The 927500-nt window shown below is 39.1% G+C and overlaps 3 protein-coding genes, 3 long non-coding RNA genes and 2 other non-coding genes across 17 annotated transcripts; 3 read left to right on the top strand and 5 right to left on the bottom strand.

Annotated features, from left to right (window-relative positions):
• Positions 1–27324: 27324 nt before the first annotated feature.
• YTHDC2 (YTH N6-methyladenosine RNA binding protein C2) lies at positions 27325–108044 on the bottom strand. Of its 6 annotated transcripts, XR_009007132.1 has the most exons (31): positions 107652–108044; positions 105989–106079; positions 99154–99350; positions 97617–97816; positions 92569–92735; positions 91695–91797; positions 90286–90442; positions 87200–87307; positions 85927–86075; positions 84036–84171; positions 80125–80251; positions 79847–79912; positions 74810–74988; positions 74462–74558; positions 74296–74386; positions 74129–74209; positions 72343–72425; positions 66770–66875; positions 65188–65307; positions 64607–64879; positions 61984–62110; positions 60731–60936; positions 60181–60376; positions 58046–58155; positions 56378–56670; positions 52122–52299; positions 46520–46723; positions 45576–45758; positions 44262–44349; positions 39038–39120; positions 27325–29214 (listed from the first exon to the last, which is right to left on the bottom strand). XR_009007132.1 is itself a non-coding variant. In XM_057540518.1 (30 exons), exons 1-29 carry the CDS (start codon positions 107836–107838, stop codon positions 44269–44271), a joined length of 4296 nt encoding a protein of 1431 aa, XP_057396501.1. In that variant the 5' UTR covers positions 107839–108044; the 3' UTR covers positions 27327–29214; positions 44262–44268. The 6 variants fall into 6 exon arrangements, 5 of the variants coding, with proteins under 5 accessions (XP_057396501.1, XP_057396500.1, XP_057396502.1 ...); XM_057540518.1 differs by lacking the exon at positions 39038–39120 and having other exon boundaries at positions 27327–29214; XM_057540517.1 differs by lacking the exons at positions 27325–29214; positions 39038–39120 and adding an exon at positions 39173–44115.
• A 68814-nt stretch (positions 108045–176858) lies between these two features.
• On the bottom strand, positions 176859–176931 carry TRNAR-UCU (transfer RNA arginine (anticodon UCU)). Its single transcript has one exon. It is a non-coding gene; the product is annotated as a tRNA-Arg (tRNA).
• Positions 176932–267313: 90382 nt separating this feature from the next.
• On the bottom strand, positions 267314–298836 carry NREP (neuronal regeneration related protein). 3 transcript variants are annotated; one of them, XM_057540664.1, is made up of 5 exons: positions 298818–298836; positions 295807–295848; positions 294434–294502; positions 273356–273433; positions 267314–269061 (listed from the first exon to the last, which is right to left on the bottom strand). In XM_057540664.1, the coding sequence occupies exons 3-5, from the start codon at positions 294434–294436 to the stop codon at positions 268936–268938; spliced, it is 207 nt and encodes a 68-aa protein (XP_057396647.1). In that variant the 5' UTR covers positions 294437–294502; positions 295807–295848; positions 298818–298836; the 3' UTR covers positions 267314–268935. The 3 variants fall into 3 exon arrangements, with proteins under 3 accessions (XP_057396647.1, XP_057396646.1, XP_057396645.1); XM_057540663.1 differs by lacking the exon at positions 298818–298836 and adding an exon at positions 296221–296327; XM_057540662.1 differs by lacking the exon at positions 298818–298836 and adding an exon at positions 296036–296054.
• A 60216-nt stretch (positions 298837–359052) lies between these two features.
• Positions 359053–618728, bottom strand: LOC130707244 (uncharacterized). Of its 2 annotated transcripts, none has more exons than XR_009007144.1 (4): positions 618539–618728; positions 529436–529703; positions 429234–429387; positions 359053–359111 (listed from the first exon to the last, which is right to left on the bottom strand). It is a non-coding gene; the product is annotated as an uncharacterized LOC130707244 (long non-coding RNA). The 2 variants fall into 2 exon arrangements; XR_009007143.1 differs by having other exon boundaries at positions 618544–618728.
• On the top strand, positions 498022–513579 carry LOC130707245 (uncharacterized). Its single transcript, XR_009007145.1, has 3 exons — positions 498022–498097; positions 500517–500630; positions 510700–513579. It is a non-coding gene; the product is annotated as an uncharacterized LOC130707245 (long non-coding RNA).
• Positions 618729–618911: 183 nt separating the features above from the next.
• On the top strand, positions 618912–620525 carry LOC103002805 (uncharacterized). The gene is made up of 3 exons (XR_003624310.2): positions 618912–619146; positions 619886–619979; positions 620366–620525. It is a non-coding gene; the product is annotated as an uncharacterized LOC103002805 (long non-coding RNA).
• LOC114239131 (small nucleolar RNA SNORA13) lies at positions 619683–619817 on the top strand. The gene has a single exon (XR_003624315.1). It is a non-coding gene; the product is annotated as a small nucleolar RNA SNORA13 (small nucleolar RNA).
• A 1686-nt stretch (positions 620526–622211) lies between the features above and the next one.
• EPB41L4A (erythrocyte membrane protein band 4.1 like 4A) lies at positions 622212–889065 on the bottom strand. Of its 2 annotated transcripts, XM_007192108.2 has the most exons (24): positions 888517–889064; positions 887685–888111; positions 773438–773542; positions 743382–743433; positions 736911–736989; positions 727145–727242; positions 725860–725980; positions 723377–723464; positions 721018–721106; positions 720399–720462; positions 699125–699216; positions 697664–697741; positions 691427–691548; positions 669211–669301; positions 666627–666710; positions 665525–665638; positions 656830–656877; positions 655619–655696; positions 644912–645031; positions 629782–629829; positions 629128–629196; positions 628402–628512; positions 627236–627317; positions 622213–623048 (listed from the first exon to the last, which is right to left on the bottom strand). In XM_007192108.2, exons 2-24 carry the CDS (start codon positions 887781–887783, stop codon positions 622920–622922), a joined length of 2061 nt encoding a protein of 686 aa, XP_007192170.2. In that variant the 5' UTR covers positions 887784–888111; positions 888517–889064; the 3' UTR covers positions 622213–622919. The 2 variants fall into 2 exon arrangements, with proteins under 2 accessions (XP_007192171.2, XP_007192170.2); XM_007192109.2 differs by lacking the exons at positions 655619–655696; positions 656830–656877 and having other exon boundaries at positions 622212–623048; positions 888517–889065.
• Between the last annotated feature and the right edge of the window lie 38435 nt (positions 889066–927500).

The following is a 927500-nucleotide window of genomic DNA, read 5'->3' as shown; positions in this document are numbered from 1 at the left end:
TAATACTGAAATCTTGGGTGATTAGGGAAAAGCACCTCAAGTGCAATCAAACTTTTTCCCACGTCAAGTATTTAAACTAATGGTAAAGTTAATTTGCAGAAGGCACATGCATTGTTAGAGCAGTCACTCCACCTACAGCTTGGGCACCATAAAAGGGTGCATCTGCTGTACCTGGGCAAAAATATGTCATATATGGAAAAGCAGCCATAACTGGGTCTACCAGGAGCCTGCACCAGGCCTCCCAACCTCTGAACTCTGACCACAGGCCCTCAGGTGATACCCATGCTCCCCAGCACCTAGAAGATGAGGTCCCCCACACCCCTCCAATCCCCTGCAGCATCAGAGGCCATGTGTCCACAATGGGCAGCAACACATCTGCTCGATCTACTGGCTGATGAAGTCCACGCTCAAGTGCAGGGCATCTCCTAAGCCAAGCATAGGGAGAGTGCCTGATTCCATTTTGCTCAAGCCACAGACAAAATTGTTCATATCTAGAAGCCACGAGCCAGGAGCCACAGCTACTAGCCAAGAGAAATAGCTACCTCAGATCATGCCAAGCTTTCCTGAAAACTAAGAGTCAGGAGATACCTCTAACCCACTGGCAGTACACAGGTTGGGAAGCCCAGTTCTGCCGTATTCTTTTTTTTAATTAATTAATTAATTTATTTTTGGCTGTGTTGGGTCTTCGTTTCTGTGCGAGGGCTTTCTCTAGTTGCGGCAAGCAGGGGCCACTCTTCATCGCAGTGCACGGGCCACTCACTATCGCGGCCTCTCTTGTTGCGGAGCACAGGCTCCAGATGCGCAGGCTCAGTAACTGTGGCTCACGGGCCTAGTTACTCCGTGGCATGTGGGATCTTCCCAGACCAGGGCTCGAACCCGTGTCCCCTGCATTAGCAGGCAGATTCTCAACCACTGCGCCACTAGGGAAGCCCTCTGCCTTATTCTTGATTCCTACCTGGACATCAAGCCTCCAGGCCTAGATACCAAAAGGGACAGGGGAATCCTTTAAACACTTTAGCAGAATCCTATCATCTGAAGCCTCTGGGTTCTTTTCTCAGCCTGATAAAGGAATTCAGAAATCAGTCCTACGTTTAAGAAAAAACTTGGCTTCCAAGCTTATTGTCTTGCTGCTAAATCCTATTTTGAATTTCATAGGCTAAATATTAACACTTGCCTTTCATCTGCATTTCAACTTTAAGAATTCTAGTGTCTTTGCTCCCAGGGAAGTTGTATGCTTTGGCTGACGATGGAGAAAATCAAGTACATAGAAATAAAAAAGAGAAAAGCTCGTTACTATTTTTCGATACACTGACCCTAATACAAGGACATTCGATGCCTCCTAATAAGTAGCCTCAACCTAACTCTCCAGCTTCACCTCTCCCTATTCTGCTCCACGCAGGAATGTCGCAATCTAGACAACACAGAATTTCTTGAACAGATACCATGCATTCCCCTTTGCTCATGCTATTCATTCTGCTTGAAAAGTCTTCCCTTCCTGTCTCCAGCATTTAAAAAATCTATCCTTTTCCTTCAAGATCCATCTTTTGCTGAGCCTCTCACCACATTTGCTCATTGATAAACTTGATGCATCTTTCTCCTCTGAACCCCTACAGCATTCTGCAATCTTTTCTGCACCTCTCCTACTTTACCTTGTGCCAGAGTGAGTTGTACAGGTTTCTGCCCCTCATGCCAACCTATGAGCTCCCTGAGAATAGTGATGATGTCCTGTTACTTTTGTGTCTACTCAGCACTCACAGACTCAGGTTTGAAATGATTAGGGTAGCAGTATTGAATAGAAGTAGGTTTAGCTATGTATAAAGAAAAAATAATAGTAGCTTAAACACAATGGGTGTATTCTCTCACCTAAGAGCTTCCAGGTATAGGACTGTTTGTCTGGGGTTAGGCAATCTAGGGCTGAGATCAGGCTCCTCTTAGTTTCCTGCTCTGCCATCCTCAGAATGTGACTTACATGCTCAAGGACACCTTGTGGTCCCTTCAGGTGTCATACATGAATTATAGGCAGCCAAAGGGAGAAAACAGAAAAAAGAACACAAAGGGCACACTGATGTCTCAAAAAATAAAATCTTTTTAAAAATAAGGAAAACAAGCCTCCCCACCACTACCACACACACACACACACACACACACACACACACAGACACACACACACACACACACACACAATACCTGAAAGAAAGAGAAGTCACAATTTGTACCCAGTTTTTCAGGGGGTGAAGAGACACAGAGGGACTGCCACAGGCAACCCAGGGGAACAAAGTGTTCAAATACTTTGGTACTTCTAAGTCAGGATGGGAAACACATAGAAGACTATTTGCAGCACAATTTTCCACACACAGAGGAGGCTCCCTCGGCTGCCTGAGCAGTCAGAAGGGAGGCAAGAGAGTCAGAGACTAGTGACCATCCCCAATAAGTGCCTCTGCCCTCTCTCAGCTGAAAGAACCCACCATAATTTGTGACAATAGATAAAATCTGAACCTTGCTTCCTAAATGAAGTCCTAGAAATTACCAACATGCTGAAGTGGTGGAGCAGAAATAGTGACCAGACAGAGGGCACTTCAGACAACCCCACTGAGTTCTCATGGCCCAGTGTGGCTTGGAAGAGCATCAAAAATTCTCCTTCTACCAGACTCTAGGGAGGTTCAGTGTAGCAGAGAAAGCCCAAGGACCTGAAGAAGCTTGGAACTGAGTCAGATTGAGGGAACACAGAATAGAATGAAAAGAAATGAGAACAGTTTAAGGGACCTGTGGAACAACATCAAGCATACCAACATTCACATTATAGGGATCCCAGAAGGAGGAGAGAGAGAAAATGTTTTGAAAATGTATTTGATGAAAGTATGGCTAAAAACTTCCCAAACCTGAAGAAGGAAACAGATATCCAGCTATAGAAAGCACAGAGGGTCTCAAACAAGATGAACCCAGAAAGACCCACGTCAAGATATATTATAATTAAAATGGCAAAATATAAAGATAAGAAGAGATTTCTAAAAGCAGCAAGAGTTTAATAAAAAGGACTCATATACAAGGGAACCCCCATAAGGCTATCAGCTGATTTTTCTACAAAAACTTTGCAGGGCAGAAAGGAGTAGCATGATATGTTTACAGTGCTGAAAGGGAAAAGCCTGAAACCTAAGACACACTACCCAGCAAGATTATCATTTAGAATTAAAGGAGAGATACAGAATTGCTCAGGCAAGCAAAATCTAAAAGAGTTCCTCAAAACTAAACTGACCCTAAAAGAAATGTTGAAAGGCCTTCTCTAAGTGGAAAAGAAAAGGCTGTAACAAGAAGTAAGAACCTATAGGAAAGGAAAAATCCTACTAGTAAAGGCAAATATATAGTAAAGGCTGTGGATCAACCACTTAAATCAGTGAGTATGAAGATTAAAAGACAAAAAAGTATAAAATCAACTGTAACTACAATAAATAGTAAAAGGATAAATATGAAGATGTAAAATATGATATCAAAAACACAAAATGTCAGGGAGGGGAATAAATCATGTAGATCTTTTAGAATATGTTTGAACTTAAGTGACTATCAGTTTTTTAAAAAGTAGACATAATTATAGGTCAATATATATGAACCCCAAGGTAACCACTAATCAAAAACCTACAACAGATATACAAAAACTAGAGAGAAAGTAACACAAGCACATCACTAAAGAAAATTATCAAACCACAAGGGAAGAAACTAAAAGATGAAGGAAAGAACAGAGAAGAACTACAAAAACAACCAGAAAACAAGTAGTAAAATGGCAATAAGTACATACCTAGCAATAATTACTTTAAATGCCAATGGACTAAATGTTCCAATCAAAAGATATGGGGTGATTGATTGGATTTAAAAAAAAAAAGACCCATCTATATGCTGCTTACAAGAGACTAACTTCAAAGCTAAGGACACAAAAAGACTGAAAGTGAGGAGGTAGAAAAAGATATTTCATGCAAATGGAAATGACAAGACAGCATGTAGTGACACTCATATCAGGCAAAGTAAACTTTAAAACAAAGTCTATAACAAACAATAAAGAAGGACATTTTATAATGATAAAGGGATCAATACAACAAGAGGATATAACATACATTAACATATATACACCCAATATAGGAGCACCTAAATATATAAAGCAAGTATTTACAGACATAAAGGGAGAAATTGACAATAACATAATAATAGTAGGAGATTTTAACACCCCACTTACATCATTGGACTAATCACCCGGTAGAAAATCAATAAGGAAACAGTGGTCTTAAATGATATAATAGACCAGTTGGACTTAATTGATATTTAGAGGACATTCCATCCAACAGAATACACATTCTTTTCAAGTGCACATGGAATGTTCTCCAGGATAGACCACATGCTAGGCCACAAAACAAGTCTCAACAAATTTAAGAGAATAGAAATTATAGGGGGCTTCCCTGGTGGCTCAGTGGTTAAGAATCCACCTGCCAATGCAGGGGACATGGGTTTGAGTCCTGGTCCAGGAAGATCCCACATGCCATGGAGCAACTAAGCCCATGCACCACAACTACTGAAGCCCACACATCTAGAGCCCGGGCTCCGCAACAAAAGAAGCCACCACAATGAGAAGCCTGTGCACTGCAACAAAGAGTAGCCCCTGCTCGCTGCAACTAGAGAAAGCCCACATGTAGCAACAAAGACCCAATGCAGCCAAAATTAATTAATTAATTAATTAATTAATAATAAATAAATTTATCTTAAAAAAAGAAATTATATCAAGCATTTTTTCTGACCATATCAGTATGAAACCAGAAATCAATTACAGGAAGAAAAATTGGAAAAACACAACACAAACATGTGGAGAGTAAACAACATGCTACTAAAAGACCCGTGGGTCAAAAACAAATCAAAGATGAAATCAGAAAATACTTTGAAACAGATAAAAATGGAAACACAACTTTCCAAAACCTATGCAGTGCAGCAAAACCAGATTTAAGAGGGAACTTCATAGCGATATAGGCCTACCTGTACACTAGTACACTAGTACACAGCTGGAGGCAATGTAAATTGGTGCAGCTACTATGGCAAATAGTATGGTGGTTCCTCAAAAAACTAAAAATAGAAATACCACATGATCCAGCAGCTCCACTACTGGGCATATATCTGAAGAAAACAAAAAACACTAATTCAAAAAGATACATGCACCCCAATGTTCATAGCAGCATTATTTACAACAGCCAAGATATGGAAGTAACCTAAGTGTCCATTAACAGATGAATGGATAAAGAAGAAGTGGTTTTTACACACACACACACACACACACACACACACACACACACAGTGGAATATTACTTAGCCATAAAAAATGAAATTCTGCCATTTGCAAACATGGATGGGGTTAGAGGATATTATGCTTTGCAAAATAAATCAGAGAAAGACAAATACTCTATGTTTTCATTTATAGGAGGAATCTAAAAAATAAAACAAATGAATGAAAATAATAAAATAGAAAGAGATTCACAGATATAGAAAACAAACTAGTGGTTACCAGTGGGGATAGGGTAGAAGGAAGGGACAACATTAGGATAGGGAATTAAGAGATACAAACAACTATGTATGAAATAAACAAGCAACAAGGATATATTGTGCAGCACAGGAAAATATAGTCATTCTGTAATAATTTTAAATGGAATATAATCTATAAAAATATTATATCACTATATTGTACACATAAAACATATATTATAATAAATTAGTTATACTTCAATCAATCGATAAAAAATGATTTGCAAAAATATTTTAAAATGCTACTAAAATGCTACTCTTCTCACTAAACTGTTTGCTTTGGAAATTTTAGCTATTTTTCATAAATACGTGTTGTTTATATTTAAATGCAATGGGTTTGTTGTTGTTTTAAAAAAATTTCTAACATGGTAAATATCAATTGATATAACCAACATAAACAAAAGCTCTTTGGAAGTTTCAATAATGTTTAAGGTCATGTAGAGAGATTTTGAAATCAAAGAGTTTGAGAATCAGTGCACTGGAGAATTGAACCTGAATGACTCAGGTCTTTGGGGACATCTTGAACAGCAGAAGGCAAAGATAAGGCATGAAACAAGGAAAGGATTAAGAGTCTACATACTGATCCATAAAACCTTTCTAACGCTTACTCCCATTGAGCACCCAGGAATCTAGGAACAAGGATTATACCACCTCACCCCAGGCAAAAGATAGGAGAATTCTATTCTGGAGAAACTAACCGACTAAGGGGAAAGTCTAATAAATGACTCCATACTCCCAGGATCATCCTACAGTGAAGTCACCAAACGACAGGCCCTGGCCATGCACACAGCCAAACCATCTTGTTAATGTCTCATTTAAAGATGAATGGACAGCCCAGGATCACCAACCATTTGGGGGAAGCTTCTAATGTGAAAGATAAGACCAAAACAAGCAAACAAGACAAGAGAAAGGCAATGAAGCAAAAGAAAACTTCAAAAGAAAATTATCATTGCCATCCTAAGTAATTGACATTACTTCAGGAAACAAGGAAGGAATACTTAAAGTAACAGAAGACTTGGAAATTAAAAACAAGATAGCCAAAATTAAAAAGATCAGTGGAGGTTTGGAAAACCCAGTTGAGGAAATGTCCTAGAAAACAGAGCAAAAATATGAAAAGATGGGAACTAGGAGAGAAAAGGCAATTAAAGGACTGGTGAAACCAAGTCCAGTCCATTAACTAGTATTAACTTTTGATTTTAAAGCTTTTTTTTTTTCTCTTCCTTTTCTTCTTACCCCTCTGACTTCTATCTCACACTTGCGCAGTAATAATTAACCAGTACCGGATGCCTTAAGAATGTAAGCTGTGATAACATCACTGACGCACAAATCTAAGTTGTTTTCCAGGGTAAAATGACCTTTGCAGATTATGTTAACTCAGACCACCAGGTCACGGACCACAGACCAGAGACACATAAACCGCAGACATCCTGCCTCCTTGTAACTATGATTAAGAAATGTCACAAGATGATTAACCTCAAGCTCCCGTTTCTTTCCCCTTTAAAAATCCCTAGCTTGAAGACCAAGCTGGAGTGGATCCGAGACTTGTCTCCCACTTCCTTGCTTGGTGCCCTGCAATAAAATCCTTACTTTGTTGCAAACTCTGTCAGTTGGGCTTTCTGCGCTGCAGGCACGTGAACCCTTTGCTTGGTTTCACTGGTTTAGAATGTGCAGCATCTGACTTAAAGTAGTTTCACTAAAAAAGGAGAAGAAAACTAAAACACAAGAGAGGAAATTATTAAAGAAATAATTCAAAAAATTTCCCAGAGCTAAATGACATGAATTTCCATATAGAATGGGCTCACACAAGTATAAGCCTCCAGAGAGGAAAAATGTCATATTCAAAGGATGGGGAATCAAATCTTCGTCATAACTTCACAGGAACACTGGAAGCTCGATGACAAATGACACTTCAAAATATTAAGGAGACTATTATTCAGCCATAAAAAAGAAGGAAATCCTGCCATTTTCAAGAACATGGATGGACTTTGAGGACATTATGCTAAGGGAAATAAGTCAGACAGAGAAAGGCAAATCTCACTTACATGTGGAATCTTTAAAATCAAACAAAAACAAACAAAACTCATGTCCAAAAACCAGCTTTTAAATACCGTTTGATGAAGACCAGCAAGACTGAAATACAAGTATTCTACTTATAAGAATAAATTACAATGAATCAGAACCCCTAATCATTAACAGTTAGCTCTGAGATGGAATCATACATTCAGGAACATCAGCACATATCTATATACATGTATTCTTCACACTAGCCTAAACTGATCAGGGATTAGCATCTCACCCGATAACTGCAATGAAGCACCAGGAGAGGTTTGCTGATACTTCTAAGACAGAGGCAGTTGCAGCTGTGAGGACATAAATCTTCAGCTACTCCTATCTGCCCCCAAAGGACTGAGTTTGTCTGAGAATGGAGCCCAAGTGGAAGGGACAAAGCTGGCGGATATAAAGAAATTCTGTCTCATTTTCATTATTTAATCCCCTAAGTAAGCCACTGAGCATTGCACTAGGACCTCTCAGTCAATCATCTATTTACCAGTTTGGAGGAGGCCAATTGGACTTTCTGTCCCAAATGAAAAATTCCTAAATGATACAAATATAAAAGATATTTGAGGCAGAGGAGGTTTTGCTTTAGCTAACGATGGTCTGCCAAGCTGTAACTCCAGCCCAGCTCCCCACAATGGGGACATTTGAACCTGAATTACAAAGCTGCCCTGTGGCTATGATTCACGTGTAGCAACAAGCTAGCATTCATCAACTGCATCCCTCATTTTAGCATCTGTTCTCTTACTACAGCAGCATTAGGTAATGTATTTGTTTCCTAGAGCTGTCATAACAAATCACCAAAAACTTAGTGTCTTAAAACAATGGAAATTTATCCTCTCATAGTTCTGGAGGCCAGAAATCCAAAATCAAAACGTTGGCAGGCCACACTCCATCCAGAGGCTCTAGGGGAACTTCCTTTCCTTGCCTCTCCCAGCTTCTGGTGACCACTGGCATTCCTGGGATTGTGGGCACATCATTGCAATCTCTGCCTCCATGGTCACATGGCCTTCTCCCCTTCTCTCTATCTAATCTCCCTCTGCCTACCTCTCATAAGGTCACTTGTCGTTGAATTTAGGGACCACCCAGATAATCCAAGATGATCTCCTCATTCAAGATCCTTAATTTAATTTCACTTGAAAAGACCCTTTTTTCCAAATAAGGTAACATAGGACATGGACATATGTTTTGGGGAGCCATCACTGAGCACACTACAGGTCACTAATGTCTTTAAAACCTGTCACAGATCATGAAGCATCTTCTTGAGGAAATACTCTTTGACATGGTGGTTCCCAGACTCTGCTTACACACTAGAATCACATGGGAAACTCCTAATGCCCTGCTGACACCCCATGCCAACTAAATTGCAATATTGGAGAATAAGAACCAGGCATCAGTAGTTTTTAAAGATGCCCCAGGTCATTCCAGTGGGCAACAAAATTTGGGAACCATTACTTTCATAGCAGTTCTTTGTTTCTATATATTTTCAGTAATCTTCAAGTTCAAAACTCTCCAGTTTACTTTTTCTGTTTGTTTATTAAAACTCTTGAACTTTTCCCTTGTGGTATCTGTCATTAAAATGAAGTCATTTTATAAAAATAAGACAAAAGTATATCTTACCGGATATATGGTTATATTTTCCCATTGATTGTGCTCTGAGATCTTAGGACCTGTTCTCAACCCAGAGATCCACAAATTTGCCAGTCTTTGCCTCAGTATACATATCTCTGCCAAAGGCAAAAGCAAATTGCTTTGGATGTAATTCCTTTGAGTAGATCCTTGTACCCACTGGAATTACATATCATTTTCAAAGAATTGCTCTAAAATGAATGATTAAACATTTAGAGCTTTTAGGTCTATGAAGTATTAACCTCAGAAAAGAAATGAAGAGATCGAGTTTTGAAGGAATCTTGATATGGGTATGGAAAAGAGATGTTCATATTTCTTATATTTTAAAGAAATGGTTTGTAATATTTTCAAATGAGATCCATGATCTTAGAATCTTAGGGCATGGCATTGGTCCTGAGACATAGTGCTTTCAGGAAGATGCTAAGTTTATCTTTACAAAGAGAAGTTCAACTTGAGCCACACATGTAGTTAAACTAGCTCTTAGATATTGAAACCATGAGCCATCTTTCCATTTTTCTTATTAACTTTTTATCAAATTTGCCAACATTCCAGTGAAATATTTTATGTAAAAATATTTCCCAGTATATATCTCTCCTCATACTAAATCTTAAAGCTCTCCACAAGGATACAGCCAAAAGTTATTGCATAATCCAAAAGCCCAGAACAGATGAGAACATAGCTTATACTTACTAAAAGAAGGAGTTTATACATATTTTATATCCATTTCATATTACTGCAAGTGATTTTTTTCCCATAATATAAGTTTGACCCCTGGAATAAGCTATTTATCAACATGGCTAATTTTAATATGTATTTACTAGATTAATAAGACTCTTTTTACTTTATACACTAATATTTGCTAAAGACTTTAGTAAATCCCAGATACTATACTCTCTGTCTTCCAAGATCTTTTAGCCAGAAGACACAGGAGGATGCAGATTAAAATCTTCCAAGATCTTATAGCCTGAAGACTCAGGAGGACACAGATCAAAATCATCAAGAGCAAATATTTATCAAATGCCTACTTTATGAAATGTGTTTTTCTAAGAATGAGATACCAAGAGGTTTGATGCCATTTCTGGGCTGGAGAGATTTGCTTGGCCTTAGTTGAAGACTAGGACTTGGACAAGGAGAGCTGCTAAGCAAGATAATCAGTTGGAGGAAAGGACCACTGATACGAAAGTACTTGTTGTGGTAGCAGATATCTGGTCATTGTTTACCCAGCATCCTTTTTTCCTTTTCAGGTAATTGCACCCCAACTTTCTTTTGGATATCTATTCTTCTTTCATTCTCAGTCAGCCACAGTTTACAGATCCTGACAGAAGACACAAAACTCCTGGATCAGAGTCAAAACACTTGGTTACTCACAGCAATAGCAGTTGCCAGAGTATTTGCATTTTCTTGTGTCAGTTACCTGAGCCCTGGTTCCCAGAAGGCAATGCAAAGAGAGTGAAGGGACACCCGTACACACAGAGGGGTGTGTTGCAAGAACCCAAGCTTTTACAAGGATGGTAAGCATGCCTCCCATTTGTTCCAGAGGCAGACACCGTCTCTGTCTTCCAAGGCTGTTTGCTATATACATGTGAACAAAGAAGAACAAAGAGTGTTGCTCACCACCTGGTTTTGCTAGGGTTAAGTTGTAACCCACTGCTGATCCACAGTGCACTCTAACAGGAAACTGAGACAATAACAGGGTGAGGCCCTCTGCTTTGGACAAGCAGTCCCCTTAGATAGTTAGATGTATATCTCAGGCAGAATTTTAATGACCCCAGATTCTTGCATCTTCCCATACACAGAAAAGCACTAAAATCATTCACTTGAGATATCTGTTCTTTGTGATTACCAGTAATCTTTTGCCAAGATGTATGCTTGACTGTATGTATTCCCTAGTCAAAAATCAGATATAAACTGGTTTCTCCCCTACCTTTTCAGAGCAGTTTCCTCAGAGCTGAGTGATTGTCTGTTGGGCTATAGTCTTCAGCAAGACCCTGAATAAAACTTAAACTCACAACTCTTAAACTGTGTGTTTTCCTTTAGGTTGACACAAACATCATTGAAAACAAAACAAAGTCACTCAGTGCCTCTGCTCACAAGACATGCAGAAACGCACGACACACAAGGAGAATTGTCTGCCAATGGGTACAGTTTTTGTTTTTCAGTTCATTCTTCCCAGGAAGTATACTGAGTATGCAACCACTCAATTAAAAACTGCTAGTCATCTGGAGTTTGTTTCCTTAATTCCCCATCGAAAAGTAAGGACGAGAATATCCACATTGGATGCTGTACTTAACCATGCCTCAGAAATGCATAGAAGCCTTGCTGAGAAATTTTGTCCAAGACAACAATCCCCAAACTTTAACTCTTGGGAGAAGGCTTTGGATGTCACAGTGATAGACAGTACACAGCAATTTTAAGAAATCATCTGTTTTTTACTCAAGTGTAAAGAACAGTGTCTTCTGCATTTTGGTAAATAATCTAGTTCATTTGCCAGGTCACTTTCAAACTATCTCATTTTAAAGATTAGTATGCAACATGAAAGTAAAAATAGCATTTTCCTCATTCCTTTTTTTCTGAAAAACTAACAAAGAAAAACATTTGTGTCTGAGAGTGGTAGTTTTATTACAAATAAAAGGAATTTCTGCACAGTGTGGGCAAAAACTGAAGGAACCCATCCCCTTTAAGAAATTATGCCAGGGGGCTTCCCTGGTGGCACAGTGGTTGAGAATCTGCCTGCTAATGCAGGGGACACGGGTTCGAGCCCTGGTCTGGGAAGATCCCACATGCCACGGAGTAACTAGGCCCATGAGCCACAACTACTGAGCCTGCGCGTCTGGAGCCTGTGCTCCGCAACAAGAGAGGCCACGACAGTGAGAGGCCCGCGCACCGTGATGAAGAGTGGCCCCTGCTCGCCGCAACTAGAGAAAGCCCTCGCACAGAAACGAAGACCCAACACAACCAAAAATAAATAAATAAATTAATTAATTAAAAAAAAAAAAGAAATTATGCCAGTGAATTTTTTCAAAGATTTAGAAAAGTTCATGAGTAAGAAATGCAAAATAAGTTATAGGGAACACTTAAATATTAAAGGAAATAATACCTAACCATGAAATGACCTCTAATGTGACATTAAAAATATACATACTTAATAAAATAGATAACTAGTGAGAACAGACTGTATACACAGGGTGCTCTACTCAGTGCTCTGTGGTGACCTAAATGGGAAGGAAATCCAAGGAAGAGGGGATATATGTATATGTATAGCTGATTCACTTTGCTGTACAGCAGAAACTAACACAACATTGTAAATCAACTATACTCTAATAAAAATAAATAAATAAATAAAATATACATACTAAGCTAATTCATAACTGGTTTATTGTCTTATGATCTTATTCTGATCTCTGAAAGTGGCATTTAATGTGATGAAACACAATGGAATTCTTGTTAATGAACTATCCATATCATAGTCTTTTTCTGCTCTTTTCTAACCAGGTGAAATAATGATTCGCCATTTCAACTAAAGAATCTGTAGATTTAGAATAAAGCTGCTGCCAAATATATAGACTCAGGACGCTCAAAATGCATCCCTAACAAGACCCCTTTGATTTATTTACTCTCAAGTTTGTTTTCACACAAGGCAATAGATAGTCCACATTTTTAATGAAAGTGAATGTTTATTAGCACTTATTAAATATTACACATATTAACCCATGTGTCTGAAAGCCACTCTCTGAAGACATTTGATTCTTCCCATCTTCAGATGAGGCCACTGATGCAACTTGGCCAAGCTCCAGTGCAGGGAATGGTGGAGCCTGGATTCGAGCCCAGAGCCTGTGCTCTCACCTCTACACCCACTGGCCTTAGGAACAGTAGCTAGTTTTCCCTACTTAGTGGATAGCAGTCAGAATCAACCCCCAAGGTATATAGCATTTCCTCAATACATTTCTAGAATTTAAAAATATCACAAGGGTTTTCTCATCTTAATTTGTTGTGTCTGTCATTTGTCATACTATGTAGTTTGTTTTAAGAGTTTTATTGATTTATTAGAGCTGTAAATTTCTCACCCTTTGCTCAGATGGGCAGAGGAAATGTACATTTTTAAAATCTTGCCTATAACTCTTCTGATAAGTGCTCACAAGCACCCACCACCTAGTAGCAGGAGGAAGACATTTACATTTCAGTCCAATCTAGTAATCTGTCTGTCTGAGAACATACTTTGAAGTAACTCATTGATCCCTCCTGGGATCATACAGGAGATACAGCCAGACTTCCACTGGGAACTCCCAGGCTGGGACCAAGGCCAGGCTTTCAGAAATTCTCCCTTCTACCACCCCTGCCCTCAGATGGGGTGCATGCTCATGGCAGTGGACAGAGGGATCTAATGATCTGAGTGGTAACTTCTTGCTTCTCTGACCTCTACGTCAACCACCCTAGTCAGACTGGTCACTTATCCCTCTGACAGCATTTACAGCACAAATCCGTGCCTGGTGTAATTTGTGGTTTGGTCTCTTTGGCTTGTTCTGGGTCTAGCATTACTCATTGGCTTACTTGGCTTACTTGGAAGTACGTGTGTCTCTTGTATGATCCCAGCCACCAGCTCTGCCTTGCAGCCTTCAGCTACATGGTAACTTCCCCCCACACTCCCCTACTCCAACCTAGAGCAAATTCCTCATCTAAACCCTTAGCAGGGACTTCCCTGGCCATCCAGTGGTTAGGACCCTGCACTTCCACTGCAGGGGGTGCGTGGATTCGATCCCTGGTCAGGGTACTAAGATCCTGCATGCTGTGCAGTGCGGCCAAAAAATAAAAAATAATTTTTTTAATTAAAAAAATTTTTTTAATTAAAAAAATCCTTAGCCAAATGTTGTGTCATTCCTAAAGAATATTAGAAGCTTCTGGACTTGTCTAGGCCATGAACCAAAGGTGAGTGGGAAAACTAAGCTTAGCCCCCCTTTTATGCCTAAAACCACTGTCAACAAGTTTAATTTGATGCGGTTTCTCCCACAAATTAGTGTGTAACTTACAAAAATAACCCCCTACCCCCAACACCAAAATGCCAATCAAGGACACAGCTCCCTGACCTTGGCATTCCCTTCAGATTATTTAACATATTTTAGCCCAGAGAGGAGCAGTTGGGATGTCTCTCACCCCCTACCTACTCTGCCTCTCTCTTCCCTCTTTATCCCACAATCCCTCATGACAAGAGGATTTCATTTCATGCTTAGGGCAGTATGTCTCATGGAATAACTGTCATAGATAGATGGGAATTTACTCTTGTTTACCTTTATCGAAGAAACTCTGATACTCTGATCCAAGTTCTCCCTGTTTGGTTCTTGATGTGCTAAGTTTGAGAAACTTGCCTCTTCCTCATAAAGTTTATCATGCAAGCCTATTGCCTTAATGCAAAATCCTGTTTGATATGGCAGAAATTGAACGTTGATTCTTTCTTTCTCTTTATATTCCTACTGTAATAATCCTATAATTTCATCCCCACCCTCAGCCATATGAATCCTTCAGGCTGTAGAAGGAAAATACATGGAAGGAGAGAAAAAATAAAAACACAACATATTTTTAAGAATATTATCCTAGTTGCACTCATATTTAACATCTATAAGTATGTGCATATTTTCATGATTCTTGTATGGAAATAGTGCTTCTACTTTTTTTCTTTAAAATGTTTTCCTATTCAACCTTGGAGACATCCTTTTATCACATATGCCACTTATGAGCTGTTAAATTGATCTTTCTCTTGATTAATAATAGGTATATATAAATCTTTACTACTGAGATAAAATTACAAGAAATAATTACATTAATGCCAGAAAGTGCTCTTCATCTTATTTTCATCATTTAGCAACAGTTTGCTTTAGGTATCATTTCATTTCCGAGGCATTTTTACAATGGTTACTGTCTATATTTTACAGTGTATTCAGTTGGTGTGGATATTCATGGATGAGAAATTATCTCCACAGTTTCTCCCAGTATCAGCAACAACAATAGCAAGCCAGAAGCAAATGCCTAAGATCTTAACTCTTCTGAAGACAGAAAAATGAATACAAGGCACCAAAGAGAAGCAGCATGATCAACAGTCACTAACCATCAGGGAAATGCAAATCAAAACTACAAGGAGATATCACCTCATGCTGTCAGAATGGCTGGTGCCAAAAAGACAACAAACAACAAATGTTGGCAAGGATGTGGAGAAAAGGGAGCCATAGTACACTGCTGTTGGGAATGCAATTGGTGCAACCACTATGGAAAACAGTACGGAGATTCCTCAAAAAATTTAAAATAGAACTATCTTATGATCCAGCAATTCCACTTCTGGGTATTTATCCAAAGAAAATGAAAACTCTAATTCAAAAAGATACACACACCCCTATATTCACTGTAGCATTATTCACAAAAGCCAAGGTATGGAAGAAACCTAAGTGCCCATCAATAGATGAATGGATAAAGAAGATGTGCTCCTGTAACTATAGGTAGAAAATGTACAAAAATCCTTAAGTTTATGTAAGTTCCCTGTCACATGTTAGCCCATAGCCCAAAGAAAATCTCTGTAGGGAAGTATTGATAGACGTAGCCTTCCCCCTTCCACTTTCCTGCTGGGCTTTTACTCAGAATTAGCACTTTCCTATGTTTCAGCTTCACTCTTCTAACCACACAGAGAAGTCGCCATAATTGTTCCCTTCCATCACTGCTGCCTCATTCTCTCAGCAAAGTGTGGGGGAGTAAAATAAACAGAGTTCTCAGCACTTCCCTGGTGGTGCAGCGGTTAAGAATCTGCCTGCCAATGCAGGGGACACAGGTTTGATCCCTGGTCCGGGAAGATCCCACATGCCGGGGAGCAACTAAGCCTGTGTGCCACAACTACTGGGCCTGCGCTCTAGAGTCCGCAAGCCACAACTACTGAGCCCTCGTGCCACAACTACTGAAGCCCACGTGCCTAGAGCCCGTGCTCCGCAACAAGAGAAGCCACCGCAATGAGAAGCCTGTGCACCACAATGAAGAGTAGCCCCACTCACTGCAACTAGAGAAAGCCTGCGCGCAGCAACGAAGACCCAACGCAGCCAAAAATAAATAAATTAAAAAAAAAAAATAAGGCCACATATCGATATAATTTAACAAGTGTTTTAAGAAAAAAAAATACTTAAGTAAACGGAGTTCTCACTTCCTAACAAAGCCTGGAGGCAGGCCCACGTCAGGGACTGTTGGGCACTTGAACCTAAGCTACCTCCTGAAACACTGAAAACTAAGTCAAGAAGATCAGTTAGGAAAGTCAAACCAAGCAACACTTTCAAAAGCTGATTTGCAACACACTAATCTGAGAAAGATTTTGTCATCAGAAAAAAATTTTTAACTAGCATTAATTTACAGGTTCTGTGCTTCAGACTACCAGGCTGTGCCCAGTTTTTCTACTCAAACACTTGAGAATATCCTCCTTTCTCTCACGCTGGGACACTCTTCAAGGATGGAAAGGTTAACCCAAATAAGAATACACAATGCTCCAACCCCAAATTGTAGATGTGTAGTTTTTCACAGTAAAAACACTAAGCTCCCAAACAGACGTTTGTGCTCTCACATTCATAGCAGCATTATTCACAATAGCCAAAAGTTGGAAGCAAACCAAGCATCCACAGATGGATGGATGAACAAGTTATGGTATGTATGTATGTGTATATATATATAAAATGAAATATTATTCAACCTTAAAAATGAAGGAAATTGTGATACATGCTACAACATGAATGCACCTCAAAGACATGAAATAGGCCATCCACAAAAAGGCAAATATTGGTATGATTCCACTTCTATGAAGTATCCAGAATAGTCAAATTCATAGAGACAGAAAGCAGAATGGTGGTTTCCAGGGACTGAGGAAAAGAAAGAATGGGGAGTCATTATTTAATGGGTATTAATGGGTACAGAGTTTCAATTTGGGATGAGGAAAAGTTCTGGAGATGCATAGTGGTGATAGTTGCACAGTACTGTGAATGTACCTAGTGCCACTGAACTGTACACTGAAAAATTGTTAAAATGGAAAATTTCATTCATTGTTAAAATGGAAAATTTCATGTGGAATATACATTTTGCCACAACGTAAACACACATGCGCGTGTGCATGCATGCGTATGCCCGTGCGTGCGTACGCCCGTGCGTGCACACACACACACACACACACAAAGCTGTGTCCTTGCTCTGAATATAAAAAGTTCCTCAGCCATGTTCCTATACTTGCTCTGTACTATTTAGGAACTGATTTTCCTAATTGAGGCATACTTTCAGCAGTTGCAAACCCCCTTCTTCTGTCTCGAGGTCATGCTTTATGACCATGCGCGTTGGCAGCCTGATCCTCATCCTGGATTGGAGGAGGCAGAGGAGGACCCCAGGACCTCAGCTTGTCCAGCTAAAGCATCTCATTCCACTTGTGATACCTCCCTGTTTTCCCCAGATGACGGATTCCATTCTTGGTGCCAGCTGAACTTGGCAAACTCCTTGCCCCCTCAGAAAACATCCTGACTGTGAGATGGTATCACGTGGACATGCATTAAAGATTCTGAACAAGTTGAAACTTTACAGTGTGAAGCAGGGAGGGAGGAGAGCCAAGATCTCCCAACGCTCATCCCAGCTCCTGACTGAGGAAGGGAAGTAAAGGGTCCTGATCATGAAGTTAGAGACTCCTCTAGGTCTCCCTTCAACACCTGTCCTTGCACCAGACCACATGAATGCCTTCAGGCTTGGACTCTGACCTGTCCTGGAAGTATTATATCACCTCTGGGCTCAAATGCCTTTCCACATGAGTTGGAGTAAGGGTTAAAAACTGAGGCAGTAAGTCCTCTTACCTGCAGCCTTGAGAAAGGGCTTTCTATCTGGAATTGGAACAGAAATACATGTTGAGGTCCAGTCATCCAGAAAGCCCCACATACCTGATCTTCATTCTGGCCCCTCTGTCAACATATCATCTGAATGAAGGACTCAGAGTTAAGTTTCAGAGATGCACTTCTCCAATGTCATAAAATATTATTGCATGCATCCTCATATCTGGTTATTCTTTCTTAAGGGTTTTATAAGCAGCTTGTAAATTTCAAAAGAAGTTATGGGATGCAAACTTCTTAGCTGAATCAATGTAACAAATGGACTTCTTGACAAGGGTAGGTCAGTCCTGGTGTCTTTGTAGAGTTTGTACGTTTCAAATATGTCTTCATTGTTCGAGTGCTCACAGTGACAAGGTCTCAGACCTGAGACCTGTTGCAGGAGATTCAAGGAAAGAGGTAAAAACAACACAATCTGAACTGGAATAGAAAAGCATCTGAGATTGATTCAGCTCAGTCTTGAATTAAACCTCTGAATTAAAGCTCTGAATTTCCTCTAAGCATTTGGCAGCAATTTCACCCACAAATGGCTTGCAGTATCACTTAATTTCCTATTGGAACTTCGGGGGAAATAATGATGCTACCAATAAAGTGAAATAATACATGTGCAAGCACCTAACTCAGTGCCTAGTAACATATCAGTGCTTCGTTGAATTTGAAAAACAATAATAACTTCTTTTATTAAACCAGTTGTAAAACATTTTTCTATACTTTATAGCAGTGTTGAATGGGGATGATCATTTGTCTGTTGGTTGCTTCATCTGCTTCAAAGTGTTCAGCCTGTAAGAGTGGATCAATCTCAAATAGATATGACTCCTGGATGTGGGAGGGAAGGCATGCACAGGGCTCCTACACCCGACAAGCAGAAAGTAAACTTAGAGGATTCGATTCAACTCTCTTTCCTCAACTCCAAAAATGGTAATGCTTCAGAAATGGGACAAGTCTAAGTCTGGGCAACAGGATGAAAAAAATGATATGAATCCACTCTCCCTCCTCCCCAGTCCAATCCAAAATAGAATTAAAAATGCTAAAAAGCACAGTAGACCCCATGGAATCACAACCAACTTGTATTACTGACTTAGGGAGAGAGCTTCGGCCTCCTTTCACATCATTTGCACTCTGAGTGCCATCCCAAGTGAAAGAAAATTGACAGAGCAAGGCACCTTTATTGATAAAGGCTTGTTTTTTTCAAAAGATTAAACCTTAAATGACAGAGCTTGGTTTATGAGTGCTAAATGGAAAAAGATTCCCAAACAGGTGTTGAATTCCTCCCTATTCACAACTTGCTCAGCTTTATGGCATGCTTCTTGTGTTCCCTGAACTGCTTGAAAGTTTTTATTTTTAATTTAGTCTTTTTCCTTTGAAACAGGCTTCATTTACTGTGTGCTTTTGGCATTATTTATTTTTCTAAATTTTATTTTCTAAAACACTGTGGTCCTAGATTCTACTCTACCCTGGAGCCCATTTTTATGTTTTAAAACTGATTAGGTGGTTTATTTCATTTGTTTGCTTCTGTTTCTTGATTTTATGTTTAGTAGAAATAAAGCATCATGTTAGGGTATGCCTGATGAGATAAGCTGGTGTCCTCTTATTATTCACATTCTTACTTCAGAAGCCTCTAGAACTACTCTAGAGAATGTGCAAGCAGAGAAGAGAGAAACTGCAATGAAGTCATCACTTGTGCAGGATCTGCTGAGGAGACAGAGATGTCTGAATGTGTTCAGAACTTCTCTCCTGATCACCAGAAGCACACTTATTTTCTAGGGTAAGACATCTTTTTTTATCCCATAACTGTGTTCTCACCTTCTTAGAACCATTTTAAGAAGAGACTGGAGCCTCGATGAACAGCTCTGAGTTTGTGTTGGAGCATACCTTCAAAACTCGAGAAGTTACAACTCTGCCTTAGCCTTCACTTTCTGCTTGCCCATGGCCTCAAAGGCAGCCAGAGGGGAGAAAATGAGGCCCTCTCGGGCCTTTCCTGGATATGCTCTCAGTCCCACACATGCACATGGCATTCTAGATTACCAGAAATAAATTAGAGTTTTTCAAAACCCCCTATACATATTTTGTTTCCCAGATTTTCCTCTAAAGTTTCTGGCCAGGCTTGTTTGCCCCAACTGGCGTTGGAGCTTCAGGCAGCTGAGATGTTAAAGAATTGCTGCTTATTGTTCTCGACAAATGCCTTGGGGACAGAGCATTTCCCAACAGATCAAGTTCCTGAGTCAGGTCAAGTCATAACAATGCCAGTCATCTCACTAATTGTATTTTGTTTGAAATATACATAAGTATGCTATTTATGTTAAAATGCAACTAGTAATTTTTCAATGAAGTAATACAATTATTTTTTAATCTTTTTTTCAGTTTTAATATCAATTGCATTAAATATTGATAGACATAATCCACAAAACAGTATCTCTTTAGAGTCCTCAATGATTTTTAAGAATGCAAAGGAGTTCTGAGATCAAAAAGTTTTAGAACAAACAGTTTAGCTAAAAATAAAATTCTAAGTCTAAAGGACTTTTCCTTTAACATTTTGAAGACACTGCTTCATTATGTTCTTGCATTCCATGTCACTGAAGAGAAGTTCAGCATTAAATTTACTCTTACCCTTGTACTGTTATGACTTATCTGTTCTTTCTTTCTAGAAGCTTTTAGAATTTTCTCTGGTTCTTATTTGTTCTTAAAGTTTATGATAGTATGTCTAGGTATAGGTATCTTCTTATCTATCCTATTTTATACTGAGTGAATTCTTTCCACTTTCTCTCATTCTGGAAAATTCTCAGTCATTATTTCTTAAAATATTTACTTCTCTGCTTATTTTTTTCTCTCCTTTGGGGCCTCCTATTTTTATACAGACGTTAACACAGTTCCTTCTACTATTGATATCTCTTGTCTTTCTGTTTATATTTCTTACCCTTTTATCTTTTCCTAACCAGTGTGAGCTCCTCAAAGTAATCATATTGAGTTTTAATTCATTCTTTGTTATTTATGAGTTCCCATTTTATTCAGTTATTTTATTTGTTTATTGTGAAACATAGCAAACATGAAAGAAAGTGCATAAAACATAAACACCTAGCTTAACAAATTATTATAGAGTGAATACTCATCCAATCACCACCAAGGCTGACTCATGTGCAGTTACACAGAGACCCACACCAAGGTCCCCATGGTTGATCTAATGTCACTGTCTTGAGATTTTTTTAATAATCTTTAAAACAAGGGACTCCACTTTGCATTTTTTTCATTTTGTAATGGCTCTGCAAATTATGTAGCCCATCCTGATCACCAGCCATGTCAAGAAACAAAAAACTTGCCATACTTCAGAAGCCCCCAACCTGTCCCTTCCCAATTCCAATCCCTTCCCTCCCCACAAAGATAATATCTATCCTGACTGTTATGGTAACCACTTCATTGCTTTTCTTATAGTTTCATCACCTACATATGATCCTGAATACTGTAGTTTAGTTTTCCCTGCCTTATGAATGTCTCACGTTGTTGCTCATCAATAAGATGGAGTATACAGAAGCTACTAAAATTTAATTATGAAAGTCACAGGGAATGGAAATAGGGAATTCCTTGTTCCTGACAAGATGGCTAATTATCATAGGTTCTTACTTCCTCCTCCAACTCAACTCTGAAGGTAACACATAGAAAAGAGCTGTGAATGAAGCCAAGGCATTAATGTAAAAAGAAGGGGGGAAAAGGCTACAATGTCCCAGGTGGCATGCTGCAATAGTGCAACTAGTAGATAGGGTTCCTGCACAAACACTGAAAAAATGATCACACAAGGTATATGTCTGATAAATGTTCAAGGAAAAATACCTGGTGCAATAAAAGCACATAGTGGGGATCTGACCAAGCCTGAAATATCTGAGAAGGCTCCAGGAGTAACTTTTGCTCTGAAATCTGAAGATGTGGACTGAGGTGAGCCCTGCTGTGGGAAGGAGCACATCTCAGATGAAGGATTTTAAGACAGTGTGCAGCAAGTGAAGAGGAGGTGTCAGAAAAACCTGGACAGGCAAGCAGGGGCCAGATCAAACAGACTTTTATGCCAACAGCAAAGATTTGAAATAGGTCAGTGATGTAATCCAACTTGGTTTTAAAGGGCCACTTGAGGTGCAGAAAGTGGATTGGAATGGAAAAATGGAAATGAAGAGACCAATTAGATGGCTACTGAAGTACTCCAGGTAAAATGTGAGGATGGCTTGTCCAGGGCAGTGACAATGAAGATGGAGAGAAACAGATGGATTTGAAAGATATTAAGAAGTAAAATGGTCAGTTGTGGTTGTAGAAGGTGAGGCAGAGGGATGTATCCAGATTAAGAATAACCCCTAGCTCCTGGCACATGCATCTGAATGAACTGGGGTGCCATTTGCTGAGTTAGGAAATCAAAAATGAGGAACACCTGGAGGGGGGTGTGGAGTGGGGGAAGGGGGCATCCAACTAGCGAAATTGGTAGTTTTAGACATGGTGATTTGTGTCCTTGGAGACATCCAGTGAAAATAGTGAGTAGGAGGCAGTGTGGACCTTAAGCCTTTCACATGGCCTCTGATCACACTTGGAAGTTTATCATAGAAAAAAAAAAAAAAAAAGACAGAAAAAGGCACCAAAACAATATTCTTTTCATGTACCTATCTTACTCCTTTCTCCATTTTCCAAGGAAATTAATGAAGCCAGAGGTATGATTCTTACTAGGACAGCCTCAGTCTCAAGCCGTGACTCTATCTGAAGGGCACTATAACCTATAATCTCTGATAAACAAAGATTCCTGATCCCTGGACATTAAGTAATAATAATAATTATAATAAAATATTTAATGCAAAACAACTTGAGGAAGCTCTTTAAAAAGCATTGTATACATTCTGAGCTCTTATTATTGGGTGCCTACAATTGTATTGAACACTGGGTAACTTATTGAGAATGATTATGAGACTATACACAGAGATCTTCCTTACTAAAGGAGAGGGATTATGTAGAAGAATACGACTTTGTACAGCAACAATTTTTCAAAGACAATATAAGCATCACTTTTCCTTAAAAGGCTGCAGATGTATTCTGTATGAATTTAATACTTAAGCACTAATCATTAACAATTCAGGAGTTCCCATAATATCACTATTCTAATAAAGCAAGATAACTTCCATAGCATCAGTGATCAGTGTTTAAATGAAGAAGACTTATTTTATCATCAAAAGTGGTGGGAGGTAATCAATCTAATATGCCAGTATGTTAGCCAAGGTCAAATCACCCTTCAAACTTTTCTTTTGTTCTAATTGCATGTCCCTTATAGACGCATGTGTTTCTGACTTGATGCTTCTGATTCTCCTTTCATGATACATTAAATTCCCTTAGTATCAATTATTAATTTATTAATTATCACCAAGTAAAAATTTGTTAAAAATGCCCAGAGGATATGTACTGTAGGTTCACAGCTGTAGATCCAGCAGAGCTTATGAATTCATTGTCAGTGAATTAGGAGACTTCCATATGCTCAGAGGCCATTATTTGAACGAAAAATAAAATTTCTAATTATTCCCATCCATAAAATGTCCAGCAGAATGCTATGCTATGCTAATTTTAAGAATATAGAGTAATGTAACAGGTGTCATGGGTGGCCTACCACCTAGGAGGGACAAAATCCTTCAGTGAAGGAAGCTTTCTTTTTGGCATTATCATATTTCATTACTTATGAGCTCTTACCACTGAGTTAGCAACAACAGTATACTACTAGGATGCTCTCTCTGTCCCAGACTCTGAACCAGGTGTTTTCTGTGAAATACTGCTTAATCCTTACAACAAGCTTATGAGGTATATATTATCTGCATTTTACAAAGACAAAACCTGAACACATTGGGAAACTTGCCCCAAGTCACACAGATAAGTAAAGACAGAGCCATAAATTAATACCTTGCCTTTGGACTACAGAATCTCTATAGGAAACAATGGTAAGGAACAACTGGTAACCTGTGTATATTAGAAATCCTAGAAATAGAAAAAGAAAACACCCAATAACAAAGATTTTCAATATGATTTTCACCTCCAGTCAACTCTTGATCATCTCAGGATACAGAAAACAGAAATTACCTAAACGATAGAAATCATAGGAAAATCTTCAAATTTGCTTCACCAGTTCCTTTTCTTACTTAGTGTAAAAAAGTGTTCGGGTTGCAGAGAACTAATGCCACAAAGATCTAACATTAATTATAGGGAAACAATAATCAAACAGAATTAAACTATGCGTGTTAGAAAATGATTTCAGAAATTTTTCATTTTTCCTCTTTCTCCATGTCCAAACCAGGAATCAGACATTTCCTCAAGATATAATAGCACTGACTAGTACCACATTTTCACCATTAATTTATTTCTTGATCATTTTATTGTCAAATCTACTTGCTTTAGAATATCTCTGCCACAACCTCCATTTTCCCTTTTTGGAATTTTTGGTTTTTTATTTTTATTTTTTTTGCCTTTCCATAGAAACCTAGGCTTAATATAAAACTTAATATAAAACTCATTAACTCTCTATTGCATAAACATTGTTTCTGTAAGGTAATCTCTTAGGATCCTGGTCATTCTGAAAATTATCCTAGTCTGGGAGCAAATCTTAAACAATAAAGACTGTGTAGGTACATGGTCCCTTTTAACATCATCTCCCTTGTTTTTGGGAATAGAAACGTGCTGCAGTCAAGGTCCTCCCTATTTCTCCTTGATCCACCCATAGGATTAATCCTTACTGCATCAAGTTAAAGGTTACTAGTGGGGCTCTTTTTAATCCACTAATTTACATTTTGAAATCTGCCCCTTTCCCAATATCAGAGGATATAGGAGTCAGCTCTGAGCATCCCTTTTCAATTTAGTTCAAATGATGTTATATCTAGAAGATATTCTTTCATATGTGATGTGGAATTTAGCTGTTTCCTAGCTTCCTCTATATTTGATTCTTTTTGTTCATTTCTGTGGCTTCAGGGAGAGGAATAAGGCAAACCTACTTTTATTTTACCATCCTTCCAGAAACTTATCTAATTTGAATATTTAAATACCTTATCAAATATTCATCAAAATATTGATTAAATAATGCATATTTAAATGGATAGAGGTATATTCTATGGAATTTTTTTTTAAAAAAACAAAAATGCAAACATCTAAAGCCTCTTCTGATATTCATTGTTGAGAGTACTTACCCAAGCTTTGTTCAAAATGTGAACCTTTGACACAGGCATGAGAAATCACATCACTCACTCCCTTACTAACCACTGGCTTAATAGGAGTCTTGGTCTTCTCTACATTACACTAGGACCCTATAAGAACACAGAGATAACAGGGGGGTAACTACTTAACCTGTACATACTATAGATACGTATTGACTAACTGGCATGGTGATTAGGTAGGTAACTTTGTTTGAACTATGAGCAGGAACCACAAATGATGGTTTGCACATGATTCAGGAAGAAATAACTTAAAGAGCAGCAGCAATACTTTTTAAGAGTATGAATTGCATGGTTAGGCACTACTTATTAACAGTGCCTGGACCACAATATGAACTTGCCCCAAGACCACTTGGCCTGGGTCACCAGACTACCCCATAACTCTTGTCACAATGGACTACTTATTCCTTTATATGTTGCACAAAAGTGCCTTTCCCCACAAAAGTCTCTACCTGAACATTTCCGATTCTGCCTGCCAATTTTACCCATTGCAATGTCCAATGTAAATGCTTTCTCTTCCATGAAGCCTTTATCATTGTTTTCTCCAGTCAAAATTAACCTTTCCCTACTTTGCATTTCTATTTTTCCATCTGCCCTTTACCCTCATTCATTAATTATTATTCAGCATCTACTATATGCCAAGCACTATTCTAAGGATTATGGATACAGTATTTTAAAGGGCACAATTATTGCTCTATGAGCTCATATTCAAGTGGATGATACAAAGTAACAAACAAAAATAACTGAATTTCAAGTACAGTTTGGTGCTATAAAGAAAAATTAAACTAGGTAAAGAGTTAGATGAATAGAATGACCGTATGGAAAGGGTTGGGGAAGACCCCTCTGACTAAGTGACATTTGAGCAGAGACCCACGTAGTGAGGGAGTGATCATGGTAAAATGAGGGAAGAGCCTCCCAAGCAAAGAGAACAGGTGCAAAGGCCCCACGGCAGGAATTAAATGCTTAGCATACTTAAGGAACAGCAGGAAGGCTAGCGTGGCCTAGAATGTTGGGGAGGGGGACAGTGGAAGGAGACGAAGTTTAGAAAGATAGAGGCCAGGTCAAGTACAGCCTTGTAGGCGGTAATAAGTACTTTAGTAACAAAGACTGCATCTCCAACTGCACCAGACATCTCATCATCCTTTTCTTTGGTGAACTCTCACCCTCCCCCATAGGGTTCTGTTAAATCTCTGTCACAACATCTTGCCGGTTCCCCTGCTGCAAAGTACATGACCCAGGTCAGATCCAGCACTATCCCCTCTCATCCAGTCCCCAGAGAGTAGATGGTCATGTGACTCAAGCAAGGTCAAAAGTTTTAACAATTGCATTGCTACCTTGTGCCAGGGGCTATCTGCATTCCTTTTACCACCAGTGATGAGAGTCCTCATTGTCAACCAAATGGTGCATAATCCAGATCCAACATCAACATCTTCTGCCAGCATCTACATTTTTGGATCACTCCTGGCACCAAATGTCACAGGTTGGACCTGGACCCAACTCTGAGAAGAATTACGGCATGTAGGAGTGTCCTTGTGATAAATACCTGAAAAGGGGAAGCAAAGAAGCAGAGTTGGGCAGAGGGAGAAGATGAGCCACAATGCAATCTCAGTGGAGGTCTCAGCCCTCTCTACAGAAAGTCTTGAAGCTGGAATGACCCTTCAGAGTTGTCTCAAGTTGGGACAAGAGGCCTAAACATTTATACCCCAAACATCAATCAGTCACTGGGGATGGGCCACTCTGGAAAGCAGGCATGGCTTGGGCAAGGCAGTTCTCTTCAACTGAGGCAGTACCCACAAGGGGCTGACATCTGAGGGCTTTCTGCCAGCAGCCCACCCAGGAAGGGGACCTGTTTCCTTCCTAAACAGGTATCTGGGTAACATACCAGGGTGCCTACATAGAAACTATGACTAGCAGTAAATAATGGATTTTTATGATAGTGTTTTAAAACACACATACAAATACATACACAATAAAAAATGTCAATGTTCAACTATTATGTTAATGCCTAAAAAGTTTCAGCTATAAAGCCCTCAATTCAGCCTAGAGGGTTGTGATGAGGATAATACATAATGAGAAACTGAAGTGCCTCATGTTGTCAGGGAGGGGAAAATTTCCCCTTACCCCTCTTGGTTCTTTTGGCTGGTCTAATAATTAAGCTGACACAAGGCAGATTAACAGGAGGAAAAAAAAAAACATTTAATTTTATATTTAGGGTGGTCCCATAGATATAGGATCCATAAAAGTGACAAAAGCAGGCAGCTTTTACACCTTTTAGACAAAGAAACAGTAAATTCGTGAAGAAATGACAAGACAAAGGGGTTTGGGCTTTGAGTAGTAAATTAGTAAAGAAGTAACAAGGTTTGTTTATACAGTCTTCTTGGCCCTGAATTCCCTGTCTCTAGTGATAATGATGTCTCTCTCCCTCTTGGTACAGTGACGGTACCTTTCACATGGGAGATTTATTTCCTGCTTTCAGGGGGACAAATGGAGATCAAAGTATCCTTCTTGCACCACCTGTGTCCTAAATAAGTTTAATTCAAAATGATTAATATGCCAAAGGGCATATTTTGAGGCAGCATGGTCTAAGCCTCATCAATGCCATACCTGGCACTCAGTAAATGTTTTCAAACTAAATCTAACAAAACTTGACCATTAATGCTCCAATTTGAAAATTCACATATAAATCCATCATCACAAACAGATGTTAATAAGGAATCTCATACTACAGAAATTCAATAAAGTTTCATTGAACAGGTCAGGGTTTTGACTGAAAACAGATGGAAAGATTGAAGAGATTTTTATGAAGTGCCTATTTACAAAGGAGTCAAGGTTAAGGAAAAACAACAAGGGGGAATGAAGTACCCAGTGACTGGCAAGAGCAGGAGGCTACTACCACCCCTAGACCAGATGGAGCAAAGGAAGGAACAAGAAGTCGCTGGAAACCAGAAAGTCCCAGCTGTAGGAGAGAGCTATCTGACAGGAGCTGTGGCTTTTAGCAGAGGATCAATGGCACAGAGAACCTGCCCAGTGACCTAGCAGACAGATGTAGGGAAATAAATTCTCAGCTCTCTATCTCCTCACCTTCCCATTTCTCGCTGTTGCCTTCCATTGGCCAAGCCCAACAAGAAGTCAGAGGACATAAAAGCCAGTATCCTGGGCACAAAGGAGAGTGATCTGTAGAGTCAAGGACTATCCATCAGAGCAACCTTCACAACTGCTTACTAAAATCTAAGACACAACATTGAGTTTTAGATATAGGTAGGTATGTTTATCAGTGTAAATGAAAAGATTATTCTTTTAAAGGACACTTTATTGACACAATATTATTAGCTTCAGTGGAAAGAGGTATGAACAGTGAGCACTTTAGTTCCTGTCTTGGCTGGAGTGTGGCTGAGGATATTACCAAAGTCAGAAAGGACTGGAGGAAAAAGAGAACAAGGAAGTAGAGGGGAAATAGCACATCTTTTGGAGATATAGGCACTTCAAGAATTTTGGTGGGAAAAGGGGAATTCCCTGGCAGTCCAGTGGTTAGGACTTGGTGCTTTCACTGCCCTGAGCCCGGGTTCCATCCCTGGTTGGGGAATTATTTAGATCTTGCAAGCTACACAGTCTTGGCAAAAAAAAAAAAAAAAAAAAAACAACTTTGGAGAAAGAAATATGGAAGGGTTATACTCTAGAGAGGTGGGTCCTGAGCACAGGCTCTTCTTCATGCCTTTGTTTAGTGGTCCGTACACAAGCGCTGCTGCAGAGAATCTGTATAGCCACTTCGCCCAAGTGGTCTCCCCATTTGACTTGGGTTTTCTCTCTCTTCATGTCTGAGGACTCCAAACACCAGTATTTATAATATGTTCTTTATGTGTCATCAATACTCCGTATCCACACATTTATAGTGTTACCTTTGGCTGTGGAGAGAACATAAAGCACATAACTGTAAGGTACGTGAAGGGGGTAGGGAAGGTTAGTTACAAGGAAGGCTCTGGGCAAGCTCCCTCCTTAAACAAAGCCTCTCAGCGTTACTAGGACCCCTTCTGCCTCAGGGGAGAAGGACCAGCTTTTAAGTCATGATTGTAACTGAAATATAGAAATGTCTCAGAGCCAAAGAATCCAAGTCCACAACCAGTATCACCCTAGCCCCTCAGCAGCCAGAGGCATATCCTTAAAGTATGTTATGACTGAAGAAGAGCCCCAGCTCCAAGTGTTCCTCCCCATCAGGGCATCCTTTTGACTTTTCCAAAGTCCTGTTTTCAGTCAAAGCTCTCCCTTAACCTTTGGGCATTAGGTTCTTCATCTGTTAAAAAAAAAAAATCATGCACTTTGTGATTTCTTAAATTCCTTCCAACCCTAAAATGTTCTTGAGAACGTGCCATTTAAATCACTGCACTTTTTCATTCACGTCTGTAAAGTTCACGATTGAAGTTTGAAAGCACCATGCAACACCACCATCTAGTGGAAAAAAGGAAATAATACTAGGGATAATTAATACAAACAAAATGAAATTTCACAAGGAGAAAGTAATTATGTAGAACATTCCAGGTAGTATTTCTTTTTTTTTGTTTTAATTAATTTATTTATTTTTAGCTGCATTGGGTCTTCGTTGCTGTGCACGGGCTTTAGTTTCAGAGAGCGGGGGCTACTCTTAATTGCGGTTGGGCGGGCTTCTCATTGCGGTGGCTTCTCTTGTTGTGGAGCACAGGCTCTAGAGCGCAGGCTCAGTAGTTGTGGCGCACGGGCTTAGTTGCTCCGCGGCATGTGGGATCTTCCCGGACCAAGGGCTCTAACCGGTGTCCCCTGCATTGGCAGGCGGATTCTTAACCACTGTGCTACCAGGGAAGCGCCTGTATTTCTTAACTTTTTATACATTGTGGGCCTCTTGGAGGTTCCCCCCAAAATGAAAAAGTCATATATACCTAAATTCTGCATACAATTTCAGGGAACATATGGCCCTGTCCAGGCCTCTCCAATCATGCATGGGCCACAGTTTAAGAACCTCCACTGTTTACATTATTTCAACCATTGGGAAAATAAAAAATGATACTATAATCATCAGGAATCAGTAGATGCTATAACAGATCTATGTCTCCCTTAAAAAAAAAAATCTAACCATAATTCAAACCTCTTTGTTCTTGGGAGGGATACATCATTGTATTAGGGTGGTTGGGAGGCAGGGTCCCACCTTCCATAGCAGAAGAGGCCAGATGCTTCTGCTTCCTACTCTTTGACAGGAAGGTCACCCACTTGGCCCATCATTTGCTCCCACCAATTTTGATTCTTGAGAGGGTGGGGGAAAGATACAGGGGAGACTGGAAAAGTCATTGAAGAAAGAAGTGGGAATCTAGCATTGTCAGTGTCCAGTGGCAGCAAAGCCAGTGGTAAGATCCTGGACTGACCTTTCCTTGGCTCAAACTCCATCTACCCACTCCCCTGCCCATTTCCATATCTTTAATCCCATCAGTTCTCTAAACTGTTTTGACATCCTTCCAATAAATTCCTTTACGGCTTAAGTCAGAATGTGTGGCTTACAATTAAGTTACACCAAACTTTTTGATTGATACACACACCAAATTCTTAGGGGTGACCCAAAAGTTAACCTTCATTCAATACAACATATTTTATCATTTACTTACCAGCACTTCTACTTAAAACAAAAGACAAAACTAAAATTTCCAGAAGCCACATCTCTAAAGATGATCAAGTATTGACAGTGCATTACAGCAGTATAGGCCAGTCTTGTATGCACACTTCTCTTAACTGATGACCCTATGTTTTGCTGTTTATACAAGAAGTCATTTCTTATTTTGTTATTTTCCCGTATGTTTCACACCAGAATTTGTTTAGTACAATCTCAAATACACTTTGGAACAAGATAAAGGATTCTATATATTTACATATTCACATAAGTGTTCCTGATGGTTAACTAGGATGAATTAAGAGTAGATGAAACATGTTCTGAGAAAAATTAATTGTAACTATAGAATCGTTTTTTAAGAAACTGCCACACGAAAGGGAAAGAACCACCAACAGGTTTGTGTGTGTTTTTCAAACCCAAACAGAATAGGCCTAATTTTTAAAAAGATTATTTTCCTGATATAAAAATAAAATTTTTTGTTCACTAAACTTATTGTGATAATCACTTCAAGATGTATGTAAGTCAAATCATTATGCTGTACACCTTAAACTTATACAGTGCTATAGGTCGATTACATCTCAATAAAACTGGAACAATAAATAAAATTTAAAAAATTTATGCAGGTATAGCTAAGACCATTTCCATATCATTCTGTTTAAGGAACTATATCCTCCACTTGTAGCTAAGTATACCTTGAAATACACAGTAGAATTGTTCATACCCTCTCATCTAGTAATACTACTCCTGGGTATCTGTCCTAATGAAATTATTTAAAATAAGAAAATATTTGCAATAATACTATTCACAATAGGGAAAAATAAATGAAATGATTTTATTCTAAAAAATGAAATGTATTGAATATTATATAGCCATTACTATGAATGAATCAGAAGTCTGCAATACCATGGGGGAAAATCATCATATATTTTTAAGTGAAAATAAATAAAATATTATACTGTACTATAAAAGAGACTAGGTAAAATTCATATTCAATAATGACTTTTTCTCATTGCTATTTTCTTTATTGATCTTAGTAATTTCTTAGCAAATATTTATTAAATGCATACTAAACACTGTGCAAGAAACTCAGCATATAAAATTGAAAGATTCCCCACCTCCAAGGAATGTCTGTGGACAGAGAAGAAGAAGGCAGACATGAAAATAATGAATCATAAAGCAATTAAAGTATCTGATAATTACTATAATTAAAATATGCAAAACAGTGAGGAAAAATTATGTCAATACCTAGGACTGGAATGTGGTAAGTGTATGTTTAACTTTTTAAGAAAATGCCTAACTATTTTCTAAAGTGGTTGTTACCATTTTACGTTGGACGGAGAAATCCAATTTCTCCCTGTCCTTGCCAACATTTGCATGGCCAGTCTTTATCAGTTTAGCCATTCTACTAGATACATAATTGTATCTCCTTGCGGTTTTAACTTCCTAATGACTAATGGTATTGTGCATCTTTTTCATGTGCTTATTTGCCTTCTCTGTATCTTCTTTGGTGAACTACCTGTTGAAACTGCCCAATTTCTAAATTGGGTTGTTTTTCCTATTATAGAGTTTGGAGAATTTAAGTGTTCTGGATACCAGTCCTTTATTAAATGTATGTCTTCCAAATGTTTTCTCGTGGTCTACAGCTTGTGTTTTCATTCTCTTAATAGTGTCTTTTAAAGAAGAGAAGTTTTAAATTTTGATGAAGCCAAATTTATCCTTTTGTTCTTTTAGAGATAGTAGATCTAAAAATTCTGGAAAACCAAGAAAGATTTTCTCCTGTTTTCTTCTACAAGTTCTATAGTTTTAGCTCTTATATTTTAAACTTATGATCCATTAGGAGTTAATTTTTATATATTATGTGAAGTATGGATCTAAGCTCATTATTTGTATATGGACACCCAATTGTTCCATCACATTTATTGAAAGGGGTATACTTTCTCCACCATATTGCCTTTGTGCCCTTGTTTTTATTTATTTATTTATTTTAACATCTTTATTGGAGTATAATTGCTTCACAATGGTGTGTTAGTTTCTGCTTTATAACAAAGTGATTCAACTATACATATACATACATCTCCATATCTCTTCCATCTTGCATTTCCCTCCCACCCGCCCTATCCCACCTCTCTAGGTGGTCACAAAGCACCAAGCTGATCTCCCTGTGCTATGCAGCTGCTTCCCACTATCTATCTATTTTACATTTGGTAGTATATATAAGTCCATGCCACTCTCTCACTTCGTCCCAGCTTACCTTTCCCCCTCCCAGTGTCCTCAAGTCCATTCTCTACGTCTGCGTATTTATTCCTGTCCTGCCCCTGGGTTCATCAGAACTTTTTTTTTTTTTTTACATTCCATATATATGTGTCAGCATATAGTATTTGTTTTTCTCTTTCTGACTTACTTCACTCTGTATGACAGACTCTAGGTCCATCCACCTCACTACAAATAACTCAATTTCATTTCTTTTTATGGCTCAGTAATATTCCATGGTGTGTATGTGCCACATCTTCTTTATCCATTCATCTGTCGATGGACACTTAGGTTGCTTCCATGTCCTGGCTATTGTAAATAGAGCTGCAATGAACATTGTGGTACATGACTCTTTTTGAATTATGGTTTTCTCAGGGTAGATGCCTGGTAGTGGGATTGCTGGGTCATATGGTAGTTATATATTTAGTTTTTAAGGAACCTTCATACTGTTCTCCATAGTGGCTGTATCAATTTACATTCCCACTGACAGTGCAAGAGGGTTCCCTTTTCTCCACACCCTCTCCAGCATTTATTGTTTCTAGATTTTTTGATGATGGCCATTCTGACTGGTGTGAGGTGATATCTCATTGTAGTTTTGATTTGCATTTCTCTAATGATTAGTGATGTTGAGCATTCTTTCATGTGTTTGTTGGCAATCTGTATATCTTCTTTGGAGAAATGTCTGTTTAGATCTTCTGCCCATTTTTGGATTCGGTTGTTTGGCTTTTTGATATTGAGCTGCATGAGGTGCTTGTAAATTTTGGAGATTAATCCTTTGTCACTTGCCTCATTTGCAAATATTTTCTCCCATTCTGAAGTTTCTCTTTTTGTCTTGTTTATGGTTTCCTTTGTTGTGCAAAAGCTTTTAAGTTTTATTAGGTCCCATTTGTTTATTTTTGTTTTTATTTGCATTTCTCTAGGAGGTGGGTCAAAAAGGGTCTTGCTGTGATTTATGTCAGAGAATGTTCTGCCTATGTTTTCCTGTAAGAGTTTTATAGTGTCTGGATTTACATTTAGGTTTTTAATCCATTTTGAGTTTATTTTTGTGTATGGTGTTAGGGAATGTTCTAATTTCATTCTTTGACATGCAGCTGTCCAGTTTTCCCAGCACCACTCATTGAAGAGGCTGTCTTTTCTCCATTGTATATTCTTGCCTCCTTTATCAAAAATAAGGTGACCATATGTGCGTGGGTTTAATTCTGGGCTTTCCATCCTGTTCCATTGATCTATATTTGTTTTTGTGCCAGTACCATACTGTCTTGATTACTGCAGCTTTGTAGTATAGTCTGAAATCAGGGAGCCAGATTCCTCCAGCTCCGTTTTTCTTTCTCAAGACTGCTTTGGCTATTCAGGGTCTTTTGTGTTTCCTTACAAATTGTGAAATTTTTGTTCTCGTTCTGTGAAAAATGCCATTGGTAGTTTGATAGGGATTGCATTGAATCTGTAGATTGCTTTGGGTAGTAGAGTCATTTTCACAGTGTTGATTCTTCCAGTCCAAGGACATGGTATATCATCATCTGTTTGTATCATCTTTAATTTCTTTCATCAGTGTTTTATAGTTTTCTGCATACAGGTCTTTTGTCTCCCTAGGTAGGTTTATTCCTAGGTGTTTTATTCTTTTTGTTGCAGTGGTAAATGGGAGTGTTTCCTTCATTTCTCTTTCAGATTTTTCATCATTAGTGTATAGGAATGCAAGAGATTTCTGTGCATTAATTTTATATTCTGCTCCTATACCAAATTCTTGGTTAGCTCTAGTAATTTTCTGGTAGCATCTTTAGGATTCTCTACATATAGTATCATGTCAGCTGCAAAGAGTGACAGCTTTACTTCTTCTTTTCTGATTTGGATTCCTTTTATTTCTTTTTCTTTTCTGATTGCTGTGGCTAAAACTTCCAAAACTATGTTGAATAATAGTGGTGAGAGTGGACAACCTTGTCTTGTTCCTGATCTTAGAGGAAACAGTTTCAGTTTTTCACCCTTGAGAACGATGTTGGCTGTGGATTTGTCATATATGGCATTTATTGTGCTGTTCATCATTGTTTGTTTGTTCTTTAGTTCTTCTAGGTCCTTGTTAAACACTTCTTGTATTTTCTCCATTCTATTTCCAAGATTTTGTATCTTCTTTATTATCATTTCTCTGAATTCTTTTTCTGGTGTACTGCCTATTTCTTCTTCATTTGTTTGGTCTGGTGGGTTTTTACCTTGCTCCTTCATCTGCTGTGTGCTTCTCTGTCTTGTCATATTGCTTAACTTACTGTGTTTGGGGTCTCCTTTTTGCAGGTTGCAGGTTCATAGTTCCTGTTGTTTTTGGTGTCTGCCCCCAGTGGCTTAGGTTGATTCAGTGGGTTGCATAGGCTTCCTGGGGGAGGGGACTAATGCCTGGGTTCTGGTGGATGAGGCTGGATCTTGTCTTTCTGGTGGGCAGGACCATGTCCAGTGGTGTGTTTTGGGGTGTCTGTGACCTTATTATTTTAGGCAGCCTCTCTGTTAATGGGTGGGGTTGTGTTCTTGTCTTGCTAGTTGTTTGGCATAGGGTGTCCAGCACTGTAGCTTGCTGGTCATTGAGTGGAGCTGGGTTTTAGCATTGAGATGGAGATCTCTGAGAGAGCTTTCACCATTTGGTATTACATGGAGCTGGGAGGTCTTTGGTGGACCAATGTCCTGAACTCAGCTCTCCCACCTCAGAGGCACAGGCTTGACACCCAGCTGAAGCACCAAGACCCTGTCAGTCCCACGGCTTCATTTCTATAGATTAGGGCTTTCCAGCTGGTAGAATTATAGATGTCCCTCAAGATATTCAGTCCTCTTATCCTTTGGGAAGGCCAAGCAAGTAGCTTGATCCTGGGCTCCTCAAATTTGGGCTGGCTTAAAGGCAGGCAGGCTGGAGATGTTGTGCCGCAATGCGTCTCCTCTGGACAGTGGTTCTCCAAGTGTGATCCCCAGACCAACAGCCTCAGCCTCCCCTGCGCATTTCTGTGCCCTTGTTTTTTTAAAAAAATCAGTTATCCCTAGATGTTGGGTTTACTTCTAGACTCTCTATTATGTTCCATTGATCTACCTGTCTATCCGTATGCCAATATCAAGCTGTTTTATGTACTATAGTTTTTTATGAATTTTGAAATCAGGTACTGTGAGTCCTCTAAAGTTGTTCCTTTTCAGAGTTGTTTTGGCTACTCTAGATCCTTTGCAATCCACATGAATTTTGTCAATATCTACAAAAAAGGCTTATGGGATTTTGACTGAGATTTTGTTAAATTAAGAGTCTGAAGAGAATGGGCTTCCCTGGTGGCGCAGTGGTTGAGAGTCTGCCTGCTAATGCAGGGGACACGGGTTCGAGCCCTGGTCTGGGAAGATCCCACATGCCACGGAGCAGCTGGGCCCGTGAGCCACAATTGCTGAGCCTGCGCGTCTGGAGCCTGTGCCCCGCGACGGGAGGGGCCGCGATGGGGAAAGGCCCGCGCACCGCGATGAAGAGCGGTCCGCGCACCGCGATGAAGAGCGGTCCCCGCACCGCGATGAAGAGTGGCCCCCGCTTGCCGCAACTGGAGAAAGCCCTCGCACGAACCAAAGACCCAACACAGCCAAAAATAAATAATAAATAAATAAATAAATAAGAAAATCCAAAAAAAAAAAAAAAAAAGAGTCTGAAGAGATCTGACATCTTAACAATACTGAGTCTTCCAACCCATGAACAAGTTTAAGTCGCAATTTGTTTTTTTAAGTCTTCTTTCTCTCAGCAATATTTTGTACTTTTCAGAGTATAAGTTTTTCCACATCTCTTGTCAGTTATTCCTAGGTATTTGATATTTTTAATGTTACTATAAACGGTATTTCTTTTAATATAGAATTGTATAGAAATACACTTTTTAAAAACTGACCCTGTATCCTACAACCTCGTTAAACACACTAATTAGTTCTAGTAGCTTTTGGTAGTAGATAGCTAATAATTTTGCCTTCCCCAGAATGCTTATGCTGGTAATATTACTTTGATATCCCTTTAGAGAATCATTTCTCTTCTATTCTTGGTCCATGTGTTTGGGGTGAATATTTGACACAGATTTGGCCAATTAGCATAGTGATTGGTAAAGAGATAAGCACATGACCAATTGATCCAATGAGAGTCAATCCTGGAGCTTACGAGGAAACTAGTGAGACAACGTTGCTTTTTCTAGCTGGTTTAAAGTAGGACATTACTCATTTCTAATTTAAGTCCATTGTGGTTACAGAACGTACTTTGTATGACCGGAAACATTTTTAAATTTATGGAGATTTCTCAAAAATAGAATTATCATATGATCCAGCAATCCCACTTCTGGATATATTCAAGAGAACTGAAATCAGGATCTCAAAGAGACATGTCCACTCTGTGCTTACTGTAGTATTATTCACAATACCCAAGATACAGAAACAACCTAAATGTCTATCAACAGATGAATGGATAAAGAAAATGTGGTACATACCTACAATGAAATATTATCTAGCCTTGAAAAGGAAGGAAACCCTGCCAAACACAACACCATGAATGAACCTGGAGAACATTATGCTAAGTAAAATAAACCAGTTACAGGAGGACAAATACTGCATCATTCACTTTATGAGGTATTTAAAGTAGTCAAAATCATAGAGACAGAGAATACAATAATGGTTGCCAGGGACTAGGGGGAGTGGGAAATGGAGATGAATAAGTTCTAGAAATCTGCTGTACAACACTGCACCTATAGTTAACATTATTGTATTGTACACTTAAAAATTTGGTGAGGGTAGACCTCATGTTAAATGCTCTTACCACAAGAAAAAATAAATTAATAAATAAATGTATTGAGATTTGTGTCGTGGTCTATCATGATATTCTGTGTGCACTTGAAAAGAGTGTATATTCTGCTGCTGTTGGGTGGTAAGTTCTATAAATGTTAATTAGGTCAATTTGGTTGATAGTGTTCTTCAAGTCTACAATATATTTGCTGATTTTTTGCTTACTTTTTCTATCAACTATTGAGAGAGAGGTATTGAAATCTGACAATATTGTGAACTTATCTTTTCAGTTCTATCAACTTTCACTTAAGTACTTTGAAGCTCCTTTAATTAGGTGCCTAAATATTTAGGATGTCAATTGATCCTTTTATTATTACTAACTGCCTGTCTTCATCCCTGCCTTTATAGCCATTGCTCTGAATTCTACTGCCATTCTAGTTTTTTGTTTGTTTGTTTGTTTACTAATAGTAGCATGGTATAACTTCTCCCATTTTTTAAAACTTTTAACCGATTTGTTTTCATATTTAAAGTACATTTCTTGTAGACATCATGTAATTGAGTCTTGATTTTTTTTATCCAGTCTGACAAGCTCTCCCTTTTAACTGGGATTTTTAGACATTAATATGATTATTGCTTTTGTTAGGTTTGAGTCTATGATCTCATTATTTGTTTTCTATTTATTTTGTTTGTTTCCATTTGTTCTTTCTTTTTTCCTCTTTTCTGCCTTCTTTTGAATTTTTACAAGTCTGGCTAGTGAGAACAGATACTACTACTGGCCCTTTATAAGCACCAGTCACTATTCCCTTTAATCCTTTCAGATGGTTCTTTTCCTGACCCCAGGCAGTTTCTGTGCATGCATGACCTGATCGGCACTCTGATGAGTATTCCAGGGAGACCGACAGATCTCTGGGGTTTGCCTGCTATGCAGATCTACCCTCTCTGCTCTTCTGTTCTATGAACTCTAGCTGCTTTGGTTTCCCCACTCTAACCTCTGTCTCTTCAACTCAGAAACCTTCAAGTTCTGCTTCAGTTCCCCTCCCTATGCCACAGCCTGGAAACCCTCTGAGGCAGTAAGCTTGGGCAATTGTAGGACTCACCTTGTTTGTTTCCTATGTCTCAGGGATTACTGTCCTTCACCTGATGTCCAGTGTCTTGAAAACTGCAGCTTCATGTATTTTGTCTTTTTTTTTTTAATGTTGTTTCAGGAAAGAAAGTAAATACAGTCCATGTTACTCCCCATCTTGGTTAGAAGCGCAAGTCCTCACTACCCAATTTTTAAAAATTACTCTAAAACACCAATAATCGAGACTTCAGTATTGGTGAAGGACAGATATATAAATCAATGGGACATAATAGAGAGTCCAGAAATAGAGCCAAAGAAATAGGCAAACTGATTTTTGTCAAAGGTGCAAAGACAATTCAATAAAGGTAAAGTCTTCAACAATGGTGTTGAAACCACTGGACATTCATATGCATTAAAAATAAACCTCAACCTAAATATCACAACTTGTACAAATATTAACCCAAAATGGATCATGAATCTAAATATAAGACATATAACTCCAGAACTTTTAGAAGGAAACATAGGAGAAAATCTTCATGACTAAGGATTAGGCAAAAGACTTCTTAGATATGACACCTAAATCATGATTCATAAAAGAAAAAAAACTGATGTTTTTTAAAAAAAATTTTAAAATACAAAAAATACTGTTAAGAGAATTAAAAGCTACAGAGAGAGAAAAAAAATTTTTAATCACATATCTGACAAAGAACTTGTATTCCAAAAACATAATGAAATCCCCAAACTCAACAGTAAGAAAACAAATGATTTAATTTTTAAATGGTCAAAACACTTGGACAGGCACTTCACCAAAGATGGAGGGTGACTGCTAGAGGCTGAATGTTTGTGTGCCCCCAAAATTCTTATGTCAAAATTCTAATGCCCAATGTGATGATATTAGGAATCTTTCTGGGACCTTTGGCAGGTGATTAGGTGATGAGGGCTGAGCCCTTATGAATGAGATTAGTGCCTTTATAATCCCCTTCTACCATGTGAAGACACAGCAAGAAGTCAGCAATCTGCAAGCAGGAAGAGGGCTTGCACCCAAACTCAACCATGTTGGCACCTTGATCTTGGCCTTCCAGCCTCCAGAACTATGAGAAATACATTTTGGTTGTTTACAAGCCAAACAGTTTGGAGTATTTTGTTATAGCAGCCTAAAGAGACTAAGAGAGCACATGAAAAGATGGTCAACATTAATAGCCATTAGAGACATACAACTTAAAACGATGATAAGATACTATCACACACCTAATAGAATGATGAAAATAAAATATACTAGGAACAGTAAGTACTGTCAAGTATGTGGAGCAACCAGGTACTCTAAGACATCGCTGGTAGGAATGCAAAATGGTATAGCCACTCTGGAAAACAGTTTGGCAGTTTCTTATAAAATAAAACATACACTTACCATATGATCCAGCAATCCCAGGCCTAGGTATTTACTCAAGAAATGGAAACATATTTCCACACAAAATACTGTACACAAATGTTTAGCTGTTTTACTTATAATCACACACACACACACACAAAATGGAAAACAATCTAAATATCCTTTGACAAGTAAATGGTTAAAAACAAAATGTGGCACATTCTTTACAATGGAATACTACTCACGATAAAAAAGAAATGAACTTTGATATACACAACTTGGATCACTCTTAAAGGCATTATGATGAGTGAAAGAAACCAGACCCAAAAGGTTACATACTGTATGATTGATTTAAATGATATTCTCAAAAGGAGAAAACTAGAAATGTCAGAGAACAGACCAATGGCTGGCAGGTGTTAAGGGTACATAACTACAAAGGGATAGCATGACGGAGTTTTGGAGGTGAGGGAACTGTATCTTGATTGTGGTGGAAGTTACATAAATCTGTACATGTGTTAAAATTCATAGAGCTATACATCTAAGAAAAATTTGATTTTACTGTTTGTTAATTCTACAAATAAATTTTTTAAAAAACTTACAGTAAACCTAACTCTAAATGATGACACAACTAGTTGGCCAAACAGATATTCTGAGAAGAGTAGGCAGAGTGAACAGCTAAAACTAGTCTCTGATGCTGGAAGGTGCCTGGTATATTCAGGGAATAGTGAGGAGGTCAATGTGGCTAAAGTGGAATGAGCAGAGGAGGAGAGGAGAGTAGAGAAGTTCAGAGATGTAATGGGGGACCAGATCATAAAAGGTGCTTATACCATTATAAGGACTTTGGCTTTGAGCGAAATGGGGAGCCGCTGAAGGGTTTTGAGCAACAGAGAAATATGAACTGATTTAATGTTTTTAAAGGACTACTGATTTCTGTGTTGAAAACAGATTAGTGGCAAGAGGAACAGGAGAAAAGGGAAGACATCTTAGGAATGATGGTGGCTCAGTCCAGAGTAGTTGTGACACATGTGGTGAGAAACAGCTGGAGTCTAGATATATTTTGAAGGTGAAGCCAAGAAAATTTTCTGATGGATTAGTTTGAGAGAAATAAAGGAATCATGGATGACTCCAAGTTTTCTGGCCTGAACAACCAAAAGAATGAAACTGGCATCAATTGAAGATAGGACAGCTTTAAGTGGAATAGATTGTGGGGAAGAACTGTAGTTCAATTTTGAATATACAGAATTTGACATTTTATTACACAGCCAAGTAGAAGTTCATTTTTGGCTAGAAAGACCATGATGCATCCAGTGGCCTTGGCCATACTGACTGCACTGTGTGGTCCTCTGGGTAGAGAGGAATCATGGAGAATTCAGGAGCACAGTGAGGATCTGTGCTACAGGAAGCTCACTCGGACTGAGAGGTGTGGTCACTTGTGAATTACGTGTCCAGTTTTTCACCCTGGTGTTGATTCAGGGGTGAAGTTCATTTGACTTATTCCTCAACACTTTCTCTGTCTCAGGATATAAGATTTTAAATGGTGAAGAATGAGTCTCTGAGGACAAATTCTTAAATGAACATGTCTTTTCTTGAAGTACTCATTTGAGATTATTCTTTCCTTATTGTCTATCTTTGCTGTAATGGGTAGAGTGAAGCTGGGTTGTTCAGTGGATGCAATAATTAAGTACCATAATGCAGTGTCCTGAGAACAGAAGGTGGATGGCTACATATTCTATTAATAAGCAAAGGATTTTATATTAAAAACACATCTTGGGATTTTCCCCATTCCCCTATCGTAATAAGGCAATTTTTTTCAAGGGGGAGGTATTGATATGAGGTCATCACCTTCTATTGCAATTTAGTATTCTTCAAAGTGTATGAAATTCATTAATATCTCAAGGGGTATTGTTGATCGTTGTTACCTTAGTCCTATTATATAGTGTCAGAAATAACAAAATTTAAATGATTTAACAGAATGTCATTTAATAAGTATGTTTAAAGTTCATCTCTTCCAAAAAACAGCATTTTAATTACATTCAAATTGTGTTTATCTTAAATATCAACAAACTCATCATTTACATACAGGGATATATATTAGAAAACAGATGAAAATTAAAACAAGTTCTATTTTTTAGAAGTTCTTACTTCCAAATTAGGACACTGTGAACTGCTAAATATGTACCTAAACAAAATGTATCCATTATCAGAAAACCACAACTTGCTCTAATAGGAAAAGAACTGTAATATGCATGTAGTGGAACATAATTCACATAGGCTCAATTTACAGGTATGTTTCAAAGTATAAAACAAACAAAAATCCAGTACCTACATATACAGGCAAAAGTCACAGCCGACATTTTAAACTAATGCACCAACATATAATGCTTTCCCAGAGAAAGTAGAAGAGTTCCCAAGATTTTATGTTGACCCATGATTTTTCACTTCTTTGTTCTCAAATATAGAAGCAGAGGACTTAGAGTTTTCTTTTTGTCTTTAAATCAGATTCATGTTGGTTTTTTGTTACATGGCAATGACCCAACTGCATCATGAGAAGTGCTATCAAACCTGGTCTATTTAGAACTCAGTAACCAAGACATTTCTTTGATTTCTCCCTGAACCTCCATTTCCCTTCAGAAAGTGTCTAAGGAAACTTCACAGACAATTGTGGTAAAGAGAGCAAACCAAATAATTCTGAGATGGCAAAGAAATATATGACAGTTGGCACTAACATGGGTTTACAAAAAGTTACTCTCCATTTATTAAACCACAAATGCAAAAAAAGAGAAATCTTACCTGGAAACATAAGTAGAATAAAAAGTACTATAAAACAAATAGAAGGCATTTAGAATTGTGGTGTTTGGAAGCTTCAGTTTGGAAGACATAGAGAAACCAAGTTACCACTAACTGTTAAGAGCATTTCTTTTCAACTTGTATAACCTGCTTAAATTTTTAACTTGTCTAAATCAAGTTTCTCTAGCCAAAACAAAGAGATCATAATCACTGTTTTTATATCAGAGATGTGTGACGATTGTAATGTAGGAGAAAGGAAGGTTTAGGACACATCAGGTTAAAAGAGGTAGCACCAGGAATAAAACTAAGCACTTAATCTGATCTGATCAAAGTCAGGGAAGAATTCTGCCTTTCTTCAGTTTTTACTGCATTTCATAGTTGCAGAAAAAGACCATTCTTTCTTTTTTTTTTTTCTTTAATGTGCCTCAGGTTAAATATGGCACAATGAATAGTCTTTAATCAGCACACCCTATTTTTAAAAGGGACATTTTTAGATTTTGGTCATTTGCTTTCCTTGCTTGTTTTTTAATGATAAATCTTTAGAGTTGACTCTTCTAAAATGTTGCTCAGATGGACAGATATAGTCAGACCTTTCTTAAAAGTAAACAATTTACTCTGCATTAAAAAAAAATCACCAATAAGAGTTCTAAGTCAGTGTTTCAAACAAATGAAATGTTTAACTTCAAATTAAGTATGTTTAACTGCTATTGTGTTAAATAATGAAACTACTCTATTTCATTCAATTATAAACATATTAATAAACATATAATCATTCCCTATGATCACTATAAAAATTAAATTATCCTTTTCTCTTTTATATGAAGATGGTGGTTCTAAAGCAACACTTTCAACCAGAAAAGCCCATTCAGAATAACACACAACCCCATCTCAGTTTTTGGAAGTCAGTGCATTCAGTGGTTATAAGTAGGCATGATGTTCTTCTGAAGCTAAGAAGTCTGGAAGGGTTAAAAAAAAAAAAAAGAAGAAGAGGAAGAAAAAGAAGAAAAAAAGAAAAGAAGAAAAAAAGAAAAGATAAATAATCTGAAAGATATCCTTAACGATCACAAATACTGCCAGTACTCAAAGTCAAGTATGGTATTACCTGAATGTCAATCAGTTGTGGTTTTTTCTCCCAATGAAAGGCGTTCCCATAACTGGAGCAACTGTTCACCAACCTGAGGTTCTAGTTCCTAGATAAACCAAAAGTCAGAATAAACATAAAAAGGACTAGACTGAATTTTTTATCATCAAAACCTATACTGATAAAAATGTAAGAAAATCAACTCAAATTCCATGTTTCTACAAGAACATGCTAAAATCCTATGTTCTGCATTGCTCTAATTCTTTTCGTTAAGATTCAGAGTTGACTTCCAGATTTCCAAGATTGTAGTTAACCTGCAAATATTGCAACTATCTGTGACAAAATGGTGAGAAATTTCCAGGGAGTTCTTCTGCAATTTTTTCTATCTGGAAATAATGAATTTTGTTTTCATGGAGATTTAGCAAAAGCACTCAGCTTAAACTTCCAAAGGTTTATGGTGAAACTTAGCATATTAGATGTTTGGGGTATTTTTCTCAAGAAACTATCTTGGATGACTATAAGGAATGTGATTTATTTCAAAATCATTATTATAGAATAAAAATGAAAATATTTTTATATAATTGAAAAGAACATTTATAGTCCCCTTGTGACATCATGTGCACTTAAAAAGAACCTTAACACTTTTCATATGGTGATTTGAACTGAGTCACACTTGTTCAAATAAAGTATTAGATGTGACCTTAGGCAAGACTAGATAGATGCTCTGAATCTATTTTCTCCTATAAAATATTTGGCTAATAACTCATTTTAGGCCTAAGAATTGAACTACCTCATATAAAGAAGCTAGCACAACAGTCAATATATCAATATATGTTAATTCTCATCACCTTAACTAGTTTAAAATACATATCAGCAGCATCATGAAGGCAAAGCAAAGCATAATAGAAATAAAACAAGCCACAAAAATATAAAAAGGTTATTATTTATGTTATATCATTAGTTAAAGCCATAAAGAACTTAGATACTGTTGTTACCCTTAGACTTTAGTGAAATTACTTCAGAATTACACTAGGTTTTGATCATATCTTTAGTTAAACAGGAACCTCCAAGAATTGACTTATGAAAGATTTTATATATGCAATGACAGAGAGAAGTCAAATTTACAAAATGTTAAAAAAACCAATGAGCTCTGTCAGGCACATTTGAAAGTAGGCTTTTAACTAGCTCTTTTACAAATCTGAACCATTATCGCCCCATGTGCACATAGAATATACAATTTGTATTCTTGCATTTGCTCCTCAAACAAATCACTGAATAACAGCCAAACAAAACAAAAAGAAGAGTGGAAGAAAAATATTAAATGCCATTGTATACCTGCCCATCTCTGCTTATCTGGACTTTCTTGTTGTCATTCCAAGGATTGAGTAAATGGTGTGCAAACTGAAAGGGAAGACTTTCTTTTCGTATCCACTCCACCTTAAACACTCCTCCTAGTCCAGCTGAACCCCAGTCCTGACTCTTCTCCCTTCCTATCTCAGAAGACATTCTAGAAAACCCCTGTGGGTAAAATGAGGGGAAACAATGAAGGTGAGGATAATGTTAAGACTCTGAATTCAATTTATCTGAGAAACTCTGAGTTGTTTTTTTTTATTTTAAGGTAAAAATGTAATATAAAAATAATAGATATATAACAAAAATCCAGAAAGCCACTCATTGTTTTTTATAAAAAGATGAATTAGCAAATTTTAGAGGAAAGACCAATTCCAGCCTTCTAATATAATTTCAAATACAAACAGATATTTTCTAAATAATATATCATAGTTCTAAACCCACATTTATTCCATTATAAATGGATATAATCTAACTTCTAGGTTTTTAGTTCCAAAAATGATAATAATATCAAATAATAAATTCATTATTTTATAAATTCAGATATACATCAAGTAAAGATGGGTTAAGAAACACACTCAGTTTCCTGACAGTCAAAACTAACCTCTTTGGCCTATTTAAAATAAACATTTTATCAAAAAGTCACGCTTCTCATTACTTTTAATCCACCTGAGAAACAGTAAATCTAAAGTTGTCTCAGAAGGAAAAATTGTTTATCTGGAAAGGCTCTGGTAAAACAAGGCAAAAGCAAAGGGATCCCTATACATCATTCCTTTGAAGAGGTGCAATATATTCCTCATCCTCCGTCAAGCACAATGCATTCTTGCATTCCAATGCAATAAAAAGCCAGCTTCTTTATAACCTCCATGATTTAAATGATCTAATCTGCAGACATAACAATGCCCTTTTACTGCTTCAGGATGGCTCACCTGGAAATGTCCAGATCCTTGAACAGAAAATACCAAGTAAACCATGCTGCTTTCCCAAAAGGCTCGGTTTAGCTTCTGCTCATTACTAGGGGTTGTAGACCAGATACCCTTCTGTTGAGAAATTTCAAGGTTTCTCAGATTGCTACTCTTCATTATGAAGTATCGAATAGGCATGTTTGGTCTTGGTGAAGGAGATTTTGAGCCCTAAAAAAGAAAGTATAAATTCTTGAAAGGTAATTTGACCTTTCAAAATCAATAGACTTCCATTAAACATCTTCATAAATATATAAACCAAAATATTTTACCAAATAGTCAACAAATGCAAATAGCTCTATCATGCCTGAAAACCTACACAAGGCTCAATCAAAATGAGGTTAAAGAGCCAAAACCAAGTACTCATTTTCAGAGTATTCAAAATCCCTTATCAAGAAAGGATCCTGGTTTGCCAACTTTGATTTACACTCCAAATGTACTTTCAGAAAATATTTTAATAAACTTGCAAAGTCTGAAAACAAAACAAAAATTGCTCCAGCTTACTGCCTGGATACAGTTTCCAGGCAACAATGCAGGAAGTGAAACACAAACAGAATCCAATGGTCTCACTGAATTGCAGACATAGACCTTAGAGTTTAGAGGCCAAGGTAACTAGATTTTCCATGGCAGTGTACTATATAGAAGGAAGCTTCATAGGAAGAGAACTCCCGGGGAACTGCAGAAGGGGTTCCCACAAGTTTTTGGCTAAGTAGTGACCTGCACTTAGGTAAGAAAAAATGACCTGAGGCCAGGAAAGATCCAAAGCAAAATAGTTCTTAGAGCTCACACATGGTTGGGAATATTTCATCTTATTCCAGACAGAAGAGAAAGAACTTGTAATACATAGTGCATTAGCCCACAGAAGGATCATACCTTAGTACTGGAACTAAATTAGTACCAGAATAAAAACTGCCCTGGATCCACCCTAACACTGCTTAAAAGCAAATCCCGAAAGGATTACACTGATTGCAACTAACTTAACTGTGTATCAGAAAAATGTCTAACACTATTTAAAGAAACAACAAAAATCTAGCAGCCAAACAAAATTTTAAGGAATGCAAACAACAGGAGAATATGACACACAACCAGAAAAAAATTAATCAACAGGAACAGAGTGAGATCTGACAGATGATGAAATTAGGAGATAAGAATTTAAAGCAGTTATCCTAAATCTATGTGCTATGTTCAAGAAGGTGGAGGAAACATAAATGTGATGAGTGGGGAAATAGAAGGTATTTTTTTAAAGACCCAAAGGAAGTTCTGAAGATGAAAATATAATATTTGAAGTAAAAATACACTAAAAAGAATGCACATAAGATTAGACACTACAAATAAAAAAATCAGTGACTTTAAAGATGTAGCAATAGAAATGATCTCAAATGAAGCAAAGAGACAAAAGCAACTGAAAAAAATGAAGAGAATATCAGTGACCCGTGGAACAATATCAAGTAGTCTTACGTTTGTATATCTAGAGTTCCAGAGAAGGGGGAGAGGTGAGATATAAAAAATATATGAAAAATAATGGTATTAAATTTCCCAAAATTGATGGAAACTATAAATATACAGATTAAAGAAGAAATATAAAGAGAACCAGACCGAATCATATCAAAATCAAATTGCTGAAAACCAGTGAGAAAAAGAAAATCTTAAAAGCAGCTAGGGAAAAAAAGACAAATTATGTATGGAGAAAGAAAGATAAGAATGATAGTAGACATCCCATGAGAAACTATGTAAACAAAAGCTAGAAGAATTCATTTCCTGCAGATCTGTACTTAAAGAAATGTTAAAAGAAGGTTTTCAGCCAGAAGAATATGATCCAAGACAGAAATTCGTGTCAGCACAAAAGAATAAAAAGCACAGGAAACTGTAAATATTGAGTAAATATAAAGGACATTTTCCTGACTTTTGATAAAAAGATAATTGACTATGTAAGTAAAAAACAATACATTGTGGCATTTATAACATATGTTGAAAAAAAATGTATGAAACCAATAACATAAGGATTGAAGGGTAAAATAAAAGTACACTGTTGCAAGGTTCTCAAACTGTAACTGAAAGGGCATAATACTGATTCAAGATACATTAGGGTAAGGTAAAAATGACTAACTAGTGAATTCTATCAAACATTTAAGTTAGAAATAATACCAAATCTATACATCTCTTCCAAAAAATTGAAGTAGAAGGAACACTTCCCAACTAATCTTTAAGAGGACAGCATTACTCTGAAACCAAAACCATCCAAAGATAACACAAGAAAAGATAACTAGAGAATAATATCTCTCATAAATAAAGATCCCTCATTTAACAAAATTTTTGATTGAACAAAAACAAATCTAGCAATATTTTAAAAGGATAATACATTATGATCAAGAGAGGTATAAACATTAGAAAATCAATCAATGAAATCCAATATATTAACAGACCAAAAAAAAAAAAGAATTGTGTTATCATTTCAATAGATGTAAAAAAAAAAGAGCACTGAGTATAATTCAATGCTTATTCCTAACAAACCTTCTTAGCAAACTAGATCCAAAAGAAAACATCCCACTAAATGGTGAAAGACTTAAGGCTTACCTTCTAAGGTCAAGACAAAGAGGAGGGCTCTCAACATCTTTATTAAATATTTTATTGGAGGTTCTAGCCATAGATATAAGGCAAGAAAAGAAATAAACGGCGTTCACTTTGGAAAGGAAAAAAGTAAAACTACCTTTATTAACAGCATGATTGTCCATGTAGAAAATCCTGAGAAATCTACATAAAAAGCTAATAGAATTAATAAGTGAAGTAAGGTCATAGGATATAGGATAAATATACAAAAATCAAATGTATTTCTATATGCTACCAATGAACTGAAACTTAAAATTTAAAAAAAACAACAGCATCAAAAAGATAAAATATTTAGGAGTAACTGTAACAAAAAAACTGTAATATATGAACTCTGAAATTTACAAAACACTGTTGAGAGAAATTAAAGAATATCTAAATAAATGCAGATATGCTTATGGATTGGAAGACTAAAAATTGCTAATTGTAGATTTTCAAGTTGACCTATAGATTTAATGCAATTCCACTCAAAATACCAAAAAAATTTTCTGTAGAAATTGACAAGCTTCTTCTAAGTTTATACAAAAGCACAAAGATTGTAGAAGAGCCAAAACAATTTTGCAAAAGAAGAACAAAGTCGGAGAAAAATCATTAACTGATTTCAAGACTTACTATGAAGCTATTACATAATCAAGTCACTGTAGCACTGGCAAAGGAGAAGTATGCAGATCAATGAAATAGAATAGAGTCCAATAAGTAGAAAACATATTTACGGTCAATTGATTCTTGACAAAGGTGCCAAGGTAATTCAATGAAACAAAGATCTTTTCAACAGATGGTTCTGGAACAACTGTATAGGCAAACACCAAAAACTTATCGTTCACCCACCCATATAATAAACAAAAATTAACTTGAAATTAATTAATTCTAGGTATATGAAATAGATCATATACCTATCAATACATGTAAAAGTTCCAACTGTAAAATCTCTAGAAGAAAGCACATGAGAAAATCTTGGGTTAGGCAAGGACTTCTTAGGACACCAAAAATATGAACCCTAATACAAAAAACAGATGAAACCAAAATAGAAAAAAATAGATTAAATGGATTTCCATCAATATTTGTTCTTTAAAAGACAACTGAATCACTTTGCTGTACACCTGAAACTGATACAATATTGTAAATCAACTATACTCCAACATATAATAAAAATTAAATTAAAAATATAAAAAATAAAATAAAGTAAATAAGCAACAAGGATACATTGTACAGCACAGGGAAATACAGCCATTATTTTGTAACAACTTTAAGTGGAGTATGATCTATAAAAATATTGAATCACTATGTTGTACACCTAAAACTAATATACTATTGTAAATCAAGCATACCTCAATAAAAAATAAAAAAACACTCATAAATAAATAAATAAAGTGATGCGTTACATGAGAAAAAAAAAAAAGACACCATTAAGAAAATGTAAATGCAAGCACAGACTATTAGAAAAAATGTTCAAAACATAAAATTAAGACTTGTATCCAGAATACTAAGAAACTCTTATAACTAAATAAAAAAAGACAACCAATAAACAATGTAAAGAGGTTAACAAAATATGAACAGATATTTCACCAAAGAAGATTCAGAAATGGCAAAAAAGCACATGAAATTATGCTCAACTCCTTAGTCATTGGGGAAATGCAAATTAAAACTACAGTGTAGTATCACTATATACCCACGAGAATGGCTAAAATTAAGAGACTAGTAATGTTAAGTATTGTTAAGAATACTGAACAAATGGAATTCTCATAGATTATTGAAGGGAATAGAAAATAGTACAGATATTTCGGAAAACAGTTGAGTAGTTTCTTGTAAAGTTACACTTACCATACAACCCAACAAACCTACTCCTGGGTATGTACCCAAGATTAGAAAACATATCTATACATAAAGATTTGTACCTGAATATTATTCATAATAGTCAAAAAGTAGAAATGATCCAAATGTCCATCAATGGTAAACAGATAAACGTACTGTGGTATATCCATGCAATGGAATACTACTCAGCAATAAAAAGTAATAAACTAATAATACACTCAATAATACAGATGAATTTCAAAAGTGAAATAGCCGGTAATAAAGATCTATATACATTCCATTACAGGAAGTTCCAAAAAAAAAAACTCTCAGAACAAAGAGCAGTTTAGTGGTTGCCAGAATCTAGGGGTGATGGGCATGTTCTCTACATGACTATAGTACAGTTATATGATTGTATACATTTGTCAAAATTCACTCAATTGTACAGTTTAAATTGGTGAATTTTATTGTGTAAATTATGCCTTAATAAAGGCACTTTAAAATTAAAAACAAAAAACAAAAAAATCTTAAAACCTAAGAATGCAAATCTTTAAAAACATTTCTTTTCCTCTTATTTAACAAGAGTATTTCAGCAGACATTTTCACCAGAACCACATCATATAGCTAACGAACACTAATCAAATACTCAGGTACTAACAATGCAGGAAAGTAAAAGTAAACATATTCTAAACATTTGAAATCATTCGTATTACAAATTTTTTAAAAGATACATAGTTCTCAATTCTTTATCAACATTTCCTATCTTCCTAACCCCATCCAGTCTTGTATTTTTTAATATAACCATTGAATTGGAGAGATTAAGAATTGAAAGAAACTATTGTTCTTAATTCTGAAGGTATAAACCAAAATTAATTTAAGAAAATCTTCTTGTCATTTGTTTTTAACAAAAAAAGGTTCTAAAGATACAGAAAGGAAATCATGAACTGCCTAGCTACATGCCATCAGTGAATGACCTATTAGGTTTAAAACACCCCAAGATGATAATAACCCAAAATACTTGGCAAGCAGGAAAAAACTAAAAAATTTACTCAGTTTGTCAGCTTCTATTTATATCTAGAACAGAGGCCATGATTAATAACTTAAAAACAGAATTATTTTATAATTTTGTTTAAATATGTAACATCAGATTTGCTACAAATCCTTGATACTCTACCTTTCCTGAGGATGGAGAAGAAGGACTAGCACAAGGACTTGGATAACTATTGCTGTCTGTAGATTTCACAGAAGACTGATCTGACCTGTCATCAGTGCTTCGTTTAGGATGTAAAATTCCTCTATCTTTGTACTTCTGAGGTGGGTGCAGTGCTGGAGATGGAGATTCCATCAATACTCTTGAGTGAAAATGAGGAAGCAAAGATCAGTTATACATAAGTTCATAATACAAAGCAGAGTCCATTTCAAACCAAAGTTCCAATGACACTTTGATTTATGGAATAGTATTTAAAAAGGCAATTTCATTCTTCAATTACATTTAGATGAAGGAGTTGTACTATTACGATATACTTACAAAAACAACATTTAAAACAATACAAAAATACATTTAAAACAACCTACAAAAATCTTTAACTTAATATTAAATACCCAAGTATTATTCCCTTACAAAACTCCTAATCTCTTTTAATGTCAGTCTAGGAGAAGTCCTTAACAATTATAATGTCTTATATTGACATTTAATGTCTTTTAACATTATAAAATTAATTAAATATATCTGTGCTAATGGCCTTTACTAGAATATCACCGACTCCACTTCCGTTCCACTTTCATATATTATCGTAAAGCCAAATACAATAGATTTCAAAAGCATACTAAAAATTACAGTATGGTAAAGTGGAAATAAGACTGGACTAGAGTCAGAAGATTTTTAGGACAGTACTAAATTTACAACTAACGAGGCAGGTGATCCTGGGCAAGTCTTAATTTATCTGAGCTTTAATTTCCTTAACTGTTAGATAAAGGGATTAATGCTAAGATTCTTCTGTTTTAAAATTCTATCAATAAATGCAGCAAAAACGGCAGTCAGGAATTTTATAATTTTTTAAAAAGTATACATCTTAGTGGAACAACCAGACATTATAAAAAAAGACATTAAGTGCTTCCTAAAGTAGTGCAATATAAAGTTCATAGCACTACCTATAAAATATTCTTGCCAAAACACTGGATCTAATCAAGCCCTGAGAGCTAACCACCAGTTTCCATGAAATACATAGGGTATAGCAATAAAAAGAGACAAATACAGAATGTGGTACATCTAATACCACTGACCTCGTTCCCTAAAAAAAGTCAACAGAGGAACTAACTGCTCTAGATCACAAGAGATTCAAGAAACAAGACACGCTAATACAATGCATGAGTCCTCCCTAGATGTTGTTTCAAATAAATCTATAGTTTGAGAATTGGGGAAATGATTATTTTATTGGGACTGATAATTGGATTTTGATTATGTAGGAAAAATGCCTCTATTTTTAAGAGATGCATACTTAAATACGGAAGGGTAAAATGACATGATGTATGAGATTGATTTTTGAAATATGTAAACAGAAAAAGGAAGCAAGAAAAAAATAATTGGGGTAGATAAAGCAAATAGGTGAAAATCTTGGTAAACTACTGAATCTGAAATATGGAATTCACCATGACATATTTACTTTGCTATGTTTAACAATATTTATAATAAATAAACAAAACAAAAAAGGCCAAGTCATCAATAGTACATAAACTTCCACTGAGTCTTGCAATTATAATTATTCTGCCTTCAAAACAAGTTAGAATAGCTTATCCCCACAATTTGCTTCTTTCAGTAAGTATCTTAGATCCAATACTATTTTGTTCACAAATAAATAAAATAGCTAAAGCCTAAAAATATTAACAAAAATATATAATGAATAAACATCTGAATAATTAATAACAACTTGATAAATGTAAAAAACCAACTTTTCAGGGTTTTTTTCCTCTCGTGAATTGACGTTCAATGAATTATCAAGTTACACCTCTAAAATTCCATCATTCTTTCCCTGGTACTTTATTTACCTGAAAATTAGGTAACAGAACTTAACTGAGTATAATACCTTATTAAAATAAAAATGATGTTTTCAATAGAACTAAATGTCTACTTTTGTGGTTTTCAATTTGATCTTTGACTCTGTGCTCTATTCTAAGCTTTTCTCTCATACTTGGCTTCCCCCCCAAGATTTCATGCACGTAGAAACAAAGCATTCGTGTAAACCCTTCCAACCTAAATTTTTATTTAAGAGGAACAAAGAGTTCTGATAACTCATTTATATCTCATTTTTCTTATAGAAAAGATATGTTTATCCTCTGTAAATGAGCAAGTCATTATTTAGAAAATGACAATAAAAAAATTGGTTTAATTTTAAGTTGTGATGAGGGCAACTTCTATTTTTAAATAGCTTCTTAAACTTTTAAAAAATAGTTTCAATAAAATGCTTTTATTAAAAGAAATTATCTAATCTATATCTTGCCACGTTAGCATGAAAACTCTAACTATAAATCCCTTTTCTCCAAGAAGTAATCCTAGAAAGATTATGACTTCTCCATTCAAAAATAAATCTTCCTAAGAGTCCTCATTCTATTCCTCACCAAGCTACATCAATTCCAGGCCTTATCTATTAATGCTACCACAAGTCTAAAAGCAGATGAAATTCTGTATCTCACTGTTCAACAGACAAGAGAATGAAGAATGCAAGGCTACAACTTGTAAGGAAAGGAAAATGGTAGACACTGGTATCACAGGTGGAAAAATGAATTTATAAGATAATCAGTTTCTAAAGCATAACTAATATTACACTTTATAATTCTGATTTTCTTCTTCTGTATTTCCAAATTTTATTCAATGAGTATGTATTACTTTTATAAAGAAAAAAACGAAGGTTTTTTTTCCTAAAAATGTATGTGTGTAGTATGTGTGTATGTATATAGACACATATGTGTGCAAAAAGTCTCTGTGAATATAACAGGTTTTTTACAGATTAGTCTATAAATAACTCTACCACATAATTTCTATGCAAATGTATTCACACATTCTAAACAATCATTGTTCAAGTAAACATTTAGAACAATCTTTTTAAAAAGTGAGGCGTGTCTAAGTAGAAAATGTGTTTTTTACTATTTTCCTTTCACTTGGCAGTGTCTACATCAGAGAAAAAGGTTCAGGGACGCATATTATGAGAAGGTTTTCTAAGCAACTGGTTGAATTATTCCTAAAATGCAATATATGAAGAACTTGGAAACCACCATGTATTATTCCTTTTTAACTGAAGTATTAACTGATAACATGCCTTTATGCTTCATTCAAATAAGTAAAATCTGATCAAAAGAAGGCAGGTACTATATACTCCATCTGATCCTTGAAAAACAATAAGCACTACATATCTTTTATGTTTCCATTGTTCCTATTTTCCATTGTTTTTAACAATGAAATCATATTCTTACCACAGGGACTATCTACCATACTGCCAAAACTAGCATTCCAAGCAAGAATTTTGTCTCTGTTATCAATTCTAACCTGGTTTAAAAAAAAAAAAATTAACTGATATAAAGAAATTTAAATTTGATTCTAACAAATATTTTTACAACCAGAAACATTTCTGAGTCATGACCAACAATTCATTATAACCACTATTATACCACCAAATACATTTTTGGATAAATAATTTAATATAAGAGCTCTCATTATTATTACTAATCATATAATAAACAAAAAATCACATCTAATTGCCAAATGCTAGAAAGGATAAAAGAATTTAGCTAAACTAAAAAATTTTGCCAAGACAGTAAATTTATTTACTTTTTTAATATATGTATGCCTCCCCTCAATAAAATGTAAACTCTCTGAAGAAAGAGATTTTGTCTGTCTTACACATTGCCATATCCCTCACACTAAGAACAACAGGCATTCAATGTGTCCCTGTATGAACGAATGAATAAAGTTATTTTTCTGTAGGAATACTAGTCAGTGTTATTAATATCTAGGTAAGGCTTGTGGGGAGGCTGTTCTTCTAAATGGCCACAGCCAACGCTTCTCATTGTGAGGTATCTAGGAAAGATATGGCTTGACATATATCAACTAAAATACATAATAAAAAATGTTGCTATCTTTTTCTCAGACCCTAAATTTGTAAATTCTGGAAATTAAACGTTTTAAGCTTTTCCTGACAAAAAATTTCCCTGTTAAATAACTCAAGACCCCAGGAGTTTGAAATCCTTAATATTATCTAACACTTGAAAGAATTATCTTTTGAAAGTAAGAAACTCTTCCCATTTTACTGCGACCTTTTTGTGTATCTTAGATTATAAGAAAGTAATTTTTAAATATTATAAAAGCATGTGATTCTATGATAAATAACTATTTTCCTAGAGAAAATATCTCGTTTTGATAAAATGTTATAAATTTACCTTTCTGCAGTAGTAGACTCAGCAGAAAATTCAGTATCTGCTGAAATTTTCCTACTATTATTTGACCTCCAAGATGATGCCAAAGGAAGTTCTTCTGAAGACATAGGTCTTGGCCTTTGGCCAATCCCAGATGGTTGTTGTAAACCTGCAGACTGTTCTTCAGTGCTTAAAACAGCTATAATTGCTCTTATGGTAGCTTCATCAACTTGAGACCAAGGTTTGGATGGAGCTCTCATTCGGCGTAAAAATAAGCTATGCCACTTCTTTCTAAGCTGCAGCAATAAACTGGCTGCCTATAATAAAATGGTTTCTTCAGTTCAAACAGATACAAGCAAAATATCTATCACACTTGCAGGACAACGATTTGTTTATTAGTTAAGGTCTGAAACTGTTTCCAAAGAACACGTTTCACATTTCATATCATTTACTATCAATTTCAGCCTTTTTGTTGCATGAAAGAAATAAAATTTCTTATTTACCATTTTGAGGCACTAGAGACCCAAAATCAGATGAAACAGCCCAATGAGAGAGAAAGTAAACAATGTGTGGTAGAGTGTGATTAATAGTGGAAAAGTAACAGCCGGGTAAATAAAGAAAAATACATTTAGTTCCATTCATACTTTATTTTACTGCCAAATGATGATGTCCATAAGGCAGCTGAATTCATAGGTCCAGAGAAAAGCCTAAGCTAGAGATACAGATAAGATGTACCTGGAAGTTATCAATGCATAAATAGTTACTAAATCTACACACAGAGGTAAGGTCCTTAGAGATTGTGCAGAGACAGAAGAACAGAGTAAAGAACAGACTACTAGAGAACATCTAACATTTAAGGCACAAACACATACAGAAGAGTTAGTGAAAGAACCTAAGAAGGAATGACCTCTCTAGATAGAAGAAGAATCAGGAAAGAGTAATGTCATAGAAACTAGTGTCAAAGAAGTTGGGACAGGGGTGAGGAAGAAAAATGGGAAAGGGCAGAATCAATAAAAAGAAGGGTATGGACAATAGCTAAATAGGAGAGAAAGGTCAAATTTATCAAGGACAGCAGGCTGGCTTTGACAACCTGGAGGAGACAATATTGACCTTGGCAAGCACAGTTTCAGTGAAGTGAAAGATCGATGGGAATGGAAATGAGACTGCAGTAGGTTGAAGTGATAAATGAATGTATGGCAAAAAAGTAAACCTAGCCAGTATTGACTTTTAACAGTTGATACTGTCCCAAAAAAGGATATAGAATGATCTTTAAAAGTAAAGATGGAATTAAGGGAAGGCTTTATCAAGAAAAATTTTAATTTGAAAAAAAACATTCATCTTTCCTACTCCAGAGAAATATGAAAAGAGAAAACAGGATGAACTCACATCTTTCCCTTATAAACAGAGTTTATAAAATAAAAGGATTTCTTGTGTACCCAATACTCAATATTTTCTCATATACACAAAAATATTCAAATATTACCATGCTCAAATACTTAGCCACACCTAGATTTTTCAAATCCTCTACAGAGAATAAACCCCAATATGGCAGAGAATGTATGAAAACTGAAAAACAAGCTGTATTCTCTCATACTAAGGGCTCAATTTTAAAGATATAATTTTCATCACACTGTGTATCACTTCATACAATTGAATAAAAGAAATCTATCACATTACTAAAAAGCAACTTACCTCTGGCTCTAGTTTGAAATTGAGCCACTCATCAAGTTTTAAAGCTGCCAAATTAGCAGTAGTTCTGTCTTCCATTTCACTATCACTACTGTCATTAGGAATACCATCTGCTGTTCACACATATTGAAAGGAAAAAAATTTCACTTTTACTATCTTATATCACAGACAAAAAAGTAAGTCAATATAGATACTCTACATTTACACAAATCCTCCTGATATACTAACAATTTGTGTGGGGAGTTCTCCAAACACAACAGGTCACAAATTAAAACTCAGTATCTAGCCATTGTTTATTTCTCTACTCAAATTCTAAATATCAGAATTTTTCAAATTTTGTCAAGAACCCTCTTCTTTTTAATATCATTTACAAGCTGATGATTTCCAAATTTGTATTGCTAGTCCAAACTTTTTCCCTGAGCTCCAGATATGGATAATAAACCCACTGACTCCAAAAGAAAAAATCTTACTTAGGATTCCACAGCCATCTCAAATTTAACATGTCTAAGAGGACCCCTGACTTCTCCCCTACACAACCTGCTCCTCCCAGCTTTCTGAATCTCAAATAAGTGGCACCAATTATTCAACAAGCTGCCACAGCCAAAAACCCAAAAGTTAATGATTCCTCCCTTTCACTCACCACCCACATTCAATCCAGCCGTTACTAGTACATCCAAAATAATTTTAAATCTACTTCTTTTCATATCAGATGCCACCACTGTAGTTCTGAGCCATCATTATCTATCATAAGACCACTGCAAAAGCCTCCTACTTGCCTCTTCTCTTCCGTTCTTGCTCCTTCAAGCAATCCATTCTCACAGCCAAAATGATTTTTTTGAACATAAATCACACCATGTTACTCCCTTCTTAAAACCCTTGCATTTCCCTTACAAGTCCATGCCTTTCTTTCAACCTTAGATCATCCCACTTTCACCTTGATCACTGTGGTCCCAATCATACAACCTTTCTGTCTGTTCCTATATCATTTCCTAGTGCAGAATCTTGGTCCTTGCCATCTTCTTCTACCTAGAGCATATTTCTGCATCTTCACATGGCTGATTTCTTCTCATACTTTAGAGCTCAGCTTAAATCTCATCTCCTCAGAGCAACTTGTCTAAGGTCCCTTTCTAAAGTAGGTCACTCTTAAGGAGACCCTCTTCATTTTCTTCAAAGTACCATGCATGTTATTTACTTTTTTGCTATATGTCAACACCCACTACCATGTAAACTCCTGAAGACAGAAATACTTTGTATATCTTGTTTTCTGTTATATCCTCAATTCCTAGCACAATAACTGACATGTAATAGTTGCCCAATAAATATCTGCTGAATCACCAAATAGCAAAAAATTGGAAACAATCAAAATGTCCGACTATAAAGGAACATTTCAAATGCATTATGTCACTATAATGTGATAGAATATTTTCCAGCCATTAATATGAAATATTAAAAATGTTTTTTATATTTTGTGAAATGAAAATAGCAGAATATAAACAGTATGGGTAAAATAACCTAAAATATGTAAACATACAGAAAAAATTGTATAATATTAAAAAGGGTTTGCATAAGGGTAGTGGGATTTTTTTTTATGGGTATCATTTCCTTTAAACAATTACTTCTTTTTTTCTTTTTAACATCTTTATTGGAGTATAATTGCTTTACATTGTTGTGTTAGTTTCTGCTGTATAACAAAGTGAATCAGCTATATGTATACATATATCCCCATATCCCCTCCATCTTGCGTCTCCCTCCCACCCTTCCTATCCACCCCTCTAGGTGGTCACAAAGCAAGGAGCTGATTTCCCTGTGCTACGCGGCTGCTTCCCACTAGGTATCTATTTTATATTTGGTAGTTAATCAATTACCTGTTTTTTATGTTAAACTATCATTTAAATTCAAGTGGAAGAAAAAAACAGACTATCAACAAGATTAATCAAAAATGCACAAATGAATATCAAGTTACCTTAGAAATCAATTTCAAGAACAGTGGTACACTTCAGTAATTTTTAATTAGTCTTAATACATCAAAAGGGAGCTACAACCACATAAATTTTTATAATTTCAAAATTTGTTTGGTTTAATAAGAAGAAAAAATTTTATTTCAAATAGATTTGTATTTCCTTCAATAATATATTTACCTCGAAAAGATGAAGGTTCCTGAAGAGCATTACTTGCCAACCTAGCTGGTCCACAAAATATCAATACAGTGACAGGTGTCACTGCTGAACAACATCTAATATTAGCTATTCTATGAGCTCTGGTCATTTCATCATAAATAAGCCAATCTGTGGGCAGTGCCTGAATTGCTGCAGCTTGACCATTAGCTGGAGGAATCTATTAGGAAAATAAATTTTAAAAATGTTTAGTAAATTTATCACTTAATTTACTGGTAATACTTTTAAAATATACGAAGTCCCTCAGCAAAATAGATGTTGTATATTAGTACCCAAACAAAAATTAAAGCAAGTCATTGCTCATGTAGTTTGTACAAAAGTCCTCATTACTTAACACATTACCTCTTCCAACTTTAAGACTCAACCAAAATATTGTTCCAGTGTTGAATTATACATACATAACTAATTAATTTCTTAAAGCAGGTTGGCATTGGGAGCATTTTTTTATTGATCTTCAACTATCTAAATTAGATTAGTTACACCTCAAGGCCTAAGAGCATTCAAAAAGTTTTACCTTTTTATATTGAGGTTGACTGAGAACTGAAGTGGGATGAAATCGTACTTTTTTCTCCTTTGGCCCTGTCAATACTACATTCTCTCTGTCCACATGGACTAAATGAGGATACATGCCTGCAACCAATGCAGCTTTAACGACAGCCCAGTTCTCAGAATTTGTGTTAACATCTCGAATGTCACCACCACCTCGTGCTCTCACAAAACCTAGAAAGAGGAAAGAAACCACACCAACTTTTTCTATTGCACAAAATATACTTTTAAATTTGGTTTTTTAACAAAAAATTGTATAATCCATACAAGTTTAATGATTCAAATGCCACAATAATTCATAAAATCTCCTCTGAAAAGTTTAAAATATAGAGTCAATGTTCTAAGAAAGTTTAAGTTTGCTTAGGCTAAAGTAAGCAGAAGATTCATTGAGGAGTTAGGGACTTCAAAAACAAATACATATTCTTGCAATAAAGTTCTTCATAGCTGCTATCAGAAACATACTAAAATCATAGCTGAAAACCTAAACTATTCTGCTGAATGGTATTAATAACATCTTGGTTGTGACAGAAACTAATCCTGGAAGTGAAGTCAAGTAAATATAAAGTATTCTTGCTTGAATTTCAAAAGTCCTTCATATTTCCCCATATTTGAGACAACTCTAAATCCTCTGGTTCATTCCTTATATTACTTTGGCACTTCAGCTATTCCATAAATCCAGGCTCAGGTACTTTTCTTCTGTTTCCTCAATGTACTATGCCACTCAAAAAAAAATTCAAAGGAGCAATTCTAAAATGAAATAGCAAAACTGGCATTCTCTTTAAAAAAAAAAATCAAGTGCCTTCAAGTGATTACTAGTTGTTTTATGTTCCAAAAATATAAAGGCCAGCTTTCATATCAATCTACTTAAATTTTTGTAATTTCTCTTTCATAGAGCTAAATATTTATTAATAGTGATAAAATATAACAAGTACAATCTCTAAATTGATTTTTGCCAACAAATATATTATAAATTGCTCATTGCCAACAGTATCAAAAAGCATTCATATATTTCTCAACTATAGCTTCTACAATATCATTTTTTTAATCAACAAACAAAAGCTGAGGTCATGCAGAAGTCTACAAAGCAGTTCATGAACATAAGATATACAACATGATAATGTCATAAAAATAATATAAGATGGCATTAGTTAACACTAGAAATACTATAAGGTCTAGGCAACTCTCAGTAGTTTAAATAGGTTCCTTGGAGGAAAACTTTACCTGATGCTCTAAGTTGACCAAGCAACTGAGTTCTCATGCCTATGATTATTTCCATAGTAGCTTGTGAAAGAAAATTCTTTTCACAAAAGGCTCGCTCCCACCCATCACTTCGAGCTTTCTGCCATGCCTATAAAAATATAATTACATAACAAGATACATTTCTTAGGAAGCAAAGTAACTGAAAATCACTACAATAACCACTCAAGGTCAATTCTCCTTTTTCTAATTATTTTATAAAATCTAAGACTATGAAAAACAAACAAAAACAAACTCATAGATACAGAGAACAGATTAATGGTTGCAAGAGGCAGGGGCTTAGAGGAGTGAGGAGGGTGGATGAAATAAGTGAAGGGGATCAAAAGGTACAAACTTTGAGCTATAAAATAAATAAGTCCTGGGGATGTAATATATAGTATGGTGACTATGGTTTAAAACACTGTACTGTATACTGGAAAGTTGCTAAGAGAGTAATTTTTTTTCGTTTTTCAACATCAACATTTATTTTTTAAATTAATTTTTATTGGAGTACAGTTGATTTACAATGTTGTGTTAGTTACTGTTGCAGAGCAAAATGAATCACTTATACATATACACATATCCACTTTTTTAGATTCTTTTCCCCTATAGGTCATTACAGAGTACTGAGTAGAGTTCCCTGTGCTATACAGTAGGTTCTTATTAGTTATCTATTTTATATATAGTAGTGTGTATATGTCAATCCCAATCTCCCAATTTATCCTTCCCCTCCCTCTTTCCCCCTTGGTAACCATGAGTTTGTTTTCTACATCTGTGACTCTATTTCTGTTTTGTAAAAAGTTCATTTGAGAGAAATATTTTTTTTTTTGGCTCCACCGAGCAGCACGTAGGATCTTAGTTCTCCAATGAGGGATTGCACCTGCACCCCCTGCATTGGAAGCATGAAGTCTTAACCACTGGATCGCCAGGGAAGTCCCTGAGAGTAATTTGTTTAATAAATATTTTTATTGAGACATAATTGACATATAACATTAGTTTCAGGTGCATAACATAATGATTCAATATTCGTTTGTATTGTGAAATCATCACAACTCTAGTTAACAGACTAGAGAGTAGACCTTAAAAGTTCTCATCACAAGAAAAATTTTTTTAACCATGTGTGGTGATGGATGTTGACTTATTGTGGTGATCATTTCACAATATATATAAATACTGTCATTAGGTTGTACACCTAAAACTAATAGAATGTTATATGTCAATAACATCTAATTTTTTAGAATAATTTTAAAATAAAATCTAAGACTTTATGACCAAATAGAATTTATCATTTTTAATTTATACTCAAATGCTATGAAAGCAACTGAGTTTATAAAATCCCAATGAAAACAAAATATCAGGTAACCTAAATACCTAGCTATGTAAAAATATTTACCTTTACAAATGTGCCTGCTAAGTTTCCTCCACTGAAGTATGGGAGATTTTCAATTAAGCAGTCATAATACCATTTATATCTAAGAAACCTGCCACTCTAGGCCTCTAAAAATAATCTTTATACCACCCTCCTAATCTGTCTGAGAATGGAAAGTGGGATTCCTAGAAATCACCTATATGTAGTATAATGGAGCTCTCTTTGAAAATGAGTTCTCTTGCTTTGGAATATAACTGAAAGACAAAAGCAGTAATTTACCTTCTCTGTTTTTGAAGGAGCTGGGGAAAAAACAAAGAATAGATAGGAATTCTACTCCAAATCTCCCCCCAGTTATAATCACTCAACTGATCTACTATAACATATGGTATCTAATAGACCAAATTAATAGCAATGCATCAACCACTATTCAATAATGCCCACAAAAGACCTTACAATTATTTTTTTAACTGTATATATTGGAAAAATCCTGTATGCCTGGAAAAGAGTACTTTCTGCAAAAACACAATTTTTTAATATATAGATACAGCCTACATTCAAGAGAATTGAAGGATAAATAACATGTCTACCTTTTCAAGAAATAACATATTCTTCCCCCACATAGCTGAATTTCTAAATTATACATCATTTCCTTTACTCAGGCTCACACTATCCTTATCTTTTCTTTCCCATTTATCACTTTCCTCAATTTTTCACTATTATTATCTTAAAATTTTTAAGTGATTTTTAGATTTTGCTTTATAAAATTAAATTCTTAACAGTGTCTTGAGCACACAAGAAAGGAATGCACTCTAAAAAAATCAATAAATGGATATTAAATTCAAGATAATTTTCTTCTAAGTTTTGTTCTATATACTTTGAATAATATACAATGTTTCTTAACTAAAATTTTAGAGCATTCCTAAATAAGATATGATTAAAGATAAGGAATTTGGGTTTATAAAAAAGAAATATACATATAAGTATAAATAAAAATAAAAATATACATATACATAGTTCTACAAGGAGAAAACTGAGAAAATGAAAGAAAAAAGTAGAGAAAAACATGATAATTTTAACATATTAACAGTTTAGGAAGGTATTTTTCTGAGCAATTAATAAAATGTGACTTTATAATGAAACAAAATTAACAGAATCATATCTATTTTTTAATTTGTTACACTTACCCTAGAAATGTGTTTAACCAGCAACACTTCAAAAATAAAATGACAATAATAGTACCTGGAATGCTCGGAGAAGTGCCATGTGGTCACTGAAAGTCCCTGCAGTGAAACGTTTCCTACAAAGCATAGCTGCACGTTTTTGAGAGGCCTGCGTTGGCAGGACAAAAGGATCTCGATAGGCTAGTGTGCAGGCAATTGTAAGGATGGGGTCCAGACACTTTAACACCACAGCACACAGGACCATTTTACCAAGATGTGGTTCTACTGGCAAGTCAGCCAAATGATATCCAAGTTCAGTGAGATCTTCCCATGCATCCATTGCATCTATTGTCTAAATAAAAGGATATAAAATAGAACTTGACATGACCAAAAACTGTTTAATGAAACCACATACTTAAAAATCCATAAGTAAGATACAAGAACATAAATTTTCTTTTGCTACTGTACCTCATAAAAAATATATTTTGCTTCAAATATATTACGTAAAAATGAACTATACCTACTGTGTTACTATAATTACCACGAGAGTATTATTCAAAATACATAATATGAAGATAATTTTTTTAGGTACAAAATTAGTTAAGACATCTTCTCAATTGGTTTAAATTTCAGGTAAAATGAAACTATTAAGACACCAACCTTAAGCATGTGCACAGCATTTCTTACAATTAAAGCTGGTGGAGGTTCAGGAGCTTTCATAAGGAAATCAGCAATAGGACAATTAACTGGGGCTAAGAGCTTGGTATGTAAACAAAGTTCCTGTAAATAAGAACAGCAAATAATTTTGAAATACTGACACTTATAATTGATATTTACTTTTTAAAAAATCCTGGGAACTATAGTTTCCCAACACAGACTAGTAGAGTCTCTGATTAAAATGAACAGCAGAGGGAACAATGTCTTTCTATGAAAGATGGGCTCATACCTCAGTGTGAGAATTTTAATAACCATCCTCCATCAACTGCGGGCAATGTCTCCTCACACAGTTCTTATATATAACAATAACAGTCACTGTCCAAAAATCTTTTTTTTCCCTTTATATTACATTCTAGAATCTTTTATCCATTCAACAAATATTTAAGTGCTTGCTAGATGCCAGGCACCACGTATCAAGTTGGAGAAAAAGAAGAGGATAGGCAGACACTGCCCCCATGGATTTTCACTGTGTGTGAAAAACAGAATAATTATATAATTAACTACTTAATTACAACTGGGATAAGTGCTATGAAGGATACAGGGAACTAAAGACATAAACACAAGTTCAAGAAAGAGTAGGAGGAGGCAGCCATGGGAAGTCAAAGACAATTTCTCTGAGGAAATGACACTTAAATTAAGATGTACAGATTAATTAGGAGTTAAACAGAAAAGGAATAAGGGGGCGGTTTCAATGGAGAGGGGTTAGCACATATGAAGGCCCTAAGATAGAAGGAAACAAAATGTGCTTCAGAAATTGAAACTACTGGTATGAGCAGAGAGAAGAGGAAAGGCAAGAATTAAAAAATTAAAACTGGAGACACAAGCAGGAGAGACAATTTAGGCTTTTGTTAAGAACTTTGCATTTTATCCTAAGAAGAATAGAAAATGGCACACAGGCATGGAGAAGTGGGAAGTCATCCAGGTACCTGGATGCCAAAAATATGACCCAGTGTCTCTTTAAGGTTTGGAAGCCAGCATCTAGCTCAGCACACCAGAGAATCAAATTAATGCACTTATGATAGTTTTCCCTAGAAAGTACATAGTGTTTGGCTGTTCCATGAAGTCAGAAAACCAAAAGGAAAACCATTCATACAGGCCAGGAAATCTCAGTGAACTCAATTCCAAAACTACCAAGGTAAGCTCAGCATCTTAAACTGAGATTTTGGTATTATCTTTTGTACTTTAAATGATTTGTTTTCTACTTCTCATTGAGAATTTAAAAGGTGAACACTCATGTGGTTGACAGACTCCTAGAATGTTATATTAAAAAAACAATATATCTATAAACCATACTAAAATTCAAATGCACTCAAGTAATTCTTTTAAATTTTGGAGGCTTTTGAGTTAAATTTTCTTATACAGAAAAAAATATTAGTTATATATAACCACGCTCCATAATATATATTTTATAATTTTATTTTATAAATTGATTTTTTAAAAGCCCAATCAGTATAAGTTGAAATGGTCCCTCTCCTCCCTCACCCACAAAGAATAGCCTTTTAGATAGAGTTAAGTAAATTTCCACCTGTAATGGCATTCTCAAAAGTTCTGGAGTCTGAAATTCCAACATATTCTGGAATCGAAGTCTACTGAACAGCCGGAAACAAATTCCAGGTCTGCATCGCCCTGCCCTTAAAATTAAAACACAAACTTTAGGTTCAAACAAGGAATAAAGACTATAATAAGGAAACTGTAAAAGCAATATGATTTAGGAGACAGAACAATGAACCAGTATCAGGACATCTGAGTCTGAACCTCTACTCTGATACTGATCCCCTAACCTTTGAAAAGGTACTTCACATTTGTGGGACTCAATTATTTCATTTATAAAGTGAGATTCATGAATGACAAGTAATACTACCTGACAAGTAATACTTCTAAGACAATGGTAAAAATTTACATACCATATATATATATATATATATATATATATATATATATATATATACACACACACAAAAAATAAAAGTGAGTAAAAAATAAGGCATGAATAAATATATGGTAATTTAAATTTAATCAGTTTTACAGAGCTGATACTAAGCACTGTGTTTAGGCCCACTAAACACAGAGTTGTGGAAGTTATGCATTACACAACTCTAAGGGAGTGTCATTTACCCCACGGTCATAGAGACTTGCATAATTTTCTGGAAAGCACTAGAAATACATCTTGAGGAAAAGCACTTTTAATTTCATCCAAAGTCCCTGTATCAGCTAATAGCAAGGCTGAATATGCCAAGTGACAGAGACACAGAAATATCCCTACGTATCCTCACAAAGCTCATAATCCAAAGAGACAAACCTAACTATAACACAGTGTGATACAAGTTAGAAAATCTGACATTGTTGGACCATTCCTTCCTTCAACAAATATTTCCCTCACTACATACCCATTAGCTTTCCCACCTATCCAGCCTCCTCTGAAAGATTTCTATCCTTCCCAGTCCTTAAATGTTGATGTTCCTCTGAGGTCAGACCTTAGCCCTCTGCTCTCCTTATTCTGCTCTCTCTCAAGTGATATTAATAATCCTAACTTCAAATTCCATCCATCTAGGTCTTCTTATCCTAATTCTAGACCTGTATTTCAGAAGGCTCTTAGCTCCACTTGGATTTTCCACAGTCAACTCAAACAACACAACCAAAAATTAATTCTCCCCACATAACCACACTTCACATTTTCCCCAATAATAGCACCACCATCCACAAAATTTTCGTAGAAACCTGTAAGACATCCTTCATTCCACTCTATTACTTACCCCCCACCCCCTGGACATACAATCACCAATATTACTCTCCTGAATATCTCTTGAATTAGTTACTCACAGGCACACCTCAGAGATATTTCAGGTTCGGTTCCAGACCATGGCAATAAAGCAAACATTGCAATAAAGTGAATCACAAGAATGTTTTGGTTTCCTAGTACACAGAAAAGTTATGTTTACACTATACTGGAGTACATTAAGCGTGCAATAGAATTATGTCTAAATAAACAATGTGCATACCTTAATTTTAAAAATACTTTATTATTAAAAAACGCTAGCCATCATTTGAGACTTCTAAGTCACAGCCTCTTTGCTGGTGGAGAGTCATGCCTCAGTGTTGATGGCTGCTGACTGACCAGCTGCAGGCTGCAGGCTGTGGCAATTTGTTAAAATAAGACAATAATGAAGTTTACCACATCAACGGCCTCTTCCTGTCATAAACTATTTCCCTGAAGCATGCCATGCTGTTGGATGGATAGCATTTTACCCACAGAACTTCTTTCAAAATCAGAGTCAATTCTCTCAAACCCTGCTGCTGCTTTATCAACTAAGTTTATGTAATATAATCCTTTGTTGTCATTTCAACAATCTTTACAGCATCTTGACCAGGAGTAGATTCTATCTGAAGAAACCACTTTCTTTGCTCATCCATAAAAAGCAACTCCTCATCTGTTAAAGTTTCATCATGTGATTGCAGCAATTTAGTCACATCTTCAGGCTCTGCTTCTAATTCTAGTTCTCCTGCTATTTCCACCACATCTGCAGTTACTTCCTCCCTCAAAGTTATCCATGAGGCTTGGAGTCAACTTCTTCCAAACTCCTGTTAATGTTGATATTTTGACGTCTCCCCATGAATCACAAATGTTCCTAATGGCATCTAGAGTGGTGAATCCTTTCTAGAAGGTTTTCAATTTACTTTGCCCAGATCCATCAGAGGAATCACTATTTATGGCAATTATAACCTTACAAAATGTGTTTCTTAACAAATAAGACTTGAAAGCTGAAGTTACTCTTTGATCTATGGGCTGAAGAATGAATGTTGTGTTAGCAGGCAAGAAAACAATATTAATCTCGTTGCGCATCTCCATTAGAGTTCTTGGGTGACCAGGTGCATTGTCAATGAGCAGTAGTATTTTGAAAGGAGTCACTTTTTCTGAGCAGCAGGCCTCAACAGTGGGCTTAAAATAGTCAGTAAACCATGTTGTAAACAAATGTGCTGTCATCCAGGCTTTGCTGTTCCATTTATAAAGCATAGGCAGAGTAAATTTAACATAATTCTTAAGGACCTTAGGACTTTTAAAATGGTTAATGAGCACTGGCTTCAACTTCAAGTCACCACTTGCATTAGCCCCTAACAAGAGAGTCAGCCTGCCCTAGGTGGCATTTTCTTCCAAGAAATGGCTGTTTTCCAAGGAAAATCTGTTTAGTGTAGCCACCCTCATTACCTTAGCTAAATCTTCTGGATAACTTGCTGCAGCTTCTACATCAGCACTTGCTACTTCACCTCCACTTTTATGTTATGGAGTTGGCTTCTGTCCTTAAACCCCATGGAATAACCTCTGCTAGCTTCAAACTTTTCTTCTGCAGCTTCCTCACCTCTCTTAGCCTTCACAGAATTGAAGAGAGTTAGAACCTTGCTCTGGATTAGGCTTTGGCTTGAGGGAATGTTGTGATCTTCTTTCCAGACCACTAAAACTTTCTCCACATCAGCGATAAGGCTGTTTCGATTTCTTATCATTCATGTGTTCAATGGAGTAGCACTTTTTATTTCATTCAAGAACTTTTCCTCCACATTCACAACCTGGTTAACTGGTGCTAAGAGGACTAGCTTTCAGCCTGTCCTACTTTTTGACATCCCCTCCTCACTAAGCTTATTCACTTCTAGCTTTTGATTTAAAGTGAGAGAAGTGCGACTCTTCCTTTTACTTGAACACTTAGGTGCCGTTGTAGGGTTATTCATTGGCCTAATTTCAGTACTGTGTCTCAGGAAATAGGGAAGCCCAAGAAGAAGGAGAGAGATGGGGAATGGCTGATTGGTGGAGCAGTCAGAACACACACAATATTTATGGATTAAGTTTGCCTTCTTATACGAGCACAGTTCGTGGTACCCCAAAACAATTACAATAATAACATCAAAGACCACTGATCAGAGATCACCATAACAAATATAATAATAATGAAAAAGTTTGAAATATTTCAAGAATTACCAAAATGTGACACAGAGACAAGAAATGAGCCATGCTGTTGGAAAAATAGTGCTGATAGACTTGTTGAACACGGGGTGCACAAGATTGCCATAAACCTTCAATTTGTAAAAAATTCAGTATCTGAGAAGTGCAGTAAGGGGAGGTATGCCTATATTTCTCTTTATTTCAACCACCACTATAATAATTCAGGCTACTCTCATCTCTCCCTTATTGTAAATGACAGGATTAATGAAAAGAGTCTCCTACTGGGGTCCTCCTACCATCATTTTTGTCTCTACCTATTCATTCCTCAAAAAGGTGAAAGAATACTATAACTATGTTATTAAGAAGAAAAAGAAGAGAGAGAAAATACAAAATGGTCCTAAAGGACCAGTCTGCAACTTACCTCTTTCCACTCATTTTTCATTATTCTCCTCTAAACTAAACTCCATCCAAACAACTTTCTTTGTCACTCTTGCCTTTAGGCCTCTGTGAATGTTTTCCCTCTGCCAGAAATGCCTTCCCAAATTACCTATTTAATCATATTTGTCTCAGATTCTATCTTAACTCCTCTAGAAGCATTATCCAGTTACAGTGCAGATCACATAGTATTAAAATTGCTTAATTTATTGGATTCCAAGATGGACTGCAACATTTCCCCATCTCAAACTTTACCCATCAGACCATAGTTTATTCATCATTGCATCCCTAACACTTGCACAGTGAAGGCTGCCAAAAAACATCTGTTGAAAAAGATGACAAAGAAAATTTCCATAATTTCTGATTTTTATCCCTGATAATATACTATTAACATGGTGTAAGTCCAGCTCAATGTGCCAAGCCACACTTGTCATAAGAAGACAACTGACACAATAACAACAACAAATAACAACAACAAAGAGCATTCTATGAAGTTAAAAAGTACAGAAATCAATGTATCCACCGTCTTCAGTAGGCAGCACTCTTAAAGTCAGTATCTGATGTTTTCTTGTTAGTTAAAATGCAAGAAAAATCAGTCAAATAATTACTGAAAAATATGACTCTTTTTAATCTTGCCTTTTTAAAAATGAAAAAGTAATGCAAGTATGTGCTAAAGTAAATAACCGAAATACAAAAAATACAAAAAATATAAAATAAAAATTAAGTCTCCTTCCTCCAAGAGCCCCACAAATCCTCCTTCTCAGAGTCAACAATCATTGTTTTGTAATGGTTATCTCAGCCTTGACAACATATGTGTGTCTAAATATACATGCAAACATACACATGCACAGATATTTTTTAGAACAAGAAAATACTAGATACATGTTTTATACCTTACTTTTTTCAATTAATATGAGTTTCTGAAAACTCATTCCATATAAAACACATACATCTATATATTTCCCTTTAACAGTTACTTAGTATGACATTGTGTGGCAATAATATAATTTGCTTAATCACTTCACTACTTATGGATACTACAGTGTTCCTAGACTTTTCACTACTACAAATAATACTGCAAAAAACATCCGTAAACATACTTCTTGGCACACATGTGCAAGTATACTCAGGATAAATTATGAGAAGTGGAATCCACTGCTAAAGGGGAGATCTGCATAAACAGTTTCAAATCATCCTCTGAAGAAGTCACATCAATATACACTCCCATCAGCAAACTGTGAAAGCCTATTGGCCCATGCTTTTGTCAACTCTTGTTATGTGTGTTGTTAAAAATTTTCATTGATGCCATTCTGATAAGTAAAAAATAGTACCTCATTAATTTGCATTTCTTTAGGTATATATGAGATATATGTGGTATATGTGAGGTTAATGTAGTGGTCTTTATTTAATTGATTTTCATGGAGCTTTTTTTGTATTGTACAGAAATTAGTCCTACATCTTACACTGCTTTTATTTTTGTTCTTTAAGTTTCTTATGTCTTCTGAGTGTAGATCATACTAGACAAAAATTTTTATTTTTAACATAACCTAAATTCGACTTTTAAAATAAGTATTAAAATGGTCTGCTTTGCAAAAATAATATAAAAATTAAGACTAACATGAAAGTTTTAACATTTTATAGAAAGTAGAATATACATTAAATATGTAATACATATGAAAATGTTTCCATTTTATAGGCAATTGAATCAATCCAATACATTAAATATACATTACCTGCCTTTTCGCTGTATGGCACTAGCTTTGGAAATCCACACCATTTTTAACATTGTAACAAAATTCAGTGCATCAAAGGATTTCTGTAATATTTAAATCACCTTCATGTTAATACATAAAAGGTACTTAAGAAGAAATAGCAGAAAACATTATGAATATATTTTAGCACATCAAGTTTAATTCAAAGTCCCTTTTGATTAATTAGAACAGGGTACTGATTTAAAAAAAAAAAATCCAGATTTCTGGTCACAAACATTCTAAGGAAAAAGAATGAAAACTAAACTTAGAAGAGCTGTAAAACTTCCTCATTCTGTGCCTTGCTAAGCTCTCTGTTTTTCTCTGCTACACTTGGATAATGGCAGTCAGTTCTCATAAGGCATCAAGATTGGAGAGAACTGATCTATTCCTTGAGGTCATTTTCTATCAGATTTACATCATTGTGGGTAATAGGAGTGACCAGGGAAAGACGTTTTCTGAAATACTTTCCAGGAAGCTGATTGGAAGAAGAACAATAATCACTAAAGTAATTCTATTCCCAACTGAATAATTTTTAACCCCTTCCATTTTACCTCCTGCTGAACTACTAATGCAGTTAGCCTAACCAGAATGTTACAAAAGAGAAAGTAAAAAAGAACCATTACTATCCCCATACTTTCACTTCTAAAGTGGAAACTTACGTAGAGAAATATTTTAAAAGAATTCACTGCTAGAATATATACATCAATCATTCAGTGACTTTACACTTTCCTTTTCATAAAATAACTACATAGAGCAAATACAAATGTGTTCTCATAATTGTTTAATTATGGGATTTTTAGAAAATATGCTGCTTATTTTGTTTTTAATAAAATGTTATATTTAACAATTTTGTATATAAAATAACTTTTGGCACTACCATCACAGTTTACTTGATAAATAACACCTAAAGGTAATTAATATTTTCACATTAAAAATTATCATCTATATCCACTAGAACAGACATAATTTGCTTTCCCAACATGGATAGCATTGTTCTCCTTGAAAAATCAACTACCTCTATCACTTTCAATTATTTCAGTGAAAGGATCGACCAAAATTAAGGGTGCTGAGAACTGCTGGGCATTCCAACACTAAAAGGAAATAAATGCTGCCTTTTATTTATATCAGGAGTTGGCAGTAAATATTTTAGCCTTTGCAGAGGGGGTCTGCTGCAACTACTCAAATCTGCCACTGGAGTGTGAAATCAGCCACAGACAATGGGTAAAAAGTAGACATGGCAGTATTCCAACAAAATTTATTTTCACGAAAGCAGGTGATGGACCCAATTTTACTGCTAGCCATCATTTGCTGAAGCCTGGTTTTATGTTTGTTTTTTTTCTATCAGCATGGTTCTCTTGAACTAAGTATCTTTTGAATACCTACTATATGTGGAGCACTGGAGATATAACAATGAACAAGAGGGACACGGTCCATGCCCATGAGTAGAAAGAAAACATACAAAATATGTAATCAAATTCCCACATTGACAAAATTTTCACTGTAACTAGCCAAATCCTTTATTTTATTCCTAATATTTAGTGAGCAGAGGCTAAATTTTTGTATAATTTGCTAAAATAACAAGACAGATCCTACAAACTGAATTGTTTAAGGTAGAATATTTACTTTAGTGAAACCAACATTTACTATGTTAAATTCATCCTAGAACCAGAAATTTTCCCATTAAAATGAATTCTGCTTATAAAAGCATTTATTGTTATGGAACTTAACCTTCGTCATTTAGGTAAAAATACAACTTATCCATACATACCTCTTTCACTTTACCAGAATCAATAACAAAGACAACGTCATTGACTGTGATGCTGGTTTCAGCAATATTGGTGGAAAGGATCTGCAATAGGATATTATGTTATCGTTAATATGAAAGCAAAACCAATGACTAATAAAATGGAAAAAAGAAGATTTTATGAAGCTTACTATTTTTCGAACACCTGCAGGTGGGTTTTTTAATACCTTCTTTTGATCGGACGTTTGCATATTTGAATGAAGCATAAAGACTTGGTATCTGCTGACAATTAAGAGAAAATATATTGTGGTACCTAACTGTTATTTAATGCAATAAATATAAAGCTTTAGCTTTTACCTATGAGTATTGTCAGCGAACCGCCTGTCATCAAACAGGATGCGATCCCTCAGACCAACAATTTCATCATATCCAGGCAGGAAAATCAATATTGCACCTTGAAGAAGAATGACTTTTTTTTAAACATTAAACCTCTTTGTAAAACCAGAATCAATCAAAACAACTAACTATAATGAACTACATCATGTGTTTTCAAGTACTGATAAACTCTAATACTTATAAGATGACACAAGAGATTTGTGCATTATTATCAATAAAATTGTATAAAAATTTGTACACACACAAAATACTAAATTTAAGTCAAAGAATATATTTTTGCTTCATTTCTTTTAGACAATACTTATTTACCAGAATCACAACTATGGCAGATATTGTATAGAAGATGCATGATCAAATCCAAGTCTACTTTTTCATCATCAAAACTATGATGATAAGCTTTCAGGAGCTCTCTGTCTTCTGCACTGAGATCACTCCCATTTGTTTGAACCAAAGAACTTTCATCTAAATTTCCAAATTCCAATGAAGCACTAGAAAAGAAAAAAACAGACCAAGTCAAATTTCATTAAAAAGAGTAACCCTTAAAGGCCAATGATTTCCATTATGTCCATGTTCAAATTTTCAATATACTCTAAAGAGGGTAAGTGACAATTAATACTCTAACTATAATGTAATTCATGTTTTGGTTTCAAGTATATTATTCAAAGTAAAATTTGGCAATAAGTGTTTTTAAAAAAACTCTATCTGAAGACATTTCTCCAAAGGAAATATACAAATAGCCAATAAGCACATGAAAATACGTTCAACATCATTAGTCATGAGAGAAATGAAATTCAAACCACGAGATACCACTTCACACCCACTAGGATGACTATAATAAAAAAGACAGATAGTAATAAGTGTGAGAGAGGATGTGAAGAAATTGGAACCCTAATACACTGCTAGTGGGAATGCAAAATGGTGCAACCACTTTGGAAAACAATGTGGCAGTTCCTCGAAACTGTTAAACATAGTGTTACCATATGGCCCAGCAGTTAGACTCCTAGGTATACAGACAAGAAGAAATGAAAATATATGTCCACATAAAAACCTGTATACAAATGTTTATACCAGTACTATTCATAACATCCCAAAAGTGTAAACAACCTAAATGTTCATGAATCGATGAATGGATAGACAAACTGTGGTCTATCCATAGAATGGAATATTACTCAGTCATTAAAAAGATGCTACAACATGTACAAACCTTGAAAACATTATGCTAAGTGAAAGAACCAATCACAGAAGATCACATATTATATGATTCCATTTATATGAAATGTCCAGAACAGATAAATCTATAGCAATGGGAAGTAGATGAGTGGTTGCCTAGGGCTGCTAAAGTTGGGGGAAATTAGAAGTGACCTCTAATGAGCACAGATTTCTTTTTGGGGTGATGAAAATGTTCTCAAAATTGGCTGTGGTGATGACTGCATAACTCTTTGAACATACATACTAAAAAACACTGGATTATACACTTAAGTAGGTGAATTATATGGTATGTGAATTTTATCTCAATAAAACTTAAAAAAACACAAACTTTTGGTCATCATTTACATTTTCTTAATAGGTTGTTTCTAATTGTTCATTATTATGAACAATATTCTGGAGAATAGTTCATATATTAAAAAAAAACACTCTACAGGTATCAGCTTAAAATGACTACTAATTCAGTTATCCTATACTAAAAGCAGGTTGATTATGCTATTTCCCGAAAGCCAAAATCAGTAGAAATTACTGAAATAACTCCCTTGCTTCTTCATCCTGTATGTGAAAATATAAAACTGCCATCACTAGTAATTATCAATATGATTTCTAGAAAGTTCAGTTCAGCCCAATCTTTCTTAAAGAGCTTAGCAGAAAAATAACATAAGATTGCTTTCAGGGACTTCCCTGGTGGCGCAGTAGTTAAGAATCTGCCTGCCAATGCAGGGGACACGGGTTCAAGCCCTGATCTGGGAAGATCCCACATGCCACAGAGCAACTAAGCCCGTGCACCACAACTACTGAGCCTGCACTCTAGAGCCCGTGAGCCACAACTACTGAGCACACGAACCACAACTACTGAAGCCCACACGCCTATAGCCCATGCTCCGCAACAAAGATAAGCCACAGCGATGAGAAGCCCGTGCACCGCAACAAAGAGTAGCCCCCGCTCGCCACAACTAGAGAAAGCCCATGTGCAGCAACAAAGACCCAACGCAGCCAAAAATAAAAAATAAATAATTTTTTTTAGAAAAAGACTGCTTTCAATAGGAAAAATATGAAACTTCTGCAACGTTATAATTGTAGTATTTAAAATTTTTAAATCCAATTTAAAACATTTCAAGTTTTTTGTTTTCTTATTTTTACCAGGTAAATTAAGGAGGTATTATGTTCTTTGTTTAATGCTATAAACTTTAGATATCAAGTATCAATAATCCAGCAAACATAATAAATTTAATTTAAATATTTGAAATTTATAGTTGATAACATCATGATCTGTGGAATAAAAAGAAAGCTGACTTAGCCAGGATAATTAAAATATTATCCAGATAACTGTTTTACATGGTAATCTGTAGTACCTATTCAGCTACACCTAACACCGTAACAATATCTGCAACATTTGAAGTGTTAGCATTAGAAGGATTGCAAGTTCTGGTGCTATTAATGAAATGATAATAAAACCCACCACACCAGAATTAACATTTGGATCTGCCAAGACTTTGAGACTCTACATTATCATTTAATGAAATTAAAATGATAAAACTAATTTCATATTTCAAATGTTTACTTCATCTAATATCCGAGACTTCATCTATAGATTTAAATACAAAAACCCAAGTCAAATAAAACATTTTATATGTTCTTGAATAATAGATGTTTTAATATATTTTAACTTCATACTCTTATTTTTTTGACAGTCTTATAGGTTGAAAATAGATAAAAGCTATCAATGTACTATAAAATATATTTTCTTTAAATTTCTTCTAAATATCTTTTTTCTTTAAATGTCTAATCTAAAATCTATATAAATATCAAAATTTATCTAAAATAATTATCTAAAAGAAGAATTATAATAGTTTCATAGGATTTTGAAAGTATTGCCCTTTTTTTTTTTAAATCAAAGTAATACATGTACATAGTGTTAATAAACAAGGGTTTTATAGAAGTTATAACAAAAACCCCTCTCCACTCCTAGTCACACTGCCTAGGACCTTTTTCAATTCTTTTAGCCATTTCTTTTGGTATTTACTGACGTATTTCTAAGCAACATGCATCATCCGCTATTTATTGATTTAACAATTTAGTAATTATCTGTGAATCTCCAATTAATGAAAAATGAGGTCACCACCCCCATCCCCATATAGTTTCCACACACACAAACCCATACAATTTTGTTTTCTGTGTACTTAGCACTAATTCTTCCCAAAGTGTCCAACAAATTCATGAAATCTTTTTAATACGATCAAAACCATCAGGTAATCCTTTTTACCCCAGAGGGCCCTTCCTCCTGGAGCTCTCTGTCTTCTGTTTCTATGAGACTAGGCTTACTGGGCAGCTGCCATAGTAACAGCCCTGTGCACCAACATACTAAGCATTTCTTTCACTTATCTCCTGTCCTGGATCTACTGTGTTCTTCTCTGTTTTACTTCACTCCTCATTTTTGTAGAACACATTCTCTAACAGCTTCCTCATAAAAAAATACATAGGAAATAAATTTTCCTATCCTTTTTCTACTATTTTCTTTTTTTTTGTCTTTTTTCCTACTTTGTCAGCAATTTTTTTCAACTTTATCTTGCAACCCTTCTGAATTACTTTTCTGCTATCATATTTTCATTTTCAAGGGCTCTTTCTTTTTTATTCATTCTTTCAAAAATAATCACTGAACATCTATATCCAGACACTGTCCCTGAACAAAGGAAACAAGGAGCTTACTAAATTCCACTGGAGAGAAGAGACAGACAATAAACCAATAAATACAGTAAATAAGTAAATTATATAGTTTATTAGAGGATGGTAGGTCCTATGGACAAAAGAAAAAGTAGAACAGGTTAAAGAGGATCAACTGTGGGGGGAGGCAGATTGCAATAGATAGGTAAATTTGGGTAGCCCTCATGAAGATGAAATTTGAACAAAGATTTGTGTTCTGTTCCTTTTTTTTTTTTTTAAGCACACTGTTTTCTGGTTCATGAATGTTATTTTCGATTACTATTTTCTTCTGGTCACTGATGCTCAGTTTTATTCAACTTCTTGGGGTTTTTTGTTGTTACTGTTTATTTGATGTTTGAGTGCTTTTTCCACTCAAATGCCTGGTGATCAATCCTTGGCAGTTTGTTTATTTTTAAAAAGTAAAGCACAAAAACCTCCATGTGTACAAGTGGGGAAAATTGAGTTATCTGGTTTAAAGATGGTCATTTCATTGAAGGAATATCAAACCTCTTAAAGTTCTAAATCTTTTCTCTAGGCCTGGTCTGTTTTTCCAGGAAGGAATTCTCAAGTTTTCTGCCAAAGAACATAAGCTTCAAACAGGAAAAGGCGATAGGGACAGCAGGGGAAGGGATTGGATGGTATCTCAACTTTTAGTCTTTAAGTAGACTTTCACTTAAACCCCTTTTCTGTTTGATACCTTACTCCCACTCTCCCACTGTACCTGGTCACCCCAAGTCCAAACTCTAAATGGTTTAATTTTTCAATAAACTTCCCACATCCTGCTACAGTGGGAAAGAGATATCACCTGAGGGCAGGGGAGAAGGGAATCTGAAATTCCAAATATTCCTCATAGAGAATTTCAACTAACTCTGTTATTTTTTTTAGCCCTTTCTTTCATTGTTTCATTCAGAAGTAGTTGAATGAGCCTCTAAGAAGTTCAAAGCTAAAATGAGGTTGTTTCTCATTGGCACTTCCCTCTTTAGGCACTCAGGCTTCAGCTTTCTTAGCTTTGCTAAGTCAAACATCAATAATCCATTAGCCATATATTTTCCAAAAATTTACTAACATCTTTCATCAGTTGCCATATCCTCTTCCATTCTCTCTGACTTTGTTAGTTTACACATTTTATATTCCTTCCTTACCATTTTAGTGAGGTTCTGGGGAAATGCAGAGAGACAAATACCATGTTTACCTGGAAATTCCCCTTCTTCTTTTTTTAAGATAAAATAAAAAATAAGATAAATATTATAATACAGTGGATCTTACTAGCAACCTACAAAATAACTGAAAGCTGTTATTAGAAAAACTCCTAAGAACTACAAAAAAAAATCTGGATAAGAGACTATAAATAGCCTTCATTTGTCACATTCTATGATTTATATGGCTAAGTTTCTTAAAAAGGAGTCAGGATTAATTAAAAATAGTATAAAGTGTTACCTGTAAGATTCTAGAAGATCCACAATTTCCGTCTGCCCAAAGTGTTTAGCCCAATCTACAGCCATCCTGCCAAAATTCAAAGATATCGAATTAAGAAAGAGAAATAATATTCTCAAAATTATAAAACTAGTTACTCAAATTTATTCATTCACCCATTAAAGTAGAGATGTATGAGCAATTATTACAAATAGCTTTTAATATAAAGACATATAAGAAATCAAAAAAGATATGTGTAGTTATACAAAGATATACAAAGAATGAATGCAATTTAAAATTACCAGCCATTTGATGCTTTAATATGAACATTGGCTCCCATACTAATTAACTGTTCTACTTGACTTGAAAAACCTCGTCCTGCAGCAACCATCAACGCTGTTGCACTGGTTTCACTATGTCTGTAATCCACTAAAAGAAGGAAAAGATACATAAATGTTAAATTTCCAAATTACTTTGGAAAATCATTTTAATTTTCTTGAATGTTAGGAGAATTAACCTGGGACTTGCTCCTTTACCTAAGTATATAACAGCATTGTATAACCTTTAACTCAGTTGATCCAAGAAGATCCGATACTGATGTGTCCTTAGTATAAGGAGGATGAAATAGGTACTATCATTTGGAAGGCAGGAGAAGGAAAGATAGTTGTTAATTAAAACAGAAAAGGAAAGCTACTAACTTTGTAGAATCCTTAAGTAATCTTCCTAAATCTAGATATTGCCTTGACCAAATGACAAGATATAATTAAAGAAGAATTAAAAAGTTAATTTTCATCAGTATCTGGTAATGAATGCTTAAAAGGGCAAATGAAAAGTTCAAAATGATTTTTTGATGTCCTTTCGTTTTGCTTTTATTACCCCATCATGCCAGGTTCTTACTATCTTAGATGCTTAATGAGAATAACACTGGCAGGAAGTTTACTTCCCATAAAACCCCTCCATTAGAAAAAAATTAAACTTTTATTGAATTTAAATTCCTTCTTAGAATATATTTCAAGCAATGCAACATACTATAATTACTGAGAACTAATTTTCATAAATTACAAAATTACAAAATTTCAGAAAGAAATCACCACTGGAAAAAAACCTCTGTAGTAAAATTTAAATAATTACAAAAGGAAAATTTTAATTTTCCATATATACCCAATTATCCTCATTATTTAACAACCCTCTAAAACATGGTATCCGTTATTAATATAAGCCAACGGTTCTCAAGGTGGGGAGAGGGACCTATGGAGAGAATTACTTCAGGCTTTTTATTTCTGAAAACACAGATAGCTATGCCTTACTCCTAGATTAAGATTCAGTAGGTCTCAGATGGCCAGGAACATGCATTATTACAGAGATCTGCAAAGATTATGATTTGTACTCACTATACGCGAATTACTGTTTCAACGGAATATTCAATTAGGGGTATGGATAAGTGTGGGAGTTTGAAAACATCCAAAAATTCTTTAATACTCTTCCCCTCAAGGGGTGGAGCCTAATTCCCTTCTCCTTGAGTGTGAGTTGGACTAAGTGACTCATTCTAGCTAATAGAATAAAGTGGAAAAGATGGTGCGCAACTTTGGAGACTAGGTCATGAAAGGTACCTATAGCTTCCTGCTTGCTTTTTCTTCTTCTCTTCTGAATCACACACTCTGGGAGAAGCCAGCTGCCACATTCTGGGAAGAATAAGGCAATGCTATGGAGAGGTCCAGATGGCAAAGAACTGAGGCCTTCAGCCAATAGCCAGAGACAAACTGAGGCCTCTAGGCAACAGCCATGTGAGTGAGCCTTCTTGGAAGCACATCCTCCAGCCCCAGTAAACCTTAAGATGACTGAACCCCTGCCAACAGCTTAACTACTACTCCATGAGTGACTAGGAACCAGAACCACTCAGTTAAGCCACTCCCAGATTCCTGACTCTCAGAAACTATGTGAAATAATAGATGTTTTAGGTTGCTAAGTTTGGGAATCATTTGTTATGCAGCAATAGATGATTAGCATCCAGCGTTCCATAGAATGCCTAGTCTTACTAAACCAGCTAATTACTACCTGGTTATACAAGATCACAGAGGGAAATTGATATGATTTAAAAAAAAATCTACCAAGCCCAAGGCTTCCTGGATCACACGAAGTATTTTCAACTCTGGTGCCAATTAAGAGTTGAGATTTTAGAAGAGAAATAAAAACATGGGAAGTAAATTACTGCTCATAGAGATACCATAACATTTTAGTTTACTACATGCACATGGCCTAAGGCATTAGAATACTGGGCTCTGGAAAATGTCTAATAAAACTATAAAGGAGAGGGACCTGGGTCCACAGGATGACCATTATCAAAGTAATAGTCTAGTACTCTCTAAAGAAATATCTAGGAAGAGGGTCAAAGATAATACAAAAATACTTTAAAATGTTTCATAAATATTTTAAAGCAACATGTCTCAGAGTTCAAATTTCCTAACTTATGGATAGAAACCTAAATGAAGTAGGCATTGGGCCATATGAGTATCTGTGGGGACTGCGTTCCAAGCATAGAAAACAACAAAAACAAAGGCCCAAAGATGGGAATGGGCCAGCATATATGAAGAGCAAGAAGACAAGAGTGGCTAAGGCACAGTGAACAAGGAAAAGAGTAGTAGAAAATGAGATAAAAAAAGACTGTCAGAGACTAAATCAGGGAAAGAACTTTGATTTTTATTCAAAGTGTAATTGAAAGCCATGGGACAGCTGAGAGAAGAGAAGTGGCATGATCCAATTTCCTTTTCAAAAGGATCAATCTGATTGTTCTCTGGAGAACAGACTAGTAACATAAGAATAGAAGCAGTTAATAGGCCACCGTAATAGTCCAGGAAAGAAATGTTGGCTTTGACTAGGATGGCAGCAGTAGAGGAAGTAAAACATGTGAGATTCGGGACTTATTTAAAAGGTAAAACTAACAAGATTTGCTAATGGATTATATGTGGGGTATGAGAGCAAAGTCAAAGATGATTTTATATTTTGTTGCCTTAGCAACTAGGTGAATGGTAGTACCCTAGAGTTAGATTCAGTGTGCCTGGGATGGCCAGGCATATGCATTTTTAAAGAGGTCTACAACTGATAATGATCACTAAGGGAACACTAAGGAAAAAGCAGGTTGAGAGGAAGGTAGAAAAACAGAGAATCAAGTTGTTTGGGGAATATCTAGTTTTATTCCCCTAACGGACTTCCAACCGGAGATGTCAAGTGGTGAGGTGTATTGAAGTGAGGGGGGAGTTCAGGATTGGAGACGTAAAATTAGGAGTCATTTTAAATAAATATTTAAAGCTTCAACTAGATGAGATCCATCTAAGGAGTAAGTGTAAATAGAAGGTCTGAGGATTGAGGCCTGGGACATTCCATATTCAGAGGTCAAGAAAAAGAAAAAAATCCTGCCAAGGAAACCAAGACATACCAGCCAGGGAGATGAGAAGAAAATAAATCAAGTAGGGAATATCAGAAGTTAACTGAAGAACATGTTTCAAGAAAGGAGTGATCAAGTATAGTAATAATAATGTTGAGAAGTTCAAGTGAGGGGATAAACTACTTGACATCTAAATCCCTTCCAGTACTGACCTTTTATTATCATCATTCTACCTTTTGCCTAAAAGCCTTCAGGGTCCTAAAACTCACCCCTGATTGCCAATATCCATTATAACCAACTAACGAAATCAGAATAAATCATTAGCGAAAATATGTCATGTGACATAACGCAGGTACATGTGAATCAGAACTTGAACCTATATAACTAAAGGTATACTAAAATTTTCCATTTACTGAATGAATAATCTAGAGCAAAAGTTATTAACATTTTCCCCCTGTTTTGAAATAACAAATCTCTTTGAAAATCCAAGATATTCCAGGGGTAAGGGTGATGCATAGGGGGGAGTATATTTATGTCATAAATTTTATACACATAAAAATACTTTTGCATATAACTGTCATATATTCACAGACCCCATGAAACTATTCTGGAGACATTAGGTTAAGAGTCCCTGATTTAATACAATACTTATTTATTCTACTATGCTAATAAGAAGATCCTGATTTGTACATTTGAAATAAGTACTCCAAAAGAACAAAATATTGCTTGTGAACAAAAAGTGAATTTTGAATTTTATGAATTAAGCTATACTTCTATCATAATAAATAACTTCAAGGGTAATAAAAAGAAACTTAAATAAATTATACTTACCACTAACATTTTCAGTTAAAATAAGGTGAAAGACCTGAGCAAACGCATCAACATCTTTATGCAGCCATATGTCAGAAAGACAAGCATCCATTTCCTTTATTAACCATGGTTCAAGGCAATTCACATCTTTTTCTGTCTTTAAAAAGAAGCAAAGATTATAAATTACTTAACAGCTTAACCTTTGCTTGCAGAGAACATGAGACGGCCATAACTGCCACAAGAACTACTAACCATTCGGTATTACAGCAAAGGCTTTGACATAAAAGTTTCTCATCTCATCACAAACATAATCACTCACAATACTGTATCTTGTTTTCACATTCATCTTTTATCTGAGAATGAGCCTGTCAACAAAGGAGTATGATACAGTCACAATATTAACTGTGCTTCTGACAGAATGTTGCTAAATGTACCCATATATCAGTGGTCTTATGTCCCAACTGCACAACAGAGGAAACATCACCTGGAGCTTTTCAACACCGAAGCCACGTCCCACCCCAGAGCAAGTACTTCAAAATCTCTGGGATGGAGGCCAGATTCCATAGGACTTTAAAAGTTCCTTAGGGGATGTTAATGTGCAGCCAGGCTTAAGAATCACTAATTAAGGGACTTCCGTGGTGGCACAGTGGTTAAGAATCAGCCTGCCAACGCAGGGGACACGGGTTCAAGCCCTGGTCTGGGAAGATCCTACATGCCGTGGAGCAACTAAGCCCATGCGCCACAACTACTGAGCCTGCGCTCTGGAGCCCGCGAGGCACAACAACTGAGCCCACATGCCACAACTACTGAAGCCCGCACGCCTAGAGCCTGTGCTCCACAACAAAGAGAAGCCACCACAATGAGAAGCCCGTGCACCACAAAACAAAGAGTAGCCCCCACTCTCCGCAACTAGAGAAAGCCCACACGCAGCAATGAAGACCCAACGCAGCCGAAAATAAACAAATAATTTTTTTTAAAAAATCACGAATTTAAATGGTCAAAATGCTGTTCACTGAACCAAATGGATGTTCCCTGCACTAAATAACAATTTTTAAACATTCTTTAAAAGTACACATTCTTTAAAACTATAGTTCATTTGGATGCATCAGAACTTTAAACACTGGGAGAAAACTGCAAGCATATCTGCATTATGTAGCTTCTCATGCTCAAAAGAGTTTAATTCTTTTTCTAAAAAGTGCATAGTCCCAGCCATCTCACTAATCACCAATGCTTTTTTAAGAATTCTAAACCAGAATCAAAGACCAGAAGGGACCTAGGAAATCCACTGGTTCCAGTTTTCAAACAGACTCCAAGGAATCCAAAGTAGCAGAAGCCCCACTTAGGAGTGGGGATGGAGAGTGATGGATGAGCAGGCAGGATTTCTACAAAATATTTCATTTGTAAAAGATATTGTGGCAAAATAGAAGGGAGAAAAGCAGAAGAGAAAAAGAAACTGAGGTCTATAGTGGGTAATTGATTTTACAGAGTCACATGGCTTTGTGGTAGAAACATCAGTCTTGATTACTTGCCCTAATACCAACAGGCTTTTCTCAGTTTTTTCCTAACTTAGCTTATCTTGCATTGCTTAGCTCATAGGTTCTTAAACTTTTGAGATGGTAAAATATCTAGCAATAATAATGTATGTATATATACATAATATCTACAACTATTTTCTTCACAAAATTTATAGAAAATATTGAAATAATTTTAACTCAGAATGAAACAATAAAAGATGTTGCATTATTTGAAAAAATAAGTGTATAGAAAATTATTCTGAAAAATGTGTTGTAGTCTAAGATAAACTAAGGGAATTATGCCTTAATAATGTAATAAAAAATATAATCTCATAAAATGTTCTTTAAATTACACAATTTTCACTCAAAATAGCAGTGTGAAACCACTGAGGTCTTACCAACTGACTGAAGACGGCATCACCACCATCATCCAATAAATCATATTCTTCAGTCACATTTGGGACAGCTCTCTGTCTCTGAGATTCAGGCTTGAAAGTATTCTCTTGAGCTGAGTACCATTCTGTAAGTGTGGTTTGTTGTCTTTCCTCTAAATTAATTACCAAAGAAAATAAGTAGATAAATTCTTTGCTTTTTGAAATATATTTCTTTGTTTAAAAAAATTAAGTGAAACTGAAAATACCTAAAAGTTGGCCTTATTTTAAAGTTACTTTTTAAAAATATATTAATTAGGAACATTCAATAAAATGTGTTACGCTGAACCGAAAGGAGACATGAAACTGCTTTATAAAACCTCATCTGTTCATCTACTAGCAGGAAGTTTACTTCTAAATAAGGACATAATTTAATGAACAGTATTTTAGCCATATAACAAATACTGTTTAAATCAATGACTAATATTCATATAGCACTTTGTAGAAAATCATTTATTGAATTTCTACCACCATGCTAGCTGTTTGAGACACAAGTTATATTCAATTTCCATCTTCAAAAGTTTTGAGAACCAGAAGTTTTATAATTTACATATTAGTGATTCAGCACTGCACTGTGACACAGGCATTGCTAATTGCTTTTTTCAAGTGAAGAATCCAAAGAAGTTAAGATTATTTGTCCAAGGTTATACTAATTAAACAAAGGAATCAAAGCTTGAAGCCAAGTCTTCCATCATGAATAATGTAGTTAAAAGTAAGCAAAAGAAACTTAACCTTAATTCATAAGCTGAGATATAGTATAAATCATGAGATGTATTAATAGGCAAGTCATGTTAAATTCAAAGTACTGATGCAATTCATAACAATATCAAGATGTGAAAAACTCAACAATTATACCAAAGGTGAGCCTGTTATTACTCATATGCTACTCTTTTCACTCCCTCACCCACTCCCCACTCCCACTCTGTAACACATGCTGGGGACAGCCAGCTCAAATCTTCTGCCTCCTTAAAATAGTGGTTGAATATTTGGATACAGACACACTCAGCCTCCTCATCTCTGGCATCCTCTTTCAATTCCTCTCTATAGATTATAACTTCTGGGCATAAACCAGAATGTAGAACATCCATATGGGACAGTATTCTAATATAATATTCTACAACTATACACAGAGATAAATACTTTCAAGTGTCCTTGTATCTGCATAGTATAAGACTGGAGTACTCCAAAAAGTCAATATCAATAGTAATTTTCTTTTATATTTGTTTGATAAAAAGCTTACCTCGTTGTTTTTCCTTTTTGTATTTTAACATTTCTTTGTTTGTGTATCCAGTAGTTCTTAAAATGTCTTCCAGAAACATTTCTTTTACTTCAAATGGTCTTCCCTGTACTAAATAGGAATTTTTTTAAACAGTCAATTTGCATCTTAGAGATAATTCACATAAAAACATGAGATTCTCAAATTAATAAATCTGAGTATTAATGCAAAGGCAATTCCATAGGTCAAGTGATCCTCATATTGTCCTTTAAATATAACTCTGATCTATATTTTAGACAACTGTTCATTTGCATGTTTTTTTCCAGTGTTTACTATTTACTTGATTGTTTGGCATCATGCTAGGCACTAGGAATATAAATGGTAAGCAGAAACAGAGTTCCTCCTGCTCTCTTGAAGCTTGAAGCTTGCAATCTAGCAGGGGAATCTGACATTAATCCAATAATCCAAAACATCAATGTAAAAATAAAGTTGTAAAAAGTCCTATGAGAGAGAAGTACAAGATACCATGACAGTACATAATAGGGGAATTTGAAAGAATCAAGAAAAGCATCCTCACTGAGAAAAATGAGAACCAAGAGAAGGGGGTAAACAAAATGACTAAGCTATGCAGAGAGGAAAGAGTATACTATGAAGAAAAAAACAGTACGTACAAAGCCCCTGTGGTGGGAAAGAGTATGATGTTCTCAAGGAACTAAAAGGCCAAGGGCAAGCTAGTTGGAACATGATGTGAAGAGGGGTGTGAAGAAGGGATTGTAGTTCAAGATGAGGCAGAAGAAATAGATAAGCCTTATTAAGGGTTTAGGTCTTTATTCTGAAGTAAAGGTTGTTCAAAGTTTCAAGCTCATAAGAGTATTTAACATCATCAAAATTCCACTTCAGAAATCTGGCTGAAAATTCCACGTTGGCTGCAACATGGGGAATGGATTTAAAAGAAAGCAGAGTGGATGAAACAGACCAGGCAGGAGCAATTACAACAGTTCAGGCTGAAGAGGACAATAACCTGAACAAGATTGGTGATAGTAAAAATGGAAGGAGACAGACAGACTCTAGATAGATGGGAAGTAAAGTCCACAGAACTCAGCATTAGATTGGATATGGAAGAATGATAAGGAAGTGTCAACCACAGTTCTTGAAAGTCTGGCTTACAAAACTCAATGGATGATGTTGTCATTTTCTGAGGCTGACAAGGAAAGCTAAAAGAAAAACAGGTTGGCTTGTGGGACCTGGGGTTTGGTTTTAGACATGTCAAATGTTAGGTGCCAAAATGACCTTCAATTAGCAGATGCATAAATTTTATGTGCCTTACCACCCAGTAATATTATGAGCAAAAAGACATACAGGTTTGTGACTTAGGTGATTAGGTCAATGGTATGATTAACCAAAACAGGCAACACAAGAGAAGCAGATTTTTTAGAAAGGATTAAGTATTCAGTTCGGGCATATTAGAGGTGAACTGCTTATAAGCAACCAAGTCCAAAGCTCTGGAGAACAGTTTGAACTGGGAAATAAAGATTCAGGAGTCATCAGTGCAAGAGAAAGTAGAAGCCAAGGGCAAGAATGAGGTCTTCCAGGAAAACTAACTGTGCATCCCCAGTACCTAGTAGAGAAGAGCATAGAGCAGGAAAGAGAGAAAAAGCAAAGAAATCAAAGGAAGAGGGGAAGGGAAAGGGGATGGGGAAGGGCGGGGAAGGGCAGGGAAGGGAAGGGAGGGGAAGGAGGAAAGGGAAGGGGAGGGAAGGGAGGAAGAGAAAAAAAAATGGATCATGAGAAAAATCCTCAAAAATATCAATATTTAAGCACCATGCAAAAGAAGAGAAGCCCACAGAGGAGACCAAGAAAGTACAAGCTGTAATACAGAATGAGACTTAGGAGGTAGTTCTGGCAAATAAATTATGGGATACGAGCATTTCACAAAAAACGGTAACAATTATGAGAAATACTACGGAAAGTATAAGTAAGATTTTCATGTAAAATTAAATCAGTTTCAAAACAATACTGGTAAGAATGCACAAATGAATAGCCTCATAAACTGCAGAAATGTGAACCATTTCAGCCTTTTGAAAAAGTAAAATGGCAAAACCATCTTACTGTTAAAATTAAAAATAGATACATTCTTTTACTCAACAATTTCACTTTTAGGAATCTATCCTTAGAAATAAGAGCACCAATGTATAAGAATATATGTAAAAAAAAAAAAAAAAAAAGAATATATGTAGAAGGATGCTCATAACAACGATGTTTATAGTAGGGGAAAGGGAGAATCCAGGACCAATCTAATGTCCAAATATTAAGAAATGGTTAAATAAATCATGGTACATTTATATTAGGAAATATAAAAGCAGCTTTTCAATATAATGAACTACATCTAGAGCTACTAAACTGGAGAACTGTTCATGATATACTGTCATATGAATAAAGTAAATTGCAAAACATTGTATATGGCATGTGCCCATTTATGTAAAAACCATTTTCTATAAACCCAATATATATGTATATATTTACATATGTTGTATGAGCATGGACAAGGTGAGACAGGATATACACTAGGCTTCAACATCAAGTAATCTCAGGGAAGAAAAGATATGAAATGAAAAGAAGACAGGTGATTGTGAACTTTTTCCCTGAATGTTTGTACTATTTCATTGAGGTAAACACATACAACTTTTTCAATTTTTGAGGAGGAAATTAATAATTTTTTTAAAGATTGGTGGAAAAACCAGATTTGATTAAAGGATAAGGACAAAAGTTAAGTGGCAACATATTTAGAAGTACATGGGAAGTAAACACGGGTGTATAGACTACTCTTTGAAAGAGTCTAGCAATAAAGGCAAAGAATTTAAAGGGGAATACAAAATAAAGCATATCTCCTTTTAAGACTAGAGAACTGGCTCACTACACAATACCAAAGAGTTGTAGATGGAAAAGGATGAAAATATATAGAGATGACTGATTAAGTATATCTCAGAGAAAACATAAACGGATGCTCTATACATCAGAACATTCCCCAATTTCTATTATAATAAATAAAATCAAGCCAAAAAAGTATTCTTTCATAAAAATCCTAGAAGAAATCTGACAGTTTAACTTACTGTATGTCACTGGACAACTCCCGAAATATCTCATAAAAAGATTTACATCTAAGGCAGCACTAGAAAGAATTAGTTTCAAAGTTGGGTGCTTCTGCAACAAATCTCTTAACTTTGTAAGTAAAAAATCACTAAATCGATCCCTTTCATGTACTTCATCCTGCAGCAAACAAAAACAAAATCATGGAACAGTTAAAACATAAAAATAACTAAAGTCTTTAAAATTATGGAACTGCTGGGTTTCACACTAATTCAAGTTAAATGTGGACACAGCCAATTAGTGAAAATTTTGTATTATGGACAATTTAGAAATAATCAGACATTAACGACCTACTATGGGTAACAAAACACTGCCCTTTTTCCCACAAAAACTACAACAAATGCTGAATTAGTGGAGTCTAATTTAATATAATTTTAATAAATACAAAATCTATTTTAATATGCTTCTGTTAGCATCAGAACCAGGTGCATCCTGTGGTTTGAATGCACAGAACTAATAAGTTTCCAAAAGCTGCTCTATCACAACCTTATAAAACTTAATCTAAGTTATCTGACACAAACTGGATAAAAGCTTAGAATTCTTTAATAAGGTGGTAATTCATCTACTTATTTCATCAGCAGCTAGTTAATTTAGCAGCTTAACCATGAAGTTAAATGACTTTAAAGTATGCCTCTAAGATTTGGAAGAGAAATCAGATGACTAAGCACAGAGAAAAAAGAAAACTTTCATCATTCTGGAGAACTCTTAAAATACATGTGCCATTTTCATATATAAAAAGCACTTTTTAAAAAACTATCTACTTATTTTATTCTCACTCATAAAACCTGATGGTAAGAATATCTTTATTTAATATAAAATATTTATTTCTAACAATTATGGACAATAAAAAGTAACTTGAGGGACTTCCATGGTGGTCCAGTGCTAAAGAATCCACCTTACAATGCAAGGGACATGGGTTCGATCCCTGGTCAGGGAACTAAGATCCCACATGCTGCAGGGCAACTAAGCCCACACGCCACAACTACTGAGCTCCTGTGCCTCAACTAGAGCCCACATGCTCTGGAACCCGCATGCCACAACTACAGAGTCCACATGCCCTGGAGCCTGCACGCCACAACTAGAGAAGAGAAAACCTGCAGGCCACAACTAGAGAGAAGCCTGCTCCACAACGAAAGATCCTGCATGTCTCAACGAAGATCCTGCGTACTGCAACTAAGACCCTAAGACCCGACGCAGCCAAAAATAAATAAAATAAATAAATAAATAATAAATAAATCTTTAAAAATAAAAATAAAAAATAAAAGTTAAAAAAAAAGTAACTTGATTAGAATAGCCTGTTTTAAAAAAATTGGTTCTCATTTATATCCTATTCTAAAAATTTAATTAGATATTTAAATTTAAATATTCTTACCACAATAACATGTGTCACAGTTGACAATGAACTATCTCCTGCCATCAGAGTACGAAGCAGTACCCCATTGGTGCAAAATGTCAGAAGTGTCTTTGGAGAAACCCTTTTTAAAAAATCAAAATAAAGTTCACAATTACAAATCTTTTATGTAATTAAAACAAGGTCATATATTAAATGCTAGTGTCCTTTGTACTTTAATAAGTGTTACTAATATAACAGTGTACTAGTATATATGCTTTAATAGCAAAGTTATGTGAAATATGTATTTTATGCCTGATAATCTCACCAATTTATTATTACTAACAGCCTTTTATTAATTTAGTAATTATTTTGTTAAAGAACTTAAATAGATATTTTTTAAAGATCTTAAACATTTTTTACTTGGGGGAAAAAGGTATATCATAAATGAGATTAGCTTTTTGAATCACTATATCCAAATAACTGTGAGCAAAGAAATGGTACTACTTTTCAAGAAGGTACTACTAGCACTACTACTACTAATAATAATAATCAATTCATTCACTAACATTTACTGAGTGCTTACTATAAACTTCACATCAAACCTGTGCTCTAGATGCTTTCATTAGCCGCATTTTATAGATGAGGAAACTAAGACTCAAAGAGGTGAAATAACTTGCACTTCATCATGAAACTATGAAACAGGATTTCGATCTATGGCCCAAACTCTTTTTCAAGCTATTTATTTATTCAAAACCTCACTAAGTTTAGACATGAGCTCAATGTCCTATTATAAACTTACTTGGAGCAAAATGATCATCTAACTTTTCAACTAACACATGCTCTATATTTAGTGAAATATAAATATTTAGTCTTTTCTAAGAATGATAAAAAGCTACAGGTGGATTGTCTTTACCTGCTTTCTAAACGGATCTGGTACCCAATTGTCTGACCAATCCTTTCTCTTCTCTCTGCAGCAACTCTTTCAGCCACAGCAATAGCTGCTAATCGTCTTGGTTGAGTACAAAATATACGGCAGGGGATACCATTTTTAAAGCAATCATCTAAAAGGAACTGAGGAATCTGAAACAAATTTTAAAGTACTATAAGATAACATAATTGTATATCCAGAAAATCCATGTCAATCAACTGAAAAACCATCAGAACTAAAAAAAGTTATGTAACATGTCCAAACATAAAATAATCATAAAACCAACAACTTTCATGTAACTGTTAATAATCAGCTAAAAACTGTAACTTAAAAAGATCTTGTTCACAATAGAAACTAAAACTAAAACACTTAAAAACAAAATCATAAAGAAATAGTTAAGGTTTACATGAAAAAGATTATAAAACACTACTGAAAAACATAAAAGATGGGAATATACTAGAAAAATATGACATATTCCTGGATAGGAATAATCAGTATTACAAAAATGTCAATTCTCCCCAAGTTATCCTATTAAGTCAATAAAACAACAATCAAAATTCCATTGGACTTTTTTAAATAGTGAAAAATATAAAGAAACCAGAAATAGCCTAATACCAGGATTGCAGACACTTTTCTATAATTAAATTTAAACAGGTCAGAAAAATTTAAAATAAAAAGTAGAAGTCTTCCCCACCGATACCACTACCAATAGTCCTCTCCATGAAAGTGACTACTGTTAAGTTTCTTATAAACTCGTTTGGGGAAAAAAAAAGTTTATACAACTTAAATTATTTGTGTATATAAACAGGTTTTTATTCACACAAAGTCATTATTACACTTAAAGTTTGTAATTTGCAGATGTCACTTAATAACATATCAGATCTACCTAATCCATTTTAATAGCTGCACATTCCATCTTATGGATGTGCTATAATTTAACAAATATGACTATACATTAAGTAATTTCCAGTTTGTTTAGGCTTGTTATTTTTGATGCTGTTGCTTACTATTATAAAGAATGCTGCAGTGAACATCTGTCTTCACATACTTATGCAAAGACAAATATATGTGGAGCCAAAGAGCATATAAATTTAAATTTTCATAGAAAAATTATCAATCTGCCCTTCAAAACAATTTATACTTTTACCAACAGAGCAGAAGACGCTGTTTTCCCAACACCTATGCAAATGCTGGATTTCATCAATTTTTAAATTTCAGCCAATTTAATAGTTGAAAAATATAATTATTGTTTTGATTTCATTTCTTTAACTATGAGTGAAAAGGACATCTTTTCATGCATGTCTTACCCTCCAGGATTTTTTAAACTTGACCAGTTCATCCGGAAGCATAAATGCAAACAAACTGCTAAGAAATATCTAAAAAGAGAAGCTAATAAAGAGGAATATTATGCTACATACTGTAAAACTACAAAATGCAAAAAGTGAGAACTTGGTGTAGGAACAGATAATTAAAAATACATAACAAAAATTCCAGAAATATACCCAGGTACTATAGAAATTTAGTATTTGATCAAAAGTAGTATCTCAATACATGCACCCCAATGTTCACAGCAGCACTATTTACAACAGCCAAGACATGTAAGCAACCTAAGTGTCCATCCACAGATGAATGGATAAAGATGTGGTGGGTATATATATATATATATACACACACACATACACATATATATATACACACACACATACATACACACACACATATGTACACAATGGAATATTACTCAGCCATAAAAAAAGACTGAAATGTTGTCATTTGCAGCAATATGGATGGACCTAGAGAATATCATACTAAGTAAGTCAGACAGAGAAAGACAAATATTATATGATATCACTTATATGTGGAATCTAAAAAATAATACAAATGGGTCTATTTACAAAACAGAAACAGACTCAAAGACATAGAAAACAAGCATAAGGTTACCAAAGGGAAAAGGGAAGGAGGGATAAGTTAGGAGTATGGGATCCATAGATACACACTACATAAAATAGATAAGCAACAAGGATTTACTATATAACACAGGGAACAATATTCGATATCTTGTAATAACCTATTATGAAAAATAATCTGAAAATAATTATATATATATATATATATATATATATATAACTGAATCACTTTGCTGTACACCTGAAACTAACACAATACTGCAAATCAACTACACTTCAATTTTTAAAAAGTAGTATCTTAAAATCGGGGGAAGGGATCATTAAATGAAAATTGTATTGGAACACTAGATACTAACATAAGGAAAAAAGTCAGATTCCTACCTGATATGACACAATAAATAAACTCCAGATGGATTTTTAAAACTACAAATATAAAAGTATTAGAATAAAATATTTGTAGGAAAATGTTTTTTAATCTTGGGGTAGAAAATGATTTTCTGAGCATGGCATGAAGCCCTAAAAAAAGACTGACAGATTTGACTATTTATAAAAATGTAAAACTACTAATCAAGATACCATAAGCAAAGCTAAAAAAGCAACCAAAAAATTGGGAGAAATTGTTTTTAAGATATCTAACACATAACAGCCATGCATCCATAATGTACAAAGCACTATTAAAAATAAATCCAAAATGATTAAACCTAAAGAAAAATAAGATATAAATAAGTACCTCACAGAATATAAATAGATAATAAGCAAACGAAAAGATACTCAACTAAGAATCAGAGAAATGCAAATTAAAACATTATTTTTTGCTTATCAGATTGATAAAGGTAAAAAAAAAATTATATCCATTGTTGCCTAAGTTTTAGAGAAATGGGAACTTTCAATACATTCAGTACTATTTTAATACGATAACTCTTTTTTGAATTAACAGACAGTAACTAGTTAATCTAGCTACTAAAATTTTAAATGCAATATTTTTGATCCAGCATTTCCACTTCTAGGAATTTATCCTATTATAACATTCCCACAAATTAGAAAAGAAATATTAGGATGCAATATAATAAAGTAAGTACAGAGTAAGAATCCTGCTCTGCCACTTCCTAGTTATGTGAATTTGGGTAGATTAACATCTGTAAGTTTTAGTTTTTATTCCTCATCTGTAAAAAGAGATAATAACAAGCCTACATATCTTGGGTTAATAAGAGGTTTAATTGAGATAACTGTTGTAAAACTTCAGCATGCAGTAAACAGTCTTTTATCACTGTTATTACAAAAATGCTCAGGAATGCTACTCAATTGTTTAAAAAATGAGGTCTATCGCTAGGTACTGACACAGAAAAATATCCAATATCTATTAAGTGAAAAAAGCAAGATGCAAAGTGTATACATATTATCCCATGTTTGTTTTAAAAATAATCTATATCAATACTGTAAAGAGAATAAAAACAAAACAAACAATCCCCCCAAAAAACCCAGAAACACATACTCCAAGTTTCTGACAATAAACCAGGGAAAGAGGAGGGTGGCAAGAGAACTAGAAATCTTTCACTTTCCATAATATTTTCTATAATGTTTGAATTTTATATAATGAACATGAATAATGAATATGAACATTCAAAAGGCAAATAATTTCCTAATGCTACCAAAGGAAAGATGAAAATGGCTAACGATATTAACTTCAAACTATGTCATATTTGTATTTCATAGGACAGGAACATTAGTAATTTTACTTGAACTCTTTGAACAAGATACAATTATTTCTTAAGTTTAAATCCATTTAGATTAATAGTTTCTTTTGAAAAGCAAAGAGAATAATATTTAATTCCTAACTAAATTCTCCAGATCTTTTCATACCTAGTAAAATGATACACATAATTGTGAAAATAGACATCCATAATTCCAGTGTGCAAATATCCTTAGGAAGAACACTCAAATAATTTAAATAAAACCATATTTGTTATATTTTATCAAAACTTTCATAATCTCTATTTGATATAATTAAAATGGCTACAATTAACATCTACTGGCAAAACTTTCTAATACTAAAACAATTATAACAATCTAAGACATCTGAACAGATTCTTTGGCATGACTCCATGGAATTTCACTTAATCATAACCATGTTGAAGAAAAATCTTATACATTGTCTTCATATAAAAATTTCATCACGTTTGTAATTAGTTTTATAGGCTCAAGTTTTAGGTATAAAGAGTTATACTTCTGTGAAAATGATTAAGTCCCACAAGTAAATAACTGGTAAATTTTATAGTCAACCTCTCCTACCACCTTGCCTTATTTATTTGACTAACTTTATGAAACCAACCAATATAAGCATAGGAAATCTTAAGCAATTGTCAAAAGCAAATTTATTTGTCCATAAAAGAAAAGAAGAAAATGTAAAATTATACTCACTATTCTATCTGCACCTCAATCAAAAGCAAAGTAATTTTACTGTTTCAACATGCTAACATGTTAAAGAACATAAACAAGAAAAGGTCATATCATCGTACCATGCTTACTTCCAACCTTGTCAGCCTATGAGTGAAACTTCATAACAATGAAGTACTATGATTCTAAACATCCAAGTCAAACATGTCATATTAATCTCACTTTATGTTAACTTTGTATTAACACTTCTTGTTGTTATCAATATTACTTTTAATTTAGCTGCTACGTAAAAACACTATGCTAGGCACTTCACAGACATTATCTCTAAACCCCACCTTGAATGGTAGCAATTGTTAGTACCATTTTATAAATGAGGACTCTGGCTTCAAGAGTTACAAGTCTAGCCTAAAATTTCACATTCAATAAATGTGAGAGCTGGAATCTGAACTGAAGGTCAAAGTCCATTTTCCTTTCATGATACCAAATCACAACCTCACCTCTGTTTAAATAAAGCCCTTATGTACTAATTTAAAAATAAATATTTTTAAATATTACCTTTCCACAAATTCTCCAAATGTACTTCCAGTAATAATTTATTTCTGAAATAACCATTAAAATAAACAAAAGTTCCTTTTTCGTTTTTTGTTAAAATACATGTAGTGTAAATTTGATATAAAACTACCACGAGATAAAATAATTTTTTCTTCTATAAACAACAAAGAAGAAACAAACCTGTGTAGTCTTTCCAGACCCAGTTTCTCCTACAATCAAAACTACTTTATTTTCCTTAATTATTTTAACAATTTCTTCTTGTTTCTCAAACACTGGCAGAGACTGCCTGAAAGAATCAAATTCAGATTCTCCTCTTTTCACTGGAATCTGAGGTATGCCATTGTTGAGTCGCCCACTTGTCTTGCTCATTTCCCGGTTTTCTTTGAAAATAAATAAGAGAACAAAAAAATTTATGATCAACAATAAAAAGAGTTAAAAAACAAAAATAAGTAATTTCTAATGTAATTCCTTTCAAGTGTTTCTTCCCTACTCAGTCTAAAGTTAAAAAGCAATGCCTCAGCTGTTGTACTGCCACACAATATTCTTAGAGAATATGTTACACATTTTTATATCAATTAGAAGGCAAATTTCTCAAAAGTATTTCTGGTGCACAATGTTTAAAAATGAACAAAAGTCAATCATTCAAAAATCATTAAAAATAAAACCCAATTCTGATATCCTAAAATAATTTTCAGGCTTGTTTCTATCAATTAAAACACAGAAAAATATAATTTTAGAGTAGGAAACAATGTATATTATACTTATAAATTCTGTTACATACAATATGAAAACACATATGAAAAATAAAAAACCCTCTATGCTTAAAGTTAGCATGTAAGATTATGTGATCAAACAGAATAATATGTGTAAATATAAGGTCCTAATGCTTAACAAATCTCCTAATTGTGCATTTTAGCCAACATCTACATTTAAGCAGATAGGAATACAAAAGTCATGATGTGTTTATACTCTTCACATAACTCAAAATATTTTTATGTGCATGTATTTTTAAAACTCCTTGATAGCTAGCACCATGCATTTCCACATTCTGCAAATGTACTCTACCAATAGAAATTATGCAGATTCTTTCACTGGAGATAATAAAAGAAATAACTTTCTCATTAGAAAAGTTATTTTTCCAAATAGTAAAATTACTTCATTTTATAACCTAAATATATTTATTTATCTACCTTCGAGCAAGTTAATGTACTGAAGACTCTGTCCTGTCTCTTCCCAGAAGCTAAAGTCCCAATTCAAAATCCCACTCATTAGTGTGTCACGGCAGCATAACATAGGAAAGTTCAGATTTTGGAGTCACATCCCAGCTTTGTGGTTTACTGGCTGGTTGAGTGGCCTTGAACAAATTTAACTTCTCTGAGCCCCAGTTTCTTCACCTGTGAAATAGGGGAAATTCTTACCTTGGAAGGGTTGCTATGAGGCTCTATGTAGAGTTTAGTATACTGTCTAGCACACAATAAGTGCTCAATAAATGTTTAGCTATTACTGTAACACTTTACAAAAAAACCCTGTCTAACTTAATGACATGCCTTAACACTGCATTTCATTCCAAAATCTTCACAACTCTTAATCATTTCTAACCAACTATTCAAATTGAGAAATCATATTTCATGTTAGTTTTTAAAAATAAATTTTAAGTGGAAAAAGAACAGTCAAGAAATAATAGGATAAACAAGGAAGCTCCCCAGAAAATACATACCAGCTTCAACTGCAAACACATTTCCTCTTTCTGTTTTAGGCAGAAGTTCAGTACGCTCTTTATTGGTGACAGGAAATCTTTGAATTAGGCTCCTAACAGCATGTTTTGTATTATGAGTCAAATTACAGGTCATCATTGCATGAGCTGTTTCTGATCCATCTTTCTTCTTCACAGTTAGGTATCTACTTGCTCCCTTTCTGAATATTAATAAAAATCATTTATTTACTATATATAGTCAATTTGTTCACATATGATATATGGCTACTTAGAAAACATGTCTCAAGCAAAACACTGAAAAAGATCAAAATGCTTTGGGATAAGATGCTGGAAATCCCAGAAAATTCAGTAAAGAGGAATTTAGTACTAAAGTGGCCACAAGACCATTTTCAATTAAAATTTCAAAATGCTGCAAATCCAATTTTAAATCAGCACAAAAAAAGGCTTACTTACCCTTAAATGTTAAAGTTTGTCTTAGCAGGCTTCATGGTGGATGAAACATCACCAGTTAATACATGCTGGGAAACATATAGAGGGAGAAACTCAATTTGAACAACAGAATCTAAAATTGATAATGAAAGCATTATGGTGGTCCAATTATAACAGTGGTCCAGACTAATATATCCCACTGAATGTTTCTCCAGTATGCCGGTAATGTCACACTCCCATGAAAACCTGTTAAGAAAGCCAAGTTTAGTGGCTGGACCAAAAAAACACAAATCAGCATTACTGATAAGTATTTTCAGATGTATACTGGGGAAAAAAAAAAAAAAAAGTTTTTCAAAGCTTCTGACTCTAGCCTTCAATTAAAAGGTAATGATGATTTATAACTGTTCTCAAGTTACCTGATGTAGGTATATTTACTTCTTTAAATGGTCCTAATTATGTCTTTGATGACTTCTGTAGCTTCAGGAGTACTAAGTACAATGTTATACACACAGGAAGTCCTCAAATGTATTTTGAATGATTTAATAATACATGTCTATAATCTAGTACAATGTAGTACTGTAAAGAGCCTGGGTTATGAAAGCACACAGACTTGGATTTGAATCCTATCTCTACCACCTACTAGCTGTGGGACCACAAGCAAATTATTTAATAGCTCTGAGCCTAAGATGATGATGATAATAATAATAATAATAATAATAATACCTGCCTCAAAGGACTCTTCATATGATTAAATAAGATAATGCATGTAAAGGGCAGTATCTGCTACAAAGTACACACTAAATAAATGAAAGCTATTATTATAATTATAGCCAGGAAAAAATATCATTTCTTGTACCAAAAAAAGTTACACAAAACATTTCATAAAATGTTTTGCCATTTGTTAATGCCACTATCATATTACAGAAATGAGCAACAAAGCCAGAAATACAATGAAAATTATATATATAATTTTACTAATTCTAAATTAAATTTTAGAATTTTCCTAATTCCTAAATCTAATTTAAATACTTTCAACAATATCTTCACTATAGAGTGACATGAAACTGAAGATTAACCTATACAGCTTTAGCTATCTAAGTCTTCTAAGTGAGGCTTTCAATTTACCAAGATTTTTAATTTCTGGAAACTCCTCAATGAATTATACCCTTTCTATGCCATCATCTACTCCTGAACAAGTGCTTAGTGATGCTTAAATGATGGCATAAAGATGAACTTATTAAAATTTAACTGATCTAGAAATTTTAGTCATTTTCATGGTAAATCAGAATTATTGGATTCTAGAGATGTTCTCTGTAGTAGGTTCTTTTCCCATGGACCTTTCTGAAACTTCAGTACAGTCATGATAGACTCAATCATTCATTCCCCTTCTGTTCCATGTACTTCATAAAATTTTAACTATAGAAGGCCAGAAGTGTGCTGAAATGAGCGCTAGAGAAACAGTCAGGAGGCTTGTGTTCAGCTAGTAATAATCTTTCAATTAACTAGCTATGTGATCAAAAATAAATCATTTTCCTTCTCTGACACAGAATTTTAAAACCTCTAATATTTCTATCAGCTCCAAGATGCTTTAATTTTCTCAAAAATCATCTCAGGAAAGTTTTGCTATATCTCACCTTTAATTTTCTTTTATTCATTCATTCAATCATTCATCATATATTGAGTACCTACTGTATGCCAGGCACTATGCTAGAAGCTGTGATTACAAAGTTGAGGAAAATATACTCTTTCCTCAATAAGCTCACAACAAAAATAACGGGTCAGATTGAGACTTTCCTAACATAGGTTGCCTAATAATAATTCAGCATTAATCTATAACAATAACTCATACTAAACAAGTGTGAGTACTTAGTCATTACCATTTACAATTTACTAAATTCAGTTTGAACCCAGATGGTGGGACAGAAAGAGAATATCAACTTGATAGTTTTTATGTTTTGGTAAAAAAATTCTACTATTAGTGCTATTAGGCTATTAGTGCTCATTCCTACCCCATTCAGCACCACAGTGACACTGATATATAATTTAAAAATTAGTGAAATTTTGGCAAAATATTCACCTCATTATTGTGTGGATGAAAACATTCAATATAGTAGAGTTGTCCCACTATGTAAACTAACACACTGAAATCTCCTCATCATGCTTTCATTCCAAGGTAACCAACACTATAATTTGATGAATATCTAGTCGTTCCCTTTACACAGCAAAATTGACTAGAAACTACCTGCACAACATGGAAAAGATGCTAGATAAATGAACTTAACAAGAATTTTTTAAAATAATAACATGCAAGCCCTATATGCCATATTTAAGTATAAAAGTAAGTGGACTAAAAATACAGATAAGAACATCATAACTTCTAATTTTCAAAGGGAAAAGTAATCATGCATATTATAATGAAGTTATGACATTTCAATAGCTTCTTCTTTTTAAAGAAAAATGATGATATAACTAATCAAATTTGATGCAATTTTAATATTAATAAATGTTTCATTTACACAGCATGTTACTGAATAATTTACCTCAAATACAACCATACACCTTGCTATTCCCCACTTTACAAACCTGAGAACAGTTTAAAAATCTGCTAAAGAGCCAAAATCTGAAATCACTGCTTAAAAAGCTCACAGCCGCCAAGGAGCTAATGCCTCTAAAAAGATAATAAACATTTGTTTGATGTCTAGTATATACTTAATTTCATTTCCCTTTAATTTGTACTTCCACTAAGCAGACAGATGCAAAGATCTAACTCCAAACCATTTTATCCTCAATACTGTAATACAAAATTACAAATTTATTAAAGTTTGAATCATACAAATTTGTGCTTTTTCACGATTACCTAGAAAATAATAAACCAAACGAGTTAATTTTGTCACTAAACACAATTATTTTCATGTGATGCTGTTTGTGGTAAATTTTTTTCTTTTTGTGACTTAATGGACAATAAGCAACTTAGAGATGAGCCTTATCCAATATCTCTGTCTTAACTCCTCGCAGTTCCTAAAACACTGCTATGAACTCACTGTGAAAAACAAAAATTAATTAGCTAAACATTAACTATGTTTGATTGCTGGCTCTGCCACCTGCTAGCTGTGTGATCTTGGGAAAACTATTTAATTCTCTAAGCTCGGATTGCCTCATCTGTTATACAGGCACCAGGTATTGAAAAAACAGAACCTACCATACAAGACTGTTGTGAGGATCAAATAATCTACTTAAAGCACCTAGCACAATGCCTGTTGCACAAGAGCACTTAATAAATGTTAGCTGCTGTTACTATTATTACTGTGCACTGTAGGGGTTTATTTAATGGATATCCAAAACTTCACTAACAGGGTTCATCACTTTTAACCCATTTTTCCTGTTTTAGCTAGGGGAAGAGAGGTGGAGTGCAGTATGCAATCTCCCATGGCAGGAGGTAAGGGAGGCAGTAACTCAGATCTGAAAGGGGGTCTTGTTGTAGGGTATAGCCTCCTGGTCAGGGTGAGTAGAATACCTGAATACCTATTAAGCAGCACCTTCAGCAATCACAGGATAAAAAACCTGTACTTGGAAAACCTGCTTTCATACACTTTATATTTTCTCTTTCCACAAGTTTTTAACAAAGTTCATCTTGTAAATTTCTTTTTGTCTAACTTGGACTAAGAAGAATAGGAAAGAATTTTGTTTTATTCATGAACAAATTAAAGACTCAAAAAACTGTGCTCTTAGAACCAAAACACAGTGACATAGGTTGAGGAAAAACAGAACAAATTACAAGGAGGTGAAATTTTGGGTATGGGAAAACTTGACTGGAATGTCTAAGAAAACGTTAGGATATAGTGAAGAACACAAAATGGGGGTGTTACTCCAACAAGAGTATTTTTACCAAAAGATGAGCAATTATAAAGAAAATAATCAATTCAAAGTAAATTCAACTCTCTAAGAGGAGATGAAAAACAAAATCCAACACATGTGGCTTCATTTTGAAAGAAAGGAGATATAAAAAAATTAAAAAGTGATCAGAAAAAAAAAAAAAGTAAATTATCACACAGTAAGTCTGGAATCTGTTTTTAAAAACCTTGTAAGAAACTCAAAATAAACTACGGGATCACAGAATCTTAACCAACACATAGAGATTAACTCCTTCATTTTTTACACTTAAGAAAACGGGCCTTTAAAGTTAAGGGACATGACCAAAGCTAAAGAACAAAGCAGTGAGAGACTGGGATTAGAATCCAGGTTTCTTGCCCTTTCCTCCACACCTCTCAAATAGGTATTATGGAATCATAATACCAGGCACAAAAAAAAAACAAAAAACCACACAACAGAAAGACTAACTTAACAATTATTAACTAACTTAACTATCCTAAATTAACAAAGTTAATTCTAGGAGGTTAAAAATAAAAGATCTTTACTCAAGAGTGAACAGAAAAACCCATACAAGTCAGGTACAAATTCTCATATAAATGAAAAGAAAGGATTTAAGAAATATATTCAAAGTGATTTAGTTCCTTATATATGTAAAAAGAAGGAAAGGCATTTGAAAATGACAAGGACCACTAGAAAAACATTGTACTAAGTTTGCTCAGAGATAAAAAGGGATTGGGAAAGAGCTAGGACATTTACTAAGAAGAGGATTTATGGAGCATTAGATATAGGGAGTAGGGATGAGATAATAGGTGGGGTTGCCTTGATTCCCTTAGCATCTCTTTCCTGTTTCCTTTCTGTCTCTTCAACGTTTCTTCATCCCCCTTTTTTTGTCCTGATAACTTGCTCTCCCTTTACCCCCCAAATTTTTTTTCCTCTCTGGACCATCCCTTAAAGGATCATGCTACTGAACAAAAGTAGAGGTAGTCTAGTCCAATGGACTGCTTTTCTAAGAGTAATTTCTAAAGGTCATTTCCAAGTTCACTGTTTAGAATTAAAAACCCATGTAACCACAGAAATGATGTAGCTGCAGAACAGTGCGTTTATAACAGATATTTTCTAGTGCAGGCCCATAATCTCTTATCTATTACCCTTAAATCCAAACAGCTCTGAAAAGTGGCAGACTTCTGTAAGTCTGCAGCAACTTCATTAGGCAGCAAAGCCTGGTTAAATTAACATGAAGCTATTTATGATTTTTATTTACCTTAGTGTGAATAGTCATACATTTTTCAGCAAGAAATATAACATACTGCTAATATACCCTATTGCCTTTCTGAAATCTGAAAATCTGCATCTCAAAACATATTTGGCCCAGGTGTTTTTGGATAAAGGATTGTGGCCCTGCACCTTATTTTTATTTTCAAGTGCAATATTTTACCTATCCAGAGGACTATAATATGGGTGGAACCTTCCCAGGATGCCAACACTGGTTTTAGTGACGTTCAAAGTGCACATGCACCTAAGCTACATCCCTTGTCTCCGTCGGTAACTGCATCATCACTATGGTGGACATTCATATGCAAGACATTCCAACCTCAGCTACTTTCACCTTAGGACCTTCTATTTAGTTATTAATATATTCACTTAATTAAGGCTTTGTTTTCCCTCTTCTTAACCTAAAAACTGGAAACTGAAATTTCATCTTTTTTTCCCCCAATCTCAGTGGTTCTCAACCAGGAGCAATTTTGCTCCCAGGGAAGATTTTGGAAATGTCTAAAGGCATTTGTGCTTGTCACAACTGGGGGTGGAAGTGTTACTGTCATGTAGTGGGTAAAGGCTAGGTATGCTACTAAACATCCTACAATGCACAAAATAGCCCTCCACGATAAAGAATTATCCAGTCCAAAACGTCAATAGCACCAATACTAAGAACTCTATATCAATCCCATCATTCTTATTCCCAAAATGAAATAACTCCACAGAATTTTAGAGTTCTTCAATATGGATGGCTCAAATGACTCTTCCCCACTATGGATAAGTGATCTTCAAAAAATATATATGTTTCCTCCTGTTCAGTTTTATTTAATCAGTTCTAATCATCAGATTCGTGACTTGGTATGAAAAAAACAACAAGCATGTGTTCTAAAAGCATACCATTATAGTACAGTAGCATTAAAAGAGATAAGTTCTGTAAATAATCTTACTTATTATTTTTAGTCCAACCATTCTTCAAGAAAAAAGTTTTGGTTTCCATAAAAGAAGAGAATACCTTTCTCAATGCAATCAACTTCAACTTTTAAACCATTCTCTCTACATCTTAAGATTTACCTTCTTCTCCCACTCTCCCCCAATCAGGGAAAACAAAAAAAGGGGGATAGTAAGAAAAGCAAAGAGCTGAGTTTGGTACAGACATGAATCAGATCATCTACACACAATATAATTAAGGATGTGAATCTAACTAAAGCAGTAATAACTATTTAGTCAAAAACATTTCTCTTTTTTGGTAAATAATTTTTTCAATTAAGAAAACTTATCAGCTTACCCTTTACTTTTAGAAACCAAACCAAGAGACTGACTCAATCGATGAATAAAGGCTCTTTCCGTACTGGTCAAAGAAGAAGGAAATTCCATTTCTACATGGAAAAAAAACACAAAGCATCATTTGTGGATCAGCAATTTTCCTTCAAGGTACTTCAATACACATGTATATTTATAAAATATGAAAAATCATATAAACATATAATCAAATTTATTATATTTTATGTGAAAAGTAGATACAAGCATTCCTAGGAGATACTGTGGGTTTGATTCCAGACCCTTGTAATAAAGCGAATATCGTAATAAAGCAAGTCATACAAATTTTTTTGGTTTCCAGGGCCTATGTTGGTTTGTTGGTTTCCAGGGCCTATGGTATGTTTACACTACACTGTAGCCTATTAAGAGTGCAATAGCATTATGTCTTAAACAACAACGTACACACGTTAATTTAAAAATCCTTTATTGATAAAAAATGCTAACCATCATCTGACAACATGGAGTTGCCACAAACCTTCTATTTGTAAAAAAAACAGTATTTGCAAAGCACAATAAAGTGAAGTGCAATAATGAGATATGCCTGCACTAATTAACCACTGAATGTCTACCAGAATTCTGATATTAATAACATTTAAACCTAAACGTGATAAAGGACCCTGATGTTCACCAAAGATTAGTCCTCTTACTTGTGCTGAAATCTTGAGCTCTGAAGAACATATTTTACTATCTTAACTTACTTGCTTAACCAACAAAATGTTTATTTCCTTCAAGGATGAGGTATGCTCAAGTAATATGAATGCTCAGCATCAGATTCCATTGTCTTCGCCTTCAAAAACTGCATAGAGTCCCTATTTCACTGTCTCAGACTGGATATGATGCTGTATATTTCTGGGGCTTCACCTCTGTTTAATGAAAGTTCAGAATCACTCTGTCCAGGTCCTTTTTTGGGAGGAGAGGGAAGGACTCTAAGCTTCCAGAATAAGGGGTCCTCTACTTAGAGCAGCAAATCGGAATGAGCTCTCAATATACTGTACTGATCACACAGGTCAGCTGCTGGTTCTGCATTGTGTGACCCAAGACAAGTAGCTTTGCAACCTTAAGAGGTATGGAAGACGTTTCGTCTAACTGAACGAGTTTCTTTTTTTTTTTTTTCTCTTTTTTTTTTCTTTTTTTTTTTTTTTAAGTGTTTAGAGGGATACTTCCGGGATGTAAACAAAGCACTACATACTGCCACTGCATTTATTCGTCTGATTTCCTTCTGCTCCTCTACTTCCGAACTCAAACTAAACGTACCTCGATTAAGGCTACCACCACCTCCTTTAAAAAAAAAAAAAAAAAAGTAGGGGCTTAACAATACCTAAAAGTTGTGGCAAAGCTACCGAAAGGCCTCTCCCTGGGGAAAGAAATGCCTCCTGCAGTTGAGCAACCTGATTTTCGTGCCTTCGGACGCCAGGCAAGTGCCCCGTTACCCGGCTGATCCGCAGGACGCCACGGGGCTCTTCATATCCCCGGGCAAGGCTCACAACTCTGGCCCCAGCCCCGCGCCCACCTCGCCCGGGCCCGGTGGACCGCCCCCGTCTCTCCTCCCTTCTGTGAGGCAGCCCCTTCCCACGAGGGGCCGGGCTTCCGGGAGGTGGGGCAGCCGGCGGGGTCCATGTCCGGAACCTCACCTCTCTGGTCCCCGTATCGGAAGCGCTCCAGAGCGATATTGACCGCGATCTTCACCTCCTCGTCTATACGAATGTCCTTCAGCCCCTTGGCCCGGCCGCCGCCCGCAAGGCCACACGGCGCCGGGCAGCTCCCGCCGCCCCTTCCAGGAGCCGACGGCCGCGGGGAGACGCTGCTCGGCCTGGACATGGCCCTGAGGAGATGTTCTCCTCGCGGTAGAGCGGCCAGGCCTGCTGGCTGACGGCCAACGACAAGGAAAGTGGGCCTCGGGGGCCTTTGCCGGGGCCAAACGGCTCCACAGGCTATCTACGCTGGATCGGGCTCACCGGAAAACCCCCGGTGTCCACAACAGGCGATGAGGCGCCGGCGCCACTAGAGCCCCAGCCGGACGGAGAGCGCGGGCGTGATGACGTCACCGGGGCCGGCACCAGTGACGTCAGCGCGCAGGCTGTCTCTGGCATCCTGGGCGCTGCACCCCGATCTCCAGCTCCCTGTCGAGCTGGTTCTCCCTGTCGTCTCCTGTCCCCACGCAACCCCCACCCCCGTCCCGAGGGGCTCTCGTTCAACCACTTATTCAGTCGCTCGCTATTTGGTTAAATCATTAATTCATTCGGTAAGCATATGTGGGCTTCTACTATGTGCCCTAGATATACATTGGGGAACCAGACAGAAAGGGCTCCTGCCTTCGTGGAGTTTACATTCTAGTGGGGGTACAGTTGCCAGATTTAGTAAACAAAAATACAGGATGCCCAGTTTATTGGAATTTCAGATAAGGAACACAATTTCAGTATAGTTATTTCCCATGCAATATTTGGGAGCACACAGAGTAAAGAATTATTCGGTACCTGAATGCAAATTCAACTGAGTGGCCTTATTTTATCTGGCAACCCTATATGGGAATAACAGACAGTAAACAAAAAAATGATTAAAGGTAGTTGTAAGTGCTATGTGAGATGATGAAATAGGAAGATGCAACCCTTTAGTTTGGGATGTCAAGGAAGATTATGAGAATGTCCATTTGCTTGTATACAATTCCACTAACATAAACCTAAACCCAGCCACCCTAATTGCTTCCACTCTAGTCTTCGTATTATCCATTCTCCAGAAAGCAACTAGAGTGATCTTTTTAAAAACACAGTTGGCTTTCAGTATCTTTGGGTTCCTTATCCACTGCTTCAACCAACCACTAAACCAAAAAAAAATTTTTTTTAATTCCAGAAAGTTCCAAAAAGCAAAACTTGAATTTACTGTGCACTGCAACTATTTACATAGTATTTACATTGCATTAGGTATTATAAGTAATTTAGAGATTATTTTAAGTACATAAGAGGATGTGCATAGGTTATATGCAAATATTACTGCCATTTTATACAAGGGACTTGAACATCCTTGCATTTTGGTATCCTCAAGGGGTCCTGGAACCAATCCCCACAGAGAGACAACTGTACAAGCCAAGTAGGTTAACACCCCTACACAAAGCACTCCAATTGCTCCCCATTGCAACTATAAAACACCCTCAATTCCTTACCATGACCCTGAAGACCCTGCCTAATCTGGCCTCTGTCTACCTCACACCATTCTCATCCTCACAGTGCTCAAATGCACTAATTTCTTTCTGTCCCTTGAACACACCAAGCTTATTACCATCAGGGGAACTTTCCACTTGCACAGTTTTCTCCTGCACATGACAATCTTCCTCCCAGTACTTCACATGGATGCCTCTTTCTCCTCATATAAGCCAGGATTCCATCCCTTACCTAGATAGGCTCTCCTACATCAACCCATTATCATTTACCACTGTTTGAAATTATTTTGTTTATTTCTATATTTATTATTTGCTCTTCCCACTATAACATAAGCTTTTTAGGAGCAGGAACCTTGTTTATCTTGTTTGCCACTGTTTCATCAGTAGCTAGAACTGTATGGTCATACAATAAATATTTATTGGTTTTCCATATTGTAGAATCTGGAATTAAGATTTGTCATCTCTATCCTCTGAAAACTTTCTTCATAATCCTTGGGATCCTAATCAATTTGATTGGCTACCAGAAAGAGTTCTGGATAAGCAGAAATAAGTCCTGTGTCCTGGTCCTGGCATGGTTACCAGTGAACTGTGTGAACATTTTCTACTATGTTGATCCTAATTTCCTTAGCTGTTCAGTAATAATGCCTGCCATTTATTAAGTGCCCAGGGGCACTGTCTTTATTTTTCCAATCCTCACAAAACCATATGAAGTAGTTATATTACCTCATGATACAAATGAGTAAACAGGCTGGATGAGGTTAAAAACTGGTCCAAGGCCATGCTAGTGATAATTAATGACGTAATAGAAAAAAAGCCCAGCTGATCATGAGGCCTAGCTTCATTCCAGGACAAATCATAAATAGAAGATAATACCTGGATGCACCAAACATATTGTGATAAAACTGAAAACATTTTATGTGGGGTCAGACACATATTGCTTTCAATCTCACTCGATAACCTCTTTGTTCCACACTTTATTGGCTCCATCATTTATTAGCTTTGTGACTTGACTACTTACTTTGCCTTCTGAGCTTCTGGTTTTCCATCTGTAAAATGGGTATATTTAATATTCATTTTATAGTATTGTGAATTTGACATAATATGTAAGTATTAGGCATTGATCTAATGTGTGCTTCTTCTTTCTTTCTTTCCTTTCTTTTGGAATAAATGCCAAAATATTTGTATTCCTAGTACCTAGTAAACATATGGAATATGTTCATTGAAATAAAAGAGAATATTCACTTAAGTTACATAGCAGTAAATTATAAAGTCAATCAGATTCTACATTATCTAATGTTTTTGCATACTCCTAGAAATTTCTGGTGCTTAGGGTGAACACTGCAATTCTACTTTTTACATGTGCTTCAGAAAAAAATTAAAAATAAGGAAAATATGGAATATTTACAAATGATTTCAAGTTGAACTTAGTGTCAGATAGACCTAAAGTTTTAATCTTTGTTTTTACCACTTTATAGTTATGGCCTTGTGCAAGGACTTAATCTCCCTATGCTTTAATTTAGCCATCCATAAAACGTATGTGATAAAAACACCTATATCACAGCATTATTATGGGAATTAAGTTAGACTGTATTACCTTTATGCAGATGAAATATTTAGTACAATTCCTGGCTCATCCTTAGCATTCAGTACTAACTAGATGCTTTTGACTTCAAGTAACAGGAAACCCAAGATAAAAAAAGGCCCAAAATAAGGACATTTATCATCTTACATAGCAAGAAGTCTTGGGATAGGGTGGTTCCAGGAGTGATTAGTTCAACATTGTACACCAATGCCCTCAGTCATGCAGAATCTGTTCAGCTTAGCACTCTGCCTCCTAAGAGTGTTTGACACTCCCCTTTTGGCTGCAGATCCAAGTAAGCACATCATCACACAGAAGCAGATAAAGGCAAGATAAGTGCCCCCATCTGATGTTTCTTTTCAAGATAAAGAAAAACTTTCCTAGATGTCCCAGGCATAGACATCCTTATGTCTCCTAGCCAGAACATAGCTAACCCAATAACCAGCAAAGAAAAATGGGATTACCATGAAAAGTCTGGTCTTTTTTGAACGAGGTGGTCACCTAGAAGAGAATGGACAAAATTGGGGTTCTCATAGCAAGTAAAAAGGGATGGAGAGTGACTACTGGGTAGGCAGCCAAAGATATTATGGCAGTCAACAGTGATGTTCCTCAAATATTTCTGGTTTTCTTCCTTCCCAGGGATGTCCCAGAACTGTACTTCCTGGCCCTGTTGCAGTTAGGTGGGAACATAGGATTAGTTCTGGCCAATGAGGAGTGAGTTGAAGTGCTATGTTTCACTTTCATGTTGACCTCACTTTTCACTGCAGTTAGGTGCAAACAACTAACAAAACATGTCTAAGAAAGAAAAGTGAATTTATCTTATTACAAATTATTTAAAAACCCCAAAACTACAAAAGGACATTGCTGAGAAAAACTTAAAGACAAACAAATGAAAACATATACTGTGTTCAGGGACCAGAAGACTCAGTAGTGTTAAGATATCACTTCTCCTCTCATTAGTCTATGAATTCATCATAATCCCAATCAAAATCCCAGCACAATTTTTTTCTAAAGTAGTAACAAGCTGATGCTTCATATGGAAATGCACTAAAATAGCCAAAACAACTTTGAAGCAGAAAAAAAGTTTCAGGGCTAACACAACCTGATTTAAAGACTTATTATAAAGCTGCATTCAACAAGATAGTGTGGTACAGACATAAAGGTGAACAAATAGATCATTGGTACAGAATAGAGTGTCCAAAAATAGACCCACATATATTTGGACAACTGACTTTTGACAAAGGTAAAAAAGATAATTCACTGGAGAAAGGCTGGCCTTTTCAACAAGTGGTGCTGGAACTGAATGGCCAAATGCAAATAAAATTTTAAAAATAATCCCAAACCTTCCCTCACCGCATACACAGAAATTAACTCAAAATGGATTATAGGCATTACCTAAATATAAGAGGTAAAACTACAGAACTTCTCGAAGAAAACATAAGAGAAAATCTTTGTGACCTTGGGTTAGACAAAGATCTTTTTAGATATAACACCAAAAACACAAACCATTAAAGGAAAGAATTGATAAATTGGATTTCATCAAAGTTAGGAATTTTGCTCTTTGAAAGACATTGTTAAAAGAATGAGAAGATAAAACACAGACTGGTGGGAAAATATTTGCAAATCGTATATCTGATAAAAGGCATGTCCAGAATATATAAATAACTCTCCAATACCATAATAAGAAAACAAACAACCCAATTTTTTAAACTGGGCAAAGTTTGAACAGGCACTTCACCAAAGAAGATATATGGGTGGCAAATAAACACATTAAAAATGCTAAATATTATTCATCATTAGAAAAATGCAACTTAAATCCACAAAGGGATGCCACTACATACCTATCAGAATATCTAAAATTAACTGATTTTACAAAGTATTAGAGAGCTAGTTGAGGAACTGGAATTCTCATACACTAGTGATGGGAAAGAAACCACTCTGGAAACAGTATGGCAGCTTCTTTAAAAAGTAAAACACACGTTTACCATAAAATCCAGCCATTCCATTCCTAGGTATTTACCCAAGAAAAATGGAAGCATATATCTGTACATAGACAAGAACACAAATGTTCATAGTAGCTTTGTTTGTAATAGCCCAAACACAGGAAAGAATCCAAATATTCATCAGCAGGTGAATGCATAAACAAACGGTGATACATGCATACAATGCAATACTGCTCAATTATAAAAAGAATGAACTATATTGTTACACACAGTAATATGGATGAAACTCAAAATAAGTATGCCAAATGAAGGAAGTCAGACAAAAAGAGTACATCTATATAATTTCATTCATGTAACACTCTAGAAAGTGCAAACTAATCTATAGTGACAGAAAGCAAATCAGTGGTTGCCTAGGGATCACATGGAGAGGAAGGAATTTCAAAGGGACATGAGGAAACTCGTTGGGGTGATGAATATATTCATTACCTTGATTTGGGTGATGGTTTCACTTATATATACATATATCAAAGCTTTTAAAATTATACACTGTGAATATGTGCTATTGAATGTCAATTATACCTTAATAAATTTGCTTTTTAAAAAAAAACTCTACAAGACTCTGAGTCTAGTACTATTTTTTCCTACATAATATCAGAAGACATATTCCCTCCTTTATAAAAGTCATTCTTGGACCTCCAGATAAACAGAGTTGTTATGTGATCTTTTATGTTTTAAACTGAAATATAATTTCAATCCAAATTGAATGATCAAATATTCTGTATTAATTAAATATTCCCTTATACAAGGTACTAAATTGCAGGTCTGTTTAGCTCAGATAATTAATTTATCTAAAGTAAATATGTCTAATTACCCACAAGAAAATATGTCGGATATGGTTATGCTAAAAGGGGAAGAACGGCTATCTTGGAAGGCAGAATATTTTAAATCCCAGAAGATACATTAAGACTTTATAAGAAATTAGAAAGTAAGCCACAGAGAACAGCCGTCTCCTTCACTAAAGTAGAAAAGACCACACAACTCCTAAGATATCCATATAGAATTTGAATTAGCAACTCAGTATCAGTTAAAGAATAATTATTGTCCCACCACGTTAGTCACTTTCCTCCAGTACCTCACAGGATGTCACAGAGTTACAAATAATGATAATTTAGAAACTAAAACCCAAAAACCTAACCCAACAAACAGACTTACATACATAAACACTCAGATGTCTATTTGTCTTAGGTGAACAAAATGTGCTCTGAATTGAAACCTTGAGTCTATTTATTACACTCAAGTTTTGGTGTTTTCCCACTGACTTCATTATTTACATATCAAAAATATTCCCAAATAATAATAATAATAAAATTGTTGTGCTCAGCCCTAATTAGATAATATGATTTAATTGGAAGAAATCTAGCTGCTCCTTAATTTTGACAAGTTATTGAGTCTCTCTAGTACTTCTCAAATTTTTCACTTCATGGCACACATAGAAAATTACAATATTTGCATGGCACTGTGGCTATGGCAAAGATGCTAGTGCTCATAAATTTTCATGTTTCTCCTCTTCTTTCTAAGCACACTAGACCACATTTCTCCCATATTCTCCAATGTTTCTGTCCCTATTTTTGCCGTGAAATTGTGATGCCAAATAGCTGAGTGCCAGTCAATGGAATGTGGACAGAAGTGATTTATCCTACCCCTCCTGTGATTCTCCCTCTTCTCCAGTGTGCAGCCAGATTTTGGAAGAAGGAATTACAAACAAGGAAAGAGGGAAAGCCAGAATGAGGTCTGTGGTGTTGGACTGGAATTAGCAGTATCAGTATGAAATCATGGCTTTTAATATATATACACAGAGGGATAGGTAGAGAAATAAAAATAACTGTGTAAGAATGTATGTGTGAGTGTAAACACTGAGATGGCCTAGAAGCAGACATCCCAATATTATTGTGTACATCTAGCACTCAGATCCTAGTTTCCAAATTCCATTCTCCAATAAAAAGAACCAAGGCTCCCTGAAGAAATGGTTGACTCCAGGGCTGGGACAGGACAGAAACAAGATGAACCTGAAACACTTTTATGTGTCAGAAGGTAAGGAATTGCTCAAAACAGGATACAGGCTTATCAAAAGAACACAGGAGCCAACCTCAAGGAGTTCTTTCCTAGGGGCTAAAGCTGGCACAACCTGACTAATAAAATATTGATAGTATTGGAATATAACCCATAAAATAAAATAAACATCCATGAGCCCACAGTAATATTAATACATAACCGGATGTATAAGTAAAGGAGGGATAGGACAGCTCTTCCTTACAGAAGGATTCTAATTATAAATGGTGATGGGAAAACTGGACATACACAAGCAGAAGAATGAAACTGAACCCCTATCTTACACCATGCACAAAAATTAACTAAACATGGACTAAAGATTCGCACATAAGACCTGAAACCATAAAACTCCTAGAATAAAACATAGGGAGTAAGCTTTTTGACATTGGCCTTGGCAATGATTTTTTTGGATTAGGCAACAAAAGCTCAAATAAACAAATGGAACTACATCAATCTAAAAACCTGTTCTGCAAAGGAAACTATCAATGAAATGAAAAGGCAACCTATGAAATGGGAGAAAATATTTGCAAACCACATATCCCATAAGGGGTTCATATTCAAAATATATAAGGAACTCACACAATAGCAAAACAACAAATAACCCAAGTAAAAATGGGCAAAAGACCTGAATAAGTATTTCTTCATTTGTACAAAAACATACAAATGGCCAACAGGTACACGAATGGTGGAAATGTAAACTGGTACAGCCACTGTGGAAAAGAGAATTGTTACTTCTCAAGAAATTAAAAGTAGAACTACCATATGATCTAGCAATCTTCCTTCTGGGTAGAAATCCAAAGGAAACAAAACCATTTTCTGGAAGAGATATGTGTATTCCCATGTTCATTGTAACATCTTTCACGATAGGAAATAAAGTGTTTGTCAGTGGATGAAAAGATTAAGAAAATATGGCATATACACACACACACACACACACACACTAAAATATTATTCACACTTTTTTAAAAAATAAGGAAATTCTATCATTTGCATCAACATGGATGAACCTGGAGGACATGATGCTAGGTGAAATAAGCCAGACAGAGAAAGACAAACACTGCATGTGGAATTATAAACACTTATATGTGGATTTGTTTTTTTTAAGAAAGAAAAAAATGTCAAACTCATCAAAACAGAGAATAGAAAGGTGCTTGTCAGGAGCTGGGAGGTGAAGAAATGGAGAGACTTGTGGGGAGGAAGAAGTCATGTACTAACATGCTTGTGAGTCACTAAAAAGGATCCTGAGGGAGTTCCCTGGTGGTCCAGTGGTTAAGACTCCAAGCTTCCACTGCAGGGGACACAAATTCGATCCCTGGTTGGGGAACTAAGATCCCGCATGCTGCACAGCACGGCCAAAAAATTTTTTTAATTTTAATTAATTAATTTTTAAAAAGGATCCTGAGCCCTGTCCTCCTAGAGGAGAACAAAACAGAAACTCCAGATGGTCTGGGAGATCCTCTAAGAGCCTGACCTGTGCAGCTTTCCCAGGTGGATCCCCAAGGAGGCAGCCTGGGAAAGTGGTGGTGTGGGCTGTCTAGGTGGGGGGCGCTCAGTGTGGTGTAGAACAGCAGGGGATTCCTGGTGTCCAAAAGGGGCCCAGAATTGGCAGAGACATACATCAGACCTGAAGGTTTTGTGCAGCTGGGAACAAGGAGTGAAAGACTCAGAAGTGACCAATGTTGTTTGACAACCAAAGAGAGAAACCCTTCCCACATTTCCTGATGCCTTGATACCCCTTAAGTCCTCCAGAGTTTAGAAGAAAGCCTAGGGGTGGACTAGGGGCCACTGAACTGACTGAGATTAAGTTAATTATAGAGAAATGAAGTCCTGCATATCAGAATCTGTGGAGTGAAATTTGTCCCCACGACCTGAGTTAATTGTGAAATTTCTTCCAGCTCAATCATTTATTACATGTATAATTACACAGACATCAAAAATATATATTTTGCTAATACTCTGTATATCTATCTACCTTCCTAGCTACATAAAGGTATATTAATAGGTTGGCCACAAGGTGGTACTAGAAAATGATCTTTTGCTCTAGGCCCTCCTTGACCATCACTGGTTTTAGTATACAACTGTGAACAACTATAATCGCAGTAATCAGAGTAGAGGTTGAGATGGCAGACACTGGGTTCATGTGAGGCAGTGTGCACATTTAAAAACCATAAAAATAAACTCTCTCTCTGAAAGTTTCTATCAACTATTTTGTATTCTTCTTCTTTTTCTTATCCACTATCATGTCATCATAGACTATTCCAATTGTTACCTGAAACATCGAACACTATATATTCAGCACTCAGGGAAAAATTTAAATACACATGGTGTTTTAGATCTCAGAGTGTAAATTTTAAATGAATATTTTTACAGGATGTGCCTCAAAATTATCTGGGACACCCTTAAACCTCTCCCAAATACTAAAGCTCAGCACCAAAATGAGAACACAATAGACCAGCAAATGCACTGTGTAACTAAAACAGCACCTGCTATCTCATGCTGAGGATAACCGAGGAGAGGAGGAAGGTCACCTCTTCCAGGTGAAGTCTTGCTATGTTTTTTTTTTTAAGTAGATGTAATTTTAAAGAGATGCACAGTAAAAAAGAGAAGAAGTATGGAAAAGCTCACAGTGAAGAACTTTCTAAGCAAAGGGGTGGTGGTGAAGACAAAGTACCATGTCACAACCCTGAAGACTACCCACTGGGAACAAGGCAAGGCAGGTTGAAGGAAGCAAGGAAGAAAGCAGTGACCTGAGGGGAGACGTGTAAGTCTAGTCTATGGTCTGGGAGCAGAGGAAATTGATTTTACAGGGAAGCAGAACCACTATGTGGCTTGAAGATAGGAGTGATAAAAATATGTCCACTGGCATACATCCTTGTAGAAGTGTAAGGAAATGAAGCTGTTAGGAGGCCAGTCAAGAGTAGGCTGTAAAAATCAAGGATTTAGCTGTGATTATAAGAAGAATCAGATAAGAATCTATCAGAGGAGATGCAGCAGGGTGAGGAGAATGAATGTCCCTAAGTTTCTCCCTCAGGAGAATGTTCAAAAGAACTCAGATATGAAGAGGGAGAACCTATCTATTTGTGGAGCCCTCTCCTGGAAACCACTTTCTGGGACCTTCTGAAGAGAAGAAAACATCAAAAAAACTACTGACAGAAAAAAAATTTATCACTAAATATTTACTGTTTCCATTTTATTAAAGAATCTAGTTTTTAAAGCTTAGGCCAAATTTACCTTTACATGTAGTCGAAGAAGAATTAGACACATTTTTCTCTACCTTAACAGTATATTTACACTCCACAAAATAATGACTTTACTTTCCCCATGGCACACTTAGTACTTTGTAAATATAATACTTTGTCTCTCATTGATATTTTTCTTTAAAATCTTCACCAGCAAAATCCCGGTAATCACTGAATCTGGGTAATGATTATAAGAGTTCTCTTTGTACCATTCTCTTTACTTTGGAACATATTTGAAAATGTTGATAATTTTTTAAAAAGCCTTTCCAGCTCCAACAGGTATCAAGTTAATAAACCTACATCACATGTAGGACAGGTTAAGAGAGTAAAAATTGCTTTAAGAAATGCAACCGTCTTTGGTGGGGCTAATGGCAGACTCTGGGAGGGCTCACGCCCAGGAGTACTTCCCAGAACTTCTGCTGCCAGTGTCCTTGTCCCTTGGTGAGCCACAGCTGCCCCCCGCTTCTGCAGGAGACCCTCCAACACTAGCAGCCTCAACCACCAGAGGGCAGACAGCAGAAGCAAGAAAAACTACAATCCTGCAGCCTGTGGAACAAAAACCACATTTACAGAAAGATAGACAAGATGAAAAGGCAGAGGGCTATGTACCAGATGAAGGAACAAGAAAAAACCCCAGAAAAACAACTCAATGAAGTGGAGATAGGCAACCTTCCAGAAAAAGAATTCAGAATGATGATAGTGAAGATGATTCAGGACCTCGGAATAAGAATGGAGGCAAAGATTGAGAAGATGCAAGAAATGATTAACAAAGACCTAGAAGAATTAAAGAACAAACAAATGGAGATGACCAATACAATAACTGAAATGAAAACTACACTAGAAGGAATCAATAGCAGAATAACTGAGGCAGAAGAACGGATAAGTGACCTGGAAGACAGAATGGTGGAACTCACTGCTGCGGAACAGACTAAAGAAAAAAGAATGAAAAGAAATGAAGACAGCCTAAGAGACCTCTGGGACAACATTAAACGCAACAACATTCGCATTTTAGGGGTCCCAGAAGGAGAAGAGAGAGAGAAAGGACCCAAGAAAATACTTGAAGAGATTATAGTCGAAAACTTCCTTAACATGGGAAAGGAAATAGCCACCCAAGTCCAGGAAGCGCAGAGAGTCCCACACAGGATAAACCCAAGGAGAAACACGCCAAGACACATAGTAATCAAAGTGGCAAAAATTAAAGACAAAGAAAAATTATTGAAAGCAGCAAGGGAAAAACGACAAATAACATACAAGGGAACTCCCATAAGGTTAACAGCTGATTTCTCAGCAGAAACTCTACAAGCCAGAAGGGAGTGGCATGATAAAGTGATGAAAGGGAAGAACCTACAACCAAGATTACTCTACCCGGCAAGGATCTCATTTAGATTTGATGGAGAAATCAAAAGCTTTACAGACAAGCGAAAGCTAAGAGAATTCAGCACCACCAAACCAGCTCTACAACAAATGCTAAAGGAACTTCTCTAAGTGGGAAACACAAGAGAAGAAAAGGACCTACAAAAACAAACCCAAAACAATTGAGAAAATGGTCATAGGAACATACATATCAATAATTACCTTAAACATGAATGGATTAAATGCTCCAACCAAAACACACAGGCTTGCTGAATGGATACAAAAACAAGACCCATATATATGCTGTCTACAAGAGACCCACTTTAGACCTAGGGACACATACAGACTGAAAGTGAGGGGATGGAAAAAGATATTACATGCAAATGGAAATCAAAAGAAAGCTGGAGTAGCTATACTCATATCAGATAAAATAGGCTTTAAAATAAAGAATGTTACAAGAGACAAGGAAGGACACTACATAATGATCAAGGGATCAATCCAAGAAGAAGATATAACAATTATAAATATATATGCATCCAACATAGGAGCACCTCAATACATAAGGCAACTGCTAACAGCTATAAAAGAGGAAATCGAAAGTAACACAATAATAGTGGGGGACTTTAACACCTCACTTACACCAATGGACAGATCATCCAAAATGAAAATAAATAAGGAAACAGAAGCTTTAAATGACACAATAGACCAGATAGATTTAATTGATATTTATAGGACATTCCATCCAAAAACAGCAGATTACACTTTCTTCTCAAGTGTGCACAGAACATTCTCCAGGATAGATCACATCTTGGGTCACAAATCAAGCCTCAGTAAATTTAAGAAAATTGAAATCATATCAAGCATCTTTTCTGACCACAACACTATGAGATTAGAAATGAATTACAGGGAAAAAAACGTAAAACAGACAAACACATGGAGGCTAAACAATACGTTACTAAATAACCAAGAGATCACTGAAGAAATCAAAGAGGAAATCAAAAAATACCTAGAGACAAATGACAATGAAAACATGATGACCCAAAACCTATAGGATGCAGCAAAAGCAGTTCTAAGAAGGAAGTTTATAGCTATACAAGCCTACCTAAAGAAACAAGAAAAATCTCAAGTAAACAATCTAACCTTACACCTAAAGAAACTAGAGAAAGAAGAACAAACAAAACCCAAAGTTAGCAGAAGGAAAGAAATCATAAAGATCAGAGCGTAAATAAATGAAATAGAAACAAAGAAAACAATAGCAAAGATCAATAAAACTAAAAGCTGGTTCTTTGAGAAGATAAACAAAATTGATAAACCATTAGCCAGACTCATCAAGAAAAAGAGGGACAGGACTCAAATCAATAAAATCAGATATGAAAAAGGAGAAGTTACAACAGACACCGCAGAAATACAAAGCATCCTAAGAGACTACTACAAGCAACTCTATGCCAATAAAATGGACAACCTGGAAGAAATGGACAAATTCTTAGAAAGGTATAACCTTCCAAGGCTGAACCAGGAAGAAACAGAAAATATGAACAGACCAATCACAAGTAATGAAATTGAAACTGTGATTAAAAGTCTTCCAACAAACAAAAGTCCAGAACCAGATGGCTTCACAGGTGAATTCTATCAAACATTTAGAGAAGAGCTAACACCCATCCTTCTCAAGCTCTTCCAAAAATTTGCAGAGGAAGGAACACTCCCAAACTCATTCTATGAGGCCACCATCACCCTGATACCAAAACCAGACAAAGACAGTACAAAAAAAGAAAATTACAGACCAATATCATTGATGAATATAGATGCAAAAATCCTCAACAAAATACTAGCAAACAGAATCCAACAACACATTAAAAGGATCATACACCACGATCAAGTGGGATTTATCCCAGGGATGCAAGGATTCTTCAATATATGCAAATCAATCAATGTGATACACCATATTAACAAATTGAAGAATAAAAACCATATGAGCATCTCAACAAATGCAGAAAAAGCTTTTGACAAAATTCAACACCCATTTATGATAAAAACTCTCCAGAAAGTGCACATAGAGGGAACCTACCTCAACATAATAAAGGCCATATATGACAAACCCACCGCAAACATCATTACCAACAGTGAAAAACTGAAAGCATTTCCTATAAGATCAGGAACGAGACAAGGATTTCCACTCTCACCACTATTATTCAACATAGTTCTGAAAGTCCTAGCCACGGCAATCAGAGAAGAAAAAGAAATAAAAGGCATCCAAATTGGAAAAGAAGAAGTAAAACTGTCACTGTTTGCAGATGACATGATACTATACATAGAGAATCCTAAAACTGCCACCAGAAAACTACTAGAGCTAATTAATGAATTTGGTAAAGTTGCAGAATACAAAATTAAGGCACAGAAATCTCTTGCATTCCTATACACTAATGATGAAAATTCTGAAAGAGAAATGAAGGAAACACTCCCATTTACCATTGCAACAAAAAGAATAAAATACCTAGGAATAAACCTACCTAGGGAGACAAAAGACCTGTATGCAGAAAACTATAAGACACTGATGAAAGAAATTAAAGACGATCCCAACAGATGGAGAGATATACCATGTTCTTGGATTGGAAGAATCAACATTGTGAAAATGACTATACTATCCAAAGCAATCTACAGATTCAATGCAATCCCTATGAAATTACCAATGGCATTTTTTTATGGAACTAGAACAAATCATCTTAAAATTTGTATGGAGACACAAAAGACCCCAAATAGCCAAAGCAGTCTTGAGGGAAAAAAACGGAACTGGAGGAATCAGACGCCCTGATTTCAGACTATACTACAAAGCTACAGTAATCAAGACAATATGGTACTGGCACAAAAACAGAAACATAGATCAATGGAACAAGATAGAAAGCCCAGAGATAAACCCACACATCTATGGTCAACTTATCTATGACAAAGGAGGCAAAGATAAACAATGGAGAAAAGACAGTCTCTTCAATAAGTGGTGCTGGGAAAACTGGACAGCTACATGTAAAAGAATGCAATTAGAATACTCCCTAACACCATACACAAAAATAAACTCAAAATGGATTAGAGACCTAAATGTAAGACTGGACACTATAAAACTCTTAGAGGAAAACATAGGAAGAACACTCTTTGACATCAATCACAGCAAGATCTTTTTTGATCCACCTCCTAGAGTAATGGAAATAAAAACAAAAATAAACAAATGGGACCTAATGAAACTTCAAAGCTTTTGCAAAAGAAAGGAAACTACAAACAAGACGAAAAGACAACCCTCAGAATGGGAGAAAATATTTGCAAACGAATCAATGGACAAAGGATTAATCTCCAAAATATATAAACAGCCCATTCAGCTCAATATTAAAGAAACAAACAACCCAATCCAAAAGTGGGCAGAAAACCTAAATAGACATTTCTCCAAAGAAGACATACAGATGGCCACGAAGCACATGAAAAGATGCTCAACATCACTAATTATTAGAGGAATGCAAATCAAAACTACAATGAGGTATCACCTCACTCCTGTTAGAATGGGCATCATCAGAAAATCTACAAACAACAAATGCTGGAGAGGGTGTGGAGAAAAGGGGACCTTCTTGCACTGTTGATGGGAATGTAAATGGATACAGCCACTGTGGAGAACAATATGGAGGTTCCTTAAAAAACTAAAAATAGAATTACCATATGACCCAGCAATCCCAGTACTGGGCATATACCCAGAGAAAACCGTAATTCAAAAAGACACATGCACCCCAATGTTCATTGCAGCACTATTTACAAGAGCCAGGTCATGGAAGCAACCTAAATGCCCATCAACAGGCGAATGGATAAAGAAGTTGTGGTACATATAAAAATGGAATATTACTCAGCCATAAAAAGGAACGAAATTGAGTCATTTGTTGAGATGTGGATGGATCTAGAGACTGTCATACAGAGTGAAGTAAGTCAGAAAGAGAAAAACAAATATCATATATTAACGCCTGTATGTGGAACCTAGACAAATGGTACAGATGAACCGGGTTGCAGGGCAGAAGTTGAGACACAGATGTAGAGAACAAACGTATGGACACCAAGGGGGGAAAACTGCGGTGGGGTGGGGATGGTGGTGTGCTGAATTGGACGATTGGGATTGACATGTATACAGGATGTGTATAAAATTGATGACTGATTTAAATAAATAAATAAATAAATAAAAAAGAAATGCAACCACTTTGTTTGAATAGATCATCTGAAAGTACTCAACTTCATCCAAAAGTAGTCAACTTCAGCAACAGTTCCAGAAGAAAGACCAGCCTGGTAACCTCTGGTTGAGGAATAATGTTTAAGAATAATGCTTTCAATTGTCTTAAGGATTTTTCTGTCATGCTTACTTTGGCAAACTGGCTCATGGCTAACACTGGAAGGGAAGGGGGCTACATGATTAAAAGGAGATTGTATTAGTCAGCTCAGGCTGCTGAGACAAAATACCACAGGCTGAGGCTTAAACCAGAAATTAATTTTCTTATAGTGCTGGAGGCTGGAAAGCCTAGAATCAACATCCAGCAGGATCCAGTTCTGGTGAGAGCTCTCTTCCTAGCTTGCAGACAGCCACCTTCTCACCACATGCTTACATGGCCTTTCCTTGGTATGTGTATGTGGAGAGAGAGAGAGCAAACTCTTTCAAGTCTCCTCTTATGAGGGCACTAATTCCATCGAGAGGGCCCCACCCTACATAGCCTCATTGAACCCTAATTACCTCGCAAATGCTCCATCCCCAAATACCACAGCATTAGGGATTAGAGCTTCAACATGTGAATTTGAGGGGATGCAAACATTCAGTCCATAACAGAGATGGAAGGAATTTCAGAGTCATGTGCTAAAATTCATGTTGACTCCAACTGATTCAACCCTCCCCAAACTATTGTCTAACCTTAATCCCTCTATATTACCTTTCCTATAACAACTAATCCATCACTCAGGGTAGTGGAGCCCAAGAAGTGCAATAGATTCACATTGGTGTTTGGACTCTTCTTCAGCCCCTTCCTCTCCTCCTGCCCACAAGATCTACCTAATGGACTACTTCCATAAAGTTTTGAATCAGCGCTAAGGACTGAGTATTCTTCCAGGGATATTTCCATTTTAATAAGGGAGTCTTAAAGAGAAATCTCCAAAGTGCAAAGAGATAAATCTCTTCTAGTGTAATTCAGGAAATGCTATAGCTAGTGAAGAGTTTGCAAATTTGGGATTCCATCTTATTATGCCCTAAATCATCACATAGAAGTAATTATTACTCTCCTTGTGAGACTGACTCTTATCTGAAATTAATACAGTATTGTAAATCAACTATACTTCAATTTAAAAAAAAGAATTAGGGTAATGCACGAACAGAGAACAATTCTGCCTCATTGATAATTTGCCAATATAATGGGTATGGGTGAGTGAAACTTTAACTATGGCAAATGAATCATGGAATTTTAGAAATAAAAGGGACCTTTAGAATTCAACCGAATCATTTTACATATGAGGAAAGGAAAGTATAGCTTAGCTGGATGGATTGTCCAATACTGTATGGTTACTTGAAGACTCAAGACTAGAATGCCTTTCTACTACATCATTTCACATCAGTGCTCCAGTTCTGCCTCATATCATTAGACATCAAGATCAACCTCTGGCAGTACAGAGGACCTGTTAATGAGGAGGTAGATGAGGGGGACCATTTCCTCACCAGCAAGGTTTTATATTCCTAGCCCTGAGCAAGCAATTCTGCAGGTTTCATGGTGCGTTGGGCCTCAAAGATTAGTTTGTGGCTTCCTGTTAGAGCAAACCACATGTGTTGAATTGCCAGCTGTTGCCACCCACCTTCTCTAGTCATAATTCACAACATCGGGTACTTTCTAGGTAGGTATAGGTCTTATTGCCTCCTGAATTATCAATGCACAACTGAAATAACAAGACGAGTCTCTTCTTACCTACATAGACTTCTGGAAGGGTCTGACATTAAAGAGATTTGTGGAGCCCACGGAGAAATGCTGGATATACTAAATATTTCAGACACAAATCTACTGTCTCTCTTAGATCTCTTCTGATTGCCCAATGTGACTATGGTTGATATGCCTCTCCTAGAGAGCTTGGTCTCCCTTGACTTCAGGACTTGGCTGTTGGGAGCAGTTAAGAATGTGGAAAAAGTGTAACCCATTCATTGCTTCCATGTTGGTTTGAGGTTATGGAGAAAAAGGTAATATCAGCCCTTGGATGGATTAATTACAAGGAAGACTATTAAAGGCATTTGAGATATTGTGGAAACTTTCAAACACAAAGTAGACAGAATAGTATAATGAATCCCCATGTACCCATCACCCAGCCTCAAAAATCAGCCATTCTTGACCCATTTGTACCTCCATACATTTCCCACTCTTATTCAATTTTATATCTATATATAACAACAGAAATTTATTTCTTATGGTTCTGGAGGCTGGAAGTTCAAGATCAAGGCATCATCATGGTCTCCTTCTCTGGTGAGGACGTCCTCCCCAGTTCATAGCTGGAGCAGTCTCACTGTATCCTCCCATTGTGGGAGGGGCTTATTGTTTTTTAAAGTAATACTGAAATGCACAATTAGCTATATAATTTGGAAATGGATACACCCATATAACACACACCCTTATTATCTCCTTCTGGTCACATTTAAAATATGTAAATGTATAGATAAGGAAACAACTTACAGGTTTTTAGCTTTTCTCACTTTCAGATCATGAAGCATTGCTGTGGATGTTCCTTATTTTGGGAATTCTTCCCTTTAGCCTTCCCTCCTCCTATTTCAACAGTGCAAGATCAACCCTTCCAACTCCACTTTTGTTTCGAACACTGTTTGCCTCTGCACGTTGGCTCCAGATTTCTGTCTAGCAACCTAGGTTTGAGGATCCAAATGAGATTTTCTGTAATTTCTTCATTGGCTTCGCCTATCTCAGATAAGACGGCTGCTCCAACCCGCTCCCAGAACCCAGCAACCTAGCTCACTCTTGACTGCTTTGCCCCGGAGGAGAGAGAAATGGAGCAGTCCGGCCTTCTAGGCCCACCTGGAAACCACCTGGAACTGAGACGGGGCATAGGAGGAACAGAAATAAAATGCATTCTTCCTTGATTAACCCAAGTATGATGAACAGAAGGTGAATGAAATGGACAGGATTAAGAAAAATGTCTCAAGCCTTTCCTCATCAAAAGAAAGGAAAGAAAAGTAAGGCTTCCTGGCTCAGAGTGTCAGGGTAATTGTTCTTGCTACAAGTATCTTCTCCCTAAGGTTATGTATTTGGGCCAGATATAAAACCAAATACACTCTTTTTACATTGTATCCCAGAAAAAGCAATACATGCACAAATGAAAAGGTTTTCTGAAACAACATATAAGACTACTAGGTTAAATACATTCAGATATTTTCTATTTCTTTAGCTCATTTAAAAAAAAAAAAAAAAGCTGATCACCATCCACTAAAATGATTTGGCATTTTATGGGTCGCAATCTAAAGTTTGAAAACCATCGTCCTATGGGCTTTGCCTAAGATGTTGGGTTGGGGCGCTTCTCTCTGGGGCTCTTGGTCTCACTGTTTCCTTCACGGGGGGCCAGTTTGAGCCCTCACAAAGTATGGTTGCTCAGCTTAAATCCAGGATACCTAGGCTCCTTACAAGAGATGATATTTAGCTAGGAATTATTGAAAGCTAACCAACATTGAGTAACTGCCAGATAGAAGGCTCCTCTTCACAGCCTGCCAGACTCGCCATAGCTGGGGTGGAGGTGGCTGGAGAGCCAGTCGTCATCTGAGGTCAGGAGAGAGTGATGCACAGCCATCCACACACTCAGCCTGCTCCAAGATTCCATGGTGTGTTTGCCATACCCTTTAGCTGCAAGAAGACATGCAAGCCTCTTACATACAAGAGGTGCTGTGTGTGCAAAGAAAATACCAGACTGCTTCTCCAGAGATTTGAATCTAAATACTGGATAGCTAACTTCCTATATCTAAACCCAGACAAAAAAAAAAATAGAAAACATTTTAAAGGAGACGGTCTGATGATAGCTATCCAACAATAAAGGTCCTGGTAATACTATGATGTATAGCCTGATCCATTTTTTCTAATAAAAAATAGTAATAGTTAAGTTTCACTGGGCTCTTCCTAGTGATCCGTATAATGTGCTTTACATGAATTATGTCCTGGAATTTCACAATATCCCTAGGAAATAAATAACACTACGACCCCCATTTTACAGATGAGGAAACCGAAAGGCAAAACAGTTAAGTAATTTGTCCAAGATCACCCAGGAAGTAATCAGCATAGACAGGACTTGAACTCAGGCTATCTGATTCTGTGTGGACACAGAGATGTGCCACCCAATCCGCCTTCAAGAGAGGACTTGTTGTCCAGCTGCTGGGAGTGTCATCAGTGGCAGCCTGCAGCTGTCAAACTGTTCAGGGCTTGACTCAGCCTCAAAGAAACTCCTTGACCAGAGTCACGACTTTCTCAGAGCAGCCGACACCCAGTGACTGATTGAGGTGGAGATATGAAGGCCCAGCCATGACAGACCAACATAGGACAACTCTAAAAGATCACTTTAACTCCAGAGCTTCCTATCAGATTGCCATTAGGCCCGTACCAAGCTATACTTCTCCCTTTACCTAATCTTGCTTCCTTTCTCTTTTTCCCACAGTCCTTTCAAGGACAGTCCTTAATAGATATCTTGCACACCATATTCTACCTCCAGGTATCTTCCCTGAGAACCAAAACTGTAGCAAGGAAAAAAATCTTTCCAATGGGCAGAGCTTCAAGTGGTCATCTACTTTGTATAGAGAGAAATGGCCCAAGTTAGAATATATACAACTCATAGGTAGTGGCAAATGGTCTAGCCAGCTGGTCAGGAGCATGAAAGCAGGAAAATTGGAAAAACAGGGAGACAAGAAGGACTAGATAGAGACATATGAAAGGACACGTGGGAGTGGGCAAAAGATGTGAAAACCTTTCTATCACATTTTATAGTCCACCAAAGAGGATCAACCACAGAAGAGGCACTAAGCAACAAAGTAGACAAAATAACTCAGCCAGATGACACCAGCCAGGCCCTGTCATCAGCCACCCCAGTGCCAGCACAATGGGCATATGAATGAAGCAGCCATGGAGACAGAAACGGAGGGTATGCCTGGGCCCAGCAACATAGGCACCCACTTAACAAAGGCTGATGTTGCTGCTACTGCTGCCAGATGTCTAGCCTGGCATTAACAGAGACGAAAACTAGAGTTCCAACATGGCACCATTCCTTGAGGAGATGAACTGACCATCAGTTCACCTGTTGGTCAAGTTGACTACATTGGGCCACTAATAGTTTGAAAAGGCCTGTGATTCATGCTTACACTAGACACATATTCTTGGTATGGGTTTGCCTTTCCAACCTCCAGGGCTTCAGCCAGCATTACTATCCAAGGGCTTACAGAGCGTTTGCTCTATGGGCATGAGATCCCACATAACACTATGTCGAATCACTTAACTCACATTACTTGAAGCACAGGAGGGGGCTCATGATCATGGGATCCACTGGTCATATCACATACTGCACCACCAAGAAGCTTCTGGAAAGAGAAGTAGAACAGCTTCCTGGAAGTATAGCTAAAACACCAGCTTGAGGGTGATACTTTATGAGGACGGTGGAACCCCCTCCAGGACACAGGATATACCTTGAATCAAAGGTTTCATATAGTGCTGCATCCCCATTAGGAAGACTACATGGGTCTAGAAGCCAAGGGGTGGAAGCAGAAGTGACCACACTTACCTTGACTCCCCACGACCCCTTTGGGAAATGTGGGCCTCCTGTCCACAAAGCTCTTGCCTTTGCAGGGTTAGAAATCTTGGTCTTCAATGGAAGAACTCTTCCACCAAGGGATACAGGTATCAGCAGGCAAGAAGAAAAGTCAACATCTTTGCTGAGGTCATTGACGCCAGTCATTAAGAAGAGGCAGAGCTATAGTTATACAATAGGGGCAAAGAGGAATATGTTGAGTGATTCATTTGGGCACCACTTTGATACTCCCTTGTTCAGTTATTCATTTGGGCACCACTTTCATACTCCCTTATTCAGTTATAATTAAATGAACAAGTGCCACAATCAGAGATGAGGATCTGGGTGGTGCCACGAGGTAAGCCACTGAGGCCAGCTCTCTGAGGGTAAGGGGAATCTAGACTTGGTAGTGGGGGAGGGGGACAATGAGTATCACTTTGGACCCCAAGACCTGCAGCAGTGCTCGGAATTGTACTTGCTCTAAGACTCCCCCAGATTAAGAGACCCACCAAAATCCAAAAGGAGCTGTTCCCAAATAGCTATGAAGAAGTGGATCCAGATGGCTCAAAGAGTGAACTGTGATGAACATGGAGATGCACCACGCAGTTCTTCCTTCAAGAAAGGAGCTTATTGTCCCAGCTTCTAAGAGCGCTGTCAGTAGACAACATTCAGCTGTCAGCCCATCAGGAACCAACTCTGCCACAGAGACCTCACCAAGGTCACAACCTTCCTGGGGTTTAGATCCAATGGGATGTGGCTCTCCATCCAATAACTGATTGAGGCAGAGGGAGAAAGGTGCAGCCATTTCATTTTAGTAGAGGACAATCTGGTGGACCATGTGGTAAGCAGAATGATGCCTCTCAAGATATCTACATCCTAATCCCTAGAACCTATGAATATGTTATGTGCATGGCAAGGGGGCTCATAGAAGGTGGGAAGTGAGGGGCAGAGGGAGGCAAGGATTCTAGGGTTTCTGGCTTGGAAGACTAAGTGGGTGATGCACATAATAAGAGGAACCAGCTGTGGAGAAAGAGAATAAGTTTAGTTTGATGTGTTTGTGCAATATTCAAGTGAAGATGTGAAGCCACCCAGTGGGAGGCTAGATATATAGATCTAGAACTCAGCTGAAAGTTATGAGCTGCTGATATAGATTTGGGGATTATTAATATATGAAGATACCCAGGGATAACGGGTAAAGGGATCAGAAGGAAGTAAAAAAGAGGATCCTGGGAAGTGCCAACATTAAAGAGAAAGGCAAAGCAAGAAGGAGAGCTGGAAACCAGGAGAGAAATGTTCTCAAGCCATGGGATGAAATGATTTTAAGAAAGAAGGTGTGGCTGTCCATGTTGAAAGGAATGGTTCTCATTTTGGTGAGAAACTTAAACAGCTGTGGAAAATTACCACAGATCATAGAGTAGAACACTGTGGAAGCCCATCTGTTTGATGTTTTATTCAGCTCAGTACACATTTATTAGACCACTCCCCTATCCCTAACGGTGTCTTGGAGAAAAGTATAATCTAGATACAGTTTGTGCTCAAGAAGCTTAAGATCTAAGAGCAGACCCTGAAGTCAAATATAAAAATGACTGCGTGTAAGAAAAACCAGATACATCGGACTGAATTCTTCAATTTTCATTTGAGTATTTATATTTTTTAGATAGAGGCTTTGCCTCTGTTATGTCAAAAATATGACCAACAAATGGAAAGGTTAATTTAAAAATTAGACTCTGCAATATCAATTTTCTTTAAAAAAGCAGTTATTTTGGAGTCATATAGATACAGTCATGATATATTCCTATTTGAGATTATACCACAGTTTGATTGGTCATTTCATTATATAGTAGCAGATCTTGCCAACATTTAAATGCTTCCAATGCTTATTGGAATGCTTATTAAAGCATTATTATTAATGCTTTAATAAATTACATTTATTAAAAAGTCATATGTCGTTATTACAGTTTTGTAAAGGGACTTTGAAAAAATTTTGTAAATCAAACAGTCTGTTTCTGTAGGGCCTATTTCTCCAGTACTTAGATTTATCACATTCCTACATTTTACACTGAAGAGCATTCAGATAGAAATCAAAGAACCCCATTATTAACTCAATTACCTCTGAAGAAACTGCTGAGAACATTTATCAATATTAGTGTAAAGGGGAAGGAATGTGGAATCAGGAATTGGGAAACTGGGTTTTCAGTCTCAACTCAATCACTTACTATTTGGGTAACTTTGGGCAAGACACCCAACTGCACTGAATCCGAGTGTTTTTAATCTATAAAATGGTAGCCACAGTAGAATTGCATTGAGGCTATAACAAGGTGTAAAATTCACTATATTAAATAAATGTGTAGAATTGTTCTACAAACTATAAATTCCTATACAAATATTTATCATATTATCATTACCATTTCCTTGAGAGAAAGGTTAACGTGAAAAAAAATGTTCAAATATGAACTCCCACTTGAGGCTTATAGATGCATACTTACATAAGTTTAATGGTGTATAGAATCATTGCCAAGTTGTAGACAGAATCACCAAATAACCAATCCCTTTTGGTAGTAAATGGAATAGAAATAGCCACTTGGGGCATTTTGCTGATCTTAATGACCAGATATCATTCTTTGGCACTTGACATTCATGACAGATATAAGACATTAATTGATACCTAAATAAATCAATTACGTAACTGAGATCTTAGAATTTTTAAAATCATCTCATATGTAGAATTACATGAATATATGTGATATATATATGAATGTTTATCCTAGCTTGGAAATTGATGATAGATATAAGATAGATATTATATTCATATAGCATAACTACCTCAATTGTCATCAACATTTTTACCAAATCTTTTGATTTAAGAGATTGAAGGAAAAAATAAAGATGTGAACAGGAGAATAGCATTTTGAATAATTTGGAATATGAGGCAACATTTTTACCACAGAATCTTTGAATCTTAGAGTTGGAAGGAATCCTAGACTTTGTATATTCACACCATCCACTAAATTCCTTATCAGTGGTTTTCTGGCCTCTGCTTGCACAGAGAATAAAAGAGTAAATATTCTACAATGTATCTCATTCCTTTTTTTTTTTTTTTAACAGTTTTTCTCTTCCATTTTTAAACAAAATTAAGAAAATTCTTCTTTATATTGAACTGAGATATCATCTTAATACTTTTAAAACTTTCTGTCGACATTTTATGGGGCAAGAAAATCATTCATTCATTCATTCATTCATTGAACATTAATTGCCCGTTACCAGCTGGCATTCATACAAGTAGACCCCACTCACAAGCCAAGGTGCAGTCAAGTTGGAGATAGGTGTAACTCAATTGTAATTGATTTTGTCCAACACCAAACCCCCAGCTTCATCGGAAAACCTCTTTCCCTACAACAAATCTAATTGCCTCTCCTAAAATACTTCCCTCAGTTGATTTTGCAATTTAATCATTATCACATTTTCCTGTTACTTCCCCAAACCAAATATTGAGGTAAAATAGGGATATCCAGAGTGTAGCAGGCAAACAAAACAATTTCTATCCTTTTCCCTTCTAGATTTTCTCTAGCTCTATGTAAAATAAAGAGGAAAATGGATAAACCTGTGATCATTTTACTTGCCCCTCAGGACACAGTGCTCTGAAACTTTAGCAAGCATATCTTCTGTTTGTATTCAGGCTATGTTACCAGAAGGCTATCTGACCAATCGGAAGTTCACCCAACCAGTCAGGAAAACTTCTACACTTTTAGGGGCCAGGGAAGGAGAACTGCTCAAGAGCAGAGGGAAGAGGAAGGAGGCAGAACTCACAGCAGACGTCAGCTCTGCACAAACTAGCTGTGGGATTCTTCCTGCCTCAATCTCCTCATCTGTAAGGGTGGTAATAAGGAATCTTTAAAGCACCTTACAGCTTAAAAAACCTACAATTTCAACTTTTATTTGAATAAAATCAAATAAATTTGGAAAAAAATGCGTTTTCAACATTCCGACATATGGCAAGCTCATTAAGAACTTTTCAGCTTGTTAATATCTTAGAACAGATTTCTTGACACACATTCAAACTAGATATTATTGGAGGAGGTCATCGAGTGGACGTGACTGCCTGGTGACCTGTAAGCTGAACCCAGGCAATCAGAGGCTCCCCACACTCTTCTCCTCCTTGGAATATACATTCCGCCCACCATTCCCACAGCTGGAGCCATTTTCAGGGATGCAGCCTTGAGAGAGTAATGTGTTGTTGAGACCATGTGGATGGTTATGTGACTGAACCCAGTTAAGGCCCCCATATAAGCTCATATTCTGGCTATCAGGTTCAGAGATCTACTGGTCTTGCAGCCACCCAAGACAAGCCTCCTACGTAAGTTTTCTTGCTTATGAAAACTGCCACCTGCCAATCTGGAGTGGTCTGCCTCTTTCTTCAGTTTCTCCTTGTCCTCCTTGCATGGGGGCCAGTTTACAAACCAACAGATATGTAATATTGTTCTTAATAAGATTTCAGCTCCAATGAAGCTCCTCATAGCTCTTTCATCCTGTGACTGACTGTTTATCCCATTTATTCAACTTCTGGTGATTTTCCCTAAAAAATAACTCTATTTTAAAATTTAATTTAATTTCCCCAAATGATCATGCAGTAAATTTGACTTTTTATGTTTTGGAGTAGAATTCTATGAGATTTAACACATGGATAGATTCTTGTACCACCACAATCAGGAAACTGTACTGTCCCATCGCCCAGAAAACTCCCTTTATAGTCACACCCTCATCCCCTAGCCCCTGACAACCGCTAATCTGGTTTCTATCTTTGTCTTTTTGAGAATGTCAAATAAGTAAAATCATACAATATATAACTTTTAGAGAACAGTTTCTCTTAATCAGCATAATGCTTTCAAAATTTTTCCAAGTTGTTTAGTACATCAATAGTTTGTTCCTTTTAACTACTTAGTTGTGTTCCATTGTATGGATATACCACAGTTTGTTTATGCCTTCACTCATTGAAGGACATGGGAGATTTCCAGCTATTAGCTATTACAAACAAATCTATCAATATTATGAATATCTGTGTGCAGACTTTTGTGAGAACGTAAGTTTTTATTTCTCTATGGTAAATACCCAGGGGTGGGGTTGCGGGGTCAGTGGTTAGAGTCTGTTTAACTTCATACAAAACCACAAAACTGTTTTCCGGAGTGGCTGTACTATTTTGCATTCCTACCAGCAATGTATGAGAGTTCCAGTTCCTTGTCAGCACTTGGTATTGTCAGCATTTTTTCTTTTAGCCATTCTGATAGGGGTGTAGTGATATCTAATTGTGGTTTTGTATTTGCATTTATCTAACGGCTAATGATGTTGAGCATTTTTCGTGTGTTTACGTTCACTATCCTTATATCCTCTTTGCCAAAGATTCTGTTCAAGTCCTTTGCTCATTTTTTAATTGGGTTGTTTGCTATCTTATCGTTGAGTTTTGATATTTTAAAAATACATTCTGAATACATGGCCTTTGTCAGAAAGGTGATTTGCAAATATTTTCTCCCCATCTATAACTTGTCTCTTTATTCTCTTGGTGATATCCTAAGCAGAGCCAAAGTTTTTAAATTGCTGAGGTTCAAATTATTAATTGTTTTCTTTACAGATCCTATTTTGGTGTCATTCTTAAGAACTCTTTGCTTAACCCTAGGTCATAAAAGATTTTCCTAAGAAAATAATTTTAAAGAAAGAAAATGTTATATGCCTAAGGACATTCTTTATGGCACTATTAGTGAACAGTGAAAAAGTGGAAATAATATCATGTTGCCACCATAGAGCAATGGGTACATAAACTATGCCCCTATCATCATAGGGCCATGAAAAATATTTATGGAGAGTACATAATAACATCACAGGGAAACAATTATGGCTTAAGTTAAAGTAAGATACAAACGCTTTGTGCCATATGCCACAATTACAGAAAAAACAAAATACTGCTTAGAAAAAGAGATAAGAAAGAAATATGCTCAAAATATTATCAAAGGCTACAGTGATTCCAGGCCTTTTCTATATTTACTTATTTTTTTAAAATAGGTTTATGAAATAAATCAAATAACAAAATTTTATGTTTAAAAATCCATTTTTGACATTTTGTCTCTGCTGTGAGACCAAGCACTGTCCTATATTGAATCTGACTGCTCTGTCCTTGAGGGTTGACCAGCTGGCCAAGGGATAGATGTTTGAAAAGAAAGATCTTCCTGCCCTGGCTGGAGGAGAGTTTCCCCAGAGTTGGGGCAGGGAACGTGGGGGGGTTGGGCGAGAGCAGGAGTACACCTGATAACACATGGAGACAGAGGTTGTAGCCTCCACACTAGCAAACTCCATTCTCTTTTCTCTCTCCAGTCCACTGTCTCAATTTACTACATTCCAAGAGCTCTGGAAAGAGTCTCCATTTTTGTGTGGATCATAGTGATTCAGTCACTATTGAGGTCCCTCTGTGTGTCAGAACCTGTGTCCTGGAACACCAAGAGGACGGAGGCACAGCCTCTACCCTGTAGGACCTCAGCATCCAGTGATTCCAACTGCCATCCTACACAGGCAAGCCCCTTGTCACTGCTGCAGCTAAATAAGCTCTCTTCTGCTGGACATGGGCTGCAGGTTTCAAAATTACCTTTCACTTAATATCTCCCCAAGTAGCCACATGATTCGCCTTTCTTGGTCTCCTGCCCTGAGCTGTAAAATTGTGTTGCACTTTGTTTCTTAAACATAGTTGCCCCATTTCACACCAGGGCACTGATGGCTCCAGAGGAGATAGGTAATCACCATACTCTTCTCCAGGAGGAAATCCCCAATCCTCGTGGATCAGGAGTAGAACTGACAGGCTTTCTGGGCTGATTTATCCCAATTCCCCCCTTTCCACATGGCAATCTAAGCAAACTGAAAAGCCTCCGTCCACCAGGCCTGACAAAGGTAATTTGTTCTGAGTTCATCTTAAAATCCTTAGGACTCACTTGAATATTTCACATAGGAACTGCTAGAGCCACCCGCAGTGTCAGAGAGAGGAAGCAAAGCACGATGGCACAGAGTCACTGTTCGGAAGGCTGTCGCAATAGATTACAAAGTGACAGACCTCCCACCAGAGGGAGGCGCTTTCGGACATGACCTGTGGCTACCTACGCCTGGGTCCCTTTGACCTCAGAGTAGGGCTGTGCTAATAAAAAAGGGAGAGGCTCATTAGCTTTCTTTTCCATTCATGCTTGTTTTGAAAACATTACATGCCTTGCAGATTACATGATAATTATACTTAAGGGCTGCCAAGGAGCTTCAGGAATAATTATCATAAGATTTGCAGGTTTTAGAGCTCATGGTAACACTTTGGTGCTGGGAGGCCTTCTTTAGTGAGTCACAGCAATTACCCTACTCTCACAATCTTAGATTGTTCCTTGAGCCCTATGAGAAGACAAGGAGGCTAAATATTCAAAGAAGGCAGGGAGATTTGGGGGATGTGAAGCTCCACGGTGGTCCTGACTAGAGGGCTGGTCAAATCAGAGCCTTTTACTGGAGCCACGTGGAGGCCAAGAATTAATCAAAACTAAAACCTGCTCAGGGATCTTTCTTGCAATAGACACAAAAGTGCCTACTCCTTCCTTATTCTTCATAGAAGCCTCCAAATGTGATTAAAAGTAACAAGCCAGTCATTTTCACCACTCAACTGAAATTGCTCGTGATAATGTTTCTAACAATGACCACCTAAGTGGTAAAGCCTTTGAGAATTTTGCCTTCTCAGCAGGTGAAGTTTCAGCGGATCATTCCTCCCTCCTGTGGCGCTGTAGCCCCAGCTATATTCTACTTCTCTTTAATTTCTCTGTTGATTCCTTTTACACTGTATCAATTTCTGTGTTTGACACATAGTAGGTGCTGGGTAGTTGTTTACTAAACTGGTGGTGATCAAATACTGCCCAGGAATTGTATTGAATGCGTGTGCATTAGTGTTTAAGGAGCGTGTGCAGTGTTAGAGAATGGTGTCTTGTTGTGTGTCACTCATTTATTCATCACCCAACACCTATTTAACACCTATTAAGTGACAGACAACAGGCTGGGCACTGGTGTCACCACCAGGAACAAAATAGGTAGACACAGAATTTTTGCCTTTGGGGAGCCTGGTCTAGTGGGAGATGCTGATAAATAAAAAGGTAATTAAAACAGAATCCAATAAGAGCTATGTCTGGGAAGCAAAGACCACTGTGGGTGCTTGTAGGACATGCCCCAACTCCAGGCTTGGAGGAGGAGAACAGGTCTCCCCAGATTTTTAGGCTGAGACCTGAAGGATCACTAAGATTTGGAGAAGGTTAAGAGGAAGTGTGTTTCAGATAAGGAAAATAGCCTGTGAGAGAGCCTGGAGGCAAAAGCGAGTTGAAAGACTTGGCGGGAATGAAGGGTGAAGGCCAGGGAAGAGGCAAGTAAGGGACAGATTAATTCAGGGTTTTGTGCATTTAGGAGAATTCAGGAAAATGAACGAGGAGGGTGCAAGCAGTTTGTGTTCAGGACACTCACTTTGCCTGACAGGGACCTGGGTTACCGGTTTAGAAGGATCTCATAGAATTGAGAAATACACCAGTTCAGCCACAGTGAGAAGAGAGAGGAGAGATCAGTGCTGGATGAGACTTGGTCTTTGAGGCTTTATAGGTAACTGGGAATCTTCACAACTGTGCCTTGTGTAAGATGACAGGGTAGGTGGACGGCCCCTTCCCTTGCAAGATAATTAATGAGTTTCCCACAAGAGGGCGCCCTTGCAGAAGAAAGTCCTCATTCATCCATTCACATCCTTTGTGCCTGATGCCTAGTTTCTCAGGAGGAACTAGGCCCCTCAGAGGAGACCAGCAGGAAGACATCCCCTGATGAAGACAGAAATTCCCTGGCTCCCTTAAATTCCTGTGGAGCTGAAGCACAGGTGTTCCTGTGAGTCCAAAACAAAAGGCTCCTATTATCACCTCAGGGCTCTATTTTCTTATGTCACGTCACTCTTTAGGAGTCTCATACTATTGACAATAGCTCCAGTTAAATTTGTACTTATCCTCTAAGCAATGAGCTGCCTGCCTTTGGCATCTAGAAGGATTCAAAGTGAACCTTTTGGCTTCTTTCAGTTTTATACCATACACATCACCATCAGGTCTGCTACAAGACCAGGAGATTGTGTCTTATTTGAGGTGACATACTATAGTCATGTAGGTGTCTCTAGAAATACGCCCATCACCTTAACGTCGCTTGGTTTCTTAGTGATATTATCTTGGAATTTCAGCCCATTTCCTCAGGAAGTGCTATTAACAGTACAGGATGCAGCATTTAGTCTAATAAGCAGACAACAGTGTGGGTGTTTTAAGCCCAGGCTACGTCTTGGCTGACTGCTTAAATTAAAAAGAATAAATGGACCCTATTTTTCCTTGCCTAAGGGCCCCTCAGTGGAAAGGCACTCCCCTGCCCCCTCAGGTGTTGACATAATAATATACGGCAGGTAGTGAATATTATCTGGCATGCTCCTCGCTTGCCCAGACCCTTTCCAAGGCTCTAGGAGGGTCTTAGCAATTTTGTATTGTAATTCTGTTTTTTTTTTCTTAAATGGGGCTTCCCCAATTATATAAACTTCAGGCTGTCCCCACAAAATCTAGATTTCCCCAGATATTAACTTACATGAAGCCATACCTAGGACCATCCTTTCAGCAGCAGAACACCTGTCAGTCACTGCTAGATTGGCCATGTCTAGGGCAATAGCAATTGTTTCAAGTCTCACGCATTTCCACCAGCTTTTCTCCCCTGGTCTTTCTTTAAGGGCCTATTGTATCAAAGAGAAGGAAGGAAGTGACTAAGAAAAGGAAGCTATGCCTAAGTCATTGGAAAAGTGTATTAGTCAAATGACACAACCTTTTCCCAAAGTAGAAGTTTCAGGTGAGGCTAAGGAAACACGAATCTTAGGAGTTGAATTCCTACTCTTCTGCCTATGGATTGTGCTTTGAGCTTTTACAGATTTTCCCAGGATCCCCTATATTCCCAAACTCAATTCATGGTCCATCTACCTCTCTGTTTCCTTTTTCCTCTGCGCCCCCAGAGATATGCATGCCTCATTTTCTGCATAGCTGGCTTCATTTCCATCTTCGGCACGTGAGAGTGTCTGCGATGGCTGAAGATAAATTACTTCTGTCTTCCTGGAGTCATTCCCATCCCTGCCTGTCTCAGACAGCTCCCTTCCAAATGATTTTATTCTGTGTCATTCCCCTCAGCCACATAAGCTAGCAAGGCTAACGGAGACAGTGAACTTAGCCTGCTTCTCGTCCGTCCCCGCCATGGGAAATCATTTCCAACGGCACTGACTCTTCGCAGTGGAAAAGCAGGAAAGAATCTTGTTCTTTGTGGTCTCAAGCCCACAGTGGCAGAGGCTGACTTACTATGAAACTTCCAGCTTCAGGCAAAGTGGGGAAAGAGTGCAGGGCACGTGTAAAATACAGGAATGCCCACATGTGCACACACATTGAAACATGCCTTAGGTTTTCATGGTGATTGATATGCACATGGGTACAAGCCCCAGTTTCAAGCTCTTTCTACATATTGGATATGCTCTTGTGAGGGAGCCCCCCTTTTTTTTCTTTGACATTCAGTTAAACTAAAAGCAAAAACTGCCATCTGTACTGCCTTTGATACAGTAGATTGCTAAAAGCTGTTCCCTGTCAGACCTCTTCTTTCAGCCTTGGCAGGGAGATACATACACATATGACACTTCTCTCATCCACATATGAGACACAGATTTCTACAGGGTCATAGGTCCTTTATGAAACCATCAGGCTAAATACTAACTTCTTCCCAGTGGCTGGCTTGCCTTCTATGGCCATAGCAGAAAGGAAGGGCTTCATTTTGCTTACAGGTTTTCTGTTTTGTGTGTTTGTGTGTTTTGGTTTTGCCGCTGAGGGCACCAAACATTCTCTCTGATCCTCAATTGTGTTTCACATTTTTCATTAACACTTGCATTTAAGCAGCTCATTCTAATTCTTTCCGTTGTTCCTGTTCTGCGTGAACTATCTGCTGGCAGTTGCCATGCCAACCCCAAATCCTGGGGTCCTGCTGCTAGATCACAAGCTGCCATTAGCATATTTTTATTAGCACCTGATTGCCCTCCAAAGACCTTCCAGTAGCTGAACGCCATTAGCTCAGAGTGTCACGAGATTTGACTGCATATTTACAGACTGGATCAGGAAGAGAACAGGCTGAACTGCACAGCCCTTCTCCAGGCTTAGTTTCCATAAGTGCCAGGTTGGTTCCCTGGGTCTCATTCACAGGGAAGATCATCACAGTTGTGTGGTCCTGGCACGTATCAGTTCCTGCTTCCTGGAGGTGACTTACAATAATGTGGATGCCAGCATGACCCTCAAGCTGGTGGAAGACTTCTCTCACTTGTATTGCAAAATAGGCTGCTCTCCACTGTCTAGGGACACGGGCAGGGGGGATGATGCTACCATCTTGCTCTTTCTAACTTTCACCAAACAGAATGGAGCAGGCAATACTGATCAGAAGTCAGTTTCTCTTCAAAAAAGAGTTAGGGAGCAGAGAGTGAATGAGAAGTGTTTCAATAATTAAGAGTTAAGAAGACAGATTATGTCAAGGTATGTCCTTAAGAGCTTTTGAAATTAAATTGCTTTGAAGTTCTGAAGACTCTCAGCAGCCAGTGAGCTAGGTAAGAGAATGTTGACACCTAAAGTGAAGACAAGAGGAAGTTTAAAATTGCTACTAAAATCTGAAGAAAGCAAAAAGAGTTAGGTTAAACTGTAGGTAAAAACAATGTAGTGAAAAGGGACCTTGCAAACTCAGATGCTTATGGAGACAAGACAGATAAGGCAAAGGGATGAAGTGAGGTGCTTGGAAGATGATGGAAGGCAAAGGGCCCTCAGTTTCCGTGCTGTAGAAACACGAGTGACATAAGGACTGGAGCAATCGGAGTGCTGACTCTATCTGGAGTGAGCGTCACTCCTACAGGTAATCAGGAGGGCCCAGTGCTGCCAAATCTTCAGAGAGCTGAAGCAAAGCGAGAAATATATATTTTTGAGGAAAGTTCCAAATTTTAAAATATTGAGCATATAATAATTTGACTTGATTAAAACATTGGGCCACCCAACACTGTGTAGGGCAAAAAAAACCCCCACTTCTTGTGTTGAATATAGTCCACAAGCTGCCAGTTTGCAACCCATTTTAAAAGGAAGCCACGCTTAATCCTAGAACTAAGATATCATTAAAATAAAAATCCAAATTCCTAACTAAGGAACTGTATTTTGATAGAAAGCATGCTAGATGAGGTCGTATGTTGATCTGTATCCCCGGGGAAATTTTCATGAGCTTTAATATTTGGTTCATATAATCAAGCAACGCTAGAAGAATGGGAAGGAAAATGAGCAGTACAAAAGCTCAAAAGATAAGACAAAACAAAACATGCTTGGCTGGTAACATCATAGAAGGCTTCAAGGAAGAGGCAGGACTTTCACTGTCCTTCAAGGATGGTTGGATTTGGAAAAACAGAGATGAGAGGGGAAATTTCTTGGGTAGAAGGCACAGTGGAACTACAAACCCAAAGGAAGAAATTATAAGGTGCTTTATTCTCCATTGTGCAGACTGAAATATCACAGAGGCAATGCTGGGCTAAATAAATAGTAAAACAAAATGAAGAAAAACATTACTGCTCACTTACAGTCCTTAACTTCACATATTAGGTCTGAGAGGCGTGAAAAACTGAGTTTATCTTGGGAATGCAGACTCGGGTATTTGAATATGTCTGCCTGGAAAGCTGACAATCTGAAAGGCATTGCATTAGTGCTCAGAGTATTTACTTAAATTATGCTCATGTGGATACAATTTCAATTTTCTTCAGAAGACTTGTATTTCTTCATTTTTTTATTACCACTATATACTGCCACTGTAATCACAAGCCTAGTTGTGAATTCCATTTGTAAGCCTGGGATCTCAAGCCTGGATTTTCTTCAAAGACTTAAAAGTTTACTTGCCCATCGAGGTCAGTTCTTTGACACTTGCCACCTGTGGTCCTCTAAGGGCTTGGTGGTTTCAACATTAATTTGATTAGTCAATAGACTAAATATTATGATAGTCTATTCGTTGATGGAGAATTTGGGTCTGTTAAGTATAACGACTCTGGCTTTCTCATATAACTTGATTACACATCTGTTTCTGCAGAGCTGCTTCCTACAGCCTTCTCAGGCAAAGTCAGATGCGGGAGGGAGGGTGGAGTTAGTTCATCCCCAGTCAGGCTATCCTGGAGAAAAGTCTGCAAGGGTGGGAGGGGGCCTGGAAGGGTGCCAACAGGGGCTTGCATAGGACTATCAGGAGGAAGAAAGCTGATTAAAAGTCCAGTTAAGTCAAGTCAAAAGAATAATAAATCAAAAAGTTCATCAGGCTAGAGGAGCTGAGTGGGACATGAGCCAAAGGATCAAAGTGAGGGTCAGAAACAGGATGATTGGAAACAAAGCCAACTCAGGAACTCACCCTGGGAAAGCTGAGACAATGCTCTGGCATATTGCAGGCACAGATGGGTGAGCCCAGCTGGACAGGACCCGTGTTATGACAGTACCGGAGCCTGGATGGAACCTCCGAACCTGATGTGAAGAAAACAATGTTGAGAGACAATTCTGCAAGCACTAGTTTTGGAGCATTGTCTCCCTAGCCTGTTGAACGAAAGATTTGCACTGACCATCTCTCATGTCCGTGTGAATGACAACGTTCTCTGATGCCATCTGGCTAAGGCACCATTAGGCTCAGGCCCCTCCTCGGACCAGCCAGTCCTCCCTCAGCCTTTGCAAATCTGTCTCTGGTGAACATGCCAATCATCAGCACCGATCCACCTGCAGGTAACATCTGAGGAGAGCAAATAACCGGAGAAGAGCCCCTGAACACCCATCCTTCCTCGGCAGGGGAAGGTACCTCAGTTAACACCTCCTGCAGGAATGAAACGCCTGTAGAGACTGCCTTTCCATATGCCCCAAGATCAGGCCCTAGGATCTGGAGAAATGCTTGTAATGGGAATGTGCCATCCTATAAATTCAAGTACACAAATCAGGCTGAAAGAAAGCAAGGAAAGTGCATGCCAAGTTTGCCTGTGGTCACATAAGCGAGCCTTAGCTGTTTCCTGAAGATAGGAGCTGGAAGTCTCCTGGGTAAAGCTGACTGAGCTCACACATTTCACCCTTGGCCTACTTTATTTATCTTGAGACCACTGAAGCATTCAGTCTAGACCATACAGTATTTCCAGTATCTCCTGTTACTTCTTTCCCAAGCATCTGGTTTTTCTCAGGCCCCACATGACTCACCCTACATGGCCTCGTGCTGGGATCCAAGAACTCCTGCAGAATGTCCTACCCGTGCTTGGGTCACTGCAGACAACTGCTGAAGTCCAGGGTCTATCCTGCAAGGTGACCTGTCAAACAGTACAAACCTGAGTTTTCTTTCTGGACAGCAAGTTTGGGCCTTTGACTAGGACTTTATACCGGACTTCAGAATTAGGGGAAGGGAACAGCCCGGGAGCTCCTGCCCTGGGAACTCTGCCTCAGGCCTGGCATCTGGGAACTTCTTGAGAAAGAAGCCCCGAAACTCCTTGGGAGGCCCCAGCTCCCATACAAATTGCCTTTCACATCGTTCATGTCCATTGTGTCACGGTGTTTGTTATTTTGGTTTTTCTTCACTTCTACAATGTTTAAAAACCCACCCATCAACAAGTGTGAGTAGCTGTCACATAGCTGTGCTAAGCTAACTGCTTTGGTGAAGGCTTCTGATCTCAAGAGGTGAGATAATAAAAATAATTCATAAAAAGGAACATTGAGTAACACAAGGCTGTGTGTCATGAAGGTATTCATGTGAGTGGCAGACAAGTTCTGTAAAGATGGAGCCTAAAGGGAGAGCAGTGGATGCTTCCGAGTAGAAATAGATTTATAGTAGGCTTTGTAGGATGGGTAGAAATTGAATGGTGGATGGATACTAAAGGCTTTAATGCAAGAAAAATTATCTGAATTTATTCAAATACATAGAAATAGTGAACTAAGTAAAGCATAGGACAACAGGCCAGATTGGGTTGATTTATCATATCATTTTGTCTCATTATCTTGTATTACCTTTTTATATGATGCAAGATAAGGAATTTGATTTCTATTTGATACAGATTCAGATAATCCCTAGGTACTTACTTACATCTGCCCTTTGGGTTTAAGGATGACACTCCCAGTTCTCATAAACTTTGACCAAAACACCATATGCTCCTTCAATATCATCATTTTCTTTCGGCCAACAATTTTATGCTATTGTGCTGAATATTGTCTATTTGGGATCATTCATTTCCAACCCAGGCTTCGCCCAGTCTTTGACATACCACTTTCATACAACATTTGCTTCTCTTGCCTTATGAACGGTCAAGTCAGATAAGTTCCAATTTGTCAATATTTATAAATATTTATGAATATGTAATTCATATCCATCTTGGGTTTCAGAAAGTCTCAATGTCCTTCTATTAATTATTCTATTTCAAACTAAGAAACAATTAACAGCCAATAACTGACATCCAAAGGAGGTATACCAGCAGCCTCAGGAGACACTGAGGCCAGAAACAGGCTGGTTCTGTTGACTCCCTCAGGGAACTGTCAAGGGGTTGATGCCACTTCACTGTTGAAGACAGGTACCAGGAAAGATAGCCATGATGGGAACAATGTGAACATTTGGAACCAGAGAATACTTCATATGGGTAGTGATGTGCTTAATCAGAACTGCAAGTGATGGCCCAGTTAGTCATAGGGAAGTTGATAGCCTGCAGAGAATACACCCAAATCTTTGCACTTGGACAGCCTACCCATAAAACATGTTCTGACCTGCGCCAGATGTCTCCCAGTTACAATCAAATCTTTATCTCATACAAGTTTGGATGTTAGAGGACTAACACCCAGTCATGGCCACAGGGAAAAGAAAGAGGAATTATGTTAATAAGGATGCTATAGCTTCAACAAGCCCAGTGGGGCTGTTTCCAAAAATAGAGGAGGGTTTATAGGAAGGTGTTTGGAACTCATTTGTAGAGAGTGTGCACAGTGGAGCAGGATTTGGAGGATGTACAAGAGCCAGAAATTCTGGCCGACAAGTGAGCAGTTTTGTCTCTCATAAGCAAGACAAGTCCCATTGGGTATAATTTGTCCCTTGGCTGTGTTAGCAAATACTCCTAAAAGTGACAGCAGCTGAATTATTGGGACATTTCTGGTACCCTTATTTTCACAGAAGCAGAAGCATTATCCTGTGATCAATGAACATGAAGTTCACTGGGTAAAATTTTAAAATGCTGGACCTGATTCTGGGAGTGAGATATAAACATTCTATCAGTGTATATCCTGTTCTATTGCATTAAATGCTATGTAAGGTCTGGAACAAGTGCACCCCTAAAGTGAGACATGTGCACCCCTGAGTGTCCTTCTGAGATGTAGTTTAGAGATTAGAAGGCTTTGGGAGAATGCTATAGGGTAGAGTTTTGACTGGGTGAGTAATACTGCCTTCTTGATTTGACTGCCAAGGACTCTGGGGAATAAGTAGTAAAGAGTATAAGAAGCAGAGATTGGTTCAAGATGGCGGAGTAGAAGGACATGCGCTCACTCCCTCTTGCAAGAGCACCAGAATCACAACTAACTGCAGAACAATCATCGACAAGAAGACACTGGAACTCACCAAAAAAGATACCCCACATCCAAAAACAAAGGAGAAGCCACAATGAGATGGTAGGAGGGGTGCAATCACAATTAAATCAAATCCCATAACTGCTGGGTGGGTGACTCACAAACTGGAGAACACTTCTACTACAGAAGCCCACCCACTGGAGGGAAGGTTCTGAGCCCCACGTCAGGCTTCCCAACCTGGGGATCCAGCAACAGGAGGAGGAATTCCTAGAGAATCAGACTTTGAAGGCTAGCAGGATTTGATTGCAGGACTTCAACAGGACTGGAGGAAACAGAGACTCCACTCTTGGAGGGCACACACAAAGTAGTGTGCGCAAGGGGACCCAGGGGAAGGAGCAGTGACCCCATAGGAGACTGAACCAGACCTACCTGCTAGTGTTGGAGGGTCTCCTGCAGAGGCAGGGGGTGGCAGTGGCTCACCGTGAGGACAAGGACACTGGCAGCAGAAGCTTTGGGAAGTACTCCTTGGTGTCAGCCCTCCCGGATTCCAACATTAGCTCCGCCAAAGAGCCGGGTAGGCTCCAGTGTTGGGTTACCTCAGGCCAAATAACCAAGAGGGAGGGAACCCCGCCTCACCCATCAGCAGATAAGCGGATTAAAGTTTTACTGAGCTCTGCCCACCAGAGTAACACCCAGCTCTACCCACCACCAGTCCCTCCCATCAGGAAACTTGCACATGCCTCTTAGATAGCCTCATCCACCAGAGGGAAGACAGCAGAAGCAAGAAGAACTACAATCCTGCAGTCTGTGGAACAAAAACCACATTCACAGAAAGAGAGACAAGATGAAAAGGCAGAGGGCTATGTATCAGATGAAGGAACAAGATTAAACCCCAGAAAAACAACTAAATGAAGTGGAGATAGGCAAACTTTCAGAAAAATAATTCAGAATAATGATAGTGAAAATGATCCAGGACCTCGGAAAAAAAATGGAGGCAAAGATCGAGAAGATGCAGGAAATGTTTAACAACGACCTAGAAGAATTCAAGAACAAACACCTGGAAGAATTAAAGAACAAAAAAACAGAGATGAACAATACAATAACTGAAATGAAAAATACACTGGAAGGAATCAATAACAGAATAACTGAGGCAAAAGAACGGATAAGTGACCTGGAAGACAGAATGGTGGAATTCACTGCTACAGAACAGAATGAAGAAAAAAGAATGAAACGAAATGAAGACAGCCTAAGAGACCTCTGGGACAACATTAAACGCAACAACATTCGCATTATAGGGGTCCCAGAAGGAGAAGAGAGAGAGAAAGGACCCAAGAAAATATTTGAAGAGATTGTAGTTGAAAACTTCCCTAACATGGGAAAGGAAATAGCCACCCAAGATGAGGAAGTGCAGAGAGTCCCACACAGGATAAACCCAAGGAGAAACACGCCGAGACACATAGTAATCAAATTGGCAAAAATTAAAGACAAAGAAAAATTATTGAAAGCAACAAGGGAAAAATGACAAATAACATACAAGGGAACTCGCATAAGGTTAGCAGCTGATTTCTCAGCAGAAACTTTACAAGCTAGAATGGAGCGGCATGATATATTTAAAGTGATGAAAGGGAAGAGCCTACAACCAAGATTACTCTACACAGCAGAGATCTCATTCAGATTCGACAGAGAAATCAAAAGCTTTACAGACAAGCAAAAGCTAAGAGAATTCAGCACCACCAAACCAGCTCTACAACAAAAGCTAAAGGGACTTTCTCTAAGTGGGAAACACAAGAAAAGAAAAGGACCTACAAAAACAAACTCATAACAATTAAGAAAATGGTAATAAGAACATACATTTTGATAATTACCTTAAACGTGAATGGATTAAATGCTCCAGCCAAAAGACACAGGCTCACTGAATGGATCCAAAAACAAGACCCATATATATGCTGTCTACAAGAGACCCACTTCAGACCTAGGGACACATACAGACTGAAAGTGAGGGGATGGAAAAAGATATCCCATGTCAATGGAAATCAAAAGAAAGCTGGAGTAGCAATACTCATATCAGATAAAATAGACTTTAAAATAAAGAATGTTACAAGAGACAAGGAAGGACACTACATAATGATCAAGGGATCAATCCAAAAAAAGATATAACAATTATAAATATATATGCACCCAACATAGGAGCACCTCAATACGTAAGGTAACAGCTATAAAAGAGGAAATCAACAGTAACACAATAATAGTGGGGGACATTAACACCTCACTTAAACCAATGGACAGGTCATCCAAACAGAAAATTAATAAGAAAACACAAGCTTTAAATGACACAATAGACCGGATAGATTTAGTTGATATTTATAGGACATTCCATCCAAAAACAGCAGATTGCACTTTCTACTCAAGTGCACATGGAACATTCTCCAGGATAGATCACATCCTGGGTCACAAATCAAGCCTCAGTAAATTTAAGAAAACTGAAATCATACCAAGCATCTTTTCTGACCACAATGCTATGAGATTAGAAATCAGTTACAGGGAAAAACAACATAAAAAACACAAACACATGGAGGTTAAAGAATACATTTCTAAATAACCAAGAGATCACTGAAGAAATCAAAGAGGAAATCAAAAATTACTTAGAGACAAATGACAATGAAAACATGATGATCCAAAACCTATGGGATGCAGCAAAAGCAGTTCTAAGAGGGAAGTTTTTAGCAATACAATCCTACCTCAAGAAACAAGAAGAATCTGAAGTAAACAACCTAACCTCACACCTAAAGCAATTAGAGAAAGAAGAACCAAAAAAAACCCCCAAAGTTAGCAGAAGGAAAGAAATCATAAAGATCAGATCAGAAATAAATGAAAAAGACGTGAAGGAAATGATAGCAAAGATGAATAAAACTAAAGCTGGTTCTTTGAGAAGATAAACAAAATTGATAAACCATTAGCCAGACTCATCAAGAAAAAAAGAGAGAAGACTCAAATCAATAAAATTAGAAATGAAAAAGGAGAAGTTACAACAGACACCACAGAAATACAAAACATCCTAAGAGACTACTACAAGTAACTCAATGCCAATAAAATGGACAACCTGGAAGAAATGGACAAATTCTTAGAAAGGTATAACCTTCCAAGACTGAACCAGGAAGAAGTAGAAAATGTAAACAGACCAATCACAAGTGATGAGATTGAAACTGTGATTAAAAATCTTCCCACAAACAAAAGTCCAGGACCAGATGGCTTCACAGGTGAATTCTATCAAACATTTAGAGAAGAGCTAACACCCATCCTTCTCAAACTCTTCAAAAAATTGCACAGGAAGGAACACTCCCAAACTCACTCTATGAGGCCACCATCACCCTGATACCAAAAGCAGACAAAGATACTACAAAAAAAGAAAATTACAGACCGATATCACTGATGAATATAGATGCAAAAACCCTCAACAAAGTACTAGCAAACAGAATCCAACAACACATTAAAAGGATCATACACCATGATCAACTGGAATTTATCCCAGGGATGCAAGGATTCTTCAATATATGCAAATCAATCAATGTGATACACCATATTAAGAAACTAAAGAAGAAAAAACCATATGATCATCTCAATAGATGCAGAAAAAGCTTTTGCCAAAATTCAACACCGATTTATGATAAAAACTCTCCAGAAAATAGGCATAGAAGGAACTTACCTCAACATAATACAGGACATATATGACAAACCCACAGCAAACATCATTCTCAATGGTGAAAAACAGAAAGCATTTCCTCTAAGATCAGGAACGAGACAAGGATGTCCATTCTCACCACTATTATTCAACATACTTTTGGAAGTCCTAGCCACAGCAATCAGAGAAGAAAAAATAAAAGGAATACAAATTGGAAAAGAAGAAGTAAAACTGTCACTGTTTGCAGATGACATGACACTATACATAGAGAATCCTAAAAATGCCACCAGAAAACTACTAGAGTTAATCAATGAATTTGGTAAAGTTGCAGGATACAAAATTAATGCACAGAAATCTCTTGCATTCCTATACACTAATGATGAAAAATCTGAAAGAGAAATTAAGGAAACACTCCCATTTACCATTGCAACAAAAAGAATAAAATACCTAGGAATAAACCTACCTAGGGAGACAAAAGACCTGTACGCAGAAAACTATAAGACACTGGTAAAAGAAGTTAAAGATGATACCAACAGATGGAGAGATATACCATGTTCTTGGATTGGAAGAATCAACATTGTGAAAATGACTATACTATCCAAAGCAATCTACAGATTCAATGCAATCCCTATCAAATTACCAATGGTATTTTTTACAGAACTAAAACAAAAAATCTTAAAATTTGTATGGAGACACGAAAGACTCCAAATAGCCAAAGCAGTCTTGAGTGAAAAAAAACGGAGCTGGAGTAATCAGACTCCCTGACTTCAGACTATACTACAGAGTCACAGTAATCAAGACAATATGATACGGGCACAAAATCAGAAATATAGATCAATGGAACAGAATGGAAAGCCCAGAGATAAACCCAAGCACCTATGGTCAACTAATCTATGACAAAGAAGGCAAAAATATACAATGGAGAAAAGACAGTCTCTTCAATAAGTGGTGCTGGGAAAACTGGACAGCTACATGTAAAAGAATACAATTAGAATACTCCCTAACACCATACACAAAAATAAACTCAAAATGGATTAGAGACCTAAATGTAAGACTGGACACTATAAAACTCTTAGAGGAAAACATAGGAAGAACACTCTTTGCCATAAATCACAGCAAGATCTTTTTTGATCCACCTCCTAGAGTAATGGAAATAAAAACAAAAATAAACACATGGGACCTAATGAAACTTCAAAGCTTTTGCACAGCAAAGGAAACCATAAACAAGACCAAAAGACAACCCTCAGAATGGGAGAAAATATTTGCAAATGAAGCAACTGACAAAGGACTAATCTCCAGAATATACAAGCCAGGTCATGCAGCTCAATATCAAAAAAACAAACAACCCAATCCAAAAATGCACAGAAGACCTAAATAGACATTTCTCCAAAGAAGATATACAGATTGCCAACAAACACATGAAAGGATGCTAAACATCACTAATCATTAGAGAAATGCAAATCAAAACTACAATGAGGTATCACCTCACACCGGTCAGAATGGCCATCATCAAAAAATTCTACGAACAATAAATGCTGCAGAGGGTGTGGAGAAAAGGGAACCCTCTTGCACTGTTGGTGGGAATGTAAATTGATACAGCCACTATGGAGAACAGTATGGAGGTTCCTTAAGAAACTAAAAATAGAACTACCATACGACCCAGCAATCCCACTACTGGGCATATACCCTGAGAAAACCATAATTCAAAAAGAGTCATGTACCACAATGTTCATTGCAGCACTATTTACAATAGCCAGGTCATGGAAGCAACCTAAATACCCATTGACAGATGAATGGATAAAGAAGATGTGGTACATATATACAATGGAATATTACTCAGCCATAAAAAGGAACGAAATTGGGTCATTTGTATAGACGTGGATGGATCTAGAGACTGTCATACAGAGTGAAGTAAGTCAGAAAGAGAAAAACAAATATCGTATATTAACTCATGTATGTGGAACCTAGAAAAATGGTACAGATGAACCAGTTTGCAGGGCAGAAATAGAGACACAGATGTAGAGAATAAACATATGGACACCAAGGGGGGAAAGTGGCGGGGGGTGGTGGTGGTAGTGTGATGAATTGGAAGATTGGGATTGACATATACACACCAATATGTATAAAATGGTTAACTAATAAGAACCTGCTTTATTAAAAAATAAAATAAAATTCAAAAATTCAAAAAAAAAGAGTATAAGAAGCAAAGTGTAAAGTGTACTTGATTAACCACATCAATAAAATTGTTTTGAGTCCCGATACATCTTGAGCCCTGTGATGGGCACTAAAGATATGGAGATGAATGGTCCTTGCTCTCAAGAGCTTACAGAATAACGGAGTAGAGAGACGACAAGTCAGACGAGTAATTGTTTTGATAGATATATATATATATGGGACTAGACAGAAACACTTAGGAGAGGACTCTCCTAGGATATTTGCATGGATAGCAAGTGGGACTGATCACATCATAGGAGTTAAACCCATGGAGAATTGTCTTTCGACACCTTCTGTCTCTGTTCTCTAGGGCAGGGACTGGCAAACCATGACCCGCAGGCCTAATCTGGCCACCCTCCGGTGTTTGTAAATAAAGGTTTATTGGAACACAGCTATACACATTCGTGTACATATTGTCTATGGAGGTTTCAGTGCTACCGTGGCTGACATGCGTAGTTTCAACAGAAACCATATGGCCTGGTTATAGGAAAAGTCTGCCAACCTCTACTCCAGGGTATGGTGCTTGCCCACCTGATTGAAGCTGGCTGGCGAGTACCAATCTACAAGCCAGTATATAGGAAGAAGGAAAAGAGAAAGAAGAGTGAAACAATTTGTTTTAAGGATGTGACCCAGAAGTTGACTTCTGTTCACTTCTCCCTGGCCAGAATTTAGTTACATGTTTTGTAAGGAATTCCCAGACTTCTTCCAGTTTCAGTGATACACAAGTACTCACAGGACTCAGCCTACAGTTAAATTCATGGCCAAGATTTACTGTAAGAAAAGGATACAAAGAAAAATCAGCCAAAGGAAAAGGCCCATTCGGTGAAGTACAGAGGAAACCAGCTGCAAGTTTCCGAAAGTACTTTCCCAGTTGAGTCACATAGGATGTACTTAATTCCTCCATGAACAAACTGTGGTTAACATGTATGAAGTGCTCTGTGCCAGGAAAGCTCATTAGAGACTCAGTACCAGGGGCTTTTATTGGAGCTGGTCATGTCACTTTCTACTTGAGAAATGTACCAAAATTCCAGATGCCCAGAAGAAAAGCAAGAGGTCACCATAAACTATATATTTTTATACAGTTTAGGCATAGTGACCCACTCCTATCAGGGACTGGTGGGAACCCTCCTGAAATTCGAGTTCCCAGATGCCAGCCAAAGGTCAGCCTTGCAAGCAGGGCTTCCTAAGGATAGAAATCTCAGGCCCACAATAATAACCCTTTACTGCACACTACACTCGGCTGCAATGGAAGCTGGGGAATGTAGCCCAGCTAAACTTGGGAGGTTTGATGATTCAAAGAAAAATGAAGAATGATACTGCGAATAATGAGTAATCTCTGCCACACAAGGGAAGGAAAAGGAACAGGGTAGGGTTTCTTAATCCTGGAACTATTGACAATTGGGGCTGGGTTATTCTTTGCGGTGGGAGACTGTGCTGTACGTGTCGGTAGCACCCCTCTCAGGCCTGACGATCAACAATGTCTCCAGATGTTGCCTAATGTGTTCTGAGGGATTGTGGTCACAGATGCCCCACTTGAGATCCAAGCTAGGGTGTAAAGGCTAGAGAGAAACTACAGGCCTTGTTCAGGAAACTACAAGTAGTTTGTTACAGTTTGAGTATCAAGTGAGAGTTGAAGAGTGGCAGGAAATCAGGTGAAGGCACAAGGGTGGGGTCAGATTATAAAGCAGATTGTGTGCCATGATAAGGGGTTTGGATTTTAAAAAAACATTTAAAGATATGAGGAGGTACTGAAAGATAGTTAAGCCCAAGGATCATATTTGTATTTTTCAGAAAGCCGGTTTGACCTACAATTGGAGAATTAATTGAAACTCAATAGTCTGGAGTCAGAAAGACTAATTAGAAGGATATGTCACTTATTCAGGTAAGAAATTTTGAGGAACAAAATAAAGACACTGGATGTTGAGAATAAAGAAGGAAGGAATTGAGAAATATCATATACTATCCAATATCATATAAGAAAAAAGAGGGCATGGTGATTGGTTAAGGTGGGGATGTCTCCCAGAGTTTAGCTTTGGGCATCTGGGTAAGTAGGTTACTGTTCACTGAGATAACAAAGTCAAAAAAAGGAGCATAATATAAGAGGGAAAGTGATCACATCAGTTTTTGACTTGCTGAGTTTAAAGTGACTGTTGGATTTCCAACAGGAGATTGTTGGTATGAGATGAATAATTTGATGTGCTGGACACTTGGTGTAAGTGGGCAGGGGGAGCTGAAACCTGCACATACAATCCACTACTGTCCATATTTCTTTCTTTACTGAATTTTAAAAACCCAATAGCTTAGTTTCAAATGTGTATAAAACAACTGTTCTATCAAGCTTTTTAGGTGGAGAGGGTGGTTCCCTCATTCACTATTTATTCAGATGAGTCTTAAAATATGGTAAATTACCAGCTACCCAAACATTTTCATGTCTTCCTGGACTAACTGTCATTTCTTGGGCACAATGACTATTTTGGCTTTAGTAACTTTTTTAGGATCTACTGGCATTCAGTGCCCTCAAGTAGAAACAATCTTTGCAGGAACTAAAGTACAAAAACTTAGGTAATACTAAGTATTCTGTATCTAAGTAGATACAGAAACTCCTATTTTGGAGTTAAAATGACTTAAGCAGATGACATTTCATGCTGGTGACTACAGTTTCCCTGTCTGCAGTAGAAGGTATCCTGTGTCTAGCAGAGTAGTTAAATTTGCATCCTGTCAGGCAGGACACGCATCATGTGATGGAATTAGTTGGAGATGAGTTACTTTAATTAGTAATCAAGGCACAAGATGCTAAACCAAAGAGCGCTGATTCTGAGCCCTGCATACCTCAGTCCATAATTATAAGGGAAAGTGCTTGTATACATTCCTTACCAAGTTTGATATGAGAGTAAACAGTGGGATAAAATTCAGTATCTAGTCTTTAATGACTCGAACGCAGATGTTGCCGTTGACAGGAAGAGATATGTTGAGTGTTGTTTCTTCATTTGCTTAGCAAGATTTGACATGTGGTGAGCCAGAATAGAAATTTGAAGAGTTGATTCAAGACGTGTTGAGGGAACTTTGGGTGAAAGAAGTGATAAAAGAAGCAGGTCTGGATATACAACATTATGCTGCAGATGGAAACTTTAAAAAAAAAAAAACAACCTTCCAAGGATTGCCTGTTTTGATAAGCTGGTTGGTAAATTCAGTTACTCTTAGGAAAGAATTTTTAAAATACATAAAATACACAGTAAGGATATCATAACTCTAAACAATGTCCATTGCCCATCTCTTTGTGTTTGTTTACATAGTGATCAGTGCTTATAGATGGCCCTGGAAGCTTGAGCTGGGGGAAATAAAATAAGGTGATGGAGTACAGAGTGGGGTTGTACACCACGTCCCCAAATGCCAAATCTTCCAAGCCCTTTTGATTCATATTGACTGTGCTTTTCAATGCTGGCAAAGGTTAAGGAATGTACCACAGATCAGTTAACAAGAAAGATGAGCAGATTCTATTAAGATAGGGGACATTGATATTGGTAGATCTCTTCTTTGATAAAAGAAAATAGCCACTCTTCACAATGCCTATTGAATAATAATACAGCATGGCATCATTCCAAGCACTAGAGCTTTGTCTTTAATATTGCCCCATCTTTAGCATGAGCCAGTTGAATATCCTTGGACCACCCGTAAGAGCCAGGATTTAATATACTGCTGTAAGGTCCTCTTCTCCCACCAGCCATACTTGCTAATTCCTGAAGGCTTAGTCACTATTTTTGAATTGCCTACCAAGTTTTTCCCTTCCTTGTGACTGTGTTAACCTATTTTACTGTTGAAATTTTTGAGGACAGTGAATTTTGATGGCCCCTGGGATCAATCACCTCCCATTTAATGCATTAGGGTAGTATTTGGGCCAGTACTTCCCAAAGCCAATGCTCTGGACCTCATGTCTCTAAAATCCATATCCCATGTTTCCATATCCCATTACAAAATTGGCCTACTGGCATTTTTTAAAAAGTATAGTCACTAAGCTACTAATAACTGTTGCTCTTGGAGAGGGTTATGCCTTTCCATATATACAGATCTTCCTCAGCTTACAATGGGGTTACATCCCAATAAACTCATCATAAGTTGAAAATACTATAAATCGAAAATACATTTAATACACCTAACCTACCGAACATCATAGCTTAGCCTAGTCTACCTTAAATGTGCTCAGAACACTTATATTAGCCTGCAGTTGGGCAAAATCATCTGACACAAAACGTATCTTGTAACAAAGTGTTGAATATCTCATTTAATTTATTGAATACTGTACTGAAAGTGAAAACCAGAATATGGGTACAGAATGGTTCTAAGTGTATCAGTTCTTGCCCCTCATGATCTCATGGTTGACTGGGAGCTGCCACTGCCCAGCATCACGAGAAGGTATCATCCCACTTATTGCTAGCCCATGAAAAGATCAAAATTCAAAGTACAGTTTCTACTGAATGTGTATCACTTACGCACTGTTGTTAAGTGTTGTAAAATCGTAAGTTGATCCATCATAAGATAGGACCATCTATATTGTCCTTCATTTGTTCCTACTATAAAGATTTGTTAATCATCATTCTAGGCATTGGGAATGTATGGATTTTGTCAGTCAGAGTCCTGAAAGGAAAAGGAAGGCACGCTTAAGTTGGGTGATTTAAAGGAAGTATTATAAAGTGACTATTTACAAATTATGTTAGGTGGAGTTAAACACAGGGAAAGGACCAGGGATAGTGCAATTTCCTGGGGCTACTAGGACAGTAGTAAGGAATTCATCACCACCACTACAAAGAGGTGAAAGGAGGGAAACTGAGGCAGGGAGAGCTGTGTGGAGAGAGCCAACTGATAAGAAGCTGTGACCTTCAGTTAAAGGAAGCCATCAGCCCTTGATGACCTTGCAGAAAGGGCATTGGGAAGAAATAAACATCTCAGACCACACTCTTCTCACATCCATCTCCTTCTGGTGCCTTCTATCAATCAATCCTCCCAGGATACTGCTGATATTACCAATACAGATCTGCTTCTTAGGACCCAGAAGTGTGAGAATGCAGGGGAATGGATCTCAAGGAGCAAAGGAAGACACCGAACATGCTTTAGATGGAGGAGACAGGGTTCCTTCCTAGGAGCCTGCAAGAGTGCTTCCCACACTTCAGCAGATGCAAGAATCACATGGAGGGCTTGTTAAATACAGATTCTTGGGCCCTACATACCACCGCCGCCCAGCAATTCTGATTCAGTGGGTCTAGAGTGAGGTGGGGAAATTAGCATTTCTAACACACTCCTAGTGTTGCCTCTGCTGCTTTTCTACAGATCACATTTTGTGTGGCACTGGTCTGACATTTTGAGAAAGGACAATCGCAAACCCTAAGGAATGGAGGTCTAATAGCAGAATATCAACTCTATTACAATAGTTGAAAAGATATTTTTACCACTTTCTTAGCACACTACTGACAAGCCTGCTTTCAAGGTAAGCTGATCTTGACTAGAAGTCACCAAAGAAGAGAGTTTTGAATTTGCAAGTAAGAATGTAAGGATGGCCATGGGTTTAACTTTTCTCCTCCTAAATACATCTTCCTCTTTAAAGAAGCTATTGCTTCACTCAGAGGAAGCAGGAGACATTTCATTTCCAGTGTGCACAAAGGCTAACCTGTGGAGACACACCGTTTTTACTATTGAAATATATATATATATTATTCAATTTTTTAATTAAAAGAGAATGGAAGTCAGATGATTTCATTTTAAAAAATTTTCTGTAATAATTTTTTCTAAGTGAACCTCTAAACTAAAAAAGGAAAACAAACAACAAAACGGCTATAGTAAGCACACAGAAAAGCATGGGAACTTCTCTCCCAAATATTCTTGGATAAGAACCAAATTCCTTCTTATTTACTCTTTCTTTAGCATTATTCCATGAGGGTGATGTGCAGTTGTCATCAGGCAAGAGGAGCTGGCCTTTGGCTAAAGAGCAAGAGAGAATCAAAGTGTTTGAACTGAAACATCTGCTCAGATCAATCACTTTGTACGTGCATAAACTGATGTCTCACTTCAAATGGTCTTCTTATCTCCCATTAGCTACTCCTAATTCTGTCCTTTATCAGTCAAGCTTTTCGTTCGAGTATATCAAACTCACTGTCCCACTTCTTTACCTATCATTCGTTCATTGCCCATGGACTTCTGACTCCCAACTCTTCCGAAACTGCACTGGCAAAAGCTGACCTGGTTATTTGATCTCTCAGCAGCACTCAGTGCTGAGGGCTGCTCCACCATCTTGTTGGTTTCTGTGGCATTTTTCCTTTTGGGTGCCACCTACATCCCTGATGATTCCTTCTTATAACCCTAGTAAATCTGTTGTGTCCTATTGCTCAGTCCCTACACAGAGACTTTCCCCAAAATGTCCAGAGCAACAACTAAAAACCATTAAGCCTTAGATCCCTCTAAGAATATTAAAGGGAATCTAATTCAGCCACATTTTTCAAAGATTCCTATAACACAAGTTTTCTTAAACCTCACAGCTGGTTTGGAGCCTCTCAAACCAAAATCTCCAAAATTCTCTTCCTGAGCTCCAGAGATGAGACTCTTCTTCTTTATTCTCCCACACTCTTCTTCCATCCATCTCTTTATTACATACATTTATTTGCCCTTTCTGCCTCTGCTTTCCTTACTAATTTGGAAAGGGGAAGAAGCAAGAAATGAGGGGCCAAATACACATTTCTTCTTCAAGCATGGGTAAGAAATAGAGGAAAAGTGATTAACAGGGGTGATGACTCACACATAAGTACTTTTGTTCCACTACATACTGATTCTCTTTCAATGACCCCTCTTGCTCTGCCTTCCCCTGAAATTCTGGCACCACCCCAAGTTTCCATGATTGCATTGCCCTGCTGGTTTTTTGTTTTTGTTTTTTAATTAAAATTTACTTTTTTTTTAACATCTTTATTGGAGTACAGTTGCTTTACATTGTTGTGTTTGTTGCTGCTGTATAACCAAGTGAATCAGCTATACGTATACATATATCCTCATATCCCCTCCTTCTTTCATCTCCCTCCCACCCTCCCTATCCCACCCCTCTAAGTGGTCACAAAGCACCAAGCTGATCTCCCTGTGCTATGCAGCTGCTTCCCACTAGCTATCTATTTTACATTTGGTAGTGTATAGATGTCCATGCCACTCTCTCACTTCGTCCCAGCATACCCTTCCCTCTCCTTGTGTCCTCAAGTCCATTCTCTACATCTGTGTCTTTATTTGTGTCCTGCCCCTAGGTTCTTCAGAACCATTTTTTTTTTTAGATTCCATATATATGTGTTAGCATATGGTATTTGTTTTTCTCTTTCTGACTTACTTCACTCTGTATGACAGAGTCTAGGTCCATCCACCTCACTACAAATAACTCAATTTCATTTCTTTTTATGGCTGAGTAATATTCCATGTGTATATGTGCCACACCTTCTTTATCCATTCATCTGCTGATGGACACTTAGGTTGCTTCCATGTCCTGGCTATTGTAAATAGTGCTGCAATGAACATTGAGGTACATGACTCTTTTTGAATTTTGGTTTTCTCAGGGTATATGCCCAGTAGTGGGATTGCTGGGTCGTATGGTAGTTCTATTTTTAGTTTCTTAAGGAACCTCCATATTGTTCTCCATAGTGGCTGTATCAATTTACATTCCCACCAACAGTGCAAGAGGGTTCCCTTTTCTCCACACCCTCTGCAGCATTTATTGTTTGTAGATATTTTTGATGATGGCCATTCTGACTGGTGTGAAGTGATACCTCATTGTAGTTTTGATTTGCATTTCTCTAATAATTAGTGATGTTGAGCATCCTTTCATGTGTTTGTTGGCAATCTATATATCTTCTTTGGAGAAATGTCTATTTAGGTCTGCCCATTTTTGGACTGGGTTGTTTGTTTTTTTGATATTGAGCTGCATGAGCTGCTTGTATATTTTGGAGATTAATCCTTTTTCAGTTGCTTCATTTGGAAATATTTTTCTCCCATTCTGAGGGTTGTCTTTTCATCTTGTTTATGGTTTCCTTTGCTGTGCAAAAGCTTTGAAGTTTCATTAGGTCCCATGTGTTTATTTTTGTTTTTATTTCCATTTCTCTAGGAGATGGGTCATAAAGGATCTTGCTGTGATTTATGTCATAGAGTGTTCTGCCTATGTTTTCCTCTAAGAGTTTTATAGTGTCCGGTCTTACATTTAGGTCTTTAATCCATTTTGAGTTTATTTTTGTGTATGGTGTTAGGGAGTGTTCTAATTTCATTCTTTTCCATGCAGCTCTCCAGTTGTCCCAGCACCACTTATTGAAGAGGCCGTCTTTTCTCCATTGTATGTTTTTGCCTCCTTTGTCAAAGATAAGGTGACCATATTTGCATGGGCTTAAATCTGGGCTTTCCATCCTGCTCCATTGATCTATATTTCTGTTTTTGTGCCAGTACCATACTGTCTTGATTACTGTCGCTTTGTAGTAGAGTCTGAAGTCAGGGAGCCTCATTCATCCAGCTCTGTTTTTCTTTCTCAAGATTGCTTTGGCTCTTCGGGGTCTCTTGTGTTTCCGTACAAATTGTGAAACTTTTTGTTCTAGTTCTGTGCAAACTGCCATTGGTAATTTGATAGGGATTGCACTGAATCTGTAGATTGCTTTAGGTAGTATAGTCGTTTTCACAATGTTGATTCTTCTAATCCACGGACATGGTATATCTCTCCATCTGTTTGTATCATCTTTAATCTCTTTCATCAGTGTCTTATAGTTTTCTGCATACAGGTCTTTTGTCTCCTTAGGTAGGTTTATTCCTAGGTATTTTATTCTTTTTGTTGCAATGGTAAATGGGAGTGTTTCCTTAATTTCTCTTTCAGATTTTTCTTCATTAGTGTATAGGAAGGCAAGAGATTTCTGTGCATTAATTTTGTATCCTGCAACTTTACCAAATTCATTGATTAGCTCTAGTAGTTTTCTGTTAGAGTCTTTAGAATTCTCTATGTATAGTATCATGTCATCTGCAAACAGTGACAGTTTTACTTCTTCTTTTCTGATTTGGATTCCTTTTATTTCTTTTTCTTCTCTGATTGCTGTGGCTAAAACTTCCAAAACTATGTTGAATAATAGTGGTGAGAGTGGGCAACCTTGTCTTGTTCCTGATCTTAGTGGAAATGGGTTCAGTTTTTCACCATTGAGAAAGATGTTGGTGTGGGTTTGTCATATATGTCCTGTATTATGTTGAGGTAAGTTCCTTCTATGCCTATTTTCTGGAGAGTTTTTATCATAAATGGGTGTTGAATTTTGTCCAAAGCTTTTTCTGCATCTATTGAGATGATCATATGGTTTTTATGCTTAAATTTGTTAATATGGTGTATCACATTGATTGATTTGCATATACTGAAGAATCCTTGCATTCCTGGGACAAACCCCACTTGATCATGGTGTATGATCCTTTTAATATGCTGCTGGATTCTGTTTCCTAGTATTTTGCTGAGGATTTTGCATTTATGTTCATCAGTGATATTGGCCTGTAGTTTTCTTTTTTTGTAACATCTTTGTCTGGTTTTGGTATCAGTGTGATGGTGGCCTCGTAGAATGAGTTTGGGAGTGTTCCTCCCTCTGTTATTTTTTGGAAGAGTTTGAGAAGGAAGGTGTTAGCTCTTGTCTAAATGTTTGATAACATTTGCCTGTGAAGCCATCTGGTCCTGGGCTTTTGTTTGTTGGAAGATTTTTAATCACAGTTTCAATATCAGTGCTTGTGATTGGTCTGTTTATATTTTCTATTTCTTCTTGGTTCAGTCACAGAAGGTTATGCTTTTCTAAGAATTTGTCCATTTCTTCCAGGTTGTCCATTTTATTGGCATATAGTTGCTTGTAGTAATCTCTCATTCTGCAGTGTCAGTTGTTACTTCTCCTTTTTCATTTCTAATTCTGTTGATTTGAGTCTTCTCCCTTTTTTTCTTGATGAGTCTGGCTAACGGTTCATCAATTTTGTTTATCTTCTCAAAGAACCAGCTTTTAATTTTATTGATCTTTGCTATCATTTCCTTCATTTCTTTTTCATTTATTTGTGATATGATCTTTATAATTTCTTTCCTTCTGCTAATTTTGGGGTTTTTTTTTTTGGTTCTTCTTTCTCTAATTGCTTTTGGTGTAAGTTTAGGTTGTTTATTTGAGATTTTTTCTTGTTTCTTGAGGTAGGATTGTATTGTTATAAACTTCCCTCTTAGAACAGCTTTTGCTGCATTCCACAGGTTTTGGACCATCGTATTTTCATTGTCATTTGCTTCTCGGTATTTTTTGATTTCCTCTTTGATTTCTTCAGTGATCTCTTGGTTATTTAGTAGCATATTATTTAGCATCCATGTGTTTATATTTTTTACAGTTTTTTTCCTGTAATTGATATCTAGGCTCATAGCATTGTGGTTGGAAAATATACTTGAAACGAGTTCAATTTTCTTAAGTTTACTGAGGCTTGATTTGTGACCCAAGATGTGATCTATCCTGGAGAATGTTCCATGTGCACTTGAGAAGACAGTGTAATCTGATGTTTTTGGATGGAATGTCCTATAAATATCAATTAAGTCTATCTTGTTTAATGTATCATTTAAAGCTTGTGTTTCCTTATTTATTTTCATTTTGGATGATCTTTCCATTGGTGAAAGTGGGGTGTTAAAGTCCCCTACTATTATTTTGTTACTGTCAATTTCCCCTTTTATGACTGTTAGCATTTGCCTTATGTATTGAGGTGCTCCTATGTTGGCTGCATAAATATTTACAATTGTTATATCTTCTTCTTGGATTGATCCCTTGATCATTATGTAGTGTCCTTCTTTGTCTCTTCTAATAGTCTTTATTTTAAAGTCTATTTTGTCTGATATGAGAATTGCTCCTCCAGCTTTCTTTTGATTTCCATTTGCATGGAATATCTTTTTCCATCCCCTCTCTTTCATTCTGTATGTGTCCCTAGGTCTGAAGTGGGTCTCTTGCAGACAGTATATATACAGGTCTTGTTTTTGTATCCATTCAGCTAGTCTATGTCTTTTGGTTGGAGCATTTAATCCATTTACATTTAAGGTAATTATTGATATGTGTGTTCCTATTCCCATTTTCTTAATTGTTTTGGGTTTGTTATTGTAGGTCTTTTCCTTCTCTTGTGTTTCTTGCCTAGAGAAGTTCCTTTAGCATTTGTTGTAAAGCTGGTTTGGGGGTGCTGAATTCTCTTAGCTTTTTCTTGTCTGTAAAGGTTTTAATTTCTCCATTGAATCTGAATGAGATCCTTGCTGGGTAGAGTAATCTTGGTTGTACGTTTTTCCCTTTCATCACTTTAAATATGTCCTGCCACTCCCTTCTGGCTTGCAGAGTTTCTGCTGAGAAATCAGCTGTTAACATTATGGGAGTTCCCCTGTATATTATTTGTGTGATAAATCATATTAACAAATTGAAGGAGAAAAACCATATGATAATCTCAATAGATGCAGAAAAAGCTTTTGACAAAATTCAACACCCATTTATGATAAAAACTTTCCAGAAAGTTGAAAGCTTCCCTAATATGGGAAAAGAAATAGTCAGTCATGCCCTGCTGGTTTTTATCAGCTACTCCTGTGATTCTAACTCTCTCTTTGAATGGGAATTGTGAATAATTTTCTTTCACTCAACATGTACTAGACATCTCCACTTGGATAACCTACAGACTCCTCAATATTCAACGTTCTCCAAATGGCATTTTTCATCTCCACATATGTTTCTCCTCCAATGTTCCTATTGCAGTTGCTCCATATTCCCCAGCCCTGGAAGCTCAGCATCATGCTTGATCCACCCTCATCTTTCATATACCATCTCAAATCAATCACCAAACCTTGGGTTATTCAGTTCTAAAAGTCTCTCAATTCATTGCTCTCTCCCCTACTCTATATTTCTGCTCTAAGATATACCCTTAATATATCTCCCCTGACAGTCTCTTCAGCAATTGGTGCTGGGAAAGTTGGACAGCCACATGCAAATCAATGAAGTTAGAACAGACCCTCATATCATACACAAAAATAAACTCAAAATGGCCTTAAGACTTAAACAAAAGACATGATACCATAAAACTAGAAGAGAACATAGGCAAAACATTCGCTGACAGAAATCATACCAATGTTTGCTTGGTATGACTCCCAAGGCACTAGAAATAGAAGCAAAAATAAATAAATGGGACCTAATCAAACTTATAAGCTTTTGCACAGCAAAGGAAACCATAAACAAAATGAAAAGACAACCCACAGAATGGGAGAAAATATTTGCAAATGATGTGACCAACAAGAGCCTAATTTCCAAAATATACAAACAGCTTATACAACTCAATAACAAAAAACCAAACAACCCAATTGAAAAATGGGCCTAAATAGACATTTTTCCAAAGAAGGCATACAGATGGCCAATAGACACATGAGAAGTTGCTCATTATTGCTAAATATTAGAGAAATGTAAATCAAAACTGTCACCTCACATGGGTCAGAATGGCCATCATTAAAATGTCTACAAATAAATGCTGGAGGGGTATGGAGAAAAGGGAACCCTCCTACCCTGTTGGAGGGAATGTAAATTAGTGCAGCCCGTATGGAAAAGAGTATGGAGGTTCCTCAAAAAACTAAAAATAGAGTTGACATATGATCCAGCAATCCCACTCCTGGACATATATCCAGACAAAACTGTAATTCAAAAAGATACATGCACCCCTATGTTCATAGCAGCACTAAATAGCCAAGACATGGGCACAAACTAAGTGTAAATTGACAGATGAATGGATAAGAAGATGTGGTATACACACACACACACACACACACACACACACACACACACACACACACACTATGGAATATTACTCAGCCATAAAAAGGAATGAAATAACGCCATTTGCAGCAACATGGATGGACCTAGAGATTTTCATACCAAGAGAAGAAAGTCAGAAAAAAGGAAGACAAATACCATATGATATCACTTATATGTGAGATCTAAAATACAACTCAAATGAACATATCTATGAAACAGAAAGAGACTCACAGACATAGAGAACAGACTTGTGGTTGCCAAGAGGGAGGGGGTGGGGGAGGAAAGGATTGGGAGTTTGGGATTAGCAGATACAAACTAATATATATAAAATGGATAAACAACAAGGTCCTACTGTAGAGCACAGGGAACTATATTCAATATCCTGTGATAAACCATAATGGAAAAGAATGTGAAAAAGAGTGTATATATATATGTATAACTGAATCACTTTGCTGCACAGCAGAAATTAACACAACACTGTAAATCAACTGTACTTCAAGAAAATTTTAAAAATATGTATCTCCCCTGAACTATTTCAACAGTGCCCTAAATGTTTCCCTGCCTACAGACTAGCTCTCCTCAAATAAAACTTCTTCATCACTGACAAAGTGACCTATCTAAAATGTAAATCTTATCCTGTTATTCTACACCCTGCTATTTAAAATCCATCAGTGTCCTCCCCATTACTTATAGGATGTGGGTCCTTCAAGATCTGAGCTCTACCTGCCTGTATCTTTATGCTACAGCTCTTCTGAAAAGTTTGCAGATCCCTCACAAACCAACCTCTACACCCTGGCTTGCACTTTTCTCTCTCTCTCTCTGAACTGCCCTTCTTTCTCCACTGGTTAGTGCCCACTCATCACTTTACCTTCCTAGACTGAGCTAAATGACCCATCTTGGTGTTCCTGTTCCCATAGCATGGGATTTATCACATGGTATTCTCGTGTCTGTCCCCAAGGTTGAATTTCTCATAAGTGTTTTGAGGCTGTCAGAGGTAAAGTCCAAGTTCAGTGGCAGAAGGAAAAAAAATCACTGGACTAGAAATCATAAGAACTCAGGGTCTAAATCAGCTATTAATCTGCTGTGAAATCTTGGACAAGTCACTCCCCTTCTCTAGCCCAGCTTGCATAGGAGAGGCTTACACCATATATAATCATAATCTACCATGTTCTGATTCCTCTCTATACCTTCCAACATGTATAGAGAATATATTCACTTATGTTCACACACTACCCTTTCTACCTTCCCCTCATTCCTCTGCTTTCTTTCCCAGGGCTTTATGTAAGATAGTTGTTCTCAACCCTGGTTTCACTGTGGTACTTTACAAGATACAGATGTCTGGCCCTATTCCCAGGGATTCTGGCATTATTGGTCTAATGTAGTACTCCAGCATTGGTAATTTTTTAAAAGCATGCCAGATGATTCTAATGTGCAGATGATTAGCAACCATCAGCAACAAACAGTGATTTTCAAAGTTTTACCCCCTAGGCCAGCAGGATCAGCATCACTTGGGAAACTGTTAGAAATGCATATTCTCAGGCTCCAACACAGACCTAATGAATTAGAAACTAATGAATTAGAAACTCCAATCTCTATAGGTCAGTCTGATGCACTCTAAATCATTGCCTCTTTTTGAACACTTCTCTCTCAAGCCCATGACATCAAAATCAGAGGTCACTACTATAGTTTCAGAGCATTATATCTCTGGCGTTTATCTTTAAAATGTTCATTCATACAACCAACATTAGCTTCAAAGTTGTTGTTTAAGCTACCCTTATGTCTTCCAACAAGGGAGCTTCCTTGGCTGGATCAGAGTTAACATGTAAAAAATATATATGAGGTTAGGGCATAGAATGGAATGCTGGATTTATCTTGGAGAGCAGTAGGGCATATCTCTGGCTGGGATATAGAATAGGAGTGAAAATCAGGCACAGATGCTGCCAACATGGGCAGCACTCTTGGAAGTAGGCCCACTGGAACTGGCTACGAGGTTGCCTTTTCTTTCTCTTATATAAATCTCTGCTATCCAACCCTTTCTTACAAGTCCTGGGATGAAATATATGATCCTGGTTGAGGTTACCAGTCAGCCAACATCTAGAAAATTGAATATTTGTCCTAACTGATGTCCTGAGAAATAGAACACTAATTTTAGAGCCACACAACTTGACTGTCTGAACTTGCATCAACATTGATAATATATCAGCTTCATAAGAAGTTTGTTTATACCATCCTTTTATCCTCTAAAGAGAGGGGCAGACAATAACAGCATGAAGCAATTTCCTTACTCTCAACCCATCCTGACTACATGAGAGGCTGTCACTCTCTATGCGGTTTAGAGACAAATTCCAATCCTAATTTTTTCTTTTTATTTGCCCAAGCAATCTCTCTTCCTTAAATTATGGATCTCTAGAAATGTGCTTATTCAATCATTAATTAATTCTTGAACAAAATGTTTCTATTCAAAAGCAACATGTTTGTTTTATACTCGTCACATTTTAAATTATATCACTTAACGTGTGGAATCTTAAAAACACAACAAACTAGTGAATACAAAAAAAAGAAGCAGACTCCCAGATACAGAGAAAAAACTAATGGTTACTAGTGGGGAGAGGTGGGGAGGGGTGATACGGGGCTGGGGGAGTGGGAAGCACAAGCTATTGGGTGTACGATAGGCTTAAGGATGCATGGTACAACACAGGGAACAGAACCAGTATTTTGTAATGACTGTAAATGGAAAGTAACCTTTACAAAGTTTATAAATTTTTTAAAAAGAAAGGATATTTAAGTGATCTAATGAAATCGTGCTTGAAAGGAAAAAATAGATAAATAAACATATAGTTGTTTAATTATTTGTCTAGCTCCCTCAGTAACTGGAAGTTTCATTCAGATAAGACCATGTCAGTTTGTTTACCACAGTGTAGCCGGTATCCAGCACCAGGTAGGCACTCATTAAAGAGTAAATGAAGGAAATACTGAATGGCGCTCCAAGTGTAATACAGAGGAAGAAAAGGGTGCTGTGGGCAGACATGGCGGCTCGCAACCTCCTCTGGTGCAAGTGTAAGAATAAATACAAATTAAGAGGCTCCATTCTCCCTGTTGGAAAGAAAGGAAAAGATTCCCCCCCTCTCTCTTTTTTTTTTTCTTTTTTTTACTCAGAGCATTTACTATAGAAAACTTATGATTGTAAAGTACTTTCTCCTCTCTTTGAAACGTATATAAATCCTTTTGAAAACTAAGTAGGCCTTTTGCCAGCTTTAGAGAATGTCTTTCTCAAAGACCTGGGAGCTATCTTTTCAAAACATAAACATCAAGAGAGATAGCACGCCTACCTCCCAGTTTCTAAGGGAGAATAGGAGCCTACCTTTGGTGGGTACCTTGCTCCAAGTTGCAAAACTGCCTCCCATCATAAAAGTATGAGAAGTTTGTTTTTCTTCTGGATAAAGCCAATTAGCTAACACAGATGGTCACCCCAATTACCAGGTAAAGTAGGAATGAACTATGTGTAACAAATGATGTTATCAAGTCCTCTTACTTGTGGACTAGTTATTATCAATCTTGAAAACATGTATGTAATAGGCTGTATCTACTTGGTTACAAAAAAGGGTGAGAGATTTCTTTGTCTTCACCATCTTTTAGTGGATTGCCTGTGATATATACATCACATTCTGGTTTTATGTTTATTCAGTAATAAACCTGCTTCCTTTCTCTACTACCTTTGTGGGGAGGTTTTCTGGATTGGGAGATTTTGTTTCTGATTTTATTTCCCCAATACAGGCCAGGGACAATCAATGGAGAATTTATATGAGAGCAGAAGTTATCCGTGTGAAGAGAGGGAAGCATGTTTGTCATGTGAAAAAGACCAGAGGGGACTCCCCTGGTGGCGCAGTGGTTAAGAATCTGCCTGCCAATGCAGGGAACATGGGTTCGAGCCCTGGTCCAGGAAGATCCCACGTGCCGCGGAGCAGCTAAGCAACTACTGAGCCTGCGCTCTAGAGCCCACGAGCCACAACTACTGAGCCCACGCACCACAACTACTGAAGGCCGTGCGCCTGGAGCCCGTGCTCCACAAGAGAAGCCACCACAATGAGAAGCCCATGCACTACAACGAAGAGTAGCTCCCACTCCCACAACTAGAGAAAGCCTGTGTGCAGCAACAAAGACCCAACACAGCCAAAAATAAATAAATAAATACATACATACATACGTACATACATACATACATAAAAATAATAATAAAAGACCAGAGATGTCAGAAAGGACTTGATGCCAGAGAGGTGCAGGGAAAATCCAGGTAATGAAGAGCCTCTTAAGTTATGTGAAGGAATTTGGACTTTATCCTGAGGGAAATTGAATAATCAAGGTGGTATCACAGTAGGATTTGCCTTTAGAAACCATAACTCTTGATGTTATGTGCAGAAAGGATGGAGAGAAGTATTAGTGAATATAAGGAGATGAAGTTAGGTGAGAGATGGGCAATAATAATTACAGTAATAATAATAGTAATAATATATAGCCACAACTAACACTATCTTGAGCTAACTATATGCTGGGCCCACTTCTCAGCACTCCACATGTATTGTCATTAATTTTTTTAACGTTTTATTTTATATTGGAGTATAGTTGATTAACAATGTTGTGATAGTTTTAGGTGCACAGCAAAGTGACTCAGCCATACAGTCTTGTCATTAACTTTTGCAACAGCTCAATGAGGTTGTTGTGTTATCATACCAATTTATAGATGAGAAAACTGAAAGATAAACCAATTAAATAACTTGCTCAAGAGTAATATAAGATAGAGTTGGAATTTAAACCTGGGCTCAGGGACAGTTTTCTTAACCTCTACACTCCTTCCCGATGTCGGTTTGGTTGAAGGCTGTGGCAAGATAGTTATGATAAGGTGGATTGATTCAAGAAATACTTAGAAGGTAGAATAGACAGACCTGAGGATTGAGTGGATGTGGGGAATGGGTAAGAGAAAGGTGTTAAGGATGTTGCCCAGTTTTCTACTAGTATAGTTGAACTATTCTCTGGGGCAGGAGGGCCAAGAACACAGCAATTCTGGAAGGAAAGTTAAAGAATTTGAAGGATACACTGCATTACATAGCTCTGGAGCTCAAAAGGGAAGACAGCCCTTAACAGAAGGATGGTAACTGAGGTTGTGGGAGCAGATCAGAATGCCTGAGGAGAGAGAGAACAGTAAAGGGGAGAGGCCCAGATCAAACCCTAGGGAACATCAAGAAGAGAAGAGTCATCTCCATAGTAGATTAAGAAGACTTTCAAGGAAGTAGAGGGGAAAAGAGTGTGGTATTTGCAAAGCTCAGAGAAAAGAATGTCCCTGAAGGAGATGGGGTCAATAATGTTCAGAAAGGCCATAAAACCTTCCTTGGCTCAGAAAGAAGTAAGGTTGTGACCTTCCCTGCCCAACAATCAACCAGTGTGAACATAAATCTAACTCAGGTTCTGATGGAAGGCTAACATGGCAGTACTTTGATTCAATTTTTGCTTTAAATGTTCAGACTTCTGTCATTTCCCCCACAATGGTACACCATATTGCTTTCCTTCTGTGAAGCTGAGTATGCAAAATAAGACTGCAAATCCTCCTGCTGCCTCAGGAAGAAAATGCAGAATATGAAAACTGGTGCAGTAAGCAAGCTGATTATTTTGTCTCTGTGAAACCAAAGCCAGCCATTTTCATAGTCTCCTCTCAGATCCCAAAGATGCCATTAACTCTACCATCCTCTCTTATTTGTGACCCTCATCTTCCTATTAATCTCATTTCATTCCTTGACATTTTCCTCTGGCAGCAGATTTAGGGTGAGTTAACCATATTTGCAGAGATTTTGTTGTTTTCTTAAAAAGTAGACCTGCTAATGGGATTTTTGCCTAGTTTGGGTAGGCTAATACAGAGCCTATTATTCATGCTTGAAGATTTGGGGGAATGACTAAATGTTTTCATTCTGTGCATCTGGGCAACTTAATTTCATTTTGTCCCCTGACATTTGAAGATAGCTTTAGGGTTTTCTTTTCTCTTTCCCTCTATTCATTCTCTCCCACACTCCCCCCTCTCTTGCCCTACCCTACCCACTATTGGATTGTTCATCTTTATTGGCTTGGAAACTGGGCTGCAATGTGATTTTCCACTTGGTTTCTAGTGGAATGGAATTTTTAGAAGTTTTTCTATCTTCTGGCTGCATGTGGGTGATGAGGAAAACCCTCTTCATCCAAGCTCAGAAGCTCTAACAATACTTACCTACCAGAAATGGTTGAGGTCTGGAGTTGAGAGTGTCTAAGCCAGTCTTTAAAATAAGGCCAGACCTAAAACAACTGAGGAAGTAAGGAACTAATGACAGGTCTTAAGGATTTAGAGATACTCTCTTTACCCCTTCCTAGTCTTTCTGTACTGAGTCCTCATGGAAATGAATTAGCACTGGTTGGAATTCTGTGCAAGGCTCTGCCAATCCTGTTTTAGCGCTTGACGTGGGTAGTGATAGCTTGAGGTAAGGTGTGAGATAGTGAACGGGATAGCTCTGGGGACAGTGCCAGATAGATTTTTTTCTTAAGTTGATAATTTTGAGAACCACCCAAGTTTGGCTCCATTTAGTTCTAAATATCTGCTCCCAGCTTCACTATTGATTTGCTGAACATCCAACAAATTCTGTTTTTGCTTGCTCCACCTTGAAGTATAAGTGGCAACCCCCTCTCTCCATGGCACTTGTGAGGGAAGTGAAAGCAGTTCTTTGTGCATGCTAGCACCTGTATTTTCCTTCCGCTGTAGATTTAAGTCCTAGCAGCGATCTCGTGCAAGGGATCCCTCTTGCAGGAGCACGGGGGGTCATTGCTTCTAAATAAGTAACTGAAGAGCATTCCCTTTCAGCTAGAGAAGCATGAAGGATTCTGAGATGGCCAAGAACTCCCCTGCAGAGCTGGTAGATTCAAGTTGGCAGCAGGCAGAGAAGAGTAAGGCTTTCTGGAGATGAGAGGAATGTGAGCCAGGAAGAGGTGTCTGGTAGGAAGCTGCTGGGCTACAGGACTCTCTCCTTCACTAAATGGGAAGAGGGAAAGGAACTACTCTTCCTGAGTACCTTGTCCATGCCAAGCACAGTGCTAGGCAATTTTATGCAGATAATCTGGCTTAAGAACTGCTCAGTAAGTCAGACACTATTACGTAACCACTTATGATGAAACTGAGGCTCAGAAAGGTTGTAAGACTGCTGATCGACACCCAGTTAGGAAAAGACAAGGATGGAATTTGAAACTAAATCTATTTGACTTCAAAGTCCATACACTTCTCTGTAGCCTGCTTCGGACACTTATTCCTTGCTCTGGCATTACAGGGAAAGGGAGGTCACGGTGGACCCTCCCCTGTTCTCTCCACACACTGGGGAGAGAGGGCGCTGGCCCTGCTCCTGGTCTCCAGGGCTGGGCACTTGACCCTGGCCCGGTGGTGAGACCATGGTCCTTCCTTGGCCACCATGATTAGAGCAGGGTCAGGCAGATGACACAAGTAAATCTAATGAGTTTCAACTCCTAGAGCTGAGGAAAAGCTTCCTTCTTTCTTTGGGGGTTGCTAAGCCCGTGGAAAGTAAGCCTGGAGCTGCCCCCACTGAAGAACAGCCAATCAGAAGAAAGTGAGCACAGAGGAAAGCACAGAGGAGAGGTGGGTTTCTGGCAATGTCAAACTCATTTCATCATCTCTTCTGCTGTGCCTGAAGCTAGACCTACTCCAGAACTTGTCATTGATGGAGCCAGTTTTGCACCTTAAGAAAATTTTTGCTAAGTTTCCTCTTACTTCCAACCAAAAGAACCCTGATTAATATGAGCATTAAAAGAGGGAATTTTTAAAGATATTTATACTGTTGCTGATCTTTGGAAACTGGCAATTTATATTGGGGGAGATCACACAAAGCTGTGAAAGAGCTACATCACCATCAAGTGCTATTTTCTATTGCTACCATAACAGATTTTTGCAGACGTAGGGTCTTAAAACAAGACACATGTATTATTACCTTAGAGTTCTGCAGTTCAGAAGTTCAACCCAGGTCTCATCAGGCTAAAATCAAGGAGCCAGCAGGGCTGCATTCCTTTCTGGAGGCTCTAAGGGAGGATCCATTCCCTGGCCTTTTCAAGCTTCTGGAAGTCATCCACATTCTGTGGTTTGTGCCTTCCTTCCTCCACCTTCAAAGCCAGCAACACCATATGACCCAGCAATCCCACTACTGGGCATATACCCTGAGAAAACCATAATTCAAAAGAGTCATGTACCACAATGTTCATTGCAGCTCTATTTACAATAGCCAGGACATGGGAGCAACCTAAGTGTCCATCGACAGATAAATGGATAAAGAAGATGTGGCACATATACACAATGGAATATTACTCAGCCATAAAAAGAAACGAAATTGAGTTATTTGGAGTGAGGTGGATGGACCTAGACTCTGTCATACAGAGTGAAGTAAGTCAGAAAGAGAAAAACAAATACCATATGCTAACACATATATATGGAATCTAGGAAAAGAAAATGGTTCTGAAGAACCTAGGGGCAGGACAGGAATATAGACGCAGACGTAGAGAATGGACTTGAGGACATGGGGAGAGGGAAGGATAAGATGGGACGAAGTGATAGAGTGACATGGACATATATACACTACCAAATGTAAAACAGATAGCTAGTGGGAAGCAGCCGCATAGCACAGGGAGATCAGCTTGGTGCTTTGTGACCACCTAGAGGGGTGGGATAGGGAGGGTGGGAGGGAGACGCAAGAGGGAGGAGATATGGGGATATGTATATGTATAGCTGATTCACTTTGTTATAAAGCAGAAACTAACACACCATTGTAAAGCAATTATACTCCAATAAAGATGTTAAAAATAAAAGAATGAAATAATGTCATTTGCAGCAACATGGATGGACCTAGAGATTATCATACTAAGTGAAGTAAGTCAGAAAGAGAAAGACAACTACCATATGTTCTCACTTATATGTGGAATCTAAAAACAAAACCAACCAAACAACAACAAAACTTAAGCTCATAGACACAGAGAACAGATTGGTGGTTGTCGGGTCGCAGGGGGAGATGGACAAAACAAGTGAACAGGGGGGTCAAAAGCATAGTGACTATAGTTAAAAATACTGTATTGCATATTTGAAAGTTTCTAAGAGTAAGTCTTAAAAGTCCTCATCATAAAAAAGAAAAAAGAAAAAAAACCTGTAACTATGTATGCTGACAAATGTTAACTAGACTTATTATGGTCAGCATTTTGCAATGTACACAAATATTGAATCATGTTGTGCACCTGAAACTAATATCATGCTATATGTCAATTTTACTTCAATTAAAAAAAAAAAGTAAATTTTAAAATTGTGAAAAAAAAAAAAGCCAACAACATAACGTCCATCGTCACATATCTTTCTCTGACTCTTCCCTTCTGCTACCGCGTCCACCTTTAAGCACCCTTGTGATTATACTGGGTCCACCTGGATAGCCCAGATAATGTCCCCATCTTAAAGTCAGCTGATTAGCAAACTTAATTTCACCTGCACCGGCAACCTTAATTCCTCTTTTGCCATGCAAACTAACACATTCACAGGTTGTGGGCATTAGGGTGTGGACATCTTGCCGCCAGAGGTTGGGAGATGCATTATTCTGCCTAATACAGTGCATTCTCCTGTGATAGCAAGGAACATACTTTTTTGTAATTTCGTATTAATTACCTGCTTTTGCAGTAGACTGTGACCATCTCTTGTTTCCAGTTTTGTCCCAGCGCCTTCCATGGAGCCTGTACCATACTGCCAATTAATATTTATGGGTTTGTTTGCTATAGAAAATAAGGGAAAGGGCAATGAGACAAGAGGTCAGGAAAGGCTTTCTGGAAAGTGATTGTTTTGTTACTGCTGTATCTTTGGCACCTAACACTGTCGATTTTCAAAGAATATTTGGGGAGTAAATGAATAAATGAAGGTGGGATTTGAATTGGACCTCTTAAGATGGGTAGCATTTAAGGCTTAGAATAAAAAATGTGCAAGGTATGCCAGGGACTCAGGGAGGAGAAGATGAAAGTAATGACTGTGTAGAGGATTCACAAAAGGCAAGACCGGGTTTTTGAACAGCCAGGTCAGGCTGGATTCCAGACAGCCTTGGAGAGAAGCCTAGGGTGCAAAGTGCTTTTGTTCTCTATAGTCAGTGAGAAATCCCCAGAGCCACTGCACACCCTACATGAGCTCCCAACGCTCACTCCCTTGGTGATCTCATCTGGTTTCATCAATGCCATCCATATGCTGATACCTGTCAAGTGTACGTATCCAGACCTAATCTCTCCTCTGACCTCCATATTCACACATCCAAGTGCCTATTTGACATTGTCACGCAGGTATCTAAAAAGCATTCCAAACTTCGCGTGTCCAAAACCAAACTCCTGATTTTCACACTCATTCCCCAACACCAACTTTCTCTTTCCCCAGTCTTCCACATCTTAATAAATGGATATTCCAGACTTTCAATGGTTTGGGTAGAGGACCTTGGAGTCTGCTCTCACACCCCACATTCAACCCATCAGCAAATCCTAACCACTCTACCTTTAAGATATTTCCAGAATTCAACTATTTCTTGGCACCCCTGCCATTAAGCCTTGGTTCAACCGGTATGACTGTAATGGCTTCCTAGCTGGGCTCCCTCATTTCACCATCTCCCCTTGATTCTCAATAAAGTAGCCAGAGTATTCCTTCTTTTTTTTTTATATATAAATTTATTTATTTATTTTTGTCTGTGTTGGGTCTTCGTTGCTTCGTGTAGTCTTTCTCTAGTTGCAGCAAACAGGGGCTACTCTTTGTTGTGGAGCACAGGCTCTAGGCACCTGGGCTTCAGTAGTTGTGGCACGTGGGCTCAGTAGTTGTGGCTCTCGGGCTCTAGAGTGCAGGCTCAGTAGTTGTGGCGCACGGGCTTAGTTGCTCCGAGGCATATAGGATCCTCCCAGACCAGGAATCAAACCCGTGTCCCCTGCATTAGCGGGCGGATTCTTAACCACTGTGCCACCAGGGAAGTCCCCAGAGTATTCCTTTTAAAATTCTAATGAGATCCCTGCTCAAAACCCCCAAGTGGCTCTGCATCTTACTTAGAATAAAAGCTAAGGTCCTTACAACAGCATACAAGTGCTTATACTGGCTGGCCTTGCCCCCTGCCCCCTTCTCTGCCCTCATAGCCAACTATTCCCTCATGTCAAGCTCTGCTCCAGACACACTGGTCTCCTTAACTGCTTCTTGAACACACCGAGCCTGCCTCTGAGGTACTTACAGCTCTCACTCCACGGACTGCTCTTTTCCCAGATGTTCAAATGACTCGTGCACTCACCCATTCATTCTTTTTTTCAGGTCTCTGCTAAAATATCACTTTCCCAGAAGCACCCTCCTTCACCACCCAATATACAACAACACACCACCCCCAGCATTCCCTATGCCTCTTACTAAAGGCTTTCCTTTCCCCCCCGCAGCATTCACCCCCATCTGATTTACTATATATTTGTTTATTCCACTAGAAATGTAAGCTCCAAAATACTAGTGACTGTGCATATTTTTTGCAATGTACACTCAGTGCCTAGAACAGTACCCAGCACATAGTAAGAACTTAATCTTTGTTGAGTGAATGAATTAACAACGGAAAATAGATGAGGAAGGGTCACTTGGGGGTGGGCTTTGGAAGAATGAGGTGGATACAGAATGCAGGCTACAGAACCATCCAGGAGACTGAGCTAGAAGCCCAGATTTTTGGATCAGGGAACGTGGGAAAGGAGAGACAGCATGAAAGAAGTCTGCAATGGGAACATCTTAGATATGGTAGAATGAATATTGGAAATGAAGGTAAAAAAAGAGTCTGATGATGTGATAATTTTTAGGGAAATGGGAACGTGAGTGCCACGAACAGAAAATGCTGGCATAGAGGACCACTTTGGAGGAGAATATGGGCTCAGTGTTTGGTTAAACTGCATTTGATGTGTCTACAAAACATCCACTTGGAGGCTTCTCTCGGGGGAAGGGCAGAGACCAAGACTGTAAGATGGGCAGGAGTCTCGTGCACTCATTTGGGCCACTGTCTAATACTCAGGCGGGCTGGGTATCCAGCTTAGCTTAGAAAATAATTAGATGAGGTGTCCTGCTTGAAAGGCAGCATGCTTGGAGCTTGGTGTGCTGGGAGAGGGCAAATGCGGGTCCTTCTAGTGAAGTGCTGAGTGGAGTGGAAGGCAGAGACAGCCAACCCAGCAAAGCAAGAGCAAGAGTGTAGTGGTTTTTTTGGCAGCACCACACGGCATGCGGGATTTTAGTTCCCTGACCAGGGCTCGAACCCGGGCCCCCCGCAGTAGAAGCATGGAGTCTTAACCACTGGACCACCAGGGAAGTCCCAAGAGTGTATGTTTTTTCATGTTAATAAGAAAGTTTGGGACTTATTAGGGATTTCTGAAGACAGGAAAATGCCATTTTATAGACATTGCAGTTTCACGAGTGACTGAGACAATCTGCAGCTTTAAGCCCACTGATAACTGGATGCCTGCAGCAACCTTGACTGCCCAGGAATGCGCTACCTCATAAATCTTGCTTAAATACTTACTGCTCTCATGTCACCCTAGTTGGGAGTCCACTTAAGCGGTTTCACCAGTTAAATATTGGCAGAGACCTGTTTTCCCACCACTCAGTGAAGGAGGTTTGTTGCCTTCTCCAGAGGGCTGGCGGTGTGAGTGGAACCTCTCTGCATTCCTGGGTGGGGAGCACATGGCCCCTGGTATGGAGGCCGTGGTGACTGAGGGGAAAGAGCCGGCTCCCTAGAGCAGGTCCTCACGCGCCTTGGGAGGACAGACCATGGAATCAGAATCTCATCAACTGCCCAGTGAGCCTCACTAAAAAGATGGCACCCAGGGCAGCTGAACCCTCAACGGGTCACTGACTGGCTCAGCCAATTCCCTTCAGGTAAACTTTTGAAAGTGGCAATGATTTCTCTTTAGCTGGGCACCTCTGAGCCAACAGCTAAGAGGACCAAATTACCCTCTTATTTAAAAATACACGCCCGTCTGTCCTCCCTCGATGCGCTCCGTAAAAGGCACTGGCTCTGATTTTCCCTGCAGGATGCCTCAGGACGCCTCACTCCTTCTGCTGTCTTTCTCTCCTTCAGGCCTGGAGCAGGTGTTTGCTTTGCCCTGGGTGGTTTGAATAGATTCCTAATGGACATGTCAGTTTGGTCAAATATTTACCCAAATGTGTGATCTTTTGTTCAGAGAAATGGATGATTTTCATTTTCGCTTGAGTTTTGCAACCTCAAGGGGAGATGACATAGCATAGTTTACGGAATAAGGCTTTCTTATCTCCATACATGATGGGCCCACTGACATCATCATGGTCTAAACCTAGTAAGCTCTTAATATCCAACTTTCTGCCCCTGTAACCTGCCCAGGGAAGTGGAACTGTGCTGGGGCAGGAAAGCCCTGGCCTTCTGACTCATACTTGGGACCGTGTCCCTTTGAGGTCTTGATTTCTCCCGCCATTGCAATGAGCTGGGCACACTTCTGCACGGCCCCAGGTCTCATCCTCGGTCTGCTGGAATTTTCCCTCTCAGACCAGTTCTTTTCAAAGCCATTCTCCTCCTCCCTCACCCCGCCAGCACACCAGCATCAGCTCTTCAACGGGAAGAAATACAGGAAGGATATCCAAACACAGGAAGAGCAGCTGCCTTCAAACAACCCAGCAGCAATCTCTGACATAAGGAAATGAAAAGCCTGACAACCTGCTTGACAGAGTGGGAGATGGGAAATACAAGGAGAATCATTAAATTACTCTCCCGATAAATTATCCTCACACACAACAAAATCCACCTCTACTTGCTAGGCAGCCTCTTACAGGCCATGTCTCTACCTTCTCATTTATAAAATGGGGACCCTCCTAGGCTTGTTCCAGGAGGTAAATACCATAGCTCCTCAAAATGAAGAAATTGGTAATTCATTCTTCCCACACATACTATTGAGTGTCTAATATATGATAAGCCCCAAGGATAAAGCAGTATCCTCTTATGGAATTGACATGCTAAGGAGAAGCTGAGGCTAGAGGACAAAGAAGGAGGCCTCCAGCCACACAGAGCCAGAAGGAAGAGCGTTCCTGGGAGAGGGCAGAGCTGAGGCAAAGGCCCTAAGCTGGAAACAAGTTTTGCACCCCCAGGAAACCAGAAAATGGCCAGTGTGGCTGGAGCTTGTGGGTAAAAGTGAGAGTGGGGAGGGAAGCAGGGATCAGTTCATGTGAGACTTGCAGGACAGGGTAAGTATTTGGATTTCAAGTTCAGTAAAATAGGAAGAATCTACGCTCTGATCTACATTTTAAAAGCTCACATTGTCTTCTCTTTGTAGAGGATTGCAAGAGTGGGAGGAGGAAGAGTAGTTTGGAACAAGGCCAGTCATTTAGGAAAGAGAGTATGTGGCTTGGACTCTACATATAGGACTTTTCACTTCCGGACAGTAAAAGTTGAGTCTTAACTGGTTTCCAGTAGCATCTAAGTGCAGGCATTCAGAGTAAAGCATCTTCCCTTATGATCTATATGAAGAGATCTTTGTGACCCTTTTGAAAAATCCAATTTACTTATCCTTTGGATCACATCTAAGTCTGGTATCTTTGTGGGTCAAAGTTAGAGGGTAATAGTATCTAGAGCTGGTAAGAGGTCATATGGTACATCCTTGGCCTCAGCCTGGCTACACGTAGACCCTTTCAGTCCAGATGAATGTCTACACTTTGAAAAAATTTAACAGTTTTATTGAGATGAAATTTACATACCACAAAATTTACCTATTTAAAGTGTAGAAGTCAGTGGGTTTTAGTATATTCACTGAGTTGTGCAACCATCACCATGATCTATTTTTAAAGTATCTTTCATCACTCCAAAAAGAAGTCTTGTCCCATTAGCAGCCGCTCTCCATTCCCCGCTTCCCCACCCCCCAACCTAGGCAAACACTCACCTACTTTCTGTTTTCATTAATTCGCTTATTCCGTACATTTTACGTAGGTGCAGTCATACAATATGTGCCCTTTTATGGCTGGATTCTTTCACTTTGCATAACGTTTTCAAGGTTGATTCATGTTGCAGCATAAATCAGTACTTTCTTTTTACCGATGAATAAAATTCTATTGTATGGGTATACCACCTTTTGCTTATCCATTCATCAGTTGATAGATATTTGTGTTGTTTCTATTATTTCTACTTTTTGGCCATTATGAATAATGCTGCTATGAACATACATGTCTAAGATTTTGTGGACGTGTGTATTCATTTCTCTTGGATACATACCTAGGAACGGAATTGCTGGATCATGCAGAGAGTCTATATTTAATTGTCTGAGGAACTGCCAGACTGTTTCCACATGAATTTATACTTTTTGAAAATACTATATGCACAATGCAAGAGATTTCACCCTGCTCCCTGACTGTGCATTTCTTAAGTTATCTTCATGACCAGGAAGTTTTTCTCTACAATGAATTTTATAAAACCTTTTTCCTTATATTTCTATACTTGAAAGTTTCCTCCAAATAAAGCAATAGTGAACTCTTTGGCTTATTTTCTTTCCTCTAGATATTTTATTTCTCCTATTCCATTATAGACCCTTTCTTCATTTAAAAATGAAGGATCTAAAAAGGATCTCACCAATGCCAGCAATTACAAAAGACTGCTTTCCTAGTGACAGCATATACTGCTTTCTTAGTTATATCTACAGTCACTTTGATCCTCAGGTCTTTTTCTGTCGTACTTGTGTAAGTTGCGTTAATTGCTCTCCTCTGTTTGTGGCTTTCCATATTTATACCCATCACTCTACATACCAACACTTAAATCTGGTGCTCGTCTGGCCCCTGGAATGGAGGCTTTCTTTCTTGTTCATCATGCTCCTCTTACTCATTTCTCCATTTTGGTTCCAGAGAACCAGCATATATTTTTCAGAGGCTGGGAGAAGGGCCTCTTTCTCTGGACTGAACCTTGTCTTAAATTCTCAGCTCCCGTTGGGCTCTTCCCTTTGAGATGAAGGAAGCTGAATCCTCCTTGCTCCCATTGTGCAACATAATAATTCTGCTCGGATCACAACTCTTTATGAAGTAATGCCTCCTAGTTATCTGTTCATCCATCCCTCATTTAACAAAGTTATTAAAAGTCAGGCACTGTTCTAGGTTCTGGGGATACTGGAGTGAACAAAACAGACTAAGACCCTGTGCTCACGGTTTATATTCCAGTGAAGTTTATGTAATTTAAGCATCAACAAGCTTGAACTTTGGGGTCAGATCATTTGAAAGGGACTTTATATTTTCTGGTGAAGTCCACCCCCTCTTTTTTTTAAAAAAAATAAAGTTGTAGAACAGAAGGATCACTTGATTTGTTCATAATCGATCCCTAGTAAAGCTAAAATGGATCCCAGGTCTTAGACTCCCAGTTTCCTTTCCACCACACTGTGCTAATGGAAAAGGTTTGAGAAGTCCTTTGAACTGGCAGGCATGACATGAATTAATATAGCTTCTCATGGTTATGGAACCATTTATGAGATGTTAGTAGACATTACTATCGATCTTGGAATAAAAGAACACAAGGTACATGGAAGAGAAGGAAAAGCAAGAAGTGGTATTTGAAACTTCCTTTTTAAACCAGACCCTCTTACTTGAGCGAACATCTCTGAAGTCAGACTCTCAAGTTACAGTAAACATTGTGAGCAAACATATATGACTTAGCGTCTCTTTCAGAGATTCCTTTTATTTTCTACAAGGGACAATGAAAGCTGCTCTCAGAGGGCAAGTCAGGCAGCGAATTTTCCTGTTATAATTTCAAAGTTCAGCATGTTATGTTGTGTTCCCAGTGGCTTCCTGTTTCTCCTTTCCCTCAGAGGTCAAGATTAACAGCAATTTTCCATCTTGAAAACAATGCAAACATTTCATCCCTATGGATTACAGGGAGGCTGGGCTCTTTGATGTGGGTACACATCTGGCCCTTTAATGAGGTAGCATGTTTCTTCTCAAGGCCTTCTCTTAGACTGGACAAAGAAGTGGATTTTTTTTCCACTGGTGTGGGAAATAATTCCAGAATTGTGTTTATTAGAAGCCTATGCTCAGAGGCATGCCTTTGAGACTTCTGGTTTTACAGCCTGGAAGAATCAATCTTCTTTTTTTGGAGGAGGAGGGGGTGTCTTCAAATGTAACACAATTCTTTTTTTTTTAATTGAAGTATAGTTAATTTACAATGTTATGTTAGCTTCAGGTGTACAGCAAAGTGATTCATATATATACTATATATGAATATATGTATATATATGAATATATATATATTCTTTTTCAGATTCTTTTCCCTTATAGGTTATTACAACATATTGATTAGAGTTCCTTGTGCTATACAGTAGGTCCTTGTTGATTATCTATTTTATATATAGTAGTGTGTATATGTTAATCCCAAACTCCTAATTTACCCCTCCTCCTCTTTCCGTTTGGTAACCATAAGTTTGTTTTCTGTGTCTGCGGATCTATTTCTGTCTTCCTGAGGTCTACACTTGGTTTTGATGGCTGAGTATCATGAGCTTTCTTACATCCCCAAGAGCAGAGATGTCCCTGTTGACTCTATGCTATTGGACCTCTGCCTCTATCACCATATCTTTTTCCTTCTAAAACCTCAGGGAAAGCAATGAGGAATCAATGGAGACAGTAAAGACAAGAAACAGGAATAAATATATACCAAGAAAATGCAAGATTTATCCTCTAAGATAGAAAGAAATTAAAGGGGAAGCATCATGGTGGCTTAAAAGTGAAATGTTTATAAATTAGAGGCAAATTTGGAAATTTAAAAGACTGTTTAGAAAGAGAGAAGACAAAAATCTGTAGGAAATCTCTACCCTTCCACCCTTCCCTGTAATACTCCTTTCCCTAATCACCTCACCTCCCCTTCTCCCCACATACACACACCTCAACTTGACAACAAATGCAGTCTGGTAATAAGTGGCAGCAAAAAATGTAATAATTTCCCAAATGAGGCAAGGGATGATCTGGTCCTTTGTCTCTAATATTTATGATTCACAAGGTGTCAAGCAACCTTACACACTGTAAATGGGAGCAATCGTGTTTCTTGACAGAAATCCCTCTGCCTGCATTTGTTTACTTAGAGATGATGCTTGTAACATCCATCAATCCCAGGAATCAAAACCTTCTGGTTTGCAGCTGTCACCGTGCCACACATGACTTTTAGCTAGTTCTTCAAACCATTTTCATCTTTCTGTGGTCACTGAAATAAAGTGGGATGCTTTTCAATTTCTATCAGCATTTATTAAATACTTACTGTGTGTTATTTTTGCTCTGGAAAGTGGCAAGTTGAAAGGGAATGAGTACACTATTTTCTAGTTTCAAGTCACTCATAGTCTTTTGAAAATGAGCAGAAACAGGATGACCCAATGAGTATTGTGATCTTACGCTCATGGTCTCTACCAAAGCCCACTAACTGGTTAGAACAGGGAGTTGTCAAAGGGGAGCTGTGTCTTTCACCTGGGACCGAGGGCCACCTCTGATAACTGCTGGCTACCTTCAGACCCAAGGCTGTTCCCTGACAGGCACAGCCATATAAGGCTTCAGATGTCTTAGGAACTTCTCAGGTGGATAGTGACAATTTTTCTTGCTTAGACATGGAGGAACCAGGTGGATTAGAGTAACTTTGACTGATATTATATCACAGTGGCTACATGGCCATCACACGGTGATATAATTAATCTGCAAGAACCGAGTTATATCCATTCTGGTCCATCATGCTAACTAGGCTCCTAGAGGACAGTGAGAAGATTTGCAATTCAACAGGGGAAAAAAACTAAGCCACAGCAGGTAACATAGTATAAAGAATAAAACCAAGGCTCTGGAGCCAGACTCTCTGGATTTGAATCCTGACTGTGCTCCTTACTAGCTCTAAGACCATGGACAATTCTCTTAATCTATGCTATACCTGTAAAACTGGATGATAATAGCGGTGTCTGCCTCAGAGAGTAATGAGGGTTAAATGAATTAATACTTTGAAGTGTTCTGAATAATGTCAAGGCCGTAGTAAGGGCTTGATAAATGTTAGATCTTGTTATTATATTAACTACCTTAAACAGTAGGTTAATTCAGAGCCAACTCATGCAATATTAGCCATGTTGAGAACTCAGAGCACAGATATACTGATGAAATCTGAGTTGGCTTCATGGAGGTGGTGACACTCAGTTTTGTACACAGGTGGGACTTTCAAGGTAAGGGAATAACACCTGCCATGTCTTAGATATATGAATGAGTTGAGCATTACACATTAGGAGGAGGCTGAGGAATACACGCTACAAGAGTCAAAGTTGCAAGATCCTCAGGCAAAGGCTGAAGAGAATAAACACTCACTGTTTAAAATTCCACCCAAACTAACTGAGCGATAATGAAGCAAGGTGACAGAATGAGTACAATGCATAAGACGACAGAAAACAATTTTAAAGATAGAATTAATTTATACTCGAATAAGAAAATAAGCACCTTTACTGAACAGAAATTTAGAGGACTTACTATAATGTAAGGAGGACAGTGTATAAATCAGACTTTAAGTTTCAAACAACAGAATTCACTGTCTATTTTAAGCAGAAAAGAAATTTCTGAAGGAATATTTTTAACCACCTCCCAGGATAGAGAAGGAAAAATAGAATCAAATTATAGAGTTACACAGCCCCAAACAATGCCCAACCATGCTGGGGCTTCTCTAGCTAAACTTCCCTGACACCACAGGTCAGCACCTATCACACTCAGGACTGGACAACAGAAGGCCCATCACTGCCATCTTTGAAGTCACGGTCTAAGTCGGGGCAGACAAACTTGTTGGCTGGACATCAATTTTTGTAAATAATGTTTTTTGGAATGCAGTCATGCTCACTAGTTTACACAGTGTCTATAGTTATTTTTGTGCTACAGCCACAGAACTGAATCTTGGAGACAGAGTCCATGTGGCCCTGAACAAAGTTGAAATATTTATTATCTGCTCTTTTATAGAATAAGTTTGCTAACCACTGGACTAGATACTTATTTAGCCCTCAGAAGGGAAAGGAATCCAGACCTAGAACCAAAAATGAAACCATGGCATCCCCTACTAATCAGAAACAGGCTACAGGAACAGAAACAGCTTCCACAGAGACATGAATAAGGGTCTCAGATGGAAAGATGAGGGTGCTACTAATAATCACAAAACATTGGAAGAAAACTAAGTACAAAAAAATAAAGATACATAGAGAATAAAATAACATAAAGAAAAAAATTGTCAGAACAAACAGACAAATACATTAAAGTTAGCATAATTAACATCTATAGAAGCTTAAGAGAAGGTATTGCATTCAGCAAACAAGAGTTTATTACTCTGTAAACGCATGGAAATTTTTTAAAATGTGATCATAAAAAGCAAAAGATGAATGTACATTGGTAAAAGAGAGTAAGTAAAAATACTCCCAGAAGACACTTCAAAATGGCAAGGATTTGGGAAATATGACAGAAAATTTACGTGGTATGAAGGGTACATTAAAAGCTTCCATTTCCATCCCAAAAGAGAATATAAAGAACAAGATGGAGATGGGATCTGGGGAAAATCTAAGGGGGAAGAAAGGAGCTTTACATTAAATGGTGAGCAGGGTGAGTGCTGAGCAGGATAAATAGGGAAAGTGTCTTGTTTCTATACATTTTGATGAAATGTAAGACATTAATGATAGAAAATCTTAAAACTCACAGAGGAGAATCTTACAATTTTCTTAGGGTTAGAGCTAGAGTTACCTCAAAGAAATAAGAATCAATTTGGCATAAGATGTTCCACTGACACATTGGGTCCTAGAATAATAAAGCAGAAATGAGAAATAAGATATAATTATAATTAGGTATAAAATTTTTAAATTAGGAGATAATGCTATATGAAAAATCCTTATGAAATGAAAATTTTATGGGAACGCATTACCCAAACTGGCTAAAGAAGAATAGAAAAAAATGCACAAACCTGTGGAAAACTAGAAAAGATTCCCAAAGATCTATACCATAAAAGGCAGTAATTTCTGCTCTTCCATAGATTATAGCTGCCAAACTTTTCAAGAACACATAATTTCTGTTTTATAAACTCTTGCAAAGATAGAAAAAAAGGAAGGTTTCCTAACTCGAGCCGAGGCTAGCATAACCCTCATACCCAAGGCACAAAAGACTGGCATGGAGAAGGGAAGTGGGAAACAAATCTCACCTTCGAACAAAGACGCAAAAGTCCTAAATAATATATTAATAAATTAATTCCAAGAAAATGTAAAATGAATAATAACTTATATTGTTTTATCGCTCCATTTCCCCTCCTTCATTGGTTTGGAAGTCATAGTCTCCTCCACCCATTAGTTAGTTGTTTGGTGCCTTTAAGACTGTAACCTTTTTCTCTAGCTTTTTAGTTACTCTCAGTAGAAAGTCTGGTCAAAATTATGTAGCCTACTGTTCCTAGAAACAGAGGTTCTGGAACCTTCAGTTTTTGGAAACAAGTAATTCAGTGCCCTCAAATATCATATACAAACATAAATTGTAAATGAAATATATATATATTGGGGGAAAAATGAATAATTTCTATATCATTATCCTGACCAAAGGTAGTGGTTAGGATGAAAGGAGGAGAATTTTTTTCTAAGCAAGACACAAAACCCAGATGCTATAAAAAAAAAAGATTAATAAACTTGACCACATACAAATTTAAACTTATTTAAATTTAAATTAAACTCATTACAAATTCACAATTACAAATTTAAATTGACAAAGGACATTATAAGGTATGTCAAGAAACAGGAGACAACTTGAGAGAAGACATTTAGGGCCCATATAACAAAGAATAATGTTCATAATATGAAGGGAGGATTTACTAATCAGTAAGAAAATGACAAGGAACCGGCCCCCTTCTCAAGTGAGCCAAACTTATCAACAAGCAAGTCACAGAGCAAAACATGCAAATGATGAATAAAGTTAAGAAGATAATCAACTTCTGTAATAATCCATGAGGTGAGACCAGACTACAGATAAACTAGTACCAGCCTATGCAGCCAGCGATAGCAAAACATGTATACACCTTTAGCCAGCATTTTACCTGTGATTATCTATCCTAAAAGATTCACATGTGTTTGCCAAGGTGCTTATCTGGAAATCCTCAATGCCCCTCAGTGACTAAATAAAGGTTACACATCCAACCTATGAAATGCTATGTAAGTGTTATAAATATTGGGATAGACTTATATCTGCCTTAGGACTTTATCACTGTGAAAGGATATTAGGTAAAAGAAGTAAGTTTGAGAACTTTTCTTTTTCATTTAAGTTAAAATAAAATCCCATGTGTACCTGTGCATACATATTTATAAATGCTAAAACAAAGCTAGAAAGATGAATACCAAATTGTTAGCAATGCTTACATGTGGGAGGCGTTTGAGAGTTCCACGTGGGTGAGTGAGGGCTCTCGCATGTTTTCCTACATAGTAATATATTTCTTGACTGTTTTATAATGAGATGTATTCATTCATTACTTATATATTAAAAGAAAGAAATATGGTGCAGAGGCTGTAAGATACAATTAAAGGAGCCTGAGTTTTGGAATTAAGCAAACTTGGCTTTTATAATCCTGGCTTTTTCTTGCTGGGTCTGTGAATTTAGGCAAGTCACTCAAGCTCTCTGAACCTTCATCTGAATGTATACACCCTTAAAATGAGGGAAATTAAGTAAAAAACATGTATGTAAATGTCAACTAGTGCTTTGCATGTAGTAGGTTTTTAACACAACTTGATGTGTTCCGTCTTTCTGGGGAGAGTGAACAATAAGACAGGCAGAGGTTGGGCAGAGACCTCTCTTCTTCACGACTTTGAAAGTGAGACTTAGAATGACCTAGCCTTCATGTGGTAAGGAGACAAGTCACTGTAAAATCTTGAGCTGGAGAGTGACTTGATCCAAAAGATGTTTTAGGAAGATTAGTTTGACAATTCTAGAGAGAAGAAAGAGTCCATTGGCGTAGCTTTCTCTCCTTTTCTGTATAAACAGTGATATTGAAGAATTCGAACTTTTATGATCATTTGTCTCTCACTTTCAGACATGACCTAGCTGAGGATCTGGGCAAAAGAAAGGTCCCCAAGGAAGCCCTTAGCTCCGTAGCTTTATTTGATCCTCTCAGAATCAGCATCGTGGCTAAGTTCCAACAGAGTCAGTTTCTCTAACTGCTTTTTGCCAGGATTGTCTATTGTTCTTTCAGCTTTCTAAGCTACCACTGCAGACAGCGAAGCACAACCAATTGTTCCTTAGTAAGCTGAAGGGTACTTTGAAGGTAGACTTGGTTTTCTCATAGCACAAAATTCTGTAATTACAAACATTCCAAAAAGGATTTCTCAAAGTGAGGATAGACTCTCTGTGTTTCCCTGGGAGCTAACTGATATTCTGGCAGGATATTCTCACATGGTCCGCCCATGTCAGCCTAGCTGAGCCCCAGGGCTCCCAGCCTGGTCACTCAGGACAACCCTCATGTCCCAACACTTGTCTCCTAGAGGACCACACTTGACTGTGGTCCACTTAATGATGATAGTACCAATAATGAGTACATCTGCACACTAACTTGGAGTTTACAAATCCTACAAATATCTACCAGTGAGAAAAAGACCATGCTTCTTAACAATCTTCTGTCTAGGGCTCTCTCACCCTATGTTTTTGTCTCCATCTCCTCTCTATACCAGAAGCCATCCTGGCTGAATCTCTAGATTTTGGTGGTATTAACTGTACTCAGCCTTGTGAAGGCAGGGGATAGATATTAACCTTTTTGATGTTCAGTGTGCCGTCAAGTCACACCACTGCCCATATTAGTTTCCAAAAACTTAGAAATAAAAATATTTGCCATGGATTGGCTGAATTGGATCATATGTTACGACAGCAACTGCTATATGCCTCTGGGTGCACTTTGCAAGTCATTCAACAACCTGCTCTGAGAACCACACCTTTGCAGGTGCCTTTATATATGTTCTGTGCTACGGTGTGAACACTGAATTTACAGAAAGATCACACTGATATGGACTTAGGTGCTGTTCTCCCTAGAAGGTAAAGAAGTCAAGGTAAGCTTCTAGAGGCTTTGGAAGTAGGAAGGACAGAGTAGACAATACAAATCGCATAACCCAAGGCTGAGGTCTATGCCATTGTTTTAATCTTTCTTTTCTCTTCCCTAGGATTCAGTCTAACCATCACATCCTTATCTCCCAGCCCTTGCTAGAGCAAAATGTGTGAAGCTCTTTCCAAGTCCACATTGTGTTGGAGAAAGTGTATGAGGCTACTTTTCTGGGTAAGAGTCCTGTATTACAGTTTTCCTCTTCAACTGGCCTGTGTGGTTTGGGGTCTGTTTTTTGCCTTCTCTGTGTCTCAGAAGCTCCTCCCATAAAGCTGACTTAAAACAAATTAAACATAAACAGAGGTTTATGTTTCTGATCAAGATGGTGTAACAGGCATGGATTTATCCTCCTGCTTTGAACAATTTAAAAAATGGACAAAATATGTGAAAAATGGCTCTCAAGACTGGAAAAAAATCAAACGAAATGAGCTCTACAATTGCCCAAGTTACTGCCTAGAGAAAGTCTCCAGGCTGCAGTTCAGAGATTAGAGGTCTGAGTTGTGGAGATGGAGTTGGGTGTTTGAAATAGCCAATGACTCCATGCTGGAGTTCATGAGGTAGGGTACAACAGAAGGGAGACATAATCAGAGAGAAAAATTGGAAGATCATGTGAGGTCCCCCTTGAGTATTCAGTTAAGTATGGATAAAGCATCTATGTAGGAAAACTACCTGAGCCCAAGGAAAGAATCACTAGAAGGATTCAAGGGAACAATGTCTGGAGCTCACACAGGGCTGGAAATAGTGTTGATTCCCATCAGTCAGAATGGAAAACTTCATAATTCATGGGGCATTGGATATATCACTAATAAAGGTCTTGTCTGAGTAGTGAGGCATAATTAGCCTTTGACTAAATGTTGCTTGGGTCCCACTGAAAAAGCTTAAAACCAAGACCTAAATAATCAAAGTGTTTCCAGTAACGTAATTGTGTCCCAGAACAAAGCTCATGAATATTTTCAGGAAACTAAGGCAAAATTAACAATGTCTGGCATCCAATCTAATGTTACCAGGCATCTTGAGAGGCAGGAAAATACAACCCATAATGAGGGAAAAAATAAGTCCGTTGAAACTAACTCAGAAATGACGGAGATGATAGAATTAGTAGTCAATGACATTAACAGAGTTACTATAACACTATTCCACATGGTCAACAAGCTAGAGGAAAGGTTGAACATGTTAAGAGAGACATAGTGTATATAGAAATAAAAATTCTAGAGATGAAAACTATAATGTCTGAGGTGAAGAATATACTAGATGGAATTGATTACGTTTAACATTGCAGAAGAAAAGACTAATGAACTTAAAAACAGAAATATAAACTATCTGAAATGAAACAGAGATAAAAGGACTTACAAAAAAGTGAACAGAGCATCGGTGAACTGAGGGACAACCTGAACTAGCCAAAGATAAGTATAATTGGAGTCTGAAGGAGAAAATGTGGAAGGGGACAGAAAAAATATATATTTGAAGTAATAATGGCTAAGAGTTTATAAATGTGATGAAAACTATAACCCACAGATCTGAGAGGCTCAATAAACTCAAGCACAAGAAAAACCAAGAAAACTACACCGTGGCAAATCACAATCAAATTTCTTAACACCAGTGATATAGAAACACGGTTAGAGGAAAAAAGGTGTGCTACATACACGCTGAGGAACAACGGTAAGGATGATAGCAGATTTCTTGCTTGAAATCTTATTTGATTTCTTGTCCTCAAATTAGAAGGCAATGGAGCAACACCTTTAAAGTAGTGAAAGAAAAACATCCTATCTAGAGTTCTCTATTCCACTACAATATCTTGCAAAGGCAAAGGAAAATAAAAGCTTTTCATACATGCAAAAGCTGAAATAATTCATCGCCAATACATATTCCCTGTAAGAAATACAAGTAAGTACAAATAAATCTTTCAAGCAAAAGTAACATTATACCAGATAAAAACATAAACACAAAATAATAAAATGCACCAGAAATGTTTACAGGAAATGAAGGGAATAGAGGAACAAGTTAAACTACACCATGAAAAAGCAATCAGCCAAATCCAGAACATTGGGACATTTTTCAGATCTCCTCAATTAATTTCTTTAAGAAACAAAACAAACAAATGAAAAAATAATGGCTAGAATGTGAACTGATGATTAAAAGAGTCAGCGATAACCTCTTACACCTACTAGAATGGCTAAAGTTTTAAAACACTGAAAATGCAAAATATTGGCAAGGATGTGATTCAACCAAAACTCTCATGCATTGCTGATGAGAGTGTAAAAGGTACAGACACTTTGAAAAACTCCTGAGTAGTTTTATATAATGTGTGTTTATATACATTTTACCATATTATGGACTAGCAATTTCAATCCCAGGTATTTACCCTAGAAAAATGAAAACTTACATCCATAAAAGGACTTAAAAGAGAATGTTTGCAGCACCTTTATTTATAATAGTCTCAAACTAGAAACAACCTAATCAATAGGTAAATGGATAAGCAAACCATGGTATCCCATACAATAGAATAATATAATAATTTAGCAATAAGAAGCAATATATAACTAACAGAAGCAAAAATATGGCTGAATCCCAAAAACATTAAGCTGAGCAAAAAAAGCCAGACACAAAAGGGGTATATACTCTATAGTAACATTCTTATGAAGTTCTAGAACAGTCAAAGCCAACCTATGAACGGTGACTGCCTCTGGGGTAGGAGGTAGGAACTGACTGGGAGGGGACTTAAGAAAACTCTTTTGAGTGATGGAAATGTTCTATATCTTGATCAGGGTATGAGTCACACAAGTGTATGCATTTGTCAAAAATTAATTGAACTGTACACTCAAGATTTGTGCTTTTCATTATATATAAATTATACCTCAATTTAAAAGAATGGAGATGAAGAGTAAAATACATTATCATCAATATGTGGACCCTATTTAGACCCCAATACCAAACAAAACCTGACTGTAAAACATTTTTTAGGCAATCAGAGAAATATGAAAATGGACAGACAGACAGATGATATCAAAGAATTATTGATAATTTTGTCTGGGTGACAAAGCTGTCCTGGTTATATAAGAAAACGTCTTTATTGTTATTCCTATCTGAAAAATATTTGGGCAAGGTAATATGATGGCAGGGATTTGCTTTAAAATGCAAGCAATTAAAAAAAGTAAAGAAGGGCTGGATGAAGTATAGCAATATGTTGATATTTGTTGAATCTAGGTAACAGATAAGAAGGAATCCATTAAAGTAAACTCTCTTTTATATATATGTGTATATACATGAAAATTTTTATAATAAAAAATGCAAAATGTGTGTCCCAGAAAAACTTGATAAGAAAAGTGAAAAACATGTTTTAAAAAATGATGTGTATCAAATAGAAACTAAAGTTTCCTCCACCAGAGATTTTCATGAATTGATATTTGAGTCCAGGCTGGTGCCTCCATGGACAAAAGTTGTCTTTGGCTCTGGTGTTGCTGGTGGTGAGGGCTCCACTTCAACCTCTCAACTCCTCATCCGGAGCGCACGAGAGGAGAATCCCTCCTGGCTCTGTCCTTGTTAATGACAGGAGTCACCTTCCCATATACGCTGTATTTTAGATAGTGGTTATAGCTCAAGCTGACGTGAACTGACCTCAAGGGTTATTTCACATTAGCTGTCTCCACACTTTTTGATCACACACCCTTATGAGCTAAAATATATATATATATGGGTGAGCATTTCCAATATATGTATATGTATTTTTTTTTTTTTTAGGAATTCCTTTATTTTTATTATTTATTTATTTATTTATTTATTTTTGGCTGTGTTGGGTCTTCGTTTCTGTGCGAGGGCTTTCTCTAGTTGTGGCGAGCGGGGGCCACTCTTCATCGCGGTGCGCGGGCCTCTCACTATCGCGGCCTCTCCCATTGCGGAGCACAGGCTCCAGACGCACAGGCTCAGTAGCTGTGGCTCACGGGCCTAGTTGCTCCGTGGCATGTGGGATCTTCCCAGACCAGGGCTCGAACCCGTGTCCCCTGCATTGGCAGGCAGATTCTCAACCACTGCGCCACCAGGGAAGCCCTATGTATATGTATTTATTTATAAATTTCACACACCCATGCACACAAATGTTCTAATATATTTTGCACATGATAAAACATTATAAAATTGAAATAAAAAGATGGGGTAAAGATGGGATAAATGAAATAAATACTATTTTTAAATTTCTTACTAATCTTGATAGCTTCCTGATATCATTCATCTTGAAAAGATGGCATGAATCTAGCAAAAGACAATCAGTTAGGGCAAGGATTTTCATGAATGATAGTACATACGATTTACCTCAGAGTAAGGCAGTTACCTTAGAACTTGCATTTGAGGAAAGCAGGGACTCTGCAGAGCCACCAGTGGTCAAACGGAGAGCAGGCTGTCCTCTTGCACTAAGTATGATCGGAATCTTTCATCTGTACACAGTCCTTCAATGAGCCTCACACCACAGGCCCTGCTCCTCCTGTCTCACTGCCCCAGCTTCATATCCATTTATATTTTGTTTTCGTTCCCAGTTTCCCAGTCTACAATGGAATGGATAGGCAATGGATGATCCAGTTCTCCCAAGGTTCCCTCTGTTCCTTGGCACCTCCTTTCACCTGGTCTTTGCCTGGCATCCTAGCTTTTCTCTCTGTCTCTCTTCTTGAGACTTGTTGCCCTGTACTGTCAGATAAAACTTTCCAAGATTCCATGCTACCCACAGAAAAAGTCCCATGTGTTTTTACCTGGAAGACCACCATCAAGCCCAACTTTATTTCCCATTGCTTCCTTCTACAATCATTAACTCTCCTGGTCCCTTTACTGTTCCCAAATAATCAAGCCACATCCCTGCATCCTAGTTTTGTTTCTGCTTTTTCCTCTCTCCGAAATGTCCTCTCCTCCCTACCTTCCTTAATAATCCTTAGTTTTAAGTCCCAGTTTGGGCATCACCTCTCCACAAGGCATTTTTGGACCATTCTGGTCCCTTTAGAATTCTTTCCTCTCCTAAAAACAAAAACAAAGGCAAAAAAATAAAACAAAAAAACCCTCATATAGTAGTTATTGTTGTTCTCTCTCATGCTGTTATTAGACCACAATTTATACTCCTTTTATTTATTGATTGATTTTTGTCTAATCTGGGAACAATGTAGATGCTGAATAAACAAGTGAATGAATAAATGACTCTGCGATCTACTGTCCTCTCTGGAGTGCCATCTTGTCCTGACTTTTTTCTAGGAGGACACATAGCAGCTAAACTGTAGGCATTAGAAAAATCTGCAAGCGTCATCATATTGCCTGAAGTATGAATATTATAGTTCTGACTTCATGGAGCACTGCCTGAGTTGTGTCTCTCCTCTCATCCCTCTGGTTTGCTTTCTGTCCCAGGGTAGGGGAAGCAGGGCACCTTGGAGGCAGCACTTTCCCACGTCTTCAGGATGAATCCAGAACCTACACCCCCTGGAGAACGATACAGGACTAGAGTAGGTTGAAAAATCAATTCCAGAGGAGCCAGGATTCAGGTTACTGAGGTTAGGAGCAGGATTACAGAAAAGATCAGACACTGATGCGAGAGGAATAATGTCAGGAAAGGTGTGCTCTGGACATTATGTGGAGGGGAAATCACAAGAAGCAGCATGTCATCTGCTGTCTCTTTACTTCCTTCTAGGCACTGAGAAACGGATGATTTCCTTCTAGATAGCTTTGCTACAAACTGGACAGTGGTCAGTATGGTGTAGTGGGACCAAGTAACTGAGTAGGTTTCTCCCAGGCAGGGGGGCAGCTAACAAAGATAATACAATATTTATCCAGTAACTTAAGCATTTCTATTAAAAACTAAGCTATTTAAAATAAGAGCATTCATACAAAACACTCATTACCAATAAATGTATCAGGCAGATCAATTTAGTGCTCCTAGATTCCAGTTGGTATTGTCTCTATTTGAACATTAACATATTGATACTTTAAATACTTCATCTGATGCTGAGTTTCCTAAATTTTTATTGTAAGTGTTTATGAAGCATATGCTTTGCGTTTAGCATTGGTAATACAAAGAACTACTCTTTTGCCAATTTTTCTGTGAATTCTATTTCAATCTTTCTTAATGTAGGCCCCAAAGGGGCTCTGGTAAATAGGTAAATATGAATTTTAGATCTGCTGCTTTAAAATGGACAGGCACATGAGGGTTAGATAAGGCCACAAGATGGGAATGTAGTCCCTAAATCAATATTTTGGCCTGGTGATCTAGAAAGAGGGGCAAATTTGAAGAAAGAAGAGGAAGCATTTGAGAAACTGTATCATGAAGCAGAGTAGTTAGAAATTTATCCACCAACAGGAAGATATAACTTGGCTACAAAGACTTGAAGCAGGAAAGAGGTAGTGACTTAGGAGAAATAGTCAGTGCAAGCAGGAAAGGCCTAGGGACCGTAGCATGATAAAGGGCTTGGGCAGAATGTGTGCACAAGGAGCCGATGAAATTAAAAAAAAAAAAAGAAGAAGAAGAAGAGAGTGCTAACATCTTGTTGTGTGCCTGACTGATATGGAACTGTGAACTGTGTCAAAAAAAAAAAAAAAAGATGAAAATACACTTATGACAATGCTATAAATAAAATAGTAAATTACAAAAAAAAAAAAAAAAATGTCCCCGTGCATTTATAGCCTGCCTATCTGTGCAACCATATACATAAAATATTTGTATTTTACTGTGTTTAAATATTTATTATATTTGATTTCTTTTTTTTTTCCACTAAAAATGGTGTTTGTCCTCTAAATGGCCTGACCATGGTATGTGCTAAAAGGACATATAGGAATCATGGAAACCATAGAGAATGTGAAAGAAAAGAGAGATCATACAAAGAAAAGAGTGCATGAAGCATCTACGTGCAGCTTAAAGAATAATTACAAAGTGCACAACCACAGACCCATCTCCCAGGTCAAGAACCTGAACTTTGCCAGGACCCAGAAGTTCCCTCAATGTCCTTGCTTCTCACCACCACACTCCCTCCCCTGAGCTCAGGAAGATATTATCTTAGATTCTTCTAAAAGCTTTATAATTTTGCCTTTTACGTTCAGGATTATAATCAATGCTGAACAGATTTTTGGGTATGAAATGAGGTACATAGCCAACATTTTTTTTTCTCATTTGGATCCTCAACTGCCCCACATTCACCATCTATTAAAAAGCCTATCTTCAGTGTGCTGCATAAATCAGTTATCTGTCTATAAGTCCTGAATTTATTTATCCGGCTTTAAAGAGACACCTTACGAGTTCGTTCATTAACTTAAGCCCCTGATTGTTCTAGCTCCCCATTCTTGAGCATTTCCTATGTCTGAGACTCTCTAACTAACAGCCAATTTTCATTTAGTCTCCATCATAACCCTATCAGGGTGCTCTCATTGTTATCCAAGGTGGTTCAAAGGTTGAGTAACTTGCCAAGGTGGCCAGCTGGTTTGCAACAAAGCCGACTTTCCACAGTCTGCCCTACATTCTCCTCTGAAGCCCAAACACCTTCCCCAGTGATGGCCAGAGATTTCATCTCTGACCATTTCAGCTGCAGGCTTTAAGGTATCCCTCCTAAAACCTGCCCTGACCCATCCTGCACTCTTAGACACATAGCTTGCTCTCTCCGTCTATCTGTCTAGAGACGTGTCTGCTGATTCGATTTGAATTCTTTGTCTATTTAAAGAATCAAATATCAGTCAGCCGCTCAGGCGGCCCAAGCCTCAGGCTCTCTGCCCTGTGCTCTTGCCAAGGGATTTCGGCCAGGTCTGGGGTTTTCCCAAAAGGGCTTGATACTTGATACACACTCTTCAGCCTAATTTTCAACCTGTGATGCTTTCCTGAGCCCATACAGGTTGTTGATTGTGCAGCTTTTCCTTTGTGTGCAAAGAATGTTTCGTCATCAGCCCAGATTTACTCTTCTCAAAGGTATCAGTGAGAGATGGCAGCCTGTGGGAACAGGAGAGCCGATTGGAGGGTTGGAAATGGGTCCTCGCATTGACGTGCATTGCTTGGGTTGCCAAGCAGGGCTGCATTTTCAAAAGGGATAATTATCCAAGGTCTGTTTCAGAGCTGAAATCTGGTTTATAAAAGAAAGGGTTAGGGGTAATGCCATTCACACTGAATTTGCCAAATCCTTGATCATGAAATATTCTCAGAATGTTGGCAATCACTTCTGGGTAACCCCACTTACACAATAGTTTCCAAAGCTGCCAGACACACTGGTATGAATGCTTAAGTAAGGTCAATAAACAATGTGGGAGTTCATTGCCTTTCTCTGAAATATCTTACTGACTCTAAATATGAAAAATTTGGGAAATCTTTCCTGCTACAAAAAGACATGTCAGAGCATGGACGTTGATACCTTGTTCCCAGCCCTGTGACACTGCCACAGCTTGACACAGACCCCGTGAGTTTGGATACAACATAAGACTTTGTTGTTTACATGCTTTACACCTGTTTTTCCTAAGGCTCTTCATTTGAGATATGCTGGCTTAAAGGCCAGCAGCACCTTGGAAAGAATAGTTCAGGTTTCGCTGGAACCTATTCCATGCCTGGTGGACCCTCACCACACAACCTTAGGTTTCCTGGCAACCTGTCAACAACAAGAAGACTTTAGCTCTTAGCACAGGTGGTACATTCTGCTGGGAAATGAGGTAGACAATGCAAAGCCAGTGCACTAACTTTTCCTTTTTTTTTTTTGACTCAGAAAGATTCTAGTTTTCTTGGAGCATGGAATGTGCCTATACTTCTGACCTTTTGTGTTACCAGATTCTTCACTGCCAGCCTATAACATGAGGATGCTTTGATACATCTCTCACCTTTTCACCCCCACTTTTTAAAAAAATTTGTTTCATCAGCTGTTGTCACTACTATCTGTATCGGCTCCAAGAATGATCTCAGTTGATTATATAAGTATTGGATTTATTTATAAGAAGGAATGATATAGACTTCCTCACGGCAAAACCCTGAATTGCAGCGATGCTTCCTCTTCAAAATCAGCTTCAAGCTAAGTGTTTATTTCAGAATTTCCTGGCACTAGACAAAGCTGGAGAATGAGGAAAGATTACTCAGTCAGTTTAACAGGTCCTTAACTTATATATAACTAGTTCCCTGCAAAGATATTTCTCAAAGTCTGAATTTTTGCTATGAGTCCCAAAATTTGCTGAGACAGATTGGTTCACTGTAAACGGGGCTCAGGAAAATCAGTGAAAACTTTTAATATTATATTTTGGAAGAGATCTTCAACATATAGTGTCTAAATGTACAGAGACTGTGTTGGCAGCAAGGAAGTTGGCATTGATTAGAAAATCCAGGGGAATGCACGTTATAGACAGACAGCTGCTAAGTTGTTTCTCTCTCTTGTTTACTGATTGGGGTGTGGAAGGTGAGAGTCCTGATCTTATGCTCATACTTCCAAATAAAAATCTTTCAGGGACCATCAGGAATGGAGAGAAAGAGACTCTCTGAGGTATTCTAGGATAAACCAAAAGGTAATGTCTGGCAAACAGATTGAGGTAGTTAGGACGGCTGATGCTGCTTCCCTCTACCCCCGAGTCTGTGCTAGCTGAAACATGCAGCAAGGTGGGATCCAAATAACAGTGCATGAAGCCAAGACTGGGCTGGTTGAGATAGAAAGCCAGATGGCAGCTTCCATCACCACCTCAGCCACCCCACCCCATTACCATTTGCAAGCACGTTTGAGAAATCTCTCTCTGGCTTCTCAGAGTAGATGTAGGGTTGGTATCCTCTGTATAAGTTCTCTCCCGTGTGCTTGAATCTTCATTCCTCTGGCCAAGCATGTCCTGGGGCTCTAAGGTATGTCATGAGTGTCAAGCCTTCCTCGGACCCTGGGGTTTTAATCAATAAGCCTGAAGGGGCAAGGAAATTCCAGGAGGTGGAATTTGTACAGAATAATAATGGTATGCTGATTCCCAGTTTACAAACAGTTTCCATATCTGAGATGGCAATGAGTCTGCCTGTTTGGTTACAGTTGGTTACCCCCAGCTACAGCTACATCCTGACACTAAATAGGTGCCAACATCTGTTGATTTATGAACAAAGAAATCTGTCATTTCACTTGACATCATAATCATCCACTGAAGTAGCTAGGGCTGTTGTCATCCACTCTCATTCATAGATGAGGAAACTGAGTCTCAAAAAGAGTAAATGCCCCCCCACCCCTGCCCAGAACTAAAGACTGTGAGATTACTGCATTGGAACCATAACCCAGTTATTTTTATTCCAAACCCAGTGTTCCGCCTACTATACCAAAGAAAGAGAAATGGAGGAGAAGGAACCTAAGGTAATTTAAGCAAGACTTCCAGGGAAATGGATGAATTCCTAATTTTCTATTATTGGAGAGGTTGGGGTTTCATCCACAGCACGAATCCAGTGAGGGTCTAGAGAAGTCAGCTGGAGGATGTCAGGGGCTACAAGGAGAGGGGCTTCTTAGGGCTTCCGCAGGAAGCCAGCTATTGGTTTGGAAGGGATGATATTAAGAAATAGAGTAGCTGTAAATATTGAAAGCAGGGACTTCCCTGGTGGTCCAGTGGTAAAGAATCCGCCTTCCATTGCAGGGGACGTGGATTCGATCCCTGATCGGGAAACTAAGATCCCACATGCCACGGGGCAACTAAGCCCGCGCACCACAACTATTGAGTTCACGGACCTCAACCAGAGAGCCCATGCGCCACAACTACAGAGCTCACGCGCCCTGGAGCCCACACACCACAACTAGAAAGAGAAAACCCACACACCACAACTAGAGAGAACCCCGCATGCCGCAACAAAGAGCTCGCGCGTTGCAACAAAATATCCCACGTGCCTCAGTGAAGATCCCGCGTGCAGCAACTAAGACCTGACACAGCCAAAATAATAATAATAATTAATTAATTAATTTAAAATAAATAAATATTTTTAAAAATTGAAAGCAGAATTTGGGAAGAAAGGCTCACAAGGCAAGGGATGGAGGTAGGGCCTAGGGGTCACAATATGCAAGGGTAAGAAGGAAGATGGGCCCAGGGACTTGGGGGAATTCTAAGGGTCAGAGGCTAGGGTGCTTTGAGAAGAACTACAGTTGAGCTAGAACAAAAGCAGCAAACCAAAAAGTAGAACAACTGAGACCTGCAGAGAAAAGGTACTATCTTTAATCAATGTGTCTCTGCAGTAGCACCATGATGCATAGTAACATGCTCTGTATTCCCACCCACCCCCACCCCTTCTCCTGGGAATTCTAGAGAAGGTAAAGTAGTAGAGCCTACAGCTGCTCTTGAGAGAATGATAGTAAATGCCTGTCTTAGCTCCTGAAAATTGGGCTTGAGATTCCTGAGCCAGAGCACGTGACACTTTCCTAACATTCATCTCACCCTAAACACCCCTTGACGATTTCAGAAGAGGCCTTTTCTATGACTCTAAATTAACCGAGAGAGACAATGAAATGGCAAGATCACTGGCAGAAAGCTGGGAGACAGAGGCTGAATCCTGGCTTTGCCAATAACTGTGTAACCTTAGACAAGTCACTCATACTTCCTGGGTTTCACTATCCCCATTTGTAAATGAAAAGATTAACATAGATTCTATGTCATAGAAGCCCCCTGAGTCTAACAATCTATGAAACAAAGGATAGAATCAGACTCAATATTTATAAAGCATTTTGCATCTTCATAGACAGGGTTTTCAGAGGCTGAGTTTACCGCATGACACTCAAGTCACGCTGGTTTCCAGGTTTGGGTTCATTACGCTGGTGATTTACTAAGCTTACCTAATTACTATTCCTATATAAAAACAAATGAACCATTTTTTTGTTAATTTAGCCTTCCTAGGAAAAAAGTTGAATTTTAATAATTTATAAACTATTACACTAAGAAAGAACAGGAGATTGAAAACACCAGAGTCAAAGACGTTTTTTTTGTTTGAGAAAGGTGATAGAATATTTCCTTGAGTTATTAGCACATAGTGTATGCATTTAAAGAGCAGATAAATGCATTTGAAATGTCCACACAGTGACACTTGGAGAGGATGGGAGCATTTCCAGAGAATGATAAATACTAAAGTTCCTTCAAAGGCTGAACTTGGGGCGGAGGGGAGACTGGGAGAGAGATACTTATCTGAGGATGACATAATTCTAAATGCATGACTCACACTTGCTTTCACTAAGCAAAGTTCCTAAGTAGAACACATGGCCAAAGAGGTTTGTTAATATTCCCTTTAAGAATTATCGCCTGAGGGCAATTGTTAATCAGATACTAACACCTTTGCACATTGAGAAGAGACAGGCTCTATGCAGGAAAAGATCCGGTTTTACTAGAATGTTCTCCAACATGTTTTCCTTGTTTTATTTGCTTCACTAGAGTGGTTAGGACCACAGGATCTGAAGTCAGACTACCTGTGATGTATCGTTAGTAGCTGAGTGACCTTGAGCAAGTTATTTAATCTCTTGCCTCAGTGAAGTTATCTTTAAAATAGAATCTCAGAGAGTTGTTGTAAAGAATAAATGAGTGAATACCTGGCTTGAAAGAATCCTGTTGAGTGCTACTGAGTAGAGCACTGTGTTACCTAGGATGATCATTGCTGTTGTTACATTATGTTGCTTTGGAATAACTTGTGCATCCTGGTTGAGGTGAGGAGTAGGTGTCTGATTAGGGCTCATGATTGGGCACTGGCTGAGTAATGATGACTGTTGACATTGGCTGGACTGAAAAGACCAAAGCTTGGGCATAAAGGTTCTTCTTAACCACAGTTAAGTCATCGCACTTAATCAATAGTTGACTATACTTTGGTTTTCATTCTAATTGGGAATTATCTTTGCCCCCTTTCTCTCCATAATGAGAAAGGAGAGTTGACTGAGTATAATTTTATAATGATCAATTAAGTGGCCTGAGATATAATGGTGACATGTGTTCTGCCAATTCTTTCAGAGGTATTGGGAATTGGGTTAGAAGTGAATGATCATGAAACTATCAACTATTATAATTCAGACGCAGTTCACTCTAGAAAAAGGATATTCCAAGCTCCTTCCATACATATTTAGTTCTTTATAGGTTTTTGACTCTAACAAGATAATCTTTGCCAATAATATGGCACCGCATATGCTTGCAATGAGAGAAACACAATTTGGGGACAAATGGACTCAAGAGAATTAACATATTTCAATGCTTGTCAATATTACCAAGAGGGAGTCAGACATTCCTTATATAGTATCTTCTCCTTATATTTTTTAGTTAAAATAGATTCACTGATCTACGGAATGTTTCTAATTTCAACTCTATGTAAATAGAAAAGGAGAACTGAGCTGGACGTATTAAAGAAACAGATCATACTTAATTGAAGATATGCCTCTTTCTTTATTCACCTTTCTGAAAACGTTACATAGCCTCTGCTCTGTCTTTTCCTTTCTGGCATCCTGGTGACCTTAGTATCCATAATTCAAACAACCACCACTAAGAACAAAGTTTAAGATTTGTTGTGTCTGGTTGGAAAACAATGGAGGGTTCTGATGTCATTCTTATAATAAACAACACTTTGGGCATTTTGTTTCATGAACTGATTTATTATTTGAACAATTACTCCTTTCTAGAACCCAGTAATCATACACACAAATGCTAATTAATTTCTTTCATTCAAGCCCAGGAACCACACTTTGATGGCAAAAGTTCTCTAATCTTGACTGAGTAGCAAACCATTTAATTTCATATGTACTAAGAAGAGAAGTAGGACGGTGTAAGGATGGGAATGAAATGAGGGATGTGAAGCTACAGATTCTACGTAGCAGTGGACATTTTTCTTGGGTAATGACTTTAATAATCCTACACTTGACAGAAAGGGCAAGAAAGAAAATAAGGTTCTGAGGTCTATTTTTTCCTGAATCTTAGCAATTACTTTAGCCCCTGAAATTGGAGTCATCATACTCACTTTTGCCATTTTATCCTTAAAGTCATAGATTGAAAATACTTACTATACTCATTCAGGGATCCCTGAATCAATGGTATTAAGTGGATGGGAGATGTTTCTATGAGTTAGGATTAGGATCAGCAATATATAACAGAAAATCTCAAAATGACAGTGGCTTAAACAAAATAGATGTGTCTTACTTCTCTCACACACAAAAGGAATACAAAGGTCTAGAGCTGATGAGGTGGCTCTACAGAGTCATCAGGAACCCAGGATCCTTCCAGGCCTCTGTATCATCTTCCCTATGATGTGGTTCTTGTTCATGAAAGCCCCCACAAGTCTTCTAATTACATCTATGTACCAGACAGCAAATGGAAGAGACTCTCTTTTAAGGGAATTCTACCCCAAAACCCCACTTAACAATTACATCTACGGGACTTCCCTGGTGACGCAGTGGTTGGGAATCCTCCTGCCAGTGCAGGGGACAAGCCCTGGTCTGGGAAGATCCCACATGCCACGGGGCAGCTGGGCCCGTGCGCCACAACTACTGAGCCTGCGTGCCACAACTACTGAAGCCCACGCACCTAGAGCCCGTGCTCCACAACAAGAGAAGCCACCGCAATGAGAAGTCCGTGCACCATAACGAAGAGTAGCCCCCGCTCACTGCAACTAGAGAAAGCCCACGTGCAGCGACGAAGACCCAATGCAGCCAAAAATAAATTAATTAATTTTTAAAAATTAACTATATACTGAAAGCATAAATGAATGAATAAACATGTATGTGATATCTATTTTTAAAAAATTACATTTACAACTCACTGGCTGAAACTTAATGGCCTAGCCAAAGTTGGCTGCAGGAAAGGCTGAGAAATGTGCCTTTAGCTGGGCAGCAATGTACCCAACTTATGGTCAAGAAGCAGAACATAGGTAATGGGAAGTGGCTAGCAGTTTCTGTGCAGAATATTGCAGTAAATCCATTCTAGAGGGAAATGTTAGAGAGAAATTGAAAAGATTCTGTGAAATAATGCCTAACTTTTGAGGAACCTATGTTTGTATTCTCTAAGTTTTCTATTTCTATGGGTAATGCATGTAATATATACAGGTTATATTATCAAATTCATGTATTGATAATGCAGGACTTGCAAAAACTGATCATAGGAAAAGAAGGATATATGAGAATTAAGTCAAGATGTCAGACCTATTATTGTTCCCAGACCACCCATCGGCTGACACTCTGTAAGTTACATGCCATTATACTGTGGGCATTATGCACATACAACCCCTTTCAGATTCCACTACAAACAAAAGACAAGGGTATATGCAAGGGCAAGGTAACTCTAGGTGCAGCGAGACCCATCCACTTAACACAACCAAATAGGTGGCTTTAGAACTGCTGCTCAGTTCATGGAAAAAACCTATTTCCTAGATAGCTTAAGAGAAAGCTTGTATTAAGAATAACACATCTGTGAAAAGCAATTTTGCAGAATACTGTGATATGAATGCTGAAGAGGCACAGGGCAAAAGCAATAGATGAAGGTACAACTCAGGGGGAAAGGCCTGTGGAGTTACAGTACTGAGGGTCTGGTTGAGAGAAGGTTCCAGCCCAGATGCCAAGTGGCAGATTCACACTAGCTGAGGGTCTGCTAGTTCCTTCTCTCCTCAAAAGGTTAGTTTCGAACCCCTCTCAAGGTTTAACAGAAAAGACGTGCAATTTATTCACCTGTTGCCACACAAAAAGTTAAAGCAAGGATCAGAGTCACATCTGTCAGTCCATAAAAGCCAAATGATGAAAATTTAAATGTAAACAAGGGGCAGAATCACAGACACTCACTTGTGGATCTCAGAACGGATACCTCTCTTGTGGTGTTTTGTTCTCCACTCCAGCTGTAAGGGAATCCCGGGTCAGGTCCACACCACGTGTTGCTGACGGTAGTCCAGTGGCCCTGGATGGCCTGAGTCTTCTCAGGGATCCCTGTGAAAAATGCAACCTTATTGACTTTACAGTTTTTATTTAGTCTCACTCCAAGGAGTGGATCCGTCTTTCTCACTGACCTGAGACAACCCCTTGGCAGCCGTGGTCTTGAGAAAAATCCTCCATAAGCCCTCTGGCAAAGTCAGAAATGGAATCATGAAAGAATCAGAGAAGTTCCCTTGCCTGAGATCCCAAAGTCCTCTCAGATGGTTGAGTGGAGGCCAAGTGCAGAGAATGAGGGGTCAGTGCTTGTCCTCAGACCTGAGCCACCCTGAAGCCCAACCCAATGGCTTTACTCCCCATGTACAAAGAGAACAGTATTGAGATTCAGACCACGTATATTATTAACACTATGGTAGGAGGCTGACCGCCCACCCCCCGCCCCCAAATCTACCTCTGGATCGCAAGCCTTTCCAATACAGTTTCTGGTTTCCTAGGTTTTGTCCTACTCTAATAACATGTCTAGGCACAATTAAAGAGGCTTGATATGCCACAGCTCTTAAACCACCTGCCTGTGGCTGGCCAAAGACAATACCTGCCCATTCTCTTGCAGATTCCACCAAGCTGTGTTTGGAACACTGACAAGTAGATCGAGCCACCAGTGAGCTGCAGCAGAGAGAGACCACTGAGCGGAGACGTTCTCAACTGTGAAGGTCTGTGAAGGTGTATTCTAGCCCTCTCCTCATAAAAAGCCATAGAGTTCCATAAAAGGGACACAGGCAAGGCTTTCCAAACTTTTTGTGGATAATCATAATATTCATTTGTTCAGTTAACATCTATGGATGCCCATCTTAACCAGACACTAAACTAGCAACCAGGGATACAATGGTGAACAAGACAGATGACCCCTCCCATCACGGGACTTATATTCTCACAGGGGAAACCGTGACAAAGTAATTAACTGCAAGTGTGCTAAATTGCTACAGGGACGTACCCAGTTTTACAGAGTATATTATAAGGGCACTGACCCAACCTATGGTTCAGGAAAGGCTTCCTGGGGCTGTGTGTTTCTGTAATGAAGTTTAAATTGATATCTGAAGGATGAACAGGTGTTAATTAGCAAAGATGGTGCTCCTGGCAGAGGGAAAAGCAGGCAGGAGGCCCAAGGAAGAGGACGAAACATGGTAATAAGAAAGAAAATGTGAGATAGATAGATAGATAGATAGATAGATAGATAGATAGAGATAGATATATACATATGGAATATTTTTCAGCCATAAAGAAGAAGGAAATCCTGCCATTTGTGACAACACGGATGGACCTTTAGGGCTTTATGCTAAGTGAAATAAGTCGGGCAGAAAGATAAATACTGTATGTAATCATGTATGTGTGGAATCTAAAAAATCTTCAGACAACAAACTCATAGACTCAGGGAACAGATTGGTGGTTGTCAGAGGCAGTGGGGTGGAGTGGGTGAAATAGGTGAAGGTGGTCAAAGGGCACAAGCATCCAGTTATGAGATAAGTAACTCCTGGGGATGTAAGGTACAGCATGATGACTAGAGTTAACAATACTGTACTGTATGTTTGAAAGTTGCTAAGAGAGTAGATCTTAAAACTTCTCCTCACAAGAAAAACAACTTGTAACTACGTGTGGTAATGGATGTTAACTAAACTTATTGTGGTGATCACTTTGCGATATATACATATATCAAATCATTATGTTGTACACCTGAAACTAATACAATCTTTTATGTCAATTATATGTCAATTTAAAAAAGAGGAAGGAAGGAAGGAAGGAAGGAGGGAGGGAGGGAGGAAGGGAAGAAAACAGTGATTCTGAAGCGCAGTGAGCAGTGAATATCCCTACTTGAGCCTGAGGGGGCTGGCAGGCTGTCTTAAGGACTTCCACATCACATGGATAAAGAGAAGCTTGCAAAAGGTTCCAGATAGGGGGAAGAAAACTAAATGCATACTCTCTTCTTTCTTGCTCCTTACCTCTCTAGCCAGTGAGCTATATATTGACATCTCTAGCCGATGAGCTATATATTTTAGGGCAAACTAAGAAAAATCAAGCCAACCTTCAAGCTTTGTGCAAAGCTAAATCTCTTATGTGAGATGACTATAAAGCAAATGCTCAGAAATATAAAAACTAATGTTTTCATCTGACTGAATACATCTATAATTCAGTGGATTTGGCCTTGGCACTTGAACTCAGTTATCTCTAAAAACATGTGCAGATATTTCAACCTCCTGATCTGTATGCTTTCATAGCTTGCTACAGAAGGCAACAAATACATGCCAATTTTGAGTAGTGAAAGGAAAACATGTTCCCCTGAATTGAGAAATAACTTTATTAGGCATATAAGAACTCATTAATAGAAAAGTAAAGTATCCTCCTTTGCTGTAAAATTGGATATCATATTTTCACCTGTTGAAAGAGAAGTGTAAAGACATGGAATTCATCTACAGCCACGGCCATAAGGTAAAAAGAGAATGTACCCACAGACAAAGACTTTTAACTTTTAATTAATTTATTTAAAAGTTCCTCAATCTGTTCTTCCTGAAAATGTAAGCCACTGAGACTTAAAGAGTTTGTATCTTTTTTTCCCAAGTCCCATTTATTCAGACTATTTAGAAGGTAAGGCTATTTAGCTTACATGACACAGACTTACAATCTCCAAACACCGTTCCTCCTCCTCCTGGTACACAGCTAGCCTGCATTCCCAGCCACTGTGATATGAGTTCAACAGAAGGTTAGTGGAAGTAGTATAGGCTATTTCTAGGCCTGGCCTATAAGACTTTCCAACAGGCCATCCTCTGTGGTCTTTTATCCTCCATCAGCTTGATGAATATAAGCACAGTGACCTTGGAAATTACATAACGAAGATGGTGGAGTCATAAGACACAGAGAGTCTGGGTCCCTGCATCAAGGCTCATAGAAAAGCAGCCAATGAGTTGCTCACAGCTCTGACTTTGGGTTCACTCTTCGTTTCTGGCACATGGAAATTTTCCTTTTCTGAGCTCTGCTGTAATATAAAATTTCTGCACTCTACTTTGTTCAGCATTTCTATATAATTGCATTAGAACATTAAATATTAGTTAGCTCGATCTACCATGTCACTGGAACCAGAACTATATTAATACATGCGCATTAGTAGTACCCTGATAAGTAGCAAGACTGGTAACTGAGGAGATAGTCTGGGATCTTGCAGAGCCTCTTGTCATAATTGTAACCTATCTTGTTTCACTGTATCTATTACGGTTGGACTCTCTGCCGGATTGTTGGATAACCTGGGTTTTTTTACTCTCACAAACATTGTGGATTAGTCTGATTATAGGAAAGAGTTTACACTTTATGTGCTCCCACCCTGGGGGAAGGGGGCATCTCTACTCGGAGCACAATATATTCAAGTAATCTGTCCGACCTTTCCGAGTGGGATAGAATCTTTAAAAATTGTACAATTACTTGTTAATTTGCAAGAGAGTGTGAAATTGCACAAGAAATAGTGTAGGCACATAGGAAAAAGGGCAGCATGCAGGGTGATAGAGCAAGAAAGGAATTATTCTTAGAGGGGGGTGTAATCATAGTGTAACCAGAAGTTAGACATTGTAGATTCACCACCTACTAATTGTTTAACATTGGGCAAGTTACTAAACCTCTCTGAACATCAGTTTTCATATCTGTGAATATAGAATGATAATATTAGCTATCTCGTAAGTTGTTATTTGGGTGAGCTAATACAGTAAGTCCCCTACATACGAACCTTTGAGTTGCAAACTTTCACTCCATCAACGACAGGCGTGAGTGAAATTGCAGCTTGCCCTCCATCTCCTATTGCTGGCAATCCTTTGGCTCTACCATCTCCCACCTCCTCTCCCTCCTCCAGTCAGTAACTCTTCTTGCCTGTTCACTCAATACCAGCCCCTGTATGCCAGCTGTGGTACTGCACTACTGTACTTTTCAAGGTACTGTACTGTAAGATTTTAAGTTTGCTTTAGGCTTTGTGTTTGTTTGTTTTTTATGTATTATTTATGTGAAAAGTATTATAAACGTATTACAGTACAGTACTATATAGCCGATTGTGTTAATTGGGTACCTAGGCTAACTTTGTTGGACTTACGAACAAATTGGACTTATGAACGCGCCCTCAGAATGGAACTCGTTCATATGTAGGGGACTTACTGTACATGTAAATTACTTTAAATGGAGCCTGGAACAAAACAAGCACTGAGTATATGCTAAATATTATTATTTAAAATTATTCTAGAAGTGAAGGGGAGGCAAAATGGCAAATGTGGTTGGTTGCTGGAAGCACCTAAAAAGGTACCTTGCCATCCCTCCTTGGAGCTCAAGCCTGTGATTATCCAATTGTCCACCAACTCTGACTTAGCTGATTCTGGACTCTCAAGTCCAGCCCCCACTGTGAAGTTAAGGGCCATGAAAACCCACAAGGTCATGGTGGCAGAACTGGGCCACTCTTCTCCTTCTCAGCCCCTCCACACCACTATCTGACAACGGTCACCATGGCTCACTATCAACTGGCCACCATCAACACTTTTTGAAGGACTCAAAACCCCTATGATTCCATCTCTAGTGCCAGGGTGAAGACTCACACACACACACATATACTCCTGAGTTCCCTAGGTAACTTACAGAAGCCACTTTGAAAAGACCCAGACTTTTGCTTTGAAGACCATCTTTTTATCTTTTAACAGATGCTGTTCCAATGAAACTTGGTCATTGGTGACTTTAAGTGCATAGTAGGTCCTCAATAAGTGACAGCTATTACTATGACTAATTTCTTTATTCACTATGCTATCTACTTAAAGTCTTTGTTTTCATTTTCAAAGGATTTCAAACATCCCAAGAAGAGTAGTTTTGTGTTTGGCTCAAACTCCATGAGTTTTTAAATTTTTAATGCAAATGAGATTTATGAGTCACTCTGTGGCAGAATTTGCAGCTTTTAGCATCTCTAGTGTTAGAAGAATGACCCATAACAAGATACAAAATTGCAAAGGAACAAGTGATCAGTTTCAGAAGAAGCTGCAGAAGTAGAACAAATGAACGGAAAGAGAGTTTCTGGTTATATAAGAGATGGAGTATTTGGAGAAATGAGACATTGAGAGTAGCAATTCTCATGTCTCAGTAGATATCCTTTTCAATACTTATCCTGTGGCCCTGCCTGGCCTCTGTCCTTCCATTAGTCCACTGGGTGGTCTTGGCTTGGCAGAGATCATGATCTTCCATACAAGTTTCTTTGTTCTATTCTCTCTTGGGCAGGCCCATTACTTTAGAGAATGTAGAAAAGTGGAGTTGGAAACCAATCTCTGGATTGACAAGAGCAACCTGAACTGCCTCATCTTTTTTTATTCCTGTTAAATCAATCACAAGCACAAACATTTGCCCACATTCCTTGGAGCTCAAAGACAAGGAGCCAAACCAGAAGGAAATGAGGCTATGGCCTTGGGAAGATATTTTCCCATCTTTTCTCATTTCTCTTCTCTGGTCTCTAAGTTTTGAATGTGAGTCATAAAGAGAGAGATGGACTATATTTATTCCAATGCCTGAAGGAAGGGCAGTGGATAGGAAGGGGCCTTTTTCAACAAAGTAAGCTAGACAAACTCTTATTCAATGATCCACACAAAACTTTAGGATTTGTGACCAGCCTCACCCCAACCCCTTGACTTGATGGTAAGGCAGCTGAGCCCCAGTCAGTGACTTGCCCAAATAGCCATTAAAGTGGAAGATTCAATTCTACTGCTTAGTAACTGACAGTACTGAGACGTTATCATCCTAAACATTTCACAGTGACATCTTGGTAGATCATGTTTGACATCATGATATGTCTTGACATGACTTGATAGTATGGTATTATCCTTACATCCATATTGCTATTTGTGACTCAATTCAAATTATAAGGTCTTAGAGATTAAGATATTCTCCTGCTTAATAATGCTGGGCTAGGACTGACATTTTCAGATCGACTTTCATTCTAGTCATTGCTGCTGTGATATAGACAGAGAATAACTGGACTAAAGTCCACCCTGGCTGAAAGCAAAAGGTCTTTGATCACATATTTAGTTCTAGTGCTTTGGACAAAGATATGAAGAAGACAATGGGTCCCCATCTAGTTCCACCAGCAGTTCCCCACACCACTGTCCTCAACACTGTTTCAAACAAGCTCTCCAAGGGCTTCCCTCCCTTGTTGAAAAGTCAATAAAGCATAGCTTCACCAGAGACCATGGAGTACATTGATTCTGGAATTACTGGGGCTTCCTTCTGTAGCATCTATCCTTGGACAATGAATGACTAAGATTAATTTCTAGCTTACATAATGTCCCTTGCACAAGAATATGTTTGCACACTAGAATATTGACACCGGCAAATGGGACCAGACTTTTGGCAGGTTTTTTGGCAGGTTTCTTGGATAAACAATGCCAAGCTGGCTAACGTCCTATACTTCTCTAGTCTTTTTTGGAAAATACCTAGAACACTTTCCAAGAAATTAATTTAGGTCAATCAGAGTTTGTTCTGGATAATACTATTGATTGTTGTGCAAGAATCTAAGTCAGAATCGACTCCTCTTCCAGACCCAAGTCAGTTAATACTGACATAACACTTAGGCATTTTTTGCTCAGGGCATGAAAGCTACTGAAGTTTCCAGGAGGTGATACAAATTATATTTCTGAGTGGCTTGAACTGGCCATGATCTCACTACTAACGCTAAGGCTTTGAGGAGACAGTGATAATAAGAGAAACAGTACTGTCCAAATAATTTGGCAAGCTAAGGGCTTCTCTGTGTTCATCCCTTCCTTGGCTGGTGGGAGCAAGTGTTCTAGCAGGGAAGAGCACGAGGCTGGAAGCCAGTGACTGAGTTTGAACCTGGTTCTCACAGTTACTAGCTGGTTATAGTAGGTAGTTCAGTGGGACACAAAGTATTCTGTAGACAAGTGTTCATGTCAAATTTCAACAAAGCTAAGGCTACTCTAAACTTCAGTTCGTCACAGAATGGATGCTTCTAGTCCAACAACAATTTAATTATTATGATAATTTTGTTATTAAAGTTTTTAGTTGACAAATTTTTTTAAACTGGACATTACGTTAGAGGAACAACAATTTCTCGGTAATGTCAGCTACTGGATTGCTTCTATGGTCATTACACTGTAAATCTGCAATTCCAAGTAATCACTTTCCATTTAGGTTAATTGAGGAGCAATATATATATAAATATTTTTTTTGGACAGTTCTGCTGGTCTCAGAGACTGCTAATAGTGATGTTGCCACCTAGGATTTAATTTTTTTTTTCTGTTTAGTAGTAATATACTAAGGTAAAGACTTATCTTCTCTTATCATATACTAGAAGATATAATTTTATTGAAACAATGCCACAAACTGAAGCTTTGTGCATTGCTTTAAGAAAATGCTTTCTAAGTATTTTTAGAAATCAACTTCAAATTATTCTACATAAAATTAACGATTTTCACAGTCATAATGAGCTATGGCAGAATTTTACAAACTGTAAGAATTTCAACATGTAAAGCACATAAGTATGTTTTCTCTTTGTGTCTGGGATGCTTCCTTATATTTGAAAGTGAATATTCAGTTACTAATAGTAAACTCAACTAGCGTGGCCTGTTTGTTTAACTGTCATTACACAGATTAGATTTTATTGTACCCTGGTGGTTCAAATTATTGTTGATCAGGAATACTGTCAGAAACGCTATATGAAGGCCTTCCAAAGGCTAGGGCTGAAGACCAACTCAAAGAGAAAATTTTGGTCAAGGCTTTAGGTTGATATTAAGCTATGTAAGGCTGGGCAAGCTTACATAGCTTACATGGCTTATATTGAAGCTTTCTCTCCTTCATCTGAGAAAGGGGGACATCACGTCTTCTTTCCACCTCTTGCTTGATTGTTGTGAAGGTAAGAGCTAGACAGTAAATGTATAAGTCCTTAATAAATGGTAAAGGTCTATGTATACACAATGTGCTATTCTTACTTATTTCAGAAATGCCTGCATATCTTCTGTTACACAAGCAGAAGGACAAGGGCAGTGTGTTGGTGTAATTGGTGCTTGTAGATGCTTTGTTCCTCAAAATCTCCTTGCCAGGAACCCCATCATTAAGCCATTTTTTGCAGTGCTCAACGTGTCCTTTTCTTCCCCCGACACAACCCACTTCCGGCCCCGACTGCCTCAAGCCCAGTCTATATAATTAACCTCAGTAACGCTCTCCCTGACTCCGGGCCCTCTTCACCATTCTGTCCAGAACACCAGGACCAGATTCATCTTCCAACAGATTTTTATCATGTCACCTTAAACTCAAATGCTGCTCCCCACGTCTTACTAGATAAGGTCTGAACTGTCTTTAAAGTCCTTCGCAATTTGGTTCCAGCTTACACGTAGAATCCTACTACATTCTTACCCATTCCGTATGAGCCAATCAAATCTTTTGTGTTCCCTTCGTATGACTTTTTGCTTTTCTGAGTCGGCATCTCTCTTTGTACTGCGTCTTTGACATAAAATGCCCTCTTTCTCCTCTCCTGCCGGCAGAAATCTTGTCTGCCAATTCGGGCTCATTCACAGTCATAACTTATATTTATACATAACATATGTGCGTGTATCCATATGTGTGCAAGTATATATATCTATAAATAAATTTCATTTCATTCCAATTATATAAATACAGGCTATTTTTAAAAATTAAGTCAATATATAAAATTATAAGAAAGAAAATAAAACTTAGTTGGACTCTCAATCTTGAGACAACCACTATGAACATTCTGGTGACTCTTGCACTTCTATGTATACAAATATACATATATAGTTATCTTAGTATATAAATGAGATAAGATTATACCTGCTTTTTAAATCATATTCACTGTTAGGTATAAATAATAGTTTGGTTTTTGTTTTGTTTATTGCATAGGTTCCTCCTTATCCTCTTCTTCCACCATTTTCTCTAACAGACTCAGCCCAGGTGATCAATGTTAAAAAGTTGCTGCATATTTTCCCATATCTTTCCTTATGCTTATGTCATCCTATGTGTACTTTATGTTATTGATTAATGTTCAAAGTAGACTCATAAACATATGATTGAAATTCCTCCACTGAATACAGAATGAACCCATTAAAAGTTATTCTGTCTATTTTCTTTGTTCACATAGCCACAAATAAATACAACTTTATATAAATACATGCTTGCTCTCATAGTTATACTCTTTCGTTCCATCTTTATTTGCCTTTTGTTCCTTTCTTTTTTCCCCTCTGTCTTCCCTTTTTTTTTTGTTTTTTTGGCATGCATTCTCTTCCTCTAATTCATCCTTTTTAATGGCTGCATAATATTATTCAATACATATACACATGCCACAGTTTATTTTACTAGTTCTTTGTTGATGGCTATCTATTTTGTTTCCAGTTTGTTTGTACCAAGACAATACTACAGTAAGAAGGCGTGTGTGTGGTTTGTGTGTGTGTGTGTGTGTGTGTGTGTGTGTGTGTATGTGTGTGTGAATTCTTGATTTTAACTTGATGGATTAGATTTCTAAGTCAAAGGGAAGATATTTTTAAAATTTTCATTGATATTAACAAATTGCTTTCAAAAAAGGCTGTAGAATTCATATTTCCATTAGCAATAGATGTATGAGTGCTGTTTCCTCATGTTCATAATTAATTTGAGTCTTATCTGAGAGTTAATGTGATTCTGTCACTGCCATTTTAATTTGCATTTTCATGACTACTGTAGAGAATGAGAATCTCTTCACATGTAGAATGATCATTTGGATTTCTCTTATGTGAATTGCCTATTCCTATCCTTTGCTCACATTTATATTGTGTTATCTTTTTCTAACCAATACGTACAAGCAATCTGTACATCACTGTGGTAGGCAGCCTTCCAAAAAGTCTCCCAGTGATTTCACATCCTAGTATTCATGCTCTTGTGTAATCCTCCTCTCTGAGTGTGGGCTGGATCTAGTGATTTGCTTCTAGAGATTAGTATACAGCAAAGTGATGGGATACCACTTCTGTGATTAGGTCACAAAGACCATGACTTCCAGTTTGCTAGTGTTCTCTCTGTGGCTCTTCTCATGTGCTTGCTCTGATAGAGAGGGCCACCTGGCATGGAACTGAGGTGGCCTCCAGTCAACAGCCCATAAGAAGCTGAGGCCCTTATTCCAACAGTTCTCAAGGAAATGAATCCTGCAAACATTCACGTAAGCTTGGAAGCAGATTTTTCCCCATTCGAGCCTTCAGATGACACTGCAGCCTGGCTGACATCTAGACTGCAATCTTGTGAGGGACCCTAAAGCAGAGGACCTAGTTAATTTGTGCCTGGATTCCTGACCCACAGAAACTGTGAGTAATAAATGTGTATTGTTTTAAGCTGCTAAGTTTGGGGGTTATTTATTTTGCAGAATTAGATAACTAATACAATTACATATGTTAAATTTTTATTGGATTATATATTGCAGATATGTTTCCTGATCTTTTATTTGTTTACTGACTTTGTTTATGACATCTTCTTCCATATAGGATTAAACATTTTATATAATTTATTATGTCTATTCTTTTCTTGGTTTTTCGATTTGATAGAGTATTAGGGTTAGGGGTAGGATTAGGGTTAGGTTTAGGTTATTAGGTCACTCTAACTCTCAAAGGATGGAAATAAACATGTTAGCCACAGGTTTTGTTCAAAATATGTTTTTGTTTTTGTTTTTTTAATTTTTTTATTTTATTTTATTTTATTTTATTTATTTATTTATGGCTGTGTTGGGTCTTCGTTGCTGTGCATGGGCTTTCTCTAGTTGAGGCAAGCGGGGGCCACTCCTCATCGCGGTGGGCGGGCCTCTCACTATCGCGGCCTCTCTTGTTGCGGAGCACAGGCTCCAGACGCGCAGGCTCAGTAATTGTGGCTCACGGGCCCAGCTGCTCCGCGGCATGTGGGATTTTCCCAGACCAGGGCTCGAACCCGTGTGCCCTGCATTGGCAGGCAGATTCTCAACCACTGCGCCACCAGGGAAGCCCCAAAATATGTTTTAAAGTTCTTTCTCCTGGATTTCATGTTGGCAAAAGTTTCCCAGTTATTCTCTAATTCTTGCCTTCTCTTGTGATCTTTTTAAATTAGATAACATCTTTAGGTACAATTATTAGGTAATAAGTCACTCTCTCCTGGAAAACAGCATTACTCTCTAGATTGTAGTTGGCCACAGCATATGTAGGGGGTTAAGTTGTAAAGCCAAAGAGCAAAATGATAATCATGTTTTCTCAAAGTAATCCTTGAGAATCCTTTAAATTGAACATACAGTAGAATATATGTAGTTTGGTACATATGCTCCTCTAAGGCAGCTTTTATATATACATGTGTAAAACACACAGAGGATATAACGCAGTGTACACATGAAAAATATAACTCTACAGTATATTAAATTATGGGATAGCAAGATAAGGAGAAAGACACATTTAACAAAGCAGGGGAAACAATGCTACTGAATACTCACCATGCATCCTGGATATCCTTGCCTGGCTCTGATGGTAATAATGTTGACTCACCATGATGATTGATGCTGACAATAATGATGAGTTCAGCGTCTGTGTGATGAGGAATGAGATCATGAAGATGGGCGCAGTACACACTCCAGGGATTCGTTTTCCTCCTCCCTGACAACACGATTGTAGGTCATATGAGCAGTGAAGAGACTGGCAGGCAGAATGGCTCATAATATTTAAATTGTTATTTTCTCAGCTCTCAATTTTCTTCTTGCTCTCTCTTTAATGGCTCATCTATCATTGATTTCATGGAAGTCAAATACACATTTATGCTTTTCCACTGTATGGGGTATAAGGCGTTCAGCTGACTCCAAACAATAGTCAGCCAACTGATTTCTGTGTCGGTGGCAACACCGAGGTTGCATCCTGCAACATGAAAGATCACAAGAACTCATGTGTGGTAGCTCACAGCTGGAGGAGAATTTGCTTGTTTATTGTTTGCTTTATTTTGTTTGGTTTCAATTTCTATTCAGTAGGAGGGGAACCAATTTATACTTTATGGTTACACATGGAAACCTGGATTAACTGATACTATATTTCTACAGTAACTTTTTCCAGGGATGTTTTTTCACCTCTTACAAATTGGCATGCTTGCGCAGGTGACCTGAAGATAGGGAAATGGTCAGTGCAAGTTCCCTGAGATGTTGAGACATGATGTGATGGGTAAAACCTACGGAACATCTGACCTTTCATAGGAGGAGGGCCTCCTGTTCTCTTTTCTTTTTTTTTTTTTAAAAGACAATTTTTTATTTATTTTTGGCTGCATTGGGTCTTCGTTGCTGCACGCGGGCTTTCTCTAGTTGTGGCGAGCAGGAGCTACTCTTTGTTGCGGTGTGCGGGCTTCTCATTGCGGAGACTTCTCTTGTTGCACAGCACAGGCTCAGTAGTTGTGGCACGTGGACTCAGTAGTTGTGGCTCATGGGCTCTAGAGCTCAGGCTCAATAGTTGTGGCACACACGTTTAGTTGCTCCACGGCATGTGGGATCTTCCCGGACCAGGGATCAAACCTGTGTCTCCTGCATTGTTGTCAGGCGGATTCTAACCCTGGCGCCACCAGGGAAGTCCCAGGGCCTCCTTTTCAAATGCAAGGTGCGAAGCAGGAAAGGGATGTGAGAGCAGATCAGTGTAGCGATTTGGAGAGTTCCAATTTGATGAGGTAAGTGAGAGAGTCAGAAGTTTGGGGGGAATTTTGAGGGAGAAATGGGAATGTGAATTGACCAGGGAAACAGAGAAGATTGCCAGGCTGTTCCACATCAAGCACCCAGCTGAAGATAATGACCATACTTCTAGGGAGACAGCAATCTGCCCAGCTGGGCCACTTTGTCTAGAAGTGGAGAAGCCTGGGCTTAGCACTGGGAAGGCCTTCATTTCAGGAGAAAATAATTAGGAAGAACAATATCAGAAACCTGAAGAGAGAACAAACAAAGACTTAGGCATTAAAACATGAAGGTAAGACTGACTAAAAACTGAGAAGTATATGTTCCTAAGGCAGTGGGGCCAGGCCATGGGTGTTGAGGCCCTGGGGGTCCTGACCACGTGGAGCCTCAGTGATCATGAAGCTGCAAGTATTAGTATAATCAACAAAAGCTTAATTTAATGCAGAATCAATAATTCTTACAGCCTGTTGCCCCAGGTTGCTCCTATTGGAAATGTTAGTTATGAATTTTATGACCGCAAATAGCAGTTCCTGTTCTACTATTTGAACACAGGGAAGGCTAAGCCATAACAGGTTGACTTGAGGAGGAAGAGTCCTATTTCCTCATGGGAACAGAGGGGCCTCTAATGGGTGGTCCATTCCACTTTACAAAGAATTTTAACACGTTAAGTCAAGGCCCAAGCAAGTTCCCAGGGAACATAGCCATAGCTGTGTGACTCACCCAGGAAAAAACTGATGCCAGTCTTGCTAGAACAAATGTCTTACCACCAGCCAACGGGTAGTATATTTTCAGTCAAGACTCAGAAAAGACATGTGAAGAAGACCTCTTCTTCCCTTGGTCACAGAACACAGAGGTCAATAAACATCTTTACTTTTAATAGATGGCATGGGAGAACAGGAAACCAGGCACTAGCTTTAGTTCTGACATTTACTTTCTGTGGGACTTCCAGAAAATTCCTTCACTTAGAGGCTGAATTGTGCAATGGCTTTCTTCTTAGACTCTAAAGTCTTATTTCTTGAGTCCAATCCATCTCCACTTATTATTATAGCTCTGTGACCACAGGAGAGTTATTTAAGCTCTCGTGTCCTGATTTACTCACCTATAAAAACCAGAAATAATAGTATTGGTTGTAGGCACTAAGTGAGATAGTATTTGCTAAGACACAGCGCTTGGCATATAATGAGCATTCAGTAATGCTTGACTCTTGCATGGACCTGTTTTATCTTCTGTAAAAGGAAGTTCTTGGGCTCATATCTTTTCCAGCTCTGAAACTTAAGATTCTGTGATGAAAATGATTTTTGGTTATTGTTTCACAGCTAGGGTCAGTAGACATTTTCTGTAAAAATATAGGTAGTAATAGTTTAGGCTTTTCATGTCATACAGTCTTCATCATGACTACACAACTCTGGCACTGTAATGTGAAAGCAGCCATAGACAACACTTAAAATAACAGGCATGGTTGTCTTCCAACAAAACATTATTTACAAAACTAAATCCATGGCCTAGTTTTGGCCCATGGGAAGTAGTGTGCTGACCTCTGTTCCATAGAATAAAAAAATGTAGAGAAAAGAATTGAAAAGCAATTTGTGATAGAAAAAGGACACAGGAAATGATGTGCTGCAAAATTGTATAAGCTTATGGTACATTTGTTTAGCTCAAATACTTTTTCTGTAATGAGCATATGAAAAAAAAACAGATATTCTACAACAAAGGTGGATAATAGAAATACAATAAACAGTTTTTACAAGCTTAAACATTTATAAATATTTAACTGGCATAAATATGGAAAGTAAGTGAAACGGAAAACAATGGCCCAGAAATTCCCTTTTGCTATAAGTTGAAATAAGGCAAGAAGGTGGCAATCATGCAAACAGCATGAGAAGCCCAGGTTGTAGCAAACAGCTAATGCCGCTGTTGACTCCATAATTAAGGAGACAGTTATGCATTAAAATGGCTCAAACACTTGGGTGATTGCTCAACCCTCAAATCACATTTGATCCAATCTGGTCATCTGAATATTACAATGCAACGACCGGATTATGGGCTGTTTTCCTTATAAAGTTGGCTCAGTGACTAACCGCTCAGAAACCAGGCCTTCGTGGTATCTGGATACCTTAACAAAGAATATCAGACTGTATGGTAGTCATATTATAGCTGTGAGCACCACCTGAAATTATGTCGAGGAAAGAAAAAGAAGAAAAATGCAATGAATAAAAGAAGAGACATGACAAGAAAGGTACAAAGGAAGAAATGTTAGTGGAGCACCACAGAAGTAGAGTCCAGATGCCTCATGGGGGCATTCACTTCAGGGGAACTGTGAGAATTCGCATGCTATAGCAACTACCATCCCCGTCCCAGGGTCCATTACAGCCATCCCTGTTCCCCAGGACCCCCTACAGATGTCTGTGTGTCACCCCTGCCTTTCTCCTCACTTCCAGGTCTTGCCTAGGTGGTTCTCCTAACTAGAGTTTATTCATTTAAAAAAGAGCAAACAGGATAGTATTTGAGCAAATAATTGATTCGCAGTATTTTTCCATCTTCTCACTTCAAGCATCCTAACACTTTGCTTGCATCAGGGATTTTGCACAACAGAAAACTTGACATCAAAGGTCTTTCCTGCCTTTTGTGAAAGCTTAAACCCTCTGAAGAAATTATGCCAGGTGTCCCAGAGAGGAAAGAGAGAAAAGATGGCAACTCTCAAGGGGGAGAGAAATTTCCCAAGATGGTGAAGGATGAAGGTCAGAGAGTCTCTCTAATGGTGGGGATCACACACTGCTCCTTGACAGAAGCCTGAGGAGGGGAAGAGACCCCAAGAACAACTGTAGAGGGCATCTAGGAAAGATGGTCCTAGGTAGACGGGGCTCTATCCCTAAGATTCCAGGATGAAATCTGGAATCTGAAGATGGCTGCTGGGGCTGATGGCCCCAGTTGGACTTAAACCACATGCATCTCAGCAGTAGCCAGCAAGCACCATAGCCCGTGACCAGAGGGACCAACCTGTTGCTTGGGCAATACATAAGTTCCTCTGCACAGGCCTTGAAAGTGGGGAGTCCCAATAATGACTGAAATTACGTTTCCCTCCAGCCTTGAGGGAGGAGGGCCCAGGGCAGATTTAAACTGATTTAAAGATATGAAGAAACAGAATGATTCTTGCAACATAGCATCCATGGGCTGATATTCATGTACCAACAAATGTCTGGGAGTGGCGGGGGGTGGGGGAAGAAGAGGGGCTGATAGTCTACCTGGCACAGTCTCTGAGGCAGGACCAGCAAGCTCCCGGGGGTACATATTAGGTGCGTGGAGGCAGGGTGACCACCGTGGCTGGGAGAGGGCACAGGGCTGCCTTATAAATCCTTTAGTGGGTAAACGAGTGCCCAGAAAAACAGAGAGTGGGTGGAGTAACATAACTGAAAACAGCTGAACTGCGAAGTAGGCCTAATTTTTTCTGAACTAAGAATGAGTAAAATGTCTTTTCAAGAACCGGGTATAAAAATGGAACCAGGAGATAAAGAAAACCCACTATATTTAGTTGTTCACACACATGCACACACAGCTAATATAGTAGCCAGGCAATGCATTAAGAAAATCTCCTCCTGTACTTTTCATAACTTGCCTGGTTGTGTGATGAGCCAGCACTTGGAGACGGGGAAACAAAAGGCCTCCTGACCCAGGGATGGTCCCTAAGAGCCTGTAGGGCTCCAATGGGGAAGCATAACCACTCAGGGGGTTCAGGAAGGGCTTCTGGCTGCAAAGGCTGCAGCTTTTTGAGAAAAGCGCACGGAGTGGAGGGAAGGAGGAGGCCACTGCCCCAGCAAGCCAGGTTGGCTGGGGCAGCCCTGGCCATCCGGACAGCTCATGCCATGGGCTAGTCTCACACCCTCTTTCTCATCCAGCTCTTCTTTCGGTGAGATCAAAGGGATGTAGTGAGTCACCAGTGTAATCAACAGATTTGGTGTTATCTTCATCATTATTATAAAATATTCCAGTCATATTCTGAGTAAGAAGTAATTCCCGCCAAGCAAGTTGGAGAGCAGTAATTCAAAGCAGGCTCTCTGGATCCAGCACTCACCGACTCACCTCTTTGTTATATGGCTTTCTACGAGCACAGCAATGATGGCTTTCACATGCCTTCCACAGATGTGGCACCAGCTGTGGACACCCATCAGTGGCACAAAGCCACTGTAATCTGTTAATGACTATGCAAGGTCAATGGTAATTTATTTTTAAATGTCACATAAAAAGAAGGAGGGAATCACATAAAGGAGAAAAATAGGCCCTCTAGAAACAAACAATTAAGAAGGTCTAGGCCTTCCCTGGTGGCGCAGTGGTTGAGAATCTGCCTGCCAATGCAGGGGACGCGGGTTCGAGCCCTGGCCTGGGAGGATCCCACATGCCGCGAAGCAACTCGGCCCGTGAGCCACAACTACTGAGCCTGCGCGTCTGGAGCCTGTGCTCCGCAACAAGAGAGGCCGCGATAGTGAGAGGCCCCCGCTTGCCGCAACTAGAGAAAGCCCTCGCACAGAAATGAAGACCCAACACAGCTATACATACATACATACATACATACAAAAAAGAATGTAAGCAGACAAGAATAGCATTAAAAAAAAAATTAAAAATTAAAAATAAATTGCTTTCTAAAAAAAAAAAAAAAAGAAGGTCTAATACTTAGCACCTTAGAAATATAATTTTACTTTTTGTTATGTTAATATACCCATTATTAAGGCCCGGTTCTGGGCTAGGGAGTCCAGTAAGCTGGGCAGGCTTTGAAAAGAGGGATCCAGACAACATCACTGATTTACTTTTATAAAGTTACATTAATTCAATAATAATAGGAGAAAACAGCCATAAAGGTGAGAAGACAATAAAATGTATTTTTTTTCTCTTTGAAAACTTATGCATCCCCAGTACACAGGAATTAGCTATTATCTGCAAATACTATGTTATTAAATTTTCTCTTTCCTTAAGCACACATCCTTTTTTTTTCCCCCTACAAAAATTGATTGCCACGGATGTGGTCCTGAAATCCCTGTGGTTTCTGAAATCCTGTTCAAAGGACGCAATACATTTTCCTATTCCTGTAGTTTGAGCCAAGCAAAAACAGGAACTAAGTCAAATCGTTCCATTTCCTTTTTTATAAAATTAATATACTGGCAGATTAGCAAAATGCCATAAATATGGTCTACCCTTTGTTCACTGGTTTAATCACTCAGTCAATAGGCATTTAATGAGTGTCTAATATGTCTCAGACACTGGGAAAGCAGAGGTCAATCAAACATTGGTCCCTGCCCACATGGAGCTGAATTTAGTAGAGTTGGTGGCCATATCAACAAAGAATTGCGATAATATTTTGAAATACTATGAGAAGTCTTTTTCTTTCTCAGAAAATCTTTTTTTACCTTGTGACTCTTTCACCATTTAACCAGACCAAGAGACGAAGGCTGACTGCCCCCAAAGAAAAGACACAAAAGGATCCAGTCAGAACAGCGTCCAATTTCTGGCTGAGAATATAAAAAGAAAGCCTTGAAAGCTTTCACTTCTAAGAGCCTGGAGTTTGAGGGAGGGAGGAGATGGGGGGGTAGCTCTTGTTGTATTTATTTATTTATTTTTGAATACTAAAACCTTGGCTCTGACTCAATAGAGTCAAGCCTGAAAGACTAGCCAGTTTCTACCAAAAGCCAGGGAGTGGGACAAAATGCATGATGACGCAAAAACAGCTTTACAGCCTCAGAGGAGACAAGGCCTTTTCTGAGAAGGAGAAGGAGCTTTGAAAGGATGGAGGAAGGAGAACTAGAGTGTTGAGATGCAAATGTGGGGTCTGCTGAAACCCCTGCCTGGGGGTGGAGGGTGTGGGACAGAGCGGCTGGGAGACATTAGGGATCTGAGGGTGGAAGGTGCCCTGCTTTCGATCTCGAGTAGCCCTGCTGGCCTTGTCTTTGGTCGCTGTCCATGCTCAACTACTTGTTAAATCTTGTTAATATTGTCCTTACACTGGAGAATTTGGGTGGTTTTATTCAGGGGTGTCATAGAATATGACCTGCAGTTTTGAAAGAACTCCAGTGAGGGTGAAGAGGAAGGATGGGAGGAGAAAAGACCAGAGACTTGGGGAGATGCTTAGAGGCCATTGCCCAGGCACAAGAGGGGAGCAGCCAGTCCAGGAGTGGCAGCACCTTCCTGCTTTACACCAGTTCACTCCTGAGGGAGGTGAAGGAGGGGGAGGATCGGGGATTGTGTCCAGGATTCCGGCATGTGGGCTGGACGATGCCATCAACCAGTAGACTATTGAGGAGTAGGAGTGAGTCGAGGAATTCAGTGTCACCCAGGCGGGTCGTGAAATCTCAAGAAGTCCTTGAGAGCTCAGAGAAATGTGAACTGCTTGATGGTATGGTAAGGAGAATCTGAAGCTAGTGGAACAAATGGACCCACTGTGCTTATTAATGAATTGCGATGCCCCTCAGGGAGGTCTCTGGGGTTCCACTGGAGGCTCTGCCCGTGGCCTATTTTTTTTGAGAACTTGGATGTAGACACAGAAGACATACTCATCAAATTGGTGTAGGATGCAAATTCTGAAGAAATAGCTACTACAATAAATGATAGAATGAAAAATTCAGAAGGCTGAAGCAAGTGTCTGAACATAAAAGGATGACACTGAACAGAATAAATGGGAAGTCCTGCATTTAGGTTTAAAGTAGAGTGAAGAGCACAGTTAGAAAATGTGAAGGCCTGGCTTGGCAGCAGTTCCTCGGAACAACGACATGAGGATTTTAGTTGTCTTAAAGATGTTGGGAATCAACAGTGTGATGCCGCCACTTGAAGGCAGCCCCACCTCTAGGGAGGATGAGGTAGAGTTGAGAAGACCTCCTTCCTAGCAAGATGCTGCAGTTTTCCCAAGCTAAAATCTTTTTTTGAGAAGAAAAAGAAAGTTTCAAGAAGCCGCAGATTAAAAACCAAGGCTTTTGGTCACCCATTCCAAACACGCGAGGCAGTGAACAGCTTCTCAATTGGTGATTTTATGTCCTGATTGAGTCATCACTTTATCCAGAGACAGCTAGTTCTCACTGACTATCCACATGCTCTCTGATACTTTCCGGGGGGCTTTCACTTGGGTTGGGGACTTATGACTGAGTTCTGGCAGTTAAGAATGAGAGCAGAAGGGATATGGTACTTCTGACCCTAGGTTCTGAACTGTCAGTGTGCGTTCTCCATCCGTCTCCTCCCCTGAAGGATGAACTTGGAGTCACATATTGAGATGCTGGCAGCACAAGATGGAGAGAGCCTGGACCCTTGAGCCATTGGATAACAGACAGCCCTGCTGACCCACATACTTCACATGAGCCAGAAATAAACTTTTGTGTTTGTTGAGCCCCTGAGATTTAGGGGTGTGTCCATCGCTGCCACTAGCATAACCTAACCTTAATGGTGTTTATCCTCGAGCATCCCTGGCCTCTGCTAAAGGGTGTCAATGGTCCATAGCCATTATATTCCTCTTTAGGGAACTTTTGGGAAACTCAGCCTGGGGCTCCAGCTCAGTGTCCTTGATGAATAAATGCTATGGTCACACACAAAAGGAATGGGTAACATGGCTGGAGGAAACCACTGTTTGAATCTAGATAATTTATATTTCAAGGAAAGTACCAATTTATTCTAAGACAGAAACACTCAATTCATGAAACTCAATACATCTCTTGAGTTTTCCCATTGAATATTCTTACATAGGGTAAGGGTTTTGACTAGATGCCAGCCTGGGTCCCTTTCAGTTCTATGAAGTAAAGCTGAAATAACATAAGGACTAGAGGAAATCTTAGAGTCCATCTAATTGTACCAAATGCCAGACTTTATAGATGAGGAAACTGAGCCCAAGACAGGTTAAGATATTTATCCCAGATCCCTTAGATCTCCTGAATTCCATTTTCAGCGCTCTTTCTAGTATATTGCCTTAAACGAACAAACCAACAACAATAACAAAAAGACCTCCTGATTCATTTTACCTTAAAGGTGAGCTGATTCCTTTCTCTGGGACCCCTTCAATCTATATGAGTCCATGAAAGGGGGAGGGAAATGTCTCCTTAGGAGCAAAAAGAAGGAATAGAGAATGGCAGATGGAAGAAGGGGAAAGCGTGAGAGCATAACGCCTCCTTATTTCAGGAAATACATGTACCTTTCTTGGCCCCAAACCCCTGACCCATTTTTTCTGCAAGCCCTCCTCCTCCCATGAATAGACACGTGCTGCAAAATAAGCATGGAACAGAGTCCTTAACTTTTTCTCATTCCACTTTAAACTTAGTCTAGTACGGTGATATTTTTTAGTCCAATTCAGTTATAAAAATTCTACTTTATAATTTCAACCCCCAAATATTCTTATTTCAAGATTCTTTCCCTATTCTCCACCACCTAGTTTTAACCTTTTGGTGAGAAGCTGGGAAGGAAAGGGCATCGGCCGGCTTATTAGAATAATGACTCCTAGCTGGAGGGCAACCAGAAGCTCAGGTCGACACTTGCCAGACTCTACATCCATCAGAGCCACTGGCCAGCTCCATCGCGGATAATCAGGGGCCCCGCTGGTCCTCACTGTGTTGGGGATCCCGCTTCTCAGGGCCATTTTCTCCCTCTCACCTTGTACTTGTTACTTCAATTGGAAATTCCATGGAATGACCAGTGGGTTGCTGTGTCCTCTTCTTCTGCAGCTGCTGCAGGTTTAGGAAAGCAAAAAATCTCTTGAGTCACCTTGGATCGATTTCATGAGAAACCAGGGGAATGAGCCTTGCCTTTCGCCATTCCCTCCCCTTCTCTGACTCTTCCTAAAACCCCTTCCCACACTCCAGGAACACCACCTGCAACCATCCAGGAGGAAGGAGATGCCAGGCTCCCCTTTAGCTCATCTGCCCACATTTCACTAGGGAAGACTTAGAAGACTTCAGCTTTGGGAAAGCAGTTGAAATCCCCTTCCTTCCACACTGGGAGGTGCGATAGAAAGGGATACTGACCACTTCAGTAATAATAAAATCTACTTATCACCTACTGTGTGCCAGCCGCCTTTCAAATGCTCTACATATTACCTCGGTGAATCCTCACAAGGACACTAATGAGGTGGGAATTCTAAAGAAGGTGACTTTTTTGTTGTTGTTTTAGAGACACCGAGATGGGAGTGTGGAGAATACTACTTCAGAGGTTCTGCTAAAGTGCCTCGTCTTAACATCCCAGCGGGGAGGGCATCCAGTTTCTTTCGTCCTCAGTTTAGAACTGTCTCCACAATTACCTGTTACTGCCAGTCAGCAAACTTGAAGGAGCAGGAAAGGGTTCTGTTCTGTACACTCTTTGTTTTTAACATCTTTATTGGAGTATAATTGCTTTACATTGTTGTGTTAGATGCTGCTTTATAACAAAGTGAATCAGCTATACGTATACATATATCCCCATATCCCCTCCCTCTTGCATCTCCCTCCCACCTTCCCTATCCCACCCCTCTAGGTGGTCACAGAGCACCAGCTGATCTCCCTGTGCTATGCAGCTGCTTCCCACTAGCTATCTATTTTACATTTGGTAGTGTATATATGTCCATACCACTCTCTCACTTCATCCCAGCTTACCCTTCCCCCTCCCCATGTCCTCAAGTCCATTCTCTATGTCTGTGTCTTTATTCCTGTCCTGCCCCTAGGTTCTTCAGAACCCACTTTTTTTGTTAGATTCCATATATATGGGTTAGCATACAGTATTTGTTTTTCTCTTTCTGACTTACTTCACTCTGTATGACAGACTCTAGGTCCATCCACCTCACTACAAATAACTCAATTTCATTTCTTTTTATGGCTGAGTAATATTCCATTGTGTATATGTGCCACATTTTCTTTATCCATTCATCTGTTAATGGACACTTAGGTTGCTTCCAAGTCCTGGCTATTGTAAATAGTGCTGCAATGAACACTGTGGTACATGACTCTTTTTGAATTATGGTTTTCTCAGGGTATATGCCCAGTAGTGGGATTGCTGGGTCATATGGTAGTTCTATTTTTAGTTTTTTAAGGAACCTCCATACTGTTCTCCATAGTGGCTGTATCAATTTACATTCCCACCAACAGTGCAAGAAGTTTCCCTTTTCTCCACACCCTCTCCAGCATTTATTGTTTGTAGATTTTTGGATGACGGCCATTCTGACCGGTGTGAGGTGATAACTCATTGTAGTTTTGATTTGCATTTCTCTAATGATTAGTGATGTTGAACATCCTTTCATGTGTTTGTTGGCAACTTGTCTGTATACCACACTCTTACGCTACAACTAGCATGTTGCTTACAACAGGAGAGTAATAGGAATGCATGTGTGTCTCTGTTTACATCGCTTCATTGTGCTTTTTCACTATGAGAGTAACAGAGACTGTAGCAACAAATTCAAGCAACACAGAAATATAACAAATAAAAACCAATTTTCTGTTACTTAATTGCCTCATCCCCTGACATTCAACCACTTTTATTAGTTTGGAGTGTGTATGTGTGTGTGTGTGTATGTCTTCTATGTACATGCTTTTTTTTCACTGTACATACAAACACAGATAATATATTTGCTTTCATTTTCATAAAATAGAATTACATTATATATGTCTATATATGCACATATATATTACACATGTGTTTTATATATATAATATATATGTAATATATTTCTGAGTCTTTTTTTCACTTAACATATTAGTATGTCAGTACATTCAGATCCATCTCATCTTTTCAGTGGTCCTGGAATATTCCTTGGCGTGAATGTTCTATGATTTATTTGTCCATTTCCCTATTGATGGTATTTAGTTTGTCTCCAGTTTTTTGCTGTTACAATGTGTACACACACACACACACACACACACACCTTTCCCTCTAGAGTCAAAGCTTTTCTGAGACAGAATCTTGTATGTGGGACTGCTTGGTTGGAAAATTTGTTTATTTTAAATTTGATAAAATCTACTAAATTGTCTTTCAAAAAGGTCACATCCATTAACAAAATTGTAAAGGGCTTTGTCTTGTCATATATGCCATCGAAATCTTACTCAATTTTTGCCAACTTCACCCCCCCAAAAAAGAACTATTGTTGTAATTTCAATTACCGTAACTGTTAGTGAGTTTGGGCATTTTTCAAATGTTATTGTCTATTTGTAATTTCTTCTCTAAAATGCCTCTTATCATTTGCCCCTTTTTTCCCCTTTTGTCTTTTTATACTGTTTTGGAGGAGTTTTTTAGCTATGATAGATATTAGCTCTGTCTTTTCTATGTGTTGCAAATATTTTCCCACAGTCTTCATCTGACTTTTAAATTTGTTCATGTGAGCTGATTTTGCCAAGCAGAAGTTTTGGCTTAATTATTCCAATCTGTCGACCTTTTCTTTTATGGTTTCTGGGCCTCCTGTGGACCTCAGAAGGCTCTCCCCACTCCCCGTTTGTGAAAATATGGAGAATGTGCTTACTTAGAGCACGAGATGGTCCAATTCCAAGAGGCAACAGCAACAGAACTGATAGGATGCCAAGGAAAATTGCGCTGAGCCCTGTGAAGAATCTGCCTGGCCCACATTTCCCCTCCACTGTACTTTTCCAGCCTGTGGTTATTTGTTCTGCCTCTAGGCAGCCCTGACGTTCCACCAAGTTCGCCCCCTTCCTCCCTCATTCCTGTGCAGAGAACTGTTTGGTTTTCTGTCTTTGCTCTTGTTTTCCAGACAGTTCTCTGCAATAAGTGGGGCTCCGTTTACCTGTAGGTCTCCCACCCTAGGACTGAATGCAACATTACTGACGATATTTGCATCTTTCTGCACCCCCTTCCTGCTTCCCCCCCGCCCCCGCCACTTCCTGGAGTGAGCAAGCAAAGCAGCCAAAGTAGACGTTTGACACATCTGCCCTGGGTTGGCTCAGTTCCAATGGGAAAGTTTGATGTTGCAAGATTTTCATAGCCACTCGCATTTCCCTGACTTACAATCATACAGGCTTCCTTGACTTCCTTCTAATTCAATAAAGACAAAGAAAGCAAGCTGAGTTTGCACTGCTTGGGTCCTGGGGGAACCAACCCCAGGCAAGCAGATGACATAACAGCCTTTGTCTTGGGCCCCTTTCTCTGCCCCAGCTGCCCTTTCTCTCTTGGCTCACTGGGCATAAGTGCTATCAAGTTTCTTTCCCTAGTGGGGTCAATCACAAGCCAATGTCAAGGGTTATCATAGGAGGATTTTTGCCCCACCAGTCTCTGTCAGCATCCAACATCAGTTATGTCCATTTCTTAAATATTCTGAGTAAACGTAGTATGCCTGTGTGCAAATGCAGCTTCAAGACAAGCTCCCCAGCCGCCCACTGTAAATACATTTTAGCCTCCTATACCTGAACTCCTCCTGTGCAAACATCTGGCACCCTGCCCTCTCCCTAACTTTTCCAGGTTTCTGGGGGTGGGGGGTAGGATGAGTGCAGGGGAGGGAGGATTAAGCTCAAAGGCTAGGATTTCGGGTTTCAGGGCACAAAGCCTGGGAAGCTCAGAGCCCACGGGGACCTGTGGACCCACTGCCCGGAAGGGCGTCTCCTCCTGACCTCTGCCCTGGAGGAGCACCGCTTCCCTGGGGACTTTGCTGGTGAACACTGTGGAGCAAGAGATGGAGGGTGCTTTCAACACTTCCTTTTGTCTTGGTTATTCGTATTTTCTGATTTTTTTCTCCCAAAATTCTAAGTATTGTTTCTAATAATAAAATACGGTTTTATCCTAAATCTTAAAAAATATTATCCTTAGAGAGAAGCTCTCAAAACTCCCAGGAAGACTTTAAAGGAAGCTATGTGGACATTTAAATGAGTTAGCAAGTCCCCCAGAACTTAGGAAGCTCTGGCTAAATATCAATTGTTATCATTATCAGTATTATTATTAGTACCATTATTCTGAAGAAGGAATACGTTTAGGGTAAAAGTAGAGTTAGCATTGAACTAAGAGAGTTGAGTCTAGGATTAGAGGGTGCTTCTCATGGAATATAGAATCTGCTCAAATTAGCCACATTTATGTTTGGGAGCCATATGAGTTTTTCAACTAGTAAGGTTCCCAGCAGCATGAAGGATGCTGATATCTTGATGTTTCTCCTTGTGGCCTGGGTTATAGATAAATAATTCACGGGGAAAAGAAAAAAAAAAAAAGAATCTCTCTAAACATAAAGCACTGAAGAGAGACTAGAAAAATCAGGAGAGAACTGGGAAGAGACGAGAGGACTGACTTCCTAGCCGATCCTGAAGCAAAGAAAGATCATTGGTCTAGTGACTCCTGAGAGGCGTGCTTACCACCTATAATTCTGATTTTAGATATTCTGTCCCTTTACGTCAACATATACAGTCAAGGGTTCTGATATTTACATTAGAAACCATGACCACCACACGTCTCCTTAAACACAGGGAAACGTCTAAAGGATGCATGATTTCCTCTGTTCAACATGCATTGTAAATCTCATATAACCAAATCTTTTGAAGTTTCCTTTCACCAAAAGGAGGAGAGAAGCAGCAGCTCAGTGGCATACAAGTTGTTGAAAATGCATTTCAACCAGAGGATGCCATTGTCTCTGGGGCCTCATGCCTCAAGATCACATACAGGGCTTCCGCTGTTTGGGGTGCCAGGAACCCCGCTAGGGATCCAAGTTTTCAAGGTTAATGAAGATGATTTAGATGTGACGTCTGAAAGGGCCGTGTGGCATAAAGCCTTTCCTGTATGAAATCCTGGCACAGCTGCTCAGAGAAATGTGACTGGGTGGGGATGAGGGGGTTTGAGAAGGCAGGATGCCATCAGGCAGAGCTAGCCATAAAAAAGGAGTTAGAGAGTCCAACTCCCCTTTTTGTCTTAACTTTATCAATTTCATCTTTTTTTTTTTTTAAAAAGTCCCACTTTAAAAACTTGGCAATTCATCCAATAAAGCATGCCTCTATGCCCAAGTAGTCATATTTACTTTTTAAAATGTGGGATTTAAGATAACAGGGTCAACAAGAGAGAACATAATTAATGGAACAAACGGCTGTTGATCATCTAATTAACCAAATAAACTTGAACCTTGGGAGAAAAATAGGTGGACTGGGATCCAATCATGCCTTGTCTTCATGAAGCCCCAGGAAAACTGAACAATTCAGCGGGAACATTCGAGAGCATATATTCATTAGCCATGAGTTTAATGTAAATATTCATCAGCCGTGAGGAACCTAGAACTTTCCAACACAGTAAAAGCAAAGTGGTACTGATTTAAAAAGAAAAAAAAAAGACGTATAGCCTTTCACCTTGTAGGTTGAACCTGACCTTTCAACCCCCTTCCGAGACAGACAAGCCCATTACAGTCCCCAGTGCCTCACTAAGCTCCGCCTGGTGGTCTGAGATCCTGACCTAACAGGCGGACTTCTCATGCTTAATGATTTCTTTCAGCTTCTTTCTGCAGAAGGAGCACACCCAAGACTCTGTGATAAGAAGGAGCATGGCTGCACCGCCACTGTTACTGCCCCACCAGGCTGATTGCTAAGGTTAAAGCAGCAATTGTAAAATTTGCCGTATTTTTCTTGATGATGATATTAATGCTCTTTACGAAGTTAAAACAACAATGATCTGAACTGATGTAAACCTTTGGGGTCTTGCTGCATTTTCATGAAAGCCTGGAATGACACGTGCAGAGTAGGAAGAGAGTCACCATCCTTAGTATTCATGAAGAGGACTGGCAGTGAGAACCCCACGCACGAGCGCCAGTGTATTATTAGCGCTTCCCGTCAACAGCACGGCCTGGGCACCTCATGGTGCAAGAGCAACCCGTGCCCTGCTTTAAGGAACCCTCAGACACAGGAGGAGCTTATACTTGGAGTCAGGTCCATAACTTCCCATTACTGCGTATTAGTGACTTTCTAGAAAGGGACAGTTTCTAGATTTTTAATACAATCTAACGTTTATATGAAGTGCTTTATTATGCACTAAGCACTACATATGCATTTTCTTTTTTCCTTCTCATAAAAATCTTATTGGTCACTTTTATTATTACCCGCATATTATGGATGAGAAAACAAGGCATAGAGAGGTTAAGTAGCTTTTCCAAGCTCACACAGCAATAAATGGCAACAGTGAAACTCAATCAAAGACAACAAAGTTCATGCTCCTCTGAGACTCTGTTTCTGGGTCTGTTTACAAAGAACTTTCTCACATGTAATCCCCGGTAAACTTCAAAACAGCCCTGTGCATTAAATATTATTGTCCTCATCGTATGAATAAAACTACTAAGGCTACAAAATAAACTTAGGTCCATTAGCTTTTTAAGTAAATCATTTTTAAATGCCAAACAGATGTATGAACCATTAAAAACTCTTAAATATAATATTTTTTCATATCATATATTTCAAATATTCATCACCTAAGAAAATCTTAATGTTCAATTTTAACATAAATTTTGCCAACTCTCTTTCTGGATAGGTTGCCAGATTTAACAAATAAAAATACAGAATGCCTAGTTAAATTTGAATTTCAGATAAAAAGCAAATGATTTGCATGGGGCATACTTGTACTAAAAAAGTATTCATTATTTATGTGAAATTCAAATTTAACTGGGCATCCTGAATTTTATCTGGCAGTCCTGTTTCTGGAAGATATATTTAGTGTGCCATAAATAAGGAAATTTTAAGCCAATTGAAAAAGATTAGAAAACTACTCTTTTGTCATCAGCTACATTTGTGCTAAGCATATATGTGTGGATGATGCCTGCCTAGCTACTATACAACTGTGTGGTCTGGTTTCTGCCCTCCAGGAGTTTACAGTCCAAATAGTCATTGCAATGTAAAAATAGTGATCAGTCGATGACTCTTTCAAATGCTTTTAGTTCTAGCTACTAAAAATTAATAACAGGAAGTGCCATTTGTATAGTTTTTGATGATTTGTGCTAATTTAAGGTTCACAAAATTTTATGAGGGCTGTGGGTATTCCCATTTTACAGATAGAGAAAAAGAGCCTAAAAAGTTATTTGTCTAAGGAAACAAAGAATTGGAGCAGAACTGGGGTTTAAGTCTCCTGATTCCAGCCTCACTCATCTTTCCTCTACACTCTACAGGACCACGTTTCTCAAAGCAGCAGGCTAGCCATGGAGGGGAGCACGGAGAAGGCACTGCCAGATAGCGGTGAATGCCCTATTTTTCTGGGTACCTTTATGAGGGTGCCAGATCCTGGGACCCCAGATGACAACAGAGGGTGATGATTCACCAAGAAGAGTCTTCAGGTTGGCCTCAAGCCCTTCAGACTGTTAACGGAGCAGGCAGGACTGGCTCAGGTGAACAACCTGGAAAGCAAATTTGTTGGGAGCAAAAAGTAAGTAATTCAGGAAAAGCTCAGGTCCTATAGAGGTGGTCTGACTTCCATCTAGGTCACATTTTTCTAAGTGGATGTGATGGTTAACTTCATGTGTCAACCTGAATAGGTCACAAGGTTCATGCTTGGTCAAACGTTATTCTGAGTGTTTCTGTGAGGGTGATTTTGGGTGTGTTTAATATTTAAATCAATAGACTGAGTGAAGCAAATTGCCCTCCCTAGTGGGTGGGCCTCATCCAATCAGGTGAAGGCCTGAGTGGAACAATAGGCTGACACTCCCCCGAATAAGAGAGAATTTCTCCTGCCTGATGGTCTTCAAGCTGAAAAATCCATGTTTTCCTGCCTTTGGACTCGAAGTGAAACAGTGACTCTTTTGGGTCTCAAGCCTGTTGGCCTTTGCACTGGAACCACACCTTCAGCTCTCCTGGGGCTCCCGCTTGCTGACTGCAGATCTGGGGACTTGTCAGCCTCCATAATCACATGAGCCAAATCCTTATAATAAATACATACATACACATACATATGTATACATGTATGTATGTGCATGTATATATAAAGCTAATATTTTCAGGTTTCTGAATTGTTTACACATACACACACATGCATATTCACATTATATTTGTGTAATATACATAGACCAAAGCCATTCTGAAATAATTCATTTCAGAACAATTAATCATATAGAACTGTAATGCATCCTTTCATCAAGAAGTGGTAGAATACAATTTATCTTGACTAAGGAACAATTTCAACTATTTAAGCTGACTTTTGATTACACAAACCAGAGCCTTTACATACAGATGAATGCTATCCTCTTCCTAACAGTTACCTAGAAAGACTATAAATTCTATAATGCTGAAAATATTGTTTTCAGATTGTCTAGAGTCCTCAGTACGTTTCTCTGAGTATTTCTAATTGCAATAAATCTTTATTCTTCAGAAATGAATCAAATGTCTGAAAATAGTCAGATATCCAGAGAATAAAAAGGAGGACCAAGCTGGATAATGTAGATGCATGGCCCACTTGTGGTTACAAACTCCGAATGAAAAAGGGTGAATCTGTTTTTTTTATTTTCTCTGAAGTCAATCATATAGAGAAGGATCAAAAATTTTTGATCTGGCAGAATTGTTTTAATATACATATCACCTTCACGGGATATTTTAGAACAGGATTGAGGGCCTTCAGTGCTCTTCCTGGGGTACCTCTCTAATCTCTCCTCCCACTTCTTGTCATTCCTCGTTCCCTAACAGCCTGCCTGAATTTCATGTGTTCGTGCCCTTGACATCCACTCCTCCTCATCTGTAGAAAACATACTCATACTTTTTTTTAACATCTTTATTGGAGTATAACTGCTTTACATTGTTGTGTTAGTTGCTGCTGTATAACAAAGTGGATCAGCTATACTTATACATAAATACCCTTATCCCCTCCCTCTTGCATCTCCCTCCCACCTTCCCTATCCCACCCCTCTAGGTGGTCACAAAGCACCTAGCTGATCTCACTGTGCTATGCAGCTGTTTCCCACTAGCTATCTACTTTACATTTGGTAATGTATATGTGTCAATGCCACTCTCTCACTGCTTCCCAGCTTACCCTTGCCTCTCCCCTTGTTCTCAAGTCCATTCTCTATGTCTGCATCTTTATTCCTGTCCTGGCCCTAGGTTCTTCAGAACCACTTTTTTTTAAAGATTCCATATATATGTGTTAGCATACGGTATTTGCTTTTCTCTTTCTGACTTACTTCTCTCTGTATGACAGACTCTAGGTCCATCCACCTCACTACAAATAACTCAATTTCATTTCTTTTTATGGCTGAGTAATATTCCATTGTATATATGTGCCACATTTTCTTTATCCATTCATCTGTCAATGGACACTTAGGCTGCTTCCATGCCCTGGCTATTGTAAATAGTGCTGGAATGAACACTGTGGTACATGACTCTTTTTGAATTATGGTTTTCTCAGGGTATATGCCCAGTAGTGGGATTGCTGGGTCATATGGTAGTTCTATTTTTAGTTTGTTAAGGAACCTCCATACTGTTCTCCATAGTGGCTGTATCAATTTACATTCCCACCAACAGTGCAAGAGGGTTTCCTTTTCTCCACACCCTCTCCAGCATTTATTGTTTGTAGATTTTTGATGATGGCCATTCTGACTGGGGTGAGGTGATAACTCATTGTAGTTTTGAGTTGCATTTCTCTAATGATTAGTGATCTTGAACATCCTTTCATGTGTTTGTTGGCAATCTGTACATCTTCTTTGGAGAAATGTCTATTTAGATCTTCTGCCCATTTTTGGATTGGGTTGTTTTTTTTTTCGATACTGAGCTGCACGAGCTGCTTGTATATTTTGGAGATTAATCCCTTGTCAGTTGCTTCATTTGCAAATATTTTCTCCCATTCTGAGGGTTGTCTTTTCGTCTTGTTTATGGTTTCCTTTGCTGTGCAAAAGCTTTTAAGTTTCATTAGGTCCCATTTGTTTATTTTTTGTTTTACTTCCATTTCTCTAGGAGGTAGGTCAAAAAGGATCTTGCTGTGATTTATGTCATAGAGTGTTCTGCCTATGTTTTCCTCTAAGAGTTTTATACTGTCTGGCCTTACATTTAGTTCTTTAATCCATTTTGAGTTTATTTTCGTGTATGGTGTTAGGAAGTGTTCTAATTTCATTCTTTTACATGTAGCTGTCCATTTTTCCCAGGACCACTTATTGAAGAGGCTGTCTCTTCTCCATTGTATATTCTTGCCTCCTTAAAAATAAGTTGACCATATGTGCGTGGGTTTATCTCTGGGCTTTCTATCCTGTTCCATTGATCTATATTTCTGTTTTTGTGCCAGTACCATACTATCTTGATTACTGTAGCTTTGTAGTATAGTCTGAAGTCAGGGAGCCTGATTCCTCCAGCTCTGTTTTTCTTTCTCAAGATTGCCTTGGCTATTTGGGGTCTTTTGTGTTTCCATACAAATTGTGAAATTTTTTGTTCTAGCGGTAAAAAAATGCCAGTGGTAGTTTGATAGGGATTGCATTGAATCTGTAGATTGCTTTAGGTAGTATAGTCATTTTCACAATATTGATTCTTCCAATCCAAGAACATGGTATATCTCTCCATCTGTTGGTATCGTCTTTAATTTCTTTCATCAGTGTCTTATAGTTTTCTGCATACAGGTCTTTTGTCTCCCTAGGTAGGTTTGTTCCTAGGTAATTTATTCTTTTTGTTGCAGTGGTAAATGGGAGTGCTTCCTTAATTTCTCTTTCAGATTTTTCATTATTAGTGTATAGGAATGCAAGAGATTTCTGTGCACTAACTTTGTATCCTGCTACTTTACCAAATTCATTGATTAGCTCTAGTAGTTTTCTGGTAGCATCTTTAGGATTCTCTATGCATATAGTATCATGTCATCTGCAAACAGTGACAGTTTTACTTCTTCTTTTCTGATTTGGATTCCTTTTATTTCCTTTTCTTCTCTGATTTCTGTGGCTAAAACATCCAAAACTATGTTGAATAATAGTGGTGAGAGTGGGCAACCTTGTCTTGTTCCTGATCTTAGTGGATATGGTTGCAGTTTTTCACCATTGAGAACCATGTTGGCTGTGGGTTTGTCATATATGGCCTTTATTATGTTGAGATAAATTCCCTCTGTGCCTACTTTCTGGAGAGTTTTTATCATAAATTGGTGTGTTGAATTTTCTCAAAAGCTTTTTCTGCATCTATTGAGGTTATCATATGGTTTTTATCCTTCAATTTGTTAATATGGTGTATCACATTGATTGATTTGTGTATATTGAAGAATCCTTGCATTCCTGGAATAAAACCCACTTGATCATGGTGTATGATCCTTTTAATGTGCTGTTGGATTCTGTTTGCTAGTATTCTGTTGAGGAGTTTTGCATCTATGTTCATCAGTGATATTGGCCTGTAGTTTTCTTTTTTTGTGACACCTTTGTCTGGTTTTGGTATCAGGGTGATGGTGGCCTCATAGAATGAGTTTGGGAGTGTTCTTCACTCTGCTATATTTTGGAAGCGTTTGAGAACAATAGGTGTTAGCTCTTCTCTAAATGTTTGCTAGAATTTGCCTGTGAATCTGTCTGGTCCTGGGCTTTTGTTTGATGGAAGATTTCTAATCATAGTTTCAATTTCAGTGCTTGTGATTGGTCTGTTTATATTTTCTATTTCTTCCGGGTTCAGTCTCGGAAGGTTGTGCTTTTCTAAGAATTTGTCCATTTCTTCCAGGTTGTCCATTTTATTGGAATATAGCTGTTTGTAGTAATCTCTCATGATCCTTTGTATTTCTGCAGTGTCAGTTGTTACTTCTTTTTCATTTCTAATTCTGTTGAGTCTTTTCCCTATTTTTCTTGATGAGTCTCGCTAATGGTTTATCAATTTTGTTTACCTTCTCAAAGATCCAGCTTTTAGTTTTATTGATCTTTGCTATCATTTACTTCATTTCCTTTTCATTTATTTCTGATCTGACCTTTATGATTTCTTTCCTTCTGCTAACTTTGGGGTTTTTTTGTTCTTCTTTCTCTAATTGCTTTAGGTGTAAGGTTAGGTTGTTTATTTGAGATTTTTCTTGTTTCTTGAGGTAGGATTGTATTGCTATAAACTTTCCTCTTAGAACTGCTTTTGCTGCATCCCATAGGTTTTGGGCCGTCATGTTTTCATTGTCATTTGGTTCCAGGTATTTTTTGATTTCCCCTTTGATTTCTTCAGTGATCACTTCGTTATTTAGTAGCATATTATTTAGCTTCCATGTGTTTGTAATTTTTACAGTGTTTTTCCTGAAATTGATATCTAGTCTCATAGCATTGTGGTTGGAAAAGATACTTGATATGATTTCAATTTTCTTATATTTACCAAGGCTTGATTTGTGACCCAAGATATGATCTATCCTGCAGAATGTTCCATGAGCCCTTGAGAAGAAAGTGTATTCTGTTGTTTTTGGATGGAATGTCCTATAAATATCAATTAAGTCTATCTTGTTTAATATATCATTTAAAGCTTGTGTTTCCTTATTTATTTTCATTTTGGATGATCTTTCCATTGGTGAAAGTGGGGTGTTAAAGTCCCCTACTATGATGGTGTTACTGTTGATTTCCCCTTTTATGGCTGTTAGCATTTGCCTTATGTATTGAGGTGCTCCTATGTTGGGTGCATAAATATTTACAATTGTTATATCTTCTTATGGATTGATCCCTTAATCATTATGTAGTGTCCTTCTTTGTCTCTTGTAACAGTCTTTATTTTAAAGTCTATTTTGTCTGATATGAATATTGCTACTCCAGCTTTCTTTTGATTTTCATTTGCATGGAATATCTTTTTCCATCCCCTCACTTTCTGTCTGTATGTGTCCCTAGGTCTGAAGTGGGTCTCTTGTAGACAGCATATATATGGGTCTTGTTTTTGTATCCATTCAGCCAGTCTATGTCTTTTAGTGGGAACATTTAATCCATTTACATTTAAGATAATTATCGATATGTATGTTCCTATTACCATTTTCTTAATTGTTTTGGGTTTGTTTTTGTAGGTCTTTTCTTTCTCTTGTGTTTCCTGCCTAGAGAAGTTCCTTTAGCATTTGTTGTAAAGCTGGTTTGGTGGTGCTGAATTCTCTTAGCTTTTGCTTGTCTGTGAAGGTTTTAATTTCTCCATTGAATCTGAATGAGATCCTAGCTGGGTAGAGTAATCTTGGTTGTAGGTTTTTCCCTTTCATCTCTTTAAATATGTCCTGTCACTGCCTTCTGCCTTGCAAAGTTTCTGCTGAAAGATCATCTGTTAACCTTATGGGGATTCCCTTGTATGTTATTTGTTTTTCCCTTGCTGCTTTTAATTTTTCTTTGTATTTAATTGTTGATAGTTTGATTAATATGTGTCTTTGCATGTTTCTCCTTGGATTTATCCTGTATGGGACTCTCTGTGCTTCCTGGACTTGATTGACTATTTCCTTTCCCATATTTGGGAAGTTTTCAACTATAATCCTTAAAATATTTTCTCAGTCCCCTTCTTTTTCTCTTCTTCTTCTGGGACCCCTATAATTCAAATGTTGGTGCGTTTAATGTTGTCCCAGAGGTCTCTGAGACTGTCCTCAATTCTTTTCATGCTTTTTTTCTTTATTCTGCTCTGCGGTAGTTATTTCCACTATTTTATCCAGGTCACTTATCCATTCTTCTGCCTCAGTTATTCTGTTATTGATTCCTTGTAGAGAATTTTTAATTTCATTTATTGTGTTGTTCATCATTGTTTGTTTGCTCTTTAGTTCTTCTAGGTCCTTGTTAAACACTTCTTGTATTTTCTCCATTCTATTTCCAAGATTTTGGATCATCTTTACTATCATTACTCTGATTTCTTTTTCAGGTAGACTGCCTATTTCCTCTTCATTTGTTTGGTCTGGTAGGTTTTTACCTTGTTCCTTCATCTGCTGCATATTTCTCTGTCTTCTCATTTTGCTTAACTTACTGTGTTTGGGGTCTCCTTTTTGTAGGCTGCAGGTTCCTAGTTCCTGTTGTTTTTGGTGTCTGCCCCCAGTGGGTAAGGTTGGTTCATTGGGTGGTGTAGGCTTCCTGGTAATGGGGACTCATGCCTGTGTTCTGGCGGATGAGCCTGGATCTTGTCTTTCTGGTAGGCAGGACCACATCCAGTGGTGTGTTTTGGGGTGTCTGTGAATTTACTATGATTTTAGGCAGCATCTCCGCTAATGGGTGGGGTTGTGTTCCTGTCTTGCCAGTTGTTTGGCATGGGATGTCCTGCACTGGAGCTTGCTGGTCGTTGAGTGGAGCTAGCTCTTAGCATTGAGACAGAGATCTCTGGGAGAGCGCTTGCTGATTGATATTATGTGGGGCCAGGAGGTCTCTGGTGGTCCAATGTCCTGAACTTGGCTCTCCCACCTCAAAGGCTCAGGCCTGACACCCAGCTGGAGCACCAAGACCCTGTCAGCCACATGGCTCAGAAAAAAAGGGAGAAAAAGAAAGAAAGGGAAAAAAAAAGTAAAATAAAATAAAGTTATTAAAATGAAAAATTAGGGGCTTCCCTGGTGGCGCAGTGGTTGAGAGTCCGCCTGCCGGTGCAGGGGGCACGGGTTCGAGCCCTGGTCTGGGAGGATCCCACATGCTGCGGAGCAACTAGACCCGTGAGCCAAAACTACGGAGCCTGCGCGTCTGGAGCCTGTGCTCCGCAACAAGAGAGGCCGCAACAGTGACAGGCCCCCGCACCGCGATGAAGAGTGGCCCCCACTCACCGTAACTAGAGAAAGCCCTCGCACAGAAACGAAGACCCAACACAGCCAAAAATAAATTAATTTTAAAAAATAAATAAATAAATAAAAAATAAAAATTAAAAATTAAAAAATATATTACTAAAATTAAAAAATTTAAAAGTAATTTTAAAAAAGAGAGCAATGAAACCAATAAGCAAATCCACCAATGATAACAAGCAGTAAAAACTAAGATAAACATAAAAATCAGAATCTAGTCAGGCGCATACAGCAAACCCCAGGTCTACATTTGCTCCCATAGTCCACAGCCTCAATTTTGGGATGATTCACTGTCTCCTCAGGTATTCCACAGATGCAGGGTGCATCAAGTTGATTGTGGAGATTTAATCCGCTGCTCCTGAGGCTGCACGGAGAGATTTCCCTTTCTCTTCTTTGTTCGCACAGCTCCTGGGGTTCAGCTTTGGATTTGGCCCTGCCTCTGCATGTAGGTCGCCCTCTGGTGTCTGTTCTTTGCCCAGACAGGAGGGGGCTTAAGGAGTAGCTGATCAGGGGGCTCTGGCTCGCTCAGGCCAGGGGGAGGGAGGGGTACAGAATGTGGAGCAAGCCTGCGGCGGCAGAGGTCAGCATGACATTGCAACAGCCTCAGGCATGCTGTGTGTTCTCCTGGGGAAGCTGTCCCTGGATCACGGGACCCTTGGAGTGGCGGGCTGCACAGGTTCCCGGGAGGGGAGGTGTGGATAGTGACCTGTGCTTGCACACAGGATTCTCTGTGGCTGCAGCAGCAGCGTTAGCGTTTCATGACCGTCTCTAGTGTCCGCGATGATAGCCACGGCTCAAGCCCATCTCTGAAGCTCGTTTAGGCGGTGCTCTGAATCCCCTCTCCTCGCACACCCCAAAACAATCGTCTCTTGCCTCTTCGGCAGGTCCAGACTCTTTCCCGGCCTCCCTCCCAGCTAGCTGTGGCGCACTAGCCCCCCTCAGACTGTGATCACGTAGCCAACCCCAGTCCTCTCCCTGGGATCCGACCTCCGAAGCCTGAGCCTCAGCTCCCAGCCCACCCGTCCCGGCGGGTGAGCAGACAAGCCTCTCGGGCTGGTGAGTGCTGGTTGGCACCGATCCTCTGTGCGGGAATCTCTCCGCTTTGCCCTCCGCACCCCTGTGGCTGCGCTCTCCTCCGTGTCTCCAAAGCTTCCCCCCTCCGCCACCCCCCCGTCTCCACCAGTGAAAGGGCTTCCTAGTGTGTGGAAACTTTTCCTCCTTCACAGCTCCCTCCCAGAGGTTCAGGTCCCATCCCTATTCTTTTGTCTCTTTTTTCTTTTGCCCTACCCAGGTACGTGAGGAGTTTCTTGCCTTTTGGGAAGTCTGAGGTCTTCTGCAGGCATTCAGTAGGTGTTCTGTAGGAGTTGTTCCACATGTAGATGTACTTTTGATGTATGTGGGGAGGAAGATGATCTTCACGTCTTACTCCTCTGCCATCTTGAAGGTCTCCCCATACTCTTATTTTGAGCCAGTGTTTCTCAAACACCAGTGTGTGTCAGAATCACCTGGTGAGTTTGCTACAGCACAGCTGGCAGGGCCCAACCCCCAGAGTTTCTGATTCAGTAGGTCAGGAGTGGGGATGAGAATTTGCGTTTCTAACATGTTGCCGGTGAGGCTGATCTGCGGCCTACAAATTGAGAACTACTGCTTTGCACTGCTTCTTGGACTTTGCTGCATCTACCATAACCTGAGGATCTTGTTAAATACAGAGCCTGATTCAGTACATCTGGGGTGGATCTCAAGGTTCTGCTTTTCTAACAAGCTCCCACTTTTAGCAGCATGATTGTGGGTCTCAGCTCTGAATACCCCTAATTTTTTTTAGAAGAAGAGGGCCACCCCCCTCCTCTATATCAGTGGTGGCCAAACTTGTCTGCACATTAGAATCAAAATGTGCAGTTCAAATATACTGGTCCCTATGTCTCATCCCAGAGATTATGGCTGGTCTGAGGTACAGCCAGGCCTCTGGGAGTTTTAAAAGATCCTCAGGTGACTCTAATAATACCAACAAGCTTAGGAACCACTGCTCTAAAAACTCAAGCTACTTTCCATCCTCCATTGTATTTTCATTACAGCTATTGTCAGTTTGTTGGCTTCTTTTGTCTTTGCTTTCATCTAATCTGCCCTACCAGCTCATTCACCCCCCTGAAGGCAGAAACGGAGTCTGTTTCCCTAACAGTGTTTGACACACACTAGCGGTGAATAAATGTTTGTTGAATAAATAAATGAGTGACAAAAATAGAAATAAAAATGAATTTGTAAACGATATTACCCAAGTCACCAGCCCCCGGTAGAGTAGGGTCTGCCAAAAAGTCATTTACCTAAAATAAATTGTCTGACTTTCTCATAATAGACTTACAGGGACTACTGCTCTTCACATGTTCAACAGTCTGACTTGTTTGCCCTATGAATTCCATCAAGAAACTTTTCTGATACAGCTTTTATCAATATTTCACACAGTTGATTTTTCACTTGCTACTGCAGGCTTGCTAAGGAATCCAGCTCAGCCCTGGAATCCAGGAACTTTCCTGCCTGCTCCTGGGTTTTCAAAAGAACAGGAACAGAGCCCACCCCAAGTCTGTGCACTGACCTTCTCCCGCAGGGGAACTCTGTCCCTCTTCTGCGCAGGACATGGAGCCTTTTACCCCATCACCAAGGGGTCCTATACAGCAGCCAAATGTCTCTGAAAAGATGGAGTCCATTCTCTTTCCCATCATACTCTTCCCTTTCAGACCTCTCCACAACTGCAAACATAGAGAAATCAGCTGAGTGTAGGCAGCTGAAGCCTGGATCTCAAGCTCCTGTGTCTCATGATGAAGTGAAGACTCCTGTGGGTTTGTTGAATGAGCATAGTTTCTTAGGGTCCATTGGCTTTGTAGTCACACCTGGAAAGGGCAAAACTTCACTCTGTATTTATTCTCAGAGAACTATTAAGTCTTAAGTCACTCACTGTGCCAGTGGCTCCTATACACGTTTCCAGGTCCTCAGGCTGCTTCCTGATGTTTGGAACAGATTTGTGTGACGTCCTGACATTGTACCAAAGAACAGTACTGAGGCCCTGCAGCATTACATGAACTAGGAGAGAAGTTAGCTGCTCATATCAAAAAACCAAATCCCCACTAGCTTAAATATGTAGGATTTATCTTTTCCTTCCCCCTTATCTAACAAGACTTTTAACTAATGCTGCAACTCAAAATACCATTAGAGGCCAGGTTCCTCTCTTGTCCTTAATAAGAAGACATTATCACCTCCCGGTTACAAGATGGCTGCTGTGTCTATTAAGGGTTTCGTGTCCTTAATTCTCGGCAGCAAGAACAAAGAAGAGGGAAGCATCACCCCTTCCAAAATTTCCAGGAAACTCTGAGCTGATGTCACAAGGCTGCCCTTAGCTGCAAGAGAGTCAGGTAAAGAGTATTTTCAGTTGAGCAGGGCTAATCAATCCATTAGGCACAATGCCTAGAGCCCACCATACTTTTAGGAGCCTACAAAAATGTCTTCGTTTTACTTTCTTTTAAAATCAGAAGGGAAAAAGAATATACCGAATATGAATATATAACAATGAATCTAGTCTGGATTACATTTGTCTTTACACCAATGCAGTTGTAAAATTTAATTTTAACTTTTAAACAGAGAAGGGGCCCACAAAGGCCAAAGCATCTAAGGACTATGAGAGTCATAAACCAGCACTGACTGGGATGAACCCACTGGATTCCAAACTGGAATGAAGCCACCCTAGCACGCTACTGTCTTTGTTCCCTCACCCGGAAAGCAGGCCTCATAAGACTAGGAGCATTAAAAAAACTAATACACATAAATAATAGCATTGTTCCCACCAGAGAGATAGTGCCCACCACAAGTATTCACTAGTGATTATTAGTTTTTCTGAATGGTATATAGTATTTTTTTCTCTTTTGAAAAAAAGAGCTATTGTGCAATGCTACATTTCTTGACATCATTTTCCAACCCAAGAAATTTTAGTAGCTTCAACATTTGGCTGCCCGTGGTTTATCATTGCCCAACCCGCTAATTCCTTTCCTCAGTTTTTGCCAGTAAGTTGGGTATTACTTAGACCAGTGACTGCCACAAGGTATGTGCTTTCTAATTACCTGACTACATGACAGCCTGTCACCTTGGCCCTTCCCCGAAAGACTATTTAAGGAGGAGTCAGGCTTTAGCACTTACTGTATTTTCATTTGTGGTTAGAAAAGAGTGGGTTTTCCTCTCCTCCGCAAATATTTGGCCACCAAGTGCCAAGAGTATCACTTATGAGCCATCTGGAAGAGCTGTTGGTCCTTAATTGTTTCCAGATGACATTTCAAATGGATCATGTGGTGGAATTCAATTCCTACTCTCAGACTACCAAGGATAAGCTTAGCACCTCAAAGCATGCTACTTGAAGCATTTTACAGAGAGCATGTGCAAACGGCGCATGTATAGAGAACTTGTCCCTAAAGAGGAGGCTTTAGTTGACAATGCTAATGTAAAATCCTTGAAGCGGGGATAGCCTCTTGTTCAACTTGGTCCCCTCATGGCTCAGTGGCCACAGTGGCCTTTCTAGCCTCTCACTGAATCTTGGTCCAAATGAATTAAATTACTAACCTAAAAGAAGCTGACCTTAAAACAATTTTATGTTTCCAAAATCAATTCAGGATATTAGGTTTTCCCAGAAAAAACAAACTGTCGAGTATGATCCTGGCTAAGTGGAATGCCAGTATCCAATTAAGTAAGATATCATCAAGGTCATGTTCTCTTAGACAAAAGGATAACCCTGGAATCAGCTTAGGAAGAACTAAGTAAAGAGAGTAAAGGTTAAAAAAAAATCTTTCTGAGAGCTGAGATTAATGGGTAACTTGTTTTACTTTCTAAACCCAGTTTCTTCATCTAGAAAACAGGAGTAATATTGCCTACTTCAGAGTAAGTTGTGATGAAGACTAATAAAGATAATGTTTGTAAAGCAATAAGGCAATGCCTCTCACATTTTCAGACCCAAATAGCTGGTGTCTGTATTATTATTACTCTTATTGTTGCTGCTATTGTTATTTTTACAGTGAAGTGCAATTACCAGTCTAGCTCAGGAAGTCTATTTCATGGTTGTCATCATTATGGTAGAGGTGTTACAAGATTACAGTTGGGAAAGGAGAATATGAGAAAAGCATATACTTTTGAGTGATGTCTCTCCTTATCCCTAAATGTTCTTCTTTCATGGGGAAAGATTTTTTCTTATTTGTTCACAACTATCAGCCACCATGAAGAAACCCTTTGGGAAAGCAATAATCTGAGGCATGATTCTTTTGCTCTCTACTAAATCCAGAAATGGAATCTCTTACACATCACAGACATCTTGTGGTTTTTTTAAAAATTACTTTTTAATTAATGACTCTCATAAACTGTCTCCTGTGTAACTACTCCCTTTAGTTACACAACTGTGTGCCAGACTTGAGCACGGAATCATGGGATTGCCTTGCTGCACACCCACCCCCTGGGAGTGGGTGTGGGGATGTCCTCTGGAAGGTGGGATTTTCCTCATCAACCATAGATCCAGGGAGAAACTAAGTCATGCCTTGATCCCACCTTCATAAAGGGGGACTGTTCCCTTTTCTTGGGACTGAGCTGAGTTTGGAGCCCTCCATGCTGGCTAGAGGAGAACAAGCTCAGTCCCATGCACAGAGGTCAGGGGATCCCTTCGTGGCAGGGAATAGGGAGCTCAGGACCAAGGCAGCCTGCGGAAGCCCCTAGGAGGAGATTCCAGGAGACATCCTATCTAGAAGCCAGTTAAAAATTTTCTCTTTCTGCGTTATTATTCCCTCCTCTTACACCTAATACTTCAATAAGCCTATGTTAAACATTGCTGTAGACTCTCTGGTACTTGGAGGAATTATCCATGTCCATATGGGAGGGTCCAATGTCAGTACTTAAGGAGGAAGCAAGTTATGAGATGGCAAAAGATGAATGACTCGTAAACAAGGACTATCAGTCAGAGCAAGAAAGCCAGCTGAGGGGTGCAGGGGAGAACAAGTCATTTAATGGAACATAAAATCATCCCTAAGCAAATTTTCAAAAGTTTACTAGGGGTGGTGGGAGGGTAGAGAAGAATGTGAGAAGATCAGATTTCCATATGGCACGGGATAGGATTCCAGACTATCATTGTGTTTGTTTTTCTACTGTCATTGTTTGAATTAAAAGGAAAAATTACCCAAAAAGCTGGAGAGTTTGCCGACATTGGGGTTGTCCTCGTTTGCTAGGGCCACCATAACAATATACTACAGACTGCATGACTTAAAATGCATTTTCTAACAGTCTGGAGGCTAGAAGTCTGAAATCAAAGTGTCAGCAGGACTGGTTTCTTCTGAGGCCTCTCTCCTTGGCTTGCAGACGGACATTTCCCCGCTGTGTCCTCACGAGGCCCTTTCTCGGGCACACACATCCCTGGTGTCTCTCCCTCTCTTATAAGGACACCCTAACAACCTCATAATCACCTCTTTAAAGACCTCGTCTCCAAATACCGTCATGTTCTGAGGTCCTGGGGGCTAGGGCTTCAACATATGAATTTGGGAGGGACACAATTCAGGGGTTAATACAGATGTCAAAAGGCAATAACATCTAGGCCCTAAAGTCTAGAAAAATAAAAGAAGGAGAGGCAGGTGGCCATCAACGTCAGGGTGACAGCCTTTCTTCTCTTCATTCTGATCCTCTCTTTTGTCTGCAAAACATGGCATTGTTTTTAACTGATTGTCTTTCTGAAAACCCTAGGCTGTCTCCTCGATGCTTTCTCGAAGATTTTAATAAAGAGGTCTCCATTAGGGGTGAGTGGAACGGTGTGGTGGGAAGGACTGCAGGGTAAAAATCAGGAAATGAAGGAAGCCTCCGGTCTCTCGGCCCAGCAGGAAGAGCGTGGCTGAGACGTGACAGGTTTGCTGCACACAGATCTGCTTTCAGCACTCGACTTCCCCGGATTTCGGATTTCCGGATTTTCAGGTCAGAAGCAATCTGTCTTTTAGCAATTAACAATTAATGGCTTCGTAGTAATAAGTTTGGTTGGCACAGGCTTATTTCTTCAATTCACTGATACAATAACAACCATGCATTAAAAATGAACTTATTTCTATTGAGTGATATCACTTTGCTCTTGTTCTTGTTCTTACGCTGTAACTTACCTGGCATTGCCCGAGGTTCTCCTTCAGTTTCCATGATTGAAGATGACATCTAAGGAGAGGAATTTGATTCACCAAATCATAAAGCTAGACGAGACCACAAAAAATTGTTCAGTTAAATCTGCCAGGAAAACTCCAATGCAACAAAACCATCAACATTTTCCACTGTATATTTCACTGTCAGAAGGATTTTCCTGTATCAGGTCCACTCCCCTAACAGTGTCTGAACTTGAATTAATTCTGTATTACCGAATCCTCTGCCCCATATCTAGTCTCAGGAAGAGGCCTGGTATCCAACGTTTCCAAGAAAATACACAAACTGAATTCTGAAAACGGTGACCCTGGGTTCCCCTTGAAATCTTGATTTCCAGTGTTAGTTACGGCTACAGCTAGAAGAGCTGAATTAGCCTGTGGCTAATTCAAGAATTTTTGCCCAATGGATGACTTGTATAGTCAACTCCCTTGAAATCTGGAGAGTCATGCTGGTCATAAATGCAAATTTCCAGGGGGAACCCTCTGCAACTTTCTTGAAGCAATTTTTCTTTTTCTTACGATACGTTAGAAATTTGTCTGGTTGCTTATTTTATGCTATTTGCATATGACTTTGCTGTACTTTTACATGGACGATCAAAGCATACTTTGCTGGGTCCTCCTCCTTCTGTGGTCTCCTATTCTGCACTCTTTCCCTCAGTCTTCAGCAAGGATCCACACCTGTGAGAAGACCATCTACCCAACAGTGCCCTCTCCCTTCCATCTGGCAACTTGGCAGTGGGATCAGTCAGGGCTGGCTCTGAACTCCTGCCTTGTGCTATTGGCCAAATAGGAAGGGAGATTTGCTCAGTGACCTGCTATTTGCAAATAAAGAGCCCAAGACATGGTCATTGAGTGACAAGTGGCTGTGGAAAGACTTGGGTTGTCCAGTGCTGCATGTTAAAAGCACCTTCACCAGCCCAGAAACCCAGGGTTTCTGGACAGTCAAAGTGGAAATGCTTCAGGGGTCATCAGCATAGCTGCACAATATCCCCTACCGCTGCCAAACAGCCCAGCTCAGACCTTTATTTCAAGGGTGAGGAAACTGAGTCCCTGAGAGATACGGTCATTTGCCCAAGTTCGTGTAGCTAGCTCATTGCTGTAAAGCTGAGCCCATAACTCAGGTCCCCTGATTTCTAGCTCAAGGTTCACGCTGTTATACCATGTGTCTCGCAAGGGCTTCTGCACCATCCCACCCATCCCACAGTGCCACCCTAGCCTCCAGTCCATACAAGTCAGCTCTCTGCATGCCAGACAAAATAAGAGGTCTGAGAACGTGAGTTGTGCAGCCAAAAAGCCCGAAGCTACTCTTGTCTCCCTGCCTCAAGAATTGTCCATTTCCCTTACCAGCCAGCCCCTGGAGCAGCTAAAGGGCACGATGTGGCTTTGCACGCTCATTCTGCAGGGAACAAAGGCATACTAAAAGCAACTCATATTACTGGTGTCCTCAAATTCTTTCAGTGTTTCCCTGCAGAAGGTCACAGTCCTCAGCTCGGTATTAGAGGCATACCTTAGCCCGCCCCAAACCTCCCCGCTTCCTTTCTCCCCAGCAGCTCCTTACCCTGCCCGTTCTTGTCAGTGCTGGATTCTTGCCTCTTGCTATCCCATTCCCCTCCGCCAGAGCGCCCCTCCCGCACCCTTCACCTAATGCTAGCCGAGCCGCCAGACCCAAATTCTTTTTCCTAGGCGTTCCTCGAGAGGGATCCGCTCCACCTCTTCTCTGAGGTCATCCAAGTACTCCCTGAACACAGAGCATGTGAGTTCAGGTATTGTTTTCTGTGGGTCCCCCAGGCTCTCCTTCCCTAATGGCTCCCGTGCTTTTTAATATCTATTGGATACACCTTGTACTTTCTCACTTCTGTGCCTTTGCCCATGCTGTTCTCTTGCTGGGAATTCCATTTCTCATTTCTGCCTATTAGAATCCTACCTATGCATCAAAGTTCAGCTGAAATATTACCTTCCATTAAACTGTCTCTACTCCTCTGTATTCTAATGCCGTTGTAACAAATTACCACAAACTTAATGGCTTAAAACAACACAGGTTTATACCTTTATAATCCTGGAAGTCAGAAGTCTGCAATGGCTTTCGCTGGGCTACCATCAAACTATTGGCAGGTCTATGTTCCTTTTACAGGTTCTAGAGGAGGTTTCCTTGGCTTGCTCATCTTCTAGAGGCTACCCACACTCCTTGGCTTGTGGCCCCTCTTTCGTCTTCAAAGCCAGCAGGGTTGCATATTTAAATCTCTCTCTGCTTCTGCCATCACTCTGCCTCCTCTCTGTTCCTCCCCTAATAAGAATTCTGTGATTTTATTGGGTCCACCTGAATACTCCAAGAAACCTCATCTCAAGATCCTTAATCACATTTGCAAAGTCCTTTTTACCATGTAAAGTAACATATTCACAGGTTCTGGAGATTCCCCTAATGGAGAATCTATCTTTTTCATTTCTCTAACCTCATAACATTGTGTTTGAGTATCTGTAATTCAGAGTTCATCAGAGACTGTGTGTATCCTTATAGCAGGATAAATGCTTTTTTTTTTTGAATTCCAATAAAAGTTTATTTTTGGACACTGGTATTTGAATTTCATATTATTTTCACATGTCACAAAGATGATTTTTTTTCTTTTTGTGTTGAAGTACAGTTGATATATATTACATTAGTTTCACATAGTAAAATCACAGTGACTCAACATTTATGTACATTATGAGTTGATCACCATGATAAGCTTAGTAGATATCTGTCACCATACAAAGTTATTCCAACATTACTGACTATAGTCCCTGTGCTGCACACTACATCCCCATGACATATATTTTAACTGGAAGTTTGTACCTCTTAATCCCCCTCACCTGTTATGCCCAATGCATACCCCCACTCCCATCTGGCAATCACTAGTTTGTTCTCTGTATCTGTGGGCTTGTTTGTTCTATTCTGTTTGTTGGTTTGTTTTGTTCTTTATATTCTACATATGAGTGAAATCATACAGTATTTTTCTTTCTCTGTCTTATTTCACTTAGCATAATTCCCTCTAGGCCCATCCATGTTGTCACAAATGGCAAGATTTCATTCTTTTTTATGGCTGAGTAATATTCCATTATATATATTTCTCATGACAACTTCATTTCTTGGAACAGTCTAACCTCCCCTCCCCACTGCAATGTCCACATACAGGCACAAAGATAATTTACATAGGTATGATCATTGCAGAAATATCTATAGTAATGAATAATGGGAAACAACTTAAAAGTCTATCAATATGGTACTAGTTAATTAAATTGTGATATAGTAAAACAACAGAATACTAAGCAGACATTCAAAACAAGATGCATAAACTGGCATAAACTGGCATGGAAAATGTTGACAATATGTTGTTAAGTGAAAAAAAAAAAGCAAGTTGCATGCAGTACGTCTAAAACAATTTGGCTTTTGAAAGCAAATCATAACATATGTGTAATAAGTTATATATGCAAACAAAAGGATCTGGAAAATAAAGAGGTTATCACTTGCCTATGTGATTTTGGAACATTTTCACCCTCTTTGAACATTTGAACTTGATTTTACAGTTATGTTTTGCTTTCATAATTGGAAGAAGGGAAAGAAACCTATTCTGAAACTATAGCAACAGATGTTATGTGAATTCTGGAAACTAGGGAGGTCAATAATGGGCATTTGGTAAGAGACTAAAACAGAAGACATTCTTCTTTCACAGGAAACTGAAAGCTAACAAGGAGGTCCTACCCCCTTGTTAACCTTTTTGAAATTAACTGCTTTGTATTTACTTTCTTTTCCACAAAGTGACAGCACTCACATAAAAATGTCTCTCAATGACATTAGGATGTCATGATTCCACGGCTCTCTACATCTGACTCTTCCGGTGCTTCTGCAGCTTGACAGTAAGCTTAAGGAAATCTCCCAGAATTCCCAGGGTGAGGAGTGAGAAAAAAGCACCCCTTTGTTATTGAATTGGATACAGGATTCCAGGCAATATTAACAAAGGAATATTTTTTAAGTGGATTTAATTAGACTGTTCATGGTATAAATTTCTTTTTATATAGCCCCATTTGTGAATTTAGGAAGACTTTTAAATGTCATCTCTTCTTTCCTTACATTTCTGTGTCACTGTATGTATTTTTTTTCCCCTATACTCCAGAATCTAATCAATTTAGAATCCTTTACATGTGACAATTCTTTGAATTGAGTTTGGCCACCAAAATAGCAGGACGCTATCAAACTTATTTTTGTATATATGATTCCATATGTTTAAAAGTCAACATGCAAATATATGCAAAAATTCTAGAATTAAAAAAAAAAAATCTCCCTGAACTTAAAACCAGGCCTTATGGGTGGTTCCAGGTGTTTTGAAATCGGGTGCCTTGCATGTGTGGATGGGTGGTGGATGGTGAACACCAACCTTACTTTCTTCCTTGGAGTTGCTAAAAATGAAATTCTCCAGGAGACAAAGGAGATACATTCAGTGAGTGCTCCATGATGATTTTCTAATTGACAGTTTTTCTGTAGATACTTTTTAAATGAACATAATTCCATTTACGTTAGTCAACAGTACTGCCACTGTTATTCCTGGAATGAGAACCACAAGATTATACCTTTATACTCTGTCTAGTACCATGATTCCTCTATTACAGAATAATAAATCCAGTTATCTGGTTATTCAAAAATTCAACTTAACTCAATAGTATTCAGAAACACAGCAATTATTTTTTCTGAGTCTCATTTCCATTATTGGCAATCTTCTCTGCATAAAATGTCTTCTGCTATGATGAGGCTAGAATTTCAAAACCTTGAAAAATGCCTTGCTTAGTGTCATAATAAGAATTACGAATTTACAAAAACTTGGTGCTGTTTATTTCTACTTAGAATCACCTCCTTCTCTCTGGAATCATAGAATTCTTATGAGGAATCAGTGTACCAAGGAAAGATTGAAAGCACATGGAAGAAAAGAAAGAAGAAAGGAATTCAAGTGGTTGGGTTATAAGATATAATGGACAAGAGAATTCTAAGAGGTTTGGAGTGCTGCAAATATCTTCCCAGCTCTAGGCAAGCCCAAGCTTGCAGAGTACCACCCACACTCCCACCTCCTACTCTCCAGCCTCCCACTTCCTATCCACATACTCTCCTTCCCCTGACCCAGGACCTTCCCTCCTCCCGCCCACTCACCCTCTTACCACCTATCTGGATACTCACCTATAAAGGTGAGCTGATTACATATAATTCAGGATATGAATGAACATGTTTTGGGGATAAAAATCTCAACCCATTCTTAATCTCTTAGCGCATTCCAAGATACAAAGTGACCTTCCCCAGGATGGAACACAAGTATGCCCTGTTCATCCTGGGCAGTGGATCAAGTAATTGTGTTTCTGAGGATTAAAATTGCCTTACATTGGGGAAGTAAAGCCAGCTTTTTTGATGTTGAAGATTTGGGCTCATGTTTAAAGTAGAGTCAAGTCTCTTACTGATTGGGCCATTAAAGTCTTTTGTGAGAGGAAATAAAGAAATCTGAGCTTTTGGATAAAGCAGAAGTTGGCATGAAGCTAAGGAGGTTGGGAAGAAAGGGGAGGGAGGGGAGAATGGAGCCCTGAGCCAGGAGGATGTTCCACCATCGCCAAGGGTGTACTAGGAAAGGGACCAAGAAAAAGCCCTCCATGAGGAGGTTATCATAGGCATGTTAGCAAATATTTTTCCCAGTTGGAATAAGAGATTTTCAAGATAGGTGGTTGGCCAGGGAGATTTAGAGTTGCACATCTCAGACTGGTCAGTCACAGATGCCCATAGAAAGTGGGGATTTGGAAAGGATATTCACGCAAGAGGTCATGTTCTAGTGACATATATTTTTCCATAAGATAAAATGCATTTCTATTATGAATGTTTAGAATAACTAGAAAAAAATAGATAGTGAGAGTAGACAGTGGCAGGATGGGGCAGAGGGGTGGGTAGCAGTTGCGGGGAAAGGGCCAGACTTTGGGGAATACCAGAAAATAAGAACACAAAGAGAACAGTAAAAGCAACAAAGTTATTTTCAATCATAAGTGCAGAAAGATCATTTTGCCAAAGTGCAATTCAGATAAAAACCAGACAAGTAGTTTTAAGTAATCAAGACAACTAGAGTCATTGTTCTAGAGCCTATTTTTTATGTCTTCATGCTGGAATTCTTTTTGGTATGGTTTTATTTTTTAAAATATATAGCTATTTTGTTTCTTCAGACCTGGAAAATTTACACTCATGGGTAAAAGAAAGATGACAATAAGGTCAGTGATTCATCACAGATGAATATTGAGAAACTAACAATGGAGACCAAGGACAGAGCTGGAGGATTTGGTGGGCGGGGGGGAGGGAGCATGGTACAGAGGGGGGAAACGACCTAACTTTTTAAAAGGGAGAATAAAGTAGATGCTGAAGACTATTAAATTTAACATCATTCTCGGGATTTTTCCCGAGCACACGATGAGGTTGGAGTTAATCTTTTAGAGCCAATCTGTGTCACAAGGAAAAGTCATGCCAGGCTATGGTTTCCTTTATGGCTATGATTACTCTACAGGTAGATGGGGGTGCTTTAAATTGAGTGAGTCTAGACTTAAGCAAGTCACTTGACAAAGCCTAAGTTCTGTCCTTGTAATCAAGTCAGAGAAAAAGAGGCAGCAGTGATGAAAGCTAATCCTTGGACTACTGCCGAAACAGTTGCTTAAGAGTAGCCTAGGGAGCTTGTTAAATGGTCCAAGAGAGTCGACTGTGCATAGCTCTTTAGGCTCTGGAGTGAATTCCAGAAGTCAGGTTTTGGTAATCTCCCCAGATGATTCCCATGAGCAGGCAGGCATGACATCTCTGAAGGAAGCTGACTTACAGACCAAAGACAAGCTGAAGAGAGACACCCCAACATGCCATGCAGTGTTCCGCTCCAGTCAACACCCTCGTCAGGGTCTCAGATAAGTAGGAGAAGTTTATCACATTCAAGGATGACATGAAATTGGACAAGATGGCAGAGTTAGCATCTGAAATGATCTCAGCCTAAGTCTGACCAGATAAAAACCAAAGATTAGGTAAAAAAAAAAAAGCCTGTCAGTAAAATTTTCACATCACCTATGACTTCAAGTCACAGGGGAGACATCTAATATTCATTTTATAATTTGTAATATTAGAAAGTCAATGAAAAAGAATGCAGGGATCTGGCCATGGTCAAAGGTCTTTCGGTCTGGGCAGGAAGATGATTATGTATAGATCTTGTGAGACAAAGAATCAATAATGTGGTCACTTTGGCGCACGAATGGTGAGTTACAGATTTCTGTGAGTAGACTTTAGGAAAAAATAGATAATGTGTATGTCTTGAATCCAAAAATGTAGATCACATGGCATACCTTTCTTAAAGTTATGGAATCAAGTATTAAAAAAGTGTACTGCATCTCATCAAGGTCCAGGCCAAAAACGCTAGTCATCAGTTAACAACGATGGTACTTGCCCTCCTTGAAAGGTAAGCATCTTTCAATCTCAGAACTGAAAATTGAGTAGAGAAATATCTTAGAAAATTAAAACCCAATAATATTAACATTTTTGCATCAAGGAAACTTAAAATTCAACATTTTGCATACTTGTAATGTTTGGGAATTGCATTTGAATGACAGCTTTGTAACTTCAATGTAAAATATTTAAGTAACTGATTCAGACTTCTGGTTTGCAGTGGAATTCTTACTAACTATATGATACAATAGTATCACTTAAGATAACTCAGGGTTCACGATATTTGTAAACTTAATTTATTAGATTTATATGAATTATTTAGTACTTGGGAAAGTTTGCCAATCAGGCAAACAAGTTACTCTAAATGGAAATAAAATATATTAAAATTATTAATGCAATGTAAAATATGTGAAAGTGTTTAATGAACTAGTTTTAAATGTGATCAAATGTTGTTCAAAGGCCATTAGAGTGACTGCTAAAATTGCTAGGCATAACTAGAATAACAGGATTTATACATTGCATTTAGAGCCTAAGGAAGAATGAGGTTATTAAAAAGCAGTAACTTTAACAAAGTGAGTATCAATTTTTTTTTTTTTTTTAAATGATGCTTTTTTTTTTTTTTTTTTTTTTTTTAATTTTATTTATTTATTTATTTATTTATTTATTTTTGGCTGTGCTGGGTCCTCGGTTCGTGCGAGGGCTTTCTCCAGCTGCGGCAAGTGGGAGCCACTCCTCATCGCGGTGCGGGGACCGCTCTTCATCGCGGTGCGCGGGCCTCTCACTATCGCGGCCCCTCCCGTTGCGGGGCACAGGCTCCAGACGCGCAGGCTCAGCAGCCGTGGCTCACGGGCCCAGCTGCTCCGCGGCATGTGGGATCCTCCCAGACCAGGGCTCGAACCCGCGTCCCCTGCATTAGCAGGCAGACTCTCAACCACTGCGCCACCAGGGAAGCCCGAGTATCAATTTTTGAGAACAAAATCAACACCTGAATAGTCTTTTCTACATAGACAAGCTATTCTTGAGTGAATCAAAACCTCACGTTAGCTTGTCCAAAGTTGGGATGGGCCAGCAGCAAGTGTGAAAATGACGAAGGCTGGAGTTTGAGTCCTTAGAGCTCCAGTGGAGGTCTCGTGATGTTGAACCTGCCAAGGGTCGCCACGACCTTGGACGGAGCAGAGAGGTCAGTGTCCAGAGGGAGGGAGCCCATCACCTCCCTCCACTCTACACTGATCAGATCCCCTGACATACCATGCTCACTCCTGGAAACCTGTCTTTAAGACCAATTGTTGCTAACTGCCCTGAGCCAGTTTGTCATTCACTGAGGTTCTTTTTTAGTTTGTTTTTGTGAATAATGGCAGATGTTTTAGTAGATAATAGAAATGGGTGAGATTAGTTACCTCCCCACAAAGTCACTACCAAGTTATAATGAAAGCAGGTCTCTAAACAAATTCTGCCACACATCTATCAGACGTCTATTAAGCAAACATCTATTAATAAATAGGCACAAAACAGTTCATACAATCTGAAGTGCCCGTTCTCTGTCCTTTTATGTCATCTGACCATACTTTTCTTGGAGATGTTTCTAGAAGCAGATGTAGCAATATTTTGATGGCAGAAACCTGTACCTCTTATGGGGGAGCTGGTTTCCAAAACTTCACAGGGCTCTTCACGAGGGCACAGGCTTAGACCTGTAAGGCAGCTTAGCAGAACCTAAAAAAATACTTCAGAAAAAAAGCCTGAATTCAAATATTGGCTGTTCTCATACATCAACTTGGGAATTTTACATAATCTCTTTTGCCTTCCATTTCTTCATCTGTAAGGCAGGTATAATAAAAATTACCTATTTTTAAGATTGTTGTGGGAACTAAAGGAAATAATGCATATAATGTACATAGTGTCAAATAGCCAGCACTCAGTAAATATAAACTATTATTGTCATTGTTTTGTGTGATTCCAGAGAGAGAACTACAGTTTATGGGTGAGAGTGAGAAATAGGAAAATAGTGAGTCAACTCAAAGAAGTAATTTTCTGGCAATTAGAGCATTACAAAAATAGATGAAGGTATCTTTTGCTGAAATAAATTCCTATCAAGATTAGTATCCAAGATGAAACTGTCTTTGGTCTTACCAGAAATTTATCTAAGGTTTCAGAGGAGATTCCTGCTGAGGGTAGAAGATTAGATGTAGAGAGGTCTCTTTACTTCTCTCCAGCACACAGATTCTACAATATTGGCCCCTTTTCTTTCCTGGCAGGTGTAATTTAGATGTGATTATCCATGTGTGGTCACAGGAGGGTCCTCTAGTCTTGTACTTTTACAGATTGAGAAGGTTGGTCTAGAGAGATCACTTTTTTCTTCATTTCTAACTCTGTGTCCTTTTCCTGAAAAACAGTCACAAGCTCTCTGCTACCTCTTTATTCCTGTTACAAGCAGTGTAAATGATTTTCTGCTTTCACGTTTCTTTCAGGTGAGTCCACGATCACCAATCTGACATCTCCCATTCCCCACTTTACATGCACAGTCACACACATCTTCAAGCAACCCTCACCCCATATTTGTTTTAAAGAATAGACTAGGACCTTGTTTCTGGGATTAAAATTGTACCCTGGGCTACCTCTCTAGCTTTCTGCCATTTGTATTTCTATGCCATTTGATTCTTGCACAATTTTTGTATATTTACCCACCTCTGTGCTCCTTTTCTCCACCGGGAAAGGCTACAAGCAACTCTTTACCTGTGAAGTTCTTGCTGTAATACCTCTATCTATACAGAAATCACCTCCTGACTTCTCCTAGGCTTAAATCATGTCTAGACCCCAACTCTGACCTTGCCCTGGTTATGTCTGCTCATCTCCCCATTTCTTGGTTATATTTCACCTCAGGATTTCCTTAACACCCAAACCTGTTACTTTTACTGTATTTTTTAATAAATGACAATCAATTTTTAACCAGCTCATAATGTTTTCCTGTGCCCATTGCTTCATGCATGAAGAGTCAGAGGAATCCCTTGGTCCTTGATGAATAGACTAATCATAAAATGATATAAGTGATTTATAAACATTTTAAAATGTTCATCCTCACTAATATGAAAAAAAAAAAAAAAGAAAGCCAAATAGGGGCAGTGAGGTACTATTTTACTCTTACAAAATTAGCAGATTGGAAGCCGGGTGAGTGCTGCAAGTCTGGTGAGGATGTCGTAGGACAGGTATCTCTGCCTACCCTGTTGATAAGAGTGTAAGTTGGTACAAACTTTTGGGAAAGCAGTTTGGCAAAATATAATAAGGAAACATGACAGATACATATATAGCTTTGGGGGCAAAGAGTTTCATCAGAAATAAGGTAATAGATAAGAAAGTTTGCTATAATTGAATATTTTGCAGCCATTCAATGTTTTTTTCTTCCTCTATTTTTAAAATTAAGCTTTCTATTTTGAGATCATTGTAATCTCACATGCAGTTGTAAGAACTAATGCAGAGGGATCTCATGTACTCTTTACGTGGTTTTCCCAGTCATAACATCTTGCAAAACTGTACCACAGTATCACAATCAGAATGCTGACACTGAGACTGTTAAGATGCAGAACGTTTCCATCACTACAAGGATCCTTCAGGTTGTGCTTTTTTTTCTTTTAATAAATTTATTTATTTATTTATGGCTATGTTGGGTCTTTGTTGCCACACGTGGGCTTTCCCTAGTTGCGGTGAGCGGGGGCTACTCTTCGTTGCGGTGTATGGGCTTCTCATTGTGGTGGCTTCTCTTGTTGTGGAGCACGGGCTCTAGGCACCCGGGCTTCGGTAGTTGTGGCGCATGGGCTTAGTTGCTCCGCGGCATGTGGGATCTTCCTGGACCAGGGCTCGAACCCATGTCTCCTACATAGGCAGGCAGATTCTTAACCACTGCGCCACCAGGGAAGTTCCATGTTGTGCTTTTAATCACTTGATCCTGCCCACACCCTCTCTTTAGCCCCTAATCTGTTATTTGTACACTTTTGTCATTTAAACAAAGTTATATAAATGGAATCATACAGTATGTAAGCATTTGGGATTGGCTTTTTCTCACTCAGCCTAATTCTCTGGAGATTCACCCAGGTTGTTGCATGTATCAATAATTCATTTCTTTTTATTGCTGAGTAGTATTCCATGATATGGGTGTACACAGTTTGTTTAACCAGCCCGTTGAAAGATATCTGGGTTGTTTCCAGCTTGAGGGTATTATGACTAAAGCTGCCATAAACATTCAGGCCTAGGCTTTTACATGAACAGAACTTTTCATTTCTCAGGGATAAATGGCCAGATGTGCAATAGCTGGGTCATACATTAGTTGCATGTTGAATTTTTTAAGAAACTACCAAACTGTTTTCCAAAGGGGCTGAACTTTTTACCTTCCAGCGATGTATGAGCAATGCAGTTTTTCCTCATCCACAGCAGCCCTTGGTGTTGGTGCTATTTTTATTTTAGTTATTCTGATAGGTGTGTAGTAGTATCTCATTGTGGTTTTCATTTGCATTTCTCTAATGGCTAATGATGTTGAACAATCTTCAAATCTTACTTGCCGCATCTGTATATTCTCTAGGTTGAAATGTCTTTTCATGTCTTTTGCCATTTTCTAATTGGATGGTTTTTTACTGTTGAATTTTTAAAAATTGAGACATAATTAATATATCATAAAACTCATCCTTTTAAGATGTACAATTCAGTAGTTTTAAGTATATTCAAAAGATTGTGTAACCATGACATTTTATGTAATTCCAGAACATGGTAATCAGGCATATTCATTAGCAGTCACTCTCCATTCTCTCCTTCCTCAGCCCCTGGCAACTTCTAATCTACATTCTATTTCTATGGATTTGCCTATTTTGGACATTTAATATAAATAAGATCATGCAATATGTAACTTTATGTGACTGGCTTCTTTCACTAGGCATAAGGCTTTCAAGGTTCATCCACGTTGTAGATGTATCAGTGTTTCATTGCTTTTTTTTATCGCTGCACAGTATTACATTGTGTGGCTATGTCACATTTGTTTAGCTGTTTATCAGTTGATGGACATTTAAGTCATTTCTTCTTTTTGGCTAATATGAATAATGCTGCCATATACATTTGTTTTGTGTACACATATTTTCAGTTCTTTGGCTGTACACCTAGGCATGGAATTGATGAACAACACGCTAAGTCTACGTTTAACACCGTGTTATATCCCCAAAAGCCATGTAAGAGTGTGTAGGAAATGTAAAGATTAAGGAAAAGGCTCTGCCATCTTAGACAAGCTATTCCACTCTGGGCAACTCATTATCCCTCAGCTGAGCTAATGATTCTGACCTCGTATCACTGCAGAGGGGCCATATGTGAAGTGATATAAGCGGCAGCTCCTCAAGTGTCCTACACAGACAACGAGCAAGCGGCTATTTTTCACACTCTTCCCAGGAGCTGCTGCCACACTTTTTAAATGTCCCTCTGAGCTAGTCCTCCTCCACAAGAACTCACATCAAACGCTCCTTCGTTATCACATCTGACAAAGCGGGTCCTAGCTGTCAGTGACAAATTCGAGCATCCCGGTCACCCCTCTCTCCAAGAAAGCCGTGCCCCTTAGCTCTGCAGGGAACATTTGCTTTTCAGCAGCTAGCTTTGGGATTTGAAGGAGCGAGCCAGGGAAGCAGCCTCTGAAGAGGCCTGAGTGGCTACGCTTGCTTGCTCCCCTCTCCCAGTTCTCCAGAACCTTTGGTACAAACAGCCCAGGGAGAGGAGGGAACAGGAGGAGGTCTAGGGCCTCTGAGAAAAGACGTGCCTGTCTTCCTCCTTCTCAGGGGCCCTGGCAGCGGCACTATGGTGAGGATGGAGACTTGGCTCGGGACTGGGGCTGCCCCACGTGTCAGCGAGCAGAGGGCAAGGGGCTCTACAGCAGCTGTAGGGACAGTAACGGGACCCCTGCTCCCTCAGCTGAGCTACATCATAGGACACCCCGATGGCCAGCGAGCCATATAACGGGTCCCTGGTGTAAGCCTCCGCCCTTGATCCTTCCCAGACCTCGGCGATCATTTTTAAAAAGGAGCTGGGTCAGCCACAAACAAGGGTTCTTGTAAAAGGGCAATAGGGGGTTGAAAGCTCCAGAAAACAGATCACAGGGGAACTGGCTAAAGGAACTGAGGCAGTTCTGCCTGGAGGAGAAAAAGGCTGTTGTGTGGAAGAAAGAGCCCACTTAATCTCTGTAGCTCTGAGAACTCAGCTAGGACCAAAGGGTGGGTGGAAAGTAATACAAGCGTTAGGCTCAGAAAGGTTCCAACTAATAATTAAAGCTGCCCGACTTGAAGGATCAGCAAATTAATGCATTCTTAAGATTCTCTATTCCATGAGGCTTTCATGCTAGCTGCATGGGTCTCTCAGTGAAATAGCTAAGCTATGTGTTAATGGCACTGTGTATTGTGAGAGGGAATAGATCAATTTCACATTATTTCTATGTAGTTATGCTCAGAGGTAAGCCTAATGGACACACACACAATAAAAGAAGACAACCCCCTTTTTCTGCCCTGATGCCCAAGCTGCCTGCCGCTCTATGGGCTTTTCTCCAGCAGTGCTGGGGTCCCAAGGACTCAAGGATTGGGAGCCGGCTGTATAACCCCACCTCTCACTGACCTGGGCCCCCTTCTCCTGTGACCACTGACCACCATCCCTGCCTTTTGGATATGCTAGATAGAGCTATAACGAAGTGTCTAAAAGAATTTGGAAGAAAAGGATTAGCACTAAAGAGATTTGACCTTGTAAGGAAATGAAGTAAAGGCTCTGAGAAGAATTACCGACTTACTGAATTTGCAGCCCAGGAAGACTGATCTCTGAGATCTTCCTCCTGCCGTTTCCCTGTGCAGTAGGGCCTCGGTGGACCATCTACTGAAAGGTAGTCTGGATCTTTCTTTCCCTTCCCCATCAAAATTCATTCCTGCTGTGTTCCCTGGGAGTCTGGTTCCCTGCAGTGCACTAAGTTCATGGCCAGCAAACTTCAAGGCTCCTTCATTCAGAAGAATAATGGGGGAATTCAGGCACTGGGGCTGGGTGAGAAGTATTTCTGGCCAAGAGTGAGTTCCTCAAAGCCCAGTGGATAAGTGGTTATCTAGCTCAGAGATCTTAAAACATTTTTGTTCTAAAAAAAGAGAATCTTAATAGAGTATTTCCGTCATGCAATTTTTAAGTTAATAGTAAAGTTTTTCATCGTAAATTTAAATACTGTCAAAGGTTATAATTTGGAGTATATTGTAAATGTTTCTGTTCTGACATAAAAGTTGAATTTCTTTCATAAATGTATACAATAAAATCCAAACACCGTGCAATTGATAATCCATAATTTTATTTTTAAAAACAAACAATTCTTTAACTTGCAGAAATTTGACTTTTTCTTTCGTGAACTTAAATTTTTATTCCAGTTCCCTCTAAGAATCTTATGTTAATAAATATGGATCACCCTATCACATTTATCTGCAATAAAAAAATGGATCTAAATTTTAAAACTTTTATCTTCTGTGACCATAAAACTGTAAGCATTAAAAAAATCTGCGTGGATGAATTAGTATTAATAGCAATTCACTACTAATTAAAACTACATGCATATATTATATTCATTATTAAACACAAAAATTGAAATTATAATGAAAATGCACCTCAATGAGACGATGAATTTTTTCAGTTAGTTCTAGTATCCGTGAATGAATATTACTTATTGCTAAAATGAGACAGGGGTTGTCATCAATTCTATTTCTTTTGTTTGTTTGTTTTTAAGCTATGAACTGTAGAAATTGAAAGTGTTTTATTATAGCAGTGTAATTCAACTCTTTGATCTCCTTCCATGTTATATGCCAAAATTCATATAATGATCTATTATCAAAAAATATTTCTAATCTTCTGTCACCTGATAACTTGATTAGGTCCTGCATTTTTCTTATAAGCAACGAATTGGAAAGCACCCTGACTTGCAAAGAGATTTCTTCTCGTCATTAGAATCTAATTCACTTTCTCAATTTCTGGGAAGAAAGATCTTTGCTACGATTTACCAAATGATTGTTAATTATGCTGTAACGCTTTCACCTAGACCCACCTTTTTAAATCCCATGTCTTCAGAAATAAAAGGAAAACCAGACAGATTACTAATTTCATTATACTTTTGCCAAAATAATGCTTTTGGATAAAATATTTTGATCTTATTTCTTCCCTTAACCATATTACTGTTACCTTGGAGTTGCAGATTCAGCCCATTTACGGAACATGTCCATCACAAACCGCATTGGCAGAGCCCGTCTTCACTGTTAACCCAATTAGTCAAATCAGATTCACTTTCTGTCAGAAAAAAAACTTTGACTTCATTTTTCAATTCAAATAGCTATTTTGAGGATTATTATAAAAATCAATGAGAATTAAAAGCATATCTTGTGAAACTGATCACTAAAACCAATCAGAATGAAAATGATATAGAGCTAATATAATTAATTATTGCATGTTTAAATAAGTTATAAAAACAAAATGATCCATACACTTTCTTAATCAAGTAAGAAGAATGATGAAAGGCATGATGTATCTCTAGTAAAATTGTGTGAGGTTACTGAATGCTGCTGACTGACTTTGGAGAAGTCAGTCAGCAGCTAAATAAGAACTAAATTTTTACACTAAATAAGAACTAGTGTAAAAATCAGAAACACCACAAATAATAGAAAGGTTCTAGGCTGCTAATCAGTCTAGCAGCACATAATATTTTTTGTCGTTATGAAAAAGATATTAAACGTTTTATAAGACAGAATATGATGAGAACTGACTATAATTGAAACAAATATTTCATGCTGTTTTGATACCACAGGTTTTTGATAATTTTATTAGCTAATGCACATCACGTCTGAAACAATCCATATGAAAATTTTTTATTCTTGAGTTTTATCCATTTTATTGTGTAAAAATTGAGTATTTTCAAAAGGCATCCTAATTACATTGAAAATAATCAGCATTGCAAACCTATACTGCTTTAGCTGTTCTAAGTTACTTTCCTCCCAGGTAAGAAATATCCTAGGGATAAGTATGGAGAATAGTGGGAAAAAATTGCTTACAATTACATGAACAAGCCATTTTGGGTAGTTGATGTCTCCTACTGATTTTCTCTTTGCTTCACTCAGGACTCTCCCTCAAGTGCAAGGCATTCTTTGACAACAGTCAGGAGGAGAAAGAGGAAAAAGCATTAAATAAAAGTTGTCATTATTTCCATCACTCCACTTTACCAGTATTATCTGAATTCTGAAAATCCAAATGAGTCCAAACACCTCACTTCTGTGTTTTCTAATCTATCAGTTTGTGTGTATAAGAAGGGAAAGCCCAAAGCACTATGGATTTATGATTAATCATTAAAGGAACCTTTCTCTTTGTTTGCCACATCTGGGGTTTTTGTGTCATATTAAGGGCAATTTGTTATATTAAGAGTTGGGATGTATGAGACCTGTATCTTTTTTTATATAATGTGGAGAGAGGACTATTGTGAATACAGACTCATTCTCAGCAGAACAATCTTAGGAACGCGTCTAGTTTGCATAGAGGATCTAGAAATGAGTTCCTTAAAACTATCCATGAGCATGTATGTACTCCCTGGAAAGACTTCACACACTCTGAGTTACACATACCCCGGCTTGAAAACCATGCATTTATCAGACCCGTATGTAGCCTAACCTAACCCAGTCCAAGACGTTTTAGCCTGGGGATCTCAGTCACTGGAGGAGAGTAACTGAAAAGTTGCAAAGAGGGCCCAGAGGTGCAGAGGGAACTGCAGCAGCCCCTGTTTGGGGACCAGTAATGAGGAGCCTCTGTTTCCAGTCTAGTGTTCACAGACATGCACGTGCTCCAGCTATCAAACAGAAAGTAGAAGATCCCCTGGCTCTTTGTTGGTGCAAATAAGCACATCACCATCTTCTGAAACTAGAAGTTTCATGTTGCAAACTCACAGGCCAACAGAGGGAGGCAGGTGATGTAAACGAACAAAGCACACGGGGTCTGAGATTAGCGGTGTGAGACTGGACAATGGAGGGGCCAGGCCTCACCAGAGATGGAGGCTGCTACTCAGCTCCCAATTTTCAAGGGAAGCCAAAAACTTGAATTTTCATGTGAAAATCTTCCGATTTGTAAATGTTGGCAATTAAATCAACCTTTTTATAAACCACACTGCAGGCCAAAGAGAACAAGTCTACAGGTCATATCCGTTCCGCGGTTGTTAGTTACCAATCTCTGTCCGCCCAAAGGCACCTGGGTGATATTTTTACCTCTAGAGAGAGAACAAAGCAGTCTTTAACTAAAGTTTGGGTCTCCCGCTCTGACTCCAGCTACTGCTCCAGTTTCTTAGCTCCAGCTCCGCTTCAGCAGTTTATTAACCCTGAACAAGTCGTAGCTGATTCACACGTGGGTCCTGCAAGTTTAGAGTGAAGTGCATGGTCAATTATCTAGTATTTCAAGCTTCATGGGGACTGAGGGAGTTGTCATCATCAAACCCAAGCCATTTAGTTGGATGGACTTTTAAACATTTATTTCAGCTTCCCTGTTTTTACAGCTTCCATTAACATTTTCTAAATATTCCTTTCAGGGCTAATAGCACTTGGATTAGTAAATAGTATTATAGTTCCTGGATGCTCTCCTCATTTGCCTTCAGTCTCTGGAGCTCCAAGGACTGTAAAAACTTCTTCAATCAAAGAAATAGCTATAGGTCTGCTCTCAGCCGTTCTCACTTCCAGCCCCTGGCCTACAATTACCCTGAGGCTTTAACTTCAGATGGTGTGCTGGTTTTCCAATGTGTCCACAAATTCTTTGATACTCCTCCCTTCAGGAGGTAGAGCTTAATTCCCTCCCTGTGAATGTGAGCTATACTTAGTGCCTTGCTTCTAATGAATAGAATATGATGGATGATAGTGATTCTGAGAATAGGTCACAGGCATTATGGCTTGCTCCCAGCTCTCTCTTGAATTACTCACTGCAGGGGCAGCCAGAGGTCATAAGGACACTTAAGTGGCCCTGTGGAGAAGCCCATGCATGGGGGAACTGAGTTCTCCTGCCAAGAGCCATGTGAGCAAGCCATACTGGGAGCAGATTCTCCAGCCCTGATTAAGCCTTCAGATGACTGCAGCCTGCTCACCTCTTGACTGCAAACCCAGGACAGCTCCTGTGCCATAAACACCAGCTCAACTGCTCCTGAATTCCTGACCAAAGGAATCTGTGAGACAAGCAAATTTTGTCGTTCCAAGATGTCAAGTGTGGTTGTAATTTGCTAGGTGGCAATAGATTAACACAGAGGGGCATAAAGCAACCCAGCCTACCGTCCTCCTGGCCTGGCCTCATCACCTTTCCTGTTCCAGTTTAATCGGGGCAAGAAGGCAAGAGGTAACTCCTCCCAGCTGTGATGTTAGCTTATCATTTGCTAGATTCCAGGTAGCTGGCTATATATGAATTCATGATTTAAAATCCTATCTCAAATTTTTATCCACTTACAAGTGGATAAAACCTTTTGTCTTATACATTTGTGCACTTTTGTGTGTGTGTGTAAATATTCCATGAAGCAGCAAGGTCAGGTATCTTTTGAGATGGGTAAAGAATACCACAGAGTAGGTCTTTATGGCAAGGGGTAAGAAAGAATGTTTTGAGGTGCGTGGGAGTGCCCTGAAAGAGAAAAATATAGAAATAAAAGGGTCTCGGTTTAATTCTCCTTTGTACCCAGAGGCAGCTCTGCAAATACCATCCTAATGAGCCACTGCCTAGCCCCTAATCTCATAAAACCCTCAGAAGGGAAAATGCATGAAAGGCAGAGCTGATTCTATCTCTTTTGATATTTGTCCTTGGGTCTACTTTTGGGGCTCTGAGAGCACATGAATTAACATGAACAAGTGAAAGCATTCAAAAGTAGGCCTTTCCAATGACGAGCGAAGCCAGTTACCATACAGCTTGCATATTTATTGAATACTACTAAAATAGCTAAAATACATTGGGTACTTGTTGTGAGTGCATCAGTAAAGATCACATTGTTACAAAAGCCTGCATATTCAGCAGTACACAACTGCAACTCTACGGAAATGCCACAGATGCAGAATACTGTTTTCTTGCTCTATTTACACAGCGGATATACCTATTCTAACAAAGGAGGGAGGGGCGAAATGCACAGGAAACTCAGGCCAATGGGGGAGCGAGAAGAGAACGAAGAAGTGCAGTGCATGCGTCGGTTGATGTGTAACAGTCAGAAGCGGGACAGTTCAGAACAAAGCCTGCCCTGTCAAAGGAAGAGCTAAAAGACAGTTATATAAAAATTAAGGTGGGCTTTCAGACTGGCTAACACAACAACATTCCATGAGTGGATGGTATTGTCTGATTGTATTTTTGTTTATCCATTTCATTGGGAGCAAGGACAAAAATGTAAAATCTACACCTTGCTTATCAGAACTGCCGAAAAAGAGTGCTCTGCCTTTAAAAAAAATTTTTGTAAAAACATTTTTTTCCAACCTAATTTTTGGGAAAGGTATAATTTTCATGTTCCTACTGAGATGTCAGTTTTTTAGATTTTTTTCAGAGGGCACTTGTTAAAAAAAAAAAAAAAGTTTGCCCTTTTTTCCCCAAATATTCTTTCAAACGAAAAGAACCAAAAAAGACACCTAAAAAACGCCTGTCAAATTATTGCTTTTCGTTCTCTAAGTGAGGCAGGCGAGGCTATGGAAAGGAAGAGATTTGGTGAGGAAATTACAGTTTTGTGATTGCTCCCGCTACAGTGACTGCGTGTCCAGGAGTGCCAGCCTATGAGACGTGGGTCTCTCCCGCTCTGTGGTGGCACTCACTCAACCTACAACGCTGAAGAAGAAAGCCACACTGAAGACACAAGGAGAACAAGTCAATCCAGTCTAGAGAACAACATTCGGGGAAACAGAGTACCAACACCTTCTTAGAACATGAAAATAAAAAATAACTCCATCAGAGCTACCTTGCCAAGGAGCATGTTGAAAGTCCAAAATAGCACCATTCATCAGTGTCTCAGGTCCTGTGGCAGCATCTCGGTCACTTACCACAAGGAAACAATGAGTTTCAAACTACTTCTATACATCGAAAGAGTACATGGATAAAATATAGAGATATACAGACAATTGATGAACATAAACTACTAGGCTTGTTACATCTAAATGAAAAAAAAAAAAAAATGGGGACTCTCAGCCTCTGCAAGAAGCAGTCGGGAGCTGTGTGAGTGAAAAGGCAGAAGTGGACCGGTTGTGTGAGAGCAGAGGGGGTTTGAGTTGTGGAAGACATCGTCGTAGCAAACCAGGCCTGAAGGCCCACCTGTAAGGGTTGTAAACGTGGATTCACAGTGTGAAATTCTGAGCGTTTTCACTTGAGTCAGAATGATTAAAAACTGGTTTGATGATACCTATTTGTCCACTGTAAATTCTCTAAAGCAAGGCTCAGAGTCCCATAGTTTCTTCTTATACTTGATGATTTACACAGAAAAAAATCCCATATATGATACCATGACCTCATCAATACCCATACACCATGTGTAATACAAATGGAGGTGATTAAAAAGAGAGGAGGTAACTGATTCCCGGGGAGTGGAGCTCATTGCTGCCAAGTGGATGCAGGGAGGCAGCCTCGGTCTGGCCATCCTTCTTGCGGCTCACTTCCTTTGGGACAGGAAGTCTTCCCTGAAGAGCACACAGACAGACACACACAGAAAAGAGACACACTGAGTCACGCTCCTAAAACCATTTGAAAACTTTTGCTTCTCTCTCCCGCCTTTTATCCCCGAACTCCTGGTGTTTTTGCAGAGTTTACGTATTAAACACAGTTCACCTGAATGTAAATATTAGGTCTGTCGGGGCATGAAGTAATTAAACACTAGCCGCCATGGCTGCAGTGGCATCAAGCGCGTCCCTGATGGCTGGGCCCAGCCATGTAGGAGACAGCATTGCCCAGGGTCAGGTTCCTGAAGACAGTTTCCAGGATCCGATAGGACCCCCGACAGAAGACTGGGTGAGAGGTGTTCCTAGGAGTGCTAACACTTTTTTTAAAAAGAGTTCAGTGGCCGTGGTGGGAAGGGATACTTATTTTCTAATACGTAATAAAAATATTTAAAGCATACCACAACTGCACAAATGTAATTTATGTACAGTTTATTCTAGAAGCAACTGGGACAGTCCCTATGGGCCTTACAGTAAGAACCAGAAGTGGGTACCAAAGGCAGGGGAGTGTTTGGGAGGGAAATCATGTGGGCTGGGGGTGGGAAGGCAGCGGCTGCAGAAAAGAGGAGACTAGTGGGAAACCAAGGCCAGAAGAGAGTGAGATTCAGCTAGATTGGACTGACTGGGGCTTTTCCAGTCTCTCCTCACGATCCTGATGAGTGAGGGTTTCGTGTTTCTGACTAGGAGAATCCAAACGCACTGTGACTGATGATCCTTTGAGTACCCACGGGGAGAAGCTCCCCATCACAACCAAACAGCAAGAGGACAGAACAATGAAGCCCATTTGCCCAAAAGATGATGCAAAAAAAAGGTCTTATCACAACTAGATTTTATGCCTCATTCAGAAATGAATACAGTGAACATTTGACAAGAGTCTCTTTTAGCCTAACAATTACTGGAGTTGTCTTAAAAAAAATTATCCACTATGGTTTTAAAAGATCTGTTTTTTTTTCTTTTCCTTTTTGTTCAGGTCACATGTTCTAACAGGATAGTTATAATAAGCCAATTTGACTGGATATAAGTACTTGGGTTAAAGTGATAATCTTGCTTTGTGATCTGCAAATTACTTTATTCGAATTTTTTTAATTCAGAAGTCAGGGACTTCCAAGCAACTTGAAACCAAATAAATGTTTTCAGCAGCCGCCAGAGTGAACTAAATGCAACAGATAATTCAACTTTAAGAAGTCTTATTTACTGTATAGGGTTCCCATATTAAACATCTGTTATACCTAAATATTTTTGAAAAATCTCAGACTTTGAGAGCATGTAACATTTTTAGAATGTATATGAAATCCACTCAGTACGTACTTTAATGCTCCAGTCTTAGTTTGTGATTTAGAGGTTGTTTTGGTATCATTAAATACCAACAGGACCAAACCAGAAAATTAAATTAAAATATAATTCATCATCTACACACACTTAAGGATCTAGATAAATATCCAAAAGCATTGTATTGGGCAGTTCCCTTCACTTGTGAAAATAATTTCAGTCTTGAAATTTTGGCATGCAATCCCACTACTTAAAAAAAGAAATCCACTGTAATCCTGATGTCTTTAATGTCTGTTTCTCCCCCCCTATCAACCAGTTAGCACCATGGTTCAGGATATGACAAGCTTAAGTTTTGGACAAATGAAGAATTCAATGGCTGTTAACTGTCATAGGCCTAGAAAGGGAAATCAAAAGTTCATAACACATTTCACTCAACAGCTATACTCTTTGCATGGCTGGCCTTAACACTGCCTCCTTCAGACTTACTGTGAAGTGAATATATAGAACATCAGTTGGTCCTTATATAAGTCTCAGTTTTACTAATCTCTTATCTCCATAAAAAAATATACAACAAAATGAAACAAAGAGCTGGGTGGGATCTGGGTAATTGGGAAAGAAGTCCTTTCAGGAAAAAAAAATGTGAAGGAGATTATTTCAGATTTGAATTTATCATGTATATTGTTTTTTTCTCTTTCAAGGCCCCAGCATGTTCACGCGTGTCTTCCCTTCATTATTCATGTTTTGTGTGCCTACTATATGGATTGAGCACTCTATTAGATTTTAAGTCAACAGAGACAAAAGCAGTCCCTCCAGCCTGCCCTTAATTAACTTGCTGTATGGGAGCCACCTGAATAACTGGAAGATAACAAGGCAGTGGTGGTAAACCATGCAGGGAGTTCTGCTACGAGGCACCCTGGGGAGCTCCTGGGGAGATAAAGTTCTGTGCATCCTCCCTTTGGAGGCTGGAATTTACTAGATTTCAGTCCCTACCTCCTGTCCTTCATTAACAAAAAAAAAGATATTTCTGCCCCCATTAAAGGAATTTCAAGCTTCTGCAGCAAGGGGAGGACGTATTTTGAAGAGGAGACACAAAGATGTCTTACTCCCCACAAGTAAGGCCTTGCAAGAATTCATACACACAGTGTCATATCTTCCTCTATCATCCACCATATAATGGTCCCTACAGGATTGACGAACTTGAGTAATCCAGAAGGCGGGAGGAGGGGATGTGCTCCTAGACGTCCCTTCGCTGATGTACCTTAGGTTGGATGGCCCTCTCTGCTGATGACTGTTAGTACATGAATCCCCCAGTTACTCAATAATGTGCTTTGGGCCAAGTAAGCCAAGATTGTTTTTCATATGATTATGCAAAGACGTGCTTTTCCAGAAGGCAACAGCTAGAAAAAGGACAAATATATTATGCTTAAAATACTATTCATATATTTAGAGAGGAAAGAACTCAAAATAACCGAAGACCTGAATTCCAGGATCCACTATGCCAGCCCCCTTGGAGCATACCTCAATGCAGGCAAGGCCTAGGACACAGACTGGCCTTCCAAGAGGAAAGGGAGGCACTGTTGACCTCACTGAGGAACTTGCCCCGTCTTGCCCCTCTAGCTGATGCCACCAGTATCAAAGAGAGGACCTCTGGAGGCCTCAATGGGGCAGGAACTAACGAAAAGACTATACTCTCCCCCTTCTCTTCCATAATCACATCTTCCCCTCAGCTACTCAGGGGAATTATGCCTTGAGGTGGCCCAGTAAAGAATGTCTAGACTATACGGCGCCCCCGGTGGTGTGGTCATGCTGAGGAGGTGGGGTGTGGGTGTGTTTTAAGTAAAGCTCCAGTATTTTAGCACACCTCCACTCCTACTCTACAAGATCAGAACAACTCTAGGTCAGGCAGGGCCCAAATCATTTGGTTCACCTACTTTGCTGCCAATGATTTCGACCTTGACCTTCAGAAATTCTCTGAAAGATTAAAAGTGATTTAGAATTGTTTTCTTTCAGTGCAAACTGCCAGTAGACATAATCTCTTTAACTAATGTCTGCCTGTTAATAAAAGATAGGAAATTGCTGAAACCATTAAGGGTAAGTAAGATAGTTTCCCAAAGTTGAAATGACAGTAGTAGCTGGGGAGTCCTCTCCGTTGGTCAATTACACTTAAGAAATTTTAAAATGGAAATTTTATTTTCAATGGACTCTATTTTTTTTTTAATTGCAAAATCAATAGGTCAGTGGTAAAAAGTACAGCCCTCCTTGCTTAAGGTCAAATTGATTTTTTTACCCTAACAGGCAAAGTCCAAAGATATCTACAGTAAAAACTGGTAAATGTTTTTGTTGTTATTGTTGCTGTTTTGAAATGCTGCTAAAATCTAAATTTTACAAATTTTCTTAAGGCAGAGAATTGTCATGCCTTAAGATGTCTGAACAATGAAAGCATGTTTATAGAAAATATTTTTAGGCTAAAAGTTAGAAGAAAAAATATAACAGCTTTTTTATATTCTTTCTCTTTTGTTTCATGGGTAATCTTATCAGGTAGTCAGGTATTATTACCAGACAAAACTGTCACCATCTTATACTTTTAAGATATCTTTTAGTTAGATATCTTCATATTTGAGTTTATCCACCCAGGAATGGAACAAACAAATTAAAAACCTGTAAAAGGTACAGTTTTGGTTTGTCAACCAATTGACAAATTGGTTCCATGATTCTTAAATGAAAATTTGCTTTGGACTTTGGACTTGTCAAGAAAGAAAGATAGTATGAACTGTAAGAGTCATAGGACTTTAGGATATTCTTTTTCTTTTTGTAGTATATGTTATTTCCAAGGTCATAATAGTATCAGGTTAATGGATTATTATAGTAGACAATAATGAGTATTAAAATTAGAAATAATTGGGTTTTGACAAAAAATTGTTTCTAAATGGAAAAAAACCAAAAACCAAAAAACAAAAAACCTTAACAAAATGTCAGCTAGCGATCTTACCTTAGGAAGCCTTCCCTCCATTTCCTTGTTTGGAAATGGTTCTTGACTGACCCAGACAGAAAGCTCTGGGTAATAAACCTAGAGAGACATAAAAGCACACACATTCAGATTAAAAACTGCATCCTCTCTGAAACCACTTGGGAACAGCTTAATGAGCTCAATTCTCCTCAGTGGTCATTTATTTGCCAATTGCAACTTAGAGTGTTGGGGAAGCCCGACCGCTCTTTCAGACTGTCAGTGTGCTTCTGAATGTACACTGCACTCAGGAGAGTTTTAGCTCAATGTCTTCCAAGACCAAGTCCAACAGAGCAGAGATATCAATCAGTGCTATCTTTTAGCATGCAAAGTGGTAGCTTCATGGCTTACTGCCTGAGCAAACTAAGGCCCTGGGGAGGCCTAATATTCAAAGCAACCTGTGATAAGTATCCTTGCAAAACTCCATGTTTATGAGATAAATGTGTCATGTACCCACCAAACACTGTTAAATCCTGATTCATTTATTAGAAGGCTCAATTATGCACAAAGCATATGGAGGAAAGGAAGAAGCAGCCTGTATCCTCCCCAGATCCACACGTCCGCTGACAACACACTCTGCCCAGCTGCCTGAAAGTAGCCAAGTGTCTCAGAGAGGGGCAGGGCGGGGGACTGGTGGCATCGCCATGAATGATTCAGAGGACACTACCTGTTGCATATGGGGGGTGGGGCAGGGGTGGGACGAGGTGGAGAGAGTGAGTCCCACTGAGCAACTCTTCTTTCAATATGAAAAAGGGTTATGACCATCCTAAGAAGGTTGCTGACCAGCTGTTCTCCATCGCTGGTAAAGGCAGGAGTAGGGGGATAAGGACTTAAATTACAACTACAGATTTAGGTCAGCTGTAAGGAAGAACTTGGCATAAGAATTGTTAAATTACTAAAAGAATTTAGAGAGGAAAACTGTGAAATCTTCTTTAAGAAATTGAGAAACCGAATCCAACAACCATCTGTCAGGGCTAATTTACATTTGATACAGCCCTGCTTGAAGGGAGGGGAGAAAATTAGGTAAGGTTCCCTCCAGACCTGATTCTCTAGATGCTGTAAATAAGCTTCACATTTAATAAATCATATTAAGAATTACACCTCATTAATTGGTTAACAGACTCATATGTCTTTTTTTGTTTATTTCTGAAAGCACTAGATGTGATAGCCTAATCATCGGGCTGACTGCAATGTTTTCGATGTCCCAATCAGTCACTTTGGTCAGGGGGTCTGAGGCACAAAATGTGACGGCTGTGCTGGTTTTGTGGGCGAGTCTAACAGAAACTATCTTTGCTCAAACCCCAGGGACATTTGTGGTACATCCCACTGTACGAAGCAATTTTGCATGCATTACCTAGTTTATCCTGAAGGTAGGTTGTAACTAGGTCTTATCATTACAGAGAAGAGGAAACTGAAGCTCAGAAAGGTCACATGACTTGCCCAAAGTCACACAGTGTAGGATAGGACTCAAACTCAAGCCGGGCTCCCAGGTTCTAAAGCTGGGTCCTTTCTGCCATCCTGATGCCCTCGAATTATCCCAGAATGCAAATTGCCTACCACCTCTCTTTCAAAATTACACCAGTCCACAGCCACCACACACATTTAGGTCTTAAATATTTGAGAGCTCATGCTGCAAGAACTGGGCCTGTTTTCTGACTTTGGACTGGGTCTGCTTTCTGGGCCATTTGGTTCCCCCAACCCCAAACTCCTTCCTCTTGCTCAGCTTTCCCTCTTCTGCTCAGCTCCTTCTAGGAGAACGCCACCATCTGCCTTGTTTGGGACAAACAGCCACCACTGACATTCCCCTGAACCACGAATGGGTGAAAAAAACAAAACTGCAATCTTAGATGCACAAGCTTTGCTTAAGGCTTAAAAGAAAGTCACAGCACACAGAATCCCACTTTGGGAAATTATAGGCGATCTCAAATTGGGATCTACTGTAAATTCACTTAATATAAATAGATAAAAGACGATGACATCTCTATATTACTGCTTTTCAAGGCATGCTTTAAGTATTATTAAAAACATGACATTTTTTAGCAAAAAATAATATTCTATTGTAAACCAAAAACACTGATAGAAATACATGTAGAAACATAGTAGGCACATGGATGCAATGAAAAGCAAAATCAAGTAAATGTTGTATCTGTTTTCTCATGCTTTTTTATGGTATTCTACTTTAACAAAATGACACTACATTAGCATTTAACTTCTAGGTCCAAAACATGAATACTGAAGCCACCCAAGTCTGATCTTTAGGAAAAAATAGCTTACCCCTCAGAAATTATTATACTTACTGTTACAATACTTATTACAAGTTTTTTTCCAAGAACTTTCCTTTTTCAAAGAAAAACAGCCAGTGACTGTATGCCAATGAGTATCTGCCAGCAAATCCATGACTAAGGAAACTTCCTTCCCTACTTCAAATTTGTTCTTTTGAAACATATTAATTTAGCTACAGATTGACCAAGGGCATTCTAATTAGGCATTTTTTTAGTGTGTGAATCATAAAGTAATCAGTGTATACGTTAGGAAAAATAAATGTCACTTCGGCCTTGTGGTAAATTCATCTAGTCTCCTTCTGAGTCAGAATTTTAAGCCAAAAATGGCAGGGACATATAAGAATCTCAATTACATTCTTAACACCTGTCTGGCTGGTCTCTAAGAACTCAGTATATCCCTGGACACAGAATCTAAAGGGGAATAGTTAAACTTTTATTTTTTGGTTTTGGGAAAAGGTGGCAGATTATTAGAAATATATGCTACCTACATTACTGCTTTGTTCATTCCTATACCTGTGGTGTTTTGAAGCCTCTAACATGAAAGACTTAAGAGGAAAAACATCAATGACAATCATTATCCTTACTCTCAAATAACTCAGAATACCTTTGTCCATGCGGGCGTTCACCGTGAGTTTGTGAAATACCCGCAGTGTGCTGCACACAGTTAGACTCTGGATATGACAAGAAGAGAAATAGAGTTCCTGACTCTTAAGAGCTCAAATCAAGGGGCAGGGGAGGCAAACAGCAGGGGCGATAGATCCTCTAAAAGATCATTTTAAAGCATGTGCTATGGGCTGAACTGTGTTCCTCCCAAAATCCATACGGTGAAGTCCTAACCCCCAATACTTCAGAATGTAACTGTATTTGGAGATAGGGTAATAAAGAGGTAATTAAGTTAAAATGCGGTCATATGGGTGGGCCCTAATCCATTTTGACTGGTGTACCTAAAAGAGGAGGAAATCAGGGCACGTCTACACAGAGGGAAGACCATGTGAAGACACGGGGAGAAGACAGCCATCTACAAGCCAAGGTGAGAGGCCTCAGAAGAAACCAAGCCTGCTGACACCTTGACCTCAGATCTCGAGACTCCAGAATTGTGAGAAAATAAATTTCTGTTGTTTAAGCCACCTAGTCTGTGGTATTCTGTTCTGACAGCCCTAGGAAACTAACACAGTGTGTTTTAAGTGCAATTTAAAAAAAATGTATAGGTATGTCAACTGTAATAGCTCTTGGAATATCCATCAACAGATTTAAAAAAACAAACAAAACCAACATTTAGCAAGACATCCACTAGTGCTGTCAACAGAGGAAATAAGGGTGGCAGCAAGGGATCTGGGAGGGTATGTGATGGCTGCCAGATGCAAGCCAAGGAAGACAGAAGGCTGAGGGGTAAGGATGTAATGAACTCTGTGGGGGGAGGCGCCTCCTCGGCCAGATCTCGCTACAGCTCTCAGTGGCCACAATAGTAACAACACAGCTGCAACCCCACAGGCTGCTTCTTACCTAGTTCAGAATATTAGAAGCTGACAATGACCCTGTGATACAGGCTTCTGAGTGCTGATACTATGTGGGTCAGAAAAGAGGGTAAGTTGATCTATCTTTCCGGAGAGCATCTGTTCTTGCTGGACCCCAACGCTGTTCATTCTTCTTGGTATTAGTCAACTGATGCTCCGAAAGTGGACACATGGCTTAAATTGTATCCCTTGCATTCAGGTTTCTGGATTCAAGTTTGTGTTTTTCATGAAGACCGGTTCAACTAACTTTTCCTCTCTTAAACTTCACCAAGTTCTCTCTTGGTGGTGGTGGTGTGAGCACCTCAGAAATGTAAGCACATGGGAATCCCTCACAACTGTTGTCTTATTAAACAAGTAAACCAAAGTTTGTCTTAGTCTTCACAAGAGAAGTGTGTTCTTTTAAAACTGTCTTCTGTATATAAAATAAACAATTGTTTGCTTTTGCTCAAGTAAAATCCTCAAACCCTCTCGAATACTGCTCTTCCAGATGTCAGGAATCAGAGAAGCAAGCTATAGGCTCAGCAATTAAGAAAACATCAGTTATTTGTGAAAATACAGAGGGGATGAAGTATTTTAATGTTTTAAATTGGACAACATGCAAAGGTTTTGCTTGAATTCGGGGGAAGGTTGAGGGTTTATGCTCATTGAATATGTTAGTCAATGCGTCTTTTTCTATAATGCTACATTTATCTCATTGATGACTGTTTAGAAACAACAGAACATGAAGAATCATGTTGGTTTAAATACACTAATCATGATAGATATGTATTTAGATATCCACGAGCAATTCTTAGTTAAAACCAATTTTTTTGCTTTCAAGTATACTGAATATATTTTAACCCACTAATATAGTTTTATGGAGAAAAGGTACTATTTCTTCCTGATTCCCTTAAATGTATTTGATGGTTGGGCACTTAAGTTTCAACTGTCTATCACTGCATACAAGTTTAGAAGAAAATGCTCATGGTTTTTGCCTTTTGTAATCTTTATTTCCTTCTTTCTTTCCAGGCTTGTTTTATTCTCAGGGCAATGCACAGTGAAAACTAACTTCATTTTTTAAAGTCTATAAGACAATTAGCTTGCAATGATTATTGCCAAATTAGAATTTGTTCAAATTAGAAAAATAAAATGTGGAGGAATCAGGGACCACTCAGGCAAGGTACCCCGGCCCCTCAAAATGCCAACTAGATTATCATTCAAATTCGTTTTTTCTAACCTCTCAAGCTTTTCATGGCAAAACTTGCTATTTATTTTCCAACAGTATAGTCCACATACAGCATCAATCTAATTGACATGTTTCCTATCACTTCTACCATACTGCATGTAAATTTTGAACTATATCTATTTATTACCTGTTTCTAAATTCATATTTCCCTCTGCTCATTTACTGTCTTTATCAATATTTCTTTGGGGAGACTGTTATATGAGAAAAATCTTCAAAGCAGGGTCATGGCTTTATTCGGAGCCTAAATATACCACAGACATATATGCTGCTTACTTCACTGGTTAACGTAACTTCTCAGAAACCTGCTATGAAGATGTTGCATGGCTTGCTTGTTAATGACCGTAATTATAATATTATTTTCTACCCTTGGTGGGATTCTATGTGCTTAAACAATGGCCTTTTTATGATTTACCAAGGATAGGATTGCCCACCCCAGCAATTAGGAGAGGGAACTAGAGCAGCAGATGTCCAACCTGCATAATTAATTCTTTGAGCAGCAAAGGAGTATATTTTATCATCTCTCTGCCAACGTGTGTGTGTGTGTGCGTGCACACATGTGTGTGCGTGTGGATCCATGTTCTATTCTGCCTAATTGGCTGGGAGGTTGTGAAACCCAGTACTGTAATACAAGGAGAATTTATGTGCACATACATGATCTTCATTTCTGCAAATAGCCTTTGAAGTGGTGCTATTAAGAATCTCCCTCAAAAGCCAGTCTTCTCCCAGGTGTTACTGGTCATGTGAGAGGGCAGAATGTAAACCGAAACCATCAATGAGTTACAAGGTCATTTTCTCTGAACAGCATTACATCAAAGATTAGGTGGTGCCAAAAGATGATGCACTGAGCTGCCTCTCTAGAGACCTACTCTTAGAGATCTGCCTAAGCCTGTGAATGCTGCTTGGAGATGGAGTACACAGTGGGGGAAATGACCTGCAATTAGAAGACCAAAAGATAAATATGCAGAACACTGGGTCATTCAGATAGTGTACGTCACCTCTGCAGATTCTGGAAAGTAAAATAAAAGTGTTAGTTGGTCCCCAAGTTGGCCAACATTCTGGTTCGAGAACTAAGTGAAACATGCAGCGACCTAACTTAAATACACACACACACACACACACACAGAGAGAGAGAGAGAGGAGCTGGCTGTGGTAACAATGGGTAATCACAGAGAAAGCCTTACAAACACCTGACTGTTGCACTCAACCACAAATGCCCTCCTGCTGGAAAGGAAGGCATGGCCTTTTAGGGCACTGCTGTATTACAACACCTGCTGACACTCCCGGTTTTTCCACGGCCTGGTAAGTTCTTAATCTGTAGAAATAAGGGTGGGAGAGACAACCGTGGTTCATAGCTCACAAACTGGTTAAGCCCACGGGCATTAACTTTGCTTTGGGTGCATATGTTTACTATGGGCACAGAAAATGTCCACATTTTATTACTATTATGCAGCAGATTACGTTACTGCCCGTGATTACAGGTCAGGCAGGCAAAGGATTCATATCTCTTTACTTTGTGAGTTGGGGTGTTTGAAACAAGCTGTGTAGAGTTTAATAGTGGAATCCTCTAGCTTCCCTCTGCTGGTTGTGAAGCCATCTTGAGAGGCCACTGATGAATATGTGGGAGCCTGACAGCTGTGGAATTTCATTTCTAGATTTCAACTAGGCAGAGAAAGGAAAAGGAAGTCTCCTCACTGGCAACAAAATGAAAGTGTTTACATGTGAAATTAATCGTCAGCACAAAGAGCTTTCACAGTCACTCTGTTCCACAATATAATATTCTGCTTGTTTGGCTGCTGAGTCTTTTAAAATTTGATTTCTAAGAATAAGAACAAAGACTTAGAGAAGCAAGGAATCAAGTCAAGAGCAAGCCACAAAAGGTTAACAACATTACCCAACTCTGCTTTGTCACCCCTCTTTGAAACCATGCGTTATGTGAGTTTGGGGGGTTTGGATGGCGTGTGGTTCAAGGCAGGGGTGAAGCAGTAGCTGTCGAACTCAGTGTGCTGAACCCGAGGTCAGTTGCAAACGTTTGTATTGTGCAAACTCCTCTCATCCCAGCCTCATTCCTTTCCAACAGGAACATGCTTAACACAAAGCCATCCACCTAAAGGCTCCATAAATCCAAAAAAGGGAGTTACTGATCGAGGAATTCTCAGATTTCTGCCAAGGCACCCTCCCCTGGGCTGGAGGTCAGCCTGGTACAGTAATCAGAGCCAAACTGTGCACTGGACTCAGGGAATTAAGTTCAACACTTCAAATCTAGACTTTTAATGGGTGATTTTTCTTTTCAGTGATGAAGACAAAACAAAGTACAAAAAGCTGATAACAGCCCAAAGTAAACCAGGAGAAAAAGTACAAGAAGAAAGCTTGGAAACAAATCTCATAAGGGATATCTAAGAAGAGATTTTCTTAACGAAGGGAAAAAATAAAGCAGCTTTTAAAAACTCTAGGTTGATTAAGCAGTTCGTGAGTGAACAATAAGAAAGTGCAGGCCACAAAACAAGACATTTGCTCTTTTCAGCAGAAAAAAAAATACTGGCCTTTGTTAATTAGCAAGAAAAAAAAGGCCCCTCAGGCATTTAAGCACGGCATAAGCTTCTCCTTGCCCCATGACCTCAACAAATATGTTAATAAAATCTTTTACCTCCCTGGAGTGGAACCAGAATAAATATTTACTTAACACATCTGAGCTCTAAGTCTGGACCACCTTATTCCCTTATATAAATTGGTTTTCATTTGTAACCAAGAAATCAGAAACACCACATCTTGCAATGTTTCTCCTACTTTTAAGGTGAAAGAAAAGAAGAAAGAGGGAAGGATGAAAGGGAATGAAGGGGGGAGAAGAGAGGAAGAAAGAGAGAGAGCAAAAGACTGAAAAACAGAAAAACAAAGGAAGGAAGGAAGGAAAGAAAGAAAGAAAACCATATTGGGCCCCAGTGCACCAAACTGCACTTATGAATTTTTGAACTGTATTCTCTGCCACAAATGAGAGTCATGCTGTTGATATGCTTTCCAATACTAGACATCTGGAATTAGCAGGACTTTTTCCAAGCACATTCCAAGGTTAATAGGAAACATCTAGACTTGCTTTTATTAGCTGGTTTGAATAATTTTAGGTATGCTGGGTTTCAAATAACTAAAAGAAGTCTGATTTCTACTCACCAAGAATACTGATTTTTCTTTCCTGTTGTCCTGAAGTTACTGCACTATCCACTAAAATCTTATAAAACTTTTCACCAACAACATGGAAGAATAAGTCCTGAAAACTCAGACTTCTTTCGCTAAAGCCCTCAATCAAAGGCTAGTGAAACAGGTATTTATTTATCTGGACATAAGGATTTGGGGTTTTTCTTGATCTGGATGAATGATGAGATAGCCAGTTGCTTTTGACGAGCTTGTGGACATTTCAAAGCATTCCTACTGATGACATGAGCAAGACTGACTTTTCCAGAAAGTGTGTATTTTCTCCCAAAGTGCTCATTCCGAAAGAAGTTATTCTCGCTTTCCATCAATGCACCCTCTTCTGCTGGCAGCTGCAAACCGCTCAGCATTTAGCAAAAGTCATTTCACAGTTCAGTGCTTGTCTTGTACCGTCTTGGTCATTCAAAGACTGATAACTCTTCAACAGCAAACAGCATCATAACAGATCACCAAATTTGGAGGGAAAATGGTTTCTGTTGTGGAGAGGGTGTAATTAAAATTGGTTTAAATCAGAGGCTAGTTGATTATCTTATAAGAAGATTGGCTTTAAAAAGGGGGAAAATATAGCCAGATCCATATCTGCATGCTATAAGTGTTTAGGTCACAAACAGGGCACTAAGAGGCTTCCAGTAACCTGTCCTCTATGAAAACTGGCAAAAAACTAAAAGTACAAGAGGAATAGAATTAAGGTTAGGATGGATGTGCCCCTGTACACCATCTGGATTTGCAGCCCCACTGAGTACAGCTTGGTCTGATTCAGTAGAAGTCTTCTCCCTGACAAAGGCTCAGTCAGGCAGTACCATGGGAAGCAGAGAAGACCTATGGGGGCGGCCACCAACGCAAATCGACAAGGTGTTTCGGTACTGGGAGTCACCCAACAACTACCTCAAGAGTTGTGAAGATAACTGCAAAAGGAATGCCAAATTAGGAGGCTAAATTTCCTGGGAAAGGGATCACATATTCCAATTAATGCGAAAAAGACAGCTTTGGAAACTCAGAACTTCATTCCGAGTCCTGACTGCATTCTGCGACAACAGAATACATTGACATTGACATCTTTTGGGCTTTTCCCCCTCAGTCCTTCTTCGATTGCAAACCAATCAGCAAAACTATACTACTCCAAAGGAAGAGAGCTGTGAGCGATGCATGAGAGTTGTTGGAACCCACACGGGCAGAGTATGTACATTTGGGGACCCACAGTTTTCCATGGCAATGCATACTAGGGTTCATTACAATTTCTTTTTTTAATTTTAGGCATGTTTTCCAGGTACACTCATTTAATCCTCAGGGTGCTGTTGCAAGGACGAAGTGCATCAATACCTGTAAAGCCATGGCAACAGGGTCCAGCACACAAGGGCTAAGTGGATCTGGGGTAGCTGTTATTACCATCATCCTCACAGTTTGACAGATGAGAATGCTGATGGGGAGCAGTGAGGGAGCCTGCCCAAGATCACATACCCAAGAAACGGAGAAGACAGGATGCAAACCCAGCCTCTCTTCTCAGAGAACACGGTCTCTCAATATCCATCTTCTCTGCTATTTCCCCAGAGCCACCTGCAGTGGCATCATGAGGCCCCTGAGAGCTGGGGCCTGTTTTCAACCCCCAAGTAGGTGCTGCGCATCTCCATTTAGTGCCCTTGTGATGAAATTTAGATAGATTTCTGACACCTACTATCAAGAGTAGTTTTCTCAGAAATATTTGTTGCTCTGCCAGCTGTGTTTCTGATAAATAGCTGCCCTCGAAAGTAACTTACCTAAAAAAATCAGCACTGTCTGAGGGCACAGAGGGTGTGCTCGTCCACGTGTCACTACAGTAGTTGGGGAAAGACTACTCTTAGAGCAGCAGCTCTCGCTTGGCTACGTGAGGACTGCGGATCTAATTAAACCCAAGCAACACTCGTCACCACAGTTTTGTCTTTTTTCAATTTTCCCTGGAAGGAAATGTTCAGCACAATACAAATATCTAGCAAACACTGCAGCTAATTACAAAGGGCATTTGCTGAGAAACCAAATTGTTTCCATATGACCCCTAAATGAACTCTCAAACGACTTCTTCTCTGATGGCCTAGTAACGGACAGTCTAACTCAGAATATTTTTCTTTCATCAGATGCCTTTGAAATCATGTTCACTGTTAACTTCGCTTTTCAAAATTTCAATTTCAGAACAAACTGTTTAGTCAAAGGAGAATTAAACTCTTATCTTTACCAATGATATGAAGATATACAAACCATACACTACATATAAAGTAATCCTAGTTGAAGAGGAAGAAAATAAACACTTATTAGACCAGAGAGGCAGTGTGGAAGCTATTAAGAATGGTAATTCAGAAGGAAAAAAAAATTTAACCCTATTCCACTTGGAAACTTTTAATTAATGTAGTAGAAATGCAGTCAGTACTAAAGACAGAAAAATGGAAAAATAGAGATCAGGGAACAAGCCAATTATTAGTTATTACTATCATGAAGGTAACAAATAGAAAATAACAAGGAAAGTAGTATCTGATACTCAGACTACAGGTAGAGTACTGTATTCAATCAGTCAAAGACATAGTGCCCCTCTGGGTTTGTCTGAACAACATAAGAATACTGATCAATTTGGTAAAAATTCACATTAACTATCAGATGAATTGTTTACATGATGCCAAAAAAACAAATTTAATTGAACTTCTGATTGAATTGATTGTGACAGTGTAGACAGTTAATCCTGTAAAAGAAAATTAAAGTTTCAAAAGGAGTCCTCATGAAAAAAAAAAAGCATAGGCTTAATGAAGATGAAATGAAAAGATATGGAGACTTGACTCCCAGACCTTGATAACAAGATCAGAACAATTTAAGATTCTATTATCAAGAAGTGAACAAAATATCCAAAGGCCAGAGGCATTCCGTGATGTATAATTAGACCTAAGTCTCCACAGGGCACCATGAAATGGAGCCTTAGTTGCGGTCCAGAGCATCTAGGCTTTGGAAACAGTCAAATCCAGGTGACTAAGGATCAAAATTACAAAGATGAGAAGGGCTCCAAGAAGACGTGGGCAGAATTTTTGATGCTCTATTAACTGAATTGGTTGACTAGATACATTAATTGATTATCCAATCAATAAATCAAGAAATAGTTACCAAGTACTTACTTTCTGTGAAACATTTAATATTTAGTAGGTAGCTTTCAGTTCTAGAGAATGAACATATTATCAAAGAAAATGTCCCATTAGCTTGGGCTGGAAGTGCCAAAGTAGCAAAGAAAACCCTTTTTTTTTTTTTTTCAAAAAAGTTTTTTAGAGCTAAGCCACCAAATCCTGGACATCTATTCAGGAAAGGAGAGGGCTAGTTAATGAATTCATCTTTTCAAATTCTAATTCTCTTAGCCATGCAACCACAGAAAGTACATGAGATCGCATCTTTCAAACAGTGGGTCCGTTCCCTGCCCAGTATTCATTCTCTCAGCCAGTGTTAACTGAGTCCCTACAACGCAGCAGGCACTAGGCTAAATGTTCAACCATGTGCTGCCAAACCCACATGGCACAACAGCGCACGCAGGTTCAGCAACCGCCTGGCGAAGGTGCACGAGGACAGACTCTCCCCTCATGGTCTCAATAAGCCTTTTGGTAACTTTCACTATGACGACAATGAAGGACATGAAACAGTCCTTCTTAGTAAAGTACTTGATAACAATCCCTCACTTGGGTCATGTTTAAAAGTATCTTAGTCAGTAACTTTTTTTTCATCTAACTACAGACGCTAGTTTTTCCTTGACAGTTCTGAATGCTGGCTGCCAAACACGCAGTATCTTCTCCTAATTTCTACTCTTCCCTGTCCAAGGATGGGTTCTATATCCGACACTGACTTTATCCAATAAAAGTGACCTCAAAATGCCTGGACCCATTTTAAACACAACTTTTGTAGAGTTCTCCCTGTTCAGCCACTGGACTGCAGTATTTTTCCCTGCTGGAATTGTATCAAACACAATTCAGACAGGAAGGCTGTTACCTGCCCCAGTAATCAAAGGACACTGGTGTGTGATGGTGATCTGAGTAAGGGCTGGAGTGGAGAAGGGAGAAGAGCTAGAACCGAGCAACCACACCAAAACTTCTGTGCACGTTATGAATCTCCCTCTTGTTTTAATTGCCTGTTGGTATGAGCCTCTGGCTCATATTTTCACTGGCAACAACTATTCAGCCATTCTCCCTTTCTTTCCAATCAAGGGCTCTGGTTCCCAATCTCAGCTTAAAAGGGGCAAAGAGACCTTCCTTTCATCGAGCACATGCTCTTAAATATCTTCTCCTTCTCCTTTTCAAACACGAATTACGTTTGTATTTTAGTCTACGAGTGAGGATAAACAAGCATAGTGTAAAATCAAGGGTTTAAAAATACTTCCAGCTAGATAATCCTAACACTTTTCAGGCACAAAGCTTAGACTGGAAACCATTCTAAGGTAATAAGAGGCAGTCATTTCATTTATGAAGATTTCATTACCTTATGAAACCAGAGCGGATGATGCTCTACCGTCATGAATGCCTTAGTCAGACTGCTGAGAGGCAAACTGGGACCACTGGCGAAACGCCACTGATAACCCAGAGCACAACGGCACCCCACAGCCAGTGTTCTGGGTGGATGTGTGACTCCACCCTAAAGATGAGAGTCCTCTTCCAGCAGACCACACTGAACCAACCTTCTGGACACTCTCAGGGCCTCTTCTGTCTAAAGAAGTGTAGAAGAAGGGAGCATAGAACTACAGAGCTGGTTTTGTATTGTGCTTAGACTTCACTTAACTCTCCCCTTTTACCTCCCTAACGAACACTGAGCCTTCTTTATTCAGTGAGAGGGGTTTTCAGCAGCAAATTCATCACCTGTCCATGGTGATCTCATTTCCTGGGTCATACATTCTACAGTCTGCACTGTCACGACCCTGCAAAGTGTTGGGCTATTACTAGTTGTAAATCTCAAGGTGAACCACCCGGTTCTGCCCAGAAATAACAGATCTCCATGTATCCCTGAGGTCTGACTCATTCATTTATTCCATAGACATTTATTGATTACTAAGAATGTGCCAGTTCCTACACAGGTACTGGAGCAATTGTCAGACTGGTTCATGGAGGTGCAATCTATTCTAAGGTCCATGAAGGTTAGGGGTTCCTTCTACTTTGTAGGAAAAGAGTGCCAATCAACTTCACCAGCTGTTCTAGAGTTCCCTCTCAATGACGAAACTTTCCCACATCTGAACTCACCATCCTGGTAGAGGAAAAGGAAAAAAATGAGGCATCACAGCCTCAACTGCTATCATAAAAAGAGGCCTGATGTTCACTTACTAGCGGTCAGTGTTCTTGTTTCAAGTTTACAATCTTGGAGGGTAGAAAAGCATGCAGAAAGAAGCCAGCTACAAGTAGACTGTTGTGTGATGAGTGTACAGAGGAGCATGAGATCATTCCTGCTGGATGTCCTGGGGTGAGTTTCATGGAGGAGTTGTCATTTAAATTCAGTCTGGAAGAAGAGCTTTATTTTGTCAGGAGGGGCATTCTTTCTAGGACTGAGTAAGCAAAGGCACAGAGGGAGGGTCTCCTGGGGCATGTTCAGAATAACAAGTGGCCTGGTCCCTCTAAGAAAATATATGCTATAGTAGCTAGAAATAAAAGATGAGTTCACAGAGTTCCTGGCATGGCTGCCCAGCCACAGAAATTAAACTTATGAAGGCTTAAACACCGAAGTTGAAAAAAAATACTTGAAGGTATGAGGTGGGAGTAGGCTTAAGGAATTCAAGGAATAGTGCTTACCTATGTCACTTACTGAGAGACTTAGGGGATGAGTCCAACCTCATCTGAAGGGGCCAAAGGAGCTGGTAAAATCATTTCATATTGAAAACCTTGCAGCTGATGCCTTCTGAGTCTGTGCTGTTTCCAGAAGAGATTCCAGAAAAATCCTTCTTGGTCTTGGCTTTCCCCAACTTTTGTGTATCATGTGACAAGATTCCCTTATGATGGTCACTAGACTACTGACTAAATTAGTAACAGCCTGTAGGCCTCAAATTGTAAACAATTTTATTATGGTGATGTAAGTGTTGGCTTGAACTTTGAATACGTACGTCTGGCTAATCAGGAAGAAGTAGAGAGAGAGAACCAGCTGGGTGCGTGTGGCTGCAACTGATTAGCACATGGCTACACCCAGTCAGCCTCACAGAAGGGACGCATGGGGCCTCCTTTCATGCAGCTGGCACGGCAGCAACACCCTCTCTGGCCAAGTGGACACTGACGAACCCGCCGGCATTTACCAGTGGAAGTGCTGCCACCTTCTCCCAAGAAAGAGGTTAAGCGTGTGCTCCCTTCCCAATTCCTTCCAGCTAGGGACCTTCTTTCCTTTCCACCACTCCACCCTGACCCAAAGAGAGTGAGAGGCAGCAGTAAATTAGGCTTACAATCAATCAGAAGGTGTATGTGAGTGTGTGTGCTCTTTTCTGTTGGGCACAATCAAAATGCAAAGAACCTGAGACAGGCTGGAACCTGAGTGAGAGCCTCGGGCCATCTCCAAGATGCCCGCTCAGTGGCTTCCTCTGGCTCAGCACATCAAGTCCTCAACTTCTAGGTCGAGTGTGTGAGGTCTGTCTTTGAGAGCAAAGAGGCCCTAAACAGGGAGGAGGACATTCCCTACTGTAGTAAAAATGCATTATGCTCACTCCTGTAAGCATACTTTTCTTTTATGAGAAATATGCTTTTCTCTCAACTAAATCTACCGGAATATTCTTAATTCTTCATTCACTCAATATTTATTAAGGATTGATGCTAAGCCCTAAAAATCTTAAGAAGGCATAGTACCTGCTCTCAAGGACCTTCTAGGTTTCAAATTTTGTGCTGACTCCAATCAGTTGTTAACAGAACAAGATTGTGAGGATTTGGAAATCATATTCAGGGTGAATAATAATAATAAGCGTCAAGACACCGATTAGCAATGTCTGCCACAGGTATATAGCAGGGTCAGTGGTGGCACACATGCCATACGTTTGTCATCTCTGGGTCTAGCTGAATTTCTACCTCCTTAAAAGAAAGTTTTCAAAAAAAAAAAAAAAAGTTTTCGCCTATAATCCCCAGTCCCCAATAATACCACTCTTCTGCATCTTACAATTCAGCACTAGATTATATTGCAAGACAATGTTTAAGTTTGTCATGCATATTAGTCTTCTTGCCACAACTCAAATATAAATCCACTGAGGGCACTGGCCAACTGTGCACTTTCCATAATGTAAAGAACTAAGCACAAAGAAAATGCTCAAAAAAAAAAAAAAAAAAAACTTGTTCAGCTGGCACAGGAATATATACATAACCCTACTGCTAACTCTTCTCATTTTCTTCAGTACTTTCAGACATGGCATCTTTGTTTTCTTGGGACCATTTTCATAATATCACAGAATGAGATTATACTGGAAATAAGTAAAGGCTTTAAAGTTCCAATACTGGGAGCAAAGGTCCTCCTGGATCCCAGAGGGGATTTTTAGGACTGCAGGAAAAGCTGCTGTGAGTTTTGAGTACCACAGCTGGATCAAACCTAGAGAGCTAGCATCGTACCAGGTTGTTCAGAGTGTGGCTCTAAACGCTGGTAAAGGTGAGCAATTGCAAGCCATTCTTTTTTGGCAAGTGGCTTTATGGCTTAATCACAATTTTCTTCTCCTGTTAATAAATAATGGATGATTTCCCTGGTGGTGCAGTGGTTAAGAATCTGCCTGCTAATGCAGGAGACACGGGTTCAAGCCCCAGTCTGGGAAGATCCCACATGCCACGGAGCAACTAAGCCCATGCACCACAACTACTGAGCCTGCGCTCTAGAGCCCACGAGCCACAACTACTGAGCCTGCGTGCCACAACTCCTGAAGCCGGTGTGCCTAGAGTCCATGCTCCGCAACAAGAGAAGCCACTGCAGTGAGAAGCCCGTGCACTGCAACTAGAGAAAGCCCGTGTGCAGCAACGAAGACCCAACGCGGCCAAAAAAATAAAATAAAATAAATTTATTTAAAAAAAAATCAATATGCCATTGAGGTACATTAAAAAAAAAAGGAAAATAATTTGCTGTGGAAACTAAAATTACACTCACTTCAACTTCCTAGCTCTTCAGAAGAATGGAAGGATACAAATTACTTCTAGTCCACCAAAACTGAACAAGATTAAGTCATTAAGGATGAATTTTTTGAAAGTCCAACTTAATAGATATTAGCATGTATAGACCAAATATTTACTGGGCTTCTAACATATATTTAATACTTTATTAAGCACTGTATATGAAGTTTATAAACCCTCTGGGAGCCTATAATTTAGCTGGTCAGTGAAAGAAATGTATGTGATCCAACTAACAAATAATGCAGGAGAGTATAATCTAGTGTTACACTAGGTTAATACCATGTCATTGCTACTAATAACTGAATTGATATTTAGAATTTAGTTGAGAGCCATGTTAATGCTTAAGTCCCAAACCATTAGAGCTGCTAATACTGTCATGCGCTAATAGATCAGTTTCAGGATCACTGCTGTTTTTTAAACCACTGAGATGAGAGATTCTTGAAGCTGTCCTTAGGTGCAAAATATGTCCAGAAATACCCACTTCAGATAAATTTAGAACCAATATGTAATATTTTTAGTAACCATAATTTCTACAGCTGTGGGCTGAGATTTATGGTTAACCTGTTTTCCAGTACAAAGAAAGGAGTGGTTTAAAATTAGAATTTTTTAAATATATCTTGATCAACTAAGATGACACAGTCCATGTACATGTAATATATTTTCTGGTATATTCAAATTGGATTTGCTGGTAAGATTTCCTTATTGCTAGTCTTTTCCTGTATAACAAAGGAATTATTCAGATAATTCAGGCAAATCCCTCCCACTCCTACCTCACTCCAGCAACATTTTGAATAGCCAAGATGAATCAGACAAAAATCAACTTTTTTTTTTGTTTTAAGCATAATTATTCAGATAATTATCTCAACCCTCCATTTCACTTTGGTTGTGAGAATAAGGCCTTAAAAGACTTTCCAGCCAGAAAAAGCATTTAAAAAAATATGTGCAAGAGCAAGGAGGCCACAGTACTTCACTCCAAGGCTCCCAGTCGGTCCAATGTAAGTGAACACGATGTATAAGACTCATAATCTGGAGGTTACTCATTTGGCTTAGTAAAGTATTCATATTTTAGAAGTGTATTTTTTGATTTTAAAGTATTCATCTTAGGGTTTAAAATAAAGTGAATTCCTTCAGTGTATTTATGAAGATCTGATTTACATGCCAATTTTTAAGAATTGCATCAGGTTAAAATAGAAGAAACAAACAAAAGAAAATAGAATGGTGCTTTAAATAACTGTTTATTCCAGGATTTCTGCTTAAATATCTTCTCCTGCCTGAAATATCTATTTAGTTCAAGAGGAAGCAGGACTGGGGCTAAACCCAGATAGACCATCCCTACTGTCCTCATTCCCCAAACAATTCCCAATTCTCCCCTCACAGTGTGCTAGAAGGCCTGGTGAAAGAGAAGATAGTACCATCTAAAATTACCCTCCTAGGTACTTTTCAGCATCTCCACAATCAAGAATCACTAAGCAACTTGTAAATTTACATTCCAAAACCCAATGGCACAGCTACCAACAGGACCTCATCCCTCCGCAATCTTTGTCTTTTTCTTTAAACAAGGAAACCTTATGTTAATGGAGAGATTATTGAAAGAGTCTCCTTGTAAGCCCATGAATGCCACTTCACAGACTGTACAGAAAGCAGAGCTCTATGAACGGTACAATGGAGTCAACTCATCTTTTTGAAAAGCTCAGCATCGGTCTTAGAGAGAATCTAAAATTGTTCCAATTCCTAGGTGTCTGTTAAAACATAAGGAGCCCATGCTTATGCCACTGTGAATCCATGGTACATCCATACTTGGAGGCAAGTATACAGCACAGAGAGTAGTCATGTTGAAAATAAGGACTTACTCTTGACATTGAATTAAATAATTTAGTTTTTCAAACTATTCAATAAGACCCATCTGCTCATGCTGAAGTATTTTCTTCTCAGTGATGTACCTGAAGCAAGTACCTTTCAAATAAAACAGCTAAGTAAAAACCAAGAACCCATATAAAATATAATCTTAGAAATTAAATTTAACAAAAAGCCAAATATAAATTAAAGAAATGCTGAAGATTTCTGCAGACTCACAATATCTTGTTAATTGCAAAGAAGGGGGTGGGGGGGGACTAGAAAAAGGTATGTTTACTAGAAAACTGAAAAAGCTAAGGGGTGAGTTATTAAAAAAAACATTCTAGAAAACTAAGATAAGGCAAACCACACTCAAAATTAAAACTTTTAACAGTCCTCCTAAAACGCACAACCCCAGATGAACTGTAGTCTATGTAAATGGTGCCCCCTGGAGTTGTGCCCAAAGGGTCCCCTACACAGAATACAATGTGATTAATGCCTTGTAGTGTTAACAAAGCAGTTGTATTTTTTTGATAATGCAAAAGGCACACTAGTATTCTTTAGTGCCTTCAAATTATCGTTGTGAAACATCACTTTAGGGTATGTCAAATGTCTAAATATTGAATCACTCTGTTTTGAATTCTGGAGTCTACTAGTTAATTTCTCACTCTGGAATGAGCTGATTATAAATTTGTATTTGGAATAAGCCCCTTACTAAGCAGGTCAAATACACTGAAATTAGATCCTCTTTAATGTTTTAAATTATGCAAATGGAAATACACATTTAACAGAAAAGGCATGTTTGTATATTTCCTAGAGGTGGCCAGGTGTTAACTCTATTGCTTCCCTAGCACTAGTTTCTACTGTAGACGGGCCAAGTCTTTAAAAAGCCAGTTACAGAGATCAGCAAAGTAATTCATTTTAATCAAGGAAAGAAAATAACTTCATTTTTCCAAAAAGGACAAAAGGAGGTATAAGACCTCTCTAATATCAGTTTAAAAAAAAACACAACCGAAACATTTTTTTTTTACATTAGAATGTGAAAAGACTTTGAAGACCTCAGACCTCCTGGAATAAGAGAATTGCTAGAAAGTTACTTGGAATCACCCACCGACAATAACTGTTCGTGGTTTCATTTCAGGCAATGGGCTTGTGCCAAAAGGGACTGACATCTTGATGAAAGGATCACCAAAAAGTTGTGAGAATTTTTCCATGACTCAAAATCCTTCCAAGAGCAACAAATTGTGATTTCTCATTCTGCCACCATACGTAAATGACAACTGTAAGAAACTGACAACATGTAGTAATAATTCGAATTTGCTCTTCGGCATGCAAATCGTTCCAACTTTTATTCTCAGCTTTGGCACACATGCTTGCCTTCCACAAAGCTCACTCCGCTCACTACTACGGAAACATGATATTTACTCTTTGAGCCTGATCTATAGGGCTAGTTTTGGCAGAGTCAGTGGTCAAATTGATGTTCAACCAAACTGGTCACCTGACATATCACAATACACATGAATCTTCATGGTCTACCTATGGTGACACAAAGGGTAAGGTTCTGGGATAAAGAGCTACAAGACAAGATGATGTGGCCAGTCATGGTAAAAGATAATTAAATAAACAAAAATACTTTGCAGCAGTTTATTTTATTACCATCCTAGAACTCTGTGACAATGGCTAGTTAGGAATTTAATATGGAGTTAGGAAACATTTGCACAAAACCTACTGATTAGTTTAATTTTCTGTTCATCCCTTTTGCCTTCTACCTTAAGTTCTTTAATTTGGTCATTATCAATCTACGTCCAAACAAGATCTATTTGATTAGGTGCTTTGACACCCACCTGTTGAAATGACAGGTGAGGCATACACAAAAAATAAGAGCTTACTTATTAACAGAATTCATTTAACTGCTTCTGATTCATTTTTCTCGTTGGAAGCTTATACTTGGATTGTTCTCAAAGAAAACATCAAGTACATCGGATTCAATTTTGATTCATTAAATTCCTCCCTCGTTTAAAGGAAAAAATGAAAACTAAATTTGGAAATCACACACTCTAAGTGGCAAAGAGGTGTTTTAAAGAGCATAAACATCTGCAGTAGGACATGCTGTACTTAAGTGAAAAGTTTCATGACATTTGTTCTTTTTTTCAGTTCAACTTTATTTCCATAGAGGAAATTTTTCAAAGACAATTAATACACTTATTCAACTGTTTTTAATGTGTATTTCATCTCTTTAATCAGTCATCAAACACTTAACTGCCTCCTCTGTGGATCATAATGCTTATCAGAAATAGTTACACTTTCATTTAGAGGATAACATGCTTATCTTCTAAAACTGAGCAGATATCTCTCATAAATGAAGTTATAACTCAACAACAACAAAAAAACACTAATTATGTTTGAGATACAATAGACAGTGTATTAATATAAAAGTCCATGCTCTATGTATATAATGCTTTCAAAGACAGCAGACCCTATAGCTGTTGGATTAGCTGGACACAGACTCCTACTTTTGGGGATAAGTTCTGGCTATCTCTAATAGAAGAGTCATTGCTTTGTTTGAGCCCTACTGCTGCCACCTCTTCCACGCATGTCACAACATATCACTCTTCTTAAAGAACAGAATGGTTTCTGTTGTTGGAGTTAAATAAATCGTCACTTCTGAAAGAGGAATTTCAGTTTTCTATTCAAAACGATTGAAAATCAAAGACCTAATCCCTAATTCACCACATCCAATTCATATAAATTGCTGTACTGCAAAGCTCCCCAGGCTACAGACAGAACCTTTGAAAGGTCAGATGGGGTAGGAACAATGGAGGGTTCAGGCAGGATGAAGGTGGGTGGTTGATATTTATATGGAATAAAGACTGATAAAAAGCAACTGAGAATCTCCTCTGATGACCAATGCTTACCATTTTGAGAATCCTTAACAGTCTTGGCCTTGCACCCTCCCTCTCTTCAGTCCAAGGAGACCAACCAACCTGCAAAATATGTTTAAATACAGTAGACAAATTGCCATACCACAGGTCAGCAAATGAGAAAGCCTGTTTAGAGGCTACAGACAAATAACCATTTTCTGTGGTTAAGCTAAGTTACATGCAAATTATTGTAACCACTGGGGCTTCTGAAAGAGCTTTTCAATCCGTCTGTAGGCTTAAATAGGGGACAAAGGAATCCCTGGTACCTAGCTTCCCAGAGTCCTGGGCTATTCTTAGTGTTGGGTTCATCTTTAAATTGCAGGAGTTCAAACTTAAAAGTAGAACCAAGTGATAAAAATAGATTGTTTTCTGGCTGCTCTTTGTTCCCAGACATACTACTGGCAGTATATTTGCAATCAAGACAGCAGAATAGGAATCAGCCTTCCACCGCGTAGTGTAATGCCTCAGAGTGGATATTTTTGGAAATGGCACTGCATTACATAACCTTCCGTGCTTAAAAAAAAAAAAAAAACTACACTGAGGGGGAAAAGTCAGGAATATACACCATTATGCCCTTCTCCCTAAACCAAATAAACATTAATGTACATGCTGCAGTGATTTTCCTCTCAACCTTTGTGTCATCAGAACACAGTTCTTTTGTTAACATAAGTTAAGACAAAAATTAAGATGAATGGAGAAACTAAAAGTTCTCTAACAGGGTATCTTAAGCTCTTCGAGTTTTCCTATAATGGTATTACAGATACATATAAATGCAAATCAGATTATTATCATCATCAAGCAAAAAGCAGTCAGTTATTTTTAAGCCCTCCCTCCCCTGAAGTTCAACTGCTTTATAAGAAAATGCAGAAAAAAAAGTGTTGCAAGATCGAATGCCTGGAAAGACCCCTGGAGGCGACAGCAGCTTTGGAAGAGTAATAAAGTCTAAGGATGGAGGGACACAAATTCATTTTATAAAAGGCGCGGGGGGGGGGCGCGGGGGGGAGGCTTGCATGCACCAAAGTGCATCTAATGAAAAGAAACAAAACAGTTCCTAACAATGCTTTATGAGCAAGAAGAACAAAAATTAACCACACCAACAAGCAAAAAACCCCACCCCTTCGCAAAAGAATTCTCCCTCTTAACTTGTGCATTTTTTTAAAAAAAAGCCCAAGTTAAATTCCAGCCTTAATGCAGTAGGACCCAAAATGCCAGAATTTCTCCAAGTACACGCTTCAGCTCTTTAAAATTAAGAGGGAAGAAGCATGAACTCTGCAGGGTTGAAGGGTCCAGCTAAGAGCAACGGCAAGAAATCGACACAAAAGAGAAAGCAGCGCTCCCGGCCGGGGATGGGAATGGCATATACTTACAGACAAAAGCCCCGCTCCCTGTTCACTCTCTCCTCTCTACACCTGAAACACAAATGTGGATGAAAAAGGGTATCATGCTAGAAAGACAGCTGGGGGATGGGGAGAGGGGGCAGGGGGAGGGAAAAGGGGTGGAGGAAGAGGAGGGAGGAGGGGGAAGGGAAACAAAACCCAAACCAGCTTCACTTCCAAGAAGTGCAGCCTTGGAAAAAGGAGGGGAAGGTCTCCCTGCCTCGCGCTCTCTCTCTCTCCAAGAGTGTGTGTCTCTTTCTCTAAGAGTCAGTTTCTTTCTCTCTCTCTCCCTCTCTCTGCTGCTAGTGTGCTAGTGAACAATGAGCTAATTCTGATGGGCTGGTGCGGCGCCAGCGCCCCAGCCTTGCTGCCACTGTGCTGCCGCGGCGGAGCCAGACTGCTTACTCGGCAGGAATCGGCGACTCGGGGCCCGGTCGGCGAGCGGCCAACGAGCGCGCGCCCCGGCCCTCGGCACCCCGGTGCCCCCACTGCGCTGGCCCGGGCCTGGGGGACAAAGGGGCCCGCAGACAGGCGCGCCACCCCGGCCCCGCCCCCCGCAGCGCGGCGCGCACTCACGCCGGCCCGGCCTCTGTCGCCCCGGCGGACTTCGCCTGGACGTGCGGTTGCTTTTCAGACAAATAAGGAGGCGGAGGAGGCGGTTTGGGGGCGAGCCAAGCGTGAAGGCGGCCAGGGCGCTGCATAGCCCGGCGGCTGGCCAAGGCCGCGGGGAGAGGCGGCGCGGCCCGTACTGTAATAATAAACCTGCAGCAGAGGGCATCTGAGGGAAAGAGGACGGCGACGGGCGGCAGCCGCCTTCCCTTTTATGTGCCTGTCCCGAGCGGAGCAGAAAATGGTGCCCGCGGCGGCGCGGAGCCACACAGACACACAAAGGGCCGGCGTTGCATGCGTTTGCGCACGACCCGGGTCTGCCCAGCCGAGGACGCGCGCCCCGCTCCCGGCCGCGAGGAAGCCCGCGGCCCGAGCACCCCAGCGGCCCTGTGGCTGCGCGCGCGCACACACGCAGGCACACACACACACACGCGTGCGTGCACACAGTCACACGCGTGCACAGGCAACAAGAGCTGAGCTCTGATGTGATCAGCACCCTCCCCAGGTGCTCCCTTCTCCTTCCCTGAAGGATTTAGTAGGTTCCCCACTCTCAGCCCCACTGAAATCGTACTTTTGAAAACTGGAGATTGCGTTTTAGAAGCGGTTCTTTGCATTTCTGATTTTTTAAAAAAACCTTATCTTTCTTATTTAAAATCTGACTGTCTTTTCACAGTAATGTAAAAGCTCAAAATTTTGCTACAGATTCGAACAAACTGGTTTTGTTGCCAACCAAACGGGATATAATTTTATGGTAATTGTCAGATGTTAGAGGACAAGATTATTTCCTAATTAAATTGCTTTGCCAAGAGAAAAAAGATATAAAGGATCATAATGTCTTTTAAATTTGCCATCAACATTTTACTTCTAATCACTGAAAGCAATGTTTTCCATTATAACAATCAAAAGGAAAGGGGGGGTGGACTTAGAAAACTAAGTTATTAAACATATATTTATAGAATGTCTTATTTTTTAGTCTTAAGTGTTTTTGAATACAGAAAAGCACACCTTAAAAAGCAATGTTTTACACTCAATTATAAAGACTAAATTCTCTGTAAGCTTATTGCCAGGACTATAGATGTCCTTGCACACTACCAAAGCAGCAAGTACTGATTAGGCTGCCTGTGGGTGCGATGTTTAAGGGGTCCACTAGGAGCTTCCCTGAATTAATCTAAAACATCACAGTCGTTTTCCTGCCAAAAAAACTTACCTTGGAACCATTACTAGGAACAAAGGGAAAAAACAAGTCTCAGTGAACTTCCCTAATGCCTTCAGGGCCAGTGTTCACCAGCCAGGAAAGTGATGGAAGGCAGGTCTGTGGAGTAAACGGGGCAGTGGGATACGGCAGAAGCCTGGGGGCTGCCTCTGCAGGTCTGAAGCCCCAGGAAGCTGGTAAAGGGTACCCCAACATTGAGATCTTGGGCATTCACCTCAGAGTCAGACTCGAAACCCAACAGGGCACTGCCACATGAACCAAAAATCTATCCCAGGAAAGTATGTTCAAAGTTACTTCTACAAGAAAACATTTCTACACACACACAAACACACACACAAACTGCCTTTAGTGTTTATGCAAAATTTACCTAAGAGGATGTCCTTTCAAAACACAGGGAAATTTGGAATTTATTAAACATTATTTTTTCTTCACGTGTAATCACAGACATCTAGGTGACACAGATTTTTTAAGTAATAAGAACACTGGGTCAGAATCATAATCTATTTACTGTGTTCCAGAAAACAGTTGCAAACCAACTATTCAAGAAACATTCTTGAGTCCCTCTGGGTGTAGGAGACTACACTAACCACTAGGGACCTAAATAGGACCACCCACCATGTCACCTCACTCAGGAAATGTAGCACTAGCTGTCTCAGGTGCTCCTGGCTGTCACGCTCCATCCCACTCCCATCTATCCTGCAGGTGACATGGTAGACCCACTCGCCTGAAATACTTTTTAACCACGGTACTTACTCCCTGCTCCATTACAGTACAAAGACCATACTTAGTCTTCCACTTAAAATTTGCCACAACGTAACCACAATCCAGCTTTCTAGCTTTATCATCCCATCTTTTTCCCATTCATGGTATATCAGTCCCTTGCATCCGTATGGTTCATATTCATCCCTAGGCCATTAACGGTCAGGAAACAAAGTCACACAAACACTGACTTAAACCAGAGTGCCTCAACCTCAGTAGTATTCTGATGTTTGGGGCCAGATGACTCTTTGATGGGGCCAAGGGGCCCAGTGGGGAGGGGATAGGGGGCTGTCCAGTTCATTGTAGGATGTTTAGCAGCATCTCTGGCCTCTACCAAGTGGATGCCTGTAGCAAGCCCTGGCTGTGCCAACCAAATATGTGTCCACACATTGTCAAATGTTCCTTGAAGGGGAAAACTTACCTCTGGTTGAGAATCACTGGCTTAAACAATCAGATCCATTCGTGAGAGGAAAGAGGTAGCCTCTCTTGAGCTATGTGGACCACATGCAGGAGGGACAGAGACCTGAACAAAACTGAGGTTTTCTTAGGAAAGAGGAAAAAGAAGAATGCAATGTCCTTATCTTGGACTTTACAGACTGGAGTGAGGGGGTAGGGAAACAATCAAAGCCAAAGTTACAGTGCACTGTGATAAGGACAGTTGTAGAGTTCTACACAAGGTACACTGTGAACACAAAGCCTCCTTTCTAAACCAGACCAGGGGTTCAAAGAAAGTTTCCTAAAGGAGGTGATGCTTAAACTGAATCTGTGAAGAATGAACAAAAGGCAGCAAATTGAAGAAGGGGGAAAGAGACATTCCAGCAGAGACGGGGGCAGATCATGAGCTAAGAAATTTGATTGCTGACTGGTGACAGCCAGGTGACAGAAGAACCCTGCGTCAGAAACTGACCGTTGTGTTCTATCCCTGACATGTATGCCAAAGAATAGTCCATCAGAGGACTTGGTCAAAAAGAGAAGATGTACTTTAGAAACAGGGTTTTCCTTCAATCTCTCTTAGATATCTGGTTCTCAAATATATCCAAATGTATGTTCCTGCAATTCTATTTGTTTTCAGCCTATGTCATTGCTTGAGGTAACAAGTTTCATGAGGTTGAATTCTAAGTGAAAGGCTGTGTATAAAATTGGTTAGAGCCAGGTCTATATGACCCTGGATAAGTTCTTTAGCCTTTTAGTCTGAGTTTCTTCATCTTTCGGTTGGGGTTTACGTTTTAACCCCAGAGTGCTGTATTAAGTGGAATTGCGTACCGTGTTTGGCCTTTAGTTAGCAGTACATACACAGTAGCTTTATAGAATACAATAGAAGTATTATCGGAAACTTTATAGAATAAAACTTATATGACATATATAGTTCCTCTCTGGTCAACCCAAACGATGTGTGGCTCCCTAGTAACTCTTGCCTGACTCTTGGGCCTTTTCACTTGCTGTTCCTGCTGCCACAATGCCTCTTTCCTCTTCTTCAATGTGTTAACTCTTGCTCATTTTTCACAAATTTGGGTTGTGTATCACCTCCTTTAGGAAACTTTCTTTGAAGCCCTGGTCTAATTTACAAAGGAGCCTTCATGCTTGCTGTGCACCCTGTGCAAAACTCCACAATTGTCCTTATCACACTGCCCTGTAACTTTGCCTTTATTTTTCTGTCTTCACCACTAGGCTGCAAATTCCATGAAGGAACAGACTGAAGACATGACTGGTTACCTGCCTGACACCCACTGTCTCTTTCCTCCTCCACATTCTTAGTGAAACCCTGATTTTGTCCTGGGCCCCATCTTTCCCCCATCCAGCCCATGATTCCAGGGAAGATGACCCTAAGGAGTAGATGCTAATTATTTTAGCCAATCAGTGTATTGGATTGCCTGGATCTAATAACGCTCATCCAGAAATGAACATGTGACCATCAGACTGAAGGGAAAGAATTATATTGCATATTAGAGCTAAGAAATTTGAATTCTATGCTTAAAGCAATATAGAACCATTAAAGAAATTCAATCTGAAAGTGACATGACCAGATTTTTTTTTTCCTAGAAAGACTACTCTTAGAGCAGTTTGGAGGATGAATTTTAGTAGGAAGAAAGGGCAGAATTGAGGAAATAAGATGAATTAGGGGATTATTACAGTAATCCAGGTGAGTAATTATAAATAGCCCAAATTAAGGTAGAGACCATGGGAAATGAGATGAGGAAAGGAGTCAAGATACGTTCCAAGGTAGAATTGCAGGACTCATTAGGGTTTTAATAGAGTAATGGGGATTAGCTGGAGAAGAGAGTCCAAGATGATTCCAGGTTTCTGGCTCTGTGACTGCTTAGATGACGATGGTCCCTCCTGAAACAGAAAACACAAGAAGGAGAGTGGATTTGGGAGGAGAAGGAGGTGATGATAAGTTCAGTTCTGTACCTGTTGAGTGTAGAACTCATACATTCAATACTCCAACAGCAAGCTTTGAGTAATTTTCTTATCACTACCTCCCTTTTCCTCCTGCTTCCTTCCTACGATAGGCTGAATAGTGTCCCCTCCAAAATTCATACATTGAAGTCCTGACCCCCAGTATTTCAGAATGTGACTATATTTGGAGATAGGGTCTTTAAAGAGATGATTACGGTAAGATGACTCATGAGGGTAGGCTCTAATCCAATGTGACTGGTGTCCTTATAAGAAGGAGATTAAGACACAGGCACACACAAAGGAAAGACCGTGTGAAGATGCTGGGAGAAGATGGACATCTACCAGCCAAGGAGATAAGCTTGAAAGAAACCAACTCTGCTGACACCCCGATCTCCAGATTTGTGAGAAAATAAATTTCTGTTGTTTAAGCCACCCAGTCTGTGGTATTTTGTTATGGCAACCCTAGTAGACTAATACACCTGCCTTACCCCAAACATCCAGAAGACTAAAGGATTTGTAATATTTCTGTTTGTTATGAGTTTTAGGATATTGTAAAATAGAAAGTCCAAGAAGGAGCCTAAGCCTAAAGAAGTAACATGTCCACTAAGGGCAAGGCTTTGTCCAAACCCAGAAAGTAATATTAAATATGTATATGAAAGTTGTAGTGATGGAAACTCATCTGAAATTCAGGGTTCATGGTTCTCAGAACAGCATTCCAAAACACATAAGGAAACCAATTTACAATCAACGCTGTCCACTTGCAAGTTTCCAGCTGTATTTACACAGCTGCTGAAGGCAGCACAGATGAGGATTCTCCACTCCACCACTGAGAAACCCACACTGAGAATATGTTCAGAAAAGTGTCTTCATATCTGAGAATTCAGTAAGTCTCAGGAAGTAACACAAAACATCAAGAACTGAGCCATTGATGTTGGGGACATTGGCAATGAAAGGAGGAAAAATAGGTTTATATTTAGCAAACTGTGAAATCTGAACATAAAAGTGAATATAGGATAACTTCCAACTTACGTCACTCTATCAAACATAATGATGAACATAGCATTTGAAAGATAAAGGACAAATGTAAGAGATGAGGAACTTTTGAAAATCATGGTGATCTCAGGCTTGTATTTTGCCCAGCATCTAGAAATAATTGAAAGTCCCTGGAAAAGTCAAGTTAGCCCTCCTGTAGGTGAAGAACAAGCTGGCTGTTGTAGAAACAAAGAGATAAATGGAAGGAATGTCTCAAAGGAAGATTTATTCAGATTATCCTACTATGCAAAACAGACCCATATGAAACATATTTTAAAATTAGCCTTCTGCTTGCCTTAAAACTTATCTGAATGGTGGTGCAAAACTTTAAAAATAATACGAGTGGTAAATGCTGTTCCAAAACAAGTATAAGGAATTTAAAAGTCCCAGTGTGTGTGTGCCCATGTATGTTTGTGTGTGTGTGTGTTAGCTAATTGGTCTTAACAAAGAAGAAGGGGAAATTGTGAATTTTTAAAAACTGATTAAAGTAATCAATGGATATTCTCCATAACACTGGGAAAATGCAGAAACATGCTCTAAGAAGCTGACAGACGTACACCATTTTATTATATGAAGGTAGTGCTCACCTTATTCAAGACATGGAGTAACAAAAAAAGTCTCCAGATTTAAATATCCCTTGATACTGTGCCATGGTTAAAACAAAATTCTATACATACTAAATCTATTTTTGAAATTAACTCAAGCACCTTGACAGCTGAGCCAAGTTCTGTCCCCTTACAGTGGGATTTGTCATCCTCAGACTTCAGGATTCAATAGAACCTGAGATACCCAGGGTTATAGTTTGGGGAACCCTCATTAGGCACTTTCCTCACCTCATCACCCTTCTCATCTGACCACTTAGTGGAGAATGGAGATGGAAGGAGGAGGCTGACCAAAGGGAGAAACAGCTGATTGGAAGCCAGAAGGCTCTTTGCCTTTAGTATGAAGTTCTTCTTTTAAAAAATTGGAGTGATTTACTTCCTCTCCTTGTGGAGATACTCAAGAAGGTAAACCCTTGCCAGACACTTCAGACATCAAATGTTGTAGTTCCCTGGAATTCATGGGAATACACATGAAAAGAATGATCAAAGTGTTTGAATTTAAAAATAATAATACTTTCACATATTTTTGCTGTACTTTCTTTTTATCTTGTAAAAATCTTCCAATATATATCTCATAAGCTTCAAGAAACAGATTTTATTATTCCTATTTAACAAATGAGGAAAAAGGCAAAAAAATTGAAAGAAGTCACTTAGGATCACAACTCTAGCTAGTAACACTGATTGGACTATCTAAACCATGACTAGACTGCATTACTTTTCACCAAAAGCCCTCAAGTCCCCAGAAAATAGCATTTGAAACAAGCATTCCGGGACTTCCCTGGTGGTGCAGTGGTTAAGAATCCGCCTGCCAATGCAGGGAACACGGGTTTAATCCCTGGTCCGGGAAGATCCCACATGCCGCGGAGCAACTAAGCCCGTGCGCCACAACTACTGAACCTGCACTCTAGAGCCCGCGAGCCACAACTACTGAGCCCATGTGCCACAACTACTGAAGCCCGCGCATCTAGAGCCCATGCTCCACAACAAGAGAAGCCACCGCAATGAGAAGCCTGCACACCACAATGAAGAGTAGCCCCCCACTTGCCACAACTAGAGAAAGCCCGCGTGCAGCAACGGAGACCCAACCCAGCCAAAAGTAAATAAATAAAATAAATAAATGTATTAAAAAAAAAAAAAGAAAGAAAAGAAACAAGAATTCCTCCTGGGCTGAAAGTTAGCTTATAGAGTCCTTGTATCAATTCTGTTACATCTGTATCCTCATTTCACAGACGGAAAACTGAGGTGAAAAGAAAGCCACCCAATTACTTAATACAATGTAAAGAGTGGAGCTGGGACTTGAACTCAGGAAGTCTGACTCCAGAATCCTGTCTCTTAATCATCATGCTGTTGCACCCACACTGCTGTGCCCTGAGGCCTAGAAATTCCCAGATCCAATGGACACTGGTTAGTCCTTCACTCCTCGACTCCCCTTAATTTCTTAGCCTTTACTCTCTGGCTTCTTTGACCTTTTCACCGACTCATCTTCCGTCTTCTACCCCATAAATTCTGGCAATTTACAGAAAAGAGATGGTTCTGCAGGCAGGACAATTTGTAAACTTGAGATTCTTTGAAGTGATTAATTTATTTCACAAATGGTTTTGAATGACACCATGTGCCAGTTACTCCACCAAATACCGGTAATGACGTATTGTCAGAAAACAGAACTGAAAACCTAAGGTTCTCTTCCCCGCCCCACGCACCACAAACATACATTCATTTACATACCTATCCTTACGGTTCCTTTTAAAAGGGCACAGATTTCATAACCTCAGGTTCATCTTAGTTTTGGAGTTGTGTGTTTTTGGCGTTGGCCCTAAATTAAACATCTTTCTAGAGTTGAAAAAGGTGTCCTAAGCATTTTTTAAGACAGGGTGAAGTTTTATTTTTGTTGATTCTCAAAGGCATCATAATAAAACAGTGAGAATTTGACTCTGTGATTGGAAAGTCCCATGAGACTTTCCTGAGAATTCTGAGAATGTGCATATTAAGAAGCTGAAATCACAAGAGTCCAAGAAAAACTGCCAGGTCTTCATTTGCATGGGTTTGCCTCATTTTGCACCAAAAGATCAGAGCCTTAAAGAATCCAGCTGTAATCCCTTAACTATACCCTGAAAAGTTGAAAGGGTTAAACACTGCTCCTTAGTAGAGAGAAAATTCTTAGGTTTAGACAATCAAGATCACAAGTGCAGAGGGTGGTGCAAGGTGGTTCTCCATTATGCATCTTCAGTTGCCTCCTACACACTGAGTCCACCTGGGATGGACATCTGAAAGCCCCTCTCCTTGAGTCTCCCTCCCTTCCATTGTCTACTAGGCATTCTTAGCCCTTTGCCTCCCGCACTCCCCCTCTTTTCATCCTCCCTGATGTTCTGTTGCTTCCTCTTCACAACTTCAAGTTCAAATTAGCAGCCCATTGATTTCTCCTCCAGGGAGTCGGGTGTCCTTCCGGTTCTGGTGGGAGAGAAGGGCTGAAGGCCCAGGAAAGGGGTTGGTGAGAGCTTTTTCCCTGGAAGAGCTGGACAAGAGAAAATTTCTGTTGTAAATCATATGAATGGTAATTTTTCATTGGTTGCTAAGTTCAGAACCTTCTTTGTTCCTTCTGTCAACGAATTTACCTTTTATAGTTTTGCAGTTTAAAATGTCCTGAGTTCTTTTTGTCCAATTTTCATAAGTTGCAATTTACTTTAACTTCTCCTCCACCCCAGGGATTTAATGACACACATGAACAAAGCCTAAATTGGTGACATATAAATGGAATCCATGCAGTCAATGCTTCAACTTGAGCTAGGCTAAACTGAGATTAGACAGAGGTGTATTTTGGGGACATATATGAAGGAAGATTTTATGAGATAAATTAATGAGATAAACAAAATTTAAGTTTTTAAAGTTTAGCTTTATGTTTCAAAGTCTGGCTTCAGCACATTTTCAGTAATTTTCACAAAATGTGCTGCAAATTACAAAAAAAAAAAATTATTAAAGCAGTCCCTGAATGATCTATGCTTAGGAGTAGTTCACTGGCAACTCTCCTGAGTGGCTTTACAAGGTAAAAAAGTAGTGGAAATCTCTGTCTCCAAGACAGATCTTTTTCCCTTTGTCTAAGCGTCCATGACACGTCCCTACCTGAATGACTCACAGGCATCATAAACTCACCTTATCCAAAACTGAAGTTATCATCTCCCTTGGAAGTATGGGACCATCTTCTGTTCTCTGTTTATGCAAATGGTCACACTTCCACACACTCATTCACATATGGTGGAAACCTTCCTTAAATCCTTCTAAACAGTCCCCAGTTTGGGTGTTAATCCCATATCTCAAATATGGTCCTTCAAGCCTCAAGTTCAGCATTACCCTCTGTGTGAAGTTTTCCTGATGGCCCCAGTTACTCCTCATGGCACCATTCATTCAATTCAACAAATATTTATTGAGCATCTGCTTACTGTGTGCAAGGCAAAGGGCTAGGCACTGGAGATAGAGCCATGAACACGATAGATCCAGGCACTATCTTAATGGAACTTAATTCTACAATTACAATCACATATTCAAGATACAAGTAAAAAATTAGTAAGCAAGGCATTTTTAGATGAAGAATTTTTTTAAATGATGTGGCAAAGATTGACCCGGGGCAAGATGAGGGAAGGGGTATTCAGGGATGGCCTCTTTGAGTTGACACTTGAGCTAAGACCTGAATAATGAGATGGAGCCAGCAATTGAAAGATATGGGGGAATAAGCATCCCTATCAGAGGCGGGGGAAAGCAAGTACAAAGGTACTGAGGCATGAATCAGTGGGGGTGTTCAAGGATAGGAAAAGTGTGATTGAGATAATGTGACTAGAGTGTAATGAGGAAGAGAAAAGAGTACCAAGGATGAGATCAGAAAGGTAGCATTCTTCTAGTTTAGGATGTGTTATGTTGTATTGTAAGACTTCATTGTGTCTGCTTGTCTTATCACCAGACTTTGGGATTACTTTTGATTTTTGGATCCCTGATGTCTGACATAAAACCTGGCACTAAGTAGATAAAATATCTGCTTAATGTATAAGTATAAAAGAACAAGTTTTTCTTCAAAAATAGAGTTTTAAGTGGTCAAATGGTTCAAGATAATGAAGTTTTACTAAATGTTTAATAAATTATCAATATTCAACTTCAAATATGCACAGAACTTGTGGAGGATTATAAAAGCAAACTATAGTTTCTCTCTTTAGGCTGTAAAGGCAGCTCTTAGCTTTAGAATTCATTTGAGGTGTTAAAATTATTTTTCTTAATCCTTAACCACATCAAGCTCAAGTTTGATTTAGTGCCAAAGCTGAACTGAAGTTGATGCTAACTTGACTAGACTTCAGGAAGGAAAAATAACAAATTATTCCCAATTATTCCCTCTCCCTGGGTAAGCAAGAGAAAAAAGCGCTACATCGTGATTTGAATGAGTACTTTCAAAGTATTTTCCAAAGCTCATGCGTGGAACCTTTTTTTCTCCCAGGAAAGAAACGTTCAATATAGAAAATTCTATTTTCACCTAAAGAACAAAAGTGTTTACATTTATTTTTCTCATCCATGTTAAAGTTAAAAAAAATTTTTCCTACAGCTATTAGGAGAATAGTACTAATACTTCATTTAGAAATAATGAAATGATGCAGAATGTGTTTAAGTAGTAGGTAAAGACAGATGAGTGCTGGTGGAAGGAAGGAATGAAAGAAGAAGCTATTGAGCTGATATGGGTTTTAAAAACATTTTTAAAAATTTATTTATTTATTTTATTTTTGGCTGCGTTGGGTCTTGGTTGCTACGCACGGGCTTTCTCTAGTTGCGGCGAGCGGGGGCTACTCTTTCTTGCGGTGCACGGGCTTCTCATTGCGGTGGCTTCTCCTGTTGCAGAGCACAGGCTCTAGGAGCGTGGGCTTCAGTAGCTGCAGCACGTGGGCTCAGTAGCTGTGGCTCACGGGCTCTAGAGCGCAGGCTCAGTAGTTGTGGTGTGCAGGCTTAGTTGCTCCGCTGCATGTGGGATCTTCCCGGACCAGGGTTCAAAGCCGTGTCCCCTGCATTGGCAGGCAGATTCTTAACCACTGCGCCACCAAGGAAGCCCTGAGCTGATATGTTTTGAGAGGTATTGTGTTAGGCACATTCACCTGCATAATCCCCCTTAAACTTCACAAAATTCTTTGAGTTAGGCATTTTAAAACTCATTTTAACAGATCTGGGATTACTGAGTAAATAATTGCCTGAGATCACACACAGTTACTAAATGACAGAGATAGCATTTGAAAGCAGGACTGTCTGACCAGATGCTTCATATTCTTTTATGTGTATATGTAATATGTACATATTTATATATATAAAACAATTGAACATGTATATATTCCATATATATTACACATCCAATAGAAAATTTAGAGGCAGGATTTTATTGTGCCATCAAAATTTAGTATTTCCCTATCCTTCTAATATAAACCAAAAATTATATCAAAATCCCTAAGAACATTCTTCATGACCACAGTTTTAGCTAAAAAACTGAAGCAAAAGAATCGTGATTACAGAATGATTTAAAAATATATATCAGCTGTTAAAATAGCTTAGTTTATAGGTTGTTATTATAAGAAACTGTAATTAGAAAAAGTTTTAGAGGAAACTGACTTACTGGAATTCCATGATCTATAAGACAATGGAAGAGGACTGGAAATTCTCCAAATCCCTTCCAGTTCTAACACTCTAAAATCCTTTGACTTTGACTTTAAAGCTTAGAATGGAATTATTGTATGAAAATCTATAAGTGTGGTCTTCTGTTTAAATGAAATTCTTTAGTTGCCCTCAAACTGTGATGATTTGTAAAATTATTATCTCAGTCACACTCTATTTGCTCACTTCCTCACTTTTGCATTCCTGATAAGCAATCAGAAATGACAGGATGGAAGGTTTTTTTTTTTAATTTTTCAGTAGTTTTGAAATACTCTTCCTTTGTCATTTTTGTCAGTGCTTGTTTCACTAAATTTTAGAAATGATTCTGAGATGTCCATCATTAATATGCAAAGCTTTATTTTAAAGGGCAATCTCATTTCTACCTAAGAAATATTCTAGTTTCTGAAAGTCTGGAAGTTCAGCTGCCATAAGCAAATCATCATTTGGTTTGGGAGAACTTCTTTATGCACTTGGTGAGCATACTTAGTCTGGTCCCACATAAAGGAACAGGTGTAAGGCCTGAGAGCTGCAAAACCAAGTCATCTCATCCAGCTTCTCACTAAACACTGACACGGATGTCTCTGATTCTTTATGGGAACTAATAATCATACCCTCTGAGTAGGGGGTTGCTTTGTTTCCCATGAAGAACGTAACTGGAATTAACTTTTGACTCAACTTGAAAGATGTTATTTTCCTGAAATGTTTCTTTTCATGAATCTTTCTTATTACATATTATTAATCATGGAGGTATAATACAAATGATGTTGAGTTTCATAGCATGGCAGTTTTGGATTAGGTAATGTTATCTTGTTACTAATGGTTACTGCTGCTTAGTTTCTCTTCAGTAGCAGAGTAATGATATTCAGATGATCTATTTTAGGTTCCATGTTTATCTGTATTCAACTAAAGTCAACATAGTATTGATAATTCCAGAATTTTACTGCACATAAACACATTTTCTTTCAACTATTAATTATGTTTATACATCATCCATATGTCTCTGGCTGAGGGATCCAACAGATCCAACTGTGCAAGTTACAGTGCAAATAACTTTCATTTGATTCTCTGAGCCTTTATTTTTTAAAAATTAGGGAACTATTATATGCCCAACACTGTATTATGTCCTTGGATTAAAGATGAATCCTTTGCTCAAGGAAGGTGCAGCCTAAGGGGAGACTGAGTTGTAAACATACATAAAAACTCTAGTAAATATCTAACTCTCTAAAACAAATATAATAAATAGTATTTGAAGGTAACTAATTAGTCCTTGACCATTGCAAAAAACCAATAATGATATAGTGCTTTTATTTCACTCAAACCAAGCAGTCGGAGCTAAAGTATTAGTCAAAATCTCTTTGCTCAAGAAATTTGGAGATGTTTATTCCACTGAGAATATTTAACCATAAGGATTTATCTTTAGTGAAATTTGCTGGGGAACGGTGAGAAATTTGTCTTTCTCAGTTGCCTCTGGGTAGACTGTGATCAAAATTCTCATGCAAAGATGTCTCTGCTTTCTGCCAAGAAGAGCCCAGAACCAAAGATAAGGTTACAGTGATCTAAAGTTCTTCCTCTACCACAGTATTTCTTTGTTCCAAAACAGATTGCCTTCTATCGAGTGCCTAATATTCTTCTCTGTTTTTCTAAAACCCCCGGCGAGTCCAAATTTGGCTTGTGTCATCACCGAGTTTTACCTGTTCTGTCCCCAGAGCCCTGCATGGCACAGCAGCCCTGAGGTGCTTAGGACAACCCCAAGTGCTTCCTCAGACTAAGAAACACAAAGCCACACTCTTGGACCAGACAGGCCCTTCATCCGAGGTTGCAAGAGAAAGGTGATGAGAAGCCCCTTGTGTTTTTTCTACTCTGATCTTCTGGCGGGTCATAAACCACCTGACAAATTCTGGATTAAATATACATTCTGAGAATTTAGACTAAAGCCTCAAGATGAAGAACTCTAAAAAGATCATTCAACTCATCAGTGTTCATTCTCCTTACATTACAAACTCAGCATTGTGCTAGATGCTGTGAATAAAGAAGAAAGGGAGGAAAAAGAGAAATAAAGAGGGAAGGAGGGAGAGAGGAAGAAAAAAAAAATAATAGGTACAGTAGGCATCTTAATGGCCTCCCAAAGATGCCTGTGTCCTACCCCCAAAATCTCTGAATATGTGATCTTACGTGGCAAAAGGGACTTTGCAGACATAATTAAAGTTACAGACCTTAAAAGGGAAGATGATTTTAGATTATCCAGTTGTGTCCACCTAGTCACATAGGCCTTTAAAAGCAGAGAACCTCTTTTAGCTGCAGCAAGATGTCACAGAAGGGGGAATTCAGAGAGATTCCAAATGTGAGAATGAGCCAGTGCTGTGGTGAGGGTTTGAAAACCGAGCAGTGTGCGGGGGCAATAAAACAGGAAGGCAGGTGGCCTTAAGGAGCTGAGAGGAGCTCCTGGCTGACAGCCAGCAAGGAAACAGGAGCCTCAGCTCTATAGTCTCAAGGAACTGAATTCTGCCAGCCACCTGAATGAGCTTGGAAACTGATTCACCTCCAGAGCCTCCAGAAAAAAACACAGCCTTGCTGACCCCCTGATTTCTGTCTTACAACACTAAGCAGAGGATTCAGCCAAGCTATGGTGACCTGGGCTTTTAACCTGCAGAACTATGAGATTTTAAAAAATGGGTGTTGTTTTAATTGCTAAATGTGTGACAGCTTGTTATGGAGGCAATAGGAAGCTGATACAAATAATAAGCGGTACTTGGCCGCAAAGAATCTAATGGAGAAGAAAGTGACTGAATGTTAGGTTATAACACTATGATTTTAATGGAAGAGGTCAGTGCGTGAGGAGAAATCATCCTGAAGAATGAGACTAATTGTTTTAAGCATCTCAGTGATATCGCTATTTAGAATACGCCTCATTTTGAGGGCATTTTATGAGATGCTCCAAGTTGACCAAGGATTTGGGAACAGTGTGCCGTGCCTGCCAATCTCTCTCTGACTTGTGGACTGCCCTAGGGAAGCATGAGGCATCTGATTACCACACATAAACACTTTTCAAAGCTGAACAAATAACCCTAACACAGAATCTTATGAAGAATGCAACTTGTCTTTTGCTTTCTTGAGAAAATTGTTAAGCTAGCAGCCATACTCATGTTCTGTGTGTCTGCCAATTGCTTTTTTATAAGCAGGCTTACTTTCAATTCTCTGGAGTGTGCATTAGGGCAAGATTATTTCTAATAATCCAGAGAATGCATTTAGAGCATACATGAGAATAAACTTTTTACTCACTAATAATATCAAGACCCATCTTGTGGGTGGCGGAAGAAAGGGCAGACTAAGGCTTTGTAAAATATGCTTTAGAAACCTGATGTAAAGGATATTTCAAATTACTCTTTCAATTATTAACAGAGGTAGTAGACAAGCAACAAGCTGGGGGAGAATATTTGCAAATCATGTCACAGAGAACGGACCAATTTCTTTAATGTAAAGAGAGCTCCCCTAAATCAATAAAAGACCAACAACCCCAAAGAATAATTGGTAAAGTATATTTTAAAAGAAGTCACAGACGAGGAAATACTAATGCTTTTTAAGCTTATAAAAGATACTCAATATCACTTATCATAAGAGACATTCAAATTAAAACCACAAATAAATATAATTTATACCTGTTGGACAGAGAAGTTCAAAACATTTTATGATATACTGTGTCTGGAGTATGAGGTGAGACAGTGTCCAATATTGACAGTAGGTATATCGACTAGCTGAAACACTTTGGAGACAATTTGTTCATATTTACTAAAATTAAAAAAGCGCAAATCCTTGAATCCAGCAAATTCACCTCTTACACTTTTTCCTATAGATAAACTTGTATTTGTAAAAATGATTTATGTAAAAGTACAATATTTGAAACACATTTGGTAATAGCAAATGTTTGGAAACAACTTATATTTCTATTAAGAGTGGGCTAGTTTAAAAACATCATGGGAAAATCATATAACACTATTCATCTGTTAAAAAGAATGAACAAAGTTGGAACAACCACTTTGGAAAACTGTTTGGTAATGTTTACTAAAGCTAAACATAGGGCTACCTTATGACCCAGTCTTCTCCCAGGTATATCCCCAAGAGAAATGAGTGCCTGTAGCCACCAAAAGAAATGTGTAAGTCTGTCCCTAGCAGGTTTATTCAACATGTCCCCAAACTGGAAACAATCCAGATGTCCATCAATTGGCGAATCTATTCATAAAATGGAATAAAATACTGGGCAATAAAAATAATAGCTGATATACACAACAACATGGAAAATCTCTCTGATGTGTTGAAGGAAAGAAGGAAAATACAAATATGGTTTCATTTATATGAAGTTTCAAAACAGGCAGAACTAATTGTAGTGACTGACATGAGACTAGAGGTTGATTCTGGGGGCATGAGGAACATTTTAAAGTGATGAAAATGCTCTATATCATGATCTGAATGGTGTTTACATGGGTGTACACATATACAAAACTCTTCATGCTATATACTTAAGATTGACACACTTTACACACTTTCCAATTTATGTTATACCTCAGTAAAAAAAAGTAAAAGAGGAAGAACATGGAAATGGATGAGGATGAGTAGGAGGATGTGTAGGAGGAAGGCAGCAGCTCTACATGTATCCATGTATATAATCTGCAAGCTAGATTGTTAAGTGAAAGCATTTCTCAACTAGAGTTCCTCATCTGAACCACAGCACACAGAAAATTATTTGTAATTATTTCTTCAATTCTCCCAAGAATGGTACATAATACCCATCCTGATGCCAAGGAGAAAAGTTAATTTATCACATACAACTGATGCCTTAGGGTTTGAGAGATTAATTCTCTCCAGGAAATTTAGCTGAGAATATCTATGTATGCTACATTTTGTGTGCTTAAGTATATGTTTATCACAAGAAACTAACAGTGATTGCCTCTGAGAGGGAACGGTGTAGCTCACTTTTAATTGTATGACCTATTATACAATTCGAATTGTGTACTATGTGATGTAAACACGCACACATTTTTCTTTAAATGGGAAAGTGGGAGTGTAAGAGAGGCGGGACACTCAGGAATAAATGAAATGATGCTTCACTATAGTTGCACATTAACCAAAACATGTATGCTAGTGGTATTTAGCAACAAAAAATGTTTTAACCTCGGTTTTTAAGTCCAAAACTGCTGACTGTATTACTTTGAGTAATCTAAAAAAGAAAAAGTAAACATATTGAGGGCAAGGTGCATGATTTAAGACTGTCAAAGTTCCAAAACTGTCAGGGACATAGTTAAAGTATGGCAAGGCTCCAAAAATATTCTGCTAGCTGGTTGGGTCACTTTTTCCCATCTAGTCTAATTGTCATCTGATTGCCTGTGTGAGGGCTCACGTGAGAGGCTGATAACTGAGACAAATAGCCTAAGGGAGGTCCAGGAATATGATTGTTTTGTGGGTAATTTTAAAGGTTAGACAGCAAAATATCAAAACAGTTTTTCTGTTTTGCCCATGAATAAAGCAAGCTAAAGAAAGCCAAAGAAACTGAAGCCTGATGGCAGAAACTACAGGATTTAGCACGGATCAATTTAGCGTGTGTGCAAGCACATACACACACACATACAAACACACATCAGAAACTGAGTGGTCTGGGTGAGGAGAGGCAAGTTGCTTGCCAGTCTCCAGCCAGCACATCAGGCTCTCCGTATACCAGGAAAATTGCACCAGAATTTCCAGATAGAGTTGTAATCATGAAGATAACAACTACTATACAAGTATTATGAGATTTATTGAGCACATCAACGCATGTGCCAAGTGCTTTACGTGCACTGTATTGTTAAACTCTCACAATATCCCCCTGAAGTAAATAATGCTGTTATCCTCATGTTACAAATGAGGAAACAGGCTCAGTGAGCTTAAATAGCTTGCTTAACAGTTAGTGAGTGTAGAGCCTACTTCCTTTCCTCTGAACCATGTCCTGTTTGCGCGTTACATGGCCCATTGTCAGTCAGAGGTAGGAATTCCTTACATAAAGAATTATACATGCAGCTTCATACAGAGTCCAACTCCAATTGTGACTTAGGCTTTCCCCAAATCCATTACATTTCTTAATTTACTAATGCATTTGACTCCATTTCTTGAAATGCGCACACATTTCTCAGAAATGCTTTACAAGGTTGTTTTTATTTGTTTGCTTGTTTGTTTTTGCTGTGTTGCTCACCCTAAGGAGCGGATAGAGATTTCTTGAGAAAACTGTCGAGTAGCATTTTCTTTAGCATCTTGCAAAGCCCTGCTATGGAGCCTCCTTAAATAAAGTTCACTGTCTAAGGGTTAGTTCATGCAAAATATCTTTAGAGATACTTCAGTAGCATACCATTTCTTGAGAAATTTCTTTGATTACCTAGGATAAGTTCACAATGATATTTCATTCAGTATTAAAGTATGTTCTATCCTTTTAACAGTCCTAGAGTACCAGAGAGGAACATCAACCATACTTTATTGAAACTCCTTGATTTATAATTCTTCACTACTTACAATATATATGCCCAGAAGACAGTAGGTAAGTAAATTAATGAAAATAAAAATATCTCTCCATTTTCTTTCTCATATTCCGTGTAGAATAATCTGTTCGCTTGGTTACAAAGTGATTGAAGCAATAAGGGTCAGCTTATTGTTTCATTTTGGGGATATCTCAGCCAACCCAGGGGCGAGAGGAAGAGTCAGACCCCTCAAGGGGGTGGAAGCAGGAACTAGATGGCTTTGGGAAACTAGATTTCTTTCTCCAGTTCTGGAAGCCAAATGGTTTGCATCCATGTCAAATTTGTCAGCATCTGCTTTGTGCCCCGTTGTTGCTGAGAGGTTTGCTCTGCTTTGCTCAGACTATGTTAGCTACTATCCTTTAGTCCTATCCCATTGTCCTAGGAAAACCATGTGATTGGATGAGTTTGAGCCAGTCGTCCACCATAATCCATTTCTCTGTAGGCAAGTGTGTGGAATCATGTGGTGCACTCCCTCTCAGCAGGGCTGTGGGAATGGAGAGGAGAGGGTTTGGGTGGATTTGCTAAGAAGAGGGTTATGGGAGCAGTGAGGACATGACTATGGAGAAAATAGTTGGAATTTGTATTATAGTTGCCATATGGGAAGCAATGTTCTTCCAGAATCTGGCTATTTAGGAACTAGTCAGAGAGCGTCTCCATCGTATTTAGATATTTCCTCTCCTGAGTCAATCTAATTCTAAAAGTTCCTAAGATCAAAGGATAGACTTTGGAAAGGGAACCCAAGCAAACCCAGAATTGTACTATAGGAGAGAGGACAAAAGTGGAGTTTACCTATTTGGTTTCATTATAAATGGGAACTTGGAGGCTCTCTCTTGATTGAATGGTGATTTCTGCCTCAGAAGATCTGTTCTGAAGCATATTCATAAAGTCTGAGGCTGAAACTTTCCCTGAATGTTCTGGAAATTAGAGATGGAAAACTTAAGTGGATAGTGCTGGCTGCAATTCAATGCACGCTAGTGCAATGCAGAGGGGGAAAATGTTATTTAAAACCACAAATGAATGTAGCAACTTCTGCCTTTTCCATGGAGAAGCTCGGGGTGGAAACAGGGAATAATTCATACAAATGAAGGACTAAATCTCTTCGCTTTTCCTTTTGCAGAAAGAGGTGGAGGAGGGAGCAAGGGTGAGGCTTAGATTTAGATGGCCTGTGTGGTTTAGCAGAATACACTAGTGGGTCTTTGTACACAAGAGAGAGTCTATGTGCTGAGTATAGGGTATGCAGATTCAGCGGAGCTAATGTGAATTAATTTTTATAAGAAAATGGAAGGCATTTAAAGTTATTACTCCTGAGAGAGAAGGGATAGAGAAGAAAACAGAGGAAACCAGGGAGGAGAGCCCTGGAACATAGGAAAGGATCCAGAGGGCTTTTCATATTAGGGTTTTCCAATATTCTATTTTAAGTTGTTTGGCTGCAATGTAAATACCATCCATTGCTGCAAGCCTCAGTCAAGTCTGCTTCACAGAAAATACTTTAATGAGTGTTTTTGCTTGTGAGTGTTTATTTGGTAGGGAGTGTATTTCTTTGTGTGTGTAAATTATGGAAGCAGGCTTGATTTCAAGTCTTATTGTATGTGGTAGAGAACAGAGAGAGGACATAAAAAACAGACAATTTATTAGTGGAACTAACTCAGTAAAAGCAGGAGCTAAGGGTCATCAGTGACTTGGAAAATTTTTACATTTCTCATTCTTGCTTCCTGTTGTGAGTTACTTTGCAAAGAAGTCCACACCAACATATACCTCATCCCTCATGCTCTTCTTACAATGTGATGTTAATACATATCCATCAAGAAATAGAGTCTGTGTTCCTTCTCCTTGAACCTGGTAGATCCTTATAAATGCCTCACCCACTAGAACACGGGGGAAGGAATGCCGCATGACTTCTGAGGCTAGGTCCAAAAAGGCAATATGGCTTCCATCTGGCTCTTGCTTTCTCACAGGGGGTCTCCCTTAGAACCACACCACCATTTTGGAAGGAAGCTCGTGCACCATGGAAAGGCCATGTGTGGGTATATTCTGACCAACAGCCTCAGCTAAGCAACCAGCAAGCATCAACTCTTAAAACTGTGGGCATACAAGCCTGATGATTCCTGTTCTCAATCTTCCCATTTTCCAGCATAGAGTCCAGACATTGTGCAGCAGAGTCAGGCCATCTCCACCGTGTCCTAACTGACTCAAAGAAAGTCTGGGAAATAATCAATAATTATTATTGTTTTAAGCCACTAATTTTGGGAAAATTTATTATGCTGCAATAGATAAATAAAACAGCCTCACTCCCAGGATCCTCAGAAAAAAATTAAAGAACTTTGTAATGAAATTTGGACTAATTCTCTCTGAAGCTTAAAGAATTGGGTCATATCTGTTTTCATGGCACTTGTTAGAACTTAAGTACTATTCTTTGAACTTCAAGAGTTCTGTAGCCTGAAAGACTAAGGCTACCAGTGCAAGGAAGGATGAGACGTGCTATGGTCTGAATGTCTGAGTGCCCACAAAATTCATATGTTGAAATCCTAGCCCCTAAAGGTGATGATGTTGGGAGTTGGGACCTTTGGGAGGTGCTGAAAATCATGAAGGTGGAGCCGTCATGAATGGGATTAGTGCCTTATGAATGAGGCTCCAGAGAGATCCCTGGCCCCTTCCACTATATGACAATAAGAAGTCTGCTTCCCAGAAGAGGGCCCTCACCCAATCATGCTGGCTTCCTGACCTCACACTTCCAGCCTCCAGGACTGTGAGAAATAAATTCCTGTTGTTTATAAGTCCATGGTATTTTGTTATAGCAGCCAAAACAGACTGAGACAGGAGAGGCACTGGTTCACCTTTCAGGAATAAAAAGGAAGATGCCAAGGATAGCCAAGGAGAAAACAAGTAGCTTGACACAATAAGGAATTAATTCCTCTGGACTCAGCTATTAATCCATCTAGACTAACCATGTGACTGGAAAATTTCTGGTTTTTGTCTGTTTCTTCATCTTAAATGAGGCTCGTCCGTGTTTATAATTGTAAGGATCAATAGAGAAAATGCACGTAAAGTGTTCATCATAGTGCCCAGTACAGAATAAGCATGCTTTGAATATTAGCTGTTGTTATTAATATTATGCTTAGCACAGCACCTAACACTAGGTAATTGCTTAATAAGTGGTATCTGCAACTACTGAGTCCTCCAAATATTTACTCTAACATGCCAGTCCATATTACTAAATTCTGCATTCCTATTTCCAGGCCTATGTCCCTGGATTTCCATAAGGAGAGGATGGAAAGTTCTGTAGTCTATGGAACTGTCAGCTTATCAGTGTGACTAGTAAGCTCACCATAAAATTGAACTCATTCAAAATGTCCTCACCTAAAGCAATTTATTAGCTATCAGGCTAAAAAGGCATTAATTCACCTCTGCCTGTGTTGGAGTATAAATGGCAATCCTTAGAGATGTGATCATATAGTCTGCCAACCTTGGAACATATTCATAACTTGGAGAATCTGTGTTTCAAATTAGACTCTCTTACATTTTGAGTGCTTAATTTCATTTACACTTAACTATATGAAACTTTTGACTCTTCTGTAAAATAGAGCTGAAAATAGATTTTCTGGGCATCTGAGAGTTCTAAATTATCTCTAAAAATAACACTTTGATGAGTAAAGCAGAGAAAAACCAGAAATTTCCCACAATATACACAGTAAGTGGAAAATTCAAGTAAGTGGGTGTAGGAAAACAAAGAACCACATGGTATTTTTTAAAATAGATACTTTTTCTCAGGCTTTGCATGAACTTGTGGTAGAAAGGCCTAATTGTTCTACAATATCAGCAGGGGACAACCCCCAAACTATAGATGACACTTCCAATAGACTTACAAACTATATAATTGGTCACAATATCTCCACTTTAAATCTCTGTGCTGACTGCCCCCATGAGAGATGGAGCAAGGAAGATGCACTAACTTAGGTGTCCTATGTAAATTCTTGTCTTACTGCTTTATAATTTGAAATTTTAATTTTCTTAAAAGGTAAAAAATCTTCCCAATATTACCTCATATATTCTATATGTTGGGGAAAGGAGATTATTTGGCCCAAATATTCAACACAATTGGTCATTGTTATCCTTAACTTTGTCAGCCAGGTGGATGCAGGATAAAAGATTTAGTTAAGATGTCTGTTGGGTGCTATTTAAGGTCAGGTACTGGGCTATATGTATGCTGTACCAGCTTTGGTTTGTTATAATGTAGCATTTCTCATCTACATCCAGCAGAGGAATGGTGTCCTGTACCACTAATGGTCTTTGAAAAAAGGGTTTTGCATGGCCAAATAACTTGAGGAAATGTTAGTTTAAACATATTAAAACAATTTTCCTTCCTGCAGGACTTCTCAGGGTTTTTAATATATTAATGTGCATTTTGACTCTCCAAGAAAAATAGAATGTGAAGTATTTCCAAACCTTATTTAGTTGCGAATCATCTGTGAAAACTACAGGGCTTGGTTTGAGAACTGTTAGGGCAATGGATACTCAATGATGGCAATTCAAGAAAAAGTTACACTTTTCAAGGTTCCTAATCATCACTCATTCCACTTATTTTTTTAAAATAGATCTTTATTGGAGTATAATTGCTTCACAATACCATGTTAGTTTCTGTTGCACAACAAAGCGAATCAGCCATATGCATACACATGTCCCCATATCCCCTCCCTCTTGAGCCTCCCTCCTATCCTCCCTATCCCACCCCTCTAGGTGGTCACAAAGCACCGAGCCAATCTCCCTGTGCTATGCGGCTGCTTCCCACCAGCCAACTATTTTACATTTGGTAGTGTACATATGTCGAGGCTACTCTCACTTCGCACCAGCTTTGCCCTCCCACCCCATGTCATCAAGTCCATTCTCTATGTTTACCTCTTTATTCCTGCCCTGTAACTAGGTTCATCAGTACCATTTTTAATATTTTTTTTTAGATTCCATATATATGCGTTAGCATACGGTATTTGTTTTTCTCTTTCTGACTTACTTCACTCTGTATGACAGACTGTAGGTCCATCCACCTCACCACAAATAACTCAGTTTCATTGCTTTTTATGGCTGAGTAATATTCCATTGTATGTATGTGCCACATCTTCTTTATTCATTCATCTGTCGATGGACATTTAGGTTGCTTCCATGTCCTGGGTATTGTAAATAGTGCTGCGATGAACATTGTGGTGCATGTTTTTTGAATTATGGTTTTCTCAGGGTATATGCCCAGTAGTGGGATTGCTGGGTCATATGGTAGTTCTATTTTTAGTTTTTTAAGGAACCTCCATACTGTTTTCCATAGTGGTTGTATCAATTTACATTCCCACCAACAGTGTAGGAGGGTTCCCTTTTCACCACACCCTTTCCAGCATTTATTGTTTCTAGCTTTTTTGATAATGACCATCCTGACCGGCATGAGGTGATACCTCATTGCAGTTTTGATTTGCATTTCTCTAATAATTAGTGATGTTGAGCATCTTTTCATGTGCCTCTTGGCCATCTGTATGTCTTCCTTGGTGAAATGACTATTTAGGTCTTCCACCCATTTTTTAACTGGATTGTTTCTTTTTTTTGATACTGAGCTCCATGAGCTGTTTGTATATTTTGGAGATTAATCCTTTGTCTGTTGTTTCATTTGCAAATATTTTCTCCCATTGTGAGGGTTGTCTTTTTGTCTTGTTTATGGTTTCCTTTGCTGTGCAAAAGCTTTAAGTTTAATTAAGTCCCATTTGTTTATTTGTGTTTTTATTTCTGTTACTCTAGGAGGTGGGTCAAAAAAGATCTTGCTGTGGTTTATGTCAAAGAGTGTTTTTCCTATGCTTCCCTCTAAAAGTTTAATAGTGTCTGGTCTTACATTTAAGTCTTTAATCCATTTGGAGTTTATTTTTGTGTATGGTGTTAGGGAGTGTTCTAATTTTCCCAGCACCACTTATTGAAGAGACTGTCTTTTCTCCATTGTATGTTCTTGCCTCCTTTATCGTAAATTAGGTACCCATATGTGTGTGGGTTTATCTCTGGGCATTCTATCCTGTACCATTGATCTATATTTCTGTTTTAGTGCCAGTACCATACTGTCTTGATTACTGTAGCTTTGTGGTATAGTTTGAAGTTGGGGAGCCTGATTCCTCCAACTCTGTTTTTCTTTCTCAAGGTTGCTTTGGCTCTTCAGGGTCTTTTGTGTTTCCATATGAATTGTAAGGTTTTTTGTTCTAATTCTGTGAAGAATGCCATTGGTAGTTTGATAGGGATTGCACTGAATCTGTAGATTGCTTTGGGTAGTATAGTCATTTTCACAATGTTGATTCTTCCAATCCAAGAACATGGTATATTTCTCCATCTGTTTATGTCATCTTCGATTTCTTTCATCAGTGTTTTATAGTTTTCTGAGTACAAGTCTTTCACCTCCTTAGGCAGGTTTATTCCTAGGTATTTTTTTTGTTGCAATGGTAAATGGGAATGTTTCCTTCATTTCTCTTTCTGATTTTTCTTTGTTGATGTATAGGAATGCCAGAGATTTCTGTGCATTAATTTTATATCCTGCAACCTTACCAAATTCATTGATTAGTTCTAGTAGTTTTCTGGTGGCATCTTTAGGATTTTCTATGGATAGTATCATGTCATTGGCAAACAGTGACAGTTTTACTTCTTCTTTTCCAATTTGTATTCCTTTTATTTCTTTTTCTTCTCTTAGTGCTGTGGCTAGGACTTCCAAAACTATGTTAAATAAGAGTGGTGAGAGTGGACATCCTTGTCTTGTTCCTGACCTTCGGGGAAATGCTTTCAGTTTTTCACCATTGAGTATGATGCTTACTGTGGATTTGTCATATATGGCCTTTATTACGTTGAGGTAGTTTCCCTCTATGCCAATTTTCTGGAGAGTTTTTATCATAAATGCGTGTTGAATTTTGTCAAAAGCTTTTTCTGCATCTATTGAGATGATCATATGGTTTTTATTCCTTAATTTGTTAATGTGGTGTATCACACTGATTGATTTGTGCATACTGAAGAATCCTTGCATCCCTGGGATAAATCCCAGTTGATCATGGTGTTTGATCCTTTTAATATGCTGTGGGATTCTGTTTGCAAGTATTTTGTTCAGGAGTTTTGCATCTATGTTCATCAGTGATATTGGTCTGTAATTTTCTTTTTTGTGTGATATCTGTGTCTGGTTTTGGTATCAGGGTGATAGTGGCTTCGTAGAATGAGTTTGGGAGTGTTTCTCCCTCTGGAATTTTTTGGAAGAGTTTGAGAAGATCGGTGTTAGCTCTTCTCTAAATGTTTGACAGAATTCACCTGTGAAGCCATCTGGTCCTGGACTTTTGTTTGTTGGAAGATTTTAAATTACAGTTTCAATTTCATTACTTGTGATTGGTCTGTTTATATTTTCTAATTCTTCCTGGTTCAGTCTTGGAAAATTGTACCTTTCCAAGAATTTGTCCATTTCTTCATGGTTGTCCATTTTATTGGCATATAGTTGTTTGTAGCAGTCTCTCATAATCCTTTGTATTTCTGCAGTGTCAGTTGGGATTTCTCCTTTTTCATTTCTAATTTTATTGATTTGCATCTTCTCCCTTTTTTTCTTGATGAGTCTGGCTAAGGGTTTATCAATTTTGTTTATCTTCTCAAAGAACCAGCTTTTCGTTTTATTGATTTTTGCTATTGTTTTCTTCATTTCTATTTCACTTATTTCTGCTGTGATCTCTATGATTTCTTTCCTTCTGCTGACTTTGGGTTTTCTTTTTTCTTCTTTCTCTAGTTGTTTTAAGTGTAGGGTTAGATTGTTTATTTGAGATTTTTCTTGTTTCCTGAGGTGAGATTGAATTGCTATAAACTTCCCTCTTAGAACTGCTTTTGCTGCATCCCACAGGTTTTGGGTCACAGTGCTTTCATTGTCATTTGTTTCTGTGTAATTTTTTATTTCTTCTTTGATTTCTTCAGTGATCTCTTGGTTATTTAGTAGCACACTGTTTAGCCTCCAAGTATTTGTGTTTTTTTTACAGTTTTTTCCTGTAATTGATTTCCAATCTCATAGTGTTGTGGTCAGAAAAGATGCTGGATACGATTTCAATTTTCTTAAATTTTCCCGGGCTTGATTTGTGACCCAAGATGTGATCTATCCTGGAGAATGTTCTGTGTGCACTTGAGAAGAAAGTGTATTCTGCCACTTTTGGGTGGAATGTTCTATAAATATCAGTTAGATCTATCTGGTCTATTGTGTCATTTAAAGCTTGTGTTTCCTTATTTATTTTCTGTCTGGATGATCTGTCCATTGGTGTAAGTGGGGTGTTAAAGTCCCCTACTGTTATTGTGTTACTGTCAATTTCTCATTTTGTGGTTGCTAGCATTTGCCTTATGTATTGAGGTGCTCCTATGTTGGGTGCATAAACATTTATAATTGTTATATCTTCTTGGATTGATCCTTTGATCATTATGTAGTGTCCCTCCTTATCTCTTGTAACAGTCTTTATTTTAAAGTTTATTTTATCTGATACGAGTATTGCTACTCCAGCTTCCTTTTGATTTCCATTTGCATGGAATATCTTTTTCCATCCCCTCACTTTCTGTCTGTATGTGTCCCTAGGTCTCAAGTGGGTCTCTTGTAGACAGCATATAGATGGGTCTCGTTTTTGGATCCATTCAGCCAATCTGTGTCTTTTGGTTGGGGCACTTAGTCCATTTACATTCAAGGTTATTATCGATATTTATGTTCCTATTACCATCTTCTTAATTGTTTTGGGTTTGTTTTTGTGGGTCTTTTTCTTCTCTTGTGTTTCCCTCAGAGAAGTTTCTTTAGCATTTGTTGTAAAGCTGGTTTGGTGGTGCTGAATTCTCTTAGCTTTTGTTTGTCTGAAATGCTTTTGACTTCTCTGTCAAATCTGAATGAGATCCTTGCTGGGTAGAGTAATCTTGGTTGTAGGTTTTTCTCTTTCATCACTTAAAGTATATCCTGCCACTCCATTCTGGTCTGCAGAGTTTCCACTGAAAAATCAGCTGATAACCTTATGTGAATTCCTTTGTATGTTATTTTTTGCTTTTCCCTTGCTGCTTTTAATATTTTTTCGTTGTATTTGATGTTTGATAGTTTGATTAACATGTGTCTTGGCATGTTTCTTTTTGGGTTTATCCTGTATGGTACTCTCTGTGCTTCCTGGATTTGATTGACTATTTCCTTTCCTATGTTAGGGAAGTTTTCCACTATAATCTCTTCAAATATTTTCTCAGACCCTTTCTTTTTCTCTTCTTCTTCTGGGACCACTATAATGCAAATGTTGGTGCATTTAGTGTTTTCCCAGAGGTCTCTGAGATTGTCTTCAATTCTTTTCATTCTTTTTTCTTTATTCTGCTCCTTGGCAGTTATTTCCACCATTTTGTCTTCCAGCTCACTTATTCATTCTTCTGCCTCAGTTATTCTGTTATTGAGTCCTTCTAGTGTATTTTTAATTTCAGTTATTGTGTTGTTCATCTCTGTTTGTTTGTTCTTTAATTCTTCTAGATCTTTGTTAAACATTTCTTGTATTTTCTCAATCCATGCTTCCATTCTATTTCTGAGATTCTGTATCATCTTTACTACCCTTACTCTGAATTCTTTTTCAGGTAGATTGCCTATTTCCTCTTCATTTATTTGGTCTTGTAGGTTTTTACCTTGCTCCTTCATCTATGACATATTTTTTTGCCATCTCATTTTCTTTTTTTCTTTTTTTTTTAAATTCTTTTTTTTTTAATATACATTTTAGATAAGCAACGCATACTCTTTTTTTAAATTTTATTTATTTATTTATTTAATGGCTGTGTTGGGTCTTCGCCTCCGTGCAAGGGCCCCCCCCAGTTGTGGCAAGTGGGGGCCACCCTTCATCATGGTGTGCGGGCCTCTCACCATCGCGGCCCCTCCTGCTGTGGAGCACAGGCTCCAGACACGCAGGCTCAGCAATTGTGGCTCACAGGCCCAGCTGCTCCACGGCATGTGGGATCCTCCCAGACCAGGGCTCGAACCCGTGTCCCCTGCATCGGCAGGCAGAGTCCCAATCACTGCGCCACCAGGGAAGCCCTCATTTTCTTTTTTATGAGTGGGATTGTGTTCCTGTTTTACTGGTTGTTTGGTCTGAGGCTTCCAACACTGGAGTTTGTAGGCTATTGGGTAGAGCTGGGTCTTGGTGCTGAGATGAGGACCTCTGTGAAACCTCACTCCGATGAATATTCCCTGGGTTCTGAGGTTCTCTGTCCAGTGGTTTGGACTTGGAGCTCCCACCGCAGGAGCTTCTGCCTGACCCCAGGCTCATGAACCAAGATCCCGCAAGCCATGTGAGGTGGCAAAAAAAAAAAATGAGAACAATGATAAAGTAAAAAATAAAATTAGACTAGGAAATTAACAGATATGTTAGAAAGAATGTAAAAATAAAAATATAGATGAATCAACAACTGGAAGGTACATCAGTACCACAATAGTAAAAAAGAGGAGGAGGGGAAAAAAAAAAAAGAAATAAAAAAGGGCAGGGGGTGGGGGAAGGCCTTGGCTGTGGAGGGCAGGGCCTAAGAATGGGTGAGGCTTGGGCGGTGGGTGGGGCCAATGCTCGGGACCCACAGGGCTGGAAAAGGTCCTGAGGGCTGTGGGGGATGGGGTTTAGGCTCAAGGACCAGAAGGGGCTCAGGCGTGCCCCCCACCCCTGGTCTCAGAGGGCAGGGGACCTCACCTGGGAGCCCAGCAGGCTTCCTGGGCTTGAGTGGGCCGGGCAAACGCCCTCCTCTCCTCTCCTGCTCCTCTGGTCTGGGGTCTGGGAGGGCCCCTGCCACCTGCCTCTCCTGATCTCCCCAGCCTCCCTCCTATGCCCCCAGGACCAGTGCGGCGGGAGGGGGTGGGTGTGCCTTGGAGAGCAGGGGACTGGCCTGGGAGCTCAACAGGCTCCCCTAGCCTGAGTGGCCGGGGCAAATGCCCTTCACTCCTCTCTTGCTCCTCTGGCAGGGCCCCTCCCACCTGCCTCTCCTGGTCTCCCCTTGGCCTCCCTCCTATGCCCCCAAGGACCCACGTGGCCTTGATGCGGCTTTGGAGGTGGGGAGCCAGCTTGGGAGCTCAGCAGGCTCCCCGGACCAAGTGGGCCAGGTGATCGCCCTTCACTCCTCTCCCGCTCTTCCAGGACAGTCCCTTCCACCTGCCTCTCCTGATCTCCCCAGCCTCAGGGGTGCCGATCCTGTCTGGCCTCCACTTCTCCTCCCCCTTCAGTCCCCCTATGTCCTACTGGTTCACTCTGGGATTCTTCCTGTCTCCTTGGGCGTCAGAGTCCCCCACCAGTGGCTGGCAGACACCCTGGTTGTGGGGAGACGCTAACTCTGCATCTTCCCACACCGCCATCTTGACTCTGCCTCCCCCACTTATTTTTATAGAGAAAATACAATGATACTATCTGGGAACAAAATTACTTTCCACAAAGTCAGGCTGGGTGTGCCTGGAAAAGGGAGAAACTGTTCCAGCCAAGGGAAGGCTTATATTCTCAGGGCTCCCTTGGTGCCATCCTCAAGCTTGGAGTTATAGAGTCATTGAGTATCTTGCCCAGAGAGAACATCAGATATATATATGAACTGCAGGCCAGAATCTGTATCCTATCTTCCTGGAGAGAAATAAGAGGAAGTGTTCCTAGCAATAATCCATCACTGAGATTCCTGTTTCATTTCTTCCTTTGATACAGATTCTTTGGACCACAAAATATCCATCATGATTTTCTTCATTAACAAGAAGCATGACTTTGTTAAACATAGAGATGTTGTACTCAGACGTGACTCATTTCTATCTTAAAGTGACTAATCATTACTCCAAGTTTTGGAAGCTACTGTTGGTAAAAATAGGTGCATGCCATGATGACTCCAGAATTTATAAATAAGAAGTGGCTTGAGGTGGTGAGCTGGTGGAAGGGAAAAGAAAGAGGACTTGAAGCTGTGCTTGCCCCCCCCCCATTTTATTAGACTGGGGAAAACATGGATTATCAATAGCAATGAGTGGGAACGGAGGGGGTGAGAGAGGCAACACTGGGGCAGGAGTGAGGTCTAAAGCACTCATATGTCTTCCCAAGTCCCCTTGGTTCTCATGTGTAAACTACAAGAAGGAGACGGAAAAGTAGAGGGAAGAAGATGCAGAGGGAGGATGAGGGCAAGAGCAAGAGCTAGAAAAAAAAACGAAAAGAGATCTCTACTTTTCCATCAAAGTGCTGAGGAGCTGGAAAGGGCCTTAAAGGCCACCTTGTCCAATTTTCTCTGAAAGAGCCTCTATCTTTCATTAATGTTCCTTCACCTTCTGATCGTTTGCTTCCAATGACAGGGTGCTTATGCAGTTCTCAAAGCAGCTCATTTAATTTTCAAAAAACTCTAATTACTAGAGGGTCCTTTCTTACATTTGTTAAAATATCTGTCCTTGGTGCTTACTTCCGTTTTGTGGTTCTAGTTCTGCTTCCTTCCTGGCCTCCTAAATTATACAGAAAAAGTCTTCAACATGACTGTCTTAAATATTTAGAGATAGTTAGCATGAACTCACTAAGTGTTTCTTTTTCTTCTCCAAATATCACCAAGCCTGTCACATGTTCCTCAGATATGATAATTTGAGAAATCTCCTCCATTCTTGTCACTTGCCTCTGGATACATGTCAGGTATCCAATGCCCTTCCTAAATTTTGGTATGAAGTAAATGCAATCAATGTACAACACATAACTAATGCGGTTGTATCTGAAGATAGCACTTTTGGGGAACTAGGATCTTTGGAGATTTGGTAATGTTAATCTCCTTACAGGGAAAAAATGATTCGAATTTTGTATATTGGAGTGGACCATATGGAACCAGTAGCAGCCACTAGACCTGCTGGCTCAGAACATGTCTCTGTCATATATTCTCAACTCTGTTGGATATTCCCTCACTGTGCTTCTTTCCAAGTCCCAACTGGTAGTATTCCCTGCTGAAGGTCCTATAACCACCCCTCATCTGACAATGGTATTCCTCAGTGACCTTAGTAGAAAAACATTCTGAAGCTACATACATATTAGTTCCAATGCCCAAGAGTTAGTGTGTGTGTGCGTGTGTGTGTGTGTGTGTGAGAGAGAGAGAGAGAGAGAAAGAGAGAAAGAGAGAATTATTTTTATATTAACACAAAATAATTTGCTTTAGACCCAGGTGTGAAGAAACTACTTGCTTCTCTGAGCAAATATATTATTTTTTAATGGATTGACAAATAAGAGATTCACATTTAATTGATAGCTTAGAGCCCATTTTATGGCCCAGGTTTTACAATTATACAAGCTCTTATGGCCTGCATGAATGCATACTTACCTACCACCCTGACAGTCTCATTCTCCTAGTTAAATTTTTGAGTTTCCAATTTTAATTGTGTTGTTTAGAGTTCTATACACTGCTCTAGATATCCTATTATTATGAGATACCATTATTAAGTAACCAACTAATCCAACTTTATGATATTTTTGGAAAAGGTTTAATATATATGTTGTTACCAATATCTTAAAATTAAAAGAAAAATACTGTAAAGATTGTGTAGATTTAACTTTGGTGTACAATAAAAAAATAAATAGCCTAATTTCCCACAGATGATGTGGTTTTAGCAAACTAGATAACAGCTCAGATTCTACTCTAATAGGGCCCTTGTGAGAAAAGGGTAAAGCACAGTTTTCTCCTCTTCAAGATACTTTGCGTATATAAATAATATCTACAAAGTTTGAAAAGGAGAGTGGTTAGATGCCACAGAACCAGTAGAAGAAAAATATTTTGGTAACTTTTCGGCACCTGAAAATAAGAGAAAGAAGAGAGAAAAGAAATAAGAAGGGAGGGGAAAAAATAGGAAGAAATTGTTTGAATGAAATGAACAAATAAAATTCATTTCTGCTAGTGATAACAACTAGTTATAACTAGGTTATTAAGTTTACTAACTTAGATAATAACTTAGTTTCATGTATGTCATTTGTAATACGGTTGACACTTGGCTAAACTGGCACATGTTAAAGCCACATTAGGATTCGAAAATTCCTTTGTGATAATGTTTCTTATTATTTGGTGGTCCTTTGTGATTTCTAGTTTTTCTAGCTCTTTGCTGTTGAACATCGCTGTACAAAGGATACAAATGGGCCTTCGCAAGGGAAAGGGGATGTGTGGTACTGCTTAAAAACTATAACCAGGCACGTCAAATAACAGAGCTCTCCACAAGCCACTCAGTCAAGTGGGTGCTATGAATTCAAAGGAAATATGGGCATTTCCCAACTGAATTACCTTTTTTTCATTTTGAGAAGTGTTAGGTTTTAGCAATTTGCCTCACTCTCTTGCATAATGCTATACACCCAATAATATTAGGGAAAGTTGATGAGTGAGTATCCATTGTAAAAAATTTCTTAAATCGAAGTGATATCTATAGCATCCATCTTTAATAAACAGAAAATAAATTAATTTAATGTGTTCTGTTCAGAATTCAGTATAGAAATTTGATGTAAAAAATTGCCTTGTCTTAAAATAGTTAACTGGTATAAGTATCTTTGATTCAAGTAGCATTATAAAGACATATAAGGAGATATTGGTATTCCACCATATTGTGTCTCTGTTTTGCTCTCTTTTAATCTTTCCACTTTGTATGACTAGATGTGGAAGCACAGATGGATCATTATTAAATGAATACACAAGAATAAATGAAATGAATATGTCAGCAGCCAGGGAGTGGACTGACTACCTCACGGCTATATTCTATTCAAGACTGCTGATTCCTGTAGGAAACATCAAGGTGATTTTGCTGACGCTGCTTCACAAAGAAGCCCTGCACAGCAGAATGTGGGGGAAACTTGGCTTTCATTTGGCAAATTCAAGCTGTGTAGACAATCAATCTGAATTATTCTGAACTATTTCCCTTGACATCAAAGTTTTTCCACAGTTGCTTGAATCATCCTTTTGATTTGTCTTCACCTGTCTTTTACACTCTATGCTTTAAAAAAAAAAAAATCTTTCTAAACTGAATAGGAGGTAAAGTTTCTGTTACTATTATTATTAATATTCAAGTCAAACAATTTATATATATTTAACCCTGAAATTCAGTAACATATATTTTTGTTTAAGAAATGATTCATGCGTTAAGCTATACTAAGTATACAACCTACTCTGAGAGTAGGTTGCTTTGGTAAAATTTAGCTAATTCTTCCAGGAACAGCTAATTAAATAGCTCAAAAATACATAAATGACAGCTACAATTGATATTTTAAAATCAATTAGAAACAGAATACTCAGTGTTTACATGTCCATTATCTTTCCCTTTCAAAAGAATTTCCTATTTCCTTTTTCCCTGTGAAGGATATTGTAAGTATATGAAAAAATATTAAAATGTATTTATCAAAAAAAAGAATACTTGGTGCAAATAAGTATTTATTAAAAGTCAAGCATAGCTAAGCAATCATCTAAGAGGAATGTGCCTTCATTATTCTCATTTGGACATAGAATAACTGAGGCAATGCTGTGTTTTTGAACAGTAAAGCCTGAGTCAACAACCACAGTAGTTTCCTATTGCTGCTGTTATAAATTATCACAAACTTAAAACCGTACAAATGTATTATCTTACAGTTATGGAAGTCAGAAGTCCAAAATAACTTTTGCTGAGCGAAAATCAAGAAATCAGCAGGCCTGCACTCCTTCTGGAGGCTCTAAGGGAGAATCTGTCTCCTTGCCTTTTCCAGCTTCTAGAAGTCAACTGTGTCTCTTGGCTCAGGGCCCCTTCCTCCATCTCCAAAGCCACAGAGTAGCATCTTCAAATCCCTTTCTCCTTTTCTCTTTCTCTCTCCTCCTCCCTCCCTCTTTCTCTCACTTCTAGCTTCTGTTCCCACACCTCCTTCTCCAATTCTATCTCCTTCTTCCATTGTCTTTAATGCCCCTTGTGATTACATTGGGCCCACCTGGAAAACCCAGGTTAATCTCCCTAACTTAAAACCTTTAATGTAATCAGATGTGCAGAGTGCCTTTGCCATGTAAGGTAATATATTCACAAGTTCTGGGAATTAGATGTGGACATCTTTGAGGGACACTTATTCTGTCTACTACAACAACTATATTAATTGGCATCCCGAAGTCACTGAGTCGAGAAAGCAGAGCCAAGACAAGACTCAGGGCTTCTGCTTCTTTACATAATTCTTACTTTTCATCGTATTGTGAGGCAGTGATTACAAGGACAGTCATGGCAAAGGAAAATATTTTGAAAGAAATGTCTACTCAAACCTACTGTGGTGTCACAGTCTGGCCCAGTAAGTATTTGGGGAATTAATGAATAACTAATAATAGATGACTCACTTAATCACACATTCAGAATATAATGATCACTTATTCATTGACTAATACTTTGATATGACCTATAAGTACAACAAAGGGGCTTGTGGCATTTACCCCTGCTCTCAAGAAGCTTAAAATCACATTATAGAAATCAAAACTACAATGAGGTACCACTTCACACCGGTCAGAATGGCCATCATCAAAAAGTCTACAAACAATAAATGCTGAAGAGGGTGTGGAGAAAAGGGAACCCTCCTACACTGTTGGTGGGAATGTAAATTGATACAGCCACTATGGAGATCAGTATGCAGGATACTCAAAAAACTAAAAATAGAGTTGCCCTATGATCTAACAATCCCACTCCTGGGCATATATCCAGGCAAAACTATAATTCACAAAGATACATGCACCCTATGTTCATAGCAGCACTATTCACAATAGCCAAAACATGGAAACAACCTAAATGTCCATCAACAGATGAATGGATAAAGAAGACATGGTATTATACATATATATATATATATATATATATAATGGAATACTGCTTAGCCATAAAAAAGAATGAAATAATGCCATTTGCAGCAACATAGATGGACCTAGAAATTATCATAATAAGTGAAGTCAGAAAGAGAAAGAAAAATACCATATGATATCACTTATATGTGGAATCTAAAATATGACACAAATGAACCTATCTACGAAACAGAAACAGACCCACAGACATAGAGGACAGACTTGTGGTTGCCGAGGGGACGCGGGGATGGGAGAGGGATGGATTGGGAGTTTGGGATTAGCAGATGCAAACTACTATATAGAGAGTGGATAAAAACAAGGTCCTACTGTATAGCACGGGGAACTATATTCAATATCTTGTGATAAACCATAATAGAAAAGAATATATATATGTGTATATGTGTATATATATATATATATATATATATATATATATATATATAACTGAATCACTGTGCTGTACAGCAGAAATTAACACAACATCGTTTATCGCCTGTACAACAATTTTAAAAAATCACATTTCAGAGACAACTTTACCTTGTATGAAACCTTTAAAACAACTACCAAACTGATAAATAAAAACTAAGTTGTATTTAGGGGGTTGCTGTTCCTGCTGTAAAACTGGATAATAATTTTGAAAACTGAAGAATCAGTGGGATCCATTCTGCTAAGAGAAACAGTGGAGTCTTGGGAATGACAGTGTTTACCAAAGAGATAAGAAAACACAATTGCAGTATCTGCAAAAATAAATAAAGAAAGAAATGAAAGTAAAAAACTCACTAGTGGTAAATACACATGGACTATGGGATAGCTTAGAGAAGAAAATTGAGATTCAAAAATGCACCCATTCTACGAATATTTATTTTTTGAGCACCTATTATGAGTCAGGCACCATTCAGGTGCCAGAGAAAAAATACTGAAAAGCTCATAACCTGAAGCTAACACAACATTGTAAATTAACTATACTTCAATTTTTAAAAAGTGGTTAAAAAAAAGCTCATAGCTTGTATTTATACTGTGACATTTTATTTTCTTGCAATTGAATTTTTTTACTTAAAGCTTAAAATTAGGTGGAGGAATACTGGCCCAATTGTTATCCTGTGAAAGGTGCTAACACTTTCAGGATCAAGTCTATATATATACTAGAATTTAGAGAAGAAAAGACGACTTGAGCAAGAGTCCAGACTTTGCAAGTACCATCTTCTGGATGGGCTGTCTTCCCTTGAATTTATGAAGTCCGTCACTTAAATATGCACTTCCTGATACTAAATATAAAGCTGATAATCTTGCTAGAGTTCTTAGAGTCTCTGCAGCTAAACTGGGAAGGCCAGAAGCAGGGCTGCTGGATTGCAGTGTCTCAGATGTCAAATGAGTCCAAAATTGTGCCATCTTTATGTTCAAATGAAATGAGTCCACTAAATAAGATAATTGAAGTGCTAGAGCTGGTAGCAGCCTGAATGAGTCAGAACAGCCTTCCAACTGCAAATGCCCTGATGAGGATGGGACTTTTATCCTCTTTAGAAAAATTGGTTTTCTTAGAAAAAAGAGTGTAATAGCAAGAGGTAGATTTTAGACAATTCAATAGAGCACATTTATGGAAGAAGGGAAGTAGTCTAGGTAAAAGGAGAACTAAGCAATGTGTATAAAGTTCAGAAAGAGAAGACTGATAGGAAAAGATATCAAGTCTGCCAGAAAGAGAGAAATCATTCATTTTGTCACTTTTACACATTGTTATTATTTGGAACTTTACATTAAGCACAGATTACTGGGAACTAATTAAATAATGATACAGCTTTCCCCTTAAATTTAATGACCTAACTTAGATATTTTGACCTGAAGAATATAATAAATGGTTATTTGAAAAGATTATTTCTTTTGGTACAACTGGATCTTGAAAGACAGGTAAAATTTAATTATAACAAATATGATTGAACTCCTATTTACATAAGACCATAGAGAAATGAGAAATTAAATTATTTAAGGCCCAAATTTTCTAAAAATGAAATACAAAAATCTTCGGAAATGGATTTTTAAATTCCACACCTTGGTCAATAGAGAGTACTATAGCTATTTTAACATTTCCTGGGAGGTTTGGCATTATCAAATGTTAAATCCCACATGGGACTGACAGATGTTGAAGATCTTTTGCCCTAAGATAACTGACTCCATAATACAATTACTTTAAAACCTTTCTCTTTTGTTTTCTCCCTCGGCTGTAGTCTTGCTGTTTCTAGTGCCTAGGTTTCCTATATGCTTCTAATCTGCTCTTGTACTGAATATGCAAATGTTTGCATGAAAATCTGAGATTTTTAGGTCCATATCTCCACTAAGGAATAAAATATTTGGGCCTAATACCAGTTATTTCTGATTTAGGTTTGTCCAGAGGTTATAGTCACTTACTTCTGGTTCAGTAAACCCCGAACCAGGAAAAGTGTTATTTTCTTGGGAAATTATTTGTAAATAAAATGTTCCCAAGACCTAGCCAATAGTCCACTTACCTTCCAGAATTTGCAGAAAGTAGGTAATGGTGATCATGGAATCATATAATTTCCTTTCTTACTTGTGTTACTTCCCTGTGTTCACCAAACACGCATAAAATGATGACATAAAAGGAAAGAGAAAGTTAAAACTTTTCCTAAGTCCTTTTCCTTTCAGTCTTTCTTTGCTCCTCAGTAAGCGGAAGGTAGAGAGTGTTGATAGAATGTGTGCATATCAAGAACTGAAAGAACTGTTGAGTTAGTTTGTGAAGTTTTCCACTGTTCTGATAAGAAAAACTACATATGCATGTATAAGCTATGGAGTATGAATTGAACTAGATACCCTTATATTTGCATTTAAAACTGGCATTGTACAATATAAAGATAAACAATAAAATTCACTCTAACGACTTAAAATTTTATACTTTTTAAATAACCAACTTAAATAGCAGGTAAAAACTAACATGGTAACTTGAGAGAGAGAGAGAGAGATCACGGGAAAAAAAGAAAAAGCTTTATATTTTAGTACTTTTAATGGCATTTTCCCCCTGCTTTTTGAACAAGGGACCCAGCATTTTTGTTTTGTGGGGGATCCTGCAAATTATGGAGCCAGCTCTGATCACTGGGGGAACTTTAAAAAACAAGTTTCCCAGATTATATATCTCAGACCTATGGAATCACAATCTAGAGACAGAGGACACAAGCATCTACACTTTAAAAATTTTTAATGTAAAATAGAGGATTCTGATGAGTAACTCTGATTAAGAACCACTAATATAGGTTGTTAGGAGAAGACACTGCTGCCTAGAGTGGTCAGGAAAGGCTTTAGAAGAATTGAATAGAGCCTTAAAGGAAAAATAAGATTTGGTTGAGCATAAGTTTAAGCGGGATCGTAAATATTAAGGCAAAGAATCCAATGAATAAAAACATTAATGGTGTGTCAAATACAGTGTTGGAAAGGACAGTAGGAAGATGGTTTGTCTTGGGCAAAAAAAATAGGTGAATCATTAATCAGGTGATCTCCAAATTGTTAAAGACTTTGAGGATAAGATCTAGTATTGAAAACATTAGGGAGAACAGAATGTTTCTAAGAAACGGACTTGGTACCTTATGTAGGAGAGAGTGTTGAAATGAAATATGGGAAGCAGGAAAGACAGTAAGTATGATACCACAGAGTTCCAGGTAAGAGATGGCAAGGGCCTAGATCAGCATAGTACTTTTAAAAATAATATTTAACAAATGTAAAAAATAACAAACTAATAGTACGAAAAATATCAGCTAAGGTCCACCCAACTACCTGAACATTAGCCAAAGCAAACTGACATGTCTTCAGCACATGTTAGAGGACAGAAATTATTTTAAAACATAATGTATTTTTAATTAGAATTAATTTTATATTTAAAACACACAAAGTGTATATGAAAAAATAATTTCATAGCTTTTTTTTTTCTCTGAAAATACAAAACATTCTGCAGAATATTTAGTGGGCTGCAAGGGACTGTGGGATCCTTAGATGGACCTTTGATCAATGCTGGACCAGACTGTGGCAATGACCCTAAGAATGAAGTTGAAATAACAGAAGCAAGAAATAATGTGATGGAAGAGTCACAGAATTTGGTGACCGATTGACTGTAAATGACTATGAACCAGTGGAATAAAAAACTGGGAGAATGATGTGTCAAAGAAAAAAATTAAGATTTCAGATGTAAATTTGATTTTAGGTAAGATGAGTTTAATACAACTGTGGAGCAAGTCCGTGGAAATTATTAAGTGCCATTGTTACCAGTCATACAGTCAGAGGTCAGAAGAAGAAATTATTACTTCGGTAAAGTCTAATAATAGGGATTTTGTTTAATCTGGATAGGAAATGAAGTTATAAAGGTAGGTGAACCCTCCAAAGGAAAAGCCTTAAATAGAGATCTTGGCAAAAACTGACAGAGGTGATTACCAAAGGTGGAGAAGACTATTTCAGAGAGGTTTCAAGAAATCCAGTTTGACATACAGTCACAAGGAACCAAATGAGTATTTTGTCTAAAATACACATTCACCAGACAGCTAATTGATGTGTCTAAATGCTGTACACATCTTTACCATGATTTTCTTTCCTGATGCTTTCATCTGTTTCCTTTTAATTACCTGCTCATTTTGATAATATTCTAATGTTTGGGGTTCTCCCTTTGTAGGAGAAGTTAAGTTTATCTTTTATTGCTCAGAGCATTTATGTCGATGCAAGTGGGAAAGACAAGGTCGCATTTGAAATGCATATTAATATTTATTATTGTCACAAAGCAAGAATATTCAGCATTATTAATAGCCCTATCATATAAAAATCCCCTGGCTGTATTATCAGTTATATTTCCTGATAGAATATTTTTTATTTCATTTTATGTTATGTCCCTCACAGATATCAGTGTTAACATTTGGAAGAGGGAAGATTTTAAAAATCATGCATAGACACAAAAGATAATATATACAAGAATAACCTTAACAAGTTATGTGAAAGTCCTCCTCAGTGACATAAAAGTATACTGATCAAATAAAAGATATTCCTTATTCTTGAATAAGACAAATAAAGACCATAAAAATATGACTTCTCCATAGATTAATCTATAAATGTAATGCAACCCCAGTGAAACTAGTCATCTTTTTTTCCGCCTCTGGAACTAACAAGTTGATTCCAAACTTGCTATGAAACCTTTTCTGGAATGGTCAGGAAAGGCTTAATGAAGAAGAATAGAGATGAGATTATATGAGAAAAATAAGAAAAATGAAAGAGGGACTACTCCATTAGACATTTAAACAGAAATCTATAGAATTAAAACAATATGGTACTGGCACATGAATGCTTAGTTAGAACCATAGAACAGAATAGAAAATCTAGAAAGAGATAGCATGTGGAAATTTAGTATATATTGAAGGTAGTATCTTAAAACATTGGGGGAATAGACTTTTTAATAAATGATTTGGAACACCTGGACAGTCAGTTGGAAAAAGATAACTCACATATACAAGAATAAACTGAAAATAGATCAGTGATCTAAATGTTAAAATAAAATGAAACCATAAAAAGACTGGAAGAAAACATGAGTAAATTACTTCAAGACAAAAAGTGTAAGGAAAAATGTCTAACTATGACTCAAAATCCAGATGCAATAAAAGATACAATTAACAATTTGAACTACATTAAACAATAATAAAACAATGAAATCTATTATGTATAGGAAGACATATATTATGTATATAAATCTATAGGTATAGGAAGAAATCTGTTACATATACAAAATCTGTTGTACATAATAAGAAACAGAGTAGAAGCTGTAGACGATGGAATAGGATTTCACTGATTACACCACCTTATATAGTTTTGAATTTTGAGCCATGTTAATGTTTTATATATTAAATAATAAAGTTAAATAATAAAGGATAGGGGGATCCAGAATCCAATGCAAGCAGAAATAAATGAACCTAGTTATATCAAATAAATAACATAACCACACAGAAGAGAATAAAAAAGAATCAAGTAACTTTTTAAATGTGAGCCCCCTGACTGATACATTGAGAAGGACACAGTATCCCTTATGTAGTATTCCTGACAAGAAATGTGTGCCTTGAAAATAATCACTAGGAAACAATCAGACAAATTGAAATTAAAGAATAATTACAAAACGACTAGTTTGGACTCTTCAAAAAATGTCAATGTCACATAAATACAAAATATTTAAGACTGGGGAATTGTTCTAGATAAAAAGGAGACTAAAGAGACATTACAATGAAATGCAATACTTGCTCTTTTTTTTCTGAGATTTTTTTTAATCTTTTCTTTTTTAAAAAATTTATTTATTTTTAAAATTATTTATTTATTTTTGGCTGTGTTGGGTCTTTGTTGCTGCACGTGGGCTTTCTCTAGTTGCGGTGAGAGGGGGCTACTCTTTGTAGCAGAGTGTGGGCTTCTCATTGCGGTGGCTTCTCTTGTTGCAAAGCATGGGCTCTAGGTGTGCGGGCTTCAGTAGTTGTGGTGCGTGGGCTCAGTAGTTGTGGCTCACAGGCTCTAGAGCACAGGCTCAGTAGCTGTGGCACACGGGCTTAGTTGCTCCGCGGCATGTGAGATCTTCCTGGACCAGGGCTCGAACCCGTGTCCACTGCAATGGCAGGCAGATTCTTGACCACTGTGCCACCAGGGAAGCCCCAATACTTGCTCTTAATTGGATCCCAGACTTTAAAAAGAAAAAAACCCAACAACTGTACAGTTCCTTATTGGGACAGTTGATGAAATTAGAATATGAACTGTGTATCAGATAATAGTACTATATAAATATTGTTTCATGTGATAATTGCATTTATGTAGGACTGTCTTGTTTTATTTTATTTTTAACAGATATACATTTAAGTATTTGGAGGTAAAGTATGGCAAGGCCCATAATTAGCTCTCAAATGTTTTAGCAAGTAAATGAATTAATGGTTGAATGAATAAATAAATGTTTGTGTGTTTATTACAGAGAGAGCAAAAAGAAAGAGAGATTAAGCAAATGTGACAAAATGTGAACAATTGGTGAGTCTAGGAGAAGACTATATGAGTGTTATTGTATTATTATTGCCTCTCTTCTGTAGGTTTGAAATTTCAAAATAAAAAGCTGTGGTGTGGAGAACATATATATGCCTATATATTAGGGACAGGAATAGCTATGTGTATCTAGCCCTGTATATAGGCATACACATGCCTATATATTAGGGACAGGAATAGCTATGTGTATCAAAGAGCACATATAGCCAACTCTCCCTGTGGATGGGTACTGCTGCCTCTGATGATACAGCCTTGACAACAACATAGCTTTTCGTTTTTTGTTTTTTTAATTTATTTTATTTTATTTTTATTTTTGTCTGCGTTGGGTCTTCATTGCTGCATGCGGGCTTTTTCTGTGGTTGTGGTGAGTGGGGGCTACTCTTTGTTGTGGTGCGCAAGGTTCTCATTGTGGTGGCTTCTCTTGTTGGGAGCACAGGCTCTAGGCGCACGGGCTTCAGTAGTTGTGGCACACAGTCTCAGTAGTTGTGGCTTGTGGGCTTTAGAGAGCAAGCTCAGTAGTTGTGGCGCACGGGCTTAGTTGCTCCGCGGCATGTGGGGTCCTCCCGGACCAGGGCTCGAACCCGAGTCTCCTGCATGGGCAGGCGGATTCTTAACCACTGCGCCACAAGGGAAGCCCAACAACAACATAGTTTTATTTCCTGCTAGCCCAGAGTTTCTCCATACAGGGAGAGAGAGGGAGATTCATGTGGTTTTAAAAATGTGGACCACCCCCAAAAACAACAGAATACACATTTTTCTCAAGTGCTCATGGAACATTCTCCAGGATAGATCATATCTTGGGTCACAAATCAAGCCTTGGTAAATTTAAGAAAATTGAAATCGTATCAAGTATCTTTTCCGACCACAACGCTATGAGACTAGATATCAATTACAGGAAAAGATCTGTAAAAAATACAAACACATGAAGGCTACACAATACACTACTTAATAATGAAGTGATCACTGAAGAAATCAAAGGGGAAATCAAAAAATACCTAGAAACAAATGACAATGGAGACATGACGACCCAAAACCTATGGGATGCAGCAAAAGCAGTGCTAAGAGGGAAGTTTATAGCAATACAAGCCTACCTCAAGAAACAGGAAACATCTCGAATAAACAAGCTAACCTTGCACCTAAAGCAATTAGAGAAAGAAGAACAAAAAAACCCCAAAGCTAGCAGAAGGAAAGAAATCATAAAGATCAGATCAGAAATAAATGAAAAAGAAATGAAGGAGACAATAGCAAAGATCAATAAAACTAAAAGCTGGTTCTTTGAGAAGATAAACAAAATTGATAAACCATTAGCCAGACTCATCAAGAGAAAAAGGGAGAAGACTCAAATCAACAGAATTAGAAATGAAAAAGGAGAAGTAACCACTGACACTGCAGAAATACAAACGATCATGAGAGATTACTACAAGCAACTCTATGCCAGTAAAATGGACAACCTGGAAGAAATGGACAGATTCTTAGAAATGCACAACCTGCCGAGACTGAACCAGGAAGAAATAGAAAATATGAACAGACCAATCACAAGCACTGAAATTGAAACTGTGATTAAAAACCTTCAAACAAACAAAAGCCCAGGACCAGATGGCTTCACAGGTGAATTCTATCAAACATTTAGAGAAGAGCTAACACCTATCCTTCTCAAACTCTTCCAAAATATTGCAGAGGGAGGAACACTCCCAAACTCATTCTATGAGGCCACCATCACCCTGATACCAAAACCAGACAAAGATGTCACAAAGAAAGAAAACTACAGGCCAATATCACTGATGAACATAGATGCAAAAATCCTCAACAAAATACTAACAAACAGAATCCAACAGCACATTAAAAGGATCATACACCATGATCAAGTGGGGTTTATTCCAGGAATGCAAGGATTCTTCAATATATGCAAATCAATCAACGTGATACATCATATTAACAGATTGAAGGAGGAAAACCATATGATCATCTCAATAGATGCAGAGAAAGCTTTTGACAAAATTCAACACACATTTATGATAAAAGCCCTGCAGAAAGTAGGCATAGAGGGAACTTTCCTCAACATAATAAAGGCCATATGACAAATCCACAGCCAACATTGTCCTCAATGGTGAAAAACTGAAACCATTTCCACTAAGATCAGGAACAAGACAAGGTTGCCCACTCTCACCACTATTATTCAACATAATTTTGGAAGTGTTAGCCACAGCAATCAGAGAAGAAAAGGAAATAAAAGGAATCCAAATCGGAAAAGAAGAAGTAAAGCTGTCACTGTTTGCAGATGACATGATACTATACATAGAGAATCCTAAAGATGCTACCAGAAAACTACTAGAGCTAATCAATGAATTTGGTAAAGTTGCAGGATACAAAATTAATGCACAGAAATCTCTTGCATCTCTATACACTAATGATGAAAAATCTTAAAGTGAAATTAAGAAAACACTCCTGTTTACCATTGCAACAAAAAGAATAAAATACCTAGGAATAAACCTACCTAGGGAGACAAAAGACCTGTATGCAGAAAATTATAAGACACTGATGAAAGAAATTAAAGATGATACAAATAGATGGAGAGATATACCATGTTCTTGGATTGGAAGAATCAACATTGTGAAAATGACTCTACTACCCAAAGCAATCTACAGATTCAATGCAATCCCTATCAAACTACCACTGGCATTTTTCACAGAACTAGAACAAAAAATTTCACAATTTGTATGGAAACACAAAAGACCCCGAATAGCCAAAGCAATCTTGAGAACGAAAAATGGAGCTGGAGGAATCAGGCTCCCTGACTTCAGACTATACTACAAAGCTACAGTAATCAAGACAGTATGGTACTGGCACAAAAACAGAAATATAGATCAATGGAACAGGATAGAAAGCCCAGAGATAAACCCACACACATATGGTCACCTTATCTTTGATAAAGGAGGCAAGCATATACAGTGGAGAAAAGACAGCCTCTTCAATAAGTGGTGCTGGGAAAATTGGACAGCTACATGTAAAAGTATGAAATTAGAACACTCCCTGACACTATACACAAAAATAAACTCAAAATGGATTAAAGACCTAAGTGTAAGGCCAGACACTATCAAACTCTTAGAGGAAAACATAGGCAGAACACTCTATGACATAATTCACAGCAAGATCCTTTTTGACCCAGCTCCTAGAGAAATGGAAATAAAAACACAAATAAACAAATGGGACTTAATGAAACTTAAAAGCTTTTGCACAGCAAAGGAAACCATAAACAAGACGAAAAGACAACCTTCAGAATGGGAGAAAATGTTTGCAAATGAAGCAACTGACAAAGGATTAATCTCCAAGATTTACAAGCAGCTCAAGCAGCTCAATAACAAAAAAACAAACAACCCAATCCAAAAATGGGCAGAAGACCTAAACAGACATTTCTCCAAAGAAGATATACAGATTGCCAACAGACACATGAAAGAATGCTCAACATCATTAATCATTAGAGAAATGCAAATCAAAACTACAATGAGGTATCATCTCACACCGGTCAGAATGGCCATCATCAAAAAATCTAGAAACAATAAATGCTGGAGAGGGTGTGGAGAAAAGGGAACACTCTTGCACTGTTGGTGGGAATGTAAATTGATACAGCCACTATGGAGAACAGTATGGAGGTTCCTTAAAAAACGAAAAATAGAACTACCATATGACCCAGCAATCCCACTACTGGGCATATACCCTGAGAAAACCATAATTCAAAAAGAGTCATGTACCAAAATGTTCATTGCAGCTCTATTTACAAAAGCCAGGACATGGAAGCAACCTAGGTGTCCATCATCGGATGAATGGATAAAGAAGATGTGGCACATATATACAATGGAATATTACTCAGCCATAAAAAGAAATGAAATGGAGGTATTTGTAGTGAGGTGGATGGAGTTAGAGTCTGTCATACAGAGTGAAGTAAGTCAGAAAGAGAAAAACAAATACAGTATGCTAACACATATATATGGAATCTAAGGGAAAATAAAGGTCATGAAGAACCTAGTTGGCAAGACGGGAATAAAGACACAGACCTACTAGAAAATGGACTTGAGGATATGGGGAGGGGGAGGGGTAAGATGTGACAGGGTGAGAGAGTGGCATAGACATATATACACTACCAAATGTAAAATAGATAGCTAGTGGGAAGCAGCCGCATAGCACAGGGAGATCAGCTCGGTGCTTTGTGACCACCTAGAGGGGTGGGATAGGGAGGGTGGGAGGGAGGGAGATGCGAGAGGGAAGAGATATGGGAACATATGTATATGTATAACTGATTCACTTTGTTATAAAGCAGAAACTAACACACCATTGTAAAGCAATTATACTCCAATAAAGATGTTAAAAAAAAAAAATGTGTACCACCCTTCATCAAGAAGAATCACAGGTCCACTGCAGAGAAGGAATAGGCCTCCAATGCTCTTCCATGGATAACAGATCTACAATGTGTATTCATAGTCTGTTGTAGTAAATCAGCACGTTGACAAGGGTATGGAGAAGAATAAAGAAGAGAAAAATAATTTCCCACCAAGTGTTATTGGTGGGAGATGAATTACTCAGCTTAATTCTTAACAACCTCCAGCCTTGGAGAGCAGCTTAGCCTTGAATTTTTGATCCAACATGGGAAGGATACTAAGCATCTAATTTAGGCCTCCTAGCCCTATTTGGATTCTGGTGTCAATCCAAAAGTTTGCCTTATTTATTTATTTACAGGAACTGGTTTTTCTCTACTATGAGTTCGAATGGCTCCCTCTGACCCTATCCCCAGAAATGGACCAAACTGTGGATTGTCTCACAAGTCTGATCTGAATTCATATGTATGAATGGGGTAGGAAGGTGTGCTTTAGTAAGAGGTTTCTGGTGTTGGAGTTAAGACCCCAGAGATCACGCTTCCTGAAGAAGAGCCCTGAGACCTGCCTTGGTCCTGCCTGGACCTCCAAGGACAGCCAGACTTGATGTGGCTTTTGGCTGGAGGAGAAGGAACAGGCTGTGCTGGGGAATTTGTGACTTGGAAAGTCTATTTTTTAAAAAATGTGGGCTGGCAAATTTTGATGTCTTTACAAGGCTCCATGTAAGGTAATTAAATCTCATTTATCCTAAATTAAAAAATAAATAAATAAATAACTTCATGTATCTGACTGTAGACTTCAGCTTAAAAATAACCGTTAAATAAAATCTTACACCTCATAGTTGTTGACTCAGTGTTAAACAACTGGAAAGTCAGAGATTCTTTATACCAGGCCCAAGTTTAGTGCAAACTCTCATATAAGATGGAAAAAAAATCTCTAACTTTATTACAGCCCATCAGGTTATTCAATCTTTGAAGAATAACAATTCTAACCTTTCTTTCAGATGACTATTAAAAATAACTAATAAACATGAAGGAATATGCCTGGAAGTTACCAAAGATTATGTAAATGCATATTGATGTAAACAATTCAACCAAATTTATCATATTATGAGTATCAACTTTATAAAAATATACTTTATTTTAAAACTCTTTTTGCTGATTTTTTTTAACAAAGAAATTGTTGCTTTAAAGGTAGCAAGTTTTAAAGACAATTTTTAAAAAAACAGTAGTAGAAGGTGAAAATTAATTTTATTAGGTAGATTGAGATAATCGAATGAGAGTTATTTATATGTTTAGAAGCCCTAAAGAAACTTTAAAAACTAAAAAAAAAAAAGATTTCAAGGATAATTTAGAAACTTTTATAACATGCCTTACTATGCACATTTTATAAGTTCACATAAATTTCCATAGAAAATGACTCAGCAGTTCCATGAGTGAAGTTAACCCACCAAGATGGTGCTTAAAAGAGGAAAAGGCTCATCTAGATAAAAAAACAAAGCTCTTTACTCACAATTATTCAACTAAATAAAACGTAAATGCAGTTTTCCCCCTTTGGGGAAGGTTAGAGATGACTTTTTCTCCTGCTTTATAACCTCTCAACAGTTCTGTACTCTCTCTCGCCTCTAGACACATACACATGGTCTTCCTTCTGTCTGGAGCAAGAATTTTCTCTTGTTTCTTCACCTGGTTAACCTTTAGTTATTTATAAGAATGCCACCAAAGTTTTACTTTTGTGATGTCCAAGACTGTGTTAGCTTCTCCTCCAATGGGTGTCCATCTCAGGTGCTTCTCCCATTGAGAATGCTTCCCACACTTATGATAATTGCTCCTCTGCACTCCCCACTGTGTTGTAATTCTCTACCAGGGAGGGAGGCATGCCTATCTTGTTCAGGGTTATATCTCCAGCTTTTGGTGCGGTGCCGAACATTTGGTGTTTAAAACAAAACCAAAAACTTTCTTCTCAATTATACCAGGTAACCAGGCAGAACTACTTAGTACTGTTATTTTTTGTTTAGCAATTATTCTTTGGCCTAGAACTGAATGCCCCACCCTTTTCCCCCCAATATCATTCTCTGCTTGGATAATTTCTATCTAGCTCACAGGTCTCAATTTCGATAATATTCCCTTTCAGGAAGCCTTCCCTGAACTTCCGGTCAGGGCTTGGTACCCCTCCTACGTGCTACCCTCGAACTCTACAGTGTTCCTATGATAGCCTTTACTGTTCAGATCGTAATTGCTATTTTGCTTTTCTGGGTCTTCTGTCAGAATGTGAGCCCTATGATGGCAGGACCACGCCACCTTTTAAACCTTTCTATTTTCAGCATGTGGCATTGCTGGAATGTTGTGAGCACTTAAGAAATATTTGTTAAGTAAGAAGTATTACATTATAATAATTATAATTACAAATGACCTCCTTTTCTTCAGGTTCTCACTCTTCTCTCCATCCTTTGTATCACTGCCAGGTTGGCCTTTCTTAAACTCTGCCTTCCTCAGCTTACTGCTCAAAACTATTTTTTTTTTTAATAAATTTTATTTATTTTTGGCTGCGTTGGGTCTTCCTTGCTGAGTGGGGGCTTTCTCTAGTCGCGGTGAGCGGGGGCTATTCTTCGTTGCGGTGCGCGGGCTTCTCATTGCGGTGGCTTCGCTTGTTGCAGAGCATGGGCTCTAGGCACACGGGCTTCAGTAGTTGTGGCACACAGTCTCAGTAGTTGTGGCTCGCGGGCTCTAGAGCGCAGGCTCAGTAGTTGTGGCGCACGGGCTTAGTTGCTCCACGGCACGTGGGATCCTCCCCGACCAGGGCTCGAACCCGTGTCCCCTGCACTGGCAGGTGGATTCTTAATCACTGTGCCACCAGGGAAGTCTGGCTCAAAACTTTTGAATGCCACTTAATTTACTACATAATGAAGGCTCAACTTCTATGTTTTTTTCTTTTTAATATAGTCTCTTCCTACTGTTCTCACCTTAAGTCCCTCTACTTCTAATTGTATCTTCCACTTGAGTTAGGCCAATCACCACAGTCTAGATCTATATGACTCTGGACAAACTGACATTCATTTCTGATTCTGTGCTTACTTTAGTCCAACACGAAAAACAGCTGCCACATCCATAGTTCCCTTCTGTAGAGTTTTTATCGCAGCCTCCCCCTCCTTCCAAAGAGTCTTTTTCATAAAAGTCACTATGTTAATATATGTAAGTTCTGTCACCCTGTTGACTGGGCCTGGTTTGTGTGGGTGTGTGTGTGCACATGTGTGTGTGTGTGTGTGTGTTCTTATTAGGGGTTCTTGATAAAATAACAACCAACCTCTAGATGAGCTAGAATCTATCTATGAAGCAGCCAGGGATGCAAGTTCTGACTAACATGGACAATAGTGATCTAGGAACCAATCAAACCAACCTCTTAGGGAAATCTGAAAGAGATATTAGTGAGCCAGATAAATATCCAGACAGAGATATAGGTAGACCCAGACAGGGGAGAGAAGGGAGAGAGAGAGAGAGAGAAAGAGAAAGAGAAAGAGAGGAAATAGTAGATACACAGGGGAAAATCAGGCAATAAGACATGTGTGCAGAGCCCATGAGGCAACAGAAGCTGTGAGTAAGAAGAAGAAAAATATACAGAATAGAATGTGAGGTAGTTGGAAGCAGTTGCAAATCAGGAATTAATAATCCTCTGGTGGTGTGGCGCAATGACATAACCAGGTCACAAGTGCTGTGCTGGCCTGTGGGTCACCCTTCAGTTCCTGACCCATAAACCATTCTCCACAAAATCAAACTGTACAACTCCTTTCATTCCCATAATGCCTGACATGTGGCCAGCATCTGAATCTTCCTTATTTCCAAACGCAGTTACAATAGTCATACCTTTCGATTTAAGATATCCTGTGTGAATCTCTGTTACTGTCACTCTGAAAAACTTCACACAGATTCATTTTGACTTTATAAAACAGTGAAATTCAATTTCACTTGAAGGAGTTCATAAAATAGAAATAACTTTCAACATGTAGACCACAGTATAGCCTCTGTGTCATGTAGTTTCTGGTGCTGAAATTTTATAAGCCGTTCCATCACTGCAAAGAATGAATGAGCACCTTGCTTTGCTAAAAATGGTTTCCCTCTTAACAAGTTTCATACATATTGGGTCTTTTATATTTTTTTTGTACAAAATTGTTACTGAATTATGTGAGCACTATAATTATGTTTCAACATTGACAGGTAATATTGAATGTTGGCTGAAGTAATTTTTTCAAGTGCATTACAAGTACTGCATACTTATTGAAAATTACTTGGCTTATCTGGTCAATACTCTGTAAATTAATTGAGGGAATTGATTCCTGGTGTTCACTGGGAAAAGAAAAACCAAGCAGACTCACAGGAAACAATTGTAGAGGAGAAAACCACATGTTGTTGAGAAAATTAGTACAATAATGTGGAATGAACACTGGACCTGTGCCCCTTAATCTTTGTTTCCGTTTTCTCCTGAACTTCAGATTCCTCTAATCATTATTTCTCTCTCTATCCAGCCTGCATCCAAAGTACCTCATCAATCACTCTCTTGCCATCAGCCTTAATCTCTGTGTTCCCCTGCCCTTTTGCCTACTATGCTGCAAGACCTGGTCTCAGATTAATTCTGAAATAGCCTCTTATATTACTGGAATTTTGAGTACCACTAGAAGATAAAACAATTACGAATATAGGTGCCACTACACATGAATTGTCTTCAGCCTCAGCTTGGGAAACATTTTTATGTGTTTGGTCACCAGTCACTGCTGCTCCTATAGCAGAGAAGTCCAGAAGAGGTTGTTCTTTTCAAGTCCCCGAACTCAGGGCCCACCTCTTTCAACAAGGGCTTTGCAATCCCTTTCATAGACACACACTCAAAATATCAATAGAAACTATTAGGTGTGCAATTCCTCAAATTCTGTTCAATACACCACCTGCAAGTTACTTATAACCTAACCTGTCTCTGGCCTTCCATCCAGTCTCAGAGGCTGGGGATTATCAAAGTACAATGTCATCAACTCCAGAAGGAAGGACTTAAAACAAATGAGTTTTAAGAGCTTTCTGGAGGAGGACAAACATTCTCCTGGGATATTTATTCTTCTCTTGACATTAGAGAAGCCTTTTTCAGAGATACAAGTGCTAAACTGAAGTTCAGACCTGGCTGCAGTTTTCATTAGTTCCAGGTTATTGGGATTATCCTAAAGGGTTTTGTTTTCTATACAATGATGAATAACTAGAATAAAAGTCAGTGATCTGATTCTTTTTCAGTCTTATCCTCACTGATACCTGGTCCTGGAGAAACAATGATCAGTTTACAAAAGCTAAATATAACTTTAAAAAAATTAGAGACTAATGTTTTTCAATTAGATGAAATTGGGTTCCACTTGTTTCATCTCAATTTGGTCCCTGAACTTTTTTTGCAAAGTCCCACTCTAATTCTTAAGAGAGTAACATATTGTGGCTTAGATATTTTTAATACTTACTTTGACCTAAGCAAAAGTCATGAAATATTATCTTTGAAAATAAAAGTATTTTAAAATGGTAAGTATGCATTAATTTCTTCATTTAATATGGCTAAAAAGGGAGAATGAAGAGAAACTGCTTTGGTATTACTTTTAACACAAAACAAAATCTAATTCTATATTATAATCAACATATTATTGAGCAATTTAAGCCAAGGATTTAAAAGTAACAGCTTTTCAAAATTTTATAAGACAAATCTTTTTTTTTTTTTTTTTTTTATAAATTTATTTATTTATTCATTTCTGGCTGTGTTGGGTCTTCGTTTCTGTGCGAGGGCTTTCTCTAGTTGTGGCAAGCGGGGGCCACTCTTCATCACGGTGCGCGGGCCTCTCACTATCGCGGCCTCTCTTGTTGCGGAGCACAGGCTCCAGACGCGCAGGCTCAGTAATTGTGGCTCACGGGCCCAGTTGCTCCGCGGCATGTGGGATCTTCCCAGACCAGGGCTCGAGCCCGTCTCCCCTGCATTGGCAGGCAGACTCTCAACCACTGCGCCACCAGGGAAGCCCTAAGACAAATCTTTTATCTTTATCTCTCTCCTTTAATAAGTCATACCTATGCCAATCACCTGGGATCCTCAACACTCTCCAGGGCCTTATTCCCATATTGTATAACCGAAAGTTGCCATTTCTATATAGATAAGTGGTAGTTCTAGTATAGTAATAACGGTCACTTCACTGTCATCATTAGTTACTATGTATACCATATGTTGCATAAGTATCACATTTGTATAATATTAGTAATAATACACCTTACCTAGAACTTTTTTGTGTGTGTCACAATTTCTTAGAGCTGGGTATAACTTATTCTCATCTTTTGTAACACTAAAGATCTGAGCAATAGTTGCTATGTATACCATATGTGGCATAAGTATCACATTTGTATAATATTAGTAATAATATACCCTACCTAGAACTTTTTTGTGTGTGTCACAATTTCTTAGAGCTGGGTATAACTTATTCTCATCTTTTGTAACACTAAAGATCTGAGCAATTAAGTAACTTGGTAGTAGTCAATAGTTAGTACATTCTTGAGTCAAATTTTAACCTAGGCCAGCCTAACCCAAAATGCTATCTTTTAATTACTATGCTGTATTTCATTTTATAGGTACTTTACCTTTTGTGTTCACATGCAGTATTTTATTTGACTTTGAGAGTCAACATATGAAACAGGCCTAATCACTTCCATTTTACAAATGAAGATTCTGAGGCCCATAGAGGTTATTTAGGTGGTAAGTGGCACGGCTGGCCCCCTGATGGCAAGTCCATCTACAGACTTCTCTCAAATGACCTTAAGGGATATGGCATATATGGTTAGAGGAACAAAGAAGTCTCTCTTTTGTTGTTCCACTTTCAGTAAACAAACTTAATAACACTTAAAATATTTTTTCCAAATTAGAAATCCTCATAGCTTTGTTTGAGAATAAATTGTGATGGTTAGTGATAATGGTTAAAAAAAATAGAAATGACCATTTATGTTCAAATTTGTCATCTCTATTTGATTGTCTAGATACACCTATAGATTTTTCTTCCTTTATTTTAACCTCCAATTTTAGAACATTTTCAGAGCCTTAAAAACAATTTTTGTAAAAAATGAACATTGTCCAAAGTATACTTTATAGATGATCATATTACATGATATACTCTTTTTAGTAACTGACCTCTCTGAAAGGAAATGGTTGTTATGGTTACCACAGAGCAAAAGTGAAAGAAAGAAAGAAAGAGAGAGAGAGCAGGAGCGAGTGCAGTCACTTTGAAACAAAGTGCTGCAGAATTTTGTTTTCAGTGATCACCTTAATAATTTCTTGGCTGGCTTATCTCATCATCCTCTCAGGAAACAAAGGACTAATATACATAAGCACAATAAATGCTGTTTCTTAGTTCTTTTAGTATCTGATATTTTTCAGATACCACAGATATGGAATCTGCTATTGCTATTCTTTTGTGTGCATACTCTTAAATAATTTTAATTAACAGCTATAGGACTAAACTGTGCAAGTGTTGGAGAAAAGAGGGTCTTAAAACCTCCAGCCAGTTTTTCTTTGTTGCAGAGGTATTTGTCTGATTAGGATTCTGCTGAAGGCTGGTAGTCATGTGCAAATCAAAGAGCATGAGTTTCAGTTATGCAAATATAATGTCCTTAGACTATCTGATATGTTAACTTGAGACACTGAGCGCCTGCAGATGTGATCAGTAAAAAAAAAGAAAAATTATTCAAAGGGAGTTAAGTTTCTGACTTATCTATTTATTTATACAAAATTTCAAATGTTTAATCAAGACACAAGGAACAGGCAAGTATTTAAACAAAATTTCTTTTTCATTCTCATACCAGAATGTATTATGGGATACAATAAAGTGAAAATAAAAAAGGGAAAGACAGAAAAATAACTATTTTACCTCTTCACTGCCTCTAATGACTCACTTTTTGATTGATTTCTGCCATTTACTGACTTGCCCAATAAACGGATATTTATTGAGCAACTACTATGTACCAGGCACAGTGCTGGCTGCTTTGGAGGACTTCTAGGGGTATTGATGACAAACAACTCCCTCATCTTCTGCTGGGAGAGAATGGGATTTAAAGAAACAGCCAGACTTGGAAAGACTGTATGTGTAAAGGATTGGAAGGGCAGATTAGTCTAGGGGTTAATGGGAGAAAATGGATTGGCCGAGGGGCATTGGGATGCTGGTAAGTAGTTGGTAGGAACTGGTGATTATTGGGTTTGAAAGGAATGATAGGGAGGTTTAAAGTCAGTACAGCGAGTATGGAAAATATTGGAAGGAATGAAAAGAATGGGGTGAACTACTGAAAGAAAAAATAAAGGAGTGCAAAACACTAAAGGAACTGAGGATACAGGAAGGATTTGGACCTATCAAGGAAACTTAAAGAAGTAAATCCAATAATCAACTCAGTTTTGCCCTCAAGGCATCTGCCAAATCCTAAATGATATAGGGACAAAATTAGAAAGAAACCTAGTAGACACCTGCTATACCATAGATTTTCACAGTCTTGTAGGCTAAAGAGATAAGAATTTCAGTCCAAGATCTACCAAGGAGGATATGGCTGATTAAATACCCAGGCTTTCAGTTGACAGTTTAGAACCCAGTAGGGTTATGCCATAATACTAAGAAAAAACTGGAAATTGACAAGTCTGAAACTCAGCCTTGAGTCAACTCCATATTTGATTGGATTGAGATGATTATCCTTTAACTTCTCTCCAGGAGAAAAGTAAATCATCTCTGAAGAAAAATAAAACTATCTACAGCCTATATAATTTTAACAAAGACTTTGGTTGTCACTCAAGGAGAATTACCAGGCATACAATGATTATTGTACAAAGATTTGTTTAAACTATTATAAATAAGTTGAAGAAAATGGATAAAAAGATAAATTTTTCAACAGAGAAAGTATCTATGAAATATCAAATGGAAATTCTAAAACTGAAAAATGCAATCAATGAAATAAAGAATTCAAAAGCTGGGTGTGGGAGAAGGTAAGACAGAACAGAAGAAATGATTAGTAACATAGAAGATGGATCAGTAAAAAAGATCCAAACTGAAGCACATAGAGTAAAAGGAACAGAAAATACACATCAAGTCACAGATCTAAGAAGATTCATAAAGCCTAAACAAGATAAGATACAAGCAAACCACGTCTAGTCACATCAGAGTGAAACTGCTTAAAATCAGAGACAAAGAAAATAATCTTAAAAGCAGTTAGAGGGGAAAAAAGACACATGGCCTTCAGATGGGGCAATAGTAAGACAAACAGCACTATTTATAATAGCCAGACATAGAAACAACCTAAGTGCCTACCAACAGATGACTGGATAAAAAAAAATGTGGTGTGGATACATACAATGTAATACTCTTCAAGCATAAAAAAGAAGGAGATCCTGCCATTTGAGACAACATGGATGAACCTTAATGACATTACATTAAGTGAAATAAGTCAGACAGAAAAAGACAAATATTGCGTGATCTTACTTATATGTGGAATTTAAAAAAACCAAAACCCCAAAAAACAACAACAACCAAAGTCATAGAAAAAGAGATTAAATTTGTGGTTACCAGAAACAGGGGATCGGAGGGGTGGGCAAATTGGATAAAGGTGGTCAAAAGGTACAAACGTCTAGGTATAAGATAAATAAGTACTGGGTATATAACGTACAACATAATGATTATAGTTAACACTACTGTGTGGTATATGTGAAAATTGCTGAAGAGTAAATCCTAATAGTTCTCGTGACAAGGAAAAAAGCATTTTTTCTTTTTCTTTTTCTTTTTTGTGGTATCTATACGAGGAGAAAGACGTTAACTAAACTCAATTGGTAATCATTTCACAATATATGTAAGTCAAGTCATGCTGTACACCTTAAACCTACACAGTGCTATATGTCAATTATATTGCAAAAAAGCTGAAAGAAAAAATAATCCTAAAATCAGTAAAAATATTCCCCTGAAATATTATTTTTATCTTTTTAAAAACATTTCTTTCCAAAAGAATTTTGGAATGAAAAGTAGAAACTTTTCAAATAAATGTAAACTAAGGGAATTCACTGCCAACAGGCCCGCAAAGAAAGAAATTTATTCAAAAAGATTTCAACAAGCAACAGGAAAATGATCCTGGATGGAGGCACAATAATGAGCATGAGAGAATAAAGGGCTCCAGAAAGAGTAAGAAGGTAAATCTAAATGAATATAGATGTTTAAATCAATGATAGTAATATCTTATGAGGTTTAAAATATATATCAACTGAAAATAAAGAGCAATAACAGTAAAAAAAGTAAAAGCATGGTAAATAAATTTAAAGTATTGTTAGGTTCTCTCACTGTCTGACAGGTGTTAAAGTTACTAACTTAATGTTGGACTCTAATAAATCAAGGGTACACTAATAAAATCTAGGATACACTAAAGGAATAACCAAAAAGTATACACTCAGTAAGCTAAGAGAAGGAAAATAGAGTGATAAAAATAATTGATTAATCCAAAAGAAAGTAAAAAAAAAAGAAAAAACTGATATTACCAAAAAATAATAAGATAATAAATAGATGACAATTTCATTAGATGTAAATGGTCTAAATATTTCCAATTAACGTTCTATGATTCTCAGATAAAATTAAAATATTAACCATAACAACCAGAAAACTTGAAAGCATAAAAGGATAGAAAAGGATATATCATGAAAACACTAAAAGAAGGGTGAAGTAGCTATACTAATAACCAAAAATGTAGACTTTTGGGTGGGAAGTGTTACTAGAAATAAAAGGGACAAATTTATTCTTTAAAAAGGTCAATTCAGTATGAACATATTACATTTATAGATTTTTATATAACTAAAAACCTAGTCATGAAGTATAAAAAAATAAAATATAATCAGAAGTAAAAGAAATAGATAAATACACAATAATGTATGGAAGTTTTATACAAAACTGATAGAACAAGTGGACAAATATATCAGTGAAAACAAAGAAGACTCACATAATATGATTAACAAACTTGATTGTTTGTAATAATTCCATAAATAATACACAGTTTTCTCGAGTGCACATAGAATGTTTATCAACTTTTTCCTTAGACTGGATCATAAATCAAATCACAACAGATTTTGGGGAAAAAGGATTAAAATCATAAGGAGTATGATTTTTCTGATCACAGTGGAATTAAGCCAGAAATCAATTTAAAGAAAACTAGAAAATCCTCACATATTTGAAAATTATACAATGTATTTCTAAATAGCACGAGTTGAAGAGAAAATCACAACAGGAATTTGAAAATATCATGAACCAACTTATTTATTACTAGATATCAGATGCCTTTTTATAATATTGTAATAATATCATTAAAAATTTTTATTTCTAATTGTTCATTTCTAGTATATAGAAAAACAATTTTTTTTGCATACTGATCTAGAATCCAGCCATCTGAATAACTTCACTTAATTCTAATATTTTATCTGCAGATTATTTTGATTTTTTGACAAAAAAATTATGTTGTCAACAAATTATGACAATTTTACTTCTTCCCTCCCAGCTCTTACATATTTTATTAATTTTAGTGCCTCATTGTACTGACTAGGACCTCAGCACATCATTGAATAGAAATGGTGATGGTAGACTTCCTTTCCTCATTCCTGATCCCATCAGGAAAGCTTAAATTTTTACCATTAAGTATGATGTGTGCTATAGGATTTTTATAGATTCTGTCAATTAAAGAACTTCTGTTATGAGTTTGAATTTTCTTTTTCTTACTTATATGTAACTGAAAACATTTTACAGAAACTGTTTCACTATAGAAAATGTAAAAATACATTAAACATATTGTTATTAATAGAAAGTTCCATAGATGTTAACTTTATGATCTTTTATACTTTATCTTTTATTTTTATTTTTTTTGAATTTTATTTTATTTTTTTATACAGCAGGTTCTTATTAGTTATCTATTTTATACATATTAGTGTATACATGTTAATCCCAATCTCCCAATTCATCACAGCACCATCCCACACCCACCACTTTCCCCCCTTGGTGTCCATACGTTTGTTCTCCACATCTGTGTCTCAATTTCTGTCCCACAAACTGAGTCATCTGTACCATTATGAGTTTGAATTTAATTTGCAGTTTTCTTCCTAATTTCTTTCTAGATTATGTATTTTCAGCCTTTCTTTTAAAAATTATTAGAATACAAAAAAATAGTCTATACTTAGAAGTTTACTCTGAGCATACAAGTTCAATATCTGCAAGAGAATATTTTCTCAATAAAAATATTAGGTAAAATTATATGAAAGAGCCATTTTTTATAGGTCAAAGACAGTTGGATATCAGAAATTCCACAAGTTTCAATTAATCATTATGGCATACCCAGAATAATTACTCAATTGAAGCTATCAGCTATTTCAAATTTATTAATTGCAAGATGCAACTCTGAAGAAAATTGCAGGCAATCAGTAGGAAAAAAAAAGTAACTAAAAAGACCATACATTTAAAAAAATATTCTTCAGAAAAACTGGAGTGACATGATATTACAAATTAATTCCATACGATTCAATCTAATATTGTAACTTGCTGTGAAGAGTCAAATGAAAGTGTCAACAATTTCAACTTTATTAACTATAAGATGCAGATTTTTAAAAATTTCAACAGAATTTCAAAGAGACTTCTTTTTTAAAAATCAAGTTAAAAAAATACATTCTTCAGAAGAATAGTAGTGGCAAGGCATTCAGATATTTGAGTAAATAAAGTCCTTGATTATGTACTAAGAATAATCATTCAGTTAATATTTTTTTTTTTTTAAATTAATTAATTTATTTATTTTATTTTTTTTGGCTGTGTTGGGTCTTCGTTTCTGTGCGAGGGCTTTCTCTAGTTGTGGCAAGCGGGGGCAGCTCTTCATCGCGGTGTGCGGGCCTCTCACTATCGTGGCCTCTCTTGTTGCGGAGCACAGGCTCCAGACGCGCAGGCTCAGTAGTTGTGGCTCACGGGCCTAGTTGCTTCGCGGCATGTGGGATCTTCCCAGACCAGGGCTCGAACCCGTGTCCCCTGCATCGGCAGGCAGACTCTCAACCACTGCGCCACCAGGGAAGCCCGCAGTTAATATTATTTTTAATGTTCCCATAATCAATATAAATAAGTTTTTCTGCTTTCTGTTTTGTTGTATGGTCAGCGACACTCATTTGTAAGTTGGCTGGCTGAGTTCAAGGCTGTGGTTTGCTGGAAAGCATTCATTTTACAAACCACTGTAGGGAATTAGTATATCTCACTTGACTATGAAGAAGACATATTAGGGTTGAGTTAATGATTTCTCTCAAGTATTTAAAATAAAACTGACTAAAGATATGAGGCCTTCTAGGAACATACCCAAGTGACACTCTCATGCAGATGCACAAAAAGACGTGTAAAGTCATTTGTTGTTGCATTGTTGGCAAAAAAACTAAAATAATCTAATTGCAGTGGTAAGAATAAATAAAGTTTGGTCTTTTTGTACAGTGGAATTTAGAGGTTAAAATAAAAGAATTAAATATTCATGTATAAATCTCAACAACAAAATGTTGAGTGAAAAAGGAGAGGTAGAGTATGATACCATTTAAACTTAAAATGCATGAAACAATACCATTTATTATTTACAAATACAGTTGATTCTCATTATTTGTGGTAGTTATGCCCTATATAGTCATCATGACCAGTGAATTAGTAAAGACTGAACCACTACTCCTGGGGGAAACACAAAGTTAGGTTCCTGTGACCCTGGTCACAACATTGTTGTCAACCGATCGCTATATAACTTTGTTTTATGTATATATCTGCTTGTAGACACCTTATTTAATATATAAGAAGATGATGTCTGAGAACAAGAAAAGTCTAAATCTGTAACAGCATCTTAGAAACAGAGGTGGGGGTACTTCCCTGGTGGCACAGTGGTTGAGAATCTGCCTGCCAATGCAGGGGACACAGGATCGAGTCCTAGTCTGAGAAGATCCCACATACCGCAGAACAACTAAGCCCATGTGCCACAACTACTCAGCCCGTGAGCCACAACTACTGAGCCCACATACCACAATTACTGAAGCTCACGCGCCTAGAGCCCGCACACTGCAACAATGAGTAGCCCCCGCTCGCCACAACTAGAGAAAGCCCGCATGCAGCAAAAAAGACCCAGCACAGCCAAAAATAAATAAATTTTAAATAATTAATTAATTAATTAATTTTAAAGAAAAGAAAAGAAAGAAAGAAACAGAGGTGGGAATGAATTTGACCCGGAAGTTTCCAAACTTGGCTGTGCTGCAAAAACAGCTGGATTACTTTCAAAAACACAGACAGATCTTTGGGTGCCAACCTTTCAGATTCTAATTCAGTAGGTCTGGAGTCAAATTTTTGCAAAGCTCACTAGATAATTCAGACACATAATTAGGACTGAGAATCAACAGACTGGATGTTGGCCTTAGACACAGGGCTTCTGCCCTGCAAGGACTTCAGAAGTCATTATGCACACAGCCCATGATCAGTACCTCCTGGGGTTGTGCAAAGAGGCATTCCTATTAGACTCATGTGCTTTCTCTGTTATATTATTTTTATATTCCTGATTGGAATTCTGAGGAATTATGAGATCTAATGACTCATTCAAGAGTGTGAAATATGAAACAGAGCTCCTGATACATACATTTTTAGTTCCATTTTGTCATGCCCCTTCTCTAAAAAAAAAAAAAAAAATCAACTCCTTTCTTTAGTGTTAAATGAGTTGCTTAAGTCATGTATGTGTATATAAAAAAACGTGCAAATGTGGTCTAAAATAGATTTAATATAACCTTAGTTAAAGTTATCAATGTAATCATATTTAGGGACACATTTATACTTATAAATCTGAATACAAATATGTGAAACAAATCAAAGTACAAGTATTTAGGAACAAAAAACATCAAAGAAATTTCTTGAGAAAACCACATACCAACAGTTACTCTATTAAAATGTCTGCTACTGGTATTTCTTAGCTGAGCCTGGTTGTTTTGTGTGTGTGTGTGTGTGTGTGTCTGTGTGTTTTTAACATATTGAAACAGGAAGCAAGTAGGGCAAAAGATGTTAACTAGTTTTGTGTCCCTTTTTCTTCCTTTCTCTCCTCATCTAATTTGTTCAGCATCATAGTCCCAACTCTGGTACTGGAAGGTCCTTCTTCAACCCCCTCTTGCCTTTGCTGTTTGCCTGGCTATGGCTTTGGACTCAGAAAAGGCTGTTTACAGAAGAAAAAAATGTTTATATTGGGGTTTTTTTTGAGGGTGCAGAATGATCCCATGTTGCTGTAATATTATGTAGGTTGTGTTGCTTTCTAAATAGCACCAACAAACTCTTCTACTATGAAAACACTTGAAATATTTTCTGTATATATATTTTTAATGCACTTTTTGTTATTTTTAAACCACAATTAATTTGCAAATTGGTTGATCAAATTCTGTATTAGCAAGAGTTGCCTGTATATCAATGTATACCTATGGAAGCATAGGCAAATTCCAGTTAGGGTAGACTAGCTTGTTTCAGACCAATTCTCCCAAAGTAAACAATCAGAAAATCTGGAAAAAAAATGGTAATTAGCTCTTTGAAGGCATCAGAGAGCTATCAAAGCAGTGAAGATTAGGAATCCAAGACCCTGGAGAGAGAGGGGAAGTATGGAATAATGAGCCTGACATTTGGTGTTACTTTTCCCTGAAGGTATTTGTAAATTTACAGTAGATCTGAGAGACTGGGAAGCTAGAGACAAGTGGCAGAGACGAAGAGAAGACTTGAGACTGAGAAGCTCAGTAGAGCTTTGGGGAGACAAAAACTAGAGGTTAGGGCCTGCAAAAGAGGAAACACCTTGGTAAACACCCCCAGACTATCAGTTGGGACCCCTGAAAGGCTACATGCTACAAGTAAGGCTGAAAGGAAACAGACCAGTCCTTACAAAGACCAAAACTCAGCTCCATATCTGTTTCCTATCAGACTGGATGAAGGTGACCTGCCTTTACTCTGCCTGCCTGTCAAAATATAAACACTGTTGGTGGGAACATAAAATCATTCATAGCCTGAAATTTACTCTACAAAGACACTGTCCGCCATGAAATAATAATGATAATTTAAAAACATGCCAAGCATACCAGGCAACAAGATCAAACAGTCAAAATCAACAGAAAAAAAAACACATATTGTAGTTATGAGGATTTTAAGATACTTGCCATTAGTGTGCACAAAACATAGATGACAAGATGAAGAACATCAACAGAGAACGGAAATCTGCAAAAAAAGAATGAAGTAAAAATTATAAAACTGAAAACCATATATACCTGTCTTTCTGCCTACTACCCAATCCAGCTCTGTTCCCTGATCATTGTAATTAACCTAAATTCTGACTTCAGTTAAAACCCTCATATATACTTATCTTTTGTTTTTCTTTAATATACTTTTTTCCCTAAGGAAAGAGAATGTCTAATTGCTAAAACAGAAAGCTACAAATAGTTCAGTAAAAGCATTACATATACCATATACTTCCAAATGTGTTACATTATTTGATTCATAATCAGATATAGAGTTATTCATTAACTAGGACTGTTTATAATTCCATTATTAATGAAAAATATATATTTATTTGAGCTGAGCTTTCTTTATAAGATTATAGTCTAATCTGTCAGTCACAGATAAAGTTTTCAGGTTTCAAAAAATCACTTAATTCTTATCGTTTTACATTTCCTAGGAGGAGTCTGGAGTAATTCAATATGTTCTCTGAGTAAAAAATCTCAGGTTCTTACTTAATCTAATAAAATCATTATTTTATGAAGTCAGATGACAAATGAGAGCCTAATCAATTAGTTTTTTAATAGATGTTTCCTAGTTACAAATGCATTTTTAAATATTTTATGAGTTTATTTTTAGGGTGGCATATATCTATAAATATAAATAAACACATGCATATAAACAATTGCCTTTAAAATTAATTAACAGATTAATGAAATGAACACTTATTTTCCCGAAATTCTGAGAAGCCAGAGGTGGGAGTGGCAATTAGGAAAAAAGGGAAAGGAAATAATATTTTAAGATCTAAGCCTTGTAAAGTAGGTATTACTCCTTCCATTATACAATGATGTTCAGAGAAATTAAGTAATATGATCATGGCCACAGACCTAGTAAATGGCAGCACTGGAATGCAAACACAGTTCTATTTAATTTTTAAGCTTATATTCTTTCAAGTACACTGTGCTTTCTATCTTTAGAAATAGATAGATGAGTGGGCAGATTTATGTTAAAACAGGTGAGGATATAATCCTGTTAGGAGTTTAACAGGATTTTTATGTGAAGTCTATTGCATTCCAAATTTGAGTGTGGCCAGGAAGTTCATCAAAGTTGGATCTCATATTTCAAAAGTGTATAGAATTCCATATAAAATTTTTGTATCTACTATTGATAATCATCTCCAGGTAAGTTTTAGCACACAATGTTCAGTTATATAGCCTTGAGGATGTAGGTGCATAGGGTATACATTAGTTAAAATAAATTAATTCCATGAAGTAGAAAGGGATTAAGATATAGATCTCTATATAAAGCATTATGAACAGTTCAATAAATGCATTACATTTATTTATTTTTACATCTATGTTGTACTTGAGCTAATTCATAACCAGAGAAGGAATATAAGTTTCTTCATTAACTGTTTCCTATCTAGTCAGAGTTGAGGGCAATGATGTTGTATCAGAGTTAAGAGATATGTATATTAGATAGTTACCATGCAGACTCTCATTTCCCTTTGCATTAAACTGCTTTAATATCCTGTTATGATACATACTTATGAATAGCAATGTTAGATCATTTGACATTTAATGGAAAAAAAAAAAAGCCCACAGGTTCTCTATATTTTCAGAAGAGACCCAGCTAGCAATGCTCATACTGAAGCAAGATGCTCGTTTGTTTCTTCCTCTAGTCCTTAGTTGCAAGTGGATTGATGGGTATTTGGGCTGGGAGATTAGAGCAGGGCTACAGCTGCAAACTTCAACCCCAATATTTTCCATATCTCCCTATGCTTTTTCCAAAACAGGAAAATCCTAACAGGATTATATCCTCACCAGTTTTAACTCCTCAATTGCAGTTACATGTTTTTCATTCTGTTTATGTTTAATATCTATCTCCCCTTCTAGAATGTACCAAAGCACAGAGAATATGTGATTAGTACACTAAAGATAAGCAGAATTCTTGGTTACAAACAACAGAGGCCACTCTAGTTTGTTGAAACAGAAGGGATTTTTGGTAGCTTACAAATCTCCAGGAGGTCTAGAGAACCAGACTTGGATACTACCTAGCCAGGTACAATGAAGGCAGGAAAAATGTCTAATTCATACCATAGACACTTATAATAAACCACTGCGGCTGCAGCCCAAAATTTAGCACTGAGCACGCTAAAATATGAACACCACAACTTCTACCAGAGCTATTCCAAAAGAACCAGCTTCCAGCTCCACTGTGCATGTCAGAAGATCTATTCTCTCTCTAAGACCACAGCCTTGAGTTTCTCATTTTAGTATTCAAGTCTCCTTCAGGACCATCTGACTGGTGGCACCTAGGTCACAGGTCTGCAGTCTAATTGCAAGGGGGTATGCAAGTATGATTTTTTCCTTTTCAGCCTCTTTAGTGGAAGAAGACAAGTTGGAAGAAGGTTGAAATGGGAAGTGAATGACTTCATGTACAAAATCTGTTACAACACTCAATTAGTATCTGTTAGATTTCCTTCTTTGTAACCAGGATTTATTTTCTTATTTGAAGATGTATTCTTGTGGACCAGAGTAAAAGTAGAAAATGAATATTTTCTTGAAAGGCAATTCTAATTGCTTATTAGTAGCAGGCTTTCCCATGTCCAGTGGGAAAATGTTGTGATTGATTGGTGATGTCCTTCTCACATACTGAAGGACCATTATTGCTCTAAATATATAACTTTTTCCTAGTGGAAAAATGGGCACTATTGCACAATATTTATCAATGTAGGGGATGTACACTTTTGGTTTGCTTCCTATATATAGTTGTAGTTTAGTGTCAGGGAACCTTGAAGATCAATGTGTTACATCAGAAGGATTGTTAAGGGAGGCTGAACTTTTTCTTAATTTCCCTTCAACAATATTTAGCATGAAGACAAGGGTCACTGTCAGAATCAAAGAACTTTTTTCACAAAATGGCCACCTAATGCCTAAGATACTGAGAAACTAGTTTATTCCTCCAGAGTAACAAGATCTTCCATTTACTGTGCTTTTCCAGAAAATGGTCGAGTCAAATGTTCTTCAGGATGAATAAATGCCGTGCATCCTCTGGAGATTCAATACACTACAAAGTGCACAAGAAGTATGTTTTCCAAATGTTCCTTCAGACAACCTTTCAAATAACTGCTTCCATAAATATCTTTTGTATTTATGGATAATTTGACACAAAATCTCTATTTCTTTTGGATATTTGTCTTTTAGGCAAGGGATGAAGAGGAAGGTTGTGTGGAGGGTCGGAGGTACTGCCTTTGGGACCAAGTAAGAGCATCACAGAAAAAATCTATTTAGTATGTGTATAACCTGTGTCGCTTTAAAAAAAAACCATACACAAACATTCATTCTCTAAAACAATGTTCACCTGCTGTCCCTTGGATGAGTTTAGCTTAATTTCACATTTAATAACCTTAAAGATTAGAGTGCTTAATTACAGCAGTTACTGCTGATTGCTTTGGAAATGAAAAAGGGATATCTAATATAAAGGCATTAATATTATACTTGATGGATTATTTATAATAATCCAGACTCTTGGGTCCTCACCTGATTTTTTAACATGATAAAATGAGACACTTCTTGAGCAATCTTCAAGGAAATAATTTCGTACATCATAAAGATATAAATGTATTCCACAAATATTGAATAAATGTTTACTATATGCCAAGGACTATAGTAGGTAGTGGGGCTACCACAATCAATAAGACAAGTTCACTCAAAAAGGTCACAGTCTGATGGCAACACAGACATAACCACTGCACTAACATGGCATCATAATCGATGTACATATGATACCTTGGGAGCATAGCCTGCCATTTAGAGGGGGAGACTGAGCTGAATCTAGTAGTTTTCCAGTCAGAGAAAGGCAAGGTCATTCCAGGCAAGACAATTAAGGCAAACTGGCATGAAAGAGCACAGTGTATTTGGGGGAGAACATATAATTCTATGTGGCTAGAACATTGGGTACATGTTAGGGAGACTCAAGAGATGAGGTTGCAAAGCAGACTGTCAAGCTTGTGTAGGGATGATACATGACCTACAAAAGAGTTTAGACTTTATTATTTTGCAGTGGGAGCCCAAAGAAGGGTTTTCAAGCAGTGAACTAACATAATAAGATTTGGGCTTCATAAATGGAACTCTGGCAGCCACATGGAAGAGGTATTGGCAGGGGAAGAGTCTGGAGTCAGGGAAACTAGCTAAGACTTTATTTCACAACACCAGTGAGAGATGATTATCTTGAACCTGTTCCTCCAAGATAGCTTGACACCCACTGGCCCATAAAGACAATGTTGCTGATACTTCTGGCTTCTTCCCAATCTGTACCCAAATATATCAAGTTCCCATTGGGTTTTCAACCTTTGATTCCAGATTCTGCCCCTTTATATCCACTCTTTCTCTTGTAAGCTCAGTCCCCCACTAAATTTCTTACCTAACAATGGATGAGCTCAGAAAGCAAATACCTAGTAAATACCTGGTATCTGACCCTGTGAGTCCAGACCTTATCTGAACTCACTCCTGTGCTGAGGGCTAGCACCCCATTCATCCTGCTATTCCTCTGTGTTAGAGGACAGAGGATCTGGACTTTGAATAGCTACTGAATTTGCCCAACCCATTCCTGGTCCTTTAAACTCAGCTACCTCACCCACAAACTATGCCATAGACAAACTCCTGGGGGAAACTACAGATGAGTTATTGACTACGATATGACTGCTTACTGCTCTGTATTGGGTTTACAATGCTGATGAAGGTGATTCACTAGAGGATGAGAAACTTACCCAAAGTAATCTAGTTAAGTGTTATGATCAGCCCTGCCTCCCTGGAAAATTCCCCTAGATCACATGTTAAAACCAGGTGAAAATTTCAGAGATGTTATTTTGACAAAGGATCAGGAAATGCCCCAGATTAAAGAGGATTCCTTTAAAAAAAGAAAAAAAGTGACAAAGAATCAAGCCCAATCAGGCAAAGGGTGCAAATCTCACAGCCTAAGCTTGAAAGCAGTGTGACTGCCACTGCTGAGTCAGAAGGTACCCCAAACTGAAATGATGGTATCAGCCATGAGGATCTCATCTTTTGACATAGAGGATTAGGTGAGCCCAAAATATTGGAAGTTCATTTGATTGAATCATGATCCACCACCACAACACTCTAACCAGAAAGTGAATGCAAAGATGTGTTTACTGGCACAGAGCCATTTTCTCCCTCCATGCCCCTTGATGCCTCCCTTCTCTCCAGGCTAAATGACTTTAAAAGAAAGTGTGATTAGGGGTGTGGCCAAGGTCTTCTGGTCTCCAATGGCTAGATACACCTATAAGAGTAAGTTGGGGAATTTCAGGGAGAAAAAAGACTCAAATTTTTATGACTGTTGTATACAGGTGCCCAATTCACCATCCTACTACTTCCATGAGGAGTGGGGACCTCAGAATTCTACTAATAAGTACTGGCAGGGCCTGCAGCGGGACAGGGAAGCTAATGTGACTTTATGGGTGGGGCCCTTTGGGCCAATTCAATGTACTGTTGTTGCTGCTTCTACAACTGACACTATTAAAAGAACTAATGTTATATGCTTGTACTTTCTTGTTCCGTAAGTGCCAGAAGGAATTCTGATTAGGAAAAGCTGCACGTAGAGAAGTGTTAGTGAAACATATAAATTGCTTTCCAACCATTTCTCTAGCCCATCCCAAGTAGGGCTCAGCAACCTTAATGGCCCCTTTGAGCTACAAGTTTCTATGACTGATGATTTTGCCCATTGAAGCCTCTGGCGAAAGATGCCTTCATCTGGAAGCCTCTACCAGGGGCACTCCTATGGTTCTGGACTCATCACTTCCCTGACAAGGCTACTGGGTACATCTCTTTTGAAAAGCATCTATTAGTTTGCTACTGGGCTCTTGTTGACACTGAACACCCGACCCATGAAAAACTTGTAACTCTTTAGACTGAAAATTCCATTTTGGGGTGGATCAACTCAGACTCCACAACTAACAAGATGTGAAGGGCACATCAAGCCTCACTTGTCAAATGAAAATGGAATGTTCAAGAACACAGCTAGCCTAGCACAAGCAGAATCTTGGCTTGACATGAAGAAATGGCAGTTATCCTCCTGGGGGAAACTTTATTCCCCACCACACTGCCTAAAGCAAAGCCACTAGCTCAATGAGATCATCAACGCACAGAAGTTCCCCTAAATGACTGGTTCACCCATGGCTCAGCTCAGCTAAAACCAAATGGCATCCAAGTGCTGCTGTGGTACTTCCATCTCAATGCCATCAATGCAGAACCAAAAGTGGACGTGATGGTTGCTACTCTCAATGGGCAGGACTCAGGGCTGTTCTTTGTCCAATACTCACTTTGATGAACCTTGTTTCAGTTTTGTTGACTCTTGGGTTATTACCAACGGCCTAGCAATTTGGTCAGCCCCTCTTTGGGGCCGTGAACAGTAAAAATAAATTACAGCTGCTGATTCAACCATCTGGGTCACTCCTGTAGAAACCCACAGTAAGGGCTTGTTCTCCTATGAGATCAACTATAATCAAGCTGCTGATGAGCCTGCACCACCCACATTGCTACTATTCCTGTCTAGATCCATGTTCTACCAGATATGGAAACATAGCCACCAACGTGGAATGGGCAAAAAGCAAAGAACACTTTTTCTAACGCCAAGGTTACTGCTGCATGCCAGATTTGTGACTCCTGCCAAAGGCTGACCTGTCTGTCTCAAGGTGAAGGAGAGAGACCACATTGTATGCACGTGGATTCCGTCTGCTCCTGTAAGACTGACTAAATTGGATTTTTTATTCCTACTTGGGGCTATTGGTGGTTCCTTCCTCTACTGAAACTTTCACAGAATCCTGTGTTATTGTTCCAGTCCCATCAGTAAACTATGGTCACACCATTGCGCCCTTGAAACTAACTTGTGCCATGTTTTCTGTTTTTTAGAGTTTGAAAATGCGTGACTTTTATTGCAAAAACCACTCAATAGTGGGCTGGTTGTCAAGGTATTCACTGGACTTTTCACTCTCTTTACCATCCATAGACACTCTGCATTGTGGAGTGTGGACCTTCTCAAAAACAACCCCCAGAGATTTCTGACTCTACCTGTCTCACCTCCTGGTCTACAATATTTTAGCAAGGGGGTTTGTTCACTAAATGTGGCTGTCCCCAGAAAGGAATCATCTTCTCTCAGACACTTCCTGGGTAATAATCAGGAATTACGTACATCTGTTTTGAAAACTTGAGGTTCCATCCTGACCTTTCCTGGACAAGATACTTCTTTCTTTCCCCTAATGGCAACCTCAGACCAACCTGGTTGGTACAACTTCCTGGTGGCAGCCAGATTAATGGGAACCTAGAGGATCCAAACTTAATTCTGGTGCTACCATCTGGTTCTCTTGTGGGTTTGACATGGTGCTAGGATGGCCTAAGGATAATGGCTACTTGGTTGGGTACACTGCTTGCCAAGTGACCCATAGAGGTCAAAGTGGTGGACATAAACAGTCTCTGTAAGTCTTACAACTCTTTATCCTCTCGCACTGAAACCTTCTAGGTGAAAGGTCTAAGGGTAAGGAGGAGATGATTTTAAACAAAGTAAAGCTACAGATGGGACTGGAATGGGACTTGCCAATTTTACGGCAGTAGAACTCTGGCCCCAGAGGAAGGAACACATTAGACCTCGATAGGTACACGAGAAGGAGGGATAATAATTACCTTTGTCTTTCAGAACCACCCCGGAGCCTTCCTCAGGAAGGAAAATGCCCTAGTGCAGTTTTCCCTGATTGTTGCAAGTACTTTAAATTTACCTGACTGCTGGCTCTGCCATTCCCCACCGACGGTTCTGGACTTGACTTAGTTACCATTTCCTTTAACCTTACTGAGCAATCTCAGAAATAGCGGGAAAAGGCCCCAGCTTCTGCACTTTCCATGCAAAATACCTGCCAGCACCACTGGATCTCTTTGTTCCTATTCCTATAGCTAATACTCAGTCATTCAGTGGGTTGGATGAATGCCACCAAGATGGCGCCAAGGACAAATAGGTCAAGTTGCCCTCAGGCAGTTCCTCCAAAAGCAAGGAATACATTACTGTAAGTAAACTTGGAACCTGGGCTGGCCCTGAGGACACACTGGCTATGAAGAACTGTCAGCTTGTGCCCCTGACTGAAGTTGGCCCAACTTGGTGGGCCCCAAGGACTGTAAACAACAGCTACCTCCCCAGGACTGTATTTCTTTGTGGAAGCCAGGAACTAACTTGCCTCCCTCCTTAAAACACAGTGCTTTGCACCTTAGAGATGGTCATACGAGACCTGAAAGTGTTTAAAGAAACACCTCTAGATCATGTAGCCCTCAGACAATTGCAATGATCTCTCCAAAATAAGGCTACATTTAGTTCCTCAGGGAAAATTCTCAGAGGGAGAACTGACTTGTTATCTATGGGCACCCTCAAGAAAGTTTTCCCTACAATAGGAATCCTTCAATTACAAAAGACAATACACATTTTTCCCCTGACTTTAGTTGAACTGACTGATGACTCACTTTGGCACTGGAAGGCATTTAAGTCAGTCTCAGTCCACAGGCCAGAGTTAGTCTGGATGACAGAATCATCCTAGACTTCTTTCCTCCTTGCAGGCCAAGACGGAATCTGTCCAGTCACTAATACATCTTGCTGCACCTGGATTAATGCCTCAGGCCAAGCAATTTAAGGAGAAACCACCTGACTTTCTATAGTAGACACTGATCGCTTATGGGATTTGTTTAGCTAGGTGGGACCCTGGGTGCACAATTAAAGTAAGCACTGCAGATGGCCTCATCCTGTTGCTTGAAGTTTTGATAAGAGTACCCTTAATTAAATGCTGTGTAAAACTACTTCACAGATTCAGTGCCAGCCTCTCTCAGTCAGATTAAGCAGAGTGGCTGATGGAGTGGCATACTCATGGGAAAATTCACCAGAAGCCAAGGCAGTATAGAAATGAGTAGGTAGGTATTAGTGGGAGACAATATTCTGTGGGTCCATTTTGTTTACACATGTTTTGTGAGCAGAGGTACTGACAAATCTCTCTTTCAGATTATCTTTTCAAGGATATTTTTCTGTTTGTACAGCAGACAGCCTTGGGAGATAGAGATGGTGTCTCCCTCTAAAGTAAAAGGCAGTCAGCCTTACTGCCTATTATAGAAGATTCAAATTCCCTAGCCTCCAGGTTCTTCTCCTATCACACCAACCCACTGTGAGTGCCAATGTCACCCGGCCTTCTTTGTGTTGTCCCGCGGGAATTGGGGTTTAGGAAACCAGCGCAAATGCTGATACTCTGGCTACTGCTATTGCCAGGAGTGATAAAGTCCTTTGATTCTAACCCAGGAGATTTGTGTCTTCCATCAGCATCCATGAAGCTGACTTGAAAGAGTACAAGTATGGTAAAACTTCAGACCCTTCCAACCTCTTAACAGCTATCCAATGGCAATTTGGCAGTTTCATTATCAAATACTGTGGCTCCTATTAATCCTGTCATTGACTTCATGATCTTTCCAAAAGTAGAACCATGCATTTTGTAGTTGAAGAACCAAAATGTGAAACAGTTATTTTCAAACTAAAATATTTTAAGTATCAGGAAAAATCAATACCAGGTCATAGATCAATGTAAGGAAATGACAAATGCAATACTGTTTGGAATCATATGTAAGTTGTTAAACTATCTTATTGTACCATAATACATTCCAGCTGCTTGGTCATCCCTTTTTCTCTTCATGTACTTTTTCTATTTATGCACTTAATTAGCGTAATGAAGTTGAAAAAGTGTTGGGTGGAATATCAGGAAACCTGAGATCAAATACCAGTTTTGCCAATTACTGGCTGTGAGACCCTAGACAGGTCTCCTCCCATTACTCTGGACCTTAGACTATTCATCTTTAAAATGTGAATTAGGGTAAGCAAAATGAATGGGTTTTGTTGGATGATTTTTGAGCGTTTTTTTTTTTCTAGTTCTTATTTGCAATGAATGGTAGAAAAGAACTTTTAGCCAAGATGGGTAATTATGAGGTTATTTTTTTTTCTTTTTCCTATTTGCTTTAGTGGGAAGTTCAGACACTGGAATAAAGATTTCCACAACCAACTACTTGTCCTAGCTCTTGTGAGCAAGATTTGTTGTAACCCTCCTTGAATTAGGGTTTACATTTCAAGGAGGCACCTCCTGTGAAATGTAATGTAGGAGAGGAACGTTCCTTGCACAGAAGGTCTTTTCATTTGCTGCCCTCACCCCACACAACCATCTTTCCTTTGGCCAGCATATTACACAAACAAGGAATTTAGTTGATTTCCTATTCAATACATGACACAACCTTGCCAAGGTCAGGGTGCCCTTGCCAGAGCTGGTACAGGAGGAACACACATTGGCTTAAACTATCATGGGATTTTTCCTGAGCACAGTGCAGCAGCTATAGGCAATGAGATGGTCAGTCTCATTGGTTTATTCATTAGTCGGTATATCAATTATAGCCTTTAGGACCTACTACAGCCAGCCACTGGGAATACACATGTTATTAATAAGACCGTGTAACTGCCCACAAGGATCCCACAATCACTTTGGGGAGGCAGATCAATCAACAGATAATTATAACACATCTGAAATTGGTGAAATTATAGAAGGGAGCAATGACCAGCTCTTCTCTGAGAGTTGTAGAGGACTCCTCAGAGGAGAGAATGCTTGAGTGAGACTTGGAGGCAAAGGATGAGGCAAAGAATGAGAGGATATTCAAGCAAAAGAGCATGTGAAAAGCAAAAAAGACAGGTGAACGAAGATAGAGGGTCAGATATTTCAGTATGGCTGGAACATAGCTTTAGGGTTGCAAGTAACAGGAGACGAAGATAGAGAGGCAGGTAAGAACATTTGGGGGCAAGAGAGGAAGAGGGTTTTAAAGGATTTGAAACACTTGAGCCTGTTTATATGCTGACTAGAAGGAACCAATAGAAAGGGTAAAGATAGAGAAAGGGAGATCACTGCTGAATCAAGATGCCAGGGAAATTAGAAGATGGTTTCTAGACAGGTGATGAGCAGAAAGGCTAGTCTGAGATTGAAAATGGATCTCTTCTTCCTCTTAAAAAGACAAAGAGGAAATAGATGCAGACAAAAGTAAGTTTGAAAGAGAAGTGTGGAAAGCTAAGAATTTAGGCACCTTGGCCCTAGGAGCTAGAGAAAAGATAAGGTTCCTGCAGTCCGGGTGGTCAGCAATTCTCATGCTTATTCATTCAGCCATTCCTGCCTTCCTTCCTTCAGAAATATTTGCTGACTACAGAAATACAATGGTGTACTAGACACTGATTCTCCTTCCAAAGAATCTACAATCTAGTTCAGATTTAAAAAGCACAAACCTTAGCAGGAAGAAACTTCTTAGTATATGTTTATAGAATGAATAATGAATAAAATAATAAGTCCGACAAGAAAGGCAGAAATGAAGTATAATTAGCATAGAAGGAGAAAGGACTATTTTTTAGGTTTGTGTGGGCCCTGAAGAATGGGTGGATCTGAATATACAGAGACTGGGAGGGGGTGGGAAAGGTCAATCTATGCAAAAAGAACACGTGAGCAAAATTCTGGAGGTGAAAAATGGTAGGCGCTAAGGCAGGGAATAGCAAATCTCGCCTAAGTGATGTGCAGCAAAATAAAATTGGAAACACAATAACACTAGTCTTTCTTTTGGCCCTCTACACCAAAATTAGTGAATATTTATTGCCTTGGGTAGGACACAAAACACTTCAAGAGAAGCCAGCATTAAAGTAGAAATATGTGGTGAGGAATAGAAAGACAGTCCCTTGAACCTTTCAGAGCCCCAGAGGAGGGAAAGAGAGCATCCTAAATTTTCTTCCATCCCAGATGCAGGTGGCAGTGGTTGTGAATGGATGGCTAGACCTAGAAATTCCTAGCAGCTGGGACAAGGAACACAGAGAGTGGTCTGCAAAGACCTGGTGACCAAGGAGCAGAGAGAGCATGTACATTTTAGTCGTGGATACTGATGAAAAAGGGCATCCTGTGTTTTTATTTGCACAATCTGGCATCCTACACATGAATAAGACACCTCCTTTTAGGTGCTAGGACAACATAAAACACTCTTACGCCCCTAGACCCCAAGTCTATACCAACTTTGCGGAAAAGGGAAGGATTGCGAAGAAGGAGAGAGATCTAAATTTGATTGAATTTTGATTCAACGAAGCCTGGGGAAAATCCAGAAGGGACTAAATTTATTTGGACTGGAAAGATTTAGTTTACTGACATCAGTGGAAATTGAGTTTGCTTATAGGGAAATAAAAGTCCACTTTTTTTACCCTTAAGTTTATGACTGTAAAATTCAGATATTATTACAAGTAAATAAAGAAAAGTTATGACTCTAAGCACAAGATTGCAGTTTCTAAACACACTTTCTTAAACAAGGCTTTTCATAGAAATGACTGATTCAAGACCTGAGCAGGAAGGCACAGAGTGAGTCTGGGATATAATATTGCTTTCCCAGAAAGCAAGAAAGCTTTCCAGGATTGATGAGGTTGTGTCAAAGGGCACTGGAACCATACTGAAGGCCCTCCCATAGTTTAAATGTAAAGATTCAAGCAACAAAGAAAATAATGATTGAAGTTGATTGAAAGATATTCTGTATATGAAGAAAATCCACAAGTTTATAATATTCAAAAAAGAGAAACCAAGGAAAAAGTAATTTATGATCATTTATGGCATCCATTAAATCAATTCCTTACTTTGAAAACTGGCAATTAAAGGTAAGAGATAAGAATTTATCCCATCTTTCCAATAAGTATTCATAGCAACCAAATGGTCTCAGTTAAACAGGAAACCGCTACTTTACAGATTAATGATAACTAATTATGTGTAAGGAGTGACAAAATTGGACATTAGCTATTTTGAAATCTCTGATAAAATTATTGATTTAAGCAAGAATTATCAATGGCTATTGAAATCATTGGTGAATTCGTGATTAGAAACGGAATGTTCTCATGGCAGCAAACTAACACCGTGAGGATTACTTTCTGGTGACAAGGAGAAAACCATTAATTTTACCATGGAAGAGTCAAAGGGTCATCCCCTTAATCCTGTGGCCAAACTCTAAATCACTAATAGTATACAAGATAATACTTTCTACTCCTATAGTACCATGTACCATGGTACCATGACAATGTACCATGACAATGTAATCTTACTGGGAAAGTTTAAGTTTAATCTAATCAAATCTTTAGAGTCTAATTTCTAGGTTACCGAAAATATAGGAGGCTAAAGCGGCACTACCCCACAAAAATAAAATGTTGCCATATATATAATTTAAAATTTTCTAGTAACCCACTTTAAAAAGTAAAATGAAACGATAAAATTAATTGTAGTAGTTAATACATTTTTTAACCCAGCGTACCTAAAATACTATCGTTTCATGTAAACAATAATAAAAAATAATTAATGATAATCTGCAATAATAAAAAATTATTAATGAGATTATTTATACTCTTTTTATTTGTATTATGTCTTCTAAATTTGGTGTGGACTGTACACTACAGAACATCTCAGTTCAAACTAACTACATTTCAAGTGCTCAGAAACTGGTGGCTGCCATACAGGACACCGCAGGGCTGGAAGAATAAGCTAAACAACACTGTGACATTTAGTTCTATGTGCCAACTTGGCTAGGCTACAGTACCTAGTTTTCAACCAAACGCTAATCTAGGTGTCATTGTGGATGTATTTTATAGATGTGGTTAACATCTACTATCACATCACTTTAAGGAAAAGAGATTATCCTTGGGGTAATGTGGGTGGGCCTCATTTAATCAGCAGAAAGGCCATAAAAGCAAAACTGAGGTTTCCTTGAGGGAGAAGCTCCTGACTGAGAGCATCTAGCCTGCCAGCCTGCCTTTCACATTTCAGACTTGCCAGCTCCCACAATCCCATAAACCAATCCCTTGGTTTTCATATACATATATGTATGTTTCATATATGTATGTATGGTTTTCACATATATATACACACACATACATATGATATCTATATATAATCTGTGTTTATATATTATAAATGAGCTCTAAAGGATATGCTAGAGACAATTAGAAATTTTTGAACATGGACTTCTTGAATAATTAAGGAGCTATTGTCAGTTTTGATAGGTGGGAAAATGTAAATTTGTCAATGGAGGAAAACATCAATATTTTTTAGAGATGCTGTTTGAAGTATTAAGGGATGAGATATCATGATGATGATGGATTATACTCTATTGACTAAGTCTACATGAAGTCATAACCTTTAGTGAAATGAAGGCAATAAATCCAGCCATCATCCCCATGGACATAAACCACGTTATCTCTAGCATAACGAATAATAGTTAACAAAGTTTTAGCCTAATATTTAACAGCTTTACTGCATGATAAATTGGTCTTAAAAAATTAAATGAGAGGGAATCTAAGGCTGTGATGCAGTTAGCTCTCACTAGCTGAAAGACCAGAAGGCATTCTACTTCCAGAGCATGAAGGGCAATGACCAGAGTCATAGGAAGTGATGTAGATGATTCAAAATGTGAGTTTTTCCCCACTTGGCCCATGTCTCCACATGACACCCAAGGACACTATACCTCAGAATAATGACTTTTTCAAATAAGCTATAAAACCAATATTTTGGCTCTCCATGTTGTTTTCTTAAGAGTACAGATGTCCTGGCCAAGTTACAGTATGTTCTCACCAAAATTCTCCCATACAACTAAAATGACAAGATATTTTTCCTTCCTTCCTGCCATTAAATTGTAATGAAGTGCTGATGGTCTTGTTGTTATGGTTACCATTATTGCTATGGTGATAGCCTATACATTCCAAAAGAAGAAAAACCACACCAGCCCAGTGTATAACATTATTTTATAAAGGTCCTCTGTCAGAAGTAGAAGGTAAATGTATTTTTCAACATAAAATCTAAATAAATACTGTGTAACTACCATGTACTTAGCTCAGTGTGGGATAGAATAATATTTTCCTATTTGTGTGTACAATAAACTACTTAATAGCTTGCATGGCATTCTGCAAAGCTCTTTCACATATGTCATCCTACTTGAACTTTATAGGACTCTGCAGAGTTGGTAGGTTAGGTGTTATTAACTTCATTTTGCAGACTGGGAATGTGGCAGACACAACTGGGTGTCTACCTGACATCCATTCATCCTGCCATCCCATCTTCATTGCTAACAAAATCCTGATTGTGTCTGAGAGAGAAATTGTTCGGCTTCAGTCTAGGTATTTGTTTTTCCCAGTCCTGCTGCTAGGGGTATGTGCTACAGTTCAGGCTCATGACTCATAAAGGAGAAATCTGCTAGGGTTTCTGGAACATTTTTGTTTGGTTACAACAAAAATGGTTGCTTAAAGGACCTAATACAGTTGTCTCTGTCCTCCACTCTCCTTCCTGCTTTGTATGTGAATGTGAGGACTGGAACTGCCATAGCCATTATATGACCAGGAAGGAAAAGAAAAAAAAAAATCTGGTTTGCCAGCTTATTTCTGGATTTTATTATGTGAGAGTATAAACCCTTATTTGATAAAGAGACTAATGCAGGTAAGTTTTCTGTTACCTACAGCCAAATGCATTCCCAACTGAGGCTGAGACTGAATGTTTACGTGACATTCCCAAGATCACACAATCTATTAGGGGCATACAGAAAACTAATTTAAGTCAATTATTCTTTACACTTTGCAAAGCTGCCTCATCCATTCAATGGTCAATGACATTTTATCCAAAGCTTACAAATTGCCACTATATGGAAATACAATGATGAATAGGACAAAATGCTTCTACTTAGTTCCACAGAACATAAGCCAAGTCTCAAACATGTAAACAAGTATAGATAGAAGAGATGTTTACAGGAAAAACTGTGAACCAAACCAGGCCAAATCTAGTGTATGACCTCTGATGTAGATGATATTTGAGCAAGGGTTTGAGGATAAGGAGATTTACCAAATAGAAAAGGAGAGGGTATTTTAGGCCTAAGGTATAGCAGAATAAAAAGTGGAGCCAGAAATTGTTTAGTGTAATTTCTGTGTGCTTGAGTTTGAGTTTCTCCTGAAAAGCAGAGTCTGAGACAAGGGCTCACATGCATGTCACTTATTTTGGTACATGATCCCAGGGAGTAAGTGTAAGAGTCTGGGAAGGATGAAGCAAGGACAGGGAGAAAGCCGACACATGAGGGCATTATCAAGTGGGACCTTACTTTGTGCAGTCTTGTTGGGACCCTCCAAGGGACTGTGTAAAATACACCTCATAACTGTCCACCTGAGGTCTGGAAAATGAGAGTGCTAATTAATCGACTCCTGTCCTCCATCAGTCAAGGGTGCCCCAGGGATTGTTAACTACTGTGTACTTTCAGGTTTGTACACGTGCTAATGTCAAGAAAGTTATCAATAGCATCCTTGCCTTCCTTCCAGAAAAGTCCCAGGACAGAAAGCAAGAGATAAGAAGTTTAGTTATACATGCAGGAAGCTGGTCTCTGCAGCAATAGCTGGAATAAAAGGTACACCAGTGGGATATGAAGCTAAGCACAAAAGGTGGTCTGGCACACTGTGATATGGTTTTGATGGAAGAGAGAACATCTAGAGATGAGACTAGAAAGATAGATAGGACTTGATGAGAAAACGCCTTGAATTCTGGTGGAAGGTTCTTAAACCCGGGGTCTCTACTTTGGGTACACTGCTGAATTTTATGTAGAGGTTTGTTTATGTGAGTGTGGGTATGCATTTTTTTCTTAGTGGAAGGTCTTAGAGTTTCAGAGCGCTCGGTGATCCAATAGGTTAGAAACTCCTGCTCTGGGCAATAAGCAGAGTAAGGGCAAGAAAATATTGGGTTGGGGTTCACATTTCAACTATTTATAATTGCTAATGTTTCATGCTTTTTGATTGGAAGGCCAGTGTCAAAGATGTGTTCAGTGACAAGCCTCTCTGGTTAGCACTCTGTGTTTTAGCCCTGAAACACCCAGGGGCCTCTGGATGGAAACCTCTGGTGGGATCATATTGTTGCTCTTGAACACCACTGTTGAGCACTGATCATTTCTTGACTTCTATATATCATCTCATTTCATTTTCACATGATTCCTGTAATAGGTAACGATGAAATTAATGCTAATTTCTACTTAACTGAACTTATGATGCTCTTCTGTTACTGAAATGTCTAATACAGGCATACCTTGGAGATATTGCAAGTTAGGTTCCAGACCACCACAATAAAGTAAATATCACAATAAAGTGAGTCACACAAATTTTTTGGGTTTCCCAGTGCATATAAAAATTATGTTTACACTATACTGTAGTTTATTAAGTATGTAATAGCATTATGTCTAAAAAAAGTATAGACCTTAATTGAAAAATACTTTATTGCTAAAAATGCTAACCATCCTCTGAGTCTTCAGTGAGACGTGGTAGTAACATCAAAGAGCCGTGATCACAGATCACCATGACAAATATAATACTAATAAGAAGTTTGAAATATTGCAAGAATTATCAAGATGTGACACTGAGACATGAAGTGAGCAAATGCTGTTGGAAAAATGACTTCGATAGACTTGCTCGATGCAGGGTTGCCACAAACTTTCAATTCGTAAAAACTGCAGCATCTTCGAAGAGCAGTAAAGTGAAGCACAAGAAAACAAGGTATGCCTGTATTTTCCTTTTTCTAGGGGAAAATATGTCCATGCTCCAAATTCATGATTGAAATTGAGGCCCTAGAAGTTTGGCTAGTGGAGACAACACAGCCTTTCCCAGCTGAGAATTACTGTAAGGAGTCCAGGAGCCTGTAGATGCACCAGAGTCACATCTTATGCAGGAGGAGGTTATGTAGGGATGAGCTTAAGAGTCAGCTGGGTACAGGCAAAGTCACCCTTGAAAACCCCTTGGGAGGAAGCTCTGCTGAAGAAGCCTAAGTATCTCCCAAGTGGTACAGCACAGCCCCATCTTCACCCTTGGCGGAGCCACGTTCTCTTCCTTGGGTGAGTGAGATTTCTTCTTGAGCTGCGAATTAGCTTGCATCAGGAGGAAAATGTTGTTCAAACACCAGATACTAAAACTCTAGAATCACTCTGAAGGCTGCAAGATGCTTACACTAGGGAAGCACAAGGACCGGGGGGAGCTGAGATGGGCAGTGACTCACATCTTCCCTTTCACCCTCCCTCTCGGGCATTTGTGAATTGAGTAGAACAACAAGAGTAATTATTCTCATTATTTATGTTGTGGCCACTCTTTTTGCTGAGCTACTTGAATTTACATAAGTTAAATGCAATTATGAATGACTCTGTGGATTAAGAATAGTAATTAGTATTGAGAGCCAGCAGTTACTGAACAACAAAACCAAACTATGTGTTTTAACTGATTTAAGCCACACACCACTCTAAGAAGGAGGTACTATTATTATCCTCATTCTACAGGTGGGAAAGCTGAGGTGCAGAGAGGTAAGGTAACTGTGGTCACATACCTAGTAAGTGGAGAGCAGGTACTATGCCAGACAGACTGGCTACAGAACCTGTGCTCTTAACTAGACTCTGGGGTGCGTATGTGGGTGTGTGGGTGTGTGGGTGTGGGTGTTGGGGGGGGCGGTGTATTGGGGGAGGGCAGTGAGAAGGGGAATATTTCAAAATACTGAAAAGGTTGGGAGCTCCTTTAATACAACCTCCTCATTGTACAGATGAGGAAAATAAAACCCAAACAAAATAAGGTGCCTGATACAACCATTCATGGGATACAAAGGTATGGTAAGTTGCATAATAGCCCCAAAGATACTGACATCCTAATCCCTGGCACCTGCTAATGTTGCCTTACATGGGAAAAGGGGCTTGCAGATATGATTAAGTTAAGAATCTTGTAAAAGGGAGGTTATTCTGGATTATCCATGTGGCCTTAAATGTAGTCACAGGAGTCATAAGAGGGAGGCAAGAAGGTGAAGGGAAGAAGCTGGAAATGTGACGATGAAGGCAGGAGATTGGAGTGATATGAGTCAAGGAACGCAGGCAGCCTCCAGAAACTAGAAAAGGCAAGGAGACAGACTCTCCCTTAGAGCCTCCAGAAGAAACCAGCCCTTGACTTCAGCCTGTGGAATGGACTTTGGACTTCTGACCTCCAGAACTATAAAAGAATAAATCTGTGTTGTTCTAAGCCACTAAATTTGTGGAAATTTGTTACAGCGGCCACAGGAAACAGCACAAAGGGTTTCTTGCTGTTATTATGCTTTGGTTAAGCAGATAGCTTGACCTCTGTTAGACCACAGTCTATTCTGAGTTACATTAACTTGAGAAGAATAAAACTTTATTTCTTTTATAAAATATTTTGCAGTTCACGTTCCACTAATTCAACTTTACCATTCCCACTGTTTTTTGCTCAGTCAGTGATATTTTAGTGTTCTTCTCTGTGACTTTCTGCCTGTACAGTTCAATGAGATGATACCAAAATCGCCTGGGTTTTTTTCTCTGAATATGACATTTCTTTTATTAGGTAACGTTGCCTAAGGCATATTTAATGCTATTTGTATATAATTTAAGAAACCTTGATTATAAACCAAAATGTGTTTATTCATATTCATGGTTCATTCATTCATATATGAATTAAACTAATGTTTTATTAAGCATCCAACAAATGTCATAAAGTCAAGCACAAAGACTTAGGGGACCAAACACTAATCAAGGTGATGCCTGATCTCAGAGGCTTCTCAGCCATGAGAGAGCTGTGGCCCCTTCAGTTTCATGAGGCTATGGATATATTTTCAAAAAGGAAGACATGGGAAACGTGTTTTGTTTTCCATGTCAAATATTTACATTTAACAAACCAATGCTTTGGACACATGCAAATTAATGTGATATAATTATGCTCTCCATGCAATAATGATGAAATTTATAAACTGTACTATCTCATAGTGTTCTGCAAAGCAGTATGATCCAGCAAGGAACCCAAGTTTAGATATATGATGAATGCTGTCTGGTTCCAATTCTGTAAGCACATCTCTGACTCTTTGTATATGCTTGTTTGGAGACAAGGTCAAATTTCTAAATTTGCTGCCCTTTGTGAACGTGAGGCCTGGGCCAAATGTCCCTGCCTACCCCCAGTTATTTTCTATCAGATTAGAATAAATTGCATACAGAGTTACCAGTCACATAGTTAACTATATACAAATAGAATTCAAAGTTTCTATTCATACCCATAAACTAGTCAAAACCACTGGTTGCATCAACTCTGAGGGTAAATATACATGTGTTCTTTCTAGGTCCTCCATTCCAAAATATTCCCAGAGGACACTTGCTGGTGGATCTTTCAGCATTGCCAGAGATGTAAGACCAAGCAAGTCTTAGGGAGGGCTCTGTCTGAGGAATGCCCGACCCTGTGATTGAGCACGGCTCAAGAGATTGGGTCTGCAGGGTTGGGTCCTGCTCAGATTCCTCTTTTGAAGGGAACACCACAAATACTCTAAGTCAATAAATGTCTGGTTTATGGCTTTGGGTGTCTTTGTGTCCAAATACTGATGACAAGAAGAAAAGTGTAATTAAAAGACATTTTTGATTCTTGGTTTGTTATAAATTTAAAAGTTAGTACGCTTTCTTTCACATAAATTATTTTTAGACACAGTTGGCAAACCATATGGGTGTATTTCTAGTTCTTTATTTCTAGTAAGGTTTTATTAAAAAAGAAAAACACAGACTAACTAGAGCTTTCAAATTAGTGCAGATTTCAATGCTAGCCATTTAGATGCTCACAGGATGCCTTCAACACTCTCATTCGCCCACATGGAAAGAAAAACCTTTTCTTTCCCAGGAGCACCTTGGATCTACACCTGCCTATTTAAAATCAAGCATACAAAAGAGGAAGTGCTGATGAATTTGGTACTGTCTAGACAAGTACACTAATGTGCAGTGTTGGGCTGGTGGTTGCCATGGTAATAAGCAAATAAGCTCTTACAGCTCTGCTAAACAGTGGGTTGTGGATGCTTCCTTTACAATAGGCAATTTTCCCTCCCTTGAAATGGGGAATTGCCAAAAACAATCTGACTAGCTCTAAGACATGGAATCATGACATCCAACAATGTTTCAGGTTGTAAGATAAATGCCACACTCTAATGTTTCTTGTCAGGGTAATTCATTTTCTTTGCCATTTGTCAGCATATTAACAAGTTCCTCATTATGTAGCAGAGGGGCCTGAGCCTAAGAAACAACAGTAAATGGGCAGGAAATCCAAAGTGTTTTCACCTGCTTCGATAAATAATAGCTTTTAAGTTTTTCCCTCATTAGAGTTATGCCTTTCTTTCATGAAACCAATACTTTTGGGTCTCCTACTCTGTAACAGGCCCTGTCCTAACCTCCGGGCACACAGATTTGCATAATGGGCTTCCTTTTTCTTCAAAGGAGCTGAGTTTAGTGGGTGACACGGAGAAGCCAAGCATTACAAGGCAGAGTTGGATAAGTGGTACACGTGACACTCAGGGTACTTCCGGAACACGTAGATATGGCACAGAACTCTATCCTGGAAGGCCTATGAAAGTGTCCCGGTGGGCATAGTATCTAAGCTAAAAGAAGACAGGAAGAATCCAAGCAAAGTGGGGAAAGTATACTAAGAAGGGGGAAGAGGAGATTCAACACATGGGAGGGAGAGGAAATTAACCCTGCATTCCAGTCAATGTGAGAAACTGAGTGAGGGAGGAATGTAGGGTTTAATGGGCTGTGTGAGGGAGGGGAGTAGAGACAGGTGAGTCTTCAAAGGTGGGTAAGGTTCTAATCACAAGAGCCTAGCTATACTTATGGTTTTAGACTTTATCCTAAAAGTGCTGAGGAGTCAATGAAGTGTTCAAGCAGAGGAGTGACACTTTGGAAAAATTACTTCTAATTGTCGCATGGACAATGGGTTGGAAGACAGCAAGACTGGAGGCAGGAAGAAAAGTTAAACAGGCGTTGGCAGTAGCCAACTGCTTGTCAAATTCAAGGGTCTTTTCTGAATTATTATTATCCTTTCTATTCATGATGGCGAGGGCTAGTGGGCCCCCAATATCCATGCTTCCCTTATTACACAGTAATAAGTTGAAATTCAGTTGGGCACGTGACTGCCCAAAGATTTACATTTCCCAGGTTCCCTTGTAACCAAGTACAGCCATGGAATCTAAACTGAGGTGTGCAACTACCAAGGTAGGCCTTTCCCATTCCTCTTTTCCTCCTTTCTGCAGGCTTGAATACAAACGTGATGGCAAGAACTGGAGGAACTAACTTAAACCATGAGAAGAAAGCCCAGTGTCTTAGTCAGTTCAGGCTGCTATAACAAAGTACCATAGACTAGGTAGCTTACAAACAACAGAAATTTATTTCTCACAGCTCTGGCGGCTGGAATAAGGATGCCATAATGGTCGGGTTCTGGTAAGCGCCCTGTTCCAGGTTGCAGACTGCCACCTTCTTGTGCTATCCTCGCATGGTGGAAGAAGGACGAGAGCGATCTGGGGTCTCTTTTATAAGAGCATTAACCCATAACTTCCTAGTTCACCTCCCAAAGTCCCCACCCCATAATACCATCATATCGGGGGCTGGGATTTCAACATACGAATTTGAGGGATACAAACATTCAATCCACTGCATCCAGTGTTAAGGAGGCAGAGCAACAAATTACAGGGATCCCTGGACTCTGATGACTGCGGAATCAACATACCAGCCCTGCCAGCACTTAACGCTGCCATTTTGATTTTTCATTTACAGAATCTCAGCCAATACTCTAACACAGTCTTTATGTCATTTGACAGTGTTGGGAGCTAGTCATTTCCCCCATACACTGTCTATTGTCTCTTCTTTATGACAAATTCTCTACCTGTCTGTCTAGCTAGCTATCAACTCTGTTCTCCTTCCACTTCTCCAACTACTCCCTGTGTAGTAGCTTTCCTGGATTCTCTTTGTCTTTCTGTCTCATTGTGGGTATGATTCAAGGCTCTGTTCTACACTCCTCTGTTGATAGAGTTTTTATTCAAGGCAGAAGGCTTCCAATTTTATATTTAAGCCTGATCTTTGTCTAGACTCATACTTTTAGATGCCTGTAGCATATTTCCATTTATGTCTCCAGCTATCATTCCAAAATCAACATGTCCCAAACTGAGGCGGTCATCTTCTTCCCCTCACCCACAAGATTCTATTTTCCAGAACTGTCTTTTTGTTCCAAGGCAGTATCATTTTCTTCTACTCTGTCAGCCCCCAAATCTTATGATTAACTTGAACTGCTCCCCTCATCCTTCATCCCTTATGTCTAACCTGTCGCTAAGCTTGGTTACTTTGGTTTGTCTCAAATAACTTTAATATTTGTCCCTCCCATCACTGCTGCCACTATTCAACTCAGCCTTTTTGGCTGGGCCCCCAATGTCCTTTCTCATTCTTTAATACTCTGTCTTGAGTATGGACCCAGTGAACAGTTTCCTAAATCACTACCTTTCCTTTTCCCTCCTTAAGAACTAAGAATAGAAGTGATAAGGCTTTATCACATTACTTCCAAACCCATCTCCTAAGAAAGAGTGTGACACAGTGGGAAGAACCAGGGCTTTAGAGTTTGACAGAACAGGGTATGAACTACTAACCTGTTGATCACCGGGTGTGTGATCTTGAGCAAATTCCTTTACTGCTCAAAGCTTAAATAGTTACATGTATGAATAAAGATAGTAAGAATTCATATCTGGAGATTCAAGTGGGATAAGTCATCCTTACTGTAGTTTGCAGTGCAGGGAAGGTGTCAGTAAATGTCATCTCCCTTTTGGGCAACTACAGTCTAGTGCTACTCTACCCAGCCCATCTCAGTTCCACTTTTTTCTGCCCTGGTCAGGATGACTGCACTCAGTTCCATCTCTGTGCCTCTGCCCATACTGTTCCACACGTAAGATACGTATTTTCCTTCTTTTTTTTTAATTGAACAAATATTTATTGAGAGCATTCTAGGTACCAGGCACTGTTTCAGCCACTTACTTAAATCCTGTTCATCCCTTATGATGTGTCAAGCTCCATGAAGTCTCTGTAGATACTCTAGTGTCAACAGAATGTTCTTCTCTAAACAGCTATTGTCCTAACACTGAGAACCTGGCTGCTGCCTAGTTGTTTGCTGGCCATTTTCTCGCATAGTCTATAAGCTACTTGAGAGCAGGAGAATTCGTTAATTACACTCGTTGCCATTTCCAGTTTGATATACCCTCCCTTTTAGTAGGACTGACAAATACTGTTGCTTAAAAAAATAACTTCAGGGGCTTCCTTGTAAGCACAGTGGTTAAGAATCCGCCTGCCAACTCAGGGGACACGGGTTTGAGCCCTGGTCCGGGAAGATCCCACATGCCATGGAGCAACTAAGCCCGTGTGCCACAACTACTGAACCCGTGTGCCACAACTACTGAAGCCCGTGCACCTAGAGCTCATGCTCTGCAACAAGAGAAGCCACTGCAATGAGAAGCCCGCGCACCGCAAGGAAGAGTAGCCCCCGCTCGCCGCAATTAGAGAAAGCCCGCGTGCAGCAACGAAGACCCAATGCAGCCAAAAATAAAATAAATAAAAAATAAAAAAATAATAAATTAATTAAAACAAAAGAAAAAAGTCAGGTTTGCTGTTTAAAAAAAAAAAAAACTTCAACTCCAATATTTATCACTTAATAAGGAAGCCTCTTTGATTACTTCAGCTCTGGTTTAGGAAAAGTTTAAATCAAGGTAAACAAAAGTTACAGCCATACTAACGCGTAATACAACAAGCCATCTTTAACTGCTTACATAAATATCGTTGGAGATTGGAACCATCTTTTTAGCCTTCCTCCCCACAGTGAATATTCACAATAAAGACTTAATGTCCTGCGCGACATGAATCACTTCCTAAGGGCCACTTTTATGGAGACGCCAGGTAATCTCCTAAAGAGCTTCAGTTGGGAGGCAGTTCTAGATCACCTTCGGGGATGGGCTGTCAACAGTCAAACTTTTTTCCCAGTGGTTGGTGGAAAGTGGGGGGCAGGGGTGGAGTGAGGCTGTGCAGTGTAATTTTTCCACCTTCATATGTGTAATCTACTTTTTTGTATCTCTTGCTGTCAAGCCAAAGTCCCAAAGGGCATGTTACCATAATGTTGTGCTGCTGCCCTACAGATTCTCCTGCGTGTCAGGCTTTCTTCACAACATTCTGACGGGGGCGCGGATGAGAACACTGACAGGGCCTCAAAGCCTAGAGTTGTGCAGTATCTTAGTGCTTCTCAGACTTACAGTCACCCTGACTTGTCATCATGTCCCCTGAGAATGTGAATATGTTTCAATTCAATTGAAGAGATACTTATAAAGTGCCTATTAGGAGCAAAGCATGCCCTCGAGGTTTTATTTAAAGTGAGGAGTCCTGGGTTCTGGTTCCATCCTACCACTCACTTTGGGACTTTGAGAAAGCCATTTCCATTAAATAAGCGGGGGGCGCTTATTTACTTTACTAGTAAATTCGGAGATTCTTCTTTAGAGTACTATGCTCTATGATACAATACAGTTCCATTGTTTTTGGAGTATACAAGCAGGACATTAAGACATTGCAACCAGACAGTAAAAACGTGGCCTGTGGAGTCAGATGACTGAGGTTCACATACTGGCCCTACCTCTTTAGTAACTGTGTGCCCCTGAGCAAATCAGGAAACCTCTCTGTGCCTAGATCCCTCATTATAAAGTGGCCAAGGGAAGAGCACCTACCTCAGAGGTCTGTAGAGAGGATTTAAAATACATATGAAAAAATTAATAGCAAGGGCCATGAGGGAGCTGCTTGGGGTGATGAAAGCAGTCTATGTGGTGGTACTACTGCACACATTTGTTAAAATGTATAGAACTATACACCTAAAAAGGGTGAATTTACCTAAAAAAAAAAAAAACCCTAATTTTAAAAATAAAGGTCGACTGTGTGATTCTAATGATATGATATTCTGGAAAAGGTAAAACTATAGCTATAGTAAATAGATCAGTGGTGGCAGGGATTGGTGGTAGAGAGCCAGGGATGAATAGGTGAAGCACAGGGGATTTTTAGAGCGGTGAAACTATTCTTTTGAATCTGTAGCAGTGGCTACATGTCCTTATACAGTTGTCAAGACCCAAAGAATATACAACACAAAGACCTAGCCCTAATATAAACTGTGGACTTCAGTTCATAATAAAGTATCAATTTGACTCATCAGTTGTAACAAATGTACCACACGAATGAAAAATGTTAATAACAGGGGCATGTGGGAAATCTCTGTACTTTCCACTGAAACTTTTGTAAATCTAAATCTGCCCTAAAAAGTAAAGTTTATTAAGAAAACAAAACAAAAAAGGAAACAAGTACTTAACAGAAACAAGCACTTAGTAAATTAGTTACTATTATTACTATCCCTTTCTTTGCAAACAACAACCGAGGTTTTTTTCCTTAAAAGCACACCAACATACCTAGGCCTGGGTTGCATCTTAGGGGAATAAGAGTGTACAAGCAAGCAACAAAGAGTGGTCCCTCCCAACTCAGACTTCTTAAATATTGCTTTGTTTAAAAGGGGAATATAATCTCATAGGTGTCTCCTCTCGGATCATCCCTCTGAGACCTGAACTGCCTGTGGAAGCTGCTCTTTTCTCCCGAGCTGCTCTCCTTCTCCATGATTCAGCCACAGATGCTCTTTCTCATTTCATGATCGTATCGGCTGTTGTACCAAGGCACTGAAGACATGCAACAGCCAATTAAATATCATCACATTTTCAGTGCCCTTGGGAAAGCCATACAGGAAACAGACTGTGTTTATATCTCACACCTCTGGGGAGGCTGCATAAGCTGAAAGCAATGTAGGATTTTTCCTTCTCTTTATTCTCAGAGAAGAATTAACAGCGAAAATCCAAGCCACACAGCCACCCAAAACAAACAAAAAATGTAGTTTCAAAGATGGAAACACTCTCCTTCATGATGAATATGCATGTGGGAGGATTGGCACAACGTCTGTGAACAATCTGGCCAGAGGCTGTTTCATCTGGGGGGCTCAGCAGCTCTTGGGGTGCTCAGGGTTATTAGAGCACGTACACGAAGTTCACTGAGCACGGACGGGACCAGGCTCCGGGTGGCTCTGTCAGGCAGCACCTTGCAGGGTCACCTGCCGATGGAGCGCTGGTAGTTGAGCTGAGTGAGGGGTGTGAACCCTCCCTATGAGCCAGAAGGCTTGTAACCCAGGCTCACCATGATGAGGACTCTCTGGGGGACCACAGTCAAGTTACATAATCTCCCAGAGCTTCACTTTCTTCATTGGTGAAATGTGCAGGTGAGATTAAAAAATCTCTAGGGTCCTTTCCAGCCTCACCATCCTGTGATTCTAAATTCCTACCGGCAGGGGGTGGGGGTGGGGTTCCCAGGGCTGAAATACTACATTAAAAATACTTCTAATTAATCTATTTATTTATGTTTATCCATCTGTCAATTTCTATTTTTAATTGTATAAGTAAAACATGAAGATGTGAAAATGAATATGAATAAGAAAACATGCAAAAAAGAGAACACTTTACACATAAGGCCAGACCCCTCTGATTAACATCTCCATTACCTTTCCTTCCACCCCTTCCCAGAAGTAACCACTGTTATTATTCTGCTGGTATCCTTCCAGATATTTTCACAGCCATATAGATGCAGAGAAAATATAGGCAGTACTGTGTTTGTTTTTTTACATTAAGTGGTATCATACTATTTGCTTCTTTCTGCAACTTGCTTTATCACTCCATAAAAGGTCTTAAACATCTCTCCATAATGTGCTTCATTCTATAACAGCTCTATGTTATTCCACAGTGTAAGAACTGTGGTTTATTCATCCATACATTTACTGATGGATATTTAGGTCGCTTATACAAACAGTGGTACAACCAATGCCTCATGGTGAATGAGTGAGTGCATATCTCTAAGGTAGACAATAATAAGTGGAACTGCTGAATTAGTTAATCAGTGCTTATTTTCATAGGTATTACTAAATTGTTCCAGAAACTGTCTATGCCAAATGACACACCTGTAGGAAGTACATTTTCACAGAGTCCTGTGGAATAATGGTTAAAAAAAAGCACAGGATCGGAGACAGATTGCATGCATTTACCCTCATGCCACCACTCAGAGTTCTGGGACATAGGTCAAGATATTTTCTCTGTGCCTCAGTTTCCACGTATTAAAATAGGAGTAAAATGTATGACAGGTTTCTCTGCGGTTTACTAGACAGTTGCTGGCACAGAGTAACTGCTCCACATTAGCTTTAATCATCATTTTTACTAAGTTTTGTTTTGAGGAGCTTTAAGCTTCTTAACGAAGTTGGTCTGCCATCCCACTTCTGGAGAATCACTCCGTGAGTCACGATTTTTCCAGACCCAGAGGTTAAATGCCTGCTGGGCTCATTTAACTCACACTTCTGAGTCCTTCTCTGAAGTGAAGCCAGCAGAGTCCTGACTGACAGGCTGCCAGTGCCTGTTTGTACAACAGTCTTTGCTAATGTAAATAGCTAAATGCAAACTGCACCATCTAAGAACCTTCAGGGGATTTGAGGACATTCTTGGAGGAAGCTGATTTCATTAATATTTAAGAAGCAAACCACCTAGGACACAGGCCACCCTGACTCCACATGCAAGTCCATCCCTAGGGGTTGCAGAACAGGACAAATTGCCCGGGGCCTCTCCTCTTTCATGCAGGTGAAATCAGGTTAAAATGAACACCGAAGACAGCTTGGGGGGGGGGGGGGAAAGAAAGGTGAAAGAAAATGATCTGCAGCTGTAAGAATGTTTGTAAAAAGACAAAACTCCTGTTCTGTCCACTTTCCTCTGTGTTACTGGTGAGGACGTGAACAGGAACAGACTGTGGATGAACCAGTCTTGGTTAATTTGCTGAGCGCCAGCTGCAGAGGTCCCGCTCTGGCCTGTCCCTCCCTCTCTTGCTACTTGTATGTTAGGCCACCTGCCACGGAGGAAGGGGGAAGCCAGGTGAAGGAACTGGGATGTTTCCACTTAGGAGGAAGGAACTGCCCCCAAAGGGCCACTGAATCTAGCTGTGTCATTAAATATAAAATATGAACATAGTTTTTCTCTTTCTTTTCCCCCAAATCTTTACAAAAAAGGATACTGATGCCCAGAGAGTTAAGTTCACACAGGAGTGTCAGAGCCACTATAGACCCCAAGTGTCCTGTTTTGTAGCCCAGTTGTCCTTTCCATATGTAATAAGGCAATTAAACAAACAAACTCAGATCCTTATATTGAGGCTCCTAAGGCATGAATTCTTTCTGACAGTTGCCTTGGACTTTGGTCTTCTGTATAAAGGACTGTGTTTGAAGCAGTATGGTGGGTGATTAAGAACAGAAGCTGGGACTTTCACCAACCTCAGTCTGAATTCCAGAGCCAAGTTCTTAACAGCTCTCCACACTAGAAAGAAAACAGTCCACCCTTAGCTCAACTACCTGACCACCTGACAGGGCTTATCCCAAATAATTACCATGTTGATTGTCAAGGCATTCAAATTTACCCATTTTATGATACCAAAATGAAATGGATTTAATGATTTGTTCCAGAGTCACTGAAAGAACATTTAAACTCAAGCCTTTGTCTTCTTTTCAGCTTCCCTCTGACAAAAAAGGGACAGTATAGTGTATTGATAGGTTGATCAATTCATACTTTCAACATACAGTTTTGATCTACTGTGTGCTAGATTGCTTTTGTAAGTTTGATGCCAACTTTGGTATTCCTTAATTTTAAGTCACTTTTGTATCTGTATGTTTTAATTGAGTCTCTTTGTAAATTTTACCTCAAATTTGTTTCTTTTTATAGAAACATGCTAGTTAACTATTGCTACACGATGACAAAATACAGCTGTAATAGGAAATTCCTGCGGAATTCAAAGCGCATGTGCTGGATTTCCAAATGGACGTTACCCTGCACATTTCCCTGGAAAGTAGGGTTGGGAGAGCCAAGAGTAATTGTGGGAGTCTTTAGAAAATACAAGTGAGTGCTTGTCACCCCCATGTTGTTGGACCTAGAGGTCACAACATCCAGAAGTTCATCTGGGCAGGAACTAGGCCGGACACTGGAGCCATGAAGTGCGGAGCTGCATGGCGCTCTGTGGTACCGGCTTCACCTTAAGCCCGTGGTACTCATCACAGACGAGGGAGCAGAACCTAAAAGCCAAACTGACGGCTCTTCAGCCTACATGATGCGCCTCCCCTCCTAACTACTGACCTTAAAATTAGTATCACACAGCTTAGCATTTAATGAAAAATGGAGTATCCTGAATAAGTCCTCCCTGAACCAAACTGGTAGCTTCATGTGTTTTGGTGTTAACAACCCACTAAACCTTAAGCCTCTTGAGTGTGTGGATTCTTTGTTGTTCTTACCTAGCGTGAGCTAGGGTGCTGGGTGTAGAGTAGGTTAAACCTTAAAAATATCTGATGACTAAAATGTCTTCCTTGGGACAAAGGGAATTGCTTGCATTGAGTTCTCCTTACTACACTCTGGAATACAAACTCCATGAATAGACAGATTTTTTGCCTGTCTTTTTCATCACTAGATCCCCAGCTTCTAGCAAAGTGAATGGAACATAGTAAGAACTCAATAAAATGTTTGTTGAATGGAAAAATAAATGAATGCATGTGCTATTTTTTATTGTCCTCTGAATGGTGGTAGAGAGGAAATGAGTAGCTGCCCACCTTCCTATAGTACATAAATGCAATAGGAAGTGACAGTAGCCACTGTCCCAAGTGGCAGTAGCCACTGCCCCAAGTGGCAGTCCCTTCCAATACCAAGCCTGGAATCGACTGTAAAGGACATGAAAAAATAACCCATTCAATCCTCTGCTATTTGAATCTACTTTAGAGCTAAACACTCCCCTACAGATTACGGCACCTAAAAGTGAGAAAATTACTTACAGCAATGGCTCTCAAAGGAGGTCCCTGGAAATAGCAGCATCAGCATCACTGGGAACGTGTTAGAAATCAAAATTTCAGGTATTACAGCAGACCTACTGAATCAGAAATGCTGGAGGTGAGGCCAGCAATCTGGGTATTAACAACCCTCCGGGTGATTCTGATGCAGGCTGAAGTTTGAGAACCACTGACTTGAGGTCCACAGTTCTTGCTTCTGCCACCTCCCCACCATGCCCAGAGTAAGGTTCCTTTCTATTTTATTTCTTTTTATTTTCCTCTACCTACGTGGTCTAGATTTTCCACATCCCAGATTTTGCCCACCAAGTCCAGATCACCTTGTCTTGTCTTGTATGTCCTGGAAGCAGCTGTGTCCAGCTTTTTTCTGGGGGGGAGTAGGGTAACTGTCGTGAGGCGATTCTAGATACTAAGTTTTAGCAAACGTTCATAAGAATGCAGGAGCCATAGGGGCTTTGGAAGTCATAAGGTCTGAATCACTCATTTTACATATGAGGAAAATCAATCAAAGAGACTTAACTTAGCCGACACCAAATAGAGATACATTTAAAAGACTAGAACTCAGTCTGGCCACTCATAAACAAGCTTTTCCCACCATTACTGCAATATGCCCCACATAACCTTACATTTACACTTAAGATGTATATTTCCAGAACTTTGAACACCAACAAGAGTGCATGGAACCTTTTAATGCTACAGTGATTCTCACAAAAACTGCCGTATTCATTCCCATTTCCCAAGAAAGCCAAAGCAATGTGAAAGGCCACATATGGGTGACCAGCCAAAGGACTGGTCTTGAAAAACAAATGACAAAAAGCAGGAAAAGTTTTTCTACCTCCTACTTCACAGCCCTGGGGGTAGATCCTGCTGCCCACGTGCCTCTGATAAGAGAATGTGAATTTTGGGGGCTGAAAAGGGGGTTAAAGAGATCATTCCCAACACTTTGAATTACAGCTTAGACAGCATGTTCCCTTATCTCTCTCAGGCTGGAGAGCCTTTATCTATGAAGGAGTCATTCTGAGCAAAGATTTTTGTCTTTGGCTGCTAGACACTCAAAAAGGGACTCCGCGGTATTAGGTAGACAGACACTAGTTCTAGCTAGCCAAAGAAAACCCGAGGCACAATTGAAATGTTGCAGCAAAAGATCCATCCACTGAAAGGCAAAAGATAACAAGTTTAGAAAGAAGAAAGTGCTTTCAGAATGAAAATTTTTGCCAAGGAAAAAAGGCAATATTTGAGTAAGTGAAGAGAGTGTGCTAGGCAGTTGTGCCCCAGAGCATTTCCTCTTGCTGTTTGGTGTAAATTAGGCCACCAAAGCACCTTAGAGGCCTTGAGGGTGAAGCTTGGAGGACAGGTCTTAAAAGGGCAATGCTCTAAAAAAAAAAAAAAAAAAAAAAGGGCAATGCTAATGTGCTCACAGATCTGCTGGGGATCTGGAGCCCGGCACAGCCTTGGCCCTGCTGGCTCACTGCTCTCCTACCCCTACCATACCTGGCCGTATTGATTTCTCCAAGGGCTGCAAGAGGAGGTCACGCGCGGCCAGGCTGAAAACAGAATGGTTCCAGGAATCTTGCTGAGAAGTCCAAAAATATCTACCATCCCACAGGCAACTTTATCTGCCCAGTCTTTTTTAATCAGGTCATCCTACTACTAACAGTGACTGGTAATGTTCCTTGGGCAGTGAACGTAAACCTAAACTAATTCAGGATCAATGCACAGGTCATGTTGTACATTTTTATTAGCATTTTTACTTTGCATCAATTAGGCTTTATAGGCTCACCAAAATTTCTTTCAGACTTCAGGTCTTTGGGTTAATTTTACAGGGCAGGCAAATACTCTGGAGCCTTACTTATGACTTTCCTATTACATGCAAGTTGCATAATCATGTTGTTAAGTGAAAAGTGATGTTGTAATGAAATCCTTCTAGGACTTCCAGGAATAAACTTTCTTGGATGGGGTCCAAGATGAAATCAGCTTACACTGAATTCAAGGCTTATAGGAATGAGATCAAGGCACCAGTGTGACTGTGTGTGCACTCAGGGCATAGGACACGCTCCCTTTGAGTTCTCTGTCTCCGCAAATGACACCACTGTCTTCTTTAGACTACATTGAAAACCTTGGCATCCCCTTTGATTGCCTCTTCCCATCAATCACATACAACATTCCGCCGAGACCTATCATGTGTTTCCTTGAAATATTTCTTCCATTTATACCTTCTTGTCCATTCTATTTGTACTTTAATCCTGGGTCTCATCAGTTTAGTGCTTAGATTACTGTGGAAACCTCCCACCTGACCTTCCAGATTCCAATCTCTCCCTCCTTCATTCTGTCCTAAACTCAGTTTCCAATCTACATACACAGGAAAAAAAATTTTTTGCCTATTTTCCAGAGCAAAATCCAACAAGGTTTGTATTCCATATCTTAACTGTATTTCTTATTCATCACCCAACATACAATAGATATCATTTAAAAAGAGCAAAGTGAAAAGTAATTGTGTTAGGAAAGAATAGGATAGTTCATATGAAAATGCTTAATGTATTCAGAAACATTAAATCAATGTAAAGAATTAAAGAAAAAAATCTCTCAGGAACACTTGGGAAACATCTGTAACATGGCTTACACAAAATTTTGTGGTTCACTGCTCATAAAACAACAACAAATGCTCTGGAGTTTGGATCAAGGTGGTGCTCTGAGAACACAAGGCTGTGTCTATTTCTGCCCTAAATCCTTAAAAGTGACTGAAAAGAATTTTAAAATTCTGAAAACAAAGAAAAACAAAACATGATGAGGAATCCCTGAAAGAAAACAGACGAGAAAGAAATAATGGAGAAAACCACGGCCTAGAATGCATTTCAAAGAGAACAGCTCTGAGAATGGAAAGGGTCAAAGGTACCTTGAGCTTAGAAGCTTCAGGGACAGGGAACAGGAAGTGTTCCTGTAGCAACTGCTATGGTGGTGGGCTTGGGCTCTGCTTTTGGAACAGCCAGATGTGCGGTGTCCCCTCTCTAACTTCTGCCTGGGCCAAGTAGTGGCTGCAGAAGTCTTTGTACCTGGGCTAATGCCTGGGATGTTTGGGTTTGAAAGGTTTGGTAGTGATGCTGATGGCTACAGATACACAAGGGGGGTGAGGACATTATGCCATTCAAATACCAAGTAAAAAAATGAAATAAATGAAATGGTGCAAATACATTTGTACCATTTGGTGGTACATTTACACATGATGATTTTCTTATTTACTTTTTCAGCATAATGACTATATTTTTTATATTCCCCTAAACAGTTAGAAAAACTGCTTATTTTTAATAAGTTGTGAGTATAATTTTGAAAGCATATATATTTTTATCAATAGAAATGCACTGTCATACTATATCAGAAAATAATGAACCAAGTGCAATTCTTTGTATAAAGCCTCCATTTACAATGAATTCACGTGGAAATTATAAGTTTGGTGAAATGTCTATATTTTGGACAAGAATTAAAACCCCCTGAGGATAGTCAAATTATCCATGCATGAGGCATGTAAATTTTTCCAGTAGTTGGTAGGTTGATAGATGATGGGGCATATTGGTACGGAAAACAGACTGTCACTGAAATATTTCCAAGGACATAGGTCAGATAGCAGGGAAGCCAGCTAAGTGTGAGCACCTTATTATTAGTACCTAGTTCATTATGCAAGAAAGGAAGCTGTAACTCTCTCTGAGGCATGAAGGAGAGTACAGTGAGGCTCCCAGGGAAGGTTCAGTCCTTCTGAGGCACAACACCAGGACGTGGAGTTCTCTTACTCAAGGCAGGATTATTGGGAGAATGGAGATATATGACTGTCGCAATTTTAAGAATGGACTTTTAAACAGCTGTCAATGTCCTAGAAAAATTGGCTACCTGGACCATGCTATATCTTTTCACACATTTATAAATCTGTTACCAATCATAGGCCAGGAGAAGGTAAACATTATTCATTGATGCATCAACTTTTATTACCTAATTCCTTGTACCAGGTCCTGTGCTACATTCTGGGAACAGAGCAGGGAATCTGACAAACAGGGCTTATAATCTGTTAAAGATGATAGACATAAAACTACTCATTGCACAATTATTTGTTTATAATTGTGACATATATAACAAGGAAGAGAGTCAGGTAAGAGCATGTTATGTTTAAAAATCAAGAGACAACCAGTGTAGCTCATTTCATCTGACAAAGAGAAAGGTGACACCAGAGTAGGTTTTCTAAGGTAATCAGGAGGCTGGATTATTTAGGGCATTAGAAGACATATTAAATATCTTAATATTGATTCTAAGAGCCATTCAAAGCTTTAGTCAGGGGATAATATGATTTTATTTGCAATTGTAAAAGATTACATTGGCTTCTGGGTGAAAATAGATTCAAGGAGGAAGGAATGGACCCTAGGGGACCAGTTAGAAGGCTGTGGTAGTGTCCAGGTGAAAGTGGTTGTGGCGAGGTGCAGAATGATAGTAGTAGAGATAGATAAAAGTGAAAAATGTAAGAAAGAGTAAGAGTTAAAATCAAACTGATTGGGTGATAGATTAAATGTGGAGAGTGAATGAAAGAGGGGACGATTTCCTGGTCTCCCTTTGTTGGCAGTGCCACTCACTGAGGTAGATTACATTGGAAAAAAAAGAGAGATTTGAGTTCAGTTTTGCATGTGCTGTATGAAAGATACCCATAAAACACCCAAGTAGAGAGACTGAGGTGGATAAATGGGTGTTGAATACACAGTCTTGGAAGTCAGAAAAGAGGTCTGTGCTGAAATTGTCTCTTTCCAAATGGTTGAAGACTTGTGCACAGACGAGTTTGCTTGCAGAGAATATTAGGAGGAAGGGGAAGGGAAAAGGAAAGAGAAGGAAGAAGGGAAAGGGGAAGGGGAAGGGAAAGGGGAAGAAGAAGGGGAAGAGGGAAGAAGAGGAAGAGGAAGAAGCAGAAGAAGAAGAAGGAGAGGGAGAAGGAGAGGGAAAGGGAGAGGAAGAAGAGGAGGATGGGGGGGCAGTGGTGGTGGTGGGATGAAGTGGGAGATTGGGATTCACATATATACACTAATATGTACAAAATAGATAACTAATAAGAATCTGCTCTATAAAAATAAATAAAATTTTAAAAAAAAGAAGAAGAGGAGGAGGAGGAGGATGGTGGTGTGGTCTAGGACAAAGCATTATGGAACTCTTAACATCTCAAGTTTGAGAGGAATACGGTAAGACAAAGAGTCTGAGAAATGGTAGCCAGAGAAATGAGAGAGAAACTATGAGAGTGCAGTGCCACTGAATCAGGGGGAAGTGAATATTTCAAGAAGTGACTATAATTAATGTCAAATGGTGATGAGCAGTTGAAGAAGATAAAGACCTTATTCCATTATCAGTTATTCCTATCCAAGATGGTTCATATGCATGACCAGCAAGCTGGTGCTAGCTTTCAGCTGGAAACTCAGAATTATCACCAGGAATCCTCAGTTCTTTTCCATGTGAACCACTCCATGGGGACTGTTTGGGTTTCCTCACACCATGGCGACCAGCTCCATCAGCAAGTATTCCAAGATACAGGAAGTCTTTTACGGTCTGAGCCCAGAAAATGGTACAACATCATCCCTACTATAATCTATTCGTCAAGCAGTCATGTTGTTCACCAAGATTCAAGGGTATGAGACACAGACCACACTTCTTGAAGGAGGACTGTCAGAGAAATCATGACATCTTTAATATACCACAGACCTCAATATTTGACATGTATAATCCTAATCATGGAAACATGTTTTATAAGCAGAAAAGACTGGAAATTACCTAAACATTCATCATTGGGATGAAATAAATTAATTTAAATTATCTTAAATAAATTAATTTAAATTTATAAAATTAAATACTATGCATCCATTAAAAAGCAATGGGGGGCTTCCCTGGTGGCGCAGTGGTTGAGAGTCTGCCTGCTAATGCAGGGGACACGGGTTCGAGCCCTGGTCTGGGAAGATCCCACATGCCGCAGAGCAACTAGGCCCGTGAGCCACAACTGCTGAGCCTGCGCGTCTGGAGCTTGTGCTCCACAACAAGAGAGGCCGCGGTGGTGAGAGGCCCGCGCACCGCGATGAAGAGTGGCCCCCGCTTGCCGCAACTAGAGAAAGCCCTCGCACAGAAACAAAGACCCAACACAGCCATAAATAAATAAAATTAAAAAAAAAAAAAAAAAGCAATGGGGATACTTTTAATACAACATTATAAAAATATTACCATGAGATATTTTGAGTAAAAAAAGCAAAGGTTAGTATGTGTATAATATGTTACCATCTGTGTAAAAGGAGGGAAATAAAATGCATTTGTATTTACTTGTATTTGCACAAAACACTTCTGGAATAAGCATTCTCGTTGGGGTGATATCATCCCTGAAGGGGTAAAAATTGGTTCTTGTGTGGGAGGAATCAATGTTTTAATATATAAAGCACGATTATACATATAGTGCAAAAAAGGATATACAATATACCTGTGTATTCAAACTAAAGGGGGAACCAATAATCAGGAAAAAAATGTCTTCAAAGGCTCCTTAGGAGAGTGGTGGTGAAAAAAAGGTTGAGAAACACTTTTCTAGAAGTATGCAAAGAAATGAGTCCATATGGTTGCCTGAGAGAGCTGAAACGAGCTACTGGGAGAAGGAAGTGATGAGAATAAGAATGTTCAGTGTATGTTCTTTCATATTTTTGGTATTAGAACCATGGGAAGATAGTATCTATCAAAATTTAAATTAAAAAATGAAATTTAAAAAGAAGGTTATCCATTTTATTTAATCATATAGTATTACTAAATAGAAGCTCTTTCAGCATATATTACAGTGTATATAAACCTTACACTTTTAAAGGGCTAGTCTGGGCAAGTAATTAACAATTTCACTCATTTATCTTGACTATTTGAAAGGGAAGCTGGTAAAGTGACATTTTATGCAAAGCATTAGAAGTCAATTATTACTATATATTCAAGGTAAACAGTTTTGAAATACAGGTTGTGTGGGTATCTGCTTCATTCTGAAGGGATAGAGAGCATATTCCTCTCCCAGGGGTGTGAAGGATCACTGGAGTTCTCTCATGCTAAAGTGTTCCCTCCTTCACACTCCAGGATAGGAGAAGCAGCTATAAGATTCAGAGAAGTAGATGCAATGTGAACAATAAAAGTTCTTAGCAACATCCAAATTCGTAAAAAAAATTTTTTTACATGTACCAGTATGCCCCAACTTACATTGCAGAAGAATGTAGCCATGCTAGACGCTTGGCAATCTTCTTCTAGTTGGGCACACACATATGGAAAACTGGCCAAGTAGATATGTCCTTGCTGTAATCTCTGCTCCTCTAACATTGAAAATCCACAGTAGGGTTGTAGCTCTTTGACTGCTGAAGTCACCAGAAGAGCAACATTAGACTTGACCCTGGTATGTGAATGACATCATGTAGCACTGGGAGCTGGACCACATCCTAAGGAGGGAATCAGTCTCGCCCAGTGTTGCAAGCAGCAGCCAGTGGCACAGGCCTCATGGTGCCACGTTGCCACTACAACCAATACAGGGCAGCCTGAAAGGATAAGGAGGAGACTTTGAAGCAGTAAACAGTTATGGCTTAGCCTAATACTGGCCTTGCAAGACAGTGGCTATTTCATTGTCAGAGTTCCTATCTCCCTCCAATGATCCCAACTGATATTGATGAAACTGACTTAATTGCATAGAAATTCCACAGACAGTTTGTGGATACAAAGCACTGAAAATAATTTTGAAAGTCCACTTAGATCATCCATCATTTCCCAAATTTACTCCCAGGTCATATCAAGTGCAACTCTGGTCACAACTGTCATTTAAAAAAGAATGTGAACATATGTGGTGTAGCCTAAACCATAAATTCTGCTCAACAATGCATAAAAGCTAATGCCAAAAATCACCAGGGGATAGTAGCCACTCCCTGCAAACTTTGGATGAACTCCATTGCCTTGAAATGTAGCTCCCTTGCGTGTTTCTCTATGGACACTCAGATAGGAGTTGTTAGAAAGAGAATGGTGGTTAATTCTCATTAAACTACTATCTTAGCTCTGGTTGCCATAACAAAATACCATATACTGGGTGGCTTAAAGAACAAAAATTTATCTCCTCCCAGTCTGGAGACTGGAAGTCTGAGATCATTATACCAACATTGTCAAGTTCTGGTGAGAACTCTCTTCCTGGCTGGCAAATGGCTATCTTCTTGCTATATGCTCACATGGCCTTTTCTCAGGGCATGCATGGAGAGACAGAGAGAAAGAGAGAGAGAGAATCTTTCTCTTCTTATAAGTCCACCAATTCTATTGGATTAGGACCCCACCCTTATGACCTCATTTCACCTTAAATACCTCCTAAAAGTCCTATCTTCAAATACAGTCACATTATGGGTTAAGGCTTCAACATATGAATTTGGGGGGAAGAGGGGGTCACAATTCAGTCCAGCATCTATAAACAGAGATAAGAAATATTTAAATATTCACAAGAAAAATTTAGGTTGACTATTAGAGAGGTTAAGAATTACATAAGGAGAGCTTGAGAAATGGAGCCATCTATTCAGAAAGCAAAACAGAAGAAAATATGGTACCATTATCTGATACTTTATGCCCCTCTAATGATAAAGATGCATCTTGGCCCTACGGCAACGGCTTTTTTCTTTAAATTGAGGCAAAATTCACATAACAAAATTCTCTACTTAAACCACTTTAAAGTGTAAAATTCAGGGACTTCCAGTATGTTTACAGTGTTGTGCAACGATCACTTCTATCTAATTCCAGAACATTTTTATCACTCAGAAAAGAAACCCCATACCTGTTAAGTAGTCACTCTCTATTGCCCCTAACCCAAGTCCCTGGCATTGGTCTTTTAAAGTTCAGGAAAAAAAAGTTACAAAGGTGCACTTATTCTTTCCACTGAGGAAAAAAAATGGCACTATTTTAAAAGGTACTGGTACCACTAACTCAGAGAGAGTTTAACATAGAGAACTGAGTCTTTGTCTTATTTTGTTGTGGAAAGGACAACTTCATAGAAACATGGAGTCAGAGATCATGCAGCAGATCTCTGTTTCCAGGGTATCTCTAAATGCATAATACCAAACAGCTAAAAAAAATTATGGATATCATGTCCTCATATACCCTCCTCAACAAAGAAACAGATTTTTGTTGAAATACATTTAAGAAATTCTAAATTAAATTGTTGACAGATTTCTTTGGCAAGCAAAGAGGATGGATAGAGCACCAACAGGGAACTTTTGTTTTTTATCTTAATTATCAGTGTAGAATACCAGCTGCAACCTGGTGGCTTTTCATAACAAATGGACCAAAATCACAGATAGATTTTATTTTCCAAAGAAACTGAACCAATAATGTAATATCTGTAAATTTTACACAAAACGTATACATTTCTAGCTTCACTCAAAAAAATACTAGGTTAAGTGGCACCTCTGGGCCCTTACAGCCGAGGTGAGAGACAATTGCTGGTTTTGAAAGAATCATGCACAACCGAGTTTACTAGAGCCCGCATCTAGTCCATTTCCATCATGTGTTAGCTGCTTGGCCCCTGATGGCGCTTGAATTTGCTTCTCCTATTGTACAACAGCCTCTGCAGAGAGATTAAACAGGCGTATTCTTTTAATCATACTTCAAGCACAAAGCCATCTAAATGGCAGGCAAACCTGAAGCATCATCCAACTTTTTATCACAATCTTGAATTTTCCATACTCAAAATGAATGATAGTTGCTATCCCTATAGATCTAGCAACTTGAGGGAAAAGTACAGTTTTTGAGTGGCAGACCAATGACTAAACCGGACTATTTTGAAAGGTACACAAAAATTTCTGCTTATGTGGCAAACAGTCACTGCACATTGGGTCTCATCATAGGTACATACAATTCACTTACAATCTAATAAGAAATATGTAGGAGCCATGAGGTGGGAATAATTTGAGCAATAGCAAATAGTTTACAAAATTAAGTCTATTTGCATATGTATCTCTCTCACATAGATACAATTACAGATAAGGAGGTATAGTTATAGAATTTCCATATTCATACTAGTTAAGGAGGAGAGACAATTTACCAACATCAGAGGAAGCAATTGTGAAGCACAGAGGTTTACCCAAAATTACCCATTTGCCAAAGAACAGTAATTAGAATTTCCTTAAATTCCATTTGTTAACATGCAGCTTGAAACTATACTGAAGTTATTTCAAACATATATATTTCTACCATTTAAATATGAAATCAAGGACTTTTCCAAAATTATTTTGTTTACATTTCATTTCTCCTCTAAAACCCAGTAGTATAATTGCTCTTAAATTAATCAGTGTTAATCAAGTTTTAACTAAATGTCCCAAGTTTTATGAGCAGTTGCATGCTGTCCTGTACTTGTTTTATAGTCATACTGTTCTTGGTGTTAAATAGTGTAATACATGTGATTCAGTACAGTGTTATGGCTAAAAGCTCAGGTTTTAAAGTCAGAGAGACCTGGGTTAAAATGCTCATATGGAAAGGACGAACAAATGGAGTCATGAGGATTCTTCTTAAGAGGAACAACGGATTTGTTTGGAAGGGATACGCTTTGAGAAATGCTAAGGAAGGAAGAGTGAGACCCTAAGAGTATGCTCAAGAACAACAGAAGCAGGAGACAGAAGAGTGAGACCCTAAGAGTATGCTCAAGAACAACAGAAGCAGGAGACAAGGAGAAGAACTTGTTTCTTTCCTGATACAGTAAGTAAAAATAGGAAGAACCAGCCTAAAGTTGACCAAATACAAGACGTGTTTTCTGGGAGTGAATTTCTTAATAGAGAAATATGTATGCGCAGCCAAGTTGATACAGGGCAAAAAAGACAGAACACATTAGAATGTCTATGATTTAAACTTCTTCAGCATAGACTCTGCAATATTGTGTATAAGCCAATTACTGGCTTGGCTAAAAAGTTCGTTCGGGTTTTTCTTTCATCTTACAGAAAAATCCGAATGAACTTTTTGGCCAATCCAATAGTTCAAAACTCTAGAGGCAGACTATTGACCTTAATGCACCATGAAGGAGTGGTCAGCCAGCTTGTTCCTACAGCTCTCCGTATCTCCCCCAACATCTGAGGGTTTTTAGCCTGACACGGATAATTAGCACATCAAAAATGGATTTTGTTTGGTGAAATTAAAGGCTTAATTAGCGTGATGCATTTTTGAAAATGGATTTCATTGGTGAAATTAAAGGTCTTCATTATATGTGGGTTGGTTGAAATATTTCATAAACAAGTACTGTCAGTTCAGTTGTGTCCCCAAAAAAGACATGTTGATTTCCTAACCCCCAGTACCTCAGAAGGTGGCCTTATTTGGAAATAGGGCTGCTGCAAATTTAATTAGCTAAAATAAAGTCATGCTGGTAAGGTGGGTCATTTTCAGAATGACTGGTGTCCTTATGTCGAATAAGGAGCGAGATATACACAGGAAGACTGCCATGTGGAGATGGGGGCAGAGATTGGAATTACACAGCTGCAGGCCAAGGAATGCCAAGGACTGAAAACCAGAAGCTAGGAAGAGGCAAGGAAGGATTCTACCCAGAGCCTCACAGAGAGCATGGTCCTGGTGACATCTTGATTCTCGACTTCTAGTCTCCAGAACTATGACAGAATAAAGTTTTGTTGATTTAAGACATCTAGTTTGTAGTCATTTATCAGTTTGAAACTAACACAACAAGATACAAGATTTTGGAGAGGATCGTACCCTGCACCCTTAGGGATGGCATTCATAACCGTCAGAGTTCTCCAAAAAAAACAAAACTGATAGGTCATGTGTATGTGTGTGTGTGTGTATAAAGGAATTTATTAAGAGGAATAGGCTCATATGATTGTGGAGGTGGCAAGTCCCAGAATCTGCAAGGTGAGTCAGCAAGTTGGAGGCCCAAGAGAACCGATGTATAGTTCCAGTCCAAAGGCCAGCTGGCTTGAGACACAGGAAAAACCAATGTTTACATTCTAGTCCAGAGGCAGGAAAAAAATTGATTTCAGCTTTAAAGGTGGTCAGGCTGGAAAAATTTTCTCTTACTCAGGGGAGAGTCAACCTATTCAGGCTTTCAGATGATTGGATGACTGACAATGACTCCACATTGTGGAGGGGAATCTTCTTTATTCAATCTACCAATTTAAATGTTAATTTAAATGTTAATCTCATCCAAAAACAACCTCATAGAAACACCCAGAATAAGGTTTGACCAAATAGCTGGGCCCCTTGTGGCCCAGTCGAGTTGACAGATAAAATTAACATCACAGCATCCACGCTTGATCTCGTGGAAATCATGTGCTCTATCATTAGCTTAGGTGTATTGATAGTTGCTTGTGCCACCTCTAAGGGTAACAGAATCTTGTCCCTGGAATGTAGTTACATCTGCCTGAGTGAATCTTTTGTACAACGCAGGGTTGGAGTATCTAAAGGATAAAATATTGGAACTTGCTAATTTATGAACTGTGTTGGCTCTGCATCCTAATGAATATTTGTTTAATAAATGTTTGTATTTGTGGCAGAATTTGAGGTGAGACTTGCTTTAATTTATATCCTGATGGCAAGTTTCGAGAGTAAGTAGTTAAACCTCACAATTCTCAAATTTCTTATGTTTTACTTTAGCTATTGAAAAGAATATAAGAGTCATACTTGACCAAATCTCTGGGAAGGGCTTTAGATTTTCACAGACTGAGAAACTGTCAGCATTCCAGCCATTTTTACTTGGATCAGAGGCATAAGGCATTCCCAGTTGATACCTAGGTCATATCACTTATGTAACTGCAATCTGACATTGGGCTATTAGCCTTTCCAAATCTTGGTTTAGTCACCTGTAAACTGGGGAAAACAAAGTACCTACCTCAAAATTAGATATCATAATTCAGGTAACATATTTATCATAACACCTGACACATTTTAAGCACTCATTAAAAGTTGTCCTTATTATTTTTAATCTTAAATGATGTTTGACAGGCCAGAAAAATAACCGAGGAGAGCAAATGGGAGTGATAATAAAAGGAACAGAGGGAACAAGGAATGCATTAATTTTCTATCAGTACTGTAACAAATTACCACAAATTTAGAGGCTAAAACAGACACAAATTTATTATCCTATAGTCATGTAGGTCTGAAGTCTAGTAGGCTCTCACTAGGGGATAATCTGTTTTCTGCTCATTCAACTTGGAAGAATTCAGTTCTTTTCAATTATAGAATCAAGGTCCCCAATTTCTTTTTTTTTTTTTTTAAACTTTGGGTTTATTTTATTTTATTTATTTATTTATTTTTATGGCTGTGTTGGGTCTTCGTTTCTGTGCGAGGGCTTTCTCTAGTTGTGGCAAGTGGGGGCCACTCTTCATCGCGGTGCGCGGGCCTCTCACTATCGCGGCCTCTCTTGTTGCGGAGCACAGGCTCCAGACGCGCAGGCTCAGTAATTGTGGCTCACGGGCCTAGTTGCTCCGCGGCATGTGGGATCCTCTCAGACCAGGGCTCGAACCCGTGTCCCCTGCATTGGCAGGCAGACTCTCAACCACTGCGCCACCAGGGAAGCCCCCCAATTTCTTGCTGGCTGTTTACTGAGGGCTGGTCACAGCTTCTGGAGGCCACCTGCATTTCTTGGTTTGTGGCCTCCTTCCTCCATCTTCAAAGCCAGCAATGGCTGATCAAGTCCTTCTCACGTCTCATCTCCTAACCCATTCTTCTGACTTCTTCTTCCATTTTTAAAGATTTGTGTGATTAGACTGGACCCGTCCAGATAATCCAAGATAATCTCCCCATCTCAAGGTCCTTAACCGTAACCACATCTGCAAAGTCCTTTTCCTGATATAAGGTAACATATTCACAGATTACAGGGATTAGGATGTGAACATCTTTGAGGGGACCATTACATTGCCTACCACAAGGAATGAGAGAGAGAGGGCAGGTGGAGTCCTAGTAACTCCATGAAATCTCCTCACATCTTCCCCTGATCTAGACATCTTCTCCCCACTCCCACCCCATCCATGCCCAACTTTCTCTCCACAAACCCAGACAATCAAAGTGTCTCAGGTGGAGACAAAGACACAGTGTTAAGACAGGACCACATTGTTTGGGCTGGTGATTTTTGTTCTGAGTGGTGGTATAATCTCATCTCTTCAGGAATTGGGGGCCTAGATATTGATGAAGAGAGTTAGATGTAAAAAGAAAATAATCCACATGTACCAGAGCCCAGTCCCTATGGGGCATCTGAGGTGTCATAAAGTCCTAAGATAGGACATGTTCATTTGCAGATACAGGTGAAAATATAAGCCATGTTTTAAAGCTCTCCTTATACCGTTCTCCTTATTAGTCAAAATGCTAAAGCAAGTCACCTGTATTAACACTACATGTGTGCTCTATGGTAAGATTGAGAGCCAAATGTGGAAGAAAGTGAAAAAGAATCATTTCACAAGTCCAAGATAAGAACATGTAAACTCCTTCACTGATTGAGATCTACGGGTTTTGATTCTTAGGTGAATGTTCCTTTATCCAATGCTTTGATCCTAAGAAGCAGGGTTTTTCCATTATAGTTCTTTCATGATTTGTGGAGTTCAAGCAAGGTTGGCCCTGTCTAGGGAGAAAGTTTTGTGGTTTAACAGGCTTTATTTAGATTAGTTTGTTTGAAGCTGCTAATGTAGGGGGCCTAGTATTTTTTACTACAAATCAGAGAGGCAGGTAGCATAAACTTTTGCAGGACGTCTTCTGAGGATTGCATGGAACTGTGGGCTGAGTGGGAGAGACATTTCTCACTCCACTCTGAGTTACTTGTGAAGTAGGCTACCTAGTACCTTATGACCCATTTTAGGCCTATCTCAGTGTAGCCTTGCTTCTGGTCATTTGTCACAGAGCAGAGTGCCTGAAAGACCCTACTGTCTTCTACACTCTCCACTAATAAAATGATTTAAATAGGATGATTCAGATGGCTTTGGAACATGAGCTCTAAAACCATAATGTCCTTCTATCCTTGGGTTGACTAGAATGTCTGAAATCACATTACTAAAGAGTTGTTCTTTGGACTCCAAACTCTGTTAAAATGCAAATACAGGTAAAGGGAAACAAACTTTACCAGCCACTCACCTCTTGAACAAGAGAATATTTTATCAGAACCTTTCCAAAGAATAGATTTTTACAAGGAGATTTATGGAGAATGAGTAAAAATGGAAGTAAGCTTTCCAGAACAGTAAAATCGGAAGAACCAAAGGCAAGGTGCACCTACCTCAAAATTTTGCCAAGGGATAATATTTTCCTCATTTTGTGACTTTCTTTGCTAAAAGTTCTTAGAATTTTCTCTTCCTAAATTTCCCCTTAACTATTCAATTTTAAAATAGTACTATTCCTAAAAACATCTTTTAATAATAGGCTTTATGAGATGAATAGAAAAAGAGATAGAAAATGCTTTCCACTAGATCTGGAGCTGTCATTAAAAAACAAAACAAAAGAAAAAATTGCCCTCATTGCATTTTTGCTGAGAGGATCACTTTTCAGAAATGTAACAGAAAAAAGTAAAATTTCGATAACATGGGAGGCTTATTGTAGTCTCCACCACTCAGAATATACCAACAGTTTACATAATGGCTCTTGGACACCAAGCTCTGCCGGCTCTAATTTCTTAGAAGTTTATTCCAAGGGTTTTTTGTTTTTTTTCTCTCAGTACATCTCCTTGTATTATAGATAAAACATTATAATGCAGAAACCACATTCAGAAAAAATCAAGTTAACCCATCACTTCTGGAACATTCAATTTAACTCTTATTATACTTCTGACTGGTAGAGGTTAATTTCTTTTTTTTTTTTTTTTCATTTTTGGTCGGCCAATATTATATTACTCCTATACATTCAGTTAAATACGTTCAATTTGACTTATGATAAGAGTTACTTGAGGTTGGCAGCAATCTAAAATGCACACACAACATCCTAAAATATTACAAGTACTAAAGAAATGCATGAAACGAGCTTAATGTAAAAATAATTTGAACAATACAGAAATATATAAAGCGAAACCAGAAAGGCCTCTTCCCTAATCCTCATTCTCCCCAATCTATAGAGGTTAATTTCTAATTGGTTGAGGAAATTTCTGTTTTTCTCTTGCAGGTGTGGAAACCACACCCAAATTTCATTGGCCATCAGTGATGATGGGGCTCAGAACTAAGAGTGAAGCCTGGGTACCAGTTTATCAACTCTCTTCCCCTTGACCATGAATCCCAAAGCACTTCAGAAGGGCAGTCCCTTGGTCTCCAATGACGTAAAATTCCCACGCACAGTCCCAGGAGGGGAATTGGTGTTCTTGGGCTGTGAGTACCAAATCCCTCCACTTTCTAAAGCAAAACAAAAGAAAACACAATCCACCAACATGAGGAGACACTATCCAACATCATTCTTTTATTTAAAATATACCTCAGTAGAATCAGGATGTCAACCCAGGCAGTCTTTGTTCTTAACTATTCTACATAGTTGGCTCTCATTCCTTAATAATAAAATAGTGGCATATTTTGTATAGCTCAATATTCCACTACTGAAATCACAATTTGTTCTCAGAATCTGCTTTTATTCCTATGCTACTGATTCTGGTTACTGACATAACCATCTAACCCATCTACCCTAAGCCAGATACCTGCATGTTAATTCCCGAAGGCTAATCTATCACTTTTATCTGTCAATTCTATTTCCTACATGTCTCTCAGTCTTTCCTCTCTTATCTCTTGCTTCTGCTACACCCTTGTCAGCTCTCTCTGGGCCCCTGCAACAGCCTCCCCCACAGATGCCCTGTTGCTTCTTTCACATCCTTTATCCACTCTTTCTCCAATGATCCTAAAACACAAGCTAATCATACTACTCCCACTGATCAAAACCCTCTCATGATTTCCCATCCTCTATACCAGGGTCTCTCCAATTATTTCTCATGAACCACCAACATATTTGTCATTCTAAGGATCTTTTTATTTTTTTAAATTTAAAAAAAAATTATTTATTTATTTATTTTTGGCTGTGTTGGGTCTTCGTTATTGCACATGGGCTTTCTCTAGTTGCAGTTAACAGGGGCTACTCTTCGTTGCCGTGCGCGGGCTTCTCACTGCGGTGGCTTCTCTTGTTGAGGAGCATGGGCTCTAGGCACAAGGGCTTCAGTAGTTGTGGCACGCAGGCTCAGTGGTTGTGGCTCACGGGCTCTAGAACACAGGCTCAGTAGTTGTGGTGCATGGGCTTAGTTGCTCCGTGGCATGTGGGATCTTTCCAGACCAGGGCTCGAACCCATGTCCCCTGCATTGGCAGGTGGATTCTTAACCACTGTGCCATCAGGGAAGTCCATCTAAGGATCTTTTTAAAAGTAAGGTTTTGTGGCTGTCACCCAGACCCTACTGAGTCAGAATTTCTGGGGATGAGGCCCAGGAGTCTGAATTTTGATAAATGCTTCAGGAGATTTTTATATACACTTAAATTTAGAGCAGTACAGATCTGCTGAGGAAACTCCAACCCCCACTGCAGGGTACAAAGGTCCACAGGATTCTGTCTTACCTACTCTCTAGTCTCTTCTCCTGTTGTCCCTCTCTCACTTGCTCTCCCACAATACTCAGCCATGCCATGGCTGTGCTAAGCCATTTGCATTGAGGCGAAGGGTCATATTTTGAGGCAAATCTCCCATATTGCCTACTCCATGAGGGCTTCCTCAAATACACCATGCTAAGCAAATGAATCCTTTCCTCCTTCAACTCTTTGCCCCATGATGATGCCTTTCAGATAGCACTGTAGTTGTTTGTTTCCCTGTCTGCCCCCCTGTCGCACTGAGAACTCCTTGGGGGCAAAACCTGTCTTTTTCAGATTTTACCTCTACTTCTACCGTAGAGCCTGGAACAGAGAGAATTTTGGACCAATTTGTGCTGTATGAATGATCTTGAGTCTCCAAAGCTCCATGAAACAGGTAACTCCACACCAGGACAGAGCAGCGGGAGTGGGCAGTGACACTCACTTTAGAGGTGACGTTCGCGTCCAGAAATGGAGCCTCCGCACAGACCACATCCAGGTCATCCTTCTCCTGTTTAAAGCCAAAAAGGCCTATAAAACCTTCCCCACTGCCGCACTCAGGGTCAGTCAAGGTGAAACTTCTTGGCAAAGCTGTGTGTATCACAGCTTCTTCTTCTGCACAATTAAAAAATTTTAGAGAGAAATTGAAATGATGCTTGAAATACAAGTCTGTGTAATTAGCATAGAAAGCCTGCGCCTCGAAAAATAAACTTTGAGCCACTGAAGGCAGGTATGCTGGACGCTGTATTAATTTAGGTTGCTTTTGTAAACATATGACAGAAACTAACTTGAACTAGTTAAGTGAAAAGGAAAATCTTATAATAATACCAGAGTATTTTACAAAACTCAGGCTTAAGAATGCAGCTGGAGATGCAGGACAATTTGAACTAAGGCCGTGAACAGTGTTGGGAATCCCCCCTCTGCTCAGCTTTGCTCCATTCATCACTCTGGCTGCACATGGAAGGCATGGTTGCTGTAACTCCTGAGTTTTAGATCGCATAGTTGTAGACTCAAAGAGATCTGACTGAGCTCTCAGGGGAGCAGCTCAATAACCAAGTTGAGTCAATGACCAAGTTTCCCCTGGCTAATTCAGTGTGGCCAGGGACACTAACAGAGCCACATTGGAATATGGGGCCCCAGCTAGGGAGAGATAAGTGCAGTGGGAAATCCCTTAGGTGATCACCAGTGAGAATAACCTCCTTGATACTGGAAGCAAAGAGGATAGTTTAAATTGTGGGTAATTCAGGTGGGAGTTTTGGAATGGGACAACTGAACAAGAAGACTCAGGCTAGCACTATGCCAGAGGCTGGGCTAAAATCTCCCCTGGTAAAAGCCTTTACCAATACCACAGTGAGGAACTGACTGTTAGGCCCAAGATTATCTGTATAACATTTATCATTTGCTGCTATGCCTGCTAAAGTTAAATATTAATATGTTAAATAAGAAGTTTGTTTCATAGAGTAGTTTCAGTTTTTTACTAATCTTTGCATCACCTTTTTAAAGCCCCAAGTAAACAGACCTTTTTAAAAAGAGCAAACAAGTAGAAAACAGTAAGAAGTTTAGAATCTGATATGCCTGACTGATACTCCAACGCACTAGAAAGTACTTGTGTTAGTCTGCTCAGGCTGCCATTTCTGGTATCTGTCTTTATGTGTCCAAATTTCCTCTCCTTATAAGGACACCAGTCATATTGGATTAGGGCCCACTCTAAAGGTCTCATTTTAACTTAATCAACTCTTTAAAAACCTTACTTCCAATTATAGTCACATTTGAAGTCCTGGGATTTCGAACTTCAATATATGAAGTTGAGGGAAGGAAACATCAGAGACACAAGTCAGACCATAACACCAGAAATGCAAACCTTTTAAACTCTCAGGTATATTATTTTATTGGTCTTCATAGTAACTTTTAACATAGCAGGGAGACTTGTATTACCCTTATCTAAAGTGTACAGATAAGAAAACTGCAGGTAACAGTAGGCAGAATCGTGACTCCAAATCAAGTGCTCAATCCCCAAGATCACAATGCCTCTACAAGCTGTCATTTCCACTAATCTCAGTGAGATGCAATTACGAGCTGCTGAGGTCCAATTTGGGCAAGACAGAGTAGGACTGTGGTGGAACAACTGCTCTGAACACTGTAGAATAGGAATCTGTACTTTGGACAATTTAATTGGTATGGAGAATGGAAAAAAGGAGGTTAAGTGCCTTGAAATATAGCTGAATGCCTTGTCATCTGTGGTTTGCTTGACTATTTTTCACTGAGGCTGTTCAAATCCAACCAAAGGCATCCCTGACAGATTTTACCCAGAAAACTCTAACTTTAAAAAGTGCTGACATTGCCATGGGTGTTGCTCTTGAGATGTAGGCAGACCTGATACACATTCACCTTTTTTATAAAGTCCTGCTCCAACTCTGTCCAAGTACAAATTGGATTCGGCCCTCTCATAGCCACCCAGCTGATGGGCCCAGAAAACACAATTCTGATTACTTCATAGCAGTATTTGCAGAGGTACCTTGTTAGAGCAATCATAAAACCATTTGAAATAGAAGGGAAAGTCCTGGCAAACGAACTACTAAAATGGTTGTACTTTACAAGCCTTACGTAGCACAGTTTGTTGTAGCACTGAAGAAAAACAGTAACCTCAGAATGGGATTAAGGAGTGTAGGCTGGGGCCGGGGGTCAGGTCAGGCAACAGGCCTTTGGTTTCAGAAATGCTATCATGCTTTTGGATTGAAAGTCAAGCTGTTGCCTCTAAATTATGAAACAATGATCATTGCCAGCACCTACCTTTAGTTAGATGCAAGCTTTCATTTTAGTCTGTGTCCCACTTCCTAGGTAATGGGTCTCAATGAAAAGCTTACAGCCAATTGCACACAGCTTACCATCAACAGGAATGTATTTTAATCACTCTCTCCTACTCCTCATCTTTGTACCACACCCCAAGCTAACTATAATGCATTGAAAAGGAGATGGTTGAGCTGCAGTTCAAATGTTGGGCTGAGCACACACATTTGCCTCCAGTCTTTCTCAATACTCCATTGAAATAAAATTTTAGGAGCGCACAATGAAACATATAGCAGCAAAGAGATCAAGAGTGGGGTGGTGATTTTTAGTGAATTGGTGGATTTCAACAAATATACAAAAGCCAGAAAATGGAACGATGTGTATGGCCTATGACACTGTAATCACACTCCTGGGATATATGTCAGAGAAATTCTCACTTAGGTCTGCAGAGAATGTGTACATAGATGGTCTTTGCACATGAACCCAATGGCCATTAAGGTAGTGGGGAGCAGGAAGAGACCTAGGGAAAGGATGATTAGAGAGGAGTGAATGCATTCTATGAAACACTGGGCAGTAATAAGTAGAGAAATTACAAACAGAATAAGTGAAAATTTATCAGAAAAGTAAAAACAACGAGAAAGCACAATGTCATTTGTGTAAATTAAAGACTCTAAAACACAACAGTGCATATTATTAAAAATTACATACATATTTTAAGGACATGTAAATACATTACTGCAGGTACCTATGGGGGAGAGGCAGATGGAAAGAAATGACAGTAAAGATTAGAGGAGAAGGAAAAAAAATATAATAATAGAAGGTACTCGCTTAAATTACTAGTAACAATATGCTCTGCATATCGTGCCTGGGACCCTATAGGAAAAATACATTGAGTGGAATGGATTGGATGAAACAGGGAAGAAGCCACATCTCAAAATGGGAGGGAATCAATCTATGTACTATAACATCAAGATGATCTCACACATTTATTTATATATATAAGAAATTACTTGAAAATGCACTCTAACTTTTCAATATAAGCAAGTCTAAATAATTTCATTTTTTCACCAAGGTTCATACATCATTTAGATTAAAAAATGAAAATTAAGAAAAAGAAGGGTTGTGATACATTGAAAAAAATTCAATTTGCTCCCTTTTTTGCAAAAAAAACCCCACACCAATAGGGAGAGAATGCCTGAAGGAAATGTAGGTTAAGATTTTAACATGCAGAGTGCCTACAATCTTATTTATTTAAAAACTTGACTTTCTTTGTATGTTTTAAGAAAACTACTCCGAAAACACAAGAAGAGGCTCTGGAGAGCAGTTGCCACAGGGCAGCCTTTCAAGACCTTGGTTTGGGCTTCCATAAACCCTATAAAAACTTGGGTTTCTTAGGATCTGAAGGTTAGAGGATCTTTTATTAACAAAAGTCAAGCCCACCAGCAACATGAACCTTCTACTATGTGAAAGGAAATACTGATTAACTGAAGCAATCATTAAATTGGAGAAAACTTAGAACTCCAGTGGAAAAACAGCTTTATTGATTCCCCATGTTTGCCACTGAAGTACCAGCAGCAGGTCTCATGATACTACACAGGAAGTCCAGGTCAGTCAGAGGATTTGCTTTGTTGTATGATAGTTGCAGCCAGATCTTCCTGTCTAGATGAAGATACCATCCAAATCCCAAGAAAACAAAACAAAGGGTAAAAACCCTAGCAGCTGCAAATAATTTCTGTCCAGTCATCAGGATGGCTTTTTGCTTTAATTGCAATTATCATACAAACGTTCAGAACTAAATAGGGAAATAACACAAAAACATTAACTTAAGCAATACTCAGATTCTATATACACTGTAAATTGAGTAAAGAAAATAATTAAGGGCTTTTAAGAAAGGAAACAGTTGTTTCACTGAGCAAAGACTAAATGGGTAAATCCTTAAAACTCCTTTTCTTTCTTCTCTATCTCTAAACTATACTTGACATTCAAGTATTGTTTTGAAAGGTTTCTAGAAAAACTTTATTCCATATTTCCAAAGCAAAGCAAAGACTATTTACAACAAGAGAACTGTACACTAAGTTTAGAACATAAAAATAGAAAATTAAAGCCAAATAAAATGATGTATGCAAATACATCCATCTTAAGGGATGTAAGGAATCTAAGTTGCTGGGATTTCCCATTTAATTTTGGGGAGACCTGAGCATTCAAAATTCATTTTACAATCTTATACCCGTCATGAGGCATAAATGGACGGGAGCAGAATTTTTACAGAGAGGTCTAAAAAATGCAATGACTTTAACCTAGGATTTACTTTAGCTTTAGCAAATAATAATATAATAATGATAAATTTTCCAAATAAAAACTCTTGGTTAATCTTAATTCAGGTATAGTGTACTGAAGAGAATCCATTTAAATAGCTATGTTTATGATAAGCTATTTTATTGTTTCAAGGGAAAATTTGCTTTTTTAATGGACAGTTCTGTGATTAAGACTTAGAATGAATTGATTCTAATTAGGTTTTCGGTCAGCATAACCTTGAGGGATTTTCTTTTTCTACTTTTTTTTTTTTTTCCAGTTTGAGGTTATGCTAGAACAAAAGTAAATTTGGTGAGATTTGGGAATTCAGTTGTGCTTTTCCTTGAAATTTGATCTTTTAAAGTCAAACCAAATGGAAAACCAGCAACTTTCCAAAAGCACAGGCACTTGTGTGTTGAAACATGATTTTCTAATTCCCAAGACAAATTAACCTACTGATTCAAAGCAACTCAGGCCTTGGCCCAGCTCTTTATTGAATGATTTTTATTTTCAGGCAATGAAAACATGATTGCTGATGCACAACAGCAGACAACCCTATGGGTGTGGGCCTTCAGATTATGACCAGAGTCGGGTAATCTCAAGGCCAGGATGGGGAGGCCATTCACATGAAGTGAAGAGTCATCATAATATTTATATATTTATCTATCACAGTAAATTGAAATCGGATCCTCTGCAACAACATTGTTAAGACGTTTAATCACCAGGGAAGTCATAACTCAAGCAGAGGATGCCTAGGCAAAACAATCTGTGTTAATAGCTCTTAGAACACCATCTGAATAGAAGGTTCTGGGGCATGGCTTTGGCTCTCATGCCTTTTGAGGCTGCTTTATGCTGCTGATCCTGGGGATGTTAAAGAAACTGTCATTTTAATTCAGAGACAATCTGATGGGGACTAAAAACAAATCAATACACTTTCAGCTGTTTTTATTACCCAGTGATGTGTGAAACAGACATGCTTATCTTGTCCTTAAACCTCACCAAACCCTTTACAGATTGGGCGCAGAGCAGAGCTCAGGAATTGGTGGTAGTGAAAAATAAGTGAGGCTGGGTGTAGGGAATAGGGAGGATGGAGAGAGGACAGATAAACATTCAGAAAATATTAAGGCACTGTTCTCCATGCTGGGAGAGAGAAATATTTCTTTTCTTATGCAGTTTACATTCTAGGTGGGAGAGCCAGAGATGAAACAAAAATAACTAAAAAAGGTAATATCAGATGGTTTCAGTGCTATGAAAAAAAAATTAAATAGATGATGTGATAGAGAAACCCTGGGGTAGTAGTAATTTGCCAGGTAGAGCAAGAAGGCAGTGGAGATAACAAGTGAGGAAGAGAGTGCTATGGATGAGGCAGGCAGGAAGAAGATGGTTATCTCACAGTGTCACGACTTGGGCATTATTGCCATCTGGGACCAGATAATTCTGTGTTACAGGGAGCTGTTCTGCATCCTACAGGATATTAGCAGTGTTTCTGGCCTCTCCCCAGTAGATGCCAGTAGCACTCCCCAATTGTGACAACCAAAAATGTCTCCAGGTATCGCCAACTGTACCTCGGAACATTTGAGACTCTCCAGTTGAGAACTACTAGCTCATGTAGGGCCTTAGAGCAGGAGCAAGAGGCAAAATATTGAACAACTAATGTGGCTAGAGCACTAGCCACTCAGACCAGGCACTGTCTGTAAATAACCCATAAACTGTACCTGTGCATCCTGGATCAGCCCTGCTATAGTGCACGGTAAGGAGTTCGAATTTTATAATAATTGTGATAGAAAGCTACACTAGTGACTCCTATCAGTCTATTAAGACAAAAAGTGACATGATTTATTTTATGTTTTCAAAAAGACCATCTTAGCTGCTAAGCAGAGAATAGATTTCACGGCAGGGCAGCATAGGAGGAGGCAGGGACACTGGTAGGAGGCTGAAGAAATCTATGTGCAAGATGCTGGTGACCTGAACTACAGTCACAGCATTGGAGACAAATCAAAGTGACTACAATACATTCTACAGGTGGAGGGCAACTGAGGAATCACGGATTATAACTAAGTTTGGGCTTAACAATTGAGTGAATGGTGCTCATTTATAAAGATGGGAAAGATCAGATTTCAGAAGGAAAATCAAAAAAATTTTTTTAGGTATGCTAAAGTTTCAGATGCCAATGAAACATCTAAATGAAACTGTCCAACAGGTACCAGCACCAGCTGGGAACTTGAGTCTAGAGGTCTGAATAAATTTGATAATCACCAGCATATACAATATAGAAACAACTGATACCCAGAAGTATATGCTTACATAGGTAATCAACACAGGAGAGGCCACCAACCATTTAAATCAGTGTATCTGCTCATTTTCTAAAGATTGACTTGTATATTTCATGGCCTGTCTCCCATAACCTTCAATTTCTTCCCTACATTTTACAAAGATTAGCCTCATTTAATTTCAATTAACAGACCAACCTTTGTACTTTGTTTTTTACTGAAAAATCTTGAGCAAATACTCCTGTGCACTTTCCAAGGATCTCCTGATAATGCAAAATTGAATGCAAATCTGTTAGGGACTGGGATGGGGACAGGGGCATGGAAAGAAACTCATAGTTGCGTGGGTAACAATATGATTCCTTACTCTTAGTCCCAGACAGCCCAGGACCCCACAATTAAATACCGTCTGTTTTTAAAATATTCAATGCATTTTGTCATCATTTCATTTACTATTATTAAATTCTCATTGGTCTTGGAGGACATGTGTTACTCCATTAGATTCAAACCTAGTTTTAACAGGTGTCAGTATATACTACTGTTAATAATAAAGGAAATCTTATATTTAAATAACACACTGTGGTTTTCAAAGCACTTCCTATGCTAAGATTTTATTTTTACCACAACTTTATGACATAGAAAAGGTAGATATTTGTACACCAATTTTAAAATAAGGAAACTGTTGTTCAGTTAGATTAAATAATTTGCCCTTTGTCCTACAGTTGGTAAATGTTAGGAAAAGTATTGGAACACTAGTATAAGACAACTTTAATTCAGTACTGAGAGAGTAGAAAGTGTTCTGCCAATGCATTTATGACAGTGTAACTCACAATATATGACACCAAAAGTGAACTCTTGACTTTTTCCTGAAGATGGTATGAGCTGGTCCTCAACCCAGGCATATTTTCCTATGTTCCTTCTCTGTAATCTAATTTTCTATGCTTGATAAAATTTGTGTGTCTGCCTTCCATGTTCAACATGCTATCCTTCTGTCTGCTTTCTTGGCTTGTCTTTATCCTAGCTGTTAACATCTTCCTGAGACTGCCTTGTTGGCATCTTAACTTTTCCCTGATTACTGCAATCTTATTATGACCAAAACAGTGGTACAGACTATAAAAATTGAATTATATTTTCTCCTTTTCCATGCTTAGTGAGTTTACTCTACCTTTGCTCTCCATTATTAATAAAGTCTCCCATTTTCCTAACCTAAATGTCTCATTCTGCACTGACAAAATGTTTTCTTTACTGATCTTACAACTAATATATGATATTGTGGAAAATGACATAAAAGAACAAAGAAAGAAAATATAAATTACCAACATTCCCACTAATCAAATATCAGTAAAATATGATTGCTTGATTACTTTTGCTGTCTTTTGAATGCTTGTTAACATTTTAAATTTATTCTTGTTTATAGTAAAGGGATTCAAGTCTATGAATTTTACTCAAAGTACAACTTTGGCCACATTCCATAACCTTGGAGGAAAGTGGCCACATTCCATAACCTTGGAGGAAAGTGGTAAAAATGAACTCAGAGAGGCAACATGGCAGAATGTGTAGGGCCTTGTAGGCCATTCTGAAAACTTTAGCTTTTACTGAAATGAAATAGTCACTGGAGAGTTTTAGGCAAAGCAGTAGCATAATTTAACTAAAAGGCTCAACTGCATTGCAAAGTGAAAAGTGCCTATTTAGGAATGTGAGCAATGCCACAGAAGTACAAAGAAGCCTAAGAAAATTAATATGCAATTTAGCCTTCCTGTCTGTAGGTAATGAGCCCTGTGATTTAACAGAGACATGTTTTATTCTCCATAACTGCAATAACCGAATAAACATTTAAGTAAATATTAGTTATTACATTTTCATATGATCCTAGTGTTTTATATCCATAAAGTATAGACTACTGAATCTTACATAATGAGTACCTAATAAATAAATACCTGTTGGTTTAAAAAGAAAGAAGAAAGAACGGGAAGGAGAGGGATGGATAGAGAGGAAGAAAGAAGGAGAGAGGGGACAGGAAAATCATTTAGTACACCTGCTTCTACAAATAAGGAAATACTTATACTGCTTAGGACAAATACATAGGCTAATACATCTACTAACTAATCTCAAATTTGAGAGAATATAAAATATGATGATGAGCCTATAATTTAAAAACAAAGAACAGAGAAATGTTTTATTTCTTAAAACTGCTCTTAAAAACTGAGCTTGTAAGTGTCAGTTCTTATCTGTATAACGTTTGTTTGCCCTGCCTTTCTCACTAGTGTAGATTAAACAAAATACTTACATAGTTACATGAGCCCCTACCCCCTCACATACACACACGGAGAAGGACAAATTCCTGTGAGAAACTAAGATGGTGCAAAAAGATGCACACAGAGCTGGCTTTCTTCCCTAAGTGAATGCAGAACAACAAATAAAATGCTAATTTGCACATCTGGGCTTGGTTTTGTTATTAGTGTTTGAAACAATTTCATTTTTTATATTGATGATTGTTTAAAGGATTTAGTGTGTATTAAAGAGAGCTATTTGATGCATTTACAAAATGAAATAAGATCTGCTTCTCTATAACTGTGTTTAGCAGCTCAAGATATGATGGGAAGTGGATTGGCATGTAAATTTGCTCTCCCCATGTGAAGCAAACCTACTTCTAGCACAAGTGGCTTCTAAGTCTTCATGATCTAAAACCACAAAACGAGAACAGAGATACTTGAACTGAGGTTACAGCAGGAAAGTACTTTTGTGTGAATCCCCAATTATCTTTTTGTAATGGCTTGCACATCAAATGTATCCCATCTATATGTCAAAGTTTTCATTTTCTAATACAAAATCCACCCAGAGCCTCAATACCAAGCTGTGTTCTCGGAGCCTTTCCTGTCAATGCCAGATAACAGATCTAGCAGTAACAATTCATCTGACAGTTTTGTGATGAACATGTGAGGAACAATTGGATACAGGATAGCTCTGCCATCACTGCGTTATCATTCTTGCAATTCTAACCATAAAATCCATGTTTTGTGGATTAAGTAGGCGTTTATGATTAAATGTCTGGGCCACAGCTTTATTTGTGACTTCTTTCTTTCTTTCCACGTATAAGACTGACTTGATTAGTAAGTCTCAGGAAGGCACAATATAATTTACTGTATCATATAATGCACATTTACAAGAGAATATAAATTACTGAATTTGTTGTAGACTAGAGTGATGTTACATTTTTCATTTCCTTAAATTCAATTATCTTCAGCTGGCCAAATTTATCCTGATTATACCCTGGATAGACCATATGCACTTCTGATTGCCCGTATACCTCCCTGAATTTTCACTCTGGATACCAACAAAAGATAACATTCATTTTAGTCTCTGACGTGGAAGCATTTTAAATTTTTATAAATATAGATTAAATAAAAAACTTGCCACTTCTCTAAAAGGGTAAGCTAAATCATCTTTTTTTCCATAATGAGAGTTCTCATGGGGAACATCACAAAGGGTCAAGGTGTGGGAATTAATTGGCTGCTGTATTATGGCGGATTGGTTAGCAGAGTGTCCTTACAACCAAAAAGACCTGAAGAACTGAACAACTCAGAAGGACCCACATACTTATCATAATTGGCTTTCTCCATGAAAAGAAACTTACAGTAAATTTTAAATTGTATCAAAGATAAAATTAAAAAAATATGAAAGGTGCTAAGGATAAGAATGCTTGCCAAGTGTGGGTGTAGGCACGATGCTGTTTGGCACCATCAAGGCCCCAGGCTGGGGAGACGAGGAACTTGGCCTCTGTGACTGTAAGAAACGCAAAGCTCTCCCAGGAGATAAGCCCTCTGATGCCATTGGAGTCACTCCCAAAAAAGAAAGCCCCATGAGGAAGGGACCTTGTCTATCTTGTTCACTGCCAGAATACATTAGTGTGACCAGCTTTCTAAAACACAGATTTCAAAATATTAAATTATTATTTCTCACTAGTCCATATACAGCTACAGTTGTGCATGCCCCCAAATGGTCTCCTACCACCCCAGCCCCTTTTTGGTCCTGGATGCTTCAGAGAGGCATCGCCTGGCAGAGAAGAGCACCCCAGGATGCTGATTTATCACCATCAGTGTCTATTCCGCTGGCCGCTTGCTCTAGACCACCCCGCACCCACTGTTCTGAGGGTCTCCAGTGTACAGACAGTGTCTGCCACACATGAACTGCTCAGCAAGCTCTTCTGAGTAAACTGATGAATAAGGACCCATTTACTTTCCGTATTTTGTGTTTTTTAGTTATGCATTTCCCCAGAAACATTACCTGTTTGCTAGTTCAACCCAACGAATACCAAATATCTGCATGGCTATTATCCACATTTCCAATGCCATCCATCCAGACAAACCCTGACTGAGCATCTACTATGTGGCAGAAAGCCTTCTGGATCCTGGACTGACCCTCCAGGAGCCTGAGGGAGATGGAGATAGGTTTGGACTTCTTTCCAAAAGCACAGATCCCATAAATAATTAGCAAATAAGAGAGAAAATGAGATGCCCAAGAGATTAAAATGGCTCATAAGTGTGCTACTATTCTTCAGGCTCCACTTGACTTCTTTTTGGCTTTAGTCATAGGGTCTAAAAGTTATTTTTATGACCAGCTATAGACATAAAAATAGGCACAACTATATGACAGGTGAGGTTACATAAGCTTGAGGAGACCTCTAGACATACATGTAGAATCCAAACCCAAAAGAACCTGTACTCATTGCCTACCTACTATGTGCCAAGCACCGTGCTAAGACATATATACAGTCTTTCATTCAGCGTCCAAAACCATCCCATGAGCAAATTCTAGTCTTTACCCCATTTTATACGTGGCATAACTAAGTTGTGGGAGCCTAAATAATTTGTCCAAAGGTACACAGCTGATAAGTGGCAAGGACAAAACGTAATCTCCTTTCTTTCTGCCTCTGGAGTTCGGGTGATAAGCACTGCACCATCTACTTTGTAAAGATGTAAATCTAGTACACCAGGCTTCTCTGATATTATAAATTCTATGCTAGAATATCCAATATTTAAACTAGAGCAGTCTTTACACTTTGTTGGCCACTTTAATTTTCTTCCAAGCTTATGAATTGGTACAAGTTGCTATGGCAACACTCTCCAGGCTTTTCCTCCTGCTCTTTGTTCATCGTGCTCTTCTCTCTGACTCCTTCATCCAGTCTGGTGTGGCTCCCATAAGTGACTGAACCCGCCGTGGCAAAATGGCTCGGGTCTCCCCGGTCACATTTCAAGTGGACATGGATTTGCTTGGTGAACCTCCTCCCTTCACCCACTCAGAGCCTTGCTCTTCCCCTTGTTCTCCTGATGACCCTGACTACTGGTCTGATGCATATTATTGTGTCCATATATTGACCCTGCTTATGACTAGAGCTTGACTCAAAATATATTCTTTCTATATCTCTGAAAATGATCTCTCTCTCAACTTTCCAGAAGGTTATATTTATGTGTCTCTACTTTGACTCTGAATATTCATGGACAAACTTCAGAGGGGATTGAGATATTCTCTTTCTTGTCTTTCCAACATCCAAAATACCTAAAGACTTTTTTTTTTTTTAAACCACACTCAATTATAAGTCAAGATGGGACTATGTACCACATATCTTGTATCCTTCAGAGTACCCATTCTAGCATTTTGCACCTAGTAAGTACATAAACAAGTTAATAAATAAATGAATGGATAGTTGGCTGGTAGATGAATAGACTAGAGAAGAGCTAGTATAGTGCATAGGTGAAGGAGAATCTAATTTAAGAGGTACCATTTGTATTTCTTTCCTACTATACAGAGTATCTAAGAAATATTTGTTTATTAAGATTACCAGCATTACTTGGAGTTACTTATTTGGTTTACAGTATTGTTAATATATTAGCTACAATTTGTAAGACACCTACTATGTATCAGACACTAACCTGGGTACTCTATATAATTTTTAATTAAATAGCCCCCAAAACATGGAAGGTAAGTGTTAGTATCCCCTTTTTATGGGTGTGAAAAGGTAGGTTAGGCAGGTCGGTTAAGTAACTGTGGATGATCTCTTAGGAAATAAGAAGGAGAGATGGATTTGATCCAATGTCCGTTTAATTCCAAAAGCAGGACTTCACTTTCTCCTATACCACACTGCCTCATTATTGAGGGAGTCTTATAAAAATATTCCTCTTAAAACTTGCAGGTGTTTTCAGGAGATGAAGAATTAGCATGTTGTCTTTAATCCATTACCACAAACTAGCTGACAAGACCATCAAGCTATCTCCTAGCAGAAAGAACAACCTTGTATAAATAGAACTCAGGATGGGTTAACTTTGATGGAAGAAAAGGAAGTTTAAGAAGATTCAAATATGCATCTTCCCAGATTAACAGGGGGATAAGTCTGTAATTCAATGCCCTACACGACCGAGGAGTAAGATAAGGACACTTAATGACCAGAAGAGACATAGAACCAGAAGCCAAAAGAAGGAACTAATAGAGAACAGGGTGGGAGAGAAGGGATGGGTGCTGAAAACAAGATTTTCTACTTCACAAGAGAGAAGGGGTAATTTCCCAGTTCTATTCTTTTTCTCATCTCTGGCTCTGATTATAGGGATGGTGCTATTACTACAAAAGACAAAAGGGTAGGGCAGGATAAGAGAAGTAGAAGAGTTTCACAATGAAATAATATCACCACTTAAAGGTACCTAATGATGGATGAGGGCATCATAAATTCAAATCAAGCCACAGATTTACTTTAAAAACTAAAAGCATGCCCAGTCTGAATTAGGAGATAAAGGAAATGTAACCATCTATAGGCATCAAAAAGTAAGGTTATTTTGTGGTCAATAGTACTTTTAGATTTGAGTCCATTGATAGAAAAAAATTTAAATGGAAATGACAGTCCGGTGCAAAAGTAGGCTCTAGGCTAAGGGCCATATTCCCACTTCAGGTCCCAGGATCAGTATAAAGAGCCATCTAAGCGTAAGGGCTGGTATGTCTTTAGCTGAAGCATTTATTGCAAAAGGGAGTACTTGGCCTCTCTTTCTCTCTGCTTACAGAAAACATCCTTAAGGCAGAACATTTCCATCTTAGGTGGTTAGAAAAGCTTAAGAAGTTTAAACACGCAACTTTCTCTGATATGAATTTAGGAATGTGCCCCAAAGTTGCTCTCAGGGAGTGGTCTTTCCATTTTTGTAAAAATCTTGCTCTTCTTTTTGATTATTCTCTTGAACTATGTCCACGCATGAATAAAAGTCCTTTTAATGGTAGACACAGATAACCACTCAAACCAGGGCTAGCAAATGCTATTACTCCAGCCTGATGCCCTCAGATCCTTTTGGCCATTTCTATGCCCCTTTTGTGCTGGCTTTGTTGTCTATTGCTTTCTGTGGCCATTGTTCTTTCAAGGACTCCCTCCAGCTACTGAGCTGTGCTCTCAGGGAGCTGGACATGCCTGGGAGTTTGCTTCCCTTTGAGCCCTGAGCCAATGACTGATGGTGTGGGGCAATGAAAGACCAGCTTTATGGCCTCAGGTCAAGAGAGCACTGAGGCTGAAGCTACCTTCCATAGACTGCCTGAAATCACAACTTACTCTCCTCTTCTCTTATAGTGCTTTCTCCACTTTTTTCCAGCTTCTCTTGGGAGTACTTCCTTAGTCAATTACTTGCACATAAATCCTCACCTCAGAGTCAGCCTCCAGGGAACCTGACCTAAGACACCAGCCCAAATAAAAAATGGCCGGAGTGGCTTGGGTAACACTGCAAGAGGCGATCACAGACACACATACAAGGCACAGCACCGTCTTGGGAACTGGAGCTCAAGAGCATTTGGGTCCTAGTGCTTCTCTCCCCATTGCACCTCCATGCCACTCACACATTTGTATCGTGTGTGTGTGTGTGTGTGTGTGTGTGTGTGTGTGTGTGTGTTTCTCGCAGCACCTTCCCCAGTCCCCTCACTGTAGACAGCCTTCTCAAACTTCCGGCAGGCATGCCCAAGGACACAGGTCAGAGGTAGAAGACTGGTCACCCTCGCGTACACTTTCATCAGAGGTGCATACACACACACACACACACACACACACAAAACCTGTAAGTTGTAAAGTGCACAAGTGAATTAAACTGAAGGGGAGAAGAAAAAAGGTTTATAAAATACAGATACATTGGCATATTACTGTAAATATTTTATATGTGAAAATACACTAGCGATTATATAATATGGAAAATGTTCATGAGAACAGAACATTAGAACAATTTACTACTTTTATTAGCCTTTCACATAGGTAGAGCTACCTTGTATTCTAGAAGAGATGAATGAGAAAAAATATGTCTTGTTTAAAAAAGTGTTTGTGTGAAGGGGAAGTGAGTGAGAGGGTTAATGTGAATTGTGGCTTTCTCTTTCCACATTAAAGAGTATGAGTGCATATTCACATGTTCCTTGGGCCTGTCTTATGTTTTATGATGTAGGTAATTATTGAGAAAATTCAGAACCCTGACTCCAAATCCTCCCCTCTTCTCTTCTTCCAGAAGATGTGACACACTGACCAATAGTCACATCTAGTTTTGGCCCATAGTAATTCCACAACCCAATATATGCCCACATATGCACATATAAACAAAACATGTAAACACAATCAAAACAAACATTTTGTGAAATAATACTTAATCTTCCTACCTCTGATGCACTCTGTTTTCCTTTGTTTTGGTATAATTGAGTCTATTTCATTTTTTAAAATGCTAGCAGCAAGCAACTAAATCGATTTCAGGGACCATTAATGGGTTGCAACTAGTGCCTTGGGACATTAAGGGCCTGCATCTAAATGCTAATATTACTAGAAGCATTGCCCCTATAAGTCATTATCACCCACTAACACCTTGCTGTGCATCAGCTCATTATTCGTGTAAGAAACGTGTTTTGAGCGCCTGCTCCATGCAGGTTTTTTTGCTGAGAGCCAAGAAAGACACAAGCATAAAAAAGCACCCATCTTCACCTTTAAAAGCTCACCAGCAGGGTCCGATAGGTAGGTAGGTAGGTAGGTAGGTAGGTAGATAGATAGATAGATAGATAGATAGATAGGTAGATAGATAGATAGATGGTAGTTTTCCCAGGAGCACCAGGAAAGAGAAAGAACCGTGTAGAAAGTTGCATGGCACGAGCTACAATCATAGTCACACCCCAGCAGTGGTCCACAGCTGTCCCTACTGGCACTCCAAGATGCACTGTATACGCCAGCACCCCTAGCCAGCCATCAACCCCAACTGCCGGCCATCACTGCCATGTTGCCCTGGGACAGTCTATGTGGTGGCCACAGTGGCCCTCCCCAGTCCCAGATAGAATCTCCTATCACTGGTTCCCTGAGGCACCAGCTCTTGAATAACAGTCTGCAGTGATTGTGTCTGACTGTTTGAACTTGGGCCATGTGCCTATGCATGGTGACTTACAGCTGAGATTCTAGAGTCAGATTCCTTGGGGTCAAACCTTGGCTTGTCCAATTACTTGCTGTGTGACCATGAGCAAGTTACCTTCTCTCTGTGTGCTCCAGTTTCCTCAACTGTATCAACTGGGCCTTGGACTGGGGAAGCCTGGCTGCCAGAAATCTCTGTGAGGAAAACTTCAGGGGAAAAGCAGAGTGGAGAGAGGAGAAGGCATGAATGCCAGACACTTCCTCACTTGACAATTTTGTGATGGACTACTCCTGTTTTTCCCCACCTTAAGATAATATGACATTCTAGGGCAGTACTCTTCAAATACTTTTGCCCAAATAGCCCCTAAAAGAATTCTGCAAACTATCTACATCCCGCAGATTTTTAAGTTAACATCTAGAATTTTTATCATACATTTAAAGAGTTGAAAATGTTGTGATTTCTGGCATACAGTATACATATATAGCTCCAGACCTTTTCACAGTCCCTGCTCTCCATCCCATTCTGGGCTTCATTCCTTCTGAGCCCTGACCTCCAAGAGCAGGGATCTAATTATTCGAATTATCTTTTAAACGTTTCTTCTTCTGTTCCCCTAAATTTGTCTTCAGGCAATCGTCCAGCAATTGTAAAAGCTCCATGAAATGACTAAAACAGAGCACAGATGAGACATGACAAACCGCTGTGGAGACGCACTTTGAGTGAGCAATGCTGAAGTCACCCTGAATAGCTCTGCAGGTCTCAGGAGCACAGAGAGGCAAGAGCATCAAGGCCTATGGCCCTCAATGGCCTGTCTTATGCTCTGATTGAGCAAGAGCACTGGAGGGGAGGGAGGGTGTGAAACAAAATATAAGACAACCAATGCAATACTAGACCATTTCATACACAGCTCAAAACTTCCCTTTAGATGTTAGACCCCCATAAGTATTGCCGGTCAGGGTTCTTAGCCTCCTTAATCAATAGGAACTGATCAGAGGCCAGACAAGAAATTCAGGCAAGGCTTTTTTGGGTCCCCTGCTGCAGCAGTGGGGAGCGAGAATAAACAACAGGTTCCCTTGCTTGTTGGCTCCTTAGGGGGGGCGAGCTTGTTCCTTATATGGGGTGAGGGTAGGGGTGTGTCCAGGGGTGGGGCTGGAGGGGTGGCTTAGGTGTTTTGCCCACCCCTCTGGTGGTGTTGTGTGCTGGGGGCATGCTCAGTACCCTGCTTTTGCTCCTGACACCCTGCTTTTGCTCTGGGCTCTTCAAAAGTGGCAGTTGGGTTATTTTGGTCTCTTTGTATCTTTTGTCCAGAATTTGCCCCAACTGCACATGCACCTAGTTATTTTTAGTCACATACAGTTTCTTTGTATTTTGTTGCTTGAGGAGAGGTGTGTCCAGGTGCAAGCATTGCAGCACTGCAGCAAAGGGTCCCAGGTCCCAGCCTGTCTCATAAGGACAAATGACAAATTTACTCTATCTGTTACTAACACCAAATGAGAAGAAACAGTCCCCTATACCCCACCCCCAATGACAGAATGATTCCCTGGTAAGTGGTGACTTTAATTTAATCTCTAACCCCTCTCTTCCACCAACACTGAATATTATTAAACATGTAGTATGAAATTGTCTTTTCTGAATTTTTTACACCTTTTAACTAGAATGAGTATTATATCAAGAGCTACTGAGGGGCTGCCTGGACTTGATCTTCTGTCGAAAGCGTAAGCCTTTATATTCTGCAAAGGAGGTGACGTTGCCCTGTTCACATGGTATGGTGATTGGAAGACCATCATGGAAGGAGGTCAAGGATCCAAAGCTAGCTACCTGTTTTTGCCAACCCAGTAGCCGTTTCCCTCTCTTCCTTGCAAAGGGAACTCTAATTTGCTTCAGTGTCCGCCTCAGGACAAACGTCCTGATCCCTAGCTCGGGAATACATCCTGATTTACGTAGGTCACTCATGGCAATCCCACTCCTCTTGCCTGTCATTAGTTTAGAGGATGTGAGACAGTTCTGGTCAGGGAGTCAAGACAGGAAACCATTGAGAGCTTCCAAGAAAGGTTTTCTTACATGTCACAAGGAAGACACAAACCATTTTTCCTGCTGGATATTGTGATGGGGCATGGTAGTCAGTACTTGTACAGTCATTTGGCAACTATGTGGGGAGCTAACTGGAGCACAAAGCCAAGGCACCAAGCATGACAGAACAGAAGGTGGAAAGAATTCAGATCCTTGACAACGTCACAAAGATGCTGAACTAAATTAATTCAGGCACTGACCTATCTTGCCCCTTCTCATGTCCTTATTATTTCAACCTTCTGTAGTGGCTTTAAAATATGCCACAATTCTCTGATCCTCTTCCTTAAAAGAGATGAAATCTAAATCTCCCCCGAGTATGAGTTAGACATAGTGAGTCACTTCTAACAAATAGAATAAGGCAGAAGTGACTAACTTCAGAGACTAGGTCTTGGAAGGTGCCAAGGCTTCCTCTTCACTCTCTCTCAGATCACTCATAGTAGGTGAAGCTAGCTGTCGGGTCATGAGGACACCCAAGCAGCCTAAGGAGAGGCCCACGTGGTGAGGAACTGAGGTCACTTTCAGACAAAGGTACATTAATTGATAAAATGTTCTAAAAGACTGTATCCTAGAGCCAGAGAATTAGAGGGCCTTCCAGGGGTCCTCTGGTTCATTTTCCTCTTTCTTTAAAAGAGCATATAATGCTCTCTGAGACAAAAAGAAGTCACTCTCATAAGGCCTTCCATAAAAGGAGATGAAAGTTGTTCTAGGGCTTTACTTTCAACAACCATCTGGTGAGAGGCCAAAATCCTCTGGTTATGATTAAACCAATTGCATCTTGAATCCTTGGAATTGAGTAGTGCTTCCCAAAATTTCTTACAGGAAAAGTATCCTGAATAATATTAACAGATATTCTACCAAAAAAGGGGTGGGTAGAGATTTAAAACATACACAGAGCATATTGAAGACTTTGGAGAATTCTTTCTGTAAAGAAATCTGCTTAACTTTTGTTTAACTCAGAATTTCTCAAATTTAGGGTGACTATGGATAGTCCTCTGATGCTCCTTTCTCCCAACAAAAATACCTATGGTAATTTCTTGGGACATAAATGTTCTTTAGGACACAGAGAAACATGAGTGTGGATGAAAAAGTGCTCATGACAATACACTGAATGAATGTATTAACATGAATGATCAAAATAATTCAACTCTATACTCAAAATACCATAGCCATCCTACGGAGATACAGTCACCTCCATTATCTGAGTAATTCAAAGTGTCTAAGTTTAGACTTGTATTTCAAGTCAGAAATGGCACAAGAATTAGCAATGTGCAATGTGCAAAATAGGACTCATGCACATTTACTCAAAAAGATTAGCATTTTTCTCCCAAAATCCAAACTTTCAGATTTTCTTCTTTTCCATTAAACAATAAAATTTTTGCTCCCTCCTTTAAAATTTCTTATTTTAATATTTCAGGAGAATTTTTCCTCTCAAATGTTTGTCAAAGGAAAAGAACTTCTTACAGAGATTGCTAAAATATCCATTTCTGGTGTATAAAACCCCAAATTCACATGCCAATGCCTGCGAAAATGTCAAATCATTCACTAACAAGGCAGCCAGTATTGCCAAGGAAGCCAAGCCCTGTTGACTGGCAGTGTCAGTCCCTGGATTCTATCCTGTTAAGCCCCAAAGCCAAGTGAACAAAGCCCCACACTCCTGAGTGAATAGGAATATCACTCACAGCAGTCAATTAGGACTTGCTCTAACCAGACAAGGTCCCATAAGGTAAATGGTTCTGTCCTGGGGCTAGGCCAAATCTGACTTCTCCTAATTATAACTTTGAATTTCTTTGCCATTTAAAATAAAATCATCAACCCTTTAAGACTCAGCAGAGATGGGATCTATGGAAATGAATATATGCAAGCAGGTATATGAGAAACCCCACTTTCCCCCTCCATCCCCATGGCTCTCCATCTTTGATTCCTGTAGCTGCCACCATGCCTACCACCCAGGAAGGGAGACCATTTCTTTTTAACTCTGGTTCAAGGGAGGACATGAATGCTTTTCCTTAGTTTCCTCAGTACAAATGAGATATACTGTCATTTAGGAAGAAGACCCCCAAAGAAAAGAAACAGAGTAATTACAGAGCAATCTTTGAGTGGTCAATTTTCAAAAGGACGTGATTCTGATGCTACAACTATACTGTGGTCCTAATGGCTGGTAAATCTGTTCGGACATTTTCCTGGTTTCTTCTATTAGCTAACCCATTAACTGGTTAACCCATTGCCTATAATCCTTTATTGAGAGAGGGTATTACCATCTGGGTCAAGGATGGAATGACTACCTTCTTTCTCACCCATCCCCATAACCCCCAATACGCTAAGTTCCATTTTTTCTCTGATATGAGAGATTCCTCATCTATAGCTTTCCTAACTTCCCATATCCAATTGGTCAGCCAACCTATGAAGGGCACTGCTCAGTCCCAGAATTTCTAAGAGCTTAAGGACACCTCCACCACTTGTTTTTGCCTTGCTTGAGGGAAAGATGGACATCACACCACATGGGAAACTGCATTCCTAAACAGAAACCACAGCTACTAATCTAGAAGCTAGGGAGATCTTAGATGGTCTCAGAAACCAGAGAGGGTCCATGGAGTGGAGCCACACAGAACCTAAAAAGACCTAGGCTTCCTTAGCCTGTTTTCCCCCTGGAGCCAGACATAAGCACCTCAGAGACTCCTCACTGACTCTCAGGAGGAGGAAGCCGTGGCTGTAGTTCCATGTTGGGACCCAGCCCACATTGCCTAATGCCTTAAGCAGTAGGCTCAGTATCTGTTATGTGAGGATAAACAGAGGTTTATCCTAGGTGAGAAGTGTTGCCAACACAGGTGGCCGAGCAAGGACAGAGAACTTCCTGGGGGAACAAGCAGCAACCCCCAGATGAGGGAGACAGTAACTTCAGCCAGACTTACCTACACAACTTTGGAGAGGCTGGAGAATATATCACCCACACGGCCAGATGCTTCTTGGCCTGTGGGAGCTACTGTCCTTGAGGAACGCATACATTCAGGATGCGGCCCCAAACCATGGTGAGGTGGGTGGGTAGGAGGGGCATGACAGGGCTGCCTAGAAAAGAAAGAGTACTTTTTGTAGGATTTTTTCTGGTAGTTCTCTACTTCCTCACCCATATTCCTTGTCTGTGATACAAAGCCCTTCACAAACTGATCCTTACACTCCTCTCCCAGGTCTATTGCTCTATAAGAGGGTTATCAGATGGGTCACCAGACTACTGAATACTACTGGAAAGACATTTCACAAACCAAAAACACCCGAATCTACACTGTGTGAAGTTATCGTCAATAACTGTGCCCTATTTTTATTTTATTTTATAATAGATTATGTACCTTTTAGTTCAATTTTTAAAATTAATTTTAACATCCAGACAAGTGAAATTTGAACTTTAAATTTTTTAAAGTTCACTTCCTCCTTGAGAAAGAACAGAATGATGCAATGGCTAAGTGTATGGGCTCTGTAAGCACATGGCCTTCTTTGAGTCTTAAATCTGATACTTATAATTTGTATGATTTCTAGAGCAAGTTACCTAACCTATGCCTGCCTCATTTCTCTCATCTACAAACTGGGGATGATATGATTTCTGACCTCAAATGCCTATTGTAAGGTTTAATATGCCTTCATATGTATAAAGCACTTGAAACAGAATTTAGGTCTTAAAAAGCCTTCTGGGAATACTAGCTACCCTTATCATTGTTCCTGATTGGAGGCTCAGTCTACCACAGTCATCAGTTCAGAGGTCATCCATAAACTCTAACAATACTCTCAGAATCTTCTGGCAAAGCAATTAAGACAGATGATGAAGTCTCTATACAAAATATGAAGAAGTAGTTTCTTTATTGGGAAAAAAAAGAATATATCCCTGCTGCCAGGGTTACACTGAAAGAGCAGCCTGGATCAGTCCATCTCTATAGAGACCCTAATCTTACTGTCTTATTCAAAATGTATTTGGGATAGAATCTCAGATGGATTTTTTTTTTTTTTTTTTTTTGGTCTATAGTACCTAGAAACTACCTCTATTGTTCTTGGTCTTCCTTCCTTTTCTCCCACTCTCCTCACAAATACTTTCATTCTTGGCGAAGAGTCCAAGGATCCTCACATCCTCCAGCATGCAACATCCTCCAGGCTAGCAAACCAACCAAGTTCCTTATCAAGACTGATGACTTCTCACGGTAAACATCTGATGCATTAGGTAGGCTAGAGGGGCAGAGATTCTGGCAATGTCCCCTTTGGAATGGTGGGTCAGAAAAATATAAAGAGCTTTCATGTCTTCCAGAGACATGAACATCATAAGCAGAGTACCAGTTTCCTTTTAAAGATATTTTAGAGCAATCAGCATTTTCCCCAGATGATAGAGTGGATCCTCATTATTTGTGGATTCCATACTTGTGAATTTGCCTACTTGCTCAAAGTTATTTGTAACCCCCAAACCTTATTCACAGCACTTTTTCAGTCATTAGTGGGCATGCATGGAGTACAAAAATTTTGAGTTGCCCCATGTGCAAGTTCCCAGCTGAGGTCAAACAAGGCAATATTCTGCCTTCTTATTTCAGCTCTCATACTATAAACAAGCTTCCTTTTCACAATCTAGTTAGTACATGTTTTTTGCATTTTTGTGCTTTTTGTTGGTGATGTCGCTCCTTAAAATGTTTCCCAACTGTAGTGCTGAACTGCCGTCTAGTGTTCCTGAGTGCAAGAAGGCTACCTTAGGGAGAAAATACATGTTAGACAAGCTTCCTTCAGGCACGAGTTATAGTGTTGTTGGCCATGAGTTCAAAGTTACTGAATCAACAATACATTAAATAAGGTGTCTTCAAACAGAAACACACGTAAAACAAGGTTATGTATTGATCAGTTGACAAAAATGCTGTGACCAGAGGTTTGCAGGAGCTTAACCCTGTACTTCCCCCAGGGGCAATGGTCCAGTAGTCATTAATTCAGTGTTTGTGGCAACTTTGTAGAACATAACTGCAACAAATAATGAGAATCAACTGTATATCCAAATCTGAATTAATTCTTTCCAAGAAGAATTGTCATTGTTAGCCACTCTCCAAGCATAGTGCACTAGGTTGTCAAAACAAAACTAGTCTTTCAAGGTAAATTTACTTATTACATAAATTGAAAAACTGAATTAAGGTATCCAGCCTGTTGTTATAAAGATGTCTAATCCACCTTATGTGAAAAAGGACTCTGAGATAGCAAAGACAAAATTTAGTTTAAGGACAGGGATAAAACATAAAAATCATTATTGAAGTACTATTCCCTCCCTTTTCCACCTACTGATTTAAATGTCACCCCTCTACCCTATCACCCACCAGATAGTTGCCCTGTAGCTGTAGCTTGCATGAGGCTATACTGGCAAGGGGATCAGAGCGTCTATTTGTCTATCTCCCTATGCTCCAGGCCCAGAGGAAAATAACTCAGTATTCACATATCTCCCTTCTCTTACAACTTATAGAAGCCTTAGAGGAGACGGCAAAAGCAGGCATGGTTTTCTCTATCACTCACCACCACCTACTCCATCCCAGTGGGGAAGGAGGGGAGTCAGAGTTACAGGGATGGGCCCTGGCCCTGAGATAGAGAGACACAGGTGACCCACTGCAAAGATTGGGATCACCCAAGACCACCCTCACTTCTGACACCTAATGCAAGGTTGGGGGCCCTCAAGCCCAACTCTGGCATCACCTACAAGTTTCAATTTCCCCAAGAACACCCTCAGGTTGAGTAATTCACTAGATTAAAAAGCAGCAAAGGGAAGAGGCACATAGGGCCCCAAAAGTGTTCCAGGTATGAGCTTCCAGTGGTCTTCTCCCAGTGGAGTCATGCAAACAGTGCTTATTTCTCCCAGAAAAGATGTATGACAATACACAGAGTACAGAGTACTGCTAACCACAGAAGCTCACCCTAGTCTTGGCGACCAGAGTTTTTTTTTTTTTTTAAACATCTTTATTGAAGTATAATTGCCTTACAATGGTGTGTTAGCTTCTGCTTTATAACAAAGTGAATCAGTTATACATATACAATATGTTCCCATATCTCTTCCATCTTGCATCTCCCTCCCTCCCACCCTCCCTATCCCACCCCTCTAGGTGATCACAAAGCACCGAGCTGATCTCCCTGTGCTATGCGGCTGCTTCCCACTAGCTATCTATTTTACATTTGGTAGTGTATATATGTCCATGACACTCTCTTACCCTGTCACATCTCACCCCACCCCCTCCCCATATCCTCAAGTCCATTCTCTAGTAGGTCTGTGTCTTTATTCCCGTCTTGCCACTAGGTTCTTCATGGCCTTTTTTTTTTTTTTTTCCCTTAGATTCCGTATATATGTGTTAGCATACTGTATTTGTTTTTCTCTTTCTGACTTACTTCACTCTGTATGACAGACTCTAACTCCATCCACCTCATTACAAATACCTCCATTTCATTTCTTTTTATGGCTGAGTAATATTCCATTGTATATATGTGCCACATCTTCTTTATCCATTCATCTGTCGATGGACATTTAGGTTGCTTCCATGTCCTGGCTATTGTAAATAGAGCTGCAATGAACATTTTGGTACATGACTCTTTTTGAACTATGGTTTTCTCAGGGTATATGCCCAGTAGTGCGACCAGAGTTTTTATTGGGGCTCAGTCATGTAGCTATGGTAGACAACCATATTGTGTGACCCAGGGATCCCAACATAAATCACATTGTCACCACAGATTATCTGCCATCACTCGAGGCCCCCAGGTGAACAGAGACACTTTTATCAGGAAGGACATTCCAAGGGCTAAAATTTACTTCCCAGGAGTCAGGAGCAAAAACCAAACCTCTCTTTGGCAAGGTAAATCCTTTGCTACACATCTGGTTAGAGATTTCTGCCCATTCTTCTGTGCATGTGACAAAAACAGCTGCTCCTCCTTTCCACAAGCCCAAGAGCCACTATGTTTTGACTGATGCAGAAGGATCTCTGCCTGGTGAACCTAGGGCCGGTGAGATGCAGAGGAGTGAAGGCATGAATCTCACAGACCAGCGGAAGGAGATGGAATGGTGTACTAATTTACTGTTACTGCTGTGACAGATTAACACAAATTTAGTGGCTAAAAACTACACAAAAATATTCTCTTGGAGTTCTGGAGGTCAGAAGTCAAAAACAGTTTCACTGGGCTAAAGTCAAGGAAGCTGTAGGGCTGTTCTTTCTGAATGTCCTGAAAGGAGGCTCCATTTCCGTGCTTTCTTCAGCTTCTAGTGTCACCTGGAATCTTTCGCTTGCATTCCCTTCCTCCAGCTTCAGAGCACATCACTCCCTTCTCTGTTTCTATCATCACATCGCCTTCTCCTGTGACCCTGACTCTTCCTGAGTCCCTGGTATAAGGACCCTCATCCAGGGTAACCTTCCGTCTCAGGATCCTGAACTTAATCACATCTGCCAAGCCTCTTTTGCTATATAAAGCAACATTCACAGCATGCAAGGATTCGACATTGACACAGTTGGGGGTCCGTTATTCAGTCTAACTCAGATGGGCTGTATGCCTAAAGAGTCATAGGTGCCATAAACAAATAATGTATTTTATCTTCCTTTTATCTCATCCATAGTAAGAGATTTGCTATGAACAGCAGATATTTATTTCTCAGAAACATGTATGATATGGAGAAAATTTTTTTAATTTCCTTAATAGAAAAAAAAAATCCCTCTCTAAAGAGACATGCATTATGTAGCATAAATGTTTTGACAACCTGGAATGTCAGTTGGCTTCAAAGAGTGAAAGGGCTAGGATAACATAAAATTAAGTAGCTCTGCATAAAAAAGAGCTCATGGAGAGGAATTAGAAGCTACTTTGGATGGGGGAGGGGAGGGATCATGAGTGGAGAAGACAAAATGATTAATGAGAATTTGCTGAGTGGTGTGTGCTGTAAAACTTCTCCCCCGTTTTCCATGAAATCTTCAGTAAAATCCATAATGTGCATTGATATTTTAAGAAATAGGTTTCTTTTTTGGGTATGAAACACACTCTGATTCCTGATTCAAGGACGCTGCTGGGGAAAACCAGAGGATGCAGAGAATGACGACGGGATCCCAGCAACCTCTGGGTTACAATGAATAAATGGACATCAAACTTTTCTTTCCTAAAACAATTGCAAAACTGTGAAGGAGGAAATCAATGAAAATCATCTGGGAATTACAGTCATATTTTCTGGTAGTTTAATTATCTTGTTATAATCTGCAGTTAATACCTGGAGTGAAAGCTCAACATCATACCCTTTTGCATTAGTCTTCTAGTGTGGCTATAACAAAGTACCACAGACTGTGTGGCTTAAACAACTAAAAATGTGTTGTCTCACAGTTCTGGAAGCTAGAAGTCCAAGATCAAGGTGTTGGCAGGATTGGTTTCTTCTGAGGCCTCTCTCCTTGGCTTGGCGATGACTGTCTTTCTCCCTGAGTCTTCACGTGGTCTTCCCTCTGTGTGTGTCTGTGTCCTAACCTCTTCTTTTAAGACACAAATCTATTGGATTAGGAACTACCCTAATAAACTCATTTTACCTTAATTACCTCTTTAAAGACCCTATCTCCAAGTACAGTCACATTCTGAGATACTAGGGTTTAGAATGTCAACATAGGAATGTCGGGGGGTGGGGGGTGGGGGGAGGGGAGGGGGGAGCCCACAGTGAACACAATTCAGCCAAACACTTCTACAATTAACAAATGCAAGGCTGGTATTAGCATTTTAAGACAGGATGTTAGAATGGGCTAAACTGATAGCTAAAAGCCTTAGTGCTTCTGGCCCAGAGCATGGCATACATGTCTTAGAGCTGATTTAAGAGGTTGACTTGACAGAATCAAAAAAACGGAATGTAAATCTCTAAATATGTATATGTATAACTGATTCACTTTATTATAAAGTAGAAACTAACACACCATTGTAAAGCAATTATACTCTAATAAAGATGTTAAAAAAAAAAATCTCTAAATTGTGTTATTCTCTACAAGGTTTCTACCCTAATTAGTTATGTCTTCTTTTTTGAACATATTTAACTTTTATATCAATACAAAATATTTAATTTGCATTTTAACACCATGTGGGGACTCTGGATTTGGTTCTTGGTACAGTCAATCCAACATTTTGTAGGAGAGCAAAACTAATTTTCTTTTTTTTTTTTTCTTTGCTTCTGTGATAAGAGTACCTGTCTCAGGGATCAATTCCATAAGGCACTATCTTGTCTTATCCTTACAAAAATAACTATATTAATTTAGCCTCACAAAAGACATTTTTCTCTATTTTCTTATGGTAATTATTTTAGGAAAAACTACCAGTATTTAATAGCTATTTGTTAATAAAATTTTAACCTGATGCTTACCATATAAAATGTTTAATATCATTTAACATTTTTATTGAGAATGACACCAAATAACACTAAAATCAAAATGATTCATATCTGCTTCAATTGTGGGCATTCTGAATTTTCTCACTTTAAAAAGTCTCATGAGATTTGCATTCCCATCTGATTAATGAGAATCATGGTCACATGTGATACAGTCATTGCTCAGATCCCTGGTGCAGGTTAAAAACAGTCTCTAAAATAGGCTCTGTTGCTTTTCCTGGTGTCTCGGCTCTATTACACTACATCTGCAACACTGCAGGTGTCTTTTATTCATTGCAAAGCAGTTTGTGCTATCAAATAACAACAGCAAGTGTGCACCAAGATAAAAAATCAGAGATAGGTTACAAAATAATTGCAAAGAAATATGAAACGATATATAAGTTGATATTCCTATTTAAAGACTTCTAAAACACTACTTTAAAAAAATAGCTTTAGATTATGGTACTAAAGAAGCCTTGGAAATAGATTTTTGCACTCCAGATTTGGTTCAAAACAAGAGAGAGAGAGAAATATTTTACTATGAGTACTCATATAATTAAGAGGCTGTACAGAGAAGAGGTCAAGCACATGGACTCAGGAATCAGAATGCCTGGGGTCAAATCTTGCATTCACCCTTTAGTAAAAGGAAATGCTAGGCAAGTTACCGGAACTCTTTGTTTCTCAGTTTCCTCAACGGTAAAATGTGGACAAATGTAGAGCTTTGTAGGGCTGTGGTGAGACTGAGTCAGTTAAAGCACTAAGAACAACACCTGGGACTAGGCAGCACTCAGTAATGGGGCTAAAATATTATCTTCTCCTCCTCCTTCTCTCCTTTGATCTCACTCCCATCTCATCACTGCTCTCTCATGTCCTCCTTTTTTCCTTTTTCCCCACCTTCAGCTTTCTACACAGCTTTGACAATTGGCTCTCCTTTTGCATCTCCACTCTGTCCCCTGGTGAATTCAATAACACATTAATAAAGCACCCTGCTATTACTCTTCAATAATAATAATAATAATAGCTAACATTTTTTGAGCTTTCACTATGTTCCTGTTATGCATCCTTTTGTGAAGTATATACCCCACTGTCCTAAATCAGTGTCCTCCCTGAACCCATGTGGGAACATACTGTCCTAATTTTCCTTGCTTCTTCTTCCTCTCTCTTAAACACTGGGTTCCCTTGGCATTCTTTCCCAGTCCCTTCTCTGTACACTTTCCTTTGGGTGGTGAAGATCACATATCTTCAGTCACCAACTATATGCTGAACATTCTCAAAGCTGTATCTCCAGCTTGAACTGCTCCCCAGAGCTCCAGACCCTTATATATGTGCACTGAACATTTCAACTTGGATGTCCCACAGTACCACAAAGCCAGCACAGGCAATCTGAGTTCATCTTCACACCAAACCCTCTCCTATCTTGCGTTCGTGTCTGAAGAAAAGCACCATCATCCCCATCCCATCCCAGGATGGAACGTGTTAAAAGCTGAGTTGAAAAAGTAAACAGCACGGAAATGGGCTCTGTCCTCATAGAACTTAGAATCTAACTGGAGGATACAGTAGAAGAAACAAGTAAATAGGCCATACTTAATTTTCTGTCTTTTTAATACTATCATTAGTTATATAATTAAGTGTATTCTTTTCTTGGGATTTTTTTCATTAGCAATTTATAAAACTGATTAACTCTCATATTTTACTACAGATATTTTCTTATCTAGTAACTTTATTTTTTTTTTGCATTCAGAAATTTATTATTTTTAAATGATCAAATCTAATGACCTTTCCTTCCATGAATTTTTTTCTACCACTTCTAAATTTACAAATGTTTTCTCTATCAGGAGATCTGATGAATATTCAATTTTATCTTCCAGTTTCTCTATTTGTTTATGTTTCATTCTATTCTACTTGGAATTTATTTTGATGAGGTATTAGTAAAATTTAATTTATGAAGATTTCCAAATCTTCTTAATAGGTTGGATGAGAAATGGCTAGACAGCAGTCTTTTTCATTGCTGAAATATTTGAGACCACCAATTTTTCTGTCTTAAAATTTGCATCTTCCTTGGTTTATCAATAGAACTTTTAGGTTTCTTCCTACTTTTTCAACTTTGATGCCTCTCTCCTATTTCCTCATTTCTCCTCCTTTTTCCTTCTAGTTGTATTTGTTCCCACAGCCAAAGTCTTGGACATCTGTCCTTATCTTGATTGCTTTCCTTGACTCAACTCTGGCCCAAGACATCAAAGATACTTTGAGGGACTTCCCTGGTGGTCCAGTGGTAAAGAATCCGCCTTACAATGCAGGGGATGCGTGTTTGATCCCTGGTTGGGGAACTAGGATCCCACATGCCGCGGGGCGACTAGGCCCACGCGCCACAACTACTGAGCTTGCACGCCTCAACTAGAGCCCATGTGCTGCAAACTACAGAGCCCATGTGCTCTGGAACCCATGCACCACAACTACAGAGCTCACAGCACCCTGGAGCCTGCACGCCACAACTAGAGAGAGAAAACCCACATGCCACAACTAGAGAAAAGCCCGCACACCACAACGAAAGATCCCACCTGCCTCAACGAAGATCCCCCATGCTGCAACTAAGACCTGACGCAGCCAAAAATAAAATAAATAAATAATAAATAAATCTTAAAAAAAAAAAGATAGTTTGATTAGGACGACTTTCTATTCAAATTCAGCAAGAATAAAACTCAACATACAATCTCCTACAGCCTTCAGCTGGCTCACTCCCCCATTTCTTGATTTATAATAAACCTTTGTTCCATCAAAATCCCAGTCATATATACTCAAAACCTCAGAATCACCTTCAACTCTCCTTTATCCCTCTTATTTCATTAGTTAACAATTTCTACTAATGCTGTATCTATCGCTACATCTCTCTTCTAATAGACTGATGATCAAAGGCCAGAACTCTTCCTTGTAAGTTTGAAAAACACCCTAATTTCTCTTCATGAATGTACTCTCTTCATTCTTCAATGTCTACTATGCACTTCTACCAGAGTAATCATCCTAATGTACAAATCCTATCACGCTATTTCCAAAATTAAAAAACTTCAGGGTATAAATGATAAAGTCCAACACTGTTATCCTAATTTTCAAGTCCCTGTATGATCTGATTGTATTTGCTTTAGTTTCTTACTAAAGACCTTTAAACTAAGGGGAAAAGGAAGAGAAGAAAGAAAGGATAAGAAGGAAAGGGAAGGAAAATGAAAAAGGAAAGAAGAAAGAAGAAATGGAAGAGAGGAAAATGAAAAAAAATTTAAAAGAAGTGTATTTTCGTTGGAAATGACAGACCCCCAATCTCAAAATAAATTAACCACAGAAATAAAATTGTTGGCACATATAACTAGGAATGCAAGAGTTGAATCTGGCTTCAGGATAGTTGGATCCAGGCTTTTACATGCTATCATTAGGACACTGTGTCTTTCTCTATTTCACAGCCCTGTTTTCCTTAGTATCTTCTTTATTCTATGCAGGGTCTCTGTAAAAAGATGGAAAAGATCTAAACCAGTTTATAGCCAGCTCATTTAGATAGCATCAGCAAATTTCTATCATTAACTCTGATTGGCTCACTTTGGATCTTATGCCCAATTCTGAACCAATCACTGTGACCAAAGACAAGTGGTACACTCATTAAGCAGATCTGGGACACATCCTCATCCCTGAAGCTAGGTAGTGTGAGCCCCACTAAACCAAATGGATGAGACTGGGGGAGAGGAGACACTCCAAAGAGATTTTGATATGGCATAACACACATTTATGTAAGAAGAACTAAACTTGAAAGAGCTAGTGAGCAGAGTAATCTACTAATCTGAAATTGCCACTTCTGCTAATCATCCACTGGTGAGATTTTGTCAAGCTAATTCAATTTTCTTTGTACTTCACTTTCTTTCACAATAAAATGGGCATAGAATTTATGCCACCAGCTGCTCCCAAAAAACAAGATCCTCAGATGAACCTTGACAGAGTACTGCCAACATCACAAATGGCAAAAGTTTATAGAGGTTAGTATGGGCCTTACACTGAAGTTCTTCATATACATATACGGAGCTTTTGATTTTAAAGCACTTTCATGTTGTCTTATTTGATGTGAATAAGATCACCATGAAATATATAGTTTTTCATTTTACACATAATGCTTTGTTTCTCAGGCCATCGTCCCCTGAAAACTTCTCAGCTGTCACGTAGAATCAGTCATTTCCTCCCTTCCTCCTCTCATTCTTTCCAACAAAGTCACTTGTAAAGAAGGCATATGGAGGTGCCTCAGTACTGCCTCTATCAGGACCCATTTTGTTAAGGGGCTGACATCTGTTTAGAGGACACCGCATTTCCTCTTTACTCTCCTCCCCAGGTAAACAATAAATCCCCATTGACCCCGTGCCAAGAGCAGCCACAGCTTCCTCCAGAATCACCTCTGCTTCTCTTCCAGACATACATCTTCTAGAGTTTTACAGCCAACCGATTGAGAGATCAAAACCAAAACCAACCAACCAAGAAACATATAAAATTTCTTCTAACTAAGAAAAATAAGAAAATTCCAGTCTCCTTACTGTTAATCCAAATTTTTCTTTCCTACAATATAGTGAAGTTTAACTCTCCTAGGGCAGTGACTATTTGTAAGATTCAGAAGCACAGTTTACAGTTTAAGTGTTCTCAACAAGAATAACTTTGACATTTCAAAAGGTATAAATTCAAAGAAATAATGTGGAAGTAATAACTATGGAACTCCCTGTTTTTGTATTCCCTCCTCCACAATATTTTACAGTTGTCTGTACACAGTAGCTACTTTAAAATTCTTGCTTAAAATTAATTAAAACATTGTCTTTGGAGATCCTAAATACCAAACTTGCTAGAGAAAAACCTCTTTAATTCAGATCTCATTAATTCAGATTCTGTGCTCTTTCAATTAAGAACTGAAATAAATTGTCTACCTTTATAATATTAATAAGAAATGTGACATGATAAATCGTGGGTAATATTGGTAATATCGTGGGTACATTATAGAGGGATATCTATCAACTTTGAAAAATTTAGTTTTTAGTTTTATCATTTACATATCAATTATATAATGTAATATGATAGATATGACTTATTGAGTACTGATTGGGGATTATGCTAACTGCTTTATATTATCTTGTTAAATCCTCACAACAAATCTATAAGGCAATTACTTTAATCTGTTCTTTACAGATGCAAAAATTAAATCTCAGAGAGAAACCACTCAGGGGTTATATATACAGGTTGGACCTTAGCTCCAAACATTAGGCTCTTAACCAATACACTGTACTTTTCCTCCTTCTAAGAGGTGACCACTCGTTGGAAGAGTGCATTGATGTGGTAAATTTAAATTATTTTTATACATACCTTAAAGTAAGGCATCTTGGCAAGGAATATCTTGATAACATACTTTAGTTATCGTGAAAATTTTAGTATTCGTGTAATGTTTGAAGTAAACGTATTTCTTTTTGATATCTTATAAATGTCTTTTTATGAGTTGCTGAGAGGTTCCTAGACTTTGCTACTTCATTTATTATCAGTTTAAGTTCACATGCTATACTCCATACCTGCAACCCTCACTCACATTTCTCATTCAACATTTGCTGCCACCTCAATTTTCATGAGCCATATTAAATGTTTTAGATATCAAAGTTACATTTGTTGAAAAACACATTTGTTGGTCCCAAATTTTAAATAATAAACTGCTGTTGAGAGAGGTAGGGGACTAATCATCCCTATAAATCCAGAAATATTTAGTTTCCCACAAAAGCCTTATTCTAATAATATCATCTTTCCTGTAGTGTTATTTCCCTGGTGGAAAGATCAGGTCAGTGTGTTCCACATTTTTTTGGACAACTTTGTATTTTGGATCAGAAATGTATGGCAGTGAACAGCTGTGGAGAAAGTAGAAGGCAGTGTGCTGGATAAATGTTGGCCAAAACACAATAAAATGAATTCTCACTATTTTACAACAACAACCATACAAACTATATACTTCCAGTCTGCGTTGTAATTCAGCCCTGCCCTTACAGGATATGAGAGAGAGATGCCCTGGTGGTACTTGCTTCTATGTCAACAATCACTAGGCTAGAATCTGTTCTGGCTAACTCAGTTCTATCAAGTTCAAAGACCATTTGTCATATATGCCCAGAGACAAAAACAAGAGTCCTTCCCAGACAGCTGTGCCTAAGGGCCATGCAAAAGTGGTAGTCCAAGTCCAAGGCATGTCTTCATGGAAAAAATTCCTAAACACTAATCCAGCACTTCTCTCTCCTGCCCTGTCAGTCTGTCACCTTTCCCAAGCATGGAACAGCTCACTGTAAGTGGACAACATGTTCCCAGCTGCAGCTGACTCATATCATGACTGTGAATCCAAATCAGCATCTTTCCAGTGTGGGAAAAATCTGAACTTAATCAATTCCCTATGTAGAAGACATTTCCAATTTTTCTCATTCTCTCTGGAGAACAAGAAAGTCACCTAACTTGAGTTTTGGTGACCAAAACACGCCCATCTAAAATGTGAAATAAAGTACAAAGATTGTTGGTGAATCTCTTACTAGAATGTTCAAAGAGAAAATGCAGATAACAACAAATAAACCATAGAATCTGGGCAAGAAAACTGAAGTAACAGTAAAGTACATAAAGACAAATAAATGGAAAAACAAAACAAAACAAAATCATGAAAACCCTTTCTCCCCTCAACCAGCAATTTTCCATAGCAACCTATTCTAATCACAAATAAGAGTGTTCCTGGAAGACCAAGGCTATTGAAAGCATTTTCACTGCCCAACACAAATGTTCTCATGTTAAAAGTGCTGTCACACAGGCTCCATGGATGGAGCATGTAGGTCACACCACTGAATAAGACATTAAGATTAAAGGTAATTGCAGCTGTCTGTCAACAATGGGTCAAAACCTGCAATCCAACACAAAGGCATTCAAAATTTAAAACCCTAGAAATTTTTTAAAATTATAAAATATTTGAGACAAACAAAAAGGTCTAGGATATGGTATAATGAGCACTCATTTACCCATTTGTGTCTCCCCCATGAGCTTAAGAACTAAAACATTAAAAGTGCAATTTGGGGCTTCCCTGGTGGCGCAGTGGTTGAGAATCTGCCTGCCAATGCAGGGGACACGGGTTCGAGCCCTGGTCTGGGAAGATCCCACATGCCGCGGAGCGACTGGGCCCGTGAGCCACAATTACTGAGCCTGCGCGTCTGGAGCCTGTGCTCCACAACAAGAGAGGCCGCGATAGTGAGAGGCCTGCGCACCGCGATGAAGAATGGCCCCCACTTGCCGCAACTGGAGAAAGCCCTCACACAGAAACGAAGACCCAACACAGCCATAAATAAATAAATAAATAAAATATTAAAAAAAAAAAAAAAGTGCAATTTAAGGCCCCTATGTACCCTTCCCTGACAGCACTATCCTTACTCTTGCCTTAGGTTATCACCATTCTAAATTTGGTGTTTGTCTTTCCCATAAATGTCTTTATACTCTTACTACATATATACATATCTTAAAACAATATGTGTAATTATTTTGTAAAACTTTAAATAAATTGTATCATACTGTCTGCATCCTTCTTGCTTAAACATTGTGAAATTTATCCATGATGATATAGAGTGCTCCTGTTTATTTATTTATTCTGATATAGTATTTCACTGCACATACATACAATTCGTTTATCTATCCTTCTAGTAATGAACATTTAGTTTATTTCTAATCTATTCTATTGCCAACAATGCTATTATGAACATTCTTATTTACTTATCTTTGTGTATATAATTAAATGTTTCTTTAGGGCAGAAGTCAGCAAACTATGCCTTTGGGCCAAATCTGGCCTGTCATCTGTTTTTGTAAATAAAGTTTTATTGGAACACAGCCATACTCATCTGTTTATATATTGTCTATGGTTGCTTTCACAATACAGTGGCAGAATTGAGTAGCTGTGACAGAGATTGTATGGCCTGTAAAGCTGAAAATATTGATTATCTGACTTTTTTACAGAAAAAGTTTGCCAACCCCTACTTTAGGGTATAAACTTAGCAGTCACCTGTTTGAAGACTACGTAAGTATTCAATTTTACCAAATGTTGCCAAAGGCCTCCCAAAGTAATGTACCAATTGATACTCTCTTCAATAATATAAAAACATCCCCATTCTCATTGTTCCTCAACCTCACCAACACTTGAAATCTCAAAAACTTTCAAATTGCGTCCATTTATTTTGCAGTTTCATTTCAAATATCCTGGATTTATTATAATGGTTCATGTCTATATTTGTGAGGTATGTTTCAAGGTAATAACTGAAATGGTAGAGCAATGGTATAACTCCATCCCAAGGTCAGGCTGAGGCACAAAAGTGCCAGTGGACATCTCCCTATTTGTTTCCACCTAGAGCTCCTCGTTGCAAACACTACATCCCATTCTCTTTCCCGACACCTTGACCCCAGGCACACTATCTCTAAGGATCTGTGTGTCTGGATCATGTGTACCAAGTTCTTCTATAGCTCATAATTTGATACCTGCTGAATACTCCTTTTACTCCTTCTGTTCACAGATAAATTGCACGATGAAACATAGTCCCAGAGTTTTTTTTTGTTTTGTTTGTTTTTGATGTGGACCATTTTTAAAGTCTTTACTGAATTTGTTACAATATTACTTATGTTTTATGTTCTGGTTTTTTGGCTGCCAGGCATGTGGGATCTTAGCTCCCCGACCAGGGATCAAACCCGCACCCCCTGCACTGGAAGGTGAAGTCTCAACCACTGGACCACCAGGGAAGTCCCCCAGAGGTTTTTGTTGAATAGGGGGAAGAGAGGAGAGAAGTCCTACTGTTTCAGTATGGGACACATGGTCTCCACACTGTATCTCTGAAGGGCAATTTCTACCACCTACACATGAGGCCAACCAGCTAGGCAGCAGTGAGAATATGTTGAGAGAAGGAAGGATTCAGCTGTGCCTCTGGCTACCTGAAGGTGAGGTTCCCCGTCTAGGTAACTCTGCATTATCCAGTTTTGATTAAGCTCTTTGATGGAAGGAAATCAGCTTTTTATCTTCCCAGGGCCTGTAATTTTGTTCTGGAACACAGGTGTTGATTTACAAGAGTCTAGGTTATTATTATTTCTTTTATTTAGTTGGCTGTGATAAGGGAAATTCTCCTCCTCATGGATATTTCTATAACCTGGATAGGTAAATGAGGCAAGAGGGTAGCAGGGAAAGGGCAAGAAGTAAAGGAAGAAGTTTATATGTGACAGTTACTGGCACATACTCAGAGCAATGAAATGTCAAGTTATGCTTCAATTTTGCAGTAAAGGCTGTTGATCTAGGTGAATTTATAGAGGGAAAAGGCAGATAAAAGAGAAGAGGGAAAACTGGGTGAGGGAAGGAAGAGAGGAAGTCACGATGAAACAAGAGAAAACCAGCATGAAGAGAAGCTGAAGAAGAGAGCAATTAATAATAGATACGATAAGTAATGATTAGCATAACTCCAGCCATGGTGAGGTACAAGTTGGGCTATCATAATACAGGCACGTGTGCTGATACTTAAGGACAGGAGGCAGGAACTTCCCACCATGGGGGTGAGTGATTCAGGGCAGCATAGCTCAAAGCCCTGTCAAGCACATACTTCCCAGAGGGGCAATGAGGAAGCAGGTGTGGTATGCAGGGAGGCCACTCCGCAGCAGACATGGCCATGGCCATGATACACCTTGGGAATGAGTCAATGAATTTCCGCTTGAACACTGTGCGTGGGTACGGGACCATCTGAGGCCATTAGTTTTGTTCCCAAAGATTTTCTCCTGCATTACTGGCAACCTCCTCCACTACTGTCTTTTTTTCTATCAGACTAGTTGTCTTTTAAAATGTCTGGCTTTTAAGCATTATCTGACCTTGCTTTCATTCTCTGGGCATCATGTGTCTAACCAAATTTATGGAGGGCCAGCTCAATAAATGAGCTTAAGTACTTGGAAAACAAAAATTTAAAAAGACATGGTCCCTGCCCTCAAAAATTTCACAGACACTTAAGTCACATTACAGAGTGGAAAGGAGGAGAATGTGAACCAAGTGTCTAGATCTGGGAGCATGGAGAAATATACTCTTCCTGGGGGAATCGAGGTATATTTTCAGAAGATTTGAGCTGGGTTGTGAAAAATAATGGTGAAAGGGGAGAAGGATAGTCCAGGCAGAAGGGCCAGCATATGTAAAGGCACACTGATGTGGAAAGACATGGCATGTTTAGGAGAAATCCTTTTAAAGTAACCACTCCTAGGGGGTGGGAATTCCTAGCTTCGTGTCCTTGAAATACGAGCACAGGTACCTGTGGAAGTACCAGCAAGTGTAAGATGGGTTAGGGTCAGAGAGAGTGAGGTATATGACAGCTAAGGAATTGTGACATTATTCTCTAGGGCCCCACACATCTCACTAATGTGAATTTAATGAAAGTGAATGGATATCTAATTTTCAGCCAGGCACATGATTAACTCTCTCGTGACATTCTGGCCAAGATGGAAAAACATGGGCTCTATGATGGCACATTTGGTATATCATGTGATCATCTTCAGATATTGGAAGAACTGTCGGGTAGAAGATGGATTTCATATTTTATGCCCAGATCCAGAGGAAGAGCTGGAACTAATAAATGAAAGTTACAGGGAAACACATTACTGGTTTGGGTCAGAAATGCAAAGTAAGAATAAATACGTGAAATGGAAAGTGACAGGTTCCCTTCATGTTACAATGAGGACAGGGAGGTCTAAGCAGTTAAATGCCTCCAGTGTTTGCACAGAGCTAGAAGCTGGGTCCCCAGATTGTCTGGGGCCTTGACCTCAGACCATGCTGTACCCACCTTCTGCTAGGAGCAAAGAGAGGGCAAGAACAGGATGTTAAATAACTTTTTGAAAAATACATTTTGATGACTATTGGTAACCAATACAAAAGACTGACTAAGTGCATAATGTTGCAGATTATATAAGGACTCACCTATTGTCAGAAGCAGATAGATTATTTTAAGAAGAAAAAGAGAGAGTATATGTATTAGTCCTCTAAGACTGCCATAACAAAACATCACATACTGTGTGACTTAAACAACAGAAATTAATTTTCTCACAATTCTGGAGTCTGGAAGTCCAAGATCAAGGTGTCAACAGGATTGGTGTCTTGCCTTTCTCTTTGGCTTTCAGATGACTGCCTTCTCACTGTGTCCTCACATGGCCTATCCTCTGTGTGCACACATCCCTGTGTCTCTTCCTCTTCTTGTAAAGGATATCAGTCCTATTGAACTAGAGTCCCACCTTGATGGCTTCAACCTTAATTACCTCCTTAAAGGCCCCATCTCCAAATACAGTAACATTGGGGGGTTACAGCTTCAACATATGAATTTTGCAGGGACACAATTCAGTCCATAACAGTATGTAACAGACAGGGAGACAGGTCCAGACAAAAGACAGCAGTGCCTGCATTACTGTTCCAAAGAATTCACTCTCATCTCTACTTTGCATGTCCTGTGGCATCTAACTGACCTCTAACACCCTACTTTTTTGCCTTTTACAATTTGTCAAAATAACTATATATTTATTGACTTTATAGTCAGCTTTTCAACTCTTGCCTTTGGAACTCTGAACTCTATTCATGGACCTGCTACTTGTCAGTTTCTAACACAAAGACTTGACCCTCTTGAACTCTCTTGTTTGTCCCAGTTTGACCCTTTCCTATACACTGACTTGAGTATGATTATCCTTCTCCCCCAGCTCCATCCATCTGTGTGCTTTCAGGCTTCTGAGTGAGCCACTCTGCCAGCACAGCTTCCCAATGGAGCTTAAACTATCTGCCAGCAAGTGTTCTTCCACCACTAAACCGGAAGGTCCTTGAGACAAGGACTATGTCTTGTTCATACTTGTGTACTCAAGGCCCACAATAGTGCTTGAGAACATAATAATTTTCTGAAAAATGTTTTGTATTAAGTGACAAAGAACAAATCAGGTTCCCAGTGAAGATACATGAGGAAGAAGGCTAAATGAAATTGATAGTGAGTCTGGATTTTTTGTTTGCTCTAGTAAGGAAAATGTATCTCCGCACGCATTGATATTCTCCTCTACAATCACACTTACCCTCTGCCTGCCTGACATGTAGATGGAATAGGGAAGCATATGTAAAGGGTTGTGGTAAGAGTCACACTCCCAGTGCTTCATTCCGTCCCTCAACCAGCACTTTTTAAGCACCAGCTACAATCAAAGAACGATCACAGTCTGTACATATCCAAAGAGGAATACCATTCTTATACTTCTTAAGGTCATAATCTGTTATGATTAACAGATATAAGTTAATAAAATAATAATAATATTGAATATTTTATTTATATGCCACCTCATTCTACAAAAACAATTTAGAAATTTTGTAAAAATTTATATAATGCAGAAATATAAAATTAATAGTTGAGAAAGTCATAAAAAAAGGAAAAATTTCACATACATGCAGGCCATCCAGGACTCTGTATCTACAGGTGCTAGAAGTGAGTGACTAACTGGGCTATAAACTACCTATGACTAATACAGAGAAGAAAACATTCAGTTACAAGATTTGTGGTAAGAAACACAACTTGTCCTTACATAGAGACCCATAAGTAATTTCTTTCTGTGTCTGTATGAGGGAAACACTTTAGAGATTTTCAAGTCAAGATGACATATTAAGTACACTTAAGGACTTAAGTCCTCACTTCCACTCCAATAACTAAACTACTAAATAAGATATATAAATTATACTTATTTTTATGTACATAACCTGGATGAAAGGAATAATGAGAAATACCCAGGTGCCAGAAATGAGTGATTTTAGGCTGAGTTCTGGCAGCTCATGGTATAGGAGGCAGATCCTGGGAGTAAACAGAACCATGGGGTCTGTATTTCAACACCAACATGAGGATGAGAGTTAGAGTTACATATCTCACCCCTGTGGTGAAAAACCAAAGTTGGGCCTCCTGTGAGAGAACAGGACCTGGTAAGCAAACCATCCACTCAAGCCATGGTTGGAAATAATTTCCCATGGAATTCCAGAATCTTGGATCTGTGTCATATGATTGCCTAGCTACACTATTTTAATCCAAAAAACCCAGAGCCAAAACACAAATGTAAGAACTTGCCCAGGGAGAGTGACAGCCCCTAGGTAAAGCTGCAAGGGGAAATGTCCACAATCCAGGGTATACATGAGGGAGCTCAGAGAAAGGATGATGTTCCAGGAAAATGAACTCACAGACAAGGATGACACAACACATGAGAATGTCTGCATCCAGAAAACAGACAACACATATAACTCACAGCAAAGAAATAATATGACAATGAGAAATAGATTTTAAAATGAGTACTTTTAAAGTCTTCAAAGATATGAAGAAATTGTTTTTTGTGAAACAAAACCAGAAAATTATAAAATAGTAAATTGATATTAAAAAGCTCAATAGAAGAATTAAATATTATATTAAAGCAATTAAAAAGAGAATTAATATATTTGAAGAGAAACCTAAGGACAATTTCCAGAATGAAAGAGAAAAATTAATTGAGTTGAAAAAAAATGTTTCTTTTTAATTAAGAGACATGAAAGAGAGTATGAGAAGATCCAAAACACATCTAAGAAGCATTCCAGAAAAAGAGAGTAAATTTGGGAAGTGGCAACATTCAAAAAGATAATAGTTGAAAATTTTCAGAAGTGAAGAAAGATGTGGAGAGCTTGTGCTCTAGAGCTCAAGCTCATTCCTCTCCATTCTTTGATCAAAGAATAAAACTTTCCTTTGCTTCTGAACTGAACTTGTTCTCATTCTACTGGCATGAAGGACACCAGGCAGGAGGACCCTTGTTTGGGCCCAACCCAAAAAGCTCTGCAAAGGTACCTAGAATAAGGGGCTGTCGGGACTGGAAGTTCTAGTCCTCTTTCTTCCTGTCCTACAAAACCACCTCTAAGCTCAGGAGAGCGGCCAAAATGGCAGAGTAGAAGGACCCTAAGATCACCTCCTCTCACAAGCACACCAAAATCACAACAATCTGCACAAGAACCATCATTGAAAAAGACTGAAATCTACCAGAGAAGATCCTCTACAACTAAAGACATAAAGACGGAACCAAAATGAGACTGTAGGAGGGGCGGACTCATGGTATAATTAAATCCCATACCCCCTCAGGTGGGCAACCCGTAAACTGGAGAATAATTATATTACAGAGTTTCTCCCACAGGACTGAGAGTTCTGAGCCCCACATCAGGCCCCCATCCTGGGGGTCCAGCACTGGGAAGAGAAGACCGCAGAACATGTGGCTTTGAAGGCCAGCAGGGCTTGACTGCAGGAGCTCCACATGACTGGGGGAAATAGAGACTGCACTCTTAAAGGGCACACACAAAATCTCATGCACACTGTGACCAAGGGCAAAAGCAGTAATTTGATAGGATCCTATCCTTCTGAAACTATTCCAAAAAATTGCAGAGGAAGGAATACTCCGAAACTTATTCTCTGAGGCCACCATCACCCTGATAACAAAACCAGACAAAGATACCACAAAAAAAGAAAATTACAGGCCAATATTACTGATGAACACAGATGCAAAAATCCTCAACAAAATACTAGCAAACTGACTCCAATAATACATTAAAAGGATCATACACTGTGATCAAGTGGGATTTATCCCAGGGATGCAAGGATTTTTCAATATGTGCAAATCAATCAATGTGATACACCACATCAACAAATTGAAGAATAAAAAACCGGGACTTCCCTGGTAGTCCAGTGGTAAAGAATCTGCCTTACAATGTAGGGGACACAGGTTTGATCCCTGGTCAGGGAACTAAAATTCCACATGTCTCGGTGCAAATAAGCACACGCACCACAACTACTGAGCTCGCGCACCTCAACTAGAGAGGCTGTGTGCCACAAACTACAGAGCCCATGTGCTATGGAAACCGTGCACCACAACTACAGAGCCCATGCGCCCTGGAGCCTATGCGCTGCAACTAGAGAAGAGAAAAACCCACACACCACAACTAGAGAGAAGCCCACGCGCCTCAACAAAAGACCCCACATGCCTCAAGAAAGATCCCATGTGCCGCAACTAAGACCCAATGCAGCCAAAAATAAATAAAATAAATAATAAATAAAACTTAAAAAAAATTAAAAACCATATGATCATCTCAATAGATGCAGAAAAAGCTTTTGATAAAATTCAACATCCATTTATGATAAAAACTCTTCAGAAAGTGGGCATAGAGGAAACCTACTTCAACATAATAAAGGCCATACATGACAAACCCACAGTTAACATCACACTCAACTATAAAAAGCTAAAGCATTTCCTCTAAGATAAGGAACAAGACAAGGATGCCCACTCTTGCCACTTTTATTCAACATAGTTTTGGAAGTTCTAGCCACAGCAATCAGAGGAGAAAAAGAAATAAAAGGCATCCAAATTGGAAAAGAAGTATAACTGTCACTGTTTGTAGATGACATGATGTTATACATAGAAAATCCTAAAGATGCTATCAGAAAATTACTAGAGCTCATCAATGAATTCAGTAAAGTTGCTGGATACAAAATTAATATACAGAAATCTGTTGCATTTCTACACTAACAATGAACTATCAGAGAGAGAAATTAAGGAAACAATCCCATCTACCATCGCATCAAAAAGAATAAAATACCTAGGAATAAACTTACCTAAGGAGATAAAAGACCTGTATTATGAAAACTGTAAGACACTGATGAAAGAAATTGAAGACGACACAGATGGAAAGATATACAGTGTTTTTGGATTGGAAGGATCAACATTGTTAAAATGACCATATTACCCAAGGCAATCTACAGATTCAATGTAATCCCTATCAAATTACCAATGGCATTTTTCACAGAACTAGGACAAAAAAATTTTTAAATTTGTATGGAAATACCAAAGACCTCGAATAGCCAAAACAACCCTGAGAAAGAAGAATTGAGCTGGAGGAATCACACTCCCTGACTTCGGACTATACTACAAAGCTACAGTCATCAAAACAGTATGGTACTGGCACAAAAACAGAAATATAGATCAAAGTATAGAAAGCCCAGAAATAAACCCACACACTTATGGTCAATTAATCTATGACAAAGGAGGCAAGAATATACAATGGAGAAAAGGCAGTCTCTTCAATAAGTGGTGCTGGGAAAACTGGACAGCTACATATAAAAGAATGAAATTAGAACGTTCTCTAACACCATATACAAAAATAAACTCAAAATGGGTTAAAAACCTAAATGTAAAACTGGATACTATAAAACTTCTAGAGGGAAACATAGGCAGAACACTCTTTTACATAAATTGCAGCAATATATTTTTGGATCTGTCTCCTAGAGTAATGGAAATAAAATCAAAAATAAACAAATGGGACTTAATTAAATTTAAAGCTTTTGCACAGCAAAGGAAACCATAAACAAAACAAAAAGGCCACCTTCGGACTGGGAGAAAATATTTGCAAACAATGCTACTGAAAGTGATTAAGTTCCAAAATATGCAAACAGCTCATACAGCTTAATATCAAAAAAACAAACAACCCAATCAAAAAGTGGGCAGCGCGACGGGAGGGGCCGCGATAGGGAAAGGCCCGCGCACCGCGATGAAGAGCGGTCCCCGCACCGCGATGAGGAGTGGCCCCCGCTTGCCGCAACTGGAGGAAGCCCTCGCACGAACCGAAGACCCAACACAGCCAAAAATAAATAAATAAATAAATAAATAAATAAATAAATAAATAAAGGAATTAAAATTGGCTTCTAAATTAAAAAAAAAAAAAAAAAAAAAAAAAAAAAAAGTGGGCAGAACACCTATGTAGACATTTCTCCAAAGAAGACATACAGATGGCCAACACGCACATGAAAAGGTGTGCAACATCACTGATTATTAGAGAAATGCAAGTCAAAACTACAATGAGGTATCACCTCACACCAGTCACAATGGCCATCATTAAAAAGTCTACAAATAATAAATACTGGAGAGGGTGTGGAGAAAAAGAAACCCTCCTACACTATTGGTGGCAATGTAAATTGGTGCAGTCACTATGCAGAATAGTGCGGAGTTTCCTTAAAAAACTAAAACTAGAGTTACCATATGATCCTGCAATCCCACTCTTGGGCATATATACAGAGAAAATTTTAATTTCAAAAGATACATGCACCCAAATGTACACAGCAGCACTATTTACAATAACCAAAACATGGAAACAACATAAATGTCCATCAACAGATGAATGGGTAAAGAAGATGTGGTACATGTACATAATGGACTATTACTCAGCCATAAAAATGAATGTAATAATGTCATTTGCAGCAACATGGATGGACATAGAGATTATCATATTAAGTGAAGTAAGTCAAACAGAGAAAGACAAACATCATATGATATAACTTACATGTGGAATCTTAAAAAAATGATACAAATGAATTTATTTAAAAAACAGAAATAGAATCGCAGACACAGAAAACAAACTTATGGTTACCAAAGGGGATAGTGGGGAGGGGGAGATAAATTAGGAGTTTGGGATTAACATATACATACTACTATATATAAAATAGATAACCAACAAGGACCTACTGTATAGCACAGGGAACTATATTCAATATCTTGTAATAACCTATAATGTAAAAGAATCTGAAAAAGAATATATATTGGGTTCACCAAAAAGTTCGTTCAGGTTTTTCCATAACACCTTATGGAAAAACCTGAATGAACTTTTTAGCCAACCCAATGTATATATGCATGTATATATAACTGAATCACTTTGCTGTATACTTGAAACTAACACAGCATTGCAAATTAACTATACTTCAATAAAAACACCAAAAAAAAAGAAAGAAATATGTGAGTCTTCATTTTTAAAATGCCAATTAAATACACTGACATACAGTGTAGTGATATTGCAGAATATCAAAGTTAAAGAGAAATTTTCAATTTCCCAGATAGGACAAAAAGAGATTGCTTCCAAAGAATAACACTGGGGGCAAGGGGTGTGGGGGCCAGGTTTACAGACAAATTGTATATATCAGAAAAAAAGGGGTAACATCATATATAATTGTGATTTGACAAAATAATATAGGTACTTTACCAATTTAATGTCAACAAATTTCAAAATTTGTTAAAATGGGAAATTTTCTAGGAAATGTTGAACTACTAATATTGAACCATAAGGGATTTTTAAAATCTCAGTGGATCAATACATATTAAAGAAATTGAATGAGCAGTTTACTCCTTCTCACAAAGCCAGAACAATATACTTTTATCAAGCTTAAAGCACAGATAATCCCTATCTTATATAAATTCTTCCAGATAATGCAAAAAAAATTATCTTATCCATTTTATGACATTAGTAAATTTATGCCAAACCAAGACAGAGTACAAGAAAATAAAATTAGGGCTTCCCTGGTGGCGCAGTGGTTGAGAATCTGCCTGCCAATGCAGAGGACACGGGTTCGAGCCCTGGTCTGGGAAGATCCCACATGCCGCGGAGCAACTAGGCCCGTGAGCCACAATTACTGAGCCTGCGCGTCTGGAGCCTGTGCTCTGCAACAAGAGAGACCGCGATAGTGAGAGGCCCGCGCACCTGGATGAAGAGTCGCCCCCACTTGCCACAACTAGAGAAAGCCCTCACACAGAAACGAAGACCCAACACAGCCATAAATAAATAAATAAATAAATAAAAATTAAAAAGAAAAAAAAAGAAAAGAAAATTATAAAGAAATCTCGGGGCTTCCCTGGTGGCGCAGTGGTTGAGAATCTGCCTGCTAATGCAGGGGACACGGGTTCGAGCCCTGGTCTGGGAAGATCCCACATGCCGCGGAGCAGCTGGGCCCGTGAGCCACAATTGCTGAGCCTGCGCGTCTGGAGCCTGTGCCCCGCGACGGGAGGGGCCGCGATAGAGAAAGGCCCGCGCACCGCGATGAAGAGCGGTCCCCGCACCGCGATGAAGAGTGGCCCCCGCTTGCCGCAACTGGAGAAAGCCCTCGCACGAACCGAAGACCCAACACAGCCAAAAATAAATAAATAAATAAATAAATAAATAAGAAAATCCTTTAAAAAAAAAAAAAAAAAAAAAAGAAATCTCCATGTATGACATGAATGAAAAACTTTAAATATTAGCTAAGGCAGTCTAACTTCATATCTAAATATATATATAGCTTTATGTAACAAAATACAATATGATCAAGTAGGCTTGGCTGTATAGTTCATCATTAGAAAACTTACCAAGTTAAATACATTAGGGAAAATAGAGATTTTAAAAGTCACAAGAAAAGCATAAAGAACAAAACATATACATTTGGTGACATCAAAATTTTAAAAGATCATCTCAATAGATTTTTTTAAATACTTGATAAAAAATCAACAATACTCATTCATGATTCAAACAATGAAAAACACCCAGCAAAGTAGTGACAGAAGAGAACTTCTATAAGGGAACTTTCAAAAACTAACAGCAAGTATCTTATGTAATGACAAACTTTAGAAGCATTCTTCTGAAAGCAAGAATAAGGAGATATTTTTCATTATGTAATAAAATTTGTGTGCAGAATTGTTTGTTTCCTACTTCATACAAGGAAAATATCTGATGGGTTAGGGAACTAAATGTGGAAATTAAAACTGCAAACCTATTTAAAAGACAACATGAGTTTCAGATGGGAAGGTTTTCTTAAGCAAGTTACAAAAAAAGTCATAAAGGAAAGATAAACATATTCGACTAAATAAAATATACAATGGCTAAACATCAAAATATACTCTAACTTACTCCATATGTTCATTCATGTAAATTTTAAGAGCAGGCAAAACTAGTCTATGGTGATTGAAATCAGAATAGTGGTTACCTTTGAGGAAGGGATGGGTAGGTAATAATTGGAGAAGTTTATAGCGGGGGGCCTCTGAGTGCTGGTGAAGTTTTTTCTTCCGATCTGGTTGATGATTCCACTTTTTGAAAAGACATCAGGCTGTACGTATGTGTGCACTTTTCTGTATGTATATTAACTAAATTTAAAATTTTAAGTAAACACAGATATCTAAACATGATTAAAATGCAAACAGTGTTGAAGGGTATTGGATTAGATATCAAAGAAACTGAGTATCCAGAATATATATTTTTGTAAAACCTCACAAAATCAAATTAAAATAATGTACCAATTTTTTTAACCTATAGCACTGATAAGAACTTTTAAGAACTCAAATATCAAGAGTTCACAAAGAAGTGGAGAAAACTGTACTCTCATACGAAATCAGTGAAAAAATAAACTACTTTAAACATACTGAAGAACAATTTAGCATCGTTTCTATACAAATTGAAAGTTCATATACCTTACAACTCACTAACTCCACTTTTGCATATACATCATAGAGCAGTATTTTTCAAACTGCATGTTGTGATTCACGAGGGGGTTCTTCAATCAACTTCATGTTTTATAACCAGGTTTTTGTTTTCATGAAGTGTAAAAACAATAAAATATTTGGAATAAATACCAAAATGCTATACCTGGAAAGCTGCCAGCCCAAGACATGCTCTTCACTGAACCAAATGAAGAAACAAAAGAGTCAAGTTTTCCATAAAACCAATCTGATAATTTAATATTTTAAATTCTGAGATTGTCCTTACAACTTTTTTTTAGTACAGAAAAGCTCTTTCTATTATAAATTATGGTGACCAAATATTAATGGTGGCTGTTTTTTAATGTTTGCATCTAGCAAAAGTAAAAGTTGGCAAACCCGTGTGTATCCCCAACTATTTTTTTTCTGCAATCTCACTGATCTCTGACATCCCAAAGTCTGGGTATCACTATTCTACTCCATACCACAGCAGTTCCGAGCAGATCAAAGTCACAGACTGAACCTTTCACACTGTAACTACTGAACTAATCACTCACTCATTCTTTAACACATTCAGTGAATGGATGTTGAGGGGACTGAGGCATAAAGGTCAGTTAGCTTGATTTAATTCCACAGTAAGGTCTTTAAAAATGTGTGCCATTGTTCACAAGGGCATGGCAATGGAGGTGGATGGATTATTACAAATCCATCATCGATGTGAAAAACAATCCGGTGGATGGGTCAAAAGCTTCATCTTTATTTGAATATGATAGCATATGAGTACAGTGCTAGTGACCTAAATAGGCAAGAAAGTTGAGGATCAAAAAACAGTAAAGGTCTAGAGCCCACTTGAAGTAGCTCCCTGGAGTGCTTGTGACAAACAGGAATGGAAAGAGGTTGGATTCTGAGATGGAATTTACCAGAGCTTTCTTAACCTGACAGTAGAATGAAATAACATTTGATGGGACACAAATGGTAAAAACATGCTAAAAATATTCTAATTTCATCTATAATATTTTCTGTTCATTTAAACTAACTTTAAAGAGTTTTATATGGTATTTTAGAGTTGAGTCTATCATATTTCTAGCATGAAAAATACATCCTTTTATTTACTCTACATTTATGATTTTCAAGTAGTCCTATAGTTCCTGTGTATAATTTCTGCTGTTTGTAAATCCTACACTTTAGGAAGTGTCAAATACTGATAATTCCCTAAAGTCTCCTGAATCTATAAACTAGAGATTCCAAATTTGAATGCTTTTAGGGACTAAGCAATAACATAAACATGTGAAGAGACAATTTGGAGTGATGAGGACTTAGTGAACAGGTTCATGTCTTTTTGTTCTACATGGATTTTGAAAACATGTAGAAACTTAACAGGAGTGTTAGAGAGAATATCAGTGACCAATTAGCAAAAACTCTAAGGAAGAAGGGGAGAGAAACTGAGATGGTCCTTTAGAAATGAAGGTCCTGCTTTCTATAACTTAGGGCTCCAGTCAAGGGCAGAGTCAAATCTCAGGGAAGGTATAGCAGCCTCCATAAACACAAAGCTCAGGTTGCCTCAGTAGTCCAGTGCTAATACCATGCTAATACCATACTTTTCATGCTAATACCATGCTAATACCATACTTTTCATGCTAATACCATGCTAATACCATACTTTTCATGCTAATACCATGACCAACAATGACCAAACTTTGTTTTTAACCAACAGCATTTCCTTTCTTACACCTTATTTTTGCCTGGGAAAACCCCTTCATTCTTTATCATTAGCTAAGAGGAAACTACCCTAAACTTGTATCATTAAAAAAGAAATCACTAATTTCATTCTTTTACATGTAGCTGTCCAGTTTTCCCAGCACCACTTACTGAAGAGGCTATCTTTGCTCCATTGTATATTCTGGCCTCCTTTGTCATAGATTAGGTGATCAGAGGTGTGTGGGTTTATCTCTGGGCTTTCTATCCTGTTCCATTGATCTATATTCCTGTTTTTGTGCCAGTACCATACTGTCTTGATTACTGTAGCTTTGTAGTAGAGTCTGAAGTCAAGGAGCTTGATTCCTCCAGCTCCATTTTTGTTTCTCAAGATTGCATTTGCTATTCGAGGTCTTTTGTGTTTCCATACAAATTGTAAAATTTTTTGTTCTAGTTCTGTGAAAAATGCCATTGGTAATTTGATAGGGATTGCACTGAATCTGCCTAACACCATACACAAAAATAAATTACAAATGGATTAAAGACCGAAATGTAAGGCCAGACACTATAAAACTCTTAGAGGAAAACACAGGCAGAACACTCTTTGACATAAATCGCAGCAAGATCTTTTTTAACCCACCTCCTAGAGTAATGAGGATAAAAACAGAAATAAACAAATGGGACCTAATGAAACTTAAAATCTTTTGCATAGCAAAGGAAACCATAAACAAGATGAAAAGACAACCCTCAGAATGGGAGAAAATATTTGCAAATGAAGCAACTGACAAGGGATTAATCTCCAAAACATACAAACAGCTCATGCAGCTCAATATCAAAAAAAAACAAACAACCCAATCAAAAAATGGGCAGAAGACCTAAATAGACATTTCTCCAAAGAAGACATACAGATGGCCAACAAACACATGAAAAGATGCTCACCATCACTAATTATTAGAGAAATTCAAATCAAAACCACAATGAGGTATCACCTCACACCAGTTAGAATGGCCATCATCAAAAAATCTACAAACAATAAATGATGGAGAGGGTGTGGAGAGAAGGGAACCCTCATGCATTGTTGGTGGGAATGTAAATTGATAACAGCCACTATGGAGAACAGTATGGAGGTTCCTTTAAAAACTAAAAATAGAACTACCATATGACCCAGCCATCCAACTACTGGGCATATACCCAGAGAAAACCATATTTCAAAAAGACACATGCACCCCAATGTTCATTGCAGCACTATTTACAATAGCCAGGACATGGAAGCAAGAGGAATGGATAAAGAAGTTGTGGTACATATATACAATGGAATATTACTCAGCCATAAAAAGGAATGAAATTGAGTCATTTGTAGAGACATGGATGGACCTAGAGGCTGTCATACAGAGTGAAGTCAGAAAGAGAAAAACAAATATCGTATATTAACACATATATGTGGAATCTGAAAAAATTGGTATAGATAATCTTATTTACAAAGCAGAAATAGAGACACAGATGAACAAATGTATGGATATCAAGGCGGAAGGGGGGTGGGATGAATTGGGAGACTGGGTCTGACATATATACACTATTGATACTATGTATAAAATAGATAATAAGAACCTACTGTATCGCACAGGGAACTCTACTCAGTGCTCTGTGGTGACCTAAAGGAGAAGGAAATTCAAAAAAGAGGGGATATATGTATACGTATAGCTGATTCACTTTGCTGTACAGTATAAACTAACACAATATTGTAAAGCAACTATACTCCAATTAAAAATAAATAAATAAATAAAAAGAAATCACTGATATGGTGGATGAGCCAATGAAAAGTAATCCACATAATAAAACTGATGTACTCAGAACATTCCTCACGTTTTCCAATCCTCAGCCCTGATAATCTACTCTGCTGAAAAATCAGTATCACAGAAGATATTGTCAAGTACTTTTTCTTTTCTTCTTCAATAGATGTTTCCCTAAATACTCAGTGAACGTGTCAGAGAGTGACAGCATCTCAGAGAAACTCTCTGAAGCAGAAGCTATAAGCCTTGTACCAAAATATCATTCCACCACAGAAACACAGAACAAGAGATGTTTAAAATGGATCATCAAAACCCAGTTCAGAATAAGAGGAAACAGAGAGAGCAATTTGAGAGCTGAAGGCAGTCAATTAAACAAGACTGAACTTCTTCCCTGTGGCCCTGTCCATAAATGTATTTTAGGGCTTTCTAACAGGCCATGCTGTTTTCACAGCTGAATTTATTACAGATGTTTCTATAGCACCCTACTCAAATTCACAAGTTTCATATAGTCTGTACTCAAGACCAAAAGCTAGTAAGCTTGACATAGAAGAAAACGTAGAATGAAGTGATACATGATGGAAAAATAGAAAATCACAGTAAGAAGTGACTCTACTGGTTCAACTCCCTCGTTTTATAGAAACAGAAACTGAGCCCTTGGTAGTGACATGCTCAAATAAGGTGAGTGGCAATCTTGTTCATTTTCTACTACTCTATCTCCACTGGTAAAGGCTTTTTAAAAAATTCTTTCGAAGTATTACCAATGCATATAGGAAAGCAAATTAAACAAATGTACATTTTAAAAAACAATAGTAATAAAGCAAGAACTTGTGAAAGCACCACCCACGTAAAGAACTAAAACACTGCCAGTCCCTTGGAAACCCTCACATGCCCCTCCTAATTGCACCCTCTTCCTTCCCTGCAAAGGAAACTAGTCCCTCACTTCAGTGACAACTGTTCACTTGCTTTACTTTATACTCTTACTGCTTAGGTACTGTATCCCTAAACAATATATTTTTAGTTTTGTTTATTTAGTGGGATCACATCATTATACATAAATTTTTATTTCTGACGTCTTTCATTCAATGTATATTTGTAAGATTCAACTAAGTTGATGTGTAAAGCTATAATTTGTTCATCTTGTTGCTGTTTAATATTCCATTACGTGAGCATGTCATATTTTATTAATCTTTAGGGTATATATCTGTACAGAATACAATTTCTATGCTGTAGAGTGTGCACATAGTCTACTTAGAACGCTTTCAGCAGGAAAAAATATGTAACTCTAACTTAAAATGGCATAAGCAGTAAGAACATTTACTATTTTGCATAATAAGAAATCAAGGCATAGGTAAAATCCAGTGTTATCTGTTTCAGTGGCTCAACAACGACATCAAGGACCCAGGCAATTCCATCTCCTGCTCTGATCCTTAATATCTCTCTCACTTTGTTCTCAGGCTAGGTCTTTCATAATCACAAGATAGCTACAATAGCTTCAGACACCATATCCAATCACGATCACATCCAGAGAAAAAAGAGGCCATCTTCTCCAATGTTTCTCTCTTAAGTGTAACATAATCTTTCCCTGAAGCCCCCAGCAAACTTTCTCTCACCTCATAGGTAAGAATTACATCACTTGCCCCGCCTAAATCAATCACTGGATAGGGAAATAAAACTCTTCTAAGCCAATCAAGGTGTTCAATACACACTCAGAGGCTGGTGACAGGCCCTGTCCCTGAGCACCTAGCCATGGGAATGAGGTTGTATGCTTGATCTTTTTTCCCTTAAATTTTGCTATCATTAAACATAATGATATATTTATTTATGGTAGAAAATGAAACTTTAAACCTATAGAAGAGCATAATGAATAGAATAAGAAACACCATCCCATGAAACCAGCTCCCAGCTTCACAATTAACTCATGCCCCATCTCCTTTCATCTATATTCCATCCATCTCCCCATTCTCTCCCCAGATTATTCTGAAATAAATCCAGCTGTCGTGTTACTTCATCTGTAACTACATCAGTATATGTCTTTAAAAGATAAAGACTCTTTTAAAAAACAAAGCCCCAATACAATGATCACATCTTTAAAAAAAGTTTCCTAAGTCAACAAATATCCTGTTAGTATTCAAACATTTCCAATTATCTCATAAATATGTATCTGTGTGTATGTCTGTGTGTGTGTGTGTGTATGTGTCTGTGTGTGTATTTAGAGTTTGTTTGAGTTGAGATCCAAATAAGGCCGAAACATTCCAACTGATTGATACATCTCCTAAGCAGGACCAGGTATTCTTGAAAAAAAGTCAGGGTTTTGTAAATGAGGAGGATGGGCGGTTAAGGAAATGTGAGCACAGGCTGGAGCCCCCAAACTAACAGGCCTCAACCAGGCCCTGAAAGGTCTTCCTAAAAGACTCATGGACCATGGTCAGTGGCCACACCTAGAAATGTGCAGGTTACAATCTAGAAGACCTCTGTCACTCAAAGGGCAAGAAATATTAAGGATCCAGATTTCTTAGGAAAAGCATATCACAAAGAAATGAGCATCATTAAAAGTTGGGTGGGGAAGAGCATGAAATTAATGCTAATATCACTGCAGCAAGAATTTGTTTTTAAGAAACCAACCATTAGCAAAAGATTAATAAAGATGGCAAAAGACTAGAAATTTATAATTCTCTGGCAAATGACCCTATTGATTAAAATAAAAAGTATAAAAGATAATGACTTCAACTCACCACTTCTTTGTAGTCAATTTTGCTTTTAATCTACATTTAGTTTTTAAAATTAGGTTGTAAATACTTGAAATGATTGGTATTGAATTTGAAATTGTGATTTTTAAAAAAATGTGGAGTTGAGATAAACTGCTAACAGGAGAAGTGATATAGTGCTAATAAGATTTTATGGTATTGTTCATTAATAACTCTCCTGATTCTAAAAATGATTTGTAGTAACAAAGTAAAATATATAGACTTGATAAGATTGGACAAACATCAAAGCAGAATAAAGGCAAAATTCAAGAAATGAGAGAAGCAAAGGAGATTAATTAAGCAGAAAACATGGGCTAAAAGAAGGGACTGACTATTTTTTTTAAATAATAAAACTTTTTAAAGTTTGCTGTCCTCCTGGGACTTCTGTGATGGTCCAGCAGTTAAGACTCTGTGCTCCCAATGCAGGGGGCCGGGGTTTGATCCCTGGTAAGGGAACTAGATCCCGCATGCCACGACTAAGAGCCTGCATGCCGCAACTGAAAGATCCCGCATGCTACAACTAAGACCTGGCTCAGCCAAATCAATAAATAAATATTAAAAAAATAAATAAATAAAGTTTGCTGTCCTCTGTCTCCACTTTTCCAACCTATTTTTTTTCTGTCTGACAGTCACAAGTCAGAGATAGTAGTTCAATGAACAGAAAAAAATGTTTACTATCAGCACAGCTTCTCCAGGAGTCGGGCATGGCAGGATGTGCTGAATGGACTAGGACAGTGGTTCTCAACGAGGGCAATCTAGCCCCCCAGGGGACATTTGGCAATGTATGGAGACATTTTGGCTATGTTGTAGCAATAAGGGACAGGTACTATTGTCAACTAGTGGGTATAGGCCAATGCTGCTTCTAAACATTCTACAATGCACAGAATGCTCCCCTTTCCCCCAGTAAAGAATTATTCAGCACAAAATGTCAATAGGACCAGGTTGAGAATCCCAGATCTAGTGCATGGAGATGCAGAATAATTCCAAGGCATCAGCCCACCATGCATCATTAACATATACAGAAGGACTTCTCTCTCCTTTGTCCAATAAATTCTTTCTCTACAATTTTCCTTCCTTGTTATTACCTTCACCACAATCAAAATGCATGCTTTAACATCTCGCTTCTAGTTTACTGCAAGCTCCCAAATGATCTCCTGGCCCATTTTAGTTCATAAGCTCACAGTTGTCCGACTAATATTTTTTCTGACATTGTAATTCACCCCTCTCACCTAAAGAATGGCAATGGCTTCTGTTTTCCTATGATGTCAAAGCTAAAGTCCTCATCCTGACACCAGACTCATCATCCATTAATGGCTAATTCTTCACTTTTGTAATCTCACCTTAAATCCCCATAGCTCCTTTGCTCCAGCCAAGACATCAGGACATCTTTCTCCTTTTACCTCCTTTACCTTATTCAACCTGCCTCCTGGTTGTCTCTTGCTGCTTTGGTAAAGAATAATTCTGAAAACCCCGACTGCCTTTCATTTGTTTCCGTTGTGATAAGCGGGACAATAGCAGAATCTACTACAAAATTCATGTATTGAAAAGAATTTAAGTATGTTCCTTCTAATATTCTATGTCAGGAAACTGTTTTCAACATTAAAGGTTGAAACAAAAAAACATTTTCAGGCAAAAACAATGTCAGCTAATTGAAACTGAGTCCCCCTAAAACCAAGTTCCCCTGACAAGTTTATGATTAACTTCTCTATCCAAAACTTTATTCTCCTTCTTGTCCTGCCCCCTGTTCCTCTCAGGACTGGGGAGTATCAAAGGAAAGGGGGAACTGAAACCAAGCAGGACCCTGTGGGGCCCTCCCGAGTACAAAAGGCCCTCTGTGTCCCCTGTTTGTTGTTTGTAGAAAAAGGCTTTAGTCTCCTGGGCCTCCCCTGAGTTCCAAAGAGGAGACTTAAGTAATTACTAATTAGGTAAGTGAGGGAATGCAGAAACAAAGGAAAAGCAGTTAAGCAAGAAAAGTAATGACAATAGTTCAGTGATAAAACAGAGTCCTAGTTCCTCCTCAAGGGATATACATAACAATTTGATGCATATCTTTGAGTCATTCTGCAAGAACCAAGACCCACATCCAGGTAGAGGATGGTGACTACATGCTGAGCACAAACACACAGAGCCTAGACTGGTTGGAACTAGAAGGATGATGATTAAGATTCCTGAAAAGCCACCCTGTTACTTTACCACCAACCAATCAGAAGAAAGTCATGCCTCCTGCAACCCTCACCCCAAATGTTGCCTTTAAAAATTCTCCCTGGAAACCATAGAGGAGTTCAGGTCTTTTGAGTGTGAGCTGCCTGTACTCCTTGCTTGGTGTCTGCAATAAACACTGTAATTTCCTTCACCACAACCTGCTGTCAGTAGGTTGGTTTTGCTGCAACGTGGGCCAGGTAGACACAAGTTTGGTTTAGTAACATAATCATAATTTTTCCATTTTCCACTCGTCTAATTAATGGATATTTTCTTTCATGAAAACCTTGGTTTGGAGGCAAGGAAAATTAGGGAGATATCATTCACATCTTTTTTTAAAATTTGGGTTTTTTTAAATTTTAAAAAAGGTACTGCAGGGAGAAATTTTTTAATACACTGAAACCTACTGACTCAAAAAATAAGATTAAAATAAAATACGAAAATTGAGTTTACATTTTTCCTCTAAACTCTACTGCAGAAGAGAATTACTCCCTTATTTCTGATAATGCTAAGTCAATATTTATAGTACAGAAATTGAAAACGTTCAGTCTGAATAAAAGAAACACGGGCACTATTTAAAAATATTTAAGAAGTTGTTACACAGAAAGGGGAATAGATAAACTTTCAAAGTTGCTCACAAGGACAGAAGCAGAACAGATAGGAGGCAGTTGCCAGGAGTGAGATTTTGGCTCAAGATAAGGACAGAGACCTGCCTCCACTTGATTTTGAAGGACCTTCAGCAATGTTTCAAGACCATCACTTCAGTTAGGAAAATGTGCCCTAATCAAAAACTGACGGCCTTGTCTTCAGCATTCCCTCCTTGATGTCTTATGCACACTACACAGGCAGCCCCATTACTTCATATCCTTGGTCACTCAGACCCCTGGGTGCCAGCTTCTCTCAGCATCTGGGCAGCCGCCAGTCTCACACACCATATTTAGATGTAATTATGTTGCTTCTTTGCTCAACTGCAGGAGTCCCCTGCTGTGTCCAAAACAAAGTCATAACCACTTAGCATGATTTTCAAGGCCCTTCACAATCTGCACACCACCATCAACCTACTCCCCGACACCAGTGGATAAGTAAATATTTTGACGTAAAATAGGTCAATTTTTTCCAAATTTATTGTTATTTAGAAAAAAGATTTTAACGGAGTTAAAGGACTGAGTTGGGGAAATGTCATCGATAGAAAATGCATCCAGATAGTATAAAGGAATGTAACAAAGTCTCCCTAAGTCTCCTTTGTAGTCAAGTTAGAGAAATGTGAACCAGATACTAGGATATTTAGGAGAATCTGTAACTAGAAAAGTGACCATCAAGGACTAATTAATGGATAATTACCAGCCTAAAAAGAGATTTCCAGTGGTGGATCACAGAATGCTGTTTGTCCAATGACATGTTTAAAAATATGGAACTCATGTTCATCGCATTTACAGATCATGATGCTGAGAGGGAAAGCAAATAAAGTAAATGGCAGAGACAGGAGACAAAAAGCCAGGAAGCCAGGATGCTGGATGGAACAAAAGAAGATGAAATTCAACCAGTTCAAAAACCAAACTACAAAAGTACAAGACAGGAAGACAGTGATATTGCAGAACCATTTGTGGAAAAGGCATAAATATTTCACTCAATTGCAAACTTAATATAAGTCAACATGTGACTCTCTCTCCAAAAAGAAACTAATATGACCTTGGGTTGTATTAATAGACATACAGTAGCTATAATAAAGGAGATAAATGTTCCTCTGTCCTCTACAACCTAAATGCAAAGGAACTGGTGATATTTAGCCTGAAGAAAGAAGGTGGATTGATTGCTCTCTTTAAATATTTAAAGAGGTGTCATGTAGAAGCAGCCCTCAGAAGTCTGACATACAATGGGTAAAATATATGAGGAGATAAATTTGGATTCTTCTTCCTAACAGTGCAAACATCCATGGGAGGGAATAAAGCCTCTATTACCAGACTGGATGTTTTATACATGCTGTAGGTTGGATTCAAGTCCTGGAGAAGTGACTGGAGTGAATGAGGGAGGTATTTTGAACTCTGAGATTCTACGACTTGGAGTAGCCCACAAAGCTGGGGGTCACTGGGTAAAGCTGTGATGGTGGTGGATTGGGCAGGGTGGGGATTAGTGAAGGAAAGTTGCTCCATCCTCAAAAAGTATGAAGCAGAACTCTGGCTGTCTCTCAACAAATTTTACTAGAGATGAATTGCACTTCCACACTCATTTGGAATAAAATTTAACAGAATTATAGAGAAAATTCTCTTTCCATTGTATGCTTTATAAAAACTTTAAAATGTTTTCTCTTCCTAAACCTGATCAGCAAACTCTCTTTTCTAAACTGTGTACAATGTAGATTTGTTAGGCATTTTTCAGGAGTAATTTTTCAACTGTAATAAGTAAGAGCCTAACAACAAATTGTAGAATAAATCTGTTCCTTGGAACTAAAATGCGTGGTTCTAAATTTATTTTTTTGTTTGAATTTATTTTGTGTTCCCAAGACATCAAATAAAGTAAACCTATCTGCCCACATACATGGGTCTCCTCTTCTTACATCAATGTCAAAATGATGGTTTCGGTCTGAGTGTTTTAGTTCTCAACATCAGTGACAGGCATTTGGCCAACATTCCTTCGGGATTTACCTGTGCCGGTTTTGTATCAACAATCCACGGACATGCTCATTCTCTCTGGCTCCTAGGGACTTCCTGGCCTCTAGTCTGCATTTATTTTCCATTCCCACCACTTCACTATGCATTTTTTGAGGCAGTAGATACGTCTAGAAATCTTGCTGGCCAGATCTCTTATAGCTTCATTTGCCTGCCTTTCCTTTCTCTTGAGGTGGTGGTTCTCACATTTAGAGTGCTTCTTAATTACCTGGACAGCTGGTTAAAAAATATGGATTTCAAGATCCGATCCTCAGCTGTTCTCATTTAATAGCTGCCTTGAGAGGGGTACACCATTTTTAACAAACCCCAATTCCCCTAGAAGGGTTTGTTTTTTTAAAAAATTTTTTTACACAGGAGGTCAACAGATTACACACTGAGAAACAATCTCTAAAGGATTCTAAATTGGAATGAAGAGATATACTATGTGGTCTTTTTCTCATCAGACCTGAGAAAATTTGTTGATGACCTACATTTTTGTAACAATGATTGGTTAAAAGATATCTCCCTCATCCAAGAAGAGACAGCAATTAATGTAGTTTCATGAATATCTGCTATTCAAATGGTGATCTGTGCGGAGCTTGTTAGAAATACCCCACTCCACACCTACTGAATCAGAACCTGCACTCTAACAGGATATCTGGGCAATTTATATCAACACTAAGATTTGAGAAGCAACTGTGCTAGAGCACATGAAAAAGTGACAAGCAACATAAGTCATCATACCAGGATTAGATTCAGCTTCAAACAACAGAGACCCAAAATAACAGTAGCTTAAACAAGAAAGTTTCTCTCACACATAAAAGTCCACCTGTAGGTTAATTAGGGCAGATACTGTAACTTTGTTCCATGTGGTCCTCAGGGATCCAGGCTCCTTCTAGATCAGACTGTTGTGTTTTGCTGTGCAGAATGTGCACTGCACAACTCTAGGACGCCTTTCATATAATAATCAAAACAGATTTGTGAATTTATTATGACAGTTTTCCTGCATCAGGCAATAAAGGGCTTATAGAATGGATGTTTTTTTCTAAATCACAAAAACTTTCTCTTCTGGGCTGATGGCAGAACAGAGTCTAGCTTTCTGCTTACCATCCTTTTGTCCTCCTGCTAAGTTAGATTTCCAGATGTCACATTCACTTTTCAAGCAGAATCCTGGAGGATGGGGCAAAAAGTATGCACCAGCTATCTAGTGCTACTAAATTTATCTGGTGCTGCTACAGTCTTAGCATACATCCCATTGATCAGGCAGGGTACCAGAGATACCCTTTAGCTGCAAAGGAGGCTGGAAAATGTAATCTTTATTCTGGGCAGCCATATGCCCAGCTTAAAAGTCTATTATGATGAAGAATGGGAAAATCGGTATGAGAAACAACTAGGAATCATATATTTGGGGACAAAGCCATGTAATTCTGAGATTTCTATAGCAAAATAGTCTGCTCTTTCGGAACCTGCTCCACTCAACTAGACGGGTCTAGTTCAAAGTTGAGTCTCTCCAAACTGCCACATTTGATATAGCAACTTCAGCAATGTTTGACCATGTCTCAGTTTTCTTTCCTTTGTCCTGGAGGAGCAGGGGTAGGAAAGTGGTTAGGGGTGAGGCTAGACAGAGGAGCAGAAATGCAGGTACCAGTTCTGAGGTATAGAGGAAATAATGTTAAAAAGAAAGTAGAAGCTGTCGTCAAAGAAAGACTAGCAAACAAGGTGACCTAATACTGACTCTTAGGGAGTTAAGCTACAGCTTCTTCAACCCTTTTTGTTCAAGGCAAGGATTGTCCTAAAGGCAGGAGAGATTGAGTGTGCTAATGGAGGGGTCACCACTCTGGGAAGCAGGTCCAGCTCCAGAATTTGTGCAAAATAAAAATGCAGGGTAATTTGTTCAAAAAGAAGGGAGAAAATGCAGTTAAAATATAAAGCTGTTGCCTTTAAAAATATTTTATTATTTATAAAATGTAATAGGGGTGGTAGTAATATATGAGTAAACAATAACTTAAAAATTATACAAAAAATAATACTTTGGTACATAATTTTATAATATAGTAAGTAATATTTTATTAATGTAATCTCTTGATTGATCACAAGATTTGTTGGATCATTTTTCTAAAAATTCATTTACCAGGTCATCAGAATACGTCATTCATTTTCAATTGATATAAACTAAAGTCACGTAAATTGTTCCTGGCAAATAAAAGATAGCAAGTAATTTTTTACAGTATTTAATTGTGAGAAGGCTCTTTCAGCTTACATAACTGTTACTAGAGCTATTAAGAGTATTGCATAGACTGTGTCAAAATTGGGATAAATTTCTGATAAACTATTTTGAAATATAAAGTTTAGTATATCTAGAACCAATGATTCTTGCAAAAATTTTTTTAAAAAATTTAATTCCTCATACAAATCAGTTTCATGCATCTGAATTTAATTATAAATGTAAATTAGTACAATGACATTTAAGTATTTCCTCTAAGAGTTCCTGAAATGGAGGTTGTACAAGAAACCAAAAGTGGCATCATGAATTTGCAAATAATTCAGAACACTTGCTTATACATCCTATCATATTTTCAATTAAAAGGAAAAATCAATTTTAGAATTGTCATCTTCATTAGTAATCAGTTCATCTGCGGCTTCATACGAAAACAGTGTTCTTTTCTTTAAAATCTTTACATTTAATTTGTATTTCTAAGCCTGTGGCTATTGATACTGAGCAGGGTCCTGTGGGGCTCCTGGGCACAAAGCCTTTCTGTGTTCCCCATTTCTTTGATTACAGAAAATAGCCTTCATTCAGCCTCCATGACCTTCCCTGAGTTCCAACAGGCAGATTCAGGCAGTTGTTAATTAGGGAATGGAGGGGATTCCAGACCAGGGAGAAACAAACAGTCAAGAGAAACAATAGTGCAGCCTTGGGGCAAGGTCCTAGTTCCCTATCAAAGGATACATACAACAATATCTTTGCGCTGTTTTGCAGATACTGAAACCCCCTCCAGGTGGGAGAAGTTAACTATTAATGATGGTATGCTGCCCACAAACGTGTAGACCCCGGACCAGTTGGAACCTGAAGGTTGATGGTGCTGACTCCTACTTACCTCACTACCAACCCATCAGAAGAATGTCCACAAGCTGATCATGCCCTCTTTGAACCATTACTATAAAACTTCTCACTATCCTCTCCAAGGGTGGGACACATAGTTTTTCAGGGCAGGAGCCCACTGTACTTTGCCCAGTTGCCTGGCAAAGTAATAAAGCTATCCTTTTCTACTTCACCCAAAACTCTTGTCTTCGAAATTCGATTCTGCACCAGTGTACAGAGAAGCTGAGCTTTTGGCATCACTATGTGCTTTACAATGTTGCAGCAGCTTTCAAACCCAGGGATTCTAAACTCTTTGAAAAAATAATAATAATTCCCTAATATGCTTTATTGCAAGGTCCATGTGTACACTTTTATTTTGCAGATATTTATTAGCAAAATTTACTTAACTGCTGGCAGTTCCTATACCAGCGCTCAGTCCAGAGAATTAATAGTTGTGCTAAAGCCCTAGGGACGAGCTCCCAAGACAAGAGCCAAGCCAGGGTCATAGCCCCGTCTCAGTACTACAGCCTTCCCAAGGCTGCACTACCGGCTGTCACCACCGCCAATCTAGACTGGGTCCTGGCCCCAGTGGCTCCCTCCAGGTCTCACGTCACCCTAGACTGTCCCAGGACCAAGACTGCATACAGGGCAACGCTTGGTGCATACACTGCTGCCCACTGCCCAGGCGTACAACACAGTGATTTAAAATTTTTAAACATTATACTCCGTTTAAAGTTATTGTAAAATAGTGGCTATATTCCCTGTGCTGTACAATATATTCTTGTAGCTTATTCATTTTATACATGGAAGTTTGTACCTCTTAATTCCCTACCCCTGTCTTGTCCCTCCCCACTGTCCCTCTCCCCACTGGTAACCACTAGTTTGTTCTCTTTATCTGTGAGTCTGTTTCTGTTTTGTTATATTCATTAGTTTTATTTTTTAGATTCCACATAGAAGTGATAACATACAGTATTTGTCTTTCTCTGTCTGACTTATTTCACTAACCATGATACCCACCAGGTCCATCTATGTTGTGGTAAACTGCAGAATTTCATTTTTTTTTTTTTGGCTGAGTAATATTCCTGTGTGTGTATGTGTGTGTAGATATATATACACCACATCTTATTTAGCACTTCATCTGTTGATGGACACTTAGGTTGCTTCCACACCTTGGCAATTGTAAATAATGCTGCTATGAACACTGGGGTGCATGTATCTTTTCAAATTAGTGGTTTTGTTTCTTTGGATATATACCCAGGAGTAGGACTGCCTGAGCTTATGGTAGTTCTATTTTTAGGTTTTTGAGGAACCTCCATACTGTTTTCCATAGTGGCTGCACCAATTCACATTCCCACCAACAGTGTACCAGGGTTGCCTTTTCTCCACATCCTTGCCAACATTTTTATCAGTGGTCTTTTTGATGATAGCCATTCTGACAGGTGTGAGGTAATTTCTCATTGTGGTTTTGATTTGAATTTCTCTGATGATTCGCGATATCGAGCACCTTTCATTTCTTTTCACAAGCCTAAATCAAAGTCCTGAGTCTTGAATCCTTCATTTGCGTTTAGTAAAAAAGGCATATTTGTAAATTATTTAGTGTATATTTACATTTAATTTCTCCTTTTTCTATCCAAGTTACCAGGCTTAATGCTATTTATCTGCCCCTAATTTGTTATAAAGCAAATTGTTTCTGAAATACTTCCCCAAATGACATATACATATATATGTACGCACTCTATTTCAGTTCTCTATCACTGAACATTTTCCTCATGCTCTGAGTACTACCTACATTTATAGGCTGTAGGCCAACAAGAATTGAGACACATACTGAAAAAACCCTTACCTGAGTCTGTTGCCTTGCTTTCCTATAGCTAGTATGTTCTGTATGGCTTCCTCTTTCCCCAGTCTTTATTTCTACCAATTATTTTGGCTCTGGCCAAGATTTTTACTCTTATTGGCTCACAAAATGTTTGAAAGTGATAGAGTTGGACCTTCCCAAAGAAAGCAAGGAAAATATCATGTTTTATGCTGCATTTATACAAGTTGTAGGGCAACTGATGTTACCCTCAAAGAAATAGACGTGGAAACATAGGGTGAAGCTAGGCAGACAATTCAGGGATTGGTGGAAATTCAGTGACATTAGAATGGCATCATAAACATCTCTGTAGTTTGGGATAATTGACCTGCCATTGTTGGAAGAACACCTCAAAGAAAACCGGCCCACCAGCAATCTTGACTTCACGTCATTTGAAGAGAATGGAAGATGTATTGTCAACATAAAGTGCCAGGAATTCATAGTGTTGACAGCTGTTCTGCAACAACCTGATATGACATTGCTAGCAGTCCTATTTCCCAAAACACATCCTCCTTGCCAAACTGTGTGCATACATCATACAACAGCATCTTTATATAAAGCTCATCACTATAAGAACTACTGCTATTTAATTTAATCTAATATTAAAATAATTACTCAGCTAACATGAGTTCACTATATTTAAATTCATTTTCCACTTAAATTGCATTTTCAAGATTATCATATACCTATAAAATAATAGTTGGCAACACCACCTTTATCAAAACCAAGCACCTATAATGTTTAAGGCACTGGAGAGACACAAAGGTAGGATATATTGTCTCAGCTCTCAAGGATTTTACAATCCAGTTTGAGGAAAAGGAAAGTATCAGTAAGCATTTACTGAGAACAAAGGCTACGTGAGTGCTGAGGATAAAAAGGATGCCCTGGTAATTAGGAAAAGATACAGAAGGCAAGTGGAACTTGAGCTGGATGCTAGTAAGGACTGGACCTCCATAAGGGGAGAGACTGGTGACAGGCCCAATCCAGAGGTGTGGAGGAAGGAACACAAATAAAGTTTAGGAAGTTGAGTGAAGCACCTGAATTAATTGAAGGGCTTATATAGGGCAGTAGTGAGGATGATTGCAATACTTGGGAACAGGTTGGTTGCATATGATAGAAACTCAACTTGAACTAGTTGAACCAAAAAGAGGAAATCAGGATAGCAGAGTGTCTTACACAATTCAAGAACAGATATCTGGCACAGAACCTGGGAACAACTGGAACCAAGGACTCCTGTCTGTCTTCCTGTTCCTCTGGGCTCATGTTTCATCTTCTCTTCCACTCTGCAGACCAAACTATATGGTAAGAAACATGGATGCCAACACTGCTCCAGTACACATCTTACAGCCTCAGCAATTCAGAGAGAGAAAGAATAGGCTTTGTTCCCATTTCTAAAATCCCTGAGAAAGACACTGACTGGCTAGGGTATATGACCAGTAGATCTGGAAGCCTAAGGATTAATGTAAGGGAAGCAGGGTCATTTACGAAAGGATGTAGTTCTAAGAAAAGTGTTTGAAAAATAAAATGGTTATATACTAAAAATATATACATGTTACATATAGAAACAATATCCATAAACATAGACGTTCACACTGAAAACTAAAACCGCCACATTCAGTGTTCCTTAACTAGGAATTCAAAATGCTAAAAAAACTCATCTCAAAATGCTAACCTGAAATAGATTTGATTCATTCCTGTTATTCTTCCCTAAAATAATTAATTTCAGCAGCAATTATTAGAATGAAATGCATTTATCTTAAGGACTCACCGCTGCTTTGTATTCTATGCCAGTGTTTCATCAAATGCACATTCCATCCTCTTGCTTTTCTGTCTTTAAGTTAGGCAGCATATAGAACTGTTTTACAAATTAAGCTGCTTTTTCTTCTAGTTGAAACCTTTTTTTAATGATAATTGAGTGGAACTGAGCTAACCCCAAAGTATAGATTAACTATGTTATATCATGATTTTATGGTACATATTATGTTTTGAGGCCTAAGATTTTACTAATTTCATATAATAAACTGTATTATAAGGAATCATTACTGCCTTCATTCAGAAAAAATTGTATAACAGCTTCTGACTTAAATAGGAGCTCTGAATATTTCAATATTATAGTGAAAAGTGTAGTTAGAAGCATGATAGAAAAACTGGTATTTGTTTTATGGCATCCTTGATACTTTAAGAAATGCAGATTCTAGTCTTATTCAAACAATTTCCACATCTATGACTGGCACGTTTATATTTCCAGAGTTGGAAAGTAGAATATGTCCCAGAATACATTCTCACGGATCCTCGATAGGATTTAACTCTTCCCTTTCCCTGCATTTCCATAGAAATGCATTTATGTGCTTGTAAGAGTACTAGTCATAGTCTCTCATAATAAATCACATAATACATTTCACTGCAGTTAGCTCTTTGTGCTAGGAAGTGCTCAATAAAAATACATTGACTTACTTTGAAAAGCAAAAAAAAAAAAGAAAAGAAATGTAGATTCTACATCCAGTGTTCCTTTCGGAATAACTCTGACATTTGTTTCCTGGCACATTACTCTTTGCTGCACCCCAGTGCCTTCAACCCAAGTCTGTTCTACCATATACCTGTAGGGGAGCAAAATTTGCCACCCCAAAATGTATCTCTTTGTCGTAAGGATTTATTTAGGTTGATCATTTTTAAGAAACTGAAGACTCAGGAAGTCTTTCTTTTTATCTTCCCCCTAACTGCCCAAAAGAATGTAGACAGAGGACTGTTCCAGGAAGGGAGCTATCACCATAGATAACTATAGTTTGAACTAGATGTGATAGGGAGGAACCTAGCAAAGTCTGTTTGTTACAATTCATCTCTGTATCTCATGTATCTACATGGCCCAGCAAACATTTACTTTACCAAACATTTGCTTTTCATTTCCATGTGAATTACCTTCTTCCCCTTTGAAGTCCCAGACCACTACCCCCAACATCCTCTTTTGTCTTCAGCTGTATTTAAGGTGAGGGTTTCGGCCATTTTGGTGAGTTACTCCCTGTTCCTGGGTCTCTCCCATGTATACATGTTATTAATCTTCTGTTTGATTTTCTCCTGCTAATCTGTCTCATGACAGTTTAATCCTTAGAAAGAAATTTTCTTCCTCCTCAACATACCTCAAGGCCAGGGCTCAGCCTCCACTGGAGCAGGAGCCCCATTCTATTCCAGCACCTGAAACGGTGCCAGGACCATTGGCATTCAGTAAATATTGAATAAATGAATGCATTACATAAAGTGTTGGCATTCATAGACACAGATTAATAAACACAGAGTAAAAACATCCCCCAAGTAAAAAAAGCAAGGTTAAAATGAAGAGGTCAGTGAGGCAGGCACCAAACAGCCTATAATTGCTTCCTTTCTTTAAAAATGTCCCTTCATATGCATAAACAGTAAGTTATTCTTCACATACAAAGCTGAATAATTTCAACTCCATTCATTCCAATTCTGTTAGTACTTCAGTCTCTAAGGACAAAGTTTCTTGCTCAGTGTTGGCCAGATGGCTCAGGACACAGCTCTGAAGTCCATTCTTTTTTTTTTTTTTTTTTTTTTTTTTAATGTCTGAAACATTTATATTAACATATTTCCATACATATTTCCATACAAATACAAATATAAGATTTTGAGAAATTTCATGTACTGTCTGAAACATTTATATTAACATATTTCCATACATATTTCCATACAAATACAAATATAAGATTTTTAGAAATTTCATGTAATGTCTGAAACATTTATATTAACATATTTCCATACAAATAACCCAATGAAAGTTTAGTATTAGTTGTTTTGTTTGTTTTTTTATACTGCAGGTTCTTATTAGGCATCAGTTTTATACACATCAGTGTATACATGTCAATCCCAATCGCCCAATTCAGCACATCACCATCCCCACCTCATCGCAGTTTTCCCCCCTTGGTGTCCATATGTCCATTCTCTACATCTGTGTCTCAACTTCTGCCCTGCAAACTGGCTCATCTGTACCATTTTTCTACGTTCCACATACATGCATTAACATACGATATTTGTTTTTCTCTTTCTGACTTACTTCACTCTGTATGACAGTCTCTAGATCCATCCACTTCTCAACAAATGACTCAATTTCGTTCCTTTTTATGGCTGAATAATATTCCATCGTATATATGTACCACAACTTCTTTATCCATTCGTCTGTTGATGCGCATTTAGGTTGCTTCCATGACCTGGCTATTGTAAATAGTGCTGCAATGAACATTCGGGTGGACGTGTCTTTTTGAATTACGGTTTTCTCTGGGTATATGCCCAGTAGTGGGATTGCTGGGTCATATGGTAATTCTATTTTTAGTTTTTTAAGGAACCTCCATATTGTTCTCCATAGTGGCTGTATCAATTTACATTCCCACCAACAGTGCAAGAGGGTTCCCTTTTCTCCACACCCTCTCCAGCATTTGTTGTTTGTAGATTTTCTGATGATGCCCATTCTAACAGGAGTGAGGTGATACCTCATTGTAGTTTTGATTTGCATTTCTCTAATAATTAGTGATGTTGAGCATCTTTTCATGTGCTTCGTGGCCGTCTGTATGTCTTCTTTGGAGAAATGTCTATTTAGGTCTTCTGCCCATTTTTGGATTGGGGTGTTTGTTTCTTTGATATTGAGCTGAATGAGCTGTTTATATATTTTGGAGATTAATCCTTTGTCCGTTGATTCATTTGCAAATATTTTCTCCCATTCTGAGGGTTGTCTTTTCGTCTTGTTTATGGTTTCCTTTGCTGTGCAAAAGCTTTGAAGTTTCATTAGGTCCCACTTGTTTATTTTTGTTTTTATTTCCATTACTCTAGGAGGTGGATCGAAAAAGATCTTGCTGTGATTTATGTCAAAGAGTGTTCTTCCTATGTTTTCCTCTAAGAGTTTTATAGTGTCCAGTCTTATATTTAGGTCTCTAATCCATTTTGAGTTTATTTTTCTGTATGGTGTTAGGGAGTATTCTAATTTCATTCTTTTACATGTGGCTGTCCAGTTTTCCCAGCACCACTTATTGAAGAGACTGTCTTTTCTCCATTGTATATCTTTGCCTCCTTTGTCATAGATTAGTTGACCATAGGTGCGTGGGTTAATCTCTGGGCTTTCTATCTTGTTCCATTGATCTATGTTTCTGTTTTTGTGCCAGTACCATATTGTCTTGATTACTGTAGCTTTGTAGTATAGTCTGAAGTCAGGGAGTCTGATTCCTCCAGCTCCATTTTTTTGCCTCAAGACTGCTTTGGCTATTCGGGGTCTTTTGTGTCTCCATACAAATTTTAAGATGATTTGTTCTAGCTCCGTAAAAAATGCCATTGGTAATTTGATAGGGATTGCATTGAATCTGTAGATTGCTTTGGGTAGTATACTCATTTTCACAATGTTGATTCTTCCAATCCAAGAACATGGTATATCTCTCCATCTGTTGGTATCATCTTTAATTTCTTTCATCAGTGTCTTATAGTTTTCTGCATACAGGTCTTTTGTCTCCCTAGGTAGGTTTATTCCTAGGTATTTTATTCTTTTTGTTGCAATGGTAAATGGGAGTGTTTCCATAATTTCTCTTTCAGATTTTTCATCATTAGTGTATAGGAATGCAAGAGATTTCTGTGCATTAATTTTGTAACCTGCAACTTTACCATATTCATTAATTAGCTCTAGCAGTTTTCTGGTGGCAGTTTTAGGATTCTCTATGTATAGTATCATGTCATCCGCAAACAGTGACAGTTTTACTTCTTCTTTTCCAATTTGGATTCCTTTTATTTCTTTTTCTTCTCTGATTGCCGTGGCTAGGACTTCCAGAACTATGTTGAATAATAGTGGTGAGAGTGGACATCCTTGTCTCGTTCCTGATCTTAGAGGAAATGCTTTCAGTTTTTCACCATTGAGAATGATGTTTGCTGTGGGTTTGTCATATATGGCCTTTATTATGTTGAGGTAGGTTCCCTCTATGCCCACTTTCTGGAGAGTTTTTATCATAAATGGGTGTTGAATTTTGTCAAAAGCTTTTTCTGCATCTATTGAGATGATCATATGGTTTTTATTCTTCAATTTGTTAATATGGTGTATCACATTGATTGATTTGCGTATATTGAAGAATCCTTGCATCCCTGGGATAAATCCCACTTGATCGTGGTGTATGATCCTTTTAATGTGTTGTTGGATTCTGTTTGCTAGTATTTTGTTGAGGATTTTTGCATCTATATTCATCAGTGATATTGGTCTGTAATTTTCTTTTTTTGTAGTGTCTTTGTCTGGTTTTGGTATCAGGGTGATGGTGGCCTCATAGAATGAGTTTGGGAGTGTTCCTTCTTCTGCAATTTTTTGGAAGAGTTTGAGAAGGATGGGTGTTAGCTCTTCTCTAAATGTTTGATAGAATTCACCTGTGAAGCCATCTGGTCCTGGACTTTTGTTTGTTGGAAGATTTTTAATCACAGTTTCAATTTCATTACTTGTGATTGGTCTGTTGATATTTTCTGTTTCTTCCTTATTCAGTCTTGGAAGGTTATACCTTTCTAAGAATTTGTCCATTTCTTCCAGGTTGTCCATTTTATTGGCATAAAGTTGCTTGTAGTAGTCTCTTAGGATGTTTTGTATTTCTGCGGTGTCTGTTGTAACTTCTCCTTTTTCGTTTCTGATTTTATTGATTTGAGTCCTCTCCCTCTTTTTCTTGATGAGTCTGGCTAATGGCTTATCAATTTTGTTTATCTTCTCAAAGAACCAACTTTTAGTTTTATTGATCTTTGCTATTGTTTTCTTTGTTTCTATTTCATTTATTTCTGCTCTGATCTTTATGATTTCTTTCCTTCTGCTAACTTTGGGTTTTGTTTGTTCTTCTTTCTCTAGTTTCTTTAGGTGTAAGGTTAGATTGTTTACTTGAGATTTTTCTTGTTTCTTTAGGTAGGCTTGTATAGCTATAAACTTCCCTCTTAGAACCGCTTTTGCTGCATCCCATAGGTTTTGGGTCGTCGTGTTTTCATTGTCATTTGTCTCTAGGTATTTTTTTATTTCCTGTTTGATTTCTTCAGTGATCTCTTGGTTATTTAGTAACGTATTGTTTAGCCTCCATGTGTTTGTCTTTTTTACGTTTTTTTCCCTGTAATTCATTTCTAATCTCATAGCGTTGTGGTCAGAAAAGATGCTTGATATGATTTCAATTTTCTTAAATTTACTGAGGCTTGATTTGTGACCCAAGATGTGATCTATCCTGGAGAATGTTCCGTGCGCACTTGAGAAGAACGTGTAATCTGCCGTTTTTGGATGGAATGTCCTATATATATCAATTAAATCTATCTGGTCTATTGTGTCATTTAAAGCTTGTGTTTCCTTATTTATTTTCATTTTGGATGATCTGTCCATTGGTGTAAGTGAGGTGTTAAAGTCCCCCACTATTATTGTGTTACTGTCGATTTCCTCTTTTATAGCTGTTAGCAGTTGCCTTATGTATTGAGGTGCTCCTATGTTGGGTGCATATATATTTATAATTGTTATATCTTCTTCTTGGATTGATCTCTGGATCATTATGTAGTGTCCTTCCTTGTCTCTTGTAACATTCTTTATTTTAAAGTCTATTTTATCTGATATGAGTATAGCTACTCCAGCTTTCTTTTGATTTCCATTTGCATGGAATATCTTTTTCCATCCCCTCACTTTCAGTCTGTATGTGTCCCTAGGTCTGAAGTGGGTCTCTTGTAGACAGCATATATATGGGTCTTGTTTTTGTATCCATTCAGCCAGTCTATGTCTTTTGGTTGGGGCATTTAATCCATTCACGTTTAAGGTAATTATCGATATGTATGTTCCTATGACCATTTTCTTAATTGTTTTGGGTTTGTTTTTGTAGGTCCTTTTCTTCTCTTGTGTTTCCCACTTAGAGAAGTTCCTTTAGCATTTGTTGTAGAGCTGGTTTGGTGGTGCTGAATTCTCTTAGCTTTTGCTTGTCTGTAAAGCTTTTGATTTCTCCATCGAATCTGAATGAGATCCTTGCCGGGTAGAGTAATCTTGGTTGTAGGTTCTTCCCTTTCATCACTTTAAATATATCATGCCACTCCCTTCTGGCTTGCAGAGTTTCTGCTGAGAAATCAGCTGTTAACCTTATGGGAGTTCCCTTGTATGTTATTTGTCGTTTTTCCCTTGCTGCTTTCAGTAATTTTTCTTTGTCTTTAATTTTTGCCACTTTGATTACTATGTGTCTCGGCGTGTTTCTCCTTGGGTTTATTCTGTATGGGACTCTCTGCGCTTCCTGGACTTGGGTGGCTATTTCCTTTCCCATGTTAGGGAAGTTTTCGACTATAATCTCTTCAAATATTTTCTCTGGTCCTTTCTCTCTCTCTTCTCCTTCTGGGACCCCTATAATGCGAATGTTGTTGCGTTTAATGTTGTCCCAGAGGTCTCTTAGGCTGTCTTCATTTCTTTTCATTCTTTTTTCTTTAGTCTGTTCTGCAGCAGTGAATTCCACCATTCTGTCTTCCAGGTCACTTATCCGTTCTTCTGCCTCAGTTATTCTGCTATTGATTCCTTCTAGTGTAGTTTTCATTTCAGTTATTGCATTGGTCATCTCTGTTTGTTTGTTCTTTAATTCTTCTAGGTCTTTGTTAATCATTTCTTGCATCTTCTCAATCTTTGCCTCCATTCTTATTCTGAGGTCCTGGATCATCTTCACTATCATTATTCTGAATTCTTTTTCTGGAAGGTTGCCTATCTCCACTTCATTTAGTTGTTTTTCTGGGGTTTTTTCTTGTTCCTTCATCTGGTACATAGCCCTCTGCCTTTTCATCTTCTCTGTCTTTCTGTAACTGTGGTTTTTGGACCACAGGCTGCAGGATTGTAGTTTTTCTTGCTTCTGTTGTCTGCCCTCTCTGAAGTCCATTCTGATTGTCCAAAGTTTCTTTTGATAAACAGCATGATTGCAACTGACTGGAAAAGTAATTCCTTCTATCAGAAGATACTGGCAACAGAATCATTCTGGACCATAAAATTGCAAAAGGAAATGATAAGAGTGTCAGAAAATTTAATCAATAGGATGAGATCAGTTTTTATTGGGTTCCTTGGATAACCAGACAACACATAGCATATTCTGTGAATTAAGTCTATCCAAGCCCAAACACACAGTTTCACACACTGCACCACATTTCTTTCTGGTACACCCAAGGCATTTTCCTAATTAGCACAAATGAAGGGCATTCGGTGGGAAGGAGAGAGACAGGAGGAACCAGGAGTTAGAGGTACCTATGGGGCAATCCAGGGGGAGATATGCAGTAGCAGATATAAAAGTCTTAAGATCAGTAATGCTAACTGATTAGTAATGCTAATCATAGCTAACATGTATTAAACACTTGCTAGGCACTGTGCTAAGAGCTTCACCATGTGACCTCACTTAAGCCTTGCAACAGTCCTCTGAGTATGCTCTACATTAATCCCCATTTTACAGATAAGGAAATAGAGGCATAGAGGGATGAAATAATTTGTTCACAACTAACAATTGTGAATTGGTGAGTTAAAGTTAGGTGGTGCCTCTTTCAAAGAAAGAACAGATCTCATGGCAAACACTGTCTCGTTATTTTAATCTGCTACAGGAAGAAAAATCTGTTCATTCATTAGGGAATCCACAGAAGCCCAGCCTGATAAATCAGAATCCCACCTAGACATTTTGTCCTCCTGAAACTGAGCAGGACCCAGTGGGGCTCCTGGGCATGGAAGCCTTTCAAACAGTTGCTAATCAGGTAACAGAGGGAATGCGGACAAGGGAGGAGCAGCGAAGAAATAACAGTGCAGCCTTAGGGCAGGGTCCTGGTTCTGCCTTAAGTGATACACATAACAATATCTTTGAGCTCTTTATCGAACTAAAACGTCAACAAATGGAAGATGTTAGCATTCTTCATTCCAGAGAAGATCAACAAGAGACCACCTGAGACCAGATTAAAGGAGTGTAGGCCCTGCACACACACTGATCCTTATCAGCAACCCTGCCCTTGAACCACTGTTATAAAACTCCTCACCAAATCCTCCCAGGTTGGGACACAAGTTTTTGAGGGGCAAGAGCCCGCTGTGCCCCCTTTGCCTGGCAAAACAATAAAGCTATTCTTTTCTACTTCACCCAAAACTCTGTCTCTGAGATTTGATTTGGTACCGGTTCACAGTGGACAATTTTTGGCATCATTCCCACCATCATTTATATACCCCAGTAAATTTTTCTTTCTCCAAATAACAAACGTTGAGATTCTGAGCCAAAATAGACTTTGAGGCTTTGAGAAATCCCATAAGCCTTTTGTTGATGGAGGTAATATCTCCTCCTCTTTACACCCATGACACAAAATCTCTGGAATTACTAATGTCCATCTAAAACTTCCATGGTAACCCTGTCTAAGGTTCTTGCCTCCAAATGGTGCTCTCTCTTACCTTTTGAGTCCAGGTAATTCAATTCTGTTTGCCTCCCTTGTTCTCAGTTCCAAATTCTGCAGTTATTTCCTATACTGCCCCAGAAAAGGGAACTAATCTTATCTTGTCCAAGAAATATCAAAGATGTAGTTAGCCCTTTAGAATCTGATACCCTGCCATTTCTTAATGATGATTTAGGACAGGGATCCCCAAACTATAGCTCACAGGTCAAATCTGGTTTTCTGCTTGTTTGTATAAGTACACTTCATTGGAACACAGCCACATTCATTTGTTCATGTATTGTCTGTGGTTGCTTTTGTGCTAGAAGAGCAGCATTGAGTAGTTGCAAAAGACACTCTATGGCCCACAAAGCTTAAAGTATTTACCATCTGGGCCTTTACAGAAAATGTTTTTTGACCCTTGATCTGGGAGGTTAGATGGGGCACTCTATCACAAGTATGCTTTCAGCAAAATACATAAGACATGAAAGACAGCAGCCTTAACATAAGAACATTTATTGCTTTCCTAACCTAAAGTCTAGAGTCAGCCAGGTTCTAGTTGGTTCATAGATTCAACAATGACATCAGAGACCCAGGTTCTTTATACTTTTCCGCTCTGTTATCCTCAGCAGGTTGACTTACTAGTTCAGAGTTTTCAGATGGCTAAACAGCTACAAGCATCCTCACAGGACAGCATCCATAAAAGAAGGAAAGTAAAGGGCAAAGGAGACTTTGAATTTATTAAATTCTTTTTTTATCATGAAAGCAAAGCTTTCCCAGAAAAAGTCAGTAGAAATTCCCATATTTGGTTGTGTGCATAGCCTTGGACCAATCACAAAGGAAACTGAGATTGCCATGATGGGCTTGGAGCCATGGCTGTCATGCCTGGTTGCATATTAGAATTACCTGCAGAGTAAACAGCAAATTAGAAAACACCAACATCTGTGCCCATCTCAGACCAATTATGTCAAAAACTCTGAGACTGTTCCTAGCAGTGGTATTTTTCTGTAATTCCCAAGAAGATCCCAATAGGTAACCAGGAATGAGAACCACTAGTTAGACAAATCATGATTCATTTCCTGGAGCTAAGCATACTTCCACATGAACAAAAGCAGAGTTCATTTGTCTGGGAAGAAGATGGAACAACAGATGGTTTGGGGTAGGCAACCAATGGTGTTTGCCACAGTCATATACATGGACATTGAAGTAATTCAGATAGATGGTGGACTAATGGGGAAGAGAAGATGAGGAAGGATCCACCCAGAATCCTCAATAAATGGGGAGACGTACTCAGAAAGTTTCTGGGCAACAACTCTGAGAAGAGTAGAGGGCCATGAACATCAGTGAAGGAGGAACATGCAGATGGAGATCACAGGGGATAGGGAATGTCACAAGAAGCAAGGAATACAGGAAAGAAAGGAGTGCTGAGGATATAATTGGTTCAGTATTAGGCACATTGAGGGTAAAATGTCTATGTTATTTCAACATTCAGGTGTCTAGAAAAAGACCCATCAGTCTAGAATTCAAAAAACCATTCTTTATAAGAGTTTTGAGAATGATAGGCAGGAGGCTACTAATAATTTCCCCAGGAAATAGGCATAAAATGAGTAAGTCTGGAGAAAACCCTATCTATGAGGATGGTGGAAATCATGAGCCTGGGTGAGGTTGTTCTGTGAGATGTGTAAAACACAGAGAAACACATACAACAAACATAAATCAAGTCTGCTGCCAAATGTTTTAATAGACTAGATGTTTAGAACTATCCTGAACTCCTTCTGTTAAAGATAATAGAAATCTGTATGTTTTACTTGACATTTTAAGCCTTGATGCTAAAATGAAATCACATTGTTTTCAACTAATAAGACAAAGACAATTACCAGGACAAATCCAGGTCTTCTAATTCCAGATCCCTTGGATTGAGTCCTCACTTAATCCAAAGACTGATTTGCACATAACTGGTAACCACAGAACCTGAGTGACCTTTTGGTCTCCAATGAAACACCCTGGGAAAATTGTTTTCCCTGCACTCATTTAAAAACAGTAACTGCTCTACATCATTTAAGATCTTTTGTCAAGGGAATTCAATTAGCATCAGCCTGAGGTCACCTCAGGACTTCTTAAACTTTTTCATCCTGTAAACTCCCCTGGGTTTTCCATGACTCATATCAACTGTCCACAGAAAAATAAATTCCATTTTCACTGTACAGAGTTTCTGCAATAGCTCTGGTCTCACCCTCAGTATCACATCAAATCTGAAAGGAGGAAGCGCCCAAGGGGAGGCAGTAGGTAAAGAATGCCGGGTCACCCATAGTTCACTGCCTCTTCTCCAAATAGCTACTTGGAGCACTGGGCTACAGTCTCTGTGACTTCTTGAGAACAGCCCATGATCGCCCTATTGATCAACCAACTCCCAGTGTAGAAAACACTGGGAAAATACTGAACATCTACTTGGTGTAATGACAAACTGTAAGTTAAATAGAACCCAGGAATGCTAAAATAATAACTTGCCAAAGTTGCTATATCAATAGCATTAAAATATCAGCTTAAATCAATAGGCAAATATTTGTTTGCTATTACTAGTAGAATTAAATATGTCACATTCATTAAACTATCATAAACTGAAAATGCCATTCAACAGCCTTTAGTTCAAAAAATACTTGAGTGCCAACTGTGTGCATGTCATGTGCAAGGCCCAAGGTGAGTGGAACACAATTCCTGCTTTTCAGGAAATTTAAAAATCTAAAAAATCTAAATAATACCTTTGTTAAAAAAAAAAGTTAATATGATATTATAATATGGCACAAAGGTGTCAGAGTAAGCCCCACATTCACTGTTAGAATTCAGATGTGCCTGATATTCCACAGGCTTGATTTAATAGGCTGACCAGGAATCCAACCAAAGGAGTCTCTTGCGAAGACGGTGTCATGAAGACAGGATTAGGTAGGTAAGCCTGGCCTGGTAGAAATGCACTTGCTGTCAGAGGGGGGTAATTCTGACAGCCTTGTCAATCAATTGGAAGTTTCCTCTGTCCTTTGTGTAAAAGCAGAAAGAGCTGTTTTCACTAACATCTATAGGTTATTGGACCAGACAGGACCACAGCTTGGTACTCTTTTCTCTAAGCAACAGGTCTATTAACATGACCAAATCTTAAGCAAATTCAGTCATTTAACAAATATTTATTGAGAGCCTACAATGTGGCAGAAACAGTCACAGGGTTGTGTGGCCTGACAAAAACTGTGTAACAAATGAATAATGTACATAATCCACGAAGTAATCAAGCTGATATATTTTAAATTAATGAGGTCCTTATTGGAATGGAGTGTCCAATGGGTGACAAATTTTTAAAGGACATGTGAAGGCTAAAGCAGATCCAGAGGACAATGGTAAGGATGATTAATTAGGAAAGGAAATTAGGTTCTATGAGAAAAAGTTAAATTAATTCCAGCTTTAACTTGGAGAAGACTAAGGGCTTCCTTGATTATTATCTTTATGATCAGGAGTGGCTTTATGCTTTTCTTTCCCTTAAAGGCCTAGACAGAAGAAAAATGGGATAAAATTAAAGCATTTATTTAGGCATGGTTTCAATCAATAAAAACACACAATACAGGCCACTGCCTTGTTGCCTAACACAATAGGAGATTGCAGAAGCACAAAGATGAATTACAACATAGTCTCTGCCAGTAGAAGGCATTTCATTTCAACATAAGAAAGAACTCCTTTGACCAACTAGGTGATAAAACTCAAGAACTGGCTGAAGGAACATATATAATATATAAATGCCTAGAGATTGTCAAGAATAATATTGACTGCTATTCAAGATTGTTATGATTGTTATGATCATAGAACTAGATGATTACTGAAGTTCCTTTCTAGACTGTGATACTAAAACCTGTACCTTAGTTTTACAATCAACAGTCTCCTACAAGTGATGTTAGAAGTGACATATTTGCCCATTGACTAATATTATGATTTCATGGCAAATATTCTTATGTCCATTTTTTAACTGATTTAATTAAAAGCAATACCTAACCCCTTAGATTTAAGTGAAAACATCTGATAATCCCTCTGACAAATGATTAAGAATTTAAACTCTGTATCAAAATTATTGCCAATAAACAGATTATAGCTATAAAATGAGACTATTCAGAATGTGATAATCAACTATATCTTAATTTGGACTGTCAGGTTGAATATGCAGTATTACAGACTAGAAAATGAACTATGAAAGCTTAATTAAGTCCTTTTCAAGAAACATAATGAGTACTTATAACCCTGAAGCATAGAGTCACACCTAGAACATTTGTTGTTTAACAAGAACACTAAAAAGAATAAAAATATTTGAAGATGTCTTCTAGATATTTATACTTGGATATCCCACTAAATTTTCAAATTCAATGCATCAAGAAAAGCGTGAGAAAGCGAGAGAGAAAGAGAGCGAGACTTCAACTCAAATCTGTACCTTGTACTCTTTATGTCTTTTTAATTATAGGTATCACCATCTTCTCAGTACTTCAGAATAGAAATGTCAACCATCTTTGACTCCTCACTCTCCTTTGTCGCCCAAATTAATTAATTTAGCAATAATTTACTGGGCACTTATCATACGTCTGTCACCACATTAGAGGTTACGAGTGCAAAAATATATGTCACTGTATTTGCCCTCAAGTATATGGCCATGTAAACCAATTTTCAGTACCACATAATTAGATTGTTTTTGTTTTAATGTCACTGAGATCACTGTAGATTCACATGCAGTGTTATAAGACATAATACAGAGAAAGCTCCTGTACACTTTGCTTCATTTCCCCCAGTGGTAACACCTTACAAAACTATAGCGTATCAAACCAGCGTATTTACATTGATCCAATCCTTTCACCTTATTCAGATTTCCCCAGTTTTACTTGAACCTGTGTGTGTGTGTGTGTGTGTGTGTGTGTGTGTGTGTGTTTAGTTCTACACAGTATCATCACTTCTGGAGGTTCCTATATCCACCACCACAGTCAAGATACTGAAAAATTCCATCACTACAAGCGTTGTGTTGCCCTTTTAAAGTCACACCCACCCTTATTCGACTGATTTCTAGTCCCCATTTGGGTATCCTTAAAGACTCAGGGATCAGTCTGGCTTCCTTTTGTGAATGTCTCCCAATTCCCTTCCCTCCTCCACCCCCTGATTTATGCTATTACTCTTTAGCTTTCATCATCATTTTGCTTCTATCATGAAGCTACTACGGTACTATAGTTTAAAAGCTCCTTCTAACATATGTCTGTGGACATCAAATCCACTTCTGATAAGTTTATGGAAATGCAGAAAGTGAGTTGCACATCAATGATGTTGCCAGCTCCAGACATTTTTCAAATACAAGGGCTCAAATGACAAAACTGCCAAGAGTGAGGTCAAGGTGACCACTCATTACCTGGAAGATGTGACCAGACTATTTTTTAATAGCTTTCTCTTAACAAAAATACAAATATAATCAGAAACCTTAGAACAAATATATACAGGATGCAATGCAAAATTTATCCCTTGGTGATGAGCCAATGAATGTGTTGATCTAGTTTGAAATTTATCAGGAAAGCTTGACATCTCCTGCCCTTTAAAAAAATTTACATAAATTATTCTCTAAATCAAGACCAAGTAAATGCCACTTTTTTTTTCTCTAATAAAATTAGTATTCTATTCCTATAATGTACTGATAGCACTCAATGTATCTTCAATTTAAAGAAAAGGAGGGCTTCCCTGGTGGCGCAGTGGTTAAGAACCTGACTGCCAATGCAGGGGACACGGGTTTGAGCCCTGGTCTGGGAAGATCCCACATGCCGTGGAGCAACTAAGCCCGTGCGCCACAACTACTGAGCCTGCACTCTAGGGTCCGTGAGCCACAACTACTGAGCCTGTGTGCCACAACTACTGAAGCCCGCGTGCCTAGAGCCTGTGCTCTGCAGCAAGAGAAGCCACTGCAATGAGAAGCTGGCGCACCGCAACGAAGAGCAGCCCACACTGGACACAACTAAAGAAAGCCCACGTGCAAAGACCCAATGCAGCCAAAAATAAATAAATAAATATGTATTTAAAAAAATAAAGAAAGGAAGAAAGAAAACGGAACAATGTCATACTAACCCTTTAACGTGTATAAAATAAATACCATAAAAGGTTAAAGGTTAAAAGGTTAAAGTAGGATTGCTTGGTCTCCTCTCCTCTGAACACACAATCATTAGGAGCTGATCACTGGGACTGTCTCTGAGGTTCTCATATAAACTAAACTTTTATTTGTTTTTATTTCCTGAGGTATAGCAAATATTCTTTACTTTTTGAAAGGAATTCAGAAACATTGAGGTCATGATTTTTATTAAGTCCTAAAATTATAGCCATTATCTCAATTGCATCTTTCGATAGACCTTTAATCAGTTTTTAATCTCACTGACCACAAGTTCCAGGCATGGTAATCAAAATTTCCCTCTAACTTATTGGACCTAAGAGGAGTATAATCTTTTGGAAATTCCAACATAGGCTTAGGTGAACACAGAGATTTCTTTGGAGCCAAATTTTATTTTAGCCTTCTTTTCTGATTAGAACTGAAAATAAAAACTCTTTAACCAGTAGGTGTATCAAAGAAATGAATGGCTAGCTATGCCTTCAAGGGGAAGTACTGCTAGCTAGGCAGGACACTCATAAACTAATGATAGGCTCAGTTCAGCCATAACGGATAACAGTTACTAATAAAATTGATTTATATAAATGTTTCAACTTTTGTACTTTTCTCCTTTAATATTGAAGAAAGTCAGAAGAAGGAGCTTTAAAAGGAGACTGGAGGAAGGGAAGAAGAAGCTCACTGGAGGGAAGTCAGAGGGTGGAAAAGGAGCCATGGCAGGGAAATGCGGTGAAAATTTTTGATGGATCTATGTCATGTATTAGAGTGTAATAAGAAAATAAATTAAAACAGGAAAGAAAGGAGAGCGCCTTCAAAAGTCCACCAATGCTTCAATAACAATAAAAATAATGCTAATATAAATAGCTCCCATCTGATTTGTGTTTGGAACTTACAGTGCACTTTCACCCACACACATTTCCTTTCCTAATCCTCACAATAACTCTTTGAGTTAAAAAAAAAAATTACTTAGTTTTATACCACTTAATGCTGCAGCATTCAATTGTAGGAATGGCAAACCTTTTCTTAGTCGCCCTCTGCATAGAATCTACATTCTCTGTCTTTAAACATGCAAGTAGAGTGGTGGATTCAATCATCCACAGTATGAATAAGATCTGTGCTCATGTCATGCACCACATTCTAGAAGCTACTTCTTTACTTAATGTGACTTCCAATGATATGGCCAGTGTAAGACATTCTCTCTTAATGACAAATTTGATAGAATTAAAAGGCAACTCTAGGGGCTTCTCTATGAATATGACAATTCTGTAGTGTTACCTGACAAATCTTTAATTTTTAATTTAATTAGACCTAGTTAAATCCATGTGAACTGAACAGCTGCAATTTAACTGGAAAATTCTTGCCAAGTTCTTCATCCTATTCGTGAAATTTAAGGCTTCAAACAATGATTGGTGGGTCAGAAATGAAAGATAACAGTTTCTAATAGAGTTGCATTTACAAAAATATTTCACATTTTTTGTTAGTTTGTCACCTAGTACACATTTAGTCTAAAATAAAGCAGAAGCCATGAATATTATTATTGTGGCCTGGGTTCTGGCCACATGAGACATATATGGCCTCAGACAGAGCACACTGAGTCAGTCAGCACTGTGGTCTAGAATAAGGAGGAATTAGCCCTAGATTGGAGCTCAGGTCCATGGAGTAGAGTCACATGGACCAAACAGCTAATGGAGTTGAGTCATCAGTGTCTAGGGGCTCAGCCAATTATTTCCCAACTGAGGATCTTTTTAGAATACAGATTCACAGACCATTCCCTGGATCTCTTTCACCCATATTTCTTGGTATAGTTATGCATCTGAATTTTTCAAAAGTTTCCCAGGTGACTGGATGATCAGGAAGTTTTGGGAAACAGAGGGCTAAACTAAAATTATTCTAAGTGGGCATAAAAAAGGGGAGAGGATTTCTCCATCTGCTCACAGACAGAAAAAGCCTCCTTAAACTACTTCCCCAGCATCCAGCGCTGCTAACTAGAAGTCTGATTACAATTTGACTCTTACTCCTTTCTTGGCCATCTGTTTGTGTGATTGATTGATTGGTTTTCTCTCTGGAAGCTTTAGACTTTGGAAACCAGAAACCTCATTAGGATGTAGCTATTTAAGGGCATTCTATCAATCTGAAGACCCAAAACCCTCGGCTCAAGGGAAATTCCTCTAGCTCCTTTTCATCACTTCCATTTCCTATGTTCTCTTTTACTGAAACTCCTATTCTATGGGTGTTTAACATCAAGGATTAAAATGCTTGTGTTTTAATTTTTAACTCATTTTTTCCTATCCCTTTCTCTTTCTTCTCCAAATTTTAGAATATTTTATTGTCCAGAACACTAATTCAGCCTTCAGCAATGTTCATCCTGTTTTTCAGCCCTTGCATTTGATTTTTTTCCCCTACTTTGCCAGTGAGATTTTTAATTTCTAGAACCAATTTGTGTTTTCTAATTACTCATCTTCATAAGAGTCTTTTCCTCCCCTTCTCTCTCCCCTCCTCATCTTCCTCCTTCTTTGCTTTTCTTTTAATGGATAATAGTCACTTGACTTTCTCTAAAGATGTTTTTTATGTGTTTCTTATTAAGTTTTCATCCATTTCTTGAATTATTTCTTTTATAACCTTAGATCTGTGGTTCTGTTACTTCATCTTGTTCCTTCTATTGTTTTTCATCAACTACCTGGTGATAGGTGGTTGTCCATTAATAGCTGGCATGGGTTACTTCTGCAGTGATACAGTTCCAATGTTCCAGTAGGCCTCAACTTTGATCGAAAAGACTGCTCTTAGTTTTTACATAAATTGTTAGGGTGGGTCAAGCAGACAACACCCCTTCAGGCTCCCTGGGCATGGGCAGGCAGGCAGGCTGGGTACCCATCTGCTCTACACCTTGCCAACTTAGGAAGATGTGTACATTGGCAGAGAAGCACTTCAGAGCTTGAAACTCCTGGCAGAGCAGTCTGTTCCCTTTTTTCCCTCTGTGCCTGTGTGCGTCTCATGTCACCACATGATCTGCTCTCCTTCTCACTCAGACCCCTAAAGGCTTTATTTTGATAATACTTTTCAGGCTTACCCTGACACTGAATTTCACTTGTGCCTGTCATTTAGTTTAGTGGGGGAAGTGAAAGGACTGACCGTTCTGCTGCTCAGATTTAGCTCCTGTTTAATTACTCAGAGGGCTATTCCTTCACCTCCCTCTCCTCTATATTAGGTCACTCTCAACTTGGAGGATCTCAGGATTGCATTCTCTCTAATTCACAAAAATTCTCAAAATTTTCTGCCTGCTGATGACATTCTTCCTCCTTTTCCAACATTGCTCTGAAATATATACATATATTATATATATATATACACATTCAGCCACATAAGAGATTCAGGACAAGAGGAAATTTAGATATGTTGTCAGTCTAATCTCCTACAATAACTTCTCTTAGATTTCTCCCATATTAAACCACTGATACATTTGACCCCAGGCACAAGCACAAACATTTAAACCACACCTTTCCTAAAATACATAAGAATCCAGTGAGTAAAAAAGCCACAAAACTCAAAGGCTAATGACATCTGTTTCTTCATGAAAGCATAAATAGAGGAATTATATTTTATATTTGACCATTCTTTTTTTTATTTTCTTTTTCAACGAAAGAAGTTCTATCTGACAAGTATCTTCTTTGGTAAAGAGGAGCATCGCTAGAGTTGATAAAGCATACCATTCGACTACATATAATAGTTTCTATCATTTTCAAAATATTTAGTCCCAGAGAAACGTAAAGTGAACCCATCATCATGGCCTATTGTGTCATATAAGGTTATAATAAGAATGATGGGGGCTTCCCTGGGGGCGCAGTGGTTGAGAATCTGCCTGCCAATGCAGGGGACACGGGTTCGAGCCCTGGTCTGGGAAGATCCCACATGCCACGGAGCAACTAGGCCCGTGAGCCACAACTACTGAGCCTGCGCGTCTGGAGCCTGTGCTCCGCAACAAGAGAGGCCGCGACAGTGAGAGGCCCGCGCACCGCGATGAAGAGTGGCCCCCACTCGCCGCAAGTAGAGAAAGCCCTCGCACAGAAACGAAGACCCAACACAGCCAAAAATAAATAAATAAATAAATAAATTTATTAAAAAAAAAAAAAAAAAAAGAATGATGCCTGCAAGATATTGTGAAAACCTACATTAATAATTCTCAATCTCTTGAATGGCTATCAACCATCTGAAGTTACTAGTTACACAAGGAAACTGTTTCTTGCCAAAACACAGAACCACTGGCAGAGGGTTACAACCTCCTATTAATCTGCATACATGCTTCCCTTAGAGACTGAATTTTGAAATCACGTATTTTGATATTTATAAATATCACTCAGGTACGTACTATCTCCCATCTGCCCATAGTGAAGAATCAGGAATCACTCATAAGTCACACACCAATTCTATGTGTTCACCACAACATTAATCATAAGTGTGTGTGTGTGTGTGTGTGTGTGTGTGTATATATATATATATATATATATACACACACCATCCAGTTGTGATGTAAACTCAAAACTAAGGGCTTTAGAATCTCCTTATCCTATTTCCAATTCACATCTAGATGGTAAATAGGGCGCAAAAAGTGACCTGTAACAAGAACTTGTCTGTCACATATTCATGCATTCAATTTGGTCTTGAGTTGATGGGAGATGACATTCTACAGGGACAAAAATATAAAGGGAGAAAAGCAAAGAGCTTTGATATTAAATGGTAAGTTGTCCAGACTGCCCAGAGCAGCAAACTATAAAATTAACCAATGGGCCAAAAGGCCATGAAGGTAAGTTTTAAAGCATTTCTAAACACCAGGAGATGGAAATAGAGCTGTAATGGTAGTGCCAGAGGTTGTGATTATCTTTTCCCTGTGAATTGAGAGACATTCTCAAATCAGCCATGTCACACTAGGCTACCCCCAAAATTATAAATTAATAGCAAGCCACCACTAAGGTAGAAAAGAAAGAATCTGAAGAAAGCAAATGCTCATGCTAGCAGAAGATCCTACAGTATATATGCAATGGAAGAAAAACCTGCCTTGGGTCCCAGAAAGCCAGGGATCTGACAGTATTAAAATGATACATAAGGGACTTCCCTGGTAGCACAGTGGTTAAGAATCCGTCTGCCAATGCAGGGGACACGGGTTCGAGCCCTGGTCCGGGAAGATCCCACATGCCACGAAGCAGCTAAGCCCATGCGCCGCAACTACTGAGGCTGCGCTCTAGAGCCCACGAACCACAACTTCTGAGCCCAAGTGCCACAACTACTGAAGCCCAGGCACCTAGAGCCCGTGCTCCGCAACAAGAGAAGCCAACGCAATGAGAAGTCCGCGCACCGCAACGAAGAGGAGCTCCTGCTCACCACAACTAGAGAAAGCCCGTGTGCAGCAACAAAGACCAATGCAGCCAAAAATAAATAAATAAAGTTAAAATGATACATAAATCATATGCAAAGACAACTTCATTTTGATGGCTTAAGTTGAAAATATTTCCAGTGAAGACTGTGTGTCATGTTATGTTGAGTTTGGAAAAAGAAATAATTATATTACTATCTTTTATTTGTGTATAGAAATGTATTGGACAGATAAATCTAAAAATGTGTGAGGTGTTTCAGGCAGGAAAGTCTGGGGAATAAAGCACCTGTGCTGTATTAGCTTTCTAGAGCTGCCTTTCCTCTGTACCTGTGTCCAGATTTCCTCCTCTTATAAGGGCACCAGTCATACTGGATCAGGGCCCACCCTAATGGCCTTAGTTTAACTTAATTACCTCTGTAAGACTCTATCTTTAAATACGGTCCCATTCTGTGCATTCTGAGGTACTGACAGTTAGGACTCCAACATATGTATTTTTGAGAGGACACAATTCAGCCCATAACACATGCCATCTATTTTTGCTAGGTTTTTCTGTAAAGAGAGCAAGCAGTGAATGGATGAGGGCAGGGGGGCGGTGGCGGGGAGACTTACCACTGAATTCTAAATAAATAAGTTTACCAGAGCCCACACAACTGAATTAAATGTCAAGCAAGAGCCCACACTCGATGAAAGAAAAAATTCTACATATTCTTGACAAGAAAAGAAGCAGTGGCAACTTCAAGGAGACACACTGGTTCTTGCATGTGGGCCTTATTAATTCATATTAACAATAATAGTATACAAAGGTATAGATTCATCAACAAATTAGAGAAACATTATTAATTGCAAAGTGAACAGATAATCTAGGATTATTTAGGATGAGATCAAAGTTAATTACGTATGAAGCTCCTTTACTGGAAAATATGATAAAGTATTTGTGGTATTATTATGATTGGGATATCAAATCAATAATATTGTCTATACTATCTTTTTTCCAGTTTTCTGGTTTCTATATAGCAGTTGATTTTCATTATTAGGATCAGATTGTTGATTGAGGTGTTTGGCTTCTTTTTACAGTTTTTTTTTTTTTTTTAGAATATCATTAATAGCATATGAGTAGGAATATGAGTAACATGAAATTTCCTGGCATTTTGACCCTTACTGAAAAATCAGGCAGACCTGCCAAGATATGAGTGAGGACTAGCATATCACATCATGCTAACTAACGTCTTCCATTTCAAATTTTTCACCATGAAACATCCATGCATTTAAAATAAAAAACTACAGCAAATTCACTTCAGTAGGGTTTTTGACTTTAGCTTTACACTCTCCCCTCCAGACCTCATCAGCTGTCTGGAAATGCCACCAAGCAGTCTAGGTTTAAAGAAGTCAAAAGCATTGATGTTTCTTGGCAAACACATATTCCTCCTTTCTGAATCTCAATCACAGCTCTAAAACTATGGGGTGATGCTGGGACCTGCGTGGTTTACCTTGGTTTGTGACCTGTTTTAGCTCTTGTGCTGGTGACTCACTGAACACATCTCTTTTATTAATCCTTGTATGTACTGCTATCAATCAACACTGGGGCTGAAACAGCTTTCCCAAATGTCAGAAATAAACACAGTGTTTTCCTGTAAGCTCAGAGGGAAAAAAAAGAGATGAGGGCATTGGACATATAAAACCATATGCTATATATATTTGGCTTAGAAAGCTAAAGTTTTTAAAATCTGTATTTTAAAAGTTGGGAACCTATTTAATTTTCCCTACTCAGATTCTAGGGGACATGATTTGTCTATCTTAGCTTTTTTCAGTTTTCTGATACCTACATGAGATTGATTCTCATTATTAGGACGAGATTGTTGGTTAAAGCATTTGTATTTTTTTTGCTGTTTTTTGCTTGTGTGGTTTTTTTATTCATTTATTTGGAGGAGTTTCATTTTCCATTCATTGGTTTTTCCTGAACAGGCCTCTGTCTCTGCTTGCCATAGTTCATAACTATGGTTACTTTGAATCTTCTCTTCTCAAAAACAAAGCAAAACCTTTTAGCCAAATGAACTGTTTATCCTAAATATTGTTTCCAAACACCGTTTTGTTACAGAGCTCAAAACAAAAGTACCAGTAAACACTGTGTATGTCTGAAAAAAAAAAAAGGATAGGATATGGGGACTCAGCCTCTCCAACACAGAGGCAAAATATGAACACACTTGATAATGAAACCTTTCTTTTAATACAAATCATAGAAAAATCTTCACATATGTGCTCAGAGACATATAAAAATATTTATAAAGTATTGTTTGAAGTAGCAATAAATAAGGAAACCGTGTTAATGGAGGAGTAGTGAATAAACTATGAAATATCAAATCAATAGAGTACTATGCGGCAGTTAAAGGAATGAGGTGGACCTGTATGTGTGTAGCAGACATTTACCAGGTCTCTATATTTTGTTTTGCTTTTGGCCATTCAGCCTGCAGACCCATTTCTTTCTTTCTTTTTTTTAATTTTCTAGTCGTACTTTTGTTTGGGTTGAGAGGCATTTATTTATTTATTTATTTACTTTTAATGGCTGTGCCGCACAGTATGCGGGATCCTAGCTCCCCAACCAGGGATCGAACCCGCGCCCCCTGCATTGGAAGTGCAGAGTCCTAACCACTGGACTGCCAGGGAAGTCCCCCCATTTCTTATTTGAAGGGAATTCTCCTTTCACAAGCTAGGAACACTTGGTAGATTTAACATGTGACTTGCCCATCTCCTCTATGTACCCCTGGGTGGGCCCACAAAAATATTCTTTATGCCAAAGATTTTGGATATTTGGTGAAAGAGATACCAGCATCTAGAACATTTAGAAACAAGAATCAGAACAGTGCCTGATGCATAATAAGTGCTCAGTAAGTGTCATCTACTCCTATTATCCATCTGCACGGAAATCTACAGCATTAACTGGGACTGTGAAACAAACTTTTGTATCAATGCTACTGCACTCTGGCTCTGAGCTAACACTAATTCCTGAGGACCCAGAATATCACTCTAGACTACTGGTCAGAGAGAGGGTATATGGATTCAGATTAAAATGGAATGTTGACAGCCTCAAAGTGGGTTTAGGAGGACCCTGAATTACAAACAAATACAAACTCAGGAGCTGAAGAATGGATATCCTTAATCATAGAGCCCCCCATGATAGCTTCCTGATTCACAGAGTAAAGAATAAAGGACTAAGTAACAAATGAAATACTCTGGAACATGTATCCCTACCACAATATTCAACCAAAAGCCATACTGCAATTCTGAGGACTAGCCAATGTGGTAACACCAGTGAAGATTTGAAATGAATGGGTGGTGGCTTCTATTCTACTACCATTTAATTCTCCAGTTTGGTTGGTTGAAGAAAGATGGATGGATACTGGAGAGTAACAGTGGGTGAACATAATCCATCAAGTAAGGCTGTTCCCAGAAGCACTCCATTATCAAACATAAGTAGATTTAAGGACGAGGTTTGAGCAGTTCTGAGAATCCAAGTAAACTGAAATGGAGATTGCTTATACTTATTTCGGTCCAACTGCAAAGCCACTCTATCGCTGAGAGGATCTTGGAAGCACATGCCATCAGACTGTGACTGCCCTGGTCCATCTGGCAAAACCATTCCTCTCAAGAGATGGAGACATCACATATCCCTGGAATGGTACCACTGTGCACTGAGTTTATTTAAAGCCCCCTTCTTCCGGGTCTGGGATTACCAAGACACTGTGATTCCCAAGTTGTTTAACTTTAGGAAAAGAACAGACTGATAATATAACTTTTATTCCTGAAATCATTGTATTGTTCCCATGGTTTCTAACCATGATAAAGCTTCTCAAGAAGGTTTGTCTACAGAGAAGGACTGTGTTGATCATGCTCTCACATACACGCCCAGGCCACACAATAGTTATATTTTCCTTTGTTAATAAATAAATCATCATTCTGTGTCTACCTCAGTCATGCAAGTAGTTTGGTAAGCATGAGTCATATTCTCAGGGCCTGGTCACTCCTGGGAAATACAAGTCATTGGAACTTTAAAAGATGACCAAATTTAGCTGGCCTCTCTTTTAGATGACTGCATGCAGGAGCACATGTCCATTCAAAGCATTTTAAAAGTTTCCATTTCCTTCCTCTCCATTTAGCTGTTGGTAAGTACCTGCACCTCCATTTTTATTCCTCCATCCTTATTGCATGGTAATTCGATTTCCGGTTACTCTTCTACTCCAAGGTCTTCACTAAAGGTTCTAGAAGGGTTTTCTGGGAACCCATGGTTTTATTGATATTGTTGTCGCTGTTGGAGATTATGGTCACATGATAAAACTAGGCCAGGCCCCAATTTTTCCTTCTCTATCCAACCGTTTCTAGAAACAATTAATACTTGATGCTCATATAACTGAAAAACTGGCTTCTTTATAGGTCCGTGGGATTTTTTTTCCCCAGAGATGCATATGCTTATTGATGCCTCTCCAAGAACTCTCTGCATCTGCCTGTTGCCCAAACCTGTTGCCAAAGCCAGTACTCTTTATTTCCTGAGTCTTACTTAAACACATTAATCTGGATAAAAAAAAAAAAAAGCAGTTTTCTGCTGACCTGTCAAAAAATCAACTCCACAAATGATTAAACTTTTCTCAAGTCTTCTTCCAAACAAGTACTGGATTGCCCAGAGATTTATCTTGGCAAAAGAAACACTGCAAACCTAGGGCATGCTGGGTAAAAATCCCATCACTAATCCTCAAAGAGGTGACTGAGTTTGCTTGGTATTCACTTTTGGCCTTTGGCCAGATATGTAGAAACTTTTTCTTAGTGACAAAATAGAACTAAGGATATTCAGGAGAGAAAGGGAGAAATGGAGGGAAGAGAGGAGAAGGAAAGGATAATAGAAACATGTAAATAAGAAATGTGTTCCTGGGGCTTCCCTGGTGGCGCAGTGGTTGAGAATCTGCCTGCCAATGCAGGGGACACGGGTTCAAGCCCTGGTCTGGGAAGATCCCACATGCCGCGGAGCAACTAGGCCCGTGAGCCACAATTACTGAGCCTGCGAGTCTGGAGCCTGTGCTCCGCAACAAGAGAGGCCGCGACAGTGAGAGGCCCGCGCACCGCGATGAAGAGTGGCCCCCACTTGCCACAACTAGAGAAAGCCCTCGCACAGAAATGAAGACCCAACACAGCCATAAATAAATAAATAAATAAATAAAATTAAAAAAACTTAAAAAAAAAAAACCCAATTGCTGTCCCATCCAATTTAAAAAAAAAAAAAAAGAAATGTGTTCCTTTGGGCTTATGCGTCAGAGTAGTGTGTTAATACTCAAATCCCAAATATAGGTTGAAATTTTATATTGTATTATTTTTGTAACTGTCTTATTAAGAGTAAATTCCCAAAATGGACCTATTATTACATGTCACAATTTAACAATGGAAGAGCACAGAACTTTAAAAAATTGTTTTAAAAATAATTGATTCTCTAACTCATGAGTTAGCAACTGAATCATTATAGAATAAATGGCTCACCTAAAAAAATGTGTTAGAGTTTCATATAAAGTTAGTATTTTTGAACTATTTTAAAACTAAGCAGTTGCATCACCTAAAATTAAGTTTAGCATTTGGTAAAGTCACTTTCTTCAAAGCTCTAAGGATCTTATGTTAGAGCAGTTAGTAAACAATCACATTCCTTTTTTTTTGTGGTTTGATCTGTTTGGTTGATGCCCCATTTAAAGAATATGCTTCAATTAACTAATTGCTTTTATGTGGGACACCCTATAATATAGTGGATACAACTGTATTTGTACTTATATGCCTGAAGTAAAATTAATTAACATATAGGATGTTTTAGTTTTTCAGGCCTCCTCAACAGGAAAAATGTATCCTAAATCAATGAGCTAGAAACTTAAAATAATACGCGTACACTTATATTAATATGAAAACAATAATGATGATGGCATTTACATCTTTAGAAGCCATCTAGCTCATTTTATAGATAAGGACACTGAGGTCAAGAGAATTATAAATTAGATGACATCTGGCTTCAAAATAGTAAAAATATTTTTGCCCTCTTCTTTTAAAAATCACTCTCAAAAAGCATAGGTAACAAAAAACAGAAACAAAACTTTGACTTCAGTACGACTGAGGCTCTCTATAACCCTGAACCAAATAGTATATGAAAGCCGAGAGCGGATGGAGAAATGGTAAATGGCTTAGCAGGCAGCAGGAAGATTAAGTCCACAACAGCATGATACAAATGAGAAGCAAGCCATCTCTATCCTAGAATCCTCGAAAGTCTTAGGAAATGGAGGTAGCAGTTGTTAAGGAAGCCAGTTGGAAAATTTCTACGAGGAGCAGTGAGAAGTTCAGGTCCCCACCTCCATAACCAGGCAACATACCTCTTCCACCTCCAACAAAAACTGAACCAGAGGGCCCTAGATTGGGACACCAAGCACAGAGCAGGGTGAGATGTGGTGCCTTGCTGAAAACTGGAGGATTACATTTTATCAGCATAATAAACAGTGAAACTCCCAAGCCTCTCTGCCTGCCCACATTTAGTATGCTAAAAGCCATCATTATACCCTCCAGGCAGGAAGCTGGAAGATCCTCTTTCTGAGAAGAATTGTTCCAGAATAAAAATCAACAGAATCTCACATCCCGAGGGAAAATCCTGCTGACCATCTTGATGGTATCCACCAATCGGTAAGACCCAGCCAAATACACCAATTCCAATCAGTATTTTACTGCTTCTCTCATAAATGTAAACATAGTCAAGACTGACTAGATTAGACATTTGAGATATGTGAAAGATAGAGATCAGATCTGCCTTGCTGGGCTTTATGATAATCATATGAGTTTGTAAATTCACAGTGTCTGGCATGTGAAGGTGCCTGCAATGCATCCATAAGATTCTCAAATAACACTGAATTCAAGTGTACATTTCTTCCCCTCCCAAAACAACCAAACATGCATATTCACAGTATACCTTTAAAGGTAAATGGAGCATTTTGTTGTGTTGCTATTGCTCTTGTTGTGATTTTTGTTTTTAAATAAAGTAGAAGGACTATGTCCTCAGCAGTTTCAAGAGGGATATTTGGAGCATGGATACTATAAAAATTGGAAAATTCCTTGTCTGAAATGCACATTCATGGATAGTCACACATCTAGCTACACAAAGAACAAGCATCTTTAGATGCACACTTTTCATATAGGTGTGCACATCAAAACCTCCATGTCTACCTGGAGATTCTGGAAAGGGATCTTTCATACTACAATTAAAGAAATCGAAAGCACAGTGATAGTTTTTCTAGACAGGGTGTCTGATCACCAATGTAAATGGCAAATTACATAAGATTAATGTTAATCTGAAGCTCTTTCTCCTCTCTCTTACCAACCCCATCAGTTGGAACAGTCCCACACCTGTCACAGGATCTTTGCTGTGGATCCTTGTGTGACTCCTCATCATGCATCCCTCTTCCTTGAGTAATGGGCCTGGGTGGTACTTCTTACCAACTCTCAGACTAAGTGGTTCACATGGAACCAACTCCATCCTCCCATCCTCAAGCCTAGAGGTGGACACTTGATCCTTGAGGGACAATCAGAACATCATCCGCCTACTCCCAAACACAGTAATCAGTTAAGCAAAGAGAATATGTCCACATCAGAAAGTTCCAGGCCTTTGGCCATGGGCACAGGGTGAGAATTCTTTCCTTTCTGCAGCATGAAAGATGTAAGTCTGAGCTGCTACGGGACAGGTCAAAGAGAAAGCCTACCTGAGAGGGAAGCCAACTTCCAGAGGGATGCGAAACCAAGATTAAAAGGGTGATTTGGTTCTGATTACATCAATACACTGGATCTAGCAGTACTCAAACAAGAAATACCCTGGACTTTTCATGTATATGGGCCAATAAGTTCCCTCTCTAGCTTAAGCCAATTTGGATTGGGTTTCCTATTACTTGAACTAAAAAACCCTAATACAATCCTGAATTTGTATGTAAGTATATTCAAGATAAAATTTTACGGTATAATCTAGTCTCCTTCCTTAGATCGTATAAGCTAAACTCCCCCACAGATGTCTCACATATAAATAGTCTTCCAGCACAAATATCTATCATATTAATAATAGAGTCTAAAAGTTATTTTAAATTTTCCAACATCTAGTATACTTAATAAGGAGTGCAAAATGCTCAATAAATGTTTATTGAATGATTTGAAAATGACAGGCTGAATAAATGAATGAATAATGTAGATCCCTAACCTTGTCTAACATTAATGCATGCAGTATAGATTCTCTATATAGATAATCATTAATCCTAATTTAATGATTTCCAAGAATCGTTGGAAGCTCCCAATCTCCTTCAGTGGAAAGAAAAATATTAAATTAGCTTTATCTAATGCAAACAGAATGTGCCTACAAAATTCTTAGTGCTTGGTTAGAAATTTAAAAAAAACAAGTTAAACTGGCATGGTTCTTGTCAACTAGAAACTCATCAGCTATTATGGATAATATATGAAGAGAACTCTAAAGGAAATATGAATCTACAACTGTATGTATATAGTTATGGCAATTACTTTTTAAAAAAATCCTCACATTATACTGATCCCTTTATAGTCCTGGGAATTTTCCTCTAAATATACACTAATCTGTTTGTACAATAATAATAATTATAGTCATTTATTAAGCAATTACCTTGTGCCATACATTGTGAGAAATTCTTTATATACATTACTTTTTTTTTTTTTTTTCTGTGGTGGGGTCTTGTTTTTTTTTTGTTTTTTTTTAAACATCTTTACTGGAGTATAATTGCTTTACAATGGTGTGTTAGTTTCTGCTTTATAACAAAGTGAATCAGTTATACATATACATGTGTTCCCACATCTCTTCCCTCTTGCATCTCCCTCCCTCCCACCCTCCCTATCCCACCCCTCTAGGTGGTCACAAAGCACCGAGCTGATCTCCCTGTGCTATGCGGCTGCTTCCCACTAGCTATCTATTTTACATTTGGTAGTGTATATATGTCCATGCCACTCTCTCACCCTGTCACATCTTACCCCTCCCCCTCCCCCTATCCTCAAGTCCATTCTCTAGTAGGTCTGTGTCTTTATTCCCGTCTTGCCACTAGGTTCTTCATGACTTTTTTTTTTCCCTTAGATTCCATATATATGTGTTAGCATACTGTATTTGTTTTTCTCTTTCTGACTTACTTCACTCTGTATGACAGACTCAAACTCCATCCACCTCACTACAAATACCTCCATTTCATTTCTTTTTATGGCTGAGTAATATTCCATTGTATATATGTGCCACATCTTCTTTATCCATTCATCCGATGACGGACACTTAGGTTGCTTCCATGTCCTGGCTATTGTAAATAGAGCTGCAATGAACATTGTGGTACATGACTCTTTTTGAATTATGGTTTTCTCAGGGTATATGCCCAGTAGTGGGATTGCTGGGTCGTATGGTAGTTCTATTTTTAGTTTTTTAAGAAACCTCCATACTGTTCTCCATAGTGGCTGTATCAATTTACATTCCCACCAACAGTGCAAGAGTGTTCCCTTTTCTCCACACCCTCTCCAGCATTTATTGTTTCTAGATTTTTTGATGATGGCCATTCTGACCGGTGTGAGATGATATCTCATTGTAGTTTTGATTTGCATTTCTCTAATGATTAATGATGTTGAGCATTCTTTCATGTGTCTGTTGGCAATCTGTATATCTTCTTTGGAGAAATGTCTATTTAGGTCTTCTGCCCATTTTTGGATTGGGTTGTTTGTTTTTTTGTTATTGAGCTGCATGAGCTGCTTGTAAATCTTGGCGATTAATCCTTTGTCAGTTGCTTCATTTGCAAATAATTTCTCCCATTCTGAGGATTGTCTTTTGGTCTTGTTTATGGTTTCCTTTGCTGTGCAAAAGCTTTTAAGTTTCATTAGGTCCCATTTATTTATTTGTGTTTTTATTTCTATTTCTCTAGGAGCTGGGTCAAAAAGGATCTTGCTGTGATTTATGTCATAGAGTGTTCTGCCTATGTTTTCCTCTAAGAGTTTGATAGTGTCTGGCCTTACACTTAGGTCTTTAACCCATTTTGAGTTATTTTTGTGTATGGTGTCAGGGAGTGTTCTAATTTCATACTTTTACATGTACCTGTCCAGTTTTCCCAGCACCACTTATTGAAGAGGCTGTCTTTTCTCCACTGTATATACATTACTATTTCTTGAACTCCTCATACCAATTGTACTTAAAATAATCTATCTGAAAGTTTAAATACTGTAAGCATTCAAATAACTAATTTATTCTTAAAAAAAAGGTTTTTCATGATCATCCATCTTTATTTACACTATATAATAACAGAGGAGCATTTTGCTACAATATTCTGTGCTAAGAGATGGTGTGACCTCCAAGGCTGCAAATGACAGAAAGGTGATGACAAAATGGACAAGGCAGTGAGGATTATAAAGGATGGTTAGAAAATGATTCTGATGAGGGTCTTTGATGTTGTGAAAATTTCATAAATCCCATGGAACAAAATGTATTCATTGGTAAACAGAAGTTACTCCAAATGCATAGGATAGGAGAGAACCTTGAAAATGAAGGAAGGCACAAGCAAGCAGAGGCCCCCTGCCTGATCTTTTCCAAAGACCTATCATCCTCTCCTGTGGCTGCTATAGAAAAAGCAAATCCTGATGGTTAGTGATCTTACAAAACCTCTTTCTGCAGATTAGGAACAAATTTCATGTTTTTAAAATAAATTTTATGCTTAAAATAATTACCAGACTTTTTTTAGCCATGTTTTTAAGGAAATGAGTATGGCTTATAAAGTCTGATTCTGCAGTAAAAATTTGGTGGGCAAAATATATTAATTACATATAACAACATTTACATCATTAAATATTTATATTTTATGTGATACATATTTTCCTTTCACAGGTAAACAAATATTTTCATTCAAAACATCCACAGATACACAATGAATTCTTTAAGTAATTTGCATGGCATTCAAGTCATAAAAAAGATTCTGTAAGACATCTATGCATATTAAATTTGTTTATTTCTTATCATACTTGACATCTCATATTATATACCAAAACTGTCAGACTAAAATGCCTTTTGTAAATCATTGCGCTCTTTTGGAGTTAAGATATCTAAAGTAAGAAATATTAATCTGGAATGGGTCAGGTCCTGACAGTCTAAGTAAATGATCTTTTACTCTAGGTTATCAGTACCCACACTTTATTGATGGGGAAAGCGGGGCTCAGAGAAGTTAAGTAATTTTTCCAAGGTCAAAGTGAGCCAAGATTCAAATCCTTGTCTCTCTGATTCCAAAGCCCATGCTCTTAACCAGTGTGATTCAAAGAGTAATGACCAAAGGAAATGCAGTATGACTGGTCTGGCATAGCCCATACAGAATACAGTGTATTACACTAGATACAGCAGTGCACAATAAAATATACCAGAATATAACTCCATGAGGTCAAGGATTTTTATTTGTTTTTTTCACTGTTGTAGCTCCAGAACCTATGACAGTTACTAATATATACGAGGTACTTAATAAATATTTGTAAAACAAATAGAAAAATGATTACTTCCCTATACTTACTATTAACACAACCTGATGCTTAACTTTTTTAGCAATGAGAAGATAACAGTGTCTTGTATTTACATCTAAAACTCTTGTTTTTTCTCATAAGCAAATGGTAAGTCACAACTCTTCTATCATGTAATTGTGAAGTGTTTTTAAATTCTACAAGGGGAGAAAGACAATAAATCTGATAAATAAGTAAATAACATAGTATACTGAAAAATAAACAAGTGCTATATAAAAAGAAAAAAAATAGAGCAGGATCAGAGGTGCTGGGAGTTGGGGTGCTATCATTAGTATTTAATAGTGTGCCAGAGCAGACTTACCGAGAAGGTGACATTTAAGCAGGAGGTTACAAAAAGGCACGCAGGTATCTGGGGGAAGAGTGCTGCAGGCAAAGGGAAGAGCCAACTCAGACCCTAAGGTGGCACTGCGACTGGTGTGTCTGAGCAACAGCAAGTGGGCCATTGTGACTGGAGCAGAGTGAGCAAGGAGGAGTCTAGCAGAAGATGAAGTAAAAGTTATGGGAGGAAGGGCAAAGCATGCAGGCTCCTGCAGCCACTGCAAGGTTCTGACTTTTCCTCTAAGTGAGATGTAGCAGGATTTTCAGCAGAGGCTGCTATATTGAGCACAGACTGAAGGCACTAAAAGTAGAAGCAGAGAGACCAGGAGGAGTTTCCTGCAATAATCCAGGCTAGAGATAATAGTGTCTGGGTCTAGGGTGGTAACAGTAGAGATGATGAGATGTGATGAGATTTTGGATTTATTTTGAAAGTAGTGTCAACATGCTTTCTCAATATACTGGATATGGAGTGTGAGAGAAAGGGAGACAAAATCAAGGTTTTTAGCCCAAAAAACTTTAAGGATAGAATGCCATTAAATGAGATGGGGAATGCTATAGATGGAGCAGACTTGGCAGGGGGAAATCATTCCTAGACAATTGTAAGAATCAGGCATTTGGGAAGGAGATCTAAACTGGACATGCAAATTTGGAAGTCATCAGTATACAGAAACCATGAAACCAGATGATCATCGGGCAATAAATGCAGAAAGAGAAGAAAATCAAGGAGTGAGCCCTACTTCTAGGGCTCATAAAGAAGAAGAGGCTGCAGAGAAGAGAAGTACAAGCAAACAGACTGAAAATGAGTAGACAATAAAGTAGTGGTAAAAACAAACTACAATGGTATCTTGGAAGTCAAAGAAAGAATATATCAACCAGAAAGAAAGAGGTAATCAAAGCACCAAAGGGTGCTAACAAATCAACTAAGATGAGAATGAAGAGCAGTTTTAAAAGAATTATGGGGGCAAAATGATGATTAGAGTGGTTTTTTTTTTTTTTTTAAAGTTTTACTTGATTTTATTTATTTATTTATTTATTTATATATTTATTTTTGGCTGTGTTGGGTCTTCGGTTCGTGCGAGGGCTTTCTCCAGTTGCGGCAAGCGGGGGCCACTCTTCATCGCGGTGCGGGGACCGCTCTTCATCGCGGTGCGCGGGCCTTTCTCCATCGCGGCCCCTCCCGTCGCGGGGCACAGGCTCCAGACGCGCAGGCTCAGCAATTGTGGCTCACGGGCCCAGCTGCTCCGTGGCATGTGGGATCTTCCCAGACCAGGGCTCGAACCCGCGTCCCCCGCACTAGCAGGTAGACTCCCAACCACTGCGCCACCAGGGAAGCCCGATTAGAGTGGTTTTAATAGAGAATGGGAAAAGAGAATTAGAGACATTGTCAAATAGACTCCTCTGAGGAGTTTTGCTGCAAAGAACTAGGGCAGAAGATCTAAAGAAGACCTTTTAAGGTAGAAGAAATAATAGTATGTTTATATTCTTGTGAATGTAACATAGTAGAAAGTGAAAAAAGAAAAGACATTGTAAGAAATCCCAGAATTCCTGGAATTATTTTCTTGAGTAAATGAAAGGGGTGGAATCCGGTGTATATGATGATGGTTTTATGTCTGGTTGTAACAGTTTATCTCTCTAGTAACATAAAGGAAGGCAAAGTATGTGGGTGCAGAGAAGATGATGGGTGATGTGGAAGTTTTCATGAGATTGCTTACATTTTTTTCAGTGAAAAAGAAGGAAGGTCATCAACTGAGAGTAAGAATGGGGAACGTGATAGTGTTTGAGGAGAGAGAGAAAAAGTCTAAACAGTCATGTGACAGACTTGGAGAGGGAAGAGATTAGGGACATACAAAATGATCAGTGGCAGCATTAAGGGCTCACTTCAGGTTAGTGGTCATGAATTAAGAGTGAGGCTAGTGGGACTTCCCTGGTGGCACAGTGGTTAAGGATCCGCCTGCCAATGCAGGGGACATGGGTTCAATCCCTGGTCCGGGAAGATCCCACATGCCACAGAGCAACTAAACCTTTGTGCCACAACTACTGAGCCTGTGCTCTAGAGCCTGTGAGCCACTTCTACTGAGCCCTCGTGCCACAACTACTAAAGCCCGCACGCCTACAGCCCATGCTCTGCAACAAGAGAAACCACTGCAATGAGAAGCACTCCCACAGCAACAAAGAGTAGCCCCCGCTCTTCGCAACTAGAGAAAGCCCGTGTGCGGCAACAAAGACCCAACACAGCCAAAAATAATAAAATAAATAAATTTATTAAAAAAAAAAAAAAAAGAGTGAGGCAAGTCTGCAGGGTGGTGGGCTTTTCTTCAGTCCTGTTTATCCATGGATCCATGTAGAGAGTTGGATTTACCCAGGGTTGTGGTTTTGTAAAGGACAAGGCAAGAGATGGGCAAGGGAGTGATTATAATGATCAACCATGAAATGAGGCTTGGTGAGGAGGAAATAGAAAACAGCAAGGGGGTAAGAGACAATCAAAGGTGGTCGGTAAAATCAATGGAGTCGAGGTATTGAATTTCATCATTTTAATTGGAGCCATTTTTTTTAGCCACTCAACTCTTTTTGAATCTTAATTCTATTATTAACTATATTGCATTTTTGTATTACATGAAAGTAATGCTAAACTTGGCACTAAATCACTCATTCATTCACCTATTCAAAAATTTTTTTACTGAGTACCAGATGCTCTGGGATATAAAGTTAAATAAGATTGGTCTTTGACCTCAAGAATTTCACAGCCTACAAAAGGAAACAGGCAGGAAAAATGAGGAATTACAGAACAATGTGGTAAATTCTATGAAAAACTACTATAGCAGTACAGAGTGGAGATCTCTAAATCAAACTGAAGGATGACAGAAGACTTCTGAGGTGGTGTTTTGAAGATCAAATAGACAATCAAACAGGAAATAGAAAAGGGCCTTCCATGACTCATCCAAACCATAAATCAAAACACTTATTGAAGTTGGGCCAACTAGAGTCTTGTGGCACACCTCTAAAAATCACCTCCTAAATTATATAATTTCACTAAGTAGCCGCAGCTGTTCTGCCAGACCTGACCATTTCACCCAGCTGTTTTCTACATCTTGTCCATGAAGCCACCTTGAGTAACTACTTCAAAAATCTTGCTGGAATCAAAATGCTCTATACAGTTTCTCTGACCTCCCAATGCAGGGAACCTATCTAAGGGAGAGATTGGTTTGCCATTTGTTCTTAGAAAATTCATTCAGACCCTCACAATTTATCACTGACTTTTTCCCTAAGTGCTAACAAACCACTTGTTTAATATTCTGTTTTAGGATTTTGCCACTAACTTACATTAGATTCATCAACCTGTAACTTGACTGCTTATACAGGATGAAATCAGGGTGGGAATCAAAACCTCGTTTTGAAAATATTTTAAGGAGATGACAGTGTTTGAGAGTCACTTTCATGCTAAGGGAATTGAGACGCGAAAGTTCTGCCTAAGACAAAGGATGAGGATAGACAGGGTAAGATAAATGGAAGGAAAAGAGAGAACATTAGCTGGAGAAATGGAGTGTTATTTAAGAAGTTTGTATTCAATCCATGAAGGGGAGTAATCCAGGTCAGCCTGGATAAAGTCCTTAGAAGTCAAAGACTATGTCTTGGTTCTGACATCTGGTAAACGGCTTTCTTGGAGCTTGAGATAAAAGCCAGACGAACTGGGGAAAAACTTGGAAACCACTTTTAAATAAAACAAAGGAAATTCTTTTCGATGACATCACACCAACTCTGCCAAATCCCAGTTTGCCGATGCTTGTCACAATGTTTACAATTAAGAATTTGCATACATAAAAGTCCTTGGCTCCACTGCAGTTCAGCAAGGCTGCCAGGAATCTGGAATAACTCCTTCAAGGGGAAGGGAAAAAAATTTAATTGATGACCGACAAAGAATCACTGCTCAATCCAGATAAAAGATACTAGTGGGTTAAAGAAATTGCATTAAATGGGTCGGTGAAGGCCTATCTGATAGCCAAGCCACTAATTGCTTTTCTTCTTGCCTTAATTGTAAAAGTTAATCCCCAAGTTTTGTTTTGATTCCTTTAGTTGCCTACATTAATTTTTCAACCTTAAAATCAAAATACGGACTTAATACTGCTTTTATCAAGGTTAAAAACAGTGCCTGACAAGGATGAGGATGGCCAAGGGAGAGACTACTTTTGATTAAATCTTATTTAAAAAAAAAAAAAAAAGTAATGCTTGAGCGAAGTATCTGACAAGCAGAAAATCCAATATTCTCTGTTCAGTTTTTGCTGGGGAGGCAGGAAATGGAAGCTAGAAATCCTGAAATTGCCAAAATGAAAGCAGTCTGATTAAATTTCTCTCAACTTAACATTGAGAACAATGTATTATTATTCCAAGATTAGCCAGCCCTGAAAACAAGCATGTTTCCTTCAGGGAAGGCAGTTAAGGCAATCAGAACAATATGCCAATTGTTGTCTTTTCGAATATCGTTGAAATACTCCTTCCATTTCAACAGAAAAAAAAATTTTTTTAACCAGCATTATTTATGAAACATCAACCAAACAGTATGAATAATTATATGGGTGGGTACTCCATGGATGGGTATTGTCTTCTCTATTGTTTTATATGCTCTGAACAGACAACCATGCTACAAAACCAAGAAATTTTGAAAACTGAGTCACATGAATAGTTTAAATTGAAATGAAATGAAATATATGCAAAATTAATCTGGCATATTTAATGATGAATCATTGTTATTGTGATTTTATGTTACTGGTGATTATGCATCATTGAAGATTGGTTTATATATTTATCGTAACCAGCATTTTAAACAATTTTTTTCTCTTTTTTTATTTCTCAGTGCCTGCTGCCGGTGTTGCTTGACAGTTTTCTTCACTCCATGGTAGATTTTAATTCTCATCACTTTATTCCCGTCATAGAAGTTAAAATAAATTTCTAGACTTGGTACCTCAAATTTAGGCCCAAGGCTCTAGACTGTGGACCTCTGCCCCACAGGGCCTTGCTCACTCCCACCACCACAGCAGGCCTTCAAATGCCATCAAATTACTCTCCATTCAGGACCCTTGAATTCCTGCTGGCTGAAGAGTGAAGAGAATAAAATGTTGGCTGTAAGCCTGTGCACGAGCTGGTGATATGGCAAGCACATGCGGGAAGCGGTGTACAGTGCAGGGGTGGAAAAGCAGGTCAGTCTGCCTGCACGGACTGACAAAGGGGTGGGCGACAAAGGGAAGAGGCTGATGCCAGGGAGGGAACAGATGTGGAGTTTATAAGCCTACACCCCAATACCTTCTGAGAAAACACAAAGCTGTTTCCATTGGTTTTTTCCTATCTACCTTCTCCTGATGTTTAGCCTTAATATTGCCAGATGCCTTTAAAAATAAGGGACAGCTTATCTCCACATTATTTCACAGACACCTTTTCCATTTTATGCACTGCCTAGGACTTAGCGTAATGCCTCATATGCTATAGGAACTCAAAGAATAATTATTGAATACATTATTTTTAATCATTCTTGAAAGAAACTGCTCAGTATTGTATGTATATTGCTCACTAGAACCAGGTCATTGACTCACCTAACCAGTTCATAGCTTATTACTAAATTGTTGATCCAGAAACAGTCCAGGCATCCAGGGTATAGCAGGGAGAGAGTGCGCCTGAGTCTAGTTCTGGATTGTTCATCCAGTGTTCTAGCTATAAAACAGGTAGAAATCTATTCTCTGGCTCAAATCTACATTTTGTCTTAAATAATTGTGTGAATTTGATCCTAGAAGCAGCCAGCTGCTAGATCTTAGAGCATATAGTTATTACACTACCTAGGTTTTCTTGTCTTTAATAAGAGGGGCCTATTCATTTCACTACATTTTATTAAGCAGGTCTTGCCTGCAAAGCATTGTGCTCCACACTTCTACAGAGGAGAAACATGACAGTACGGTGCCCTCTCTTTTCTTCAGGAGCCGAGACCACCCAAAATAGGTAGGTCTCTATCCTCCTCTAAACATTCACAAGGAAGGGTATTTAGGAACATCTCTTAATAAACAATGTTAATAAAAGTAATTCTTCCTATTTCTTTTCCTTAAATCCCTTTTGGGATTTAACAAGGACACTGATAAAATGCCTTACATTCCCTAGAGTTAGGAAGCTTTGTATTTCTAATCTAAATCCTGTGTGCTATAGCTTAAATCCATTTCCTCTTATTCTGTTCTCATGGAAGACAGAGAAAAATCATTCATCCTCCTCTATATCCTCTATATAATAGTTCTTCATGTATTAAAGGTTTCAGTCCTCATTTCTCCAGGTTACATAATGCCAATTCCTTTAATTTTATTCATATATCTTATTTTCCCAAGCTTTTAAATTAATTCCATTGCACTCCTCTTGGACTCTATGGATAATGAAATAGTCATGCAGTCCCTTTCAGATTCCAATTGGGTAATAAACATTCAAGGAAGGAAGTATTTTTAAATCTTAAATCAGAATGTCACATGACCTGGGGTTTAAAACATTTTTTGAGAGCAGGAGGAGGCTGGAAAGCACAAATAATATTGTCACAGAAAGCATGGGAAGAAGTAGGAAAGTACTGTTTGGGTATTGTTATTATTTTATAAAAGAGAAAATTAAAGCATGTATCACAGCAAATAAGGAAAAGATGTAAGATTAAAGTCACAATTAAAATAACCAGCTGCTGATTCCTGGTTTCCTACCAAATTGCTGTCAAATGACTATGATATCTGATCATAGTAATCTAGACTGAAGTTAAAAAAAAAACAACAACACAGTACCACAGTTTAATTGGGCAGTGGGAATTCACTCTACACTGTGGTCATATCACTGTTCTAGAAAGTCTTCCAGTTTTCTCCTCTTCCCTTTCCAACCAAGTTCTGAAAAAGAATTCCTCTCCACTGATATATTCTACAGGGAGAAGTAAGTAAAACCTCTGAGATTGTTAACCTATTAGACTTCATCTGATATCTAGAATCAATTAGCATGTATATGAAATATTACTTGCCTGAATTCCTTAACTGATGAATAGATAAATAAAATATGGCATATCGGGCTTCCCTGGTGGCGCAGTGGTTGAGAATCTGCCTGCTAATGCAGGGGACACGGGTTCGAGCCCTGGTCTGGGAAGATCCCACATGCCACGGAGCAGCTGGGCCCGTGAGCCACAATTGCTGAGCCTGCGCGTCTGGAGCCTGTGCCCCGCAACGGGAGGGGCCGCGATGGAGAAAGGCCCGCGCACCGCGATGAAGAGCGGTCCCCGCACCGCGATGAAGAGTGGCCCCCGCTTGCCGCAACTGGAGAAAGCCCTCGCACGAACCGAAGACCCAATACAGACAAAAATAAATAAATTAATTAATTAAAAAGAAAATCCTTAAAAAAAAAAAAAAACTTTAAAATATGGCATATCCACACAACGGAATATTATTCAGCCGCAAAAAGGAACAAAGTACTGACACATGCTACATACCATAGATAAACCTTGAAAACATAACGTTATGCGAAAGAAGCTAGACACAAAAAGCCACATATTGTATGAGTCCCTTTGTATGAAATGTCCAAAATAGGCACATCCATAGAGAGAGAAGACAGATTAGTTCTTACCACAGGCTTTGAGGAAGAGGGTTGGGGAGTAACTGCTTGATGTAGACAGCATTTCCATCTGAGGTGATGAAAAAGTACTGGAACTCGATAGTGGCGATGGTATTGCAGGGCTCATAAAGCGATATCATGTTTGTGAAGTTTGCCTTATGAAATGTACTTAATACCCCTGAATTGTACACTTTAAAATGGTTAAAATGGTAAACTGTATGCTATGTGTATTTTACCACAATAAAGAAAACATCAATTTGTATTCTCAGGGAGTGTATGTATTAACACAAAATGAAGCAGAAATAGAGGTGGGACACAAGAGGACCCTTTTGCAAGTTGGTCATCAGTTTAATATTTATTGAGAGCCTACTGAGAGCAAAATACTGGGCTGAGTGCAGAAACATAGCAGCGAATAGAGACAGATGTGGCCTCTGCCCTAGAACAGCAGTTTAGTGGAGCAGCCATTTTTCCATTTCTTCTCTCCCGCGAGAGATATGTTCATTCTTAGAGAAAAAATAAGAGAAAAAAAAAAACACAAAAAGAAACAGACTCTACTGAGCCACCAAATATACCTCTATCTGTAAATAAACAACCAAAAATGAAGCAAATACCTGCTAAAACAAACAGCTGCTAAAAAGTTCATCTTGGGTCCTAAAATAAGGATTGGCAAATTTATAGTTAAATTTACTCTTAACCTTATTGGATGCCATGAAAAAGAAGGGATACTGTATAGTGTATCTGCACATGATTTCACAAATAGGGATCCTTTCCATCTTACATATAATTTATCATAAAGAATACAAATTACAAGAGAGTTTGGATTACTCTTCAATAAACACTAACTCCTACCCTTCCTCACTCCTCCATGGGTTTGGTATATTCCCCTGCCCCGTGGATTCTGGGCTTGGCCACGTGACTGACTTTGGCCAGAGGAACCTTAGAGGATGATGGGTGTAGAGAGTTTCTGCTCTTTGCCACAAAAAAGTGCTCTGAGCAGAAACTGGTCCAAGGACAGTGAAAGGGACACAAAACTGATATAACTCCAAGTAGCAGCCTTAAGAAGAATTGCCCAACTGTTCTGGTCTAGATCACTCTGCAGTCAAATATACACCTTTGAGCATGAGAATAACTTCATGTTGTTGTTTAAGTCATGAAGTTTTGGAGTATTTATGCAGTATTATTGTGGTAATAGCTGATTAATACAACACATACATTGGAATCAGCTGACCCAGAATTCTCCCACAATATATGATTTTTAAAAAATACTTAGGAAGTTAACCATCAATAATAAATTAGCTTTTTCTTTATATATTTCCTTATTCAGTTATAGATTTAGTATTAAAAATTGTCAACTGTGTAAAATGGAAATTTACACTAAGTAACCTATCTTTTATCTATTAGTATAACTGGTAAGATATGCAAGGATATACTACCGAGATGTTAAGAAATATAGAAACTATATTTGCTTCATATATCCTGATATAATCAGGTTCCAATAAACATTTTGATGAAAGCAAATTAATCACTAATGGACATTTTCTTTTGGCAAATTAGCACGATTAGATTTCAGATTAAATGAAATGTATTTGTGCTTAAGTACTTCATCAAAGCAAGATCACTGGTGGCATGGCTAAAGGGATATAATTCAAGTAAATCTCTTCACTATAGTCTCCCATTTCAGACATTTCTATTCTTTTTTTTTTTTTTTTTTTTGGATTTTCTTATTTATTTATTTATTTATTTATTTATTTTTGGCTGTGTTGGGTCTTCGGTTCGTGCGAGGGCTTTCTCCAGTTGCGGCAAGCGGGGGCCACTCTTCATCGCGGTGCGGGGACCGCTCTTCATCGCGGTGCGCGGGCCTTTCTCTATCGCGGCCCCTCCCGTCACGGGGCACAGGCTCCAGACGCGCAGGCTCAGCAATTGTGGCTCACGGGCCCAGCTGCTCCGTGGCATGTGGGATCTTCCCAGACCAGGGCTCGAACCCGTGTCCCCTGCATTAGCAGGCAGATTCTCAACCACTGCGCCACCAGGGAAGCCCCAGACATTTCTATTCTTAATTTTCATGTTTTCAGGCCCCAGGCAGAGCTTATAAAGCAATGTCACATATTTTTGTGAAATTTTCCTTATGAAATATTGAAGAAGTTTATAGGGAAAGCATCTGGCACATTCAGAAAACCTTATGATGTTTTTCTTTTAATCTGTGTCCCTCCATTGGTCCAGGTGGAAAACTGAAAATACTGTACAGTGACTATTAAGAAGATATTTATAAAAATATTGAGTCTCTTAAAGAAATGTAATTCAGTTTTAACTTTTCATAGGGTGTAAGTTTTTATTTTTCCTAATAAAGTGTTAGTTTATGAGATAAACATTGTTTACAAACTATGATGGAACATCTACTGAAGGTAATTTTCCTCTCATTGGACACTCCCTGCTATTCACAAAAGTTCACTGGAATAGGAAAAAATGCAAAATAATAAAGAAGAAAAAGAAGAAACAATGCTTATTAAGAAACACAAACCAAAAAAGGAATTTAATCTTTATGATAATTAGAAAAAAATACTTTAGGATAGATGTAATAAAGGCAGGCAAAGAGACACAGTATTCTACTTGTCTGGGATAGCTGAGAGTTAAAAATGACTGTGAAAAGACCAAAACACCCCCCTAAATAGCCACAAGATGAAGTGGAACAGAAACTGCTATTCATTCAATAAACATGAACCATACAGTACGTACTTGATTAGAAGCTTAAATAAATCAAGGGAGTGGAGATTACAGGTTGTAGTAAGTCTGAGAAACTTAAATAATGACTAGAGTAGAAAAACACATCAAGGAATCATGAGTTCTGCCCTGAGGGAAAGAGTAGTCATGAAAAATTCCAGAGGCAGGTCTCCAAAGTAAATTCATTGCATGTGTCCTTTGACTAAATTAGAGCCATGGAAACCTTTTTTTTTTTTTTTAAATATTACTGCACTGTAAAGCAATAGGCCTTGTGATCAGAAAGAAAACTTAAAGAAAGCAAGAAAATACAGTATTTGAGAAGGACTCAAATACTTTAAATACTTCAAAATGAAATCCATCTCCATAATCTTGATCAATTTTTGTTTTTCTTAAAAAGATAACATCCCTTAAGTAAAAAGGGAAAATACCAATGGCAGGTTGAACCTTGAAGAAGAAAAAAAGCATCCACTAGAGTCATATCTGCACATCCAAGGACAAACAATGAGACAAGGTTGAAGATGGTACTGGGCCCTGTGTCATCTTTATTTTGTGTGAACCTAACTGGGGCAATCCATCATTATGATCTTTAAAACAAACAAAATTAGAAGGCAGTACCTCTTTCCCATATATTACCCCAACTTCACACCCACACACACACCCAGAGTGAGACATGTCTAAAGGCAGATGATGTATCATTTCTGGAAAATGTTTAGAAACAACATACTTGAACTAAGGCTACAAGCTGGCTGCTATCCTAGCTCACACATCACTGCCCCCCACCCCTGACACACACACATAAAATCTTACTTTCCATTTAAGTTTTAATGGGACAATTTAAACAATGCCTACATAAGCATAATGGAGATCCCATCCACTCTCTGACAAACAGCAGATCAAGAGTCTTCATTTATGACCCTAACCCCAATCATCAGGCATCAAGGAGGCCTGTTCACAGAGACTGAGACCTATCCTCCTCTAGGCCTTCTACCTAGATTACCAGTGATAAAGGTGGGGGGGGGGAGTGTCTTTGCACATTAAGTAACAAGTTCCCGCAGAATTCCAATTCCACTAAGGTTCAAGGCAGACCCTCTCCCATCAATAAATAGCAAATCCCAGACTGTGTCTAGTTCAGGGAGATGCATCCCTTAGGCTTTCTAACCCTATGATACAATGTCAAGTTGGAGTCCATACACTGGGTCAAAGACCCACTTCCTCATTTCCTGTTGCCTCTGTCAATAGGGATCAAGAGGGAGCTTCAAACACCCAATTGTTCCTGCCCAAAACACTCAGCTTTGCTACCACTTTCTGCCTTGAATCAATGAGAATGAATCTCACTATAGCCTTTAGCCTTGTATATGTCAATCTTTAGACCCAGGTGTCTAGGTCCACCCTTATCTCCTACCTTGCAATCCCCACAAGGTTCTGCTAGCTCCTCATCTATTCTCTTCTCCCAACCCTCCTGTAATCCTATTACTAGACTTTTGAACTCCATTACTGGCATGGTCCCAAACATCACCAGCCCCTTCTCTGATTCTCTTTATTTTCTTACTCTAAAGGAAACCTGGCATTGCCCTGAACACACTGCTTGCTGCACAGCCCTCTCAAGTGACGGCTGATTTTCTCTCATAGCCCTTATGTCCCTGAGCACAGGAATGAGGTGGATATCCTCTCTGTTGCTCATTCCTTTCTCAGTTCCACTACCTAAAAACCTCCAGCTGTATATTTCATGGCATCAGATTATATTATCTCCTACCCCTCAATATTGCTTTATCTACAGATCTTCCACCAGGTTATTCACTCTTGTGTCTCAAAGACTTTCACTTCTGGCTCATTGTCCTCCTCTCCAGACTACTCCTTTCTTAATATTTGGAAATTTCAACATACATGTAGATAATCTTTTCAAGTCCCTAGCTTCTCAGTTCCCTGAACCCCTCTCCTCTAGTGATACTGTTTTCCACATTATTTTAGCCATCTGCTCCCACAGATTTTGTCATTATAACTTCAGCCTCTCCATAGCATTATTTCACATATTCTACTATTGGATAACCACCTCCTTTTATTCTTCTCACTCTACCTAGCATGCAAACTGCAACAATCCTTTGGCCCCACTAGGACTCCAGATTATTGGTCTTACCAACTTCCACTGTACCTCACCTTCTTGCTATTTCTCTCCCTTCTTTAACCAGCTTTACTCTCATAATCCTTAACTCTCCTGTCCTTCTCCTCCATCATTATAAATACTTGGAAAATTTCTAACCCTGGTTAAATCTAACCTTTCAACCACTACATGTATGCACCTCTGAAGCTGGATGTGGCTTTAAAAAACCACACAACTACCTTGATTGGTATCACTTTGAATTCATGATCACAAACCTCAAACAATCCCCTAATGCTCTCTTGCTATCATACTACACTTCTGTAGCCTGTTCATTTTCTACTCTTCTAGAAATTCATTTTACTTTTTCTCATTTCTCCTCAAACTTCCATCATCTCCTCCTGCATCGTCACTCTTTTTTTTTTTTTTTTTTTTTTTTTTTACACCTCACATATTTACTTTTTTTTTTTTTCTTTTTGGTGAGAACTCACATTTATTCTTTTTTTTTTTTTTTTTTTTCCAAAGGATTTTCTTATTTATTTATTTATTTATTTATTTGGCTGTGTTGGGTCTTCGGTTCGTGCGAGGGCTTTCTCCAGTTGCGGCAAGCGGGGGCCACTCTTCATCGCGGTGCGGGGACCGCTCTTCATCGCGGTGCGCGGGCCTTTCTCTATCGCGGCCCCTCCCGTCGCGGGGCACAGGCTCCAGACGCGCAGGCTCAGCAATTGTGGCTCACGGGCCCAGCTGCTCCGTGGCATGTGGGATCTTCCCAGACCAGGGCTCGAACCCGTGTCCCCTGCATTAGCAGGCAGATTCTCAACCACTGCGCCACCAGGGAAGCCCCATCCTCACTCTTGATTATGATTTTGCTTCCAACTTCACTATGAAAACTGAAGCAATTGGAGGACAACATTCACAAACTCCTACTACCACATCTACCCAATTGCCAGTCTTACATATGTCACCTGTTACCACAGCAGCTTCCTGACTTTCACAGACGAAGCAGCTCCCATAGTACACCAGTTCTCGAGGGCTAGTCTGGGAATCATTCTTGGTGACCCAGTCTAAAACCTGCTCCTCATGTCTTTCCAGATGCCATAATACAAACTTTCCAGCCATAAATTCCTTGTGCTTAAAATAACGAAAATACCTACGTTTATCTGCAGCTTAACTCTCACTGCTACATCAGTCAAAAGTCAACAAAATGCAGTAGAAAAAAATCTAATATGGTTGATAGGTTTTTTTTTTTTTAAGGAAATAAAGGAACATACCCAACAAAAAACAGATGAAGAAAAGATTTTTGAAATGGGAGATACTCCAGAAAACAGAAGAAAATTTTAGGCAAAACATCTTAAATAGGTAATTGGATCAAAAAGAAGAGATGCAAAAGAACAAAGGAGAGATGCTATTTCAAGTGAAGAAGCTATAAAAGGGAGCCAGAAAAGCTAAGGAGAAAACACCATTACAGAAGTAAAAAATAAATTGAAAGCAGCAAGACAATGAACTAATACTGGTGAAAATACAGTTGTAATGTGGAGGGAAGCTCAGGAAAATAACAGAGAAGTGAAGATAATAAACTTCTAAGGTAGTCAATACATAAAGCAGAGAATAGAATGTAAAAATTATTCACCAATATTTCTTTCCGAAAATAACACCTATATGTTAATGTTAAAAGGGCTAACTGTGCTCCATGAAAAAACAAAGCATTGTATTTACTAATGATATTATTAAATTTCCAAAACAAAGGAAGACTCTTATAAGTACCTGAGGAAAAGAATCAGATCCCCTACCAGTGTTAAATAAAATAAAATAATCTCAGACTTCACTTCAGCAACACTGAAGGCCAAAAAAGACAGAGGAACTACATCTACAGAGGGTTGAAGGAAAAGGAATGGGATCTAAACACTATATATCCATCCAGGCTGTACTGTCTGATGTGATAATACCTCAGGAATAAAAACACTAAAAGCTCTTCTTGAAAAAGCAATATACATGAATTCTTAATGGAGCCAACTGAAAGATGATCTGGAGTGCAGTAAAAAGAAAAAAGAGAAATACTTCCTAGATCATTTATAAAATAGATATCACTGCTACTGTAATCATACAAAGGTATCTTTAAAAAAGAAAATATAGGTTAATTTCACTTATCTAGTGATAGCCATTCCAGAAAGGCAGGGATGGATTAAAATTAAGAATTCTATTAATAATGTTCACCATATACTCATCTAAATAGATAGCAAAAATACATTTGATAAAATTTATTTATGTATAAAAATTGGTTTGAAATCAATCATTGATTCTTGATTTTTTTAAATTTCAATAAACATTTATAGTTATTTAATTAACATGGTAGCATATACGACCCAAAAGCCAGCATTATGCTTAATTTAAGACACCAGAAGCATAAATCTTAAAGTAAGCAGTAGGATGAAAAGATGCCTAACATCACCATGACAGCTTAACTTTGCACTGGAAAAAGTCAGGGAACAGAGCACTGGACTAAGATTTAGAAATACAGAAAAGAAAGGCAACGTCATTACTATTTACAGACTGTATGACTGTCTCTCTGGAAAACCTAAGGGAAGCAACTTTAAAAGTACTAGCAGGAAACAAAGTATTCAGCACAGAGCTGGATTCAAAATTAGTATACAAAAATCAAAAACTTTATATATTCTTATAAAACGTAGTGAAAAAAATATTTATAATAGAAACGAAAACTACAAAACACCCTGGGAAAACTGACCAGAAATACATTTTCCCTATAAGAAAAGAGTATAAAATTCCAATGAGGGCCATAAAAGACTTGAAAAATGAGTTTTATTTTATTTTGGGGTAGAAAGACTCAAGAGTTTAAAGGCATCATTTTTTATCAAATTAATCTATAAATTAGTGTTATAAAAATCAATATCCTCACTGTACTTTTAAAGTTGGGTCCAAAATTTGAGTAAAGGAAAGTGGAAGGTCTCTTAAATATTCAAATATATTAAAGCCACCATAATGAAAACATCCCAGGATCAGCACAGAAATAGACAGAATTAATAAAAGAAAAGACTCAAGTATATAGAAACATAGTATTTGATAAGGATGGTATTTCAAATCAGTGGAGAGAAAAATGGACTATTGAAAGAAGCAGGATGTACAATGAACCTGTCATTTGGAAAAGGATAGCAATTTGGAAAATAATTAAATTGAATCCATGACTTATATCTTGTTACAAAATAAATTCCAGAAGAATAAAAACTTACATATAAGGCACAAAGAGTAAATTCACAAATAAACTAAAGGAAACAATGGCAAATATGTGTCATAAACTTAGAATGCAGCAGGTTATTTCCAAGCATGACATGAAATCTAGAAGCAATAAAATAATGAACACATACGTTCACATGAAAATCTGAGACTTCTCCAAGGCAAAATATATCATAACAAAATGAAGAAGACAGAGTCGATCAGAGAAAAGTATGGACAATACACAGAAAAGACAAAAGTCTAACAGCCCTAATATATATTAATATATATAATATATTTATGTATCATATGTTAACATATTAATATATGATATATTAACATTATATAAAAGTCTGTATTTAAAAAGGCAAATAGAAACTGCTGATATAGGATTAACCAAGATGGCGGAGTAGAAGGATGTGCTCTCACTCCCTCTTGCGAGAGCACCAGAATCACAACTGGCTGCTGGACAATCATCGACAGGAAGATGCCGGACTTCACCAAGGAGGATACCCCACGTCCAAGGACAGAGGAGAAGCCACAGTGAGACGGTAGGAGGGGCGCAATCAGAGTAAAATCAAATCCCGTAACTGCTGGATAGGTGACTCACAGACTGGCGAACACTTATACCACAGAAGTCCACCCACTGGAGTGAAGGTTCTGAGCCCCATGTCAGGCTTCCCAACCTGGGGGCCCGGCAACGGGAGGAGGAATTCCTAGAGAATCAGACTTTGAAGCCTAGTGGGAATTGATTGCAGGACTTCGACAGGACTGGGGGAAACAGAGACCCCACTCTTGGAGGGCACACACAAAGTACTGTGCGCATCGGGACCCAGGGGAAGGAGCAGTGACTCTGGGGGAGACTGAACCAGACCTACCTGCTGGTGTTGGGGGGTCACCTGCAGAGGCGGGGGGTGGCTCTGTTTCACCGTGGGGACAAGGACACTGGCAGCAGAGGTTCTGGGAAGTGCTCCTTGGCGTGAGCCCTCCCAGAGTCTGCCATTAGGCCCACCAAGGAGCCCAGGTAGCCTCCAGTGTTGGGTTGCCTCAGGCAAAACAACCAACAGGGAGGGAACCCAGCCCCACCCATCAACAGTCAAGTGGATTAAAGTTTTATGGAGCTCTGACTGCCACAGCAACAGTCAGCTCTACCCACCACCAGAGTCTCCCATCAAGCCTCTTAGATAGCCTGAACCACCAGAGGGCAGACAGCAGAAGCAAGAAAAACTACAATCCTGCAGCCTGCGGACCAAAAACCACATTTACAGAAAGATAGACAAGATGAAAAGGCAGAGGGCTATATACCAGATGAAGGAAAAAGAAAAAACCCCAGAAAAACAACTAAATGAAGTGGAGATAGGCAACCTTCCAGAAAAAGAATTCAGAATAATGATAGTGAAGATGATCCAGGACCTCGGAATAAGAATGGAGGCAAAGATTGAGAAGATGCAAGAAATGATTAACAAAGACCTAGAAGAATTAAAGAACAAACTAACGGAGATGACCAATACAATAACTGAAATGAAAACTACACTAGAAGGAATCAATAGCAGAATAACTGAGGCAGAAGAATGGATAAGTGACCTGGAAAACAGAATGGTGGAATTCACTGCTGCAGAACAGAATAAAGAAAAAAGAATGAAAAGAAATGAAGACAGCCTAAGAGACCTCTGGGACAACATTAAATGCAACAACATTCACATTATAGGTGGCCCAGAAGGAGAAGAGAGAGAGAAAGGACCAGAGAAAATATTTGAAGAGATTATAGTCGAAAACTTCCCTAACATGGGAAAGGAAATAGCCACCCAAGTCCAGGAAGCGCAGAGAGTCCCATACAGGATAAAGCCAAGGAGAAACACGCCAAGACACATAGTAATCAAATTGGCAAAAATTAAAGACAAAGAAAAATTATTAAAAGCAGCAAGGGAAAAATGACAAATAACATACAAGGGAACTCCCATAAGGTTAACAGCTGATTTCTCAGCAGAAACTCTACAACCCAGAAGGGAGTGGCATGATATACTTAAAGTGATGAAAGGGAAGAACCTATAACCAAGATTACTCTACCTGGCAAGGATCTCATTAAGATGTGATGGAGAAATCAAAAGCCTTACAGACAAGCAAAAGTTAAGCGAATTCAGCACCACCAAACCAGCTCTACAACAAATGCTAAAGGAACTTTTCTAAGTGGGAAACACAAGAGAAGAGAAGGACCTACAAAAACAAACCCATAACAATTAAGAAAATGGTCATAGGAACATACATATTGATAATTACCTTAAACGTGAATGGATTACAATGCTCCAACCAAAAGACACAGGCTCGTTGAATCGATACAAAAACAAGACCCATATATATGCTGTGTACAAGAGACCCACTTTAGACCTAGGGACACATACAGACTGAAAGTGAGGGGATGGAGAAAGATATTACATGCAAATGAAAATCAAAAGAAAGCTGGAGTAGCTATACTCATATCAGATAAAATAGACTTTAAAATAAAGAATGTTACAAGAGACAAGGAAGGACACTACATAATGATCAAGGGATCAATCCAAGAAGAAGATATAACAATTATAAATATATATGCACCCAACATAGGAGCACCTCAATACATAAGGCAACTGCTAACAGCTATAAAAGAGGAAATTGACAGTAACACAATAATAGTGGGGGACTTTAACACCTCACTTACACCAATGGACAGATCATCCAAAATGAAAATAAATAAGGAAACAGAAGCTTTAAATGATACAATAGACCAGATAGATTTAATTGATATATATAGGACATTCCATCCAAAAACAGCAGATTACACGTTCTTCTCAAGTGCGCACGGAACATTCTCCAGGATAGATCACATCTTGGGTCACAAATCAAGCCTCAGTAAATTTAAGAAAATTGAAATCATATCAAGCATCTTTTCTGACCACAACGCTAGGAGATTAGAAATGAATTACAGGGAAAAAAACGTAAAAAACACAAACACATGGAGGCTAAACAATACGTTACTAAATAACCAAGAGATCACTGAAGAAATCAAAGAGGAAATCAAAAAATACCTAGAGACAAATGACAATGAAAACACGACGACCCAAAACTTATGGGATGCAGCAAAAGCAGTTCTAAGAGGGAAGTTGATAGAACGAAACAAGTTTATAGGAAGAAACAAGAAAAATCTCAAGTAAACAATCTAACCTTACACCTAAAGGAACTAGAGAAAGAAGAACAAACAAAACCCAAAGTTAGCAGAAGGAAAGAAATCATAAAGATCAGAGCGGAAATAAATGAAATAGAAACAAAGAAAACAATGGCAAAGATCAATAAAACTAAAAGCTGGTTCTTTGAGAAGATAAACAAAATTGACAAGCCATTAGCCATATTCATCAAGAAAAAGAGGGAGAGGACTCAAATCAATAAAATCAGAAATGAAAAAGGAGAAGTTACCACAGACACCGCAGAAATACAAACCATCCTAAGAGACTACTATAAGCAACCCTATGTCAATAAAATGGACAACCTGGAAGAAATGGACAAATTCTTAGAAAGGTATAACCTTCCAAGACTGAACCAGGAAGAAACAGAAAGTATGAACAGACCAATCACAAGTAATGAGATTGCAACTGTGATTAAAAATCTTCCAACAAACAAAAGTCCAGGACCAGATGGCTTCACAGGTGAATTCTATCAAACATTTAGAGAAGAGCTAACACCTATCCTTCTCAAACTCTTCCAAAAAATTGCAGAGGAAGGAACACTCCCAAACTCATTCTATGAGGCCACCATCACTCTGATACCAAAACCAGACAAAGACACTACAAAAAAAGAAAATTACAGACGAATACCACCGATGAACATAGATGCAAAAATCCTCAACAAAATACTAGCAAACAGAATCCAACAACACATTAAAAGGATCATACACCACGGTCAAGTGGGATTTATCCCAGGGATGCAAGGATTCTTCAATATACGCAAATCAATCGATGTGATACACCATATTAACAAATTGAAGAATAAAAACCATATGATCATCTCAATAGATGCAGAAAAAGCTTTCGACAAAATTCAACACCCATTTATGATAAAAACTCTCCAGAAAGTGGGCATAGAGGGAACCTACCTCAACATAATAAAGGCCATATATGACAAACCCACAGCAAATATCATTCTCCATGGTGAAAAACTGAAAGCATTTCCTCTAAGATCAGGAACGAGACAAGGATGTCCACTCTCACCACTATTATTCAACATAGTTCTGGAAGTCCTAGCCACGGCAATCAGAGAAGAAAAAGAAATAAAAGGAATACAAATTGGAAAAGAAGAAGTAAAACTGTCACTGTTTGCAGATGACATGATACTATACATAGAGAATCCTAAAGATGCCACCAGAAAACTACTAGAGGTAATCAATGAATTTGATAAAGTTGCAGGATACAAAATTAATGCACAGAAATCTCTTGCATTCCTATACACTAATGATGAAAAACCTGAAAGAGAAATTAAGGAAACACTCCCATTTACCATTGCAACAAAAAGAATAAAATACCTAGGAATAAATCTACCTAGGGAGACAAAAGACCTGTATGCACAAAACTATAAGACACTGATGAAAGAAATTAAAGATGATACCAACAGATGGAGAGATATACCATGTTCTTGGATTGGAAGAATCAACATTGTGAAAATGACTATAGTACCCAAAGCAATCTACAGATTCAATGCAATCCCTATCAAATTACCAATGGCATTTTTTATGGAGCTAGAACAAATCATCTTAAAATTTGTATGGAGACACAAAAGACTCCGAATAGCCAAAGCAGTCTTGAGGGAAAAAAACAGAGCTGGAGGAATCAGACTCCCTGACTTCAGACTATACTACAAAGCTACAGTAATCAAGACAATATGGTACTGGCACAAAAACAGAAACATAGATCAATGGAACAAGATAGAAAGCCCAGAGATAAACCCACGCACCTATGGTCAACTAATCTATGACAAAGGAGGCAAAGATATACAATGGAGAAAAGACAGTCTCTTCAATAAGTGGTGCTGGGAAAACTGGACAGCTACATGTAAAAGAATGAAATGAGAATACTCCCTAACACCATACACAAAAATAAACTCAAAATGGATTAGAGACCTAAATGTAAGACTGGACACTATAAAACTCTTAGAGGAAAACATAGGAAGAACAGTCTTTGACATAAATCACAGCAAGATCTTTTTTGATCCACCTCCTAGAGTAAGCAAAATAAAAACAAAAATAAACAAATGGGACCTAACGAAACTTCAAAGCTTTTGCACAGCAAAGGAAACCATAAACAAGACGAAAAGACAACCCTCAGAATGGGAGAAAATATTTGCAAACAAATCAACGGACAAAGGATTAATCTCCAAAATATATAAACAGCTCATTCAGCTCAATATTAAAGAAACAAACACCCCAATCCAAAAATGGGCAGAAGACCCAAATAGACATTTCTCCAAAGAAGACATACAGACGGCCACGAAGCACATGAAAAGATGCTCAGCATCACTAATTATTAGAGAAATGCTAATCAAAACTACAATGAGGTATCACCTCACACCAGTCAGAATGGGCATCATCAGAAAATCTACAAACAACAAATGCTGGAGAGGGTGTGGAGAAAAGGGAACCCTCTTGCACTGTTGGTGGGAATGTAAATTGATACAGCCACTATGGAGAACAATATGGAGGTTCCTTAAAAAACTAAAAATAGAATTACCATATGACCCAGCAATCCCACTACTGGGCATATACCCAGAGAAAACCGTAATTCAAAAAGACACATGCACCCCAATGTTCATTGCAGCACTATTTACAATAGCCAGGTCATGGAAGCAACCTAAATGCCCATCAACAGACGAATGGATAAAGAAGTTGTGGTACATATATACAATGGAATATTACTCAGCCATGAAAAGGAACAAAATTGGGTCATTTGTAGAGATGTGGATGGATCTAGAGACTGTCATACAGAGTGAAGTAAGTCAGAAAGAGAAAAACAAATATCGTATATTAACGCATGTATGTGGAACCTAGAAAAATGGTACAGATGAGCCGGTTTGCAGGGCAGAAGTTGAGACACAGATGTAGAGAACGGACATATGGACACCAAGGGGGGAAAACTGCAGTGGGGTGGGGATGGTGGTGTGCTGAATTGGGCGATTGGGATTGACATGTATACACTGATGTGTATAAAATTGATGACTAATAAGAACCTGCAGTAGAAAAAAACAAATAAACAAAACAACTAATACTAAACTTTCATTGGGTTATTTGTATGGAAATATGTTAATATAAATGTTTCAGATATTACATGAAATTTCTAAAAATCTTAAAAAAAAAAAAAAAGGCAAATAACCCAACAGGAAAAAAATACATATGAACAGGAAACTCACAGAAGAAATTCTGCGGGCCAATAAACTTATAAAGAGAAGCTAAACCTAACAAAGAAATTTAAATTAAAACAGAATTAACAAAGATTAATAAAGACCAACGACAGATACTAGTCAGTATTAATGAGTGTCTAGACAGGTGTAGCTTAATACAACTTTATTTGGCAGGGCAATCAATAACATATCAATTGGCAGAATATTTACTGACAATCTACTAAAACTCTAAAAGTTCAGAATCTTTGATCTAGCAATGCCACATGTACTAATTTAGAGTACAGAAAGAAGAGGAGTGGGGGAATGAGAATGGAGAGATACGGGGAAGAGGAATAAGGACAGTAGAATGAAGGGAAGAGGAAGAAGGGAAGGAAAAGGGGAGGAAGCCAGAGGAGTGGGGAGAGGAGGAGGAGGAGGGAGAGAGTCCTATAAAAAATAAAAAATAAACTCTGGAAGAATATAAAGAATATACACAAACTGTTAGTGACAGTTACTTCTGGAGGATGAGGAAATTTCACCTTACTATTAAATATTTGTGTAGCACTTAATTTTTTATTAAGAAGAAAATATTATTTTTGAAATCAAATATTTCAAAAGTAAAATGAAATTGCAAGCAAGCTTAGAAAGACAGCATTTCCTCTCCATTGATTTCATTGCTAAGTTTTTCCTGCCAAGTGTATATCTAGAGCTCCCATAGATAAAATTTCTGATTTCCATCCCAGTTGTGACCATCCCATCCCCTCTGTTCATGCACTATAAAAATAGAGGAGAATGCAATGGTCTCCATCAAAGCTTTACCCCTTAACACCCAACACTGACACAATCTATTTCCCCACAGTGCTCAGATTGTTGATTTTACAAACCATTAGACAAGAAATGATGTAAAGCTAGCAATGAGTTATATAAATAATGATCTGAAAGGAATGAAAATGATTGTACTTTGCCAAGTCAGCAATCTAAGAATTCTGTTGGGGAAGGAACAGAAAGTTGTTTACATCAAGATACTTTGAGATGTTTCCAATAAAACTAAAAATCAAAGAAGTTACTTGGACAGTCCTGCTCCTTAATTAACACTTTGGAAATGTCTTATCAGCAAAAGGTCTCCTAGGAATTGGTATCCTAGCTCAGTGAAGAGGAGGATTTTGACCTTTTGACTTAAAATTTTTTGAATCTTTCCTAGCATTGATTCAGTCAAGTACCCAAAAAATCCAATTTAGTATTGACTTCTACATAATAAACAATATAGTAAATGGATTTATACATATTAATTTTTATGCCTCTACATATTTATATTTTCATAGCCTAGGCAATGATAAAAATGATGAAAGGAACTTGGAAAAAATAGTTTAGTAACCAATTCTCCCAATCAATACACAAATTATTTCAAAGACAGAGAGTCAAAGTTCTCTGAGGATTTAATTTTCTTCCCACTGAAAAGCATAGAGATGACTCAAAGAAACTGAAGTCAACATCAACCCATTTTCTGTAATTTGGATATAGTTTAGGGGTGTGTGTATTGAATACAGACCTTGGATGGTCCTCTGTGTCCTCCGTGAAGAAAAGCAACAGCTTGCTTCTCTATATCGTTCTCATCTTCTGGGTGACATCTCTTATAGTTGCTAGATAGCTGTACTTCACAGTCATTTTAATTCAAACCTCACTTATGCGTTTAGAGTAAAGTAGTCCTTGTCTTTTGTAGTCTGTTTCTAGTTTAGCCTTCAAGTTGAAGTATGTGATCATCTTAAGACAGATCCAAAATTACGACACTCTGTGAGTAAAACTCCACCATGGCTGACCTGGGAAAGAAAGAAATTTTGGTACCAGGTGTTCAAGGGTTAAGATTAGAGGCAGATCATGGCTGAGTATCCATAGAGAATGTACAAAAGAGGAAAGATGGTAATTCATAAGACGTCTTGATCTCCTTCAATTTAGGACAAAAAGGAAGCTCATACTTTGATAGACATTATCACTGCTCACTAATATCCAGGTCTTCCTCCTGGACACATAATACTGCACCTCCAGGCACACTTGTGATTTGGCAGGGTCTAATAACTAATTCTGGTCAATGTTATGACTGGAAGTGCTGCATGCCTCTTCAGGGCAGCAATATTCAATTACTGGCATGAGACCCTCCAGAGCTCTCTACCTGCTGTGCTGACCAGATAAACACTTTATGAAATGAAACTGTCGTGAAATGGTAGTACATTCTTCATCTTGGGACCACAGATGACTGTGAAGAGTAGAGGTCTACTGCCGGACCTCATTGGGTGTATTCTTGGTTTTAAGCCATTGAGATTTGAGGGATCTGTTACAGCTGCATAACCCAACCTGTCTTGAAAAATGCATATACTTAATCAATTATCATGGTAAAAAATGAAAGATCTTTTTGATGTCATCATTATAACCCACAAAGATGAGTTGGGGGCGAAGTATTATCATTTCAAATCTAGAATAAAGTTCATGACATAGTTGGCTACACACATAAATGAGCACATATATAAATTGGTGGATAAAAAGATCTTTATAGATAATTTACATAAACTAATAATTGGTTTTTTTCAATTTGCCTTTTATTTCCAAATACTTTGGTTTACTTTTTTTAATGAATAATATTCCAAGGAGAGAGAAGGTGGAGCTAAAAATATAAATTCATCCTCATGTGGTTAACAGCATGTATATAGGTAAGAAGAGTGCTTTCTCTCTGTTTTAGTAATGGGAAGGAGATATTGTTGAATCAACAATGACATGTTTATAAGCCACAGATGTACCACATAACATGCGGATACATGTTTAGCCTGAGACAGTTCTGTTCTAGTGAGACAATTAGCTAGCTTACTGGATATTTTATATTTGCTTAATACAGGTACCTTATCTCTCCTTTCACCCTGCTCTTACCCCACAGGCTCTCATGCATTTTGTGTTCAGCCAACAGGGATGCTCAGGCAGAAAATAAAGAGAGAAGAGAATATGGTCAGGGTATTACGCCCTTAATTCTCTCCTTGGAAAATCACCTCAACCTGGCTGTGTCCCTCAAAAGAAAGTCATTGGTTCTCTCAAGGAAGTATGCCCTACTCTCATCCTTCTGGCTTCCACTAACATCTCCCCTTGTAGCTTCCAGCCTAGGGGTGGTAACAGCTCCACTATTCCCAGCTCCAGGTTGCTGCGCTACCCTTGACATCTTACAGAATTCTACAACAGATCAGACTTAATAAAAGAAATGCTTAGGCATTGGCTCTCACTGGCTATTGAAATGGGGGAGAGAGAATTTATCATTATTCTTTCCATTGAATCACAACACTTGATTTTAAAAACAGAAGTATAACATAATATATTGTTTATAACAGAATCCAATTTGTTATTTTACTAGGGCTATCAGTTCACGTTTATACAGTATAATAAAATACTTTTGTAAAGAATCTGCACATAAAAAGAGCAATCAACTAGATAGGAGAACAAAACAACTTTTGCAACAAAACCAGTCGACAAAAAAGACCCACATATCCCTAAACACAGCAGGTAACAATAAATTAACAGCATCCACAAGATGTACATAGTGTCAGTGTCTGTGTGGAAGAAGACAGAGAGAAGAAATGGGGTGTCTGGTGGATCTGAAAAATGAAAGAGCAAAATAGTGCACAGGTATTCACTGAGAAACAAGACCAGCCAATTTGAAAACAGCAGCCAAAACTGTAAAGCATTTTGCCCAACTCAATAGTAGATGATTGCAAGGGACCCACAGTAAAGTCTGAAAAAGACTGAAGCAGTGTGGGTCACATGAACTGTCAAGACCAAACAGCCAGAATTTCCTTTCGAGAGAGCACCCCACAATGGGGAGAAACTTCTTAGAATGAAATAAAAATTCAGGAAAAATTTGGACAATATAGAAAAATGAAAGACAGGGCCCAGGTAAATAGGGAAGGGGAAAGAGAGCCAGGAAATCTCAAAAAGTAAGTGAACATATGCTCTAATGCTTCAAAAAATATAAAAACTGAAGTGGGAGCACTAAAAATTAAGAAAACTACCTTGAGCAATAGAGCCATAACTTCTAAAAATTTAGGAAAACTAGTTTCACATAAATATGAGCAACAGAAAAGGACCTACGTCAAATCCAATACAAAGTTATAGGAGGAAAAAAGAGAAAAAATATATACTACCCCTCTGGACACTGAAAACATACTAGAAAGACATAAGCACAAAACAGATCTAATCATGACCTCCCAGATCAAATGAAGCTGTTAAGAAAACTATATAACTTAAAAGAACAACATAAATCAGAATTATAACTCAGAGTGTTAAGAGTTGATACACCTAAACTGAGCTGTCAGGCCATTTACACTGAACTCACCATCACCCTGGCTCTGTACCCACCTGTCACCCACCCACCACCACCTTCCTTCCACTGATTTATGAGGGAAGGTGAGAACAACGGGGACATGGCATTGCTGTCAGGTCAGGAGGCTCCAAGGGCTCCAGCATAAGCCTACAGCAGAGCATGCAGGAAGGAGATCTTGGGAGAACCTGACCATCTTCCCTGGAACCAGGGGGTCACAGAGCTCGGTTTACCCCTCACACCTGAAGACGTCAGCTGGCCCTCACTGAGAGTGAGAAGAGCCCCTGATGGGCGCAGGCACACATCCACCAATGGCAGGTAAGAACACTGCCTGCAGGGGACCAGTTCTACCAGAAGGAGGTGGCAGTGGACCACCAGGGGCTGGACCTGAGGGTGAACCTAAAAGCATCAGCATGAAGAACATCACCTGCACCAAGGAAGCGCAGATGGAAGATTCCCTTCGGTGAAGCTTCCTAAGAACTCACCAGGGTGGCCTGTGAGAGGAAGAGCACTGAGCAGCTGCTGTGAGGAACACCAACACCAACCCGGTCAGTTTAGACTCGCATGTCCCATTCCCCCTCTGTCCTCCTCCCCACCCTCATGCCGGAAGAAGCAGAAACAACCTCAAGGACAGGGATAAAGATGTGGAAAGCCCAGGAGGGGTAATCATTGGTCAAACTGTGCACCCCTGGCCTACTATAGGTTTCACAGGAGCAAGCTGTGAAAGGGGAAAGTTTTTAATTGAGTGAGAGATGGACGTTGCATTTAGACAAGACTGAACTTTCTAATGTCTGAAAATGAGACTGTCTCCAATGCCTGAATATGACCAGAAAACGATGAGATCTGTCCTAGATAATTTCCGGGGGTGGATACGGGAGATCAGACAGAAAGGGCTGATCGAGGGCAAGGTGAAAATAAATAATGAAATAAAGTTGCTCCTGCTGGTATCCTACCAATGAATTGGTTGCATGGTAACATTTCTGGATCTAGCACAGAAGAGCTACACTCTCTGGGACTCCTGACGAAATAAAATTAACAGATGGTGAGGACTGACTGTGCCCACACTCAGTGCGGGCCCTTAGTCCTTACAACCTAATGATTCAGTACGGATTCATACATTCTAAATCTCACAGGTAAGGAAACTGAGACTCAGCAATTTTATGTAAACCCCCCAAGGATGAAGCTGATAATAAGGATGGCTAGGACATTTGCTGAGTAGGCTGCACCAGCTCTGTGCTGAGTTTTACACACGTTTCTCATTTAATCCCAAAAACACCTTACGGGGTAGGTTTTATTTTTATGCCCAGGTCAGGAAGTCACACTCAGGTCTTTGGTGCCTCGTCCTGCTTCACTACCTTGGGCAGTTGGGTGCTTTAGGAAGCCAAAGAAAAGCTTAGTGCAGTGTATCTTTTAGTGAGGAAAAGGTCCCATTGGCACCCTCAGAGCCAAAGAAAATGTGTTCTAGATTTAGTGCCCACTTTTCTTTTCATGTCAGAAGCAGGTAGTTGCAACAAAATTACAGAATAGAGTAGATTTTACTCACTATCCATTTGTATCCCAAAATTACTTGATTCATACCAATAGTTGCTGGGCTGTTTTAAAAATACTCATTTTCTCTATTTAAAGCTGTCAGACACAAACTCTTGGGTTGCAGCCTGACGTAAAATTAACTACCAAGCATATTTCTACTGCCAAGAATAAAAACTCAGAACCATAAAATGTAGACGGCTTACTGTGCCAGAGTGAACGTTACAGTTAGCATGATTGGTTCTCTTCCTGAGGAAGAGCACGATATTAGGTTCGGGACATACCGCTCAGTGCCAGGCAGTCACAGAGAAATATACTTCCCGGAGTCACTGAAACTGTACTAGGCTGGAGAGGAAAGACAGATAATCATAGTACACAAATACACAAATGACACAAGTCAGAAGGACAATGGGGCAGACAGGAAGATGATAATCCTGGTTTCCTTGGGGCAGTATAGAATGTGGCATTTGTAAATCTTAGTTATGATGGTACTGAAATCTACAAAGACACCCTCAGTCATCACCTTGGCCCTTTTTTATTTTTAGCTACAAAGTGAGGTTACATTCTGCTCGGTTTCAGTAAGAAATGGATTTTGTTTTGTATTTTCTAGGCTCTGTTTTAATTAAGAAATTCTATGACAAAGAGACTTAAGTTAATTTCTAGAAATCAATTTTATAACCAAAATCTCTAAGCCCTCCACCCTTTGGCCGAGCTTGTTTTCAGTAAAAATGTATTCTGTAACCAACATCTTTTGTTCCTTTGTTGTGTCAGGATTTGTTTTCTGGGTTCTTAGTATATAAGACATAGATAAATTCTATGACTCTTGCTGTCCTAGAATTGGTTTTCAAGGTGGACAATGAAAAACGGAGAATTACAAAAGGACCTATAGGAGCCAAGAAACTTTGTCAGATTTCTTAAACACTTCTAACTTCTTGGAGTTTCATGTTATTATCTCCTTTCTTTCTCCCTTGTCATGATTAGTTGTTAAAAAAGATTCTGTGTTGTCTTTAGGTACAGAAAGCAAAGGAGTTCTCAAAGGGCTGCATCTGAATCCTCAGCCAGAATCATGGAAAGAGGAAAAACACACGTACACACACAAAAGAAGTATGCAGTAGCATCATTAAACAAGGAAGGATTCCAGGTTGAGGTAAAGAGGAAGACCTTCAAGAAAGAACACCAGAGCCCTGGGAGGATATTTGGGCCAGGCTGAAGTGAGTGGGGAGAATGCTGCACCACAGCAGTTACAGGTGCATGATCCAAAGGACGCCAACAGGTTTGCATTTAGGTAAAGCGCCATGCCACAGCAAGCATACCTAACCCAGCAAGGTCATGTCACACAAAAATCTTTCTTTCTCCATTTTAAAGGAGATATGGCCAGACCACCTCTCCCTACTAAGACAGTTGGTAGAGAGTATCGTAGCATTTATTCTTCTCTGGTATTGTGGGCCTATCAAGCCAAACTACAAAGCCCCCTTAAACTAAAGAGATAAAGTAATTCTCCACAACTTGGTGTGTTGCACAGTCTCAAAATCAAAAGACCGTGGATACCAGAATTGGAAAGTGGATAGGAGAAATTACAACTGACTGAATCCTCATATAGAGAAGTTCCCCCTAAAGGAAACTTTCTTTAATAGCCCTCCCAAGAACAAGCCTCCAAGGAGAAAAGGAAAAAAAAGATTTGTGTACTTTGCACATATTTGGATATTCATATTTGGAACATCTTTTGAAAACCTCAACAAAATGGCCACAGAAACCTGGATAAACACTGGCAATTTTTAAAGTAACGACTGCTCCCTTCCAAACCAATTTCAGAAGCAACAAAGAGTATAGTACTGCAAGGAGTAATTGAGCAGTCCATAAAAACAATTCTGCTTTATGAAAGTGGGTGATACTCATGTATTACAAGAAACAGGAAACATTCTCTGTTTCTGAAGCATTTATAGTCATATGTTAGTATTTATATTAACCTGGATTATTCCCTCTTTAATTTTAGGGAATATAGTGCTATCTAAAGTTAGGTCTCTTTTCTTCTTTGCTATTTTTCTTATTTCACATGTGTTTTTGGGTCAACATTAATCGTGCAGCACAGAAACACACATGCTGGTAATTATATTTTCCTTAAGATGCATTTCTTCTCTGTTGTGGATTAATTCTTATGATCTTTCCCATGAAAGCCAAGCAAATCAGATTTATGTTCATGGAACTATAACAAGAATTTTGGAAATGTTTGTAATGGATCCCACATGTTCTGTTTGCTTAGACTCATAAAGCTGGAAGGGAATTTCAAGAGATCATGTGGGGATTTTAGAAACTGAATTTTATATGATCAGATATCATTTACTAATTTTCCAGAAGGACAGATTTCTAAACAAATGGGTAGTTTCTCTTAGGCCCCTGGAGTTCTCACTTGTAAGACTGAACCCACTTTTGTGTAAGAGAATACACTGTTTACAGATAAGGGGAATTCTGATGTCACCCTTGTGAAGACAGCAGAAGGCAAGTGGCAGACACCACAGAACACCTTAAACAATTCTGGTATCAAGAGAGACAGATGACACCAGAATTCCAACCAATTAAAAGCATAAAAACATCTATGAAGCATGTATAAGTAGTCATTATTATTTCCTAAATGTACTAGTGATGCAATATGCAATATAATGTATGTTGAATGTCTGCTTTCCACATGTTGAATCTACAAGGGATAATCCTGCTCAATTACTCTTCAATCAGGAAACTTTTATTATTTGGTGTCCCAAATATCGTTTGCCTTGAGGAAACTGAAAAAGTTTAGTCATTTTGGCCAGCCCCCTGCTGCTCAGGCATCCATATTTAAATCATCCAAAACAGGTGGTTGCTTATCTAGTTTTTAAACCCTTTCAAAAACAGGGATCTCAAAACCTCATTACAAAAAAAAAAAAAAAAAAACCTCATTACACCAAAATGCTTCCTACAAGTAAATTTGCTCTTTGGGTTACTACCAAACTCACTATAATGAGTAGACCTTATCATGGCAGCAGATAGACTTTGTAAGTTGGTAAAGAATTACTAATGCATGGTAGGGAGCAAAGAGACAGCTGTAGGAAATAAAGAGGAAGACTGGGACTAGCTCCTGAGCACATGGTGCACGGTGGCAGTTTTCAAACTGTGGCCTGTATCAGAATCACCTGGAGGGCTCATTAAACAGATTGTTGGACCCAGAGCTTCTAATTCAATAAGTCTGGTGTAATGTAATGCCTGAAAATTTGCATTTCTAAAAATTTCCCAGTGAGGCTGACGCTGCTGGTCCAGGGACCACACTTTGAGAACCACTGGCCTAAAGTATTTGCTCCTGCAAAAGCCCTAGCTTCCTGAGATAACAGGAATGCATACAATATAAAGACAGAAAAGTCTTAGGAAGAAAAAGTTTGCTTCCATTTCTCCTAGAAACATTTTTTCACATACCATAAGGATTAGATCTGCAACCGTTTGTCTCCCTAATGATGGAGTTAACTGCTCTGATCCAAAAAGACCCTAAATGGTTACTGCTCAGCCTGGAGTGTTACCTCCCTAGGTATTTACATTTCAAAGAGGCATGAGCTCCAAAACTTGGAGACATCTCTTGGTGGCAAAGGCCACATGGCATTCTGGCTCCTGGAGAGATTTTATTTATAAACCGAAGGGCTGAAGTAAAGATTCAGGCCCATTACGTTTCCAGGGAGACATTTTCAGGAGGGGAGAGGTACAGCTGTCTCCTTCCCATTTTAAGCAGAGAAAAATCATTTTCCTTGTCTCTCACCTATGGAGTGTTCAGCAGCTCAAGTAGGACATTTGTCCTGACTTCTTTTCTTTTTAACATCACTTTTTATTTTATTTTATTTATTTTTTGGCCATGTTGGGTCTTCGTTGCTGCATGCGGGCTTTCTCTAGTTGCAGCGAGCAGGGGCTAATCTTCGTTGCGGTGTGTGGGCTTCTAATTGCGGTGGCTTCTCTTGTTGCGAGCACGGGCTCTAGGTGCGTGGGCTTCAGAAACTGCAGCACGCGGACTCAGTAGTTGTGGCTCACAGGCTCTAGAGCGCAGGCTCAATAGTTGTGGCGCACGGGTCTTAGCTGCTCCGCGGCCTGTGGGATCTTCCCGGACCAGGGATCAAACCCGTGTCCTCTGCATGGGCAGGCGGATTCTTAACCACTGCGCCACCAGGGAACCCCCTCGTCCTGACTTTTATCACATCACCCTAGAGGTGAGTTCTGGGGCAAAAGGGGTTGATGTGCTTAAGAAACCTCTCTTACCCACAATACTTTACGTATGCATTTAGGATAAAATTTATAAAAACAAATATTAAAATCCAACAGCATCCCAACCCTAAATCAGCTCTACTGTGATTAGGATACCCAGCAACTCCTGATAAAGATCAAGACTGCACCCAACTGATTCTGTAAAAGGAATATTAACAAATTTTATCCAAATGATTTCTTCCTGGTAGAAAAAATAACCCCATATGTTACAGTGTATTGCCTTTCAGGCCATTAACCAGTTTCCAATCTAACTTACAAATCTCATTCTAAGATTCTCTTACTGAATTTCCTATAAATGTCCAGTTTCTGTACATGTCCAGTGCTACTGTAATCAGCCTTTCATCTTACTGGTTCCTTCATTATTTGATAAGCTAAGTGATATTGTTGACAGGTTGTTTATACTTGTATGAGTTATACTTTTAACTCTGAAAATTTTATTTACAGGAGGGTCCAGTAGTCATCACTCCAAAAAATCCTGTAGCAACTGGGCTTGCCCCTGGTCTGTGCTGCTACTGCATCTCTACTACCTACTCATGGAAGTACTGACTCTTCTCTTAACAAAAAAGGACTCAGTTTACTTGGGCAGGCACAATCATTCCTCACCTAACATCATGTTCACTCTACCCTGATTGAAATGCGGAAAAATGTTAGCCCTTATATCTGCTCTTCCTTTGACAAAAGGTCCTCCTAGAGCTTTTAAGTAGCACAATTCCAGGCATCCACGGACATTCACATAACCCCCATTTAAATGATGACCTCTGGAGTTGTGCAATATGGGTAGCTCTTGATCAGCCCCACTGAGTCTTGTCTTGGGAGGTAAAGATGGATCATTAAAACATTATTTATAGGGCTTCCCTGGTGGCACAGTGGTTGAGAATCTGCCTGCCAATGCAGGGGACACGGGTTCGAGCCCTGGTCTGAGAGGATCCCACATGCCGTGGAGCGACTGGGCCCGTGAGCCACAATTGCTGAGCCTGCGCGTCTGGAGCCTGTGCTCCACAACAAGAAGAGGCCGCGATAGTGAGAGGCCCGCGCACCGCGATGAAGAGTGGCCCCCACTTGCCACAATTAGAGAAAGCCCTCGCACAGAAACGAAGACCCAACACAGCCATAAATAAATAAATAAATAAAACAAAAACATTATTTATATTTTATCCATACTCTATGAGCCTGTGGTTGTAGAACTACCCACTCAGCCAGAGGAAAAAGAATCTACTCTATGTCCACACTTGGAGTTATAAAACTAATGAAGAGGAAGCTCTAGGCTGCTTAAGTGTATATAATGAGCACTTTCCATTTTTCTTGCTCTTATGCAGTCATTCTTTCTCCATATAAGTAAATACATTTAGTCACTTCATGACTCTCAAGCACTGAAGGAGTACAGACAGCAAGTCTCAGCTGTCTCTACCTGTTTCTTTACAGAGCACATTTGCCTCAGAAGCAAATTCTGGTTCATCCATCCAGCTGTATACATGGTTTGTAGTGTAACAGCCTTTGGTAGGAGTGATTTTGCTGAACTGTTGTTGGATGTGAAGCCACTGATAATCAACAACCCTGAGAAATTATCAGTGCACCACAGAACTCTGTTGAGAATACCATTCTTTACATTACAAGATGCCATCTCCATTAAGTCTTCATTCAGGAAACAGCTGCCTGTCCCCAGCCTCAGGGATATTTCTGTACCTCTGGAGTCACAGATATGTTCGTATTGTATGTACAACTGACTCCATATGCTTCTTTTCTGAATGGCTTCTAAAATATCAGACATAAACATAAGGGCCTTTGTAGATCTTCGTGGTTGACTTTTTAAATTATTATTATTATTAATGTTATTTCTTGCTCCATTTTAATATCCATGCCTTTGTCTTGCTTACTTCTCTTTTCCTTTATAATTGTATCATTTTGCTTTCTCTTGTTCTCATTCCCATCTCTTTCTCTCTCTCCTTCCCCCCCAACTGTCATATAGTCATACACACACACACACACACACACACACACACACACACACACACATCTGGAAATGTAAGATCTTTCTGGAACAGGCAGGCAGTAGAAGAAAGAAACTGTGGATTCTCTAAGTCAAGGATTTAGTACTCTAGTTGTCTGTTAACATATGCCCTCATGACTCCACACATTATTCATCTGTCATCCCCCCCCACCCTGTAGTTTCCAATCTTTCTTCCCTACTTTTATCAGGAACACTAATCAGCTTATCCAATATTCAGTAAGTTTTCAAAAAATGCAGTTCTTGATATTAGGTAGTTCTTTCAATGTCGTCAAGAAACTCGGACGTATTAGTTAAGGGGAGTCATTTGTTTGGGGGAAGCAGTTTTTTGAATTAGTAGGCAGTAATATGTGTATTTATGTCTCTGTGTAGCAAAAATAAAATTTATTACTGCAGAATATGTTTCTGATTGTTTTAAACTTTCATTGACCACCAGCAGCATATGAAGTAACAGAAACAACGGCATTAGACCTAATTACAGCCCACTGGGCATGCTGCCTAAAATGGTCATTTTCTGGCTTCTGTCTAATATAATTCTGTATATTTGGCTTACCCTGCCAATTTAGGTTTTATTTGTCATCACTTATTCATCATTATTCTTAAAGACCTATATCTATCACTAAAAATTCCCAAGCAACTCTAATCATGTAAAGAAAAGAAAAATCTAATTTGTAGAAAATATCTGAGTCCCAACTTTGTCATAAATTCTGAGATTTATTTCTTTAATAATGTATCAAGACAATTTGAATAACAGTCTTTTTATAGGTTTTAATGTTGTAAATTCTAGATGTTAAACTTTTTGCTTTAATTCTCATTATTTCCAGGAACTCAAGTAATTTAGAAAATATTCCTTCTGGTACATAGTATACTAACTAATGCATTACACTTTCTTATGTATCGTGATTACTCGTGTAAGATAAGAGCAAGGCTAGGGTGAAGGTTACCATTTCCTACCAAAGAGGCTGTGGTACTAAGATCTTTATACTTCGTGAGTGCTACCTAAATATTTGTTGACTGTGAAAAGAAGACACCCCTTCCAGGGCCCAGTTCCGTCATTCAGTCCCTCCACTGGTCTTGGGATACTTGCACTGTGCTGTTACAGCTCTCACTGTCCCTGACCCCTATTCCCTTTCCGCTTTCCGTGATCTTCGGCTCTTATGCAGACAACATAAGCGGGAAGCATCATTAACATCAAATATGGGGAAAGGTGGGGAAGCAGCAATCCCTCTTCCTTTATTTAAACTGCATAAAGGCTCACAAGGCAGTCATATAGAAAGAAATCATATGTCTCAAATGGATAGTTGTAAAAGTTCCCACACCAGGGCAATAGAAAATGTGAAATGTAACTCATTCCCCTACTCCAACCTGATGATATTCCAAACTCTTCCAAGTTCTAGGGCTGGATCAAGAATTCATGCATGTTGTTGGCTATTTCTAAAAATCCCAGATAAGTTACAGCCATTTGGACATGCTTCCTTTCCTCAGAATCCAAAAAAAAGTGACTGAAATCTAAGGCCCACCCCCACCCTATCCCTGGAGACAGCTGAGTCATTCCAAAGTATCAGAAAATTATCTATTCTGGCAAAATTTCCATTCTCCCCTGCTTGCCTCATCTTTATGGCAGTTAGAAACCCACTGCAAAGCTTCGGTTACATCTGAAGACCACATGCATTTACCTAGCCTAACTCGCAAAACCCCATTAAAGTGACATGGAAGGAGAAAAAAAAAACAACTATGCCTTACATTAGTTTCCTGAAGCTGCTATAACAAATTACCACAAACTCGGTGACTTGAAAGAAATTGATTCCCTTACAATTCTAGAGGCTAGAGATCTGATATCAATATCACTGGATAGAAATCAAGGTGTTTGCAGGGCCTCTGGAGGCTCTAGAGGAAAAGCTGTTCCTGCCTCCTCCAGCTTCTGGTGGCTGCCAGCATTCCTTGGCTTACGGCTGCACCATCCTAACCTCTGCCTCCATGATCACATCCCCTTCTCCTGTCTGTAACAAATCTCCCTCTGCCGCTCTCTTATATGGATACTTGTGTTTGCATTTAGGGCTCACCTGGATATCCAGGATAGTCTCCCATTTCAAGATCTTTAACTTAACCACACCTGCAAAGTCTCTGCCACATAAGGGAACACTCACAGTTTCCAGAGACTAGGACATGGATCTCTTTCGAGGGGGCCATTATTCACCCTACCACATGCCTAAAAAGATATCAGGAGAAGAATCAACAGCATCTAAGAAAAGACAACTTTTTAGATGATTAAAGTAGATGAAGCAGCTCAACATCACTAATCATCAGAGAAATGCAAACCAAAACCACAGTGAGGCATCACCTCACACCTGTCAGAATGGCGATCATCAAAAAGAACACAAATAACCACAAATAACAAATGTTGGTGAGGATGCAGGGAAAAGGGAACACTTGCACACTGTTGGTGGGAATGTAAATTGGTGCAGTCACTGTGGAAAACAGTATGGAAAAAAGAATACTAACAAAAAGTGAGCCACTGCATCTATCCAGTGTCTTTCTCCCAACCTGACAGGAGAGCAGAGATTATGCTGTGGAGAAATAAAGTCAGAAAGGCCTTGCAGTTATGGCCATCAAATAGAATGGAGGAGAGGAGTGTGGCATAGGATGAAAACTAGGGGATGAATTCAAAGTGTAGCGAACTAAGGGATATGCAGCCCCCTTCCTCTGACCCACTCCCAAAATGCCACTGTATAGCCAAAGGTCAAAGAAATGAGGGATTCCTCTCCGGAAGAAAATAAACAATTTCAGAAATATGCATCTACAAGTAATAACATTTGGGGGCATTCCAATGAAAAGACAAGGTCCTCCTTTTAAGACCTACAGTAGCATGTCTCCAATTTTTGTTCCCTGCACCTCCTTATATTCATAAAAATTACTGATGTCTCAAAAAAGCTCATGTTTGTGCAAATTATAGCTAACAAATTTTACCATTTTAGAAATTAAATTGGGAATTAAGAAAAATACTTGTTAATTCATTTCAAAATAACAATAACAAACCTACTACACAACATAAATAACATATTTTTATGGAAAATAATTATTCAAAACAAAAAATATTTAGTGGAAGAGTGGTGTTTTGGCAACCTCTTTAATGTCTGTCATAATAAAATACATCTGGGTCCTCATATCTGTTCCTGCATTTAATCTGTTGCAACATGTTGTTTTGTTGAAGTATATGAAGAAAATGCAGCCTCACACTAATACATAGTTGGAAAATGGAAGAGTATTTGAACACCCTTTTGGGATAAGTGCAGACTGAAACTCCACCACTACTTGAAAATCAGTAGTTTCTTAAAGGTTACCTTCAGGCAAAATCTGAAACCATATCAGTGAACTTTTTGTACTCTGTTACATTAAAGTCCATTGGTCGATCTCGTACTTTGAACATATCTTTTGATTCTGTAACATCGTGCATTTATCATTTGGAAAAATCATTGCTCACTGAGTTACAGAGATCTTCCAAATGTTGACACATTTCACTATACAATATCCAAAAAAATCACATTTGTTAATATTACCACTGATTTCATCAGAAAATTCTGTAAGTATTGGTAAGCTGTCAAGTTCCCAGTGACCAATTCAAATGTTCCAAACTTCTGATATTTCTTGAAAGCTTGAATTTTATCATTGGCAAAAAGTATTGTGAATTGTTTTCCTTAAAGTGACATGCTCACTGTATTCATTTTTAAGAAAATGTCTGCTAGATATCCAGCTGTGAATGATCATAGTTTGTCTATCACTCATTTTTGCAAATAAAAATGGTTTCCATGAAAAAAAATAACTTCAACTCAATTGCACTAGTGCTTTTCCTTGAGACAGCCACTGTATACAGTATGTAGCAGAAGTGCCCTAGGCAGACTTGCCATTTTCTAACACAAAGTGTTAAAAAAATGTGTACTCAATTCATAAATTTTACTATTTCACCAAGGTCTACTTTAAGTGAATCCAGCATGTTTTCCAATAGCTTGTAGTGGTGAATAATACTGGTATGGTTTGGTGCCATGTCCTTTGTTCATGGCAAAAGCCTTCAGCACTTTCATCCACCAGTGCTTTGCACCATCAGTGCAAATGTTAACACAGTGAAAAAGCAAATAATATCTGGTATTAACATGAAAATAATTTTGACCTCATGAACTCCCTGCAAGTTTCTCTGAGATCTCAGGGGTCCTCGAACAACACTTTGAGAATCACTGCCCTATAATCAAATGAACAAACCCTATCTTTATGTTCTGAGAACTCTTTGTGCATTTTAGTCACTTACTTAAAAATATGAAGAGTTAATTAAGAATAACTTTTGTGTTAGCGTTTTCCAAGACCACCCTCAGGCTCAATGATCACTAGAAGGACTTACAGGACTAGAAAAGCTGTTATACTCATGGTTATATTTTATTACTATAAAAGGATACAGATTAAAATCAGTAAAGGGAAAAGGTATGTGGGGTGAAGTCCAAGAAAAGCCAGGCACAAGTTTCCAGGGCTTCCCTCCCAGTGGAGTCATATAGGGATACACATAATTCTCCTAGCAATGATATGTGACACATGTAAAGTTGTGCCAATCAGGGAAGCTCGCCAGAGCCTGAGTATCCACGGTTTTTATTGGGAGTCAGTCATGTAGTCAAGCAGAACTTGTATGACTGACCTCAGCTACTGAGACCTCAGCCTCCCTCCCCCAGTACAAAACCAGGCATTCACCATAAATCACAGTGTTAGCACAAACTACTGGATCACACTGGTACAGTGTAGCCCAAGGCCTCAAGCATACAAAATCAATCTTATCAAGTAGAATATTCCAGGGGCTCAGAATTTATCTTATAGGAGCCAGCCAAGGGCCAGCTCTGAAGACAGGCTTTTCTGTGAAATGTGCTGGCTTTAATCCAGGCCTGCTCAGTTAACCCTTTCCTGCTCAACCTGCCTCCAACGTGAAAGAAAAAGATAAAGAGCTCAAAGGAAAATAGAAGAGACAGAAACAAAGCAAAAGCAGAGAAAAATTCAAATAAGTTATAAATAACATCCTCAGTGAGATAAAAGATACTGAATTCATAAAACAATATGGGTAAGCTACACAATGATCAGAGGATAAGAAAGAGCTCTTGGGAATTAGCCATCACAAAACATCCAAAATAAAGAAATCAGGGCTTCCCTGGTGGTGCAGTGTTTAAGAATCCGCCTGCCAATGCAGGGGACACAGGTTCGATCCCCAGTCCGGGAAGATCCCACATGCTGTGGAGCAGCTAAGCCCATGTGCAATGACTACTGAGCCTGTGCTCTAGAGCCTGCAAGCCACAACTACTGAGCCTGTGTGCCACAACTACTGAAGCCCACGCACCCTAGAGCTCATGCTCCTCAACAAAAGAAGCCACCAGAATGAGAAGCCCATGCACTGCTACGAAGAGTAGCCCCCGCTCACTGCGACTAGAGAAAGCCCACACACAGCAACGAAGACCCAACACAGCCATAAATAAATAAATAAATAAATAAAACTTATTAAAAAAAAGTTCAATGTCTCCTAGACTAGATTTGAATCTTAACAAACAAAAAAAAAGAAATCAAATGGTTGAAAGTTAAAACAGAACATATCACCAAGAAACTAGAACAAAAAAGTAGAGTCAGAAAATATGAAAACAACGGTTAAAAAAAAAACAAACCACAAAAATCCCTCTCGAATTGGTCCAGGATGGCCAATGAATGAAAGGAGTATGAAAATGAGAGACCAGGGACAATGGAGAGAAATAGCTCAAAGAAGTAACACAAGACATTTTTCCAGAACTATAAGACAAAAGTCTACAGTTTGAAAAAGTCTACTGAGTGACTAGAGCAATGAAAGAATATGCATCATTTCAAAATTTCAGAATGCCAGAGATAATGAGAAGACGCTAAAAGCTGCCAGAGAGAGAAAGCCTGTCAATATAAAAGAATGAAAATGAGAATGGTATCAAATTTCATAACAGCAATACTGAATGCCAGAAGAAAGTGGAGTGGAGCAATGCTTCAAAATCTAAGGGAAAATATTTTTTCTACTTAAAGTTCTATCCAAGCCAAAATATAAATAAAGTGTGAAAATAAAATAGTCAGTTTAGACACTAAAAGTTTTTTTTTTACTGAATGTCCCAGGCACCCTTTTGAAGGATATGCTTCAGCAAAAAAGGGAGTCAGTCAAAAAAGAGAAATTTGTGCACTGTAAGCTCCAACAAAGTGACTGCAGCAAAGGGCAGTAGTGTCAAAGGGCAGAGTGTCAAAGAAGGTCCAGAATTATCCCATGCATCACTCTGTTTCCTATACAAGTAGGATGACTGTTCAGCCTCTGTTTGTTGAGACAGTACCAGCTTATACAAGTTGGTCATAAAACCTCCTTTAACTCTCAAAAATGTCCAGGTTTGACAATAAATCATATAGTCACTTTAATTAAAAGCCACTGTATCAAACAGCCTAGCTAAGTTATTCTTTGATAACAAACGACCCTAAAATCTCAGTGGTTGACAACAACAGGAATGGAATTACTTGCCTTTCGTGTTTACCATGGGTGTCTCTTCTCCACATCTTCATTACAAGATCAAGGCTCAAGAGTGGACTCTAGCTGGGGCACGTGAATTGCGTAGCAGAAGGAAAAGAATGATGGCAGAACCACATTATGGCTCTTAAAGTCTCTGCTGAGAAGCAGCACTTATCACTTCCATTCACGTTATTGGCCAAAGCAAGTTACATGGCCAAGTCTGACACCACTGAGTTGAGAATTAAAAACCTTCTCTAGTGTGATTCCCAGTAAGGAGAGAATCACTTGGGGTTGATGGGAGTAAATTATGTTTTAAAAGTAATTTACATTACCACAGGTATTTAGAATTATTTAGTTTTAAAACTGTGTGTATTTCACTTTAATCAAAATAAAAATTGACTTTAAAGTAGCAATTCATGAAAAGCCCTGATTCTTATCTAGAGAGCAATCAGTTGGATAGATGTGCATTAAATAATGGCATCATTCCTCAATATAGATCTAATGTTGTTTCAGGGAAGTTAGAAGTAGCACCAGAGCTTTCCAAGAGAACAGTGTAAACCACTAGGTAAGACTCTACTCACGCGTGACTTACTACATCACAGGCAAACTGACCTAAGTCTGGTCATTCATTCATTCCTTCATTCAGTACACATGTACTGAGCATTAGAAATCCAAACTCAAATATGATTATATAACTTCCTACAAGGAGCCCTAAATCTTCAGGAAGAAGATGTGAAAATACTGATAATACAATGGGACATGTATTTATGCTTTTAATAAAGTACTTTGTGAGCAGTGTTGAGTTGATCTTGTTCACTGGTCTGAATCTCACTATCTCCCTCCTGCTGTGGCCTAGCTGAGGCGCTTGGAAATATTTGTAAATTTTTAAACTATATGGCATTTGTATAAGGTGGTTAAATATCCAAATAATCTACAGTGACACGCTTCTCCTTAAGTTCCATGCTAAGTAATCATCTCATGCTATCTACCCAGAGCATCCTTCTCTGGATTGATAGTCATTGCCTTCAGTGTGAAGGAAAAGACAATAACACAGAAGCACCAGTGTAGAAGATGCTATTTCCCAAAGAAGATCTGATTCCAATTATGACCATTCACATAAGAATTCTGGGGCTTCCCTGGTGGCGCAGTGGTTAAGAATCTGCCTGCCAACGCAGGGAACATGGGTTCGAGCCCTGGTCTGGGAAGACCCCACATGCCGTGGAGCAACTAAGCCCGGGAGCCACAACTACTGAGCCTGTGCTCCGCAACGGGAGAGACCGCGACAGTGAGAGCCCAGCGCACCGCGATGAAGAGTGGCCCCCGCTCGCCGCAACTGGAGAAAGCCCGCACACAGAAACGAAGACCCAACACAGCCAAAAATAAATAAATTAATTAATTAATTTAAAAAAAAAAAAGAATTCTGATTAAGGGAACCTACAATTCCACAACTGTAAAACCCCAAATTATCAGCTAACATGTAAACTTTCACTAGTAAGAAAAAAACAAAAATAAGCAACAACAACAGCAAAGTACAGTTGACCCTGAGCAAAATGGGTCTGAACTGCACAGGTCCACTCATACACAGATTTTTTTCAATAGTAAATACTACAGTACTACATGGTCCAGCAGTTGAATCTGCAGACGTGGAACTGCAGATACAGAAGAATGACTGTAAAGTTATACACGGATCTCTGACTGGGGTTGGGGGCTCCATGCCCCTAACCCCCACATTCTTCAAGGGTCAACTGTAGAATGAAAGTGTAGAGCATCGTAAATCACGGCAGAAGGTGAACCAGATAAGAACGAGAGTAGGGGAATTTTCAGGCTCACATTGATGATGCTTCCCTAAAGGCTGCTCCTCACTGGTCCGTGTATTCCTTCTCTGGGTTGAATATTCCTGGCACTGCAATACATCTCTTCCATTTTTCCCTTAACCTCTCCTCACTTCATGAGATTGTACACGCCTATTGTCCTAAGAGTCAAGCAGATCTCAGGCCCCATCTCCTTAATCTGGGGGAGAATGTATTTCCTTCCATTCTCCCAAAGCTAAGATCACCTAGGGGTAGAGAAAGATGAGAAAGTGTAGGCAAAAACCTTCTGAGAGCTGTGCTTTATTACCTACTGGAAATAGCTCTAAGTGCTTTGAATGCAACATCCCACTTCATCGTCTCATGAAACCCATGAGAACTTTATTTATTTATTTATTTATTTATTTATTTATTTATTTATTTATTTATGGCTGTGTTGGGTCTTCGTTTCTGCGCAAGGGCTTTCTCCAGTTGTGGCAAGCGGGGGCCACTCTTCATCGCGGTGCGCGGGCCTCTCATTATCGCGGCCTCTCTTGTTGCGGAGCACAGGCTCCAGACGCGCAGGCTCAGTAGTTGTGGCTCACAGGCCCAGCTGTCCTAGGCATGTGGGATCCTCCCAGACCAGGGCTCGAACCCATGTCCCCTGCATTAGCAGGCAGATTCTCAACCACTGCGCCACGAGGGAAGCCCGAGAACTTTTTTTAAAATCTCCATCTTACCGATGAAAAAAATTGTGTCCCAGAAAATTAATAGTTTGTCCAAGGTCACATTACTAGTAACTGGTGGAGCTAGGATTTGAGCCCCCGTAGGCTTCAGAGCCAATGCCTTAATTATATACTATACTATACCACCTCCATAGCAGCAAATATAAAAGAGACTATAGTGATAGAAACTGAAAAGTAACAAATATCTTGAATATGTGCCAATCTAACAATCTGTAGATAGATTCCATGGAATTAGAAACTTCTGTACTATTTTATGTGGAACATCCACCTTTCCTTTCAAACAACCCCAGCCAGAACAGCAACTTGCCAAATGGCTTGAACGCAGTAAGAGCAACTAAACAATCTCAACAAGAACTTATACAAAATCATTTCACAATATATGTAAAACAAATCATCACTCTATATGCCTTCAACTTATATAATGACATGTGTCAACTATTTGTCAATAAAACTAGAGGAAAAAGAAAAAAAAACTTAAAACCTAAAATGTTTTCATAGCTACTTCATAGAGCTAGTATAGCAGCTTGATTTATAGTCAACAATTTGTTCCCTGTGGAAAAAAAAAATTTTATCATACAGTAGATCTCATATGAATATTCACTCCAAGTTAGTATGAATTTTAAGCATAAGCATTGTGGGAGAAAATAGTGTTCACTTTTTAATTGCTTAGTGTTTAATTTTAAAATATTTCATTTCTATTCAAGTTGTAATTTGAGCAACATATGCTGCCAAAGATTAAAACAAAAATTGTCTTAATTGATTATTAACCATATTTTATAGAAACAAGTTTTATTTATAATCTATTATCAATAAGGAAGAAGACATATAACAACACACATTATTTTTCAGCAGAGATCATCAAGAGATTTGTATTTCAAGTGCTGTATATACTCCAAATATCTAAACCCACTCATACTTATTCTTTAAAAGGAAAAAAGAAAGTAAAAAAGGTCAATTTCTAATTTCACAGAACATTAGTGTGTACTTTGAAAGTACGGATTTTGCCTCTGACAGTTATTTCACTCCATTAGAAAATTATGGCTTAGAGGTTATTAGAAATATAGCAGAATATTACATGTGCATGATGGCAATTTATTACTAAGTTTTCTCAATATTATTCCCTCTATACTTCCACTTTCCATTATGCAGACTGCCAGACATGCCGCACTACAAAGAAGTAATAATAAGAAATTTTATTTGTTAATTGGATTAGAAGACTTTTCTGGATCATCATTAAACCATTACTATATTTCAAGTTATATTATTCACATACCTTTAGGAATGAAGATAAATCTATCTGAGTGTTTCTCTTAGTACACATATTTCTTCACTGAACATGTCTGCCACTTTCTTAATGATTTGAGGATTTTTATGAAAGTGCAGCAAGAAAACATCGGAGGGTTTTTAATGGGGAGGTAACATGACCCAATTTACATTTCTAAAACATCTGTACACTGTATGGAGAATGGATTAAGTATGCAAGAGCAGATGCCAGAAGACATGTAGTGTTGAGATTACATAGCTAGGCTTAGGGTAGAGCTCTAAGATGGAGAAAAGTAGACAGATTTATCATATATTTGAAGGTACAGTCCACAAGACTCAGTGATAAATCTGATATGTGCTGAAAAAGAAAGAATGACTCTTGGTTTTAGCATTCTATCAATTAGAGATAATTTTATTTTGAGTCATTTTTTCTCTATGTATGAGGAATTTGGATCTCTACTGTATTAATTCAGAGTATATTTTATGAGTATACTTTTCCCACACTTCGCCAATCTGTCAGTACAGTTGATTTCACATCATCAGGGCTATTGTACCCTTGTTGCCCCAACTCCTGGTGGAGGATCACCCATCCCCCCCAAAGGAATTATTTCAAAGGGACTTTCTCAAAGGCCTGGGGAGGCAGAGGTCTCACATAAGCATTAAAACTTCATAGCCTAGAGTTAGGAATCAATCACACATAAAAAAAAGGTTGAATCTTCACTTTTCCTGGAAAAGACTTCTCTTTGGGGAAATACAGTAGAATGTTGATATTTGTAAATATTTAGAATCCAGTGGATTCTATTTGAATATGCTTATGTTTCATAATTTTTCTGATTATCTTTGTTGTTTAACTGAGTAACCACTGGTTTTGACAATCTTCATAAAGCCCTTTTAAGTGGCAAACTGACAGCTTTGATTATGATTGTAACAGAAATTGTGTAATGGTATAGAAGTTATATAAAAGTAAAAATAACCATATAATTCAAAGTAATCTTACTTGAGCTCAGTAAAAACTCTGCATTATATAAGAAAGTAAACTGTCTCCCCTTACAAACAGCATTGAAGACCATAAAAATAAGGTGCAAATAGAAAACTTACTTTGTCATTCATTGACATTTACGCATTTCAATTATATCTAAGTTATTAAAAGATAAAAGTTTAAATATTATACAAGAACTTCATGAAGATTGTCTCGGAAGAAAAATATGCTCACTGCTTATCACACTGCATGTGGATCAACTGAAAATTAAATTTACAATGCTGCTTAAAAAGAGACCAAAAGAATGTCCTAAAGTACTAATTCTGGTTGGTGGTATTATGAGTATTATTCATTTTTTCTTTATTTATTATATTTTATAATTTTATACTACTAAAATGTAAAACTTTTGAGATCAAATAAGGGTTATCATATTAAATGTAAAAGATAAGGGGCATACATCCTGATTTCAAAGCTACAGAAATTAAAACGTGTGGTACTGGCGCAAGAATAGACATATAGGTCAATGGAATAGAATTTAGAGTCTAGGAATAAACCCTTACGTTTACATTCAATTGGTTTCAACAAAGGTACCAAGACAATTCAATGGGGTTTTTCAATAAATGATGCTGGGACAACCAAATATCTACATGCAAAAGATGAAATTGGACCCTAGCTCACACCATATACAAAAATTAACTCAAAAATTGATCAAAGACTAAACGTGAAAGTTAAAGCTATAAAGTTTTTAGAAGAAAACCTAGGCATAAGTCTTTGGGATTTTGAAGTAGTTTTGGGGACTGTGAATTAAGAAATCTTTGGTTTCTTATATGTGACACTAAAAGTGCAAGCAATGAAAGAAAAAGAGAAGTTGGACTGTATTAAAATTTAAAATGTTTATGCTTCAAAGGACACCATCAAGAAAGTGAAATACGGGACTTCCCTGGTGGTCCAGTGGTTAAGAATCCGCCTTCTGATGCAGGGGACGCAGGTTTGATCCCTGGTTGGGGAATTAAGATCCCACATGCTGCGGGGCAACTAAGCCCATGCGCCACAACTACTGAGCCCACGTGCTCTAGAGCCCACACGCCACAACTAGAGAGGCCACAAGCCGCTACTACTGAGCCCGCACACTCTGGAGCCTGCGTGCCACAACTACTGAGCCCGCGTGCTCTAGAGCCCGTGTGCCACAACGAAAGATCCTGCATGCCGCAACAAAGATCCCGTGCGCTGCAACTAAGACCCGACACAGCCAAATAAATAAATAAATATTTTTAAAAAAGAAAGTGAAATGACAACCCACAGAATGGGAGAAAACATTTTCAAATTATATACCTGATAAGGGGTTTGTTTCTAGCATGTATATATAATATATGTAAAGAATTCTTGCAACTCAACAATAAAAATTGAATGTCAAATTTTAAAATGGGAAAAGGGTTCGAATATACCTTCTTTCTCCAAAGAAGATATATGAATGAAATAAGCACATGGAAAGACACTCAACATCATTAGTCATCAGGGAAATGCAAATCAATAACACAATGAGATACCAGTTCACACCATTAAGATGACCGTTATCAAAAAGACATACAGTAATAAGTGTTGGCAAGGAGGTGGAGAAACTGGAACTCTCATACATTGCTAATGGGAATGTAAAATGATACTGACACTCTCGAAACAGTTTGGCAGTACCTCAAAATATGATACATAGAGTTACTATATAACCCAGCAATTTCACTGCTAGGTATCTACATATGAAACTTATAAAAAATTATGTCTCCACAAAAACTTGTTCACAAATAGTGGAAACCCAAATGTCCATCAACTGATGTAAAGACAAACAAAATGCGATCTATCCATACAATGGACTACTATTTGGCAATAAAACAGGATGAAGTACTGATACAATAAGGATGAATGTTGAAAACGATGTGTTAAATGAAGGAAGCCAGACACAAAAGGCCACATGTTATATGAGTTTGTTTACATGAAATGTCCAGAATAGGCAAATCTATAGAAATAGAAAGTAGACTAGTGGTTTCCAGGGACTGAAGGAAGAGGTGAGGTGCGGGTAGGGAGTGACTATTAATAGGTACAGGGTTTCTTTTTGGCATGATGAAATGTTCTAAAATTAGATTTTGGTGAGACTTTCAAAATTTTATAAATATTATAAAAACTATTGAACTGTATGTTCACTCTAAATGAGTGAACTTTGTGGTATTTATGTATCAATAAATATTTTTTAAAATATTCACGGCAATAGTGTTTGTAACAACACATTATTTTGACAATAATCCTAATATCCATTAACAGTAGAACAGATAAATAAACTTGAATATTTACACTCTGCCATGTCCATGGCGGTGGAAATGAGTGAGCTATATACTAAGAGTATAAATAAAGAAGAATCTCAAAAACCTATCACTGAACAGTAAAAGGAAGGTACAGAAGTACATAGAATGATTACATGTATAGATTTCAAATAGGCAAAACTAAACAAAGTAACTCTTCTCTGACTTGATTACTCGCTTAAAGGGAAAACAAAATCAATGTCATGGTTAACAATTTGTCCCTATTATAAAATCTTTAATTTTTAAAGTTTAAGATTATTTTGCTGGGAAAGAAGCCCTTCTTCTCTAAAAATAGACACCATCAATATCTTTATCTTCATTCTGCACTTTATTTTACCAAATTCTTATTCAAAGAAAGTTAAAAAGAAAAAAAAAACTCTTGATAGAAATGTCAATATAAATGATGAAAAAATACTAAACATTACAAAAACATCCGCTAAACACCGTAAACATAAGGGTAGGTCCATATTTTATCCCATAGTGATTGATGGCAGATTAAGAGACTGCAATTGAGGACAACAGCATTTTTTATTCCAATTAGTGATGAAAGATTTCATAGAGCCTCATAATACTTGAAGATCTTCTGTTTCAAACACAAAGAGATTATGAAGTAGAAAACCTTTAAAACTAAACTGTCTTTATTTTGAGGCCATTTTCTCATTTTACAATTCTCTGCTTATATATTTAAAGTCTGATTGAATGAGAAAGCTACAGTATCCCCACACTTATCAATTTACTATGTGGTTTATAAGATGATTTAGGTTGTATCATTTCTGAAAGAACAGTGAGGGACAAGATTAGTGGGTTCCTAGAGACTCTGATTCAACATTTGAATATTTGAATATAAACATCTGAATATTTTTAAAGGCACCACAGGGAATTTTAAGGAAACCACTGAATTACAGACTTTTTAAAGTCCCAATTCCAGTTTTACACTATAAAATACAATAACCATGTAAAGCAACTAGTTAGTAATAACAGAATGGTACTAGGTTAGTAAAGTTATCAAATCACAAATCTTGGAATATAAACACACTGCTTTGTGATGAGCAGAGCAGCTGTTCTATCTGGTAAGAAAAACTGAAATCACATCCACTAGGAAGGCCTGATAGGCACTGAACACAAAATGAGTAACCAGAATTCATTCTTTTAATAAGGTACATTCTTCAAGGCACTTACTCACAGGGAAAATTAGAAATTACGTGATAAGGAGTTCTCATTATCTAGCTGCGTGGTAATATTTTTCTTGTAGATATATGTAAACAATCTCTATGCTGTGATTAGATCTCAATTTTTACCCAAAAGGTTTTATGCCTTTCTGCAAAAACTGACATTAGGAATGAAGAAAAAATTATTAAGATTCAGATTTCTCTATTTCTCCAACTTCGCAATGAAGCAGTAACATGGTATGTCAAAAACACCTAGAAGTAAAGAACAAATTTAACTCTGCATACCTTATCCATTTGTGGTTATTTACAAAATAGTCATCTCCTACAGACTTCACAGAAATTTTAGAAGGCATCTGATTTTTTTTAAGTGGTTGTCTCATAATGTCCTTAAATTCCTTTTAAAGGTAAATTCTCCCTTGGGTTTCCCATGTTATGTCCCTTTCTGCAGACGCATGTCAATGGAAAAGCCAGAGGAATTACCTAAATAGGATGGAGAGAGGGCCAAACATAGTAGTCCAGGCCTGTGTCAGAGCTGAACCTCTTTTGGTTCTACCAATTCCCATCCCCATTTCCACCACGATCCCCTCGCAGCATGCATTATACGTCTGCTTCTGAATGGTCCTATTTCCACAAAGCTACACATCATCAAGCAAAAGTTTCCTCTTATGTCCTTACTTCTACCTTCAATTGATTTATTGGCTCAACTTCTCTAACGTTCTTTGGAAAAGAAGTTACATAAATAGGAACTTTCTTCTGGTTAGGACCTGTTGACTAGAACAAGGTTATCTTTGATTCCTAACATATTTTGAAAGAACAAATACCAACAATTAAACACTGAACATCAATATGTCTTTTGTTTTTTATTCTTTCAAGAAGAAGAAAAATATGAGAATAAGAAAACAAACAACTCTATTAAAAAACGGCCAAAGACCTTAACAGACACCTCACCAAAGAAGATATACAGATGGCAAATAAGCATATGAAAATATGCTCTACATCATATGTCATCAGGGAAATGCCAATTAAAACGACAATGAGATTCAACTACATACCTATTAGAATGGCCAAACTCCGGAACACCGACAACACGTGATGCTGGTGAGAATACAGAGCAACGAGAACTCTTGTTCATTGCTGATAGGAATGCAAAATAGTACAGCCACTTTAGAAGACAGTTTGGCTGTTTCTTACAAAACTAAACATTCTCTTACCACTTGATCCAGCAATTGTGCTCCCTAATATCGAACCAAAGGAACTGAAAACTTACATCCACACAAAAACCTGCATATGGATGTTTATAGCAGCTTTATTCATAATTACTAAAACTTGGAAGCAATCAAAATGTCCTTTAGTAGGTGAAAGGATAAATAAACTGCGGTACATTCAGACAATGGAATATTATTCAGCATTAAAAGGAAAAATGCTATCCAGCCATGAAAAGACACAGAGTAAAGTTAAATACATATTACTAAGTGAATAAAGCTAATATGAGAAGGCAATATACAGTATGATTCCAACTCTATGACAGCCTTGAAAAAGAAAACTATAGAGACAGTAAAAAGATCAGTGGTTGTTGGTGTTGAGGGGTGAATAGGCAGAGCACAGAGGATATTTTAGGGCAATGAAAATACTCTATATGATAATTATGAATATATGTCATACACTTGTCCAGACCCATAGAATGTACAACACCAAGAGTAAACCCTAAGGTAAACTATAGACTTAGGGTGATTATGGTGGGTCAATGTAGGTTTATACTTGGTAAAAAATGTACCATTCTAGTGAATGATATTGATAGTGGTGGGAGCCATCCATGTGTGGGGTAAAGGGGTATGTGGGAAATCTTTTTACCTTTCTCTCAATTTTATTTTAAACCTAAAATTGCTCTAAAAAATAATAAGGTCTTAAATAAAAACAAATAATAATATTAATAAAAGGCTGAATAATTTATCAAAATATCACTATGTGTTTTTTATTCTCCCATTCATAGGTATTTTCACCTCTCCATCCCAAGATTTTCTAAGTTTATGTGTCCCCTTGCCTTGCCTCAAATGTTTTCGTGTCCAAATATAAAACAGAAGCTTTTGAGTACCCAGAATATAATACCTTCTCCTGGATTTTATATTCAAAAACTTAAACTCATAGAAGGAATTACTGGGGTCCCAAAGAAAAAGAAGAGAAAGTTGAGGGCTTTGAGGTAGGGGGAGGAGGAAGTAGGAGAGCTTCTCTTAAAGAGGTGGGGGACCACAGCTCATCTCCACACAGATGTATCCACACACCCTCTTTCCAAAAGGTGAGTAGCTTTCTGATGGCTCTTAAAGGTAACCTGTGGAAGAGTGATGGGCATAGAATACTAAGAATCATGTCCATGGGAACCTTAGGGAAAGATCTTATGCCCAGTCTTGGCACAGAAATGACAATGCTATAATGTAACTTAGGATATGAACAGTCAAGACTAAAGACTGAGGGCCATAAAAAAGAATGAAATAATACCATTTGCAGCAACATGGATGGACCTAGAGATTATCATACTAAGTGAAGTAAACCCGACAAATTATGATGTCACTTATATGTGGAATCTAAAAAAAAAAAAAAAAAAATGATACAAATGAACTTATTTACAAAACAGAAACAGACACACAGACTTCAAAAGCAAGCTTACGGTTACCAAAGGGGAAACGTTGGGGGGAGGGATAAATTAGGAGTTTGGGATTAACATATACACACTACTATACATAAAGTAGATAATCAACAAGGACCTACTGTATGGCACAGGGAACTCTACTTAATATTCTGTAATAACCTATATGGGAAAAGAATCTGAAAAAGAATGGATATATGTATACGTATAAGTGAATCGCTTTGCTATACACCTGAAACTAACACAACATTGTAAACCAACTCTACCAATATAAATAAATAAATAAAGACTAAAGACTGAGGAATATAATGTTCTGAACTGTAAAGAACTCGTAAAACCTTTGGGTGATCAAGGTGGCAGGGAAAGTGCCTTAGTAATGATTAAGATTTAATTTCTTGGCAGTCCATCAGGATGGGAACTTGGAGAAAATCTGACCTGGAAAAATGAAGGGGATACAATAGTTTCTTATCGCCTCATGTTATAGAATAAATACTGAATTTTCTACAATAACAACATTGGTAGAAAAATTCCATGTATATACACCGTACCTTTTCAGCTCAAGTTTAGACGACCAGACAGAATGCTTCCAGAAAACCACTAATGAATTTTTTCAATTTAAGAAAGGTCATCTATAGAACCATCAAGATATTTGATGCAGTGGCCACAGCAGAAACATGTCTTGTGTGCACAATAAAGAGTATAAAGTATAACAGATTTCTCTGAGTAACACATAAAAGCCAATCATTTCTTCTCACTCAGTGGAACAAAACCAAAAAGAAATGAACTATAAAAATGCCAGACCTCCACTTCTAAAAGTATGTAATTTTGTTCTTCTCACATGCATGGAAATAGTCTAAACTTTTGAAGAGTCAACTCAATTCTTTGTATCAACAGTAGGCTATAATTTTAAAAAATAATCTCAGAGAGAATTTATATCTAATTTTAGAGTAGACATTTTCAAATTCACTTGACTATCTTTATAAGAATACTACAGTATAGAAGGTAACTATCTTTATAGGAAGTTATAACTTACGAAGCCTGATACTGGAGATAAATCTCAGGAATAGATATAATGCTTGTATGTTTAATTATTTCTTATACACTGCACTTCTTGAAGGCAACAGATCATTCACATTGTAACCCCCTTTGCCCTAGTATATTGCTTTGCACATAGTAGGCATTCAGTAAACTTGTTTTGAATTAAATTTAACTCTTTCCTTAAACTTCAGGTTCCTACCCAAAAGTAAACTGCAGTAGATGATGTGGGTGCCTCTCTTAAATCCCTTTTACAGGTTAATATGCCCATTTCCCAGCTCTTCAAATTGCTATTGCTAACAGCTTATAACTGTGACCTTCTCCAGAGCATTGCCTCAGCGGGAGATGCCTTGGAAATTATATCACCATAATCACCCCACTATGTCCACTCCAGGCCTAAAAATAGAATTGCTTTCCTCTGTACATTTTACAATATTACATAATTGTCCACATATAACAGCCACTAGGTTCATGTTGTCCACTAAGAGGGGGCATGGGTGTAAAGTTAAGAGCACAGAGAGCCAGATAGAGGTGAGTTCAATCTAGCATCCTTCACTTACCAGCCACGGACCTTGGGTCAGTCATTTTACCTCTGTGTGCCTCAGTTTCACTATCTGCAAAAGGGCCCTATCAATCCCTACCTTGCTCTTTTGAGGATGAAGGTTTACGTTTAAAAAAAAAAAAAAGCACAGTTTCTGGGCCGGAGTAAGTAGTCAATAAGTGTTAGCTATTATTTTTAGTTCAAGAGTCTAAAAGCTGAAACAATGACAGTCATCTAGCCAATTCTCATTCTCTCCCTCAACTAGAGCAAAAAAGTAAAAATGACCAGGATCGGCTTCATCCCTTTCCAACCTAAAGGTTTCTGAGAAGTTATTATTTACTGGTAAGAATTTACAGGCCTGAATGATCCCTTCAGAGAGACTTCCTAAAGCAGGCCTCCTAGAAGACTTGTGACTCACTGGACTTAGTTTCTATTATTCCCATGAACTGTAGTATGGAAATGCAAAAGGGGCTAATCTCATTTTAGTCTATTTTTCATTACCACTAATGGCTTTCACGTGTCTTGGTCTGAGTGGCAGGTTTTACGTATCTCTTGTTGCAAATGTAAAATAACTGCATGATTATAACAAACATAATTTCGATCCTGTAAGCCTCCTAGACAGCATCAGTTACCCATGCTGAGAAGGAAACTCAATATTCGAAATGCTTTCCTACATTTCAAAAACACTGTCATCTGTGGTACAAAACATATTTTTACTAGTGAAATTCTTCTAGATGCTTTTTTCTCTGCAAAGGTACACCAACCACACATTAGAGTGAATGGCTTTTCTAACCATACTAGTAATTTTACAATACAGTTTTAAATTTCTCTTTGCTATTCCAGTTCTTATACCAAATAAACTATGTCATGAATTAACAACACTTGAGATCTTTAAGTATATAATTAAGAAATTATATAAGCCAATCCTCAGTTCCTAACCCATAACTGTCCTGTATTTCATTTTGTCTGGGTCCACTGGTGGAAGGAATCACAACGTACCTAGCATTAAACACCTTCTTTTCGGAACAAATATTTTTGGTTTACAGAAATAAAATACCATGAAATAAAGACAATAGTTTCCAGAGACATTATGAAAAATACATCCAGTAAGAAATTTAAGTCTCTCTCATAAAAAAATGAATAAAAATGGATGAATTACTTAACCATATGGAACAATACAGATAAATACATTGCATGCTGTTATACCTAATACAATATATAATAAAAATATATGTCAGTCAGTTTTTGCTGCATAGCAAACAACCACAAAATCTCAGTGATATACAACAAAGGCACTTATTGCTTGCTCACTTGTCTGCAGGTCAGTCGGGCTTCAGCTAAAGGCCTGGCATGGCCAGGCTTGACACAAAGCTGTTAGATGATTCTAAGTCCATTCTAGATTCCAGGTCTGTGCCTTTCCTTGTCTTGGGCCCAAAAGGTTACCCAGGGCATGCTATCATGGAGATGGCAGAAGAGTATAAAGGCAAGTCCAACATATATAATATGAAACCATTCATGTAAAATTTTTTAATAAACACAAAAGCAAAACCATGCATTCTTTATGGATATACACATGTATAATAAAGAATAAAAACATGAATGGAAATGGAATGACTTCAATATAGTGAAATGGAGGGAGACGAGATAAACCTGGAGTTTTAGCTGTAAAAGTAAAACCTAGTTAAAAAGAGAGTCCACAAAAAAAAAAAAATACGGCAAAATATGAACATCTCTTAAATGTCAGTGTGTGGTGAGTAAATATATGTTTATTATAATTTTTGTATATTCAAAATAATTCATAATTAGAAATTATGAATGATTTTAAGTTTTTGAAAAACAGCATAAAGACTAACCAATTGCCCATAATACTTCTGGAAAATATTGTTTCATGGGAATCATAGATTAATTGAGCTCAAACAGTATTTGAGACAGTCTGAAGACTCTACAAATGCCCTCAGTAACTTAGCCATATATTAATAACTCTCATTATCTAGGACTTCCTCTCCTTTCATAGCAATCAGGGTCTTTGTTCAAAACACTTCCATAATTTATGAGAAATCTTGATGTTTGATGACAACTTTAACTGTGGAGTTGACCACACATACTGAACAATCTGATATTTTCTGGATTTTTGTCATGCTTATAACTCCCCAGGGATATTTTTAATACATGGAGATTGTAAGTAGCTAATAGAATGACAGCCAAATCTGATCATCTTCTTTGTTTTAAGGACAGCTCTTATTGGGTTGCAAACAGAGACTGAATTAAAATCTGGATGTGTCCACAAAAAGAGAACGCTCCAACCTGAAAATGGGGTGTTTGGCCAAACTTCACCTAAGGAAAGAGAGCTACCAATATGAACACTGAGTATATATGTTAGCATTTGTTTTACATGTATCTTCCCACAGAATCTTTGCAGGGAGAGTATCTCTTCCTCCATTTTCACTCTCAGTTGAAATTATCACTGTTGTCGTAGTCTCAGCTAAGTGTCACGAAAACAATTTTAAAGAATGATTCATACCAATATGTAACCTATGTACACAGCCCTGGAAACAGGTGTAAAAACAAAGTTATTATACTGTGACTGAAAGTGAAGACTAGCTATAATTTCCTTCAAAAGACCGAAATAATAGTACTATAGTGTAGAGATACATGGAGATACTCTAAGGCAGTTCTATTTAGTAAATAAATTAATTAAGCATATTATATTTATTTAGAAAATGATTACAATTGTTCATGGATAACATTAATGAATTTGGAATTCCTGCATCTTAGAACAAATATGGCCAACCAGACAACTCAATGTTTTCCTTAACCTAGAGAAGGCAAATGAAGACACCAAGAGAGAGCAATGGCCCCACAAGAGCACAATCTCGCTAGATGATAAAATTTTAAGTAAGAAGAAGAATGGGCAAACATATATTATTGGGCAGGAAGTTCTATTTCCCCTGCAGGAATACATCACAGCTCCCGGACTAATGTATTCACCCAATTTCTCACTTTAAGCCCCAGAAGACACCAGCAAGTCTTCTTATTCCATAGAAGAAATTAATATTTTCCCTTCTATGTAGGCCTGTATCAACTACCTAAATAATACAACATACTAGAGGAGCCATGAATAATAACATGGATTTTAAAAGGCTTCTAAGGCAAATAATCCCCCTTCTGCTCAGAAAACAAGGCTAAAGTCTCTGACAACAAGCATATAACTAAGTACTCTATAGGCACTATGCTCATTCAACAAGTATTTACTGAGCACCTACTATGTGCCAGACATAATGCTAGACCCTGAGGATACAGTTGATGGCAGGCAGCCTCTCACCCCCAGTAATCCCTACTCCCCGTTATTCATCTTGTGTAATCCCCTCCCCGAGTCACTAGATCCAGTGACTTCCTTTTAATGACTAAAAATGCCAGAAGTGATTGGATGTCACTTCCAAAATTAGAATATGAAAATACTGTAGCTTCTGTCTTAGGTTCATTCAAATTCTCTCTCTCTCTCTCTCACCAGTCACCCTAGGGAAAGCCAGCTTGCCAGGGACAGAGGCAGCCCTGGCCCACATGAATTAGCTTAGAAGTAGATCATCTAGGCCTGCCAACAACCACAGGAATGAGCTTGAGAGCAAATCCTTCGACCCAACCTCAAAAGAGAGCTTGGGCCAGAGGTACCCAGCTATACCACACGCACATAAATCCAGACCCACAAAAACTGTAAGATAATAAATGTTTGCTGTTTTAAGCTGCTAAATGTGGGGGTAATTTGTTAAGCAACAATAGAAAACTATTACACTATGATTTACAACACAAACAAGGTCCTTGCCTAAGTGCAGCTTACAAATGAGCGGGTAGACATGGATAATAAACACAGACTTAGATAATATAATTTTGTACAATTTTAAATGCTATGGGGAAAGTAAAACAAAGTAATGGGATACAGGGTGACTGTATAGGTGGGTGGAAAAAGAAGATCTCTCTGTGCAGACCAAAGTGAAGAGGACCTGAGCAAAAGGATATGTGCTACTGTAATAAATTAAATGAAAAAGTAGATATGAGAATCCAGCTATCTGCTGTTAAGCCGAACATTAAAGAAATTTGCAAAAATATAAAGTGATGCCATTCTTTTCAGTAATTTTTTGTTTTGAAAAATAGTTATTTTCATTAAAATGTGATATGTACTATGTATTATTGCTGTTTTTAAATGAATTAATATTTTTCAATTTAAAATTTTTCTGTTTTAATTTCTAATATAATAAATCTAAATAGCTATAACGCACGTAAACAAGGTCTTTTGAGTATCCTCAATAATATTTAAGAGTGTGAAGGGGTCCCAAGACCAAAATAAATAAGAAAGCTGGTGTAGGTCATGGTATGGTACGGAGTATGGATCTTACTTGAAGCTGAATGGGACTAAAATCCACTGAAGGTTTTTTAAGCAGAATGATATGACCTGATTTAAATTTTTTAAAGATTATTTGGGGTTCCATAAGGAGAATGGACTATGTGGGAGAGAAATTTGGAAATCTGTCAGAACCTGGCAAATAATTACCCACGGATGTTTTCATGTGGACCTAAGGAGGACAGTTCATAAACTGAGGGTTGAATTTTTTACAAAAAAAAAAAAAATCCCACATGAAAATAACTTATAGCTCTATTTTGCAACTAAAGATTTGCTAGTGTCATATTAATAAAAGATTTGCTAGTATCATATTAATAAAAATAAAGGAATAAATGAATCCTGATGATTCAGATTGCAACATGGAATTTCCTTTTCACTTGTTCCTCAGACCCTAGTGATTTGTTCCAAGCCTTTATGTCGTACTCTGTGGACTTTACCTAGGCACACCATATAATGTCTAAGCAAAATAGCAAAATTATACTTTGGTGACATTTTCTACAAGATGAAACAATCAGAAAACAGGGCTACCTGCTGGCTGCATTCAGCTTTGCTTTTGCCGTTATGAAATTCATGCTTCTATAAACTGGCAGTAACAGAATTTCATCTGCCTTATAAATAGCACTTTTCGAGATGGATAAAATGTTACCCCTAACAGTGGTGTGCCACAGAAATAGAAAACAAACAAATCAAACCAAAAACCCTCTGATTTTTGCATTGTTGGATGAAATGTGGTGGGGGGTTTTCTGCCAAGTATCAACTCACAGAAACAACAGGATCTAACCTGAAGTTCTAAAAAGTAAAAAATTCAATTAAACCGAATTACTATGGGTGTTTCAGATATCGTTCCTGAACTTTTCTGCCAACAGTAAGGAATACCCAATGCTGTTGATGACTAATAAGTCTAGCTTGATTTCTCTCCCACAAGTAATGTTTCAGGAAATACAGTTAAAATGCTAGGAAAAACAGAAATTATACGTCTTTCTGAACTAAGTGAATTTCTGACCTTGCTCATATCCTCCTTTGTGAATTAATCAAGCATTGAGGTAAATGCCTACCTAGTGTAGCCTAAATACAATACCACATATTTCTCATTACCTTCAGTAATTTCCCTTACTTTACAAGACAAGAAAAGGAAAAGAAAGAAAGGAAAAACCTCTAATAATTTTTTTTTTTTTTCCTGAGAAGCAAAGACAAAGCTGGATGGCATCAAAGAATAAAATGCAACAGCACAAAGAGAAGTGAAAATCTGTTAAGGATTTGATGTAGTATTCCTGAATTGGTCTACAGAATACACTTTTAGCGTAAATTTCTCATCCTGTCTTTCAATACTGAGAAAAGCAAGCAGAAGTAAGATCAGATTTTTTACTTCTCTTTGAGCCAGCTTCAGGCAAGCAGTTTTAATATAGCTCTTGACCAGTGGCAGAACAGAAATTATTTTCGTGGACATGTGATTATGTAATCAAATGTGGAATAAATGCAAACAAACTTGATAATAAATAAGTATAGCTTCTATGAAATGAAAGCTAAATTATTTTTTTATGCACTCTTTGTAACCCAGTGGAATTTACCAGAGCAAATTTTAAATAGTATGTTTGAAATAGCACTTTATTTGCAGAAATTCATTTACGCAAATTTTCAAAACTGTATTTAAAGTAAAGCACATCAGGCTTATTAAATTATTTGCCTGATAGCTAGAACAAGGAAACCCTGGAAGTTGGTTTAATTCCCTTCTATTTCTCCCCATCCCACATCCTTTTCCTTCACTCTTACCGAAAAGCTCTCAAGACCTGACTCTTCCAGCTCTGTAGGGTAGTAATTGCCATATGAAGCAGGAAGACTTAAACAGAAGAGGCATTAAGGGTGCCAGGGCCAAGCTTATGTGTGGCAGCTGCCAGCATCATGTGATTTTAAAAGTTCCAAAAGCCTTCCCTACCCGCCCCCCCCCGGTCCCAATTTTTGCCCACTGGCTTCTATCTCAGAGCCAGAAATTTCTATAGGTTCCACTCTTTGACCCAAGGAAGTACAGACTCTTGCCTAAATACCAGTATTGCAGAGGAGAGATAGGATAGCAAGATTTAAGTGGAAGGGAAAAGAATTGTGAATTGACACATTAGTGGGAGACTGCGAAATCTAAGCTTATTAAAGTTGAAATGTCATCTACAATATATTTGTATGGGTAAAATGAGGCAGGTACAGGGTCACTAGACTAGAACCTTGGTAGATAAGTAACATAGTGAGTATGGGTGCTCACTTACTGGGGAAAAATGAATCTTCCCACTGGAGCAAAAATCCAAAGTCTTGAAGCAAAGCTGATTCAGGAGCTACAGAGAAAGCCAGGCACCAAAGAAGCAAATCAGGTACACATCAGAAGAGTTTTGCTCTGTGGGCTTATTAAAAGAATCATGCAACCTCCTATCTGATAAAAAAGAGCATGATCAGCTTTGTACTCAAACATGGCCTGGAAATGAAGTAGATTGTCCACTAGGTTGGCACTAAGGGTCTGTAACTTAAGAGAGAATACTGGACTGGTCATTTAAGATAAAAGAATTATCCACAGTGAGTTGATGGAGGAGTGTGAAGAGGCAACATCACTAGCAAAATATATTAAAGAAAGTAGGACAGAGGACATAGCTACGAAGACCAGGAGTAGGCACTGAACTAGAAAAGGGGCAAGAGAAGGATTTAGGGATGGAAAAGAGAAGCCAGAAGGGTGTAGATAACAAAAGAAAGGAAAGAATTTCAAGGAAAAAAAAATGTGTGGACAACAGTGTCAGCAGAAAGAGAGAGTTAAGCAGAATAAAAACTATGAAGTGATGCTAGAAGAGCAAAGTGGAGGGCATTGGTGAACTTTCGATGCATAGACTCAGTGGAATAGGAAGAAGCATAGGCTTTTACTGAAGACAGCAAAAAGTGAGCATAAATAGGCAAGAAGTGTTCTCACCACAGATCCCTCCAGAAAAGGAACCGGGAGAAAATTAACTCCCTCTCTAAAGTAACAGATACTGGCTTCTCCTCCAGAAACTTTTGTTAAGGAATGAAGGATGTTCCTCCAAATACTCCCCACTCCATTCCATCCTACCCCCCACCCACCTGGCGACACTATTTGCTTTCTAGCAGTTTCCCACCCACAGGGTCTCAGTCCACTCCTTTTCTGCACCAGGCCTGGTGGTAAGAATCACTCCTCTCCCTGTTTTCAACTAAATCATCTACTTGCCTCTAGATCAGGGTTTCTTGACTTCTGCGCTACTGTCATGTTGAATCCAATAATTTTTGGTGGGGGTGGGGATTCCTGTGCACTGTAGGATGTTTAGTAGCAACCCTGGCCTTTCCCTGCTAGGTGTCAGTAGCATGCTCTCCTACAGTCCTGACAATCAAAAATGTCTCCATATAACGCCAGATGTTCTTCTGGGACAAAATACCTCATCCCCACATCGAGAATCACTGCCATGGACACCTCTGTCCCCTGATTCTCCCTGAAAGCCAGTACAGACCCCCCTCTCCCACCCAAGATCTCCCATACTGCCTGTCTCTGAAACAAGCAAATGACATTTTTTTTCTTTGCAACCATTTTTCTCTGCAGGTAAAAAATGACAAGCCTTAACAAATATAATCATGACAAAATGCCAGTTTCAAGAATGCTAACAAAGTGGCCATGCCCTCATATTCCAGAGAAGCATGATGGGAATGAGGGCTGCAGTTTCCATGCCCCCTTCCTGGGCTTCCTTCTTAGCTAAGCATGGGATATAGCTGCATCCCAGTTATGATAAGACTGGATGCTGGACCCACCTCCTGATTCACAGTCCCATTGGACACAGATATGGACTGCATGGACATTAAATCCAATACGTTGGCTTCTTTATTTCATTGTTAGGTTTCAGCTTCATGGTCACCCATTTTTGCCAAAAGTCAGTGTAATTTCTCTGCAGTTTGTTCTTATTCTGTGGGGCTCCCCACGCCTATCCTTCAAATATTCAGATTGCCCAGGTTTCAGTCCATCATTTATAGAACTTGCATCATAGTTAGAGTCTTACGTTTCCAAGCCTGGGATCTTAATCCTTCTCTGGGCCCTTGGGTCAGGAATAGCATCTCCCTTTTGACTCCAAAGCTCCTTCCATGAATCTCAGGCTGCCCTGCACTAACCTGCACTGACTCAGTTAGTGGTGGTGGTCTCCTGGGCTCTGGCTATGTGATCTCCAGTCTCATTTTTCTCTGCACCTTTCATTTGCCTAAAACATCTTTTTATTTGAATGTTGAGAATAGTTTGACATGTTAGAGTTCCAATAAATTCTTCTCACAGACCAAGAAACATCGTGGGTCCTTAGCTCATTTGAAGAGAAGAAATAGTAGATATACCTTGAGTCCAATAAATTGTTAATAAATTTCTGATGGATTACACTAGCTTTGCCTACTTTTCAAAAGCCTCTCCGAGTCATTATTTATGCCCTTTTCCTCATGTCTCTGAGGAAAGGTTCTTAACCAGGTAAAGCCATTTTACACAGACAGCAACACTAACTAATAATTTAGTTGACTTTGGGATACATCCCTGACCTGCTAACCAGCAAAGACATTAAAAGCTCTTGCTTTTAAACAGATTGTCCCTTTCTTTTTGGAAATGTATTTGCATATTTCTTTGGAACCATCTCTTTGAAAGGCTTAATTGGTTGAACTATACAGCAATACTGATTGGTCCTATAAAAAGGAAAGATGTATTGTCTCCTATCTTCCTCATGTTTTTATCATCTTGAGGATGGTTACCATTTATCAAAAACCGTCTATCCTTAGCAATGCTTTCCAATTCATTCCCAGATCAATCAACATGCCTGTAAATATTTTCCTTTCAGCCCTCTGCCCTCATATAAGCATAGAGAAGAATAAATGCCTATTTTTCCAATCACCTTCTGGCTAATTCATTTAATCTCTGCTCCAGAAAATAAGCAGATACTTCCCTAAGGCTTTCATTAAAAGACCTTTCCAAATCCTACTGATTCTCCTCTAAAACTATATAGTCTAACATAGCCACTGACTCTAGCATATGCTTAACTTGCTTTTAAAAAGAAAAGAAAAAAGGCCCCCAAATCTCCAAAATGTCAATACAAGAGTCCAGGATATCCACCACGTTACCAAGCACTGATAGTACACACGCACAGTGAGCTCAGGCCCTCCCTTCAGTGAAGACTCTTGAGAATCTGAAGAATATACACATTGAATTGATCTCTTCATGTCGTGGATAAAACTGACAGGAGAGAGCCTTTAGATCATTCTACTCCCTAACCTGCAAGGTGAAGAATTATCATTTACAACCATAATCTTTTCCCCACTATTGAAAACTCCATAAATACAAGTAACTATAACTCTTGGTTTATACCAAAACTTTTTATTTAACTGACCTAGGAAGGTTGATTAAAATTCCACTTGGTGTTATACTTTAAAAACACAAGTGAGATGACACCTCTAAGAATACATATACATCCACTTTTTTGAGTCATTTGGAAGGATTATAGAAATAAATGAAATGCACAACAAAAACAGTAGAAGTGAGAATCAGTCCCTGTGGGTGTGTGGGGATTGAGTATAAGAGAGGAAGTGATAAACTGGGAAAGGAGAACAGGATGCATCTCTCTTTAGGACACGGAAAATAAAACAGGAAACTGGGGAAGAGTGTAGGAAGGGTTTTCTCCCACTTCTTTCCTCCCACAGGAAATCACTAATACTTTCTGAGAAAAGAGATAAGCCATCCAATTTTTATCCATTAGTGAAACAGCAATTTCTCAACTTAAGCATATTAGTGAGTACTATCCTTTATAATAGCTCAAGAAAATTCTGCTTAGAAAACACTTGACAGTAATCCCCACTGTTTCTGAGGTAAACTCACCCTATTTTAAACGTAACTCCAAAAATGTGACTTCTGAAGAACACCAAGCAGATTAATATAGGAAATTCTAAGACCCTGCTAAAAACACTCCGGTGTAATATAATCCTTATACAGAACTAACCGAAGCAAAATGGGCAGTATGCAGAAATGTATGCTTTTTAGGGAACATTTTAAATTTGAATATATGACATGCCAGCCTTTTTGAGAACCTTTCACAGAAGCAGCTAAGTGGAGCTATTTGGAGTCCCTATTTCCTTCCCTGTCTCCTTCTCTGAATATGACCACTATAGAAGTAGGTTCAGCTCATCCACTGATCTGGCATTCTTAATCCAGAGCGACCCTTTAAGAGACCCGGCCAATTTTCATGAAGGATGAGGCTGGGACATCCCCCTTCCACCCTTCACTTCCCCTATTCAGGGCCTCACTCCCTGGGCTGTCCCCAGAATTAACCTGGAAGCCCAGCAATCAGAGCAGACAGATATAGATTTGATTTGGTAAAAATCCCCAGGATCAACCCCCAAGCTAACTTCCATCTCTAGAATTTAAGCACCCACCAGCCTTCCCCTAAGTCATTTCACTAGATCATGATGAAAGAAAGTTCAGATCTCTAGTACAATCACAACTTCTGATTCAGAGGAGGAAATCATGTCATTAAAAGTCAAAGCTATTGACAGAGTTTCTCAGCTCATCTGCCTTCTAGTAATATGTGATTCTTTACATAGTTCGATATTTTATAACAATTGCAAGAAATAGGTTCTGATCTGTTTGGCCATTTATAATTATTTCGGGATCTCTTTCTACATTTAAAGACTTGAAAACAATAGAGAAATTACATTGTTGACTCCCATGAAATAGCATATATTCAATATAATATATGAATGTGAAATGCTGGGATGGGTGAGAGTTGGTTTACATGAATGTGTTGTAATCTGAATGAAAATACCCCTACATTATTAAAAAGAATATCTAAATTTCATTACCATTTGGTATGCAAGGCTCTGGAGGATCTCCTTCCCCATTTCTGTTTTAGGATCTCTACTCTCCACACATTTGCTAACTCAACTTGCATTGTTTTCTTGACATATATGGGGGAGGGGGCGGTAAATCCTACCAGGTTAGCATTTTGACTGCTAGAAGACTAATACCACTATGCAGCATATTCATATATTTCTTGCCTGATAATTAAGATCTGTATTTTTGAGATCCAAAGAATCTCAATACCCCAGAAATGCCATGTGACATTAAATATTTCTGTGCTCTTCTTTCCTACTGTTAGAGGCTGAATTGTGTCCCCTCAAAATTCATAAGTTTAAGTCCTAACCTCAGAATGTTACCATATTTGGAGATAGGGTCTTTACAGAGGTAATTAAGTTAAAATGAGATCATTAGGGTAGGCCCTCATTCAATACGATTAGTGTCCTTATAAGAGGAGGAAGCGTGGATACTGACACATACAGAGGAAAGATGATGTAAAGACACAGGGAGAAGATAACCATACACAAGCCAAGGAGAAAGGCCTAGAACAGATCCTTTCCTCATGATCACCAGAAGGAACCAATTTTGCTGACACCTTGATCTTGGACTTGTAGTCTCCAGCACTGTAAGACAATTAATTTCTGTTGCTTGAGCCACTTAGTCTGTGGTACTTTGTTATGGCAGCCCTAGCAAACTAATACACTTACCATAGGAAGAAGGGTGCAGGAAGTTTTAAGATGCCAAAAGGACAGATTGTAAAACAGTAGGAAACGGGGAAGTTCATTAAGATGACAAGTGGGAGCCAACAGGTTACATAAGAGTACAACTGTTAAGCATTCCCAGTAAAAGAAAGGATTAATTTTAGGTCCTGCTGGACCATTCAAAAGGTGTAAATTAAAGAAAATTATCTATCTGTTCCTAGGTTTAAAGAAAAAAAAATAGAAGAACGTTGAAATACATGAAGATGCAAAGTAGCAAAAAGAAATCTGCCATATTGAAAATATATTAAGATACTGAGTTAAAATAAGTAGTCTTAACATTTGAATACATAAGACACAATACAAAGACATAAGTTTTTGAAGCTGCTCCGTGGCAAATTCTAGGATTCCTTTCTAATGCTTAAAGAAGTCTCACTAACCGATTTACTCACTGGAAAATGGCAATAGAAACAGTCCTAAGATATTTGTAGCACAGTGCAACCCAGGCTGGTAAGAAATAGATTTCAGTTAAATTGATAGAATAATAGAGAATGGATTTTTCCCAATATAATTTTTTAATACATATAAATTTTCTTCTAAAAAACACTGATACGTGTACGGCAACTTGAAGTAACTCATTAATCAATTTTGGCCCTCTGTTTCCCCATTTATAAAAATGGAAAATATGTGGTTTATAGCTACATAAATATTTGAGATACTCAGATTGAACTTTTTATCTTCCTGGATAGGAGCCATCAGAAGTGGTACAAGAAAAGGGCATACAATATAAGTGACTTTATTTTTGTTCTCATCATCTTCATTATATCATCTCGCTCACTAGGGTGGAGAAATATACCATCTAATGTTTCACAAAAGATAACGCATTTTTCTGTCTTTCATATTGTGAAGAAGGTTGAATTCTCTTCATCATACATTGTGTTTTTTGTCTCAAGCATCAACCCTCTCCTTGGTTTTCTATTCAAGAGGCAGAATATTGGGTTGATTATCATCCTTAAAGCACACTCTTTGCCAAGGTTTACCGTTATTTTTCATTAGTTTCAATTCTGGAAGGAAGGAGCTAGAGCCTATGTAGGTGATGGATGGGGTTAAGGGCACAAGGACTAACATGACTGTATAAGAAGCTACTGCTGGGTGATATATGGACATATTGGAGTAACACACGCTAAAAATGAGGAGGCAGCATGGAGCAGTTGGCAGGACAACAGGCAGCCTAAATTACATCATTCATTTAATAAGTCTAACATATGGCAGCTATTAGATCTCCAAAACAAACGTAAGATTAACCAAGACTCTCATAGAAAAGAAGCTTCCATTCTTATTTTTGTTAATAAAAGTCCTCAGTCCAAGTTGCGGACAATTCCAACGTAATAATAACATGTATTTCTAAATGCAATAATAATATAGACCTTGCCACAAAATTAACAGTTTCACCTGATAACATATAGAATGTTAAATGTTCCTATTTTCATCTTATAAATTTTTTGAGGAGTTCTGTAGGAACTCAATTGGATAATTTAATGGCTTTAAACAGCAATTCTCTAATATATAAATTAGCTCATAACTGTTTTCAGAATGAATGATACAAATACTCTATTTTAAAGCTGGACTTGCTCAAAGCAAGTGAAACATGTCTTCAATTCTGTCATTTTTCAATTAACCCCATTTTTGTGTTGCAAAAAATGTAGGAGAAAGCTCCAATGATCTTTTGAGAACCTAATCTTGCACTTGTTCTACATGGTTTTCAAAGTTTCCCTAATCAGGAAAAAAAAGAGAGCGAGAGTAAAAGAGCAAGGTAAAAGCACTATAACCTACTAATAATTGTTGGAATTTTCTTTTTTATCATTCTTAAGTAAAACCCTCCACCTAGATTCCAGCTTTTAAGGGTGGTGAGACACTCTTAAAAGTCTCAGGCCCTCTGCAAACACTCCAGAAGGGAAATGGCTTAGGACTGACAGAGGAATACAAAACAACTTTGCACCAAAATTCAAACGGGGACCCAGAAATTAGTTCATTCCTCATTGCCTACCTCTGAATTCTATGCTTTATCCATGTCATTCCCAGGCATGACCCAAGGTGTCATCCCCCCTTATCTCTTGAACTTAATCCCGTTCAGTGTAGCCCTTTGCTTCTTTGACTTCTCCTTCCCATCTGACTTCCCTTTTACCTGTTGTCTAAGGCTTTACAATGGAGTATCATTCTTCTGCCCAGAAATTTCCAATATTTTAAACCTTTTTAAGAGTGTCATTTCTCTACCCCCATATCCATTCACCTTTTTCCAGATTGCATTACCCCAATTTTCCTCTGGGAAACCAACTTCTTCCTCATTCTGTCTTCTTATAATGGAGTTAACTCCACCCCTGTCTCCAGAATTAAAGCCTAAAATTAAAGCATAATCAATCAAAGAATTATATTCTACACCCCTTCCTCTTACCATCCATTCCACTTTGTGGTGAAGATGAATTTAGAATGAGCATGTGAACTGATAAGGTCCAATGAGATGCAAGGAGATGTGCTGGAACTGCTGACAAAGACAAACTCTGTTCTACTGGGCACAGCCTGGGAGGACATGACCTGGAGTATCAGTAGATATATTTCCAATACATGAAGCCCAAGAATGAAGCCACAGTGAATGATCATTTACTGTCATTTACTTCTTATACTACTATTTAATTATCTCAAGAGTGGAACAGTGTATCCCTTGAGATCAAGCTCCTGGATGTTTCTTTGTACCTTCAACCATGTCTAACACTGTTCTGTACTTTCTCTACCAAGAGAGAGAATTATAATAAACGTAATAAATTATGTGTATGTCTTTGCCCCACATTTCATTCACACCCCAAACTGAGATTAACCTGAGAAATGTAAAGTGCTCTTCCCTTAATTTACTTCTCATAGTGTGAGCATCTCACCACACTGAATGTGATTCCAGAATTTAAAGAAACTTTTAAAATACAACACTGTCCCTGAATACGAGGCACCTACTTCACATGAAGCTCAACTGAAGATTTAAGAAAGTTTTAGGGTAGTGGTCACTGTACATTTTTGCTTTAAGTGTTGATTTCATGACCAAACCAAAATAATATGTGACCCTCCTTTGTGTGACAGGCTAGTGCAGACCACGGTCATACTAAGTTCACAAGATGGAGAGACTGACGTGGTTTGAAAGTCTGTAGCAGGAGCTTGATACAGCATTTCTTGTACACTGTAGGAGAAACTTGTCTGTATCTCAGAACCTGAATTCTTTGCCTCTAAAAACTCCCTTGGACTACCCAAAGAGCTGTTACTGTGAAAACAATTCAAGTTTGCCTCAGAGGGAGTGACCTGGAGACCTCTGACCATAATTTGCTCTCATGAGTGCAGTGGGAGTGGGGGAGATGACTCACAGAGAATTCCCAATATAAGTGTGAAAACATGTATACCTTTGTGTTCCTATAAAACATTTTTTCCCTTTTAGCAAGCTCTTATGCTCCTCTGAGCCTCACTGTGGTTTCTGCAGAGGAAACATGATGAGTAAGAACCCAAGAACCTGAAGGTCCCAGCACCTGGTTATCAAAGTGGGACCTCAGAGAGGTATCAGGGCCTCAAACAGAGACTGAGGTACATCGAGGAAGGTGGGCCACCGACTGCCTCACACAGATGGCCGTGTCTTAGCATGGTACACAAGCTACCTCCTCTAGCCTGGCAGAGAGGAAAAGTCAGAGAGAGCTACCTCACTCCAAGGGGCTGTGGAAACTACTCAATGTAAAGAATGGAGAGAATGTGGAGACCCACATGGATGGATGACCACAGGACAAGTGGAACAAGGTACCGTCTGGAAATCCCCTATGGGAAACTGCTGCTTCAAGGCCCCTGGTACATAGCAACATATGAGAGGCTGTTTTGGTCCCACTTGCCAGGCATTCCATGCAGCCATTCCTCCAGAACTGCACTCAGGCACCAGGGCATGGAGCCCCTCTCTGAGGCCCAGCTTGTTCCCCTTCTCACCCTCCAGCCCAGGGGATCGTTCTCTAATCTTGGGGGAAGCCTGTTTTCTTCCCCCTACAGCTTCTAAATATTTTGTCCATACCCAAAATACTCTTAGTTTCCTAAGGATTTAGGGTTTTGGAACACAACTCTAGAGAGGCTCTTTCTACACTGTCACTTCCCTTCCCGAGGTGATGAGCTCACAGCTGACCATCTGCTCCAATGGAGAGAGGAAAGATGTGCCAAAAGAAATAAAATAATAAATTTCAAAGATATTATTCCACCATATTCTCCTCCTGAATTAAATATTTACATCCCTGCAAAGAAAATTTACTCTACATGCAGGCGTCACTCCTCACCCTCACCAAATGCCCCCTTCAGATACACACACACCACAGTTCAGACCTGGGTCCAAATCTCAGAAGGATGAGAACTGCTGTGTACAAGGCAGCCCCTGACCGCAGGAGTGATATTTTCTCTGGGCTCCCAAAGGTGATTTATATAAGAATAGACCCTGGGTGATTTTTGCCCTTATAATTCTCCTTATCTGAGGTCACCCAGGAAATTCTCCCATCTCCCATCAATAATCCCTTCGCCACCTGCTTCCCAAACCAACCCATCATTTCCACTGACTTAAGGAGCCCACTTTACCCAAGAAGTGAAAAACTGTTATTGACTTAAATAAGGCAGCAGGTGTGTGAGCAGGCCCCCCAACCTGAATTTCCACCATTACTTCATCCCCGACATCTGTTACAATATCTCTGGGCTTCAGAGGTCTGGAGAAAAAAAGAGATGTAAGGGTTTCCTGCGCCCAGACGCTTTCTTAGGTACAAAGTGGCTCTATTCTTTGGTTCTCTAACTTTTCTGAGACCCTTTCATCCTACCCTCACCAAGCAGGCCTTAGCTCCAGTGTTAGTGGCTGAGGGTTTCCATTAAGGCAAAGTCGCCATCAAAATGTTCCTTTTTTCCTGCAAACAAAACAAAATAGTGGCGTGCTTGTGCTTCACCAGTCTTAGAAAGGTTCTCCAATGCAGAGCAGTGCCCTCTAGAGGCTTCAGAGTCCTGTCTCCTTCCCCAAGACAGTGTCTGACTGTGGCCCTGGCCATTGCATTAATCCGTAACACAGTAAGGGGACACCCATTCGGCAGAGCAATAGAGTCCTTCTGCCTTGGAAGCTACCTTACAAACAGCCTAGGTGAGGGCATCCCAAAAGAGCTGCTGGGCTAAGTATGCCATCTGGCAGAGTCTGAGCTGGTGTTGCCTGGAATCACTCCTTTCTCCTCAGCGTCCACTCTTTACATCCAAAGTCTGAGAAAGATGCCTTGAGAAGAACAGCCCATGCACCTAAACTTATAATTACTTTCCTGACACTTATAGAACTCAAATCCATCCATTAATTTTATTAAGGTTACATTTGTCCTCTCTTCCTTCTGCCCACCACCCTCAGGTTGCCCAAAACCTTTAAAGCATTTTTGCAGAACTCTTGCCACCTTGATCTCACTGCAGTCCACAGTTTTCGGATCCCTGGTGTCTTCTGAGTACTAACCTTATCTCTGCATGGGATCATGAGTATTGCCCCCAAAGTGACTTGACCCTAATTCTGGAGTGTGTCTGCAATCTCTAGTCCAGAAATATGCTGCATGAGGAATTACAGAAATTCCAGACAGGTCTCCATGGGTATTAGATACAAGTCTCAACCCTCAAAGCAGGTGTGCTACTAACATAATATTACTTCTCTGTGATTCAGTCTAGCTTTTATTTCAAGCTCCATTTCACTGGAGGGGTTAAAGTTTAATCTGTTGGTTTAGCATTCTTCCTTTCACACTTTCACTTTCCTGGGTTGCATCTAAGTCTCCAAGGATTCCACAGTGCCATGCTGTTGGTCACCTACTAAGTCATCTGATGTCCTGTCTGGTACTCTCTCACCACCATTAAGACCTCCCTCACTTCTGTCCACAGGGCCCTGGCGAGTTCAGTGACTCTCCCCTCTGCTTCTGAGCCCTGCTTGAGGGATCCAGGAACCTCTGTGAGGCCATCGGTGGCTGGCTGCTGAAACACACCACGTAGCAGTTCCCATTCTGGATCTGATTCCTTCCCCGTGGTTTCTCCTGGAAAGTGGGACATAGAGCCATACTTGCTTGGGCCCCACAAACCTATCTAAGACTGCACATCCTCCAGAATATTTGGAATTAAGTCTCAGAAACACTAGTCATTCTCCACTGAGTGCTTGGTCTCAAAAATTACGTTGCATGCCCATTTTCCACCCATGCATGGAGAAGCAAAGAAAGCTTGGGTGAAAAGAGAAAAGAATTAGGCAAGTCCCCATACAGAAGCAGAGAAATAAAGAAAAAGATCCAGAAAACTGTTACTTGGATCCTAATGATTTTTTGGTCATAGTACAATCCCTTGTAAGGCCAGAATGAACCTCTACTTTCAAATTCTGTGATATAAACTTGTATCTTTCCAATAAATTTTAATTTGAAGAGGTATCTATTAAAATAGATTCACATCTTACTTGTAGGTTTGATTTTAAAGTCAGTTAAGTGGAAAAAATTCACATACAGTGTTATGTATCCTTAAAATATCTTACATTGCTTAAAAAATATAGAATGCATTCTTTTACAGCTCTGTAAGATGATTTTATTGGCTACCTAATTAACCCCTTGTAAATGTTTCACCAATTAATTCTTCAACTCTTTCTTCAAGAGTGTAGGTGAACCTATCACCACTAATTTACCTGGTCACCTAAATAATACATTTCTTTCCATTGTCAATGATAAGAATAATTTTTAAATGAAATCATTTATACATTATTTCCATAGGTTTTGACCAATATGCACTGACTACTGAATATTTAAATCCCCTGCATTATTTAAAATCTCTCTCTCAATCTCCTACTCTCTTTCTCTCTTGCTCTCTTTTTCTTTGTTTGGAATTTTATTTTATTTATTTTTATATACAGCAGGTTCTTATTAGTCATCCATTTTATACACATCAGTGTGTACATGTCAATCCCAATCTCCCAATTCATCACACACACCTTCACACCAATTTCCCCCCTTGGTGTCCATACATTTGTTCTCTACATCTGTGTCTCAATTTCTGCCCTGCAAACCGGTTCATCTGTACCATTTTTCTGGTTCCACATATATGCATTAATATACGATATTTGTTTTTCTCTTTCTGACTTACTTCATTCTGTATGACAGTCTCTAGATCCATCCACGTCTCTACAAATGACCCAGATTCGTTCCTTTTTATGGCTGAGTAATATTCCATTGTATATATGTAACACATCTTCTTTATCCATTTGTCTGTCAATGGGCATTTAGGTTGCTTCCATGACCTGGCTATTGTAAACAGAGCTGCAATGAACATTGCGGTACATGACTCTTTTAGAATTATGGTTTTCTCAGGGTATATGCCCAGTAGTGGGATTGCAGGGTCATATGGTAATTCTGTTTTTAGTTCTTTAAGGAACCTCCATACTGTTCTCAATAGTGGCTGTATCAATTTACATTCCCAACAACAGTGCAAGAGGGTTCCCTTTTCTCTACACCCTCTCCAGCATTGGTTGTTTGTAGATTTTCTGATGATGTCCATTCTAACTGGTGTGAGGTGATACCTCATTGTAGTTTTGATTTGCATTTCTCTAATAATTTGTGATGTTGAACAGCTTTTCATGTGCTTCTTGGCCATCTGTATGTCTTCTCTGGAGAAATGTATATTTAGGTCTTCTGACCATTTTTTGATTGGGTTGTTTGTTTTTTTAATATTGAGCTGCAGGAGCTGTTTATATATTTTGGAGATTAACCCCTTGTCTGTTGATTCATTTGCAAATATTTTCTCCCATTCTAAGGGTTGTCGTTTCATCTTGTTTGTACTTTCCTTTGCTTTGCAAAAGCTTTTAAGTTTCATTAGGTCCCATTTGTTTTTGTTTTTATTTCCATTACTCTAGGAGGTGGATCAAAAAAGATCTTGCTGTGATTTATGGCAAAGAGTGTTCTTCCTATGTTTTCCTCTAAGAGTTTTATACTGTCTGGTCTTACATTTAGGTCTCTAATCCATTTTGAGTTTATTTTTGTGTATGGTGTTAGGGAGTGTTCTAATTTCATTCTTTTACATGTACCTGTCCAGTTTTCCCAGCATCACTTATTGAAGAGACTGTGTTTTCTCCATTGTATATCCTTGCCTCCTTTGTCATAGATTAGTTGAACATAGGTGCATGGGTTTATCTCGGGGCTTTCTATCCTGTTCCATTGATCTATATTTCTGTTTTTGCCAGGACCATACTGTCTTGATTACTGTAGCTTTGTAGTATAGTCTGAAGTCAGGGAGCCTGATTCCTCCAGCTCCATTTTTTCCCCTCAAGACTGCTTTGGTTATTCTGGGTCTTATGTGGCTCCATACAAATTTTAAGATGATTTGTTCTAGTTCTGTAAAAAATGCCATTCGTAATTTGATAGGGATTGCATTGAATCTAGATTGCTTTGGGTAGTACAGTCATTTTCACAATATTGATTCTTCCAATCCAAGAACATGGTATATCTCTCCATCTGTTTGTATCGTCTTTACTTTCTTTCATCAGTGTCTTACAGTTTTTTGCAAACAGGTCTTTTGTCTCTCTAGGTAGGTTTATTCCTAGGTATTTTATTCTTTTTGTTGCAACGGTAAATGGGAGTGTTTCCTTAATTTCTCTTTCAGATTTTACATCATTAGTGTATAAGAATGCAAGAGATTTCTGTACATTAATTTTGTATCCTGCAACTTTACCAAATTCATTGTTTAGCTCTAGTAGTTTTCTGGTGGCATCTTTAGGATTCTCTATGTATAGTATCATGTCATCTGCAAACAGTGACAGTTTTACTTCTTCTTTTCCAATTTGGATTCCTTTTATTTCTTTTTCTTCTCTGATTGCCGTGGGTAGGACTTCCAAAACTATGTTGAATTATAGTGGTGAGAGTGGACATCCTTGTCTTGTTCCTGATCTTACAGGAAATGCTTTCAGTTTTTCACCATTGAGAATGATGTTTGCTGTGGGTTTGCATATATGGCCTTTGTTATGTTGAGGTAGGTTCCCTCTATGACCACATTCTAGAGAGTTTTTATCATAAATGGGTGTTGAATAGAGATGATTTGAGATGATATGGTTTTTATTCTTCAATTTGTTAATATGGTGTATCACTTTGATTTGCATATATTGAAGAATCCTTGCATCCCTGGGATATATCCCATTTGATCATGGTGTATGACCTTTTTAATGTGTTGTTGGATTCTGTCTGCTAGTATTTTGTTGAGAATTTTTGCATCTATATTCATCAGTAATATTGGTCTATAATTTTCTTTTTTTGTAGTATCTTTGTCTGGTTTTGGTGTCAGGGTGATGGTGGCCTCCAAGAATGAGTTTGGGAGTGTTCCTTCCTCCGCAGTTATTTGGAAGAGTTTAAGAAGGATGGGTGTTAGCTCTTCTCTAAATGTCTGATAGAGTTCAAATGTGAAGCCATCTGGTCCTGGACTTTTGTTTGCTGGAAGATTTTTAATCACAGTTTCAATAAAATTACTTGTGATTGGTCTGTTCATATTTTCTGTTTCTTCCTGGTTCAGTCTTGGAAGGTTATACCTTTCTACGAATTTCTCCATTTCTTCCAGGTTGTCCATTTTATTGTCATAGAGTTGCTTGTAGCAGTCTCTTAGGAGACTGTATTTGTATTTTTGCGGTGTCCGTTGTAACTTCTCCTTTTTAGTTTCTAATTTTATTGATTTCAGTCCTCTCCGTCTTTTTCTTGATGAGTCTGGCTAACGGTTAATCAATTTTGTTTATCTTCTCAAAGAACCAGCTTTTAGTTTTATTGATCTTTGCCATCGTTTTCTTTGTTTCTATTTCATTTATTTCTGCTCTGATCTTTATGATTTCTTTCCTTCTACTAACTTTGGGTTTTGTTTGTTCTTCTTTCTCTAGTTCCTTTAGGTGTAAGTTTATATTGTTTATTTGAGATTTTTCTTGTTTCTTGAGGTAGGATTGTATTGCTACAAACTTCCCTCTTAGAACTGCTTTTGCTGTATCCCATAGGTTCTGGATCATCATGTTTTTGTTGTCATTTGTCTCTAGGTATTTTTTTATTTCTTCAGTGATCTCTTGGCTGTTTAGTAACGTATTGTTTAGCCTCCATGTGTTTGTGTTTTTTACATGTTTTCCCCTGTAATTGATTTCTAATCTAATAATGTTGTGGTCAGAAAAGATGCTTGATATGATTTCAATTTTCGTAAATTTACTGAGGCTTGATTTGTGACCCAAGATGTGATCTATCCTGGAAAATGTTCCATGAGCACTTGAGAAGACACTGTAATCTGCTGTTTTTGGATAGAATGTCCTATAAAAATCAATTAAATCTATCTGGTCTATTGTGTCATTTAAAGCTTGTGGTTCCTTAATAATTTTCTGTCTGGATGATCTGTCTATTGGTGTAAGTGAGGTGTTAAAGTCCCCCACTATTAATTTGTTACTGCTGATTTCCTCTTTTAGAGCTGTTATCAGTTGCCTTATGTATGGAGGTGCTCCTATGTTGGGTGCATATATATTTATAATTGTTATATCTCCTTCTTGGATTGATCCCTTCATCATTATGTAGTGTCCTTCTTTGCCTCTTGTGACAGTCTTTATTTTAAAGTCTATTTTGTTTGATATGAGAATTGCTACTCCAGCTTTCTTTTGATTTCCATTTGAATCGAATACCTTTTTCCATCCCCTCACCTTCAGTCTGTATGTGTCCCTAGGTCTGAAGTGGGTCTCTTGTACACAGCATATATATAGGTCTTGTTTTTGTATCCATTCAATGAGCCTGTGTCTTTTGGTTGGAGCATTTAATCCATTCACAATTAAGGTAATTACCAATATGTATTTCCTATTACCACTTTCTTTATTGTAATGCGTTTGTTTTTGTAGGTCCTTTTCTTCTCTTGCTTTCCCACTTAGAGAAGTTACTTTAGCATTTGTTGTAGAGCTGGTTTGGTGGTGCTGAATTCTCTTAGCTTTTGCTTGTCTGTAAAGCTTTTGATTTTTCCATCGAATCTCAATAAGATCCTTGCTGGGTAGAGTAATCTTGGTTGTAGGTTCTTCCCTTTCCTCACTTTAAATATGTCATGCCACTCCCTTCTGGCTTGTAGAGTTTCTGCTGAGAAATCAGCTGTTAACCTTGTGGGAGTTCTCTTGTACATTATTTGTCATTTTTCCCTTGTTGTTTTTAATAATTTTTTTTGTCTTTAATTTTTGTCAATTTGATTACTACATGTCTCGGTGTGTTTCCCCTTGGGTTTATCCTGCCTGGGACTCTCTGCACTTCCTGGACTTGGGTGGCTATTTCCTTTCCCATGTTAGGGAAGTTTTTTACTATAATCTCTTCAAATATTTTCTCGGGTTCTTTCTCTCTCTATTCTCCTTCTGGGACCCCTATAATGTGAATGTTGTTGCATATAATGTTGTCCCAGAGGTCTCTTAGGCTGTCTTCATTTCTTTTCATTCTTTTTTCTTTAGTCTGTTCCGCAACAGTGAATTCCACCATTCTGTCTTCCAGGTCACTTATCCATTCTTCTGCCTCAGTTATTCTGCTATTGATTCCTTCTAGCGTATTTTTCATTTCAGTTATTGTATTGTTCATCTGTTTGTTTGTTCTTTAATTTTTCTAGGTGTTTGTTCTTTAATTCTACTAGGTCTTTGTTAAACATTTCTTGCATCTTCTCGATCTTTGCCTCCATTCTTTTTCCAAGGTCGTGGATCATCTTCACTATCAGTATTCTGAATTCTTTTTCTGGAAAGTTGCCTATCTCCACTTCATTTAGTTGTTTTTCTGGGTTTTATCTTGTTCCTTCATCTGGTACATAGCCCTCTGCCTTTTTATCTTGTCTATCTTTCTGTGAATGTGGTGTTTGTTCCACAGGCTGCAGGATCATAGTTCTTCTTGCTTCTGCTGTCTGCTCTCTGGTAGATGAGGCTATCTAAGAGGCTTGTGCAAGTTTCCTGATGGGAGGGACTGGTGGTGGGTAGAGCTGGCTGTTGCTTTGGTGGCAGAGCTCAGTAAAACTTTAATCCACTTGTCTGCTGATGGGTGGGGCTGGGTTCCCTCCCTCTTGGTTGTTTGGCTTGAGGTGACCCAGCACTGGTGCCTACAGTCCCTTTGGTGGGGCTAATGGTGGACTCCAGGAGGGCTCACGCCAAGAAGTGCTTCCCAGAACTTCTGCTGCCAGTGTCCTTGTCCTCATGGTGAGCCACAGTCACACCCCGCCTCTGCAGGAGACCCTCCAACACTAGCAGGTATGTCTGGTTCAGTCTCCTATGGGGTCACTGCTCCTTCCCCTGGGTCTTGATGCACACACTACTTTGTGTGTGCCCTCCAAGAGTGGAGTCTCCGTTTCCCCTAGTCCTGTCGAAGTCCTGCAATCAAATCCCACTAGCCTTCAAAGTCTGATTCTCTAGGAATTCCTCCTCCTGTTGCCAGAATCCCCAGGTTGAGAAGCCTGACGTGGGGCTCAGAACCTTCACTCCAGTGGTGGACTTCTGTGGTATAAGTGTTCTCCAGTTTGTGAGTCACCACCCAGCAGTTATGGGATTTGATTTTTTTGTGATCACGCTCCTCCTACCATCTCATTGTGGCTTCTCCTTTGTCTTTGGATGTGGGGTATCTTTTTTGGTGAGTTCCAGTGTCTTCCTGTCAATGATTGTTCAGCAGTTAGTTGTGATTCCGGTGCTCTCGCAAGAGGGAGTGAGAGCAGGTCCTTCTACTCCGCCATCTTGAACCAATCTCCTGCTCTCTTCATTTGAGGAAATTTTGAAGTTGAGTAGGTTAATTATGCATATGATAAAATGTTATTATACATACAAACAAGCAGAGGACATAGGGGACCATCTATTTTAGGACAACTCATATATTTTGCCAATGAGGAAACTAAGGCCCAGAGGGTTCATAGTCACTTCAAAAGTATACAGTAGTGATTAAGAACATAACCTCTGGAATCAGCTACCAGGGTTAAATCCTGGCTTCACTACCTACTAGCTATGTGCCTTTGGGCACGTTCCTTAACCTCTCTGGCCTCAATCTTTTCCTCTACAAAATGAGTATGGTTATAATAGTATCTACATTGTTGAGGTGCTGTGATTAAACTTAATAAGTGAAGAGTGTAAATGAACGGTTTTGAACAGTAGCTAGCAATATATGTTAGCTATTGGTTTTTATCTGTCCAATGACATGAGACAATTAGTAGCAGAACTGGAAGAAATATTGAGTTTTCCAAATCCCTGGCAGGTGGTCTCCACTGCGCTAGGCTCTCTATCATGTGCCATCAACACACTGCCTGGCCAAAAGTAAGCAGTTAATATATGTTTACTGGATGAGTGCAGAGGTGTCCACAGAGCAGAAACTCACATGCATAGGAATTTCAGTGACAATAATGGTGTGCCAAGTGGATCCTTGCTAAAATAATGATTTAGTTAGGAAAATATTCAGAATACATTTCTAAATATTCTACAAATTTGATACCAATGGTGTTAAATATATGCATACATAAATATGTATAAAATAATGTGGAAATTCTATGCATCAAAATGTTAACACTATGGTATAAAATTTGGAGTGGTTTTGTTGTTTTCCTTTGGGATTTTCTTCATTTTCGAGTGTTCTGCAGGGAGCATGAATTATTTTTTTAACTAGAAGACACAAATAAATGATTTTATTTAAAGGTTATGGATCTAAAGATGAATTGAGTTCAAATGGAAGAATTACTGGTGTTATTGTCAGTAATTCTTCGTAATTCCCTAGTTTCATTATGAAATGTTTATGAATTCAATGTGAACAACTCAAGGTTATAAAAGTAATTACATTTAGCTTCAATTACAATTAATAACTGTTCCACTTCTGCTCACATGACACCTGGTGGAAACGGGACTGCGGTGTTTGGGCTTAAATGACCTATAAGCACACAGGTGCTGTCTAATTAAGAAAAACAGGTTTTCCAAAGACTTCAGACAGATCACATCCTGGGGTCAGAAATGTCACACTGGATTTGAAGTTACATGTCATATACTCCTAAATGAATGAATAAATAAATGCGCAAATGACCAATAATAAGTGGTAGATACCATGTAGTATGTGACACGATGTTGAAAATTATTGCAAGCAAAACATTTAGTCCACTGGGGTTTTGCTTTTCAAAGCTTCCCCCTTCTCTTCTCCTTCTGTCCGTTCTAGTGATGTAAAGTGAGTGACTACAAGAGTGCAACACTGGGTGCGGTGGGCAGCCTCTAAAATGGCCCTCAGGGATTCCACCTCCTCATATTCATGCCATTCTATTATCCCCTCCCCTTGAATGTGGGCAAAAGTGACAGACTGCCACTTGCAAGATGAGGTTACAAAAAGACTACAGTTTCCATCTTGGGCACCCTCTCTCACTCTCTTGCTTTGAGGGAAGCCAGCTGCCATGTTGTGAGCTGTCTATGACTGGTTCTTGCTTATATGGCAAGGAGCTTATGGCTACATACAACAGTTAGCAAGGACCTGAGGGCTACCAACAACATGTGTGTTAGCATGGGGAAGCAGATCCTCCCCAGTCGAGGCTTCAGAAGATTACAGATCCAACTCACACCTTGACTGCAGACTTGTGAGGGACCAGAGGCACTCAGTTAAGTTACACCCAGATTGCTGATCCATAGAAACCCTAAGATAATAATGTTTGTTGTTTTAAGCAACTAAGCTTAGGGGTAATTTGTTATGTGGCAACAGATAGCTAATGGACCAAGGAACAAAAAAAAGCTTAAATTAATACCATACAATGTAATAAAAATGATAATAAAAATAAGACCCAGAAAAGCTAGAATAATTTGGGCAAAAAAATAAATAATGTTGTATTAGATCATAATGTAGAATTGGATTATAAAATAAATATACATATATTGATACTGATATAAATAAATGATTGAGGAAAGGGAGGAAGGAAGGCATATTTCTTACAGAAAAATTTGAATACATACCATCCTCCCCACACTCCAAGGAGGTATAGCTTAATCTCCCACCTACTTGAGTGTGGGCTGGACTTAAAGACTTATTTCAAAGAATAGAGTATGGAAAGGGGAAATAGTGACTTCACAATGGAGAAACCTGGAAAACTCTACCATACCTAAGTGATCAAGATGGACATCAGCAGGGGCAAGTCATGTGGATATATATATATCCCTTATGATGTAATGAAAGGGGCACTACAACCCTGTGGTATTCTTGCCCAGAACTCATAACCCAGTCTAATCATGAAAAAAATAGCAGACAAACCCATAGTGGGGGATATTCTACAAAATATCTGACCAGCGCTGCTCAAGACTATCAAGATCATGAAAAACAAAGAAAGACTATGAAACTCTTACAGACCAAAGGAGACCAGAGAGACATGACAACTAATGCAATGTGGTACTCTGGATTGGATCCTAGGTCCAAAAAGGAATATTGGTGAAAAAACGAGCCCTGTTCTCTTCTCTCTATATGTTTCTCCTCTTTGTGTCTTTCATAAGGATCTCTGTCATTGGATTTAAGGCCCACTCAGATAATCTAGAACAATCTCATCTTAAAATCCTTAATTTAATTACATCAGCAAAGACTCTTTCTCCAAATAAGGTCACATTCACAGATTCCGGGGGTTGGGATGTGGACATATATTTTGCAGGCCAAGATTCCACCCACTTACAGATGTTAAACATTAGGGGAAGATGGGTGAAGTGTATATGAGAACTTGCTACACACTCTTTGTAAATTTTCTATACACATAAAATTATTCCAAAATAAGAAGTGTACTTAATAAAATAGTTAAGCAAAGTTGGCTTATGACATAAATATTCAGAGACTGAAACCATAAAAAGAAGCGTCCACAGACAGATATCCCTATGTAGCCAGCAAAATTGGTGGCAGCTGTTATCTATAAATTTGTGAAGAATAACACGTATATTAATAACAATACTCTTGGATTACTTTTGGTTTTTGAAAGCATGTCTAAATCACCAGAGATGGAAAACCATCCTGATCTTTCAAATACCTTCAACCAGAACTTGGAAGTGAAGAATGTGAAATTGCTTTGTTTGGTTACTTTTCCTCCCCTTTTATTTTCTTTATTTTTATTTTTTAAATTTTATTTATTATTTTTGGCTGCGTTGGGTCTTCGTTGCTGCACGCGGGCTTTCTCTAGTTGCGGCGAGCAGAGGCTACTCTTCGTTGCAGTGCGTGGGCTTCTCATTGCGGTGGCTTCTCTTGTTGCAGAGCACGGGCTCTAGGTGCATGGGCTTCAGTAGTTGTGGTGCGTGGGCTCAGTAGTTGTGGCTCGTGGGCTCTAGAGCGCAGGCTCAGTAGTTGGGGCGCATGGGATTAGCTGCTTCGCGGCATGTGGGATCTTCCCGGACCAGGGCTTGAACCCGTGTCCCCTGCACTGGCAGGTGGATTCTTAACCACTGCGCCACCAGGGAAGCCCCCCTCCCCTTTTAAATTACAGATTTAGAAGAAGGGTCAATCACTGTAAATATATATATATATTATTTGCAAATTCAACAACTCTTTGATTTTGAGTACTTGTCACATCACAGTAAAATTCCAAACTCTAAAAATTTTGCTGCAATTTATTCAGTGCTTTGAACAAATGCAAGATAAATGGTTCCAATGGCTGATCCTTCCTCTGTATTTATCAACAAAGACATTCCTACAGCTCAAACCTGTGATTTAAAAGCTTAAAATGATTATATGAAGTTGCCCTACTTGAACGTGCTTTTTTGTTTTTTGGTCTTCTTTCTGAGACAGTCCTATCTAATGGCCATGGATCTGTTTTCTTTTAATTTCCTTGGGTTATTTTCCTTAATATCGTAAAATGTGATCTATTATCTCAAATGGTTCATGTTGAGAAGTGATTTCAGGCTTATACAGAATTCTCACTCTTGTAGTTAGAACCCTGCACCTTTTAGTGTAGGGGAAAGAGTCTGCAATCAGATGACAATCTGATACAGACAAAATCTCAGACCTGGGGTACAGAAACGTCAGGTCCCACAGCCCTGGGATCCAGCCTTGACTGCAGGCCAAATTTCTCTGACTTAGGCAGAGTCATCCAGTGCCAGAATGCAGACTAACAGACAAGAGGGAAAACTGATTCTCCATTCCAAGGTTCTCTGTGCTTCTAAACACAGAATGCACAAACCTACTTAAAATAAATCACTTAGAAAGCTCATCAGGGAGAGTGTAATCCCTGTCTTGTTCCGTCCGAGGAGAAGACGCTACAGTTCTTTTGATACCCCATCATTTCCTGACCACCAGATTCTAAAATCAGAACCTATTCTTGTATTAAATTGGCATGTTTACCAATGTAATGAAAAGAAGGTGAAGATATAGGCTACTATGATGTTTAAAAACTATATATATGACCTTTTCCCCTACTAGCCAGTTTCTAAGGCATAAAACCATCTCCTTTTCTCACCAATCCAGAGATGTCGTCTTACTTGTCCTCCTGCACCTACTCCTGTCTCATTTGAACCATTTGAACACTCCCTTTCTCATGCCTATATCCCAGGTGTGAGTTACCGTCATCCTACCTCAAACCAGATGATCTCTGAAATGTTCACAAGTGTTCAGTTCTAATCACTAGTGCTACCTTCTGAGAGAAGCCCTTACTTCAATTGCAGAAAGAAAGTTTCTGACAGTTGTCTCCTTCCATTTTCCACAATCTGTTTGTTTCTACACCTTGCTAATCTTCCTTTCTTCACAGCAATCGTGCATTTTAATCACTGAATTTCATGAGATAAAGTTGCCTATGTGGCCATCCCTTTCCCCCAACACCCTTAGGACTGTTCTAAAGGAAGAATTATAACACCCAGACTTTTAAGCTAGGCATTCACAGAGGGTTTGAGCTAAATTATTTTGGTAGAGGCACAATATGGGGCATCTGAGTCTTAGAGTGCAATACCAGGCTCTGTGTGCCTGTCTCTGCTCCCCATAACCTATCCTTTTGAGGATCCTTGGAGAGAGCTTTCCCTGGAATATGCATGGAGCCTTTCACCCTAGGCTATAAGATTCCTCAGCTTAAATGATAGCCACTACCACCACTACTCTCCTCAGCATCCCACAGGATTGAGGTCCACTGTCTCTTTCTTCTGTTTGTTGACAGGCTTCTTCTCTTTTTATAGCTCTCAGCATCTTCCACCTTCCCACTTGCCTGAACTCATTGTTTCCTCACTACATCTAAGTATCATTTAAGAATTTACTACATACTACAAGTTATTTTATCTATTCTCCTAAAATAACATCTGGTATTTCAAATCATAGCTGTGATGCAAGATAAAAATATGAACTTCCTTTTGTTGTGGATATGAATATGAATAAAAATGCTTATAAGTATGGCTCAAGAAAAACCAATTCATGGACAGTTAATACCTTTACTATAATAAAGAACTCATCATAATAACTTACAAGTCATTCAAAAGTGATCTAAGAACAGGACTTTAGAAACTAATTAAGTTGTGACATCTGGACTACATAGATCAATCAACAAGACTAGAGAGAAATGCTGAAAGAGTGAGATTTTCAGTCAGAAGATTAAGGCTCAAATCCTGTCTCTAACGCTTATTAGCCATGTGACCTTGAGGAAATTTCTTAACTTTTGAAGTACATGTACATAATAATTTTTTTAGTAAATTAGTTATGCTCCCATTTTTCCATGCCTGCCTATACTCATTCCCTTAGGCTTCCAACTCCTCCCATTAAAACTAGAGACTATTTCCTCATTCTCTGAGTCAGGGCTGGCCTTGTACTTTGGCCAATAGGATGCAGCAGAAGTAGTGAAGTACCAGTGCCTAGTCTGGGCCTTGAGAGGACTTCATGTGCCACTCACTCTCTTGGAAACCTACAACATCCATGTGAGCGAGCCTGCACTATCCTGCTGGAGACACAGATATCCTTCCAGTTCCAGGAACACAGAAGCAAAATCAGTTTTCCCTACTGACTCCACTATAGGAAAGTCCTAGACAAGGGCTCTCACTGGCCTTGCTTGGGTCATGTGTCATATCTGAACCAACCACAATAGCCAGGTGAACGGAGCTCTTAGACCCTATGAGTTCTTTTTTTTTTTGACTCCGCTGGGTCTTCATTGCTGTGTGCGGGCTTTCTCTAGTTGTGGCGAGCAGGGGCTACTCTTCGTTGCGGTGCACAGGCTTCTCATTGTGGTGGCTTCTCTTGTTGCAGAGCATGGGCTCTAGGCGTGCAGGCTTCAGTAGTTGCAGCACACGGGTTCAGTAGTTGCAGCACGTGGGCCCTAGGGTGCACAGGCTTCAGTAGTTGCGGCACATGGGCTCAGTAGTTGTGGCTCACAGGCTCTAGAGTGCAGGTTCAGTAGTTGTGGCACACGGGGCTTAGTTGCTCCATGGCATGTGGGATTTTCCCAGACCAGGGATTGAACCTGTGTCCCCTGCATTGGCAGGTGGATTCTTAATCTGTGCACCACCAGGGAAGTCCCCTATTAGTTCTTGTGCTGATCCCTGTGTGAAGAGAGGAAGCAGTCTGCACTAAAGGAGTAGAAAAGGACAGGAAATGTGCTGAGTTGCAAAAATAATAGTGCCAGAAGCCTGGAATAATACGTTATTGCTACCCTCCAATTTATTACATATGCAATTGTCCTTCATTATTACTGGACTACATCTTTGGACTTGTAGTCTATAGTCCAGTAAGGCAGAAAGAAGATAATCTGCCCTCAGAAATAGAATTTTGGGCTTTTTGCTTACTTCTTTCTCTATAATCACTCTTTATAATCCTCTTAACCACCACGATATGGAGCAATTCTGGGAACATAAAGGAAATTAAACGAACATATATGTACTTTTAAGGAAAAGCACTTTATTATACTTAACTATCCATTCTGTCACCAACATACAAATATTCTCATTGCATTCTAACAGGGTTTTTGGTGTTTTGGATACTGAGATTTTAGAGGTTTAAGATACCATGGCTGAATTTATACCCAGACTTTAAAGATGATGTCTCTTGTGAACTGAATCATAGGATTGCAGAGACAGAAAAAAACTTAGCGATCACTTAAATCTAAATTGGGTGAAGGGAGACCTTCAAGACGGCGGACGAGTAACACGTGGAGATGACCTTCCTCCCCACAAATGCATCAGAAATACATCTGCATGTGGAACAACTCCTACAGAACACCTACTGAACGCTGGCAGAAGACCTCAGACTTCCCAAAAGGCAAGAAACTCCCCACGTACCTGGGTAGGGCAAAAGAAAAAAGAAAAAACAGAGACAAAAGAATAGGGATGGAACCTGCACCTCGGGGAGGGAGCTGTGAAGGAGGAAGAGTCTCCACACACTAGGAAGCCCCTTCACAGGCGGAGACTGCGGGTGGCGGGGGGTGGGGGAAGCTTCGGAGCCACGGAGGACAGCGCAGCAACAGGGATGCGGAGGGCAAAGCAGAGAGATTCCCGCACAGAGGATCGGTGTCGACCAGCACTCACCAGCCCGAGAGGCTTGTCTGCTAACACAACGGGATGGGTGGGGCCTGGGCTCTGAGGCTCTGGCTTCGGAGGTTGGATCCCAGGGAGAAGACTGGGGTTGGCAGCGTGAACACAGCCCGAAGGGGGCTAGTGTGCCACAGCTAGCCGGGAGGGAGTCCAGGAAAAAGTCTGGACCTGCCTAAGAGGCAAGAGACCACTGTTTCGGGGTGCGTGAGGAGAGGGGATTCAGAGCACCGCCTAAACGAGCTCCAGAGTCGGCTGTGAGCCGCGGCTATCAGCACGGACCCCAGAGACGGGCATGAGACGCTAAGGGTACTGCTGCAGCCACCAAGAAGCCTGTGTGCAAGCACAGGTCACTCTCCACACCTCCCCTCCTGGGAGCCTGTGCAGCCCGCCACTGCCAGGGTCCCGTGATCCAGGGACAACTTCCCCGGGAGAACACACGGGGCGCCTCAGGCTGGTGCAATGTCACGCTGGCCTCTGCTGGCCGCAGGCTCGCCCTGCATTCAGTACCCCTCCCTCCCCCAGCCTGGGTGAGCCAGAGCCCCCTAATCAGCTGCTCCTTTAACCCAGTCCTGTCTGAGCAAAGAACAGACACCCTCAGGGGACCTACACGGAGAGGTGGGTCCAATCCAAAGCTGAACCCCCGGAGCTGTGCAAACAAAGAAGAGAAAGGGAAATTTCTCCCAGCAGCCTTAGGAGCAGCAGATTAAATCTCCACAATCAACCTGATGTACCCTGCATCTGTGGAATAACTGAATAGACAACGAATCATCCCAAAATTAAGGCAGTGGACTTTGGAAGCAACTGTACACTTGGGGTTTGCTATATGCAGCTGAATGGTCTCTGGTTTTATGTTTATCTTAGTTTAGTATTTAGAGTTTCTTATCACTGGTAGACCTGTTTATTGATTTGGTTGCTCTCTTCTTTTTTTTTTTAATATATTTAGATTTTTTATCCCCTTTTTCCCTTTTTTGTGAGTGTGTAAGTGTATGCATCTTTGTGTGATTTTGTCTGTATAGGTTTGCTTTTACCATTTGTCCTAGGGTTCTGTGTGTCTGTTTTTGGGGGGTTTTTTAAGTATAGTTTTTAATGCTTGTTATCACTGGTGGATTTGGTTTTTGCTTTGGTTGCTCTCTTCCTTCTTTCTTTTTTCTTATTACTTTTAAAAAATTTTGGATATTTTTAAATTTTTTTATTTTAATAACTTTATTTCTTTTTATTATCTCAATCCCTGCCGCCCTCCCTCCCTTCCTTCCTTTCTTTCCTTTTTTCTCCCTTCTCCTCTGAGCCATGCGGCTGACAGGGTCTTGGTGGTCCGACCAGATGTCAGACCTGTGCCTCTGAGGTGGGAGAGCCAAGTTCAGGACACTGGTCCACCAGAGACCTCCTGGCTCCATGTAATATCAAATGGCGAAAGCTCTCCCAGAGATCTCCATCTCAACGCTAAGACCCAGCTCCACTCAACAACCAGCAAGCTACAGTGCTGGACACCCTATGCCAAACAACTAGCAAGATAGGAACACAAACCCACCCATTAGCAGAGAGGCTGCCTAAAATCATAATAAGTTCACAGACACCCCAAAACACACCACCAGAGGTGGTCCTGCCCACCAGAAAGACAAGATCCAGCCTCATCCACCAGAACACAGGCACTAGTCCCCTCCACCAGGAAGCCTACACAACCCACTGAACCAGCCTTAGCCACTGGGGGCAAACACCAAAAATAACAGGAACTACGAATGTGCAGCCTGTAAAAAGGAGACCACAAACACAGTAAGTTAAGCAAAATGAGAAGACAGAGAAACACATAGAAGATGAAGGAGCAAGGTAAAAACCCACCATAACAAACAAATGAAGAGGAAATAGGCAGTCTACCTGAAAAGGAATTCAGAGTAATGATAGTAAAGATGATCCAAAATATTGGAAACAGAATGGAGAAAATACAAAAAACGTTTAACAAGGACCTAGAAGAACTAAAGAGCAAACAAACAATGACGAACAATGCAATAAATAAGATTAAAAATTCTCTAGAAGGAATCAATAGCAGAATAACTGAGGCAGAAGAACAGATAAGTGACCTAGAAGATAAAATAGTGGAAATAACTACCACAGAGCAGAATAAAGAAAAAAGACTGAAAAAAATTGAGGACAGTCTCAGAGACCTCTGGGACAACATTAAACACACCAACATTCGAATTATAGGGGTCCCAGAAGAAGAAGAGAAAAAGAAAGGGACTGAGAAAATATTTGAAGAGACTATAGTTAAAAACTTCCCTAATACGGGAAAGGAAATAGTCAAAGTCCAGGAAGCGCAGAGAGTCCCATACAGGATAAATCCAAGGAGAAACACACCAAGATACATATTAATCAAACCATCAAAAATTAAACACACACACACACAAAAAATTAAACACAAAGAAAAAATATTAAAAGCAACAAGGAAAATACAACAAGTAACATACAAGGGAACCCCCATAAGGTTAACAGCTGATCTTTCAGCAGAAACTCTGCAAGCCAGAAGGGAGTGGCAAGACATATTTAAAGAGACGAAAGGGAAAAACCTACAATCAAGATTACTCTACCTGGCAAGGATATCATTCAGATTCAATGGAGAAATTAAAACCTTTAGAGACAAGCAAAACCTCAAAGAATTCAGCACCACCAAACCACCTTTACAACAAATGCTGCAAGAACTTCTCTAGGCTGGAAACACAAGAGAAGGAAAAGACCTACAATAACAAACCCAAAACAATTAAGAAAATAGGAATAGGAACATACATATCAATAATTATCTTAAATGTAAATGGATTAAATGCTCCCACCAAAAGACACAAACTGGCTGAATGGATACAAAAACAAGACCCATATATATGCTGCCTACAAGAGACCCACTTCAGACTTAGGGACACATACAGACTGAAAATGATGGGATGAAAAAAGATATTCCATGCAAATGGAAATCAAAACAAAGCTGGAGTAGCCATTCTCATATCAGACACAATAGACTTTAAAATAAAAATTATTACAAGAGACAAAGAACGACACTACATAATGATCAAGGGATCAATCCAAAAAGAAGATATAACAATTGTAAATATATATGCACCCAACATAGGAGCACCTCAATATATATGGAAACTGCTAACAGCTATAAAAGTGGAAATCCACAGTAACACAATAATAGTGGGGGACCTTAACACCTCACTTACACCAATGGAAAGATCATCAAAACAGAAAATTAATAAAGAAACACAAGCTTTAAACAACACAATAGACCAGATAGAGTTAATTGATATTTATAGGACATTCCATCCGAAAACAGCAGATTACACTTTATTCTCAAGTGCGCACGGAACATTCCCCATGATAGATCACATTTTGGGGCACAAATCAAGCCTCAGTAAATTTAAGAAAACTGAAATCACATCAAGCATCTCTTCTGACCACAGTGGTATGAGATTAGAAATCAATTACAGGGAAAAAAAGGTAAAGAAAACAAACACATGGAGGCTAAATAATATGTTACTAAATAACCAAGAGATCACTGAAGAAATCAAAGAGGAAATCAAAAAATACCTAGAGGCAAATGACAATGAAAACACGACGATCCAAAACCTATGGGATGCAGCAAAAGCAGTTCTAAGAGGGAAGTTTATAGCTATACAAGTCTACCTCAAGAAACAAGAAAACTCTCAAATAAACAATCAAACCTTACACCTAAAGGAACTAGAGAAAGAAGAACAAAGAAAACCCAAAGTTAGCAGAAGGAAAGAAATCATAATGATCATAGCAGAAATAAATGAAATATAAACAAAGAAAACAACAGCAAAGATCAATATAACTAAAGGCTGGTTCCTTGAGAAGATAAACAAAATGGATAAACCATTAGCCAGACTCATCAAGAAAAAGAGGGAGAGGACTCAAATCAATAAATTTAGAAATGAAAAAGGAGAAGTTACAACAGACACTGTAGAAATACAAGGCATCCTAAGAGACTACTACAAGCAACTCTATGCCAATAAAATGGACAGCCTGGAAGAAATGGACAAATTCTTAGAAAGGTATAACCTTCCAAGACTGAACCAGGAAGAAATAGAAAATATGAACAGATCAATGACAAGTAATGAAATTGAAACTGTGATTAAAAATCTTCAACAAACAAAAGTCCAGGACCAGATGGCTTCACAGGTAAATTCTATCAAACATTTAGAGAAGAGCTAACACCCATCCTTCTCAAACTCTTCCAAAAAATTGCAGAGGAAGGAAAACTCCCAAACTCATTCTATGAGGCCACCATCACCCTGATACCAAAACCAGACAAAGATACTACAAAAAAAGAAAATTATACACCAATATCACTAATGAATATAGATGAAAAAATCCTCAACAAAATACTAGTAAACAGAATTCAACAACACATTAAAAGGATCATACACCATGATGAAGTGGGATTTATCCCAGAGATGCAAGGATTCTTCAATATATGCAAGTCAATCAATGTGATAAACCATATTAACAAATTGAAGAATAAAAACCATATGATCATCTCAATAGATGCAGAAAAAGCTTTCGACAAAATTCAACACCCATTTATGATAAAAACTCTCCAGAAAGTGGGCATAGAGAGAACCTACTTCAACATAATAAAGGCCATATACAACAAACCCACAGCAAACATCGTTCTCAATGGTGAAAAACTGAAAGCATTTCCTCTAAGATCAGGAACAAGACAAGGATGTTCACTCTCACCACTATTATTCAACATAGTTTTGGAAGTCCTACCCACGTCAATCAGAGAAGAAAAAGAAATAAAAGGAATCCAAATTGGAAAAGAAGAAGTAAAACTGTCACTGTTTGCAGATGACATGATACTATACATAGAGAATCCTAAAGATGCCACCAGAAAACTACTAGAGGTAATCAATGAATTTGGTAAAGTTGCAGGATACAAAACTAACACACAGAAATCTCTTGCATTCTTATACACTAATGATCAAAAATCTGAAAGAGAAATTAAGGAAACACTCCCATTTACCATTGCAACAAAAAGAATAAAATACCTAGGAATAAACCTACCTAGGGAGACAAAAGACCTGTATGCAGAAAACTATAAGACACTGATGAAAGAAATTAAAGATGATACCAACAGATGGAGAGATATACCATGTTCTTGGATTGGAAGAATCAATATTGTGAAAATGACTATACTACCCAAAGCAATCTACAGATTCAATGCAATCCCTATCAAATTACCAATGGCATTTTTTACAGAGCTAGAACAAAAAGTATTAAAATTTGTATGGGGGGGCTTCCCTGGTGGCGCAGTGGTTGAGAATCTGCCTGCCAATGCAGGGGACACGGGTTCGAGCCCTGGTCTGGGAAGATCCCACATGCCGTGGAGCAACTCAGCCCGTGAGCCACAGTTACTGAGCCTGCGCGTCTGGAGCCTGTGCTCGGCAACGAGAGGCTGCGATAGTGAGAGGCTCGCGCACCGCGATGAAGAGTGGCCCCCGCTTGCCACAACTAGAGAAAGCCCTCGCACAGAAACGAAGACCCAACACAGCCATACATACATACAGACATACATACATACATAAATAAAAAGAATGTAAGCAGACAAGAATAGCATTAAAAAAATAAATAAATTAAAAAAAAAAAAAAAAAAATTTGTATGGGGACACAAAAGACCCTGAATAGCCAAAGCAGTCTTGAGGGAAAAAAATGGAGCTGGAGGAATCAGACTCCTTGACTTCAGACTATACTACAAAGCTACAGTAATCAAGACAATATGGTCCTGGCACAAAAACAGAAATATAGATCAATGGAACAGGATAGAAAACCCAGAGATAAACCCACACACCTATGGTCAACTAATATACGACAAAGGAGGCTAGGATATACAATGGAGAAAAGACAGCCTCTTCAATAAGTGGTGCTGGGAAAACTGGACAGGTACATGTAAAAGAATGAAATTAGAACACTCCCTAACACCATACACAAAAATAAACTCAAAATGGATTAGAGACCTAAATGTAAGACCAGACACTATAAAACTCTTAGAGGAAGACACAGGAAGAACACTCTTTGACATAAATCACAGCAAGATCTTTTTTGATCCACCTCCTAGAGTAATGGAAATAATAACAAAAATAAACAAATGGGACCTAATGAACTTAAAAGCTTTTGCACAGCAAAGGAAACCATAAATAAGACGAAAAGACAACCCTCAGAATGGGAGAAAATATGTGCAAATGAATCACTGGACAAAGGATTAATCTCCTAAATATATAAACAGCTCATGCAGCTCAATATTAAAAAAACAAACAACACAGTCCAAAAATGGGCAGAAGATTTAAATAGACATTTCTCCAAAGAAGACATACAGATGGCCAAGAAGCACATGAAAAGCTGCTCAACATCACTAATTATTAGAGGAATGCAAATCAAAACTACAATGAGGTATCACCTCACACCAGTTAGAATGGGTATCATCAGAAAATCTACAAACAACAAATGCTGGAGAGGGTGTGGAGAAAAGGGAACCCTCTTGCACTGTTGGTGGGAATGTAAATTGATACAGCCCCTATGGAGAACAGTATGGAGGTTTCTTAAAAAACCAAAAATAGAATTACCGTATGACCCAGCAATCCCACTACTGGGCATATACCCAGAGAAAACCATAATTCAAAAAGAAACATGCACCCCAGTGTTCTTTGCAGCACTATTTACAATAGCCAGGTCACAGAAGCAACCTAAATGCCCATTGACAGATGAATGGATAAAGATGTAGCACATATATACAATGGAATATTACTCAGTCATAAACAGAAACTAAATTGAGTTATCTGTAGTGAGGTGGATGGACCTAGAGACTGTCATACAGAGTGAAGTAAGTCAGAAAGATAAAAATAAATACCGTATGCTAACACATATATATGGAATCTTAAAAAAAAAAAAAGGTTCTGAAGAACCTATGGGCAGGACAGGAATAAAGATGCAGACATAGAGAATGGACTTGAGGACACAGGGAGGGGGAAAGGTAAGCTGGGACGAAGTGAGAGAGTGGCATGGACTTATATACACTGCCAAATGTAAAATAGATAGCTAGTGGGAAGCAGCCACATAGCACAGGGAGATCAGCTCAGTGCTTTGTGACCACCTAGAGGGGTGGGATAGACAGGGTGGGAGGGAGACGCAGAGTGAGAAGATACGGGGATATATGTATATGTATAGCTGATTCGCTTTGTTATAAAGCAGAAACTAACACACCATTGTAAAGCAATTATACTCCAATAAAGATGTTAAAAAATAAATAAATAAATAGGCTGAAAACAGAAAAGACATCTCAAGTTACAGGCTTTGGGGCCATGGATGGGGCAATTGTTGCTACTGCTGTTCTTGTTCAATGTGTAACACAGATGCTGTATGTATAAATGTGTAATCCAGGTATAGTGTTAAACTTTGGAAATACTTTATTCAGTATCATTACAAAGACTGAATGTCTTATAAAATTTAAAACTAATACATATATTAGTTTACAAAGTAGTTATACAAACTAGTATAACTTATAACAAACTTGCTACTGTTGAAGAGACCAATCCAGAAATTAAGAATTCCAGCAAAGAAGTGAGCAGATTAAAATGTATGTTGCCTACTCATTCTGCCTACTTTATGATGCTCTAATCAGTGTCTCATTTTCGTTTGAACTGAAATGTACACCTTACTGTATAATTTTAAATAGCTAAACTAGTTAAAGAAATGATTTGCTTGTGCCAACCCTTTCCTGGCCATGTCAGAGACTCTGACAGGAATTTACAGATAATTATATTACCTTAGACAGCAGTTGTGTTACGAAGAGACTTAAAATTCAAGGACAAACTAAGCCTATTTTTTGCTGCACACATGAGTAAGAAAATGCAGAACTATCTCATGAATTCCAAGAAGTCTGAGAAATTCTTTAATATTTAATTGTATTTAATTGACCATTGCTTTTACCTCCTTGAATTTAGTTTGCCTGTGCCTTTTCATCTATAAAATGTAAAAAACACACGTAGACTGAATCAGCAGAGTTAATACGGGTAAGACGCTTAAAATGCATGTGTTCACAATGCCGTATCTTACTAAAGCTTATCTATATTAAGTTTAGCAGAGAGGAAAACTACTGGAGAAATGAGAAACACAGGAGATAATCTTAACACTACATTTAGGCACAAAACACAATCAGCATGCCAATAGGAAGAAAACACAAAAGTTCAGTTAATTAAATCTTTTCTGGAAAAAATTCTGTATAAGTAAATATTTATAAATACTAAATTAGATAGATAGATAGATGATAGATAGATACCAAATCTTGGTTGTGAAGTAAAATGGAAACAGAATTACAAAGCTAAAAGGAACCAGGAGATCTTCTACAGGTGAAGAAATTTAGGACCCAAAGAGGTAGGGTGACTTGCTATTGACATGGCTATTTGGTGACAAAACCACACCTAGAATCTATCCATGGCTCTGGCGTTTCCACTCACTGCTGTAACCAGTTCATCTATTTATTGAGCTGGTCTGCACAGGCTGTACACAGAAAGCAGCTTTATCATTTTTTCCACTGCCTCTTCAAACCTGCTTTCTGGGCTCATTTTCTACCTTTGATTGGAGACTTGGGAAGGTCCCATAGTTCTCTTTATCCCTTTAAGTTGCAAGAAAAGTCTTACTTGGGTATTTTAAAAGCCCCTTTTATTTACTGTCCAAATTCAAAAATCTTGTCTAATTTAAATTGGCTCCATCTTCCTAAGATTTGGGCAGGAGCATGGGGTTAGGTTCTTCTACCTTTCTTGCTCCACCTCTGTCCACGATCACAAAGCAAATAAGCAGCAGAGCCAGGATTTGAACCTAGATGGTCTGGCTCTTGTCAGTTAATCTCTTCTCACTGACCTCCTTTTAGTCTCCTCCATCAGGCCCTCTTGCTGGCAGTCCACCCCTCCAGGCAACCTTTTAAAATAACCTCACTTGTGGTCTAGGGGAAACATGCACCTTTGCCACCCCCTTCCTGGTGTTGGAGACTGTTCCCATCAAAGGTCTCTCTCTCTTCTGAGCCACCGCAGGCATGGGTGGCTCCAGCCACAGTCTCTCTTAGTGAGCGTCACTGTCCTTGAGTCTCCCAAACTTCCATATCTATCAAGTTCTCCCAGCAGTTCCCCCCAGGGGCACGGACGGAGATCTTGCAGCATGCCAATGACTCTATCTAACAATCTTCATTGCCAATTCTTAGGCTCCAACCCAGTGGTGAGCAATGGGCTAATATAGGCAGAAATGGTTGCCCAGTCATATAACACAACCTGCTTAGGTAATCTCTTCAGGATTTGGAAGTACTTGGTAACTAGGGTGTTTATCTTGGTATTGGGGCTTTGACCATCTCTCTGAGGCAACAAGAATAAAGGTCACATTTAAAATCCTGATACTGCCTGTGCTGACTAAAGACATTGAAAAGAAAAAACAACATATATTAGGATTATTCGGATAAATTAATACTGAGAAATCTTTAAAGATGCCTGTTCTTAAGGAGTTCTGTTAGCTAAATAATGCATTAAGAAAATAACCGTAAACTCTCAGAATTGGAAGGGATTTTTAAACTCATTCAATTATGTATCAGTTGCTAAGATATTTCTAAGCTCTTACCTGTCCATGCTTGAACACCCTAATGATGAGAAACTCACCAACTCTTCAACAGTTTGTGCCCATCTGGGACTGCTTCCAACCATCAGTCATCATATGAAAGTCAAAATTGCCTCTTTAAGGTTTCCACCCCTTGATCTTAATTTGATCCCTTGACATCATACAGAACAAGTCTAATCCCCCTCTCACAGGACAGACTTCCAAACATGTGAAGCCAGTGTCACTCCATCTTCTACAATGTACTTTCTAATACCCAGTTCCTTCAGCCACTTCCTTTATAACAGAGCTTCTATTGTTGTTATCTTGCTTGTCTTTTTCCTGAATAGTCCCTAGCCTGTCTATGGCCCACCTGAGGTATAGCGCCTAGAAATGAAGACAGGATGGTCCAGGCAAGAGAAGAGGAAACATCTCTCTCCTTCAGCATGGCACACTTTTTGATTAATAAAACCTAAGTTAACATTTATGCTGCTGACTGCCATGGTACATGCTGATTTATACTATATTCACTGCCAACAACATTCCCTTAAGTCTTTCCCAGGTGTGCTACAGCTAAGATATGACTTATCCTGTACACATGCTGTTGATTTTAGGACACAAGTAGTGGTCTTTACATATATGCTCTTTAAAATCATTCTTTTGACACTCATCAAGTTCAACAAGCCTAAGATTTTAGGATCCTGTTTGACCATTTAATTTATCTTCTTTAACTTCATATCATCCCAAACTGTTAAGAGTGTCTTCAACACCTTTATCCAGATCACCAATAAAAAGGATTAAAGGAAAAGGTCAAAGACATCCCTAGAACCATCCCTCCATTTGACATCAACCTATAAACAACACCCCTGGTACCTATTCAATTAATTATCAATATACACAATGACACGTTTCATTTCAGCCAGAGGTGTATGATAAGAGACTTTGTCTTGTTCAAATTCAGATTTCTAGGTTCTCCACCCTTCCCAGCTCTGGAGGTCTGGATGCCTTGTTAAAAAAGAAATTTGGGGGACCTTCTCTTATGGTCCAATGGGTGAGAATCCATGCTCCCAATGCAGGAGGCCCGGGTTTGATCCTTGGTCGGGAAACTAGATCACACATGCATGCCTCAACTAAGAGTTCGCATGGCGCAACTAAAAAGTCCACATGCCACAACTAAGAGCCCACATGCCGCAACTAAGCCCGCATGCCGCAACTAAGCCCACGTGCCACAACTAAGAGCCTGCATGCCACAATTAAAGATCCCTCATGCCACAACTAAACATGCTGCAGTGAAGATCCCACATGCCGCACCTAAGACCGGGTGCAACCAAAATAAATAAATAAATAAATAAATAAATAAATAAATTTGTTTTTAAAAAGCATTTATAAAAAAAGAAATCTTGCTGTGATGGGTGTTAAACCCATTCTGGCTTCTCATGAATAAGTGATGCTGCTTTTAAGGACTCACCAATCACTTATTTGTTAGTACATTACAGAATTGAGACCACGTTTGTCGTTATAGACCAGAGTTTATTGAAATTACTTCTTCCTCTTTTTAAAAGTTTAAGGGATCAGAATCCTCAAACTTCTCCCATCTTTCAGCCCTTCTTGGGCTCGCCGTGTTGTCTCACAGATTCCTGACAGAGGTTCTGTGTGGTCAATTTCAAGTTGCCTCAGTACTCAGGGATTTAATTTATTCAGCTGAGAGACTTCAGATCTCTAATCGAGCAACTTCGAATTCTCTTTCAGTGACTAAAGCAAATATTAACATTAATACAGCTAAAGCAACTGTGGCAGTGGTGGCGACGGCGGCAGGGCAGAGCAGAGCGGGGCAGGGCAGCCAGCCGAGCTTGGGGCAAGGGAGCCACGAGCTGCCAGCGCAGTGTCGCCAGTCCACCCACCTGCCCTCTCCCCATGGCATGGCGGTGGGGAGGAGGCGAGAAACATAGCTACTATTCTATGTTGTAAAGTGGACGTCTTCTAAAAATTTCCTGAGAAGATGGTGGAGTACAAGGATGTGCACTCACTCCCTCTTGCAAGAGCACTGGAATCACAACTAAATGTTGAACAATCATCGACAGGAAGACACTGGAACTCACCGAAAAGATACCGTACACCCAAAGACAAAGGAGAAGCCACAATGAGACGATAGGAGGGGCGCCATCACAGTAAAATCAAATCCCATAACCGCTGGGTGGGTGACTCACAAACTGGAGAACAATTATACCACAGAAGTCCACCCACTGGAGTGAAGGCTCTGAGCCCCACATCAGGCTTCCCAATCTGGGGGTTCCGGCAACGGGAGGAAGAATTCCCAGAGAATCAGACTTTGAAGGCTGGTGGGATTTGATTGCAGGACTTCGACAGGACTGAGGGTAACAAAGACTCCACTCTTGGAGGGCACACACAAAGTAGTGTGTGCATCAGGACCCAGGGGAAAGGTGCAGTGACACCATAAGAGACTGAACCAGACCTACCTGCTAGTGTTGGAGGGTCTCCTGCAGAGGCAGGGGGCAGCTGTGGCTCACCTCAGGGACAAGGACACTAGCAGCAGAAGTTCTGGGAAGTACTTCTTGGTGTGACCCCTCCCGGAGTGCACCATTAACCCCACCAAAGAGCCTGTAGGCTCCAGTGCTGGGTCACAGGCCAAACAACCAACAGGGAGGGAACTCAGCCCCACCCATCAGCAGACAAGCAGATTAAAGTATTACTGAGCTCTGCCCAACAGAACAACACCCAGCTCTACCCACCACCACTCCCTCCCATCAGGAAGCCTGCAAGAGCCTCTTAGATAGCCTCATCTACCAGAGGGCAGACAGCAGAATCAAGAACTACAATCCTGCAGCCTGTAGAACAAACACCACATTCACAGAAAGATAAACAAAAGGAAAAGGCAGAGAACTATGTACCAGATAAAGGAACAAAATAAAAACCCAGAAAAACAACTAAATGAAGTGGAGACAGGCAACTTTCCAGAAAAAGAATTCAGAATAATGATAGGGAAGATGATCCAGGACCTCGGAAAAAGAATGGACACAAACATCGAAAAGATGCAAGAAATGTTTAACAAAGACCTAGAAGAATTAAAGAACAAACACCTAGAAAAACTAAAGAACAAACAAACAGATGAACAATACAATAACTGAAATGAAAAATACACTAGAAGCAATCAATAGCAGAATAACTGAGGCAGAAGAACGGATAAGTGACCTGGAACACAGAATGGTGGAATTCACTGCTGTGGAACAGAATAAAGAAAAAAGAATGAAAAGAAATGAAGACAGCCTAAGAGACCTCTGGGACAACATTAAATGCACCAAAATTTGCATTATAGGGGTTCCAGAAGGAGAAGAGAGGGAAAGGACCCGAGAAAATATTTGAAGAGATTATAGTTGAAAACTTCCCTAACATGGGAAAGGAAATAGCCACCCAAGCCCAGGAAGCGCTGAGAGTCCCAGGCAGGATAAACCCAAGGAGAAACACGCCGAGACACGTAGTAATCAAATTTACAAATATTAAAGACAAAAAAATTATTAAAAGCAACAAGGGAAAAATGACAAATAACGTACAAGGGAACTCCCATAAGGTTAACAGCTGATATCTCAGCAGAAACTCTACAAGCCAGAAGGGAGTGGCACAATATATTTAAAGTGATGAAAGGCAAGAACCTATAACCAAGATTACTCTACCTGGCAAGGATCTCATTAAGATTTGATGGAGAAATGAAAAGCTTTACAGACAGGCAAAAGCTAAGAGAATTCAGCACCACCAAACCAGCTCTACAACAAATGCTAAAGGAACTTCTCTAAGTGGGAAACACAAGAGAACAAAAGGACCTACAAAAACAAACCCATAACAATTAAGAAAATGGTAATAGGAACATACATATTGATAATTACCTTAAACGTGAATGGATTAAAATGCTCCAACCAAAAGGCACAGGCTCATTGAATGGATACAAAAACAAGACCCATATATATGCTGTCTACAAGAGACCCACTTCAAACCTAGGGACACATACAGACTGAAGGTGAGGGGATGGAAAAAGGTATTACAGGCAAATGGAAATCAAAAGAAAGCTGGAGTAGCAATACTCATATCAGATAAAATAGACTTTGAAATAAAGAATGTTACAAGAGACAAGGAAGGACACTACATAATGATCAAGGGATCAATCCAAGAGGAAGCTATAACAATTATAAATATATATGCACCCAACATAGGAGCACCTCAATACATAAGGCAAACGCTAACAGCTCTAAAAGAGGAAATCAACAGTAACACAATAATAGTGGGGGACTTACACCAATGGACAGATCATCCAGACAGAAAATTATTAAGGAAACACAAGCTTTAAATAACACATAGACCAGATAGATTTAATTGATATTTATAGGACATTCCATCCCAAAACAGCAGATTACACTTCCTTCTCAAATGCACATGGAACATTCTCCAAGATAGATCACTTCTTAGGTGACAAATCAAGCCTTGCTAAATTTAAGAAAACTGAAATCATATCAAGCATCTTTTCAGACCACAACACTATAAGATTAGATATCAATTACAGGGAAAAAAGTGTAAAAAACGCAAACACATGGAGGCTAAACAATACGTTACTAAACAGCCAAGAGATCACTGAAGAAATCAAAGAGGAAATCAAAAAACACCTAGAGACAAATGATAACAAAAACACGACGATCCAAAACCTATGGGGTACAGCAAAAGCAGTGCTAAGAGGGAAGTTTATAGCTATACAAGTCTACCTCAAGAAACAAGAAAAATCTCAAATAAACAATATAAACTTACACCTAAAGGAACTAGAGAAAGAAAAACAAACAAAACCCAAAGTTAGTAGAAGGAAAGAAACCATAAAGATCAGAGCAGAAATAAATGAAATAGAAACAAAGAAAACGATGGCAAAGATCAATAAAACTAAAAGCTGGTTTTTGAGAAGATAAACAAAATTGATAAATTAGCCAGACTCATCAAGAAAAAGAGGGAGAGGATTCAAATCAATAATATTAGAAATGAAAAAGGAGAAGTTACAACAGACACCACAGAAATACAAAGCATCATAAGAGACTACTACAAGCAACTCTATGCCCATAAAATGGACAACCTGGAAAAAATGGAGAATTTCTTGGAAAGGTATAACCTTCCAAGACTGAACCACGAAGAAACAGAAAATATGGAGAGACCAATCACAAGTAATGAAATTGAAACTGTGATTAAAAGTCTTCCAGCAAACAAAAGTCCAGGACCAGATGGCTTCACAAGTGAATTCTATCAAACGTTTACAGAAGAGCTAACACCCATCCTTCTCAAACTTCCAAATAACTGCAGAGGAAGGAACACTCCCAAACTCATTCTATGAGGCCACAAACACCCTGATACCAAAACCAGACAAAGATGGCAAAAAAAGAAAATTACAGACCAGTATCACTGATGAACATAGATGCAAAAATCCTCAACAGTATACTAGCAAACAGAATTCAACAGCACATTAAAAGGATCATACACCATGATGAAGTGGGATTTATCCCAGGGATGCAAGGATTCTTCAATATATGCAAATCAATCAATGTGATACACCATATTAACAAATTGAAGAATAAAAACCATATGATCATCTCAATAGATGCAGAAAAAGCTTTTGACAAAATTCAACACTTATTTATGATAAAAACTCTCCAGAGTGTGGTCATAGAGGGAGCCTACCTCAACATAATGAAGGCCATATATGACAAACCCACAGCAAACATGATTCTCAATGGTGAAAAACTGAAAGCATTTCCTCTAAGATCAGGAATGAGACAAGGATGTCCACTCTCGCCACTATTATTCAACATAGTTTTGGAAGTCTTAGCCACAGCAATCAGAGAAGAAAAAGAAATAAAAGGAATACAAATTGGAAAACAAGAAGTAAAACTGTCACTGTCTGTAGATGACATGATACTATATATAGATAACCCTAAAGATGCCACCAGAAAACTACTAGAGCTGATCAATGAATTTGGTAAAGTTGCAGGATACAAAATTAATGCACAGAAATCTCTTGCATTCCTACACACTAACAATGAAAGATCAGAAAGAGGAATTAAGGAAACAATCCCATTCATCATTGCAACAAAAAAAATAAAATACCTAGGAATAAAATACCTGAGGAGGTAAAAGACCTGTACTCAGAAAACTATAAGACACTGACGAGAGAAATCAAAGATGACACAAACAGATGGAGAGATATATCATGTTCTTGGATTGGAAGAATCAATATTGTGAAAATGACTATACTACCCAAAGCAATATGCAGATTCAATGCAATCCCTATCAAACTACCAATGGCATTTTTTACAGAACTAGAACAAAAAATCTTAAAATTTGTATGGAGACACAAAAGACCCCAAATAGCCAAAGCAATCTTTAGGGAAAAAAAACGGAGCTGGATGAATGAGGCTCCCTGACTTCAGACTATACTACAAAGCTACAGTAATCAAGACAATATGGTCCTGGCACAAATACAGAAATATAGATCAATGGAACAGGATAGAAAACCCAGAGATAAACCCACACACATATGGTCACCCTATTTTTGATAAAGGAGGCAAGAATATACAATGGAGAAAAGACAGCCTCTTCAATAAGTGGTGCTGAAAAAACTGGACAGCTACATGTAAAAGAATGAAATTAGAACACTCTCTAACACCATACACAAAAATAAACTCAAAATGGATTAGAGACCTAAATGTAAGGCCGGACACTATAAAACTCTTAGAGGAAAACACAGGAAGAACACTCTGACATAAATCACAGCAAGATCTTTTTTGATCCACCTCCTAGAGTAATGGAAATAAAAACAAAAATAAACAAATGGGTCCTAATGAAACTTAAAAGCTTTTGCACAGTATAGGAAACCATAGACAAGATGAAAAGACAACACTCAGAATGGGAGAAAATATTTGCAAACAAATCAATGGACAAAGGACTAATCTCCAAAATATATAAACAGCTCATGCATCTCTATAGTAAAAAAACAAACAACACAATCCAAAAATGGGCAGAAGACCTAAACAGACATTTCTCCAAAGAAAACATACAGATGGCCAAGAGGCACATGAAAAGCTCCTCAACATCACTAATTATCAGAGAAATGCAAATCAAAACTACCATGAGGTATCACCTCACACCAGTTAGAATGGGCATCATCAGAATGTCTACAAACAACAAATGCTGGAGAGGGTGTGGAGACAAGGAAACCCTCTTGCACTGTTGTTGGGAATGTAAATTGATAAAGCTACTATGGAGAACAGTATGGAGGCTCCTTAAAAAACTAAAGATAAAATTACCATATGACCCTGCAATCCCACTACTGGGCATATACCCAGAGAAAACCATAATTCAAAAAGATACATGCAGGACTTCCCTGGTGGCGCAATGGTTAAGAATCCACCTGTCAATGCAGGGGACACAGGTTCGAGCCCTGGTCCTGGAAGATCCCACATGCTGCGGAGCAACTAAGCCTGTGTGCCACAACTACTGAGCCCACATGCCACAACTACTGGAGGCTGCATGCCTAGAGCCCATGCTCTGCAACAAGAGAAGCCACTGCAATGAGAAGCCCATGCACCACAACAATGAGTAGCGTCTGCTGATCACAACTAGAGAAAAGGACGCTCCCAGCAACAAAGACCCAACACAGCCAGAAATAAATAAATAAATAAATTTATTTTTTAAAAAAAGAAATACACATGCACCCCAATGTTCACTGCAGCACTATTTACAATAGCCAGGTCATGGAAGCAACCTAAATGCCCACTGAGAGATCAATGGATAAATAAGATGTGGTACATATATACAATGGAATGTTACTCAGCCATAAAAAGGAACGAAATTGGGTCATTTGTAGAGATGTGGATGTACCTAGAGACTGTCATACAGAGTGAAATAAGTCAGAAAGAGAAAAACAAATATCGTATATTAACTTTATGTAGAATCTATAAAAACGGTACAGATGAACCAGTTTGCAAGGCAGAAAGAGAGACACAGATGTAGAGAACAAGCATATGGACCCCAAGGGGGGAAAGCGGGGTGGGGTGGGGGGATGAATTGGGAGATTGGGACTGACATGTATACACTAATATGTAAAACATAGATAACTAATAAGAACCTGCTGTATAAAAATTAATAAATATAACACTCCATTGTAAAGCAATTATACTCCAATAAAGATGTTAAAAATAATAATAATAATAATTAATAAATAAAATAAAATTCAAAAACAAAAACACAACTAAAGCCACTCATTAGAAACCCAGGCTTGGGGGTTTGTGCTGTTGGAGCTATGCTGTGCCTCACAGGAGCACCAGTCTCACAGAAGATCTTCCAATGCTGTCTGCTCCCCCAAAGAAAGACTCTAGCACCACCAAATAGAAAAGTTACTAATATGGAAACAGATGTTCCTAAGAATACTCCTGGAAATGTATGGATATGAAACACATGCCACATATATTTAGTTATAAAAATAAAAAATCGTATTTTTATCTAGCAACTATTTATTTCCAGAAAGTGACTAAGTGCTGCAATCAAGTCATACCTGACTTAAAAAAAAACTGAGACAGATTGAGCTGTCTAACCCACAAAAGAAGTATCTATTAATAATTCAACTCCAATTGCTATGTATATTTCCTGGCAGGCTGGCTCCTGACTAAACGCACCAGCTTTATTTTCCTGATCGGCTTAGGACATATAGTTCTGCAGCACAGGAATCTTACCACTGAAAGATGTCTCATTTTTGTCTGGACTGGAATACATAAGATGTTCTTTTGGATTACTCAAAGTAGCATACAGGTCTTTCCCATGCAACTTGACCAGATATTTAAAAAAAAAAAAAAAAAAATCAAAGCATCACCTCTGAAAAACTAGTATAAAACCAGGTTTAAAAAACACCTAGGGAAGTGGGTGATTCTACTCAAATGTGGATATTCGATTGCTAATTTCATTCCAATTAAAGTGTAACTGAGAATATGCACCTATAAATTATAGTGCAGGTTTTGTGCTTGGCTTGTACTGCCACCTGGTGGTTTCCTGCTTGTACTAATATCAGAGGTGTAAGGAATTTCCTGAATTAGCATTCACTTAGCAGTCTCTTTGCAGTATCACTGTCATTGACAAGTCAGTACTTCTGTAAGATCTCTAAAATGGTGGTGCAGAGAAGATTGCACATAAAGTCTCTGGTAACTAAGTTAAGACGAACCCCATCTTATTCAAACACATCATTTATATATAAATACAATAAGCATAATGATTAGTAAATTAATAATAATAAGTCTGCAAGAAAAAAATTTAAGCCCAATCACACCACAAAAGAAGAACAAAATGAAAGAAAGAGACAAAGCCTCTTTAAACATAGGCCTGCCGAGCTTTTAGTAAAAAATAAATAAGTAAATAAACAGGACTTCCCTGGTGGCACAGTGGTTAAGAATCCGCCTGTCAGTGCAGGGGACTAAGGGTTCGAGCCCTGGTCCTGGAAGATCCCACGTGCCGCAGAGCAACTAAGCCCGTGCTCCACAACTACTGAGCCTGCGCTCTAGAGCCCAGGAGCCACAACTACTGAGCCCACGTGCTGCAACTACTTAAGCCCACGCGCCTAGAGCCTGTGCTCCACAACAAAAGAAGCCACCGCAATGAGAAGCCCGCGCACCGCAACAAAGAGTAGACCCCACTCGATGCAACCAGAGAAAACCCGCGGGCAGCAACAAAGACCCAACGCAGCCCAAAATAAATAAATAAATAAATTTATTTTAAAAATATATATATATGAATATCAGAAAACCAAACTGGAAATTTAGGGGCTTGTATTTATGCAAATGAGTAGTGTTACAAAAATAGTTTTCATAGAATCCCTTAAGGTATTAATACTTCTTGATATATTTCAGAACTCATGTTTCTCTTTTGTGAAATTTCTCTTTTTGGTTTAGGTCCCACGGTGTTCTCAGCATTCAAAAGATTAACATGAATATTTTATTATTAAACATTATATTTGTTAAATTATATCTATTATAAGACTTTGGCCTGTAGATACATGGAATTTCCCTTTAATTACTGAAGATAAAGAAGTTTTAAATTTTGCCAAATCAAGATTATCAATTAGTGTTTTACTCCTTCCATTTATTTATTTTTTTAAATAAAGATAATTTATTAATTTGAAAGGTAATACTTTCTCATGGCCAAAACAAGGAAAGTCTTTCTACTACATCACCATTCCTTGTAACCAGTTTCTTCCAGAAACAGTCGCTGATTGTTAAGTTTAGGAAGTCCTTTCTACAATCAAACAAATGTTTTCACTTAGCCTTTCTATTATTTGATTTTTTGTTCCATTTAATTCCTTAAACTACACAGGCCTTATTTTGATTTATATCAAGTAATACTCTTATTTTTTCCAAAATGACAAATCCCTCTTGCCAGTGACAGGTGTGGGTCAAAGTCCTTCCTTCTCTGCTGATTTGTGATGCTTGCTTTAAGACACATTAAGATGTAACATACAGCAGGAACTGTTATCAGTTATATCTTCCATTCCATTGACAGTGAGTGCCTGTGCCAATACCACACTGAGTTAATTACCTTATAAAGTTGAGAATGTTTTAATATTTAAGTTTAGAATATTTGTTTAACATTTAGTGTTAAGTAAGGAGTTAGTCCTCCACCATTACTCTACTTTTTCTAAATTTTTCTGGCTATTCTCATCAGTTTCTTATTCCAAATGAACTTCAGAGTAATTTTGTGAAGTTCCCAAACAATTTAACCAAGTTACTTTAATAAAGAGACTCTGTGAGAATTGCTCTAAATTATAAATTATTTGGGTAAGAATTATTACCTTTACAGATAGGTTGTTAGTAGAAAAAGCAGGCTTAGTGATAAGCCTTCCAACGCTCTTAAGCTGGACCGCTTTTCAAGGAACAAACTGATGAAGAAACTCAAACTGGGTTTTGTGCCTGCCATGTGGCAGGAGGCATGCAGAGAAATTCCCTAATTCAGAATAATTTAAAATGCTGGATAAAATATTTAAAAATAACTTTCTAAATGCATGGCTGAGTTGGTTGAAAAATAAGGGAAGTCCTCAGAGGTCACACATAAGAGATAGCATGAACCCAAAGTAAGTTCTGGAGCTGGCATTTGCCTGGGACATCTACGTACCTATCCCTGGTGGCTTGCGGCTTAGGCTTCATAGGGCCGGTTGGGAGTTAGGACATGAGGCCTGAACAAGTGGAAAGTAGAACTAATGACCCGTGCATAAAGTTGTGACCCCTGAAAGGTAACACCCTCAGTAAGTGAATTAGGTATGGTGGGGGGGGGGGGAGTGAATCACCATACAGAGAGAAATAGTGGAGATAATTAACCCACTTATTATTAAGAAGGACAAAACGGGGGAAACATTTCCCTTGAAAGTGACTAACACCACCCTTCCCTCATGCAGGAGAGCACAGCCTATTCTATGTGGAATGGATGAGATGTTCTGACAGTGCTCCCAGGGTAGCAAGTGCCCCAAATGCCTAGCAACACCAGACATAAATCTTTTCTAGAGGAACACACCCAAATGATTACCACAACTTAGTTTCCAAGGAACATATGCTTACAGTTTAAAAACAAAACCTAAACCTATAAGAAAACAACATGTGACAGTGAGTGGAAACAGTTAAGACAATGCCCATTTTTGACCTTGAGAATATCTAAATGAGTGTGTTTATATTTAAATATAAGTCTCAAATACACTTTTTGAGAAATAAAAGGGGGTACATAAGAAAGGAACAAAAGATATCACAAGTAACCTACATCTTTGAAAAAGAACCAAAGAGAAATGCTAGAAAAATAATTTCTAATAATTGACATTAGAAACTCAGTATAGGATCCGGCTCAAGATAGCAATGTAAGAGGCTCCTAAGCTCATACTGCCACAGACACACGGAATCAACAGCTACATACGAAACAATTCCCTCTGAAGGAAATCCAGAAACTACCTGACTCTTACTCATTGGGCAAATGAGAAAAAACCCGCATCAAGCTAAGTAGGAGAAGCTGAGAAACAATCTCGCCATAAACCCCACCCCTGGTACAGCAACACCCAACTGGGAGGGAACTCACTACTCCCAGCTTCTTCCTAAGGAGTGAGGGATTCAGACACCCCCCAATCTGGTGCCCCAACTTTTAAGACCTCCACCTGAGAGACAGGTGCCCTAAAGACCAGCGGGGCTTGCATCCATAAGACCTACAAGGCCATAGGGATCTAAAAGATAGTTCCTAAAGGGCTCCCACAGACTCACAATGGCTAACTCCCCAGGCCCAGCACAGAACCAGCAGACTGAAACCTGCCCAGTCTTTCCAGAAAAGAGGCCTATTTTCATACTTTGATAGCTATGACCTGAGGGGTAGGCTTCTAATCTAACACATATCAAGGGGCCGACTGCATTTTTTGCTCCCTTCCCCTTACAATTAATGTTTTTGACATCATATCTTACAACTTTTTGTTCTGTATATCCCTTAACTAACCATTGTACATATAGATGATTTTACTACTTGTACTTTAACCTTCCTACTGCTTTGTACAGAGTTCTATGTTTACTGTATATTTGCCTTTACCAGTGAGCTTTTTCCTATTGTAATTTTCACATTTCTAGTTGTGGCCTTTTGTTTTTCCCTTAGAGAAGTCTCTTCATCATTTCTTATAAAGCTGGTTTGGTGGTGCTGAACTCTTTTAGCTTTTGCTTGTCCATAAAACTTTGCATGTCCCCATCAAATCTGAACGTAAGCTCTGCTGTGTAGAGTACTCTTAGTTGTAGGCTTTTCCCTTTCATCACTTTAAATATATCGTGCCGCTCCCTTCTAGCCTGCAGAGTTTCTGCTGAAAAGTCAGCTAGTAGCCTTTGGTGAGTTTCCTTGTAGGAAACTTGTTGCTTTTCCATTGCTACTTTTAATATCCTCTCTTTAACTTTACTTTTTTGCCATTTTAATTAAAATGTTTCTTGGTGTGATCCTCTTTAGGCTGATCTTGTTTGGAACTCTACCTGCTTCCTGGACCAACAAATTTCAAAACAGGGCACAATAGATACATTCCTCCGAAGGATAACTTACCAAAACTGACTGAAGAAAAAACCTGAATGCTTCTAAAACCATTAAAGAAATTAATTCAGTAGTTTAAAATCTTCCTACAAAGAAAATACTAGATCGAGATACTTCTAAAAGCAAGGTTTATTTTTTAATTCTGACATTAAATTTTTCAGAGAAGAGGAAAAAGTTCTCCAACTAATTTTATAAAGCTAGTATAGGCATACTCCACAGAACATTTCCCTGATTAATGTTTTTCCAATAAATTAACTCTTGTATTTAATACTCCAACATCATATAACATATATATCATTCAAAACAACATTTCAACTATGTATATAGGAAATAATATATTTAGGACCCAAAACTCAATACATTTTTACCAATAACAACAACAAAAACAACAACAACAACAAAGATGTGGGAAATGCCCTGAGTTACATTACAAACACAACTGACAATATGTTCTCAGCATCATGTGTCAGGAAATCAAAAAACACACTGAATATCAATGAAGGGGATATTCACATAGATGCCAGTAGTGATAAAAGAAGCACTAAAGTATCATCCTCAGTGTGAATCATTCTCTGCCACATTTCCATAGTGCCTTTCATAATTCATATTACCCTTTTTTCCCCTAGTTTTGTATTATGAGAACCAAAAAAGCTGAGGAAATGCTAAAGATTAATGAAAAAGAAGCAAACTAAACAGAAAAGCAGTAACAATGAAAGAGAATATGTTACTGCTGACAAAGCAACTATTTGTTAACAACTATATTGTTTGGTGATCAGGAAGCAAAGTTATAGACATTTATAGTTTGTTATTTAACTGAGGTTTGTTTACTATATTTTAGTTACATTTTAGGAAGTTGGTTTGGGTTAACAAGTAACTCATTATAATTTTACCATTTAAAACGGAGGGCAATAGGCTCCCAATTAATATTTTTGCATAGAACATCTGATTTTCAGAAACAAATTACTAATATTAAGTAGATATCTGTATAATTCTAACATCAAAACTATCAAAGACAGTATGAGAAAGATAACCACAGTCCCCTCTTGTCCGTAAACATAAATGCAGTAATTCTAAACAGAATATTTTTTGAAATGACAAGTTTGGTTTCTTCCAGAAATGTAAGATTGGTTCAACATTAGAAAATGTATTAATGCAATTCACTTCATTAACACATTACAAGAAAAAACCCTATGTTCATCTCAATAGAGGCAGGAAAAAAACATTTAATAAAATCCAACATTCACTCATGATTTAAAAAAAAAACTACTAGCAAACTAAAAATAGGGCACTTCCCTAACCCAATAAACAACAAGAAATGCATTAAAATGTCATACATGTCATACATACATGCTGAAACTTTAAGAGCATTCCTTTAAAGCCGTGAACAAGACAAGGATGTCTATTATCACTCTATTCAACATTGCCCTAGATGTCGTAGTCTCAGCATTCACACACACACACGTGTGCATGCACACACAGTATAAGGAGAAAGGAAGAAAGCTTCCACAGATGGTATGACTGTTTAAAGGGAAAATCCAAAGAAAATCTACAAATGCTTCTAAATTATAAAAAGTATTCAAATTATTTAATATCTATTGTATATTAAATCAGATCCCTAACACCCAACATAAACAAAATGTCAACCCCCTATGGATTAAGCACTTTAAAATGAAATGTGCACCGCTTATATGCAAAATCTTACTTATGCTTCTGATGAGAAAACTGGAATGGCACAAGGAGTGGGGTAAGAAAAACAGCTCACTTCTCACTCTCCACCCCTTACAGGGTGCATTAGTTTTCTCTTGCTGCCATAACAAATTAACACAAATTTAGCAGCTTAAAACAACACAAATTTATTATCACAGCTCTGTAGGTTGGAATTCTGTCACAAGTCTCACTGGGCTAAAATCAAGGCATCAGTAGGGCTGGAGACTTCTTTTCTGGAGACTCCAGGGGAGAATCTGCTTCCACGTACACTCAGGTGGTTGGCAGAATTCAGTTCCATGCAGCTGCAGAAATGAAGTTCCTGTTTCCTTGCTGGCTGTCAACTGAGGGCCATTCCCAGCTTCTAGAGGCTGTCTGTATTCTTTGGCTTCAAAGATGTTCCCCCTCCATCTTCACAGCTAACAATGGAAGGTTGAGTCCCTTTCCTGCCTTCTCTTCTGCCACATCTCTGACTCCCCACTTTTCCTCTTTGTTTTTTATCTCCTCATCTCATGGTCCCTCACGTTAATCATATCTGCAAAGCCCCTTGTTTACTATGCAATGGAACACATTCACAGGTTCTGGGGATTAGGGTGCGGACACCTTTGAGGGACCATTAGTCTGCCTACCATACAGAACAAGGAAACTGGGTCTGTTCCACGCTTGCACTAACGCTGTATGTTGTTTGTACATCTTTCCATAATGTCTCTGCTCCAACAGGGTAGAAAATATCCCCCTTTTCTCACGTCCTTTCTGCTTGTGTTGGCTGAATTACTGAACTTTCCTTCCCAGGCTACGTGAGGTCGAAGCAGACAGGAAGATGAAGAATTTAGAATTAATTTCCTAACACCAACATTATCCAATAATTGAAACAAATGCCTCCCCTCTATCTGTACTTGAATCATCCAGAGTTTAGGGACGAGTTACAAGGGGCAGATAGGAAAGAATGGGGTGGGAACAAAATGTCAAGCCATTAAAAGAAAAACAGCAGCATAGTTTCCCCTTCCTTAAGAACTCAACCCAACAAGTTTCCATACCTGGGGTGGCAGTCAACAAGGAGAGTCTAGCTCATGAGAGTCATTAATTGGGTGTCACTGTGTACAATACAGTGTGAGATAATTCAACAAACCTTCCTTAATTCTTTAAACTAACCTATGTGGTACATAGGTAAAGGTATTACCGTGTAAAATAGGAACGCTGGGCTTAGAGAGCTGGTCATATACCCAAAAGCACAAGCGTCAAAGAGCTGGATCGAAACCTAGGTCTGCTGGCTGCTCAAGCCCAAGGAAATTTCCTCTCCCTGACTTTCCCTAGCAAGAAGGCAAGATTGAAGTTTGTTATAATCCTCAAACGGTACCCTTCAAGTGTATTTAAATAACACTCTTTGAGGTGTCATTCTCCTTCCCCAACCTTTCTCTCCCCAGATGTTACAGAGAATTCCTAATGAAGGACTTAGAGTTATTTCCCTCCTTATTATCACACGCATTTACTTCTGTAAGGTCACTGTCCCTATTGTCCCAACAGTGATGTTATCATTCAGGCCAGTCCTTGTGTGATGACCACTGGGCTATGGGCTTGAATTTTCTTTTTCTTTTCTTCTTCCTTCCTTCCTTTCCTTTCTTTCTTTCCTCTTTCTCTTTCTTTTTTTCTTTCTTTCCTTCCTCCCTCTCTCTCTCTTTCCTCCCTCCCTCTTTCTTTTTCTTTCCCTTCCTTCCTTCCTTCCTCCCTTTCTTCCCCTCCCTCCCTCTCTTTCTGCAATAAGCTTCAAAGAAACAAAGAAAGGTGCTGGGATGTGGTCTCTGGGTGAGTCTCTATAGGACTCACAGGTGCAAGGAGACCCAGGTGCTACCACACAGGCCGAATCACCGCAGTCTTTATCCCTTCAACGAGTTATGGGTATCAGCAAGAAAGTAATTTACTACCTCTGCTTTCTTTCGGTGGTAATAATCAATTCTAAACTTCCAGCATAAAATCCCAACTCCTTACCACAGGTACAAAGCCCTACATGATTCGCTCCTGCCTGTCTCTTCCGCTGCCTCTGACGCCACCTTGCACTCCACACGCGGCTCCAGCCACGCTGGCCGAGGTCTAGCTTCTGAGCACCTGAAAGGTGACTAGTCTGAACTGAAAGGTACTGAAAGTATAAAATACACACTGGATTTTGAAGACCTAGTAGGAATAAAAGAATGCAAGGTATATCACTAATAATTTTATAGTGACCAAATGTTGAAACGGTTATACTTTGCACATGTTGAGTTTCTCTTAATTTAACTTGTTCCTTTTTAATGTGGCATTTCTAAAATTTTAAAATGACATTCGTGGCTCACACTAGATTCCTACCGGACAGCACGGCTCTATCACATTTTCCCCTCCTTTGTTTCCTTGGCACTTACACTATCTGGACTTAACAGTGTCCACGTTATCTGTTTAGTGTCTGTCTCACCCAACTAGAACGTAAGACAGGAACTCTGCCTCATTCACAGCGGATTCCCAGGAATTTAGAACAGCGTGAAGCACAGTAAGTACTCAATAAATATTTCTGGAATTAATGACCTTACTCTTCCTCAGCTGGAGACGGTGAGCTCTGTCCTCTCCCAGAACACGAGGTCTCAAGTCCTTTGGGCTACACCCGCAGCTCAGCGCTGACCGTGTACTCTTGACACCGGGTGGAGGGGCGGTTGGGTATCCACACTGGATAAACCCTCCTCCTGCGCGGAAAAATTTTCCCGCCCGACGGCCCGGCGCTCAGCGAACTCGCGCTCCTCAGAACTCTTTTCCCCGGGCAGCCCCGCCCCTCGGCCAATCAATGGGCACTTCGCCCTCCGGCCGCACGGCGGCGTCTCGCCGGGGCGCGGTGGCCGATGGTACAGTCCGTCCTCCCCGCGCCTCTCGAGCAGTGGGTCCTTCCAGTCATAGAAAAGCATTGTGGGAAGGCTGCGCGCTCTTTCTAACCTCCCCTTTCTTTCGGACTGTATGGCGTCGAGGGTCTGGACAGTCCCGGGCCTGTGGCCGCCTGGCCTCCGACGACTGGGGCGCAAGGCAGGAGCGCGCGGCCGCCCTTAGTCTAGTGAGGCTGGCGCCGCGGCCGGGCCGGGTCCGAGGCTCCCGGTCCCTGAACGCGTGGAGGGCAGTGGCCTGGTCTGGCCTCCGCCACATTGTCGGTGAGACCTCAGAAAGCCCAGAAGCGGCCCCGGGTCTGTGTTCCCACGCCAGGAGATGCGGCGAGGGGGGTGAGGGCTTTGGGGTCGATTGGTCATCGACTGTATGTCAGGGAATTTTTAACAGAAGCGGGGCTTTCTTGCGTGTGACAGGGAAAGGCCTCACTGTATAACGGCACGGATGCCTACGTTGTCACGGTGGGAAATAAGGTCAACGCAGAAGTGCCATTTCAGATTTAGATCTTGATAACTGTGTCCTGGTGCAGAACTTGGCGGAAATCGAATGACCATCACCAGCTCTGCAGGCGAGTTTTCGTGTTCCTGCAGAAAAGACCAGTTGCCTGGACATTTTAAGGTTTCAGCCATTTGAAAGACTTTAATTCGGTGTTCGTTACCTAGACGGATGTTGAGTCGTAAAGGAAACTGTAGAGCTGGGCTTAGTTCCTCTCCCATCTCATCAACGCAACAGTTCATCTCAGCCAGCTGTTTTGGGGTCCGCAGCTTTGTGCCACACAGCATTCCTTACGCGGTTTTCTTGCCGCCTTTGTGTTGCCCGTTCACTTTAGGAAACTAGTGGATGAGGTGTCAAAAAAGGCGAAAACCAAACACTTGTGCAGCCTTTTCCTGCCCTAGTATTTGACATCTTTGGTGTAGGACCTGCACAAGTAACAGTTATACTGCTATATTATGTACACATGTGGTTTTGATTCTGCCAACGTTAAGTGTATGTTTCTCTTAACAGGTTTTAATTTTCGTTCAGGTGAAAGATGGACGCTTGAAGCATAGACTGCTGCTAGCTGACTACTTACTATCTGGGAGCACAAAGATGACCTAAGGTAGGGTGATAGTTTTGAATTAGAAGTTGTCATACAGCAGTTATTTGTGATGTGAATTTTATTTTTCTAGATTGGGGGGCCTTCTCTAGTGGGTATTAGTTTAAATTAGTTATTAAGGGTTCACTAGTATTAGTACTGCTGCATCTGTAAACAAATTGTTAACTGCAAATGGGATAGCTTCTTTCCAGCTTGTCATGAAATCTTTACGTGATTTTATGTGAATTGTAAAAAAAACCACTTGCCAGATCTCAGGCATGTTTTATGTTGACATTTAAAGTCCAGAAGTGCATAACTTATCCAGCGAAGAAGCATGTACTGAAAGTTTTTAAGATGTGGTGCATGTAAATGTTTGCTTGTCAAATTGAGTGCCTTATTTTTCCTTTTAGGATGTCCTCGGTGAGGAACTTGACAACTTGATCTTCGGGTGTTGCTTAGAGTATTTAAAATTTCCAGGATTGCTAAAAAAAATACCGCTTTTGGATAGTCCATAAATGTACATCTAAAACAGTGGGGCTATAAATAAAATAATTTAATGTGCTTCTTGGAGGTTTGTGTGCTAAGTGATTAACTGCCAGAAAATAGCATTCTTTTACTGAAGGATCATAGGGTACCTCCCTCTCCCAGCAAATTCAAAATTTTGTTAAATCTCAGCTGTTAAGATTAACATTCAGTGATATTGATCACTGATAGCCTCATGAAATATAGGCTTATGCTAGGCTCCAAGGAGAAACACGTGCTTTCTTCTAGTGCCTCTTGCATGATGAAGTGAACTAGACTATTTGGTTTCTAGGTCACAGGTGTGCTCTATGTTACTGCATTTTTTTTTTTTTTTTAAGCTAAAAGCAAATCTGCCTTCACTTTGCAGGAAAGAACAAATAGTGTATTCGGGCATTCAAAATATTTATTGAAAGCACTGAACTAGGAGCTGGGAACACAATGGTGCACAAACACAGTTCCTCCCTTTGGAAGCTTACCCTTGAATGGAGGAAATGTCATCACAATTTAAAACTTCGTGAGACAAGTTCCATGTATGATAGGATTTGACCGAGTCAGGGAAACCTGAGAAAGCAGTTAGGACTAAGGGTAGGTAAGCATTTATGCAAGGCAAAGCTGACCCCGTGCCATGTACAGAGGCCTTGAGCTAAAAAAATGGGTATGACCATAAGTCCAGATTTCTGACTGTTGTGTCCTCATTTAGGTAAGAGTTGAGTGCTTAATGAGGCTTGATGGTGGCCATTATGGGAGCTCTGGGTGTTACAAAATGAGGCTGAACAGGTAAGAGGCCAGACTACTTAAGGCTCTGTATAAATCAAGGGGAACTCCATGATGGAAATGCACATTTGCAAGAAAAGGGGTGCTGATGGGCCAGTTGGAGGCTACTACCACTGTCTATGTGAGAGATGACCACCTTGGACCAGGGTGGTGGTAAAGTTAAGGAAGAGAGATAGTTAAAACTATAGCAGACAGGAGTTAGTAATAAAGGATGTGTCCATAATGACTGCTAGGTGTGTAGTCTTGTACATTTGCAGATCCAGCTGGGGAGCAGCATTTGCAGCTAGCTCTATTTGAATTGCCTTAGAAATCTAAGTGACCCCTTGGTACTACACCGGTTTTTAGTCTAAGCTATAGAAATAAACCGTGGGAATAAATGAGATCCACTGGGGTAGCGGAAGAGGGCCTAGATTTGAGATACTCTTAATTAACTGGAGAGGTGGAACAGCGTGAGCTGCAAAGGACAGTCAGAATGGTAGAAACAATGGGAAATGCATTAAAGAAACAAAATATTGTAAGGTAGCCTAAAAGTTAACTTGGATTTGGTGACATGAAGGTGATTTTTGAGGTCCACTTTAGTGGAACAGTGGGGGAGAATCCATATTAGAGATGGTTTGAGGTAGTTGAGGACACTGGCTACAGATAATCCTTTTGAGAAACTTGGAATGGGAGAAAAAAGTGGTAGCTGGAGAAGAATGTGTGGTTGTGAAATTTGGTTGGCTTACTTTTTTTAGATGGTAGTCTAGCTGAGAGAAAGCGGCTGAATATATTAATACTGGAGAGAGCAGGGATGAGAAGGCTGAAGGAGATGGGCTCGAGAGGACAGGTAGAGGGGACAGGAGAAAGGGAAGGACTAGGGTTGATGGCAGCCATGGTGAGGCTTGTCTCTTGGGTAAGGGGAAGATGAAAGGTGTCCTGCATGAGTATTTCTATTTTTCCTGTAGACTGCAGTCATCTGCAGAGAGGATATGTCTGAAATAGTATTTGGGGAGAATTAGCCAGGCAGACTGGAGGGACCATTTCAGGTTGAGGGTCATGAATTTATAAGCTGAGGTCAACTGAAACCCACACATAGCCTTTTTTTTTCTGAAAGCACAAGACAAGGACACGAGAAATTAAAAGCAGCACTTAACAAACTTTTTTTTTACATTTGCAAATAATCGGTGGAACTTAATGCCACAAAGTACAGTATTACAAAGAACATTTATGTGAATAAAAACATCTGCAGTGTGAAAGTGACGCTTCAGTCATGCATTTGTGCAGCAGGCAGAGATCCACCCAGAGTTGGGAAGAACCTTTTCATCCCACTTGGTGTACTACTGCACAGCTAGCCGGCTGCAGTCCAGGATTCCAGAACTTTGAACCGAAGCATCTGGTGTTGGTTGTGGCAGACACAAGATAACTTGGGAGTTTCCAGGAAGGAAAACACGGCATCAAGTGAATAAGTTTTAAAATACTGTCTTTCCAGTTACCAAATTAAAAGGCCCTTAGGCACAAATATACTGTAGTTAGACCTTTAAAAGATGCAACAGACTCCATTATTTTCTTCTGAAGAAACACTTCTGCAGGTCCAAGATACTTGAATAATTATAATTCACAGTTTCAAAGTAAAGGTGGCACACACACCCTTCCCACCGCCCCCCCCCCATCCCTAGCCCTTCACTAGGATTAAGTCTCTATCTTGAGGCGTGAAGCTTGGGTAGTTTTTATTGTTTTTGCTGTGTGTTTTCCAGCCAGATTGCTTGTAGATGTCTGAGATTTTTCTTCAATCAGGCTATCTTTAGACCCGTTTCTTCTCTAGAAAAGAATGCATTTGAAAAATACAGAAAGTAAGATTCAGAGAAGAAACTACAGCCAAATCAATTTTATTAACACAAATACTAAGATTTAAGACATCAAGTTATATTTAGGAAAGGTATGTAATGTCAAAAGCTGTTCAAATATTCCCTTTATTTAAATAGTTATGATAAACAACATGATTGTGTTTAAATCTTAAAAAAGTTACTCTGACAGTTACATGCATAACAAATCTTACTCATGAAAATCAGGCATAAATCTCAACCCATTCCCCCAGTGAAGTGTCATTTCCATGGTAGTTGCTGCTAACCCAGGCTCTCGGGCCTCCCACTTTTCCAAGGAGGGGCAGAGAGATGAAGAGCATTGGGGGGCTGGGGGTAATTTTTACTCTTCCCTGATTATATTTTCAGTAGTCACTGAAAGAAACCCGTACAACACAATGCCCTGGGGACCCGCATCACTTGGGGCTAGAGCTCCCCGTGAGCTGCGGTGGCCCCATCCTGGAGAAATGGGAGCAGAGCTACCAGAGCCTGAGCACCACACCCAGGGCTTCTGGAAGTGGGTCTTGTCCTCCCACAGCCACACGTGGAGGCCCTGAGGATGACACTAAAGTGCCTCCACAGCTCCCTCTTCTGCTGAACAGACCTGCTCTTAGCTCCTTTTAGAGATGGCCCAACCTGTCAGTAGATCTGGCTAACAAGCGTATTTCCTAACGCACAAGTACCTGCCCATACATAATGAGCTACACGCCAGAATTCTATTATTTTGAGATTCGTTTGGGCTAAAAATAAACTACCCTCTAAGAGGCTGTCTTTCATCTGTTCCTACGACTGGCTTGATTTGATTTACTCATATGCAAAGAGGCACCAATGGAACAACAATTCTGCTAAGCATGAGGAGTACAAATCAAGCTAATTTTGGATCGTCAGACAGTATCTGTTTGGGACAGGTTCTTAGGTAACGGGAGAGGAAGGAGGACACCAGAGCATGAGTGAGTCAGGGCAGGGGAATAGAGAGAGAATATATCAGAAGAATCACTAACTTTTAAGTTTTTTGAGGGTTGAACCTATCTCTTCTGCCTGCACACCTTAAAGGAATAAGGAAAATGAATCAAAGTCCCTAATCCACCCCACTTTTACCAGCCTTCTGCATGAAAAAGTAAGGTGAGGTATAGGCAGGCCAGGCCACTAGCAGAACTCTGGCATCACTGTGGAACTTAGGAAATGCAGCTTTCCCACTTCCCCATATCATTTGCATCCTTTCTCCACATGGCAACCAGATCAGTTGTTTGCTTTTGGCACTTAGAATAAAATCCAAACAAACTCTTTTTCCCATGGCATCTAAGGCCCTGCATTATCCACCCTCCTTCCCCTTTACTCTGCTCAGACCTCAAACACCCCGGTCCTTTCCAGCCTCAGCATTTTTTCCCACGCTATTTCTTCTGCTTCCATCAGCCTTTCACGAATACTCACATGGTTGGCTCCTTCTCTACCTTTGAGTTTCAGCTTTACAGGTCACTTTCTGAATGGCCTTCGCCCTATCTTTCTAAAGTGAGGTCATGTTCATTTTCTAACACAGACCTTTGTTTCTTCATAATGCTTACCTAGTTGTTTTTTTTTTTTTTTAATTGTTTTACCTGTTTACTTTTATGTGTCAAGGCCAGGAGTCAGCAAACATTTTCTGTAAAGGGCCAGATTATAGACTACCTCCTGTCTCTATTGCACATTCTTTTTCCCTCCCCACAAGCAACCCTTTAAAAACATAAAAACAATTATTAGCTCCTGGACTGTACAGAAACAGGCTGCAGACTAAATTTAGCCCTTGGGCTGTAGTTTGCTGACTGTCCCAGTGAGTGCCTTGTCACTCCTTAGATGTGCTCATTAGATAGCTATTGAATTCAAAATCAAAGGTGTCCCAGAGACAAGCTTAGGATCAGTGCCATTGATTAAAAGATGCATGTGAGTTGTTCTTGTATGCAGCACAGTGACGGCTATTCTTTCAACATTTCATGTGTACAATTTAAGTTTTCTGAGATTCCTAAATTATGGTGATGAGACAGTCTTAGAGTAGTTGGAAAAGCAAAACTACATGAAATTCCCACTTGTACTGAAGCCAACTTAAATTTAAGACAAAAAAAAAGAGCTTTGAAAAGTAACAGTGCTTATTAATCTTCCCAGCAACTTTAAGAGGTAGGTTATTATCTACATTGCAAAGAAATTTAGTCTTAGATGTTAGACAATGTTCAGGGTCACACAAGTGGTGTGTGGAGACAAGGAGACACCAATGCAGGTCCTGTCTGAATGTGAAGCCTCAACTAATCATGAATGTAATTTTTTTAAAGTGTTATTGACTTGAAACAAATTGTCTGTTTGGATAAACTATTAGCTCTCCCAGATTTATCTAATCAAAAATTACACAGATTTTAGTGGAAGTTGTGGTTAACCACTCAGATCTCCATTCCAGACTGAGGCATTCATTCCCCAGCAGCTCGGAGTGTTGGCTGCCATACAGCTCAAAACTGAGCCCCTGGGACTTCCCTGGTGGCGCAGTGGTTAAGAATCCGCCTGTCAATGCAGGGGACACGGGTTCGAGCCCTGGTCCGGGAAGATGCCACATGCCACGGAGCAACTAAGCCCATGCGCCACAACCTCTGAGCCTGCACTCTAGAGCCCACGAGCCACAACTACTGAGCCTGCATGCCACAGCTACTGAGCCCACGAGCCACAACTACTGAAGCCCGCATGCCTAGAGCCCATGCTCCACAACAAGAGAAACCACCGCAATGAGAAGCCTGCGCACCGCAACGAAAAGTAGCCCCTGCTTACCGCAACTAGAGAAAGCTCCCGCACAGCAACAAAGACCCAATGCAGCCAAAAATAAATAAATAAAATAAATATTAAAAAAACCAAAACTGAGCCCCTCCCCAGGAACAGCCCTGTGCTGAAGAGAGCCACCTTGTTCAAGGTCATGCCCCCTCCAGGGGCACCCTTTACCCAGTCACTTGCTACATGGTGAGTGTTTAAGGCCCAGCCCCCTTGTCTCCAAGTGGGATGAGTCAGAAGGGCCATCTCGGCTCCAGAGCTCCCCATGGGATCATCTGATGCCTTTATTGGGACTATACCACTCAGTTCAACTCTTGCCTATTACTCCCCAAACAAGTGTTGATCCTAAGAGCACTTTCCAATATACCTCCTCCATGCAAACCTCCACTGCAGAATCTCTTCCTAGGGAACCTAACCTAAATTAGCACAGGCTTTTTCTGTCCTTGCTCAAGTCACTGACAAAAATGAGTCAAGATAAGCACAGGGCAGTACATGACGGATACGCTGGAGTCAGGGTTCTTAGTCAGGTTGTCCATGAACTTCCTGAATTATATGCTTATGTGCATTAAATATGTGCTTACATGCATTTTTATGGGAAAAAGACAGTAGTTATAATTGCCTTTCAAAGGGATCCACAATTCAAACAATCCACTGCAAACAACAGGCTGATACTGATCCATTATAAACATCAAGTTTGTTTCTAGAGTAATGATTTAAACGATATAAATCCATCCAACAACCTTACACAGCCTCCATGTTTTTCTCTCGCATTAAAAAAAAATACAATGAGAGATGATGTCAAACACCTTGCTGAAATGTCTGCTACAGTGCTCCCCTGATAACAGCTATCTAATTCAGCTGAGTGTTACACTGATTTTGTTAAGGCAGCTAGATTCTTTGCCATGTCCTTGAATTCCGTTTTGACCACATTTTTTAAACATTTCCAGAAGAAAAGTAATTCTCTTTGATGAAGAAGACAGAAATAAAACAGGACTTGAGTAATTCTCCGTCTGCCATCAGTTAACGATTGAACATGGGCCCCCTCTGAGTCTACCACTTTATCCCTGTTTCTCTGTCTCAAAAAATAATCTAGACATACTTTTTAAAATTAGTGAAGCCCATTGTTTCTTTATTCTGGCTCCAAACAATCTTACAATCTTTGTTATCATTGGCTTTGCCCCAAGCCTCAGATCATTTTAGACCTTACACTACCTCTAGCTCTCACCCCTAATATAACTCTTCCCAGGTTGTGCCTTGTCTTGATCACACACCCTTCCTTCCTTCTCCTTCCATGTTTTGTACATGTGTTTTCTAAACACAGAAACTTGTCATCAGTACAACACCTTCTTAAAACTTATTACCTACTTGATGAACTGTGGAGCCACCAGAACCCTGAGCATCTGAAGATCGGGTCACAGGAAGTGGAGGTACAAGATCCGTTTTTGAGCTGCAGAGAGTCAGTTTTAGAATTAATGACTGAGACAGTACCTAGAATCACAATCTGAGTTGGAAAAGGGCTATAGCAAAGTAAGCATGTTTTACATATCTTTGTATTCCTTAACAGTACCTACCACTGCTTTACACAGATAGGCATTTAATAAATGTTTTTGAATTAAGTTCAACGGGTTAAGTAACTTGCCCAAAATCACAGCAAATAACTAGAAGAACCAAGAATATAACATAGGTATGGTTCCCATGTGCTTTTCTTACTGTGATATGTTGTATAAATGGATTTTTGATTTGTTTCTAGAGAAACACTTATTGGCCATTTATTCTTTTTTTATAAACCTATGGAGCTATAGACAGCAATGGCCTACATTTTACAAGCAAAACAAAACAAAAAAAAACCCAGCCTATATCTCTCTCCAATGGGCTAGCCTATCTCCCAATTTGTTAATGTTTATCAAAGTTTTAAGCCTTAATTCAGAGTTTAATGGCTGACATTCCTACCCAGCAATACCAAGTACATGAATTTCCATGACTATAGTACTTTTACAAATGGATGCATAATTATTTCATTAATACATTCATTTAACATATAGTACCTATCATGTCAAGCTGAGATATGGCCACTTTCCTCAAAAGAGAAACTAAATAACACAAAGAAACAAACTACTGTAATATATAACATTTACTGTAGTAAAAGAAGACAAAATGCCATCAGTTCAAAAAGAAACTTATGCCAACTTCTCTCAAATATGGATGCATTTATTATTCAAAATAGAATAGCTCATGCATTTTCTCTTTCTTCTAAAAGCTTCAGTGCATAGCTTGGAAGGGCCATAATTCAGCCTAAGTATAGTCTAGGTCTGTGCTATCCAGTACGGCAGCCACTAGCCACACATGGCTGCTTAAGTTTAAATTAATTAAAATTAATAATATTAGATTTTTAGTTTCTAGGTCACACGAGCCACATTTCAAATACCCCATAGCCACAGATATAGAATACTTCCATCACTGCAGAAAGTTCTATTGTACTGTGCTGTTCTGGAGCCATGAGGGTGATGATGTACTCACACTTGCCTACTTACTTCACTTCTGAGAGAACAGATCGCTCTCCATCTGAACACTGGGACCTGCGATACTGGCGGTAACTTCGAGGTGAATGAGAATGCCGGATGCGGACTGGGTCACCTTGAGTCCTAAACAAGACACCAAAAACCGTGGAGACAAACACAGCAGAATTCAGAACAGGATAATTTGGAGATTTTCCTTAATATTGAAACTGCAAAGGAATAATAACTTTGAGAGTTTTAAAAAGAACTTGATTCCTCTAAGCTTGGAAAGCCTAAGTGGCTTGAATCTCACACGTTAACAAAAGAAAACTGCCTCCATCATACATGAAAATAAAACTTTATAGTACAGTTGACCCTTGATCAATACTGGGTTAGGGATACCAACCCTGAGGGAAGTCGAAAATCCCCATATAACTTTACAGTCTGCCCTCCATGACTGAATCCCTCCATGGATTCAGCCAACCAGGATCCCATAGTACTGTTGTACTTATTTAGTGTAAAAAATCCCAGCATAAGTGGACCACCTACAAACAGGCAGTTAATAAGAGAGAGAGTGATTGCAGTACAGAATGAATAATTAGCTTTAATACCCTCTTTTCTACTTCTTCCTCTATAGTTATTTTTAATTTTAGTTAAAATGTAAAGACAAAGCACTGAATGGAACACCACTGAAGAGTAAGAATGCATTACTCATTTACAAATATTAATAAAACATTTTAAAAAAGATTTTCAAAGACATACTCTATTTTAGTGTATGGAATCTCTTTTAATTGTTCTTCTGACAGTCCAGATGGATCCACAAGTTCCTTTCTAGAAGGGAATGAGCATGAGAATTAAAGTTTTGATACTGATATAAATACTAACACCTTCCACAATTGGCAGGTGAGTTTCCCCCTTTCTAATCTTGTTGCAAAACACGGTGTTAATAAAACTAATAGAGATATAAGCCAGGAACGAAGATTTTAAAACTAGGATGTATTTCAGGAAAAAATGGGAGGAAAACCTTTTCCGTAGCTCTTCTACCTTCTTCCAGTTTTTCTATAACCGGAATGTAGATGACTCTCCAGTCACCCCCATTTCCCTACAAAAGATCTGCTTCTCTCCCCTGTAGCAGGTGTCTTTTTTTCTTAAAATTTCTTTTCCTTGATATTTATACGATATTGGCCTGTCTGAGGCTCATTTACAGGCGAGGGTAACTGGCCCCAGGAGAGGAGATGTCAGGGCTGCCGGCAGAGGTCTGCTGGTGTGGTGAGGCACCACCACTGAGTGCCAGGCTCCACAGAATGACGGCCGTGAAGGCCACCTGACAGGCTTCAGCCCGAGGCTGCCTCTTGGTGTCAGTGGTCTTCCTTGTAAATGCCTTCAAACCACATGGGTTTTAAAAACAGTACTCACTGAATATGCTTCCATAACTCTTCTTTTGCTTGAATATCGGGACTTCTCCTACAAATAGAAAAAACAACGCTCATCTCTGCAAACATGCTTCATCTAACAATCTGATCTCTAACTTTAGAAGAGCTACAACATTAACAGTTTCCAGACTGTGAAGTTCTTATTTGCCAGCTGACACCAGACAAGGAAAGACTGGACAGGGAGGGCTAAGGTGGGATGGTTAGTACAAAGATACCAGACAATTTATCTGCTAGCCCACTAAAAAAAAAAAAATCACATAAAAATCAGCCATAACCAGGGCTTCATTTAATGAAAGAGCTTAGAACTACAGGGGCAAATCTACACACCCTCCAGTGGTGGTTTTACAATGAAGAATGATTTGAGGCTTCTGTTTCTGGTCCTGCTAATTACTTCTAAGAAAAGGCAAAAGAATTCATCCTGATTCTATTAATATGAACGAGTCCCAACGTGATCTGTGATTACCTAGTGGAAGCAGCACCGCGAGGGCAAAGAAAACGGTGGGACAGCCAGGTTGGCAGACTGTGCGCCACTGACCCACTGTCCTTTCTCGTTGCATCTGACGTTGCATTTCTGGGCCACGGCGTGTGCCCACAAAGCTGGAACCTATCTGTGGTCTGTGCTGCCACCCCCCATGTGCTCTTCTCCATCCTATATACAGAGCCCACAAATCTCTTCTGCTCCAAGAACTACTTGAACAGAAACTGTACCACTACTTTTAATTTCCTAGAATGAGAAATTCAAAGCCAGCATTCAGGTGTTCACACTCCCCATAATAGCAATGAGAACTGGAAATCTATGATCACAGTAATTGTTGCCATGGAATGATTTTTTTTTCGTAGTGAGAAAATAAGCTTTCATCAGTCCTTTCAAGAGAACCAAGGTCTAATAAAGGCCCAAAGAAACGACCCAAACCCTAACAATTAAAATGCCTGGAGCTAAACAAAGCCACTGATATTCTGTCCTGTGGAATTTTACATTCATAATCTGTATCAGCATTTCTGGGCTCAATATTACTTTCAGCGTATGATATTATCATTGCTTTCATTTTTCTCAGTTAATAAGGGCATCGCTGAGGCATTCTGTTAGGGCTTTCTGAGCCCACAGAATACAATAAACTACTTTCTAGCAACTGAATTGACTAAGTGGTTTTTTCCTTTGTGGAGAAAAAAAAAATCTGTCTGTAAAGACCTTTTAATCAACTCAAAAGGAGTCAAACAGAGAAGATAAGGGGAAGGAGGACTTCCCTGGTGGCGCAGTGGTTAAGAATCCGCCTGCCAATGTGAGGTACACGGGTTTGGTCTGGGAAGATCCCACATGCCGCGGAGCAACTAAGCCCGTGCGCCACAACTACTGAGCCTGCGCTCTAGAGCCCGCGAGCCACAACCACTGAGCCCCAGTGCCACAACTACTGAAGCCTGCGCACCGAGAGCCTGTGCTCCGCAACAAGAGAAGCCACTGCAGTGAGAAGCCTGCACACCGCAACAAAGAGTAGCCCCCGCTCGCCACAACTAGAGAAAGCCGTGCGCAGCAACGAAGACCCAACACAGCCAAATATAAATTAATTAATTAAAAAAAATTTTTTTTAAAAAGAAGATAAAGGGGAGGAGATGAAGCCTTGGTCTCAGACATATAAAATATGGTATTGTTAAAGGTAGAGTTTGTTATAAAGAATAAAATTGTATGCTTCAAAAAACTTAAATGCTTCTTTGGAAGGATTTCCTATATGGGATCTGCCTTTCCTACATTTGGCTGGTCTGATTCACTAGACAATACGCTAACGCATTCAATGATGCTGCCAGAGAAGGTGCTAATATTAAAAGCACTAAGCTATTATTCTGTTCCCAGAGAGAGATGGTTCCATTGTAATTATACACCAGCATCTGATTCTCACAGGAAGTCACCCAGTAATCCATAGTATTATATAATATCTAGGTTAGGAAGCTACTCTGCTGGGAATCATTCTTATTTCAGGAAGGTGCAGTAGTGAGGCTATCTTCAAGTTAGAGCAGGGTGTCTCAACCTCAGCACTACTGACATTTTGGGTCAGATAATTCTTAGTTGCCAGGGGCTGTCCTGTGCCCTGTAGGATGATTAGTAGCACCCACAGACGCAGTAACACCTTCCCTGTGGGACAACCAAAAATGACTCTGGACATTGCCAAATGTCCCCTGGGGGGAAAAACTGCCCCAGATTAGAAACCACTGGTCAAAGGTATGATGAGGAAGTAAAACAGCTAAGGTTTCGTGAAGGAACAAAGAGGCCAAGTTATTGTAAAGATCCATTATGTGGCTATTGAATAGTGTTGGAGAGAATGACACTGAGGCAGGAACTAAATCTTAAAAGAACGAGGGAATAATCTGATGGCATGAGACTCAAAGCTAAGTGCTTTGAGGGAGGAGGGGAGGAGAATGAGAAAAAGCAATGAGGGGCAAGGAGGACACGCCCCCCCAAGGCCACCACACCAGGCCTAGTGGTGGTGAAAGATGAATATGAGCAACATACAAAAAATTGATTAACAATAGATATTTCTGAGTGTTAGAATTGCAAGTAATTTTTTATTTTCTTATTTATACTTTCCTATCTTATCTGATTTTTTTCTTTTAGCCAAGAGAATTTCTTACGTTAATTATCAGAACAGAAAAAAAAAAAGGTATTTTCATGTTTTAAAAAGCTACTACGGGGGGGAGGGATAAATTAAGAGTTTGAGATTAACATATACATACTACTATATGTAAAAAAGATAACAAGCACAGGAAACTATAGTCAACATCTTGTAATAACCTATAAGGGAAAAGAATCTAAAAAAGCATATGTACAACTGAATCACTTTGCTGTACACCTGAAACTAACACAACATTGTAAATCAACTATATGTCAATTTTTTTTAAAAAGTTATTAATGCTACAATTCCACAAGAAATGCCTTTCATTCCCATCTCAGAAAAATTAGCAGAAATGTTACCTTAAAAGAACATCAGTCCTTCTAGCCATAAATATTGGTCTTAAAAAATTCAGGAATTTAGTCTATATGTTTAAATTCTACAGTACCATAATAGCCATATATTTAACCAAACTGAGTTCTGAAATGCCAGCAGTTTCAAACAGCGTTAAGACAAGGAAAAGTCCCAAGGCTAAAAAAAAAAAAAAATGCTAATCTCCAACTGCTAGACAACCTGTGATTTAATAAATGTAAACACAGGCTACATGCTAATGAGAACTATATCATTTTTATGCTGACATCTGCACAAATTTCATCAATAATTTAGGATGATTTCATTAGGTGCAGCTCAACATCATTTTGCGAATTCAGAAAGCTGTGGAATTTTAACAGCCATTTTTCTTAATTAAAAGGCTTAATTATGTAGGTGTTTTACTTGAACTCTCCAAATAAATTCCTAAGGAAATAGAACCATGATTTGTCCATAGGTACAATGTATATATAAAATATACATGCAGTCCAGTATTAGTCCAATATCTTTCAAAAGTATTCCTCATACACACCTTATACCAATAACTCAAATTAATATTCACCTTTCAGAGAAATTTCTTCGATGAGACTATTTCATTTAGAAATAATTTTTCTTCTTAATTAATTTTTCTTCTTAATAATTTCATTTAGAAATAATTTTTCTTCTTCCTTATAGTGTTCTTCTGCATCCTCCAAATAATCTAATTATATTACCTAGAAAATATTATACTATAATATATGGCATATATTATAGTATATATATTATATATGCCATATATTATATAGTATAGCATATATGCTATATATTATAGTATAGTAGATAATATACTATGTTTTGTGTATTATATTATACTGAAAATAAAATAATAAGTATGACAGCATTTGACTTATTATTTTTGTGATCTTATACTGACCACTGCCATAGAAGGAAATTTAGAGCTGAAAATGTGTTACTAAGAAAACTAAGTTTACAAAACATCTTTATTTAAAGAATTCAAAGCACTTAACATATATCTCAGTAATTCCTCATCATATTCCTGAGTGGTCAGAATAGATAGGATTAGGAGATGTCTTAATCTTCCCCTCCTTCCCTCTCCCCCTCTCAGAATTAAAGAAAGATTAGAAAGCCACAGAGCCCAGAAACCTAGCTGCTGAAGATCGCTCAGGAGTCAATTCCAGGGACTTCACGCTAAATCTTTATCTAAGGCACCAGACTTCTGTTTTGTGTTTAACTGGGTACATCATTCTACCCTGACAACCTCATCTTCCACGGTAGCATTTTTCAATAGAAGTAGTAAGACATTATTGCCACCAGGGGGAGCCTGAGCCTTCACGCACACACAGGTTGAACCTATGCGAACTTGTTTCAGCTTTGATGCCTCCTCCAAATATCCCAGTGAGTAAAAACTCATCCACGTAGAAAAGAAGTTTCATCTAAGTTTCCTAATGATAAGCAAACGTGAATGTCATGGCAATGCAGCTGAAAAATAAACTGGATAAAACCGTACTTCTCACATTTTTCTAGATGATATCCAATCATATTTCAGTTTAATGTGTTTTAGGAGAGAAGATTTTGTGTTTTATACTACTGTATGTCTCTGGCATATAATAATAAACACAAGTTTCTAGTTTATCATTGGAGATTTAAGAAACAATGAGTGAATCATGTATGAATGATGTATCATAACATTCATCCTCATTGGATACCTCTACACGGGCCATTTACAGACACTGTAGTAGGAATTCAAGAATATGGGAGTAACTGAGAGATACGTGGTTTACTATATATCTGAAATGCTACATATACTCATAAATAAATCTGAAGAACAATTTTAATTATTTTCTTCAGATGGTGCTCTAACCATGTTTTAACTTAAAAAAAAAAAAAAAAGCTGTAGTGATTCCTAAATTCTCAAATTCTAATTTTAATGTGAGTTGGGCCCCACCCGACTCTCTTCACTTCTCAGCTCTTCCTCATTTCAAGGGAAAAAAAATCAAGTACCTTGTTTATACAGATAAACTGAGACCTGGAGAACTTACTAATTACAGTAACTGCAACTGAGTATTTACACTGTCACTTGACATATGTGATCTGACTTAATAATGTTCAGCAAAATCTCATGAGGATGGTATCATCTGTGTTGTAGACATGACTCTAGAAGTTTGTGGAGATTAGGTAATAAGCTAACACTCGGAGACGCAGAAGGCAGACAGAGGTCTGGTCTGACGATAGCACTCAGCAGATATTTTCTTAATTGTCAACAAACCTCAGGTTTTTAATGTCATAGCTCAAATAAAAGGCAGAGCCCAGTTTGTCCTAAATAAAGTAATCCATCATCTTGTAGAATTTGAACACTTTTATCCAGTTGCCTACCTGACATTTCCATTTGATCACCCACTTGGTTTTTCAAACCTAATGGAACAGAAATCTTGTCACTTCCCACACATCCCCAGACCACCTCACTCCATCTCATGGATGGAGTGGGTAAAAAGGCATGTCTACCCACTTAATCCATCAACTCAAAATTCATCCACGATATCTCTCACACTATGAACCTGTTGGCTCTCCTTCCAAAATGTGTATTCATCCACTTCTCTTCATCTCCACCACCACTATCTTTTCTGAGCTAAAATCACCTCACACCTGGACCACCAGAATATTTTTAAATTGCTCTTCCTGCTTCCTTTTCTTTCTCAATCTGCTTTTTACTCAGCAGCCAGAGCAACTTCTGAATGAACTACTCTTCAAACAGATTTTTTTGTTAACTGTACTTTGGCCATATCAGCTATATAGTTAAACAATCAAGTTCAGTTACAACGTCATCCCACAAACATTTACTAAGTCTTTTTATGGTTTGCTTTAAAACTAAATTCCAGGAAGGTACACATCAAACTCTTAATGGGGTTCTCTCATACAATTGCATTGTTCTTAAATAACCCTCTGTCTGATCTGATATCTTTATCATGAAGGTAAGATTTAAAAGAAAGTTTAAATAAGATTTTAAATTCAAAGTACCATAAGGCTCTTTTCTGATTTCAGTTGATCCGATAGAAGCAATACCCAATTCAAAGATATTACTCTACCTCAAAAGAATATTCTTGAACTTCCACTTCTGGTCCAATGGAGTAACTGGTATCAGACAAACCCTCCCTTCCCATCCTCAAAAACTATAAAATAAAACAAAATATACAAAGCAACTGTTTGTCAGACATTGGGCAACAGATACCATAAGCCTGATTTTTGAGAGAAGGGAAACACAAGGTTAACCGCCCCCCTCCGCCCCCCACCAATTTGCTCAAGTTTTCTGCCTGGGGGCACTTTCCCAATGTGGTACAGGGAGGTGAAACTCAAGAAGCAACAGATTCACAGGGCTGAGGAGGTAGAAATCAAAATTTGAGGCTGAAATTTACAGTGCAGGATAAAAGAAAAAAGTGGGACTCCAAAAGTCTGCATGGGGTTTTCCTTAAGAGGTTGGCTGAGAACATTCACTACATTTAATCTATACATAAGCTGGGTGGGACTCTGAGGCCTAACAGAAAACAGCCACTGCAAGGCTGAGAGCTGTGTGAAGTGGTAGCAGACAAGGCTCTGCTGCAGTCACAGTGGAGAAGCCATGCTGAGCACTCTGTGCATTCAACTAAGACTCCAGAAAGGCCAGGCCTTAAGAATAAGGACCAAGCCTAAAGTGAAGAACATACCCTAGGCTAAGGACAAAATCTAAAAAGTCCCACCCTATCACAGCATAAAAAATAAGATCAAGAGGATCCAACAGTAATTCAGTTGCCTTCCAGAACAAAATTTGATACTCTTTAAAGGAAGACAACATAATCCAGAGACAACATAATCCAGACCTCCTACAACATATCCTCTAAAATTTCCAGCATGCAATAAAAAATTATTATACAAGCAGAGAGGAAGAAAAATATAGTCATAATCTAGGAAAGAAAAAAAATGTAAGTAGTCAATAAAATAGATTTTGAAAGACCCAGATATGGGAATTTACCAAGGGCCTTAAAACATCTTTTTTTTTTCGGGGGGGGGGCATTGTGAGGCTTGTGGGATTTTAGTTCCCTGACCAGGGATCAAACCCAGGCCCTTGGCAGTGAGAGCTCAGAGTCCTAATCACTGGACTGCCAGGGAATTCCCCTAAAACATCTTGTATAAATATATACAGCAACTTAAAGGAAAATAGGAACGTAATCAATGTATAGATGGGAAATCTCAGCAGGAAATGGAAAGTATAAAAATAACAAAACTGAAATTCTAAAACAGGGAAGTACAAAGTTCACTGAATGAGTTTAATAGCAGACTGGACTATGAGGGTAGGAGGAAGGGTTGATGAAGTTGAAAACAGGTTAATAGAAACTACCATGATTGAAAAAGGGAGAAAAATTTGAAACATGAACAGAACCTCAGTTGCTTGTGGGACAATATCAAATGGTCTAACATATATACAACTGGATGCCCAAGAGGAAAAAGAGAATGAGTCAGAAAAAAGAATTTGAAAAATAATGGCCAAAAATGTCCCCAATTGGGTGAAAAATGCCAAATTACAGAAGAAAATGATAGATACAGTTGACCCTTGAACAACACGGGTTTGAACTGCTCGGGTCCACTTATACATGGGTTTTTTTCAATAGTAAATACTACAGTACCTATACAGTCCAAAGGTGGTTGAATCCGTAGATGTGGAATCGTGGATAAAGGGGAACTACGTATACCAAGGGCTGACTATAAGTTATACGTGAATTTTCGAGGGCATGGGAGGGCTGGTGCCCCTAACCCCTGTGTTGTTCAAGGTTCAACTGTATAAAGAAAACCACACTTAGCCACACCATAATCAAAGAGCTAAAAAGCTAAAGATAAAGAAAAAAAGTCATAAAAGTAGCTAGTGAAAAAAAGACAAATTCCATACAGTGTTTACAGAATGAATGCTAACTTACCACAAATGACAGAGATCAGAAGACAACAGACAATCTCTTTAAAGTGTGAAAGGAAAAACCATCAACCCCAAACTTGATAGATAGTGAAAGTATCTGTTACAAATAAGAGTAGAATAAAAACATGTTCATATAAAGTAAAATAGACAATTTATCAACTACAGACCTGTATTACAAAAAATGTAAAGGAAGGAAAATGGAACATTGGATCTAGAGAAAGGAACAGAACACACAAGTAACAGTAAACTGGGCAACTGTATTCATTTTCTATTGCCACTGTAACAAATTACCATAAATTTAGTGGCTTAAAACAATACAAATGTATTATCTTACACTTCTGTAGGTCAGATCTGACACTGGTGTCCCTGGACTAAAATCAAGACGTTGACAGGGCTGCATTCCTTCCAGGGGGCTTTAGGAGAACATCCATTTCCTTGCCTCTTCCAGCTTTCAGAGGCTGCCCACATTCTTGGTTGATGACCCCTTCCTCCATCTTCAAATCCAGCAACAGCAGGTTAAGCTGTTCTCAAACTGAATTACTCTGACTTCCTCTTCTGTCCCTTGTTCCACTTTTAAGAACCCTTGTGGTTACTTGGGTCCACTTGGATAATTCAGGATAATCTCCTTGGCAGAAGGTCAACTGATTAACAATCTTAATTCCATCTGCAACCTTAATTCCCCTTTGCCATCTAACAAAATATTCACAAGTTATGGAGATCAAGACATCGACATATCTAGGGGACATTTTCTGCCTACCACATTAACTATAAAATTTTGTTCCTCTTTTTCTGATTTCTTTTAAAAACAATGTACTGTTGAAGCAAAGATGGTAACATTGAAATGTGGGGTTACTAACATGCAAAAATCAAATATAGGACAACAGCACAAAGAACAAAGAGGGGATAATTAGAACTATATTTTTCTAAGATTTCTAAGTTTTAATAAAATTTTATGATATTAACCCTAAACAGACTGTGATAAATTAGGAACCATACTGTAAGTCATAAAGAAACCACTAAATAAAAATAATAAAAAGTAGTATAGCTTAAGATGTCAATATAAAAAGTAAAATAGAATACCAAAAAATATTCAGTTAACACAAAATACAATAGGAAAGGAGGAACAAACTAACAAAAAATAGATTCAGTAAGCAGGAAGAAAGAGTAAGATGGCAGACTTAAACCCCAAAATATTAATAATTACATGACCCATAAGTATCCTAAACATTCAATTTAAAAGTTAGAGATGGTCAGACTAGATTAAAAAAAAAAAAAAAAGACCAAATACTGCTGTCTACAAGAGATCAAGAGATGAGCTTTAAACATAAAGATATACTTAAGTCTAAAGTAAAGTATTAAAACATATACCATGCAAAAAGTGAGCATGAAAACGGTGTAATGGTTATATAAATACACACACACACACATATACACACACACACACGAGTGTGTGGTTATAATGGACATAGAGTAAAGAGTATCACCAGAATAAAGAGGACATTTCATAATGATAAAAAGGTCAATTTATCAGGAAGACCCCCCTCCAAAAAATTCACAAATATGTGTGTACCTAATACCAGAGCTTCAAAATAACTTGAAGCAAAAACTGACAGAACTAAAGGGTAAAATAGACAAATCCATAATCATTATTGGAAATTTTAACATATCTCTCTCAATGACTGATTGAAAGGTAAACAAAGAAATCAGTAAAGACATAGACCATCTGAACAACACTATCAGCAAACTAGATCTACTTGACATTTGTAAACTACACCCAACAACTGAGAATGATTCTTTTCAAGTCCACCAGCTCGTTCATCGTTAAAGACTATATGCTAGCTCTTAAGACAGATCTCAACAAATTTGAAATGACTGAAATCTTACAGATTTTTTTTAACCAAAACATAAGTAAATTAGAAATTAATAGTAATGAGATATGTAGAAAAATCTCCAAATACTTGGAAATTAAATAACACACTACTAAAAAAAACCAAGGTCAAAGAAATCACGGGTGAAATTAAAAATTTTGAACTGCATGATAATGAAAACAACACATCAAAATATATGAAATATAGTTAAAGCAAGACTTAGGGGAAATTTAGAACTTTATACTTATATTAAAAAAGAAGAAAGGTTTAAAATCAGTGTCACCTTAAGAAGATGAAAAAAAAGAGCAAATAAAAGACAAAATAGATAGAAGGAAGTAATAAAGAGTAGAAATCAATGAAATAGATAACAGATAAAGAAAATCAACTAAACCCAAAATTAGTTCTCTGAAAGACTAGAAAACACAATTAAGGAGAAAAATCCAAGAAGACACAACTTATCAACATCAGGAATGAAGAAGGTAATATCACAACAGATGTTCAAAGGATACTACAGAATTATTACAAACAAATTTTTTATTAAAAGATTTGGCAGCTTAGATAAAATGAACAAATTCTTTTAAAAACACCTACTACCTAAACCTACACATAACAAGTAGACACAATCTGAACAGCCCAGTATCTGCTAAAGAATTTCAGTCTGTAATTTATTTATTCATTTATTTTTAAGAGATACTAGTTTATTTTTTATTTTATTTTAGGCCACACTGCACAGTGGCATGCGGGATCTCAGTTCCCCCACCAGGGATTGAACCCGTGCCCCCTGCAGTGGAAGCCCAGAGTCCTAACCACTGGACCACCAGGGAATTCCTCAGTTTGTAATTTAAAACCTTTCACAAAGCAAATCTGTGGCAGGGTTGGTTTCCCAGGTAAATTATATCAAATATTTATGGAAGGAGTACTGCTAATTTTACATTAACTCTCAGAAGATAGAGAAAAAAAGGAAAACTTCCTAAACTATTTTAAATGACCGGCATAACCATGTTTAAAAAAAAAAACAAACCTGACAAAGATACTACAAGAAAATTATAAACCAGAATTTCTCATGAACATAGGAAAGGAAAATATTAACAAAATAATATCAAATAGAATCCAGCAATATACGGAAAGGATAATAGATAAGAATCACTAAGATCTTATCCCAGGAATGCAAGGATGTATCATTCAAAACTGAATCAATGTAATTCCTCCACTGACAGAATAAAGAAAACCCATATACAATCATCTCAGATGCAGAAAAAGCTAATAACAAACTTCAAAACTCATTCATGATAAAAAAAAAACTCTTAAACTAGGAATAGAAGGGGTCTTCTTCAATCTTATAGCTAGCATCATATTTAATGTGACATATTGAATGCTTTCTCCCCAAGAAAGAGAACAAGCCAAGGATGTCTGCTTTCTTAACACTTCGACTCAACAATGTAATTCCACACTATTCTGGAAAATCTAGCTGGTACATTTAGGAAAGAAATAGAAGTAAAAGGCAAAAGATTAGTAATAAAGGAAAGCTGTCTCTGTTCACAGACAAAATGACTGCAAAGGTAGAAAATCCTAAGAAAAAAAATGTTTTAAAGGCTTCCAAAGCTAGTAAGTCAATTTAACAAGGTTACAGGATGGCAAGATAAAATATCAATATTAAAAAAATAATTTGTGTTTCTATATACTAACAAACAATTTGAAAATAATATTTTACAAAATGTAGTTCAATACCATTGAAAATATTAAATATTTAGGATTAAATTTAACAAAATAAATGCAATAACTATACTGGAAACCTAGAAACAAAATAAATGCAATAACTATACTGGAAACCTAGAAACAAAATAAATGCAATAACTATACTGGAAACCTAGAAACAAAGAAGTTAAAGACTTAAATACATGGATGAGTAGGACACTAATTTTCTCAAAATTGATCGATAGATACTCAACATAATCCTAATCTAAAGTCTACAGGTTTTTTTCTTTTTTGTGTGCACAAACTAACAAGCTGATTCAAAAATTTACATAGAACTGCAAAGGATCTAAAATAGCTAAAACAACCTTGACAAAAAGAAGGACAAAGTTGGACAATTTACACTGCATGATTCAAATCTTACTGTAGAGCTACAGTAACTGAGACAACATGGTGGCTTAAGACTAGACAAACAACAGATCAATGAAACAAAATTGGCCCACATCTAAGCAGTCCATTGATTTTCAACAAAGGCCCCAAGGCATTCCAATGAAGACAGTCTTTTCAACAAATGGTACTGGAAAAACACCTGGAAAAAAAACACTTCTCAATATCTACCTCTACCTCATACAATGAACAATTAACTCTAAATGGATCACAGATCTAAATATAAAAGCAAAGTCTATATAGTTGCTACAAGAAGATATGAGAATATCTTTGTGACCTTGGGGTAGGCAAATATTCCTTAAGATGCAAAAAAAGCCTTAACTATAAATGAAAAAAAAAAAGGTATACTGGTCTTCATCAAAATTTAATGTCTGCTCACCAAAAAAACAATGTTAAGAACATGAAAAAGCAAACCACAGCCGAGAATTCTTTTTCAGATATGTATATTTACAATACACCTATCTGAAAAAGAACTTATATCCAGAACATATAAAAAGCCCTACAAATAAATAATAGAAAACAACAATTAAAAATGGGCAAAACTTTGAACACTTTTCAAATGAACATATATGGATAACCAATAAGCACAGGAAAATGTGGTTAACTTTGTCAGTCATCAGCAGGGTACTACTTCAAGCCAACTAGACGAGCTAAAATTAACAAGGCAGACAAAACCAAATATTGGCAAGAATAGAGCAGAACTGAATCTCATACATTACTGGTGGGAGTATAAAATGATACAGCCTCTCTGGAAATCATTTTAGTAGCTTCTTATAAAATTAAATGTGGTTAGACATATCCTCTAACCGAGCAATTCCACTCATGTATTTACCCCAAGGCAAAAGACAACGTACTCCACAGGTACACTTGTGTGGAGTATCTTGAGCTTTTTCACAAAACAGCAAAAACTGCAAACAATCCAAACATCCATCAAGAGGAGAATGGATAAACAAATTGTGGTATAATCATACAATGGACTAAGCCACATTTTAAGAGAGCATATATTGTATAATTACATTTATGTGACATTCAGTAAGAGAAAAAAACTAATCTATGGTGATAGAAATCAGAACAGTGGCTGCCTATGGGGGATGGGGACTGAACAGAAGGAGTATGAGGGAACTTTCTAAATTCTGTATCTTGACTGGCATGATGGATACACTATGTATACACTTGTCAAAATGTATAGACTTCTACCCATAAGGTGAGAGCAATTTCACTAGATGTAAATTTCACCTCAAATTACCTCAATTGTAAAAAGGTTTATTCCTTAGGGTGTTAAATGAATCTCAGATCACTCAATTAAAAATGATTAAATCCACAGTGCCATCTACAATATTTGCCCCATAATGTAACTGAATTAGAGTAACTGTAATACTCAACAACTTTGGATTATTCTCTTTATCAATTTTATCTATAAATGATTATTCACTATTTACTATTGTCCCCAGAAATGTATTTTGGCTTCTTCAAAGTTTATATATAGGATTTTTCCTAATTTCATTTTACTTTTCCCTTTATTTAATAAATGAAATTTATTATTGGCATTTAGTTGAATTTAGAGTGCTTTAGAAATAATTAGAAAAGCTGAATGCTGTTTTTAAGATTTAATATCAAGTTACCAAAACTTGTGTATAATAAGTCCCTCATAGAAAAAGATTCCACATGGAATGGTAAAAGCATAGTTGCAAAATTGATATGCCCAGGACCATGCTGGGATCCTATCTTGGGGTTCTGTGCCTTTTGGTTAAACTGTCCATAATTGGGGCTTGATTCTTCCTGTTCTAAACCTCTCTTTTTTTAATGGAATTAGGGAGAGGTGGTATGCAAGCCAAAGGAAACGTTTATTAACTTCTGCTTTAAATTGAACATTTCAGTTAGGTTCCAGAACAAAAACAAATGGAGTAAAGAATAGATCTATAGAGTGTACAGTGCTTAGTGACTACCTGCAAATTTTCTATTAGAGAAGAAACAGACATCATTCGTTATGATGCACCACTGATAAAAACACACACACATTATGCGTTAACTTCTCATTCGAAAGCAAGCCTCTAAGACTGAGCAGAGTCCCCTAGGGTTATGGGGTGCTCCCTTTGGAGCCCGCTCCTGGCCTCTGTGAAACTGAACTGGCACCCTTCTGCCCGGCTCCCTCAGAGCTCCCCACCTACCTCTAGATTCTGCCTCCCATCCACTCCCAGGCATCCTCCCACCGCCCTGCTGAGACACCATCCCTCCTTCCACAAGTAGGCAACACCAGACATCTAACCACCCAGGATCATAAAAGGATAGGTAGTTAGGTCCAACTCACTTTAAAAAGGTATGCTTTGGGGCCGCTCTCACCTTTTGAGTTGGACCACATTCTGTCTATGGAAGGTGTATCTCCCAGGGCCTCTCACCTTCTAAGGTGGCCCACACTCTGACTACGGAGTGTGAATCTCCCTAACCAAAGCTGCTTTCCCACTTAGCTCTCAGGGCAGAGCTGAGACCGCTTGTGCATCCTGTATTAGTAAATCTACTTCTTGCGCAACAACAACAAAAAAAGGTATGCTTTGGGACAAGAGGTGGGTGTGGAGAGTCTAAATCTGGATGATGCAAACATTTTTGTTTAAGTATAAACTTTATCAGTGCAAAAGAAAATTAATTTGGGGAACTGGCAACCTCCTCATCATGGGGTAATTATGCTCACACATGGCATTACCTAGCAACAGAAGGAGCAGGCCAATCTCAACACTGGGGTGTAATGAATCACTCACTGACTACTGCTCACAAATGGTGATTTGATGGGAAGTTATTCACATCTGGTTTAATCTGGAACAAGACTTCAGAGGATTCTGCAGACTCAAATTGAGATAAGCAGCAGGTATTTCACCAACAGCCAGGCTCCAGAACAAAGGAGACTATTCCTACTTATTCAGTTGAATATATACTTTTGTTTAAAAACAAAACTAAACATGATTTTGATAGCCTTGTTTTTTATGACATTTTGCTTTGGCTGTGCTCCAACTTCTACTGCTTCAGATATAGTCGATGAGCATAACAAATATAAGAAGGTATATATGACAAATAAACAGTGGGATAATCATGGTTGAACTAAATCACTTTAGAAGACCTCAAAGAGACAGCCCAATGTGCCCTAGACTCTGCATGCTACCGAAAGCTCGGAGTTTTTGAATCAAGGCATAAAGAGAGAGCACGTACGAGCGAGATCTGTGTCTGGATCGTCTGTTGTTGGGGTCCGCCTGGTTTTTTTCCTTTTGTCTCCTTAGTACAGCTTCCCACTGAGGCGCCGAATCAACCATATCATTCTCCTGCCGTATTCTGAAAGAAAGACCATTCATCTAAAATTAACATCCACATATGTGGTGCTTTATCAGTTCATCCTAAACATGTTTTTAAAAGTTATTTTGCAATATTACCATAATCACTCAAAGCTAGGAATGTATTAACCGTATTAATATATCCATAAGTAGATAAGTATATAATATTTATATATAAATACGTAAACATATATTGGTTATTTTCAGACTTCATCCCCGGCTTAAAATTTTCTAGTAAAAAGACATGTGTCAAAACCAAAACTCATTTGAAACATATTTAGGGGCTTCCCTGGTGGCGCAGGGGTTAAGAATCCCCCTGCCAATGCAGGGGACACGGGTTCGAGCCCTGGTCCGGGAAGATCCCACATGCCGCGGAGCAACTAAGCCCGTGCGCCACAGCTACCGAGCCTGCGCTCTAGAGCCCGCGAGCCACAACTACTGAGCGCACATGCGGCAACTACTGACGCCCGCGCACCTAGAGCCCATGCTCCGCAACAAGAGAAGCCATCGCAATAAGAAGCCCGCGCACCGCAATGAAGAGTAGCCCCCGCTCGCAGCAACTAGAGAAAGCCCGCGCGCAGCAACAAAGACCCAACGCAGCCAAAAATAAATAAATAAATTTAAAAAAACATATTTAGGTTTCGACTAAAGAAACAGTGGTGTCTGCTGCACAATCTTAAATCATGAAACAAAATCATTTTATATAAATATACTAAGTAAAACAGCAATGAATAGTTTTCCTTTGAAATGCTCTTAAAAATTCACAAATTGTCCAAGTTTTCATGCACAGTAAGTGCCACATACACTTTCCATTTTTTTAAGACACGAAGCTACAAATAAAAGAATTTAAATATGGTGGCATAATGCCTGAGCAACTGAGTAGGCACAGAGCATTCTGGTTTTGCTGCTTGCATGTTTAAGAGGGAATGAGGGCTGAGCACTCAGCACTCAGCGTGGCCAGGGGCCCTGCAGGGAATGTAAAATGAGGGACAGGGAAACAGGTGGGAGGGGGTACTGGGGGGCACAGGCACTTGCCATGTAAGAGCACGGGACAATGTTACTTCATCCTCTCAGTTTTTAAAAGATAATCCACAAATCTGGATTTTTTTTTAAATAAACTCTTCTATTTTTTAAGTAATGGCAACCAATTATGAATGTGAAATACTGTATGGACATGGCAAAACCCATCCATGGACCACACTCAGCCTGCAGAAGTTTCGGACTTTTGATGCATCAAGTCTTTCTAAAAATGAGGGTGAGGTGTTACAGGGGAGAGAGGGAACCAAGTACTTAACTAAAGCAAGTGCTTAATTAATGTGTAAATAATGTCTGGAATGCACTGCAATGATGCTGTGAAGCCATGAGTATTTCTTGCAGAAATCAAACACCTGTTATTTGAATCTTTAACTTTGAATTGATATACGTTCTTAAGGAAGCTGCTCCAGGGTGTTTCTTTCGGACTGCTGCTCCCGGGGCGTGGGAGAGCAGCATGGAATTGCACGGTTATCATCCCAGTACTGTGACTGCATGAGCATAACTGCTTCGAAACAGAAATGAAAAGAACAGACAAGTCTGGAGTCATTTCTCTCACTGAACAGATGTCTTTCCGCTGCCCTGTTACAGCACTTAGTACACACTGTGGGGTGGATATCTGGATTTGCTTATAATGCAAACCAGTAGGCAAGTGACATATATTCATCTCACTTATACTTAAACAGAGACAATGGAAAGCAAATTCCAATTAAAAAAAAAAAAGCAGCTTATGAGGAAGAAGCTATTTAAATCTCTCTAGATTAAAGAGGAATTGTGTTAAGTAAAAAATTATCTGTAACACACTTCAAGTCTTTGAACTGTATATATTTCCTCACTAAAGCTTTCATTCCTAATAGGCTATTATTTGAATATTAACAGGATACAGTCATGGTATTTTTCAGAAATTCAAGAACATAGTTCCCTCTTCTAATGACATGTGCAGAGGAAATGAAAACTGAATGAATCTGAATATTAGAAACATCTGAAGAAAAATATGAGAAGGTATACGACGAGGTCATAATTATTAATCAGTCTTTGAAGCAAACACTCTCATTTGAAAATTCCATGTGCGCATACACACACACGTGTATGTGTATGTATTTTCATAGCCAGAACCTACACCTCCGAGCCATTCCATGTATCATGTGACAGTCAGGGAGTGACCCACCAGACCTGCTCGGGGGGAACTGTCCTGGACTCTCCCAGGACTGAGGGATCCAAAGTTAGGAAGAGACAGTGGGAAGGCGTCAGGCTGGCAAGGAGCTGTCTTCCCTCCCACAGGAACCCACACTTTGCATTGCCCGGGGTTGACATAACACCAGGTCCTGGCAACTCCTAAGCCTGGAGTCTTTTAGACTACAGCTTCCATTGTGAGCTAAATCGCTGCACAGTTTGTGGACAGGACAAAATTTCACTATTTTTTTTTTTAAATCAGTAAATCAGCATCCTTAAATATTTTTGAGAGGTCAAGCCTACCAGCAAGGGTGAAACCTGACTGAGGCAAACATACTTTTCCTAGAGAAACATTCCTCAGACAGTTCAAAGGAAGCACAAGCAGTATATGCTCATTCTTCTATTGTGGAATTTAGCTGGCTACTTTCATACTGAGGCTTTACTCTGATAACAAAAATTAAAACTCCCGAGACAAGAACACATATATTTCTTGTACCTTTCTAATAATAAGAACTAAATCAGAAAGAATTTCAGACGATGGCATGTACCTTTAACTTTTATTTTCCTAATCAAAAAGTCGAAAGTGAGGGCAATGAAACCGTGTCAGTTAATATCCTTGGGACCCACATGTTCCAAAGACAGTTGCCCTCTACTGGGGATACTCTTTCATAAATATTCTAACAAGGTACATTAAAAATGTAAGGCTCATTGGAGAGTCACAACAGAAGCACATTCTCCTGAGTAAATGGGTGGTGTGGCTGCCTTAGTCTGTAATGAAGTTTGAAATTACACCCTTACAAAAGGCCTCTGGTTAATGGTACCTCATTACAAGAATGAAAGTGTCATTTCTTCCATCACTGAACTGCTCCAGAAAATACAGATGCTACATGGAAAGGAAAAACCCTAGCCCTACAGGCAAGAGTATTGTAACACTGAGTCCTTATGAGGCAGGAGTTAACTATTTTGTTTATGCATGAGTAACTAAAGAAATCTTTAAACGTAAAAGACATATCCTATCGTGATTCTACCTTATAAGTCTCATTTCTCTTTAGGTGTAGCACACACAAAGTGTTGGTTTTTGCTCCTTTCCTGCTACATTTTAATTTTAATGTGGGTATTTACATTATGAAGAATAAAAACACTGTAAGCATTATATCAATATAGTACCTTTTAGAAAGTCAAAATGTCTTATATGACAGATAGTCATGAAAGTCTTAAGGGGGGAAAGGAGTCCGTTGAAATTTTCACTGGGAATGTATTCATTTTCAAATGTCATATTTAAAGTTGAACCTCAAAAAATGCTGTTTCTTTCCTGTATCCATTAAGGCAATAACTCTACATGCATCACATTTTGTCTATTTCCTCATGTACAACCAAGGAGAGTTAGCAACTGGGCTAAGAAGCCTTACCCTAAGAAGGTTTTTGCTTTTTAATCAAGGTATGAGGGACAGCGTCGCTCTAGAATAGAGCATTCTCCAATAATGTTTCAGAATAAGAGAATTCTGATACATTTCCTCCATGTCTCACCAAACTTCAACACCCTACTTTTTCAGGCTATCCGTGCAATTTAGATTTTAACTGCATTTGACACTTAAAGTTTGCAAAAGGTTTGGAAGACGAAACGTCATATAATCGTTTGACAACAATAATGAAGATAATGACTGTTCCTAGTCTCTTCTTCCCTATCTTCCCAATTATAGTTTTGCCTCTTCTGCAAAATTCTTCACAGTACCAAATGAATTCCTATACAAATCCCCTCGGGTTTTACTTCATCCTCTACCTTTACCCGGGCAGTTTTGTTCCTAATAGGACCTTCCTTTATACCAGTTCTTAATTCATTTCTCATTCACTGAGATAAAGACCATGTGTAATACTGAACTTGAGAAATCTTACAGAGCAAGTGTATAATGACACTTCCAGGTGATAAGAGCAATACCCATCGCTCCTGAGTTCAGCCTCGTTCCAGCTCTGTCATTATCTGACTCAGAGACCCTGGGCAAAACGCTTACCCTTCTTTGGTAGGTCTGTTTCTTCATCTACTGAATTATTGTAAAGATCCTTTCCAGCTTTAAAATTATGGTTCTCTATTTGTGCTTTATTTATAAGCCAGTCAGATACGGTAAAAAAAAAAAAAAAAACTCTCCTCTCTTCAGCAATAGCACAACTTCCCAGACAATTGCTTCATACAACCACTCCATTGCTAATATTAAATCTGCAGTTCCCAGCTGGGAACTGTGGACTTGTGTTTCTCAACCACTGCTCTCATTTTTGGATCACATGCTATAAACCAGTCTTCTTTTTTTTTTCAGTAGTTTTTCTTCCCTTGGGAAATTTATGTTGGTTCCAGGCATCTGTCAACATACTCCCTGAAGACCAGCAAGCAAAAAATTCATTCATTTTCCCACCTTCCCCCACCATCAATAAATTATGCTCATTTGCTCTTAAAGGTGCTTCTATCTCTTCCACTTACTCCTTATGCTCTCCCTGCTAAAACGGGCTGCGTTTGGTGCCATCTCCCTCCCCAAACTCTCCTTCTGTTTTCAGGATCGTTCAACCTGCTCTGCTTTTAGTCATCTGACAGCATTCCTCATTTGCCGCAGCTCCGCACTTCCACAGTCATCTCTGTCAACTTGGATTATGCTCCGGAATCCCTAAATAATCCACATCAAATGTCTAAATCTTAATACAACTTATTAAAGTGGAAATCAGAACCCTGTGCCATCTGTACCACGGTGAACATCATTTCCATCGGCTCTGCACGAACTGCCCTCTCCCTACCCGCAATTTTTACCTGGTTTGCAGCCAGCCCCGACTCTTCAATCAGGGACAGGGACCAGGCAGGAGGAAATGCTTGCAAGGAAACAGTTACCTGTTTTCAGGCCATGTGGAAGAAACGTCCCTTGGTTTAAGTTTGCCATCATCAAAACCACATTGTTTCCCTAGGGCAGAGGGACAGGAATGCTTTGCTTTGTGTTATCACTCTAACAACAACAAAACCCTGCCAAAGCCGTGATCTAGATCTCCCCGGCTCAAATGTATTGTCCCTGTTAGCTGCAGTGCCACAGAGGATGGTTTCTTTCTTTTTTCAGAAAAATAATATAAAAGACCTGTGGAACACATTTAAAATACTTCAAACCATCTTAATCCATTATTCAGATACAGATTCTAAAAGACGTCTAAAAAGCAGGAGGAAACTCTAACAACGTTTGTGGCAGAACAAATTCCTGTTAGAAATACTGACTTCTTTATTGTTAAAGGGAGCTGGGCCCCACTTTGCAGATCCAACAGGACTTCAGGTAACACTGAGCAGCGCTGAACATTCTCGCCAATCGAACAGGACCTGCCCATGCAGGGCCCTTTGTGCTTTTCAAAGCGCATCCATGATCTCAGATCTTTATAAACCCCGTGAGGTAGGCGGGGCAGGTATTATCCCACTTTGCATGTGTGAAAATTAAAACTCAGAGGGTAAAGGAACCAGCTCCTAGGCACAGAGATCTTCAAAGCATCTTCAAAATTCATAACACACCGTCCCCCGTTCTTTGTTCTGAGCTCTATTTCACCCACACGTGCACACACGTGTGCACACACATCACCTCATGTACATAACTCATGTGATTATGATGCAAACATCCCAGAATGAAATTTGGGAAAGGTCCAAATGGTCCCCTGTTGCCAATTTATTCTAGTCCAGCTTTTACCCCCAGCTTCTCTCATTTCTCTTACCCTTTTAATCCTCACCAGGCTCCAGAGTTACTTCCACTTTTATGCTTATGCAAAAAACACCAGACTAGTTCTCTGCCTCACTGCCCACCTCCTCCAAATCTCCCACTTCAAATCCTAAAAGCCTAGCAACACATCAAAGCTAATGACTGAGTAATCCACAGATCCTCCCCAGTGAATGCCCAAAGGAGTGCTGATTTTCATCAACAGCACAAAGGATATTTTGCAGACCGGTTTCTTTGAACGTGAAGGATATTTTATTAAGCTCTAGGTATTTTCAGGGAAAGCTGGTTTATGAAAGGCTTCACTCTGATATGTCTACCTCTTAGGTCCTCCTTCAACATACACTGTGGGCAAGTCCTGAGCATGGCCCAGGGGCTCAGACCCATAAAGACGACTGATCTTAGGTACAAGATTCAAAATTCTAACTAGTAAAACATAATGCAATCTAATATTCACATTAACTTCATGCTGCTTTGTACTTGGTAGGTTTCCAATTTGATGAATTTAATTCAACCGATTTTTTCACAAATCGGTATAACAAAGTAAGTAATCTGAAAAGAAATTTGTAGCCTTTTAGTTTTCAATCCTACCAGTGAATTGAATCCTACCAATTCCATTTTCCAATATCAATCTGTCTCTCACTATTTAGATCATAATGACCACTTCATAACTCTTTGGAGGTCAGACACCCCCTTAAGAATCTGATTAAATCTACAGACTATCGCCAGAAAATTGTATACTTAGAAACACAAAGAATGTTACATACAATTTCTTGGGGTTATGAGACCCCTAAAACCTACCCATCAATCAGAGGGTAAGAATGCCTAGTCTGAAAATACAAATGTGTAAAGTTAGGGAAGATGGGGAAATGGAAGACAAGGTTAAAAGAAAAGTGGAAAAGGCTGGAAAGAGGGTGTAGGAGAGGTGGGGACAGCCAAAGAAAGAGGCAGTGACTCCAAAATTAGATATTAAACTGTCCGGCTCCCTCCGCCAAAGTGCTATCACCTCTCAGATTTCATTTGGTCTTTGCAGTAACTCATTCAAGAAAGCAGATCAGGTAGTATGCACTCCATTTTAGGGATGAGAAAACTAAGTTTAAATTTGTTAAATGAGCTGCCCAAGGTCAAACAGCAGGACATGGCAGAACCAAAACCCTGACCCACACCCTTGGGGGTTTTTTGACACATCACTGGCTCCTAAACAGAGACAGATGTCAGAGAAGACAGGAAAGAAAGAGTGAGAAAGAAGCTAAGAAAAGAGAAAAAAGGGAACTGGATGAGGAAAAATAATGTGATATAGTAAAAAGGGAGGCAAGAGAAGAGAAATGAAGATGAGGGTGTAAGTAGAGACACTGAGGGGAAAATAAGGACTTTCTGTCATCTGAGATGTTATCACAAGAAACTGTGCTCCAACTTCCAGGTATTATACAAAGGGAGGAAAAATCTATGTTCTCAAATCTTAAAATCTAGAGAACTGTAGGTACCCATGCAGATTATGAAAACAGTAAGGAAACAACAACTGAAGTGAAAGGGGATTAAGAAAGACATAAACAATTCCCCAAACAAAGGAGGCTCGAAGCCTCTGGTGTTGTCGGAAACTTCTGTGGAATGAAACCCTGCAGTTACTGCACAGCCCTCACCCATCTGGCCTCATTAGCTCTAGACCCAAAACTGACAGAGGGGGTGCTTACCTACAGTTATATTTTTCTAAAACTGAATCTAAACAACAATCCTTGTTTCTGATACTAGCCTTCCAGAGTCGATGTGGATTATGATTTTTTTTTTTCATGGTTGTTAAAAGCCACAACTACTGATTTGGATAAAGTTGATCTGTGAACATTGTCTTGTTAACCTGTGTTTCTCCGAACACAAAATCTGAGATATTGAAATTGTCATCCATGGGAACAGCAAGACAGCTCAAAATCCAACGGGTAGACACTGTGAAAAAACAGTATTTACACAGAATTGTCTCAAACCTAATAGGAGAGACCTTCCTTATGTTAAACAAACAAACAAACAAAAACAAAAACAAAAAAAACAGCAAGAAAGAGTAGCATAGGGAAGAACATCCCAAAGACCACACACAGTCTCCAGAAAGTCTCTCTGGAACTCTGTCCAGAGTTCCACTGGACACATCATGGGCTTCAAAACAGTGCTTGAAAAGCAAATGTGCAGTCTTTGTCCCTCTGCCTCAGGCTACAGTTCCCCTGGGGAGACAGGAAAGCGGGGTGTGTCGGGTGCAGGTTCTGGTTTCCAAAGTGAGGAAGCATCCAGGGCTGAATTTAGAGACCTTGCTGGCAGGAAGCAGAACATCAGCATGTTCAAGATTCACTTTGCCCCATTCTAGGGTTACCAGAGTCCTTTAATAAAAGCACAGAAGACGCTGGTGAGAGCTCGGCTGGGTCATGCTTCCGACCAAAATAAGGAAGGACAACTGAGGTTGAAGAGATTCATTCTCTCCCCCAAAGTAGAAAGTCAGACATCATTTGACAACCCTTCATTACAGACACAAGACATACTGTGCCTGTAATGGGACCATCAGCAGGGCCGCAGTGTAAATACTGAGACCCATGTATCCCGAGGTGGAATGACTGCGTTCTGGCAAAATTTTAAAGGCTAATAATGGGACGGAGGGGTTAGCGGCAGCATTGTGTAATGGGTACGTGGCACCCAAGGGCAGTGTAATGTGTTGCACCATCTTTCCCTGCACACTGTACCTACACCAGGATTTTCAGGAGTGGATATTGGAACTGCAAGACATGTTTCTTCCTCTGCCCACTTTTTGCTATGCCCCTGAGAGCTAGAGTCCAGACCTCATCTTCTACAGACACAGGCAGCTTATATAACCCTAGGGCAATATCTCTGCAGGTAAAAGAAATGATTTTGAAAACCTTTGTGTCAGTGTGTTTTGAAAGCAATTTCTCATTAATAGCCTTACAAAGTACATTTGCATTTAAACATTCAGAACCACCACCATTCTAAAATACAGTGCAAAGAAAGCCAGTCTAAAAAATTGTTCATGAAACTGGGGTGGGAGGAGAAATTGGGGTAGAGGGAGAAAACACCTAGAAGGAAAATTGAAGCCAGGGCCCCTAGATCAGTAATGAGCTATTTAGGAACTTGTTGGCAACCTTTAAATAGTGTTTCATTTTAATAGCAAATGTCACCGTGAGCACTTTTGGCCTGAAAAGACACTGTTTTTAAATAGGTTACCTTCTGAGAAGTTGAGAATAGAGCACCTATGAGCTCAACTTAGAATACACCAAGCAAAACAGAAATACATTTATTAAGATACTGGCTTGATCAGTAAGTACAAATGGGGGAGGGAGGCTGTTTTGTTTGTTTTGCTTTGTTTTGTGTTGTCTGTGCAGAAATACTGAATTTTAGAGCAGGAAGAGGGTACCTGAGGGAGAGCTACCCTCCACACTTGGCTTTTTATAGATCTTAAGAAACTGAAATCATTTCCTTGAGAAAGGTGTCCTTACACACTGAGATCTCACCTCTATCTAGTGTGATGCCAGCCCCTAAGAAGGCTCCACATGGAAAGCTTCCTAAGAAAATGGCCCACTCTTACAATGCTATCTGGGCTGTTATTACACAGCCTTTGTAGTTAGAGAGGGAGGCCAGTTCAATGCATGACCAGCACAAGAGCTCTGAGCACGAAAGAAGGACCTTGGAGATTATCTTATCCAACTTCCTCATTTTACAGAGGAGAAAAAGACGGCCCAGAAAAATAAAGCAACCAAGCCAGACTCCACGTCAGGTGAGAACCGGTTTCCCAACAGTGGCCCTACGGACACTCTTGGGGCCAGATATTTCTTTGTTGTAGAGGGCTGTCCTGTGCATTGGAAGATGCTTAGCAGCCTTCCTAGCCAGCAGCAATCCCCCCCACACAATTGTGACATCCAAAAGTATCCCAAAACATTGCCAAATGTCCTCAGGGAACACAGGGAAAGACAAAACTGTCCCCATTTGAGAACCACTGGGTTGGAAACTGGCATAACTGGTAACCAAATCCCTCACCTCGCCAAACTGGTGCTCTTTCATTACATAATTACTTGTTTTCAAATAAGTATTTCGGAACTAGGAAGAACTGATTAGTGCATTAAGCCATCACTGACATTGATTACATGTCAAATCATGTCATTCACAAGCTCTTAAGAATAAGTCTTAAAGACATGCACTAATTGCATTTACCCATCTAACTGTGTGCGCCTGGCACGAGTATAAACACGTATTTGCATGTACACATACATAAGGCCGAAACTATGCAACTATGAGTGTCTCGTTTCTTGGCTGGGCAAAGGATAGTGATGTCATGTTAAAAGACACTTCAGGGAGAAATCGCTCTACAAATGGTAGAATTTCTTACCACCCTTAAACAAATTCACCACGTGTTGTACCTAAATATAGGTCATCATTTTTTATATTAACAAGAAGGAACCTCACTGTCAAATTGTTTAATCATCTTATTATAAAGATAAGAAACTCAGTCCAAAGAGCTGAGGTTTCCTAAAACAGTGCTTTAAAATCATGCCAGATTCCTTCTTAAACACAGATGAGAAAAATCAGGCATAGAAATTCATAGGACACACAGCTTCTACGACCAGTGGTAGCCTCTGATTTCAGAGTTCCCATTAACCACGACCTTCCAATATTACCTGTTTCTCTTTTTCCGGTGTTCTCTATTAGAATTTTCTGATTCACTACCACTGCTTGTGTTACAGCGTGAGCGCGACCTGAAAACAAAATAAGAGCAAAAGGAAAAAAAAAACAAAAAACCCACATTTATGACAGATGAAAAATTTCAGAAAGGTTCATGTTGGTTCTTTAGAATTAATTTTGTGGTAAAACTACTAATCCAAACATAAGTAACTGTCGTAGCCCTCTCCCAGTCAGTTTCTCAGTTCAGCCAGGCATCTGAATGTCTACAGAAATGACAGCAGATTAAAGCAGATGTCACCATGCTCCCAGAAGGGACCACAGAAACAAATACTTCCAACAGAACTCTGACGTGGAAAAGCTAAAAGCCCCTGGGGTGGACTAAATATGGACACAAAAGTCCTGTCAAACCCCTACCTTCATGGAGAAAGGGAGAGTTTATTTCCCCTTCCCTTGAATTTGTGCTGGTCCTGTGACTGAAGAAGGTGTAAGGGGTACTCTGAAGAAGGTGTAAGGGGTACCAACAGAAGAAGGTGTAAGGGGTACTCTGCCAGTTCTAGGACAGTCTCTTAACAGGGCTGGTAGCTTCTGCTTCCTTCCAGCCACCTAAGTTAGCCAGGTGCAGAGACCACAGGCAGAGAGGGGTCCCAGGCTGCCAGCCGTTCTGCCCGGGACTAGCTAGACTAGCTAACAAACTGTCTGTTCAATCAACAGAATCACACAAGATATATATGGTTGTTGTTATGTTCAACCATCAAGCTTTGGGTGGTTTTAATGTAGCAAGAGATAACCGAGGGACTTCCCTGGCAGTCCAGTGGTCGAGACTCCACACTTCCACTGCAGGGGGCACGGGTTTGATCCCTGGTCAGGGAACTAAGATCCTGCATGCCACCGCACGGTGCGGCCAAAAAAAAAAGAAAAAAAGAAAGAAAGAAAGAAAAAAAAAAGAGATAGCTGAGACAGCTCCTTTAAGACAAAAGGAGCAGAAAAAAAAAAAAAAGAGAAACTCCTAAGGACGTTAAGAAAGGAAGACTGAGAACTAGTTGAAGCCAAAATTGATATTTCAAAGTTAAAAAAGAATTACAATACTCTTAAAGCAGCCACTAATAAAACAAAACATTTTCCCCACTCCTGCCTCAGGTCTGGGCTGTGCTAATCTTCTAAGCCCCCTCCCTCTCCCTTGACCCTCCTTCCAATTTGTTTTCTTTACCTCCTCCTCTGCTTTAGATCTGAGTCCTCACCACTGTTATGGGCTTTCCTATGGAAAACAAACAAACGAAGACATTAAGGAGAATAGAAAATTATCAGTTGGCTAAGGAAAGCATACCAAAATGAGTTTCACTTCAGTTAACGTACATCCCTTACATAGTCATCCATTCACCAAACACATCAGTCACACATATATGCTCAGCCCTACAATTGCTCCCAGAAACATAATACCAACTGGCCTCAAGAAGCCAGCAATCTAGCAGGGGCTACAAACAGATCATAAATAACTATGCACAACATGTCTGGTAAGTTCCATTCATCCAATGAAGGGGTTCATCTGTAGTTCCTAGGTCTGCAGTTGAAACCGAGTGTTAACCTAATTAGGCCCACCAAACCTAACCTGCCTCGCATGCTTTTTTTTTTTTTTTTTGGGTGGGGGGAGTGGGCTGTGTTGGATCTTCGTTGCTGTGCACGGACTTTCTCTAGTTGCAGCAAGCGGGGGCTACTCTTCGTTGCAGTGCAGTGGCTTCTCTTGTTGTGGAGCATGGGCTCTAGGCGCGCAGGTTTCAGTAGTTGTGGCACATGGGCTCAGCAGTTGTGGCTCACGGGCTCTAGAGCACAGGCTCAGTAGTTGTTGCACATGGGCTTAGCTGCTCCGCGGCATGTGGGATCTTCCCGGACCAGAGATCGAACCCGTGTCCCCTGCATTGGCAGGCGGATCCTTAGCCACTGTGCCACCAGGGAAGTCCCGCCTCACGTGCTTTCAATTGATTTTAAACTAGATGCCCACAGCTTCCTTATACATAACACCTCTGACATATGGGTCACAATGGTAATGGTTGCTTAAGTTGTTTTTCAGGAACTTGGAATTAGTTCTTGCCCAGTTCAGACCAGCTGAAACCACTCACCATTCAACTGGGCCTGCGTGAGTGTCCGATGGATGACCTTTAGATGTCAGAGGGCCAAAACCTCCACCCTCAGAACATGTTAACTCCACCATTTTTTGAACATGTGTCCTATGAAGAGCCATGAAGCTCGACTACATTTGCACAGACCACCAATTACCTCCCTCTTCTTACCTCTAGTCACCTCTCCCCACGCCTCAGACCACCCTGCCTCTTTATCCCATGAATAGCCCTAAGCCCTATCTTCAGGGAGGCAGATTTGAGATTTGTTCTCCCTTCACCTTGCTTGGCTGTCTCGTGAATAAACCGTTTCTCTGAAGCAAACCTTGGCATCTCAGCATTTGGCTTGCTGCAAAGTTGGGCAAACAAACCCAATTCAGTAACACAATCAACCAAGCCAAGTTCTGCCATAATCTGACATCAGCTCTCACCCAAATGCCCTTTCCAACACCCTGGGCTCCATGTCCCTTGTCATCTTCTCTAATGACCTCTTCACTACAACTCAGCAACCCCATCATGGTCACACTTTGGACTTTATCATCTGTAACTACCCGCAAACACTGCTCTCTGACTGAAATCTCCTCTCCTTCCTGAATACCACTTCCTATTTACCTTCAAACAGCTTCGATGGGGCACTCCAGTTAAATATGCAGGCTCTGTAGTCCTGAATGTGAATCCCATCCCATCCATTGTTAAGTTGTGTGATTTAGACAAATTACTTCTCTACTGAGCTTCAGTTTTAATAGTACTTCCCACACAGGGTTGTTATGAGGATAAAATGAATTAATATATTTAAAATGCACAGAGTAGGACCTGGCCCACTGTAAGCACTCAATAAATGCTGGCTATTATTAGTATTACTATTATTGCTTATTCAGTGACTTCCATTCTATCTTTCTTTGACCTCAGTAGTACCATCTGTCTATAGACCTTGCAACTCTCCATCAGCTCCTCACCTTTTTTCATTCCCTCCCTGACTCAGCTCAGATTTCCATCATCTCAATAACATGTATTCCAGTATTCGAAACTTCCTCCAACTCTGTTTTTTGTTCAGTCTTTTTGGCAAAACCCCAAGTATGGGTGAATCCAACTCTCCAGGTTCTCTGAGCCAGCCGGCAAAAGCTGGCTGAGCAGTGTTGGATGAAGTTATAAAAAAGGGCATATTAGCTACACTACAAATCCATTTGCATAACCTCAAGTAGATCTACAACATGACCCAGCAATCCTACCACCTTTCTCTGATCTAAGTACTCTCAGTTTCTGTAAAGCAGTTTCAAACTCTTTTCACCTCGCAACCCTCTGACCCACAGTACTACTGCTTCAGCAGATGACTTTGTGTTCTCCTTCCAAAGCGAAAAGTAGCCAGCCATCAGATGGGAACTCTTTCCTCTTCCTGTTACCAAAAATAAAACTGACCAACATCTCCCTCTCTTATTTACGGAACTGTCCTTATAATTAAGGTCAGTCCCTTCACCTGTGCTGTGTGGGTCCCATCACCTCTTATCTACTCAGTGACTGTCACCAACTACCCTCCTATCGCTCACATATATTCAACTTGTCCTCATAGCAAATTCTTTTACCAGCTTTTCAACATTCTCAAGTCTCTCCTATTTAAACATACACACACCTACTTTGACTCCACATCACCCATGATTTCCTGCCCAGTCTCTCCTCTCTCCTTCAAAGCCACACTTCTTGAGAGAGGTATCTATGCCCTTTGGTCTCCATTTCCTTACCCTTTGTTATACGTGCCTTTGCACTCCAGTCAGGGCAGACATGGCTCTTTAATGCCACATTCACGACTTTCATTCTCCCATTTTCCTAACATAATTATATCAAATAACATAACATTGATATGTAAACACAATTATATAACTATTGTTCACAGATGATCTAAACAGTGTTTCAGGACCACAATTCCATTCTTATATGGGTTTAAGTTTTTCTTAGCGATGATAACTGCCTAGTTTTCTACGTACCTATCAGCTGCTTAGTCTTCCTTGTGCTTCTCACTGACTCTTCATCCCAACTCTGAGAAAACTGCAAAGCTCCTCCTGAGATGCACGAATACTCAGATAATCTGCAAGTTCTATTTACATCCCTCCTGGAGCCCTCTGCCCTCCTGCTCATATCTGAACAGCCTGCTGTCTAGTATTGCTGCACAAATGTCACTTTGGTTAACTCTCTTCACCATGAACCAGGGAATTCCTTTTGCTTCTGTTTGATGGTTCCCATATTTCCAGGTCTCATGGCCTCTTGTCTTGGTTTTGGTGGAACTTCCAGTTGTTGACAGAGAAAACTGCATGGCAGGTACATTATTTTTTTTTGTTTTGAGAGCTGAAATTTCTGACATCTTTATTCTACACATATAATTATGGTTTATCTGGGCACAGAATCCTAAGTTGAAAATAATCTTCCTTCAGTATTTTGAAGGCAATGCCTCATTATCTTCTTTCCCTGCGTTTGCTGTTAAGCAGCCCAATGCCATGATTCTGATTTGTCACCATTTGTGCATGGACTTTCTTTTCTCTCCCATTTTCCTCCCCGACACCAAGTTTTAAAAATTCTTTCTTAATCTATAATGTTTTGAAATTTAATGATATTGGTATGGATCTACTTTTTCAATCTAGTATGACAAATACTCAGTGGGTTCTCTCTATTTATAGAGTTAAATCATTCTGTTCTGGGATATTTTCTTGTACTATTTGTTTTTTGTTTTTTTTTTTGTATTTACTATTTCTTTAATAGTTTCCTCTCCTGCAATTTTTGTCTTTTTTCCCTTAGAAATTTTATTAGTCAAATGATTGATATCCAGGTTTGATCATTTTTAATCCTTATTTCCATGGATTTGTTTTGTTTTGTCTTGGTTCTATTTTGGGAAAGATTTCCTTAACTTTATCTTCCAAACCTTCTATTAATTATGTAAAATTCTACCCCACGAGTTTAAAATCTGAAAACTCTTATGCATTCTTTCCTTTCAATACCACAGTTTTCACTTTTCTAAAGATAATAAACTTCTTTAGAAATTTTTCTTTGTTTCTTATATTGTCTTTATTTCCTGTGAGTTCCCACACATGCACTCCTAATTGTTGGTTCAGTCTCTGTCTTTCCAACGAGATGCTATCCTCAAGTGCCAGGTGACTATGGCTCTCTTCGTATTTAAGCATTAGGCACTAAAAAGACTGGAACCCTCTGGATGGTGCAGTGCATGTTAACTGATGGCCTCACTGCAATGTGGAGCTAAGTAAAGTGGGTAGTCTAAACCATTTCATTGGAGGATCCTTTGAAAGCTGCTATCTGTAGGCCTTTTCCCTAGTATCTGTCCATATCTTACAGTGAGATTTTCTAATCTCATGCCTAGGAGATATAAGCCTGGCTTCTAGCAGTCTGGGAATGAAGAGAGACGGAAGCTATTTAGTAACCAGCTTTTCCACTCTCTTGATTTTTCACATGGACACAATTTCTCTAACTCTTTTACAAACTAATCCTCTTCAACTAAAGCAAATAAATGCTAAAGTTTCTCACAGCTCTGTCACTGGCTTTGTCTTTGCATTCTATCCATACTGTCTATCTAGACAGCCTCAGCTCTATTTCATAGTTCAACTAACACCTACGAGAAATCTATATTTCAGTCCAGATGGCTAATCTAGCTCCTGACTTATATCCAACAATCCATGTAAATCCCACACGTGGACTTCTCAAAGGTACCACAAATTCAACTTATCAACAACCAAACTCAGAGCTATCCTTTTTGAGCCTGTAATGTCCAGGTGGATCTTATTTCAGTGCATCACACCTCAATCCATGAAACTGCACAAGCCCGGACTCATTCTTGACATCTGTCACTCCTTCACCCCTCATTTTGGTCCTTCTAGCCCCATTGCTTTTACCTCCTACAGGGTCTCAAAACCATTCACTTCCTTATATCTCCACATCACCACCTTGGCACAAGCTCCCATTCTCTCTCGCCAGGACTCATATGCTGCCTGGTCTATTTTCCCTACTACCTTCTTCCACCTTTTCTCCACAGGACAGTAAGGATCATCTTTACTCAATACAAATGCAACTGTGGTATCACCCCCTTAGAAAAACCACTGGTCTAATGACCAAAATCCTCAACAAAGTCCAGGTGTCCTTTGAGATCTGGCCTCGTCTTTCTCTCTGGGCTCATTTCCAACACATTTCTGTTCACTCAGTGCTTGAGCAACACTGGTCTTTCAACCTTTTCACGAATGCTCCCCACTCTGTTCCATCCCAAGGCCCCTGAATATGTTGCCCCCGTTCCTGGAATGATCTTTCCTCTCCTTGCCTGCTCTGGTCTCAGCACCCAGCTCAAGAATCCAACCTCAGGGAACACTTCCCTGACCTCCTTGACTCAAGGACTCAGCAAAACTTCCCCTATTGGTGCTGGCTACACAAGTGTTTGGTTTGTTAAAATTTATCAAGCTGTTATACCTGTGATATGTGTACTTTTCTGGAGACATGTTAGGTTACAATAACAAGTTCTTATAAATCCCTCTAAGCACCCTATTAACTCCCCACTCAAGGACATAGAAAAGTTATAACTGCATAGGCATTTGTGTGATTCGTGTATTTCTTCCCCAAATTGTAAGCTCCCAAAGGGCAGGGACTTTCTCTAGTGCTGTTTAACACAGTGCCTGGCATAAAGTAGGCACTAATTAACATTTCTGAGTGTGAAAATGGATAGGGGTGAAAATAACTTGTACTGGCCAGGAAGTATGCTAGCTTTCTTCTTCTAGAACAGGACTGCTTAAACAAGCAGGCTTCTGGGTCTCCATGAACCTTGAAAAATTCTATGAAAATTTGTATGTGTATTTAATTAAGTACTTTTTCCTCCTCCGGAATGAATCCAACATTTCATCAGATTCTCAGAGAGTTTTATCACCCAAAAAGATTAAGGATCAGTGTTCTAGACTCAGCCAGAATTTGACAGATTTATCCATTTAATGACAAACAACTGGCAAAATAAGAAATTTTGATGTGTTTTGCAAAACATGTTATCCTGGCCATGCACTGCAAAATAGAATTTTCTATTATTAAATTTAAGTCCTTGAGATTCCTCCATGCTGATGACAAATCTCTGTTTTAAATGTCAGAGTTTATCCAGCTATGCAGGGATTTGTGCCCAAGGGCAAGGTAAATATGTGTGAAGATAAAACAAGACTGAGAAGGACAGGGCAATGATAGGGCATTTAGAGTGGAAAGAAACAAAGAATGAGCTCTAGCTCTTTATACCAACATGCAGCAATGTCTAGTCTCCTCAAAACACACATGCCCAATAAGAGACCTTTCAAGTACCACACAGAACCAGACAGAGGCTCTGATGCTCAGACAAAAAGACTCTCTATAAAATCAAAAGCCTTTCCTCTGGATGGTGCCAATGAAAGGATCCTGTGTCCACGCACCACAATTACTTCTCTGTATTTCACAGGAAGCCAGCAGAAAACGTATCTCAGTATAAAAGTCATTAAGTCTGGATTTGGGAATATGTGTGCTCCCGACTATTTCAAGCAATTAGTTCAGGGGAAAAAATGTAAATTTTGATAAAGAATGTAAAAACTTGATAAATTCATTTTCGAGCATATTAAAATAAAAATGACCATCTGCTCAATGTGTGTAATTATTTTATTTAGGGAATGCTGAAAAAGTACGCTAATAATTTAGGATGAAAAACTATACAAACCTATCTATTTAACAATCAAACAGTGCCAAATTCTTAATATATTTAGCAATTCCCACTACCCACATCCCCTCAACACATATATACACACAAATACACTTTAAAGTGTTTCCCAGTGATGTTGCCTTGGTTTTAAGTGTTGTCCAAGATGAACCAATTGTTGGTAGGGAAGGAGGGCAGAAAATCTATTCCCCTGCCTTAAGTGATGACTCATTATCCCTGCCTTTTTCAGATGTACAGACCTGGATCCACTTCTAGACTGGAACAGTTACCCACAAGGAACAGCTACCATTTTCTCCCCAAGCCTGTTTTCTCATCTGTAAAAGTGAGATAATAATGCTGGGCCAGGGATTTTCCATTGGTTCTCAGTCCCATCTGGACCCACCGTTAATCTCCCCTGTATTGCCAAGACTGGAGGCCTTAATATCACATCTTCCTGGATTCCTTTGCCACTCCTAAGTGCCTACACTCAGGAGAGATTTGAAGGCAGGAGGAAAGGGCAAGTGATTTTGCTTCTGGCAGCACCTGTGGCACCCACTGTTGCACTCCTTACAACTGGGGGTTCCACAGTGTTAGCTATGGCGGTGGTACCTCCAGCAGTGGCAGCAAGAGTCACTCCTACAGTGGCGGAGCCCCCGGCAGTGCCAGCAGCAAGTACAGGCACCTGAGGGCCAGCTGAAAGGCGGAAGCAGCCTTGACTCTCTGGGTGACACCCCCGTCTCTCCTCTTACTCCTGGCCGCACAGTGTCCAGGTCGCAGACGTGCACCACTCTCTGCCTTTTGTTCCTTCAGTCCTGCTCACATTTGTGTACCAATCCCTGCATTAATCCCTCTCTGTTGGAAAGGCCTAGTGACTGAATGATACATATGCCAATTTCCATAGGGGTATCATAAGGATCAAATGAGATAACACATAGCAAGGAATCTGCTCAGTACTTGGAACACGGTAGATGCCAGCTATTTTTCCATTATTCTATCTAATCGTGTTGCTCACGATCTAGCTCCCCCTTCTTGGTCCTACTAGGTGAAGGTGATGACCTTTCCCTTCTTAATCACCAAAGGATTTCAGTGAAGTTGGACCTGGTTTGAGAAAGCTGGGGATGAAGACTCTGGGAAACTGGCAGAAGTAGAAGACATCAAACAGGGATGGACCAGCAAGTGAGTACGAACAAGGGCAGAGAAAAGAGAACGGCTTCTGCTTTCTAAATCTACAGTGTATACAAAAAGAACCTTGACAGTTATCTGAAAACATGACCTGAACTTCTCATAATTATAAGTCACTTATAAAATACCATTTATGTAGGTACCCAAAGTAAAGCACAGTCCCCATCAGGTAGGAATGAAATGAGGTTCTCTGGTAAGTGATTTCTAGGTCTTCCTCTCTTGGACCTGTCATATTGCCCAGGCTGCTTTGCAGAGACAGTCCAAAACTGCTAGATATGAATTTTTTTTAGTTAAGTACACACACGCAAATATAATCACACAAACAATGTGACCTGCTGGGTAAAGTGTAACAGGATTCATTTCCTCTGTTCTTTGAAAGGGGTTTTACTCAAGTTTAAGCAACAATATCAGTCCTGAGAGCAAAGCACTCAGTCTCAACTAAGAGATTTCTCTCTAAACATAATCCTATCTTCTCAGATCAAAACATTTAAATCTTTTATATATTAATATGTATCATTAATACAATATATATTATATACACCACATATTATATATACTATATAATATCTATTCTCAAAATACATTATATACATTTTTGTAAATTTAGTCATAACTACAATACAGAAAGCGAGTTCCCATCAATATTTTATGAAATTATTCTCTGAAACTCTGGCTGTTTAAAAGAAATGCTTCAGGACCCCTAGCTTATTTTATCTCAATTAAAAACAAAACATAAACATATATTCTTATTGTGAAGCTATTATACTCTAATAAGGATGTTTAAAAAAAAAAAAAAAACCCAAAACATAAGCTCTCTGTTACCATGGGGAGACAATCATGATACTATGAGAGTAACCTGTGATTAAAATGCGGCTGGGATCCAGAGCTTCTGTTGGGAATTTAAAACCAAGGGTCGTTCAGCTTACCTCCTCCTGGTGGGCTGTACAGAGTCATGGTCGCTCCCACACGAGGGGTTTCGGCGGCGCGCGTAGGGGAACTTGGGGGATTTCGTGCGGTCGTTCGGGGAGTTGTAGAGTCCGCTGGAGTAGAAGAGGAAAGGTCAAGGACATCCGCAGCGGGCCTGGAGGAGCAACACCCTAACCTGGATCTAGGGAAGCGTTCATGACTGCACATTTGTTACTTGCAGGGGAATACTGGATCATGGGCACATGGTTCTCTTTGCTGACAAGACTTCTTGAAAGAAAAGAGAAGTAAACAAATCATAAAAATCTTCATTTTGCAGGAATGGGTTTGTCTCACTGGCCTTCAACAGTTAAGAAATCAACACACACAAATGGTGGCAATAACAACAACAATCTGCACTTATGATGAACCTACCACATGCCGGGTGCTGCCTGAGCTGAGGGCTTTATATTCGTTATCTCAGCTTTTCTCCAGATCAACTCTAATCACCGGAGTACAATTATTAGGCCCATTTAACAGAAAAGAAAAAACAGAAATACAGAATGTGTTTAATTAAGCAGCCAAGTAAAGTAGCTAGGAAAGAGGCAGAGCTAGAATCTGAACCACTGCGTGGTCAGACCTGGAACCACCGTAACTATATGGCCAGTAAGTTATGATGCAGGTCTGTTCCTGGTATGGTAGTTGTGAACAAAAGAAACTAAATATTTCTATATTTCTAGGAATAAAGGTCTACTAGGAGCACTATTCATGAGCTATAGTTTTCAACTCAAGTTTTTACAAGAACTATGAAATTGGGAAAATTACCATTAATATGTCATTTCGCATATTCTAATGACCACCAAGCCATCCTAATGCCCTTTCAGGCAGTTTCTTAGTATATACAAATTTTCCTTTCTGTCTTTCCAGGAGAAAGTTTCACATTAGGACACATCCTGTTGACTTCTACTTCAGAAGTTCTCGGTCACACAGATTTAGGAATCTGACTGACTTGTCCACAGTTAGTCATCACCAGCCACAAAGCAGTTGGATTCCATTATTTAACAAGCTGCAATTGCTAACCCCTTTTATACTGTTCTCCTTTATAAAAACAATGATTCTCTTTACCTCTGGGGGCCATTTTCTTCCCACGGCGCATGAGATTTGCTTCTTTGGGTAACAGGGCTGTTTTCATTCTTTGCTTTCTTAAAGCTTTAATTAAAAAATAAAAAGAGTGTAGAAAGTAAATTAGCTAGAAAATAAAAGGAAATTAACTCACATACTTATTTCTTCAGTAAAATTATTTAACAAATGTTTTAAAATGTGTTTTTATTTATACCTGTGACTCATTCCAGAAAGAATATAAAGTGGCTACCTTAATTAAAAAAAATACTTGTTTCCAGCAGTACTCTGGGGGTCTCTTTTCCCCTTCTTTCTTTCTAGTTTTATTTCTTTATGTCAACCAAATGCCAAGTCATCAATTGTTAAGAACCTTTCTAAAGAGTCCACCTGCAGGATAGGAAAAAAGGGCACCAGCAAGCCAAGAAAAGAAGGCTGATTAGAAAAGAAAGTTGGGTATCTGGGCTCATGAAGCTGGCTCCCTCTTTTCAGCAGTGGTCAGAGACCGCTGGCTTTGGCCTTGGGTCTGAATCTATGCAGGCCGGTCAGCTCTGGCCAGGTTCAGGCTACCCGAACTGACTTTCTCTGCCCCCAGCTTCTGCCATATCTTGGCTTCATCCTTCCAAATCAGAATGACTTTCAAACGCTATTTCCTGACCTAGTATTATCTTTCTGCCCTAAGAATGTAAATATAACTGAGTTGTTATTCAATCCCAACAAATTGTTTTAGAAACACATGGGAGACACAAGGAAAGGATTCATCAGAACTCTTCCGTCACCAGGGGAGGAGGGGAGGTGTGTCACCTCTCACTTCCCCGGGAGACTCCACTTCAGAAAAAGATAGATCTACTTAACTCTTAATCCACTTTTAACCCTGGCTTTTTGAGGAATCCTCTATTTAATAGTCCTGGAATATGGTCATAGCAGAGTTCTTTGTAACAGTCAAGAAAGAGGAGAGAGAAAATAACAAGGTCATTTCAAAAAATGAAAATAAATTTGTACTCTAGCATACTATATTCATAAAGGAATTAATACAACATAAGCCTAAAAAATTAGATATTTGACAAAGGCACGTAACAGAGCATTAGTAGATAGTAGGTATGTTTTACTTATATATGAGCAATATATTATTCTTATAAAGGTTAAAAAATATTTGGAAGATCAAATTTCTAAAGTAAAACCTTACTTTTGAAATGAGGAAAAGTAATAAATATGGTAGATTTAATACAACAGTAGAGAGTTTGTGTTTAATAAATCAGAGAGAAAAGAGAAAAGGGAGATTGAGAAATGCAGCAGGGAGATGAAAGGGAAATTGAGAGCAGTGAAAGAATAATGAAAACCTGGGGGGCAAATTAATTGCATTCACCGCCTGAGCTATTTCTCATCTGGAGCTTGAGTGGGAAAATTTGGCGGCCCTTCAGGTATCAGTCCTATCGGCAAGAATGCAGTTACCGAGGGGATTGAACTCCTTCTGTACATTCTAAAAAGGCTTGCGATCTGAATTTCATGCAAGATTACTGTTCTTATGTTGGACTTACAATAAGCATATCCTGTACATACAGATTAAGATGACTCACTAGCCACAGCCGTGAGGCTGACTAAGGGAAGCACAGTAAACGAAAGTGTAGGCAAAAGCAAAGAACTTGTCATTCCAAAAAGAAAACCTGTACAGGGAGCGTCCTACAACTAAATAAAACAAAATGATGGCAAAACCCTGGGGACACACTGCAACTCTGAGAACTTTCATAACTTAGAATTATTTTGCTGAGAAATCATAAACTATATCCCTCCAAGTAACAACAACCCAGTTGAATGAAAACACCAGTATTTACTAATGAAAGATGGAGTAGATGATCTAAGAAGTCTCTCAAGGTCATGTATTTCTGACTGCTTGGACTTCTCCATGATGCATGTGGAGCAATCTCTATTTAGGAAGTGAGCTGATGAAAGCTACTCATTGTATGTGTAACATCCTGTTCCATGAACATAATTCGAGATAGGAAAAAGTGATGCTGAAACAGCGCCTTAACAGAGAACAAGGCTGATCTTTCAGGGAAACAGTCCACGTAATATATTAAGAGAAGGTCTTTCCGCTGGGGGAGGCTGCTGGGAAAATTGGTGCAGAGGACCATGACAACTCTTTATACATATGCAATCACTGCCTTCTGAAACCCTGCGCCTCTAAATGCTATAAACCCTCTTTCTAGGGCCACAGTTCAATGCACCGCTGTAATGAACGCAGTACAATGAATGTGAATATGATCTACTTTACTTCCCCGGTCCCTCTGAGTTAGTCCATTATATCATGCCATTTAAAAAATCTCATGGAATTTTCACTTTGCTCAGAGAAGGCAGACCACACTATCTCTGACTTCATCACGCTATGACAGCAGGAGCATTTCCTTCAAATGAGAGGGACATATCCTGATGTTTTATATTTCACTGGCATTTTAAAGTATTCTTTGGCCCACAGTTTTTTCATCAAAAGTACTAGTTAATTATCAGAGTGAAAAGATTCTTAACCTTGCCAACAGAAAAAAAAGCATTTCTGTGACAGCATATAGTGGTGTGTCGTTTCAGTTAACTGACTGACCTTTTTATCGGTGAAGGTGCGATAATTTTAGTTGTTCCTTCATTTTCTCCATTTTCCATGTTCGCAGTTACCCGATTCATGCTGTCTGATCCTAGCAGCAAAGAGGGGAAAGAAAGAGATAGTGGAGAAGAAAAGAAAGGAGATGGTGGTCAGAAAAACACAAAGAAGCAAAAAAGTATTTTAAAATGTAACTTTAGGGACGTCACGGCACATTGTATTGATAAATTTTAATTCCATGTACATAACGAACTGCCCAGTAAATCTGAGTTACTATTTTCTGAAAGGTGCTAAGCCCTCAACATAACAACGTCCAAAGGGGTCTAGGTCTTGGCACCACTTAAAAATCGTACCTTTTGAGACTTTAAGAGTTAAAAAAAGTCCCCACATCAACTGTTAAAATAAGAACCTAAGATATTCAGTACTATTAGATTGGCATGTAAGCCATTCCAATCGGTCCTTGGAAACTACGTTGTGAAACAGTTACTGTTTCTTGGCATGCCATGACAACCCTCATTCTCAATCAAACCTACCCAAAATATTTCGAACCTGAAAATATTCCAACTCGTAATGCAAATGGCAAAACCAGAGTAATATGGACGTGAATTGTATCACTCACATAAAAAAAAAGTTTTCAAATGTGTTTTTTAATGTAAATATCCCTTAAAGTCTAAAACTGACTTTTTTAAAAAGCTGTTATTCCGCAGATTTGCATACACGCTAGATGAACCAGCAGAGGGAGCCCCCAGCAGAAACAATGTTGGAAATCATGATCCAAATAAAGTGCCGCAGATGGGCCCATCCAGGAAGTCTGGATCCCATTCTTGGGAGGGAGGCAGATAAGCCTGCAGGGGTGAGATGTGCAGCACTGATGAGGAGTCTTCTTTTCTCTAGCGGCGTGCCCCTCACTCTGCAAGGTACAGGGGAAACCAGGGAGGGGATGTCCAAAGCCCTTGTTAAATTAACCATGTGGCAAGCAGGTGTGTCTTCCTCAGAAAGGCATCTTGTATGTCCACGGATCAGGTCCTTCAATCCAAAGAGTAATCACCCCTAACGGTTTTCGAGTCGTGAGGTGAGTTTGTAATACTAATAAGACCTAATATTTACTGAGCACTTAACCATGTGTTGGGTGCTGTCCCAAGTACTTCCGGGTCTATTTACTCATAGAATCCTCAAAATAATCCTCTAAGGTAGATACTAATATTATCCCCATTTTTAAAGATAAGAAAAACAGGACTTTGCCAAGGTCCCACAGGTCATGAGTTGGGGGGAGGGGAGCAGCTTTAAAACCCAGCAGTCCGGCTCCTGAGTCTTAGCTCTAAGCCACCACAATACACAGCCTTTCATGACCACCTGCACCTCATCCTCAAAAATCAGTCTAAATTAAGGGTCCACTGGGAGAAACAGACTCTTTAGAAGATAAGTGAAAAGAATGTCCAATGAGGGGACTTCCCTGGTGGTCCTGTGGGTAGGACTCCGCGCTCCCAATGCAGGGGGCCCGGGTTCAATCCCTGGTCAGGGAACTAGATCCCGCATGCATGCCACAACTAAGAGTTAGAGTGCTGCAACTAAGACCCGGTGCAGCCAAGATAAATATTAAAAAAAAAAAAAAAAAAAGAATGTCCAGAATATTTAATAGCCAACTAAGAGAAGAATTCTCTCTCAAGGGCAACCAACACTGAAAGACAACAAGAGAAACAAGTGAGCACCCCAAAGTTGGCCATTCCCTCCAGAACACTTGGAGGCAGGTTTGGCCACTCATCAGGAATGATAAACATTAAGGCATACACCTTGAACACAGAAAGAAAACAGTGGTTTCAAATAAGAGCTCCAAAAACTATTAATTACAAGGAATTTGACATGGATTCAATATCTGAATTTTGTTCCTATTTTGGAACCCTGAAATGAAAAGGCGAACCTGAAGATATGTGGCATTAAAGGTATGCTCTTGTGGGAGCAACATTCAGAATCCAGGTATTAGAAAACATAACATTGGGATCTACGGGAAATTTCACCAGGTATAATAAGTGGAACACAACCAACTCCCGTGAACAACCCCATGTGCTATCAGACATCAGAGTGGCCAGTCACTGTCTATTTTGCCATAACCCTTAATAAAAATCACCTAGGCAGATTCCCAAAATTGCAGGTGCAGATTGGAGATGGAGCTGCTTCTCAAAAGTGGAATTCCATGTGGTATGGCCCTGGGACAGTGGCAGGAGGGATTAATTCATTTGTGCCCCAGACAGAATTACCCCAACATCAATATTTTTAATTGTTTTGAATACATGTTTTTAAAGTGTGGTATTGTTTTCAGCAGGTATTACTAATTTATACTGCAAGGGACCTTCATGTACCCAAGGCTATTTCCCAGGCTGGGGGGTACAGCAGGGGGCAGGGGGCACAGCAGGGAGACCAAAGCCCAAATGCCCAGTGGCAATAAGAGCAGTGGAAGAAGCACTGAGTGAAGGCGAGCATTACTGTTAACTGAATCCCTGCACAACTAGCTTGTGGATAAGCCTGGGTTTGCTCCAAGTCTCATCTCTTTAGACTGAGCAGTCTTTTTTGGTTTTTTTACTTGTTTATTTTTTATTGGAGTGTAGTTGATTTACAATATTGTGTTACTTTCTGCTACACAGCAAAGTGAATCAGTTATACATATACACATATACACTCTTTCATTACAGAGTACTGAGTAGAGTTCCCTGTGCTATACAGTAGGTCCGTATTAGTTATCTATTTTATATATAGTAGTGTGTCTATGTCAATCCCAAGCTCCCAATTTACCCGTCCCTCCCTCTCCCGCCTGGTAACCATAATATTGTTGAGCAGTCTTAGTCTAACAACCTTGGGGAAAGTGAGGCTGCCTGATCGCTTTCACCTGGTTTCCTTCTGAAGCTTCCAAAAACTTAATAAACAGGTAAATCAAAAACTGAGCACTATCTTAAAATAGAAAAATTTCAAACTATATATGCATATGTTTTTTCTTAAAGAAACCAACATTGGGTTATTCACAATATCTAAATCATAATTCTTTTTTTTTTTCAAACTGAAATTTTTTATTTCAGTTAGTATTTTTTCATTTAAAGACAATTAGAAATGTGGAGATATTTTTCTCAACATAGATATTTAGATGCAGATAAACCCAAGTTATATCTTCATCTATGATAATAATGACCTAAAATGTCATAATTCTTGACATCAAACACTAGATCTATGGTTTTCCCAAAGAATTTCAGGGAAAAAAATCACACACAAGCTCTCTCTCAGACACTCACAAACACCATAGCCAGGCTTCTTCAAAATAAACTGTTTGACTGACAAGACTATTTTACTAACATAAAATGGTATATATGTTAGTCATATAACTCTCATATACACATCATAACTAGATAGGGTAATACAATTTAATTTATGGTTCTTTTATATTCAAAACAGCATACTACTAACCAAAAAATCTGTTTATATGTATTTTCCTCCTCTATAGCTATGTGAACTGGACAAGCCTATGGTGTAAAAGCCTTACTAGGAAAACAGACTATAAGGAGAAAAGCTACTTACAAGCCTTAACTCAATGGGAGCACTTCTGAAGTATCCATTCATATAATATTCATATCCTAACTATAAATTACTCTTTTCTATTCATGAACGTAGGGCTCTTAAAAAGCCCTAATTAGGCAATACTTATTAGCTTTATGCTACTAAATGCGCACTTAAAAGTAATAACTGTACTTAAAAAATTTTTTTTCCTGCTATGTTGGGTCTTCATTGCTGCGCACGGGCTAGTCTCTAGTGCGGCAAGCGGGGGCCACCCTTCTTTGTGGTGCGTGGGCTTCTCATTGTGGTGCGCAGGCTTCTCATTGTGGTGCGCGGGCTCCTCATTGTGGTGGCTTCTCTATTGTTGCAGAGCACGGGCTCTAGGCGCACAGGCTTCAGTAGTTGTGGTGCATGGGCTCAGTAGTTGTGGCTCGCAGGCTCTAGAGCGCAGGCTCAGTAGTTGTGGCACATGGGCTTAGCTGCTCCGCGGCATGTGGGATCTTCCCGGACCAGGGATCGAACCCGCGTATCCCGCATTGGCAGGCGGATTCTTAACCACTGCGCCACCAGGGAAGTCCCATACTTCCATTTTAAAGAGAAAAAGGAGAAGCCAAATATTAACTAAAATAATTAACTGATAACAATGGAATTTCAGGCATTGCTCCAGGAGAAATTTTGAGGCTGTAGAAATCGTTTTTCACCACTCCTTTTTCATTGTAAATTATAATGGACCACCAGACAAGAATATAACATACATATATGAACAGTTTAACAAATTTATTATAAAGTGAACAGCTATTTAACTACTACCCACGTCAAGATATAAAACATTAAGGGAAATTTTCCTATGCTACACAATCACTCCATTTGGTGTAACTCTCCCTTTCAGATAAGGCCAAACAGTTGTTTTCCATCTAAAATATCTAGAAACACAAATTATCATGCACATATTTCATAAAATATTTATAATATACATAATACAATTATTGAAATTTAAAATTATTAATAAAAGTGAATAAGGGGCTTCCCTGGTGGCGCAGTGGTTGAGAATCTGCCTGCTAATGCAGGGGACACGGGTTCGAGCCCTGGTCTGGGAAGATCCCACATGCCACGGAGCAGCTGGGCCCGTGAGCCACAATTGCTGAGCCTGCGCGTCTGGAGCCTGTGCCCCGCAACGGGAGGGGCCGCGATAGAGAAAGGCCCGCGCACCGCGATGAAGAGCGGTCCCCACACCGCGATGAAGAGTGGCCCCCGCTTGCCGCAACTGGAGAAAGCCCTCGCACGAACCGAAGACCCAACACAGCCAAAAATAAATAAATAAATAAAACATTTAAAAAAAAAAAAAAAAAAGTGAATAAGCCCTCAAAATCTTAATAAAATGAAGGACATATCACTGTGCTCCGGTGATTGCCAGTACAGTGTTGTATACATGGTGAGTACTCAGTGAAGGTCTGTTATTACAGAGGATGTATTTCTGTTTCTACTCTTTTTTCCACTAGAAGGGAAAATTCAGGATAATGATATTATGTTTAAAATGTGTCAAAACCAAGACAAAAAAAAAAAAATCTGGATGTGGCCGTATGGGAAATTCGGGACGAGAGATGACATGCACCACATCCTACAAGCCTGGGCTACTTCTTAGAGCTTTAAAAGCAGCCTTCCACCATAGCATGCAATTCTTTTCTACTCTCTTAAATGAAAGTCGCAGATTACCTACAACAAAAGTCAGTTATTGACATATGGTTACTAAGGCTCCTAGGTTAATCTGTATTTTATTTTACATAAAATATCAACACTAGCAAGACCAGTTAGAATTAGAAGCATCCAGTTCACTTTCCATATTGTTCACACTAAAAAGACAAAGGACTTGGGACTTCCCTGGCGGTCCAGTGGTTAAGACTCTGTGCTTTCACTGCAGGGGGCAAGGGAACATCCCTGGCTGGGGGAACTAAGATCCCGCATGCTGCAGGGCAGGGCCCGGGCTGGGGAAGAGACAAAGGGCTTTATTCATGAGACTGGTCACATGTGGAAGAATAAGTTTATCAGGAGACTGCTATAGTTTATTAAGGAGCCAAATCTAGCTCATGACCTGTGATCATTTTTGTCTCTGGACTGTTAGACACTACAGCTTAATACAGTCCCACACAATTCCCTAGCAGTTAGGCAGCAGTGCAGTGCCAGTGTCCATAGCTCCATGGTCTTGTCTGTTAATTTTTTAACACCCTATATGCAAATGATTCCAGCCTGTGTGCACCGGACCACGACCAGGCTATTGTGTGGTTTGGGTCTGTTCACGATTGAGCGCCCTCATCGTAAGTGACCCTTGCCTTTGGTTCAAGAAGAGTGGCTGTCTGAAACAGAATCAACTTTCCCAGGATCTGTTTAGCTACTTGGTCTGGGGGCAATTCTTAAAAGTCAACCGGTGATGTCAACATTTCAAGATGTGGTGCTGAATCCACATGGATGTTCAGTTACAAAAACACTTTGCATTTAAATAGTATTATGAGTCTCACAAAGTTCATAGCTCAGTTTTACACCTGTCAACCTTAGTTATTAAATGATTGATGTTATTTAAATGTTGCCATTGCTTTGAATTTACAGAGTGGGCACGGAGGACGAACGTGTGACATTAAAAGAAAAAATAGAGAATGCCTTCTGTTAAATGGGGAGAAGAACAAATAGCCAATAAGTTAAGCTGCATTGTAATATATACATGATTTCATTTTTAAAACTCTCAAATATGATACATTTGTAAACTTTTAGGTTAAATTTCATCTCATTTTTTTGCATTTTTTTTTCTGATCTATATTTTTAAAAAACTGTATCTGATGCTTGAGACAAATAATCAGGACAGATTTTAACTATTCCCAACACAACAGATTATTAGGTTTCAGTAAAGACAATCTGATTTCATATTATCTGACCCAGAATGACTTATCAGAAGAAATGTGATATTCATGAATTAAGAATGAGCTAATAACTGGAAATTTAGCTCTAGTTTTCATACTGATAGCACAAAATCACTTTGCCTTGGTTTCACCAACTTTAGACTGGGTTACTATGAAAAAAAAATGGCAGATGGTAGAGCAACTTAGCAAAAATAAAACATATTTTTCTAACACCATGAATTACAGTCAAACAGTAAAATGACCAAGGAAACCTCACATATATTCATTTTTTTTTTCCTATCATCATGAAAGGTTTTATATTTGGCAGAACCGACACTCATTAAATTATGTAAAACACAATTAAATTTCAAAACACACGATTTGGAAAATAAAAGTGTTTCAGTGTCTAGTGGCTAATTTTTTAAAGTTCAAATGCCTGACATCAGCCCATTCATCCCAAAGAGGCAGCCAGACCCCTGCTTCTCTGTTTCTGTATTCGGAAGTCCCAAGGGTGATATTTAAACACAGTTACTTCTTTACCATAAACATACAGACTTTTAAGACACTGATTTTGCTACATGTCAACTGCAAGATCAAACAAGGCATTCTGCTAGAAAGCTGTAGGGTAGATTATAAAGAGTGGGTGAGGATGAGAAAGATGCTAGGAAAGTATGTCTATGCACGAAAGATCCCTTCCCTGGTTGGTCTGCTTCCAGTTTCTTCTTCTCTGACGCAGCACTCTCCTGGATTCCTCTGCTTTCCTCATGACCAAAACGGTCAACGTGGGGGCATGAGATGAAGGCACTTCATCCTCTGCCCAAGCTACAGAGGCACACACACTGAGAGGTGGTCACAAACACACTTCCTTGCAGGTCAGAAGGCCAGGTTCAAAACCAAGAAAGGCCCTTCTCAGCATCTGTTTACTCCCTCAGGCCCTCAGAGTAGAACGAAAGGGCTGTACCAACTGAAGAACCTGCGTATGCTTGAGGGGCTGCCAGATGCACTATCAGCAGAGGGGAGCCCGTCTTTCCTTTCAGCCCTCCTAGGCCCAATGCCAACACCTCTCTGTGAATGGTTGGCTGGGATCAAGAAGTGTGGCAAATCTCTTAGATACCAGGTTTGTTCTTCCTGTGATAGGAGGACACAGTTTGAGGGAAGAAAACGGAATAAACGCTCACATCCTATCCTGGTACTCTCTTGCACTCCCCCCAGCTACCACCCACAACCCCCATCAGCGACACAGTTTAGAGCAACATACCACAAACCTTCTCCAGCCATCTTTTCTCAAGCCCCCCATTTATGCTCACTTGGTCTAGGGCAGGTGGACAGTTCCACAGCTGACCTAAAGTTGCTTCTGTTCCAGAGGAGTGCGCTAGGCCACTGCTATAGAGGTTTTATTTGATGTAATTACAGTAATATATAAAGTATATACAAATGTAAAATACATATAATTGTGTGTAAAGATCACTTTAAAAAGGCTTATTTGACTCAGGCAAAATTGAGAAAATTTTTGTTTTTTTCTGCTTCCATATTTGAGTTCATATCTAGGAGGCCTTAACTCAGTGTTCTTTAAGCTTTTTACACAAGTACTCACTAAAAGAATTTGGAAAATGATGTACCTCAGTGCATGTTTGTAAGATGATATCTAACATTTTGCATCAAAAGTTTAAATAGTACCAAAGGATGCCATGTGCAGCATACAGTAAATATTGACATTTTTAAAGGTAACTGTTTCCAATCTCTATGTTCATAGAGAACAGTCTGGTGGTTGCCAACAGGGAAGGAGCTGGGGGAGGGATGGAGTGGGAGGTTGGTTAGCAGGTGTAAGCTTTATATATAGGAGGGATAAACAGCAAGGTCCTACTGTACAGCACAGAGAACTACATATAATATCCTATAAAAAACCATAATGGAAAAGAATATAAAAAATAGTATATATTTATATATATATATATATATATATATGTATAACTGAATCACCTTGCTGTATAGCAGAAATTAACACATTGTAAATCAACTGTAGTTCAATAAAAATATTAAAACTGAAAAAAAATCAATTAATTAATTAAATGTAACTGCTTCATGACTTTCTTGAATATAACCAGTGTAATAAAATACCATAGAAATTTGATACTCAGTCATTCATTTTAAAAATACATGAAATGAGTTTAGCATTTGGAAATTTCATAGCATGCTTCTCTTGTAGTTGCAATTCAATTCCATCTCCTCTGCAAAAATGTATCCCAAAGTAATATGTTTTATACTTGAAAGTTTTTATTCATCACTCTATCTTACTTCTGTGACAAAAAAAATAGAAATACAGTAAAAGTTTTATTTCCCATGACCATAAAGCTCTACATGGTAAAAATTTTTTCTGAACCAAGTTATCATTACAATTATTAACAGCATATTATTAGCATACCATATGAATGCTGATAAATAATTATTAAATATAAAAAGTAAGTTTTTATTGAAAAGTAATTCTTAGTGAGATAAACAGGGTAGTTTTCTTTTCCCAATGATTACATGGATCTACCCACTCAAGAATATTATTTTGTGCTAAAATGAAACAGTTTAGCAACAATTCTTTTTTTTTTTTTTAGTTTATTTACTTTTGGCTGCATTGGGTCTTCATTGCTGTGCAAGGGCTTTCTCTAGTTGAGACGAGCGGGAGGGGGGCTACTCTTCATTGTGGTGCTTGGGCTTCTCATTGAGGTGGCTTCTTGTTGCGGATGGGAGCACGGGTTCTAGGGACACAGCCTTCAGTAGTCGTGGTGCACAGGCTTAGTTGCTCTGAGGCATGTGGGATCTTCCCGGGCCAGGGCTCAAACCCATGTCCCCTGCATTGGCAGGTGGATTCTTAACCACTGCGCCACCGGGGAAGTCCGACAATTCTGCTCTTATTTTTATTTGGATAGATTTTCAATGCTGAGAAACCCTGTTCACATTAAGTAGAGATACATATTATTCCGTTAAGTATTCTGCTATAAAGATATCACCAGTGTCCCAAAGAACTTCTAAGAGTTACATGTAGACCTATAACTCTACAAGTAGTGATATATTATCTAAAATTATTTCGAATTTTCTATCAGGTGGCAAATCAGTTGGGTCCTCCACCAATTTTGCTGAAAGTCAAAATGAGAAAATGACATGCAAGGATGTGTCACTTGACAATTCAGGTCATTTTACTTTCCCAACACCAACCCAGGAGGTTTAACATTTAAAGACAAAGCAGTATAACAGATTCTGAATGGGAAAAGCGTCTGCCATTCTTTTGGAAAATGGGAAAACGTCCATTGGGAAGGGGCAAGCCTACTATTACAGGCAGACTGCTTTGAGGAAAGAGAATCTGGAAATTGATTCTATCAAAACTGCCTGGGCCCACATAACCCTTTGGAAGCCCTCTTGTATCTCCTCCCCACCAGGGGCTGCACACTCAGTTCGAAATCTTCTGTCCTAATCCACCCGTCCTTCAAATTCCGCTTCCTTCACAACAGCATCAAGGATTACACATTTAGCCATACGCAAACTATCCTCCTGGACACTTACAACTCTTTCCGTGCTCCAATCCACGACACCTGACACGTGTGACCGTATTTCAGCTTCTACCTCTTCAGTCTGACAAAGTGGTTAAGCATACAAGTCATACAAACCCAAATATGTTTCTCAGCTCTGCCAAGTTACCCACTGTGTGATCTTGGACAAGTTATTAAACCTCTTTGGGTCTCAGTTTTCTCATCTGTAGAATGGAGATATCACCAATTCCTTATATGGTGGATATGAGGATTACATTAGGTCATTTCTAGAAAGCGTTTAGACAGTGCTTGGCATTTAGCAAGTGCTAAATAACTGCTGTATTCTTTTTATATGATGAAGTTTCTCTAGATCAGGGGCCAAGTTTTATTCAATTCCCATGTTCCATGGAATAGGGTCTGCACTGGGTGTTTTTTCCAGCACCATCAAGTAATTCTTCAATTCTCAGCAGACACTGACTGGGTATCCTGCAATTCAGCTCTATCCTGACACTATCCACCTGGTAGTGTCAGATCCCACAGGTTAAAGGCTCAGCCCCACAAGACAGCCCTCACTTTAGACACCTGTTACAAGTCCAGGTTGCCACCTGTGCTTCTGACCAACAGGCTATAGATCAGAGGTTCCCAAGACCCCTTCCTAAGATTCAATTCATTTGTTAAATCAGCTAACAAAACTCAGACAATCAGTTACTTACTAGATTGCTGGTTTATTATATATAAAAGGATGTAACTCAGAAACAGCCAGATGAAGAGATGCACAGAGCAAGGTACATGGAAAGGGGCATAGAACTTCCATGCTGTAAGCATGCCACTCTTTCCACATCTAGATCTACATGTTCACCAACCCCTCAGAACCCCATCCTTTCTAGGTTTTTATTACCAAAAAAAAACCTAGGCATGATTGATGAAATCAATTACATAGGCATGATTGATGAAATTACTGGCCATTGGTAATTGATTCAACCTCCTGTGCTTCTCCCCTCCCCAGAAATCAAGGAGTGGGACTGAAGTTTCCAACCCTCTATTCGTGTTTAGTTTCCCTGGCAACAAGCGCCCCCTCCTTGTTTGGGGCTTTCCAGAAGTCATCTCATTACCAAAAACTCAGGTGTGGTTAAAAGGGGCTTGTTATGAATAACAAAAGATGCTCCTTTCACCTTTAGGGTTCTTACCGCTTAGGAAATTCCAAGTGTTTTAGGAGCTCTGTGCCAGAAATGGGGATGAAGGCCAAATGATTATTTATTATTATTTTTTTAATGTCCTTATTGGAGCATAATTGCTTTACATTGTTGTGTTAGTTACTGCTGTATAACAAAGTGAATCAGCTATATATACACATATATCCTCATATCCCCTCCCTCTTGCATCTCCCTCCCACCCTCCCTATCCCATCCCTCTAGGTGGTCACAAAGCACCAAGCTGATCTCCCTGTGCTATGTGACTGCTTCCCACTAGCAATCTATTTTACATTTGGTAGTGTATATATGTCCATACCACTCTCTCACTTCATCCCAGCTTACCCTTCCCCCTCCCCATGTCCTCAAGTCCATTCTCTATGTCTGTGCCTTTATTCCTGTCCTGCCCCTAGGTTCTTCAGAACCCACTTTTTTTTTTAGATTCCATATATATGGGTTAGCATATGGTATTTGTTTTTCTCTTTCTGACTTACTTCACTCTGTATGACAGACTCTAGGTCCATCCACCTCCCTACAAATAACTCAATTTCATTTCTTTTTATGGCTGAGTAATATTCCATTGTATATATGTGCCACATCTTCTTTATCCATTCATCTGTTGAGGGACACTTAGGTTGTTTCCACGTCCTGGCTGTTGTAAATAGTGCTGCAATGAACACTGTGGTACATGACTCTTTTTGAATTACGGATTTCTCAGGGTATATGCCCAGTAGTGGGATTGCTGGGTCATATGGTAGTTCTATTTTTAGTTTTCTAAGGAACCTCCATACTGTTCTCCATAGTGGCTGTATCAATTTACATTCCCACCAACACTGCAAGAGGGTTCCCTTTTCTCCACACCCTCTCCAGCATTTATTGTTTCTAGATTTTTTGATGATGGCCATTCTGACTGGTGTGAGGTGATACCTCATTGCAGTTTTGATTTGCATTTCTCTAATGATTAGTGATGTTGAGCATCCTTTCATGTGTTTGTTGGCAATCCGTATATCTTCCTTGGAGAGATGTCTACTTAGGTCTTCTGCCCATTTTTGGATTGGGTTGTTTTGTTTTTTTGATATTGAGCTGCATGAGCTGCTTGTATATTTTGGAGATTAATCCTTTGTCAGTTGCTTCATTTGCAAATATTTTCTCCCATTCTGAGGGCTGTCTTTTGGTCTTGTTTATGGTTTCCTTTGCTGTGCAAAAGCTTTTAGGTTTCATTAGGTCCCACTTGTTTATTTTTGTTTTTATTTCCATTTCTCTAGGAGGTGGGTGGGTCAAAAAGGATCTTGCTGTGATTTATGTCATAGAGTGTTCTGCCTATGTTTTCCTCTAAGAGTTTTAGAGTATCTGGCCTTACATTTAGGTCTTTAATCCATTTGGAGTTTATTTTTGTGTATGGTGTTAGGAAGTGTTCTAATTTCATCAAATGATTATTTATTATTAATTACAACATTACAGGTCTTATGCCAAAGAAGCACTCAATAAATTCTTGTTGAATGAGAAGGTAAAGGGGATAAAAAGTGTCATTTATGGTAACTCACTAAAGCTATGGTATTTAACTGGAATATACAATACGCCTTTAGCCTTGCTTGCTTTTTAAATTTTGATAGCTATGCGTGGAATGCTAAACACTCCCAGAAAGAGTGGAATCATTAACTTTTTAGAGAAAATCTAACCAGCTTGCCATATATTAAGACATTTTTTACAGAATGAAAATAAACATCAGCTTCAAGGCAGAGTAGAAAAGGGTGTCAACAAAGGAAGACAGCCTTGAACAAACCATACACCCGACTCTGTGACCTAACCTAATGCTCCTTGCAATTAACACGGTTACTGCCATTTCCCCTCTTTCATGGGTAAAATGTCCCAAAGAACTTAAATATTTTCTCAAAAAAATGACTTGATATAATATCAGACTGACTTGCTGCTCCTCTATAAATGCATTCTCTTCAAGAGTATCTGCTGAAATAAGCAGATCTAGTGAAGTAAAGGAATCACACAATAGTGGGAAAACCAGAGGATGTATACTTATTTTCAAATCACCTTTCACTTTTTTTGTTTTCCATGTACTTTCCAAGGATGTGCCTTAATATTCCAAAGACCTGGGTTCAAACCCTGCTGCTGCTCTTACTATCTGTGTAATTTTGAATAAGTATTCAATGTTTCTGAGCTACTGTTTCCTCCTGTGTAAGATGAGGATACCACCCACCTTCCCACAGGTTTACCAAAAGAATTGCTTCACTTTATGGACAATGAGATGAAAGCTCAGTATGTTGAATGATGTGTTACAAGTCACAGCCAAGTTAGACCAGGAATTCAAGTCTACTCAAATCAGGTACATGTTTTGGTTTTTTTTTCCCTGCCACTGTACCACATGCCTTCTCAACGCAAAGGCTTACATAATCAGTCGCTGGAGTTCTTAGGGTGAAGAGAAAGTGAGGTCACATATCTGGACCACACCTCAGTTGATTACCTAATTCTGACTTATCAGGTTTGAAGGAGGACAGTCATAATCACACTCTTTCGAAAACAAAGTTAACACTCTCCTAAATTTTCTAGAAATCCTCTCCAAAACTACCCCACATAACAACTCTTGGTCAGAATACCTTGTTCCAATTCCCTTGTATGACAATTTTTACTAATTTCTTTCCTTCCTGTCTTCAGCTGACCTAGAGAGGACAAACATGCAAACACTTCACAATACCCATCAAGTGCCCAATAGGTGTGAGAGCTATTACGTCACTGTCTTTTTCCAGACATTCCTCACAGTGCCTAGTGATTCTCATCCAGATACCCCCCAGGTTCCAGAACTTGCTACACTTGCAAATCATTTCACTTCTCTGGGCTTCAGTTTCCTTGCCTACAACACAAAGCGATTGCCCTCTACTTCATCTAATCCAAGGACTGTGGGTCCTACATGAGTCTTCCTCCTTTGAAACAAAGCATGCTCTGACTTGAGGATCTACAGTGCAATCTCCTACACTTTAAGGCCTACGTTTAAATGTACAGATATGAAAATGTCTTATGCCCTTTGCCTTGAAGACTTGAGCTGTATCTGTAACAGCACAGTAGAAATCCTAACATTTGAATTTGTATGATCTGTCTCGTATCGTTCTATTACTTTTTCCATAAATTATGATGCACGCTTCCTAGCATAATATCAGTGTCCTCATCTGGAAACTTGAACGGACGTTTGAAATCATCTTGTGAACTTAAGGCATTCATGACAAGTATCTGAAGGGCTTTTTTTTAAAGTACAACATGGTAAAAACACAAATGCTATTAAAGAATACAGAGTAAAAATAAATCTCTCTCCCACTCCTGATTTCTGATTTTTTTTTATTGTATTTTTATGTAATGGGAGCGTATTACATGCTGCTGGCCCCCACCCCTGGCTTTTTTTTTTTTTTCTTGCTTATACTATCTCTTGGAGATCATTCCATATCAACACAAATTTATCACATTCTTTTTTGTTCCTCCTCTCCACATTGCAGACTCTAAGTGACCTGGGATCATATTCTAGCTCTGGGGCCCTGGGCAAGTCCTTGCCTCTGTCTTCTCACCTGTTACACTGAGAGTCACAGCACCTTCTAAAAGAAATGAGGGAGATACTATCTGCATGTGCCTAGTATAGCACCGGGCATGCAGTGAGGCTCAATGACTGTTGGTCATTAACATTCCTCTGCCTTGTGGAGCTCCTCAGGGGATCTGACCTTTCAAGGCAGACGTGGTGGGACTATAGAATCGGACCAACACAACGTCAAATCCTGCCCTCAGATTTCTTCTAAGAGACACATGGTATTTCCTAGGGGTACAGATCTATTATTTTATTAGGCCAGTTCCCTACTAATGGACATTTAGGTAGTTTCCAGTCTCTGTGATGACAAACACAGCAACAGCCCTGCTCATACTGCAGAAGTGAGGTTGCTGATCTAACAGCTTATTGAGGTTGGGACTTGACTTATGAAATCACAGATCCACAGCCCCAGCTTCTGTTTACTCCTCATTCAACAACTCTGCTTTTCTCCCCAAGCCCTCTCAGCTTGGCCCTTTGTCTTCTGTTTCCATTGCCTGCCTGACATGAAAAGTGGACTTGGATAGGCCTAGTACCTGATTACCTCAAATAGGGAAAACCACCTTACACAGAAGATGAAATGATCAACTATGTGAACTTTAAAACCAGCATACAATCTCATCATTATTATGGATTCACTGTAACGCGTTTGTTATTCCCAATTCATAGCCATAGACTATCCCAGTGGGGCTGGAGCGCCTGGAGAGTGGTGAGCATGGAGTGGGGGTAAAAATAAGGTGAGAAAAATGATTACTCTGGGAAGTAGGAACAGGGTAAGTAGGACGATCCCCAACTCTGGGCTCCCAATACTGCCTGACAACAGCTGCCCTCGTGTACCCAGAGATCTTCAGGCAGGCAGGAAAGAAGAAACCTACACACAGGGGGCCCTTTGACTTGTCCACTTCCCTCATACTTGTTTATACCCAATCTTCTAGAATAAATCAGGGGTAACTGATGTCTTTCCAAAGCCCATTCACTGCACTTGAATGACTCTCTCCACCCATCAATCTCAAAAGGCCACACCTCCCTCATATAATTATATTATCCTTTGCATGTGAAGCTGATGCTATATGGTAAACATAATTCAAAGACTGTCAGGTGGACTCACAGGCTGGTCCACACTATGTATAGAAAGACTCCTTTTGATTTAGGAGAAAGAAACTAAAGTGTGCCAAGCCCCTCCACGTTCTTGACACGATGCTGTGCCCAGTGCAGACACCAACCGCATGACAACAACCCGTGAGGCAGGAGGTAATACCCTCACTGGACCCACAAAGAAACTGAGGCTCAGCCTGGTTAAGTGACTTCACCACATTGCACAGTTAGTACAGGGATGACTGAGGCTGAACCCAGATTTATCAGATGTAGCTCAGCCTGATATGCCAGTCTCTACTCACATAGCTTGCCTTTAGTCTGCGTTAAAAAAAAAATTTTTTTTAATCTATTTTTGATCGCCACAAGCCATGCTGGGTTTCTGCTGACCTCATGTCCGACACAACGTGCCAACCAGAGCAAGCGCTCAATAAGTGATTATTACTCTCTTGACACTACTATGTCTCAGCAGCCCAGAGCTTTACACTACATCAAACTGATGAAACTGTACTTCGCTGTATCAAAGCATTTCTCCGTCTCTCCTGCTTTGGGCTACACCCAGCTCAGGCCACCAGTAAATGTCAGCCAGGGACCCACACGTGAATCATCTGCTAGGGGGTTCAGCCCTGTCTGGCACCATCATCCCCTAGAGTTGGCCAACCGACCTACCAACTACCAAGTGTTCCTGCTGGGAGTCAGGGAGTGTAGAACCCGATCCAGTGACCTCCACAGGGGATGCTGCAGAAACCCATAGAGACCCCAGGACAGGTGGATCGGCCATTCATACCAGCTCTGTCAATCGGAGGTTCTCAAGAGGCAGCCCTCAAGCCATACTGGGCCCTTAGGAATGTTTGATTTAGCACACAGAGACTTTCTTCAAACTGAAATCAATTGCCAAAACTTAAAATTCTGGAAAGTTTCTATAAATATCTAAATTTCGTGCTTCCCTGAAGACAGCGGAAGATTGACAACACTGGGTCCTCTCTCTTGCACAGAAACACTGGCTTGGCCTGAGCGGTAGCTCTCTGCTTCCAGACCAGGCACAAACCATCCTCACTCACAAGTTCATTTTCAGGATCCCTCGGGCATTGTGTCTGCAGCGTCTTCCACAGATGCAGAGTGGGAATGCCAAAATGTCACCCGAACCGGCTTTTCAGTTGTCTGAAGACTACACTGCAACTATTAATTTCTCTGTTCATCAGTACGATATGCTTAAGAACTCAAAGTGCTGCATCAGACAATCACAGCATTGTTTATCCACTGTAAATGGTTTCACCCATTACTTTTCTTACAGCTCATTATGGATTATAGCTAAACATTCTGTCTTTCCTGTCTTTACATTCTGTCTTTACTGCTGTCTTCTTACAGCAAAAACTCTTTTCTGACAGGAACCCACCTACGTGAGCTGCCAAGAGCTTGTCAGAGAAAGGGCTGTACAAAACATGCACTTTTCCTTCCTGCCATCTCGCCTCCTGCTTTACCCGCAAGCTCCTCTGCCGAGCAGATTTGCAGGAAAGCTCTGGCTGCCTGCCCTGGCGCTGAACTCCTCTGAGGTGGGGGAGGGGGGGGCGGGCAGAAGGCAGGCTGGGTGCAGGGCTCCTGACTCTGGAATGCACTTCCTCATAGAGGTGCCAAGGTCTAATCTTGGTGGATTCTAAACACAATGGCTTTTGAGCTACCAGGGCATTTATTATTCCTGACGGAGAAATGAAAACACAGGCTTTTTAAATCTGCAGAGAACTGAGATGCAGGTTAAGGGCAGTAGTCATCAAGTTTGACTGAATTACTTTAACTTCAGAAGAAATAAAATAACGTCTTCTAAAGTTACAGGTCATGTAGTATAAATTAATGATATAAACTAACAAAAAGCTAAAGTCTCCTTTCTATCACAACTTGTTTTTTAGTATCTATAAAATGTTAAATGAGAGGTGAGAATTTATGCCAATGACTCTTGGAACTGTAGTTCTAAAGTTTTATTTTAGAGAGCCTACCAGAATTCAATTTATGAAAATTCATAGCTGGCCTCATTAAAGTTTTTGTTGTTTTTTTTTTAAATCTATCTTCTTTTTAAACCACAACTCCATTTTTGCCAAACGCAGTACAATCTAATAAACTTTTTCTATGTTTTAAAATAAGCTTTCTACCATTTTAATTGTCAAAATTTTCAAATAAAAATTTAAGTAATTGTGGCAGGAATATTTAGTAAGGTAATACTTTTGCTTCTCTTTGGTCAATAAAAAATAATTAGAAAAAAAAAAAAACTCCTGTTTTGAGCTATTGTTCCTTTCCTGCCCAGCCACCCATGAACGAATCTCAGGACCAGGGAGCTTTGGAGCAAGGAGGCTACTCTGGAGCTGAGAGTGTGGGAATCAGAAGTGACAGGGCTGCAGGAGCTGCCTGGAGTGGCAGAAAAGGCTTGGTGGGGAAGGAGATGGAGGCTTGAGGGCTACAGCAACCTAGGGACCTACAGGCCACTCCCTCACATCATCCTCCCCTCCACCACCCGCCACAGCAGAGCCTTAAAGGTGCAGGCTTGACCCTAAGCACAGGAGGCTCCCGGGCTTACCAATAACCCCTCCCCTCTCATACTCACAGTGGCCCAGATTCACACAGAATTGCCCTGCTTCATGGGACCCGCTGGGTGGGATAAGGAGCACAGAGTGACTGATTGCCCTCTTCAAGTGTTCCACTCCAAGTCTGAACCCCACCATGACCTTAGAGACTGGGTCTCTCTACCAGCTGGGTTCAACTGAGGCTCAAAGCAGAGAGTACATTTGAATTAGAGGAAAAAGAATATGTAACATTCAGGGACGTCCCTGGTGGCACAATGGTGAAGAATCCACCTCCCAATGCAGGGGGCATGGGTTTGATCCCTGGTCGGGGAACTAGATCCCACATGCATGCTGCAACTAAGAGTTTGCATGCCACAACTAATGAGCCCGTGAGCTGCAACTAAGGAGCCCTCCTGCTGCAACTGAGACCCAGCACAACCAAAAATAAATAAATAAATTAAATTAAATTAAAAAAAGAATATGTAACATTCAAATAAACATAGAACATTATCCCTGCCCCCAGAGCATTCTTCATATGTGCATGACAGCAACTGAAATAACTCTGCACCACAGGCATTGCTAAATGGTCCTTCCCCACCCAGGACAATCATGCTGTCAAGGGCAGGGTCATCTCTGGGTCCCCAGAACACATCTCAGTTTTGTGGAACACAGGCTTGAAAAGTAATTCAAAATCAAAGTGAAATGTACACACAGCCAGTCTCAGTTTTTAAACACAGCACTGTATGATCCTCTTTTTTGAGTAAAAATTATAAAAATATATCATTGTTTAAAATACATACAATAAATCAGCATGAATACTTAGAGATATCACTACAAAAATATTCACTTTAGTTACATTTATATTTTTCAAATTTTGAAACAGCTTAAATATCCAAAAACTAACCACTGGTTGAATAAATTATGTCGCATCAATGCATCTATGCAGCAGAAAATTATTTGGACATTCAAATGGTGCTATATAAGAACACTTAAAACTTGTTAGAACATATTCATGATATATTATTAAATAAAAAGGTAAATAAAAACACTGCTATATCATTTTTGCAGAAAAGATATGCAAACGACCAGAAGGCTATATAAAATAGTGTTAGCACTACGAGAATGGAACTGAATATGAAAGATATTCTTTTTGCAGGGGAGGGGGAGTTCTGAGGTTCCTCAATTTCCTAAAGCAAGGATGTATGTTTATAATAGTAAAAGCATAACATGTGCCGCATTTTTTAAAAGATTCTCGGCCTGATGCTGAGAGGCTGTCCTCGAGCACTCCGGGCTGTGCCTTAGCCACCTCCCACCTCCTCAGCCTCCACCCTAGAGGGAGAGTGTTTTAATACAACACTAGTGGGGAGGGGAGACGGACGCCAGGGCTCAGTACAGTTCCAGGCTACTCTGTGAAAACTGCATTTGGCTGGATCTACATAAGCCAGGAGAGAAACAAAAACAAAACCCCTTGTCCCTAAATAAATCAGCTTCTGGAATTTCGGCTTCCAAGAGGAGACAGACAGACAGACAGACAGACAGACAGACACAATGTTACAGAGGCAGATAGTTTTCTAAGAGCACAGGAGGAGAGGAAAAGGAACAACCTGAGCAGGTCTGTGTAAAAAGCACGTGTGATTCCAGCATCTCAAGTGGAATGAAATGTTGATTTGACGCGAGGAATGCTTTTGAAATTCTTGGTTGGTCTCAGAATAATTTCATGAGGCCTGGTGTTTAAGAAATAGCAAAGGATCTGAAAGTTTGCTTATCAACTATACCACATTGCACTTGATCCAAATGGGATTTAAGACTGATCATATTCAAAGATAATCACAAAATATTAAGATAAAGATATTAAATATTAAAGCTAGAATTTCTGTCCTAAGCCACCTGCTTATTATGTAATCTTGGCCAAATTACCTTTATAATCTTAGTTTCCTCATCAGCTAAATAGGGATAATGATATTACTTATGTGGCAGGTAACCCATTGCAAAATTAAATCATGTCTTATTTTTGCCACTGTAGAACCATCAGAAAGAATTTAATTTCCTCTCAGCCCAGTGAGAGGAGGGGACCTACAATCAGATTTAATTTCACTTTAGAAACTGTAAGTCAGGTGACATTCCCACAGCCAGCAGCAGTGGAGCAAACTCAAAACACGTTCCTCATAGGCTTGTCATGAGGGTTAAATGAAACAACAGCTGTCATAATGCTTTGCCAACTGTCATGCGATGTTCAGATGTTATTTTTTTAATTAGTTATCTATTTTATACATATTAATATATATATGTCAATCCCAATCTCCCAATTCATCTCACCACCACCCCCCAGATGTTAATTATTGTTATTAAAAATTCCATTCTCTTCATACAATATGGCAGAAAGAGCCAGGAGATCTGGCCTCTCGCCCCAGCCCCACCCCTTTCTAGCTACTGGGACCATGTCTTCCTCATCTGTAAAATGGGAACGTAGTGTCTGCCTTGCCCTACCTCACAGGATTACTGTGAGGCTCAAGTGAAATAATATATGTGAAAAGCCCGTGAAGAGTGTTAGACAAGGCTGATCTGTAAGCAAGCCACAAACCAAAGTCGGTAAGATCACTTTAGAGTAAAATTCCGTGAGCTCTGAACACTGAACATGGATTGAAACTGACTGATGAGGTGGTTTATTAAAGAAGTGGTGTGCATTAAAAACAAAAAACCTGAATAACCCAAATGTCCATCAAGAGTAGAATGGGGCTTCCCTGGTGGCGCAGTGGTTGAGAATCTGCCTGCCAATGCAGGGGACATCGGTTCAAGCCCTGGTCTGGGAAGATCCCACATGCCACGGAGCAACTAAGCCCGTGAGCCACAGCTACTGAGCCTGCGCATCTGGAGCCTGTGCTCCGCAACAAGAGAGGCCCGCACACTGCGATGAAGAGTGGCCCCTGCTCGCCGCAACTAGAGAAAGCCCTCACACAGAAACGAAGACCCAACACAGCCAAAAATAATAAATAAATAAAAATAAATAAATTTAAATTTAAAAAAAAAGAGTAGAATGGATAAGAAGCTGTCATACAATAGAAAACTCACTGCAAGAAAAATGAATGCACTTTAGTATATATTACATATAACACTGATAGAAACAAGACACAAAGGAACACACCCCTTGACTCAATTATATAATGTTTTAAAAATAGGCAAAACAAACTACTTTGTTCAGAGAAGGCTACATAAGTAGTAAAATTATAGTGAAAAGTAAAGAAATAATTATCACACAGTCAGATAGAGGTTTTCACTGGTTGGGGGGAGAGGAGAAGGTGAGGATGTGACCAAGTAAACAGCACGGACTTCAGGGGCTGCAGGCTATGTTAAATTGTGTGTGTGTGCATGTGCACGCCCGTGTAAAAATTTATATATGTATATAAACACACATACACTTATGTGTGTGTGCACAGGTATATACTATGTATACTTTATGCACTTTATTATAGTTCACAATAAAAGAAAGACCAACGATAACAAAAAACTAAATTCTTTACAGACTGTTATGTCAACGGTATTTTTTTTTAAGACTTTTGCCAAAGACTTTGTTTCGATTCCAATCTCAGCTACACCAAACTAAGAAATTACGCAGTTGAGATTTTACTTAATCCCTTCAAAAAAGAATTAAGTGTAGTCATTAAGCAGGCTATGGTGATTCAACTTGCTTACCTGCCTGCTTATTAATAATTTCTGATTGCGTGGACATTTTCTGGGTCAAATTAAAAATTCTAGTGTTAACAATTAAAAACCTCCAGGGCTACAGTCACCACTTAAGTGTATGTTACACCAGGAGCCTAAAAGGAAACACAAGGTTACAATGAGGAGTTGGGGGGGCTCTGTGACTTACCTGCTGGCTGTGTTGGTGCTATTCTCTTAGGGTAAGTCTTGCTTCGACTTCTTGCCACATTCTGATCTGGCCGGGGAAGTTGAATAGAAAGATCTCGACTCATTTGTAACGCTGTCCTGCCACTTGAAAAAACAACATTTTGAGTAACACAGGTAAAACCACACAGTCACAAAATTACACCACAGCTCATGGAGAATATCTGCAATGTATGGAGAGAAGAAAAACACAGATTCACACAGGTTATAAGTATATAGGGCCTTCAACTGATTCTCACTGTAATGTTAACCAAGGAAGTAATAAACTCTAATAGGAAAGATTTAGGTGAGACAGAGCATCAACTGAAGAATGTCGCTCACCATCTGGTTCTACAAGAATGAAGTCACTAGCCACTAAAGTCGCTGACCTTCAACACACTCTGAAAGGAGGTTAGGACAGAGATCAGGAATGAGGCTGGGAAAAAGTGGCCAAACAGGCCTTCAGATAGTTAGGTGTCTTCAGGAGAAAATTGTATGAACCCAGTTTCTTGCATCTTCTCATACTTAGAAAAGCGCTAAAAGCATTAATGGAGATATTTGCTCCTCGTGACTAGCAGCAACCTTCTACAGAGGTGTGGGCTGGACTGCACGCATTCCCTTAGGAGCAGTTCCTCAGAGCTATCTGAGAAGCTCTCTCTCAGCCTCTGGTCCTCAGTAAGCCCCAGATAAAACAACTCACAGCTCTCACGTTGCGCTTTTTTCCCTCAGCCGACACAAGGAAGATCTTTCAGAGGGAGAACCAGGAAAGAAAGGATTTATTAAAGGAGGAGTTAGGTTTTGATTTAAGTAGAACGATAGGCTAGAAATAGAGGCTGCTGATGGTCTTCCAGCTCTACAACTAAATAGTAAAGAAACTGTGTTGGGCTAAGCTACAGAAGGCAATGATTCTACGTGAATCAACACGTCCCCGTGCTGTACTTATAAGGCACGTCATAGAGCCTCCCCAATTGGACCACTTAGTGTGATTTCACTCTGAACCCTGTGACACAATCAACCATTGATTACGCCCACTTCACCTGAGTCAGGAAGTGCCCAGGAAGATTTAAAGCAGCCTAAAACCCCATGCACAGTACCGCTTCCTTAAGAGTATGTGAGGATGCAACAGGGAGAGCTTTCCCTGGGGACAAACTAATCTACTCAAGGAACTATGTAATTTAATTTGCTGTATTTCAGTCAACATTCATCCTACGAAAAGTTTATTCCACAGCTGAATTTGAGCCAATGAACAACTCTGGCTTTCATGACAGAAAGTATCATTTAGGTACAGAGAAAATGCATTTCTAAGTATCTATCAATAATTTGATTCACCACAGTAAGAGCCACCTAATGGGAAGAAAAAAAGTCTTTTATTGGCCACAAATCCCATTCATCCTACATTTACAGAATATATATTGGTGGCTCTCTCCCTAAAAGAGATTAAATAAGACTTATAAAGCCAAATTCACCTCCTACATTCTTCTGTGAAAGCTTCCCCTCCTTACCACCTCATCCACCTTTATTAGAAATAAAGAGAGGCCCAAAACACTCATAAAAAGCAGTTTCTCATCAGACTAAGTGAGGACATGACTTGATATGAGGATTTAAAATGACAGGTTTCATCCATGAGTGTATGTACTTCATATTCAAGACTTCATGGAAACCAGGGGGAGGGGAGGGAGTAGGGGGCAAACTGTGAGAGGTTTTCTTTCACATGAAATTTAACTACTTTTTTTTTCCTTATATATAATGAAAATATATAAAAATATAATAATGTTATTTGATAAGAAAATTATCATTTACCAGCTTTCATTTTGCTGTTTTCTTTTACATATTAATGTATTGTTAATAGACAAGTTCTGGAGACTGGGTTCAAATCCCAGCGATGTCATAGCCTAGCTCCCTGACCTTGGGAAACATTACTCAAACTCTGTATCTCCATTTCTTCATTACTAAAGTATGAATAATACCAATGACCACTTCATAGGTTTATTATTAATGTTAAGTATTAATATTTATACATTTTCTAGAACGATGCCAGGCACATAAAAATATTATATCATTATTTACTAAATACAAGTAAATAATTTTTTAAAAATAATCAATTTGAGAATATTTCTACAGTTTTAACTATTTGTTTTAAAGGTAGTAGATAAGGTAACACAAATAGCAACATCTCTCCCCTGAAAATCTTTAAAAAATTCTATATAGAGAACAAAATTCCATTATTAGAAATGGTTTGGAGTATGAAGATAACATCTACTTACAACAAACTTACTCTAAGACTTGGGTAGTATGTACTTCACTGCATAGAGGAAAAAATATTTGCCCTAAAAACATAACCCAATAGTATGTGGACCGCTGAGGCATTTTATAATGAGATTTTACTTTATTATTCAATTTTTCCTCATGGTTTCTCTCAGGAATAAAGGAGAAATGGGAAAATCATATCACAAGATTCATAAAACTAAAGTCCGGAAACATAAACTGATCTGGCACAGGCTGTACGGGACCTGGGACTGGAACAAGCTTTCTGCCCTCCAGCTGGCCAGTGTGGCAGAACCTGGCAGCCTGGGAAAAGGGACAGAGTGCAGAGCCATCTGGTTTAAAGCTACAAGTCCAGTTTAAAACGCAGCTCTGCTATAAGTGTGTGGTCTTCAGCAGATTATTTTTTAAATCTCCTAGAGCCTCATTTTCCTTATTTATACTTGTCCAGACTATTTCCTAGCAGAAATACTCCTGTACGGTATTCTTAGTATTTTCTTGTAGCAAAAAGCGCTTGACAACTGTAGAGATTTTCAGTGTCGGTGTAAGAGCTCCTACACACCCGGTGGCTCTCCATAGTGACAGGACAGAGCACTGTCCCCAGGATCGCCCACTTCCCTGCCCCTCACACTGTGGCACACATACTCCCATCCTATGATGAGAGGCACTGCCAGCAGCCCTTCAGCTTCAAAGTGAGGATACAATCGACCATCAGTGGGGTAGAGGGAAGAGAACAAGAGGAAAGACACCTGGGTTCAAATCCCAACTTTTCCACTTAACTGGTTAAAGGTCTTTAGTTCAGTTACCTTACTTTTGGGGGGCTCACATTTCTCGTCTATACAAATGAGTATATGATACCTCCTTTGATGGGTCACTGAATGGATTTAATAAAATAACACAGGTGAAAGTATCTGACACAAAGGAGGTTCTCAGGAGAACTTGGTCTCTCTTCCATACTTCAAGAAATGTGGAAAGCTTGTGTGATTTAAGTTCTACAAGAAGGTCATCAGGGTTCCTGAGGGGTGGTTCTTAGGTCTAAGTGTCATTTCTAGAGTATAAATTCTACACAACTCATTCATTCATCAAAACCAGGAGTCCCCTACAAACTTAACAAAAGGTAGAGGCAAGATTAGCTTTTCAGGGGCTCAGAGAAAGAGAGAGCAGTGTGTAACGAAATATTTAACCAAAGGTTTAAACAATCTCTATTTCAGATTATTGGTAACTGATAATAAAGCAACAAAAGAATTCAACTGTCAGATTTAAGCTCAGCCTTTTCCCCAAAATTTAATTTTAAATTTTGAAAGGATTGCCTGTCACATTTCACTAAAATTATCTAATTTGCCCCTCTTAAGTAATGACTAGTTTTTCTGTTGGATTCTCCTTGGTATTCTGCAAGCCCTAAGATGCAAGAGAGAGAGTAAAGACTAGAACTCTGTCTTTCTCTATCACATAGATCCCACTATAAACACATATACAATTATACACACAGACACCCACACTCACACACCGCAGCCACTGGTTATGCCGTTCGTTATGCCCCATGCTCTAAAAGCCTACAGGGTAAAGGAAGGAGCTACCTATGTTTCCAGAGCTCTTCCTTCATTCCAGGATATCTCCAGAACGCCTCAAAATAAAGGAACAGGCATATGATGTTTATTAAAGTTCGGTTGTTATTACTCTTTTGCCAATTAACAGTCCATGTGCTGGGGACCACCCAGCAGTCAGAGACCCATCTCTGCGTAAGCCTGGCTCTGGGCAGTGGGATGAAAACATCTTTCTTTCAGAGATGGTGTAATATTAGTGCTTCCTACATACAGACACTGAGATGTGGATTTCATTAAGACTTACCAAGCAGTTAACACCAGCCACAAAACTGAACAGATTTAGCAGAGCTTCCAATTTGCAAAGGTTACCTTTAATTACTTTTGTGGAAGAAATGATATTCGATATGCAAAATCCAATAACTTTCTAATAGTAATTCCCAGTAACCACAGCATTTGCATTTCAATAAACTTGAGAAATCAGGTATGGGTAAATTTGTAGAAACCAACTACAGCATACATTAAACAGTATAATTACATTTTTTAACAGTAAGGATATTAAGACAGATGCTTTTTCACCAGCTTCATTTCAGTGACAAAGAGACAGATTTACACATTCACTCTATAACCCCTGAAATGTGTTATGCCCCAACTGGAAGAACAGCCCAAATACTGACTATGAGCTGTTTTTCTCAATATAAAAGTAAATACTCTTTCCTTAAATTCCTGTAATTATATCACTATCTAGGGAAGAACCTTGATAACCTGAAGTTTAAATTTTTAGATTTCAATGAATACTTTCCTACAAATATCAAGAACATCTGTAACACAATAATACTTAAGTGTTATTTTAAGTCAGCTAATGAGCAAATATCCAAGTGAATAATATGTAAAGATTAATGCACTGAACATTTAATATTAATCACTCCTTTATTGATTATCTCTGGCTTCAAGCAAGACAAAAAAAGTGGTTCACCAAAGAGAGGAATTAAAATCTGGCATATCATTATCTTGCAAACACTTGACCTGGATTTTTTTTTAAGTCTCCTAAGTAAGCATTTCATTTGGTGATGTCTCCAATGGAACTGACAGAACAGTGTCCCACCTCCCGAGGGCCATTTCTGCACCCTGCTTGGGTTTTACAGGGCCTGGGACCGCCTCACTGCCTGAATAATACTGTAGCTCTCTGAAGGCAGAGATGGTGAGATCTAATTCTTTGTACCTCTGGGTACCTAACACCCTGCTTTCCACATCACAGGCTCTCCACTTAACAGAACGAATTGAAACAAAACAAATTCTTTTTCAAAACACAGAAGGCTCCCATTTTCAAAAAGACACAGGCATCTGCCTGCCTGCTTGACAATCAGGCTTTTCCTGTAACATGCTAACAGGCTGACTAATGGTTAAAGGAAAGGGCTCTGGAGTTCGACTGCCAGGGATTGGACCCCACTTTACTGCTTCCCAGCTGGGTTTCCCTGAGAAGTGACTTGTCGTCTCTGAGCCTTAGTTTCCTCACATATTAATGAGGATAACATTAATAAGACTGCAATGATTAAATGAAGCAATAAATGGCATACATTTAGCACAATACATGGCACTTAGTAACTGCTCTGTAAAGTTAAGATATACTTGCTAGCATTACTATATGTAGGCGTTATGCTACAGAAAACATTTGAGTTGATCCATAATATACAGCAGGGGTCCCCAACCCCTGTGGCCTGTTAGGAACTGGGCCACACAGGAGGAGGTGAGCGGTGGGTGAGAGAAAAAAGCTTCATCTGTATTTACAGCCACTCCCCATTGCTTGCATTACCGCCTGAGCTCCACCTCCTGTCAGCATTATGGTGAGCTGTATAATTATTTCATTATATATTACAATGTAATAATAACAGAAATAAAGTGCACAATAAATGTAATGTGCTTGAATCATCCCAAAACCATTCCCCCACCCATCCCCTCCTCATCCATGGAAAAACCGTCTGCCACGAAACCGGTCCTTGGTGCCAAAAAGGTTGGGGACCGCTGATATAAAGTATACACTGTGTTACAATAGGGGATCAACTGAATGTCCCAAGAATACCAAAAAACTACTATTCAGAATATCTACTTTGTTTCATAATCACAACATAATTGATAATTGGATCAAAATGAATTTCTGAAGATAATAAGCTCTACTACATTCTAAAAACCCTAAGCTTAATCTAGCTAATGTAGAATTTAAATAATTAAACCTAGAAAATCATTTTTGTCAAGACAATTTAATAGACTGTTATTGCTTATCAAATTCATTGGCATGTGGAAAAATAAGGAAAAAATTAGATCACAAACTTTAATGTGCATGCATGTATGTGGACAGTTGCATTAAATATTTATTCATACACACCCCACACACACCCCAGAGGAAAAAAAGTGCCATTTACCTATACCGGTGCTTATAACTCAGGGATCCAAACTTGCTGAGTTTTCTTGACAATGAATTTGATTCATTTTCTGGCATTCTAATGAATTTTTAAAAGAAAATTAGATAGAGACTCACCAATATACTTATGCAACACTTGAGCAAAAGCTGTGCAGAAATATGTAATAGTGCAACACTGCTTAACACAGTCAAAATATTTTATTCATTCTACATATCGGCAGGAATAAGAATCGATTATTTTTAAGGTAATACTTGACATTCTAGTATTTTATATCTGTATCATGTCAAAACACTCATACTTCCTGAAGACTATCAGATACATCACTGCCCGCAAAGGAAGCTTTTATTGTGAATCAATTTAATTTCTCTACTAAATTATCTTGGGAACTTTTGTCACTACGTTGATTTACCCAAGCCAAGGTTCTCAGGGCAGTTGATCATATCTGATGGGGTGGCTCACTCTTCTTTGTACTTTCCATTCCAGGGTACCTTCAACACACACCTCCACGTGCAGTTCTTAGGCCCAGCCCCACTAGACGAAAGGCAATACCTCAGACCTTTTGGGCTATATCCCTCTCCTAATACACACTCCACAACAGACATGGGTCATTTTGTAAGGCTCCTTCTCTAGCATCATGCTATTTGGGGAAACTGTTCCATGCAAATCAAACAAGAATAAGGGGAAGAGTTCATCTAGTTTTAAATTTAAAAACCAAAAATAGAGTTTCAAGTATTATCTGATAAAATTGAGTTTTATCTTTACACCATGTGACACAATGTGACACAAACAGGATCCCCACAACCCAATGGTCAATTCCTCTACCCTCATCTTACGTGACCTCCCAGGAGCATGCAATGCAGCTGCTAGCTCCTTATTCACTAAGACATTTTTCTTCCTCATATTCCATTTTCCCACACCCTACTGCTTACTCCTTCTCATACTTCCCAGCTGGCTCTTCCTGGCCTCTAAATGCTGGGAGGGTCCCACAGCTCAGTCCCTGGCTTTCTGCTCCTCTCTCTTCATTTTTTCCACAGGTGACCTCATCCAATCCCCTCTGCCTTAATACCTACGAAACTTACATGACCAACCTTGGTCTATCCTGCATGCCTTGTATACCCAGCCACCCATTCCGTACCTCCAAGCTAACAGTCATTTCAAATTTAGTATGTCCACAGTAGAACATTTAATTTCCACCAATACCAAAGCTGCACTTTTATTACGTAAATGTCAAAAGCAATTGTCCTTGACCCTTTCTTGTAGCATGAGCAAAGAAAATATCTATATATGTGTGCATGCAAAAATGTTAATAAAAGAGAAACACTTGTAAATTTCTTCTTGTAGACAGGATAGAATTCTTGTTATAAAAACAAATGCACACCAAAAAAAATTTAAAAACAAAAACAAAAACAAATGCAATTTTCATTTATTAGGACAATGAACAAAGGTTTCACATTAACATACCTAAAAAATGTATGATGTTCTACACTACACTTCCAAAGATGCTTGCAAGCAGTTTTACTTCGAGCTTCAAAAAAGAATGAGGTTTCATTGCACTGAGAGAGAAGAAGAGAGAGAATATAAATTACAGACCACAACATTCTTCAGATGACAGCTACCCTTCTAAGTACCAAAAATTCAAGTAAGCAGAGAAATTACTGTTAACACATTAAAAAAAATAATTATCTCTTGATAAAAATACAAAATATAAGTTCCATGTAAATCTTAGTGCCATCACCTTTATTACCTTCTTCTACATCACCCCATGACCACGGATAATCAGAGTGATGGCACTGAAGCACTGCAAACTCTTCTGTCATCAATGAGCACCAAAACAGGAAAAATACCGACCGTGTGAAAATCAACTCCCCCCAAAAAAAAGACACTCATAAACCCAGTTTTTAACTGTATTTTTTTCAGGGATGTACAGGCCACACTTAAACTAAAGAATCTCAAGAGGGGTCGCTGGGAGGTGTGACCACCACAGCAGTGTAATCTGGGAAAGTTAAATAATGTCTCAGGACTGAGTTTCTCCATTCTGCATCAAGTTATTGGGGGAAATAAATTAAATGACATGACAGATGTGAAGTTCCATATATTAGGTGTACAATTAATTTTAACTATCATTTTAATCTCGCAGCTACTTATCTATTTTAATACATAAGAAACAAAGGCAATATTAGAGGTAATTTTAACTGTGCAGGAAAAGATACTATTTTTTTTAAAGTGACTGAATAGGAAACCAAGCAAAATAAAGTATCCATACTAAAATAATAATAAACCACAAGCTCTGTGAAGTTATATAATTGCTAATTTAGTCTCAAATAAAAACCAAACTCAAGTCACAAATGCAGAAGTGTCCCTGGAATAAGGTTTCTATGGATTCATAAACACAAAGTTGTCAATGCAGAAAAATAACTGAAACGATTCCTCCCCCTATACACACACTTTTAACAAGGACAGAACATTTATATGCATGAAATTTCTCCCAAGTCCACCTAGAATGAGGCTGTCCAATTTAGGAGTTTATTTGCAAAATGAAAGGGTGTGATGGAAACTGAGCCAATATATGCATGTTACAGCAAGGCTTTGTAATTCCAAAACCTTGTGAGGTGGAGGAAGGAACTTAGAGCAAGTCCCAGGTTTCTAAGTTGGGTGCTGCTAAGTAGTAAAATACAGCAAGTGGAAAAAAATTGGGGAATTGGATGGGGGGTGGGAATGGACATTAAGTTCAGGCTATTTTGATTCTGAGATGCCCATGGAACTAGGAACTCAACACGCCTAACGGGCCAGTAAACATGCAAGGGTACAGCTGAGGAGAGAGGTCGTATCTGCTGGCACAGATAATTTCACCTGAGAATCTAAAACAGATTGCTCAGGGAGAGAGCACAGAGTGGATAACGGTGGAATCACAGTGCAGATGCTTGTGAAGGTGAAGTGAGAGAGGTCAAAAGGGACCTCAAGGCAGTGTTGTCAGAGAGGCTGGAGGAGAGGGCAAGTCTCAAGTGACCCAGAAAGGTCGCAGGGCTTGAAAAGAGGTCACTGCATTTCATGGGGAGAAATCGTCATTGGCTTTCGTGAAAGGGGTAAGGATTACAAAATTAGAGGTGATGAAGAAAAGGTGATCAATTCAGAAAGTGTTTTCCTCAAGCAAAGCAAAGCAAAAGAAACTAGGGGGGAGGTGAGAAGGAGGGGGCACAGAGGAAATCACAGAACATCCTTGGAGGCAGGGTGAGAAACCAAGCCTTCTGTCAGGAGATGGGAATGCTTAGAGGGGAATTTTTCTCCTTTTACTTTTCCTTTTTAAATATATACACATGATACAAACACCAGAAGTTACCAAAGTGGATAACACAATTCTAACTCAATCTCCCTCCTACCACTGTCCCCAATTACCCTCCTCAGAGGCAACCACTATTAAGAGTTTGTCATATAACATGCCGGTGTTTTAAAGTCACTGGATTATCCGAATATATAATACACAGGTCATTAATTTTAAGATAATTTTGCTTCTGGTTGTGTATCAGGATAAATAAGATAAAGCCAGTACATGGGACTTCCCTGGCGATCCAGTGGTTAAGCCTCCAGGCTTCCACTGCAGGGGACATGGGTTCGATCCCTGGTAGCGGAACTAAGATCCAGCAAGCCTCACCAAAAAAAAAAAAAAAGAAGAAGCCAGTACAGGACAGGCTGCTCTTCCGCTGCCCAATCTACCATCTTCCTCAGTATATGCACCCATCTCCCTGTCAACAACTGAAACACAAAGTGTGTTAGGACTAACGTACTGGGCATTGTCACTGACAAGAAATGGTGGCTACTAATGACTATTCTGTGACACAAACACCTTCACATTTTAGCAAGAGCATCACAAATAAGGTGGAATTGGCATACTAAATCGAATTTTCACAAAGTGATTTAATTACATATTATCATCCAGATTTCCAAAAGTGGAGGAGAAACAAAAAAAATGTTCAAACTTGAAAACAAAGTAAATCTCCTTAAACTTTTCTAGGACTGGTTTTCACTTTATTCGTCACATAAACATCTGTATTCTTTTGCTTTTCAAATAGAGACCTGGTCACAGGAAATCTAACTTTTAATATATTTTTTAAAACTACCATCACCTAATGAAAGGATAAAAGGTATTTAAGATCCAACCAGAATTGCGTTTTCTCAAGTTTCTGTGGGTATAAATCTATTAAAGGAAAAAAAGAGCCTCCCACAGGCTGCCTAATTACTTCTGCCCTGTGCAAATGACAAGTATAAACTCATTCCCCCATTCATACAGGGCTTGAACACCAGCTGCCTGGTTTTTGTCCCATTGTTAGCAGAATGATCCAAATACTAAAAGGCAAGTTAACATAAATTTTAAAAAGAGCCAGGTATTCGGAATAAATTCTGTGTGTTTTTGCCACATACGATAACTGCTGGCATGAATGTAACTGATGGGGCATTCAAATGTCTTTCTTTTTGAAACTCTGCTACCTACTAAACCTCTTCTCAAGGAACATGGACAATTAGCACCTTTCCATTCGTTCACACAAAGACAAGTAGCTGCTTAACTTCAGAAGTTCATTCCAACCTATCGCTAAAATACTTTATCCAAGCATCCAATGCTTGCTTTTGGCAAAATTCCTCAAACACCTTCATAGTTTTGGTCATTTTATGCCAGAAGCAAAGCTATGGTCTGAATCTATTTCTTTTTCCTTTATAAAGAGATCAAGCTTAAGTCACCTCTAACTCAGCTATCACATGGGGCTTCATCACACTGTGGATCTCTAGGTAAACTGGGCTCAAAGTCCCAATTCCATCATTTGTGAGAATTCAGGACCTAGATTATATGGACGAATTCCCAACCTAACTCCCTCTGTTCTTCTCACTCTTTTCCCATCTTTGCTGGCTATGTTTCTCTTTGCAACCTTGAAGAAATCAATCTACTTTAGCCTGGCTTCTCTGAAGCGTCTTGAGTTTACTGACAGGGCCATGGAGGGGCTCACACTGCAAGATGCACAGCAGCTAACTGTCCCTGGGCCCCAGCTTCACTGCCTCTCCCACGCCCAATGGGCTTGCCACACACAGTCCCTACTCTAGCTGGTCCCTCTGCTTCCGTCTTGGGAAGCAGCCACAACTGGACAATCTGCCTTCCCCAGCTTCCCTAGAATTACGAGGACGAACATTTTCTCAATCCTGTCATTATATATTCATCCCACCTCCACGGTCAATAGAAGTAACCTAAGGTACACTGCAAAGGTCAAATACTTAAGAGTAGAGAGATTAGTACTTCTAACAATAGTAAGATGCAATCATTACATAAATGTTGGAAAGGCCTACAACAGAGAGTTTTCTTATCAATGATCCATAAAGGCAGAGGAGAGGCTAAAAAGAAGTGCAAAGATTACAAGCCTACAGTTTTATGGGATCTTTTTTCAAATATTCAGTCTCTATAAGATTTATATGTACTTGGCAATTGTTAGCTTACTTTAGACACTAGATGAAATAAAAATCAGGGGGCTAATAGCAAATGATTGAAAGAACTTAATTACTGATAAAGCAAAGGAAGGCAAATGGTGGAACAGAAAAAAAATGTATTCTTGAACTAAAAAGAAATACCAAAGAAATATCACAAATTTTTTTTTTTTTTTTGGCTGCGTTGGGTCTTCGTTGCTGCGTGCAGGCTTTCTCTAGTTGTGGCGAGTGGGGGTTACTCTTCGATGAGGTGCACAGGCTTCTCATCGCGGTGGCTCTTCTTATTGCGGAGCATGGGCTCTACGCTCACGGGCTTCAGTAGTTGTGGCACACGGGCTTCGCTGCTCCGCGGCATGTGGGATCTTCCTAGACCAGGGATTGAACCCGTGTCCCCTGCATTGTCAGGCGGATTCTTAACCACTGTGCCACCAGGGAAGTCCCACAAAATTTTAAGTATTAGAGAAATTCTGTCTTTATAAATGGTAAGCCTGAATGATTGCAGTTGTAAAAATTTAACTATGTTTGTGTATGTGAGACAGTGGGCACGATGTTTGCTTTAATCACTTTCCCCATATTTTCCACTGCTTTCTCATCCCGAGTGCAAAGCCAGATAAAGAATTCAGAGTAACCCCTGCAACCAAAAAATTATCAATCTTGTTATTATTTGGAAAGGGAAGTTAGAAGGGAATTTTAAAACACTTGAGTAAAATATTATCTTCTGTTCTTTCAAGTTTTTTCTTTACAGAGTGCTCCCTAGAAAGTGTTTCTTACAACATTAATGTCTTATGATATTGGCATAAAAAGAGTTCTATGGTCAAAAAAGTTTGGGAAACACTGGGTTAAACACTCAGACCTTTTATTGAGCTAACATGTACTGTGACTCTCCAAGAGCTGGTAAGGTAGCTGGTGTTTCCCTGATCTATATGAGCAAAAACTTTATTTCAACTACTCTGGTTTAGAAAATATAAACATCCCTACACACACACCAGTTATTTTTTAAATTCTTTTTGAAATGCACATAATGTGGTTTGAATTAAAATCACTGTGCATTTCAACAGAGCACTGGAAGAATAACATTTATTTCCATTCCTACATATATGTTGTATTCTACAATAAAAGAACAAAAACAGCAAAAATATTCCAGAACTCTTTCGTCAGCTATGTGAGTTATATTTCAAACTATACACTAAAGATGAAAAACCTTTTTACCTCTTTTACAGATGAATAAATTAATTGCTTGATGAATAATTGTTTATAACTCTTTCTAGTTCATAGAAACATAAATTATAGAATTGGAAAGGATGTGTTAGATTGTGCTGTGCATCCCCCCTTTTTCCCTTTCCTCCCAAGAATTCAAAAGGAGAAAACAGGAGCCAAAACATTAGAGAATATTTATATCGTTTCAGTAAACTCTGAAAACTATTTCATTGAGCTTATTCTGCTTCCTATTTGAAAAAATGCACAGATGCAAACCCAGGATTCCAGATGGCTTACTTTTGTTATTGTTGTTTTTACTCTATCTTTTCCTCATCTTTTCTTTAAAGAAACTGTAGGATTTCCTAAAATGTCAGCATTTCTCTCTTATATTTGTAGATTTCATTTTTTGATGGTAACTAATCTTCATTGCCAGTCTTACAAACGTTTAAAAAATTTTAATAACAAATGTTACTTAAGCTTGCTAAAATGAAGGCATATCTGGTAAGATCTGTTGATACTCTTAATATAGAAAAATTTTATACCAGAATTTAGATGTTCCTTCCAAACAAATGGCTCACTTAATTATGGAGAAACATACTAGCAAATGAAGCAAAGGAAACTCCATGGGCCTGCAAGACCTGAGCTCCCCTTGTTGCCTTGGCAAGAGCTATTCACCAGCCAAGACTGGTCAAGAACAAGGTGCTGCCTGAGACCTTTCCTGTGCAAAACTTCAAGAGCTCTAAGTGCATGAGGGCAAGACACTTCTGACTCAGAGACGTGTACCAGGTGCCTGTTACAAGTCCAACTTTGGACTGGGTTCATTCAACCTCACAACAACCTTGTAAGACAGATTTTATCATCCTCACTTCTTAGATAAGGAAATGTAGGCTAAATGTCGTTCAGGAAATTGTCCGAAGTTAGAGAAGTGGGAGATCTGGACTTACACCATGCTATCTGACCACTAGTCTAGTAATCCATCACTGAATTTGAAAGACTCCAAACCACACTGTCATATGGAATCAGGATCCAAATGTTACTAACAGAGTCACACTTGGGAACACTTAGGGGAAAATATAACACCTATAGTTCCAGGTACACTCAAACACTGTAGGTGAAATGTACAATGGCACAGAAACTGCGGGTGAAGGTTGGGATGGGGGAATAAGGCAATATCTAACATATCTACACATACACTCACCCTTCCAGCATTCCTACTCCTGAGAACTTACCCCGAAGACAGCCCTCCAACAATATAAAAATACATACGCCCCAAGTTATTGACTGAAGGAAAATTTTTAATTGCAAACTATCAAGAACTACCTGAACGTCCCAGCATAAGAGATTGGTTGAATAAACTACTTTACAGACACTCAATGGAGTACTATGCAGATGTACAAGAGAACAAGAAAGCTCCCAATGAACTGATATAGAGATATTTCTAGGACATACCACTAAATGAAAGAAAAAGTGCAAAGACCACATAGAGTATGCTATATTTTATGTAAGAAAGAAAAAAATTTAACATGCTTATCTTTATAAATAGAAATACAAGGAGGAGGATAAACCATAAAACACTGAAGTTGGTTACCTACAAAGAAGGGTAAGGGAACGGAACTGAAGGAATATGGGAGTTAGCAATACTTCTGAGTGTGCCTTCTTGCAGAGTTTTTGCCTTTTGGAAGCATGCTAATCTTCCACATCTTCAAAAATTAAAATCAAAGAAAAGAGGATATGAAGGGGAGGGCTATAACTGAAAGCAAACTGAAACAGGTAAACCTAACTAGATCTCAAATGAACCCCAAAGCCACAGGAATAGGGAAGAAGGGAAGGAAGGGCCAACCCAAGTAAATTCTGAACATGGTATTAGACTCTATACTGTCTTGGCAAGGTGATATACATGAGTGAAAGAATCACACAAAAAAATTGTCAATTTCAGTGGTTTGACCAAAGCAATTCTGAAAATATTTGAGATGCAGTTTAGGACTGAGCACACAAGTAAATGTGTTACTGTTATTGGGAGCCATGGTTCTCCCAGGCCAAAGGAAGCCTGTACAAAAATGAAATGAGAGGGGGACTTCCCTGGTGGTGCAGTGGTTAAGAATCTGCCTGCCAATGCAGGGGACACGGGTTTGAGCCCTGGTCCGGGAAGATCCCACATACTGCGGAGCAGCTAAGCCCGTGCACCACAACTACTGAGCCTGCGCTCTAGAGCCCACGAGCCACAACTACTGCACCCATGTGCTGCAACTACTGAAGCCCACGCTCCTAGAGCCCGTGCTCCGCAACAAGAGAAGCCACCGCATTGAGAAGCCCGTGCACCACAACGAAGAGTAGCCCCCACTCGCCACAACTAGAGAAAGCCTGAGCACATCAACAAAGACCCAGCACAGCCAAAAGTAAATAAATAATAAATAAATAAAAGCAATCATTAAAAAAAAGTGGAAATGTTCAATTAAATACAATAATAATTTTTTTAAAAAATGAAATGAGGGAAAGAAGAGCAAGCCCAGTGGGGATGGATGGAAACTGGAGGTATGGCATGAACTTATGATTTCTAAAATGTGCAGAAGCATGTTCATATGCACACGTGTGTGTGAACATATGTATTTATATTTGTACACATGTGTATATTCATGCTTGTATTCCCTAGCTTTGTCCATTAGAAAGGCCGAGAAGCAAAGTCACCCCCATAGCAATGACCACACCTAACACCCAGATCTTGACCCTTCCCTACTAGAAGGAACCAGGGCTCTTTGGAGAAATGGCTGATAACAGACTGGATGCAGGGTAGGTACAAGATCCACCTGAAATACCAAGCTATACCAAAAAAGGAAGAAAGTGACCAAAACAATGGTAAGGGCAGGTCAAAAGGGCACAGGAGTCCCAAAGGGCTCCCACTGGCCGAATCTAGGACAAACAACTTCAATACCAGAATAGTTAGGTACAGTAGTGTATTACAAACCAGTGAAAAAATAGGAGTCAGTCCATGCCGATAACAAATAAAAAGGGGAGAAGGTGAGGCTCTCACCTACAGCGGAGTGCCAAGGGCTGACTGATACATGTGGAAGCAGCAGGACAGCTAGAATATCAGCATTTTGCAAGCATCATAGTAAAAAATCGAATCAGGCAAGAGTCCTCAATGGGTGCTAGACCTAAGGTAAATACTGAAGAGCAGGGCATTTGCACTGAATTACATTATCTCTCCACAGATCGCTTACTACTTGCAAAGGAGAAAAATAAAAACCTAGTAATTATTGAGTGGAAAATTGGGACAACCACGACTGGGAGATCACACTTAACATAACCAGTGGGAGGCTGGCAGCGGTTACCATGCGCCTCCAGATGTGACACCCTGGGAGAGACACAACTTCACCTGTGCTGCTTTCCAGCAGAGAACGCAGAACCTCATTCAATCACAGGGAAACAGACAAATATGAACTGAGCAGCTTTCCACAGTTCACCCTTGAGCAACAGGGGCTTAGGAGCAACAATCCCCACATGGTCAAGAATCTGGTATAACTTTACAGTCAGCCCTCTGGATCCAAGGTTCTGCCTCAGCATGTTCAACTAACCACAGATCAAGAAGTACCTGTACTTCCTATCCAGTGAAAAAAATCCACCTACAGGTGGACCCATGAAGCTCAAACTCCTTGTTCTAGGGTCAACTGTATTTTCAAAAAGTTGGGTAGAATTGTAGCCTTCAAAAATATCAATGTCATAAAAAACAAAAATGCTACTGAAATGTTCCAGATTAAAGGAAGATAAGCTGATTCTACATTGGAGCAGGAAAATACTATAAAGAAAGTTATTAGGTCAGCCAACAAAATTGCGATATACAAAGTAGATGATAGAAGTATTCTACTGAGAGGGCAGACAGCAGAAGCAAGAAGAACTACAATCCCACAGCTTATGGAAGAAAAACCACATTCACAGAAAGACAGACAAGATGAAAAGGCAGAGGGCTATGTATCAGATGAAGGAACAACAAAAAACTCCAAAAAAACAACTAACTGAAGTGGAGATAGGGAACCTTCCAGAAAAAGAATTCAGAATAATGATAGTGAAGATGATCCAGGACCTCGGAAAAATAATGGAGGCAAAGATCGAGAAGATGCAAGAAATGTTTAACAAAGACCTAGAAGAATTAAAGAACAAACAAACAGAGATGAACAATACAATAAATGAAATGAACACTACACTACAAGAAATCAAAAGCAGAATAACTGAGGCAGAAGAAGGGATAAGTGACCTGGAAGACAGCATGGTGGAATTCACTGCTGCAGAACAGAATAAAGAAAAAAAGAACAAAAAGAAATGAAGACAGCCTAAGAGGCCTCTGGGATAACATTAAATGCAACAACATTCGCAATATAGGGGTCCGAGAAGGAGAAGAGAGAGAGAAAGGACCAGAGAAAATATTTGAAGACATTATAGTAGAAAACTTCCCTAACATGGGAAAGGAAATAGCCAACCAAGTCCAGGAAGCACAGAGAGTCCCATACACGATAAACCCAAGGAGAAACACGCCAAGACACATAGTAATCAAAGTGGCAAAAATTAAAGACAAAGAAAAAGTATTGAAAGCAGCAAGGGAAAAATGACAAATAACATACAATGGAACTCCCATAAGGTTAACAGCTGATTTCTCAGCAGAAACTCTACAAGCCAGAAGGGAGTGGCATGATATACTTAAAGTGATGAAAGGGAAGAACCTACAACCAAGATTACTCTACCCGGCAAGGATCTCATTCAGATTCAATGGAGAAATCAAAAGTTTTACAGACAAGAAAAAGCTAAGAGAATTCAGCACCACCAAACCAGTGCTACAACAAATGCTAAAGCAACTTCTCTAACTGGGAAACACAAGAGAAGAAAAGGACCTACAAAAACAAACCCAAAACAATTAAGAAAATGGTCATAGGAACATACATATCGATAATTACCTTAAACGTAAATGGATTAAATGCCCCAACCAAAAGACATAGACTGGCTGAATGGATACAAAAACAAGACCCATCTATATGCTGTCCACAAGAGACCCACTTCAGACACAGGGACACACACAGACTGAAAGCGAGGGGATGGAAAAACATATCCCATGCCAATGAAAATCAAAAGAAAGCTGGAGTAGCAATACTCATATCAGATAAAATAGACTTTAAAATACAGAATATGACAAGAGACAAAGAAGGACACTACATAATGATCAAGGGACCAATCAAAGAAGAAGATATAACACTTATAAATATATATGCACCCAACATAGGAGCACCACAATACATAAGGCAACTGCTAACAGCTATAAAAGAGGAAATCAACAGTAACACAATAATAGTGGGGGAATTTAATACCTCACTTACACCAATGGACAGATCATCCAAAATGAAAATAAATAAGGAAACAGAAGCTTTAAATGACACAATAGACCAGATAGATTTAACTGATATTTACAGGACATTCCATCCAAAAACAGCAGATTACACTTTCTTCTCAAGTGTGCATGGAACATTCTCCAGGATACATCACATCTTGGTTCACAAATCAAGCCTCAGTAAATTTAAGAAAATTGAAATCATATCAAGCATCTTTTCAGACCACAACGCTAGGAGATTAGAAATGAATTACAGGGAAAAAAACGTAAAAAACACAAACACACGGAGGCTAAAGAACACGTTACTAAATAACCAAGAGATCACTGAAGAAATCAAAGAGGAAATCAATAAATACCTAGAGACAAATGACAATGAAAACATGATGATCCAAAACCTATGCGATGCAGCAAAAGCAGTTCTAAGAGGGAAGTTTATAGCTATACAAGCCTACCTCAAGAAACAAGAAAAATCTCAAATAAACAATCAAACCTTACACCTAAAGGAACTAGAGAAAGAAGAACAAACAAAACCCAAAGTTAGCAGAAGGAAAGAAATCATAAAGATCAGAGCAAAAATAAATGAAATAGAAACAAAGAAAACAATACCAAAGATCAATAAAACTAAAAGCTGGTTCTTTGAGAAGATGAACAAAATTGATAACCATTAGCCAGACTCATCAAGAAAAAGAGGGAAAGGATTCAAATCAATAAAATTAGAAATGAAAAATGAGAAGTTACAACAGACACCGCAAAAATATGTAGCATGCTAAGAGACTACTACAAGCAACTCTATGCCAATAAAATGGACCGCCTGGAAGAAACGGACAAACTTTTAGAAAGGTATAACCTTCCAAGACTGAACCAGGAAGAAATAGAAAATATGAACAGACCAATCACAAGTAATGAAATTGAAACTGTGATTAAAAATCGTCCAACATACAAAAGTCCAGGACCACATGGCTTCACAGGTGAATTCTATCAAATGTTTAGAGAAGAGCACCCATCCTTCTCAAACTCTTCCAAATAACTGCAGAGGAAGGAACACTCCCAAACTCATTCTATGAGGCCACCATCACCCTGATACCAAAACCAGACAAAGATACTACAAAAAAAGAAAATTAGAGACAAATATCACTGATGAATATAGATGCAAAAATCCTCAACAAAATACTAGCAAACAGAATCCAACAACACATTAAAAGGATCATACACCATGATCAAGTGGGATTTATCCCAGGGATGCAAGGATTCTTCAAGATACACAAATCAATGTGATACACCATCTTAACAAATTGAAGAATAAAAACCATATGATCACCTCAATAGATGCAGAAAAAGCTTTGGACAAAATTCAACCCCTATTTATGATAAAACTCTCCAGAAAGTGGGCATAGAGGGAACCTACCTCAACATAATAAAGGCCATATATGACAAACCCACAGCAAACATCATTCTCAATGGTGAAAAACTGAAAGCATTTCCTCTAAGATCAGGAACGAGACAAGGATATCCACTCTCGCCACTATTATTCCACATAGTTTTGGAAGTCCTAGCCACGGCAATCAGAGAAGAAAAAGAAATAAAAGGAATCCAAATTGGAAAAGAAGAAGTAAAACTGTCACTGTTTGCAGATGACATGATACTATACACAGAGTACCCTAAAGATGCCACCAGAAAACTACTAGAGCTAATCAATAAATTTGGTAAAGTTGCAGGATATAAAATTAATGCACAGAAATCTCTTGCACTCCTATACACTAATGATGAAAAATCTGAAAGAGAAATGAAGGAAACACTCCCATTTACCATTGCAACAAAAAGAAGAAAATACCTAGGAATAAACCTACCTAGGGAGACAAAAGACCTGTATGCAGAAAACTATAAGACACTGATGAAAGAAATTAAAGATGATACCAACAGATGGAGAGATATACCATGTTCTTGGACTGGAAGAATCAATATTGTGAAAATGACTATACTACCCAAAGCAATCTACAGATTCAATGCAATCCTTATCAAGTTACCAATGGCATTTTTTACGGAACTAGAACAAAAAATCTTAAAATTTTTATGGAGACACAAAAGACCCCAAATAGCCAAAGCAGTCTTGAGGGAAAAAAACGGAGCTGGAGGAATCAGACTCCCTCACTTCAGACTATACTACAAAGCTACAGTAATCAAGACAATATGGTACTGGCACAAAAACAGAAACATAGATCAATGGAACAGGATAGAAAGCCCAGAGATAAACCCACACATCTATGGTCAACTAATCTATGACAAAGGAGGCAAGGATATACAATGGAGAAAAGACAGTCTCTTCAATAAGTGGTGCTGGGGAAACTGGACAGCTACATGTAAAAGAATGAAATTAGAACACTCCCTATCACCATACACAAAAATAAACTCAAAATGGATTAGAGACCTAAATGTAAGACCAGACACCATAAAACTGTTAGAGGAAAACATAGGAAGAACACTCTTTGACATAAATCACAGCAAGATCTTTTTTGATCCACCTCCTAGAGTAATGGAAATAAAAACAAAAATAAACAAATGGGACCTAATGAAACTTCAAAGCTTTTGCACAGCAAAGGAAACCATAAACAAGACAAAAAGACAACCCTCCGAATGGGAGAAAATATTTTCAAATGAATCATCGGACAAAGGATTAATCTTCAAAATATATAAACAGCTCATGCAGCTCAATATTAAAGAAGCAAACAACCCAATCCAAAAATGGGCAGAAGACCTAAATAGACATTTCTCCAAAGAAGATATACAGATGGCCAAGAAGCACATGAAAAGCTGCTCAACATGACTAATTATTAGAGAAATGCAAATCAAAACTACAATGAGGTATCACCTCACACCAGTTGGAATGGGCACCATCAGAAAATCTACAAACAACAAATGCTGGAGAGGGTGTGGAGAAAAGGGAACCCTCTTGCACTGTTGGTGGGAATGTAAATTGATACAGCCCCTATGGAGAACAGTATGGAGGTTCCTTAAAGAACTAAAAATAGAACTACCATATGACCCAGCAATCCCACTACTGGGCATATACCCAGAGAAAACCATAATTCAAAATGACACATGCACCCCAATGTTCATTGCAGCACTATTTACAATAGCCAGGTCATGGAAGCAACCTAAATGCCCATCAACAGACGAATGGATAAAGAAGTTGTGGTACCTATATACAATGGAATATTACTCAGCCATAAAAAGGAACGAAATTGGGTCATTTGTAGAGACGTGGGTGGATCTAGAGACTGTCATACAGAGTGAAGTAAGTCAGAAAGAGAAAAACAAATATCGTATATTAGCACATATACATGAAACCTAGAAAAATGGTACAGATGAACCGGTCTGCAGGGCAGAAATAGAGACACAGATGTAGAGAACAAACGTATGGACACTAAGGGGGGAAAGTGGTGGGGGAGGGGTGGTGGTGTGATGAATTGGGAGATTGGGATTGACATATATACACTAATATGTATTAAATGGATAACTAATGAGAACCCGCTGTATAAAAAAATAAATAAAATAAAATTCAAAAATTAAAAAAAAGGAGTATTCTACCAACATAAATTAAGTTGATAACTGTACTGTGGTCTATGGTCACATTAGAGAACATCTCTATTCTTAGGAAACACACACTGAAGTATTTAGAGACACATGACATGTGAAACTTACTGTTAAATTGTTCAGAAGGAAGTGTGTGTGTGTGTAGAGAGGTAAGTAAAAAAGGAAATGGAGTAAAATGTTAACAAGTGAATGTGAGTAAAATGAGGGAAACTTGTTGTTTGTAATATTTTAATCTTTGCAACTTTTGGTAAATTTGGAATTATTTTCAAATAAAAAAAAATTTTGTTTAATCTGTAGTTCTATTAAAAACATGAAAGGAACCCCTAGCTTACATAAGCAAAACCTCTTGGGCTTGTTGACAAACAGTGACAACTCCTGGCCACCATTACTTCCTCTTCTTGATGCAGGCTGAGAGTTCGGCCAAGTGGATCTAATTACTCGTGGCCAGAGCTGCCAGAAACCTTTTGGTTCTACATCCTGTCACGCTGGGTAGGTTTGGCTGAGGTTAGTTCCATGATGCATCTCACGTAAATGTAATCACAGCATTATTTTTTTCCACTTATTCAACAAATGTGCTTAGTACATGCCAACTTCCAGGCCTACTCTGGGGACTGCATTCTTTCCCTGTTAATGAAACCAAGAAATTCAGGTATGATCCTGAATTTCTCCTTATTTTGCACAAAAAAATTCAATCTGCTACCAATCAGAAGCAATTTTACCTCCTAAGTGCCCCTCAAATCTGTCCACTTGCCTCCTTCCTTGTGGTGACTACCCCCTCGTCATCTCCCCTTGATCGGTCTGCAGTCTCCTAACTTGTCTGTCTCTGTTCTCACCTCCAGGTTCACCCTGCAGCCAGAGTACTCTTTCTGAAAGGTAAATCTGATCACAGTGGGTGAGGCCCTAGGCTTGATGCATCACCCAGTCCCCCCAGCAGTCCTCCCGTCCATCAGTCAGCGTCAAGACCCAGCACACGCACACAGATCAGGGAAGTCCTCTCCCAAGAAAGGGAGGACTGCACTAGTGCACTGGGACCATCTCACTTCCCTCAGGCCTTCTACCCTCATCACGAGGGTGGACAGCAGACGTGGAAAACCAACCCTCACTCCCTTTCGAATTTCATAGCCTCTTCACCTTCATCTGCCTTGAACCCACTGGACCCGGTCTCACTATGTCCCCTATATCTGTTTACGTCAGTCACCCCCAAATAATGCTCAGCATATCCCCTTGTCTGTCCCACTCCTACCCACATCCTGAAACACTTCCTTTGTGCCCTCTGGAATTCATAGCCTACCAACAGCAAAATCCCCCAGCTCCAATCTGTTCTCTTAAACAGAGAGGGTGCTGCCTTCACCCTCTTGAGCCAGTCAACCCAGGCTCTCCCCTGAGGACAGTGTGCACCGCGGTGCTGATGTGGTGTTGTGCCTTCTGCCCCGACTCTTCTCATATCACTGGGCCTGCAGGTGGGGGAGGATCCTCCTTGCTCCCCATTGCCACTTTCAGACCATCCTCTCTCCCTCCCCATAGGACTCCCAGGTTTCAATCTCATCAGATAATACATTATCACCTGTGATCTCTATGGTGGCTGTCGCCCTTAAGTCATCTCCCTCACAGGCTGATGCTACTACAGTCTCTGTCACTCTCTCCAATACTACTCTTGCATTAACTACTGGAAATTTTAATATATAAAAAAAAGATCCCTCCCACTCCCAGACATCTCAGTTCCCTGAACTTCTCTTCTCCAACAAGGTTGTCTTGCCCCCTCTCTCCATCCTTCACCCCCATGCTCCTAACTCCAGAGGAGGGTTTCTCAGCTTCAGCACTACTGACACTTGTTGGGGGAGGAGGGCCTTCCTGTACCAACACCCAGCACTCTGAGAAAAGTTTAGCGGCACAGCCAAACTCTACCCTCTAGAAGCCAGCACCATCCCTGCCCAACCCAGCGCTGTGACAACCAACAATATCTCTAGATGTTGCCAAACATCCCCAGGGCTGGGGAGCAGGGGATGAGAGGCCATTGCCCCCAGGAGTACCACTGCCCTAGGACTTTCCCTTTACAATAACTGAAGCTCCTCCCTAATCTCAATGCCTAGCACCCAACTTTCTGATCACCACCTCCCTCTCCAGCTAACTCCCTCCAATACTCTACCCGCAACAATCTTTCAACTAAACCAGGACCCCCACCCACAGACTCGACCACTCTTTCACTGTCCTCAGTCACCTCCTTATCCAGTTTCAACTCCACGGCAAATCACTATAATCACTCGCCTGCCCCACTGGGTTCCCTTGCCCTTCTCTTTCTTTGTATTGCTTTCTTAACAAAACCAACTCCCCACTTGCTCCATGCCTGCCCCAGTGCCACTGAATGTGGCTGGGGAAAAGCACACCATGAGTGGGCTCACTTGAAATTATGACACTTCACACTATGAAACTATCATAGGACATCATCAAACGACATGTCCCATGTCCATTTTCTCTCCCAAATTACTATTTAATAGCTTCCTCTTCCTTCAGACCCCAACACATCCTCCCCAACCTCAGTCTCAACTGCAGACCATGCTACCTAGTTCCCTCAAAATAAAAAGCAGAATGGTCATAGGAGAACAACCACCTTCCCCAATCTACAGTCCCACACTCCTTCTTCCTGCCTGCAAACCAGAGATGAACTGCCCTGGCTGCTCTCGAAAACCATGTATATGCCTCCATTTGTACAACAGCTGGCATCTCCTATCCTCTACTCAGCAAATATCATTCCAGCATTTCTCTCTCCTACATCAAGTTTTCACCATGTATTGGATCATTCTCATCAGGGTATGAATGTGCTATTATTTCTTCCAACTTACAAAACAAAACAACACAACACACACCTCCTCTTGCCCCACTTCCCCCGCCAGGTATCTCCCTATTTGTTCCTCTTTGTGTCAAAACTCCTCAGAAGAGCTGTCCACACTCACCATCTCCAATTCCACTCCTCCTATTACCTCTTTTATTTTTCTTAACATGCATGAATTTAGGTGTCCATTCTCCTATGAATGAACGTCTCTGTTTTTTATTTATTCCTTTTTTACTTTCACGTAAGTGTTGCAAGGAATATCCATGTCCCTTGTGATTCTCTAGGGTACAAAGAGCTAAGAGTGGAGTTGCTAAAACTCACTCTTCAATCCTCTGAAACTGGTCTTATCAATGACCTTCTACAATCCTAAGGTTGATTCTCAGTCCTTATCTAATTTGACATGTCAGCATCATTTGAACCTTGCTTAATACATGAATTTCACTTGGCAAAGGTGAGGACAATTTAGGATTCCTTCTACCTCCCTGATTGTTCCTTCTCAACCTCCCTTTCTGGTTCTTCCTCTTCTCTTCTCATCTACACTCATTCTCCTAGTGACCTCATACAGCATCATAGCTTTGAATCCAGGGATATGTCAATGATTCTCAAATTTGAATATTCTGCAAAGACTTTGGTCCTGAACTCCAGACTCACAGAGCCCACTTATTCAATGTCCCCACTCAGAAGTCTAACAGACACCTCAGACTCATCATGTTAAAAATGGGGCTCCTGGGATTTCCCTGGTGGTGCAGTGGTTAAGAATCCACCTGCCAATGCAGGGGACACATCCAGGGTTCAAGCCCTAGTCTGGGAAGATCCCACATGCCGCGGAGCAACTAAGCCCGTGTGCCACAACTACTGAGCTCACGTGCCACAACTACTGAAGCCCGCATGCCTAGAGCCTGTGCTCCGCAACAAGAGAAGCCACCGCAATGAGAAGCCCGCGCACCGCAACAAAGAGTAGCCCCTGCTCACCGCCACTAGAGAAAGCCTGCATGCAGCAACAAAGACCCAACGCAGCCAAAAATATAAATAAATAAATAAATTTATAAAAGAAAGAAAAAAAGAAAATATTGGTGGGGATATTGAAAAGAAAAAAGATGAGATTGTTATTTATGGATGCAAAGCAATATACAAACAGATGTTAGACATTATTACTATCTACAAGATATGTCAATGTGTTTTGTTGGACATGGTAAATATTAAAAAGTGGAATTGGACAGTGTTAGTGGCATAGTGTGGCACCAGGAAAATCTTTTATCTGTAGGACACTGCTGTTCTTTTGGGAACTGAATCTCTGAATTTGGCCCTAACAGCTCCTAACATACAGAGTTAAGTCCCTCTGACTGGACCAGCCGACTGGAAAACCAGTAGAATAAGGATTTCCATCCTTTATCAAGCTGACTGATTATTGTTCCAGGTAATGGGTTTCAGGGGACTTTTTTATTTAATCTATGATTACAGTTAGGTCTCCATAATAATCAACTTAATTCTACCATTATGTAAATCACCACCTCACAAAGATACCCTGGTGGAGAAAGAAGAAAGTGTCTGCAAAGCCGGAATTCTCAGAAAATGGAGTGCTTTGGTTAAATTAATGTGCTATTTAATAAAATAAACTTTAAAATTCCTTTGATTCAAGCCTGAGTTATATGTGACCTGTTTTGGCACCTTACTAGAGACCACTGCCACTAAGCTTAACGACCCAGGAGCACGCAGTGCCTCAGGCTGCACACAAACAAACATCCGTGCCTTCTCAGAGATGCTACAGCAAAGGGACTGAGCTGTGTGTGTAGGAAACCAGGCCACCCTGTGGAGACTGACATTTTTTAAAAAAAATCACATGCTGACATCAATTTTGTTGTTGTTTTCCCTTAATAATGAAGAAATGTAAGAAGCTGAAAGTTCCAGTTAACTGCAACTTTACCAAATATTTATCCCAAGGTAGTAGAAGACATTTTAAGGCACTGTAATAATAATGTACAAGGAGTTCACCAAAGGGTCTCATTCACAAAAATAACTTAGGTCTAAATGGAAAAATGACTTTGAATAATAGTAATGCTTCCATGAAAAGTCTTTTTTTTTTTCTTTTTTATATTTTTATTGGGGTATAACTGACATATAATCTTATATTAGTTTCAGGTATACAACATAACGATTTGATATTTGTATACAATGCAAAATGGTCACCACAGTAAGTCAACCTCTGTCACCTTACATAGTTACAGAAAAGTTTTCTTTCTTGTGATGAGAACTTTTTAAGATCTACTCTCTTAGCAACTTTCAAATATATGCAATTTATTTTATCACTGAAAGTTTGTACCTTTTGACACCCTTTATCCATTTTTACCAACCCCCCAACAAATAATGAATTCTTTGAGAGGAGAATCTAATGTAATATGTACAAGTTTTACAGTGGCAATGATAACATTATTATTATTATTTTCTTTTGGAGTACAGGAGTTGGAATTTGGCTACTGATTGATTTAATTTTAAGTTAAAAATAATTTTAGACTTAAAAATAATTTAAGTCTAAATAATTTTAGACTTAAATATTTTTAGACTTAAACTAATTTTAGTCTAAAAATAATTTTAGACTTATTCAGAATTCCTGAATACCTTTTTGTTTTGTTGATAGTTTCCCTTGCTGTGCCAAAACTTTTTAGATTGATGTAACCCCTTTGTTTATTTTGTTTTCATGAAAAGCCTTATCATTTTATTATCACTTTCTTTTTTGTTTTTGGCTGTGCAGCTTGTGGGATCTTAATCCTAGTTCCCTGATCAGGGATTGAACCCAGGCCCTCAGCAGTGAGAGAGCGGAGTCCTAACCACTAGACTGCCAGGGAATTCCCATTATCACATTCTTATTAAAAACTTGAAATGTTATTTCCAAGTATTAAACAGACCTTACTCCTTGCATTATCAAGTCACGTGAAACCAGCAGCAGGATAGGAAGAAAACTGTGTAACACTACTATCTAATGAGCTATTCTATAATACTTTTGGATAATTTTAATTCAATCTTTTATCAGCACATCTTTTAAGGTTGAAGAAAACTGGACTTTCTTCAGACTAGACTGTTGAGAACTACTATAAGCTTTTTAGACTATTTGTTCCTTTAAAAACCAGGAATTTCCCCTCCTTACAAGTTAAAACTCAAGTCAAAAATCCAATTTTAGTTTCATCCATAATTGGCAGCATATCACACAGTTCTGGGAGGGATCACTGTATTTTTTCTAGAAGAAGAACCAATAGTAGTAACAGGTTTTCTGATCTGGCAGCCCACCATCCCAGTACATCAATTCACTTATCAGGCCACAGGTATTTACCGAGCACCTGCTACATGTGGGACACTAAGCCAGATACCAGGTTCCAACTGTGGTTGCAGCCACTTTGCTTCCTATATCCCAGCTTGTGGCTGCGTCAGCAGATTTTGTTTACTTCTTTTTACAAGTATCTTATTAGAAAGTCAATTCAACACTATTCACTTAAGTTTTTTTTTCAGCATAAAGTTAGCATCAAAGAGACAGAAGGATGAATTCTCCTACATCATATTTTCACCCGCGTATCCCATAAACATGAATTATAGGAATAGCACTTCAAGGGAGCATTATTTTCACAGGGAGATTATTAAAAGGAAGCTTTCACATCCTGTCTTCTTTTGCCCAGTTTCCTAAAAGCTACCTGTCAATGCACGAGAGCACCCTGAGGCTCTGACAAACACTGTACCCACTACCCAAACAGTCCTGGAGGTCACTGCCAACCTGCAGAGTGACCGTCAGCATTTCTGCACGCTTGGCTTACGCTGTCCCTTGAAAGCATCCAGAATTTCCCATCTGGTTTATCTACCACGCTCAACTAGGGAAACAGAAGTGTGACTCCCTACAGGTTGTTGTTCAATTGACTTCGGGACAAAATTAGGACACGTTTTATCCTGCATGCAGGCTGCACCCTTCTGATTACATGAATCTTACCTTCATAGACCATACTGAAGATCGAATTACACTAATAATGATAATCACATCCTATTCTCTCCTGTGCCCTAGAAAGGTTATTTTTTTTCCTTTGCTAAAACTGAAGTGACATTTCTCCATTACCAACTCATTCATTTCTACTCATTTCCCCTTCCCTTCCTTGACAAGTTGTTCACATGAGTCAATTAACCTCCTTCCATGTGGCTGCAGCTGAAGAAAACATGGCGGTTTCACTTCACCGTGTCTTCTAAGTTATCAATGAGTAGACAAGACTTCCCGTCTCAGGGAAGCTAAGCACTAAACACAAACTTACATCTTTTCCCAGTACTCTGAGTTCAAACTGTGTCTCCTTGAAGTGAACCTTTGTAATCCGAGGCCTGAAAAGCAAAACAGATAGTGGGAAGTATTCAGTAGAAAAAGACTGGTTTATAGACTGCTACTGTAATTGTAGAGAGTTCCCTGTACATCCTTTATTCTGGACACCTGCTTGAATAAAACTCCATTCTCACTCTCCTGGGCTTCTCCAGTAAATGCAGACAAGCTTGGAGTCCCCAGGCCCTGGTGGTGCTGCCTTCCCAGACATAGTGAGTGCTATGGGCTCCCCTATCTCTCTCAGATCCCTCCCCATTTAGAGTTAGAACTCAGAGGAGTCCTGGGCCCACAGCCTACCCTGGAATGGGTAGGAAATCCTACTACACACAGCTTCCATGGACAAGAGAGTCCAGAATCAAAATACCTAAAATTTACAGAGAAAAGACACACTGATATGCATTGGAAGAAAACTTATACCTAATTTCACTCATTTACTTGTCAACCACTGGAAATGTACCTGTTTGCCTTTCCCCAACGCTTTCAATGACATACAAGTCCCATAAGCCAAATACATACAGTGTACAACTTTAATACCAACTCTGCCCTCAAGTTAAACTTACCAGAAATACTTCCCCACTTGTTTTTTATTCTTGTAGACAACAACACCAACCGGAGTTAATCCTAAGAAATACTCAGATTTGTTTTCTCCCTACAAAAACAAACATATGTTTATAACCATAAACTTGTTCATGTAAAAACTCTTTCTCAAACTGTAACTAGCCATACACACATAATCTGTTGCATAAATACTAGATCTGGTTTTTGAACGACATCAGCTTAGAAAGCTAGCTAAGCTATCATGGTAGCTAATGTGCTGCTCATTTTTTTCAAAGATTTTAAGAAAATTTTTCTTAGTGCTTTCTAACTGGTCACCTCAGTTCATTTACAGAACCTGGACTACCTACCAATCCAGCCACTGACTGATTCACCCCGTGTTGCTTCTACAGTGGTGTTCAACCCTGGTTGCACATTAACTGGAATCCCTCATGCAGCTTAAAATGCTGATGCCTGGGTACCATCAAAACCGGTTAAATGAGAATCTGTAATGAAGGGGCCCAGGTATCAAAAACACATAAATGCTCCAGGTGATTCTCCTGTGCAGCCAAGAACTGACAACCACTGGCTGCTCTCAAGGGCCCCTTCCAAGGACTCGTCTTGATCTTACTCTCTGATCAGGACAATCATGAGTCCTGGTTCACCACCACCCTCCCCAGAAACCTCAGGCAGCCACCTGCAGACATACACATGGATTTTCTGAGGTCTCCAGCATGCTGCTTCCTATTTCCATTTGTGACTTTAAGACTGCTCAAAAATTTTAAACTATGATCTTTTCTGGTAGGTAAAGACTGGAAACCCTTCATTTCCGGGCAATAACAAATCCCAATTAAGAAAATGGGATTCTGAAATGAAAAGGTCACAAACAGAGTGGATACCAAGAACACACAGAGAATTGTGTTTGTATCCATCTTTTTTCTACCCTAAGGTCAAATAACAGCCTGCAAAGTCAAATTCCCAAGGAACATAAGATAACTAACATATTTTCAAAAAATATCAGCTGTTGCCCACTTTCAGTTCTAAAAATTCGATTTTAAAGGAATGTATGGAAGATTCTAACGAATTCAGTTCATTTGCCATAAATTTCCACCTCCCACAAAAAAAATATTTTTGAATTAGAATAAACATTATACAAATGCAGAGGCATTTTGCAGAAGACTCTCTCTTTATACATTTCCCATAAAATATATTTTTTAAAAAACTGAAAACCTAACAAGATTAATGTGGCTAGAAGAAAAAAAAAAAAATTACTCCACAAAGTTTTAGAAGTATTTTTAAAGGACAGTACTATGGAGCATTTAATGGTTTAATGAGATTAGACTGTAATTTATCAGGGAACTACTACTTCTCCCAAATATGTAACTTTTACTGCCATATTAACAGTATAACCAGGGATGCTTCTAATTCTTTACAAATAATATGAGATGATTTGTTTTAGGAAACTCTGATGAGCAAAAGACATATTACAAAATGAATACGTCAATGAGCTGTTTGCATTACAGTAAGTCTTATCAGGGTTTCTTAAAAATTGAGTTCCAAAACAACCCAACTGAGCTCCATAATCCAAATGACAAACATTCAATCTACGTATAATCTTTAGCAATTCACTTCGTGTAAAGAATAAGACACCTGGTCCATTTTCTCAAATAATCAAATTTGTCTATTGGTAACTGAACTCTCATAAAATCAAAGACAATGACATTACAATCTCACTGGTGTAGAATAACCAATTGGTAACCTTAGAGTAGTGGCTCAAAGTTGAAGACCTGGATCCTGAACACTCAGTACAGATTCAGTGTAAGTGCCCACTGATCATATTCCACAAGTTTTCATCAGCCACTGAAGAAAAACTGCAAAAATTCTCCTATTTATGCAGTGGCAATAACTACAGTAGGCAGTAACCCTAATATTGACAGAACCTGCATATCCAACATAGAACTACCAACAGTTACACATATACTGTTGCCTCAAGTCTACTTTACCAGGCAGGTGATTTTATGACTGTTTTTCAGCCATGAAATCTATTTTTTGGAAAATCCTCCTGTTTTCTGTCCAATATAATCAATTACAGACCAATTTAAAACTGTTTTGATGTTTAGCTAAGCCCTCTGGAGCTGTTATCCAGGTTGTGTTTTCAAGCCCTGTTAATTGTTTTCTACACACGTAAATATAATCACAGACTTTTATGCAAAACTCATTAGTCTTTAATCCACGCAGGAGATTCTTTGTGTTCAAAAACACAGATGAAGAAGTATTATCTGCTCGTTAAACAACAGGACTGCTGCTTTCCTTTGGGAGTTCCAGTGACTTTTTAAGAAAATGTCATCAGCCTAAAATACTTTGTGTTAATTAAATGTTACTCACATAGACAGGATGGAGGTCAACACCGTACATCTCCAGGGATTTAGCAGTCCTCAAGTAATTCAGCTCTGCTTCAGAAGGGGCCTGACCCCTACGCCCAGCATAAAAACAAAGAGCCTTACTTTACTGATAGCTACTGCGCTCACAGGGAAGAGAAGCCACTTTCACTATATTCACTGGAAAAATAAATAATCCTTTGTGCTAATGCAAACATAAGCCTTTGTATTTCAAGAAGACTCTTGCCTTCGTGGTGACAAAATTAATACTCCGAGGTGATACTTGTAAGTTAATTTCATTTACCAAATCTAGTTTTGCTCATTATAGCTGATCCCAGTAGCCCCACATATATTACAAAGTCTCTGTTTCAGAAACCCCCAAAGAGATTACTGAGCATATAAGCACTCAGATTAAAAAGCATACACTTTACAGACAGTTAAACGTCTCTGTGTACCGGCAAGCTCTCCACCGGGAGGCAAACGAAGGAGAGCAGTGTTGGAGGGAAGAAGAGAATGGGCCCTCACCACCCAACCGGGGCTCGTCAGTATCTCCTGAGCACATGTGTAGTTCTTTAGAAACTGTAAAAGTACTTGTCACTTTCTTAATACAAAGTATAAAAATCTTCCCCAAAATCTCCATTGGTGACAATATACAGAAAACAGCATTCATCCCTAAAGAGGGTAAGCATCTGCCAGGAATCCCCAGAAATCCTGCTTCGATGCAATCCCATGTTTCAGCCATGGTACCCTGGAAAGTCCAGCAACATAATACTTTTGAAATCTATAAAGAAGAATGTTTACCACAAATTAGACACAAGAAAGCTACCAAACCTTGATCAAGCTTTAGTCTCTTAGAAATAGCAGTCACGCTGTCAACACCATGCCATAAAACAGATAAGGCCCTTTATCAAAACTCCCTGATAATTTCAAAACATAAGTGTACTTGGAAACTCCTAGCAGAATCAGTATTCTCAGAATGTGCCAAACACGGTGCCCTTCATAATGTTATAACAGGCACTCTCTTAGCACCCACTTCAGTGAAACCTTAAAACGAAGGACTCTAGAACCAGGCTGGAGAGCATTCTGGGGCATGTTAATACAAGGTGGAGAGCCTGGTTTCTCTGATTGCAATTCAGCAACTGACTTCTGGTGCTACTCACTGAAACAGATCCTTTAGGCAAACATTTTTTGTTGACCAGATTAATTCTACATTTTTTTCACCTGAACTATAATACATCTGAAAGAAACCAAGCAAATTCAAAGGGGAATGTTACATAAGAGGCAATAAAGCAAAAATCAGTATAGAGGATTTAACCAAAATAACTATAATTAAATTATAACTTCAATGCTGCAGGCCATTAATTGAAAATCCTACTAGTGGAGTGTGTTTATTTCTCAGAAGCGCATGTGGTGTTAACATAATACCCCTTGAGGCTCCACACTGGCATCATGATCTCCAGATTCATCGCTAGAGACTGAATAGGGCTTTGCTTGTAACTGTGAAGAACTTACATACTTAAGACAGAGCAAATCCAGAATACATTAAGGCTTTTGTGGTAATAACATATATTTATAGTTTAAAAAAAATAAATTTCACAAGGTACTGGTGACTGAAAAAAATAGAAGATTGCAAAATACAGTATGTACAGAATGATTTCATTGTAAAAATCATACATACATAAATCTATATAAAATAAATTTTCTCTATGGGAAATCATGCATAGAGAGAGGTCTGAAAGGCCATTAACTAAAAATATGTTGACTTTAGGTACTGGGATTTACTCTCTCTTTTACACTTTTTTTTTCCTTTATACTTTTTAAACTGTTTGGGTTTCCTATGTGCATTTTAGTGTTATAAGCAGTAAAAAAAAAAAAAAAAAAACTTTAAAAAGAAAAAATGTTCAAGGCACAGATGAAGAATTTGTTAAGAAACTTTTCTTAAGCCTGTCAATAGCATAAAATGATGGTTGATGGGCGATGCGATGTAAAGTGGGATTCTTTTTCTTCCAGCTTTATTGAGATATAATTGACATATAACAGTATATAAGTTAAAGGTGTACAACATGTTGATTTGATACATTTATATACTGCAAAATGATCACCACTATAGCATAGCTAACACCTCCATCTCGTTACACAATGACCATTTCTTTTTTGTTGTGATAACATTTGAGATCTACTCTCTTAGCAACTTTCAAGTGTATGGATAGACCTTGAGGGCATAATGCTAAGTGAAGTAAGACAGATAAAGACAAATTCTTGTATAACACCACCTGTATGTGGAATCTAAAAAAGCCAACCTCACAAAAACAGAGACTAGAATGGTGGTTACCAGGGCCTGGGGTGGGTAGGGATGGGGCGGGGCGGGGCGGTGCGGTGCGGGAAATGGAGAGATGTTGGTCAAAGAATACAAACTTCTAGTTTCAAGATGAAGTTCTGGGGGCCTAATGTACAACATGTGGATTATTGTTAATAAAATGTGATTCTTACATTAGAGTTTTATGAATCCTTTCTATAGCTTCTTCAAGTTCTTCCTTCTGATCAGGAACAAACCGGTACTCTGACACATACCCCGCAGTATGCTTATACGGATCATAATCTCCAAGTTCCGCTAAAAAAGAAAGAAACTGTAATTTTTTTCCATTTTAGGAAAATATTCCTAAAAATACAGGAATAAAAGTATTCTTCTCATGCTTAAACATTTTCTTCAAATGCTTTATTAATAAATTTATATAAGATAATAACTAATTTTAGTTTCAAACAACTCTGATGAGAATATATGGATAGTATAAACAAAATCTTACCTTAAAAAGATAAAATTTTTGCTTTCGGCAAGACTATGATTATCATTTTCATTTAAGTTATTCTTACCAGTTTATATGAAGTAAAATGTTGTAAACAGAATTTAAAGTACATATAATGGAAATGCTTGAGGTGAAAAACAACCATATCCTCTCTCAGGCTATGACACAAAGAGATAAATCATGTGGTTCAAAACGTATTTGCCCCACATAATGGTCATGGAAATATAATACAATGCTACACATAACCCCATTACAGTTTACACAAAGAAACTAAATGAAACCAGAGAGCTCACTATGTTATGCTTATAAAAATTCTCCCTACATTAATCCACCTTCCAAACCCAACCAGTTCCCCAGTGCATTTACGCAACATTTTTCTGGTCTGCAAGAATCACACAGGCAAGGAACATGCTGTCTTATCCCACCCATACCCTCCTTGATTCTTAGAAGGGGCTCAGTAAATATAAGTGGAAACAGCCTCAGCTTCAGTCTCCAAAACGACAGTGCAACCTGGAGCTGCCCCCATGGCCGCCATATTGATGGCAAGAGCTGATGGACAATGGTTGCGGACTGTGGGCCACGCTCTAAACTGGCCATGGCACCTGCCCACGTGGGGTCATCACAACAGCCGCTTGGAAGCAGTGGGATCTCTGAGGCAGAGCGGCTCAGAGGGATCAATCAACTCCGGTGGAATGTAGACTAGAACAAATTTTCAGACCTTCCACTGAATCAAGAATCAGTGCTATTCCTGTGACTAAAACTCCATGCAACTTACTACAAGGGATATGTAACCGGCTTCACTTTTACCCCTTCTGAAGGCACACTGATTAAAACCTGAATTCTGACTAAATTCAATTTCTTTTTAGCAAAATGTCATTTGCTAACAAGAACTTTATAAACTTGCTTAAAAAGAAAAATTCAAACATTCTTCTCAAAGAGCTCTGAAGCAAATTTGCTTAAGTGGAACCTACACTGGATGGCATACGCTCCCAGCTGAGCAGCAGTGTTGATGGGGCAGGGCAGCCGGCCCTGAAGGACATCTTGCTTCACCTGCAAGAAAAACTGATATCTAAAAGAGAAATGGAAAAGAGGGATTAATGATATCTTCCACTACCCTGACCTGTAGTTTCAGACCCTGAAACACATCACCTTTAATGAAAATAAAGCCACTTTCTGCTCTTTTGTGAGGGGGCCGTTGCGTGAAGAGGGACTATTGACACACACTGCAGAGGCAATCAGGGTAGTAGCTAAAGAGTGCAGGCTCTCAAGTTAAACCAGCTGGACTGCATCCCAGCTCCAGGACTCACGAGCTCTTGGCCTTGGGCAGCTGCTTCACATAACAGCCAGGCTCTTCAAGGGTAAAAGTGAGATCATGAAGTATCTACACCTCATCAGGTTGACATGGAGGTTTCATACAAGCCAGTCTCACCATTCTCATCACTGCCACTGCCACTAACACTACAACATGTTCTCACTGGGATGAACAAATTACAAGGACCCAGCCAATATGCTACGCGTTATCAGGGTCTAAAATCATGGATACAGGACAGAAAGGTCATTATAATGTAATTCCATCAATCCTCCCACTTATTAAGATGCTGCCCATTATCTGCGGCTTTGCTCATTCCATCTGCTAAAAGAAAACCTTGTATAATAATAGTGCTACCGGGCTTCCCTGGTGGCGCAGTGGTTAAGAATCTGCCTGCCAATGCAGGGGACATGGGTTCGAGTCCTGGTCCGGGAGGATCCCACCTGCCGTGGAGCAAGTAAGCCTGTGAGCCACAACTATTGAGCCCGTGAGCCACAACTACTGAGCCTGTGAGCCACAACTACTGAGCCTGCATGCCACAACTACTGAAGCCTGCGTGCTACAACTACTGAAGCCCGTGCACCTAGAGCCCATGCTCCGCAACAAGAGAAGCCACCGCGATGAGAAGCCCGTGCACCACAACAAAGAGTAGCCTCCACTCACCACTACTAGAGAAAGCCCACGCGCAGCAACGGAGACCCAACATAGCGGCCATAAATAAATAAATGCATGAATGAATGAATGAATGAATAACTAACTAAATAAATAAATAATAGTGCTATCCACTGTTCTAAACATTGTAAATATAGTAACTCATTCCAAGTATTTTACAGACAATAACTTATTTAAGACTTTAAAATGAGGTTAGTACTATTATTATCTCCATTTTGCAGATGAAGAAGCTAACAGACACAAAGAGATGAAAAAATTTGTCCACGATCTCGCAACTAGTTAAGTAGCATAGCTAGAACTGGAACCCAGGCAATGTGACCCTAGCACTCTCTTAGTCAGGATGTTATGCAACCTTAGCTAGCTTTCCCCCTACCCCTCCCATTCAGCCTTTCTGCCAGTGGGTGAAAGAGGCCAGAAGTTTATGAACCAATACAATGAACCATCCATGCCATCCTCAGCCACCATCACTTATTCTCTCTCTCTCTCTCTCACACACACACACACACTCACACACACACACCAGGCTGTCTTCTGTGATTTCTCTTTCTTTGCAAGGTGACGCCTGCTGTCATTGGGAATGGCAGGAAAAAAGCATAGGAAATTAATTATAAAAATCAACCGTGGTAAGTTTTTCTTCACCCAAGGCTCACAACCAAAGTTCTTAGTGAATTTTAGATGCTACTCTGATTATTTCTAGAAGACTGATAATCAACTTTGTACCCACAGGCTTAAGTGAAAATCTGCCTAACACCCTGTGTTTCTCCACTACTCATTTAGTAAATGTCACCACGGTTCTCCAGACACATAAGCAAGGGAAACCCAGGACAATGTGTAACCCCAGGCACCCACGTTCAATCACTAAACCTGTTTTTTGGAGTCTATACACTTTCCTCCTTCTCCTAGTCCAGGTCACTAACCACTGGGTTTCTAAAACCTTCACTATCCTTGCCACTAGTCATACTTATCTCCCTTGCAAATGACACTTCCAAGAGGTAACTAGGATAATGTCACTCCCTTGATTTAAAAACAAACAAAACTTAAGACACTTCCCTTTGCCTTCAGGACAAAGTTCAAGATCCCTAAGATAGCTTACAAGACTTGCTTATTTCTTGAGCCAAATCTCTTGCCATTACCAATGGCTAACCCCACTCCTTAAGTTGCGTTCACTTTCCCAGCCCTACTAACTACTTTCTGTTCCCTGAATGCTCATCTTAGATATCAAATCCACTTTGTTATAATCATCTGGGTTCCTCTTGAAGAGGAGAAAAGTAAAGTGACATTAGCAGAACTGAAATGCAAAAATATAGAGACATTTCCCCAGAATTACTACTGCTCGCTGGAAACTTGTGTTTAGCTTCACTCCCTTCCTCTATTGTTAACTTGGAATCTCTTTTCCTAAAGTGTATTTTTTTGAGTAAATGGATCACAGAGGCATATTTGTCTTGCCCCATTAAGACTTTTATAACATTTGACTGAATAGTAGAATCTTTTGCCAAATAAAGAAACTGAGGGACCTAATCCCATAAGACTTTGCTTCAGAGAGAAAGGCAAAGAGAACCAAGGAGATGATTTCTCCTTGCTTTTACAAAGACAGAGCTGAAACAGAGAAAGACAAGCCGGTACAAAGAAAAAGGAACCAGACCCCACTGGTGACTGTATTCCCAGTACCTAGGGTTTAGCACACAGTAACTGCTCAGTAAATAGCTGTTGACTTGATGATAGATATATGAATGAACAGATAGACAGATAGATGAAAATGGAAAAAAATGAACATTCTTTGTTGCCTCTGAGAAATTCATGAAGAAAAAAAAGGACATCTGTTCAAACTTCCCTGGGTAGCCTGCCTTTTAAAGATACTAGAGATCTTTAAGTCATTCCTTAAAAAAAAATAATCCACTAAAATCAAAGAAGACAAGTAAACTATTTTTAACTAATAATTTTATTAGTTTTTATCACAGCAAGCATCATATTAATTGTGTGTAAGACAAATCTATAGTACGGTAAAATTATATGCTGAACATTTTATCTTATCTCAGGGCTTGTTTTTAACTATATATAACTTATTTTGTCCATTTATGGGACCTAGACTACAATTTTTTATTTAAATTACAGATTTAGAGTTCCTGAGTCTTTCCTTCTACATCATTCTGATTAAGGCTATCACTGCATGTGTGAGCCCTTGTTTATCTCTGGTTTTAACCCAATAAATCCCAGTTTGCCTAGGACAGTTCTAGCTTAAGTCTGTTACACATTCCCCATTATTAATAACTCTCTTCATCATTCTCCCAAGTATTAGGGTTTGAACAATAAATTATATTGTAACCCTAGTTACATTGTACCCACATTGGGGAAAAAAAAAATGTTGATTTAACATGATCCTCTTAATAAGGAAGCTTTCCAGAACACACTCTGGTACAAAGCAGAGGCCGCATAAAGCAATTACTGGTTATCTTTGTATGTAAATTACCAAACTGGTGCACATGCACTGTGGCCCAAACTAGATTATGAGCCCTGGGGGAGAAGCCCTCCGTCTTGCACCCCATCCTCACTCATCACGACAGTACAACCAGTACAACACAAGAGAAGGGCCTGAAATACTGGCCTCACCATTTTGCGTTTACGTGATGTTCATAGAATAGAGCTGAATTGACACCCAGGATGTACAAGCTGCTAAGGACCATAGACAATTTAGCAAGTGTCAGAGATGAGAAGAACAGGCAAAGGAGATTTGCTTAAAGAAGAGATGCTGTTCTTTCCAGAGCCCAAACAGGAGGTTCTCCTGAGATTTCTGGGGCCCAAGACAGCCAGGAAGGCTCACAGCAACGAAGGCTGAAGTGCACCTTCCAATGACTTGAGACCCTGGTGAGGAAACTGAAAGATATGAGGACAAGTAGAAGTTTGATTTCTGGTGCCAGCAAAATGTGACACTGAGACATCTGAGAGGAGAGCACCTGCCTACAGGAAAGGCAGGACAGCTTTCTGCATCCAACAGAGAAGGATGCAGCCTGTGACAGGAGCCTAATCATTCTAGATGAAACTTAATGTGCAGGACAGAAGGAAAGGTTTAAATAATAACATAGTACTGAACACTGTGGGGGAAATAGCATGTATGACTTAAGAAAAAGAAAAGCAGGAGAGAAAACACCCACTGACTCTAAAGAGAAAATGACAAAGATTGGGAATAACATTTTTGCAGTTTAAAACTGATGATAAACATACAGGAGCAAAGAGTAGCAGTATCACCTTGTATTTATATAGTCCTTTAAAGGTCACAATGTCTTTTGCATCCATACTGAAATGTGACCCACAGCTCAACTCTGATGTGTTGAGACCCATTAACTTCACTTAGAGAAGGAGACAGGGACACCGGAAGAGACTGTGTGACTGAAGGTCACTCAGCTCATAAAGAAGCTAAAACACACTAACCTTAACAAAGGATATGGATTACCCAGTGTTATAATAATAAATAATTGACGAGCTTAATGTCAATCCCCAACAAAGTACAATAAAATACTTAAAAACAAACACCTGTTTTCAGAAGCTAAAATGTATTCATCATGAACAAGTCATTTGGAAAGAACATTATTCTCTTTTTAGAAAGAGTTAAAATGTCAGTGTCATCACACATAGGGTTGTCAGCAAAGCAACAGGCAGACTCACGCACTCAGACTCACTCACTCTCCGCCTTCGCTCTCTGGAGGACTGAAAGCATAGCTCTCTTTTGGTCACTATGGAATCTCCTTGTCCTCAGCGCACTGGACAAGAATGCTCCACATAGTTATTGAACGGAGGGTGAGTGAGTGAGTGAATTCTGTCTTTATGTCCAAATTCAAGAAATGCAGGCTAGAGGGCAGTAGTAGGATATTCTGATTAATGGATTGACTTTAACCTGGAAGACCTATTGTCAGGGCTCCAAGTTGGTCTTCTCCTCCCTAATTTTTTAGTCAGTAATTTGAAAATATAAGATAATCATTATTTCTATTTTAGCTACCCCCACCATCTGAACACTTCATTTTTGCATTATGGTAAGTACTTTGCATGTATTATCTTATATATTCCTCCCATCATCTTTTATTTATTTATTTTTGGCTGCGTTGGGTCTTCGTTGCTGCGCGCGGGCTTTCTCTAGTTGCAGCGAGCAGGGGCTACTCTTCGTTGCGGTGCGCGCGGGCTTCTCATTGCGGTGGATTCTCTTGTTGCAGAGCACGGGCTCTAGGTGCGTGGACTTCAGTAGTTGTGGCTCACGGGCTCTAGAGCGCAGGCTCAGTAGTTGTGGTACACGGGCTTAGTTGCTCCGCAGCATGTGGGATCTTCCCGGACCAGAGATCGAACCCGTGTCCCCTGCATTGGCAGGCAGATTCTTAACCACTGCACCACCTGGGAAGTCCCCCATCATCTTTTTGAAGAAATACTATAATGCCATTTTACAGATGAGAAAACTGAGACTTTAAAAGGTTATGTAGTCTTCTCAAGATAACACAACCAGTGAGTGGCAGAGCAAGGCTGCAAAACCCAGCCTGTCTGCCTCCAAAGTCTGCCTTCTTAACGAATATGTGCATTATGCTTATCGAATCTGCAGAAGATAGCTATGAATGACACATAATACATGGAAGGCTGTCATAATATTTTGAATCAGAGTTGAAAATAAGTTTAACAGATGTCATGAGGACACAAATTATTTAAAAAACTGATAAAGAGAAAAGAGGCTAGATTTATTTCGCATAAACCTAGAAAGAAAACCTAGTGCTGATGACAGAAGTTCCAGAGATCTTTTATTTCTTATTGAACTTCCACTGCTTTGTGAAGCAATAAGGTTTCCTCTCTTTAAAATGTTTAAGAAGAAAGAAGCTGGCTAACATCTCAGGAACTTTTTATAAAAATGGAGGGTAGGATATATGACCTCAGAGTCCCCCAACTTCATCTATTCAGAAAACATTTTAGAGCACATAGCAGGTACTCCAAGTTGAAGCAATTCTATTAACTTATATTTTTCATAGTCTGGAGCCTTATTTTTTAATGCATCCCATTCATCTAAAAAATTTTCCCCCTAGATACAATGTCCTTCTGGAATACGTCATCTAGCATGATAACTTATCTGCATGAGAAGATTCAATGCAGCATCACATATAATTTTAAAAAGGAAACAAGCTGGGTAGTCATCCACAAGGGCAGGAGTAAAACAAATGGGTTAGATAGTGAAAGAGGTCTTTAACCGTATGTAGGAAATTGTGTGACTTTCAAAAAAAACTGTACATGGAAGAATAAGTAAAAGCATGTTTCGGGGCTTCCCTGGTGGTGATCCAGTGGTTAAGACTCTGTGCTTCCAATGCAGGGGGCGCAGGTTTGATCCCTGGCTGGGGAACTAAAATCCCACATGCGCGCGGCCAAAAAAAAAAAAAAAAGAAAAGGGAGGTGTGTTTGACTCTGTACTATATTTTGTCATTTAACTGTTCTTAGGTGGAATCACCACAATAAAAATAATTATTTTCTTTTAAAAAAAGCATGTTTATTTGTGATGACCTAGAGGGGTGGGATAGGGAGGATGGGAGGGAGAGGATATGGGGATATATGTATACTTATAGGTGATTCACTTTGTTGTACAGCAGAAACCAACATAACATTGTAAAGCAATTATACTCCAATAAAGAAAAAATAAATAAAATAATAAAATAAAATTCAGGGAAAAAAGCATGTTTACTGTAGCTTTATTTTTCATATCAAAAAATTACAAACTATGTATAAAATAGATGGAATAAGAACCTACTGTATAACACAGGGAACTATATTCAATATCTTGTAATAACCTATGACAGAAAAGAATCAGAAAAAGAATATATATGTGTATGTATAATGAATCACTTTACTCTACACCTGAAACACTGTAAATCAACTATACTTCAATTTTTTAAATTAAGTTTCATAAAAAAGAAAAAAGAAATAGAAGAGAGAAAGTGAAGGAAAAAAATTACAAACAACCTAAGAGCCAGTACAGAGTAGGTTAGAACAATTTTCCAACGAACTGAAGCAAGATAAATGTTCGACTTGAAAATGCTGGCCTAAGTATGCTTTTCCTTTAGTAGCTTATTTTGGGGGATTCTGTCTTTTTGTTTCAGTTTTTGCTTTTGCCAAAATTATCTCATGTAATTGACTGCCTTCCCTTTTTAAGGTCCATTATGCCTAACCATTTAAGTTAGCATATTCATGCAAATCAATGATTTTATCTCTAGGATATACTAAGAGTCAGTATACAATAATATCACATTAAATGCTTGTTTAACTTACTTAAATTCGACTCTATGTTTTGTACAATAAAAACAAATTATTATAGATCATGGCCACTAACTGTAAGCCAACAATATCATCTGGTTCTTTACATGAAATGGTCTAAAACTTGAGGAAAACAAGGTTGTATTCAATATATTGTGGGGTTGTAGATTACACACAAATCCATATATTCTGCTAATGCGCTGTTAGTAGTTTCTACAGGGAAATTTCTCTTCATCATCAGTATTTGGTAAACAGATGTGAAGTAATGCATTATAAAACACTGCCCTTTTCCCCCCTTCTTAATACTAAATCAAGTATCTTTTGGAATCTAACTCTCATTTAAGATGTAACTCACTGGGGGACTTCCCTGGTGGTGCAGTGGTTAAGAATCTGCCTCCCAGTGCAGGGGACACGGGTTCGATCTCTGGTCCGGGAAGATCCCACATGCCGCGGAGCAGCAAAGCCCATGTGCCACAACTACTGAGCCTGCACTCTAGGGCCCGCGTGTCACAACTACCGAGTGCTGCAACTACTGAAGCCCACATACCTAGAGCCCATGTTCCGCAACAAGAGAAGCCACCACAATGAGAAGCCCGTGCACCGCGACGAAGAGTAGCCCCCGCTCGCCGCAACTAGAGAAAGCCCGCACGCAGCAACGAAGAACCAATGCAGCCAAAAAAAAAAAGACATAACTCACTGAACCACCAGAGCAAAGAGAAAACAAAATAATAAGTGCTAGCGTTTATCAAGCACTTAACTATGAGCCGAAACAACCAACTTATAAGAGCTTTACAAACATTATTCCATTTAATGCTTACAAAAACCTTACAAGACAGGTACATCTCCAATATTACAGGTGAGGAAATTGAGCACAGAGAGGTTACTGATAAAATCAAAATGAAGAACTTTCCTTGTATTTTCATAAAATGTTGTGCCCTGTAATTCCCTAATGAGTTACAGATATAAATGTGCATTTACACCACTTGGACTCAGTTTCCCCATAAGCCCTCAACTCAGAAATCCCTCTTGAATGCAAAGACTCTTAATGAAATTCTAATGTAAACATGACCCCTCCCTCAACCTCTCCCCAACACAGTGTCCCTTCTCCCATAGAGGAGTGCTCGGAGAAACCCTGGAGAGGCAGGTGCTCGCTGCCTTTGCAAGTGCTCGCTGCAAAGCAGATGTCAGCACAGTTCTACAAATGAAGCCTAATTACAGCACTTCAGAGCGGAAGAGAAAAGGTCTGATTAGCTGACCCTCTTCTCACTCTTCTGTGTGCAGTGCAGAATCAAGACAAAAGAAAGTCTAAGGAAAAAGATGAAAGGATAGAATAGAAACAAGACCATAGACTGCCTTAGTTATCAAGGAGATGATTTCCAATTTTCTGAGCAATGCATTAGGCTTTACTCAAGCCAATGACGGGTTCACTAGGAAAACTGACCATTTAGAGTTAAGTTAGGGAAAACGCTTCTGTTTTTGCTACCACATGCAGGCAGGTCACTAGTGGAATAAGTGAAAACATAATGCTATTGTCTGCTCTTTATAAGCCATTTTCAAATGCTGGCGTGAGCTGATTTAACAATATAATCAATACCAATCAGAAATTCTGTCTTAACTGAAATAAGATATTTGATGACAAAGGTAAAGTAATGCATTAAAAAACACTGGGTTTTTTCTCTCCCTTAATACTAAAAGCAATTATCTTTTCATTTTCCATAGAGATTAATGAAATCCCTGGACAGCTGATATTTAAGCTACAACAATTAAAGAGAAGTGAGTGGCTCTTCAAGTTTATAATTACGTATGCAAACTCAGCATCAAAATATTGTCCCTACATGAATGAACTTATCCATGAAACAGAAACAGACTCACAGACATAGAGAACAGACTTGTGGTTGCCAAGGGGGAGGTGGGGTGGGGGAGGGAGGGATTGGGAGTTTGGAATTAGCAGATGCAAACTATTATATATAGAATGGATAAACAACAAGGTCCTACTGTATAGCACAGGGAACTATATTCAATATCCTGTAACAAACCATGGGAAAAGAATATGAAAAGGAATATATATGTATATGTGTAACTGAATCACTTTGCTGTACAGCAGAAACTAACAAAACATTGTAAATCAACTGTACTTCTATAAAATAAATTTTAAAATATATATATCCTCCATTTACGCAGTTCAGATGGCTACGTTTACAGGACTACAAAGACTGAATGCATCCTTCACAGTAACAATACAGAAATATCCCATCACAGCAGATGCAGAATCTATTATCATGTCACCCAGGTCCATGCCATTGTTCAAACACATCTATCGTCAGACACTGAACTGCCTCACGCAATGCTAGTTTAAATTTAACTCTCACAGGACTCCCATTACAAAAGCCTGCAGACACCCATCCAAATATTTGACCCCAATTTGTTTTAAATAAAGCCTTTTGTATATGTCATACATGTACTGATCAAAAGCAAAGTCAGTACTATACCTGGTTATTTCTTCTTTAAGCTTACATGGATCTTCGGCATAGAATTTAATACCAAAATACAAAGTATACGGAGGTCCAGCTAAAAATAAGAAATAGAAATTAAATTTCACATTATAAATAAGTCAAAGTAGTAGTGTAATATTACACAACTACTAAAAATTACACTCACCAAAAAGATTTGCAAACCATATACTGGATAAGGGGTTAATATCCAAAATATACGAGGAACTTACACAACTCAATAGCAAAAAACAAATAACCCAATTAAAATAATGGAACCTAAATAAACATTTTTCCAAGGAAAACATTCAAATGGCCAAAAGATACATGAAAAGATATTCAACATGGCTAATCACCAGAAAAATGCAAATCAAAACCACAGTGAGATGCCAACCTCACACCTGCAAGAAGGGCTATTGTCAAAAAGACAAAAGTGTTGGTGAGGATGTGGAGAAAGGGGAAGCCTTGTGCACTGTTGGTGGGATGGAAATGAATCAAACCATTAGGGAAAACAGTATGGAAGTTCCTCAGAAAGTTAAAAACAGAGCTACCATGTGAGCCAACAATCCCACTACTGGGTATTTATCCAAAGGAAATGAAATCAGGATCTCCAAGAGATGTATGCACCCCCATTTTCATCGCAACATTATTTACAAAAGCCAAGGCATGGAAACAACCTATCAGTAGATGAATGCGCACAAAGAAATGGGATATACATACACAATGTAATATTATTCAGCCATGAAAAGAAGGAAATCCTCCCATTTGTGACAACATGGATGAACCTGGAGAACATTAAGCTACGTGCAACAAGCCAGACACAAAAAAACAAATACTGCCTGATCTCACTTATATGTGGAATCTAAAACAGTCACATGCCTAAGTGCAGAGAGCAGAATGGTGGCCGCCCAGGGCCAGGAGGAGGGAGACATGGGAAGCTGTCGGTCAAACAGTAAAAAGTGTCAGTTATGCAAGATGAATGAGTTCTGGGGATTTAATGTAGAGCTTGGGGATAATAGTTAACTATTGTATAATACTACTGTATGACATACTTGAAATTGGCTAAGAGGATCGATCTTAATTTAAATCTTCTCACCCCACGCCCACCCCAGTAACTATGCCGAGGTGATAGATAAATTATTTAGCTTGATGTGGTGCTCTTTTCACAATGTATACATCTGTCAAAACATCAAGTTGTACACCTTAAATATATACAAATTTTTTATGTCAAAGATACCTCAACAAAGTTGTTTAAAAAATTACACTCATCAAGAATTTCTAAAGACAGAAAACGCAAAATGAAAAAACAAGAGTTCAGAACTGGGCAACAGTAAGGCTTCAACTATGTTGTTATCTATGTAGTATGGGTCTATGTGCTCATAAACACAAGAAAAAAGACAGGACCAAATACATTAGAATATTGCCAGTTCTTCTCATCTCTGGTTTGTGAGATAAGCACAAGTTTTACTTATTTCTAATTTTTCCATTTTTCACATTTTCTACAACATATGTATTTTTTCATAATGAAGAAAGATTACTGATAAACAAAATGAATAGTTTTAAAAACCATCCTCCTACCACTAACTATTGCAAAAAGTACCCCCCCAAAATCTGCAAAATGGTGGAAACAATTTAAATGCTCAGCAGCAGGTGGGCCATTTAAGTCAACCACAGGACATACACAGGGTACCATTCAACCGTTTAAATGGGCAGAGGGGAACTTTGCGTACTGATGGGAAAAGATCACCAAGCTCTATTTCTGACTGCAGAAATATGACTCCTTTTGTGTGTAAAAGAAAGTTATCTGTTAAAATATGGGCCCACACCCCAACAGAACAATGCATAAGAAATTACCAAGAGTGGCAAACTTTGGGAAGAGGGGCTGTAAACCTTTTTTGCCCAGCTTTATTGAGGTATAATTGACAAATTAAATTATAAGATATTTAAAAGTATACATTGTGAAAGCATTTCTCCCCAGCAAGTTAATTAACACATCCATCCCCTCACATACTAACTTTTCCTTTCGGTGAGGACATTTAAATTCTACTTTTAGCAAAACTGATAAGTCAGAAACTTCTTACCATGTATATCTCTTACCATTTAAAAACAAAATTATCAGTGAGGCTATGTGGTAGGATTAGGAGCAATATTTGTTTCATTCTTAAACTTTTCTGAATCTAAAAATATGTTCTTACATATTTAAGAACACATTTCTCATCTCAGTCATTTACCCCACACAGAAGAACTACATGCACAAATACCAAACATATATGAAACAAAATCTGGAATTGTACCTGGGAAAATATAAAATATAATTAAACACTCATACTGTGCAAGAGGACACAAGCCCCTTCGTTTGCCAACCACATTATATTTTCACTAGAAATATTTCTATTTCAGAAGGTACAAATATAACCTGCACTGTTTCCAAAACTGCATACTTCTGAGCAATGTGGTAACTAGATCTTATATTAAATCTGTTTTAAAATGGATCTGTTACCTGGTGCACCAATCGGTGGTCATAGTTTCTAATTTTTTCCTCCAACAAAAGCTCTCCCACACAAATAAAAAAGATACGAAACAGGCACCTGTGTAAAAATATTTCCACCCACACACTGTTACCCCAAGTCTCTGATACTGTATAACAGACATACAGTTTATTTTCATTTTTAACTAAGTAAATAAAGTCACCAATTTAGAAGCTGGGGAGAGGAAGTTACAGAGAACAACAGATAACAAAGCCATAATGAATTTATAATATATGAACTATGTTATTATTTATTATTATTATGACACACAAGCTATGTGTATAAAACCCCTGTTCCTGGCACACAGAAGGCAAGCAACACTGGGGCCTCGCCCGGCTCCCCTAAGCTACGCCTTCCTGTGTAAGGCACTCCTTAGGTTGGAGCTTTTTTAGAAACTAAATTTTAAAAGAAACTTTGTTACAATTTATCGTTAGAGTTGATTCCATATGTCCGAGTTCTCTGTTTCCTTAATCCCTGTGTTTCTATTTGTGACAAACAGACCTCCACCCCTGAACACAGATGTCAAGGAGACACTGACTATTAAATATTTAGAAGAGCCGGGAAGTCCACCCGCTGCTGATCTGTGCCCATCAAGCTCTGGGTTACTGAGCAGATGGGTCCACCTGCACCTGCAGGACACGAGGGCTGGCACGTGGGGGCAGGAGGAGCACAGATGCTGCTGAGATGGTGCACAAAGGCAGGAAGGCCTTGTCCAGACTCCAGAGCTGCTTTTATTCTCTGGAACATGACAGATGACACCCTATTGACCAAGCCTAGATAGTTGAAATGTATTTAGTGACGAGCAGTTAAGCAGAAATTTGAAAAATATATAATTAAAAACATTGTTTGGACTAATTTTCTTTTAGGACTTTTGGCCCAAATCAGCCCTCCCTTTCCCACTTACATACAAAGTGTCTGGTGCCCAAATATATAAATTACTATTCGACTGTATTTGATAATGTGCAAAAATGTTTCCTGAACATCTGATTCCCAACAAGCATCTGGTAACATATGCAAGGCAGGAAAAGCTCCAAGGAAGTAAAGCAACTCCCCCAAGATCCCAATGATGAGAACCACGTTTGCTAGTACTTAAGAGTTCAGTGCCTGCTGGCCACTATTCCATACAGGCTCTCAGGGAAAAAATTATAACACCTTCAGAGCAAGCAAATACTTCATTTACACATCACTGTTTTATAGATCAATCAAAGGCTAAAGAAATGGAGATTTTGGAGCAAGGATATGTCTACCCAGGTGTTTTTTGGCTTCCTAGCCTAAGACTGACTATAAATATCAGGTGCTGATGAAGTAAATTCCTAGATTATCATCTTGATCTATGTCTTTCCACAGAGTCTACCTTTAAGAAATCCTTATGTAAAGTAAGTTAATATTGTTTTACTCTAGCAAAATAGACAGAAGCCAGAAACTGGGACTCCTCTAATCTACCTTTTGTGAAGACTAATTTCAAGGCCTTTAATGATAATAGTCTCCCATTAGCTCAGGATAACTAAATCATAACGCACCTATGAGAATCCTGGAGACTAGCAAATATTCTGTCATTTTTACAGATATTCCTTCTGACTTATCTGCTGAAGATGTGAGAGCCATTCTCCCTCATTAATTATCAAACTATCTTATGAGATAAAAAATTATGCATTATTCACTTACATAACTTTTCTTCAATTGTAATATCAGTGTTTTATTCTTCCCGTACATCAAATTTTTAATAGGATGACATTTATTTAGGATGAGAAAGTAACTGCATTACAGATTATAGATATTAAACATAATATTTCATGCCATGTAGTGAAATAGATACTTCAAATGCTCTTAGGGACACTTGAATAATATACCTTAAATAAAATAATTTCTATTTTTCTTCATCATTTGGGTAGAAATCTCAACATTTTTCTTATAAAAAACCTTTGCATTTGTTTTAAAATAACAATTCCTGAAATTTTTGAACTGGTATTTTTATTTTTATTTATTTATTTTTTTATACAGCAGGTTCTTATTAGTCATCCATTTTATACATATTAGTGTATATATGTCAATCCCAATCTCCCAATTCATCCCACCACCACCACCACCCCCGCCGCCACTTCCCCCCTTGGTGTCCATACGTTTGTTCTCTACATCTGTGTCTCTATTTCTGCCCGGCAAACCGGTTCATCTGTACCATTTTTCTAGTTGAACTGGTATTTTTAAAGTAAGTGGTTCAAATGGACAAGACAGATATTTACTGTATTTATTATAATACCTGAATCTTATGGAAAAGTGCAGATTTCTAGATCCCAAGGGATGAGACTTGTTAAATTGGAGTGCCTACCATTCACACGAGGATACCTCTTGGAAGTTATCTGCATTCACATCTAATCACATGAACTTCCTGCTTCCCCTCAGCCTTTAGTGGGCAGTTTGCTCACTCAAGAAGCACGTGGTATTAGAAGTCAGAAGGTCAGGACTTCAGTCATCCCTCTGCTGTCAAGCAGCTTCTCATTCATGGCAGGTCATAAGCTGTTTCTGATTAGGATTTACTCCTGTGTAGGCGGAGTAGGCAGAACTTGATGATGTCTAAGGTATATATTTTGAGGGTTCTTTCTCATCTCATAGGCCTCCAGCCCCATCTTTGAAACCTGTTGCCCACTCCCATCCAGAATGCTGGCCCCCTAGCAGCTATGTGTGCACTGACCTTGCAAAAAGCCTAGACATAGCTGACAGGACTGACGTGAGCTACTGCCTCAAACTGGGCTGGTCCGACACCCGCCCTAGAATTCGGAATTGCAATTCAGAGACAGCCAGTGCACTTCTGCCTGTGGCTAGAGCTGTAACTTGGAAACTGAGGAGGCTTCCACCACAGAGATGGAGGGGCAAAGAGAGGCAGGCCACAGACAGAAACAAAAATGATGCTGATGTTCACAGCAACAGTACTGAGTTCCTGACCGTTGGTGCTGCAGTTCTTAGTTCCCAATTCCTTTCTGAGGCACAGCTCGGTTCCTGCCCTTGGGGTCCATAAAGCACCATGTGACCCATTTTACCATGGGGAGTGAGCCAATACACATGGAAAGTACAGACTCAGAATGGGGGTAAGAAAGGCCAGAAGAATCCACTAGATCTTATTAGCAATAATTTGTACATTAAAGCAAAATGGTTTAATGATACAGTTTCAGTTTGGGAAGATGGAAAACATTTTGGAGATAGACAGTGGTAAAGGTTGCATAACAATGTGGATGTACTTAACGTTGCTGAATTGTACACCCCCAAGTGGTCCACGTTATGTTATATACTGATATTTTACCATAATTTTCATAAAGACGATTTAAAAATAACTACTCTTCTGCATACTTAAGGGCTGCAAGTGTGTGTGCACATGCACATTTATAAATAAAAACTTGGGTTATGGAAAGTAACATTAATGAATATAACCTTAATTAGACTCTGAGTCACCTAGTAAGATTCATATTGATAAAATTAAAACCAAAACAGATGGGTCCTTTCTGAAGCCATAGCAATCTTTCAGGTTACGAGGGCACTCCTTAATTACCGACTCAGCCAACTGAATATTGTGAAGGGCAAAACCACTCCTTAACCCAAGAAACCCAAGCACTTGAAAAGGTCGAATGTCCACCTCTTTTTCAAACCAGTGCCTCTCTGCCTTTTCTGTCTGAAGGTGAAATTTTAAAGACAATGGAAAAGTCACAGACAAAAGTCCAGGCCAGGTGCACACAAAAGCCAAATTCAATACTCAGATCCACTCAGAGTCTTTATCTACACAAATCTAATCAGAGTTTGCAGAGACCTGGCAATGTACAAACACCCATCTCCATATTCTGGCACTCAAGTGCTAATATTCACCTACGTAGTATTAAAGCCTATTTCTGCACCCATCTAATCATGGACATTATACTGTTTTCAAACTTTAACAAAGTTAAAATCAAATACCTACTGTTGATCAGTTCTTTGTGTTCAGCTAGGGTTTTCGCAGGATCCAGCCAATACTGTGTGAGGAAGAAAAGGGTAATTACAGAAATTAGTTGCTTTTCATTGGCCTTCGCTTCAAGAGTATTTGGGAAGTGTTATGTTTTTAAATAACATTTAAATAATAAGTAAAACATTTCATTTATGATATATACACATAAACTTACATAAGAGTTTTCTGCTGCTAGAACATTAAAAGAAAAGAAAAATGTCAGTGTTTGGAGAGAAGCAGAGAAGAGAAACAGGAGAGAACCTATGCTGGGTTCTTAGTTGAATTCTCGTACTGGTTATAAGATCAGTAACATCAAGATGCTAGTGAGTGAGCTTCTTACCGCCTCTGGTGGGAAAACAACGGCTGCAGAGAATGCCCCCCAATCTCTTTCCAGAGTCCCTATAACAATTCCCCTACAGACGTGTCTACCCCTAAAATGTCTTTACTCTTTTCATGTCCAGTCCCATCCCTTACAGGTATTGCTGCTAGAGGTAAGGAAGAAAGCAATCAAATCAAATCAAATCCTCATTAAGTATCCAGGAGAGGTGGCTCAGCACCGTGGCTGAGGGTTCGAGTCCCAGAGCAGACCGGTCTGGATGCTGTCCTGCCTCTCCCCTCATCATCACCATGTAACTTGGAACCAGAGTTACTGGACCTCTCTCTCTGAACCTTCTTCACAGGCTTGCTAGGCGGATTAAATCAATTAAGTCATGCAAAGTCTTCAGAATAGCCCCTGGCTCACACTAAGCATGCAACACATGCTAGTGATGATTATTATTAAGGTGTGATGGTCATTCTTAATAAGTGCCATTAGCCAGTCTAAGGTACTTGCTTATTAATTCAAATTAATTTTTGACGAATAGAATTTTAGACAGTGATGGGAGAATTTGGGGCTCTGTGGAGAGGCCTTCCTTTAAATCTCACCTTTGTGAAATAAAATCACTGAAAGAAAAAGAAACAAGCCTTCTGCCTCATCTTCATGTGGAGGAAGAGGAGGGGAGAAGCAAACCAAGTACAAAGGGGGCACCCGGGGCTCCCATAGAAGCACACAGTCGAAGGGATTCCACTGCCTGGAAAGTCGGGGGTGGTGGGCAAGGTGGAACCTTCACCCTGATGTTCTTGCCAAATGCTGGAGATTCCAAGGGCCGAGCTAACCAGTTTCCATCTTCTCATGTTCCTGGATGAAGAAGGAGCAATTCTCATAGCAGGGAGGTAGGAGCTGGTCCACCTTGAGCCACTTCATTCCTCGCACTCTTGTGTTTGTCCTGGTGAAATCATTCACACTCTCCTGACCACACTGGGTCAAGAATCACAAGCCACAAAAGGAGTCTAAGAGAACCTTCCTGCCCAGCTTCCCTTTCCCTGCCCCTCCACTAAGGGCAGAAATGCTTGCTCTGCTATATAACAGTAGCAGTAATTATAAATAGTAATTATAATATTTTATATAATCCCCTTACCTTTTATTCTTAATTACATATAAAAATCATTCACCCTAAATGAATGTCATAATCATTTTATTGTAAGATTTTAGTACAATACTTAACTCTATTCAGGTACACATAATCTTCACTATTTGCAAGTCCTAGAGCAGTTTCAGATTTTCCAACTTTTTCAAAAGGTAACCAATATAAATGGGTAGCAACTTATGACACGATGTTCATTATTCCGCTCCTTATCGTGTCTCAATTTTTGAAGGTCTAGAAACACTCACTTTTAAAGTAAAAAAAGATATATTTGAAGAAGAGGCCATAATCAGTGAACTGCTTTTGAAGCCCACAATGGCTAAAGATGTGGCTTTGGTGTTAAAATAAATGGCTCCCAGGGAAACACTGATTCATCCAAATCAAGTAAAATCAATTCAAATGCTCAGCTGTGTGTTGGACACAGAGCAGACCCCTTCCTCTAGGTATATAAAGCTATGGCTGCTTCCCACAAAATGGAAACATTAGGTGGGTGGACTGTTTCTTGCAATTCATGTTAAACAAAAGGGTCTGACTATCCCTGGATTTTTCAAGTAAGATAAAACCAAGGAAAACACACTCAACCATAAACACTTGCATCAGGTTTCTATTGCTGCCATAACAAGTTATCACAAATGTAGAGGCTTACAACACCACTCATTTATTAACTCCAAGGTCTGCAGATGAGTTGGTTTCTTTGCTCTAGGTTTCACAAGGCCAAAATCAAGATGTCAGCTGGCTGGGGTCCTGGAGGGTTATTTGGGGAGGAGACCCTACCCACAAGAGCACTTTTGGGAGGAGACTTGGAGTTGGGCCATGAGAGGCCTTCCCAGTTTTCTCCAGATGTCAAGGCACACATAATACTAGGCCTTAATTTTAGGCCTTACACTGCACTAAGTGCTTGGGGCAAGAAAGGAGGGGAGGGAAGAGGCCTCTGGTCTTCCTCCTCTGTCTAATCTCATCTCGAAACTAGTAAAAGACAGAAATTGCAAAAGAGTCTCCTTTTCACATCATCCTCCCCCCCAAAACAAACTTTAGAAACATTTTCCTCAAACCAAATCGTTGTCTGTTTGTTTTCCCCTCCAGAATGATTTTCAGTCATTAAAAAGCTGGGTAAAGAAAACAAGAAGGAAATTTTAAACTAAATGTAACGGGAAAGACTGGTTAATCTCTTAAAATTTTTCACCTAATGATAGTCTGTACACTTTTAAAATAAATCTTTCCTTGAGAGCAATCAGATTTGTGAGGTGAAAAAGTATAATGAAGTTTCTGAGACGAGTAAGAAATTACAATTTTGCAGCAAAAAAGGAAGAGTCAAGACTCAGCCAAAGGCTGCTCACTGCACATTAGATACGCCAAATATCAATCCAGCGCTCGCCACACACGCATTGCATTTGATCTAAATGGAAACCAGGGGTTACAGAGGTCAGACAGTGATAAATGCCCCAGAATGTACATAATAAAACACGAGCCACCAGGTTCCATAAGCTAGCATCTTAAAATGTAAAACCCACTTACGCTCAACCAAAGGAAAGAAATGACCTTGGAACCAAAGCAGCCATCCCATGATGGCACTTGTCACCACACATTATCAACAAGCAATCAAACATAGCACATGTGTGATCACCATGAAACACATCAGGCAGCTGCTCCATCAGCAGTGAGAAAAAAGGGCACAGAATTTGGCAATGAACACAGTATCCCAGTTTCAGTTTTAGGTTCTACATTCAGAATATTCACCTATATCCAGAATGGATGTAGGCTCTAAAACTGTGACACCATTCATTCACTTAACACTTGTGGAATACCCACTACATATATTCTTTATATGTCATGTCAGATCTTGTCTTGGGGAGTGTAGCAAAACACAAATGACTGAAACTTTTCCCTAATCGCGGGGCACCCACAGTTTACCAGACACATAGACACAGAGTTGAAATACAATGTGGTGAGATGATCATGTGTGTAAGATGAATACATATGAGATAAAAAGATGATGTAAAAAGAAAATGAGCTCTTCAGGGTAAGTACAGGAAGGCATCATTGAAGAGAAAACCTTTGAACAGCATGCTCGCAAATAAAAAAACTTTCCCAAAATAGAAATGGAGAACACAGCCCTAAGTTTTTATAAGAATGATATCTAACAGCTCCACTGCTCTTAAAGCTAATGGATCCATTTTTAAGTGGCAACACAGAACATAATACTCCAAGTCCTTTATAGCTGAGGACTTCCTGAAATCAGTGCTACCCGATAGCTAGTAACTATGCAGCTAAGAAATCAATGTTCCTGAAGGACTTACAGAAAAAGAAGACCTAACGGACTTCCAGAAGCAATGTCCCATTCAGTCTTCCCATCTGTCCTGGGTTGGGGGAAAGAGAGAAGCAGAGAGCTGAGCAGTGGTCACTGTGGTGCTGGGCTACAGAACAGCTTTCCTGAACTGCGCTTGCTACCTAGACAGTCACGAGGAGAGACAGCCCCCTCTCTCTCATCATCTCTCAACATTCAAGCTGTTCAGTCTCTAGGAAAATCTTTCCATCTTGCCCCCTTCCTGTCCCCCATCTCCTCTCTCTCTCCTATTTCAAACTTATATCCTATAGTTCTGTGTATCCTCACAAGCTGAATTAGATCCTATTTTGCAGGAAGATAAGGTGACAATTAACCAAAACAGACCCTGCTCTCTCATCCTGATTTCTACAGTTGGCTTCCTAACACAGGAGAACGTTAACAAACTGTAACCTCAATACCCAATCACTAAGGAGTCAAGATAACAAGCCCTCCTTGGCAATGACTCTTTGCCAGGGTGCAGGAGTCTAGTAGTTAGGTGGCCTTACCTCTTCAGTCCTGTCAATCTTAATAATGGCATTTATGCAACCCGAAGAGAAATGACAGATGGGCACAAGTTCCTTCTTACTCTCTGACAGTCCTGGCTAAATGCCCTGAGCGTCTTTTATCCACCTTGGCTGATCATGTCTCGATTTCATCAATTTCCTACGTAACAGTCTCAAAATTAGATTTTAAAACTCTAACGCTGTCCAGTAAACCAATATCCTAATCTTCAAAAGATATGTATTAAATTCAGGGTCCAACCTTCCATTTGTCAACTGTTCTTTTGGAGTCTCCTAGAGCTCTAATAGTAGAATAAGCCCTAAAACATCTTACATAAAGCATGGACAGCATCAAATAAAAAGAGCTTTGCTGCATCTTATTTAACATGGAGTATAATTCTGACTCACCTTTGGAGAATTTAAGAATACCACAATGATATTTAATAATGTTTCCTGTAGATCAAAAAAGAAAAAAGACTTTAAAAGCACACAGTCTTCATCAATATAACAAAATAACTTCTTGATCTAAGGGACTATGAAAAGTTGACAATCTGTAAGTGACAATGGAGCCAAAAAGATCTCAAAAAAGGATACTACGGCTCATTCCTGGGGAGTTCTAGGACGACATAATTTGCACATAGGTTCCCAGAAATCCAGGACTGTGGTGATAGCTATTTGTGCTTTGTCCACACCCATTTTCCAATGCCCCTGTATAGACACATCTCAGGCCCTCTAAGCAACATTCACAGGACGTGGTTTTAATTTGCTCCTCGGTATCAATCACAGAAGCCTTAGGACCTCAGGTAAAACCACCGTAACAGAGCTAACTCACAGCAGGGACAGAAACCAGGGCTTGCCATTAGGCCATCACTGAGGGAAGTATGTGGGCGGGGGGGTTGTAACTGGGCCCCATTTTTTCAACAAAAGTGGATTCCAATTAATTACTGTTGGACCATCTGGCTCCTCAAGAAGTGTCAGTGGCCCCAGGGACTATTCCTCAGTTCTTTCCCATGGACCCTGACACCACCGAAGACCTAGAGAAGTAACAACAGTAACAGCTAACGCTTATTAAATGCTTACCATGTGCCAGGCACTGTTGAAGACTTTACATTCATTCACTCATTTAGTCCTCTTAATAACTCAATGAATTAGGAACTACTATAATTACCACTTGACAAATGAAGAAACTGAACCACTGGTTAAACAACTTGCCCCAAAATACAGAACAGCAGGTCCAAGAAACCGAAGCCCCTTCCATCTTACATTCAAACCAAGCCATTCTCAAGAATATTGTCCTAATAGGAATGCATAATCTCAATTTCAAGATTTGTACATTCAACTCACTACCAACTCCTCCTTTCCCAGCTCACCCCTGCTAATATTCTGATTCCACCAGGATACACAAGTCAGAGATCCTACTACCTTTTCACCGTCTCTCCTCCCTGCCCCAACCCATGTCCTCACTTTGCTCGCGATCCATTATCTTGGTTCACTCGCAGTTGTCGTCAGTTCCCTTGAACAAACTTCCCTCCATGATATCCACTGAAAAAAACACCCGCCAACTCTCTGCCTTCTCCACGCCAGAACCTGAGAGGCTGACCATGACTGGAGACTCAAATTGTACAATCATAGATGGGCTCACTTTAAAGTCATTATCAGTAACCCAAGGGAACCCTTGGTACCACCCAGAGTCCTACCATATTTTATTCTTTCACCTGCCTGGATAACTCCTTCACGCTTTCTCCTCCCCCTTTCTCGCTCTCAGCTGATGATCTTGCTTATTTCACTTAGAACACTGAAGCCATGAGGAGAGAACATGTATGCATTCTCACAGCATCTACCAACCTGCCTGCATCTGTGCTGGTGTCCTGTCTTCTCTCTGCCTTATTACTGTGGGTGAATGGCCACGCTCCACTTAAGCCCATCCCGTCCCATCTATTCAGGAACTTGGTTCCAGCAAATTTTCCACTCTCTTCCCTGCACCGTCAAAGTATCCCTTTCCATAGAATCATTCCTGGCTGAATACATGCTTTTATTTCTCCCATATTAAAACACACACACACACAACTTTTTGATCCCTATATCTGCCCATTTTACTTCTGTACTTTAAATCAAATCTCTGGGAAAAAAATTCTATAGTCTACTTCCTCTCACCCTCTCTTTTTTTTTTTTTTTTTCAATTTGGTCAGTATTGATTTATTGGATGCATCCCTTCTATACCCAGCAATGTCCTATCTACTTTGGGATGTGCACAGATGCAAAGACATGGCGAGATATAAGACATGGCCCCATTAATCAAAAATCTTAGAATTTACTTTGAGATTTAACAACTGTAGCTTGCCTTTATTGGCCTCACTGTATGTCTGGAACTATTCTAAGCCCATTTCTGGATTTGTTATCTCGTTTAATTGGTTTCAGTTGAAAAGGTTCAAGTAGAACAGAAGTTTGATTTTTCTTCACATCACAGTACTGGGCAGATAAATCAGTTGATTGGGCTTGTTATGAGTCTATGAATGTGAAATCATTTTCTAAATTATAAAATGCCATATGGGGAGTGTTGGGAATTTCATGTACCGTGCTAATTTGGGGAGTAGTTTCAGGTTAGAGAAGACTTTAAAAAAACATATAGAGTACAGAGCTTAGATTATGAGTCCCTATTTACAGATGGGGTATTTAAGTCTCTGAAAGGCCTAGTGATGTGTTCAAGGTCATATTGCAAATGAGTTAGGGAATCATTCAAGTCTCCTGACAATGGGTCAGTACCCTTTCCTCTAATCCTAATACCACTGGCCAAGTATACAACCAAGCCAAAAGGAAGACTAAAAGTGTAGTGGGGTGGACTATACAGTCTCAGTTATGGGTTAACATCATTATTTGCTCTAGCACACCAATAATACCCAGAGAAGAAAATTAGGGTCATGGAAAACTCTAATTTGTAGTTTGAAAAATGAAAACAATGGTATTTTACATGTCTAGCACACCTACTTTGTGCCAGGCATTGTACTAGATGTTTTGCATATTATTTTTTCATATCATCCTTTTGACAACCTTTTAAGAAAAGTACTTTTATCCCCATTTTATAGATGGACATAGAATAATAGCCCAAAGTTCCACAATGGGCCAACTGGGAAGCAGAGATTCAAACTCAAATATGCCTGTATCCAAAATATATACCATCTCCACTCTCTCACTATGCCTTCACTCAAGTGGAATAACTCTGCTATGTGAACTGTTTTCTAGTCTTCATTATTTATTTTTCCCAAATTTGATCATAATTTCTTATCCAAGGGCTAAGGCCTCTCACCCCCTCTTCAGTCCACTTTAGAACCCACTCTAGTTCCTACTACAATGACCTCCAATAGTTGTTAAATCTAATGACAGGTGCAGAGTCTTCACTCACTGTCTTGAAATACCTTTGTCATGTGGTCTCTAGGACACCACTCCCTCTGTCCTTTCCTCCTACCTTTCTGGCCACATCTTCACAATCTCCTTTGCTGATTGTTCACTGTCTCCTAAGCAGGAAAGGCTGGATTGCCCTGGGGTCACATCTTACAACCAGGCTCCTGGCTTTAAATGACATCTATACATGACAACTCCCAAATGCATGGCCAGACCAGAATTGTCCCCTGAAGCCAACTGCCTACTTGACATCTCCACTAAGATGCCTATTAGAATCTTAAAGTTTCTATGTTCAAAGAGTAAAGGATGATTCTACTCCCTCCCAGAAAAACCTGTTCCCCTGCAGTCTTCCCCATCTCAGTAAATGGTACAAAACTCTTCCACTGGCTCCAGTCAATGCCTCTTTATCGTCTATCTCTTCTATCAATCTGCAAACCCTGTTGGCTTATGTTAAAAATATAAATAGGATCTGTCAAATTCTTACCACTCCCAGGTCCAAGCAGTCATCACCATTCACCTGGATTTCTTAAACAACTCCATTAATGGTATCCCTTCTTCTCTGCATTTAAAGGAATGCTTTAAAATGTAGATCAGATCAGTTTATTCTCCTTCTCAACATCCTCCAGTGGTTTCCCTTCTTACTCAACTAAAATCCAAAGTCCTTACGATGGTCTATAAGGCCCTATATGATCTGGCCCTACTCCCCTTCACTCTCCATTGTGTGTTTTGAGAATGAGGCAGCAGGTAGGACCTTAAGGAGACTGTTAGTGGAAGGCGCAGGGCCTTCAAGGGGGCCTAAAGGAAAGAGAAGAGAAAGCTGTTGGAAGCAGGAAGAAAGAAGACCTGACTCTTCAGGCAGAAAGTTCAGCAATGTTGTTGCCTGGGGCAACATGGAAAATAAAAGATGCACCTAATGAACTAGATGATCCAGATGAGGTTTCCAGGAGGACTGGAGAAAGTGCTGATTGACTTCTTTTGCCCCCGACAATGAAATCTAAAAGGAAAGAGATAAGCTGAAAACAATCTGTGAAATATAAAGGATCCAGGACTTACTAGGTTTGAAATAAAATTCTCTCACCCCTAGACTTACCAGAAGGCAAATGATGCTACAATTAAGAAATGGCTCCTGGGCAAAGACTGAATCCAGAGTGCTCTCAGGAAATTATGAATGTAACTGTAAAACTTTATTAAGTCTTCAAAAGATCTAATATGATGCCTCATAAACTAAGAAAAGGTCCTCTAAGAATCTCAAGGGCATTGTTTCCCAAAAGTTTTACAAGGAATCTAAGGCATAGAAGAGCTTATTTCAAAGTGATTTGTCAGTGTTGCCCTTGTCTAATAAAGCTGATTATAAATTGATTCATATGAAATCCACAAAGTTCTTTAAAGAAATTCTGTCAGGGGACTTCCCTGGTGGTCCAGTGGTTAAGAATCCGCCTTCCAATGCAGAGATGCAGGTTCGATCTCTGGTCGGGGAACTAAGATCCCACATGCTGCGGGGCAACTAAGCCCGCACACTGCAACTACTGAGCCCGCATGCCACAACTACAGAGCCCACATGCCGCAACTACTGAGCCCGCATGCCACAACTAGAGAGAAGCCTGTGTGCCGCAACGGAAGATCCTGAGTGCCGCAACTAAGACCTGACGCAGCCAAAAATAATAAATAAATAAATTTTTTTTTAAAAGGAATTATATCAGCTAGAGTTGAAAGGACAGAGATCCTACACACTTTGAAAAGAGGTCTTTGGACCCCAATCTTCATAAGGCAAAAAGTAGACTGAAAATACTACTAAGCTGCAAACATACATTACTTTTTATAGAAAGGGAAGGAAAATTCAGAGAATTTTCCAAAAGCCCAGAGGGCAGAGCCAACTGTCACAAGAAGTAAGACCAAGCTCTAATCAAAGAAATGGCTACATGTGCCTAGCTAGATTTCAGAACTGTTATGGACTAGTGATTGCTATGTGCCTCCTGTTTTCCCTCATTCTAAATGCAACTCTTTACACCAATTATCCTATCCCATGTGTGTCCCATCACTATATGCTGAATGGTGGTGGGGGTATGTGGATATACACTTCTTACCCTCTTAATTCACAGGTCTTCAGATCAAGAGATTGAACTTGAAGAACAATACCCAAAGAGTCTGACTTGGTGAGCTCTTGGACCTTAAGTCTGAGTCCAATGCCATAATAAATGAGATTTGCGAAAGCCTTGGGAGGGATAGGTGCATTTTATATGTAGGAGGAAGAGAAATAATTTTTGTCTGGAAGATAGACTCTCATGTTTTAAAACATGTGTGCAAATTTAGTTGACACTCCTCCCATCAAACGGGATAATCTAATCTCTCTTCCCTTTAAATGCAGGCTGGCCTTCTCTTCACTTCAAATCAGTAGAATACAGCAAAAGTAACACTCTCTGACTTCTGAGCTTAGTCATAAAAGGTGATACTGCTTTTGCCCCTCCCTCCCTCCCTATCTTCCTCTGGATGCCTGCCCTGGGAACCCAAACTCTACCCTGTGAGGAAGGCAAGCAACAACATGTAAAGTCCAGATGTAGGTGTTCTACCACCAGCCAAGCCCAAGCCAGTGCCAACACCAACCACCAGACACATGGCTGAGATTTCAGATAACTTCAGCCTCCAGCCTTTAAGCCTCTCCAGCTGAGACTAAGTGATGCAGAGCTGAGCTGTCCCTGCCAAGCCCTGTCCTCACCACAGGTTTATGAGTAGAGTTGCCTTTTTTCTTTTTTTTTGGCTGCACTACATGACTTGTGGGATTCTTAGTTCCCCAACCAGGGATTGAACCCGCACCCTTGGCAGTGAAAGCACAGAGTCCTAACCACTGGACTGCCAGGGAATTCCTGGAGTTGTCTTAAGTCACTAAATTTTGAGGCGGCTTGTTATACAGTCATGATTACCAGGAACATGTGCCAATTCATCAAGATCTCTTTGATTCCTCACTCTTGCATACAACATGCTTGCTTTTCCTCCTGTGCTTAAATCATCTGTGAACCTGGTGAGCATGCCCTAGCCCTCCATAGCTTCATGCCAGGTACTGATATCAATGTTGTAAGCCCTGGAACATACCTAGAGACTTCCATCTAAGTTGATATAATTCAAAAATCAGTTCTCTCTGCTTAAGGCTTAACCAACTAAACTATCTTTCAATTTAACCATCATTTTTTCATTTAATCCACAAATATATCAACTTTTCTGTATATCTTTCTGAATTCTAAATATACTAGTTTTATCACAAATAAAGAGGTCAGACATGAGTTGGTTTTTTGGTTGTTAACAGAACCATGTTGGATTATAGGGACCAACTATTCTATCTCCTAGAAGCCCACAGATCATCCCTTGGACATGCCTTCCTGCCAAGCCATGACTATCTCCAGTGAGGCTGCTCTACAATTGCATCTAACAGGCTGTCCTAATCTCTCAGGGGCCAGTGTATCGAATCACAAATGAGTTTGGATTTCCTCTTCTTCTTCTTCTTTTTTATTTATTTGGTTGCACCGGGTCTCAGTTGCGGCATGCATGTGGGATCTAGTTCCCTGACCAGGGATCGAACCCGGTTCCCCTGCATTGGGAGCGCGGAGTCTTAACCACCGCACCACCAGGGAAGTCCCTGGATTTCTTCTTAAAAATAAAAACAAACAGGTCTTAAGGATGACAGATTCTATGAGAAAAGTCCTGAATCCTGTGAGTGAACTTTAAGATATTAATTTTGTGCTGCTCAAGAGACTTTAGTTCTTCTTCAAGAAGTTTTGTCTACATTTTTGATAACTGAAGTTGCTACCTACACATTTCTAACATCTAGATAAGTGAGGCATCACGGGTTACACTATGGAATCATTTTCATCTTGAAATAAAATCTTAAATCTGCCATGCTCTGAAACTAGTAACTGAAATAATACATAGGTGGTTAAACTAGAGTTTGTTTTTAAACTCTGTTCTAGTAACTGAATGTAAACATGGCTTTAAGTAACCATGTAATTTGTCACAGAGAAGCCAAGCCAACCCAAGGGGTTATGCAGCAAATAGGACCTGGAGTTCCTATTCAGCACCACTACACACAGTTGTGCCTAACTGCAGAGGCCCAAATTACACTGTTAGCAAAGGTGTACATGGCAGCCCTGACCCTCTTCTCTGCATTTATAGTCTATTTCTCCCTAAACGACCTTTAAAAACCTTAAAGTCTCATGACTTTAAAAACCTAGGGACTCCCAAATGTGACTCTAACCTCTCAGGAGCCCAACTACTCGCCTAACATCTCCACCTGGATGTCCACTGGGCATATGAAGCTTCACCTGTTCAAGCTTCACCTGACTCCCCACTCCCAAAATCCAGCTCCTCGATCAGGTCCCATCACTTCTTAGCTTCAACTTTCAATAGATTCCCATACACCCAGCCTACCATAGGCTGCTGGGCACTCTGTAATACAGACCCTGCCTACCAGTCACTTTGTCACCCTCCTTCTCACTACTATTAGCACCACTGGTCTTCTTTTCAGTTCTAGAAGACTTCATATTTGTCCCTGCCTTAGGCCACTGAACAGCAGCTGTTCCTTCTGCCTGCCATGCCCCTCCCTTCTTGCCATTCAAATCTCAGTTTAAATGTCACCTCAGAGAGGCTGTTTCTGACCACTCAACAGAAAGAGTCTCCCAGCCACTCTGGAGCATCTTATATTATTTTCAAAGCACTCATCACTACATGATATTTGAAAACATATTTACAATCTGTCTCTCCCTAGAATATAAACTCCTTAAGGCCAGGGACCTTGTCTCTTGCCGACCACTGCACCCTAGTTGCTGAGACACAGTGGTTACCCAGTAAGTATTTGCTCCATGACTCAGCGGAGATGAGAAATAGCAAATGCTCTTATCTCTTCACAGCCCCAGGTCAGGGGCGCTGATGAGAGTAAGGATATCACACTGTAAACAAGAAGTTTCCTAAGTGAATATTCTCTATAAAATATCCTGCAACCCCAAAAAAGTGGTGAGCGTCGGGCAAGGAAAAATTAAGCTCCTATATATATCGTCAGCTTTTAAAGGGCCTACTTTCGTTAACTCAAAAAGCTACTTTGAAAATTCACAGCCCAAAAGAGAAAATGGGTAAGTCTTGCCTCCGTCGCCCCGAAAAGAACCTGCCCAACTTTGAGCAATTCCTGGAGCATCTCTCCCACTGGAACAGGTCACACAATAATGGACAAACAAGTCATCTTAGCTTTTAGCACATGCAATATATTTGACATTTTATGAAATTCAAGACAAAATAATATAGAAAATAATGCATTTTATCAGTACGCTTCTGGCACACCCCAATCAAATCTCTTTATATTCATGAAGAAAATCCGCTTAAGATTCAGCATACGGTTAAATCAAGGTCAACTTATCAGAGGTTTGTATCAAAACACTAGATTAAAAAAAAAAAAAACCTAGTTTCCTATGATAATCAGGAAAATGTCTAGAATCATTAACTCTAAAACTGCTGCTTTTCCATTAGCCAATCAACTGTCTGAAATTCCATCCTGTATAGCTCATTCTGAGTTAACCAGGTAGAAGGATAATCTAATAAAATCTTCATGGTAAGGAAATCAGCAATATTCTTCTCATGCACTTATACAGCTAAGCAGGTGTGGGTCACAGAAACTGGTCACAGAAAACCTGTTTTACTGACAAGAAGAACACTGAGCATACCTGCATACTTTGTTACATATGCAAATATATGTGGATATGTATATACAGTGAAGTTTGTACCATTCCAGATAGTTTTGTTTTTAAGTATTTTGTACCTTTATCATGTCCAAGTGTTTCTCCTTTTAATCTATTTTTGGTTTAAAAAAAAAAAAGAGACACCGGTGCCATTAATGAAAAAAGATAGAATTCAGCGTCTCAACTTGCTAAAGCTGGAAGACAAATTTACGAAAGCCGCAGGATAAAATATTTCATTATACACGACCCATGGAAGACACATTTGCGCCTACTATGATCAACCATCTGAAGGAAAAGGAAGAGAAAAAAAAGAACTACAAGAGGGTTAGGTTCAAGATACACCATGGAGTCAACTCTAGACACATCTAGGTCCTTCAAAAGCATTTTTGAAACCATGCCAAAATCAACACACACAACAAACAATCAGAGCAAGCTGTGCTTCTCCCTAAGGGCTAGAGCAGGGAGGAAAGCAGGAGCGGCTGGCAGGTGGACAGGTTCCTCTCTCAGCGCTTCCTGGGGTTCTTTCCAGCAGGCCCGCTCCTGAATTCTCACCAGGCAGCACATGACTGAGCTCAGAAGAGATCAGACCCACTCTGAACGGAAACCGGCTCCAGAAAAGCACCATCACTTCCTTTCTTAATAGAAACTGTTCAACAACTATAGAGAAAGAGAAAACCCTGTCTTATTAAGAATAGTTTATTATGAACAAATTTTTAAAAACCATGGGACCCACAACCATACAGCCGCCGGTGTCATTACCTGAACTCAAATCCTCATACACCTCCTTCTACCACACACTACGCTGCCTCTTACTAGACAGGAATACTCTCAACAGCACCCAGTAGCTGCCAGCACACTAAGGATAGCAAGGATAGCATGTATCTGCAATTTCTTGCAATTCCAGATACTTCCAACGTAACTTCCTAACATCTCAGTAAAGCTTTAAAAAAAATACACACATACATATATAGATATATATATCTCCGAAGTCTGGTTAAAATAAACAGCAGTAGAGGTCTTTCTTAAGAGAACCAAAGCAACAAATTCAAAGAACAGCAGGGAAAGGAGGCAGCAAGCAGACACAGAAAGGCAAGGCAGAAGCGTTCTTGTCAAGGCCTGACCTCCCTCTGGCCAGCCATTTGTCTAGGTGAGAGATCACTTAGTTGGCAGTGGCAGCGGTGGTAACATAGTGAGAAACAGGACCTAATCCCTCCCCTCAAGGAGCTTCCAATCAAGTGGGGGATATTATTTAAGAGAAAAATACAACGTAGGACTTGCAGTGTGTGACGACAGGGTTTAGCCTAGGGCACTTGCGGGGGTGAGAGAAAGCTTCAGGAGGAGACTAATATCAGAGACTGCTCAATCAGGTGGCAAGGAAGAGCTGGATCAACAGGTAAAAATGAGGCGCGGAAGACGAGGAGGGTGTTCAGGCCGGGGAAGCAGCAGGTACATCACGGAGACACTACAGTTCAGGTAAGGAGCTGCAGGTAGTTGAGTGCAGCTTTCATGTACCTGTAGTGTGGGTTTGGGTGGAGGATGATTGGTGGGGGGCTGAAGAATTAGCATGCAAGAAAAGCTCTAGAGCAACCAAGGGCCATATTTCTTGAAGGACCTTGTAATCCTTGTTAAGGAATTCCTGCATTTTCCCTTTGGGACCCATTAAAGAATCTGAAGCCACAGAGGAGACATCCTTAAAGTAGTCTTTCTGAAAGAAAACCGCAACTGCAGGGGACAAAACATGGGAGGGAGCAAGAGCAAAGACAGGAAGACCAGTCGGAAAGCTTTTGCAGAAATCCAGGCTCGCGTGCTGGCACCTCAACCAGGATTCAGGCCTGGGAGGTTAAGAGGTAAGCGTAAGTCCTGCTGACAACTGCTGTCCTAGCTTAGTTACGAACAGTGACCCTTTTCACTCTCAAAAGTACCCTGGGGGGGGGGGGTCTTCCCTGGTGGCGCAGTGGTTAAGAATCCGCCTGCCAATGCAGGGGACATGGGTTCGAGCCCTGGTCTGGGAAGATCCCACATGCCGCGGAGCGGCTAGGCCCGTGAGCCACAACTACTGAGCCTGCAGGTCTGGAGCCTGTGCTCCACAACGGGAGAGGCCGCGACGGTGAGAGGCCCGCGCACCGCGATGAAGAGTGGCCCCCGCTTGCCGCAACTAGAGAAAGCCCTCGCATAGAAACGAAGACCCAACACAGTCAAAATAAATGAAAAAAAAAAAAAAAAAAGTACCCTGGGTTGCATGATGAATTACACAAGTCATGCTAGTTATTAAGGAGTAGAACTGACAGGACTTGGTGACGGGTTATCTCTGAGGAGAAGGAGAGACGGTAGAGTTAAGGATGACACCCTAGCGTGAGTGGTGGCATTCACTAAGGTATTCAGACAGAGGGGCAGGCACCTCAGGGATGCAACCATGAGGACTTCCTAAAGGGTACAAAGACAACAGATAGTTTTAAGGGACTTAATTCCCAGATTCTCAACTTCCATATACATTTTTCTTCCCACTTTTCTTGAGAAATAATTGGCATCTCTGTGTAAGTTTAAGGCATTCAGCACAATGGTATAATTTACCTATATTGTGAAATGATCACCACAATAGGTTCAGCTAACATCCATCTTCTCATATACACACAACGAAAAGAAAAGAAACAAATGGTTCCCCTTGTGATGAGAACTCTCAGGATTTACCCTCTTAACACACATACTCTTTCTAGACCTGATCTACGTGAGCACAGACCTGATGAGAGGTCCTGCCAGCTCTCCCCTCTGCCCTCCCCTTTCACAACCCTCTTTTCCCATTTACAGCAGGAAGGCACCTCTCACCCTTTCAAACTCTAGGGCGCACTGCCCCAGGATGTAGAAAATTCCTGAGCAGAAAGATAGAAACATTTTTAAATACCAGTGTGAGCAAAGTTGCCTTAAATAAAACACCCTAAACCAGAAAAACAGGGCTTTCCGTCTTTCCCTACCTTACACGCCTTTCTGGTGAGGACTAGGCAAGATGAAAGAAACACGGTATTTTGGTCCTTGGCTGGGTTGTTCGGAATTCAGGTATATTATAGAACAAGGCAGCAAAGGGAGTTTGTTTAACGATCTTGCAACTTCCATTGTCCAGCTACTATCAAAATATATAAAAATATGCCTAGCTCATGAGGAAGAGTCCCACAGAATAAAATAAATCAAAGCCCTAGTGAGCCTATCTCATCTAAGTGACAAAACACTGTGCCTTATCTGTCTACCCATCTCAGAAGTCAAATTCCAAAGTGAAGTACTCGTCACAGAATACATGTTAACATTTTTATTTAAATTGACAAATGACAGAATGTACACTGGTTTAGCTCAGTGGTTTGACAGTAACTGGCTTTGCCAAAGTAATATGTAGGACATTTTCCATAAACTGGATTAACTAAATCTGCAGCTCCACAATTCTGATAAAAATATAAAGTACATAAGTATAGATAAAAGCATTTTACCAAAAATCATGTACTGGCAAATGTTCATTAAAATTAACCATTTTTAATTTTCCTAATCCCTTAAAACCAAAGTAGATTACATCAGATGCTTCTAAGTAAAAGAGAAAAAGCATAATTAATACTGTTTTGATAAATCTTGGTAAAGCATTTTGAATACATCTCCCAGAAATTCTGAAATTGAATTACTATAACGATTAACAAATTGTTCGCCACTCAAGAGGTTTTGATTTCATTGCTTTCAAACTAAACTGAAGGAGAACCCGGTGAGTGGTCTGAGAAATCTCTGCTCTCAGAGCAGATTGAGAGGGGTTGGTGATGACTACAGTGCCTTGGAGATACCTGACAGATTACTGAAAATAATTTTAGATGACAGATCACTATGTGATTTTTTTTGGCGTATAACTCAGGAGAGTTCAAGGAAGTAAGTGATCTTCCTTTATCAAAACTTCTTCCTTTTCAATCTAACTCCTTTAGTAGATAAGATTACTCAGTGCTCATCCTTATAAAGACAAGAAATAGGAATAAAATTGATACTGAGCCCTATCTCACTCCAGGAATATATTATAATCATTCAGGGGTACATGAACTAACTGAGAAGAAGCAGCCCATTACTTCACTGAGATGCACTTCCAATAAATGTTCACTTTTTATGTTTAAGAGTTATTAAAATGCATAATATTTTGCTGTTTTAATTGAAAACCTTGGTAATAATAACTATTCTTATGGCTCAATAATAAAGCCTTAAGGTCTCATGAAATAAACTTTTAAACTTTCAATTTCTATAAAAAATATTGTTATGGATAAATATATTCTGTTAATAAAAATATAATGAGAAAATTCTATGAAGAAAGTAGAATACGAAAAGGAACAAAGACAATTCTGACATTTAATGTAGAATTTGTTCACGTCTACTTTTTAAACATTGACGATGAGTACCAAAATTGCTATGATATAGAGATGCATTTAAGAGTATACATTTAAGAGTAATGTGACAGATTTTACAATGTTGGTACTCATGATAAACCAAAAATTTGCATCTATTTAAACTTAGGATAAAATTTTTATTCTCAACCTAAAATTATACACAGGTACATAGTTTTTTTTCTTTAATTCTGGAAAATCACTACTCTTAAGAACATTAAAAAAAAAAAAAAAGAGCACATCTGGAGGGAGAGATGATGACTTCAGTTTTGAATATGTTGTGTTGGAGGGACCTTAGGAATATCCAAGTATAGAATAAGAGCAAACACTTATACTGCACTGACCACACCATTTAAAGCAGTAGTCTGGGTGTTTATAGACTCCTTTACCCCTCACTACCACCCTTTGAAGCTGGTACTATTATTATCCCCACTCCATAAATGGGGACACTGAGGCCTGGACAAATGAGAAGACTCACCCAATGCCACACACCTCTCCCAAGTATAGAGTTGTATGAATCCAGAGAGTCTGTACACAGTATAATGCCTTGAGATGTCTGGGTTGGTGATACAAATTTGAGGGTCAACTGAGCCTTTAGATAGTAATCTAAACCATGGAGCAGATGAGATTATGTAGGAAGAGTGACATAATCAACAGCAGGAAAATGAGAAGCTTCACTGCTGGGGGTCCCTATGAAGATGCTTCTGGCATTCCCTTCCAGGCCTCTGGACTCATGAAGAGCCTCCAGCCATGTTTTTTGTGGGTTTTTTTCCAGGTACCCTTGATGTTTTGTCATCAGTACTCTCAGGCTGCTGCACTGTTTATGATGGTCAAAGGGCTACTGAAAAAAAACATTTCTGCTTCTTGATCTTTGCCCTATTCCTTCACCAGATACCTGAAGATGCTTAGATAATAAAGGCTCTTCCCCCCAGTTTTATTGAGATATAATTGACATATAACACCACAACCAAGTTGGATTCATCGCAGGGTCACAAGGATGGTTCAACATATGCAAATCAATGTTACATACCACATCAATAAAAGAAAAGACAGAAACCACATGATCATATCAACAGATGCAGAAAATGTAGGGACTTCTCTGGTGGTCCAGTGGTTAAGACTCTGCGCTTCCAATGCAGGGGGCACAGGTTCAATCCCTGGTTGAGGAACTAAGATCCCACATGCCACACGACGCAACCAAAAAAAAAAAAAAAAAAGAAAGGAAAAGAAAAAGCATTCGATAAAATTCAACATACATTCATGATAAAAACTCTTACCAAAGTGGGTATAGAGGAAACATCTCAACATAATAAAAGCTATTTATGACAAACCTACAGCCAATATAATACTCAACAGTGAAAAGCTGAAAGCCTTCCTGCTAAAATCTGGAACAAGACAAGGATGCCCACTCTCACCACTTCTCTTCAACATAGTATTGCAAGTTCTAGCTACAGCAATCAGACAAGAAAAAGAAATAAAAGGTATTCAAATTGGTAAGGAAGAGGTAAAATTGTCATTATATGCAGATGACATGATACTAAATATAGAAAACCCTAAAGACTCCACACAAAAACTACTAGAAGCAAAGTAGCAAGATACAAGATTAACATACAGAAATCGGTTGCATTTCTTTACACTAGCAATGAAATATGAGAAAGGGAATGCAAACAAACAATCCTTTTTAAAATTGCAACAACAAAATAAAATACTTAGTAATAAACCTCATCAAGGAGGTGAAAGACTTATATGCTGAGAACTATAAAACATTAATAAAGGAAAGTGAAGGTGATTCAAAGAAACAGAAAGATATTCCATGCTCCTTAATTGGAAGAATTAATATTGTTAAAATGGCCACCCTACCCAAAGCAATCTACAGATATAATGCAATCCCTATCAAATTACCTGAGACATTTTTCACAGAACTAGAAAAAATAATCCTAAATTTTATATGGAACCATAAAAGACCCAGAATTGCCAAAACAATCCTTAGGACAAAGAACAAAGCAGTAGGCATAACTCTCCCAGATTATAGACAATACTACAAAGCTACAGTAATTTAAACAGTGTGGTACTGGCACAAAAACAGACACATGGATCAATGGAACAGAACAGAGAGCCCAAAAATAAACCCAGACACCTATGGATAGTTAATCTTTGACAAAGGAGGCAAGAATATACAATGTGGAAAAGACAATCTCTTCAGCAGGTGGTGTCGGGAAAGTTGGAGACCTGCATGTAAATCAATGAAGTTAGAACACACCCTCACACCATACACAAAAATAAACTCAAAATGGCTTAAAGACTTAAATATAAGACATGACACCATAAAACTCCTAGAAGAGAACACAGGCAAAACATTCTCTGACATAAATCATACCAATGTTTTCTTAGGTCAGTCTCCCAAGGCCATAGAAATAAAAGCAAAAATAAACAAAGGGGATCTAATCAAACTTACAAGCTTCTCTACAGCAAAGGAAACCATAAACAAAATGAAAAGACAACCTACAGACAGGGAGAAAATATTTGCAAATGATGCGACAGATAAGAGCTTAATGTCCAAAATACATAAACAGCTCATACAACTCAATAACAAAAAAACAAGGGCTTCCCTGGTGGCGCAGTGGTTGAGGGTCTGCCTGCCGATGCGGGGGACACGGGTTCGAGCCCTGGTCTGGGAAGATCCCACATGCCGCGGAGCAACTAGGCCCGTGAGCCACAACTACTGAGCCTGCGCGTCTGGAGCCTGTGCTCCGCAACAAGAGAGGCCGCGATAATGAGAGGCCTGCGCACCGCGATGAAGAGTGGCCCCCACTTGCCGCAACTGGAGAAAGCCCTCGCACAGAAACGAAGACCCAACACAGCCATAAATAAATAAAAATTTAAAAAAAAAATAAAATAAAATAAAACAAACAAACAAACAAACAACCCAATTGAAACATGGGCAGAAGGTCTAAATAGACATTTCTCCAAAGAAGATATACAGATGGCCAATAGGCACATGAAAAGATGCTCATCATTGCTAACTATTAGAGAAATGCAAATCAAAACTACAGTGAGGTACCACCTCACACCAGTCAGAATGGCCATCATTAAAAAGTCTACAAATAACAAATGCTGGAGAGGATGTGGAGAAAAGGGAACCCTCCTACACTGTTGGTGGGATTGTAAATTGGCGTAGCCACTATGGAAAATAGTATGGAGGTTCCTCAAAAAACTAAAAATAGAGTTGCCATATGATCTAACAGTCTCACTCCTGGGCATATACCCAGACAAAACTATAATTCAAAAAGATACATGTACCCCTATGTTCATAGCAGCACTACTCACAATAGTCACGACATAAAAACAACCTAAATGTCCATCGACAGATGAATGGATAAAGAAAATATGGTGTGTGTGTGTGTATATATAAATATATATACATATATATATGTATATATATATAATGGAATATTACTCAGCCATAAAAAAGAATGAAACTGCCATTTGCAGCAACATGGATGGACCTAGAGATTATCATACTAAGTGAAGTAAGTCAGAAAGACAAATACCAGACGACATCACTTATATGTGGAATCTAAAATACAACACAAATGAACATATCTACGAAACAGAAACAGACTCACAGACATAGAGAACAGACTTGTGGTTGCCAAGGGGGAGTGGGGTGGGGGAGGGAAGAATTGGGAGTTTGGGATTAGCAGATACAAACTAGCATATATAGGATGAATAAACAACAAGGTCCTACTGTGTAGCACAAGGAACTATATTCAGTGCTAAACCAGAATGGAAAAGAATATATATACTTATGACTGAGTTAATTTGTTGTACAGCAGAAATTAATACAACACTGTAAATCAACTATACTTCATTGAAATTTGTTTAAAAAAACACTGTATTAGTCCAAGACATACAGCATAATGATTTGATATATGTATATATTGTGAAATGATCACCACAATTAAGTTTAGTTAACATCCATCACCTCACACAGTCTTCTTTCCTTGTGATGTGAACTTTCAATATCTAGTCTCTCAGAAACTTTCAAATACACAAAGAGTATTGTTAACTATAGTCACCAAGCTGTACATTACATTCCCAGAGCTCATCTCATAACTGGAAGATTTTACCTTTTGACCACTTTCACCCATATCCCCCACCTCCCGCCTCTGGCAACCACTAATCTGTTATCTGCATCCATGAGTGTGGCTTTTATAGATTCCACATATAAGTGAGATCATACAGTCTTTGCCTATCTCTGTCTCACTTATTTCACTTATCCTAATGCTCTCAAGATCCATCTGTGTTGTTGAAAATGGCAGGATTTCCTTCTTTTTATGGTTAAATAACATGCCATTACTTTATTTATACATACATATATCTCACATCGTTACCCATTCATCCACTGATGACACTTAGGTTGTTTCCATGTCTTGGCTATAAAAGTTTCAATTTGTAATAATCCAACATGACAAATTTAATTTCTCTCTTTGCAATAGGACTTGTGTGATCACTTACACACATTTTATCAGTCATTACAGGCATTTGCCAGAAGCTAAAGTTACAGAAAGTGAAACCTCAAACTCACACTGCAAAATACAACAAATCGTAATGCAAAGAAGAATACCATTACTCATGGCAGCGCCTGCCTGCTAGAGCTCAATGGATGGGATCATTTTTGCTCAATAATCCTCAGAGCTTTTAGGGGCGGTGGGGAGGATACAAATATATACACAGTTTAGTTTCTATTTTTTTTAAGGAAGTTATTTCAGGAAAAAATAGGGCCAGAAGAAGTAGCATTAAGTGTGTGTATATTCAGTCAGAACATAAGAAAACCATGGACAAAATCATATCAACATTTTTAGGAAAAGGCAGAGGAAAAGTGATCATAAAGAAGATTGAATAGGAATAACCAGAAGAAAACTTGAAAAGAGAAAAAAAAAGGAGAACGTGTTGTCAGAAGAGCAAAATGAGAAGATTTTAAGAACAAGGGTCAATGCAACAACAGAAAGGAAGATAAGGGCTGAAAGTGTCACTTGGATGTAGCAACTAGTGACGACCCTGAGGACCATTTCAGTGTATGATGGGCATCAAAGCTGAACTGTGAGAAGTTTAAGAATGAATGAGATCTGATGGGGACTTCCTTGGTGGTCCAGAGGGTAAGACTCTGCACTCCCAGTGCAGGGGGCCCAGGTTCAATCCCTGGTCGGGGAGCTAGATCCCACATGCATGCCGCACGCAACTAAGAGTTCACGTGCTGCAACTAAGACCCGGAGCAGCCTAAATAAATAAATAAAAATTTTTTTTTAAAAAAGGATGAATTAGATTTAAGAAGTGGAGGTGATGAACTTAGGCAAAGCTTTCTGGAGATTAGGTGTGACACAGAGGGAGTCAATACGGCAGTAGACAAAGGATCGCATGGGAGTGGGGGAAGGGTGGTTTTAAACGTGAGAGATTTAAACATGCCCAAACCTTGACAGAAGAAAGGGAATAGAGAGGGAGAGGGCTGAAGATGCAGAAGAAATGAGAGGTGATAAAATCCTGGGGAGAGGCACTGGGGCTCTTCCACTGAGAGGAGAGGAAAGGATGGGTAAGGAGCAACTAAGTGTGTGAGAAGGGTTAAGGAGTTAGGGGGCTTCCATCTGATTTCTTTTATTGTCTTGGTGAAGAAAAGAAGAGTTCACTGGGGAAGAGGACATTCACATGCTGACTGAATCTGTATGCTACCTGTCTCCCTCCTTCTTTGACTTCTGAAGTCATAGGACAGCAGATTCAGCAGGTTGAATGCATATTCTGAGAAAAGCTCTACCTGGATAGAATCTGCATTTGAAGGAGTAATTTGTAAAGACATCTCAAGTGCTAACATTAAAACGGGATGTGATTATAACTACTAATTTTAAAACCAGAAGTAGTATTGAGATATCACATTTATTCTTATTACTGCTTTCAATATCAACAAAACTCATCTTCAAAAATCTCCAAAGCTGTTTCAGAGTCCAAAGCTTATTTGATTTTCTCTCTTCTTTCCCCCAGACTGTTTCCTTCTTTCCTCTATTCCACCTTTTAAAAATATGTATCACCAGCAATATTTTCCTCCATCCTAGTTTCAACAGGAAAGGCCTTCAAAAGGTTTAACACCTTAGAGTATATGTGTGGTCTCTAATTTGGTCCTACAACAATCCTGAATGGCGGGTCAGGGATGGCATTATTCTCAATGTTCAGAAAAATGAAGTGACTTGACCATTCTTAGAAGCAGACATAGGACTCAGACCTACCTTGTGACTCCAAAGGCAGTTGTCTGTTCTACCACACACACCCCACTTATAATAACTTCTGAACACCCAAAGGCAGCTCATGTTCCTTCCAGCTTCAGAGTAATTTCAAATTCACCTAATTATTAAAGGGGATAGGCCTGTATCATAATTTCAATTCTCTGCCTATCATTAACAGATCTTACCATCCCTCCCTCATAATAAGGAATCTAGATAATTGTGAAGCAGCAACTAATATTACTCACAGACATCTGCAGATACACATGCAGCCCTAATCACAGAAATCCTGAGCACCTGCAGAAGGATATATGCTATTATTACCCAGGAAAGTAACAGCAGCTCAGGTTTCTGCCTAATGTGGTGAAACCAAACAAGAAGGCCCTCAAGTTTCCACTGAGCAAGCAAGATAAAATGCTTCCCACAGTAACCATCTGTATTGGTTTCTTTCTGCTGCTGCAACAAATGACCATAAACTTGGTGGCTTAAAACAACAGAAATTTATTATCTTACAATTCCGAAGGCCAAAAGTCCAAAATGGTCTCAGTAGGTATAACAGACTGAATGTTTGTGTCCACCAGGAGTTTACATGTTAAAGCCCTAATCCCAATGTGATGGTATTTGGAGGTAGAGCCTTTGGGAGGTGCTTAGGTCAATCAGGAATGGGATTAGTGCTCTTGTAAGAACTCTTTTAGCATGTGAAGTCACAATAAGTCAGCTGTCCACAACCTGGAAAAGGACCCTCACCAGAACCCAACCACGCTGGCACCCTGCTTTCAGACTTTCAGCCTCTAGAACTGTGAGAAATCAATGTTGCTTGTTTAAACCACCCAGTCTGTGGTAATTTGTTATAGCAGCCCAAACTGACTAAGACACCGGGCTTAAAAACCTAAGCGTAGGCAGAGCTGTGCTCCTTCTGGAGGAACCAGGGGAGAACCCTTGCCTTGCCCTTTCCAACTTCTAGAGGCTACCTGCCTTCCTGGCATCAAGGCCTCCTTCCAGCAAATACATGACTTTGACCTCTGCATCCACTGTCACATCTCCTCTGACTCTGCTGCCTCCTCTTTCATGTATAAGAACTCATGTAATTATATTGGTCACACCTGGATAATCTCCCCATCACAAGATCCTTAACTTAGTCACATCTGCAAAGTCCCTGTTGCCATATAAGGTGACATATTCACAGATGCTGGGGATTAGGACACTGAGCAGAGGAAGCTGGTACCCATTCAAAGTAAAGACACTCCAAGCTGAGCTGCTGGCCACCTGCCATGAGGAGAACAGGAAGGTGCTCCCAATGAACGGCCCCTCAACTGGGGATAGGCAGGCCTAGAACACACTGGACGCAGCCCACTCTCCCGACATTTCTGCTGTTCTAGATTAAGGGTCAGTACTTTAAGAGAATTTTAAATATTTACAGCTAGAAAGTGGCAGGGTCATTCGACAAAGCTGGTGTGTTCTTGTAACCCCTATGACAGACGGCCTCACAGACACCTTCCATCACAGCTGGAAATTTTCTGTAAATTGAACCATGGCCCAGATATAAAAGAGACATACCCTGCACAGACCAGTCTGGATTAAGAACGAACCTGATGACACAGGCCAGAGCAGAACAGAACGGAGGTTCTAGGCCCAGGCTAAGTGCTCTCACTATTGCTGTCTTTAAGGAAAGAAACTGCAAGTACATGAAGCCCACGGTGCATCTGGTTTTTTTAAAAGATTTTTTTGATGTGGACCATTTTTTTAAAGTCTTTATTGAATTTGTTACAATATTACTTCTGTTTTATGTTTTGGTTTTTCAGCCTGGAGGCATGTGGGATCCCCAACCAGGGATCGAACCCACACCCCCTGCATTGGAAGGCAAAGTCTTAACCACTGGACCGCCAGGGAAGTCTCCCCCGTGGTTCATCTTTAAGAGGGTGCTTTCTAAAAAAAAAAAGCCTGAGGTAATGTAGGCGGCACTGTGTTAATTCAGTCTCAGTAACCGTGTCTTCACAAAGAACTGTTTCTATTTTCCAGAGATTCTTTTACAGACCCATCCTGAGAAGTGAAGTTAAGAAATTATGATGCCCAGAGTGTTCCAAATCAAGTCAGCTGTACCCTTAGAGAGACGTTAGCTTTAACAAGATTTATTTCTGTCCAGCTGTTACTCTTTACACATACATAACACCTAAATCAATGCGTTTGCTACATGAATTTCCCAGGACTTGGTTCCATGGAATGTACATAAAATCTGTATTTTTTCATTTAATATTCCAGGCAGTAAATTCACTTTCCTCAGAATTCCTCAGACTACATGAAAAACATAGAAAGCTCCAGAACATGGCCTGCATATATTAGGTATTCATTAAATAACAGCTGAACGACCACATGAATGTGGCAACACACAAAGGCCTAAATGAGCTCTCTTGCCACAGGTTAATCTGAGAAGTTTGCTTAAATGGTTAAATTACCATTTAACTCTTCTCAACAAATATTAATATGTAAATTGCATAGAGAGTTCTTTTTTTTACTTATTTATTTTATTTATTTATTTTTGTCTCTGTTGGGTCTTCGTTGCTGTGCGCGGGCTTTCTCTAGTTGCGGTGAGCGGGGGCCACTCTTCGTTGCGGTGCGCGGGCTTCTCACTGCAGTGGCTTCTCTTGTTGCGCAACATGGGCTCTAGGCGCGCGGGCTTCAGTAGTTGTGGCTCGCGGGCTCTAGAGCGCAGGCTCAGTAGTTGTGGCACACGGGCTTAGTTACTCCGTGGCATGTGGGATCTTCCTGGACCAGGGCTCGAACCCATGTCCCCTGCATTGGCAGGCGGATTCTTAACCACTGTGCCACCAGGGAAGCCCAAAAGAGAGTTCTTTAGTGCCCAAAGTATGCAAAACCTCTTTATCTTACACACATTCAAGTCAGGATATTATAGTGGTTGAAAAGTCTTGGAGACATGAAGACTGGGTTTGAATTCTGATCTTAATACTTGCTAGTTATGTGACTTTGGAGAAACTGCTGAATCTTTTTAGATTCCGTTTCTTCATCTGTGATGGTAAGATAATAATATTTAACTTGTACAGTTGTCCTGAGCACGTAATGAACACAAGAAAATGTTCAACAGTTCCTGATACATTGTTGACAACAATGGTGATGGCTGATACAGGCTGAGGCCTCTTGGTTACCCCCATTCTCCAGGACAGACAACAAGCTCCCTGCCATGTGGGGGTCCACATGTCCCAGGGACATATTCATCAGGCATGTTGCGCCCTAATTCTCTAGGGTAGCTGCCCTTCTTCTCATGCAACACACACTAATTCTCTGAGGTGGGCATAAAGCCCTCCCTAACCCTTCCTTGCCAGCTCTGCAGCCACTGCCAGTCTAACTCACTTACATCTGCATGCTTATACTTCAACCACACCAGGCTGACTAGCAGTGCTGCAGGCTTCCCAGTTTATTCCCCCACCCCCAGCCAAAGTTCAGGCATGGCCCCAAGGCATCGTCCACTGCTGATGGAGGGAGGAGGAGGGAGAGCTTTTCACTGATGTAGTCATCTTTTTCCTTGTCATCTTTCTTCCATTTTATCCCCAGCTCCTCTTCCCACTATCTCTTTTTATTTGCTTCAAGAGTTGATCTAAGTGGTGCCCATTAGGGCCTCAAAGTCTGCTCTATGTAGATCTTAATTACACTAAAGATTGTTACACAGGCATTCCCCATTAAAATAAACTTTCGGGTGCAGAAAGAGTAAAGCAATAAACAAAATCCCATCTAATGGACAGTAATTCAGGCATATTCACAGAAATCATTCCTCTATTTTTAGGACAAGGACTTTTCCCCATGGCCTGTGCTATTCTAACATAGAGTTATTCTTATTTACCATAAGCAACTATGGGATATAGAGAGTGAACAGGGAAATATGAAGTTAGGTTTACCAACAATCTCCTCAGAAACTTACAGTTGGGGAGGTTGCCCTTCCAGAGTGAAAAGTCTGCCTGCGCTTCTTCCTGAGGGAGATCCCAACTTCTACCTCAGAACCCAAGAGGAGCAAATCAGGAATGGAATCATGTGTTCCTACCCAGACACACTCTCCCAGCCCTGCAGAAATGACAGGCCTTGAAGAAATGGTTACCTAAAGTAAGAGTAAATTTTCATGAACTTATTCTCATAGCTTCCTACAATTAAAAGGAAAATAAGAGAATACATTTGAACGTACAAAGACTAAGTCACGTTTACAAATCACCTTTATTTTATCTGAGTTTACTAGAAAGAAATAAATTCAGGAGGCAAAAAAAATAGTTTTTCATGTGATTTACACATCTGATGTTTTTACCACATAAAAAGCATGACTTAACAGTTTTCTCCTTCTAATTGTGTAATTTATTTTCTCCTAAAACCTGTATCACAGATGCGAACCCTTAGGAATAAAGGTAACAGAAAAGAAACTCTTCTGAATAAGCCCTAGAAAACTTTAAATAAACTACCAATACCAACTGCTAATTCTTTTGCAATGATATGAGCCATTGTTTAAAATTCTCTAGCTTTTCACATCTTTTTCTTTGGAATGTAAAAAAAAAAAAAAAAAAAAAGGACAGATAAGGTCTATATAATTTCAGCAAGACAGTCGATCTTTCCAGGCAAGGTCTGACATACTAGACAAAATCAGGAAACTGAATTTCCCTCTGCTAGGAAAAATGGTATTTCAAAAATATGAATGTAATGCAAGATATCTTCTATAGCCTTCAATTTAATCTCTCAGTACAGATTTACAGTTCTGCTATATTGACTTATGGCCTGTACAAGACAGAATTCAGTGAACTTCTGAGTATGCCCGCTCCCTTTCTTTGCACTACACATTAATGACCACTCGCCTTTAGAAAGCAATTCCTTCCTATGGAAAGCTAACCAACACACCCAATCTTTTATTCCTACTTTGTGAAATGCTCATGTGAAACAAAATAGGTTATGGAACAAGCTCAAGAAAAATCACAAGTTACCGCCATCAATAGCATTCCACTTGTCTGCCTCTTCTTATCATAGAACGTTCTTGGGAACAGGACAGAAAAGGCCCACTTAGACAATCATGCATCTCAATGAACAGACCCCAGACCCAGATGACCCAGTGGAGGCTGGGACAACTGAGGAAGAAAGAGGAGGAAACCTATTTTAACAGTATAAAAAATAAAAGATATGTCAAATACGGTATTTTTAAGGTAAGCATATAAGCATTATAAGCATAAATAAGACTGTCTATCTGAGGTTAAGATCTGTCTTAGACTTTTAAACCAAAAGTCACATTAATGAATATACTTTTGTACCTCAAAATCATCACCTCCAAAGTCTTTCCTCTGTTCATCACCAAGAGACAGCATTTCAGTCTTACTGAATAGAATCTATACTAACCAATGTGGTAGGTTTCTTAGTACCTCTCTACCATCCAACCAGTCAGGAATTCTTCAGTTAAATCCTCATGAACAAATGACATCCTACACCAAAAGCTTGGTTGCCGTTATTACTCTTATTCCATGAAGCTCATGAATGAAAACCCCTGTTTATTTTATAATTGCTCGTCCAACTTATAAAACTTAGATCGGCACCTTTTTACACTGTATTTCTTTAAATACTCTTTAACCATTTACCTTCTTAAAAAGCAATAATGCCTATCACTTCAAGAGACTAGCCACTTGGCTCCTAACACACATGAAATGGCGAATTCAGTCCTCCTAACAGCACAAAGGGAAAGTACTCTCTATAATATGGCTGCGAAAAACCAGAAACTATGTAAGCCACCTACAAAGAAATCTGCACACACATAAGCTATGAATCCTACAACTCTACAACTTTTGGCAGAAGTGGAAAAAATGCAAAGAAATAGCAATGGAAAACATATTTAAGTTTTTCAGTCATTTTCAGTTACAAAAACCTAAAGATCAGGAAAAGCCAGAGATACAGTGAAATTTATACAAGAAAAATTTAATATGAAGTCATTGTACTCACCGTCTGATGGTTTCTGTCACAGTAACGCAGCCCAAAATAATCTATCTCCACAAGGTTTATGTGACGGAATACGTGCTCAAGGACAACGGAACCTTTCGTTGACTTCTGCAAAAATAATTCACAGTTTTGTTTTGTTTTGTTTTAATAAGGTGCCTTGTCTTTCTCAGTGGGACACAGTCACAGTTCTCATCTTTTATTAGCTTTGCTCACATGGGAACAATTTTATTAGCCCATAGTTCCCTCTTTAAGTTTTGCCTCAATTACAAAGAAAGGGATTTCAGTATTAAATGAATTGCTTTGGAAAACAATTTTTTAATTGTTGTACATTTTAAATTAACATAAGGTTCTTTTCTTACAGGACCGTAAAATATCTTTAAGACAAAATTATTATTTTAATAAAGATAACAGCTTATATGAAGTGCATCTAATAAATTCATCAAAAAAACTTACTTTGGTTTAAAATCCCACAGTTCTTTCATCTTTAAAAAGTAATTTTCACCTACATCATTACTCTCACAACTAATGCAGAAGATATATAAAATTAAAATAACAATAGCCAAAGCTTTTTAAAATTTTTTCTTATTTTCCTTAGTAAGGTTTTATGTTTTATTTTTTTAATTGAAATATAGTATGCATACAATATTATGTTAGTTTCAAGTGTACTACATAAGGATTTGACATTTGCATACATTATGAAATGATCACCACAGTAAGTTTAACAACCATCTTTTCCCATACGGTTACTATGATATTATTGACCATATTCCTTGTGCTGTATATTACATCCCAGTGGTTATTTATTACATAACTCGAGGTCTGTACCTCTTAATCCCTTCACCAATTTGGCCCCCTCCCTTCTGGCAACCATCCATTTGTCCTTTGTATCTACAAGTCTGCCTTCATTTTGTCTTATCAGTTTGTTCTGTTTCTAGATTCCACAGGTATTTGTCTTTCCCTGTCTGACTCATTGCTCTTAGTATAATACCCTCTAGATCCATCCATTTTGTCACAAATAGCAAGGCTTCTTTTTTTTTTTTTTTATGGCTGAGCAGTATTCTACTGTGTATATACACACTGCATCTTTATCCATTCATCTATCAATGAACACTTAGATTGCTTCTACATCTTGGCTACTGTAAATAATGGTGCAATGGACACTGGAGTGCATATATCTTTTCAAATTAGTGTTTTTGATTTCTTCAGGTAAACCCAGAAGTGAAATTGCTAGATTATATGGCAGTTCTACATTTAATTTTTCGAGAAACCCCCATACTGTTGTCCATAGTGGCTGAATCAATTTACATTCCCACCAAAAGTGTACGAGGGTTCCCTTTTCTCCATGTTCTCACAAACATTTGTTGTTTGTTGCCTTTTGATGATAGCAATTCTGACAAGTATGGGGTGGTTTCTCACTGTGGTTTTGATTTGCATTTTCCTGATGATTAGTGATATAGCACATCTTTTCATGTATCTGTTGGCCATCAGTTTGCCTTCTTTGGAAAAATGTCTATTCAGGTCCTCTTCCCATTTTTAAATCGGGATGTTTGTTTTTTTGCCATTAGGTTGTATGACTTTTTTGTGTACCTTGGATATTAACCCCTTATTGGATATATTGTTTGCAAATATCTTCTCCAATTCAGTAAGCTGTCTTTTCACTTTTTTGACAGTTTCTTTTCTGTGCAAAAGCTTTTTAGTTTGATGTCGTCCCATTTGTTTATTTTGCTTTTGTTTCCCCTGCCTGAGGAGACAGATCCAAAAAAATATATAGCTAAGACTGATATCAAAGGGCCCACTGTTTATGTTTTCTTCTAAGAGTTTTATGGTTTCAGGTCTTAAATTTACGTCTTTAATCCATTTTGAGTTTATTTTTGTATATGATGTGAGAAAGTAGTCCAGTTTGATTCTTTTACATGTAGCTGTACAGTTTTACAAACACTATTTATTGAAGAAGCTGTCTTTTCCCCATTGTATATTTTCCTGCTTCCTTTGTCATAGATTAATTGTCCATATAAGTGTGGGTTCACTTCTAGGCTTTCTGTTCTGTTCCATTGATCTATATGTTTGTTTTTGTGCCAGTACCATATTGTTTTGATTACTGTAGCTCTGTAGTATAGCTTGAAACCATGGAATGTGATACCTCCAGCTTTGTTCTTCCTTCTCAAGACTGCTTTGGTTATTTGGGGTCTTTTGTGTTTTGATACACATTTTAGAATTATTTGTTCTAGTTTTATGAAAAATTCCACTAGTATTTTGATAGAGATTGTGATAAATCTATAGATTGCCTCGGGGAGTATGGTCATTCTAACCATATTAATTCTTTCTGTACCTAAGTACAGTATATATTTTCTTTTTTTTAATAAATTTATTTTATTTATTTATTTTTGGCTGCATTGGGTCTTCATTGCTGTATGCAGGCTTTCTCTAGTTGCAGCGAGTGGGGGCTATTCTTCATTGTGGTGTACGGGCTTGTCATTGCAGTGGCTTCTTTTGTTGCGGAGCAAGGGCTCTATGTGCGCAGGCTTCAGTAGTTGTGGCACGAGGGCTCAGTAGTTGTGGCTCATGGGCTCTAGAGCATAGGCTCAGTAGTGGTGGCACACGGGCTTAGCTGCTCCGCAGCATGTGGGATCTTCCCAGACCAGGGATCAAACCCATGTCCCCTGCATTGGCAGGTGGATTCTTAACCACTGTGCCACCAGGGAAGTCCCACAGTATATATTTTCATCTATTTGTGTCATCTTCAATTTCTTTCATCAAAGTCTTATAGTTTTCCAAGTACAAGTCTTACTTCTGTGGTTAGGCCTATACCTATTTTACTCTTTTGATATAACTGTGAGACTGTTTTCTATTTTCTTAATTTCCCTTTCCAATAGTTCATTGTTAGTGTATAGAACTGCAACAGATTTCTGTACGTTAATTTTGTATCTTGCAACTTTACTGAATTCATTTATTAGTTCTAATAGATTTCTGATGACATCTTTAGGATTTTCTATATACAGTATAATGTCATCTGCAGATAGTGACAGTTTTACTTCTTCCTTTCCAAACTGGATTCCTTTTATTTCTTTGTCCTATCTAATTGCTGTGGCAAGGACTGCCAATACTATGTTGAATAAAGCAGCAAGAGTGGGCTTCCTTGTCTTGTTCCTGATCTCAGAGGAAATGTTTTTAGCTTTTCACAATTGAGTATGATGTTGGCTGTAGGTTTGTCATATATGGCCTTTATTTTGTTGAGATATGTTTCCTACATAACCACTTTGTGAAGAGTTTTCTTTTTAATCATAAACTGAGGTTGAATTTTGTCAAAAGCTTTTCCTGCATCTATCGAGATAACTATATGACTTTTATTCTTCAATCTGTTAATGTGGTATGTTACATCGATTGATGTGCTGATATTGAACCATTCTTGCATCCCTGAGATAAATCCCTCTTGATCATGGTATATGATCTTTTTAATGTATTGTTGAATTTGGTTTGCTAATATTTTATTGATGATTTTTGCATCTATATTCATCAGTGATATTGGCCTCTAATTCTTTTTGTGGGGTCCTTGTCTGGTTTTGTATCAGGATGATGCTACCCTTGTACAATGAGTTTGGAAGCATTCCTTCCTTTGAAATTTTTTGGAATACTTTGAGGACCCATGTTAACTCTTTTTTTTTTTTTAATTTTATTTATTTATTTGTTTGTTTGTTTGTTTTTTGGCCACTTTGGGTTTTCGTTGCTGTGCGTGCGCTTTCTCTAGCTGTGGCGAGCGGGGGCTATTCTTCGATGCTGTGCATGGACGTCTCTTTGCGGTGGATTCATTTGTTGCAGATCACAGGCTCTAGGCATGCGGGCTTCAGTAGTTGTAGCATGAGGGCTTAGTAGTTGTGGCTCACGGTCTCTAGAGCACAGGCTCAGTAGTTGTGGCGCAGGGGCTTAGTTGCTCCACAGCATGTGGGATCTTCCCAGACCAGGGCTCGAACCCATGTTCCCTGCATTGGCAGGCGGATTCTTTTTTTTTTTTTTTTTTTTAATGAGGATCTTGAATCAGATGCGTATGTTTGATTGATTGATTGATTGATTGATTTTGGCTGTGTTGGGTCTTCGTTTCTGTGCGAGGGCTTTCTCCAGTTGTGGCAAGCGGGGGCCACTCTTCATCGCGATGCGCGGGCCTCTCTCGTTGCGGAGCACAGGCTCCAGACGCGCAGGCTCAGCAGTTGTGGCTCACGGGCCCAGCCGCTCTGCGGCATGTGGGATCTTCCCAGGCCAGGGCTCGAACCCGTGTCCCCTGCATTAGCAGGCAGATTCTCAACCACTGCGCCACCAGGGAAGCCCGGCAGGCGGATTCTTAACCACTGTGCCACCAGGGAAGCCCTTAACTCTTATTTAAATGTTTGGTAGTATTCACCTGTGAAGCCATCTGGTACTGGACTTTTATTTACTGGGAGTTTTTTTTTAATTACTGATTCAATTTCATTACTGGTGATTGGTCTGTTCATATTTCAATTTCTCCCTGATTCAGTCTTGAAACACTGCATGTTTCTAGGAACTTATCCATTTCTTCTAAGTTGTCCATTCTATTGGTGTATAATTGTTCACAGTAATCTCTTAGGATCCTTTGTAGCTCTGTGGTGTAAGGTGTAAATTCTCTTTCATCTCTGATTTTATTTATTTGGGTCCTCTCTTTTTTTCTTGATAAGTCTGGCTAAAGGTTTGTCAATTTTGTTTATATTTTCGAAGAACCTGCACTTAGTTTCATTGATCTTTTCTACTGTTTTTTCAGTCTCTATTTCATTTATTTCTACTCTGGTCTTTATGATTTCTTTCCTTCTGTTAATTTTGGGCTTTGTTTGTTCTTTTTCTAGATCTTTTAGGTATAAGGATAGATTGTTTGACATTTTTCGTGTTTTCTGAGGTAGGCTTGTACTACTATAAACTTCCTTCTTAGAACTGTTTATGCTGCATCCCATAGATTTTGGATTGTTATGCTTCCATTTTCATTTGTCTCCAGATTTTTTAATTTTCTCTTTGATTTTTTTGAGTGACTCATTGGTTGTTTAGCAGCATAGTGGTTAGTCTACAGGTCTTTGTGTTTTTCGCAGTTTTCTTCTTGTAGTTAATTTCTAGTCTAACACCAGTGAGGCTGAAAAAGATGTTTGATATGATTTCAATCTTCTTAAATCTATGGAGACTTGTTTTGTATCCTAGCATGTGATCTATCCTGGAGAATGTTCCATGTTCATTTGAAAAGAATGTATTCTGCTGCTTTTGGATGGAATGTTCTAACTGTATCTATTAAGTCTCTCTGATCTAATGTGTTTTTCAAAGCCACTGTTTCCTTATTGATTTATAGTCTGGATGATCTGTCCATTGATGTAAGTGGGGTGTTGTTTTGGTTTTTGTTTTGCCTGTGCCCAGCGTCATGTGAGAACTTAGCTCCCTAACCAGGGATCGAACTCATGCCCCCTACCGTGAAAGAGTGGAGTCCTAACCACTGGAGCAACAGGGAATTCCCTGAAAGTGGGATGTGAAAGTCCCCTACTATTAATGTGTTACTGTCAATTTCCCCCTTTATGTTTGTTAATATTTGCTGCATGTATTTAGGTGTGCCTATGTTGGGTGCATATATATTTACAATTGTTGTATTTTCTTTCTTCTTGAATTGATCCCTTAGATCATTATATACTGTCCTTCTTTGTCTTGTTACAGTCTTTCTTTTAAAGTATATTTTGCCTGATACAAGTATTGCTACTCCCCAGCTGTCTTTTCATTTCCCTCTGCATGGAATACTTTATTCCATCCTCTTACTTTCAGTCTGTGTGTCTTAGATCTCAAGTAAGTCTCTTGTAGGCAGCATATACATGGGTCTTGTTCTTTATCCATTCAGCCAAGCTGTCTTTTGACTAGAGCATTTAGATTTAAAGTAATTGATAGGTATGTACTTATTGCCATTTTGTTAAGTTTTCTGGTTGTTTTTGTAGTTCTTTTTTCTTCCTTTCTCCTATGATAGATTTTTGGTTTGCAGTTACCATAAGGTTCATATTTAACAACCTATATACACGTGATTATTTTAACGTGATGATTTCAAGTTTGAACACATTCTAACATTTTTCTCCCCCCCCCCACTGTTTACTGTGTTTGACATTATATTTTATATCTTTTTGTTCTGTATATCTCTTACCTACTTCTTGTGGATATAGATAATTTTCTATATCTTCTAGCCTTTCTACTAGCTTTATAAGTGGTTGGTCAACTACCTTTACTTTATGTTTGCCTTTACCAATTAGATTTTTCCTTTCATAATTTTCCTATTTCTATTTGTGGTCTTTTTTCTTTTCTGCTTCGAGTAGCCCCTTTAACACTTCTTACAAAGCTGGTTTTGAGGTACTGAACTCTTTTAGCTTTTCCTTGTCTGTAAAACTTTTTCTCTCTCCTTCAAATCTGAATGATAGGGACTTCACTGGTGGCACAGTGGTTAAGAATCTGCCAGTCAATGAAGGGGACACGGGTTTGAGCACTGGTCTGGGAAGATCCCACATGCCACAGAGCAACTAGGCCCATGCGTCACAACTACTGAGCCTGCACTCTAGACCCGACGTGCCACAACTACTGAAGCCAACACACCTAGACCCCATGCTCTGCAACAACAGAAGCCACAGCAATGAGAAGCCCGCGCACCGCAACAAAGAGTAGCCCCCACTCGCCGCAACTAGAGAAAGCCCGCACTCAGCAAGGAAGACCTAATGCAGACAAAAATAAATAATAAATAAATTTATTTTTAAAAAAAAATCTGGATTAGGAAATTGGTTCAAGATGGCGGAGTAGAAGGACATGCTCTCACTCCCTCTTTCGAGAACACCAAAATCACAACTAACTGCTGAACAATCATCGACAGGAAGACACTGGAACTCACCAAAAAAGATACCACACATGCAAAGACAAAGGAGAAGCTGCAATGAGATGGTAGGAGGGGCTCTATCACAATAAAATCAAATCCTATAACTGCTGGGTGGGTGACTCACAAACTGGAGAACACTTACCACAGAAGTCCACCGACTGCAGTGAAGGTTGTGAGCCACACGTCAGGCTTCCCAACCTGGGGGTCTGGCAACAGGAGGAAGAATTCCTAGAGAATCAGACTTTGAAGGCTAGTGGGATTTGATTGCAGGACTTTGGCAGGACTGGGGGAAACAGAGAGTCCACTCTTGGAGGGCACACACAAAGTAGTGTGTAGATCGGAACCCAGGGGAAGGAGCAGTGACCCAATAGGAGACTGAACCAGACCTACCTGCTAGTGTTGGAGGGTCTCCTGCAGAGGCGAGGGGTGGCTGTAGCTCACCGTGAGGACAAGGACATGGGCAGCAGAAGTTCTGGGAAGTACTCCTTGGCTTGAGCCCTCCCAGAGTCTGCCATTAGCACCACCAAAGAGCCTGGGTAGGCTCCAGTGTTGGGTCGCCTCAGGCCAAACAACCAGAAGGGAGGAAACCCAGCCCCACCCATCAGCAGTCAAGCGGATTAAAGTTTTAATGAGCTCTGACCACCAGAGCAACAGCCAGATCTAACCACCACCAGTCCCTCCCATCAGAAAACTTCCACAAGCCTCTAAGATAGCCTCATCCACCAGAGGGAAAACAGCAGAAGCAAGAAGAACTACAATCCTGCAGCCTGTGGAACAAAAACCACATTCACAGAAAGATATACAAGATGAAAAGGCAGAGGGCTATGTACCAGATAAAGGAACAAGATAAAACCCCAGAAAAACAACTAAATGAAATGGAGATAAGCCATCTTCCAGACAAAGAATTCAGAATAATGATAGTGAAGATGATCCAGGACCTCGGAAAAAGAATGGAGGCAAAGATCGGGAAGATGCAAGAAATGTTTAACAAAGATCTAGAAGAATTAAAGAACAAACAAACACAGATGAACAATAAAATAACTGAAATGAAAACTACACTAGAAGGAATCAACAGCAGAATAACTGAGGCAGAAGAACAGATAAGTGACGTGGAAGACAGAATGGTGAAATTCACGGGGCTGTGGAACAGAATAAAGAAAAAAGAATGAAAAGAAATGAAGACGGTCTAAGAGGCCTCTGGGATAACAATAAACACAACAACGTTCGCATTATAGGGGTCCCAGAGGGAGAAGAGAGAGAGAAAGGACCCGAGAAAATATTTGAAGAGATTATGGTCGAAAACTTCCCTAACATGGGAAAGGAAATAGCCAACCAAGTTCAGGAAGCACAGAGAGTCCCATACAGGATAAACCCAAGGAGAAACATACCGAGACACATAGTAATTAAATTGGCAAAAAATAAAGACAAAGAAAAATTACTGAAAGCAGAAAGGGAAAAACAACAAATAATATACAAGGGAACTCCCATAAGGCTAACGGCTGATTTCTCAGCAGAAACTTTACAAGCCAGAAGGCAGTGGCATGATATACTTAAAGTGATGAAAGGGAAGAACCTACAACCAAGATTACTCTACCTGGCAAGGACCTCATTCAGATCCGATGGAGAAATCAAAAGCTTTACAGACCAGCAAAAACTAAGAGAATTCAGCACCACCAAACCAGCTCTACAACAAATGCTAAAGGAACTTCTCTAAGAGGGAAACACAAGAGAAAAAAAGGACCTACAAAAACAAACCCATAACAATTAAGAAAATGGTAATAGGAAAATACATATTGATAATTACCTTAAACGTGAATGGATTAAATGTTACAACTAAAACACATAGGCTCGCTAAATGGATACAAAAACAAGACCCATACATATGCTGCCTACAATAGACACACTTCAGACCTAGGGACACATACAGACTGAAAGTGAGGGGACGGAAAAAGATATTCCATGCAAATGGAAATCAAAAGAAAGCTGAAGTAGCAATACTCATATCAGATAAAATAGACTTTAAAATAAAGAATGTGACAAGAGACAAGGAAGGACACTACATAATGATCAAGGGATCAATCCAAGAAGAAGATATAACAATTATAAATATATATGCACCCAACATAGGAGCACCTCAATACATAAGGCAACTGCTAACAGCTCTAAAAGAGGAAATCGTCAGTAACACAATAATAGTGGGGGACTGTAACACCTCACTTACACCAATGGACAGATCACCCAAACAGAAAATTAATAAGGAAACACAAGCTTTAGAGGAGACAACAGACCAGATAGATTTCATTGATATTTATAGGACATTCGATCCAAAAACAGCAGATTACACTTTCTTCTCAAGTGCACACGGAACATTCATCAAGTCTCAGAAAATTTAAGAAAATTGAAATCATACCAAGCATCTTTTCTGACCACAACGCTATGAGATTAGAAATGAATTACAGGGGAAAAGAACGTAAAAAACACTAACACACGGAGGCTAAACAATACATTATTAAATAGCCAAGAGATCACTGAAGAAATCAAAGAAGAAATCAAAAAATACCTCAAGACAAATGACAATGAAAACATGATGATCAAAAACCTATGGGATGCAGCAAAAGCAGTTCTAAGAGGGAAGTTTATAGCTATACAAGCCTACCTCAAGAAACAAGAAACATCTCAAATAAACAATCTAACCTTACACCTAAAGGAACTAGAGAAAGAAGAACAAACAAAACCCAAAGTTAGCAGAAGAAATCATAAAGATCATATCAGAAATAAATGAAAAACAAATGAAGGAAACAATAGCAAAGATCAATAAAACTAAAAGCTGGTTCTTTGAGAAGATAAACAAAATGGATAAACCATTAGCCAGACTCATCAAGAAAAAGAGGGAGAGAACTCAAATCAATAAAATTAGAAATGAAAAAGGAGAAGTTACGACAGACACCGCAGAAACACAAAGCATCCTAAGAGACAACTACAAGCAACTCTATGTCAATAAAATGGACAACCTGGAAGAAATGGACAAATTTTTAGAAAGGTATAACCTTCCAAGACTGAACCAGGAAGAAACAGAAAATATGAACAGACCAATCACAAGTAATGAAATTGAAACTGTGATTAAAAATCTTCCAACAAACAAAAGTCCAGGACCAGATGGCTTCACAGGTGAATTCTATCAAACATTTAGAGAAGAGCTAACACCCATCCTTCTCAAACTCTTCCAAAACATTGCAGAGGAAGGAACACTCCCAAACTCATTCTGTGAGGTCACCATCACCATGATACCAAAACCAGACAAAGATACTACAAAAAAAGAAAATTACAGATCAATATCACTGATGAATATACATGCAAAAATCCTCAACAAAATACTAGTGAACAGAATCCAACAACACATTAAAAGGATCATACACCATGATCAAGTGGGATTTATCCCAGGGATGCAAGAATTCTTCAATATATGCAAATCAATCAATGTGATACACCATATTAACAAATTAAGAATAAAAACCATATGATCATCTCAATAGATGCAGAAAAAGCTTTCGACAAAATTCAACACCCATTTATGATAAAAACTCTCCAGAAAGTGGGCACAGAGGGAACCTACCTCAACATAATAAAGGCCATATATGACAAACCCACTGCAAACATCATTCTCAATGGTGAACAACTGAAAGCATTTCCTCTAAAATGAGGAATGAGACAAGGATGTCCACTCTCACCACTATTATTCAACATAGTTCTGGAAGTCCTAGCCATGGCAATCAGGGAAGAAAAAGAAATAAAAGGAATCCAAATTGGAAAAGAAGAAGTAAAACTGTCACTGTTTGCAGATGACGTGATACTATACATAGAGAATCCTAAAGATGACACCAGAAAACTACTAGAGCTAATCAGTGAATTCGGTAAAGTTGCAGGATACAAAATTAATGCACAGAAATCTCTTGCATTCCTATACACTAATGATGAAAAATCTGAAAGAGAAATGAAGGAAACACTCCCATTTACCATTGCAACAAAAAGAAGAAAATACCTAGGAATAAACCTACCTAGGGAGACAAAAGACCTGTATGCAGAAAACTATAAGACACTGATGAAAGAAATTAAAGATGATACCAACAGATGGAGAGATATACCATGTTCTTGGATTGGAAGTATCAATATTGTGAAAATGACTATACTACCCAAAGCAATCTACAGATTCAATGCAATCCTTATCAAGCTACCAATGGCATTTTTTACAGAACTAGAACAAAAAATCTTAAAATTTTTATGGAGACACAAAAGACCCCGAATAGCCAAAGCAGTCTTGAGGGAAAAAAATGGAGCTGGAGGAATCAGACTCCCTGACTTCAGACTATACTACAAAGCTACAGTAATCAAGACAATATGGTACTGGCACAAAAACAGAAATATAGATCAATGGAACAGGATAGAAAGCCCAGAGATAAACCCACACACCTATGGTCAACTAATCTATGACAAAGGAGGCAAGGATATACAATGGAGAAAAGACAGTCTTTTCAATAAGTGGTGCTGGGAAAACTGGACGGCTATATGTAAAAGAATGAAATTAGAACACTCCCTAACACCATACACAAAAATAAACTCAAAGTGGATTAGAGACCTAAATATAAGACCAGGCACTATAAAACTCTTAGAGGAAAACATAGGAAGAACACTCTTTGACATAAATCACAGCAAGATCTTTTTTGATCCACCTCCTAGAGTAATGGAAATAAAACCAAAAATAAACAAATGGGACCTAATGAAACTTCAAAGCTTTTGCACAGCAAAAGAAACCATAAACAAGATGAAAAGACAACCCTCAGAATGGGAGAAAATATTTGCAAATGAATCATCGGACAAAGGATTAATCTCCAAAATACATAAACAGCTCATGCAGCTCAATATTAAAAAAGCAAACAACCCAATCCAAAAATGGGCAGAAGACCTAAATAGACATTTCTCCAAAGAAGACATACAGATGGCCAAGAAGCACATGAAAAGCTGCTCAACATCACTAATTATTAGAGGAATGCAAATCAAAACTACAATGAGGTATCACCTCACACCAGTCAGAATGGGCATCATCAGAAAATCTACAAACAACAAATTCTGGAGAGGGTGTGGAGAAAAGGGAACCCTCTTGCACTGTTGGTGGGAATGTAAATTGATACAGCCACTATGGAGAACAGTATGGAGGTTCCTTAAAGAACTAAAAACAGAATTACCATATGATCCAGCAATCCCACTACTGGGCATATACCCAGAGAAAACCATAATTCAAAAAGACACATGCACCCCAATGTTCATTGCAGCCCTATTTACAATAGCCAGGTCATGGAAGCAACTGAAATGCCCATTGACAGACGAATGGATAAAGAAGTTGTGGTACATATATACAGTGGAATATTACTCAGCCATGAAAAGGAACAAAATTGGGTCATTTGTAGAGATGTGGATGCATCTAGAGACTGTCATACAGAGTGAAGTAAGTCAGAAAGAGAAAAACAAATATCATATATTAACACATATATGTGGAACCTAGAAAATGGTACAGATGAACTGGTTTGCAGAGCAGAAATTTAGACACAGATGTAGAGAACAAACGTATGGACACCAAGGGGGGAAAGCGGTGGGGGGTGGAGGGGGTAGTGTGATGAATTGGGAGATTGGGATTGACATGTGTACACTGATGTGTATCAAATGGATGACTAATAAGAAAATAAATAAATAAACATTAAAAAAAACCACAGGTATTAGCTGCATTAAAACAACAAATACTCTAAACTTTCTTAACTGAAATGAATCTGAGCTTGGAAGAAAGAGGGATGTGTTGATTAAAACACTGTACAGGGATTAATTAGTTAATAGTTTCTAAAAATAGTTAAAATAATGAAATTTTATGTGTCAAGTAAAGAATAAGCACATTATAATGCATTCCTATTTAAAAAAAAAAAAGATCTGAATGATAGCCTTGCTGGGTAGAATAATCTCAGTTGTAGGTTTCTTCCTTTCATCACTTTGAAAGTATCATGCCACTCCCTCCTGGTCTGCAGAGTTTCTGCTGAAAAGTCAGCTCACAGTCTTACAGGAGGTCCCTTGAATATGACTAGTTGTTTTTCTCTTGCTGCTTTTAACATTCTCTCTTCATCTTTAATTTCTGCCATTTTAATTAAAATATTTTTTCGTGTGGACCTCTTTGGATTCTTCCTGTTTGGACTCTGTGCTTCATGGACCTGGATGTCTGTTTCTTTTCTCCGGTTAGGGAAGTTTTCAGGTATTATTTCTTCAAGTAAATTTTCTGCCCCTTTCTCTCTCTCTTCTCTTTCTGGGACCCCTATAAAGCAAAATGCTAGTACAACTGATGTTGTCTCAGAGGTGTCTTAAACTATCCTCATTTTTCTTTCTTTCTTTCTTTCTTTTTTGTTTTTTTTCTATTCAGTTTGGGTGATTTCCACTACTTTGTCTTCTAGGTTGCTGATCTGGTCCTCTGTATCATCTAATCTACTGTTGATTCCTTCTAATGTATTTTTTTTTTCTAATGTATTTTTCATGTTACTTTATTCTTCAGAGCTCTGCTTGGGTCTTTATATTTTCTAACTCTTGGTTAAACTTCTCACTGTGTTCATCCATTTTTCCCTCAAGTTCATTAAGCGTCTTTGTGATCAGTACCTTGAACTCTATCAGGTAGATTGTTTAACTCCACTTCATTTAGTTCTTTTTCTGAGGTTTTGCCTTGTTCCTTCATTTGGAATATATTCACCTGTCTCCTCATTTTGCCTAATTCTCTGTGTTTATTCCTATTTATTAGGTAGGTCGATTATGTTTCCCAGTCTTGAATAAGTAGCTTTATATAGGAGACACCCTGTGGGTCCCAGCAGCATAGTCCCCTCTAGTCACCAGAGCAATTTGCTCTAGGGTTCTCCTGTACATTGCCCTTCTCTGGTGGTGGGTCCAACTACTATGGGTGCAGTAATAGGGAAGACTGGCCTCCAGCTCAGTTGGCTGCCAGGTCCTGCCTTGTGCTGTGGTTGCCAGCCCAACGTTGGGCAGAGCTGGGTCCCAGTATAGGTGGCTTTGTGGCCCTGAGGGTTCTGGAACTGGTGCTGGCCTGCTGGTGGGCAAGTAAACACCTGGCACTAACAGGCTAGAGGGAAAACTCCAAAATGTCCCTTGCCAGCACCTGTGTCTTCATGGTAGAACAAAAATGGCTGCTGCAGCATCTATGTCACCAAAGGGAGTCCCAGTTGCTTCCTGCCTCTCCAGGAGACTCTCTGAGATCAGCAAGTGGGTCTGACCCAGGCTTTTTTCAAATTACTGGCTCTGTGCTGGAACTCAAAGCATATGAGGTTTTGCATTCACCCTTTAAGAGTAGAGTCTCTGTCTCCTACAGCCCTCCAGCTCTCCCATACGTAAGCCCCACTGGCCTTCAAAGCCAGACATTCTGGGGGCTTGTCTTCCCAATGCAAACCCCTTGGGCTGGGGAACCCAATGTGGGACCTGGACCCCTTGCTCTTTAGGGAAAACTTCTGCAATGGTGGTTATCCTCCCATTTGTGGGTCACCTTCCCAGGGGTGTAGGACTTGACTGTAATGAATCTCTCCTACCCATCTCATTGTGGTTCCTTCTTTTTATCTTTGCTTGTGGAAAATCTTTTTTGCAACTCTTCAGGTTGTTCCCAGAGGTAGTTGCTCTGTAAATGGTTGTAATTTGATGTGCCCATGGGAAGAGGTGAGCTCAGCGTCTTCCTACTCTACCATCTTGGCCACTATCACCAAAGCTTTTATTTTCAATCCTTAACTAATAAACCTAAAGATAAAAACCACCAAAGTTAACGTTCTGAAAAGCCCTTGTGAAGATATTTGACTTTATCTCTTTCACATAAGCACAGACATAAGGAAAATATTTCCCTTATCTGCTTGGTAAATGCTAATACCTGTCTAAAAAATCTAATCTCTCTTCTCCCCCTCTCACTACATCGTCTTTAAATGAAGATTATCATCTAATACATTAAATATTATTCACACATAAGATAAACATTTAATCAGCAAACATTACTCCATATACACATTAATCTTGAAAAGAATCCATTTTGATGGTGTATGTACAGATACAGATTTTCCTTTCTTTTTTCCCATCAATGACAGGTACAACAGGGTTGTAAAAGAAATCCCCAAGATGTCACACATTATGTTAATGAAGCAGGGCTTCGTTCAGCTGCACTTTCCTCAAAGAATTACCATTACACACTTAGTCACGTATGATAAGAACACTGCACTGTTTTTAGAAAATGTATTGTAATATAAGGGAAATGTTTTTGATTAAATATATAATGAAATGGGTGATAAGAGGTGATAAAAGCACACACTGTGAGAAGACAGTTCTTGTTAAAAATCCCACAGATATTTCGTTTTACTCTAAATTACCTTGGTTAAACTTAATTGGTCCTTTATTCAAAATCCATTAGATAATTTATAAACAAAAAGCCCTTCCATGATAAATCTTTAGGTTCTTAGACATTTTCTGCTATAATAACAATGCCACATCCAGAAAATGTCTCTTTGTGCTCATGTACCTATGTCTTTAACTAAGGTAAAAATCTGTTGGTGAAATTTTTATTCGAAGGATAGGCCTACTTAAAATTACAATGGGCACTGCCAAAAAGACCATTACAATTCATTCAATGAGAGTACATGTCTCAATACCCTTGCCAGCATTTGGATTGAGCAAAATTTTTCCAATCTGACTGAGCAAAAAAGAGGGGAGGGGGTAATTATTTTAATTTGCATTTTCCTAACACTGATAGAAGTAAGTGCTCTATCATGTGCTGACTAACCAATTCCTAGCATTTTGGTTAGTTATTCTCTAACCCAAAGTTTATAAGCAAATTCTCTTTAATACTTCTAATACTTGTACAATTTCACTTAGTATATTTAGTTCTTCACTCCATCTGGAAACTATTTCTGTGCTTGGGATAAGGGCCTAATTTTGTTTCCAAATGGATAGACAACTACACCACCACTTACCTAAAAGGCCATCATTTCCCTTTTGATTGAAGCAACTTTATCATCTACTAAATGAATCCTCATTCTATTCCATGGATTATTCCTGGACTAATCCTCCAAGATTTTATTAACTTTAGTTTAATATAGTTTGTTGATATCTATCATTCTCTTTCCAATTTGTCTCTGCCAATTCTTAGACATTTTTCTCTGCTACAGGAAGTTTAGAACCAGCTTGCCAATTTAATAAACAATTCTGTTAAGAATCTGACTGGAATTAAATTGAATTGACAGACTGGACAACTTGGGAGGTAATGATATGATATTTACAAAGTGAAACCTATATGGTTTTCTTTTATATTCATCAAGGAAATTTTATACTTTTTTCATGTAGGTCTTACAAAATTCTACTTAGGCTTTGTGGTAGGCAAAAGTTACAAAATGCCCCCTCCCCCCAAAAGAAATGTCCTGCTCTAATCCCTGGAACCAGTGAGAATGTTAAAATATCAGCCCTCTTATTGTGTTATGTGTCACAATTTTGACATTAAAATAGGAAGACTATTGGAGTGCGTCAGACCTAATCGCTTGGGTCCTTGTAAGCAAAGCACTTTCTACAGCAAAAGAGGAAGGCAGAAGGGAAGTCAGAGATATTTAAAGCATGAGAACAACTCCATAGGTTCTTGCCACTTGAAAGATGGAGGGGGCCATGTTAAGCAGCCTTAAGGAGCTGAGAGTAATCCCCAGCTGATAGCCAGTAAGGAAATGGGAATCTCAGGCTTGCAACCACTAGAACTGGATTTTGCTAACAACCTGGAAGACTTTGAGAGTATATTCTTCCCCAGGACCTTCAGATAAGAGACCAGCTGACCAGCACCTTGATTTCAGCCTTGTGAGTCTGAGAAAAGAACCCACTCATGCCGTCCTGGACTTCAGACCTTCAGAATGGTGAGATAACCAACAGGAGTATGTTTAAACCACTAATTAGTGGTAATTCGTTATGCAGCAATAGAAAACTAATACAGGCTTATTCTTAGCTTTTTTATAGTTTTACTGTTACATTATACTTTCTGACTGGCTATTGTTAATCTATTGGAAAGCAACTGATTTTCTCCACTGCAGGCTCTACAGATACCACCTGACAGTTGCTTGGGTCTTCTCCTCATCCTAATATCCACAGCCACTAAACCTGAAGCAATCCTTAATCCATCAGTACGCCCTCCCATGGTTCTCCTGCCCATGTTCTGGGCTACGGTTTTCACCTTCAATTGTTTTACATTTGCCTTTTAGTCTCAGGAATTTTTCTCAAACAATTTTTGGCCAACTGAGACCAGCCTATTTTTCAGGTGGTTCTGGAAAATGCACCTGTATCTTTCCTATTCAAAATAGTTCTGGAAGGCTGGCATACCAGCCAGTGTTCCACCTTGATCTCATTTCCCCTCTGGGTCCGTTCTCCTATCCAGGCACAGACAGGAACAGGTAGAGCCACAGAACTCCACCTAATCCTTCTATCCCAAGCAGGTAAAAAAAGTGCTTCACGAAAAAAAGAGGAATGAATTATGCTTGAAATTACAGCACTGAAACGGGGAAGATTTTTAAAAATATACATCTAAATCAAGGCTGTCTTTATACAAAAACATTTTATACCTCTATTTCCACAAGAAATGTTAGCCTTTTCACACATATCATCTACTCAAAAAGCATAAAAAAAGAAAAAATGCCCTGCTTATGAAGAAAATACACAAAGGCAAGCTTGGAAAACCAGCTTAGAAGTTTGGAAAGTCTATGGAGATTGCAAAAATGTCATGCAAGAATCACCGTCTCCAAAACTATCATTGGAAAAATACCAGAATGTAAGTCTGTTGATCCTCTGTGACAGTTTTGCATTTATATAGAATCTGGTGCTGAAAATACTTCACAAATATTAGCCTTTAGCATATGTTATCCTCTACAGAGAAACCACAAGGAAAGCATGCATTGTTATGCAATGAATCCAGAGCTGACCTAAGAAAAAAACATGATGTTTCATGATTCCCTCTACAGCTTTCTGTATGTTACAGGTGTGTCTGCACACATGCCTGGAACAGAGCCAGGTGGACCTCGGAAATACTATATTTCTGTCACTTCTTCAAGCAAACATGTACGTGAAAACTGCTTAACTTCTCATCTGTCATACTGCAATATGACAAGACTCAGAAAGCTTGGGTGCCAGCAATACATTAGCTACTGGGGCAGGGTGACACCACCAGCTCACATTTCTGCCCATCCTACACTAACTGACCCCTTTCAGTCCCCTTCCTCCTCAGTTGTATTCCATTGGGATGTCTTCTGCTTTTACACTTATGGATAATTTCATTCTTCACATGGGTTCTTCACAGAGACTGCCTGTGGGCTATATGTTGCAGTTTGAGTTGAAAGTCTTCAGGTTCTGAAGAAATCATCCTTGAATAAAGAAATTAAGAACTGATAGAGAACTGACATGAGAGCCAAAGAACAAACTAGAAACACACTGGGCAAGGAACAGGCCAGTCCAGGATTTATTACTAGAAAAGGAAAAGAAAATATCATCAAGGATATTATGAAAGAAACATGACTTCATTCAAACATTTATTGAGTACCTCTTACATGCCAGCAAGTGATTGATATCTATAAGATGGAAAAAGTACACTAATAAGAATGCCAGAGGAGGGACTTCCTTGGCGGCTCAGTGGTTAAGAATCTGCCTGCCAATGCAGGGGACACGGGTTTGATCCCTGGTCCAGGAAGATCCCACATACTGTGGAGCAACTTAGCCCATGCGCCACAACTACTGAGCCTGCATGCCACAACTACTGAAGCCCACACAACCTGTGGCCTGCGTGCCGCAACTACGGAGCCTGCGTGCTGCAGCTACTGAAGCCCGCGCCCACGCTCCGCAACAAAAGAAGCCACCGCAATGAGAAGCCGACGCACCACAACGAAGAGTAGCCCCCGCCCGCCACAACTAGAGAAAGCCCACGTGCAGCAATGAAGACCCAATGCAGCCAAAATTTTTTTTAAAAAGTTTTTTAATAATAATAAAAAATTAAAAAAAAAAAAAGACTGCCGTAGGAGAGTCAGACGCACCTGGAATATAATACCAAGAACCTTGATGGAGGAAGCAGGTGACTGCCCTATCAGAACCCTGGAGAAGCCAGGGGGGGCTATGGAGTGATAAGAAACTTCTAGAAAGTGAGACAAGGAAGGACTTGGTTTTCAGAAGCTTTTTTGTACATTTGTCTAGTAACTATGCACGTCTTATTTGAGTAAAATGAATTTTTAAAGAAAAAATATGCCAAGTAGGAATTCGTCATTATCTTTTTCTTGCTCACAGCTATAGTTATTTTGTAGATTTGACTCATGTGCTATGAGGTATTAAGTACGGAAAATGCAGAGAGAGAAGGTAGCACTATGATGGTGAGCTGTCAACATTCTGACCACGTTTACACCAACAATTCATGCTCCTATCCCTCAAAACAGTGACTTTAAGACTTTTTAATCTGAATTCTTCCCAAGCCCTTTGAGCAGGCAGACCTAACTATTCTAGGCCATCATATACCAGCGTGGAGGCCAAGTGCCCCCAGTCCTTGAAACGCTGAGACACGGGCTTCACTTCCAAGAGAGATGGTTCGTTTCACCTGAAGTTTAATATAAACTTATTTCTTAACTTTACTTCTTTCAGTGTTTGGCAAAGGAAACTCATGAATGTGATTGTATTTAGCACCATTCCAAGTCTTTCTGACCATTTCTAGAAGAAATCTCTGCCAAAATGAGAAAAATCAACAAGATGCTATAAAATAAGACATAACTACAACCAAAGCACTTGGCAACATGCCCAAGGATTTTCTGGAAAATGAATAAAATATTGTCATAGACAGATAAGGAACATCCACTAATGAGACTTTTGAGAGAACGAGTTGAGTGCCAACACAAATAATAGAAAAAGAATTTCATGAGTTCTCCCCGCATCTTGGCTTGTCTGTACTGTTCCCTTTTTGTGGAACATCTTCCCTCCTCTCTGTCCTCATCAAAACCCCACTTATCCTTCAGGACCAAGTGCAAATACCACCTTCTCCATAAAGCCTGTCCATATTCCCTTAACCTCATTATGACCTCGGCCTCCATTGGACCTACAAAGTGTGGTACTTTTGTCCTTCTCTGAGACTCACACTATTCTGCCTTTATTAAAGACATTTGATACTTCTCTTAACTTTGCCACCAATATTTAGACGTTTTGAAAGCAGGTGCTAAACATTACACACCACTTCCTTTCCATGTCAGTCCAATAACCCATACACAGTAAGACCTCCCGAAAGTTCACTGAATAAATACTAAGGGCCAAGAAACAAGGAAGAGAAAGATACAGTATTGGAAACATGGTGGCCTGTGAATTAAACTTCTCTTCCTGTCTCTCAATGAAGATTTCCTTTTTTCTTGACCAATCAAACCTATGAGAGTGAAGAAAGATGGATGGATTCAGTTATCCTGCTGACCTCAGTAAAATCACTGATTCAAAGCTACTTAGTTTATGTTTAATTTGAAAAACATACATTTGTTTCAGTGTTAATATAATTTCAAAAGACTCAATAGACTATGACGTTGGTATAAGTATCTTACATTTGAAATTTGTAAGATACAAAAAAATTAGAGGCCTGATATTCAATTTTTATACATAAAATATAAAGATACACAGTTTTCTTTATGCAATAAAATCAATCTGACAAGAATTTGGATTTCCATCATCAGGAAAACAAAAAAGATTTGATATGAGGCAGTTAAGAAGAAAATAAAGAAATAAAGGAAGCTTCTGACTTTTTATAACTCCATTCAGAAAAACTTCATTTAAATGTTACAATTTATTAATTTACTTTTCAAATGAAAGTAAATAAATGCCTGTGACATATTTCTGGATGGTAAATTATATGCGACTTAAAGCTCAGCAAATAGAGAAATAGATTACTTTCATTACTGACATCCTAGCAACATTCTGGAAAGAATGGAGCTACAAGAGGCTTATAATCACAGAGAAAGACTCCCAGGCAGGGTAAGTTTATTTGAAAATACCATCCGTGAGGCTTTCAACCAGAACAAAGGATTCTTCAAATGAGTAACAACACCTTTGCAGATTAACATGACATTACAAACCAGAAAGGCAGGTTTTTACCAGCTGCACAGAATGATAACTATTACGTTCCACACAAACAGCTTACTCCTTCACAAAGGGGAAATGAACCCTTCGAAAAATTCTTTAATGTTAAGCCTATAAAAATTCACTATACTTTTATTTAATATTTTTGACAGAACAGATTTCAGTTTCTCTGGGAAAGCAGAAACAACGTTATTTTTTTTATTTTTTATTTTTTTTTTTAGCTCAGGCCCGTTAGGATAAGGTAAAGCAGGGGCAAAGGAGGAGACACTCCTCAGGCACCAATGGTAATTGCTTCTCAGACCAAGTACTGTTAACCACCATCTGAAGGTTTTTTGTTTTTTTAATTAGTTTATTTATTTTTGGCTGCGTTGGGTCTTCCTTGCTGCGTGCAGGCTTTCTCTAGTTGCGGTAAGCAGGGGCTACTCTTCGTTGTGGTGCGCAGGTTTCTCACTGCAGTGGCTTCTCTTCTTGCGGAGCACAGGCTCTAGGCGCACAGGCTTCAGTAGCTGTGGCATGCAGGCTCAGCAGTTGTGGCACGCAGGCTCAGTAGTTGTGGTTCGTGGGCTCAGCAGTTGTGGTGCACGGGCTTAGTTGCTCTGTGGCATGTGGGATCTTCCCGGACCAGGGCTCGAACCTGTGTCCCCTGCAATGGCAGGCGGATTCTTAACCACTGCGCCACCAGGGAAGTCCCCATCTGAATGTTTTTGACTATGAGTTACCTTCACTTTAGGTGAAGGAATTAAAATGTGTTTATTTTTCAAGGTACTACCTATGGTTTTCATACATAAAAGCTCGTTCACACTGATGAACTTTTCTCAGACTTTAATGTTTCTATCTATTGCTGTGTAACCAACACCTCCAAACTTAGTGGCTTCAAGCCACCACAATTAGCTCATGATTATGCCATGTGGGCAGGGCTCAGAAGGGACAGCTAGTGTCTGCTCTGTCTGCTGTTGGCTAAAGAGGTTCCCGTAGGCTCAAGTACCTGAGATGGCTTCATTCAATAGTGACATCTCACCTCAGGTGACTGGAATGGCTGGGGGCTGGCGGGGCCTCTCTCCCCGACCTCACAGTCTCTCCTGCTCCAAGGCCTTTCTCCCAGCAAGGCAGTCCGACTTCATTACATGCTGCCTGGGGGCTCTGAGAGAGCAAGAAGAGACACTGCCCAGTTTCTCAAGGCCCAGGCCCAGCAGAGCGTCACTCTTGCTACACCCTATCTGTCAAAGTCAGTCACAGGGGCAGCCCAGGTGGAAAGGGAAGGGAAAGAGACTCCATCTCTTGAAAGGAGGAATGACATGAATGCACAGGGAGTGACGGGAAGAATTGCTGGTGGTCATCTTTGTAGACAGTCTACCATATTTCACTTCCTGATCTCTCTCTATACCTGTTATATTCTTTTTTTTCCTCTGCTGAACTCATCTTCACTGTAATGTTTCAAATTACAGGCATACCTCATTTTAATGTACTTCCCTTTATTGTGCTTTGCAGATTCTGAGTCTTTTACAATTTGGAGGTTTGCGGCAACCTTGCATCAAGCAAGTCTATCGGCACCATTTTTCCGACAGCATTTGCTCACTTCATGCCTCTGGTCACATTTTGGTAATTCTCAGAATATTTCAAACTTTTTTATTATTATTATATTTGTCCTAGTGATCTTCGATGTTATACGGCAAAAAAATTACGACTTGATGAAGGTTCAGATGATGGTTAGCATTTTTCAGCAATAAAGAATTTTTTAATTAAGGTATGTCCTGTTTTTTAGACTTTATGCTATTGGACATTTAATAGACTATGGTATAGTGTAAACATAACTTTTATATGCAATGGGAAACCAAAAAATTCACATGACTCACTTTGTTGTGATATTCTCTTTATTGTGGTAGTCTGGAACCCAACACACAATATCTCCAAGGTACACCTATATATGTTTGGATAGAGCAGATCACCTTTCTTCCATCAGCTTTAAATACATCATGTGACAGGCAGTATGACTTGTACAGGACACCCAAACTCTTCTTGTAACTTACTATACTGTTCTTTTTTTGTAACTTAGCTCTTATCTGCTATTAGAAAGTAGATTAGGCTTTTGTACTTTTTGTAGGTTTTTTTTTTCTATTTTACATGCGTTTATTTTATTCTATTCACATTGCACAATTGTCATATAACCTACATTTCCATTATAACCGAGCCATACATGCAGCTGTGACTCCACAGTACAATCACAAAGTGGTATCAGATTTAAAATGCATAACCCCAAAATGAATGATGTCTTTCACTTTCATGTCTCGAACACTTACAGGGGTGGAAGAAATTAGTTCCTCCTCCTCTCCCTGCCTTCCTGAATAGCTGAAACATTCCATTGAAAAACCACTAGGGTCCCTTCCTCAATGCTTGTTAGGGATACGTAGTGGTTATCTGGTGCGGCTGGACGTTGAGCCAGACAGTTGTCTGAGGAGGGATGGCCGCTGAGGAAGGCAGCGGCCAGAGTTGGCAGGCCGGTTACACACAGAGGAATTAAGCAATACCTAAGTATACGGTGAAAAATATGAGCCAGGTTTCTTCTGTTCGAGAAGGGAGTTACAAAAACGAGAAAACGAAACTGTGGACATGGAGGTACCAATATGAGTACATGACTTAGTATGTTCAGGTAAATATAGGTGTGTATGTGTACGCACCCCACTCCTCTAGATCTGCCCCCTGAGATGGCATGGGAGCAGTGACACCCGGATAGCAAGGACCAACCTGGTGCCTAGATCTTTGGTTTCTAAATATCATCCTCTACTCCTTTGAAAACAGACTGATTCAAGGCTGGGACAGGGAAGTAAAAGGACTAAAATGTTTTTTTATTACCAGAAAGGAATGGAGGGCTTCCCTGGTGGCGCAGTGGTTGAGAATCTGCCTGCCAATGCAGGGGACACGGGTTTGAGCCCTGGTCTGGGAAGATCCCACATGCCGCGGAGCAACTGGGCCCGTGAGCCACAACTACCGAGCCTGCGCGTCTGGAGCCTCTGCTCCGCAACAAGAGAGGCCGCGATAGTGAGAGGCCCGCGCACCGCGATGAGGAGTGGCCCCCGCTCGCGGCAACTAGAGAAAGCCCTCGCACAGAAACGAAGACCCAACACAGCCAAAAATAAAAAATAATAAATAAATAATAAATTAAAAAATTAAAAAAAAAAAAAGAAAGGAATGGAGTGCTCAAAGAACGATGGGGTCCTTTCAAATGAATAGAGGTGTTAGCTTGAAGGGACTCTTACTGGTCAAATCTGGGGCAATTTGAACATCAATATAAGGGAAAACATCAGATTATAATACTCTGAGAGGAATCCCTGAGTTCATGTGAAATACAAACATATTAATGAATAAACAGAAGAGAAAATGTTTTTTATAATAAAATGCCAACTTATAAATGCAGAAGGAATGACAGAATTAGAAAATGACCATCAGTTATAACTGATTCAGTCAAGAATCATCAGCAATGCTAAAATGAATGGGTGAAAAGTCAGAGGAGGAATGGAATATTTCACAAGGTCTCAGAATATCTCCCCACAAAATATTTATTACAAAGGATAAAAGAGAAACTTTACAGTGAAAAAAAAACCTGGCAGTCAAATCAACAAAGTTATCTTTACCAATAGTGGGACAAATTGACACCATGAACCACCTGAAAGGATGCAACAAACCTAGCACCACTTCTGTGTTTTTCCTGCCAAAGATACTTAAGCTGAATTTAATATTGAGGAAACATCAGACAAGCCCAAATTGAGGGATACTGTACGAAACACTTGGCCTAGTCTCTTCAAAAATAATAAGGTCATGGAAGTACTGAGTAACCATTCCAGACTGAAGGAGAGTTAAACAACATGTTAGCAAGATACCATGAATAATCTGGACTGGATTATTTTGTTCTAAAGGGGACAATATTGGGATAACTGACAAAATTTGAACGAGGCCTTGGATTAAGTAGCCAGACTGTATCTCATTTCCTGATGCTGACAGTTGTGCCACAATTATGTAGTAGAGAGTCCTTGTTTGTAGGTAATTTGCACTAAGGCATTCAGGGGTAAAAAGTCATGTTTTCAACTTACAAATGGTTCAGTAAGAGAGAGAAAAAGTAATGATAAAACCTATGTGGTAAAATGATAACTGCATCTATGGGTGAGGGGTAATTGAATTTACACTGTTTAGAATTCACTCAGCCTCCCAACTTTAAGATTATATGATTTTTTATGAAATTTGTTTAATTTGGGGGAAATTCCAAATTTAAAAGATAAAGTGAAGCTTTGGTAATATTTTATTATGTCATAATAATTCAAAGTCATATAAGCCAAAATCACATAAAACAACAAAACTGCTAACACTAATTCTTATTGGCACATACTAGTACTTTACATATACTAACTCAATGCTCACAGCCGCCCTGTGAGTTGGAGATGATACTGTAGCCGACACTTGCTATTGGCCATGCACTGGGCACTGTTCTAAGAACACCACATCTTTCCATAAAGGGGAAACTCATTTAATCCTCATAGCAACTCAAGGAAATAGACGTTATTATTATCCTCACTTTACAGATAAGATCATTAGAACCCATAGGTTAAGTAAGAGCACACAGACAGTAAATGACAGAGCCAGGATTAAAACCTAGGCTGTCTGGCTCTAGAACCTGTGCTCCAAAACGCCCTCACACTGTACTGAGAAAGCTGAAGAAGAGGTGTGAGGCCAGAATTCTCTCAAAACTCCTAGGGAGAGTTTCTTAAAATCTGTGTCAGAGCCAAAGGACCCACCTGGATTAACCACAGATTTTAAAGCTCCCTAAAATGACCCGGCCAGAAATCTAAGTTGGTTCTACTTGGAAAGACACTGTGACTGGTCCTCGGAGGGACTGTCTCACCCTACTGACGCCAGCAGACATCAAGGGTCACTGTACTGGTGACTTAAACCACTCAAGGACCAAATCATCTCCTCCAAATACCTCAGTTGATGGGTCCCAGTTTGATGGCTTATACTCATCCATTATCACACACACACACACACACACACACACACACACACTTTTATCTTCCAGTACTTGATTTACCATGGCCCAAGAGTCCTCTTAGCCTGTCTGAGGACAAGGCATCCACTAAAAGACAAAGAAAAATTACAGCCCAAGTAAGAAGTCTCAAGCCACTTGAGTGAGGGAGACCAAGATGAACAACTAGAACAGTGTCTATAAAAAGACCAAAGAAAATAAGGGAGAAAAGGCAACGGGGGTTTTCAATAAGATACTACTAGAACACACCAAAAAAGGCCTTTTAAAATCAAATTAAAATTTCAAAAGACACAGTGGAAAAGGGCATGATCAGTACTGAGAACATTCAGTGTTCTGAAAGATCAGACAAGCATAAGTGAAAATACTAGAGAAATGGAAGACATAACCAGAAGACAGAACATGCAGAAAACAGGTTTTCCTGGAGGAGGAGAAACAGTAACAAACAAAAAAGAAATAAATTGGAAGGGAACGTGGGAGAGGACAAAACAAAAGAAAACCTCCCTGAACTGAGAGAAGAGATATTTCTCTAGACTGAGAGGGCTCACAGAAAGCTCAGGCAGCATTAATGAGGAATAAAAAAGACACATGCCTAGGCTTGTGAAATACTTAAACTGAGAAGGAAAATCATCTGCAACCACACATCTTACTGTGTTCATTAACATGACTTTACTATTTCAGGAAACCCTTACCCAGGAAGATGAAGTTATAAATAATTTTATTGTTTCAGGAACTTTCCAAAACCCATTTATTTAAACAATAGACAGTTCAACTAATCCTTATTAGAGTAAATACCCCTTATTTAGCCCACCGCTCTTGAACTGCTTTATCAAAAACTTGGTCTAATTCTATGTCCTTGCACTGAACAGCCTGCCTCAAACCAGACCCTAACGAACCTCATAAATCCCCCACCTCTGTCCTCCCTCCTCTGAAACACTCAGTCAGTGTCATGGTCCTCCTCACTGCAGTAAGCAATAAACTTGGCTTTTCTTTATCTATAGGTTATTCTGCAGTCTTTTCAGAGTCAGCAGTCAGAGACTCAAGATTCAGAGGAAATCATATAGTCACTCAAACAAGTTGAACAGAGAACTTAACAGAGGAAGAAGGATCAGATTAGCATCAGATTTCTCAACTGCAATACTGAAAACTAGAGCACACTTAAAAGAGTGACTACTGAGAGAAAAAGCCCAACCAAGCTGTTCTTCACCTGTCAGGGAAGACAAAAAGCCTTCCTTGAATATGGGAAAGTAAGAAGCTACTTAACCAATGAACTCAACCTGAGGAGATCTTGGAAGATGTGCTCTAACTAGACAGAGACCTCAGGATGGGCAAGACAAAGAAGAGGGGGGAAGTGGCACAATGTAACGGGAAGAAGCTACTATGACTTGGAATTTATAGTTTATAATTTAAATGTTTATTAAGAGACATACAATAAGAAGAAACTTAACAGATGAGAATAAAAAATTCTAACCTGTCTAGGTAAAACCCCAGGTGGAGGGATATTTATTATTTAATTTTTGTATGTTAATATAGAATTTTTAATTGTAGCTGCTCTGGAAGTATCCAGTGGGAAAGGAACCACTAAAAGGATGAACAAGCAAAGAATGTCCATGTTAATGATGAGGTTGGTAGAGAACTGAGCAGAAATGTGACCATGGAGCAAAAGAAAGGAAAAGAAGAGCAAACAACAACAAAGTATAATAAATGATAAATTAAAAATAGATGGCAAGAATAAAAGCACATGGTGGTGAAGGAGTGACAACCTTCTGAAAAGTAACCAGACAGTAGCTATCACAGGTACCCTTAGAATAAGCTATCTGACTCTGGGGGATCTATTTTATAGACATGAAAAGCACCAGCTATATAGTCAAGGATGTTTACTGCAGCACTGAGAGTGGCAAAATAAAATCCCCCAACCTGCATGGCCACCAACAGAAGAATTACTGAATAAACCATAGTCATTCAAAATGAGAAATTATGCAACAATTAAAAAGGGCTGAATTGGGCTTCCCTGGTGGCGCAGTGGTTGAGAGTCTGCCTGCCAATGCAGGGGACGCGGGTTCGCGCCCTGGTCTGGGAGGATCCCATATGCCGTGGAGCAACTGGGCCTGTGAGCCACAACTACTGAGCCTGCGCGTCTGGAGCCTGTGCTCCGCAACAAGAGAGGCCGCGACGGTGAAAGGCCCGCGCACCGCGATGAAGAGTGGCCCCGCTTGCCACAACTAGAGAAAGCCCTCGCACAGAAACGAAGACCCAACACAGCCAAAAATAAATAAATAAATAAATAAATTTTTTTAAAAAAGGGCTGAATAAATATGTGCTAAGTTGAAGTGATATTCATAAGATATTTTACTTATAAAAGCAGAGTTGTGTTTTAAGTGGGTGATGAATTATTAAGTTTTTCTCTATGCATCTCTACATTTTTTTAATTAATTAGAACAGTATGTTTTACTTTTGCAATTTCAAATTTTGTAACTTCAAAACCATCTAAGAAAAGAAAAGGAAAGGTGGTAGGGAGGTCACCCCTTGGCAAGAGAACAGCACAGATCAGTGTTCAGAGGCAGCTGAAGGTGAGTCAGGGACCTGGCTTTTATCCAGCTCTGCTCCTGGCTCACTGAACCTCAGGCAGGCTGCTTAACCATGCAGGGTCCCAGTTTCTTCATTTGCGAAATGGGATCACTGAACTGAATAAAGATCCTTTCCGTCTCTGGCAGTCAATGAATATGTAACAAAAGCTGTAGGCTGAATCCTCTGGAAACCCACACTGTCGGCCTCTTTCTCTGTGAACTTACACTCATCCAAAATCTAGGCAAGGGTGAGTGCCGTCAGTCCACCTGAAAGCCGTGCCTAACCCCCAACCAGAAGGAAATTCCACCAGGGGGTGATCAAGAGAACAGCCAGATCCACACAGAGACAGCACAGAAACTGTTCACTGGAGTCCCTTCGTCAAACAGGGTCCTCCCAGTTTCATAGAAGCGGCAATAAAACATAGAAGGGGCAATACCCCTTGGTATTACTGGCCAAGGGGTAATTCAAAATAATTATGTTTCTTTTCATCTCAAATTTCTGAAAAAGATATATTAAAAAAAAGGGGGCGGGGGCGTACTATCAGAACAGAAGTAAAAAAAAAAAAAAGAAAAAAAAAAGTTTTACAAATTGGCTTTAGTCATTGAAAGCTTTCTACTCACCATGCCTCTAAAGACAGGGTCTTGTTCCAGTGCCCTGTTATTTCATTTAGTGTTCTTACCTCAGCACTCCTGAACAGTATGTGATGTACAGCAGTTCACAGTGCAAAGGCTGGTGCTCTCAACTCACCCGGTCTCCTTTGTTTTCATCCCTACTTCCTTTTTCTTGTCCCTGCTCTCCACTTTTAAGAATCAACCAAATGACTAAAGCCACTTACACACCTACACCATGTAAGTTCTACAGTCAACCAAAAATCTTCATAGGCAATAGGGCACTAACAGGATCACAGAATCAATCATCTATTCACTCAACGAACATTCACTGAGCATCTACCATACACTGTGCTAGAGACTTTCAATATCTCATTTAACCCTCACAACAAGTGCATAAGTCAGTAGTAGCCTCAATTTTACATATGGGGAAACTAAGGCTCAGGAAGGTCAGCTGAGTGACTTGCCAAAGCCATGGAACCAGTTAAGTGCTGAAGCTGAGATATTCACCTGAGGAAGGGCTCATGGTCATGGTCCTTCCTGAACATGATGTTAAGGCTCAGAAGAGCAGACAGTATTTCTGGCTAGAATAATTAGAAAAGCCTTCCTTAAAGAAAAGAAATTCAACATATTACAGAGTAAACATGGCTTGTTTAAAGAAGGACCCTCCATGTTTAAATTTAATGATTCTAAGAAATAAATATCTTCTAAAGCTCCTTTTAAGGATAGAAAATGTCAAAACTATCTGTACCTACTCAGTAGGACATTTTTCTATTTAATAGAAATTATAAGCTACAAACTTCAGCTGTAAATAGAAGCACTTTGAATACAGTGAACACTCATAACTACTCTTGGATACAGAAAGAAAGATAGGAAAGGAAAGGAGGACAGGCAAGCATTGGATTCGAAATGGGGTCTGGTTGTCCAGTCAATCCACCCTTCATGGTCATTGCAGTTCTACAACTTTTAATTATGTGCAGTCTCCACTATCAGTTTATTTTATTTCTTCTTCATTTTATTTCTAATATTTGGGCAAGTTATAGTCCTTTAAAAAGATGCTATAAAATATTAGGAGAGAAAGATCCTATAAATCAAAATAATCTTAGTTGAATTCAAGTTTCCCAAAGAAATAATATCGTGAATAAAGAGTTGTTTACTGCAGAAAAGGTTATGTATCTGATAGTCCTTGTGCAGAAAAGGGTTGTGTATCTGATAACTATTTTAACGGTTGCATCTAAACTGGTTTTTTTATAAATGAAGTGATTTTGGATTTTGTTATAAAGTAATAAAATAGAGCTAACTTAAGAATTTGCCCCAGAATTGAGTAATAACCAGAGTTGAGACTGGAATCCAATTCTCCTAACTGCTCAATGTATATCCCGCTCATTTAAAATGTTGGTCACTTTGTAAACACTTTGTAAGCAACCAATATTCCCCTAAAAAGTTTCAAGAAAATCAAATTTTCATCATTCAAACTATATTGTACCACTGACTTTTTTCTGAAATTTTAATACTTAACTCATTAATCCTCAAGTAGCAAAGCACCTAATAAAACTTCTCAATTCCTTGGATTTTTTGGGGGGGAGGGGCGGGTGGTAAAACAGTTAATACATTAGAAGGAAATACAAATGTATAAAAAGAATGTGAACCACCAACTCCTAAATCACAGGTCTTACAGATAAATTTTTCTGTGGCACTTATTAAAGCACAGTTCATCCAATTTCTCCATTCTAAGGGAGTTTAACGAAAATGCACAGGGAAATGTTGACAAGGGCCAAGAGGCATGGTCTCTGTTTCAAAGCAACTTGAACAACGTGCACTTAAGCAGCCCCTATCCCCTGAGAGCTACGCATCCAATAGCGTAGCCGCCAGCCACATGTGGCTATTGAATAAATGTGTCTGGTCCAAATTGAGAGGTGCCGTAAGTATAAAATACACACTGGATTTTGAAGACAATATAAAAACAGAATAATTTTTATATTAACTATATGTCAAAATAATATTTTAGATATATTGGTTAGATATATTAGTTATATTAAATAAAGCGTTATTAAAATTAACTTTTTAAATGTACCTACTAGAAAATTCTAAATTATCGATGTATTTCACATTATATTTTTTTTGGACAGCACTATACTGAAGCTCTTCTTGATAAAGGAACACAACTGCTGACAGCTGGTTCCCTGGGTTGGCCAAAGGGTTCTGACAGTCCTGATAACTAATTCTTTTATGACAGACCCTCCCTATCTAGTCCTGGCTCTGATCTTAACTAGGTGGGTGACCCAAAGCTGCCCCTTAACCTCTCCAGCCCTAAATCCTCATCTGTAAACCTGGAGAACTAATACCAAGGCATCATTTTAAACAATGAAGACACTGAGACCACATTTCCTGCCTTCCGGTTCATTGTTCCTTTCACTGCACAACTGCATCAACACCGCTTTCCTGATTTTATCTGTTCAGTGACCCCACACTGCATCTCCAATCCCAGGGACCGGCCTGAAAATGGGTGTCACTCTACAGGAAAAGGAGAGTGTAGACGAATCTGAGCAGACCTATCCCACCACGGGGGATATTTTCAGCACCCCGACCCCCTCCTCAGCTGAAAGTGAGAGGACTTTCCCACAGTGGGTGGCCCACGGGACTATTTGCAACATCAAAGGGAGGCAAAGTACTGGGCATCTTCAGAGCTCCAGGCAAGGCTGTGTGACCTAAGGCAAGTCTGCTGAATCATGGTCACACTCAGTTTCCTCACCAGCAAAACGCATTAATAACACCTGCCCAACCCACATCATGGGCTGGTTTGGAAGATCAAATAAAACCTCTCTGGAAGCTGTTGAAAGGCACAAAGCACCACATACACAGTCACGGTCTCACTCCTTTCATAAAATGCTAGCCTGTGCACAATCACAGCGTGTTCCGCGCTAACCGGGCTCCGCGGCACTGTAAGATAATAAGGGCACAGTTTGATACTTGGCTAAATTCATTTATTTTTTAGGTGAAGAAAAGAATAGATGTAGCTCTCTTATTTTTTAAGTTTAAAAAAAAAACAGGACGATGCCAAGTAATAAACAGCTTACCTTCATCCTGCATTTACTATGCACCAGGAATTGTTCCACATTCTTAATATTATCAGATTTGATCAGAACAACTTATGTTAGAGATGAGGAAACTAAAGTGCAGAGAGTAACTATGCCTTATATGTGGTAGGAAGAAACAAGACTTGACCCCAGGCCACCTGGCTATGCAGTCCATGCTCACACCTGCTGCCAACGTGCAGAGTATACTCTCTTGGTAGAAATAAAAAGGCCTAATACTTGTGCGTCTATGTATCAGTGTCAACATATGCATATTTTATATAGATTTGGAAGAAATTATTAATAGTGATTACCTTCAGAGAGAGCAGTTAGCAGGACGGGGTGTGCACAGGGTGAGAGGCTTTTACTCTTCATTCCATAAACTCCTGTGCTGGTTCAAGCTTCTGACCTTGTGCACCTTGTTTATGTCCACAGACTATTTTAAGTAAGGGAAGTCATCTTTCAACACGCTAAGGAGCTACCTTTCTATTCTTACAAATCCTTAAACCAACATAGCAGGAAAGCCACTGACTCTGCGTCAACAAACCCAAGCCCAAATTCCAATTCCCACTACTTAATACTCATGGACATTTGGAGAACTTCCTAAGCCCTCTGTGCTCAGCTGCTTCTTCTACAAGGAAAAAACTCCACCTTCCTCACAGGCTTGCTGTGAAGATCAATGCATGCCAAGAATCCGGTGCCAAATTGGTGCCCAGCCATCGCTGAAGAATATTACTTCCGCTCCATCCCCCTTTATAACTACTCAGATCTGCTGGTTTTACACATAAAACAGTGAGATGTGTTGACCTGCTGCACCAGACAAATGGCCCCAAACTGGAGGTTAACTCTGCTTCCTGGTTTCCTTATTTATAATAGGCAGTGGGCACATGCGCTCGGGATCCCCCAGCATTGGAGAAGTGAGGGTTCCCAGGGGTTTCAGAGGGCTGGTACGTCCTGCTTCCCACTGCGGTGCTGAACCAAAGAAATACTGGGAATCCAGGGCCAGAGCAGCAGAGGGCACCAGGCTAGGGCCACCTGGGCAGGGCCCTCTGGGTACTGCTGCTGCATCCTGACAAGTCTCATCAGAGCAAAGCTGTCAGCCTCCACTCTGGTGCTGGGTCAGCAGATCTTCGCAAGGACAGCCACAGGAGTTGGCAGGCAAGGGGTCTCAGCCCCCAGGAATAAGCACCCACCAACGTGGGCAGCAGCAGCTGGGGGGCAGCTAACTCGACAGAGGGTCTGCTGTCCATGGTACCCAAGGGGTGCCTGCTTCTGGGTGCATGTGAGAACGGCCTGGATTGCTTTTTCAAAATACTGATCCTTCACCTCCAACCCTGAGCCGTCCAGGCGACTGCCAATGGGCAGACGGGCATTAGAATCACAGCAAGTATTTCTTATTAAGGAACAGGATGCTACCAAGCAGCTCCCTCTCCAAACAGGTGAACTGGGAACAGAAACTGAAGAAACCTAAGGGATCTGGCCTGTGGGAGCAGGAATGAAAGCAAAGACATGCGTGAGCTCCACTTCTATCCCCAAGGAGGCGGGCACAACATTACAAGAGTTCTGCCTCTGAAGCTCTAATTCCAAAATCTTAAGAAGGTGAAAAGTAAAACAGTCTTCTTGGTTTTAGCTCTCGATTCCAAAACGATCTCATCAACTTATTTTACTCTTGAATCATTCTTGCTGACACACAGCCTTAGGTGGGGTGGTACCACTTCTGTTATTTGGAGTAATCATCTGGCTTAGGGACCACCCAGGACCATTTCAGTGTGACAAGGTCTGCCATGAAATAACTGCTTAAGGGTTTTTATTTTTTTAAGTCTGTACCAGACTCACAGACATAGAAAACAGACTTGTGGTTACCAAGGGGGAAGGGGGGAAGGGGGGGAAAGGGGGGGAAGGGATGGATTGGGAGTTTGGCATTAGCAGATGCAAACTATTTTATATGGAATGGATAAGCAACAAGGTCCTACTGTATAGCACAGGGAACTATATTCAATATCCTGTGATAAACCATAATGGAAAAGAATATAAAAAAGAATGGGCTTTCCTGGTGGCGCAGTGGTTAAGAATCCACCTGCCAATGCAGGGGACACAGGTTCGAGCCCTGGTGCAGGAAGATCCCACATGCCGCCGAGCAACTAAGCCCATGAGCCACAACTACTGAGCCTGCGCTCTAGAGCAACAAGAGAAGCCACCGCAATGAGAAGCCCACGCACAGCAACAAAGAGTAGCCCCCTCTCTCCGCAACTAGAGAAAACCTGTGCACAGCAACGAAGACCCAACGCAGCCAAAAATAAATAAATAAATAAAATTAAATTAAAAAAAGAATGTATGTATATGTATAACTGAATCACTCTGCTGTATAACAGAAATTAACGCAACATTGTAAATCAACTATACTTCAATAAATAAATAAATAAATAAAAATAACATCTGTAACAAAACTCTGCACTACAAGAGATGTGGGCACTGCTGCTCCTGAATGATACCAGGCCCTCTCTGAAATCACCCTTCCACTCCCCAGTCCAGGCACTCTTTTTCCACTTCTGGTTGTCTTTCATTTCTCTCTTTCTTTGTGCATTCTTTCTTTCCTAATAAGTCTTATATTTGACTGACACCCCAAGCTATATTTTAAGCCCCACTGATAGCTCTCAGAATAACATGGATTACCAATAGTACAGTTAACGTTAGGAATTGAAAACATACACAGATATGGTAGAACTATAGCTTTTTTTTTTTTTTTTTTCCTTATTTATTTATTTATTTATTTATTTTTGGCTGTGTTGGGTCCTCGGTTCGTGCGAGGGCTTTCTCCAGTTGCGGCAAGCGGGGGCCACTCTTCATCGCGGTGCGGGGACCGCTCTTCATCGCGGTGCGCGGGCCTTTCTCTATCGCGGCCCCTCCCGTCGCGGGGCACAGGCTCCAGACGCGCAGGCTCAGCAATTGTGGCTCACGGGCCCAGCCGCTCCGCGGCATGTGGGATCTTCCCAGACCAGGGCTCGAACCCGTGTCCCCTGCATTAGCAGGCAGATTCTCAACCACTGCGCCACCAGGGAAGCCCAGAACTATAGCTTTTTAAAAATTGACCTAATTTTTAAAAAGCACATGATTATTTTCGTACTTTTGCTTATGTACTTTGTGGCTCTTTACGAATAGTGGAAGGCTTTCTTCCTTTACTGTTTTAAAAGCAACACAACATACCAATCAAGAGACTAGTGTTCAAGGTTTGGGGAAAGGTTCTTCATAGGCTCAGATCATTCACAGCATGTGGTAGAGGAAGAACAGGGAGATGGTGGGTACTGATATTTAAGCATAACTCATGTCTGTTCTTAATACTATAGAGTTCCCAACACCTGCAAATGCTAAGAATACTGAAATCATTAGTAGCCACTTTGCTGAGCAGGAGCCCTAACTGCAGGACTGTTTTTCCCTCCATCAGCTTAATGCCTGAAACTAACACAATACTGCAAATCAACCACACTTCAAAATAATAATAATAATAATAAAATGGAGGCATCCCTGAAAAGCTTAAAGTATATCACTTTGGGAATGAGCCTCTCGCTAAGGAGCTACATCCCTGAGCAGGTTTCATTTCCCAGGCAAGACCCCTAATTCCTCCTGGTTCTGCTGGGCCCTCCCCTCTAGGAAACATATGGTGGTGGGGGGAGACATGAGCAGGGGGGATGGGAAAATGATAGAAATGTGCATGTCAGCTCTGCTGACCCCACCAGCCGATTAGGAGCCTCACTGCTGGTCTCCACGGGAAGCTGCAGCCAGCCTCAGACGGAAGGATAATGGTTGTGACACCAAACCCCAGGAGATGGGGTGTTGATGAATATTAAACAAACACACACAGACAGACAAAGCAGAGATGATCCAAGATGCTATGTTTGCACTCCCTGTTCTCAGAAATGGATAGCTTGGCCACAAGGGGAAGATGTGTCTTCCCCAAATTGCTTGACTTCCTCTGGTCCTCTTGGCTTCCCCCACTCTCTCCTCCACTTACACGCTGTTAAGAGAGTCTCTCTCTGACTGTTACATACTGACAGCAATTCTGATCCCACTCTTTCCAGGACACATGTCACCAGCTCAGCTTTTGCATAAATGCTTCTCTGGCAACCTAGCTGCCTACCGGGGCCCCTGATTAGCCAGGAGGGGTATCACATTGAATTATTCTATGTGCACACTCCGTGATGTTAGCATCGGTTTCCCCTGTAGGTATACAGAAACAGCTTACTCAGTACCCTCTTCAGGTCATCTCAAGGACCACAAAGCATGATTAACAGTGAGTCTAAGAAAATGAAAAGTAAGAGATGAGGGGTGTGAGTGTTTCACAGATACCCCACTGGGCAAAGCCAAACATTAAATTCTGAAAGAGAAAAGAACTGCAAAAAACATTCGTGACAACCTTAGGAAACATACAACTAAATTCTGGCCTAGAATGGGATTTTTCGTTTCCATTAAGTTTAAGGAGCACAAGAACTACTCTGTCATCAGAAAAAAAAAGCCAGGGTGGCTTTGCACTGATTGGGCACAAGGGGCCTGGACACGGGATGCCTTGTTTGGACCCGACCAAGGCCCTGCACGGTGGACCTCAGAGCAGGGGGAAGATCTCCATCACTGAAAGGCAGAAAACCAAAGGCACCTCCACTAGAGTCTGAATCCACCCAAGCACCAAACTCACAGAAGGACACTCCTTCCTCAGCAGTTAGAAATCTTTTCAGTCTTATAAAGAATTAATCTATTGTCTTCAACCAGGAAAAGGTAAACATAATATAGATTTATAGGCAGAAAAATACCACCACTACTTTTTGTTTGAAACTTTTCTTTTTTTAAAAAAAACAGATCTATACAACCAAAGGAAATGAGGAATATGATAAAATCACTCAAATAGGTTTGGATGCTTCTAGATATTCAAGTCTATTAACCCAGGCCCACAAACTAGCATTTCTCAGATGGTTCATTTTACCCCATTATACCAGCCAGACATTGTGATGATCAGGACAAGATCTCCTGATGCAAATCTGTTCGCGGCTCTCCATCTCCACCACCACCACACAGTCCGAGCCATCTAGACTACCGCAGCTGCCTCCTAGCTGGTCTCCTGCCCAAGCACAGAAGCTAGCTCTCTCAACCCAGAAGCAGTATGCATTGCTGACATTATTATCCCTCAATATTTGTCTTTCAAACCTGTCATGTGCAGATTTTGTAAGATGCAACAACATTTGATCATTAATACTGATGATGCATGTATACTGAGATTTTCCACTCACAAAGGAATTAGAATTTACTGCTTTTCCTCTGTTATAACTTTCTAAGATATCTAACTATATTTAAGTTTCTCTTAAAGCCTATAATTTGATCTTAATAGAGACCTAACTGATCCGTTTTAGTCAGCTTTGCCACAATTTGGGTTGGTCTGTATCCATCTAGCACAGACTCTATCTGGACCACATTCCCTCCGTTGACCAATGTTTTTTGAGCATTTACTTTACTCAAGGCACCGTGTTAAGTACTAATGTAACGTAACAGTAACGCTACTAATAACTGACACATTTACTGAACACTTAAAATGAGCAGATTCTGTTTTAAGTGCTTCCATGCAGTATCTCAGTTATCACAGGAGGCTTGTGAGACTCATAATACTCCTACCTCCTTTCACCGATGAGAAACTGCAGGCTTAGAGAAGCAAAGCCATTCATGTACAGTGCCACAGTTAGTGGTGGGACAGCAAACCTCCTGAGTTCATATTCCCCACTATACTATATCCTAAGATCCCAATATCAATAAAGTATCCCTTGCCCTCAAGAATGTGAAAATACCTACGAAGTGGTGAAAGCATGTAAACAAATAGCCTTCTCTGACTGTACTGTAAGAAAACTACCAGGGGACTTCCCTGGTGGTGCAGTGGTTAAGAATCCATCTGCCAATGCAGGGGACACGGGTTCGATCCCTGGTCCAGGAAGATGCCACATGCAGCGGAGCAACAAAGCCCGTGAGCCACAACTACTGAGCCTGCGCTCTAGAGCCCACGAGCCACAACTACTGAGCCCGTGCGCCTAGAGCCCATGCTCTGCAACAAGAGAAGACACTAAAATGAGAAGCCCGTGCACCACAACGAAGAATAGCCCCTGCTCACTGCAACTAGAGAAAGCCCACACACAGCAACGAAGACCCAACGCAGCCAAAAATAAATAAATTTATTTATTTATTTATTAAAAAAAAAAAAAAAAAAACGCCAGGAAGAAGATGTTATGAGCATTGGGAGGAGGAAGTGGACTGTTTCATTAGCATAATCAGGGCAGGCTCTTCAGAGAAGGAAGCCTTTGGGCCACTCCTTGCAAGTGAAGGTCAGGAGCAGGCATTCCTACGGGAGGAAACAGCAGGAACAAAGACACCACTGTAGGAAGGCATGGGGCACATAAAGAGACAGAAAAGGACTCCACTGGGCCTAGTGCAAGGTCCCTCCTGAACACATCACCTCTTCTCCATCCCCTGGGTCTCAGGTCACGCCCTCATCCTTCCTCCAGCCCACGTCCCCGCCTCTTGCCCCCTTGTCCCCTTTTCTAATACACACGCTGACAGTGTTCCTCTCCCGAAAAACCTGTCCACAAATAAAGTCAAACCTTCTTGGTATGATATTCAAAGCCAAGTTACCAACGTCTCTGTGCCTCTCACTCCCAAATATCCCATCTAATCTGTTCCCCAGCCAAACCAAATCTCTTCCTTCCCCTAAGCAGACTGTCCTCTCTCACGCCCCAAACCCTCCCACAGGCTACCTCCTCTCTCTGGAAGGCCTTCCTCTTGTCTGTTGGTGAACTCCTACCAGCCCTTCCCCTGGCAGCTGTCCCAGAGCCGCTGCCCACCCTCGCCCTGGCTCACCTCAGCCAGTCCGGCCTCCCTGCTGTTCCCTGAACAAGCCTACCACGTGGCCATGCCAGGCGCACTGCCCTGGCTTCCCAGCACCAGAAAACCTCTCCCACCACATGTTCTGCAGTCATTCCCACACTTTCTCCAGATGAAGGGGCTTCCCCTTGCAGCCTATGTAAAAAAGAACACCCCCTACACACATACCCCAGCCTGCCTCATTCCCTTCACACTGCTTTATTTTCTTCGTAGCATTTATCACAACTTGATATACACACAGAAAGACACACACACATTTTTTATTGTGTATTTTTTAGGGCCTACCTCAATCTCCACAATAGGGCTGGCAGACTATAATGCATGGGCCAAATCTGGCCCACCGCCTAGGCTTTGATTAGAACAAAGGCATCCCATTATTTTCCATATTGCTAAGGCAGAGTCGAATAGTTGGGACCTCATGACCCACAAAGTCTAAAATATTTCCTACCTAATCCTTTACAGAAAAGGTTTGCCAGCCGTGCTCTCGAGTGTCAAGCAATCTGCCTCTCTCTCCCTCTGTGCTCACAGTTTACCTCCAGACCTACTGTTGCATTACCTAGCAAGCAGCAGGCACTCAGAAACCATTTGTTAAATGGAAGACAGGGAGATGGAGGGGGAAGTGTGAAAGGAAAGGAGTAAATGGCTGCAAGAGAGGCCGGAGGGGAAATCAACAGGCCTGGTGACTGCGGGCGGTTGCCAGCAAAAAGAGAAGGAATCACGCAACGGAAGGATTTCAAACTTGGCTGTGTTCCTTAGTCAAAGGACGAGGTTCTAATCAAGCCACAAACACAAGTTCTGCATCAGGTCTGGCTGTCTCCCCATTGATGGGTGTGAAATGAAGGTGTCAGGCTCCTTGGCAAGGTCGGTCAATGCCCCACAGCACAGCCCCTATTAACAAACTGGCTCCATTATTATGGGATTGAAATATATACTGGAGATTCAAAGTTTTGGTAACCAGAGATAACATGCTTAAATTTGAACGGCTAACAACAGAGTAACAAGTAAATACATATAAGCCAATTTATAAATTTTAAATGCATAAATGTTTATAAGCAAATAGAAAACCTTAGACCTGATGGAGGAGATCCTTTAATGATTAGCAAATCTTACTCTCTGGGTTAACAAATGAGAAACTAGGACCCGGACTGGTTAAGTCACCCAGCTGGTTAAGAGGAGGAGGCTGGAATAGAACCCAGAACTCTTGCCAAGGGGCCCGGGGCTCTTTCCATCATCAGTGCTCACAGCAGCATGAGGAGTCAGGAGGGAGGTCCTGCCGACTTCCAGCACTTTCATTGAAGCACTGGGGACAGAAGCAAGACTGCACAGGACTGAGGGAGCAAATGAGGGAAACAAAGAACTGTCCAATGAGGAACGCCAATGGGGACTTCTGGCCCACCTTTCACTTGACCTTTCTGTAGCACAGTGGTTCTCAAAATTTAGGCTGCATCACAATCAACTGGTGCCCTGGTTAAAACAGATGGCTGGCCCACCCCAGAGTTTCCTCTTCAGTTGGTCTGGGGTGGGCCCAAGAACGTGCACTTTTAACAAGTTCCCAGGTGATGCTAATGCGGCAGGTCCAGAGATCACACTCTGGGAAACACTGTGGCAGCATTTGACCTTGACCTGTCCTGTGGCTTTCCTGACTCCTCTCTCACCTGGATCTTCACCTCTCTCTCTGGCCACCAGTTTGAGAAGTCTGTCTATGAAAAGAAGAGGGGAAACAGGGCAGTGGCAGCTGCAAGTTCAAGGAAGATGAAAGAACCTGAGCTTGTTCACAACACATCAGAGGAAAGAGCCACTCTTAGTGAGGGAGCACAGAAGGTGGGGACAGGAAAGAATGGCAGACGTCTGAGCAGACAGAAGGGCACAGAATCTATCCAGACATTAGTGACAAGCCCAGTGCTCTAGAGGTCAAGCAATGAGTAGTTTTGCAAGTGTGTCAGGATGAATGTCTCAAAACAAACGCTGTCTACCTCAAAACAACTCCTGTGATTATTACGCTGTTTTGCCAATAGGGCAGACAAACTGTCAAAACAGTTTAGTGCTTCCTCTAGAATTGCCTGGTGAGAATGTAGCACATTCTTTAAATATCCTCAACTTTTGCAAATGGCCATTTGAGGGTGGCTGTAAGTTGGGAAAAGTCAAAAAAATTATCTGAAGACCAGTCTTAGTAAAGGAGTTGAGTACACTGAATAACACAGTATTTCTCAGTTAAAAAACAAGAAATACATTGAAAGTAAGACTGATTTCTTTAAGCAATAATGGGAGTACCATTATTATATGTACAAAGTCTGCTGAAAAATATGCATAGATACATAAGTTATGATATTCTTAAAATTGGTCTTCTCGATTTTATAACTGCAAGATTGAGGTTTAAGTCATCAAACAAAAATTATGTGTGTGTGTGTGCGTATATATATATATATATATATATACGCACACACACAGAATATATATATTCTGTGTAAGTATGTATGTATGTATGTATGTGTACATATGGAAAAGAACAGATGATAGAGACTGACTCGCCGTCACCTTCCTCTTGTTATAATCCTCCCATGAAACCAACAGTGTTGGGGCACTAAATCTAGGTCATCAGGTCCCTGCCTCAGGAAGAAAAGATCTTCATTGGTGAACCAGATGCTGGGGAGGGGGAGAAATTGGCTGGAAGCTCCGGCTCTATAATCAGACAGACCTCGTTCGAATCCCGACTCCACCACTTCCTTAACGTGTAACTTTAGAAAAGCAACCTTCCAAAGCACAAGATTTCCCATTTTAAAAATACAACTGGTAGGGACGTCCCTGGTGGTGCAGTGGTTAAGAATCCGCCTGCCAAAGCAGGGGACACGGGTTCGAGCCCTGCTCCGGGAAGATCCCACATGCCGCGGAGCAACTAAGCCCGTGTGTCACAACTACTGAGCCTGCGCTCTAGAGCCCACGAGCCACAACTACTGAGCCCACGTGCCGCAACTACTGAAGCCTGCGCGCCTAGAGCCCGTGCTCTGCAACAAGAAGCCACCGCAATGAGAAGCCCTCACACCGCAACGAAGAGTAGCCCCCGCTCGCCGCAACTAGAGAAGCCTATGCAGCAACGAAGACCCAACGCAGCCAAAAAAAATTTAAAAAATTAAAAAATACAACTGGTAATAAGAACTGCCTCAGAGGATGGCTTTGAGAATTAAATGACAAGATCCTGTACTGTGCGTGGCTGGCACATGCTGCTTCATCGTAAGGTGTCCTCCATGCTAGCTGTCACAGTCACTGCTCTCATGGATCTGCAAAGGTCAGGATGCCCCTGTGGAGCCTGGACGTGCCCCGTGCCCCATCCCCCGCTATCCTATCACGAAGACTAAAGCCAGCTCCAGAAACCTGGGAGAGTCAGTGAGGACTGCTACAAATCCTACTTCTTCCAAACAGGATTTAGAACCAACTAAGGCCTCCATTCTTCAGCATCATTGAGGTCCCCACTCCCTGGGGAGTCACCAGGGGCTGGCTAGAGCCATCTTCTCCCTAGAGCTCCTCTGGCCAATCCATCTATGCCTCTTCCTCACAGATCTGCCTCATCTGCACTATCTTTCCATCTTATTACATTTTGCCTTCTAACTTGATCTTCTATTCCTCCTCCTACTAATAATGGCCATAAATTACTGAGCACTTAATGCGACCAGACACTATTCGAGAGCACTTTACAGGGATCATCTCATTTTATTTCCACAACAACCCTTTGAGGCTGGAAATACTGTTATCCCAGTTTTCAGAGGAGGAAACACTGAGACACAGAGAAGTCAAGCAACTTGCTCAAGGTCACACAGCCAACAAGCCATAAAGCCAGGATTCAAACACAAGCCATGTCATTCAGAGCCCGTGCTCCTAACTATACACCTCCTCATACAAACGTACAACCAGATTTCAATGATCCCAAGTCACAAGCATTCTAAAGCTGCCTGACCACATCCAGCAATGATCCCAGCCTCCATCCTCAGGCCTTTATTTCCCAGTATGAAAAAAGGACCATGCATCTTCAAGTTTCGTTTCTTAAGAAAACTTCAACTTACTACTTCCCTTCCCTCCCTCCAAAAGGCAAAATTTGGCCTCTTCTGAAGGCACGACCATGTGCTTGTTTCAGTTTCTCAGTGAGAAGAAAGTTTATTCAGTTCATGTGTTATAACAGAGCAGCAGTCTTTTTTTTTTTTTTTTTTAACATAGAACTAGGGCATTTATTTATCTCATGTAATAAGTTTAGCAGTAAGATGTGTTTCAGGTTTGGTCGATCCAGTAGCTCAATCATAAAGTTCAGGTTCATTCTCTCTCTCTCTGCTCTACCACCATTGGTGTATGAGTTGTGTTCTTGGACTGCTTTCTTCATGTGGTCATAAGGCATTGTCAGTGGCATGTGGGGCACCATGCTTTCTTGTTGCCAACCAACAGCGAGGGAGGGGGTAAGGGAGAAAGAGGCAGAGGGAGAAACACTCTCCTCCAGCCCTGGAAAGAAAAGTCCACCTCTGCAGTCAGATTGAGCCAATTCAGGATTTACGTACTCACTCCTGAACCTATAATAGTGGCCAGGAGGACACCGTGTGTAGAGCAGCAGTCTTGCAAAGCACTACTAACAAGCAGAAAGTGGTAAATACATAATAGAGAGACAGAATTCCTGGAAAAGTATTACACTTCTCTTGAGGATTCTTCAACTGTTACACGTTTTATGTGGCTGCCACGTTACCAAAAATCACATTACCCATTTTAGATAAAGAAATCAATAACCAAGTATGAAGTATCTGTCACATGTAAGGAGACAGTGAACGGGCAAAGGCTCTGATCCAGTTGGGGTTTGCAGGCATTTATATTTGCCCTACTATACGCCTAACTGTCAAGGTGCCAAGATACAGAAAGCATTTTAAGATTTATCTTCTCATTTTTGACAGCTTGAGAAGAAAACGAAATATTTCTTAATGTTTGTTTTCGTTTCCTAGAGTTGACATAACAAAGTACCACAAACTGGGTGACTTAAAGAACAGAGACTGATTCTGAACAGAGACTTCTGGAAGCCAGAAGTCCTAGATCAGGCTTGGTTCCTCCTGAGGGTTACAGGGAAAATCTATTCCATGTCTCTCTCTTAGCTTCTCATAGCCTCAGGCTTTCCTTGACTTGTAGATGGCATTCTCCCTGTGTGCTCACATCATCTTCCTTCTTTTTATAAGGGCACAGCCATACTGGATAAGGACCCACCCTAATGACCTCATCTTAACTAGGTCATCTGCAAAGACCTTATTCCCAATGAAGGTCACATTCACAGGTACTGGGGGTTAGGACTTCAGTATCTTTCGGGGAGACAAAATTCAACCCATTCCAACGCCTAACAGGGAATCTGTCTTAGATTGTTTCCTTCAATGTGATTTTCCAGTTCTCATATAAAGATTAAATAGTAACAAAAACAGATCCCTGCTCTGAATATAATAAATTTTTTCAATGCTAAATAACAACATATTAAGGTTTTATTTTTACCTTTCATATTTACTAGTTCTCATACAACTATATATGCATGTCTGCCAATTTTATTTTGTGATGTGTATTTTGCTTACAAATGATCCACTTAAAATGATGTACAGTTTATCTTACTCCTGTATGTACTCCCTAGATAAAGATCCAAATTAGACAGCAAGCCCACAGCGTTCATTCAGCCCTAATATAAACTTAAGTACTGTTCATAAATAAGTATCCATTTACACATACACAAGGACCTTCACACCTACTGTTCACTCTGCAAGAATATTTCTTTCTAACAAATAGCCAGATGGTTTGCTCCCTTCATTCAAGTTTCTGGTCAAATGTTACCTCATCAAAAGTCCCCAACTACTGCTCTAAAACAGCAATCCTCCCCACATCCCATCACTCTTAGCCCCTTCACCCAACTTTATTCTTCTTCTTAACACTTATTGTATATTTATTTTTTCATTCTGTAATAGGTCTCCTCTTGCCAGATGGAATAGGGACTTTGTTTTAGTTCATTACTCTGTCCCCTGAGCCTGGCAGATACAGCACTTCATAAATTTTAGTTGAATTTATTGAATAAATCCTTATCAGATTCCAAAAATCCCACATATCATTCATTGTGTTCAATTATAATGCATTAACCTTCCTACTTGAAACTAATACAAATGTTGCTTACCTCCCTCACAACCAATTCTTCAAGAAATAAGTTTACAAAAATACATATTTTGTGTGTGCATACAGACAATGATTTTAATACCAGAGGTCATCAAATGTAGCTCTGACGCTTTAGCTGTCGTGTCATGTCATATCATGGTAGTAGGATTCTCTAATACCTCTTCCATAACCTCACAAATGAACAAAGCATGTAAACTATTATAAACATCTTTGTTGATGGCTCACGTCCAACTATCTGAAAGGAAGTCATTTTAAATATTAAAAGCTATATTGTTCATCCTTAACTACATGCCTTGAAAAATAGGGCACTCTAAAGACAGAATCCTATATCTAAAAAAAATATTGAAAAATAATTTTGGACAGTAATCTAAAATTCTGTATATCAGCTTAGGTGAAGACAGTATAACAGGACTGAATATGCAATTAATTATGTCAAAATTCCTTCAAATATCTTTATTTAAAGCCAAATATCAATTCCATCCTATAGAACGGACCAAAATAATTCATAAAACCCCATGCAAAGTTATCTGCAACTGGAAACTATAAATTGTCAGAGAAATATATTCTTGGGAGACACTTAAATAAGAACTGTTAAAAACTTCACTTTTTAAAAAGAGAGGTTAATCAGTAAAGTAACCCTTTCCATTAAAGACCATTTCCTTAAAGATAGTGGGCAACAAAGAGAAATACCGCATACGGCGTGCAGGAAGACAACCATGCTTCCTGGACACAATAAACGTTGTCCCAGCTGGCTTGTCAATTTCTTTTCCTTCCATTTCTTCGTTCCTTTTCACTATTCGTTCTCCTTCTGTCTCTCTTTCCATTGCATTGTAGACATATGAAATATACCTTATCTTATCACTGGTACTTCCAGATAACTTTTCTAAAGCATTGACTGCCATGTATTTCTAGAAACTGTGATCAGCCCAACCCAGTGGGGTGGGTTTGAGATGCCCGGCAGTCCTGAGTGGGTGGGCTGGCAGGGGGTTTTATAGAGTAGCAACTGCACCGGGCACATTTTCCAGACCCGTTTATCAGCCAGGCAATGTCCCCGTGTGCTGCGTTAGGTACCACTTTAATCCAATACACATGAAAGGAATTAGAGCTGGAGGCGTCTACTCCTCTTTGGCATGTTGAGCTGCAGCAGGCTTCACGGCCACTTGGGTTGAGGAACTAAGGGGTGGTCTTGCGGGAAGGGCGGCCACTAAGACTCACGGGGATTAGCTTGCAGGCTTCCAGCTAGCAGATGGGCATACAAAATAGGAAAATTCCAGCGCACATAGACACTCAGGTTTTGTATCAAGTTGCTAAACTTCAGAGGCATTCAGTCCCAAGAGTGCATTTTAGCATTCCATCTTATGGACACAAACAAATCTCTCCTAACCCAGGAGAGAAAAACAATCTAGAAAATGCACAAGGCACTTCAAACAGAAGAGTTTCTAAACAGGTTTCTTAGAGGATTTCTATAACGTTTAAGTGATTTAAAATAAAAATGTCATATTCAGAATGCGGCCTGTAGGAACAGATTCCATTTTAAAGCAACTGACATACAAAACACAAATAGGAATCTGGGAATAGTAGGCAGTTGACTTCACAGACAAGTAAACACTTTCTGTAACAGTCTTTTACATTAAGGGTCCTCAAGTGCTTTCAAGCATTAACTGGTTTCATTCTCCCAATAGCCTTGGAAAGTCCCCAGTAAAATTTGGCTTCATAATTTCAAACATGTTGAGGTTCCTAAGAGGCAACCAAGATGAATTTCTCATCCCTGTGTTTAAGGGGAAATATAGCATGCAGCATAGTGATTAAGAATTCAAACTCTGGGGCTTCCCTGGTGCTGCAGTGGTTAAGAATCTGCCTGCCAACGCAGGGGACATGGGTTTGATCCCTGGTCCAGGAAGATCCCACATGCCGCGGAGCAACTAAGCCCGTGTGCCACAACTACTGAGCCTGAGCTCTAGAGCCCCTGAGCCACAACTACTGAGCCCACGTGCCACAACTACTGAAGCCCATGCGCCTAGAGCCCATGCTCCGCAACAAGAGAAGCCACCACAATGAGAAGCCCGCACACTGCAATGAAGAGTAGCCCCTGCTCACCACAACTAGAGAAAGCCCGTGTGCAGCAACAAAGACCCAACGCAGCCAAAAATAAATTAATTAAATAAATTAATTAATTAAAAAAAAAAAAGAATTCAAACTCTGGATCCAGACAGCCCCACTTTGAACCTTAATTTGGAGACAAACCTGGCTTTGAGCCCAGCTTACACAACCGACCCGTGACCGTGTCATCCATAAAATGAGTAGGATACAGTATCTAAAAAGGATAATCACCCAATATTTTCAACAAATAACTAGTAAATCAGAGAAAGAGAACCTACAGTTTTGAAAACACACACACCTACCAATTGCAAGGTACTTTCTCTTTGTATTCTGACCCAAACTATTAAAAAATACATACTTTATCACACTTATGAAAAAAGTGGAAATGTTAATACTGACTGGATATTTGATAATATTAAGGAATAACTATTAAATTCTTGGCAAGATAACAGGATTATGTTATATGAAAAGAGCTCTTACCTTCTTAAGCCATGGTCTCCAGTACCATAGCCACTAACCACCTGTGGCTGTTTAACTCTCAATTAATTAAAATTAAACACAAGTAAAATTTTATTTTCTCAGTCTCACTAGCCACATTCCAACTGCTCAATAGCTACATGTAGCTAGTGGCTACAGATATAGAACAAATACTTCTGTCATAGCAGAAAATTCTGTTGGACTGCACTGGGCTAGAAATACATACCTACTGAATCATTTGTGGATGAAATGATATGATGACTGGGATTTGTCTCAAAATAAAATAGGAAGAGGAGAAGTGGATGAAGGTGTGGGTGAGGTAAAAGTGGTTTATGGTCGTTGCAGGGGGAAATGAGGGCACATGAGCGCAGTTCATTAACTTATTCTGTGTGACGGTCACACCTTTATGAGTCAACATGGCCGGGCTATAGTCCCCAGTTTTTCAATCACTTATCTAGGTGTCGCTGTGAAGCTATTTTGTAGAGTTGAGTTGATAGACAGTTCTTTGATTTCACTGACAAGGACAAGGGAGATCAACTCATCTGCACAGAAATCTTAGGTTACTAGAAACACTGGGAACAAGACGGTTAGTCACAAGAATCCACAATTATTTTTGCGTTCTCTTTCCAAGATTTCCAGTAATTTGGAATGCCTAATCATTTATTCACACAGATATAACTATATGTTATATTTTCATCAAATATCTGATAGAAAAGATTTTCAAAGTTAGATAAATTAGATACTTTTCACCTAACAAAAAAAAACCGAAAGAGAAAGAACTTGTATGATGCCTAAAGCTTAATAAATAGAAATTGAAAGAAGTTAAACTGTGAGAATAGAGACTGCCTTATGGTTTTTATAAAAATATGTTATCCATAGAGGTTCATAAACAGAAACATAGCAGCCGCCCACCATACTATAGCTCTGCACCATACTATAAACAGAAATATGGCAGCCGTACACCATACTACAGTATGGCAGCCCAGCATACTATAGGCCTGTATACCATGTACAAGCCTATCAACACTTTATAATGTTATTTTATAGTCATAACCAAAAATAAATGTTAGTGAAACAAAACTTGCAAATCATCATTTCCCTGTTCCATCAGACAACACAAGTTTTAGGCACAGAAATCCTCTCTGAGACCTCTCAGGCCACAGCTTTAAAAGGAGAGCTACATCTAGATGAATTCTTAAATCCCCAGTGCTCTTTACAGCTTTTTAACACCAAGCCGGAAGACCTGAGAGTGAATGCCCAACATTTGGCATTTTGACAGTTACAGCCTGAATAGCCAGCTGTATGTCTGACCCTAATCCCAAACCAAAGTTGGGCACAAAACCAGTAAACCAACAGTGCCCTGAGCCACAGTATGGATAGAACCACTGAGGTCTACACATAGTTCTGTAAGGAAACAATAAGCAAATAGCAAAGCAAGTGAAAGCTACAAGTAGCATCATCTAGCCACAAAAGTGAGCTGGAAAAACCAAAAGATGGTTAGATACACATACATACACACACACCAGCATTTTCAAAGTGCAATCCATTAAGAGGGCCCACGTTATTTGCCTCTTTCACTGTGTTGACATCTGTACTGATGGTGGAAAAGCAATGGTGGGTAAAAAGATGAAAAAAATACAGAAGGAATCAGTTGAATTTTTAAAAAACTGAGCAACGCTGGCAATTCACCAAGTGGTGTAGATAATTCATATCTGCTTATTAAAGTGCAGAATTTAGGTAAGTACTAATACTTTAATTACAGATTCTCCACTCCCCCAATTCCATCTCCTACAGGCATGACTTTGCAAGCATCTTGGAGCCATTAACTTGCTTCAGCTAAGAGTATGTGTTTGCTCTGTTCATATCAAAATTGAGACACAGATGTAGAGAACAAACGTATGGACACCAAGGGGGGAAGTGGGGGTGGGGGGGTGGGATGAATTGGGAGATTGGGATTGACATGTGTACACTGATGTGTATAAAATGGATGACTAATACGAAAATAAATAAATAAATAAATAAACATTTTTTTTTAAAAACTTCATTATATCAGATATGTTATTTTTTAGGTTCACCATAATAATAAACCAATTTGTTAGACAATAAATATCTCAAAAAGTATATAATTTTATTTCTATCCTCTGTTCTCAAAAATGTTTCTGTTTCCTATAATGGAAAAGAATCTGAAAAAGAATATATATATATATAAAACTGAATCACTGTGCTGTATACCTGAATCACTGTAAATCAACTATATTTCAATAAATAAATAAATAAATAAATATTTTTTAAAAAACATGCGTTTGGACCTTCACGCACCTTTTTTTAAAATTAATTAATTAATTTATTTATTTATTTTTGGCTGTATTGGGTCTTTGCTGCTGCACACAGGTTTTCTCTAGTTGCGGCGAGCAAAGGCTACTCTGCGTTGTGGTGTGCGGTCTTCTCATTGCAGTGGCTTCTCTTGTTGCAGAGCATGGGCTCTAGGCATGCGGGATTCAGTAGTTGTGGCTCACGGGCTCTAGAGCACAGGCTCAGTAGTTGTGGTGCACGGGTTTAGTTGCTCCGCGGCATGTGGGATCTTCCTGGACCAGGGCTCGAACCCGTGTCCCCTGCATTGGCAGACAGATTCTTAACCACTGCGCCACCAGGAAAGCCATTCATGCTCCTTTTAATTATCCATTTTATAAGTGGCTTCTCTTTTTCCCCCTTTTCACTGCTTGACCCTTGAGCATCCATTTAAAATATAATTGAATACTTGTGGAGCAGAGTGGTGACAGAAAGACTGAACTAGCAGAAATTTGGAGAAAAGCTTAAGTTTGAGAAGCTGAGCATCCAAAGGCCATAGTTTCAATGTCAGATCGGAGTGGGGCACAGACAAAGGCTACCCTGTGCCTCCCACACTCCAGCAGAAAAATAAAGGAGCCCCAGTACCATCACCTCCCTGGGCTCCTCACCCAGCCACAGATGCCCAGCCTCAAACCCTCCCGTAAACCCTCCAACTTCCTTCTTGCTGCCAGAGCATCTTCCCAGCACCCCATCTTCACACTTTTCCTCTGACAAAAGCCCTGAAAGGCTTCCTACCACTTACCACATCGGCACTATATAGGCTGGCACTCTATTCTGTGACTCAAGTTATCCTTCTGTGTGAATATCCCAATACACCCTTGCATCAATCAAACTGAAATATCCAACATAAGCCAGCATGTGCCACACTTCTTACCACCACGACTCACAGTGTCCCTCTACCTGGATTGCTTCAGCCTCACTCTAGTTTCTGCCCACTGAAATTCTTACCTGTCCTTCAAGGTTCTCCTCAAGCCACCTCCTTCATGAAACGTTCTATAAAATGTCCCACCTCTGTCCACTTATCACCTTGTGCCTGTATTAGAATCAAATGGTACACATATATTCTTTTCCTAGTAGCTTATAATCACCCCAAAAGCCATGGCTTTCATGTTTTATTTATTTCTCTTTATATCTCTAAGAACAAAGATAGTCCTCCTAAACTGCTAAATAATCATTTTCAGATATCAATAATAATGGGCCCAAATCCTATTTCATGAAAAGCCATTTTATTAGAAAATGTGATGTAAAAACACAGTAGTCCTAAATGTTTCTTGGCTGCAGACAAAACCTAAAACATCTGGGAAGTCCCATGAGTCCCTCTGCAGGGACAGTGGGGAGGCAGGTGTGTGAGGCAGGTGTGTGGGGGGCAGGGGGCTGAGATCAAGGCAGACCTGCAAAGTGAGACAGCATGTGACGAGTGACGTGACAGTGGTGTTAATGAAGCGGTCAGGTGTTTTGTGGACAGAGAAAGTGAACCTCGATAGTGAGCCCCCAAACATCTATTAGGGACTCCATCTGTCCGTTCAGAAGCACACATGTGCAAATCAAGAATGTTTCAAGTTATCTCCAAACAAGCTATGTATTCCCAGTACAGAATCATCCTAGAGCCTCAATCCCGTTCAATAATGTTACTAAGTCTGTGAGTCTGTTTCTGTTTTGTAAATAAGATCATTTGTATCATTGTTTTCACTTTTTTGGAGAGGATAGGAGAGACTTGGCAAAGCCCCAGTATAGGAAGATGGGGCTTGGGTGACCTGCTGGAGAGGTGAGCCTTAGAAAGGAGTGGGGCTTCTCTTCTGAGATGAGGGAAGGAACGAAGAGTGCGCGCTGCTCCTGAGGTGTGTGAAGGTGGAGGGGAGGGAAGCACAGGAGTTTACATTGCACTGCCTCCAGGTGAGAGGTGGGGGCATTTGCTGAGGCTGGCAGAGGTGGGAGATCGGGCTGCCAGGGGTGGAAAGGTCTGCAGCAGCCACTATGGGGGAAAAGAGAGAGCTGTATAAGTGTGACTTAAAGCGGGGGTCCCCAACCCCTGGGCCAAGAACCAGTAATGGTCCGTGGCCTGTCAGGAACAGGGCCGCACAGCAAGAGGTGGGAGGCGAGCAGTGGGCAATCAAGCGAAGCTTCCTCTGTATTTACAGCCGCTCCCCATGGCTCGGGTTATCGCCTGAGCCCCGCCTCCTGTCAGATCAGCCACAGCATTAGATTCTCATAGGAGCTCGAACCCTACTGTGAACTGTGCATGCGAGGGATCTAGGTTGTGCACTCCTCATGAGAATCCAATGCCTGATGAGCTGAGGTGGAGCTGAGGTGGTGATACTAGCGCTGGGGAGTGGCTGCAAATACAGATTATCACTAGCAGAGAGGTCTGACTGCACAGAGACCATAATAAATCAATGGTCTTGCAGGCTCATATCAAAACCCTATCAGCAAGTGGCAAGTGAAAACAAGCTCAGGGCTCCCACTGATTCTGCATTATGGTGAGTTGCATAATTATTTCATAATATATTACAATGTAATAATAACAGAAATAAAGTGCATAATAAATGTAATGCACTTGAATCATCCCGAAACCATCCCCCCACCCCCTCACCCCTGATCCGTGGAAAAACTGTCTTCCACGAAAGCGGTCCCTGGTGCCAAAAAGGTTGGGGACCGCTGACTTAAAGGACTGCTGTGCAGATATGAGTTTCCAAATGAGACTGAAAAATTAAGGCAACATCTATTTGAAGACAGATGATTTTCTCTAGCAGCACTGGAGCCAGGGGTAGCAAGGAACGTCAACACCTCCACATCCAGCATCACAGCTGGCCACTGTGGGCACAGCAGGAAAAGAAAGAGAAAACAGAAGACACAGAGGAAATGTCCAGGACGTTACTGATCCTGGAGTCCAAAACGGAATGGAAAAAAAGAATGAAAGCCTGGAGGAAGCTGATGGGGAAAATGGGTAGGCGGAGAGGCTGACTAAGTAAATGAGCTAGAGAGAAGACAGAATAGGAGGCTCCGGTTAAAGAGGGATTTATGAGTTAAAGGTTTTGCAAAGCAGACAAGTTCCAAGTGATGACAAGGCCAGGGTTAAGCCACGTCAGTGCTATAAGGAACAGTGAAGGTCATGGGGTCAAGGAAGCAGACAGTGTGAGGGATGGAAGGCGTCATAGTATAGCTAACGCTATCCAACAGAACTGCTGCCAGGACAGAAATATTCTGTATCTACCTGGTCCAATACAGCCGTCACTAGCCACAGGGGGCAATGGAGCACTTGAGAGGTGCCAAGCAGACTGAAGGACTGAGTTTTTACTTATTTCAACATTCATTCATTCATTCATTCATTTATTTATTTATTTTTGCTGTGTTGGGTCTTCGTTTCTGTGCGAGGGCTTTCTCCAGTTGCGGCGAGTGGGGGCCACTCTTCATCGCGGTGCGCGGGCCTCTCACTGCCGCGGCCTCTCCCGTTGCGGAGCACAGGCTCCAGACGCGCAGAGCTCAGTAGTTGTGGCTCACGGGCTCAGTTGCTCCGCGGCATGTGGGATCTTCCCAGACCAGGGCTCAAACCCATGTCCCCTGCATCGGCAGGCAGATTCTTAACCACTGTGCCACCAGCGAAGCCCCCAACCTTAATTTATTTAAATTTAAATAAACACAATCAGCTAGAAACTACCATACTAAGTAGTGCAGATGTAGAGCAATGGTTCTCAACTTTAACTGCACGGTGGAATCCCCTAGGGAGACTTAAGTACAGCTACCTGGGTCCTGCTCCTAAGAGATTCTTATTAGTTTCAGGCATGTGCCTTAAGCATCAGCCCTTTTTAAAGCTCCCAGGATATACTGGTTAAGAACATGGACTCTGGAATCAGATTACCTGAGTTCAAAACCCACACCTGCTGGTTGAGTTCTGTGACTTCAAGCAAATAACCTCATCTGTGTAATGGGAATAATGACAGCACCTACCTCGGAGGGCTATTCTGAGGATTGACTTTTATATAAACGTGCTTTAAAAATAGTGCCTGGGGACTTCCCTGGTGGTCCAGTGGCTAAGACTCGGTGCTTCCAATGCAGGGGGCATGGGTTCGATCCCCGGTCAGGGAACTAGATCCCACATGCTGCATAGCGAGGCCAAAATAATAGAAATAAATAAAATTTTAAAAAATAAAAATAGTGCCTGGGAACTACCCTGGTGGTCCAGTTGCTAAGACTCCATGCTTCCAACCCAGGGGGCATGGGTTCGATCCCTGGCCGGGGAACTAGATCCCACATGCCGTGTAGTGAGGCCAAAAAAATTAAATAAAATTAATAAAATTTTAAAAAAAATAAAAATAGTGCCTGGCACATAACAAGAACTCATTCAATGTTAGTTATTATGATTCCAGATGGCTGTTGGAGTCACCTAGGCTGACAGCTACAGGGAAAACAGTGGGTGTGAGCTGCCGAACACCTAAATCTGTGTTGAGGAGGAACCCACATGTCAGGAATAGACTGAGTTGAAGATAAGGAGAAAGCAAGAGAGGACAATAAATGAAGGGAAGAGAAACAACCTGGAAGGGGCAGTGATAAGGCAAGTAAAAGCAGACCGCACTCCCTGGCTAAGTGATATACTACCATCGGGCAAGGGAGGATGGGGAGAGGCATGTCAGGAGAAAGCCAAATTTGAGGCAGGGTAAGGAAGGACATGGAAGAAACATTTAATTCAGTTTGACAAAACCCCACCCACTCCCCTAAAAAAGTGAACATAAGCTAACTATCAGCCAAGTACTGCTTTTTGTATTGTTTGTTTTTCCCTGCCATATAGTTACCCTGTACAAAAAATATCCAGGAAAGGCTTCTGATTGATGAAAATCCCATTTTCTGATTAGGACTCCAAAACAAACAGCAGCCTCTGCACAAGTGAACAATAAATACTTCATGATTCATAGTTGGTCTAGTTCAAACATGGCTTATGGATGCTGAAGTCTTTGCAAACTATATGCCAAGACGCTACTAGCAAACCTGTTTTATCTGCATTTTTAACTATGTCTTTTATAAGTCTCAGAGAACACTAATGCCATTAATAAGCATAGCATATTACCATCAGGTAAGAAAAACTATTACTCATGACTAAAGAAAGAAGCTTTGTGTTTTCTTTTTTAATTTGATTTAAGAACACGTAACACAACAAACAAAAGAAAGAGGGAAAACCCTAAAATGGAAGGAGAGAAGTAGGAGGAAGGGAAATCTGACCACCAACAAATGCCTTAGGGCGCAGGTTCTTTTTCTTTTTCCCTAGAATTTCACATAGAGACATTAATTTAATGAACACAAATTTATACTCAAATTTCATTGTCACTAGCAGATAATCTATTTCATCAACTTGCAAAAGAAAAGAAGCTAAAAAGTATTCACATTTATTTGCAACTAGTAAGATAAGTTACTGGAAGTCAAAAGCTATTTCAAAGACAGTTTCTATGCAACTAAAGTGGCTGAATTCAAGCAATGCAATGCCCGGAGCTCAAGTGTTTCAAATGAATCCACTGCGTTTAGATTACTACCTGAATAAAAAAATAGTAAGTCTGAAATTTCTTTACAACTAGTTATTCCTCATCAGAAAAAGAAACACCTAACCACCTCTTTTCTACAAGCATGTTTCACACTTCAAACTGATATTTCACTGGCTGTGGAGTGCTACATGTGTTTATGTACAGCACAAATTGAATTTCACGACGGAAACTCAATTTCCAATATGATGAAGGTCACTTCTGGTTCCTCATTAGGAGCTGGTCTGAGAGCATTAAGAATGTTTGAAAACAAACACGCTCTTTCAAGCTTTCTCCTAACACAACTACAAGCTCTGCAGGAACTACCTTTCGCAACAGACCACCACCCACGAAGAATTCCACTCCTTCACCTGCTGGCCCTTACCGACTCCTAGGGTTGCCCTTCTTACAGGTATACTGAGTGATCTTGGAGCTGGAAACAAAAGCATAACAAACCACATTCCACTTGCTTTGATTCCCTCAGACAGCCATCCTTCCCCTTCCACTTTTGAAAAGTTAGAGCTCCACTAAATCCTAGGGACCTAAAACACCACACTAACAGTCAAAGTCAAGTTTATTGTAGTCAGGTGAATCATATTTTGGCCTCCTGCATCGCACAGTGGGTCCAATAAATCCATGGACCCACCCTATGGTTATTTTTCAGTTTCTGAATGTGTTATTGAGTAAACATGCTCGACCACTGACAGACTTCCCACAATGGCTCCATGACCACTGGGTATGGGCTATTATGATAGGAATGACAAAGTGACCTCCCTACTAGGATAGTAAACGAAAGGAAATACTACATACATGGGAAAACTGTAGAGATTAATACCACCACCAAAAACTTGAAATTTTCAAGGATCACATTCACCTCTTTGGTCCGTGCAGAGAACAGACAGATCTTAGAGAACGGCTCAAGCAGTGGCTCCAATGTGGCTGGCTTTACCAAATGAGGTACATTCTCTGGAGAAAACCCAGCTCCTGACACCTGATAGGAAGCTACTCATCTCGAAAATGCTTTACCAATATGCAAGGAACACAAGAAACCACTTACTTTTATTTCAGGTCAAGGTCAAGAATACAGTTTCAACATTCTTGCCTCGGGGTTTTAACAACTCTCCTCTCTGCCATACTTAGTCTACAGAGACCTTGCTTGTCTTCACATCCTACAGACCATCACACTGGTCTGCTGCATTGATTACACCATGCAGACTAGACTTGTTGAACAGGACATAACAAATTCCTTGGTGTCTTAGTATAATGCATCCAAGCTTGATGGTGAAAAAAAACACCATGAAAATTCAAGGGCTGCAACGTCAGTAAAGTTTCTGGAGATACAGTGGTCTAGAACATGTTGGAACATCCCCTCCAAAGTGAAATGCAAGTTGCTGAACCTGGAACCGCTTACTATTGAAAAAGAGGCACAACATTTCATGGGCCTCTTTACATTTTAAAGACAATACATTTATACACACTTATAGGTTACCTTTATTAGGTAACCTTAAAGATCACCAGTGGTGAGTAGGGCCCAGAGCAAGAGGTGGTTATGCAGTATGTCTGGTCTGCAGTACCAACTGCTATGCCACTTGGGTCTTAAGATGCAGCAGGTCCAATTAGTTGCGTCCAATAAAATCCAGAGAATCACAGCACAAACCTCTAAGGTTCTTGAACAAAGCCATGCCCTCTTCTGCAGATAACTGTCTTTTTAAGAAAAGACTCCTGGCTTGCAACTAGCCTTTGGCAGAGCCTGATGAAAAGATATCAAGTGACTTGTGACCTGAGCTGCCTATAATGATCTGAATGTTATCTGACCCACAAGACTGTAAGGTTGGGCCTGTGCAGAAGCAATCAACCATCAAAAGTGAATGGTGTAAAAGAGACTGGGCTAAAGTAGGTCTACGGGGCACAAGAAATCACATAAGCAGATGGCTCACACACCTCTAATGCCTACTCCTATTATATTACCACACCTAGAGCTTCATGGAGAATTCCTTATGATCAGCTGACTGAGAAGGAAACTTGGGCCTGGTTAAGAGATAGTTTGTACGGTATCTGGCACCAAGCAAAAGAGGACTGTTGCAACCTCACATCTCCAATGAACAGCATCCCTGAAACACTTTGTGAAGAGAAATCATCCTAGCAGACACAACTGCGACCACTACTTTCGCTTGTCCACTTGATCAACACTGAGAAATGGCCAGAATTATGGATCTACACCGAATCATGGGCAAGTGCTAATGGTTACCTTGGATGGTCAAGAACTTGGGAAAAAAACAGTATTGGGAGAGAGGGCACAAGAAGATCTAGAAAGAGGTATATATGGAGGGACCTCTCAGGATGATCACAGTACGTGACAAATGTTTTTCTCCCGTGTCATGTACACTGAAGGGCATCCACCGCAGAGGGGCCTCTCAATAATCAAGTAAACAAAATTACAAATCTCTGGCTGTCAGTTAGCCTCTGTCACCAGCCACCCCCAGGACATCCTCAACAGACTGACTAGAAGTGGCCATGGTGACCGTAGCAGAGGCTACGCACGGATTCCACACAAGGACTTCTCACAAAGGCTAACCTGGCTCCTGCCAACAGTGAGTACCTAACTTGCCAATAGAAGAAACCAATCCTCAGTCCCCAAGACTTCCCCAAGGGAAGTCCCCCTTCCCTTGAAGGATGAGGCAGCCACTGAGTGGAAGATGGATTACACTGGACCCTTTCCATCAAGGAGCAGGTAATGATTTGCCCTGTTTCTGTCCAACTTATATACACACACACACATATATACATATACACCATGTTATTTGCTTTTCCTCACTTCTTTCTCTATCCTTTTTAAGAAGGATTCGCCATGGTGGTGAACTTTACAGTTTAGTTTCTAGATTACAGAATATTCCATGAAATTGTGAATAAATTAGAAGAGATCATAACCACACCCAGAGACAGATACTGTTAACTATCACCCAACTATGAAGTTCTTAATCTGAAATCCTGATGTGAGTACATGATTAATCATTAGGAAACCTAAAATCCCCCTGCAATCATATGCGGGGGAAAAAAACACACATTAGAATAGCAAACATTTATCAGACTGATAATACCAAGGTTTGACAAGCACGTGGAGCAACCAGAATTCTCATATATTGCAATTTGGAGCATAAATTGGTATATCCACTTTGGAAAACTATCAGCTGCACATACACGTACTCTGTGACCCAGTAATTCTACTTCTTAGCTATACACATAAGATGAGTGAGTGCACATATCCACCAAAAGACATGTATAAGAATGTTCAGAATAGCTTTATATATAACAGCTAAATACTGTCAACAGAATGGATAAATTGTATTATACTCATATAATGGAATACCACACAGAAATTGAAAAGAAAAAAGCAAAGAACTTCTGCTACAGGCAATAACATGAAAGAATCCCAAAGCATAATGCTAAGTGAAAGAAACAGCACACAAAAGAGTACATATTTTATTATTCCACTTATGCAATGTCAAAAACAGGCTAAATTAAGGTACAGTGCTGAAAGTCAGAATAGTGGTTTACCTCTGGGTGGGTGAGTGAAAGGGGGAGAGAGGTACTGTTTGAAAAGGTACACAAGGGATGCTCCTTGGGAACTGAAAATATTCTGCATCTTGATCTGGACAGTGTTTATACAATTGTATTTATATGTAAAAATTTATCCAGCTATATACTTAAGATTTGTGTACTTTACTGTATGTTATACCCCCATAAAATTGTTCTTAAAAGATTTATGTATATGTACATATTCTTAGAAGAGAATCCAGAGGTTTTTTTTTTTTTTTTTTTCAGTTTCTCTAATGGGTCCAACAAAGATAACGAAAGCCAGAGATATTCAAATTTTCAGCCTAGTGCTTGCTTAGAGAAACTTCCGTCTCTCTACATAGCCAGAGGCAGCCAATTATCTACTATAGCTGATTTCAAAAGCTTTCACTTCCTTATGCTCTCTAATCTTAATGTGGTTGGAATAACAATGATTGAGTTTCAAATTTGAAACAACTTACTTGCTGCTTCAGTTTCAAGGGTAAGTAGGAAAAAAGTCCTTGAAAGCCTTGATGAGTTTATGTTAAATATGTCATGTATCACTATGTTTTAAAATGTTAGCCTTATTATGATACACCATCTTCCCTTTCTATCTCAACATACTATGTTTCAAATTTCAAAGTATATATTTGTACTCTGTAATTACTTAAAATTACATTTTGTTAAAAAAACTCTTGTCCAGACTAGATCCAATAGAAATCCAATACATTTGTAAAAGTGTAACCAGATAGGGTAGCGGGGTCCCCAGAGAAAGAGAACCAGGCATGGCTTTCTTGACATAAGAGAAGTCATTTTTGGCCTAAGCCAGTGTGATTTAAGCCTGGCCACAAAGCTTGTCCTTGAACAGGTCTCAGTAACAAGGATCTCATGGGAACAAAAGAATGCAGAAACAACCTTATCAGGCAAGAGAAGTAACAATAGCAAAGATAGCAAATCAGTTGTAAAGACTCCCAATTCTGTATCAGTGGTAAAGATGAGACTAAAGCACTGTCTGAGCTGTTCTGCAGAATTTAAATCACCGCCCACCCCCTTGGGGGCTCACCCACCAGATCAACTGAAATCTAAGGGATGATGATGTCGACCTTTTCTGACCCTCATGACTTCAATCAACTAAAGCTTGGACTCTGCCTACCACCCAAGCCCCTTCATGAATATGCATGTACCCTTAGCTTAAAGCTTCCCCAGTTTTGCTGATGGGAAGACACTGCTTTGGGAGAGATTCCTGGTGTTCTCCTTACTTGCTGCAAATAATAAATCCTTCCTTCTCCCCATCTTTGGCTTGCTTGTGTCTTTTGGCTCAACACCCACCAAGAGGAAACTCAGTTTTAGGATAACAGAAGTAATTAAGGAAAATAAGCAAATCCAATTCTAAAAATGTTTTATTATGTTGACATTTTTTTTTCTTCTTTCTTGATAAGCCAGGCCATTAAGGCAAACTTTTAAATTCTTAGGTTATTTACTATACTAAACCAAATAGGCTTGTCTATCATTAGACTATTAAGTTTATAAAACAAGCAGACCATTAATTTTAAAAGTCAAGCAAAACACTGACCTCAGTTTACCATTAATATCAATTCCACTGAGGTTATTTAGATATTAAAGACTGATTTTTTTAATTAATTTTTATTGGAGTATGGTTGTTTTACAATGTTGTGTTAGCCTCCACTGCACAACAAAATGAATCAGCCATACATATACAGATATCCCCTCCCTTTTGGACTTCCCTCCCATTTAGGTTACCACAGTACATTAGGTAGAGTTCCCTGTGCTATACAGTATGTTCCCATCAGGTGTCTATTTTATACATAGTATAATTCCTCCCACCCTACCCCTTCCCCCCTTGGTATCCATACATTTGTTCTCTACGTCTGTGTCTCTACTTCTGCTTTGCAAATAAGATCATCTACACCATTTTTCTAGATTCCACATATATGCATTATTATACGATATTTGCTTTTCTCTCTCTGAAAGACTGATTTTTTAAGTGAACTTTTATTTTAAAATAGTTTTAAACTTACAGAAAAGTTGCAAAGATGACGTAGAGTTCCCATAAACCTGGCACCCCGTTTCCTCTACTGTTAACATCTGACATTATTATGGTACATTTGTTACAACTAAAGAACCAACATTGGTACATTTCTATGAACAAACTTCCAGACAATATCCGAATTTCACTAGTTCTTCCCTAATGTCTGAGACTCTATCCAGAACACCATATTACATTTAGTGATCACATTTCCTTAGCTTTTGGTCTGTGACAGTTTCTCAGACTTGCCTTAAGTTTGATAACCTTGACAATTTTGAGAAGTACTGAGTTGAGGAATGTCCCTCAATTTGGATTTGTCTTATGTTTTTCCTAGAAGGCTTTGGTTTTGCAAACATCAAATTTCAAAATATCCAACTCAAAGATTTCTGACAGGACAAAGTACAAAGCAAACATTTTGTCCTTTATCTCCCCATTTATTCAATGAAAAATGCACTATTCTGGGAAGAAGCCAACTACAGCTTTAAATTCCAGACTGCAGGTAGAGAACTTAAGCAATAGGAAATTAAGCTGAAGAGTGTTGCTGGGGGACAAATCACAAGAAACCTAGAGAAAGTGAGCCTGAGAGAGACTAAGAGCCAAGGAAACATTTCGGGAGAGCTGGGAGAAAACTCACCTGGCACCTACTGTGTCCCAGGCATCACTCTGAAGCTAGAGTTCAACTACAGGAACTGTACTGACTGTTGCCCCCCTGCCACTACCTACCTTTGCCCCACTCTCCCGCAGCTATTCATTGCAGCCTGTCCTTCTTTGTAAGCTGTCTCTAATCATTTTCAGAAAAAGAAAAGAAAGTGGTCAGGTCCCAGCAGGAAAGAGCATTACCAACAGAGTAACTGAGATTAATCAAGGAGCATCTACAGGGATGCGGGCAGAGAAACCAACCTGAGACGGTACGGTACCCTGGGGTATGCAACCATGGGAAGCTGCTCCACACCGAGTTTGAAATAACAAGGAAAGAAAGGAAATGCTAAAATCCTGGGAGAATAGTGACTGGGAAGGGGTTACTTGACAGGAGCTTAGGGGAACAGACTTTCCCACCTCACTCTCCTGTCCTCCCACCCTGCTAGAGCCTTCCATCAGCCAGAACCAAGGAGACCAGAAGGCAAACGAGTTGACTACATAGGTCAGCATCCCAGAGCACAGAACAGAGTGGATTAGGATGGGGAAAGGATCTGGAGGGGCCAATAAAAGACAGGCAGTTCAGAAAGGAAGGCACCCTTCAGATAGCTATTTGCATTTTGATATTTGTTCGTCTGTCGTATCACCACAACTGTACTGTGAACTCCTGGAAGACGGGGATTTACAGAAATAATCTTAGGTCCAACACAAACCTCCTAGTAGGCCATGGAGGTCTATCTGAAAGGAGAGATGCAATATACCCATCTCATCTACTAGTCAGGATGGAACTTGGGTCCACCACAGCATGATTCTGCTGCAGGGAAGGCTCACAAGCACCCAGACTGACCGCTCAGCTCTGCCCCACACCCCATGTCAATACAGAACTGAGTCTGCACCTGTGGTCCCAGGCCAGCGCCTATGTTCTAACAAGGAAGAACCTAACCACTGGATCATCCTGCCCAATACTTCATAAGCTCCAGGGCTGGACCTTGAATCTACACTTGATAGACTGAGAACAAAATAAAACTTCATTTACATTTCACTCCACTTCTCCAAATAATTTGTCTTGCTTAAGGGCCTATAAAACCAGTTGTCTGGAGACTTTTAATGAGGTACTAGACCTTCTATGTTTATATAAACAGCAGACTTCCCTTATCACCCACTACTTGCATAAAGCTCCCTGAATAAAGGCCCTGCAACGCCCTCCCCATCCTTCCCCTGCCCTCCTGCCTTGGGACCCTTGCCATCTTTCGCGGTGGTACTTTCCACTCCACATTCCCTACCTGGCAGCTCCTTCCAGGACAAGTAGATGCCTCCTTATTCCTTCTGACTTCCTCGCAGACCAGCACTGTACTAGGCAACACAGTAAGTGCCTAAGGAATTCATGCGCTCAATGTGCTGTGCACAAATGCCTTTGCATTTAATAAAAACACCCATTCCTCTTTTCAGAAATGCAATGAAAATATGAAAGGTTGAAGGACCACAGGAATGACGTTTACATTTCATTACAATCGTGCTGTCAATAAAGTGCCAAGTCGCTATTTTAACAAACCATGAACAGCCTGCGCCATCAAACAAAAAACACCAAATACCATCACCCACAATCAAATCTCTGCAGCGGTGTGGCAACAAGCTATTATGTTCACCTTACCAGGAATACAAAGCAGATGATTTAATATTGTTCTTTATAGAAGGAGATGATCAATAATTGCATTTAATTTATCAAAATGGGTTTGTACAGAGACTACTTGGTAGGAAAAAATAGCTCATAAGGCTTATGATATAAAATAATTTAAAAGCAGCCAACAATAAATAATTTTTGTAGCTTTTAAGTCTTTTATTAATCTTATTACTCAATTATCATTTTTAAAGATATAAGAAGTAAACTTTCAGAACAGATTGGCCTTCTAACGGAACGTCTTCATACCTATCTCATCTCTCTGCCTTCACTTGTAAAATACTTCTATTCCCTCCTCATCATTGATCTAAGAGCATGGATTGTCTCTTCTTGGACACCATTCCTTCCATACTATGGTTGACACCATTCTCTCATCTCCTCTGGCCATCTGTTGTCCCCTCCCTTCTATCGCCATCTTGTCCCCATTGACTCACACTTTCTTTATGGCTCATATATACCCCTTAGTCACTCAAATCCTTTAAAAAAATAATAATAACCAATAGGGACTTCTCTCGCAGTCCAGGGGTTAAGGCTCTGCGCTTCCAATGCAGGGGGTGCGGGTTCAATCTTATATGCCGCGTGGCGCAGCCAAAAAATTAAAATAAATAAATAAAATGAAAATGAAAAAATAACCAATAATAATCTCCCTGGCCCGTACGTAAGTCCCTCCAGTTGCTGCCCATTGCTTTCCTCCTTCTCACTTGAAAGACTATTGGTGCTCTGGCCTCCTGCATCTTTACTTCGTGCCCCTCCTTTTCTTGAGCCAAGGCCAGACACCATCATGCTATTGCATCTGCTCTCCCAAAGGCCACCAATTTCTTGTAGATGCCAAACCCACTGAATACATTTCAGCCTGTGTCTTGCTGGCCTTCTCTGCCATGTTTGATACCACTGACCTCTCCTTCCCGTGACTACTATAATGCAATGTCTTCGTTGCTGGTTGTTCTGGAGTTCTCTAACCATTCCTGCTTACTGTGCTTTCTCGGTGTTTCTCTGCCACTCCTTAAACATTACTGTCCCTAATGGTTCTCTTTTGATACTGCCTCTGTCTTTCTCTCTGCCTTCTCACCCCTCTGTCAACAATTCTCTTTCATCCCTCCCACTGCCTTGCCCCCTTCTCACTCTTTCCAAGCTCTCCTTGGAGTAGACAGTTGTATCCACTTCCACGGTTCTAACTCTCACCTTTCACTGAAGGCTCCCTAAGTCCTTTCTCCAGCTACAGAAATATACTTAGATGGCAGCTTTGATGCCTACAGTGTTTCAGACTCAACATGAATGCCCAAGGGTAGCCTAGCCACCATCAGTCTGGCAAGCCAGGGATATGGAATCATCCTAACCTCTTCCTCATTTTCCAAATCTTGCAAGTCTTACCTCCTAAGTATTTTTAAAACCCATCCCTCCCCCCTTCCTTTCCACACAGACTTCCCAGTACTAATTTAGGTTCTTACTGTCTCACCTGGACCACTGCAAAGTCGCTAACAGAGCTTCCCGGTTCTCCTTATTTTGAACCTGGCTCTCCTTAATTCTGAACCTCCTTCATTTCACTTCCCTGACACAGCCTTGCCAGATCTACTGAAAACACAAATGTCTCTCAGCAGCCCAGTCAAAGCCCTTAAGAGGACCTTCCATTAACTCTGCACATAGAGCATAAAGGTACTCCCGTTCCAGGCCCACCTACTTCCCCAGCTTTATGTCCCACCTAGTCTCTACTTGGTTTCATGTTCTAGCAATACAGAACTGACTGCTGTCACCTGCCTGTGTTCCCTAGGGCTATGTCATGGCTCTGTGTCTCTGTTCATGCTATTTGATCTTCTGTGGAATTCTCCTCATACCCTCCCTTCCCTGAAAAAGTCATATTCATTCTTCTGGTCTCAGGTGACATCTCCTCTAGGTAGCCTCCTTGGCCTCACTAATTAAAATCACCTGTTTGTGTGCTGCCTCCAGAGGATAGGTACCCTGTCCTACTTAGTGGTGTATTCTCAGGGCATAGCATAGCACAGAGGCACAAGAAATGTTTACTGAATCAAAGAGCCTTAATGAAGGTAATTGGACTTGAAGCAAAAGTTAGTATGATTAAAAACATCTGAGGGGTATTTTGAATATCATTTAGATTTGGATCAAATTACTGGTAAATAAAGAGGACTTAAAGAAAAATTCTTGGAGGTAAAAGCTTTGGTGAGCCCTGAGAACACTATCTTTTCCTTCATTATAACTGCAAACAAAACAATACCAAAAATCAGACCAGCACAGTTCATTGTTTCTATTGCAATAGATTTTCAAAGGAGACTTATTTCTCTTGTAGTCATTCTTCTGTTCAGGGACTTGAAGGAACAGCTGCATAATCAGATCTAGATATGATATTTCTTTAATGAATGAATTAGAAAAACTTAGGAATGTATTTGAGTTTATCTGCAGCAGCCATAAATCTTGTGACTTTATTTTCAAATGCTTTGCTTATATTAAATGATGACTTATGACAACATGATCCTAGTTTAATGTTAAGAAACATGGCTCATGAAATGATTTCCAAAAAACCTAAATTAATTCATCCACATGTGTTCCACTACTTGAGAAAGGCCAATGTCCTCATACTACCTTAAGTGTTTCTACACAGCACTGAATACAGACCGCTTACAAACTTGGGGCTCTTTATATAATATAATGAGCACCACGTGCTATGCTGGTTTTTTTCATTCATTTATTTAATATTTTCCAAATTCTTTTTTAAACTTTGGGTTTCTTTATTTAATTAATTAATTAATTTATGGCTGTGTTGGGTCTTCGTTTCTGTGCGAGGGCTTTCTCTAGTTGCGGCAAGCGGGGGCCACTCTTCATCGCGGTGCGCGGGCCTCTCACTATCGCGGCCTCTCTTGTTGCGGAGCACAGGCTCCAGACGCGCAGGCTCAGCAATTGTGGCTCACGGGCCTAGTCGCTCCGCGGCATGTGGGATCCTCCCAGACCAGGGCTCGAACCCGTGTCCCCTGCACTAGCAGGCAGACTCTCAACCACTGCGCCACCAGGGAAGCCCCCCAAATTCTTAAGATAGTTGTTTTATCTCTATTGCGTAACTGAAGAAATGTTGAGAAATAACCGGCGTGCCACTGGAAATTGCTGGGAGGCAGCAGAAATGCTGTCAGGGAGGTGGGGCAGCTTATCCTCTGGGAGTCCTGAGCTTTCTGATGGGACAAGAGGACACCTGGGCACAGACCCCTTGGCCCACTTAGCCTGGAGCAAAAGGTACTGAAACTTGGGGAAGGCTCCCTGGCCTCTAAGCTCTGCATTAATCTCCGATGAACACCCGGGATTGCTTACCTGCTTCTGCTGCTTCCCTACTCTGGGATGTAGGTCTGCAGAACTGTTTCTACTCTGTAGCAATCCTTGGCTCCTTTTAACCACTTTTGCTCCTCTACAGAACTGGTAACTTTTCCATCTTTCAGGAATTACTCCATAGTTTTCATCTGTCAGTGGCATTCTATATCTTTTCTTGAATTTTACAGATTTTTTCTCTCTCCTTTTTAAAATTTTTATTCATTTATATTTTTTTTGGCCGTGCTGTGAGGCTTGCAGGATCTTAGTTCCCCGACCAGGGATCGAACCCAGGTCCCCACAGTGAAAGTGCCGAGTCCTAACCACTAGACCGCCAGGGAATTCCCAGATTTTTTCTCTTCAAAAAGTATTTTTTCTGTCATTTTCGCAGCATTTTTAAGCATATGGATGGTAATGGATGTGTTTCCCATATTCATAAATTGGCCTCCTAATCAATTTAGATATTTGATTGATAACCAAATCGACATAGTCTAGATTAAATAAAAATATTCATGGATTTCTTTAAAAAGATTAATTTTTCAAGTTACAAATCCTCAAAAGTCAGTTATGCTCCAAAACTCTGTAAACTGGTTGTTTAGAACATAGATTTTTTCTTTCCTATCAGCAATAATTTTATTCATTCACGCAACACCTATCATGTACAAAGTACTGTTTTAAGTGATGGAGATACTGTAGGAAATAAAACAGAGAAGGTCCCCATCTATTGCAATTCCTGTAATTTAGGAAAACTTTGGTATAAACAATGAGCACGGGCTTCCCTGGTGGCGCAGTGGTTGAGAATCTGCCTGCCAATGCAGGGGACACGGGTTCGAGCCCTGGTCTGGGAGGATCCCACATGCCGCGGAGCAACTAGGCCCGTGAGCCACAATTACTGAGCCTGCGCATCTGGAGCCTGTGCTCCGCAACAAGAGAGGCCACGATAGTGAGAGGCCCGCGCACCGCGATGAAGAGTGGCCCCCGCTTGCCACAACTAGAGAAAGCCCTCGCACAGAAACGAAGACCCAACACAGCCATAAATAAATAAATAAATAAATATTAAAAAAAAAAAAAAAAAACAATGAGCACTGTGTGTATTGTATATCTACATAATGACTTTGGGACACCCTAGCAGTCGTTAGTTAGCGTTTCAAGTTCTGTTATCAGGAGTTCACACTCCTGCTTAGCGCTTTAAGTATCATTATTTTAAAATACAACAAAAGGTTTGTTAATTAGCAAACTGTGTGAAGGAATGAGAAGTAAGTTTGATTTGTGAAATGAGTGGTGTCCGAGATATGCGGTTGGTTAAGATTATACGGACTCCACCATCTCTGCAAGGCCAAGACATCAAAACTCTGGCAAGGCCAAAAATCTGACACCTGTAATGTGCGACTCAAGATCTGGAACCTTTGTCCCGCTTCTCTCCACCCCTCAGGAGACTCTCTTGCTTGACTTGAGTCACAGCTCGCCAGCCTCGTCATCAGAAAATCATCACTGCACTTGTACCGGAGGAACCTCAGCGCCCAAGGACAGTGTGGGGACTCATCCAGAGTGACCAGACGGTATGTGGCTCTGGACCTGCTGGCACTGCTTTCTCATAAATGACTGTAAGCCTGGCAGAATTAAGACGAGAAACTGCTTTCGTTGTAATTTCCCAGCTGGAAGCCAAAGCCTGGAGAGAGGGTTGTAGAGCACCCACTTATTTCTAGATTTTGGAGGTCTCCAATATTGAACAAAAGAACCCAACAAGGCTGGAAGGACAGACTGACTTAAGTCAGCCTGCAACACGGACCTCGTGGAGTTTATATTCTAGTAGAAGAGATGGATAACAGCAAGTAAATAAGTAACTATCAACAGCGGTATTATTAGGAAGGAAATGAGCAAAATGATAAGGAAGGCCCTTCCAGGAGGGGATATCTGAGCTGAGTGTGCACTAGTCATGAGACGAGGAGAACGTCCCAAGTGTAGGAAGCTACAGGTACAAATTCACCTGCCGCCCAATTTGGAATTGGAATTTTTTTCACATATATGTCAAATGTGCAGAAACTGGTAGCCACCTATATTTTATGTCCATTTAAACAATACAAAGAGCTAATTTATTGAGCATTTGCTGTCATATGCCACTGTCAACTAAAAAAACATTACACAACCTGAAAGTTGAGAATTATGTTTTATTTGGCTGACAAAACTGAGGACTTAAGCCCAGAAGACAGTCTCTCAGACAGCTCTGAGGGACTGCTTCGAAGAGGTGAAGGAAGAACCAGGAATAGGAGTTTTGCAACAAAAACCAGGTAGTCGAACATCAAAATACCACTGTTAATTAAAGAAAACCAGACACCTCCTCAAATTAATGAATTTAGCGCTTTTCTATGTTTGGGTAGATGCAAGAGGCTGGGCTGATTGAAATCATTCCTTTGATATAAGACACCTTAACTATCTAGGGCCAGTATCCTACTCTTCTCCATCCTGAATCCCCTCAGGGTGCACACAGCTGGGGATGGCTGCAGTACCTGCTGGCTGGGTGGTCACAACATCCTTTGTTTACTGATATGTCAGGTGACATTTTTCATCCACACCTTGAACTGTTTTAGAGCTTTCAATGTATTAACTAATGTCATCCTCAGAAAAATTCTATTCCCATTTTATAGAAGGGAACACCAAAAAACTAAAAAGCTAAGTAACTAGCAAGCAACAGAGGCAGGATTAGAACTAGCCAGTCTGCCCATGGTCCCCAGGCTCTTAACCACTTGAGCTGCCTCTTCAAAGCCTCATTTTAGTTACTCATTCTTCAGGAATAAACTGAAACAACCGCAGTCAACCACCGAAAGGTCCATGATTCAATGGAAAGAGGGAGTATCCAACTTTTATATTTTAATGGGGAAATGTAGAGGTGAATGTTTATATGGTTTCTATAGTGCTGAAATTACGTGAGTTTGTTTCCATCAAGTTCTGGATCACTTCCAGAAAATCAGGTTAATATGGGAAGAAGAGAAAACATTCATTTTTCACTGAGTATGTGGTAAAGAGAGCAACGCATGCACATACTTGTCAATTCTGCCAGAGCGCAAGTCTGCAGGGAGGAAGCACCCATGTTCTGTGAGAACTTCCCACAAAGAGAATTATTAGTGTGGAATGAGTGCTCAGTTCAGAAATAAATGGCATTCTTCAAATGTCAGAAGCATCCCCATGGAATAGCACAGGCCCCCAGCAAGACTGTTCAGCTGGTGTTACAAGCTATGGCCATACAGAAGGAGCTCATCCACGCTGACAGTGATGGGGGCTGGAAACAAAAGGCCTAGAATATTCTCATTATACAACAGCCCCCTGCTTTAACTCTCTAAGAATGAGCAGAAGTGTTTCCTAAATTTAGAATTCAGAACCATGGGATTCTTATCACCCAGAGCTCCAGACCAAAAAAAATATATATATATGTGTGTGTGTGTGCGTATGAAATATCAGTATTCAGGGGGATGAATACTTTTGACAGTTAAAGATGATGAAAAGGGGTAAAGTCTTCTAAATAAACATGATTCATACTATAAAGCATCGCATTAGTCCAGTCACCTAGGTTACCTAACAATAGGAGTTATAAACATCACTCACAGACAGCAGTATTTTGCCTTCCAGGCCTTCATGGTGCATCTCAAAACAATTCCACCAGTAAGAGAGCCCTGCCAACGCCCATCCCTGGGTGCTGGGGCTTACCACTAATGTGAGCTTTCTCTAGAGTCCTACCTAGTTTGGTTGTTTTCTTTAAAAATGCATGCAAACTTTACATTCTACTCTAAAAAAGATCTGTTTTGATTTTCTTGCCCGTTTTTGCAAGGTAATTTAAAACATGATTTTTCTATCGGGCAGAACTGGCACTCCAGGAAGATGGGTCAAGTTTATCCTGTGACTTTTCACATCTTGCCCCACCCCCCATCCCTGCCACTGAGAATGGATATAAACAAAACTTTGAGTTTAAGGCCAAGGCTTTTAAAAAGTGTAAGAATCCATAATGTGATGGTCAATATTCAGGTTCTTCTTGTCTGCAGAATGGCAGCCCTCAACTCCAGCTGCACATTACAATTACCTGGGGAGCTTTTTAAAAATACCACTGCCTAAGCTCCACTTCAGATCAACTGAATCAAAATCTCAGGGTAGAAGAAGGCACCATCATGTAGAGTTGCTGCTTTCAGCTCCACCGGGGGACTTTAGCGGGTAGACAGGGTTGAGAACCACTGCGTAGAGGATACTAAAGAAATATCAAGGCCCCAGAGTGATGGTGGACCACTAAAGCCAAGCCCTGGGGTCAATCCTCTTGCCTCTTCTTCCTAAGAACCCCTTGGAGACACAGATAGCAATTAGGTGACAACTTCCCCCCTTCCCCTTTCAAGTGGGATCAAAACCAGAGGGTTGAAATGAGGTCCAAAATCTCATAACATAATACAAAAATGTCCAGGTTTTGTTCAAAAATCACTCATCACACCAAGAACGAAGAAGATCTCCAACAGAATGAAAAAAGACAAAACAACAGATTTCCACATCAAGATGACAGAGATGTTAGAATTATCTGACAAAGATTTTTACGTAGCCACGATAAAAATTCTTCAAGGAGCCATTATGAAGACGCTAGATAAACTGAGGGAAATGCTACCATGTTCTTCAGGTCCTCGAAGTAGGTTCATCGCTAGCCCGGACAGAACTGTGCAGGTGTGGGCTGGTGCAGGCTGGGAAGCTTCTTTGGGGGAAGGATCCCATGGGACTCCATCCCAGCTATACACTGGCCTGTGGTCTCCTAGGGCCTGTTCACTGTAAGTTGCCTTTGTCCTTTTTTTTTTAATAAATTTATTTATTTTATTTATTTATTTTTGGCTGCGTTGGGTCTTCATTTCTGCGCGTGGGCTCTCTCTAGTTGCGGCGAGCGGGGGCTACTCTTCGTTGCGGTGCACAGGCTTCTCATTGCGGTGACTTCTCTTGTTGTGGAGCATGGGCTCTAGGCGCGCGGGCTTCAGTAGTTGTGGCACGTGGGCTCAGTAGTTGTGGCTCACAGGCTTTAGAGCATAGGCTCAGTAATTGTGGCTCACGGGCTTAGTTGCTCCGTGGCATGTGGGATCTTCCCGGACCAGGGCTCGAACCCGTGTCCCCTGCATCGGCAGGCAGATTCTTAGCCACTGCGCCACCAGGGACCAAGTTGCCTTTGTCTTAATGGATCTAATCTGACTTTCTGAATGAGACTGTTGAATGAGTCAAAGATGAGGACCACTGAGGGGCGCTACCTCCCTGGGGACTGACTGACAGTGTCTGTGTCTCCAAAGGCTTCAGATGTGAAGAAGGGACAAGAGGACTGACCCCAGGGGCTGGCTTTGACTAGACACAGAAAGTAAGAATGAAAGTAGAAACTGCTATGGATTTCATCAAAATTAATAATTTCTATTTAGCAAAATATCCAGTAAAGAGGATAAAAAGACAAGCTACAGACTGAGAGAAAATATTTGCAAACTACATATCCAAAGAAAGGACTAATACCTAGAATACACAAAGCACTCGAAAAATTCGACAGTAGGAAAACAATCCATTTAGAAAGTCAGCAAAGACAGAAGGAGACACTTCACCAAAGAGGATATACAGGTAGCACATGAAAAGATATTCCACATATTTAGCTACTAGGGAAACGCAAATTAAAACTACAATGAGCAATTCTCTGTTCAACAACAACAAAACAAACAAACAAACAAAAAACTACTATGAGATATCACTACATACCATACAGGACAGCTGAATAAAAATAGTGACACCACCAAATGCTGGCGAGGATGCAGAGAAATTGGGTCGCTCACATAGTGCTAGTGGGACTATAAAATGGTATAGCCGCTATGGAAAACAGTTTGGCAGCTTTCTAAAAAACTAAACATGCACCTGACACATGACCCAGTAATTGTACTCTTCAGCATTTATCCCAGAGGAATGAAATTTTTATTTTCATACATAAAATGTATGTATGAATATTTGTAGCAGCTTTATTCATAAAGCCAAAAATTGTAAACAACCCAGTGTCCTTCAGCAGGTGGATAGTTAACCAAACTGTGGTTGCATCCAAACCATGGAATACACGCAAAACCTGGATGAATCTCCAGAGACGTATGCTGCATGAAAAAAGCCTTTCCAAATGGCCCCACTGATAAAACGTTCTTGAAATGATAAGACTATAGAAAGAGAGAAGAGATTAGTGGTAGTGAGTTTAAGGAGAGGTAGAAGTGGCAGAGACGTGGATGTGGCTGTAAAAGAGCACTATAAAGAAGCTTTGTGGTGATGGGAATGCTCTGGATCTTGACTGCATCTATGTCAATACCCTGGCTGTGATACTGGACTACAGTTTTGCAAGAAGTTACCATCAGGGGAAACTGAATAAAGGGACACAGGTTCTCTCTGTGTAGTATTTCTTTCTTTCTTTTTTTTTTTTTTTTAAAAGGAATTCCTTTTATTTTTATTATTTATTTATTTATTTATTTATTTTTGGCTGTGTTGGGTCTTCGTTTCTGTGCGAGGGCTTTCTCTAGTTGCGGCAAGCAGGGGCCACTCTTCATCGTGGTGCGCGGGCCTCTCACTATCGCAGCCTCACTTGTTGCAGAGCACAAGCTCCAGACACGCAGGCTCAGTAGTTGTGGCTCACGGGCCTAGTTGCTCCGCAGCATGTGGGATCTTCCCAGACCAGGGCTCGAACCTGTGTCCCCTGCATTGGCAGGCAGATTCTCAACCACTGCGCCACAAGGGAAGCCCTCTGTGTAGTATTTCTTACAACTGCATGTGAATTCTCTCATAATAAAAAGTTTAAAAAAAAAGGCTACTGGCCCACTGAACATTAACTGCAACATACAGCGAACAGCAAGTACCTGGAAGTGACCTTTATGTATATTCAAGATTGTTATTTATGGGCCATTTTTAGCTCTAACATTTCATCCATGATTCATGAGTCCCAGCAACCTAACTAATTTTATTCAGTAAAGGAGGGGACCCCATAGCCTTGCCAAGACTAATATTTCCTTGGTGACATTCAACATAATATTAGCTATCAAGCCTATGACACACACAGCCTCTAGTGACCATTTTCTATGCTGCTACTTGCTTTGTTCTCTTCCATCTCTTTAGTGAAAGATGCTAAATTGCCCAACTGTCCAGTACTATGACCTTTCCAGTCCTGTCTTTCAGACTAACATTTTCATATGAACTGGAAAAAAAGTCACTACTCCTAATGCTTCATCTTTCCTATCACAAACCCAATTCTCAGGGGAAACCAAAAAAGGCTATTACTCTACAGTGTATTTAGGACAACAAGAATTCATCTATTTTCACATTTGGAGGATTCTGAATCCACAATTATTGGGTCCAAAAACAAAACACTGCCACCTTCACTTTTTACCTACATGGATAGTCATTAAAACTTTCCAAGACATAAGAATCCATGTACCTCATCCACAGGGAGTAACTTATTTCAACATGGGAAAGTGAAAACTTACCCTGAATTTAAAACACTCCAGAGAGGGAATATCTACAATCCATTCCACTGCTTATTCTGATACTTCACAACCTTCATTTGTGAAGCCATGCTATCTTCTGCATCACATCTTGGTAAAAATTGTGTCTGTTTCCTCTCATGACCGGAGGAATTCGTTTTCACACAATGATAGCCACTCCTAAGAATGCCAGGTTGGCTGGGTCAGAGAGTACTCAGCATTTGACTTACGCACATTGAACTAGATCAATCTGAAAGACAAGGAAATTCCAGGGGCCGTTCCCGTTCCTGCAGCTTCAGTTCCCCGACGCCTCTCTCAGGTGTGATTTGAAACAGAGTCTGATCTTAGTGGTTCAGGTGCATTCTTTTTTTTTTTTTAACAACACAAAGCCTCTAAACACAAGCCTCCTTCTTCATTTGTCTCATGAGCAATTGAACATATAGTAATAGTTCCAAAGCAAGAGGAAACACGGGCCGTGTTTAACAGCCAGTAGGGCAGTTTCCATGGGGGAACCTTTCTAAGGGTATTTTTTTTTTTTTTTTTTTTTAAATGAGGATCTTGAATCAGATGCGTATGTTTTTTTTTTTTTTGATTGATTGATTGATTGATTGATTTTGGCTGTGTTGGGTCTTCGTTTCTGTGCGAGGGCTTTCTCCAGTTGTGGCAAGCGGGGGCCACTCTTCATCGCGATGCGCGGGCCTCTCACCGCCGCGGCCTCTCTCGCCGCGGAGCACAGGCTCCAGACGCGCAGGCTCAGCAGTTGTGGCTCACGGGCCCAGCCGCTCCGCGGCATGTGGGATCTTCCCAGGCCAGGGCTCGAACCCGTGTCCCCTGCATTAGCAGGCAGACTCTCAACCACTGCGCCACCAGGGAAGCCCTCTAAGGGTATTTTTTAAGTCTAATTTTGACTTAAAATTAAGTCTTATTTTGCGTCAGGGGCTAAATATGGAAACCATTCCACTGTGATGTGCTCCCTGTAAATCCTTACCTGTCCTCCTGTGGCTTGGGTGTGTGCAGGTGTGAGCATCCATGAACACCTTTACACAAGTGGAGAGCACACCGGGCCAGCACCAAACCAGCACTTCCTCACTATCTCTGCAGATACTCATTCTCTGAGGGGCCAGTACACTGGGGAAGCCAAGGCAGCCCCCCAGCTTTCAGTGGACATGAATGGAGGCAAAAGAACATATATATCTCCCCTCAAACATTTGGAAAGTTCTTCTTAAAATAATTAGAAGTTTGTTGAGCACTTCCTTTTATGTAATAAACCTAAAAAACAACTGGCAGTGCCAAAATACTTCCCCCACATATTCTGAACACCTAAAATTTCTTCATTATTAAAAAAAAAAAAAAAAAAAAAGGACTTGTGTTCCATAAATAAAGTTAGGGCATAACATCAAAATACTTTTCGAAAGAGTATGAAAGTCTAAAATTGCCTTTTTTTTTTTTTTTATGGCTGTGTTGGGTCTTCGTTTCTGTGCAAGGGCTTTCTCTAGTTGCGGCGAGCGGGGGCCACTCTTCATCGCGGTGCGCGGGCCTCTCACTGTCGCGGCCTCTCTTGTTGCGGAGCGCAGGCTCAGTAGCTGTGGCTCACGGGCCCAGTTGCTCCGCGGCATGTGGGATCTTCCCAGACCAGGGCTCGAACCCGTGTCCCCTGCATTGGCAGGCAGATTCTCAACCACTGTGCCACCAGGGAAGCCCTAAAATTGCCTTTTTTAAGGACTGGTTTTGATGAAACAAAGAGGTGAAGAACACAAAAACCAGGCTGAAGAAATGTCAGGAAGAAGAGGAGAGCCGGCAGCAGGAACCGAGTCTAAGACCACACACTGCCACCATCCCGGGAGTCTGCCCATAAACGAGAGTAAGGGAGGAACACTGGAATGTTCATGAGCCTCATCACGCCTACTTTCTCATCTAAAGGGAGCCAGAGATCTCGCCAGTCGCAAACTGCATGCAAAGACCATCTACTCTGAGATGAAACTCAGCCATTCTGAAAAGCTGCGGGGCAGCATTTCCCATACTAACCTAGAGAGCTTTGATCTCAGGCTCACCCAAAGGCACGATACCTTCTCCAGTCTTTCACAGGAGAGTTGTCAAGATTACTGCATAATGGAATCAGTCCAAATCTAGAACCAATCACTTTTGCCAACATACGATTAGTTACTGAAATTCTACAAGGCCAGGGAGATGCCATTTGAGGTGCCTTTTGCTCAGAGCACCGACCCAGTAGATTTTGAGATGACTGTTTTAAGGAAATTAAAAGCCATAGAATTTCTCTATTTGATGATCTTCGGATCAAAATGGAATCTACTCTTCCCGGCAGATTAATCATCGTTACCTGAAGGAGAAGGGCTATATAATCAAAAGTGTCCCCACTAGCAGAGAGCTCAGCCCTGGTCCCAGGGAGCAGGAACCATAAAGGAGTAGTTAAAAGGGTCTCATGCCAAATTAGAAAACAGCATCACTCTATGCTACCGAATCCTGAGGAAAAACCACAGTTAGACTAAGAAGTGACTGAAAACAACTAAGGACCAGTAAGAAAACTCTCCCAGAGTACGTACTTATCTATATTTAAATATAATGCTTCCTCTCTCCCTACTTGTTTTTTTATTTTAGCAAAATATTACTTAGTTGTTATAACTTTACTCATGATGTTCTGTAAAATAATGTTAAAATAACTATAAAGATAGAAATTGATCACAGATACTTACTTTTTCTCATCCATAATGTTACCACCTGAAAATTCTTTGACCAATGGATGAACTTATGGGAACTGACCAAAAAAAAAAAAAATCCTCCCTAATAATTGGCATACTCAAGTAAGTTCCCAAAGAATAACCTCAAAAACAGAAAAAAAAAAACAAAACAAATAAAAAACCCTCTAGTTTCAGATAGTTTAACATACACTAAAACAGTAAGTTTCTCATTATACAATGTATTACGAAGCATGTGAGAAAGACTGATATGTTACCGATTAACTTTCTTATGCTGGCAGAACCTTGGTACCAAAACAGCCAGAGAAACCATCGCCCTACACATACAGATACGTGTACACACAACTCAGCCAAAGGGAAAGGAAAGTACCTGTCTCATTTGCCCAGAGGACACCGATGCTTTAAAAAACTCTCACAGGGGACTCCCTGGTGGTCCAGTGGCTAAGACTCTGCGCTCCCAATGCAGCGGGCCCAGGTTCCATCCCTGGTCAGGGAACTAGATCCCACATGCCACAACTAAGAGTTTGCATGCCGCAACTAAGACCCAGCGCAGCCAAATAAATAAATAAATATTTTTAAATAAATAAATAAATAAAATAAAAAACTCCCCCAGACCATTCTGACACTCTCCCTGATTGAGAATCAGTATAAGTCAACAATCCTTCACAAATATCTTATCCAAAACTCATGGGGCCAGATACGTTTCAAGATTCAAAAACTTCCCGGGAAGACACTATGGGGCATATGCAATATATTTCTCACCCTTCAGAGGGCCTGGGGCAGCTACAGTATTTCTGCAGCAAAAGGGAATGTTTACAATAATGTGATAAATAAAAAACTTTAAATTGCCTCACATCATAGTCAGGTCTTTAAATACTCGCAAGTCAGGTCAGGTTTTACAACCAAATGAGTTTTTTTTTTTTTTTTATTGTTTTTGAAAAAAACTTTGTATTATAGAAACCACATGAAAATAATACAGAGAAGGGTTAAAACATCCATCATCCAATCAGTGTGGCGAAACAGGTGGTTTTTTTTCTGAATCCTTTCTGTCCCTTTCTTACATTCATACATAGTTAACACTGTTCACTGCTTCTAACTATCTACTCTGTGGTTAGGCACAGTGCTTGGTCTTGAAGATTGAGAAAAAAAGAAAAGAAAAAGAAAAAAGCCACAGTCCTTGCTCTCAAGTATCAATAGCTCACTTCCCAGAGGGAAGATAATAACTCTGTAAGCAGGTGATTGCACTATTGTGCTGAGTGCAGTGAGAGATTCAAGGTGAAGTCTGGAAGGAAGAAAAGTTGAACTGCCTAAATGAGTCACCCAGGGCTTCATGAGAAATAGACCCAGGAGCCAAGTCCTGATGGTTGAGCAGGACTTTGCCTGGTAAGGGGGACTAGAGAACTGCTGAAGGGTTGTAAACTGCAATGTTGAACAAAGTAACGCAGAGCACAGTTCTAAGTACTTCCCATATAACACTTCCTTTAGACCTCACAGCAGCCTTATGAGGTACTACTCGTGTCATCCCTGTTTCACAGATGAGGGATCTAAGACGGAGACGTAAAGTAACTTCCAAATCACACAGCTAGTGAGTAATGGAATGATTGGAACCCAGGGCAGTCTGGCTTCAGGTCCTATGCTGTTAACCACTGTACTCAGAAAACCATTCTGTAGAGGAGAATCAGAATTCCAGGCAGCCATCAGGAAACTACTGGAAGAGTCCAAGCCACAAATAATTAGGGCCTAAATTGAGGGCTAAGAAGGAAGATAATGGGACAGATAGGAGATGGGAGAACTGATAGGACTCCGTGTCCAATTCTAAGTGGGGAGGTCAGAGTGAGAAGTTAGGGGTGATGCCCAGGTTTCTTGCTTGAGTGACCAGGTAGCTAAGGATGCTATTAGTCAAGAGGGGAAATACAGGGTTGGGAGAGGAGATGTGTCAGGATAATAGTTTGTTTTTTTTTTTTCCACACACACACACTGTATTTTATTTTTACAAGAGATAAATAGACTGACACCAAGCATTGTACATGGATGACCACAACAAAAGCAACAATGATTGCAATTACCAAACATGAAACACACTCATACTATGTCATAATATTGACATTCAGTCCAGTAATCCTCCACTGTAACAGCTCCTTTACTTTGCAGTGAAAATTGATTTGTATATTCTTTGCCTCTGAGTCCTTGTGGGATTTTTTTTTTTTATTTGGTTGCGCTGTGTCTTAGTTGCAGCAGGCAGGCTCCTTAGTTGTGGCATGTGAACTCTCAGTTGCGGCATGCATGTGGGATCTAGTTCCCTGACCAGGGATCCAACCCGGGGCCCCTGCATTGGGAGCGTGGAGTCTTATCCACTGTGCCACCAGGAAAGTCCCTCAAATGAGTTATTTAAAAGTTTTCAGAACTTTTTGGATTTCAGAATTGTGGAGAAGGGATTATTGACCTGTTACAGAACATTCTATAAATAATAATGTTAATTACCGATAATTCATCAAATGCCTATTCTGAGGGATGATGCACTTGGCAAATAACTCTTTCTACCACTCTGCAAGGTTTTACAAATGAGGTTCAGAGAGGTTAAGCGACTTGCCCAAAGCCGGTTATGAAATAACTAGGACTTGAATCAAGATCTGTCCATCCACCATGCACAGGACTTGCACCAAGTCCATCCACCATGCTGTTATATAGTCACATTTGTTTTTTTTTTTTTTTGGTCATGCCATGAGGCTTCCAGGATCTTAGCTCCCCAGTCAGGGATCGGACCCGTGCCCCACCCCCCCACCGCATTGGGAGCATGGGGTCTTAACCACTGGACCGCCAGGGAAGTCCGATAGTCAGGTTCTTGATTGCAAGCTATAGAAAGTAACTCTAGCAAACCTAAGCAGAGAAGCAATTTTCTGAAAGCATATTGATAGCTTACAGAATAGATGGGAAACCTGGAGAACCAAGCTCACCAAGTGAACACAAGTTAAGGAAGGCTAAGCTGCAGAAGCCACAACCAACATCAAGTCCTGAAATTAGGATACTGCTATGGACATCTTCACCTCTACTGCTGTCTTTACCCTGCCATGGCAGGACACACATCACTACTGCTGCTGGACTCTAGACAACCAGGCACAGCTATGAAAACTTTCTAACCTGTCTCTCTGTCTTGGCAGATTCAAAGTCCCAGCACTTTGGTTAAGCTTCAGCCAGCTGCCTCCATGCTTTCATAATGTGAAATGCAGCATGTCTCATCAAGTCCACACCAAGAAAGGGCTCTTCCCAAAGTGAAGGAGTGTCAGGAGACGGGCAACCTCCCCCTAAAAGGTGTGAGGGGAACAGTGTGGTCATTCTAAATAAAATATGTGCAAATCATACTCAATGGCATGCAATAAAGTAGGACTTCTTCAGAAATAAAATTGTTTTAATTTTAAGAAATTTATAATAGGATAATTCACATTAGTCAAATTTAAATAAATAAATCAATTGGTGTTTTAAAAAATATTTGATATAATGTAACATCCATTCTTGATTTTTAAACTCTAGTAAGTTAGGAAGAGAAAGCTCTTTCATTAACCTGATGTTCTTCACTTCAATTTAATCATATTTGAAAGACCAAGACAAAAACATTTTAATCACTCACCACCATTTCTCCATGTCATTCAAAAGTTCTAACCAACAGTTGTCAGAAGAGAAGGGCTACAACTGCCAGAAAGTAGAAAGCAAACCGTCATTATTTGGCAAATGATAGGACACTGTATACCTGTAAGGAGGATGAAGTCTGCAACCCAGCATAGAGGCTAAAATCTACCCTTGAAAGAATCCTGTCTGTGGGAGTCAAGTACTTGGCTATTCTTGGGGAAATTCTGACCCAGTGAAGTAATTCAAATGCAGTTATTCAGGCTGGGCGTTAAATATTCCACTTTATAATGCAGGAATATCTCTTTAAGAATAATTATGACATCTTTTGAATGTTTGGGTTTCTTCTGAGCATATGAAACTTGATTGGTGCCCAGGGATTCAACGAGAGGAAAGGAGAGGGGATTCTCATCTGCAGCTAAAAGAAACAGCTTATAGGAACAGGTGTGTCTGATACAAAGTTGTCAAATTTCCTCACCTGCGTTCTAATTCTTTTAGGTTATCCTCAATTTAAAAAATATTGTATATTTATATATAATATAATATGCTTATATATAAAAAATATATTACTATTATCCTGAATAAAAAATATTTTTAAAAGAACTACAACCAATCCAGACTTGAATTAGAAGTAGCTCAGTGCAGAGGGGGAAATGCTCTGGACAGAGAGTTGCAGAAGCATGACAAAGCAGTCTGAAGAGCTAGAAGTGACCCACGGAGAAGCTGGAAAGAAAAGTCCAGACAAAGAGCTGACACATGCCAATCCAGACAAGTCCATCTCCAGGACCAGATAGTTTCCCCGGTGAATTCCACCTAACGTATAAAGAATATTTAATGTCAGTCCTTCTCAAACTCTTTCAAAATACTGAAGAGGAGGGAACACTTCAAAACTCATTTTATGGGGACAGAATTCCTCTGATACCAAAGCCAAATAAGGACAACACAAAAAAAGAAAACTATAAACCAATATCCCTAGTGAATATAGGTGCAAAAATTCTCAACAAAATACTAGCAAACTGAATTCAACAGCACTAAATGGATCATATACCATGATCAAGTGGGATTTATCCCTGGGATGCAAGAATGGTTCAACACACTCAAATAAATGTGATACACATTAATAGAAAGATAAAAATCTTTCATTTTTATGATATCATAAAATATGATCATCTCAATCGACACAGAAAAACGTTTGACAAACATCCTTTTATGATAAAGTTGCTCGGTAAGTTGAGTAAAGAAGGAACATACTTTAACACAATAAAGGCGATCCATACAAAGTCCATACCTAACGTGATATTCAACAGTTAAAGGTTGAAAGCTTTCCCTCCAAAACCAAGACAAGCGTGCCCACTCTCCTCACTCACTCCTAGTCAACAGTGTTAGAAGTCCTTAACCAGGACAATCAGACAAGAAAATAAATAAATAAAAGGCATCCAAGTCAGAAAGGAAGAAGCAAAATTGTCTTCCTTTGCAGAGAATATAATAAAGTTGCACAATATAAAATTAACACAAAAAATCAATTTTGTTTCTATATGCTAATGAAATATCTGAAAAATAAAGAAAATGATCCCATTGACAACAGCATCAAAAACAATACTTAGGAATAAATTTAACTACGGAAGTGAAAGATCTGTGCACTGAAAACTACAAAACCTTGATGAAAGACATTGAAGAAGACACATATAAAGATACCCTCTATTCATGGATCAGAAGAATATTATTAAAATGCCCATACTACCCAAAGCCATCTATATAGATTGAATGCAATCCCTATCAAAATTCCAATGGCATTTTTCACAGACATAGAGGGAAAAAAAAAAAAAAACACCCTGAAGTATGTATGGAACCACAAATAACCCCAAATAGCCAAAGCAATCCTGAGAAAGAAGCCAGAGGCATCACACTTCCTGATTTCAAACTCCATTACAAAGCTATACTAATCAAAACAGTATGGTACTGTCATAAAAAAGACACATAGATCAATGGAACAGAACAGAGCCCAGAAATAAGCTCACACATTTACAATCAATTTACAACAAAAGGGCCAAAAATATACAATGGGAAAGGACAGTCTTTTCAAAAAATGATGTTGGGGAAACTGGACAGCAATATGCAAAAGAATGAAACTGGACCACTATATTACACTATACACTAAAACTAATTCAAAATGGATTGAACACTTGAATACAAGGCCTTAAACCATAAAAATCCTAGAAGAAAACGTAGGCGATATGTTCCTTGACAGCAGTCTATGCAATGTTTTTGTGGATTTGACACCAAAAACAAACAACTCAAAAGCAAAAACAAACAAGTGAGATCACATCAAACTAAAAACTTCTGCACAGCAAAGGGAGCCATCAACAAAATGAAAAGGCAACCTACCAACCAGGAGAAAATATCTGCAAATCATATATCTGATAAGGGGTTAAGACCCAAAATATATAAAGGACTCATACAACTCAACAGCAAAATTACAATCCAATTAAAACATCAGCAGAGGATCTGAATAGACATTTTTCTATCACATACAGATGGCTAACAGGCACGTGAAAAGGCACTCAACATTCCTCATCACCAGGGAAAAGTAAATTGAAACGACAATGAATATGGCTCCACACCTGTTTGAATGGCTATCATCAAGAAGACAACAGATAACAAGTATTGGCAAAGATGTGGAAAAAAGGGAACCCTCACACACTGTTGGTGGGAATGTAACTGGTGCATCCACTATGGAAAACAGCATGATGGTTCCTCAAAAAATTTAAAAAGAGAACTACCTTATGATCCAGCACTACCTTATAATCTACTTCTGGGTATTTATCCGAAGGAAACGGAAACACAATCTCAAAAGATATCTGCACCTCCATGTTTACTGCAGCATTATTTGCAATAGCCAAGACATGGAAATAACCTAAGTGTCTGTCAATATATGAATGGACAAAGGTGTGGGGTATGTGTGTAATTCAACCCTAAAAAAGGAAATCCTGTCATGTGTAACAACATGAATGGACCTCGAGGGCATTATGCTAAGTGAAATAATTCAGAAAGAGAAAAACAAGTACTCCATGATCTCACTTATACATGGAATCTAAAACAAAACAAATAAACAAATTCACAGATACAGAGAACAGGTTGGTAGTTGTCAAAGGCAGGGGTAGCACGTGGGTAAGACAGGTGAAGGTGATCAAAAGGTACAAACTTCCAGTTTTAAAATAAGTAAGCCACAGGTATATAATGCACAGTGTGGTGAGTATAGCTAATATTTATTGCACATTTGGAAGTTGCTAAGAGAGGTCTTAAAATTCTCATCATGAGAAAAAATAAAGTGTAACTATGCGTGATGGATGCTAATACTGTAGAGATAATTTCACAATATATACATATATCAAATCCTTATGTTGTACACCTGAAACTAATATAATGTTATGCATCAATTATACCTCAACAAAAAAAAATTACTTCTTTAACCTGAGTTTAAAGGCAAAATAATGGTAAACGTGTTGCAATTAACATGGCAAACCAAGGCTAACTTTACTATTAAAAAATAATAATAAAAATATGATTCTGTTGTGAAGCGGACTATCAGTAAAATGCCCATTTAGAGGCTGAGAACCTTCGACTACAGCCAAATTTCTGCCACACACATACATGAATTTTTCCTTCTTATGGAAGCAGATGGGAGTGGAAGGTATATACTTCCTAGATATCAAACTAAAGAAGAATGAGTAATTTGTCAAAACCCTGACTGAAGCGGCTTTATCTAAATTTCTTTTAAAAAGGCAAAAGAAAAGTCCTGATGGGATTTTGCCTGGGTTTGAAGACATTTCAGCATGAGCGGTAAATAAGTTTTTCCCTAGGACTCAATATATGCTGGGAAAAATAATACAAAGAACAAACCCATCCATTTGCTAGGGTAGTATCTCTGAAACTGCCTCTGTGGTCAGTCTTGATCGTTCCATGACCTCATGACCCTTCAATCCACTGAAGCTTCCCACCTTCAGGAAGAAGCTGTAAATAGCACATATGATCCTGGGATATGGATTCATCTCTACCTTTTATAAAGACCTGGAGAAGCCCTTGTCAGCAGAAGCTACCTTCCTCTAAACTCTGCCAGGTACTCCCCCCGACAGCCTACAGCTTGACAGTGTGAGCTGTCCCAGCCAATGGAACCTGCAGAAAAGGGTATGATGGGGCTGTGCTGCTTCCGGGGAAAATGCTCCCCTCTTATGAAAAGAGATGTACCTGTCTCAGTCAGGGTCCCTGGAAGAAACACAGCGTGGACTCAGGTTGTATAATTTGGGAAAGTCTAACAAAGGGTATTGTAGAGTATTGGTACGGTACAGAAAACCATTAGAGAGTGCATTATCCCACAGTTGGTAACGAACTTGTAACCACCCCAGACAACCATGAAAAAAGCCAAGAAACACAGAAAAGCCAATCCAGAGCTGTTAACCTTGAACCAATCCTGAACTGCCTGCCTCCAGAGAAAAATAAACCTGTTACCTAAAGCCAAAATACAATCAATTAAAAACTAAAATCCGTTGACCAGTCTCTGTTTTTTCAGTCACTGAAATTATCTCCTCACTGAGATTAAAAGAATTAAAATTATAGTCTAAGTGACAGAGATGAAGCAGCCCCAAACCCAGAAGATGTTAAGAGAGACTCCATTGGACCAAAGGACACAAACCTCAACAGAGGGAAACAAATGGGTAATACCTAACCTCACCAATGAATTTTTAAAATGCAAATTTGTATTTCTCAAATCTTCAAATACTATATATCATTCAGAGGAGATTTCAGTCTCACAAGCTTGTGGTAGGTGTTCAAATTGGTAGAATTTCTGAAAACAATGTGAGCACCATGTATTGATTTCTTTGTCACTAGAACATTACTCCTTTCTCCCCCTAAGCTTTACTGTCTCAGAAATAAAGTTGTGAGCTCATTGTTAGCCAAATTAACTTTTTTAATATGGCTTAATTAGTCCTTTCAGTTACACTTACTTCTAGCTACTTTAATAAAGAATTCAGCCCCAGCGCTTTATATTTTTAAAAGGCATAATGGAATGAAGCAATGCCATGCATCCTCTCAGCTGTGAGGCCTGTCTTTATGAAGCACAGCTGTTTGCACTAAGACCTAACGAAGGCACTATCACCCACGAATGGGCATCATATGTTAAACCCTGCAAACATACAGTGAAGAAAGAAACAGCCCCTGAAGCACCAGCCTCATAAACCCAGTCCATGAAATTGCTCAAGTCTTATGTAAAATATCCTTACAGCAAATTACTCCTGTCTGATCCTAAGCTATTTCCAATGGGACATCAAACCTTCAGTAACACATTTTATTAGCTTAAAAATTAACACTTGATTTTGATAGATTCTAAAAGGCTTACACATCCACAGTAATTATTTTAAGAAATACAGAGACTTCCCAGTTCATCTATATGGCCCAATATTGATTTAAAAGGATGCTCAGGGAATGGGTTTTCTGGGTAATTGAATTTTCCAGGTTGTTTTAATCTAATAAATGATTGTTGAATTTAACTGTCAGGCTCTGATCTGTGAAAGATATAAGAAATTGGACTGAGCACTAACTTCAGGACAGATTGTAGAAATAAAGTTTTAAAACAAATCTCTGGAACTTCCCTGGTGGAACAGTGGTTAAGAATCCACCTGCCAATGCAGGAGACACAGGTTTGAGCCCTGGTCCGGGAAGATCCCACATGCCGGGGAGCAACTAAGCCCGTGCGCCACAGCTACTGAGCTTGCGCTCTAGAGCCCACGAGCCACAACTACTGAGCCCGCGCGGCTAAAGCCCGTGCTCCACAACAAGGGAAGCCACCGCAATGAGAAGCATGCGCACCGCAATGAAGAACAGCCCCCGCTCACTGCAACTAGAGAAAGCCCATTTGCAGCAACGAAGACCCAACACAGCCAAAAATAAATAAATAAATTGATAAAAATTAAAAAATAAAACAAATCTCTGATATCAACTTTCTTTTTAATCCCATATTTAGGATCATAAATATAGGACACATTTCAAAATTGAGGTTATAGATTCCAGTTACTTTGATTGGACAGTAAAGGAAGATAGTATAGACATGACACTGGAAGACTGAATAGATGGAGAGGCTCAGTGGAAACGGAGAAAGCAGAAGCAAGTGAGTTAAGAGACAACAAACACTGGTGGTAGACCCTTTTCCCTTCCACCACCCTACTTGACACTGACCTTACCATTAAGAGAGCCTACCAGTGAGTCCCCGCTTTAGCTAAAAAGATTAAGGGAAGAGAAAAAAAAAAAATGAAAACAAGAGCAAATTGCCACCTGGATCCCTTAAGTGTGTGTGTCCACCTGGAAGGCCCACATCTACCCCAAGAGACATGGGCCTCACACCTGATACAGAAAATTAAAGCCCAGAGAAGAGAATTACCTTCCCACTGGGACTAACTACAGCATAAAAGCACTGACTTGCAAAGACTTAGCCATTCAGACACGGGGGAGGAAGGCCTGAAGGCTGCTTGCCCTTCAGCTTTGTCAGCAAGTGCCCCAAGGGACTGATTCAGGGTCCTGCACCACTGAGGATGAAGCTCACTGAATTGGAGGCCCTCGATGGTCTCAACCCTCAAACTCTGCTCAAAAAAGTCCCTAGGCTGACTCACATGGCTGCAGACTTTGGCCAGATCCAGATGCAACAAGAGATTAAGCTAGCTGCATGAAGTCTGGGTACCTGAGGCTGACCATGTCCAACACAGGGGCCCTTCATGAGCCCACCTCGACCACCATCCCCACAGGACACCCCAGCTTCCATCAGGGCTCCAAAGCCTTCCCATCACTTTAAGTACCTCAAAGGTAATGAACCACCACTAGAACATAAGTGTCAAACTTTGCCTAGAATGGGCTAATAACAGTTTCTTACTAAGTGGCTATATTTTAAGGAAACTGTGTTAAATAATTTGCAAAATTTCCTTTGAGTTGCCAAATAATATAACATTTATCACAAAGTCCTCCGAACTGTAGATTTGGAAAGTTTCTACATCATCAAATATACATTATCTATAAATGAGATTTTATATGAAACAGTTCTGCAGATTGTAGGTTTCATTAGAATGCTGAGGCATTCCTGTACAATCACATAAAGAGAAAACTTAGAAATTCAGATTAACCCTAAGAGATTGATTCAAAACTCATGAAACACATTCTTAATGTTCCACCTTCACTGCATTAAAAAGAAATGTAAAAGTTGTGTGCCCAATTTATAACAACAATAATAAAGGGAAAAGGAAATAAACCACCTCAATCTTCTACCAGCACGTGAGGACCAGCAGAGAGAAGTTTTAAGATACCAAACCCAAGAGTTTGTCACTAGGGGCTTTGCCACAAAGGAGACTTAGATATTCTAGTTGTTTCAGCAGAAATTCACAGATCATTAAATTAATTCAAAACCCAACAGGGTATTAAACTAACAACTTACCCTTACCTGATGACAACCTGCGAATTTTCACCAATCTCCTTCCTTCCCATCATTTAAAAGGGCAAGCAGCCGAAGGTCGAAGTCTGAAAGTGCAGGGCAGAGCTGTTGCTAGAGCAGATTTAAGGAAGGCAAATGGTAGGGGAGGAGCCTGGAAACGCTAAGTCTGGAAACAGATCAGCGGACCAACCTGGCTTGGGTTCCTGGCTCTCGCGTCCTGGAGTGCATCTGAATCACGAGCGGGAGGTTTTTTAACTTTATCCAAGCCCAGATCCCACCCAGACCACTTGAATCAGAACCTCTCCGGTTGTTTTCAAGGCTCCCCCAAGTGACTATTGTGCAATCAGGGGTCAGCCCCACTGGCCTGAGAAGGAGTGAAAAAGGAAACTGGAAGGCAGGAACAGATAACCCGCGTTCAAAAAACCCAAGTCCACAGGCTGCCCTGAAATAAGGCTGTTCTGTGCCCACTTGGGCAGCAGAAGGCTCTCTCAAAGGCCTGGCCCAGCCATACATCCACCTGGTCCATTTCTGTGTGCAGGCTCAGCTCCAAGCTCTTCTCTCCCTTTGCTCTGTTGCTCTATCGTTAAGTGCCATGCAGAACAACTGTCTGTAATCTTCCAAAGGGCATCTTGGTGGGACCCCAGAAAACAGAGAGGGACTGTGGAAACACTGCCGGTGAGGGGTCTGGTGAGCCAGCTGAGCAGGGAGTTTCCAGGCTCATTACTCTCCCCTTTTAGCCCCCTGCTACGAGTTCTCAGACATAAACACACACTTAAGAGTAAATTATAGGTTTGCGGGTCTCTGAAGCAGTTGCTTCTTAAATTAATGAGCTGTGAACTTATGCTAAAGTAACTTCTCATCCCAGAAGAGAACTGTTGGACATGAAAAAACCCGAATGTCTGGGGCTTAGCAGGAGGTTCAGAGCACAAGAGTGGGGGTAAAAAAACAAAAGAAAGTACGATAATTTAAAAAGCAAAACTAACATTTTCTAATATGAGAAATATATTTCATCCAAAATTACTTCCCTGTATGGGGATAGATTTGTACTGGCATTTTTAATAAACTGGGTGGTTCTGCCTCATGGTCTCTTGATGAGGCTGTAGTCAGATTATCAGCCACGGCTGCAGTCCACTGAAGGCTTGAATGGGTCAACAGACTAAATTCCAAAATGGCTCACTCACCAGGCCACTGGCAAGGGATTTTCTTCTAAAACCAAATATATATTCATTTATTTAATAAGCAATCGATAGACTTGATCAAAAAACAATTTTTACCAAAACAAACTAATCTTCACATATTATACACATATCTTATATGTTTAAAAAATGTACACAGTATCCCTTGAACACCATCTGTGCATTCTTCCTGCTATGTTTGGTGATCTTAAGAACACCAAATGCATGTAAACTGAGTGATGGGTGTAATATGGATTTAAACTTAGAGAAAGGAATTGTGACCAAAGTGAAGTAGAAATTTTTTTTTAATTAAAAAAAAATGTAAATAACCAATGAACATGAAAAACCACTCAAAAGTAATCAAAAATATAAAAACTTCACATTTTCCTTAACAAATTGACAAGGATATTTTATATGCTAATATTCTATGCTTGTGAAAACTCTAAGAGTACAAAATAAAATAATAATGATAATAATAATAGCAGCCAGGGTGCATTCTCAGTTAATCTTCATCACTATCCTATAAGGAAGGTATGAAAGAAATGAAGAGAAAGGGATCTGGTAAACTCTGCACATGGCTGGCAAGCAGCTGACCCAGGGCTGACCACAGCTGTGCTAACTCAATATCCTAAACATTAAACCTTACCCTAAAGTGCAGCCTATCTAGAAAATAGTTGGCCCTATGAAACAAGAGCCTCAAAAATCTCCAAGCACTTGGATCCAGAAATCCCCCTTCTAGAGTACTCAGGCTGGAGACAATCATAAACTAAGCCACTAAGCTAAGGAATGCATGCAGCATGTTCATACAGTGGTGTATAAAATAAACTGGCCAGAGTGGAATATTTAGAACAGGATCATACAGCTTTCGAGACGGAAGGCAGCTTTAGAGATTGCTTAGTCCAACCCATTCACTGTACAGGGATGATTATTCAATATGAAAAAAATCTAACTTTTTTTCCCAAATGTGGGGAGACATGGGGGACTCTTTAAAAAAAAAAAATGGCCTTTCCTTACTTTTTCCTAGGACTGCCCAATTTCCAAACTCAGGAGTTTAATGGTCTATCAGCCTCTATAATAAACAGCCCCCAAATAAATGCATTTTTAGAACTTGGGTTTTCTTTCTTTCACATATGGTCCTCCCAGGAGGCCTGTCTTTGCTATAGAGTCAGAAATTACAACTAACTTGTGTGACTGTTGCTGATCTGAGTTTGTAGGCTCGGGGTAAAACGTACATGGGCTTTAAAACATAGGCTTCTAAGTGGCTCATCCAGTACCTCTGAGACTTTTTTTCCTTACTGTCAGGGTGTTTTCTGAAAGGAAGAAGCTATTGTGAGCCTAGCCTTAAAAAAGGGGTGGAGGGGTGGGTGCGGTTTCCAGTACATCTTGACTAGAGCCAGCAGAGAAATGTGTTTAGCCCACGTTAAAAAGAGGTGTTCCACCAGTCAGAATGGCCATCATTAAAAAGTCTACAAATAAATGCTGGAGAGGGTGTGGAGAAAAGGGAACCCTTCTACACTTCTGGTGGGAATGTAAGTTGGTGCAGCCACTAGGGAGAACAGTATGGAGGTTCCTCAGAAAACTAAACATAGCATTACCGTATGATCCAACAATCCCACTCCTGGGCATATACCCATACAAAACTATAATTCAAAAAGATACATGCACCCCTATGTTCATAGCAGCACTATTCACAATAGCCAACATGGAAACAACCTAAATGTCCATCGACAGATGAATGGATAAAGAAGATGTGGTACATATATACAATGGAATACTACTCAGCCATAAAAAAGAATGAAATAATGCCATATGCAGCAACATGGATGCAGCTAGAGATTATCATACTAAGTGAATTAAGTCAGAAAGGGAAAGACAAATATCACATGATATCACTTATCTGTGGAATCTAAAATATAACACAAATGAACCTATCTACAAAACAGAAAAAAACTCACATAGAGATCAGACTTGTGGCTCCCAAGGGATGGACTGGGAGGCTGGGGTTGGTAGATGCAAACTATTACACTTAGAATGGATAAACAACCAGGTCCTACTGTAGAGCACAGGGAAATATATCCAATCTCTTGGGATAAACCATAATGGAAAAGAATATTTTAAAAAGAATGTCTATATGTGTAAAACTGAGTCACTTTGCTGTACAGCAGAGATTGGCACAGCATTGTAAATCAACTATACTTCAAAAAAAATTTTTTTAAATAAATGTAAAAAATGAAAGCATAAAAAAAAGAGGTGTTCATTCAATAAGTATTTACTGTGAGCCCACTATGTGCCAGACACTGTAGTCAATGTTGAGCAGATCTCGGTGGACAAATCCTAAAAAAACTCCTGCCCTCATGAAGTATACATTCTAGTGGAGAGGACAGGGATCAAACAAAATCAGTAAGTAAATTATACACTATGTTAGAAGGTGGTAGGTATGATGAAGAGAAATAAAGCAGGAGGGGCTTAGGGAAAGTGTATGCAGAGGGCTCAAGGAAGGTCTCAGAAAGGAGACACTTGAGCAGAGACCTGAAGGGATGAGGGTAAGACAGGCAGAATTCTAGGGAAAAGCATTCCCAGCAGAAGGAACAGCAGGAGCTAAGGCCCCAAGGCAGAGACCAGCTGCGTGTATGAGAAACAAATAGACTTTACTCCTAACATCTTCATGACTCTTAAGCCTTAGAACTCAGAGTACTTAACATTAATTATTTTACTGTCTTTTAAGAATTCTCTTTTTTTTAAAGATGTCTTTATTATTTATTTGTTTATTTTTGGCTGCGTCAGGTCTTAGTTGCAGCAGGTGGGATCTTCGTTGAGGCGTGCGGGATCTTTCACTGTGGTGTACGGGCTTCTCTCTAGTAGTGGCGTGCAGGTTTTTTCTCCTCTAGTTGTGGTGCTCGGGCTCCAGGGTGTGTGGGCTCTGCAGTTTGAGGCACACGGGCTGTAGTTGACGCGCGCAAGCTCAGTAGTTGTGGTGTGCAGGCTTAGTTGCCCTGCAGCATGTGGGATCTTAGTTCCCCGACCAGGGATCGAACCCCCATCCCCTGCATTGGAAGGCGGATTCTTTACCACTGGACCGCCAGGGAAGTCCCTGTCTTTTAAGAATTCTCTTTAAAAGTAAACCTAAAGCCTTTCATGCTTAAAGCAGCCATCCAAAAACACAAAACACAGTGTTTTGAGGGCACGTTTCTCGAGAAAATGGACACCCATTAACGAGCACACCTAAATAAAACTGCTGTGACTTTGATCTCAGGTAGGTCACATTCAGTAAGACACCTGCTGAAGGTAAAATTATAATTAGACAAATCAGTCATCCCAGGAAATGAGCTTTAGCATGTAGGTGGGGTTCTAGAGGGAGACCAGTATACAGGTGAGAGGAGGGAAGCAAGAAGCAGTCAATCAGCAGAAATGGAATTCTGAATCCATCCTCTCCCCACCTCCCCTACCAGATACTCTCACCCCTACCCAAATCAAACCTTCCAAGCCACTCATTTTCCATCAATATTCTTCTCTAAACACCCTCCCTCACTTAGGATGGTAACAAATCACCAGCTCTTTCATTTATCCTCCTGACTGTACTCCAGACACACTGGGTTCTTTCTGTTTCTGCTTCAGGGCCTTTGCACCAGCTGTTCGCTCTGCCTAGAACTTCTGCTTCCCTATCACTCCTACTCAACCCAAGTATGACTCCCTCAGGAAACTTCCCTCCCATTCCATCAGAGTCCCTGTTGTACACTCTCGTGTCACTGCCAATGTTTCCTCCCCACACCTGGGCGCTCACAAACCTGGGCGCTCATACACCTGGCCACTCACACACCTGGGCGCTCACTCACCTGGGCACTCATACACCTGGCCACTCACACACCTCGGTGCTCACACACCTGGGTGCTCATACACCTGGCCACTCACACACCTGGGCGTTCATACACCTGGCCACTCACACACCTGGGTGCTCACACACCTGGGGGCTCATACACCTGGCCACTCACACACCTGGGCGCTCATACACCTGGCCACTCACACACCTGGGTGCTCACACACCTGGGCGCTCATACACCTGGCCACTCACACACCTGGGCGCTCACACACCTGGGTGCTCACACACCTGCTCCCCTGCTAAGCTATAAGCTCCATGCAGGTCAAGACTGTGTGAGTCGGCCTCATCACTGCATCCAGGGCCCAGCCCAGTGCCTGACACCTGGAAGGTTCTCCAAATATATTTGTTCTGTGAATGACTATCCAAAACATCCTTACTATCTTTTTTTTTTTTTACTCCACTCCACGGTGGAATCCCAGCTCTCATCACCTCACCACTGACTGCTTTCCCAGATTCCAGGCTCCTCTCGCTCCAATCCAGTCTGTAGTTGTTACCTGTCAACTTATCTTCCTAAAATACCACCAGGACTCTCCTCTGCTTTGACTTATCACTCAGCAGGGTCTTAACTCCTTTTCATGGTTTTCAAGTCCTTCCCTTACTGAATAACACCAACTGGATGCCATCTGGTTTTCCCCTTTGCTTCCAGGTTCAGCCAGCCTCCTCAGTGTCCCAGGAGTTCTACTGGGCAACCCTTCACTCTCTGTGTATCTAAAGCCCACTTATCCTTAGAAGTCACATTCAAGACACACTTCTCCATGAGACCCTTCATGTCCCACACGTCAATATCATACTTCCGGGCTTCCCTGGTGGCGCAGTGGTTGAGAATCTGCCTGCCAATGCAGGGGACACGGGTTCCAGCCCTTGTCTGGGAAGATCCCACATGCCGCGGAGCGACTGGGCCCGTGAGCCACAATTACTGAGCCTGCGCGTCTGGAGCCTGTGCTCCGCAACAAGAGAGGCCGCGATAGTGAGAGGCCTGCGCACCGCGATGAAGAGTGGCCCCCGCTCTCCGCAACTGGAGAAAGCCCTCACACAGAAACGAAGACCCAACACAGCCATAAATAAATAAATAAATAAAATATTAAAAAAATATCATACTTCCAGCCATAGTATAGATTTAACTGTTCTCTTAAAATTTCACTTATGTTCGTTTTGTATCACCCATAACAGGCTGACTAGTGTCAAAAAGAAGGAAAAGGTCACATTTACTGAATATCACTGGGTATTAGACAGTTCATGTGGTATAAAATATCCACATGCGTGGTAAGTACTGCTAAAACATCCATTGAATTGACTGGCTCACATTTTCTTATGGGCAGCCTTTAACGGCATATGCACTTACTCTATGAAGCAGCCTTAAAGAAGAAAATAATAATGCCCCCACCCCCCCCCCAAAAAAATGGAGTAACCAAAAATCCAAAATGCTCATGAGTCTGAGAAAGAAGAGGCAGCTTCACTCTCCTTTCCCTACTACCAAATCAATCATTCAGGTTGCTCAAAACGGGAAATCTAATTGTTTTTCCTGGGCCCTGTCCACTCTATGTGGGGAGCTGAACAAGCCACCGTAATCTGTGAAACCTGAGTAATGAAAAGCTGATTGTGGCTCCTGACTAGATAAACCACAGACACGACCTCCAGATATGAAAACTTGCACCTGTCATCACAGCCACCTTAGACACAACCCATCAGACTTTCAGAGCTAGAAGGAAGCTCAGCTATTTATTCTAATGGTCAAATGCTTGTGTCAAACATGCAATTAACGTATTCACTACCCCGGGTCTGCAGAATCCTTTCCTCACACTTCACTCAGTTAAGAGCTAAAAGTTCCTGTGTAAGGAAACTATTTCTCAGTCAAGGTTGTCTCATTAATTTTGAAGATCTTTTTTTAAACATTATCCCTGCATGCACTGACACAACCAGAAATACCAGATTCATGTAATAACAAATATACATGTGGATTGTATATGCTTTATTCTCAGCCCAAAAGTTTTAATTTATGGGGAAGTGGAAAATCTATTAGTAATCGGTATAAAAATTACAGATGTTTCTAAATATTTGGGTTCTGGGACTTCCCTGGTGGCGCAGTGGTTAAGAATCCACCTGCCAATGTAGGGGACATGGGTTCAGTCCCTGGTCCAGGAAGATCCCACATGCCTCAGAGCAGCTAAGCCCATGAGCCACAACTACTGAGCCCTCGTGCCACAACTACTGAAGCCCACACGCCCAGAGCCCGTGCTCTGCAACAAGAGAAGCCACCGCAGTGAGAAGCCCACGCACCGCAACGAAGAGTAGCCCCCGCCCGCTGCAACTAGAGAAAGCCCGCATGCAGCAATGAAGACCCAACACAGCCAAAAATAAAAATAAAATAAATAAATTTTTAAAAATAATAAATATTTGGGTTCTTACTGGCTCTTACTCCTTTTTTTTCCTGCAAGAGGACTCTACCACAACCTAACACAAGAAATGGCAGCCAAATTGACCCAAGTGGTGTCAATGAATCTTCCGTGAAGAGATTGGCCAATAAACTAGAGCCAAACTCTTTGACAAATATTATACATGCAGAGAGACCCAAAATATTCCAGTTTAAGCCATTTTGTTCATCATTTTTAGCTGAACGTGCTTAGAAAACTAGCAACTTGACATGTCTAATAAGCCATGGGTTCCACTCAGAGCAGCAGAATTTATTAAATGTAGGGAGAAAGGGTACATTTTGTTGTCACTTTGCTATCCCAACCTCAGGCAGAAAGCACAAAATTATCTAACCATTTGAGGACAAAAGTGGAAACATACACTGGTAAAGTCAACACAGAGGTAGGCCTGTGCTGAAAACCACAGCAGTCTCTGTCAGGAACTTGGCTTTGCTCAACTCAGCACTAACTGAAGCAAACGGAAAAGCACAAGGAAGACCCAGTGATCTGTAAGCGAGTTGACACAAAATCACCACCCTTCCCTTGGGAAAAAAAATCTCTGTGTCGTTTTCAACTTTTCAATTATACCAGATGGGAAGCATTTTAAAACAAGAATCAATTCACAATGAAACTTTTCAAAATAATAGTTTTTTTAAGTAAAGCAAGGTACATCTTGTTGAATATGCACACCTGTTTTCAGTAGCCCCAATGCTCACACTTGAAGAAAATGTTGTTTCAGAACATAAATACTGCTCATCTTTTGAAAACAACATTTAAAAGCAAGAAAAATGGTTTCCTAGAGAGCAGTCATATATTTACTTTTTTAAAAATTTATTTTATTGAAATATAGTTGACTTACAATGTTGTATTAGTCTCTGCTGTACAGCAAAGTGATTATACATGCACATATATATTCTTCTTCATAGTCTTTTATTTATGGTTTATTAAAGGATATTGACTATAGTTCCCTGTGCTATACATAGGACCTTGTTGTTTATCCATTCTATATGTAATAGTCTGCATCTGCTAATCCCAAACTCCCACATCCCCTCCCCCTTGGCAACTACAAGTCTGTTCTCTACATACATTTACTCTTAAACACAACTACCCAAATATTAAAATGGTAGTTAAACACAAGGTCACTTATCTTTCTCCCTCTGGCACGTGCGCGCGCGCGCACACACACACACACACACAGTTCAGCATTTTCAAGCAGAAGGAAATCTCAAGAATTTTTAACCTGAAAACACACAAGAAGCTCAAGTTTTTTCACCACCATTCACAAAGGAAATTCGTGACTTAAGGGGATTGATCTGCTGTCAGCCTGGGGTCTGGTTTCCTTTATAGCTGTTCTTTGGTAGTCACCATAATGGCTGTGTCAATACTGATGTTTCCATGACATTGTCACAGCCTGCTATCCCTGGGTGCATGTAATGGCATAAAGGCATTCTAAGGGAAAGTTCTTCAGGGTTTGCCAGACAAAGATTTTAGAAAATAATGATTTGTTGAAGTTCTCATGATCCTCAAAAAATAGCTATTCAGATTCTTACAAAGGCTATATCATAATAAACTAAATGTCTTCATCACAGAACTCAACAAAAGAATTGCAAGTCTTCATTTCTGACTCATAATTTACTCCAACAAGGAATTTTAATGAGTAAATCCTGCCAGGCTTCCAAATCTAAGCTTCATTTTTGAAACACATCTTTATCAAGTGATGAGGATTATCTAAATTGAACTTAGCTCTTTCTGCTTGGACAGGCAAGCTGACTACTATGCTACCGGAAGTGCAAAGGGATTTATTTTCAGTTATGACCTTTAAAAATTTGAAAAGCTGTACGTGAAGGTCGACATCAAAAAAGAAAGAGAGAGAGAAGAAAAGAAGGAGGGAGGAAGCTGGTAGCTGTTTTCAAAATAATCTCTGTCCAACCAAATAAATCAGTTTTCTAGTCAGCAAATGCAAATACAAATAATAAAAAGCCTTTTAAGGAAAACTGGGTTTTTTTCTCATTGTTTAAAACTTTCTAAGGACACTCTAAGTCATCATTTCACTTTTCTTTTAATTCCTCATAAGGCTTAGCACTATATGATGACATAATAATAACAGCTAATATTTGTTATTTCTCATGTTTTCATGTGCCAGGCACTATTCTCAGCCCTTACGTGTATTATTTCATTCAAACCTCATAGCAATCTATGAAGTAGATAGTAGTATTATCCTCGTTTCACTGATGATGAGACTGAGGCAAAAGGTCACTAGTTAGTAAATGACAGAGCCACAGGATAATAATTATTAACACTCCAAAGCACTTTAAACTTTTGCAAGAGGTTTTTCAGCCATTATCTTCCTTTGGGTCTCACAATACTTTGATATTGATGGAATAACATAAGCATCAGTTTAATTTTACAAATGGAAAAACTAAGGCTCCAAAACTTTGACTTTTGCAAGGTAGGAAATGAAGGAACTGGCAAAGGAATCCAGATTTTCTGAGTCTATATTCTCTGCTTCTCTCACTATGCAGGCTTTCTTTCTCACTGTAGACCCTAATACAAGTATTTTCAAAACAAAACTCTAGACTTCTCAAAGCATAATTCTAGCTCCAGATGGTTAAAAATGTATCTAATTCACCTTTTTACCCCCCACGTCAGGTACAGTGCCTGGCACAGAGCACACTATGAGTCTGCGTACTCCCCAGACGCTCATCTTCCTCCACCAAACTCACTTCTCTATGTTCACGCTACCCTGCAGTCCTTGACCCCCTTCAGAGCCACGGTTCATCCTCTCAAGTCATCACTTTGAGGAGGCCAGAGTCTACATAAATCCTCAATCCAGAACCCAAAAAGATATGAAAACTGAAAGCTTTACGTTTGACGCCAAAACTCACTCGATGACTATGGCAGTCCATCTTCAAGAGGGCTCTCAGTGATCCCCGCCTCCCAGTATTCACACCCTTATCCAGCGCCCTCTCACTCCAAGGTTAGCTGGTGTGACCCACAAAATACCGCGGAAGTAACAGGATATTATATACGGCTGTGGCTTCCATCTTGGGCTTTCTCTCTCTCTAAAATCGCTTGCTTCGGAGGGAAGCCAGTTGCCATGTTGTGAGGACACTCAGGAGCCTATGAAGAGGCTCATGTGGTGAGGAACCACGGCCTGCCAACATGCCCACGAGTGGGCTTGGAAGCAGACCCACCGTCCCCAGATCACCAATGCCTCCGGCACAGTCTGAGTGCAGCCTCAGAGAGACCCTGAACCAGAATCATTCAGCGAAACTACTCCTGGATTCCAGACCCACAGAATCTGTTTGGGATAAATGTTTGTTCTTTTAAGCTGCTAAGTTTTGGATGTAACGTGGCACACAGCAATAGATAACTAATACAGGGACAAAATCTATTATAAACTGGCAGAAGGCAACTTATGGTCTCCATTTACCCCACTTATTGTGAATATCCAAATGATAAGCTGTGCAAATATTACTGTGCTTGTTTTATGAGGTATCACCCCAAACCTGGCCAGGGATGTTGCATAACGGATGGTCTATATACCATATTACCTTGCTGGAATCTGAAAAATTTTGAATCTTCAAACACACCTACCCCAAGGGTTTCAGATAAGACACTGCAAACCTATATTCACTTTTTCTAAAACTCCTTTCCTGATTAACCCCACCTCGGCATATAAGAAACATCATTTCTTATAAGAATGTCTATACCTCTTAGAATCTCCACCATATAACCCAGTACTTGATTACAAACTGTATTGAATTCTGTTGTTTTATAAGTAAATATTTGTCTTTCCACCTAAAAGTTAAATTTCTTTTAACTTTTTAAACTTCTTTTAATTGTGAGGCAAACTCCATTCCTCATATTAAACCTAAACTGTCATTTCTCATGACATCACCATTTTTAACTGACAGGATTAGGAAAATATTAAGACAGCAAACTTGTGTCTGTCTCTTCTTTCTTCCCCTCCTCCAATTTATTTTACCACCTAGGACTGCATTTGTTAGCATGGGGACTCTTTTGAGTCGTACTGGAGTACAATGATTTTATAACCTCAAGTTTTTAAACATGACTTATATGTTCTGTATAATGTTCAGTTTGTAACTTTTTAAAGTGTGGATATAGAGAGGGATAAGTAGGAAATATAAGAATTGGTTATTTGGGGAGCTTTTTTTTTTTTTTTAGTTTTTTTAAAAATATTTTATTTATTTATTTATTTATTTATGGCTGTGTTGAGTCTTCGTTTCTGTGCGAGGGCTTTCTCCAGTTGCGGCAAGTGGGGGCCACTCCTCATCGCGGTGCGCGGGCCTCTCACTATCGTGGCCTCCCCCGTTGCGGGGCACAGGCTCCAGACGCGCAGGCTCAGTAATTGTGGCTCACGGGCCCAGCGGCTCCGCGGTATGCGGGATCCTCCCAGACCAGGGCGCGAACCCGTGTCCCCTGCATTGGCAGGCAGACTCCCAACCACTGCGCCACCAGGGAAGCCCTGGGGAGCTTTTTTACTTAGAGTACTTAAAAATGCAAGAGTCTGGATGTGAAATTATGTAAATTTCACTCAAATACCTATGAATCAAATAACTGTTGAACAAAAGATTTGTTGCTGTGTAATTACTGTCTTGTATGCACTTGAAAGAATTAAATATACCCATACTTATGTTTGAAGGAAAAAAAAAAAAAAAGGCAAGAGTGTTCCCTCTATTTCATCATCCCTACCAGAAATCCTGGGTGCTACTGGGTACACACGCTCTGAATAAAATCTCCTAAAAGTGAGTTCACAAAGCAATACCTACAATTACAGACACACAGCACTGGTCCAGACCCCCATACACCCTCACACTCAAAACCTATTTATCTTCATATAACTACCGCAGATCATTATGTAAAAACAGCGTCTGTAAGAAAAAGAAGCTGGCTCTCTGAGGAATTCTGGAAAATTTGCACATCCTCCAAGTGCCCTTGTAAACAGCAGCAGATGCATGAAATAATCATTATCGGGGGAAAGATCTATTAGCCTCCTGATGACTGGCCCATCTGAAACCTTTCAGCAAAAGAGCAATTTTACCTTTCTACTTTCCTCTCTTGCACCCTCCCTCAGGCAATAAGAAGGGTCACTAATCAGTTTTTAATTCTCTTTCCTGGAGAGATACCAGAATGGAGCTATAAGAATTCAGGATAAAGACTTTACAAATAAAGACCAAGGAAAAACTCTGAGTGATACGAGCTCTAAAACCATGGCCATAACCATAAATTATTCTAGGCCTTTTAAATAAATAAGCATTTTCAAAAAAGCCAAAAAATTAAAATGCAATGCAGTTGGTATCATTCTGAAAAGAAATTCCACATAAGCAAACTCTTTTCCAAATTGGGAGGGGGAAAAAAAAAGATTCTTTAGGACAAAAGAGTCTCTCCCTCATAAAATCTACCCAGAAAGAGTTCCACAAATCCAAATGCCAAGACTGCAGAAGGCAATCAAGCCAGATGTAGGCCTAGAAGGACTTAATTTAAGGGGGGCGGCGGGGGGGGGGGGGTGGGAGGAAACGGGGAAGGGTTGGGAGCATGGAAGAGATGGGATTGGCAATAAACCTAGATGATTTTCAATAAATTCTGACCTCTTCCCCTATAATCAGCTCTCAGCCCTTCCTCCCTTGCAGACTTCAAAGAAACTGAGGGTGGGTGAGCACTGAGAAATTACCAGACAGGAAACCAAGAGGCAGGGTTCTAGGACCATGTGCTGGGCTCTGGCAAATCACTGCCCCTCCCTGGGTCCCTGTTCCCACAGCTGTGGAATGGGAGGACGGGATTAGATGATTCTAAATGCCCATGCCTAGTCTAGCTTTCTACGGTAAGTGAAAGCCAGTCTGTTGTATCTCATGTCATCTCTTCCACATTCTCCCCGGGTGTCTGCTGCATTTTGGAGCAGCATCACAGGGCTGAATTAACAAAGGACGTGTGACCACACTCAGATTTGGTGCAGAGAACCAGACAGTTGAACTACTGGGCAAAGAATGAGTGGCTGGCAAAAAAAAAAAAGGAATGACAAGTAGAAACCAATTGGTGTGAAAGATTTTGACACACACAGCTGTGGCATTATCTAGATTCTAGACGTTTGAAATTTTCTTCACAGAGGAAACTGCCTGTAGCCTGCATATCTACTGGGATTTGTCAAGTGTTTGAATACTACCAATTTTAAAATGCACAATCCAGACAAAAGCTGTAAAGCTTCTATTAGGCCACTTTCAATACCACTAAGATTTGCTACCATTTCCCTCAGTCATAGGGAATTCAATTCCATGAAGCCACAGTTGCTCCCTAGGCTTTAACCTGCAATCACACTAGGAATCCTGGAAGTTCAAGGTTGAAAGGAAGTCATGGGGATTGGGGAGGGTGTGTGCATTCAGAAGTGGTCTTCTAGCCACCTACATTATTTTCCCAGGAGGAGAACACTGCACACTGCACTCTCAGGACAAATCTCTAGCAAATTCTCAGTGTGTTGCCAAGTAATAGATGAAATCCACATACCTACTTAAATGACATTAACTTTTTGAACATGCTACATCTTCACCTACCAAAACTAACAAAGAAAGTTATTCATAAAACATATGCTAATACTCTTTTCCAGCCCTCCATCAAGTGATTTACAGAAAGAGCCTGGAAGGACCAAAGGCAAATCCTTTACACAACATAAACAGCAACACTCAAAAGCTTATACAGAAAAGATTTTGGAAATCTAAATATTCAACAACCAAGGTTTCAAGTTACAAAAGCAACAGCAGCATGACTAAAACAATCCTTCTATCAGTCTTTCTTCAAATATGACAAATATTTACTGAGCACCACCATGTGCCCGCCACTCTTCTAGGCTCTCAGGGATTTAAAAGTGAATAAAATATACAATACTTAACTGCCACCAGGAAGTTTACAGGAAATTTTGCTCAAAATATTAAATGTCAAATTTGTTTTAACTGGGAGTGTTTTCTCTGCTGAATTACACACATCTACCCTACCAAGGAATTAGTAAAACTAAACAAGATGCATAGATAGGCATGTCAATCAATGGAACAGAATTGGGAGTCCAGAAATTAACCTTCATATTTATTGTCAAATGATTTTTGATAACAGTGCCAAGACAATTCAATGGGAAAAAATCGTTTTTTCAACAAATGAGCTGGGACTACTGGATATCCACACGCAAAAGAATGAAGAATGGATCATAGACCTAAATGTAAGAGCTAAAGCCATAAAACTCTTTAAAAATATACAAGTAAATCTCCATAACCTTGGGGTAGGCAATGGCTGCCCAGATATGACTCCAAAAGCACAGGAAACAAAAGGATAAATTGGACTCCATCAAAATTTAAAACTTTTGTACATGAAAGGACACTGTCAAGAAAGTAAAAAAAAACAACACATAGGAGAAAACATTTTCAAATCAAGTATCTGACAAAAAACTTGTATACAGAATATATATATAGATAGATAGATAGATTTTTTTAAACACTTATACTCAATGATAAAAAGAAAAATAACCCAATTTTTTTAATTGGCAAAGAATAGATATTTCTCCAAAGAAGATATACAAATGGCCAATAAGGACATGAAAAGATGCTCAATGTCACTATTTTTCAGGAAAATGCAAATCAAAATGACAATGAGATACCACTTCACATCCAAAAGGGTAGTTATAATCAAAACGATTAAAACAAGTGTTGGTGCGAATGTAGGGAAACTGAAGCCCTTAGACATTGCTAGTGGGGATGTAAAATGGTGCAGCCACTGTGGAAAACAGTTTGCAAGTTCCTCAAACTGTTAAACCTATGTCCCAGCAATTCCACTCCTAGGTACATATGCAAGAGAAATTAAAACACATGTCCACATAAAAACTTACACATGAATCTTCATAGCAAAATTATTTATAATAGCCAAAGTCCATCAACTGATGAATGGACAAATATGGTATATCCATGCTATGGACTATTATTCAGCAAAAAAATGGCTGAAATACTAATACATACATTATGAATGAACCTTGAAAACATTATGCAAAGTGAAGCCAGTCACAAAAGACCATATATTATACGAATCCATTTATATGAAATGTCCAGAATATGCAAATCTGTAGAGGCAGAAAGATTAGTGGTTGCCTAGCAGGAGCAGGTAAGAGGGTTGGGAGGAAATGAGGAGTGACTGCTAATAAGTATAAGGTTTCTTTGTGGAGTAATGAAATGTTCTAAAATTGATTGTGATGGTGGTTGCACAACTCTGTAAATATATGAAAAACCATTGAATTGCACACCTTAAATGGGTGAATCGTATGGTATGTGATTTATATCTCAATAAACCTGTTTTTAAAAATTTAATGAGAAATTAAGGAGTCAAGGAGGTACACTACTTGTACCAGGGAACCTAGAAAGTAAAGAGGTGAAAGATGCCTTTTCTTTCTCAGATTCATTGCTTATGTCGATCTGAAGTACTTTTCTTATTCAGATTAATTCACCCAGTCAACAATCGTTCATTGATTCCTTAGGAACTTGGCTTGACTTGGGGATCCCATAAAAAAGATATGGTCCCCTCCCTCAAGGCTTTCCATCTCTAGTAACAACAGCTCCCTCTCATTAGGCATAGGGCTCAGGGTTTCACGTGCAGTATCTCAGAATAAGCTGGAGAGCTTGACCCTAATTTTACAGATGAGGAAGCTGACTCTGAGGGTAAGTGACTTGGCCACATTTACAGCACTAACACATGGAAAGGAGACCTGAAGCCAGATTTATCTACGACCTAGACCCATTCTCTCTTCATCTTACTATACTGCTCCCAGGGCAAGGTGGGCAGGAAAGTACAGAAACTCCTGCAATGAAATGCAGGCCTGATTCAGGTCAGCAGAGGGCCTCTCCAGTGCTTCACCAAGGAGAAGTCTTCAGAGAAGGTGGCATTTGAGCAAAACCCTGCTTGATGAGAGCTGGGACTTCACTCAAACAAGATGAGGTGGGGTGGGGCTTTCCGGGCAGAAAAAGACCAGGGTGAGAGGGAATGTGGAGAATTCAGACTAGAAAGCAGCTCAGTCTGGCTAGAATCCGTGAGAGGTATATGGTAGCAGTGGGAGGAAGGTCAGATGTTGGGGGGGGGGGGCTCCGATCACGAAGGGCCATCATGCTCAGGAATATAAACTAAGCCACGGAGGTTGAGAAGCCGTGGGAGTATCCAAGCCAGGGTGAGAAAGGCCACGCTAGAGGCAGTCACAGGGGATCATGCTGGTGGCTACTCCAGGTGTCCAGCTGAGAACTGAGAGTGGTCCAGATCAGGGCAGGAGCAATCAGAGGAGGGGAGAAGAGATGAATCTGGAATATATTTAAGAGGTGGAATTACAACACCTGGAAGGTTGTGGAAATTTAAGGAGAGCCCAGGTGCCAGAATCCTGACCAGAGGGGCAGAGGGCCAATAGCACCCACAACTCCTACCTTTCCTCCTGACTGAACCCCTCCCCCAGTTGCCAGTTGCCTTGGGAAAATGGATTCCACCCCCACCCAGTCCCAGGGAGAATCTGTTGCCTTAAAGGTGATCCCATTGCCATTATAGCTCAAGAATGGCCACAAGACTTGTTCTGCTAAAAGACACAAGGGCAAGTCTGATGGGGAACTTGGGGAGAAGGAGTCTTCTCCCCTTTCTAAAGAAGAACCTGTCTCTATTCCCAACTCACATATTGCCATGTGCAAATATCGTCTCTAGAACCATTACCCATCTGCATATGACCCTGTCTCCCAAGATGACAGAGCCCAGAAGAGATGGAGAGAAGCTGGGAACCTGATGTGAACAAACAAACTTCTTCACGTTAAGAGAATCTGCAATGGAATCTCTGCAACCGAGAATCAAAGCATCTTAACTGATGAAGACGGAGTGTGGCCTCATTCGCCAAACTAGGCAGCACAAGGAGAGAGAGTCTGGAGCGAACAGAAGGGCTTAGACATCTAGTGTGACCTCCAGTAGGCAATCAGAAATACAAGTCAGATAAGAGTGAGGAAGTCTGGACTAGGGGTACAGATGCGAAGTTTCAGCATCCCAGTGGTAGCTGAGGCAATGTGAATAAAAATACAGAGATCTGAAAAGTCACTGGTATCTATGGATATCGAACCACCACTGTCCCCCCTCTTCTAACAACCACCCATGTCTCTCAGGGAGCCAGTGTCACTTTGGGCAGGCGTGGGGGATTAGATATCCCAAACTGGAATTCAGAAAAAAAATTATTAGCAAATAATAGATCACACATAATGATAGCTATCATTTATTGAGCACCTTTTATCCTATGTGCCTAAAATTCTTTTCTCAGATTTGCACAGTCATCCCATGAGGCAGTTATCACACTCCTCAGCTTACAAATGAGGAAAGGGAGGCTAGTTCAAAGAAGAGTCCTGTGGTCCATCCCAAGACCAATAATTTCATGGTAAACCAGGATTTAAACACAGGGCAGGATAGGGGAAAGGGAGAGATTGAAGATGACCACACAGCGCCCCAGTTTGGAGGCTGGTTGGTGCAAAGTGGGAGCAGTGAGGATGGTGGATAAAAACCAATTTTGACAAGTGATAATTAAGGCAGCAGAGGCTCCAAGACGGCTTCTCAAACACGGCTCTGAATGAAGGGCAAAGTGGGACGTGAGTGGTTTAAAAGCTCAAGGTCTCCGTGGGCTAGCTCAGGAACTTGACCCCCATTCACGTCACTGTTCCTACGGAAAGCTGTATTCTACACAAGGTACTTTCTACCCAACTTCCGGGACGCTGTGCCCACAGAGTTGGTAGCGCTCAGCATCACTAACTGCGCTTCCTCACGTGCTCAGAACGTGGCATTTCTCGACAATCTGCTGCCATATTTGGTTCCCTCCTTGGTCTCAGTCGGCTGATTCCTCCTCTGCCGTCTGAACTTTTGGTCACTGACCATGGGGGCTAGCACTCAGCACCTCTCGGGTTTCCCTGCCTGCCACGCTCTCCCTTGTTTTAACTTCCACTTGGCATGTCAGTATCCTTGAAAACAAACTTCTTACCCCTTTGGAAGCCACTGCCAGGCCCTCTCATGACTTCAGCGATTACTGGGAGAGCCTCTGCAGAGAGCCATCTCAGCCTTTGGGGATACAGCAAGAGTGTTTAGTTACAGAGAAATGGATTAACAATAGGCGGCACTAAGGAAAAATGACTGTTTCACTTTAAAAAAAAAAAAAGAAAAAACAAAACAAAACAGGAAATCATGGTTCAGAGGGCACAGGAATGCAATCCACATTTCTGAGAATGCTACAGACTCTCCCAAGCCTGGTAACAGGCTTTTTGAGTCACAAACTAAACTGGCTGGTTCCTGACCTTAACACACCTAGTCGAGACCCAAACAAGTGATAACAGAGGCCTGGTTAAACTTAACATGTGAGACTTAGAAACAAATCTTGCTACGCAGGAGCAAACATCAGTTACTCTTACCACCCAAAGCAGGCTATCCAGGAGCATTATGTATAAGCTGTACACGTGGCTAAAATATCAGAGACAAAGCTCGGTCAAAGCAGTCAACCCCAGAGAAGCTGAAGGGTTATGACAAATCTGATGTCTGATGTGTCCTGTTTATAACAGGCCTGCAGAAAAATCCATTGTGCATCGGAATGAAAAACTTAACATTTGTCATAAAAACCCAGTATTTAACTTCTTGACCCTGTGTTTTCCATTATGCCTTAGAGCAGTGTCAGACGAGGTTCAGGAGTAAAATGGGTGGTACAGCAAGATTAAAAATTATACCAATGGTCCCCGATTGTGTAAACCCACACTGTGAAACCAACTGATACTGTTCTCCAATGGTTTACAGAATAGGAGACAAGGAAGAAAAGCAAAGTGTGAGGATCTATTATCCATTCGTGAGATACGCCCTTCTTCCAAAAGACTCTCAAGCTATAAGGGGAAAGTTATACTTTTTAAAAAGAGAGAGAGAGGGAAGGATTCAGTAGTTACTTCTACACTACAAAGATGTTGGTAACTCATGTTTTCTAAAATGGCTGCTAGTCAGCTCTTCAATGCGCTACATGCACTCAGTCCACTGCACCATCTCATTTTCTACCCATTATCAATATAAAAATTAGAGTATCTTGGCGACAGATTTTTCACAGTGAGATTCTCTTTATTCTAGGTCTTTTCGAGTAAAAATAAAATGGCAAAGGAACCTCATTATCCAGAAGATTTTCACTATGGCCTATTCCAACGGTAACACTCCATTCATTCTTCTATTCAAATTACAGTGAATAAGCATCTATTACATGTGGTGTACAGCTCTAGCTGCTGGGGATCACGGGCAAGGGCTTTCAGGCTTCTGGGGGAGACAGACGTGTCCAGAAATAATGCCTGCAGTTTGGTAAGGGCTATAACAAGAAGCGCGCAAGACACTGACAAGCACTTAACTTTGCGAGGGCATGCTGGGTCTAAGGCTTTCTAGCAGATGGGACACTCGGTTCAAGTCTTAAAGGATGAGCTCAGATGAGCGTGTGCTTAGGGAAACACAAAACAGTACCACTCAGTGGGAATCCCAAGCATAAGGCACAAGCAAGTCTGGTATGTTTGGGAGACTGAGCAGTTGTGCATGCCCACATAGAGCAAGTCATTTGGGTAGGCACACAGAACTGCTGAAGGTCTAGAGCAGGTAGGGTGGCAAATCAGACAGTGAAGCGTGGACTTTATATGCAGACAGGAATGAAGCACTAAAAGAAGAAGGAGAGGATGAGGAACGGAGGAGAAAGACCCTAGACCAACATTTTCTGAGGGCTTACCACATGCAAGGCATCTTGAACTTATGAAGTGGGTATGACTTTGTTCCCATTTTACAGATGGGGAAATTGAGATTAAGAGAAGAAAAGTATCTTTCTGGAGGCCCCACAGCTAATAAGTAATCAGTGGAGCCAAAATGTACATCCAGGTGGTCTGATGCTACAGCCCATGCTTTTCATCACTTCAGTATATTGCTCCTAGTCTAAGAATATTAAGCAAGTTAAAGATACAAATTTCATATTGTTTTCACTGACCTATAAGGCACATGACTCACTCCTCCAAAAGAGAAAAAAGAAGGCATCCAAAAGTCAGTTTGCATCCAATGTGTACCAAATAAAGAAGAATAAAGGAAACTGCTACCCTCCACAGCAGTGGTTCTCAAATGAGGGTGATTTTGCCCATCAGGGGACATCTGGCAACATCTAGGCATATTTTTGGTTGTTAGAACTAGGCAAGAGGTGCTACTGGCATCTCATGGGCAGAGGCTACAAATACTGCTAATGATCCTGCCATGGAGCAGACAGCATCCCACAACAAAGAACTGTCTGGCCGGACTCAGATACAACCTGACACAAACCACTGAAGAAAAGATGAGTTTCCCATCTTGTTTTGTAATAAAAATAACCAACCATTGTCCATACAGCTAATGGACAGTCAAGTCTGGACTTCTGACCCTGCAGCTTAGGTTTAACTCTACCGCCACCTGCTACGGTCTGAATATTTGTGCCCTCCTGAAATTCGTATGTCAGAAACTTAACTCCCAAGGTAATGCTTTTTAGGAGGTGGGGCCTTTGAGATTAGCGCCCTTATTTTTAAAAAAGGCCAAAAGAGCTCCCTAGGCCCTTTGGCCACATGAGGATACAAGTTTTCAACCTGGAAGACGGCCGTCACCCAACCACGCTGGCACCCTGATCTCAGACTTCCAGCCACTAGAACTATGAGAAATAAATTTCTCTTGTTTATAAGCCACCAAGCCTGTGGTATTTTCTTACAGCAGCCTGAACAGACTAAGACACCACCCATGCTCAAAAGAAACAAAAGCTCTGCATTAGCTTAAGTTTAGTTCAAAGTTCGTTTAAGCTTAACATTACAGAATTCAAGGACAATTATATTAATGGTGCTGCGAAAAGTGTGATTCACCATCAACCAAGCAAAGTATAAGTCCCTATAAAAGGATAGCTAGCCATTACCTGCTAGAGGTAACAAACAATTCTTTCCCCATTATATTGTTTTTAAATCACTTTTAAGCCATAAATGATAAATGACATTTTTAAAAATTTTTTTCAAGAAAAACTTCTTGTAAAATTGAGGGGGCATTTAAGTCTGAGGATGTAATGTATAACGTGGTATTTATAGGTGATAAGGCTGTATTGTATAATTGAAATTTGCTAAGAGAATAGAACTGAACTGTTCTCAACAACAAAAAGTGGTAAATATGTGAGGTGATGGACATGTTAATTAACTCAATGGTGGGATGGTGGGAATCCTTTCACAATATGTATGTATATCATCACGTTGCACACTTTAAATATATTACAGTTTCATTTTCAATTATACCTCAATAAAGCTTAAAAAAATACTTTCATTTTTTAAAAACAAAAAAATATGAAGGAGCATTTATACAGTAGCTGATCTTAAACAGTCACAACATGGATATCATATCTGAATTTTAGAAACCTAGATGCAGTGTGGAAGAGGGGTACTTCTATCCCAGTCATATCTAATTTACTAACCAGTCAAGACCCACAGCCAATCTTATATTAACAGAAATGTTGGTGTATGATTACTTGCTTCAACCTATGTTTATAAGGTCCTTGAATGTGTATCTTATGTAGCTGATATTAAAAGATATAGATATACACTTAATATGATTTGTGAAAAACTACTGTTTTTCACTTTTTCCAAATCTTCTCAGATGTTTTCTTTACCAGTCCAAATGGAGTGAAAATTACAATTCTTGGTAAGGGAGACGCATATAATTTAAGTCCCCAACTTCTGTTTTTCTAGTTTATTAGGAAGTTTCTGATCAAAACATCAAAATTGACTCATAATATTCCCTCAGGAACCTCAGGATGATTAGGAAATAACTTCATTTAAAAGTTAATGGATGAATTTAACTTTGTGAATTGTATGCTATATCTCAATAAAGCAGTTTTTTAAGAAAGTTAATGGAATTTCCATCTTGCTGTCATATTGGTTTCATTAATTTAGTCAAATACATTGAGGGAAAAATAAGCACCTCAGTGTTTATTACATTACTACTCAGAGGACTAAAATCTTGCTGAAATGAAAATACTAATCTAGTTCACATTTGCAGCAGCAATTATGAGGACTAAATCATCAAACCTTGTGATTTTTTTCCCTAAAAATCTTTTGCTAATCAAATGACAACTTATAAAAGTAGTCTGAGCCACATTCAAGTTTTGCTTTCTAAGAGAACAAAAAGAAGGATCTCTACCTCCCCCAGGACATAACAAAAGTTTCCCTGAACAAACACTGCTCAAAAAACCAAGAGACCAACCACAGCAGAAATTCTTACTAAAATAAACAACAGAGATAGCAGCAGAGAACAAACAGCTAAAAGCTATTGTGTGGCTCGACACACACCAATAACATTCAGTTTATATAAACTTGGGTTTTTAAATCTTGCATAGGGCTCAAACTACAAACTGCACGCAAAAGACTTTCTGCTTGACAAGGTGAGGTTAGCTCTAAAGCAATTTAAGAAGGCAAATTGCTACATAACATTAGTATGAATACAGACACTGGGTTTTATTTTTCTTATTATTTTTGAAACAGAAAATTATTTTCCATTTAAATGCTACTCATCTTAACACATAAGATGTGTAACTATTGTCTTTAGGCTGAAATGCTTTCCATGGGAACAAACACATTGATTTTTTTTTAAAGTCGATGAAAAACTTTGATCTGAGTTGCAGAAAAATCACTTCATAACTAACTTTTCAATGAGCAATTTGGTGGTTAAAAATCCAGAGAGTGTTTTTCAAAATAGCACACAGAAAAAAATGTTTTACCAAGCTTCTCTCATATGTTTCCTACTTAAATTTACTACAGTTACTCTTCTTTAACCTACAATGCATTATTATAACAGTAATGCCAGCAAATTCTTAAGTAACCATTTAGGAATCAGTAAAATTCCTTCCATTAAGGGATAAATTTGTGAATAATTTTAACACAAAATTAGATATCTTCATTGGAGATAAAATGTGAAAAGGGGTCATCTCAAAATAAATATTTTTGAAAAAAGGTTTTTCTATTTTAATTTCAGGGGAAAATGTCACATGCTTAACTTCGACTTTAATTAGTGATAATCAAAATTATCAAGAGTACTATCCTGGGGGGAAAAAACACTGTAATAGTAGTTATTGGCTATTAAGTTTGGAGTAATTGCTTACTATTTCATTTACAAACTAAAATAGGAGTTAAAGAAAATAATAATAATAATAAAGTAGGAGTTAAAGAAAATGCCAAGTATGTACAGAACAATAATATACATACATTCATTCAATGTTTGAATACCATCTACGTGCAAGATGCTGTTCATACGTTATACCATTTGTAAATATATATATGTGTTTAATTTAGTACATACCACAAGCAGATAGGTGCTTAACACATGCATTTTATGGTAGCATGGTAGTTACAGATAATGTGGTTAACTTCAGCAGACATCTGTGTTACACATATGGCCATCAAAATAATTGTGGCATGCTTTTGTGACACTGAAAGAGGGCAAGCCTGTTGCAAAATGATTACTTCCAACAAAAGCATGCTTGAATTATTGTTCAGTTAAATGGCACATATCCAAAATAACAGCATTATAAAGTTGCTATTGCATTTGAATCCCTCACCAATTTTCAACCTATTTGTAAAACAAGATAAGCACCATCAGGATATAAAAAGTAATTATGGATCAGGATTTTTAATTCATGTGTCTTTGACAAAATTATTCCATTTGATTCCAAGTCTTGGCTGCTCTCGTGACAGAATAATGTACATGTTCCACAACTGACAGGAGCAGGGCTTTCATGATTAAATAGGAAGCTCACACACCAGATGACTTTAGACTTCAGAAAGATTTCTATGTTTTTTTTTAGTATCAGATCATCAGTTATCTTTCTCTAATTGTTTCGAAGCCAAAGAGAATCTCTGTATTATCAAAAATGTATGATTTTTTTTACTTTTGTCTATTTTGTGCTCACAGTACTCCAAAGAATGTTACGTCATCTTGTAAAGTAAGTTCTTTTCCTGATTTCATAGGGGTGGGGGGGATTGAGAGTTGGAACATAAAAAGCTAAAAATATACAATGAACACTCTCCCCACCAAAGAGTCTTTTATTGTCCTTGAAAGGAAACACTAAATGAGAATCTGATTGACTTTTGCTTATTACAATTACAGGAGAAACAATATTCAAAACAATTTCATAAAGGGTTAACTGTATCTTGTGGCTTTAATTGATCATTTTTGCCCTCTTTCTCCGGCAAAAAAAAAAAAAGACAGCTGTGAAATTAAAATTCTGTACACCAAGAACGATAATAACAAAGCTGAAGCTTTTGGCCAAGAACATTTACTCTAGTGTGCATAAAGCTATGTAAAATCTGATTCACACAAGGAAATGCCCAGAGCCTACGCCATTAGGATTAACTTCTGAGATGACAAGACTACGACAAGACAATTGGCAGCCTGAACTTGATTTCTCAGACAGCCTCCTTGGCGGGGGGAGGGGGACAGTTTCCCTTCATCAGACTCAGCTGCTGAGGTATCTAAAATGCCTAAATGATTTAAAACTGAAGGAGAAAGCGAAACAAAACACTCGGGATTCCGATCACCTCTAGGTAGCTACGTTGTTGCGAGAGAAAAACTAGCGCGCAGGCGCGTCGGTCAGGTTGTCAACCGTAAACATAAGAGCTCGCCAAAATTAAGGAAGTGAATGTCTGTAAGCTCCCACAGCCGTTTTGTTTGGGTTCTCTAGGTTAATACCAGTAATTGCATTATAATGACCTACGAAGAGGCGCAAAGTTATTACCTCGTTTGGAGAGATGTTTACTTAAATGTTGGGATAAACCAGGTTGCTTTTGGAAAAGGAAATTATTTTCCGGCCAAACGTAGCATTACCTAACCACAAATACAGGCGACACAATCACAACCACCCAATAAATGTGTTCCAACGAGTGAATTATTTTACTTCCCCAATAATCCTATCAAGAAAAAAGGTCTTCAACAAAGCCGAGGGAGATCGTGCCTTCAACACTGTATGCTGCCCGTACAATCAATTCTGCGCCTCTTTGGGAGCTGCGGGGGCCTTAAACGCTTTTGGAGGAAAACGACGTAGGGAAGTTTGGGTCTCAGCTGCAGGACAGTGGATTGCAGCTGAGACCTGGTGCATGGACCCTCCTACAAGGCGTCAAACTTACTTTCCTTTATGAAGGACTCAAAGTTAACTCACCCTGACACGTCCACCCTCCACCTGAGCGTGGGAGGCAGCTGCCGTTCGTTCCCACCGTGCAGAGACGCCACCGCCGTCCGCCCCGCCCGGGTGACAGCCCTGGAACAAAGCCGCGGAACCCCCGAGCCTGCCCGGCTAAGCACCCCCGACCCCGAACATGCCCCCGGCCCGCGCCTACCTTGATGCCCTGCTGCTGTGTGGTGAGGGTTAACTTGGATTCATTCAGAAGCAAAACTTCGCAGTAAAATTCTTCCGGAACAGCGCAGAAACAGCCCATGTCGGCTGTGACCGGCCTCAGCCAGGGGAGAAAGCTGCGACCCAGGTGCCGAGCCGCCCCCTCCCCTCAAGCGCGAGGCATTAAGTTATTGTCCGCACCGCGGCGAGGGCGAGAGGACCAGTTCCCGGCGGGGTCCAGCGCGGCGCGGACCAGCCGCCCGGCGCGGACGTAAGGTAAGGAGGGCGGGGAAGCCCGGGAGAGAGTCAGCGCCCGCGAGCGGCCAGGGAAGCGCCGGAGGAACTGGGCGCAGAGGGCGGCGGCGCGTCCCCGCGCATCCTGCGGCTCCGGCTCCTCCGAAGGCGGGGGGGCCGCGGCCCCAACCGCAGCCCTGGGGACGACAAAAATCGCCTGTCAAAGGGGACAAGAGGCAAGAAAAGGGAGAGACGAGAGCTCTAGGCCGTCCCCCTACTTGGAAGCCCCTAGAAGCTCTGCAGCCGCCTCCACCCACGCCCGCCTGGAGCGCTGCAGAACGCACCGGCCTCCTCTCCGCCTCCGGGGTCCCCAGCGGACGCGCACTTCCAGCTCCGACCCCACCCCGCAGCCCCCGGTCCGGTCCGCCGACTGGGGAGCACTCAGCTGTTCCTTTGTGTCAGGGGTACCCACGACGTCCCGGCCCCACTGCAGGGGCAGTGGGCGAGGGTCGTCACTCAGTCGGCTACCTCCACCTCCACCTCCCCAACCCGCGGGCACCGAGAAGCCCGAAAAGGGTCGGAAAGGGCTTTGGACTCCTTACCGCGACCGGCGAGTGGAGGTCAGCTCGTCGCGGGGCGCAGCTCCCGTCTGGGGATCCCCGAGTTCATCACGGGGCTACGTGTGGCCAAGTTGAAGCTTTCCCTCCGAGAACCCTCTGCCCGGGCGGCGGAGTGCTGCTTCCCCGGGAGATTCAGAGAAGCGGGCAGTCGGGGAACTTGCGGGCGGAGGAGCGGCCGCCCCGGCTGGGAACGCGGCCGGCGGGCTGGTGGGGTTTGCCCTGGGCGCGCCAGGCCGCAGCGGCTCCCGGGAAAGTTCTCTTGGCGGTGCAAGGGATGGCGCCCCGGGCGGGAATAGCCCAGGTGCAGCTGGGCCGGGCGTCTGCAAACGGCCCTGGAGCGAAGCGGGGACCCAGTGGCCGGCAAGGGGGCGCCCCTTCTGGGCGGGGTCTCTGCCGGGGATGGAGGGTGGAGCGGAGGTGGTCAAATGGCGAGGTGCGGAGAGGTCCGCACAGGAACCTGCGCTACGCAGGAGCGGGTCCGCCTCGCCGTCGCGGGCCCTGGCCCGGCTCGCTGTATCGGTTTCCCGGGGAGACCTGGAGGCTTGCCCTAGGAAGGCAGGCGCAGCGAGGGTCGGACCCTGGCTTTCCGTGCTCCCAGTCCCACGCCCTCCGCGGGACCGGCTGTGTCCAGGATTGGCGGGCACAATAGCTCTGAGGCTGCAGTGACCCCTGGTGGGAACTCGTGTCCGTGCGCAAGCAACCGAGGCTGAGCAGCGGGTGAGGCAAAGCCCCCCGCTGGCCTTCGGAGCAGGTGCAGTTTGTGCACTCCAGCTGGGAACCAGAAGCAAGTTAATACAAGTGAAATAGGAGGCACAAGGGGAGGACGCGAGCCAGGGTGGACGGTAGGCCTCCCAGAAATCTTCTCTACTTTACACTGAGTATTAGAAAGAGCCAGAGTTTGGGTTTCAGACGGTTTTGTGTTCTCTACTCTACCACTTTTAAACTACGGAGCCCAAGTGCGAAAAATTTGCTTAAAGCCTAGGACGCTACTACTTAAAAAAACAAAAAACAAAAACCACCTGGTTGGGCTTCCCTGGTGGCGCAGTGGTTGAGAATCTGCCTGCCAATGCAGGGGACACGGGTTCGGGCCCTGGTCTGGGAAGATCCCACATACTGCGGAGCAACTAGGCCCGTGAGCCACAATTACTGAGCCTGCGCGTCTGGAGCCTGTGCTCCACAACGAGAGAGGCCGCGATAGTGAGAGGCCCGCGCACCGCGATGAAGAGTGGCCCCCACTTGCTGCAACTAGAAAAAGCCCACGCACAGAAACGAAAACCCAACACAGCCATAAATTAATTAATTAATTTAAAAAAACCCACCTGGCATCCACAGCACAGTAGAACGATAGAATGGAAATGCACAATGCCAACTTTAGAAGGAATTTCCTCCCATAGTGGTTTGCCACAAAGGACCTTCTGTAGAAAGCCTCCTTCCCTGTTGTCTCAGGGAGACAGAGAACCATCTAACATAAATTAGCACAGAGAACCATCTAACATAAATTAGCACAACCCCCAAAGCGTGATAAACCCACTATGTTTGGTATGAACTTTACCTAAAGCTAAGAATCAAACCCTGCTTTATCTTTCAAACTTACTGTGAAATTGAAGCAGGTTTCGAAATTCTAACCAAATTCTGTGTCCAACTTTGGGTTGCACTGGCAAAGTTTTGCTTCCCGTGAGCTGACATCTTATTATTCTAGATTTTAGTGTCTTTACTTGGGGAAGCTTTTCTTTTCTGTAATATAATTCCTCACACAAATTACCAAATGTGACTGAAAGATTGCGTAACAGATTTTCATTCTTTACCACAATATCCAATAGAGCCACCTAAGCTTACAAAAACAAAAGATAAGGCCCAACTGTAATCATTTGCTTGCCAGTTTTGAGTTTTGCTGCCCCCTGTTTTATGTTCTTTGATTTTGTGATTTTGTTTCGCTTTACCTCCAATGGTAATGGAAAGGCTGGGGGTTTGGGCTGGGGCAGGGATTCTGTTCTAGGCTCCTCACAAGGGAAAGTACAAAGCCATGGAGTCCTGTACATATGACAGCCTTTTCTGGATGACACATTTTCTTTTCCATGTCTTTATTGGGATGGAGAAAACAAAATCCACTTAACACAAAATTAGAGTTTCCTGGAGAAAATAGGAATTCCACAGGTGTTTTGTTGTTGTTGTTGTTAAACAGCCTATTGAGTTATGGAAACCAAGCAGGACACTGTGGGGCCTTCCTGGGAACAGACCCCACCCTCATGTCCCCTCGCCTCTTGTTTATATTATAGAAAAGCTTTAGTCTCCTAGGCCTTCCCCAAGTTCCAAAGGGAAAATTTAATCAGAGAAGTGAGAAAATGCAGAAACAGAGGAAAACAATGAAGCAAGACAAAATAATAATAGTTTAGCCATAAAACAAAGGACCTTTAGTTCCTCCTCAAGGGCTTATAGATAATGTTCTGAGCCATATCCTTGAGTTGTTTTGAAGATGCTAAAATTCCCACCAGGTGGAAGAAGTTAACTGCATGTAGACCCCAGACCAGTTCAAACCAGAAGGTTGGTGATGTTAGCTTCTGAAACACCACCCTGTTACCTCACCACCAACCATTCAGAAGGATATCCACCCTCTCCCTCACCTTGTCTTTAAAAACCCTTCCAGGAAAGCCATCGGGGAGTTCAGGTCTTTGTGAACATGAGCTGCCCATTCTCCTTGCTTGGCCCTATGTTGGGTGCCTTGCAATAAACACTGAACTTTCATTCACCACAACCCGGTCGGGAGATTGGCTTTACTTTGGGTGGGCTAGCGGACCCAAGTTTGGTTCAGGAACACTATAACTGGCACACAGTAAACTGTGTATATTTGAAGGACAGTTTGTAAGTTTTGACTTATGCATACATGAAACCATCACCACAGTCAAGCTAGTAAACCTGTCCATCAGCCCCTAGAGTTTGCTCCGGTACCTTTGTAATCGCTCCCTGTCACTCCTCACCACACCTTACCTCCCCAGCAACCACAGACCTTCTTTCTGTCACTATCAGTTATCACCATTTTCTGGAGTTTTATATAAATGGAATAATAGTGCCAACTCTTTTCTTTTGGTCTGGTTTATTTCATTTAGCATAATTATTGTGATATTTATCCATGTTGTTGTGTATATCAATCGTTTGTTCATTCGTATTATTCAGTAATATTCCTTTGAACATGTGTATACCACCATTTGTTTATCCATTCATTTGTGTGGTTTAAAGTTTTTGACTATTACAAATAATATAAATATTACAGATCCTGCTACGAGGACTATACTAGTGAGCTCCGGCTGCCAAAACAAAAAGCCATAGACTGGGTGGCTTAAACAACAGGCACTTATTTTCTCACAGTTCTGAATGCTGGAAGTCTAATCAGGATGCCGGCATGGTTCCTTTCTGTTGAAACCTCTTCTCCTGACTTATAGGTGGCTGCCATCCCACTGCGTGCTCCCATGATCTCCTCTTTGCTGGGAGCTGTTAGGGAGAGCATGAGCTCTGTGTGTCTTCTCTCATAAGAACACTAAACCTATTCTGTCAGGGCCCCACCCTTATGATCCTTTTAACCTTAATTACCGCCTTATAGGCCCTGTCTCCAAATACAGTCACCTTAGGGGTTAGAGCTTCAACATATAAATTTGGAGGGGGCACAGTTCAGTCCATAGCAAGGATCCTTGTCCTTGTGTGGACATGTGCTTTTATTTCTTTTGAAATAAAAAAGAATAGAATCATTGGACTAGAAGATAGACAAATGGCAAATAAGCACATGAAAAGATGCTCAACATTATTTGTCATCAGGGAAGTGCAAATTCAAATCACTGTAAGATACCACTACAGTCCTAATAGAATGGCTACTACACCACCATACCAAGTGTTGGTGAGGGTGAGGAACAATTTGTGTTCTCATACACTGCTGGTGTGAATGTAAGATGGTACCACCACTTTGGATAACACTTTGACAGTTTCTCAAAACGTTGAACATATAACCATCCACAGGATTTTGGAGGAAAACTTTCTCTGCCTATCCAGAGAAACAAATTAACAAGCTACTACTCAAACATTTTCTCCCCAGGAAAATCATGTAGTTTTTCAACATGTGCATAACATAATACAGTCTATTTAAAGCCTCGTGTCAAAACCTTTGATCTCTCTTCAGAGATTTTTAAGAAAATATTTTCTTTGGTCAAGATGACATTTTGTCGTAATAAGCCCATGTAGATGAGTCAAATGACAAACAAATTCAGAGTAGATACAATTTTATGGAAATATGTAGACCATCTGTGAAGGACTGCAGGAATCTCATCCTGGAAGAAGCAGTTTCACTTTACATAAAACAGGCCCCTACCCTTTGCTGAAACATGCACTTCAAAATGCCAGACACAGCATTCTGGTTAAAGCACCATATTCTCTTTAAGATGTGTTTAAACAGTCTATGTCTTCTGTCATCTTTTTATAATTTTATATTTTCCAAATTTCAGAAAGTTAACTAATTTGAAAAAAGAAAAAACACTTTTAAAACATTGACATAAATAAGTTAATTACTTCAATACCTGAAGGCTATGCAGTAGAATCACCAGGAAGACTTGTTAAAACACAGATTCTGGCCCCATCCCCAGATTTTTGAATTCAGCAGGTCTGGAATGGGGCCTGAGAATTTGCATTTCTAACAAGTTCCCAGGTGAATGCTGCTGCTGCTGCTTGGGAACTACACTTAGAACCACTGCTTTAGAGCTTATCTCTCAAAAAAAATAATAAAAGTTGTTCCTAATTACCTACAAATAGTATTTTAAAAGGGGAAAGTTCATTCTTTACCAGCAACCTCCCTCTTACTCTACCTCATCCATCAAAATAATGCCTGTCAAAGAAAAGAGTATTGAAGACCTTGCCAAGTAGGTTACATCACAAAGAGTAGTTTTTAAGGAAGAGAGATATCCCTATTTGAGTTTCATCATATTATGACCTAGTCTATTCGGATACCCTCCTCATTTTTCTTTCTCATATAGTATGTGCCCAGGCGCATCCAGTTTTTAAGCCCATCCTGCCTTCTGACTCACTTCATATAAATGTCATGAACCAGCTATCCTCTCTTCTAAGTAGTGAAGCTTTAGATCCCATTTGTTGAAATGCCTCAAAGGTGTTACTCACATTTCAAGGGAAATCATCTCCTAAGATAGTTATCTAAGCTGTTTCTTCATCCTTGTGATCTCCATATAAATGTTCTTTGGGGTTTAGGGGAAATTCTAATTTTGCACAGTTTTGATTTTTTTTTTTTTTTGGTTGTGTTGGGTCTTCGTTGCTCTGCGCAAGCTTTCTCTAGTTGCAGCGAGCCGGGCCTACTCTTCGTTGCGGTGCACAGTCTTCTCATTGTGGTGGCTTCTCTTGTTTCGGAGCACAGGGTCTAGGTGCACGGGCTTCAGTAGTTGTGGTACACGGGCTCAGTAGTTATGGCTCTAAGGCGCAGGCTCAGTACTTGTGGTGCACGGGCTTAGTTGCTCTGCGGCATGTGGGATCGTCCAGGACCAGGGCTCGAACCCATGTCCCCTGCATTGGTGGGCGGATTCTTAACCACTGCGCCACCAGGGAAGTCCCTTTTGCACAGTTTTTAATCCTTGTTGGTGAATGCATCAGTATGGTTTGTATTTGGTATAAAAGGTTTGGAAACTTGACTTTGAAATACCCTAGTCTCCCCTTATCTGTTCAAATATATACTAGCAAAATATGGAAGCAGGGGAGCTAGTCAATAAGTCTAGTTCCTTTGGGGATATTTTTTGAGTTTTTTAAACAACAGATTAACATCTTTGCCTGTTGGATTGAGATTCCAAAGATTGGCAAGTGTGAGTTAAATGGGTATTTTGATACATTGTTGGTGGAATTATAGATTGATTCAGGCTTTCTGAAGTGCAATATGTCATAAATACAATAATTTAAATATGCATACACTCTGACCCAGAAATTCAATTTCTAGGAATTTATCCTTATCAAATAATAGACACAGATGTATGTAAAAAGATATTTACTACAGCATGTTTATAATATTAAAACTTTTTAAACAATCCAAGTGCCCAACAATAGGGAGTTATTAAATTAATTTTCGTGTATGCATATAATAGAATACCCAGCAGTTGTTAGAAAAGATGAGAGTAATGTATATGCACTGACATGGAAGTTCTCTTAGGTAAGCAGTGAAGTAAAAAAAGAGCAGCTTGTATAATAGTGCAAACAGAAACATCCATTTTTGTTTGTTTTTAAAAGAATGTTTGGAGTTTTTACAATGAGCATGAATTAGTTTAAAACAAAAATCAATTTTTATATGGAATAATTGTCAAATTACCAGTTAGTGAAACTGGCCTTCATTTAAGAATGAATGCCTTTTCTAAGTCCTAACCTGGACTCTAATGTGTTGACTATTTTGCCTGGTTCATATATTCTGGTTTGCACCCTGAATAAGGCATATCAATTTAACTTTATTAACATCAATTTAGTGATACAGGTATTAATCCACCTAAACAAATTTGAGGAAAAGGATAAGGAATTTAGCTTTTAGTTACATGCAATTATTTTGATTTTGTCAGACGAGCCATGTGACCTTAGAGAAGTCCCATCATTTATAAAATAAGGGACCTGGGACTTAAGGTGCCTCTTGATCTTCATGCCCAGCATGCTGCTTTCCCATCCCTCTCTTCTAGAAACGACACATTGCTCTTTCTGTAAGGAAAAGGAACAATACATGACAAAGGTTTCCCAAAGGAACAACCCAGTGTAACATCTGGCAAAGAAACATCTGGAGTAGATGACCTCTGTACTCATGTCTAACCTTCTGATTCTGATATTAGGAAATTGTCAAGAAAAACTGAATACAGTCATTTTCTACAGGGAGGGAGATTGGTGGACAGGACTAGAATGGAGACAACGTTTACCATATTCCTTTTTACACATTTGGAGTTTTGTAGCCTCATTCTGTGCGTGTGTTACTTAGTCACTACAGAAATAAGTATTTTAAAGTCACTTTTAAAAAGACAAAGTAGAGTTTATGATCTCATCTTTCTAAATGGGTCGGATAGATTAAGGATTGGATTTATATATGTGAAAATAACAGTGATTATCTCTGTGGTAGAACTGTGAGCGAATTTTGTTTTCTTTTCTATGATTTTATTTATTTTTGTAAATTTTCTTCCATGAATATCACCCCTGTGGCCAGATAAATCTTTTTAATGTTAAGCATTAATCTTACAAAATAAAAATGTGAAATAAAGAGCAAAAGGAGGCCAAATGAGCACATCAAAACAAGGGGAGAAGGCTTCCCTGGTGGCGCGGTGGTTGAGAATCTGCCTGCCAATGCAGGGGACACGGGTTCGAGCCCTGGTCTGGGAAGATCCCACATGCCGCGGAGCAACTGGGCCCGTGAGCCACAATTACTGAGCCTGCGCGTCTGGAGCCTGTGCTCCGCAACAAGAGAGGCCGCAACAGTGAGAGGCCCGCGCACTGCAATGAAGAGTGGCCCCTGCTCGCCGCAACTGGAGAAAGCCCTCGCACAGAAACCAAGACCCAACACAGCCAAAAATAAATAAATTAATAAATTAATAAATTTAAAAAAAAAAACAAGGGGGGAAGTTATCACACAATCTCCACAATCTCTATTAGCAACCACATCACCTGCTCTCAGGTGATGCTCTCAGGGTATGGCCTGGGAATCACTGACTTTCAGCCCCTTAGTCCTCATCCCCTTTCACAATATGAGCCGTTTTCCTAGCTTAAAACCCTCCTCTTCCTAAAATCCTCCTCTTTCAAAGTCTCCACCCACTGCCCCATTTTCAGCTCAGTAAGTCAACTCTCTGCTCAGGTATCCACTTTGCCCTCCCTCCTCCAGGAAACTCCTTTGACTCCTGGGTCTGGGTAGGGTCCCAATCTAATCTGCATTATTACCACCCCCTTACTAGACTGTAGTTCCTCAAATCTGGGCCATGTTTGGCTTGTTCACTGTTATGTCCCAAGCCCCTGCCACAGTACTTGACTGACAGTAAACTCTCAATAAATATGTGTTGAATGAATGAATGAGATCGTTTGTACAAGCTCCAGCTGTGGCATGCTACCTGCACATTTCTTTTGAGCACCCTCAACTGGACTTGATTCCCTTGCAAAAAAACTCTTACTTTGCCAGCTATCTATATTCTCAACCAAAAGCAGCTTTTACTGATGTGGTAATAAAGAGTTGGAGTAAGCATACAACCTTTGTCATATATTGAAATGTGCACTTTACCCTTGAGGCTTCTCATTGCCTTGTGTATTACTGGGTTTTGTGGTTGGCGCTTGGATCTCAGAAGTGTTGTGAGATATCCCCTTATTTTCTGTAGAAAGTAACCTGAATGAGGAATTAGGGCAGTGGTGAAAACTTCAGGCTTTCTTTGTGCAAACTTACAGACCAGAGTTTACGCTCAAGGTGTATTAAATAAATACCAAATACTATTAGAAGTTGCAGTTGAGCTGATATCCAAGATGATACTGATAAAAGAGTTACAATAATCTGTTCCTTTAGAAAGCTTGGTTGAGTTCCCCAAAATGAGGATTAATCTCTAATAAGCGTTTTTTTTGTTTTTTTGGTTTTTTTGGCTGGGTTGGGTCTTTGTTGCTGCGCACGGGCTTTCTGTAGTTGCGGCGAGCGTTGGCTACTCTTCATTGCGGTGCGCAGGCTTCTCATTGCGGTGGCTTCTCTTGTTGCGGAGCATGAGCTCTAGGCACGTGGGCTTCAGTAGTTGTGGCGTGCGGGCTCAGTAGTTGTGGTTCACGGGCTCTAGAGCGCAGGCTCAGTAGTTGTGGCTCACGGGCTTAGTTGCTCCGCAGCATGTAGGATCTTCTCAGACCAGGGATCGAACTCGTGTCCCCTGCATTGGCAGGCAGATTCTTAACCACTGCACCACCAGGGAAGTCCCTAATAAGTCATTTAATCTGGGTTTAGAGGATGCTTTATTGATATTATGATTGGAGTTGTTGTTGTTGGTAATATTATAAAACAGCGGCAAGCAATATAATTACGTAGGACCTATAGCATGTGAAATCTGGAAGGAATTTTAATGATAACCTAATCCTACCTTTTAATTATTTTACAGATGAATGTATTGAGGCACAAAGAGATGAAGTGTTTAACTCTTGGCAGAGTTGGATTTAACCACAGGACTCCTGCCCCTTAATTCTTTTTTTTTAATTGAAGTATAGTTGATTTACAATATTGTGTTAGTTTCAGGTGAACAGCAAAGTGATTCGATTATATATTTTTTGAGATTATTTTCCATTATAGGTTATTACAAGATATTGAATATAATTCCATGTGCTATACAGTAAATCCTTGTTGCTTATCTATTTCTGTATGGTAGTTTATATTTGTTAATCCCATGCTCCTAATTTGTCCCTTCCTCCCTCCCTCTCCCCTTTGGTAACCATAAGTTTGTTTTCTATGTCTGTGAGTCTGTTTCTGTTTTATATATAGATTCATTTGTATTAGTTTTTAGATTCCACATATAAGTGATATCATATAGAATTTGTCTTTCTCTGTCTGATTTACTTCACTAAGTATAATATTCTCTAGGTCCATCCATGTTGCTGCAAATGGCAATATTTCATTTTTTTATGGCTGAGTAGTATTCCATTGTGTGTGTGTGTGTGTGTGTGTATTTCACATCTTCTTAAACCAATTGTCTAGTGATGGGCACTTGGGTTGTTTCCATGCCTTGACTACTGTAAATAGTGCTGCTATGAACATTGGGGTGCATGTATCTTTTTGAATTAGTTCTCATCCTTTCTGAATATATACCCAGGAATGGGATTGCTAGATCAAATGGTAGCTCTATTTTTAGTTTTTTAAGGAACCTCCATACTGTTTTCCGTTGTGGCTGCACCAATTTACATTCCCACCAACAGTGTAGAAAGGTTCCTTTTCTGCACACCCACTCCAGCATTTATTATTTATAGACGTCTTGATGATAACCATTCTGACCAGTGTGAGGTGTTATCTCACTGAAGTTTCGATTTGCATTTCTCTATTAATTAGTGATGCTGAGCATCTTTTCCTGTACCTGTTGGCCATCTGCATGTCGTCTTTGGAAAAATATGTCTATTTAGGTTTTCTGCCCATTTTTTTATTGGGTTGTTTGTTTTTTGATACTGAGTTATATGAGCTCTTTTAATATTTTGGATAATAACCCCGTGTCAGTCACATCATTTGCAAATATTTTCTCCCAGTCTGTAGGTTGTCTTTTCGCTTGTTTATGGTTTCTTTTGTTATGCAAAAGCTTTAAGTTTAATTAGGTCCCATTTGTTTATTTTTGCATTTATTTCTTTTGCCTTGGGAGACTGATCTAAAAAAATATTGCTACGATTTATGTCCAGGAATGTTTTGCCAGTGTTCTCTTCTAGGATTTTTATGGTTTCATGTATTATATTTAGGTCTTTAAATCATTTTGAGTTTATTTTTGTATATGGTGTGAGGGAGTGTTCTAATTTCATTGATTTAAATGTAGCTGTACAGCTTTCCCAAAACCACTTGTTGAAGAGACTGTCTTTTCTCCATTGTATATTCCTGCCTCCTTTGTTATAGATTAATTGACTGTGGGTGTGTGGGTTTATTTCTGGGCTCTCCATTCTGTTCAGTTGATCTATATGTCTGTTTTTGTGCTAATATCATGCTGTTTGGAAGTGTGGAAGTTTTATGCCTCCAGCTTTGTTCTTTTTCTTCAGGATTGCTTTGGCAATTCTGGGCCCTTTTTGGTTACATATAAATTTTAGGATTGTTTGTTCTAGTTCTATGAAGAATGTCATGGTTATTTTGATTGCATTAAATCTGTAGATTGCTTTGGGTAGTATGGCCATTTTAACAATATTAATTCTTCCAACCCAAGAGCATAGGTTATCTTTTCATTTCTTTGAATCATCTTCAATTTCCTTTATCAGTGTTTTGTAGTTTTCAGCATGTAGGTCTTTCACACCTTTGGTTAAGTTTATTCCTACGAATATTTTTTGACATGATTTTTTTTTTTTTTTGGCCTCACCGTGCATCTTGTGGGGTCTTAGTTCCCCAACCAGGGATTGTACCCAGGCTGTCAGCAGTGAGAGCATAGAGTCCTAACCACTGGATCGCCAGGGAATTCCCGATATGATTTTAAATGATTTATTTTTTTAAATTTCTCTTTATGATAGTTCATTATTAGTGTAAAGAAATGCAACAGCCCTCTGTATATTAATCTTGTATCCTGATACCTTGCTGAATTTATTTATTAGTTCTAATAGTTTTCATGTGGAGACCTCAGGGTTATCTATATAGTGTATCATGTCATCTGCAAATAGTGAGAGTTTTACCTCTTCCCTTCCAATTTGTAAACCTTTTATTTCCTTTTTTTGTCCGATTGCTGTGGCTAGGACTTCCAATACTATGTTGAATAGAAGTGGTGAGAGTGGACATCCTTGTTTTGTTCCTCAATTTAGTGGGAAGGCTTTCAGCTGTTCACCCTTGAGTATTATGTTGGCTGTGAATTTGTCATAAACGGCTTTTATTATGTTGATATATGTTCCCTCTATATCCACTTTGGGGAGAGTTTTTTTCAGGAAGGGATGTTGAATTTTTTCAAATGCTTTTTCTTCATCTATTTAGATGATCATGTGGTTTTACCTTTACTTTTGTTAATGTGGTGTACATTGATTGATTTGCATATGTTGAACCATCCTTGCATCCCTGGAATGAATCCAACTTGATCATGGTGTATGATGCTTTCCATGCATTGTTGGACTTGGTTTGCTAATATTTTGTTGAGGATTTTTGCATCTATAGTCATAAAGGTATTGGCCTGTAATTTTCTTTTTTTGTAATGTCTTTGTCTGGTTTTGGTATCAGGGTGATGGTGGCTTCATCGAATGAATTTGGGAGTGTTCCCTCCTCTTCAGTTTTTTGAAATTGTTTGAGAAGGATAGGTATAAGTTCTTCTTTGTATGTTTGGCAGAATTCCCCAGTGAAGCCATCTAGTCCTGGACTTTTGTTTGCACAGAGTTGTTTTTGTTTTTGTTTTGTTTTTTACAAGTTCTATTTTACTAGTGATCAGTCTGTTCAAATTATCTGTTTTTTCTCAATTCAGTTTTGGCAAGCTGTATGTTTCTAGAAAGTTGTCTATTTCTTCTAGGTTGTCCAATTTGTTGGCATGTAACTGTTCTTAGTATTCTCTTATGATTTTTTTGTGTTTCTGTAGTATCTGTTGTTATGTCTCCTCTTTCATTTCTCATTTTGTTTATTTCGGTCCTCTCTCTTGTCTTCTTGGTAAGCCTGGCTAGAAGTTTGTCAATTTTGTTTATCTTTTAAAAAAATAGTTCTTGGTTTTATTGATCTTTTCTTTTTTTTTAAATCTCTATTTCATTTATTTCTTCTTTGATCTTTATTATATCCTTCCTTCTTCTGACTTTGGGTTTTGTTTGTTCTTCTTTTTCTAATTATTTTAGGTGGTGGTTTAGGTTGTTTATTTGAGATTTTTCTCATTTCTTGAGGAAGGCCTGTATCACTTTGAACTTCCCTCTTGGAACTGCTTTTCCTGCATCTCATCAATTTTGTGGGGTTTTTTTTCATTTCCATTTGTCTTGAGGTATTTTCTAATTTCTTCTTTGACTTCATCATTGACCCATTACTTTTTTTTTAATAGCATGTTGTTTAGTCTCCATGTGTTCATCTTTTCCCATTTTTCTTTCTGTGGTTGATTTCTAGTTTCATATATTTGTGGTCAGAAAAGATGCTTAAAATGATTTATATCCTCTTAAATTTGTTGAGGCTTGTTTTGTGACCTAGTATGTGGTCTGTCCTAGAGAACATTCCATGCATGCTTGAAAAGAATGTGTATTCTGGTTTGGGGGGATGTAGTGTCAGGTAGGTATCACAAGGTTGCAGCTGCCAAGGCAAGGCTCTCTCTGCCCTGATTTTTAGCAGACCAGCACACATGCACTCCTCTTCAGTAGAGCCTCAGCTTCTCCAGCCCTTCTATCTGTCTCAGCAGATCTCCCAGCAGGCAAGGGGGCTGTCTCTGTGCATGACCCCCGGACTGGGACGTCCAGTTTATAGCTTATCCTGCTCAGTCCCCAGGGCAAGGGTCCACCCATGTGGACCTTCTGCTTTTTATACATCCCTCCTAGAGACACAGGTCCGGACCTGATGCCTTTTTTTCCCATCCTACCCAGTTGCACTGAGATCTTTCTTGTAGCTTTTGTTGTATAGGAGTTCTTCTACCAGTTTCCAGTTAGTTTTCCAGGACAGTGTTCCATATGTAGATTTTTTTTATGTGTTTGTGGGAGGAGGGGAGTTCCATGTCCTCCTACTCCACCATCTTGATCCCCCTCTCCTTAAGTCTTAATTTGTTAATTTTTTCATTTATAATTTACCATTACTTGCAATATAACATCACCCCAAACTCTAGGAAAGTATGAAGTTAAGCTTTGTTGTGTATATATATACTATATATACCAATAGTGTATATGAATAGTGAATATGCTTAGTCCAGGTTGTAGGTAAGATAAAGCAATATTTAAGAGGGGGTATATATCCAACCATAATCAAATTACTATATTTCATTGACTCTAAGATGCCACTGATTCCATCAGTAACTTATTTTTTTACCACCAAGAAAGAAAGAATTAATTGATGACACTATCAATTATGAGAGATATCCCAATTTCAGAAATACTAACCTGTGGGAAAAAATGTCATCTTGAAAACTAACAAAGTATGATGATAATTAGGATCATGTTTATACTACTCTTTTCTGCTAAAATAACTGATTAATGTTACCAATGTCTCTGTATTTATACCATGCTTATTGGTAAATATAAGTGAAGGACACAGATATAAGTATTTTCATGTAACATGTATACAAGAAAAAATGCATATATGTAATTTTTTTGTAAATCAAATGATAGGAGGATGCTTTTGAAAACCCAACTTAAACCAATCTTTAAAATAGAGTTTATTGCCTTGCTGACTACAAATTTCAAGCATCATCCAAGAACTCACTCTGATTCCCTGTGACCTTTTACCTATAACACCTCCATGTATTGGTCTTTAACTCAGCCTGTTTTCTCTTGAAGCAATCAGATGCTGGAGTAATTCCAATACTCACATCTGTTCTCCACACCACACAGAGAAAAGGGTGTAAACCATCCTAACTTTCTTAGTTGGAGTCCCAGGGTTCACTCTGATGGACCAGCTTGAGTCATACGCAGTTCAGTGGAGTTATTAGGAGCACAAATTCCAGAGCCAAACCATCTGAGTTCAGAATCCAACCCAGCTCACTCTTTACAAGCTCTGAGCCTCAGAGCAGCACAAAGAGGGGGTTATAATAGCACCTACCTCATGCAGTTGTTGTGAGGGTTAAATGGACTAATGCAGTCGTTAGAACAGTGCCTGGCACTTAGTACATCCTATGAAAGTATTTTTGATGATGATGGTGATGATGATGTTGCTGATGATGATGATGATGATGATGATGATGATGATGATGGTGATGGTGGCCGTGGTGGTGGTGATGATGATGGTGTTGCTCATCCCTGAAACAATCACTGTGGCTAGAGGGAGAATGTACTGAAAGGCTTAGCCTAGGTCAGAAGTCACCTCCCGAGTGATAGGCAGCATTTGCTTCTCTGGAATCACATGGATCCCCAAATAGGGGCACTGAAAAGGAATAATTAGGCATTTGAAGCATAGAAAACAGGTAGGAGTAACCAACAAATGTCCACTACCCAAATCATGATTTAAATACACAGGGTTGCTTGACAAATCATATTTGGAAATGAGGGCCATGTGTTCAAGGTAAATAATCATCCTTTGCCTTATATCTTTGACAAATATCTATTTTCATGTACCAAGTTTCCATGTTGTATGAATTATACACTTAAAAAATGGTACTCAGACTCCCCTTTTCCTCACATATTTCCATTCATTTTACTACTCAATCACGACATTGACAACCCACTGTGTACCATGCTTAGAAATGAGCAAACTGCACATGGTTTCTGCCCTCATGGAGTTTGCAGTCTCACAGAATGATAGTTCTTAGCAAGCATTAATCTTCCTTTAGTTAGATCACTATAGTATAAGATAGAAGTGCAAATAAGACTCTAGAAGATCATTATGTGACTTTTGGGGGTTGAGTAGATTATTTCTGACTCTAGTATTATAATTATAAATGTTTTTATGGGTCTGTCTTCCCTATTAGACTATGAGCTGCTTGAAGGCAGCGGCCGCACCTTATTCCGCTTCTTACCTGTAACACCTAAAGTACTGCCTAGCACATCATATGTATCCCCAGCTTTTAATGAATCAATTTAGTCTCTACTCCAAACGAGTAGTATGCATGGCTGGAGTGGATTAGAGTTAGGGAGGAAGAAGTAGTTCCTGGGTATTTATCCAAAAGATACTTCTGATTTTGCAGTTTATGATATCTTGAGGTTGAAGTTTACCTTCCCCTTACCTATATATCAAAGCAAAATATGGCATATAATCTGCTTCTGAAATTAAACCCCAGTTTTTAACTGGGCATTTTCCCCAAATTCCCTTGCTAGTAGATATATCCATGTGGCTCAGACCTGGCCAGTGAGGTATAAGCGTTAAGAATTAAATGGCACTTCCTGAGAGCCTTTTAAAAGTCTTCCTAAAAGTCTTTAACAAGAAGAAAGGAGACATACACCATCTGTCATCCCTGCTGGTGGCTGGCATTTGAATGGATGGCTGGAACTCAAACAGCCAGGTCAAGACAATGGCAGGGAACAAGAAAGGAGCCTATACCCAGCACACATGGAAGCACCACACTAACCTGGGGCAGCCTGTCTTGGCTTCTTTATGAGAAAGGAAGAAAGAAACGTCCACCTGTTCAAACCCCTGTTGTTTGTTTTTTGGGGTTTGTTTTGCCTTTTGTTACAGGTGGCCAAACGTAATCCTGTGTGAAACCCACAGCCGTGTTTCGAACTGTATAGGATAGCAAAGAACTAAATAAACAACCTACACTCCTTTTTTTTTTAAGGACCACTTACTTATGTGCTCTATGCCACTCCTTGAAAATAAGTTTTGTCTATTATTGAAGGAAAATATTTAACTTCTCTGATTCTGTATATCCTTAAAATTTGTAAATTCCATTTCTTTGAAAATCTATTACTCAGACTTCTTAATTAATTCAGAAAAAATTAGGAGAAAAGAAGGGATTTCTTCCTCTGTAGAAGTCACCATGGCCACCTGCAGCAGCAGCCTGACTATCCTTGCCCCTCCTTTGGCCACTCTGGACTTGGGAAACGGGAACGGGGGCAGAAAGCAAAGGTGGGTGAGGGGATACTCCAGAATTACTTCTTGTTACTCAGAAATCGTTTTAAGTAGCTTTTTAAAATCCACAGCCCTTTTCCCCAGGCCTGTTGTATAATTAACCTCACTTGAGGTTCTAAACCCTGTGACAAAGACAGGGCCAGTAATATCCTCATTGTAAGGTTGAGTAAACTGGGGCTCAGAGAGGTGATAGGACTCCCCCAGCCAGTGGTGTTGTGGGGAGAGGCGGTCTGTTCCACTTGGGCGTGCTGTAGTTGCCTACACACTCATGGGTCTGACCTAATCAAGTAATTCCTCCTTTTTAAAGTAAAGGTGAAATAAAACAAAGGTATGCTTCTCCTCAGTCTGATTTAACAAAGCCTCCCATGGGACCATCTTGAGGTTAGGCAATCAATATCCATCCTATTTTTCCTTTTCTGGATTTCAGATTTCACAAGTGGACTTTGGTGAAAGAATTGGGCGTGGGGGTGGATTAAGGTACCAACAGGAGAGCCTTGTTGATATTTCAGTCTCTTCCCAGACTGTGCTTCTGAATGACCAAGGCCCCTGCTTGCTGGGCTGGCGGGCCCCCTGACTGATCAAACCTGCCAGCACACTTCAGCTGGCACCCCAGCAAACATATGGTGTCAGGTCAATATTTACCTTCTTTTGACGCCTGCAGCACTTCATCTATTTATTTATTTATTCAGCAGGCAATTAAGCTTCATGGAGCAAAACCCCTTTGTTCTCTACTTAGGTTACTGGATATCAGAGCTGTGGCAAACAGCTTTCAGACAAGACCATCCAACCCTTAGTGTGCAATGTTTGCATACCATTGCTTCTCCTATGAGAGGAAAAAGGAATACACAAACATATGCACACAAATATATATTTGGACTATATTATTATGTACAGAAGTATACATTATTAGTAATATAGTAAATAGAAATATGTTTATATTTATTTTTATATATTTATTTATATCTCTATATATAATATTTATAATATATTTAATATATATTTATATATAGAAATATTTTTATATACAATATATTATCTGAGAAACCCTATATAATATTCTTTTTAATTTAGGCATACATCATGTCAGTGTGATACTGGTGTTTTTTGGTACCTTGAGAGGCTTTTGTAAATAGAAAAGATTATTGAGGCACTTCATTTTTTGGATAAGTTATGTACTAAAATTAAATATGGAAAGTCTAGGTCTTTTTCGAGCTTTTAGTTCACTTACAAATATTATTATTCTGTTCATACAACTAACAAATTTTAACAGTCACTTTTAAGGAAGGTTTGATTAATGTATTAAATTAATATACAAACTGAGTTCATAAAAAAAAACCCTCAAACATTTTAGACAGCGTTTATACATTTTATTTCCATCTTAATCTTAAGTATTTCAACTATCTAAAGAACAAGCCAACCCTTTTTAAGAACCTAAATTACTCATACATGGCTATTAAGCATATTTTTTAAATGTTTTAAGATTTCTAATCCTGTTTTTAGACTTACTAATATATCCTTATATTTTCCAACTTAAAGTCACAGGTTTAAATCAATTATTCAATTATAAATTTATATAAGAAACAAGGTTACTTGTTGACTCTAACAGGCTCCGTTCCCTTAAATACAACAAATACTTAAAGTACGAAATATGCACAGGTCCCTTAAGACAAAAATTATTGATGTCCTAAATTTGTCTCTGTATTTAATTCTGAATCTTCCTGAGAGTAAAAGATGCTTTATAACTAAGGAAACAATGTCATCCCAAGTAATTTTGGGATTACCGTCTCAACATGCTAACATTTCTTCAAGATCACAGATTTTAACTGGGACATGAGGTTAGGGGTTAGAAATATGCAGCACCATCTTCCTCCCAACCCCTATGGTCATGCTGAGCCCCTTCTCATAGTCACTGTGTAAATGCCAAGTAACTGGGTTTAAGACTCTCCTGACCCTAAAGGGTGGTAGGCTGTAAACAGTGGAGGCGCTAAAATCTTTTCTCCCTGTTCTGCTGCCCCCACCCTTGCACTTGAGCCACTAACTTGGAGAAGTCTCCTCCCTCTCCCTCAATTCATAATCTAGCCAAACAATCACCAGAGTATTCCTATTTCACCGGCAACCTCTGAAATCTCTCTCAAATCTTCCCCTCTTCTCCTTCCCCACATCTGTTGCCTGAGTCCAGGCTTCATCATTCCTGCCTCTGGTTACTCAGTAGCCCCCTCACCAGTCTCGCCTGTCCAGGGGCTCTACACAAGCCTCCTCCTTCGATCATGTTGATAAAAACCATCCCCCATCACTGCCATTTACAAACACCTCTGCACACCAGGCAATAAGCCAGGTGTTCTACCTATGTTTTCCCATTGGCTTTCACCAGAGCCCTGCATAAGGCAAATCATTGCCTCATTTTAAGATGAATATATTGAGACTTCAAAAAGTTTAAGTAACTTTTTCAAGATCCCAGAGCTAGTGCAGAAATAAATCAGGATTTAAACCCAATGCTTAGCAGTTCCCCAAACAAGTCTTATCTCCCTTCTCCAGCTATAACACTCCTACTGTTTTCAGAACTATATTCATGGATCTCTTCCTCTGAGAAGACTGCCCTACTCCCGACCCCAGTCTGATTTCGGTATCTCTGCCTTGGTTTCCATAGCACTTTCTACATTGCTTTATCTGAGCACTAAGCACGCTTTACTATAAATGATTTGCTTGCACTCCTTTACCTTTCCAGCATCAAGGAAACTGCCTGACACACTGATAAATAAATGTGAGTGGAGATGGGGATGGGAAGAAGCAAACGAACAGCTCCTTGCTGTGACTCAAGCACAGGTTTTATCTGGAGACCAAAAAACTCCATCACTTACTAGTCCAGTGACCTTGGGCAAGTCTTCTAACCTTTCTGGTATTAACTCAGTGATCAAACAAGAATAATAATTCCTCTTGCTGGGTTGTTGTGAGAATACAATTAATATATACAAAGAATGCTAGGCATATTGCTTGACCCATAAACAATAATGGCTACATTATGATATCGTTGTGGTTATTGACCACCAAGGAAGTTGTTTGTGAGTAGGTGACATGAATGAGGTATATAAAAGTGGAGTACCTTGCAGGCAAGAGCCTGGCCTCTCTGGGGACCAGCAATAGATCTGCTCTATCTCTAGATACAGCTCCCTTTCAACCTAATCAGAGGATGCTGAAAGTCTGCCCTTGTCCATGGTTTATTCTAATTGAAATCTGCAAACGTTTATTGAGCTCCCACTGTGCTCCCACTGTGTGCCTTGTAGAAGACACACTAATGAGAACAGGCCTCTGCCCTCCAGAGGTTGGTTCTATTGCGCACAGGGAAAAGACTAACACACACCAGTATGGACCCAGAGGAGACCCATCGCTGGTCCCAGGGGAGCTGGGAACACACTAAGGGGTAAATAAAGAAACAGTCAGTGGAATCAGATGAGTAATTCATCAGCCCAGGGCAAGTTCAGATCGTGGAAAGCCCAAAGCAGCGACAATATGAAATTGTAGACCAAGCTAGAGAGCTCTTAACGTAAACTTTCATGTTTGGGTACCACGGATTGATGTAACTAAATCAAAACCCTCAAATATGCCCAGATTCTGCCATTCCATATGTGACTTTGTGTAGAGCAGGAATTGGATTGTGACAGAACTTGAATCTCTGATCTACTTTACCGTCTTCTAAACTTTTTTTGGTAGATTATTTCATTGGATTCTCATAACCAGCCATGGCATCAGGACTTTGTCCTGCCATTCCAGGTTAATACAGTTTATCTAGGTGATAGCCTGTGTTGTGTGATTTGACAGGAAGACACAGATTCCAAAAGCTCTCCATCTCCCAGAAATTTCACCATCACTAATACATTCCTTTGGGTTAACAACCGACTCTAGGAAGGTCACATGTTAAGTTGCTCTCTTGTGTATTTTGGTATGACTTAGTTAATTATCCTCTTAATAACTAATTGAAAGCGCAAAATAAGAAAATACTTATTGAGTACCTACAATGTGACAGACAGGCTAGAGGGTGGGACACAGTAACGAATGGGTTGCAATCCCTGCCCTCCAGTGGCTCACAGCTTAATGCCTAGAGCCTTTTGAAGCCTGCAGCACTGCCAGTGGGAGGCCCTGTGGTCAAGAGTTCTGGGTAATCCAGGATGGCATGAGGGCTCAGACCAAAAGGTAAGAGGAAGAGCTTAATGTACGTTTGAGCTATTTCACCGTTTGGTCTAGGGTAGTCTTGTGTCCTGGACTCTTCAGTCTGTTCTCACCTCTGCCTCCTGAGGCACCTGCATCGTACCACCCCAACCTTGAGTATTCATGTAGGTGGCCTGTCGATTTCGCATCCTGAATGCTTGCTTTGATAGTACCCACTCCTCTCCAGCCACTGCCCTAGTGCCAGACCCTCATCTTCTTGCATCGGACTTCTCTTCACAGCCATTTGCTCATCTCCCTGTCTCCAGCCCTGTGGCTATCCATCACTCTTCCTGCACTGCGGCCAGAGCATCCTTTTGAAGCACTACATCTGATCTTCATCACCTCCTACATCTCATCGTTCCACTCCCCAGGTAAAATTCTTCCAGGGGTTCCCCCTGCAGATACAAGCTCCCCACCACATACCCAGTTCTCACCCTGTGTACTTTTCCCCACAAACACCCACTCACCAAGTTTTAGCCAAAATGAACCATAGCCCAAGGAGGATATGTGTACTTTTATTTCTAATAGATTCTACCAGATTTCTTTTCCCACAGTTGTAGCAACTATTTCTCCCCATTCTCAGTAGCCTTTTAAAATTTTGCCAGCCTGATGTCTGAAACTAGTATCTCATTGTTGTTTAAATCGATGTTTTCCCCTGACCTCTAATGAGGCTGGACATATTTTTATATGTTGATTACAGATTAGGATTTCCTCCTCTATAAATTGCCTTTTCATAATCCTTGCTCAATTTTCTGTGAGTGTTTATCCTTTTCTCATTAACTTGTAGAAGCTCTCTGTGATACTAACTTTTTAATTTTCTAGTAAACATAATAGCTAACCATTACTGAATGCTTTTATGTACCAGGCACTGTTTCCCCAGTCAGTTCTAGGTCTTTGATTTTGTTCATGTTACAGTTTTCTAAGTATAAATTAATAAATGTTTAAAGAAAAATGGATAAATGAATGAGTGAATGAATTGAAAGAATAAAATATGTAAGTTTTATTTGCCCCCAAAGACTGGCTTTTTGATCAGGAGCTATTTCATCGTAGGATTTCTCTGTATTGTCTTGCGTCCCTTTATCACTTTCCAACCACCACTCTCTGCCTCTTGTTTGGCCAGGTAATAAGTACAGTACACCAGAGACTCTTAATAAATGCTTTCAAAATGAGAAGAATGCCTTTCTCTGCCTTAAATTTTAAGCTTTGGAAAAGGACTTGGGAAATACACACTCAAGGTGAGAAGAGGAAATGCTTCTTGTTTCATGAATTGTATGGAGGGAGACATTTTTAGTTACCAGGAAATAATATGCCTAGCACATAGGGATATAAAAGATCTTAGCAATGAGGCAACTAAAATTTTAATGTTATTTCTTTAATATAATGTATCCTTCTGGGAGGAGTTTATAAAATCCTTCCTGGCTTATGAAGCACCAACCAGCCTGCAGAACTCTAGAGGAATTTCTTCCTTGTTTCCACCAAAAGGAGCAGAGTCCACAACAACTGGGCGAAGTAGAATGGCCGAAAAATATTAAACCAGAATCAGAGAGGTTTCACCCCAAAGCATGGATTGGATGATTTTCTTTCAATCTTAGAAGAGCTTTGCACTTGAATTTATGCCTGTATACCCCAGTGTAATTCAAGATTAATTTATTCCTTCAAGATCCCCACCCCGTCCCTTCTGCTGAATCTACAAAACAACCTCAACCTCTCCTTTCTTGTCTACTCTTTCCCTCCCTCTACCCTCCACCCCAGTTTTCCTTTAGTAAACCTTTCTCTTAAATGACTCATAAATTAAAGTCCGTGCATTTGGGGCACATTGTGTGTTACTTGCAGATAAAGCACTTCAGTGTTTCACTCGGAATCAAACACAGTTTCCTGAGGAACTAACTGAAATCACAGAATTGTTGAATAAGCTGATAAGCAAAATCAGGTCACCAGGCAAAAGTTATCTTTTTTGACCAAAGAATCTAACGCAGCTTTACAAAGACACACAAACAGAAAGGCCTCGGTTGAGAAATCACTTAGGTCAGACCCTAAATACAGGACTGTAGGCTGTCAGAAAATAAAGTTTTCAATAAAAATGAAGAGCAGCCCCAAGTCCCACAAACTCATCCTGAATAACTGCAAAAGCTGCCTCCCTGGAGATGGGTTCATGACATCCGGCTTCAATGGTTCAACTGTCTCCTGGCTGGAAGCAGAGGTCCAGGCAGGAAGATCAAAACACTGGTCCATAACTTATTCTAGCCTGAGGATGATCACTGATGTCAGACTGTAGTGAACCCTGAGCAGGATCAATTCATTCACTCATTCATTTTTCAATGAATCTTTATCAAGCACATACTCCATCAGCAATACACTAGGTCCTCGTGGGGAAAAACAGTCCCTGTTGGAAATCTAGCAGAAGTAGTCAAGTCAAATGGCAATAGAAGCAGGCAGGTAACGTAAATGAGGCAGGCTAGGGGGAACTGGGAATTGTGGTGGCCTGAAGAGTAGAGGCTCCATCGCAAAGAGTCTGCCTTGACAGAGAAAGACAAAGATCATATGATATCACTTATATGTGGAATCTAAAAAGTGATACAAATGAGCTTATTTACAAAATTAAAACGGACTCAGAACAAAAACAAAAAAATTTATGGTTACCACAGGGGAAGAGGGGGTGAGGGGGATAAATTAGAAGTTTGGGATTAACATACACACTACTATATATAAAATAGGTAAACAACAAGGACCTATTGTATAGCACAGGGAACTATATTCAATATCTTGTAATTACCTATAATGGAAAAAGAATATATATATATACATATATATATATATGAAAGAATATATATATAACTGAATCACTTTGCCATACACCTGAAACTAACACAACATTGAAAATCAATTATACTTCAATTTAAAAAAAAAAAAAGAGGCTGCCTTTATTCAGCTCCATTGATTATTACCATAAGGGAGCATGAGTTCAGTATTGCCACATTTTCCAGTTTTTAAAAAAGCCTCACATCCCAATTTTACTGAGAAATTTCTTCTGTTTAAAAACTGACAACTAATTACAATTTTTAAAAAATACTGTGTCAGCAAAATATGACTGCAAGGCCAAATTCGACCTAAGCAGTCAGATAACAACCTCTGCAATAGAACGTAGTATAGTACAATATTTAAAACATAAGCAGTGAGTTTCACAAAGCGTTGCCATTTCCCTCTCCCTCTCCCCTCAACTTTTGGAAATATCTAAAACATGGAACAGCTACTCTTACAATATGTTGACATAAAATAAGTTTTTTAAAATGTTTGGAATATGTTACTGGAAATCTCTCCCTACCCCAATCCCCTAGCACCATTTGGGGTGCCTGGGATTTCCTATGAAATGACTGTAAAGATAGGAACCTTTCTAATCAAGTGTCCTTACCACCCACACTTCATTGGTCTTCTTGTGGGTTTTTTCCCCCCATGGCTGTCTCAAGATCTACATAGTGGATGTGTATGCTGAAACTCAGGCCCTCCTGGCACTGCAAAACCTCACTGATTTTTACAAAGGGGAAGTCACTTTTTCCTTTCAGGGGCAATTGCCACCTTCTCTCTCTATATTCCCAGAAAGTCTCCCACTCTTGGTCTTCAGCTCCAGCCAGCATATCACACCCACCCTATAGCTAATGCAGCCCTTACTGCAACAGTGTGCAAATTAGACAAAGGGAGCCTTGGCTCCAAGGCACTTCATTAAGACTTGTTGGGAGATTGTCAGAACATGCAAATCTCTGACTTCTTCATGAATGGGCTCCCTTAGAGTTGTGCAATACACAATCTACACACCAGTAAGGGGTGGTCCTGTGCCCATCCCCTCCAGGGGTACTTTCTCTCCAATCCATCCTCAAACTCCTTTTCTTTTGGCACCTCATAGACCCATGGTCCTTGGTTTTCAACTTCCTGTCTTCACAATTAATCAGCCAGTCAATAATGAAGGACCTAAACTATATGCTCCCACCCCTAGGTCTAAATCTTATAAAGGGTTGACAGGCAGAATCACCTGTGTCAGGCTATGTGAGATGGATGCTTTGAACAGCCTGGAAAAGGGTGGGATGTGGCAGCTTTCTAAGGATTCCTGAGTCTGGGCTTCAGAAAAGAGACTGAAAAATGACAGCCAGAACTGCAAACTAGTTCAATCTATCCTAAGACAGATTTCTTGTCTGCTTTTGTTTTTGCAAGCACATTGTTTCCTAAAGCTTGTATTTTTATGCTTTTAGGACTTTAACCCCTCCTTTCAACTGACTTATATACTATGTGAATTAAGAAATAGATTCTGCTCTCAAAACAAAGACCCAAAGTAACAGTGACTTAAATGAAATGCTTTTGTTTTTTCTCTCATGTAATATAATTCTAGCATTAGGATGACAGACTTGTTGTGTGTGAGACCCAGGTCCCTTCTGTGTTGTTGCTCAGCCAAGGTATTGTCCTCATCTGGGTGGTCCTAGATGGCTGACTACCACCAGGAACAGGTTCCTGCTGATGAGAAAGAGAGAAGGAGAAGGGGAGGGTGTGTGCATTCTCCGTAATTGCACAACCCAGAAGTTACCCTTATCATTTCTGCTCATACCGCATCGGCCAGAACTTAATCACAAGGTATCTTAGTCTTCTCAAGCTGCCATAACCAAGGCATTGCAAATAACAGAATTTTTTTTTCTCACAGTTTTGGAGGCTGGGAAGTCCCAGATCAAGGTGCTGGCTGATTTGGTTTCTAGTGATAGCTCTCTTCTTGGCTTGCAGACAGCAGCCTTGTCACTGTGTCCTCACATGCTAGAGAAAGAGAGAGAGATCTCATCCTCTTCTTAGAATGCCACAGTCCGATTGGATTAGGGGCCCGCACTTATGACCTCATTTACCTTTAATTACCTCCTAAAGGCCCTATCTCCACATACAGTCACATGGTGCTGGTGTGATGGGGAGGGTGGAGGGCGGTAGGCTTCAACATATGAATTTGGGAGGACACAATTCAGTCCATAACACATGGCCTCACCTAGTTGCAAGGGAGCCTGAGAAGCGTAGTGTATGTTCTGAGCAGGATTCTATTGCTAATCCTGGAGGTCCATTAGTAGTCTCTCGTGCAACCCAACTTTTTACCTGCCCAGTTCTTCTGGGAGTTTCCTTTGGCAACACTATTTGAATGTCTTCATTATTTTATTTTCAGTTTTCCTTATCCCAACAACAGTCATATCCGTATTCAGAAATAAATACACTGTAAAGACCAACATAAGTGATGTTCTTATTACCCACCATTGCTGTAGTTGAACGTTAATTCAGCCTTTCAGAGAACACAAGTGGCCGGTGAGGGAATGCTAATTGTATAAAACCATTTTAATTTACTAAAACTACGTAAAACAAAGGAAAGCAGTGTCACCTTTTGTTTTTCTACTAGTGACTGGCTCAGCTTCTGCTCTGTAGCCTTGTTACGTGATAGGAGTAAGGCACTGCTCAGAGACTCCTCACTTGACTCAGAGAGCCGACCACATCCTGCAAAACTGGATTTTAAAAATATGTAAATTCAGGTCAAACAGCCCCACATCTGAGATTTAATGGCTAATCTGTTCAGACAGCTGCTTCTTGGCCATTAAATTACAAGGTGACTGAGTTCATTAAGATTTTCACACACAACTAACTCCTCAAATTGTATTTCATACTTTTCTAAGGCTTTCATGGACAAAGCTAGTCAGATGAGCTATGGTTATAGCAGAAAGAGCCAATCTGTCGCCATTCGTTTTCCAATAGACAAAGAGGCATTATTTTCAGGTTGATTAAAACTGGTCACTCAAGCCAAATTCCAGGATGAGGTCATGAAGATCAGTCACTGTAGTGTTTATTGCCAAAGGCAACTGGAGAAAGAGTCCAGTTTAGTTTGCTGAAAGACATAGGGCCAAAAATTCTAATTAAGCTTTAAAATTACGTTACCTTTATGCATATTATCCTGCACACATTAAAAATAACGATGCCAAATGCAGGTCCTTAAATATTAGTCATATGTGTGGACATTGTTTAAAATTTCCACATCATTGTGTTAGATCAGGCATAGTTTATTATCATTGCTCTTCTCTTTCCTCTTTTTGGACAATTGAAACCTTATTTGTTTTATGAAACTACATTTATAAGCAAAATAATGTGGAACACGCTTTATTCTGTTCATACAATGTATTTAATATTATTTTATTATTAAATATGAGGGAATTTTAATAAGTAATAACTTCACTCAAACTTTCTCATATGTAGTATGAGTTACTTTATTTCCACAGAACTGTCTAGCCAATGAATTCAAATTACTTTGAATTCTTAAAACAACTCTGAGTCTTTTGCTATAAGCATGTTATGATAAAATCTCACAAACTGACAACAATAAGGAAATGGCTATTCTACGAAGTGAGAATTCTTAATCACAAAATATTTTTAAAGATAATTTACTCTTAATGTAGTACATATAATATGTAAATGAGGATTAAAGTAAACTAGTATTTTTTGGACAATAAACACAAGCCATTTAACACAAAATAATTTATTGCTAAAATCAGAAGTTGAAGGCTCAAAGAATAAATTGTTAATTTATGAGCGCTTGATTTGGAAAATTAAAAAGTGATCAGTTTTAGACTAAACTGCTTTTTCTAACCAGTAAGGCCATGAAATTCATAGAACAAAAATTACTTTCAATCATGATTAATAGGAATCAATTATACCTTGAATTGTCAAAAATTGAAAATGAAATAATAATGAGACTTAAGAGTCCCATTGGTTCTTGGAATATAAGCAAAGGAATTAAGCTTTAAAATATGTGAAAAGTCCTATCTACATGCTTTGCTATTCATTAAAAAAAAAAACTGTTAGTAATCAAAATGTCTTTTTATAGGATGTAGTTATAAAGTCATTTAAAACTGCACTCAAAAGAATATGAAATAACATGGAAAATAGTTATGATATAATGTTAAGTATAAAAAGCAAGTTCTTAGATTTTTTTCTCCCAAAGGAATGAATTACTGAGGTGGGAAATAATTTTGGTTGTCATTGATAGAAACGATGAGAAAGAGCCATATTTAATGCCTCCCAATCTAATGCTGTAAATTTAATAGTGAGCTACAACATTGCAAACATCAATTCCACTTATCTCCAGCAGGGCATTTACTTGAAATCCATACATGTTAACTACTTCTTCCAGTTTCTCCCCAGTATCCCAGATGTAAAATGTTTGTAGAATGTGTTGGACTCCAGGGGGTGCAGGCAGGAAGCACCTTCATTTTTCTCCCACTTTGATCTTCAGATATCTCCCATCTGGTTTCCCTTCTTGGCCCCTGGATGAGAGCTTAAGCAGATCCTATAGATTTGCAGTCCCTTTCAGAGATTAAAAGGTTTTACTTTCAGGCACAATGTTAACAAATCCCGTAGGATAAAATGAAAACTTTGATCTCTCCAGCTTCTCCCTGCCACCATCCACAGACTAGCAGTGGGGAAGGGGGCTTGATCTACTCCATATTTTCACAATTCCCCGGCATGGCTCCTCCACTTTTCCTCTCCTACTCAGTGTGCACCCTTTGGCTCCTCCAGGGTTGGAGGAGATGGCAGGGAGAGGAGATAGACGGGTAAGGAGGTAAACAGTTATGACTGAATGGGTGCTGTTCTGATGTGGTGCTTGTGACTCCTGCGTGGCAGATGCACCAAAGCTGGCTCTCTTTTGGGGGGTTCTTTGCCCTCAAATACCTCCAGCACTATGTGTGCATTGATGTGGGTGGTGCACTCCCCAGACGACTACTTGTTCCCACCTCCCTAAATCCTGTTTCCATTGCAATGTCCCACGATGGCCACTCCGGCCCAGGGAATCTACTGTCCCTCGAGGGAAGGACAGCCAGCATTGCCTCACTGCAGCTGCTCCCCTTGCCCTGCTTCAGGGGCAGGTCCAGAGAACCTCGAACCTTAGAAGTTTCCAGGCAGGAGTCAGACCCCAGATGCTCTAAACGCTGGGAGTCATGTGTCACAGTCTTCTGTGAACGCTCTCACCAGTGGCCATTCCAGGACCATAGCTTTGTAAGGGCTTACGGAGGAGCCCCTCACTTGGCTGGAGGTGGGAGAGGGTAGCACCATCTCTGTCCCAGTGGGAGGGGAGGGCCTTGCCACAGAGCTCAGCGCCCAGCAGACTTCCAAGAAAGCCTCATTCTCAATCCTTCGCTAAACCTGGAAGAGGCAGCAGAGCCAGTTTGGAGTCACCTCTTCACAAGTCCTATAGAGATGGTCTAGCACCTCTCTTTAAAACATGGGTCCGCTTGCCATGAATTTGTTCTCAACTGAAATTAAGAAAAATCCTCTTTGCTGTTATGCACAATACCCCTCACTCGTTAATAAATAATATTCCTCTACTGTCTCTTCTCAATTCCAGTGGATTACCCTAAAAATCAAATGGCAAGTCAGTTTCAAGTAGTTTTGGTTTTCTGCTCAATCACTCCAAGATACTAAGGCTTTCTTAAATAGACTATACGAATATTCAGGTCAGTCTGTTTTCTGCAGTGATTCGTACCGGGGATTCAGACGGGACCAGACTTGTCTGCTGATTTGGTAAGGCAGGCCTGCCAGAGGGTCTGCTTTGTTTTGTTGGTTGAAAAAGAAGAGACGCAGGAGCCCAAGTCCCAGAGGGAAGGAGATGTGGGGGAATGGGGTAGAGTTTCGGTGATGCTCCTTGGCCAGCCCCATGGGCAGGGCTTGAGTCAATGGAGAGAGTGGCTGCAGGCAGAGGCTGAAGGAGCTGTTTATATAAGGGACTCTGTGTGACACTGAGACGCGAGGATGTAGGCATTGCTGCTTCTATGCCCAGATAAGGGGGAAGCACCTTCTCCCCAGTCAGGCGCAGGCCACAGTGTGCCTTCAGAACACGAAACATCCCGAAGAGGGCAGCATAGCCATTCACTGGCAGCTTTGGAGGCAGGAGGCAGCCGCCTCGGCCAGGACATCAGTAGAGTCTCAGTGAGCCTCTGTGACAGTGGCAGTGGATATTAACAAGTCAGATCCTGCAAACTCCCGAGCGGAAGTTAAATCATGTATCTTCTATGTGCTTCAAGCAACTCCAAGTCCAGGTTCTCTGGGTGCTGTCCAGTCCCCCTTCAAATGTAGCTCTTCATGTTTAACCAAGTCAAGCAACCCTATATAAAATAGTGGAGAGAGAAGAGAATAACTTCAATAACATCTCTCGTTTGGGAAAAGAGAGAACACAGTAGTCCCTGGACTATAGCATATATTCTCTCCTGCTGGACAGGAATAGCAGGAACTCCGTGCCCTGGTGGTCCTTGGTCTATCCACCAGCTGCCCCAGCTTCTGATCTTGGGAGGCATCTCCTTGGCTCATAGATTTCCCTGACCACTCGTTCTCCTTTCTGAAGTCCTCCCTTGTCTACTAGCCCAGAACAACAATGGAAATTGGGGCTGTTCTGGTGGCTGTAGGTCTTTCTGAGAGCACTTTCTATTGGTGCGAGTCCTAGAGGCTCGAGCAGGTTGAACCATGCTTAGGGGTTTTCTGACCATGATACTCCTTAAAAAAACATAGTAGGCTTCAATCCCATGGACTATTAACCAATGCCTTAGATCTATGTGAGTCATAGACTTTGGGTATAGAACCTGGACTTCAAAATTTTTTAGCCTACCAATAGGCTGGGTGCCTATGCTAGTTTTATGGTACCCCTTTGGCCTCTGCCCCAGGACAATTGAAAACAATAGAGGTAAGGCCAAAACCATTAATCTGCCCCTTCTCTGCAGCCACAACCAAGGCGACATTCACGGTGAGAGTGATCGTCCCTGTTGCAGAGGGCAGGAGCTGCGTGGAAGAGCTCAGGGAGTCAAGTCCTGGGTCCCGTATTAATCCCTACCTATGGCTCTTGCCTCTCCGCTTTTCTCTGACATTGATTTGCGAGAGAACATGTTTTTTCACAAATATTACAGGATCTGGATCTTAAGCTAGACTAAACACTTACAGATAGAATAAGCTCTCTTAGCAAAGTTGTGTTTTCTTCCCCCTCTATTAAAAGGCCATTTATTGGGACATTATTATTTTTTTATAACTTTTTTTTTTGGTTTTATTTATTTATTTATGGCTGTGTTGGGTCTTCGGTTCTGTGCGAGGGCTTTCTCCAGTTGCGGCAAGCGTGGGCCACTCTTCATCGCGGTGCGTGGGCCCCTCACCATCGCGGCCTCTCTTGCTGCGGAGCACAGGCTCCAGACGCGCAGGCTCAGCAATTGTGGCTCACGGGCCTAGTTGCTCCGCGGCATGTGGGATCCTCCCAGACCAGGGCTCGAACCCATGTCCCCTGCACTGGCAGGCAGATTCTCAACCACTGTGCCACCAGGGAAGCCCTATTGGGGCATTATTAATTGGATGTCTAATTAGTGTTTACTATAGCTAGCTTATAGTTACAGTTTATGTTCTGTGTGTAAATGTGTATCATTTAGGGCCAGCTACAAAATTTGCAGAGTCCAGAACAAAAGGAAAATATAGCGCTCCTTGTTCAAAACAAACAAGCAAACAAAATACTATTAAAGGTACTACAATATAAAGCTTTTTCTTTTCTTCTGTGTGCTCTCTCTCAACTTACCCTATGTTTATAAATTTCTACTTATTCTAAGTAAAGAAAAATTAAGATTTTAAATTATTAGCATGAATTTTTTTTTAATGGTTTGTTAGAATTTTTAATTAGCTGCACTTTTGAACTCCTAGTACCACTGTTTTTTTTTTTTTTTTTTTTTTTTTAATGAGGATCTTGAATCAGATGCGTATGTTTGATTGATTGATTGATTGATTTTGGCTGTGTTGGGTCTTCGTTTCTGTGCGAGGGCTTTCTCCAGTTGTGGCAAGCGGGGGCCACTCTTCATCGCGATGCGCGGGCCTCTCTCGTTGCGGAGCACAGGCTCCAGACGCGCAGGCTCAGCAGTTGTGGCTCACGGGCCCAGCCGCTCTGCGGCATGTGGGATCTTCCCAGGCCAGGGCTCGAACCCATGTCCCCTGCACTGGCAGGCAGATTCTCAACCACTGTGCCACCAGGGAAGCCCTATTGGGGCATTATTAATTGGATGTCTAATTAGTGTTTACTATAGCTAGCTTATAGTTACAGTTTATGTTCTGTGTGTAAATGTGTATCATTTAGGGCCAGCTACAAAATTTGCAGAGTCCAGAACAAAAGGAAAATATAGCGCTCCTTGTTCAAAACAAACAAGCAAACAAAATACTATTAAAGGTACTACAATATAAAGCTTTTTCTTTTCTTCTGTGTGCTCTCTCTCAACTTACCCTATGTTTATAAATTTCTACTTATTCTAAGTAAAGAAAAATTAAGATTTTAAATTATTAGCATGAATTTTTTTTTTAATGGTTTGTTAGAATTTTTAATTAGCTGCACTTTTGAACTCCTAGTACCACTGTTTTTTTTTTTTTTTTTTTTTTAATGAGGATCTTGAATCAGATGCGTATGTTTGATTGATTGATTGATTGATTGATTTTGGCTGTGTTGGGTCTTCGTTTCTGTGCGAGGGCTTTCTCCAGTTGTGGCAAGCGGGGGCCACTCTTCATCGCGATGCGCGGGCCTCTCTCGTTGCGGAGCACAGGCTCCAGACGCGCAGGCTCAGCAGTTGTGGCTCACGGGCCCAGCCGCTCTGCGGCATGTGGGATCTTCCCAGGCCAGGGCTCGAACCCGTGTCCCCTGCATTAGCAGGCAGATTCTCAACCACTGCGCCACCAGGGAAGCCCTATTAGCATGAATTTTTGCCATTCATTTTTATATTGTGTGATGCCGGTTTTAAATGCAAATACAAGAACATTTAACTTGTATATGGGATTACTGAAATTATACCATTTGCATTTTGCAGCTTATACATGTATATGCATTTTGTTCTTACCTGAACAGTGGAACACTGCACAAAACTAGCTCAACTGCTTTTATTTTGCTTCTTGATACCTACATATTCTATTAACATTCTCTACCTAAGCCTTCTGTTGAGGGAAGGAGGACTGAAAGGAAAAGGAACTATGGGTTGCCCTATATTTCTCTTTTCTTCTATGTCATAATTTTCAGTGCAGGTTGGCTAATATTGGTAAATAAGAAGGATATGATAGAGTTCCTTGGTTGTTCTTATTTCTTAGAATGCCTTTGCCTTCTTTCCGCATTTGAAGCAAATTTTGGTTCAAACAGAGAACATGGTCTCCTGGGGCTGTCAATGCCATCATTTACTCTGTTGTAGATGTAGCATGCTTACTTGGTTCTTGCTTTGAGTCTTGCTCAACTCCCAACCACCAGCATTCTGTGCTCATGGTGTACCACAGGTACAATATGCAAATGAGGCAGCAAGGAGTGGAGGACACCCAAGTTTGCAAGTATCTCCTCTGCTCCTGTGTGTGCTCTATTGTTCCATCAGAGTTTATTTACAATACAAAAATTCAGAGATAAAATTATTAAGAATATCAAGACAGCAGCAACAGAGCATTAAACCAAGCATGGTATCTTTCTAAGCACTGAGCCCTGTGTGACTCCACAGGTTGCTTGCCCATGAAGCTGCCTTATGAAGCTGGCCCTGATTGTGTTATGTAGTAGTCATTGTTCTCAATGCTTTTCCTATTTTAATGAATTTAACCCTCTCAATATGGTGCACAATTCATATTTGGTCTATATGATATTCTCTGACTAACAGCTTCATGGTCAGGATTTACTGGAGTATGTCTTTGCCTGAAGCTGTAATGTCAAAATATCACTTCTTATAGTATATCTACTTAGTGCATCTGGAGTGAAAAAGTCATGAAGACAACAAAAGGAGTCTTTGCCCAAAAATGGATGAGTTTTAAAGAGCTATATAGTAAAAAAGCACCAACTGAATAGTCATTTTGTGAGGTAAGTCTGTATTAATTACATTGACCAAAATTCTTGCTAAGTAGTAATCAGGAAATGAGGCTTCATCTATTGTTTTGCTCTATCATCTTTAGCACACAGAATTCACGCTAATGGTCGGAAGATGACTGTTCCAACTTTAGGCATCATGTTTATAGTCTAGGGAGAAAGAACAGCAACCCAGCCTTAGAGACTTCTAGAAAGAAGTCTCTACATTTCAGTAGCCACAATTATGTTATCTATAGCTGCAAGGGAGTCTGAAAGATGTGTATTTTAGCTTTCAGTCTCTTTAGTAGAGAAAGGCAAGGAAAAGGGGGTTTGTGAAAGCCTCTTGGATAGTCCATCCAGGGTGTCCACCACAGTCTACCCCCTTGGCTACACATAATTCACACATTTCCTTATTTTCATGTATTCATTTCATGTGGAATACATTTACTTCTTCTCCCAAGGAATATAACTCTAGTTACTACATTCAGGTCAAAGTCTAGTATCTCTATGTAAGATCCAGTCCTTTTCAATAGTTCTGGCTGTAGTTCCCTGTGACTTGGTAAACGTAAGTTTAAAATTAATGATATCTGATCCAAATACACCGAGTATATGATGATGGAGGAAGAAACAGGATAACTACAATTTTAAAAACTCCCATTTGGGAAGGTACAGATGGGAAACAAACAGCGCATATTACATTCTGCTGGACAGTAAGAGTAAGAATGAGGCCCTTGTGCTTAGGCAATGGAGCTTCTTTCCTCTGACCCTGGCTCTGCCCTCTGGGGAAATCCTCTTTGTTTATTTTCCTTTGCCCCATGGCTATACATTTGGAGAAGACATTCCCTAGTTACTGTCTCTTGTGGCCACATCTGACGTGAGCATTTAGGAGGATGTTCTTCCTAGAGGTTTCTCAGCTTTTGAAAATGTTTCTCTAGGTTTGAATTCTGGCTAAGAGGCCAGTTAGGGACCAGTTGTCAACCAGTCTTGAGTTTGTTTTTTGTTTCATTTTGCTGTTGTTGTTGTTGCAATAGAATTTCACCATAAAATAGACTTCTACATTAGCTTCTATCATTTGCCTTCCAGAACTATGCTCTATTCATCTCAGCCCTGCTCTGTGCTCTGGGAAGCTGACCTGTATGCATGGCCTCAATGATCCCCTTGCTGTCTGGCTTTCTGTTGGGTTTGGCCAATGGTAGGGAGAATCCGGTAGAAGGTCACAGAGAGAAGAGAGGGAAATCAGGGTATCTTTCCCCTAGATAGCTTTCTGCTGGATTGCCGTGGGCCTATCAAAGGCCATAGCTCCTGTCGAATGGCCTTTCTCTGAATTCCGATAACTGCTCCCACCCCTTGCCCTTCAGGTTTAAGAGTGGCAATGGCTCCCTGCCATTACTCCACCTGGGGGCCACAGTGTCCCCTGTGGTTTCCCTACACCCTCCTCATATCTCTGTCCCTTTCAAAAACTCTCCTCAAATTACCCACATGCATTATGCTCTCCATTTCCTGCCAGAATTCTAATTACTACAACTTCCAGTTTATTTGCTTCTGGTCAAATGTGTATGTAGGTATATATGTTTTAGAAAATTGCATAGTGTCATGAAAATTTTGAGAAACTTGAAATTTATCTTATACAGTGGATGGAGAATCAAACAAATTGTGGATCACCATTATCATACAGCTGAGTGTATTATTATTGTTATACAGCTAAAGGTCATGTAAATGTTCAAAAGTAATAGGATAAGAATGCAATGAGGTAAATGCTATACCATTTAAATTCATGGGTGGTTTCAGAAATTAACGAGGGATAAGTGTAGCATTATTACTTCCACTTTACAGCTGGGAAGAGTAAAGTCCAGATAGGTTAAGTGACTTGGCCATTAATAAGTAGCAGTGCTGAGATTTCAATTCAAGGAGTCTGGCTCCAAATTCTGGGCTTTTACCTTCACCCACTGATTCTCCGGGCGGTACCTGGAAACAGTTGGACCTCAGGCAGGTTCAGGCATAGCACACATGTTAGAAATGCCAGATCCTAAATTTTAAACCACATGGTGTCCTGTAATTTCTCACAGTTAAGTAAAGAGACCATTTTGGAGCTGGGGAACAAACTCAGATTTTTTTGAAAACCGTAGGATTCTATGACTCTTAGAAACTAGCCACTGTATACAGTTTAAGTTAGTTTCTCCTCTCTCTATGTTTCCATTAACACCATGAACACACCACTGTTATAGCTTTTATTACAGGGCTGTAATTGTTTTTATATGTCTATCTTCTGGTCTGTGAGCTCTTCAAAGGAAAAAAAATTACGTCTTATTCATCTTCATTAATGCTCTACAATATGGAACATTCAATGAAGGACCAATTAATATCTAACCTATAAATATCCATCTAATCATGTCCTAATTTAGCCATCCATGCAGCTAGCCACAACGTAGGTGAATTTCTATTGATTTGATTGTCACTAGTCATTACGTCTTTTAGGACCCAATTAGTATTTTTACTCTTATCAGTATTGAGACAGATATTAACATTTAATATGGACATGCATAAAAAACTAAAAGCTAAGCAACAAGAGATAAAAAAATAACAACAAACAACAACAAAAGAAACAAAACCTGGTTTCCCTAAATTGAGCCTTAGAAACATGAATCAAAAGAAGGTGTATTATTAATTATGTCCTAAAAACATTCTGGTTTATATCCAGCTCAGTTAGCCCCTTTAAGGGGCTGCACCCAGACCAGGAAAACACAGACAGCACAGCAAGAAATAACAGAGAAACTTCTACTTGGTTACTCTCTGCTGAACCTTGGAACATTGGGTTTTTATCAACTTTCTGCTGGATTATTTTTATTACAACTTTCTTCTCAGCTTCTCTGAGCAGGAGAAAGATTACTGAGATATTTAGCTCATTTTCTCTTCCTTCAGCATTTCAATGGGGCGTGGGGTGGTGTTGAAGAGGGTTTGTTTGGGCATGGATATTGTGATGGCTCTGTGTTGCTTTGTTTCCTATATCTTATCCTTGGTAGTAACATGGATGTTGGCAGTGCTAAAAGTACATCTGTTCCCCCAATTCCCTCCATCTGGCTTGACAAATGAGCTCAAGCCATATGCTATATCTACCTATCTTAGGCACAGCAGAGCATTCATTCAACAGTATTCATTCACCCAGCTGTCTGAACACCTATTTTGTGCCAAACACCATGACAGAGATCAGATTGGTGAGATAGGCCTTACTCTCAGTAGTTTAAAATCTACTATGGAGCCAAGATAATCTTACCTGGAAGAAACAGTAAACAATATGGAAGAGATTATAATATATGATAACTTCTTTTAATTAAACCTTTTATTTTGAAATAATTGTAGACTCACATGCATTTGTTAGAAAAACGCTTTACTCAGTTCCTTCCCAATGCCAATATCTTACAAAACCATAGTACAAAATCACAACCAGGATATTGACATTGAAACAGTCAAGATACAGAGCATTTCCATCATTTCTGTGAGCACAAGGATCCCTCAAGTTTTCTTTTATAGACACATCCATTTTCCTCCTGATACCACTCCCTCCTTAACTCCTGGCAACCACTAATCTGTAATCCACTTCTATAAATATGTCATTTCAATGGAATCATATAATGTGTAGCAACTTGGGATTGGCTTTTTTCACTCAGCATAATTCTTTGGAGATTCATCCAGGTTGTTGTGAGTACCAATAGCTTGTTCTTTTTATTGCTGAGTAATATTCCATGGTATGGATTATCACTGTTTAACTATTCACCTGTTGAAGGACATTTGGGTTGTTTCCAGTTTGGGGCTATTATGTATGAAGTTGCTAATAAATGTTCATGTAAAATTATTTTTTTGTGAACATACTTTACATTTCTCTGGGATACCCAGGAGTTGGATTACTTGGTTGTATGGTAGCTACACATTTAGCTTTTGAAGGAACTGCCAAATCATTTTCCAGAGTAAATGTACCACTTTACATTCTCACCAAAGGTGTATGAGTGATCCATTTCTCCGCATCCTTCTCAGCATTTGGTGTTGTCGTTATTTTTATTTTAGTCATTCTAATAGGTGTGTAGTGATATCTCATTGTAGTTTTAATTTGTATTTCCCTAATGGCTAATGATGTCAACATCTTTTCATGTATTTATTTGCCATTTCTGTATTATTTGGTGAAAATTCTCTTCATGTATTTGCTGATGTTCTAAATGAACTGTCTGCTTTTTTACTTTTGAGTTCAAGAGTTCTTTTCATATTGTACATACTAGTGCTTTGTTTGGATATGTGGCTTGCAAATATTTTCTCTCAGTCTGTAGCTTTTCTCTCATCCTCTTACCAGGGTCTTTTACAGAGTAAAATTTTTAATTCTGATGAAGCCCAATTTATCAATTTTTTTGTTTTATATAGATCATACTTTTGGTGTCAAGTCTAAGAACATGTTGCCAAGTCCTAGATACCAAAGATTTTCTCCTATGCTTTTTTCCTAAGAGTTTTATCATTTTACATTTTACATTTAAGTCATTATCCATTTTGAGTTATTTTTTGTATAAGGCATAAGACTTCTGTCAAATTTCTTTTCTTCTCATTTATTTATTTATTTATTTATGGCCTATGGATGTCCACTTGCTCCAGCATGATTTGTTTTGCTGTCTTTCCTCCATAGAATTGTTTCTGCACCTTTGTCAAGAAACAGTTGGGCATATTTGTGTAGGTCTATTTCTGGATTCTCTATTTTGTTCCATTGATCTATGTGTTTGTCTCTCTTCTAATATCATATAGTCTTGGTTACTTTCATTATATAATGTCTAGAAATTCGGTAGTTGGTTCCTCCCACTTTATTCTTCAAAAAATTTTTTAGCTATTGTAGTTTCTTCACCTGTCCATATAAATTTTGGAACAATTTTGTCTTAATCTACAAAAAATCTTGCTGAGATTTTGATAGGAATTGTGTTAAACATGTATATCAATAGGAGAGAAATGACATCTTTATTGTGTTGAATCTTCTAATCCATGAACATGATATGTCCCTATACAAGTTTGCTAGATTTACACATAAGTAAGCTGTTTTTTGTTTGTTTGTTTGTTTTTTTGAGCATTTACAAATGGTATTGCATTTTAAATTTTGATTTTCACATGTTCACTGCAACAGGAATGACCTCATTACCATAGAATAATCGTGAAAGTCCTGACTCTCTTCGAGGCCTCCTCTGAGACCTCTCCAGGAAAGGGAGGTGGATGGAAGCCAAGCTCCCTAGTTGACCCCTCTCTGACACCACCCCACTCAGAGTGTTGGGTGTCTCATTACAGCCTCACAAGTATAGAAGCCTAGGCTCCCCGTTTGGCCTTTGCTGTCATGGGTGGGAGTGAAGCTGTAGTGTTTTTCTGTGATGTTTGGCTGGAGTAGAGCTGTTATTATCTAGAAGTTTCTGTCTTGCCAGATTTCCCTTTTCTTGGTCCTTTGGATATAGTCTTTTGTTGGGGTTTTGTTTTGTTTTGTTTTGTTTCAGTCTGCCTATTTAGCATTTCTAAGTTCCTCGCTGCTTCAGCTCAAGTTCGGGC

This window comes from Balaenoptera acutorostrata, chromosome 2, assembly GCF_949987535.1.
Source record: "Balaenoptera acutorostrata chromosome 2, mBalAcu1.1, whole genome shotgun sequence".
Lineage (NCBI taxonomy): Eukaryota > Metazoa > Chordata > Mammalia > Artiodactyla > Balaenopteridae > Balaenoptera > Balaenoptera acutorostrata.
Note: the sequence above shows the minus strand (reverse complement) of the source record. Positions and strands in the feature narration are given on the sequence as shown.

What these genes read in the sequence shown, in the direction of transcription:
- YTHDC2 (XM_057540518.1), bottom strand. Translation starts at nt 107,838, where the DNA reads ATGTCCAGGCCGAGCAGCGTCTCCCCGCGGCCGTCGGCTCCTGGAAGG. An exon ending in CTGTGACACATGTTATTGTG is followed by an intron (nt 90,443 to 91,694) that starts GTAAGAATATTT and finishes TGTTTGCTGCAG; the next exon opens with GATGAAGTACATGAAAGGGA. An exon ending in TGGTCAACTTAGAGCATCAG is followed by an intron (nt 60,937 to 61,983) that starts GTAAAGTTTTCC and finishes TCCTCTTTCTAG; the next exon opens with GTTTTGTGAGAGCACGAGGT.
- NREP (XM_057540664.1), bottom strand. An exon ending in TGGAGGGAAGGCTTCCTAAG is followed by an intron (nt 269,062 to 273,355) that starts GTAAGATCGCTA and finishes TGTGCTCTTCAG; the next exon opens with GGAAGACTTCCTGTCCCAAA.
- EPB41L4A (XM_007192108.2), bottom strand. Translation starts at nt 887,783, where the DNA reads ATGGGCTGTTTCTGCGCTGTTCCGGAAGAATTTTACTGCGAAGTTTTG. An exon ending in TTGACCTCCATCCTGTCTAT is followed by an intron (nt 721,107 to 723,376) that starts GTGAGTAACATT and finishes TTGTTTTTGTAG; the next exon opens with GGAGAAAACAAATCTGAGTA. An exon ending in CACCGGAAAAAGAGAAACAG is followed by an intron (nt 645,032 to 655,618) that starts GTAATATTGGAA and finishes TCTTTCTTTCAG; the next exon opens with AATACGGCAGGAGAATGATA.